The sequence below is a fragment of the Aptenodytes patagonicus genome, chromosome 3 (genome assembly GCF_965638725.1).
Source record: "Aptenodytes patagonicus chromosome 3, bAptPat1.pri.cur, whole genome shotgun sequence".
In the NCBI taxonomy this organism is placed as follows: domain Eukaryota; kingdom Metazoa; phylum Chordata; class Aves; order Sphenisciformes; family Spheniscidae; genus Aptenodytes; species Aptenodytes patagonicus.
Window position 1 is genome coordinate 33,877,357 of NC_134951.1, and position 899,250 is coordinate 34,776,606.

The window sequence follows — 899,250 nt, forward strand, 5'->3', positions numbered from 1 at the left end:
TCACTGTTATTATAGTGAAGGAAAGGGAGCAAAGGAGTGTGAACTTTTTAGTTGTTTAAAAGGAACTGCTTTTAATTATCTTTTAAAATGTTGAAATTCTAAAAGATCTTGAAAAATAGTGATCCAAAAAGAGGCAAAAGGTGCAGTGGGAAATAATTCTAAAAAAATTGTTGACTCTTTTCAAGAAAATCAGTCAAGCCAACATATCCAGGAGAGTAGCAGAAACTACAAGAAATATAAGGCTGTGGATATAATTTTTTTTTCTCCCATTCAGGCACATGAAATTTAAGTTTTGCATCCTCTGAAGCAAGCTGGACCTGCATTGTTTGGCCTAATCATAATTCAACACCACTTTACTAAAATAATTGAAAACTCTGGTATTACTTTCTTTTTAAAAGAAGAGAACAGAAGGTTAGGAGTGTTCTTGTATTTTAGCAAATCTCCTGTGTAATGGAATGATACAACTACTATAGAAACCAGGCCATTTCTTTTGACGTTCAATTCAATATATTTATATTCATGTCATATTTACAGTTTGCTGATTATATTTTATATTTACAGTCCACTAATCCGTAGGTTTCATATTGATAATAAAGAATTGCATAAGAAAGTTTTTTTGAAAACTGGAAAACTGGAGATCTGGCAATGAAGTAGAAGAGTGATGGATTTTATGAAATTATGATTATGTTATCCAAATGGTATTCTCAAAACAACTGGCAGTAATTGACAGTACTGGCTTGCATAGTTGAGACTTTCAAAGGTGACACTGGGATTAGGCTCCAAGTTCCCATTTATACCCATATGCCTATTTTTTTCAACTTCTTTTGAAATTTTTATTATTTACAGTCAACTTTATACAACGAATAAATGAAATTAATGAAGCCTTCCATGAGTAAATCTCAGGATGATGGCATTCCATTGATTTTTTTTTTTCTTTTTTAGTTACTGTTTTCAGTGTTCTCTATACAACCAGAAAGAATTATGATATTTTCCTAATTTACAGGGTTTCTGCTGAACAGCTTTCTCAGCAGTACAATATGTAGAAACACTTTTTCAGAATTAGAAAGGTTTCATTCCTGTTTAGCCTAATTGTTAACAGAACAAGACCAAAATGCTTGGCCAAGTTAGCAGAAGTAGTTCTTGAACACAACCATTTTATAACCACAGATCCAAACCGGATATTGGAAGAACAGTTTGGTGTCAATTTACCATTCCCAGATCTCAAATTCCTCCTTCTTCAGAGGCATTATGAATGGGATTTCTCTCACCTAACTGTAGATGTTTATACTATAAGCTCATATTTCAGACTTAGCCATGTTAGAATCAATCCACAATTAGTAGACAAAAAATGTAGTTTGGATAAAATGCTTTAATCTCTGGTTCTGATTTAAGATGCATTTTCCCCTGAGTTTTTCTGCTGATTCTCTCCATTAACCATAATGAGAACCTTGTGTGACTAGTTCATACACAGAAATGTCTGCGTTTGGTCAGATGAGTATGTCCTACCTTGATCCAAAAGAACTGCAGTTTCTACATACCTAGATCCAATAGCGCTTTCAGGAATCAGTTGAAACTATGACACCATCCTTCCTCTCCAGGTGCAATGGGTTGTTCCCTGATCCTACTAGGTGCTCCTGGCCGCAGCTTTCTACAGCAGTGTGCTGGTGATCTCTGCATGGAGGATACAGGATGCATTCAGGAAGACACTCAAAAGGAGGTCATATGCTCTGTCAGTATAGAGGATGGAACCAGCGTAGATGGAAGAATAAGGAAAATGATTATCTTATGCAGAAATTTAAATATGTTTGAGAACATTAAATAATTAAGTAGATTTTTTCTTTTTCAAAACATAGTTTAAAAAATTGATTTTGAAGTATTTTGTTACAACTATTTGTGGTGCTTCTTAGCAAGCTTTCTGGAAGCTCTGAGCAATACTTAATGAAAATAATAAATGATATACAATAATTTCAGTGCAATATGATAGACTCATAGAATGGTTTGGGTTGGAAGGGATCTTCAAAGATCACCTAGTCCAACCTGCCATGGGCAGGGACATCTTTCATTAGATGAGGTTGCTCAAAGCCCTAGACAACCTGACCTTGAACACTTTGAATAATGGGTCATCTACAACTTCTCTGGGAAATCCATTCCAGTACCTCACCACCCTTGTCATAAAAGATTTTTTCCTTATGTTTATTCTAAATATACCCTCCTTCAGTTTAAAACCATTGCCCCTTGTCCTTGGTAAAAAGTCTCTCTCAGTCTTTCTTCTAATCCTCCTTTATGTATTGAAAGATCACAGTAAGGTCTCCCTAGAGCCTTCTCTTCTCCAGGCTGAACAACCCCAACTCTCTCAGCCTTTCTTCATAGAAGAGGTGTTCCAGCCCTCTGACCATTTTTGTGGCCCTCTTCTGGATCCGCTCCAACAGGTCCATGTCTTTCTTGTACCAGCGACACCCCAGCTGGAAGCAGTACTCCAGGTGGGGTCTCACCAGAGCGGAGTAGAGGGGAAGAATCAACTCCCTTGACTGGCTGGCCATGCTTCTTTTGATGCAGCCTAGGATACAACTGGTTTTCTGGGCTGCAAGCACACATTGCTGGCTCTTGTCCAATTTTTCATCCACCAGTACCCCCAAGTCCTTCTCGGCAGGGCTGCTCTCAATCCCTTCATCCCCCAGCCTGTATTGAGGGGACTGCCACGACCTAGGTGCAGGACTTTGCACTTGGCCTTGTTGAACTTCATGAGGTTCACATAGGCCCACTCCTCAAGCCTGTAAAGGTCCCTCATCAGCCTTCAAATTTCAAGAAACCATGAGACAAATTTTTGACTATAACAAGATTGGCTTAAAACACAAGACTAAATGATAACAACAACTTTAAAATCCTTTTAATTGTCCTCTGATACTTATCTTCATGTTTTTCTTTTTTTCTCTGTATCCATGAGGACAAGAAAGTATTTCCTATTTGTTTTGAAATAAAGCTCAGCTTTTAAGTAATTTGCATTTCTAGAACGGCTGCAGCTATCAGCAAAGAACTAAATTTAACAATATGATAAATTATGAGCATTATCAACATCAAATTAGACATACCGGAGAATGAGCAATGCAAACCATTTTGTATAAGTAGCTGCATGATCCAATAATCGCTGATGGTTTGGAGAGAAGAAAAACCTAGACAGAATATCATCCAGAAACTGCAAAACAACAAAAGTTTCCATTTCCCAGTGACTTGCATACCCAACTACATCAGTTCACTCAGGTAGTTTCAATGAAGCTAATGGAACTGTTAGTGGAAGAGATAGCTGTCTGCAAGACTGGGGCCATAGAGCACAATTCTATTTTCTCTAAGGGGAGAACAATTTTACTACACAAGCGGGAACTGGTGCAGAAAATAAGTGGGGCAGACTAATCTTCAGTTGCCACCAATTAACATATTATAAAGCATGTTGCAAGACTGATTTTATTTCCTTCTTTGCTTTTTGTAAATATTCTTTAGTTATTTTTTAAGTTTTTCAAAGGCCAAACTCAGAATTTTCAGTCATGGTAATTGTTGCAGAAAGGCATAAGGAGATTCAGTTCAAAGAGCATACAGTCCTATAAAGTGGAGAACGAAACAAAAGGAAAAAATGTACGAACATACGGGCTGATATAAAATTGCCACAGCCTGCACTTAATAGAATAAAAACAGTAAGTGACTAAATGAGTATGACTGAACAAAATATTTCTAGTAGAATAAAGATTTATTAACAATATTCAAAAAGTTTGGAATTGACACTAGAAATGGTGTGCTGCGGGATAAGCTGTAGGAACAGATGATTCATTTACAGTAAATACTTTTTTTCAGAACATTTATGAAGGAAAGCATTAGAAGAGCCTTTGTAATCAGTTTCCTTACTGGTCAATAAATAAAGTTGAGTTAATTCTATCATTATCTCCTGGTTTCGTTTTCCAGAGGGAAAACTGAATGCATCTCACTAAACTCATTCATTTTGAATGATGAACATCAAAACCCAAGTCTGTAGTCATTCTGTCCTTTCAAGGTAGGGGAGGTAGAAAGCCATGCCATGAGTAGCTAGTGCCATCTTTTGCTGATCTTCTGCTTCCTAGGAGGGTTTCAGTAGCACAGCAATGCTAATCTCCAACAAACACTGAATTTTTCCTGGGGGAGTAAACTGTTTTTCTAAATTAAGGGTGGGTGTCATAGCTGTACTTTCTTAGTGCTGTCCTGGTGAAAGCACATTCCTCTGTGGAAGGGGTAACGAACTGCCTGGGAAGTCCCTGGGCCTGCTCCTCCTGGGTCCGAAGCCTGGAAAATGAAAAAGCCGTATCTACTGTTTTATAATGGAAATGAAGCTATGCAGTGTACATAACTGTCTGCCCGTGGTGGGATGCAGCATGAGGACATATCATTGCTGCTTGAGTGCTCTGCAATTTACTGCTGCAAGTGTTTTTTGTGGGAGGTCAGAAGGAGTGCTTCTTACTGTAGGTAGGTGAGTGTCCAGGATGAGCACCCTTGAGGTGTTATTCCCTGACATAACAGTGACGGTGTTTCTATACCCACTCAGCAAACTTATAATTTGTCTGCAGACCCAGAAGCGCCTTTGAAACAGTTCCTATAGGACAGATGAGCACAACCCTTAGGCACAAATTCCAAAACCAGAAGATGCACCAGAGGAAAACTGAATTTCTGAGATTTTTTGAAAATAAAGCTCCCCTAAAGCTACAAATCCTTGAGAAAATCTTGATTCCCATCTTTTTTCCTGGGACTCCCAGGAAGCAGTATGCTAGGCTTTGACACACTTAAGCTATCTCTAATGCTCCCTGACTTCCAGGGTCTCTCTTGGCCTTTCTAGCTGTTCTCTGATTATTCTCAATGCTTAACTGTTTCTCTCAACTACTCACCCTCATCCTTTGTGACAGACCCTCTATATTTGATGCTGTGATTTTCTGCCATGTCTTTTTTCACCTTTGTGCCTTTCTTACCACTCTGAGTATCAAGGACTAAACTTCTCTCTCAGATTCTATCAGCAGGGATTTAAGGTTTGGCTTCAAAGAAAATTATGCTCAGATGAAGCTGATGCATCACTTAAGCTCTTAACACAGACTAAAGCCTACATATGTGTAAAAAGACTTTCCCCCATACCACCAAACAATGCTTTTAGTAAGCATTGAAATGTGTAAGTTTAATAGGTAATGTAAGTAAAGCAGCAGAAATTATATGCTTTTGTTTCAAAGTGCCACACAGCAATGGCAAGCTAATCTTTAATGCATTGTCCAAAAAATCTTAAAATCTCCTAGAAGACGCATCTTCAATTGGTTGCAAAATTTTTTAACGTTTCTTATTTTTGCAAACTTCTGCAAGCCAGGAAAGGAATCAATATCTCCCTCTCTTTACCCAGTCTTTCCAAATTCTCTACATTGTCATGATCAGATTGTTTCCTCAGCTGCAGCCTTCAAATATTGATGAGCAAAGGCTGCCCCACAAGATGGTTATTACTGTGGAACAGACTGGGCCTAGAGTTGCCTTAAAAATACCATAGGGGATTGGGTTTGTTTTTTCAAGAAAACGTAAGTAATTGTAGCATTGTTTACTGTGCAAGGTGCCATGTCCAATCAGTGTCAAAGGGAATTTTAGGGCTGCTACAGGAAAGAAGGATTTCTTACACTTATGTATCCTTATAGCTGCTAGCTACAAGTTCAGTTTACTTCCCTTGTAAGTAACTACTGTACCTGTGCATGCAATTTCTTCATAAAAGAGGCAGACAATTTTTTTTTTGTCTTGACCTACTTTAGCTCTTAGGAAAATGAGTAACTTCTCTAAACACCCTATTGCCTGTCTCCTGACAAACTGTTCTTGCATCTGCTAAACTTCATCCAAACTTTTTTTTTTCTGTGCCTCAGATGACTGCTAAAGTTTGTGTTTGTGAGATCAAATAAAGTCCTCCACAGCTGCACAGTATTACTTTCTTTTTTTTTTTTTCTTTTCCGCTACTTGGAAGGTGTTTGTAGTACTGTATTACATACTTACAATTGACATTTGTAGTGTACACAGGAACATAAAAGGTAACAGTGGCTCCCTTTTAGCCAGCTTTTTAGATTTAATTACTGTTTCTTAAAAAGCAATACTTTTGAGGGGAATTTTTAGGTTTTGAACCTGACAGCACAGTGCTGTGGATTTCATCCCTACGTCCAAAATTTCCTGTGGCTGCCATGGGAATTCTTAATGTACCATGTTAGCCAATGTCAGCAGTAGTAAAGAAAGGACCACACAGAGTCAAAATTTAATTTAAAATCTGCACCCACTAGAGATTCAGGCTCTCCCAGACATCTAGGGAAAATAACCTATCCCTGAGCATGGTTAGCAGGCAACAGGTTCTCCTCGTCCTGGCACCTTGGACCTTCCGTAACATACAAGCCATTACCATCAGAGATTTACTCTTCCAAGCAATGTAAATGGCTTTTTTTCCTCCCTTATTGTTTGCCTGATTCCTTTTTAAGCTTCATTTACCCACTGATACATAACTAGACTTCAGTTATAGAGCATGTTAATTAGAGTACAGTTGCCTTTTACTAGGGGTTGTAATATTTCAGTACTCTATGGTCAAAAGCTACACTTATTTTAGCCCAGATGCTCCCTTATATGGTAGATCTTGCTCTTTTCAGTTAAAATGGTCTAGTTAATGTATGGTTATAGATTGCTTTTTTCTATAAGAACTTTAGGTCACGAGATTACACAAGGAACACAGATTAAGCCATGAATGTTATCCCAGGTACTTCAAGAAAAAATACCATTAGCATAATGGTATAGGAACATGCTATTTTTAAAATGGAAATGATCTATAATTGCTAAAAGAGTAGATAAGATGTTAAGTGCAAAAACGTAGCAGAACGTCTGATCCAGAATAATTTAGTTCACTTTATCTCACTGCCTTGGGCCCTATTAAATAACATCACACATTGTTCAAATTGGCCATTTTAAGAACTTACATATTGGGAGAACTCTTGACAAAGGCAAAGACTGTGTAAATAACAGCAATTGCTAAGTCCTCAGGAAAATCCACAAAACTGATGAAGACATGATTTTTTCCTGAGCTCCAGTTTCTGTCTTTACTGCCCACAGAACAGATTTAGTCTCCTTCAGGTTTATCGTTTCCTTTCTCAGCTTCTCCCCAACATTTGTCTCAGAAGATCATCTTGAATGAGCTACCCTCAAAATTCATTCTTGTTTTTCCTGTTTTATGTCAACTACAGTCTGTCCACAAACACTGGTATAGTTCTGGACCTTATTATCTTTTCTAATCCATGCGCTTGAAACTTCTCCTCTGTTCTCAAATCCTGTCTCTATCTAAAGAGATAGTTTCAATTTCCTTTCTTAATTTGATTCTGTCTTCTTGTGTGTTTTGAAAATAATTTATTTCCTTAAGATTTTTTTATATTATATTCTTCCTCAGTTATTTGGCTATGCTGTAAACCTTGAATCTAATCATGAAACAATATGTGTCTGTGCATCCAGTCTACTTTATAATCCCTATTTATGCAAATATTCCACTCATTATTTTAAACATCCAAACCTGACAAAGTAAAAAAAAAAACAAAGAAAAGTCCAGAGTTTATGACCTTCACTTGAATTATAAATAAGTATTAAGTGCCTTTGATTATAGTATTTTTTTCATTTAAATGGCACAATAGAATCTGAGCCAAGAAGCAAGCAAGGTATGAACAAAGAAGGAAAGCGGTATAGCTCTTAATTCTGGTAGCTAAAGGAAAGGCAAACAAAATATATGCCAGTTTCTTCAGATAACTGTGGACCTTTACCCCATTCTGGAAGAAGAGAGGAGACTGAGTGTAGGCAACACGTATTTCTACCTTTATGGGCTTAAGCAAAGCATCACAGAGTTTGTGTCTGGCTATGGGGAATTCTGTACAGAAATCCAGTTATAAGATAGCGCTTTCGTTTTCTTAACTCTCCTGAAAATAAAAAAGAAAAAAAGAGAGAGTTCTTCAGAAAGGCTTAAACACATATACCAAATTGTTTCAAAATGAAGAGTATCTATCATTAATGATGATTTGTAAAAGTTGTATATGTGATAAAGATTGTGATGTCAGCACAATAACCTAGCGGTACCGACATAGCTTATACCATTATCAAAGTTCAGTTCCTCAGATGTAAGAGTTTACTGGGGAGTATAAAGTAATGGAAACAACACATACATGCGTGCCCACACAATCACAAACATGCACACACATGCATATACCCATTCCTTTCACTTACCTGTCTATTCCTGTTTTCTGAAGAAACACTGACTTACATTTTATCATGGAAAGAAGAAAACAATACTTTTGCAGGCTGACGTGAGCCTGAAGTGACTTATCACCAGTGACAGCTGTATGTGTAAAGGAGACTCTAACGTTAGTCTGAAAGCAAGATGAGTGTGGGTTTAGCTGTTGGCTGAGTAAAAAGGAAACAGGGAGGCTGTGGCCCAGTAGTCTGCCAAATACAAGGCACATGTACCACTAGGAAAAGAAAGCCAAGTGTGGTCGACCTAGTTATATCTGATCTGCTTTAATACTGTCTTATAGCCAGTTCTTGAAAGCGTTAGACGTTTTCAGGGCCCTGAGTGCATTCCCCGACACCCCCAGGGTTTGGCTGCTTGGGCTCAGGGCCAACTTTGAAGATGCTCCTCTCTGGCCATGAGAAGCCCCAGCGGTGACCTGGCCCCCTGCGACTGGGAGCTGCTTTTAAGCTCAGGTTCTCGCCCTTGACCTCTGCCTGAACAATACTGCAAGTATGCCTATGCCCTTGCAGACGTGACTTTGTGACTTTTTGGCTTGACCTTGGGCCTGCCTCATGTCTACAGACCTGCCTGACATTCTGGACTCTTGCCTGAACCCAATGACCACTGCCAGAGCTGCTTGCCTGTGTCCGTCCTGCATGGCCCCTGCACTGCCACCACTGCCTGCCTCCAGGTCACCTGTCCTTGCAGGAGCTGCCTGCTCTTGCTGCTTCCTGGCAGCTGTAATAGCTGGAGCAGCATAAGCATCTGATTAGCAAGTGCAATCGTTTATAGAGCATAAATGTCCCATAAATGCCAGGTGGAAGGTTAATAATAAATAAGCATAAACAAAATAACCCTGTCTAATGTGAGGAGAGCACTAGATGACTTGAACTCCTCTGTGCCTACTCTGTAATGGGTGGCTGCCTAATCAGTAGGAAGGGGGTTGAGTTGGTCTGATTTTGCTTTGTTTTCTACTTATCATACTGCTTAAATAAAGGAGCCTGAGTGATGAAGCCAGCATGGAAGTGATCTGGTGACTGGATGCATTGGGGTCCCTGAAAGAGATGGGAGGACCCCAGAGCCGTTGGCCATTGCCTGGTATATGAACAGCTGTGCTCTGGAGTAGTCAGCAAACAGAGAGGTCCCTGCAAGATGCTGAAGGGAGCAGCAACAGCCTTCATATTAGAATGGCCATATGTTTCTACGCATGGCACATTCTGCATCATGCACTTATATCACATCTAGAAAAAATTCTGAGATTCTGGCAGCCCCAACATTTGCAGTATTTAAGAGCTTGTGACTAGAGAATTTATATGAAAACAGAAAAAGAAAAATCTTTTTCAGGGGTGGGGGCGGAAACCTGTGTAAGTGTAGAACACACAGTGGCTGAATTGTCTCATTACAGTTGTGCCTTTGATCCAGTTGTATAAAGCTATTTAACTCTCAGGGAATTCCCTGCAGTTCTCTGCAAGCTCAAAGACTTTCAACTTGCAGGTCTTCTGCTGGCATACTGACCTGAGTTGTCTAGCCTGAACTGGTCATTAGTCTTTATTTAGCTGAGATCACTGGTTGCGATCTCTGCTGCTGTACAATCACAGCGGGGAGTTCAGTGAGGGTGACAATCGGTTCTACATTCAGGCTAAAAAAGAGAAAATATGAAAGAATTATCATAATGGGAAAAGAGTAGAGAAATCTAGGTAGGTGAAGCCTGCCAGGGAAGGCTTTTTTGTTTCTATATTCTGTTCAGGGCTATTGTTTGGGAGAGAAGAGGATTTTTTTCTGCCTTTGGACAATGTTACAATGCTGACTTATTAAAAAGAAAATGTAATCATTCTCATGGTAGTGATTCTGCCTAGCAGGCTGACAGGTTGAGCACACATATATAATGCAGTCTCTGAAAAACAATCCATCTGATGTCAGGTCACATGAATGAGTCATGAGTATTTATCAGTATGTTTGAATATTTATAGTAGAAAACCAAGGTTTGTTCTATATGGCACCATGCTCTGTGTCAAATAAACTTACAAAACTAGTAGACAGTCTAATACTGTCATTGTTGTAGATACTTAATTTTACACACCATGTACCTGTTATATGTTATACATTAAAAATAGCATTCTATTGTCTTGCTTTAGATACAACTTCTGCTGTAGCCTGTAATGGATCTGTAGGAAATCTGAATGTCACTTCCTTTACTCCAGCAGTAATCATGAATTACCTCATGTCAAGTATGTTGAGTCCTCTATGGGTTTCATTTCATTATTTGGTTGTGTATATACCTGCAGCACAAGCAGTGTTCAGTTACCTGGGGTCATTTTCATTCATAGGTATTCTGTAGACCTGTCATTTATAAATACCTAGGGTCCTTGTACTCTCAAGTATAAACTGTTCATTATAGCTCCGATCATTTCACACCTATTAAAGTCAATAAAATACTGTACAAAAGATATTGCCTAAGAAAAATGTACACCACTAAAAAACTTATTTATAACCTCTTTTTAAACATTCAAATAAGCACTCAGTGCCTGAATTAAATATATCTCTTGTAAAGGCTTCAGAGACTTTTAAATGTCTTTATATGAAAAACAGAAAATTCTCAGTTCAAATTTGTTTATGCAGAAGTTCTCTAGGTTTGCCTTTGAGATTTAAAATCATAATCTACTGAATTATGTTCAGAAAGTTCCATTCAAAGAGATTATTAAAGAAATCAGCTGTAACAATTAAAAACTCCATAAGACCTTGCCATTGTTCCAATGCTAAAAGAAAAAGAAAAATCTGAAAAACAAATAGGCTGAAGGAAATAATTTAGTAGGATTAGGGAATATGTTCAGCTCTTGCTTAGATCACTAGTTTGCAAACACTATCCAAAACTCCCACATTTTCTGTCACTATTCCAGCTATTATTATTTGCCTTAAAAATAAGAGGAGCACCTGCATCTTAAAGCAAAATAGCATTTAAGTAGAAAAATGTGTGAACAGCTTTATTTATTAAGTTTTAGACATACTGTCTCCAAGGTATCTTAAAACACATGCTTTTGCAGACTTTCCACAAAAGCCTAAACAGATTATTTAAAAAAAAAAAATCCCCATACTTTTATATTATATTCATATCTTCATTTGGCTTAAGATAAACATTTCATACTACTCAGGTTTTATCCATGACCAACTGCTGATAACAGCCTATTCAACCTCCCCATAGATTTATCCTTAAAAATTTTCTTACGTAAAGAATTATCGGCCACATAAAAATTCAGGGTTTCCATTTTGTTCTTAGTTTTCTCTTTTTGTTTTATAGAAAATAACCATGGTAAAGAGGCATGGTCACTTATGACTGCAAAGGTCCACCTAGTAAATAATAATTTAGTTACTATAAGGACCGTTTTAGGACATCTCATTCCTTCCACAGTAACAGAATTTTCTTATCTTGCTAACAGCTGCTTTGCTACTACTGTAAACAAGATACTTATCTTCTTCAAATACCAAGCTTAAGGCTGCCTCAATATATACGTCCTAACCCTGTGTTTGGATGGGAAATGATAAATTAAACTTTAGATTTCTAAACATCATTTTTAGCATAATTTTGTTACATCTGTAAAAACCTTTTCACAGCCCATTGTACTTTATTTTCTTGGTTGTGGGTTTTTGGGGGTTTCTGGTTTTTTATTATTTAATGTGTCTGTCAGAAAAGAGAAAATGTGGGTGTAAAATGGAACACATTTTCTGTACTATCTTGTAAATCATAAGGAAGACCTTATCTCTTAACTTTTTCTGTGGGAGTGGTTGGTCACAGACAGCCTTAATTCTTCTTGATCATGGCCTACCACAGCTCACATACTGATTTTCTCTCAGTGAGAGTCCAATTGATATTTTTCTAGATGTTCAGTTTGTCATTGGCTATACAGAATTAACATGCTAAATATTTTTTTGCAGGGCTTTATGTAATGTGATAATAATAAGAAGAGAGGTTGTTGCAAAATCTTAAACACCTACTGCAAAAATACACAATAATATAGCTTCTTCTAGGTTCCAAGAAATCCAGATAGAATTATTGGTAAAGGACAGAAGTTGAGAGGAGTGAAAAATTCTGCTTAAAGATAACTTATGAGAAAAAAAAATAATTTTCTGTACACCAAAGAGACTGTGTCTACTATGTGTCTAGCAGCAGCTGCTAAACAGTGAAAAATTTGTTTTGTTCTTAGCCGAGATATCAGATGTGTTTGCCTGACAAAATGTGGATGTTCCACTTTCAGGCTTGGTCTCCCTCTCTGATGTGAATTAAAATGAAATATTGTTGCTGTTTCTTGAGAATGTCTTAAGGCATTTCTTAACTCTGTGTATTATAATTTGAAGAATCTTGCCATGGTTTCTTATTTTTGGTCTATTATTTTTCCTCTGTCCGCATCTCTTCTGATGTTATATACATAATTTTTTCCACACTTTAATTGTAAAAGCAGCTGTCACCATTAGCTTAAAAGTGTGGGTCAAAATAAAGTAAAACCTGTAATGATTAAATTAATACTGTGGAGAATATCTGTGATTTGAACAATAAAGGCTGAGCATAAAGAATAATCTATTTTCCTCTAGCACTGTCTACTATATATATTGTCTACTTTATATATGTCTACTATGACATTATTTCTAAATTTCAATGCTAGTGAAGTGATCATTCCACTCCCTATCACTTCTTGCTACTTTATGTGTTGCTACAACAATGTGGAACCTGCTTTGGGAAAGGTTTTGTCCAACACTCTTCAGAAAAATATCTCATTGGAAGACAGAGTGAATTGAGGAATAGGCTTAGACCGTACCCATACGAGCAGCTGATTAACAGCTATTTACCAACTGATCTTCATAAAGCATCTCTGTTCTTTATATGGGTATCTGGCCATGCTCCACCCTAATAATTTGCTTCTAAGTTTAATCTATTAGGAGTTTATATTACAACTGTGCCTGAAGATGATTTTCAGAAACAGAGCTCTGATTTCCTCTTCCTACAGTTTCTTACCTGTGCAAGAAAATTTGTGTTTTCAGGAAATGTTTGCAATATTTCTGTAGGCAAATGAAGAGCAAAGCCATTTTTCTTTCAACTGACTGCAGTGTCATTAGCTAAAGTTTCACTATATCTCTTTCGACAAAAAGAGTGTAGTAATTTGTTTTGTCGTTATTCCCTCGTTCTGTTAAATATATGACCATTATCACATATTCTTGTTAATATTTTCCTCAAAAGTGCACGGGTCCTCATACAAAGTAACCTGCACACATACAAATATTTTCCCTCTTTGATCCTTGAAACTGGGTTAAATCATATCGAAACTGGTGAGCGTAATGACTGCCCATCACTGAGGCTAAAAGCAGGGGGGAAAGCTTATGGAAATGGTGGTTAGCTTCAAAATGCCGAATGCTATCTGCTGGAGCTGTTCCTGTTTGTAAAAATAAAGACATAAGCACAAAGGACACACATGGGTAGAAATGCTGGATACAAACACATGCAGACTTGAATACTATCCTGAGAAAAGACCTTTGGGATAAGTGCTGGCTGGAGCATGTCTTGGAATCTGAGCAAAGAAATGGTCTCCAGCTGTTTGATTCTTCTTATGTAGAAAGAAAGAGGATTTTGTATATGTATTTTGTAAATATAATAAGCATCAAAGACCTACCTACTTTTAGACATTTCTTCCCAAAACAAGAGCAATGTGCAGAACCAAACACCGGTGACCCACTTAGATGTACACATAAGAACTCTCCAGGGTAAATGTCATGCATTCTTTTTCAGTTTTTTGTTGGGTTTTGTTTTTTTTTTTTTTCCTATCTAGATTACTTTAGACAGTATTTAGTGGTAATCACATCTACCAAAGACAAATTTAAGTACTGATTAAATGCAGTTATACAGAAAATAATGTGATGATAGATTGCCTATGTCATCATGACCACTTCAGAAGTAAAGTCTACAGGAACTGCAAGTGAGAGGGCTCTATCAATTTTCAGTGTACTTTCAACCCCGAAGACTGACGGCTTGTCCAAGACCAAACAGTAAACAAGGATCAAAGCTACAATCAAAATTCAGGAACTCCTATTATTTTTATGCTTGAGCAGGAAACTATAAAGGCATGGAGATAAAACTAATAATTACGAGTTTAACTAGGGTCTTATATTTATAATGCACTGAATCTGTAAGTGGAATTAGACTCTACAATCCAGATTGTAAAGCTTCACATGGCAATGCTGAAATCTTATTTCTAATTATGTAAACAGATTTACAGCTTTGTATGATACAGAAATAATTTTAGAAAGTCTATCTCATATATGTTTGACTATTCTGGACATCCAGTATCTGTTGGACTGGTTTGAGCTGCAAGTCTGACACTTTTAAATTGTTTACAACCGACAGAAATTATGGATGCCTCTCAGATGCCTTGTTGTTGATATTTAGGTGGCCTGACCTCATAGATGTTTTTTGCTACCTCAGAAAAAATAGGGAATGATAGGGATTTTGAAGCAAGTGCTCAGAAGCTAATAGAATATTTTAGACCAGAGAAAAATATTTCCTGTTAGAAACGTGTTTAGGTCAGATAGCTGAACAACAGGACAAGACTACTGATTTCTTTGGGTATGCATTTTGTCCCTGTGCTATTTAAGAGCACCATGGTATATCACAGATTTGCACCAAAAAAACTTAGAGTTTGCTCTAATAAATCTTTCTGGAACAACATTTCTGAATTTTAACCATACTTTGTGAAACACAGACCACACCTGATGTGAAAGAAAAAAGTAATATTTAAGTAGAATTATTGTGTCAGTCTATTATCAAACTACTTTCATCCAAAGTTTTCTGTCAAGACTATGATGAATAGACAATAAGGGAAACATTAAGAAAATTAAAGGTGCAAGGTTGAATTTTGAAAGGCAAAAATTTCAGTCTGGCATATCAGAAATGGCACTAGTTATTGCGTATCTTTTTTAAAATGTGATATGAGAACAAAAAAGTTTGAGGTAGTTGTATTAAGAGATGTGGAATAGCTGATGTGTTAAAAATGTGTATGATACAAGAGAAAAATATATCATTGTTCATTGAGAAATACAGAAATTAAATTTGTGAATTTTAAAGAATATTACTGCATGCATTTCAATTTGCCAGTTAACTCCTGTGTCTTTTTCAGCTCTATAACTGATACTAACTTTTAGGAAACTCTATAAAGCAAGGTTTAACAGAATAAAGGAATGTGCTTTGATGCCATTTCTTGTTCTCTCTTTCCCTTAGCTCCTTCTCTGCTTCCTCTCTGCCCTTTGTATCAAGCTCAATTTTCTTTTCCCTTCGTTCAGATCACTCCCCCAGGCTACCCTAGGCTGTCTATCTGATGTGTTTCGTTGTGTTCTTCTCCTTCTTTTCCCACGAAGCCAGGCTTGACTTCTCTGCCATTTTTTTTACATTAATAAGTTCACTGTGTTTTTTAGGTCATGGTTCTAGTCTTGTGGTTCATAGTTCCTAAATTCTAGTTCCCCTAGTCAGCACCTTGTCTTGATACAAATACATCCTAAAAATGGCATCCTTAAGGGCTTCAGTTAAATGACCATAAAATAAAATAATTAACTTTAACAGGATGATCAAGATGTGTACATATTATAAATGTGCAATTGTGCTATCTTATGGATGCTTCTTATCCTTTACCCCTGGTTCCAAAAACCCTGAACAGCACTGATTCTTTCTCTGGACAGGAGACTGGCAGCTTCCTAAATGTGGCACTGATACTATTAGCTGCTTCTTCCTTTGAATCTGTTTAAATTTCAGCAGTGCAGGTGTTCATACATTTTCTAAGGAAACAAAATTTGGTCAGAAAATTATTCTTTGTCAGAAAATAATAAATCATTTCTTGCCTGCTATATTACAGTGAGAATACCTCAGCCCCAGAAACTGTCCCCACATTCAGTTCAAGGTTCAAAGTTTGGTAGATCAGATGAGAATAACTCAAAATGGTGATCTCCCTCACCTCCTCAGCTGATTAAACTTCACTTTCCTCAGTTCATGAGGATGTGCTGCATCAAGTTATGTGCTGGGAGAGCAATTAGAGTACCAGATGATGTAGCACAACTGGATAGTCCCATGTGGTTACATGATAAGAGAGCTTTTTAGACACACAGTAGCCAAAGAGTATGTCTTCTAAGGGGTCTTTTCAGCATAAACCCTTCCCTGAAAAACACTGCCCCAGCTGGTTTCTTGTCCATCCCTTGACCCATGTGCAAGGAGCAGCTGGTTACCAGATTAACAAACCACCAACTAACTCCGTCTGGCATGGAAAAGGAGAAAGGTCAAGCTACCATGCTAGAAATACATGAGGCAATTATGAGAAGGGAGTCAACACTGTGCATCTTACAATCAGTGCATGCAGTTTGACAGGTTTTGCATTCTTGCCAGCATCACAGCTCATTTCACTGAGCAGCTGCAAAATTTGGGAAGCTTCCAGCTCACAGGAAATTCTAAATTTTTTGTTTGTTCATTTTGGGCTGATTCAGACCAAAAAACTTTTTTTTTTAAAAATAAATTTTCTGGAAACTGTAATACTGTTTTTTAGCCAGCTCTGCTTCACAAACTACTACATGGCAGCATGGTACACCAATTACTGACACTCTCAGTTTGGCCTGAAAGTGGAATCTAAGTGCTGATGGCTATAAATGTCACTCTGAGGTAACACTGGCCAAATAAAATTATCCAAACATGAACTACCTAGGCTGTCCACTCAGTGTTTATAAATTTTAATAGGTATTTTCTCTTGCTGATTTAAAAAAAAAAAAGTCAAGTGCCAAAATGGAAAAAAAAAAAGAAAAGAAAAAAAATCTTATCTTTGAAATAATGCTCCTATCTCTTTTATCAAAGAAAGACAGTAGTCTACACCTACAAATTTAGTTTTGCTGTAAATTGATTAGATATTTATAAGTAAAATAAAAAATTGTATTTGACAAAGATTCTTCAGAAATTTTGTCCAGGCCACACAGAAATCCAAAGCAGAAATGGAAAACTTTCTAGCATACCACCTTATTGTGGTTTAACCCGTCAGGCAGCTAAACACCACACAGCCATTTGCTCATTCCCCCGCACCCGCCCAGTGGGATGGGGGAGACAATCAGGAAAAAAAAAGTAAAATTCGTGGGTTGAGATAAAGACAGTTTAATAGGACAGAAAAGGAAGGGAAAATAATAATAATAATAATAATAATAATAATAATAATAATAATAATAATAATAATAATGGTAAAATAATATACAAAATAAGTGATGCACAATGCAATTGCTCACCACCTGCTGACCAATGCCCAGCCAGTTTCCTGAGCAGCAGTCACCCCTCCCCTGGCTAACTAACTCCCCCCAGTTTATATACTGAGCATGACATCATATGGTATGGAATATCCCTTTGGCCAGTTTGGGTCAGCTGTCCTGGCTGTGCCGCCTCCCAGCTTCTCACTGGCAGGGCATGGGAAGCTGAAAAGTCCTTGACTAGTGTAAGCACTACTTAGCAACAACTAAAACTTGGTGTGTTATCAACATTACTCATACTAAATCCAAAACACAGCACTGTACCAGCTACTAGGAAGAAAATTAACTCTATCCCAGCCAAAACCAGGACACACCTTAAAATTTTACAGAATTTGCACTGGAACTTTTTTCTGCAACCTCATGCTCAAATGGCTTTATAAGAGTAGAAACACTCATCAGCGTTTCTCATGTACAGGGTAAACTCATAGAATCATAGAATCATAGAATCATTGAGGTTGGAAAAGACCTCTAAGATCATCAAGTCCAACCGTCGACCCAACACCACCATGTCCACTAAACCATGTCCCTAAGTGCCTCATCTACTCGTCTTTAATCATAATTTTAAACCAGCTTAGTTAACCTTTCTTCTGAAAAGTCAGTGGTGCTTGTAGTACCTATGTCATATATTACCATGAAAGATATTTAAACAAACACGCATTATAGCCCAGACAACAACCACTATCAAACAGTGTTTGGCCACACTCACAGAGAAGAAGTTTTTTCTTATGTTTAAGTGAACTTTTCTATATTTCAGTTTGTGCCCATTGCCTCTTGTCTTATCACTGGCCACCTGTGAGGAGAGTTCCTCTCTGTCTTCTTTAGTCCTCCCATCAGTTATTTATACACATTGATAAGATTCCCCTGAGCCCTCTTTTCTCCAGGATGAATAGTCCCATCTCTATCCTCATATGTAATGTGCTCCAGTCCTTCAATATTATGGTGGCCCTTTGCTGGACTCACTCCACTCTCTTGGACTCTCCACTGTTCATACTTCTCTTGTACTGGCAAGCTCAGAATTGGCCACAGCACTCCAGATGTGTCTCACCAGTGCTAAGCAGAGGTAAAGGATCACCTCCCTCAACCTGCAGGCAACACTTTTCTAGTAGGTGTCACAGTAGCATATGTACCTCAGTTTGGAAACCTCTACTACTTCTTTTGTTGTAACGCTGTTCTTATAGCAGAAGTTTTCAGCATCAACTGATATCTAGTATTTTCATTAACTGTAATAAGAATACAATGCCTATGAAATGTAGGACTAAGTATGTTGCAACTAAATATGTTGCAACTAAACGTGTAGTTGTTGGAGTCTGGGCAGAGACCTAGAAAACTCATGTTTGTAGACCTTCCCAATTCTTTGAACTCTGCCTGCTAATATTGGCTTTATTTTAGCTTTAAAAATTAGGAGTTAGATTCTAGCTTGCGTAAGTCTAGAAAATTTAAATCAAATCATGAAGTTAAAATTCCATCCTTTTCTTCTCATCAAATAAAGCTGTTCTTTCCACAGTCTTTGAGGCATATGAAATCTGCTCAGCAGTTCCTCTGTTTCAACTGGAGAATCACCTCAGACTATTCACATCACTAGAAAAGTAAGCACCAAGTAGCTGTGGGTCACACTACAGCCAATAATACCATGGCCGCTACTCACTCCTGACATTGTCCTGGTCCCAGTCCCAAGTGTGCACATGATCTCAAAAATCTCCTGACTTGCTGTTACTAAATCCAAATTGCTACATCACCAAGCACACGTCCCAGGCACAAGGCAGAACTAACAGGTAAGCACAGGTGAGATGTAAGTCGTTTTTTAAACTGCCACTCAGTTATCCTAGCTTCAACTTGCCTGTGTATATTAGAAATGCTTCCATTATTAGACACAGGTTTGCATAGCTCAGCATTAAATAGCAGATAAGGGGTAGGATGCTGAACCTGCCTCAGTCATACTGAATGTGGAGACTATTTCAGCCTGCTGCAAAATCAAGCAGGTTTGCTTAAGATGATGAAGGATTTTCTTCATCTGCCTTCAAAATATTAGATATTTCCTCTTCTATCAAGTAGCTCTCAGGGAGCTGCAAAACCATACATAATCTTTCCTAGAGAAGACGTGGTTTCAGTGTAGTTTGAGAGATGACTTTTTCCTGTAGATTGGAGTAGCAAATCTGAAGTTTGGACTTGTTTCATTTTCAAATTGTCACAATTAATTATCAGATAGGATGGTCAACATCATTAATAGCATCTATAAAGACACATAGACTTAAAGACACATAATTTAAAGACTTAAATTAGCTTATCACTGTGGCAGGTGCACCCGCCCTGACAAAGACTGGGAGCATTAAGACTGCTGCATCCTTACTTTTCGCACCCTTATTTTTGCACCTTTATGGGTGGTGAGTGCTGACCGTCACATACATGCTTTGGGCCAGTAATTATGGTCACATATACACCTAGGGCAAGGGGTAAGAAAGTTAAGGCCCTTAGCCAATCAGAATTGACCACAGATCAGATTCAACTAGGGTATAAATGGAGACCCGCCGGAGCGCAAGTTGAGTCGGTCCTCCTTGGAGTAGCAGGTCTGTGGTCGGGGACTCTCCCCTTGGGTCGAGATGTCGCCCAAGGAAACTCCTCGAGGTTGAGAGCCCTCATCTTATAGGTGAGTGATTGTGCACATTTTGGATCCTCATTTCTAAAGCCGGCTGTGCAGTATTAATTCCTCGTATACCATCCTGAACCTGTGGTTTACTGATGTTGTCGGAGTGTTGAAGCCTCATTTCAAGTTAGTTTTCTGCTAAACAATTTTGGTTTCAATAAAGTATATTTTTGAATCTATCACCTGCCTAATTTGATTTCGTGAGCCTCCGCAACCATCACAACTCAAGAAAAAGACCTGGATAGCTGTATGAATTCATCAGCTTTGTGTTCTGTAGCAGTCAAGGCAGCAAACACAAAATATTAGATTTTTAGGAGAAAAAAAGAAAGAGAAGAAAACATTAAGCACCACTACACTGTTTTAGCTCTTTCTCTAGCAATATCTTGTGTGTAGTTCTCTTCTTTCTATCCCAAAACTCAGGGAGGTGCAGAGAAAGGTTACACAGATGATCAATGTTTTGATTAAGTTTTAATTAAATTAGGACGCATTGTTCTGTAAAAAAAAAAGATTGGAAAGTATTTTATGAAAGGTATACATAACATCATGGACACGACTGAAAAAAATGAATAGGAAATAACTATTTATTCTATAAGGATATCCTAGGGATGAGGGACATTCAAAAAACAATTATTTTAAAGGAACAAAGGGAGTGCTTTTATACACAGGACACTCCTGAACAACAAAACTCATAGCCACAAAATATAAAGGAAAAATTATTTTAAGGGAATTAGATATAGTAACAAAAAAATCAGTTAAGGATTATCATTTAATGCTGCATCCAAACACCAGCTCAGAAAACCCCTCATCTATAGGTTAATGGGTAATGTGAGAATTATAGTTCCTGTACCCATTTCACAAGTTTCAACAGCACAACAAGCCACTGTCAGACTCAGGAAATGTGAAAACAATGTGCCTATTCTTATGTTCCTTTGATTATAACCCTCCTTCCAGATGAACCCACCAATGGCCAGTCAAATCAAAACAGTCAGGTGAATCTTTTATGTGATACAGACTGACTATGATTTGTGCAGAACAAAGACAAAAAAACACCTTAAAATAGCTCAACATGCTTCTGTTCAGATTTCAGACATGTCCTAGTGCTGTTTTTCCCCCTCTCCCAAAATGATTTTTCTTAAGCGTAAACAATGTTTGACAGACTTTATAGAAACCTTTTTTTTCTCTTTTTTTTTTTTTTTTTTTCCTTAATAGATAAAGGTTTAGTAAGGAACATGAACATTTCAAATACTAGCTTACCAACTACATGGGATAGACTGTATTTGGTAGCTTCTACAAATGTCACCTATAAAAATGAGGGCATAAATTTTGTGGCCAGAACAAAAGTAATGAGGTGAAAATTTATGGGTTCTGTCACCATTGCTTACCCTTTGCCAAACAGGCACTGGAGAATGACTGTAAGAAAAGATTCCTCCCCTTTTTCTGGCATGTGTTACTATCAACCTCTGACCTAAATTGCAGCTTTGTGGAATATTTGAACCCCAAATTCTCAAATCTTTTGTTACCAAAGGATTTGTCTTCAACCCAACTTTATTTGATTTCATTATTATGATGAACTAAATCATGATTTCTCAGTCATGGGCTATTATATTTGTAATGCTAGAAAAACTTAAAATACAGTCAACATATTTTCCTTTATCAAAGCACAGAATTTGGGGTTTGATCATGTAATTGGAAACACAAGTCACACTCAAAAAGTAGAAGTTAAGAAAGCACAAACTGAAAATATATCTGAGATCAAGCTTTTTTTCCTAGCTGTCATGCAAAGATCTCTGAGGCTTTTCTCAGCTATGAAAGCCAAGGAACCAGCTGATTAGCATTTACTGCCAAAGTACTGCCTTTCAGAGTGTGTTTGGGATTTAATAGGTAAGAGACAATTGTCTCTTCAGACTTAGCATATAAAACTAACTGTGAGCCTAGCTAAGCTCACTACTCCAAAAAGTACTAGAATAGATTGCCTGAAGAGGCCATGACTCTCCATGAAGGAAGCTTTTTAAGAATATATGATAAGAAATATTTATCTATAATTAATCTCACATTGTGATAAGTGGAGGGGCTGTACAGCAACTTAGAATCCCTTCCAAACCTGTTTTTCTATGAACTATTCTTTTATCTGTGCTTTGCTGATGTCCATGAGTAGCCTTCTGTGAGACCCAGACAAAGAAAAGGGAAATTGTTCCCCACGTTTACAGCTTTTATCGCCAGAAATACATGAGATTACTACTTCCTCTGGAATATTTGAGAAATTGGTGTGACATAAAAAGTACAGTGGGAAATAATTTCTTGGTTGAAATTTGAAAAATTTTTACCATGATTGAAATACATTTTTTTTGTGTGTCAGTGTGACTTGCCTACAATGAAAAAGTGAGCTAAATCACACTAATTACATCCGATAAACTGGACATATGAATCACATTGTTGAACATTCTTCTTTGGATTCTCCCTAATTAATTACACTGTTTTTCTTTCAGAATAATTACAAATTCTACAAAGTGAAACAACATATGCCATTACAGATCTGGATGATCTACTCTGGATTTAAATTTTTCCAGCAAAAACCAGAAGTAGGCCCCTTTTTGTTTGTTTGCTTTGTTTCTCTAATGAAAATAGATTTTTCTTTTCCCAATGTATATTTCACTAGTAAAATCACAGGGATTTGGAAAGGTCAGTTTTATTTAATGGATTCGTATTTTATCACTGATAAGAAAGGAAATAAACAATTTTGATATAGTTTAATTGCATTCCCATTGATTCTAGACTACGCTTAGTTTTCTGGAAATGAAATGTTAAAGAGAAAAAGAAAACATCTTTTTATAAGACCATAAGACATAATACAGTAGAGAAGAACCATAGTCAACTAATCTAGTTGTCTGTTTATTCATGATAGAAAAAATAGTACTTTAAACCTTAAAAAGCCAAATTAAAAATATTGGCTTGAATTTCTCAATATGGTGCAAAATTACTACTTTTCTAATCATAGAATCATAGAAGCATTGAGGTTGGAAAAGACCTCTAAGATCATCGAGTCCAACTGTCAACCCAACACCACCATGTCCACTAAACCATGTCCCTAAGCGCCTCATCTACTCCTCTTTTAAATACCTCCAGGGATGGGGACTCCACCACTTCCCTGGGCAGCCTGTTCCAATGTTTCACCACTCTTTCAGTAAAGACATTTTTCCTCACGTCCAATCTAAACCTCCCCTGGTGCAACTTGAGGCCATTTCCTCTTGTCCTATCACTAGTTACTTGGGAGAAGAGACCGACACCCACCTCGCTACTTTCAGGTAGTTGTAGAGAGCGATGAGGTCTCCCCTCAGCCTCCTTTTCTCCAGGCTAATGTTTTAATGCAAGAAAAGTTGGGTCAGAAATTCATCTTATCTCATCTGACAATTTTTGATACTGTTATAAATATTCACTTTAAAAAAAAAAGGCTGAAATTGATAGCATTTTAATCGATCTAATGACTTCCAAAGTCTGATTAGACATTTTGTGAAAGACAAGAAACAAGCAAAAATCCTGTTTTATTTTATAAATTTTATATTTATACTTATTGCCTGTTATTTCCTTTGAGTGTACTCCTTTGTTCATACTTTACAGGAAAAAATATCCAATTTACCTCTCTGTATTTTCATTATTTTGTGTATCATCAGCACTGTCATGTCCCATTTTATACATCAAATAAACAATCTCAGATTTTTTTAGTCAGAGAGCAATAACATTAAAATACTGTTTGTCTTTATCTTAAAATGCCATAGAAATACCTCTATATACTGGTTGGGGACAACCTAGATATGCTTTAATACAAGGTCAAAATTTTTTCTGTTTTCTTATCTTAAAACAGCTTTCCATTACCATATGGTGTTACAACTGAGAATGCAATAAATTGAGTAAAGAGCCAGAGAAAAAAAAAAATCAGCTCTGAAACTGAGTATTTAACACAATGAACCAAAGCAGTGGAAGTTAACTGATGCAACATTCCTATCTTAGGCTGTTAGCAGGATATTCTTGCTTAGAATTTTGCTAGTATTTCATTTGCTAGTGTTTCAAATTCTAGGTGAACAAGCATTTGTACTAGATGTAATTTTACCTTGTAGGGAAACCAGCCCTGCTTCTTTGCCTTTAAATAGACAGATTTGTGCTATTGAATGTTTCTCTAAAAAAAAAAATAATCCCAGAACCACTGATAAAACCCCTCAAGCATTCACATTTTAAGTGCACTATAATAAAGTGTCCAAGTTCTTTTTTTTCATTTGTCAAATAAAAGCATATTTTTGTTCTTTACTGTGCTTGCAGTAAAACAATAATTGATGAACACCAGAAGGGCTTTCTGGGGCATATTATACATTTAACAAAGTCTAAGTAAGCAGGAGAAGAAACCACAAAGGATATTGATTTTCTATGAAAGGGCAAGACTGATATTTCTTCATTTGAAGGTTTTGCTTTTCCACTGAATACCACAAAGGAAATCCAGCATATAAGGAAAGAACATAAGAAAACAGAATATCATAGGAAAAAATGAATTATTTCAGAACTAAACCACTTCACATGCCATCCTACTGCCTGTAATGGGAAGAAACCCATTATGTACTTCAAAAAAGGCACTTAATACAGACAAATAAAGCCATTTCACATGTGTAAAAATATTAATCCATTCTTCTCTGTCGCATATCTTTTCTCTGCTTGTGTTTGGGTTGACAACAAAGAAGGCGCTCCCAAAGTGTCCAGAAGTGTTTGTTTTCCTTTAACAAAGCAAACATCAGAATTCACTAGAACAGCTGCGATGAATGGCAACTTTAACACCTCTAGTGTCTTTCCCAGAGATGTAGTTTTTCCTGGTAAAGGTTTCACAGGTAAGATAGAATGTCAGTGGAAAGAGAGAAATAACAAGACTTTCATGTCTGATGGCTAGGGTACAAACATATGGAAGGCTGAGGATCAAGTTCATACCCTCCTCAATTCAAAACTATTCAAAACCCCTCAGATACAAGGGGACAAGAGCATTCACCCCACACTGAAAGTCCTGGATTTATCCTGAACATCAATCTAATATTGTGCTCCACAAAGGCTTCTGTTTTCTTTCCAGTGGAGAACAAAAGCAAATTTCAGAATGTCAGAAGTCACCATGTAAGAGAATAGTCACCCTGCCATCAGCTGCATAGGGAACAGATCTTCAAAGTCAAAAAGTGGGACGCCTTATGCCATCTGCTTTTGTAGTCATGAAATACTTATGTGCTTGGTCTTTTGGCTCTTTTCTGTGAGTTGGTTAAGGAAATCTCCTTCAGAGCAGCAAAGACATCAAAGAAAGTCCTAGTTCTACTATTTTTCCAGCTTTTTTTCCTGTGTCCCTCTTGTGTATGGGCTTCTCAGTCACAGGGAAGAAAATAGAGGGCATGGAGACCACTGTGTCTCTCTCTTTAGTCTAGTTCTTCCTTTTCCTTGTTGAATGGCCAAATCAGGAATTCTACAGTGATTAGACTGAGCTGCATCACCATACTCAAATGCTAATGGCTCCTGCCAGGTATGAAAAGTGTTGAACACAAGCTGGTGCAAAACTTGGACTTGCTACATGAGGAGTCGTTGCTTTAGCAATACAATAACATCATGGACAATCACGCCTAATTTTTAGGAAAAGTAAAATCAGATGGGAAGAAATAGAAAACTGGGACAATTTAGATAGCCTTTACTTATCATGACCTTATATAAAAAATGGAAGTGACTATAACAAAAGTAGGACATACAGCTTCTATGCCTATAAATAAGGTTTCATATTTTCATTATTATTTATCATCAGAATGGCCTTTAAGCTACAGTTTACACTTTCTTGAAATATACAGCTCTGGCCTGTAAGTTTATAAAACGCTTTCTTTAGTATGAGATCAAACAAGCAAAATAAATTGATTGGGCTATGGTGAAGAGTCACTTCTAGGTAGTCAAAGAGAATCATACTAATTCTTTTCTGCCTGGCAAAACAATGCATTATTTAAAACAGAAATCTGAATGGTATCCATAGCACACTGAGTTTGTGTCTACCCTCATGTTTTAAATGAGGAGAGTGCTTTTGAAGTGAATCTTCAAGTCTGCTGGGCTGGAAGACCACATCACCCTTTAGTCTTAAAACACATGGACTGGATTCTTTCCAGATTAAACTAAACTACATACTCTAGCAGTGCACCTCCAGCCACTGAGGGGAGTTCAGTCCATGTGGCCAGACTAGAGCTAGTATAAGCAGGACTGCTGGAACGTATGTATACCGTGGGTGTCAGGTACCCGGTCCCAAATATTTTGCTCAGCAAATCAACTTCCACTGCACAGCCCAACTTACTACTGAAGATATAGCCAGAGGCATTATTTCCTTATTTTCATGTCCATCTTAATGCATCATCATCTTTTCCACAGCTTAAACCGACATAGATCACAAGTCTGTTATGGGAATATTCCTTTATAAAAGCATCCAATGTATTTCTATACTATAGCACAAATAGCATTATGAAACCCAAGAGTTTGGGAAACCTCTTTGCAAGCTAAACCTTGTCCTCTGTCTGTTGCTCTGTCATGACTCCTGTGGAACAGCATTTGATGTATCATTTTGACATACTGCCTTTTTCATAAAACCAAAAACCTTATTTTAAACCTTATTATAGTGGAATTCCTGCATTATTTAAATTTTAATACATGGAAAAATGTTACAATCTGTATAAGTTTTAAGGTGTACATTTACCTGAAACTAGAAAAAAATGAATATAAAAAGAAAAAAGTCATTAAAATGCCATGCACTACCTTGTTTTCAGAACTGGAGAATATACTGCTGTTCATGCTGGTATAATGTTTACAGGCTTTTCTGTAAAACTCAGTAGCATCTGCTGAGTGCTTATAAGGTTTTTCAAATCTACGTTCAGCAATATAAATGAAATATCACCAATTTTATCTTTAATAGCACTTTTTTTCACAGGTTCTATATATAACTCTATCATGTATCCATACAGTTTCACATACATATAGAACATTAATTGCTCAAAATAGTATTAAGTTATTTTTATGTAAGTCATTTTGAAAAAGTCCATAATGTAAGTTACAAAAGTAATTACAAAGCAATGCTGTATTTATTCCACCTCAGGGATTATATAATTTGAGAAAAAAAAAGTTTGACAAAATTATTAATATTTTTCTGCTTTTTCTATGTAAGTACTAAAGGTTAACTACATTTTAAAAAGGCATTTTTTATCTCAGACTTCTCTTGGACACTTTTGAATGTGATTTATTTTTACTTAAAATTTAACAAGCTACATACATAGAAGGCAACTTCATAATCTTTCACTGTTGTAATAGCAAGTTTCAGTACTTCGTTTTCATAATTGTTTATTAATATTACACTGATTTAACCTAAGAGCACATTTCACTGCTCATGCCATATGCACACAAGTGAGATAAGGTGCTTTGAGTCACCATCCCTGGAGGTATTTAAAGGACGTGTAGATGAGACGCTTAGGGACATGGTTTAGTGGTGGAGTTGGCAGTGTTAGGGTAATGGTTGGACTCGATGATCCTAAGGGTCTTTTCCAGCCTAAATGATTCTATGATTCTATGAGCAAACTCACCTCATAATAAGAAAAAAAGGGAAGGAAATCTCTGTGAAGTCTTCAAGATTTCGACAACTATTGTCCTACTTAGTTTAAGAATATAGAAAATTGATGAGTTTTCAAAGTTTCTGCAAAAGACCCAGAAAAGTCTAAGGGTGTGGCACCTAACTTACTGGGCAAACTTATTTTGATGCTGCTGATATCACACTTACTTATCCCTTTTATTGAATTATTACACTCAGAGGTATACCACTATGTAACCATGTACATCTACAGTAAAGTAATTGTGCTGATCCTCAGCAAGCCTCTTTCTTAAGGCTGCTTCTGCGTATGGCAAGTACAAAGATAACCTTACTTTGGCCTTTAGTAGTTGAAGAGATCTTCTGACAAGCAGTAGTACTAAAAATCCCCACGATTATTAAAATTACAAAATTTAAGTGAAACAGAAAGTCTTGGTTATATTCCCCCCAGATCAAGAGTTATTCACACTTAATATCAACATCCAGAAATGCACTGACTTTTGTTTATCTGGCTCTAAAGCACACAAAATTAAACTAAGTATGTAGGACTGATACCAGGATTGGAGAGAGCTGGACTAAAAAGAATCTCATTCAAAGCAGCAAAAACTGAGTAAGATTTCACAGAAGTCTAGTATCAGGCACCAGGAAAAGAGATGGACCTGAAACTTTACCTCTTTTACAGAAATGACAAGAGGTTCTTAAAGGTGTCTAGAAATGGATACTATCATATTTTAGGGTAGGTAGACTACGTCTCACAAGAAACTGAGAAGTTTGATAACAGAACCTCCAAAATAACAAACAAACTTATGAGTACTTAAGCCCTAAGGCCTAATTTGAAAACAAAGAAAATTCTGCATGCCCAGCACTCACAATTTAAAGTACTGCAAAACTGAAATTAAGCAATCAGATATAAAGTCTATAAAGTAAGTGAATAGTAAGATGCACAAGTCTAGCAGCTAAGCTTGTGCAAAGGAGAGGCATTCATTTGAACTCACTGGATTTATGACAACTGTATCAGATGTTATCTTTGCTCTATTTGGTGTTTAGATTGAGAAAGCATTTTTTTTCAATACAGAATAATGATAAATTTAGGGCAGAGAATACGTACCTACTGTTTTTGCTTAGTTTAATGCAGCACTCCCATCATCACTTTTGATGGGTTCATACTTGATAAATTTCTTTCATAGATAGGCAGATGGATGGGTGGATGGGTGGATGGATGAATTAATGTTTCTGTGTGTGTGTTTTTGTAAAGTAAAACGTAATAAAGATATTGCAATAGGCAGATCTACTTAACATACGTTGCATATGAAAGTAGATACTAAGAATTATATTCAACTCATTAAATGGGGATTCGACAAAAAATGTAAGTCCTTTTAAAATTTACCACTGGTGCTGTGTTATTTTTAGTTAATCTTTGAAAATGTGTGATTATATTTGAAAACACACTTTTTGCTGAGATTTTAAGTAGCTTATTGGATTTGTGTGGATTTTTTACATATTTAGGAAAAAAATAATCATATTTAGGAATAAATAATTCATAATAATGAACAGTTCTTTAATCCAAATGAACAGGGATTCTTTACTTAGGGAGAATGCCAGTATTTGGAATTATGTATTTTTTATAAATATTCTCTTTTTTTTTTACCAACTTATATCTGAATTCAAAAAAGACTTAGGTCTGAAGAAGCTGCAGTGCACTGATCTTACGTTTCCCCTTTTTATGTATTATGGATATAAAATCCAACATCACAGCTGATGGAAATTCTTTTTAAGTCAAGCACTTCATTGAAACTGTCAACCTGTTCAGGAATGAGTAACAGTTTATTTTGACTTCATATTCTAGTAAACAGACATCAGGCAACTTATGAGTTGGAATAATTTTTATGCTCCTCTCAGTTCTTCCTGTGTTACACCTCCATCTACAGCTGCTGGAGCTTTAAGATGTAGTAAGGGAAAGTAAGTATATTTCTGAAGAATTATGTACTGTTACTATTACTATGTGTACTGCAGCTCCATATGTTGGGTTTTTAATGTTAATGACTACTTATATGTTCCTCTTTTCTTTTTTTTTACATCTGAAACATAAGAATTAGCAGAAGTATTAGGTTCCTGACATTCTCTCTTCCATAACTGTATTGCTCAGCTGGTAATTTTTTTCTACATATTAATTAGCGTACTGTGTCTTAAGCATTTATTCATTTCCTATATGCTCATTGTCCTCCAAGCACTTATGAATTGTAAAATCATAGACCAGTGAAATAATTTTGGTTTGAAGGGACCTCCAGAGATCATCTAGTTCAACCCTAAGACTCAAAGCTCATCCTGAGCTTAAAGATCTCATTTTGAAATTATTTCTATTTCTCAGTATTACTTAGTATTTCAATATGTATATGTTCATATTGTGTATTGGGATGTTTTGTTGTATAATAATATTTATTATAAAGTACCTATAGGAAGAAGATAAGCTTTCTCCTGATGATTGTGTAATGTTTTATCAACATTCATACAAATAAATATGGCAAGATCCCAAATTGGCCTTTGTCCTCTCTAAAATAATTTTTGCTTGTGGACATAGCGCAAATATCAGATAAGTGATTCTGGTTAGGGTAAAGTTATGTATTTTAGATTTTTTTTCCCTCCTAAATATACATATACAGTTCTTTACACTGTACAGGTTACCTATGTGTTCCAGATCCACATGACAAACAGCAGAACTCAGACCTAAAATGCATTGTGTCATTCTATTATAACTGTACTAATGATTTGGACTATTAGACAGTTAAAACACTAATTGGTATATTAAACAAATATATTAGGCATGCTCATATTTTAGGTTTAACATCTACATTTGACCAAGTAAAATATAGGCATCTAGTCTAGACTAGTTACCCTCTCACCTTTAGGTAACAGGAATTCCATCTGCAGGGTAAATATTTTTCACAAAACTTGGCATCCTTTGAGGTTGTTACTCTTCAGTCAATGAACTCTTAATGATACACAGTGATATCATACCTGCTTAGCTTTTTTAGAAAATTCATAGTGTGTCATGTCTTTAAAACAAAGAGGAAGACAGATTCATCATCTTGCAGAAAAGTAAGTCTATTATTATCCATTTAAAAGGATATGTATTCCAAGGGATTTTCCACAGGATTGTTTTCAATAAGTTCTAATTACACATGTGTATGATTCTTATCGCTGCCTCATCGTTACACATGAAAGACATTTGGAGATTTTTTTTCCTCACTGAATTGCTGTTTAAAGAAGTAGTAGTTAGTAAATCCACTTTTTCAGAGAGGGAGCAAAAGTATTGGGTAAAACAGATAATTTCTCCAAAGCTGCTCTCATGTCCATGGTTCACCTGAGTATGAAAACTCATTTTTCTAAAATCACTAGTAAATATATTAATTTGAAAATGTCCCATCCTTCTTCCCAGGAGCTGAAAATACCATTGACAGTAATATCAAAGCAGACTAAAACATCTTCTCATTTTAAGTCCTTCAAGCACTTCAGAAGCCAGCATAGAAAGCACTACAAGGACAAGGCAGAAGATAGGTGCATTATCTGTGAGTAAAGGAGGAAATTTCTGTGTGGATCAGCAGAGCATAGGAGAGTTTGTTTGTTTATTTTTTAACATGTTAGAAGGTATTGGTTTCAAATTGAGTAAATCCTTCTTAGTTCATGGATCATTGACTGGGTAGATTGTAACAGCTCCTTTGGAGCCATTACGGTACGTCATTTCAATCCAGCCATTGAAAGTGTGTATTCAGCCTCTCTGTTCAAACTTCACAGAAAACGTTATTGAAATCATTACTCTCTGTGCTCAGCATATTGTTTTTAAACCTTCACCTAATAGGTATTTATTTTTTTAAATATCATAAGCAGTTAGGCCATACTGTAAATGAACTGTTAAAAACGTATGCTTTAAAAGCAAAAGTAATGGTATAAGTGCAAAAAACCCTCTAGAAATCAAACAACAGTCATCCAGAAACCTTTTAAAATTGTTATTTAAATTAAAAAAGATGATTACGAAAGTAGAAACACCTTCTTAGCCTTGAGCATTTTGCCAGATTACATGGGTATGGAGCTGGTTGTCATTAGCATGCTGAGCATGCCATAGCTCTGACCTGTTTGCTAAACCTGCAAATAAAGTCATGATCACATTCAACAGAGGAAGCTTAAAGTACATGAGAGAGGCCTCAGAGTTGATGAGCATTTGGGAAATCTTAAAAAAGGAACTGAACCGTGCAAAGCAATTCCATCTTTGCCTTTTAGGTGTAGTAGATGCATCATCAGTCTTCAAGGTGAACAACACTGGACAATAATAGTCATTAATGCTGAAAGCCAGATGCTTTTCTGATGTCAAGCATATCAGTGGGGCTATAGCTGTTTACACCCTCTGAAAAGACAGTTCCTTACCTTCCTTTTTCATCTGAGGGTGCTCTTTGACCAATACATATGTGCTATATATTTATATGCTATAACAAAGCATTAAATAATATTAAATAGGATTAAGACGACAATGAAGAACTGTGGAAGGCAACAACATTCATTACCTTTTCAAATAACAAAAATTACAGCATAGATCAACAGTTAACACTAATGATACATTTGCAATGCAGAAGACTTCAAAATAAATTCTTTAATTCTTCCAGTATTTCAGGTAGAAATAATGCCCCACTTGCAAGCATGTGAAGGCTGTCCTCCAAAGAAGATAATTCAGTCTAAGCTAGGGAAACAACATGTGTAAAGTATATTGCATGTAAGGATCATTTCCAATTTCAAATTTTTCTTCTAAAACACCTATCTCAGGGAACCTTTCTGTGGTCCAACTTATATCGCAGTATAGCAAATTTCCTGTTATGACAGAAAAATCAATTACAGTCCAGAATTTAAATTAATATTTCCAAGTTTTAGCATATGTTATTTTAGGATCCTTTCATGGCAATTGAGTTTAAATTCTTCTTCCTCTCTTAATAAAAAGGAAAAGAAAGAAAGAACATTAACACCAGAAAATATGTGGTAATTATTTTCTGCCCTGCATGTGTTGATTTTTTCAGCTGCAGGTAGATTCTGGTTTCTAACTGGCAGATATATCCAGTACCAAAAGAGACTATAAAATCATGTTTTGTAATGTGAATGTTTTCTCATAAAATCTGGCAGTAAATGGCAGAAAGTGTTGTCTTCAACGAGGCTGAAATAAAAAGATTCAGGAAAAAAAAAATCTGATTTCAAATTTTACAGCTCTTGAAAAACAAAGCACCTCAGCCAAAAGACAATGCAAATTCAACTTTGAAATAGTTCATATTTTCTATTAGCTGCCTTTTCTTTTTATAACCCATAAGAATTGGCCTTGTGATGTGGTTCTAAACTGCTGTATTTACAAATGAATCATGTATTTTTCTATTGATTACAGAAAAACTCCTAATAGCACACCAGCTGAAGCACAAAAAAGCAACTGGCATAAGTGGTGTATGACCTGTCTGCTTCCTCTCTTCCTCCTGAACTTCTATCCCCTGCAGCCTTTCACTGAACAAAGGCAAGCCCATTAGATTCATATTCAAAAGGGTTAACAGTGTACAAAATGTTATGCTCTCAGAAAAAAAGCAGGGCTTTTACTTGTCTAGAATTTAGAAGAACATTATAAATGTGGCTGCTTTTCTGAAGCTGTTACAGATACAACTTCCAATATTCCTTTGAGACTACCGCATTATTTCTGCTAGATCTTAGAGCAGAAGCCCAGAGTCATTCATCATCTCTCAATACGACATCTCTCTGACCAACAAGTCACTTAGCAAAATATCCCAGCTGGTTGGCAGTATCATGTGCAAAGAGAGCAGCAAATCCCAGGGGGGAAACAGATCCTTTCCTTCCCCCTTTCTCTTGTCTAAGGAGCATAGATTGCCTGGAAAACAGTTTTTAGGCATCTGTAATTGAATGTGAGATGAACTTCCACAAGCTTTAATGAGGAGTAATATTACTGCCCAGGCAGCAGAAGTTAGTGCACTGCTCCATATCCCAAATTATTTCATTAGTATTAACCAAGGTTTCCAGCTCTCCCCAGGCAACAGTACTGTAGCAGGGAAGAAAGATGCAAATAACTCACACAGCTGCCCAACTAATCACTAGAATGTGCAGGAATAACAAGTATATGGAAGTGATGTTTGTCAGATAAGGGAAATAGGTCTTTTCCACAGGGAAAAGAGCTTTTGTTATTGTAGTTGTATAGAAAATCCTTTTGTACAGTATCTTAGCATTAAAAGTGTACTTTTCTTTTGTTGTCTTTGGCACTTTTAGGAAGAAAAATAATTCCAAATAACAAGAAGTCATTAATATTACAAATTTTGCATTAGAGAGTATAAGCAATAAGACAATCCTTCGTCATGGCCTGCCAAAGTACTCTGTTCAATGACAGATTAGTATAACTTAATTTAAAAAGTAAATTTGAATTTAAATATAAATATATATAAAGAAAACACGAAGTGCCACAAAGACCATTTTGAAGGGCAGGCAAGCGAGTTCTCAAGGGCAGCAGCAGACCTTAATTTTTAAAGTAGCTGTGCAAGTTGTTCAACATGGGGCTGAGAGACATCTTTAAGCTTGCGAGGGCCCAAATACACACTGGTACCATATCTCATTCATGCCATCCTTTCAATACTTTCATACTAATCTTTGTGTGGAACAAAGTGGATCTGCAGACCCCCAGTAATTAAATGCATACTTAAAATTATATGCATACTTCTTTAAAGTTCTCTCTTTCTTTTATCACCTTACCTAAAACAGATGTACGTTTTTAGATAAAAATATGACTGCAAATTGCTTTTTAGTGAAAAAGCTTAATATTTTAAAATTTTGAATCAACATATTTGACACTATTGGTGACCAACCGTCATATGTTTGTAATGAAAAGGCTCAGCATGACAGCTGAAGCGTATCTATCCATAGCACATGGCTATATGCAAAATCTATATTACTTGTATAGTGAATGTGCGCATACATTGCCAAAATCTGAGTATAATAGACTAATGTTTGTTCCATTCTAGTCACAGAGGGCTAATTTTCTTCGGTATTGTTATTTAATTACTTGCACTATTTCAGAAGACTTCTGGAGTCTCATATGTAAGGATTTTTAAAATTATTTTTTTTTACCCAGTTTGCCTGCCTTGGAGGAAGGAAGCAATGACCCTGCACAGTAGCTGGCCTGGTACATAGGATATTTCCAAGCACAGAGTCTATTTCTTCAAGCCATAAATTAAAACAAGACCTTCTTTCACCAGTCCCTGGTGAATGTCCAGATATAAAAAAAAACACAATTTTTTTTATAAAACTGCATGATTTGTCACAGAAGGGTTTTTTTCCTAGCTTAATACAATGGATGCCATTGTCAGAAGTCAAAAGTTTTGCATTTTTTCCTGCAGTAATTTTTCTCCTTAATTTATTATGAAGTTTAGCAATACTTTATAGGAATGGGTAACAAACTATTCTACACCCCTACCCACAATTCCCATCTTCCAGGAAAATAGACTGGGTTTGGGAATAAGGAGGAAGGGGAAGTATTTATTACCAGGAAGTTCCTCAAAATGGATGTCATGGTTTAACCTCAGTCGGCAACTGAGCACCATGCAGCCGCTCGATCACTCCCCCCTCCCACCAGTGGGATGGGGGAGAGAATCGGAAGAGTGAAAGTGAGAAAACTCATGGGTTGAGACAAAAAGTTTAATAATTGAAATAAAATAATAATAATAATAATAGTAATAATAATAAGAATAATATACAAAGCAAGTGATGCGCAGTACAATTGCTCACCACCTGCTGACCAATGCCCAGCCAGTCCCCAAGCAGCGGCCCCCCCGGCCAGCTTTCCCCAGTTTATGTACTAAGCATGATGTGATACGGTATGGAATATTCCTTTGGCCAGCTTGGGTCAGCTATCCTGGCTGTGCCCCCTCCCAGCTTCTTGTGCACCTCCAGCCTTCTCAGTCGGTAGAGCATGGGAAGCTGAAAAGTCCTTGACTAGTGTAAGCATTACCTAGCAACAACTAAAACATCGGTGTGTTATCAACATTATTCTCATCCTAAATCCAAAACACAGCACTGTACCAGCTACTAGGAAGAAAATTAACTCTATCCCAGCCAAACCAGGACAGTATCCACCCCTTATTCTATACCATCTACGTCATGCCCAGGTCCCCCACTTTCCAATACATTCCCGTTAATCACCACCCCTTTTCCTGTCTTTTGAGATATATATATATATACACACACAGATATCATTCCCTTAGCCTATGGGCCATCCCTCTAAAATGTTCGTTGAGTTCATTTAGTCCATGACTTTGGGCTCCATCTGTCATAATAATCTTCCAGGGCAGGAGAGATGGAGATGGGATGCAGTGTTGGACTGTTTCACGTTGAAGTCAGTTCTGGTTCCATCATCACTGTGCTTTGATCAGTTTCATCAAAGCTCATTCTTCATTAGTCTGGGTGATTCTTATTGTAATACCATTGGTATGGCATATAATATTACATAGCAATTAACATCATACAGTTCAAATCATTGGCTATTTTCACCCAAAATCAAATCCCCTTGAGGTACACATCGGACTTCCCCATCCTCCCGCATCACCCACCAAGTGCACCCAGGTCCTTGAGCAAAAGCAATCCCACAGATGGGTTTGCCTTTGCCTGAGGCAGCAATAACCCAGACTGTCTTCCCCAGCATAGTTTTTATGTGCACTACAGGGACTTTATCCCCTTCTACAGTATGTAAAAGTTTTGAATGGACAAGGCCTGCTCGATTGGCAGATCCCCGAGTGTTGACTAACCAGGTGGCCTTTGATAAATGTGTGTCCCAATGTTGAAACATGCCACCACCCATTGCTCTCAGCGTAGTCTTTAACAGTTCCTTGTGTCGTTCAATTTTCCCAGAGGCTGGTGCATGACAGGGGATGTGATACACCCACTGAATGCCGTGTTCTTTGGCCCAGGTGTCTATGAGGTTGTTTCGGAAATGAGTCCCGTTGTCTGACTCAATTCTTTCTGGGGTGCCATGTCGCCGTAGGACTTGCTTTTCAAGGCCCAGGATAGTGTTCCGGGCAGTGGCATGGGGCACGGGATATGTTTCCAGCCATCCGGTGGTTGCCTCCACCATTGTAAGCACGTGGCGCTTGCCTTGGCGGGTTTGTGGGAGTGTGATATAATGGATCTGCCAGGCCTCCCCATATTTATATTTCAGCCATCGTCCTCCATACCAAAGAGGCTTTAACCGCTTGGCTTGCTTGATTGCAGCGCATGTTTCACATTCAGGGATAACCTGTGCAATAGTGTCCATGGTCATGTCCACTGCTTGATCACAAGCCCATCTGTATGTTGCATCTATTCCCTTGATGGCCTGAGGTGTCATGGGCCCACCGAGCTAGAAATAATTCACCCTTATGTTGCCAGTCCAGATCCACCTGAGCCACTTCAATCTTAGCAGCCTGATCCACCTGCTGGTTGCTTTGGTGTTCTTCAGTGGCCTGACTCTTGGGTACATGAGCATCTACGTGACGGACTTTTACAACCAGGTTCTCCACCCGGGCAGCAATATCTTGCCACAATGCGGCAGCCCAGATGGGTTTGCCTCTGCGCTGCCAGTCGCTCTGCTTCCATTGCTGCAACCACCCCCACAGGGCATTTGCCACCATCCATGAGTCAGTATAGAGATAGAGCACTGGCCACTTTTCTCGGTCAGCAATGTCTAAAGCCAGCTGGATGGCCTTTACTTCTGCAAATTGGCTCGATTCACCTTCTCCTTCAGCAGTTTCTACAACTTGTCGCATAGGACTCCATACAGCAGCCTTCCACCTCCGATGCTTTCCCACAAGACGACAGGACCCATCAGTGAACAGGGCATATTGCTTCTCATTTTCTGGTAGTTCATTATACATTGGGGCCTCCTCAGCACGCGTCACCTCCTCCTCTGGCAATATTCCAAAATCTTTCCCTCTGGCCAGTCCATGATCACTTCCAAGATTCCTGGGTGACTGGGGTTTCCTATTCGAGCCCGTTGTGTGATCAGTGCGACCCACTTACTCCATGTAGCATCAGTTGCATGATGTGTACAGGGGATCTTCCCTTTGAACATGCAGCCCAGCACTGGCAGTTATGGTGCCAGGAGGAGCTGTGCTTCAGTGCCAATCACTTCTGAAGCAGCTCGAACCCCTTCATATGCTGCCAATATCTCTTTTTCAGTTGGAGTATAGCGGGCCTCGGATCCTCTGTATCCCTGACTCCAAAACCCTAGGGGTCAACCTCGAGTCTCCCCTGGTGCTTTCTGCCAGAGGCTCCAGGTAGGGCCATTCTCCCCGGCTGCAGTGTGAAGCATGTTTTTCACATCTTGTCCTGCCCAGGCTGGCCCCAGGGCTACTGCATGAACCACCTCCTCTTTAATTTGTTCAAAAGCTTGTCGTTGCTCAGGGCCCCATTTGAAATCGTTCTTCTTTCAGGTCACTTGATAGAGAGGGTTTACAATCCGACTGTAATTTGGAATATGCATTCTCCAAAAACCCACAACGCCTAAGAAAGCTTGTGTTTCCTTTCTGCTAGTTGGTGGAGACATGGCTGTTATTTTGTTAACCACATCCATTGGGATCTGATGACGTGCATCTTGTCATTTTATTCCTAAAAATTGGATCTCCTGTGCAGGTCCCTTGACCTTACTTTGTTTTATGGCAAAACCAGCCTTCAGCAGGATTTTGACTATTTCCTTCCCATTCTCAAAAAATTCTCCTGCTGTGTTGCCCCACACGATGATGTCATCAATGTATTGCAGGTGTTCCGGATGTTCACCCTGTTCCAGTGCAGTCTGGATCAGTCCATGGCAAATGGTGGGGCTGTGTTTCCACCCCTGGGGCAGTCAGTTCCAGGTGTACTGGACGCCCCTCCAAGTGAAAGCAAGCTGTGGCCTGCACTCTGCTGCCAAAGGGATTGAGAACAATGCATTAACGATACCAGTTGTGGCATACCACTTGGCTGCCTTTGATTCCAGTTCGTATTGAAGTTCTAGCATGTCCGGCACGGCAGCACTCAGCGGCAGCGTGACTTCGTTCAGGCCACGATAGTCTACTGTTAGTCTCCACTCCCCATTAGACTTATCCACTGGCCATATGGGACTGTTAAAGGGTGAGCGAGTCTTGCTGATCACTCCTTGGCTCTCCAGTCAATGAATCAGCTTATGGATGGGAATCAGGGAGTCTCGGTTGGTGCGATATTGCTGCCCGTGCACCGTTGTGGTAACGATTGATACCTGTTGGTCTTTGACCTTCAGCAACTCCGCAATAGAAGGGTCCTCCAAGAGAACAAGCCAGGTAGATAGCTGTTTAATTTCTTCCATCTCCAAGGCAGTTATACCAAAAGCTCACCGGTACCCTTTTGGGTCCTTGAAATACCCTCTCCTGAGGTAGTCTATGCCAAGGATGCATGGAGCCTCTGGGCCAGTCACAATGGGGTGCTTCTGCCACCCATTCCCAGTTAGGCTCACTTCGGCTTCCAGTACCGTTAGCTGTTGGGATCCCCCCATCACTCCAGAAATACAGATGGGTTCTGCCCCTTTCTGGCTTGATGGCATTAGGGTACACTGTGCACCGGTGTCCACTGGAGCCTTATACTCCTGTGGGTCTGATGTGCCAGGCCACCGAATCCACACAGTCCAGTAAACCCGGTTGTCCCTTTCCTCCCCCTGGCTGGAGGCAGGGCCCCTCTAATCCTCATCACAGTACTCATTTCTCATTTCTTGTACGTACGAGTCAGAAGTTTCTTCATTAAGATCAGGAGTAAGATCGGCCCTTCTACTCTCTCTGGGGAACTGCCCACTGGAAACTGAAGCAGCAATGTTCCTGGAAGAACCCCCTTTTGTCATTGTTTTTCCTTGCAACTCACATACCCGTGCCTCTAGGGCTGAAGTAGGTTTCCCATCCCACTTCCTCATGTCCTCTCCGTGGTCACACAGGTAAAACTATAGAGTGCCTCGTGGTGTGTACCCTTTATATCCTCTCTCTTGAGCAAAAGAACGCTGACTCCTAATAGCCGAGATACTGGTCCGTACAGGTGAGGAGTAGGACCTATCCTCTTCAAGTTGATGGAACTCCCAGGACAGTTTATCCACAGCCGAGACAAGGGAGGAAGAGAGACTTTATTCATATTGCCGGAGTTGGCCAGCCATTTCATCCACCATTTGTCCCTCTCCATCTTTCCAGGTCATCACTGCCAATGAGTTGGCATATGACCATGGTACGCTCCTTATAAACTTCCGCCACATGGGTCGTGTGCACTTGACTTCGTCTGGATCTTTGGATAGTTGTTCATTGTTCAGGCCACCATAAATCACCTCCAGCACAGCTAATTCCCGCAGGTACTGGATATCCTTCTCCATGGTGGTCCACTTGCCTGGGTTACATATAATATCTTCCTTAAGGGATACCTTTCCTTCATGCTTGACAAGAGTTGCCTCTAAAGGCTGAGGACTTGTGTCCCTTTTCAAATTGCTTTGTCAATGCCCCCTTCCCTAGAAAGGGATCCCAGCTGCTTGGCTTCTTTACCCTCTAATTCTAGGCTACTGGCCCATTATCCCAGCATCAGAGCAGCCAGGTGACAATATGCTCACCTGGATGGCCGCTGAAATCTTTTCATATATCTCGCAGCTCACTCAGGGATAGCGATCGGGTGGTTACTGCCTCGTTTATGAGTTCTTCCTCTTCCTCCCCGGGCAACGGCCGGCTCTCCTCCTCCAGTTATCATGATAGCCCTACTCCAAGGTAGTCTTCCTCATACACTTCTTCCTCCAGCTCCCATTTAGAAGAAGTTTCTTCCTCCCTTACTAAACAAGCTGACTTCCGCTTCCAAGATTTTTTCTTGTGTATAGCGCAACTGATACTGGCACAGGTAGGTTCTTTGGTTCAGCCACAGCACCCGTCGCTGGGGTCGGAGTGGCCACAGGGCCTGTCATTGGGGTTGGAGTGGCCGCAGGGCCTGCCGCTGGGGTCAGAGTGGCTGCAGGGCCTGTCATTTTATCGTCAGATCCAGAGACCTTCTCTTCCCCTTGAGGGTACTGAATAGTGTTGAACAGGGCTCGGTAGGCATGGGCCAGGCCCCAGCACGTTGCAATGATCTGTGTCTCTCTGGAGTTGCCGGGGTGACAGCATACTTTTTCCAAATATTCTACTAATGTTTCAGGGTTCTGCACTTGTTCAGGGGTGAAGTTCCAAAACACTGGGGGTGCCCGTTGGCCTAGGTACTTGCCCATGCTATCCCACACACCCTGCCACTCATAACTATCCAGCCTTGGGGCAGATCTCTGGATGATATTCTTAAATTGCTTATTAACCTTAGACAAAACCAAAACTATATTCCCAAGAGATAGCAATAGAAGTATCTTAACTACCCAAGGATGTTAAGATACTGAAAAGTTGCTGTAACGAAGGAGGAAACATCATAGAAGAAGGTAGCGACGCTGCCAGTCTGTATTTCCTCCGTAAAAAAATTCTCAGAGGAAGAACTATAATTGCTAATTGTCTCCATGAAGTGGTACCTGAAGTACAGTAATGGCTTCAGTACAAAGCTCAAATACCAGGTTAAGCTCAAGGCCAGTGTTTTAATAACAAACCTCCCAGGCAAAACATCACTAATCACTGCAGAGCACAGCAAACTGCAAAAACCAACACCAATCTCTAACATGTACAGCAAAAAAAAAAAGAGCATGATGCAGATCAGATAAACCAATATCGAGAACAGAAGAACCAACATTGTGACCCGCAACTGTTAACAGATATAAATTCCTTAATGCACTCTGGTCAATCTGTTGTTATCTCAAACATTTCGAGTCCCACGTTGGGTGCCAAAAAAGGACTGTCGTGGTTTAACCTCTGTCAGCAACTGAGCATCACGCAACCCAGTGGGATGGGGAAGAGAATCAGAAGAATGAAAGTGAGAAAACTCATGGGTTGAGATAAAAGCAGTTTAATAATTGAAATAAAATAAAATCCTAATAATAATAATAGTAATAATAAGAAGAAGAATATACAAAGCAAGTGATGCACAATGCAATTGCTTACCACCTGCCAACTGATGCCCAGTCAGCCCCCGAGCAGCGGCCCCCCCAGCCAGCTTTCCCCCAGTTTATGTACTGAGCATGACGTCACATGGTATGGAATGTCCCTTTGGTCAGTTTGGGTCAGCTGTCCTGGCTGTGCCCCCTCCCAGCTTCTTGCACCTCCAGCCTTCTCAGTCAGTAGAACACGGGAAGCTGAAAAGTCCTTAGCTAGTGTAAGCACTACTTAACAACAACTAAAACATTGGTGTGTTATCAACATTATTCTCATCCTAAATCCAAAACACAGCACTGTACCAGTTACTAGGAAGAAAATTAACTCTATCCCAGCCAAAACCAGGACAATGGATTGTCAGATATGTTAGATATATTGCCAGTTACTGTAGGGCCAGAGCATAAAACTAAAAGACTCTTGGCTAAAGCAGGAGCAGCAGGAGGTTGTGCTAAATTTGCATGTCATCCAGGGACTGTTGTGTGTCTCCCACTGCTGTGACAGTCTCCCTTTGACCCTCTGACTCCCACTCCCTTCTGAACACCCCTCACTTCCTTCTCTTCATCTTGTCTGAGATACATTCTCATCATTGCATCTCCCAGTAAATTTCTAGGAGCTCCTGGCAGCACATCATCCTTGCACAATTATAGAATCATAGAATAGTTTGGGTTGGAAGGGACCTCTAAAGGTCATTTAGTCCAACCCCCCTGCCATGGGCAGGGACATCTTCAACTAGATCAGGTTGCTCAGAGCCCCATTCAACCTGACCTTGAAGGTTTCCAGGGATGGGGCATCCTCCACCTCTCTGGGCAACCTCTTCCAGTGCTTCACCACCCTCAGCATAAAAAATTTCTTCCTTCGATCTAGTCTCAATCTACCCTCTTTAGTTTAAAGCCGTTCCCCCTTGTCCTGTCGCAACGGGCCCTGCTAAAAAGTTTGTCCCCATCTTTTTCATAAGCCCCCTTTAAGTACTGATAGGCTACAATAAGGTATCCCCAAAGCTGCCTCTTCTGCAGGCTGAACAACCCCAACTCTCTCAGCCTTTCTTCATAGCACAGGTGTTCCATACTCCTGATCACTTTCGTGGCCCTCTTCTGGACCCGCTCCAACAGGTCCGTGTCTTTCTTCTGCTGAGGGCTCCAGAGCTGGACGCAGTACTCCAGGTGGGGTCTCACCAGAGCAGAGTAGAGGGGCAGAATCACCTCCCTCGACCTGCTGGCCACGCTTCCTTTGATGCAGCCCAGGATACGATTGACCCTCTGGGCTGTGAGCACACTTTGCCGGCTCATGTCCAGCTTTTCATCCACCAGTACCCCCAAGTCCTTCTTGGCAGGGCTGCTCTCAATCCCTTCATCCCCCAGCCTGTATTGGTACTGGGGGTTGCCCCGACCCACGTGCAGGACCTTGCACTTGGCCTTGTTAAACCTCATGAGGTTCACACAGGCCCACTTCTCGAGCTTGTCCAGGTCCCTCTGGATGGCATCCCATCCCTCTGGTGTGTCAACCGCACCACTCAGCTTGGTGTCATCTGCAGACTTGCTGAGAGTGCACTCGATCCCACTGTCTATGGCATTGATGAAGATATTAAACAGTACCCGTCCCAATATGGACCCCTGTGGGATGCCACTCATCATCAGTCTCCATCTGGACATTGAGCCATTGACCATTACCTTCTGGATGTGACCATCTAACCAATTCCTCACCCAAATTTCTTACCTTAATTACCTTTCAATTAATTTCTTACCTCCTCCAATCTTGAGAGTTGAGGAGTATATCTGAAAATTTACTTCTTCCAATATATTTAATAAAATAGTTTATTAAAACTATTTACACATACACATTAGAAAGGATAAATATATGAGCAATAAAGAACATAATTTTTAGCTTAAAACTATACACATTAGTGACTTGCTCACTGCAATGCTGTCGTACTGCCTAACCTCTAGGACCTTACCTCCGTATCTGAATCACCAGCTTTTAGTCAGGTGCAGAGACATAGAATCATAGAATCATAGAATCATTAAGGTTGGAAAAGACCTCTAAGATCATCAAGTCCAACCGTCGACCCAACACCACCATGCCCACTAAACCATGTCCCTAAGTGCCACATCTATACGTCTTTTAAATACCTCCAGGGATGGGGACTCAACCACTTCCCTGGGCAGCCTCTTCCAATGTTTAACCACTCTTTCAGTAAAGACATTTTTCCTCATGTCCAATCTAAACCTCCCCTGCCGCAACTTGAGGCCATTTCCTCTCGTCCTTTCGCTTGTTACTTGGGAGAAGAGACCGACACCCACCTCGCTACAACCTCCTTTCAGGTAGTTGTAGAGAGCGATGAGGTCTCCCCTCAGCCTCCTTTTCTCCAGGCTAAACAACCCCAGTTCCCTCAGCTGCTCCTCATAAGACTTGTTCTCCAGACCCCTCACCAGCCTCGTTGCCCTTCTCTGCACACGCTCCAGCACCTCAACGTCCTTCTTGTAGTGAGGGGCCCAAAACTGAACACAGTATTCGAGGTGCGGCCTCACCAGTGTCAAGTACAGGGGCACGATCAACTTCCCTACTCCTGCTGGCCACACTAGTTCTGATACAGGCCAGGAGGCCATTGGCCTTCTTGGCCGCCTGGACACACTGCCGGCTCATGTTCAGCCGGCTGTCAACCAACACCCACAGGTCCTTCTCTGCTGGGCAGCTTTCCAGCCACTCTTCCCCAAGCCTGTAGCGCTGCATGGGATTGTTGTGGCCGAAGTGCAGGACCCGGCACTTGGCCTTGTTGAATCTCATACAGTTGGCCTCGGCCCATCGATCCAGCCTGTCCAGGTCCCTCTGCAGAGCCTTCCTACCCTCGAGTAGATCAACACTCCCGCCCAACCTGGTGTCGTCTGCAAACTTCCTGAGGGTGCACTCAAACCCCTCATCCAGATCATCGATAAAGATATTGAACAAGACCAGCCCCAAAACTGAGCCCTGGGGAGCACCGCTCGTGACCGGCCGCCAACTGGATTTAACTCCATTCACCACAACGCCCTGGGCCCGGCCGTCCAGCCAGTTTTCTGCCCAGCGCAGAGTACACCTGTCTAAGCCGTGAGCCGCCAGCTTCTCGAGGAGAATGCTGTGGGAGACGGTGTCAAAGGCCTTACTGAAGTCCAGGTAGACCACATCCACAGCCTTTCCCTCATCCACTAGGCGGGTCACCTGGTCATAGAAGGAGATCAAGTTGGTCAAGCAGGACCTGCCTCTCATGAATCCATGCTGGCTGGGCCTGATCCCCTGGTTGTGCCGCACATGCCTTGTGAGCGCCCTCAAGATGAACTGCTCCATAATCTTCCCTGGCACCGAGGTCAGGCTGACAGGCCTGTAGTTCCCCGGATCCTCCTTCCGGCCCTTCTTGTAGATGGGTGTCACATTGGCAAGCCTCCAGTCATCTGGGACCTGAAGCATGAAAAACATTTAGAAAAAAACCACTGTGCTAAGCTGGAAGCCAACAGTAAGCAAAAGTGTAAGGAAAATCGTTTCCTCTCTGTGCCAAAGGGAACTAGTCTTTCAAGGATAGGCTCCCCTCTCCCTCCAGTGGTACCTCTTTCTCCCTCCCAGAGGGCTGGAGGGAACTCTCTTCTCCACTTAAAGCTCTGCACGAGGCTCAGTATGATAAAATTTGCCTAGGCTATGCTCTCCTCTTTCTGCAAGGCAAAACAGCTCTGATCGCAAGGCCTGAAAATGTTCCCATTTCCTGAGCAGTCTGTAATCTGGTAGTTGAACTGCTCTCCAGAGGGTTAAGAAATATAGGTTCTCTTGCATATAAGAGTTCAGCTAGGAAAATTCCTTTTTTTTCTCCTTGTCCTTTCATTCAGATTTTGGGTTGAGTATTTCCTCCTCTACCATTAAGCTAGCATCCTTGCCCTGTTTCATCGCACAAACTCTTCATTCCATTCTAAACCTAAGATGAAACAGTTTCTCTAACACCCTTAACAGCTTTTAATCTATTATTTATTATTAAACCACATAATTGTATTATTTATAGCTTTTCTTGTAAAGTATCTTGGGATGCATTTGTATGAAATGCTATTCAAAATAAAATTGTATTGCACTGAAGAACAGTTCTCATTTATTTTTTAGTAATTATTTGATCTTGCCTTGATTTACTGAGTCACTAAGGCATCTTATTCCTGATGATTTAAGGGATGCTGTGAAGCTAAAATTCATATAAACTCAGATCCTCAGCTAATGTAATAGGCAAAGTTCCAATGATATCAATGGAGGTCTGCCAATTCACACTAGTTCTGTCCTACAGTAGTTTTAAAAAATCTCTCCTAATTTATGTTTTAAACGACACTTTAGATGCCAAATAATTTCTTTTAATCTGCATTGCTTGTCACAATATACAGTTTATTTTTTCCATTTCATCTTACTTAGACAGGTAAATGAGACTGGTTTATTTCTAAAAGCCTTCCAGTTCTGCCTCTGATATAATATTACAATTTTGAAATGTTTTCACTGCTCTCTGCAGGGAAATGTAATAAAATTGAAGCTATATGTTTTGAAAGTTTTATGGAAACGCTTTTGTCAAATCATAGTCACTGAGAACTTCCTTATTAATATAACATTATAGTGATCATTCTCAAACACTGTAAGAAGAATATCAAATAATATATACCTATGACAGTCTAAATTTTTCAGTCAATGAGTGATTTTAGGTTCCTCCATTTTCAGATATGCAGCTTGAGAAATCATGGGGACGCCTGATTCAGCAAGATTCTGAAAAGTAACGTAAATTGTGCATGTAAAGGGTGAGAAAAATACAGTGAGAAAGCCCTTCTTCTGTGCATGAAAAACAAGGTAGGTACCATTTTAAATTTTTCCACCTGAACTGTTTTTACATTTTTTTATTAATACTAGCAGTAAGTTGCTACTAGTAGAAATGGAAGAATAGAAATCCTAACTAAGCAAGATCATCTAGAGATGTGAAGTACAGTTTTACATCTTGATAAGCTACATAGCTACTTCAGCTGAGCTCTACATCTCTCTCACTCCAGTACTGATCCTTCACCTTTTTCTCCAATGTCTTATGTTAGAAGAAAATGTTTTAATAGTTAGTAAAATTAGAAGGTTTTATATTCTTTTGCCCTTGGTATAATATCTGTCATAGCCTGGCATCAATAGGATCCCTAATTTCATCCTCTCCCTCTAACATGACTACTTATTATTTCAAGTAATATTATTTTAATAGTACCTGTGAATCACAAATATACAATTTACTTCAGGTACAGAATACATACTTCACATGAAGATAGTAAAATTTCCTCACTAATAAAGTTGCTTCCTGGCTAGCATTATTTTCAAATTTTTTACTATACTGAAGTACCACAGTCAAGTATAATGGGAGTTGGTGTTTCAACTTCATGTAAGACAGGAAAGAAACTAAATTGCACCATATACCTTCAGACTAACATCAATACAAAGATCTGAGGGCTTTTTGCTTCATAGAAGGCATATTCTTGCCTTGAATTATTATTATTATTGCTATAGAATTAGAAATTGAATTTTAAAAAAGTTTTGACAATTTTCATACATTTCTTTTGGGGTTTGCTTTTTTAAATAAGATTAAATTTCAGTTGGAAATGTTATCAATAGAGCATTTTTGGGTTTGTTATTTCTGTGGGGAAGGTTGATTGCTGGTACTATTTTGACAAGCTCTTTTAATTGGTTAACATCAAATGTAAAAATCTGGTAAAAATCTCAGGAAGTCGTTTTTCAAGTAAGAGAAACAGTAGATGGCAGAAACATGCATGAAGCCAGTAGCTCGTTTTGGTCTTGCAAATTCTGTGGCAAGAAAAAAATACTTTAACTTTTCATATTCTATTTTCTAGCATACTAGTGCATTTGAGAATGTTATTAAATTTAAGATTGTGAGCAATCCTAATGATAAAGAAACTGGGTGAACCACTAACATGGTAAATTTCAGGAACTAGTAGATATTAATGGCTGAGCTAGTCACCCCAGGGTGCCTTTACAGTAAAAGGAGAGAAATAGGTACTGCTCGCATGCACTTCATCTAATCAAAAGCAGAACTCTAAAATGGATCTAAAATTTCCATTCACTATAAAAGACCCTGGGGTAACTAGCTCAGCTGTTAACATCTAAGAGTAAATATCTAGGGCAGGATACAGTTCAGGATTAAAACATTTATATTTAGGTGTCTACATTAAAGTGTCTACAGACATATGGGGTGTCAAGGCTTACATTGTAGACAATGGAGATCTAGTAAATGCAGTTGATGGATTCAAGAGAGCAAACTAAGCAGTAATATGGTGTTTACTTTAAGATCAGTTTTATAGTGACCCAAACTGCTCTCCATGCTCTACCGGCTAAGCCTTTACTGTCTGATATGGAAGCTTAGTTAACTAACTTATATGACTACCCACTATCACACAGGTACTTACATATACATTAATTTATCTCAGGCTGAATCGTGCATCTTGGAATAAGGTTCAGTTACCTAAAGATGGATGTTTCATGCCATTAAAGCACACTCGAATATACATGTTGCTGCTGCTGGGCTGCAAGATGTAACACAGGACCTGAGGTGGTCTGTGCCCTTTGAGAGCAGCAGCTGGAAGCCAGGAAGGTACCCAGTGGCATCTCAAATAACGCTAGATATCTGTGTTTAGGCAAACTCTTTGGGTCTTTCACTTAACCACATGCTGAATCACTGTGTATTATTGATCCCCATATATTGTTGGATGAGGACTGTAGAGAAGGATGACAGTCCCACTTCTGAAATTGAATTTATGGCTTCCCTGCTGAGAAACCTGAGTCTCAGTGAGTCTAGCCTAAGCTATGGAAAGGGTTGAGCCGTATGTCTCACAACCAACCTTCAGTATTATAAAAATTGTTTTTTATATATATACATATTTTCATAATTTTTAATTTTTTTTTTCAGTAAACTGTGGCTAAGTTTCTGCTGTCTGTGTACAGAAGACTGAAAGAATGAATGAATGACTGTAAATTAGAGCTGTGCAAGGCAGCCACACACACAAAAAACAGCATATTAGGGTGGTTTTTTTCCTGATGTACATCAGAGCATATTATTTCCGTATTTGAAGTGGGTTTATATTTCGTCAACCAAGTCAAATATATTTTAGCTCTTCTGCCTCTAGAGAGGCAGCTAATTATCATTTCTAGAAGGAGAAAATAATGGAAAATCAAATAAAAGCTTGCATTGCTAGTATATTTCAGAATTTCATATTTAAAATTCATAGTAAACTGGCACAGAGTCAGTTATTATGCTGCAGAAGCAAAATGTCCAATTGCATTGATTGTACTGGACAGAAACTTTTCAATCTAGTCTCTGTTTCTGCCTTTTCCTAAAGTGCTGAACAAGCATTAAGAGATTTACAAGGATCTTAAGCTTTTTCGGTACACTAGCATAACTTCTAGAGTAATCTTGAAGTATGTGTACATATATATATATATAAAAAAATATAAAACATAACCAAAGTTACATAGAAGCTTACAACTGAGTTGTTATCAGCTTACAACTAAACACTGTATGATGGTGTCTAAAACTGTGATCCATAAAAATTAATTTACTGAATATAGAGTTGTTAATCTGCAGAAAATATGGATGGGAAAGAGTGTTTCTTGCCAAGTTTTGCCTCTACCTGTTCTGATTTCCATGAAACAAATAATTCTGTTTCAGTATTCTCTACAAACAAAGGTACAAGATGGAACCCTTGCAGACATGCCTGAGCTAACTTTCAATCAATCAGCTAATCCAGGTATCAATTAGTATAAATATAGCATAGTAAAATGAAATTTGGCAGACTTTTAGTGGGACTCATTTGGTTTTTAGGTAACTATCTCATGATGAGTTCTTTGCTACTAGGCAAGACTATATTTGGTACACAGACCAATAAAAAACTAACTCAAAATATAAACACAAGATTCAGGTACACATTTGACTGAATCATCAATATACTTTTAATTTTGCCCACCGAATGTGCTCCACTTTGCATGAAGTAATGTCCTGGTTTCGGCAGGGATAGAGTTAATTTCCTTCCTAGTAGCTGGTACAGTGCTGCGGTTTGGATTTAGGATGAGAACAAAGTTGATAACGCACCCATGTTTTAGTTGTTGCTAGGTAATGCTTACACTAGCCAAGGACTTTTCAGCTTCCCATGCTCTACCAACTGAGAAGGCTGGAGGTGCACAAGAAGCTGGGAGGGGGCACAGCCAAACTGGCCAAAGGGACATTCCATACCGTATCACATCATGCTCAGTACATAAACTGGGGGAAAGCTGGCCGGGGGGGCTGCTGCTCGGGGACTGGCTGGGCATCGGTCAGCGGGTGGTGAGCAATTGTACTGTGCATCACTTGCTTTGTGTATTATTATTATTATCATATTGTTATTATTACTGTTATTATAATTTTATTTCCATTATTAAACTGTTTTTATCTCAACCTACGAGTTTTTCTCACTTCTACTCTTCCAATTCTCTGCCCCATCCCACCAGGGGGGAGGGGAGGGGGAGGAGTGAGCAAGTGGCTGTGTGGTGCTCAGTTGCCGACTGAGGTTAAGTAATTAAATAATCTTTCAGCCACAGAAAGAGACCAAGTGCGAGTTATTTCTCATTTCTTTAGAACAGCCAGCTGGTTAGACAGAGGCATGGATCCTAGCCCCTGTCTCACAAGTGGGCTAGGCAGTGGGAAGCCTGCTTTGTGGACAGGGTAAACACCCTGGTGCTCAAAATTTAGCATCTAGCTATTCAGTTTAGCATAAGCTTAGGAGCATATGGTTAAGTGCCATAAAAACTCTCCTTTCTAGGGAAAAAAGAATAGTACATAACCTGTTTAGAACTAGAGAGCACCTGAGTGATGATTTTAAAGCTCTAAATTTTGGACTTAGAAGCCCAGTCTGTTCCACATAGGTACCTCCACCTCTCTTCCGCCTTTCATCCTCTGTCTGTCTAAACTATTTAAAAAGTAAAATCTCTTGTTTAGTCAATCTTCATCATATTGATAGATATTACCACAGTAGCTAATAACAGTAAGAGTTCCATTTATCTCTGGTAGAGCTCTAAGCGCAAAGCCATAAATTTGGCCCAAAGTGACCCCAAGGATGAATGCAGTCTGAAATCCCAAAACAATGTTATCAAAAAAATAAGTGTCTACTAACTCCTAATTATTCTTTGATTAAAGCAGAACATCTAGAGATACATGTGGGAGCAGCATTAATACAAAATTAGTTCAGTCAGATCAGTTCTTTTGCTATGCATATAAAATAAATTCATCATGACATGACACTTAACTTGTTACCAAAATATTTCTGAACCTGACAAAATACATCAAGTAAACAAACAAAGCCACCTATAGTCTAAGGAGTAATTTAAAGTTTATCACTTAAAGGAAAAAATGTAAAGAGCAAAGGGCCATGGTCTGCTTTCAGTGATATCAGAACAAAACCACAGTTGTTACACCAAATTTATGGGTGTTATAACTGTATTACACTAATGATTACACTCTTCATTTTCTTGTCCCAGCAATGCAAGCAACTAATGTATACCAGCTGGAGCACTGAGGCATTGGCACTCCCTCAGAGGTCCTTTCCAGGAATCCCCCTTTCCAGCCTAGAAGACTGGTCTACTTCAAGAGCCCTGAGTCTACCCATCCGTGGTCCAGAGATGGCATAAGCTGCACAAACTTCCATTGCAACCTATCTCACACATGGTGTCCATCTTCAAAACAGGTCATGGTAGAGATAGGATGAGTGACATTAAATTATAGCTCCCATTGCTTTAGGCAGGACATGATGGTTTTTGTCCCAAAAAAGGAGCAGAATATACTCCAACAATAATTTTTCCAGCTATTTTCCAAAGTTTCAATATGAAGGGGACATTGCCTTTCCCTCTTCCTCTCTTCAAGAAAGTATGTTTCCAGGGCAAAAAGTCTCAAATTTCTTTTTCCAAGCCATTTGTACATCAAACAACAGAGTGGGTACAGTTTTATTTGTTTACTTGAGAAGAAAATTGTTTATGAATCAAAAGAAAGTTTGTTCAGAAATTTCTCAGTGTTCACTGTAGAGTTATAATCCTCTGATAACAAGGAGCAAGAAAGCTAACTTTGACAAAATTTTAATTATAACAGCACTGCAAAACCCCCACATATTTCACTAATGATCGTAATTGAAACAGTGTTTACTTTGCTCTCACTATAACTGTACTTCTAAATCCCAAGGAGCCATAGTAATTTGGCTTGTGAAGATGTGTTTTAATACCAAGAGAACATAATGTCAGAAAAGGGAATAATAAATTTGGCTTTAGGTGGATAAGCTATGCTCAAAGAGCTGCCCAAGCCCCGGTTTAGCCTGGGTACTACAAGTAAAAATCTGTTGGCACTAAAAGAAGTATAGTTTTCTCAATGATCTGGTTGTAATGCAACTGGCTGCACCAATAGCTTATTTTAAGGACATGTTTGTAAAGGTACGTTGGTATCACAGTAGAGTGTATCCTTTGCAATTTTGCCATAAAGTCATATTCTAGTAACATATTTCACACAATTTTGTCCTCCTAAAAATCTCAGATTCCAACACCGCTAACGTGTTCAAGACATTTGTAGATAAAGACAATGCCATTTGCCAATGTGAAGTCAAGGGATTTTCTATTTAAGATGTTTATAAAAATATATGTAGACAACATTTATGATTACAAAAATGCATGTCCTATTTGCAGAGGCTTTGAGAAGGTAGTATATAAGTACACAAATACCAAAATGCAAAACTCTGTAGGATTTTGCCTCCCAAATCTATTCTGCATTTGGTGCTTTGGGATCCAATTACTGCTTCAATCTGTAATTCAGCAAGGCTTGATGGAAGCAGCTTTATACCCAAAAGTTCATTGTGGCTTTCTAAATGCTAAAGTATATCATAAAGGCTGGTTTTTAAGAAATGAAACAGCTAATTATGAAATGGTGACTCCAAAACACTGATGACCATAATGGAAAAGGTGTTTTTTAAGACCTCGAAATCATGATTACCACAGGATTGCAGACCTAGTCCTGCTCTCATCTGAAATAAGTGTCAAAATTCTGCTGACAGGTAATGGGAATCTAATCAGGTCCTAAATCTGCTGCTTAGGAGATTGGCTGGGTCCAAGAAGCGCTTTTATGGAAGAGATAACAGAGCAAAGGGATTTTCAGAGACTTCAAGGAGTTAAACTCTAAATCACCTAGAAAATGCTGCCTTTTGGCATGACATATTTTGTACTGGTTTGTGAAGGGGACTGAATCTCTAGTAAATAAAATGGATATTTCTGAAAACCAAACAAGAGTGACAATTTCATGCATGGAAGAAACTTAAAAGGGAGGGGAACTAGAGTTCTTTTTTCAGTAGCTTAGTGACTTACTGGCTCCCGTATGGTTCTCCTCGTGTTCTTTCCCTCTCTCTTTTTTTTTTTCAATTCTGCTAGAAGACAAACTCTCAAACAAAAATCCTTCTGTTCAGATTTTCTAGATAGTAATTTGCATCCCTCACCTTTTTTTTTTTTTTTTAACAAAAAATATTATATTACAGCATTCCGGCTTTTGAAGAAGCCAAAATACCAGTGAACATATGTTATGCAGTGCATCTAACTCAGTATTTCTTAAAATAAGGTGAAGTTTCTGCTTGTTCCTCTGTAGAAAAACTTTCAAATGTTCAGTGTTTCCAGGTTTTTTTGATTGTATAAAAAGCAATTCATGTATTTTACCATATTATTCTTGCAGAAGAGGTTTGAACTTTACACTTGTAAGGAACCTTCGAGCAAAAAAGGAAGTAAAGATGAAAAGAAAAGGGAGCTGGAATGCCTTGTAGGTGCAATGTTTGTTTTTCCTCATGACAAATTAAAAAAAGGGTAGTATAAACTGAAATAATACATATTCATGTTTTCTGATGTGCTACCAAAATAAGCAATATATCCTATAAATATACTTTAATTCTTGTACAATTTACTCATTCATAACACCTTAAATTTCTTGCAATTAATGGTTAAGAAATGTTAGGCAGACTAGATTTTAAGTTTAAGGAGGAAGAAAGACAAGCCCAGCCTGGCATTCAACTAATATTTTTAGATGTTATTTGCTAGTAAAGAAATACTATTTCTTTATGAGATACTATTTTTATTGTTTTCCCTCCATGTCCATTCTGTCCGTTACACAGATACATGCACATATGTGGTCACAAAGTTGGTTCATCAGGTCATAGGTTCTACCTTTCCTCAATATATTAATAGGAGTTAGAGGTGTTAAAATGTAACAGTTTTTTGTTAAGAGGTGAGGAAAATTATATTAAAAAAATAGAGAATAGATATTATTTTACATATTCTATATTGAATAGATAGGCCATTGAAAATGGCCTTCACTTACTTTACCCCATTTAAGTGGAAATTCATATATCTCATTTCATCAAAAAGTAACTGAAAAAGCCCTGCAAAGGTTATATCACTAATAACACTTGCCTCCAAGCAGCCGTGAGTACCGTTCACATTTCTTCATTCCTCCCACAGCATGACCCTCCCCCGCCATTACCACTTCAGGCTTTTTTCCTAGTCGTAAGGGTATTATTCACCTTTGCTTTGTTCTTATACCAATTTGTTTGTTTTATGCAACTACTACCAAGCATATTGCCATTCTTATTTCATATTCCTCCTTCAAAGTCAGTTCTTTATTTTTCTTTCTTTGCCATGCCTATCAGGGCCCAGCATCAGACTGGTAGATGCAATAAAAAGTAGCAAGGAAAGTCACATTATGTTTTCCTTCATAAAGGTTTTAAAAAATACAAGTATGTGCTGAAGCTCAGGTTCTGGTCCTCCAAGTCAAGGCCAGTTTAAAGCAAAACCAGGCTTTATTATATTAATTTATTCTTATGTTTCCTTTGTTAATCACAACGTTCCTGCTGCTCATGAAATTAGTATTTTATTAAAACAAAAATACTCAGGTTATCTCCAGGGACATTTTAAAGTCAAGATCTCGTGTATAACTACAATTAGTAATGTACTGATCAATCTCTTAAATAGTAATAGTGTTCAATTTTTTATTTAATCTATTTCTAAATACGTTAACTTTTGGAATTGTTCATTTGTGAATTACCCTCAGAGCTGAAACTTCACAAAGCTCCTCAAAGACAAGCACTTAATCAACTGATATTAAGCCCTTCATCAGTAAGGGCTCAGAATTTGCATAAATTTGATTCCTTATGCTCAATAACAATAAAATATTTCCTAAATACAAATTTCAGGTGACAACATTTTTCACTCCTAATGAATTGCCATTAAATTAAATCCGTAATAGAATGGAATATGAGCTATGCCACCAAATCAAAGTGAAAAGGGCCCAGAAAACAAAGAAAGAGAGTACGAAGATGGGAGACTGACATGTTTGATAACCCGAGTGTCTAATTTTCCATTTGCAAGATACTGCTTGCAATATCTCCTGGCAGTAATAGAAAATTATACTCAAAATAGGAAGTGCAAATATAGTACAAATCAGTGTAAATTTTGTGGTTTCATTACATTGTCCTATACTTCAGGAACTGTGCTAGTGAAGTGGATGGAACTATTTGCTTAATCAAAGAAGTGGAACTTAGCTCAATACACACATTTCTGGCAGTGTGAGCTCTCAAGCAGCTTTAAAAAGAAAAAAGCTGGAAAAAAAAAGAACAAATATAATTTCTTAATATACTCTATATATCAAATACACTGTTATCCAAGAAGCCATCACAAACTGGCATGTATGACAAAGTACTTTGAAAAGGTTGTTCCTCTACAAAAAAACAGTTCAAGGGTTTATAAAAAATACTAAGTATTATTTCAGCAGTATTAATTTCATTCAGTTTCCCCTGACCTTGAGAGATGTGTTCAAATTCTTGTCTAATAGGGTCATAATTCTGCATCCTTGTGCAGCATTAAAAAATAAGATTGCAAAAATAGAGTTGCATTGTAGACAAGGAGATAGTAACAAATCTTAGAAAGTTCTGGGTTTTAGTTAAAAATGTTGAGTTCACAAACATTTTCCATTTCCACACTTCCCTTCTGACATGCAACAGATAACTGACTGTTCACTCTCTATGACTATATGAGGGAAGAATTTCAGACTACAGGAGTAATATCAATAACTGTTTTTTAACCTCATAACTCATCTTTCAAAATCATTTTCAGAGTTGAAGATGGCCCTATAGGTGCAATGTAGATCGAAGGGTGTAAATTAGGAAAGTTTACAAGGTAAACAGCTACTCAGTCACACAGACTGCTCCAAGCCCGTTATCTCTGCAGGCTTGAGAAATATTGCGTTTTCCAAGCAAACCATTGTTGAGAAGCTGGATCAGTTGTGTAAGATGTGCTCACCACCACTGCCATGCTCCTGACTGCACCACGCATAACAGGCATATCTGAAAAGGGAGCACGCAGAGAGTATAGGATAAATATGGATGAAAAATGCCTGTTATGATGGCCACTAAAATCTGCTGTTGTTTAGAACAGCGCTGAGAGACTGTGAGACTAAATATAGAGACCGTTCTCACTCCTTCCCTAGCAACTTCCCCTGTTCATGCCTCTTCAGAAAAGGACTTGTGAAATCAAGCAACAACAATACAAGGAGAGTTCTGTTGGAACATAACTGACTAATGAAGTAAAATGTTTTATCAGCTGAGCATTTAGAATTAAAAATTGAAACACTGATATAGAGAAAAAGGAGGAAAAGCTTTTGTTCTTTCAGAAGCTGAGAAGCTGTTTACTATAGAGATTTGTTTGCTTAACCTACTAAGTGACTCATTGCAGCAGAGAATTGAGCCCTTCACCTTAAACCATCTGCAGTGTAATAGAGTGTAAGAATTAATAGCTGGGTGCTGTGATCCAAGGTGATACTTTTCTCTATAGAGCCAATATACAGGAAAGTTTTTTAAGAGAATGGCTTTTAAAATAGCTGAAATTCTCACGTCACAAAGTCTCCACATAAAAGAAATTTACTGAGTACCCTAAACACAGAATAGATAAAGGATATTCAAGCATTGCTTGAATAACATTTCTTGCCAAAAAAAGGAAAGAATATAGAGGAAGGTAAGGCAAAATCAAAACTTAATCCTAATCTGTGTGTTCTAAAGAACTGATCAAGAATTTTCCTTTTTTTAAAGACTGTGTCTATTTACAAACACAACAAATAAACTAAAAGGAAAGCTTAATTTTAAGCTTAATTTTTTATTTCTCTTTTGTTTCCAGGAATTATACACTTCATACAGAAAATATTACTCAGTATACAAACATACACATTACAGGGAAACACTTAAAAATCTTCTTTTGATTGTAAAAATATACAGCATCTGATTCTTCTTGTTTAAAGCTGTTGTTTAACCTAATTACTGCATCATTCTCTCTCAGTAAACTGTTTAATTTTTTTCTCAGAATAGAAGCATTACCCTGATGTTTTATCTCTGTATTTATGTAGTTTGTATTTAACAAAAGTATCATGTAATAAGAATGTATCATAAAAAAAATCATTTCCAGAGTGAACATTCCTTCTTCAAAAAATATTTCCATCTTCAGATATTGATTGCTTTCCCCAAACTTGCCATTTTCTTACATATACTTGCCTGTCTGTTCTTCTTTGTTCTATTGTACTCTTCAGATATTATCATTGTTAATGTCATCATTCACCCCTAGCAGTAAGCCCTGGCTAGAGGAACTTTTACATGCAGAGAACGTTGAAATTTTCCTCAACATGAAATCCAGTCATAAAATGTAATTCAGAAAATCTTCTGTCTTTTGCAAATGACGCTGTAGCATTGGCTTTACACAAGAAAATTTGATCCAAAATCTTAAAATGTAAAAAGAATAAATTCAGATGTGTTATGATTTTAACATAGGACCTGTGGCAAGCCTACTCCCCTTTCTGTTTCAGTGAAGGCCTAAACTTTTCTCAAAATTAAATTTTATATAATTGTATGGGAAGTCAGCTAGAAGAACACTTATTGATGATTTATGGACACATCTATAAGGATAATATACTTCCTCATATGGACATGAACATATGTGGGCAGTAGAAAACAATATGGATGATAATAATTCCATTGAAATTACTAAATCATCTATAACACCTAAGTTTTCAAAAAATAATGTGCTTTTCATGAAAATCTGACACAGATCTTCTAGGAATATCACAATCAGAAACTGAACTGTCCCGGCGAAAAATCCAAAGTTTTTTTCCCTAGACATCTGAGACATCTTCCTAAATTTCCATACCTGTTCAACAGAAAATAACCTTTGATTTCATTGTCTGTGTGTGTAAAATAGATCAATAATTGAAGTCAAAAGGTTTATCTGGTGTCTGGATTATCTGATTTTATCTGACTGAGATAGGCTTTTCTGATGGAGGACATACATTTGCTTAACAGCCCTTGGAGAGCTGGACAGATATGCGATGAGAACAAATGTAGTTAATAGACTAAGAAAAGGAAAGGTTTTAGTGGTATTAATTAACTCTTTAGAGACACAGCAACAAAACTTACAGACATGTACCTATACAGTTGTGACATAGGGCCCCTACCCCCACCCCAAATTGATCAACTCCTGCTCCTCTCCAGGAGGGACTGGCATTGTAATTTGGCCTTCATTGTTGCAGGTTGACACACTTTACTGATGACCTGTAGTTATACTGCTGTTAAGATACTACAAAACTGGTAGTTATTACAGTCCAGGACTGTCTTGTCTACTGTATTGGGTGTAGGTGTCAAGGTGCTGGCAGCGGTGGGGTGGAAAGCCCATGCTGGACCAGGGGAAAAGCGTGAAGAGGAAGAAGTGAGAAAGGAGCTGTTATGAACTGACCACAAGCCCCATTCCCCATCCTCCTGTACTGCACTGTGGAGGGAGGAGGTAGAGGAGTCAGCAATGAGAGTGAAGTTGAGCCTGGGAAGAGGGGGATGGGGAGAAGGTGTTTAGATTTTTGTCTGTTTCTCATCATCAAAATCTATTTGAATTGGCAATAAATTAAATTAATTTTCCCCAAGTCAAATATGCTTTGCCCATGACAGTAATTAGTAAGTGATCTCTCTGTCTTTATGTTGACCCAGGAGCTTTTCCATCTCATTTTCTCCTCCTGTCCTGTTTGAGGAGGGGGAGTGAGAGAGCAGCTGGGTGGGCATCTGGCAGCCAGCCACAGTTAACCTACCAATACTGCACAGCCAGCAGAAGCTGTGAACAGCTGACACCGGCACTAAGTCAGCTGGCTGACACTATGGCAGTCATGGGAACTTTCTGGAATTACACTGTGATGACAGAGATGCATCACAGACCCACAGGATGCCTAATGATCAGTCATGCTCCAAGGAAAATGCTGTCATTTTCTGTGATGCATGACTTCTCAACTTGGATTGCAGATCTGTTATCCCACCTCTGACTCCTATCCTGAAAAATCTCTTAGCATTGAGACCTTACAACCTCCCTAGGTAGCCATCAAGATCCTTGGTAAATTCATGTTAATATCTCAACAAAATAATTAAATACTTTTTTTGCAAAATAAGCATATTATTTCTTGATCTACCATTAGTAGACATGAAGTATACTTAATCACCCTCTCCCTTCCTTTACATTTTATTTAATATTTCAAGCCCAATATCACTGTGTTGCCTCAGTTTCTCCTTTCCCTTGAAGGTTTTATTTCACATCTCTAATAGTTTTGTATTGCTGCCCTCTAAACTCTTTCCAATTAGTCTTTTTTTTTTTTTTTTTAAGTCTACTGCCCAATCCTAGAGGCATTATGCCAGATGTCTCCCATGCCAAACAAAGCATCATAATTACCTTCTATGTCTTACATGCATTATTACGCTTAATGAAGCAGAGGTTGTAGGGAAAGGTAAGATGTTTTATTAGCCCCATGAATATAATTTAGATTATCACAGCTGAAATAGTACCATTATGCACTTTTGTAATGCACTGCAGAGTTTTCTCCTATAAAAGAATTATTCCTGATTTATTTGGGTAGAAGCATAAATAATGCTGCTAATTCACAGTAAGTTTGCAGTCCATTGAAACACCCAGACCTTTTCTGCCATAATACTGTCTGCCTAGGTAGTCCCCACTTTTTATTTTACCATTGGATTGTGCATTTTTCCCTTTCATTGTTTTTTATGGTTTTGGCTTTTGTAAGTCTTTTTAGTCTTCCCCCCTCGCCCCTAGCTGTGTTATTCCTTCTTACTAATCCTTGCTTTCTCTTTATTTACAGATTATTAAGAGGTCATAATGCACCATTTAGTTTTTCATTATCCTTCTTCCATGTCAGCGTACTTTTGTAAGTTTTCAAGTTTCTGAAACTTTTAATTTCATCATTCTGTAGTATTTGCTGATTTATTTCTTCCAGATTGCTTACAGGCAAATTATCTTCAGATTAGATTTTAACCTGTTCTGCCTTTCATTTCAGGTAATTATTCTGCTTTCTGAAGCAAAGTTTTCTCATAAACAGTACAAGAACTCATTGGACAATCTTTTATTTATTCATATTGTCAAATTTTAGGAAACCAAAAAACATAGGTCTTTGAGTTGCCTTCTATACCAATACAGGGAGTTTAGTTGCCATTATGCCTTCTGATTCATCTCTACTGTGGATATCCATGGTGGACTAAAATGTGTTAAATTCCATTCTTATTGGGCTACATTACTTTCCTAACAAATATCCATAAGTAACAGATCCTGTTCTTTGGAGCTTCCATTAAAAAAAAAAAGGGGGGAAAAAAGCAACCATTTTAAACATTTTAGAATATCATCTCCTGCATAGTTTTGTACCCAGAGGCATTTTGGTACCAGCAGGTTTGAGGATTTGGGAGGGCAAGTGAGAAAAAAAAAAGAAAAGCAAGCTTTAAATAAAAACTCAGATGAGACCTTGACTATGCATCCATCATGTCCTCTTCAATAAAAAAACAATATTGGGTTCTTATTGTTTATGTTGTATCCTTATTATGCTAACCCATTATATCCCTTTTATTTTCCAATTCTATTACACATTTATTCTACCAGAAATGATGGGGGAAAAGACATACTTGTTCAGCAGTCTGAACATAGGCGGATTCCACTGTGACTTTACTGTGGCCCAAAGATCACAGCAATAGTTTTCAGTAGTTTTCAAACTATCAGTGAAATCTCACAGAACTATTTTCAGAGATTCCTACTCTACACAGTCAAAGGCTTTCTTTGGCTTTAGTTATTCAAGTGCCAAAGGCAGATGTTTGCCTTTCTCATTGAACCTAGTATTTAAAAAATTGTCCTTCTATGATCTCTTGCATTCACTTTCATTCATCTAGTCTCTATTGAAATGAATATTTTAATATTTCTATATCAGTACAGAGTTAATATTTCTATATCATCAGTAGGTATGACAAGCTTTCCAGGAACAGACAAGACATTGTAAACTTCATCAAAATGACAATCGCTGTTTCTCATTTTTCACCTTTGAAATAGACTCTTTTGTGTCCTACTAGAGATACAGATAGTCACAATCAATTTATTGGCTGTTATTTGGAAGTTACTTTCCCGCAGTAAAACATGAGTTCTCCCAAGCATAATTTTATTTCTCTTTTCAATCCAAGTAGGAAAAAAACCCCACAACTCCACACAGTTATATTTCTTCAACCTGAAGCATGGTACTTTTCAGGTAAAGAACACTAACCATTCTGACAGTCATCTGTGGAAGTTTTACCAAACCTTAAGTCTAATCAAAGCAGTTTATATTTCTTGGGTACAGATACCATTTTGCAATACCCATATTCTCTAGCATTGTAGATACATGAAGCATCTAGATCGGCAACTTTAAGCTTTAGCAGTTTTGCTCCGGAAGCACACTGCAAGCTTTTGGGCTCAGCTATAAATGTACCTGGAGAAAATAATTAAATATATCTACAAATTCTTTTGCATGACTCATAATCTGAATCTATAAATTGTTTTCCTGTTGGAATAATTTAGCTTTAATTTTATGGCAACCAATCTATTTCAATCTTTCCTCCTTTTTATTATGTCTTAGAGTTTCTCGTATTATATCTGTAAGATAATTAGTGTTGTGCATTTGCAATTTTTTTTTAGAATGTTCAATCTGTTATGGATTATTCCTAGTCTAAGAACAGTTTGTCCTACTTGAAGCTTATGTTAGAGTGTCTCATTTTTAAATTGGGATGTTTCTTTAATAAAATCGTGTTTTCAGAGATGCTTTCGTATAAGAACCAATTACTACATTAATTTTATTGGCATTAACTTTATATTCGATAACATATTTCAAGTAATATATTTATAATAATTTATAATAAAACTACTAAATAATATCTTTATATATTACTTAATATAAATGTAGCACATTGCTTTTCAGAGAGTAGAAGCACAGCCTGCCATCTTGTTGAGCTGTGACTCTTCTGTTATTCCATTCAAAATAGCAGCTACACAGATATGAATATACTAGGTTTATGGGGATTTGTATGAGCTTATTTCATCTAAACATGTACATTTTGGAGCGTTTTTTGGAGAAATACATGCTTTGTGAGGATTTTTTTAAACTATTTTTTAATTTCATTCTCAGCAGATGAAAGGTTGTTGGATGCTTCACTATCATTATTTTAAAGGCAAATATTTAATCTGGTGGTAAAATTCCCTTGTTTCTATTGACCTACCTTTTTTTTTTAATTTATAGTTTTATTTTTGTTTTCTCTTCTAATATATGAATTGTGATGTGCATCCAGTTTTCATTTTTAATTGATAACCTAAACCAAATGCTTTGAAATTTTCAGTCCACACCTTGCTACACAAAAACAAGGCTTAAACTTCAATTACATATAACGTCAGTAGTTTTTTACAATTACAACACATTTACATTAAAAAACTGTATTTCCCTCTCCCTTTCTTTCTTTTTTTTTTAATTTCTGCACACAGAAAGCTTGATCAAGCCATCCACTATCTAGGTCCTTTTCAAATTTATTTTTTAGGAAACCTCTTATATTACAAAATTATCTTAATCATTATGCTAACTCAACATACCTTGATGTCCTGTCCCCTTTTAATAATGAGTGGTCACATTTGTATTCAATTACTGTTCATCTGTTATGATTACCTGTTTTTATATTAGCAGATATTATTTTACTGAAGCCAGCAGAAACATCACTATTCACTAGATTTAGATCAAACACTCATTTCTTGTTTGAAAAATTAATTCTATAAAATAGTTCCTTATGCAAGTAGGGCTTCAAACCATTTTTCCTTATTGGGTACTATCTTACCCTCCTGCTCTTACTGAAGAATGTTCTGTACTCCTCTCATTTTATTTATTTGTTTATTTTGTTCCAGTTTCTGAAGACAACTCTTAGACCTGTGGAATATTTAACTCTGTCCACCACTTTGCTGCTGTTGTCTTTTTTCTCCAAAGTATGGGAAACAGCAGGTTAGGAGCTTTTAGTGATACAAACAGACTTATTCTCTGCTGAAAATTCTGACTTATTGCACTCTCTGAAAGACTGCAAATTAATAAATTGCTTTGATAAAGGGCTAGGTTACAGCTATTGTATTCTGAATTTTATCTGACCAGAAACTGAACTTCAATTCAAGGAATAACAAGGTAATCCTTATTTTTATCTTGCTCCAGGTTGGAGAATAATGAGAGCTAGGCATTTACCCAGCAGAGGTTGTTTCCCTACCTGTTCTGGAATCTGAGCTGTATGGGGCACCTACAGCAGAGTGAAAACAAATCCTAACTGCCCTCGTTCCTTCACCTGCAAAAGAAGAGGAGCCCCACCATCACAGGAGCTGTAACTCATTGCAGAGCCTACAGCAGGGACTGTGCTGAGAGCACCGACACCTCAGCGTCTCTTGCCTGCATTGTCTGTTCGAGGGGTGTGGCGGTGTGCTCCCCCCGCCTTGCGTAAGCAACGACCACCAGTAGGGATCGTGATGGCTGCATCCAGCTTATGTTGGACTTTGAGGGTGGATGGCAACACAGTAGCCAAGGGCTGTCTGGAGCAGTGACCCACACGTCTTGCTGATATGCAAATATGACTATAAGTCAATCATCTTACTCTATAAATAGTGGACAGCCCAGGGACCGCTGAGCTCTCCTGCATGGCAGTGGGCTGCACAGCGGGATCTCCCCTTGAGCAGGGACACCACTCAAGGTTACTCCTGGAGGTTGAGAGATTCCCTGCCGCAACAGTTCATCAGTAAGTGACTAATAGCATGCTAAACTTTGAAATCTTCGCTAAGTGATATAAAAGATTGATTGCGCATATGTAATCCTTTAGACATAAACAGTTGACCAACTCTGGGACTAGGACTGGATCCAGCCACACCTAGACTCCTCTCTGAGAAGGAGGGTCCTTTCTGAACCTCACGACTCAACAGGAGGGTCTCCCTGACAGTTTTGTCTGACCCTGTCCTCTATGCAGTAAATAGTCTAGTGTACCTTGCCATTGAATCTTGTTAAATCACTATCTCATTTACCATTGAACTTTGTTAACTCACACTGTAACTCACTGTTTTCTATCAATAAAGTGTATTGTTGCTTCTCTCTTACGAGTGAAGTGCAGTCTCACTCCATCCGCGACAATGAGTGCTTACACAGTCTTTCTGGTAACACATAAAATCCTTCTCCAATGAGATGTAAACACTTCTCAGTAATACAGTTGTAAATTCAGAGTGATGCCAGTAAAATGAGGGTAATAATTCCATTTTCACAGGATTTTTAATTAGCATGATCTGTCTGTATTTAATACAAAATTGTATTAACTTTAGCAAAAGCAGGATTATGCTCAACATCGGCAGTTGCAAAGTTGCATCAGAAAAATACAAGAAAAACTTCATATAGAAAGTTTAATATAAAGCAAAATAGATTTTATATAAACAAAATATTCTATGATCCTAGTTTTGACTCAGCAATTCTGTTGTTAATAAATATTGAAGTGAAAAAATTCAGAAGTTTTACTTTTTCATAACAAGGTACTATATTTAGAATCCATAAAATTTGGGACATCTGAGAAATATGACATAGTTATATACAGTCATGCCAAGGCACAGAGATTTATATACATAATCTCAATGAGAAATAAAACAACGAGAGTTAAACTTGTAACTCTGACCCACTAAACTTAGACTGACACATGCAACAGAGATTTTTCTATTGAGCCTAATTAAAAAAAAAAAAAATAGAAATAAGGTATTGATAAATTCTGCTACAAATATTCAGTCACAGTTTTCTCTCTACTTACTTTAGAGATCTCATATTGCCTAAACCCGGAGATTTAATCCTTTTTCCAGATAATGGATTTTGTAAGTGTTCTTCTCTCTTGCCTTACGTAGTTATAGAAAACAAATTCCAGTCTCCCATACAATTGTCATAAGATCATTTTTCCATGTTTCACAAAAAAAACAAACCAAAACAAAACCCCCAAACCCACACTGAACATGTAACACAAGTCAACCATAAAACACAGTAACTAATTTTCTTCCACTGAAAAACTCGGATAGTAATGCCTGTATTTTATATAAACACTTCATGTTATCTGCAAAGAAAGCAGACCACCTAGCATGCCCACCTAAGCTTCAGTAGAGTAAGATACATACTTTTGCCTTTGGAAGAGCATTTTTCAACCACAGGATAATTCCATGTTTTCCATTTCTCCATTGGGACATCAGTCCTCTACCTCTTGCCTAGTTGTTAGACTACTTAGCTGACAACAGAAATCTCTAGTCTGAGAGCTCTTCTCATTACATAGCAAACTTTGCCTTTAAGTAATAACCAGGGGACAGGACATAGGACTACATTGTCAGGCTCACCATTGCTATTACTTTCTCAGTCCTAAAGTACTTCTTGGAGTATAAAACTATCCAACTGTAGAAGATGATCTTCAAATATCAAGAATGACACTGTCCTTCCTGTCCAAAACTGGTATGACCTAACTGGTAGTCTACAGATTTTTCTCTTCTGTCTTTCTGTTTGTTCTCTGACCAAATGTTTTTGCACTTCCTACTGCATATTAACATATCATCTTTAGCTGGTGGGACATAGAGTTTATTCCACATAGTATGCGTAAGAAAGACAGTAGTTAGGAGAGAGTATTTTGGACATGAATTGTATGAGTTTTGTTGTTCTTCAATAAAAGAAGTGTTTGTCTACCAACTTCTGAGTAAAGGTTTTAACAAGCAGATCATCATATAAAAATACATATTCACGCAGCAATTTTTTTTATTGATAAAAAATTGTAGTACCACTGTATTAGTAGGCCAAATTTTATCAATGTATGTGAGACAGATGGTTTAATGGATTTGCCCCTCTGGAAGTTTAGGTTAAGAATAAATGCTTTGCCCAATGATAACAGTGCTACACAATGAGGATGTGCAGCACCCACAATGGGGGTGAATTAAAGATTCCTCAATTTACACATATTAGGATCTTGCAGGAGGAAGAAAAATGTATCTCAGGTGTAAAGTGAGCAGCAGTGATAGTCTTGCTGAACTGAGAGAGCATGTAGGCACTTGAAACATGCTTCAAGTAGCACAGTATGGGCTCTGGATCTCTTTTTCAGTAGTTGTACTACAGAAAGCAAATCAACGGTAATATAGTTACAAAACTCTAGAATATGAATTCACAGCATGACTCCTTTCCCATGCAGAGCTTACCTGGGACTACTGTGATTTCTCTGCTATGAAAGAGGTAACTACAGAGCTGTAGGTCCTAAGTGGACCGAGGATGCATCTAGAATACCTGTTGGAGCACCTAGGGCACCCCACCCACCTCCCATCTTCCCCCAGCCACCAAAATTAAACTCACAATCATTCCTATATAGACTCATGCTCAAGCTGTCTTTAAATGGGAACAGGAATGCAGAGAGAGAAGAGGAAAAAAGAAGAGGAACTCAAAAATCAAATAGTCAAGACCCAGATAAACACAAGCATTCTTGTTTCTCTCTAGTGCCTGGATGCTGCTTCTGTGCTGTACCTGACAGAGCCTGTGGGCAAAGCGGAATTTAAAATATTTCCTTTAAATTTACCCCCTTGCCTCCTTATTTTCTTACTGAATAGTCACTGACAGCTGCATGTGGTACCCTGATTTAAAGACTGAATTCACTTGCTCATACATAGATGTCTCACGCTGTCAGAGATACTTTAGGGTATCCCATCTGGTCCCCAGCTGCTACTCCAGTAGATCATAGGTTTCACACAGGTTTCCTATATGCAAACAACACCTGAATGCTTGAGGTACCCTGGCGTACCTCAAACAGCACTTACTCATTTTCACTCAAAAGTGAAAATGTGAGCAACTGAGTAGAGTCTTAAGTGACGTCCTTTAGGGGGTGATAAAATTTTGGATCCCATTTTGATGATTCCAGTGAGGACCAGCCAGCAGAAAGTTAGGCTTTGCAACATATACTAGATAGTCTTCTATGTCCATAGCAATAAATACAACAATTATAATTTATAAATTTATATAGGATTATCAACTTTACCATGTTAGTTATAAACCACAAACATGTCTGAGACTATAACTTAAATTAAGCAAGAATATTTCCAGTGGAAATGTTTTCTGCCTCCAAATTCCTTTGGCTGGTAATGTTTACCTCCAGCTTTCATATTGTTCATCTGGGACACTCTCTAAGGGAAACTTAATTCTTTACAAAATTGTAAAGAAGGACATTATATTAAACGAGTTTGAAAAATCAGGACTTTGGACAACCTGAGAAACAAACAGAAGTCAATGAATGATGCTAACAAGGTATAGAAGATATTTAATAACATGTTTTTGGTCTTGATAAGGATAAACAACTGCTGAGAGTAACTGTTCCTGTATATACATCAGAAATCAAGAAGCACGTGAAAAATTTAGATATTGAGAAGTAAACACAAAATGTTGAATTTATTATAGTTTTATGCTTATTTGTGGGTTTGCTATATCTTCAAAAATAAGTGCGAAGTGTTTGGTCAAGTAGCATTACTGTTTACTAGCATGTTTACATTCTTATACAAAATATTGTTTTCAGAACAGTATCACTTAATTGTTGCACAGGTACCTCTGTACATTTAAAGAAATGCTAAAGTGTGCTAGCAAATTCTGTGTAATACTATTTATATCCTGATGATGTGGAAAAATATCAGTATTTTTCTGTAGAACTCTTGGTTTATCAAGAGTATTTTAATTGCTCTTTTCAGAAAATGGGAGCATTTGCATATCTATGGCAAGGTGACAGTTTAAGACATATCAAGTCAAGCTATGTGAGTCATACCGTGTCAGAATACAAAGCACAAAGTAACTTTAAGTAAATGCTGCAACCTGACATTATATGTCAGAATCAGATACATCATTACCAAGGTAATCCAATCTATGACAACTTCAGTATCTAAAATTTTCAATGCAGAAAAACCATGTTAGTTATGGATTTCAAAGGTCTCTTCTAGTCTTAAAGCCTCTATCTATTTGGTGCAATATTGTAAGTGATGTGTATGTCATGCTCAGAACTACCCTTGTAGTAGGAAGTAGGTACCCTTGTAGTAGGGAGGTAGATTTTTCTTTACACAAATAAACTAGTTACAACAAAACAGTAAGATATAACATTGAGGTAACATAACATTTGTCATACATGAAAAATCCTCAGGATCAGCAATGTGACACTAGGAGAGACGTACTTAAAAAAAAAAGCTTAACAATTGTGCCCAGTCAAATATTGTCTTGCCTTAATAACACAAGAAAATATTCACACAGGCTTGTTTGGGGCATTTAACTTTGGCTGCTATTTTAGGTACCGACAATCTGTTTGTAGAGTCTCTAAGGCATGCAAAATTCATTTAGAAATCTAAAATCATAGTACCTTATTGACTTTCTTAGGCCCCATTGCCTTTATAGGAAACAAAGGCCCCTAATTCAGCCGCCTAGATAGATGCTTAAGCATCTCCTAATATGTTTTGTGGTGATTTGTCGGTCCTGAAGGAAGATATTTCTTGATTTTCTATTAGCAAAATTATTAGACTTTACTAAGAAAAAATACTATAGTATATAGGAATAATCTTATGGAAACACATCTCATTTGGCATGCTTCTAAGAAAAATGCCTTTCTGTATGACTTTAAAGAATTATTTTGAGACAGCAGGTGCTGAGTACATTACAAAAAGACATTTTATTTTACATTTCTCCAGTTAGACAACCAGGGTAAAAACCTATATACCTTTTTTTAACAAACTGGCATGATGACCGTGTCTGATCATGGTTTTTAACTACTTGTTTGGGACAATTCTTACAATTCCAGCCATTTCAGAAAGAAAACTCCTGGGAAACCTTCCCAAAGGCTCTTTTGTGAACTGAAATTTGAAGACAATTGTCCTTATGGAGTAACCTTGACTTGAGAGAGAAAGAGAGACAACATTCTTCCCAAACTTTGATTGCTTGCTTTTTTGTGGTTAAGTTGGTACAGCTGATCATTTAGATTATTTATTTTTTATTTGCTATTTTGCCCATTTTAGTATAAGTTGCCATAAATTTGGTTTTGTGAGAGCACTGGTGGTCTGAAGACAGGTATGAATCCAACAATAAAAATCAATCAAAAGGACAGTCCACATAGCTAGGTATATGTCTTAGGAAATTTCCATTCTCTATGAGCATGATAAGTTTAGAAATTGCAGCATGGCCAAACTCCTTGAAAGTTAAAGTGTAGTGCTTCCCAGGTCTGTGGAAGTAAGCATTAGGCAGAGAAATGCAGCAAAGTGCGGCTCAGGGGAACTGAGTGACTGGTTTAACAATGCTGGAGTTCCTGGGAAAAGGGGGAAGAATCATAAAGGGCTAAAGCTAGCTGCTTTTTTTTCAGGAGATATTTAGAGGTGACAATTACAATGGATCTTTCTCTTGTTCATTATTTAGGCTATATTAGGTTCTTGATCCCCTCAGTATGACTACCAATGCACATGCCTCAAATCCTGTCGCAGACTTCATTGTTGTATTCAAGTTCCTTTTTAACACTTTAAAAATTAACTGGCTCTTTTATCTGGGTACATTTGGTACATGTGCCTATATCTTGTACAAACTGGTTGTCCTGTTGAGTGATGCTTACTCCCACTTACGTCTGCTGTGATAAGATGGAATGAGTCACACTAGGTGTTTGTAAAGGTTAACAAGTAATATATTCAGAGCTGCAGATAAATCACGATGCCCTTCTATGTGGCAGATGCTACAGAGCAAATTGCTAAGAAATGCCTAAAAGTAGGTAAATAAATAGGTAGAATCAGCAGCTCTAAAATAACTTCAAAGGTGCACTTTGAGAAAGCTGGGCATTATCTCTGCACAAAATAGTGACACTGTGAATGGCCACTGAATATTACTTTGTTCTTAAGAATCTGGATACATCATAGAAAAACCACTTTTTTAGTGTCTTGTCACAGCACGCTGCCATTGTTAAATGCTGTTCACATCCTGATTTTGCAGCTTTTACACCATGCCAGATCTGCGCCTCCTCCAGAAGATTTGCTAGCCAAGACAAAACAGCATAATGGTTCTGCTCTAGGTCCCTGCCCCTCTGCTACAAGAGTCAAAGAGACAGTCAAAATGCACTGTTTGGTTTTTTTCTTTCTTTCTTTCCTTCTTTCTCTCTTTCTTTCTATATCGAAGGAGCCACGGAAATCATTGATCATTCCATGAAGGATTTGGTAACTCGGTATGTTGTATCTGTCCTCTAAAACACCACTAAAGAAAGGTTTTAGCATAATCTGGAGAGGTACTGTCATGTTTAGTTAGGCCAATTTTCAGAAGTCATGCAAAAGTGACGCTCTTGTTGCAGTCACTACAGATGACTGCACAGAATCAAACTGAAGACATTATCAAGCCAAATTCTAGTTCTTACCATTTCATTCTGTCAACGAAATGTTTTCCTCAGGTTTCTACAAGTATGTTACCCAGTCTCCTTCCTACAAGCAGTCATACAGTTCTGCCACTAGAGTACAGGTTGTTACATTCTGTCCTTGTGTTGGCTCTGTTCATTAATGAAGTACTAGATCTAACTCTCCTCCATCCTTTCCTGACATGGCAGTAAAAGATATATAGCCAAGGCTCTGGATTTTCTATGCTGATGTAATGGCCTGTAGAAAATTATTGCAAACTGTTAGGCATCTGTTCTCCAAAGCAAGGTCATCGGTAAATTCTGAGTGGAAGGAGGAATATTTACTCCACATTCCCATATGCTAATTCTAATACACTGAATACCTTGTGTTTCCTATTGGCTGGGTCTAGACAGGTCCCTGTGCAGTCTATGGAAGTATTGTATCACTCTGTGGATGTTTCTATCACTGAGACTGTCTAATATTGTTCTTCAGAGGCACCCACTTTCTCTACTGATTGGACAGGGAGTCCATCTGTTTAGTTAAGGTGCTATAATAAGGCTGCCAACCCAGCAGTCCATTCATCAGACATTGTAGTATTTACTTCAGGTGAAAATTTTACGTTTCAAAATGCTGACTACTTATACTGAATATAAAAGCTTTTACCTGTACAGTTATGGTATTGTTTATTATAATAAAACATCCTAGCTCAACTAATATTTATAAATCTGTACATGAACTACACTGAATCATCTGATAAATCTATTTGTGGGAATTGTTGAAGGCACAAATGGGCACCAGTGTTTAACTTAAAATGAGTTTCAGTAAATCAGGATAAAAGGCTGCAGTTTTGATAGCCATCTTTAGGACAGTTTTGTTGCTAGGTACTGTTGGTGCTTGGTGTTTCAAGTTGTTTCTATTCAGTCTGGTTTATAACTTTAGCCAACTTATGTTGGACAGCTTATATTGTGCTTTAGTTCCTCATCAATAGCCTGTAAATAATGTGGGTTTTTTTAATAAAACACAGGTGAATTTATATAAAATAGATATAAAAGCAACAAGGATAATATTTCTACATAAAAATACTGTATTTTTCTAAATGTTTATTACATAATATTACAGAATACAACTGAGTTAAAATTGTAATAATACAGTTTAATGTAACAGTTGTGTTGCTTTATATACAGCATAGCTCTTACAGAATTTGTGTTTCATTTTTTTAGTATTCAGAATAGATATTTAAGAAATTTTATCCTGAAAATGCAACTGAGTCATCTATGGCAACTATAAATTAAATAAATAATTTTTCGCTCATTCTTAAGAAGACAAATGTAGCTGGGTTACTGCCCCATTGTAAAAATGATGGGCTGATAAATCATTTATAATCTCTTATAAATCACTGACATAGTCCCTTCTCCTTCCATGGAATTGTCCAATCTCTTCCATTTTCAAGCAGTTTCTTGCTATTAAATGCCACCTTGTGCTGTTCCCCCAAAGCTCCGATTCTGAGAAGGATGAATTGTTCTTCTGAACTAGAATCAGCCAAAAAAGGGAACATTGCTCCAGTACAGTTAAAAGTGTCATCTCTTGGTATATTATTTCTTGAGATACAGATTGTTGGAACCTTGCAGAATATGCTAGAAAAACATCTTCAAAGGCCTGTCCCAGTCGTACTCTTCCTGAGTCATCAGAGACAAGATCCTTGAATAGATGGATCTTTATCTTTTTTAAATTAAACCTTTCAAACTTGCCTCATTTCAAGAAAACTTGGTCTTGCACAGTTGTTTGACATTTTCAGAAATAGCTAAGCCCTACTTTCAAAAGTGACTTAGATAGTCCTTAGTGACATGCAGGTATCTAAGTGTTTCAACACAAGATAAACACTTTAGATTTTTGAGAAAACAGGAATCTTAAAAAAATTTTGCTAGTGCTCTCCAATGGAAGAAATGTACGAAGTGGAGAAAAATGAGCAAAGGGAAGGAAATCTTCTAGAGCTGACTAACCTACTGCTTCACTAGGAAAGCAATAGATTGTAAAAGAGGTTCCTTTTCTTGCTTTTCATATATGAGGGGAAAAAAGCAAACTTAAATAGTTAGATATGTAGTGCTTAAATGACTTTCTAAAGTTGAGCTGTGTCACTGAAAATAGAGTCTTTTTTTTTAAATCACCTCATTATTATATCCTATTTGTTATAGCAATAAACAAATGCCAGCCACGTAAATTTGTTCCCTGCTAACTTAAGGCAAAACAAGAATTAAAGCTCTTTACCAAGAGCTGTATTCTAGAGCCAGGTGTGAGCTTGCTCCCACATAATGTCTAGTAGTGCTTCACAGTATACCAGAAGAGGCACTGTCTTGGCCACTCTCATGACCTATTTAAAGTAAAGGTGATGATGCTCAGGTTTACATTTCTTCTTCAGCAGGTGCAATCAGCGCTGCCACATAGGGGTCACAGTGTCTGCTAGAGATTAGCACCTGAGCAAAACAGCAATCTCAGCCAGGAAGGGCCTAAGTGCTACTTACAATAAGAGATCCACTTTTCAGGGAAGCTTCATAGATCTTGAGAGTACTTCCTCTTCATCTCAACTCTCCTTCCTGCCCAGCGTTCTCTATCACATCACATTTAATCTCTTGCCCTACTTAACACCCATTTATAAAAACAATGTTAGGTCACAGAATACAGTTAAATCTACCTTGGTCCCTAAAATCAAGATTACAGTAGAGATTCTTCCACAGTTAGAAAGAATGACGAACTCTTCTAGAACAGAATTTAACAAACAAAATGCTTGCATCAGCTCATGAAACTGTATCCAAAGCTATCATCAAGGGCAGTCAGAAAATCAAGATTCTCCAGCACTGCAGAACAGGGCACACCATCACAGAGCAATTTAGACCTTCTGGATCTAATGAAAAGGTTCAACACAAAAAGTCATCAAGGGGAACAAAGAAATAAACAAAAAAATCTATATTATTTCAGAAACCTGACTTCACTTGCTGTCAGGGTGAGGAGGGAGAACCTCACATTTTCCTGTCTGGGAGCAGTATGAGTCTCAATATACAAGAAATACACTTTCAGCTTCATTGCTGAAGAGACAGCACTATTAAAGGCATTAGAAGGGTGTTAGCAGTACAGTCAGAGAGGATAAGTGATGAAGGCAAAACCAGATCAAAGTATTGTGACAGGGTGATGTTGGACTTTTGTAGACACAGGCTTGGGTTTGCCTATTTGAGGAGACAGTTGATTCCATGAAAGAAAAAAAAAAAAGAAAAAATAAATAGACACTTTGAACACCAAGGCTGGAGGAAGAGGGCTAAAATAAATTACGTATCTTTTAAAAAGAACTGTCTCTCATTCTTGTCCCCATCATAGCTGCTTTGAGCAGGTTATGTTAGGCTACCCCTTTTCTCCTTTTGACCCAGGATATTTCTGGTGTTATGCAGTCTTCTGCCATGCTTCAGCTTGTGCCCTGGAACTACCAGCCACAGAGCTTGCTCCATTATGTTGATCCTGCAGATAGATGAATAGGACAAAACCAATACTAGATCATTCTGTAAATTAAATATTCGCCTGTCTGACTGTAATCTCTGAAACAAAATTAATAGTGATTTTTTTTTTCTTTTTCTTTTTGGGGCATCTAGGGGTCCCATTCAAGGACTAAGTCCCAGGGTTCAAACAGACATAAAAATATTTTAATGTAAATAACCTAAAAGACTACTAAATCTATAATTTTCACAAAATGGTAAATAAAAAAAAAAAGGAAATATATGGAGATGGAAAAAAAGTTTCAGTGGTCTAACTCCATCACCACCAGCTCATCACCTTTTCTCCTATTGCAATTTTTGGCCATGGATTTCTCTGCACCTGTACTTTAAGACACAAGTCTCAATAAAAAGTACCAGTACCAGTACCACTATTGCTAATTTTGACACTATCATCTGCTCTTTTCTCCATTTTCTTTTTCTTCAGTCCCTAAATATACGTCTATAGGAGATGGGGCACCAGAATGCCTCACTGCTTTGCCTTCTTGGGACAGGTTCTGAGCAAACCTAAATGCTAAATTTAATATAATCTTTAATTTACAACAGTTGTCTATAAAGAATAGTATCTGTTAAGGTAATTGTATTTTGATTTGTGTCAACTTTTTTACTTAAGCATGTGTTTAAAAAAAATATTTAGTTTTTATATGAGCTTTTAGCAAAGCAATCTTTACTTAAAGCTAACAAATACGTTTAATTCATAACACTACTATTTCAATGCAGCTATAATAAAGCTGCCTATAATAATAATAATAAAAATAATCAAATAAAATCCTACAAGGAATCATTGACTTTCCTTTACCTCATGTACCTTGTGGCAAGGAAAACGTTCACATTACACTGATTTGTATGAATATTCATAAACAAAATACAGTAACTTTCAAAAATGGTCATCAGGCTTTGGCCTTCCTTTTATGTAAGGCAGTGACCATACTCCCATAACATTTAACTACTTTCCATTTAAAAGCCTTTCTAAAAAGTATATCCTCTGCTTTGAATAATGGTGTACAAAAGCAATCCACCTCAGCAGTTTAACATTCTAAGTGAAACAATCAATTTGAATGACAGTCTGTTATTCATCCATAAAATGTATTAACTAATGAAAAATAGAGGTTTCTCTACAATATTACAGTCACATTTCAGTAAGAGACTTAAAACAACTGGGTCCTCACAACTTTTAGCTACAATTAAATATGTGTATGGCTAAATCAGCAGTAAGTGAAGTGTTTGAAGTCTAGCAGGGTTGAGTGAAATAGCTATGTAACTAGAAGCTATGAATTAAATGAAAAAAAGACAAAGACTTAATCGCTAGCCAAATCCTTTGTGGGTAGAGAGAAGAGAATCTAGTTATTTTACAGCTTTTATTTATCCAAAGGCCAGAATTCAGAAATATACATTTATAGAAGCATTCTTTCAATAGATCAAGGAACCTGTTCCTTCATATAGATATATATGTCACAAAGCAGTATTCATAAAACATGGCCCATGATCGTGAAAATGGAAAAGCAAATATTGTATGTAAAGTCAGAGTCAGAGTCAATTTACTGTTCCAGGAAACAATTTTACTATATTTGATTCAGAACTGGATAAACAATTTCCATCCCCATTGCACTAGGGAGTCTGCATGGCTATCTTGCAAGTTACAAAATCCCTTTATTAAGACCTTAAAAAGGTTGTGGTAAAAATATCCAGATATAACTTTATCGTGGTTTAACCCCAGCCAGTAACTAAGCAGTCACTCGCTCACTCCCTGCCGGTGGGATGGGGCAGAGAATCGGAAGGGTAAAAGTGAGAAAACTTGTGGGTTGAGATAAAGACAGGGAAAATAATAGGGAAAGCAAAGACTGCGCACATAAGCAAAGCAAAACAAGGAATTCATTCACTCCTTCCCGTTGGCAGGCAGGTGTTCAGCCATCTCCAGGAAAGCAGGGCTCCATCGCATGTAATGGTTACTTGGGAAGACAAACACCATAACTCCAAATGTCGTCCCCCCCTTCCTCCCAGCTTTATATGCTGAGCATGATGTCATATGGTATGGTTAGCTGTCCCAGCTGTGTCCCCTCCCAACTTCTTGTGCACCCCCAACCTACTCGCTGGTGGGGTGGTGTGAGAAGCAGAAAAGGCCTTGACTCCATGTAAGCACTGCTAGCAATAATGAAAACATCCCTGTATTACCAACACTGTTTTCAGCACAAATCCAAAACAGCCCCATGCTAGCTACTATGAAGAAAATTGACTCTATCTCAGCCAAAACCAGCACATTCTCCACTCCTTATTCCATATCATTTACGTCATGCTCTGGTCCCACACTATTCAATACATCCTCATTAACCACCACCACCCTTCCCATCCTTTGATATAATACACAGATATGTTTCCCTTAGTCTATGGACCACCCCTTTAAATGTCTGTAAAATGTCTACAAATGCCCATTGAGTTCATTTAGTCCATGATTTTGGGCTCCATCTGTTATGGTGGTTACTCAGGACAGGAGAGATCGTGTATTGCGTGGAGTTACTGGGCACCAAAGCCAGCTCAGGTCACGTCACTGCTGCACTTGCAGTGCTTCTTGTAAGGCTTGTCCTCCATTGGTTCAGGTGGTTCCTGCTATAGTAATTCCCATAACATGTGACTCAAATCATGGGTGACAACTTTTTGAAGGTATTTCCATTACAATCTCCACCCCTGGTCCCTTTGGACCAGACCATAGGGTTTAACATTGCAGTGAACTCCTCCCCTTCCCCCTGCTCTGGCTTGGACTTATCCACAGACTGCAGTCCCTTAGGGGAGTACCTGTTCCAAGTGGAGCCCTATCTACGAGCCACAGTCTCCCCAGGGGTATACCTGCTGTGGCATAGACTCATCCACAGCCACAGTCACGTTGAGGTGCACCTGTTCCAGTGTGGCCTTCTCCATGGGCCACAATGCCTTCAGAGATATACCTGCTCCAGCGTGGCCTTACCCAAAGCCACAGTCCCTTCAGAAGTAAACCTGCTCCAACATGGCCTTACCCATGGCTGCAGTCCCTCCAGGGGAGCACCTGCTCTGTCGTGGGCTTATCCATGGCCACACACTTTGAGGTACTTCAGCATGACCTCATGCAGAGCCACTGATGCTTCAAGGTGTACCTGCTGCAGCATGGACTTATCCACAGCCACAGATGTTTCAAGGTGTACCTTCTCCAGCATGGACTTATCCTTAGGCCACATTCCCTTCAGAGGTATACCTGCTGCGGCACGGACATAACTACGGCCACAGATGCTTCAAGATGTACCTGCTCTGGCATGGATTTATCCACAGCCACAGATGCTTCAGGGTGTCTTACTCCTGTGTGGACTCATCCACAGGTCACAGTCCCTTCACTCGAGTTTACACTGAAGTTCCAGCCTGTCCAGTACAGCAACACAGAAACAGCAGCGATGCCCTGGCAATCTGCCAGCCCAGGCGTATGGCCATTGCTGTTATCAAAATGTTCCCAGGCACAGCAGAGTAAGATGATAAGCTGTAGAGCAGTACAACAAGCAGCGAAAGCAAAAAGCAGGCACTAACGAGCACCAGACTGTAACATACAGTAAGGCAAGCAAGCCCCATGGCGAGCACAGGAGCCTGTCAATTAATAGCTAAACAGCGATAACAGCTATAAATTTGATCTAGCACATTCCAATCAAATCTGTCATTATCTCGAATCCTTCGAACCCCACATTGGGCACCAAAAAGGACTGTTGCGGTTTAACCCCAGCCAGCAACTAAGCCCCACACAGCCGATCGATCACTCCCCCGCAGTGGGATGGGGGAGAGAATCAGAAGAGTGAAAGTGAGAAAACTCGTGGGTTGAGATAAAGACAGTTTAATAGGGAAAGCAAAAGCCGCGCACGCAAGCAAAGCAAAACAAGGAATTCATTCACTACTTCCCATCGGCAGGCAGGTGTTCAGCCATCTCCAGGAAAGCAGGGCTCCATCACACGTAACGGTTACTTGGGAAGACAAACGCCATCACTCCGAACGTCCCCCCCTTCCTTCTTCTTCCCCCAGCTTTTATTGCTGAGCATGACGTCATATGGTGTGGAATATCCCTTTGGTCAGCTGGGGTCAGCTGTCCCAGCTGTGTCCCCTCCCAACTTCTTGTGCACCCCCAGCCTACTCGCTGGTGGGGTGGGGTGAGGAGCAGAAAAGGCCTTGACTCTGTGTGAGCACTGCTCAGCAATGACTAAAACATCCCTGTGTTATCAACAATGTTTTCAGCACAAATCCAAAACATAGCCCCATACTAGCTACTATGAAGAAAACTAACTCCATCCCAGCCAATGGGATGTAGTAGTAATGACTTTGAGTATGTAATGATAATGGTTGATAATGAGAACTAACCATTTGCATGAAATGTGTTGTTAATGAGTACCAGTCTAGAAAAGCTTTGTTTTACTGTTACAGGCATGATTTATCAGTTTTTTAAACATGCCCATTACAGTGATATCTGATTCCCTAACTCTAAATGTTATGTGTATAGTACATTTATGTATGTATGTGTAGTACATACATGTGCACATGTTCAGGTGCAATAAATGTTTCATCCCTAAAAGTAAGATGCGTTGATAGGGAAATGAAGGAAAGCCGGTCCATGTTGTGTTCCTACAAGGCAAAGAGTGAGCGAGCTCTAAGAAAAACTCTGATTTGCTGTATGTGAAAGAACAATTCTTGTAATTCTCATGGATGTCTAAGAAAAACTGTGATTTCAGTAACACTTGGATCAGTTATGAAATCAGCTGTGCAACTCTTCTACAGAACAAGACTGTCATCATTTTAAAGTATTTCTGACTGACTCTTTGAGAAGACAGGAGCTTGTTAATATTTGAAGGGTATTGTGCATATGAACTGTATTTATCATGAGGGAACAGAATCATTATTGGACAGACTTCAGCTACCATAAATCTGTGCATCTTCACTGATTTCAGAGCAGCTATGCCAGTTGACCATGGTTATGAGTAGGGTCTAATGATTATAGGACTAAGCCTGGACCAAGAAGTTGGCAAGGAGTTTGAGAAAAAAAGGTACGTCTGTAAGCATGAATGATCTCACAGAATTAAAATGCTTATCTTTTGGACTACGCTTTCTAGTACATTTTGTCTGAGGATTTATGGTAGTCCTTTATAATTAACCATCAGTCTTTAAAAAGTCAATACATAAGAAGTAGTCCTGCACTGTAGTCCCTCCTGATTCTTCTAATATTATCCTGAAACAGTTTATACTGAAGACTTTCAGATCAGAAATGGGTTTATGTTTGTAAGCAAAGAATTTAGCACAGTCACAAAATATAATATATAACATATAAATGATAGCAGACTTAAGACCTCTTCCCCTTAGTTAGGTTTTTATCCGTATCAAAAATATTTGACTAATTCTATCTTCAGCAGTTTAATATTTTCCCATAGTTAACCACTTCAAGTACTTTATTGAAAGATAAGTTAGATCTTCCACTTCTCTCATATCTAGGGAGTTATTCTATCAAACAAAGACACCAAGTTATCTTGGTATTACCTACCTTTTTAAAAAAGTCATCTTGTTGATTTTCCATTAATTTCTATTTCCATAGCTAATTTCTTCATGATTTATTCCAAAGGTTTCTATTCTATTGAAATCAAGAGATAGGCTCCTATTTCTCTGGGTTATGTTTTTCTTTCTATTAATTATAGTACAATATTTATTATTTTACAGACATAGTTATATTCCCAATTTGATAAATCAGCTACTCTTATCAAAATTTAAAAGTGTGCCAGTTTTTTCATTATTCTGCGATGACAATCATTAACTGTCTTGATCTGAGCACATTAAGCTCTGAGTTCTGTTTCCTCCTCAGATGTGGTAATTTCCATTTCTATTCTGTCATTGACATTAGCCATCCTATCTCTATTCCCAGATATACTTTGCTCTTACTGAAAGTGATGCAAAGTATTAATAACTTTGATTATTAATAACTTCAATAAATTTAATCTCCTTCCAAACTTCTTTGCGTCTCAAGCCCATGTCTTCCCTTTTTATATCCATGTCTAAAAGAACTTAAACATTAAATGGAGACTAAGGACATCTCTAAAGAGTAACTCACCCCAGCTAAGACCATCAGTGACATGCCCCTTGGAGGAGCTTAACTTTCTCTATTAATTATTGGGACAACCTGATGGCTGCTAATTTAACTGTTAGCTGACATAAATTTGCCTAAAAGCTTGACAGTTGAATAAACAAATAAGTACATGGAGAAGAACTGTTTACTTATAAATTTCCAGTTCTTCTTACTAGTGTTTCAGTTCTAGATGTCATGGGCTCAGTCCAGTTACCACTGGATTCAGTGACAAATTTTTTTTATGAACTTCACTAGCCAGCGAATTGGGATGGAAAATAGGCGTAAATTTCCCAGTGTTTCAAATAGATTGCTATGCATTCAAGGAACTAAATAGCAGAAAAAAATCATTTACAGTGTGATATGATTCATCACTTGAAGCAACAATTCCCTGCTGAATTTCACATGGCACTACATAGGTACTTAGAAGATTGAATCATACATTTTGAACAAAGAATATTCATTTGTCTATTGTCATTCATGTATTATATAATAATTTAGTTGCTGACAGAAAAGAAAAGGTGTTTTGGCAGTAGTATAGGAATGGTAAATGGATTTGCAGTTAGCCATATGAATTGTATTTCTAGTGTTGACATCACTAAATGTTGGCAGTGAAAGTGGTACTAATGTGACTACTGTAAGCAACTCTTTCCTAAATATTCAAAGGTTTTTCTTTTCACAGAGAATATTGATCACAATATACAATGATGGAAGTATTTGAGTAGAAGTTGAGATCGCTTATACTATAGCTTGATTCGGTATTTGAAACTGAATTAGGAGAAGGGTTCAGACTGAGGGAAAGAATCAATAGTATGGAAATTATTAGAGCTTTTCTTCTAACATTTTGACCCAAAATTTCAGGAGGCAAATGAGATATGTTGTTCTGGTCAGCACATTGTGATTCTGACTAATGGAGGTCTCATAAGATTAGCTTTCTTGAAAAACGACTACCACTGTAGGCCAAAATTTTGTTATTAGTTATTCAGAGCTTGTCTAAATTAATTTCATTCTATTTTGAAAGACAGTTTCATCTTCTCAACCTCCTATTATAGCCACCACTAACCTGTGTTTTCCAGTGTAGCCACTGAATCCTTATCATCTGATCATTGTGATCTACCAGATAGATACATTATGGGCTCATTAATGCATATTTGTATACATTCCACTCAGAGCAGTGCTCAAGGAAACAGTGATCAGAATTAAAAGAGCTTAACCCATCAGCTTCTTAGCTGCTTAAGTCGCACTTGCACAAACCTCAGTTTTCAGCTCAACTAATTACAGTAGAGAGCTAGGAAACAAGAAGATCAATGGAAGAAGACACAAAATGGGTCAGCTGCACTAAACCAACAAATTCCTATGTCCCTTCTTACCTGCCCAGCTGCAAAGCGTTGAGTTTAAACAATTTCCCAGCTGGTGGGGAAAGAAGCATGCCTTTAAGTGTGATGTCTAGTAGATCCATGTCATACTCCTGTTAGAGGTACAATGCATTCATCCTACCTATCATTAAGGAAAAATGAGCGATGTGGAATAAAGAAATGCAATTAGGACATTTTTAATATATAGCTGCTGTTATTTTCAGTACATTTGCACGTATAGATAAAATCTGTCCCATTCATTAATGTTTTTTTTTTCTTAGTGTTTTCAACTCTTTCTTGCAAACTGTATGTTCATTGATAGACTTCCTCATAGGCTTATGCAAAGATCTAAGGTAACTACTGTTTGAAAACAACAATTAGGTATGTTGACAGGGAGTGGTAAAAATAATAAATTCACTAGAGAGTAATGTGTACCTGTCACCTTGTGTACCATAAATTTTCTTCTGTGTATGCTTTAATTGAAAAACTTATGAGAATTTAAGCAATTAAAATTGAAAAAGCACAGTTAGATAGAAATTTGCAGTTGGGTAAATAACTCAGTAGGAGATCATCCTAGAGTTAATGTTAAAAAGTGAATATGAGGCATCAAAATGTTGACTATAGCAATTGGATCTTAAAATCCATTTGATTTTATTATCAGCACTTATCTAGCAGCCCCTCAAGAAGTTCTCTTGCTTATGCTGATGTAAAAAACATCCTGTTGTAGTCATAATTATACAAACTGTAAGCGTAATCAAACTAGATTAAGAATAGCAAATCAAACAGAAAACATGAACAAAACCGTATAATATTATAGGACCTTGTGTCACAAAGAGCATATGGTACATATGCAAACAGTCACTGCAACAAACAGCCTATGGCTAAATCTATACACCTATAAATGTTTATAAATATATAAATAGCAGTACAAATAAGAATATTCTTACAAAATTCCAAAGCAAACATATCACCTCGACTAAAAACGCAAGAATAAAATCAATTTTCTTTGGTTTCAGAGGAGCCAGAGCTTCATCTAAGAGCAAATAAATTAGTTATAATTTTACTAATAATAATTGTCCTTATATAGTTCACACTTACTTTTACTGCAGCAGACCAACTCTTATTATTTTTCTTGACTTCACATGCTTACTGAGAGACAAAAATTAGAGGAACTAAAGGAAAAAAAGTAATCCCATAATCTGGGAAGTAAGACCCAGGTTATGACTATGTTAAAGTTGGACTGAATTGTTCACTCTACTGTCCAGTAAGTACTAGAAAGCATTCATAGCTTACTGACAGGTCTGTGTTAAACAGAAGAGTATCTCTTGTCCCATGCAGTGTATTGCAATGACGTATTTATTGTAGAGAATGTTGGTCCTCATATGGTTTATTCAGATACCACAATAATGAGGGTTAAATAAATTCCAATTTCTATTTACAGTACATAGTAGCTCTGCTGGAATCAGTCACTTTTCATGTTGTAACACCAGCATTGCAGACACCAGTCTGCAGGCATTAACAAAATGAAATACTTTTTTTTATAAATATATATATAAATATATATATATATATGTATGTATACTCTTGGGCATAATTTTAAGCACACATGCACATACACACACACATATATCTTGGCACATTTTGCTAGCCACGAATGACTTGCAAGTAAATTCTGGTGAATCTGTGTTATACAACTAACTGAGGTAATCAAGGTATTCAGCATCATAAAATTGTCTCTTGCATCCAGAAATGATCTTCTGATTTCATTAGCTTTTAGAATTAGTACTCATCTTTGACTTTAAATAGACTACAAGCTCTGTACCTTGCATATAAATGTTCAGTCTGTCTGTTTAATCATTCAGTTTCAGTATTTTGCATGATGCCATATGTTCCTGTGACTAAACAATCTGCAGTTGCTATTCAGCTGGCTTTTATTTTTGAGATCTCTGGGATTTAAAATTTCTCTACCAGGAGTGTCATTCCCTCCATACCCTGATCTGCCTCTCAGCTTTACAATCAACAATCCATTTTTATATTCCCTAAATGAGAACATGAATGGCGTCATTTCTCCACATGATGATGTTAATTACTGTCACCCCATCACACTCATTTGTTCATAACAGAACCTGCAGGGATACATCTGATTAACTTCTTCCTCTTCTGTATACCTATTCCAAAGCCAAGCAGCTTTATTTCTTAATGATCTCATCTTGGTGTAAATATATTTACAGTATTTCAAAGAGAGAATATTAAAATTTGGACTGCCTTTTTTGTTTTTATAAAATTTAATTCTATTTATCTTTTTTTTTTTGTAAATCAAAATTGTATGATCACTTTAAAAAGTTATGGGGTCACTCCACTGTAGACAAATTACAATCAAATATTAATTATGTCAGAAATACAGTTTTCATCAATTTAAAAATAATAAAAAACAACCCACTAACAATAATTACATACAACAACAATTGAGATGGCACAGTTTTTCTTCATGCTATGCTTGAAATGAGTAATAATTGAACTAAATTGGACACCCCTGTCTTACTGCTGTTAAAGGTATCATTACTAATTCAAGGCATCCATAGGTTAATGACAGATTATAGTGGTTTTTACCTACTCCAGTCTTGATTCAGGTAGGAAATCAACCTGGCCATCAGAATCAGAGAGAGAGACGGGGGGAGAGATGTGTAAAGAAGCAGCCCGCCTTGCACCATTTTAGTTCACATTCTGGGAGCAAAATGAACTATACCTGAACCATGTTTTGTGCTATAGCCCATTTAAGGCAGCAACTGTAGCCAGTTGTCACTATCACAGCAACTAATAAGTACCCACACTTCTTAAAATAAAATGTGTCTTAGTGATTAAGATTATTGAAAACATTTCCAAAAATATCCCCCCCCAAATTGGGCTTTTTATGATTTACAGTTCTATGCAGATAAAGTCAAAGGCAGGTTTATGGGCCCTAAAAGCAAACAGTTGTCTCATGTTCAAAGGTAGTTTACTCACCAAAGGCAAAATTTACACATTTTCTTTTATGATGGAAATCAAGAACACATTACACTGGCAGTTGCTAAGGCTCATTAGACCAACTAGTCTGATGCCTTTCTAAATTAAGTTAGCACTGATTATTTCTTAATATCTTTTTTTTGAACTTTTTTAAAAAACTTTTTTGGCTTTCATTGTCCTCTGAAATCAGCTCCTGGTTTCTGGCAGTACTTAATTCAGCAACAATGTTTTCTGAAGTGTATCTTTAGTCCTTGTGTCAGTTTTAACACCTTCACTTAGTGTTTTAGTTAACTTCTATGCTCAGCTACTTTGCTGTTTATAGTTTCATCTGCCTCCATCTGCTCTGAATAAAGTTGCAGTAAATCTGGCCCCTTGCCTTTTCTGTCAAGTTTTAAGTGGAAAGAAAGTCTAGAGGGCAGCAGCCCCAGACTTGGAAGGCTTAGCGGAAATCCTTGCTCCCTCACAGACCTGTGTTATGTTGAATAAAACAAAACCAGTCCATTAAGGACTTAGGATCCTTAAGCTTTATGATATCTGGTGAGGAGCTGGGGAAGGGAGGAAAAGAACTTGTAAAAGAAATTCTATGAGAATAGGAAATTATCTTATACGTATGATTACAAAACAATTCGTTTAGATACCTTAACCTTCCTAATTTGCTGATCATCTGTAACTCCAGTTGACTTCAGTTATAGCAACAGGCGTTCCTCTGCTTGATACATCACATACTAGAAGTTTTGACCTGACCGCTAGAACTAGCTTCTGAAAACTTGAATTTTTCTGATAATTCAAATTAAAAAAAAGTTAAGGAAACCTTAATTATTAATTTCTCTAAGAATGTAAACAAAACATTCTTGTCCTGAGCTGGCCTGTGGAGGGAATTGTATACTGCTTATATGGTTTATTTACTGGAATGTGGTCTGATGAAAACAGTTAAGTGTTCATTTAATTAAAACATTGTTTTATTTAATCAGAATGGGAATCACTAATATCTCGGGATGAAAGGGAGAGAGAGGAAAAGGGAAATGTCTGCCTTTGACTGTGAAATTTTTTTATTGAATATTTGTACTAGTCACGTCTCATTTTCTCCCACATCCTGCTGAGGGGGAGTGAGTAAGCAGCTGTGTGGTGCTTTGCTGCCTACCGGGTTTAACCAACAGCAATATTAGAAAAAAAGTCCACAGACTGCACAGATCAATTTTACAGAGTAAATACCTAAAAACAGAAAATGAAAAAAAAACCTCTTATGTCTTCTTGGTGCAATACAGTTCTGTAGCAGGACACATAGAATAATAATATATTTGTCTTACTAATCGTTAAGTGGCACAGGGTCAGGCAGCATTAATACTAATTTTGAGATACTACTTTTGTTTAGTTGCAAGCTCCAAAATTTCCACTCATCCAGCAGAGATCTGTTGCAAGCCAGATTTATATTAGAAAGCTGGATGAGTCATTACAGTGATAGCATGAAAAGCTGAATTATGCCTTGAAAGCATTACATAGCCTCTTTAAGGAGGCTGTTTAAACAGTTAACAAACAAGATAACAATATACCAGTAGAAAACTCATCTAGCATTGCCTAGTAGAGGAACAGCTTCCATTGGGGAAAGGTGGCAAGAGGAACTGGATGTGAGACGCTGTGATTCGAGTAAGCACCAGAAAATTCTGTTCTCTTCCTGCTTCCGAAATTCCTTTGTGCAGGGCAAAGAACTCCGCATCAGGACCTTCTGTTTTGATCTCAAAATCATGTATATAACCTAGCCATGCTGCATATCGGGCCGTGTCAGACCTAGTGAGATCTTCATCACCACTGACGCACCCTGCTTTCCTTTGAAATAATCCTAAGAAAGGGAGAGGCTTCTGTTCACTCTAGTAGGTCCCCAAGGGTGGACAGTGAAAGCATCACAATTGTGGAACACACCACAAACCACATCCACCTTGCAATATATACATGCTTATTTACTGAGAGGCCTTATTCTTCCTCTTTTTAACCAATGTCTTCCTTATATAGAAAATTTAGGTAATGATACTTAAGCTTTCCTGCAAGAAGGTTCCCTTTAACATTAAGAAAATGTAACATGAAAGTACTAAGCATTCCTATGCATGAGAGAGAAGAGAATGCAACAAAATATAAAGGTCTGCATGAAGAAAAAGCAAAAAAAAAAAATCACATGGAAATTAAATTATTAAAAAAATCATATATGGGCATTGATATATGGGAAAATATGCTTAAAAACTCAAATACTAAACTCCTTACATGTAGTAACGAAGAAACTTAAAAAAAAATAGGAGGTTACACTATAGACCACTAGAAAAATACCTGAATCCTGCTAAAAAGACATTTGATATGTTAGACTGGGACTAGGTGGAGAAGGAGTATCCCTCCCTATCCCTCATGGAAGTGGGATATGCTTTTCTCTCCTATGCATCTGAAAAATGGGACATGGGAGAAAAAACTGTTTGGAACTGTGATTTAAAAAGTTTCTAAGATGCTTCATTATAATGTAATAAAGCAACATATACAACTGAAACAGATCTAATAACTCATAGCATATTTCTTACAAGGAGGCAAATGCACTGGAGTTTATATAGAATTATTTTTAATAGATGAATGAGAAAATTTAGATGCTATGACCACATTACTAAATGGTAGTCACTAGTCCAATTTTTGAGGAGTCTTCCACGCTGCAAAATACAGGACAGAGCACAGCCACTTTTTTGTCACTTACATGGCCCAGCTGGATCCTAGAGAAATCATTCAAAGATGCAAAAATGAACACACATCTGTCTGGCCAAGAAGTTGAGTGCTCAGAACAGGGGAAAAACATGTTTCCCAAATCTTAGCATTATAAGAATTCTAATGGAAACATAATGCAGACTAGTGTACAGAAATATTTCTGCAAAGTTTCAACTTCCAGAGACATTTTCGGCCACACTGAATCTCTGCTAGCAGCACTTTGACGAATCCTCACTACTAATGTTTTAGGGTTTTGTTTCACAGCTGAAGACTCTGGTGTTTTGTATACCTCATCTGTGTGAGGTTTGAATAGAGTTCACCACCCTGCTAACAAAACATATGGATAAATCTTTGAGGAGATTATTTTTTTATGACGATTTTCTTCTTAGACCTGTCATTTAGTTTTTTCATGATCTTACTCACAGATTGCAAAAGATAAGTAGAAGAAATCAGCTAAATGTTTATTCATAGAACTAGTGTGGGATTATTTTTATCTCAGTAGGCACATCATAAACTTAGAAGTAAAGTATCTACTTTTAAATTGGATAACACTGAGGAAATAAAGTTCAGGGAGCATGAAGATACCAAAGAACAAAGATTTTTTAAATGTTGATTTTTTTCTTTTAAAAAAGAGTAGCTAGTGGAAAAAAATTATAATTCACAAAAGCGAACTTTATAGATAGTAGTTACATTGAGTCAGTCTACTTAAGGGAAGGTATAAAGTTTTAGTAAAAAAGAAATAATAAAATTGAGATAATGAGTGGTAGTAAGCAAGGTCAGATCTCTGCATATAATAAAAGGCAATTTGGTTTACCTGTGATAAGCATAACCCTAGGAAGGGGACAAACACATACAATCTTCAATTAGTGTCATGTAGTGGTGGTTATCCAGAAAAGACGGTGACATTATACTACAACTGTTCTTTTTTGACATCTAGCTGCATCACTGGCTCCAGGCTACTATTAGCCTTTAAATGACTCAGGATTGAGGGGTGTTCTCAGTCAGTATTTATTCATTATTTTAAATCTGATAAATTTATGTGTATAGTCTGTTTCTTGCTGTTGAATATCCAACTTGTGAACTTTAAGTCATGATTCTTAGCTGTAATCATCCACAGAAATTAAATTCAAAGGGAAAATAAACAGGGCCAGAACTAATTATCATTTACAGTTAATTGAACATCACTGGATTTTTTTTTCTCATTTTATTTGTTTGATTTTCTGTTGGCATCACTCAATAAGTTTTGCCATAGCAAAAGACAAAGCTTATGATCCAAAAATAAATTCCACAAGCTCTGACATGCTTTTTTTTAAAATGAAATATACACACCTGATGAAAAATAGTCATACTGACAACTGAATAGTTGAAACTGAGGGAAATAGATCCAGGTATCTTGAAGGATCACCTTTAAGAAATGCACAAACTTGTTGTGACAGAAAAGAATGTGTCACAGAATACTGAACAAATTGGGGGAGATCTACTCTCCATTCACAATCTATGCAGATATAGCTATGTGAGAAAGTTGCACGATATTTGCTGCCATGATAGATGGCACAGTTTTAGCCAGTTGTGTTAGATGCTTACCTTCACAGTGAAAAAAAAAAAAGAAAAAAAGGAAAAAGACTTTTTTTTATGTAACATTATTTCTACAGATAAAGCACAACAAAATCTCAGAGGAGGCAAGGTTGAAGACAAGGTCTAAGAAGTAAAAAGTTATTCAATATCTTGTGGTAGAAAAGGAAGAATTTCAGAGAAATGGGGCAGCAGAACTGAAAAGGTGATACCGAACTGTGATTTGCCAATGAGTAAGGCACCAAAAGTGCACAAACAAGGTAAGTAGTTATGGGACAAGTTTTATTATGTGAGATCAGAAAAATGGATAGCAATTCTGAAAAGAAATTATGAACTCTTTCTTGAGAGGTTAGAAAGGATGAGAAGCCTGAAAATATGGGCAGAAAATAGCACTGATGCAGTTTCACTCTTTAAATGATCAATCAGTCTGGACTTGGCAACCTAGATTTGCTGAAATTTCTTTAAAAACTGTTTTTCAGAAAAAGTTGTAGCGATATCTTAAGGAAGGAGGACTATACTGGAGGATGCTATTGCATTGGAAGGAAAATGCAGAGAAATATGTACAGAAATATCTTAAAACTGAAAGCAGAGGAATGGGAAATATGTACTAGATAATGATCTAAGCTCTAAGGGTGCACTGAAACTACTCATCATTATCTGCAAGCTAAAGTAATCTGTGTTTTTACAGACAGAGGCAAGGTTAGTGCTGCTGGAGAAAAAAAGAAAGTAATGATACTGAGCAGCAATAATGAATGAGGGAGTATGAGAGACAGAGTTTGACATCATAAATATTATTTTGCAACAGCATTGGCTGTTAGAAACACTATTAGAAGGGAAAAATAGAAGGCAACATGTTTTTTCCACAGAGATGTCTTTACAGTTGTGAACTTCAAGCTGTGGTGTTTGCTACTTGGCACTCTTTTTTTTTTAAATGAAATGGAAGGACTGGCCTTTGTTTAATTTAATATTTCCTTAATTTAACAGCTTTTGTCTCCAAAGCAATATTATTTTACCATAATATACACACAAGCACACAGATGAAAACAAACACACATACAAATGGCATTTCATTTTCTGATGTTATTTGTATCATAATAGCCATTGTCAAGACTCTTCTTAACACAGGTGCCCCACTTGATTATTCTGTTAAATTTTTGAAGATTTTTAAAATACTATGAGTGTTTCAAAGCCATTAACTATTTCTGTTTTCAGCTCAAAAGTTTTAAGACTACCTTCTTACTATTCATTCTTCTGTACTGCTTGTAATATTTGTTAATTCATTTTTGTATGACTAAAAAAATGAATGTGAGCAAGAGATAAGTATATTGAAATAACTGTATTGACATAAATATATAACCTGAGCTAATCATAAATTTTAAATTAAAAGTTTCTTCACTGAGTTATGATTACTGTTTTGGGACACAATGTATTCATTTCAACAAAAATGGAATTAAGGAAAGTTACATTCTAGGGTTCCAGGCAGAATTTCTAAACAAAACCAGATCAAGAGTGTTAAAATAGCCAGTAGTCTGACAGAATATTGAAGATTCAGCAGTAGTCTGATGGAATACAGGAAAAATTAGAAGGGAACAGTTAAATCCTTTCTTTGCTTGATTTGGACAAGGAACATGAATTTGCATCTTCTATATCCAAAGTGAGTATTCCAAGTATTGGATATTTTGTGTTAATATCTGTTTTCTCCCACAGAAGTAAAGTCATTAAAATTAATTCAAGAAGGAAAAAAATATTTCTTGCCAGGCCATACAAACCATTTTGCACCATCTGTCAAATCCCACAGCTTGTTTACTACAATTTTTTTGTTGTAGTTGACTAAAGTCTACCTACCTGACCGGCATTCTTCCCAGTCTGAAATGAAGGGTTTGTAGTCCTCTTCCTACTTGTATTAGCTTTCACTTGCTCTTGTACAAAGCAAAAAAGTCTGTGAAAGTTTTTTTTTTATTATAGATTTTAAATTTGAATAAAATTAAACTCTGTCTCTATATACCAACCAAGGATGCTGGTAAGGCCTCTACTCTGTCATTCTGGGTGTTCAAATTTCAAAAGTTGTGTTTTTCAGGAAACTCTCCTCTTGGTTTTCTTGTGTTGGCTTCCCAAATGCTTATATGCATGGGTAAACATACAATCAGATGCTCAGCCTCTACCAAAGGATGAAAAGCCATTCATGCCTCCCAGATAACATAAGTATAATATAATTTAAGAGTTTAATTTTTCCAATTTGGGCTGAAGAAATAAAAGTTAGAACTAAAGCTATCTCCAGTATTGCTAGGACATACTTTTAAGTAGGCCTTCTATAGGAATGTTTCTCTGGAGATACTCATTATGAGACCGAAGGTGGAATCAGGGACTTCAGTCCGCAGAGGCTACACCTACACCAGCAGGGTGTGCAGCCTGGCAAAAGTGGATCAGCAGAGTGGAAACGGTGGTACCGAGAACTATACGTGCTTCGAGGAGCTAACTTCTGACGAACCCTATTCTGTCCCCATTGACTGATACCTATGTCACTTAAGTTGGAGTACATTAGGTGCCCTCCTGAAACACACCTTCCACTTTAGTTTTGTCCAAAAGGAATTCAACTTGTGTTCTCCAAGAGCGGTGTACCGAGTGAACAAAAGCATGTCACTGGAGACAATCAGGAAATTTAAGTCAGTAGTGTTTTCCTGATACAAACTGAAGCAAGAATGTTGTAAGCCCATGACTTTGAATGTGTCCAGGTTTTGCATAGCACAGGCTTTGAAACTATGAATGTCCAAAGATGTAACACACACAATCATTTTTATGACACTGAAATAGTACTGTCTGAATGAAAAGTACCTGTGTGACACTTTGACATCAGTTTACAAAAGGTTTGGCAACAAAGCTGAAACTCTGATATTTTGGGGGTTTTTTATCAACTAGACTTGCCAGTCACAAAAGTATGTTAATACTTTTTAAAATCTTGAATTGTCTTTGTTTTTCTTCTTTAAGAATGTTGTTTAAATGTGTAGGTATATATCTGGCAACATAAGCATATAATAAAAATGCATATATAAATATATAACTATACTAAGAAAAATGCCTCATGCTCTTCCTATTTAATCTGTGGAAGAAAAGCTTTAAGATGTGAATCTCACTTTATGGAGGGGAAACAGCTGTCTGTGAAAGATTTCCCTGCAGATTGTACCACTCAACTAAAGAAATCACAGTAAAAGATGGGGTTACTTATGCTGCATGGAAATAAAATAATAGTTAAAAAACCACACACACAACCCCCAAGCATATCATGGTTATGTTTGGGGAACCCTCCACCTCTTTCTTTCTGTGGCATAATAGGATGGAAACAAGAAAAAATTTGGAGGAAATGGTGAAGTGATCTTCATCCCTTTTTGAGACATTTTTCAGATTCAGCATTCACTCCAGATTTCAGATTCACTCCAAAGACATCGGAAAAATGTCAGAGAGACTTGAATGAAACTAGCCAAAAATCTTGATGTAGTTTGAGGACTGGTGATTTCTGTTGTTGTTGTTGTTTATTTCAAGACCTAATTAATTGTTCTAATAGTGGTCTTAAATGAAAATACCTTCAAGAACAATTGAACAAACTAATTGTAATGTGTCAGTGACAAATCATGGATAAAGCATTAAATAAGATAACTTTTAATGAAAAAGACAACATTACATCATGAAACAAAATGTAAAGATTATAAACGATATATAGTGATCTTTATTGCAAACACAAGTGGTTTAATCAGCTACTAAACAGATTCATACACTTTGAGCTTAAGCATGTACAATCACATGCAATAACTCTTTGTAATACATACATATATTTACTTTCCAGGTGGAATCAGTCCAAGCAACTGTTTAAATGACAACCCATCTAGAAAGTCAATAATAATTAGGTATGAAAATAACTTTGTTGCTTCTTTGTCTTTATAACGTTAGTTTGTATGTCATCGGTGTTTCAATATTATCTGTGTCAAGTTTGCAAAAAGTCCATGCAACAGACCACTTTAAGTCCCTCAAATGTAAAAAACCCCAATATTCTCAACTTGTTTTTGTCCAATTAGTGAACTATTTACACTTCAAAGGACTCCAGCACAGAAGTGGCCATATTTACCCTTTTCTACCTCTAATATCCACTTTCAGCTACCAGCCTAAAAATAAGTTTCTGAAAATCAAGTATTGTTGAAAACGCCTATGGCACTGCAGAAATTATACATAAATTCTATTTTAATATTCCTAGCTTAATACTTTTTGAACTATGAAAATACAGTCTAAATATATGGAAGAAAGTTTTTCATCATTAAATAAATTAAAAAACTGGGAAGTAATTTTCCTCAGCTTTCTATTAGAAACATAACCCCTGTGTTCTAAGAATAACTATATATTGCATTAACTTAAATATGCAGTATGCCATACTAACGTGTCAAGTACATTTTTCCAGTGACTGAACGTATACATGAGTTTTCTTCTCAAAGTACTATGAACACTGCTAGGTATGATACATTTGTGGTTAAAGCTGGGAATCAGCAAAGATCGGTTATATTCCTATGCTACTAACTTCCTCTCAGACCCAGGAGAACGCAATCAACCTTTAATTGACTCTGTTACCCAGTCTGAGAATCAGGGCAATATACTTGGCTATCTTTGTAACGCACTTTGACAGCAGTAAGAGAGAAAAGCTGGGTAGGTGCAAGACTGTTCTGTGCCACAGAACTACCACAAATGCATACAGCTCCAGGGACACACAACATGAGATATGTGACTGCTCTGCTTACTTCAGTTAAGCTTTTTTTGAAACTTTTACCAATTTTAAATTATGTACTCGTATAAAATATGACTGGGAGGAACCTCATAGGGTTATTTACTCAACAGTTCTGCCCCAATCCAGGATCAGCTGACATTTGAGCTTATGACTTTCTGTCTTTTTTTTTTTCCCAGTAGACGCAGAGAATTTATTACCTTTCATTTTTTGGCAGAATGATCAAAAAAGGAAGCAGCACCAAACAACTTTTTGCTAATGATATTTTGTAATTATTAAAATTATTATGTTGCTGGAAAAAATGACAGATCATTTTTCCTGTGCATCCTGCATCAAGTTTTTCATGTCCTGTGAACTTCTTTAACAAGATGCTTAATTTACATGAACAACCAATTAGTCCTGATTTATGTAAAATGTTCTTGCTTCTTGTTTGGCATTACTTTCACCCATTTTTTGCTAATAATAGGCAATATTACCATGAACTCACACAGTAAATGCTAAATAAGGCAAAGCTATTAATTTCTTTATCTCCTTGTCTCTTCTTTGTTTGCAATTTTGCATATTATGGTTTATTATGAAAAACAAACATTCTATTTTGGCATATTTTTTCAAGTACTTAGGTGCATTATGGCCTTGTGTGGTGCCTTTATAGCAACTAGATTTTAGACCATCCTTTGTGCAAAAAAGCCAACTGGTCACAGTGGTATTTTTATGCATAGAACAGCAATGATATTTGGTTAAGATTACTTAAATATTTTTTAAACTCAATGGTTACTCAAGAATCATATCTTAAAAAGACAGCATTTGCCCTGAACTTTGATAGATTGATTTACTATTTAATAACACATCCTGTCCTTTCTATAACTTGATGCTGAACGATTTTCCTGGAGAAAGGAGCTACAATAAGGGTGAACAGTCATTTTATTAATACTCTGAATTCTTAAATTACTTGTAGTAACTTAGGTTACTGCAAAACATTAAATGATAATGTCTAGGAAGTTGAACTGAAGCTTTATTAATCAGTTCTCTGCAGTCTGTTTACATTTCTAAAGAGGACATTCAGTGATGGCCTCTATTAAGAACACTAGCAGAAATGAGAGATCTGTTGCTGATTATAGCAACCCTTAAGAAAGTCATAACCATTTTCAAAGATATTTATATAAAAATCCACAACTATGTGTCTCCTTGTTATTTTAAGTGGATCAGTACAAATCTCAAACTGTTGGAACAGATTTCTTCACAAATACAACAAAAAATATTTTGCCTCTAGTAAAAATAAAGCACTTATTAAGCAGTACAAACCATGTGAGTATCTCAAAGTACTCCATAAAAATTAAATAGTTTTGCTACACACCAACACTGATAAATATTATTAAATTTGCATCACATATAGGGAATTTGAAGAAAATGCTCTAATGTGATTCATCTGCAGAATTCAGAAAGGAAATCAAAGATCTCGGAGGATTCCAAAGTTCCATCTCTGTTAGGTCATCCTCAAAATAAATGATAAATATTTCTGTTTCATATGCATCAAAATTATATAACAATTAAAATTCCAAACAAGTATTCTATCTAACCAAAGTACAGACAAGTTGCAAGAAAGATTATTCTGTTCTTATAACTATGTATAATGCTAATTATGCAAAAGTGTAATAAAAAAAAAAAAAAATCTTAACTGAACTGTATTTTTATTAGGAAAAAACTTTTTTTTTAAGAAATACACATTATTCTATGAATGGTTAACACAGACAAGGATACTTTTGTAAGAATTTTCAGGGGTTATCCTGATGTCTTCTGTTAATATTGATTATTTAATGCATATTTTGCATATACTAGCAAAAGGCTGAATGACCTAATGAGAATTATGTCACTAGATTTCTTTCCATGGGGTTGGAAAATGTAGAATTTGGGTAAATTGTTATTACTATGTACAGACTATTATCTGGAAAAGTATTGTTTACATAAACAGAAATTTTACAACTAACTGTTCAACGAGCTGAAAAGTAGCACTAAGCTATAGAAGAAAACTTATGTGCTGACGTTAGTAACTACAAGGAACTTGCTTTTAAAAGTTTCACTCGTAGCATGTAACCTGAAAGAATCTTGAAAGTCTAGGGATTAATTCTGCTGAAATCTGTTACAGCTCTAGCTGTACAATATTATTGAACATGTAAAAGAGGTAGTGCCACGAACATTTTTTCTTCTTTCAGCTGATTGCTGGTCAATTGCTCTTCTGCTGATGATTGTTCACACTCAGGAAGAAGCCCATGCATTTCACTATTTAACTTAGTTAGTACCTCCATTGAATATTCTAGGTTTGGCTTTCAACCTGAGACTACCTGTGACCACCTGTTCTTTACTCTTCTGGCAAAGTTTTCACCAATGGGAGACATGTCTTAAGATTATTGTGAATGATATAACTAAGTAATGGCCTGAATCTAAAAAAAGGGAAAATCCAGGCTAGTCATTCAGAAACTATTCAATCAAAGAAGGCAATTTGACAATGGATAACTTTCCCAACATTTAAATAATTCACAAACATTAGAATCATTTGACAGCTACAATAATAATGTAGTTCAGAAATTATAAAAATAAATATCATTCCCAGCTTTTTAATGTCTAGTAGGAAGACTTCCCCCCCCCCTTCAGTTTTCACCACTTTATTTTGTTGGTGCTTAAATGTTAATGATGCATCGTACTTCTTTCCCTTTAACCATTTTATGTTTACGTGTGTGTGTGTATACACACATCCCTATACATAGGAGTATATAAACATATGTGAGTTTCTGTGTGTCTGTGTGTATGTTCAGAAAATGTCTTCCATTAATCTTTTGACATTTTTCTTTGCTATTCCTAATTAACATTCATGTAACTATATTTGGGAACCTACTATTTTCAGGAAACCTATACCCACTATGTTTGCAGAAATAAGCATAACCACAGAAAATTATTATAAAAATTTTCAAAAAATATTGCTTTCAGTTATTCCAGAGCTTGGGACATATATTACAAAGCTCTCAACAGTCCTCTTATAAGATGTCTTACTACAGAGACATCACCAGGTGCTATGTATGTGCATCCCTAATGCTGCTCTCTGTTATGCAGGTCACTGAGTGCCCTTGTGGAAACTGGGAAACAACTGCACGTAAGGCTTAGCTCATGTGCAGAATATCAGGGTCATAGATCAAGGGAAGGCAGAAATTATTATGAATAATTACAATTAATTATAACTAATATTACTAATATTTAAAAAAAAATACTCTGTGTCTTTAGTGCTCATCATCCATGGGCACCTGCAAAATACTCTCAAATGATAGGTCCAGAAACTAAATTTTTCTGATAAACAAAAATCATGAGCTCAAGAGAGACATTAGCTTTGTTTTCTAGTCTTCATTTCACTGTACTTCCTAATAGTTCATCAGCTGTCTGCTCTACAATGCTGACCTAACAGACCATTTTCCCCTCCCTTTCAAGTTTGTACCTTGTATTTACATTTGTCTCTCAAGTTGTCTAATTGTTTAACAGAAAGAGGTAGAAAAATAAATGCATGAAGGATTTTGATAAGCCATCTAGTCTCTCACCCTGCTCTAAAGAAATGATCAATTATTCCTATGTCATTCCCATTTGTCTAGCTGTTTCTTGAAGTCTTCCAAGTTTCCCTAATCTATTGACTTCAGGACTTCTGTATCATTTGGAAGTCTCTCTTATTACCGAATCATGCCATTTATTCTTATGCTTTAAGAAAAAATGGAGAATAGATCAAGCTTTTCTTCTTCGGAATAACTGTTAGGTTGTGTGATAAAAAGATCATCTGCACTCACAAAGGAGCACAGAGACACAACGGCAGGTGGGGAAGCCCAGATAATACCCTGCCCTAGCTACTGCAAGGCCCATCCCATGAGCCATCACCCCACCATGAGCCCATCTCCACAACCCCAGAAGAGCATAGAGGCCAAAGGCAAGCAGGAACCCAAATTACAGACTCAGAGGAAAGGACACCCTGCCTGGGCCCCTCCCAAGGCTGTCCCAGGAGATTGTCATCCCCAGTGTCTGGGTGTGACACCCATCACAATGAGTCAATGCTGGAGCACCTTTTGGACAGAGTAGGGTGACTGCCTAGGGGTATAGGACATGTTATGGGATGCAGGGGGAGAACATTTGGGGATTGTACAAAACTTATTACGGGATATTTAGGGAAGGAACCAAAGGTGTTGAAAGGGAATCGAGAGGATCTGGGTAGGAACAAGTTTGGGAAAACACGGGGGTAAGGAGATAAAAAGGGCTGGTTGCATGTAAATAGCTTGCTGGTCAGTATGCTTTGTCCGGCCATACCCTGCATTTGATCAGCGCAGTCTGTTCTGTCATTATTAAACTCCACTTCTAACTATTTTGCTGGGTGAAGGACTCCCTTTTCTGTGTGCATGCGTGTGGGAGGGGGTCTGAGTGCCAGCAACCAGAGTGGGACCACAGGTTGAAGGGTGCATGTGTCTGGGTACCAGCAACTGGACTGGAGAGACCAGAGCAAGTGAAACCCAAGTGCCAGCCCTGGGGTGGGACCAGGGTAAGAGGCCCATGTGTCCATGTTGCAACACCTGGAGTGACTGTTGGTGTGGGAGTGCGTGTGATTGCTAGTGAAGATCCAGCCAGACAAGCCAGCAAGCAGGTGACATGGCCTGGGAGCTGGAGGGGAGAGGGTGTCTCCAAGGGCAAGACCACAGGAGGGGCTCACTTTGGGGGACTGGGGGAGTGCCAGCAGCTGCTGGAGAGACCATAGGGTCTGGGGACTCTAGGGGTGAGACCTGCTGGTGTGTGTGTCTGTAAGGGTGAGAGCCTAGGGAGCTTGGCTACTGAAGACCAGGGGAGTCCCAGCCAGCTCTGTGTGTGCGTCTGTGTGTGCGTGCGTGTGTGTGTGTGAGTGAGATGGTCTGTACCAGCAACTGGAGAGGGGCTGCAGCCTCAGGGGTTTGTATGCCCAGGTGCCAGAAACCAGGGAGACTGGGGTCCAGGCACAGCTACTGGGCAAACTGAGTGTCTGAGCCCAGCTGCTAGGCAGGGTCCATGTTGTACATATGTGTATATATATATATTTTATATATATATTCTCACTGGCACACCTCCACCCTGCTTAGCTAGAGACGGGGGCAGGATCAGGCTGTTGATGCTGCCTGTGTTTGTGGGAGTGCTCTGTGTGTCTGTGGTCTGTGTGGCCAGCTATGTGTGTACATGTGGCGTACACATGTGCTCTGTGCGCGTGTGCCCACTGGGAACACAAGCTTAGCTTTCCTACTGGTTGCACCTAGGGCATGGAGCTACAGCATCCTCAGCAGTCTTTTGGGCTGTTGGATTCAGTATGATGTATTTTCCTGTAACAATAACTTAAAAACAGAATTATTTGCATATTCCCCATAGTATCCTGTTCACTAAACTTACTTTATTCAATGCTTCCTTTTAGATCATGTTTTCTAGATCTCTGATCTGTATCTTCTTCAATTTGAGATTCCTGTCTTTGGAAGACATACTTGTTGAAGGTGACCTGCCCAGACAGTACTCTACCTGTTGCGCCAATAATGAGTAAAGTTAAGTAGGCTTATTTAATACATCTTGCAGACTACACTCTTGATTATACTTTGAGTATGGTGTTTGATTTTTTTCACAACAGGATGATTTTACAGATTCAAGTTCAGTTTATGATCCACTATAATCCCTGGAAAGGTGGGGAATTAATTTCTTCACAACCATTTGTTTTTCTTCCCACTTATGCTGTTAATTATATCTGTCTAAATGTAGTTCCTTGCACTCGTCTCTGTTGAACTACATCTGTGTTTTTTTTTTTCCAGACCATTTCACCAATTTGTCAAGATCATTTTGAATTCTCATCCTATCCTCCAGTATGCCTACAGTCCCTCTCAGCTATGTGTTGTCTGAAAATTTAATCATATGCTCTTGATTCCATCATCCCAGTTGTTAATGAAAAAACTGAATGAAGCTCCTCTCTGTACATCTTTTCATTCTGGCAGTGACCCACAAATAACAATTCTCTGGGCACAGTTGCCTAACCACTGTTTAAGGCCTCTGTATAAGAGTCAGCAAAAATCTATTTCTTTACCTGGATTATTAAAAAAAGAAAAAAAAAGAAAAAGTCATAAAGGTTAAAACCATACTAAATTCAAGATGCCATAGACTTATATCCAGAGTTTTCTGTATTCCCAGGGCCTCTGATCTTGTAATGGAAAAAAATTAGGTGGGTTGGATGAGATTTTTTTTTTTTTTGCAAACTCAGATTAATTCATCTGTCCATTATCGTTCAGAAGCTTGACATAGTCTATTAATTCAGATTTTTTTCTTTATCTGTATAATTCTATGTCCCTCTCCTCTACACCCCTCCTCCCCACAAATTCTATGATCACCACTGCACATTGTCTTTCCTTGTCTTTCAGGGTAGAATGCTAAATTTACAAGGGTAAATTAACATGCCTCCATATCTACATATAAATTTCCACAAGTATCCAAGGTGTCTAAGCTCTCAATACAGAGAAAATATATCCTCAGTTTGATTAAGTTACTCACACAAGTGTCTAGAAACATTTGAGGTCATGCAGGGTCTCCAAGACAGCCACCAGGAATATCATACCAGATCAGTGTGAGACCCATGTCCTCCTTAGCTAGCCTGAAGATCTCAAATGGTAGTAGAGGCTTAAGTTTAAGCAACTGAAATGCACTTTAGATTTCATTTGCTACAGTGGGAATTTAGCACTAATAACATCTATTGCTATTTGAGATACTGTAGGGTATTCTCACCCTGCCTCAAGTATCTGTTTCAAAAGGACCTGGGCTATTCACAGGTGCAGTATCATATCTGGAAGGAGTATATGGAAGTCTGGATACTGAAGAGCACTTCAGATGGCACCAGATGCCTAAGTGTGTGTATTTTAATCAAGTACCTACATACAGAAATCTGAATTTAAGGGTTCTAATCTCAAATTGAATCCCACCCTCAGTCATAGATCCTCCTTGAGATGACGATGAATTGCACTGAGATGATTTCAAAAGATTTGAGTTATGTAAATAATCTCTAGTCTAAATTCCCTATTGTAGGCTGATGCCTTGACCTAGATTCAGCTCAAACACATAGTCCTTGCTCAGACTAACCACTAAGTATCTATTGCCACTAAGATACTTCTAGGTGTCCTGACTGACCTCCAGGTGCCACTCCAGGAGGGCTTGTGTCATAACTGCTAGGTCCATGAAGATATCACAGATATCCCAAAGCTTGTCAAACAACATTGTAATCTGTATTTGGGTAATGGAACTGATTGTCTTATTCTGCCTTTGTTGGCATTGATTACTCTAGTCAGTAACTCAAGTCAACCTTTTGGGGAAGACAGAAGCAAAAAAAATGCATTAAGCATTTCATCCTTCTTGGTGCCATCTGTTTACAATTCACCCTCCCCAGTGAACAGTAGACTTACAATTTCATACTAATCCACTTACAAAGTTATGACTACTGTTTTTGATGTCTCATACTACTTGCATCTTGTTTGGTGTCTTAGCCTTTCTAACCCAAACCCCTACATGCTTGTGCTACTTTTTTATAAACCTCATTGATACTTGGAACTAGTTTCTATTTTCTATATGATTTCTTCTTATGTTTGAGTTTAATGAAGAACTCATGACTTAGCCACATTGATCTCTTACCTGTGCTTCCTCTCCTTCTTCCATATTGGGATAGTTTGTACTTGTGCTTTTTATTGTTCCTTTGAAGAACTTAACTCTTTTTACCCTTAAAAACTCATTTATCAAGACAATTTTATCTAACAGTTTCTTTTACAGATTTGTTAAAGCATGCCTTTTTGAATTTTTTTTTTTTTAATTAGGTCAAACTAAACCAGCTAATTTGAAGCTATTTTAACAGTTTAATATGTTATTTTAAATACTTCTCATTTACTTCATTCTTACAGTGGTACAGAGCTAGTCTGTCCTAGAGTGAAACCTGAGACAGCCTTCCAGAGTTACCTCTCTGGGAGGCAAATCTGCCACATGCTATTCATGAAGACTGAGGAAGAAAAGGCCCTTGCATATACATAGGTAGAAATGGGTTAAGACATTAATTAGAGGTTCTTATAACAAGTGATAGTCCCCAATGACTGAAAGCCAGAACTTTAGTAAACAGGAAGTAAATATTGTCTTGAATGATTGATCACTTGACAACTCCAAGAGGGCTTCCTCTGTCTCAGTGACAGATTCCTGACAAAGATAGATACAAAGGGTTGTTGAATCTAGTCACATTGGTCAACAGTTATATCCTCAAAACATTTTTAAAGTGCCTAAGGGGACCTGGCAGATCGCAAACCATTATTGGCTTCATTGTTTCAAGTTCAAGCCTACTTTATTTGCCCAAATTCTACCACAAAATGAATTATCGCTACATGTTTCTTTCCAGTCATAGCTTCCTGTTTTAGGAAGTTAATCCAAACCCATCAGTCAAGGTGGGGTTCAATATGAGATAAAGTTACCTAAATATCCCAGTTATGTAGGTATCTACAAGCACGCTATGTGTCCAAGCTCTCACTATAGCCAATTGAGATATAGGACTTAATTCATTCTCTAAAGGTAGGTCTCTACTGTAATTGAGATACGATAGGGTATGCTGCCTGGCGTTCAACTATTATGTCAGTAAGTCCTTTTGTCCATAGCCTTTCGTAGGCATGTTTTCATAACTGCTAACACATGCAGATGTTGAGATCCTCTTGGTCATCTCAAATGGCAATGTTTAGGCAACTGAAATGAGCCCCTACAGGCTGAAATTTGGATAAAGAACAGCTCAAGCAAATGTATGAAATAAATGTAATTTTTAGGTCAAAAAAGAGCATTAGGATTTTTCCACAAGATGGCTTAATCCCATTTCTCTACAAAACATAAAACAGTCTTGAATTAAAGAGGAAAAATATTAAATTTATTCTTTCTAGGTCACTTTTAGAACACTTTAGGCTTGATATAAGTTTCACTTAGGAAGTCATAAGATTTCTCTTCTAGATTTTTTTTTTTAACTCTGTTGTTTTCCAACACCTCTCAGCTCTGTTGCTACATCAATCTGCTCACTATAACCCTTTTTCATATACAGCGTTTTCCTATTATCTTCTCTTGAAATGAACTGCTAAATAATACAACATCTTATAGCTTCCCATCAAGAAAGTATCTCACAATGGCAAATGGTCAAGCTGAATTAAATGTATTTCTAGACTCAATGAATTACAAGTATTTGGGGGTCACATTTTAAGAGGTTCTGTTATTGGCAGTTCTTAGCAATGCATCAAGTAACTATATCACTGAACACAAATAACTTTAGCACTGGACAATAAAATGCATTATAGCAGAGTTGCAAATCTGTCCCCATGTATAATGGAACATCTTCTAGATGCATTGGGAAGAATGAACATTTATTTATCTGACTGTGTGTAGATGTTTATCTTTAGTAATTAGCCAGGAAACATAAGAAGCCATTAGTTCTTTTGCAAGGTTTGTTGTCTGGTTGCTCATAAAATCCAATCACTTTCATTTCTCATTCTTGCCACTGAAAAATCTCTGTTGGCTTATCAGCCTGTACAGCATTTTTGCCTTTTGAGGTTTCATGCTCAGAATGGTTTGCATAATATCAGATGAAATATGGTTTAGGTACCCTTCATCAGGCCATGTGCTATATAACCTTCTTGATATTTCTTCTTCCAACTTTATGCTGCAACACAGTGTTAACCCTTCCCCTTCACTGCTTGTGTGGGGTTTTTCCTGAGTATCTTCTACCAATTCTTCACTTGGGCATGAAGCACCTTCACTGACTTTTCTCTTTATCATTTATGTTGTTTCATTGTCTACTGCAAGAATGTGCCAGTAATCCATTTTAATAAGAGAAATCTCTAATCTCAGACTGGATAACAACTAGATAATACTGAAATTTTGATGTCTTCTAATAGGCCTGGAAATCTGTAAATTAGTGAGCCTTACTGCAGTGACCCACTTTAATTTTATAGCTATTCCTATTATTAATAGGGATCCATATGAATTTAGTCTAATTTAGTCTCTGGCTAAATTTGTCTCTCCCACATTCTTAAGTTCATTTGGAAGATTTAAAATGCATCTTCACAGCAAGACTGCCTCCCAAATATATCTAATGAATACTTATTTTGAGGTTTGGTGCCACCCCCGCTTGAATCAAGGACATATGATAGTCATGATGGATATTTTATCACAGCATATATTTAGGAATATTTTAATTCTTATAAATAGAAGTTTAAGCTTGGTTTGAATAAGTTTGACTGGTTGATGGAGCCACGATGCAAAAACAGTCTTTTGGGGGAAACTATTGTTTTCCTGACAAAGAGAAACATGGATTTGCATATCCCAAACCCACCAAATCATATCTTTCTGTTCTTCTCTGCTAAGACAAGGCCTCGGCATCCTCTTCTCACCCCTTCATGCTGAGCTTCCCTCTCTCATCTGAGAACCTTCCTCCACCGTCACCAGCTGTCTCACACACCAATACATCGACAACCAGGCTTTTTCTCCCTTTAATCTCCTGTCTACACTTCCGCCAGCAAGAAGCATCACTCTTTCCACTTTGTAGAGTTTACCTACCAGATCCTCCCCAGAAACACCTCAGGGCAAACACTAATCCCTGCTTTCTGAATAGTCCTGTTAGCTTACTGCAGCACATAGTCAGGTGAGAGAAACTGAAAGGAAATGGTTAAAGAACCTGAGGTACAACTCAAACACCCAAATACAAGCTTCTGTCTCTAGGGCCCCTTCAAACACCTTAGGGTATCAGAGGTATCTGCAAGGGACTTCTGCATATGAAGTATGACCTGAAGGAGACATCTTCTGAACAATAGGAGGCTAGGTGAAATTTTATATTTATTGTGAAAAATGCTCCTAAAAGTCTATATTTAAGCAACCAAATCTCCTTCTGCTTTCCAATATGTTTCTACCTAGGCATCAACTAACCTTAGCCAGGCATATCTAAATTCTTACCTACTTTCCTCAGGATATCCTCTGTGACTCTGTAGTCCTCTCCACCCCACTCGAGAATTGCTCACATTTGCAGTAGTAGGTAAAGCTTAGAAGAGGTTTTAAGTTATTATTACTCAGTTTGATGCCAGACAGAACATTGCAAGTAGATAAAACAAATGAAAGAGAAGTAGGTGGCAAAACATTTAGCTATGTTCAGCAAAGAAATGGAAGTTTGTTTGCCATTTATAGAACCAGTACCAGATAATAGTGATTTATTGACACCCCAATCTTCTTACATCTAAAATATATACAGCTATAATGCCTGTAATGTTACAAAAAGCCAGATTGTTTGGAAATATAGGGAAGTTTTCTTTCTCACAATCATTCAGGGTCTACCTCATCCTAGAACCTTGCCACACAAACCCAATACATGTGTGACTAGCAATGGCAATACAGCGTTGCTGGTCTGCAGGGCTACACTCCAGAGAGATATCACAATAAAACTTTGAACAGAAAACAAAATTTTCTAAGATTCTGAAGTTATTCATATTTATTTAGTTTTAATATTAAATAACTTAGTTCTCTTTATACTAAATAAGCAAACACGAGACACTTGCAGTCTATACACACCCACTCCCCTTGAGTGTATTTGGTTTGTGTGACACGGTTTTGGTAGCAGGGGGGCTACAGGGGTGGCTTCTGTGAGAAGATGCTAGAAGCTTCCCCGATGTCTGATAGAACAAATGCCAGCTGGCTCCAAGATGGACCCACCACTGGCCAAAGCTGAGCCCATCAGCAACAGTGGTAGCACCTCTGGGATAACATATTTAAGAAGGGGAAAGAAAAAAAAAAACAACCCTGCACAACAGCAGCTGGAGAGAGGAGTGAGAATATGTGAGAGAAACAGCTCTGCAGACACCAAGGTCAGTGAAGAAGGAGGGGGAGGAGGTGCTCCAAGCACAGGAGCAGAGATTCCCCTGCAGCCCATGGTGAAGACCATGGTGAGGCAGGCTGTCCCCCTGCAGCCCATGGAGGTTAATGGTGGAGCAGATATCCATCTGCTGCCTGTGGAGGACTCCACGCCTGAGCAGGTGGATGCGCCCGAAGGAGTCTGTGACCTTATGGGAAGTCTGCACTGGAGCAGGCTCTTGGCAGGACCTGTGGACCCATGGAGAGAGAGAAGCCCATGCTGGAGCAGGTTTGCTGGCAGGACTTGTGACCCCATGGGGGACCCACGCTGGAGCAGTCTGTTCCTGAGGGACTGCACCCTGTGGAAAGGACCCATGTTGGAGCAGTTTGTGAAGAACTGCAGCCCATGGGAAGGACTCACATTGGAGAATTTTGTGGAGGACTGTCTACTGTGGGAGGGACCCGACGCTGGAGCAGGGGAAGAGTGTGAGAAGTCCTCCCCCTGAGGAGGAAGGAGCAGCAGAGACAACATGTGATGAACTGACTGTAACCCCCATTCCCCATCCCCCTGCACCGCTGAGGGGGAGGAGGTAGAGAAAATCGGAAGTTAAGCCTGGGAAGAAGGGAGGGGTGGGGGTAAGGTGTTTTAAGATTTAGTTTTTATTTCTCATTATCCTACTCTGATTTGATTGGTAATAAATTAAATTAATTTCCCCCGAGTTGAGTCTGTTTTGCCCATGACGGTAATTGGTGAATGATCTCTCCCTGTCCTTATCTCAACCCACGAGCCTTTCATTATATTTTCTCTCCCCTGTCCAGCTGAGGAGGGGAGTGATAGAGTGGCTTGGTGGGCACCTGGTGTCCAGCCAGGGTCAACCTACCACACTTAGCCACTCTCACAAATGTGATTATAGAGTGGACATAACTGGTTCTGCTTTTATCTGCTTTGCCCAAACGAGCAATTTCTTGCCCACACAGGAAATTTCTAGGACTAAATCTGTTCCAGGTGCTAATGTATGAGTGAAAAGAATAGCTTCTCAGAGATAATAGTTTGAACTGGAATAGTGTATATATTGCTTCATGATCAGGACCTGTGGCCCAAATGGTGATTAGCTTTCTCAAGGCATTTCTTTGTCCAAACTGAACACAAGGTATTTATCACACTGTTTTCACCAAGGCAAAATCATGTGAAAAGAGGCAAAACAAACATATCAGAGCTGCACAACTGAAACACTTGTCTTTATATCATTAGAAGTATGTTTGTCAGGTAATGGATTTTTATCACTTTAGTATATGTGAAGACTGATTAGGCCATAAAGCCCAGGAAATTATAAAAAGGAACATATTTAGTTCTCAAAAAATAAACACTTACTTTTTGTTCCAGAGGAGTTTTACCTATATTTTGTTGGCCTTTGATTGATTGTTCGGGTATTTATACAAACCAATAAACTGACTATGCTTTTTATTTCATTAATGAGAGACAACACAAGTGGAGAAAATAAAGTGTTTATTACCAAATGAATAGCACAGCAGGGTACGATTTGATAAATAGAACATTTCATTTTACCACATGGGCCTTCCTACTGCAGTCCACATCTCCTAAGTAATTTAATGAACTGTGATGGTTGAACCAGTGTCAGTTTTAATACTCAACATTTTAATCAGCTAGCAAAATAAGTTATAAATGAGCAACACTTGAATAGCACTTGAATGTGTAAAGGAATATGTAATCATAGAATCATAGAATCATTTAGGTTGGAAAAGACCTTTAAGATCATCAAGTCCAACCGTTAACCTAACACTGCCAAGTCCACCGCTAAAGCATGTCCTTAAGCGCCACATCTACACGTCTTTTAAATACCTCCAGGGATGGGGACTCCACCACTTCCCTGGGCAGCCTCTTCCAATGATTGATAAACCTTTCAGTGAAGAAATTTTTCCTCACATCCAATATAAACTTCCCCTGGTGCAATTTGAGGCCGTTTCCTCTTGTCCTATCACTAGTTACTTGGGAGAAGAGACCAACACCCACCTCACTACAACCTCCTTTCAGGTAGTTGTAGAGAGCGATGAGGTCTCCCCTCAGCCTCCTTTTCTCCAGGCTAAACAACCCCAGTTCCCTCAGCCACTCCTCAGAAGACTTGTTCTCCAGACCCCTCACCAGCTTCATTGCTGTTCTCTGGACACGCTCCAGCGCCTCAACGTCCTTCTTGTAGTGAGGGGCCCAAAACTGAACACAGTATTCGAGGTGCGGCCTCACCAGGGCCGAGTACAGGAGGACAATCATTTCCCTACTCCTGCTGGCCACACTAGTTCTGATACAGGCCAGGATGCCATTGGCCTTCTTGTCCGCCTGGACACACTGCTGGCTCATATTCAGCCGGCTGTCAACCAATACCCCCAGGTCCTTTTCCACCAGGCATCTTTCTAGCCACTCTTCCCCAAGCCTGTAGCACTGCATGGGGTTGTTGTGGACGAAGTGCAGGACCCGGCACTTGGCCTTGTTGAACCTCATACAGTTGGCCTTGGCCCATCGATGCAGCCTGTCCAGGTCCCTCTGCAGAGCCTTCCTACCCTCAAGCAGATCAACACTCCCGCCTAACTTGGTGTCGTCTGCAAACTTACTGAGGGTGCACTCGATCCCCTCGTCCAGATCATTGATAAAGGTATTGAACAAGACCGGCACCAAAACTGAGCCCTGGGGAACACCACTTGTGACCAGCTGCCAACTGGATTTAATTCCATTCACCCCAATGCTTTGGGCCCGGCCGTCCAGCCAGTGTTTTACCCAGCAAAGAGTATGCCCGTCCAAGCCATGAACAGCCAGTTTCTCCAGGACAATGCTGTGGGAGACAGTGTCAAAGGCCTTAGTGAAGTCCAGGTAGACCACACCCACAGCCTTTCCCTCATCCACTAGGCAGGTCACCTGGTCATAGAAGGAGATCAGGTTAGTCAAGCAGGACCTGCCTTTCGTAAATCCATGCTGACTGGGCCTGATCACCTGGTTGTCCTGTACATGCCACATGATGGCACTCAAGATGATCTGCTCCATAATCTTCCCTGGCACCGAGGTCAGGCTGACAGGCCTGTAGTTCCCCGGATCCTCCTCTGGCCCTTCTTGTAGATGGGCGTCACATTTGCTAACTTCCAGTCAGCTGGGAAGTCCCCAGTTAGCCAGGACTGCTGATAAATGATTCAAAGTTAATATGTTGCTGAGAATGAAGTTAGTGGCTCTGGATGAATTAGAGAAATTGCTGTCTCTGCTGGATTTAACTAGTTGGACATTTGGGGTCGTTATTATTCCCCTTGAGTCAGTCATTTGAATTTTGCTCTTTATAATCTAATCAGGTTTACTCTTCTGTTCACCTGGTCTTCCTCTATCCATATTATCTTCCCATTATTTTCTTGCCAAATGTTGACTCTATTGCTGGCATCCAGTGTAGGTCTGGAATTGCAAAACATCACATTCATACACATATGTGTATATATGTCCATTGGTGTGCATGCTTATTACTTGGAATAAGCTAACTGCTGCAATAGCAGAAGCAAAAGCATGGTCCAAGAATGCCTCCACAGTAGGAGACATTCTTCTGAAGGAATGTTTTTTCTCTTATGTTTTGCTCACACTCTTAGTTTCCTATAACTTGAGCCCACAGCGTCCCCCATCCTTGCTGGGATAAGTTGGAGAAAGGTGGTTTCATTGTTCTCTAATGGACATCTCTAGTTCCCTCAGTGAACCAAGCTGCTGGATGGAGGTACTGCAGAGAAGGGGTGGATGTGTGTGTGTGGGGCTGGGGCTGATAGAACTCTTCTTAATTACAAGAAGTGGAAAGAGCAGCAGAACTGAAGTGCTGAAAGCCAGTGGGCTTCCAGAAAGTTAGGCAGTAGATTTTGGCTTTCTGCTCTCAACCATTCATTCAGTCCAATGATGGAAATTGCCATCAAAGTGGCCTAGAGCCTGTTAAATTTGGCATAATCATTTTACAAGACTGTCCTACTTTTCCTCCTGCTTGTTTTAGAGAATAATATGAAGGGGAAAAAAAAAAAAAAAAAGAACTCTGAGAAGACAGTGTCTGTCTCTCCAAGTAGGAAATGAACAGAACCCATTTACACAGCTATTTTCTACTTTATGTCTTAGTCACTCCAAGAAAAGGGAGGGGTGAGGAGGAAAAGTGGAAGAGAGGGTTTTCATTCAAATTAAATTGAAGGGATTATAGTAAATCTATCCCTTATATTTGTAATGGGATATTGATAGGTCCACATTTGTTATTTAACAAATCTCATAACACTAGGGATCATGTTTTCCCTGATGAAAAGAATGAATGTTTGTCAGATATTCATGCACTTGCTGTTAACTTTGATAAATCTCACATTTCAATTCTAAATATTTGCATTGAACAAATACTATTCAATCAATAATTTCTGGGATTTATTTCATAGATACTTTCAATAATTATTTCTGATGCATTACAAAATTGCTGGAATTGTATGTTCGGACACCTGTCTGACACCTGTAGTAGCATGTCACATATGTATTTCTTTTGTAAAAGCTTATGAAACTTTATTAACTCATTTCAGAGATGTATTTTTAAAAAGTTAGAAATTTATGTCGTATTCACAATAGGTCTTTCACAAACAGCATTTTGTTGTAATATTGAAACCTTCACATGCATAGTAACTGTACTGTAGCCATAATCCGTTGTATGTTTATTTTGAATTTTCTCCTCCACTGCTTCCTCCTACCCTGTTATTTGTCACTTTATTTAATTTCTATGTTTGATACAGTGCCTATTGTTCTAATGGAAGGATTCTAATAGCTTTCATTGTGTGTTGGATTGCACTCTGAGCCTTTGTGTCTGAACAAAAATACATGACAGGTTCATATGTAAATCAATTACTTCAGGAAAAAAAAAATAAAATCTGAAATTAAAATAATACTTGTTATAGATGCATAAATGATCATACTCTCCTTATTCAATTGCTAATCTATGATTTAGTCAAAGAAAAATAGTCTATTTTTTGAGTATTTGCTTCGTAATTTTCAATCTAATTACAAATCCTTTTTAATTTATTTGTGTGTTTGTGCTTTTAAGGATGTATTTAGTAGGAATTCTACTGTACTGAAATGCTTAACTTAAAAATTAGTCAATTTCTTCAAGATATTTTATTGCAGATAGGTAAGCTATTGTGATTAGACCATTGCTTCTCATGGTTTGATTATGTTTAATACCTCAAGGAACTATTAGCTCATGTAATATTATAGGCTATTAAATTTCACATGATTACTGCCTAATTGCATCCAATTGCTTCAGCTTTCCTATTGCAAATTGCATGTTTAGCTAAAGCATATCTCTTGGAAAACTCCATTTTGATAGAGAGAAAACCCACCACTTTGACAAGTTCTCCATATTTTCAGTCTTTGTTAAAAATGTGCCTACATTCTTATTTTGTTTTAGTGAGCTTCCCATTCTTAGATTGTTTTATGCCTTTCTCCAAAAAAATTAATGAGTCCTTTTGCACCCATATCTACTTTTATCCTTGTGAAGATACTTATCATTGCAATTAACTTTGTCTTGGATAAGCAACAAGAATGCATACCACGAATATATGCAATACTCCAAAATCAGTCTCATCACGGTCAAATATAGAAATGAAACCACCCCTGTGTTTTCTTGCTTATCCATTAACAGAAGTCTTAAATATATTGCTAATATCCAGTTAATTTTATAATTTCATTAGATTTGCTGGACAAAATTTATTTCCTACAAAGCCCTGACTCACTTTAGCACAATGCCTGTTGCCTGGCTCCTCATCAACGCAGTCCCACATTTAGCATATCATTGTTTGTTTGTTTGTTTGTTTGTTTGTTTTAAACTATTATCTAGAATACTGGCCCGTATTTGAGCTGGTCATCTGGCTTGTTCTTTCTCAGTACCTACTCAAACATTAGGAGCTTTCCAGTATTTTAGATGCATGTTTCAAGATGTATTAAAAACTGATCTTAACAGACAGATGTTGTGAAAGGTAGGTGTAAATTACCAGGACCCGTCAATGTGTAACTGTAATGTTGTTGTCCAGCATTTTCCCAAGTTACTAATTGTCTTGAAAGTACATCGTTATGTCTTAGATATTACTAGCAAGCAAACCAATAATACATAATTGCTAGCTTGTGATCCCCATTCTGTTTTAATGTTATCACTGCTGCTGTATTTTTTATATCTTATTGTAATTAATTTTTTACTGGAAATAAATTTTATTCAGAGGGTGCCTAACTTAAAGCTTAATTGGAGAACACAAATTTTACCATAATATAAATAATAAATAATAACAGAACAAACAAACAAAAAATAGACTAGAACTCAGTTTCAAAGGAGAGGCTTTTGCAATATGACTATTGTAGGCATCTGTGTCCCCCATCATTGCCTTCAGTGATGCTGTTCACTTAGATAAATATCTGCATATCATTAGTTCATTTGTAACACATCTATTTAAGGGAATATGAAACACTATGTAAAAGAAGGTTTCAAATATATTCCAAAAGGACGCTGGTGTATTCTGAGAAATTATGGTTTTCAAGGGTTATCTCTGAGGTAGATATTTCCTGATTGTCTGTCTAGTGTGAGCACAAAAAAAGACTGTGCACAATTAGTATGATCAGACAATCTTTTACTTCTGACCTAAGACATTATTTTAATAGTAACTGTGGTTAAAAAAAAAACCAAAAACATATAGGTTAATCTTATTCAAAAGAAATCATATATTTCCCCCCAATATTGTACAAACTTGGCAGAGCAAAATGCATGTATATATCATTTACTGAAGTGTGAAAACATTGTAGCAAGGACTGTAAGTGATTTATCCTGAGACAGAAAGCATGGAAGACAGATCAACAGAGAGTATTGTAAAATTCCTTGCAGATTCTTTTTCTGATATCATTTATAAGCTGTTTACTAAAATATTAAACCTTTTTATCTTGGAAGATTAAAGACAGCCAAATTAGATTCTGGCACATAGACTTGTAGAAGAATTAGATAGCTTTGTTATTATAATGGGGTCAGAAATAATGTTTCTTGGTTTTTGTGAATTGCTAATTTAATTCTTGAGAGCAATTTGCATTCGGGAACATTCTGCAGTTCCATTTTTAGTGCAAAAAAAAAATCAATATTTTATTCTCTTTCTTTAAAATATTGCTTGCAAAAGATACAACTAGTTGGCTTACAAATAACAGCCTTCACTGGGGTTACCTGCCAGCTGTCAGGTTTGGATGAGGAAACATGAACAGTAATTTAGAAATTAAACATCATAATTTTGCTATGAGAACTTACCATTAAGCCTAATTTTGAAAGCTGTTTTTTGACTATAAAACTGACCAAACTTGCTAGACAAGTAAAACATAAGCCAGTCATTCAAACGTGAACTCTGCATTATTTATTCTATGATACAAGCAATATGTTTACTTTGCTATCAAAATTTTGTTTCCGAAACGAACATATATCCACTTGTCCCACCCATAACTATAATCAGGCAAAATAACTCTATCTACAGTGGAACATTAAGGGAAAGGCAAATGAATAACCATTGCTTTGAGGTGTTTCCTGCAAATTCTGCTGTGAAAGAAGGGTCACCATCATAACGTGATAACACTACCACACTGCTTCCCAGCCTCTTTTGGTCACCATGAGGCTTTGTCCTTGGAAGACATTTTTGGAGAGGGGTCTATGTGGGTGTGTATATTTGTAAATATAAAGGAATTACACAACTTGTATACAGCTTGCACTATATTAATACTTTTCAAATCTCACAAAGTTTTCAAGAAGATTGTGCATTTAGTTTGGCTTGGCTTATGAAGAGCGTGTAATCTGTGTGGCAGTGCCACAGAGAGAAACCATATGGCCATATGCTCCTTCTGTGCACAGATCTCCAAGGAACAATTAGAACTTAAATTTCTTACACAGTTGCACACCCAAAGAAGTACAGGACAGTGCAAAAAAGAAAAAAAGAGGGAGTAGGAAACAGAGTGGAAAGGGAAAGAAGTAAGAAATGCATCAGTATTTTTTGATTCTTTTCAGAATGTAATTGGGTGTTTTTTTCAAATTAGTATAGAAATGAAAGATGTTTGCTTTCCTTCGATGCATTAAAAGAAAGTGGGAACTTTCTTGGCTGTCTCCTCCCAAAAACCTCAGAGCTAGTAACCATCGTGAAAATATGAGCTAAGATATTCAAAATATTCATCCAGAACTAGCAGATGTGACAAAATGCATGCTACCTCTTGCAACTAAAGGCTAAGTAAGATATTCTAGATTGTGTTTAATGGCACAAAACACTTGAGTTCAGTCTTTTCAGCTGCTAAATCCTGAGACATTACTGAGAATAAGAATGATCAACAAATAACCATTGCTTTCTATATATATCTGTTGAATAATTAATTGAAGTCAGTGCGGCTTTAATTGGTCGTTGGAAATAGAAAATATAATACCAAAGATACAAAAATACTTCAAGCAAATAAGATTTTATATATGGTAAGGAATGTAGTCTCAACTTATATGGATGTAGACCACCTGATGATCACTTTTTTTAAAAAAAAAAGCTTAAATGAAACATCAGATGCATAAATCACAGGTGGAAAAGTCACTTTAAACTGCTTATTTTACTGGCAAGACAGTCTTACTGTCTAAATTATGTCTCCTGGGCACAGAGATTCAGCTGTGTAAATACCTAGCAACATGCACTTAGCATGCCCTAAGGCATCTGAAACATTCAGGTGTGTAGTTCCCCAAGGGGCTAGAAGGTGCGATGGAAGATCTGCAGGAAGACCCCCACTCTTCTGGGATGACAGCTAGGGGTCAGGCAGGATACAGTCAGTGTTTATACACCCGAATGCTGCTTCTAGTGTTTTGCTCATTCTTATTTAAGCATCTCAAATGATGATTTGTCAGCTTGGACTATCAGCTAATATAGAAGTTCTGCAATTCAGTCTGATTTTACAAACTCTGTCTTATTGTTCTTTTCCTATGTTATTACATCTTATCTTTTCAGAATAAGTTTGATCCTGTTGTCTGCCTTAGACTGGAATGGATGCAAAAGACTATTAGCAGCTGAACAGACCTTTCATAACAGCTCAAGAAGCCAGCCAAATTCTGGAAAATATAGATTTTCCTTAGCCACGTTAACCCCTGCACTTTGCAGGGAGAATTTTTACTTCCCGCTCTCAGCATGTTTTCACATTGTTATTTGTCTTATATAGTCTGTGCCTCAGCCTTATGCTGATGAAATCCACTTTAACTTTTTCCTTCAGGCATGCATCATCAAGGTTATAATATTCTTTTTGACCTCAGATTTTGGTTAGAGAACAGTGTACCTAACCAGGTCAACTGGGATCATGCCGGGATATTTTCCTCAATTAGTGATTTCACCTTTGTTTCCTCAAAAGACTTTTGGTATGCTTTAGCAGAGCTTTTCTTTCTCTTATTTTGTTTTCTTCTGCTGTCTCCCTTACAGCGTATTTTCATTTAATTCAAAGCGTTTAAACAAGTTCTCACACAGATAACCTCAGCAACATATGGTATTTATCTAAATTCTACAGAAAAATGATTCATTTTTCATGTATTCTAACTAAATTGTTGTTTCTATAATGCTACCCCAGTAACTTTACATATATTGTCTAATAAAATGTCTTTATGGCACCTTTAACCCATCCAATGTGCTGTCTTTCTACAGCTATAAGAATTATCTTGAGTTTGTGCACATTTGTTTTTTAGGACCACAAATTGTATATGAGGAATGGGAGATGTAGCTCTAAAGAAAAAAAAAAAAAGTGATCTGTACTGGTTTTGGCTGGAATAGAGTTAATTTTTTTCATAGTAGCTTGTAGGGTGCTATGTTTTGGATTTGTGCTGAAAACATTGTTGATAACCCAGGGATGTTTTAGTCATTGCTGAGCAGTGCTCACACAGAGTCAAGGCCTTTTCTGCTTCTCACCCCACCCCACCAGTGAGTAGGCTGGGGGTGCACAAGAAGTTGGGAGGGGACACAGCTGGGACAGCTGACCGCAACTGACCAAAGGGATATTCCATGCCATATGATGTCATGCTCAGCAATAAAAGCTGGGGGAAGAAGAAGGAAGGGGGGGATGTTCAGAGTTATGGCGTTTGTCTTCCCAAGTAACCGTTACGCATGATGGAGCCCTGCTTTCCTGGACATGGCTGAACACCTGCCTGCCGATGGGAAGTAGCAAACGAATTCCTTGTTTTGCTTTGCCTAAGCACACAGTTTTTGCTTTTCTTATTAAACTGTCTTTATCCTGACCCATGACTTTTCTCACTTTTACCTTTGCAGTTGTCTCCCTCATCCCACTGTGGGGGAGCGAGTAAGCGGCTGTGTGGTACTTAGTGGCCTACCAGAGTTAACCCACAACATGATCTTAAGAATGTGGTATGTGGTTCAGGCAAAGCCAGTACTTTTGATTTAGCTGTCAAGGGCTTTGACCAGAGTTCTACAGATAGTGAGAAAAAGAGGAATAAATAGTTTCAGAATATATCTGTGATGGATTTACTTTTATATGTCCTGGTGCCAATGGGTCAGGGCAAAACCATCTGAAAGGAAGGGAGAAATCCAGAAGAAATGTGCTTTTTCCTGGAAGAGAAAAATAAACGTCCTTTATTTCATTTCTGAGAAAAGTCCAGATAATTTCTGAAGAAAAAAATTACAGTTAATCTGCTTTGCCTCTTTCGCAGAATTATGCCATGACCCTGCTATATGAAGTTGTGTAGAAGAAGTGGAGTGGATGGTCTCATGCAGCATAGGCCAAATGGCTTAGACTGGCTCCCACCCATGCTGTTTAGGATAAGCCATGCTCTAGAGCAAACTGGGCTGCAGCCCATGGCAATTGGCTCTCCTCTGGTGCTTAACGGTGCCCCCTAAAGTGTATTTTTTTTCCTATGCTTTTTCAGTTCAAAGTGCTTGAAACAACATGAAAAGTGTGTTGCAGGCCACCAGAGCTCTGTGTGTCAGGTGCATCCGCCCTGATAAAGGCTGGGGACATTAAGACCGCTGCGTCCTTACTTTTCACACCCTTATTTTCGCACCTTTATGGGTGGTGAGTGCTGACCGTCATGTACAATCTTTGGGCCAGTAATTATGGTCACGTATACACCTTGGGCGAGGGGTAAGGAAGTCAAGGCCCTCAGCCAATGAGAATTGTCCACAGATCAGATTCGACTAGGGTATAAATGTAGCCCCGCCAGAGCGCAAGTTGAGTCGGTCCTCCTCGGAGCAGCGGGTCTGTGGTCGGGGACTCTCCCCTTGGGTCAGGATGCCACCCAAGGAAACTCCTCAAGGTTGAGAGCCCTCATCTTATAGGTGAGTGATTGTGCACATTTTGGATCCTCATTTCTAAAGCCGGCTGTGCAGTATTAATTCCTCGTACACCATCCTGAACCTGTGGTTTACTGATGTTGTTGGTGTGTTGACGCCTCATTTCTAGTCAGTTTTCTGCTAAACAATTTTGGTTAAAATAAAGTTTAGTTTTGAATCTGTCACCTGCGTAATTTGATTTCGTGAGCCTCCATGACATTAAATTGGCATAGTCAGCAGGATGGTATCAATAGAGGAATTATTATGGAGGCACGGATGTAGCCCTTCTCCCCCAGGTTTAAAATGGGCAAAGGAGAAGTGGTTTGAACCAGTAGCAGTCACAGAGAGAGTAGAACAATGCCACAGAAGTAATCAAAATGGTAAAGGGACCATGTGTGCCATCCTGGGTGCCTGTCTAATTCAAGCGCAAGATCGTTATAATTATTCCAGAATATTAAAAAAGAGCAATTTAAAGAAGCAGTTAGAAATTGATTGCTTAAAAGGAGAACTGGAAAGGGAAAGCGAGCGGATGCGTCTGTTAGAACAAAAAATTGAGATCATGCTAGCACAAGCGAAAAGACCCCCCAGTGTTGTCCAAATCCGAAAGCTAATGGCAAGCGCAGATCCCAAGGATTGGGATGGGGACATCTGGGGAGACCCTGATGAAAACAGTTCTGAGGAAACAGAGGAATTGGAGGGAAAAGTGCGGCCTCTTATTAAAACAGAAATGTGCACGGGTCCACAGGGCAGGAACCCCCGAACCGCTGTCTGTACCACCCACTGGACAGGACCCAAGCTCAGTGAATTACAAGCCAGGTTTTTGCATAGACCGGGAGAAACAGAAACCGAGTATTTGTGTCGTGTCTCATTAACGGGGGGGTGTCGGATACTGTTGAGCGAGAACAAGGCTAGGGGATTTGGGGGCCCCAGAGTGTTTTCTGAGTGACGGGCCAGCAAGCGACCAGTTGATCACGTTCCGAGTGGCTTATTGGCGGAAGGAGTACAAAAGGCTGCTTGTATTCAGGTAACGTGTGAGAGGGGGCGGCAAGGGGTTCCGATGGCTGCACCAGTGGACCCCAGCCACCTTAGACCTCTCGTTAGAGGGCTACCGGACGTCTTAAAAAGACATGTGCAGTCTCTCAGGGAAAGGATCCAGAGAACACAATTGACAAAACCCTCAGAATCCGCCTGTGCACGTGCTGACTTGGGCAGAGACGTTACACGACATAGTCACTCACGGGTGAGAGATGAGATGGACTGACCTAGGCAGTGGTGCGGATGGGAATAGGAGGGGTCGACAAGCCAGCCGAAACCCCCGGCCCTGACAGCGTCCCTGCAGGGAGCCCATACCTTCCCGAGATAGACCGGATCAAGCTCACGATCTGGGAAGGAACAACCTTTGGCGAAAAGCATTAGTGCTGGGAGTACCCCGGGTGATGCTGCACGGGCAGCTCACCGACCATATCCAGAAACTGGTTTAACCTCAGTTGGCAACTGAGTACCACACAGCCACTCACTCACTTCTCCCCCCCTGCGCCGGGTGGGAAGGGGGAGAGAATTGGAAGAGTAGAAGTGAGAAAAACTCATGGGTTGAGATAAAAACAGTTTAATAATTGAAATAAAATAATAATAACAATAATAATAATAATGATGTAATAATAATAATAATAATACACAAAGCAAGTGATGTACAGTGCAATTGCTCACCACCCGCCGACCGATGCCCAGCCAGTCCCCAAGCAGCAGCCCCCCCGGCCAGCTTTCCCCAGTTTATGTACTGAGCATGACGTCACATGGTATGGAATGTCCCTTTGGCCAGTTTGGCTGTGCCCCCTCCCAGCTTCTTGTGCACCTCCAGCCTTCTCAGTTGGTAGAGCATGGGAAGCTGAAAAGTCCTTGACTAGTGTAAGCATTACCTAGCAACAACTAAAACATGGGTGTGTTATCAAGTTTGTTCTCATCCTAAATCCAAAACACAGCACTGTACCAGCTACTAGGAAGGAAATTAACTCTATCCCTGCCAAAACCAGGACAAGGGGAAAACCAAAGATCAAGGGAAAACACCAGCAACCACCCTCCCTCACCATAGCACAGACACAATTAACCCTTTCACATCCCTGCGAGGGGAACTGAATGAGTTAAAAAACTAGAAGCCATGGTTTGGGGTTCGGGCCACCCACTCTGCATGGTGAATTCCTGCCAATGGTCCGCTGACAAGGAACCTTATATACATATCCCCGTGGGTCCGAAGCGAATAAGTTTAAAGTTCTTAATTGATACAGGGGCCCAAATTAGTGTTCTAAATAAGCAACAAGCCGATGAGTTAGGAATTAAACCATCGAGAAAGACTATAAACATAATAGAGGTGATGGGTGCAGCAGAAAAATGTCCCATAGCTCAGACTCAACTTTGGCTAGCTGGAGAAAAGTGGATGACAGCAGTGGAGGTGGCTCTAAGCCCTTACAAGGGAAATATATTGGAATTTGATGTATTAGCGGGCAAGTGGTGGTATTTACCTAATGGCAAGGTGTGGAGTTTTGGAGGTAGAGGCGCAGACGCCGTCTGTGTTAGGACCCTGCAGTTTGCTCCTGCACTACTGCAATCTAAAGTAACCTGTGTTTCTCAATATCTGCTACCAACCGCAGCTAAACAGGGCATTTCAGAGGTAATTAGTGACCTCGAGAAGACACAGATCATAAGTCGCACATAATCCCCCTATAATTCTCCAGTCTGGCTAGTTCATAAGCCATGGGCGGTGGTGCCTAACGATTGACTATCGAAGATTAAACAATAATACCCCGCTGCTAATGGCTGCTGTCCCAAGTCTAACCTCAATAGTAACAGCAATACAGGCAGCCGCCCACCTGTGGATGGCTGCCCTGGATGTCAAGGACATGTTTTTCATGATCCCATTAAAAGAAGAGGATAAGCCTCAGTTTGCCTTTGCTTGGGAAGGGACGCAATACACCTTTAATCGACTCCCACAAGGATACAAACACTCCCCCACTTTTGCCCACAATGCCTTGACCAAACTCCTCAACACAGTGGAGGTGCCATCAGGCGTCCACATATATCAGTACATAGACGATAATAAAGAACAGGTAAGGCAAGTGACCAAAGCCATCTGGAACCGTTGACTGAAAACAGGCTAGACATTCCGCCTTCCAAATGTCAAGGTCCCAGACAAGAAATTAAATTCCTAGGAGCTTGGTGGATAGCTGGAGCAGCTGCGGTGCCTGATGACACTCTATCAGCTACTGAGAAAGGGCAAACTCCAGGCAATAAGACAGAATTACAGCAATTATTAGGTATAATGGGCTATTGGAGAAAACATACCGGGGTTTTCAGTGATTGCTCGCCCTTTATACGACTTGCTCCGAAAGAATAAGGAATGGGATTGGATTCCACGACATACAGAGGCTCTTAATGTCCTAAAAGATGAACTTATCAGAGGCTAGGCCCACTACACTCACAAGACCTGTTGAGGGTAGAATGGGGTTTGCAGATAGTTGGGGGCTATTAGATAATCAATTACAACATACCAGTAGAATGACTATTCAAAACTGATCCGTATTAGATCTGATGCTGGTAAAGGAGAAAGGTTTTTGTGGAGTCCTGAGCCTATCAGAAGATGAGTACTGTGTCCACATCCCGAAAGTGTCAGTACCCCTTCAAGACCAGATCAACAAAATGAAAAAAGTAGCAAAGGACTCAGAGGCAATTGTTGCTGCACTAGGGACTAATTGGCTGGGGAAAGTTTTCAATACGTTTGGGTTTTCTTTGTCAGGATGGCTAACCAGTCTTCTCCACTCTCTGATAATGGTTGTAGTTGTGACTGTTGTGATTTGTATTGTTATAAATTGTGTTAAGTGCACAATAAAAAAATCTGTATTAATCATGGAGTATACTCCCTCAAAATCTGTTCGTATAATTGATGTTCCAGTACAACCTTAAACAACTGAGAAATGATGATTCACAGTGAGCAACAAACTCACCAAGACTGTGCTCCCTTTTAACTTTGGAAGTGAGAGGTGACTGTATCACCACTCCAAGGAAACCAGTCGAATCATGACTGTAGTCACGGGGTGGATTGTGTGGCAGGTGCACCCACCCTGACAAAGACTGGGGGCATTAAGACCGCTGCATCCTTACTTTTCACACCCTTACCTTCACACCTTTAAGGTGGTGAGTGCTGACCGTCAGGTACACACTTTGGGCCAGTAATTATGGTCACGTATACACCTTGGGCGAGGGGTAAGGAAATCAAGGCCCTCAGCCAATCAGAATTGACCACAGATCAGATTCAACTAGGGTATAAATGGAGCCCCGCCAGAGGGCAAGTTGAGTTGGTCCTCTTTGGAGCAGTGGGTCTGCAGTTGGGGACTCTCCCCTTGGGTCGGGATGCTGCCCAAGGAAACTCCTCGAGGTTGAGAGCCCTCATCTTATAGGTGAGTGATTGTGCACATTTTGGATCCTCATTTCTAAAGCCAGTATTAATTCCTCGTACACCATCCTGAACCTGTGGTTTACTGATGTTGTTGGTGTGTTGCAGCTTCATTTCAAGTTATTTTTCTGCTAAACAATTTTGGTTAAAATAAAGTTTACTTTTGAATCTATCACCTGCCTAGTTTGATTTTGTGAGTCTCTGTGACACTGTGCTTTTGTAGCATAAAACAATGCACATGCTGGGTGCTCTAGCATGTGTTACAGGGGTAGTATCGCAGCAGTATGGAAGGAAGGAGCAGCCAAAACTAGTGCAGACTCTTCTGTGCTAGCTTTTTCTTTTTTCCTTTTTTTTTTTTTTAAAGAGGAAATGGAGAAATATGACTAGCCCTTGTCTGGCAGAAAGCTAATTGTAGTGATCTGGATGACAGCCTGAAAGCAATCTGACAATTAAGCAGTATGGATGGACAAGGGTTCAGTGCTTGAGTTTGCTCCCTGGTGAATGTAATTGTCATTGTAGATATACCCATCTACCTCTATCAAAATGAGCCGTGTGGCATGTACCACCTAAATGGAACATACCTGCAGAGAGGGGTATGCAGACATCAATTCAAAAGCACATTTCCTATGCTAAAACTGTTTTCATAAAGTCTGAACCTAGAAGAATGCTGTAATTTAATCTATATACACTATACCTGTCATTCTTCAATAGCTTTGTACCTATTGATGTAAGTTATGCCCAACTTAATCATCTGAAACAGCTGGTGCTAAGGTACACTGTTTCCATGTGATTTCTGAAATGCAGAAACCTTTCCATATGGCTCTCACTTAGTAACTTGCATTGAATTCCTTTGTCCTATTCCCCTTAATCAGGAGGACAATTAGGAAATATTTTAGGAATTTCATCTTTTTTCAGGTGACTATCAGTGACAGATTTAGATGTAAGAAGTGTTCCCAGGAAAGCTCCTTGATTCAAGAGCTCAATAGTTTTTGTTCTTCCCTTAACAAAAATGCACTCTGCAAGCAGTGGGCTATGTTTATTTATGCTATAGCACCCCTGGGTTACACAGGGGTCAAATTGATGCCACATATGTAAGCTCCCATAGGGATCTTCACCGACATTGTAATAAGGCAATTTTCACTCTGAATGGCAAGCATGGTTAAAATGAGTACTGTGACCACTTTTCACTGTTAGCCACTCATCTGTCATCAACTTTCACACGAAAGGGTGGAGAATCAGAGACAGACTTAAGCAGATTTGATTATGCAGACTTTTAATGAAAGGTCATTCATCTGTAGAAGCTTAAAGTGGTGAGGAAGCAGTTCAGTTTTATTAAAGCAAAATTCAAACACTTATCTGTGATGGTGAAGCTGTAATAAGCAATGTTATATGAATTTACCACATACCAGAAGGACAAAATTTATTTAAAGAAATCTGTTAATAATTATTCAACAGTGATTTTTAAAGTGTTAAATTAAATAACCCTACAAGTATAGTGTTTATTCAGTTAAGGTTTTGTCTACTCATTGTAGAATTTTTGCTGCATATTTTTGGTAAATATTATGGGTATGATCATATAATCAAATGCACTTGTATTTCCATGGCTTAACAAGCTACTGCCTAGCAACTGAGACAGCTGACCACATTCTTGATCTTAATCAGTGCCAATTATAAGATACATATATTGGCCTCCATTGTATTTCATTATATAATATAGGGGCGAAAGAAGTTTTGAGATTGCAAATGCACTTGCAATAAAATGAAGAAAAAAAGACCTTATCTTATGAAAGAGGCAGAGCTATTTACTTGGCTAAGCTGAATATCCCCCTTAAAAATCTACGTTACATCTAATGATAGCTTTTGCTTATTTAAACAGTTAAAAATATTTTATCAACATCTTTCAAAAGCTTGGCAAATTAGTGTGGTTTATTATTAGGTAAGTTTCATATATGAAGGAGGGTTTAACCTTCGTAAAGAGTTTGCTTTACTTCCATGAGTAGTAAGTAATAATTTTTTAATGAGATCATATTCCTATATGAATATAGGAAGGATTAGAGCATAGCAAAAGTAGTATGTGATTGTTCTATTATTTTCCCCAGGGCAACAAAATAATATAATGTAATGAATGAAAATGAGAAAAAAATATTTCTCATATTTAAGCTTAAACATTATTCTCTGGTATCATACACCAAAACTAAGGAAAAGTATGCATATGAAAGCATATCTTGACTACACTTCATGTTTAACTGAAACCAATGAAATCCCCTGCCTGCCAGCTTCAAACGTCTACTCAAAGAGATATGATTTTCTCCACTAAGTGGTGAATAACTACCGGAATTTTAAAAGGCGATATCTAAGGCAAATATGTAGTTGTATATATTATTTATGAAAACATTTTATCTGACATTTAGGGATATGTTAGTACAATGATTGTAGAACATGGAAGGCAAGTAATCACTTCTTCTGGAGGTTCTTCTATCAGAAACACTAAAACTTTAAACACAATTTCAAAGATCTTCACTTTGCAGAAAAGATTCTCAACTATTTTAATAAAAAAGGCTTTAGCCGTAAAGATTTTACACCACTTATAGGATTATTGTATCTGTAACTTACATGAAAAGCATTACACAACATACATTTTTTTTTTACCTTAAAATTGCTATTGATCAACGCTATTTTCAGCATGCTGTAGCACATTGAACCCAAAGCCATAGTCAAGAACAAGGAGAAGCAACAGGACATATGTATTCTAAAGGAAAAGTTATCTGTGTAAAAGGAAGTTCTTATCAAACCAGGAGGCTACGTCCTCATTGTACCTGCACTGGCCCTTCAGCTTCTGACACACATGCATCTTCAAATTGTATTCATTTTTCTTTAGATGGTGTAACGTGTAGGCTTCATTTTGCCTCAGTTGCATCAAAATACCAGTTGTCCTTTTTTTATTCCTTTAACACAGCTTTTTTAATTATTCCTTTAACATAGGCTTTTTAATATCATTTTATCCACAGTTCAGAATGTTCTTCCTTCTGTGTTGCTGTTTTCTCTTTTTTAAGGTCTTTTTTCTATACAAGGGCACCAAATGCACCTTACTCAGTATTTTGGTATTATGTTAGTTTTCCACCCATTCTTTCGAGCTACATTACTAGTATTACTTTACAATTTGGCTGCCTTAAATCTTGAAAGTTGACCTGTGTCAAAACCAAGTTTTCATAAATACACTTTGAGAGCAATTTCTATGGCATGTACAGGATCTCCACTGCATTCTGTGATGATACCTCTGCAGCAGAACTATGCCTGTGGTGCTGACTGCTTTTAAAATCTTCAGGAGAATTTGTAAAGTCAACCTGTGTCACTTCATTTCTGTCACTTTATGTTATAGTAAGGGAGATGAACGTGGCAAAATAAAGGGAGTAATAAGTGCTGTAACTTGTGGCATCCAGATCACTGGGGCTTTGGCAGGTCTTTTACCTTCTATCTGAAGCCAGTTTAAGGCTTTAAATACAATTTTTTTAAAAGATTACATAATGTTCAAGGAATTTTAGTCACATATTTTGGCCAGCCAAAGAAAAGGAATAGTTCAAGCATTCACTAACATGATTAATTAATCAACTCTTCACATTCCCAGTAACCACCAATTCCAATAAACTTACTAGCATCCAGTTAATCTTTGCTACTACTGATAGCATAGCTATCCATCTATATAATGAACGCTCAGAAGAAGAAATACAGGCAGCTCTGATGAACAAATCTGTTAAAGATATTCCTAGAGAAATGTGACTTACTTAAGTACAGTACATCAGTGCTTTTAACTTAAGTAATCTCTCAGGTCGTAAGTGTTCTGATATTTGAAAATTACTCTTGGCAAAAAGCACTTTCCTTCCAATTCAAAGACAAAATTCTACTAGCTTTAAATATATTGGCATAATTAATGACATCTTTCTTTAAAAGAGAATGGGCATTTTTAATCTAATTTTTGGAGGATAAAATTTTAATATAGCCTATGATTTCTGCCATAAAACTATTCAATGTTTATGTAGGTATACCTGTAAGCTACTTTGTAGGGTCCAGCAACTAATATTTAAGAGGCTCTTAAGCAGTTTTGAAACGGTACCTTATTCCCACCTGTAATTCTGTTCTCTGTTTTTGCTTTGGAAATTCACATAGAGCAGAAAGATGTGACAATGGAATTAACTGGGTGCTCTATTTGTGCATTTTCTTTATGGGAATTCCTATGGCATGGGTCATCATCAGAGAAGGTGAAAGGGAGATAGGACCTTCTCTGAGACTCAAGAGCTTGAAGAACCCCCATGTTGTGGTTTAACCTCAGCCAGCAACTGAGCACCACACAGCCGCTTGTTCACTCCCCCCTCCCCCCGGTGGGACGGGGGAGACAGTCGGAAGAGTAAAAGTGAGAAAACTCATGGGTTGAGATAAAAACAGTTTAATAATTGAAATAAAATAAAACAATAATAATAATAGTAATAATAAAAGAATATACAAAGCAAGTGATGCACAGTGCAATTGCTCACCACACGCTGACCGATGCCCAGCCAGTCCCTGAGCAGCAGCCCCCCCCGGCCAGCTTTCCCACAGTTTATGTACTGAGCATGACGTCCCATGGTATGGAATATCCCTTTGGCCAGTTTGGCTCAGCTGTCCTGGCTGTGCCCCCTCCCAGCTTCTTGTGCACCTCCAGCCTTCTCAGTTGGTAGAGCATGGGAAGCTAAAAGTCCTTGACTAGTGTAAGCACTACTTAGCAACAACTAAAACATCGGTGTGTTACCAACATTGTTCTCATCTTAAATCCAAAACACAGCACCATACCAGCTACTAGGCAGAAAATTAACTCTATCCCAGCCAAAACCAGGACACCCCACTACCATGGTAAATGCAGCCTCTGGAGAAAGCAAAGGATGGAAGCTGGTGGCTTCTGGTACCAAGAGGAAAGCTCCTGCCCCACCTAAGGGCTTACAAATGCAAAATAGGTTCACACCCCTCAAAGTTGAAGAGAAGCCAGATGTGCCTACAAAGAACCTGGTTCACCTAACCCTAAACCATGCAAGACTACCAGGAAGAAATGGTGAGTCATTGTAATGGGTAACTCCCTGCTGCAGGGGACAGAGTCACACATCTGTCAACTCAACCAGTCATCTAGAGAGGTTTGCTGCCTTCCAGGAACCAGGATGCAGGATGTTGTGGAAGGACTGCCAAAGCTTGCCTAGCCTTCTGACTACTCCAGGGGTAGTCCCCTCTCCAGGAACTCAACATTTCAGCGAAGCCACCAAGGCGAAGGGCTCCAGAGCGGAGGATCGTGCCAGGGGCCCCTTCCTGAAGCGGCAAAACCGTGGCAAAACCCACGAAGGCAAAAGCGCAGGGGGTGAGAGGGTGCCCCAGCTCCCCCTCTCCCCAAGCCGGAGGAGGGAGCTCCTGAAGAGCGGCAGCTCTGACTCAGGGTGGGCAACGACAGGAGGGACGGCGACCAAACCCCCTCACATACAAAAGCAGCCCCCAGGGAGCATGAGCGACCCAGAGCATGGCAAACAGAGTGGGCAAACAGGACGTGGCGCATCAGAAGGGCGTGGCGCGGCAGTTCATGAGGGAGGGCATGCAGGGAAGGTGAGCAGGCAAGGCGCAGTCCCCCCGCTCCTGGCTCTAGAGGCCAACTCAACCAACTCAACTACTAGTCATCACCCTCCCAGAAGAGGACCAGCTATGGTTTCCACTCGGCCGAAAGCCATCGCCAGAAGGAATGAGGTGACCCAGACGGAGCCCTCATGCAAGCATACAGCTGTCCAGGTCTCTGGCTGCAGGGAGTGCCTGAGCCTGTCAGTTGTACCAGAGGGCAGCAGAGGCACCACCTGTGTGCGGTGTGACCAGGTGGATGATCTGCTCAGCCTGGTGGCAGAGCTGAAGGAGGAAGTGGAAAGGTTGAGGAGTATCCGGGAGTGTGAGAGGGAGATAGACTGGTAGAGCCGCACCCTACCGTCCCTGAGACAAAGGCAGCAGATGGAGGCTCCACGAGAAGCAGAGGATCCCCTGCCCTCTTGCCACCAGGCAGAAGGAAGGGACCCAAGCGACGGGGGGGAATGGAAACAGGTCCCTGCTTGGGGTGCCAGGCGAACCCCTGCCTGCTCTCCCTCACCTTCCCGGCTGCCCTTACAGAACAGATAAGGGGCCCTGGAACTTGAGGGCCAGGCAAATGAGGATGTAGATGAAGGTCCATCCAGGAGGTTGCCTAGGGTGAGGCAGTCAGCCCCATGCATTATGACTGCCTCTGCTAAGAAAAAAAGGAGGGTAATTGTCATAGGCGATTCCCTTCTGAGGGGAACAGAGGGCCCAATATGCCAACCAGACCCATCCCACAGGGAAGTCTGCTGCCTCCCTGGGGCCCAGGTCAGAGACATCACTAGGAAGCTCCCTGGCCTGGTATGGCCTTCTGATTACTACCTGCTATTGGTTATACAGGCTGGCAGTGATGAGGTTGCAGAAGCGATCAAAAGGGACTTCAGGGCACTGGGGCGACTGGTTGAAGAATCAGGAGCAGGTAGTGTTTTCCTCAATCCCTACAGTGGCAGGGAAGGATACTGAAAGGAACAGGAAAACACACCTGATCAACACGTGGCTCAGGGGCTGGTGCCATCAGAGGAATTTTGGCTTTTTTGATCATGGGGAGGTTTACACGGCACCGGGCCTGCTGGCGACCATGATGGAGTTCAGCTGTCTCACAGGGGGAAAAGGATCATTGCTCATGAATTGGCAGGGCTCATCGAGAGGGCTTTAAACTAGGTTCGAAGGGGGAAGGGGATAAAACCAGGCTCACCAGAGATGAGCCTAGGGGTGGCATGCCAATGCTGGGGGCAAAATCGATAGCCCAGCTCAAGTGCATCTACAGCAATGCACGCAGCATGGGTGGCAAACAGGAGGAGCTGGAAGCCATTGTGCAGCGGGATATCTATGACTTAGTTGCCATCACAGAAACATGGTGGGGTGACTCCCACGATTGGAGTGCTGCAATGGATGGCTATAAACTTGTCGTGGTTTAACTTCAGTCGGCAACTAAGCACCACGCAGCCGTTCGCTCACTCCCCCCACCCGGTGGGATGGGGGAGAGAATTGGAAGAGCACAAGTTAGAAAAACTCGTGGGTTGAGATAAAAACAGTTTAATAATTGAAATAAAATGATAATAATAATAATATGATAATAATAATAATAATACACAAAGCAAGTGATGCACAATACAATTGCTCACCACCCGCCGACCGATGCCCAGCCAGTCCCCGAGCAGCGGCCCCCCCGGCCAGCTTTCCCCAGTTTATGTACTGAGCATGACGTCACATGGTATGGAATGTCCCTTTGGCCAGTTTGGCTGTGCCCCCTCCCAGCTTCTTGTGCACCTTCAGCCTTCTCAGTCGGTAGAACATGGGAAGCTGAAAAGTCCTTGGCTAGTGTAAGCATTACCTAGCAACAACTAAAACATCGGTGCGTTATCAACTTTGTTCTCATCCTAAATCCAAAACACTGTACCAGCTACTAGAAAAGAAATTATCTCTATCCCTGCCGAAACCAGGACAAAACTCTTCAGAAGGGACAGGCGAGAAAGGAGAGGCAGTGGGATGGCCCTGTACGTTAGGGGGTGTTTTGATTGTCTAGAGCTCAACGATTGTGATGATGATAAGGACGAGTGTTTATGGGTAAGGATGAGGGGGAAGGCCAACAAGGCAGATATCCTGCTGGGAGTCTGTTATAGACCACTCAACCAGGATGAAGAGGCAGATGAAGCGTTCTACAAGTGGCTGGCAGAAGTCTCACAATCCTAGCCCTTGTTCTCATGGGAGACTTCAACTTCCCGAACATCTGCTGGAAATACAACATGGCAGAGAGGAAGCAGTCTAGGAGGTTCCTGGAGTGTGTGGAAGACAACTTCCTGACACAGCTGGTAAGTGAGACTACCAGGGGAGGTGCCTCGCTCGACCTGCTGTTTACAAACAGAGAAGGACTGGTGGGAGATGTGGTGTTCGGAGGCTGTCTTGGGCTTAGCAACCATGAAATGGTGGAATTCTCGATTCTTGGTGAAGTAAGGAGGGAGGCCAGCAAAACGGCAACCATGGACTTCCGGAGGGCAGACTTTGGCCTGTTCAGGACGCTGGTTGAGAGAGTCCCTTGGGAGACAGTCCTGAAGGGCAAAGGGGTCCAGGAAGGCTGGACGATCTTCAAGAAGGAAGTCTTAAAGGCGCAGGAGCAGGCTGTCCCCATACGCCGTAAGAGCAGTGGGCGGGGAAGACGACTGGCCTGGCTGAACGGGGAGCTCTTGCTGGGACTCAGGAAAAAAAGGAGAGTTTACCACTTGTGGAAGAAGGGGCAGGCGACTCAAGAAGAGTACATTAGGTCATGCAGAGAGAAAATGAGAAAGGCAAAAGCCCAGCTAGAATGCAATCTGGCCGCTGTCGTTAAAGACAACAAAAAAACTTTTACAAATATATTAATGACAAGAAAAGAGCCAAGGAGAATCTCCATCCTTTATTGGATGCAGGGGGGAACATTGTCACTGAGGATGAGGAAAAGGCTGAGAGGTACTTAATGCCTTCTGTGCCTCAGTCTTTAATAGTCAGACCAGTTATCCTCAGGGTATTCAGTCCCCTGAGCTGGAAGACAGGGACAGCAAGCAGGATAAACCCCCCATAATCCAACAGGAAGCAGTCAATGACCTGCTACGCCACCTGGACACTCACAAGTCTATGGAGCCGGATGGGATCCACCCGAGGGTGCTGAGGGAGCTGGCGGAGGAGCTCGCCAAGCCACTCTCCATCATTTATCAGCAGTCCTGGTTAACAGGGGAGGTCCCGGACGACTGGAGGCTTGCCAATGTGACGCCCATCCACAAGAAGGGCCGGAAGGAGGATCTGGGGAACTACAGGCCTGTCAGCCTGACCTCGGTGCCAGGGAAGATTATGGAGCGGTTCATCTTGAGGGCGCTCACAAGGCATGAGCGGGACAACCAGGGGATGAGGCCCAGCCAGCACGGGTTCATGAAAGGTAGGTCCTGCCTGACTAACCTGATCTCCTTCTATGACCAGGTGACCCGCCCAGTGGATGAGGGAAAGGCTGTGGATGTGATCTACCTGGACTTCAGTAAGGCCTTTGACACCGTCTCCCACAGCATTCTCCTCGAGAACCTGGCGGCCCACGGCTTAGACAGGTGGACTGGAAAGTGCTGGAAAGCTGCCCAGCAGAGAAGGACCTGGGGGTGTTGGTCGACAGCCGGCTGAACATGAGCCGGCAGTGTGCCCAGGCGGCCAAGAAGGCCAATGGCATCCTGGCCTGTATCAGAAATAGTGTGGCCAGCAGGAGTAGGGAAGTGATCGTGCCCCTGTACTCGGCACTGGTGAGGCCGCACCTCGAATACTGTGTTCAGTTTTGGGCCCCTCACTACAAGAAGGACATTGAGGTGCTGGAGCGTGTCCAGAGAAGGGCAACGAGGCTGGTGAGGGGTCTGGAGAACAAGTCTTCTGAGGAGTGGCTGAGGGAAGTGGGGTTGTTTAGCCTGGAGAAAAGGAGGCTGAGGGGAGACCTCATCGCTCTCTACAACTACCTGCAAGGATGTTGTAGCGAGGTGGGTGTCGGTCTCTTCTCCCAAGTAACTAGCGATAGGACGAGAGGAAATGGCCTCAAGTTGCACCAGGGGAGGTTTAGATTGGATGTAAGGAAAAATGTCTTTACTGAAAGAGTGGTTAAACATTGGAAGAGGCTGCCCAGGGAAGTGGTGGAGTCCCCATCCCTGGAAGTATTTAAAAGACGTGTAGATGAGGCACTTAGGGACATGGTTTAGTGGACATGGTGGTGTTGGGTTGACGGTTGGACTCGACGATCTTAGAGGTCTTTTCCAACCTCAATGATTCTATGATTCTATGATTCTATGATTCTATGACTCTGCGCTGGGTCAAAAACTGGCTGGACGGCCGGGCCCAGAGAGTTGTGGTGAATGGAGTTAACTCCAGTTGGCGGCCGGTCACGAGCGGTGTTCCCCAGGGCTCAGTTTTGGGGCCAGTCTTGTTCAATACCTTTATCAATGATCTGGATGAGGGGACTGAGTGCACCCTCAGGAAGTTTGCAGACGACACCAAGTTGGGCGGGAGTGTTGATCTGCTTGAGGGTAGGAAGGCTCTGCAGAGGGACCTGGACAGGCTGCATCGATGGGCCGAGGCCAACTGTATGAGGTTCAACAAGGCCAAGTGCCGGGTCCTGCACTTCGTCCACAACAACCCCATGCAGCGCTACAGGCTTGGGGAAGAGTGGCTGGAAAGCTGCCTGGCGGAAAAGGACCTGTGGGTGCTGGTTGACAGCCGGCTGAACATGAGCCGGCAGTGTGTCCAGGTGGCCAAGAAGGCCAATGGCCTCCTGGCCTGTATCAGAACTAGTGTGGCCAGCAGGAGGAGGGAAGTGATCGTGCCCCTGTACTCGGCCCTGGTGAGGCCGCACCTCAAATACTGTGTTCAGTTTTGGGCCCCTCACTACAAGAAGGACGTTGAGGTGCTGGAGCGTGTCCAGAGAAGGGCAACGAGGCTGGTGAGGGGTCTGGAGAACAAGTCTTATGAGGAGCAGCTGAGGGAACTGGGGTTGTTTAGCCTGGAGAAAAGGAGGCTGAGGGGAGACCTCATCGCTCTCTACAACTACCTGAAAGGAGGTTGTAGCAAGGTGGGTGTCGGTCTCTTCTCCCAAGTAACTAGTGATAGGACGAGAGGAAATGGCCTCAAGTTGCGCCAGGGGAGGTTTAGATTGGACATGAGGAAAAATGTCTTTACTGAAAGAGTGGTTAAACATTGGAAGAGGCTGCCCAGGGAAGTGGTGGAGTCCCCATCCCTGGAAGTATTTAAAAGATGAGTAGATGAGGCGCTTAGGGACATAGTTTAGTGGGCATGGTGGTGTTGGGTTGATGGTTGGACTCGATGATCTTAGAGGTCTTTTCCAACCTTAATGATTCTTTGATTCTATGCTGGGGTGCCTCTCTAAAGTGCCTGTATACTAATCATAATGCACACAGTTATCAGGAATTGTGCTGGTTTTGGCTGGGATAGAGTTAATTTTCTTCATAGTAGCTAGTATGGGGCTACATTTGGGATTTGTGCTGAAAACACTGTTGATAACACAGGGATGTTTTAGTCATTGCTGAGCAGTGCTCACACAGAGTCAAGGCTTTTTCTGCTTCTCACCCCACCCCACCAGTGGGGGGCACAAGAAGTTGGGAGGGGACACAGCTGGGACAGCTGACCCCAGCTGACCAAAGGGATATTCCATGCCATATGACGTCATGCTCAGCAATAAAAGCTGTGGGGAAGAAGAAGGAAGGGGGGGATGTTCGGAGTGATGGCGTTTGTCTTCCCAAGGAACCATTACGCATGATGGAGCCCTGCTTTCCTGGACATGGCTGAACACCTGCCTGCCGATGGGAAGTAGTGAATGAATTCCTTGTTTTGCCTTGCTTGTGTGTGTGGCTTTAGCTTTCCCTATTAAATTGTCTTTACCTCAACCCATGAGTTTTCTCACCTTTAGTCTTCCAATTCTCTCCCCCATCCCATTGTGGGGGGGAATGAGGGAGTGGCTGTGTGGTGCTTAGTCGCTGGACAGGATTAAACCACAACAGGAATAAACACGATGAGATAAAATGTGTGCATTTGCAGGGCTATGATCCTGTTGGAGCCAGGGAAACACAGTGATATGGCACCCATGACTGGACTGTTGCAACAAAGGCATACAGGCTCTTTAGGAAGGACAGACCCTGGTCCTCAAGGGGGACTTTGTCTACCCTGATATCTACTGGAGGGACAACACAGCTGGACATAAGCAATCCAGGAGGTTCTGGGAATGCATCAATGATAACTTCCTCCTCCAAGTGACAGAGGAGCCAATGAGGAGAGGTGCTCTGCTGGACCTCATACTCACCAACAAGGAGGGGCTTGTTGAGGATGTGAAGACTAAAGGCAACCTTGGCTGCAATGACCATGAGATGGTGGAGTTCAGGATCCTCAGGGCAGAGAGGAGTGTGAAAAGCAAGTTCACAATCCTGGACTTCAGGAGAGCAGACTTTGGCCTCTTCAGAGATCTGCTTGGAAGGATTCAAGGATCACCTCCTCCAAGCTCAGGAGAATTCTATTCCAACAGACACAAAGTCAGGTAAAACACAAAACACAAAAAGAAAGCATTCAGAGAGTGGAAGCAAGGACAGGTATCCTGGGGGGAATACAGAAACACTGTCCGAGCATCCAGGGATGAAGTTAGGAAGGCTAAAGCCCACATGAAACTAAATCTGGCCAGGGATGTCAAAGACAAGAAGAAGGGCTTCTATAAGTACATAGGTGACAAAAGGAAGACAGGAGGAAATGTGGGCCTATTGCTTAACAATATGGGGGACCTGGTGACACAGGACATGGAAAAGGCTGAAGTACTGAATGCCTTCTTTGCCTCAGTCTTCACTAGCAAGACCGGCCTTCAGGAATCCCAAGTCCCAGAGACCACAGGAAAAGGCTGGAGCGAGGAAGAGGTATCCTTCATGGAAGAGGATGAGGTCAAGGAATACTTAAGCAAACTGAATATACGTAAGTCCATGGGCCCTGATGGAATGCACCCACAAGTGCTGAGGGAGCTGGCAGATGTCATTGCAAGGCCACTCTTGATAATCTTTTATCAACTGTGGCAACTGGGAGTAGTGCCTGGAGACTGGAGGAAAATGAATGTCACTCCTATCTTTAAGAAGGGCAAGGAGGCCCAGGGAACTACAGGCCAGTCAGCTTCACCTCGATCCCTGGGAAGGTGGTGGAGCAACTAATCCTGGAAACCATTTCCAGGCACATTAAGGACAAGAAAATCATCAGTAGTCAGGAGTTCACTAAGGGGAAGTCATGCTTGACCAACTTGATAAACTTCTGCGATGAAATGACTGGCCTGGTAGACAAGGGGAGAGCAGTGGATATTGTCTACCTGGATTTCAGTAAGGCCTTTGACACCATCTCCCATAAGATCCTCAAAGACTAGCTGTTGCTGCATGGGCTGGATAAGTAGACAGTGAGGTGAGTTAGAAACTGGTTGAATGGCCAGGCCCAGCAAGTGGTGATCAGTGGTATGAAGTCTTATTGGAGTCCAATTAATAGCAGTACACCCCAGGGGTCAATACTGGGTCCAATTTTGTTCAAAATCTTTATTAATGATCTGGATGAGGGAACAGAGTGTACCCTCAGCAAGTCTGCTGATGACACAAAAATGGGAGGTGTGGCTGGTATGCCAGAGGGTTGTGCTGCCATCCAGAGGGACCTCAACAGGCTGGAGAAATGGGCTGACAGGAACCTCACGAATTTTAACAAGAAGTGCAAAGTCCCGCACCTGGGAAGGAACAACCTCACGCCACCCAGCTGAAAAGCAGCTTTCCAGAAAAGGACCTGGGGATCCTGGTGGACACCAAGTTGAACATGAGCCAGCAATGTGCCCTTGCAGCAAAGAGGGCTAATGGTATCCTGGGCTGCATTAGACAAAGTATTGCCAGCAGGTCGAGGGAGGTGATCCTTCCCCTCTGCTCAGCACTGGCGAGGCCACACCTGGAGTACTGTGTCCAGTTCTGGGCTCCTCAATACAAGAGACAGGGACATACTGGAGACAGTCCAACAAAGGGCCACAAAGATGTCTGAGGGACTGGAGCATCTCTCCTATGACAAAAGGCTGAGAGAGCTGGCACTGTTCAGCCTGGAGAAAAGAAGGCTCAGGGGGGATCTTATCAATGTGTATAAATGCCTGAAGTGAGGGTGCAAAGGGAATGGAGCTAGTCTCTTTTCAGTGGTGCCCAGTGACAGGACCAGAGGCAATGGGCACAAAGTGAAACAAAGCAGGTGCCATCTGAACATCAGGAAACACTTTTTCACTGTGAGGGTAGCCGAGAACTGGCACAGGTTGCCCAGGGAGGTTGTGGAGTCTCCCTCCTTAGAGATATTCAAAAGCCATCTGGACGTGGTCCTGGGCAACTGGCTCTAGGTGGCCTTGCTTGATCTGGGGGGTTGGACCAGATGACCTCCAGGCATCCCTTCCAACCCCAACCATTCTGTGATTCTGTGATAATTCTTTCCTCACTCATTCTAACTATTTAGATAAGGCTACTGTCTCCCACCTCACAGACAGGAGCTATGAACTTGGACCATGCCAGCTGGTAGAATCCCTGGTGGCTTTTCAAATAACTCTTTGAAGATGCTTTTCCATAGACAAATTCTAATTCACTGGACATCTGTCATCTGGTAAGTTAAAGCAACACATACTCTACTTTCTGAGCTACCTTGCCGGGTCCTGACAATGGATAACACTTTTGTCTATAAAGATGCTCTTGGCAAGACAGGACAAACCTGTATCTCCCTGCCAAGTGTGCAGTGATCCAGTGGCTCACCTGAGCTTCTCCACCCAGTTCCTCCTTAACTTATCAATCAAAAAAGTGAGGTTGCTCTTAATGGGGGCACAGACATTTCTTCTCAGCAAAATAACGCATCTTCTGCCATTGAGGCTATTCTCATTTACTCAAATTATAGCTTCATCATAAATCACCCCAATTAAAGGACCTATTTTCTTCTTTTTGTTATTTAAAGCAGAGGGATTTATGCTGTAATGACTTGCAACATAGATTTGTCTTTTTTATTTTTTCTTTCTTTTCAGTTCCTTGGTACTCCTCCTGAGTGCTATTTCCTCCTGCAGGACTTCTCCTGGAAACAATATAGTAAAAAAGTAGCATGTGCAGTCCTACAAGGCACCTGGGATTACAACGAATTCCTGCTTTATACTACAACATAGGAAGCCAGTTTTATACTGGGAAAAACCCGTGACATAGTTTTCCACCTTTGGAAGCATAAAAACATACTTGACAGCCACAATTTGACCCCATCATTAAGATAAAGAAATGTTTACAGCTGGCCATGGCAACATATTACTGTCATTACATCTAACATTTCTAGTACCTCTTAGTCTGTACCTTTGCAAATATTCTGTGAGTTGAGCCTTACAACATCCTCATAAATCATGTAAATGTCTCATTTGAAAGATGAACAACCTTAGGTGCAAAGCTCTCAGATGATTTGCCCAAAGTCACACGGCAAGTAAGTGACAGAATAAAACCTAGGAATATTGATTCTCAATTCTGTATTCTAGCCACTAAACTCACTCTTTCATTTTGATGCACCCAAACTCAAACACATTAAGACTGCTGACCTGATTAAATTTGAAAATACTCACATTAGATTTATTTTCTTCTTTATGTGTAACTTTGTTCCTTCTGTGTGCATACAAAACATTTACTACATTGCTGTTTATTAGCAATATATTTATGTCCTAATATGCTACTTTTGCAGAACATTACTGTTATATAAAAGTGGTTGCCAGTAGAGTCCTGTTGTGAAATACATGTTCCCTTAAGCACGAAAGCAACAGTATGTTCAATTTTTTGAAGCAAATAAATTTGCCAAAGATATAGCTTAGCTTTTGAGGGCCAGTTGTCCACCACAAAAACTATTTTTAACACTTCCATTTTGTGCTGTGTGGAGAAGCATTCCATACTTCTCCCAGTAGTAATAGTGTATCAGTGTGAACATTCAGATGGTTATTATTTTGAAGGCATTTATTTTCTTCCTACACATTGGAAGCTTATGGTCATTGTATTCCAACCTTATCTTTAGTAAAGAAGGCTTTATTTTTACCAGTCATTACTGATGCTTCAGCCAAGAGTTTTTAGGATCAAACTCATGAGAGTCAGACTATTTTGGAGGACAGTAGCAAAATCCAAGTTTATTGGCATACCTGAATAGATAGTGAGACTCATACAGTCTGACCCTTTTTCTGCTGAGTTGAAGCCTAGGAATAGTTTGAACAATCTTCTGGACGATCTTCAAGAAGGAAGTCTTAAAGGCGCAGGAGCAGGCTGTCCCTGTACACCGTAAGAAGAACGGGCGGGGAAGACGACCGGCCTGGCTGAACAGGGAGCTCTTGCTGGGACTCAGGAAAAAAAGGAGAGTTTACCGCTTGTGGAAGAAGGGGCAGGCGACTCAAGAAGAGTACAGGGATCTCGTTAGGTCGTGCAGAGAAGAAATGAGAAAGGCAAAAGCCCAGCTAGAATGCAATCTGGCCACTGTCGTTAAAGACAACAAAAAAAGCTTTTACAAATATATTAATGACAAGAAGAGAGCCAAGGAAAATCTCCATCCTTTATTGGATGCAGGGGGGAACATTGTCACTGAGGATGAGGAAAAGGCTGAGGTACTCAATGCCTCCTTTGCCTCAGTCTTTAACAGGCAGACCAGTTATCCTCAGGGTACTCGGCCCCCCGAGCTGGAAGACAGGGATGGCGAGCAGGATGAACCCCCCATAATCCAACAGGAAACAGTCAATGACCTGCTACGCCACCTGGACGCTCACAAGTCTATGGGGCCAGATGGGATCCACCCGAGAGTGCTGAGGGAGCTGGCGGAGGTGCTCGCCAAGCCACTCTCCATCATTTATCAGCAGTCCTGGTTAACGGGGGAGGTCCCAGACGACTGGAGGCTTGCCAATGTGACGCCCATCTACAAGAAGGGCCGGAAGGAGGATCCGGGGAACTACAGGCCTGTCAGCCTGACCTCGGTGCCGGGGAAGATTATGGAGCGGTTCATTTTGAGGGCACTCACAAGGCATGAGCGGGACAACCAGGGGATCAGGCCCAGCCAGCATGGGTTCATGAGAGGCAGGTCCTGCTTGACCAACCTGATCTCCTTCGATGACCAGGTGACCCGCCTAGTGGATGAGGGAAAGGCTGTGGATGTGGTCTACCTGGACTTCAGTAAGGCCTTTGACACCGTCTCCCACAGCATTCTCCTAGAGAAGCTGGCGGCCCACGGCTTAGACAGGTGGATTCTGCGCTGGGTCAAAAACTGGCTGGACGGCCGGGCCCAGGGAGTTGTGGTGAATGGAGTTACATCCAGTTGGCGGCCGGTCATGAGCGGTGTTCCCCAGGGCTCAGTACTGGGGCCGGTCTTGTTTAATATCTTTATTGATGATCTGGATGAGGGGATCGAGTGCACCCTCAGTAAGTTTGCAGATGACACCAAGCTGGGCGGGAGTGTTGATCTGCTCGAGGGTAGGAAGGCTCTGCAGAGGGACCTGGACAGGCTGGATCGATGGGCCGAGGCCAACTGTATGAGGTTCAACAAGGCCAAGTGCCGGGTCCTGCACTTGGGCCACAACAACCCCATGCAGCGCTACAGGCTTGGGGAAGAGTGGCTGGAAAGCTGCCTGTCGGAAAAGGACCTGTGGGTGCTGGTTGACAGCCGGCTGAACATGAGCCGGCAGTGTGCCCAGGCGGCCAAGAAGGCCAATGGCCTCCTGGCCTGTATCAGAACTAGTGTGGCCAGTAGGAGTAGGGAAGTGATCGTGCCCCTGTACTCGGCACTGGTGAGGCCACACCTCGAATATTGTGTTCAGTTTTGGGCCCCTCACTACAAGAAGGACGTTGAGGTGCTGGAGCGTGTCCAGAGAAGGGCAACGAGGCTGGTGAGGGGTCTGGAGAACAAGTCTTATGAGGAGCAGCTGAGGGAACTGGGGTTGTTTAGCCTGGAGAAAAGGAGGCTGAGGGGAGACCTCATCGCTCTCTACAACTACCTGAAAGGAGGTTGTAGCGAGGTGAGTGTCGGTCTCTTCTCCCAAGTAACTAGCGATAGGACGAGAGGAAATGGCCTCAAGTTGCACCAGGGGAGGTTTAGATTGGATGTGAGGGAAAATGTCTTTACTGAAAGAGTGGTGAAACATTGGAACAGGCTGCCCAGGGAAGTGGTTGAGTCCCCATCCCTGGAGGTATTTAAAAGACGTGTAGATGAGGCGCTTAGGGACATGGTTTAGTGGGCATGGTGGTGTTGGGTTGACGGTTGGACTCGATGATCTTAGAGGTCTTTTCCAACCTCAATGATTCTATGATTCTATGATTCTAACAAGATTTTTTGAGACTTTACCTTTTTTTTTTTTTGCTTGCTGAGCAGCTATAACACAAAATGACTGGCTCACATTGTGCATGTCTGAGTTAGTGTTCTATTTTCTACGGTATCTCACCCCTAGGAACAGAACATCTAGATTTCACATCAGCTACAGTAGGAGGAATTGGCTGCTCTGAAAAGCAGTAGAGATTATAGAAGTAACTAAATCACACCTTTTTTGGTGATTTTCAAATCAGATCATGAATGGCTCAGTCCTGTGTAGTTTTTCATTTCTCAGAACAACTGCTGGCATAATAATAAATTAAATGTATCACTTTCCTTTCACATTAAAAACCTTAAGAGTTTGCTGACTATAAAAACAATACACTATGTGAACTTGAGTAATGTTTTGTGGCAAAAAATTTTTTAGCTTTTCATTATATTGCTTTTCATTTACTTTCTCATTTACTCTATTCCCACATGGCTGAAAGGCAGGGAATAGGAAGGTAACCATCTGCAAAACGAAAGATATTTTTAGGCAGAGATAGTACTTTCTTTAACTTCCTTTTTACTGAGAATTTCATGTAAATGCTAACTAGTTTGTTCTTTGCTTATTTTTATCATAAAGCAGAAGCAAACATTTTATACCTCCATAGTAGTTTTAATTATTTCCCTGCTTCTATTATCTACTTCTTTGTTTCCAGGCATTTGTCTCTTATCACTCATGACCTCAGAGAGTATCGTTCCTTCTTAATTCCAAGAGTATTGTTACCACAAAAAATATGGAGGTGAACATGGTTCCTGTATTCAGGAAACTGTGATTTTTAAACTCTTAATTTAACATCCATTTCACAGCTAAACTGTCTTTCAAGACCTGCAAATCTTTGGCATTCCTCATCAATAGAACTCAAGAAGAAAAAACTTTTTTTTGTATTTGACCTGGGATTAACTTTGATTTGGCAGTAAAAACCTGTTACGTTTTCATTGGTCCTACAGCTAAAATGTCGTTATCTTTCTGCCTCTCAGACAAATAGTATGGCTGTTGATGCTTTTAGGGACAAATCCTGAGAAAGCAGGTATTGTAATCATGTATGCCAGCAGATGCATTCTCTGTTTCACAAACGTTGCCAACTACAGTAAAATTCCACCAAAGGGAACCTGGGGAATTTGCACCGAGTGGCACATAATTTAACCCTGCCACTTACATTATGTGTGTAAGCTCAGCATGTGAGGTCTTTGGATAAGGGACTGTGAGATATGGACCAGTGCTAGAAACCAGAACCATTATCCCTTAAGCACTATAGAAAGAGATTCACAGATCCTTTGCAAGATTCATAAACCTTCATTTCTCTTTAGACTCTCTCGCCTTCCTTCCTAACACAGTTAAGAGAGGATCTGTGGTTTTGTTTAGGGTTGTTATTTTGTTCTTTGTTTCTGTAAGAATACTACCACATCCAGCCAGAAATAAAATGTGAAAAGTTTTGAATAAGATATCCTAGTCTATCTTTCTATTATAGCTGGCTGCAGAAGAAACTGTGTGTGGATTAAGTTGCCTGCCATTTTCTTATTTCTTTCCAGGGTGTGGAGAATGTTGAAACATAAACCTCTGAAACCCAGGGAATAAAGTCTGAAGGAAATGGAGGTAGCTGGAACATAAACAGTGCATTTTTCTGTAGTACAGCCACAACTGCCGATTCTCAGTCATGCCTACATCTTCTCACTAAACCTCACTAAGATATGTGCAATTCTCCTGACTCAGGGTTAGTTGCAGCAGATGTCTGGTACTTGCAGTGTCCTCTCATAGAGCTTTCAGTCAGATGAAAAACAGGCTTAAAGCTTCCAGGGCTGTTTTATGGGAGAGGTCAGAGTAAACAATCACACTTTTGACCATAAAATCTATGAGGCTTTGAACTGTTCCTTAACATCTCCCAGCAGCTCTCTTCTTCACTTTCCCAGCATATCCTCCACAGGATAGGGAGTGCTGTAATATTATGATCTGCCTGAGGAACATTATAGTCTCATGATCAAAGGAGGGCAAAATCAGAGGAAAATGTTAGAAACCATACGAAGAGTGTGAAAATGAGTTAAGATGTATAAAGTATTTAAAAGATTCCACTGCACTAGCCTTCCCTTCATTTCTATCTTTTACTTTGTTGGAAAGCTATATTTCTGTGATCTGCCACAGGGAGTCATTGGGGCATCACCAGAAAGTTTCTGCCTTCCTACCTCCTCAATGATAAATGCAATGGGTTTCTCTCATTGCTCTTCTCTGAAGTTATCTATACAAGTTTGCTGACATATTCCACAGGTAAACAACCAAATTCTAACGAATGCTGGCAAAATCAGCATTACAGGAGCAACAGTGCTAATCAACACTTAAACACACACACACACACAAAAAAAATCCAACCTAGATTATTTTCTTACAGAAGAGACTTCAAAAAATTAACAACACAGAAAAAATGGCAAAGACGTAATTCTAGAATTGCTATTATGTCTTATATGAATTCTTCTTTTATCTATGAAACATTCAAATAAGGCTCAAAGTCTAGTCTGATTAGATTTCTGCCATTCTGTGAGACTGAAATGGACTGAATAAAGATTTAAAACTCCTAGCTAAAATTTAAAGTTCCATCTCATGATAACCATAACTGTTACAAGTTATTTAAAGTCTTGATAGAGGTGAATATTTTCCACAACATTTTACAGAACCAGAAGGTAGAAAAGAATCCATGTGATACAGAGAATGGACAATTACAATAAGGATCTTAATATAACATTAATATAGTTTTTATTAATGTTCTCCCTATGTCTGGAGAACAAGAACAGATTTTTTACCTGCTTGCTTTCCACCTATCTATTCACCTTCACTGTTTCCTTACTGACAGCGGCATTCCTCCACCCTGCTGTCCTGGCCCTCTCCTTAGCTTGTCAGAGGAGGGTTAGATCTAATTATTGATTCAGTCATCTGCCAGTTAGGTGCCAGCATACCATGGGTGGTGGAATGGTTTCCAAACCCAAGAATTAGGCACCCAGACTCTTATCTGCACCCTGTTGCAAGCTGTGCTCCTGGGCAGACTGGAAGGTCCCTGGAGCAGAGACAGAGTGCACAGAGGAAGCATCCAGCTCTCCTTGAGAAGCGCCAAAAGGTTTTCAGGTTGAAATTTTAGGCACCATGTCTTTGACTTTTCAAAAACAAAATCAAGGTATTTTATGTAAAAAAAATCCAGAGAAAATACACATTCTGTGAAAATCATTTCTGTAGAAAACTCTTCATCAATTTAAATAGCTCCCTATAAACAACTTACTATGGGGAATTTTCTAAGAGAAGAACCTCCATTTTTCCTTGTTATTACATTACTATAAAAATGCAGACTTCAAAAAAAATATAAAACCCCCTAGGTTATCTGACATTTTATTTGTTACAATAGCCTTATCAAGGACATTTTGCATAAAAAAAAGAATGATGAAGTTAGAGAAACTGTATGAAGAATTAAGCCTATTTGAAGTATTCTGGACACTAGACCTTTGAAAAACAACTCACCATAAAAGGAAGCTGTTGCTAGGATACTATAGCCACTGTCATCAGGATAATGTGGTGGGCTTTTTTTTTTTTTAGTATTTTAAACAAGGAATGTTGATTGATGAACACAAGAGATTATGAACACTGGTATCAAAGCTACCTGGTATGCTAAAGACTGATTGGAACATTCAATTTCATGTTGAAAAGCCAAAGTGAAGTTAAAGTCTTCAAAGTGAAACCCATCAAAGAATGTCACAAGAAATGAATGGCCACAAGGGCTTGCTACCTGCTTGAATAGAAGAACACAGACACGTAGCTCAGAAGTGAGCTGAGAACATAAGCCAGAGAGACTAAATAAAAAGAGTCAACAGATGTTGCTGCGGAGGTAAGGGAATTGTGCAGCCATTTCATTCTACTGGAGTCAAAGACAACTAAAACCATAAGGAACAAAAGTGACCATAAATGGGTGCTGAATTAGTCTTCTGATTGGGAATGGCTAGCTAGCTGACATAATAAAAATAGAAGATCAAAGGTGTATGGAAACTGTACAGACCTGAAGTCAAATTAGGTTTATGGGCAAAATTATGACTCTGTTAAGACATCAATAAAAATCCCCTCAACTAGAAGAGACCCTTTGATAGTCTTCTATGCATTTTCCTGTCAAAGAAAGTGACCAAGGTTCTCCAGGTTATTCAGGTATCTATGCTATTGATTTCAGTGCATTTTTGCCTTGGAGAGTCTGGGCCTACAGTCAGAGCAGAACAGTTCACAAAGAAAATCAGTTTGCATGACAAATTTCCTACTCTGCCTGCGGAAGAGTGCAAAGGTATGCTCTCCTAATTAAAATATGAACGCTGTCATCTGATAATCTTCCTTGTGAGAAATAACAAGCTCGCTAATTAAATGTGTGATTTCTTGACATTTAAACAGGTCAATTTTTTTTTCTATGTGTCTGATCATTTATTTGAGGTGCTTCTTCCAGGCATGTTTAATATACTAACCATAATTAATAACCAGCACAACAGACCCTTCTAAAACAGAAGGGTGAATAATGTAGTTTTGTCCTTTTGCTCAACTGAAGTTATTTTAAAATAGACAATAACTATAATTAAATAGAAGACAGGTTTTATTCTTATTAAGTCCTCATTATCTTTCCGGGCTTCCCATGTCTGTCTTCTGACATCTTTCTTTCATAAAGTCACCTCTTCATTCCTTTTGGCTTTAATGAGTAAAGTGTTATTGCATAAAACTCCAAGATGATGGCAAGAGAGTCCAGCATTACTTTACTGATATTATACCTGAAAAGGGTACTGCTGCAGATAGAATGTAAGTTGTGGTATGGATAGAGTGGAAGACCTGTGGGCACAGACTTTTACTTTTACGAGCTTATGTGATTCCCACAACTGTAATAACTGAAAACAGATCTTGATTTTTAGCACAATAGTGAGAACATGGTAAATCATATTTTAAGTGTATCTTTCAACAAGTCAGTCCAAAATAAAATTTTCTCTTTCACAGAAAATTCAAATCTTTTTGAAATTTCCTTTAGTCTGAATGGGACTGAAGAGTACAAGTTTCCAAACATTCTGCAAATCAAAATTTTCCAAGTATTCTCTTTTGGAAAGAGCAAGCCCAGTCCCTGTGAATTTACCAAGTTATTCATTAAATCCAAACTCTTTATTTCAAGGAGTTATCAAGATGTATGAGAAAATCGTATGACTTACAGATTTAAATTGTTTGAACTAGGGAATGACCTTTCTCACCAGCTTTATAAAGACAATCTGGCATTTATTACCATCGGCTTTATTCTTCTACAATATGAAGTTAATTTATGTGATCCTTCTGTTAAAAAAAAAAAAAATGTATGTCACTTTATTGCTTTGGTATGGCTTGGGTTTTTTTGGTTGTTTTTTTCCCCCAAGTGAGATGTCTGCCAGGGGTTTGACCTGTTATCTTTATAGTTATGCTGCAATTTACTAAAAGGTTACGATACTCAACTGTTTGTTACCCTACTGCAGGGACACAGAATAGGCAACGTGATTATTACTTGGCATTGCAGTATGATAATTCCAATCAGCAATCATTTGAGTTCATATACCAGGTTATGAACCGCAACAGTGAGAAACAGATATACTGCCCACTTAGGACAGAGAGCTAGGGCAATAACCTCATACACCGCACCAGTGGGAAATGGCAAAACATGTCAGAGCTCTCAGAAATTATAATTTTCTATGTGTATCTAAGGTCAACAGTTGACTTTAGTATAATGAAGAATGAAGTGCTCAGAATCAAAATGATGCTTTCTTTTGATTTTTAATTCCTCTTTTTTTATGTGTGATAAGAGACCAAACACTTCACCGTCTCTGATATATTTCAGAAGTATCACAGCAGCAAGTGTCCAGAAGGTAGCTCTGCTCTTTTGACAGTGTCAGTGATTTAGCCACTACAACAGTAGACTTTTTTCATCCCACAGTCTTGGCATTGAAGTGTCTATTATAAAATTACAATTTCTAGCTCAAAACACTTAGTTTATAGAAATCTTTCATTATAACTAGAAGGAGGGGGTTTTTGTCTTTATTCTTTTGGGGAAGAATTTTCTTTTTTCCTGAACAAAAAAGGGAAAAAAAAAGGATTTATAGAGATGAAAATTTTGCCAAAAAAAATACTTTGAAAGAAAACTCTTTGCATCTTAGAAAATTATATCATTTGGGTTTAATTTGTAAATTTACTGATGATGGACCACTACATGTAATGTTACTGTCTTTTTTTAATCACAAGAAATAGTCAGAAAATGTGAATTTATCTTATCTTTCTCCAACTATCTAAAAATGAAGTATTTTGCTTTAAGCCCTTAAACTTACCTTAAACTTTTAAGGTTTGGAGAAGTCTTAATTATATAGGCTTTCTCCATAGTCTGGTGACTCTGGAAAGAGTTAATGACAGCCTAAAGCAGATACCCAAATTGGGCAGAATGAACCCAATAAGCAAATGAGCATTGGCATGTGCTGAATGGCACTTAAGTTTCTATCAACTAGGTTTCATTAAGAATCCTGGCAATTGAATTGGCAAAGTCAATTGCCAGAATGACACCTATTTCAGATGTCCTAAGTTGTCTGAGATATCTGCACAGGAATGATACATATGCCACATGACAGAGGTAGATACCTAATTTAGGTATCAACATTGAATTGAATTGAATCCTCCCCCTATCTTTCTGATAGCTAAAGTTAAATGTCATAAAATCTGTCCAAAAAAGACAATACAGTTGACTAAACACAGATCTCTAACACCACTTGCAATATCCTAGGGTCTCCAAGACATCTGCATGGGACTGTCAGGTATGCACAGACCCTATAGGACACCAACTCAAATTTTGGGCCAGTAGCTGAAAACCTCAAAAAAAATCTTTCACAAAGAAGTCTTAAACATAATCTTGAACCACCCTAAGCCACCACAGATGACACTATGTCTAAACTACCACATCAAAAAAACTATAAATATTGGTAAAAGGAGCAATGAAAACACTGTGTTTATTATGTCTCAATATTGTGTCCATATTAAATTTGCTTTACTTTGTTTCACTAAGCTGTAAGCTTGGAAGAACTCAAGATTCTGTAAAAAATTATTTCTTCTTGGACACCATGTGCAGTTTCAAATTTCTGTGCTTTTTGACCTATTTACCTTAGAATTAGGATTTGCTGATATCTCGGTTTTGATAGATTCCAGGTGTTCCTTATGTTATACACTGGAATTCACGACAAGACAAGGTTTTGTGTTTCCTTACATCCAAATTTATCTTTTAAAATCCATAAAAGGCAAAGCATGTTGTTAATCTATATATATCAAATCACTTTCCTTTATATCTAGGAAATCCTATCTTGTACAAAGTTAAAAAAATAATGATTTATGGATATCTCAGTATTTTTATTCTATATTCTTGGGCACTCATTCCCCTATTTAATTTGTTAATGATAAATGCTATTGCCCAATATTTCTCTTCACTGTAGAAGGATTACCAGAAAAGGAAGAGTCCCAGAATCTGACTGAAACGTGGGTCATTAGTAGCTAAGAGAATATAGTCTTAGAGCAGTTAATATGATATGGAAAGCACGGGAATGCATTCTTCCTGGACTTTGTTGACCGCACTGCTCCTATAGAGCACAGTCAGTCTGAGAGGTAATGAAAAGAAATGTGGTCTTTAAGATAACTATGATTCAGAACATCGAATATTTGAAAAATAAATTGGATACAGAACTGACGTGATTGCAATATACATTGGTCATTTGTTGGAATATGCAAAGGAACTGTATTAAAATCTAAAATAAAAATCAAAATAATGTCAAAATTAGAGACAGATTCTATATGCATGCACCCACGTAAAATCATATGTATATACATACATACACGATACATAAGTATTTAAAAAAAAATTAAATCAAATTCATAGCTACATGTCTGATTTCCTTTCTCATCTGAGAGGAAAAACATGTGCCTCCAAAACAAGTCTGTGCTTTTTATTACTAAGGTCCCTTTGTTAATCTTGATTTGTAGTTGCCAAATGTTGAAAATTGGGAACGATTAATTTTGTAGGATTATATTTTGAGCCAAATATTGGTAATAAATAATTAGCTTTTGTAAAAAATAAAAATATGCTTAACTACATGAACCCTCCTTCCTAAGAACATTGTTTTTATTTTTAAGTTATGGTCTTTTTTACAGTCTGTGACACTTCTTACTTTCTCTGCTGATCAGCTAGGGCATAGTAATGATGAAAGCACATTTCAGTCACAACAGTAATACAAAGAATTACTGTCACCTTTGGACCATGCTACACTGTGTGGAAGTGCACATCCAGGGATGCATGCAACCGACAGTTTATGCACACAAATCCTTCTAGAAAGTTAGCTCAACCTCTTCAGCGATGAAGTGACATTCATCTGTGCCACCCCAAAAAAGGTATTAAATTCCTGGAAAAACAGCTACTGTCTCTATTTATTTCCCATTGAATATAAAAATGGAAAAGTAACTGAAAGTAATTGAATTATGTGAATAAGATTACACTCCATTGAGCTACTAGCCATCAGATACTGCCAGACATTACTTACTAACCAATACCCAAATTTAAATCAGTCACACTCACTAGAATGCTAATATACAAAAAATATTAGACTTATTTGCTAGTTGGGTTGTTTGTGTGCTAGAAAGGATCACAGGAAATGGGCAGTGTAAATGAAAGTGTACACAGCTGCAGTGATGCCCATCTCCTAGATTAAAAGGAGTCAAGCAGTGCTGTGCCAGGGCTCTGATTCTACTACCAGATTTTGAGGTTTGTATGAGACTAAGCTACTTCTCCATTTACTTATTATTGTCAGTATTTCAACATTACTGATATTTGCATGCTCTGCTACACATTAAACAAGGTCCTAGAGCAGTGTTTAGAGGGAACATCAAACATTTTCACAAAAACACTGTACATGTGGGTGGTTCCTAAGCTTCCTAGCTGGAGGGGTGGAAGGTGCTGGTGGGGGGGGGGATTCCTTCCCTCCAAGGTTTACTGCATGGGTAGAGAGTACTTCCTCCAGTGGGCTGCAGTGCTGGGCTTGGTGCTAGTGTTGATGCTGCTGCTGTGCTGAGTGAACAGGGAAGCATGTGTCAGAGAGATTTTACCTAGAGTTACAAAATTCAATGGGGGATGGACACCCACAAAACCCAAAGTCAGAGTTGCCCCTGCATGTGTCAATTGTCTAAGTATGTGTGCATGAACACATAGGTATGTGCAGGCTGGAAAACCTTACAAAATTGTAAAACACATTTATGAGGTCTGACACAATATGCAATTTTGCCAATGGATAAAAGATTTAAAAATAAAACACGTTTGGCAAGTTGCAGTTCCTACTTGCCAACTTGGAAGGGAGCAGGGTGATCAGGGTAAAGTAATTAAACATTTTTAGCCTTCATTTTCCATGTTATTGTCTTCATTTTATTACTCAGTGTTAAGCTAGCCTAAATATTGCCTCAAAACATGAGCTCTGAGGTCCTCCCTTCTTGCACTCATACTGAGGGTTCTCAGCCACAGTCTCTATAGTCACCATTTGTGAGCAATAATGGACTGGCACAACTACCATTAAACACAACAGAGCACAAATCTGGTTAGTAGAAAAGACTGCACTTTATAGCCTTTAGCTCAGCGATAAGATGTTTTTGAGATTCCTCCTTGTACAATGCATTGTAATGGGTTGTGTGATTAACAAGCACCACTGCCAATGGAGTCAGACACCAGAGCAAAGCACTTCCCTGCTCTTGCCAAGCAACAAATTTAGGGCCCAATTCAGTTAGAGTACAGCCAGTTTCCTTGCTACAGAAGTTGGCCATGATTTTTACTGAAATAAGCCCTTTGCTTTCAGAATGCTGATGAGAATTCAAGACAACCTAATTAAAAACATTAATGATTTTTTTTTCCATTGGTGTTTGCTTCTGCTTGACATGATTTAATGTCAGATAGCTCTGAGCATCAGAGCTCTTCTAGATGTATGGCTGCAGCAAAGGATACTTCATCCATCCCAGGGACATTTACTGTACCTCCTGCTAGGTGAAATTCCTTTTTTTTTTTTTTAATTCTACAAATGTAAATCATTTCTTCCAAGATCATGTTCCTTTCCTATTATGCTGCTAATTTCTTAAATATGCACGTTGGCTTCCCAGCATAGTAATAAAATCACCTCTTAACCTCTACAAAATATTTTTATAGTCAGTTTGTTTGGGCATCATTAGCCTGGCACAAAAAGACTCTGCAAGCAGAATATGGGTAACTTATAAGTACAAAGCAATTTTTTATTGGCCAATGCACATAAAAGACCGCTAGTATTTAGTGAGCTATGAGGTTAAACACTGGTGTGCCCACACTCCAATACAGCACCTGGAGAGCCTTCACCAGCTGGGCAGATGTCGGTGAGGAGGGAAGGGTTGGTGGCCATGGCTCCCAAGAGCCATCATTAGGGGTGCAGAGCTGTTGTCTTCCTCCTACTGTCAGCACTGACAGCCCTGATGGCTCAACCGCAACCTGGCAGTTCCTGACTGTCCCTGACTAGACCAGCCTCCAGCTACCCTCTCTGCATTTCTTTTCTCTAAGATTTTATCTTTTCATGTGGATGTTTTCTCTCTTGAATCCTTGATCTCCTAGCAATCGCAGATCAGCAGTCCTATCACTCTCTGTAATTTTTACCTTTTTTATCTCTGTACAGATGGTCGGTCTCACAGCTCTGTCTCAGCAGTCTGAGTCAAGGTTACACAGCTGGGGCATATCAAAACTGGACCCCTTACATGAGCAGCTAAAACCCCAGCTGTGGGGGGCAAACTGACAACAGGGGCTACAGAGAAAGGGTTACAGTGTGCCATGACATCATCTGTGTTTCTTTCTTGGACACCATTTTATTCCACTCAAGCCTCAATGCTGATTACTTCCCTGATCCTTCTGACACCACGTTCTGTTTTTCTCCCCCACTATGGAGCTCTGAAAGAACAAGTCTAACTACTAACTTCCTTCAAAATTTCTCCAGTTTTGTAACACTTGCTATCCAGAGTTGCCACCAACTATTGTGTTTCAGGTGTCCAGTATCAACTTGTGATCTACTATTCATAAACCCTTGCAACAGAAACAATGTTTGGCACAGGTTTCTTACTGTAGAGTTACAATGCTCTGTCAGTAGAAAAAGGATATCATTCTGGACTTTCTCCCCTACAAGTGAGCAGTATTTTAGCCAAGGAAATATGTTTTGTTCTCCTTTAATCCTCTTCACAGCAAAACTCAAGAGGAACATCCAGAAAGGACACTATATGCTTGAGAATATGCCATCATATACTTTGTGAGCCCTGTAGTTGCTCCTGCCCTTTAGCCATTAAAACTGCAAACAGCAGTGTATCTAGGTAGCCAGATCATGGTTATTACAGTACATAAATCCTGTGTGTCCAAACTACCTGATCATGAACCACAGCAGTCGTTTCTCCGGGACTTCCTGAAACCTTTAGCAAGTCATCAAATTCCTCTTTCGGGGGGGGGGGGGGGGAAGACATGATGATTTAAACTCAAATGATATATTTGCTTAGGTGATAAATGGGGATCTGTGCTTGAATTTAGTTGTAGGAGAGCTTCCAACCTGTGTTGTGTAGTCAGCCAGGATATAACATATATTCAGACAGGGTAATATTGATCTGTAGTGGTACACTGTGAATCCAGAAAATTGTGGCTTGCTTCCAGCATTTCAAACACAGAACTACTTAGGAAAAAAACAACTTATATTCAGATGCTTAATTCAAGAGTCCAAAAATATTCTGGATAGAAACTGTATCAAAATCAACCAACTGATTTACTATTCTTCCTCAATTTCACAAACATAGTCTCTGTGCACTCTTTATACAGAATGCAAAAAGAGCAGAAAAGACATATACAATGGAAACATTAAACTGAATTTATGCCAAAAATGAACACATAGTGCATAAACATCAGCCCCAATCTGACTGTTTTGCTCACCTAAGCAGAACAAAGCAGTCAGTAACACCTTTCAGGAACAACATCCATCAAGTGATATAGCACACAGCTATCCCCAGGGTCTAATCTGAAGACCATCTTCACCTGATTTAAGACACAAAATCCACATTTTTGCATCCATTGCTTTGGGGCCACCCTACAGTGGTCCACACTCTTCTCCAGAGTCCTTTTAGGAATGGACTTTATTTCTGTTTCCCCGCTTGCTCTAATCACAAGCAAAAGGAGAAGAAATAAAAGTTTGTAGAAGGCTAGAAATGATGGACCAAGAAACTGCAGAATCACCATTGCTGGATTTACTGCATTTACAACTTTCAGTGTATGAATAAATTCCATACACAGCAGGAAGGACCAGCAGACATCGCTACCTTGCATTTGGACATACCACATAGTGCTGAATTTGAGGTATGGCCAGCTGTTGGGGGTTGATCTAAGGTGTTTTTATTGCACAAGTTCAGCAGTTATAGGCTTAAAAGTAAATTTACGATTAACCCTAACATTCAGTATAGATGTAACTAGAGTCATACAGATGAGTATGGTCTTGCACTGGGGAAGAATTTCTTCTTCAACAGCATAATCATTTAAACAACCTACTCTTTTCTCCCCAAATTACTTCTCAATTTAATCCAAATTTCCAACATAATTAGAAGAAAGATGAATTAGAATCATAGAATCATAGAATAGGTTGGGTTGGAAGGGACTTCTAAAGGTCATCTAGTCTAATGCCCCTGCCATGGGCAGGGACATCTGCAACTGGATAAGGTTGCTCAGAGCCCTGTCCAACCTGACCTTGAAGGTTTCCAGGGATGGGGCATCCTCGACCTCTCTGGGCAACCTCCTCCAGTACTTCACCACCCTCAGCGTAAAAAATTTCTTCATGATATCTAGTCTAAATCTACCCCCCTTTAGTTTAAAGCCATTCCCCCTTGTCCTGTCGCAACGGGCCCTGCTAAAAAGTTTGCCACCATCTTTTTTATAAGCCCCCTTTAAGTACTGATAGGCTGCAAGAAGGTCTCCCCGAAGCTGCCTCTTCTGCAGGCTGAACAACCCCAACTCTCTCAGCCTTTCTTCACAGGAGAGGTGTTCCGTGCTCCTGATCATTTTCGTGGCCCTCTTCTGGACCCGCTCCAATAGGTCCATGTCTTTCTTCTGCTGAGGGCTCCAGAGGTGGACGCAGTACTCCAGGTGGGGTCTCACCAGAGCAGAGTCGAGGGGCAGAATCACCTCCCTCGACCTGCTGGCCACGCTTCTTTTGATGCAGCCCAGGATACGATTGGCCTTCTGGGCTGCAAGCGCACATTGCCGGTTCATGTCCAGCTTTTCATCCACCAGTACCCCCAAGTCCTTCTTGGCAGGGCTGCTCTCAATCCCTTCATCCCCCAGCCTGTACCAATATTGAGGGTTGCCCCGGCCCAGGTGCAGGACCTTGCACTTGGCCTTGTTAAACCTCATGAGGTTCACATGGGCCCACTTCTTGAGCTTGTCCAGGTCCCTCTGGATGGCATCCCATCCCTCTGGCGTGTCGACCGCACCACTCAGCTTGGTGTCATAGAATCATAGAATCATTAAGGTTGGAAAAGACCTCTAAGATCATCGAGTCCAACCATCAACCCAACACCACCATGCCCACTAAACCATGTCCCTAAGTGCCTCATCTACTCGTCTTTTAAATACTTCCAGGGATGGGGACTCAACCACTTCCCTGGGCAGCCTGGTCCAATGTTTAACCACTCTTTCAGTAAAGACATTTTTCCTCATGTCCGATCTAAACCTCCCCTGGCGCAACTTGAGGCCATTTCCTCTCGTCCTATTGCTAGTTACTTGGGAGAAGAGACCGACACTCACCTCGCTACAACCTCCTTTCAGGTAGTTGTAGAGAGCGATGAGGTCTCCCCTCAGCCTCCTTTTCTCCAGGCTGAACAGTCCCAGTTCCCTCAGCCGCTCCTCATAAGACTTGCTCTCCAGACCCCTCACCAGCCTCGTTGCCCTTCTCTGGACACGCTCCAGCACCTCAACGTCCTTCTTGTAGTGAAGGGCCCAAAACTGAACACAGTATTCGAGGTGCGGCCTCACCAGTGCCGAGTACAGGGGCACGATCACTTCCCTCCTCCTGCTGGCCACACTAGTTCTGATACAGGCCAGGAGGCCATTGGCCTTCTTGGCCGCCTGGGCACACTGCCGGCTCATGTTCAGCCGGCTGTCAACCAGCACCCACAGGTCCTTTTCCGACAGGCAGCTTTCCAGCCACTCTTCCCCAAGCCTGTAGCGCTGCATGGGATTGTTGTGGCCAAAGTGCAGGACCCGGCACTTGGCCTTGTTGAACCTCATACAGTTGGCCTCGGCCCATCGATGCAGCCTGTCCAGGTCCCTCTGCAGAGCCTTCCTACCCTCGAGCAGATCAACACTCCCGCCCAACTTGGTGTCGCCTGCAAACTTCCTGAGGGTGCACTCAATCCCCTCATCCAGATCATCGATAAAAGTATTGAACAAGACCGGCCCCAAAACTGAGCCCTGAGGAACACCGCTCATGACCGGCCGCCAACTGGACTTAACTCCATTCACCACAACTCTCTGGGCCCGGCCGTCCAGTCAGTTTTTTACCCAGTGGTCTATAACAGACTCCCAGCAGGATATCTGCCTTGTTGGTCTTCCCCCTCATCCTTACCCATAAACACTCAACTGTATCATCATCACAATCATTGAGCTCTAGACAATCAAAACACCCCCTAATGTACAGGGCCATCCCACTGCCTCTCCTTTCTCGCCTGTCCCTTCTGAAGAGTCTATAGCCATCCATTGCAGCACTCCAATCGTGGGAGTCACCCCACCATGTTTCTGTGATGGCAACTAAGTCATAGATATCCCGCTGCACAATGGCTTCCAGCTCCTCCTGTTTGCCACCCATGCTGCGTGCATTGCTGTAGATGCACTTGAGCTGGGCTATCGATTTCACCCCCAGCACTGGCATGCCACCCCTAGGCTCATCTCTGGTGAGCCTGGTTTTATCCCCTTCCCCCTTCGAACCTAGTTTAAAGCCCTCTCGATGAGCCCTGCCAATTCATGAGCAATGATCCTTTTCCCCCTGTGAGACAGCTGAACTCCATCATGGTCGCCAGCAGGCCCGGTGCCGTGTAAACCTCCCCATGATCAAAAAAGCCAAAATTCCTCTGATGGCACCAGCCCCTGAGCCACGTGTTGATCAGGTGTGTTTTCCTGTTCCTTTCAGTATCCTTCCCTGCCACTGTAGGGATTGAGGAAAACACTACCTGCTCCTGATTCTTCAACCAGTCGCCCCAGTGCCCTGAAGTCCCTTTTGATCGCTTCTGCAACCTCATCACTGCCAGCCTGTATAACCAATAGCAGGTAGTAATCAGAAGGCCGTACCAGGCCAGGGAGCTTCCTAGTAATGTCTCTGACCTGGGCCCCAGGGAGGCAGCAGACTTCCCTGTGGGATGGGTCTGGTTGGCATATTGGGCCCTCTGTTCCCCTCAGAAGGGAATTGCCTATGACAATTACCCTCCTTTTTTTCTTAGCAGAGGCAGTCATAATGCATGGGGCTGACTGCCTCACCCTAGGCAACCTCCTGGATGGACCTTCGTCTACATCCTCGTTTGCCTGGCCCTCAAGTTCCAGGGCCCCTTATCTGTTCTGTAAGGGCAGCCGGGAAGGTGAGGGAGGCCGGGCAGGGGTTCGCCTGGCACCCCGAGCAGGGACCTGTTTCCATTCCCCCCCGTCGCTTGGGTCCCTTCCTTCTGCCTGGTGGCAAGAAGGCAGGGGATCCTCTGCTTCTTGTGGAGCCTCCATCTGCTGCCTTTGCCTCAGGGACGGTAGGGTGCGGCTCCACCAATCTATCTCCCTCTCACACTCCCGGATACTCCTCAACCTTTCCACCTCCTCCTTCAGCTCTGCCACCAGGCCGAGCAGATCATCCACCTGGTCACACCGCACACAGGTGGTGTCTCTGCTGCCCTCTGGTAGAGCTGACAGGCTCAGGCACTCCTGCAGCCAGAGACCTGGACAGCTGTATGCTTGCGTGAGGGCTCCATCTGGGTCGCCACATTCCTTCTGGCGATGGCTTTCGGCCGAGTGGAAACCATAGCTGGTCCTCTTCTGGGAAGGTGACTACTGGTTGAGTTGGCCTCTAGGGCCAGGAGGGGGGCTGCGCCCCGCCCGCCCTCCCTCATGAACTGCCGCGTGAACTGACGCGCCACGTCGTGTTCGCCGCGCTCCGGGTCGCTCGCGCTCCCTGGGGGCTGCTCTTGTAAGTGAGGGGGTTTGGCCGCCATCCCTCCTGTCCTCGCCCACGCTGAGTCAGAGCTGCCGCTCGTCAGGAACTCCCTCCTCCGGCTCGGGGAGGGGGGGTGCTGGGGCTCCCTCTCATCCCCTGCGCTTTTGCCTTCGCGGGTTTTGCCGCGGTTTTGCCGCTTCAGGAAGGGTCCCCCGGCGCGATCCTGCGCTCTGGAGCCCTTTGCCTCGGTGGCTTCCGAGGTCATCTGCAAACTTGCAGAGTTACATAATTATAATTAGAGTTATAAAATTCTGGAGGACATTATCCTCTTTGCTTGTTCTGTGAGCAGAGCACGCCTTCAGGAGCAATAAACAATTTCAGTTCCCTTTTCCAGTTGAGGTAATCTGAAACCACATCTCACATTAGTTATATGAATTTCCTAAACACTAACTGATTGCTCAATCATTGATCAGTGCAGGAAGACGAACCACAAGTTCCTACCTCTGCACTGAATGTGCTCACAAGAAAACTGTTTACCATTATGTGGCTTCCTCAGACACTGAAGTGAAAATTGGTCTTTAAAAAATACCTAAACACTTTTGAGATAGATGGCAAATATCATCCTATAGCCCAGCACTTAGAAAGTTCACCTTGAGCTCAAAGTTACATTAAATAGTTAATTATTTCAGGATATGCAGAGGAAACAAGTTCTAACCTTTATCAAACACTTAGCAAGCCTAGGGAAATTTCTTTGTTTGGAACTGCTCGCTAAAAGTTAACAGATTCAAGAAGCAGGTCTGTATCATTTGGCTCTACACATTATTTGTGTGTATTAATGTCAGTGTAAGAGAGTGCTGACTGTAGCATTAATTTCAAAATACTAATTTGAGCATTTTAAAATGAAATATTAAAAATGTACGTACTTCATCTTGTTCTTAAAGAAGATTTTAACATTTTATTGTTTGGATTTCAACAGAAATAAGAGAATTCTCAGGTTTTTTAATATATATCCTGCCAAAATATTCCATGTATGCATGTATTCTAGGCTAATAGATGACAATGAAATAAATCAAAATTTAAACAGTACTGGTTTATGATTTCATTGCTGTGTGAAGAGCTGATGAAATTGAACTGTTGTGTACCATGCCATTTTGCCTGCATAATGTAATAACTGCTTTATGGAAAATAAGTTGAGAATCCCATTACTTGACCTAGATTTATGATGGGACTTGTAAATGTATTTGCTTTCAATAAATCTGACAGAGATTGACCACCATCCTTGTTAACATTTTGATAGACATCCTCTTAATGGCACCTAATTACAAAACAGCCAGTGCAATACGCTACTAAGATCTAACTGCCAGATTTAACTCATACATTTCTTTTATGGAGATCATAAATAGCACTTCTCTTTTCTGACATTCATATTAGAAAAGCTACTCAAAAAAGATCAGAAACATTTTCTGAAAAAGGATAAAATCCATCTCAACTGTCTGTCTGAAGTATTCTTAAAGCACTTAATTCCATGATGTCAAAGTGTAAAGAGCTCCCCTATCTGTCTCCTAAGGAAACCATACTCTTCCTGTTACTGGGTGATGCAGATCGGTGTGGTCTGCAAGTGAGCCATCCCTCGAACAGGCAAAAAAGTGCAGGTGATATATTACCTGTAATATAAGACACTGCATTCAATATTATATATTCTGTAAATCAACCTATTTTACTTCATTTCCTCAAAATCTTTTTCCTCAATTTGTTTCACAGTATGAAGGTGGAGTTGGAGCGTACCCCTGTTCCTCATTGTGGCTGTTATCTCTATTAATGGGACTGATGCGCAAAGATCAAAGCCATGAAATTGCCTTTAGAATTTAACCTTTTTCTTGGCAAATCCTCAGTTTTATCAATACTTAGGATGCCAGGCATAGACAAAATTCCAAACTGGTAAACCAGGTAATAGATGTTGTATTATAAATTTATTTCGGCAAGTGCCCAACAAAGCAGCATTCAGAGAAAGTTAAATACATTTGAGGGTTGTACATAAAGTTGTTGAAATAACAACCTTTAAAATGCACTCCACTGGCATATGTTTAAAATTCCTTATTGCATCAGTTCACAGGGGAAGTGGATCAGTTCAGTAACAAGTGTTTCTGCAAGGGGAAGTCTAATTCAGATGTTCCAATTTCTTTATTCAAATGTTACAGTCACATCTACCCTGCCTCACACAGACTGAATGATCAGGAGTCATAGAGTACTCCAGGTGAATATAGAAGTAATAAAGAATGAGAAGTTGTAAAATGTGAAAAAATATAGAAATAAACACAGACATTTTTGACTGAACATCTTCTTATGAAATTTATCAAGAAAACCTTCTATATCTTGCACTGTTTAGGGACTGGTTTTACATTAGTCTGAAATGTGTCATCTGTGCCATCAAGTTGTACTGGATTGTCTTCACTTTTTATCTTAGTTAAATTAGTGTATCTTATGTACAGACATTTTTATGCAAGTTTAAACCTGGTTTGATCAGGACAGATTCAGACTGTTAACTAAACCATGATTAAACATACATCTAATTACACTGCTGTAGCTTTGTGCATAGATGAGGCCTTAGCATTTTGGGGACTTTGTTCCCATCCCCCATAAGTTAGTTTTCTGTCTCCTGCCTGACATCTATTTTGCACAGTCTCAGGTTCAGGAAACAACTTATTATTTTGTGGTGGGTTGACCTTAGCTAGCTGCCAGGTGCCCACCAAGCCACTCTATCACACCCCCCCCTCCTCAACAGGACAGAGGGAGAAAATACGATGAAGAGCTCATGGGTCGAGATAAGGACAGGGAGATCACTTACCAATTACTGTCATGGGGAAAACAGACTGGACTTGGGAAAAAATAATTTAATTTATTGCCAGTCAAGCAGAGTAGGTTAATAAGAAATGAGAACAAATCTTAAAAAAACCACCTTCCCCCCACCCCTCCTTTCTTCCCAGGCTCCCAGCTCTTCTACCTCCTCCCCCTCAAGCAGTGCAGTGGGATGGGGAATGGGGTCAGTTGCAGTCAGTTCATAACGCTTCATCTCTGCTACTCCTTCCTCCTCAAGCTCTTCCCCTGCTCCACTGTGGGGTCTCACCCATGGGAGTCAGTCCTTCACAAACTTCTCCAATGTGGGTCCTTCCCACAGGGCTGCAGTTCTTCCACAACTGCTCTGGCATGGCTCCTTTCCACAGGGTGCCATCCTTCAGGAACAGATTGCTCCAGCATGTGTCCCCCATGGGGTCACAAGTCTGCCAGCAAACCTGCTCCTGTGTGGGCTTCTCTCCATGGGCCGCAGTTTCTGCCAGGAGTTCCAGCATGGGCTCTTCATGGGTCACAGCTTTGTTTAAGGGACATTCACCTGCTCTGGTGTGGCATCCTCTACAGGTTGCAGGTGGATACCTGCTCCACAGTAGATCTCCATGGGCTGCAAGGAACAACCTGCATCATCATAGTCCTCTCCATAGGCTGCAGGGGAATCTCTGCTCTGGTGCCTGGAGCACCTCCTCCCACTCCTTCTTCACTGACCTTGGCATCTGTATCGTTGTTTCTCTCACATATTCTCACTCCTCTCTCCCAGCTGCTGTTGTGCAGCAGTTTTTTCCCTTTCTTAAATATGTTATCACAGAGGCAGTACCAACGTCACTGATGGGCTCACCTTTGCCCAGCGGCAGGTCTGTCTTGGAGCCAGCTGGATCTGGCTCTGCCTGACATGAGAGCAGCTTCTGGTGTCTTCTCACAGGTGCCCACACCTGCAGTCCCCCCACTACCAAAAACTTGCCATGTAAACCCAATACATATTTGTTTCTTCAATTTGTTTCTCGTTACATAGTAAGGCTGTAGAATGCAATAGAACTGTTTAGAAACATCTAAAATACACAAATTCATAGAGTGTAACACCAGACTGCTATTTTTTCATGCAGTCTGACTGCTAGTAAAAATGATCATATAATTTCATCCTTTGCTGTGAAAACTCACACCTAGTTCCTGACTTAAAGTTAATCAGTTTGCAAGTCAAACTTACCAGCTTTTTCATGATGCACTGTACTTAACCATATTGAACTATTCCCAGTGACTTCTGACAGCAGCCAAAGCTCTCAGATTCCTCTGCAAGCATGAGGAACACTTCCCATCTTGAGGGACCTGAAGCTTTGCTGTAGCCGCCCTCCATACTATGGATGAGATTCATCTCATGTAACTTTAGCTGACTAGTTTAGTCCTAGACAGAGATAGGAGCTTTCAGGCAGGAGTTTATCTGTCTTAGATGCCATGGGCTTTAGATACCTCTTCTTATCTTATGAAGTAGTCTATGAGAATAGCTTAGATAAGATGACTAACTTCTAAAGCTCTAAGATTAAATCCATACTATGGATGGGGAAAAGTATTCCTCAGTGGTAGGTGAACACTAGCAAATCAGTGGTCCATAAAACAAATTCTTTTAAATCTCCCAAGAAATATAATATTACAAATGTATTTAAGTTCATAGGTTATCATGGCAGATCTCATGTCAAAGTCCTATGGCGAAGGCAGAAATATTTTTAGTACATCAACAATAAGCTATAACTTGCAAGTGGCAGTCCAGTCTACTTACATTGTAAGAGGGCTACACAGTATTGCAGCAGATACATACATCATACAGAATGTGGACTATGCAGGCACAGAACAGAGCCTCAGAACTGTCCAGTACCACTGGAGATACTGCTGACTATAGAAAAACATGGGGTTTTTTGGTCAACATTTTTACATTGTAAAAGTTTGAATATAAACCAGTAGAACCGCAGGTCTGTAAAGCCCTGCACCTCTATTATGTATACCTTAGATGTGTTAGACCTAATGTCAGCATGGGTCTACTGCGTGTTTGATCACTAAAACCCTTTAAGAGTATTAGGCATAATTCCACAATTCATCTAATCTGTGCTGGAGTTTAATGTAAAGCCTGTTATGTTCAAAACATCCATCTTTTTCCAGTGCTTTGCACATTAGGATGACTAATTTTAAAGTTAACACTTCCATCTAACATGCAGCATAAGTAAGAAAATTGAAATATGAAAGTGCATAGATCACTTACAAAGGGTTTATACTGGAATATATTAAGTGCTAGGAAAGAGAGAAACTTACTTTCTGACACTTTACCCTTATTATGTTCACAGATATTACAAAGATTTTCTTGGTATTCTATTTTTACCATTTAGGCTAAAGGTTAAAGACTAAAATCAACAAAACTATTTTGATAGCTAAATGAGCAGAAGTTGCATGCTAAAGGGGTACTAGGTATTTAAATGCCTTGCAGATGAGTCTGTGCCCACAAATGTAACAGAAAGCAATTCCCCCAGTCCCATGAAGCTTAGAGTTGCTTTGAAAAAACAATTTTTATTCCTCCTTTCAGATCACCCATCTGCCCACTGAGAGTGGTATTAGGTATCTCAAGACAGTCCCATTGTCCTTAGCCCTCATTATCATTTCCCATCTTCTTCTCCATTAATTAAACAAGCTAAAATAACTCACAAAAGAACAAAATACTGTGGAGTTAAACTGCTTCTAATGCTTTTAATGGTTGCTCCCCCATGCTTGCTACTTTGCTGTGCCAGCCAATATGCTACGTGCTCCTGGAGCTGCCTGATAGGCTCTCTCTGAAGGACTTGAACTCTTTCAGAATGGAATCAGTCGCACATAGGACTCTCACAAGTTATTGATGAAAAAGGTAGACTTCTCAGACAGAGAGTTTTCCCTTTCTTCCAAGAAGACAACAGAAAACTGAGGACTGTTTTTAACTGAGGCACCTTCATCACCCCATGAGAGGCTGTAATATTGGGTTAGTCGTCCAGCACTCACAGTATGGAAAGGTGTTCTTGAAAGTTCTAGCAAAAAAGAAAGTGATCAGTGCAGAAATATTCTTGTTTCCATTTTTAATATTTTTCCCACAGTCTTTTTTTTGCATTGACCTAAAGAGAATTTAAATTAGCTTATTTCTCATGCAGCTAATCTTCAGTAAAAAAATAATTGATCATGACAATTTTGAAAATAACTTGTTTGGAAGTAAGTTAACACTGGAATTCCTCAGTCTATTTAAACTTGTCACCTTCAGTTGTTCATAGTGACAGATTTCCTAATGCTCACCAGGCACTCACGCATTTTATGTTTGTTGGAGTGTGCATCTTGTAATGTTCACAGCTGCACTGATTCGATCATTCCTATTTTTGCTACTGATTCGGAAAGACTTCACAGTATGGGGGAGAATGAGGGGAGTGAATCGGTGATGTTGATTTCATCCAAGCATTCTTTCAGGATTCATAAATATACAGAAAGCTTAATCTCATCATTTTCCTGAAAGTGATTTAATTTTCATAATTCCCTTGTCTTTTATCAGATTTCCTTTTATTATTATAGAACATTGAGTTAAAAAAAAAAAGGAATAAAAATAGTACAACAGCCTCTAAGCTCTAGATAAGCATCTGTTCAAGCTGTTCAACTTTGCCTAAATAGTTCCATACCTATTTTTTGCAGAGACTTCAAAGACAAGGGCATTATCGTCCTTTGCCCCTGCCCCTTCAGTGAATACATAATCCTTCCTGTGAAATGGAACAATTTCATCCAGAAAACACGTGAGTTTCAAAACAGTGTGAGAACTAAGGCACCATTGAGAGTGACTTGTTCAAATTTCTAGTCCAGTTTTTCAGTCTTTTTCAGTTTGTTTACCTGCATAAATTTCCCAAAGGAGATACGGAACCCTTCAGAAATTTCACGTTTGTACAGTTTTACAGCATATGTGGACTTGCCTTTTTATTTGCTGTTTTGCAAACCACAGGGGTCTACAGAGCAAAGGCTGAAAATCACTGTTTTGGTCTAAATCAGGCATAGCAGAGATGCGAATATTCATTTCCCCATTTACACAGCAGTGCCTTCCTCATCAAATGTTCATGGAGGAGACTGTGCATGAGGACGAGACTGTCAATCAAATACTCAATGGGCAGGGAGGAAACTGTGGCTTATGCAGCAACCATGAGAGGAGCAAAATGTCCTTGCAGTTCTGTTTTCCTAAAAAAATTCTGAAGGTTGTAATTTCATATGATTCACAGTGGAAAAATGCTTATATCTTTATAACACATGGATAGAAACCTGTTTGTCATTCAGATCTAGTTATGATTTTGTCACATGATTTGATCTGATGAGGGCTTAGAAACTCAGAGATCTCCAAGGACAAGAAATGTGTGGACCACATTGTGGTCACAATATAATTTAAAGTATTCCTGGAATTTCTTTGGACTCTTCCATTTTTTAATTATTTACTTATTCTACTTATGGAATTTGGTTTTGGGGGAAAAAGGGAGAGAAATACAGATTTGGAACTGCATCCAAAAGTGATGGTGACTTCCAAAAACAATACAACTAAATAAAGACATTCAAGCCTCACCAGCATATTTTATTAATGCAGTGTTCAGGTCCTGACTTTAAACTCAAGCAAATTGAGAGTTTTTCATTTAAGATGCTTACACCTATCATTCTTTCAGCTGAAAACACCCATTATGGTCTATCTTTTTTCTTTACATTACCACATAATACATGGAGACATATGGGCCATATCTTGGAATGGAGATATTAGGAAAATGTTTTGACTCCATTAACAGGAATCCTAAAGGGGACTGTAGTGACAGCTGTGGCTGTATTACCTATTTTGAGGTCTCTCTGTGAAGTCTTTGCTTTTCACCATTGCACTTACAGGTCCTTTCAGAATTCAGATGAAATATAAGATCATAGAGATGTCTAAGATGCACTTACAAGCATGGAAGACATTTTTCATCTAAGCGCCTAATATAAGAGTAAGTTTCTTTCATATGCACAAACACCACTAACATATCTCCTACCTAAGTGCACAAAACTCAATATAAATAAATCTGATCAAGAGCTTACATATCTCAAAAACCCAAACATGCTCACAGTACCAGAACAGTAAGAATGAATCAACAAAAGAATAATACGTAATGCTACCAAATGTACCATAGAATGTTAAATGATCATGATGCAATACCTGTATCATGCACAAGGCAGTGTAAATATACATAATAAATTAACAATGGTCAAATTAAAACCAATAGATTGTGTTCTCTTATTTAAGAAATTTTAAGTGAAAGGAGAGAAATATATCTTAAATAAAACTATGGTGTTTAAAAAAGTAAGCTTGTTATTCCCAGGATGTTCAAACAATATCTTTTTTTCCCCATATTCTTTTAGTGCATAAATCATTAGGAGAGTTAAATGTAAAACAACCTTTAAGGGAGCAGGACTCAGCCAAGGAGTTAACGAAAAATATCCAAGTAGCTAGCAAAGAGGAGCACAGTAAAAAGGAAAGATTCATCAGGGATCTTACCTAATGAAGATGTAAAAGACCTTGGAGTACCTGGAGTAGCTGTTATTTGAGGCTTTCAAGGGCAAGTTAGTAAGTGTCAGCATTTCAAGAACAGGTTAGTCAACAGTGACTGAGGTACAAATGATTCTGCTTTCTATATGGAGTTTGCATTAGGTTGTCTCCCACAGCCCTTTTCAGACCTCTTTTTCTAGGCATCCATGAATTTGGATCGGAAAATGACCTAAAAGTCTTTATGTCATAACAAATGCTGAAAAATATTTCAACAATGTTGTTCTTTTTGCAGCTGTTACTACATTGAACAAGGTATTGGAGCACTTGAGAGCCTGATTTCTCACCTGCATCCAAGCAGGTCTCAAGAAAAAAGAAGAATGTCAGGAAACCAATTGTGGTTCTGTGATCCCAGACCACCACCAATGAACAAAATAGGACTGGACTGAGTTTCTAGATTCAAGTTATGTGTTGATCTTGGGAGAGTATAAAAGGGTAGAGTGACAGGTCGGAAAGTCCTTGCTCTGCGGTGGCCCTTGGACAAGATAGTGCCCCTGCACTCTTTGTCCCTGGCAGAGGAGGGCAAGAGGTAGGAGAAGAAATAAGCTACAGTACCCTCTACTTGGATCTTTTCTATGAATGAATATAAACTCCTTCTATTTCCTCATGTTTATTTTAATTTATATTTACTTTAGAAGTACTCCCCCATTTCCAACCCCATTTTCCCCAGGCATCTGAATATTTATGAAGCTATATAAATAAGAATACATGGAGATTGAGCATTCCTTTATACAAAAACAGTGGTAGGATTGACAGAATATTTATACCTTTCAGTGACTGATGTTGAGAATTGCAAATATAATTTTCCCAGAGGGACCATGTGACTCCTGAAAAACCTGCTAGTTTTATACTTCACATTTGAGGAAAAAAATACTAAAGAAAGAAAGAAAGAAAACCAAGATGCAGGGAGGAAAGCACTAGGTACTTTGTGAGGCTGCAGTTAGTACTTGCCCTTTCCCAAGCACTTTTCCTGCTGCTATTTGAGAAGCAAGGCTGCACTGCCTAACGAGTCACAGTGTACACAGTTACAACAATCACCATCAGCGTGAGGCTTTTTAAGATGACAGCCTCACGCATCCTTTCATGTCATCCTTGTTAGTAATAATCCAGCAGTACAGCACTGCATGGTACAGCTATGTGTGTGGCAACAAAACTATGATTTTATTTCTTTTTTCCTTTGTGTTGCACTTTTAAATATCTACAACTTCTCTACAACTATCTTCTGGTTCTCTACAGTGCTACGTAAATACCATGTAAAGAGTTCAGCTACCATTTCGTTCTTAGAGTTGCTGCTGCCACAAATTAAAGGACACAAATTGTGCTCACTCTTGAGCTGCTAATTTAGTGCTGGTACAATGCTAACAACAGGGTAAGTTCCCCTGTAGTTAGGACTCAGGAATTGTTGCACTGTGCTATGAAAACTCTGTTCTTTTCTGGGGAGTGCAACCACTTAGGCTTTTGCTAATAACAGTGCTGAAAAACTGGCACGAGATTTGTTCATGCAGATGCAGCCACAGAGACCTTGCTTTTGTGCTTCGTTATTGCTATTTTCCTTAATTCAAAAGTAAGTCATTCTAGATTGAACATAAATGTTTTATTCTTTGACCATGGAAACAATGAGATGACAATCCAAGACTAATCACATTTTCAGTAACAATAACTGAATAGGTTTACTCAGCATGCATACATTTTAAAAGACAGTTTCGTAACTGCATTTTACTAGAGGGCAGTAAAACCTTCTGCTTCACTGAGCAGATCCTGTGTCCAAATCTTCATTTACATCCCTGTGTGGGCTGTAACACTGCAAACTTGGATTTGAGTGTACTTTCCTCCCACCTTCATCTTCTCCCAGCCATTAAAGTTTATCTGAGGAATAACACTGGATCTACATTAAGCCAGAAGCAGTATTGCTGCTTGTGGGCATCTTCTGTTTTCCTGCAGTCTTAGCTAATCTATGTACGTGAATGCATTTATTTTGTCTCTTACTTTTGGTGGATTGTTTGGGGATTTTTTTTGTTCTGAGGGTCTTTGTGCTGAAACACCATTTTATGAAATTCACTTTATTTCTGAAAGCAAAAATATCTGCGAGCCTTCTTTAAATATCATGCATTAAGAACAGGCATCAGTTCTCTTTTTCTGCACCATATGATGTAGCTAAAGAAACAAGGGAGTCCCTTTTTACAAAGGCAGCTTACTGCCATTTGCATCTTGCTTCTAAAATGTTGGGCAGTTTTATTCAAATACAGATTTTCTGATTAAATGACTTGTAATATGCTCCCCACATGAATGAGACACCTTCAGTTATGCATGATAATCTTCTATTGTTAAGATATTTTTCCCATTATGCAATATCCAGTGTTGCATTTCCAATGTAAGTATATTCATTAGCAGAAAAAAAACAGTTTTATTAGCAAGAAAGATATATTTTGGAAGCATTTGGCTACTTAGCAACAGCTTCTGGTATTAAAACTTCTTTTACTAACACTCAAAAAAAAAGGGTACTGCTTACTACACTACATCAGATCAGCATGCTTTGTGTAAAGGATTTTAACAGTCAAGAGATGTGACTGTGTTTAAGATTCCTTTTTCCAGTCACTAGTTCATTGTCAGCAGCAGCTACAGAGCAGCTTTATGTGCATTCAGAGACAGCCAGGAAATTAGTTCTGCATGACTGACTCAGCACTGTAGCACTGAGAACAACTCTCACCCATTTCCTTAAACAATTGTTTATTTCTTGGTGTGATAACAATGTTAAATATCACAATTCTAGAGGAAAAAGTTCAGAGACTTCATTTGCATTCAAGGTAAAAAAGTACTAGCACTAGCAAAGTGAAGTCCTAGCTTATTTCTGGCATTACAAGGGCTAGGCTTTTTAAAAAAATATTATTGAAAGTTCAGAATAACTCCTGATAGCTTGTTTAGTGTTTTCTTTGATGCTAAATGGAACTGAGAAGCAAAATATCAGCAAACTGAAATCAGGTGAAATTAATAGAGCATATTTAAAGTGAGAAATCTGAAATGAAATAAAATCCTTGACTCAGAAAGAAGGTTTATTAGACTTCTTATGACAGGAAAACAAGTCAGATCTTTTTAAGGCCTGTATGCACTGAGAATTAAGATGATTCATGGCAAAGGCAAGGACTTAGGGTTCAGAAGATAGATATTCAACAGATTCTTTTTGAGTTACCTTTTGCTCAAGCTGCTTGGGATTCCCCAACCCTGGTGTTTAGCCACTTGCCCCAAAGTAAGCACTGAAAGTCCTAGGCAGGAGTTTGGCCCCTTTGAACAGGCCCTGGGAAGGCAGTTTGCTGCCCTCCAAACGCAGCATGAAACAGACTGGTCTCTAAGAAAACACCAAAAACAGAGTGCATCCAGCACCTCGCTCCTCTACCCACATGAATTTATGAAGACACATGAAATACTCAGCATTCATAGCATTGAACCTTTCCCTGAAAATATGAACTAGATCCTTGATCCTTGAGCACTGTCAGGGCTCACTCATTTCTTTCAAAACCCATTCAGAAGAAACCTTTTGTTTTCTACTATCAGGATAGTGGTTACAGTACTCATTCAAGAAGGCGCAAAGGTGCAACTCTTAAGTTTGGGAAAGCTTAAAGGAAAAAAAATAAGGTGCATGCAAAGCTTATGAAATTCCAGAGCTAAGCAACAGCTGAGTGGTTTCTCAGCAACACCATTTTGGATTTAGGCAATATATTCTCTCTAACGCCTGAACCCTTTTATTGGATCCTAATAATTTCTGCTTCCTTTCCATCTATGAAGTTAAACTGAAAATACTGTCTGTCAGGGTTTTGTATTCCTCTTCTCTTAAAACGGAGAGTTCTTCAACAAGGGGTTTGCTTTCTATTACAACTGTCCATAATGTGTTAGTGGATAGTGCTAAAGGACCACTAAAAGCAGTGTGGTTTCTAGTAAAGCTCACTGTTACTAATATAGTTTGGCTCCAGCCACATACAAATATTTTTCAGTTTGCTTCTTAGCTGAAGCAAAATGTCCGCTCTCATTTATGGATTTATCTATTCAGTTGGGTACATTTGTTTCCTGTAGCAACGTGCGCTGTTTATTATTAGAGAATGAGAGAATATTGCTTGCTGTTGTGATAATTCTGCATTTTCTTTGATGTCCGATAAGAGATTTTTTTTCTTATTAACCTCTGGGACAGCAAGACAATTTCATACTGTCAGTAAAATAGTAACAAGATTTCTCTCAGAGCTTCCTTTTTTCTACCCTCTTTCAAAAAAATAAAAGCAAAATAAAATAAATCTCTGATCCATAAATATAGATTTCATGAAACATAGAGGACATTCCTTATTGGCTATATGCAGGGAAGAAAGATAATGACATTTTAGTTTGTTTTTTTAATACATTTTACTAGTATGAGTAGCTGAAAAACTGCAGTTTTCAATCTTGAATGGGTCAGTAAGGAATTCCCAAGTGATGGAATAAGAGTGGTATGTGAAGGATAAAGAAATGTTTTAGTGTAAGAAAGATGTGTTATGTGGCAGGAGTGAAGTTATCAATTTGAAATTTATATCACTCTGTACAGTCCAAAATGTCTCCTCAGAAATGTGTCTGTAACGTGCCTTCCTTCAGCAAGGAAGACATGTCATTATAACCAACGTGACCACCACCAGAGTTATTGCAGGTAAATGTACCTATCCAGCAACATGTCACTAAAAGCCAGATGGAGAAATAAAAAATTTGTCAGATCATCATATTAAACATTAAAGATAAAACCTGTATGCCATGCATGGTTCACTAAGATCATGCATGCTATATAATTCCCCTGACATTGACACATCCTTTAGAAACTTTAAAACAGACAACCCTGGAAGAAAACACAGTTGGTTGTAAACATAGTAATGAATACCTCTCAGAGCCCTCGTTGCAATTTTGAAGAAAAATACAAGAATGTTGTTTATGAGTTTTATCACCAATTAGTAAGACGCCACACTTAAATAAATTAAATTCTTAACTAAGCATCCCAATGTAATAAGAAATTAATGAGTCAGCAACGTGCTCTGAAGGAAGGCAAGTCAACAGCATCCTGGGCTGCATTAGGAAGAACATTGCCAGTAGGTTGAGGGAGGTGATCCTTTACCTCTGCTCAGCACCTCACTCACATCTGGAGTAGTGGGTCCAGTTCTGGACTCCCCAGTACAACAAAGACATGGACATAATAGAGCAAATCTAGTGAAAGGCCATGGAGATGATTAAGGACTGGAACACCTGATGTATGAGGAAAGGGTAGAAGAACTGGGACTGTTCAGCCTGGAGAACAGAAGGCTCAGGGGGGATCTCATCACTGTTTATAAATACCTGATGGGAGGGAGTGAAGATGAGGGAACCAGACTCTTCTCTGCGGTACCCAGTGACAGGACAAGGGGCACTGCGTACAAACTGAAATACAAGAAATTCCATTTAAACTTTTTTATTTTTTTTGAGAAGGTGATTGAATTCTAGAATAGGTTTCCCAGAGAGACTGTGGAGTCTCCATCCTTGGAGATATCCAGAACACTACTGGACATCCTGCTGTAGCTGACCCTGTCTGTAAGCAGAGTGGTTGGACTAGGTGATCTCCAGAGATGCTGCTCACCCCATTGGAGACAGACATTTTTGTAGGGCCTGTAGTGATAGGACAAGGGGTAATGGTTTTAAACTAAAAGAGGGTAGATTCAGACTAGATATAAGAAAGAATTTTTTTACGAGGAGGGTATTGAAACACTGGAACAGGTTGCCCAGAGAGGTGGTGGATGCCCCATCCCTGGAAACATTCAAGGTCAGGTTGGACGGGGCTCTGCGCAACCTGATCGAGTTGAAGACGTCCCTGCTCATTGCAGGGGGCTTGGACTAGAAGACCTTTAAAGGTCTCTTCTAACCCAAACTGTTCTATGATTCTATGATTCTGTGATTCCATGAAAATGGAACCTCAGCTTAGGGTTGTACCTAGAATTCATCAATCAGTTTGAAAGTTAGTAACCGATAAAAGAAAACATGCAAATCATATAACATGACTGATTTCCATAAAGTACTAATTGTACTAACCTAAGGAGTCGTTCTCTGATACAGGAATTAGACCCTGCAAATCTGCAGTTTATTGGCTGACTGATATTTAAACCTTTGTCTTCCTGCTTTAATTTAGATAGAGAATGATTATACTTATTAGTTTTACCTAGTTCTGAGCTGGTGTTGCACATGTTATCTTACAATTCAGGATGATCTGAGGTTGCATTTGCATATGCCATTACATAAAAGTATAGTCATTAAAAAATGACCACTTATTTTGCAGTGTGCTGGGGTGTCAAGTTACCTCTTCCTATTCAGATCTAGGAAATTCTCTAAAAGCATACAGAATCAAACCACAGACAGAGAGGCAGGCAGCCCCTTAGGATGCTTGGCCTAGAGCAGGTGAGCAAGAGGAGCCTTTCAGAGAGCAAGAAGAAAAGCAAAGAGCTGGACAACGTAGCAAAATTCCACAATTATATGTGCATCCGGTTGTGCAGTAAGGGGTTATATATCAAACCCTCAGTCCACACCCTGGTTCAATCTGTAGGTATAGGAGCCCAGCCATTCACACAGTAATATGACAATTTATGGGGAGATGCGAGTTACTTGAAGAGTAACACTGACACCACTTATTTCTAGGGGGTACAGGGGTGTAATTGATATAAAATGGTCCAAAACCCAGGCTTACCAGCTATCACAAGAGCAACTTCTGTGGAAACAATTAATCAAGCAACAACAGCAGACCAAATGGGAGGTAATGGGCTTTGTAGTAACTCAGAGTGTGGTCCAGATGGGAAGCTGAATGAATTCAACCCCAGGAAAAAACAAGCAGCTTGACTACACCACAAATAACAGTAGACAATGGTCCTGAAATGTTTTTGAAGCATAAAATGCTTTAGGTTGCAAGAGCTTTCTCTAAGTCATTTAGTCTACATTCTTCTTAAAGCAGGATCAACAACAAAGTTAGGTCAGGTTGTTTAGGGCTGTGTCCAGTCAAGTTTTGAATATCACCAAGGATGGAATTCTCACAGCCTCTCTGAGCAGCCTCCTCTAGTGCTTAATTACCCCGACTGTGATTTTTGATTTTTTTTATTTTTTTCTTTATGTATCCAACTGGAAGGTCTCTTGCTGCAATTTGTGCCTATTGTCTCTTGTTCTTTCACTGTGCATGGCTGAGAGAAGTCTGGTTCCACCTTTTCTGTAAACCCCTTTAACTTTTGGTAGACTGCAGTTAGATGTCCTTGATCTTCTCTCCTCCAACCTGAATAACTCTTATTGAATCATCTTCACCTCCTGCATTATATGCTCCAGCCCCTAATCGTCCTGGTAGTCAATTGCTGGACTTTCTGAAGCTTGTCAATCTCTCTTTTGTACAGGACAGAGCGATACTGGACATAGTATCATATATATGGCCTTAGCGTATCAAAGAGAAAGGAACAACTGACTTGCTGACGACACTACTAACATAGTATGCAGTTAGCTTTCATTGCTTCAAGGGTGTTTTGTCCACCAGGGCTGCACAATCCTTTTCTACAGTGCATCTTCCTAGCTGGCACGCTGTAATGTTCCATGAGTTTATTCCATCTCAGATGATAGGACTTTTTGTCTTTGATGAATTCTTGAGTTTCTGTTGGCCTCTATCTCCAGCTTGTCAAGGTCTCTCTGAATGCCAGCTCTTCCATCCAGTGTATCAAGCAGTCCTTCCCAGCCTGAGGTCTCACATCGACTTAATGAAGAAATATTCTGTCCCCTAACCAGGTTGTTGATTAAGATGTTAAATAGCATCAACTTCAGTATCACCCAAGGAACACCACTCATAACTGGTTGCCAGTTAGGTTTTGAACCATTAAGCCTAATGGTCCAGCCAATTTTTTTCCTGTTTGTAGTTTACCCATCCAGTCCATATCTCCCCAACTTGGATACAACTATGCTATGGGAGACATTGTCAGAAGACTAGACACTGCTAAAGCAAATGTCATTCATTGCTCTCCCCAGTGCCAGCCATCTTCTCAGAGAAGGCATAATCATTGGTATGGCACAGTTTGCCCTTATTAGACCTATGCTAGCTGTTCCAAATCACCTTCTTGGCCTTTATGTATCTTGAACTGGCTTCTACGAGGATTTGCTCTATAACCTCCCAGGGACTGACGTGAGGCTGACTGCCCTGTTGTTCGCTAGGTCCTTCTTTTTGTTCTTTTTGAAGATGACTTTTTCTAGTCAGCAGGAAAAATCTGCTAGTCACCATGACCTTTCAAAGACCACAGAGGAAGACCTCAGAATTACATTGGCCAGCTCCCTCGGCACCCTCAGATGCATCCCATCTGGTTGCATAGACTTGTGCATATCCAACTGGATTAAATAGTACCTAACTCAAATCATTCTCTACTATGGATAATACCTCTCTCCCTCAAACTCATCTACTAGGCACAGAGATCTAGGAGGCCCGAGACCAGTCCTTACCAGAAAAGATGAGGCAAAGAAGGTAGCAAGTACTTCAGACCTTTCAGTGTCCTTCATCAGTGACAGGCCACTTCATCCAGCAGGCCAAATTTTTTCTTTGGCCCTCCTTTTGTTTCTGATGTATCTTTAGCAGTCCTTCTTATTCTCCTTCCTATCTCTATCCATTTTTAACTCCATCTGAATTTTCATCTTTCTAATTCCATTTCAGCATGTCAGAGCGTGATTTTATAACCCTCCCCGGTATCCCATCGATAGTTCCATTTTCCATATATACTTCCACTTCCTGTGTGCATAGGCAAGTATATCCTGTGGGTGATGACCACCTTCTTTCAGACTAGTCTTAGGATAACAAGATCTCAGATTATGGATCTTCTTTATTGTAGTCACGAGAAGTATGATGTCTTATCTACCTCTCACTTTATTTGTGATTCTAGGTTGTTTTTTTAATGGTAACTCTCTGAAGAACTTCTGAACAAATGGAACAGAACACGTAATTCTCTCTCAAACCACATTTAAATCTAGGCTGAAGGATGAAACTTTACCTGCAGTCACTGTAAAATTAAAAGAACAATCGGATCTTTCTCCTGGCAATTCTGACATAATATTCTTTTTAATTCTGTAACAGATGTGCTTTAAACATATCATGAGAGAAAAAAAACAAAGTTTCCCAGGTGAAGTTTCATTTTCCTTCATCCTCACTGAGAAACAGCTGGAATGCAGATAATGTACACTCCTCTAGTTTCCTATACACTCTCATTATGGTTAATGACCTAGTCAGTACGATTTTTAACTTCATCTATACTTTGCACATATCTAGCCATGTCTTCATTTCTCAGCATTTCCCAAAATATTTTTTATCTCTTTTACTTGCAAATAAATCTTTATCTGGTCACAGAAAGATCACTTCTCAAAAACAGTCCTGTCTAGTTCCATTATGATAAAAATTATTTAGGTTAAAGAAATTAGGATATTTCAAAACAAGTAAATTGAAGGTTATATGTACAAGACTTAATTTAAATAACCTGTTTTCTTCACATCATTAGTCTCACCATGATATTGTTGTCAGAGAGCAATGATTCAAATGGTATGGAACAGAATCATGAGATGCATATTGAAATAGAGATGCTGGCCCAGGCGTAAGGCAGAGAAACTTTCTCGTTCATGATGTTTCCTATTTATGGATTTCTGAACAAACATAACCATCTGATTCTATGGAACAAAGTTTTTCTGATTCCCTTCCAGCTCCTTTGAGACAATATATAGCTGCAGGGTGTACTGAAGGGAAAATTCAGTGAACTGTCCAAATGCATAATTGAAACTGCATAACCATAGGATTTTGTACAGGGTCATGATAGCGGTGAGATATTTTACCACTTGGATCTTAAGTGCTTCACTGGCTTAGATTTTCATAGAATGCAAATGTAGAAAAAAAAATGGTAAAAAGAGAGAGTTACGATTACTGTGACAGGAAGTTCAATGTTTTGACAGTGATCCGGAGGTGGCAAATTAGATGTACGTATAAGCAAAACCAAGAAGGTTCAGAATTAAATATCAGCTGACCTGGAAGCAATGTAGAGGTCAAGATCAAGAAAAGTCCTAATGGAATTAATCTCATACCCAGAAAGACTTTATCCTGAAGGACCAAATAGGAATGTTAGATGCAGTCAAACAATGAAAATGAATGAGGTACATTCTTGTGAAAATGGAAGAAGAGACTAATTAGAATTGAGTGTAATGATGTTTGAGTTCCATACAGACCGGCTGTTCTTCATCATAAAACAACCAAGACTGAAATGAACAAATGAAGATGTTTTACAGTAGGAAGCATTGTGGGGTAGTGTAGATGAGAAAAAGCTGTAAAGTCGCCCTTAAATTTAAAAATAATAATAAAAAAAAGATCAGCATAAAATCAAAACTCAAAGCAGGAAATTAAGTATTGTCATCTTTTAAAAATATGCAAAGAGAGAAGAGTAGCTTTAAATTTGAAAATTTTAAACAAATCAAGTATTCTGAATATCTGTCCAACAAAATCAGAAGATCTATATTTTATGAAAGCTCAGTAGTCACATTCAAAATAGCCCGGAAGACCATCCCAAAGCGCATATGAAGACAAGGAACGGCATTATCTCTAGTGATTCTATAAACTTTCTTGAATATGATAGTTTATCAATGGGATAATCTCAGCTGAAAGACTATGAAGATTAAAATGTGTTTGTTCAGAAGGAATTTGAATGAAGCTAACAGATAACTAGATATATTATTGTGATAAGCCAAAAGAAAAGTAGGTAGAGACAGAACTATTGAGTGTGGGACCCTTACCTGTTATTCAAAAGGGACTCAGCGATTTGCTAAGTAAGATTCAGAGGCCAGATGTCTAAGGAAGTGTCTGAGGGATCAGACAGAAGCAGGGAATGGTTTAGCAAAAGGAAAGTTGAGTTAAAGAGGAGAACGATCATTAAATGGGAGACTCGGAAATCAAGTCAATGAACTAAGGTGAAATACCAGGACTGAAGGGGGAAAACATATGGACCGTGAGATACTGATGAATTCTTGCTGTATCAACTTACCACCAGCCAAGCATTTTAACCATACACTCCGAGCACAGTTTTCAGTTACTTTGCTCACATAACAAAATTGACTTTTTATGATAACATTGGTGTATTCTACAGGAGTATTGAGTATAAACTTAAATTAAATGTTTTCCCTTGGAAAAATAATTAAACTTCTTATTCATTTTAGAGCATATCATCATGCATTTTAATTTGGAAAGAAAAAAAGGATAACACCAAATTACGCTAATAACCAAAGTAATACTAATAATTTTGAAATTAAAAAGATAAGAGTTCATTGATTGTGAGCAATTAGTCTATAACAGCAGGTAGCAGGAGATTTCATTTCACTGAAGAACTTCTGTTTTGTGCTTTCAAGGGATTTAGTTTTTTATGTTTAAATGAATTTTAAAAAATCCTGAAACATCATAACATGTACATACATAATGTCACAGTGCACCTTGTCCTTTCCCTGTCTGGCCTCCACTTCCTGTGTGACCCTGACTGCATACGGCACTTAGCTTGTACAGTTCTAAAGGAAGCATCAAACTCATTTTTCCTGAAACAGTTAGTGCTCACTCACACATAGGTAGTGTTCCCGGACCTGAACTCCCAGATATGTGCACCTGGAGTTGCCAAGGTCATGTGTGAATACCTATGATGGGTGGCGGGTTGACCTTGGACGGCTGCAGACCCCCACCAGCCTATCAATCACTCCCCCTCCTCAGCAGGGCAGGGAGGAGAAAATAAGATGAAAGCTCATGAGTTGAGATAAGGACAGGGAGGTAACTTGCCAATTACCATCACAAGCAAAACAGACTCGACTTGGGGAAAAATAATTTAATTTCTTGCCAATTAAAATAGAGTAGGATAGTGAGAAACAAAGACAAAAAATAAACACCTTCCCCTCACGCTCACCTCCTCCTCCTCTGATCTTGGTGTTCACAGGGCTGTTTCTCAAATTTTTTTTTTTTACTCACGCATCTCTGTTGTGCAGCATTTTTACCCTTTCTTAAATACGTTTCGCCGAGGTGCCACCGCCTTGGCTGCTGGGCTCAGCCGTGCCCTGCGGTGGGTCGGTTGGAGCCGGCTGGAACCGGCTGTGTCCGGCACGGGGCAGCCCCGGCCTCTCCTCACAGAGGCCGCCCTGCAGCCCCCCTGCTGCCAACACCTTACACCGCACTCCCAAAACAGATGCAGAATCAAGCACAACTGAAACATACTTAGTTTGTGCTCCAGGATTTCTGGGGACATGATGGAGAGCAGGGGGTTCCCAGCACTCCTCTGTTTGGCAACAGCAGGCTTTGATTAGACAGCATTTACATTTAGGCAGTGGTCACATACTCCTTTCCAGTTGTTTCTGCAGTGCAAGATATAGATGCACCAGCACAGCCTGGGAAGCTGTTTTGGAATTTTGTTATTTGAACCAATCCAGCCACTTTGTGAGATGTTTTAACAAAATATATTTTTCTTTCCTAAGGCTTTCTACAACAATATTTTTAGCCAGTCCACCTAGGACACTTCCAGCTCAGCATACTTCTTTCTTTGAATCCAACCTGTATCAAGCTGCAGGACTAGCACAACTGATGTACTCCTCCTATTTGTGGTTCAGTAGCTATTTTAGCAGGATGCAGGAAAATACTGAGGAAGATGTAGAATATCTCAATGGTATTTTCTACTTCCAGATCTTTAAGAAGAATTCATTCATGCTTACAATAAGAACATTTCATGACTTCTCATATGCAAACTGGAGTGCTTGAAGCATGAACCCTGCACAGACAGGCGAGATTGCATTGTCATAATGACTGCATGTAGTCACTCATGCTAGAGGAGTATTTATTTGACACCCACCTCTACCAACTTCCTCAAGATATTTTAATGCCTGAAGATTTCAAATGTTTCTCCCTAAACCATGCTGCTTGCAGAACTTGCAAAGGTAAGCAAAATCCCGCTGTACCCTTCTGTGCAGCAAGACATCTTCTAATAGTTGCTTGGCTCATCTCAGTAACCCAAATGATGGCTGCATTTTCATTACAAGGTGGACAGAAAAAAAGCCTTCTTTAAAGAAAAATCATGCTTCCGTCCATATCTCCAGCAATTGTAATACTTCTGTCAATATCTCATGCAGTTGAGTCCGGACTTGAAGCACATACACACTGGACATAAGGGTTTTACATGGAGGCAGTTAAGAGGAAGCAAAGAATAAAACACAGGTTAGAGCTGAGGATAAGCTTTTATGGGATATATGCCTGAGCATGACAACACTATAGCAATAGTGAGGAAAATGACAGATGTACTGCAGCGGCTGGGAAAGAAAATTAGCTTCCTCAGGATCTAATTTGAGTATGCTTGTTTGTTTTACCAGAGCTATGTTATAAATATATTCTGAAGAGTGCCAATCACTTGTAAAGCATTCTCAGAATGATATGCATTCAATTACAAAACAGTGTCCTGGTGTGAAATCTGGAAGACCTTTTCTTAAACCATTTAAAACTGGACCATATAAATATCTAGACAGCACTTTGTAGAGAGAATCATACCTTGAGAAGAGCATTACCTTAACGACTCAATAGATGTTTTGATTTTCTAATTTGTATGACAGAGCCATCTCCTAGTGTACATAACTACAGGGCTGTAACAAATATATGCATTTTACTTACTGTATTTAGTAACAGCCTCTCAGGAACTTGGAAATATTCATTTCCTTATTCTTCTGTGCTTCTGAAATGTTCTTCACAATATTTCAAAGGCTGTATTTACAAATGAATTATCTAGTTCTAATCTATATTATACCAGTGAGAAATGAATTCCTCTTTTACTAATAGCAGCATTAAAATGTTTATGGAACTGCTACTCTTTAACCAGTGATCACAATCTCTAAATTCTCATAGTAAAAACTGAGAAACATAGAGCCAACATCCAGGCAATATGGATAACCAGGCTAAGGCTACAGTTACAAGCAATTTGCTTCCTCCTCTTGCACAGCAACACTGCTGGCAGTTGTCATCAGACTTGTATATTTTTCTGGTGGTACAATAGCCACTGCTGGAGGACAGTCCACTGCCTTTACAATTAGCAAGTAGTGCTGCATAGTAGGAGTAAGTTGGTAGAGCTAAACAGTTGATGCTGAGGGCCTGATGTTGATGCTATATATGTTTCAGAGATTATTACGGTAAAACTAGTCTGGTCCCATCAACTGGACACTTTTAGGCAGCTGGAGTGCCTGGGAGCACACGGTCAGGTTAGTTTCGTCTGAAAGGAGTTTCACTTGTGGGCGGAGTGACTGCTTCATGACACCAACAAGTGCCTCTGCGACACCAACAAGTGCAGTAAAGGAGCCAATTGGGAGATTCACTTCAGAAATACTTCTCTGATCTTAACTAAAATCTTAATGTGAACATGTCCTGTCAGAGATTCCTCACACAGGGTTTTGGGCTTTTTGTTTCTATGTGACAATATCATACTGTGACCAGTAAATTCTGTATTTAATTTCTTGGAAACATAATGATAGTTAGGGAGTAACAAGATTCTTCATATAAAAGAACGTATAAAAGAACTTTATTAGCAAAGCATGATAGAGTGATGTTTATATTATGAAAAAAGCAATTAAAAAGGCAGTATCAGATGGGGTCAGCTCCATGCGTGTCCAAGCTTAACACAAAAAAATTCTTCATGATCTTTAGGTCAAAATAATCCTCATTCTAACCCGCATTGCAAATGTTACTGAAACTCAGAGACTGCAATAGTGTCAGCAACTGCTTGAGGGGAAGCATTAACAAGTGGATTCTGCCTCTAATACTCCTTCAAAGGCCTGTTGTGCAGGGAATTTCTGTGAAGTTGTGAAGCTGATCTGGAAGGGGCAAGGAGATGAGCCGTGTAACCTTAATAACCCTTAAACTACTAGACTGAACAGCTCTAGGTTGGCGAGTGTTTCCATAGGGTGGAAACAAGTGTAAGATTTGCCCCTGAAGTAATAAAATAATATGGAAAGTTACTTCAGTATGTCAAAGGCTAGATAATGAAAGCAAGGAAGAGAACAAAAGAGGGGAGGTGGGTTGATTTGTTTATTTGTTTTTATGTTCTATGTAAACAGAAAAGAGGGAATTTTCATTTTCTCTGCAACCAGCACTGATAAGGCATACAAATGCTATCAAAACCAAGAATTTCCACAGGAATGATCACCTCAGTGTTTGCATATTTTTCAGATTTAGAGTGAAAGCAATAGGACTTCCTTGCCCAAATCAGTAAATATAAAGAAATATATGGAAAGTAAAATGTCTTAAAATTTGACATATTAAGATACCTTTGACCTATTGCCATCCTATAAGAGTATGCTCTATTACATACTATTATACATGTGTGGATATACATACCTATATAAATACACAAGCATGTAGTACAGAACTATATAATATTTTGTTCCTGCATTACAGCTTAATGACTACAAGATGTGCCCATTCAAAAACGTTTAGGAGTTCAAAAGTTCAAACTCAGTCCACTTTCCTCCAGACTCTTTATTTCTCATGTGGAATTCCAGTTCAGTTCTCAGCCAATACAGGAATGACCTGTGGGAACAATTCCTTTTTTTGTCTTTGGTAAAGACCCTGATGGGTATGTAATAAATACTTAACCCTTACCAGCGGTGATGTGAGAACATGCCTTGCTTGAAAGATAGATACTGCATAACTCTGCTCTCCCATTAATCACAATCCCTATGTTTTCCATGTCACACAATAAAGTTCTTTTCTAAAAATGAAAACCTCTAGTTCTTGTCCAATGTAGAATTTTTGTTTTGTATTATTAATTGTCAATTTTAAATAGAATTTTAAGATTCCATGTATGCCATTTACTCAGTAAAATAGGAGGAGTTGCAATATGTGCATAAATTCTTTAATGTTTGTGGTTGTTTATCTGGCTTATCCATTTAGCATAAGGGATATGGATAATTGTGAAAAGGAGTTAGTTAGCAGTGGGTTGAGAGGCTGTAAATATTTTGCCTACTTATATTCTATGTATGAAAAGATTGCCAAAAAGGAAACATAATATACAAGCATCTCTCTTATTACATATAGTTTCAAGTTTTCATTCTGAAGGCATAGTGTTTTTAAATTGTTAACTATAATTCCTTCCATTCTTCATAGAATAATGAAGAGCAATAAAAAGATAGTTCTGTGAAATATTTTAATTTATGCACATTTTAGAAACCAATTTGGTAAATGAGAAATTGCAAGACATCTTTTTCAACATATTTTCCAACATCTCCAGGGCAAGTCTGATGTTGTTCATCACCACCATCATAATTTAACACTTACTTACTTTCTCCAACTTTCTCCATACTTTACTGTTTTGTGTATGTACATAATCTAAGTATGTCTTATGTTTGTTTCTTTTTCACTAATGTTGTTAGTCATTGCAATGAACTTGTTCATGACAATAACTCCATAGCATTTTCAGTCCTGTTGCAATTATTCCAATTGCATATGGGTGGAAAGAAACAGAATTCAGAATAATAATGCTGAGAAGCTTTACCAGCTTATTTTAAAAAATATGGAAAGAGAGAACATGGAGAAAATATAGAGACTGATCTTTCAGCACAGAAGTCAATGAGAAATTTGCCTTTGAGGGTCTGACATTCAAGTTATCAATTCCAGGAAAAATATTTAGGTTAAATCATATTAAAAGAGGAAGAAATATTTTTGAAAAACATGTTTTAAGGAGTTGGAGAGCCTCAGGTAGAGAAAAAATAGAAGAATTGTGCTCTTTACTTGCAACAAGATTGTGAGAAGATGCAAAGACAATTTTGATCGCCTCCTGAAAAGTCTTCACCTACAAATCACACAGAAGATCAAAGGTACTCAAATCACTTTTTGAAACATGCATGGTACTTTGCTCAGCCTTTGTTTTGTAAAAATTCAGACAAAAACTTAAGTTCATTTAATCATCATCAAAGGCGAAGAGAATCAGAAAAAAGAAAATGCAGAAAAAAAAACTAGTAAGCACTGCAATAGTTTGTCTTCTAATTCTATGCATGCTGTCATTTTAAATTTGGCTTGCAGATAGGAAATAAGTGAATTTTCTAGTAGACACTTTTCATTACAAGAATTATGTAATAAGTGCTAATCTTTCAGTGCTTAAATCCATGCAAATGGACATTTACATTTCAGGTTTTGGTTAATTTAAAAAAAAATGGGGAAATCCCCCAAAATTTAGATAGAATTGTACTCACTTTCAAAGCAATGAATTTGATCTAAAAAATTTTCATTAAATCAAATTTACATTGCATTTGAAAAATACATATTTGTAGAATTTCACTATTAATCCTTTCTGACCCTGCTCTACTATGACATTACCCTATCACCTTTTGCCCATCTCAGATGATTAGCACATAGAAACCCAACAAAAACTCCAGTAGATTTTGCAGTAACAGAAGTTTCAGTCAGTTGCCTATTAAATTAAAAAATATGAAAAAAGTGCTGCTTTGACATAAAGTTCTGAAAATTACCACAGTTAACACTGTATCATTTACAACTCTTATTAATGCTGTTAGGCAGCTTTTAATGCATTTATATCTCTGTTGGTTCTATAAAATGCTTTTTAAAAATGGTTTTGTATGCCATTTTGTCTACCCCTTATAATTAAAAGAATTAAAAAAAAAAGAAAACCTCAAAGGTTTGGTTCTTATTTGAAGAGATGTTTAACATGATGGTTTTTTTCTTTAGTCAAACCAAACTTCAAATTATAATTATAATTATGCAGATTAATGGTAAAAGGCAACAACACTGACATAATACCCTCATGTCCTCGTTTTGGCTGGGATAGAGTTAATTTTCTTCCTAGTCGACTCAAAGTCTACCCCTAGAGTTTTGGAGTCGGGGATACAGAGGATCCGAGGCCTGCTATACTCCAACCGAAAAAGAGATATTGGCAGCATATGAAGGGGTTTGAGCTGCTTCAGAAGTGATCAGCACTGAAGCACAGCTCCTCCTGGCACCCCGACTGCCGGTGCTGGGCTGCATGTTCAAAGGGAGGATCCCCTGTACACATCATGCAACTGATGCTACATGGAGTAAGTGGGTCGCACTGATCACACAACGGGCTCGAATAGGAAACCCCAGTTGCCCAGGAATCCTGGAAGTGATCATGGACTGGCCAGAGGGCAAAGATTTTGGAATATTGCCAGAGGAGGAGATAATGCATGCTGAGGAGGCCCCAATGTATAATGAACTACCAGAAAATGAGAAGCAATATGCCCTGTTCACTGATGGGTCCTGTCGTCTTGTGGGAAAGCATCGGAGGTGGAAAGCTGCTGTATGGAGTCCTATGTGACAAGTGGCAGAAACGGCTGAAGGAGAAGGTGAATGGAGCCAATTTGTAGAAGTAAAGGCCATCCAGCTGGCTTTAGACATTGCTGACCGAGAAAAGTGGCCAGTGCTCTATCTGTACTAATTCATGGATGGTGGCAAATGCCCTGTGGGGGTGGCTGCAGCAATGGAAGCAGAGCAACTGGCAGCGCAGAGGCAAACCCCTCTGGGCTGCCGCATTGTGGCAAGATATTGCTGCCCAGGTAGAGAACCTGGTTGTAAAAGTCTGTCACGTAGATGCTCACGTAGCCAAGAGCCGGGCCACTGAAGAACATCAAAACAACCAGCAGGTGGATCAGGCTGCTAAGATTGAAGGGGCTCAGGTGGATCTGGACTGGCAACATAAAGGTGAATTATTTATAGTTCGGTGGGCCCATGACACCTCAGGCCATCAAGGAAGAGATGCAACATATAGATGGGCTCGTGATCGAGGGGTGGACTTGACCATGGACTCTATTGCACAGGTTATTCATGAATGCAAAACATGCGCTGCAATCAAGCAAGCCAAGCGATTAAAGCCTCTCTGGTATGGGGGACAATGGCTGAAATACAAATATGGGGAGGCCTGGCAGATCCATTATATCACACTCCCACAAACCTGCCAAGGCAAGCGCCACGTGCTTACCATGGTGGAAGCAACCACCGGATGGCTGGAAACATATCCCGTGCCCCATGCCACCACCCGGAACACTATCCTGGGCCTTGAAAAGCAAGTCCTATGGCGACATGGCACCCCAGAAAGAATTGAGTCAGACAATGGGACTCATTTCCGAAACAACCTCATAGACACCTGGGCCAAAGAACACGGCATTGAGTGGGTGTATCACATCCCCCATCATGCACCAGCCTCCGGGAAAATCGAACGATACAATGGGCTGTTAAAGACCACACTGAGCACAATGGGTGGTGGGACATTCAAACATTGGGACACACATTTGTCAAAGGCCACCTGGTTAGTCAACACTCGGGGATCTGCCAGTCGAGCTGGCCCTGCCCAGTCAGAACTTTTACATACTGTAGAAGGGGATAAAGTCCCTGTAGTGCACATAAAAACTATGCTGGGGAAGACAGTCTGGGTTATTGCTGCCTCGGGTAGAGGCAAACCCATCCGTGGGATTGCTTTTGCTCAAGGACCTGGGTGCACTTGGTGGGTGATGCGGAAGGATGGGGAAGTCCAATGTGTACCTCAAGTGGATTTGATTTTGGGTGAGAATAGCCAATGAATTAAATTGTATGATGTTAATTGCTGTGTATCAGCACTCCTATGGTGGCTATATGCCGTATCAAGAGTATTACAGTAAGAATCACCTCAATTAATGAAGAATGAACTTTGATGAAACCGAGCAAAATGCAGCGATGATAGAACTGGACAAGTGCAGCCATGATGGGACCAAAACTGGCTTCAGCATGCAACAATGCAACACCACACACCATCTCTCCTGCCCTGAAGGACTGTTATGGGAGATGGAGCCCAAAGTCATGGACTAAATGAACTCAACAAACATTTTAGAGGGATGGCCCATAGACTAAGGGCATGATATCTGTGTGTAAATATATCAAAAGACAGGAAAAGTGGTGGTGATTAATTGGAATGTCTTGGAAAGTGTGGGGACCTGGGCATGACAGAGATGGTATAGAACACGGGGCAGATACTGTCCTGTTTTCAGCTGGGATGGAGTTAATTTTCTTCCTAGCAGCCAGTATAGTGCTGTGTTTTGGATTTAGGATGAGAACAACATTGATAACACACTGATGTTTTAGTTGCTGCTGAGCAGTGCTTACACTAGTCAAGGACTTTTCAGCTTCTCATGCCCTGCCAGCAAGAAGCTGGGAGCGGGCACAGCCAGGACAGCTGACCCAAACTGGCCAAAGGGATATTCCATACCATATGACGTCATGCTCAGTATATAAACTGGGGGGAGTTGGCCTGGGGGGGTGTCGGTGGGTGGTGAGCAATTGCACTGTGCATCACTTATTTTGTGTATTCTTTTATCATCATTATATTATTATTATTATTATTATTATTATTATTATTATTATTATTATTATTATTATTATTATTTTCCCTCCCTTTTCTCTCCTATTAAACTGTCTTTATCTCAACCCACAAATTTTACTTTTTTTTTTTTCCAATCTCTCCCCCATCCCACTGAGGGAAGAGTGAGCAAACGGCTGTGCGGTGTTTAGCTGCCTGCTGGGTTAAACCACAACACCTCACAAAGTGGGCTATACAAACTGCAGCTAAAGGATGCTTGAGTTCATGTAAATTCTTAAAAACTACAAAGTCATTTGAAAAAAATGCATTTTTACAATTTTATTTGCAGCTTGTTGAAAATAGTATTAAAGGATTGTTACATTCTTCATATTTGCTGTCTTTCACTGTAACTGTGGTTTTACAGATGCGGGGAATGGAACTGCTGTGACCAACTTAAATTCATCAAAGACAATTTGGTCTTGAATTAAAAAAAAAAAATCATACACCACTGTGTAGACTATTTCTATCTAGGCTTTTTGTTTGTTTTAATCTGCCAATGAAAGGATGATTTTAAAATTATTCTTACCAATGCCATATTATCCTGCGGACCGTTATTAATAGTATTTGGTCAAAGATGTATGTTGCAAGAGATCATATTAGAGATAGATCTGATTAATTTGACTCATTTTAGAAATTATTTTTCAATTTCAGCTCTTTTTAGAACACATCATATACCTTTGATCTACTTAGTAAAATCTTCTGGATGCTAAGATATATGGATATCTTTAATACAAGGTTACCAAATGTGAGGTCCTTTTAAAAAATCTCCTGATTTCCATGACATGTAAAAACAAAAACATCAATGGGTCAGAGAAAAGGGTCCTTCTTGTGCCCATTTATCCTGGACTGCCAATCACCAAAATCCTTTTCAGAGAACCAATGATCCTGCAAATCCTGTTTCTTTTAAAAAATCAGCTGACATCCTGGATATTTGTCTATGAATATTTTTCCTGCTTTGTGCAATAATGCACTAAAACTGCTTAAATGATCACCTCCTTCTTCTGCTGGGCCCTCTAATGAAAGGATCAAGGCTTTGGCCTTTATTGTTAAAGAGTGGCTGACTCTATTGCCCCCAGTGAAGCCTTAAAACCTCAGCTGAGACATTCAGTGCGACTTCAAAATTGCTCCCAAAATGTCCTCCCAGGTTGCAGAGAACTGCAATAGAAATGAGACTGGAGAATCAATGGAAGTGTGGGAAACACTGGGAAACCAGAAGAGAGTTGTAAGAAAAACAGTGTTTGTGGCACCTAGATGAGCAGATCAAGAAGATCCCTGCATCGGTACATGCAGTGTACTCAGGAGAAGAAAATTAAGGACAGCCCACATCCTGAACAGGATGAGCACCCTAATACACAAAGGTACAGAGACAAAGGAAAGTGAATCAATCTAAGTGATACATAGAGGTTGGACAGGACTGAGAGAAAAAAAAAATAATTGAGGTCAGCTCCTAACGGATATAAAAAGGACATCCACAACTATCATGGCTGCCCATCTAGGAGAAGACAAGAGACATGATAATGACTCGATAGACAGTGCTCCTTGTCCTCCATGTCATCACAAGGAATCCTGGCCAGCCCCCCTGGGTACATGCCCCTTAATCCTTGAATGCTGGACAGACTACTTGGACAAACACATGCTATGCTTGTTATGAGAATGTGTGTATGAGAGCGAATGAAGCATTTTATGTTTTAAAATAAAACCATGTTCCGCTCCTACAAGGCCTCAAGATAAATTTTGTTACATTGTTGTTACCAGAATTCAACATTATTTCCTACAAGGTCTCAAGATGCCAAGAGCTAAGAAGTTGTAATCACCTTGTACTAATGGTAATGAAGTGATTTTTAATTAAACTGCTACTTTCCTGCTGGGTGCAAGGCCATACCACAAGATCCCGTAAATTAGTGTCTGTGGTGGGTTGACCTTGGCTGGACACCAGGTGCCCCACCAAGCCACTCTATCACTCCCCCTTCCCAGCTGGTCAGGGGAAAGAAAATATAATGAAAGGCTCATGGGTCGAGATAAGGACAGGGAGATCAATCACCAATTACCATCACGGGCAAAACAGACTCAACTCAGGGAAATTAATTTATTACCAATCAAATCAGAGTAGGATAATGAGAAATAAAACCTAAATCTTAAAACACCTTACCCACACCCCTCCCTTCTTCCCAGGCTTAACTTCACTCATGATTTTCTCTACCTCCTCCCCCTCAGCAGTGCAGGGGTACAGGGAATGGAAGTTGCAGTCAGTTCATCACACGTTGTCTCTGCCGCTCCTTCCTCCCCAGGGGAAGGACCCCTCACACTCTTCCCCTGCTCCAGCATTGGGTCCCTCCCACAGGAGACAGTCCTCCACGAACTTCTCCAACATGGGTCCTTCCCACAGGCTGCAGTTCTTCACGAACTGCTTCAGTGTGGGTCCTTTCAATGAGGTGCAGTCCCTCAGGAACAGACTGCTCCAGCATGGGTCCCCCACGGGATCACAAGTCCTGCCAGCAAACCTGCTCCAGTGTGGGCTCCTCTCTCCATGGGGCCACAGGTCCTGCCAGGAGCTTGCTTCAGCACAGGCTTCCCACGGGGTCATAGCCTCCTTCGGGCGCATCCACCTGCTCCAGCGTGGGGTCCTCCATGGGCTGCAGGATATCTGCTCCACCATTAACCTCCATGGGCTGCAGGGGGACAGCCTGCCTCACCATGGACTTCACCACAGGCTGCAGGGGAATCTCTGCTACGGTGCCTGGAGCACCTCCTCCCCTTACTTCACTGACCTTGGTGTCTGCAGAGCTGTTTCTCTCACATATTCTCACTCCTCTCTCTGTTGCTGTTGCACAGGTTTTTTTCCCATTCTTAAATACATTATCACAGAGGGGCTACTGCCATCACTGATGGGCTCAGCCTTGGCCAGTGGCAGGTCCATCTTGGAGCCGGCTGGCATTGGTTCTATCAGACATCGGGGAAGCTTCTAGCATCTTCTTACAGAAGCCACCCCTGTAACCCCCCCGCTTCCGAAACTTTGCCAACCCACTACATTGTCTAAAGAGAGCCTGCAATATTTTCTGTATGGAAACAATCATTTCAATATGTAAAATTAAAACCAGTAGTTCTTCTTACTGAGTGTCCAAAAGAATTCATATAAATTAGTTGTACAACAGAATAATCTGACATCATGCACTAAAAGTCTCAGCAACTGACCCTATTTGCATGCTATTTTTGAGCCTTTTCTTTTTCACTATTCAAAAGTTCCAGTATTTGGTTTTATTTCCTTGTAAGGCTATATAAAATATTCAGTACTTAAGAACAAGGGCACAAATCTATTACCATTTTCCTTCAGGGAACAAATGCTTCACTACTATTTTAATGTTGTTTTGTTTTAGAACTTGGTTTTGCATGTTATTTATTTGTTTATTTATTTAAAGCAAGAAAAGCAATAAACACCTGCATTTAAATGCGTTTTTGATCAGGAAAAACCTAATTTATGGTTTTCGGAAAACATCTTGAAGTGAAAACTGAAATGTTAACATGTATATAGGCACTATTCTTATATTTTACGTGAACACAAATAAAGAATGGAGAACGTTTTACATTTGGACTGTAACTCCACCTAATATCTTCAGACAGCTATGGATAGCCTGTGTATACATATAAAGAAGCAGTAGGATCAATTTTGTTTCAAATGAAGGGGTCTTACACACCGATCTGTCTAATAGAATTGATGTACTTCTGAGGAGCACCATAAAGCAACACTTCAACAAATAAAGGTCTAGCTACAAAGCTGTGATATGAACAAAAAGACAAATACATGCAAATTAATACTTTTCAAGTGCAAAAAAAGGGCAAAAATATTATACTCTAGCAATAAGTCTTATCTACCTGTTGTGAGAGAAAAGAGAAAAAGCTTCTACAAACATACCGTTGCCAGTAACCAGGAAAATGGTGCAAAGTTCATTTATATTCACTTAGATTAAGGAAATAGAGTCCATAAATATTGAGATCCATTAATATAGTTGGATCTTGCATATTCTTAAGCTTTCCTGAAATTAAAACAAGTTAAGCAAATAATAAAGGTTAAAGGTAGAGATATTACAGTCAGCTAAACTCACTTTGCACCATGAAACCCAGAATTTCCTCAAGTGACACAAAGCCAACAGAAATAATAAAGGCATCAGCCACCTGATGCTTTACTTTATACAAAGGGATAGGGACAGAAGAGATTTTTGTTATTTCCAATACTTCACTGATTTCAAGTCACAGAATATACTTGTACCAGATGCTATTGACCTCATCTTGCAACTGCAACTTGATCTGGAGTCAAGCAACGGTGCCTATGGACCTCTTTAATGCATTTCCTCTGAAAGTAAGTAATTTTTCCTTCAAATGATAGAATGTATAGAGATACGGGCAACTTCACAGCAGCATTTTTCTGTCAGACATACATATGCACACACATAAGTACCACTGTCATCCAAACAAAGCACATTTTCTCTCCTTTGTCCTAAAATTGCATCCATTCATAATCACAGAGCTAGTGAAGTTCGAAATATAAAAGAACGATACATTATTTAAAGTATCCTTTTGCCAGTGCTGGGATGTACCTTATAAATTATTTCCTTTTTTGTTTCAATGTTTCAAATTTTTTTGTTTTAAAGTTTCAAGTCTAATTGATATCACCATGAGAAAACTATTTCTCTTCTTTCAGTCTAAATTTTCATTTTCTTAATTTCACATTTTCATATCCATTTATAATTTTTATTGTTATTCCTTTAAGCCACTTTTTTCTATGAATTTACAACTTGCAGACAAGCTGTCTTTCTTCACATCTCCCTTTATAAAAATGCCGGACCAAATTAATCAATTTTGTAACGAACTATTATTCAGTAAAGCTGTTAGAGCAAAGGACTTCAGACCATACATAGGACTAGTTCTTCATAGTCAAGGCCTGACTGTTACAAGACTTAATTTTCTCTTTTCTTTGGTCACAAATCATAAATTATTGTACCTCTCTACAGAGACCTTGTGGTCCGTACCAAATGGAGGATTTATTAATGCATTATGAATGAGATATACCATGATTTTGCCATGAATCCAGAACCCTCTTTTTCAAAAAAATTGGAAAAAGGGATGATTTGATTTGATTTGATCAAAACATAGCTTATACATAAACTGTTGATCCATCACATTCTGTCATGCTCTGGAGAGCAAGGTAATCTCTTTATCTCCATATCATCTGCATTTGTGATGGAAAATCTCTTAAAAGGAATACACTTTGACAAAAGGTAAGGGAATTTCACATAAAATCTTGTCCTTTTGATATCATCTGAAACAGGCAGATCTGGAACCAATTTATTGAGTGTAAATTACTGCCAACTTTGCTTGGAATAACAAAATGCTCCAGAGACTTCTGAGATATGTAGCCACAGGGAGCTGTCTGGCTACATGAGGATTTTTATATGTTTTTTAACACATCTTTCAACTTAATCAGATACACAAATGCACAGCCTAGCACTCAGGGAAATTATGTGGATTTGTCACGCTGCCTGAAGGACTTTGGGATCTGTGAAATAATGAATGGGTTACACTGAACCATTAATGTAATTTGTTCATCTGTAACAGATAAAATACGGATATTTGCCATATTATGTTTAAGAATCTCAAAATAATAAATAATTCTAATGGAATTAGTTTAAGTTATTCATGAAAAATTAACAATATTCTCTTTATTTTCCAAAACAGGGTAAGATAGTATAAATTGTGTGTATATGAAAAGGACTGTAATAAGCAGAGCTGGTAAAGTGTATTGCTGAATTATTACGCATCTCCTAATTGTAACGATCCAAACATAGGATGAAATGTGAAGGCAAATGCTTTATGTGTTAAAAATGCCTGGTAAAAAATGTACTGACAGACCTCTTTTGTCCCTGTAGTCCACACTTGGCAATGTTGATCACTGATATAATACTAATCATAGTCATATGCTGGTCTATGGTATCAGGTATTAAAAAAAGAGTCTATAAAGTCTGGTTCTGTGTCACACAGAATAAGCAATCTAGTTGACTTTTGAAAAACATATAGCAATCTTGCAAACTGATAGAGAACAATTTAATTCAGTAGTACATATATTTTTTAAAAAATCACTGAGCAAACTTTCTTCAAATAGACTTTAATTTTGAGGATTCGTATGCACAGATTTTAACAAAAGTAGAGAAAAGAAAGGAGAGGAAGGAGAGGAGGAGAGGAGAGGAGAGGAGAGGAGAGGAGAGGAGAGGAGAGGAGAGGAGAGGAGAGGAGAGGAGGAGGAGAGGAGAGGAGAGGAGAGGAGAGGAGAGGAGAGGAGAGGAGAGGAGAGAAGAAGGAAAGAAAGGAAAGGAAAGGAAAGAAAGGAAAGGAAGGGAAAGGAAAGGAAAGGAAAGGAAAGGAAAGGAAAGAAAGGAAAGGAAAGGAAAGGAAAGGAAAGGAAAGGAAGGAAAGGAAAGGAAAGGAAAGGAAAGGAAGAAAGGAAAGGAAAAAGGAAAGAAAAAAGGAAAGGAAAAAAGGAAAGGAAAAAGGAAAGAAAAGGAAAGGAAAAAGGAAAAGGAAAAAGGAAAGGAAAAAGGAAAGGAAAAAGGAAAGGAAAAAGGAAAGGAAAAGGAAAGGAAAAAGGAAAGGAAAAAGGAAAGGAAAAGGAAAGGAAAAAGGAAAGGAAAAAGGAAAGGAAAAAGGAAAGGAAAAAGGAAAGGAAAAAGGAAAGGAAAAAGGAAAGGAAAAAGGAAAGGAAAAGGAAAGGAAAAGGAAAGGAAAAAGGAAAGGAAAAGGAAAGGAAAAAGGAAAGGAAAAAGGAAAGGAAAAGGAAAGGAAAAAGGAAAGGAAAAAGGAAGGAAAAAGGAAAGGAAAAAGGAAAGGAAAAAGGAAAGGAAAAAGGAAAGGAAAAAGGAAAGGAAAAAGGAAAGGAAAAAGAAAGGAAAAGGAAAGGAAAAAGGAAAGGAAAAAGGAAAGGAAAAAGGAAGGAAAGGAAAGGAAAGGAAAGGAAAGGAAAGGGAAAGGAAAAGGAAAGGAAAGGAAAGGAAAGGAAAGGAAAGGAAAGGAAAGGAAAGGAAAGGAAAGGAAAGGAAAAGGAGAAAGGAGAAAAGAGAAAAGAGAAAAGAGAAGAGAAAAGAAAGGGAAGGGAAGGGAAGGGAGGGAAGGGAAGGGAAGGGGGAGGGAAGGGAAGGGAAGGGAAGGGAAGGGAAGGGAAGGGAGGGAAGGGAAGAAGGAAAGGGGAAGGGAAAGGAAAGGAAAGGAAAGGAAGGAAAGGAAAGGAAGGAAAGGAAAGGAAAGAAAGGAAAGGAAAGCGAAATGGAAGGAAGAAAGAAGGAAGGAAAGGAAAGGGAAAGGAAAGGAAAGGAAAGAAAGGAAAGGAAAGGACATTTGTCCTTACTGGCTAAAAATGACCTAATTTCACCTTCTACTTTTGTAAAATCAGATGATCATCACTGAAATGGCAGAGCTAGAACACTGTAAAATAAGAATAATTGACATCAGAATCAGACCCATCAGTAAAGCTGACAAGGAACTTTCAGAGTGTTTTTTCATCATATACATTTCAGCCAATTCAAAGCAAAACGATGCATAAAAACATCACTTTTCATCATAAGGTATATGAAAAGTTGAAAAATCCATTTTTGTGATAATATTGTAATAATTTTTTAATTCTAATTTTCAGAAACAATTTAATTTCCATTTGTTTCAATACTATTTGCAAAATATTGAAATTGGAATGGAGAACTGTGATTTTTTTTCAAAATCAATAGTTTCAGCTGACAAAACACAAAACTGAAAAAAAAAAAATCCACAGGGAAATTAAAAATAATTTTACTTTGCTTTCTAATAATTTGACTGTTCTAGAATGAATGAGGAACACCTCCCAAATGAATACCATTTGCATTTTGCTAAACTCCCAACTAAAATAAAAAAATATGGTTTCCACATTGATATGCCAATAAACTTCTTACACCTTTTTTATCTTCTGGAATAATGAAATGTATTTGTTTTACCCAATACTGTTTATCAGTAGTTCAATTTTAACTGGTAACTAATATTCCTGAGATACACTGAAAGCTGCTGTCCTTGGCATTGCTTATTTTCCATTGACCAGTGAAGAAAAAAACTATTTTCAGTAAATTATGGGACACCTTTGGATTACTACATTGGTTCAAGTAATATAGAAATCCTTTTCAACCACCCTTGAGGACTTCTGTATCACAATATACTTTTGTGTCACAGTCACTACATGTATTTTTGGCCAAGACCATCAAAGTATATGTAACTTGAAGCTGAATCTCCCAACATATTTTCTTAAAGACATAAAACACCACACCCTCACACAAACCCACTGATGGTTATTAAAAAAGCCAGTTTTAAAACAAAATATAAAACATAACACTAAGAAAATAAATACTATTTTCCCAACCTAGAAAATATTCCACATCATATTTCAATAGTGTCTGCACATGCTCAGGTATATGTGTGATACATATGTTCATAATTCTAAACTGAAAAATTAAGTATTGCTGGTTTACAAAAAAGATTCTTTGTCGTACAAAAGCATGACAGTCTAGTATTTGCCAATCTCCAGGCTGCCACCTTTTAAGAAGATGCCCTGCAACAAGGGTCTCTCAAGGGTGGTAAGATTTTCAGGTGTTTGGATTAACTACCAGGTTCCATAATGTGAAAGTTATGAATGCTGAAGCTGTATTGACATTTCTAACGTGCTGGGCTTGCTGCAGATCTGAGCAAGATCAGGCTATAGCTGTGACTGGGCGCTTTTTTTTTTTTTTTTTTTTAAGGTAGCCTGTAAGCCCTCCCACTTCTGAGCAACCACAGATGTAGGACTACATGGTATGTAACTGGCAGGTAATGTGAAGAATTTTGAGGAGGTCATGGTAGTTCAATTGATCTTTTTAGGATCTTAAAAAGTTATTATAAGTTTATATAGTTAAGATAGTAATTAGGACCACTAGATCTGTTTTAAATTGTATTGTTTATCTAGATATCAGTACCAAAAATTTTATACAAACTTCTTCCTGTCTAAGGCAGAGTATCTATCAGCATCTTTCAGGATGTACTGTTCTGGATCATATTCTGGTTTGAAACATGATAAACAGGCATCTCTGGCCAAAGATAATTGGAAAAGATGTAGGAGATAAACACCTCCTGTATGAATACCAAGGATTGTACCATTTCCATTTAAAAAACAAAGTATAGTAAGTTCCAGCAAAATATTTCATCAAATAAAAAATGGTAGTCCTCATGTCAGAGGAATAAAAGAAGGAATAAATGTATAATACATCTAAAATATCAAAATCACAGAAAGGCAACAAACCTCACAAAACCTAGAATTTCAGCAAAAATAATTGTTGTTTTTTCTTCTCTGTGATCTGAGAATACTGAACATTTAGAACCCAAACAACAACAAAAAAGTATATAAGATTAGCCCTCAGATGCTGTAAATAAGCAAACCTTGCTAAATATTGATCTGAATCATTAGAGTTCATTGAAAAACCAAAACTCATTCAAACATGTCAGCAAATATAATGTCACTTCCCTTGGGCAGCCAGCAGGTCTTAGTGGGTCTAAAGTATGTCATCCAATAAATGAGGAACTGGCCAAAATTTTGTAAAGTATACCAGATCCACCTGCTTATTTTATCAAAGTTAACAGTCCATGTATTAGGTCTACATAAAGAATGGTCTACAAATGTTTTTAAAGGCTTATGCTAAAAGCTCACACATAATAAATTGAATTATATTCAATGTATCCAATTTTAAAAGCGTAAGAGTCTGAAATGACCTCAGGAACTAACACCTGTTGGTCCTGCTATCTTAAATCTGAGACATAGCTTCCTTAAGGAACCCTCCAGCCTACTGGAAATACAATTCATACAGCATTAAAACCTCACTGACAAAAGCTGGTTAATGGTAATATAACACAGAAAATCGCCTAATCTGTCTTTCGGTAAATCTAACGCACCATACAGAAAGAAAAAGACGCTACAATTTTTAGGCGGTACTATTTATTTTAACTTAGAGCTTAGAACTCAGCAGGAGCCTGGACCCAGACGCTCTGCTTCTTACAGGAGCAAGTGTGCCATTTCCGTAAGAGTAAGAAATTCATGGCCTCCAGCTACCAATGACTTCAGCACTTAAGACCCCATGCCTCCCTCTTAGACAGTCTTACCTATGTGAAAGCAGGTGTTTTGGCTCTCAGCTCCTTCTGACTGCATTGGTAGCCAATTCCTGCTGTTTGGAGCCATACCTGCCTTTTTTTTTTTAACTTCAAGCCCTGAAGATAATAGACAATTTCATTAAACCAAGCCAAAATTGCTATAAAAATACCCAAAACAAATTATGGATCGAGCACATGTTTCTGTACAGAGAAGGTAACTATACCATAACACTATTCCTTCTTTGATTTATGAGACTGAATTACAGAGGATAGGCTATGCAGTCTTAGTTAATATATTGCTCATCTTAATTGTGTAAACAATGTCAGCTAGGTGATAAGTAGGAAGCCTCACTCCTCCTGCTCTTAAACCTTTCTGTAATCATAATCATAATGCAGCCATCAGGACACTCTAAGAATAGTGCTCACCTCCTCAAAAGCGGTTAGATAACCACAGCCCTGTCTCCACTTTATCACGGTTAAAATAAGAGCAAGGGAAATTATTTTTGTTTTTACCTGTGAGCTGTAAATATTTTTTACCCATGTGTATTACCTGTATAGCTAATTTAGAGCTATATATTTTTACCTGTGAACTTGGCTGTGGGGAAATGGTAGTGTTTAACACAGTCTCAGCTAATTAGAGATCCAGCAAAATATTCGTATGTTGATCTCAACTCTTGCAGCACTTTGAGGATAGACTACAGATTTTTATTTTGGCAGTGAGTAACAGTTAACCATCGATTCAACAGAGAGAAGGCTGCTATTTGGGGAAATGCTAAACCATTTGCTGACAGAATTCTGAAATTGTTTGGAAAAGGACTGAGGTGATGCCTTACTTTTCAAGTTCTCATCAGACAACATATACCATGTGCAAGAGTTGCTTTTTAAAGACTGAATTGCATCCTTAAAAAATCTGACAGACAAATGTGCTTGTATATGTGTTCATAATCACACATGCACGCATGTGAGCTGAAGTCTATAGGTTATATTGAGACATTATATATGGATAGATACAAAAACAGAGCAGAGCAACCTGTGGAAGGAGAACTGACAAACTTTAGGCATGGCTTATCTCACCTCATTTCAGCCATCTAAAACGTTGGCATCCGATCCAAGTTAGTTGCCTGGGCTGCCACTATGGTCAACGGACACAGAAGGGAGCCCAGGGAAGGGACACATCCCACGATAGGACTGGTATCTAAGAGAGAGAGGGTGAAAGAATGAATGTGGGTGAAAGTGACACCAGATACCCAATTTTGCCTGGAGTCAGCCAGGGTGATTCCCACCCTCTTTGTTCACCTAATTGCTAGCACTGTTTATTATCTCGGTGCCATTCTCATGTTTTCTGAACACATCAAACATTTACCGGTTTATTAAAAGTTGCCCTGCAACTATTAACAGCCGTTTATCAGGGTTTTACATATATAGCAGCGCACCAATACTTACTCATGCAGGACATTCCCAAATGCTGAACCACTGAACAATGTTTGCGCTGCAACAGTGGGTTAGGCTGGCATGCAGGAAGAAAACAATTTTAATAGTTTACCTAACATTGCCTCAGCAGGCCCCTGTCTCATTGCACACACCTTTAGCCTCTCTACCAGAACGCACTGCTCTCAGAATGGATGAAGGCCTCCATCTTTCGGCTCCTGGAGCGTTGTCCCTTTATCTTCCTGTCAGCCTGTCTCCCTAAGCAGATTGTAACAACTGAGCTTGGCTTTCCTAGAAATCAAAACAAATAAAGATATTTACTAACTGTTTTATCTCTTTGAAGACTATCTCTCTCAAACCAAAGTTCGCACCTTATCAAAACCAGAATCGCTGACACTAAGAAATTGCAATATTGTCCTTCACTTGTGTCTTGGGAATGCTGACAGGGATGGATTGTGCGCTTTGCTTAGTTATCTATTTATTTTTGCTTATTTTGCACATAGCTTCCTGTTAAGTTAATCAGTATAATACTACAGGGACTGTTCATAACTCACCATAGATTTAAAGCAAAGGGATTTCAGTGACCAAGGCAACTTGATCAAATAATGCAAAATAATATGAAATGCCACAAACAAATGCAATGGCCAATAAATTTTCATCAGTATTTTAGGTTAATACATTAATACATAGTAATTCCATGTCTGTCATAAGTTTCAATGTGCTTCTAAGTCACTCATAAAAAGTGAGCTTATAAAAATCGCAGCCAACATCCTCAAAAATCCAATTTTGCAAATCTTTCATTATTATAGATACTTTATTAATAAGGTAACCTGATAGACAAAATACTGAGTGACTTCTCTCGGTTCTTATCCCCTCAAGTACTACTAATCCCCTCAAATACTGCTATAGTGTATGTATGTCCTACAAAAATCCCTTCTGCATCTCACGAGGGGTCATAACCGAGAATAAAAGTTATGGCAGACTTACAAAATTAATCATAATCAGCAGTTTGAACTGACTTGTTAATTTAGGGGTTTATGTTAATTTAATTGCATATGAATGTTGTCATGTAATATTTTCATGGGCTTTTTTAATAACCAGGTACGAGATGGTGTTCCCTTAAAACTACCCATTTTAACCCACTTACATTTAATCTTTTCAAAGGTAAATTTAGTTATACCAATTTTTACCTTGAAAAATGGCTTGCAAAATATATTCAAATAGTAAAAATAGACAAATTAGCAAAAAGACATGAATGAGAGCTCTGTTAAAAGACTGAGTATTTATGTACTTAAACTAAGACTTATTCTTTATATGGAAGCCAGCAAAGGCTTTGATGTCTTGTTTGTTTTAACTGCAAACTGTAATTTTCCCATATTAATGGATTTTCATAGTGCATGTTATTTTTCATCTCATTCTGTCTGTTTTCATCTGTTTCAGAACAAACTGCATTCACCTAGTACAGAAGACAAGGACTAGTTGTAACTTGTAACAGTTCTTTATGAAGGACAGCCAATAACAAACAAACAAAAAAATTACAATCAAATGTCAAGAGTATGGGCTCAGAAAGAGATCAGATAACTCTGATAATGTTAAAGTTATCCACAATAAGTTTGCATCCTGAAGGCACTAAATGTCCGTTTCACTTTATGCACAAAATGAGTAATCCCATTGAGTTCTGAGAAATTACTCCTATGAATAAAATTAAACTTGTGCATAAATGTATAAAGAGGTCAAGGCATTCATTTCCTTTCTATTATGGAAGATTTTAATTTTCTTAAATGTCTTCTGTGAACACATCCCAGCTTTTTTGCATCCAGTGTCATGGTTCTGCATTAAGAGCACCACAGGTTGTAGTTGAAGGATAGAGGAAGAAAAAGGTTCTGTTCTCATTTTTATTATTGTTCCCTCCTTAGTTACCTTGGCAAAGTAATTTAACCTCTTTGTTTCTACAGAATAAAGATAGTTACTGTGATATCTTTTGAAACACTTAAAATCTGTAGTTGAAAAAAGATATGATTATTAAATGCAGTATCATAAATACATTACATGAATGAAGAGTGAAATGGAAAAGAGAGGAAAACTATTTAAAAACAAGTAGTTACAAAAAAAATTAGGGGGAAAAAAGTAAAATAATGCAAGTTTGCTTTGTTCACAGTGTCTGGAGGTTTGCTCACTCATGAAATCAAACTGTAGGGAATTGCGTCCACTCCCAATCCCTCGTTCCAATGAAAGAGATGATCATAACACAAAAATACAACAGAGCACAAAGTGACAATTGTTGGCAGTGGTAGACATATGCCACATACTGAAGAAATAAGGAAAAAGAGCTCTGAATTCAAACTGAATGGCAGTTCTCTCAGAGAAAGTGTGTGCATACATTCACTACTCAAGCAACCCACCCCATTGTGTATTATCCCCATCCCTGTATAATCCCTGATTAGAGTTTTTTATACAGATAGTACATCACCCAGGTTGTCTGTGACTACGTCTACAGCATGCTTTAAGACACATCCAAAAATCAGTCCCATAAGATCCCATAAAGTCCCATTCTCTTCAGGCCTTCATGCTTACGCCAGCATATCCCAGGCATATCCACAGAGCATACCAAACAAGGAGTCTTCAGACATAGAATCATAGAATCATACAATAGTTTGGGTTGGAAGGGACCTCTAAAGGTCATCTAGTCCAACCCCCCTGCCATGGGCAGGGACATCTTCAACTAGATCAGGTTGCTCAGAGCCCCCTCCAACCTGACCTTGAAGGTTTCCAGGGATGAGGCATCCACCACCTCTCTGGGCAACCTGTGCCAGTGTTTCACCACCCTCAGCGTAAAAAATTTCTTCCTGATATCTAGTCTAAATCTACCCTCTTTTAGTTTAAAACCATTCCCCCTTGTTCTGTCACAACAGGCCCTGCTCAAAAGTTTGTCCCGATCTTTCTTATAAGCCCCCTTTAAGTATTGAAAGTCTGCAATAATGTCATCCCGAAGCCTTCTCCTCTCCAAGCTCAATAACCCCAACTCTCTCAGCCTTTCTTCACAGGAGAGGTGTTCCATGCCCCTGATCATTTTCATGGCCCTCCTCTAGACCTGCTCCAACAGGTCCATGTCTTTCTTCTGCTGAGGGCTCCAGAGCTGGACGCAGTACTCCAGGTGGGGTCTCACCAGAGCAGAGTCGAGGGGCAGAATCACCTCCCTCGACCTGCTGGCCACGCTTCTTTTGATGCAGCCCAGGATACGAGTGGCCTTCTGGGCTGCAAGTGCACTTTGTCATATCATGTCCAGCTTTTCATCCACCAGTACCCCCAAGTCTTTCTCAGCAGGGCTGCTCTCAATCCCTTCATCCCCCAGCCTGTATTGGTACCGGGGCTTGCCCTGACCCAGGTGCAGGACCTTGCACTTGGCCTTGTTGAACCTCATGAGGTTCACACGGGCCCACTTCTGAGCTTGTCCAGGTCCCTCTGAATGGCATCCCATCCCTCTGGTGTGTCGACCGCACCACTCAGCTTGGTGTCATCTGCAGACTTGCTGAGGATGCACTCGATCCCACTGTCTATGGCATTGATGAAGATATTAAACAGTACCGGTCCCATACAGACCCCTGCGGGATGCCACTCATCACCAATCTCCATATGGACATTGAGCTGTTGACCACTACCCTCTGGATGCGACCATCTAACCAATTCCTCACCCACCGGACAGTCCACCCATCAAATCCATACCTCTCCAGTTTAGAGAGAAGGATGTTGTGGGGGACCGTGTCAAAGGCCTGACAGAAGTCCAGATGGACGACATCTGTAGCCCTTCCCATGTCCACTGATGTAGTCACCCCATCATAGAAGGCCACTACGTTAGTCAGGCACGACTTGCCCGTGATGGCTATCTCCATGGTGATGGCTATCACCTCCATGTCCTCCATGTCCTCAAGTTCCATGATCTTCCCAGGCACAGAGGTGAGACTGACTGGCCTGTAGTTCCCCAGGTTTTCCTTTTTGCCCTTTTTAAAAATGGGGGTTATGTTTTCCTTTTCCAGTCAGTGGGAACTTCACCAGACTGCCACGACTTCCCAAATACGATGGATAGTGGCTTAGCAACTTCATCCGCCAGTTCTTTCAAGACCCGCAGATGGATCTCATCAGGTCCCGTGGAATTGTGCACCTTCAGGTGCCTGAGATGGTCTCAAACCTGATGTTCTCCCACAGTGGGTGGCTCTTCATTCTCCCAGTCCCTGCCTTTGCCTTCTGCAGCTTGGGCCGTGTGGCTTGAGCACTTGCCGGTGAAGACCGAGGCAAAAAAGTCATTGAGTACCTCCACCTTCTCCATGTCCCGGGTAACCAGGTCTCCTGTTTCATTCCAGAGAGGGCCCACATTTTCCCTAGTCTTCCTTTTATCCCTGATGTACCTATAGAAGCTTTTCTTGTTGCCCTTGACGTCCCTGGCCAGATTGAATTCTATCAGGGCTTTAGCTTTCCTAACCTGATCCCTGGCTGCTCGGACAACTTCTCTGTATTCCTCCCAGGCTACCTATCCTTGCTTCCACCCTCTGTAGGCTTCCTTTTTGTCTTTGAGTTTGCCCAGGAGCTCCTTGTCCATCCACGCAGGCCTCCTGGTGTTTTTGCCTGACTTCCTCTTTGTTGGGATGCATGCTCCTGAGCTTGAAGGAGGTGATCCTTGAATATTACCCAGCTTTCTTGGGCCCCTCTTCCCTCCAGGGCTTTGTCCCATGGCACTCTACCAAGCAGATCCCTGAAGAGGCCAAAGTCTGCTCTCCTGAAGTCCAGGGTAGTGAGCTTGCTGTGCGCCCTCCCTGCTGCCCTAAGGGTCTTGAACTCCACCATGTCCTGGTCACTGCAGCCCAGGCTGCCCTTGAGCTTCACATTCCCCACCAGCCCCTCCTTGTTGGTGAGAACAAGGTCCAGCGTAGCACCTCTCCTCGTTGTCTCCTCTACCACTTGGAGAAGGAAGTTATCATCAATGCATTCCAGGAACCTCCCGGATTGCTTCTGCCGTGTTGTCCCTCCAACAGATGTTGCGGTGGTTGAAGTCCCCCATGAGGACCAGGGCTTGTGAGCGTGAGGCTGCTCCTATCTGTCTATAGAGGGCCTCATCTGCTCAGTCTTCCTGGTTGGGTGGCCTGTAGCAGACCCCCACTGTAATGTCACCTGTCCCTGCCTTCCCTTTAATCCTGACCCACAAGCTCTCAGTCGGCTCCTCATCTATCCCCAGGCAGAGCTCCATGCACTCCAGCTGGTCATTGACATAGGGGGTGACACCCCCTCCTTGTCTCCCCTGCCTGTCCTTCCTAAAGAGCCTGTATCCCTCCATCCCAACACTCCAGTCATAGGAGCCATCCCACCTGTGATGCCAATAAGGTCGTAGCCCTGCAGGCGTGTGCATGTCTCTAACTCCTCTTCCCCATGCTACGTGCGTTTGCATAGAGGCATTTAAGTTGGGCCCCCAATGAAGCTGTCTTACTGGCTGGAGTTCCTTTGTGCTGCTCTTCAGGCGCTCTCCTGCTGAGCTGTGTTCCTTCTCCAGGCTCTGGGCATCTATTGCTGGCCCTGGCATCAAGCTGGTAGGAGTGGGATGGATTGAGGTTCCCCTCCCCTGGCAACTTTAGCTTAAAGCCCTCTTCACCAGCCTGGCAAGCCTATGACCAAAGATGTTCTTCCCTTTCTCTGACAGATGGACCCCATCAACCCTAGTAGACCAGGTTTCTCAAAGTGAGTCCCATGGTCTAAGTAGTTGAACCCCTGGCTGTGGCACCAGTCCTGTAACCATCTGTTGGCTCGCCAGATTCGACTGGCCCTTTCAAACCCCTTCCCTTTGACCGGCAGGAATGATGAAAAAACTACCTGCACTCCTGAGTCCCTTACCACTGCTCCCAGGGCTCTGTAGTCCTTCTAGATAGTCCTCAGATTGCTCCTGGCTGTGTCACTGGTGCCCACGTGAAACAAGAGCAGCAGATAATAGTCAGTGGATTGTATATCATACCTCTCCCACAAGCTCTCACAGCGTGCGTGTGAAAATCTGTTCTGGGATTTATCTGACTGATTTACTCTGTATCACTGCATGGGGGGCACTATTTAATTTTGTACCAGCATCTTTGAAGCAATTTTGCAACAGAGGAAGAAACCTGGACTTTTGCCTGACCCTTTCCACTGCCCTCTAAAGGCCTGTTGGTGGCGACGTCTGAAACTGAAGATATGCTCATACCTATAGACTGCAGATTCATCTCACCCGAACCCTTGAACAGAGCAGCTCAGCCTCCACCGTCCAACCTTTCATGGCTGAAGTTCTCTTCAGGGTCACATGAATGAAGTGTGTGTGTGCATGTGTTTCTAGATATGGAGTAAGCAAAAGATGGGAGTCAAGGCATTCCTTTATAGTGCCAGTTTACGAGACAGTACTGTGTACATTTTATTTCTCATGGGATTTGAAATATAGTACAGGATAAAATACCTTTGCTGTTTTCATTCATGGAGCTCATGGCCAAAGAATGCGCCTGAACCATCAGATAAAAAGCCACTTGGACCCAATGTCTAGCACCTAAGGCCCTGTGGTTCTTCACAGCAGCTACTCAAGGCATCACACATAGGACTCTATTGACTCACCCAGCTTCAGCTCTGAAGTGAGCACTGACTGCTGAGTCAGCAGGGGAGATGAAGGCTGGAAGAAAGCCAACATCATCAAGGGACAGATTTCTAGCAGTTCCTTGAATTAATTTGTAGCAATAGTACCTGGCCCTGAGCTTAGAGAGAATCAACCAAAGAATGTCATAACCCAATCTGCTCCTCCAGGTAATGCTGCAAATCAAGACAAGATTTGTCCACTCAGGTTTTTACATGACTAATCATTGAGAAAACTGCACAGGGCAGCCTACTTTCTTTAAGGAAACACAAACAAACAAACAAACAAACAAACAAAAAAAGCCCTTCTCTTGTGCTTGAAGTTCTTTTCCTGCATTCCTGGTTCTGATCTCACAGTGTGTCCTGTAGCTTAGCTCCTTGCCCATTGCAGGACTTGGCCTCTCAGGAGTTCACTTTAACACTGGTCCAAGACAAATCTGCAAAAGTGTGTCTCTCAGATGTGTACCTGAGGCAGAATGCAATCCACAGCCGTCTCAGTTATCTACTGCCTTGGTGAATACAGGTGATTGCAGACTAACAGTGATACTCTTGAGTCCAAAGACAGTTCTTGTCAATTCCCGTTCCTTAGAGTCATCTTACCTGGAAGACACATAGAGCTGGGGCAAAGCTAAGAATCTTTCATTTTTTTCCTCCCTGCTATAGAAACATAAACAATGGAAATATTCAGGCTGGAAGAGTCTGGAACAGGAACCTAGCTGTTGTCCCGGAAGATATACTGGTTGATTTGTTAAGTGGGAAGGGAAAGAGAGGGGTCCTACAGCAAAAAGTGGCCGGTAGCCACAATCCTGCTGCTGCATGGTTTTCCACAAGGTCCTCTTTTCTGTGTAAATAGGCCCTACACTCATATCTTTGACACTGCGTTTGAAAATGTTAAAGAGAGGAACACTGTGGTAAGACAGTGCACCTGCAGCTGCAGGGAATACTTAAGGAGTCAAATATTGTTTGGTGTGATCAGGGTAGGGTGAAACGCCTGGATATTAAGTAGTTGCCAATACTGCTAATCCAGTGCTTTCCAGATACTTTAATCGTAAATAAGTATACTCAATTCTTTAAAAAATATTTGTGTCTTCATTGGTGCTTTATAAACTGTTACTGGAAAATACACCAGAGCACTTTCCTTTACTTTTATTTCTGACTAAAGACACCTGTGCCATTTTGCCTTGTATGTCTTTCAGTACAGGAACTCCAGGAATCCAATGGTCACCAATTTATTTGTCCACTGCTATGGCTTAGTCACCTGTCAAATCAACCAGTGAAGCACAATACCTGCTAATTTTGTGGCATGGGCTGAATGTGCAATGTTCTCTTCTCAACTGCAAAATGCTTTTGGAAAAAAAAAAATAAAATCTGACACTCCTACTTACGTGAAATATTTTTGAACTACTCCTTTTCCCTTCCCATTCCAGATAATGGTGTTCCTTTCCCTCTTCACTTATTCCTCCATCTGGTTTACCTGGAAACATACAGAAATAGTACAAGTTCAACAGCCACCTCTTTATTCCAGACTCTCATATTTTACGTTTATCTTTACCTTACTACCAATCAGCTGGAATAAAAAGCAAGTGAGCCAGTGTTTTAACTTATCAAACAATAAGTCAAGATAAAAAATGGGGAAAATGCTTTTCTCTAATATTACAAAGCAAGTATATTAAAATGTAGTCTGGCAAAAATAAATACTTCATGAAAAATTGAACTGAAGTGTACTGGAGCGTGCTATGACATTCTTTAAAAGCAACAAAATGCATGAGTGCCTTATCCTTCATCTGCTTTATTAAACGGCTTAATAATAGAAGTATTAGCAATTTTCTTGTAAATAGATGCATGAGACTCATAACTGAGCTTTAAAATTATTTTCATTTTGAGTCTATAAAAAAGGCTGAGATTTCTTACATATTAAACTTCCCTCTATTCACCTTTCTTTGCAACCAAGTAGAATTTTAAAGTTTTCTAATTAACGTCCTGTGTCCAAAAATACAACAGGAAGAAAAATCTATATGAACAATTTAAAAAATATGTTTTCATGAGGGACATGGCTTCTATATTAAAACCACAGAGGTTTTAACAGTGCAAAAGTTCAACCTCATAATTAATGCCAGTTGGTACCTCACAAGACATGCCACCCACATCCTTATTTCTAAGTGCCTAATAGCAGTTACTCTATTAAAGCTAATTGTTCAAAAGAGTTTTGCGTAATAAAGATCAGACTGAAGAAAAATGTGCAAATCCAGAATCATAAAGTATAAAGAGTTAATTAATCAATAATCCATTTAGACCAGTATCCATCACTGCATCACAAACCAAACCTTTTAAACTACCGAAAAATATATGTGTGGTGAAGTTTCTCCTTTCTATCAGTTGCATTTAAAGTGTGAAGATTATTACTAATTATAAAATATATAGTTAGCGGGCCAGAACTTTGCAGCCAGTGCAACTTATTCTGCAAGTATCAGTCTGTTCTGCTCTCAACTGGACATTTCCAACTGTGGCCATGTATATGAGTGCAGAGTTTTATTGTATCTCATGAATATTTTCAAATTTTATTCTAGCATGGTAAAAATCACTTCTACAGCACTTCTTAAATTTTAACAAGATGTGTCCCTGGCCCCAAAGGGTTCATAGCTTAAAAGAAACTTGTCAAGACATGTTGGAAGACAGCAACTCAGGAAAGGAGAGAAAGGCAGAAGAGCACTGCATTAATGAAGACAAGCAGAGAGGAGAGTGAACTCAGAATATCATCAAGGTTTTCTCTGGACCAGCAGGAAAAAGAAGGACATTGACTCCTGCAAGTCCTTCTACAGTAACAGTTGGGAGGGTAGATATCAGAAGGCTTCATATGAGCTGGTATGCGGTTTCCTGACTTGAGGTATGCCACATACCTCCTGAATTCAGGAACATTTGTAAAGGTTCACTTTAAATCATAACAACTCCTCTTCCCAAGCAAGTGATCAATTGTCAGTCATCCATACTTATGATTTTTGATAATTTATGGGCAGGGCTGCAGTGGCAGATTGTATCCAGGCATGGAGGATCCCAGAGCACAGGCTGGGCTTGCCTATACTGTGCCAAGCCTGTGGCTGACACCAGCTACTTACAGGGACCGGGTGGTGGTTTTCAGCCAGGTACCATTGCCTTGCTGGAGGGATGGGGCTGCAAGCACTGCACCAACACAGAGATCCTACCTGAGCCTCAGCACCCCCCTGGGTTTCTGCATCCCCCTGCCTGCATCTGTCTGCTCCCTGGGGACAGGAGGAGTCAGAGCACTCAGCCTGCCCTTGGACACTCAGACAGCAGCTTGCAGGATGGCATGGGACAGCGACCCCACTGCTGCAGTGATGCCCTACACCAGCTTGGTGTGGGGCCACTGGAAACACCAAGAGGTACAGAGCAGGAAGAGAAGATGGAAACAGGGTGGGGGAAATTATGCTGCTAAAAGGACAGGATATGGAGACAGATGTGAACGTTTTTCTGATTGCTTACTAGGACTTGGGAGGATTTTTCCTCTTTCCCAGACTGACAGGACTGGATCCTGCATCAGGTCAGAGACCCTCCTGGAACGGTTCAAAGCCACAGTTTAAGTATGTCTTGTTACAAATGGCAGGTCTCCAGCAGAGAAATTTTATAAAAGGTCTGGCTTCCGTTCAAATTAGAGACAGAAACAGATGTAGGGAATGGGATACCCAAAGAAACTGGGGAGTCAAACAGAGAATTACCTCTACCGCTATCCACTATAGGAGATAGCAGAAATAAGGTTCATCTCACATAACTTCAGACATTTACATCTGAAGAGGGAAAAAGGCAACTATCATCATGTGAGTCATCTAACTTACTTCAGAGATCTACAGCAAGATTAAATGAAAAATATTATAGAAGCACGTGTTTCTATTTGTTGATCATACCAGGAGACTAAGCAGCCCAGATATAGATATCTACATTTAAGACATCTTCCATCTGTCTACATTTTAGCAATCTGTCCAAAATTGGATAGATTAATTCCAACCCATATCCCATTGATGGGGCAGTTTTCTGAGGAATGGTGGGGAGAAGGGGATTGAGAAACACTGCCATCTTGTAGAAACAGTCAAGGAAGGAACCTTGTTCTTCATTGTCTGATGTTTTCAGGTAAGTTAAGAAGGTTGCTGTTTAAATAAACAATATCCTTCACTTCTTATCTGTATTTCCACATAGCTGAAACAATACTGTGGGGATAGAATTCAAAGAGCAATTAACAGAGTGTAAAATTAGAATACAGAAAATATTCTGATAGTATAGATGCTTATGAGAAGCCAGTAACACAGCAGCAAGAGAAGCAAACCAGATGAGAAGAAATACTGAGCAATGGAAATACATGGTTGAGAGAGAAAAATGAGTGCAAGAACTATAAAAGAAAAAAGATATGGCAAGGCTCTGTAAATGGGATGAAAGGATTGTATTAAATATACGAAGAGAGAAGAAGCCAGCGGAGGCATATAAAAGAAAGGAAGAGATGAGATTAGAACAGCTTTTTGTCAGTATATTTGAATATCATATTTTAGTAGTGTCATCATGAAATATTTCTCAGTCTCTTTCTCTCACATGTTTAAAATGGGTATAAAATAGAAATATGATCATATCTAAGCATTTTACTGAAAACAGACTACTGATTTTTTTCAACCCTATGTCACTTTTGAACATACAGCACGATGTAAGTGTTTGAAACTATTTACATTTGATGGCTTCCTTTTTGCATGGTGACCTACTTACTTTTAAAAGCCTTGTATGATACACAAAGAATAAAGCACAGACAAAAATCTAATACTAATAAACAAAAATAAATTTTATGAAGAATACCATTATAAATACCTTTTTTTTTTTTGATGAGTGAAATACACGTATGGGCCTCCTACTTTTGATATCACTGTATGGCCTCTGATATCATGTTCTCATGAGATACAGATATTCATAACCCAATTTCTTCCTGACACAGAAAGTAAGCATTCAGTTAATGCTCTTCCTTGCCTACATGTATTTATACAACATGTACGGGTATTATATGCATTCATATATATATGAATGTTTACTTCAATAAGCACAAGCACCTATTTATTCATAAGTGGATAAAATATGAACTTGTAAGAGTAAAAAAATTTTCAGGGACATCCAAATATCTTATACTCTCCTTGTAGACACACCTATATTAGGAAATCATATGTGTGCATGCAGGCAGTTAAATCAATAAATAAGGGTCAGTTGCCAGTGAAAGAAGCCAAGTTCTGGTACAACTACAACTGGAATACCTGAGATTATGTGAAACTGATGGAGATCAGATAATCATTTTAATATATATACTCTGGAAACTCAAAATTTCATGTGGAATCTAATATTAAATTTTACCCTGATTAGCTATCACGTCACAGAGACCAAGACCAAGAAAATACTGAAGCTGAGTCACTCTGTGTGAAGGCAACACCCTCTAAAATAAATGAAATGTGCAGTTAGGCCAGTCTGAAGGAACCTATACTGAGCTATCTATTCAGGATCTGTTGCAAGTACACAAATGACTTTATCATTTATGACTCTTAGGGCCATATTCCATACTGATTAATTCAGCATAGATCTGCTGACTTCAGTGACACTACTTCAATTTACTGTGATAACAGTCAGCAATGTTCATAGAGAAAAGGAGTTTTTGCAATACCGATAAATCACTCACCACTAATTTTTAGTTATATCACTTCAATAAAAGGTCTAGGATTGACTGATTAAGAACAGTGAAATAACAGATTCAAGTGTACATGTCGGAAGGAAGGGAGGGAGGGAGGGAGGGAGGAAGGAAGGAAGGAAGGAAGGGAAAGAAAGAGAAAGAGAGAAAGAGAGAAAGAGAGAAAGAGAGAAAGAAAAAGAAAAAGAGAAAGAAAGAAAGAAAGAAAGAAAGAAAGAAAAGGAAAGAGAAAAAGAAAAAGAAAAAGAAAAAGAAAAAGAAAAAGAAAAAGAAAAAGAAAAAGAAAAAGAAAAAGAAAAAGAAAAAGAAAAAGAAAGAAAGAAAGAAAGAAAAGGAAAGAGAAAAAGAGAAAGAAAGAAAGAAAGAAAGAGAAAGAAAGAAAGAAAGAAAGAAAGAAAGAAAGAAAGAAAGAAAGAAAGAAAGAAAGAAAGAGAAAGGAAGAAAGAAAGAGAGAGAAAAAAGAAGGAAAGAGGGAAAGAAGGAAAGCGAGAGAGGGAGAAAAAGAGAGGGAGAGAGGGAGGAAAAAAGAGGGAGAGAGGGAGAGAGGAAGAAATAGAGGGGGAAAAAGATTTCAGTACAACCAGACATTATTGGCAGGAGAAGACCAGGAACATTGCCAGAATTTATGAAAGAGAAAACCCTATGGCTCTTAGCAGTAGGTACAATACATTTAGTGTAGCTGCTATATATGGTATTGGGGTTAATTCCCTTTATTTATTGGCCATTTTTGACCCAGTGGTAGATAGCTATATAAACTAGTGCATCTCTGTCATTTCATTCCTCCCACCCACCCAAACATATTTTTTCATCTTTAAAAAAAAACAAAACAACATCAGAAAGCCCACTCTGTTAATACTCTTTTCTTGTCCTGACAATTTGGGAACTTACTTTCTTGCACTCTCTCATATATTGGATAGTGTCGTCAGAATGTGTCTCTCAGAATGATGACAGCCACCTGCAGTTCTTTACAGTAATATTATATACATCAGCTATTTCTCAAAAATTCCATGCCAAGAGTATTTCAGAAGACAAATACAATGACGTGAAACTCATATTTCAACACATCCTAAAAGCTGCATTTCTTAAACTTTGAATGATACATTCATATCTGTTTTCACCAAGTAGTTGAGCTCCACAGCACCTCCCTGTAGAACTACGGACTATGAACCACTTACTGATGGTCATCTGAGAAGTTCTATCCATTTCAGTAAGCAGCATTTGACATTCATGTCTTCAGCTATTAGTGTGTGATGTTTTCTCTCTTTCAGATATTTTTATAATTTTTATAACATGATGTCAAAACTATATATGACATATACATAAACGTATGAACAAATTGTTTCAATGAAACAGTTTACTCTGGATGTTCCACCATGCAGCCAAGGAAGTTATTTGGTCAAAAAAGTATATTTTTTTCTTCTTCCAAGCATCTTCTTCCAAAATCATAAAGTATGTCACTCTGATCTATATGCATTTATTCCCAATTCTAAAACATTCCTTTAGCCGAAGATAATCCTTGCCACATTCAATTAAATTTTAGATATTAGACAATTTTAGAAAAGGACATAGCTCCTTCCTTTTTTAAAACATTGGGACAAATGCAGCTAATGCTAATTGTATGTTGTGTTCGCATTTCTTTATTACATTTACAAAACCAATGGAATTCAGATTGAGAAAAAAGACCTTGAGAATTTCCTTCCTGGATATCAACTTGATCTGAATCTTGACTATATCCTTAAATTTTTAAATGTGTGCACTCACTTTAGACAGTTATAGGCACTCAGCCAATGTTTTCAAACTGAAATGCTCATGTCTTGATACTCTGGACATTGATGTCCAGTGCTTGAATCCAAATTCCAACTGATTCCACGATCTGCACCTCTGAAAATCTACCTCTCAGTTTTTCAGTATTAAAACATCCAAAAAGAGGGAAGATGAAAACAGTCATACTAGACCAAACTAAAGGTTTATCCAGCCCTGCATTCTGCTTCAGAAGTGACTGTAACTAAATGCTGAAGGAGGAGTAAGAACAGGGCAAGATTATCCCCTACTATGTTCCCAACCTCCAATTATTTTCAGCTCAGGGAAATTCCTGAAGTGGATATGATCTGACACCCCCCCTCACCGCCACCATCACTGGATTTCTCTGTCATATGTCTGTCCAGTCTCCCCTTGAGTCTATGAAAATTTTTAATTATCTACAACATCCTTTGGCAAAGAGTGTCAAAGGTCAATTACCTGCTGCATGAAGAATCACCTCTTCTGTTTTGAGCATGACTCCTTCCAGCTTTACTTGATGCCTGCTGTTCCTTTTGCTAGAAAAGACAGTGAATAATCAACCCCTATCCAGTATTTCCTTGCCACTCATGAGTCTGTAGTACCATAGTCTCATAACCTTTTTTTTCCTCCCAGGCTGAAGTTTCCTGGCCGACTCAGCTAATCCTTGAATGGCCTTTCCATGGAAATAGTGGGTATTTGAGAAAATACTCTCCTTAAACACACAGCATATTAATTTCTTTTTATAAAAATGTATGCATTTGGATCAAAGAAACATGCAGAGGAGGACTATGGTGAGACTTCAGTTCCCATTCCTTAGCACAGAATTTGGAAGTCTGAGCTAGAGTGAAGGTTTTCCGTATAGTAAGGTTCTTGGGAAGAGTTACGTGCCTCAGAAAGTCAACATGCTTAGCGAGGAGCAACTTAAAGCCCCAGATAACTGGGGATATTGCTACAAAGGATCTGCCTGAAACCTCCCAAAAATTCATTTCAAACTACCACTTCCTGATGCTCAGGACACACAGTTCAGAATCCTCTCCTCAAATCAGGTTCATGGAAACTTTCTTTTAAGGAAACGGGCAGGCCATACTTTGCCAACGGCAGTAATGGCAGGAGCGGTGCCACCATACCCTTTGTACTTCCACTCACTAGAACCAAAGACATAAGGGAATAGAGAGTGACCTGGATTCTGGTCCTAGTTTAGAAAATTCTTTCTGTATTTCATACTGAATAGACATTGTGGACTGAGTCTCCCTGAACGAGGCCTAAGAGGAACAACAAAAATTGAGGATACCCTTGTTAGCCCTAACCAAATGCTGCTATCCTTTTTGCTGACTTAACAAGTTATGAGAAGGAAAAACTGCATGTTTCACACTGTCGAAAAAGGGATTTGAAACCAAGTCTTCCACTAAGATCTTATTTAAACAGGATTCTGTACTGGTACGTTGACCAGCATCTTAAAACAGAGATCACAGCTGAACTTGGTAAGAAACAAACAGCGTATTTTGTGCATTTTAAACACTACTCTTACTAACAGCAGAAAGCTAAGCTCTAGACAGGATTATCAGTCCTTCCTTTTCACTAATGCAAGGAAGAAGTCAAAAAAAGACACCATCTTTTAACATTGCTGTCTGTGACTAGTGATCTCAATGACACACAAAGTACATAAAATCATTCTTCTCCAGACTACATAACCAAAACAAAGGGCATTAAAGATGGATTCAGCATTAACTCTGAATTCCTTTCTTTTTAGTAGAGCGAGACAAAACAACACAGGATTTTTGTATGTATCACAGTTCAACTTGATTAATGAGTAGGCAATATTCTAGAGTAGATTAATAACATCAGTGACGAAAGGGCATTTTTAAAATACTTCTCCTCCTCCCAGTATAAAGAGGATTTCAGTGCATTTAGATAATTAACAAGTGGCCTTGTTTTTATTTTGATCTTTGCATAAATATTCTCCAATTAATTTGGTAAAGCTTATGATATAGCCCACATGTAGGGACTGCAATGAGTTCTTCCTAGCTTTATAGTCATACAACAGTACAACTAGTTAGAATCTCACCACCAGAGTATGTGCAACCATGAACTAGTGACAAGTTTGTTTTCAAATGGCAACCATTATATATACAAGATATAAAGTACTGAAAATATAGATTTCATAGATTGAAAGACTAGGAAAAAATGTTCTGATCACATAATAAACAAGAGCCAAGGAACACAAAGTCATCTACAAATGTTACTGGTAATACAAATACTTCTGATTATCCATGAAAAATGAAACTGAAGAAGCACAAATTCAGGAAAGATGCCATAGAATGACATCTGGTCAAAATAAAGAACTGCAAATATTTATGTAAAATTACAACTTAAAAGAAAAATAAGTGAAATAGAAGGCTTTCCAATAGAAGAGGCTTTATGTTATTGTCACAATGGAAGTGCAGTAGCATAGGAAAATTACTGGAAAAATACTTTATTAAATAAATAAATAAATAAAACCCTACAGTGCTTTGTTGTAAACTGTCACAGAATAACAGAATAAACCAATCCTGCAAGGAATTTTGCTCTGTACGTAGAAGATTCAATAAATTCCAGTGTGAAAAAACCCTCTAAGTGAAGAGGGCCGTACTTGAGAATGGAAGCCCAGGGCACAGGAAGGCATGTGCCAAAGAATGCAGGTCACAACTAGGATATTAAGTGTAGAGCATCAAAAAGGAAAAAAGCAAGAAAATGTAATGAAACAGGATAATAATAGATCTTACACCCCAATTAGAAAAAAATAAAATCTGTAAAAGGCAAAACTTAAAAATATAATTTCTCAGAACAACAGGAAGTTACTTCTTGAAACAGCATACAATTGAGAGAAGACTATTTTGAGAAATGACTGTCACCTTGGAAGATATAAGATAGCCTTAAATCAAACAGCTCAGTCTGATGGCCTCAAGTTGCGCCAGGGGAGGTTTAGATTGGACATGAGGAAACATTTCTTTACTGAAAGAGTGGTTAAACATTGGAACAGGCTGCCCAGGGAAGTGGTTGAGTCCCCATCCCTGGAAGTATTTAAAAGACGTGTAGATGAGGTGCTTAGGGACATGGTTTAGTGGGTGGTGGTGTTGGGTTGACGGTTGGACTCGATGATCTTAGAGTCTTTCCCAACCTTAATGATTCTATGATTCTATGATTCTATGATAAGCTGTAGACCCATATTCAAGCACAGTTTAGACATACCTTTAGACTTCAATCACAATAGGCGGAAAAAAGTCAAGAATTAAGAATATCCAAACTAATATGTAAAGCGATCCCAAAATAATGAGTTTAAATGCAACTAGCAAGAGATAAGATATAAAAAAAAAAGTCATGACATTTGGACAGAGGTATTCAATAAAATGCATGTTAATCAAAAAAACCAACCCTAGTATCAAAATTAAAGGCAGTGGGATCCTTAGATGTGGCATTCATGTTGCTCCCAAAACGAAGAATATTTCCATTGATAAATGCACATATGGGGGAGGGGAGGAGATAAACAAGGAATGTAAGTTGCAAACCAGTGGAGTGAAATGAAAGGATTTGAGATGCTACTTGAGCTCAGCAGGGTACTGTCAAAATCGGCGACGGCAGTGTTCATGAAATGAGGAAAACAATCGCAAGCTTTACTTTATAATAGTAAAGAGGTAAGAAGGAAAACTGGATAGCAAAGGTAACTGCTGAAAATCAAACAGTTAAAAATATAAAAACAAAATAAAAGAAACTCCTTAAATATATCAAAAGCAAGAAGCTTATAAGAGTCACTATGTCTGTTGGGAACTTCAGAGAATAAAGACAGCAATTAAGGAAGAGAAGGACATTGCTAGGAAGATAGAAGATTTATTTGCATCAATCTTCACAACAGAGGATGTTAGGGAGATATCTACTCTTGGGTAATAAAAATGAGGTACTATCAGTTGAAGAGGTGCTGGAACAAATCAATCATTTAAAAAGCAGGAAGCCACCAGGACTGAAAATCCTGAACAAGAAGTAGTTGAGCTATGCAATCTCTAATTGAAAAACAACTTCTGTACTGGAAGGTTAGAGAGTAGCAAATGTTTCATATATATTATAAAAAGGCTTTAGGATGACTCAGGGAATCAAAGATTCATAAATCTTACGTCTGTACCTGGCAAATTAGACGTAAGAAAATAAAACACTCAGAAGACCATGGGATGATAGATCTGTGCAAAGGAAGATGATGCTTCCCTCATCTGTTAGAATGCTTTCAACACATCAGTAAAATACTGTAGTGGTCAAAGGAGAACCAATTGACATCATTTATTTAAACTTCCTAAAGGCCTTGACAAAGTTTCTCACAGGAGACTGATAAAAAGAAGAGACGCAGACAGCTAACTGAAGACCTCTGTTCAGTGTAGCAGCTATCAGAAGAAAGAAGCAAGATATTAAAATGAATCAAGAACGGGACTGAGATGATAAACAATGTTACATAAATCAGTGCTGCAGCCTGATCTGAACTACTGTGTGCAGTACTGGTTTCTACATCTCAGAAAGATACCAGAAAACTAGAGGGTGTTTGAGAGAAAAGTGACAAGAGTGATAGAAGTTCCTTAAAAAGCATGGTTTTGTGGAAATAGATTGGAATAACTGGAATTATCTTAAAAAGGAAATTAAAAAGAGGCGAGATAAAAAATATGTTAAATAATTGCTAGTAGTAAGCCAGAACCTAAGTTCTCCCTGCCTTAATACAAGATATGGTGATACACAATTAAATCAAAAGGCAGCATATTTAACAGAATTGATACACACCAGTTTTCACATAGTATACATTTATGCTGTGGGACTCGTTATTTGATAATGCTGAGCCAGAAAAAATAGAAGATTGAAAAGAACTAGGTGCTTATGTGGATAACAAGAATGTATGGAGTTAAATAGCTAAATGAGTATTGCAGGAGAACAGAAACTTATTTGGAGACTTAAATAGATCTCTAAATACTGGAGACTAGGTCAGACTTTATGAAGCCAAATTGTAAAAAATATTCCTATTCTGGGTTTTCTGCACCTTCCTCAGGAGTGTTTCAGGGTCACTGTCTGAGGTAGGATGCTGCACAGGCCTCAGACGTGCTTCAGACCCCTTTTGCCCATGCTCTTAGTGTCACCTATTGCATTAATTTCACTGTTTCTAGCCCACTAATTGTGACTGAATAACATCAAAATATTTAAACTGAACAGCAGAACTTCAAAGTTCTTGTAAAAATCTTCACTGAAGAAGCCATACAAAGAATGAAAACAACCAAACAAGCAAGTGAATCACTGACCTTTTCAACTTGAAAATTGTCAACCAACCAAAGGTTTGCTTGAAATTTGGAAGGAGACATCGTTTTCTGACAAAAAATCAACTTATCAAAAGAAAACCAACACTTTCCTTGAAATTTTTAAATTTTATAATAGAAATTTTTAATCACCCGTACCCCTCAGTTATGCTATATATTCTTGAGCACCATCTACTGGTGCTGCATTATTAATTAACTATTTATGAAAATACAGATCATTTATCTAATAAAATTAAATATAATCCTATAATCTTTCAAAATATATTTAAAATTGAGAAGGCAGAATATAACCTTTTATTTATTAAATTCATATTTCCTCTTGATGACAGAGAGAAAATTAATACTGGTGAAATTCACTTAGAATCTGAACTCAGTAGAGAAATGCAACATTTCTTAATGGTTTGTAATATACTGGACCAGAAAACATATACAAGTCTATGAAATTATTTCCAATTTACACTCGCTCTCAACTTGTTAGAGCAACAAAAGATTTTTCCTCTTTTCATATTTAGGTATTTATTTGATTTTATAGTAGCTGTAATATGGCCAGCATCTTATTTCTTTGTTTCAGACTAAATTAAATAACATTTCTTTTGAGATGCTCACACCAGCTTTGGATTTAAAATTGTCCCTCACTTTTAGCAAGGAAACACTGTTCTTATAGAAATTTGGTGTTATGCAGCAGAATCTGTGATGCAGACTAGAAAATCTATGCTTGCCAAAGGGGACTTTGAAGGGCCTTGCCTGCCTGAGTAAAGTTGGCTGTGGGGAACAGACCAGTGCCACTTCTACGTAGGCTAAGAGGCTCAGTAAAATTACCACTTGACTCTTACCTGTAAGTTGGCTCTATAACCACAGTTTCCATTACTGTGCGTAATAAGATGACATATCTAAGTGTCTGTAACTCTGTAGTCAGTTAAACATTGTGATAACAATAAAGAATTAAGAATAAAGTATGAAAGTCTTTGTTGAAAAACCTTTTTATGATTTTTTTTTTAATGCGTGCCTTCAGTGTTGGACACAGACTGTCTTTTATTTGCTCAAAGGAGTGACACTGAGGGCTGCAACAGTGACCTTGACTTGTAAAGAGTGCCCCTAAGGGTGACAGGTGATTGAGTGAGAGAATAGTCCATTCTCCAAAGCCACTTGCGTTAAACTGTGGCCTCCCTTTTAAAATCTGCACCAAAAATGTCAATGAATTATAATTCCAGTTACAGTTGTGTTGAATTTTGTGCTGTGTTCACTAAAACCTGGACTGAAATCATCTAGCTGCTGTGACTAAGATACCAAAGATCTCAGAGTGCTACTGTAGGTTGGAAGAAAAGAAAAAAAAAAGCAACTAAAGAAAGCCTTTAATTTATTCCATCCAACAGATTAAATTGGGTAAGCCTCATTTTTCTCACTAATACAGAAATTACTTAAAAATATTACTCGCTTCCCTCTTTCCTAGTTTGGATCAAGCCCAACCTTGCTGAAACAATTGCATCGAGTCTAGAAAGCAGCACTATAAATTTAGCATTCACTATGTTGTGCCTATCCCTACCACACTACTACTAAGCGACATAACACTTCTTTCAGTGCCTTGATACTTTCTTTGTAGTACAGATGGTACCACATGTGCCGTGCAGTTCTGACAGCCCTCCGTGAAACAGTGTGGGATTGTATTAATACCTTATTCCTAGGTTTTAACAGAGATACTCAAACAAGTTGGATCTACTCAGTATTTCTGAATGATGTGTATAGGTTCACTTTACACCTGCCCTTCAGACTGCGGTTTAGTACTAAACGTACATACAAAATAGCACCATTCCAAACACAAATGATCTGCATGCCCCAATTTAAATAAATATATAGTTACATTTCTATTTATTTATATTTTGTAGACTTAAACATATGCTGACTCTCACTTCTAGACTATAAAAATTCCAAGTTTTTGTTATCTCAAATGCAGCTGCATGACACCTGGCAAACAAATTATTTCTGAAGTTGGCCTCAGTTCAGGTAGAAAGGCACCTGTAAGTGGATCATGGATATTTGTGTACTTACAAATGGTATAGCTTATTTTAGAGTTAGTTCCAGTAATTAAAACCTGCATTGTTCAAGTCTGATTGCAACAAATCTTGAGAAGAAATCTGCAGAGTGCTCTGTGCTGCCATCCCATCCCTCTGTTCTTCAGCTCCCATAGCTAACCTAAGTATGACTTGTGCAACTTCCATCCTTTCCTTCAGGTTGTAGACAAGAAGCCAAGCAAGGAATCTTCCCTCCCAGATTCCTCTCCAGCATTGCCATGTCTTCACAAAATTGAAAAATGGAAGTTAATCACTGGGTTGGGATACCCAGGAGATTGCTAAAGGCAATGTTTTACCATACATTGTGTATTTATTAATTTCCATTTCCACTCACAATTAAAGGAGCTACAACTTGCCAATGCCATAGGAAACAGGCGAAAGAGTTCATTCAGGATGTTTTTCTCTGTGACTTACCCTCAAGTTCTTCATTTAATATAAAGGGGGTGAAAAAGGTATTTAAATGCTGCATTGTATGTACACCTTTGATTTGCTCTGCTCATATCAACCTGTCAATGAACTGAACTTCCCTTGAAGTATTTCAAGCAATGTGATGATCACCCACAGATAATACGGAGTGTCACCGAATGTGAGAGAATATGATTATCTCTAAGCCAGTAGCAGTTCAGTTTTCATTGCATTGTATTTGCTGGGTGTAGATCATGCACGTCTCTCACATTTTCCTTGGTTTGGGTAGAGATTTTATTATTTATTTTGACAACAGGGGCATGAAGTATTTATGTTTGTAAAAGCTAGCAGGGATGTGGTTTACAGCTTGTACCTATGGAAAATACAGTAAAAAGCTATAACCGTGCTTTCGTTTACTTCGGTCAGAAGTGGTTTGTGACCAGTAATACCTCCGATCAGAATGTGTGCAGCGTGTCATTGTAATCATAAAAGCTCTGTATTACAGGAATTCAAACCTTTCTGGGGCTAGGGCGGGGGTGTAGGGGACAAAACTGTTTGCTTTAAGGACTGATCGGTTTGGACGTTGTCCAGAAGTTTAAACTTTCGTTTCATCGGTGTGGGTGTGAGGGCGCATTCAAAACCACGCAGTCATGTTTCACGTGAACTTTGAAAGCGCAGAGGGGCTGTAACAGGGAGCCGGACCACACAGCCTCGGCAAGGCTTTGTTCTCCTTGCTGAACGGCAGTCGTGGGAGCGCACAGCAGCCAGGCTGCGAGCTGGTGACTGACAGCAGTATTTATTAAAATGTCATCTCCTAATACTCACGCCGGGTATCTGCTGTCGCGTAGACTGCCCCGATCTCTCACGCCAGCGGGAAAGGCCAGAGGACAACCTAACCCGCCCTGGGGAGCAGGAGAGACGCAGCCGGGGGGGGGAGGGGGGGGGGGGAATGCGTATCCACCCCTACCTTGCTGTACCAAAATTAAAAAACAAAACAAAACCAAACCGGGGGGGGGGGGGGGGGGGGGCTGCCTTCTTTGTGGCAAGGCTCCTTCCGCAAAACTCCCCCGTCTTTCGGGCCCCACCCGCCGCTAACGGTGCTACTCCAGCAGCTGTCGCCTCGCAAAGTCCGCTCCCAACCCGGCGGCGAGAGCCGGCAGCGGGAGACCCCCGGGCGGGGGCAGCGCGTCTCCCGCGCCGGGTACCCGGCACTGGGCACCCCGCTCCGGGCACCCCGCTCCGGGCAGCCCCGCCGCACCCACCAGCTCGCCATCCCTCCCCGCGGTGGGCCCAGCGGCACTTGCCGTGCAGAGCGGCCGGCCGGCGGCAGCCGGGGGAATGAATGCAGCCGCGATCCGGGCACAGCCTTATCTCTGGCAGGGAACAAATACGGCGTTAATTGCAGCCTCGCCGAGAAAATTGCTATTGTTTCCAGTCAAAGGCAGGCGGCAGTTTGAAAGGGTTTATCCTCGGAGCCCTGTATCAGTTAATCTGCATCGCGGTGCCGAACTGACAGCTCCTGGGGCTGCGGCGGTGGGGGGTTATGCTTTAGAAGAAAGAACAAGAGGAAGGAGATCAAGTGCGGGCTTCCCCCCGCCCCCCGCCCCGCCGTCCCCGTTTCCCTCGCTCCCCGCCCGCGAGTTTCTCTTACGCCGGGGCGCAGCCGGCCCCAGCGCTGGGAACCCAGGCCAGAAAAGCCTCCCGGACGCAGAAAACAACGTTTCTGGGACGTGCTCGGTGCCGAGCAGCCGTGACGTGCGAAACGCACCGCGGGCCCCGCTGCCGGAGCCGGGAGGAGCGCCACGCGCACCCGCGCGCGCACGCGCGCGGAGCAGGGCGCAGGGGCGCGCGCAGCCCCCGCGCGGCGGGCCCGGCGCAGCGGCGCGCACGCCGCCCCGGGAGAGCGGGGCGCGCAGCCACCCCCCGCGCCCAGCGGGCGGCGGAGGGGCGCGCGCGGGGCGCGCACACGCGCGCACTCACACAGCGGCGCCCACGGAGGCTGGCTGGCTGGCTGGCTGGCTCGCGCACACGCACACGCGCGCACACGCACACACGCAGCGGCAGAGACGCGGTCTCGCTCCCTCCGTACTCCCTGCGCGCCCGGCGTTCACACCGCTTCCCGACATCGGCAGCCAAGGACCCCCCCGCCGCTGTCCGGCCATTAGTGCCCGAGGGGGGAGGAGGAGGAGGGAGGACAGAGGAATAAGTCTGTTAGTAATAACAACAACAACAACAACAACAAAACCCACCAACAAATCTGCACTAGCGCCTCAGTCCTCCTCTCAGACCGTCGCCTGCCTGGCATCGCCGCTCATCGGGCTGCTGTGCTGAGACTTTGTTTCAAGTAAAAAAAAAAAAAACAACAACAAAAAAAACCAACAAAAAAAACCTTCGCTTGCTCAGCCACTTCCATTTTTTTCCCCTGCAGTCTCGCTGGTTTGAGGTGTTTTTTCTTTTTCTTTTCTTTCCCTTCATGTGGTTGGATTTGGTGGATCCGGAGCCAAAGCTGCTTTTTTTTCCTCGGTGGGGTGTGTGTGTGGCGTGCGGGGGTTTTCTCGCTGCGTTTTTTATCTTCTGCTGCTTTTTTTAATCTTGGTTTTGAACCTGAGCCGGGGAAAATGGGAAACGGTGCTTCCGACAGAAGGGGAATCTCTCCATCACTGTTGTTGGGACGTGTGCCTGTGGTGCTAGTGTTTTAGAGAAATAGCCTGACAGCTTTCGGAGTGGAAGGTAAGGGTGCCCGGGGCATTTCCATTTCCCATTTCCAGGGATTACGACTGGAGAGCTTTTAGCTTGGGATTCCGGGGAGGAGGCGGCGGAGGAGGGGGACAGGCTGTTGCTGAAGGATAGAGAGAGAGACAGCACATGCAAAATGATCTCCGCATTTACTTCAGCGCTGCAGTTTGAAAGTTAGAGAAGTCCGTTTTGCGACAGGTCTGCTTCCCTGAGAGTAATTTCCAGCGAGACCGAGAAAACCTGAGGTTTGTGCACGATTGGGGTAATTTGGGGGGGGGGAAGAGGGGGATGTTAGGTTAATAGGAAGTTAAAATAAGGGAAGTCAGTGGGTCTTCTGTTGGGGGAAAAAATAAATGGAGTGATGGCGCCGTCTATGTTCGGCTAAACTACAGTGTCACCTAGAAAATCAGTTTGGGGAATATCCAAACTAAACGCCCGTTTGCTTTTCAGCAGAAGAGGGTTCTCCCCCTTCCCAAATGGGCAACCTTAAGCCTCTGTGGCCGTCTTTAACTCCCTCCTCCATGGAAAAGAAAGATCTTTTTAATCCGAGTGCCTAATCCTTTCAGTGAGCAGATTCACTCTTGTATTTAGCAATACTGCAAACTAAACGAAATGCTGCCGGCACACTCATTTGGGGGGTGTGTGTGCGTGTGTGTGTGTGTAATGCACACACGGAGAGAGAGATTAAGACAATGTTGTGTTTCAGTAGCCTTGCATGAACAAACGCACGACTAAAATGAGGGCTATTTGATTACATTTCTTCATAGAAAACAGCCTAGCACTGCAGACGTCTTTATTTTTCTAGTGCAAATATTACATAGGATGGGAAAAGTCGGAGGCTTTTTTCCTTTTCAAACAGAAAAGCAAATAAGTCCCCTTTTTGCTTTCCAGATTATAAAATTAATCCTTTTTCATGGGTGGAATTCCTAATTTAGACACTTATTGTCACATTGGCTTTCAACGCCTACACCATCCTGAATAACACTGCGCAGAACTGCATTGCCTGCAAAGTGCTTCAGCAAAGGGGAAATTGTTTCCAGAATTCCCAATAAGTTTCTCCTTTTTAAAACCTTAAATGCTGTACCAGCCCTACTGGGAGAAGGAGGACTGTGTTATCCATTGAGATAGGTGCTCAGAAAGGGGAAAATCTAACCGTGTGGATAGACCTGGCAGCAGCTCTGCTTTTTTTCTTAAACCTCCGCTATAAAGAGGGTTAGAGTTGGTGCTGCTTTGCCCATTTCAAGATTCAGAGTTTGAATTATAATCTAGGAGATACAAAAATCTCTTCAAGGGAGCTTAAACCAGTGATTTGCTGTGTGTTACGCAACGGGAGACAGAAGATGCCTTGCTGTTTGGTGAGGAGATGAAAAGCTAGGCAAAGACACACATCAAAACTCAGTAACGGTGTCTGTGTGTGTATGTCTGCCTCTGCTTACAGAGCAACAGTGGAAGAGACTGCAATCTAGAGAGTTTTGAAATTAGCTTGGCATCACTTCTGTCTGCTTGCATTTGACAGCAGAAGGCGAAAAGCTACTCATTTGTCAGATAAGCAACTTCTCAAAGGTTAATGCTGAAAACGGTCAATTTGAAGTTTTTGGATAACGTTACAGAGGTAAATATAACTAAGGTTCGCTTTATTAACCTAGGCCACTGTTAAGAGAACAGCGCATGTGGAGGCTGTAACAGTTGACAGGTGCAGTAAAACAGCTTTATTTGGAGATACTAGCAGAGAAAATGTAATATGTCTTTCATCATTCAAGCGCACATCTGCAAAGCACAGCTAATCAGACAGTACAAGGTATTTGTAGTAAGAGGGCAAGTGCAGTCCAATAGGTGCAGAGATCCTGCTGTAGCTCTGACAGCTATATAGAGGTACTGGCTGTAGATACTAATACAGTGATCCATTTTATATATCTTAAGAGGTCGTAGCAGACTGAAATTATGATCTTAAAAAGCTGGCATTTACTGGTAGTGTCAGACAAGTACTGGTTTCATCTCCTGTCTTTGTTTCTTTCTCCAATAGTCTCAAAATTGTATTAATACATTAATCTCAGTATTTCCTGCCTGGGTTTTCTTTTTATAGAGACCTCTGTATACCAGGTGGCCACTGCAAAGGCATGTAGGCATATGGAAGATAATGTTCCATCTGTAACAAATAATAATTTGTGTGTTTTTAAATTATGGCTGTAATTCTTCACAGTTACTTCTCAGACTTAATAGAAAAATAATATATAACAACAGATGCTGCTGGCTTTCTTGTTCTATTCCGGTGAAATTCTGCATGTGCATATTGTATATGCATATATATTACTATAGCGGACTACTTACTTACTTTTTGAAGAAATAAATAAATAAATTTCCCTTTTCTTGGTCTGTCGGGTAAGGCGTCTAGGTTTTTACCTAAGTTGAGAAGTTCTAGTCCACGCCATGATGACTACATCCTAGACAGGAGAGGACATTCCTATTAATAATCTAATAGATGTTGTTTTTTAATTTGGCTGTGGAAGACTTGGCTGTTGCGATGGCCACGTGATGGCGCTGTGCACACAGCAGCAAACCCGTCCCTTGCGTTATAAAATAAAAATTACCTGCCCTTTTTTTCTGAAAGGGGCTCTAACTGCAAGCTTGAAAACAGCTGGCTCGAATATTGGAAGGAGTTTGGTTTTCAATGCGTGAAGAATTCTACTTGCATTTTTATTTCATTTCATCTCCTGCAGGCCAAATGACATAGGATGAAGGCTGTTCGTAATTTGCTGATTTATATATTTTCCACCTATCTACTGATTATGTTTGGATTTAATGCTGCCCAAGACTTCTGGTGTTCCACGTTGGTGAAGGGGGTCATTTATGGATCGTATTCTGTAAGTGAAATGTTTCCTAAAAACTTCACAAACTGCACTTGGACGCTGGAAAATCCAGATCCGACCAAATATAGTATTTACCTGAAATTTTCCAAAAAGGACTTCAGCTGCTCCAACTTTTCCCTCTTGGCTTATCAGTTTGATCATTTTTCCCATGAAAAAATAAAGGATCTTTTAAAAAATAACCATTCTATAATGCAGCTTTGCGATTCCAAGAATGCTTTTGTATTTCTGCAGTATGATAAGAATTTTATTCAGATACGCCGTGTCTATCCTATCGATTTCCCAGGATTACACAAAAAAGAAGACGACCAAAAATCCTTCTTTGAGTTTTTGGTGTTGAACAAGGTGAGCCCAAGCCAGTTTGGGTGCCATGTGTTATGCACTTGGTTGGAGAGCTGCTTGAAATCCGAGAATGGGAGAACCGAGTCCTGTGGGATCATGTATACAAAATGCACCTGCCCTCAGCATTTGGGAGAATGGGGAACAGACGACCAGTCCCTGGTGTTGCTCAATAACGTGGTGCTGCCCCTCAATGAGCAGACGGAGGGCTGCCTGACCCAGGAGCTGCAAACTACCCAGGTCTGCAACCTCACCAGAGAAGCCAAACGGCCACCAAAAGAAGGTAGGTGCTTCTTGGAGGGGGGACTGCATCACACACCGGTGCGTAGGTCCTGCTGCCGGCTCTCCTTGACACTCACATTCATTTGACTTGCTCTCCACTCCAGCTCGCCTCTAGACGAGGCGAAAGGGCTGGAGAAGATGCACACTCCCTCAGGGCAGGGAAGGATGCATTTTCATTTCTGAACTGGCCTAACCTTCAGCATATAGTTCTGCTGAGCACTGTTGAAACTCCTCATAAGCAGGATCCATCTGTTTTCAGCCCCCACTTACAGTAATGCCCACAGGTTGCAAGCCAGGAATCATTCTCCCCCTCACCACCTCTTTACTGCAACCACTCGACTACAAAATCTTGGCCCTCTTGATATGATCCCTTGACTTTGCAAGGAAAACATTTCCAAAGGCATGCGGGTAACCTGACGAAAAGACCAGGAGATTTACCATGGTCAGAACACCTGGTCCCAACTGAGCCACACCTCAACAACCTGAAAACAAACCAAAAGCAAATGCAGTTCTTCAGGGTTAACCCTCTGCCTGCGATGCCTAAAGACATGAGGCATCACACAGAGTCAGCACATACTGTTTTGACCTGCTGGGAGCCCCACAAAGGAGCCATGGTCTGCTGCTGCGCCCCTTCTCCAGGTGGCCTCAGCTCCAGGAGACGAAGGCTTTGAATCTCATAGCGATATTAGCGAGGGGGGGGGGTTTGATGTGTCAGTCCCAGCAGCTGCTTTGTGTCCCTACTGGAAAAGGGGGGTTGTGGAAGGGTGGAAAAACAGAGGACCAGCAATTAGAGTGGCAGCCCTCTGCCTAGCCCCTCTGCTTCATACCTCCTGTTTTGGCCTCCTGGCATTTTGGGGAGGTCGGGGGGTGATTTTGGGAAGGACGTTGCGGGGATGAGAGGCAGAGAAAGCGTAGGCTGAACCTAGATGGGGGGCTCTGGCTGTAACCTATGGGCGAGGGGGTCCTTCAGAGCAGCCATGCGGGAATGGGGGAAGGGGGGGATGTGCCCCTGTGCAAGGGATAAATCATCGAGCCCAGGGTATTGCATTTTAATGCAGGAAATGTTCCCTCTCTCCTTGTTTTCTGCATAGCCACAAAGCTCCCAGTCTGTGGCGAGGCAGCGCCAAGCTCCCAGCCCCCCTAATAGAAGTTGCTTTGTGGAGGAATGTAACATTGACACGTTGTTAGGAGAGGATTTTCTTTAAGGGCAGCCAAGCCCCAGTGCTGTGGGAGAAGAAAAGCTGAACTTGCTCCAGCTGCCGCGGTGCCAGCGGCCGCGGGCAGGGCCGGGGGGGAGGGGCGGGATGAGGGACACTTTTGGTGTCCTGCAGGTCACCGCCTCTCCCAGCACCCAAGAGCTCAGAGCCCAGGAAACAGAGCGATCCTAAATGACGGGGAAGCTCGTCTCCTGTAAAAAAAACTGCCAGAGAAGCCTGTGCAGCGGCAGGGATGGTACTTAACATCGTTTAGAGCTAATTAGTGCCCCGGGAGGACGAGGCAGCCCCGTCCGCGGGGCCCGGCGGGCAGCAGGCGGAGCCGGGGCCGAGCGGGAGCCCCGTGCGCTGCGCGGGCGCGGCCGCCTCAGCCTCAGCCCGCCGCTCAGGGCTCTGCGCGGGTGCGTAGGGGCTCACACCGCCCGTAAGCGGGCCGTAAAAGTTAGGTGGGAGGCGCTGCTTGCGCCCTCTCCACCTCTGTGGCGTGCGTCGTGGGCCGGGGCAGGGGGAAGCCACGGAGCCCATCAGAAAATACAAACGCCGCAGACCCGTAGGAAGCGCAGCCGCGGTGTGGCGGCCGCCCCGCGTTAGCAGACCCGCGCAAGTCTAGGGGGGCCCCGCGGAGGGGGCGGGCGGCGGTTCTCCCCGCGGCCCCAGCGCTGCGGGAGTCACTCCCACCGTGGGAGAAAGGCGCCTCCGCCCCCCACCCCCCCGGCCCTGATTTCCATCCCAAGGTACCACCTCGTTGGTGGGGCTGGGGGAGAAGGAGTGCAAGCACAGAGGGGTGCACAGGCCGCCGGGGGCCCTTCATACCGCTCGCAAAAATACGCTGAATTCGGGGCATGCGTGTCTCCCAGTTAAAGCACCTATTTCTGAAAAGTGCTTAGTGGAAAGGACAGAGGAAGTTTAGGGCAAACACTTTTTCCCCCCCCCCCTTAAATTTTGAAACACGTTTCCAACACATTTTGCTTCCAATTTCAGACATATTTTAATTCTTGCCCCCACTTGTGGGTTTTCCTGGATATTAGCTTGAGAAACGGCATTGTTTCTCAGAGGGGGTGGAAATTTTGTTTGGTAGGTGGAAGGTTTCCTTCACTTGTTTTTCACTGTACTCAGTGGTTTTTTGGTGTTGCTGAGAATTTTAACAGTAATACAATTATTTCAAAGCTTTATTTAATTACTTTAATGCGCTTGGAAATTGTTCATCAGATTGTTACTAGCAGTTATAATAAGTTAGCAAATTAAGCCTCACGGTACTTCTCGGTAGTAGTACGCTCTTTGTCTTCCACTCAGCATTTAAAGCATTTTTCCCCTTTCCTCAGAAGGCTAAAATCTGCAAGAGAGGTGTGTTGAGTCTTTGTTTTCTGCAGATGTAGTCGCATTTATCAAGCATATCAGTCAGTGTATTTGTATGTATAAAAGCTGGTTTGTGGTTCAGTTGGAGGCTGTATTGAGGGATCAAAACGTAGAATATTCCTGCCACAAACATAATGCAATTCATCACTTGTGTCAGCAAACATTTAGGCAAGAAATGCAAATTCTGTTTTCACAGGCAATCTGGTTCAAGTTAGATCAGCACAGGTAGCAAAAATAAGGTTGACCAATAACTAAGAGAATGGTTTCTTGTTCTTAGAGTTCATTGTGGCAACTGAAAGTACAGTTTTGCTAGTTTATGTTGAGTTTTAAGGGGAATGGAGCTTGCCTAACACTGTGAGAGTGCTCTGGACTTGGTAAAATTGTGTTTTATGAATTCATGTATTACTTTGAGGTTTGGTACTGACATTGCCTAGCAATGACTTTTGGAAAGGAATTGCAAAGACCTGACAGCTTTCTACAACATTATGCATACCCTCCCATCATTCAGATTTGCTTTCATCAAGCTCACTGTATGAAGTGCAAAATCTTTTCCCAAAACTATTTCCAGTCACATTTTAGAACCATAATGTAAATAGAGAGCATTTAGATTAAAGCCCACTATTTCTTTTTTGAACCTCTGAAGATTTTTACAATTTTGAATATGACAAATGGCTTAGGAAAATGGATGAAAGTCAGTATTTTTCCTTTTTAAAAGAGTGTTGCATTTTACGAAAGATGTGACAAGTATACAATTGATGATTGTGTTTCTAAAAGTGCTGGTGTTGAACAATGAAAGAAATTAGGTCAAAAAAGGAAGCTGTAACTATTGGTTTTTTAATAAAATAGTTTGGAAATATGTGGTTTAATCAGCATTTCTTCCATAGGCAGATCACCTTCGGTGCCACTGATTAAAGCAATATTGAAAATCGTCACATTTTCAGTAAGACCCGGGTTCATTGTATCTTGATCCTTTTTCGTAGCCTTACATCTGAGGTGTTTAGCCTGGATCAAAGCACTAGCAAGTAGATCTCAATGAACACTCTGGCAGGGTCCTGAATTTAAGGGCTCAGGGGAATTTGTCCTCTTGATCTTCACTGCTGTGACTGAAGTATCTCATGAAGTTTCTGTCAATAAGACAGGGCTCAGTTCCAACTTTAGTGGACCTGTAATGCCTTTGCATGTAGTCAATCCATACAATTTTATGAATGATGACAATAAGAATGCAAAAATGTATTTTCTTATTGTGACCATTGCAGAGCCATAATATTATTGTGGGGTTTTATAATAGTTACTTAGACAGAAACAAAGAGAGTTTTCCCCTGTGTTTTACTGCTGTATCTGACAGGGGCCCTCATAAAACAATGAAAATAATTCTTTTGTCTTCTTACTTTCATCCAACAGAAAAGAAGAGATGGGATATTCACATTAATTAAATCTTGGCATTTGGAGTTCCAGGTTTAATCTTGTATATCTTGTTCAGCCAGTCTAAAATAATTTTAGTAGGGATTTTTTAATATGCTAGAAATATAGCATTGGTCTACTTTGTCACAAATTCTGACAGCTCACTGTGTACCAGCATCTCAGTATTCAGCAACTGATTCATTTATTTTTTTCCTGATTTCGGATCTGAAAACAACAGGGATATCTGAACAGAGGATTTACTATAATAGATGTCTCTTTAAAACAATAATTTATGACACGTTGTTGAATAATAGTAAGATGTAGGATGCAGATAGTTTCGTGAAGCTTTCATAGCATATATGCATTTATCTGTATGTCATTCCATTAATGCCCACCTCCTGTTGCACATATTTAAGATGAATTTATAATACTCATCACATACCCAGAGGTCACTAGCTGGCTGAGTAGGCTGGACATCCCTAGTCAGAAAGTCATAGGCAGTAATAACATGTCATAACATGGCTCCATCAGAGGATTTAAACTGTTAAATCAGTGCAGGATTTGTCTAGGAAGATCAAAAATTACAAAATGTAGTCTAACAACCATACCTTTCTACAGGGATATTTAATATTTAGTGTGCAACAACTATTTAGGACTAAAGCAAAATTTAGAAAATCCAAAATAAATAAAACTTGTCCAGAATATTGAATGAGTACAGTAACATACTTGGAAGATTCTTTAGTAGTTTTTATATCCTGCTGCTTGCAGTGGTTCTTTTATCCATGAGTTCAAGGGGACAAAGGAAGATGAGCACTAATGGAAGAACAGGCTTTTTAATTTTGCGTGAAAAGTATTTTTCATTATGACTTATAAAATATTGTTTAAAAACTTAAAACTGATATACTAAAATAACCTGTTACCATGCAGCTTATGAGCAGTTATGAGCAGTTTGTTATCACACTGTTACGAGCAGTTTGATCTCAGTGAAAATCTAGAATGTAAAGAAAAATAATTTCACTTTAAATAATTTTTTACATGAATATTGTTCCTCCTAAAATGTTCATGGCCAAAATCATCATAGAAACTTTCATAAAATCAGTTAGAAATATTGTGTTTCTTCTTTATGGGTCTGGTTCCCAGTTGAAGGAAATGTTTCAAAACCCCCTATGGATTCCAGTGTGCTTCATATAATGCCCTTTTTGACTTACTTTGCTAAAAGAAAACAATCACCCTAAACATTTATATTCTTAGTACACATTTGGGTCACTCTGGACCACTCATAATAGGATGCTTTATCAGAGCCATGCAAGTTTGATTTCGGATTCTTTTTTTTTTTTTTTAAGTGATATACTGTAGAAAAAGCATTAATGATCAGAATCTCTTTTAATCAATAAGCCCTACCTTTGTTTTCAAGGATTATATGCTATTACCACTAATGATTGTACTTCCGTTTCTGCTGTATTGATCATTTCCACCTGATTTACTTCAGTAAACTATGAAACTTCTTGTTTTGATGTAAAGTTTAGACATCTGTGTGCAAGAATAATCAGCACTTCACATATGTGTACTGAATTTGGTGGGATTTGGATCAATCCGTAAGTGAATTTTCTGATACCTTCAAAAAGGAAAATACCTGGACAATTTCCTTACGGTAGGAAAAACCTATATAAATGTCTTTGCTTCCAGTTATTTAAATGCTTTATTAGTAAATATACTTGGTTATATATATATGTCTGAGTGGTAGTTTCTTTAGTATCACAGATTCTATCAGTATTTTGCTCAGCACTTCTCTACGCTAACAAGATGGCATATTAGTTATTTTGTAGGGAAGGTCAGCCTACTGCAGTCAAGTGTTTGCCCTGCCTTCAGTGAGGTCACAAATGTACTGTATAGGATCTGAATAGCCGTCTTTCATGAACTCATTGCTTGCTTAAAACATTCATGGCTTCAATGAAATAATATGTTGGAAGCTGTGGTATAACCAAAACCAGGATTTTGGTTTCCCAGACTGCCGTTTTTGCTTGAAGTAAACCTCTGTTTATGTGCATTATTGCACATCAGACACTGTGGAGACCTGCTCTCAGCTGGGGACAAATGCTGCTAGACACCTCCACTCTAAAGAGCACAGAACATAAATAGGAACCAGTGATAAAGAATGCGGAAGATATATAAAGAAATTAAGTGTTCAGTCTGAAGGCAAAGCATATCCAAATTAGGAACAGAATTCTGACTCTTGCTGCTGGCTCCAGTGAACAAGTACTCGATAGTCCTGTACCATCAAATATTTCAGACCAGTCATGCCTTCTTTGTTTGCCTTTCTCATACCAGTAAGCTGTGCCTTTTGTCTTCAAATACACTTTGTCTGGGTGGGCAGAGTGTACAATATGTTTACTGTATTTTAGACCTTGTCCTCTGATTCGCTTGTGCTTTTGACAAATGTGGAAGTGTTCATGTGTAGAACAGCCATTAACAGAAGTTAATGGTGATTCTGTTTACATAGTGAGATTTCAGTTATTAGGTCTCAGTGACATTACATGGAATTATATTTATGACATAATGCAGGTACTGCATTTCTTATTATTATGCTGTGTTTTATACCTACTTATTTATATTTTATACATTTATATAACAGTGATTATACAATCTATTATATTTAATATGTTCTCCTGTGCTCTTTTTAAAGGAATTTATCCTCTTCTGTTCAAATCTATCCATATTGCTGTTTTGTTTACTTTTTTATTTGCAAAAGCATGGAAAAATCTTCTTTGTGTGTTGGTATACATGGAGGAATTTTCAGAGGAGACTTTCTTTTTCTCTTCTTAGGGAATTAATTTTATGAAGTTTATTCAATTGTGTTTTATCAAAGGATTCCAACTCAAAGTTGTTGTAGTTCTCAAATTGAAGTTTAGCTGTTCATTTATAAATATGCAGTAATTATAATAAAACAAAGGTCACTGCAGAATTCCATTGAGCATTATTTGCATTCTCTGTTAACAAGAAATATAAAATGCTCTTTAGGATAGAGAAAGTTGTACATGATATAAAGTACAAATTTACAAATTATGCATCACTGATTTATGAATATTTCAGAGTCTGAGCCCTTTCTGATGCTAGTTAAATCTCAAGAGGAAGACAGTCAAATTTTTCAAAGTCATTCTCAGTTTTGTTAGTCTCTTAGAGAAGTTATAAACAAAGTTTTTGTCAAATTACTGACACATTTTTCTGATGGACTAGCCTCCACCAGAATTAATAAAAACAATCTATAATAACAGTCTAAAACACCAGTGTTGTTACTTTACTCTGCAAAGGCCAAATTATTGTCCTTACTCAAGGCAAATTCCCCATGCTATTAATATAATTTGGTCTAAATGAAGATTAGATTAGAGCCCACAAAAGAGATGTGAAACAGTGATAGCATGTGTTCGTTCTACCAAAAGCAAATTATTTCATTAAGAAATAATTCATTAATTAAGATTTCTTTTTCTCTGTAGTTTTACTTTTGAAACCATCCTTGACATTTGGTGGAGTGAAGCAGATGCACTTAAAAAAAGGCAGTTTTGTAACTGCTTGCTGCATTTCTTTCTCTTTTAGCTGGTTAGCCTATCTCTTTGTGTGCTTTACTTCAGTTTCTCATTTTTGTTCTTCATTATCTGAAGGGGAAACAAGGCATATCACATACTCAAATTAGTATTTCTTTGATGGTGCTGAAAATGTGTGCAACTGAAATTTGGAAGCAAGCTATTTTCAGTTATTTGGTTCAAATTTTATTTATATCTCCTTGAAATGGCAAAAACACAACAAAAAATATAAACTTTGAATACCATCCATTTTTTGGTAGCTTGATAGAAAATTGGTGACAATGGGGAGAACAATGTGTCATCCCCTTTTAGGCAATTTTCACCAGTTTGCTCTCTTTTATTCTTCAGGAGATGTAAAACACTTCGGGAACTGACTTTGGTTCCTGTTGTTCTTCATCATGTACTGCTAGCTCATTCATCAGTTATGCAGAGACAGTGTTTGTTTATAGCATGGTTTATAACTTTCAGCCATCGCTGATAGTTCTGTGGTGTTGAACAGCTTCGCTGAAGCATGATGGGAGGATGAAGGATCAAAAGAGCAATTCTCCAGCTCTTAACTGTGGAAGATGATTAACAGGACTTCCAACCTTACCACTTCTAACTGGCACTGGAAATACCTTATGTTAAGTGAGAATTTGTTAACCAGTGTCATCAGCTGAGGTATGTTATCACAAGTTGCTTGTGAGAATTTGGGACCCCATTGCTGCTGAGATGGCTCTGGCTTCACTCCTTTCCCTTTGCTGAACTATGTCAGTATACCAGCCAAGCAGAAAACTATTCAGCTTGGGTTTTTTTTTTTAGTTGGATGATCTTGATGTTTGGTGAGTGTGCTATGATAGCCCAGCTAAGCCTCCTTCAGTACCAAAAAGTAGCACAAGTAAGAGCTGAAGCGGAACAGTGGTGCTGGTTCAGCCAGGTTTAGATTTGCTTAGGCAAAAAAAAAAAAAGTCTATGTGGTCAATACACGTTACCCTTGCCCGCTCTTTTGCGTGTGTTATCGGCCAGTTACATCATATTGTGTTTCTAGGCAGCTATACCAGGTTTGGTTACAGTATTACTGGCTGATCCTTCAAAATAGAGTCCAAGATACATGTTTATCCAGGGCTTCCTGCTGACCATTAAAGCATGGTGCAGATTACTGTGAAAGTGTGCACAGAGTGCTCGGGGATGAGTCTGTGAAACCCTTGGAGCTCATTCCTGTAGTGCAGCTAGAAAGGGCTTAAATTACAGATTAGAAAATCAGGGAATTGAATTCATGCTATTTATTGGTTATGAGGAATAATATTGTACATGCTTCATGCAAGAACACTTTTTCCCGGAAGGGTTTTGGAAAATCTTAAGTCTGAAGATTTCATGTGGAATATTTCTTTGAATCCTAAATGATTCACTTTTTCTTATACAGTGTTTGCTTCTCTATCCTATGAATATATTCTTTGCAGTCCCTTCTGTACTGCATACATAGAAGATTTCAACTGTCTGCAAAGCTGGGCACTTCAGCTTGAACTACAACGAGTTATGTTTTTATCCTTGGAAGTGTTTTGTTTGTTCTGTGGCATTGGCTGATATCTGCAGTGACTGGCACACATACAGATGCTCCGTACTGGTAGGTTTGAAGGTTGATAGATGTGCTTCATACTGACAAAGGAGAGGAGGAAAAATGTTCAGCACTGCAGGTGTAATGTGAGTACAGAGCCTAGTCCAGCTGGTCCCGTCTGCACCAAATGTCTAGGAAGTCACAAATAATATAGGGAGTATCATGAAGGTTCACTCTCCTTGGAAGGGAGGACGGTGCCAAGGCTGGGATATTATCCAATCCCAACACCTGATAAAGTTGTGGGAGCTATGTATAGGGCCATAGGGTTTCAGCTGATTATGCTATTATTTGAGTTTATAAATGCAATAGATACGAGTTTCACCTCTTGAAGCAGAATTATGATGAGAAGTTTGATAGTTATTGTCCTGGGAGAACGTAATATACTTAAAAATAATTGGAGCCGGGCCTGGAACCGATGTTTTCCTGTCTCATAAATGAATGGTCAAATTATTACATATTCATTCTCTTCGGTGCACTGAATTTTTAATTTATCCACAAAAATTGGGGCAGCTTCAAATTTGGGAAAAATGAAGAATATTCCTATTTCTTGACCAGACAGAACCTTCTGAGAAGCAGAGCCACTGAGTCCAGATTGCTCCAGGTGCTGCAGTTGTTTACAGGGCGTTCAGGTCTGGATTGGCAGTATATATGCAGAAGATTATAAAAGGAGGATGCCATTATAAAAGGAGGATGCCATCTCTTTCTGTGTTTTGTGCAAAGCTTGGTCAAGTAGGTGTGATCCAAGACCACCACTTGGATTCGGTCCTACTGGCAAATAGGTGTGCAAGTGACTCTCAGGAGTTTGCTACTTCTCACAGCTAAGGCAATGCCGAGACCCTTGTGTGCACCTTGTGCGTGTTGCTTATGGCTCTTAGACACCAGCACGTGTGGGCTACCCTGGGATGAACATTTTGGAGGGCCCCACTTTGGATGTAGGCCTTGGAAGTGATGATGAGGCTTGTAAATTTATTTGATTTCTTTTGTAAATACAGCTTCTGTGCATCGCTTCCTGTCCCTGCGGTATTGTTATAATGGTACTGCCTTGCCTTCTAGTGATATTATGAGGATAAATACATCAAAGTTTATAGTTTGCTCAGTAATCAGTATCATACAGGTACTTAAAATATATAGATTATGCCATCACTGCTAAACCCGAAAGATTTCTTTTTTTCCCCACAGTTCTGATGAAAATCAAATCCATATTGTCTTCAGGTATTTCCTGGTACTTGAAGTGAAAGTGTGATTTTATTGGCTGTTTTGCAGATGAAATATATGAAGGGAATGAAGGACTCATATTTATCTCCTATTCCATGCTTTTAAGGTTTTGGATAATGGATTTTTGTCCATGTGAAATCTGAAGTGTTGCAAAAAATAGATTTTAGTCTGATAACAGAAAGTGTACAGTAGCTTTATAACAAAAGAATTTCTATCATTAATAAGACATGAAGGGGAACCCAAGCGTGGCGGGATGTAGCATCTAAATATTTTTCAGACATGACTAAATTCCTGCTTTTTTGTTCACTTGTACATGATTAATCTAATTGAATCAATAGGATTATTCATGTAAATGGGATTTAATTAAAAGCAGGTTTGCCAGTAAATACCCTCAATTGAAAATGTGGGTACCTTAAATATATCTAATCAATATTAGAACAGGAAACCATTATTTTATTATTAATAATAATGTCTCTAAACGTTATTAAACAAATTAATTACAACAATAAATAATAAATTACTAACAAATCAATATTAATAAATATTATTAATAATTAATAATGAATTTACTATATATGGACTGTCTTATGTAAGTTGGATAAATATTCTTTGTTCTTGTTATCCTAGAATCTAGTTTTGTCCAGTTCCCAAGTCTGCACTCCTTTAACTGATCATCAGTGTATTCTTCATTAGCTCCGGGATCCCCAGTGCCATTCTTTGCCCCTCACTGACCCTGCCAGACCTGTGCTCCCCTGCACTGCATCCAGTGTCTCCTGCTTGGACACCTCTGCTCTCAAACCATTTTCTCATTGCCATGACTCTGCTCTTCTGCATTGCATCGTTATGCTGGGGTAATAAGTATGTCATTCTGTGCAAAATAACTGTTTGTTGCTACCATCTATAAAAAGAATGTGGTTCTACAAAGATAAGCAAAAGTTAAACAAATCAGGCAATAGCTGGCTGGTCATTAAACAAGCTAAACAAAGCTCCGGGAAGAACAAGACAAGTTCAGACAATACTTGATATGTCTTGAGGCTTTTTAATGGCAACACCGGTGCTGTATTTGTTGGGATACAGGGCTACACTAAAAACCATTTAGAATTAATCAGCAAGAATGGCACTGGTTATCGTCATTGTACTTTTATTTTTTCCTTTCTGTTGAATGTGTCCAGGAGCTGGCATGGAGTTTGTTACAAAATTTCAGCATTCTAAAGCCTACATCTTTTTTTCATTAGATGAAAGAAAAAGTAGTATCACCTTATTGATTTATATTTGACAAATGGTATCACACGACACATCTGGATAAAAACAGGAATTGCTTTAGGAGCGGTTAGCTGATGTTTGGCTATGACCAACACAACTACTGTAGGAATAGATGCTTCTTAATTCTTGTTTTTGTGTAAATTTGGGGTTGTATTTGTCTCTAAATTTTTCCTTTCACCAAACATTTTAAATATATAATATGTGTTTGAACACAAAGTTGACAGTCACTTAACATGACAGCCACTGTCAGGGAGTTTCTTCCTAAGAAGGAGAAGGCATTAAATTATGAAGTATTGGAAGATAATATTTATTGTATTATGAGCTGTGGAAGAATATGTGGCTGTGAAGGATGTGAGTATACATAGTAAAGGTTACCAAAAACCATGACAAAAAGATCATCTTAACAACAGAATTTATAATTTACTTAGATGGAATGAGGTGAGAACTGCAAAAGCAAGCACGTAGGATGTTTTGGTGATCTACCGAAACACTGTCCAGCAGTTATTAGATTTCAGAGGTTGGTAACTGCTATTTTTCAAAATCCTAACTGAATAACTTACAATAATGCTGTGGCATAGTGTCAAAGGATTTTTTTACGTTTCTAAGGTCTGTTTTCTATCGCACATATACTTCGACCACAATATTTCACTTCAAAGAGTAGGGTATGGAAGATCTTAGAGAATCATTTTGCATTAAAATCAGTGTGGATCTTTTCAATGATTTAGTTGCTATTTCTCTGGCTAAGAGAGATCTCAATTAAAATATACAAGTTATTTTGCTAGCAACACAGAATGTTCTGAATCGCATAGCCCTGTTAACATGGATCTTTGTTACATGTCTGATACCAACCAGGGATTTAAAAGTCTTGCCCACTCAGTTTTTCCTCACAGCTCAGTTATCATTACAAGTTTTGAGCTTATGTTTTGTGACTACTTACAGTCTTGCTACATTTTAAGGGTGAATACTGTTAATTAAAGGTGATCTTTTTCGGCAAATTAAGGAGAATGACTGCGGTATTCTGAAGAGAAGTCTATGCAGACCTTTACACAGGGAGAAAATCAGATTCCAAATCAGCTGAAAAGATGAAAATTTAGAAAGTATTTGTGTCTGTTATATGGATTAATTCAAAATGCACAAGTAAATTAAACAATGGAGACTAGGCATAGGGTACTCTGGAGATTTCTTGAGGAAAAAAATACTGGAAATGCTAAATTCTCTTCTATTGAAAGATACTACTGCGATATGACACCAAGATGGTGTCTGGTACTGTGATATAGTCGGGAATCCTGCCATTTCAGGACAGAGATCCTTTTGGCATGCAGGCAAAAAAGACCCCCGGTATTCTCCTTTGTTCCTTTGGCAGACAGGCATTGCTCACGGTAGTAGTGATGCGCTGGTGAAGACACGAAGTGCTGTGTTGATCAGAGAATACATTATGTGCATGCTAACTTGAAGGATGATCACACAGTGTTCCTCTCATAAGACAGACCCTCAGGCCACAAAGTCCATTTCAGCATATTTGGTATTTGTAACTTGTAGTTCTCTGTTAGAAATTGTCATGTTGCCCTGATGGAGCTCACAGCTAAATACTGAGCAGGCTTCTTGGTTTGCAGCTCATAACACAAGGTTTATACATACTTAAGCTTCCCTTGAAATTATACTGGCTCTAAGCATGTTTTTTGCTTTTTTTTTTTTTCCTTGGTCTCCCTGTGCTTTGTCTTGTCTCTAGGTTGTTAGCTCTTTACATTACTTTTTCAGCTAAACCCTCAGATTTCCCAGAAGCTTGCACTTTCACAGAACTCCAGTCTTATTAGTACTCTAAGCTTACAGTTTATCCCTTCTGGGGCATAAAATAGGTGAAGTAAACAAACACAGAAGCTTTGTAGGAATTACAAATGAAAAAACCTCAAAACAAAACAAAAGAAAAAACAGTCTTTATTTCAGCTATCCCAAGAAATGCACAGGCATGGACAAAGGAATAGAATCCCTGTATTTAACTGCCTGGTTTTGTTTCCTCATCACTCCAGTCACACAACCAGTTGAAGTTGAAGGTCTGTGAAGAGTTCAGTACTCCCAGCTTGCCACTCTACTTTGCACATGATTCCTCTGTGTTATGAATTCTCTTCAAATCTGTTTCTTTTCTCCCATTGCTCTGTGCCATCAGCTTCCACTGGCTTTCTCCATTGGTTTTATGCACAAAATAGGTCTCAGTCATAAAAGGCAGGATATGCCTTCCAGCCCATGCCCCATTCATTTCTGCAAGTCCCATTACTGCTGTGATGGTAGAGTGTAGGCAGGCAACCAAATTGCGGTGGGTTAAGCTAAGATGTGAATTGAATGTGTGTGTTGCCCACAGCCTAGTCTTCCCTCAGTCAGGAAGCACTTTAACCACCAGTACAGTGTGGGGTTTCCTCTGAATTGCTTCTGCTGACCCCATCAATCTTGCTTTCTTATTTCTTGCAGTGCTGTAATTTCACAGGAATTTCAGAACATACCGACACTTAACATGAGCCCTTTGCCTACTAGTGAGGGCAGTATCGCAGGAAAGAGAAAATATGGGCTTAAGTTTCCTCAGGCTAAGGATGACCATGAACTTGTATCTCCTCCTCCTTAAGAGATACTTACTTTAAGTAGCATATTTATATGTGAAAGGCATATTACGTCTTTTTCCATAGCTGGTATTTTTGAACAGAAGTGAGCAAAAAGTCTTTGGGTTCAGCTCAGTACTCTCTCAGATATATAGCATAGCCTAAGAGCGCATAGAGGTTTGGTCATCAGCAGGTTAGATGCCTTTTTCTGGCACACAGCAGACTCACGTCGTCACCTAGATCCCCAACCAGGCTCGAAGAGGGAACAAAGTACAATGTGTAGTCCTGGAAGACTTTATTTAGGCCCATCGGGAACGAGGATGTCCCCACGTAGGCACTTCAGGAGCTACTTCCCGGCCATCTGCACCACTTGCTTGAAATGAAGCTTTAAGTTCTGCTCAGTCCTGTTTTATACACCAAAGCAGGTGTCTAGACCATGTACAAATATTGTGCATTAATCCGTTTGCAGTAACCTTCAAGATTTTCATGATGTTGCTTGTCAAACTTTGCTTACATTAGTATTTGATTTCCACTGATTTCAATACTACTGATGTCAGTAGGATTGAAGGTGAGAAGGTCAGCCAGAGAGTATTTCATGTTCTGTGGTTTTGGGTTCTTGTCAATTTAAGCACAAGAACTACTAGAGCCACATGCACTCTTAAAAATTAAATTCTCAGTGAAATTTCTAGATTTTATTTATAGCAAACATTCTTTTTTCTGTTTATATAAAAGCACAGTTGCAAGTTAGTTACTCATTAGTGTAAGAAAGACAAAGATACGGGTGTTATTTAATCAAGACTTTATTTTTCTTATTGCAGTGGTTTCACGGTCACAAATGATTACTACATTTTTAATAGATCTGCCATGTGTAAATGCACTGGTCTACTCAAATGTGACAATACCTTAATCTAAATGACATAAGAAGTCTTTGAAATCACATGAATTATAAACAATGTTGAAATACTTTCATTTATGAGTACAAATGTGTAACAAATGAAATTATTAAATAGTTCAATGTATGTTGTACATTTTCTTGTTTAAATTATTTACCACAAACCACACTATAAGCTCAGAGAAATGGAAATAATTGTCTACATAGAGGCAATTGAGTCTAATGATATCATAAATCGTTTACACTTTCATTTGGAGGATCTAGCTTATCAGAGACTTGAAATCGGTGCTTTTTGCCACAGAATAATGACTGTGTTTCTTCTAGCCCGTTGTGTCTGCAGTAGCATAGAAATGCTTTAGATTGTCCCCCGGATTTTTATGGGATTGTCTTTGTTTGGTTTGAGGATTATGGAATGTTAAATACCGTTAGGAGAGAGTAATCCATGTAGGCTAGTTGTCACCTCTGTCGGAGAAACAGATGGACTGATGACCTTTTCAGGGCAATGTTAGATCTATGTGCTTTTGAGTGGCAATGGTGCTGGGAACACTCTTGCTCTGAGTTGTCTTTATTCAATTAATCTTCATTTGTATCACTGAATAGCTTTAACAACCAATCACAGTATTATTTTACTTTTTTGTTTGTTTTGTATTCAAGAAAATGCTGTAAATTACCCCCTCCCTTTTTTAGTCACCCTGTCTCCAGCACACTTGCCACAGCTGAATTTGTCCTAGTTCTCCCAGGTGAACATTTAGTAGCATGAATTTTGAACTCTGGCCAGATATCATACATAAATGTCTTTGTCCACACAGGTGTCCCCTACAGCCTCTGAGTGCTCATTTCTATTTCCAAGAAGTTTCATTTTTATATACACTACTCATTAGTCACATGATAAGCACAACCACACAGCACTCAGTTTTATAGTACTAACAATTTTGTGTTCCATTCATGTACAAATCCATGGTAATCTGGAACAAATCAATGCCATCTCACTGAGAAATATGCAGTTATAATGTTTAAACAAATTTCCTAATGACATTAAACAGTATCTTCTGAATTTATATTTTGTACTAAATTTGCATAGATGGTGTCTTTCTTATTCCTTTATATGTGCATTAGATTATTTCCTATATTTCTGCAGAAATTGTTGATACACAGCTATAAAAAGGCAATTTATGCCTCCACCAGTAAGTCTAGGAAGTTTATGAGAACAACAGGATCCTGGTTTCTGAGGCATTTCAACACTAATAAAATAAATTAACAAAGTGCTGCTGTTCTTTGTAGCAGTCCTTATATATTTCTCCATTTAGAAAAAAGTTTGTAAACATATGAGCTTTACATTTTTTTTTAGATTCTGCTCTGAATGGATAGAAAATAGTTGTAAAGTTAGAACTGGGAAACCTTTGAAAAACCTTGGTAAATGAGGTTGAAAGCTTGAATCGTTTACAACATCAGCTGGATTAGAACAGTTAGCTGGACGACTTTTTTGTTGCAAGTTAGCTTCTAGAACTGATGGCGGTCCCTGGAAGATCACTTAAGTTAGGAGGCCATACTCATGGTTTGGTTATATTTTAGCATTTCCCTGGTATGATGCGGTGTGCAGGATTCAGATGTTGAGCAGTCCCAGAAGACCAGACCTCAAGCTTTCCAACTTAACTTATTGAAATAGAGATTTTTTTAATGTATGAATGCATATTAAGATTTTGGGGTTCTTTCATATTTGAAAATAGTTCATTGTGTTCATGCAACCAGATGTAATAATAAATTCAAGAGATTTTAAGGGTGGTGCCTTGAAGCTAACATTTTACTTTCAGACCAATTTTTGTGAATAGATTCCAAAATACTTTTGAAATTATTTGAAATAGACTCATAGATAAATTTAGGTTTGAAGAGACTTCTGAAGGTCATATAGTCCAATCCCTTGCTCAGGATAAAACTAATTGAGTTGCATATTTTATTTCAGTCTTCTCTTTGGTTCACAGTGAAGGTTTCTTGATTCTTAACAGTTTGTACATATGTCAGTATTCAGCAAATAGCTGCCATAATCGGAGCTAGTGTGTATGTTGTCAGTGAGTGTTGTTACTCCTCTCAGTCAGTGTAATGGTACATGTTTTTTTAGTTATTCTTTAACATGCTTCAGGTCGTAGTATTCTAATTAGGAGTAAAATGATCTAAAAAACACTGACAGTGCACAGAATGGCCAAAATAGTTAATGTGAAGAATAGCTAATAAATAATTCTAGAGAAAGTTTTCAAAAAATAATTATGGCTGTGTCAGCCTTAATCTATAGATTTTTGAAACAGTTTGGTGTTTGGCAAGTCAGGTTCAGTGTTACCAAGAGGTTGTATTAAAAAAGAATTAGTAGTTTCTTACAGTATTTTACATCACTCACCTCACAAAGCGAGAGCATGTTTGTGTACCTTCCCTTTTGCTTGTGATATGTCACAGCTGTACCATGCTGTTGGTAGCTTCTGGCACTGAAAGACAAGATAAGGAATCACTGTTGAACAGTGTTCTGGAAAGGGGAAAGAAAAGAAGAAGCCAGACAAGAATATTCAAAGTTAAAGCTTGTAGGGAAAAGATAAGGCAGTATAAAAAGAGAAATAGATTAATGCTAGCCAAAGGGGTTAAGATAATAAGGATTTTCTTACATCATAGGGAAAAAACCAAATACCAGAAAGACTGAAGGGGATGATATTAATCTTATTTAAAATAACTGAGTTAAAAAGCTTCTTTTTAGGAATAAGAAATAAAGGGTGATTCTAGAACAATTAAAAAGTAAGAAGAACTTGACAAACAAGAAATAAAGTCATCTGTGGGAAATCCGAGTATGCAGGAATCCAGTGGTACACAGAATATGCATTTTAGACTATAAGAAAATAACACAGGATTTTATAATCATTTTTTTAAATTTCACGAGAAAATAGTTAACTTTAGTGTTCTAAGAATCTAATTTCTAGACTAGTAAAGCTATGAAAAGAAGCTGAAAGGATATCACTCTGTGGAAAAAACAATTATAATAATTATCATGACTTTCTGTATTATTAAATTTATTCCAGTACTATAAATAGTACTCAGCTTTTTTTTTTTTAATTGTAAAATGGGTGAATGAAAGTATTAAATGAGAGTGTATGTGCATATATATGGATTTTATTCAGACTTCTATTTTGTCCCTTCAAAACTTAATTCAGATTTGTTCAGTTTTTCACACAGTTTGTAAAAGTGGACTGTGGGCTATACAAAACACTGTAAGTTAACAGCAATGAGGTACTGACACCTGCATTAATTCATATTTGGACATATCTTCAGTAGTGATTTAACAAAAGAAATAATCTACTTGATGAAACTTGCAGTTCAACAATAAATTAGGAGGAAATGTGAATACTAGTGGGGACTGAGAGAAAATAAAAAAGGCTTATATCAATTAGAAATGTGGGCAGGACATACGATAATAGAATTCAGAATACTGTAAACTAATGCTCTGTCTTGGGGATAAATTGAAATAAAACGGGAAGGGGAAATCCTGAAAGCAGTAATGGAGAATGATACTTGGAGCTGATTGCAGGGAGGAAGAAATGTCTGATAGTGACTTAGAACTCAAAACAAAAGGTCCCTACGTAAGCAAAGGCTGAAAATGGTGCTTCTGACCTAAATTTATTGTTCTTTGTGGACTGGATATACAGTTACAAGTCTTTAATTTTTATACCAAAAAGGTCATGGTACATCACAGACTTCAGAGAAGAGCACCCACAATAAAGACACTGAAGTGAATGGTTTAGGACAGAAGATCAAAAGCAATAAAAAATACCTAGCTAAAAGATACCTAGGCACTGTTAGCAGTATATCCCCAAATATTTGAAGGGTATTAAAATACCATTTCAAGTCAAGGAGAAGACCTATTTATGAAACCTCCAAGACACAGAATTAAAAGTAATTAATTGAATTAAAAAAGTAGAAAATCTAGGCTGAATACCAGAACTAACTGCAACATCTGTTTAGATGCAGTATAATTTTCAAAGCCGTGAGCATAAGCACCATCACTAGATATAAATAAATTAATTACAAATGAAATGAATTATTCCTAGTATGCTAGTGGGGGGCTGAAGCACTTGGGAAGGGAGGGTTAGAAGACAAAGAGCACACTTTCTGAATTTTATTGCGAGTATGCAAGCTTGAAGAGACAGTGGTAAAGATGAACAAAAGAGAAGGATATGAAATTAGAATCATAGAATCATAGAATTATGTAATATATGGTGAAGTTTCATGCAGCACTTATCTTTTTTCCCCAATCCATTATACAGAGGCATTATTGTTACACCTTCTTCTTTACACAGTGAATTTATTACAATGAATTGCATTATATATCTTATAGACTATAATATATATTATGTATATTATATATACACATATGTATGTACTCACTGTGCTTTTTCCATTCAAAACACTATGATCTGACAGTAAAGGATTTGTATATTCTCACAAATAAATATGTTAATAAAAGAAAGGAAACTTTTGTCCTTCTGAACATGAAATAATTAAGACATGGTAGGCAAAGTAGGCCAATTTAACTCCTAAATTAATTTGGTATTTTTAATGACAGATAAGGATGATCCATGAATGATAGAAGGACCAGTGGGCATGAATGACACAAACCTAAGTGCGGGTAGGAAGGTTTAATACCTCATGGGATAGCAAGTTGGACCAACCATCACCATTGCTCCAGGGTGAGCCTTTCTGTTCATTGAGTTTTCTGAGTATTAAACTGTCATTTATTTCAGAATAGAAAAACAGCTCAAGAATTATATATTTCAGTGCTTACAGCAAGACTGAAATGGAACCTAACTGGTGCATAGCATTTTTCCTCACTCTGTGTTGTAAGGTGAATTCTATCCTAAATATCTCCAGAAAACATTTTGGACCTGCAAAACAAACCTAGCCTTTCCAGGGATCTCATTTGGAAAGCAGGCTTACTTCACCCTGCAGGGGTTCTTAACGGGTCACAGGATATACAGAAACCCAGCTTTCTTCTCTGCTATTAAGGTAAAGGCAGTCTTTCAGTTGGCCTCCAGCACTTTTTCTTGTTTGTCTTCTCAATTTCTCATTGCAGGATTGATTCCTTCAAGACTAGAGAAGAATATACTCTGGGGAAAGCCTGCAATGATTTCCTGTGTCACCCCTAGATTGTCTTAGGGCTAAATACACCAAGCATGTCACACCAAAGCAAAGAATTAATTCACTGAGACCGAGATCTTTGTAAAAAGGATTAGACAGCTATAGGAATAAAAGAGAACATCCCCAGTTATATAAGAGAGGAGTTTAATTCTTTTCTTACGGCACAAAATAATTACTTTTTAGATGTTTGGAAAAAACTTGTCTGCTTTGGATTTCTTCTACTGTCGTAAGGCTTATCTTAGATTTAAAAGTGTGTTTAGGAGGTATATTCTTATATGTTCCAAAACTCAATGCTTAAGAAAACTTTAGATCCTGACATACGTCAGTTGAGTTGTATTGAACTCTGGAAGGCTTGCTTTCTTAAACATATAGAAAGTTCAGAAACTGTAATACAAGCTTTATTAGTTTGGAGCCACACTTAACATATTTTAAATCCTAGTCAAGACACTTCTAGTAAGAGGATACTAAATTAGGTATGTCCTTGTTAGATCCAGTATGGCATTTCCTATGCTCCTATGAACAGTTGCATGGTGAAGCTGTATTTGAAGAAAGAAGAAATCCTTATTAGAAAATACATTACAATAGATTAAGGTTGTGTGTTTGTTCACAAAATTGTGGCTTTAAAAAGTATACGTATTTTTTCCCCCAAGGGAATGTGAAATGCCATTTATAAGGACACAATGGCCTCTGAAATGAAAGGGGTCTGAAAGATGGAAGAATGAGTCCTGGAAATAATCTACTTTGATATTGTAAACCCACAGAGAGCTGCTTTCTATAGAAAATTTTAACTTTTCTGTTATTTTTATAGTACATCATTCAAAGGACCTGCATATTTTTCAGTTCTTCTCATACACCAGAAATAAACAAACAATACTGGTTTTCTTTCAAAAAAACTGGAGTCTTTTGCACAGTAGTTTGCTAGGGAGACATAAAAATAAACTTTGTGCCTGGAGGAATGTGTTAGAGTTTGCAAAATGCCAAGGAAATTTCTTTTTTTTTTTTTTTTTTTCCAGCATGCTGTGTTCTGTACAGAAGAACTATATAGAAATCTCTTAATTTAAGAGAAAATAGATCTTTCTGAAGTCTTTGCTACAGATAAATGCCAGATCTCATCTTTTTAGCAGATGTCATTGCAAAACTCTTTCCAAAGAGAATTATACTTTATATTGAGTACCTCATTTACATACATAGCTAATTAGACCAGCAGAGAAACATTGAAACAGCATTTTGTATATATTCTTGGTTTACACAAGACAAGTTACCTTGCATTGTTTGTTCTTTGTTTATTCTTCTATAGCTCAAGAGAACAAGGAAAGAACAAAAAAAAAAGTAATCCATAAACATAGGTACATGGAAAGAAATAAACAAAAATCCAACATTATCTTTGAGAAAAAGCAATAAATGTGTTCTTTCCAGACTTACACATCAATCAATAACAGGTTCTTTTTTTCCTGTGTATTTTGGTGATTGTTCATAACTAGAATTCCACTCCTGCATTGTCGATGTATTCTCAGATATATCCTACCTTGGGCTCTTGAGGTAGAAGTATGAATTACATTTCTTCAGTGATTTGTCTGCAGTAAATTTCTGCTTTTCACTTTAGATTCCATCAGATCCACAAAGCCAATAGAAAACAGACTTTTGTACCTTAACATGCTCAAGGCTTTATGTCAAATAGTATCCTAGATTTATATATATAACTCCATTTAATCTAAAAACATCAGTAGATTTATTATTTTTTGATAGCAATTTCAGCCTCTAGAATGTAAACCTCCTATAAAAGGTCTGATTTCAATCTATGCTACTGTTCATGATATTCAGTCCAAGAGAAGCAGGCTTTGAAACAGAGCAGAAATGTGTTATTAGGTTTTATACAACAGAGTATAGATGGATTTGTTAACCTTTTTATTGAAGAACATATATTAAAAACACAGTAAGTAAACAAAATTAATCATTGGAATAGTGCACAAGCTGTAAGCTTACATAATATTAAGTCTGTTGGCATATTTTATTTCTGGATAGAGCTTTTATCAAATCTATTGCTAAACAAGCATCTTATGCCATCATTTGATTGATTCATAAACAATTTATGGTAAAATTCTCCGCAATTTACGAATCATATTTTTTATTCTGAAAGGTTTTGCAGCCTCCAGAAGTATTATATAATCCTTTTTTTAATAAATCCCAATCCTGTTGTAAACTGCTCATTCCTCTTTTTTTTTCCCAGTGAAGACAATGATAGTGGGATTTGATACACTAAAGTACCAATAAAATAATTTAATTTCTTACAGATAATATTTATTAGCACAACTCAGGGAATGCTCTTTAATGAGCAAGTTAATAGAAAAGTTTAACCCATCCTCCTCAAAGCAAACTTGTGACCCAGTCAAGATTTTATTAAATGTATTCTTTTATAAATTGTATTATGATTTTTATTATCTTTTAATCTTTGATTTGAGCCATTTGCCCATTAGTGATTGCTTACATAACTGACATGTCATTTCTTCTGTTCCATACTTGAAAGAATTTTAAAACTGTTCAAAAAAATAAAATCAAGTCAGTTCAAACAAATCCTTTAAAACCCAAAACCAAGAATGTGTGAATCGCAGTATCTGTGTAGAAGACAAGTGTATTTTCATTTCACAATTTAAATCTTCATTTTGGTGTTTGTGCAACTTGTCTTTGAAAATCCTGAGACATGAATTTTCATGGCTGTCATTCCATCTATCTGACTCTGACTTGTAAATAAGCAGTAGTAGAAGAAAATCTTCAGCTTAATCTTGAATTTGGTAGAAGAAAACTGCACTATGCCTTACTTTCTTCAAAATCCCAATCCTTTAAACTTAGAGTGTCAGTACATTGAGCTTTGTATCTGTATGAAAAAATTATTGTAAAAATTTGGTCCTTGTAAAAGCAACATTGATATCTCTACTTCTGCACCTGTGGAACTCCCCTAGTCATTCTATACATAGTGACACCTGTCTGTGTTCAGTAGATTTCTAATTTAAAGATTTTTTTTTTTTTAAAAAAAAGAAGCTATTTTTGGACCAGATTTTATGTTGCACAATTTCTTTTTTTTTTTTTTTTTTAATGCCTATCTCTTATTTTATAACAATAAAGACATTTATCTCAAGGAGCTGCTCACTAGAATGGTTAGATATTTTTCAGTAAAATATTTCCTTGAAAAATGGTAATTCATTTAAACAGGAAGTTTTAGGGACTGTATAAGTTTCTGTCATAAGGGTTGGATTTCTCTTTGGAACTACACAGAGAAAGAATGAGATGTAGTAAATAGTCAGGAAATGCAACTGGGATGTGGGAGGCCCATGTTCAAGGACATGAGCTTAATCTGCCCTCTCCAAAAGGCACTAGATTTCTGGTAAGTTCCTTTCAATTTTTGCTGTTAAAACTATTTTCTTTTATAAACAGAGATTACTTGTAAGGGAAAGACAAAAACCCTGTAGTCCAATAATTGGGCGACTTATGGTGAAAAATATTAGCAATTTAGGGATGTGAATATGGTCTCCCATATTGTCCAGGAGTACTACAACCAAATGTAGCAAATTCTATATTGTCTGTCTTTTATGGAAAATCTGAGGATGTTTAGGTTTGTCTTGTCCTCATGTACAAGTTGGAAAAAAAAATATTAAAAGTTTTAGTTTTGGGTTGGTTCCTTGTCTACACAATGCTCTGAATTCAGATTATGATTTCATTATATTGAGTGAAATTTCTCATAAAGTTGTTTGAACCTATCGGTTGATTGTCCGAGATCTCTTAGATACAGTTCATAGACCACAGAGTAAGGGTATGCAATAGTAGGTCTATTACAATGCTTGTGTTCTAAATTCCTGTTTTTATCTGTTGGTTGGTTTCTAAACAGTGTACCTGGGCATGTTATGGGATGAAAAAATTTTACCACCTCCATCCTAATTAATACTTATCTTTCATAGAAGTTGCAGGAGAGAGGTCTTCATGGCATATCAGAACATACTGTCTGTACTTATTTCCTTTAAATGGTCATGTTTGTAGTTCTGACCTAGCAGCTATCATTTTACATTGTTAAGGTCTGGCTGTACTACAGGGCAGTACGCTTTTTACTTCAAACTAACTTTGAATAGAATAAGTACTAGAAGAAGCATGTCTGCAGTTGTTTATATTTTTACAAAAGATAGACTATCTTCTATGTATGATCTTTAGTACTTCATATTGTAATACCTGAAGTGCTTTCAGTACCTGAGCGAGTTGCTTTAAACTGGATTGTCTAAAACTGTCTTTGATTAATAAAAGAGCTTGAGAGGACCTTGGGAAGTCATTGTATCTTTCCTCCTTCCCCAAAAAAATATTCTGAACTATATCTAAATCATTCCTGAGAGATGTACATCTAACCTGTTCTTAGACACTCAGGAATTCAGACTTGTCAGCCACCCAGACAAGCTGTTTTACTAGCTGTCCTTGATAAAAATTTTGTTTGGTGTTATTTTTTATTTCTAACAAATGTTCCTCGTTAACCAGTTCTTTTATTAATCATTGTGGATATGAAGAAAAAAAATATTCCCTTATTCTTGGTAGGTACCTTTTATGTAACTGAAGACTGTGATCACTGTTTAATAAATCATTCCATCCATAACTCTTCCTTTTTTCTAGGTTAATTATCTTCAATTTCTTCAGCATTTCCATGTAGATCACTTGCTATAGCTTTATAATTCCTGTTTTTCTCTTCTGGATTGCCTCCAAGTGAACCACCTTCTGCAAGAGCAATTCTCAAAGCAAGATGCAGAACTTAAACCAGCTGTTAGTTCAAACAGATTACTCCCCATGTCTCACAGATGACACAGATGACGGGTATAACATTTAGCTTTCTGAGAACTACTGGGTATTGCCGAGTCTGGTTTAGTTAGGATTCCAGCATGACCTCCAGATTTCCTCCTGAAGAATTCCTACCTAGTAAGTTGTTCCTCCAATGTCTGTGTAGCTGTTACTTAAATGAGTAACACTGTACTCGCCATTACTCACCCCAAGAAAATTGTGAATTCTCATTGTTTTCTACCAGCTTAGAATTATTGCATGTAATCTTTAGAGTATTGTTATCCAGTGTTATTAAAAATATGAATAGAACCAGAGCCCAGACAGGACCCTGCAGAATTCTGCTTAATAAATCCTTCTATTCTGAAAATGATCCTCTAATCCTCTGAGTACTTTTTCCATTAAGTTTTGCATCTATTTTACCGTATGTTAATTTTATCTAGACCTTTTTCTTTCTCCAGCTAATTTGTAGAATCATAGAATCACAGAATCATAAAATGGTTTTGGCTGGAAGGAACCTTTAAAGATCATCTAGTCCATCCCCCACTGCATCTTTCACTAGATCAGTTTGATCAAAGCCCCATCTAACCTGACCTTGAACATTACCAATGATTTGGTAACATTACCAATGATGGGGCATCCACAACTTCTTTGGGCAACCTGTTCCAGTGTCTCACCACCCTCATCATAAAGAATTTCTTCCTTATGTCCAATCTAAATCTACTCTCTATCAGTTTAAAACCATTGCCCCTTGTCCTGTCAGTAGAGGCCCTGGTAAAAAGTCTCTCGCAGTTTTTCTTATAAGCCCCCTTTAAGCATCGAAAGGCCACAATAAGGTCTCCCTGGAGACTTCTCTTCGCTGGGCTGAACAACCCCAACTCTCTCAGCCTATCCTCATAGGAGAGGTGTCCCAGCCCTCTGATCATCTTCATGGTCCTCCTCTGGACCTGCTCTAACAGGTCCATGTCTTTCTTGTACTGGGGGCCCCAGAGCTGGATGCAGTACTCCACATGGGGTCTCACCAGAGCGGAGTAGAGGGGGGGGAATCGCCTCCCTCAACCTGCTGGCCATGTATCATTTTATGCAGCCCAGGGTACAATTGGTTTTCTGAGCTGCAATTGCCCATTGCCAGCTCACATCTAATTTTTCATCCACCAATATCACCAAGTCCTTCTCCGCAGGGCTGCTCTCAGTCCATTCATCCCCCCAGTCTGTACCGACCTTGGGGATTGCCTCAACCCAGGTGCAGGACCTTGCACTTGGCCTTGTTGAACCTCATGAGATTCACATGGGCCCACTTCTCTAGCTTGTCAAGATGCCCCTGAATAGCACCCCTTCCCTTAAGTGAATCAGCTGCACCACTCAGCTCGATGTCATCCACAAACTTGCTGAGAGTGCACTAAATCCTACAGCCTGTGTCATTAATAAAGATATTTAACCTGGTCCCTATACGGACTGCTGTGGGACACCACTTGTTACTGATCTCTATTTGGACATTGAACCATTGACTGCAACCAAATACCAAATAGTTTTGAATACCAAATAGGTTTTGTTCCCAGAATGAAGGTCATTGAAAATTTTTTTCTTACTGTAGATGTTGAAGACAACTTTGTTAATACATGTTTGTTTGTTTTTTTCTTTTTTTCCTACATGGTAAGCATGGGAAGTTCACATGTAAATTCACACACTGCATTTTTCCCTATCCTTATTTCTGCATCAGCAGAAAGAAACTCTGTCTTAGAGGACAGTGTGTAATTTTCTCCAAGTGCTACAGTTGATCTACTGGTATCACTCAGCCAACTGCTGGCTTTCTTCTTCTTTCAGCTTAGGGTACTTAACCAGCATACAGAGAGGTGGCTAAGATTTGGCATTCCTAATTGTTGGCGAACACTTTGAAAGGTGCCCAATTTCCTCATTCTTACAGTTAGTGTGGTGAAATAAACAGCATGTAGAACAGCATACAAATTTAAAAAAAAAAAAATAGTATGCAATTAATAATATAGTTTGAACTTTAAGGAAGGAGCAATATCCTCATCAGCTGTATAATTCTGTTTTCATGTAATGGATATACGTTTGTCATGGTATCCCTGTTGATAAGTAAGAATTAATATATGATTGATTAAGTAACAGTCATACAGCCCTGAATATACTGCAATTTATGTGTTGTTTAAACTTTTAAAGTTAACTCCCATTTTCAGTTAAGCAAATTATACCATAATTTAGGAGCTGTTAGTGTATAGGATGTGTACTACCCTCTGCACTAGAGTTTTATTGTACCCTGGTTGCTCTCCTGTGAAAAACATTACAGTTGTACTGTCAAAGAGCAGAAACAATGCCATATGACTTCAGGCACATCCACATGAATGGGTGCGGGGGGACCTGAGCTCCTCTGCTTACACGCTGAGCTCTCTGGATACAAGCCAGCTCTGATCCAAAAATGATGTAACCAGTGAATTAGTGAATTGTAAATCAGTGAATTTCTGTGCCTTTTTGTAAAGCCCCTTTGCTGGAATGTGGCACTTTTCTAATGTGACTAAATTACTTCTGGCCCAAAACGAGCTCATGCCTGACTATATGGAGTGTGAATGGTGTTCTGTCTGCATCCATCCGTACAGACAAGACCTTAGGTAACCAACCACATATGTCAAGTAGCAAATTGGGAACAGAGCAAATAATTTCCAGAACCTATTAATCTGAATGTAATAAGCATAAAACAGTTAATTGATTCCTATGAACAAAAGTGAAGCTTGAAAACAAAGTGTGATGGTTTTCCATCCCCACTCACAAAATATATTTTTTCTTATATTTGTCACAAAAGGTTCTTCTAGTAGATTGCATAGATGTTCAAACTATAATCAAACGATTTTTTGCTCCGTTGATATTCCTGGGCATGGTTATGATGAGGCTTTGACTGTGCTTGTTTACTCAAGTAAGCTGTTTGGGTTTGATTTCTTTGTACATAGGAAGAGCTGAGTTAGAGGAGTAGAAGAAGGGGAAGATATTGGTATTTTTAAGTGCTCCTGCTTGTGATACCAAATACAAAACAATTTCTCTAACTTACAGTCTTGATCACCACTGTACCTCTTTTTAGTAGGGATAGTTAACAATGCTGACAATCGAAATACCTAAATTGAGTTGCAGAATTAGCAACTTACAGAAATATATAAGGCCATTTGAAGGTACTTTTGGATTTGTTTCCCCCTTATCCCCTAGATTGTCTGAAGAGACAGTTAGACATTATATATTTGTTATGTTTGATTTGATTTCTTCATGATTTCTTTGCAGCCACAGCATTTAAAATCTCAGGGCTTAGTGCTCATTCACTTTACTACTGATGGGAGCTGTTTAATATGTAATTGCCCACTGGCTGCCTATTACCATTGGCTAGCTAGAGGTTATTGCCTCTGCAGAAAAAATGGAATGAGTGATCAATCTCCTGTGGTTTTTTGCCAGTTAAGTTGTCAAGACGGTACTGTCCTGCTAGTGGGCAGTGATAAATAGACGGGAGTAGTAACCTCTTCAACAGTTTTGGGTAGATCCAGAAGAAGATGCCAAGCCTTTCCTTTCTGCTATTTAAATGAATGCTTTCCTGGGGTTGGGGCAGGAGGAAGCTGTTGCAGGGAAATGCTGGTATGTCTTACCAGCATATAGCTGTCCAATACAGCCCAGGTTTATGAAGAATGAATACAGTTTAAAAACAAGACCCAAAATCAGTGTTGGTTTAGAGAGACTGGTATACAGCAACAAACATGACCCTACATTTGTACTAAATAACATTAACCATAAAAACTTTGATAGAAAGGGAAGATTATGGCACTACAACATGCAATAGTTTCCATATTACGGAAGCTTGCGCCCTGTAACCTTGTCTCTTTGTAACCTCTACTTAATGTTATCTCCCTGCTTGCAGGGGTTCAGCTCCCCATGTTGCTTCGATCCAAGGGCCAGCTTTGACATGGCCCTGCTCCATAACTTTGGCTCAGACTCTTTGGGGAAATTGTGAAGTGGTGAGAGAAGAGAGGTCTGAGAAAATCTGTAGAAAGGTAAAGTAAAATTACAATTGGAGGCAGGATGTTTTTGATGGGGTTCTTAGAAGTTCAAGGCTTCAGGAGTGAAAACACCAATATGATGTTGCAACTGAATATATGTGTACATATATATATTAGAGATTGTTGCAATGGGAGCATTCAGAAGACGGACAAATCAGGACAGTTTTCAGCTGTAAAACTGGACTTTACTAAATTCATTAATTAGCAACACACCTCTTGCTAAGGGTCAGTTCTTACACAGTATTAATCCATCTTATCACTGCATATACCAAACTGTTAGTCTTTAACACTTGTATCTTAATTTATCTGTGAATATACAATACTGTGGAGCTGAAGTTGTTTAATTAGAGTTGATGTCTATGATCCTTGGTGGTTGCTAGTCACAGAGGCCCAGGAGATCAGTCTTGAGAGCTCATTGACAAAAAGACTCAAAACTGAAGTGAGCTTGTCTTCTTTCTCCTCTGATTTTCCTTGCTTAAACCTGATATTTTTATGCTACTGCCCTCCTCCCAAAAGGATGGTCTCCTCTGCCTCCGATACTACTTATTTTGAGGATTCTTTTTGTCTTGCCAGTCATCCTCCTTGTGTGTATGGGAGCATGTCCCACCTATTTGCAGTCCCTTGTGCTTATTTTGTCCTCTTTCTGACAATATTTGTTACTTGGATGCCTTCTACCTGCAGGTACACCTCTCTTTGTTTTCCTCTCTAGTGATCACACTGTTCACATACTGTCTGGCTATGCCATCACAGAATACCTACATACCACTATTAGTTGCACTATTTTAGTATACTCATATTCAGAACCAAGGCAAACGAATATTAATTATGTCCTGATTAGTAGATTTATAATTAACTGGTGTCACAGGCCTCTGTGTCGTCAATAGTGGGAAAAAATAGGCAATTGTGTCGTCAGCCTAATCACCAGTCAATGTCATTGGTGTGGACTGGATGGTGTGGATGATGCAATGTACCGATATTGAGGATTTGTCTCTGAGATCAGCAGAGTCCAGCCTTTTTTCCTCCAACTGATGCCTGCCGTGCCAGCAAAGACTCTTGAGGTGTTTTATGGGGTGTGGTGAGCATATTAATGCTTAGCTTGATAGCTTATTAAATCCAAGCTATCTTTTGTGTCTGTTAGGCGATAAATAATTACTTTACACTTTCAAGCTGTATGTATCCTGCTTGCCAATTTCTTTGCACATGGTTAAAGATGTCTGACCAAGCCAATCCAAACAGGGTTCATAACACATCTCAGGGAAAAAAAGCTCTGAAGAATTTAGCCAACAAAAAATGTGAATATAATGGCTTTCATTTGCTGCCATGTATAAATGAGGGAACAAATACTTTTTTCTAAGGCTCACTTATCATTTTAGATAACATAACAAGTTCTTAAAGTTGCTATTTTCTCTTTTCTTCATGAAGGTCTGATTATAACAAATCCATTTTTTTCAGCATTCACGGTGATATTTGCGGACCATTCCATTGACTTTATAAAAAAGGAGGACTGAAAACATCCTTCTTTCAGTAATTGAAATCTTTTCAACCTACCTGATGAAAATAGACTATAGTATTAATTGTTATTATTTAGTAGTGTGTAAAGGATGCTGACGGTTTTATGGCAAGTGAATTATTTATTAAAATAAGGAAATTTCAGAAATAAAAACCTCAGATTTTCAAAGTTTCATAAATTCAATTGACTTTTCTATGTTAATTAAAAAAACCCACCACCACCACCAAAAAAACCCTGTCAGTCTTCCAAGAACTCATACACAGAAAAAGTGATGTAAAAAAATGAGAAAATGAGTGGAGGAGGTCAAAAACAGTTTTGGTGGTTTGTGCTCTATACAGAGGGGTCTGTCTCTTCCTGAGATGTGGTCACCAGCATGTCAGCAGCTCGCCAAAACTGTCCATGGCAGAACTGGGCAGGGACAAGGTCATGGGACAAGATGGCTGACTGATTGGTAAAATGCTGTTGAAGTTGAGTGGCACTGCTTTACAATAACAAGTTTAAAAAAAACCCATTTAAACCCTAAAACACCATTTCAGTGTAATTTACCTTATGTGAATATCTGTTCAACAGCTAGAGAAAGTGTGTTAGCATGTTAAGAACTGCCACTCTTCTGAACCTGAAAAGCAAAATAGTAAAAGGGAGACGACTCAGTTTTATTGCTCATTCCAATCTTTTTTGTTTTGTCTGTGTACTGGTTAATAACCAACATACGCCTCTTCCTAATACCTAATTCTATATTCCTTCCCTTGTTTATATATAAAAAAGAGAATTCCAGTCAATTCTTCATATTACTAGAACTATCAAAAGCCCTATCATGAAACACACTCAGCCTTGCAGGTATGAGTGAAGCCTCTTAATGTATGCAGCGGAGCTACTCTTCAATAGCTTGGTGAGTGGAGCTGTGTCTTAGTGGAGTTTTTGACCTGCTCTCACTTCTGTCACCGTCACAGCCCCCTGATTCTGCAGCAGATTATCGCTGCTCCCCACTCCTGAATTTAATTTCTGGGAAACTAGTAGCACTTTAGACAAGGGGCTGTTTAAAAGCTCTTTTATGTTTTCGTGGGATAAATATTAAAATTGGCAGCTATATACTGGCTATATCTTGCAGGATGATCCAGACAGCTGAGTGGTTGCTCAAGGATCTGAATGACAACTGGGGACAGCTTAATGGATGTTGACGTTACTGCTTCCAGCTCTTTTCACCACCTGCACTGCACAGATACTGGACTGCCTGTCAGTCAGCTGATGAACTGTCACAGCTTCCATCACGGTATTTTATGCTGAACCACTGCTGTAAACCATTGGGGTTCAGGATGTGACTGCTGAACAGCTCCGAGACCCCGAGAAAACGCAGGCTGAAACCTCACCAGTCACTGCAAGTTAAGCTGTCCCTAATTGTCACTCAGTCCTCAGTGCGAGTCATCAGAGAAAACGGTTATTCTAGACTAGAGAAAGATGTTTTGGAGGATGAATAGGTATTTCTGCCTTGCTTGTTCATGAGAGCAATAGAGACAAAAGGGTGATATTCATAGGAGCCATTTTACCTCTTAAGAAGCTTTTAATTCATCCAAAATGGAAATCAGAAATTAAACTAATGCCAGACTTTAATATGCATTTAGAAACCTCATTGATAAATCTATAAATTATGAGAAAGTTACAAAATGTATGAAGATTTTAGACTACTGTGAACTATCTTATCTACTATACCTAAAAAATTTTATAAATTGCAAGGTACTCAGAATAAAACATCTGCAGTAGGGAGGTTTCAGTACAGTTTAATTTTCTCTAAAAGCACAAGAGTCAATAGCAAAATTGCACTGTCAGTAAATTTTACTTGAAAATCCTTTTAGGAGATAAAAGGATTGTAGAGAAACTAAGCAAAACTAATGGAAGACTTGGGGAGGGGTAAGCATGTTAGTTATGTGACCTAATTTGGTGAGGTACAATCATACAAAGAAAATGTTCAATAATGAAATGCATTGTTTTGACTATTCGGTCTGTTCTAAGATTAACTTAGGTGGTGTTAGTATACTATTTCCATTCATCGAAGGAAACAGGCCAGTCTCACATAAACTAAGCTTTCAAATAAGCATAATTCTTTAGCTTCTCTAAAAACTAGGCACTTTTTTCTCTTTTACTAAAAAAAAAAGATAGCAGTAATATATCAGATGCAGGACCGGGGTAATCGTTGGTAGACACTGACTTTTTAATAGTAGACTCTTTACAGAATAAAATGCAGTTATGTGAAAGCTTTTAACCTTTTTTTGTACTGTTGTTTTCTTCCCTTTATCAGCTTTAGACTACCCATAGGCTATTCCAGGATAATTTTTAATCCTCTATTTTTCTCTTGTGGAAAAGCAGTGCTGCAGTTAATACCATGGCCTTAATTAGAAAGCTGTGTTTAATTGGGGGACTTTTTATCCCTATTAACAGTAGTGACAGAGTAGCAGAAGGTGGTATTCTAATATTAGTATTTCTGTAAAGGTAACTGCTGAGTTGCAGAGAGTCTTCTGAATTTTTGTAGAAGTGCAAATGGATGTATGAAAAAGACTTGAACCCATGCCAGAAATTGAGTGGCTTTGGTGATATTCCTGGCAATTTGTCCTAGTGTGTGGCTGCTAGCACTGAAAGAGAAAACAGGAACAGGCCATAGTTAGGTGATTTATATACTTTTAGATTTTATCACAACAACAGAAGCTTCTATCAAAGAAGTAAATAGTCAGGAAGAGCATGAGAGGAAAAAAAAACCCAGAAACGGTAACTTAGCACCATGAGCTTGCTGACAGTGTCTCCATTAACTGAGGTCACCATTTCTTTATAAGAGACACTGTTTGTAATCAGATTTACATCTTTTCACTGAGAGAAATCCCAGCTAAAAGGCTTTCATAACTAAGACCCAAAATCCTAAGGGGAACAAAATGCTCCCATTACCTTTGATGGCAGTTGCACATTCTCCTGTCTCTCCAGAAGTATTGGCTAATTCATCATTTACTTGCTTTCCCTCTGAATTCTGCTTTCCGAGTAGGTACAATGTTTTATTTGAGAATGAGATTGAGCATATTCTTAGAAAACTGAGAAAATCAATTTGTGTTAAGAGTGATCTACATGGTAATTACTGTGCCTAGAGCAAATCAGGATATACAGTAGATTTAATCTTAAAATACATTGTGCACCTACACCATTTTTTGAAAAAAAAGAAGGATTCTTGGTATTATGAAATTAGTAATAGCTATTGAAGTCTCTAATCCTAACTCCTTGTTATCCTTAGCATAAGTTACCTTTTAAAACAGATGAAGTTTTAGGGCTTTTCCTGAAGAGCTGAGAGGAAAGGTGTCTTTCTATATATAAGAACAAACAAAAGATGGTTTCATTAAGGTATCCAACGGGTCCATTTAAACATGATTACCGTCATGGCATTGCTGAGGTTAGCTGTGTCGATGTGACTGCAAGCTATGCTGCCTGGATTGTAGAATAAAATCAGAGAAACAAGAAGTACATGTTCTCCTTTAACTGATAGAGGACTTTCTTTCTTAAGTGCTGCATAAGAACTGTAGGATTTCAACTTCCCTGATGTGACATGAGAGGCAAAGACCAATCTTTTGAAAAGTAGGTAAACAGGAAAAGGGAGGGTAAAGAAGAAGAAGTGAGCAGTGGGCTTTATAATGCTTTGAGACCGACCTATTTATCAGAGATCAGGAAAAGAGAATGAACAAATCTGTAGGTAACCTTGTGTGATCACCTGTCTCCAGGAGACTCCCCAAATGTATTTGTCAGCTTTGGATTCCCGAATGAGCATGGGAAGCTTCAAGACGATGTAAAAAATAGGCGGAAGGCATATTATCAAAAAGGAGACTTCTTCTTGTTTCTCTCTAAACCTACCTTGTAAATCTGTACTCATCAGCTATTGAACCACTGAATGAAGAATACAGATGAGACTAATTTATTATGGACTAGTCAGTATAGAAACAAGAAGGATGAATTAAGCGCTCCCTCCAGGTGGGAGAGAGAGAGCACCTATACCAGTTATTGTCATTTAGTGACAAGGACTCCTTGTGTGTCTGGCATGAGAAAATCAGTTTTTCCAAATAGGCACTAGTTAGGATATTTGATCTGCTGAAACTCTGTTGCTATAAATTTCCTTTGACTGCATACATGGCCACAGCAAGTAATTGTTTGTGAGCTACGAACCCTGTGAGTGTAGGAAGCTTTGTCCTTCTGCCAGAGCTCAGGGGAAGATACTGCTATACTAGGAGGTGGGGATACAAAAAGGTTTAGTAAAAGGTCAGTGGAAAAGTCCGGAAGTAATTGCTGTTGAGAGAGGAAAGACATTGTGCAGATGTGAGAATGATGATGAGTCTGTGCTATAGAATTTTTTTTTTTTAATTTACCGAGGAGAAAAAGGGGAATTAATGGCTTTGGTAAGCAAAGAAGCAATAATTACTCAGAAATCTTTAAGAGCGTGCCTTCTAGTTCAAAATGTAGACATATTGTCTGTAATATAAGATTTGATAAAGAGGAATGTTATTCTCTGTCTACCAACTTGTGAAAAGGTTTAGGTTGTGCTTGGAGGCTTGAATTCTGGTAATCAAGGCATTACATATATAATACATTTTTATCAACCAAAATGAAGCCATTATGTCAGAGATGCAGTGCCTTTCCAGGCATAGGTGATGCAATAGCTTGGCTTAGTCAGGAAGAGAGAATATTGAAAAACTTCAGTGGGAAACAACACTAGTTGAATAAGTATTTTGACAGTTAATTAATGGTGCTGTTTATAGACACATGCCAATGCAGGTTGGGAGGAGTAACTTGAAATGCTGTTTTAGTTTGTTGCATTCTAAATGAACTGTATCTGCTCAGAACAGGAAAAAAAAAAAACAACCGTAGCTCATAGTAAGGGTTACTTCTGTAAGAAATGAGGGGTTTTCAGAGTTACGTTAAACTGAAAAAAATGAGATGTAAGCCTTTATGCTTTAGTACTTCAGCTAACTGCTGGCTGAAGGGGACCAGGAAGATGTGAATACTGGGAGCTCCTGACATTTTCATTCTGAAGTACAGAGATAGAATATTGGACTAAATGGATACTTATCTGTGTCCCAAAAAGTTTACCCTACTCTCCGATACTTTATTCCAAGGAAATACATAGCTGTTAGTCATGCTGTGACCCATTATTGTCTCACATCACTTTCAAAGTTGTGGTCATGCTTTTCCTGCTTCTCCCTTGACCCCTTCAGTTTCTGAGAAGTGTTTTACTAAGGCAGAGCATGCCACTGTCCATTCACAAAAGCAAGCAGACAGAAAGATATTACCTGCCACAGGCATGATCATCCTCTGTTTGTCAGTGCTCCAGAGATGAGCAGCGTGATGTGTTTTAAGCAGCTGAACGTGCCAAATGCATGCAAGCTCCCGACTCATACTGCCACATGTTACTCTTTTGGGTCCTTTGCAGAGTCTCACCCCTTTCCCTACTATGATTTCACACTCCTGGTGTGACAGACCGTGATGGTGTGAGGCTTCAGAGAGAGTGTTTGTTCCTTCTTCTGTATTTGTTCCTCTCAAATGCTCTGAGTAGCTGGGGGTTAAGTAGAATATCAAACATTAGGAGATGTTGTAGTGCCATGATAGCCTCCAGACAGCAGGGGAATTGCAGGAGTACAAGGCAGCATGTTTGTAATTCACAATAGGATGCTACATCTTCTCTTTTGATCGCCATCTTCAGGAAAAAAAATTAAGATAAGGGCTCTCTCTGGTTGACAGCTGCAGCTCAGTGACAGGCAGGGACAGAAACCTGCTCCTTCTGGAATAAGAAAAACCTTTTGTAGACTCACACAGTTTGCATTCACTGGGGTACTCTAAAATTCACAATGTGTTCCCATTAGCTGTACTCTTGTCCTTATATTTAGTGTTTTGGTAACAAATACATGTGAAATGGTTACACCAGAATTTATTTAATGTTATAAAATCAGGTACATTTTTTAACTGATTAGCTTCTAGACAAGTGTAAGATTAAGTGGTACTTCAAATACATTTCAGTTTCCACATCACATCTGATATTTAAACATCACATTTGTAGTGTATACTGGGTTTTTTTTTCTTCATTTAAAAGCTTCCATTATCTTCAACAGTTTAGGAATTTACAAAGCCTTTTCTCCTAAGGGGCATGTTGTTGTGTTGCACTTATTAATGAGTCCTGCTTACAACAGGTTGGGGTTTTTTTGAAAGGATAATTTTGTACATTTGCCAACCAATGTAAGAGGACCCCCTCAACTAATAATTAAAATTATTATTTTGTTATGCAGTCATTAAGAATGTGTGCTCTCCAGGGGTATTCTAATTTTGTGTGTGACAGATTTTCATGTTTCTGTTTAAATTCCTTTTGATTGCATTTGTTTGTTCTTAGCATTTTGTGTCTGTTTACTTTTCTAGTTTCTAATTATTTCCATCTATATTTTTTTCATGTGGCCTACATATGTTTCTTTTTCTTACTTTAATCTTTCTACTGTTTGATGAGTTACAACATCTAACATTACATAAAAGTTATATTATTAACATATGATAAAAGCTTATGTGATGAAAGAATATCAAAGATTAATCCTTGATCTTCCTGATTCAAAATAACTTCAGTTATATGGATGATGAAATCTTATACACTTACAAATTATATACTGAGGTAAAATAATATCCTGTCAAACATTTTTTCTATTATTCATCTTATTCAAAGTTTTCTGACCTCCAAATTCTAATACTGTGTGTCTCGCATAAAGTAGCTGAGCATATTAAACCTATAACAGCTGTCATGGTTTAACGACCAAAACCAGCACAACAGCAAGAAGATTTTTTTATACAGTTCATAGTACTGGTGTCTGAGGATATGAAATACATCCTGAGAATATAAAACCCAAGAAATACAGTTTTGCAGAAGTTAATATAAATATAATATAGTCATAACAAGTTCCTTAATGAAGAACACTGGACCTAACCTTTTGATAACAGGTTAAATTATCAAAAAAATTGTGGACAGTTTGAAGTTACTGGCTGAGCTTATACTCGCAATACTGTTGATCCTGTGCAAGGAGCACTAACATCAGATTTGCCATTGCCTCATTCTTATTCAAACTAGTGATGCTTCTGTTTTAGTTTATACATTTGAATGTTTCTCTAATGCACTTGTATTTCAAGTATAAAAACAAGAATGAGACCATGGGTTTATTTTCAGTTAGTAATTTATAAGCAGCACTTAATAGACTTTAATTTTAAAAGCCTTCTTAATGTCAATTCTTAATTTTAAGGAAACAAAGTACTGTGCCCCCTTTAACGTGTGAATAGATGGAGATAGTTTAAAGATACTCATACTAGATACATTTCTAATTAGCTAGGTTCACATGTCCTTCAGTGGTACTGAGGCACCTCAGTGACTAATACACTTTTGAGGTTTGCTCTTAGAAGCTTTTGAAAGTTCTTCCCAGTGTAAAACTATCATTTTCTTTTGGAAGGACTCACATAAATCATTATGAGCTAAATTTACAGTGCTGCTCCTGTTGCCACACTAGGAGACATTTTGCCTGGTAGCAGTGTGACATCCCTTGAAAGGGAAGGCATGTAGCAGTGATTTCTAGCATGGCAGGACAGTGGCTATCAGCGCAAGGGCATGGGAGGGCTATTGTTCCACAGTTCTTTATCGTTCCTCATTTGTATGTTGCTCTTGAGTAGAGAACTTGGCAGCAATCCATGTACTCCCTTGAGTGCTGGCTGGGACTGCTGCAATTCTGCATTGCATTTGCAGAGGCCTTGGAAAAAGAGAAGACTCCTTATTCCCTTCCCACTTGCAGTTGCTTGAGGATTGGCTGGATTCCAGATACACAAAATTAGTAGTGGTTATTGTCCAACTAATGAAGTTTGACCAGACATCATATAACACTTCATATGTGTTTGTGGTTTGGTATGATATTTGAAATCATCTTGACTGCAACACAACAAAATTACTAAGTAATTTTCCTCAGATTCAGAATAAATACTTTCTTCAGCCAAGTGATCGTTGAAGACCAGGGCTGAGATGAATTGGGACTAGTAGGTCTGAAGAAGTAGTACCTGATTCCGAACCAAAAGTGCTACACCATGGCAGAATAGAAGATAGGTAGGGTAGGACCCCTGCCAACACCACATAATTGATAACTTTTATGAGTTAGAACTTGCTGCAGAGTTTTTAGAACTGGATTCTGTATGTTTCAATTCATAAGGAAATAGAACTTATTAATGCAGCAAATCTGAACAGATTAGATAATTTCTTTGTCCAAAAAGGAGCTTCTGTAGTGGATCCTGTGCCTAAATCTGTGGGTCTTCCAATACCTTTATGTCTTGTTATGTGTAGGTCCTTTTGGGGTATTTAAAAACAATTAAATGCAGTGAACTGTGTTTATGGCAGATAAACATATTTCCAAATACAGATATATCTGCTGAACATAGAACAAAACTAATTTTTTTCTTAGCACGTCTGTTTAGTTCTATCTCTGATTTGGTCTGCTTTTGACTTTTGCTTTATGCTCCATGAAGGAGACAGTCTGGCTCCTTTTCATAACTTCTACTTTCTTTTTAAATAATTCAGTTTCAAGTGTAGTAGAGTTATCGATGAGAGTATAAAAAGATTTTAATAGACTCCATTTCAGCACTGTCCAAAATTATCGTTCAGTGATTGAAAATAAAAGAGGAATTCTTTTTCTGACTATTTGAGAAGTGAAAATTAACGTTGTTGATTCTGGAAACATGATAGCATTAGGGCATGTTACCTTTTGCTCTAGATGCACTCAACCTTTTTACTGTGTTTCAAATTCTGATGCAACTTTGTAGATACGTGTGTGTTTCGTCAGATAAGCAGGTTTGATGGGTGTGTGCAGTGTAATGGAAGAGGCTGCAGAACTAATGACTGAGGAAGCCATATGCAACTCAGAGACTTCTGCAAACACTGGTACTTCTCCCACTCTATATTTTCTACGTATGATACTTATGCAAAGAGGATTGTTTAAAAAAAACCCCACGTTATTTGTTGTCCATTATTACTCTGTAATGCTTCAGATGCCTTAGTTCTCAAACATACAACCGCAGACATCTCAGAGGGATACGTAAAAATCATCGTGTAGTTGTGTAACATGTTTTTAATGCTGTATTTCGCAGACTAAAGGCTGAATTTATGACCTTTTTTAATACTGGAAGTAGGTATTTTATAACTTATGCTGAGGCTGTGATATTCCTCTTAAGGATAAAAATTTCACCTTGAAAGCTTGGTCACAAGATTTCAAACCTGTCATTTTATTATAAGCAGTAAATATCATCCATTTCTGCATTTTTAGTTGAAGTGTGGTAAGGTTTTTTCATTTATTTTGATTGCATGTTTGAGGGTTGGAGTTCCAGGCTGTGAAAAAAAAGAATAATACCTGTGTCAGTGCAACTGTTTTCCCTAAAAGAGTGTATTTGCAGGACCTGCCCAGATGATTAGAGTATCAGACACCATCCCTACAAGCAGCGGGCAGGCTTCAGATAAGATAGCCAAGGATGAATGAGAAATGTTCCATGGAAATACCATGCACATTTTATGACCTGTGTATAGACTCTGTGAATTTCTTGTTGGCAGGGATAGAACTCCAGCTATAATATGTAGCAGATAGTTTGTCTATCCTATTGTAGTACTACGTGCCACAGTCTGACATGGCAATCCAGTAAATATTTGAAAGGAAAGGTGTTACAGCTCAGAGATGACAAGTCACCTCATTTAAAACTGTAGGTAGAACAGGCAAGGAAAATTATATCTAACCTTAGGGGTTCTTCCCAACTTTTATTTTGGGTTCATTGGATTTTTCCATGAAAGACATATCCAAATTACATATTCATTATATCTTAGCTTTTCACAGTGGGTACCTGTAGAGTAAGCGGTAAAAGTCTCCCACAGCATGTTCGTTTTTAATGAGAACAGAGCACTTACATTGTGTATCACAATCAAATCACTTGTCATTCTGTAATAGGACAACTACCAACTGAGCCATTCTCACAGAATGCCTCTTTCCTTTGGGCTAAGAGGTAATCTGTGCAAATCACTCATCAGGTCTTGGTTATGCCCTGTGTACAAATTGCAGGTCTAGAAAAGAACCATACTGTCAAGCTGGTGTTCACTTTGCCTATTACTTAGGGTTGTCTAAATAGAAATTAACATTCTCATATCAGTTTTCAGGCATTAATCACTTTGGTTTCTCTTACATATGTGGATTGTGATTGAGTGCTTGTTATAACGGATATTAGCTCATGCTTTAATTATAGAATCAGGGCCAGCCTTTCGCTGGTGTAAATTGATATAGTTCTCTTGAGGTAGTAGAGCAAGTTGGTATCAGCTGAAAAATCTGAATTTAAATTGTTTTGTAAGATTGTAGAACCACGAAGGGATGAGACACAGCTGCATAGTACTGTAGCACCTAACTCATAACCTGCTGACATCTAAATCTATGTTACTGAAATACAAAGGCTTCCTATACAATGTATATCAGAGTTAGGTGTCTCAGAAAAGGGTTTAGAAAAAGCAGCATGCTGAGCAGGGAGCCTCTGAGTTAGCCAGCAGGACATGCTGAACACAGAAATACATTTTAAATTACATATCTCTGTGAGATTTACGCACCTTACTCAGCACTACCGGGAAGCATTACCATCCTCTTGGGATTTCAGTCCTGAGTCATTTCCTGACCTAAATGTTTCTTCAGTATATTAAATACATACATACATACATACATACATACATACATACATAAAAGGACTTAATACTTTCTTTCTGGGAACCACCCTTATGCCTTCCCATCTTTCTTCAATAGCCTAATGTTTAGTTTGTTCAGATGTCAAAGGGATTCAAACCCGCGTTCCTATTTTCCAGGAGAATGGCCTAATGATCAGGCAGTAGATGTGTCTGGGATGGGGCTGAATTATGTGTTTGGTACCCCTCATGATGAAGCTGTTGCATTCCATATAAAGGAATTAAAGATCTGTTGGTCAAGAGAAAACTGCTGGGGGATTCGTAGGGGTATGGAAGACCTGCAATCTGAGAAGATCTTTCAGTCATCTGCATGAACTAGAGTTTCATTACTTAGGTTTAAATATCGAGGATTAAATTACTGTATTGAATAAATAGTAGTGGCAATGCCAGTATTTTTCAATCTGCTTTTACTCTTTATATAATAAAATCAGTATAATACCTAGAGAAGAAGAAGAATCTCCTGTAATGTTTCTAAACTGATTTTATATTCCCTTTTCTCTTTTTTAATCAGTGCAATGCAAATCCTTGTACTATAGGCTTTGGACAAAAACTCCTCGTCTCTTGCATCCCAAGCATGCAGAATTGTTCTGTACATTTTCTTTTCTAATATATTGTGCAGCAGCAGTAGGTAATTAAAACTTCTACAGCCATCTTCTTAGCGCCACTTTGATTTACTCATGGAAAGAAGTTTACAAAATGACCACAGGAAAGCACTTTTCTGTTGAAGGCAATAGAATGAGAGTCAATAGATCTGTCACAGAAATCCTATGTAAAGACATATTGAATACGCTTTTCCTTGGTATCCTGACTGCAAAATTGGATGCTTGCTGAAAAGCTGTGACAATTAAGGAACTGCTGTCTTCTTGAGAGTTCACAATGTCTAGGCAACCTATGCAAACAGATGTTATAAAGAAAGGAAAAAAACCAAAAATTCATCTCTTTATACAAAAGACTCTTTCTTATATGCCTTCTAATATATATTCCATTATGAATATCATTCTTCCAGATTTTGGAAATAAAAAGATTTTGAAAATTAACATTATGAAGATTATTAAAAGTAGCATACAAGGAGAGTTCAGCCTCGATTTACATAATAAACAATGATTTTTTGTCATGAGAGCTGCGCTGCATTGTTCAGTGACCTGGCTGGTGGTCATGGTTGTGCCAAGGTCACTGATGTCTCTTGTTTTGGCTGAGCTGGCATTTTCCTACTGCTTCTTTAGACAAGGAGAACTTATAGCTGATACTTTGCTATGGCAACTTTATCTGGAGGACCCATGATTTGCTCATTATAATTGAAGACATCACAAAAGCAAGCCTAAAACCAGAATGAATTTCCCACCGTGTTTTGCTTTGTTTTTCTTTTTAATGTTGGTCAAAATGTAGTTTTGAAGACACAGGTTTTATGACAGTTATAATTTACAAGGGAAGATATTTTCAACCATTTAGGAGTGAGTAGACCAAACTAAATTATTACCATTTTCTGAGTCATTACTTTCTCACTTATCAAATGGTGCATAATACACTAATGCAGGGATCTTGAGGCTCCTTAGCCAGGCGAAATTCCATTAAATTTAGTGGAAGTTTTTCTGTGTAAGAAGTGAGCAAATTTTTTTAGGATATGAACTTAAGTACAAAACCATTTGATGGACCTTGAGCCACTACTCACTGAATAAAACTGTAACAAGGGTTTTCAAAAGTACCATTTTGCAAAACTTTTTTTGAGGACATAGGAGTTTCAGCAATTACCTATACTGTTTAATTGTAAGGCAATGGGTTTTTTTTAACGTGGTATCTGTTATAGTTGTGTATCAGAATGTGATTTTTTAAGTCAAAATATTCTTACTGTTGCTCAATGTGTTACTAATTTAATGACATTTTGTTTGTGTGGCTTATTCCTACTGTGTTTTTGAGTAGTGTAATAGATCAAATAGTAGGATATTAAAAGGATGATCCTTGAGCCAGCTAGACCTAATCTCAGTAAAGCAAATGAAAGAAATGCTGGAGGAAAATATGGCAGGTGATAACTTAGCACATATTTTCCCAATAAAATTCAGTTCAAGAGAGTTTTAGCAGATCATATCTACTAATATTTTTACATTAATTTCAATTATACACAGATGATTAATTTCTTGCATATACCAAAAATGCACTAATCTTTAATACATTAGTATAATATAAGAAATAAGATGATGTGTTTATTCAAGAAAGGTATCAGTTTTGCATCAGTTTTACAGGTTAAGAAGCAGTTACTGACTGCAACTAATTGTAAATCTATTATTGAGAGCTCAGCTACAAATTATAATCCATTTTCAAAAGGTCAGTAAACATTTTGACTTGTAAAGAAATATCTTTACTTATAAAAAGTGTTTTAGCATATATTAGAGTAACAACCAGAATTCAGCAAGTAAACGAGATAATGTTTATAGACCTCTCAAAGTAAGAATAGTTTTCTGTCATCTTTTTAGTTTAGAGAGTGTTTTTGCTTTGAAAAGTTAATCCTATTGCTTTAGCTTCATGAAGTACCCCTAGTTCTGTGTTCTGACAAAACAGCCATCTTATAACATGAAAACAATTTATTTCAAATAGCTTCTTTCTTTTTTGTACTTGTTGGTGAGTAGTCTTGGGAGAAAAATGTCTACTGGAGTCACTGTCTCAAAGTATGGAAGATTCCTTTCAAAAGAAGTAATACAACTCTTGAATTACATTTCTCTTTGAGTAGAGAAACTTCATTATGAAAGTGGTAGTAAGGTCAAACGTCTTCTGTCATCCTGTCAGTCATTAGGATATATCATGCTTTCAAAAACAGCTAAACTAAACCAGCTACTGAATCCTTACGTAGGAACAGGCTGTGGGAAATCAGTGAAAATAATGAAATTGATTTTATTCTACCAAATTAACAGAAAGATAACAATAAGTATTAGATTATATTTATTTGTTTGATATATGGCTTCCATTTATTTTTGTTTTCTTGATGCATAAACTAGCTGGGGATTGATTCTATGTCATCAACGCCTCATCTGCATTTGTTTTGTTTTATAGCAACTTCATAAATATAGAGTGTTTGTAAAAGATGTGCTTAAAAAGTGCTTCTTTTAATGAGCTTCTGATGGCTTGCACTCTGTTCTGGTTTTTATGGTATTCCCAGCTCAGGATTATAACTTGTAGAACAGATGGAATTTGCAACAACAGCAACATTTGGAAAGTGTATTTCAATTTAATTTTGCTAGTCCCAGAAGTAAATTTTATTCCTATATATTTGTAAATTGGCTTGTTTCCCCATTGCTTACCAAAGAAAGTCAGACATTACTTTTTTTTTAAGCTGCCCTTTCTTGAGAGAAATACAATATTGGTAATTCAGTTAGGACTTTTTTCAGAAACGACCGTGTAACTGGCTATGGGCTCCGTTGAGGCCCTAACTTAGAGGAAATGAATGTCCAATGAGATCTTTACTTATATCTGGCTTTACTGAAACTCCAACAGCAATACATCATAGGCCTTATATTAAGCTTTCTGTTCAATGCTTAGTTTTTTGCAGGGTTTGAAAACCTCTCGTGCCTTCTGGTGCAGATAGGCACTCTGAGCCAGCACCGGGTTAAGACTGTTTCTGAGAAATGTTAAGCAGGGCTTCTGCGGCATCCTGCCTCCTGCCAGAGCTACAGCAAAAGCAAACTTCATGCATGATTTGTGGAGTTATGGCTCACTGGTTATAGAATGACCATTCCTGATGTGAGAACTGGGAAGAGAGAGCAGCTGCTGAAAATCAGGCAGCCTCCTACATAGCATTAAATCCCCAGCTGGAAGTTGCACTGGAATTATTCCTGCTTTAGAGAAAAAGAGGGCAAATGGCAAATGTTCTTCTTGGTCTCAGTCATGATGAGCAGGTTGAAATTTCTGATATTTCTTTTTTTTTTTTTAAACACAGTTTTTACTTCTGACTATCTACTGAAATTATGGAATAAGATACCTGAAAAAAAGTATATGACAGAAATTCTCCCTAACCTCCTATAACTCTTAGTTCCTGTTTCCAGATCTTCTCTAGATCTAGGCATGGGCTGAATTACTTACCTAGAACAGAAGAGCCGCAGTCAGATTACTGATGCTACTTTCTGTTTATATAGTTGAAGTGAGTAGTATAATGATCTTTTTCCTTTTGCTGTTATTTATTACAGGATGGAAACACTAAACAAGCTGTGCCCAGGTTGTAAGTGAGGGCCGGCTCTTCAGCCCTGCCATAAGAGGGAGCAGGGTGGCAGAGTACTCCAGGGTGTTCCTCGGGATGCGGGGAGGGAGGAAGGGAGAAGTGACTTTGAGTGCAAACGCAATGAAAATTTAGGACACTCTGGGATATTAGCATAAAAATGGAGGTGCCGTGCTGAATTTTGGTCTGTCCATGCCACTGCTGTCCCCCACTGGTGGACCTGCAAGTGGTTTTAGCAGCAGCCATGATACCACTGTTCAAGTCCCTGACAGCCGGTGGCTACAACGTCCTGATCTGTGCCAGTCTGAAGTGTCTCAGAGCTGTATGGCATGTTTGTGCAAGAAAAAAACCAACAAAACAAAACCCCAAGCAGCAGAATAGTGATTGCGTTTGCATTTCTCTTTCTGAAGCACCATTTTGACCACTGCTGATATCACTGCAGCAACAGTAACAGCTTCCATAGCAGTTAATACTGCAGCTAATACTGTTAAAAATCTGATACAAAGGGAGAGACTTTAAAAAGGCTGTAATACTTCTGCAGAAATCCTGTTTGGTACATTTGAAGGTTTTGTTTGTTTGTTTGTTTGTTTCCTCAGAAAACCATTAGGGAGGTGATTTGGTGCTTTGGTTCCTGCATAGCTGCATCATTCAGAACTGGTGTATGCTAAGACCCCATTGAAATTTGCATTAATTACTTAAAAATTGTTACACTCAAAACCTTGTCTTGGGCAGAAGGAAATACATCATATGTATGTGGAGACAAGGATTTATTGTTAGCCTAACTGAAAACTGAACAATCACATTGAAATACACCAAAACCAACTATAATAATGCAAGTGTTTTTAGTACCCAAGTAATACAGTACAGCTTCATTTGGAATGATACTCTCAAAATTATTATACAATAGGACTTATGAATATCTACCCTTTCTCTATGTTGCTATGCTGGTCCTCCTAAAGTCCTCCTGGGTGCCAAGGTTGGGAGGACCAGTGCTGCTGGAGGGGAATGCTGGGGTGTCTCAGGGAGCTGGGTCTTCCCCAGGAGGAGTTCAGCAGCCCCTTGCCTTCCAGCCTTGCATCCACCTGTTTTTATGTTTCCCTGTCACAGCCTGCACAGACAAAAGGTTATTGTTTGTCGGACAGTGACTGCCAGGGGAGTGAGAATACCACTGTCTTCTTAAGACCTCCAGGAACTACTGTGATAGAAAGAAGATATAATTATATACGGGTAGTCTGATAGAATTGGCAGCTTTTGCTCAAGTGAGGACTACTGCTGGACAGCTGTAAATCAAAACATGGGATATTGGCAGCAAAGCAGAGAAATGAGTATGGCATCCCTTTGCAGTTTTGACATTCATTTTTGCCAGACCTACCCCATTCAGATCCTATTATTCTGGACAATTTAGGCTTGTATTTGTCGGATATGGATATATCTGATCCATTGTATTGCTTCTACTTGCTAAGCAAATCAAAGGTATTCTCATCATCTACTCTTTTAGAAGTCTGGTTTAGGTATTCTGAATCGCTGTCGTACAGGCACTTCCGTCTTGCTGTATGAGGGTGCAGGGAATTTAAATTCCTAATTTCTCTTAACACAGTCTGCAGTGAGCCACATGAATGCCCCTTCTCTCTCCTCCTATGAGTGATTCATGCAGTTTGATAGAAGTTGCTGAGTTAATGTTGCTAACACCTTATCAATTTTGTCAAAGAAGTTTTCCATAATTCATTCCTTCTACGACTATCCTGCACAATTTTAAACTATGATATTGCAGTCTGAAACAACATGATGGGCCTATGCATTTTTGCAGAGGTTCAGTGACTTTGGAATGAATTGGAAAGTGTATAAATGAATAAAAGTCCATCTTCATAGATGGAAAATTGGAAAATTGGAATGAAATTACTTAAATTTTGATTACGTTTAATTCCTTATGAACCTGTAACTCAGAAATGGTATTAGCAACCTGGGACAGAATATGGGTGTTTAGAATGTCTCAGTATTTTGGATTCTACCAAAATCAAGATTAAAGTAAGTTATTAGTGCAACACAGGAACTAATATGTTGCTGTAGTCCTTTTTTTGGGAAAGATATTGCAAAACAACCTTGACAAAAAAAAAGATTCATTAGTTAAAATGTGGAGAATTTGTTTCTTGGTGTTTCAGAATCAGAAGCTGTATAAAATTTTGTTTCAACAAGGGGGCAATAATTGCCCAAAATATTATTCTTTAAAAAAATACTCTGTGAAAGGAAGGGGAAAAAGAAAATGAAAGATAAGAGGAGAAGATTGCTTAAAAAAAAAGCTGGACAGTGTTTCTGACAACATGAAGAAGATAGCACCTCTTGTAATGATGTCACCTTTGGGGAATCAACATATCAGTATGCAATGTCTAACAAACTGTGGAGGAGACATTCATCCAAGAGAAATGTCATGTCCAGAGGTGCTGCAGTTCTGACAGGCTGAGAAAAACATTCTAAGTCAGACAGGAAAGCTCACTATCATGGAGCAAGAATCTTTTTCCTTTTTAGCTTCTCTTCTTTATACCTAATACACAATATTAAAAATATTTAAATATTTAGAATTTTATGCATTTTTATTTGTAACTGTTATAGCAAATTATAGTTGGAAGTAAAAATATGTTAATTACTGAGATTAAATTTTTGTGTCCTGGTAGATCGCTGCTATTCGTGAAGGAAAATGAAATTTTTCTTCAGGCAGGCAGAAAAAAGGTGAAAGAGTCAGCATTTTTTTAAGTCAGACCATGTGTCTTTACTGAAAGCCATGCCACAAAGCTTTTAATATAAGCAGTGGGTCCGCACAATGGGGTTGTTATGTTGTAACAACTACATTCAGCTATTCACAAAACAAACTTTTCTGACATTTTTTTTTTCTCAAAAGAGTTTTGAAAAGGTCAAAGCTTTTTGACCTTTTCAAATTGAAAGACCTCACTTTTTTTCACCAGTAAATGACATTTTGAAAAATAAGCTAATCCTAGTGAAACAATTGTCTTAAAGGTCATAACCAAATGACCTAGACCAAATTAAAAAAAAAATGCTTTGTGAAAATTTGAAATGTTTTCTCTTTTACATTCTGTTAAAAGACAGGAAAATATTTAAGATTTTTGAAGCATTCATAGGATGACAAGATAATTCCTTTTCCAGCTGCACTGTAAGCTGTTGAAGATTCAGGTTTTAGACATAGTAAGTATCGTTTCTCCACCCAAGGAAACTGATTATATCAAGTTGCTCAGGGAATTTTACAGCTGAGTTTTTAATATCTCCAGGGCATATCTCCACCACCTGTCTGGATAAGCTGTTCCAGTGTTTGACCACACTCACGGTGAATTTGTACATAAAGTTGGAATATCCCATGTTTCCTATGAAGAAAAGCTGAGATAGTTGGAGTTGTTCAGCCTGGAGAAGAGAAGGCTCCAGGGAGACCTTATTGCAGCCTTTCAAGACATAAAAGGGACTTATAAGAAAGATGGAGAAAGACTTTTTACCAAGGCCTCTAGTGGCAGGGCAAGGGGCAACGGTTTTAAACTGAAAGAGGGTAGATTTAAATTGGATAAAAGGAAGAAATTTTTGACGATGAGGGTGGTGAGATGCTGGTTGTCCAGAGAAATTGCCCAGAGAAATTGTGGATTTTTTAGGGACAGGTTGCCCAGAGAAATTGTGGATGCCCCATCCACAGAAGTGTTCAAGGTCAGGTTGGATGAGGCTTTTGAGCAACCTGATCTATTGAAAGATGTCCCTGCCCATGGCAGCGGGGTTGGACTAGGTGATCTTTGAAGGTCCCTTCCAACCCAAAGCATTCTAAGATTCTATGATTCTATGTTGCAACCTGTGTCTGTTGTCTCTCATCATACTGCTGTCCACCTCTAAGTCTGTCTCTGTCTTTGGTGTTATCTGTAAACTTTTCAAAAGTGAGCTCTGACCCACCATTTGGGTTCTTAAAAAAGACTTTAAATACTGGTGGCCCTACTGTCAGTCCCAGGGATGCCTTTAGTTAACCAGCTGCCAGCTGAAATTTGTGCTGCTAATCGCAACCCTATGAGCTCAACATTCCAGCCAGTTCTCTACCCACCTTTTTACCCACTTATCCAGTCCGTATTTCAGTTATTTGGCTACAGGGGTATTATGGGAAAGAGTGTCAAAGGGTGCCTTGGCAACATCAAGGCATGGGACATGCATTCTCCTCCCATCCATGTATGATGGACCACATGATACAGTCTGTGTTCAAGAGTGCAATAGTATATTATATCTCTTATAGTAGTTTTGAATGCATAGTGTTGCACTGAAATAGTTTGGTGAAAGGCAATTAAAGTTTTTCTACGTAAATCTTTATAACTCATTCCAGCTCTCTAAAATATATTTTTTTAATACAATACATTTAAAATGGGACCTCAAAGAAATAACCTTTCAATATTTAATTAAGCTGCTTCTGAGAACAAGTGAGCATTAGAATTATAATGAAAGTTTGTAAATTTGTGAGATGAGTATCAGTTTCATAATTGACTTTTTAAAGAAGGATAGCAAAATATATTTCTACCGCACTGAGAACTATGATATTACCAGAATTGTAGCAAGAGTTTTAGTGTTCAGGGCAATTTAACTCCAAGTCTATATGGCTTTTGTGTTAGACCCCAGTAGTGGCAGTGTTCATTATGATCCCAGTAAGAAATGCGCTCAGACTCCATAAGGTATTGCTGAGAATACCATTTATTGGAGCTAACAGAAAAATGAAAAAGGTAATTTCATGGTCCTTCACATGTGACAACCCCAAGTTGTGCAGTCTCATTGGATGGACCTCCAGTCTGGGCACAGCATGCAGTGCAGATCCTGTCCATGGAGAGGTTCACCAGCACTGTAGTCTTTAGAGTTCTTCTAGTATTTTCTTTGAGGAAAACTACTCTATTCATCATTTCTTCCATGAAAGAAATGGACGTTCACATAAGAACTTGCTGCTTCACTTTAAGGCAAAGACAAAGACACACAGGTGATGTAATCACCAATACCAAGTGTGAGCTGCCTGCAGCCTCCTCTGTCACAATTAGCCATCTAAGTTTATCCTGCAGCCAAGGGATAAGTGCAACACAACACAGGCCTGAAAGCCATGCTGTGTATGCAGTGTAATACAGATCAGCACACGCCTGTGGCTACTCATGTTGCCTGTTACGTGGATCACTAACTCCTCAATGTACAACAGTCTTCTGGCTAGGATCACTACACCTCCCACGCTCCATTTCATGTTCTTTGGGCTACTTCCAGCCACTGCTGTGAAATAGGTGTCCTTCTTCCAACTGGAGACCAATAGGAGAAACACCAAATGCAAGTGAAATACGTAGACCATGTGTACTCTTCAGCTCTCTCCTTAGAGGATGTTCTCACATCATCTTTGCTGTGTCTTGTCTTTATATGAAATGCTAAATAGATATCTGTAATCCAGAACAGGGTGTTTTTCACCTGTATGGAGAAGAAATTAATATCAAAGGAATGCCACAACTGGTTTTGGCACTCCACTGCCTATAGGGAGGAATGGATGCACACTGGATGGCTTCTTCAAAGAATAAACAATGTTGAAATGAGAAAAAAGGAATTGGAAAAGTTCTGTCATTTTCTAATCTGTACACACCAGGGTAGTTACCAAGAATTGCAATAAACAGACACAGGTGAAATTCAATAAAGTAGAAAAAGTGTGGGCTTTTATTCTTCTTGCATTACTGTGAATCTACTCCTGTCAGATTAGTCACTGTAATTTACACACCAGGGGAATAGAAGAAGGAATAGTTGGAATCAAGTTTAGTTGGTAGCAGGTTTATTTGTCTATCTTCTCTTTTGCTCTTTCTAATACACTTTTTACTTTCCCAGTAATTAACTTCCGTGGGTATTTAATTTAATTCTCTTAGCATCAGCCTTTCTAGATTATTGTTTTTCCAATATTTATTCCCTGTATGATGGCAGTCCTGGCTTGTTCAATTATTCTTAAGGGTGTTTCAGTTTTTCTTACTTTTTTTGTCGTGCTCTACAGCCAGGTATTACAAGTTTGATTAAAGTGGTAGTTTGGTCTGACTCATTTATGGGCTTTATGTGCCTTTTTCTCCAAGTCCTACAACTGAAAGCTTTTTGTGGAGGGTGGAAGGCGGGGGAGTTGTCTATTTATTTTGAAGTGTAAGGACTAAATTTAGTCTTTATGCAACAAACTTTAACTGAGATTGATGAGTAAAGACTGCAGTATTTGTATCCAAATTAATGGATTTTTCATGTTCATGCCATCAGTGCCTATTAAGAACAGTGAAAGAATGTGTGCTGAAAATGAAAAATTGTATAAAATATTTCCTCTTCCATCCTTATCATTTTGATATCTTATGATGCCCTAAATTCCTGTCTGTCGTGGTTTAACCACAGCCAGCAACTAAGCACCACACAGCTGCTTGCTCACTCCCCCCACAATGGGATGAGCGAGAGAATCGGAAGAGTAAAAGTGAGAAAACTCATGGGTTGAGATAAAGACAGTTTAATAGGTAAAGCAAAAGCCGCGCACACAAGCAAAGCAAAACAAGGAATTCATTCACCACTTCCCATCGGCAGGCAGGTGTTCAGCCATCTCCAGGAAAGCAGGGCTCCATCACGCATAACAGGAAGACAAATGCCGTAACTCCGAATGTCCCCCCCTTCCTTCTTCTTCCCCCAGCTTTATATGCTGAGCATGACGCCATATGGTATGGAATATCCCTTTGGTCAGTTGGGGTCAGCTGTCCCAGCTGTGTCCCCTCCCAGCTCGCTGGTGGGGTGGGGTGGGGTGAGAATCAGAAAAGGCCTTGACTCTGTGTAAGCACTGCTCAGCAGTAACTGAAACATTCCTGTGTTATCAACAGTGTTTTCAGTACAGATCCAAAACACAGCCCCATACTAGCTACTATGAAGAAAATTAACTCTATCCCAGCCAAAACCAACACACTGTCAGAGGTACCTACTAGGGAGAAATCCAGGACAGGATTAGGCTGGAGCAATAGAAAGTAGCTGCAGAAAGAACAGCAAGACAAAGGCTAGCATGAGATTCAGCAGATCACAGCCTCTCCTCAGCTGTTTTTGGTGGCAGATACCCTGCATTGTTCATACTGGAGTGAAAGTTATCCCCTTCCATACAGTAGGCCTATGGACGGCAATCCCTCTCTGAATAAAAGGTGAATTGTTAATATATCTCTGCACTAGATCTTCTGAATCAAGATCATTGTGCACAAATAAAAAAGAAAGGCTCTAATTCTCTTCTCATTTAAACAATGGTAAATGAGGAATAATTCCAAAGAAGGAACTGGAAATGCAGAAATATCTGTAAGAAAACAGGGAAGAGTTTTAGCTGTTCAACTTAGTAATATATATACATTTAAAGCTTAAACTTATCCTAATCTCACCATGTACTTTTGCTTTTATTTGTTCAAGTCTCATCTTTTATTAAGGACAAGTTTTTTTAATATGTTTGTAAATTTCTGATTTTTGTCTTCTTTCTTAAAAGCTTGTCTGTTATGTAATAAATGCTCAGAATAGTCTCGTTCTTAATATCTGAAAAATGCTACTTAGTCTGTGAAGGAACAAAATCACATCTGCATATTGAGTCCAGAGGCTTAAAATAATGACTTGGCATTTGGTTGATTGGTGGACAAATGTTGAATGACTGAATCATTGCCCCTTAAGTTAAATAGAGAAATACTGCAGATGTAGCTTTTGCCAGTTATGACTTTCAGATATTCCTTGGGTCTTCTGTGCCTCCAAATGCAATTGTCAGCTGACCCAGAAATATCATGGCTGTTTATGTAATTAGGCAGTTTGCTCATGATGGTATAACTGCCAGCAAATACAATAGCACGCAGAATGATTTTGTTTAGCTTGTAGTTTTAGCAAGGGATCATTTGAGTAGCATATAAGAGTAGGGACATTTTTACTTATCCACAAATTTTTTCCATGACAGATCTTCTTACAAAACATGTATGAGCCAAGCAATGTTTTGGACAGACCTCAAAGCAGAGCTTTTTGGAGAATAAAAGTTAAATGTCATGAAGTTTCTCGTGACTTTAGAGTTTGTCTGAAATCAGGAAGAAAAAACATATTTTCTGTGAGAAAAATACTGAAAAGATCTTTGACAATTTTAAATGTTTAGTTGTACTTTGACCTTGATTAAAAATTTGGGCAGAAGATAATTAAAATAAAATTGAAAAGCTTGATTTAAAAAATGTCTTCAAAAAGAAAGTTTCAGAATCGTTCATTTTGCCTCTCATTCTGAAAAACATTGCAGTGACATTGCAAATCATGACTATTGTGAAGAGAATTACTTATTATCAACTGCAATGCTGACTTCCTTATGAAGGAAAAACAGCTAAAGAAAATGTTATAAAAAGTATATAAAAAAATTGGTTTCTTTATTTACCCACAGTGGAAAGTATAATTAATATAAAGCAAAATATATAGAGGAGCGTATGAGATGATGAAGTTTAAGAAGTAATTATTCTAAAGGATGGAGAAGCTCATGTATGTGGAAGCGTTTCCTCATCAAATACAGAACATCAGTCTTAAAAGTGTATGTTGATGGGTTTAAGAGAATACAAAATCTGGAGCTTTAAAGAAGAAAATATTATTTGAGACTCCCTGTAAAACTGCAAGAGTTTGGAAAACAGCAGGATTAATGAATAGCCTAATTCTAATTTGTGACGGGAGGATCTATCAAAATGAATAGCACTTTTATATTTGTTAGGGGATTTTCTGGGCTAAAGAGAATATGTTACAGAATTACTGATGCGGATTTTTCAAAATTATGATCAACGGGATAGCGGTAGAGCCTGGACTTTCTCTCCAGGCTCCACTGGCTGTACTAGCTTCCCAAGGGCTATAATCAGAGTTTAGACGCATCACTCAAAAGTAGACACTTACATTTGCATATCCTAATTTGGAGCTGAGCCCTACACAAAGTGCTGAGAAATCCTAACTGCTTTTTTTCTTGTTTTAAACATTACGTGTGACACCATTCACTGTTTCAACATGGGACCCAACCTCGCTGTTCTCTTTTGTGATGGACTTAGATCATGCATATTTTGCAGTCACTTCTAAAGGAAAAATTGCCTTCTGAAGTATATGAGGAAAGGATTTTTTTTTTGCTATTCCGATTTTTAGAGTTATTTTAGCAATGGATAGGGATCAAGCTCTTCCTGTTACGTTTTATTAGTTTTCGTCGTCTGCTTTTGTGGTTTTCAGCTGTCTAAGGTTACTCAACCAGAACGGCCCCTTACACAAAAGAATTATTTCCTAGGGCTATGAATAGTAGAACATAGACCTTGAACTGGACTCTGAATTCAGAGGTAACTAGCACAAAGAGAATGCAAAAGTGACATGTCTGTGACAATCCGTTTTGCCAGGCAAAATGGATTGCAGTTAAAACATAATGTTTTGTACTAAATGGAGCCTTTTTAAGGAGCTTATCTCCATTTTTCAGTATGAGGTGCAGGAATCAAATCTACAAACCAAGAATGAGTGGATCAGCCTGTGAGATATTATTTCTGGGTCAAGAAAATTGAGCAGAATTCTGTATAACATGTGCCTTTTTCTCTCCATCATGTCATCTTGTTGCCTTATCTTTGGTATGCTCAGGTTTTTTAAGAAGATGAAACATGTTGGAACAATGGAGTAGCTCTACATATGTTTGGCATTTTAGCTTGTGTTATCTCATCTTTATTGGCTCCTGCACTTATCCTACCCATCCTCCTAGCCATGAGATACACTGATCTAATTGCAAACTTGAACTATCACCAAGAAAAGAAATAAGTTCTCCTTGTTAACACAGAAATTTGAGTGTCTGCTTCATAGAAGCTTATTGGGTTTGTGTTTATATTTTAGGCACATGCATTGTACTTAACATTTTAAGATCTTTCTTTCATTTTTTATTAGGATAATATCTTTTATGTATGGAATGATTTATTTTTTGTTTATTTATAGTAACAGCATGGGTGATAACTATGTTCAGTTTAATGGTATTCAGCCAAAATATAACAGACTTAATCAGTGGGTAGTGAGCAGAAACTGTTTGAATTAATTAGGAAATAGGTATCTAACCCTGGTGATGCTGCCACTTTTGCTGCCTGAAGCACACTACCTGCATATTTTCTGCTGCTGTATCTCAGAATTGGGAGGGAAAGGGGCATGCAGTGGATCTTCACATGCTGATTTGATGATAATTAATCAAAATCTCATAAGAAACACAGCTTATGTTGAGTAACATCGTGATGAGTAGCAATGGCCTGCTAAGTGTCCCAAAATACTGCTAAAATTGCAAGATGCATTCTATTTATAGAATACAGTGAGATAATATTCAGCGAGGGAAATATTCAAATTTCTGAAACAGTCAAATTTCAACTGAGACTACTACAGCCTTACTGCACCTGGAACTATGTTTGCCAAAGAAAAGAAAAATCTGAAGAAAGAACATACTGGTATATACCCTATCAAAGGAGTCCCTCTGAGCCTCACTGAAGAAACTGCATTTCAGTGACCCTCAGAATGCTGCCAAGGTTGTGCAGTCATCCAGCCCTTTGCTTCTGTGCTAGAGTCGTTCATGCAAATTAAAGCCGCCTGTAGGCCTGCTGCAACTTGCAATATGCACATAGCTCTTCAAAGATTTCTGAATATGCGCAAGCAGATTATTTGGGTTAACTTTCTTTTCCAGTTCTTCTTTTATTTGTCACTTTAAGATTCATGTTCCCTCTACCCTTCTTCATCTCATACCATACATCCAATTTGCACATTCTACAAGAAAGAATGACTTTTTTTGATGTAAAGTGGGATGTGGTCAAAGGGAAAAACTGCATCAAGGGAGGAAGAAAGCCTAGAGAAAGCACTAGGATGTGGCTGCCACAAAAAACTACCGTGTATTCTAGTTTGTTTGCTTGAACGGTTTCAGTGTTTGTTGTTGCTCTCATAATTTTGTTATCACTGCAAGCAGCAATGTAAGCAACATTTTGAATTTCACATGTTATGAGCTGTGTTATAATTGTGTTGTTGCTCATTTGTGGCTGCATAGTGACTGAAACAGATGTGGCTTTTTGGGGTGAGCAGTGATCAGGGGCTTATATATTTGTGATTGCTGAGGGGGCTGATGGATTCGAAGGAGATGGCTCGATGTTACAGCAAGAAAACTTAAGCAAGAGTGAGGGCAAAGAAAGAACAATATAGCTCTGAGTGCTGGGGCTATGTACTTAATATATACTCTTTGCTTTTTAATCCATATGTGTATTCATTTCCTCATGTCCCTGTAGAGCTTCACATGCAGCAGAAATCATAATAGAGCTGTGTTCCACAACAGAGCTGTCAGGCAGCTGAGCTCAGCTTTTTGTGTCATTTCATGAAACTTTTGGGGCTAGCTGTCAATGATTTAATCAAATCTTACCTTCCAGTGAGGGCATGGTAACCTTCAAGGCACTTTGTGCTTTTTTATAGGCGAATGAGCTTTCATTTTTGGCTAAATCATACAGTTACAAAAACTTACAAAGCAAAAGTCACTCACCTGTCATCATCCTTTTTTGCCTTTTTGAAAAGCTGGGAAATGAAACAGTATGAAAGAAAATTAACACCAAAGAATGGCTAAAACCAGATAAATCTAGTTAAGAAAACAGACTCTTGGCTGGAAGTCAAGGTTAGACTATCTTAACTCTCTCTCGAGAGAAGAGGATTAATTTGTTTCTGACTGGACATCTGTTTTGAGCTTCTTCTGTAGCTTTTCCATCTAGACTTAGTATCTCAGGGCATCATAAGATGGAGTCATCTTCTGTTTCCTATTTGGGACTGTGATAAAAGCACTACTTGAAGCCCTATTTCCTTCAGAGTCCTCTTCCTTGCAGCAAGCTTCTTGTAACTGATGCAAAGACATTTCTGAAAACATTATAAGCTATTCTTGTGGTACTTTGCCCAAGTAATTTCCAGTGATTCTTGGCATATCTCTATGTAAAGTGATCACTACTTATAAACATAGTCAAGAAAATGCCAACATAAATTCACAATCTGAGCATAGCTTCTTGGGGGTTTTGTCAGTGTTTTGGAAACAAGCTCTTTTGCCTTTGCCAGGCAAGAAGGCAGCCCCTGCAGCCTGGGAACATGTGCCTGGTTCCCTGCCTGGAACCTCCCTTCTTGGAACTTGAGGTTTCAGGTAGCCTCCTTTCTTCAGATTTTGCCAAAAATTAACTTGGTTTATGACTGCTTGTAGTACAAACTGTAGCAGATAAGGAGACTGGAAGAAAGAATATCCTTGTTTCTTGGCTGTATTCCTGTTTTCTTTTCAAGCTGAAGGAATGTCAGTCTCTAAACTGGTTGAGAATTTTATGTGTAGTTTTTAAAAGTGGGAAGTAGAGCTTAGGCAAAACTAGGTTTCCTGGGAAAAGAAATTGATTTGATTTTCTTAAATTTAAAAAATCATTAAAAAATACTTTGTCAGATGGAAGGCAAGTTAAATATTTTGACCTGATATACCAAACTGAAATGTTTTACTTTAGATCAGTTGGTCAGTTACTTATTTCTGATTGAACAAGCACTTCATGACAGCTAGAGCTGCAGTGCCTTCCATCCTTGGACTTTATCTGTCAAAATCCATTGTAGTTTTTGAGCTGGTTGAATCACCTCTGTGCATTAGGGGCAGGCTACGTCTGTGATACAGGACAACTTTTGCACTTCTTTTCCAAATGCACTGAGATCAGAGGCGTAAATGGTTCTCAGACTGCTTCTGTATCATTGTTAGTAACTCTCTGGTTCCTACTGTATGTTGTAGGAAGTCTGAAGACCATTAATGACATGAAAGTGATCTAAGTGGTTTGAGAGTTTTGTCTGTTGGAGGGAATAAAAGTATAAAGAGCCATGGTAATTGGGACTGACTTAAGCCTATACTAGTTGAAATGAAATATTTTAAATTGGAAAAAAAATTCCTTTCAATCAAAAATGTCAAAGTGGGATACTTTGTCATAGCCATACTGCCATTAAAAAAAAAAAAAGAAAAGGTATAGATTCCAGTTGCATACTTCAGCTCAACTTGCTGATACTAAAGGAATCTGATCTCGGGAGTAATATTCAATTTCTAAGAACTTAATTATTGTCACTGGTGTAGGCTTTTTTGGTCAGATAGTTTCATACACGACATTTGAATTTATTTCTGAAAATAGTTAAATGTGCTGTAGCTTACATTTGCTATTGTTGCATGATGTCAAAAATACTGCGAATTGAAACAACACACAAAATTACACATATCAAAAGGTTGTTTTAAATTAATCGTATGTTTTTGGTTTTTTTAATGTCATTGATGTCTCTTTCTTGGGGATTATATTTAGCTGACCAGGTGAAGCCAGTATTCGCGCAGATCCCTAGTCCCACAAATGCAACAGACTGAGTTTGAATAGCTGTTTTACGTCCTCTACTGCATTACTGCTAGTCTGTACAAATAATATAGGTGTTATGGAAGACACTGTCTTCTCTTAAAAAAAAAAACAACAAAAAATGACTTGACTTTAAATTTTCAGGTTCATCTTAAGAGAGTCATATACAGTAAGGTGTGCACACCCTTCAGACTAATCTGTTTGCTTTTCTGTTTTTAGAGAAGACTGAGACTTTGTATATCGCACTAGGGCAAGATGACGCTCAATTGACCTGGCCTGGTAGGAAGTGTCAGGCTAATGAAGTCTAGCAACTTCACTTCTGCTTTGTTAATGCAATTCTAAAAACAAGCTAATATAGACAGTCTGTTTAAAATAAATGTAACAACACATTTTTGTTTAAATGACAATTTTGTACATTTAGGCCATAAATTTTATCTTTTAAAATTTAAGGCTTTCTTATACAACAGATAAGATGTACCTGCTTTGTAGACATGTACATCATTCTTTCTGCTACTTCAGCACCCCCTGTAATTTAGCACCCTCCTCAAACCTGTACTTGCATCATCAGTATTTTATTCACAAAATTTAATGGAGGTTTCCTATTAAGGTACGAAAAACTTTTAGATTTTTTTTCTTCTACACTCATACTGCCAGATCAAGCACAATACACCCACAGCCTTTCTACACAGAGAGGAGAATTTGGCTTATCGTGAAAAGCAGAAAAAAAAACCACAAAGCCAGAGCAGTACAGTGAGGGGGAGTGCTGGAGCTGTCCAGAAGAGAACTCCGGCAAATAAGCGCTTCCCACGCTCAGTCTGCTGCAGCCCTTCTGCTCACCCCACTGGGGAGAGGCAGTGATGGGACAGCTATGTCCAGGAGGGGAAACGGTAATGGAGAAGAAAAAGTATCTTATTACAATATCATAGAAGAAGCAAAGATAACCAAAATGCTTTATGTTAAATATTAAATAATGTCCAAAATAAGATGATAGATGGAAACAATGGACAGTACCTTTTTCGCAGTCTGTAAACAAACATGCATTCCTGCTCTGATAATACTCTACTCATGCATTAGTACACTTGTGCCAGAGTTATCTAGTAGTGCTTTTCAGCTGCTCCCATGTTGCCTAGGGCACTAAATGAGTCCTGCAGAAGTTTTCTTCACTGTTTCATTGAGCTTCCTTTGTGAGGGGAAACCACCCATACCCCACAAGGCAAAATATAATATTTCTACCCATTCAGGAAGAAAAAGAAGGAAAAAAAGAAGCTTGGTATGTAGGAAGTAAATGATGTAATCAATTTCTGCCCTCTAATTTGGAGCTGATAGGAAAAAAAAAGGACGCTGATGTAGCCAGTGACAATCAACAGTCTCTGCAACAAAATGGCCATGCACTTACTAACCTGTGGGCTTATTATTGTCAGAGTTCCGGTTATGCTTTCAGGTAAGAAAATTTTCATTTTCTGGCCATGTTTCTATCATAGGAAGCAATAAACTAACTAGGCAGAGGACAGTGAGTGTAGGTAGCCGGTTCCCATCTTCCTTAGCTGCATGGTTGAATAAGCATGCACACATTTAGCAAATAACAGTGCTAGAGCCATGAGGGTCTAAGGATAGAAGTGTGGGAAGATTTGTAGGAAAAAGTTATGTCTTTTATTGTACAAGCTGAGGGGACTAGGGGGGTGGGGGAGATAGAGCTGAGCTTTCAGGCATACAGACAGGTCTAAGTGAAGATGGGAAGTGTTGCTGTAAGCTCAACTTAATAAGGTCGATCAAGTTAGTGTGCATTTACATGGTCATTTTAGTGCACATTGGGTGTGTGCTTTTGAGTAGAATCATAGAATCATAGAATCATTAAGGTTGGAAAAGACCTCTAAGATCATCAAGTCCAACCGTCAACCCAACACCACCATGCCCACTAAACCATGTCCCTAAGTGCCTCATCTACACGTCTTTTAAATACTTCCAGGGATGGGGACTCAACCACTTCCCTGGGCAGCCTCTTCCAATGTTTCACCACTCTTTCAGTAAAGACATTTTTCCTCATGTCCAATCTAAACCTCCCCTGGCGCAACTTGAGGCCATTTCCTCTCGTCCTATCGCTAGTTACTTGGGAGAAGAGACCGACACCCACCTCGCTACAACCTCCTTTCAGGTAGTTGTAGAGAGCGATGAGGTCTCCCCTCAGCCTCCTTTTCTCCAGGCTAAACAACCCCAGTTCCCTCAGCCGCTCCTCATAAGACTTGTTCTCCAGACCCCTCACCAGCCTCGTTGCCCTTCTCTGGACACGCTCTAACACCTCAACTGAACACAGTATTCGAGGTGCGGCCTCACCAGTGCCAAGTACAGAGGCACGATCACTTCCCTACTCCTGCTGGCCACACTAGTTCTGATACAGGCCAGGAGGCCATTGGCCTTCTTGGCCGCCTGGACACACTGCTGGCTCATGTTCAGCCGGCTGTCAACCAGCACCCCCAGTTCCTTTTCTGACAGGCAGCTTTCCAGCCACTCTTCCCCAAGCCTGTAGCACTGCATGGGGTTGTTGTGACTCAAGTGCAGGACCTGGCACTTGGCCTTGTTGAACCTCATACAGTTGGCCTCAGCCCATTGATCCAGCCTGTCCAGGTCCCTCTGCAGAGCCTTCCTACCCTCGAGCAGACCAACACTCCCGCCCAACTTGGTGTCGTCTGCAAACTTCCTGAGGGTGCACTCAGTCCCCTCATCCAGATCATTGATAAAGATATTCAACAAGACTGGCCCCAAAACTGAGCCCTGGGGAACACTGCTCATGACTGGCCGCCAACTGGATTGAACTCCATTCACCACAACGCCCTGGGCCCGGCCGTCCAGCCAGTTTTTGACCCAGCGCAGAGTATACCTGTCTAAGCCGTGGACCGCCAGCTTCTCGAGGAGAATGCTGTGGGAGACGGTGTCAAAGGCCTTGCTGAAGTCGAGGTAGACCACATCCACAGCCTTTCCCTCATCCACTAGGCGGGTCACCTGGTCATAGAAGGAGATCAGGTTGGTCAAGCAGGACCTGCCTCTCATGAACCCGTGCTGGCTGGGCCTCATCCCCTGGTTGTCCCGCTCATGCCTTGTGAGCGCCCTCAAGATGATCTGCTCCATAATCTTCCCTGGCACCGAGGTCAGGCTGACATGCCTGTAGTTCTCCGGATCCTCCTTCTGGCCCTTCTTGTAGATGGGTGTCACATTGGCAAGCCTCCAGTCATCCGGGACCTCCCCCGTTAACCAGGACTGCTGATAGATGATGGAGAGCAGCTTGGCGAGCTCCTCCGCCACCTCTCTCAGCACCCTCGGGTGGATCCCATCCGGCCCCATAGACTTGTGAGCATCCAGGTGGCGTAGCAGGTCGTTGACTGTTTTCTGTTGGATTATGGGGGGTTTATCCTGCTCGCCGTCCCTGTCTTCCAGCTCAGGGGGCCGAGTACCCTGAGGATAACTGGTCTGCCTGTTAAAGACTGAGGCAAAGGTGGCATTAAGTACCTCAGCCTTTTCCTCATCCATCATTCAAGTAGGATCTCCCAATCATCTCCACTTACTGTGCTTGATCCATGGCAAGGAATGAGCTCAGAATTCATACCAGGTATTCCTATGGAATAAAAGCAAACCAGAAGATGAGCTCCAGGAGTGCATCTTAATACGTTGGGCCTTTAGTTTTCTGGATTATACTAAAACTAACCCAAAGTAGTCCCTCAAAATGCATATAGTGTGGACACTGAGTCATTTGCACTAATTATTTTGTTCAATAGACAAGCTTCTACTAAACTGCTTTTTAAGACAGGTATGACCTTACCGTTTAAGTTGTTGTTCACAGCATATATTTCAGTTTTAAGCTTGCTGCCTCTGCTTCCAGAGAAGGCTTACATGCCTGAAAACATAGAGTTAGGGAAAAAACAGATATCAGTCTGCATAATAATAATAATAGTAGTAGTAATAATAATAATAGTGATAACTGCCTACAAACTTTGTCTTGCATTTCTGACTGCTTAAAAGGCATTCTTTCAAATGCTAATGGAGAGCAGTGGTGGAAGGGTTAAATATGTACATCCACAAAAACATTGGCATTCTTCACTCTGTGTTCTGAGACATGCCAAGGTAAAGAAATGTGTGAATTATCTCTCACTAGTGTGAAACTACCAAGAAAAAAGAAGACAATATGTTCAAAAAATCATTTTAACAAGATTTGGAATCACAAGCTCTGAAAATCTTAACAGAAACCAAATGGTTTCTTTGTGGTGTTACTACAGTACAAGAATTTAGATTGCATGGGGATTATGCTGTGTGTTTCTCTCTTAACATACTTGAATTTCTTTTCAGTTTAACCTTTATGTTGACTTTTGAGGATATTGAAACAATTATAGTTTTTCTATCATATGCTTTATGTTAGTTTCTGATATGCACTCTCAGCTGTAACTGACTTTTTTTCTTTTTTTTTTTCTGAGGGAAAGATAACGAAGGTTATAGCAGAATTGAAAAAAGAACAGTTTTCATGAAGGACGTGTATTAGTATGGACTAAGGGCATAATTGAAGTTGTTTTTGATGTAGTTGGAAACAGCAGAGTCGGAGCATGTTGTACACACATGAAAGCTCTGTTTCTTACAGTTGTGCTTACTGCAGCACTATTCATTGCAGTACTGAAGTACTGGAATGTCTGAAGTACTGAGATGTCTGAATTTTACAGCAGAGAGAGAAACCAGAATGGAGATTCAGTGGACATGGGAGCCTGAGGTCATAGATCTCGCTGTGCAAAAAAGACAACTGTAAGGGGAAAGTGTGTGTTTCTCCAAAGCTTGACTTTGCTTCCGTATTGGGAATTGAGAGCTTAAAGTACTTGTGCAGATCATCAAAAGAATCCAATGAAAGTATGAAGGAATAGATCTGTACATTGTGAATAATTCTTGTCACATAATGTGGGCATTTTAAGGAAACTGGTGTAGGGGACACCATTCGAAAGACCATCTGGTCTGAAAGAGGAATCTAATCTTAAAATCAGTTTTAACATACAAATATATAGAAATGGAAGAATGAAAATCCTGGAAAGATGAGTAACCAAGACTAGTCAGGTGTTAACTTCCCTCCCAGTACATACAAATGACAGTCACAAGTCCATGCTTGTAGAAGTTACGTTTACTGAGACAGATGGCATGAAAGCATGGAAGTACCTTGTTGCAATGAGAGCTACAGTAGCCTCAGATGCAATAGAGACAAGCCAGGGAAGGATTTCACCAAAATTTTGTGTGGAAAGGCTGAGGGATCAGAGAATGGCCTCAGTCCTAGAGCATATAAATATTAAATACTCTGGACAGGAAAACATCTATGTACGATGTCAAAATTAAAGCAGGAGCAGTAGCAGTAAGACACCATCAGGTTACGCTTCAACTAGGCAATCCAGTGTGACTCCCCAGGGATGAATTAGAACCAGATGTAATTATTTAAAAAACATTGTAAATCCAATCAAAAAAGGAAAAAAAAAAGAAAAAAAAAAAAGAAAAAAAGCTTTCTTACAGTGAGTTACAGCCCAGCAGTAATTAACAACAAATTCTAGAGAACTCCAATGGGAAATGAATCCTGTAAGCTAGAGATTGGAGACAACTCATGAACTTCATATGTAAAGGACAAGAAATCAACTCTATACAACCAGGAATAAGAAGCCATTTTCAAAGGAAATTGCTCTTTCATGGCAAAGCTGTGATTTGAAGTCTATGAAAGACCATTACTGTAGAATCAGAAGATAACATTACTGCATATTGGCTAATCATTATGGTGGTTGTAAAACAACTGCACAGCAAATTATAGATCTACAAACAACTGAAGGTACTGAAATGGACACTGTTGTCACTGTCTGCTTCATATATTGATGATAATCTTGCGTGACCTTTCCAGAGAGGGAATATTTATATCCTGTGGAGTCATAAATCTGGCACCTGACATTTGGCTTTTACACACAGAGCTAGATGAAATGTTCAGTACACTGATGACTTTTGCAATGCTATTTTGTCACTACAGATGGCTCTGCACAAGCACAGAGGAAAAGAAAAATTCTGGTATGTTTATCAGAGTATCCACATCCATGCAGGAGAGGCTCAGTGGGATGAAAACATTGTAACTAACATCCTCCCTGCACATGGTGTAAACTGACAGTGAGGCAGAAAACAGAAAAGGACAGTAATGCTTACAAAGAGGGAAGGACAAAGAAATAGAATTAGAGAACCCTTCTTCCCAAGGTACTAGCATTCAGTAGCCTATTTATCAGAATGAAGAAAGTGAAGGCTGATTCTAGTGGGTTAGGACAGATAAAAATAATACCTGCCCCAGAAGTGGAAGTGGAGAACAATAGTATAGTGGTATTATGACACCTGTCTAAATTTTGGCCTCATTTGTGGGCAGAAGAACCAGTTTCTGGGCAAGAATATAGAATAACAGACCCCAGTAGTACAGCATGGAGCATTTGAAACTGCAAGATATGTGACTGATCCCATCATTTTCCTGCTCTGAGCTCCTGGACAGGTGAAGACATGGAAAGAAGTAATACTGATGGCAGGAAAGGTAAAGGAATAGCCAGATGTTTATGGAAGTGTACTGTTTAGTGGGATTCAATGACCCTATGTCTGTACCCAAATATAGAAAGCTTTTGGCTTAATCATTTGGGATGAAGTGGTATTACCAGCTTAGCAGTGGTTATCCTGCTGTTAAAATTGAACTCTCAAATTACAAATGTTCATTAATGAGAACTATGGGCAAGGCCTCCAAAGTGATGATATAGTATGTTGCTATATCTCAGTGCTGGGAGATTTGGATGAGATGATATCCTGTGTCTTTATGATAGTTGCTCCACAGCCTGAACATGTCTGGACAATGGTAAGTTGCTAAAAAGGTTACCATGCATCATCCTGATTGAATCAATTTTTCAGTTTTAAAAAATAAGCAATAAGAACTCAAAATAGCTATTGAGCAACATGACTGATTAGCACAGCAGGCATAAGTCATGTAGAGCAGAATATGCAAAAAGAGTATTATATTTTCCGAACATAGAGCTGTAACTCTGGGACATGTTAATCAGGAGGTACTGCAAAAGCATGTGTATCCCACTGGGATTTGCAGTTGCTGGTAACCGATTCAAGAGGGTTAGCATGAGTGCGTTCAACAGTTTTTGATAGGTTGTTTAAAAAAAAAAGTAAAAAGCAAGTTTTATGGTAGTCAAGTTGGAGCAGGGAAAGGAAACTGCAAACCAGAGCTAGCCAATAATCAGTAGAAACACAGAAGTGATTGCAAGCAGTCTACCAACATTTGGTTTTGTTAGGGTCAGAGAAAGACACAAGTTTGAATAAAAGAATTGGGAACTATATTGTGGTATCGGCGTATTAGATGTGTACAAAATAATCTGTGTGAGTCCCGCTCCATATTGCTCCTCTCCTCATAGATTAGTTTTGATGCAAATTCTGCAAATTTGGAAGAGAATAAAATGTTACCAGATAGAGATGTTTGATGCAGTCAGAAAGAATGCAGCAGAAGTTCACTTTAAAGTAAACTGAAGTAAAAGAAAATTTTATTCTGACAAGCATTCTCAGGCCTGTAATCACTTTGTTGGGTTGAAAATAAAAAATGGGGAAAGGATGAAAGTGACGAAGACAGAGGAAAAAAACTCAGGTTTCATAAGGGATAGTATTTGGAGCAAGGTCAAAAGTCAAAATGTAAGCCGAGTAGGAGAAAAATAATGTAATCATTTAATGGTAACCTCACCATATTTTGTAAAAAAAATTGTTTTTAAACTGTCTGCCTGTGACTGTTCCCTGATGCTCAAGGAACAGAACACTTTTGCCGTAGTCCTGAGTCATCTTAAACTCTGTGTGTCAAATATGTGTTGTTACATCTGATTAAAAAAAAAGAAAGAAAACTTTAAAAATTTAAAATGTTGACAGTCTCTGAGGGCAAAATAGAAATTGTCAGCTTGAAAAATACCAAGTGTTTCAGGCTTTTACAGGCAGCAGAAATGGCTTAGCAAATGGTACCAATCAGTTTCAATGTCTCAAAGTAATCCTTAGGGAAATAACTAGTGTAGGCTGAGGTGCTTATAATAGGTTACTTAATAATGACAAAATATTGTCAATGACATAAAAAAAAATTAATTTACTTTCTTAGGGAACATCTTATCCTGGGTTATGGATATGAGTGTTTCAGGGCTATAACATAGTTATGCAGGAACACCTCCTTGGGCTTTGGGGGATTTTTGAATTGCAAATCATCATCATAATAATAATAATTTATTTTAAAGTTTCCAGAGAACACTTTATAATTCAAAATCAATTATAAATAATTTAAAGAGTATTATTTTTTTAAATAATATGTGTTGAAGGCATATAATCCAATAGATATTAGTTAGGAAATAAAATGTTAATGTTGGTACACAGCATTATTGAAGGAATTTTTTTTGCCATCTAGATAAATTATAAATAGACCAGAATACTTTTATTAATGTACAAGAGAACTGAAAGCTTGTTGTGACAGACTTTTCTTCTTTCTTTGTCTTCAAATTAAATGAACACTTACATTTTAAATCATGGCCTGATACAGTCTAAATGGCCAAATGCAGCAGAAGAACTCTTAATTAGTGCCTGCATTTATTACCAATTTTTAACTTAAACCCACTGCAATTTGTAAAAATTATTATAAATCACTTGAGTGTATACTCTGCATTGGGCAAAATGAAAATGCATTTAACTGCTAGTGATGATCAATTTTTAAAATAGTTTGTTCTACTTTAAAGCCCAATGCTATGGACATTTTCAACCTATTGCCTCATTAACTGCATTCATATTAAAATACCACTCCATTTAAATGAGAAGATAATTATAATACCTTGAAGCAAATGAGATGTTATTGCAATAATTAAAACTGAAATGAGATGCAGATAGTTTGGACCTGCTGCTTTCCTGGCTATTTAGGACTGAATACTATTTCCATTGGTCACACTGAATTACAATATTGCATACCAATAACAGTTTAATACCTGTTAGATTAAAATTGCTCCTGGAGAATATAGGATGAGAATTTACTGAGCTCTGGATATTTTGTTAACCATTTACAATATGTCACTTTTTTTCCTATGTAGATTTTCAGTTGTATGCTCCCTTTCTGTATAGAAGAGGGAAAAGAAGCAGGATGCTGAAAACTTCATCCTCTTTCTTTCGTTTCTATAGTCACGGTGATGGACCTCTGTCTTGAATGGCTAAGGGTGAGACTGTAGGAAGAGTCAAGGAAAAAGCCACTTTCTATAGGTTGTTCCCACTGCGTTGTCTCAAGACAGAATATACTAGTCATGTCTAGCTCAGGCAGCATTTTTTCCTGCATTTTTTCCCCAGCTCTTAGATACAGCAATGTGGGGTTCAGAGTCAGAGTCGTTTCTATGGAAGAACAGTAATCAATTTTTACAATCAATTGATCTCGTACACCATAAATTTGGCAGTTCCTTTTGTCTGTATTCTATCTATAAATGGCTCCTGTCTTCAGGAGAGGAAGCAACAGAAGATATTTTTACAATTGCACATGGGGAAGGGAAATTATCGTTAGCAAAACCTTTTTCTATGCTCTTTCTTATACAGCATACAGTTATACTAAAAGGTACAGACAGATAAGTCGTATTCTATATATTAGTTGTGATCGTAATTTTAGTGCTACTGATCAGCATTGCATAAAGACACTATCAGATAATTTTTGCTATCTTATTACACACATATCCTCATAAAAATAGTGTTTGCAAATCAAAATCCTATCAGATTATAATACCAAACATTGCAGTAGCTTGCAATAAATAATCATAACCTGATTTTTTTTATATGACTGGTTGTTTAACTTGTACCACATATAGGGCAGACACATCAAATAGAAAAAAAAAACATATTTCATATTTCTTGTTTTGTATATACCCCATTGCCGGCTGTCTGCCAGCATTATCTTTTGATGCTCAGAGCATTATTGTTTAGCATGAAAGGTAAAAAAAAAAAAAACAAACCACAAAAATTAGAAGCAGAGATTAAATGGACAATGCAGAAGGGGATTTTCAGCGACGTGATTTCCATTTGGCAGAAGGCTATTGCCTTAACAAAAGAGTGATTTTCCCCAGAGGCAGTCTGCCATAAAATCAATGTTTGTAAAAGTTTTATCATTTCCCAGTTCATGGCAGAACTGTGAATATGCAGGTGGTATATAAACCACATGTACTACATTTATACTGCTTTAACTAATAGGCAATCTGGTAACTATCAAAGGAGAATTCATATCAGGTAGGCAAGTGCAGCACGTCTTAGTTCCCTGGTGGCACAGCATAAATGGCACATTGAGACATCAGAGAGAATTAGCTTTCACGTTAGAAGCCAGTTACTCTAGGTTTAAGGCTGTATCTAGGCAATCGAAACACCCCCTGCTCAGCATCTGCCTAACCTGGGAAGTGCTTAAAACTCATTACGTGTCTTTCTGGTTGGCGTTAAAATTCCCCAGCAGTCAGTCTGCAGCTGTGCTCTGCTCCCTGGCTGAATGTCATCGCCAGGCATGGCCAGGCGTTCTCCTCCCACCCAAGTTTCATGGGGGTCCACGGGATGGGCAGAAGACAGCTGTTGTTCCCTGGCCTCCCAACAGGGTGGGACTCCTCTTAAAATTCACCTGCAGCTGGTTTTGTATTGCAAGTAGATTCAGAGAGAAAGGAGAATTTGCTATGCCCACGCTGAAATGAGAGGATAAAAATCACTGTGATTAAAGGGCTCCAAGGCCAAGGGGAGCTTCAAGTGGGGCTGAAGACACATCCCAGAGGAATGCTGATCACAGCAGCGTGGAGCTGGTGTGCCGCAGGTTTCACCCTGGGGAACCAGGCTGCTTTGTAGGGTGGCCGTGGCATTACTGGAAAGGAAAGGATGGGAGAAAGCATGGGACTTCGTACCTGGTGGTTCAGAGCATGTTTGAAAAATATCCATAGACCAATTTGTTTGCTGCTGCTTTTGGTGACTGGAGAGTATTTGTTTAGGAAATCCCACTTTTTTTTCCATTTACACACCAATAATTGAAAACGTTCTAATCAAAGCCAAGAGCAGGCAGTGACATGTGCCAGTTACATGGGAATATGTGCTTAGATGTCATTTGTTTTATGCTTTGTAGTAATTTTATGGAGTCTCTTCTGGTTCCTGTCAGACCAATGGCACACACATGACAGATTTCATGATACTGCACAAGGCTACAGACTTCGTTTCCTTGTCTCCCTTTTTATTTCCACAAATCTCATATTCCTTTCACCATGTTGCTACAACTTTAACAGAAAAAGAAAACAAGAATGCTCTCCTATGCCTAAAACCTTAGGATGACTTGGTGGAAAGTCAACGCAATGGATTTACTCCTGAGTGGACAGAGGCACCTGTCCTCAGTGCTGGGTCAGGCACCCAAGTGAGGAGGAGCACAAGCTGGAGATCAGAAACACCTGCAGTGGGCATGTTTTACTGGCTGGTGGAGGAGAGTCCTCTCCACAGTGTACTGTTTTTTTCGATAAACTCTTCTGAAGCTGTTAGGTCTCTCCTACCACTTGTGGAGATGTTTGGCAGGTAGCTCTGGAAGCTCAAACCCACTTCACGGTTTCAGTGTCTGAGCGACTTTGCAGTTTCAGACATGCGGGAACCTTTCGTTAGATCTATCTGTGTGTCTCAAGACAGGGTCAACATAAAGATTTCTTTCATCTACTGGAGAGCTTAATTGGATAATCCTTTAATGATGGAATACATAACAGACTGAGAGGGCTCTCTGAAGTCAACTGTCATTATTTTATCCTGTGCTATGGTATGAGGATTAAAATTTCAGATTTTAGGGTGCAGTTAAATGCAGTTAACTGCAGTTAATGCAGTATAGGACTCTCCCAGAGAGCCTGTACTCCCTTATTTGCAGTATATGAGTAACTTGCATTGATCGGAAAGGGGTGGTAGAAAACCTCTGCATGTTGTCTTTTGACTCAGTTATCTTTGAAACTGCTTCTTCTTGCACCGTAAAAATCTCAAGATCTCAAACTTTGAGGCCTGTCACCTTTCATTTTTGATGTGAATAAAAACAATTTAATTTGAACAAAGAGCTAAGTAAACGTGTTTATAGTGAACAATTAAACTTTAGGGTGCTTTTAGTATTTTTATGTCCAAATTATTTTTTAAAAGTTTAAAAATAACGCAGTGTGAGTCCACTGTAAAACTATAAAGATATTTACATTATTTATAAGAAAAAAAATTCAAATGGAAGTGTTAGAATTGTTTTATAATTGCAATGGAGGCCTTGTAAGGCAGTTCTGCCTAAAAGAGAACATTTGCAAAATTGACTCTTCTGAGGTTATTTCTTAGAGGTGTTTCTTTGACCCAAAACATACACAGCCAGGTACAACATGTAAAGGAAGGAAATCACACTTTCCTAAACTACAAAACTGATAATGAAATATTAAAAGCTCAAAGCACACAAAATATACCTCTTATAGTATACTTTTCATAATTTCAGTCTAGCATATAGTAGGAAAATGAAGATCAGAACCGAGCTCTTAAAGGAGTTCTGGGGGTGATAATTGGACTTTTAGTGAGTAATGTTTATGAGAATAAGGTGTCTTGCTTTTATTTTGATGTGTCACACATCGTGAGAGTTTTGATAATTCATGTGTCTGTTTATGCTATGTCTTTAACTCACAGCTGGCTCATCTGTGCATTTCTAGAATTTATGTCTTAAACAACTCATGAAATTAGAATCTCTGAACGTTCCCATAGTGAAAAATCAGGTGTAAATGATTATTATTTTTTAAAGTAGGATTTACATCTGTTATGGTAAGCCTGATACCCTCAGAAAGTAACCACAAGAGGGGCCTATTAATTGTAAACCAGTCTTTCCTGTTCCCCTTTCCTCCTCATCATCTTTATTCTAGCATCCTTATCTTACTCAGCTGGCAGAGAGATACTACAATAAAATGAGATTTCAAAGCTAATTACAGTTGGACTGAAATGTATTAGTTATTGATGACAGGAAGGGTGCTTGGACCGAGTTAGACATCCTAGCTTGTATCCGTATAGTATGTAGGGCTGGACTCTGGCATGGATCATTGTCACCCAGGCTTCCCCACAGAAAATATTTGTCCCAGGTCAGAATGTGCAAACGAACAACAATCCATGTAGTATGAGCAACAGCAGCATTAAATCCCCACTACAGAAGTGTAAAGACTGACTTCACAGTATGGAGGCACCTAATGAAGACTTACTGAGTAATTTAATACACCTACAGCAGCTCAGTAAGTGTTTTATTGGTCTTTTGTGTGTTCACAATGTCAATTTTAATTTTAATTATTTTTAAAACTTTTGGAAATTAATAATTAATCACAGTTTACATGCTGTGATTTTTAAATGAACAGAATTCTTTTACTTTGGGCTCTAAATATCAGCTGTAGCTTCATGGCTGCAAAAACATGGCAAAAATGTTACTCAGAATTTCATGTCTCAGGATACCATATGAAGCTAGAAATAAACAAATTTTTGCTTAAAGGTTTGAAAGATAGACTATTTCCCATTGTGCATCTTTACCTTTTGAAAACTATCCTCTACAGAGCAGCTGCCCTTTATGTGAGAAATAGATGTTCCATAGTGTTTCTCTCATGGGACTTTTTTTATTTTTTGTAATAGTTTTTCCACTTAAAATGAAATCAATAATTCAGATATGAAAGTATGCTCTGTATATATGGGGAAAAAAAAGGAAAATCCCTCTTCTTTTCACATATCAAATGCCCTTTGGCCATTGATAATTGATTATTTTATTCCAATCTCAGTCCTTTCTACTCAAGTTTGCTTTCACTAGCTATTTCATCAACTGGTTTTTACTGTCACCTTTTGTTCTTGTTTCAGTGACTTTGTTTTCTTGCAGCTGAACCTCTTACTGTTCAGGATATAGCTGCCTTTTTGTTTGTTTTTTTTTAATTCTGAGACTGATAAAAGCATATTAAGGTTAATGAATGCAAAAATTCTACATCAGTTTTCAGAGATAAGAATGTCAGAGGTTCAAACTGGGTAAGCTCCCTAGTAACAGACACATAATAAACAACATTCAGAATAATATAAACTGAGGTTGAAGTCAGTAATGATAAATTCATTGCAGTGCTTTAAAGTATAATCTTTGTCTTTCCACTAGCCTGGATTTCTTTCCTTTCTCCATCCTATTTCCAGTTATTTGTGCTTCACTGTTCATTACTAAATTGTGACAGTACCAGTTATTACAAATACCTTTGTATTAATGTGATTTGAAGCTTTTTCCTGAGCCATTGTCATCTCTGAACAGATTGTTCTGGAACCTCATAATACCAAACTACTGAAATCCTGACGGCCATAGCTGCTGCACATTTTGAATGTATCAGATTAGACCAGCTCCCCGACTGGCTCATGGTTCTGTGACCTCTATATACAAACACACAGTAGCATGGGCTGTTTTGAATAACATAAAGTAGTAGGGGGTAGTTCTGGGAGGGTCCACTGAAGCAATGTTGTAGCAATGTGGTTTTGTTGAATATGTATTGATAAGTTTAGACCTATTAGCCTCAGTTATAAACTTCATTTAAAAATGAAAGCTTTCTTAATTGTCCCATATAATATACTCCATCTCTGTCTATATATAATTTTCAGAAATGTAGAGGTCTAATTAAAATTAGAAACTAGTAAAATTACAGTTCAGGAAGCAGGAATCAGAAAGGAGGAGTTAGATGCCTTAACACACTTCTGTGTCCTGCTAGTGCTGGGCTGCTGGTAAAACTGTAGCCATGTAAAACTAATATAGCAAACTCAGAAGGGTTTACACAATAAAACTAATGAAGGCTCCCTACCTACCCGATTACCAGTAGCACCACATGGCTACAGCTTTACCACTGAGGTACTTTTTCTTTCATTCTGTTATGAACTTCAGGTTTGTTCATCGCAGTTTGCAATGTGGGATTCAGAGGCCAGCATTCTGTGGTACCCTGGCAGAGTCATCTGTCGGCCAAAGTCCTGAAATTTGGGAAGCCCTTTTACATCGGTGTAAGCCTTTTAACCAATATATGGCTGCTGGAACAGGAGTGAAAATGTTAATGCTTGTGTCAGTATAACCCATGAAAACAGCCTTTTCCTAAATGCATGGTACATTACACTTCTGGCCGAGCTGGAAATAGCAAGAATTAGACTCTCTTCTCATCTTGTGACATATCAGAAGATCTCTTTGAAGACTAAGATGGAATTAAGACTAAGATGTATAGCTGTGCACAATGAAATGGTCATAGGTCTCCATTTAAAAAAGAGAAGATTATTGGCTTTACTTTAAGCAAAGATTTCAGCATGGAAAAATAAAGGCTTACTTTTACTGGTTTTATTTGTCTCTTGCCTTACTATTGACAGCTGCACTGTACCTTTTTTGTTTGTTTGCTTTAGTATACATACACTGTGAAGACATATGTCTCACAGTAAAGATCTGTCCTTAATTGACTAATTTCACTCATGTTTATATAGTAATCCCAGTTAAACAAATTATGCATGGAAAGATTCCTCTTTCATTTTACTTTCAGGCTGCTCCTGTTATGGATGATAGGAGACCTTTTGGTCTTCTTGTTGTCCAGGCTGACAGGTTTATCTACCTAACTTTCTAACAAACCTCTTTTTCTAGATACCTAATAATTCATTTCAGTACATACAGATATAATTTATTAGAGATGTAATGGATGAACATAAAAAATATTTTTGAAGAAAGCATCAGGGCCCTAATAGTTTAAACTAGGAAAAAAAAAATTTGTTCTGGATGTTTTTATTTTCTTTAAAATGAAGATTAGCAAAGTCACCTTGTTATAATAAAGTCTGTTCTTCATCATTTAAGGCATTTTCAAGATAGGCCAATTCAGGTATCTCTCATCCATTGTGACTCAAGTATGACACTCTAAACGTGAGTCAGAAGAAATTTTAAGCTTGAAAAAAATGTTGTACCACCTCAGAATAAGCTAAAGAAATTAAATTGAATTCTATATCTATTTTCAAGATAGGCCAATTCAGGTATCTCTCATCCATTGTGACTCAAGTATGACACTCTAAACGTGAGTCAGAAGAAATTTTAAGCCTGAAAAAAATGTTGTACCTCCTCAGAATAAGCTAAAGAAATTAAATTGAATTCTATATCAAAGCCTGTACATTGGTCCAGAACCAGGTCAATAGTAGATCAGCTCTCCACCTCTTTGTGACTTGTGGTTACAGAAAAGGCATGTCCAATTTTGAAAGGTTGTTGAATCCACTGGCCATGTATGCGCCAGTCTTTGGGTCTTTTACTGCAGTGCCAGTAACTGTCAAATACAGTCCTCTAAAGAAGAAAAAACAAAATGTCTTACTGTGTTTTGTCAATACAATTTAATGGATAAGATTGCTTTTGTCTGGTTGAGAGGCACACCTGAATAGCCAGAGTTAAGTTTATTTGATTTAGCTATTTTGTGTCATTGTGTAGCAGTGTGACAACAGTGTCAGTCCACCCTGCTAAGCACATGGGGCTTCAAGAATTCAAGAGATGCAATAAAGTGGTGCCTCAAAAATAAGTGTCACATGGCTAGTTGTGGCTGTCAAACAAAAAAAATTAACTTGGTAGTGTTTAGAAGCAATGATGTTTGATTTGAAGTCTCAAGAGTTTGGATGGTGAGAATAAACAACAGTAATGACAGAACAAATATATAGTACATAATGTTTAACTATGATGTATATATATTTCTAACTGAATTATTTACATTTTAACCCAACATGTTCCCTGGAAACATTCAAGGTCAGGTTGGACGGGGCTCTGAGCAACCTGATCTAGTCGAAGGTGTCCCTGCTCATTGCAGGGTGGGGTTTGACTAGATGACCTTTAGAGGTCCCTTCCAACCCAAACTATTCTATGATTCTATGTTATCTTTATTGTTAAGAATTATTTCAGTGGAAATATATCAACTTAGAGAACTCCAATGGGAAGAAATTACATCATACTAATGCAATTTTATTGCTTTTGGATGGTCATGTTATGTGGCAGGCTCTCAGACTCCTTCCAAAGAAAATCATTGAGATGTAACAGACCACCAAGAGCTCTGAGTATTTATATAGCATTGTTGTTTTTTTCTCTGTATAACACTTCAGGCAAAGGTCAAGCTAGGTATGAACTGTAAAATCTTTAAGCTGTCCCATTCATAGAAACATTACTTTATTTCTTTCTCCACACATGCAAAGAAGATAAATATTTCATAATTGTGTTAGTCAGCATTCATGATAGTAATACACACAGTATTCCTGGTGCTTTTCAAATTAATGAGAGACTTCTCCTTTCAATAATATAAGAAGGAGGATTATGAAAAGCAAAACATTTTTTTTTTTAAATATGCAATTTAATCTGAAATACAAGTAAGAAATTGTCTCAGATAATTTCTTGTAGTTCCTGCATAGTACTATGACTTAGGATTAAAACCATTTCAATCTTTCAGATGCATTTCTGTATCTTGATTTGCTTAGATTTCTGTAAGTGTAATCATTATTCTGCTTTGTAATGGCTGGTATTGGGATAATCACAACATAATAATAATTTTTTTTCCTCTAAATTACTGATACTCTTAAACTTAATTTTGTGCAAATACATGTTTTTGCTGGGAATAAATTACAAGCATGTGTAGGTAGATCAGTAATCATCCCATTGCTGAAGATTATAACTTCATATATTGTACTGGGTCTGGCTGGGATGGAGTTAATTTTCTTCATAGCAGCCTGTATGTTGCTATACTTTGGATTTGTGACTAAAACAGTATTGGTAACACACCAGTGTTTTGGCTATTGCTGAGCAGTCCTTGCACAGCATCAAGGCTTTCTCTTTTCCCACTCTGTTCCCCAGTGAGTAGGCTGGGTGTGCTCAAGAAGTTGGGAGGGGACACAGCCAGGACAGCTGACCTAAACTGACCAGTGGGATATTCCATCTCTCACTCAGCAATAAAAACTGAAGGGAGTGGGGTTTGGGGTGGTAGCCATTGCTCAGAGACTAGCTGGGTGTCAGTCTGCTTATGAGAGGCGGTGAGTGATTGCCTTTGCATCGCTTGCTTTACTTTCCTTTGGTTTTTCTTCCTTTTTTATTTCACCTATTAAACTGTTTATCTTGACTGATGAGTCTTTTCACTTTTGCTCATCTGATTCACACCTCTGTCCTGCTGCAGTGGGGGGGAAATTAGTAAGCAGCTGTGTGGTTGATTTCAGGTTGTATGTTATGTCCGTCTTTATGTAAGCGTAGAGAATACAGAAATCTACCAAAGATGTAAATAGATTTCTAAGGTTAAAACAAACAAACAAACAAAAAACACCGAACAAAACCCAGTACCCCCCCCTCCTCAGAAAGCACTGGAAACTAAAAGGACTAGATTTGTAGCAAATAATGATAGAATCATAGAATCATTTAGGTTGGAAAAGACCTTTAAGATTGAGTCCAACTGTAAACCTAACACTCCCAAGTCCACCACTAAACCATGTCCCTAAGCACCACATCTACACATCTTTAAATACCTCCAGGGATGGTGACTCAACCATTTCCCCGGGCAGCCTGTTCCAATGCTTGATAACCCTTTCGGTGAAGCAGTTTTTCCTAATATCCAATCTAAACCTCCCCTGGCACAACTTGAGGCCATTTCCTCTTGTCCTATCGCTAGTTACTTGGGAGAAGAGACTGACACCCACCTCGCTACAACCTCCTTTCAGGTAGTTGTAGAGAGCGATGAGGTCTCCCCTCAGCCTCCTTTTCTCCAGGCTCAACAACCCCACTTCCCTCAGCCGCTCCTCAGAAGACTTGTTCTCCAGACCCCTCACCAGCCTCGTTGCCCTTCTCTGGACACGCTCCAGCACCTCGACGTCCTTCTTGTAGTGAGGGGCCCAAAACTGAACACAGTATTCGAGGTGCGGCCTCACCAGGGCCGAGTACAGAGGCACGATCACTTCCCTACTCCTGCTGGCCACACTAGTTCTGATACAGGCCAGGATGCCATTGGCCTTCTTGGCCACCTGGTCACACTGCCATCTCATATTCAGAGAATAGCAACTGTTTATCATCATAATTTTCCCAAAATGATGATGGATGGGTTTGGACATATTTAAGTAAGCTTTCTAGAGCAGGAGTACTTTTAAGTATTTGAAGGAATGTACAAAAGAAAGCAAGTGAAAGAATTTGTCTGTTAGATGGTATTTAGGTATGCAGAATGAGATTAATCTCTTCAGATCGAAGATCTGACTTGATCTTCTGCACCCCTTTTATTGTCAATGTCTTACAGAAGAAGAGTAAATTTATAGAATCATAGAACCATAGAACAGCCCAGGTTGGAAAGGACCTCAAAAAATCATCTGGTCCAGCCTTTAATTCTAAAGTGCAGTTATTCCAACACAGGCATGTAAAATAGTTAATATGAATTGCACTTTAGAACAGCCTATTTCTCTTCCTTGATTGTAAAGGAAGCCTAGGTTGGGAAGTTGAGATGCAGCTATCTACAGTGTAGCCATTTAAGGTTAGATGATATGAATCCTATCCTTAGTGATACAGGACAAGGACCAAGGGATGCTGAACCTTACTCATGTGGTTTGATGGTGAATGAAATATTCAGATTTATACAGAGCCTATGTGGAGTCATTGTTCTTTGAATGTTCTTTTGATAGCTACGAAGAATAATTTCTTCTTCTACATGTTCCCACTTTCCTGTTTTCTGAAATGTTTTCCTTTTTTTTTTCTTTCTTCTGTTTAGACTCCTGAATTTTATTTTGGCTAGGATCTACCATATTCTCTCAATATAAAATTAAGGGCCACAGAAGAGAATAACTGTTTTTAGTCTTGTAAAGTGCTCAGTACATTGTTGGTATTTAATAATACATATTATTTATAAAAAACCATAATTCTTCTCATTCAAGAATACAGAAATATAACTGTTAAAGCAGAACTAACAAGCCAAGTGACATCATAATAAAAGAAAAGCAGGTTGTTATCTCATTCGGAGTTCTTCAGGTGTGACAATTAATTTGATGTATCACAGCTACATTATTGGTAGTTCCCATCAGTTGCACCAACAGACAGAGGTTTAAAGGATGGTGTTACAGATAATACTTTCCAGCAGGAAGTTTAAAGAAGAAAACAAATTTAGTGGAAACAAAAGAAATATCTTAAAATACAGAACAGTCTACAGACATTGAGAATAATATTTGAACCATCTCAAAAAAATTTTCTGTGAAAGCAACTAAATAGAAAAATAAATGTCCAATATGAAAGATAAGGGAATAAGGAAAATTTTGCAAATTGTTGTCAGTCCAAAGCTAATCGAGATGCTACAAAAGAAGCTAATTAATCTGGAGCATAAGTTCAGGTGTTTACTATTGAAAATGCTTAAACAGTAGGGGAAGAAATCCATCTGAGCCTCTGATGTTAAAAGTCCATTGGTTCATTGGATTTTCCCTCAAATTAAGTTATGAGTGATTTACAGAAGCAGCTTTGAAGCAGTAACTACTCGGGCTTTTTAGCTTAACTGCAAATACACAAAACTAAAGAATACATATTTCTATGTGAAGTACTTATACTTTTGATAAAGTATTTATACTTTGATAAATCTACATAAATAATTATAATACTTTTATATATTTGATTGCTTATAAAAGTATTTTTATATCCCTCTCAAATTTAAAAGAAGTTGATATCTAAAAATAGAAGAGAAATATTTAAATTATAATGGTTTCAAGAATTTTGTTTCATGACTTTATTTTAAATAAAACAATTTATAGCATTTTAAGAAAAATAAAAAATTAAAGATGTAAACAGTGAGATGGTTGTTAAGATTTCTTCATTGAAAGGTGATTTGTTGTTTTTATTTTAATGTTATCTTTTGATTTTAAATTTCTGCTTGATACTAATTTCAACCTAAATGGATGCTAAGTGTCCAGTAGAAGAAACAAAACTGCCATTCTGCCACAGTGCTTTTCAACTCAACTGTGGTGTGATCACAGACACCGAACAGATCATGGCTGTGCAAAATTATCCTGAAACACAGGCTGGTTGAGTTACAATTTTTCATTAAACTTCTGTAGCTATCTGAGGTTCTTTTGGTATTTTTTATAGCATGATGGATGGAGGATGATGCCTTTTCTTTTGTATTGTATATATATAGCATATATATGAATTCAGCACTTTGTGCACTTTGTGCAACTTAAAGATAACTACTGAAGCATTAGATAGTTTATCTGGGATTTTCCTGTATCTTAAGACCAAAGTTCCCAACATCATGGTAATAAATGCAGGAGACACTATACTAGCCATGCATCATGCTTCCTACTTGTTCATCTTTATAGCACTTGCTGGAGCTCTTGTTTTATGAACTGTGAGGGAAAGTTCCTTTGTAGGGCTGTATCTGTACCACCAAGTGGGGCAGGAGCTGTTCTCTGACCCCAAGGCTGACTGGCATGGCACTCCTCATGTTCATATAGGTAAGTCTCTTACTCTGCAAAACATGGTGGATGCATCAACACTACGCAATGAGAATGTCTCCTGACCCAAGACAGACCATTCTTTGGTTTGAACCAAAAGAGTACCGGGGTTGGTGCTGTTGGTATGACAGTATGGTTAATCATGGGAATGTGCTTTTTTAGTTGGTGCAGTTTCTGTTTAGTTTATTACTGTAGATTCTTTCTAGGAGTCCCAAGTAGCCTCAGTGCTTTACATAGCAGTGGCCACTCCCCTGCTGTCTTGTGGCACCTTTCTTTATTATGATTAGCCTCTTTCCAGTCAAAGTAAAGAGAAGTCATTGCTACTGACAGCATTAAACCTAAGAAATATCAAGCTCAAAGTACAGATTTTCTTTCTCCTACTGAATTAGATGGTTGGGCTCAAGACTTACTTTTGTTGCCACGGTCTCAGACTGAATAAAGGAAGTAATGAATATGGAATCATGTCAACATAAGCTAGATCATGTCAACTAGATAAGCTCCTTCTTTAAATCACATGGCAAATAACAGCTTTTAACATGCATCATTAACCTGATTCCTAATTGAGGGTTGACTGTATATTATGTTTTTAATTGGTTCAAATACAAAATGACTTGTTTACATAGTTGCCTTTAGTATTATTACTTTCTTACACCATTAGATTTAGATTTTTCTCTAAAAAAATTGTTTAGATTTTTCCTATTATACATAATGAAAATTAAGCCTTCTTGCAATGATAGGCTAAATTCTGTTTCTGTTACACTTACCAAAATATTTTTTCTAAATTTTATCCCACTTGTGAGATTGATCACGAACTCAGCTATTCACTGCCATATGGGTATTAAATTAGACCCTCAATAAACAGTGTCACTCAGTCTTTCATGCTTTATTGGTACATGCTGACCAGCAGGTACAGAAAATAGCAGCATTAATATCCTTTTTTGTCACAGGTACTGATGCATGTATGGAGTTTTCTCCCTCAAAAAGGGGCATTACTTATGAAAGAAGGTCAACTCAAAAGGGGAGTCAATTACTCCCTTTACTAATCTCCTCTGTGACTTGAAATCTAAACCCATTCCCCTGTTCTTTTGACTTTCTAATCAACTAATGATATGGTATTACTCTCTAATCCTTTCTGTTATCCTTATCTCCATTCTTCCATCAGGTTCCCTTTGGGCTGCATGTAAGCTTTTTTTCATTGCCCGTAACACAGAAGATGGAACCTTTGCTTTGGTATTTTTTAACAAAAAATCTGTGATACTCATATGAATATATAATCTTGAATTACAGTCCTGCCCTTTAGCTTATATTGACATTAACTGGCATGCAATCTACCTAAATCCTGCTGACAACTTCAAGATATCAGCCTATCCACCCAGTTTTCAGGGCTATGAATTGCATGTATACCTACAATTGATTGATACATCTCTACTCTGAGAAAATGCTTCTCCCAGGTCTGTTTTTTGTTTTGTATTTAATATTGTGAAATATATAACCTTTTGGAGAATAGAAGATCTGAACATATGTGCTCCCTTGGTGATTACTCTTACCACTAGATTAAGATTCAGGCCAGCTTGTGGCATACTGTGTCTAGACCTATGATTCTTGTATTGCACATTGCTTTAGTTTCAATGAGAAAGAAGGAGAGCTTTAATGAAGGATTCTCATGGGCTTGTGTTTAGCTACTTAAGAAAAATGGAAGATGTCTGTTTCATCTACAGTTATAGGACAGACCCCAGGGCATCCAGTGCCATAGGTCAGGTTAGGTCAGACAGATTGGATTTCAAGAGGCTGGAAAACCTCCTATTGACTATCTGTACTCATGCTCGAGTAAGCTGGCCTCTCACTTTAGTGGGCTGGGCTTATCTCTGGAGATATCTGAATAGTACTTGAATCTTAAATCTACAATCATAAATTTTCTGGGCTTCTCCTCTGACTGCCTAGGGAATTTAGATGATTGGATTAGGCAAATGGAATACTCCCTTTTATACCCCTAAGTCAAATCATTTAAGATATAGCTGAAGTGCCAGCTAAATTAGATACCACCTACTTTCTTCAGGGAAAGTTTTGAAAAAAGAATGCAAGATTTGATCCATAAGGTTGACATTGCTATTCTAAAATAGGCAATTTTTTTTATTCCAAAAATAATAAAATGAATACTGTTTGGTGTGAAAGTAATAAATAATTCAGTTTCTTCTAAATTAAAAATGCTGACAAAGACAGTTCTTGCTTGACTGAGTATTAGTTCAAGAAATAATTTTAAAGGGACTGCCTAGGTGACAATTCCATTCAGCCCATGTTGCTTTACCTTTAAATTACTCTGAAATTCAGCAATTAAGGAAAGTTTTAATAGCTGCAGTGGTCTACACTACAGTACTGTCTGGTACCTTTGGTAGAAAAAGCTGAGTTAATGAGAGCTCATGACATAGAAATCACTTGCTTTGAGCTACTCTTTTTTTTTCCTTCCTTTGAAGAATCATACTGACAGTTTGACTCAATAGGTCAACTTGATGTGGAACTAGCATTTTGCTAAAGATCTGAAAATCTCATAAATATGAGGACGGATTGGACCTCAAATTATGATTGCCTGTAATTCTTAAAATATACTTGGTCATACAGCTGAACAGGAGGAAAATCAGTGCAAGTTATGGTGTAATGGCAATGGTTTATAAATTATTTATACAAACATTTTTTTAAAAGGGAAGAAAACTTTTTAGGCTGATATGAATGTATCTCAGTAAGTGGAGCCCACTGGCTAAAAAAAAGAATCAAAGCAGTGAATCACATAGAGCATTCCTTTTCTCTGACTCAGGCTCTTGGTCTTTCTGAGAATATTACAGGTAATAACTTTAAAAAAGACAAGAGATGCATATTCAAGAGATCATCTGAGAATTATTTAAAATATATATAAAGCAGCTCAGGCTTGAACGTGAAGTTCATGTGCCATGTTTTTGCATTATTACAGGGTAAAACAAAAATGTTTGCATTTTACAGATCCATTTCCATTCTTGTTTGCAGAATAAAAAAGCTGTACGCAACATGAAGACTTGTCCTGTGATTTACTACATATCGAACAGATTCCAGTGGCCATTAATTACTGGGACCAGTAATTTATTCCAGTGACCATTAATTACTTCACTCCACAAATAGTCAGAGCCTTTTCTCAAATGACAAGCTTTCAAGTAAATTTGAATGTTAAATATCTAGGTAACCAAATAACTATTTGTAAGCTTCACCAGCAATGATATATTGTGTAGTAGTTTTCCAGTATAACGATGTTTCTATGGGTAATGAGTACTCTATTTAAACTTCAATTTGTTTATTTGGTGGGGGTGGGGAGGAGGAAAACTGCCTCTCTATATAGGAAATCTTTATAATAATATAGGAAGTTTCTTCTCAGTTGTCTGTATTAAAAATGCAGATTATTGTGTAAACCTTTTGCCAAGAAGTTGAATATGCTAAATAACAAGAAGGCAAGGTCCTTCCTTTCTCTCATTCTTTCAGACTAGGTTTTTGGGGTTTTGTGGGGAGTTGTGTTTTTTAAATGCACTTCTATTGATTCGTTTTCAATGGTTTCTATACCGATGCCTCTCTTCCTTCCTCTCTTTCTCCTTTTTAGTAATGTTGGTGGTATACAGTTTTATTCAAAATGAGCTGAAACTATTTTATTTTAAGGAGATTTTCAATAGCAAAGTGTCTTTATAAGCTTTCAATCCCTGAACTATTCAGCTTTGGAAATTAACTCTATCCCTGCCGAAACCAGGACATTTGGTAACATATATTCATGCTATTTTCTTCAAAGCATATTTTGCTTTTGCACTTCCAGTGTTTCTTTATTTTTTATCTGTCTGAAATAAACAAAACCAAAACCAAAACCAAACAAACCCCAGAAAACACCACCCCATAGTTCTAAACTTCTGCATCCAGATTTGTTTTGAATCTATGATTTCAGTCCATGTTATCCAAAACTTTTTGAAAATGAAACATGAATAACATGAATTGCGATCTTCCTTAAACATTTCAGAAATGTAAGTAAGTTTAGGAGCCTACTGGAAAAATTGGCAAAAGACTGAGCAGTGTACACGGTAGGATTGTGCACAGAAGCCTTTCCAACCATCTTATTCTGTTCATCATTTTTGGAAACAGATCACTGGAATATTCAGCAGTGTAAAATCTGTCTCCAATCTGTTAAATATTAGTGTTATGATGATACTGCAAAGACTGACTAGCTGCAAACAGGGAAGTAGATTAACCATCATTTCTTGAATGAGAGTATGCACCTAGCTATTCCTCAGCTGGAATCAACAGCAGTATTTACGGATCTTGGATATGCCGTGACCTTTTCTATAAATCAGCAACCTTTCTTATCTATGGTTCAAAAATAATGCGTATGTGATTGTGACAGAGCAAAGTGAAAAGGGGCATCCCACCATTGAGTAATTCAGCTTCACCAAAGGAAGCAAATCTGGCTATATCACAAAAATGCAGCTATACTCAGCACAGGATTGCATGGATCAAGATGAGAAAAATACCAACTGGGGAAAGTCAAGATATCACGTACTAGAGAAAAAAAAAGATACTTAGCAAAAGCTAAAATCACATCTTCAGACAGTCTGAAGAATAGAATCTGTGTTGCTGATTTTAGCATTGAATCACTAAAAAGAAAAACCTTAAATCTAAATAATCTCACAGGGACTCAAGTGTCATGTCAAGAATTCATTTGAATAACATTCAAGCCATTAAATAGTTCATGTCATCCAGAAACTGTTGAGAGAAGAATCTGCAAACAACATAATCACCTCAATGAGAGAAAAATTCCCTGAAGACACTGAGAACTCAAGAGACAAAGCAATTTAGGGTGGAAAACAAGGTTGAAGCTGAGACTCCACTAACAGAAACAGATACTGAAGGAACTGCTGTACACATCTTGGAGATCACTGATGTCATGAAGCTATTATCTCTTTATTCTTTCCCCTTGAACGTGCTTATTACCTGCCAACTAGCTGTTCATTCTGATTGAAAAGCTTATTACTCCAAACCAACTCCTCCTTTCATAGTCTGCTTTTCCTTCTTCCCTTCCTCATTCCTTTTATCTTCCTCTTTGCAGTCTTTCAGAAACTCACAGAATTATTTAGGGTAAAAGGTACCTGTGAAGGTCATCCATTAACACACATCCCACTCAAAGTAAGGCTAAGATCAAAGTTAGATCAATAAGCTCCTATACAACTTTTAATTTATTCAGTCCTTGAAAATGAGCTTTGATGGACAGTCCACACCTACTGACTGTAGCAATACCCTCAGCCTTCCTGTCTTCTAGGAAATTGTCTTATTATATTCAAAATGAATGACTATTCATGTGGCAATGTCCTACTTTTGTTTCTTTTACTTCCTATCTTTTCCTATAACATTTATTAGACAATTTTCTCAAATTTGTCAGTGATAAATGTATTCAATAGAAGACAGTTTTAATGGTGTAAATGCTAAGGATTTTGTCATATTTTTGAAAGCTTGTAAAATCTAAAAAGATCAATATTTGCTGAAAGACTTGCCAAAAGCTGCAAAGACAATTTGAGCACTTGAGACTTTTGCTGCCATTTTGTAAAAATTGCATATTTCAGTTTTACATTTTTAGTGGTGCTCTTGTACCCACATTTATGAATAACTGTCGTGCTAGATTAGTCTTTTAAAATGAACACGTGATACAGTTTGAAAGAATGTCTATTTGGCCAATTCAGCTGTGATAGTCAAGGAAAAAAGTAGTACCACAGAAGTATCATAATTCACTCTAATGCAATCATTGCAAGAAATTAACATAGTCCTTTGTAGAAGCTTCTGTGTGCTTTACAGAAATAGCATGTTTAAGAGTGAGAAAAATTTCTGTTAAGACTTATTTGAAATGTAATAAAAGCATAAACATCTAAGGGTCATGAGTAAATATGAGGAATTCCCTGAAAGTACTCAGCAACAGGAACGAGGGATAGCCACCTACCTGCGTAGCTGCAGAAAAGCATTTTTGCAATTCCCGTTCTTCCTGCAAAAAAAAAATCCATGTGCTGTTCAGTCAGAATTGTATTTTTATATATTTAAAGCTAGCCCTGGTGTTTATATGTTCCTGTTACAGAAAATAAATAGGGTCTTTAGAGAGGTTCATATTTTGCCTCAGATATTGCTGCTGTGATTGGCAATGTTGTCTGTCCTTGCCAGCACGGAACTGAGATGAGAGGAAAGACTTAGCAACAGTGAGTTTGAAAAGGTTCATTGGCTTCCATCTTTATCCTAGGTTGGTACGTCTCTTCTCTCTTTAACAGAACACATGAGTATTCTGAGGCAGGAAATCAAGTATTTTAAGAAAATACACAAAGAAGTATTAATGACTGGAGTTAAAATATTTTTTATGTCAGCAGCGGTTTCTTTACCTCTGTCGGTGGGAGACAAGGGGAGGGAGAGAGAGAGCAGTAACAATCTCCTGCCTGCATAACAGAAGGAGGAGCAAATAAGTCCTTCTGACAGTCCAGGTGCTACATTCGTCTTCAGAACCGTATGAGGAAAAAGTGGTATTTGTCTCAAACTAGGAAGTAGATATGGCTAGTTTAACCATCTGGAAAACTGAGGGGTTGATGAAGGCAGCTAGGTGAATGGATAATTCTATCCGATAGCAGCTATCTAGTGCACTGGTTTGCTTGTTACACCCTGACCACCCGATGCTGGATTTAGGGAAAAGGAGCACTTTCCAATAGCTGCTGCTTTTCTGTGTAATGAAGAGGATACTCCCTTTCCCCTGAACAATCACACAAAGTGAGAGCAAGAGAGCCTTGTGCTGGCTGAGGCCAGTCATGGATGGGTCATGGGCTGACGACAGCCTCTAACGGAGAGGATTGATGTTTCGCACTGTACAAGTTATTGCTTGCTAACCCCTAGATGAATTAGGTTAATAAGGTTGTGAACCCAGCTAAACCACATCTGTATACGGTGTTTGCACTTTGTGTGTCAGGCTCAGTGATTAAGTTGCCTCTAGCATTTCATGGATTTGGATAGCCTTTCATTTTCAGCTGTTCTGTTTCCCATCAGCTGCTACACAATGATAGGTCTCAACATGCAACATGCAATGTGCAGTGTAATTAATGAATGCATGATAACCCAGCAATTTGTAAAGTAAAAGATTAATAAGTGAAATTCAGTAGTGATGCAGAGACTACTGTGCCAGGCCTTTGTCCCACTAAGATCTACAGCATATGCAGAGTTTCATGTTCATCTTGATCTGCAGAGAAGCATCTATGCTTTTGGTCTGGAAATTCAGCTGTTAAAATGCTCAGCTATCTGTTTTTGCCTAGCATAGTCACTATTCCCCATTATGAATGATGAGCATTACATATTTATAATCTTTCTCTGTTTGAAAATATGTAAAAACACTATGGAAAGGATTTAAGAATTCAGAACAATATTGTTTAAATGAATTTCAGTTGTATTTCATACTGGATTTCTGCATTTAAAATGTTTTAATAATGTGTATTCGTACATGTATAAATTTTCACTCTCTGGGACACTATTATTTCTTTTTTGCTCCCGTTTGTTGACAAAAAGAAATGAACCAAATACAATTTGTAATATTGTAAGGAAACGTCTACTTGCACTTAGAAAACTGTCCAACACATACAACTGCAGCCTACCACTTTAACATAGATGTTCGCTCAACTGTATCTCTTCAGATGTTTTGCCATTCTAAAAGTTCATACATCCAACGCCAAGAATGCCTGTGTACTTGGTAGAACAATGTCAGAGAAGACAAGTGTGTGAGAAACTGAGCCCTCCACTGCAGACCTCCTACACCAACCCCCAGACAACCACGCCTTCTCCCCAATCCCCTTGGGAGATGCATAAAGGACTGACAAATAGCTCCTGCAGTATATGCTGAATGCAAAATTGTAGGGCTTTGGTAAATCAACAAAGAAATCAAATCCTGAAGTTGAAGAACCAGCATGAAGAACATCCTGTAGCACCCTCCCGATAGAGCCAAAGGGCTTAGAGGGTTTGTGCTTCTCTGACTTGATCCTGGCACCGAGCGCTGCTTCAGGAGCATCCTCTGTACTGCCAGTTAAAACCTTTCTGTAATCATTACTGAACTACTGCTGCAGTTGATAATGAGATGCTGTTCTTTTTGTTTTACTTATCCCGATGTACTAGTTCATAAATTTTATTCACATTTATATTTATTTAAAGCACTGCCAAAAGAGAAAAAAACTTTTGTACCTTGTACTCCTGTAGCTCCCTTGCAGAATAGTTACTTGCAACATGTTTGTTGGTACTATACACCAAAAATAATTATAGCTCTTACATACATTTCTTAAAATTCATCCACATAAAAAACTATTCATGGGAAAAAGTATGATTATCATGTCAAAAAAAAGGAAATTATATTTTCCATTGCATATAATATCATGATTGTTGCTATTGTTGAACTAAAGCATGTATTAGAAAATGCACTAATTCATCTTTTCTTCCCTTCCTACTCCAGTGTATCAGGCTGACAGGTGGATAGCAATTTGGCCTTTTAAATTTTCGCAGTATCTTAACATATTTTAGAAATCTCTTAAAGCTTATATAGTGTATTGTGTCACTAGTTATAAATAGTTCAGGACTCATTACACCATCAAAGTTGAGGGGATAAGCCAAGACACACGTATTAAGTTTCCTTGACTCTTTTATAAAGCTGCTTGTTTAACGTGAAAATCTCAAGGACATGCATCCCCAGGGGTGGTTGTCTTATGCTCCAGTAATGGAGATTAAATTTGTGGTAGTTAGCTAGCTAGCTCTTTTTCTAACAAGGAAACTAAAATTCATTAAAAACTAATTAGGAATGTATAGGAGGTTAATACTCCATGTTAAGCCTTATTAATGTGAGATAAGTAATTCATAAAGTATCAAAGGACTGCAATGGACAGAATTAAGAAGAATTATACCACCAAAAACTACATTAAAGTAACATTAAGGGTCTTGTTTAAGCCTGAAAAAGACAGGAAATTCAGAGTTAAAGCTAAATCCCTGTCGTTAACTCACTTTTTTATGCTGGGGTTAATGCACATGATGGTCCTCCATTAAGAAGACTCAGAGTACATCATTAGGTGTTCTTTTTCTACAACTGAAGCTTCAGTATTAATTAAAAGATAAATAAATCTTAAAGAATATGGATTATTGACCAAATGGTTTCACATTCTTAGGATGCTTAACATGCAAATTATTGGCTAGATCTGAGAAATACATCTTCAGATCATGCTATTACAGCTGCTATCTAAGCCATGGTGACTTGCAGTTTTAGCAGCCAAAAAAGCTATTAGGCTGTTATACTCGTTTTCTGAAGCATAGTCTTTTGCATCTTAACAAATTTCTAAATTAAATAATTAATTATTGTAATTTGTTTTGCATTTTTTGTTTAATAATAAGCTTCTTTCAGTCTGACTTTACTGAACAATTTAAAATGAACAATATTTCACAAAATCATTCAATAATGTCTAGAAAATTATTTTCATTGTGGTACTCCAATCTCTATCCATATCCAGCCCCATTCCAACTTTAGCCCTACAGCTGCAGTGAGGGCACATATGCTAATGCCCCCTCCAAGCACTTCTGTCCCCTTTGAAATCACAGAAGGTGCTGACATAAATGTCAGCCACAGTTCCATCACACTAAAGCACTTAACTAGAAAGTCTTGTACAAGCTTTCTTCAGCAATGTAAGAATTACTGAAATGGCATTTGGGTGAAGGATTAGAAAATGGCATTTGTGGCATCCTATACTTAGTGAAACCTTGTAGAGTGGGAGGAGAGTGAGGAGGAACAGGGGAAAGAAAGTATGTGCATAACGAACCCTTGCATATGTTCATTATCATTCTAGTAGCAAATACTGAAGAAGAAAAGCAGACAAATCCAAATGTTTTTTTGACCCCAGCAAAAGGATTTTTAGATCGTGAGTCAGTCAAAAGAACTGCTTGCTCCTGCACATGGGTAGAAATGCCAGGGAAAGCTGGCCCACCACATCGTATTGCATGAGTAAGATTCAAGGGGGTATTCTACCCAAGCACCTGCCTCCATTAAAAATGATGTGCAGGCGATAGATTTTTAATTGAAATGATTTTGCGTTTGTGGGTTTCACTGCAAAAGTGAATTTTAAAGCTGATTTGAGTGATAAGAAAGTAAGAAGATTTGACAACTTAAACACATAAGAAATACTAATACCTCACATTTTTAAGTGCTTTTTATCCCAAAGGAACCCTAAGTGCTTTATAAGCTACATAGATGAATTACTTCATGCATCACTGAAATGCAGCTACCTCTCTTAGTCGAAAACGGGATCCACTTTACCGTGCACGGCATTATGATGCAGTATTACTAAACAGGCAAAGGAGGATGCTGTAATGGCTCTGAATTATTTCAGCTCTCCTCTATCTACTCAGACAAGAACATCTTTCACACCTCTGTTTTTGTTTCCATCTTCTAAACAATGAAGTCCAAGGCATTTTTCTTGATACCAAGAGTGATGGCTGGGCCAATAGATGAGCATGTGCCTTAGGAAAGAAAATTCAAAACTGTATTTCATTAAGAACCTGAGTTCTTAATGAAGTTTTAGTTTTGTTTTGGTTTTTTTTTTCTCTAAAGCGTACTCCAGTTAAACATCTAATCATTAGATTCTATGTGGGAGCAACAGATAAATACTATTCCCTTTCCTCTGCAAAAGTTAAGCAAAATGAACCTTTGGATCCCTTCTGGCTTCTTATTAAACACCAGGGGCACTTCAGTTCAACATCAGACAACTAACAGTTGCCTGCGGAGGTATGCTCTTTTACCAGAAAGCATACATGAAATTGTCAGAACTTATGTAGATTGATCAGAGCCTCGGTTGTAGACAGTCCTGACCTCCCCTGCAAATTCTTGTAAATCTAAAGGTCCTTAGGAAAGTCATGAAGCTTTTTTGATAGTATAGAAGGCAGGTGAGATGAGATGTAGGGAGTTTCTCAGGAGGACTTCTTCTCTACCTATTTTTTTTTTTCTTTGTACTGTGAAGCATTTTAGCTTTTCATGTACATTGCTTAATTTTATCTGTAAAATATTTCAGTATATTGGCAATATGCCGTGTGAAAGGTAGAAAAATAAGATGTCTTCAGAATTACAAGTAGGGACATCAAAATCCAGATCATGGCTTAAATGGCTTATAATTAGCATATTTATTTATAGCCATTATAACATATAAAGGTTCTATATATACTAAAGAAACAGGATTTCTTTTGCCACTGAATTGAAAAATTTAGTTCAGTAGATTTGAAGTGGTCAAATGGATTTCTTTTTCAAAAGAATGCAAGAATGTTGACACATCATTACAGAATTTGTATCTTTTATTACAAGGATAACAACATATAATATTCTTTATTTTATTAATAGTATATACACCACATACTGTTAGTTGTCTGATGTTGAACTGAAGTGCCCCTGGTGTTTAATAGGAAGCCAGAAGGGATCCAAAGGTTCATTTTGCTTAACTTTTGCAGAGGAAAGGGAATAGTATTTATCTGTTGCTCCCACATAGAATCTAATGATTAGATGTTTAACTGGAGTACGCTTTAGAGAAAAAAAAAACCAAAACAAAACTAAAACTGCATCATCCTCATTTAAAAATCACCCATGGTACAGAACCCACTTCATCACAGGGTGATAAACTACAATCTCTATTCCAGGTATACACTTCGTTTCTACACAAAATTTGTCTCTCATGACCTTCAAAGACCACAGAGACCTCTACTATGAAATAGAGCTTTATATAAAGCATGATCAAGTCATCTTTTAGATGGCATTCTCAACATTTTCATCTTATTTTCTTTTTACAGCTCTGAAGTAATTCTTGTGGCATTTCTATAAACCCTGTCCAATTTTTCAATATTCTTCTACAGATCAGACCTCAGAGCAGCATACAGTATACCAGATATGAGCTCACTAATTATGCATGCAGTAGCCTCTTCTCTCTTTTTCCTTATTGCTTTAGTCCTTTCAGCTTCAGTTTCACAGAAAGTGATGCAATCTACACAAACAGATATGCACATAATACATATGCACAAACTTCTGCTGACAATAGTCATTTTGCTCATCTTCTGGAAACACAGTTATTGAAAATGAAGCCAAGGAGCAAATCTTAGTTTTACAAACAAGGGAGATGCTTGATGAACAACCTCCCTAAACCTGTAGGTTTCTCCTGCAGTTCAGAACTTGGCTGAGAGTTTTTCCAGCATATTGAGCAGTTCTCAATATGACCAAAAACCAGTATATGCATTTTCCTCAGCTACAAAGACAGAGACACTTCTTGAAGAATGGCTGAAGGATACAGCACTTTAAAAGGCCTCAGAGGATCCACCATCTTAAAAGCTATTAGGTGTATATTAGTATTCATGGGATATGGTAGGGCTGTCTGTGAGGTATGGTAAGTCAGACCTGGCTACAGAAAACATTCTTCTTTCGAAGAAGACATCCAAAGATATTTGTCTTCAAGAAGCAACAAATGGTTGAACAGTTCATCATACTGAACAGTTTATCATCTGTATCCACTAAATATCAGAAGATTTATAGAACAGGTGATCCTAAATTTATAGTTTGGGGCATAAAAAATTAAATGTTTTAATTTTTATTCTATCCTAAAAGGAACGGTTCATTCACATAAATGTCCTCAGCAGATTGTTTAAATTCCATTTTTGTTGTCAATAGCCACGTAAAAAAATAACAACTATATTTTGCTTGTATTGTTTTCATAAACTTTTATTATAAACAGTACACAAACTCAGCAAAAAGAGAGAACAACCCCTCTGAGGAACTATGGTAAACATGAGCTGCTTTGTTTCCATTGTTCGTGCCATTTGCAAGTAGACTCATAACAAGTCCTGTGGCACATACACTGTGCACAGCAGTGCCTAGCTACCTGAGAAACACATGAAGCAAAATACACTTAGAACATGCTTGAAATCCAAAACAGAGGGCCAGTTTACAAAAATGTAGAAGTCAGATGCTTGAGGGTGCAGGTAAGCACTTTTCTCGGACATGTTGGATACAGCACAGAAGTAGAATCTCAAACTGTTCAAGGGCATTTGCAATCCCACTGTGGTCTATCTGCATTTTCAAATGCCTCAATAATTTTGAAAAACAATTCCAGCATAAGTAAAGCTATTGTGTTAATAAAATAGAAATTTAGGAGGATTTCTGCTCCAGACTTTACTAAGTACCCACAAGACACACTCTCATTCAGTCACTGAAATGAAGGATTTTTAGAGAGAGAATAAATATGAGAAGAACATTCCAAATAAAATTTCATCTCTCCCTTGGCTCACAAAAAGCAGACAAATCAATACTTTTCTTAAATTTAAGTAAGATATAGACTTCAAATTAGGTAGAACAACTCACTAGGTCTTTGAAATCCTTGTGAGGAGCAGAAGATGGGATAAATATACTTTCAGAAAAAAACCCTTGAATTCTTCCTTTTTATCATAGAAGCCTTGCCCAAAGTCACATTCTCAGAAAAAAAATAAGCTGCTACAAGAGTTATTGGCTGGATACAAAGTTTGAAATTAATTTTCTGTCATGACATTCGCACAAAGTGTCGTGTGGGGGTGAGTGGTTCTTACTGCGAAGGGTGTTGGCAGAGCCTTGACTGTCTCATTTAGTTGCCTCTGCATCAAGGCTTTTGGTAACCCTGTCATCAAGTTGCTTTCTATCTTCTATGAAATATATCACCATTCAGTGCAACAACTCAAGTTCCAAGTGTAACGTGATTTCTTTAACATTTCTATGACTAAAACTCTTGCTCAAAATTTGAACAACACTTCAGAATTTCTTGAGTGAATATCTCTAGAATTCTTTATTGGGGTTTTTTTTGGTATTCGTTTTAAGCCTCAGTAAAGGTATTTCGTTGGTAAGCAAGCAGTGATGTGCTTAGAAGTTAGGCATCTGCCTTTTCAATGGAAATCACAGTACTGACTAAGGAGGATTTAGAGTAGAAATTGCATAAACTTGGCTTGAGGAATTGACCTCTTAGCCAGAATATTCAGAATAAAGTTACCTGATGTGAGATAAGGCAGTCAAAACAGCTCACTTCTGGCAAAAGGGAAATTGTCCTTTTCTCCAGGTCTTTTCTCTACTCTTGACATGCACTTTCCGTCTGCTCTGTAGCTCATCAGGCTCCTCTGACAGCTGATTTCATTCACTATCCTGGAACAAAACTAACCCAGCAAGAAAAGAAAGGCAGTTTTCCTTTAGTTAATGATGGACTTAAGTGAAAACCGGGGCCGGTGTGAGGGAGGAGGTCTGGCAGCATGGCTAGGAGCAGAGAAGGAGGAATAGGAAGATGAAACACATTGCTGTCTTTCACAGACTTGGGTTTCCCAGTCAGGGCTGCAGCTACTTGCTTTTGTCAAAACTTGTCCAGGGCTTAGTTACTACATCACTTTTCTTTTTCTCTTGAAATACAGCCAAGAAGGAGGATAGAGCAGCTGTGATCTTGATGTAGTTGGGTAAGTCAGCTCTTTCACCAGATACAGGAATACCTACTTGCACAATCCTGAACAGTTTTAGGGAATAACTAGGCTCTCTAGATAGCAGTACTTCCAGACAGCAATATAGTTTTAACTTCTTATAAAAGATTATGTCAGCTAATGTCAGAAACCAAAGGGTTTCAGGTTCCTAAGAAGGTTATGCTTCCCCCCCCACCCCTTTTTTAAAAATAATTTTCCTAAACATTCTGCCTAAATTTCACTTTAGCTGCGTCCGCTATTTGGGTCTTGTCCTTTGCTCTATTTATAATTCTCCTGAATTGTAGTGTAAAAGAATGTAAATCATACTGCAGAGGCCTTTGGAAAGTGAAAAAATGGTTCCCTATTTAGAAAGCATCCACCTGGCCTAGAACATGGGGCCTCGTGACAGCAACTGACTGAGCAGCTCCTGCTCATTACCTATTAAATAGCTGCTGGGGGATCTAGTCACTGGTAACATGGAAGTCTCCTATATGAGCAAGATTGCCTTTTATTCTGAAATACTCAGTCAGATCTCTGGGTACAGGAACCTACAGTTTTAGGTGTACAAAGCACAGGCTAGCATCTCCCACGCTTTTAACCCCTCTTCCCTTAGAGTCTCAGTAAAGAACAGAGCCTTTTGAGTTACGCTTTATCATTAAAATGAGCATTTTAGGTATGGTGCAGGGCTTCTAAACTCATAGTTGCTTTTGCTTGAGAAAAAAGCAGAAGAGACCACAGACCATGAGAAAACTGGAAGGTGCCTCAATGGAGTGCCCAGAGCAGCCCAGGAGGCACCAGGACAGCCCCTGGAGGCTCTGCACAGAGCCCCAGAGTGCTCTAGCTCCGTCATTTCCCTGCAAGATGCTGTAAAAAGAGAATTTTCTCCCTCTACACTGAGAAAAAAAATAGAGTTACCTCTTATCTCAGTAGACACTTGCTGTATTAGATCCCTCAACTTGAGCCATAAGGGCAAATTGCTGTTCTTTTATAATGATCCAATCTTCTTCAGCGTGACTTCCTGATCAGCTTTCATCAAATGCCAAGCGCCTGTTACCAGGCAACCTCCGCGCTAATAAACCAGCTCTCCTCGTCTGCGGCTTCTTTATTATCTGGGGTGATTATATTTCAATGGCCTAACACATAAGTCAATGCCTTTTCTTTGTTAGCCCTGTACTGAGACTGTGTATTAATTTTAGTCCAAAATGGAGAGCAGGCAACACAAGGAAGGACTGACTTTGCAGTCCAGGTAGAGACTGCTGTTTGCAACAGGATGGCGTCCATAGGCTGCTCTTCACAATGGCCAAGGTAATAGTAAGTGGAACTAATGTGATTAGTACAAGCTAGTTTTGATGCCAGTTCTGTTTTAACAGCAAGCATCGATTAAAGTTGTATGCAGTTATAAAACTGAGCATATGTTTATACAGTTGACCTCCACATTTGTCGCCTTTGGTACTTGGAACCACTCTTTACCTGTGGTACTTTTCTCATAGACAGAGACAATTATCATACCATTTGCAGGACTCCAGGGATAACCAATGTTATTTATATTAGATTAAGGAGTAATTAGAATTAAGACTAATTCATGCAAAAAAGAAACAGAAAACCTGATAAAAAAATGACTAATAATCCATGTGACTCATGTTTCTACAGGCATGGTATTTTGTTTAGCTTGATATCAGGGAAACTACATGACAGGCTGGAAGTTCATTTTTGGGCTCACTAACCTGACATTTATAAATGCATGAATGCTGCATAGGTCTGTGTTGCCCTGGCCTGATCATTTCCATATCCATTCAGCCTCCCAGCTGAAAGAAGCTAACAAGTACCATTTGCAAAGGATTTGTGTGTGATTTGTGAAAACTTGTTTCCTAGGGCCTGAGACCACAATTGAAGTTCATAATCTAAACTGCCTTCTGATAAGCAATAACTTTTGATTATTACTCATGAAACTACCTAGAAGAAAAAAAAAAGTAATGTAATACATCATCAATCCAGTCAAATCTGATGAAGCATTAATTTTAATTCTTTTTTTCAGACACAAAATTAGACAAACGAATATCATTTAAGTAAAAATGTTCATGATTCTGAAAAGAATATATCAAGAATGAAAAAAAAAAAGTCTAATTAGGGAGTTCTGATCTAAGTGAAGCTAGGGGGAGGAGAAAGTAAGTTTCAATTCTTCCTTTCAGCTCTGCCAGAGTAACAAAGACCACTTTATCCCTGATGGTAGGGCAGGGGCTGAGCTTTAGCTGCTGATTTAAAAGATAGCCAACTAAGTCTGAAATTTGTGCCAGCAAACACTTCTTTTTTACAAGAAAAGTGGTTCCCTGTATTATATATGCATGTTTGGAAGACTGCCAAAGCATTAGATGTCTATGAACAGATAATAAAGAGAGTGCCTGTATACTCTACCAACTGTAGATCTCTGTCTTTTCTGTAACTTTTGCATTGTTCTTAGGGAAAGACAGAAAAGTAAGCTGAATTGTTCCCACTGCCAGTTATCCACTTTCTCAGCAAGTGCTTTTATTGTTAAGAAATACTTGTGCTCTCTTGTTTGCAGCCAGCTAAACAATAAACCTCAGACATGTAGAATGCTGGAAAAATGGAGAGATGGAGTGAGATGGAGAAGGGGAGAGATGGAGGATTTGGATCACCATCCAAATGGTGGCCGTTGTATAGAAGCAAGGACCGAAAGGAAGCTGAAAAATGTGGCTTTGGTTTTATCAATTTCATGTGTTTGTCCTTAACATGGGAGAGAGCTTCAGGCTTTTTCTTCTCCTTTCTCGGTTATTTTTATGCACATATAAACAGTTCTTGTGAAACTGCCTAGGGGCTTGAGTATGCACAGCCTATATTCCCACAGGTAGTTGATCACTGATTCTGTTGCATCTTCTGATTTGTGAATAAAGTGATTAATAAATCACTCCACAGAGATAAGGCAGTTTCTTCTTAGCAACACAAAAATATTAAACTGAAAAGTAAATTAGGAAAAGCAACATATGATATAAACAGTACTGATACGGTCAGATTTCCGTTTATTATTTTGATCAAAATGGAACTTTGGTTTCTAGTATATGTGCATTTTTTAGGAAAGACTTTTAAATGCTTGATATTACTATAGTCTTTCACACTCTATGCTGGAGTGTAAGTAGTTCAAAGAAAATATGCTGGCAAAAGTATGACTTATTTATTATACCTTGTATTTGCATTTAGTTTTCAGCATATTGATATAGGTAGAAACACAATGAAACATAATAAAAATATGTAAAACATAAACAGTTCTTTAATTTGGTGACTCAGTGTCATTAATTTTGACAATAGCATTGCACTATTTTCACTTGTTTCCACAACTGCTTACATGTTTCTAAAGCTATAATTCAGACTTTTCTAAAGAATAGATTTAACAAGTGGAAAAATTACCACATGTAGCGCTAAACCCTCCTACAAGGATTTCTTATGATTGTATCACTTTATGTTGAGGAAGACAGGGATTGCACGACATGATCAGAATCCTATGTTGCCTAGGCAATTACATTGTATCTGACATTTATTGTTCTTGCTTAATCTCTCTTTTTTAATTACCATTGTGATTCTAAGAATGAGCTGGTACAGTTGTTTACCTACCTGTAGATTTTTCTTATCTTAACAATTAGTACACCATACTACAGTGAAACTCTACAAGTTGCTTGAAGGAGTACTCAGGCTTAAATAAAATATATTTTTAAAACATATATAGATTATGTATGAAATAGCAAAACCAAAGCAAAATAAAAATGGTCCCTCTAGCTTCATTGTGCAATGCTAGAAAATAGAATTGTTGAGCACATAATTTGTCTGTCTCTCTCAACAGCCATCTGCCAGAGCTAAGATAACAACCTGTAAATTCTGATTAAGTGGAGTATGGAAAGTGACCATCTCTAGGTAGAATACTTGATTTTATTTTTTTTTTTTAAATCTATTTATTCATGTATTGCACAAAACAAAAAAAGAGCTCAAGCCTTGTGGTAAGGCACACATCTGTGTTAGTGATAACTGAGACAGCTCCTCACCTAAATAAAATTGAAAACAAAAAATTTAATTTAAAGTGACAGCCATGGTTATCAAGTGTCCATTTTATAATGAGGAAGATTAGTTCAGCAGGACACAGCTTTTTTTCCTGATCCTCAGTTATGTCTTACAACTGGAAAGAAGCCAGCGGTAAAAGAGTAAACCACACCCTTACCAAAAAGGGAAAGTTAAAACGTCAGGAGTGTAGCACCAGGAGGAGAACAACAGCAGCTACCTAAAAGTGCTTTGTCTGCCTATCTGTTGCCTGGGAATTTTTGCATTTCTTCTTCCTTTCTCCACCATATGTAAGGTATCACTAAAGGAAAACCAAGGGAGACTGTAGTTCTTTTCATTCAAAGTCATAGCAGACAAAGATAATGTTTTTTCTTTGGATGAGATAAAGCAAATGCAATGGAGACAGGTGGATATGCAGAAAAAATTACTTCCTTTTAGCATGAAAATGTTGTAGGTAGGACATCTGTCCGATGTAGGAAACATCCACATAGCACATTTTAAGTGCCTTTACAAGCGACTTCACAGTCCTCTAAAATGCTTGATTATGTCTGTTTGAAGATAATGTCCTTGGATGCTTTCCTCCCCTTTATCCATCATGCCATCAATCCTTGATTTCTATCCAGTTTTCTTTTTAAAATATGACAAAATATAAATATATAAATATTTAAAATATGACAATATAATGTGCAGCTCGTTCTCCTGTTTACAAAATAACTTTGCAATATAAAAGCAAAAAATGGAGAATTATTTGTTTCAGATCAGAAGATTCTAGTGCACATATTATATACACAATTTTTTGCTATATTTGAACAACATATTCGTGAATTATCCTGAACATTCATTCTCCAAAAGTAAAAAATCCTTCAGATCCAGACCAAAAGGCCTCCAGCTGAAAAACTTCAAAGGTGCAAACTGCTGACTAACTAAGATTCAGGGAACATGAATTTCTGAATTATTTTATTCTTGTCAAATGCAGGGGAATAATTGATTTTATTGTTTTCATTAAGTCCTTTTTTTTCCTCCCTGAAATGCAGGTGATTTCTATCACTAAAACTTACAGATGTGGTCAATTTTTAGGAGCAGAAAATTAAAATTCTTTTAAATTCTTTCCATGAGTACCAGCATATAAGAAATGAATAGTATTTTCTTCTTCAGGAGCAAGACAATAACTTTTGCTTCGTACAAGATTTTAAAAATGTGGAAATGTTAACACACAAATTGCTCAAATCAAGAGAGAAGGTTGGAAATCACGCTCTTAACTTCCTGTAAACTTGGAAGACTGTACTCGTTAGATTCTTGAGTCTTGAATTGATAGAACTACTCAATGGTATGAGAAACAATTTGGTTTCTGATTATAGAAATTCTGTCTACAACTGGAGGAAATCCTAAATTAGAGACATATATCACATTCATGGAACAGCACCTACATCAAGCTTCCATTATGCAACCTAATTGGCCTCTTGCAGGACTTATAGAAGTATTTATTTTGAAATAATTTCTTGGACATATTGATTAGAAACAAGACTACCTCCATAAACAGACAATTTATAATATAATTCTTAGGAGCATCACCAAAACTTAAGAAAGTGCAACATTTCTGTAACTGGGAGATTAGGAATTCCATCCACAATGACTGGACCTTTCAATCAGTCAGTGGAACGTCTTCATATTTTTGCTGGATTTGGGTCTTCTGGAGATATTCTTGATTACAAACCACTAAAGATATCTAAATTTAGTCTGACAAATTCCATCCCAAGAGAATTAGTGTTATTACACAAACCCCCATGTTTGTTATGGAGTGAATAGAAGAGGTGGGATCCTTAGGCCTTCAGGCAGAAATTCTGTCTAATTTTTGTATAAACTTACTTCTTTTGCTGACTGTTTGATGCTAGAGATTTCAGCATTGATTTATGTTACTTTTAATGCAAGCCCTTGACACCTGCTTGTGATTATATGCCATTTAATGCCAGTTCCATATTGAAGCATAGTGAAAAAGGGATAAAAGCTAACATGTATGAATTTCTTAAAGATGTAGTTTGACACATCATTTAGTTCCTGAAGGGTCAAAGAAGACAGAACTTGAATTTAACGTTCTGTCTGAAGTGTATTCCTACCATATCATGTATTTGGACATTTTGCTCAATACTTCTTAGAAAGGATGCTATTCACAACTGAATCCCAGCATCAGTTTTTGAAGACTGAATGGAGGTTATCACAAGGGCTTAGCTTGCTCTATTGGTTGCTCTTGCAATTTAAAAATATCCGTGCACGAAGTGAAATGGTTACTGTTGTGTAGTAATATAGCTTTTGAAGTGATCATCTCTAATGTATTTCATTGTGTTACTGTCACCTTCATTGAACACTGTATCTTTCTCTTATTGATGTTTCCTTTCTTTCCTAAGCACAAACAATAAACATTGCTATGCAAAGGACTCTGTGCTTTTCATCTTTCTCTCCCTCTGCTAATTCTCTAGTTTTGAATGGGCTTTTTTAAGTAAATATAGTAGAACTATTTGAATTCTTCAGCTTTACATTGCTTCATCTTGATCACTAGTCCTTATTTGGTCTATAATCTTGTCTTTGTTGTTTATCGGTACAATCTGTGGGATAGATCAGTATATACGAACAGCTTTAAGCAGTGACATTTTACTGGTAGAACTTCCGTGTAAGAGATGACACATTTAGTAAACAATTGTTGCTAATACTCTAAAAAAAAAATTTCTTCTGTTCTTTCTGTTCTTAAAAAATATTATGGTTGAAAATACAAAGTTTTCCTCTTTTCTTAATGTACTATTTCTCTGCACTAGCTTAAAGAAATGTTAAGATCCATGGACGTATATACTCTCAGACAATACTGTAGCTTAATTTTAGCCCTGCTCTTCTCTCTTCCTCATGCAGTGTTACTCTTTAATTCAGTGAATAGCTGAGTCTGCAGTTTTCTGTTGCTGTCTTATTCTTCAAACACAAAAATCCATGTGTGCATATTGCCTATGATTAGAAAACTGTCCTCTCAACGCTAATCCAAGCAAGTGCAGTACGTTTTCAGGTACCTTACAGTTTCAGGAGAAATTTGGTCTGCTCTTACAGTAGTGATGTCTCACTTAGTTTTCCATGTATATGCACAAAAATAATTTTATACCACAGTTTTTTAGGTAGGGTAATCACTACAGTTTTAATTATGTGTACGCCAGTGTACTTTACCTTTAATCCAGAAATTCTTTAGTGTCATTTAAAACTAACATCCTATGGGTTAAGATTTTACTTCTTCTGACAAGAATTGCACTCTTCATGCAGATCCCTGTTCTTATCTTCGAGCATGAGAGTATTTGTTGGTAACATCACCAGTTTGGAGACAGGAATGTATCCTGCTTTTATTCCTTCATATGCTGTGGAGGAAAGAAAAAGTAAATTGTCCCTGGCAGCTGTAGTTCCAGGAAACAGAGGTCTTTGTGAAGTTACATATTTATAATGGTGTGTCAGCTGGCCAGAGAGCCTGTTAGTCATGTTCATTCCTGTGGTCTGATCCCGCTCTCATGAAAATGTAGAGAAAGGCTCGTATTGATTTGAGAAGGAGTTAGCTTGCTGCTGTAATGACACTGCTGACTAAACGGACGCGGTTAAATTATCAGGAGTAATTGTAAAGAATGAAGGAGGAAAAAAACCTGGAAAAACGTGATCCGATGTGGCAATGAGAGCTCTCCTACAAAGTGTGTACCTCATTCGTAAAAGTTATGCTCAGTGCCAGGGCTTTCAGAGGTACATTGATTTCCCTGTGAATTCCAATAGTTTCTAATCACAAAGAAATTATTCAGCTTTCCTCTGCAACTAACATAAATTTGTGGGAATAAGATTAAAGCACTATATACACAGATAAAATTCAGTCAAATTTTTAAATTGCCCTTGGGCCAGTAAACTAATAAGATATAGTGACCCACTTAAGCAGCTTGTATGAGAAAAAACCTGCATAAAGTCAGCAAAACCCCCTTTCTTTGCTGAGATGGTCGTTGTAGTGTGCTAAGCCTGCTTTTTTTCAGCAGCACTGACTTCTTTAAATGCATGGTTTGGCAGTCTATTGCACAGAAGCTATGGCACTAGGCTACCTAATTTACCAGCTATGAAAATGTTTCATTGAAGGATTTGACTAAATTCGGACAGTTTATATTCAAGTGCTGAACAAAATACATATTTTTAAAAAGGGTATGATTGCATATATCTCTTAATATACTTCAAAATACAAGAAAAATAGATTATGAGCTTTCTGTATTTAGGATGCGTGAGATCTATGGTTAGTGTAAATTTCAGAGACATACATCTTCATATAAAATTCAATGTTTGCCAATACTTACTACGTTGTGGCACCAGAGAAATTACAGCCATGGAACTGTTATATCTATCAATAATACATACTGCAAAAATCCATGATGAGCTGGACTTATGGCCGGACTCTGAATACAGCTGTGAAAATAATAAGTGATACAGTGTGATAGTTGGGGAGAAAATGCAAAAAAAAAGTGTTGCATGGGTAAAAAACCAAAACATCACTCTCAGATGAAATAAACGCTACTTCTCCTCTCCAATAACCAAAGCTTAAGGATGATTAGGATTAATTGCCAAGGTAACTTTCTCTGAATACCAATGCAGCTAAATGTTGTAGTACAAGACTACATATAGATAGATATTAAAACTGTTTAACAGTAGGCATCTAATGTGTTTGCTGAAGGGCCTGAACTTTACATAGATTTAATGGAGATAGGTAGAAACCTCGAAAGCACATGCCAGCTAGTCAGGAGTTGCACTGCAATATTAGTAGGACCTTAATCTTTACAGTGGACAGACGAGTGATGAGAGGCACGCTATGGGTTGTATCCATAGATCAGATTAGATGCTACCTCAGTGAATTTAAGAGGGTAACTATTATCCAGCATCTTCTCTTTTGAGGAGCATTTGTACAAGGAGGAGGGGAGATCTCCATAAGGAGTTCAGGTGCCTAAAGTAAGCACTGTGGTATCTCAGCTTGCCAGTGAGAAAGAATCTCTCCTTTGTACTCACACAGTAAAAGCAATCTGGAAAAAATGTCCACAAAGACCTTTTAAATGCAGCAGTGCTTTCCAGATGGTAAATTACAAGCTGAGATGACCCGAGAACTACACAAGGACTTTAAAGAAGAGTGAAATACACACAACTTCATTAAAGTTCATTCAAGTAATAATACAGGAGATAAGCTGCTGATGTTTCTAGAACACACATATCCTCTCAAAAATTATATCTTGTTCTGCAGTTTGTGATTTGGCAGCACCTTCTTTAAACATTGTCTTGAGGGTTATATCTTTTACTTGGCACAGAGAGAATGGAGCATGAAAATTCCATTAACAATAACAGGAGCTGTGTGCCTAATTCCTCATTAACAGTTCTCGTTAGTGTACACTCTTTAATGCTAAGGTATGGGTTAGTGTAAACTCCCCTTTCTTTAATTACAAAATGCTCTCCAAACCGATAAAACCTTTATAATCATTAGGTTTTGTACTTTTAAAAATAATTCATGTGCAGTTAATGTAATTCATAAACTTTTTCTTGACTGGCATTAAATTATAGCTTTAGATACCGCAAATGGGTAATGTAAGGATTGATTTAGAAGGTGGCCATGTTGAAAAGGTTTGGTTAACTTTCCGCATCTTAAGCACAAATTAATTTGTTACAATCTGTTTTCATTTAATAATTTTTTAAACTTCATTTAGTCATTTAAAATTCTGTTTCATATGACACAAAGACTAAAATCTTTTAAGTCAATTGTAAACATCTGTGTGTACATAAAGGTATACATGTATTATATCCACATCCCCTTGCCTTCAGCTATGTGCTTGAAAAATATTCATCCCTTCTGGAAGAGGAAGGAGTACTTACAGATCTAATACAGTCTTTCTTAGTCGCCTATTATTTATGAGACCGCTTTAGGCAAGTGTTTTCAGACATAGCTACCTAGAGCTAGTAATTTTTTCTGTATGTAGGCAACTTGACAGCAACCTTGCTTAGAAAAGTGACTGCAGTCTCCATTGCACATGTTGCTTTTGATGCAGGGGAAAATAATAATTGTTTTGTTAGAGAACTTCATGCATGGACCTTGGACTTCTAGGTCCCATAGGGAAATTTATATGTTTAAATATGCCTGAAAACTTTTCTGTGCTTGTTAAATTCATTCCACAGATTGTTACAAGCATTTGAAATAGGAACTCCTATTTCAAACTACTGTCTTACCTTTGTATGGCTGACAATTTTATTTTAATATGGATGCCTGAAATAGTGATGATTATGAAAAGGAGAGCATCCAACTGAAAGTTAACCAGTCAATAAAAATATAAGTGATGGTACTGAACTTTCCTAAGAGAAGGTGTACATAACACTGCATCATAATAATGCCTTATTTTTATAACATCCGCCAATGTGTTTTCAGATAAAAGGCTGAGAAAAGAATTAATGTGTCAAAAGACTATGTCCATTTTATAATGAGGAAGATTAGTTCAGCAGGACACAGCTTTTTTTCCTGATCCTCAGTTATGTCTTACAACTGGAAAGAAGCCAGCGGTAAAAGAGTAAACCACACCCTTACCAAAAAGGGAAAGTTAAAACGTCAGGAGTGTAGCACCAGGAGGAGAACAACAGCAGCTACCTAAAAGTGCTTTGTCTGCCTATCTGTTGCCTGGGAATTTTTGCATTTCTTCTTCCTTTCTCCACCATATGTAAGGTATCACTAAAGGAAAACCAAGGGAGACTGTAGTTCTTTTCATTCAAAGTCATAGCAGACAAAGATAATGTTTTTTCTTTGGATGAGATAAAGCAAATGCAATGGAGACAGGTGGATATGCAGAAAAAATTACTTCCTTTTAGCATGAAAATGTTGTAGGTAGGACATCTGTCCGATGTAGGAAACATCCACATAGCACATTTTAAGTGCCTTTACAAGCGACTTCACAGTCCTCTAAAATGCTTGATTATGTCTGTTTGAAGATAATGTCCTTGGATGCTTTCCTCCCCTTTATCCATCATGCCATCAATCCTTGATTTCTATCCAGTTTTCTTTTTAAAATATGACAAAATATAAATATATAAATATTTAAAATATGACAATATAATGTGCAGCTCGTTCTCCTGTTTACAAAATAACTTTGCAATATAAAAGCAAAAAATGGAGAATTATTTGTTTCAGATCAGAAGATTCTAGTGCACATATTATATACACAATTTTTTGCTATATTTGAACAACATATTCGTGAATTATCCTGAACATTCATTCTCCAAAAGTAAAAAATCCTTCAGATCCAGACCAAAAGGCCTCCAGCTGAAAAACTTCAAAGGTGCAAACTGCTGACTAACTAAGATTCAGGGAACATGAATTTCTGAATTATTTTATTCTTGTCAAATGCAGGGGAATAATTGATTTTATTGTTTTCATTAAGTCCTTTTTTTTCCTCCCTGAAATGCAGGTGATTTCTATCACTAAAACTTACAGATGTGGTCAATTTTTAGGAGCAGAAAATTAAAATTCTTTTAAATTCTTTCCATGAGTACCAGCATATAAGAAATGAATAGTATTTTCTTCTTCAGGAGCAAGACAATAACTTTTGCTTCGTACAAGATTTTAAAAATGTGGAAATGTTAACACACAAATTGCTCAAATCAAGAGAGAAGGTTGGAAATCACGCTCTTAACTTCCTGTAAACTTGGAAGACTGTACTCGTTAGATTCTTGAGTCTTGAATTGATAGAACTACTCAATGGTATGAGAAACAATTTGGTTTCTGATTATAGAAATTCTGTCTACAACTGGAGGAAATCCTAAATTAGAGACATATATCACATTCATGGAACAGCACCTACATCAAGCTTCCATTATGCAACCTAATTGGCCTCTTGCAGGACTTATAGAAGTATTTATTTTGAAATAATTTCTTGGACATATTGATTAGAAACAAGACTACCTCCATAAACAGACAATTTATAATATAATTCTTAGGAGCATCACCAAAACTTAAGAAAGTGCAACATTTCTGTAACTGGGAGATTAGGAATTCCATCCACAATGACTGGACCTTTCAATCAGTCAGTGGAACGTCTTCAACCGATAAAACCTTTATAATCATTAGGTTTTGTACTTTTAAAAATAATTCATGTGCAGTTAATGTAATTCATAAACTTTTTCTTGACTGGCATTAAATTATAGCTTTAGATACCGCAAATGGGTAATGTAAGGATTGATTTAGAAGGTGGCCATGTTGAAAAGGTTTGGTTAACTTTCCGCATCTTAAGCACAAATTAATTTGTTACAATCTGTTTTCATTTAATAATTTTTTAAACTTCATTTAGTCATTTAAAATTCTGTTTCATATGACACAAAGACTAAAATCTTTTAAGTCAATTGTAAACATCTGTGTGTACATAAAGGTATACATGTATTATATCCACATCCCCTTGCCTTCAGCTATGTGCTTGAAAAATATTCATCCCTTCTGGAAGAGGAAGGAGTACTTACAGATCTAATACAGTCTTTCTTAGTCGCCTATTATTTATGAGACCGCTTTAGGCAAGTGTTTTCAGACATAGCTACCTAGAGCTAGTAATTTTTTCTGTATGTAGGCAACTTGACAGCAACCTTGCTTAGAAAAGTGACTGCAGTCTCCATTGCACATGTTGCTTTTGATGCAGGGGAAAATAATAATTGTTTTGTTAGAGAACTTCATGCATGGACCTTGGACTTCTAGGTCCCATAGGGAAATTTATATGTTTAAATATGCCTGAAAACTTTTCTGTGCTTGTTAAATTCATTCCACAGATTGTTACAAGCATTTGAAATAGGAACTCCTATTTCAAACTACTGTCTTACCTTTGTATGGCTGACAATTTTATTTTAATATGGATGCCTGAAATAGTGATGATTATGAAAAGGAGAGCATCCAACTGAAAGTTAACCAGTCAATAAAAATATAAGTGATGGTACTGAACTTTCCTAAGAGAAGGTGTACATAACACTGCATCATAATAATGCCTTATTTTTATAACATCCGCCAATGTGTTTTCAGATAAAAGGCTGAGAAAAGAATTAATGTGTCAAAAGACTATGTTCGGCAGCCCATAAAGCAATAAAGCATTTCTTCCAAGGGTCAACCTTATCCTATATTGTAGATAAAATTGCACTGACCTTTTATCTATATTGACAAAGATTTCATTCAACAGAACTGATTTCTGACTTCTATACTTGAAAAAGTTGTATATTTAGACACCATCGCAATCAGACCTTTTCAGCCCAGACAAAATAAACAGGTGACTGGGGGAAGATGTTAGATGCTCTCTTTGAAGATCAACAGAGAAAAGCACTTTAGAATATTGACAGACTTCTAAGCTTTTCATATCGCTGTAGTTTTATTCCAATTGTTCTTCTCAATACTTTTTTCTTCTTTTCCCGCCCCCACCCCCACCCCAAAATAGGGCATAAATATACTAGGTTTATCAAGGTTTATATACAACTTTGAAATCTGAAGTTGATCTGATTTTTTTTTTTTTTTAATATCTGTATGATAATGGCTAAACATTAACGTTTCCTGTTCCTTAGATTTCTTTCTCAGGTTTTCAGCTATTCTGACTGTATCAAAAGCATAATTAAATTGTGAACCAGAGAGCAGACAGATACTATCATCCATCAACTTGTCACTAGATACCAAGCAGAGTTGAAGCATAATCTACTTTACGTGCTGCTAGCTTGTCTGTTGTCAATCCAGTGCCTACATACCCTATATTAATGAGTCAGATGAAGCCCTTCCTTTTATGATACCCGGTAACCTGTATTTTCACTTTCTATATATTTTTAAAATGTATTTTAATAATGTATGGATTGTTCAGTTTCCTGGAAAACGGTGTTTGGTACATGTCATCATATGTACTGGATTAATAGCCAGGAAACTGTTTCTATTTCTGCCTTCATCACTGAGTCACACTGTTGCCTTAGATATAGAACTGAACTACGAAATGTTTCAGTTTCCCATCTTTAAAAAATGAGAATAATTTTGAAAAATGTTTGCTACAGTAATTTAATGTCTATAGATTGGCTCTACCATAGAAGTGCTAGATATTAAGCATGGTTAGCTTCACCTCATGAAAACTAGACTGGGGCAAATGCTTATTACGGATATTGTTTTAAATAAAGTGCTGCAATGACAGACTGCTGAATTGTAAAAGTGGTTTTGGTCGCTTGGGTGGTTTCTTTTCCCCATTCTCTCCTACCTTATTTAGTCAAACAATAATTGCTACTGAATTTCTGAAAATCTTGGAGTAAAATCTAATCTGTTCTCCTGATTCCCTTATTTGAAATGTTGACAAATTAATTTGGAAAAAAAAAATGTGAATTATATAAATATTTATAATCTCAAATGACAGTGATAATTCTGTAATTTGTCTGGATTTACATCCTTTAATACGTATGTCCATAGTTGCTGATTGATGAAGAATACGCTAGGATGCAACTTAACTTGACACATGCAATAGAAGGTTGTGTTAAAAACATATTATTAAGCTAGGTCTTTTTTAGAGTCAGATCCTCAGCATAAGAATATTATGTAAATCAGTCAATTTTTTCCAAGCAGTGAAATCTAATGTCAGAAAATACATATTTTAGCATAAATTATTTAGTGAAAAGTTCAGTTCCTTTATAGTAGTGTGCCTGAAGCATTTGAATATGAGCATTTTGTCTGGCCATCGTTAACACGCCATAGGAGATTTCACTTCCTTCCAGACATTAGTTTCAAGACTTTTGCCATTTGACATGGTTTTTTTGGTAACCACCTTTCCTTCCATTATATTTTCCTTCTCTATCAACATTCATGAATTGTCATCTTGCAACATATATCACCAAGTGTATTGGCAATTGCATTTTAAATTGTTCAGACATTTGAAAGTCTGTAGCAAAAGCACTGTAAGTCTTTCTAGGAGAAGAGCAGGAGAAGAATGGAGGAAGGGATGACTGAAGGATTGCAGGGATAATTTCTGTCCTTTCTACTGTTTCCAACAGGAAACAGTCTTAGCTATATACCAAGTTCTTATTTTCTAAAAAAAATTTTTTTAAAAATTAAAAAATAATTATATTTTTATTTCCTCTACATAAGTAACTCTTGAATTTCTAAAGTTCTCAGATACTTGTATCTGGGAAGTTACTTTTAGTTACAGCTGAAGAATTCAGTTGACAACTTCAGCCTACCAGCAAACATTAAAAATAAAACTTTGGGGAAAAAAAGTCCTTGACTTCTTAGGGGTTTTGTCCCTGAGGAAAAAAAAAATCCTCAAAAAACAAAACAATAAACAAATCAACATCATATATTCATAATATGAGGGCTGGAAGAGACCCTGGAAAGCCATCTAGTCTACTTCTGTACTCCAGGCTAGAATCTGCTATGACTCTCATGCTTGACAGGTGTTTCCTGAACCTGCCCTTAATGACACCACCACCACAAGCCCATTTAAGCATCCATGGGCAATATATTCCAGTGCTTCACTACCCTTATCATCAGCAAGTTTTTACTAGTTTTTAGCTTGAATCCTTACTGCTGCTTGATTTCTCACTGTAATATCAGTTCCTTCTTCTATCGGCTATGGACATAGGAAAAATATTTCCTTCTTTTTGGCAAGCATTTTTTACATCCTTGAGCACTACTGTCCTATCCTCCTCTTCCTGCAGCTGAGCAAAGTCAGTTGTTTCAGACTTTGTTGCCAGATTGTTCTGATCATTCTCATTATCATCCTTCAGCTGTTACATATCTCTTTTTTGAAGTGCAGTGCCTAAAACTGGACACAGTGCTACTTTTGAGGTCTTACCCCTCTTGAGACTATTAATAGGATGATTTCATATGCTGTGCAAGACACAGTCCAGTCTACAACCCTGTATTCTTCACAACAGTGTAATAATTTTTATCCAGCAGACCTATTTAGCTATTTTTTTTCTGTCTTGTGGTGACATAGTTGGTTTTTTTCCCACGTAGATCATCTTGCATTTCTCTTTTGAATGTTATCCTTTTTTTAAATTCCTCCAATTTTTCATTATGCTTTTAAATTCTAATCCTGTCTTCCAGTGTATCTGTGATCTCTGCGCACCTGGTGTCATCTGCTGTCTTAATAAGCATCTTCACTTTTCCATCATCAATGCTGTTAATGAAAATATTTTAAAAAGCAAGTCTAAGTCAGAGTGCTTCAGGACCCCTTTGATATTTCCTTCCATGTTGATAATAGACCACTGATACTTAGGGGTTACGGTTATCTAATCAGTTTTATATCTACTCACACAGATACCCTTTTTTCCTGTCTGTCTCCCATTAATCTCTTATTTATTCATATTCTAGACACAATTTTTTTTCATGAGCATCTGTTATTTCAGTTAAGTCATTATCTTCATCATTCTTATAATTTGTTAAGATTTCCTGCTCATGTTTTTTCTGCATTTGCATGCCAGCACCTAAGGCATTGGAAGAATCACTGCTGCCTTCCTGACAAAGTTTCTTTTTCTGGTCTCCTCCTTCTCCTTTCTAGGTCCATTTCCAAGTTCACATATCTTATACTTAGGAGAGGGAGGAGACAATATAGGATACAGTTATGCCTGGTGAGTTGTAGGTACATACTCAGTACATTCGGGCAATATGGAACTGTAGAATCACTGTGTCATAGAAAAACTGGTTGGAAGGGACCTTTAAAGATCATCTAATATACCCACCTGCTCAGAGCCGGAGTATCCCTGCACTAGTTCAGATCAGTTATGGCTTTGTCTACCTGAGTCTTGGAAACCACCAAAGGTGGAGGGTCCACAGCCTTTCTGGGCTGCCTGTTCCACAGATTTTAATGTGGCGGGGGGGTGGGGTGGGGTGGTGTTCCTCCTAATGTCCAACCTAAGACTCTCAGGTTTCAATTTTTGGGCATTGTCCCTGGCATCAAAAAGAGTTTGGCTCCAGAATCCTCCTTACTATGTTTTGGATAGTCATAGGCAACTATATCTGAAAATACTGGCATTTCTACTAGCAGGAAGAACACATTGAAATAAAATCAATCACAGTTCCATATGTTAAAATGGAATTTTATTGTAAAATTCCCTAAATCCACAGTTTATAGTTTAGATGTCCCTCCCATCGTATAAACTCAAAGCATTTAACAAACTGGACAATATTTCTGCTCCTTCCTTGACAAAGAGATAATTAAAAGCTTGGCTGAAAAATAGTAATGTAGAAATAATTGAGTGTGAAGAAGCTCCACCCTTCACTGAAAAATGATGCTTAATTTTGTGAGTTTTTATTTAAAAGCTACAAAGTTTATAAATCTTTATTTTGATTTAATTATTTTCTTTCTGGTGATCAGAGTATCTTTTTTGAAGTAGGAACAGGTTAAATTTAATTTTATAAACATATGTGAGAATCTGTCAATATAGCTGTAGCTAAGCCGTAAAAGGACTGAAGTAAAAATAATGCAGTATTTAGACCTCTGAAAAACTTTCTGGAATTGTGACAAAAACAGCATAAAATACATTATGATAAACAGCATAGGGGATTTTACTAGGCTAAAATAGTACGGTTTAAAACTGCCTATCTGCAAGGTAGTGATAAAACTGAGCTAAAAATTAAATTCTAAAAATATAGCTAGTACGATATTAATATTTATATTGAACCTAGTGGCAGAAAAAATGCCCTCAGCAAATTTCCTGCTTAAACTTTTATGTCATAAAATACCTTTAAGGTAGGGTCTCAGACAGTACTTTGAGTCCACACTTAATGATATTAAATGTAACAGAATAAATTATGTACAAACCTGTAAAAATATAGAAATACTGAGTGTATTGTAGCTCTGTCTGATGTAAATCAGAAGAGATTCCACAGACAGTAACAGACATACATCAGTGTAAAAAGAGTGAAGAAAAACCAGAACAATTTTTTTAATTTAGATGGTAAATAATTTTACTAGGCCCTGCAGAAATTTTGCTCTGACTTACTTCTTGAAATATAATATAAAAGAAAAAAGAAAATAATATTCTCAATTGCCACTTACTTTTGTGTTTCTCTGAATGCTTCATATACTGCCTGAATACAAAAGGACCACATCACTTAATTTAGAGATAAGCTGATGACAAAGCAAAAGATTTTCAGGAATACACAGCAATGTGAAGTGTAAAATATTTAAATTGTATGGTGGAAAAGAAGCTGATGGTGGCTCTTTTAACTTCAGAAAGCTACTACAAGATCTTTAACCATGGTAAAAAAGAATGTATAGCAAATGAAAAAATATTGTGAAAAATTACAGTGGATGAGCAGAAATTTCGGTCATGGTAGATGGAGCTGCATGAATGAAGCATGAGGTCTAACATCTGATGATAGAGGTTAGGTGAAGTGAAATTAGTAATAAATCACACCTTCTTAGAGTGAGAGTAATTAATCATTGTAATGGTTTATTGAACAAAGTAGTAAATTCATCACTTGGAGTCTTTACCTGTAATACAATTTATTTCCAAAACTATGTCCCAAGATGTTTGGCTTGATAGTATTTACTTATGTAGAAGAGAAGAGTATTTCCCTCCTATGCAAAATTGATGAACTAGAGATGTGTTGTGTAAGAGGTAAGTCTAAATGACTCTAAGAGATTTCTTTTCCATTTAAATTCTGTTATTCTGAGTGGTTTTGTCTAAGGAGATTAAGATAAAACTAAAAAGCTGGGGCTTTTTAATTGCTCATTTGAGTCTTTCCTTGGAGTTACACTTACTTGCAAATATTTAAATATTTTATTGTCTTATATATTGTATGCCCTATATATGTATGTACAGTGTTTTTCCATGATGATATTATTGATTGCTTACATTCTTATGAATGTTTCTCCAAACAGTAAGTTATCTAACTGCTGTACTTACAGTTTCTGTGTCCATATATATTTGAGCATGCACACATACACTCTTTCTATTATAACAGCTAGGGGAATAAAAACAATAAGGGCTTATGATTCTTTGCCCCTTTGTTGGGTTTCAGATCAACGACATCTCTGTCTTCCTGAAATAATTAAAATTTGTGCTTGCCTTGGTGTATGATTCAATTCTTTCATGCTTTGTAAATTAGATAAAGGTGTTTATGATTTTATTGGATCATGGATAGCACTATTTACAGTCTGTGAAGGAATCAGGAAACTTTCTATATGATTTGGAATGAAAATTTAAGATATTGATATTTTACCGTGCTTCATCTCAGTTATTTTTTCAGTTTAGAGCAGTAACAAGTTCTTTTATTGTTCTGCAGTGAAAGTCCACATATACATTCTCAGAGAGGTTGCTCATTTGCCTTGTCACTCAAATGTAAAATTTTACTTTTTAACTTTGTGGTATGTGTAGGGGATCCCTCATTTCCTCAAGCTTGCAGCCTGAACAAGTTAAGCCAAGCTCACAAAGTGCCATGACGGATCCTACCAACCACTTAGTCGAAGCAGGGTTCTGCATGATCTGTCCTTGTGGGGACCCAAAAGTACTTAATGGTGGAGTTGTTTATCCATCCAAAAATTCTTGTTACAAAGGTTCTTCTCTCTTCTTGTTTCCTCCTGTTTTTCTTTTGGTGCTCTGTTCTTTTTCTTATCCATTACTACAGCCTTTTTTGTCCGGATTTCTCATCTGCAGTGTACAGTGTACCCTGTCCTCAAACAACAGAATCATAAGAAAAAGCTGTAAAGCCCTGAAAAGTAGCACTTGAAAAAAAACCCAAGAGTTTCTCAGACCCCAGTGGCCATTCAAACCCAAAATAGTGTTGAGAGTCTCCATCAGATCCTGGCTTTGTGATGAAGCAGACAAGTCTAATTTGCCTTTGACACCTCTGGGTCTAAAGGCCCTGGTCCCAGTGTGTCAGCAAATAGCACTGATGATCCTACATAGCTGAAAGAATTTTTGTATCTGAGCCTTTGACAATCAATGAGGAGTCAAGGGACTCAGCTTAATTTCCCACACCTTCTAATGCAGGCTACTTCACTATCCAAACTAATCTTGTTCTATAGCATGGTACAGACGTGGATATATAGATGGACCTTACTAATGGAGAATATTGATCTCTTGCAGAAAGGTCCCTATTAGACTCAGCAAGAGTAGTGCATCTACCTGGCAAAATAAGCCATGTTCTTTGCCTTGTCTTTCCACAAACCACTTTCCCACCAACCTTAAGTTAGTGGTATCCTCCACTAAAGCAATATGGATTTTCTTCACTTTGATTAAGTTCCATATATCCGCCTGTCATGAGCCTGTAGTTATAAGTTCTATCCTCAAGTCTCAAAGGGCACTGGTTAACCTATTACCTGAATAGCAACTCTCTTCTGCAGAATCTGCCCGCGGAGCTCCCAGCATCTCCCTCTTTGGGTAGCCGGCACTTGGTCCTTGTTATTTTTCTCACTGAAGGTATCCTTTCTGGTTTTCTTAAGATAGGAAATTCTTAAAAAAACACCCAAAATTTTTCACGAGGGGGATTTTTGAGTTCCAAATTAAGCAAGATATCAACATACCTGTTTTTTCATGAAACTTCTTCAGCTAAGACTGCTGTTCACACCCACAATATCAGGTGATTCTTGATGTCTATATAATATTCATACACCGGATATGGATTGAAGTCTGTAATGAAACTTATATAAGAAGAAAATGACAGTTAAGTATCTCTTTGTATTTCAAGCTATGTCTATGGCTTTCCTGGGAAATGTTTTGAAGACTGATATTTGTCTAGCAGATACTTGGAGCTCTATATATCTTAACCTTGCATTATGCCTGTCTGTGGTATACAGAGCTGATGCAGCACTTGCTAAATTGATCCTGTAGTTGTGACTTACATGAAGAATCAGAAACTCCATAATTACTGAATGTATGGGAAGTACTGCTGGGAATTTCACAGAGTCTGAACAGAGCTGTGGGATGGTGGTGGCCAAAAGACAGAAAGGACATTGTATTCACCTGCTAGGCTACAAGACATGTTGTTCATGTGTTGATTCATTTCTCATAATCTTCCTCCCACCCTTCAGAGTTCTGCTCAGAATTTCTCTTTTACATTCTGCATTTGAGAGGAAACTGAAGTGGTGGTGTCCATGCTTTGCCTTACGTGGCTGTATGCCTCCAGAGAGGGCCATAAGGGCTGGGACAAATCTGCCTGTCAATCACACAACCCAAAGGACTCTAGTTACTGGTCAGTAATCTTTCTTTAGATAACATCAGCCTGCAGTTTATGTTTTGCAATGTGTTTGTAAATGCTGAGATGAAAATTCATACTATGCTCTGAATTTTGGAAAAAAGATTGGAATGATTCTATGTGAATAACGTGCACCTGAATTCTTCAGATAGCTTCGAAAAACAATGTGCATGAATCCTGTTGTATCATTAAAATTTTAAATGTTACGGCCAGATTCTGCAGTGCTGTCTAATATTTCTTCAGCAAGCAATCAGCTCGTTCTTGCAGGATTGTAAGATCTGGCCTACAGTGATAAAACATCTCTATCGAGCAATGATACTGTTAACTTAAGAGTTATTAGAAAATATTGCTGAGGATATTAATATCTAATTATACTAAACTGATTTGTAATTAACTCCACAGGAGCACAAGAATAATGCTTGCAGAATTAATTAGGACAACACTAAATAGAAGACATTTTTCTTTTCTATTTGTTTGGTTTAAGAAATCAATATAGTTATTTTGGAGGGTTTCAATGTTTTTATGTCTTTAAGCTTCACAGACATGCAGGTTCCTATAGAAGAATCTATTTCTTTTCTTCTTCTTTTAATCTACCCATTTTACTTATGCTCTAATTTGGAACCAAACAAGTATAAGGATTGCAAGACAGGATTTATTCTTCACCTTAATTAAAGATTCTCCTAGTCCCTCAATAAATGTCCCTTAATTTGTCCTATGTAAGATAATGACCGTTTAGGACCTTGGCAAGCCTAAAGGGTTTTTTGAGCTGTTCTTTTGGGCTGCTTAGCTTGATATAAATGCAGTTAGGCATGACCTCATTTACCTCTTGTGGAAATAGATAATAGTGGCAAGATGTCAGTCCTTTAGCTGTTTTTCTGCCAAGTTTTACTTTTTTTTTCCCCTTCACTGCTGACCTTCAGGATATGCTGCAAAACCCTACCTATTTGCCAGGTTTTCCATAACTGTTGAAGACAGAACATTTAAGAAAGGAGTGGGAAGGATTTCCATTTCTGTGTATTAAGGAAGGGCTTAATTGGTGTTGTCTCAGCTCCTTAGCTGCAGCTGGAGGGATCACAGCACACAGAAGAGGATAGAGAGTTAAGAGGTACTTCAAGACACCTCTGTGTTTTTTTAATCCCTTATTAGCTCATATAATTTTTCTCAGGCCTCATGAGTTTCAAGGGATGTGCACAGTGCATACAGATGTCCTGATCATCTTCCAGGGCCACCAATAAATGCCCACTTTAGGGTTGCTTAGTTCCAGCTGTACATAGAAAGTAGTTGTAGAACGTCCCAAGGTCTTTGCCATATGATTAATTTGCATACACTTCATTTTGTAAAATGTGTTTTAACACCTGTTCATTAACTTAAGTCATTTCAATACAGCGTTTCCTATAAAAATTATTTATCTGTATTGCTATAGTGCACAGAGGCCTAATCTTCATGGGCCCTCACTGGAATAAGTTGCTCTATATCTACAGAGTTAGGTGTAATCCTCACATGAAAGACTTCCCTCTCAAATAAACATTTGTGTTTAAATGTGAACAACATTTCTCATATCTAAGCATGAATCCTCTCTATGTTCCTTTGCTATTTGGCACCAGAACTTGTGTTCCCACTTCTGTGTTTGAGAGGTGCACAGATCAGATGTTTTCTTGGGCTCTGCTTTCTTTGATAGGAAAGAGAGCAGTTGTTTCCAGCTCCACAGCTCTGCACTGAGATACAGCTGCCCCAAACTAATCTTAGCTGCTTAGAAACACTTTGTCCATTTTTGTCTGAAAGACCCTGCGATTTAAAACCTATCTCCATAGTCCCAGGCTGTTTGGCTCACTTGCTTATCTAGAAAAGGTAGCCATTAAATCTAGTTTTAATACAAATTGCTCAGCAAGAAGAAGGAAGCTCAGAAAAGTGGAGTAGACCATATAAAGTGTGATTGTTGTGTCATTTCTTTTCATGAGCTTTTGAAGGTGTTTCCTACTTGCTGTCTTCAGCTCTTCTTATGGAGAACCTCATCCTTGCTGCTTATGAGTAACTGTTTCTAATGTACAACCATATTTCCATTATGCTTAAGGGTATTTTCATTCCTAAGCTGATCATGCTCCAGTTAGAAAATTGCACAACAGCCTTGAACTGAATGATGGTAACAGGTAGCAAAGTTGTTTACTTTTGGCATCTTTTAGTATAACTTGCATCACAGAGTTCAAAGTATATCTCAAAAGAAAGGTGGTGATATTTGCCTTTCATAGATGTCATAAGGATTAGTTGATGTTCTGAAGTAGGTTGAGTATGAACTATCCATAGCAGCCTGCGGCAGAGAGTTCTCAGAGTATGACTTCGTCATGTTTACAAACTATAGTGCTGACTACTCAAGCTACTACTAGAGCTCTAACTGGCTAATGTTGTACATTTGTAATGCCCCCAAAGCTAAAGTTTTTAGATGCCAGGTACAATGCTTAAAAATAATTCCTTTCCATAATTGAATGCTCATTTATTCCTCCATTAGTAGCATTATTCCTTATGTGACATTGCATTGTATGTGATATTAATGGGGTTGAAAATGAGACAGAGATAGGTGTGCACAGATATGAATGTGTGAATATGCATATGTGTGTGAAAACACACATGTATATGAAGGTTCTCTATATGTATGAGGGTAGAAGGTGGGAGCAGAGAGAGAGTAGAAGGTATCCTGAGTGTTCAATATGTACACAAAAAGCTCTTTTCTTGCCCAAGAAACCTCCATCTTGCTGCTCATCTGCAATACCTCACAGCTGCACTATCTCCAGAGAACACATTTGCTCTAGATTAGAGATGGAGCACCTGTGAGGGGCCACGAAGATAACTGAGGGACTGCAGCATCTCTCCTATGAGGGAAAGCTGAGAGATCAGGGACTGTTCAGTCTAGAGATGAGAAAGCTCAGGAGGCATCTTATCAATTTATATAAATGTCTGAAGGGAGGGTGTGAAGAGGACAGAGCCAGGCTATTTTCAGTGGGGCTCAGTGACAGGACCAGAGGCAATGGGCACACAGTGAAACAAAGGAGGTGCCATCTGAACATCAGGAAACACTTTTTCACTGTGAGGATGACTGAGTACTGGCATAGGTTACCCAGTGAGGTTGTGGAGTTTTCCTCCTTGGAGATATTTAAAAGCTTTCTGGACATGGTCTGGGAAACTGGCTCTAGGTGACCCTGTTTGATCTGGGGGGTTGGACCAGATGACCACCAGGGGTCATTTGCAACCTCAACCATACTGTGATTCTGTGATTTCTGTCATCTGGAGTAAAGGTAAATTTTAGCAGACTAATTATTAAATGAAAGGCTGATTCTTCAGGTAACATCTTTTTAGTTGAATGCAACCATTCAGAAGACTGTAGTTTATGTAGTTGTTTTGGTGTTTTGTGGTTTTTTTTTTAATACAGTTTATTATGTTTTTATATCGTTTATATGTTACCTCTTGAAGACAGGAACTCCAGAACTGTTGGTGGTGCCAGCTGTAGTGTAGTGATATCTGAGGTAATTTTGACTAGCTCAAGTTCTGGAAGTGGTCTTAATTCTGACCAGGGCGCAGTAATTCAGGATAGACCCCATGTTGCTTTGGCTAGACTGCTTTTGGTACTTAGATTATCATGTTGAATGTTGGTTCAAAGATAGCTGTATTTTGCACTGGACTTAGTGGTACTGGCATGTGGTAATGCTTGGCCACTAATTATTTTTTTTTTCTTGCTGGTATATAGTATGATATGCCCTTCTGCTTTTCTGGACTGCGTTCATCTTTTGTCCTTGCCCAGGTTGTTATTTCTTTTGCTTACCTTCTCTAAGATGGCTGTTGTGTTCCTTGGAATTATTTTACCCTGCAAGTCTAAAAATAGTTTGAAAATCTTTGGAGGAGATTTGAGACCTGCAATGAGTAGCAAATTGCAGGACAGATGCTCTGTGGCCTATTTCTAGTTTAAAATGTTATTGCACAGTTGCATAACAGAAGTGGTGAACTCAATTCTCTTGTCCAGTTGTTTCCTCTGAGGCCTATGCTCATATACTTGTATAGGAAAAAAAATTTACACTCATTTAATATCCTAGTAGTTTTCATATACTAAAAATTGGATTATGGTAAGAACTTTGAAATAAAGTTATAATTAAATTCTAAGTATCATTCTTGAGGTTTCAGTCAAGAAATTGTTTAGAAAAAAATAGAAACCATTTTATTATTGCAGCAGCTGTGGAGTTTGACAATTTAATTTTTTTCTCATCTTTCAGTAGCCAAATTACAACATGTTAGCTAAAATTAAGCAGCCATAATTCATAGAAAGTAGGATCAGATCTGAGTGAAATGTGACCAAAATACAACCCTACAGTTAAATGAAAGAAGGAAGTGTAGACAAAATATTTGGAATATGTATAAGCCACTTTTTCAATTCATATAAAAGATATCTTTGCTCTCTAATAATTACCCTCATTTGAAAAAATCTTTAAAACATTGCCAGAAGTCCTATGATGTTTTGCTCTCTTTCCCAATCCCTTTATTCTGTATGTCTTTCACCACTTTCATATATTTTTGAATTGCTCTTTATTTTCTGTAAATGTTTCCACCCTTTCAGCTCGGTCCTCTGTGGCTGCTCTTCCTCTAATCACATTGCCTCTTGCCTTCCTCTGTTACTGCTAAAACCTATGCTATGCACACGCTAGTCTGCATTGTTAAGGTTCTCCGTAGCACTCTTCCTCAATCTTTTTTTAATCAAATGACCATTTTTCCAAAATGCTATTTTTTAAACCAAGATTCAAGTCTTACTGGCAAAAGTGAAGTCAAGGGACACAGGGTCAAGAAAAGGGCTAATAGAGTTTTATATTATTTTCTACAGTGTTAAGAGAAGGGTTGGTGCTTTAGAGAAGAGGATAAAATCGCAGACCATTGCTTGTGGCTGCTGGAGATGAGAAAGTTAAAACTAAGGTTGACAGGGAAAGGAAAGTATGATGTTGCCTGCAGTATATAAGTGCACTGGTATTTTTCTTCACAGGAAGTTGGAGACACTCCTCTAAAGGTTTATGTGATAATGGCTACTGTCAGCTACAGACTATCAATTTACAGGCACCTCTTATCTGGTGTAAGGCAATTCTTAACATTCAAGTTTTTGAGTACTTCATTCTCTGTGTTGTAATTTCTTAGGTGCCAAAATATGAATTATCTGATTCTGGAATTTAAAAAGTGATGGTACCGGGGAGGGAGAGGTGGGGAAGGCTGAAACCAGATGCCAATAAATTGTGTATTATATACTATAAAACAGGTCAGACTTATTGACGGCACACTCAGTAAAATCAATGAGGAATTCTGAGGAATTTAGTTTAATATGTTTCTAATCTACAAATGCCATTGCTAACCTGTACTAGAATTCCAGCTCTCCTAGGATGTAAATATTTCTCTCAAATCTATCATGTATTCTTTATTTGAAATGCTTGGTTCTTTAAGCGAGTTTCTAAATTTTGAAGCTGATGATAGCTATTTATTTATCTCAGCCTGGACTGCCAGCAAATTGTGAGTTTCTTCTGCTCCCCTAACCTTTCCCTCACAGAGCTGACATGATAGCAGTATTCTCAGGCTCCTTAATGAAGTTACAGCAATTTACCTCTAACTTAGGAAATAATTCTATTTTGATTGTTTGCTTGATTTGTATCTTAAAATAACAACAGAGGTACCTTTGTATCTGTTAGGATTTTCTCAGTCATTACGGAACAAAACAAAGCAAACCAAAAAACCCACGTTTTTTGACCCAGCAAGAAATTCCAGCAAATTTTAAGATCTATTTCAAGAAAACAACTAATCAAATATATAATTTAAGTAGACAGCAGGAAATATTTTCTCATGAAGTCTTTCTTAACAGTTGCTAAATTTGTTCAGGAAAGTAACTGGTTTAAGAACGGGGGGGTGGGGGGGGGTTTAAGTACTTTAGTTTCCCTGGCTATGTGTGTTCTAGTAAATGAAATGGGCAAGCGACCACTCTCTCGCTGGCTTGTAAAGCATGGCTCAAATCTGTACAGCTGATCTTACGCCCTGTCCTGGTTTTGGCTGGGATAGAGTTAATTTCCTTCCCAGTAGCTGGTACAGTGCTGTGTTTTGGATTTAGGGTGAGAATAATGTTGATCACACACCGATGTTTTAGTTGTTGCTAAGTAGCGCTTACACTAGTCAAGGACTTTTCAGCTTCCCATGCTCTACCGACTGAGAAGGCTGGAGGTGCACAAGAAGCTGGGAGGGGGCACAGCCAGGACAGCTGACCCAAACTGGCCAAAGGGTTATTCCATACCATATGACGTCATGCTCAGTACATAAACTGGGGGAAAGCTGGCCGGGGGGGCCGCTGCTCGGGGACTGGCTGGGCATCGGTCAGCGTGTGGTGAGCAATTGCATTGTGCATCACTTGCTTTGTATATTCTTTTATTTTTTATTATTATTATCATCATTATTATTACTATTTTACTTTATTTTATTTCTTGGGTGCCAAAAAGGACTGCTGTGGTTTAACCCCAGCTGGCAACTGAGCACCTCACAGCCTCTCGTTCATTCTCCTCCCCGCTGATGGGATGGGGGAGAGAATTGACAGAGTAAAAGTGAGAAAACTCGTGGGTTGAGATAAGAACAGTTTAATAATTGAAATAAAATAGTAATAATAATAACTTTTTTCACTGAAAAAATAAATATTTTCATAAGGAAAAGACATTTTTATTGTGATAAACTTAAGCCATTATATCATACTGATATGGCAATGATATTCATATTTATGAACTAAGATGATTTGCTTTATTAGAATTTGAATATATTTGTATTGAAATTAGAATATATTTGTGTTAGAATTAGGTGCAGTGCAGGTAATTACAAAAGAAGAGCACTTCTTTCAAAGAGAATGTACAGTGAAATTTCTCTCCCTTTTAAGTTTTTTTTTTTTAAGAGAAAGAATAAGAAAAACTCATCTCTCTCTTTTTTTCCTCCTTAATATAGGGTTAATATCAAATGGTGATAATGTAGAAAGAACAGTTATATTTTTAGAAAGCATTCCATGCTACCTTCCCAACACAGGCAGTATGACTCATGGTAGCGATTTCTGTATAAACAAGCTGAAGAAAAATTTATGAGTAAAGTATTTACATATTTTTAAAAAAAGTTAATTTTCAGATACAGCCAAAATTACATTGAACTGTTCAGCTTTGTAATAAACTTTCAGTAAAATTGTTTAAGGCATAACATTGTAATGGAATATATCTTTTCTTGGTTTACTCCTTATAAATTCCTATGCCAGGTGTATCATATTGTTAGCATCTTCCAGTAGTATATTAAGTATGTTGAATACATTCTGACATTTGGCGTTTCTGTCGAATATTCAATAACTCTTTTTTTATGTGTCATATATTCACATACATCTGTAATATATGTAATGCTTATATTCATATATATGTGTTAATGTTACAGAAGGTGAGTTCAGAAGGTTGAAGGGGTTTTTTTGTTGTGGTTTTTTTTTTTCCTACTTAGAGCAGAAAGCGGCAAATCCGCTTGTGATGCTCTTTGCTTTCTGTGGGAAGTACCACACACAATTTTAGGCTGGGCCTTCAAAAAGGCTCTATTGTAGAAAGTTCCATGCTGCTGTTCCTATTTCTTTTGTATGATCAATTTTAACTAGTGGTTAATGAAACGGTATTTTTATTTTTAAAATAAACACAATCTCTGAACAAGATTGAGCATAAGTGAAAGCTAAGGCAAAATTTTGTTGGAAGTAGTACTGTTCGCTATCTTTAATTAGACTGGAATACAAAAGTTCTATTATACTTTGTCCGAAACATAATAACACTTGGGGAAAAAAAATCTACCTTGTTGATGGTCAAGAAATAAGCAGTACAGTAAGTGCCAAAAAGCACACTGAAGAAATAGATGTGCTTAAAAGCACTTAAGTGCTGACCTTCAGAAAGAATAGTGGCAGGTGATGCCTTTATTTAAAACAAAATGTTTAATCTTTTTATGAATCAGATGCATTATCATAATCAGCATCAGTTAGCAGTCTTCACTGACAAATATTATTTTTGACATTTCTAGACTTAGCCTAGTTTCAGCACATAAAGAAAAGACCTTGCCCTTCGCTGCCTTTGGAAGAACAAAATATCAAAGGAGAAATATGTATGAAAAGTTACTTAAAAACCAAATGAATTAACTTTGAATGTACTTCCTCATAAAGCAGTTCTTTAACATTTGGTGTTACAACCACTACAATTCATACTAGTCTTCAGTGTAAAGACCAGCTCTGTCAGTACAGGTCTGTAAACTGCAGTCACTCAAACTTAACTAATAGGCTTTAAGATGCAATTTTTCTCTGCATGGCAAGTTCAGGTGTGTGACTATGTGCCACTTGCAAACTGCCGTTAATCACTTTGATTTCTAAAACAGTACATGCTTAGTTCTTTAGTTTTTATATCCTTACTGAAGTTTGGGTTTATACAGGTCAAGGCAAGTGTCTCTCTTTTTTTAAGTTCGCTAACTCCCAGTTTATGGTCCAGTCACACTTTTTCCCAATTGGATGACAGTGTTAAAACGCAAAAAGTGAAATACAAAAGTTAGAGTTCAGGTTGTTCTGCCCATTCAGACAAAAAGACGGTAATGAGAGCTGACAGGTCTGTATCTTTCTTTTTTCATGTAAGGAGTAATTGAATACCTTAACTGATAAATTGAATAGAACTATGTTTCTCTGCCTTTCTTTGGCTATTCTTTTAATACAGGTAATTTGTACTATAAAAGGTGGATACAGTCCAAGTATTGCAAAGTTATAACCATTTAGTTATGACACAGATGTTATAAATTCCTTCTTTTTTCTTCATCTGCTTGCTGCTATTTATCTATTTCCAAAGCCATAAATGTGAGCAGAATCTTGTACCATATTTGTTCTTGTAGCTCCATTAGCAAATATGGTACAATTACCAGATTGGGTTGTCAGAGGTGATTTTGCTGGAATTTTGAGAAAATATTAAAAGGAACCATATTTTATCTTTAAGGAGCTGGAAAAGAGCAACAAATACATGTAACAACATTCTTAGGTTGATTAACAAAATGTTTCTTTTGTACGTACACTACATTTTCCTGACTAAATCACAGTAGTCTCCTGGTGTGGCATCAAAGAGGTGTTCTGGAGAAACAATTATTTCACATTCATGATAGATCTACAAATTTATTCCATCACCTGTTAGCTTCCTACATAGAACTTTTTCAGATCATCCTGGACTTTCAGTGATGAAAGGAAGGGAAAAACATGCACCTAAGGGAAAAGCTATATTGGAAATTGAACCTGGAATCTGTTAAATTCTAGCTAAGAAATCCCTGCGATGCTGCTTAACAGACCCTATAGAAGCAAAGATACGTCTTTCTTTTCTCTCATGATAAATACTTTATCACAACGAGTAGGACTCTTCACAGTAGTAAATTGCAACTTCAGTTCTCATTTCCTTTATATTTTGCACGATGACATTATACACGAAGAATTGTCAGGCCTGTGTAGAATATAGCATCACTCAAATATACAGAGACCTCTCCAGACAGTATAAATTACAAATTAACCCCAGAACCACAGTCATGTCTTTCCCAATCTCTTGCCTATTTCTAAAGGGAAAAAGAAAAGTGTAATTGGACAAAAGCTACTGTGAAGAATTACCTCCCCAAAATAAGTTGATTGTAGCCTGTATAATTTTAGTGATGCAGGTTGTGGCACAGCTCCAGAAACTGTCGTGCCATTTGCCAAAGCAGAGGGAAGGAGCAGTCACTCAATGTGAGGGATCAGCAGACTTCGTTTATTAGAATACAATCATCACACTTTATAGGTTCCTTAATTAGCTCATACATATTACAAAAGCCAAGCTCCTTATTGGTTAGTAGCCTAAATGCCAGCCTTTACATACACATCTTGTTTCTCCCAACATTTACATACACATCTTGTTTCTCCCAACACCCTGTTTCCTCCAGCTGCCGTTCCCTTTTGCTAACCACAACTTTCTTGTCGGCTTTATGCCGGAGTAAACAAGGTCAGTGTGTCCTTGCACTTTATTAGTTCTCACACCAGCTGTTTTCGCCACTTCTTGAGATCCTGCTGACTTATCAATTCTATGTTGACATGCCTCTGCTCAGCCAGCCAGTCTCCCACAATTCCCCCGTTTTTATTTTGGGCTAGCCAAGCGTCACTAGATATACGTGTTATTAATCGTTTAATACAAGACAAAGCACAACTAAACAACAATAATCCTATAATCACTATTATTAGTATTAATATTATGCTCTGAATTATTCCCTTTAACCACCCTCCTAGGCCTAGCCAATTAGTTAGCCCTTCTCATTGGTAGCTGCCGGCTGGTCTCGCCGATCTGTGCCTCCTCCTTATCCTGGGTGTTGTTCCGCTGTTGTTGTTCATCACGTAGTGAGGCTCCTTCTTCTGCTCAGGGAAGGATGGTCAAGGTCACCAGCCGTTTTTGTCAGCATATCCCTGCTACTGTTAAAAACATGGGTTGCTCATGGATACTAGATCGTGCCCCTGCTGTACCAGCCACTCCTCCACAATTCCCCCTTCTTGTTTTTGAGCAACCCAGACTTGATTAACAATTTTCATAATTGCTTTCTTCACACAGCTAAAAATTATACAAGAGCATATACTTATTACTAATATAACAATTAAAATGCATAAGCTTTCTTTTATTAAACTTATTATCCAAGATGGCAGTTCCCCAAATATATTCTTAAGCCAGGTATCGAATAACCCGTGATCTTGTTGAATATTCTTGGTGTGGTCCTTTAACCATTGTAGCTGTTTGTGGATTGACTCCCCATGGTCAGACAGATTCATACAACACATCCCTTCAAAATCCTCACACCCATGTCCTTGTGCTAATAACAGAAAGTCAATAGCAGCTCTATTCTGTAAAATCGCATGATGGAAGCTATCCTGATCTGCAAGTAATTTTTCAATAAGCTCTGTTGTCATATCAGCCTGCTTTTTAGCCCAACAAGCTAATTTCCCTACCTCATTTAGGGCCCTCGCAGCTGCAGCACCTGGTACAAATAGTGAAAGGAAGACCTTTTCGGTGTCGCTAGGCAGAATTACGTCATCACGACAGTCTGGGGAAAGACCCGTGGCGGCTCTTTTTCGTCTTTGTTGCTGCTCTTTTCTTGTTACGGTTTTCCACCAATTTTCTCCCGGAGCCAGCAGGGTCAATTTTCCTAAGTAGCATGGCCCTCCTACAGCATTTGCTGGGATACCCTGCCAGGCCCTGTCCCCACATATTAAAAATACCTGTGGGGGCAACGCCTTTGGGGTACCATTGTTCCAGATCCCTATTCCTCCCTTTGTTTCCGCTCCAGCCGCTCCTAAAGCATAGCTGTTACCACTGTCATTGGTACCACAAAAATCGCCCGCATCCTGATACTTGTAGTAAGATGCGTGAGAGGTGACATTAGTCCACCCTGTCCAATTTCTTGTCTGGTAGAAGTGGATACCCGTCTGTAGGGGTCCCCCAAATATAAAACATGTCTGAGTCCAATTTTTAGATGTATTTCCAACTCGCATCGACCCTAATAGTTCCAACTCCTGGGGATTCCAGGGTAGCGAGTGATTTAATCCTTTTATCAAGTTAGCACTACAGTTGCTAGTTGCAGTCACATTAGTACAACTGCCAGTACTGAACCTGGCAAAGTCACCTTCCTTATATCCAGGCATACCTAACAAACAAGTCCTAAACGGCTCAGTTGCTGAGGCGAGGGAAAGGCAAAACGCGGGCTGCCCTGTTTTATTTGCCCAGGTTACCCACATATTTTCCCTTGGGTTAATGCGATGTATAGTTGCCGACCCTGGGATTGTTAAGATTAGCCCAATTACGATCACATCTGCCTGGCTCAACATTTTCTCTTCTAGGCGAATTGCCTTTCTTTTTTTGTTGGTTTTTTTTTGTTTTGTTTTGTTTTTTTTTTTTTTAAACAATAATCAATTTGGCAGTTTCGTGGACTGTATTTCGTGTCCAGTGGTTATTAATATTCTATACAGCACTATTTCTTTTAGATAGCAAGTTTCAGATCACCTTTGTGCGCGCGTGCACCGGGCCCACCACTTCTTATCACAATGGTAACACTGACACAATACTCACGGTACACACTGTAGGCACTCTTTGTTTTTGTTTTTTTTTTTTGTTTGTTGGTTTTTTTTTTTCCTTTTTTTTTTCTCTCTCTCTCTTTTTTTTTCTCTCTCTCTTTTTTTTTTCTCTTTTTTTCTCTCTTTTTTTTTTTTTTTTTTTTTTTTTTTTTTTTTTTTTTTTTCCCCACATATCGCCCCCCACAAGCGATCGACAAAATGACTATACGCTTCAGTGGCACCTTGCTGTACAGAACTAAAGGATGGAGTGGACGAACCGGGTAAGGCTAAAAAGGCATCTAGCACCAGTTTGGCAGACAACTGCAACAAAGCAATAGGAAAAAACAACTGAGCATTAATATCATTAAACCTTCCCGTCCCCGTTATCATTTCCACGGTAATCCCATAGAGGGGATCCCCCTGCGTTTGATGCTGTGCCGCAGCACTTGCCGCCCGCCGTGACCATTCCGACCCCCACAACAAATACTGTGTAGGTGACAATAAAAGCCGCATAAGGTTTTGGCAGTCAGAAGGGCACATCAGGTCAGCCGAAAAAATCCAGATTACAATTTGACGTGAAGCTTCTGATTTTATCCCATACTGGGACACAGTGTTTTTTGCTTGCTGAAGGATTTTCCAATCGTGAGGTGCCCACTTATTGCCGTTATTCTCTTGCAGCACAGGAAAAGCACTCGCCCCCAAGCTGGATACCGCTTGCCACTGCCCGTCCAGCATAGCGTCTCTAGCCACTTCGCTCCAGCGTCTGGGCTGAACCATCGCTGGTGGTCCAGAGAGGCAAGGGGGTAGGGATTCCCCTGATGCCCCGGACAGGTGCTCCATCCCTCCCCTCTGGGCTGTAATTGTTAAGTCCTGTAACTGTTGCACCACCTTCTTCAGGAGCTCATTAGTCCCAGCCATACTCTGTTCTTTGCTGTCACCCTGTGGTGGAGTAGACGCACCTGAAGAGACTCCTAGAGGTGGGGCTGTTGGCCACGGAGGGGTTAACGGAACCAGCCGCTCCTCCTCTCCGGGTCGTCGCTCTTCCGCGACCGTCTCAGGTGAAAGAGGGGCCCCGTTACCGCTAGTTTCTGCATCTTTGCAGTCCGTAAGCGGAGGGTACGTTTCAAGCAGTTCAGAAGCGCCGTCACCCCCCAGAACACTATACTTGGCTTCCAAGGCAGTTCGTTTGGGGGTACCCGACATACCTCGGACTGCAGACGGCCCAAAGAACCGAAACAGTCCAGATGTTGTATTCTTCGGTCTATCAGGCAAGGGTTCTGGGGCTAGCATTTGAGTGGCTGCACAAGCCACCTTTCTTTCAGCTTTCATGGCTTTTAAAGTCTCTGACACAGACCTCCATAGTTCCCGCACTGTTTTAATCTCCTTCTTTGACTTTTCATCCCCCGTGATAGTCTGCTCCCACATAGTATTGCCAAGCTCTCGCCACTCAAGGTCAGAAAAAATAGTTTGACTGTCCTTAAAATGTCCCCAACGTTGTCCTAATCAACGCACATAATTGTTTTACCGTTGTCTCGATCCCTCTCTTGGAGAGGATGCTTACGAGCAACACAGCTGCCGCCTCTGTTTCCATGATAGCGGTCGCTCACTGGGAGGCAGTTGGCCAGACTGCTCCGTTATCAGTCCGTATTAGAATCTGAAAAAATTCCCCGGGCTACCCCATACTCTAACAAGTCAGGGAGTTCCTTCTTTAAATCTACCCCTTCTGTGCCCCGCTTCTCTAAGAAGCATTTGAGCAAGTTATACGCCGCTTGCCTGTTCATACCTTTAAAGAGCGCTCTATTGCAGCCTTTGCAGACTTCGGCGGCGCGTAGCTGGCGGGACAGCCTCTTTAGGTGCTCCCGGGTGCGGGGACGAATATCCCTTTCACCTCCTGCGCTGCTTACAGGACCGCACTTTAGTTCTCTACTGGCCGTGGCTTCCGGACTCCGCTATCGGGTCGCCGGGTCCCTTGTTCGGGCGCCAAATGTCGTGCCATTTGCCAAAGCAGAGGGAAGGAGCAGTCACTCAATGTGAGGGATCAGCAGACTTCGTTTATTAGAATACAATCATCACACTTTATAGGTTCCTTAATTAGCTCATACATATTACAAAAGCCAAGCTCCTTATTGGTTAGTAGCCTAAATGCCAGCCTTTACATACACATCTTGTTTCTCCCAACATTTACATACACATCTTGTTTCTCCCAACACCCTGTTTCCTCCAGCTGCCGTTCCCTTTTGCTAACCACAACTTTCTTGTCGGCTTTATGCCGGAGTAAACAAGGTCAGTGTGTCCTTGCACTTTATTAGTTCTCACACCAGCTGTTTTCGCCACTTCTTGAGATCCTGCTGACTTATCAATTCTATGTTGACATGCCTCTGCTCAGCCAGCCAGTCTCCCACAAGAAACAACTGTACAAATGTGGAAGAGGAAATTTTAATCACTGGAGCAGGAAAAAGAAGTTTGGGGCAGGATGTAGTGCAGAAACATTAATATGTTTGGCCAGCTTTACTGCCAAATCCAGTATCTCTTTAAACTACACTCCCAGAGACTTGCAACATTTAAGACTTCTCCAAATGGCTCTCGGGCTTCAAGCATACCCTCTGACACCTCACTTGGGAAGCTTTTCTAATCTTGAAAAATGAGCTGGTCCGGGCTCAAGACTGTCTGGTAGCTGGGTATAAACCAGCTGGATAAGGGACCAAACTTTCAATCAAACTTTAAACGTCTGAGGACAGAACTACTCGTCCTTTCTAGCACAAAGCCACAGCAGGGAGGAAACAATTCCTCCTTTTTTTTTTTCCTCTCTAAATTCTGTCACTACGTAAGAACGGTTAGAACTGAAATGGCGTATAAGGGACCACCCCTGTCAGACAGAGTGACAAGGAGTGACAGGGACTACACAGCTGGTCTTATGGACGTGGGAGATGGATTTTGCCCTGTATGAGGTAGCATGGAATCATCATTTATTTTCAAAGCAAGACATCTGAACTACCCTCCACATGGCTTGCTGATCAGCAGAGTATTTCAGAGAGGAGAGTCAAGCCCACAGAAAACAAATCCAGCCAGGAAACCACATATGTTTTTTTTCTCAGCTTCTCAGAACTTTCTTTTTAGAAAGATGTTGCTAGAGTCCTTTCTGTTTATTGTTTTCCCTGTTTCTAGCTGTTCAGCTTGCCAGATGAACATAATTACTGACAGAAAATTACATTTATTTAAAAGTAAAATTGAATTACCCTTACCATCCCCTCCCAATCTGTATCTGAAAGGATTAGAAGGGTGTAGATTACAGACCACTGTACCATTATCATAGAAAATCCCATGTTCCTCCTTCTTCTACCTCTTCTTGCAGATTCCCCCTTCCAAACATAATAGTTTCCATTCATTGACTGGTCAGTCTAGTTATTCCTAGATACAATTATACTGCTTTCACCATTAAGGGATGTTAAATTGTGCATTCTTGGCAAACTGAGTTTTAGCATCTACCAAATGCACATCTCACCTGAAAACCAGCTAGCTACTGCTAGGTGCAGCACTAATCTACATTGTGAATCTGATGATGCCACATCTTATTATGCTCTGAATATTTGTCCACAAAGGACAGATAATAAATAATTTCCTGATAGGGTACTCATTTTTTGTACTTCTTGGTCTTAATAGCCTTCTCTATGTAAAATGCTCTTTGCAATTCCTATATCTTAAGTATGATGGTATTGACTTATTACATTATCAGGAGATGTTTGTATAGATAATGTGCGGTTTTGGAATGCAAGCTGATGTGGAGCATTCTTCCAAAAATGAACTGGCTGAACTAGCAGATTTCTCTGGTGGACATTTGTATCAATGATTCCTACAGTGAATAATATGAAGCTCCATCAGCATACCTCTATCTATGCACCAGGACACAGCTGAAATTTACAAACATCTCATGGAGCACGACAACTAAAATTTTAAAAAAAAGTAAGTTGGAAGATTAAAATAAATTAATGAATCTTTCCACATTTGTGTAGAATAATGTATACCTTTGTTTTTAAGAAAGGGATAGAAAGATGGCACAAATCAAACAAAATGGAGATGGTAAGAATGTACATCTGTAGCACAGTTCTTTTTTCTTTTACTGTCACTCACAATCTTTGACTAAAGTATGGAGCATCTCCAGCCACTGCCCAGATAAGAAAATGTCCTCTTTTCTTCCATGTAATATGGCATCAACACACTGAGTGAAGCCATCATAAAATTGACTAGAGATACTATGAAACAGATGAGTTTGGCTCTACTGCTGTTATTTTACATCAGTACCCTACGGATAAGCATCCTGACTTCTGAAGTTTTCCTAATAGGAAAACTCTGATTCCTGACACTAATTCTAGTCTTTGACACTCAGCTTAGCACAACCATGACTGCAGTGGAGGTTAGATCTAGAGAACCTCTGTTTTCTAGATGACTAATAAAGAAAATATTTATCTAGTTTACTATAATTTACATCAGCCATAAGCTAATTGTTACAAGGCTGAGACATAAGATGGATGCAGTTGCCAGAACAGGTATTTAGTTCCATTTTACATTGCTTTGGGTGCCGTGTCTGGTCTCACACTTTCTTTGCAACCTTGTATACACATATACAAATACATACGTAGATGTATATACCTATATTGTATATCTATTATATATATTTTTAAATGAGACCTAAGATTTTCTGTGGAATGATAGTTCATGTAAACAGAGTGTACAGCGATCCATTTGTGCAGGTAACAGATACAGAGTCATTGAGGTAGGTGTTCCCGGTGCTGGATACACAAATGTATTGGTGACTCTTTTTCATATGATAACATCAACTTTGGTCTTCTTATAGGCATTACTTTTTTTCTAGTTTTCAATTTTTGAACACAGTTTGGGTGAATAAAGAAGTACATTTATTTATTTTTAAATAAAATCCTCTTCAAGAATTAACACAGTAGGCAATGTGTACGAGTACAGAGCCAATGTGGAGGCACTACTAAACAAAGGCAAACAGCAGAACAGCAGGTCCCTTTTGTAATCATAAGTAAAGGGTTACACTGATATTTTAAAGAAAGTGCTTCATGCTGAACTGCTATACATCTGAGAGCTGACAGCAAATGGAGATTTCCTTGTACTTTATTTTTGAAGAGGATATTGAAAGCTTCTTTTTGCATTTTTTTCATCACAGAATCTTCAGTGTGTAGCTCTTAGGAGGCAGAGGAAGACAAGGCTTTCTTGCTCCATCTACTCACATTAGGAACAAAGTTCTCCTCTTTTTACTGTTTTCTGCCTATTTCTTCCTTGAAACTTATAAAATATTGCCATACTCATGCTTTCCATTGCTAGACTGAGCTTCTTATGCTTTGCTTTCCCGGGAAATAGTTGAGGGATTCTGCAGTTCTCAAAAGATTCTTGTTCTCAAAGGGTGTTTTCATAAGCCAAACAAGTTTCCAAAACAATGTTTCCCATGGAAGTTCTCTTCCCTAATGCACAATATGGCCAGGATTCCCCCTTCCTCTCCATTAGGCTTTTGGATCAAGCCTGGTTACAGGCACGGTGGATGGTACCTGGACTTTCTACCCTGCAATTTCCAAAGTATTCAGGTTCATAGTTTTGGTTCTAATAGCTTAAACGTCTTTCCTTTGAAGTGGAACAAACAGTAATGTAGACCATCAGCTAAAAAGTTCTCTATCAAACTAATTTGAAGTGTTCAAACCTGGAAACTGAAGAACAGAGATCTTGTTCCAGATACGTCATGAAAGACTAAACCTTGGAGAAGAATGTCAGGCCAGCCACCATTACCCGATTCTGCTTCTTGTTATGGTATAAACAATGGAAAGCTGCCATGCTCTGAGAAGTCTTTAATCTTGTTGTGATTATCTGTCAAATTAAGGGGTTAAGAAGGTAAACCTTTCTACTTTGGATTGATTTTTTTTTTTTCTACTTTTCTGAAGTTAATTTTTCATATCAGAAATTATTCATTCATGGGTGAAGGGCAAAGCAAATGTAAATGCTTTGGAGCCAAGACAATGAGTTAAAGATGTCCCATAATTAACTTTGCTTTATTAAAGTAATGTTTCAAATATTTTAAAGTAATTAGATTCACAGAAGTAATCTCACTATATTCTTAAGATAAGTTATATGCACGCTTGAAATGACAGGAGGGAAATCAATCTTCCACTGCATCCCAACTTGGAAAACACTAAAACATGGACCTGTGGTCCTGCATACTTGGCACTTGAGTGAGGTTGCTCACATCCTTGAGTTCAAGCAGAGGTGTGACTGCAGGATTAGGGCCTATGAATCTGCCTTGACCAGGAGTTCAAGCTGACTGAAAACAATGACCTTTAAAGACTAAGGCTTCATTTAATAAGATACTTCTATTTGTATAGGCTGTTTAATATAATGCATATTGCATGTGTTCAAAATAAGTATGCAGTAGCTAGTCTCAATGCAGAACTACAGCAGCGTATTTATTGTCTTTTTATTCTCTTTACCTATAGTTTGAAGCAATCAATTCAAATTAAAATCCTGTTCTGAAAGTGGCTGAACTATTTTTTTTTCCAAAGTAGTTGTCAAAAGACAGTGCAATGTAGTGGATAAAAATATTAACTGAATGTAAATGTGCTTATCCGAAGAACATCTCAGTACTGCGATAATTTAAGTGATGCTTTGATTACACTTCTTTCTACTGAAAAAAATTAAATTCGTAGAGGGAGGATATATTAAACAAAAAAAGCTATTAGCAAAGCTAGAGAAGAGGTGATGACATCAGATAGCTATGTAGTTAATCAGAAGAATATAGGATTGTACACTTTAGATGGGTAAGGTGAAAACATTACCAGAGAAAAATGTGAATTCCTAAGTCGTAAAGCTATATAACCAGTAAAATGTGTGAGTTTGGGTGAGCCTATGAAAGGAATATGCACAGAAAGAAAGGTCCATCTGAAAGCAATAGAAGTTTGTAATGTACCCACAAGACACAATTTACTCCCATTGCCATCACTCTCTATATTTTATAAGGTTTTACTCTCCTTCCTTACAACGGAAAGCTACCATGCTCCGAGAAGTCTTTAATCTTGCTGTGATTACACATCAAATTAAGGGGTTAAGAAGGTAGACCTTTCTACGTTGGATTGACTTTTTTCTCCTTTTCTGAAATTAATTTTTCATATCAGAAATTATTCATTCATGGGTGCAGGGCAAAGCAAATGTAAATGTTTTGTACCTGTAGATTTCCCTATAAAAATCACCATGTTACAAGAAGTTAAGTTATTGTAAAGTATGGTGATAACCTACCTTTCATTTATGGTGCTGAAAATATTATAGTAACATCACTACAGAGTAGGAAATGTTTACATTTAGATTAAGCATGGTGTGCATTCCCTGTAACAGAAGAAAAAAATCTTCCCTAGATAGATTTTTACGAAAGCAGATAAATTTGCTCAGGTGAACACATTCAATATATCTCCTGCATAAATTACTTGAATTTTAACTGATTGTTTTCAATTCTTAAATGATTGCTAGAGCTAATAAACATTAGATGTTCTTTCGAAATATCAGGCAGAGCTGAAGTGTTTGGGTCTGGATTTACCTGTACAGGAAATTGCCTCCATCCATTTTGAAGAGGCATTTGTCATCTATTTTTCATCAAGGTCTGTTCATTTCTGTTGTGCTGATAGTATTCTTCTGGAGGGGCTAGTGGAGAAAAATAAATTAATGATGCTGAATTGGTACTTAAGTATTGCAACAACTGTGGAATCAATGTAGTTGGTCTGTTGCAGCTATGTACCAATGCTTTCTAGTCCATTCAGTCACAGGTTTGAGTTATATCCTTTGTTTATTCACATAACCTCTTTGTGTTCAGTCTTTAAGATATTGCTCTAGGAAATGATATAAATGAAAATTTTTGTGTGAGTGAAAGTTACTTAATTGGATATGTTGTGTTTCACTCCCCATATTTAAAATGTGATAATGAAGTCTGCCAAAAATCTAGGACCCCTAGTTCATTCATATTTGTAAGGTATTTAGTGATCTTAGGTATTTAGTTTTGCTCAAGTAGTATTATTAGGAAGAAAATTTTTATTTTCTTGAGCATATCTGTAGGCCTCCAACATTAAAGGTTAACAGTTTATATAACACAGGAACATATTTGATTTAGTAGCACCAGGAGCATGAACACTGACTCTAATTTAGCAAATGAAAGTTATTTCTGTGTATAGGCTAGGACTATAGCCATTGTTACATGAAATAGATAATTTATCTTAAGAATAATTTGCATCATATCTGAAAGTAATATTGTAGTACTGTTGGCAAAGCCACTCTCTATTTGACATCGTTCTTGTCATCACAAACTGCAATCTTGACATACGAGGTGGGACATTTATCCGAAAGCAGTGATTTTTTAGAGAAAGAAACTATTATAATAATGATTTTTCAAAAGAAATTATGTAATTCTAAATTATTTCATAATTCTACATAATTCTAAATTATTTTCTGTCTTCCTAATTTAAATTTTGCTTCTGGAATACCAAATGTTTTCCAAAAGTTATTTTTTAAAGTTTATATCAAGATCACATATCTTTGAAGACATAAATAGAAACCTTCCTGAAATTACAACTGAAAATAAAAGTTTAGAATAAAAATTACCATAAATAATGCAGTAGATGTTTATTGACAAAATTATCACAATACATTCCTTCTCCTTAGTGCTGCATTTTGAAATGAAAAGTAAGCATTTCATATATAGGAGGCACATCAGAGTTAAATGTTAACATGGAAAAAAGAAATCTCTTCGTGATTCACTTTTCTCTTCAAAACAGTCAAGATTAAGTTAAATGAGTCACTTTCCATCTACTGATACAAGATATAGCTTGTCTGTGTTGCAATGCAATACAGATGAGCGACAACTGTCTAGACATTTGCTAGTCCATCAATAGGAGACCATTCAGTGCATCAGAGCCCAGGTCTCTGATTTGTCTCCCCAGTAAAGGAGAAAGGCATCATTGAAACCTGTGGGGAATCTGAGAAGAAAATACTATAGATTTCTGTCTAACATTATTGATGAAAGTTAAACGTCTGCTTAGAACCATAATCAAGCTCAGGAGGTGACAAAACATTTGTGTGAGCTGTTTAAGTAGAAGCGAGGTGGAAAGGAACCCTGTTGTGAAAAAACGGGCTATTTGGGGGTTTGGATCTGACAAATACCTGGTTCTTGAGAAAAGGAAAGAGAGACTGGAAATCACTGAATGCTTTAAATAAATTAACTCCTTCCAGCAGGGGTGTCCTGTAATTGCTTTTTTTTCTTCCACATATCTTGCATCAGCTGTAAAGGTTTTTAACTCAGGGTTCAAGAGACTAGCCATCATAATGAACCTATCATTGGAAGCACAGCTGAGTTTTTCAACTTCAGTAGTTTCAACAACATTTCCACAGGCCACAACGTAATACTCATGTTGTGGGTTTGTTTGGTTTTTTTAATAACAGTCTTTCAGTTTGAATGGTTAAAACCTTAACATAAAAATTTTTTGCTTCTCAGGGCTGACTGCCTTACAGGACAGATTGGAATTATATGTTCCTTTCTGATTTTTTTTATCTGATGCTTCACTTTCAGCCAGATGGGACTGCCTCTCCTCTCATGACTAAGCCAGATGTTGATTTGCAGCAAGTTTTTGGCAAACAGTTCATATAAGCTTTGCACTGACCAATTCATCTGCATATCAGCCTCATTAATAATATATAGTCTCACTGCAGTGAATAACCATGAGCATCTTTTCTGTGTAATTAATTCATATAGGCTCATCACTGCCCTAGATAAGTATATTAATACCTACAGGTATACTAAGCAGTAATGCCACTGTGATCTGCTAAAATCAGACTATAGGAACTTTTAATCAGTTATTTTAAGCCTTTTTAAACTAAAATCCAGAGTATCCTGATTTAAAAGAAAACATGCACCTGCATGAGATGTGTCCATCACCAGGAACAGAGGAACTCAGGGCTTGAATTACATGACTTAGTCAGAAAGGGAGAAATCAGCTGCATAGTATATTTTACAGTCTTAATTGTTTCCTTTCTTGTATTCTCCAAGACAAATATGTGAAGGTATTCTTTTAGTGAAGTTCTGGAGCATTGAGAAGAAATGGCGGTGTTTGCTAGACTGAAAATCCATTAAGAGTCAGATGGGGGAGCATAGATAGACTATAGTTCATGACTGCTGTTACCCCCAGGCTTTCAAGTCACCTGCTGAGCATCAAATATCATGAAATTGGCTTGAATGTTGTGCATTTTGTTTTGGTTACTTTTTAAAATGATACAGTTGGTATTCTGTCTCTGGGTTCTGAAATTTAGAGTGTGCATCTAATTTTCAGGCTTTCCTCTGTATCAGTGAGGGCTAGGAAGTTAATCCTTTTAATGATAACTAAGATTCTGACAGGGGCACAAGTGTCCAGAAGCTGTAGCTTAAAAAACTCACAAGTGCAGTTATAAACAAAATAAAAATAAAAACTGTTGATAATACTGCTAGTGAAGAGGCTCTGTAACGTACCCAGATCTTGAAAGGTTCGGTTAGGCCATGAACTGAGCTTATGCATATATTTCAGTTTTGGAAGACACAAGTCTGCCTTGGAAGCTTGCCAGAGGTATATACCATGTTGAAAAATGATAATTTTTTTAAAAAAGAATAGGGCTTTTTTATTTGATGCAAGACCTACATTACTAAGTGTTGTTACGTTTCATAACACTTGGAAATGAAACAGTGTCAGTTCTTTCTAGACTACAGTTATTGAGATGATTTTAAATAATGTATTTATCTCCCTGATAGTATCTGTGCATATGTCCAGATTTCAGGGAAGACATGTTTTACGGCGCCTGGAGTCCTGAGCTCCTGATTGTTCAGATCAGGGAATGCTTGTCATTTTCTTCCAGGTTTGGTTTTCTTTCCTCCTTTCTGGGAGAGCCTGGAAGAGCAGAGGCATTGATGCATACTGATGTCTTGTCCCATCATTTAGCTGGGAACATGGCTAATGAAATCAATATGGATCTGAGAACTGGGAAGTATGCATATAATGTGTCTGTATACAATCAATAGTCTCTCATGTTAGATTGGCTGGAAATGAGACTTGCCAAAGTTTGGGGCTTGCGACATGCCTTCATGATCAGTCACTCCAAAACTGGAAGCCTATGACTAGTTTATGGCATAGTGGCCATAAAGTAGAAAAAAACCCTGTATTACTCATCTAATAAACCTGACACAGCTCACAGGAAACATGTTGTCCATGAAACCCTACCGCACTACCCAGATCCACAAGAAATAAAATGGGACAGTAAAGTATGATTTTGTCTACAGCATGTGTGGATGAGCTGCCCATGAGCTAGCCAGGCTGGTAATTGGTGCTGTAACGGGAGGTAGTTTCCTGTATTTCAGGGAGTAATAAAGGTTGTTTTCTTCTTCACACAAACTGTTAAAATATTGGCTCTCACGCACATACAGTTCAGATTGAACTTTCCTTCTGACATGATTCCAGCAATATCCTTTTAATGAAGGGTTACAACTAGCAGCTTTTGTATCATTTGAGAAATTCGAAGCTCAGTTTTTAATTATATTAGTGCTGTATTGCTATTAAAATGTTCTATAGCTTCAGATGAATCAATTAACCCATTGCTTCAGTTTCCGTATCTAAAGACTGGAATAGTAACTTCACAGGAATGTTTAGAGATCTGATTAATTAGCCAATGCTGAAGTGTAAGCATGAATTCTCCTGTGCCCATCTCCAACAGTTGAATAATTCCTTCAGAGAAATAAAAATTGCATTATTCAAGTTACAGGACAAATTTAGATTTGCAGATGTTACCACATTAGAATTTAGTGAAGACACTATGAATAACACTTCTATTTCTGTGAAAAGTACATATGGAATTGTAATAAAGGACCTTTGTTTTCTTATAACTTGGCTTCATTTCACATAACACATACACATTTCACATATGATATACAATTCTGGCCTATTGGTATATTATTAAATATGAATCTACAGATAAAAATATGAATACATTTCTTTTACTTCATACCCTAGCAAAGAAGTTGCCTTGTTCATAACACATAATGAGAAAACCTAGATAAAAGCAATTTGTAAAAAAATTTTGTTTAGATTACATAAGCAACTTTTCTTCAGATAGGGATCTTTTCAGTGAGGTCTTGTGTCTTTCTGTCTTTTTCCACTGAATTGACTGAAATTTAGTAGAATAAAGTGTAATGAGAACTGTAGGCCTTTTCAGTTTGGGGGGGGGGCGGGGGTGTGGGGTTTTTTTGTGCTTGGGTTGTTTTTTTGTTTGTTTGGTTTTTTTAAGTGAATAACCTGTCTGGTAAATTCGCTGTTTTAATAACTATATCTTCTAGTGGGAGCACTATAATTTTACTTTTCAGATAGCCTTATGTGTCCAATTCAGGAAGGTATTGCTAAATTTGCTAAATTGCTTACTTTGTAGTTGATATTTTTATAATGGACCTCTAGTTGCAATTTTCCTCCTTCTGTACAAAGTATTTGAGAAATAGCTGAAATGGTAAACCAGCAGTGAAGACCTTTTAATTGTTGTTTTTAAAAAAAACATTTATGTCTTATTTGTGCAACATGCACAATTATATTCATATGAGAGATAAAATTATCAAATAATTTGTTTTCATTATTGTAGTCCTTCACTTAAGCAATGAACAAAAGAAAACTTGAAAATAGTTTATAAAAATATTTAGTAAAAAGATGCAAATGACACTTGGATTATAGAGGCAGAAAGGTATACATATAAAGTTAGTTATGTGAAGTGATGAAATTAGTATTCATATTCAGATATGGTCTCTGTGTCCATTGTTTCTCAAGTTTTGATGTAGTTTCAGATAATGTTTTACAAGAGAAAAAAATTAATTTGTCATATGGTTGCCAAAAGAATCCCACAATAGCTATCAGGAATTACATTTCAGTGGAGTTAAATAAATGTATTTGAGCCTTCCTCATAACCGAGTGGTATGGATTTTTTCTTTTAATAAAATTTGAAATGTAGATATAATCCACTTGTCCTAGGGCCAATGCCAAAAAAGGAACTGTGACATCTTTTTAAAGTACCCTGCTCTGCCCATAATGCTGTCTGTGCATATTTCAATAGCAAAAAATCTCCCTTCCCCTCTTTTTTTTTTCTTTTAAGAGTTCTCTTGCCTACAGCATTGGACACAGAAACAATACAAGCTGTCAAAAACTAGATATCCAATTTACTTGGAAAATGAATTAATGCTTTCCTCATCTGACATTAATTTTGTTGGAATTGTGTCTCAAGTGGAAAATGTTGGCTTTGAGTGCAGAATAATAACAGTTACTTCTTTAGACTCAACAGGCTGAAATGCCAGGAATGGGAAGCCATGTCCCCAGTGTGACTGGAATATCAAGTGACAACCTTGGTGGGGTGTTTTACTCACACTGTTCAGTCCTGTGTGGGAAAGAATGAACAAACTAATCAGGATTAAAATTTGTGGTGCATTAAAAAAATTTAATGATGAAGGAATCCATATTTCCATATATTTGCATGTTGCTTCATAGAACCTAGGACATACTCACTAGACTGTCACTAATATTTTGTGGTAGGTCTGCAATTTGCATGAAGACACTTCTTATTCATGAGTGAGTAGCTACTGCTAGCTCTATAATGTTGCAGCTAGGCTAGTCTGTAATTGGTTTATTTTGTGTTGTCTGTTGTCCTGTGAATAGTGCAGCAGCAGTGAGCGTGGGGCAGTTTTCCTCTACTGTATGCACCTCTGCTGGAGGGATATTAGTTTATGACTGGAAATGTCCATTTGAATTATCATTTATTAAGCATTTTCATCTACAAAAAAGTTCTATGTATTTTTCAGTTTAGCCTTGAAATCTCATTTTCACGCAGACTGGCTTTTTCAATACCAAATGCTACTCAAGTTTTTACTGTCACATCCTTCTTTATGAATACTAGCAATATTTCTGGTACTACTTAACAATGTGAAAGACGACAGTATTTCAGAAGATGGGCAAATTGAAAGTGGAAAGCTTCATGTAGCAAAAAGAAACAAAGAAAGAACTGCAAATTTGTATTTATAACATCATCTGACTCTTTTATGTAAGTAAAGGGTAACTGACTTTCTAGTTGAACAACCCAGTCCTTCAGAATACTTACTCTGCATGTAATGCTTTTCTTATGATTTTGCTAATGGCTGTGCTCATCCAGCACATTGGGGCAGCCAACAAGGTCAATGAGGGTGGGTGTCAGAGGAACCACTGAAGGACTTTTAGGATCTAATTTGAGTGGGCCAGAAAGCTTAGCATGTAAATAAGAGAATGACAGGAAGTTTCTCTGCAAAATTTTTGCAATTCTATTCATTTATTATCTTAGTATAGTCATTAAAATTGTATCACTATCCTTGTGTCATGGCAAGGTTTAAGAAAATTCCTAGGGATTTTTTAAATGGTAAAATAGTGTATAGTTTCATAGAGTGATTTTCTCCAAGTGCCTTAGAGCACTGTATAATTGCAAAGCATATAAAATTAATGTTGGACAAAATGGTAATTAAACTGCAGCAGATTCAATTTGACTTAAGTAAGAATAAACTGGTGTCTTTTTTTTTTTTAATAGTTTACTTGAAAAATGTATGGTTTATAGTCATTTGTAAATTACAGATGATTCACAGAAGACTTCCAAGAGAAAAAAAAGGTATCGAAATGAGTGAAGAAGTTGGTGTTTCTCTTCTTACTCAATAGCTTATAGGTTAGAAAATTTGTTCCTTCCTTGTTAGTGTTTTTAACATATCTTGTTTTTTACAGAATTACAGTAACAGAGTACAAGAAGCTATGTAATACTGTAAATGTTACTACAGTCTAATAGGCTTTAAGTAAAACAGTGACATATACATCTATGTAAACATAATAATCTATAACATATGTCAGTTGTCTATGTGCTAGAATTTAGATTTACGTTTAAGGCCTCCAGCAGGGTTTTTTGATGATGTGTGGTTTGCTTTTCTCAACACAAAATGAATCACAAGATGAATCAGGCTCTAAAAATGCCTATTTCTCTCAATTGATTATAAAATGAGTCTAGTCGACTCATTTATGGATATCTACTTTATATAAGCAATCCACATTTAATCAGATGAGTCTTACTCTTGTTTCAAGATCAAAAAGTAATATATTGTATTAGTACATCTAGGTTAAAGTGTCAACATACTCAATTTGCTGATCAGACATTTTTCCATCACTGGGATGTTGTCTCAGCAAATTACTTCAGACATTAAAAAGGTCTTGCAACTGAAAAAGAGTTCAAATCCATGAGTGTAAGCAGTCTGGATGCTTGCGTTTATGACACTATCACTTTCCTGTTCTCACTGTTCCTTCTTGTTTTCTGGGAACCTTCAGGCACAATAAGTAACTTGTAATTTTTTTTTTTTTTTTTTTAATATAGCTAAGTAGAAAAAGATAAAGTATGCAGCAGTGTTTTCAGTAGAACTTGTTATTTCTTAAAAACTGAACTGTCTACTTTATTAAAGTTGAATTTCATCTTAACAACATAAAACTGCTTAACAGTTTGTTATTTTATTTGCAGCAGCAGTGTATTATAATTGGAAGTAATGAGCCAAACAAGCTATTCTTGACTCTTCAAAATGACATACTCAGAGATTTGTTTAGAAATTGTGGGGGTTTTATTTTTATTTTTCATTCATACCATAGTGACTAAATTCCTTAGTATTTGAAGGCATGATTTTTTTCAAGTGTGTTTAGCATCAAAGCAAGCTGTGAGACAGACACTGTTAGAAATGGAAGACTTGTATTGTATTTATCCCTGCAACGGGCTGCACAGCAATGCAAATAATGATAAACTTCTGTAATACGGCATCTCAGCCATGCCCTTGAAAGATTATTATTTAAGAGAAAATAATCTTTGCCAATTGAAACATTAGACCTTTTAGGAGAGTGGCTGTTTAAATGTGGTTTTTACTGACCTGGTTATCAAATAATTTCAGATGGTAACATGACCTATTCAGAAACATACGTAAATAATGTACTTAATTTCAGGCATATGTTTCAGTCCTAACCTCTTTCACAGGAAGTAATCATATGTTTGAATATTTTAGTAAAATGGGGTTTTCTCATTACTGACCTCAGCTAGCCATCACTCAGCGATCAAAAATGGGGAAGGTGCCCTCTCACCTGGTCCTTTAGCTCCTCACCCGCTGTTGCTGAACACACTCAGTGCTCCTGTTGTCTCCACTGGGAACTGGGTGAGCACAACTGAAGGTGAAGGCACAAGGAAAATGAGGGCAGGAAGTGGACCTTTCTCATAACTTTTAACCTTTTTTTAATTATTACCTGCAGTACTATCCAGATTGCTTGAAACTGATGCCTTTTGTCTTAGCAGATACCAGATTCTTTTACTATAGGAAGCCATGGAGCTCATACTCAGAGTACTCTTATATTTTTTTTTAATGATTATTGAACTATTGCTTAAAAGAATCTGTAACTGCAAAATTGACTTTGCAAACAAAGCTGAACGTAGATGGTTTCACTAGTGTATAGAGGGTTCTAGTGGTTATATGTTAGTTTGGGATACAGGGGAGCCTCACTTCCCTCATCTCCTAAATATTTTGACATTTTGGCATTTTGCAAGATATATTACTTAAGCCACTGTTTAAGACTTATGGTCATACTTGCATGTTCTCTTTTGGCCTCACAAATTATTATACGCAAAGTGGAATAGCCTCAGCAGTTACAGAATGCTTTTTTTCCTTTTATTTTTTCCCCTATTAATATATAGTTATTGTGTAAAATACTTTTATAGGAGATAGGAGTTGAAAGTCCCTCTGACAAATACAGAAAAGAAAGCTTTTGTAAACTCTATTGTGACTGAATGCTTTAACTCTTCAAATCCCACCTCTCATACTCAACTTCATTAGAAGAACAGAGCACAATAGGTCTGCTCTGGTAGGGCTTAACAGATTGAGTCCTTTCTGCAAATATAGTAGAGAAAAATCTAGTGTGTGAAGCCTGGTAGGGCTTAGTCTAGGATCAGTGCTTCACTGGTTAACAAATCCCAAACTAGAACTTTAGGTACCATGAGAGCTTTAATTTTGGAAACTTAGAGCTCTGCAGACTTCAGACATGAGTAGGCAGCAGCAAAGTAGATATTTCAAGCATCTGTGTTTTGTATTACAGTTCCTAAATCCTGGTTATGTCCTACTTTTGATGCCTATGCCCTTTTTACAATGTCATCTATAAAACCCAGATCTCAAAGGTATAGCTCTATGAGAGTATTAGTCTCTCACTGAGTTCAACAGAAATTTGCTATCTATCTATCTTTGAGTATCACAGTTTTAGGATGCTAAATCTTATTGAAAAGCATGAGGCTTAAATTCTTAAATGTCCCTGTGTTTCATAAAAAGAAAGTTTAATTGTGCAAGAAATTTGGGGTAATTTTACGTTTTCAGGTATCCCACTGGCTAGCAGAATCAAATCGTGAGAACTGAATCAGATGCCCAGAGTCCCAGTACAATGCCTCACAGGAAAGAGGCACCAGAGGGAAAGGTATGCCTATATTATGTTTGTGTGCTACACAGATTTTCAGTGTAGAAATACCTAGCCTGGGTACTGAAACGGTCCACTGTATGGCATGTTGTGCAGACTAAAGTACCTTGAGAATATAGGCTCCCTGCAGTAGGAGGCTAGATCACTTAAAGTGGACTTTGGTATCTTCACACGACACTGTCAGACTCTGCAATAAAGCCAGATACTGACAATGGGCCTGACAAAACTCAGTGTGGTTCTGAGTAAGGACCTGATTAAACCACTCTATAGAAAACACCGTGAAGGGAAGTGGGGATAAACTCTGCCCCTTGAAGGTAAGAGTAAGTCATGTGTCTCTGCTCAGGGCTTTTGGATTACATGTGAAAGCCAGGTCAGGTCTTTCCTGAGAAAAAGGTAGTTCCTCCCTGTTGTACCCAGTGGTAAAATATGTTAGTTTTCAAATCCTTCATTGGCCTGATTTCAAACAGGTTTGCAGCCACTGTTCAGTTCTGTGGGGGTTGTCTTTTCTCAGTCTGTCTCATTTTTACTGCTGTTTCTTGCACAATTATCTATTCATTGAAGCAAAACTTTGATTCTGATTTTCATCCCCCCAGCTGTGTGGTTTAACAGGTGGATTAGAGAGTCAGGCGGCAGCATGATATTAAAATTTCTGTAGAGGGGAATGTGTTTTAGGAGGTTATCATAACTCACCTCTTTTAGCCATGTTTTCTCACCAGGTGTCCCAGCTCACCTCCTCTCAGTTCTGTCTTTGCAACTCTTGCATGGCTGTGCTGTAAACAGGAGCAGTGGAGCACTCCAAAACCCAGCACTTTTAACTCCTGTAATTTTAGCACTGATGTACTTTGCAATGCAGTCCCAAAAAAAAGTTCCATCAGGGTAAAGGAGGGTGGGGAACTATAAGGGGGTGCAGAGCAGGGCTGAGTGAATGCCCAGAGGCAGGAGAATAGAAACCCCTTAAACTGGATTGACCATGAAAAACATACTAATGTAGGATTAAATCAAGAGTGTCTCTGCTCCCTTGCCTTTTGGCTCGATTAATGGTAAAAATACAGATGTGAATCCACGCTAAAAAGCTGTAACAGTTCCACTGCATTAGTACAGTCAAAATGGTACAAGGTTTCTGGGTAGACTAGCCCTAAAAATTTATAGGCTTGTTCATTTAACATGGTCCTTACAGAACTGTTGTCCATATTCCAAAATCTTTGCTGTAGGCACTCTTGGCAGACTGACCAAGAACTGAGTGGATATGGAAAATGAATTGACTTGGTAGTACAAGGAGTGGTTTCTCCAGGGTCAAGATCTGAAGTACATTAGTGAAGAAGTGTATGCTCCCACTGTTAAGGCTGAAATTTTCTGCCGATGAATAAGAAGACTTTGCTGCCCAAGGCTGTCATTCAGCAATTTTCCATGAAGTAAAAAGAAAAAAACCACTCAACACTGAGCCTTCTAATCTTAATCGTGTTCCCTTCCAGATATACTGATTTCCAGTTCTTTTTTTTTTTTTAAGAAAAGAATGCTTGAAGCTATATTGGTATCAGCATAAGCAATGAAATTGAAAGCTGTGCTTTCATGTTAACATCTTTTATAATTTTTTGTTATTGCTCCACAATGACTGTCTACAGACACCTGAATTACTAGTATATACTTCTTGTGAATAAATTTTATATATGAAGTGGATACAGCTCAGCAAAGAGAAATGTGAAGTTCTGCATGTAGGTAGGACTCATCAGCTATTTAGTGCAAGACAGGAAACAACTAAGTGGCTAGAAGTTCTGCAGAAAAAGATCTCGGATTTGGAGTGGATGACAAATTCTGCATGAGTCAATGTTATTAAGCTACTGCAAACAAGGCAAATATCCAACTGGGATTTGTCAACAGGAATATAACCTGTAGGAGTAATCCCTCCATTCTGCTTAATGCAGGTAAAACTTCAGCTCAAGTACTCCATCAAGCTTCAAGAAAGATGTAAAGCAATTATACAGAGTCTGGAGAAAAACAATGAAACAGGTCACAGATCAAGAAAATATGGCCTCTGAGGAAGGTATTTGAGGTTGTTAAGTCTTGAAAAAAAGTGGAGAAGATATCATAGCGGTCTTTGAATAGGTAAATAGATGCTATGATGAGAAAGGTGATATACCGCTCTCAAATAACAGGCTTGAAGGGCAGCATGGGACATTGGGAAAAACATTCTAAAAGAAAGATTGATTGGGTGTTTAAGTGGAGTGCAGTGTTGTAGAATTTCTGCTACTGGATTTTTTTAAGAAAAGGTTAGACAAATACCTGTCAGGAATTATTTAGGTCACTAGGATAGACAGAAGAATGACTTTTTCAGTCGCTTTTTATAACTGCGATCTATATTTCTCTAAGTAGATATGTGACTTCTGTTTTTCACACAATAGATTCTTTGGATATACACCTCAAGAATAAAATAAACTAATACAATTTCTGCACTGGGAACAAATACATATATTTCTTAATTACAGTATTAAATAACAAATGGAAATCTCATGACTGTCAGATCTGTTGAATAAATAATAAGGTGAGAAAAACCATACTCAAATGAGTCATTCCATATGCACCAGAATTCTGGTAAGGCAGTCAGTTCTTAGTATACCAAAAATCCAAACTTAATTATTGGCATTGCATTAAATCTGCAAGAGGATTTTTTTATTGGATGTGTTTGATAAAATCAATTTTCTAATAAAGAAAAATTAAGAGGATAAGTAAAAGGAACCAAAGTCATAAAGCACGATACAGTTATAACTGAAGACCTTAAATTTATCTTTATAAAGGGATAAGAACAACTATTTACTACTTGTGTAAAAAAATCTTTGGAAAAAGCTTAACAGGATGGTACAGTCCCTGGTGAAGTAAAAAAAAAAAAAAAAATTAGGTGGCTACAAATAAAACATACTGAAATTGTCTAGGACATGAAGATCAAGACCTAGTACTGTGCATTGCAGGAGACTGAGTGAAGGGACAATTATGCATAGCGATGTGTTCTTAATTACCATCAGCAATATGAGTAGGAGAAGAATTATATTTCATAATTTGTATTCTTTATTTACTGAAATATCTGGGCATTTTGTTTGTTAAGACTGAAAAACTGAGCTTTTTTATTTTAATTTTGGGAAAAATAAATACAACTCCTCATTATGAAACTGAACATCACCTTAGGGTATAACCTTCTGCAGTTTGATTATATCCTATTGCATTTGGTCTCACATCACTTTGTACTGAAATAAAAATCAGAACGAGTTATAAAGGAAACAAAAATAAACAAAGATCTATTTCAACTTTGTTATTTAGGGCTATGAGGTACTGTTCGTCAATGAGGGTTTAAGATGTTAAGCTGCGTATGACAGAGCAGTCCATACCACCTAAGCAGCCTATTTTGTTTATGTGTCAAACGAAAGAAGCAAGCGGGAAGAACCCCTGTGTCACACCTCCAAAGTCAGTAGGTTGGTTGTCAGACAGCTGCCTGGGATGGTTGTTTTCTTGGTCAGTGCCCGGCTGTCTCAATACTTAATTAATGTTTTCAAGACACTGGATTTTTCTTATGTAATATGCGTATTTATATGTATAGAGAATTATTTATTTTTACAGCAATGACCTAACTCCTCAGGCATTCCTGGAAGAGGGAAAATACTCATGTTTTAAAACCATTACATAAGACTTTTCAGCTAACATAAATTTAAGTAGAGAGTGATTTTAGGGTATACAAGTCAAAGTATTAAGAATATATTAGCCAGTCATTGTGACTATGTCTGTACTAGTAAACTCTAAAGATCAGGGCCTGCCCTGGCCCTGGCCCTGAGGGAAAGTGGCATGGGAGCTTTCATCCATTTGGCTAAATGCTCTTCCCTTCAAAACTGGGACCAACGGAAACAGCGGTGGGAAAACCCACCGGGCACCAAACCGCCGCTGAGCTGGAGGAGCTCGTGGCCCTGCTTAGGTATATGCATGAGAGGCATCGGCAAGTGGGGAGTCACGCCATGCCACAGGGGTATGCACACCCCCAGGGACTGCAGCCGTGGGTGACCCATGCTGGGACAGGGACACTAGGAACGGAGCATCAGGAAACCATGAAGTACAGGGCAGTAAGCACAGTGTGAAAGGCTTGACCATAGGGTGGCAGAAAAATATTTTGCTCAGAGCAGCAGAAAACTGTTATGCATCTATCACCTCAGTCTCCCCGCTACCTGTCCCCTCCCCAGTGAAATTTTGGAGGGCTGAGTGTAACTGGTGGAGAAAATACAGAAAGCTGAGATTGCGGAGGGCAGAGGATAGATGTTTATGTGCTTGTTTAGTTGTTTGTGTTCTTCTTTTTCCTGGTACCTAAAAGGGTGATCAGCAGTTGTGTTGGTTGGCAATTGATTAACTTGAGTAAAATTCCCCAGCTGGTGCCTGGTTTCCCCTTGACACCCGTGTTATTCTTACGCCATGCCCAGGAAGCAACAGGGATAGCATCCTCCAGCTCTGGCCAAAGACGTGTCGAGCACTGACTGTACGGTATGAATGTTCATAGGACAGTGCTTGATCCCGTGCTTTGACCCTTTTTGATTGATTAGGATAGCCTCCAATTAATCCTGGCAGCTGCAAATCCAAGCATAGTACTAACTAACACAGTTGTATTTTGGTAGTACCTTTATATCTAGCACATCTTTGCTGAAATGGAGTATCTGTTTTCAACCCGCTTGTCCCTTGCCTTAGTTGCTTCAGATGCAGTTTTATCCAAGAAGAGATCTAGCAGTGAAAAATGAAAGTCACGGCCCTATCTTAGAGCATACACCTCAGACCTAGCGAGTAGTGTGGCAGATTCAGCTACTTGTGGTATGCAAATTCCCAATTACCAACAGGTGAAGTAAGAACTGGGGATTGCATTTTCCTCAACTACTGGGAACTATAGAAGACTATCTACTTCACTTCTGCCCCTTGAGGACGTGACTAAGAGATCCATTTTCACTCACCACTTCAGAATGCCTTGTCCTTTCTCAGGACAAGCAGAAGTTACAGCTCAGTGGAGATTTAGTTTAGGTTTTCTGTTAAACAGGAAATGTTTAAAACCTCCTAAAACCATAACAATGCAAACATTGCAATCACTGCGATATTTTAGTAACTTTCAAGACAATTTCTTAAGGGTTCCCCTCGCACAGTTCTTTCTCTACCACTAATGTATTGCTGACTTTTTATTTTAAATGGAGAACTACTGATGTTGCTTTCTACTCTGCACGCCTTCTTTCTCCTCATCACTGCACTAAAATTTCTCATCAGTTTTCTATGTGCCCTGTCTTCCTGGACTTTCCTTCTTGTACTTATTCTTCTTGCAATACAATCAAGCTAGTGTCTCCCTAACATTATTACAGAAAAAGAAAGTATTCTTCTATACAGAGAAAGTCTCAATAATAGTAATAATATAGTTTAAATTGTAATACACATTTCTCGGTTTCAACCTGTTTCCTGGCATTACGCTCATCCTTAAGGTTCTTAAGGCCAGTACCTTCAGCAGGGTGTGTCTGTGTGAAAGCAGTAACTGCTTGTGTAAAACAATGTCTATGCCATAGAAAGATTAAAAAAGTAAAAAAAAAAAAAAATAGCCATAGCCTCCTGGTCTGCTAGAAAAATTGCTGTAGGAAAAAACCTGCTGCAGGCAAGTCAGGAAGGATGCAGACAGGGCAAGCCTGAGGCCTTGCAAACTCACTACAAAGCTTATGGTCTCTTACTAGCAATAGCAATGTTGTGTTTCAGGGCGACAAGGTAACAGTATTATCTAATTCCTGAATCCTAATTCTGTTCTGGCACTTTCTTAAGTGCAGTTTCTTCCTTGTACATGCTAGTGAAAGTATTCTCACCAGAAGTCCCTAATTATCTCTCCTAGAAAAAATATTAGACTCTGACATGCTTTCTTTTCTGATCTCCCCAGCTCCATTTCAACACATCCATCGTACTGATTTTTTGTCATGTTGTCTTCCTAGCTCCATTATTGCTTAATTCATCCCCAGCTCTGATCATTCTTTTACATTTAAGAAAATTTCAAATTAAAAAAAAAAAAAATCCAAAAAACAGAGCTTTTCTACACTAGCCACATGCATGTGAAAATTGGAAATAGATATCTCTCATTATTGCTTTTAAACAAATTTTTGTTCCTGGCAACCATATTAATGAGGAAAATAATTGAATATGAGTTTCAAGTTAGTATTTCTCATGAACGTGCTAAAATAAAGTGCTGCAGTTAGTAGATTTGATTTCTAAAATACATGACTAGAACAGGGCACCTGGAAGCCAGCTTGTGTTTTTATGATTGCAGATTTTATCACAGGAATTGTATTAAAATTTATATTGAGCAATTGTACTCATGCAGCTACGGCTGTGATCGTACAGGCTTTTAAGCTACATCTTTTTCGCAACTCCTACATAAAATCTCGCAAGAGTTTTGGGGACAAGGGACAGTATAAATTAACAAAACCTTTTGCCCATACTAAGGACTACATTTAATTCTGAATACCCTTCCGGTATCCTTTGTAAACATCAGCTGTCATGCTGTTAACATTTTGAAAGCTAACGAAGTATTAAATTAATCGTGGGCCGAATTCTGCAGTAAGGACCCCACCCGGAGCCTCAGCACAGAACTGGACCTTCACCAGGGCTGCTGTCACTCAGGCTGAAGTTGTGGCACTGGAGCACTGAGGCGCTTTAAAATTGACGCGAGGCTAGGAAGAGAAACATCTAGAAATCACTCGAGCGTGCTGGCTCAGCTCGTGTTAAAAAACCCAGTCGTGATTTTTTTCAGGCCGTAACCCTCTCGTCATGGAACAGCAGCCGCTCTTTCGCTCGCCAACGGCTGACGGCCGCGGGTGCTCCAAAAGCGCTGAGAAGGAGGGACGCCGCTCCCCCCCCCCCCCCCCCCCCCCCGCCCCCGCCCGAGAGCCGGGCCGGCGGACGCCGCCGCTGCCTCACGCCAGGCGGCGGCCGTCCGCGGTCTCCCGGCTCCCACTAGCGGCGGCGGGTCGGCCCGCGCCTGCCCCGGCCGGGGGCTGTGCCGGGAGCGGTGCGGCTCGGCCTGCCCTGCGTGGCTGCCTCCGGTCCGCCGGCAGGGCTGGCGACCTCCGCCTTCTCAGGAGCCGAGCCCTCTTCTGTGTCCGAACCCTCCGCGAGCGAGCTGCGGGGTTCTCCATCACATTGTTCTGAATTGCTCGGCGGATGGATTGCAGAAAAATGGTTTAGATTGTGTGCTCGCAACCATTTAGTTTATGTTATTTATTTCTCAGCGTGGCTTCTGCGCGTCGTGCAGCGCAGTTGCTCGCTCTCTGGTTGGACGGCCTAAGCTTTCCAAGTAGAAGAGGGATCCTTCTTCTATTTCTAATTGAACTGAATGTTCTTAATCAGCTAATGAATTTATCGTACAAATAATAAAAGAGCTTTTCAATATGCTAGTACACTAGTGCAAATACTCTTACACACACTGGTTTACAGAGATTTTGGTAGCCATGAATATTCTTTTGAATAAAAGTTGTTTACTGAATATTCATGAAGAGTTGGAGGAAAAAGCGGTCATGAATATGAACAAGCCTAATTTGGTGGGGTTTCTTTGCAAAGAAAAAGGCAGGCATTCTATTTTGCTGTCGTCACGCAGCTCTATTTCTTCCACTTATAATGACGTTCACGTTGAATTCAGCAACTCTCAGGTTTACTGGAAAGCTGAAACAGGTATTTACCTTTTTAGTAAATTACCAGTGTTTCTCTGCTGAAGGCTCAGCATATATACAACATTATGCTGTCTTTTCAGGGAAGCATGCACAAGATTGTCCGTAATTCCTTCAATCTATGACTGAGAATGAGATAACCTTCCCTATCAGAGAAGGTTATCCCAGTCAAACTTGGGCATAACATAATTTGGATGTTTTTAAAACTCTCAAATATTTTAAATAATAGGGAAGACATTTAAAATGATAAATGGCATCACTATTTACATCACTAAGTCCTACTCACTTCCCATGGCTACTGGATGCCCATGTGTGATTTTTAAAATGTCTGCCAATCTGTTTAATTATTTTTAGCAATTAAGGTTGTAATTTGTGGATGTTGCTTCAGCTTCTTGCCATGTTGACTGATGTCTCAGTGTGTACAATCTATGTCATGCCATATGTTCCTTGCTAGCTCCTATTAGGCAGAATAATTTTTTTCTTTCTAATCAGGTTTTTGCTTGTATATGTTTCAGGAGAAAACAGAAAATCAAAATGTACCGAGTCTGGCAGTTTCTCCACTGCTCTGCTCCTTGTATCTCTTCTCCTATATGTGGCAAGTGAATACAAATTGCCAATGAACAGAGAAATCTTGTCTGCATGTTTTTCTATGCTTACTTTGTCCAGGTAAAAATAGTTCAGAAAGTAATAAGCCACTGAAAGACCAGTCCTGTGTGGATCCACTAGCAGATTACTACAGATTACTCCCAAATTACAAGCACAAACCACTAACTTTCCTGAGTCCATAGAAGAAATAAGAACATCTTTATGCTTTTTATACGCACTTTATGACTAAACTCATGTACATTTTTCAAGGTGCTATGCAGTCTTTGTTTGGCTGTAAAATAGAAACAATTGAAGCCACAAGATGTATACCTGCCTGCCTGTGGAGTTTGCTGTGGATAAATGAGTGTGCTGGAGCAGAAGCATATTAGAGTGGTTTTAGGAAGTTTGCAATTCTATTCGTCCAGGATTCTTTTTGTCAGTGGAATAAGTTATCTGGTTCCCATTTTTAACGTGTTTATATAAGAACAGAAAAGGGGAATATAAAACCTGTCTCAGAGGTTTTGTTTTTATTTCTCTGGTGAGGACTATCTGTATCTTTACATGTTGATACAGCATCTGCTACAGATGGTTGCTAAATTAAGTTTACTTGATGGGCTGCTGTTTTTATTTGTATAATTGTGCTTTTGATCAAAGATACAAAAAGATAATACACATGATAATTTTGATTGGTGAAATATAAGAGGCATTTCCAAATCTTTTTCAAGCACCGTTTGAAAAAGAAAAAAAAGCCACAAATGTTTTAGCAGCACTAATTAGTAGTGGGGAGCCTTGGATTTTCTAGGGTGGAAAACATTTTTATCATTTTGTTGAGAAGCTTCAAAGCTCCATTTTAAGTGCTTAATTTATGGTGATAGGAACTGAAAGGTGACAGTGACAAAGAGTAAACAACATTTGCATAGCAAAACCAATTTGACAACTAAATTTATAAATATTGCAAATGAGGGGGGAAGCTCATTTCATTTTTAAAGCAAGATCTCCTCCAGAATGTAGTTCTTTTTTCTCCTAGACTTCTATGAAGGCAATTTTATACCGTCCTTTCATATGAATGTTATTTCACATGAGCTTTATTTGGAAAGCAAGCTTAGGTATTGAACTGTAACACAGATCCACATTTTGTAATTGTTAGTGCCAAAAGCTGCTAAGGACAAATACATATTCTCAGTTTCACACTTCAAATCTTTTATCATTAGTCCATATCTCTTGAGTATGTTCTACACCTGTGTACATACAGACCTCCCACAGATTTTGATTTAAAATCCAGTGCTATGGTACCAAATCTGAGTAAAAGATCTGCAGTGAAGACCAAAGAGGGCAACATTGCTACGTTCTAGCAATTACTTTGGCTCATTGCAGGCAAGATAACCCTGAAGTAGAGGAGTTAGTTCTTGCTAATTCAAGTTATTGTTAATTCAACACCTGTAAGCAGAAAGAACTTTACGTATTTTTCAGAAGTAATTTAAAATCTCAACTTTAGAATTATAGATATGTTGCAATTTGAACACTTAAGAATTTTAATAGAAGAACTATAAATTTAAATAATATAAACATAAACATTCCAAGGGATCATGCTCTGTTTTGATCCAAAACACACCTAAGACATGGTACAGAAGTAGTCTAGAAATCCCCAGCCTAACTAGTCTGGCATACAAGGTCGTATTTCCAAACCTATTAACTAAGTCTATACTATTAAAGTCAGCCTGACTCAAGAGTTCGCTTTGAGACAACACTCGTATTCACACATGAAAAAGGCTTTTGAAGATAGCTTTGACAGCAACTTCATAGATGATAATACTTAAAAAGACAAAATACCAGGGTTGCCTTTCTACTGTCTGTTGACTAACGGGTATGTTTGATGCCATCTCAGACAACAACCTGCTATTCTTGATCTGTGGGCTAAGTTCCACTGGTGTCCTTAGGCTAGCGTGAACTATAATGTTTCTATTTCCAACGCTGCTCCACTAAATCAGCATTACTTGGGCAGCTATAAAATGAGCCTAACATGTACTGTGCTAATGATTAACTATTAATCTACCAAAACCTATTAATCAATCAAAACCCTAGGCTTGTGGTAGTGCCTAGGGACAAGTGAGATTCAAGCCCCATTATGTAGGGCAATGTGCAGTTCTTAAAGAAGGCTGTAAAAAGATTTTCCCTTTTAAAACCAGCTGTGCTGTTACGACATCCAGGCTGGTTCTGCTTTTTACCCTTCTATCCATCCTTTCAACTCCAACACCTTTGGCACTTGAACTGCTAGATTCATTTTGTGTGGCTCCGTCTGCTATTTGTTTCCTGAAGCCCTATAGGAAGGGGGAGAGGTGCTGTTGCAGGATGCATATGACTTCAACCTACCTGAGAAGTATTAAAACACAAAATTCTCATCCATTTGAAATCAGGTATTTTGCTGTAGTTTTAAGCAGCCAGCTTCTCCTATGTTATTGAACTTTTTCAAACAATAAAAAGTTGTAACCTGAAGGCTGCTAGATTTAGTCCTTTGTGGTGCATTTTGGCAGCTGGTATCACTGTCGGCAGGAGGGATGCTTCCACAAAAGATACCATGCTCAATACATTTTTGGCACAGTCAGGTGGCTGTCATGAGTCACTAAGGCACCTGCTGTAAATCAGCCTGTTACATTGGCATTCTCAAATGCCTATGAATTCCAGATCTCACTTTCTTATGTTATCATTTTTGGCAGATAACTATCAACAGGTGTGATTATCAGTGATAGGGAGCATGTAGTGATGATGGTTAAAGGCTTTCACAAAGTCCTTAAAAGGACTTTTTTCAAAGAGCGTGAGATATTTTATGGTTAACAGTTGTTTTTTATTAGAATCAGACTCTTTCCTCCTGCTGTTACCCTTCCCACTCATCCGGAATCTGAAAAATAAGATGAAAACTGCTGGAAGAATACTGACTCTGATGTTATTTTCATGAAATACTGTGGGAACAGTTCCATAATAGAGCAAGTGACAAACAGCCACATTCCAGCTGGCAGGAGGAAAAAAAAGATGGACGAGAAGGGAGGGTGACTGGCTTCAGAAGGAAATATTAAATGAAGAGGAGAGAGGAGAATAAGAAATGAATAAAGTGTGAAACGTCAGAGGGAAGCTGAGGAACATAGCGTATTGAGAATGGAGAGAAAAAGTTACAGGAGAAATGGAGAGATAAATGAGACAGCTAATGGTGGAGTTTTTTGTAGTGATAGTCTAAGAAATTAAACAGAACCTCAGAAGATAAAGCAAAATTAGGTGTTCAGAAGTAGAGGAAAATCAGCAAGCATACTTCACACAAAGTACTTAAAAATTGAGGAGAAGCTGTAAAAGAGCAACAAAAACTCTTGAGAAATGATATCTAAACAGTGTTTATATGTAAAATAATAATAAATTTAGAAACTGGTTATATATTTTGGGCAACTGTCATAATTACTAACTTAAACTAGCATAGCAGACAAGAGAAACTCTTCAGTTCTTATTCACCATTTGGGAAATATTTCCCTGCTAAACAGATCATTCACTGGCATCTAAGCAGTCACCTTTCATTGCTTGACACCTATATCCCCAGGGAAGGTTTTGATAAACTTGTAAACAAGCACTATGCTTTGAAGTTAAGATGAACATGAGGGTAGACAGCAGACATCACATATGTGCACCTACTGTAAGAGTTCATAATAGGACTCCTGTCCAAAAATTGACTGTTTGCAAGGATGTGCCACTTGTACTTTTGCTTTCAACTGCATCAGCTTTGAAAAAAAAAACCAACAAACAAACAGGCCAACCACAAATCTACACTGTGAAGCTGGTCAGAGCTTCATTTAGTTCTATTTCTTTAGGGAGGTGTCAGGTGTACCCGTACACCATTCCTTCAAAAAGATGGATCCATTGACTGACCCTCAGCAGTGCCTGATGTATACCTGAACACACAGAGTATGACCAGTGCTTGTCTAGGTATTCCCAAGGCCATGTGAAAAAAAGCTATGACAGACACTTCTGACACCACATTGTGGATCCCTTAGCCAAAAAAGAGAAGTTGTAAGAATTTATTTTCCACGCCTGGAATATAAATACAAATCTGCTTGAAATCTTTCCATCAAAAAGTGCCAGGGTCTGAACTCCCCTGAGAATGTATGGATTCATTTCATGTTGTGAATCAGTAGGTAGTCATAAGGGGAGAGGCAAAAGCTAGTCAACGTGCTTTGGTGGCTTCAGTTCCTGAAGGCCCACACGCGCTATTTGCATGAGTTACAAAATTTTCAGGGTTTTATGAAGCTCATGCCAAGGTTTTTGGTTCTGAAACAATATTGAAGTGTAATGAGAACTGATCTCTTTGTAAAGTTTCCGACTTTCTCCACGATCAGCAAAGCTTCCCTCATGGGTTTTGTTCTTGCTTTAGGTTATGGCTGAAATTAGTAAGATAAAAGACAGGTGATAGTTTTGAAAAGTTAATTGAAGTTTAATGAAGTTCAGAAGTTTCAAGTTAAGCTGAAATTATATGCAGAATTTTCTGGTTGCTTTGTATTTTCTTTTGAACTGCTTATCGTTCAGGAATAGGTGAATACCTGAACAAAGTATTTGGGTAATGCCTATTGCAGACATAGTAAGCAGAGACAACTTTAACTTTAAAAAATTATGCTTATGTTAGCCTTCCTTTCTCTCTCATTCTCAACTTAGTTGCTAGGGACTGTAAGTCCACACTGTATGATATGACTGAGTTTCCAGGAGTATGAATGAGAAAACATTGCTCTGTGCTCTCATTTCATGGTAGTTAATACTTACTAAGTTTCCATCTGCCACCAAATACTAAAAGGTATCTTCCAAAAATGAGAACACCTGCTTTCAAGGTTAAAAGACACAACTGAGTAAATCTTTATATAGTTACGGAGAATCTTTTGAAGATATTGTTATTTTGGAAGGTGTCCAAGGCTTTGCTATGAGGGACCAACTCTGGCAGTCTTTTTAATACATCTAATGATGAGATGTGAAATACTGAGGTAAATATATGCATTGCTTTGAGAATGGTAAATAAAAAGAAAACATCTTAAAGAAAAAAATCAGGTTTTAGGTTTTTACAAGTAGCTTTCTTTTGTTTGCATGCTTTCATAAAAACATCACTCTTGAAAAACTGTCAAGGGAAATAAGGTGATGTTATAGATGTTGTCAGTAGCTTTTTGCCGTTTGATTTCTCACAATACTATAACTTGAGAGGAATTCAAGCCACAGAGTTTCAGTATTGTTCCCAACATCACTGCAGTTTGGAGTATTTGGTTGCAGAGTTTCACTTGGTTTATAAAAGTGCTACAGCTTACCTCCACACCTATATCTTTGCAAAACTCCTCTGGAAATTTAAGCACAATTGTATACTACTGCAATAAGCTTCTCTGTCTCAACTGGGATGAGATCCAGCCAGTTTTCTCAGAATTACTTGGGGATGAAGTCAGGGAGGCAACTGAAAGATGTCCAAAGCCAATTCCCCAAATGATTCATCAGATTGCACAAGAAGCAGTTTCAACTAAAACACTTTAAAGGATTTTTTTTCTCAATGGAGATCTTGGAAATTTGTTGCTTTCCATTCTGACTTTGATTGAAGTCAGACTTCGAAATCTCCAGCGTAGTACTGTAAGATGAAAAGAAACCTGAAGGAACTGGAAATATTTCCTGGATCATTGAGCCATTGCCCTGTCGTCTCAGTCTGTACATCTGATAATCCTATGTGAAATAAATTTTCCATCCTTCACACAGCTTTGCCCAGGAGCAGTTCTGGGTTCTGGCTCACCCTAATAAAATGTGGTCAGGTATTATAAGAGAGTGATTAATCCTTCAGGTCCTTGCTTGATACCAAAAAGGCTATAAACTATGAGGAAAACATAAAAAAGAATGAATAAAAAGGTGAATAGGCTAGTATCGTAGTGAGCTATCACCTTTATGCTGTTAGTTTGGATGAGACATTGGTGTTCTGCTGCTTCTGCTGCTGAGAGTATTCTGAATGGTAACGGTTTTGGTCCCCGAGGGACAGAGTAGAGCAGCTGAGACAACATTTAATCCAGCAGATGAAGGTACAGTAAATGCCACAGGCAGTGTTCAATTTTGTGTGTTAGCAGCAAGGGATAGACATTTAAAAAGTGGAGAAATGGCAACCTTCTGTGATGGGATGTGATGGGAAAACATTGCATTTGTCCTGAATTGGCCTCTTATGCAATTAACTATGCTTTCTTTTGCTACTTCTTTGTGATGGAAACGGCTAATGAGTAGAAAAAAATAAATTGACAATATAAGGATGTTTCCCACAAAACATAATTAGAAGGGTACTGTATGACACTTGAAAAAGGTACATGAAATACATCTACGGGAATCAGACAGAAGCTCATGTTTAGTGCTAAGGGTCTAAAGGACATTCCTTCTAAGCCAGAAGGAGGGTTGCAGAATAAGACTACAAGAATGCTTATCAGTCTTTCACAGTACATTATCGAAACAATCAGGGTTTTACAGAAAAAAGCTTATGGGATAAGATCTCCAACTGCCACATAGTAGAGAACACTTATATTTTAGTTTCGCTTTGGTTTATTTAGTCCTCTGTTAGCTTTAGGAACTTGAAACACCCGAAAACTCACAGTGGTTATCATGAGAAGGAATCAAATCAGAACTATTTCAATTGTACATTCCTCAAAGAAGAGATTAAGCCTTCTTATTCTTTCCATTAAATACGTGCACATACAGCACACATACTGAAATCTGTGTTCTGTGATCTATGCTAGTTGCTGCGTTGTGTGCAGAAATGTCCAAATAGTTCTTCCTGAACACCCTCAGTATCAGAATCAGTAGAGTAACATTCATAAAACACCAAAACTACTTAGTCTTGCAGAGGCAAAATTTCTTTAATTACATCTAGACCCACACTAGTATATCTATATGCAGCTGCACTATGTTGTGCAAGCTTACTGAGATGGATTGCTGTTAGACTGAGGATTTATGCGGTGCACACCATTACAGACTGCACAAATGTCTTGTGCTGCACAGCATTATTAATTGATTGTTACTAAGAATCTTGAAAGCAACTCTGGCCAAATGAAAACAATGGAAAATAATGTCATTAACAAAAATAACGAGTGTCATATATAGCCAAAACTTTTTTTCTTATCTGGATCAATTGCCAGAAAATCCCATGTTCTAGGAAACAGCATGCAGCATTAATTTCTCTGAATAATATTTTTAAAAATCTAATTGTTTTCCCAAGTTGCCAGAGTAATGAGCTCCTTTTTTTATACTGCTCAATTCTGTCCAAACTATTAGAACCTGGGAGCTGATTCCAGTTCCTGTGTCCAGATCTGTTCTCTGTCAACAACCCAACCCCAGAGGGGAGGGAAGCAGACACACAGGCCAGAATGAAGTACAGAGACTTTCCAGGCAGGAATTGTCAGGGACTAGAGTACACCTTGGCTATCCTGCCGTACCTACTTTAACCAAAAGTCATGTCAACAGCATTGTGGGCCAGCCCCATCAACTGCCTGAAAGGACAGCATCTAAACCTACTGTTTTCTTTTGGTGGGGAGTATTAGCTTGGATAATGCCCTAGGAGAGAAAACTGGAACAGAAATAAAAATAAAACACATATTCCTTGGCAAATGAAGGCCACCAGGGTGTTCATATACAGAATAGCAATCCTGTAGAGGCTGTTGTCACTGCAGTGATTTAATACAGGTATTCCTTAGATATGGTAAAATACTAACATTTTCTGGTAATGAACAAGCTTTTTCATAATTTTTCATGAAACTCTTTGTTTTCCACTGATTGGCTGCATGACACTTTTTTTTTTATGGCATTGCCTGTTGTTTTGATTTTAAAGTATGTCCTGAAAATAACTTGCTAAAATCAAGGCCAAAACAAGGAAATAAAGAAGCATAGCCAATGAAATCTTATATCAGTCTTTCTTCATATGAACTGAAATTGAAATTTCATTTTAGCCCACAAGTAAATAAATCTGGATACTCTTATTCCTAAACTCAATTTTTACACATTAGAAAACTAACAATAGAAGTGGCAAAATTAAACATATTTGGCAGACTCTTCAATACCGGTGCAACTGGGTAATTGTTAGTCACAATTTAAAAAAAAAAAAACCCCAAAATTTTTGTTTCCCTTTGATTTCATTTTGCCTTGCTTATAGTCAAGTGCCTGACTGTGAAATAGAAGGACACTGATAAGTAAGGATGGAAGTCAGGGACAGGGAAGCTACTACTATGAATGTCAAGTATACTGGTCTAAAATGTATTGCCTGCACTAAGTGCATCAACGTGTTGTGGGGGAAAGTATTAAATCAACTTACAAAATTGGGGGAAAAAACGTTTTCAGTGCAAAAGCCCGGAATTGTATTTATTTTTTCTAACTTCATGAGTTGGTATAATATGAGATACTGCCTCTATCTGCAGAACTTGCTTTGCTTTTATTCTCAAGCTATGAGGACTACAGTGGTACATGAACTCTACACTTTTAAGCTTCCCATCCATTAATTTCTTCCAATCATAGAGTCTAGTTTTCTTCCTTTCATACAAAGTCTAGCAATTATATACTTAACATCTAAATAGTTAAAATCTGCAAAATATTACATGTTACTTATAGCATTCTATTATTTGATTTTAAGATAGTTTAAAGCATTGCAAAGATGGCATATGTAAATTACTTTAAGATGAAGTTAAGTTTAGTTATGTTTCCTATGACATAGAATACCTTTTCTATGACATAAACCACCTTTTATCAGGGTAATGAAAAGATCCACTTAATTTTAGTGACTGTTTTAAAGCCTCTCTCTTAAGACCTACTTTATATGGAAAACCTATCTAGCTCTAACAAAAACTCTGTTAGGCAGGATTTTGGGGGTTTGTTTTTCGGTTGGTTTTTTTAATTACTAAATCTTTAACTTAAAAACATTTAAAGCCAAATCCTCATTTTTTCCTGCTTATGATGTTTTCCTGCGTATTTAAGAGATAATCAGAATTACAAATGTTCAAATATATTGTGCATTCTTTTTTTAAGGAGTTGACATGAATTACATGTTCAAATTAGTGGAAGCGTATTTTTAATTAGAAAGCAAGTTTGGAGATTTTCAAATGTGTCATAATTCTGAGTTATTCAGCTCATATAAATAATTTTGATTTTACTGTTTAGTTTTGTTTAATTGATTTATAAATGTAATGATGTTTCAGTAATATGACTGCTGAAGATACAAACCTCAATGTTGACCCATCCTTTGAAAAAACTATATCCCCAAACTATTTTTGGGTAATTATCCATATGGGATTAAACACAAATGCATTTGCTATGTGATATCCAAGCAAAAACTCTGCAATGTTGTATTTTACTTCCCACTGTTGCACAGTTGTGAACCATTTGTGCATTTTTGCCCGTTTTGGCTGTATTAACACATCTCTCTAGTTGTACTTCATTTTAGCCTTTAGGTGGCAGCATTTGAGAAGAGTTGTAGTAGTGGGCGTGCCACCATCTAGAATGCAACTCATGGACAAGAATTACAAATAGGACTAGACATGTAGGTACTTTGCTCAGTATGCAAGTCACAGCAGGGTTTACTTAGAAGCATTCAAAATGTTAAAAATATAGGTACACATGACCACTTCTTTCTTAACATTTCTGCTCTCATTTCTGATTTGGTTTTTTTGTTGTTTCTTTTTTTTTTTAATATAGAAAGATGTGTACTTCTACATATGGTATGTATAAGCATAGTTTTTGAAAATGCTTTGAATCAAAATGGAAACAGTTGTTCTGATTTACTGAATGTGAAACCTTTATTCCATTCCTACATCCTCTCTTTTTTCTTTTTCTTTTTTTTTCTTTTTTTTTTTTCTTTTTTTTTCTCAAAAGCAACTTCTGTCTAGGAAAGGGATGAGAATTAAAGGGTCTTGAGTTTAAATTGCCTGTTATCCCTCTTTTCATTTATCTTTCAGTCACTTTAGGATGCCTAAATTCCGAGCACCTGAATATGATGTGATCAACAGGAGTGTTTTAAAACATACACAAAACTTTTCTCCATTTTAATCCACTGAAAAACAAATGAACAATGGATATCTGATGTTGGATTGTGTATTCCATATATCTACAAGATTTATTTATTATTTCTCATGTGTGTTGTATTTCATGGCAATAGGTAATCAAAAAAAGATACATCCTGGGTTTTATGGAGATTGGGGTGTCCGTGTATGGTGGACAGGTATGGTGGGATGGGTAGAGCAAACATCAGTACTGCTACGTTTCATTCTACAGATATACTTCGTAATAAATATCATAGGGAAATTTTGTGTCCATACACTAGTAGAAAAAGAACTCCTGTTCCAGTATTTACATTTCTTCCCGATACCTACCCTAAGTCTGACTTGTTCGAAGCTTAAATCCATTAAATTGCTCCTTGTTCAATACTTGGTAAACATGGAGTCAGCTGACCACTGTCCTCTTTATACTAAGTTTATACGCTTTTGAGGGCAACCGAGCTAGACTAAACAAACCCATTTCTTTTTTGTAGGTCATATTAATTCAAGGATCACATGATCACAACACAACTATGCAGTATTCAAATTAATCACATTTGCAAATAATCCTGCAAATGCCGAAAGTCAGAAACCTGACTATATAGTTTGAATAGATGCAAAAATAGTAATAGAAGCTTTTATTGTAAACGTTTCTTAATACTCAGGGTTTTTTTTTTTTTATTTTGTGGGAGATCCAAGGACTCTACCTCATAACTCATGTTAATAAATAAGGTTGTACTAAATTATAAAGCTAAATGCATCTATGCTAGAATTTGCTGACTGAACTACACAATGAAAAAAAAATTCCAACAAGATTTTGAGGATCTGCTTCACAATGTGTAGACGAACACCACTGGCCAAACACTGGAACCTTTCTGAGAACTACGTATCTATTCCACATAGGAACAGGAGAAGAGGAGAGCCAGGTCAATCTGTTAGGATCCAACAAAAAGAAAACCAGCCTGATAATTTGAGGTAGTATTGTTTCAATCTGTTCTACTGATATACTTCGACTCAAAAGAGAAAGGCTGGAAACAGACTTTCTTTCTTCATAATCTTTGCCTTACTAATATTTTCTCTCTTTGTGGCTGTGTTACGTTGGGTCATGTTGAAAGGCTCTCACTAACTGATGAACTCCTTTATCTGGATCTCAGGAGAGAGATTTTGTGACCGTGACAAAATGATATGATTGATACACTCAGTGTTTGATCTTTTTCCTTTCTCCTAACTCCTATTCCCCATTTTATGTGGGAACCTGCTACTGAAAAAGGGAATTTTAAAGATGAGCATTTAGCTTAGTGTTCTCTTGAGAACCATGTCAGCATCCTGCAGAAGTTTCATCGCAACAAAACCAGAGGTTGCATGGGGAAAAAAAAAAGTAAACAGAGAGACAGGTTGCTCACTAGTTGTTGTCTATGCCTGTTACTGCTTTGCAAATTACAGATATTTAGTCTGTCATTCAGATGTCCAATACTTATACATCCAAGAGAGAAGGAAAACATTAGAAGAAAAAACCCAAATGTCTAGTTGGAAGAAATAAGAACTGCATGCAGTGAGATGGGGAGACATTTTCCAGGCTTGTCTTTTTGGGAATGCCATAGAAAATTCAGAATCAGCTGAAGGTGTGACCCCGAAATAAATTACTTATTCTACTCTGGGGACAAGTCTCATTCAGAGTTAAAGTGGCTTTAATTCTTTTTAGCTTAATTTACCAAGTAAGCTAAAATGATTTAGGGCCACTTTAATTCTGAATGAATAATTTAGTCCACCAATTTAAGTAAAGTGTTTTGGTAGTTGTTCATGAGCTAACCCAAGCCTAGCATCTAGACTGTTTAATGGCCAGTGGCTTTAGGCAGCAAGAGACACAGTGTATTTGTCCCCTTCATTTGCATTTGCAACCACAAAAGCAATCTAAATGAAGTTGAGAAGCTATCTCTTCTGAATTATATTTTTTCCACCAGTGGTTAATATACAATATCCCAGATATGTACTTAACTAAGTCTAACATGCATTGAGGAACCTGATACACACAAATGAATAATTAATACAGGTTTAAGAGCCAACATTTTATGCCATTAAATACAGTACTTCACATTCTCTCTAATTTCATACTGAGTATCAGCATATATTATTACTACAAGAGACTGCATAATTACATATTTAGACAGAAAGCTGGGGTGATAAGTCAAATGGAGTTATGAGAAGGAGTAGTGAGACAAGGAGGATCAGAGCTGCATACATACTGGAATGACAGTATACAACCTTTTTACCCACTTGGTCACACTGAGATGCACACATAAGTATATTAATATGCATATTAGATGTTTTCCCTTTAATTTAGATGATAGCTGTTCAGAGAATGAGATTGACATTGATGGCTTCATTGTCATGTAGAATATGCAATGTCTTGACTTCTCTGGCAATTTTAAAGACAGGGTAACATAAAGATGGGAAACTCTCCTATGAAGTAGTAAATGTTACTAAAGAATTTAGCTGCAGTATTTGCATTTATCTTGATTACTTACATATTTATAACACTGTCAATCAGGCCTGGAATCACTGGAATGAATGTAGTTATATTGGCAAGTATGATATAGGGCCATGCATAACAAGTTAAGAAAATGTGATTATGGTCATTATTATATCTTAGGTTTTATTCTCTTTATAGAAAGTATCTATGATCTGTTTGTTCAAAGCATAGAATTATTCAAAAGGTTTAAGGAATCTGTCCTGAAAATGTATGTGTTTATAGGTAAACATCTGCCCATGAGGGTAGGTTTAAGGGAATTATTATGTAAATAAAGCCATGACCCAGCTGTAGAAGTCTTAAGTATGTTTCTACTGTGATTTCAGTAGAAGATACAGTAGTGTGAGAGACGTTTCCAGTATATGAAGAAAAAATCACTAATATTTTTTCAAGGCAAGTGAAAGTTCTGTGCTCATTACCTACACAGCTGATTGCTGTAGTTTTTGTTAATCTGACTGTCGGCTCTGGCTCACATTGTGGCATGTATATTTTGAATAGTCTTAAAGAATTAGTGTACTTAATGATCCATAACATCCTGTGGAGCTTATTTGTAATATGATGTCTTTGTGTTACAGAAAGTGCCCCTGAAAGAACAAAACCTCTGATCTCAAAATTTCCTCAAAATATATTGTAATGTTATAAGCATTCTAACCGAAATCATATTTCTGGTTCTTAAAAATTGAAGTCTTGTTTCTCATTTACTTTTGGAAAGAGGATTCTCATATAACTTTGGAAAGAGGGTTTTTAATTTATTTCCCGATGTCATGTTAGACATACTTCTCTAATACTAAAATAAAATAAACTATGGTCATGGAAGAAACATATAATGAATAAGACAAAATAGATAAAATTTCTCATAGATATGCTCTATTTTTATAAAACAGGAACAAAATACATGTAACTTGAAGTTATAAAAACTGTTTATATCCTTCCCAAATATAAACACACAATGGTTTTGTGTGAAGCAGAGACATGAGGCAAGCAAACATACATAGAAGGTCATGAAGAGAAAACCTAAAGGACACAAAAAAAGTATCATCTTTGTAAACTGACAGCTTTGCTCCCATGAGATTGCCCCTTTTTCTTTTAGTCATCTCGGTATAATGATCTTGACTAAGGCAGGTTGAAACTGGGCAACAGAAAAGAAAGGCTAAAGACCTACGGAGCTGTCAACATTATGTTCCAACCAGCTGCATTTATTTGCTTTAAATGGCCTATGTGAGGAAAGATCACTGCAAATATAACACAAACTGATTTGCATTGCTTTTAGTGTTCTAAATGATCCTAGTTGTCCATCCTTTATAGTTCCTTGTCTGCTTTATAAGAACTTCCTGTTCTTCATTTTTGTTATCTTACATTTTTGCTCTATTTACATAGTGTGTTTAGGTGTTCATATTTTGGAGTAACACAAGAGCAGAGACGATACTTCTTCCTTCTTTGGGACACAACTCTACATAGCAATAGAGCAGGAAATACTCAACAAATTAAATTCTTCCCATCTGAGGTGTGCTTCTATCTCATAGGTTTACTGACGACTGTGAATGTATATGCTTCAGTACGTGTATTTTTTAGTTACTGAGCAGCTGAAGGTAAAGTTACAGCTCTGTCTAACTTTCCTGTACTAACCGGTTTTCTATTTCTGCCTATTCTTGATGTACATTACTGTGTCAAAGTTGCAGTATATCACCTCTGTATCATATGAAGGAATTATCTAGATGAACTAAGCAGGACTGTTTAGTATACATCACAATAAAACAAAATAAAACAAAACAAACAAACAAAATAAAATAAAATAAACCCAAATAAAATAAAATAAAAATAAACCAAATTTATTTCAGAAGAAAAGAAAGAATCCTCCGAATGTGTGCTGTAGATATAAGTTGATATGAGTAGAAACCTAGGGCTATTCAAAATGTATGGATATATGTTTTTGAAAGTTTACAAGAACAATTTCCTGTGACTGACATCTATGTGTTGTGTGCTAAACACAAGTGTGGGGCTTTCCTTTACTTTTCTGAAGCCTAATGAAGTTGGGTGGGCAAGCAACTGTCAGCTGCTTTCCCCACAAGGAGGTTACAGAAAGCCTTTGTGGAAATGGAACTGACCAAGAATGAATTTTGGCTTAATGTCTAATGAGGATGTGTCCTAATTCTTATTTATAGATTGCTAGATGAGACATACTTATCATTAAAAAATATATTGAAAATGCTACCATTGTTAGTGTAACATTTATGGAGTAAGTAATAACTTGGGACTGAACTGTATTTCATGGATTCTAGCATGGGAGACTTTAATTATATGTGCATACGCAGTAAAAATAATAGACTTTCATACCTTCCTTTTCCCTCTTATTGATACTGAACATCTCCTTTCATCCTCTTCTTACATAGTCTAAGTAGTTAGTAAATACACAGTTGGCCCTTCTCCATTTACTGCTCTAGTACAGTGACATTTCCTATTCTTTTCAGGTAGGCTGTGCCTTCCAACTAGTTCATTTCTTGCATTTTGGCTGTCTTCTTCTAACAGTAACATGATAGTTTATAGTGTTTAACACACTGTGCTAACTTAAATGTTCAGATTTTGCATCCTCATCCCTACCTGAAGCCTTTTTGGTATTTTTCATGAGCGTTCAGTTTCAGTATAAAACACAATTTCTATCTACTACTTTATTCTAATGCTGACTTATATTTCAGCAAGTGTACTTGCTCCCAGTCTAAAAGACCTTCAATTAAAAAAACTTTTTCTAAAAAAAGAATATTTCCAAGCAGAATGCAGAATATGTAAATAATGAAATACTACAACCTTGTCACTGATATTAGAGAAAATATCTGGAACAAATCTGATGAAAAAAGGAATTTTATATTACTTTTTTTTCTTCAAATTTTTCATACTTTACCAACCAAGTTTTGATAAGCCAGAGCATCTATCTGGACATGTTAAGGAGATTTATAGTTCTGAAATACTGTATGTATTTCCCAAGAAAAATGTAGAAATAAATATTTTACTGTGGACTTTCTAATATTACTTTCTATACAGGAATACAACTAATGCCATTCAACAAACAGAATACGAGATGTGAAACTTTTCCTTTTGCTGTTATCTATCTTGACTTATTTTACATTTTGTTGATAAAGATAAATGTATAGATACATTAAAGTTAAATGAAACAACTTGACCCACGAGCAGATCTTCAAGTAGTATGATTAACAGTGGGTTTCCCCAGTGTTTGGTATCAAGTCTGAGTCTTTTCAGTATTTCATGAAGAGTAAATATAAAGCCACAGCTGACCAAAACAATTATTAGAGTGGTAGTAATTCTAAGGATGAGGCAGTCTTGTTAGATGACTTCAGTATCTTGGTGTGCTGTGCTTTACTTTAATAATTGAGAGTAAAAATCTATACCCCCTGCTTGTAGTTGTTCCCTGAGAATTTAGAGAGATTAATAAATTAATTAATTCAATTAATAGGGAGATTTAGAGAGATTAACATGATTACAGTGTGATTCTGGCACATAAAGGGGGGAAACAGACTTTAGGTGTACAAATAGCAAGTTGGGGGGGCAGACAGAAAGTCAGATCTGGAGGACATGAGGTATTTTTGCGGCCACATGTAGTACTGTGGAAAACTGTACAGCTCAGAGTCTCTTATGTACCAAAGAAACCTGAAAACTTCAGAGGAAGCAGATAAAAGCCTCTGAAATTAAGTGCTTTTAGAAGGCAATAACAATAAAAAAGAAACAAATATCAATGGGTGGGAAAGTAAAGTTGAGGAATTCAACTATAAAATTAGGGTCCTCCAGTTCACAGTAATCTATGTAACCTGATGTCATGGTTTAACCTCAGTCGGCAACTGAGCACCACACAGCCGCTCACTCACTCCCACCCTGCGGTGGGATGGGGGAGAGAATTGGAAGAGTAAAAGTGAGAAAACTTGTGGGTTAAGATAAGAGCAGTTTAATAATTGAAATAAAATAAATTAAAATAGTAGTAGTAATAGTATTAGTAGTAATAATAATAATAATAATAGAAGAATATACAAAGCAAGTCATGCACGATGCAATTGCTCACCACCCGCTGACCGATGCTCAGCCAGTCCCCAAGCAGCAATCGCTGCCCCCCAGCCAACTCCCCCCAGCTTATACACTGAGCATGACGTCATATGGTATGGAATATCCCTTTGGCCAGTTTGGGTCAGCTGTCCTGGCTGTGCCCCCTCCCAGCTTCTCGTGCACCTCTTCGCTGACAGAGTATGGGAAGCTGAAAAATCCTTGACTTAGTATAAACTCCACTTAGCAACAACTAAAACATCAGTGTGTTATCACATTATTTTCATGCTAAATCCAAAACACAGCACTATGCCAGCTACTAGGAAGAAAATTAACTCTATCCCAGCCAAAACCAGGACACCTGAGTTGACTGGGCAACAATTTTCCAATGAAACAGTCACATCAGTATGTGCACTGCATTTATCAAAAGGAAAGATTTCTAAATGACACTAATGAATCTCAAGCACTACTGCTGGGATAATTTTCTTCTAAAAGAAAGAATAATAGGCATATAAGTAGAAGAAAACAGGCCTCTTGTTCTTACGAAAAAACACCCTATGTCTGTTGTAAAAAACATCTCTGTTTGTCTTTCTTTTTCTGAGGTCCATCTTCTATGTCAGATGCCATGTTTCCAAACCAATATTCCCTCATGCTTGTTGACTTATAGCAAACAGCATGGAACAGCTTTACATTTTGCCTTTTCTGACACCCCAGGGCCACAGCAGTGGCAGCTTCCTGCAGATGTGAGCATCACTGGAGGAGGGCCTGTTTGTTGTCCTGGTGCAGATGCTATTCAGGCATCTTCAACAGCCAAACTGACTGACTGAAGAGAAGTGCGCATGTTGCTCCCATTTTCACGATCAGATCTGCCTCCATAACGTTAGTCATCTTGGTCCAAATGAGATTGTACTTATTCATAAGGGAGACAGTTGCTCTCCTCCAGAGGTGGATGGTCTTGCTGTCTCTAGGTGAAGACCACTGGATTCACCAAACTCTCTATAAGCAGGAGCCCTATTCACAATTTGCAGACTCTGGCTGAAGAAGAAAAGGTCTTGTTATGGTTCTACAATGACATGTACAGATCTCCAGAACCTTGCTGTGCTGCGATTGATCAGGCTTCAAATAAAATATCTACCACTGGCTCTCTAACAAGCACCCCACAGGCCTCATCTGTCACTGGTTATTTATATCAAAGTGACCTTAGAGTGATATACAAGCAGAAGATGCTTAGGGAACATTATATTGATGATCAAGGAAAATGTCCTACCAGGCTGTCAGTGGCCACAGAACAAGCTCCTTGAGGGCAGCCTGACACTCAGCCATCAGTCTCCCCATGCAGAGCACTGCGGTAAGTCCCGTGGCCCAGCAGGATCACAGGTCAGCTCTCTGCTCAAGTCACCAAAGGGAGCAGGAGCAGTGGAGACAAACATGCACTATTCATCCCTTCCATTATAAAACCATTCCACAAAGAGTATTCAGAGAGATCCATTAGAAGGGTTATGAAGATGCAGAGCTCCTGGTTAGGAGCAAAAACTGAAGAGCCGTATTGTTGTTCTGCCCTGGACCAGGTCAGAAAAAATACGCCATAGTTAATTTGATAGGTTTTATTCTTTAATTAACACGTTGAGTGATCATGCTTTATAGTCTAATAGCTCTGCTTTCATGTGGGTTCAAAATGCAGCTAATAGTCTGCTTTTAGTTCATTGCAGCAGTTTTGAACAGTAGCAGAATATTTATGAACTCCTACAAACCCTACCATCAGCTGTAACTCCTTTTTCTTAATGAAAACTGCAGCTGACAAGCAGCAGCATCAATAGATTGGACATGACAAAAATTCACAGCCATGAAGCAGTGTGCCAAGTCTGAAGCAGAATAAGGTGACTGGTTTTAGGTACTCACTTTCCTGGTGGCTCAGTTTATTCATCTTCAGCACATGCAGAAAATACCAGCAATTTTTCCATCAGTGCGTAAGTATATGGAATAGGAAATATAAACAGATACATGGGTTTCGAAGATTCTTAACTACTATTTCATACTTGGTATAAATTTAGAAATGTTCATTTCTTAACAACCTTATGGGGTGGGAAGAACAGGGTTCGGAGTTACTTATCATTTGGTTATTGCCTTTAATGGTTTATCCCTGTATATGCTCAATGTAATTATGATTCTTGGATTACATCCCATGTAATTATGATTCTTTTATTTCTTTTTCACAAGGTAAAGTTGCTATTATTTTTATTATGAAGAAGCCTAATGTAGGAAGTAATAATTTACTTTTAATGTAAGTCCTAGTGCGCTTGAGTAGATGCAATAAAGTTTTTTTAATTTCTATTTTTCCAAATTCATTCACTTATATAACTTCTGGAATAACTGATTTTTTGCTTCATGAGACAGACAAAAAATATTTGGGGCTGAATTAAATGTGTTACTCAGAAAGGGCTCTTGTTTTATTTTCAGTGAGTTTTTTTTAATTAGAATTCAAATTCAAACTGTAGCTATAATACAAAAAAGAAATTATGCTATTTCAACTTTTACAAAATGCTGTTCTTGCTTTCTTCTTTCTTCTCTTTAGTCTGAACCTCTTACCTTAGTTCAGATTAATCAATGAGTCTGGCCTTGAAACAACTTTTTTATGAAATAAGCTCTTTATATGAAAAATATCACCTACTGCCCACTGGAATGTACTGGTCCAGCATTAGTACAGTCAGTCCTGAATTAGGTTTAATGTTTACCTGTTCATTTGCTGCATATTGTTACAGTGAACCAATATAATCACCTGCAATTTTTTGTGATATTTTTCTTCTAATAGAAGTTACTTAGCTTGGAGGTAATACTAAATAGTGATGTAAATAAAATTAAATATACATATATATAACACGCTAAAATTTTAGTTAAAAGCAGAGCAGTTAAAAACCAGTACCTCAGCTTATATAGAATCATAGAATAGTTTGAGTTGGAAGGGACCTCTAAAGGTCATCTAGTCCAACGCCCCTGCAATAAGCAGGGACATCTTCAACTACATCAGGTTGCTCAGAGCCCCGTCCAGCCTGACCTTGAATGTTTCCAGGGATGGGGCATCCTCCACCTCTCTGGGCAACCTGTTCCAGTGCTTCACCACCCTCAGCGTAAAAAATTTCTTCCTTCTATCTAGTCTCAATCTACCCCCCTTTAGTTTAAAGCCATTCCCCCTTGTCCTGTCGCAACAGGCCCTGCTCAAAAGTTTGCCGCCATCTTTTTTATAAACCCCCTTTAAGTACTGATAGGCTGCAATAAGGTCTCCCCAAAGCTGCCTCTTCTCTAGGCTGAACAACCCCAACTCTCTCAGCCTTTCTTCATAGGAGAGGTGTTCCATGCCCCTGATCATTTTCGTGGCCCTCTTCTGGACCCGCTCCAACAGGTCTGTGTCTTTCTTACGCTGAGAGCTCCAGAGGTGGACGCAGTACTCCAGGTGGGGTCTCACCAGAGCAGAGTTGAGGGGCAGAATCACCTCCCTCGACCTGCTGGCCACGCTTCTTTTGATGCAGCCCAGGATACGATTGCCCTTCTGAGGATCCTCTGAATTAAGTTCAGATACAGCCAATGAAAACAGGAGCCCTGATGATTAAGTTATCCTCTGTCTTCTTCAACCCTATAGAGTCCTCCTGCAGTGAGCAGAGCCAGACTGACCCTGATCAAACATGTATGCATACATGATTTCTTTCCTTCTGAAGAGATGTGCCTTTGTTTTCCCTTTATTTTTTTTTTCTTTTTTCCATTTTTCTGCTTGGCTGACATTCTTCTTTAAATATTATTTAGTTAAGAATCATAGGACTCCTGCTTTTCTTGATTCCCTGAAGCCTGCAGCAGTCTCCTTTCTGCTACTCCAAATGTACTACAAGTAACTTTGTAAGTTTTCCAAGACATGAGAGGATCTACTCCTTGCAAAGGGCATGGGAGGAACCAGAAGGAACTCCCTCCCAACAATTTCCACGTTGAAGTAGTGGTGTTGTGGTTTAACCTCAGTCAGCAACTGAGCACCACACAGCCACTCGCTCACTCCTCCCTCCCCCGCCCCTGTGGGATGGGAGAGAGAATTGGAAGAGTAGAAGTGAGAAAAACTCGTGGGTTGAGATAAAAACAATTTAATTGAAATAAAATAATAATAACAATAATAATAATAACAACAACAACAACAACAACAACAAAACAACAATAATAATAATAATAATAATAATAATAATGTAATAATAATAATACACAAAGCAAGTGATGCACAGTGCAATTGCTCACCACCCGCTGACCGATGCCCAGCCAGTCCCTGAGTAGCGGCCCCCCCGGCCAGCTTTCCCCCAGTTTATGTACTGAGCATGACGTCATATGGTATGGAATAACCCTTTGGCCAGTTTGGGTCAGCTGTCCTGGCTGTGCCCCCTCCCAGCTTCTTGTGCACCTCCAGCCTTCTCAGTCGGTAGAGCATGGGAAGCTGAAAAGTCCTTGGCTAGTGTAAGCATTACCTAGCAACAACTAAAACATGGGTGCGTTATCAACTTTGTTCTCATCCTAAATCCAAAAGACAGCACTGTACCAGCTGCTAGGAAGGAAATTAACTCTATCCCTGCCGAAACCAGGACAGGTGTTTATGCAGGCTCTTTACAACTTGGCCAGAAACTCTCCCCAGATCCTCAGTTTTTAAGTCTTTTTATTTAGAATCCCTAAGCTGTGTTTTGACTACCAGAGTTAGGGAGCTAAATGGCCACAGAAATATTGCACCTCTCTAACTATTAGTCCCAATTCTGGATCTACAGCTAATTTGTGAAACTGGTATGGGACTCAAAATTTGCTTCAACTGTAAATACCAGCAAAGGGATTTGTCTTTCCTCACACAAAGAAAGAGTTATCTCTAGGGCTAGCAAGAATTACCTTGTTTAACAATTTACATCTTATTTATATACTTCAAATAGCACCTTCTTTTCAGACTAATATTCGTGTACTTCTTCATTGCTACAGGCATTTGTCCAGAAGAGCACCAGTAGTCCAGTGATCGCATGTAATAATTTTTCTCTCAAGTGTTCTACTATTTTTAATGAATTCTTGCTTTTTTAGCAAACTGCCCAGGTCCTGCCACAGGAACTTAACAAAGGTATAGTGGCTGACATCCCTAACTTCAGTTTAGTGTGTACCCAATGCATACAACTGTAACATTTCATGCCAGTAACAATGATGGGCCTTGAGGTAATAAAAGAACAGCAGAGGGCAACAACAACAAAAGACATTCTCCCAACCGGCACTTTTTCTCCTGGATTATTGTACGGTCCCATTTTTAATATTGGGAATAATTTATTGTCATTACCTTTTAAAAGGCTGCCACTTAGAGAAAAAACCAAGCTGACCTCATCATGAATAAGGATTTAGTGAAATCACACTTTAACTAGCTGTACTTGTTCTTATAATCTAAAAGATTACGTTGTATGGATATGCATAAAATCCACATGGTCTAACAGAACATAGAGAAAGGAGCTAGAAAATCATAACTTATTATTCTAGGTCTGTCAGTCCTGTGTGCTGCTCACAACCACAGGAATTAATCCACCTGGAGCCAATTCTGCTCACACAGCAGTTATACACACATTTAATTCCATTATTTCATGACTTTTGATTTACACTGGTGGAGGTGAAAGTATTGTCATTTGTAGGTGATGTTACTCTGATGTTCAGTATTAAAACCACAACATGAAGCAGAATGAGACTTGTCTATTCTTTTGATAGTGGGAGAGAATAATTGAAATGCACCACATAAAGGGATCAAAATTAAATATAAGTGCTAACTGTGATTACCAATATAGGGGGTTGTATATTAGCATTAATGACATTTTTGGACAGAATCTGTTACATAAAAAATTGCTTCTTCATGTCTTTTGGGAACTTGTAATGATTTTTTAAAAATATAAATTACATGAAAGTAAGAAAAGGGAACATCTGTTCTGTGGCCTAAACTCTATACATGTGCTATCATGTGGCACCAAGCCCTTTTCCCAGAGGTAGACCTTGTGCACCCAGACTATCCTTTTGAGATGTTTTACATATGTTAGCATGTGGGCATTTGTATAACCATGTCTTGCATCAATGGGTTCTGCAGTTATCCTGGGAAATAAACTGCTCTGACTGTAGATATAACTACCTCAGCACTCCAGAGTCAGTTCTGGCAGAGCACTCCAGTTCAGTCAGGCTTTGCAGACCTATTGCTGCAGCACTTTCAAAACCTTCATTAAAACTAATGGAACGTTACTTTTGAAACCTAGGGTTCCTTGAATAGATTTTAGTGGAGTTTGCTCCTTATATATCAAGCAAATAATGATTTTTAAAAGCCAGAATTGTATTCTCATTTGCCGAAAGTTGTTTCTAAAATCGTAAGATTTTAGTTTTTAGAAGTACTTTATTTACTCTGACATGTGAATGAATACAGTGGACCAGTGGAAATAACGTTTTTGAAGTAACCTTTTTTTTTTAAAAAAAAAAGGAAAAAAACTTAAATATGTCTTTTTCTGTAGTCTTCTGAGAACTAATACTTTGTGAGCTTCAACATTAGCTTTTCAGGCTACTTAACATACTCTTGATGACTAGATTGAAATTGTGATTGTGGTGAATGGAGTTAAATCCAGTTGGCAGCCGGTCACAAGCGGTGTTCCCCAGGGCTCAGTTTTGGGGCCGGTCTTGTTCAATATCTTTATCAATGATCTGGATGAGGGGACTGAGTGCACCCTCAGTAAGTTTGCAGAGGACACCAAGTTGGGCGGGAGTGTTGATCTGCTCGAGGGTAGGAAGGCTCTGCAGAGGGACCTGGACAGGCTGGATCCATGGGCCAAGGACAACTGTATGAGGTTCAACAAGGCCAAGTGCCGGGTCCTGCACTTCGGCCAAAACAACCCCATGCAGCGCTACAGGCTTGGGGAAGAGTGGCTGGAAAGCTGCCTGTCAGAAAAGGACCTGGGGGTGGTGGTTGACAGCCGGCTGAACATGAGCCAGCAGTGTGCCCAGGCGGCCAAGAAGGCCAATGGCATCCTGGCCTGTATCAGAACTAGTGTGGCCAGCAGGAGTAGGGAAGTGATCATGCCCCTGTACTTGGCACTGGTGAGGCCGCACCTCGAATACTGTGTTCAGTTTTGGGCCCCTCACTACAAGAAGGACGTTGAGGTGCTGGAGCGTGTCCAGAGAAGGGCAACGAGGCTGGTGAGGGGTCTGGAGAGCAAGTCTTATGAGGAGCGGCTGAGGGAACTGGGGTTGTTTAGCCTGGAGAAAAGGAGGCTGAGGGGAGACCTCATCGCTCTCTACAACTACCTAAAAGGAGGTTGTAAGCGAGGTGGGTGTTGGTCTCTTCTCCCAAGTAACTAGTGATAGGACGAGAGGAAATGGCCTCAAGTTGCGCCAGGGGAGGTTTAGATTGGATGTAAGGAAAAATGTCTTTACTGAAAGAGTGGTTAAACATTGGAAGAGGCTGCCCAGGGAAGTGGTTGAGTCCCCATCCCTGGAGGTATTTAAAAGACGAGTAGATGAGGCACTTAGGGACATGGTTTAGTGGGTGGTGGTGTTGGGTCAACGGTTGGACTCGATGATCTTAGAGGTCTTTTCCAACCTCAATGATTCTATGATTCTATGATTCTAAATAATACACGCTGCATAATTTTTGTGGTCAACATAGGTCAACATAAGCAGTGTTTTTTTTCTGAATTTTCTGAATTTATAATCTCTTCTGCCTTATTCAGTTTTTTTTTTAATTTAACTGTTAACCACTTAACTGAATGTGAAATATGTTTAATCTGTTCATTGTGATAGCAGAGTTGGGGCCATGGTAGTCTAAGTACATAAGCAAGGCAAGGTTTGTAAGTGGCAGTAATGAAACTCCTAGGAGCTTTGAAGTTTGATGCTTCTACTTCAGAGCTGAAAGCTTGTGTGCCCAAAATCTGCCTATTTTGCCCTAATACTTTAGCTGTTCTAAAAAAATGCATTATTTCCACCCACACACACTTCCTCAATTCCTTAGTACTCACTGTTCTTTATTTTCAGCTTACAATGCATATTGGCTCACAGTGACTAGACATACTGCTTTTATAGTTCTGATTCTGATTCCTGATTGGACACTCAGAATATATACTATTAAGTCTCTTGTGAGCATAATTTAATTTATTGATTCAGAATTTGCTTACCATAAATATTCCATTATACATGCTTACAGTAGGCTGTATTTGAGAACACTTCTTTCAGGTAACTAAATCATTAGAATATTTTCAGAGAGCCAACACACAAGAGGCAAAAACATAATTTGAAGCAAATTCAATTTTTTGTTTGAAAATATCTTTGCATAAAAGATATTTTTGTAGCTATTTCACTGAGCTTCCTAGCGAGCCCATTCTTTCCCAGCCCTTTCTAGACAGCAGAGTAGAGGCAATGGGAGAGATTTATAGGATATCTGTGGGTAGATGTGCAAGTAACTCTGGAGAGAATTCAAAAAAGGTTCATAGTTAGGAGCAGCATGATGAGATTCCAGTCTTAAGCCTCTCTTAGAGAGACATGATACACATCCCAGTTGTAGGTCTCCAGCTGTTAAGAGAAAGTCTGTTTGCACTAAGTAGAACACTGCTAACTGCAGACTTCTCCATGAAAGAGGTACTAGTTTATCTATGTCCATAAGCAATAGGTCATTCTGAGAATGCATTTACATAAGTTACAGTCAGAGTTCCCAGCTTAATGGGTATCGCAAACTGTAGTTCTAAGTCCAGAGCTAAACATCTTCACTGAAAAAATCCCTGCTTGCAATCTCCAGACATTCATATATGTTGACTATTGGCATCATTTCTTCAAATGATGGACCATGATGAGCTAAGACAGATTTTAGGTAACCACATTGCATATTATGCTGACAAGCTGAAAGAGTTACATGAGATGTATCTTGCGCAGCCATCAGGGAATAGATGTTTTTTAATGATCCTTATTATTGACATCTGTAGGGGAAACAGCCACTATTCTCCATAGGGTACACTTCCATTAATCATTCTGCAGGTCAAAAGGTATAGACAGTTGCAGTAATATTTGCGGGAGATGCATGAGAATTTTAAGAGAAATGATTCAAGTGTCTGACATCATGTAGGGATGTAGAAACAATGAGGATACTAAAATCAGTTACTTTGATGCTTATTGATGAAAGACAGGCATGCCCTTCCACCTCTGAGGATGATACCACTTCAGTAGTGTCATCCCCATCGTTCTCCCTAATATGAGTATCAATGTCATGTTGACTAGATTGTGTTTTATATTGCTTTCTAAGTTAATCAGAGAACTGGACTGGGAGGCACTTTGCCATGATTGAGTAGAAATCTGTCACAACTACAGAACAGCATTTTTAAAAATTTAAAAAAATATGTGCATTGCAAAGAAAACAAGTATACTGATGGCTCTCGGAGTAATCTGTGTATTTTGTAGACCTGTAGAGCATCATTATCATAGTCTCACTAATTCTAATGGATTCATTTTCTCAATTCAGTAAAGTACTGTTGTTCCTGTGTTAAGTATAGTACATTATGATCAGATAGATTATGTCCATCAAATATGTCTGCTTTTAGGTCAATTTTTATGCTATAATTTTTTATATGTTGGCATTAGGTATTCAATCTGGTGTTAAGGAGGAGAGAAATCTTGCGCCTCTGCTATTCTTTAATGCAGGCTTCAGGGTGAACTTCCCAAAAAGGTGATTGACAGACTGTGCATTGCTTAGGTCAGATCTGCAGTTGAACAGTTCATTTGCTTTTATAGAGGCATTGCATGAGCAACACCTGTCAAATAAGCCAACCATGTGGTCCTCTCTGACACTATGGGCCATAGAGGTAAGAAGGATGTGTTAGCAGATGAGCTCAAATATTTTTTCTAAGTGTGGATTTTGCAGTAAGAGTGAAGAAGAACACTGCTTTTTAGCCTCAATGTGATACCTGGGTCCTTAAAACCATTAAATGAATTGCTGAGTCTGACCCTGAAATGAGAATCTCAGAGACCTAGGAAAGTGTGCTTTTACTAAATACAGTGAAAACATCTAATGGATTTTCAAGTCCTGAAAGATCTAGGTCCAAGTGATTTTCATTGATAGTTTTCAGGTAAATCTCTTATGTGCTTTCCTACTTAAAATCCCATGCATGTATTTCAAAAGGAAGGATTTTGTTATTGTGAAAAACTGTTCTGAAGTTTAAATTTCGAATCACCGATTTTCCTTTCATTTGTGTCATGTTCTCCCATTAAGGTAATTCTGTTGACTAGAGAAGAGTTATTTATGGGTCATATTTGTTAAGGCCACAGGTGTCACCATAAGAGTTCAGACCTTTTAAGAGGTTCCAGGTCCATTCTGGAAACCATTGCAATGCTCTACCTGTCAGGGGGCTGTGCCATACACACATCTCCCAGGCTGAACTGGGTGGAATAATATGTTTGAAATTGCATGCATGTGATTGTTAACCTGCCAGTGACAGTTAGCAAAGGCTACGTATCCTTGTGAACAGGTTGTATAAACCTCTTAGCTCAGAGTAGATCTATGGTTTTGGAAAAGACCTTCTAGACCACGTCCTCAGATGACAGAATTTGGTCTGGCTGGGTGGAACCAGGCCAGCTTACAGTGGCCAAGGCTCTCGTCCTTTTCTCCTCTTCTCTTCTCTTCTCTTCTCTTCTCTTCTCTTCTCTTCTCTTCTCTTCTCTTCTCTTCTCTTCTCTTCTCTTCTCTTCTCTTCTCTTCTCTTCTCTTCTCTTCTCTTCTCTTCTCTTCTCTTCTCTTCTCTTCTCTTCTCTTCTCTTCTCTTCTCTCTTCTCTTCTCTTCTCTTCTCTTCTCTTCTCTTCTCTTCTCTTCTCTTCTCTTCTCTTCTCTTCTCTTCTCTTCTCTTCTCTTCTTTTCTCTCTCTTATATACATAAAATTTAGCAGCTACCCATGATGTCTGTACATGAACAGCCAGCTTTGTGGTACTACAAATGATAAAAAAGTAATGTGCCAAATTCACATCCAGTGACACTTCCTCCATTTTTTATTATTCTTTTGTAAAAACAATTTAGCAGACTTACTTAAACGAGGACAAGAAAATGCTCTTAAAAAGGCATGCAATATCATTTAGCTTCACCTAGAAGCTTTACCATTCTAAAAAACCCCTCACATTCAGTTTAACTGTGCTTAGTGAGTAGAGTTTGCAGTAACTATTATTTAAAACATTGATTCTTATTCCTTCTCTTCATACAGCTTCAGAATCTTTCACAGACTGTAAACTTCCCTGTCATAAATTCATAGACAATTCATCTCAAATTTTAATGAATGCTGCTATCATTTAGAAAAGATTAGGCAACCATCTGCAGGAATGTCTGCAGTAAATAGTTGCAGGGCAAGGAAATAGTCTAGATGTTCTTGTGAATCCTGCTTTCTACAATTAGCTTTACTTACTTTTCAGTGTTTCTAGAACAGAAAGGACAGAGAATGAAGTTACTGAATTCAAGAATAGCTTAGAAAATTAGTTTATCGGCAGTCATCTTCTCTTGAGTTGTAAATGTATAGAGCAATAAAGAGGCACATACTAGACTGTGTGTGATATCTAGGTAGCTTGCTGCAGTGTTCAGTAAAAATAGATTGTTTATATAAAAATGTTACCATTCTGAAATAACTACTGCACTGACTAACCCTATCAATAATTCAATTAATTAAATATATGACAAAAACAAAATACTTAATGCAGAAGTAAAATAGTATGAAATGCAAAAAAGCAATGAAGATACCAAAGTATTATTATTATACTATGATTTAAATTTCTAAAGGCTACACATGAATAAGTTATTATAGTAGAAACATTAAAATGATGAGAATATTACAAAAGAATGCATTTAAGGTCTTTCATTAAAAAAGCAAAAATAAATAAAGGTAATCCCCTGTGTTTTCATTCTTTAATGTGTTATTACATCCATTAATTTCTTGAGAGAACAATGGGGAATATGAGAGAATAATATACTGCTGAATTTAGAGGATTCTAACGTTAAACTTGATAATGTAAATTTCCTTTATCAGTTTTATTATTTTTATTTGAATACAAACATTTTGGGATGGATTGTTAGGGAAATATTTGAAAAGGAAAAATGTGAACTACAGAGCATCTTCTGCATACTGGCCATGATAATTATAAAATATGTCAGATTTAGTAAAGATATAAATGAGTAAAGCTGCAGTTCGGGCTTTCATTCACTCCTTTTCCTCTTTGCTTAGTTATAATTCTGTAAAGCACATGTGAAAACACACTACCTGCTGTAGTGACATTTTACATTCATTTTGAACAGGTATGAGTCACTCAGTTTCTCCTGTCCAGGTGTAAGATGATGAGCAGTTGGGCCCAGGAAGGCAAGTAATAGAGCTTGCACAGTTTCAACATTCTGTGCACATGCAAAGTGAATAAATATTACATCTTTATGATATTCTTCACTGACCAAATCCATAGCCAGGAATAAACAGGTTCAGATCCCACCGAAGCTAATGGCTGGCCAAGGGAGTGACTGCAGAGATGCACAGAGAGATGGCAGATTGCATTGCCATGAGAAAGTCTAGCTCATCAGGATTTGTGCTATAATTTATATTTTAATTCAGTAATATTTCATTTCTTATGTCATTAAAAATAGCAGCAATAGTATTAATCCAACATTATTTCCTAGGAGCAAATGGGTCTCCCTAGAGGCAAACACAAACTAATTACCTATGTACAATATGTTGACTGTTTAGAATACGTAATTATTTTCCCTAATTTTTTGAAAGAGGAAAGACTGCATACGTATATGTATTAGTATATCTCTGTGTAAGAGAGAAAGGAAATCTTGTATCTAATTTCCTACAAATGTTAACCTTTCTCTTTTACTTGATAAAATGCAAGAGTGTATTATAATAAAAAAAGACTTTGTTAGTACAAATACTATTGCCTTTCATATTTCCACTACTATTAAAATCCTCTGTGTTTTCATGAGTAATAGGATATCTTTCTCACTGTGTTCATGAATACAGCTCAGTTCAGATCTTAATTCACTCTAGTGAAAGAAATTATTCCATTCAGTTTGAAACCGGTCAAAGCTCTTCTATACAGTTTCGGAGAGCCAAAAGAGGACTTTTTATGGGACCATGATCTACATAGGAAGTAGGCAAAGACTGTTTTAAGAACGTTTTCCACATTTGCTAAGAAGAGGTTCCCATGGAAATCTAATTCAGCTAATAGCTATGTTACCATTTTGGCAACTTGCCTGCCTGGTGAGGAAGTATCATTTTAAGGGGTTCCCATAGAAAGCCATAGCTTAAATCTATACTGCAGAGTGACGATATTCACTGATGCCCTGAAGCTCTGTGTCCTGTCAATGCAGCATTTGAGAACAGGTGCTTCCTTGTGGGGCCTGGGTGCCCTGCTACAGTGAAGCAGGGCTGGAGACAGGGGGAGGAGTGCTCCTGGGATTTTATTCTCTTTTGTCACGGGTTTACTGTAAGGGAAAAACAACTGCAGTTCATGTTTTGTTTGGTTTGTTGGTTTTGTTTTTGTTTTGTTTTTTTTTTTTAACTCCAGCCCTACAAAAGAAGAACTACAAAAAAAACGCAAACAAAACTTCCTCAGTCCTTTGAATGTAATGAAAAGTATTTTTTTTTATAGGGGAGGTAATTTTATAATGAAAAAGAAACAGAAAGTCCCGGCTTCTCAATTCAATGCAAAGTTGTTCTAAGTCAACACACATTCTGCCATCTAGTGACCAGAAGAAATTGTACTGACCAGCTGCAAGTGTGATGAGAAACCCCAAGTACTGCTACTACTGCATATTGCAGTAGTATGTTTGTGGGAGAAACTGTAGAATGGGCTACGAAGACATTAAATGTGCAGGAAACTTTTTCAAGCCTCTGGAAGTCTGCAATTAATCAGATCTATTGAAATCAGTTAATAGTTCTGTCCAAAAATTAATTGAAACAAACTGGTTCTTTATATATTTCTATAACCCTCTTCTTTCTTCCTTTCCCCCTCTGCACGCCCTCCTTCCCCTTCACCTGGGACTTACATCAGCTTTTTGCATAATTTCTGGGGAAAACGTTTGTGTGTTGGCACAGAAAGGATGCCATGCTACTGCACGTGAGACAGTTTGCATTAATGCACATTCTGGCTGCAAGGCCTTTAATATTCATTCCGTAGTCAAGAGTAATTGAAAACACTCATTTGACTATTTACAGTTCAGGAGTGGGTAGGATAGTATGAAGTACACTGCTGGAGTGCTATGGGTAAGAGAAGAAAATGACAGTCACTTTGGGGAATCGATTGCCTCTTCTTCCTTTTAAGGTTCTGATCAGCCTGCAGGGAGCTGCTCACCATCTCACCTTCCAAGCGGTTCAGTACAAGCTGAGGATGCTCAGCAACTCTCAGACGTTGCTTTACATTTTACGTGCCCTGAAGGGGTAACCCTAAAGGTCTCAGAATCACTTTTTTTTAGTTCAACAGTTCATTCATGCTGTCGTCACCAACTACAATGCTGAAAAAGTCTTTTTTTATTAATGCCAGTGTGTTCCATGCCATTAATAGCACAGTTCATACTAGATGTTACACCTATAACCAGATCCATACGTTTACACTGTGAAGTTCCCATGAAATGTGACGTAAAAATAACCATAAGAGCCAAACCAACAGGGTTTATAATGTCATCTCATGACTAGGATATATATGTAACAGGCTTACAAATATTATTAAACAGCCTAGGCATAAAATCTGTTTGACATGTACCTTAATTTTAATGATTATCCACTTGTCAAAGAGCAAAGACTAGCCATTGGTGAGTAGAACCTTGCAAAGCCGGTGTTTTTCTTTTGTACTGCTCAATCTTCCTACTTTGCATTTTTATACTGTTAACAGATGTTTTTTCTTCTTTGTTCCTACAGAGAGCTCATGGCACCTCTCTTCTCTCCTAAAAACGTACACCTACATTGGCCGCAAGATTTTAGCTTCTCCTTTAAAAACTAAAAAGGTTACTCAATAGGAATAAAAATTCCCATAACATAACATAAAAATAAAGGTAAAGCCAATGGGACTACAGATAAGAGTTGTTGTAAATAATACTCAGCTGTAAACTTTGGAATTTCAGAAATCATTGTGGTTTTTTTTTTCACTCCTAGAAGGCATGGAACTATATTACATGCTTCAGAGTTATATGTAAAATGAAATGATAAACCACATCCATATTAAGACATATGCATTGCTAAAATACTTTCAAGAATTGATCCATTGTGTACAGCTGAGGAGAGAAAGAATACGCATCCTATTGCAGGAAACTATTGTACTTCCATAGCCACCAAAGGAACTCTGACAGCAGGATAAATTCTTTTATCAGATAACTAAACCTCAGATTTTCTACCACAAATGCTTGGAATATGTTGTCATTTGTTGTAAGTCATGGTCTGGTTAAGATGATCCATTCAAGGTTACCCATAATGTATTGTTATTTACATTTTGAGGTATTTCTTTATGAGTTTTATTCTCATGCAGGTAGATTATAATATTAACTATGTAGTCAAAAGTCTTAAAACCTTTTCATGTCTTCAGGCCTAGCTTAGAGTCACATTGGCGGTTTCTGGATCAGGCCATGTACCTGTCTGCTGCTGAAAAGATTCATTGTCCCTCTTTATTTAATGAAATAATCTGATCAATATCAATGTTTGAGGTAAAAGCAGAGAAGGACTGTTCAGTTTCACCCAAGGGAAAATTAGGACAGGCATCAACAAAAAATTCCGTTCAGAAGCTGATGTCTGCAAAAATACCTTCTTCTGGGTTAGAAAACTTGTTTTCAGCAGCAAGAACTAGGTAAGAAGAGTGAGAATGAGAAAAAATTCCTTTACTCAGAATCTCAATTCAAACATCCGATATCATATCCCAGACATCAGGTCTTGAATCGCGCTGGCCTGAACTTGCAGGACACCTCCATGCCAGATACTGTCTAGAGTAAGACGGTCCCTATCACCTTTCCCACACAAACAGGTCCTTGAAATTACTGTGCCATTTAGACATACTTTAGGCTGACTTGGGTTAGAATGCTTTCCCAGCCCAGAAAGCATTTAAATACTTCTCCTCCGTGAAGTACTGAGGGAAAACAAATGCGTAACCGGTTCATCTTCTACATTTGTTATTTATCTAGGATCTGAAAATTAAGGAAAGTTTTATTCTATTTAGTATTTATTGTAAACTACGGCAGTCAGTTAAGTAAGATATTTTATTATAAAATGCTTCATAAAAAATACATTACTGTTGATCTTAGATTAAACAATTTTGAGAGCACTGTTTGTACTTATATGCAGAAACTGGACACTTCTGATCCCATTACGAAAATGTACTTGACCTTTATTTTTCTTTTCTTATGAGGCATGAATTTTAATAAGGCCTTAAAGTCCTCACTCATGCCAGTACACTGCATTTCCTGTTACCGCTTTTGTTCTCATGCGGCATTTGGTTAAACACTTCAGCTGAATATGAAAATGAGAGCACTGCATAAGTCTGGTTCCATCTTTTGACAAAACTTATAAAGAAATATTTTTAACTTTGTTATGAAACATTTATCTTTAATATATATTTATATATTTACTATATAAATGCTTAATACATCAAAGGGAGATTAATTGAAAAGTGCACCTCAAAGACCATCAGCAATAGTGGAAGTGAACTGAACATGTAAATTAAAAATATGTTGTTGCTACGTGGAAAAACAAAGAAGTTGAGGCATGATTAGATCCTGCATCAACAACTTGTGTTTTATTTTGCTTGGTGATATTCGTGAGTAACCCCATTGTTGTGAATGGAGCTCCACTGGGTATAAACCACAACCCTGAAAACTGATCTCCCAGACTTTCCTTTGCCTCTTCACCAGAGGTGTCTGTCCTGCGGGACGCTGCACGTGCCTGCGCCCAGCATGGGATGCTGCGGGACTGGGACCGGAGCATTCACCACCTCCCTGTATGCCTCTGGAAAGTCTTCCTCTAGCAAAGGTCTCCCATTATTGCACTCTGTTTGTAACTTAAAAAATAGAATTAAATCTCCTGCAAGAATGGTGCCATATCCTCTAAATTGCCTGACAAGCAGGCAGCGCACAGGCAGCAAACTCAGAGCAAACAGGCCTTGCTTTCACAGCCTCTTCAAGGGAAAACCTATGTAAAGTCTCTTGTCCTTCACCATGTTTTTAATTACAGTTTAAATGGTCATCTGTGTTACACCTTGTAAAATTGTGAAAGTATCATTCTAATCTTAATTTGCATTAGAATATTGATTGTAAAACTTTATTTATAGTAAGAGATTTCCCACAGAATAAAAACCTGTCTTAAATCAGAGGAGCTGTAGAAGAGGTGTATTTTGTAAAATTATATTCATAAAATTTTATAACACACATATGTATGTATACACATACATATATGTATATATATTATATATATGTGTATATATATAATTTAATTATCTTTTATATGTATTTCTGGGATGTATTAAAAATGTTGAGTGTTTAATTCTCAAAATATATTTTATTAATTAGATTTTCAAATATTCTCTTTAGAATGCAAACTGCATTGCTGTTCTCAAATGAATAATTAAATTTGTATTTTAAGTGGTGCCATTAATTAATATTTAGAAAAAGAAACACTAATTTGGAGAAATACATTATTTTACTAGAAAGGGAAAAAACCTCTTTCTGCTGATTCACCCCTTAAAAATATATTTGCCTTTTATTATTTCTTTAAATAGAAATTTAAATACATTTACTTTAATGATTTATCAAAACAATGTGTTTGTAAATAGTATTAGTAGCATTTGCATCTTATATAATGTTTTGCATCTTTTGAGGCAGGAAGGTAAGTTTTATTATCTTCATAACTTTACAAATTGGGGAGAATTTTGAATTTTGCATTTGCAAGGTAACCTTCCAGCAGAAAGGTATTTTTTAATGTTTACATTCCTAGTGCTTCAGACACCTTCTGCCTCATCAGAAACCTCATGTGGTTGTAGCTGAAGCAGTTTCAATGTTAACCCACGGTTCCCAGCACACGCTTCCTAAATTAGAGTCCCCAGAGAAGCTGAATATTTAGCACCAAGCTGCGGGCAGCTGCGTGTGCCTGGGAGGACCAGAGGGAACTGCTGAAGACGCAGCAGTCCCCCTCTAAGTGCAAAGGACCCTCCACATTTAATCACAGAAAGGAAAAATGGACTCTGAGGTAGAAGGCTAGGAGGTTTGTGCAGGACCAGAGAGGGAAAATGACAGCAGTGAGAGGATAAAAAATGAAGCGCTTTTGTCTCCCACGCTGTGGGCCTTTTTGTCATTGATTTTTACATAGCTTTCCCCATTAAAATCAATGGGGACTTCTTTTTAAATACTGAGGGCAAGATATAACCTATATATATATATATAGTTATAACCTCTTTATAACTGAGAGTTTTCAGAAAGGAAACATTTCACAAGCACTTGTTCTGCTGGATTCAGCCTAAAAATTAACCAGTTCATTGGCTAAATTACTATTATTTCGCATCACCACCATTTCCAAAGATGACTCGTTATTTCTGTTGAAGGCTTTGTCAGCCTGAAAGATGAGTGCAGAAATAGAAGTCCTCTGGAGGAGCAGCAGGCTCTGCCATAGAACAGCAATGTCTAACACTGTCACAATCATTTTCTGGTGTGGTTTGCACTGATTCAAAATATAGGAATAAAATGTCTGCATTTGAATAATTGTTTTTGTCCCATGTCATACAGCTGATTTATAGTATGTGTCACTACATTGAATGTTGGTTCATACAACAAAATCATGTTTGAAAATCTGCAGACGCAAATTTAAGTATTTATTAAAAGCTGAGTGTAGCAAAGTTAAGTTGATGTTAACTGCCATAATCACTTGCCTGACTTTTACCAGCAACTTCCAGGTATGTTTAGGAACATATTGCATGAGACAGTATGTGACTTTTGAGAAATGTCTACACACAAGCTTTCATAAACCTTTATTCTGTCTTTAGAATTTGGAATGATGGGAGATCATACAATTAAAAGTCAGCGACCTCGATCTGTTCATGAGAAAAGGGTCCCTCAGGAACAAGCTGATGCTGCTAAATTTATGGCACAAACTGGTAATACATCAGTTACATTTTTCTATTTACTGTTGTTAATTTTAGCAAAACCACTGCATGTTTCCATAATCTTTTGCTGCATATTTGTCAGTTTTCTAAGCTGATACTTTTTTTGAATCATTTATTTTTTTTCCACCAGTTAAAGTCCATAAATAAAGTAGCTGAGAATTAGGTAAATCATACAAAAACATGCACTGTGAATGTGGATACTGAATCGTTTATTGTAAACATGAATTTCTTTATTACTAAAGGCAGTCTTACACATACAAGACACTGGACAGCTTACTTGACGTATTGCTTTTTCAAAGAAGATGTTAAGAATATGCTTCAGAATTTCTTTATAAATAGACTGAGGTCTAATCCCAGCTTTAGGCATTTATCAAATTAATTAATTACTAGGGCGACTTTAATGTGCGTACATTCAGTGCTTACTATCTTTGGCCAAGTACAATGCTCTATTCTCTAGTTTCCAGATTCATAATTGCTAAATGAAATTGGCCATAAGTACTTTTTAATTGGATGTGAAAATTATCTAGCAGTTTTTCATCTAAAACTTATTTTCTAATTTTGTTTAGCAACTGCATCTTCTTTAGATAAAGATACCAAAATGATATTACAAACCTAGAGCTGAAGTAATTAAAAAATAAAAAAAAGCCTGTTTACCAACAGTTACCACAGCTGCCTTTGAGGTCAATGATGACGTTTCAGTGCTGAGTTGAATTAAGCTCTCATACAGCAAAACTACTGCCCATTTTGACATCAGTAGTGATCTGTGTATCTGTTGGTAAAATCTAACTCTTTAACGGTTCCCTACACACTCCATTCCAGTAAGTTAGGGTGTTGAAAATCTTGTGCCCCATAATTATTGTATGGATTTGAAACAACTTACCCTGTATTCCATAGTTACTAACCTAGAAAATATGCCTGCATCGGTCATACATAATGCTTCCAGTTTAAAATTCACTTTAGTAAAAGAGCTATAATTGCTTCTAGTTACGTTGCATGTTGACTTCCTTAGTCATAGGGTGCTTTTCTTAACAGATTTGCAGAAATCAATATATTAAGTAATCTAAATACATCTATAGCCAATCAGCGGAGATCTGCTTGGTGAAGAATTTAGAAGGGGAAAAAGTCTGTTTCCCTCCTATTAATCTATAGAACTACTTTTATGGCTAACTCCCAGTTGATACTACTGTAAGCAAATGTAGTGGAAGAAGGGAGCCTAGAACCCTCTTGGTCTCCATGCAGTTTTTGTTTAGGCAAGTAGAACTTATTACTTACATACTTAGCTCAGACTTACAATGTTATTTGCTTACTACATAGAATAACACCTTTGCTTTTACGCTGCTTCTTGAATTCATACAATTACTCCAAAAAATAAGTTAGATGATCTGTTTTATTTCCTCATATAAATCCCTAAAACTTTCATATTATCAGGTAAAACTTGAATTTCATAATTTCTAGTCATGCATTGCAATGCATCTATTATGGGTGTTAGACAACTGCATTATAAATGCAGCACTTATACCATCACCTTCTGATAGATTGTGTGTGTGGAGTGGGAGATGAACGTTCAAAATTATACAGGCTTGGTTTTCAAGGTCCTGTTCTGAAAGCATGTGAGATTTATCAGCAGAACATATAAATGTACATGCCCAACTTTAAGGAAATCTATATTTTACATAATGTAGGTTAACACATTTTAAGTAATACTGTGCTCTTTTTGGACATACTTACTAATTTTCATCTCTTCTTCATTTTGATTTTCCTTTGTAGTGATCATTGCATATTTTCTTCACCTCTAATGCATTCATTTTCTTGTGATATAATTAATGTGATACCTTCTTAAACTGATTCATAAGGTTTTTTCTAACAAACATATCTATCTCATTAATTTACCCATGTACTAAGAAGTCTAATAGCCTTTAAGGTAAATGGATGCTGAGTTTATGAGGTTTCTTATAGTTTAAGCCTGTTTAATATTTTATTTTGTGTAATAATAAAACAGATGCAAAAGTGCAACAAAATGTTTGTATGGTTTAAAAAGACAGAAAAACAGGAATAGAGAATTGTCCTGAAAAAGATTTATGAAAAGCATTTAATACTGTTAGAATAGTGGACTTAATCCACCGAATTTTGCTGGGAATTGAAGAGTTTTAAAATGTGGTATTATAATATGCATTTTCCTGTTTGTTTGTGAGTGATATGAGGCAGTAAAACATTTTATTTAAAAAAAAAAAAAATTGAATAATTTATTGTCCTATATTTGTCATTTTATGTGTTTGGACTGATCCTTCCCTTAGGTGTTATGGGATTTAGAGAGTATAATACAGGTAAGTGTTACACAGATCAATGAGGCCTTCCGTACAGTAAGTTATGTTTCCTCTTACATGTCAAGCAGCAGGGGAGAATGACGGCTTGGTAGCTTGCCAATAATTAATTTGAGATTGTAGGTTTAACACGGTCAATACAAAAATCTAAGAGTTCTCAAGTAACCGAAAACTAGAAGTGAAATAAAAAGTAGCCCTTTTGAAATTTTCATTTCAGAAAAGAAAAAAATGGAAAAGAGATAAAGAAAACAATGGAAGATTTATTTGCAGATTATGTAGGCAATCTAGGTTTATTCTAGAAAATAAAGAAGTCTATTTGCTTATATTAAAAATGGTTAACTATGGTATGATATGTCTGCAAAGATCTTTCCCTTCTTTAAAATATTTTAAAATAAGTAATAATCATACTGACAGCAGTACAAAATACTCTGAAAAGTTAAAAATTACCAAAAAAAATAATGCATTGTGCAAAAGGAAGTGGAGTAGCTGGTGAGATAAATTTGTTCTTTATTTTCTCTGTTTTCACTCTTTTTGCACATAACATCTTTTTAGTGTGGAGGATCTTGCTCCAGCAAATATTTAAGCCTTTACCTACATTGAAATATATTGCTAGAGTCTGCCTTTTGTGAATTGACAGTACATATATCCTCAGGACTTTTAATAATTAATATTAATTTCAAAATTCACTTAATACAATCACACTTCTTAGTATCATGTTGCTGCTATTATTCATTATATTCCAAGGCTTAAAAGCAACTTTTTATCACTTTAAGCTTTCCAACATTTTAAATTTTTAATACTTCATTTCTGTATTTTGTTAGCTATGCACCGTCACCATGCCTGTGTTGGATAATGGATAATTTACACTGAGTATATATGACTGTTTTACATAATGAGGAACATCTGGAGAAACATAGCTCTGACTTTTTCTGCTGTTTGAACTTTCATCTAAACAATTTTAACAAAAGCAAAGACAAGCTTCAAACATGTAGGAAAAGACAAAAAAAAAATTAGACTAGAAACCCATAGTCATACAAGTATTTTTACCATTTACATAGAGTTTATAGTACACGTATAATTTACTGTCTACCTATATAGTAGCTTGTCATGATTTAATCTCAGTCGGCAACTAAGCACCACGCAGCCGCTCGCTCACTCCCCCCCACCTGCTGGGATGGGGGAGAGAATTGGAAGAGCACAAGTGAGAAAAACTCATGGGTTGAGATAAAAACAGTTTAATAATTGAAATAAAATGATAATAATAATATGATAATAATAACAATACACAAAACAAGTGATGCACAGTACAATTGCTCACCACCCGCTGACCGATGCCCAGCCAGTCCCCGAGCAGCGGCCCCCCCGGCCAGCTTTCCCCCAGTTTATGTACTGAGCATGACGTCACATGGTATGGAATGTCCCTTTGGCCAGTTTGGCTGTGCCCCCTCCCAGCTTCTTGTGCACCTCCAGCCTTCTCAGTCAGTAGAGCATGGGAAGCTGAAAAGTCCTTGGCTAGTGTAAGCATTACCTAGCAACAACTAAAACATCGGTGCGTTATCAACTTTGTTCTCATCCTAAATCCAAAAGACAGCACTGTACCAGCTACTAGGAAGGAAATTAACTCTATCCCTGCCGAAACCAGGACATAGCTATATTTACCATATTATATCCTCTAACCTGAACCTAAGCCATGTAACAACCTAAACAAAATGCTGAATTTATATCAGAAAAATTATTAAGACAATAATCAGTGATTAAATTTCTCATTTTTTCACCTAACAAAATAAGAAAATTACTACAAAAATCACTTTGGTGAACTTTTGTTTGTAAAAAATCTCATTATTTTGTCCTTCTCCATGGAAATTTTTAGAATTGTATATAATTTCATGAAAAGCAGAGGGATTTGTGTGCTAATTATAAAGAATTCTGTCTTGTTACTGAATAAGAAGCACTTTTTTTTTTAAAAAAAAGCATTGAATAGCCTTAGAATTGCTTCTTAGAGGACTAGCAGAGACAAGAATTTTGCAAAGGTTTCGTGCTTGGCCTCTGGAAACAAAAAAAAAGAGTTTGGACAGATGCTTGCTACAAAGGCACAGTTTCAAGAAATAGTATATAATTTACTGCATTCTTGGAAGATAGCACCAGAGTCTTCCTGGTTTGCAGACCTTCCCTTGATTGTAACCTATATCAAAACTTTTGGAAGACTAGAGGTATATTGAGATAACTGAAATTTTAAGGAAGCTATTCAAGGCTGAAGGTTGTATCATGCCACTGATTTTAAAGCAGAAAATCCCATTTGTTTCACAAAGGACTTAGGTTTAAAAATCAAGGGTGTAATAGAGGCTTCAGCATGCCATTTTATACTGATTTTTAATGGAAGAATGTGAACATGAATCCACAATTATTTACTCAAATTGTTCGGCGAGGTATATTCACATTATTTTTGCATTTGCTTTCTGAGAATACTGAAGGGATCCAGTTTTCTGAACATGAATATCTGTGGGAAAGGAATTCCAGAATTGTGTGTATGGCTGTTCACGGAAACTAAATTTAAGCATTTGTTCCTGAACGTCCATGCAAGAAGACTCTACGCATTACTTGCTTTCAAAAAATAGAAATAATATACTGTGCTATCTCTCAATGGTAAAAAAAATATGCTATTGGAATGTATGGTATTAATAAATCACATCTGACAATTTGATCATAGTGGTATGTACTATACACAGTAAGGAGGTCTAGGGCATCAAAGAGCTTAGCACACCTGTAGGTCAAAAGCAAGGAGCAGATCTGTGCAGTAAATGATGAAACCAAAGTTCCCATCCCACCCTTCAGGTTAAAATTTGGTAAGCAAAGTGCTTCTCTTTAACAGGGAACTTCTCTCAAATACTAGATGATTCTCCTCTGCTCAAGATAAGAAATTAGGGGGTTGGTTTGTTTTTTTTTTTTAATCAGAATTCACTTACTGGCAGAGTTCCTTAAATTATTACCTAGCCTTCATTCTAGAGTGGTAAGTATAAATATCAAAGATAAATCCTTTGCTATTATATAAAAAGAGTTGTCTGTGTTCTTTTAGCATCCTGAGGGCAGTGTTGTTTCTAAAATGTTGAAGGGCAGTAGTTCTCATAAAGTTGTAAATGATGCTAAGCAATCAAAGAGTTTCCCTCTGACAGGCATTATGTGACTGCAGCATTGTAGGTGTCTTTATTTTCTATTCATTGCACATTTTCACAGCTGCTTTACTCCATGAACTTTTAAATATTTATTTTGGTGTGGTACTTTTTTCTTTGCTTTAGAAGAGCAGATGATAATGAGCTTCAGCAAAATAAAAGTCTCATTAATACTTATGTCTATATTCATGTTTGTTTGTTGTCTTGAATACAGGTGAATCTGGTGTTGAAGAGTGGGCCCAGTGGAGTACGTGTTCAGTTACTTGTGGTCAAGGGTCGCAGGTGCGAACCAGAACTTGTGTATCACCTTACGGGACACACTGCAGCGGCCCTTTAAGAGAATCAAGGGTTTGCAATAACACTGCCCTCTGTCCAGGTAGTGTTAGCAGCCAATAAATAAAATTGTGGATGTTTTGAACTGTATAATGATAAGAATTTGAAACTATATCTTTTTTTATTATTATTATTTTTAACATGAATTTCATAAGGGCATTTCAATTAGAGCAGAGAAATGTAATTCTATTCAGCTGTGAAATTTTGTCATGTAGATTGTTATTTTTACTTTCAGAACAGTCAAGATATGGAACAAGAGTCCATTTTTTTCTGACAGTTTCAGATTTTTTAAAAAAGTCTATATTTTCTAGTTTTCACTCAGAAAAGAGAAGGTATAGCATGAGTACAAAATACAAACTAGGGAAGAAATCCAGATCATCGATACATTAAGAAGCAGAGACTGATTAACAGGGTGGGTTAAGTTAACATATATTATTCGACACTGCAATTGTCTCACCATTTAGAGCACTTTCTGCTAGTCAATGGGCCAGACAATGTTCTCTGCACAGTAATGTCTTCATGGACTTTCCTTTACATTGTTCTGGCAAGAAAGGGCAACAGCTACCCATCAAAGGAAGAAAGATCAGACAAAAAGTAACTCTCTTGCATCTGACACAAGGTAAAGGTCATCAGTACCTTGCATCACAGTTTTCCTACTCCTTTTGTCTCAGAGATCTGGCGGTAGTTGGAGTTCAGCAGTAGTTATACACTAAGGAGAAGAGTCAGACATGTTCAAGTTAGCTGCTGAAAGGGCACATCTCATTTCTTTAGACTCTACCTGTGGATCTGATTAATCTGGGATGGGAAGCAAATGGGAAGGCATATGCCCTGCGACTACATTCATTTTCCTCTGCTGTGTCTGAAATGGAAAAAAATTATATGCCTGCCTTCAGATGCACAAATTCCTCAGCTCTTTGTAACATTTGATCCCAAAAGGGTGGTGAGCCATCTTCAGCTTCTGGGGAAGCTCACTCCATTTTTGAAGTAAAATAGACTGTCATACACAGAGAATGCCCTGGACTTTATCTCAATGAGTAGTAATATGTAGAATCAGACTCTCATGCTGTTACTGTGTGTTGAAAAGTATCCAACACAAAGTGCATACATGATCCCATCAGAGTTTGTGAATCAGCATTATAAGCATTTAGGGAACATCTGTAATGGAAAGTAACTAAAAAGATTGTATCTAGATAAACCATCGCTGTAATAAGAACTGCTGTCAGCACCTAACGCTTTACTACTGTGCTTTAGGTAAGAAATTCACATGAGATTTTCTAATATTTCAGTGTAGAAACCTCCAGGCAGGGCTGAATTCAATCACTTGAATTCAACACACTTGAAGTGTTTCCATACAAAAATGGCAGCTATTTCTAAAAAGGTTAGGCTAGCTTACATTCTGCCAGAGGGGGGATACATTGCAAAAGAATTCTCAACTTGAAGGTATAAAAATAAGAAGTGAAAAAAGAGAACTACAAAAGAAAAGAATAAACCTTCCAAACAATCAAAGATAAAGATTCCTTTGAAACTGTATGAAGTATGAACATGAAAACACACAGTCCAGCACTCACAATGAGATGCAGTTCTGCCTGCTTTTTTGCTCATTTTGTATTACCTAAGAAGAGGCAAGGTGTTTAAGTCACCTAATTTTACAGAATTTTAACTTCATTCTCTCCAGTAAGGAATGAGAACTTTTCATATCAAAACAAAAAAAATCCATGTAATGCAAAAGCCAAGGTAATTAATTTGCTGTCAAAGTAAACTGGAAAAAAGTTAATTCTTAAAAATCACATTGTCTAGCAAACTTCTGAACAATGCTCACACAAAAAGACTGCTCCATATTTCTCAGGTCACAAAGGAGGTCTTACCTTACACATGAACTCCCACTTCAGGGTATGGCTTTTGTTTCCAGATACCCAGTATGAGCAGCGGCTACCAGTTCTCACTGGCTAACAGTGATATTGCCAACATATTTTCCTTTTCAGATCACCACATCTGATTCTGATAATCTTTATGTATCTTGAGTTACCTTTCCTAAATAATTAGTCTTCTGGGCTTAATCTTGCATGTTGTTTCACATAATTACAATAACCTTATTAATTTATGTTGGTCTCTGTCTGGTTACAGGGTCACTACTGTGTGGCAGTGTGCAAAATTAGCAATTTAGAAATGTGTTTTTCCTAGTCACAGCTCCAATAATTTTTCAAACATCCCTTTAATTATTAGCCTAAATATCCTCTGTCCTCATTATACTATGTATCCTGACTCAGAGAGTTGCATAGTTCAGGATTATCCCTGCCCCATGCATAACAAAATGCATAGTTTGTACACTAGTATAATTAAAACACAAGTTTGACAAAACAATCCAAACATATGCATACATAGCTGGGATCTGGCCTGTATACCCAGACCTGTACCACTCATTCCATACAGCTTCTGGAGTCTGGTAACACTGCAAGTTTTTACATCTAGCGTAAACTAGAAGCAATAAACATACAAAAATAACAGTGGTCTCTCCTTGTAACCTACAAATACAAAATCTACTGGGGCATATTCATTATATGTTTGCATAATTAGTAAAAGCAGGGAGGGGCATTTTGAGAGCTGGAATAAGGTTTCCTAATCAAAAAGTTGTCCCTTCAAAATAAAAAAGTATACAGAATGGCCTACTGGGCTATACTTCAAGCATCTATCCACAAGCTTCAAGAGAACCTGTTAAACTTGAAAATACTAATGCAAGGCTTCCAGAGTATTTTCACCTATTGCCTTCATATACTCCCTTTAGTGTCCAAGATACTCACTGGGATGTTAGGGAATACATCTCTCTGTGATCTCACTGTCCTGGAAAATATTAGTATTAGTATTGAAATAAAACCTTAAATTTCAAAATAGTACTCCTGATAATTCAAGTAAAATCATGAAGGCATCATTATTTACATGTTTTTTTGTTTATTCATATTTGTTCTGGACAAATACTATTTCAGGGGCAGGAGTCCATTAGGTAATTCAGTCTGTCTTGGAATCAAGACACTTCTAGAAAAGTGCAGCATAGTAGGCAACAAAACATAGCTCAGGTAACCATTGTTGTTACTGGTTCTTTAGTGAGCAAGGACATCGCATTCATTTCAGCTTAATGGATCGTTTCTAACACAGCTAAAACTTCAAGGAGAAAGAACATGGACTTTCCATGCCCGTAGGTCATCTGAATTAGTTTCTATTTCTCCTTCTCCATTGCCTTCAAGAAGCTCAGCATTTTCAGGCTTATGGCTAAAGCAGACATGGCAGGAGCAGGAATATGCTAAACCATTTCAAACATTTGTATGCTCAAAAGCTATATTTTGGCTGGTGTGATATGCTAAGATTGCTTTACTTATCTCCCTTTTTTTCTCAGGCCTCATTTCAATGAAGTTTAGCCATATTGCTGAAATGTTGTACAGTTTGATATATTCTGTGCCTGCATGGTACACTAACAAAATCATTACAGAGAAATTAGCCCTATCTTTTTAAATCTTGTAGCTTTATTGTTAGTAATCTATGCTCTGGAAGTTCAGGCCTTCACTTGAGAGGAAGAAAATAAGAGTAAGGAAAACTTAGGTTTATAATTAGAAAGAGACATGGCAGAAGTAGAGTAGCTGTATGGCTTAAACGTGGAGGTTAGAGGGCAGGTGTCAGAAAGTTTCTGAATTTACATATTATGAATTTAAGAAAGATTTTTGACTGGACAATTAAAGCTAAAGGAAACTATAGCACTTAAGTGAGTTTAAATTTGTGCATACAAACCCTCTAATTTAATTTTAAAAATTCCTTTAATGTAGCATCTGCTTGGATGCAGTTATTCAGCCATATTAAACTATGATACCACTTAAAATGAAACATCAATGGCCATAATAGATTCCCAATAGCTGTTCAGTTTAAAGCTGAACAAATAAAAAGCATTTAAACCCCAATAAAAATCTCCCAAAATATGCTTGTAGGATGAAGGCCAGCATGGCCTCACGCCTCTTCCCACTTACAGCAGTTGCATATTGTGAACACTGTGGGTGTTTACTTCAACATGATTAGGTTCACAGAGTGGCAGAGAGAAGGGAAAGATGCTCTGCAGTAATCCAAACTCATTGTGCTAGCAACGTTTTTGACAGATATGTTGGCAATAATCTGAATATTTTTGTCCCAAATAATGAATCTTGCATCTGAAACTGTGTTATAGAAAACAGTAACTCCTCTGTGGGCCAGCTCTCCATCTGGTGTAATTTGGCATAGCTCATCTGGCTATAATTCATCATATGTTATAGCGGGTTTTGTATTTAGAAAATGGTATTAAAGAAAGGAAATGTAAATGAAACATCAGAAAAAAATATTCAAAGGTAAGAAATTTTAAATTAAGATGTTCTTTTAAAGCTGATCTGGATAATACTGGACACTTCTGTGATGCACTGAACAGATTAATTCTCCTTGATATGTGTTTGCTGACATTGGTTGTTTTCTTAGTGTTACGCCTTTTCCATCCTTGACTTTATTAGTTATCTATTAGTTTCAGATATACAAGTCTACACACAAGAAGGTACTGTGAAATTTTTACTTAATGAGCTAAAATTTGTCACGGAAGATGATTTTGGACACAGCTTACTTTAAACCACAAACAGACAGAGGCTGCTGTAAGTTTGAGTCCACCCAAAGTGAAACATTTTTTTTTGGCTTATGTTCAGATCCAAAATCACAAAAGAATTATTCTGTGTTGCTGCTAACATGCAACCGCTCTTGCCAGAAGAGATATACAACCTTTTGGCTCAAGACAGTATCTTTAAAGAGCCCCTCAGCCCATGCTTTTGTCATTTTTAAATGAAGACAACTAACATACTATTTTGACACCATCAAATCAAAACTCCAAATTAAACATTAGACTTAATCTCATATGTACCCTAAAAAACCTCAGCCTGTGACGACACAGTGACTAGAGCTTTCTAATTTACTATTTTTTACAGAATAATCTTTTTCTAGTTTGGATTAATTTTGATTTGCTATGTTTTCTACTTTTTGAAGTTCTTGTTGTTGCATCTGAGTATCTTGCTCAACCATTGTGGAATCAGGAGATGAAATTATATCATTGTTATTACTGACTACTGTTTGGAATCTGATCTGACAAATGGGTTTCTCATTAGTTTTTCTCATATGATAAAAGTTTGGAGTCTTAGAGATACATCTGGATTCAGAATCTAATACATTGCCAATGAGAAAAAAGTCTTCAGATCATAAGGCTGGATCAGAGTAGCTGTCTAAGTATAGTACTTGTTGAGAAAAGATGAAACATAAAGGATTATATGCAGATGTAGTCATCAGTTTATTAGTTTTAGAAGAGTTAGGTTTCCTGGTTTTGACCAAAATGTCACAGTTAATCAAGGTGTCTAAAATAACTAAACTAAAATCTGTCACTGTAACATTAATTTGGAATATTCCTGAGGAGGGTTTTTTTGCTAATATAATGCAGACTGATGTGATATTTAGAATAAGATAATTTTAATAAAGCTAGCCATGTAGGATGTGGAATAATTATTGTGCTTTTTGATCACTTGCATGTGACCAACTAAAAACCTTTCATCAACTGAGCTGTTATCTAGTGGGTTAAAATTTTCCCTGAATGAAGCTTGACATGTTCTGTCAGGTACGATTTCTCAGAAGTTAGCTAACAAACCTTTTACCTCAACATAGGATCTGAAATGACAATTTTCCTTACTTTTAATGAAATGCAATAGCACTTACCTACATGCAGAATTCCCCTTTCTTACTGATGATTTTGTGATAATATGCCAGGGAGCTGAACCTCCTTCCGCACTGTAAACAACTGAATTGCACCTCGGGAAATGTTACTCTGATCCCTACAAGAAAAGGGTTTTATTTGTAGAAACTGGGCAGGTCATACGTGCCTTCAGGGCAAAGGAAACCTATACATGAGAAGTTCTTTCACAGTGATGAAAAAAAGTGAGGACAAACCAGAAAATCTATTTCTTCTATAATGTTGTGAACCATTACAAATGATATACTGAGATGTACACTATTTCACTCTCCAGACACCCTTCACACAGACAGAGTTGCAGAAACACAGAGGTATATGATACCGAGTGTGATTCTCAGTCTGGGTACTAAGTCTCTGGATTTTTCTTAAAAGCCCAGCATTACTACTATTCTAATTGCTACATTCCTGTTCTCACACAGCCTAATTTAAACCTGTGCAACTGCTTTTATTTAAGCAGAAGAAAAATAACTAAAGTTTGTTTTGCAGTATTTTTCAATTTATAAGGAACTGTTTTTCCAGTGCATGTATGGAATTGTCTTACCAGTACATGCTTAACTGTAATATATTAGAGAACTTTCTGAAAATTTAACTCCAATTGTTTCTGAAAAGGGAATGCATATGGTATATAAACTCATATGGATATTGTATATTAGTTACTTCTGCAGTGGAAAAAAATTAAGGAAGAGAAAGATGCATCTTCTATGATTCTTTATATTAATTTTATGAAATACTTGTATATAAAATATTGGTATGTCTTTGTAATTTATTGTGTACTCTGAAGGTGTTTGAAGTATGTTGAGTGAACATTTTTTTAAGATAGAGTGATGCATGTATTACCGTGTATATTATATCAATTAATATGTTCATGTAAGGAAATAGCGCAAATCTCTTTTGCTTATGTGGTCTTGGAATTTTTGAGGAAGATAATCAAGCACATGTGCTGCCATGTTTCCACCAGAATTTAAACAAGTGAAAGAACTGTAAGATAACAGCCCCAATTTATGATAGTGACACAGTAAGAAATTATTCCTATATTTTCAAAAGAAAGCTTAATTTTGATTGCGTCAAGTTTTTAGGGTTGCCTTGAGACATAAAGTATATGCCTGATTTTCACAAAGACTAGTCTCCTGAAAATCAGGGCTATTAAATATATCTCAAGTCAGGCACCAAAGATATCATAACGAACTTTTGAAACAGGAAGCCATCTTTCTTAAAAGAATGAAAGAAAAGAAAATGTGGTAGCGAGATTAGTTTAACGATTAGAGAAAATCCTTCAAAGTTAAATATATTTTAGAGAAAATATACTTTTTAAATTGAAATTAACTAAATTTTATAAAGGATTTACTTTCCAATGCTAAAGATTACCTATGTACTGATTTCCTTGAAGCTGACAAAATAATTCCCATTTAAAACATTGATCTTGTTTATTTTGAAATCCTTCTATTACTTGCGTGTCTGTTTCTGGTTAAAATCTGTTTGGTTTGTTGCAGTACATGGCGTTTGGGAGGAATGGTCACCTTGGAGTTTGTGTTCATTCACATGTGGTCGAGGCCAAAGAACTAGGACAAGGTCATGTATACCTCCCCAGTATGGGGGAAGATCATGTGATGGACCTGAAACACAACATAAACCTTGCAATATTGCACTCTGCCCTGGTGAGCTCATATAGCAACTCTCTGCTTTGTTACAGTGCATTCAATGTGGGTTGTTTGTGATTTCTTTTATTGCCCTTTGCACACAGAAAAAAGAATGTTATGCAAAGTGAGTAGGCGGGGTAATATTGTTCATAATTCTGACCGTAGTGATTAAAGGATATAATCTGGATGGAACTCTGTTTGAGATACTACACAAGCAGACAATTCTTAGTTTCTTCCAAGATAATCTTGGAAGATGTAGGGCACGGTATGTTGTGTAGGAAATCCTGATTCAAGATGGGTCTTGGAGAACTAAAAGGCAAACAACTTTCTGAGTGTGGCTTAAAGGGAGACATTCAGAGGTCACACAGTTTGTGTCCACCATATCTGTTTCAATTATGTTTGCTTAGAGGTTCACTGTAATTATTTATTCATCATACAACAAACATATTTGGGAAACTGTAAAATTTTAATTGTTATTAATTTATTCAAAATGGATATTATTTACATGTGTGCAGAGAGAAAGGCTGACACAAGCTAGGGCATTATTTGAATCCCAGTTAAACCCTTATGGTAAGAACTTTAAGTGCCTCATTTCTGGGAGTTAGTTGCTAAACCACTTTCAAAGAACTAACCCTAACCAAGTAAACAATGCGTGGGTTTCATGTTAAACCTTCCATCCACTGAAATTGAAACTAACTCAGAAAAATAATCTATTCTTTCAAAATTGATTTTAAAATTTTTGTCAATAGGTTATGATTTTGACCAACAATTTCAATATGTGTATATATATGTATATATATACACACACACATATATGCATGTGTGTGTATATATACGTATATAATACCTAAGTATTACAATAAGTTCAATAACCATAAAGAAGATTACATAACTATAATAATAATATATGGTTATTAAACTCATTGTAATACTTAGGTATGAAAAAGCTGTCAGGTAGCTGTAATGTGAGAAATTTCTTTCATGAGTTCTGTCTCACAGTGTGAAGGTTGCCCTTGCAGTGGGCTTGTTGAATATCCACAGTTCATAACACTGCTGCAATTAGATTCTCCATGACTGGAGCTCTTCCTGAAAGGTGTTGATGGACATTTCATTAGCAAATGGTTGTTTGACCATTTGAAAACAGAGATGAAGGAAAAAATGGAACTTAGTGCCTCACAGAATTAAAACTAAATTTCTTAGATTTTTATTAAACTGGAACTTTCCTTTTCTTCTGGTCAGCAAAGCACACTCCAACTTTAGGACAAAATTTGTAGAAAAGTTTTAGTCTTGAATACAGCTGCAAAAATTTTGAATTAATCCAGTTTTTGGCCAAGTTGGCAGCTGTGTAATTTTACATGTGGCTACACAAAAGTAATTAACATGATATATGAGCATGAAGCAGAGTTGACAAGAGAAAAGCCAAATAAAAATAGCAGAGAAGAAATTAATGCCTTCAGTTCACTTCAGTACTGCAATGAAACACAAAAGATATTACACCTAATCTGTCAAAATAAGCAGTTATTTGAGAATTCTAGATTTTGAACAGTCATTTGTACCTAAATGACTTTCACCAGAGGAAGTTATATACTGGTTGCATTTAAAAGTAACCGTTTAAATCTTTGCTGAATGTTAAGATTTGCTGTAATTTGAATGTTCAATTTTGTAAGGGAATCTTCATGTTGAATTCTTCAGTCTTTTAATGGTATTTCTGAAATAGAAAAATCACATGCTATTTGCTCCTAAAGGTAAAGAAAGGAGATGTATGAAATATATATGAGAAGCCATGAAATGAGTTTTCTCCAAAGACACTATAATAATTGATTCGATCTTTCCTACTCTAAATAATAGTATACAGCAATGAATAAAACTGAAGAGGGTGCATTGAAATGTAATTTCCATAACGTTTTCTTCTTCACATAAAGCTTTTATGATTAATGAGTGCAACTAGCTTCCATGTTTGGAAAGATTTCCATTTTCTGCTGAATAAATTATCAAGGCGCAGCTTCATAGCTTGAGAGGCATCTGCATTGAGAAGTGGTTCACAACCAGGCATTACATAGAATATTTAATATAGAACTTTAGGAAAAAGCTTCAGAAACTCTCTTCCTTTAATTCACTGGTTGCTGAGATCCTGGGCATTAGAGATATGGATAGTATCTTTGAACTGTTAGAAATGTTCTGTGGTTACTGTCAGACAACAGTAAAATAGTTCACCTCCGTATTTCACTGAACAGTGGTGCACCCATACACAGTATGGTAAATCAGAAACTTAAAGATTCTGCTTCCTATTTTAATTATTAACACCATCAACTTAGGAAGCTGCTATTCCAGCCCTCCTGTAGAAAATCCTGAAATCAGGGGTTGAGAAGTGCGCCAAGTGAAGTTACTCATGTAGCACTCGGTGGTGCTTTTATGGCAATAGTAGTTACAAAACTGGGCTCTCAAGGATAAGTATTAATCAAAATTGTATTACGACCTACATTTTGAGTTTATATTGGGTAACTGCAGGTGCAATAAGGAACTGACAATTGCTAAAGTCTGTATGAATGCAGGATTCTGAATTAGCACAATCAGTAATAACACATTTCATAATGTTTACCTGTTTTCAAAAATACTGTCTAGTTCTATTATCTATTATAGACCTTATAATTTTTCACTTGTATGGGAACTTAATTGGTTTATATATATATTTTTTTTTTAATATTTTCATTTACCTCAAGAAGCTTTCTGATATATGAAATTAAAAATAACAGTCCTAAACCTTTACTTATGGGAATATTCATCCAAACTCAAATGTATGGGCTAGTACTAAATACAGAAGTGGTCACCATATCTATATTGTTTAAAAATGCAACTTGACAAATTCAGAAAGAAGATTATGCAATATGCAAACACAGAAGCATACCTGAGGAGGAAGGCAGGCCATTTCTGTCCTCCTACATTTTATCCCAAAAGAATGTTGAAGAACAGGGATCATTTGCCTTACAGGGAGGATGAATGATAAAGGTATATTCAGCATAATAAGTATAGAGAACAGAGACTGTACATCAGGCAAAGTGGTAACTCCTGTTTTCCTTTTCCTATTCAACTAAAGAGACCTAATTTCACAGTCCAGACCAATAATCTTATAAGCTGACCCATCTGAGTGATCGCCACAGCTGTAATAAATCACTTTGAAGGGCTCGGGGTTTACATAATACAAAATTGGCCCCCGCTTCTGCCTAAAAAGGCAAGACCAGTCTTTTAATAAGGCCTTGTTTTTAATAATGCCTTTCAAACTGTATGGTATGTGAGCAAAATCATAATTTATCCTTTGTTATATCAGTGTACAATTAGAGGAGATGAAACATTCTTTACTTGAAGAAAAAGGAAAAACAGTTTTAATTCTTTTTAAAGTAGCTCATAATGGCAGTTTCTGTATTTGATTGCTGTAAGAAGTCAAGCACCTTCAGGCTATGCCCATTCCAAGGGGCTGCATTCAGGCCTAAACTGAAACCCCCTAACCTAGAAGGAAGCCGCAAGGCCCTGCCCGGCTTAGGTGGTAACTCTGCTGTGTCCATCTCTTTTGTGCCTGCCGCGGCAGTCGACGGACAGTGGCAGGAGTGGAGCTCGTGGAGCCAGTGCTCGGTGACCTGCTCCAACGGCACCCAGCAGCGGAGCCGGCAGTGCACGGCGGCGGCCCACGGCGGCTCCGAGTGCAGAGGGCCCTGGGCGGAGAGCCGGGAGTGCTACAACCCCGAGTGCACCGGTGAGTACCAACTGGCGTGGGGAGCTGCAGCTCTGCCTCTCCTGCTCGGGAGAGACTCAGGGGCCGGTCTTGCCGGTAGCTCTGAGAGGGGAACTGGGGGTACGCCGGCAGACTGGCGGGCCGCCACAAGCCTCAGCTGGCTGCAAAGGGGCAGAGCAGCCGCCTCCAGCTGCTCTTTTATTTGATGAGCCACCTGGAGATAAAAAGCTAAAGAATACCTCCAGAAACACTGCATGATGGGCTGCATATCAGCTTTTTGGTTTTATCACCATTTAAAGGATATTCAGCAGTTTTAGAAAGATATGTTTGAGGCCTAAAAAACTTGATAAAGTGTCTCGTGAACCTAGAAAGTAAAGAAGTATGAACTGGTTCCCTTTTACACTGAGACTATGTCATGATCCTTTGGAAGTATAAAAGCAGCCTTCCAGGGCGGGTAAATTACATTTATACCTACTTTTAAGCCTCATTTGTACTGTCAGAGCATGTAAAAATCAAGTTCCTAAAATATCATATGCAAAAATGTTTTTATTTAGATTTTTAAAGGGTAGCTATGCATGTTGTAAATGTGTATCATTACGATACAACAGCATATACAAGTACATAGAATAAAATATACAAAAGGGACAATGTCTGTTTTGCAGTCTAAGTGTAGGTTAATGTGCACCAATTCTTTTTATTTTATCTCAAGATGCAAGTCATTTAGACAACAATCCCATATTTAGGAGTCAAGTAGAGACTTCCCCATCTTCCTTGTGCCTACATCTACCACTTCTGTCACTGTTGTTTATATCGGGGGGGTTTTCTTCTCTTAGCCAAGTAAAGAATATCCTCCTTTATGACTGTCATTATGTCATCACTGCAACTATATTTCTCCAAACAGCAAATGGCCAGTGGAACCAGTGGGGCCACTGGAGTGGCTGTTCCAAATCCTGCGACGGTGGCTGGGAGAGACGGATAAGGATCTGTCAAGGTGCTGCCGTGACTGGGCAACAGTGTGAAGGAACCGGAGAGGAAGTTAGAAGATGCAGTGAACAGAGGTGTCCCGGTGAGATACAAATATAATCATTGTTATTATCTATACTACAGTATGGCTTACTTTAATGGTTGTCTTTAGGAGAGACAAGATCAATGTCCATAGAGCAATAGCCAAAAAGAGACATATCTGGCCTTGCTTTAGACAAGTCACTGCTGTTTTTCTCAGTAGAATTGTGTTTATTTAGCTAGGTGTAAACTAGCCCTATTGGATGTATGAGCAATGCATCATATTTTAAATAAATCAAAATACCATAGTATAGAAGGTTATCAGAAAAATATTTCGTTGCTACAGAAATTCTCTCTAAATGCACTGTTTCTCAAAATATCAGGGTTAGTTTTGTAAATCATGGAATTCCTTTTATCCAGTGTACAAGAGATGTCTTTGTAATACATTTGGGGTAAATTTCAGTGCAGTAAAGATAAGGGGAAAAGTGAACATTACTGTACTGTATAGAACAAATGAATACATGAGCAACATTTTATAAAAAGGAAAGTAATTTAAAATGAAAAAGGCACTTCTTTCCTGTAATATAATGTTTAAATATATTTCTTTGCAGCACTTTTTACTTTGCCCTCCCAACAAATTTAAGTCTTTCCCACTGAAAGCTAATAAAAGTGTATTTTTGAACTTCTTCAAAAGTGATGAGTAAACAAGAACAGCTGATGAATCTGATCATATTTATCTGTAAAGACACATTGTCCTAAAGGAAAAGAATGCATTGTTGGATAGGTGTAAGATAACAAAATAAGGTGTAATTAGTGTAGGATGTCTTAGCCATTCACTTGGGAAATTATGTGTTCTGAACTGCAAGCCAGGAAGCAGCAAAAATCAATCTAGCAATCACTTTGACTTCTGGACATTTCGATGGCTATGTTCTCTGCTAGTCAGAGAAAGGACTTAAATGGCAGGGATGCTTTGGGTCAGGAAATGGGAAATATAGCAGATGTGCATTTTATGTTATCAAGCCCACATTTTCATAGGCAGCATGTTTATCCCTTGACAGCCATCAAAGAACAGTTTTCAAGGTATTTGCAGTACTGTAGAACAATGAATCTCACTGCATTCGAAGAACAACAAAGGGACTATTTGTAGTTATAAAGTTATAATACTATACTGGAGAAGTTAACCAAATTTAACTTACTTCTCAAATGATCTCTTTAATTTAAATAAAACATTTACTATTTGAAAAGCAGTACAAAACAGTATTTGTATTGGATTCCTAAACAAATTATAATTTCCATAGTTGATGCAGACTTCCTCTATAAAAGTATAGCACTAAGAGAAGGTTAATGTGGATCTTCTCAATAAGCAGACATTCAGATCAACCAGCTTCCACTTATAAAACCATTCTTGAAATAATTTGCATTTGTATATTTAAAAGTAAAACCGTGCTGCTGCAGTCCAATTTTCGAAGGTTGCCACCTGCTGTTAATAAAGTATTTTACAGATGTATTTACAAGTCTAATGCTCACAGAGCTTTATTTGCCATTTGGTAAATTTACTTATTTACTTGATTAATTCCAGATTAGAATCAGTATGCTTATGGAAACCATAACCTAAAGCACCTTTTATCAAGCTATACTTGTGCAGAAGATTATACATGAATAACAGATTTAATTTATCTCTTTCTAGACTGACATTTACTAAAGCGTCTCAGATTTAAATGTAGACAGTGGATAATTTACCAAAATTTTATAAAATGATATACAGATTGACATTTTAAAAACACCGAGCAAAATTGAAAAGTACTATACAGAGATGATAGTTCAAAGTATAAGCAAATTTCATGATTTGTATGCTTTTCTTCCATAGCCCTAAAATAGTTCAGAAAAGTTATTTTTGTCTCAGTGGTTTCTTTTTCTGTGTAAGTAATTGAGAAACATAAGAGACTAAAATGTTAATTTTTTCTTATATTAGCATTGCTTTGCCATTAGCGTAAGACTAGATCCTCAGCTCTGTAGATCTGCATAACGTATTTGTAAAGTGGATGAAGCTGCACCTGTTTGTATCACACAGAGGTCTATAGACTTACAGAAAGTTAAATTATATCTGACTTTAAGCTGTGGAAGCAAAAGGACAATAAAACCTTTTTCTATTATGCTGGCTGCTGTTAATAAGATACTTCGCAAACAGAGCTGTTCACTTGACTGACTGAAAATCTTAACTGGACTCTTTGTAGTTTGAGTTCTGCATTATCTGAACATTATACAAGATTTTCTTCATAGTCGATCAGTGATTCTCTTCAAATGGTTTGGGCAGGGACTGAATTACATCAGACACTCCTAGAAGCTGAATATTAGCAGCACTAAGAAAGGCAGGCTCAGAACTATTATCTGAAAGTTGGTTTCTCAAACAGCTTGGTTTCTGGACAAATGTTGAGTATCATTCTTTGTGATTTATTTCTATTCACAATTATAAATTCTAAAACTGTGGTTGTTTCTTTCCATTGTGTAATATTCTGGGAATGAAAAACAAAGATCTGAAGATATTTTGGTTTCAATCATTGCTCCTTTGTTCTATCCCAAATGCCTACAGTTAGATTACACTCCTAGTAGGTCAGCAATGTTAAGGATTTAGTACTCTGCACTCAAAGTATCCTTTTGTGAAGGACAGCTTCAGCTCTGAACAAATCAGAGAAAGGAAAAAACCTTCTAGATTTGCTAAGCAGCTAGTCACGCATGAACCACTGTGGAAAACTTACACAGGATGAACAAACAATTCCTCTGCCCATAGGAATAAAGCAGACAGCTAGGTAACAAAAGAAATTGCAACCCATGACTGATAAGGAGTTACATGGCAAGCTGATCAGAAACTTTTTAGAGAAATGTGTAAGACAAATAAGGTAAATCCCATCAAATTTGTCAGTAAAAACGAAGAGACATGAGAACTGATAACAAAGTACAGTATTATTCAGGAGAGAAGACTTCTGTAAATTTATTTTTATAAAAATAAGACCATGTTCTTATAACAGTTTTAAGAATATCTTAGGTTCCAATAAGGTAGTATTGGTTTGCAGAAATACTTAATTCCATAACAGTTAATTCAAAAATAATTCTATACATGTTCTAATATTTATGCTTTACCCAGATTTTACTCAAAACATTTCCTCAATATTTTTCTCATTAGCCTATTGTCAGTGGTAGAAAATGTAATATAGGAGTTGTTTTGACCAAAATATTACTGAAAACAATGACAGACTACCTTGTTTGTTAATAAGATAAGTGCACAACTGCTGCCGAAGACTAGCTAATGATTTCCTATTGAAGGTAGAAGGTTTCTTCAGAGGTGATACTAGCTACGTAAGATACAATATGAGAAGGAGGAAGATTCAAATAATTGTCAACAACTAAAAAATAAAATTAAACCTTTGGGGTTTGTTTTGTCTCTGATTACAACACTATTCTACAAGATGTTCAAAAGCTCTTTTCTGTTGCCTTTGTTTAAGATAATTTTGCCTGTGGCGCTGAATTAGGATTCAAGAGAGGAACTGTAATTCTAGCTTCATTTGTGAACTACTGTGTGGTGTTGGCTAACTTGCTTCACCCTTTCATTACCCTTTCCCGTATTTGTTAGCTGCCTAGGTAGATCATAAGCTCTGTGAGGTTGTGTGTGTCTCTTGCTTTGTCTGTGTGTTGTACAGAGCTTCCTCAGATCGCAGGTGTGTTGATTGCCTCTTGGACACCCATGTCCTCTCACCAGTAATGTCAGAAAAAGACTGTGCTTCTAGACCACTGACTTTGCTGAGTGTTTGTGCTTAGGTGGGATGAATTCAGGCCTATCATTATGGGGGTATAACGTGGTAAATTTGAGTACATGCTCTGTGTGGGAAGATATTGCTGAATCACATCATCAGTGAAAGAGAGATCTGGTTTTTATTTACCAATTTTAGTAAATTTACCTCAGTATTTGCTGTTTGCTTCTAAATTTTAGCAATTCTCTATGATTTTGTACAGCTAATTCACATTTATCTGTGGATGTGTTATGAATTAATTGTGCCATAGTTACAGAAATACTTCAAATGGTCCTGAGCAGAGCCAGCATGGCCAGCAAGGCTTTTTAACTCAGATATAATACAACTCCAGTGTGACTGTTATGTCTCCATGGGCAACATGGGTTGGAGCCTCACAGATGCTATAATGTGGGTGGGTGCCTGATTAGTAAGCTCTGCCAGATATACTTTAGCTTTGGGAAGAACTGGTGTCCTAGTTTCAGCTGGGATAGAGTTAATTTTCTTCCTAGTAACTGGTACAGTGCTGAGTTTTGGATTTAGGATGAGAATGATGTTGATAACACACTGATGTTTTAGTTGTTGCTAAGTAGTGCTTATACTAAGTCAAGGACTCTTCAGCTTCCCATGCTCTGCCAGGTGCACAAGAAGCTGGGAGGGGGCACAGCCAGGACAGCTGACCCAAACTGGCCAAAGGGATATTCCATACCATATGACGTCATGCTCAGTATATAAACTGAGGGGAGTTGGCCGGGGGGCGGTGATCACTGCTCAGAGACTGGCTGGGCATCGGTCAGCAGGTGGTGAGCAATTGCATTGTGTATCACTTGTTTTGTATAGTCTTTATTGTTGTTGTTGTTGTTGATGTTGTTGTTATTATTATTATTATTATTATTATTATTATTATTATTATTTTCTCTTCCTTTGCTGTCCTATTAAACTGTCTTTATCTCAACCCACAGGTTTTACCTTTTTTTCCCGATTCTCTCCCCCATCCCACTGGTGGGGGAGAGTGAGTGAGCGGATATGTGGTACTTAGTTGCCAACTGGGGTTAAACCACGACAGTCCTTTTTGGCGCCCAACGTGGGGCACGAAGCATTGAGATAATGACAGATCTGACTAAAGTGTGTTGAAACTAATTTGTTATCAGCTTTCATTATATTAGTTTAGTAGTTGCTGGTCATGATGTTGATTTATTTGCTCTCAAAGTTGTTGTATTTGTTCTCAGAGTTGTGTTATGTAACACTTTACTTGCTGTATATACTGATTATCAGTATTTATGTGCTGTTTATCACCTCTGGGAGGGGGATTAAGGTTATTGTTTTGCTGTACTGTGTAACACTGGCTTATGGTATGATAAAATTACTGGTTCTGAGACCAATCTGGTATTTGTACTCAACATTGCTGTCACCTCTGTACTTTGGGAGCCATCTATTGGAAATTATTAATAATTACACTTTTTACTTTTTCTCCTTGGAGAGCCAATCTACGGGGAAGACACCTTCATCCATCTTCCCTTTCTCCTCCAGGCTAGTTACAATAGCTCTTGAGAATTTTGAATATCCTTGGGATGTTCAACCAGCATGTTCCTATTGCTGTCTCCTGAATATGTTTCAGGTCTTGTTTAAGGTTAAACAACTATTTAAGAATACTGTGTCTACTCCAATCCCGACAACAGGCACTGTGGTTACTCCAACCCCCATGACAGGCACTGCAGCTGAACTAGAGAACCAACCCATGCCAGTATCAGTCACCCCCATACACAAGAATAAATATTGGAAGTGAAAGTCAACTCATTTAGTAAGGGATGAAGAAGCTCCTCCTAAGAGGGAGCAGCAGGAAGAAGCATACTGCCCTGCCAGTGAGGAGGCAGACTACTCTAAAACAGGGCCATCACGATAACAGGAGGAGGAAGAGGAAGAATTCTCCACTTCCCCCTGAGGAAGAACTCGTCGTGAGGGTTCCTCCTCTTCCTCAGAGGGAGAGGAAGAACTCATAAATGAAATGGTAACAACCCAATCTCTATCCCTGAGTGAGCTGCGAGATATGTGAAAGGATTTCAGCCGTCGTCCAGGCGAGCACATTGTCACCTGGCTGCTCCGATGCTGGGATAACGGGGCCAGTAGCCTGGAATTAGAGGGTAAAGAAGCCAAGCAGCTGGGATCCCTTTCTAGGGCAAAGGGGCGCAAGCCCTCAGCCTCCGAAGGCAACTCCTGTCAGTTGTGAAGGAAAGGTATCCCTTCGAGGAAGATGTTATATGTCACCCAGGCAAGTGGACCACCATGGAGAGAGGTATCCAGTACCTGAGGGAATTAGCCATGCTGGAGGTGATTTATGATGACCTGAACAACAAACAGGTATCCAAAGATCCAGATGAAGTCAGGTGCACACAACCCATGCGGTGCAAGTTTGTACGGAGTGCACCATTGTCGTATGCCAAGTCTTGGCAGTAATGACCTGGAGAGACGGAGAGGGACAAACAGTGAATGAATTGGCTGGCCAACTCCAGCAATACAAAGAAAGTCTCTCTTCCTCCCTACGGGCCTGCATCTTGGCTGTGGAGAAAATGCTGGACATGCTAGCCGAGAACCTGTCCCAGGAGTTCCAGCGATTCAAAGAGGATATGTCCTGCTCCTCACCTGTATGGACCAGTATCTCAGCTATTAGGAGTAAGCGTTCCTCTGCTCAAGAGAGAGGATACAGTGGGTATACACCACGGGCCACCCTGTGGTTTTACCTATGCCACCACGGAGAGGACATGAGGAAGTGGGATGGAAAACCTACCTCGACCCTAGAGGCACGGGTACGTGAGTTGCAAGGGAAAACAATGACAAAAGGGGGTGCTTCCAGGAACATTGCTGCTCCAGTTTCCAGTGAGTAGTTCCCCAGGCAGAGTAGAAGGGCTGATCTTACTTCTGATCTTAATGAAGGGAATCCTGACTCATATCTACAAGAAGTGAGTAACGAATACTATGACCAGGACTAGAGGGGCCCTGCCTCCAGACAGGTGGAGGAAGGGGACAACAGGGTTTATTGGACTGTGTGGATTTGGTGGCCTGGCACATCAGACCCACAGGAGTAATAAGGCTTTAGGGGACACCGGTGCACAGTGTACCCTAATGCCATCAAGCTATACAGGGGCAGAACCCATCTGTACTTCTGGAGTGACGGGGGGATCCCAACAGCTAACGGTACTGGAGGCCAAAGTGAGTCTAAGTGGGAACGAGTGGCAAAAGCACCCCATTGTGACTGGCCCAGAGGCTCCGTGCATCCTTGGCATCAACTACCTCAGGAGAGGCTATTTTAAGAGCCCAGAAGGGTACCGGTGGGCTTTTGGTATAGATGCCTTGGAGACGGAGGAAATTAAACAGCTATCCACCTTGCCCGGTCTCTCAGAGGACCCTTCTGTTGTGGGGTTGCTGAGGGTCGAAGAACAACACGTGCCGATCGCCACCACAACGGTGCACCGGTGGCCATATCGCACCAACCGAGACTCCCTGATTCCCATCCATAAGCTGATTCATTGACTGGAGAGCCAAGGAGTGATCAGCAAGACTCGCTCACCCTTTAACAGTCCCATATGGCCAGTGCGAAAGTCTAATGGGGAGTGGAGACTAACAGTAGACTATTGTGGCCTGAACGAAGGCACGCCGCTGCTGAGTGCAGCCATGCCGGACATGCTAGAACTTCAGTACGAACTGGAGTCAAAGGCAGCCAAGTGGTATGCCACAACTGGTATCGCTAATGCATCGTTCTCAATCCCTTTGGCAGCAGAGTGCAGGCCACAGTTTGCTTTCACTTGGAGGGGCGTCCAGTACACCTGGAACTGACTGCCCCAGGGGTGGAAACACAGCCCCACCATTTGCCATGGACTGATCCAGACTGCACTGGAGCAGGGTGAGGCTCTGGAACACCTGCAATACATTGATGACATCATCGTGTGGGGCAACACAGCAGAAGAGGTTTTTGAGAAAGGGAAGATAATAGTCCAAACCCTCCCGAAGGCCGGTTTTGCCGTAAAACAAAGGTCAAGGGACCTGCACAGGAGATCCAGTTTTTAGGAATAAAATGACAAGATGCACGTCATCAGATCCCAATGGATGTGGTCAACAAAATAACAGCCATGTCTCCACCAACTAGCAAAAAGGAAACACAAGCTTTCTTAGGCGGCATGGGTTTTTGGAGAATGCATATTCCAAATTACAGTCTGATTGTAAACCCTCTCTATCAAGTGACCCAGAAGAAGAACAATTTCAAATGGGGCCCTGAGCAACGACAAGCCGTTGAACAAATTAAAGAGGAGATAGTCCATGCAGTAGCCCTTGGGCCAGCCCGGGCAGGGCAAGATGTAAAAAATCATGCTTCACACTGCAGCCGGGGAGAATGGCCCTACCTGGAGCCTCTGGCAGAAAGCACCAGGGGACACTTGAGGTCGACCCCTAGGGTTTTGGAGTCACGGATACAGAGGATCCGAGGCCCACTATACGCCAACTGAAAAAGAGATATTGGCAGCATATGAAGGGGTTTGAGCTGCTTCGGAAGTGATCGGCACTGAAGCACAGCTCCTCCTGGCTCCGTGACTGCCGGTGCTGGGCTGGATGTTCAAAGGGAGGATCCCCTCTATGCATCATGTAGCGGATGCTACGTGGAGTACGTGGGTCGCACTGATCACACAATGGGCTCGAATAGGAAGCCCCGGTCACCCAGGAATCCTGGAATTGACCATGGACTGGCCAGAAGGCAAAGCTTTCAGAATGTTGCCGGAGGAGGAGGTGACGTGTGCTGAAGAGGCCCCACTGTATAATAAACTGCCAGAAAATGAAAAGCAATATGCCCTGTTCACTGATGGGTCCTGTCGTCTTGTGGGAAAGCATCGGAGGTGGAAGGCTGCTGTATGGAGTCCTATGCGACAAGTTATAGAAACGGCTGAAGGAGGTGAATCGAGCCAATTTGCAGAAGTAAAGGCCATCCAGCTGGCTTTAGATACTGCTGAACGAGAAAAGTGGCCAGTGCTCTATCTCTGTACTGACTCATGGATTGTGGCAAATGCCCTGTGGGGGTGGTTGCAGCAATGGAAGCAGAGCGACTGGCAGCGCAGAGGCAAACCCATCTGGGCTGCCGCATTGTGGCAAGATATTGCTGCCTGGGTAGAGAACCTTGTTGTAAAATCCGTCACGTAGATGCTCACATACCCACGAGTCGGGCCACTGAAGAACATCAAAACAACCAGCAGGTGGATCAGGCTGCTAAGATTGAAGGGGCTCAGGTGGATCTGGACTTGCAACATAAGGGTGAATTATTTATAGCTCGGTGGGCAATGACACCTCAGGCCATCAAGGGAAGAGATACAACATATAGATGGGCTCGTGATCGAGGGGTGGACTTGACCATGGACTCTATTGTACAGGTTATTCATGAATGTGAAACATGCGCTGCGATCAAGCAAGCCAAGCGATTAAAGCCTCTCTGGTATGGGGGACAGTGGCTGAAATATAAATATGGGGAGGCCTGGCAGATTGATTATATCACACTCCCACAAACCCACCAAGGCAAGTGCCATGTGCTCACCATGCTGGAAGCAATCACCGGATGGCTGGAAACATATCCCATGCCACCGCCCGGAACACTACCCTGGGCCTTGAAAAGCATCTTATGGCGACATGGCACCCCAGAAAGAATTGAGTCACACAACGGGACTCATTTCCAAAACAACCTCATAGACACCTGGGCCAAAGAACATGGCATTGAGTGGGTGTATCACATCCCCTATCATGCACCAGCCTCCGGGAAAATCGAACGATACAATGGGCTGTTAAAGACCACACTGAGCACAATGGGTGGTGGGACATTCAAACATTGGGACGCACATTTAGCAAAAGCCACCTGGTTAGTCAACACTCGGGGATCTGCCAGTCGAGCTGGCCCTGCCCAGTCAGAACTTTTACATACTGGAGAAGGGGATAAAGCCCCTGTAGTGCACATAAAAACTATGCTGGGGAAGACAGTCTGGGTTATTGCTGCCTCAGGCAAAGGCAAACCCATCCGTGGGATTGCTTTTGCTCAAGGACCTGGGTGCACTTGGTGGGTGATACAGGAGGATGGGGAAGTCCGATGTGTACCTCAAGGGGATTTGATTTTGGGTGAGAATAGACAGTGAATTAAATTGTATGATGTTAAGTGCTATATAATACTGTATGTCATCACTTCTATGGTGGCTATATGCCATATCAAGAGTATTACAGTAAGAATCACCTCAATTAATGAAGAATGAACTTTGATGAAACCGAGCAAAATGCAGCAATGATAGAACCAGAACTGACTTCAGCATACAACAATGCAACACCACACACCATCTCTCCTGCCCTGAAGGACTGTTATGACAGATGGAGCCCAAAGTCATGGACTAAATGAACTCAACCAAAATTTTATAGGGATGGCCCATAGACTAAGGGCATGATATCGGTGTGTATATGTATCAAAAGACAGGAAAAGTGGTGGTGATTAATTGGAATGTATTGGAAAGTGTAGGACCTGGGCATGACATAGGTGGTATAGAATAAGGGGTGGATACTATCCTGGTTTCGGCTGGGATAGAGTTAATTTTCTTCCTAGTAGCTGGTATAGTGCTGTGTTTTGGATTTAGGATGAGAACACACCGATGTTTTAGTTGTTGCTAAGTAGTGCTTATACTAAGTCAAGGACTCTTCAGCTTCCCATACCCTGCCAGGTGCACAAGAAGCTGGGAGCGGGCACAGCCAGGACAGCTGACCCAAACTGGCCAAAGGGATATTCTGTACCATATGACATCATGCTCAGTAAAAAAACTGAGGGGAGTTGGCTGCAGGGCAGTGATCACTGCTCGGGGACAGACTGGGTATCAGTCAGCAGGTAGTGAGCAATTGCATTGTGCATCACTTATTTTGTATAATCTATTATTACTATTATTATTATTATTATTATTATTATTATTATTATTATTATTATCTCTTCCTTTGTTGTCCTATTAAACTGCCTTTATCTCAGCCTATAGGTTTTACTTTTTTCCTCCCGATTCTCTCCCCCATCCCACTGGGTGGGGGAGGTGAGTGAGTGGCTGTGTGGTACTTAGTTGCCGACTGGGGTTAAACCACGACAACTGCTTTGTTTTTTATGCGCAGCATTTGTTGATCCAAGGTATTTGTACAATGTGTTGAAAGGCACAGTCAGCCAGGGACCAGGAAAACTTCCTTGCCTGGGCTAAGTAGCCACACTCTTCTAAGTTGTGACTTGCTCCTGCACCTCTTTCCTGATAACTCTGGGTCTTGGGAATGCCTTTTACTTTGAACAGAACACACAGATGCAGAGATTATCTCTGGCACTAGGCTAAAGTTAAAACATAATCTTGAGTTCTGAAAAGTGTGATGCAAAAGCTCACAAGTAGTACCCTTCCAAATAGATGGGAAATCTCTGATATTACCTGTGACTTGCTAACATAAAAGATAAAATATGGTATATATAAGTATGCATATATATGCTTGTATATATTTTTTTCAGAAAAAAAATCCATTTAACATTCAGTATTGGGAGGGAAGTAAGAGTTTTAGTTCTGAGAATCAACACCTAAAGTGTTGATTAGTGAACACAACACATTTGAAATGGCCACAGCTGCATGACAAATATACTTCTCAAAGAGCTCTAAGCTTTAGCAAATTTATGTAATTTATAATATTACCTCCTTATTATGTTCATTTACGCTCCCCAAATCAGAACATTTCTTTTGTTTATAAGGTCATAATAGGATGGTAATTGCATTTGCTTATGTCACCAGATGGCTTATGTTTATCAAAATCTGGCTTTTCCCATTGTAACACTGGCCTGATGCATTCACTTTTTGGGCATATCTGAAGCAATGTTAGTATTCTAGATTAGGAATATAACCAACTTTCTTTGGGTTTTGCCATTAATGGATCTCTAGTTTTTTAGCAGCACCAACGGTCTTGATTTATGATTCAGGAATGCTGATGGTGAGGCAAATTTAGCAAGCAATTTTTCTGCCCAACTGTGATTCATATTAGTATTACTGAGCCATCTGCAAGGTATTCTTTGTCTTCCACAAAGAGAGGGTACAGTTTTGTGCGCAAGTCTGCTCAGTTCTCTTACTCACCTCACTCTTCTGTCAGCAGAAGTACAAAACAGGGAAGATGGACAGTTTTATGGATTAGGTAATGGGATGGGCAAAATCTGTATTCTGTTCCTGCCTCTGCTAGAGATCTCCCATGCAACCATGGGTGAATCATTGAATAGCTTTCTGCCTTATCACCCCATCTGCTATAGTGATAAAATTTCCTTTATCTTTTCCTTTTTCTTGTTTTGTAAATGCTTTGCTGTAATACAGTAGGGTTACAATTTTCCTGAAATACATATAATAATACTTTTAAACAACTCATGGCTTTTCTCTGCTGAACTTGGAATTAATTAGGTTTCAGTAACTAGCGTTTGTCAGTGCTTTAAGTTGTGAGATGACTTCAGCCAGATGTTTGCTGTGTTAATCTAATTTACTCCAAAATCATAAACTGGGAATCTACAGTAAAAATACAAAGAGCAAAAGGAATCTGTAAGTCATGACCACGTGAAAATAAAACACGAAGCATTTGCAGAACCTTCTTTTTCCCCATGCAGTTCTGTTACTACAAATTTGTGAAAATATTTTTTCCTTTTAAATGGTATTGCAATAACCAGTAAAAGGCCATTTTGTTTTATAGCTTCTCAGTCCCACATTATTGACTATACTTGCTTAATTACCAACTTGTACTGAAACACATTTCAAAGAAATAACCTGCTTTTTAGTCTTCAGAATATACAGCTCTCATTTGATGCTGTATTGTGGTTTCAGCATGTGTATACAGCACATTTAGTGCTTCAGTTGTGGTTTCAGAACTGATTCTTTCACATACAGTTTAAGTTTTAGAAAAATCTTTAAAAATTTTAATGTAAGATAAGCATCACAGCTTATAATATTTTAAATATTATAATATTTTTAAAATATTAAATATTTTAAATATCATCATCTTCTGATAGATGCTTAATGTTATTGATCAAAATAGAGCAACAAGAAAAGATTCAAACCTATTAACATTGCAGCTACAACCTAAAGAGTGTTTGTTTGCTGAAGAGAATAAAGGCACAGACTATTCTATCTATCACAAAGACAGATATTACACAAAAATTGCAGGTTTTGTATTTTTGCATTTTTGTACTTGATTCTTAAAATTAAACCATATGAAGTTAACATATACATTTCAGGAAAAATTAGGACAAGATTGAAGACTTACTTTTCTGATATAAAATATCTGTTTTACATTAATGCTTCTATTTAAATTCTCATTTCTAAATGACAGCACCTTATGAGATATGTCCTGAAGACTATTTGATGTCAATGGTGTGGAAAAGGACCCCAGCTGGGGACATGGCATTCAATCGATGTCCCCTCAATGCCACAGGTACAGTATTACTTTGAAATTGTACAGTGATAAAAAAGGGGAGAAATCTTTTGCATTGTGTTCTAGACAGAATCATTACTAGACTCGTATACATACGTATATATGCATATATGTGAATATATCTATATAAGCCCCACATATTTACATATGCATATACATACATATAGTATGTATATGCATGTACATATGCTCTGCCTCTTATAGCTTACATATATGCATGGGTTGGTGGTGTATATATATGTATACACATACATATATATGCATTATAGCCAGAGAGAAAAAGCTGAGAAAAAATCAATTTGACAGGACCTATCAGGCAAAGTGATGAAAATGAAGCAAAACATAAAAATCTTTTTAATTAAGAAAACACTGCTAAAAACCCACCAAGTGAACATTGAAATGTGTTTCAGAATTGTATACTACTCTCTATATGCTGATGATCATTGCATGAAATTATTTTTGTGTGTGCTTTTAAAATAGCATAGAATGTAGTTTAAATAAGGTTCATTCTTTCCAATTGCTCTCACTTATATAAATATTTTCTGTCTTCTTTGTGACTTACAGGCACCACTAGCAGACGCTGCTCTCTCAGTGTTCATGGAGTGGCCTTCTGGGAACATCCAAGCTTTGCTAGATGCATATCAAATGAGTACAGACACTTGCAGCATTCAGTAGGTGCAAAGCCAGCTTTAGTACTTGCTCTGTTTATTCATTACTAATCATTGGTGTGAAAAAAAAAAACTTACTTATTTACTGTCAAGTCAGATTTCTGATAAGAAATACCAGGAAGAAAATAGACCTAAGAAAGAATAATTTATATTAATGTATATTATTCTGATCTTGCATATTGCTGGTGTTTGAGTAAAAGAAGCTTTGTCTTACTAGAAATGGAAAAATGAATCAGATTCCCTTTTTTCATGTCCACTCTGTGAAATTTTTATAGGGGTCAGAGGTGAGATATATTTTGGTTTATTAGAAAATGAGATGTGAATAAATGAGATTTACTGGAAGAGTGACCTGCTGAGTAATTTTATAATACCTTGAATTCTTTAATTGCACACTAGGAAGTCAGAAATTATATTTCTTTTTGCTATCAAATTTAGAACTTCACCTTCAAATGTAACAATAGGAAATGTAAAGTAACTCTAGATGAAGAAATATTATGGGGTTTTTTCAGTATACTTAACAAAACTTTCTTTGCAAATCATATGCATTATACATTTATCTACTGCCTAAATATGTTTATATGCATAGACGTAATACACTGTATATATCGCATTGTAAACATACTACCATGGTATACGCTAGGTATATTGATTACATTCTATTTCCATAGCCGAAGCATTCAGCCAGGTTAATACTACTGTGGGAAGAGCTCCTTTGAAGATTCTCATGGACAATGTTTTTTGCCTGCATGATATATTTTACTGACATTCTTATTTATTATTACTCTGCCTCCTTTTCCAAAGGCCACTGCTCCATTAATCATTCAGCAGAGGGGCACTAATACAGCCATGTGCTTCATAACTTCCCAACCTCTCAAACAAGTGCAGTAGCACTTCTGTAGCATGTTTAAAAATCTTTGGTGGCTTGAAAGGTAGTAGCCTGGCTGTCACTCCTCAAATCTGGGTTGCCACTTAGAGGAGATTTTGATGAATTCCTTTGAGCTGCATTTCTGTTTCATTAGATTCCAACTTAATTGAGGCCTGGGATTCAGTTTCAGGGTAAGCCAAAGCATTATTTCTAAAATAACACAGAATAAAGTGTCAAAGCAATTTTCCCCACTACAGAGAAACTTTCTCATTTTATATAGCTGTCCGCATGTTGCTCTATCCCTTTAGTGTTCACCCTGGAAAAAACAACAGTAAGTTGGCTGTAATGGGTTTGCATTTTATATTTTTGATATTTTATTCTTTTTCAACAGCTGCATATAGTATGTGTAAACGTACTTTATGGGCATGGACAGCAACACATTTGTATTTCATTTGCTTAGAATCTGTATTTTGGTAAACAGCACAATAAAGGCAATGACTGTAGGTGATATATATACAGTTTTGAATACTAATAATGTCATATTGAAGAACAAAAAATTCACATTTTGTGATTGAAAACATTGAGATATTTCAAAGTAAAGCAAATTACTTCTCTTTTACTTGCTATTTTTTGCATTTAAATATTGCAATCTTCCGAAATATTTAAAGGATTTTGAAATATTTTAAAGGATTTATTCATCTTGACCTGCCTGACCAGAAGACCATCCCTTTGCTCTTACCTTTTTACATTTCATATCAACATTTATTCATAGCGTTGATCCTCATGCCACTGATTCTATAGTGATATTCAGCCTTTTATTTTTATGTTATTGCTAGAAGTCATTCATAAACAACTCAAACAGTGGGAAATGCTCTTTCATGTTATTCAGTGGTTTGACTTACCTGGCTAACTTTTGGTGAGGCACTGATATTTTTTGAAGAGCTGCAAGTCTGCCTAGCAGGAAGGGATCATTGTTGGACAAAAGAAGGCATTTCTAACCCAGATCAGATTTATGTATTCTTCTATGTTTCCTTTTTCAAAATATTAAATACGATTAGACCACACTATGAAATAATCTTTTGCCAAAGAACATTTAAAAATAACTAAAGCTTCTTTAAAATTACACAAGCATCTAAACATCATCTTATTGCTGCACAAAATTTCAGTCTAGTTTATATGCATACAAATTAAAGGAGAAAAGTGGATTTCTTTTACACTTGGGAGCTGTTCACAAAGAAAATCAGCTTGTCTTACATCTTACTGCTTCTCAAAGTGAACAACACAACATATTTAAAGAATTGTAGAAAATAGAGGTAAAGACCTATAAGGTCATCGCCCTGCAAATGTAGGCTTGTCCCCCCACGATACATATGTCAGCTCTATAAATCCCTGAAAATAGAGCTTTATAAGGAAGCTGCTGACAGACGGTGTTTCTATAATAAATATGTGTGCTTATGAAAGCATTTATGAGATGCCTCAGTGTGCTTAACTTACCAATAATGTTATTTTACTAACTCAGACCAGGAGTAGTGGGGGGTGCCACGCAGTTCTGTGAATGTTCTCATAAAATCTGAGTCTGAGCTGAATCCCTTTCATTTCTTACCTGAAATACATAAATGAAACATAGGTGTATAGTCTTAAAAAAATTATATTTCTGAAGTTCATTTAAAGCAGTTGATATATATAATATATATACAATACTTAATACACTAAAGCATGCCTGTCTGGAGGAATACAGACAGATCCCTGTCTCTTTGCCCTCCAAACAATCCACATATGATCCAGAACCAGCCCAGAAGTCATGTAGTTGAATTCACATGGTGCTGTGCCCAAGCAAATACTTTCTAAAGAAAAGCATTTCATATGCTGCGAGCCAGAGAATACTGCCTTGGCCACAGACGCTGCTAATCTGGCTACACAGATTCTAGACTGGAAGCTTACAGTTATACTAGTAAATAAACTAAACAGGGTGACTGCCCAAGCTTAAACACTGTCCTTGCAGTCATCTACACTGTTTAACTGTTTATCTGTTAGCATACTCCCTGACATGATTTAAGACCGTACCAGTGAGCACTCTCCCAAACAATGCCTAGCATCCTTTAGAGGATAGCATGGGAGAGAGACCATTCCCAGCAGGCAATAAAACTATTGTTTTCTGAGACAGAGGAGGGAAAGAGAGATTAGCTTGAGGGGTAGAAGCTGTCTGTGCTCATTGGCCTCAGGGCTAGACAATATTCCTGTGGCTATTTTATTTACCTGTATTTACTATTTATATAGTAAAAACACCTTACATTTGGGCAGCTTGGACTGTGAGTAGAGAAGTTCAGGGCTGCATGTGTCCATCAGTGAGGCCACACCTGGAGTACTGTGTCAAATTCTGGGCTCCCCAGTACAAGAGGGATATGATGTTACTGGAGCAAGTCTAGCAAAGGGCCACTAAGATGATTAAGGGACTGGAGCATCTCTCCTATGAGGAAGGGCTGAGAGAACTGGAGCTGTTGAGCCTAGAGAAGAGAAGGCTAAGGGGGGATCTTATCAATGTATATAAGTACCGGAAGAGAGGATACAAAGAAGATGGAGCCAGACTCTTTTCAGTGGTGCCCAGTGACAGGACCAGAGGCAATGGGCACAAACTGAAACACAGGAGGTCCTATCTGAATGTCAGGAAACACTTTTTCACTGTGAGGGTGACTGAACACTGGCATAGCTTGCCCAGGGAGATTGTGGAGTCTCCATCCCTGGAGACATTCAAAAGCCATCTGGACATGGTCCTGGGCAACCTGTTCTAGGTGACCCTGTTTGAGCTGGGGGGTTGGACCAGGTGACCTCCAGAGTTCCCTTCCAACCTCAACCATTCCATGATTCTGTGATTCTGTGACTCCCATGACCCCAGAAAACTGGAAATTCACACAAGGCAGAAATCCTGAAAAGTTAATTCATAGACTTCCACTCTAATAACAGTATGATTTTTACTTTCTTCCTAAAAATAACCTTTTCCTATGAATGTTAACACAGGTTTTCAGCAGATGTCCACATTAAGGCAGAATTCTATTCTATATATAGTATAGAATTTTACCACATAACTGCAGGTGATTGACCCCCGAAGACTTTCCTTACTATATGTAGCTACAGTAGGTTCACTGCCTCATGCACAAAACCTCTTGTATTTTTACAATTTTCTCTATTACTCACCTGAAAGTGACATGGGACAAATTTCAACCCTTAATGAGCAGTATTAAAGTAGCAGAAACCCAGGTAGTGCTGCATGTTCTTCAGCTTGACTCAAGACTTGTATGGAGACCAATACCATAGCTATGTAAATCATGCTAAAATGGCACTATCTTTTAATCTCAAAATCCATTTGGAAGTCTATTTGCAAAAGGTGAAGAGTCAGTAAAGTTAAAAATACACTCGTAATGCTAAAGATAATATACTTTGCTTATAACCCCCAGCACCATGAATAATTTAGGTCTTTTTCCAGCCACTTACAGAATGTGCCAGGCGGAATTACTGCCTCTACTCAGGATAGGCGCTTCAGATGCAGGGTACTGGCACCTCAGAAGAAAGCAGGGTTTTCCATTGGTTAAATGGAATTGTCTAGATATGTGGACCACTTTTTGATACATATATCAATATTGTACTTAATATTCTATTGCAACAGTTTCAGAGTAATTCACAATCTTTAATTAATACATCTCCTCAACATATGCTTGAGATCAGGCTCTACTGCGTCTCCATTTTTTGTTGATGGGGAACTGAGTGAGACAATTAAGCAGGAAATTTATCTCTGGTCTTCTGAATTAGTGCCTAGCCACTGTTCCTTCTTCATGTTCATACCTCTCCATATGAGAGCTCTGAAAATCCATGGCATGGTAAAAATGTAATAACTGCAGGGCCTCTGAAGAGACTATACACTGGAACATGATGAAACAGTGAAGGGGAATGGTTTGGCTTGTGGAGTGGAGATTGTCAGTCAGCTTGCATCTTTCGAGAGCACAGTGCCCTACATGATTCCCATGTAGGAGCTTGAGTAAAAGCAGTTAAGAGGATGATGCACTTCAGCTATGCCACAAATGTACAGCCTGTACTTTCATTAGTTTATTTTACCTTGTGCGCTATGGAATGCAGGTCCCTTTTAAAACTAGGGATGATAATTAGATTTCTTTGAATAACGGAACCAATTAGTCATGTATAATTTATCCAACATTTGGTACAAATCAATCATCAAATGAATTCAACAAGTACTGTTCGACCAGCTTATACAGCTGGTTGACTAATATGAAAAATTATTCACTGAACAAATTAAGGGACGAAAATGCCAAGATCCATGAAATAAACCCTTCAGTAATTATTTCGTTAGCTCTAATAATAATACTTAAAGAACCTAATTAGGATTATTCTTACTAAAGCACTATAAGTGGAAAATGCAAAGTGGTAAATAGGTATGCTTTGCCTTCTGGAGTCATAACCTAGAGGATCAAACAATAACTTGATGAACAGAAAAAGAAACATCACAGATTATATATCAGGTTTTGTTCTGGATTTCTTGTACTGCCCTAGTGTGTTTGCAGTACCTGCAGCTTTGCATTAAGAAATGCTCTTAGTCAAGCATGGTGTTTCAGGACTGTTACCAGTCACCTTCGCAGCTAAGAAGGAATATTTTGCCCAATGATGCACAATTTGTGAAATGTGATCTTGAGAAAGAGGAGATTACAGCAAAGTCAGTCTTCCAAGCGTCTGTTTTATTGTGGATGGAGATGAAGTAAAGTCATAAGGTTGAATAAGATCTAGTGGCAGGGGATATCCTTTCTTCAGTTCCTTCTGGATAGTTTTTAATCACATACTGATCACCAGATTTCAGTTAATAGGGAGGAATTTCCCTGCTTTCTCTAATTCCAGATTATATTCTCAGAATTTGGAGGTTTCTTCCCCTCTGTGGGATAGACATGATTTGGGTTTTCGACCATTTTACCAAATCAATTATTGCTATAGCAGAAATTATGGACCTTGTTAAAGCCTATTCTCTCTTTCTACCTTTGGCAAATAGTTTCATTTTCTGAAAACTGAACTCCTTTAGTCTAACTAGCATATTTTAATCTCTTTAAAGAGTATCTGTTGGTAGTTTAATGGACTGTTATCGATAGAAAAGCAGATTAGATGATGATCTAATGACCCAAACTTAGACTGTATAATGTTATGAAGTATTCTCCTCATTCCTTATTATCTGCTTTTGATCTGGAAGCAGAAAATGGTCTGCCTAATTACTTTACCTAAAATTGAGCTAGTACTTGGTTAATTTGGACTAGTATTTTCCGAGATATGTTTTCGTAAGAGAAAGATGATATCTTCAAAATATTCTAAAGTATTATTCTGCATACTTGAAATTTTATAAATCGATCAGACATTACACAACTCCACTGACTGAATGAATACACTGTCAAGTTAGGTTTAGCATCACCATGAGAGATTGCAAACTGAATCCTGTGGCACAAAGAAATTAAAGCAGAAGACATACTGCATGTATGTATTTTGGCTGCCACAATCTACCAACTGGGCTGTGTAATTGATACTTTGAGACAGACCAAACTTCAAATTTAGTCTTTTGCATTTATTTCATTTCTAGGATTTCAAGTGTATGTTAGTAAGCTATGAATTGTTCTTTCTGCAACAATTGTTTGGTATATAAGGTGATAACTAATATCTGGTTTGGTCTTTATTGCTTTCTCGATGTTAAGTCTAGAAAGGGACCGTCATTGTCGTGGTTTAACCTCAGCCGGCAACTGAGCTGCTTGCTCATTCTCCCCCTCCGGTGGGATAGAGGAGAGAATCAGAAGAGTAAAAGTGAGAAAACTCATGGGTTGAGATAAAAACAGTTTAATAATTGAAATAAAATAAAATAAGAATAATAATAACAACAACAACAATAATAAAAGAATATACAAAGCAAGTGATGCACAGTGCAATTGCTCCCCACCCGCCGACCGATGCCCAGCCAGTCCCCGAGCAGCGGCGCCCCCGGCCAGCTTTCCCCAGTTTATGTACTGAGCATGACGTCACATGGTATGGAATATGCCTTTGGCCAGTTGGGGTCAGCTGTCCTGGCTGTGCCCCCTCCCAGCTTCTTGTGCACCTCCAGCCTTCTCAGTCGGTAAAGCATGGGAAGGTGAAAAGTCCTTGACTAGTGTAAGCACTACTTAGCAACAACTAAAACATTGGTGTGTTATCAACATTACTCATACTAAATCCAAAACACAGCACTGTACCAGTTACTAGGAAGGAAATTAACTCTACCCCAGCCGAAACCAGGTCATGATTAATTAGCATGACTTCCTGCATGACCTCTTCTTGAAATAGCGTATCTCTCATAGGAACACATCTAGTCTTCACTGTAAAAAGTGATGCAATGGAGAATGCATTCTCCAAGACGTTTGTTTTTTTTTTCAATTCTCAATTCTCATGTTCTTGCAAGTTTCGACCAGCACACCTCAAGTGGGTTGGATCTGCTGAGAAATTTCATGCTCTGCTTTGATGATTTGATTTTTTTTTTTTTTTTTACTTCGTTCATTTGGATAAACAGGGTAAAATCTTTCCTGCGAATAAGAAATTAAACTATTTGTACTGTGATTGGATGTGAGTGACCACAGGACCAAGAATAGAATCAGTGATTAGGAGCCCACAGGCCTACCTCAGATTGTATCCAAGAAAAAAAGTCACTGAAATGCCTCAAATAAGAGTTGATTTCATTTTCATACTCTCCTGAAAACTACCAAATTTGGTACACTACAAGCAAGAAGAGTAAGAAGCAAGACCCCAGCATTAGGAATATCCTACATCATCCTTTGTATGAACAACTGCTTCTGAGAGGCATAGCTAAAGACTTCTTTATCTATTCTTAATCCATACTATGGAATATAGCCATCTAAATTAGAAAAAAAAAAAAACCAAAATGAACAAAACCAAACAAAAAACCAAGCCAAAACAAAGAAACCACTCACCCTCTCCCCCAACCCCCCAAAAAAACCAAAAACCAAAAACCAAGAAATGAGATTAAAATAGTTTGGTATGGAAGAGCAATGAGTTTTCATAGCTTATGAGATCTTTATGAAATTAATATCTGAAGCCTGTATGACCATTTTTAATGAAAACCATTAATTAATAACACCTTACCATGGAGTATTAGAAACTGATTTTGTGAAATGGAGAAAATACTTGAATATATAGGGCTATTTCTATTTTCTACTCTGTTATGCATGCATTCTAAGTTATAGGATTTATTCAATCAGAAAAAAAGATTATTTTGTGAGGGATCTACTTAAAAAATATTGGTAATATATCACTGACTCACCACACACTGGAATAGCTCTTTTGCCTAAAGTGAGACTTCCTCTAAATGGCTTTTGGACACTCTAGTTTGGAAGAGATTTGTACTATGCTCATAAATAATGAGGAAGACTAAAGCCTGTCATCAAGACACTTTGTTTCTGAAGGTCATCTCCAATAGTATCAGAAAATCTCTACTAAAGCAGCTCATTTTCTTAACCTATGTAGCAGTTTTCAAATCTGGATGATGAAATTCTACATTTAGTTGCTTTGATAAAAATAAAGTACTAATTTGTGCCAATTTGAGTGATATAACTCCTAAATCAAACATGCATTCATGCAAACTGGGCTGCTTTTCTATCAGAAAGAGGTAGTTGGAAAACCAAAACACCTCTTAACTCTTGAGAGATAGGAAGAAAAAATCTGCATATGAAATATCACACTGGTGTCAAGATATTGGCACTTATGAAGGAGTATGGGAACTTATGCAGGTGAATCTTTGCATATCAAACTGATAATATAGCCATAAAAATGCATTTCTGCTGCTTCTAGTTCATACTATAATTGTTTCCCCTTTTTCCACAGCAGCGTTATTCACAATTTTGCAAGTGCTTGTCTAAAATATAATTTGATAAAAAGAACTCTGAGGTGAATAACGATTTGCTCAGCTGCAGCTCATTAGAGATGATTTTGTTTTTCGAAATTATATTACAAGGGCAGCGTATCACCCTGTCCATGTACTCCTCACTGAAATCACTGCTGTTCTCTGGGGAATGAAAGGTTTCCTCCTAAAAAATTTACTGCTCCTTTTTTGCTAGTTTAGTGCTTCATTTCTTTTTATATAGCTGCAGAGCAAAGCAGCCAGGCTTAGTTTTGTAGATTTGAATGTACAGGCCTCAATAACAACATTTTTGTTCTGCCTCAGTCTATCCTTACCTTGGTATATGTCTGCTCTTCATCTTCACCTTCACAGCCTTTCATAGGCAGGGGAGTTACATCAGTAAATGATCTGCTTTCCTTACCTTGCCTCCCTTGTAAGCCCAGAATCTGCAGGAGCCAGCTCTGTTTTGTCACTTTGGTATCTTGACAGGAGGATGGCAAACTGTTTTCTCTCATCAGAAAAGAATTGATCAAGAGATTGTGGCAGGCAACAGTTTTCCCTTGCCTCACTAACATTTTCCCACTCTGCATGGGAGAAGATTAAAACTTCAGAAAAAAGCTAATGACTTCAGTATTGCTGTTTGCTTGATGGTGAGGGCACTTATTTGGTTGTGAGAAAGCTCTGCCTGCTCTGCCCTGCCAAAACCATTGCATGGAATTAAATGTTGAGTTTTTGAGTGCTTTTAACACCATGTTATAAAGTTAGTATGGCTTTATTAGTCTCCTAACAGATCTGCTTCACTCTGTAAATAAGTATGCACTTTGCCAAAGAGAGGAAATAACCCAATACTTCAGCCACTCATGAAATATGTAGGCTAGAAACCAACTGCTCCATACCAAGTGAATGGCTCCTTTTTTCATAACTGTCTGTATTACAGCAGGCACCAGAAATGAGCAGCTTAGGGTCAGGAGAGCGAAATGTGTTTAAAGCTACTGTGGTACCTTCTCCATTCATGAAATTATAGTGCTTGATCTTGCCAACATACACATGCACCCCATTCTTAGAGATGCCATACAGTGGGAGAAAATATTTATCTGCTATTCTGCATAAGGACATCACAACTTAATTCAACTGGATAAGTTGCTTTTCCTCCTTTCTGCTTTTGAATATCTGCTTTTTAATAGCCAACCATTCCCACTTGTTAAATGCAAGGAAAAGTCCCCACTACCATCTCAGCATCCATAATCATCTTTCCATGTCTGGTTTACCAAAAAGTAATCTGTGTGTTAAATGAAATGTGCTCCTGTGGTTTCTGCTGCTGCTGTGTATGCTGCAGCAGCGAGCAGCTGTGTTCCCCGATCACATTGATATTCCAAACCAACCAACACTGCAGCCAACAGGCGAACTCCACTAGGGTATGGCCAGAGGGAAAACAAGAGGTGAAGGCCATTTAGGAACTCAATAAAGAAAGAATTAATCTAATTTTCCCTTAAAGTCTACCAGAACTGCAGGAACCTTCACTCCAACACAGCTGCAGAATGAATGCAGGAATTTGGCTAGGCAGCTAGCGACAAAGAAGTGGCCACAGCATCTTACACTTAAAGTCATTCCCTGCTTTTTTGTCCACTACTTCATTTGCTGCATTCCCCCACCATGTTTAAGCTTAGATTTGTTAAGTGTGTGAGGCACAAAGGATTTTTCTCTTGCCTATTACTTAATGCAGTACTCCCATGCAGAAGTTAGGACTCCCCAATAGTGCTAATTTCTTCCTTGAAGAAATCATTCTGGTTTGTCCTGCAAACAGAAGTGAGTGTCATTGGAATGACTGTATAGAAACATAAAATCAAATAAATAAAGAAATTGGTTAAAATCAAATAAACATATAAATTGAAGCAGTTAATCAGAGCTTTATGTTTTAGGGACACATACTTACCAGGATGACCGTGTGCTATAAAAAAAGAAAGACAACTCATTCATAGTATGTCCCTTTGTGACCCCCAGCCTCAGCCATTCAGTCAGTATGGAGAGCCAGGAGATGTTACCTCAAGCAATGTTATGCCTGTCATAGCAAGAAAACAACCCTCTCAGAGTCGTCATTCTTATTTTCCTCTCAACTCTTGCTCTTGTCATGCTGCATTATACATAGAAAACACAAATCTTGAAGACATGCCCTCTGGTTAAAAAAGGAAACAACAATAACAACAACAAGATCTCTCACACAGCATGCCAATGTGAGCAGGATTTAATCACAGATAATTGGAGCATTTAATAGCAGTACTTAATAAAATAATAATAGAAATTCTGGTCAACAAACACAGTGAAAAATATAAGAAGAAAAAAAAAAACATACCCAAAAGAAGTGATCTGTTTAATGATTATTCATTTCTCATCCCTAGAGCCATTTGTTACTCTGCTGAAGAGCAGTCTTACCTATTCAAAATATCTATTAAAGTATTTTGTTGGATCCATGCAGAAATCAAAATACTGAAACTTGGTAATGACTTTCTCTGTGTCATGTTTCAAACCTATGTCATGGTTTAACCCGACAGGCAGCTAAACACCACACAGCCATTCACTCACTCCCCACCTATGGGATGGGGGAGAGAATCGGATGGCCTTCACTTCTGCAAATTAGTTCGATTCACCATCTCCTTCAGCAGTTTCTACAACTTGTCGCATAGGACTCCATACAGCAGCCTTCCACCTCCGATGCTTTCCCACAAGACGACAGGACCCATCAGTGAACAGGGCATATTGCTTCTCATTTTCTGGCAGTTTATTATACAGTGGGGCCTCTTCAGCACGCATTACCTCCTCCTCCGGCAACATTCTGAAAGCTTTGCCTTCTGGCCAGTCCATGGTCAATTCCAGGATTCCTGGGTGACCGGGGCTTCCTATTCGAGCCCATTGTGTGATCAGTGCGACCCACGTACTCCACGTAGCATCCGCTACATGATGCATAGAGGGGATCCTCCCTTTGAACATCCAGCCCAGCACCGGCAGTCACGGAGCCAGGAGGAGCTGTGCTTCAGTGCCGATCACTTCCGAAGCAGCTCAAACCCCTTCATATGCTGCCAATATCTCTTTTTCAGTTGGCGTATAGTGGGCCTCGGACCCTCTGTATCCGTGACTCCAAAACCCTAGGGGTCGACCTCAAGTGTCCCCTGGTGCTTTCTGCCAGAGGCTCCAGGTAGGGCCATTCTCCCCGGCTGCAGTGTGAAGCATGATTTTTTACATCTTGCCCTGCCCGGGCTGGCCCAAGGGCTACTGCATGGACTATCTCCTCTTTAATTTGTTCAACGGCTTGTCGTTGCTCAGGGCCCCATTTGAAATTGTTCTTCTTCTGGGTCACTTGATAGAGAGGGTTTACAATCAGACTGTAATTTGGAATATGCATTCTCCAAAAACCCATGCCGCCTAAGAAAGCTTGTGTTTCCTTTTTGCTAGTTGGTGGAGACATGGCTGTTATTTTGTTGACCACATCCATTGGGATCTGATGACGTGCATCTTGTCATTTTATTCCTAAAAACTGGATCTCCTGTGCAGGTCCCTTGACCTTTGTTTTACGGCAAAACCGGCCTTCGGGAGGGTTTGGACTATTATCTTCCCTTTCTCAAAAACCTCTTCTGCTGTGTTGCCCCACACGATGATGTCATCAATGTATTGCAGGTGTTCCAGAGCCTCACCCTGCTCCAGTGCAGTCTGGATCAGTCCATGGCAAATGGTGGGGCTGTGTTTCCACCCCTGGGGCAGTCAGTTCCAGGTGTACTGGACGCCCCTCCAAGTGAAAGCAAACTGTGGCCTGCACTCTGCTGCCAAAGGGATTGAGAACGATGCATTAGCGATACCAGTTGTGGCATACCACTTGGCTGCCTTTGACTCCAGTTCGTACTGAAGTTCTAGCATGTCCGGCATGGCTGCACTCAGCAGCGGCGTGCCTTCGTTCAGGCCACAATAGTCTACTGTTAGTCTCCACTCCCCATTAGACTTTCGCACTGGCCATATGGGACTGTTAAAGGGTGAGCGAGTCTTGCTGATCACTCCTTGGCTCTCCAGTCAATGAATCAGCTTATGGATGGGAATCAGGGAGTCTCGGTTGGTGCGATATGGCCACCGGTGCACCGTTGTGGTGGCGATCGGCACATGTTGTTCTTCGACCCTCAGCAACCCCACAACAGAAGGGTCCTCTGAGAGACCGGGCAAGGTGGATAGCTGTTTAATTTCCTCCGTCTCCAAGGCATCTATACCAAAAGCCCACCGGTACCCTTCTGGGCTCTTAAAATAGCCTCTCCTGAGGTAGTTGATGCCAAGGATGCACGGAGCCTCTGGGCCAGTCACAATGGGGTGCTTTTGCCACTCGTTCCCACTTAGACTCACTTTGGCCTCCAGTACCGTTAGCTGTTGGGATCCCCCCGTCACTCCAGAAGTACAGATGGGTTCTGCCCCTGTATAGCTTGATGGCATTAGGGTACACTGTGCACCGGTGTCCCCTAAAGCCTTATTACTCCTGTGGGTCTGATGTGCCAGGCCACCAAATCCACACAGTCCAATAAACCCTGTTGTCCCCTTCCTCCACCTGTCTGGAGGCAGGGCCCCTCTAGTCCTGGTCATAGTATTCGTTACTCACTTCTTGTAGATATGAGTCAGGATTCCCTTCATTAAGATCAGAAGTAAGATCAGCCCTTCTACTCTGCCTGGGGAACTACTCACTGGAAACTGGAGCAGCAATGTTCCTGGAAGCACCCCCTTTTGTCATTGTTTTCCCTTGCAACTCACGTACCCGTGCCTCTAGGGTCGAGGTAGGTTTTCCATCCCACTTCCTCATGTCCTCTCCGTGGTGGCATAGGTAAAACCACAGGGTGGCCCGTGGTGTATACCCACTGTATCCTCTCTCTTGAGCAGAGGAACGCTTACTCCTAATAGCTGAGATACTGGTCCATACAGGTGAGGAGCAGGACATATCCTCTTTGAATCACTGGAACTCCTGGGACAGGTTCTCGGCTAGCATGTCCAGCATTTTCTCCACAGCCAAGATGCAGGCCCGTAGGGAGGAAGAGAGACTTTCTTTGTATTGCTGGAGTTGGCCAGCCAATTCATTCACTGTTTGTCCCTCTCCGTCTCTCCAGGTCATTACTGCCAATGACTTGGCATACGACAATGGTGCACTCCGTACAAACTTGCACCGCATGGGTTGTGTGCACCTAACTTCATCTGGATCTTTGGATACCTGTTTGTTGTTCAGGTCATCATAAATCACCTCCAGCATGGCTGATTCCCTCAGGTACTGGATACCTCTCTCCATGGTGGTCCACTTGCCTGGGTGACATATAACATCTTCCTTGAAGGGATACCTTTCCTTCACACCTGACAGGAGTTGCCTTCGGAGGCTGAGGGCTTGCGCCCCTTTGCCCTAGAAAGGGATCCCAGCTGCTTGGCTTCTTTACCCTCTAATTCCAGGCTACTGGCCCCATTATCCCAGCATCGGAGCAGCCAGGTGACAATGTGCTCGCCTGGATGATGGCTGAAATCTTTTTGCATATCTCGTAGGTCACTCAGGGATAGGGATCAGATGGTTACTGCATCATTTATGAGTTCTGCCTCTTCCTCCTCATCTTCTTGTGATGGCCCTGCTTCGGAGTATCCTGACTCGTTCACTCCTTCCTCCTTCCCCTTTTCAGTAGGAGTTTCTTCCCTTACTAAATAAGCTGCCTTTCACATCCAATATTTCTTCTTGTGTATAGGGGTGACTGATACCGGCACAGGTTGGTTCTCTGATTCAGCTGCAGTGCCTGTCGTGAGGATTTGAGTAGCCACAGTGCCTGTCACCAGGGTTGGAGTAGCTGCAGTGCCTGTTGCCAGGGTCAGAGTGGCTGCAGTGCCTGTCGTTTTGTCGTCAGATCCAGAGACCTTCTCTTGCCCTTGAGGATACTGAATAGTGTTGAACAGGGCTCGGCAGGCATGGGCCAGGCCCCAGCACGTTGCAGTAATCTGTGTCTCTCTGGAATTGCCAGGGTGAGAGCATACTTTTTCCAAATATTTTACTAGTTTTTCAGGATTCTGCACTTGTTCAGGGGTGAAGTTCCAAAACACTGGGGGTGCCCATTGTCCTAGGTACTTGCCCATCCTATGCCACACACCCTGCCACTCATAACTATCCAGCCTTGGGGCAGATCTCTGGGTGGTATTCTTAAATAGTTGTTTAACCTTAAACAAGACCTGAAACACATTAAGGAGACATAGCAATAGGAACATGCTGCTTTGAATATCCCAAGGATATTCAAAATTCTCAAGAGTTATTGTAACTAGCCTGGAGGAGAAGGGGAAGGTGAAGGAGCAGGGGAAAGTGTCCCCCTTTGTCTCCCCCATAAATTGGCTCACCGAGAGTGTAATTATTAATAGTTTCCGAGAGGTGGTTCCCGAAGTACAGAGGTGGCAGCAATGCAGAGTATAAATACCAGATTAGTTTCACGACCAGTAATTTTATCATATCATAAGCCAGTGTTACACAGTACAGCAAAATGGTAACCTTAATCCAGTCCTCAGAGGTGACAAACAGCACAATAGAGAACATATACAGCAAGTAAGGTGTTACATAACACAACTCTGAGAACAAGCAGAACAATTCTGAAAGCAAATAAATCAACATTGCAACCAGTGACTATTAACCTAATAATGAAAGCTGATAACAAATTTGTTTCAACACGCTTTAGTCAGATTTGTCGTTATCTCAACTCTTCAAGCCCCACATTGGGCGCCAAAAAGGACTGTCGTGTTTAACCCGGCAGGCAGCTAAACACCACACAGCCGTTCGCTCCGCCCAGTGGGGTGGGGGAGAGAATCGGAAAAAAGGTAAAACTCGTGGGTTGAGGTAAAGATAATTTTAATAGGACAGAAAAGGAAGGGAAAATTATAATAATGGTAAAAGAATATACAAAACAAGTGATGCACAATGCAATTGCTCACCATCCACTGACTGATGCCCAGCCAGTTCCCGAGCAGGTGGTCCTGCCACCCCCCGGCCAACCTCCACCAGTTTTTTGTTCAGCATGATGTCATATGGTATGGAATATCCCTCTGGCCAGTTTGGGTCAGCTGTCCTGGCTGTGTCCCCTCCCAGCTTCTTGTGCACCTCCAGCCTTCTCACTGGCAGGGCAGTATGAGAAGCTGAAAAGTCCTTGACTTAGTGTAAGCACTGCTCAGCAACTGCTAAACCATCTGTGTGTTATCAACATCATTCTCATCCTAAATCCAAAACTCAGCACTGTACCAGTTACTAGGAAGAAAATTAACTCTGTCCCAGCTGAAACCAGGGCAACCTATTGGTGATTATATCTCAAGGACTAGAATCATTGACAATATTGATGATGATGATAAAAAATGTAATTATGGAATGGATTAAAGTGGCAAAAAAAAATCTCTTGAGCAAAATAATAGGAGTCTTCTTGTGAAAGAGGGCAAAGAAAGAGGGTACAGAAAGAACCAAGCATCCCTCTGAGCTGTTCACATTCTTCTTCTAAAAACATGTTAGACTTCCACAGATACTAGATGATTTTTTTCAAAGATTCTCCAATACACCTCATCACATATAGAAGAGCACATATAATTTCTCTAGCATCTGTGCAGAGATTCAGTTTGCCTGAGATGAATGTCTAGAACAGCACAGGATTCTGTGTGATTAAGCTGGCTCTTTTTCTCTAAAAACAAATTACTGCTTTGAGAAGTATTTTGCCTGAGAAAATTTAGAAGTATATGACAGTGGGATGACTGTTTGTATATAGTGAAACAATCCTCATTTTTCTTTTCATCAATGTAAATTTAGAATAAGTTCCTTACAGCACAGGGTTGCAGTGACTTCGGCTGAGTGCACAGAGGCAGATTGAGGCACAATATCTGCAGAAACTTGATGCAGCATATTGCACACTATTACAGTGGATAAATGCAGGAAGGTAAAAGTTCAGTTTCAGGGCTCTCCTTAAACTTTGATGTTTCTGGTTGGGATAAATTATAGGAGACATTTGTTTGGGTTTCAGAATATTTACAGGGACCTGCTACAGAATTATAGAACTGAAAGGAAATTCATGAGATCATTCAGCCCAAACTTCTGTCCCATCAGAATCAGCTATACTTGCATTATTCCAGCGTTTTGTTTTTCTTGACTGTTATTAAGGCCTCCAATATGGAAGGCTGCATAGTCTTTTCAGGTAAACTATGGTACATCATTTCCTTTACAGCTGAAAAGTTTTCCTTAATATATATCCTTAATCTTACTTGACACAATGTATACCAATTACTTTTTCCCTTTTCCATTATAATCAAAGGGAATATACGTTTTCCTTCCTCACTGCAGAAACTGTTTAGTTATTAGTATGTTATCATGATCTAGATTGAGACTACTAACTAATTTCACTGATGACAAAGTGGAAAATTATTTTGTATTGCTTTAGCAATCATCTCCTTCATAAAATTTTGAATGTATAGAAAAGGAAAAAGACTCTTATATGACATTAGGTTATAAACATTCAGATGCATACCTGAAGACGCATAGCTGTATCTTCAGACCATACTCTGTTTCTTTTAAAAGATGGATGAAATAATATTCTTGAACACTGAAACAGCCTGAAAATAAACAAATAAATTGTCAATAATTAATTATATCAAGGGAAAATAAATGAAACTTCCAGATTCTGTGCTAAGATAGTTAAAGGTCTGTCTGCCGACAATCAGAAAAAAACACCCTGTAATGAAGTTTTTCTCAAATCTGAAAGGAAGAGCTTTCTCACAATGACATCACATTATACTTTAAACATCAGCATGCTGCCTGAGTTCAGTTCAGTGCAGGATTATACCTATGGGAATATTTCAGCTGCCAAAAATGTATTTTCTGCCTTTTTAATTTATGTGTCTAACTTTAAGCACACAGACTTCAGCATTTTGGTTCAAATCTTTCTGGACTTCAATGATGGTAACTATAAAAGTAAGTTTAATGCAAAATCATTAATTAATATTTATTGAGGGGGTACTATGAATTCCAGCCTCAAGATTAGGAGCCACAGAGGTCAGGTAATGTGATTCAGAGCATTCAAGATAAGTTTTCAGGTGCTCTGGTTTGTTGTCTAGAGGAACCAACACTTTCAAGAGCATTTAGGTTTCTAATACAATTGTGTAATTGAAGTGGCTATTGCAGGTGATGTGAATATTCCTTCCTGTCCTGCATCTTAAGAGCATTATGAAAAATACTTTACAAAATATTAATGTTGGGTTGTGGAGGTGGAAAGCAAAGTGGTTTGCAGATTATGAACAATTTCAGGATATATTTTTATTTCTAACTGTCTTTCCTCACATCTATCTAAGGCTTCCTAATTCAGGTTCTTATAGTCCCCACTACCATAAAATGTATTAATGCTATCATTAGTAATACCTAACCATTAATCCAACATCATCTTAAAAAATAATGAGAAAAAGATGATGGTGTAGTTACTCTTCAGATTAATCATTCTTTTCAATCTTTTATAGGTTTCTTGAGGGTTCATTGTTTTCTGTCCTTTTAAACCATGTCTAGCTGTTAAGTTTGCAGTAATTATTATGCAGTAATAAATTTGTACTCCAATTCTGGAGGCCTAGGAGCTCTGACTTTGTAAAGAGGCATTTTTATTATATCATACTTTCTGATAAATAGAGGGACAAAGGCAGTTGGACCCTGAGTCAAAGTCCAGTTAAACATTTCAGTAATTTTTCAACTATGCAACCATATAGTGCAGGCAGCTAGAGGTTGTGCTGACAACTGAAGTATCACTTTAACAGCTGCTTCATTTCACTATCTCTTGGCTCATAAACTTTATTTTTAATGAGCCTGCCTGTAAGACCACTAAAAAATGACCTTCCCTGAGAACTACAAGGGCCTACAGCGGTGACCAAAATAGCTTTCTTGGACAGTGTATATCACAATGACCATAGCATAGAAAATAAGCAGTATGGTGAGAAAGACATTATACTAACTGGTGATGAAAATATTCTGTATTTTCACACTGAAAGATTCTTCTGGTACCTGTGCAAGTAATCCGCTACCTTCAACTCATACTAATCTGGACATCTTCATTGGCTTTAATAGTGTTGCACCAGTTTACATCAACTGAGTGAATGGCCTGTGATTTTAAAGTTGTGGTTAGGAGCTGTAGGCTGTCTTACAACAAGAAAACACATTATGTAATAAACTGATAATAAAGAGGCTGCTAATTCTTACCATGCCCTGAACGTTGCTTGCTGGTCTGTAGTCAAAACTTTCTACTAATTAACTCTAATGTTCACCCACATTCCTTACCTAAACACATTGCAACTTTCTGTTTTGTTATGCTACTTCTAAGGGTATGCTGTTAGTCTAACTCAAGGCAGTGTGGGACTGGAGGGGTAGCTAAGGATCAGGGAAAGGAACTTCTGGGTTGGAGCTTGAGAGGGTGAAGAAAAGGTGCTCACCAAGCTGTGTACGAGTGGTGTGGCCCAAGGGAGGAACGGTACTTGTGCTGGGAAGCTGAGCTTTCTGTGTATGCCATTTTTTTAAAAACAGTTCCAAATTGAGCTGTAATTTTAAGAGCCAATAATTCTGAAGTACTTTAAACCACCTGTACCACAACCCTGGCTACTTCTGAAGTAGGTGTAATAATTTAGTCCTGTGGCATTGTGGGCACTTGCTAGACCCTTTTTATCATTGTGTCCAAAAGCAATCAAAATGTCTTACTGAAAGCACTAAAGGGTATACTACAGCTCCCGCTTCTGCTGCTAGAGATCTGTAAAATTTTTGATTGAAAACAGAGCTTTACTTGCTCAAAAGCCTAAAAACCAGTCAAAACTAGGATTATTTTAATTTATTATTTACATTCCAAAAGCAGCTGAGGCCAAGACTTCTGTGTGCTATGCATAGTCCAAAACCAACAACAAATTGGCCCCTGCCATCTTTGAGTTTAAAGTCTAGCAGGTGCATGGAAAAACAAATGGGAAGGTGAACGTACAGATGGAGCAAAAGGAAGCAAAATAATGCAATATAAAACAACGTGCTAAGTAGTTCAACAGCTTTCCTACTAGTGTTTTATACAAGCATAAGAGCACAGTAGAGTTTTTATGAAGACTGATCACTTTGCTGTTGTTACTGCAATTAAAAGACCTCTTTGTTCTCTCTTAAGCTCTACCTTCAAGTTGTGTGATTCCTTTCCCACGGTACATCATGAGGCACATGTTAGATTTGGGAGTTCAGCTTTATGGACTGTCTTTTATGATGTATGTCTTTTGGGCTTGACTAAAGACACACTGAACATTGTTAATCCTCAAAATCTGGAAATACACTCTGGGGTCAATGAACAGCTGGACTAGTTCCAGCAAAAGTTCTACTATTCTGTGTTACTGTGCTAGCTGATGCTCTTTTAATTTGCTACCCAGACACAATGGGTGAGCAGATGAGGCAAATGGCAACATTTCACAGGAAAAATCACAAATCAAGTTCTTGTTTGCTTTTGCTTGTTCCCAATAAAGTAGTTCATAATGTTCTGTATACAATATCAGATCCTTGAATTTACTCAAATGAATTTTCTTCAATTCTCACACCTATTTCTCCATTATTTTCCTACAAGATTACTTTCAAAGTCCCCTTCTAAAATGAATAAAAACTGCACAAAAGGATTTCTGCAAGCAAGCTTCTTGCCTAATTACTTATTACAGTATCCTGAAGACTGAGGGAGGTATTTCCACTGAAATATTTGTTAAAAAAAAACAATTAACTGCCTCAGTTCTCCTCACTGAAATTTTTGTTGAAAATATTTGATTGTACAATTATGCTTGTACCTTTGTACTCATGGTATAGAGTAGATTCGTTCTCTGTCCATGCTGCAGCGGGCAGGTGTTCTCCCAAATCTTAAGTATTTCTAGGGTTTGGGCAAGCCTGTTGTGGTCCATAATGATCCCCTGCTGCTATAAAGATGACTTAAGGCCATAGACATAACTTGAAGCAGCCACTTTGCCCAGCCCCAGCTGTGTTACATATATCTAGTTTATCTCAGGACCGGTTGAGAATGTAACCAAAATATGATCCAACAGCATTAAAAAAAACCTATTTAGATTGTATATGTCAGAGGATGATTGCATTTTTTAAATTGCTTTCATGAAAGTTATTTTGAATCCTTTTAATCACTGTATTTTTTATGACATATTCTATCCTTTTATTTGTGAGTTTTTTTAATGAAGGCCCACATACCCACATAAAGTGGCTGGGGAGATCTGGAAGTGACAAAAAGTATCTTTATACTCTTCTTTCCACTCCACCATCACATTGTGTTACATTAGTCATCCTTCCCTCTATATGTCAGTAATAAGGCCAAGTTAAAAAGTAATAGAAGATACATTTACAGAGATGGTGTCAGCATTTTGGTTGCCAGTTGCACAGAATTTTCTCTTCAGCCCCCCTGCTTAGAGTGAGGTCTGTCTCAGGTCATTTATCTTTTCTTTAATTTAGCTTCAATTTGGAAGAACTTGTGTTTGTATGCATAAATTCATATGCATATTTAAAAATAGGTTGTTTAAACCATGCACTCTTTTTCAGCCTTGGCTGGCCTTGTGACATCTTTGTTATACACTATGCATCTTCCTGGGATGCTGAGTCAGCTTTAAGAATTAATCAGATCCACAAGTTTAGCTTCTTATCAGGAGGATTTTTCTACCAGCACATGCGTTTCAGATTACCTTTATCACTAGCCCTGTACAGAGCTGCTGGAAAAGCTACCACTAAAGTATACTCTCTTGGCTGATACACAGGAACAATTCATAATTTCATTTGCATTTCTTGAAAAAAACCACAAGATTGTTCCAAATTAGCACCTTTGTGTTGTTAGTTCTACAGAAGAGAGCACCATAATCAGCTTCCACATAAACCATAACTCTTGTATTGACTAGCCAAGCTGAGCTGGCAGAGATGAAGGGTATACTTTCCTATAGTAAACTAGATTATAACAAGGACTGCCTTGACATTTACCCCTTTCAGAGCTCTTGGTTGTTTAATGAGTGGCAACAGTGGTTGTACAGCTGTTCCTCTGAAGAAGACCAGTTCCTTGCTACATCATGGCAGTAGATTATAGCCACAGTCCAGCCCGTTCCTTGCTACATCATGGCAGTAGATTATAGCCACAGTCCAGCCCATGGAGTTCCTTTGAAAACATGGATGTTGAGAAACTATTGGTGTCCAAAGAGAAGCAAATGGGTGAAACATGACAACTTCAGAATCTTTCAGTATAAAATCCATGATTCTCTGATAAATATAATAATTCTTTCATCATAGTCTACTATTTTGTCTTCTCTTTAACAGGATGAACTTTGTTATAATGGCTTTAATATTTAATATTTTTGGCTGTATTTAGAATTTATCATACCTTTTTCTCAGTAAAGTAGGTTCTGATATTCGTTTTGTTCTTCTGGTACAGATTAAAGAGCACCTCGCCAAGGGACAGAGGATGTTGGCTGGTGATGGCATGTCCCAAGTAACCAAGACACTATTGGATTTAACTCAGAGGAAAAATTTTTATGCAGGGGACCTTCTGATTTCTGTGGAAATTCTCAGAAATGTTACAGACACATTTAAAAGAGCAAGTTATATTCCTGCATCTGATGGGGTGCAGGTAAGAGAAAAATTGTAAGAAGGGTAATGTTTCGATTGATGGAGTTTATGTCGGTATACTGCATGTCACCTATTTTATTCACTGAGGAAACTAAATCTTCTGAATGATAGACATAAACATTGTTCACATAAAGCTAAGATACGAGTGTAAAATAGGAAAAAACTGAACTACATTTAATGAGACAAATATCCAAAACAACGCAGCGAGTGAAAAATGTAAAATTTTTTCTTTGTAACATTTATTTCAGTATCTTTCTCTTTCAAGGTTTGATTTGACTGGTAAGGATGTCTTGGTATTTTTTTGCACTAAGCAAACCACTAGTGTTTGTTCTAGCTCATTTCAGTTCAAAATCTAACCACAGTGTTTAGTTATGTAATTCTGGCATTGCTTCTTCAGTTCAAATAAAAAAAGCTCATTAAAAGTGGACAGGAGTGATGGATAGTACATTTGATATGAATTTTCTATTTCACGTGTTAGATTAACTCTTCTTGTGCAAGAGGCCAATTAAAATACTGTTAGAGCTAAAAACACTGTAATTATTTCTACATAATGGGCTGCACAACTCATTGTGTAATGTTCATTAAAATAAATATTTCACAGGACTTCTAGATCAGGATATTGGTTTCATCTGTATCTGAGAATTTTAGACACTTTTCAAAGACTGTAGTTGTACTGAAAAAGAATACTAAGAAGGTAGATGCATATATTATTTATGAAAAAGAGGCTCATGATCATTCATAAATTACTAATGAAGTTATTAATGCAGGTCATGTGTATATATTTGTTTGTGTGAAGGTGAGCATAGATTATAAATACACTTTGGAATATATGCATGCAGATAAATGTAGGTATCTTGGAAAAGACAATTTTTCCAGAGTTAAGTTTTCAAGAGCTTCCTATTATATTTTCAGTTTTCTTGTTTTTCTATGGACAAAGAAAAATTAACTTCCATAATAAAACCAACATTTCTTGTGTTGGCCTGTAGCCAGCTGAAAGTAATATTTTTTGAACAGTGCTTTTCAAAAAGTATTTTGGTTGGACAATTTTTTTTTTTTTTAATTGAATGAGAGTCAATATATTTTCCTACTTTCACTAAGTTTTGCTGTTAAACAGGGTGTTATTTACTGAAAATTTTTCATGCATTTAACAATCTGATAGCCCAGTGTGACTTCTTCATGGTTCACAGGTACTACAGAAATCTTTGGTAGAACCAGCCTTGAGAAACTGCTTGGCACAAGTGATTTTGTTCATGGGCTTAGCAGATCAGTTCATTTGCAGTTTACATAGATTAGAGAGAATTTGATTCTTTTCACACTAATGACTGTGCCAAAAGTTCTGTTCACTTTGGCAATGTAGAGCTGTTTCCAAAATTCATAACAGTATTCTGGCAGAACTTGGCAAAATGATTAGCAATATTATAATAATTTTTTATTAACCATTTTGAAGTGAAGAAATGAGAAAAGGCAAAAACCAGTAAGCCATATTGTGAAGGAAATAAGGAAGGATTTCTCAAACCAAAGAAATAACTGTATTTCAGGATTTAGATGCCTAAATACCAAGAGCTCTTAAATCCCAGCTGAAAAAAAGACACTGAAACTCAAAAAAAAAGTAAAAAATATTTAACAAATTGCAAGCTAAGGTAAAATCCAAAACCCAATGTATAGTGTTCAGGAAAGTAAGTGAAATCAGAATTAAGTATATGTTTTGCACAGGGGATGTATTAAGCAATGTTCCTGTTACTGACTTCTGATGATATAAAATGAAATCCTCTCTCAGTAACCTCAGTTTAAATTTTACTGTCAATTTCTGAGAAACCAGGATTTTCCCATATGTAAACATATGTCATATGCTACCATACTTTGGAGGATTGTATTTAATTTTTATTTTCACTATCACATATTTTCATACTTTCTAGTCCATAATCAAAGTAAGTGACAAAAAGGTGAAAATGAAATTAATTTGCACAAAAGTACCAAGATTCTTCTTCCTGAGGAAGCTCTGTGTGGTGTTCTAATTCCATTCTATTTTTTGCACTAGATAGAGAGTAGAATTTCTTAGGTGTTGGGTTTTCGTTTTAAAAAAATTCTCCGAAAAGCATGAGTGAGATTTAAAATTTATCATTTTGCATGATGTCAGAAAAGTAGATTATGAATTACGGGTAATAGTATTTTTTAAGTTCCATACAAAAACAACACTTCCACTTCCATTAAAACTGAGAAAGGAAAAGCATATATGTCTATTTGTTTCTTATACTTGCCATCCATCTGGATAGTCCCTCAACTGTCTATAATCTCTGGCTTATATCCAGTATTAATATTCATGAATAGTGCAAAAGATGTGATTCAGAGACTCCATAACAAAAAGAATGAACAGAAAAGTGAGATCAAATTTGTAAATTTCAGGCTAATTACTCAAAATGAAGATGCCACTACCTGATGTGCTGCATAGAAAATGCCACTTGTTTAGGCAGACAGACATCAAGAGCAAAACAAAGCTTCTAAAGTATGCATGTCTAGTGCCAAGTTATTTATTATATGACTGTTTTTCTTTTTGCATATTTTAACCTTTTTTGCAATAATTTTTTGTATACGTTACATATACAGTGTCAGGAAGAAAAATAACCATGTATGAGGCAGTTAAACAATATGGGAGGTATCCTGCACCAGTGACTGAAAACAGCAGTACACTAGCAGAAATAGCAGAAGACAAGAGTCATGCAATTATTCTACAAGCAAGGACTTTCTCTTAATATGGGAACTACTTTAAAATACACTGTGTAGGTACACTGAGGCTATGAGATGGCCACTGTGTTATTACTTGTGTAAGAAGGATTCTACCTGGGAGATAATTAAATTTTAAATAAGCATAATATAAGCAACATTTTGGAACACTTCCCAGAATTGGTCTAAGAGTGCTTGAACTACCTCCTAAGGACAAGATGGCAGGAAAGGAACTACCTTTCAGGACAGGATGGCAGAGTTGCACAATCCTGAGATCCAGTGACCAACAGGAAACAGGGTTTCTCCCCAAAGAAGTTAGAGCAGTATAATCCCATTTATATTAGCCAGAAGGACCGTTGCTGTCAGTCAGACATTAACAGGATTGCCCAATGCTTTTCTCCCCCCACCTTCCCCCTCCCACACACACACTCCCTATGCTGAAGTCCGAAAGTAGGGGTCACTTAAGGCTATCCATTAATTCCTCCTAGGAAGGAATTCTTCTCTAGCTGTATAAAAGGATTTATGACAGCTTTATGCCTGCAGAGAGGGTCAAAGAATTTAGACTGGAACAGAGAACTGCAGCCAATGTATTACAGAAGAAAAAGATTGAAAGGAAGGAAATTAAATTAGGAAAACATAATTGTCCATTCCTGACTATAACTGACATTATCCTCAAAAACGCCTGGGCAAAAATAAAGGACTTACTTAAAAATTTGGCTCTGGCTGTCACAACATTTTCTATAGTGGCCAGTTCAGTAATATGTAAGCCCTGCCATGAAAGGAAGGAGCTTGATTCTACAAGGGGGTCCAGTGTTTACTGCAGTAGTACCATCAGATCACATCCATAATGCTTCTAAAATTTAGCCTTCATACCTGTCAATCATTTTACTAAAGAGCAATGTTGTTTCTTGCAGCATTAATGCAATGAACAAGAGAATAGTCAAAGTAGGTGAAAGACTTTTTAACCCTTATTCGCCTGTCATATTTTTGGAGTGCATCTCATATCTATTCATTATTGAAGCAGCAAAGCCATTTAATGGTCTCTCTGTTTAATTCACAAAGCACTGGTATTGCTGACTGAAAAATCTTCATACATGTCAGCCTCTACTGCTACCATAAATATGACATCAACCAGGGATAGAAATAGAGAAAAAAAAGATCTCAATAAGCAAGATATTCTTGTCACTAGGTTCATATACATCATTTATGGTTCATTGGCAAGTACAAAGTATATATTAAATCAGTTATTGCTCATCTTTTGTTTGTGCTTGAGTCTAGGATTATTCATAAGTTTTTCACATATATTTCTGTTAATTATTGGTCATTTTAATGCTTTCATGTAACTAAAATAAACATACAATTTAATGAACACATAACATTATTAGCAAAACCATGTAATTTATCATCGTGCAAGAAACATTTATAACTCCTGAGTGTTTTTCAGGCAATCTATGCTATTCTCAGCTAGATCTCATTACACAGACATGGATACTTTTGCAATTAAGATTTAGACTGTTTCTGCAGGGGAATCAGTGGCTGCAATGTAGTGCAAAACTAGCTTTGAACCGTCTCCTTAGTATGATAAATTATCCCACACTGAGCTCCGTGCTGCTGCAGCTAGACTGCTGGCTGGCACCCTAACAAGTTCAAGTTAGCTAAAATTTCTGTCCACTACATCTCCACAGTATCACACTGGAAGAGCGCAGAAATATAATGCTTTAAAAACTGTTTTCCTCAGGCAAAATCCCCCTACAGCCGACTACCTAGTAGAACTCTTTGCCAAAATCATAATGTCCTAGAGTAGATGTGGTTATAGTGCCATGAAACTGCTTTGGCCAGTATAGTTTATTTTACTTCAGGGACCGATAAGGCTGTACATTTTTCCTAGTTGAAATTGCATTTACAAAATTATGATTTGCCAACCTGGTTAAACTGGCAAATCCTTTGTAATGAATACTAAATGTAACTCTTTTCATTATGCTTTATTTTGCTACTGAATACCTGAAAGAGATGAAATGTATTCTGGGTATATAAGCAATACGTAGCTACATTTTCCTCTTCTTATCTTCAGCTTGACTGGAAATTTCCCATCTCTATCGCTGTAAATTGGATCAAACCATGAGAACATTTTTGTTTTATGTCCTGTCTTTAATCCCCATCATCCTGTCCCAAAGCATACTTGTCATTTTCACAGGAGCTTGCTGAGCCATTTCCTTTCTTGTCATGAAGTTTTGTGTTACTGAAGCTTATGGATATTGTGCTACTGACTTCAATGAGAGAAGAATTGTGCCCTCATTAATGTACAGGATTATTTTGCTCAAGTTCACCAAAGTGTCAGTCACCTCTATGTTAAATTTGCCAAGTTAAAGCAATTTTTATCTGTGTAAATTTTATGGTTAGTATAATTAACTTCCTAATGATGAGGCAAAGATGGATCTTCTCAGTTGTCAAGTAGTTAGTGTTAGGACTAGATTAAACTGGTAAAAATGTTTTTTATGTAAAAATAGTTTTCCTGTAAAAATAGTTTTCACAAGTTTTATCCAATTTTGTATCCTACAGTTTTTTTACTTATATGGTTGTGAGACACCTAAAATGTCTGTGATATCTCATATTTTGAAATTAACATCTTTTCAAGCATAACCACAGTATCCATAGTTCACTAAGGTTGGAAGTTATTTCCGCTCTCATTTCAGTCACTGTGCAGTCGAATGCTTTGTACTTTCATTAATAGTGAGTTAAAATTACTTCTTACTTAAACCTTATTTAAGCCTTATTTATCCCCCCAAAATGTCTAAAAAGTAAGCGCAGGTGAGGGAACGACCATTAGTCTGAGTTCCAATAGTGTCCTATGTTGGTATTCCACTTACTTAAAGATTTTTTAGAGGTTGTGAGGACCTTAATTGCACTCCTCAGCTAAGGTCAGTGGAAACTACATGTATTTTTTATGAAGGAACAGATAAATTACAATTGGCAGGCTGCAGACAAAATTGACATTCTGCACAAAAAGTGACACAGAGCTGAGAACAGACTCTGCACAAATTCTTAGCTTTTAAAGATGAAGAAGTTGGGAATACAAATTGGTAGAGAGAGAAGACAAAATTAGAAAGGAAAGTTCTCCACAAACGCTTGGAAGAGTGATTTTTAAAATGTGTGGTTTAAAAGCTAAATGCCCTGGCTTTAATTTGTTTTTTCCTTATAGTTAAATGAATAGGAGAATCAGATAAAGAAATTAACAGTTTAAGGTCAAAGAAACAGAAATTAATTATTCCTTTTCTGTTGAAATAACTAAAAGGACAGAGGGATATGTGACTTTTTAAAAGTAAGATGCACCTGGTTTCACACAGCATTTGCCAATAAAATACCATTGTATGTCCTATTTATGGTCATTAAGGATCATTTTCACATTTTGAATAGAAACTAGTGGCCTGGTCTTAGTGTACTTTGTTTATTTGCAAAATATATAGCTGTCTAGTTTCTGGAATTAGAGCAATTTGAAAATAGAACACCATCACATTTAGAAGTTTAGCAAGTTTAAAACGGTTCTTATTTTATACCAAGCAGTAGTATGGAACCTGATTATATGGCCAGAAATGAACAATCAACCATAAAATATATGTGCCCTTTTATCAGTCTAATATATTATTTTGTTATCTCATCTCTTCCACTGACAGAATATAGGCTGCAGAACTGCATCTGTAATAGAGAAAGGAAAACTTTCTTAATGTCAACTTAAGGATATGACTGTTTATGTCATTGAAAGTCATTTTACTTTGTCTTTTATTTAATTGGTTTTTCAGAACTTCTTTCAAATCATTAGTAACCTCTTAGATGAAGAAAACAAAGAGAAATGGGAAGATGCGCAACAGGTAAGATTTGCATTTTTTAACTCATCAATTTAAAAAATTGGAAACTATGCATGTTATGACATCCACTGTGTCAGAAGCCACACATTATTTCAGTAAGTCATGACAAAGTGGAATGTATGGTTTCAAAAATCAGGTCAAACATACACCCTCCTGTAGGTGAAAGGAAATCCTATGTGAGACAATATTTTGGAAATAACTGATCCTTTTCAAAAAGGAGTAATTCCAGGACCCATTGACAAATTCCTTAGATTAAAATTATATTAAGAATATAAGGCACTTCTCTTAATGAACAGATTTTTATTGCATTCCATGGGATTATTCATTATGTCTTTACTTTTCATGTTGAAATGAAGTATATACGAAAGCTGAAAAATGCTACCAAAGGCTAGCTGCAATGATGCTTTTATTAAACAGAACACATCAGAACTCACCTAAAGAGCTCATATGACACCACCAAACAACTTACAGAAATTTAAACAGTAGACCTGTTTTAAAAGGTTGTATTTAGGAGAACAGCTGTGATCCTTAAGACTGACAAATTTCAGGACTAATTTAGATATTATGATAGCACTTTATAAAATAGTAAAGTCTAACAAAAATCATTAATTTATAATAGGAGTTTAAAATTCAAATGAAAACCATTTTTTTGGATATAAGTATTTCCTACATGCTTATACCAAGAACATTATAGGGCAATGTTAATATTTATGTTCATGAACATGACCATGAAACTATCAAATTTATTCATATACAAATAACAGTGACAATGGGGATGAACAGAAAATTACATACAAAGAAAAAATTATGGAGGTAGTCAAAGGCAGAGAAACATTTCTATATGAAGAATGATTAAACAAAGCAAGATATTTCAGTATGAAAAAGAGTTAACTGCACTTACGTGCAATAGAAGCTTTTAAAATCAGGAGTGGATTGGAGAATGTGATGCGGGAATGATTAATCTATTCACTTGTGCTTCTTGTAAAATAAAGAACATCAAATAGTGGCAGATTCAGAATGAATACTAGGAGATACATTTTTTACAGAAGGTCAGGTTGCATAAGTTCTTGCCGCTGAAAGTACACAAGTTAAAAAAAAAAAAATTAATGAAAGAAAAGTCAGTATAGGACTGTTCATGGAAAGATCCCTTTTTTGTTTAAGGAAGTCCTTTGGCAAAAAAGTGCTAAAGACTGCGCAAGAATCCCAAACGAAGTATCACTATGTGCATGCCCCTTTATACTCTTCCTTAGACATCTATTTGCCACTGTCAAAGACAATAAAATGGCTTACACAGATCTTTGGTCTGCTCTTGTATGGTCATTGCCAGTGTGCTATATAGGTACTTGAAATTTGTTCACTTTTAATGTGGTTCTTAATAAATCACTAGGTGTTTGAGGGTCTTTGAAGCTATTTAACTTTGGTTTTGTAAGTTCATCTTTATAATATGACTAAGAAAGGGAAGATCAGGACTTTTTGCTACCAGTTCAAACCTTGCAGTAAACATATGATGCTGCAGTTGACCCATTGTAATTTAGCCAGGAATCGTATTTTTCTTTTGTTGTTTTTCTGTTCCTCTGTGTAAGAGCCAGCTACAAAAATAGACAAAGTATGTCATTTTCCTTAGTGGTGGTGGATGGAAGCAGAAAAATCACATGCATGTGGGCATTTTCCATAAACAGCACCAAGATTAGGGAACCAATATTAAGCAGCTATTTTAACCCCGCTAATGAACAGACAGAATACCACTCCTTATGTTATCAGCCTTGTCATCTTCTACCTCCACCCTGCCTGCTTACCCATGCCATGTCCACCATCTGTCCCACAAAGATCAGGAGTTGACAGTACCTAAGGGTAAATGGTGAGAATGTGGAGGTAAAAGAGGGAACAACAAATCTCCAGTTCCCTCCCCTCATTGCTGCTGGTAGAAGAAGTGGTCTTGAAAAAGGGAAAGGAGACAAGTTATTTCTACTTTTTCGTAGCTCCTTGTCTGTGCCTGGTAATTCATTGTCTCGCAGACCTGAGTACAGCACCGGTAGGCGGGCAGGAACACAAGCAAGCACCAAGATGAGCTGAATGCAGGAGTAGCAGGGCCATAGCTGCCTGGTGAAAAAGCTAGGGAATTCACTAAATCTTAGAATCCTGAGCTATGGCACCGGAAGAAACCTGGTCTTGTTACTGTTCTTGGGCAGTTACACAAGCAGTCTCAAAGAAACTATTGAAGCAAGCAGCTCTTCATACGAGCTAAGAAGGGTGAGCTGGGCTCCTAAGTACTCCTAAGAGTCTTTTTTTCTTCCACTACTGAAAAAAAAAGCTTTCCTATACAAAATATTTTTTTCTATCGTATTTTGGATAAAACGCTGAAATGTTATGGTTAAATAGAATTGGATTTTAAAACAGAAACAATATTATTTGATATTACTACATCCTGTGTGAAGACTTTTTTAGTTTTTATGTTAAAATCAAGGTAGGAATTGAACTTGAAAGGAACATGTACAAGTCATTATGTGCTGTGAATACAACCTAGTGCAAACACTATTGACTCATTAGAAAAGAGTAAAGGTGATTCTGTTTCCGGTTCAGCCACTCTGACTCTTTTTTTGTAATGAAACATTGCAAACCAAGGAGCAGTCTAACCAACTTCTTTTGTCAGCTTGCATGGTTTTCTTGAACTCCACAGCTACTGTTAACATAGATCTCTTAGCCTGTTTTCTGGATTCTTTGCTGGAAAGAAAATCTTACTCACTGTCAGCAAATTGCTGACTTTCTATCAAGTATACAGCTGCAATGCCTCAGCACATCCTTTTTTCTGGATTAAATGCCAGCAGTTGATACCATTAATTACAGGTTATATAGCATTCAGATAAGCAGCACTCACTTTAATACTTGCCTTTTCTTAAGAGCTGATGTAAAGCACTGCACACAGGAAACCACTTCAAGTCCACAATGCGTTCAGTGTATACTGGTGTTTCAAAACACAGGAGCTATTCTGCATATTCTTCATCACCATCTGCTGGCATCCTATTGATTAACCAGTACTTCAGATATATAAAGACGAAGAGTACCTCTATAACACTGACTGTTCAACAGTTTCTGCTAAAGTTATTACTATAAAATTTTATGTGTAAGAACTAAGGTGAAAAAATCTTTTCACTGAAATTTATCCTTAGTACATAATCTGCGAGTGTGTGTGCTATGAATGAGATGAATGCAAAAGCTACACTTACTACCTCAGTAACCCATCATTAGGAAAACAGAAGTTAAGTCTCCTTCACCTGAAGCAGCATTTACAACCTGTTAGGATCATAAATGTCACAACAAATTCTTCATAAAAATTGTATTGCTGGCCTGCCTTTTATAAAAAGATCCATGTAGAAAGCAAAGCACATTGTGAAATTCTCTATCCTGAACTAAGCAGCTATGGATCTAGACAGATAAAGCAAGATGAAGATGGAGCACAGCATGCTGGAATTTATAGTCTCTATAGGCATTTTTCAGAGTCTGTAGTCCCAGTAGTGGAAAGAACGGGTTGAATGTTGCTCATAAAGTGAAATCTGGACATCTCACCGATATGAAGAAAAAAGCACTGTGAACAGGTCTTCCATTCTTTTTCTATTGCAAAATACTGTATTACTGAAAATTGTCCTGTTCATAACAGGCCATAACAACCAAAAATTATTTTTAATGTGTGTGATATAAGCAGAATTTTTAAGCTTATTAATAACTGGTTTGACCTTTAATGCGGTTTTGATGATGCATCATTATTGTTGAATATAACAATTTTTAATGTTTTTGTAATCATAGTACATTACAGCTTTGCAAATAAATTATATTTATTGGAAATGTGCTAGTTCTTACCATTTTGAAAGTCATACTGAGAGGCTACATTAGCAATTCAAAGGCTATGCAGTTTATTTTAGTTTACTGTGTCCAGTTCTGGGCTCCCCAGTACAATGGAATGACATCATGGAATGAGTCCAGTGAAGAGCCATGAAGATCTTTAGGGGACAGGAGCATCTGATATGCAAGGAGAGGCTGAAAGAGCTGACACTATTTTGCTTGGAAAAGAGAAAGTTTAGTGGGGATCCTGTCAATGTTAAAAAATCCTGAGGGGGGAGAGTAAAGAAGACTGAGCCAAACTCTTCTCAGTGGTGTCCAGTGACAGGACAAGAACCAAGGGGCAAAAATTAAAGTACAGCAAATTCCATTTAAATATAAGAAAAACCTTTCCACTGTGAGAGTGATTGAATGCTAGAATATGTTGTGCAGAGAGGCTCTGGGGTCTCCATCCTGGGATATGTTCAAAATCCAACTGGATGTGGTCCTGGGCAACCTGCTAGAGCTGATCTTGCTCTGAACAGGGGGTTGAACTAGATGATCTCCAGAGGCCACTTCCAACCTCAGCTATCCTGTGATTCTACTACTCCACACCAGCAATGAAAATAGTATTACCAGTAAAAATTTATATTACTTAAATATTGATTAAAGCAACAAAGGTTTATCATGCTGGAGAGACCATGGTAAGATATTCATTCAGCTGTTTGTGTCAATAGTTCTGAAGTTATTGAAGATATCTTCCAGAGGAAGGAAGGATATTTTAATTAGAATTATTCTGGAATATGAAATGCTTTAACCATTAATGAAAGTAATGGCCAGTAAAAATTTTTTTGGTAAGTACAGTGAGTTAGAGCAAACATTCCACAGTTCCAGCGCAAAGCTGATTTCATGTAGCTATATGGGAAGTAGTGTCTGTCCACATGAGGATCTAATGACTAAATGGTTGGTTTACAGTGACAGAAAATATTGGGTATTGAAACATGGGAAGAGCAGTTTGACTGTTAAGTCTCACATTTCATTTGATGGACTTTAGATTTTATTTGAATTTGCTGCTGTAGAGATTTTGATATTATAGTTAACGGCATGTCTGACCTTCTTTTATTAGATCTATCCAGGCTCGGTGGAGTTAATGCAGGTGATTGAAGATTTTATACACATTGTTGGAATGGGAATGATGGACTTTCAGAATTCATACCTAATGACTGGAAATGTAGGTAAGAAATAGGAATTTTTTCTATCAAATTTATGATCTATTGAAATTCAGAAATTGCAAGTATGTACTATAGAGTTGCTGCTTCTATCACAATCCAGATTGGGCTGCTCCTCCTTCTCCGGATTATCTCTGTTGCTTGGTTATCTCCTCTCTGGTTTAACACAGTTGCTATGCCTTACACATTGGACTTCTCCATAATCATATCTCAAGATCTAAATGCAAAGTTTCAGACTCTAAATAAATTTCAGAAAATACTCATCAGAATACTATGAACTGTAGGTATATGTTAGAGCATTTCCAGGATGTACAGTGTTTCAAATGGTAATTTAGAAAATCATGCTAATTAAGATAATAATGATATACTTAATAGCTTGAGAAATGTTAATTTTGTTGACATTATCTTTTTTAATATTCTGTTCTCCCAAAGAACAGTCTTTGCACATTATGGTGTGATAATAATCAGCATAGACAGATAAGCAATAATTAAAAAAAAAATCTATTAGTTGCCAAAATAATTTAAGCCTATGGTTTCTTACATCAGTTTTTTCTATGTGTGACAGTTTCAAAATTTTATTCAAATTTATTTTTCAAACTTTGTTTTTGGCACTGGAGAGTTGCCAGGCAATATAATTACATAATAACAAACATCAAATATGAAGATTTTTAGAAACTGAATTCCACTTATTAGTAGCCATAAATGCTTCTGCAATATCACAGCGTTTTATTAAAAATTCAACCAAAAATTAGTTTGAAAAGCTATTTTCTAAGCATTTTGTCTTTGCTTAGTATCTTCCTTATTTGAATAACTTTCTATAGCTACATTTTTATAATGCCAGGAAAGTATTAGGTAGTTGTATGTAATGAAGAAATTCAAAATATATGTTTGTCTGACAGCAAAACTTCTGGTGTCGATACAGATTTTCAGTTAGCATCTTCCTGCATCTATATGTCAGTAAGTTCTTCAGCAAGTCATTAGAATCAGTTAGAAAATAGGCTAATTTAGAAACTAATTGGCAGAATAAAGCAGGGAAATTTTTGGAATGTCCCTATTAAAAATCTAACTTGCTGTGCAATAATAAATATTTATTATTGTTGTCCAGTTCATATTTAGATTGACAGGACTGTAAACACTAGCCCCTGTAAGGCATAGCCTTGTATTGGAGACATGTCAAAGAACTCACCAAAAAGAACTCTGGCAGTCTTAAAATGTTTAAAACATTTCAGTAGGCAGTATGGGGAACTTTAGCTTTTAACCAGTGATTTATTATTTCTGTTGTTTACTGTTTGCACTGTAGTACCACTTAAAGCTTCTTCCAGTTGTCAGTCCTTCATTATGCTAAGGCCTGCACAAATTTATAAAGAAAAGACAGTATCTTTCTTGAAATGCTTGTTCCATGGCATTTTTATGACAAAATAAAAAGATGAGCTTATTTAAAGAGCACAGCCTGTGCTGCTTGGCATGTTGTACTGCATTCTGATCTGTTTGTCCTCTGAAAAATGTGAAAAAAACACTGGAAAATGTTTTAAGAAGACGCATTCAAATAATCTGTGTCTCTACATATTCATGGCTTCAAATGGGAAACAGCAACAACTTTCCAATTGAATCAGAAACCATACTGTGCACTGGCTAGTCTAGATAACTGCATATTCTTAACAGTCTTTCTTTTGATTATCTTTCTCTTCCCACATATAAGATATTTTTAGGCACTCAGGAGTAGGTCTGTTCTTAACTATATAACCATCAAAGGAATAGAAAGAAACCGAGAACAGTAAAATAAATTTAGGTTTATTCTGACTACCTAGCTCTGTGCCTTAACATATTGGCATGAGTTTATCCTCTCTTTGCTCAGTCATCCATCAAAAAAGGACAGGGTCACTGCTGTGCAACTCATTGACCAGAATACTTGAGCTCAGGTGACATGGTGAGATGAGGACTGAAGGTTGTTATCAACAAGGAGTAATTTCTTAGTTTCACAAACAAGGAAGGAATGTATCTGGATTAATTCAGTTTTAGTGTAGTTATCCTCAGGGGGTTGGCATAACTGTGTCTGACTGGCTATGTACTTGGAATTTAGGGAACGTTTATGTTGATCTCAACTGAGAGGAATGAACTATGCAGTTGTTGTTGTCTTGTCTTAGCATTAATTCTGCTGTACCAACAAGAGTTTAAAAATGTGTGAGGTCTTGTTTATAATTTGTAATAACATTCTTGTCATTTAAGTCAGCAAACAGATTCCATGCAGGAAGCAGATATGTGCAGAAAGCAGGCCTAATTTTTATATATTCATTTTTAAATAGGACTATCCAATAGTTGTTCCATAGTTATTTACCATAAAATATTCCCTCACCACCTTCAGATATTTGAAATGCCTTTTGCCGTATTTTCATTTTAGAATCACTTTATAGTTCAGATATATGAGAAAAAGGATTCAGTACTAAAGATGAACTGCTGCTTCGTGTCAGAAAAAAAATCCAGTTGTGTAGCAAATTTCACAGTATTGTACTGAGTTCTTGGTTTCCTTCTACTAATTTCAGTTTACAAGTTTATTTCTAATTGAATGGCACTATAGTGGTCCATATACAATTTGAACATCTAATTGTGTTTGACTGATATGCTAATCTCCTGAGATCCTCCACAGATGGAATTTTATTTTCTCTTTCTTTCAAGAGACAGAAGCAAGTAACTGTGGCTTAACAAGTTACTACACAACAGCCACGCTGCAATGACTGTCCATTACACATTCTCAGCTCATGGCACATGGGAAGTTATGAAAGTTACCTTAACTTATGGTAGGCTATACCAAGTCACATTATTATACATTTCAAAGTAGCTAAGAAGGTCCATAAGGACAGTTGCCATGCCACTGTTAAACTTTTCAATGTGGTGGCTTTTAACTCCCAATTTTTCATTGCTTCTGAACAAAACATCAGAGACTGCTTCCAAATCCAGATGATCCAATATCTGTGCTTTGGGGTTTATTTAGGCAGCTCAGTCAAATCAAATGCATTTCCATTGAAGCAAAGCCCATCTCCTCTTAGCTCTTCTCTCAAGGATAGAGAATATGCTATGAAAAACTTAACAAATGTAAAAGCAACAATTTACTTTGATCACACATGGCTGGGACAGATGGTATTTGTTTTATTTGTGTGCTCTCAGTTCTATATTATATTCCTTTAAGAAATGATTAGGTGAAATAAAAGCTTCTGATAGGAGGTGGAAGCCTCCTTCTTCATCCTGCTCCTTCTCTTCTTCTTCCTCCTCCTCCACCTCCTCCTCCTCCTCAGGACCAGCTGAGCAGGCACAGGAAAAGGATAGTGTGAAAAAACAGGAGCTTTTGCTACCACTCAAAGTCCCTGAATTAGCTGAAAGCACAGACCCACCTGCAAGGATACAACATGCAGTGGGAGAAAAGCTTTTAAACCATATTACCATTCTGTGTTAACTACTTGCTTTCAGTTTTCTCTGTTTTAAAAAGTGAGTTCCTGATTTTAGATCAAAGAATTAATCTTGGCTTTTAACAGCCTTTTGAACTTTTTTTGGAGAGCTAAAGGCCTAAGCAGATTCACTTCAGGACTTTGGCTGATTTGGGGTCCCATCACAGTAAACCATTGAGAGTTCTGAAGAAATGTACTAAAAGGTGGCTGAACTGCTATCAAGAAATATTCATCCTTTAATTTAAAAAAAATTGCTAGACTGGAAGATTGGAGTGCCACAAGCATAACTGTCTTTAAAGGTATAGGTGGAATGTGGAACTGGAAATAGGGAGCAGTATAAAAGATACATATTTTTATGGCAAATTAGGATTCTTTTGTAAGGGAAAATTTTTCCTCTGTTGTCAAACGAATTTCCTTAAGAGCAGCAGCCAAAAAATGGTTAAAGGAGACTCTCGTCAAAAATCAAGCTTACAGCTCTTAGAAGATATTAATGAGAACACCAAATAATCTTGAAGTGCAGTGTGTTGTCATGGATGTTATTTGGAACTGAAAGAAAATAAACAATTTTCAGCATGAGAAAAGCCACTTTTTGTTAATGTTAATTTTATGAATACTGGTGTTTGAGTGATCAGTAATGTTCTAATATATGCAGAGATCACAAAGTTATTTAGACTTGTCAAAGACAGGAAAAACTGAAGAACTCCAGGGGGTATAGCAAAATGAAAAGAAGAGGATATCCACTGGCAGATTAAATTCAGTGTTGACAAAGCATGTAAGAGGGAGTAGTTCCAACTATACATGATGTAGGAATCTAAAAGAATTCAGTAAAATCCCATGGTCACTTTTCAGCAGAGTTCAGAGAAAAGAACAGCATTAGTGTGCAAAAAGAGCAGCCTAAAGAAAATACAGATTTTTTTTTAATTTTCAGTAGCCATCACTTGCAATGCTCTTTTCAATTGGGATTGTATGGTTGGGATTCATTTTACTTACTTTAAGCATCACAAAGTTTGCCAAAGTCACCCTAAGCTTCCTTTATAGTCAAGGGAAACTACTGCTCAGGAGAGCAATTAATACCATCTCAGACATCTAAAGTAAGGGCACAGGTTGTCTTCTGGAAGTTTTCCCACTGGCTATAAAGACAGCCTAGTGACTAGCTTAGGCTTGAAAGATTCATGTCATCTAAAGCAAAGAAGAGTGCTACTTTGTGAGTAAATAAAGCCTGTGAACATAGAGAGGTTCAGAGCTGCATGATAACAAAAAATAACAGATTGAGAACTGGAATGATTAGAATAGATATTTGAGAACAGATTGTTAAAAGGGACTAGATGTACACAACTGAGAAGTGAATGAAAAGAGAAACTAGGCTGACATCTCTGTTTAATCTTGCTCTCAGGAAAAACAAAGATTCTTAATTAAACTATACATTAGCACATTTAATTCTGAATGAGCATGAGGCCAAGGTCTTAAGAAGAATAAAATAAAAACAAGTAGAAGTGTACGTGGTGAATGCAGCTAGCTATCATATTATATGAAAAAACGAAGAGGTGTAAGCCATGCTTCCATGCATAAATCAGCTTCTAACAGTCTGTTAGCTCTCTACTTAAAAATGGCTACTGTGACACTGGTACTCTGGTCGGTAATCTGATCCAGTATAGTAATTAACATATAATTTTTAATTTAATACTTCATACTGAGCTGCTTAGATAAACTTTATAAATATTGACAGAGAACAAAGTCTGATTTCTGCCTTCACAGACAGTCTAGGATGCCATAGGGGAGAAAATTATTTTAAAACATTATCCATTGTCTTCTGTCTTTGCATACTTTCTTATTCCCACTTTGATCTTCCATTCCATGTTCATATCCATGAAATTTGTACCAAAAGGTTAAATAACCCTGTAGGCTTATGGGAGTGTATCTTAAAATTTTCCAGTCCTACCTAGATATATGTAGAAATGTTAGTGACCAAAGAAGCTTTCAGAAGGTGTACCTACTCTAGCTATAAGACGCAAGCAATGGTACACCTGCTGAGCTTTGGGAATCCTAGGAAATGAGCAAGCTGGATTTCTGTCTGTTACTGTGGGTTCATTCCCAGTGATGAGTGGTGTTCCTCAGGGGTCAGTATTGGGACCAGTGTTGTTTAACATCTTTGTCAGCAACATGGACAGTGGGATTGAGTGCACTCTTAGCAAGTTTGCTGATGACACCAAGCCATGTGGTGTGGTCGACACGCTGGAGGGAAGGGATGCCATCCAGAGGGACCTTGACAGGCTAGAGAGTTGGCCCCTGAGAACCTCATGAAATTCAACAAGGCCAAGTGCAAGGTCCTGCACATGGCTCGGGGCAATCCCAAGCACAAATACAGACTGGGCAGAGAATGGATTGAGAGCAGCCCTGCCAAGAAGGACTTGAGGGTGTTGGTTGATGAGAAGCTCAACATGACCCGTCAATGTGTGCTTGCAGCCCAGAAAGCCAACCGTATCCTGGGCTGCATCAAAAGAAGCATGACCAACAGGTCAAGGGAGGTGATTCTGCCCCTCTACTCCACTCTCGTGAGACCCCACCTGGAGTACTGCGTTCAGCTCTGGAGCCCCCAACATAAGAAAGACCTGTTAGAGTGAGTCCAGAAGAGCGCCATGAAAATGATCAGGGGGATGGAACACCTCTCCTATGAAGAAAGGCTGAGAGATTGGGGGTTGTTCAGCCTGGAGAAGAGAAGGCTTTGGGGAGACCTTATAGCAGCCTTCCAGTACCTGAAGGGGGCCTACAAGAAAGCTGGAGAGGGACTTTTTACAAGGGCATGTAGTGACAAGACAAGGGATAATGGCTGAAAGAGGGTAAATTTAGACTAGATATAAGGAAGAAATTCTTCACTATGAGCATGGTGGGGCACTGGAACAGGCTGCCCAGAGAAGTGGTAGATGCCCCATCCATGGAAACGTTCAAGGCCAGGTTGGATGGGGCTTTGGGCGACCTGATCTAGTGGAAGGTGTCCCTGCCCATGGCAGGGGGGTCGGAGCTAGATGATCTTTAAGGTCGCTTCCAACCCAAACCATTCTACTATTCTACGATTCTATGATTCTATGACTCTATGATTCATTCATCTTTCCCCAAGAAAGATTTTTAGGTCTTGTAAATTGTAGATCCTGTTCATACTCTCTGGAAACCTCTCCACATTATATGGTTTGTTTACTTATCCTAATGGCATCTGCCTAGTCTGCTTATTTTTTTGTATCAGAATTAGTGACGTGTATCTTAACTACAACACTCGAGATCCTCTGACTCATATCATATGATATCATAAATATCATACTGGCTTAAAATATACCAAGAGACTGAATTGGTTTTAACATTTGAAGGGGTCTTTTATCAAATATATTAAAGAAGACAGAAAAAACCTTGTCCAAAGGTGTAAAGAAAATGTCTAAAATTTTTAGTCAGGAAACAACTATTTTAATAATTACATACACATATACTCAGAATTAATTTGTAATGAAACTACTTCTTGTTCTGAGGCTGTGTAGTGCTAAAGCACAGTATTGTGAATTTTAATGTGGATATTTGTGGTTAATAAAAATTCAGCTGGTAAAATTTCAACATTTTCTCCCAATAGAAAGAAAATTGGACCTGTCAGACAAATGAAAATGCAAATTCCATAGAATGGCCCAAAACAGCCATTCAGATCTCTCTCCTGTTTCCATCAAGTTATTCCAGAATACCTTATGTTTTCACAAAGAAAAATTTAAGGGTACAGCCTTTAAAGAACCACTGTGTGGATTGCACTTATTATTTTTAAGAAGGTGAACAGGAATCATTCCTTGTAGTGCGTCATAGTTCATGTGTAAATACCTCTGTAGTGATTAATACAATTATGGTTGGTTTTGTCAAGAACAAATTTTCACAAGGAAAAAATAAAGTGAAACTTTCATGGTTTTGCAATGAACTACATTCCTAATAGATATAAAAACACAAGTCCCCTTTAATTCATGGAGTATTTATATTCTCTTCAGATTTCTACCTAGCTTTTGAGTAACTAGTAAAATACACACCAAAGTAAGCAATATTTAGCCAAGAATCTTTTCTTATGTATTATTACATAATTTTGCTATGTAGACTTTTTCCAGTTTCCATTGTCTAATATCCCATTTCTTTTCAAAACAGCCTAAAAGAGTCAGTGCCCATCATCTTCCCATTTCAGGCTAGGATCTGGCTTTTCTGACTGTGTCTATAAACATGAATCAAAAAGGACCAGGTGCAGACCTGAGAACTGTCCCTCGGTTGTCCATACTGGCACCTGCCCAAACAATGTCAAGGCATGGTTCAGGGGATAGTCTGGGTGAGAAACCAGTCCTGGTAGGCATGATTAATGCTTTTCTCATTGCACTGTGGTGCGTAGTTGGTCACACTCTGTTCTTGGATAGTGAGTATGGTGGTCAGAGCAGTTATAAGTTCTGCCTTCTCCCCCCTGTTCTTTTCATTCATGACTTTGGCTCCTGGTCCTAATCCTCTTTGTTTCGCACTCAGATGTAGCCCACCAGTCGTTCCTGCCCCAAAGTTGTACATTGTCAGCTGAGCAGATGCTCTGTTACATGAAAGTGGGCATCTGTCACATTTCTTTCTTCACTCCCCAAAAAAATCCTTCAAGTCACAAGATTCATACTCAGCCAGTGTCACTCTCTTTTTCCTAGTCTTCATTTGCTCAAACCATATGTAACAATTTTCTGGTGGCTAAAGGCTACCACAAGAGACAGTTTTCAGAGAAAAATAGACAAAAGAATAGGAAAACTACAGAGAAAGGTCAACTGGAATTTTCTTACACCCTTATATACTTCTGCTCCATATATATTCACATTCATTTCCTTTGCAGCAGCCTCAGCAATTCTTTGATCAGATCAATATGTTGGCTTTCAGAAGACTCAAGCTTTCTCCACTGATTAAAGGGGGAAAATGTCATGCAAACTTTGAATGTCTAGCTCATCGCAGCATCTGACTTCGTGCCTGAAGTAAATGATCGAGAGCTCGTATTTCTTTCTCAATATCAAACAAGCTTATTAAATGATTCACGTTCCCTGAAAACTTAGCTGTGAACAGTGCATAAAAGAGTAGATTTTTTTCCTCTCTTTTCTAAAACTGCATACTCAGTGATTCTGAGGAAATACGGCTCTCAGTTACTTAAGATTAAAAATTACTAATATCAAGGGAATGTCTATATGAATCTTTATCAAGCAATCTTCACAAATGTAGATAAAAATCTAACTTAATTCTATGGATATATTCTAAGTAATAGTCATAATTCGGTAGTTAGTTTTGTGTATATTATTTTTTAATTATCTTTAAAGGTAAAGCTAAATAAATTAACCCTTCAGTATTTTTAAATGGGTGCTATAGGAAACTGGAATAATCTAAGGTGTTTCCCTTTGCTACCTTGTATTAAGTAAGATACAGTGCAGTAAAAGGTTCTAAAGAAATGGAAACTATAAAACATGCAGACATCCAGGATTCAGTCTAATTAAAAAAAATGCATCCAACTGAAACAGAAAGCAGTGTCTGCAGCCCATTTGTGGAAATAACTTTTTACAACATTTAAGTATATGTATCTTAGAGTCTTGTATTATTCCTAAATTTCTACCTCTGTAAACTCTTTTCTGAATAATTCTGTTTATAGGCCCCTTTTTATGAGCAATTAAAAGCTGGTGTTTTCTAAAGGAATCATCTGTTTTATGACAGGACATTTTTTAACAGGTGCACTTAAGCGTTGCCCAGAGAAATTAAATATCTAAGTTTATTTACTCCTTTGCCTCGGACAGCTGCATCTTTAGGTGATTCCCAACAATTTCTGAGTAGAATGAGGTTTAAGGGGATAGAAATTAAGTCTGTGGTGGTAACTTTGAGTCAATGGAGTAAAAGCACATCCAAGAGAGTATTATAATTTCATATTAAGGTAGTGTCAAGAGGCAACAATCATATTCAGTAAAGTATAGTGGCAAGATATTCCAGACAATGCAGTCGTCCCTTAAACAGGGGAGGCACCAGAGTGTCACACTCCGATAACAAGATGCAATTCTGCACAGACTCATTCTGGGATTTTGTGTCCTTGTAAGGCAGTCACAAGAATGTCCAGCCATCATCTGGTGGTGCAACAGCTAGAGGTGGTCAGCTAGAGATGGCGTGGCTAACTACTGTAAATAGCAAAGTTCACCCTCAGTTTTAATGAATTCTACAGGGTTTTGTTACTCACTCACTACTGAAAATGAATGAAGGAAAATTAAATAGAACTAAAGTAAAACCCCATAAAATATAAATTAGTTAAAATAGGAATAAAACCAAGGAATCATACTTTCAGCTGGTAAAAACTAGCAAAAGTCAGTGGAAATAGAGTGATTTCCTATCTGAGACTCTGGAGTCTACAGACAATATTACTTACAAAGACTTAAGGGACAGCTATTAACTCTGCATGTTACTTGCAGTTTGTCAGAGAGAGGTCTGTTACTCACAAATGAGCTCCATTGTGAATGTGGAGGTATCGTGGTTTATGCCAAGCTAAGGATGTGGCATACCAGCTGCCAAAGTTTGTTTTCATTTTCTGGCTTTTCAGGAAAAAAAAAAAAACAAATTAAAAAAAAAAACAAACTAAACCCCAAAACCAAAAACCAAACAAAAAAAGAAACAACAAAAAAACCAACCAAACAAACAAAAAAATAGAAAAGGGAGGGAAAGAATTTCTATCTAGAATACTAGACAAATCAACCTGCTGTGTTGAAAAAGTATATGATTTCCTCGGTTATGACTGTAGGTTTTAATTCCAAATAGAAGTACAGGTCTGCCTCTTTCAAACTGCATAGCCTGAAAGTAACGTAACAATTGAGGTAACAAACTGAATAAGCATTTTTCATTTTTCAAGTCAGTTTCGTGAGGGTGTTAGTGGATTATTAATATCAGAGAAAAGTATTTTTATGGTAAATAATTATTTTGGCAGTGGAATTATAAGATATTGTTGAGATCAAACTTCAAAGCCATATAAATATATGCAGATATAATTCTGAGTAACTATGTGTGTGCCTATGTAATTTTTTTTTTTTTTTTTTTAATATGGAGAGTTGGACTTCAGTACATGGACCAAAGATACTACGCATATCTCTGCAATTCTGTTAGGACCATGTTGTATAATGATAACAGAGTTAACAGTGTCAGTAAGATCAGTTCAAAGCATCTCAAAGCATCCATGTACTGGGTTTGCTAAAATCAAGAACAGAGTCTGAAAGTTATGAAGTATATTTTGTGATTTCTGAACCCGTAAGTTTACTCATTTCATGGGTGTTGTTTGTTTTGTTTTGCTTTCCCTTGGCTTCAGCTGTGAGTTTTAGGACCCTATTTGCTGCTCTGGCTTAAGGCTGAGATAGAGGATCTTTGATAAGGTTTGTGATATAAATCAGAGGATTGTTCTACTATGGATGAATATAGCTTTTTCCCACCTTGGAAAATTTCAGAAGAACTCTGTAAAAGGTTATTTTCTTTTTTTTTATTTTTTGTTTTTTCTTTCTCTAAGTCTCCTTTACAGTGGGAAGAAAAACTTTTTCTCACTCAAAATATATGGTACAGCTCTGTGGTCTGCGTTGTTTGACTGGTAGTTGTTGTAAGGAGCACAAATGCTTAAATTGCCCTGCAGTGGTGCCAAAGAGCTTGATATTGTTGTGGTCATTTTTCTTTTTTTGTTTTAACAAACACTGTCCACATACGTGGAGAAATTTAGTCAGCCATAGGCAACATTCCTCTGTAAATCTTTTAAGAATATAGTTTGGGAAATGGTCTTATAGAAAAGATATTTGATCTCATTTCATGAATGACTTTCTATATAATCTGTGGTTCAAAGCTTATGCTGTTCTTTAATGACTATTATTTTATGGAATTTTTTTTCTAACTTATAAGGTCTTCCACTTTTAGTACCAATTACATTAGTTAATAGTTAACAGTGTTAGTTATATGCCATTTTTTGTAATACATTGTTATGAAAATCTTATGGCCTCATACTATCTTCCGTTACTCAGTACCTAAGTATCTTGAAAGGAGGTAGATTACAAGTAAACCTATGGGAAAATAGTATATTAGTATAGTAACTTGTCCAGAAAATCCTGACTCTGGTCCTAATGTAGAGCAGCATAGCTAGTATGTGAGCTGATCTCAAAGGCAAATACTTGGAAACCCATTCATATGTGTATAAATGGTGCCCTTTGGTGAGACATATTTCCTCCCTATATTGGTACCAAAATCTCATCTCCAATAAAGCAGAGGAATGAAAAGAGACTGGCCTGCCCAAGGGGAAGAAACTGTGGGACAGTCATCCGACAGATTGGATCTTCAGGGACTGGCAGTCAGGCAGGCTGCTGCATCTACACATACAAGACTTCTCCCATTTCTGAGGGAAACATTTATCAAAAATACAGAGAGCTTATCCCCTCCTTTCTCATTTTTACCTCAAGAGGGTACAATATGTTCATAAAGATTAAAGGAAATGTCTCATTTTGCCATTAGGTATCTTAGATTGTTCATTGCAGAAGCATAGAATGAATGTTTTTAATGCTCATTTAGCTTTGAAAATTGCATCACTATCTAGGCAATGAAAAATAATGGTCTCCATTCACAGTCAACAATGCACAAAGAAAATTTAATTTCTGCAAAATGACTGTCGTTTAACTTTGCCAAATTGAACTTATACCTGTTTCTTGGATGAATAGTTCCACTACTGGAAAACATGGCTGGTGATTTTATACCACATCATCTATTTTACATTCCTGGTTGTACTTAGAAATAATTTTCAGAAGTTAAAATTATAGATATCCAAACCTCTCATAAACTGAAATGGTAGAGACTGCACATCAATAGGGTAAGACATTCAAATATGGCACTAGTTCATCTACTTAGAAATGGTATTCAACAGCAGATCTCAGAGGAGTTTGAAGTGTTTATGTTTATACTGTTTATCATTTTACTTGACAGGATATTAGAGGGAGTTTGCTGAATATATGTGTTTGTTCATTGAACATACTTGAAGCATGCATTTAGGAATTTTCTTTTAAAGCTTGGAAAATAAGGATGCACGTAACTGTATAAGAATTTGGTCATTTTTCCTTCTTGAGGGCATTTGTTAGAATATTTTCTTCTGTTCATAATTTTATTAATCTTTAAATTATCTAACAACATATTTATTAATGAGCTTTTTAATGTATGGTTTGAGGGAGTCTCTGTCTAGTGAGTCACATACGTGCTTTTTATGGATTTTTTTTCCTATGGATATAACTTCTATTGATGGCACCAGCTGCTGGATCCAAATTTTTACCTGTCACTCAGCATTCTCTATGCTCACATTAGTCTGCACTGTCACTGGTTTTAGCAATGTTTAAAGTCTGTCTTAGCTATAGCTGGATATGAAATTGGATTGTTCAACCTGCAATTTTTTTTTTTTTTTTTTTAGATTTTTTTTAGATTTAGCGTTCACTGGAATAAGGCCAAACCTTCCATTAAAACAGCTTAAACAAAGTTATGTTACCTCCCAGCTGTGGTGGACAGTTATCACAGGCTGTCTGACAAGCTAAGTATTGCTAAATTGCCAAAACATAATTTTGTTTCTTCACAGCATTTGAACCTCTTGGTGGTACAAAACATTACGGCTCAGTGTTTATATTGCCATCTTAATCTTTCATGTTGAAATAGTTTCATTTAGTAGAAGTATCTAAATGGGTAGGATTTTTTTCATTCAGATCAAATCTATAGTATATTGAGCTTTGGACTAAAGGAGAAAATGATTCTGTAGTTGGTGGCTAGGGTTTTCTCAGGAATGTAACAAAAGCAAGGTCAAGATACTGTTCCAGTGAGGTTCTTTGTTCTCAGTTTAATCATTTGGGCCCAGGCTGAATTTAATCTGTGACATAAAGAACTAAAAATTAAAGAAAGCATAATATAAAAATTTCATAAACTTAACCTAAATATAATAGGTCATTATTAAAAAGCCTAAGGAATTACTTATTAAAACATACTTGCAGGTTTTGTTTAAGGGCTTCCATCCCCCTCTTCTCCTATCTCGTATATAATTTCCAATCTTATATACCTCTGTTGAATAATAAAATTTGCTTATTCCTATTAATGTGATTAAATTAGCTGTTCCACTTAACTGATTTTACTTCTTATATTGCTTATGCTAAATTCTCATCAGTTCCATTTTTAATCTTTATGTCAATGTTGGTGTAGGTTTTGGGAAAAAATTTCTTCTGTGTCCGATTAATTTCCTGCTCCAAGCAGTGCAACCAGTATGTCATCTCAGCACATGCACTGAGTCTCATTTGCTGAATGATGACATTGAGCACCTTTTGAAAATGCTTCATTACCATTCAGATGCCCCTTTGCAATAAACATAGTATAACTGTAGAACTCAAATGTTTAAATCATCAAGACAATTAATAGCCACAGTTCATATCAAGATAGGTCCAGATTATGCTGTCCACATCTGTGCTTCTGCAGAAAAGATACTGCTTTGAAATATTATCAAATAACTGAGCATCCTTACACTGACCCTTAACTTTGTTCCTCTTTCATTCAGTTTAGAAATTTTGTTGTGAATGTTTGCCACCAGAGTGCAGTTAGTTTGGTTTCCAATAAAGCACCATTTAGATGTTTTGGGATTAGGGACAGAAAACCCATTTAGTACATCAAAAATATTCTATAAAAGCAATAGCACTGTAAAAACTACACAGAACAGAGAGGGGAAAATAACTAAAGGGAAAAAAAGCAATTTTCTTTCCAGCATCCTGTAATATACTGCTTGTTGGGTAACAATGCTATAATCAGGATATGGTGGGGAAAAGGGATAATATAAAATGGCACTTTTTGATTGTCCATTTCTCCAGGGAATTATTTGTACTAGGAAAGCCACCTTGACTGTGGATTATGATTTCTAAGTGGTCAAATGCTATTGGAAGGCAAGAAATATTCTTTTTCTGTCTATCCCCCAGATCTGACTGTGGAGATAATGACAGTTATCCCAAATATGGCATGGCAATAATAGCAAAACTGGACTCGGGTGTAGAATACTTGATTCTGAATGATTTTTCAAGATTAAAAGTATAGATTATTTTTGAACAGAATTTGTAGAAATTTTCAGTAAATTAACAGCTTCTCTGGCATATAAATTCAGTCACTCTGTGTTAGTGGTTTCAGGTACAGGAAATTAATTGAAACAATTGTGTTATGTTGTTGGGTCCCAAAAACTATAGTTCAGCAGAAAACAAAAATTCCATCCCTGCTTCTTATTTCTATATTTCACATTCATGATATTCCAATTAAAAATAATTCACCATGATTTTTTATGAAATAACATGAGCAAACAGTCTGGAGTAAACTCTTCCTTTCCATTTTATATCATAGATATAATTGTGTTTTCTGGAGTATTGCACATTGTAGAATCGAATTTTAACTTTATAGAGCTTCTACCTACAGGCAATATTTCCAGGAAATTAGGGATAGTTAGCCAAAACAGTATAGTTTCAGTTTGGGGGACTCCTATTCTGAATATATATTTCATAAACATACTGCAATGAACAGCACAAGAAATTAAAGAAATAGCAATAGCAATAAAACCAAAATTTGTGTTGGAATAACTGTAGCAGAAAATAGGTTGCAGATAGGATGTAGTGCCAAAGAGACAGCAGAGTCCTATCAGGTGTATATGTTAGTAATGCAAATGTTGCAGAGCCAGGCATGACGAAGGCTCCTTTTGATGGCATCTGTTGTGCCTCAGGAAAACCAGAGAAGATGTTTTCTTATTCATAGTAGTTTCTACAGATTAGCTGTCCAAAGTGGTAGTTCTCTACTGCATGTAAAAGCAAAACTGAAGGCACTGTAAGGGCATCTGAAAAGTCAGTCCGAATCTAAATAGACTTTTTAAGAATTAGAATTTTAAGAATTATCTGCTGCAGGTATAAAGCTATGTTATATCTTCAGTTAAATGTTTTGACCAGATTCTATGATTAGCTTTGGCACTGATCTCAGGAATAATGTGCTTGCATTTTATGTACTCGGTCACAGGCAAGGGTTAATCCAGTATTCCTAAAATGCAGTTTAAGCTCACTATGCAATATATACAAAATTCATATGATCTTTTAAAACCCTGAGAAGGCAGCCCAAACAACCCTAATGAGGAATCTCTATCTTTCTCTGTCAACTGCACTCAAAATTAATGGGCATGTAAGGCACCTGAATTCAGACAAGGGAAACAGTAATGGTATAACATTTGACTTAGTTGACTAGCTGACTGTTGGTTTTCATTCCTTTCTTAGCTGCTTGGATCTTTTTGATTCTTCCTCCCACAACTTTGATAAACATGAAAAACGTCTTGTTTGGGGGGAGTGGGAGGGAAGAAGCAGGGGATGCTGGAGATGAGATAACCAGAATTGGATAACAAGAGCTGAGCACAAGGTCCACATGCCATAGTGATTCATGTGATTGCGTTATAACAGCTCATAATAACCAAGCTCTGTCATTCTTTATAGGCCCAATTTTCTAGTTAGATGTTTTTTAAAGCATCTCCTCATTGTGCAGTTGTTTTATTGAAATGACCATAATAACTCTGAGATATTTCTCCTGAGTTATTAAAGTTAATTTAGAATTCAACAATGTGAACAAGTAAATCAAACTCTGTCTAATTAGTATTACTTACTACTTATATTGGATAGTGTCTATATGTCCCACTGAGGTACTGAGTTTTCGTTGTGCCATGCATGATGTAAACAATTTAAATAAAGCATGTGTGCATTATCCTGACAATAAGATTTCACAGTGCCCCAGGACAACTTTTTACAATCCCTTAAGCAAATCTTAATCCACTTTATCTCCTCCATGGAGAACATTCAAGATGAATTAGACATGCCTTCAGAAAACAAAGACCTAGTTATGAATTCGTGTGGGGAAGGTTAGAATCATGGCTTGAACATGAAACTGAGACACAGGAGGCCTGTGTTTCTGTAACAGTTCTGTTTCAGATTTCTGTATGACTCTGCTCAAGTCTGTCTTGAAGGCATTTACCGGGTAGATGTTGTAGCACCTGCTTATCAGATGCTGGGTTCAGGGAGAAGGAAGAAGTGGGCTGCTCTGTGAGGGAAACCAGAAGACAGCAGGGCATGCACAGTGGCCTTTGCTGGCAAAGGCAAGGTCCCACAGCACCCAGACAAGAACAGAGAAGGTCTGTGATGGTAGCCAGGCCCAGCTAATATTCTAGATCACCAGACAAGTCCATAGTGATGAGACAGATCTGACATCAAGCCAGGAAGTCAAGTCACGGTGTGAGGGTCAGGATCCAGTCCAGTGGTGGTATTCAGCTAACAGTCCAGTGGTCTCCAGGCAAGCCCATAGTGAAAAGGCAGGTCCAATGCCGCTTGACCTTGACACCAAATCCACAAGTCAAAGTTCAGATAACCAAAATACATGGCCATGCACAGTCACAGCTGATTCAGCTTAACTGTAGCTCCTGAGTGAAGGGGCACGGACCCCCAATTCTCACAGCCCTTTTCACAGTAGTCTGACCTAAGTTACAAAGTTGCATCATATCAGAGCTGATTTTGAGCATGGGCAGCTAAAGCTGTAGAGCTGTGTGTGTGTTGGTGGTGCACTGGCTTATGACAGCTTGGTCTCCAGGTTCAATACAAAACTCAGAATGGAAGATATCCACTAGAGAAGTAATTTGATGCTGACCAGGAAATGTTAAGCTTATGGCTGAATTCTTTCTGTCTCCTAAGTTGGTAGAGTCAAGAATTTAGTAAAGCACTAATTGGAGACATCTCTCAATTATCTGGGATGAATTAAGCAAACCTGCCTTTCTTCTGAACCCTTGGTTTATGTATTGTGCCTGTTCTCAAATGAGTATTCCAATACAGTTTTGCTCCTCCTTTCCTCCTAGACAGCTCAGGTTTTGGTGGTGATAGCCTTGAATCCTAATGGATATTCTCATCCAAGGTGAGGAAGGTATGGTTTATAATTCCTTCATATGGGGATCCCCTCTTCAGAGGGGACTTGATTGCATGCAGATCTTCCTAATTGAAGTACTCAAAACATTAGATCAGTAGTCTAACAGACAGTGTTAGACCAGCAGTGTTTTCTCTGACTTGGCCAGGTTTTAAAAAAGAAAGCAACTGCAGATGCAGATGCATCTGATCAGGGGACCAGTCTGGTCAGTAAACATAGCTACAGGCTTGAGCTTTTTGAGGATCTACCTGCTGCTCTGTCTAATTCCTCAATCTTATTGGAGCCGAAGTATAAAGCAAGCACTGAGATGCTCTGATTGGAACACTTCTGGGAAGGCACTTGGAGAAGTTTGTACATACCTGGTGAATTGCTGTAAAAATGAGGACCGCCTGCAAATATTTCCTCCATATCTACTGTTTTGTAGGATATGGCTTTTAATCAGTGTGGTGGCTTGACCCTGACTGGATGCCAGGTGCCCACCAAGCCGCTCTATCACTCCCCTCCTCAGCTGGACAGGGGAGAGAAAATATAACGAAAGGATAGTGGGTCGAGATAAGGACAGGGAGAGATCATTCACCAATTACTGTCATGGGCAAAACAGACTCGACTTGGGGAAATCAGTTTAATTTATTACCAGTCAAATCAGAGTAGGATAATGAGAAATAAAAACTAAATCTTAAAACACCTTACCCCCACCCCTCCCTTCTTCCCAGGCTTAACTTCTGATTTTCTCTACCTGCTCCCCCCAAGCAGTGCAGGGGTATGGGAAATGGGCGTTGGGGTCAGTTCATCACACATTGTTTCTGCTGCTCCTTCCTCCTCAGGGAGATGACTCCTCACACTCTTCCCCTGCTCCAGCATCGGGCCCCTCCCATGGGAGACAGTCCTCCACAAAATTTTCCAATGTGAGTCCTTCCCACAGGCTTCAGTTCTTCACGAACTGCTCCAATGTGGGTCCCTTCCGCAGGGTGCAGTCCCTCAGGAACAGACTGCTCCAGCGTGGGTCCCCCACGGGGTCACAAGTCCTGCCAGCAAACCTGCTCCAGTGTGGGCTTCTCTCTCTCCACGGGTCCACAGGTCCTGCCAGGAGCCTGCTCCAGCGCAGTCTTCCCACGGGGTCACAGCCTCCTTTGGGCGCATCCACCTGCTCCGGCGTGGGGTCCTCCATGGGCTGCAGGAGGATATCTGCTCCACTATTAACCTCCATGGGCTGCAGGGGGACAGCCTGCCTCACTATGGTCTTCACCATGGTCTGCAGGGGAATCTCTGCTCCGGCGCCTGGAGCACCTCCTCCCCCTCCTTCTTCTCTGACCTTGGTGTCTGCAGAGCTGTTTCTCTCACATATTCTCACTCCTCCCTCCAGCTGCAGTTGTGCAGATTTTTTTTCCCCCTTCTTAAATATGTTATCCCAGAGGCACTACTACCGTCACTGATTGGCTCGGCCTTGGCCAGCGGCAGGTCTGTCTTGGAGCCGGCTGGCATTGGCTCTGTTGGACATGGGGGAAGCTTCTAGCAGCTTCTCACAGAAGCCGCCCCTATAGCCCCCCACTACCAAAACCTTGCCACACAAACCCAATACAATCAGGCTCTACTTTTTAGGATTCAGTAGCCACTTTAATACTCTTAATGCTCCGAGATTCTATGCCAGAGTAATTTACAGTTCTTTCATTTTTAATTTGCTCATAGTTGTATCTGAAAGTTCTTCAAGATGCCATTTTGTATGATTAAAAAAGCTGTTCAATAATAAAATATAAGAGATCTGTTTCTAGTCTGCTACAAAAAGCTGTGATTAGAAACATATATTGATTCACATGCTTTATTTTGTTTCCTCTGTGTGTGGCTTTTATACATCAAATCTTCTATCTCCATGCCTGAGAATTCACTTCAATATCCTGCATAACTTAGTTCACATCTTTCTAGATTTATGAGTGGTAGGATTTAGTTGTCATTTCCCTAGAGGTAAGATGATGGACATCTTTCCTTTGCTTCAATTTACTACTTCTGGGAAGCGATCATTATACCTCTGCTCTTCATGTCCCCAAGCAATGTAATGTTGAGGGAATATTTTTATCAATGCCCTGCTAATGATTTTCACATCTGTTTGCCCCCTTACTGATCTCTTGTCCTCTGTCAAGCCCTCTCTGTCTATCTTTTTAATAGTTTGTAGTGGATATCTAATCATCAGTAAAGCTAATAAATAAACATATGAATGATCTCTTTCTCTCGGCTTTTCTTCTTTCTCCCTTTCTCTGATGACAGCTTCATTGTCATTCCCATCTTCTGAGCTCACTACCTTAACATTACCTTCAGTCTCCCTCTTTTTCTTGCATTATCAGCTAGAATCACCAGCACAGACACTTTTTCTAGTCACCTTATGAAATTGAAAAATGCTTGATTTCTGCACCTTCCCCATGCAGTCAATCTAAAATAATGTTGCAGGTGGCCTTGTCCCCTCAGTATTACCATGGTTTTCACCTTTATGTCTGTAACATTAAAACTCATGCACTTAAATGCCAACTCATTCTATCTCCTGCATCAGCCTCCATCTTCTGTCTTGCTTTATGCTGAGTCTTTTCATTGAGAAGTGCTTTATGACAAGGCAAGAGTTGCTAAGGGAGGCCTTAGTCTTAGTAGCATGAATGCACAGTAATACTAAGAGGAATGGAAAAAAATAAAGCTCTTTCAGAAACACAGAGTACCTTGGATATGGCTCTGGGTCTCTTTGGCTGTTAGTGTCTTCATCTTCTTCAATATAACCCCCAGAAGATGGAGTTGTCCTCTAGTTAATGAAGTACAGCCTCCTACAATGTTTTGTTTAAAGCATTTATCTGAATAACTACATATTTCAGTAAGCATTCCATTTATCATGAGAACACATTTTCTTCTGACTGCTCATAAAAAAATTGTTTACATTTTCATGAGTTCAGTTGGGTATTCTTCAAACTTGTGATTCAGATCTGCAAATTTAAAAGTGATTTTGTTCTTTACATTCCACATTGGCCAGCTGCAAATAGTCATATTCATCTTACAGTACGCATTAGTAGTAAGTAAATAGTAACAATGATTAAAAATTATAAAAATGCTAAGATTATTATTTTTTCCCCTAGGGGGACATGCAGAATTAGCATCTGGAACATGGACAAATTCTATGATGCTATGGCCATTTCTATACACTAACTCTTTCTCAGGGAGTAAACTTTAATAGTTTGCATAAACTTTTTTTTTTTTTAAAAAAGGCTTTTATTGTCCATAACAACAATTCTTAATGTTCTAATTACTGTTCAAGCTTTTAATTTTTTATTTTCCATTTTTACGTCCACACCTGCAACAAGGAAAGGTTTGGAAAAAGAAGAATTGTAATCTTATGCTTTACCTATTTTAATTTTATCAAGCTAGATTTTTTATCATAACAAATGTGCCATCAGAAACCAGTTAAGATAATGTGTATGCATATGTGATATTTCATGAGTCTTTGAAATTAGTTTATTCCTGAGTTGTTCCTGAAATACAGAATTTGGTACTGAACAACAAAAGTACACAAAACCAAGAGGAAACACTTGCCTGTTGCCTATGAATTTATTTTTTTTTTAAATTACGTAAGTAGCAGAAGAGATCTGAGTGCTTATTAAATGCATCCTGATCATTGCCTGAAGCCATGCTGCTTTCTAACTCATCCTAAATATTATACTGCTCATATTATTCATATGGTAGTGTATTGCTGGCATTTGTTACAGGCTTTTGGGAGCATATTCAGACATCATACAGTTATGTGACTGTTCGTGTGTTTACTTTTTCTTCATATTATTTAAAGGACTGCGGTGGCTTGCAAGCTCAAAATAGAAATTAGCTATTTCCCTACGGTGCTTATCACTGATAAATGTATTATTTTACAACAAAAAGGGTAACAAGTACCTCTTTTCCTCATTGCAATGTCTATGGAATACAGAAGGGAAATATTCAGAGATCACTGTTAAGGTAGCTTCTTGATTAACCTAAAGCATTATTCTTAACCTTCAAACAGAGAGCCCATTTAAGGCACAGTTTGCTTGACACCAAAGGAAGGACTCATGCAGAACTCATGCCTGATTAGTGAAAATATCTATGAAATGTCTACTTCTACTTCTGCCTGTACCAGTAGTGTGTCTTGCTGCCCAAAGCTTGAATAGTCAGAGGGTAGCTGCTATGGGCTGATGAGCTTCAGGGATGCAAGAGCACAGCAGGCTTCTAGGGACATCCCTCTCTTGTCTGCCAATGGAGCAGTAGGGCATAACAAGGTTCTAATTTAAGAAGACATAATTTCTGTGTTGATAGTCTTAAGAAGTAGTAGATCTGTTAAGTTATAATTTCTTAGGAGTGTTTTTCTGACCGTTGTTTGATGTTGGTTCACTGTGGGGAGATTTCATGGGTATTATTTGCAGAGGGAAAATTACCTGGCTGTTATTCCTATGTTCATATAAGAGGATGTCACTTCACCACAGTCCTTCTATTGTACATAATCTTCCAGGTGGTAAGAGGTAGATTTATCTTCGTACTGAAGGAAGGATTTTAAAGGAGATCATCAAGCCTGCTCAGATGCAGAGCTCTGTAGCAAATCTGGAGATCCACAGATTTGCCTCCTTGAAAAGGGGGTTTCACCATTTGTGTTTGTCACAGATTGTCTTTAAAGTGATGGGGTTTAAGTGGATAGAGCAAATATGTTATGAATATCATCTTCAATATGTCCATCTGGCTCTTTGATGATGAGCCAGGCAAGACTTTTTTCCCCGTGTATCCAACATGAGCTGACTTAAATAGGCTAATTTATTCTATAAAAAAACAAAGGTTTTACATTTAAGGTCAACGGAATAATTCTAAAATGTATAAATATGATTCTAATTGGGTCTTCTTAACAGAGATGTTTGCAGAAATACTCAGTATTCTGAATTTTAACACAAAAATCCTTTCATATTCTTTATTCTGAACATCTATCACAATGGCAGTTCTATTCATGACTATTTTACCCAGAAATAAATTTAGCAGTAGCTGTTCCAGAAGGGCAGTATAATATCCTCTGCCTGAAAAATCAAAACCAGTTGTGTGATGAACTCAAGTTTACTAAATGCTGAATAATATATGTCTAGTATGCTGTCAATGGACAAGTCAAAAAGGACAGGAAAAGAGCAAATGATGCTGCTAATATGCATAGCCATTCTCTGTTGTCTGTGACTGAAATTCAAATTCAGAGTTCTACTCTCTTGCTCTGACAGGGACGGTTAAGCAGAAGTTGACATCTTATGCTAATCCCATAGATTTCTGTATCTGGTTTTCCAATTCAGTCAAGGCACTGATGCCTTTTAAAACAATTAATTCCCATTTCTCTGTATCTTAAGTGATTGTAAATTAGGGATCAACATAGTTACTGTGCTGTAAAGCACAACAAACCCAGAATGTTATCACTTATGAGAAAGAAGAATCAGAACCAGTGTTGTATCCTCTTTTGTAAATACATGAATGATATAGAATTCAGACTCGGATTTTAAGCATCTTTTCTAAAGGTTTTGGTTCAGTCTTTGATAAGGATAGGGATCAACTGTTTAATTCGGCTTGCATTGTAGTTTTAAAACCTAAATCTCTACTGTGAGAGATGAAGTTGTGTTTAGTCCATGAGCAAACATCCAGTCGTTTTTCTGTCATGCCTTTCAGTAAATCTGATTTCCTGTTCTAAAGTGATTAATATTATTCAAAGGGCTGATTCTGAAGTGTCACCAGTTTTTGTTCAACACGGAAAGCTAAAGGGTGGATAGTAAAGAGAAAGGGAAGAAGATTCATGATACTTATTTGGTTGCTTTATCTTTTATTATTTAGCAACCCAGATCAGTCAGAGAGCTACTGGAAGTTGCACTAGGCAGCTTATAACTCATTCAGGGTTATAGGGATCATAGCAATATGTTTCAGCTTTTCTATTCTAGACCATGATCTACAAGAGCTTGTGTACAAGAACTACACAATTTTTATTTCACTCGGAATTTTTTTGACACATTAATTGAATTGCTTAAATATCGTTCACCTATTACTGTGTGTAATCATCTTATTTAGATAGTCATGGAAAATTCTCCATTCCTATGCATTTGGAGTTAATCTATTCCAAAGAGATTTTATTTTACTCAGTAAGTAAGAACAGTTAGTAGTTGCCAATTCTGAAATTTTCAGTAGAGCAGTATTGAACAGGTTGTCTGCAACTGCAGCATGAAAATGAAATAAAGGTAAATGGAGATGTATTTGTAAAGGATATTAAAATGAATCCATTAGGGGTCAAAGCAATCACTAAATTGATTAGACTAGACTACTTAAATAGATTTTTCTGAATCAATAATTATTATGGAGTCATCAAATATGTACATGTTCTTATGTGTAATTGAACCACTGTCTTGTAATTTATACCAATGTGCATCAAAAGAATGCTCAAAGAATTCTAAAAAGAAAGGCTTTTTCTCCATGTTCCAGCTTATAGCTAGGTGAGGTTTTCTTCCATCTAGGGCATATAAATTTAACTTGCAAGATTCAGAAGTATAATGGTGCCATTTTTTGAAGAAATAAAGATTATATTCTACTTCCTGCATTCTTCAAATGTTTAATACAGTCAAGTACCATGGAAGAGATTCCTTTTTCTACTGTTTTTTTTTTTTTTAACCTTTGGGAATCATATTAAAATTGTAATTGAAGGTATATAGGAGCCACAACAAGAAAGGATCTCCAGAGAATGAAAGAATGCAACATATTCTGCACCCTAAACATGTTTCTGTACATTCAAACTTTCTGTCTCTAAGTTTTTTTCCTGCCAAAAGCCTTCTGAGTGGCTTTTTCATTTTTGGTTCATTCTGGTTAAGTCAAAATCAAATAATTTTTCCAAATGAATGCAAGCTCTACCTTTTTTTTTTTTTTTTTTTTTTTTGAGCAATGTCTGGAGTATCATAGGAATTACCATAATACAAATAAATAAAAATGGGAATTTTCCATATTGGAAAAGTTTTGATTGTGTCTACATCAGGGTATGTGCAAACTGTAAGAATGATCTGAGGAGTGACCAGGCTGGTTACTTGTCAGTATTATGTCTTCAGCATAAACTGTCCGTGAAGTTGTAGTCAGATTAGAATGGAATAATGCAGCAATAACTCAAATATGGTTTTATCTGAGAGGATAAGACATGCTGTGTATGGTGTATATGGGAAGTTTTATATTTTAAAGTTCCTTAATTTAAAATGACACATGCAGATTTTCTTCAACTTCTGCTTAGACCATTTTTTATTTTAGTTTTTCTTTTTCTTCTCTTTTTTCATCCTTTTTTTCCACTTTACAATCTCATTCTTATTAATATTCTCATTGACTGTTTTTCCAGTATTATACAGCTTCTACATGTGTATAAACAAGCAAAAATATTTCTGCCACAGTACCTGTAAATGTCCTCATCGGCTAGTGTTCTGTCTCACAAATTCAGGTCAAAATGTTTTGGTATGGTAATTTGAGAAAAAAAAAACAAACAACTTTTGCTTTTTCCAAATGAGAAGACAAAGTGCTTGTGTGGCAATTACAGAACTGAATCATTTGGGTTCCAGTATTTGGAGATCATTTTCTAATACAAACCTAACATAAAAAGAATAGAATAAAGTACAAAGTGAATTACATATCATTCTGTCTTATTATCTATGTATTACAATTGTATAAGAAACTGATATTTGAACTTCTGACACGTGAATGACCCAGTACCTGAATTATACACATTCTCCTCTAAAAGGCCTGTTGATTTTCATGTTCACAATAAAGTAAATAATTATTTCATGCTGCAGATTAAAACTGAGTTAGAAAGCAGCAAAGCCGCATTTCACAGTGGAAATACAGCTGGTCATGCTCCAAGATCTCGTTGAAATGAGGTGTAGACTAATATTTAATAAGAATATTAGCTTTTTTAAAAACTAAAATACAGTTCACAGTGGCACTGAAGAGGTGGGAACTGTTTCATGTATCTACCTGGCCATGTTGACAGACTGAACTAGTTGCCTCCAGTGAGATTCCATTAAATTGTCTTATACCTTCAAATGTCAGTGTCATGTTGGAAATTAGTAGGCACATCCTCTTGGAATCATTCACCGAAGTGGCTAAAGAATGACCTAATAATCTGTGTGGATCTGTAAGAAGAAGCAGACTTTGCAGGACATGGAGCAAGCATTTTGGCAAATCTCTTTCAATTATTGGTTTATGTGTGCTGTGTACTCTCTCTGTCTATACAGAGATCCAAAATCTCCAGATGTTAAGGTTGCATCTTCTGTGAAATTAAATTGTGCTTATTGCATATAAGTCATAAGCCACATGTTTAGGTTTTATGTTTAGGTTTTTGTGTTATTCATCACCTTAAATAGTAACAAATATTTTGGAATCTTTGGTTCTAAGTAGTGCTTAAGTACCATGATGAATGGCCCTATTTAAAATACAGAGATAGACAGAGTCCAGAGAGGTACTATCCTAGACCCTCACCATTTATCCAGTCCTAAAGTGGTTTTCTGTTTTGCAGAGTGAATTCCATTGAATAACATTGATTTCCTATTTCAATAAAGGGAACTGTCATCTGAAAGGTGGATGAAATATTAAGGCTCTACTAGCTAATTAGATAGATAGATAGGGAGATACACAGATAAATACTGTGCAAATAAAAAACCCAATATTGTCTTATACAGGCTGTATTTAATTTTGAAAACTAAATAACTGTGAGTTTAATTTTATTTATGTGGAAAATAAAATAAAATTCTTTTAGGATTTTAAGAACCATGGAAAAAATCCATTTTAACAATGTTAATATATTCTGTATAACCATTGATTGCATGTGAAAACATGCAATCCATTTTATGGCCCAGTAATTCTGACACACCTGAACTCTTCTCTCTCCACACACCACCTGAAATTCACAAGACTAAGCATTCCTTTAGGGCTGGGAATGCATTTGCCAATTTCAGCCCAGAGGGGTTTGTAACTAGCGTTGTAAAGCCCTGATGATAGTTTTGTAATGGAAAGCCTGAAATAACCTCAAGTACCACCTCACTAATGTGATTCTGTAATGCCTAACCAGTCTAATTTGAAACTAAGAGTCAGTTATCAAGGAATACATTTGTAGAGTTAATATTGTTAACCTCTTAATTTTCCTCTTCTCTTGGATCTGAATTACAGTTTCCCTTCAAATAAAAGCCACTGATGAGACACCTAATGGTTTTCTACTTTAATTTTGCTGTTCTGATTGCTTTTACAGCTGTCCCCCACTCTCTTTATATTTAACCCCCTTGCAGAGTACTTGCAGTGAAATCGTTACGCAGATCAAAGTATAGTCCTGATGTCCGAACTCTTCCAACTACATTAGCCTCTTCATAAATTGATTAGGAAGAGCATTGCACAGGAAATGGCTATCAACATGGCTTACATTAAGAATGGAGCTAGTGCTCCAAATGTGTTGTTTGTCATCTCTCTCAGTGTACATAAACACTTGCAGCCCTGTCAGTTCCTTAAAAGTAGTTTGAGTCTTACTAGACACTGACAGTGTTGCCATGGAGTCATACTTCGATTTCACAGCAAAGCTGAAACTGATTTCCAGATAATTGAGTTAGAAAACAGAGAGAAAATGAGAATGAATAAACAAAATTCCAAACTGCCTGTTATTAGATTTGATACCTATTTCTTCTGTCTTTCTATATCTGTCACAGATATAATAGTGATGTTGTTTGGGGGTTTGGGTTTTTTTTAGAAGGAAAAATATAATTAAGAATTCAGAATGGAGATTATTCTTTCAAGGAAAAGAAATCAAGTGCTATACGGCATTATTCTCATTTGTGTAGAAACAATGAGGTCTTTAATATGTGACTCTCCTTAATGGGTCTATCTTGAAATTGTGCCTGTATAGGGGATGAAAGCTCTGTTATTGCTTCATTAGCCTGCATCTAGCAGTGATGTTTCCCAAAGCAATTTGCAGCATCCTCTTTTCATTGTCACATTTGATCATTTTAGAATTTGCTCTGAAGACATGACGATGTCCTTATGTGTGAATTTCAGGGTATAAGCCAGTACATTCAATAATCCCTGTTAAGAAACTTAATCAGAATCTGGCTGACAAATGATACGATCAATGCCACAAAATTAATCCATAGTAGAACTGCATAATAAACAGAAGATTACATTTTCTGTGCCAGTTAATGTCCTATAAATTCCTGCTTTACTTGAAATGTATTATTAAACATTTTTGTTACTGCTGTACTGTTATCATGGTATGATGCTTTAAAGTACGAAACACAATTTTATTTGATTTTGTGATTTCTCTTACTAGTGGCTAGCATTCAGAAGCTTCCTGCTGCATCTGTTTTAACTGACATCAATTTCCCCATGAAAGGAAGAAAAGGAATGGTTGATTGGGCACGAAACTCAGAAGACAGGGTTGTCATTCCAAAAAATATCTTCACCCCTATGTCAACAGGTAAAGAAGCATATCAGCATGCTAATTTTGTGTTAGCTTCAACAAGGGAACTCAGAATCTTTGTCTCATAGGACCACTGTACTATATAGAAACAGTTGGTTTATCCATCTTCAAAAGAAATCCAGTACCCACAGCTTATCCCAGATGGAAATGATGGGGCTTAATTTCAGCACCTTGAACAAAAAGTGCTACAGAAATCCTAGACATTATTTTCTACGTCAAGAAGCCAATGCTTAGTTATTGTGCACGGGATTGTACCTGTGGTGGTATGAGGTGAGCTGAAATGTAGCTCTGCTGAACCCCCTGAAGCTGCTCCACTCCAACAGACTGGACCATCCCAACAGGTCACCTAACTTTTACCAAAGGATGCTCAGCAGGCAAATTACCCTGGCTTCAGATACAATTTACAAATACCATTGCAGTGCAGATCTCTGACATTAAAGAATTTAGTCACTAGGCATTAAACTCTAAAGACAGCCTTTGGGGATACTTAACTATAAAGGTAAATGAACTAGCATGGATGTCAGTACACAATGATGGATTTTTTGAAAATGTGATTTTCAGTGGTTTAAATCTTTTGATATATTCCTGACAGTGCTACATCTTTATGACAGACTTCCAGGATATAATTCAAAGTAACGATGGTTTATTTAAAATAAAATTTCTACTAGAAAGACAAATGGTATTCACAGTTTTTTATACTGATGAAGGCTTAGGAAAGAGAGTTTAACAATCTTTTTTCCTTACTCTTTTCAGAACTAGATGAATCAACTGTATTTGTCCTTGGAGCAGTGCTATACAAAAATTTAGAGCTCATTTTGCCCACTTTGAGGTAAGAAATTTCATAAATACAATATGAATTAGACTATTTCGGGATCATAACTACACTACATGTCAGGATAAAAGCAGACAACCAAGACTGTTTGCATATTGGTATTGTTGGATTTTTTTTTTCCTGTTATTTAAAATATATATGTGTATATTTGTCTTTCCTTCATGCTTAGTCATTTGTATGATGGAAATAACCTTTTTATCAAATTGGTTCAATTTATATTTTATGTAATCTATATTAAGCTTAATTATAGAAATATTTGATCAGAAGTATGCACACTGATGTACATTAATGCTCAGGCCACTTATACTTGTGTTTCAAACTACTGTTTGTCCAGTTAGTACAAGTGATCTAGTAATGACATCATAACATGATGTACTAAGGTTGTCTGTTCTACTTCTACAGAAGTCTTTAGTAGTAGTTTTCCAAGGACTTTTTCACTGCAGGTTGTACTCAGAAGGGACAGCAGAGCTATAGAGAGGATCCATTTTAGAAAGAAGACATGCGTGTGCCTGAACAGCTGTGGTATGTCAGTTATGAGGGCCATACACATTCATAAAGAAATAGGAGGGTCTTGTGTTTCACTTTTTCTTTTCTAGACTTGATAACAGACAATTTGGAAATAAACATTTCCCCTCCTCTTCTCAAATTACTGGTTAAGATCATTTCATGGTCCATTAATACTATCTTATTTCACATGTTCCTGTGCACCATTGGTCTACTAATGCCCTTTTACAGTAAAAGAAATGAGTGCAGATTGTGTCAAAATAGCTGCTAATGAATTCACAATAATCAGAAAGGATAGTAATTAGGAAGACACCAGATAACCTTTCCCTACTCTATTTAACCAAAACTTCAGGATTTGAAACAAAGAATGGAAAAACAACAGGTTTTTGCCAAAATCCATTTGAAAACAAAAAAACCCACAGTCCTGAAGAAAAAAAAAAATTCCTAGTAAAGTTGCAATGCACTGTGCAAAGAGTAGATGCAATGTTGGGGACAGAAGTCTCTCTGAGGTAGAGCACAATTCGAACAGTGATGTCCTGGCAGGACACCTGGAAGCCTCGGGAGTGCTGGTAAGAGCTGTCTATGCTTAAGGCACGGTATAAATGACAGCTCATCCAACTCCGAAATGTCACTAAGCACTTTCCATTTGTTGTGCCAGTTCCTGAAATTAGCCAGGAAGGAAGAGATGTTTGTGAGAGATATTTTTTCTTCTCTTCTCCCATATTCAAAGAAACAGAGCCAAATGGCTATTGTAGTAAGTCCTTTTTGGCAGACCTTAGAGACAATCTGCCAATCCTAGGAAAGCATCAAGGTGACCATGTACATTTCAGACCACAATCTATGATCATGCCTTTTCAGCTCTCATAGGTCAATAGTTTTAATTTACAGAAAACAAGTGTGAACCTTGAATGCTGTGTATTTTCTTATATGAGAAGCCTTTCAGGGCTTTTACTTCATCCATTAGAAAAGTGAGATTTATAGGCCTTACTAGATTTTCCCCAGAATCAATAACATCCCAAGTAGCAGGAATAGGGGCAGAACAGGGACATAAAAGTACAGCAACTTAACTACTATGGACTATGAGAAAGTGCATCTCAGTTCCCAAATTTTTTGCTTTTATCTGTTCTACTTTCAGCTGGTTACTGATTTACACAGCAAATTTGACCGTTTCTCTGTACAATTCAGTTCACAGAGAGGTTTTGTGAGCTTCTAAAGCAAAATGGTCTAATAATCTATGTATATCTATTCATAAAAGAAATCTTTAGAAATTCAAATACGAAGATATCCCACTTTGCCTCTGAATATGTTCAGTATTATTTGAATCCAATTCTCAGCTGCCCAAGAAAAGGAAACGAGAACTATTACTTTCTCTTATGTACGTGAATAAGGAATAAAAGTCATTATTAATCTGTGATATAAAAATATAACACATATTCCCCGGTACCTCTAGTCTCTTCTTTGTTTGGAGTACAGTGCCTCAGTACTTCTCTGCACTTCTTTAATATTTATAATGAAGTTATACTGAAACTTTTACAGCTTACATCAATTACCTCATCAGGAAGTGTATCACATTGGATTTCTTTGCCCATGGCAGTCATAATCAAATTTTGATCTCATGACCTTAAAATAGTAACTTAAAGGTGGCACAATTTCAAACTGTTTTCATAGAATCATAGAATCATTGGACAGTTTGGGTTGGAAGGGACCTTCAAAGATCATCTAGTTCCAACCCCCTTTCCATGGGCAGGGACATCTTCCACTAGATCAGATTGCTCAAAGCCCCATCCAACCTGACCTTGAACACTTCCAATGATGGGACATCCATAGCTTCTCTGGGCAACCTGTTCCATTGTCTCACCACCCTCGTTGTAAAAAATTGCTTCCTTATGTCTATTCTAAATCTACCCTCTTCAGTTTAAACCATTGCACCTTGTCCTGTCACTACAGGACTTGGTAAAAAGTCTCTCTCTTCATCTTTCTTATAAGCCCCCTTTAAGTACTGAAAGGCTGCAATAAGGTCTTCCCAAAGCCTTCTCTTCTGCAGGCTGAACAACCCCAACTCTCAGCCTTTACTCACAGGAGAGACGTTCCAGCCCTCTGATCATCTTTGTGGTCCTCCTCTGGATGTGCTTTAACAGGTCCATGTCTTTCTTCTGCTGAGGGCTCCAGAGCTAGCCACAGTACTCCAGGTGGGGTCTCACCAGAGCAGAGTAGAGGGGCAGAATCACCTCCCTCGACCTGCTGGCCACACTTCTTTTTATGTAGCCCAGGATATGGTTGGCCTTCTGGGCTGCAAGCGCACACTGCTGGCTCATGTCCAGCTTTTCATCCACCAGTACCCCCAAGTCCTTCTCGGCAGGGCTGCTCTCAATCCCTTCATCCCCCAGCCTGTATTGATACTGGGGGTTGCCCCGAGCCATGTGCAGGACCTTGCACTTGGCCTTGTTGAATTTCATGAGGTTCACATGGGCCCACTTCTCAAGCCTGCCAAGGTCCCCCTGGATGGCATCCTTTCCCTCTAGCGTATCAGCTGCACCACCGAACTTGGTGTCATCTGCAAACTTGCTGAGGGTGCACTCAATCCCACTGTCTATGTCATTGATGAAGATATTAAATACTATTGAATGCATTTTGATGCATTCAAACCATTTTAATGTTCATTCAGATAGAATCCTGAACTGGAAAAAAGCTGCAACTGTGGTTAGTGCTGAATTTGTTGAGTTGTTATACTCTTTGCAAAAATTAGAACTGCAATGCAGGTTTTAAAGGAAACTTTATTATGGGGTGGTTTATCACTTTATACTCTTTCACGTACATGAATGAAGTGAAGGTTTCCGTACATCCCACTGCATTTGGAAAAGGTTTATTTTTGTTTGCTTACATTTTGAAATGAAGAACTATCATCTTATATGGGTTTATATTAATTACTATTTGTACTAATCTTATTTAACTGTAAGAAGCATTATTGTGATAACCATTTTAGTGGTTATAGTGAACATAGTGAAATGCTTCACCACAATAGCGTTGTGTATGGAGCAAACACTGTAAAATGTGAAGGGAGCTAACGTCATCTAGGTTTTATGATACCTAGAAGTGTGGTAGCTACGCACAATGTATGAATTAAAAAAACATTCTGGATAAGGATCTTATGTGATGCTGTTCTTAATAAAATGACAGTTGACAAAATATGTTAATGGTGGGACTAAAGATAAACAAAACAATAAACCAAGGTAAAATAAGTAAAATGACCTCGTGTTTGAGTTCAAAGGCCACATCATTTACACCTTGACAACCTGATAAAAGAGGTGATTTCTACTGGTTGCAGTTAAATATCCAGAAAGCTTTACCACTTCCCGTGTGATTTCAGTCACTGGCTTTACAGGAGTTAGGGTGAGAGTAAAGTAAATATTTGATTGTATGATACCTGTTTTTTGTAGTTTTCAGAAGAACAAAGGTGACACACATTTCCATACATTCCTTAATATCAGCACTAAAAGGTATGCAAGCTTCTGCATCATCACAAGGAACTTCTTTGTTTAAAATAAACAAACAAATAAACAAAAAATATCTCAGTATATATTTAGGGGAAATCTTTCAAAGCACCTAACCACAGAATCCCCATCTGGTACATCACAGGTGTTCTGTGTGTAAAATGAGGATTTCATTATCTAGGGCAGCCTATACAATATATTTCACAAACTCCAAAACTAGCTGCATTTTACCATATGGGCTCGATTTTTCTTGTTTTTACTAGCATGGAGTCTGTTAAAAGTAACTTGGCAATTACATTAATATAGAACTTTTTGGACAATGTGTTTAATCCTAGTGGTATATGTATATTATTCAAAGAATTTTGCCACGACTGTTTAAATGAAGGTTAGGGAAAAGAAAAGTACTTTATTCTTCTTTATAAAAATAGAATTTTTTTTTCCACGCACAAGTAAATAAACTTCATCTGATTCTGTTTGCTAATATACTTTGCTGCGTTGCACTGTCCTTGTAATGTCATATGGATTTTTTTAATCATATATTGAAATATCGAATATTTTGAGCGCTATAGACTGAATATTATTTCCATAGCTCTTGCATCCCTGAGCACATTTATGTTATTGTTAGGTTCACAGAAAATTGATTCTCACTATAATACTCATCTGAAAGATACTATATGTGATTCCTCTCCTGGGCACTCCAAAGGAATACATTGCATATTGCCATACTGTAAGATCGTTTTTCACTTTTCCTTTAACAAATAAGAACAAATAAAGGATCAATGATTTTGCTGTAGCAAGCTTTTCTTCCCATCATTTAAACAACCACCATACTTTTCCTGCTATAATTTCCTGCACTGAAATGTTCTTTCCCCATTTGAAACATCATTCCTAACCCCCTCCTTTGGGTGCTGTACAGCCAAAAAGGCCCTTAAATTTCCTTAGGTCAGCTTTGTTAGACTGAAGACAGAGTACCTCAGGCGGGCTTTTAGTGCATAGCATTACTGCTATAGCATCCGTAATTTTTCTGTAATGTATACAACACTTACACATTGAACTATAACTTCTTTCTTACTGTCTTGAGATAGCAACATGCCTTATTCATAAGTTCATTTTTCTTGAGCAACATAGAGTCATTCTAAAAAGAAAAGAAAACCTGAATTTCATATCACATCGAATCCATATGCATACCCTTATATAAAAGAATATCCTCAAAATGTATACCCAGATAGAAAAAGAGCTTAGTAAAATAACTCTATTTTATTAATATTGTTATTCATTCAGATCAGAAAAAACACTAGGACAGCAGCTCCAGAATCTCTTCTTGAGCCTTTACGCAGTCAAACTTTGTTATCTTGAATCTTCAAGGATTTATTCAACCATAGTTTCCAAGGAATTTAATATATTTTTTGAGTAACTGATTTCAAAATTTGACCCTGATGTGCATTTTTCTGGACAGTCAGCAGAGTTCATTTCTCATTAAAGATAAATTTTAGATTTTTTTTTATGAGGGAGAAAGAAGTAATGGTGAAGTCACTCCTCACCTGTCACAAAAGATCTATAAGATCATGCACTTGCCCAGGAAGTGCAACATAGGTCATTCCCATTCTGTGTCATTCCCAGTATGACAGGGACTGAAACCCACATATTCCACCTCCCGGGACGTTTTGTAAAAGCTGCTTACTTAAATTCCTGAATAAATATTCTCAGCACTAAGCTGTTGTTTAAAAAACTATCTTCAACAAAGATATCAATGACACTGCACCAGTGGTTTTGAGGGAAATTCTTGTGACTACAAGACTTTGAGCTTTAATTCAGTGGCATCTTAACATGTTATGTGAGTTTAGAATATATGTGCCAGATGCATTCTTCCAGGGACTATCTGAACAGTTAAATATGAGATATGCAGCTCAGCCCAGACAGGACAGCAATGAGTGATGCAGATTTCATTTCACGGTGGTATAGCCAGTTACATTTATTTTCTGGTGAAACAGTCTGCTAGGGGCTCTTGAGAACATAAGTGGATTGCTAGGGTTTTAATGAGACTGAGGCAAAATTGGTGTACCAAGGTCACAATCTAGGCACCTGAAGTGCCCTTTTGGATCTCACCCTAGAGCCATCAGAACTATACCAAAATTAGATACGGCAAGGAAATGTTTCTCAACCACAAAGATTGACTGTCATCAAGTACTTAAATATCAGTATTTACATTAGCTTATGTGAATTTCCAAAATGGAAAAAATCTTTTAATAGCTAGTAAGTTCTATTTCCACCTGTCATGATATGTTAGAGAAATCAGTTTTGTATTTATTTGGAGTTTTGTTTGTTTGTTTGTTTGTTTTTTAATTCTGCCTTACTTGGGAACATTTATAGATATTCAGCTACTGTATGTACAGTAAGGTATCGTCATTACTCCCCCTCTACAGAATGCACTGAAAGTTTGCTGAATATTAAATGTTAGTCTGATAGAGAGATATGATTTCATCAACAATGTGTGAGACTTTAAAGTGCAACCAAAGGGAAGAAATAGGAATTAAGTAAAATAGAAAGCTACTTCCATTATATTTTCATTATATGATCTGGCTGAGTAAAATTGGACTAGAATTAACACCTTGCCCCAGAAGGATAATTTCATTCCTTGTGCCGAGTAAAGTGCCCACTGAGTTAAGTTTCTATTACTGTAGCCATGGCAATTCCTGTTTCAATGATCCAGCAGAATGGAATCCTCTCTTAAATACCATTTCCCTAGAGAAAATAAGCAATTAAACAACAACAACAACAACAAAAGAATATTTATACTGTCTGTTATAACTACATCTAAACTGCCTAGTTTCTTCTTTGATAACATCTACTTGTGAATATGTCTTTCTGTGAGGTTTTATGTTTGTTTATGTACAATCAGCAGAAAGTATTGAAAGCAGCATTACCTACAAAGGAAATACTGTAATGATCATAAGAAACAGTCAGGCTGATAACTGATGGTTGTTCTAAACCTGACAGGGTCATAAGAAGCAAGGATCTCAGATGTGAACATCATGTCAACATGTCTCTATGCCTGTATTAGCATAACCTTGGCAATACTGGGTCTGTCCTAGAAAGGTAGCTACAAAATGTAGTGATCCACGTTTTACATGAAAAGAGAGATTGATGATGAATTAGAGAAATTAACAGAAAATTATTATTTTGAGTAACCTGGTACAATAACATAAGACCAAATCTAATCTTACATATATGAGAAAAAAATGATTGGTTTTGGTGGGATTTCAGTCAGGGCACAACTGTGGATTATATTTTAAAAAGTATTTAGATGATGAAGTTGCCCACTCATATACCAAATGCAATGATTTTTCAAAAACTGGAAACAGGTAGGGTTTTTTTATGAGCGCAGAATCAACAGTAATGTAGAATCTCCCATTGCATTCATCCATCTTCACAATTTTCCAGTTAACAGTCAGAAAAAAGTCCAACACAGCACTTCGGAAGAAAAATTATTGTCTCTCATAAAACATAGCTAGTAGGTCTACGTTGAGAGAAGTGAATGGTATGCATTCAAACATTGACAGAATGTTTGTGTCATCAATACACCCTTCTAATTAGTAAATTGTACTTTAACAAATGGCACTTCTGCCACCGTAGTTGCTCTTCAGTCTTTAATGTGTCAGGTATGGTTGGTAACGAATGAATGTTTTCACCACTTCCAAACAAATAGTTTTTCTCCCTGAATATTTGTCGACTAAAGTAATGGAAAATAGCCATGAGATACTTCTTTAAACATAATATCAGAAGCCTCATTTAACCTCATACTAAGTTAAATCTTTCATTTTTACATGTCTTTTTTTCCAGGAATTTTACGGTTGTTAATTCAAAAATCATCGTTGTTACTATACGACCTGAGCCCAAAACTACGGATTCTTTCCTGGAGATAGAACTAGCCCATCTGTCTAATGTAAGTAAAAGGATAGCTGATATGCTCTTCCAAGAGTATTTATCAGATCATATGAGAGAAAGAAGTGGGGTTGTTTTAAATATCAGATAATAAAACCCAGTTTAACTGCTAAAACTTAAGCCCAGGAACAGTCTAACATACTTTGAAGGGAATGTGTAATTGTTTCATGCATGTGTATATGCAAAACAATTAATGTTGTTGTGTGAGTTTTGAGGTTTTCATTCAAACAGCAATTTCTAATGAAAACTCTCCATTAACTGCTTTGATGGATACAATTGAAAATGTAGTATTGTTCTGAATGCTTAACCTTTTGTTCCCTGCATAGGTCATAAAGCTACATAGTTCTTCAGGCCTTTTCTTCTTTTCTTTCATTATTTTATACTCAAAAGCCAGTTTTTACCTAACCTGTTGTAGCAGACTGAAAAAGATTCTCTGGTTCCAATTTAGCTTACAATTCTAATAAATGTTTGAGATTTTTTGTGCAATTATTTTTAATTCTGTACTTTTCAGCCTTTAGTCTCATGTTAAAAATGTTTTAAATCTGAAAAAAGGGATTCTATGTCTAACTATGAAAAATATTAACAGCTTTTCTTTATGCTTTCAGCAATCTCCCAGCAGCCACAGGGAGAATAAATTTTGAGGGAAATTTTTGTCATGTACGATATTGGGGAAATAATGTTAAATAACAAGCATGGGAGTAATTTATTTGAAGGCATGGCATATAAACTCTGTCTGTTTATGTAACTAAGAGTTAGAGTTTACTTTTAATAAAGTCATAAAGAGACAATTAAAAGAGACATAGTTACTAGAGCTTTAGTAAATAGTATTGTTATGCAAAAGACTGTAAAGCTGTGATTTTTTGTTATAAACAGTTGCCCAAGTGGTCATATAGGTACAATTCAGCTGGAGGAGTTCCAAATATTTCAGTCAGTACCAAATTTGGATTAGTGTCTCTGGGCAAAAGTATAAAAAAACCTCTTTGAACGCTAGATCTTTGATTTGCATTTTACACAAGGTTAGAAGAAACTGACTATTTTGCCATCAATGGTCATTATGACCCTCCATTCAGTTCCCAGAAAAATGTTATTACAAAGAAAATCTCAGTGAAATTTACTGCAAAGCAGGCAGAAAAAAAGAAAGGAATAGAGGAACATAAACTGACATGACTCCCTACCTTTCAGTAAGATTAGAAGTTTATTGATGAAGAATTGTGGAGATTTGGGGGTTTATGGTTCGCTATTTCTATTTAATTTCAAGATGTTTTAGGGTGGGTAGGTATGTTTTCTTGGTTTCGTTTGTTTTTTTCCCAACCTAAGTTACATCATATATATTAAGAGAAAATATCAGTCTTTAACATAACTTTTGTTCCTGTCAGATATTTAACTAGAAATGTAATAATTTGCTGAAGTAAACCACAAGTTAATCCTATATATCAGGAAAAAAAAAAACACTTTTGAAATAAAATACTTGTTTTGATCTTACTAAGATCGTGATTAAGAAGAATTTATGGTATTTCTCAATGCTAGATTTTAATTTCCATTATTTTAACAACGATTGTGAGGCTACTTACATGAGTTGTAGATAAGGAATATTGGAGTATGACTTCTATATTTTGAAATTTGAATTATTACTTGCAAAAGTGTGGGGTAGTAGGTAGGAAAAAAAAAGATTGTAATTACTTTGGTCACTTATGTTAGAAATTTTAATTTTTTTAAAAAATTAATACTAGTAAGCAACATGTCAGCATTGAAAATACTTATAAGCCAAACACAAGCTATTAAAACCAGCACAACATAAGCAAGTCTAGACTATCGAAAGGTTGAATCACTGTTCCCACAAGCTGAAATTCTAGAAAATTCTAGAGAAGGATTTTGTCTTTTTTTATTTTTTAAATCCATCCCTTTGAGTAATTTACAGAACAAGTTTTTGCTAAGTTTCAAAATCTTGGAAATGAAATGAAACTTCATTGTTACAAAAGGTCAGTTTAGAGATACTGATTGTCACCTTGCTTTGTCAACTTTTCAGTAACAGAATATTAATAGGTATTGTATTAGCTCATGTCTTGACAAGGCAAAAAGACAATAACCTTGCCAATAGATATCAGAGCCAATTTTTTTTTTTCCTTTGGCTCATTTTTGTCCTATAATTTAATCCAGAGAAGCATCAAGTGCTTGGAACAAATTTCCAGTCCTTAAATTGGACTTACATACATAGTACATTTATATAGGACCCCGATCCACCTGGATATAAGAGTTGGATGGGCAGATACAATGATAAAATATTGCTCTAGAAAGTCTGGGAATGGAAACCAGTTTTACAATTTTAATATCTTTAAAAATAAAACTAGTATAAATGTATCTTTAGTGTTTAAACATTATATATTAATGACCTGCAGATTAATCATGATGTCAATTAAATAGATTAATTATTAAACAGAAAACACAGACATTATCTTTCATCTGATTTTTTTGGAATGGCTCTTCACGTTGTTATTTTTGTTCTTTTCAAACCTTTGTTCTTGAAATGCTGTTCATTATTCAGAACAGTTTGTTTCCAAATTGATTTAATGACTAATTTTTACACAACCTCTAGAGCATGAGTACTAATATATAGGAGTATACCCACACATTTGTTCTTTTACCTCCCCATCCACTGACTAAATTAAGTAGATAAAAAAATATGAAAAAAGATGGGCAAATGTGATCATTTAGTTAGAGTTAATATGTTTAATTCAAATTAATCTTTAAATATTCATTTATTCAAAATTTATCATCATTGCTTCATTTTACATCAAAATTAGCCAGTTTATTAATAAAACCAGAGGATTATTTTGTGGAGGAAGTGTAAATCACAATTACATGTGCTGTTTGGAATATAGTATGGTATTTGGATTTGCAGATAAATTAAAATATAATAGACAGTTGACCACAGTGAGAATGTAGGTTGCAATGCATTATTTAGAGAACACGATTATTTGGTCTTATACACTGTGAACATGTCAATGAATGTGATCGCATTTTTCCAGTAGTTTGATTAAAGAGACACGGAAGTAATCTTTTAAAAACTGCACAACTCAAACAAAATCCTATTTGCTCCAGGGAGAACATGAACTCTCACCTTCTGACAGCACAGAAGTTTACTCCAGGGACACTAAAGTAATGAGCCAGCAGTAGCATAGGACATCAAGCTTTCAACGAGGCTGAAAACCCTGGCTACAAAACACAGTTGGCATTGTGCTGCATAGTTGTCAAAGTTGCCAATCACATCTCGAAAGTTCAGTTTTATATGCCAGGCAGAGATATATATACATACACACCCACACACATATGTCTATTTTTGAGATATCCAAGTCCTTTACTGTAGTGTAAAAATCAATACTGCAACAGTCGTAAACATTAATGGACACAGTAGCTGCTTCCTTAGCTGCAGCTAAGTAATTAACTGGCAAGAGCTGTGGTGAAAGATCGCTGCCCTCACGAGAGCGACGGCTGTTGGAGGTAGCTCAATGACAGCAGTGTGAGGAGACATTGCCAGGAGGCCAGACACAGAAAGACTCTGAAAAAGGGAGCAACAGGTTAAGGGTGAAGACAAAAATAGGAAGGTGGGCTTCTTGTGGTCCTTGCAGTGCTTGAAGGGTGTTTGATCAGGGTATCAAAAGAGGAAGAAGTTCTGAAAGGCTTCTGTGCCCTTGCAAGCTGCCACGCCCGGCAGAGCAAACCCTCACACAAGGCCGTCTTAAGGAACAGGTGTAATATTTATCCTGCTTTCCATGTTTCTGCTTAATCTCTCATTAGTGACTGCAATGGCCAAACGTACGCTTGTTTTTTTCTATTTGAGTACATTTCAAAGAGAGTGAAGCATGTGGTCTGACAGCAGCAGCTTTATTGTGTTTCAGCTTTCTGCAAAGGCTTTTATTTCCCTCTATTTTGTAGATTTTTTTATAATGGACATTTTTTCTGAAAATGTTGTTGTATTCTTTCTATTTGCACTGTGGGAATAGCAAGCATAAACTGTATGATATCTGCCACTAGGAAAGACAGGTCTCAGATCTCAGATATGCAATGTCTTACTACAATTCAGCTAGAAGTATTTTTTTAATATGCATTTAGCTATATCAGATTGCAAGTAGAATTTCTTCACCCAGTCTTAGGATAAAAATTAATACTCTTTATAAAATGAAATTTTAAAAAAAGGTTAATTCTGCACCATCGTTCTGTTGTTCTTAATTCTTACTCTTCTATATCCTCTTCTGTCAATGTATCGGAAAGCTTTTGGCTAATGATGCAGGAATTGGTCTCTGAGTCGCAGTGGACCTGTGCCCTCTTCCCTCTCCTCTTCTTTATATTATAAATACTTCAGGGAATGGAACATCCTTTATTTATGTTTGTACAGTGCTATATTAATATAAAGTGCCATAAGTATATGTTGGGTTTAAATATTTATACTCTACTCATAAAATTCAATGCAGTCAGCAAAATACTGAAGTAGAGGATCAAAATTTCCCTAAATGCCTCTCTCACAAGCATCTTCAGAAGGACCTTTTTTATCTTTGACAAAAAGGTGGATGGAAGAATTTAAATATTTAATAGATTTTTACTTCACAGGCTGCCATGTTTTTTCTATAAATAAAACACTTTTCAGAATGAAATATCAAGGAAACTCTCTTTATATCTTCTGCACCAACACTGTTCATGACAGAACGACACTAACATTGACATAAGAAAATAGTGTATTCCACCTGTTTCTTCAAATCACTTGTGATTTTGTTAAAAATATTTTTTTATTCTGTATTTTATATCTAATTTATTTATATAGTTCTGACTTCTGGGAATATTCAATGTTTATGATGAACAGGAATACAGTTTTGCAGTTTTCAGCCAGTTAAGTACTTCTAAGTCAATCTGAGTTTTGATAAAGGAAGATTTACAAGATTAGGGACAAAACTTCGATTTTAATTTTGTCTCAACTCTTCCTAGGCAGCAAAATAAACATGAGTAATAATAAAGACATTTCAATTTCCTAAAACATTACCCACATTTTAATGATGTGTAATAAACCTAGATTCCCATCCTGTTCTAAATCAAGTCAGAAATCTTCCACTGACTCCAAAGAGGTTGGAGCTGGGATTGTAAAGCTCAAGAAAAAAAAATATTTTGAGCAAAAATCTCTGCTGATTTAGGATATAATTGACAAAGGGACTTGGGTATTGAATGTGGGGTCACCTGAAATCCCAGCCTCTAGACATTTTGCCCAAAATATGTTTAAAATTTTTAAAGGCATTACTGGTTTTGACATCCAAGTTCCCGAGGGGCCTAAAGTTCTGCTTCTAAACACACCCAGAAATGTTCAGTTGAGTCTCTTAACAGATTAACTCTTGTCTCATATTTCAATTCTACTAGGATATACCAAATAAACAACTTTATGCTTACCTTATCGAAGAGAGAGAATACAGCAAATAGTCTGCTTTGAGGTTCAAGTGCTTTTTAAATACTCCATAAGAATTAACTTTAAGCTTTTGCAATTTCATTGGCATCAATTTGTCAGAGTATAAGTGTGATCTTGTAGGAGGAGACCCAAATAAATGTTTAGGTCAAACATGACATATTTTTTTGTATATCAGTAACTAATACGTTTGTTTGTTTTCTTCTTAGGGCACATTGAATCCCTACTGTGTGCTGTGGGATGATTCAAGAACGTAAGTGACAGGTGTTTGCTTCTATGGCTATGGCTCAAATATTACAAAGTACCTAACAATATTTAAGTAGTTGGTCAGTAAATGGGTTGGTACGAGGGCAGGGAAAATGAATGTTTCACAGAGTGAAAGTACTGGATTCTCCAGTCACTTGGCTTCCTTTCTGCAGCTATGTAAATTGAAATAATACAATATCTCACCAGGAAGAGATTACTCACATAATAATTTTAATCTGCTTTTTCAAGATTAAAATGAGGATGTCTAAGAACTGTAGTTCCTTGATGGTAGTTGCTGGGCAACAAGCAAGTGGGTAAACGATCAGACAGATAACTAAGGAAGGCTCCCTTTTCTGTTACTGCAGGGAGAAATATCATTTTCAAGTGTGATACCCACAGCAATCTTAATTTTAGTTGGTGCAAATTTTCATTTTAGTTTAGTAAAATAATAGCTGTGTACTAAATAGTGAAAGCTTGCTAGCAGTCTTCTGCTACATTTTTCAGTGTATGTCCCTCTGTAGCAAAACAGAAAATGTCGCTGTAAAGAAGTAAAGCAGTAAAATCAGTGTGGTTTAAAAAGAATTCTAAGTTTATGCAGTTGTAATTTGCTGCATTAATCTTTCACAGTAAATCTCCCATTAAAGTCAAGGTGAACTTTGCCTAAATACAGATTAAGTGTTTCAAGAAGCATCCCTATGTGGTTGCCATGTTAATTTTTTTAAAGATGATGTTGTACTTCTTGTCCAGGTGTATTATGTATGTCTTATACTACAGACTCATCTACAGTGTTAGAAATTGTATGCTTGTGATTTTGTGAGTGCTTTTATCCTTGAGCCTGGGTTTACAGCAGTACACTGATGGATGAGAAACAACATTATATTATAGAAATGAGAAACTTTGGATATGATACTAGAAATCATTCCAAATACAAGTAGCAACATGGTCTATGCCTCTACAAAAGAATCATAATGCAGTTATTTGCCAGCAACATCATAATGTTCCATTTCTGTAAAATGTGTGGAATAAAGTACATGAAAGACTTGATATTATGTATTATTATGTGCACATGGAATGCAAAACATTTGGAACATATTCTTTGTTTCCTCTTCACAATGTTTTGCTTACACAGTAGTAGTACAGTGCTTTATTTACCATTTTTTACATGCATTACTTTAAGCACTGAGTATTTAGAGCACATGCTCTGATTTCACTGCTCCAGTCCAGAATATATCAAAGGCATATTTGCATGGCATTAGACTACAAAAAAAAAAAAAATCATGCTGTGGATTTAACAATGTGATTAAAAGTTTTCATGCAGGTATTTGGGATGAATATGCGAAGCAATCACAAACAAATGTATTTTGTGCTTGCCACTTGTTTTTCATGCATTGTTTAGTGCTACATATAAGTACTGGTTTCAGCATGCTTCAAAATCTGGATGGAAACGTAAACTTTTGAAACATCTATAATTTACATAAAGCTTACATAAAATAGGCTGAGGTTTTGAGGGAAAAACACATGCTTTTGTGTTCTGAAGGACATCTTTTCTAGTCATATTATTTAATAGTAGCTATTGACGATGTTAAAATACTTGAAGATTAGGGGTATTCTTGGAGATTTATCAGTTTTGAAAAGTGATATGAGCCATCAAATATTCACGATAAGCTATGATGTATCAGTAAGTTCTGCATGGACACCATTGTCATTTGTTTTACACATGTATGTATGTTATTTTATGAGAATGTTACATTATCTCTTACCTGAGTGTGTAATAGCAAGAGCAAAATTCTACTTTTTTCCTCCATCCCTTAGGAAAAGGTCCCTAATGTTAACTGTGGGAGCATTAGTTGAGTCATAATTTTATTTTTGCAATGCTGTTTCTTTTTGGTTTGGAGCATTTTATTTGTATTTACAACGTGAGTTTTATATTATCATGAAAGCTCTATAATGCTGAATCAGTTCCTATCATTTTAAATCTTAATGGATAAATATATCGAGGACTATACAATTGATTAGGTGCCCATGATGATGTTGGGTTCTTGGTGGCTTGTTTTTCTTTTATTTTTTCCACTTTTTTCTAAGTCTCAGGAATTAGCCACTCTCAGCAGCAGGCAACTGGATTTAATGGATTAATAGCCTCATCCACACTACAAATCCTACAGACCTGTGCTGTGCTCATGTCCTTCCAAACTGGGTAATTTTTGCATAACCAGGATTTGGCAAGCATTTTGGAATAAACCTAATGAAAAGTAGTCTGCTTTTAGTTGAAGGTGCTTAACTAATCAGTAGTCTATGCTGAGATGGGTGTTTTAAATTAAGTGCTTTTCAGATGAAAACTGTGTTTGCTTTTATCATCGGCATACAGCCAGCAGTAACCTCTAATGTGTTTTGCAACCTTTTTAACCACTTCTCCTACATCTTTATCTGCATGCAAGTTCACATTTGCTAAATGATACTTCCTCCACTGATCTTGTCAGTCTAATACTTCTCCAACAGCAGGGGAAGCTTTGTCTATCTGGGTTTTGGGCATGCTTCTCAGGAGATTGATCAGTGATTAACGGTTCCCTGTCATCCATCCTTGAAGAAAGTTCTGGATCTGTGAGCTGTTTAATCACACCAGATCATCGAACCTATCCTACTGCCATTGCTATCTGTGACAATTTGGTCATCCTAACTTTGGCAAAAGCAATTTTAATCCATTCTTTCTGTGAGATTCAGTGATTCTTCCCTGTGATGATATTTTATAAGGTTTTCCATTTATCAAGCTGGCAGGCTTGTGCTCCCTCCATAGGCAGCTAGTCAAATGTGTGTACTATATTGAGACAGTGCAAGTAAAGAATAAAATATTATGTCATGTATTATAAAGGGCTAACTCAAATCCAATAATTCAGCATTTTGTTTCAGTTGATTCTCCCAAAATATAGAGCACATCTGTCTGTGTTGATTGAAACCAGGCTGTTTATGAGTTCTGGTGCTTCCTTTGATATTTCCAGCTTCCCCATATGAAGCTGGTAGCATCAATGGTATGAAAGTGGTGATTTTTCCCCCCTCAGAAATCTTCATCCTTTCATTTCAGAAAATGTATTCTAAATGTTACTTTCAGTAAAGTCTTAGGGTACTGAATGCTTCTCCCTTCAGTGCATGAGAAAATGTGTGGAATATTTGTAATTGACATTCTGAGGAGAAACAATTTAGTTCCTTAAACCAACCAAACAAAAACTCAAAAAAGAGTTGTATCTTTTCTGCTTTACATTGTCTGGCATGAACAAACTATCCCTGCTGTCAGGAACTGTTTGTGATACATTAATTCCAGTGCCTCAGTCCACAAAGAGAAAGAAAAGAAGCTGGTCAGGTACTAGGGATGACTTTCCCACCTCTCAGAAGTGATTTTAAAGATTTTAAGATGAAACCAAACTTCTGAAAGTTTTTCTCCTGTCCTCCTACCTTTCTGGAAAGAAAAAGAAGAAGGGAGAGGGAGACAGCAGAGACAGTCTCAACCAGCAAGTAATCCAATGGTTTGAGCATTTACTTGGGGACCTCAGGGACCAGCCCTTCAACTTTTTCTTTACAGAAGTTACTTGAGGAGTTTGAAACATACTTTTCAGCCTCACAGGAGCAGCCCATGTCCTCTGAGCTGTTGGCTCCTCTGGAGTGTGTTACTCACAATGTGTCCTGCTGGAACTCTGCCATGTTATTTAGGAAAATATTCACGGGTTGGGGAGCTGATTCACAGCACCTCTATATTTAATTTTACCACTTTTTCCATGTGTTTGTCACTATGCCACACCTAAATCTTAGCCATATCACTGTCAGTGGTTTTTTCCTAGCACTGTTTTGCTTTATGTAAGTCTGGGCAAGGCTGTGTAAGCCTGGGGGATCAAAGAATCCTTGTATGCATGCATACATTTCCATTTTAAAAATGCCATTTACTGTGGCAGTTTTGTAGGCTGTCTGAACAGTTCTCTTGAACTTTGTTGCCTTCTCTGATGCTTGTATCTGTGATAGGTGCCATAACAGGCAGTCTGTATGGAGCTCTAGGACCCCTGAAAGTTTGGCCTGACGAAGTTAGTCACTCGTCTTAGTGGACCCAGCCACTGGATTCTTGAACCAGGGTGCAGAATCCAAAACAGAGTAAGAGGCTGGAAGCTAGGTGCCACAGTACTGAGCATCGCAAGTACCACCCTCACATGCAATCCTCGGCTAACACCATCACGATGAGGGCATGGAAGGTGGGGTGGACACGGTGGGTCACTGGAAGGAGGTGACATATCACATGGGAGTTTCAATAGTCACTGACTGATAAGCAAAACAGTGCAGCTGGTGTTCGTTCTTTTAGAAATGTGTTGGACGTAATGTGGGCACATGTGCTCTCCACAGGACAGTGTCAGTTGTTGCTGGCATGCTCCACAGCTGTATGTGGTGCAACATGACATCTCACAGCACTGGGTAAGGAAAGAGCTTTAGCATTCTTGGGCTCTTTTCTGCCAGTTGCTGCAGAAGGATGTTATAACAGTATGGTAGCTTTTTATTTGTCCATATGTGTGCTCATAGCAGTTTGTGCCTGCTGAAAATATGATTGGCAGAAGTACAATGCAATTAGCTGAAATTTTTAGTACTGCAAGGATTTTGACCTGGTTCAGTTTTAGTTTAGGGCAAGTGGTAGGTCTGCTCTGTTTTTTTTTTCCATTGCCATACAAATTTACATTGACAGTGGTTTAGATGTTCTACCCTGAAGCTATGTGAAACTATGAATACCTATATATGAGAAATGAGAAATTGTATACATTTATATGATTTCAGGATTTCACTCCAGGCATATTATAACATCCCCCATTAAAAAGAGGGTTAAAAAAAGTTTACAATTACTTATTTTTAATTATCCCATAAAGCTTTTAATTATTTTTCTCCCATTGTCCCTGGATACAATTGTGGAGAAATAGTCCATAAAGGAATTTGTTCAATGCAAATGAAGACAAGTCTACCAGTTAATTGTGATTTTCTCACAAATTTGCCTATAGGGCAGAGTGCAACTCAGCTTTAGGACATAAGTTTGCATGCATATCAGCAAAACAACTTTTGCATTTTGTTACCTCATGATAAAATTGACAGGGAACAATGATCTGCTTTGTGCCTTTCCTCTCCACTTTGTTTTTTAAAACTATCATGATGGATCATTACAGTTATTCTTTGTTTGGCCTAGCCTTGCAAGCCTTTGAAAATATGTTCAAGACGACTCTTTATAATGCACGTCTAAATGTCTCAAGCTAATCATCAAATAATTAGAATATCCTACATCAGAATTTGCCTCTGGAAACATGACTAGTAGCCTCTCCTTACTTTATATTACTTTACAGTCATATTACTTTTGTCACCAGGAAGATATGGAGGAAATGGATTTTTCTATAAGTAGAATAAAAATTGAATGAGAGTATTTCATGTAATACAGTTTGGCAATATATGCCAGCTGAAGCTTTGCTTGTTCCATCGACTTCAGACAGACTTGTTGGTCCAGCTTATCAGTCAGACTTTGATTCTTTCATATTTTTCAAGGCAGAAAATTTGCTCTCAATGCAAATGAAGATATGCTTATATTTGTGAATGTAATGGAAGAGTTAACGTTAATGAATTTATTCAAAAGATAAATGCCTCCTGGAGTACCTACTTTTATGAAGAACTTTCATAACGGAACCTGTGTAATAGCACGCTACCTAATCTTCTGTTCCTGGTAGTCTTGCATACACAATTGAAAGACTCTATAGAATCATATCCTTTTTCATTAAAATAGTATGGAATGAAAAACCTGATCCAAACTCCCTTGCAGACAACCAAAAGGCTTTGACTGATTTGAATCAGATCAGATCAAGTGGCAAACCACTGCTCAAACTATGCAAGACGTAAATTTAAAAATTTTTAAATTTACAAACTGCTAAGATTATACTGTAATACAGGAGTACTTAGTTCTGAAATATGTAGGTATTGTACAATATAAAATGGAGTGTCTTTATGTAGAAAAAGAGTCAGACCAAAATTTTCTTTGCTTAAGTCATACACAAAATGAATCAGTATATATGGGAGGAATTTATAATTTAGTTCTTTTTTATAACATTGCTCTTCACTTACACCTACACGGCCATGAACAGAGCTTACATGGTCTGCTGAGATTTATAGTGAGAAAAGGAAATCAAATTAAGTCTTACTAATAAGTTCACTTCCTTTTTAATTTTTACTGGGTGATTAATCAACTCCATTTGTTGAGAACTCAATTGCTATTTATTGCCTTTATGTAAATGTAAATTTTCAGAAACTAAAAATAGTGGTTTCTTGTAATATCAGGCAATTATAATTCTGAAATGTGAATAAAAAGAACTAGTGGTTGTATCATCATAATCAAATTTAAAGATTTGAATTGGACTTTTGACAGATTTTTTAGTGTATAATAAGGGCAGAAGATAATTAAGCAGTTTGAATAAACTTTAGAACAGAAAACAAATTGTTCATAATTTGGTTTTGTATCTATGTTTCCAGCAAAATTCATGGACGTTACCAAGTCAAATAAAATGTGATCATTGTTTTCCCTAGTAATACCTCACCAAGAAATGCAGTAGATGGGATCTGTGAATCCAGCGTGGTGCTGGACTTGCACTGATTCTTGTAGGGGAAAGCAGTGTTTGCCAAATCTAATATAGCTTCCAAAAGTACAATATAGCACAATTACAGCTGTGAAAATTTATCAACCTTTCTCATTTATATCATGTAACTCTTAAAGTGTGTTACACCTGTAGATTTAAAAGCAATTTAACACAGAGGTTGGTATCATACTCCCTGGTTTAGGGGAAACTAGGGCATAATGAAAGCAAAGCTGTTTGTCCAAGGTCACTCATCTAACCCCGGTAGAGTTAGAGTTCCAAATTCCTGAGTCCTAATTGAGAATGCTCTCTAGCTGTTCTCAAAGCCAATATCATTTCCCTGACATGATGCAGAACTCTAAAGGTTAAATAGTTTTATAATGATATTTCTGGGTTTTTTTCTCATTCATTCTGATGAGCTCATGACTCTTGCCAGTCCTAGAAAATTTAGCTCTGTTTATCCAACAGAAGTAGTGCAGAAGCACTAAAGGTCCTTGTATTATGCCATCCTTAAACAAAAATAAAATCTACTTGTGTCACCCAAGAAGATGAAAAATCTGGGGAATATTGCTTATCCATGTGAGAAGGAGCTGTGGGAAGTACCCTTCTCCATTCTCTCCTATTCCTTTGACAACAGGGGCACAGATCATGTGCATAAATTGCTTATAAGTAAATTATGTTGTGTAGTTTTGCGCAGACATATATTTGTTACTTTTAAACTTATTTGCAGTCAGTACAAAAAGGACAGAACTACAACTGGTATAAATATACCTACTTTTAGTAATATGATGAGGAGAATATAACACAAGGCATTTTTGAGCGTTTGCAGAGTATAGGATTGCTTGTCTTTACTTCCAAATGCATGGATCTAAATTTGATTGAAGTCTTCTGAATTAATAACTATTCTCTCTGATAAATTAAACATCATGTAATTCATCAAAGCCTGGTCTGGTTTTCTACAAGAACAGTGTTTGTATGGCAAAATGACCTTAAATTAAATGTTTAGAATAGTGTTTTGAAATGCATCTTAGAGGGTGTCCCCCAGTTGTGATAAAATTGTGCACAGGTGCATCAAACACAGCATAACCAGCCGGTCAAGAGAGGTGATTAACCCATCGTATTCAGCGTTGGTGCGGCCTCACCTTGAGCATTGCGTGCAGTTCTGGGCTCCACAATTTAAGAAGGATGCGAAGGTCCTTGAATGTGTCCAGAGGAGGGCAACAAAGCTGGTGAAAGGGCTGGAAGGAATGTCCTACAAGGAGCAGCTAAGGTCTTTGAGCTTGTCTAGTTTGGAGAAAAAGAGACTGAGGGGTGACCTCAATGTTCTCTACAGCTTCCTGAGGAGGGGAAGAGGAGAGGGAGATGCTGAGCTCTTCTCCCTGGTATCCAGTGATAGGATGCATGGGAACAGTTCAAAGCTGCGCCAGGGGAAGTTTAGACTGGACATTAGGAAGCTTTTCTTTACCAAGAGGGTGGTCAAACACTGGAACAGGCTTCCTAGAGAGGTGGTTGATGCCCCAAGCCTGTCAGTGTTTAAGAAGCATTTGGACAATGCCTTTAATGACATGCTTTAATTTGGTCAGCCCTGAATTGGTCAGGCAGTTGGACTAGATGATCAATGTAGGTCCCTTCCAACTGAAATAGTCTATTCTATTCTATTCTAGTTTAGTCTAGTCTATTCAGTTGTTCTTGAATTGTCAACACTGAAATCGTAACTCTGCCTGATAAAACTGTAAAACTCCATCAAAAACAAACACATGTCCAGTTTAAATATGCTGTATTTTATCAAGTGCTGTCACAAGTATACAACTTTAATGCCGTATCAGCATCTCACTGACCTCAGAGGTATCTTTACACATAATTAATCTTTTGCTGAATCTCTGTGCCATAATTGAGGAACATGAGCAGATTCAGTTAAATCTCTTCCTGAACCAGTCACTAGAGGGAAGCAAAGACCTTCATGTGCCTATCCATGACGTCAATCAATGTCTTTATGTCCTCACTGACAAAATCTGGTCAGTCTTCAATCTAAAATTTTGGAAAAGGCTTATTTAGTGAAAAGCCACCCTTCGGATTAAAAAAAAAAAAAAAAGGACAAAAATATATTTCTGTATGGTTGACTTCCAGAGGCCATTGTCATTAAAAAATAGAGTTATTTTCATGAATGATATTTTGAGAATTTGAATCTAGACAAGAAGCTCATGCAGAGTGGATAAAGAAGATGGGTTTAAGACTTTCATTCTTTGAAGCATCCTAATATTTGGAAAAATGCATTGAAATGTTGGTAGCATAGTAGCTATGCACTTGTATCATTTGTGTGGCAAAAGCTAGGATAAAATATACCAGTTTCTTGATATCTTTTTGTTGATCCTCCCTTAGTTATCCATGCTTCCATTCCATAGTGTTTTGTCTATGGTACTCAGAATCTCATCCTGCATAAACAGTTCTTTGGTGTATACCAGTGTCGTGGTTTAACCTCAGTCAGCAACTGAGCACCACGCAGCCGCTCGCTCACTCCCCCCTGCCCCCGGTGGGATGGGGGAGAGAATTGGAAGAGCACAAGTGAGAAAAACTCGTGGGTTGAGATAAAAACAGTTTAATAATTGAAATAAAATGATGATGATGATAATAATAATAATAATAATAATAATAATAATAATAATACACAAAGCAAGTGATGCACAGTGCAATTGCTCACCACCCGCCGACCGATGCCCAGCCAGTCCCCGAGCAGCAGCCCCCCCGGCCAGCTTTCCCCAGTTTATGTACTGAGCATGACGTTACATGGTATGGAATGTTTCTTTGGCCAGTTTGGCTGTGCCCCCTCCCAGCTTCTTGTGCCCCTGCAGTCTTCTCAGTCAGTAGAGCATGGGAAACTAAAAAGTCCTTGACTTAGCATAAACATTACCTAGCAACAACTAAAACATGGGTGCGTTATCAACTTTGTTCTCATCCTAAATCCAAAACACAGCACTGTACCAGCTACTAGGAAGGAAATTAACTCTATCCCTGCCAAAACCAGGACAACCAAGTAAACAGATCAAGAGAACATAAAGTCATTAAATGAGGACTAGTTCATCGTGTACTCCATTTCAGCACAGAGAAAGCAAAAAATGTATATAAACTTATATTTATCTTCCAATTTATGAGGGGTTATATGTGGAGTAGGTTTACCATATACTATGTTTTTACTGTATTTAATTCAGCACTGTTCTGGTTCCTCAGAGTACAACTCAACTTACTATTCTCTCCTATGAGCTAGGCTGGTTGAATTTCTTTAAAACAGAAACAGTAGAGGCCAACATTACATTTTCCAACATTTGATTAGAGGAGTATACCAGGTATGAATTGAATTTGCCATAAAATTGAAATGTCCAGAAACAAGCATAAAATATTAAAAATAATGTTTTTGTTTTTATCAGTTAAAATTGTGAATACTTTAAAGATAGTAAGGACAATATTTACACTACTTACCACTTAATTTGAATAGAAGATCTTTTATTAAGCTTAAGCTATGCAGGATGGCCAGACCTTAATGAGAATAATACAAATGTATATCAGGATTTAAACAAGTCTAAATGGGAGGTAATATGCTAGATGAACATCTCCAAGCAAAGCAATTTCGCGAAAAAACCTGTTGTGTTGAATAGCTGCTAGATTATGCCTGAATAGATTTTTAGCTGAAAGCATGGTGTATTTGTGATGATTTTTTAATGTTATCATCATCTTCTCTGATAATGTTGAGTAAGAGAGATTTCTTGCATAGCTAGTTAACTAAATGTAATATACATATGCATTCAAGTGCATGTTCTGGGGATAACATCCTGCAATCCATGCTATTATTCTAAGCAATGGAGAATATAATATAATTCTAAATTTCACAGTCTATGGTTATGATTCCCAATGCTACACGTTATCCTAATGATGCAATTTGTAGTGGTTGTTTTCTCTGTTCCATCTACCCATAACTATGCGAAAGCAGAGCAAAATGTTTGTCTTTTAAATTACAGAAATATCTTTGCATATATCAAAAGCATGAATTAAAATGCCATCACGTTACTATCAGTTCATCACTTAACATAAATATATTCCTGATGTCAAGTTTACCAATAGATCTATTGAAGGCCCAGGCTTAAACAGCATGCCAGATTGGGACCATAGAACCAGAATCACTCCACAGATATTGGCACAAATTCAGGAGTTATTCCATCAACTTGAATGGCAATAATTAAGGGATTGCATATATTGACATATAGAGCAATACAGAACCAGAAAAACAGAATCACTCCTTATAATGAATTTGATATATTTGTGTGCTTAACCTGTAAAGAGTACATTATTTTGACCAGACTTAAAACTAAATCCTTTAGGTTTATACTACTTCACAATTGCAATTTTGACTGCAATATAGATCTATTCAATATCTTTTTAAATTGTCAGTGAGTACTTTCTTTGATATCTGCTCAGTTTTAAATGATTATTCACAAAAAGAAGCTATGGTTTTAATATAATATCAAAATAGCTTAAAATGTAAATATGTCAAATATCAGGTAATAGCACAAAGCAAAAAGATTTATTTAAAACAAAAAAGAATGATTTAATTTGAACAACTTCTGATTGCATTTAACCAACATAGTGCCATGCAGCTAATACAGGAATTCTAAAATGAGAGAGAGAGTCAGCAGTATTCGGGAGATAGTCTAATATTTTTTTTAAGCAGATTATACTTTAAAAGCTGTAGCATGTACAGGAAAAAGTCAATAATATCTTTTTCTATGCACATCACTCATCTTCAGCCCATTCTTCCCCTCCCTTCTCTTTTTTCTTGTAAGTGGACAGTCAAACATCTGGTGTTTTAGGTACGCAAATTGTGTGTGTACTCACACACATACTTCATCATTTCATGTACACACAGAGATTAAAATCTTTGAGGAATAAAGCATATAAAAAATATTCACCACCACTCTCCCCAAGAAGTACAATTGAAAATATGAAGCATCATTTTCTGTATTGTACTACACAGCAAGGCATGCTCTGCATAGTGCAATATATATTTATCTGATGTCAGATTCTACATGCTCTTAATGTTATTTATGTGAGATAACATACACCAATCTTAAATTACATAACATGCACCTTAATGTGAATTACATTGTACTTCTTTATTGTAAATGCAGGAGAAAAACGATGCTAAATTTACCAAAACCACATGTTTTTATCTATCTATCTATCTATCTATCTATCTATCTATCTATCTTTATATATATATCTCCTTACTTACTTTCCCTGTACAATCTACTGCTGGGAATATATTTTATTTTTGTTTTTCATCTGAAGCAGACCATTCTGTTCTCGTATTTTTGTAATTGATTTACAAAAGACAACTCTGATCAGACACAACCTTTTTTTCCTCTGAGGTTTTTCCAGTAAACAGAAAAATTTTCATCAGAGTCAAGGAAATATACATAGTGAGTCAGTATTTCAGCCAAAATTAGAGAACAAGGTGCTCTTAGGTCCACAACCCCATGACCTAGCCATTAGAGTTACCCATCTTTCTTTAGTCTAGAAACTGTCTAGCACTTGTAAAAGAACCCACCCGGTCCTGGCTTCACTCTCACCTTCCTGCAAAAATAGCAACATCTCTTGTGTGTCATTTTAAGGAACCACGAAAGACTAGTATGTCGGTGCACGACTATCTAAGAGTGATGATACAAGTTGAAATCCCAGACAAAAAGCACTTAATCTCAGGAGAACCAAGAAGCTGCTTGTTCAGACAGTTGTGGGGAAGATCCGGGGAGGACTGGGAGTGAGGTGAGAAGGTATTTTCTAACACATTCTGCTGTGTTTAGAGTTCCTATATATACTGGGCATGCAAATGTCATTTTATAACCTATACAACTATTTTTCTTTTTGGTTTGTCTAGACCTTTACATTTTCAGTTTATTTTGATTAATGAAAAAGTTTCTGAGAAAACCAAGGAACACCCAGGGCATTGTTTGGGGATGTGAATAAGGTTTTGATATTATTAGTATTTTATTTTGAAATATAGATCATCAGTAGCCAACTTTACAGCAGTTGTTTTTAATACTTTCCCTTCTGGATGTTTTTTGTTTAGTTTTAAGAGGAGGCATTTTACAAATGCAAGCTGATACAAATGTGAGAATGACATCTTGTTAATATGATAAAAGATTCAAGCACTTTTTTTGCCAGATTTACTGCATTTCAAGTGTCCAAATTAAGTGTAGAAGTCTAAAACATAGGTCATTGAGTGCAGCAGGATGATTTATTTTCCTTAAACTTGGTGTCAAAATGTCCTGGACAGCCAAATGAGAGGTAAGAACTACAAGAAGTGACTCACAGCAACTAAACAAGACACCTACCCTTTTCTGTTAACCAGACTGAGCCAGAAATCTGCATGGAGCTAGGAAATTTGAAATAATTGATATGTAAATGTGTTTGAATAGGTCCTAGAATTAAAAGTTAGTATTAAAGGCTCAATTTAGATACTTTAATACAGGCATGTAGAACAATTTCAGGATATATCTACAGGAGGTAGGAGAAACTTATGCCCTTCAAAGCAGATGAAGGCAAAGACACCATAAGACATCCCTAGTAGTACTGTATGTAGGAAATGAAATCAATTGCTAACAGCAGAATTAACTGCAAAATTAAGAAAATGAAAACACTCGAATGTGTATGTCTGCCAGTACCACAGTCGTCGGGTACCTACTACAGGTAAACTGTCCTCTAGGCTCTATAGACTGTACCGACAAGATCTCCATTGACTATAATGGAAGCTTAGACACCTTGCATACCTATAGGTACCTAAATTTAGAAGTTTCAATACCAAACTGAATCCTGCCCTATGTATCAATCTCTACGTCAGGATATGGATTGCCAAATTATGTCCTTGGGTAAGCACATACTTCATAAAGAGATGAGGACGACCTTTTGCAAAATAACCTAAGGTTAAAGTCTTTGTGGAGTACTAGGGGTTCTAAGCCCTCTTCACTCTGAGGAGGTTCAAACTCACAGCTTTTTCTTTCCAGGAGATAGCCCTGACCATCAGACTATAAACAATGATCTTATAGAGCTGCGTTCCTTGCAAGCAAAAGTAAAAATAATAAGCGTAATTAAAAATATTGAAAAGATGCTATTGACATTGAACTCACAGAACTGGGTATAGAAGAACAAAGTTCAGAAGTAAATTAAGATACAAAGTCTGCAGTTTTTGGAGATGGACATTTTCCAACTTTGTAAATTCATCATTAAGTTCATAGTGACAACCAGTGACTCTATGGAGAAAATATCCTCCGATGATAACAGACAAGGTATCAGTATCTTGTCAGAGGACAGGCAATGCATTCAATAAAGTTAATATTGGAAATAGAAAATGAAATTGATAGGCATTTTTAAATGAAAGAAAATGAGAAATGAGCCCTCACTGGGACTAAGACATGCTCTGACACAGAATATTTAGTTTCTAAAAAAAAGTTTGTAGTGAGAATCAAGGGTTAACAAAAAAATGTTTTACCTTATCTCCACTCGAGTAAGATAATAAAAAATGGGTCTTTGTGATCCTACAAGGTTAATTACGTTCCCAAAAACACTTTTGAGGCATTTTCTGGCCTCTTTACAAGCTTATTTATGAAGTAAAAGAACTTGAACATGTTATCAGCCTTCCATTGTGTTAACAGTTACCAAGCAGAGATTATAATGAAGGTAGTAAGTGGTACACTGTCAATCCATTCTCATGACAACAGCTGTAACGAGAACACAAAATGGTCTGATATTTAACTTTTGTGGCATTTTGAAAACCATAATCTTGCATAACTTTGTGAATGCTATAGTTGGTATTGAACAGACTTTCAGTATATGTTTAAAAGCAATATAGATCCTATATTCTATATTACCAATGTGCAAACAGGCCCAGGATTTCATATCTGTAACAAGGCTTTTTTTTTTTTTCCCGCTGCAGCACAACAATTTGTGTGGTTTTAAGCAGTTCTGTTTTTCAGATTTTAATTCCTGTCATAAAATGCATGTACCATTTATCAGTTTACACAAGCAAAGAATGAATCAGGCTAACTCTTCTGGCTATATGGTTCCTCTGCCATATTTTCTTAATAATGAGGAGGTCTGAAATTTGTGAAGCAGAAAATCTAGTCTCATTCTGCGTAGTGACACAAATAAAGAACACAAACCTCTCATGATTTATTAATACCAATTGTATTTCAGTATTTTTGATTGCCTCTTAAATCAGTTCCTAAAGGTTAAAAACCCAGAAATAACCTTTTCACTGTCTTTCGTAATTGAAGTGGGTGATGTACTTTAAAACTTAAAAGCGAGAACTGAATGGCTTACATCACACTCCCCTTTCCCCTACCCACTGATCTGGCACCTTTATTTTCTCATGTATTGAAATTAATTTAACAAGACAAATAACACTCACACATACAAAGTAGAACCCATTTAGGTACAAACATCCTGGTTGCAGGGATTAGTTGTGTCAGCAGACAAGACTACATAGCAAGCAAACTAATTAACAATAAAACATTATAACAAGACTTTCATGAATTGTGTCTTATAAATATTCAAAAATTTGTTTTCTGTACCGTGCACTGAATAATTCCACATGCTATCAAGTTTGGGTTTTGCTAGCTCTCAGTTCTCCCTTAAACCTCACGTTTTAGCTTCTTCTTCAGTATGCTGTACAGGACATAAATTCTGATCATCGTTAAATCCCCTTTTTCTGTTACATTTTATGCAGTCTTTCCAGAAGGATGTGTAAAAAAAAAAGAAATTTTAGTTTGAGGGATATTTTGCCCTTTACAATAATGTAATCAGTGAAACGTGTGGAAACTCCCAAGCAGTTACTTGAGCGGTAAAAAGGCAATGAATAACATAAGGATCGTATTTATTTCCAGAAAAAAAAATGTTCTGGTTACCAAATAATTCAATATTTACTTATTTTTCTCTTGTGCACACAATCAATTAACTTAGAAATATCCACCTAAAGTTAATTTTACTTCAACCTATGCACATTTTTCTCAATCTTTTGGGATATTTACATATAAAGTAATTTTTAAATACCGAAGTTAATGTACCTTGTGTTTTCAACTTGCTCTCCAACTGGGTGAAAATGTTAGAATTTTTACAAAATAAGATTTCAATGACACTTGTGATTTTTTTTAATCGCCTATGAGAAGTACAGATTAGCCCTTATTGCTAAATTTTAGTGGAAAAATGTAAAACAAAACCATAATATAGCAAAATACTATATGGCATGTGTTCAACTTGGTTATATAACTAGGTTCATTATCTTCAATCTATGCGAGTTTAGTTTGATATCTGCACATTAAATGAGCATGTCTGTCAAATTATTGGCACTGTTTTTCTCCCTAAATTTAAGTTCTTGCTTTGCTGAACTGAAAGTCTCTTTATTATTTATCTGCTGAAAGAAATTTCAGTAGGTGGTTAAAAAGGTCACAATGTAACTGTAGCTAAAGTTTAAAAGAAAAAATAGACATATTTAATACCAAGAGTACTGCTGTCTTAAAAAGCACATCTCAAGTAAGGACAGAGAACATTGATGCCATGCAAAAGCTTGGGAATCTAAACAGACACAAGCAGTCCAATTTATAGTTATAAAGAAATAGTTTAATTTTGGATATTGGTAGAACTGAGATCTGCTTTAGCAGGGAAAAAATATTTCTAATAGTCTTACTGACCATCAAAGACTGCATTTTCTGTTTTACTTATACACTTCCTTCCTCAGTAAAACTACAGAAGAGCCATCTAGAAGCCTTTGAGCAAAACTTAAATTCATCAGCAGACACAGTGGAGAATTTAATACACTGAAACCCTGTGCTCAAATAAGGACAGTAGAAGTACAGCACTTTTCTGAAAACAGATTGCATCAGAATGAATTATGGAGTGTCATATTTTCTTTCAGTGACTTCCATTTAACTTTGGATGGGTTTATGAGTAAAAAAACCAAACAAACAACAGACAAACAGCCTACTCTCATTGTAAAAGTTCAGTCAGAGATCCGAAAGTCAAGCGGTGTCCTTTCCACCTATCAGTAATTCTTCCCGTTGGAGTGAACTGCCAGTACTGGTAAAGATGCACCAGAGCTGTGCACCATGAGATGATTCCTCATGTACTGAAGTTGCACATTTTGTCTAATTCATTCTTCCTAGTTATAAGAGGTCCGGATGCTAATAGAAGTGCTGCTGCTACTAAGATGATACTGGTGTCCTTGCCCTTGTCAGTGTAGTTTTAAAAAGGAAAAGAATTACCAATAATTACCAGAAATCTGAAGCCCAGACGTGCTTGTTTGACTTCCACAGTGGTCAAAAAGTAAGGAGAGGGAAGAGGTGGATGTTGAACCCACAGCTTCTGAGTCCACGTGAACTCCCAGGTATTCTTTAGTGCTGAATATGTAAGTCCCTGAAACAGGATTCCCACACCTTCCAAGGGAAGAGGCATTGTCAGCTGGTTAGGATCAGTCTCCCTGTTTGTCATTTTCTGGTCCTGTGAATTATATCTTTATACACAGACTGTGGCACAATTCAACAGGTTGTAAAGAGAGTGACCTTCAATCTAGAGTTGCCAGTCCCGGAGATAAGATGCTTCTGAACTCCTTCTGGCTGATGACGACCTAAAATCCAGGTCTCCCTCTTTGGGGTAAAAGGTGTTTGGGACAGCACTGCTTCTATCTTTCTGGCAGTTTCATTTAAAAGGGAATCAGCCAGTCATCTGTATGACAGTTACCTGTGTATGGAAAGTGGTTTCCAGTGTCAATCCCTGTAGATGCCAATGAAGCTGAATTTTAAACATTGCATTTACCAGTTTTTTTATTGATTGTTTCATGTGTGCTTTACTCAAGGCTGCTGTGAATACTGTCCTCAACACCTAACTCTCCCTATTCACTGCTCAAAGAAACTGCAAAGAAACTGCTCAAAGAAACGCCTAACTCTCAGACCTGTGAATTTTAGTCCCAATGCCATGACTACCATGTTATTTAAACACATGGCTTTTTTATACCTACCCCCCAGCAACAGTTTCTCTGGTCCCTGGGCTGGAATCGGTGCAAATCTGAACTGAATCAGGCTTTTTCCTGCTAGCCATTTGGTGCCTTTTAAAAATCAGATGGAACTCAGAAAGATTCTGATGTTTTAGTCTACCAAGAAATAATTCTCATATGTGCTTCTTCTGTTTCATAATTTCTCCTCAGACTCACATCTCACCAAAGTATTAGATTAAGATTGTTTAAACACACATCCTGTGAATAGTCTAACTGAAATCTACAGGGGGGCAATACTCAAGAACATCTGTAAGTTTGCACAATTGCAGTCTTCTTCAATTTAGGACTGGAAATGTTGAGATGCTTTGTTAAAAATTAAGTTAGAAGAATTTCCAAAAGATTATTTAAAATTCTCCATCATATATCCTCAAACCTTCCAGATCCTCCCATATGTGTACAGAGAGATGCAAATTTTCTGAGTATATTTGCTGGTATATATTGTGTTGTTTTCCCAGTCTGTGTGGTTTTGAAAGTAAGGAGGAAAACCCTCCCTTTGAGAGGGTAAAATGCTAATATAAAGATGATGATGATGATGATGTTATTTAGTTTGGAAGATGGTTTTCTCCTCAATTTTAAGTCTTTCTTGTGTGCATAAAAACAGCAACAAGTATATGTGACTAATGGCAACATTTCAGTGTTGTACTTGTGATGAACTGCAAAATAACACCTACCAAGAAGCATCCCACATTTTGCTATTTCTAGTTTCCTTGATTTTCCTATCCAGTGCTCTGTAACATTGATCACAATATTTCAAGTATCACTGCAGATGCCAGCTATCTCCAAAGACGTCTAGCTACAAAGGGAAAAATAACATTCACAAACTATTTCTACACCTAGTCACTGAGTGTACTGCAATGTAGAGTCAATATATCTACCCTACCTTCATCTACCTGGTTTGAATACTGGTAGCAGCCTAGCTGTGGTAGAAACAGCTCAGCACAGGCAGGACAGTTTTCTCTGATACTGTAAACTGGAACAAATTATTTCAGGAACTGAGAGAAATCACTGCTATATCATGGCAAAGGAACAATCTTTCTCAGACTAAATTAAAAATACTTTTTGTGGGCATAGTAATTTTTAACTATACGTGCTTATGGCCTATATGATTAAGACTGATATATTTATTTAAGTGCACATTCATATAAATTAATTTCATTCAATATTAAAGACTGAAATAATAGCAACTTTTGCCTTGCTGAGCACTGGTCAAATAATTTACTATCTGCATATATGTGTACACACTTTACCCTTGTATTAGACATCTGGTATCCAACTACTTGCTCTTTTGTTTGTTGTGGAGGGAGGGCTCCCAGTCAGAAAGCCATTGGTCCTGGTCAGTGTTTAAATGCAGAAGTTGGACACACTAAAGGAAGAAACTGACTGAAGGTGCTGCATGTGGACAATGAAATTGCCGGCCTTCCTTTAGTCCTTGATCCAGAGTAGTAGAAGTGGAAGCACTGAATAAAATGTTGGTGTGAATTAAGGCCCAGAAGTTAGATATGTACTATGTCATAAAACTTGCCTGCCTTCCACTTAAAATCAGTAGGAGCATTGAGCAAATGTTTTCCAGACTATCAACAGTGATTTCAGCAAGAAATTTGGGGGTAAAAAAGTTACTTTAACATTGCTGTTTATTTCCATGTTCATATTGTGGGCATTCAAAAAATCTCTAAGAGTAACCCTTAGGTGGAATTGGACAGAATAGATTTTATATAGTGAGACTTTCAGGCAAGAAAACATAGAAAACTTCTTGACTCAGCAGTTCTTTAAAAAGTCATCTGTTTCAGTCCACTGCTAGTGCAAAATATACATTGGCTTTTTCTGGTCAGCAAAAGTTCCTATAAGCAATATTTTTTCCTGTTATTTCTGTTCATGTTGCATTTCTTAAATCTTCCTATATAATTTCAAGAAAATGATGTTATCTCTCTGTTATAAAATACACAGGTCTCATATCTCTAGATGTATATTTTTGCCTCTCATACTCCAATAATTGAGTATAATTATAATTATAAAATTGAATTTCACAGTTTCACTGGAAGTCATAGCTTACAAAAAAAATTATAGCTAGACATATATATAATAAGGAACATTGTTATAGGCCACTTCTCTCCCCTATATTGTATATTAATAGACTAAATCTGGTTCATTCATTAGGAATATAAAACATTTCTGTTACTATATTTTCTAATAGATTATGAAAATACTAATATTTTACTGTTTGCTGTTACATGCTAGAAAGGGTCATGTAAAAATCTGAGCAAAGATTGTGATTCAAGTAACTACATGCAATTTTCTTTCCCTGGGGAAAGCTCTTATTTCTCATTTTCTTAGCTTTTCTGTAGCAATTTTTTAGATTGTGTCTTCCCTATATTCCTCTACAGCAGATGAATACTTCTTTTTTTTATCTTTGTCTTTTTATGGTAATGCTTTGAGAATTCAAATACTTGAACTATAGTTTCTGATCTAGTTTAAGCATGCATTAATGTCGACCAGACAGTGCTAAACATCAGTGTCCCGGTGCTCAGAACAAATATTCTATACCTCCTATCATTAAAAAAAGAAGTTAAAGAGTTATTTGGCTTCTTAAATATTCCTGAAGCTACTGTAAACGCTGTCCATTTTATTGTCTGAGCAAGGCATACTATTCATCTATCAGGTTTTCATGTTGATGGACAATATATTTAATCAGAACATCAGTACCTTTAAAATATGCAAATACCTAAAACAAATACACTGTTCCTTATTGCATGGCCACATCATGCCTTTTTGGCATTGGTACAAGACACCCCAGTGAAAAGATTGGGCTAAGAGTTACTTATTGTTCTGAGTGATTCCCATAGCTGAATTATTCTTCTAGCTAGGATTTTTGGGATTGTCAATCACACTGCAATGATTTTTTTTTTTCTTCATTATTACGCCATATGCAAGCTTAGTATAAAAATTGAAAATAACCAGGCAAAACACTTCATCAGGCAACCTGCTGGTGGGTTTTGAGTTTGTTATTGAGAAAAGAGAGTTGCAGGAAGAGAACCAACTGCAGAAATGTCACTGTGATTTACAAGGTCTTAAGTAGACATGTAACATTAGGACAGAAAGTGCATAATTCCCAACTGAGCAGGGTAGGGTTAAGTAAATATAACTATTTTCATAAATGATGGACTCTATAAGGTACCCAGTGCATATTTTTGAGTCAGGGAAGATTCACCATTTATAAATGTAGAAGAGAGAGATTAGATCAAACAGCTATGTAGCCATAGCACCGTTTTTCTCCTAATATTCTATCTTCCCATCAAGCCATGCTCCCCAAATGCCAAACTCTCAGATATATAGAGATGAGATGTAGGCATATCTATTACGTAACAGGAGGTAAAGCTGGGTAAAAAAGTGTGTGGAAGCCACTTTCCTTTAATATGAGCTACTCCAAAAAATTTTCTGCCCTCCATGCTTGAAAGTGAAAGACCATTATCTGAACTTTTACTACCAAAGTAAGAATAGTTAGCAGAAAATTTCAGAGTAATTAGAGTACTGTTAAGTTTTATTCTCCCCTACCCCCCACCTTTTTTTTATTTATTTTTAATTCTAAGTCTGCTTACAGGAGAACTAAAAAAACTCAGCTAAAGTAATATTCCCGCGAACATCAGTAAGGTGGGATTTGGGTGGGTTTCATCTACATTGTAGAAAACCTGTACATTACATGCGCATGCTAGCAAGCTCAGATAACATCTCTGTTGTAGGCCATCCCTTCTCCATTACTACCTAAGTGCATTTAAAACAATTTCCAAACACATAAACATCTTTTCTATACTTAGCCAGTAAGCGAAGGCAGAATTATGATTTGTCTGCTTGTATCATATGCCATAGCACTTACAACTGAGCAGCAAACCTTCATGCTGCCTCCTTCCCCCAAAACCTCACCCATGTGTACAAAGTCAGATGCAGAACATGATTGAAAATTCATGACCTAAAGGCAATAATTCAAAATAGGTCTCTTCTAGCTGTTGTAAAAGCAACCGGTTCTGTGGCTATCTCCTCCTTTGATGGATGTGCTTGTACTTACGACACTGCCTCTGGCACAGTTATAGTTCCATGTACCACTTTCTTTTAATTCACCCTTCTCACTTTACAGGTGCATACAATATCTTCTAATTAAATATACATCTATTCCAAATGTAAGCCAAAGACATTTTCACTGGGACAAATATGCAGCTTTCACTTTTCATTTTTCTCATCCATTTTTATGCAAATATGCGTGCCACGGCCAGCTACCTTCAGGTGTCAGAACAGAGTCCTAACATTAAATTGTAACACACACATTTCTGTTCCACGGGTGCCAGTGAAATGAATTTTGAATAATTTTAAATCCAGATGTTCTGAATCTCTTTAATAGTGGACTTTCCCTATGATAAACTATTTTAAAATTGTCCAACATTTTTTCATAAATTTAACTTGTAAGAAATCTGAAATAAGTTTTAAACTTCACTGCAATTAAAACTTAATTACATAAAGTATGTGCAGTGGATATAACAACTTTTCAACTGCCCCATGGAGACTTCAGGATAGACTGATTTGGATTTTGAGGTCATATGCTAACTGTTCCTCAGAAATTCAGATACATCTTTGAACCACCTAACATTTGTTTTACTAAAGTAAATTGCTAACAAGTTTTCTACGTACATGGTTCATTAATTAAGATTTTTTAACCTTTGAAGAAATGAAACACAGAAAAGAATTAATGTATACTACAGGTGTCTTTCCAAAATAATGCAGGAGAACATTGTACTGGAAATTCAAAGTACCAGTGAGAAGTAAAAGACTCTAATTGCAAAAAAACATTATCACGGTGTTTTCTTACTCTGTGTCAAGCAGGATTAGACCGGACCTCCTGGGTCACTGCATACAGCAACCAGCTTTGGCAGGCAATCACATCATAAGATTCTGTTATTAAAGCTCTATCACAAAACCTGTTAGGCTGTGACCTGTCCACATGCCAATGTTGTCCAGGTTAAACTGCTCTTTTTCCTCATTATTTTCCTGGTGGATATAACTGCTGTTCTCAAGTATCTCTCAGTCTTTGTTTTGCTAGATTTAACAATTTAAGATCTTTTAGACTTCTCTTTCAGAATGGATAGTCAGAGCATAGAAAATCTAGTAATACTTTTTTTGCACCACTTTCAATCTGAATTCATCATTCTTGAGCATGAGTGACAAAAGTAGGGCACACGGATGTAATATTGCACATTAATGATATGGAGGAGGACAAAGAAGTAAGTGGTAATCTATTTGAGTCAAAATTAATTTGGGAAAAACTGGTAAAGTAGTTTCTAATGAAATAGAATTAGATATCCTTCTTAAATACAAATGTCAGATCTGACCTTCGATGAGGCTATTTTAAAGTTACTAGGGAGATAAATATGACTTAAAACTGTACTGCACAAATGGTAGGACCTCATTATTTCAACATAGCTGATAGAAATTTTTATTTTCATGAACTAAATGCTATATATTGTTATTTCAAATGTTGGTTTTGGTAAGCAATATACTCACTGATTGCAAAAGAGCAACTTACATGAAATAACCTTGGATTTAGTGATCATAAATTGACTCAATAAAATCAAACTAAATAGAGAGAAGAGTTCTATTGTTTTCTTATAGTTTCTCCTGTTGAAATTGAAGATATGAAAGATTCTTACCTGATCCAAAAGATTATTCACCTGAGCAAACAGTCAGATTTGAATGAAAGCTTTTCTCTGGGAGAAAATTTGCATCAGAAGCTTCCGGAACAGCTGTTCTACTTCTGCTGAGGGTACAAACACTAAAGCATGAAGAGTTAAGTCTTAGAAGTATTGAATTACCTCTTGTCCCTCCGCTTTCCACAGGAAATAGCTCTACAGAAGACTAATATCTAATAAAAGAGACATGAAATAACACAAATATAAGCAACCCATGTGTTTTCATGCGGAAATTACTTTTTTCATATTTATTGACTAGTCTTCAATAACAATGCTTGGCTTAATGAGTTTTAATACACATACAGGAAGATTCTCATCTGCTATAATTAAGTGTAGCTTGAAATCTGTCAAGGAACACCAGACCATATCAGATGAGAATGTGACCTATAACTTTTGTGCTGAATATGTCTGAAGTGTAATCACATATGTGTGAACTTCAGCACTGTGTATTTTGAGTATTCATTTCCAAGTACATTTGACATCGCAGAACATGATTGTATGACGTTAAGATAACATTCAAAAGAGTATTATAGTGGTCATGGTGTGTGTGGATATTAATACTGGAAAACCAAGAGTCATAAAATAAGATTAGTGTTTTTCATAGGCTTAAAAAATTAGTTGCAGAAATGCTTTATCATTGTAACATTTTCCTTTCCAGTAGCTTAATCACAGAATCCAGAGTTCTCTTTAGATACAGTAGAAAACAAACCCTCAACCAAATCAATCTGAAGGTATATTTTAGCAGACCTTTTCAGATACTCATCTTTGCCTCCTGCGACAAACTGACCTTTCAGCTTGACCCAACTTACCTCAGTAAATGGGACTCGTGATCACATTGTGTTTTTCTCTCTCTTCAAGTATATATGTATCTGGATATGTCCCCATCCTGAAATAGTTGGCTCACTTCCTACAAACTTCATGTAAGTAAGTGACTGGCTAGTAAGAGTGGTGCAACTGCAGGAAAGGCTGCAGCTCAGCTCCGATGTTTCAGACACAAGAAGACCTGCCCAGGAACAGACTTACAAATGTATTTAACACAGAAAAAGCTTCAGCTGGATCTGAGAATCAGCCACCAACACACAAATCCATCAAATTCATGCTTTTGTTATTCCAAACTTTTCATATTTTTTTTTCCTGTGACCCAAAGAGCAGCGGTATCTCCCCTGCCCCCTCATAGTCCTTATGTATATTTTGGGTATTCCTGCTGCTGTTGTGCACTTGTGCCTCTAGGTGGAACTGAAAGGATTGAGAAGACTTTTTGGTAGGACCTGTACAAACACACATCCAGTGTTTCACAATTAGGATAATCTCTGCCTTGAAGAGTTTCTGCCTAAGCAGGCAAGGTATATTGTTGAAAGAGAAACAAGCCAGTAAGTCAAACGGCTTGCTCTGAGAAGCAGGGATTTATACAGACTTCAAGGTGTATTCATTAAGCAATCATTGACTCATTTCTTCAGCACCCACCACCAGCAGCTCCTCCTGAAAATGATGGCACTGGTTTTTATCACTTTCTAGCACTTATTTCTCTTGAACCGAGGTCCTGTTAAACCCTCAGTATATATGCAAAAATTTTCAATAGTTAAATGAAATAGGTTTTGTTTTCTGCATAGTTTCCATGATTTAGAGGCAGTAACTGCACTTTTAAATAAATTGTGGGAGAACAGATAATAATTTTAAAGTATGTGGACTGACTGTGACATTTTATCTTTGTCAGTTTTTTCCCATTCAATGAGGATTTAAAATTCATTTTGAAACACTAGTGTTACAGATACCTTTTAACATATGCAAAATAATAAGCTATACTCTAAATATTTAAGAGTTGCTAAGATAATTCTTATTATTGTTCCTCATTTCCATCACTCTGTTTAGAAATAAACTCAACTATATCAAGTTTTAGCGGTTTGGGGTTTTTTTGTTTGTGATCACACTCAGAAAAGGCAGACATATTGCTACTTTTGCCATGATCTGCAGGAGGAATCTAGTGAATTATTTAATATTGCCGCATAGCTATCCACAAGAGAGATTTTTATGATCTTTTTCTATTGCATGGTTTGTGTGAGAAAGGGACAGAAAACAAGATGGCTTAACTTTGTCTTCTTTATAGGATACATTTATCTTCCGACATGTCAACATTTTTCATGGAAGTGAAATTCACTTGCTGGTCATTTCTCCTGTCTTTTTTTAGTATTTTCTTCCCACAAAATCCAAGAAAACAAATCTTTGGTGCAGAATTTTGTGTAACATCTACAACGTGACAAGAAGAATTGTACAGAATCATTTATAGTGTCTCTCTCAAGTGTGTTAAAGGCATTCAGGCTTATTCTGCTGCTTATGCACTGTGGTGCTTTACCCGTGGTGCTTCTTTAATTTCTGATTGAGTGGGTAATAGAAAAAAAATCAACTGTTCCATCATGTGTCTGAGATTTTTCTCATAATATGTCAGGAGTGGGAGGTGGAGAATAGGAGTGGGAGTAGAAGGAAAAAGTCCCTAAGTTTTTTTTTTTCTGAAATCAGAAGGGTTATTAACTACAGCGCATTGAGATCAGGCCCTTACAACATACTTCTTCAGCTCACAGCTATGCGGTATGTTTGTCTACATTGCCCTAAGGGTTATCGGTTCTCAGGTGAAAGCTATCTGAGTTGCTACAGGTTTAATTCTTTCTCCTTCATCATTAGCTCAGAAAAGTCAGTAACGATCAATCCTGGTGAGTTTTAAAACTCCATTCTCCACTCCTAATTTCTCCAAAGGGGAAGTGGCATTTCTATTCTTCTTGTCAATCTTACTTTACTAAGGGCACCTTTCCGCTGCAATCAGGAACTTGAAAGTGTGACATGGGCCACTCGTAACTAATATAGGCTGTGCTGAGAGGCAGGAGCAAATATCTCACTTGCCTGTGGCCCTGGGTAAATGAGTAGTAACCCGGCTGTGATAGCGGGCATCAGTGTGAGCCGCTTTAACCGTCTGGGGTTATTCCTGAGTGGCTGGATCATACTGGCAGCCATGTTATATTTGCATGTTAGGCTAAGATAAAGACTGTCATGTACTGCTATTTCATAGTTACAAGGCAGACATATTCTGATGATTCTAAAAACTTGTTTGGAAATAATATTTCAAGCTGCAGTTCTAATTTGGTCCTTCTTCTCTGAGAAATGCTCACTATAGATTCAAGATCCTCTGTGTCTATAAATGCAGTTCACAGCTTCATCCCAGTTACTTACACCAGTTAGCACTGAGACAACAGAACCAGAAAGCTGAATAAAATAGCTATTCTTCCCTCTCCATTTCTCTTTTCTTTCTCTCTGGCATAATAACTGTATGAGCTACTGCAGATAGGAAAATACAAAATCCATCTTCCTTGGTACAAGAAGTAGACACATACTCTTTGCAGTGATTCAGACTACAGTCAGCTTATTTGTATTTCTTGTATTAAGCATAAAGTCTTGATAACTAACATTTTTTTAAGCTAACAGGACTTTTCAGGAAATAATTTACTGTGTATTCATCAGCCCATTGCCAACTTCCCTCCTGAGGGGTCCCTAGCAGCATGATTACCCTCCCTGTCCAGAAAGCAATAAACACCCTGCATTCCCATTTAGAAGATGCTGCTGTGTATCTAGAAGGAAAACCAGTTAAACTAGACTTATTTATGAATACCAGAGAAATCACAAAAAGGTAACCTTTACGCTACATATTAAATAAAATTACTTTAAAAGTCAGGCTGGAATTATTAAAAAAGTATGTTTTTGTTATGTGTGAATGTGTGGATGTATTTTACATGTTTGACTGAGATCCATAAAATACACATATATTTGGAGTGCTTTAAAACTACTTTCTCTTTTTTTCCTGAAATCCAGATATTAAAAACAACATAAATGATGCATTGCATTGACCTTCTCCTTATTATTAATTATGTTCTATTTATGTCAGGAACAGGAAAATAAGCATCGTGTCCAAGGACATCATGGTAATTGTCTGTAAGAAGCTTTCCAATGACTTCTTGCACTTACGAGTTTCTAATATTTCCCTTTTGTCACCAAAGCCTAGTAAACTCATTATTTCTGCATCATCCATATCATTCCTCAGTGCATGAAATGCACTAGGCAGACTGTGTCTTTTTCTCTTGCTTTTCTTACCTGAGAACTTTAAGGCTGTAAAAGAAACAACTCTAACAAACTCTGATTTGTTTCCAACAGAATAAAATAAGATTGGCCTCGCTGCTCCCTAAAGTTTCAGGCTTTAATCGTCAAGGCGAAGGGTGCAGGCAGTGCTTCTGCACATGGTGTCAGGGCACAGTGGGCGCCGGTGGCTCCCTAGGGTCGGGAGCCAGGAGCAGTGGGAGCACCCCAGGGGTCCGTCAGGGCAGGGTCTAGCAGCCAGGGCCTGTCCCATAGCCCCAGCCAGGAGCAGGGAACCCGGGGGGCACCAGGGCAGCCCCAGCCCCAGGCATCGGGCACCTCCCTGGGGACAAGGACGGGCTGAGGACAGGCCGGGATGTGGGCCCATGAGTCGTCCCAGCTCAGCATGGCCCATGGCTGGGCAGGGAAGGGCTGTGAGGAGCCCTGCTGTGGCATCACTGGGGCAGGGACTGATGACCCCGGGGGGCTGACACGGGGTCCTGGCCGTGGGTAGGTGCGGGGAGCCCCAGGGCAGGGAGCTGGGCAGGGACACGATGTCCTATCAGTGCCCTCGGGGCCCTGGTTCTTACCACTCTTTGCCTCAGCTATGATTTCTCCCCAGATCTTTTTTCTTTCCAGTAAGGAAAGAAGCTAGTCCTTCAGAGATGGGAATTTGAATTTCAACAAACTGGCACTTTTCTGCAGTACCTGGAAGGGACTCAGGAGAGAAACGTTTTTAGCACTGCTGACCTCCGATTCAGCCTCCAGCTCCCTAGAAGTTTTCGGGTGTTTATGTAGGGGCAGAAGGGAAAAGTCACACAGAAACCTGCAGAAGTCAACACAGTGTGAGAAGGGATGAACATCCACGTTATGGGGCACAGGCAGCAAAAATCTGATTTTAAAGTTATCTTCTAATTTCTGTTATAAAACCAAGTTTTCATTTGTTTACAATTTTGTTTAAATATGACTGGACTGATTATTCTAGGTGCATCAGGTATTGGTCTCCACCTGAAATGTAAAGGGGGTAAAATTTCAGCTAAATTAGCAGTCATTTCTTAGTGTAGAATTTATGATTATTTTTTTTCCTGGTACCTAAAGTTGCCTCTTTGAAAGATTTAGGTCTCGCACGTTATGGCACAGGATATGTAGTGACATCACTGTCAAATACATGCATATAGGCACCTCTGTGAAAAAATTATCCCATATGCATCCAAGATAAGAATTTCTGAAAAATCTCAGATCCTGTATATTAAGTTGAGTTTTATTAGTGGTTGATGGCTAAACTTTTTGAAGACTGCCTCTGTCCTAGGCATTTCAGGTGTCCTTGAAATGATTTCTGATAGTACCAAAACATCTGTGTGGAGATTGGTTATAGGAAATCAAAACAGGAAAACTCCTGTGTCTTGATGCCCAAGGGAAAAAGCAGCCTAGTTGCAAAACCTGAGAGTGAAAAGGAAGACTTGGGGGAGTAGTAAAGAGGGAATATTGGCATGATGAGTAGGAGAGAGAGATATGCTGGCAAGAGAAACCAAGTGGGCAGATTTGAAGCAGTAGAGGGGGAGCGAGTAAAAGGTGTTTGAGGGAGGGAGACTGCAACAGAAGTGGAGAGAGAAGAGAGGGGAAAAAACAAGTGCAGTGAAAATAAAACAATGTAAAATTAAAAGGCTGTGACTACCGGAATACTCTCCCCTCAGAACCTGAGGGAAAAAAACATGATTCTTGAATTTTAGAGGGTTGTCAGTAAAATATAGTGGGATTTCAAACTGAAAGGTTGGGAAGGAGTCTTGCTTGTTTATCTTTTAAACCTAAGAAGCTCTATAAACCCAAAAAACCCTAGGATAAAAGAACGGTATTATTTCATTTGCCCACTTGAGTTCTAGAAAGCTGGAAAATGCCAGGACTAAAGTTGCCTGTGTAATCTTAATTCAGTCATTTTGCACATATGTGCTTTGGTGCAGTTTTAAATTACATAATCTTGTACTTCTTGTTTACTGTAAGACACCTACTTCCTCAGTGCATAGAGTATGTGTCCTCTGAAAATCAAATCAAGAGTTTTAGAACATCACTTCACTTACTCCAGGAATTGGAGGGTGTACCTCTACTGGGACTTTCCTGGGAAAGAACTGAAATCCTTCATGAGCTTACAGAGCTAGAAGTCCAATTAACGAAAGGGTCCAAAAGGTGATAAAGAGCAAAGAAATAAAAGGCAAGGGGCTCTGAGGGGTATAGAACAGAGTGCTGCTGATTGCCAAGAGGAGCAGTAAGTGCTGCCCAGGAGCTGGGTAGTGGCTGTGGACAGAAATACTTTGCATGGAGAAGGAAGTGATCATAGAAAATATCACACGATTTCAGCAGAGGAAAGAATAGCTTCATATCTAAGGGAGTTGGAGGTTGCTATGGAGAACTGGATTCTTTTCTTCCCTCTATCCTCCCTGTGTTGAGTCATTTCAATCAAAGTCTTCACAGGTGGTGCTACTTGTATGGTCCTCAACCATTGCTCATTACAACTCATCCTCAGGTCCAAATCTTTGAAATAATTGACTCTTACTTTTGCTTGCCAGTCATGTGTTCCAAAACTCATCCTATTAGTATGATTAAATATAATTATTAATAAGTATTTATTACAGAAGTTCCTAGAGACTAGTATAGGCTCCATTGCATTAAGAATTTAAAAAGTGATAAAGTGATCTCTCTACTCCAAAGAGAGATTGTCACTGTCTAAATACCTAAGACAGGCAGACCACAGGAAGGGAGGCAACCGGGATGGTGAGGTGAAGAATGATTTGCTCAAGGTCACTCAGGAGGCATTTAATGGTGGTGCTGGAATGAGATACTGTTAGAATCACAGGAGTTCTGCTACTAGGAGTCATTTGTTTAAAAAGATTGCCACGCATTTAAATAAAATGATCTGTAATGGAAGCCTGTCACCTGTGATATGAGCAAAGTAATTTATTATGCAAGAACCATACAGATAATTTACAATAGTTCTTCTGTGCCTTTAATGTATAGTAACTGTAATCATGGAATTGCTTCTGAAATCTCTCTTATGCTACTTGGCACTCCATATGGTAGTTGGATACTGCAGGAAAAAATATCCTCCAGGAATCATTGAGCCAGGCTTTAAGCCAGGCAATCTACTCTAACACTTTCAGAGCAAGCCATACTATAAAAATGTAAATGTGGTAGCAATACTTCTTCTTCACACCATTTTTCAAAAGGTAAATGTAAGTGTTGTTCAAACCACGGTGCAGCTTTAGAGCATTTGTAAAGGACATAAAAAATCCAAGTTGCTCTGCGTAGGTGGCTTTACACACCTGTGACTGTGAAGGCTCTCTGATTCAGACATATATCATCCAACCACATCACTAGAAAGACTTACAGTAATTGCAGCTCCGCACAATTTTCTTTCCTCTTTCTCCTCTCCCCCTACTTCTATTTTAGACATCTTTTGTTGCAAGCACTCAGGCATTCTCCCTTCCTGAGGCATTTGGGTAAACGTTACCCGCAGAGAGGTGTGGTTTTCTAGTGTGTTCACTGGCATAAGTGAAGCAGATTACAACAAACAAGTAGCAGATGAGATAACAGAGAGAGAGGGGGATGGAGAAACAGAAAGGAAGGGCACAAATAGGATAAGAGAACGAGGAAGAAGATATACAAATACTGGGAAGGAAAAAGTCAAATGGCAGAAGTAAAATGAGAAGGAAAACTGGGGGGGGGGGGGGAGAATGGGAAGAAAAATCAGGAAAAGTAGGCCAGAAGTGTGATAAATGTGAAGCAGAGAGATCCAGCCTTGAAGAGGGAAACAAGAACGCCTCTTGCAGCTATGGAGCAACCAGATTGATGCCTCAGATCCCCTTTTATTAAAAAAAAATTGAACGGTTAGTGCAAATTTATCTTTCCTGTGTTGTGAGGGATTGGAAAATTACCACTAAATACATTAGCAAACACTGAAAGATTATATGCGTATGTGCAATCCAGAAAAGGAGGAAAGAGAAGAAGGGATATCAAAAGGGAGGCAAGAAAGAAATTGAGAATAGAAAAGAGAAGTCAGGCTGTTGAACAAGTAAGAGAGGTAGAAAAAGGAAGAGTAAATAGAAGGGGAAAGAAAAGAAGCAAATCCACCAGCCCTTCCCTAAAGGGTTAAGAGGAAATGAGTCAATGGGGTATGAAGACTAAAAGGACTGTTCTCTCAGAAAGCAGAAATGGGGAGTGGGAGTCTTGCAGGAATAAGGTGGTAGAAAGAAACTAAATTTTCCCTTCTAAATTTCAAACCTCCAGTTTAGTCATTTGAATGGGTTTGACCTGAGTGAAGTCAGAGCTTTTTTTCCCCCTATAATTTACACATGAAGCATTGAGAGGAATGAGTATCTAGTTTTAGACCCTATTGCCTAATTTAAAATGCAGTAGTATTAGCTAATCGCTGCATTGGTCCTAGTGCAACAGTGTTTTCCTAAATAAAATACACACGTTATATTCAAGAGCTGGAACTGGTAAGGTAAAAGGTTAAGGGATCTGCCTTGTGCCCTGTGCTATCCCTGAGCCCCTTCCCTCCCTGTCCCTCACCCTCCTTCTGGACTCTTATGCTCTGAGTTCCCCTGCTTGCTTCCCAAACTCTTCGTTGTATGTAGATATGTACCAAATGAATATGCCACTTTTCTTTTTTGATCTTCTCGTTCTGTGGTTAATTGCTTCTTAATATTGTGTGAGAATTTGTTGCATCCATAAGCATCTTTAAGAGGAACTGAAATAACCTTTAAATAAAGGAATACAGAACAATTTACAATTCTAGTAATCAACATAAATACATTTTAAATGCCCTGTTTATTTCTTTGGAGTCAAGCAATCTAATTGGGTTTGATTTCCTAATAGAGGCATATACCAGGAATGTTATACCCTTCATATATGCTGCAGTTAGTTTGGGCTAAAATTCAAATTCAAGCTCAAATTGACAGAGGTCAGGAAGAAAAAAGTGGGGGAGGGGCAGGGAGCAGGATTGTATTTACAATTTTTTTTAACAGCATGGCCTCTGTTAAAACCACAGAGTCTGAGGAGCACAAGCTATTCTAATGGTATTGGCCTGCTTAGTTTTTGTTCTGTAGCCAAGGAAACGGTGAAGTAGTAAGGCTTATTTAAGTAGAGTTATCCTGCCCAGGATTTGACTAAACCATTTTTGGTGCAGGGTATGTTGAGTTTTCAGCAGGCAGTACCAGTTCCGAGTTCCCAGTTGTTTCCAGGAGTGTTTCTCAAGCATGTTTCCAGCCCATGTCCCGTACCAAGGCCAGATAGGGCCATGCACACACCATCTGCACACTCTGCTTCTCATTGTGGAAACCACGTGAATTCCAGAAAGGAATCATGGTGCAAGTAATAGATTCCCAGTCTGGATCATCAAGGTACCCAGGCATCAGGGTATACCGAGACTCACCTCCACAACCGAGCGTAGGTGCTGATTCAAGGGCTTGTGTACTTTAGCCAGGTGGATGTGGCAGTTTTGTGTAGTGCAGCCTTCACCACTGTGACTCTGCCTGGATTTTTAAGCTGGAATCTAACGTGCAGTCTGTCTCAATACGTCCTTTTGAACTGCTGTGACCTTCAGGTTTCTAATTTTTCCTGTGGAGAGTACTGAATGCCTAAATCACTGTAAGAATGCGTGCCTTGGACACTTTAGGTATTTTGAAAGCTGCAGAGCAGAGATTAAGTGTTGGGAATGTTTTTTAAGTTTTGTGTGCTACAGCAGCAGTTCACAGTCCTGAACTCAGTTTTTGGCATGTTTAAAAAAGATCAGTTGCTTTTAAGCTGAAATTTGCTATTTGCACGTTCAGTTAGTAATTTGCTTCCTTAACTTATTTTGTACTTACATACACACGTTTCTTTGAAATATTACCTTTAGTGTGAAATATTACCTTTGAAATGTACTTCACAACATACATTTTTCAGAAATTTTCACTGTAGAAATCTAATAGAACTCTTAGCACTGGTAGTTTTGCCCAGATTTAATGATTTTTTTGTTTATTTATAAATTAAGAATGGGAATTGCTGAATAATATAAAGTCCATCTGGAAACAGATTGGGTTTGGTATTTAATAAATACCCTGATCCATCTTTGTGCATAATTCTGCTGCTTTCTTTTAAGCCTCATTATGCTTTTGAAGGAGCATATTTTTTTCCACATACAAGTACTGAAAATTCATATATTGAGAAGCACTTCTGTTAGTTATATCTGGAGTAAAATGCACAGCAGTGAAAAAGAATTAAAAGGATTCTATAGAATAATGTCATAGAGTTTCAGGTCTGTTACTAACAATTCATGTCAACTTTGCTCGGTCCACAAGTTCAGTGACTTCTTGTAGCCTAAGAGAGGGTCCAACAGATGTTCAGCTTGGTTTCTTAGAGAAGACTTGGATATTTTCTTTTCCTTTTTAAATATATTTCTACTGATCTTAAAATTTCCACAGTCTAAATTATGGTATCAGAATACTTATGTTATTGTTAAGTAAAAGGTGTATGAAAATGCTACAAATAGAGAGGATTCAGTAATAGGTAGTCAGATACTATACATATACTATAATTTTTTATAGTGACTTTTCAGAACAGGACCATAATTTAAGGATTTTAGTCAGTTAATTAATTATTGCGTTGGGGAAAATATTCAGCTATAGTTTTGCAGTCTTAGTTCTCTAGGGATGCTACAGGGATCTGTGTCGCTACAATACCTTTACTCCTTTCTGCTTTTAAAACTTTAATTCCAGTGATATTCCCATGGATCAAAGGAATCCTGATGTAATTGTAATGGACTTGTAATTTTGTTTCAAATAATACTTGGCCTGTAATGAATGTAACCAAAACATATTTTATTCTTCAAGCATTATAGATAACATTTTAGGAAACTCTTAGGACTAGCTTTTAATTTGTATATCCAATCAAAGCAGATTTGATGGCAGGTGCATGTCTGAATGTTAAACACAGAGATTCTCTACAGATTTAGAAGGGGCTGTTTTAACATGTTCTTTTATCCATGGTTACATAGCTGAGTTTTAAACAGTCTGCAAATCTCTCCCTAGACATATAACTACCTGGCTTGCTAGACAAGCATTTTAAGCAATTATACATCTGAATTCAGTGATTTGTACTCACAACTAGATGCATACAATCGTGTCACAAAGATGATTGCAGGCATAAATTACAAGTCAGTTGTAAAGGATTGGCAATAAATGTTTTTCTAAAATAAATTGCAAAGTTTCTTTCAAACTTTAAACCTCTCATAAATGTGTTACAAAATGAAAGAAACAATTGCAGATATATTTAGAAGTGCAATAAATGTAGCGAGATGGAAGTAGCTCTTGTTGGGATGAGGAATATGGTATCAAACTTCAAAGATAACTTCATGTATGCTTCAGCAGGCCTGGTTTTCTTTCAGAGAACATGGTATGGAGCTAACAGTGCTAAGTTCTCGTCTGATTTAAATTTGTGCTAATGGCTCAGATCAACTGCACATACTTGCAATAGACAAAGCTCAAGCCCAACACTTTTTTACCTCTTTAGTTCTATTATTCCACAAAGAAAAGAAAAAGAATGGAGAGCTGTATTAACACAATAAGTTTTCAGCTGAGAAGTATAAGGAGTTATCAGCATGCAGATGACAGTGGAATCAGCTGTGAGAGGACAGGGTTGACAACATAACATACATATATCAGCCAATTGAAAAGAAAGAAGGGCAGAGATAACCGATTTCTCCCATTTGAGAAGTTCTCTGATTATAACATAGTCCAGCTTTTGAGAGCTGTTAATAGGCAGAGATAATGGTTATTCAGGAAGGGGTCAAGATACTAAGTAGAGAGCTGGTCCATCATCAGTTCCAGTGAAAAGATTTGGAACAATTTTGCACTGTCTGGTGGCACAGTCTGGCTAGGAACAACAGCATGGGACAATAGAACTTACTAAGGTTTATGGAATTTCATTACAAATGCTGCAGAGTGAAGAGGCCTTACTTTGTTTATGTTGAACAAGAGAGTTTGATTGCCCTACCCATCTACAGTTACAGTTGGCTTGGAAAACAAGGAGACCTGTAGCCTCTCACTTCGGCAGCACAAGATTCTATATCTAAAGGATTTTCTTCCAGCTCATCATTTTGATTTGTGGATCAAATCATACTTGATCATCAGATAGAAATCCATTTGAGAACTGATGCAATATGCCACCAATATGGATCTTCTTACATCCTAAAGAAAGGATCTAACTGAGCCAGCTATTGATTCAAAGTCATGCTCCCAAAATGTAAATATAGTTAAGTATATCTTTTAGAAACAATTGGCATATTCAAATCTAAGTTATGCACACATTAGATCTCTAAGTGCATAAAGATGCACAAAATTAGATGGGAATATAAAATATCAGCAAGTTTCAATTTACCACATTTGGATGATGTATACTCAGGTTTATGTTGTATTGTTTTTAGCCTATGTTCTGAGCCAATTGTCTGTGATCGAAAGTGATTAGTAAAGGGGTTTTTAGGAGAAAAAATATTGAGGAAAAAAGGCATTAGAAAAGAGATAAAATTAATAATGTAAACACCTTTTTTAAAAACCTGTTATCACAGAAAATATATATAAACCAAGGCTGAAATGATCCCTCTCACTTTATATTTATAATGGGGAGTAAATATCAGGAAAGGAGTTGCACTGTATGCATAAGTAACACTGACATAAGGACAGAGGACTATAGGAAGTTCATTAACATTTCAGATTGAAAATTAAGCATTCAAGAAATTAAGTTCATAAAAATCACAGGATCAGGTAAGTTGGAAGAGACCACTGGAGGTCATCTAGTCCAACCCCCTGCTCAAAGGGGTCCAGTTAAAGCAGGTTGTTCAGATCCATGTACATTCAGGTTTTGAATAGCCCCAAGGCTGGAAACGCCACAGACTTTCTTGGCAACCTGGTCCAATGCTTGGTCACACTCGTGTGAATATTTCTTCCAGCCAAGAAGAAGAGCCATCAGATGTGAAGAGCCATCAAATGTGAGTGTTTGTGTGGCAATTAAGAGTGACAATTATCATACTTAGTCTCAAGAGAGTGTTGATATATTTGTAAACGGGACCAAATGTTCATGGATTAGTGTTCAGAATATACTACCTGACCCTGCATCCTATATATCTATGAAAGAAGGCCCTTTAAAAGCTCTGTTCATGAAGATATTAATGATATACTCCAAACGCAGGCAAGAATGACATGCTGTCTTTGACATCAAAAGAATTACTGACTTCAGTAAGCCTACAGATGCTCATTTCTAAAAACTTATAGATGAAGGAGAATGTACTAGATGGACAGAGAAAAATAAATGTGGTACAGATTTCCAGAAAAGAAAAGATTGATACTGACAACTATGAGGCCATAAATATTATCTGAATGCCTTGTAAAACAATGAAATAAATATTCCATCATTAATAGCTGGGATAAGAGAGCCATGAACAGTAGGCAGTGAGGCTTTAGAAGAACTGTATCTCATCAGTCAAACTTCATTGCTTGTTTTGATGCAATTACAAAATTAATGAGCAATGGGAATGAAGTAGATCATATATATTTGGATTCTAGTGAAGCATTTGATACAGCATCTTAGGAATTTTCAGTTTTAAAATTTGATTCAGTACTGCCTTCAATAAGATCATGACCATGCAGGTTGTAAACTGCCTAAATGAGTACAAAAAATAGAAATAAAAACCAGCAACATATTAAGAGGAGGAATCTAAAAGAGTTGGCATTTGTTAGCAAGAGTTGGCAAGAGTTACATTTGTTTAATGTCTATATTAGTAAGCTGAAAGGAAAAGTAAAGAGCACACTAATGAAATCTGAAGATAGTATTAAATTGGAAGGAGTGTTCACATCAATAAAGAAAAAGATAAAGTGGAATTTGAGAAATTACAGACATGGTAAAACTGAAAAATGTTATTCATCTTAGAAATATGAAAGCCTGTTCACCTTGAGAAAATAATCTGAAACACTGGTATGTTGGAAGATACTGGTATTTGTAAGTCACAAGAAAGCAGACAAATTCAGAAGATTCCATGATGTATTATCATTGGTACATATAAAAGTGATTTTAAGGGACAGTAACAATAGTTTCTCCATATGTGCATGAAAACAAGTTTCAATTCAGGTGATGGAACTAGGCTGGAAGAAATACTGCAAAGCCAGATGCATTCAGAGGAAAGGATAAATAAGGAGGCCAAGAGGAATGATGTGCAAGCAGTGACTAAAACGGGACAGAATTCAGCTGGTTCACAGAAAAGTCTTAAAATTAAAAGATGATAGAGCATACTTAGGGCAAACTTGCCACATTTTATGTATTTTCCAGTGATGAGAGCATCCCTTGAATGGACATTGGATCCCTTGACTGGACATTGCTGAAGACATTTTATGATTATAGGGACCGTTCTTTTATTGTTCTTAGAAAACATGGGATCCCAAAAAGGCAGATTCAGGAAGAGCAGTTATGAATCAAGTACCAATCTTGTGGTCTAATAAATGAAAATATCTACCATCAGCAAGGGGAGTAAAGTAAAAGAGAAATATCATGTGTGATATTAAGCAATGCAAGAAATTTTAAAAAATAAAAATTAAAAAAAGGAAAAGAAAAGGGCAAATGCTCCATTACAGCAAATTGTAGTTCCTGCTGGGTCCCTAGGAAAAGTTCTTTCTAAAAAGTCACCTCAGAATCTTAACTGTGTGTCTGCTCCTTCTCTTTTCAAGAGACTAAATACCCAATCTTGTTTCAGGCTGCCTGCTAGCCGAGCTCTCACACTGTCTGTCACACCTTAGAAGATGTTTTAGCCATGTATGCCCAAATGCTGCTAGGCAGTAAGTGAACATCCTTCTCTTCAGAGACTCTCTTGCCACCTTGATTGCTAGGACAAAGCAAATACTCACATTTCTGCCAGCTGACCTGCCCCATTGTCATAAAGAAACATAGCATATAATAAGCTGCAAATAAATAAAAATGAAACAAGGTCCATCCATTGAAATGATGAGCCTATTCTCACCTGTATTTTCTACAATTATACTGTGTGACTGACTCAGAACTATGCATTACCTTCAGCCAGCTACTTAGAATATTCCCTCTCCCCTGCAAGTATTACTAATATTCTGAAATTTAGTCTGTGGATAATACCAGGAGGGGGCCTTTGGAAACTTCTCCAGTTCCCATTTTGGTATCATTAGTAACACTCAAAATCTTGTTGCAGGCAAAAGGGAACAAACATATGTAGAGCTAAGGGGGTTTTGTTAGTCTAATTGAAATCCTAACAGGCTAATCAAAAGAGAAGTATCTATTGTTAGTTCAGTTACAATGCTACCAACAATCACAATCCAAATTAATACAGAAAAGCTTCATTAATAATGCAGGTAAAATTGTTATACAAAAGCTTCCTACTATCTCCCCCTTTTCTCTGATATTGCACTCCCTGTGCAATGTTCCTCCTAAGATGATGGTGCCTATCTTCCTCAAGCAAAATGGGGGATGGGTTACAGTGAGACATCGGCATCCTGGGTCATCAACAGGAAAAGTGTAATGTTCAGGGTGGGGGTTGCTGCCTCCTTGGTGTTGAGTACACTTGGTTTTATTTTTATATGCATTTTAACACAGTCTGCTCACGTGCCCTTTCTTTTCTTTGGTTCCCGATCAATCAGTTTTCTGTTAGCTCCACAGCTGGTTTTACTTGATTTACAAGGTCACAAGCATGTAGCGACCACTGATTGTGATTTGTTGTGATTGTGATTTGCGGTTGTATTAACTGCAGTTTGTGTTTCTTGTGTGGGACCTCTGGTATTATCCTGTGTCTGCACTCTCCCACATTGCATTTTAATCTGCAGACAGAAAGTTCCGTTCACACACAGAGCAACTACTTGTTTTTACTGTAAACTAAAGCTAAACTAAAACACATTTAGGCTGCTACATAATTGCTGTCACAACTGAAACAAATCAGTACAGGGAGACAAGTCCTGAGTCCCCACACTGTCAGGTCAACACAAACCTTGTGGCCTTTACTAGTAATGGCATATTTACTGAAAAATATCACCACAAAAGACTATGCCTTCCATACTTCAGCCTAACACACTGCAGCCAGGGTTACCAGGCAGATATTGCTTGTTTGCCGTGCCTGATAAACTAAATGACAGCACTTCTTGGAGAGCTTTCTTAGCTTTGCATAAGATGTAATAAAGATGTAGTAACTGATGTTATACTGTCACTAAGTTCCATAAATATATCTGCTTTATAAAAAAAAAAGAGTGCTTTATAAAAAAGTGCTTTATAAACTCCACATCATAAAGAACAGTAAGCTGTCACTTTATTAAGGAAAAGACACTAAAGGTAAAAGAAAAATTACTGGACTGTGAGTGTAGAGATGTTTCTATCCATCTTATTCAGTCAGTCTAATGCTAGTATCTAAAAGGAAAACAACTTTCATGAACTCTGAAGACAACCATGTTTTCTCATCTGACACTCCTAAGTATCATTTATGATCTGACACTTCATAAGACCTGGCTCTTCACCTCTTTCTTTCAGTGATATGTACTATCTAGTGGATTCTTAAAATACAAATTGTGAGTTTCAAAAATGAGAAAGGAAGATAAATGGCCATATATACCATCTTATTCTTGTCCATCATACATCTGTAAGATTTGGTTATATTAGCTATAGTTTAATTTCCAGCTCCATCATGGTCAAAAGGGTTATTTCAAGAATGTATTTATTTCTGTGTTTTTTCTCTTTTAACACTATATTTCATATTAATCTTTCTTGTTAGTCTTGTAATTATTGAATTGCAGTTGCTAGCAGCAATAGCTAGGAATCATTTCATGTATGAGTGCAAGTGATCATTGTCATCTTTTCACAAGACAATGGGCTTTAGGATAATAAACAGATACGGATCCGTGTAAATTTTAAATAAAGAAAAATAGTCTGCTTTTAAATTTAAGTTAAAAAAAGTTAAAACATTTTTTCAAAGGTAAACATGACTGAGGGAAGCCCACTGGTGAAAATTATTAAAGTGGACAGATTGCAACCAAAAGGACCAAAAAAAAGAAGACAAATACCTAAATAACCTGTTATAATGAAGGAGCCCTAAGAATCTTCATTTCTTCCTAATATGCACTGATTTTTCTTCTTCCAAGCCAATGATGGTGTGCCTAGCAGCCCTTTTTCTAGCTATAGGTGGTTGAGTTATATGGGAAGCTAACATCACTGCAGCTCAGATCCTTATCTTGTGGGACTTGCTTAGTCAAAATTCATTGGAACTGAAACAGTCCTTTGATTAATAGGGTCAACACAAATGGAAAGCCCATATTGCCTCTTTCACTTCCTTAGAACACTCCTAGGAGTGTTCTCCTAGGAGGATGTTGTAAAATGTTGGAAAATTACTTTTCTTTCTTGTTCTACATGCTTAATGCTTCCAGCTATCAGATACTGGAGTGTAACAATGAAGCATCCAACAGAGCACTGGACTTTTTGAGCATCTCAATGTGATTGAAAGAAGTAGAGTTATTGATCATAAAAAAGTAAAATCTTACACACAAAGAGCAAAAAAGGCAGTTAGTTTATTTTTAGTCCATATCAGTAAAAGAAAAACACAGAATCATTTGTCTCTCCATTTCAAGAGATAGTCTTCCAAAACTGTTGAAACCACCAAGGAAACATAAAAAAAATTATTTTCTTTTTTGTCATAAACCATTTTCGGTGCTGCTGGAGAGAATGACATAAATTTAATACCTTTCTCCCGAAGTTGTTTGAAGACATTATTGTATTTCTTTTGCTTCTGAACTGTTGTTCTGAAAATACTTTGAAGGAGATGGAGAACTGTCCTGGTTTCAGCAGGGATAGAGTTAATTTCCTTCCTAGTAGCTGGTACAGTGCTGTGTTTTGGATTTAGGGTGAGAACAATGTTGATAACACACCGATGTTTCAGTTGTTGCTAGGTAGTGTTTACACTAGTCAAGGACTTTTCAGCTGCCCATGCTCTACCGACTGAGAAGGCTGGAGGTGCACAAGAAGCTGGGAGGGGGCACAGCCAGGACAGCTGACCCAAACTGGCCAAAGGGATATTCCATACCATGTGACGTCACGCTCAGTAGATAAAGCTGGGGGAAGAAGAAGGAAGGGGGGACATTCGGAGTGATGGCGTTTGTCTTCCCAAGTAACCGTTACGCGTGATGGAGCCCTGCGTTCCTGGAGATGGCTGAACACCTGCCTGCCCATGGGAAGTAGTGAACGAATTCCTTGTTTTGCTTTGCTTGCATGCGTGGCTTTTGCTTTACCTATTAAACTGTCTTTATCTCAACCCGCAAGTTTTCTCACTTTTACCCTTCTGATTCTCTCCCCCATCCCACCGGCGGGGAGTGAGCGAGCGGCTGCGTGGTGCTCAGTTGCCGACTGAGATTAAACCACGACAAGAACACACAACCACCTTCAGAATGAATTGGTTGCTTTCATTGCTGAGAAGAGTGCCATATTATCTGTAACATGTTGTAGGTAAATAACAATTGGTATAATGCACACAGTTTAGAATAAACAGTATAGTTTGAAATCCAAGTGAAAGATTTACTAAAGAAAAATAATCCCGCATATTTTTGGATCACATGCTCTTGAATTAAAAGTAATTAATTGAGCTTCTCCCCTTCCTGACTGTTCTAGTCTTTATTTGAGAGCCACCACCATCATTGCCCTTACACTTGCATGATCATCAAGTAAACCACAATATCAAAATAATGTTTTATAATTCTTTTCTATAGCATGTGTCGGTGTTCAAAATACCAGCTCATAGTGAATCAAGCCTAAGATCACAACAATGCAATGTTTTTCACTGTTATACCAAAAATATGCTTTCAAAATGTAATATATTTATGTGTGTATGCTTATGTACATGTGCATATTTTTAAATAAGATGAACAAATATTATAGTACTTGTGGTAGGCAATTCAGTCCTCAGAAACAGGGAACAAAAAAAGTCAGAGAGGTAGGTAAGTAAATCTTTGAAGAACATCAGTGAGCAGGCTATATTCCAATGTAACAGTCTCAGAGACATTAAGGAAGAAGAAAATCCTGCAGCATGTGGAGTTAAAGATAATATGGTCCCATAGAAGGGCTCCCATGGGGGATCCTTAGACTGAGGAAGGCCTATATATTCTTGCACTCTGCATACTCCATACTGATTAGAATAGATAGGCTGTAAAATTAGGTTATCAGATAATCTATATCAGTGACATAGACAGTTGGTTTGAGTTTCCAGTGAGGACTGTATGGCTGACTTCTGTACTAAACGAAAATGTGCTGGAGCATCCAGAGCATTTAGACATCATCTTCACATGGAACTAATCACTGCAGTGAGTATGATGTGTATGGATATTGGACATAAAAAAAAGACAAGACCCAAAAGTAAAATGTTAACAAAATGTAGGCTGAAGATGAGAATTTCCTTTGTAATAAGGTTTGAAACATTCCCAGTTTCATTCACATGATGTAGGAAACCATATCACATGTAGGGAATCATCCACAATTGCTGTAGGAGGATTCAGGAACTGGGAAAACATTTAGACTGAACCCATCTGTCATGGTTTAACCCCAGCCAGCAACTAAGCACCGCACAGCCGCTCGCTCACTCCCCCCTGGTGGGATGGGGGAGGGAATCGGAAGGGTAAAAGTGAGAAAACTCATGGGTTGAGATAAAGACAGTTTAATAGGGAAAGCAAAAGCTGCGTTCACAAGCAAAGCAAAACAAGGAATTCATTCACTGCTTCCCATCGGCAGGCAGGTGTTCGGCCATCTCCAGGAAAGCAGGGCTCCATCACGCGTAACAGTTACTTGGGAAGACAAACGCCATCACTCCAAATGTCCCCCCCTTCCTCCTTCTTCCTCCAGCTTTATATGCTGAGCATGACACCATATGGTATGGAACATCCCTTTGGTCAGTTGGGGTCAGCTGTCCCAGCTGTGTCCCCTCCCAGCTGCTTGTGCACCCCCAGCCTACTCGCTGGTGGGGTGGGAAGCAGAAAAGGCCTCAACTCTGCATAAGCACTGCTCAGCAGTAACTAAAACATCCCTGTGTTATCAACACTGTTTCCAGTACAAATCCAAAACACAGCCCCATACTAGCTACTATGAAGAAAATTAACTCTATCCCAGCCAAAACCAGCACACCATCCAAAAGATATGGACTTCCCCTAAATCAGAATAGGTTAGGCTACTTATGCTTCAAATTCAAACATTATAGGGAAGGTTAAAATGTAGGGAAAATTGTGAGACATAGAACAGCTCATGTTTAATGAGACATAACTGAAAAGTGAAGTTAAAGCTTTCTATCTTAGAAAAAAAATAGCAGTGAAGAACTACCCAAACAAATGCAATCCCAATGAAGATTAAATGAAGTAGGTAGTAAAACAACACCAGAGGTATCAGTGATTCTATATATATGTTGGAAGTCTAAAAAGTAAGATGCAAGAATCAAATTGCAAGTTTCTGTATAATAAATGTGTCAGAAATTTGATGAGTGAAAGATAATTAGTGAGGTAATGTAATAGCGGGGTTCACTATACCTTAAAATGTAGCATAGGGTGAGTTAAGTTTGCTGTATCGAAATGTAGCATAGAATCTCTATGCTACATTTCATGCCTGAAGAGAAAGGATGTAATATTAAGGTCATCAATTAACCAAACGAGATGGTGGCAGTGGCTCTGGAGCACTGTGAATAACTAGAAATACTGCAAAGGCAGAAAACATAACAATAATGGAAGATGAGGAGGCACTTAATGAAATTATCAGGTAAGAGGTTTAAAATAAACAAAGCACTTTTTCACTTAGTATGTAATTAAATTGTGGAGCTGAATGTGCTGGATGTTCTGGAAGCCAAAAATCTAAATGAATTCCAAAATCTCTTAGGCATGTTCACTGATGACAAGTCTATAAATGCTATTAAGTACAGCGGTCCAAATGCAACCTCCAGGTCAGGAAGTCCCTAAGTCCCTGGCACCTCAAAGGATATCCAGAGATATATCACTGTAGGCTTGCCTTGTTCCGGTGCTCTTTTCCACATCAGAGACAATGCTGAGCTAAATCAGACTTTTTTCTGCTCCACTGTGGTAGTGTTATGTTCTTACAAGTGTTGTATAAGATTCCTTCCAGAGTGATTCCTATCGGCAGTATTTCATCTTTCTTCTTTCATTTCAAAATTACTTTGTCTTAATAACAAACAAACAAGCAGACCCTAGTGGGGGGTTTCCCACTATGCTCATAGTCACAGAGAACTTGTTCTTATTTGATCCTAACGACATGAAAGTATTGGTAAAAAAGTGACTCTTTGATCTTTTAGTTATTGAGGAAAGTGGTAGTTTGATTTGGAGGGAGGAAAGCTGGTCTGCAAATTTTTTAACCATTTTATCCTGTCTGCACAACCAGTCTAGCAAATGCCTGTTACATTCACACTGGTAGCCAGTGAGGCAGATAAGTGTTGTTAGGGGTTCTCCATGGCTTTTCCAGATTCGAAAAATGAGTGAGGCAAGTGCTTTGCCCCACTATTATGCATGCTTCCAGCAAGAGAATAACTATCAAGCAGAAAAGATACTTTCTTAATCCTGATGTAGCTTCAGAGCTCAGTTCACTGGTATGCTCTGGCTGCATTGCATTGTCTCAGCAATGGAGAACATCTGTAAGCCCAGCTGCATTATACAGTCAGATCTGTGCAAAGCAGGTGGAGGAAATCTCATCTGCTTTGCCCTGAGTAGAGAACATTTGCATTTTTAAACTGCTCAAGAGCAACTTCAGCTCTGTGAATGAAGATACTGCATTTTGCTCCCGACCACTGCAGTACAGCAGTACACTTACTTCCACGTGTCAGATCCAGGCAAAGTTGTTGGCCTTATGCTCAGGGATGCATGGAAACCACTCTGTTCTCTGAAGGCACCAAATAAACTCAAGAAGATATCACTCTAGATTTTATCTCCTCAAAGCCTGTAACAGCGACTGCACTCCTCCTATCCAGTCCAATGCATCCAATGCTTTCCAGGAAGCGACACATCCTGGCGTTGCCTCCACAATGGAGAGCATGGTATGAAGTAGCCTAAGAAATGCCTAACTAGCCCATCTGCTTACACGAGTGTGATTACTATATGGCAGAAGTAACTCTCATGCACAATGATGTGGGCATGTAGGAGATTACATTCCACTCTGTAAAATTTGTCAGTACAGTTATACTAGAGGTACACATCACTGGAGTTGCTTCAGTTGTAAAAGTTTCTTGACTTCTCTTGACAAGAGAATATGGTCAATTCCCTTGAAATCAGATTAGATTTGGCTGACGCTGGTTTAAATTTTTCCAAAGTTATTGAAGACTAACATAAAATCAAGATAACTCATGCTGAATTCTGTCAATCTTAAAATACACCTTCTAGTAAGAATTTATCAAAGCAAATATCAAAATACAATATCTATTTAAAGCCTTTTTGATAATTAGATGAATGCAAAAAATGAGGGGGTAACAAATATAACCATTTGATGCTGCAGAGCTGTTTATAGCATATTTCAGCAAAAGCATGTACTTGGTGCCCAAGTACAAGGCAGCAGGCAGAATGCCTCTTACGACACTACTGTATTGTAGTGCTCTCCCTCAAACTTCCTCATGCAGGTTTCTAACCAAATGTTAGAACAGGGGCCTAATCAGTAGCTCCTGTAGAAGATGACAAAGATCTTCACTTTGCATAGGAGCAGGAAAATTGTTTCAGACTCATGATTTCTGTTAACTAGTTCTTCTGCAGCCCTGAATAGGAACGTCAGAGACATCAAATGTATAGTTTCATTTCCATCCATTTTCTGTCTGTTTTGTTTGCATCACAGTGTGCTTATAACTAGTATATTAAGTGTAGTCTCAAACGTAAGAGAGCTACAGTAAACCTGTTCTGAGCACAGAAGAAAAAACAGTCTGAATGCAAGAAAATTTGGATAAAGTGCTGCAGCAGTATCTATAACTAAAGACAGGTTGTGTTCATGTTTTTGCAGTCCAGCCAGCTTTCTGTTACAAAACACCAGAACACGGAAGGATGAAATACAGCTTGTGTGAATTTGTCATTACAAGTTTGTATGTTTAGATATGGGTATCTTTAGACTGTGCTATTTCTCCATGGACATAAAGTGAAATAGCTTGCTCTTTTTGCCTTTGTGTGAAGGAAACCTTTGTCTCCTTCTGTAGAGTGTACATCACTGTCAGAAACTTGGATTCTGCTGCACTGAGTCTGAATTCTGCAGATTCCCAGAGCTGAAGAGCCACTTTGTCAATGGATTAAATTGCAGCCAGTCACAGTGGAATGATATCCAATTACAGCTTTCTGATAAATGCATCATAATGTTACATAGACATATTGCAAAACTACCATGTATCAGTGCTAGTTTCACTCAGGATTGTTGAACTGCAATGTCAAGATATCAGTCCATGATTATTTTGTTATATTGTTTCACCCTGTTTCACACAGTATTTCTCATGGAGGGAAAAGGTTCACAAATCTCTCCAGGGTTAAAAAAAAAAAAAAGAAAAAAGAAAAAAGAAAGAAAAAACAAAGAGCAAAGTCTGCAAACTACGCTAACATGGAGTACCCTGAAGGAATGCATGCTGCTGCAAAGTGACAAGTCCTTTTGTATTTAAAATAACCACGCTTTGTGGGTGATCTCATAAAAGCCAGCAATCTGCTTCCCAAAAGCTCTACGTCTCAATTACACAATGGTGAATCGAATTAGGACCATGAATACATTTTGAGGATGGAGAAGGGAGGTGAGCTAGTTATGTAAATGGAAAAGGCAAAAAGATGTATTTGAAAATATAAACAGCTCTTACTGAACTGAATTAATGGAATGGAAGTGGGAAGATGAGCTCAGTGTCAGTATTGGTACAGCTCTGTTTCATACCTATGATTAAAGATTCACCCTTGAATAGACTATAAGACTCCCCCCTTTAACATGGGAAATTACCTACCTCCTAACTCCTAGGTAAAAGTGCCTGTGAAATGTTCCTGTTCTCTGACTCACTGACTGCTGATGTATTTTGCTTCAGCCTGAGGGGCTAAGAAGTTTTGCTCCATAATTCCCTTTCCGAAACATAAGGTACTCTGTTGGGAAGTAGGGCATACAAATTCATATTCCCTCCAGAAATACGGAGAAATGGGACCCAAGGCCTTCTGTGTCTTATGGGAGTGCTTTGACCCAGGGGACAGGAAAAAGAGAACTACATCTCTTTGACTACCATTTCTGAGAATTTTTCCCCAACTACTTTTTCCAGTTAGATCTACTCAGTAAATTAAACCTGCCTTTGCAAATAGTTTCAGGATCTTTTCACTGACTTTACAGCATAAAAAGAAAGGACAAAAATATTCATACTAATCTAAATGCATATCTCCAAGCATCATTAATCTCAACCTACCTCTCTGCTTGTTTGACAAAACTGTGCAGATAGTGCAGTAATGGCCACATGAGAAAAGTCTACTTGAAGCTAATTGAGTGTTTGTATAGTGTTTGGAGTTCTAAGACTTGTACTTTATTAGGTGTAATTTTGGTCAGCTCACTAATGGGAAAATATGCTCAAGCTGGAGATGATCCAGAAAACCTCAATGTAGTTAATACAAAGATAGAGGGAATAATATGAAAAAGGTGAAGAACTGCATGTGAACATTGTAAAGTTTTCCAAACACCCTAAATTCACTATATTTTCATTTTGATCAGCTATTTCTTTTCCTCGGTCACAACCCTGTTTATATAAATCACTGTGCTTCTTCAGAGGGAACCTAGTATTCATTGGAAAGAGACTGTATATAGTAATTCTACAGAATGTATCCCTAGCCACAGTTTGAATTTTCTTTTACTATATTTCTTTGAAATCACTTAGATTTCCTCATAATCATTCCATTTCCTGTGACCATTTATTTTCTGCTGCTAGCACTGAGCTAGTCCAATGACTCCATCACCTCTAAGCTATTGATCTGTCTGACATCTGATTCAAAGTTATCTGGAGTGCTCCAAAGATAGATCAGAAAGATTCATTACCTACTTCTCTGACACAAAATGTCTGGAAAAATAACACTTTTCCCCAGTCAACAGGCAAGTGAATTTTTGGAGATTTGGGGATTTTGTTTTTTAATTATAAAAACAGTATTCACTTGAATAGCAAAATGGTAGCAAAATACTTACAAAAATGAATGATGTAAATAGAAATCTCTATGATGGGGCCATGGGTCAATAGGGTCTCCTGTGTACTTCTTCTCTAGCTAAGTTAGATGCTTAAAATGAAGTTGTATCACCTTTGAACAAAAGCTAACTAGAGTCTTAATGCAAAAAAAAAAAAAAATTCTACACAACAAAAGAACATATTTTTTTAAAATTAGTTCTCATTTTTATAAGCACTGAACTGTTTGTGCATATTTCAGTACGTGGATTCATTACACCAATGTGTGTAAATGGGTATTTACAGACACAAATTGAAAGGTTACTGCTGACTGCTGTGGAATTTTGCTCAGCTCTTCAGTGGTCTTGTGTTATAATACATTTGTAAGTTCAATTTACAACAACTTTGAGATAGGCAGAATTTGTGCTTGCATTTCAGAAGGTTAAGTTACAAGAGTTTTTGAAAATCCAGATGGTATATCTGCATTAAAAAAGAGGAAAATGAAATTATTCTCAGCCTTTTCCTTCAGAATCATGCTTAGGTCACCCAGAAATACTAGACTAGTTCTAAATGGACAGGAGCACAAAAGAAGTAGTAACCAGAATCTGTAAATCTTCAAATGGGTCTCCAGATGAATTTAAACAGCCAAGTGAAATACAAGTTTCAGGTAACTGAAAAGCCAACAGAACTGGAATTTGTGAAGGTCTAAGTACCTAACTCCTTGTAGAGATTATCTGGTGGACAAGGATTTGATTCTGGTATACAAATGTGTCTATCATTGACTTCAGAGGGGTCAGGTCTATATTTTGTCTTCATAGTCAAACTCTCCACGTACTTTTAACTGAAATTATACTCTACTTTGACAAAACTGTACCTACATTTTTTATTATTTCTATTGTGTTAGTACAAGATTTGTAATATATGTGTTGGTCTTCTTAAAAAGATCTTAACCACACATAAATTACATGCATTAATAAGAAAATAAGGGTGTTTTTATGTGGGAGTCAAGGAGAAACTACTCAGGGGGAAAAGGTGAGTCATCAATATTTAGGTCAGTAGAAATAAAAGTGCAACTCATGGTGGCAGACAGACAGGAGTAAAGGAACAGAGCAGGTGGGTGAGGCTGAAGGTAGACTCAGAGCAAAACAATAGGCTGGACTGACTCCAGACACAGCATGGAAATCACCAAGCGTAACACTGACAAGATGGATCATAATGTGTGCTGGTGTGCTAGAGGCAAGATGGAGAACCTGTCTCTGTGGGAAAAGTGTCTTACACTGTAATTAACCAGGAAGTAGTCAGGAAAAATATATTCAAAGAAGGGCTGAACTTCTGTGGAAATACAGACTCTGCTAGCTAGACATCTAAATTAACATGTTGTAAGCAAATTTTAAACTGTATCAATGGAATTACTTTAAGATATTGAACCAGAGAGGTAACATTTTGTCTCTCTCTTATACTGTAAGATTTTGGAAGCAGCACTATTATTCCTTCTCAAGCACCAAGAGTTTCTTTGGTAGTATATTCAAGAGGTGCTCAAAGTATATGACAGAGACTTTCCTTCTTAGTATACATAGGTCATACAAAGTGTCATAGACGGGGGACACATAACTTTGAAATGAAAGTGACTCAAAGTAAATGAAGAGACATTTCCAGATTGGTGGGATAGAAGTGAAAGCTTCACCACCTACTCAGAGATGAGACATGCAGAAGGGAGAGACCTGGAAGAGAAGTGTTAATCGAATGAATGGCAGAGAGAGAGAAAAGGAAGTTCACAGTTAGCCATTGTAGAAACTGGAATTAGGAAATTTCAGTTAGAAGCTGGAATTAGGAAAGGGAAAAAAACCAGAATATGGTTATGAATTTTGGCCTGATCCTGAAGCCTTTGCCATTTGGAAAATGTATTGTAACATACATAATAAGGGAAATTTAGTGTTTTTTAAAAAAGTAACTTTGTTAGTGAACGATAGCATTTCTCAAAGTTGCAGAATCAGTAGTTTATTATGCCTATCAAGTTCTTCATTAATATACTCCAGTCCTTTTCTGAATCCGTTTCCCCTAGCATCAGGAAAATGAGGTCAGCATTACCATTCTGTTTTTGGTCTTTCCCTTGAGCCTTCTTGAGCATCTCAGGAATTCACTGTTGACTGCAGTGAATACTTGTTCACTGCGTGTTATTCCTGTCTCTGCTTCCTCTGAAGCCTGTACTTTTGCAGGTGTTATTGATAGATTGCAATGAGAGAGGGGGAAACTGGAAGCAGAGTTGCCGAGCAAAGAGGTCAATTGGCTGGGAACACACTTTATATTCCCAGCAATACTGAATGACCCTGGGAAAATCACTTCTCTTTTCTGTACAAAAGCTCTCCCAACTCTGACATAAAAATAATCTTGACCTCACTTGCAAAATTCTTTTGAGATACACTGTTGTGCAACTGTGTGTTTTTTCCCTCATTTTTAGTGACTTCAGTGACATGTTGATAACCAGTTTGGCCTAAGCTCTCAATTCATTTCAATAGCAACTTATTTAATTAGCTACAAACTAACTCCATTCAGTGATCAATTTCTTCAGGTCAATTTTGTCTGTGGCTCACTTTGCCTGCTTTGTCTCTGTTACTTTTTCCAAATCTTTCTCTCACCGTCTGTAATAGGAAAAGAAACTTAGTTGAAAGACGTGCAAAGTCAGTGTGACCTGAATGAATGTGATATTCAGAACTATGCATGCAGGTACGACAAAAAAGAGGAGAGCTTTCAAAATTTTCATAATCAATGAGGCAAAGAAAACAGGAACTCCAAAGAAACTGCTGAAAGAACAGTTAGGTGGGGCTCAAAAGAGATGAAAAGGCTGTAGGTATTGACGTTCTTCTTGAGATACTCAAGAAGGATCAATAATATTGAGAGCTACATAGAGATCACACACAGTGGAAGGAAAAAAAAAAAACCAGAAAACTATAACCAGAGTCACATGGTAGATCATAAAGAACCTGTAAAAGAAATGTTCGGAGCAAAGTGAGGACTGAAACTGGGGCTTAAAAACCATCAAGGAATCTGCGTTGCAAAAGCTAATCAGGGAACAGGGAAGACAAGATCGTTGGTTTTGCATAAAAAGAGGTTAGAGCCTATAAGGTCAAATACGCATGGTTTCCAAAACTAGGGAAATAGTGGCAGTTCTAGACAGACAGAAGAAGGTCAAGTGGAGGTTAAATGATCAATTAATAATGAATGATATAGTTTCATATGGCAAGATAATAACATACAAAATAGAAATTATAATCATGCTGATTGAAAGATGGTGTTTTCCAAATAAAGCTAACCCAGAACTAATTCCAGCAGACACAGGGCAGGATCACAGAGATAGAACAGCGTTGTCACTTTGCCACTGAAGCTAAATCAGATCTTAGACTACAGTATTGGGACTATTTTATCTTTCTGTTTCCACTATGAGCGGTCTTTGATCCGTGATCATGTCACTGACTTAGTGTCGCTCAAACATCACTCAAACTTGTTTCTCACACCTTGTCTTATCAGTGAGGACCACTATATTTTGTTTCTCTCCCAACAGTGAAGTAAAAAGTGCTTTTTTTTGTTTTTTGTTTATACACATGTATGTATAAATGCGCAGGTAAAATTAGACACAGATACATTTTCTTAGAGGAAAAAAAGATCACTGAATAGGCTGATCTACTGAACTGATTTTATATATAATACAAATAATGATAAATAAGCAAACCTATAAATCAGGAAAAACTAAGCTATCAGCTGTATTCACAGATACACAGATGTTTTTTGTGTAGTTGCATCTGAAATGTTTATGCACTCTTTTATAATATGCGTGTTGCTTATCTCAAATCAGTTCAGTGTGTCTTCAGTTTTGCAGAGAAGAAACTCTTTGACTTGCTTATATTTTTAAGATTGAAAGTCTTCCATAAAAGAAAGTGTAGCACTTCAGTGCCTTAGGATCGCTCTACACCATACTCACTGATTTGAAATTATTGCAGCACTTTACTTTTTGTTATAAGTGTCTTTCTTGGTAAATGGTAGGGGTTCTGGGCTTGCAAACTAGAAAATAATTTAAAATTATTGGTGTGCTTCACATTTTTAGGAGACCTTCATTCTTCCAAATTAGAATTCCAATTTGTGAAGCGCTCCAATAACTTTAAATTGCCGTGTACTATAGATCCAAACCCCAATCTTTCCGAAGTGAAGAGCTTATAAAACTGTTGAAGCCCTTTAATAATTCTGAATTAGATTACAGATACATGACTAAAATTTCAATTTAGTTTTATTTTAAATACTTAATTAAAAAAACCCTAACCTGAACCAACCATATAAATATAAACTCATACGTCTTCAGCTTCTGATGTTATGTCTTGAACTTTTAGCAGTATCATGATAAAAACCTTCTGTTTAATTATTGTGAATGACAAAGTATTGTTGGGAAAAGCTAGGCTTTGCTCTGAAGTCTTTAGTAGCTTTTTGAAAGGGACACTGTCTTCATTTCATATCACACACCAAATATGTATAGACCTTGGACTACTTGCAGGTTATTAAGCTTTTCTATATATGTCCCACAAAAAACCAGCTGTAGTTGTCATTGATAGGACCGGCTGATGATCTGCTGTGCTAGGCTGGGAAAGCCAGAGGCAGCAGCTGATCAGCATTTGGAGAGCCAGCTGTTTCCCCAATTCTTCCTTTGATCTTGCACATCAGCAAGAATGTATTGTGCAGGTTTGTTTTTAAGGCTTTATAATGCAAGACTTGGTAGTTTATGTGCGTGATTTCTGCTGTCCATCCACAACCTACCCTGAGTTATGAAGGCCTAATATGCAGTGTACCAGTGTTTGTGCATAAAACAAATATGAAGTCAGAGAATAGAGTTTATCTACTATTCAGATACAATCTGCTGGATGTTCAGCCCAATTATGCATATTTTTTGTGTAAAAGCATTGACCCAAAATTTTCTGAACATTTGCAAACCAGAGACTGGAGCAGCATCCCAAACAAAGCCAAAATTTTATGCATAGCACCTCTCTAATTCCATACCAAACCATCTGAATGCTCACAAATGTGAGGGAACAAGAGTGAAATCTGTATGCATACTTGGTTGAATTGATGTATTGGCATCTGAATTTGATATATACACACAAAAATATAAAAATTTTGACATAAATATGTCAAATTGCCCAAAAATTCATTCAAATACAAACATATTTCCATATTCACAGAAAAAAAAACACAAACAGATCTGTGATCTTCTTTATATTTAAAATTAAGAACAACATATTTTTCCTTAGCTTGTTAAAGAGTTAGAGGGGAGCTCAACACTCAACATTGATTTTTTAGATAAGGGCCACATTTACTGGTACATTCTGTCGCACAGTGCTCCATTGATGTCAATCACCTTTATCAACTGGCTAAACTCAGTTCATGCCTGCTGTGCATAACTGAAGAGGTACAAACAAGCAAAGCAAAGCATGCCAGTGAAACTGGCTCAATATGTTACGAATAAAATTAACAAGCATTAGGTTTAACAGATAAGCAAATAGAATCAAAAGTGAAGAGATATGCAGGTATCTGGGTATTGAATTTTATTTGACCCTACCTAAAAATGGATTTCTATGTCTTCTTTTGATAAGAAGCATTTGGAACAAAGAGATTGTTTGTTCTTCTTTTAAAGCTTCTTTTACATTAACATATATTTTTCATTACCTTTAAAAAATTATGCTAACATAAAAACCAAAAGTTGCTGAAATCTCAGTTCAGACTCTTAAGCTAAGTGATCCAAATATAGTGAAATATTTTCATCTTGGAGTATGGGGACAGATCTTTTCTCAGCTGTCTGCCCACCCTTTCAAGCCTAATCTCTAAAGCAGTTCTGAACTGCCTGTGGCTAGCTTAAGACTGTGGATGACCAAAAACTAGTGTAAAGACGTTTCTTGCAATGCCAAAGCTGCTACAGGTTCCTGTTATGAATACATTCCAAGCATATCCATGCATAACCTGAGTGTTTTCATAGTTTTCATGGAAAGTTTATGGTCTAGGTCTACTACATGAGAGCAATACTTTTACATGTACTCAGTGATGCTTCTTTACACCAAAGGCACCTCCAAAACGCTCACAGTTCATCCTGGAAGTGGAGATGACTCTATCCTTTTGCACCACATCTGTAAGCAGAGAGGATTAATTAGTTCCCAGCTTTCTTAATTCCACTTCTCTTTTCTGGGGAGTCCAGCTTCAGGCAATAACCACATTACTCACTTCATCTACTGGCTTTAACCCAAAGTCTTACAGTCAAGGATCATGTTATAGCTGTGGATTTGACCCAGAGAATCTTCCTAATGAGATCCTGAGCCAGTTGCCATCCTTATCACCTCTGGAAAAGAAAGGCAGCGTTTGTATTGTTTTAAACTCTACCACTCTGCTGAGCCGTCAGTGTGAGTCCCCAGCCCAGCTGCAGGCTGGCACTCTGCCACCATCAGTTCTGTTTGAACAGGAAACTCTGCTTTTGACACAGAGATCAATGCATTAAGCAATGGGATGTGAGAAATGACATGCAGGCAATATAGTTATTCCAGGCTTTTTTTTTTTTTCTTTCCTGTATCTTCTAGCCATTTTTTTTCCTTATTCCCAGCTATAAAGAGAGGCATTAAGAAAATGAACAAAAGGAGTTGGATAACCAGCAGGAGAAACAAGTACTCACAAAAATAAAATTTGCTCTTAAAAGCTTCCTATAGAACTTTTGTTTTTGAAAGTTTGAATAGATTTATTTTTCTATAAATATTTATAGAGCTTAAACGCAATAAATAGCATCATATAACTAGAGAATTTTGGCCTGATTTTGGTTATATTCAAGAATTTTAGGTCTGAAAGGAAAAAAACACTTTCCCTTAAATACCTATGATTCAAATTAAGAAAAGAAAAGAATACCTCTGTCATGCTAACAACAAAGAGGAAATCCTCCAACATACCTAAAAAACTCTTGTCCAGAAATCTGTAAGGGGAATCTTCTTATGTTTTCAGTAAATCTTATGTGAGAATGCTAGAAACCTGGTGCATGAAAAATACATCTTGTATTTATTCATAGCAGACCATCCGAACACACTGTTCTTGTCCTGACACATGAGATGAGAGCCTATAATCAGCTGACCTCCTTTCATGTAGAGCTAAGAGACTACTTTTATGAATTTTCATATATTGCTTTTAGAAATTATTTCACATGTTAAGAAAGAGAAGGCTGGAAATGAAGGCTGTGCAAATTTTCTGCAAACTTTCAGTCTGCCTTGAATTCCAGGCCCTATTGACAGAAACATTGATTTTCAAATTTAAGTTAGACTAAAATTCCTGAGGTTTTGGCTGGTTTCATTTTTTTTAAATATGAACTGAGTTTCACTTTACTTTGAAAAAGTAGGCCCTGCTTTTTGTCAAAACTAAGTGACTGTTCATTCAAGAAGCCAATCTTAACAGACAAAAGTGCTTGCCTTGTGTTTCAGATTCAGATAAAACATAAAACCAGAAAAGATTAACCTGGCTTCAGGTTTCAGGTACCGTTAATTTAATTATTGTGTAAAGACATTCTAAAAACACTGAAAGTCTCCAAATAATTTTTAAAAGACATGCTCCAAAAGTCTTAATCTATAATTAAATAAAACTAAAAGATACTCTGAGAAATGTGCCAAAGTAGTTGTTGAATTTAAATTCAATTTCTCTAGTTCAAAATTGCCAGTGGCTATGCTGACCATTGGTACTGGGTGCGTATCATACTGGTTTGGAACTCTAGTGCCTTATGTTTGCCACCAGTTTTTGATATATAAAAATACACATATTATTTTAGTGCTAGAAGATCTGGAGTCTCAGTCCTCGCTGTTGCAGAATTTTTTATAATGAGCCCACAATGACAGATTTACAAAAGAATGGTAATTTAAAATGGTGTCTATTCCCCCTAAAGCAGTGTATATTTTGGAGGCATTAAATTGTATGAAATTTCTAAACATCCAAACCTTGTCATCAGCCTGGCAAGCAGGCAGCACAGATGTGGTAGAAGGAATATTAAGGGCTAATTTTATAACATCAATCTGTTTGTCATCAGCATATAAATGAAATTTAGGCCCACATTGACAGATCAGATTATTGAAGAGAAGCAGGTACAGATTAAAAATCAGGGCCTTGAGAAGAGAAACCTGTGTGACACCTGCAGAGAAGATTTCGTGGAGCTGATCAAGCCACAGGAGGTAGGCTAATCTCATTTGGATAGAATGAAGCAGCATCAAGAAATAACACAATATTTCAAAACAACTCTTACAAAGCATTTGAGGAGAATTGAGTGTCTACTTATGTCAAAGACAGCTATTACAGGTAGGAGGCTAACTAGAGAAAATTCTGCTTGGGTTCACAAGGAATTGCCGATGACTGTAATGATGAAAGTTTGGCACTCTGTCGTGGTCTGAAAACGAACTAGTCTTAGAAGAGCAATTGCTCATCAGAAGGCAGACAGAACAACTATCAGTTCAAGAGCAAAAAAATCCCAACCAATCAAATAAATAAATAAATCCAATTGTAAGAGAAATGAAAGTTAAAATTAATTTCAGGGCCCTATATCAACTTTTACAGGGACCAGCATGAGAGAGAATCAGTTTTGGTGAGGCAAAGTTAGGATATTAATAGAGCACATGAAGAATGGGTCTAATCATATCAAATTGATAATTGTTAGGAGACCTGACATAGTGAATATTTCCTTGTTTTTGAAGTCTGTTTAGTTTAACTATCAGCTTAAGTTTGAGTACCAGAAACAGGAAAAACAGAAATATGTGAAGAGTAATGATATGATCACCTGCTAACAGAAAAAGGGCCAAATCCTAGCCAGAAAAACAGGAACATCAGTGAACACGTTACTTTGTTACTAGAAGAATCCAAGAGATTTGTAACAGATGCCAGAAAGCACTCCCAGGTTACCTTCAAGTTTTTACAACAGTAGCAGAGGAATCAATCAGTCCATGCAAGTGTTTGCCCAAAAGTGAAAGCATTTTGCCATGCTGTAGTTAGTATAATGACTGATAAATATCCAGTGGTAACACAGTGATCGTAGATAATAAAGGGCTGATTATTGAGCCCTGGGGATGCCTCAAGTCTGACTCTACATGGATGATTAAAAGTTGTCCACAAGATGTTAAATCTATGAGAAGCATTCAAGTGTAATACAAGTAATTCCCAGAAACGTTTCAGGAGTAGAAAGCAAAATTTCATGCTTTGTAATATCAAATGTTGCAGTAAGCTCTCAGAGAAGGGAAGGGAAAGGAAAACTCTTGCCACAGTTTGCCAGCAGACCATTTTTCATTCTCTAGCTGCTAGGAGCAACTGGAAAGCAAGTTTGAAATATTCTTCACCAACTTTGCTCCAGTTGAGCAAAATCCAAACAGCAACCTCATGCATGAGAACTTTAATGAAAATTAGGGAATTTGAAATTAATTTGTGTTACCAAAAAACCCCTATTTCCTAGCCCTGTGGATTAAAGAAAAGGGTGGTTGGTAGGTTTGGGGGCTTTTTTTCTTTTCTTTTCAGAACACAGCTAATTGCAAAAATCTTAAAGTACAATTTCAACTGCAGCATCGGTGATAGTGAGAAAAGGAAAATATATGTGTATTATTTAACAAATATTAAGACTATAAATTAAAAAAAAAAAAAGGGCAGTTCCAGACAGGCTTTTTCAAGTGATTAGTCTTAATAAGTACCTCTGCTTTGTTTGTTCTTGGGAGAATGTTTTTAAAGGCATACTTTTCTTTGGCTTTTCTTGTTTTCTATTTAAAGAATTTATACATTGAAAACTAACTAAAATACTGGACCTATGACTCTATTGCATCACACAGGCTCTACTCTATGCCCACAGTGAATTTTGATACTGAAATCAGTGCAAGCAGTTGTGACAATTTAGAGCACATTTACCCCAGGTGAATAAAGGAAATGGGGTATGCTCAGCCTCCTTCAGTGTGTCCTTGATCTACAGAAAAGGGGGAGAATTAGGTTCCTCAGAATGTGATTCATAACAGGCAATGCAGTGGACAGACAGACAACTACATCAGACAATAGAAAATATTAAAGAAGGATACCTGAAATATTTTCCTTCCTCAGTATTGGGTACCTAATTAGAAACAGACATGGAGAATTAGACATCTCAATGAAGCTGTAATTCAATACTTTCCAGTTGTAGATGACATCTACATGTTTATGGACAATTGTCTCATTGCTTTTATTGAGGAGGATCAGTGAGGCACCTATCTATTATAGTGATTTACATGATGGCCTTTTATATGATGACTTATATGATGGCCTTCAAGAGCATTTGCTTTTGAAGCTATACTTACCCTAATTTTCCTCCTGAACATCTAGAGCTTTATACCACCTCTTCCATCTCAGAGAAGAAAGTTTCAACCACAACCCAATTCATTGTTGCTGAAGTTGAATCATTCTGAAGAAAGAAATGAAATTTCATGGGGGTAAAGGGATCAAATTAAAGAAAACCTGCTTCTGTAGCCAAATTGATTTCCAAGAAAACAGAAGGAGTGGAACATTTTGGATTCTGGGCACGTTTGCATCATGCTTGCATTCTGGGTATCATCTTCTGCATCAGCAATTTTGAGATAGCCCTGAAAGCAGGCCACAGTCCAGGATTGTTCCACGTTGCAAGAAAGGGGTTTACCTGTGTTTCTACAGACAACCTTCATCTACTTTACTTACTGGTTCCATAATTCTTGTGTTCTGTCTATGGCTCATTTCAGCCTGAAACATGCACAGTACTTAATGTCTGGGGCCTCGCTTGCCTTGGTGCCTCTGCACCTCGCCTTGCCTGGTGCTGTAAGGCTTACCATCCTGGCAGATAAGATACGGGCAGCTCAGTCCCCTTACACAGCACCAACCTGAGGGGTTTCTCTCCCCCTCATAATACCCATTTATGTTTTAAAACATTATTTTTTGTGCTAATGCCAGTGCATGTTCTCAGGGGCACAGCAGGATCCACACAAACATACCAAAACTTTATGACCTTCTATGTCTATTTTCCCTCCTGTGCTAAGCACAGCAGCAGATGTGCCAAGACTACAACATACATAATCTGTGCCTACACAGTAGTCCTGGATCAACCAGGATTCACCCCAGCCAAAAAGCTTTAGATCTGCCACAGCAAGCTGAGGGTGCCAAGCACTCTCCAAGCATGCTCAGGGGGCTAAACCAGGTATGTCTAGTATCTACATTGCAGTCCCACCGTGTTTTAATAGGGAGAAAGGAAAAAATTTCTTATGCTCATCTCACCTCCATTAGGAAAGCAGTCCTTTTCTACTAATGCTGAAGCTATCAGTGGGATTGCCAGGAAATAGGATCATGATGGAGCCCTGTGTTTATGGACCTGCCTTAAACCAGCATTCAGGAGAGAAGTATAAAGGATGAGTGATAGGGAGGATTCTTCTTAGATGAAGAAAAAGAAACCTTAGTGGTACAAATACAAATTTTTAAATTACTCTGGGGTCAGCTTACAGAATAAGATGCTTTGGGAAATGATGATTGTGCTGCTAGTATGCAAATCTGTAAAGCTGTTTCATCAGCCTAGGGTGACGGCACCCTGTCCTGGCTGCCTGGCCAAGATTTCAAAGAAAGTATGAAAGAGTCAAACAGAACTTGAATGTTTCCTGTGAGATAGAAGAGAAGCTGTAATTAATGTAATTAGTTAATGGACAATTGTAAGCCATTCTTGCAATACCATAGCAAAAGACATCTCAAGGTCCTTCCTTGTTCAATGTATTGTACTAATTCACAATACATTCGCTCTCTGTACTAGATAATACAGTTTTTCCCAAAGCTGGTTAATAAAATTCAGAGCCTCTTCAGAAAGGTGCTGAAACTTTTGATTACCCTCAGTGGATTGAGACAAAAGTAAGTAAGAACTTTCATTCAGCACACCTATCATTAGACTTGTCCCCTATCAGTATGTACTTGAATTATGGTACGGCACTTTGGCATCAGGGAGCAGCAGGAGTGGGCAGCTCCACAAGGGAAGGTGAGCTGGGAGCTGAGGTTGACAGCAAGACCTCAGATGAAAGGTGCAGTCCCACAGTATGCAAACAAGAAGAGCAGAACAGGTCCAAGGACAGCCACAGCCCACTGATCACCAGACAGCCTGTAGTGATGTGGTAGGTCTGAGATCAGGCTGGGAAGTCAAGTCAGCAAGACAAGGTCAGGACTGGCATGGTGCAAAGCCAAAGCAGAGCATAACTACAGCATAGCACAGGCACGGACCAAGGGCAGGGGCCTGAGCTTAAACGCAACCCCTGAGCCAACGGGTGAAGCATGTGTGCATGGAGGTCCCAGCTTTTCACACCTTTTTTCTTATGGCATAGGTGTTTTCACAGCAGGCAGATAAAAGGTTGCACAGTTCTGGCAGATCAGAAGTGACCCTGAGCACAGGAAGCCAAGCCTCTGGGAAGGGGTGGGAAAAGAGGTTGTAGAGGAGGAGTATGGAGAAAGATGATTATAGACTCATCAGGATAATCAGAGCCTGTTGGTGAAATCAGGGCCCTGACACTTGATAAGAAAATATAACTTTTATAAAAGGTGTTCTTTCTAATTGCCAGTCACTTTGGCTTTCTTTTTTTAATTGTTTATACATAACATATGACAATATTAGTATGTACTTTCTTTGGTCCACAATGTTTCCATTTAACTCAACAGGAGTTGTACGCACAGATCAATGATAATAAAAAAAAAAAACAACATAATTTTTTCTGCAGAATTATAAAGTGTACAATATAGGGCCTTATCCACCTCCTGGGAGGTGATATGGCTTGTCAACTCTAAATAACTTCACAGAGAACATTGTGCCTCACAGGAGGCCATTGTGTAAGAAACTCAGGGGCTGGATCACTGACCCACTTCATGATTCAGTTTAACAGCCCGAGTTTAACTCTGTGGGGGAAAGAACTTTGCTAATGTTGCTTGAACTATTTATTAGTTCTTTCTAAAAATCTCATTGGTTTCCAATATGATGAATACAATGCATAACAGGGGAACTTTTCCACAGAAAATCAATTTTCTGCAATATTACTGTGTCCCTGTATGGAACAATAAAACACTGAAAAAATCATCAAAACTATTTCTTATTATCATTGATTTGACTATGGTATGCTTTATAGCTTGGATTTCTCATTGTGTCAACTAATTAGCTTCACAAATTACTAAGAAAATTCCACTGCTTCGAACTGACTGTTATGAACATATAAAATAGCTTCTGCATCATCTAAAAATGAAATATGACCTTTTAAATGTTTTAACTTTACTTCCTTTTTTTGTGAGTCATGATACTCTGGTTTATGTTCTATATTATGTTCCTGTTGAAGCACTATTCAGGCGCTTAAGATAAGCCAAATGCTTAAAAACATGTTCAATTTGATTGTAAAGTACGTATTCAGATTATAATAAGTGTTTCATATAAGCATAGAGATTAAGTCTCTTCACTGGCATATGGGGAGCCTGTCCACCCCAGAGATTAGGCAGTTTCACTTTTTCTGTCTTGAGCCTAAATGCCACAGTAATTTCAACTCCTAAATTAGGCAGTTTGAATACACCCCTGAGTCAATTACACAAAGCCAACATTTCAAAGTCAGGGTAAGTGGCTGTACAAATGTCTCCTTCCTCCTCTCCCCCAGCACACATACACACACACATATAACCTTGCACACACACACGCTGCAGACCTGCTCCAAAGCCATCAAAGCCAGCTGAAACTCTTCTGCTTACTTCAGCTGGCTTTGGATCTTACATTGCATTTGTGTAACAGTTCTACTCAGTTCTGAAATCTAATAGGTCACATCTGTACAAATCCTGAAACAAGCATACCACAATAAAAAGACAAAAAAAGTTGTCCAGCTCTCTAAGCCACGCTGATAAACTGCCAAGCATTTATCTTGTCCGGTTCCCAATTTTGTGCTCAAATGTATGTGTCCTGAGTTCATCTGGGATAGAGTTAATTTTTGTCCTAGTAGCTGGTACAGTGCTGTGTTTTGGGTTTAGCATGAGAATAATGTGATAACACACTAATGTTTTAGTTGTTGCTAAGCAGTGTTCATACTAAGTCAAGGACTTCTCAGCTTCCCATACTCTGCAAGCGAGGAGGTGCACAAGAAGCTGGGAGGGGGCACAGCCAGGACAGCTGACCCAAACTGACCAAAGGGATATTCCATACCATATGACGTCATGCTCAGTATATAAACTAGGGGGAGTTGGCCGGGGAGCAGCAACCGCTGCTTGGGAACTGGCTGGGCATCAGTCGGTGGGTTGGGAGTGGTTGCATCACTTGTTTTTCCTGGGTTTTGTTCCTCTCTTTCTCCTTTGTTGTTTGCCTTTTCATTACAATTTATTATTATTGTTGTTGTTGTTGTTATTTTATTTCAATTATTAAACCGTTCTTATCTCAACCCACGAGTTTTCTTACTTTTGCTCTTCCAATTCTCTCCCCCATCCCATCAGGGGAGGGGGCACGCAGCGAGCAAGCAGCTGTGTGGTGCTTGGTTGCTGACTGGGGTTAAACCACAACAACATGATGCAGCGCAGTCCTATTACAGTCGTTGGTAGTAGAAGGCACTTCAGCATTTTCAGAAGCGTTCAGCAAACGCAGGTCCCTTTAGAAGAAATCACTGGCTTGTAGCACATAATGAAGGAGGTCACTCAAGAGATCACTTACCTTGGCCTTTTGCCCATTACCAGCAGACTGTTCTGTAACCTGCTCTTAAAAACTTGAGATGATGAATATTCCACAACTCTCCAAGGCAGAATGATCAAGGCTTTACTGTCCCTACAGCTGGGAAGTTTTCCCTAGTAGCCTCTGCTTCAGCCTAAGCTCAGCACTTCTTTTTCCTGTCTCTGGTGGAAAAGGAGAACAGGACAGTACTTTCTCTTCCTGGCAACCTCTTATATATAAGGAAACTGTTGTCATGTTTCCTCTCAGGTTTTCTTTTCCCTCAATTAAATATACAGTTCTTACAGCCTTTCTCATCGGTCGTGTTTTCTGGATCTTTGATCCTCTTTGTTACTCTCTTCTGTACTCTCTCCAATTGCTTTGCTTTTTCATCAAACAGTGTGTGTTAAATTAGATATTGCCCTGATGCCTGGTTTCAGTAGAGTGGGAGGATTAAACTATCAAAATACTTTCTAGAGACAGATATTTTGTTGTTTTTCATTTGACTTGCACAGGAAGGGGAATATTTAATGTCTCATATTTCTTAGGACACTAAGCAGAATAGAAGATACTAAGTCTGAACATCAGATCACAAGAGTTTGTCAACAATATATAACCAAATGTCAGGTATTTAGCTAGATCTGTTTTGGCATCATAAAATCCCAGTAATGCAGTTCAGGCTGCCCTTGGCTGTCCTTCAAGAGTTAATTCCTTTTTCACATCCTCCAACCGTCCTGTAGTAGAATCATAGAATCATTTAGGTTGGAAAAGACCTTTGAGATCATCAAGTACAACCGTTAACCTAGCACTGCCAAGTCCACCACTAAACCATGTCCCTAAGCACCACATCTACACGTCTTTTAAATACCTCCAGGGATGGGGACTCAACCACTTCCCTGGGCAGCCTGGTCCAATGCTTGACAACCCTTTCGGTGAAGAAATTTTTCCTAATATCCAATCTCAACCTCCCCTGGCACAACTTGAGGCCATTTCCTCTCATCCTATCGCTTGTTACTTGGGAGAAGAGACCGACACCCACCTCGCTACAACCTCCTTTCAGGTAGTTGTAGAGAGCGATGAGGTCTCCCCTGAGCCTCTCTTTCTCCAAGCTAAACAACCCCAGTTCCCTCAGCCGCTCCTCATGAGATTTGTGCTCTAGACCCTTCACCAGCTTCGTTGCCCTTCTCTGGACACGCTCCAGCACCTCAACGTCCTTCTTGTAGTGAGGGGCCCAAAACTGAACACAGTATTTGAGGTGCGGCCTCACCAGTGCTGAGTAGAGGGGCACGATCACTTCCCTACTCCTGCTGGCCACACTAGTTCTGACACAAGCCAGGATGCCATTGGCCTTCTTGGCCGCCTGGGCACACTGCTGGCTCATGTTCAGCCGGCTGTCGACCAGCACCCCCAGGTCCTTTTCTGCTGGGCAGCTTTCCAGCCACTCTTCCCCAAGCCTGTAGCGCTGCATGGGGTTGTTGTGGCCGAAGTGCAGGACCCGGCACTTGTCCTTGTTGAATCTCATACAGTTGGCCTCGGCCCATTGATCCAGCGTGTCCAGGTCCCTCTGCAGAGCCTTCCTACCCTCGAGCAGATCGACACTCCCACCCAACTTGGTGTCGCCTGCAAACTGACTGAGGGTGCACTCAATCCCCTCATCCAGATCATTGATAAAGATATTGAACAGAACTGGCCCCAAAACTGAGCCCTGGGGAACACCACTTGTGACTGGATTTAACTCAATTCACCACAGTAGTGGTTTGCTATTTAGTAGTTTGCTGTTTTTCATATTAGTCTTGAATTAAAATACCTACTACCTTGTGACACAGAAGGGAAGGTGGGAAGGAATAGATCTTTACTTAGCATTAAATATTTAAAATATGTTAGAGGAATTGAGTGCAAAAATGATCTTGCTTTCATATGTTGCAGGGCTGACTCATAAGCTGATGAAGGTGATTGAGAAATATGATCAAACAATGTTTTAGTGACCTATTAATCTAATGAGATTCCAAAGAGGAGCTGCAGAGATGAAAGATTAGCTGGAAAGAGGAGCAATTGTGGTTGATAGTGAATACAAAATGAAATACCATATGTGGCTGTAACTTCATAGCTTGAATCATAAAAATATACACAATCTGTTTGCATAAGCTTTTCATATAATTCCCTTGGGAGGTAGTGAGGAGTTTGCTTTTCCAAAAGAAAGCTTTGGTAATTTTATTTACTGTCTCTTCTTTTATGCAACAACCTTCTTTCATTTACCCAGAAGAAAAAAGGAACAGTTAAAACAATGATTCTAGTCCTCCAGCATATAGAGCATGCTGCACATTCATGAAAGGACTCCAAACTGGTAAAAGGAAAAATGTAGGAGTCACAAGATAGCTGGAGGCCTCTTCCCTTCATTAATATAATAACTTACTTGTCATGGAAAGCAGTGTTTACAGTACATGCATTTACGGCAGTATTTGATATGTTGCCTCATGGACACAGAGGCAACATACCCAGAAACACCTTCACAAAATTTTAATGTGACCTTTGTAGTTTCTGGCAGCAATTTCACAGGAAATCTGTAAACACGAGTACAGATAAAGAAGCAGACTTGTGTGCTGTCTACATTAGCAAATACTCAGATACATTTTTATACAAATTCTATGACACTATCTACAGGAGTAAGCAACCTAAAACCAGGTTGCCATTGTCGTTTGCATTGCAGCTGGCAAAACCACAGTTTTATATACATGGTAGCATTAGAACCAGATCCTTCAGTGACTTACACATGTAAAGACGGGACTATCTACATGTATAACATTGCATACACAACTCTGTGTGTGCTCAGAATCTCAGTTGTATGAACAGTGATGTGTCTCGTATATCGAGGTTTCTTTTGTCAGTTTAAGGAACAAAAATACTCTGTAAACAATTTAATTTTGAGAGGAAAACACAAGATTTAATGGCAGACTGTTTTTTGAAGCACCGATGAAGTCTAATGTTGCAGCTATTTTTTGAATCTTTACATTTCTCTCTAAAGTAACTTTTACAGAGTTGATTAAAAGTCTACATCAATTTATGTTTAAATCAGAAATTAAGTGTTTTGAGGAAAATGTGCTTACGAACACACCTCTTTTCCTTAATTCAAGATAAATTCCTATTCCAATAGTTTTGTTATTTTTTTCTAATTAACTTTAAAAAATCCTTTTTAATATTTATTTTTCTGCTGGAAGAAATATATCAAAAATATATTGGCCTCAGACAAAAAAAGCACATATCTATAACTCATTCTAGAAATTATTTTATCTTGTGGAGAAGGAACTGTTTGCTGCACTTTTTCTCTGTGTGAACACTTTTTTTTTTTTCCCCCCAGTCGACCTGATGCTTTTTTAAATTGTTTTCAGGGGAAAAAAAAATCAAATATGCTAAGATGTTGCATTGACTACTGAAAGTATTAAAATCAGAGGCATCCACAGCTCTTTTAAAAATATTTCCTAATGTAGTAGATGAATCAATATGTCTTTCTGCAACATAAGCTTGTAATGCAATTACAAGCAAAAATTGTTATTAACCTTATTTATCATAAAAACCTAAATATTTATTCTTCATGTCCAAGATAATTTTCCCTCATGTTCTTATCCCATTCCTCAGTTTTGCCATCACACTTTGTATATACCACAATCCCTATAGGCTTGACCAAAACATATATTAACATCATGCAGGTGGTGCTGGATTTGCCCTTTATTCATGGAGCAGAAGCTCCCATGCATGATTGTTAAATAAGGGTAAAATATTGGAAAACCTGTTAATTTGCAGGGGGAGGTACATAAACATGCTGAACACAGAAATCACAAAGATGTTTTGGGAAAGTTTACAGAACCTTTAATTCAAGTGCCATCTGCCTTGTACAGACATAAAAGAATTTGTTGGACAGAATATACACAGAGGCATTATGCAATAAGCTTCCCTTTTTCCTGACACCCAGCTCAAGTACTGCAGTGTTTCTTTTCCTCCTGGCTGCTCCAGTATCCTGGCCATGGTCCTTCTTGAACATCCCCATCCTTGTATCCCCAGCAATGCCCTGTCAATAAGTCCTCCCTTTCATGCCACACTTCTCACTTGTACACCATGGGTAGCACAAGGGCAGCTGCATCAATAACATTTTCTCTCAAATGTAAGCGTCCATTTTTTCTAGTAGCTACTTCCATGGAACTCTCTCCAGCTGAATGGTTTCACATAGGCAGTGAAACATTTCATGAGTTTCACATGGTTTCACTCACAGAAGAACTATGGTATCCAGGTAGAAAGCACTGCAGCATGATCTCTCTTGCAATCTGCTGACTTCTGCCAGGACTTCTACTGGGATTTCTCCCAATAAACATACCTTTTCCAATGACATTGAACAGTAATGACTGACAATTAAGTGGGACAATGTTAGCATGAACTTCGCTTAACAAAGAAACATTTTTTGCAACTACTAGCAAATATTTAATTGCCTATTGATGTTGTCGACAAGTAAATAAAGGGGAATCTTTTCCTGGATATTCAGCACAAGTCGTACTCATGACCTTGTATAGGTACTCTGGACTTCAAGTGACTTCTCTTAGGAACTGTAGTATTTGAGAAACATCAAGCTAAACAGTGCTAGATCATGGAAATGACAAGATATATTATCAGTCATTTTGCTTTTAGAAATTGGAGGGGAAGGGCTGATAACAGAAAGGAATTACCTTACATGTACAGAGGGACATTTAAAACATGTTTTGATAGAGAATTATGTTTTTGTGATTTTGATTATTATTTGTATTTGAGTTGGAATTGATTCCTAATTTTGCTAAGTGTTGCAAAAGACATTCAATTAACACAAATCTGTTTAAAGTTTTTTATTTGATGTAGTATGAGCTTATTCATGAATAATAATTGATATTATTAATACAAACTATACTGATACTATAATCACCAATTATTTGCATGAGTAATTAATTCAAGAAGAAAGATCTTCCATAGCCTAAGTTACAATGTAATATGCATAGTCCTTACATTTTTTAAAGTTTGTTATGATTTAAAGGACAGAAGGATCTGCTCTGATTATCTAGTACAACAGCATAGAATTTTGCCATCTGGAATATGTGACCAGTGATCCTTACTTACTTTAAAGGCCTATTTTGAGGCTTAATTCATCAATATTTTGTAATACTGAGATGGAAATGTCTGTGATTTTACAACAAAGTTGAGCATGTGACTACGTTTGAGTATATGAGTAAATCTACTGAAATCACTGGCATAAGAAGTTATAGATATATTTAAACATTATGCTGAACCACGGTCTTAGAGAAGCAATGGATTATGGCATTTCTGAATTCCATTTCCTACACTAAAAATCCGAATTTTGTCACAGAGAGAAAGTTATTCCAGAGTTAAAATTGCCAAAGTTAAAAACAAACCAAACTTTGAAGGGAAGTTAGTTCAGTAGAAGTGGAATTAATTCTGTATAAAATCTATTAATTTTTATTTTTATATATATTTGAGTTCAAAATTGGGAATTTGTGAAACTTAGAACTATGGAGCAGTAAAATATTTGTGGTTTTAAAGCAAGTGAACTAATATTTTTCCAAAGCAGACTTTTTTTTAACATCTCCTCAAGAATTAAAGTACTAGTACTAGTATTGTTATAACTCTCTTATAGGAATCTGTAAGAAATTCCAATTAACATATAATTGAAAATTAAGGATGGCTTAATTCAACTAATGCTGCAATTATTTTAGTTAATTTTAATGTAAAAGATGGCTGGAAAGATAAAAAGACACTAGACATTAAAACACAACCATAAGAGAAGCTGCAGCTGAGGCCATTGTTTCTGTATTTCTGACCTTGAGTGTTTGATTCCTCCATTTTTCCACAAGTGCTAATATCTTCGCGTGGATTTATATCATAACCTTTAGAATAAGTTAGACTCTTTAAAGCATTTACTAGTACTATTTTCATACGCATCCACCTGTAAAACTAGATATCTTACTCGTTGAAAGCATAGGGCAAAAAAGAACAGTAAAAACTTTCTAAAGTAAGCTAAAAATGGTTTTCTGTTCCTAAAAAATAACTCCTTCGTACATTTTCTTTAAAATGTCATGACTTCAAAGTTTGATAGCTGACAACCCTACAGGTTCAGAAGCAATGTCTGTGTGTCCAATTGGAAAGTTGAGAATTTATCCCTTTACAAGTTATTGCCTCTAGCCCTGCAGGACTGCTAGGTATTGGACTTAAAAGCAGTGACATTTTAAAATACAGAATAGATGTTACTGGCTTGGGATTAAAACTTGACCATTCTAAGGGTCAGGAGGTATATTTTTATGTAGAGAAAGGCAACATTGTGAAGAAAAGAAGCAAATATTTTTGTAAGTAAGTGCTTAACAGTTAAGATCATGCACAGAATAAAAACCAAGAAGCCATCATTAGGGTAAATCTAAAAGTAGACCTTATGAAGTGTATCAAAATCAGATGAGATACAATGACAAGTATCACCATTGTAACACCTATTATCTATGTCTACAATATATATACACGCACACACATACGTATTCTATCTATCTTGATAGAATACTATGAAATATTTCAGGATGTGAGTACACTTGTAAAATCCCAATTCTACACTATAAAATTAAGGAAATAAGAAATTCTCTCTCATATGAGATAAAATGTTAATGCAAAGCAATAAAGATTTAATTCTGTTCAATGTCCACTTATGTGATGCCAAGAGATTCAATTTGTAACTTTAGGATGTCATAGTACCTTCAACATTATATTGAGGCTCAGCTAAGATACTGCTGTCTCAGCATTATGTTTTGGGTTTAATATGCATATGCAATGTGGAACAACCAGCAAACTGAAACGTGATTAATTTGAAAGCAAAACCTTTAAACCAGGAATAATAGTTAAAGTATAAGCTGGGCTGAACAGGTGAAAGATTAATCTAGTCCCAGAATCCTGCCTGCCACAGTGGCTGTTAACAGATGCCTAGAAGAGTGCTTAAGAACAAGGTACTCATTTAGTAGAAATTCCCCTGGTATGCCTTCCAAATTCCAACAGGCTTGTGATGTACAGTCAGATTTTTATCGTTGTGTGCTGTAGCCTTAAAAGATATTTTTGTCTGTGAATTTATCTGATCGCTCTTTCAGTTCGCATAATCTTCTGTCATTTATAACCTCCTGTGGCAATGATTTCCACAGTTTAACTACACCCTGTGAGAAAAAATGCCTCCTATTTTTTGTTTTGAATATACAGCCTAATAATTTCATTTAATGCCCTTAGATCTTATATTACAAGGAACAACAAACAATCATTTCTGGTTCGTTTTCACCGTGGCACTCTTACAGACCTTTATCAGACTTCCCTTGACCACCTCTTACCCAGACTGGAGGGACTTACCTTATGGAAGCTGTCCCATATCTTCTGTCACCTCATCCCCTTTCCCTATAGCTTTCCTAATTCCACTAGATCTGTTTGAGCTAGGAAGAGATCAGAACTGCATACTGTGTTCAAAATGTGGGCATACCATAGACTTTTTTAGAGTGGCATAGTCATATTTTCTGTTTTGCTATTTCCAAACCCCTGCCGAAAACTAATATAACTGAGGAACACATCATGCGCTTGATATGCTCTAGCATCTTTGAATTGAAATAAACACGAGGTTTCTCCAATGCATAGTCAATAGAAAGATGTTTGCTTCTGTGTAATTTTAGATATCATTTAGCTGTCTGAGAGATCAAAATATAGTGCCAGGTTCTGATGCGAGTTATACTGAGGATACTCCATTGAAGTTGACAGGTCCAATCAATATACAGCATGCACTGACATGAAGTGGATTCATGACATTCCCTGAATACTATATATGCACAGACAATGATTGCAATTGCACTCATCATTATGTAATTTCTAGGAGATATATTCTAGCTAATAAGCTTCATGTACTAAATAATCGGTATATAATTCAGATCGAGTAATGTAATCTAAATTAATTGTATTCTTTATTTATTGCACTTTTAAAACATCAAGTAGTGTGAGAACATAACAGAATGCAAATTACTTCAAAATTTAAGAAGATGCTGTAGCAATTTCTACTTGCAACACTACGTCTGACTGAAGGGAAAGGCATTTCAGATATGGAGTTTTCAACTAAAACATGCCACATCTATGTGACATATCACAGACAGACAGACAGACAGCTTGTGATATGCCTTTCATGCCAATGAGAGTTGATTTCATTCTGCGAAAACTGCAGCATTAACCGAATAATGTTACTGGTGTATGTTTTTAGATACATATACTTTCAATATTCTATACGATGTAATGTTGTAAACATCAAAAATAGTATATGAGACCTCCATACAGAGATAGAAGGAAACAAATATAGCACTGTATTTGGTTGCGTTTTCTTTTCAGCCTAGAAGCAGTTTACCTTTGCATTTTTATTTTGGCCTTGAGTCCTAGGGTTGTCTCTTAATTTTCCTGTGCCCAGTGTTGAGATTCAGGATGACACTGTCCATCTCTGTGTTTTAAGGCTTTCAGCTGAAAGGTGTTATGTAACGTGGGTAGACCATTAATGTATTAACACTGATTATTTTGGGACACTTTTTTCAGTCCATTTCTACCATACGTGAAAGCCAGACAGTACACCAACTTTGTCAGTCCACAGAAGACAAGCCCATTATTACAACCCCTGCACCTGCAGAGCATCAGGAATTCTTCTTGTGCTGTTTCCCACAAGGAAGCCACACACAAACAAAAAATATTATCAGGAGATGGAAGAAAGTAGATAGGCTACTAGCTTTTCTCATTTGTTCAGACAGGCTTTTTTTGGCATCTAGTTAAGGCACATACTCTCCAACATGTCTTCTATCTCTTTTTTTTTAGACTGTGAAATAAAAGCACTTATCCAACCTCTTAACCAATTGATATAGTTTTTAATGCCATCAGTCACATTTGTCTAAACACACAATCTAGCTGACATGTGACTAGCTGAAATGGATTTACCAGAGGAGTAAGAGGACTTAAATCCTGTAGTGCCACTGTTCAGTGCAGTAAATTTTTCTGGGACTTCCAGATATACACTTGTTACAAATGCAAATTGTCTGTTGCGTTGTGGATGCATCAGATATTGCACATGTGCAGATCAAATTCAGAGCATGTCCACAGAATCCACTGGACTTTGTGCACCACAGTGGCCTCGTCTGCAACACGTGCCCTTATACTATTGAGTCAGCACAATCCCTGGTACATAAAGATTACTGTCCAGACATGGCACAGTGCAGACCCTCATTCTTTTTCCCAGCATTTTCCAGATGAAATATGGAAGCCTCTGTTTTCATCTGCTGTGATACAGTGTGATGCACACCTCCTTCTTCTAGCCTCTGTACTAGTCACTCCTAGCAAAAAACACCGTGTAACTGTTTAGGTGTTATCTCCAGAAATTATCATTATCAGCTGACTTTGTTTTAGGCAACACTACCGTTACATAAGTGTGAAGTGGTACTAAAAAGTGGGTCAATTAAGTGTAATTTACTTTACTGGGCAGTTGGTCAGTAAATACATCCACTCAGGAAGATTCAGATGAGCAGTAGTTCACATAACTGCACTCCAAAGTGGCTACATTCAAACCCTTTTGAATCTGGAAGCTGAGGAGCCACATTAATAAATGTTAAGGTAATAAGCTTTACTGAAAGGCAAGAATGTCAGACCTAAGACCGGCTCAGAAGAGTCTAAAGTATACATTAAGGAGGTGCCTCTTACATCTTCTTTTTAACAAAAGAGCCTCCATTTCCTAAATCTGTACTTGAATTTATTTGACTCTGTAATCACAATGATTTTCATACATCTTAAAAAAAAAAGTGAAAATCATTAAGACAAAAAGATGCATTACTTTATAATGTTAGCTCCACGAATTATAGTTTTCAATGTACAGCTTGCATCTATCAGCTTTAGCAACATCTGGGTTGTTTAGTTTTGTTTCTTAATCAGATCGTAAACAACACTGTAAGAAAGCTTTGTGTTTAGCTATATTGTGTTACATTTGCTATCAGATAGGCATATACAAAGTTACTGCATCTCAACTGCTTGCACAGATTTGTTGCATTGCCCCATTTTAAAGTCTCAGTCATTGTATGAGATAGGCAGATACATGCCACTATAGGTACCTCAATCCTTAATGGACTTTCTCAGACCTCCTTTCCAGTCACCGTACAACTCTGGAGAATCCTAAATCCAGAGGTTCTTATGCGTTTTATGTTAAGCTGCTTGGCCAACCAAGGCTTCATTCTAATATGCTCAGAAGAACCTCAGCATTAACTCCCATCAAGATAGGTAAACAGGTCATCTCTGTGTCATTCTTGACTGTGGCCTTGACTTAGCAGTGAATTTGTTGCTAAATAAAACATGGACAGCACATGTATGAAGACCTATACTATAGTTCTTTTGTCCAATAATTCAATGGTTAGAAAATTCACCCACGGGTCTCATCTGTGCTTGCAAAATTCAGAACCTTTTCAGAAGGAATGACCTAATCTCCAGGCTGTAGGGTATTTTGGAATAAGGAAGCTTCTCTAATTCCCTCTGATCACCTTTAGTCTTATTCTTTTATATTAAAACTAAATACTGATTGTCTGAAAGGGAAAAATTACTCACTTTTACAATCTGTAGTTAAGGTTTTCACTGAAGAAAAGATATCCAACCGAAGATGTTAAGCATCAATCACTACAAACCCCATGTCACCTCAAACCGGCTAATTAGTATGTGTCTGATCTCAGTCAAGAGCCAATAGCAAGCTACATGCCTTTTTCCTATTGAGGTATTTGTATCAAATGTGTTTTTAATGTGCAGACTGATAATAATAAAAGATTTGGTGCAGGTTCAGTCAGGGTGCACTCTGACTCACCAAAGAGAGAATAGGGAGATAAGCATTACTCTTATTGAAGCAGTTGTTAATTGGCCAGTCAGGTACACAAGATAACATCTGATCTATCAAAGAGACCTCTCTAAGGAAGAAGAAAATACTGATTTTAATTAAGAGAGATGGCCAGATTATCTCCCGAATAAGAAAGAAATCAATCCATTTGAGGAAAAACAGATTAGATCTGTTTAGACTCCTGGGGAGGACTTACAGAAGAGGATTGGTTACTAAGAGCAAGTGTCTTACGCAAAGAAAAGGACATAACCTTAGGCCTAATCTATACAGAAAATAGAACTTTTTTCTGAAATGCACGTTTAGGAAATCTTTCAGAATAATATCTGGATAAAAGGGGAGACATACTGCTTGACATAATCCCAGTGTCAGTAGAGCAAAAGTCAGTTTTATTTTATTTCTTTGTTTGTGTCTTTTATAAAAATTTGTAACCATGTCCTACTGTTTGTTTGTTTGTTTGTTTGTTTGTTTGTTTGTTTTATCTCAGCCTGGCTTGAATTAAGTTTGTTTTCAAAGTGCAAGTGGATAGAAAAAAGTCTTTATTTCTTTCTATAAAATTGGACATTGAGACAACTTAGCTGCAGTTGCCATAGCTCCACAGCATGCTCTTCAGAGAACACAACAGGTAACAGAGTAGTAGGATACACATAGGATTGTGTAGGAGCAGCAGGTGCTCTCACAAGATCCAGTGGAGGAGAAGCTGATAACCAGGAGGGTTCTTAGTCATGCAGCTAAGATATGAAGGAACATGTATGAAACCTGAGGATCTTCAGAGAACATTTAACACTGATGTTTGACTGCTCAATCTGCTGAGTAATACTGAGTGGAGCAGGAACTGGAATGCAGGTGCCAACCCTTGTCTTCCTGCAGCATGGCTACAAAGTCCATGCTTTTCTTCACCTTCTGGCCCAATGCATAGTTCTGTTCACTGAGCACCTGCTTCAGCAAGAAGGAGTGAGGGTACTCTCACACAAGAATATACTGTAGTCCGGGGTTAGATGATCAGCTGTAAAATATCTATTCAACACCCCTCATGCAGAGAAGGAAATTGAACTCACCTCTTCTGTCTCACAGCCACTGAATTTTTAGATAAAATGGGGACTCTCCACTGGATATCTTTGATGTGAAACCTAACTTCAGATTTTGAAAGGTAGCATGTACACATCTAGCTCCAAAAGAGAACTCAGCTCCCTTTTGCATAACCTGAGCAATGAGCATCATTTCAGTGCCTGACTGCTTATCGTGTTTGCTTCTGCCATTCTCATTTTGTGGTTTAACTTTCTTCCTACCTCATGGTTGGCATCTCTGGAGCCTAATTCAAAGCACTCTCTGAGGAGGCTGTACATGTATTATTTTTAGTTTTATCTGGCCATTCAATCTAGAATAGCATAGGATGTTGTAACAGTAACAGTGATGGAAGCCCAGCCTCTGTTCTTCCTCTCATCAATTCCCTTTCACACTTGTTCCTCTCCCTGCTGGTCATAGCTGGCCTTGAAACTTGAACTAATGATACTATGCTTTATTGCTAATCTTGTCATTTGGAAGAAACATTAACGACAGCTACGACCCTGATCCAAGCTTTGACATTCTTAATTTCCAGGATAAACCTCTGAGCCCCTAATCGTTTCAAGCCCCTGGCAATATACAATTTACAAGGAACCTTTTTGCTAGGAGTCCCTGTGAATAATAGTACAGTGTGAAAGATTTCACAAGTTGATCATTGGGAAAACACTATATGGCAATGTTTCCTTAGATCACCATAAACCTACACAAATATTAATACAGTCTGAACAAACAAATATGAAAGATTTTACTGATTTCACGAGGAGTGAAAGCTAATAAAATATTTGTGGAAGTCTATCTTCTTTTCTACTACATATCTGATAATGTTATCCTATAGAATTAACCTAGTTGAAACTGAGCAATTTCATACGTATCCAAAATGCTACTAAACGCATTACTGCAAACTTTGAGAATATACATTTTAACATAGCAAGTCGCTATATGACTTTGCCCCAAGAAACCAAATACATCATACATCAACTTAAATGAAGAGCCTAATCTCTAAACATACCCACAGTTAAGTAATGCATGCTTGCAAAATGTAACATGGTCCTTGTTGTCTTGGTCATTCAGCATTATCAGTTATATCTCCCTTTCACAGTGAACAAACTTAGCAAAACTGTATTGAAATGAAAGACAAAATTAGAGTACAGACTGATAATAAATGAGACCTCATCAGAAAGGGAGACAGCAATTCACTGTAGAATTTGCAGTAGAGTTGACCAGTTTGCTTCAATCATTATTCTTATGAAAATAAGAAATATCACTCTGTTGCCTCCTGTAGTTTCCAGGAAATCCTCATCTTGGGACAAGATATCCTGGAAGGGAAGTGTGGCCTCTTGTCTGCTCCATTCATCCTGGAGGTCCACAGGGAAAGAAGTCATAGTTCTCATAAATCGTCAGCAGATACCTACATCCTTTGGCAGTGTGTACATAACAGGAACGCCCAGTATTTACTTCTATGCTACTTTCTTTGAGAGCATCTACAGGGTCAGACAGAGATGAAGCTATGGAAAGCGATTGGTTTCCCTCAATTTTTCTGATGCACCAATATTCATCCTCTTAGGAGATTTTCTCTGTAATCTTGGGAAAGGGGAGAGAATGGTCTTGCTCAAATGTCCATCCACTAGGCTCCTTAAAATACAGAAATAGAGCTGAATGACTGGAGTTTGTCTCATGTTATTAAAAAACATGAATGGATCCGGTAACTCCAACAATGATAAGTCTGCGTTATAGCAGTAGTACAGAGCACCAGTAATCAAGAACTATGCAGTAGGAGGCAGGAAACTCCTAATATTTGTCTCATCCCATTTTTATCATATCAGTCCTTTAGAATTTCTTTTCCTTTTCCACTTTGATACACTTGCAATATGCTAATGACAGGGCAACTATTGATTACAGCACAGCTTATGCACACTGCGCGCTAGATCATACCTTAAATTGTATGGACAGGAAAGTTATAAAGAGTAATAAAATATTCCCCCAAGCATTAATACTCACGTCCATAGCTTCCCCTACTGATAACCAAGGCAATTTTTGATCTTCTCTCACACCTTTCTATGAGTTGTACACTAGTAGAAAGTTAATGTAACAATGTATGTTTATAACTACAATGGCTGTGTTATAAAACCTACTTTTTAGGGTTTAATATCTCATCTGGTTTAAATCACGTTGGAATAAAACTTGGTTTCCAGCCCAGATACACATTTGTTTTACAAAAAAAATTATTCAAATAGGATTTATTTTTGATATAAAGATCAGCAAGAAAATTAATTTTTCAAGGATTTCTACTTTCTTTGGCAAAAAAATAAATTCAGAAGTATGTAATTGAGGAAAGATAAACAATTCAATGCCTGAATTGGAAAAGTGGCCTTATTCTTTAGGAAAATGAACTCCCCATAGTATTGTGGTTGGAGATTCAATTGCAAGATATTCATCACCCAGCTTTTTCTTCTGATACCACACAAATTCAGACATCTTTTTTGGGACATTTGCGGTATTTTAGACATGTAGTCATAAGGCAGCTATTTTTGTCCATTCTGTTTCTTTTCATTTCCATGATTTCATGCATTAGTTTTTTCTAAATTGTGTGAGGGGGGAAAAGCCCTAAGTCATAATGACATAATGTTAATCATATTAACAATTTTAGGGTAAACAATACTCTGTTACACTAGTTTTATGTGTGACATTATTAAGCAAAGTGTGTTTGAATCCACCTTTTCTTTGTGGTTTTTTTTTTTTTCTTTTTCTTTCTTTCTTTCCTTTTTTTTTACTTTAGGAAAAACTGTGGAGATAAACCAGATGTTGCCATATACTACTGGTAGGGATAAGATTGATCACAGTAGAAATTCTGCATACTAAAGGTTAAGTCACGTCTCAGACATATGGACACACACAACTGAAAGGAAACTCCTGCAGTTGAGCCTTCCCTATGGCTTCCCTGGGATTTTAGGTCCAGGTGTAAAGAAGTAAGCAGGTGTTGGAAGGACTTTATCTTCACTAATGTGCCAGCCAGCACATCTGAACAGGCAAAATGATGTACATAACCTGCTACTCATAAAGGCCATGAGCTTGTTTCCCATCTTTTGCTAGGCTAAAAAATTCTTATGTCTGCATTTTCCCTGTGCTTCTCATCATTATATGTCATTCTTTACTGAGAATAGAGTTGGAATACAAAAGTCTGTCCTAAAGGAAAAACAGCACCTAGTTGAACAGAAAAAAATGTATAATAATGTACACACCCAAGAGTGGGGAGAATTAAAATTATCTCGGGAGAAATAATATTATAATTTCTTAACTTCTGTGTAGTTTGCTTTCTACAAAGCTGTTATTAAATACTTAAATAACAGCTTCTTGCTGCTATTTAAGTAATGAACTTAACGGTCAAAAAGTTTTCTCATCCTACTTTAAGCACAGATATCAATCATTAAAGAAATTACTAAAGTAAGCTACTATCGTATATGTATAGCCAAGATGTTAACTTTTCATCATGATGATCAAAACCCGGGCAACTACTTGGATCACTAGTTGCCAGTATGGAAAAAATAGCTAACAGCATTGTTAACTTCCTTTTTCTGCCTCACAGCATCTCCCTCCAAAAAAAAAATCTTTCATTTGAAAAAAATTCTTCAAAATAAACTAATAAGGTAGACAGTGTACGTTATGAGGTGAAGTCCTTTACTAAGTGAGTGGTTTTGACAGCGGTGTCATAGCTGATTTTTATTCATCAATATGTTAAAGTAGACAAAACAATGCAATTAGTAAGACATGTATATTATTAATTTTAACAAAATATGTCAATAGTAAGTGGTAAACCGTGTCATGAGACCAAGAAAAATACTGCAAAGTAAGGAAAACACGGTTGTTAGCATATCAAACGTGGCTTGATCATCAGTGTATGTCAGATTGGAAGTTGTGTCTGTGAAAGAATCTTTTACTCTACAAAAATGCTCCTATCCTATAAAGTACACTTCGATTTCAATATCTGAGACAGTCATATCATTGTTTTCAGTACTGAGCATCACTTTTCTATCAGGCAATATTGCATAAAACATTATTAAAGAGTAAAAATCACATTATTTCCTCTATATCATACACGATTAAAATACTTTTCTGTACATCATTTGGCCATCATTTTCATTGCACGGTATGTTACCAATTCTTGATTAGAACTAAGAAGTTTACATTAGGGTTTTGAAAAGACACTCCAGCATTCCTTTAACTGTAAGACTAATCTGAGAAGGACACACTCACAGGCAAATGTTGGAGCTGAGGGGTTTTTTTGGTGCTTATGCCATATTAGCCATAGATCCACAGGCCCAAATTACATCCTACTTAGCCTTTTTCCCCTACTTCCCTGCTTCCCCTGCTTTTTCCCCTGCCTCAGCTGCAGGATGACACAGGACCTGCAATGGTGAATCTATGCTTCTTGGGAATTCCTTTACTTATATCATGGGAATTCTGCCAGGCTGATTAAATCATCTGTAGCTCAGTGGAACAGTACAAAATTGCCAATAATGGGCATGCTCCTAACTCTATATTTGCTACGTATTTTCAATTTGATAATTTTCCTTGCTATAAATAGAACATTGTTAATAGTACCTGGCACTCCTTTATAGCTTTCTGCATAATAAGAAAGATCCACAGGAATAATAGGTGCTCTTTTGCATAGTCATATGATAACCCTAAACATTAGACACATAGTTAAAGAAAATCACACCAAAAAGGAATGAAACTTCCAAATATGGGATAGAATCTGATTGGCCCAGAAGAGTTGCATTATAAAAGGAACAGATCATAGATGGAGAACTTCATAAAAAGTGTAGCACTGAGATGTACTAAATACAGTACATGTGTTTTAGCTCCATATTTCCATTCCTTATTTACTTTATACCTAAAACCAAATACTGATTTTATGTTGGCAAGTCAAAATGTCCAGCATCTCTGAGTGAGTTAGTAATCACACATTTACTGTTCTGCAGGCATGAGCATCACGCAACAAATCACAGTTACACTTTTCTTCTGGATTCTGCTCATTATTCCATCCTCTTCGTGGACTTAGTATAACATTCTACACAGCTTCTGTTAGCCATCATTTCAACAGGCTACAAATTTATTTATTAATGAGACTTGTTTTATTTTTAACTGCGTTGGTTAGAAAAGAGAGGTAGACCATATTCAATCACTGAATTTTCATCTGTTACATATTCAAATGTAATGCTGCTAGGCAAGAAATATAAGTGTATCACTGAAAAAATTAACAATGAAATGTAAGAAGTGTCTATATTAGACTGACTCTGCTCCTGCCATGTCAATGGATGTCTTATTGCTAAATTCAATTAGAGCACTTTCTTCATTTCAGAGTGCTTTTGGAAATTCCACTAAAATTTTCAGTAGTATTCAAGAAGTTTTGCAAAATACGTAGTGTATTTGTAATACCTGGTGACGTAGTACAACAGTGAACTGCTCAGCTAATGTATGACTGGAATTTTGTATTTGCACGAGTGACTTGAAGAACAGAATGAGCCCCTCTAAACCTGGTGGACTGCTCATGATTTATACTAATTTAAATATAATTATAACTGTAACAGATGTTTTGTTTTAAATTAAACTGCTCTCTGTGTTTGTCTACCTTTTATAATTAGAACTTGTCTAACTCTGTGCATTGGACACCATCTGCAAGGATTTAGTGCTAACTCTATGTGTCGTGCATCCAGTGCTTTTAAGCATAGGGTGAATTCAATATATTAAATCTTATTCTCAGGATGAATAATATCATCCTTTTGTTTTAAAACATGTCAATTTCTCTTAAGCTATCATTCTTTAATATTTAATCAGCACAGATAAATGCATTCCATTTGGCCTTAACTATGTGTCACAGTAAGGTAAGGGACAGGAAAGCTAATAAAATAAATTGGTTAAGTTATCCAGAAGATAATGCTTCAGAACTTAGAATATGTAACTGTATTTTTCAAAATGGATGTTGATTTAGCCTATGGCTCTCTGAAAGACACAATTTGTGAAGGAAAGCTAATAGATAGCTTTAGTGGCTTGAAGAATTGGTGATTTTCTCTCAATTGTTTCCCTCAGTTGCTGTTCATTTTGTTTATTGCAGGATACTGTTCTGAAGACAACAGTGTGTAAGGGTTACATCTGGGGTGTGTTCAAAAACTAATGGTGCAAAATGCCGAGGTGGGCTGGGGTGAACTGGATTCTCAGAGCAAGCTTAGGATAAACTGCCTTTGCGTGAGGGTCCTGGCATATAGAATCACTCACAAAGGTGGGTTGTCAAGGCAGAAGAGGTGAAACAAGGGTGATCACAGGGACTGGAAATTATTATTCCCCCACCTTGTTTCTTCCACCTTTGTTTTTCTTTTTCAAGTCATTTAGTGACCTGAGGTGAAATGGACAGGAATTGACAGCGCATGCTGCTGCTGGCAGCAGAGTCACTGCAGTTGCTCCCTGGACATGAAAGGAGGGGAAAAAAGAAGAAAGAAACCCAATTCTTGTTCTCTAAACATAACATATGTAAAGATAATAGGTTTGCTTCAGTTGAAACCAACCCCTTTTTCCTGTAGAAATTATTTTCCCCCCACTGCAGTTCAGGAAAAAGGAGAGATGATTTTTTGTCTCTCCCTCTCCTTGCCCGCACAAAGAAAACGTGGGTTGATACCATTTTTATTGTTCTGCTGGGGTGGGTTTTAGACCTTGCATTAGCATATTGAATGTCTAATTGAATTTGGGGGCTGTGTTAATCATCTTGTTTTGTTTAGGGGCGGTTGGTGAAAGGTGCCAGCAAATGATCGCTTTGGCTTGGGGTTAGCGTGGTGCTGCCACCCCAAGAAAAAGAAATCGAGAAGGGGGAGGGAGCTAGGGAAAGGCGAGTTGACTGAGTGATGTCTGGAGGGCGAACTCGTGTGTCTCTTTGGTGATGTTGTGTGCTGCCGTACTGAAATCCACCCCTCTGCTGGAGCTAAGGCAAGAGTTGGAGGCATCTGATGCTGCCGTTTCCAGGGTGAAATTTCTAAGGCTGATCACTAAAAACAACAACCAAAAAACCCCAAAATCCTCAGTAAAAATAGCCACCAGAACAGGAGATCCGGCATCTCCTGGTCCAACTGGCATAACCCAGACAGACGTTTGAGAACCATCTGCTTTTAAACTAGCCACACACACAAGGAGGGGGGGGGGGGGGGGGGGGGAGAAAGGGAAAAAAAAGAGACACTACAACTACCGACCACCACATTTTTTTACAAAAGGGCCAGAAACAGCCGGTAGGAAAAAGGGGGGGGGGGGGAAAGAGAGAGAAAAAGCCTCCCCCTCTTCCCCCGATGAGTTTTTCGCAGTGCTCTGGTGAGGCTCGGAGGTGGCTGGCAGCGCAGGGGGCGGCTGCTGCCGCGGCTGGCGGGGCTCCGCGCAGCGCAGCGCGCCGGGCTGTCAGCACCGCCGCGCCGGACAGCTCCGCGCCGCTCCGCGCAGCGCCGCTCCCCGCTCCCCGCTCCCCGCTCGGCCGCGCCGCGGGGGCGCCGCCGGGGCCGGTCCTGCCCCACAACAAGTACCTCTCTGCTGTCCGGGAACTACACTACACTCTCCTCGCGATTAAACTGCATTGTCTCCTCACGGAACTGGCCGTCAGGCGTAATTACCCCCATTTCCCACCCCCACCCCCCCCTCTCTCTCCTTTGCAGGAACGACTCTTTGGGAACCTGGTCCACCCAGGGATGTAAAACTGTGCTTACCGATGCATCCCATACGAAATGCTTATGTGATCGTCTCTCTACCTTCGCCATTTTGGCTCAGCAACCTAGAGAAATAGTAAGTAACAAAGGGGTGAAAAAAATTCCAGTTTTAATGCAAAAAGCAATAGCAGGGGGGCTGCGGGGGGAGGGGGGGGGCTGGTCGATCTTTCCTCTCAGGTATATTTCAGACGTTGCATTGAGGAATTGTTTAATATTGCAGGTAGGCAAATGTTAGTCTCCTGGTGCCTACAGTGTCTCAGAGAAATGAATTCCAGATTCTGTGATATAACTAAATCCTAGTGAAATTTGCATGTTCTCGAACTCTGAATTTTTCAGAGAAAGCCTTCTAATTGTGACGCAAATGTGTTGAAAACTTTTGTATTGAACAATTATCAACTTAACAAGCTTTTTAAAGGTTGCAAGCCTTTCCAGGGGAATGTACAGGGCTTTATTACTGCTCTTGGTAGGAAAACCCTAGATACTGTAGTTTAACAGATTGCAGATCTGCATTGGACATTTTCAGCAGATTTTCTATGTAGTCTGTTGATATGATGTAAGAAAAATAATCAAGTTTTCATGAGAAAGAGGGGACATTAAGCGTATAAGCAGACATTCCCAGTATTATTGAGTGTGAAAATAGCTGAAAAACAAACATTTGTGAAGTTATCCTGCTAAGGCATAATTTCATTTTCCTGGTTTTGGAAGCATATGATCAGTCTTTTTTTAATAGCAAAGTAGATCAGTTTGGAACAAAGTGGCTGAAATAAAATGTTACTTTCTGCCTGAGATCTGGCCTAAAAGTACATCAGTCTTATCTCCTATTTGGGTGACAAAAGATATCTTGATAAAATGTAATTTACAATACGTCCCTGAGGCTTTAAAAAGCATTTTGGTAAACCAAGCACAGTATCCTTTCAAACTTTTAGATCTATTTTTTTTTCCATTTGTATTAGCAAATACCATGCCTATTTCAGAACATGAGCACTTATACACACACAGGAAAAACCTTACCTCATATATGATGATAATAGTTTCTTTTACAGCAGGGAAAGCTAGTTTGTTTTCAAGGTCATTTATTTAGTTTTATTTTTTATTAATACATAGAGTACAAATGAAATAAGTCTAAATTTCCAGCTTCTTTACAGAAGGCTTATGATATTGTTGCCATAGATATCTTACCATTCCTGCTAGACAATCAGAGGCCCAAGGAAATTAAGTGTGTGAGAACACTGGATTGAAGTTGAAGTTATTAAAAGTCAGAAAGTTTGGTAATTCTGCAACAAGCATGAATCAAATTCTAGGACAAATTACTGGATGATCTTTAATATATTACGGTGAAACCAAGCTGTTTGTTTAATACACAATTTTAAATATTGCTGTTTCTCAGGAGAGATATATCTTTTAATTAATTTTAACTGGGAAGTAGTTTAAACTTGTGCTAATGTCATAGTCTATTACATTGTAGTATTACTACTTTATTTATTTTTCAAAATATCATGCAGGTATTATAAGGCATTTTAAAGCTCAAAGGCCTCTGAGGAATGTATCAATAATTAAACAGATCTCAGAGTTATGTATGGATCAGTTTTGGAATTAAGTTGATTTCTGCTTCATAAGTAATATTACTGAAGCTATCTGTGACAGCGTGGCTGCTTTTATAATTTTGCTTTTTTTGCTTTTTTTCTTTTGACTTGTTTTAATTTCTGGAGGATGGTTTTTCTTCATCGTTGTCTGTTGTAACCTACAGATCATGGAATCATCTGGTACACCCTCAGTGACCTTAATAGTAGGCAGTGGTCTTTCATGCTTGGCCTTGATCACCCTAGCAGTCGTCTATGCAGCGCTATGGAGGTATGTAATGGATTGACAAAGCTGAATGTGAATACATAGTTATATTTAGTTGAATTAAAATTTAAAGAGAGCATTAGATACAACAATTACTATTTGAAAAAGAAAAAAAAAGCAAAATGTAGTATATGTTTTGGTGCCTAAATTTGTTGATGTGATTGATTAGTGTTACTCTCTTGGCCTACTGGTGATGGTATAGCCCACTCTTCTCTTTCCCTTCTTCAGTGTGAAAGGTATTGCTCTTTCAGTGGGGTATTCGTAGTGCTAATTAACATTTTACAGGATTCTTCTACATGATATATTTCGTGTGAGGCTTGTGGCCTATATCTTTGACTGCTTTTCCTTCATTTACATTTTAAAACAAAACTTCTATGTTATAAAAATGACATCAAAGTGCCACATCAGATATTGCAGATTTAAGGAGGTTCAGTCAACTGGTTTTGAGTTTATCCACTTCAGTTATAAGTTTCAATGAAGACCACAAAATGAAGTAGTTTCAAATAGTGTGGTGGTACATTCCAGTAATAGACTTTCTTTCCATGCTGGGTTTACTATATTAAAATATTATATTGACTTAAAAGTGCAATAGATATTTATGGAGAAAATTAATTTGAGAAGTGATGAGAAATAGCATGATGTCTTAGTGTAGAAGAAATAGAAAAGCAAGAGGAAAAGTCATGCGAAGTACTAAATATTTTTAAAAAGTGAACATGTGTTCTCATTTAACCTTTTTCCATAATAAAAGAAAAATAGGGTCTTATGCAAGTAAGAAGAAACACAAGGAGAAAATAATGATTTTTAGAGTAATGTAAAATCAACAAATAGAGTTTTGCTTTTAGAAGCAGCTTGATAATTTTACACCCTTTTCTCTTTCACTCTCTTATGTAGCCACAGAGACTCACAGGATTAGACATATATATAATAAATATAGAATATCTAGTTACATAAGTTATAATAAAAAGAGTATAAGAATTATCAGTTCTTGTCTGTCAAAGCTAAGAATGAGAGTATTTCAGGATATAATTCCCATCTGAAGAATTATAGTGTTATTTTTGCACTCCCTGATATATTTAGTACTTGGATGGAAATACTGTCATGCTCAGTAGAATTGGTCTTCTCCATTATTTAGATTAGATATAAGGAATAATTTTTTTTATGATGAGGGTGGTGAGATGCTGAAACAGGTTGCCCAGAGAAGTTGTGGATGCCCCATCCCTGGAAACATTCCAGGTCAGATTGGATGGGTCTTTGAGCAACCTGATCTAGTTGAAGATGTCCCTGCCCACGGCAGGGGGGTTGGAACTAGATGATCTTTAAAGGTCCCTTCCAACCCAAACCAGTTTATGATTCTAAGATTCTATGGTTCTGGTAACTTCCAAGCAGAGAAAAAAATGTATGTGATATGTTATGGACCTAGTGTGGGTTCTGCATCCAGCTGAAGAAAAGATAACTCATATAGATCTCAGTGTTCTATCAGTGAGATATTTTGAAAGTATTGTGACAACTGAGTGGCCTGTCATTTGATTCATTAAAATTTACCTTCAACACATTTCTCGAGAGCACATAGTAACCAACTGTAGGGAGAAGATAAACACTGAAAATTATATGTATATATGCTTGTTTTTATAAATCTAGAGATAGGGAAAAATTTGGTATTTTGACCCTATGTCTGTATTTATATTTTGGAACACCCACCTTCCCTTTGAATGGCAGGGCCTGTTTAGAAGTGATATGAGGTAGAGGTATTCTGGTCTGAAGAAGGCCTGTGTGAGCATTCTTTTATGGCTGATTGATTTGATCCCCCCAACTGAAAATTCAAACTGAAAAATAAATTTAGTGTCAGTCAAATATTCACCCTTCCTTTCCCTTTCCTTTCCTTTCCTTTCCTTTCCTTTCCTTTCCTTTCCTTTCCTTTCCTTTCCTTTCCTTTCCTTTCCTTTCCTTTCCTTTCCTTTCCTTTCCTTTCCTTTCCTTTCCTTTCCTTTCCTTTCCTTTCCTTTCCTTTCCTTTCCTTTCCTTTCCTTTCCTTTCCTTTCCTTCCCTTCCCTTCCCTTCCCTTCCCTTCCCTTCCCTTCCCTTCCCTTCCCTTCCCTTCCCTTCCCTTCCCTTCCCTTCCCTTCCCTTCCCTTCCCTTCCCTTCCCTTCCCTTCCCTTCCCTTCCCTTCCCTTCCCTTCCCTTCCCTTCCCTTCCCTTCCCTTCCCTTCCCTTCCCTTCCCTTCCCTTCATCAATAGTGGGCTGGCAGAAAAACTAAAACCTTCCTAGCTTAAGTCAATGCTATGAGCTCCTGCTTGCACTGTATTTACTCAGCCACTAAGATCCTTTATAGTCCATAGATGGGGTGTTGGGAACTGGCCCAGGTGAATCAATAGTTAACAAGTTAGAAAGTAGCAGCATACTGACTGTGTAGACAAAGGCACTAGACTTTCTGTATTTGTTTGCAAACACATAGAACTAGCCTTAACAACATTGTTATATTTTAAGGAAAAATGTGGATTTTGGTATCAGGGTTGTTCTGTCTTCTTAACTAAAAAATGTAATGCTGTATTACTTAATTGATAGCTGAGCAAAAAGGACTACAATTTATTTCATGTTCAAAGCTCGGCATTTCTCACGGGTTCAGCACCCTTTGTTACAACCTCCTCAGGGTGTCAGCTATGAGTGTACAGCTCAGGAGACAGCAATATTAACTAAGCTCCAGGGAGAAGCATATAGCATAGGTCATAGAATATATAAACATATGGCATGGACTTCAGAGGAACTGAGCACCCTTAACTTTCATTTACTTTAGTAGTCAACATTTACTCTGTTAGCAGGTCTGAAAATCAAGTCAGTAAGGTACTTCACTTGAAACCATAATCATTCTCTTTCTGTCCTGTAGCATATAAAAGGCTGTATATAGAAAAATGAGAACATTTGCATCTTGTAAGGAAATAAATCGTAAAATGAATATAATAAGTTTGCAAGAGTGTGATACTCACTGTTATAATTTAATCTTTCTGTACAAACAGCTATTTTTAGCATTAGGTCTTATGAAGATGAAGACATTACAGTATTACTGTTTCTTCATACAAACTATTTTGTAAATGTGGTGGAACTTCAAGATTAGTGTTATCATTATCCCAATAACATGTTTCAAAATGCACTTCCATAGTATCAGCAACTAACCTGCACCTTATTTATGCATCATGGACCAGATCTTCTGTTTATGTAAATCACCATATTTTTGCTGAAGCTAGTTATTGTGAGTGGTCTATGCCAGCTGTGGATATTCCCAGGGATGAGCAGAGAGCATAAGGAGTTCCTGAAATGAATGCATGCAAGCCCGTTATTATCAGTATGGTGTTAGAACAGTGTTGCCAGCAGTTTTTAAAAGAAGAATTGATAGATTATTTTTAAAATATACCAAGATACTAAGAGGGAATTGCAGAACGTCTATCAAAATATCATAGTTCCTATGTTTGTAATGTGATAGCTCCCTGATACTCTTTCTGAGCACTTGAAAGAGTGCTTACCTTTCAGAGTATCTCCAATATTTAATGCAAGAATTGCATCAAAGCTTTGTATGACTTACTAGTTGTTTTCCTTTTAGAAAAGTTGTACCTTCTCTTTGTTTATTTGAACAGGTACATCAGATCTGAGAGGTCAATAATTCTAATCAATTTCTGCCTGTCTATTATCTCATCAAATATCCTTATCCTGGTTGGACAAACTCAGACGCATAACAAGGTATGATGATGGATTGTATTAAATTTGCACTTAAATATTGATATCCTTGTTTTATTTGTGTTTAGCTTAAAATAATTACATCCTTTTAGTCCTATACTCATAGGACTTGGCATTTTTAGTAAAATATTAGCAGACAAAGGAAAATATTTACCATCTTTTGTAGTCTTTTTTTCCCCTCCAAAAATCCCTTTTGGTATTGTTCCCTCTGGATAAGCTGTGTTCTCTGTGGTAGACTTGTATGTTTTATAACTAAATTTCAAAGCAAAAAAGTTCAAAGACTCAACATCAAAAGCGCAAATTCTGGTTCATTATAGTAGTTGTAATAGGATTGTGCTACAGTGTTTTTGTCTTTTTATTAACACACTCGAAAGGCAAGTAGGAATTGCTTAGAAGTTAGAGTACTACTCTTGAAAATGTGCAGAAGCAGACATCATAACAAGCTATAGAACTGTTAAAACTGACTGATGTAGCTATAAGAAAGTAATAACCCTGCATACCTTACTTAGTGATATATTGCTGATTTATTACTAATCTGTCCTCAAACTCTTTCTGAACATAGTCATCATTTGTCCCTCTCATGTTGAGCAGGGCTGTGTCAGTGTTTTGAGGCATCACCCAGTGCCTAGTGGTGCTAGGCAACTTTTAGAAGTGACAATAAGTGGTTGCTTAAAATTAACTATAGCTACATGACAGCTTGGAATAGAAAATAGGATGTAATTGGTAAATAGGGCAGTATGTGATAGAATGCTATTAAGTTTTGGAGTGAGCAAGTATCTGTAAAGTAATTCTTTATCCCACTATGTTAAACTACTTAATGCACTGCTCATCTTAATTTTTCCAATATCTAATGAAATACGTTCATCATCTGTTATAGGATAACTGGTGTTTCTACAACACACCTATAATGAATCATTTATTCTTTTCAAATGAGTACTTAGAAATTTAGCTGCCAGAAGTCTCATAAATTCAATGCAAGTCACATAGCTGTACATTGTAAAACATACCCAAAACCAAACATAGTCATTTCCAATACTTAATTTAAAAAAATTATTAAAATTAAGATATTAATATGCTTTAAAGTTTTGAAAGTATATAAAGGTACAAATGAGCAAAATATGGATTTGCAGAAGAAACCCATGTGACTCTCGCAGCTTTTATTCAGGAGAAAAAAAGTCAGAAATGCACAAGCAACTTCAGAGTGCCAGAGTGCAGAAGGACTAAGTCTCTCTAGAACTTCAACGCTAACAAGCATAGTCATATATGCTATTTTATTATGTATTTCAAGAAGAAATGTTGTTCAGTAGCTGAAAGTTCTTGTGTATATTGCCACTGTGGAATCAAGGTTTGAGGGCATCAAAATGACTGTGTTTGCTAACACGCTCCCTGGGTATGCTGGCAGCCTTTCTCTGACACTTGACTCGGGGAACACTGAACTAAAACACACCCTTAATCCAGTTCCTTTCTTTTAATCTTAATCTCCTTGAGCTCCCTCACTTCTGCTTCCTGAACTCCTGAAAGAACAGAGATATTATATTGACTTATTTCTGAGAACAGCAGATCCTAAAAATGGAGATTTTCAAAGGAAATAATTGACAGAAAAAACAACACATCACAACATTTGCATTTTGAATATATGGCCTGAAAAATGACTCTGAAATACCACTTTTTGCTACACTTGTCTTCTTTTTGAGTCCACATCTTTCTTTTGATACACGTGCCACCCGGGAGCTTCTAGCCAGGGAGTACCTCTAATGGATCAAAGGCAGAATACACTTTTTATACCGAGGAAGATATTCCTTGTTACAGACCAAAAATCTTTTTATCACTATGTCCACTGATATGTGAATATATTGTAGCTCCGAGAGGCTAGCCTGTGAATGCCCCATCAATGAGATGGCCAGCTAAAGCCACTGTTTAGCAAAAGCTTATTCAAATTAAAGCAATCAGATCCGGGTATGACTTCAGTATGTTTGTAAGTAAGGATGTGTTTTGGCATTACATGTGTTTGAATTCAAGTTCTGATTTTTTTATTTTCAGAGATCATATATGACCAGAAGAAGCCAGTGTTTGATTTTTAGTCCCTAGATCTAGATTACAATACTGACATCTGTAGGAAAAATTGTTTTCATTTTGCTGAGCTGGAAAATTCAATCTGTAAATGGGAAATTTAGAAAGAAAATCAGGTCCTTACCTATGGTTTAAGATGAAAAACATTTTAGGTTTGTTTCTGAGATTTTATTGTTTACTAGAAATCAAACCATTTGGGGTTTTAATGTTTGTTTGAAAATTTTGGGAGAAATCTTGGGAATATTTTATCAAGACAATGTAATATTCAAGTCAGCAGAAATTGTTTCCTGAATAAAGACTGAGGTGGTGTTTTATGGCAAGAAGATGAGCTCAGTTTTTTTAATGTATCAGAGAAAATTTGAGAAATATGATATGCCAAGTTTGAGAGTTTATTTACTCTGTTCCGTTCTCATTCTTATGTTCATACTGTTCTCATATTACTGGGGCACATAGTTAATGTCCATATGATGCTGCTGATATTCACAAAGTTGAAGAATGCCCCTTTTTTCCATGCTTTAGACTGGCTTTGCTTCTGAGTTTAAATTGTCCCTAGCTCTGTATTTGTGTATGTTCCCTTTGAGAATAGGTGCTTGTAAATGTCGTCAAAGCTGAATTCCAGTTTAAAGTTGAACAGTGTGCAAATTAAGCATACCGAAGATGTATTTATAACAAACAGCATGTTATCAGTCGGTTTGCAGTTTGTGGTTTTCTCTATATGCATTAAACACTGCACCAACTACTTTTATTCATTTCAATGGTATTCAGTCTCCAGGAAATTTATGTCGTTCATTCTGGTATGCCCATTGACATCTGTGACAAAGAAAAAAATATTGAGTCTCTTGGTCTGGATAAGTGCAGGTTTTCTGTTATTTTCTTTCTGTTTCATGCAAGTCATAGATACTTAGCATGTTAAGTTTAGCTCTACTCTTTGAAGGCTGAGTATATCCTCGATGCTTTTACAAAAGCTTCTTTTAGTGAAAACTAAGTGAGTTTGAATATTGTACTCTCTTTGGTTCAACTAAGTCTTGCCTTTTTTTCAGTAAAAAATATCATGGTATTTCCCACAGGCAGAAATGGACGGAGTATTTACAGAGGACATGTAGAAGTAATTTAAATTCCTTCAAGCTACCATAGCTTTTCCATTTCTAATACTCCTTGTTTAAAAGTGAGTTTTTCTCTGGTTTCAGTAGCTCGAGGATACCAACATTAGACCAGAGGTCTAGGTCATGGGGCTTTTTAGCTTGTTTTAGAATAGTTCATGATGGGGGGCATGGAGGGGAGTATGGTTTCTCTTGGAAGATTTGGATTGGGACAGCAAAAAAGCTTTTTGTCAACAGAAAAGCCTTGCTCCTTTATTCCTTCTTAGCCAAACGTGTTGTGCATTTTAGTGAAGGACACAGCTGAGAAATGTTCTGCTTTTTTCAGTATGTTTCCCCAAACCTTTCAAAATGCAGAACTTTATTCCAAGCCTTCTTAATGTTTCAGACTGTGTAAGAGATTTCTGTTTTGTCAGATCCTGTTTTGAAATACAGGTCACTGAAGGCTGAATTTACAAGAATATTATGAAATTAATTATGTATCTTGTTTAAATATACTCGATGTTATACTAGGAATGAGAAGCATATTAATTTACTGTGGTATTTCTTTCTGTCTTTTGTTTTCTTTTCAGTGTTAAATATTAGCCACATAATCATATTTAAATTTGAGGATATGCAATTGATACACTGGAGATAGCCCTTTAACAGCTGAATTTAGTTGTAACATTGAAATTAAGTCTCCTGAACTAAGGAAGAGTAACACTTTTCATGCATAACCTAACTGCTCAAGTATCTGTTATTTCACAAATACTATGAGATGTCCCTAACATCTACAAAAGCATTACGTATTTACTTTGACGACACTGACAGTTTCCTTTGAGGAAATATCTATCAGTGATTTGTAGGTTTCACTGTAACGTAACTCTTGCTATATTATGTTTCCTAATGTTCTTCTTGCCATCAAGAAAAACGGTTGTATTTCTTCTATATGTGGACCTTTAACACTTAAGCTATAAATCATTACTATGCTTCTGATCCCATTTAATGAATAGATTCTCTACCCCCAATAAGTTATTAATATTATGTGTTTTTTTAATAAATTCTCATACATTCAGAAAATACCTTGTTTTTTTCACAGTTCTGCCTAAATAAAAACACATTAACTGTGATGTAAACAATTCTTGTTTACCTAATTTTCCTGTCAAGAAAACAAAGATGAATACAATTTAAAATAAATCATAGAATTCATCATACATATGGGCAAAAGTTAATTATTTTCTATATTATCTGTTTCCGAGTGTACTTAAGAGTTCATTGCTGGAGTTTGGGTCACTTGTGAGAAACAGGCATATTTTTAGAAATGTCACAAGACTCTGTTAGCCATAGTCAGGTTTATGTGTGCCTAAGAAGGGAAGAGCAGGGAACATGTTAAGGCTCAAGGCAAGATTTAACAACCCTGATATTCTGTGTCATCCCTGTTTAACTTCAATATTCAGTTTATTATGCTTACTATTACATTTTGGAATTCGTCTCTTAGACCATACCTGAAAGGATATGAAAAAGGCATGTCCTGACCACCTAAAGCACATTACACAAACAATCAGTAGTTTTGATAAATGCATTGTAAACAAGCAAAAACCCCATAAAATTTTGTAGATAATAAGATTAGAATGTTCACTAAATTGGCTGACTGGACAAAAATAACCCCACTTTAGTCTTTTCTTTAAATAGAGATTCTAGGCTGAAAGAAGCAAATAGAAGTGGAACGGAGTTGAGAAGCCACAGCATACCATTCCCATAGTGCTCTGAAGCAGCTGACTGTGTAACTAGCGCTCCCTCCGGTTTTGAGAAACGGTGGGTGGCGGGATCTCCTGAGAACGCTGCAAATGTTCAGGTGATACTAATGCTGCCTCTAACCATGTGGCTCTTGCCCCATATCTGCCACTGCCTTACAGATGCAGGCATCGTGGCAATATATCTCCTAGGAAACAGCAGGGGAGACCTAAGAGCAGATGGAATGAACAGAGAAATGATGCTAACACAACATTAAGGTTGTGTTAGAAAATCAATGAGGAAGTAGGGAATTTAATATGTCAGGCAGTAGCACTCTGTATTTCAGGTCTTGCCTGGAGAACTTCAGGGGAATACCCCTCATTTAAGCAGCTGAAGCCTGGGAAAATATGTCCTTCCATTTTTGCCAGTACCCAACTTTCAAATTAACACCTGCTCTGCTGATTGTCCTCTCTTTCTTTGTGTAACAGCTTTTTAAAGAGCTGAGCCACAGAGCCTCTGGTATGGGTCAGCCATCACAGAAACACGCCAATAAATAGGTCAGCAGTCAGAGTGCACTGCACCACACACATCTGCCTGCTGTGTATTCAGGAACTCGGAAACAATTAACTGGAGAATTCACTTAACTGAATAACTATTACAGGAGTAGGTCTGTTTAAGCAGCACTGTTTTACCATGCCAAATTCTGACAAAACCCGTTAACATCAGCTGAATTAACTACCTGCTTTTAGATTTTCAGGAGAACCTCTGGGAGCAGATCTTTCTTACCCAAGATCAGTAAACACTGTCATTCATGCTACTGTTACCTGCCTCAGAGGAGAAAGTAACACTCTTCTCAAAAGTGCCTGCCAGCCTGTTTCTCAAAATACATCAACTTTATCATTCAGTTTGCTATTTCTAAACAAAACAGACATTTTGATTGTAAGTGGGTTACAGGGAAGAAATTGGGTAGATATTAGCAGCATGTGTTCTCTGCCTCCAACCCCCAGAACCTTTTGGAGAGCTTTGTGAGCTATTTTAGAATCACAGAATTGTTCAGGTTGGAAGATCATCTGGTCCAACCTCATACTCAGGGCAGGGTTAGCTGTAGGGTCAGAATGGGTTGCTCAGGGCTTTATATAGTCAAGTCTTGAAAACCTCCAGGTGTGGAAACTGTGCAACCTCCTTGGGAAACTTGCTCCGCTGCTTGACTGTCCTCATGGTTAAAAAGTTTTTCCATATAGCTGGTCTGGACCTCGTTTTAATTTATGCCCATTGTCCCTTGTCATGTGTGTCCCACACATCACTGTGAAGAGCTTGGCTTCATCTTCTCAATGACCTCTCTATAGGCACTGACAGGCTGCTGTTAGATGCCCCTGAAGCCATGTCTTCTCCAGGCTGAACAAGCCCACCTTCCTTAGTCTCTCTTCACAAGGCAAGTGTTCCAGCCCCCAAGCTTCTTGGTGGCCACTGCTAAACTCACTCCAGTTTATCAAGTCTTCCATGCATTGGGCAACTCAATTCTATTGGACACTATTCTAGATATGGTCTAATGAGTGCTGAGCAGAGGAGGACAATCCATCCCTCAACCTACTGGCTGTGCTTCTCTTGGTGCAGCCCCAGATGCTGTCAACTATCTGTGCTGCCAGGGAACACTGCTGACTCATATTCACCTCACTGCCCATCTCTCCAACCTGTCTAGGTCTCTCTGGATGGCAGCCATGCCCTTGAGCATATAGACTGGTCCCCCCACTTTGGTGTTATCTACAAACTATATGAACAAGCACTCCACTGCCTACTCCAGGTTATTGACATTAAACATAGGTCCCTGAGTAGACCCATGTAGTACTCTGCTTGTTATCTGCTTCCAGGTAAATTGCCACCCATTAGTCATTGCACTCTAAGCCAACCATTCAACTAGTTTTTATCCATCTGGTTGTCCACGCATCCAGCTGTGACCTCCTAGTCTGGTTACAAGAATATCATGAGAGACTTTGTTTGAGCTCATTTTAATGAGCTTTATTTTGAAAAGCAAAAGTGATGTTGGTTTGGGAATCGAAAATTTACCAAGGTTTACCTGTGAGAGACTTAGACTGTGTCTGACCCATGACTTACACTGGTGCCAGCTCTAGTGTCTCTCAGCTGGTGAGGGTCTTGTCCCGCTTACCCACACAACCACACACTGCACACATGAGCTGAGGAATGTTGCACAGGTGTAATCTACTCCCTCCTCCCTGGTTGTGGTGCTGGACTTGGTGCTGGCATGTGTGCCTCTGCTGCCCTGCCTTAGCAAAAAAAAAAAAAAGCTCAGACTTTCCTGAGGTAACCCTCTGCCATCCTACTCTTCCCAAAATGGTGGGTTTTTTCCTCCTTGTTCTTCAGGACCTTTTAGAGTAGTTTTTTCTCTTATAGAATTCACCCCCAGAGCCCTGAGGAAAATAGCTTGTTCTCTCACAAACACCTGTTTGTATCATTTCAGACAATCTGTCGATGACTCAAGCAGCTATTTTGGGCTTCACACCTTTTTTCTACTTCTCTTTTGCTTATTTGTTGAATTTCAGTGGAAATAGAAAAGTAGTCAATGGGAAGTAGATCAACCTACAAACAGTTAAGTGTTCATGTCTTTCATTTACATAATCTTAGTTTTAAGAAAGAGGAAACCATAAACACTTCTAAGTACAATGGTAAAAAGGATTTTTAAATGAAGATATGATAGAAATAGACTTCACAAGACTAAACGGTTTAAGTAATAATGATAACAACAGCAACACCAAAAATCAGCATTCAGCTACTTGGTTATTTTCATTCTAGTATGAAAGTTGGATTTCCTACATGGATTTTCCTGTGTGGATTACCATTTCTAAGAATGTAGGCATAGAATCCATTTGTCACATAAACCAAAACAGATAAAGAAACACAGTAAGATATTTTTGATATAGATATCTGGTAAAATGATACATTAAAAAATACAACTCTGAGATAAAGGCGGTATAAATCTTACGCCTTACTACAATAATGATTACATCATTACTCTTTCTGTGTAACAAAATGAAACATTAAAAAACACAAACTCTTTTAGAAGACTATCATTTAAGGAATAATAATGTAAATTTTGTGCAAAAGATTATCTACTTATTGTACTGGATTTTATTTATACTTCCCTTCAACTCCCTGTTGTGTCTGCATATTTTCAGGAACATATGGTATGGTTTAACCTTGCATGAACTGTGAAGTTCATTTGTACAGTTGTGCTTTTTTTTTTCCTCCTATTCTCCTAGGTTGGAGATTTTAGGCCCCTATATCTTGCAGTCAAGTCAATGAGAGCATTATAAGGGAAATTACTGTTGGGTTGGTCTGATTCTCAGACTGGTCTGATCATAGATTCATAGAATCATAGAATAGTTTGAGTTGGAAGGGACCTCTAAAGGTCATCTAGTCCAACACCCCTGCCATGGGCAGGGACATCTTCAGCTAGATCAGGTTGCTCAGAGCCCAGGCCAACCTGACCTGGAATGTTTCCAGGGATGGGGCATCCACCACCTCTCTGGGCAACCTGTGCCAGTGCTTCACCACCCTCAGCGTAAAAAATTTCTTCCTTAGATCTAGTCTCAATCCACCCCCCTTTAGTTTAAAGCCATTCCCCCTTGTCCTGTCGCAACAGGCCCTGCTCAAAAGTTTGACGCCATCTTTTTTATAAGCCCCCTTTAAGTACTGATAGGCTGCAAGAAGGTCTCCCTGAAGCCTTCTCTTCTCTAGGCTGAACAACCCCAACTCTCTCAGCCTTTCTTCACAGGAGAGGTGTTTCATGCCCCTGATCACTTTCATAGCCCTCTTCTGGACCCGCTCCAACAGGTCCGTGTCCTTCTTATGCTGAGGTCTCCAGAGCTGGACGCAGTACTCCAGGTGGGGTCTCACCAGAGCAGAGCAGAGGGGCAGAATCACCTCCCTCGACCTGCTGGCCATGCTTCTTTGGATGCAGCCCAGGATATGATTGGCCTTCTGGGCTGCGAGCGCACATTGCTGGCTCATGTCCAGCTTTTCATCCACCACTACCCCCAAGTCCTTCTCGGCAGGGCTGCTCTCAATCCCTTCATCCCTCAGCCTGTATTGGTACTGGGGATTGCCCCGACCCAGGTGCAGGACCTTGCACTTGGCCTTGTTAAACCTCATGAGGTTCACACAGGCCCACTTCTTGAGCTTGTCCAGGTCCCTCTGGATGGCATCCCGTCCCTCTGGTGTGTCGACCGCACCACTCAGCTTGGTGTCATCTGCAAACTTGCTGAGGGTGCACTCAATCCCACTGTCGATGTCATTGATGAAGATATTAAACAGTACCGGTCCCAATATGGACCCCTGTGGGACGCCACTCATCACTATTCTCCATCTGGACATTGAGCCATTGACCACTACCCTCTCGATGCGACCATCTAACCAATTTGTCACCCAAGCTGTAAAATGGGTATTCTTTCCTTAACACTACATACTTCACTCTGTAAAAGCTATGGGGCTCAGTTCTGTGATCCTTATACATGAAAGTATTCTCTAGTCCTACGTTTACTTTTACTTTAAAGTTTTAGAAATAGTACCACATAGAAGTTGGGAAAATTAGGCTCACAGGTGATTTAAGAGTCAGTATGAAAATGAACCATGGGGTTTGTGTTTGTTACTTATGGCTGAAGTACACTCAGTTCTGAAAAGAGAGCTTGCTAGTGAATCAGTTCACTTTTTATGCTGGAGTCCCTCTTGCTTTTGCAGCAACTGAAAAAAAAAGAAGTGAATGATGTTTTGCTAGTTTCAAACAAACTTGTCCAGGATGCTGTTTGAACAGCAGCCAAAACCAACCACTCCAGAAGTACAAGATGCTCTGCCCTGGGCAATTATGAGTTAACCTACCCTGTACCTTATTAGACTGTTTAATTTGTGATTGATTTTAAGCTATGGCCAAAATAAACTTCCCATAAAATGATAATTGTTCTCAGGTGCTAAGATTAAGGTCTGGGTTTCAGTGCCTGTGTCTAGACCTGTTTATTCATTTTATATTTGCCTGTCTTTGGAGAAAAAAAAATAACGTGGGACAAGACTGGATCTCAAGTTTCTTTCTTTCTTTCCCTATGAATCTTGTTTGTCTGGCTACAAGTACCCAGGTTTCAACAGGAAAAGCATAAAAGTGTCTTTCCCATTTCCACCTTCTAGCTCTTCTACAGGATGATGGTAGGTGAAACTTCATGGGAATTGGGACAAGCAGGATGCGAATGTCTGTTCTAGATAAAGACCAACAATTAGATGGAAAGCCAAGGATGATAATGCAAATTCTGATCTTTCCTGCTTTTTCTTTCTGAGGAAAAAACTGTGGTCCCTGTGTGCTGAACTCATTGAAGTCAGCATTCGCTGTGGTCTGAGTGTGGTCTGAGCATATTTATTACATCATGAGAAAAAGCAATGTTGTTAGATTCTCTGGATCACAGCAGGACTTTGTGATGAGAGGGATGCTCAGCTTGTCAAATAAAGGGACTCCTAGGTATGGTTAGGGACCCAAAATGTACCCAGAGATCATCTTGGTGCTAGTGTAAAATGCATGTAGTGCCTCTAATTTTAGACTGCTGTTGAAACATGACCTTTTTATATTTGTTTTCATGGACATACATGCTTATTATGCTGAGTCTCAATGAGTCACACCATAGACATCAAACCTGGTACTGAAAAATTTGACAGTAACTGTGTTTTTCTCTTTTGATGGTTCTGTCAAAATTTATATAAAACTGACATTGTGGATGAATAAGTAGGCATTTTGTGGAATTTAATAGAAAATTATGCTCAGAATAATTGTTGAAAGAAAACTATAAAGGTAAATTTATGAAGCATGCATTTGGCTATAATGATGGACATTTTTAATGAATGTAATTGTGAGATTTCCAAAACCCTGCAGGGAAATGTACATGTTTTTAATAAAATGGCCTCAAGCTGTTAAAACTGATAGAATTTCTGAAATGTCAAGAAAGTTCAGTTTGCACTAGACTTCTGGGTTTAAAAACAGGATGGAAAACATGTTAGTATCTCTCCCTTCTGAAGAAAACTGAGATATATCTGGCACAAGGAGTCCAGCAGTTGGAAGTATGAATAAGGTTGGCACAAAATGTTGTTCCATTAGTAAGTGATTGCATATCTGTCTCTAATTAGTAGCATGGCATATAATTTGTGCTCCATGCTCTTTATTTCATAAAAAGCCACATCTTCAACCTATCCCATATTTGCTAAATAATTTCTTTAAGCTAGGAAATCTAAATGGATTTATTATTCTTTAAATACCACTTAAAGTTAGGTGAAGGCTTAGAATGAGAATGGCTTCCTTAACAAGCTTAGCTGAACCATACAGGACAATAAAGTCCAATGTGTCAGAACCTACAGTTATTGAAACCTGGAGTTTAAAAAGATGGGATTAATTGTAAAGCTGTTGTTATTGCATTGAGATTTTACACTTCTTATATTTAAGAGGGCTTTCAAGTCTCTTTTACTGCATATCCTCTTATGTCAAGTCAATCAGAATTTGGGTTTGAGTGTTAGCAATTTAATTATTGCTATAAAACCTTCATTTTGGCACTGCTTATCTTTTAAAGTAAATACAGAATAGTAATAACATTTCACTGAACTGAGTGATCCCACAAGGCATTGCAGTTGTACTACAATGAAAGAAAAATAGTTTTGCTAGGAATCATAGTTAGACCTCAGTATCAAGGCAGTATTAATGATGGACAAGAACTGCTGCTAGCCTCAGTTTGTCTCTTGTAGCTATTCATAAACCTCATCCCATAAAATCACTCCAGAAACCAATTTGTAAGAGTTTAAACCTGATCAAGTACCTGTTTCCATTAATTTCTAAAGGATTCTTCCTTTTGGAAAGAACAATAGTATCTAACACGAGTAAAAATATATTCTAGTCAGAGTTTTAAACCTTAGAAGACTCAATCACATTCCATAAATACCTAAAGAACATATCTGTCCTAGTTAAACATTAGCCATTAAACAATCGAACATGTCTTTTTAGTTGTAGGAAATTGTCTGTCAATTGCAGATAGAAAGCTTTCAAAACTTCAAATTGTGGCATTAATCCCTGTGCACGCATTTTGCCAGTAGCAAATGCAAAGCCTGAAATTAATCAGAACTAAGCCAAATTATGTTGCCTTGCAGTTGCCGTGTCTAGGGGCATGCACACAAGTTATTGATATAGCTCAGCTGACACTTGTTATGCCATGATGACTTGATCGTGTGTTTGAGCCCCTGGAGGTCGCAGTTCACTGAAGTTTCAATACTTCAGTGAAGAGGTATGATAAGCAAAGCAGAGCCAAAGAAGCACTTTGAGGTTTCTTTATCAAAGAAGCACTTTGCAGGATTTCCGTTCAGGACATGTGTATACTGCACCCAGCACAACTGGACCTTGGTATCTCTCAGTGCTACACAGTATTAGTGTTAAATAATACCAATTCATATGGGCTTTGCTAATCTGAGCTCATGGTCCTTCTGTTCTCTGTATTTAAACCTTGCATCATGTGTCAGCTAGAAGGACTGGTTTGGGTCACTTGGGTTCACTTGTCTCCCCTAGAAACTGGTGAGCAGAAATCTGCTAGTGCGCTATGAAAGCTTAAACTTCTGGAGTGAATTTGTCTAAGTGGTGCTGAAGAAAAGGAAATAAAAAATGGATGATTATGAATGCACAAAACAAGTAGCCTTTCAGTGCAGTCCCTAGCTTATTTCTTCTCCAAACTTCTTGTTAGGCTCATATACACAATACTTCCCTGTGACAGTCTGGTTCTCTCACCATGGTCTACTAGAGGCTTTTGTTTTCAGTACCTTCCAAAACATGAGAATAGATCTATAATAAAACATTACCCAGTTTCTAAATACAGTAAAAAAAAAAAAAAAATAAAAAAAATATTGTGCCTTCTGGCGTCTGGAAGGGAAGATTGCTTTCCTACAATGATCTAAACCTGTCAGTACAATTGGTTTAGAGACGCTGCTGTGTATACAGAGGATGGCACTGATTGCAGTGTCTGGCTCTGCAGGCAAAGTTATCTGATCTGTGCAGGTCACAGAGCATCCACTAAGGGAATTCCCAGCAGAGGAGCAGAAAGAATACAGATAAACTTTCCAAAGGTAATTTGGCTATATCATGTCATCCAGGGTGTGACGGACATGGATATAGTCTGGGAGATTTTGTAGGAGGAAACATCCATGCTAAGTATATAATTTAAAATGTAACATTTTATACTTGCTAATTTTAGTTGCCAAGATGCGTCTGAGAGACATGTAGCATTAATTATTAATTATTGTTGTTGTTGATAAAAATAAACCTATCATTAAGGCTCTGGGAGAATTTCCAACATCAACAAATTTTCAATTTGATTTATTAACAGATATAAACATTTTTATTTTATTTCTCCCTCCAGTCAGAGCCTCAACTTATTTCGTACTCGCCCCTCCCATAGGGAAAAGCTTGAGTAAATGTATCAGCCCTGCACTCTGTTCTCAATGTCAGCACATTGAGATCCGTCAGCTCTCCTGTAGAACCATGGAGTGAGGGAAAGAGGTAAGGACACCTTCAGCTGTAGTAAGACTGTTCGGCCTTCATTTCTGAGCATTTTAACCTTAGAAATGTTAATTGGTACACAGAAGCAGTGGATGTTATGAAGAAGACTGGACGTGAAACTCTGTCAGGTAAAATGGAGTAAAAAAGATGCTCTGTTTCCATCCAGCAGCACAAGTGAGGGTAGTATAGCCTACCGGGAAGAGCTCTACTAGAAGCAGTAGTGCTGTGAAGGGGACAAACTTTGCTCTTATTGATTACAGTTACACATGAGTGAAACCAAAGAATTAATTTATTTTTTGCATTAGCAGAAGTTTCCAACTGGTCTGGAAGTGTCACCCACCGAGCACTCCACGTGTTGAGCAGATTAGAGCGGTTAAATATGTAGGTCTCAAAAGCTGGTATACAGCGAAACACATGCCAGAAAAGAAAGGTCACAACTTCTACTCCATATACAGATGGGTACAAATAATAGTATTATGATAAAAGCCAACATTTGGGAATTCAGGGACTTCTACACAGGCCTTCTCTGTTTTCAGAGAAGACAGCTTACAGAATGCAAGCTTTACTTTCTGATTATGTAGGTTTTCTTTGGTATTTGAATTTCACTGGTGAACAATTTTCTGGTGATGGCAAGGCACTGGAACTCATAAGAAATAGAGGTAGCATCCGACTACAGTATTCAAAACTTTAGTGGCTCTGGCCAGTCAGGCAGGTTTTGTTTAAGGTCATTTCTTACAGAGGAGCCTCCTGGACCATTGGAGGGTTTGCCCAATGCTCCAACCTGGTGTCTGACAGAAACAACTTCCTCAAGGATTTTCGAGCTAGAAGTTAGGAGTTACAAGTTAGAAGGCCATGCATGTCACCACAATGAGTGGAGCACATTTCTTACTTTCCCTAAGATACTCCCTGTTCTGTCTCAGATGTTCACTGATTTTATTGCATTCCACACAGATAGCTCTGTGCCAAATAAAGATCCATCTCCTCCCACTGAGATACTATTTTTTTCTGCAGATAATCTCTTAGTACATATTGTTTTACATGGAAACTGCATCCCATATACATTAAATTTTTAATATGAGACTCAGTGAGACATAGAGCCAGGGGTTAATCATGTGGCTAGCCATGTGGTTAATGATTTAAAATAGCTGAAGGGATTTTATTTCCTTTAAAATGCTACTTATGCATTATTTAATAAGTCATAATTTGTATATAATAAAATGCCTAGGCTCAGTCAATGGTAATGATGTTACTTAGGAACAATTTGAAGTCACGCACACTGAAAAAAATACAGTAGCATTTGCTTTAAAACTGAAGCTGTATTGTAAACATAAAGTTTTGGGCCGGTCAGTACAAGAAAGACATCGAGGTGCTGGAGCATGTCCAGAGAAGGGCAATGAAGCTGGGGAGGGGTCTGGAGAACAAGTCTTATGAGGAGCGGCTGAGGGAACTGGGGTTGTTGAGCCTGGAGAAAAGGAGGCTGAGGGGAGACCTCATCACTCTCTACAACTACCTGAAAGGAGGTTGTAGCGAGGTGGGTGTCGGTCTCTTCTCCCAAGTAACTAGTGACAGGACGAGAGGAAATGGCCTCAAGTTGTGCCAGGGGAGGTTGAGATTGGATATTAGGAAAAATTTCTTCACCGAAAGGGTTGTCAAGCATTGGAACAGGCTGCCCAGGGAAGTGGTTGAGTCCCCATCCCTGGAGGTATTTAAAAGACGTGTAGATGTGGTGCTTAGGGACATGGTTTAGTGGTGGACTTGGCAGTGCTAGGTTAACGGTTGTACTTGATGATCTCAAAGGTCTTTTCCAACCTAAACGATTCTATGATTCTATGATTTTATGTTTCTTTAAGCTTTATGTGCAATGTTTCATTTTGCTTAATATTTTTATGATTACTTACCTTTCAAAATAACCAAATCTAAATTGGAACAGAACTCAAAGCACTTTGGCAAAAGAATGTTTATATATGCTAATGATTTCTAATTAGGAAGAAAAAATTGCTAAAAACTAAGACAACGTGTTACTAGCAATACAGTTACTCTGTCTTTAATTATATGCAGTGCCTTCCAGACCATAGAGCATTTGAGTTGAGAACAGCAGACCAACATGTTCAATAGACAAGACAGCTACCCATTCTTTTCCTCTTGAACACCAACTCTTGGTCCAGGGGACAATCCTCCTTGTGAAAACAGAGCTGTGGTACTGCTGGCTTTGTGGAGAAGAGGGTCACAGTAAAATTATTTCACTTCCTAATTACTGTGAAAAATACAGGTCACTTCTTGGGCAGGATTAAGGTGCTTCTTGAGCTCCATAGGCATGATGTCTGTCACTGACTGTCAGAAAGGAGGAGAGAGGGAGAATCTTCTAGCCAGGCTGTCTTTAGGTAGGAGCCAAGAACTGCTTTACACAGCCCCTGCTGTGTGTCATGGGGAGGGAAAGGTCCTAGTTTTGAAGGCTGCATTCCTTTCCTATCTCCTTCCTGGAAGAAGTGATCATAGTGAGTGGAGATTTCCCCTCAGGCCTTCATGTGGAAAAAAATAATGTTTTCAAATTAAAGATTAAGAAAGTAAAATGGTCATTGTGTAGTCTCTTCTTTCATTAGTTCCCCTTTTTTTTCTTTTATTCCATTCATTTCTTTTACCTTCTTTCTCCATTCATTGTTTACCTTGCTTTTATGATTTGTGATCTTCTACTTTTTGTCTGGTTTTCCTCACCGTTTCCTTTGTTTGGCTTCCCTGATACTGTTTCCTTGTTTCTTTGTCATCCAACATTACAATCAAAGTCAACATTTGGGAATTCAGGGACTTCTACACAAGTTTTCTCCATTTTCAAATAGAGAAGACAGCTTACAGGATGCAGACATTACTTTCCTATCATGTAGGTTTTCTTTGGTATTTGAATTTCACTGGAGAAAAAATTTCTGATGATGGCAAGGCACTGAAACTCATAAGAGAGTCACCATCCGACTACAGTATTCAAAACTTTAGTGGCTCTGGCCAGCTGGGCAGGTTTTGTTTCCAGATAATTTCTTACAGAGGAACCCACCATGTTCCTGGACTGTTGGAGGGTTTGCCCAATGCTCCAACCTGGTGTCTGACAGAAACTACTTCCTCAAGGTTTTACATTTTAGAAGAAAGAAAGGTCCTTTTCTGTTCTATTTTTTCCCCCTCTCTTCTGCCTCTCTTTCGTTTCCTGAGAGGCAGAGATCTTCCTGCTCACTTTGTCCCTTTACACTTCTTGTCCACTTTTTCACTCTGTTGAAGTTCTTCTCTGCCTTGACTGTCAAGCTTCTCAACAGATAATTTCTTTAGAGTAATGGCTGTACTCTCTTCTGTTGTTGCCTTCAAATTATCAAACTCCCTTTCTCAGGGAGCGTAAGCTGAACATTTCAAGCTCGGTTATAACACTTGAACGTAGTAGCTCTCTTTTCTCATAGAAAAATGAGTAATAAAGGAAAGAGTGCTTATGAGATGTTAAAGCTCAGTAAGACTCTCATCACGTACCAGTGGGACATACATTATGTGTAAGCAGCTCTCCGTTGCTGTGCTTCTCAATAAGAAATATTTTGTTTTTCTTTCTGTTATTGAACTATAGTTTAAAAGACAATGGGGAGCAGAAATTGTATTATTATATATTTATTATAGAATTATACTATGCAATGATGCTGTATATAGTATTTTTTGCATTTTGTGGAATTATTATTAAAGAGGCTTCCACTCAAAATTCAGTATCCCTAGCTGGAGGGTTATATCCTAAACCAGACGGCAATCTAATGCATCATTGACACTCTGACAGCCCCATGGCACAGAGTAGGACTGACAAAGTGCCCCGTGCACAGGTGCAAGAGCCCAATGATCTAAAGGCTTGTTCTGAAGTCCCTTCATGAAATGATCCATTCTGTCATGTGATTGCCCTGTTCCTGTGTGGCTTTATGCTATTATAGGAAATCACACTATGCTGCTTTTTTTTTTCCTTTAGCAAGTTGAACGACACTGTCTCCTGTGCTATACTCGTATCTTGAGCTACTCTGTCATCTTTTAAAGTAGGCCAGGCATTTTTTGATTAATTTATGGCTAATATTACCTTTTAAAAATCAAATCTACCTTTATAAAATTGTTATTTTTATCCATTAAAAGAATTAAACATTTTAAATAGAGAAAATTGAACTCAGTAAATAAATAAACAGATTGTTTATTACACACCCACCTTCCAGGCTGATTTTAGGCCTTTTTTTATCTCTGTGCTGTCAGAGATTGCGAACATTAGATTGATGCTCAGAACATCATGTCACTTCCTTGCATCTAGCACTGTATCTATGTTTACTAAATTCTGCCTTTTAAAATCCATGTTAAAATATGGGCTGGGTGAAAAACATTAAAGAGGGCTGGGTTGTCAATTGGCTTGTACCAGCAGCCAGTAAACCCTTGCAAAACGGCAGGTATAGTGTAACAGAAGAACTACTTGAAAACCATCACTCTCAGCACAAAGAGGCATGAGTCACTAGATAAAATTAAAAACAGTGAAAATCAAGCCTGAAGTCTAATTCAGCTCCTTTGCATTTCTTTCAAAATACAAACAGGCCATAAACCTTCCGCTGCCTGGTTAAGCAGTTAGTTTACAGTTGCTTTGTATCAAGTGCTCAGCACAAAGTAGCTTGAATATACTAGCAAATACATCCCTCTTCGTTTCTACTAGCTGCTTGTCAAAGAGTAATAGAATGGCTACTGTTCTTTTGGTTTCTTTAATTCCAAATATGGGATTCATTCTCTCCCAACCCTCACTTAGGGGTAGATTTTTCATACAGTGCTTTCTAAGCTGCACAATGCCCCCAGATTATGATGGGGGCTGTGCAGCATAAAATCCTGCAGAGCTTTGAAATTAAGCTTAAAACCCTGCAGTGCTTTGGAAATGATGGATTTTTATTCAGCGGTATGTGTTGGCACCAGAGTGGAGAAAGGCCCAGGGAGTTTCACAAATACTGCTGGGACAGGACTAAGGCATTTCGCGTAGGACCTATCCAAGGAACACCATTTTGTATTAACTATACCTGCCAAAAAAACAACACTCCAAACATTTGATATACTTTTACATAATGTTATGAAAGACTAATTCTGGCAGACCCAACGCAGAAGCAAAATTTCTACTTGTATTAACCTGTTTACTTGTAGGATGTCCTTCTTTGCCTTGCATATAGCAATCCCTGACAATTTTTTTTAAATTATTTTTAAGCCATCTTTTCTGATGGGACAGTTTTCAAGATATTGAGTTGCAAAGTGGATTTCAAATTATAAGATCTAACCATTTGTTACACAGCTGTAGTAAACAGGACAATTAATCAACAGAATTTGATAGATTATAGTGCCTGCAACTGAATTAGACCCTAATTCTGAAGTGAATTCTTTGGAGTCCCACCAAAGCTCTGGGACCTGTGCAATAACTCCCTTTAAGCCAGGCCTTTTGTTGTTATGATTGTGGCATTGTAAAAAAGCTAAAGTAACCATTATCATCCAGCTCTGTGGACCACGTAGTTTTTACATAATTGTTCCTGAACAATAATTCATGGTTCGCATACCAAAAACACTTATGGAAAAGTCCTGTATATTTCATTCAAAATGGTAACTGTTTTGTATTTCCATTATTCTTAAAAAATACAGTATCTTTGGTTTAGTTTTTTGGAGAATATTCAATACATCTCTTGAAAATACAGAATTCCAGAGCAGATTGGAATAAATTCTAAAGAACTCCATGAAGTTCTACAGGACCTTTCTTTGTGCACATATGTGTGAGAGTGTGCATGCATGCATGTGTGTATGCGTATGCCAGTAAGTGCAGGATTTTCCAAATAGGAACCAATCATAAATTAACCTTGACTTTCAAATACACAACTTCCTTTAATTATAATGGGATCTACAATTATGTATGACAGTAGAATACAGTCCATTAGTGATTAAATCTATCAGCTTCAAAACTCTTAAGTCAAAATGCAACATCTTATTGACACATTTCCAATATGAGCAAATGATGAAAGCAAAGGCAATGTGATAGATACATAGATACTGAAATTCAGGAAAATATCTGAGCTCAAAGGCATGAGGTACCCACAATGTATGCTACTGAATCAAAAGATAATATGCTATTTTTGATTTTTTCTTTATTTGAAGATAGGTTTGAAAAATATTTAAGTGGCTATATTCTTTTGAAAATCAAAAAATACATCCAAAAGCTTTTTATTTTTTGTATTACAATATTCTAATACATATCAATGCATAATATCATTTATACAGTCCTTTACTCTTATTTGAGGCATGTTAATATTTATCAATTTGAACAATTCAATTAATCATAAGCTTTCCTTACTTCAGAAATATTTCAGAGTTCAAAGTAATGTTTAGCCTTTTAATGAGGCTGACAGTGTTAGGTGAAGTCTTTACTGTAAAAGCACATCGGATACTTTTCTGCATATTTGACATCTGGTTCTTTACATCATGTGATTTCCTGTATCACTTGTCTCACATTCATGGCATTAATTTTTGTCAGAAGTAAGTATCAGCAGCTTTTATGGCAATAAGAAACTGTAAACGTGTCATGGGTCCATGAGCAAGCTGCTTGAATTGGAACTTGTTTTGCGCAATGATACAGTTGCTTTTCAGTGAACTGAGAATCAAGTCATGTCTTATGTTGAGTAGTCATGACATTATATCCAGCTAAATTTATTACTCTTTCGAAGTCTAAGTTTTTCTGTGAGCAATCACAATGCTTACAAGGCTGCCATGTTAACATTTTTAAGCAGCTAGTGGGGTTGATTTGCCTACAGGCTCCCAGGGGACAGTGGGTGTTCCAATCATTTTACAAAAAGAAGTGACAGCTTGTGCTCTCTCGAGCAACTGTACCACTTTCTTTGTGCCTCTAGATTCTTCCATCTCAGCAGGAAACTTAATATTTGATCAGAAACATTAGTATAGATTTGCAATGTAATATTAAACTGATTTAACTTGCAGCTTTGCAGCTCTTCAATTACTGATCTTGCCATGTATAAATACAAGTTCGTGTGCTATAGAGGACTTAATTTAGCCTGATTTTCAGTACCTTCTCTACCTTTAGGGTAGAAAGAATTGATTTATTTCTTAATCTAACTATGGGGTTAAGGATTATATTTAGCATTTAACCAGAGACTTTTGTTAATAAGACAGCACTAATAACTTACTCTTTTCTTGAAAATACTAATATGCAAGTACATTAGTCATTAACCCCACTTATATTGTAGCAGCTTAACTTAAAGCAGCTGAAGATATTACAGATGCATAGACTATTGTTTATCTTTTAAGCCTTAACCACATTTCCATAGGGTATCCCTCCAATGATAAGTGTGAAATATTATTCAAAATGCAGTATTCTAGACTTAATTAAGTCAGTGAATTCTGTGGCAACTCTAGTAGCTTCATGGTTTTGCTCTTTGTGGAAGGACTCAAGCAGTTGAAGTTACTGCAGAATATTCAGAAATGAAATCCAGATACTTTTAGTTTAAAAAAAGAAAAAAAAAATACTTTAAATCTCAAGACTTCCCAAATACAATTTCAGACTTGCTACAAAATGCATCCATCTCTGTGGAGCTAAACTGCTCAGCATGCCACTTGCCTCCAAACCTGTGTATGATACAGAAACCAGATATTCCCCCAAGTACCAGCTCTGAAGGGCCTAATCTGTTCTGTGTTTTGAGAGCACATCTAACCTCCAGTGACAGAGCCAGCCTCCTAACAAAAAATACCTAACACTGCATTTTTTTCCCTCGGGGAGCCAGGCTCTGGGTGAAGAAGGGATAAATTCATAAGTTCCCACTATCAAGTTTTGTACTACAGGTCTTCAGGTTAAAATGTGGTTAGGAGTCTCCTGCTTTTCTGAATCCAGTGGAAAGTAAAACTCAGGACTAATTTATATAAAGCAACATCTGTGGAATTCAAATGCTGTCTTGAGATAATTTAAATTTAAAAAAATGTTTTCCCTTTCTGATCCTGTGTGAAACCAATCTGCCTGTCAGTAACACCGTCTTAAACAAAGATTATAACATACCAAGCATTTGTGCGTGAAAGTGTTGATATTAATTATCATTCCATAACAGGAATGTGCTGTTGATTGTAATAGGATGTAATCATATATTTAGAGAATTTTCAAGCCTACCTAAATACACATCAGCTGCACTCCTTCAGCAGCAGTTAGGCTGGTCCTCGATCAAAGACTTCAACAGGTGGTGGGAGTGCGGCACTCGTACGGCCCCACTGCTCCCAGCGATGGGGTAGCACATCCGGGGATGTCTTGGGGTCAGTGCACAGCACCGCTCCCTGCCACATGAAGGAACTAACTGGAGGTGCATTATTTTCATACTGACTGGTCTGCATGCTTATCTTAAGAGGGCTATTTTCTAACACTGGTCTCTACTTTATACACATTTTATAACACAATACGACCTCTGAAATGGTACGTTTAACATATATGTCAGATTTGTTTGGATTCTTAACCACAGTGTCAAGTTGCATTTAAATGAAAAAGAAGAGGTCACACTGATAAAGCTGTCTACATTCAGATTCTTGCTAAATTTTTTGTCATTATACTCTTTCCCTTGTGATGTACTTATGACATACTGTGAGGTGAAGAAATATACTTAGAAAATGTGAATTTACAGAGTTGCATTTTAAGCCAGAGGTCTTATAGATTTCCAGTCACTTAAATAGTTGAAAAGTATCATTTAATTCACAGAAAGATAAAGCTTGACTATAGACTATACAATTAAGCAGATGAAAGCAGTTAGCCTTATTAAGCCTCATTTTCATATATCACATAACATGAAAGGCAACATTTTTTCACTTTTGTATGGTCTCACATTCATTCCAGGGTTACGGGCAAGATTATAGCAGATTTTGAAAAGTTTGTGATGGATTTATTACATTTAATGAGCATGCAATATATGGCTTCTCAGCCTTGGCTGACATTTTGAAATTAGACTTCCAGCAGTGAAATCTTGTCAGGGATGGGTTTTAGATTACTCAGGCTTTCATGATTAGAGCTTTTCGTACATAATGTCAAGTACAATCGTCAGTTAAATGCTAAATGAGCATACCATTGTTAATGCAGTAGCAGCACAGAGAATAGACTCTAGAGAGTTTAATTTTTTGCTGACTTGGAACTTAACTTTATTATGAACTTTATTCACGGTTTTATTCTTGAATGTACATGGAGACATAGAGGAGAAAGATCTCTGTATAGATTTAAAAACTGTATTTTAAACTGTTTACAGTGCATATGGTACTAGAACAGGTTATTTGAGTTATCAAGAAAAAAAAATATTATTTATATCTTAATTTCTGCCAGAAATTATCTACTATATGGTAGATATATATTTGTACATAAGTGAACTGTAACTACCATAGTCTTTTTAAAAATATGGCTTTTTAATACTTCTGTCATGCACAGCAACATTAAAGTTGAGAATTTAGAATTATGACCAACCTGAAAAACAGCTACGTATTTTAGAGTAACAGACATACACAGACGAATGAAATGACGTGCATAATATGTTTTCTCATGTTATGCACATTAATCTGCACTGAATTAATTCAATGGCTGTCTAAAATCCCAGTTGGATCTTTTATACGGATAAAGCCAGCTAAGTTATCTCAGGCCCAGATCCACAGTAAGAATTTAGGTATTAACTCAGTAATACAGAAGTTTTTAGTCAGAAAAACCATAAAACATAATGCCATCTGTGCCCTTACATAAGATGGCTAGACTCCACTGTTTGAAGTGTAGAAAAAGTTAAGATACCTGAAAAAAGGTGTGCACATATATGTGTGCTGAGTCAGCAATGCCTACACTAAAAATGAGAAAACATTGAGGAGAGGTTTACAGCTCGCTATTGCAAGCTTAGCACTTCTACCTGCTTGAGATTCATAATCAGAGAGCCCTCTCCTCGTTCAGGTCAGATCTCCCTCCTTTTTTACATGGTGTCTGAGAGTTAAAGTACTTAAGTGGGATGTGTATAAGGGATTCTTGTCCTTCCTCTCCTCAATTAGGAGCCAGAAACACATGTGCATGTGCTGAGGAATGACCAAACAGGTTACTGTTGGGTGTTTTGAAAGGGTTTCTTCTCAGTCATTTCTGTGGAAGAAGTTTCCCTTTACATAAATTATTTGAATATTAGTTGGAACGGAGGCTAGAGACCAGGTCTCATGGGTAAATATCCTGTTAACAAGTTTAGAGTCACTCTCCCTCCTTCCCTTCCTTCTCACTATCAAGCTAAAAACTTCTTTTTGTCTCACTGAATAACTATTATTATCCAGAGAGGAAAAGTCTCCATAAAAAGAGGAAGAAAGGCAAAATCTCTGCCAATTCTGGCAGAGTTATTCACATACTGCTATCTCCCCACTGGTATGATAACTTTTCTCGACGTTGGGCAAGCACAGTGTACAATCTATAAGGCTTATTCCAAAGTTTTAGGAAGAGGAACTTCAAATTCATGAAGTCTCCCATTCAAATTCTGGCCAACGTCAGAACTTATGGGGTTCTGTACATTCCTCCTGGCAGAAATCAGTGTGCCTTGAGAACCATCCTGGTAGAAAATAAATGCCTTCTAAATTAGGCAGCAGCAAAGCAGGGACTATAAAGGTCTGTATTTTGGCACCTGAAGTGATAGGGACCTAAGTACCTTTGTAAATATGAGTTGAGTTTGCCTGTGTTGTGGCAACTATTCATACAATATCTATAAGCTTTATCCTATAGATATTAAAATCAGATCAATCTAAAATAATTTTATGTACTCTTTCTTGGATATACTATACAAATGAAAAGTCAAATCTGGGTAATTTTTTTACATGACTGCCATACTCATGGCATATGTGAACAGGAAGAGCAAGGCTGAATGTGTAGACAAATTGATACAGTTTTCAATATTTTATTGCAAAACGGAATCCTCCTACCATTTAGGAAACAAACAAGCAAACAAACAAACAAAACTTTAGAACTGTGTTAGTTTTGAGCCGGTTTCTATTTTTTCACAAGTTTGCAAACTGCATTTTTCTGTCCTTGGCTCTCACCTTGCCTTGCTGTCCCTGTGAGCAAGGTTTGAGCTCCAATCAGACAAAATATGATTTTTCAACTAAAAGACTGGTCTTTGTTTTACCTGTTACAGCTCCACCATCCCAGCACCAATTATTTTGTTTTTTTTCTTTTTTAATTGATTAATTCCCAGTACGGTAGAAACTAATTAACAGTTTAAGTATTTGCTACTGGTTAATGTTTCTTGAAAGCGAATATCCTCAGAATTTATCTGTCAATGGGAGACCATTATCCTGTGACAACATTTTAATCCACTGAACTTTTCTCTTAGTTGCCTTGAATCTTAATATGTGTTTGATTTTACCAACTATTACAAACCAATGTAAATATTTTGTTTCTGTTCTGTTTTCTGCACCATTTGGTGACAACAGGTTTTCAGCAATATGTATTTTCTACTTTTGTATATGATCACTGTTCTTTAAAATGTAGCAATTTTTAGTGCCACGTGTGCCCCATGAGGCAAAAACACAAGGCACTGAGCCAAAGAGATTACTGGAATAAGCAGGCCAACTTCCATTGACTTTGCCAGCATCGGGTCAATTTATACAAGTGTCAGATTTGGTTTATCTCATTTCATCTGACAAAGAACATCCCATCAGTCTACATACTTTGCTTTTGATTTAGCAATTTTAGGTTAGTAACTGACTGTGGCTGCTCATGCTTTTTTTTCTGAAATGGTGCAGTCCTCTAACATCAAGCTGCAGAGATAAAATGGCCAGAAGGCTATTTCAAGTAGCCCTTGGAGGATCATTTCAATATAATCTTCTCAGCCCAGGCTAGTAATACTGCGGTAACGTAAGACCAATCTCAAAGCCAACAACTGGATCGGCTGAGACTATAACAATAAAAAAAAAAGACATCATTCTGCATTCCTCCCTCATCCCCCATCCAGTAGTGACCAAGGGCTTCAGGTGGGGCCCATTGCAGCCCTGTTTGGAATACACCAATTCCCAGGATATTCCAACAACAACCATGTGTAGACCAGTGCCAAACTTATTACAGTGAAAAGATTTTTTTGTGTGTGTGCATCTGTTGCATACCACTTCCTGAATTGTGCTCTATACACTGTCACCACACGCAAAGACCTACCCTGAAACATCTGAGATTTACTAAACTAGATGCATAATAAAGTAAAGGCCACTAAATATTCACAGGAGTCTAGTGACCAGGGGAATTAAAACACAGTCCAAAGTTTCACCTTGTGTGAAATAAGCTAACTTCGTTGACTTCAAGACAATTACATAAGCTGAGGCCAGGCTGGTCTGTGCTTCTTAAAGCAAGACGGAATCCTGAAAAGAGAGAGAAAACACATACCAGTTTTCCACCTTTCTGAAAGAGTGCGGGGAAACATTTGCAAAGCCTGTAATTACATAAGGGTGCAGAGGGCATGCATTGTCAGGGTACTGTGTTGGCCATAAGATTAAAACACTGTTCATATTTTGAAAATATAGTGACAAGCAGAGAAATGGAAGTATGCAGGTACAACCAGCATGCAACTCATTATTGTGTCAGAACATTTTTGTCATCTTATTCTGAGTTTGAGTTTTGAACATATTGTGGTGTGTTTTAGGATAATCAGTGACTTTATGGTGCCTCTTAGTACTGATGGAAACTGCAGAGTTAAAGCCTTAGAGAACACAATTAACCTATTTAGAAAATATAATTTAAAATCTTTAAAAATCAAAAAAGATATTAAAGAGTGATAATTTCAGATTCTGAACAGAAGGTCCTCGAAGTGTCAACATGAGCTGTTCTGGATCAGAATACCTCCACCACTGGAAACTTGTATTAGCAGGAAGTTAAACAGAAATGAACAGTGAACTCCAGCTCATTCCATCTTCCTTTTTTTGTCTGCATTTTCAGATATCTGAGAAAAACTGCCTTTCTTACCTCCTTTGGAGAGAGCTAACAAGTTCCCTGCCAAGGCGAGCCAGCGAGGCTTAGTCAGTATCTCAATTAGTCTCCCAAGAGTCACAGCAGAATAAAACAGTCACCCTCTTGCAAGAGCAATTACCAAGAAAAGTTGTATTAAAATTTTGTTTTAAATCATTAAGGTTGGTGAGAGAGAAGTAAAACTAGAAAACCATCTTGTAGGAAGCACAATGTTGTATCTCCTGTTTCATATTTCTAGGTTGATTCCAAGATTCCTTGCACTCTAAGTTTATCAGTAAAAATATCAATCATGATGTTCTCTGAAGTTTCCAATATCTCTTCCAGGTATAAATATAATGAAGATTAAAACATTCTGACATTTAAAGGGGGGAGGAGGGGAACCCTGAAAGGATCTCTTTCTCAAAATCAAAATTATTGAGTTACTGCCTGAATATTTTCCATAAATGTCAAGTTTATTCTCAAATTATCTCGAAGACAAGTCTAAGCATAAACTACTGAAATTGTAGGAAAAATATTGCTTTTACTGCAAATCTTCCCAGCCATTTATGACTAAATCAGATCAATGGCACCATGTTCCTTTCAGGACCATCTTCAGAATCCTCTACATGTCTTTAAAGCTTTCTTGAGTCTCCAGCAATTAATTGAGACTACACTTATGCATTTATTTTCATTCATCCCTTCCAACATATCGGCTAACACAAGAATGGACAGAAGTTATGAATTTTTACCCAATTGACTGAGAAAAATGGAAGGCCTGAACATAGCAATGTCAGAACCAGATACCATAATATTTCAGAATGGACTTCTGCAATGGCAGTTTTCATTATCTACTTCTGTCCAGGCAGAAAGGCTTCTCTGCTTAGTTCAGTATTACAATGGCAGGAGATGATACCTTCCTCTTCCATCCCATCTAAACACAATTAGAAGATGATGCAACTGACATGACTTTAGTACATCACTACCTTCTCCCACTCTGTTTTTTTCCTGCCTTCATCCTTCGTCAAGCCAAGCAGGGGAAACTCATTTAGTGACCTGTCCTGATAAGGTCATTTGACCGCATAAATCAATATGCAGATTTGTGAAAATGCCTATTTTGGAATTGGTTTACAGATTTATTGCTAGTATATATCCTACTACCCTGCTGGAACAGAGTACATTTTCAAGCTGCATCCCAAAAATACCACTTTTCAGTCTTCCCCATCAAGAAAAGACCCAGGTGTGAAATATTCACTGAAGACACACAGCTGCAGATGGTGGGTAAGGGCACATCCCTGACAAAGGAGGAGCGGTATTTCTGAGACAACCTGCCCCATGGAGCTTCCAGGGAAGAGGGAGCCTCCCCAAACCCAAATGCAATCAGAGTGACCACTCTGGACCACTAGCTTTTTAAAGCTATTGGCTAAGCCTGCTACTAAATGAGGTTTTGAAACTCCTCCCTGTTATGCCTGAACCGTTAGCAGTGTCTTGGTTTAAGGGAAGAATGCATAGCAAGTTACTGTTAGTCTACGGTTGGACTCGATGATCTTAGACGTCTCTTCCAACCTTAATGATTCTATGATTCTATGATTCTATCAGCTACACTCGATTACACTCCATCAACTGCTGGCAGGTTTTTTTTACAGCTGTAGTCTCTCTCTCAATTTTCTTTTTGATCACCTGTCAAAGAAGACTCGTTGTAATAGAAAAGAGCTCCCATGCATGTGAGTCTTGCAGAGGAATCTCTCTGTAGCAAATCTCTGTGAACTAACACCGGGCACTGACAATTTCTTAAAGCACTAACAGCTTCTTTTTTAAATCAAAATTATATTATTTATACATTATATAGCTTAGTGATGAGAGCCGGCTATCAGCTTGGCTGTGTTTCTTTCATATACCAAAGTCATCCTTTCCAAAGTAGAGGATGACAGTTGATCTTTACATGCTTACAGACTAATGACAGCCACTCAGAGAGAAGCATCTGCCAATTTTGAGAATATTGAGTTCTCTCTCATACCTACAAATCCCTGCTTATAACACTCTTTGTCCTTGTCTTGACAATATTTCACAAGCTTTTCCATTTCAAGATTCAGACTTTCAGTTTTCTCTCTGCTTGCCCTCATATGCTGTACAAGTAATATCCCTTGTATCTCTGTTATTACAAAAAATCACATCGCTCACATAAGTAATATATAACTTAAAACTGGTAAACTCAATACTTAAAATATGGTCTTTTGGAAATTATGACATTAAAAGATTTCCCAGGGTGGCCTTCCTAGCTCAGGTTTCAGCTGGTGAGGGAAAAGTAAGCCTCATAGCTCATCATTTATAAGCACTAAGTAGTAAATATGGGTTTTCTTTTGGGGGGGCAGCAATGGATGGTGGATGAAAAGCTGGACATGAACCAGCAATGTGCGCTCGCAGCCCAGAAGGCCAATCATATCCTGGGCTGCATCAAAAGAAGCGTGGCCAGCAGGTCGAGGGAGGTGATTCTGCCCCTCTGCTCTGCTCTGGTGAGACCCCGCCTGGAGTACTGTGTCCAGCTCTGGAGCCCTCAGCATAAGAAAGACACGGACCTGTTGGAGCGGGTCCAGAAGAGGGCTACGAAAGTGATCAGGGGCATGAAACACCTCTCCTGTGAAGAAAGGCTGAGAGAGTTGGGGTTGTTCAGCCTAGAGAAGAGAAGGCTTCAGGGAGACCTTCTTGCAGCCTATCAGTACTTAAAGGGGGCTTATAACAAAGATGGCAGTAAACTTTTTAGCAGGGCCTGTTGCGACAGGGGGGATGGCTTTAAACTAAAGGGGGGTGGATTGAGACTAGATCTAAGGAAGAAATTTTTTACGCTGAGGGTGGTGAAACACTGGCACAGGTTGCCCAGAGAGGTGGTGGATGCCCCATCCCTGGAAACCTTCAAGGTCAGGTTGGCCGGGGCTCTGAGCAACCTGATCTAGTTGAAGATGTCCCTGCCCACAGCAGGGGGGTTGGACTAGATGACCTTTAGAGGTCCCTTCCAACCCAAACTAGTCTATGATTCTATAATATTTTTGTTCTATACACTTGCAAAAGACATAATCAGTTAATATTTTAATTACTTGATCATACCTACCTCTGAAATTTTACCATGTTAAGTACTTTCTCTTAGAGTCATCAGCTGAATGGTAGGAGTAACTGAAGGGCCTTACAACACCAAAGCCAAAATTTAAGAGATGTGATCAGTGTGAAATAGCATGTATCTTTTTTGTACAAGTCACTCTGAACACTATTTGCCCACCTTTCTGTGTACAAAGCAAGAAGAGAGGCTGCTGTCTGTCCACATTTGCTTGGCTAAGTTGCTATGTACAGAACATGATACGATGTATTAAATTTTTTCACTTCTCATTTGCCCATTTAGCTTACAGCATATGAGTTGCATCATTTCCTAAAGAGCTCATTACAAAATGTTGTGTAGACTTTCTGTTGTATAAAAAAGACTATTCTGATCAATAAGGAAACTTAAGGTTTTTGAACTTTTTAAAGAAATAAGATATAAATGTATTGCATTTTTAAGACCAAAAAGCTCTGTATGCATTCCATTATCATTCTATATAACTAAAGAGTCCTACAAGGAGTTCTTTAAAAAAGAAAATAAATCTGTTTCTTGCATTTGTGTAGATTCATCAATTAACCTGCACAAATAGAGTGAGGAGCAACTTAACCTCAGAACAGTATAATTAATTGATTAGACAAAAGTCCACTTACATCTGTGCAGTTTTCTAATATCTTATGCAAGTTTTCTAACTCTGAGGCAAGGTCATGGCACCATTGTGCTTTCTTCCTATTTTTGATCAATGTCAGCACATCACACATATTAGCCTTTAAGCCACAAGACAAGCCAATACTTAGGAAACAACCAAAACCAGATGAATAGAAGCAGCCTAAATTCCTACCTAAGTACCAAGGTAGTCATCATAATTGAAAGAAGTCTAACATGGCACGATGACAGCAGTATTCACTGAGAATCGGGCAGAGAAACTCAAGAGTTTCAAGTGAAAGCAGGGAAGAGGATGTAAAGTAAAATGGGTGGACCATTGAAAGAGAAGGAGTCCCAACACACTGACTAGCTGACTTTGCACCCAGTGCAACGATGTGTTATCCATCATTCATGAAACCTGTTTTCTGGAGCAAATACAGCAACACACATAGAACAAGTAGCAGCTAGCAGCAGAATATGCAAGCCTTAGGCTTTTTGGACAGAATATTAGAGTGACAGGGTATTGCCCTTCTTTAATGATTACAGGACTGGATTGCTTATGGTCATATTTCCTGCATGGTAAAAGATGAGTTCTTTGTCTTTAGATAAATACCCAAATACACTCTTTCTTTGCTATGTCCCTCACTGATTAAGGATCTGAGAGTTCCTTGATGCATACTAAAGTTGGTTTTGTATGACAGAGGAGTATGCCTGGGGCAAATGAGGCTAAAAGGATAATACAGGAAAAAAGGAGAGTGGCAATACTGAAGAATCTATTCAGAGGAGATTGATAGCTGTAACAGAAACAAAGGAAAGAATACAACAATAAAAGTTAAATAAAACCTAGACAGATAAAAGGAAAGGTAATTTCAAATATAGAAAGAAGCATAAAATTCAATTAAAAAGTTAATGTTGATGTAAAAAGCACATAGAATTATATTAGTGCTTTAAACTGTTATTAAACCCCTGAGAACATACAGGTATCAAAAGTCAAGATATCAAAGATATCAAACAAGGAGAATACTGCAGAATTTAAGATGGTTTTACATGCTACTGCTTACATAAAGACTTTAATAATGTTTCTTCAATTTTTTGTTTGACATCATCTTATCCATCACATTGCACCTGGAATGACTTTATTAGTCCTGAATCATCACCTGTAGAAACAATGTCTATTTTTGCATATTGATGCTTCTGTAATTGCCCATGGAATGTCTTACATTACCAAAAGATTTTTCCTATTAGATGACCTAACTTTTTCCTGCTTCCATATAAGCTTTTTTGTTCTGTCTGCAGTGAATAAAGAGAATAATTGATCACTGATATTTTAATAGGAAAGGTCAAAGCACTTTTGCATAGTATCCCAGCTTAATTGCTTCTGTACTAGTACCTTAATACCTTTTGTATAGTATCAGCTGTTATGAAGAGTAATAAACTGCAAGAATTCAGACTGTGAGGTTTGCTATGTTCCCAACCCCTATTTAATTCTGTAGTAATCTCACACAACTGTGCAGAGGTGAAAAAAAAAGCCTTGTTAAACTATGGGGATCTGCCAGATACATTGTGGACATCCAAAACATTTTAGTTGAAAGTACTACACTGTGAATAATTTGACACAGAGTTATTTGGAAGCCTTAAATAAAAGGCTTGACTCTTAACTGCCCAAGACTCCACGTAACCATCTGTTCCTGTTCAAAGAGGGTCTAAGTGCCACAAACCCAGAACAACAGTATTTACTCCCACTTCGCACTCATATTAAGCAAGTGTAAATATATATACATATATTTATAGGCACTTAGTGCTTATTCATCAAGTGGATGGATAAGTACTAAGGCATGCAAGGGCCGGAAGAGGTTCAAGTAGTAGAAAATATGAAAAGATTCCAGCTTCAGTTGAAACACACACAGGTAATACAAAGATAAGGTAAGGAGAGAAGTAGAAATGTTAGTATTACTGAATCTGTAAGACTGAAAAAGAATCTCAGTCTTTTATTATAAAAACTATTTATTAAGTTACGTAAATGTAATATATAGATAAATTATTCCATGACAGCTTGTCTGTGGAAGAGGACAAAGCAAGATGTCTGTTTTTATAACATTTTCCATGAAGACATTAGTGATAATTAAGAAATGCATTTAGTTTGGTCTTTGTCTTAAAATTCCATGTAATCCTCTGACTCAATCAAAGGTATGTGTGGTTCTCATAACTCAGTGTCTGGGAGTTTCACATCCACCACTGTATTTGTCCTGGCAGTGCTTCTGGAGGGAAGTATTAGTTTTCCCACTTCACAAATGGGGCAAGGGGCAAGAGGGATCACCAGTAATATTTCATATAACAGATACCCAGGCACGTTTGAGCAAAAAAGAAATGATAGAAATCTTTCTGCAATTTTTGACTTCTAAATTAAGCTTTGAGGCAATAAGGGAAGGATTAATCAGAACATTTTCAGAGAGAGAAAATAAGATCCGTGTTTTGTTACAAGGATTTCAGAAACTCAGTGGCTTTGTCTATACATCTACAGTTAATTAAATGGGCCAGGAAATGTTCTCTGGCCCTGAGGACAATCCATACAAACTCTTGCCTTCCAGAAGAGGCAGGATGCATCCATACTGCCTGTTGGCCTGTGCTGTCCCATGGAGCATGATGGGTATTGTGCAGGGGGGTGTTGCTTGGCAGAGACCATGGCAGGGGTCACGCTAGCAGTTCAGCAATATGGATAATTACCTGCCAGGTGCTTAGACCCATAGCCTGGCACTGCTTAGTTTGCTAGTATAGACATAGCCTGCATTTTGCAAATATTGCCTTGATTTTGGTATAATATGGTGTGATGAAGTCTTGAAACTGTAATCAAGTTGATATATCTAGCAAAGTCACTGCTACAGGAACTTTTATACGTTCTTCTTAGGAAAAAAAAACAAAACAAAGCAAAAACAAACAAACAAAAAAACCACAAAGCAAAACAGCAAACCCAAAACCAAAATCTAAAATAACAGCACTAAAAACACTACATACCATTTGTCAAAGAGTTTTCGAGAATCTAGTAAGGTATATATTTTATTTGCTTACATTCATCACCTTATTTTCCTAGTGTCTGAACTCACTTAAACGAGCAAGCTACCACACAGGTTATTGTTCTTGGTGCACTGACTTTGCTTATATCCTGGTGTCACTCAAATTTTGGAAGAGATCTCTGCCTGAAGTACAATATGAATTAGGCAGTGCTGTCTCTTCAAAATTTGGCCATCAGTTGTGTGGAAATCAATTCAGTCCTTCCAATACAATAGTAAGTTTGTTAGATGCTGACTTCACTGACACCTCCTTCTTTGGCAGAGTTGGACAGGTTTCTGGCAAGTCTAGTCCATTAGTTATTCATCTCTAATTTGTTGAAATTAACTGTTAGTTGCTGGGATTGTTTCCAGGACAAGGTCAACGTAGACCTGAAATATCTTTCTTTAAAGCCTTTTCTTCTTTTATTGGTAGCTGCTTAATTTAAGCAGTGTATAGTGGCTGCTGCCATGAGTATTTTTGCCTTTGCGTTCAGTGCTGAAAAAAAAAATTAGTCAAAATCTTGAAGTCTAATGTAGAATGTCATGCAAGAATTTTGAACCCAAGAATTCCACCAAGTGTTTATGGCTTTTTCAATGTTAAAATGCAAGAAGAAAAAGATCGACTGCTAATGTCTCCTTTTCCACTTGAGATTACCAGTCAATTTCTGTAAAGGCTTTTCATACGGCCATAACTGTTGCCTGGTCTTCTTCCAACTGTTTGTTGTTTGTCTATGGCATGCTGACCACAAGAAGCTGTGCCCAACATTGCTGTTGTTATAGAATGACTCTGTAAAAAAACATAGAGAGTTTTAGAACAGTTCTTTTATTTTGTATTTTCCTGTGTCTTCTTAAGGTCATGTATGTGACTCTATAAATGTAAGAATTAAAAATAGTCTGTAAAAATTTCTCCATTTATTTGTCATAGCCAGATATCATCTTAAATTAGAAACACCCTGAATAGCAGAGGTTCATCTAAAAGTGGCTGAATTTCCTGTTTATTCATGTCATGCTTATGAATTTCCCAGTTCATATTCTCATTCAGAGAGATATCAGCTTGTTGGACCTCAAATCTGCATTTATTAATCTACCATATTTGTTAACACCTCTGCTGTAAATGTATACATCCTGGTCATATATTCAGATATTTAGAATTCCAGATGAAACCATCTCTGAGCCACAACCAGTTCTGTTTAAGAAGAGTGGAAAGACACTGGCAATTTGACAGTCTGAATGACTGTTCTGGAGGTACTCAGGTGGTAAAGATCCATGACCAACACCTATTAGATGCACAGCTTCCTGACAAGGGCTTTGATGCAGGTGTACAATGAAACAGATTCTTTAGCTAGGTGGATTTGCCAGCAACCTGCACTAACATCTGACTGTGATAATGCTTTGGCCACTGGCGTTCAGATGAATGCCCAGTGAGTTACAGACAGCACATGTTCTTGTCTGTGTATCCTTACAAATGCACAACTTCCCTGACGGGCTTCAGTTAATTCTTTCACAGTTGTGACTTTTTATTTTCCTCAATATTGCCTGATAAAATCCCTCTTACGCTGCTAACATGTAAACCATGTTGCTATTTTTTAAAGGCTTCGTGAGACCTCACTTTTCCTAGTGTGAGATCTGGGTCTAAATAAAGCTGTGCTGGCAAACTAGTCTCTCTGATGCTATCAGCTATCTTGTCTTTTATTTTTGTCTGCTTTTAATGTTCTGTATTTGCAGGGTTCAGCAAGACTGAACTGCAGCAGCTAAAAGCTGGTGCTTTTTTTTTTTCCCCCTCTCTTGCTCCTGGAACCTTCCAATAAGTTTGGCCTTATCAAATCTAACATTCTTTCTGCCTAGCCTATTAATATGAAAAGTCCCTTGTATTTTGTTGTATCCTTTTCTTCCATGGTCACTCTGGGAAGGGACATATAGGGTCTTCAACAATATCACCTGTGGCATACATCAGAATGCTTGCCTGATATTGCCAACTATACTACAAGCCACTGATGCTGCTGAAGTGTCTAGATGGAGCAAGGCCCTCACAATGGCCTTTATCACACAGCCATTTGTAATCTTGGCTTCATTACTGCAGAGAGCTGGGGCTGAGTTCCCTTCAGAAGTTTCCTCTTTCCCTGTTGATTCACCCCTGCAGCAGTGTCGCAAGGTTTCTTTTTCTTTATTCCTCCTTTGGACATCATGATTCCTTCCACTCCTTGTGTCACTGTGGGTGAGCATGTAAACAAAGATGCTTAATATTTGAGCTTCAGCTGAAGAATTCTCAAATGGGGACATTCTTTCTGCTTATTGTCCTCACCCTTCTGCAATTTGGAGTCCTCTCCTCTGGACAGCTGCACAGACTACTGCCCAACCCACCACTTCAGCTGTGGATATTAAGACACAGCTCATTTCTGGTGGTCAAACTGACATTTCCCAACACCAGAAATATCAGTCAAGACAAATCTGTTGCCCAGACAAAACAGGCAAAAACTGCTGATCAGGGTGAGCTTTACCCTCAAACCCACCTGTAACTAGCAGGAAGCTCTAACCCAGGTCCAGCTCCAAAGGCCTTATGAGCCTTGCAAACCTAACCTGACCAAACCTGAACACTACTGGGAAAGGGGATGAAACGTCTGTCAGTATAATGGCTTTAGAATTTCCTATGGCGAACGACTCCTCTGCCAGTACAAAAAGGCACATGGAGAGCAAAGATCTGGCCCATTCAGTTCCAGTTGCACTAGGAAGATTATTTCATTAAAATTTGTCACCATGTTTTGGCAGATATAATTCCATTAATTCTATCTGCTTTGCTAACGCAACAACATAAATGTCTCAAATCCCTCACCTCTGGAGTAAGTGATGTATAAATATGCCTATCGTATCAATTTCAAACCAGGGACTAGAAAAATAGGATTAGAACAAGGTGAACCAGTCCAATGGCTAGGATAAACTAAACAAGTGCAAGGCTCACAAGGTCCTGTTTAATGGGGTTAAGCCACAGGAAGAATAGGAAGAAGTGCAGTAATTAGTCTCAGTTGTGCTTTTTTATTACAGACATATATATCCCTACTCCTTTTTATTTGCATCAGAATTGTTTTTCTGAAGATGTCTATTTCAGTGACTTAAGCATTCCTTTCCTTAAAACTTCTTATTTTACAAATGAAATAAAAAGAAGTACTTTTTAAAAAGTAGAATTCTAAGAAATGTGTCTAGCACATACAAGGAAGACTGGGCAATGATTCTTGTATCAAAATTGAGTGGAAAACTCAATATTTCTGTTAACAGAAAATTAACCCTAAATTAATGTCCTGTTCATCAATTTGTTAAACTCCCATTGCTAAAAAACCCCCTCCAGACAGCTTTTACTGGCTACAAATGTGTAGTAAGACTATAAGAGAGATGTATCTCCAGCCAGCAATTTCAAGAATGCTACTTATTTTTTCAACTCACAAAAAAAAAAACCACCAAAAGACATAAGCACATACACAAAATAATTTTAAAACAAGAGTACAGCAACTTTGTCCCTAAAAAGATTCCAGTGATTATGAAGAGAGAGAAAAGTGATTTTATTGTTTTTCTTTTTCATTTTAAAAGAAGAGAATTTATGTAATTGCCAGGAAACCGCTATGCAACAAAACAGCTGTAAAGAACCAAATTTCTTGGCCTGGCTTCCAGGAGCTATGTTACTAGATTTTGAATCACGTAATTTAACCCAAATTTGCAGATAACCACAGATTCAAAATAACCTGGGAGATCCTCCATGGACTTGCTACTTTGCTTTTGATTACTCTGGGCGTCTTGCTGAGGCTGTCTCCTGCAGTCAGGTAGAATACCAGAAAGCAAAATAACGATATCAACAATACATAGAGCTATTTTTATAGTGTCTGAATCAGTCTCTATGGCAACATTTTTTAACCTATTTAGGTTTTTTTTAAAAATCTCTGTCTCTCTCTCCCCCTTCTTGCATTATCCTGTTGAGTGACAGATACTGACAGAAAGATAAAACATAATGTCCACATACAAACATCTGTTGAGTTTGGAAGAGTAGCTGGTTGTTTGCTTTATATTTGACCTTTCCCTTTAACAAAAATTAAAAGACATCCCACTAAACTTCTTTCATTTTCTTTGAGAAAAAGTTACTAAGAAAACAAGAAAGATTCATTCAGCTTGAAATCCAATTACTTCAAATATGCATAGATGTATAATTTTTCCTTTTTGAGTCTGAGTGTGTTATGAGAGTGGTGTGTGTGCCATCATTACTGTTTTATAGTTGGGGGAGGAAAGTACAGACAGGAAAAGAAAAAAAAATTATCCAAGGTCAGCCAGCCAGCTAACAGTTTCACAGACTGTAGTAGCAGATTTACAAATTTTCAGTACCTTAACAAGTGGTTTCTGATACTACACTTTATACCTAAGCTCTCCTTATTTGGAAGGTTTACAATAGAGCATTTCTGGTTTATTATATCTTCACCTCTGTCTTCTGTTGCTGTATCAAAAATGCCCACAAACAAGCAGGAAACAGGACTATACCCTGAGAACTGTGAAAGTGACTGCCTCAAAAGGCCATTAAATTCACAGAGAAAAAGAAACCTGTATGAAAGTAGAGGAAATTTGTTTTTATAAAATCCTGTTCAGTTATATTAAAAGTATTTCATGTAAGAATAGTAGGTCTGAAACTTACGTTCTTTATTGGAGGAAAAAAAGTTAAGACTGAAGAGTGATGGCTATAATGAAGGGGGGATGATATTCCTGGGCAGTGTAGGAGTGAAAGCAGCTGGTGCTGGTTTGGCTTACCTGCACAGAAGAGTTTTACTGAGGGTCTTGGACCTTTGTGTAAATAGACCAGCAGAGGAGTGGCTGTTCTTCTTCCCAGCTACGTAGATGAAAGGGATTTTCTTCACACTGGCAGTAATTCTTACTCCTCATGATTTGACCTGATTTTTAAAATTATCTGATATAATTTTCCTACCTGCCAGCTTTAGAACATAAGAACAGCAGTATCGGATCAGCTCAATGATCTGTCTTATTCACTGTGCTGTCTACATTAACCAGACATATAGGGAAGAGTATAGTAACAGGGAATGAATGATCCTGTCTCTGACATGCCTTCCTGACTTTTTGCAGTCAGCAATTTAAAGATTTTCTGAGCCAGGACTGCTTCCAAAGCATCTAGCAGTCAGCCTATTCTCTAATCCATTTTAAACTCGTTTATCTCTTTGGCTACCTTCAAATCCTAAAGCAGCGAGTTCCACATTTCAATTTTGTGATGTATCAATGACATAAAAATAAAATAATATGTTGAGCATCCTAGTTCTAACACTTAAAATTTTATTTGAATGCAAATCACATTATTTGTATCCTGAGCAGAGTTATTTGTCTTTACAGTCCCTCACAATAACTGGAAGTAAATTTTAAAAAGCACCACAGATGAGACTGATTCATGGGTATCCAACACTCAGACAAAATTGCAGATGATCTGCTGCATCCTGTTGGCTGTTGTGTTTCATGCAAAAACCAGAGTGCTGTGATACAAGCCAAAGTGTCATCATTTCAGCTTCATCAGAATGTGCTTATTTTTTTAAGCACCAGCAATTTTCTTACAAATATTATAAACTCTGCAATTTCTTTAATTGAAAATTTAATATTTGATGGTTTGTGATTTAGAACAAGAAACTGTAAGAGGAAGTTTTGAAATGTATATGGTGATAGTTTATTGAGATCAATTGAGTAATTAGAATGAGTGTTCTCACCAGAAAAGTTTAAAAAAAAAAATCCATTAGTAATATCAACCAATGCTTTTGTGCCACATATAGGCAGAAAGCTGTCTTACGATTGGCCAACTAAATGTAGACTAAAATAGTCAAAAATATTCTTAAAAAATATTTTTAATGGCTAAAAATAGCAAAGTTATTTAGAGGAGAGGGAGAGGGAGGGAAAGAAAGGCCAAAAAATATCTGCCTCATCCGGCTGAAGTTGATTCAACAGTAGATCTAAAGTAATTAGTAGCAAGCACTTACCATAAAGCCATCACAGCATTACCACCTTCAAGGGTTGAAAACAATTTATCTTTAGAAAGTGTGTGCCTAGCATGGATTGAGAAGGTAATAATGAAGGAAAGAACCAGGAAACAGCAGCACACTTAAAGCTACCTAGAGCTAAAATCAGTGACAAGAGGCAGTCAGAAACACATGAGTAATTTATTAAGCAATGATAGATTTGGGTAAGTAGTACTACAAAATCAGTCCTTCTTCTAATATGTGGGGTGAAGATAAATTAGTGGTTTTGTAAACTGAGCAGTTCTGTTTGCCCTTTTACTAATATGTAAAACTAACCTTCAAGAAATGCATTTGCTCTTTTCCTACCTGGCTTTCACTGCTGTACTTATCCCCAAAGCTATATTAAATCTCCTGGGGTAAAGACACTACTAGAATTAAACTTCTGTCAAGGCATCGTCCTGAGTGATTACATTATTAACAACCAGGTTTACCGGGTGTCCCAGAGTGCTCGGCTCTGTACCGACACTGAGGGAGAGCACTGGGGGCTCCTTCTCAAGGAGACTGCAGTCTGGGTCAGGGACAGAGCAGATACAATTCAAAACACTAGACCCAAAGCAATAAAGAAGTAGTTTTATTTAAATCTATCCTCTCTTTAGTAAAATGTATGTTCATTCATACAATGATCTCACACACTTCGTTAGGGAATACAAATCACCTTCTTACCAAGCGTTAGTATCTTTCCTGTGCATGTGCATGTGGCCACTGTTCTGTTATGAGTGGAGCAGGAGAATATATAGCCCAAATAAATATGGGAATCTCAGACCACCTTCTTTGATATGAAAAATACACAGATACAAGAATAAAGTACATTTTGTTCATAACGGGGGCTTTGTACACTGCCTGCTTCCTCTTGTTGCTGCTTATATGTCCACAGCTCAGAAATTGATAGGACCTTCTTCAAACGGATTATGTAGCCCTTCAGGTTCCCTTCTTCTCCCTGGAACAGCAAACTTTGAGACATTGTAACTCTCTTACTGCTGTGGGCATCTTTAATGGGAAGGTCTTCAAATTCCTGGGCAAGCATTATCTAAGAGCATAGCTAAAGCCCACCTGGAGAAAGGTGTCATGTTGCTAGGCACTAGTTCTCTCTGTAGTTTATCCTGCTGAAATCTCTGTGCACTCTCTCCAGTGTCCCTCCACAAATTTTTTCCTTCTTCATTTGGAAACCCTTTTTTTCTCCAGCAGGATGTTCATGTTCTTAGACTCCCTAGGAGTTAAACAAAGGTGAAACCAGTAGATACGAGGCTTTGCAGAGAGTTTTGGGGTCCTAACAAGACTCCTTATAGTGACTCCCATAGGAAGAATATAGTTAGAGAGTATAGGAGGAAGAACCTTGTACTTGCTAGTATCTATGAAGAATCAGTGCCATCCAAATAGTAATGATGTCCCAGCTCCTCCTCCAGATTGTGTTGACAGAAGTGGATTCACCTTCCTTTACATCCCAAGTATAGTCTAACTCAGCTAACCCTTTTCTGTGGATCCATGGGAAGAAACAGAGGGAATACAGGCAAGCTGGGCCAATAGAAAGACTGGTATTCTCCTTCATTGAGAAATCTGGGTTGAAGTAATATGATAGAGGAGCTATTACTAGTTATAACTCCTCCTGCTGCATCTGATCCCTCTACAAAACCATTTCATTCTTTGCTCCTTTAAAGCACACAGGTTGCTATAGTGTTCCTCTTTAATAATCACAACTTTACAAATTTTTATTATCACTCTAAAGAAATCACTGTGAAAGATTCCACAGTGCTTTGTCATAAATATTATTTTGCCATTACCACAAACCTTTTATCCTGCTGGTTTAACACAGCAGATAAAGAGAACTGAATGAATGTGATACCTCACAGAATTTCTTCCTTGCTGGAAGACAATGCAGAAGTATAAGCAGCATAAGTGGTTTCACCTTTTACAAAAAAAAAAAATCTTAAAAATTTTTCTTATGCAAGTGATGAAAGGAAGCTAATGTCAAAATATTAACTGAGTGGAGAAGTTGACTTTTTTACCTGTTATTCTCTTTCCCATTCTTAGCCCATTTTCCATATACATCTATAGTCACAACCTCTTCTTTTCTCTGATTGTGGATACTGATGCTTTTTTTCCTTCAGCTTCCATAAATTATCTAATTACCCATCGATCCAGTAGCCATGGTATACAATGACCAGAACTGATGGTCAGACAGAGATGCAAAGTATACTGAGGAACTGTGTGCTTTGAATTCCTCAGTGTGCATATGCATCTATTGCTATACAATCTTTCTTCCATGTGAAAATCACTGAGATTTCATTAACATCATTAGAAACCCGTAATTACTCAATATTTTCTCTCCCCTGTATTTAGAGGGACTCTAAATTTATAGCCTAATTTCTTTAGCTATGTTTTCCATAAAATACAGCCTTTTATTAGGAATTTCTTTCTTCCAGCTGAAATTTCATCCTGTAGATGAGGCAGCTTCATCGCCATTACATGGATCTATACATGATGTGAAGAAAGAGATGGATGGCCTCTGAACCAACCCATGGCTAATGCTTTAAAGGCATTACAGATTAATATCATGACCATAAAAGGAATTAATATGATTCATGATGCTCTTGTATAATAAGTTTGCATTGACTGTGTTGTACATGAACTAGGGCACTGTCAGTTGCCCAGATTGGAGATTCTGTTCTTCACCCCTCATTCCACGTTCACTCTTGGATACACAGGTTGACAGGATCTGATATAGAGATGTAAAGCAATCTCTTCTGTCTTCTATCTGCTGAAAATTTTGCTTTGTAATGCATAAACCATCCAAGGCTTTTTCTAACTCCACTTGCTTTTCTAGTGTGACAATATGTGCTCTGATTCTAATACTACAGGGAAAGAGTACCTATTTCTGAAAAAAAAAAAAAAAAATCAGGTTTTTAATTAAATGAAACAGTAAAAACTGCTAGCCCACATGTGTACACATATGTATCCCATTAGCAACTTTCAGATGCATTTACATCAATTTTTTAAAAGGTGCCTGTCTATGTGTGTATGTCTATACATTATATGAACACTGCTTGATTCAAAAGCCTCTGTTCTCCTCTCTTCACAGGCACACACACACACATGCACACACAACACTTGGGTTCAGTGTTAGGTTCCTATACTGGGTCTGGCTGGGATGGAGTTCATTTTCTTCACAGGAGCCCGTATGGTGCTGTGTTTTGGATTTGTGACTAAAACAGCGTTGTTAATGCTGATGTTTTAGGTATTGCTGAGCAGTGCTTACACAGCGTCAAGACCTTCTCCATTTCTCAGCTGCCCTGCCAGCGAGTAGGCTGGGGGTGGGCAAGAAGTTAGGAGGGCACACAGCCAGGACAGCTGACCCCAACTGACCAAAGAGATATTCCACACCATATGACAACCGGCTCAGCAATACAACTGGGGTAGTCTTTCCAAGGTAGCTGTTGCTTGGAGACTGGCTAGGCAACAGTCTGCTGGTGGGAGGTGGTGTGTGATTGCCTTTGCATCACTTGGTGCAGGTTTTTTTTCCTTCGCTTATTAAACTGTCTTTATCTTGACCCACAAGTCTTTCTCACTTTTGCTCTTCCGATTCTTTCCCCCATCTTGCTGGGGGAGGTGAGCGAGCGATTAGGTGGGTGCTTAGCTGCTGGCTGAGGTCAGCCCACCACATTTGCTCAAAACCACCACATGTTTTACAGGATAAGAGAATAAAGTCAAAAGGTTCTGCATGCCTCTGTAGGTGGGCATGACCCCAAGCATTGGCATGAAGTCATCCATACTTTTGAAACATTAGCACACTTCCTGGCACAATTTTGTCCCACACTAACTAGCATTATCCCAGTCAATGCCTTGAGTTTGAGAGAGTTGGAATTGGCAAGGGACCAGTAACAGCAGGCTGTTTGGAAGTGGCCACCTTATTTTGGAGTACAAAGAAATGTACTAATGTAGACATTGCTGTATCATTCCAGCTGTCCGCAGGATGAGTGAATGCTTTCTAACCCATTTTGTTTGCAAGTACAAAGAGAGGTAGCCATAATGAATCTTTAAAAAATTTACTTTATCAGTTCTTTTTGAAAAATAAACTGAAGTTATATGGTATGAGAAGACTTTGGATGACCACAGTAATGTAGCTACTATCTCCCTTTCCTGGATTATTTCTATTTTGGACTTAAACTACTTTTCTCAAAAGGGACCATTTCTCACAGTCTCCATACTGCTAATCCTAAAAGACATTGTCCTTTGAGGAAAACTGGGCATGCTTGAAACTGATGGTGCTCTTAGGGGCAAAATCATCTTTTTCCTGTTATCATTATTCTTATATAAAGACTTTTAAGACCTATGTATACAACTGTGATTAAAAAATAAACACAAAAAGAATAAGGGTAGGTGACATATGGTGATGTTGTAATAGCATTACAAAGCTATTGCTTCAACAGTTTCAGTCAATAGTGTAGAGACGGAACTCTTACAACTGTAAGAGAAGGAATATTTGCTGACACCAATATTCCAGACAAGAAGATGGACTGTTTTCATATGGCAAGATTATAATCATCACAGTCAGACTAAGTGAAGGGCAACTACAGACTTTGTTGTTGATCTTCTCATTCTAGTCATCATTCTGATTGCTGTGGAAACTCCCTAAAATTGCAGCAATTCTATTGTTAGTAAATGAGATCAAAATTTAAAATAGAGCAAACAGATGATCTGATTTAATATCAGAGATACTCAAGTGACAATCACATTTTCCTAAAAGAAAGAAAGAAAATATTCTTTGACAAAAGAAAAGAAAGAAAATATTCTTTGGCAACAAGTTTTTACTCATGTAGCATTGAGGGGCAACACAAGGCATTATTTTCTTTCTACCCAATGAGGACTTTTCCTGGTTATTTTTCCATCAGGACATCAGTTTGCACTGGTTGCACTTGGATCTTCCTGTAGGAATTTGAAGTCTCACATATCAGGCTCCATTGTCTTGAACATATCAGTATTCATTCTGTTACCCTCTTATGTTATGCTATGTCTTCAGGGAAGGTCCTTCAATTCCTTGCCTTTGTCAGTGCCCGGACACCTACTCCTTTTTTTCTCAGAACTCCATAGGGAACTCCCTCTCAACTGTGCTCTGAACTACTCTTTTCTTTAGCTGCAGTCATTGCTGACTCATGTGTAACCCTTGTGCTTAGCTCAGCCACCCCTTCATTATCAATCCTGGCTCATTGCTCCTAGCTACTCACACAGCCCCCACAGTGAACTTTTAAATAAATTAAAGTTAGGAAGACTCAGGACCTTTGGAACGCTCTCGCATGAGTTGCTCATCACTCTAATTGACTGTTGGCTCTTGTATCCTTCATTCTTCTCCAAACAGTTATAGCCATTAGTATGCTAATGCAACCAAATATTTCTACTTGCAACAACCCAGAGAGATCTAAAAATCTGTGTATCTTTATGTAATAAGTTGAAATGAACATACAGCACGTTGTTGTATGTTATAGCCAAACAGCTTTTGCTTCATTGTTAATGCAGTTGTCTCATTATTATCTCTCTTCAAACCTGCCCAGAACCTGTCTTCATTTAAGAGAGCACACTGCACATTCCACATTTTAACATAAAACCAATATAGAATTTTCAGAGTCTAAAAACAGTTCTTGAAAAACAACTGTCCTGAAAACCAAAGTATAAGAACATCAGTGAAGCCTGTTTATTATTTATCCATAATCTCCACCTTAATATTCATAGTTCCCAAGTAAATAGAATTGTTTCTGACAGCCCAGTAGAACCACTCTGACAGCCAGCATGCATTCTCTTTTTTCCTATGAGTCAGCCAGTTACAGAGGCTTTTCAGGCCAAATTGCACTCTCATCAATATCAGTCCAGTCCCTTATGTTCACACTGCACCTTCAGTTCTGTTTCCCTCAATGATGCGCAAGAACATAAGAACTTCAATTCTTCAATGGTTTTCATAGACCAGGTTTATTTTGCTTGCCCATCAATTAAAAAACCAAATCTATGTTTTATCCACAAATCTATATTTTATCCCTCTTCAAATAAGAAATCTTTCAGACTTGGTAACGCAAAACCTCACACAGCTATTTTTATAAAGTAATTTTTCAGGATAGCATCACCTTCAATTTAATTTTTTAATTGTCATTCCTAAATAGCTCAGTAATGAAGAAGTTGTTTTAACAAAGCATACCAGTGATTTCCACTTTTTTACTTGAACTGAGCATGACCACTTTACACTCAAAAGCGTTGATTTATCAGAAAAAAAGTTGCCTAATACAAGAAAAAGAAGAGAACGAGGAAAGGTGTTCTCTGGTACAGTGAAACATCACTATTACAACACAGTGATAGCAATTTGAGATTAATTAGTCAGGAAGAAGTTGAAAAACTTGTATTTAAATTTATTTTATGCTTCAGAGTTGTAAAGTGCTTCTTATTTCCTTTTATGTCTGCCTGAAAACCTGCTGTTCTGAGCTTCATAAACTTCACAACACATTCATGTGAGGACATAGTTAAAATACTAAGTTATTTTGTCCTGACAGACTGACATTTACCTTGTTTAAAGTGTTTAACGTCAAAGCCAACAGAATAAATTCATGATGTGAAGTAGGCCGTATTCACTTACCAGAAAAATATTCATCCACTACTTTGTAAACATTTAAAACACTTAGGATAAAAAGCAAGATCACAAGCCTCTGCTCATGCACATTTCATCCCTTATTCTATAGGTGTAACACCCAAAATAAAGCCCCCTTAAATTAATGGGAGTCTTTCCACTAACTTTTGAATTAATCCTGTAAACAATCAGAGGATCCTATTCCTTCATTTCCTGCCTGCCCAGAAAAATATACATGTTCACCGCACAAAGGCAAAAAGGGAAGAGCTTCCCTTGCCAGGTTTTGTAATCGAAGAAATTAAATTGCCTCTGAGTAACCTGTTCTATGATATTGCTTGTGCTGATCTCATTTGCTCGAATATAACCTAGCAATAACAATCCAAACTAAGAGGAAGACTAAAATGAGTATGAGTGTAAGGAAACTGTATGAGAACTGTCTTCCAACTGGCTTTCAATTTACAGTAGGCATGCCACCAAGAAAGCAATTCTGAGTTAACACATTACAAACCTGCACATTGCACTGACAATCTCCAGAGAATGCTGTAAACAACACGGAATGAATGTTACTGTCTCATATGTTAGTAATAGCTGAGCATATTATGAATTATCCAGCTGGACTTCTTGCCTCTATCCCAACCAGTAACCAAAATGAGCCACAAATATTTCTATAACCCCGAGGCAAATTAGCACAACACGGCTTGCATCCATTACAACCGAGCCCTCCAGAGCAGGACAGCTGTGTGCAAGCTGACCGTCAGGCAGGGTTCCTGGCCAAGGCTCTCCTTCAGTCTGTGCGTGGGCCTGGGCTGGGAGAACATTTTTTGGCCTAGGTCAAAACTGTGCCAAGGAATTCATTAACAATTTAGCAGCATGGATCACATGCCAGTGCATAAAGGATGCCTTTACTGTTACTAGCGTAGACAGATTCTGCCATACAACAAAGAAAGAAAGGTTTGCATATGCAGCAAGCAACTTTCATGAATTCTTTTCCATCCCAAAAACCAGCAGCCTATCCCTTCACATCTAGTTGATAGAATGATTTTGTACTGTGTGCATTATACGGTCTGGAGAAGAATAGTGACTAGCAGAGGAATTAGTCTGGATAAAAATAGCAGTTCTCTATAGACACAGCTGAGGGATGCCAAAGTACAGTTATACGGTATCAAATTTAAATGCAGAGGTTATTGATATGAGTGATAAAGGTGACAGCTATCCAAGGAGAACTTTGAAGAAAACTAACTGCAAAGGGCAGAAGGTAAAGGAACACTCCGTATACTTTTAGTGGACCAGATATGAACAGCACCTCTATTGCTGGACTCTGCACCTGGGAAAAAATGGGAGACACTCTGACTGATCTTCATAAGTGATTGTCAATAAAGATTGTGAATGCTTTACTCAGAGAGAGGTGATTTTCAGAAATACATTTGAGGTAAGATGCGGAAAAAGAGGAGCAGGAATTGAATCTGTCAGTAAAGCATCTAGAGAAACTTTAGGTGAAAATGAGAAGGAAGATATTTAAAGTGTGTCTGGGAAGTGTAGATGTGGAGAAAACTTACAATTTAAAGTATAAGTTTTCTTTCAGTCACACTTACAGCATTGCACTAGGATCACTGGGGTTATACTCTCAGATAAGAGGACAGACTCCAGAAGAGAAGACAAGATATGACAGACAAACAAACCTTAAATCAAAATACCTGAAGAAATTATACTGCACCCTGAGACTGGGCATATGTAGTGTCCCCAAAGTTTAGCAATTGTTGTCATAATTTGCACATGATACAAAAAAAAAAATCAAAACTTGATCCTGAAAATACCTTCCTGTGGCATTGTGGTGCTGTTGATGATATAGATGTCCTTTGTGAGACTGTAGTTGTAAACTAAACCAAAGGAACTGCAGAAACAGCTGGGTCATTTACAGCCAGCTTATAAGCTCTTTATCAGAACCTAAAAAGGCATCTTGCTTGTTGTGGGCAAACAAAAATGATTGAGTAGAAGAACAAAAAACTGTGCCCTTAGTTATCATTCATTATCTTTGTGGGGGAGATCACATAACTACTCAAAACCCACTGCTGTTGCACTAAAAAATTAGCTTGCTCTAAAAATCCAAGTGAAGGTTACCATTCACATTGTCCTGTACCGCATATAGAATCCTGCAGTATAATAATTAACTGTGCATATCTTTTCACATAAATGCTTATGAAGTCAAATGCTAATTATTTTGGGTTATCATGTCAGATATCAGAACACAATGTAATGAAGTTAAGCCACTTGAGCCTTTGACTTTTAAGGACACTGGAGAAGATTTTTAGAAGATCTAAAAGTTTGTCTATAAGTTAATTAAAGTAAATAGTTTCGTAGCTGTTGGTTTAAAATATGAATAACATTATTTTAGAACAATTCCTTCCACTATAGTGCTATTTTCAAGATGGGTATCAGATTTCCTGAATTCTTTGCTTGAACAAGTGGTGTTAGCAGTACTCAAGCCTGGCAAAAGAAAAGAACATGGGATATTTTAAATAAAATGGTACCTTCAGAGCTTTATGGTGCCAGCAATATTAATGATCCTGGAAGAGAAACCTGAAAGTCTACAGCTATGATTTCTCAGGCGTTTAAGATCCTAAGTTTCAAATATGTTTGAAACTGAAGAGACAGCCTTCCTTGCCATATTGTTTTGTCAGAAAAACACTCCTGAGATGCAAGCCCTTACTTCTTTGTCCCACAGCCTTTGAAAGTCCATCTACTATTTCATGGCAGTTTACTCTAGAAATTAGTATTTAATCTAGGATTCAGTATTATCTGACCAGTATACTGTATCTCTGTATTCTGACAGTGTCTGCTGTTCCTGAGACAAAGGTACTGTATTGTGCAAATCAGTTTAAAAATAAATAATAATAAAAATGCAAATTAAGAACAATAAGCAGTATGTTCCTTTATGAATTTACATTTTTAATTTAAAGAAGGAAAAGATAAACTTTTATATATAGTTGAGGACTTGAGAGTCACAAAAAGCCAATAAAATATACCAGTTTTGACATAGAATTATATTTCTGCTCTTTGCTACATACTTTACATTCTCTTTGTTTTGTTTGTTCTTTGTTTCATTTATTCTTTATTGTGGTCTTTAAGTGTTCCTTGTTTGTGTATTCAGTGCATAGTCTGAACTTCATAAGAATAAAATTAGCACCCATTTAATTTATCTCCTTAGGCTTATCTCCACAGAGCTAAATCAAGGGCAGGATTTTTTTTAATCTCCAAGAAATTTTATTATTTAAATGATTTTCTGCTAGCTTTCATTTCTACTTCATGACATAATCCAGCTGAGTGGATTTTAGCCCTATTCATTTTGCTATCACCAATACAGATTTCATTTTTCATGTTCATTTTCCAGTAGCTTTGATTCTTATGCTATTTATCAGAACCCAGAGACAGGCAACTAGTTTGTTGAAGGAAAAAGAACCTGTTTCAAGGCAAGAAGACCAATCAGGTGTCCTTATTTAACCCTCTTTGTCTTTGTGTGGAAGATCTGTTCACACTGCTATTAAAAAAGAACACTGTTCTATTAAAAAAAAAACCCAACCGGATGCACCAAAAATAATGATAAATGATTATTTTGAGGTTGCATTTATGACCTAGTTTTTGTAGGTCATAAAAATGGATAAATGTTCTCTATATTATTCATCATTATTACATTAAAGATATTAATCGCTAGAATAAGTAGCTTTGAATTTGCACTGTTTTTTACATTTCTCAGCTGTGCTTCAGTACCCTGATTCAGAGTGGGCGTCTTACAAGAATGAAAGAAGGAAATAATTTGGTACCTGATGTGAGCTCTTGCTTTCAATAGTATATTGTTTATTAAAAAGGGATGAATGGTGTTACTTAGATATTCAAGGTAGCTAAACACTTGAAGCTCAATTAAAGCTCATGAAATTGTGCATTCTGAGGACAGAAAAGTTCCCTTCCCCTGCTTGTAATTAGAAATAAATATGGGGAGCTGAGAACAACAGCAATGGGAGGAAGAGGAGGTTAGAGTAACAGAGTTGACTTAATTTCAGAAGCTTGAGGAAACAGTGAATAAATTAGGCTGTTAAAATTCATTTTGTTGCAAGTTGACAGGTGCTCAGCACAGGTAATTAATTCAGTGAGTTTTAATAAACTAGAATTAGAAACAAATAAGAAACATCTCCTCCTAAAGCAATGGAGAAGATGTGTACCACTATCTCCGGGTGCAGACAGGTTGACACACTGTAGCTTTCTGTGAGTGATGGGCCACAAGGTTTTAGTGATGCTGCTGCACGTACAGCAAGGTGAGGGGAGGTGGTGGTCCCTTGGCAAGGGAGAAGAGGAGAGGGAGAAGGAGAGATTGGGAGTAGTCCATGACCTGGTGAGAAAGAAAAAAATACTAACAAAGTACTTGCTAAAATTATGGTTCCCTGGCTAGAGATACTCAATGCCCCATTTAATAACAACCTTTAGTGAAAATGAATTTTTGTTCCTATTCGGAAATAGACTTCCCAGATATAGCGCTTTCCCAGACATAACAGCATTGTTTATTTATTTGTTTATCAAAGGGGAAGAATACAGCAGTACATAAAAGCCAGATTTCCAGGGGGGTATTGGTCAACCGTGCTGAGCCCATGGCTATACCTGGGAGAGGGGAGTTTCATTTGCCAGGACTGCTTCTTTGGCTGGGGAGGGAGGGAGGCTGAACTTACTTCAAGCACTGCCTGCACATGATTCTGTCATCACGATCCCACAGCGGTTGTTAGGTGATGTTTTGAGGCTGATTTGCATCTTTCTGATGGTATGTGATGCAAATACGCTGTTATATCAGTGATTCAGACTTACCATCAGTGTTCATTAAAGATCCCTGTCTGCCATTCAGAAGAGTTAGTTATAATCAGCAGTCATACATTCCAGCTAGAGCACAGATCGCTTCTAATAAAACTTGCTTCTGTCTTCTCATTTTGTGATCAACATGATCATTAACATTTTCATCACAGTTCTTTCTTCCACAACAGCCATGTCCACATTTGTCTCAGATTATCGTCTGTCTTTCTTTCAATACAGGGGATAAATTATGAACTAAACCCTACAGTCTATACTCTGTCAGCCATAAGAGTTAGCAATGTTTTCACCAAAAAGATCAGGTTTTGTTTGTATTTGCATTATTTATAAGGGAAATAGTGTATTTGCATTTTTTTCGGGGTAATATTGTGTTTTACCTATGCAGTTTCTCCCTAAAACATTCTGTACTATTCCTCAAAAGTCATTTTATTGTCAAATTCTCGTTCCAACAGAACATGCTAGCTTTTACAAAAACTTTGATAGGAAAGCAAATTAAAGTTGCATAGTGGGAATCTGTAACATATGAGCCAGCTAGTAAAAGAAAGGACATTTCCATATTTTCTATTATATTTATGGTGTGTTTCACTGCATAGCTTTCATTTTAAATAAGTATTTATTTTTCGTATACAGGAAATACTGCTATCAGCCAGGCTTTAACAAGATAGATTTTGTGAATCCACGTACTTTAGACATCTAAACATAAGAATTAATGGCAAAATGTAGGGTGGAATGATTAGTGCATTTTCAGGATCTGCTGTTTTTTTCCAGTTTACATTCTTTGCTTTTTAAAAATAAACAATTGTTCTCTTGCATATAATTATATAGAACCCTGTTCCCCCAGATTTAAATAGGCAATTTGACCCAGGATTAGAAAACAAGATGTTTGTGACATCTGTAAATTCACAGCAGGAAATCATTAAGTTTTGACTCTTCAAGTGCATAACTGTTTGAAAGTTCAGGGGTTGATGTCAGCTAATGCTAATATCAGCTGATATCAGCTATCAGCTATGTATTTTAGATAACTGTTGGAGTGAACCAACACAATTGATTTCAGATAAGAAACTGGGAAAATTAACACAATAGAAAATTCAAAACAAAAAGACCTGAAAGTAATTAGGAATATAAAATGAACTAAAAAACTTGAGTGGTATCATATATACCTTATCCTTCTCAAATTTTTATAGCTACCAGCCTTGATTCAACAATCTATGTAAGCATCTATATATAATTAGGACATTACATATTTTCTCCCTAAATAGTTTGCTGAACTGGGATTTTAGTAAAAAAAGTTGACTAGCCTTTTATTACATGCGTGTAAGATAGCTATTAGATGTGTATGCTGCATAAAGAATCAATCAAAAATAATATTGACATTTCTCAACTACGATCTTGCATTGTTAATATTGGGTGTGCAAATTTTTTTTTTTTTTAACCTTGATATAATTTTGACGCTTCAAATTGTGATAAGGATAAATTGTGATAAGGATATTCTCAACATTAGAGGTGTGCTTTCAGTTCTGGGGTACAATGCACACTGCATTTTATAGCCTGCAACTGGCATTTTAAGTAACACAGTGGAGGGTAGATCATCATTTATGCCAAGAAGCTCATTTATATAAGCTACAATGTCAAGTTTAATTAAGGGCTACAGTGACAAAAGAAAGTTGATTGCATGTGCTCAAAATACTTTTCAGATGACAAATGACTGACACCCATAAAAACAATATCCAGTGTAATTGTTAAGGTTATGATACTTAAACCTGACTAAAAAGATATCAGGCAGTATATTTCAATAGGTTAACGTTCTATAAGGTTTAAATAAAAAATCAAATAAATAAAACTTAATCTATTGCCTAAAATTCAGATTTACAGTCAGGATCTTTCTGCACGGAGGGAAAGAAAATATAACTGGTAATTAGGAGCATTTGTATCCCCACATTTTCTTTATTCAGCTCTGTAAGATTTTATAATCAGTAACTTTGTAACTTGCTTGCCACAATGACTTTACGATGATCCCTGCTCAAAGCAAATGTGTAGAGAAAAAATCTGGTGGCATGATTTATTTTGTGTTCTTTGTCCCTGCTTGGCACACTCAGTGTTTGGGAAAAGAGTCAAAACCTCTTCTGCCTAATCCCTATCAACATCTCTCTTTCTTTCTTTCTTTCTTTCTTTCTTTCTTTCTTTCTTTCTTTCTTTCTTTCTTTCTTTCTTTCTTTCTTTCTTTCTTTCTTTCTTTCTTTCTTTCTTTCTTTCTTTCTTTCTTTCTTTCTTTCTTTCTTTCTTTCTTTCTTTCTTTCTTTCTTTCTTTCTTTCTTTCTTTCTTTCTTTCTTTCTTTCTTTCTTTCTTTCTTTCTTTCTTTCTTTCTTTCTTTCTTTCTTTCTATCTTTGTGACCACCACATCATGAAGGGGGAGTTGATGTTAAGGATAAAGGTCAAGATGATAGATTATGACAACTCTTTGAATTGAAAAGAGAAATGAGTGTCCCTAAACATTCAACATGAGCTTCTCTTTACTCCCTGCAGGGCATCTGCACCACAACCACCGCATTTTTACACTTCTTCTTCTTAGCTTCATTCTGTTGGGTTTTGACAGAAGCGTGGCAGTCATATATGGCTGTTACTGGAAAAATTAGGACACGGCTCATAAGGAAACGTTTCCTGTGCCTTGGATGGGGTAAGTCTGTAGAATTCATCTCCTCAGAATCATTGGAATGAAAAGTTTAATGCAGCGACAATGTCAAGTATATCATCATTTTCTTCAGTAAACCTGAAAGATAGTAGCACATTACTAAAAAGAAGACTAACTTAGGAGCCTTTCCAGTTTATCTCAAGCTCAAGCTATGCTGGTGTATATTTTAGCATTCTTTTATAAATACATTTTAACAAAATTTTAGAAGATTTCCAGCAAAGTAGTATAATATCAAGAAATCAAAATAAAACAAGAAAAAACATTCACTGAATATTCATGAAGCCTCTTCCTAGTTCACTTCAAGACCTGTCAAATGTACCAGTAATTTAGCTACATCAAAGTGGTACACCGCGGGCAGAAAACAGTGTCGTCCTCCCTGCCAGTGCTTCAGAAAAAGAAATCCTGCAATAGCACTGTGCTTCGTTAAATCATTCATTCCATGTAAAATTGACCATTTTGCATTAGCTTGCCCTGTCATTTTTTGTCCAGGCAGAACAGCAATATTTTGCTCAGCATCTAATGGTTATTACTGTTTTGATTTTTTTCAGGTTTACCAGCATTAGTGGTTGCAATATCAATAGGCTTTACCAAGACAAAAGGATATGGAACAGCCCACTAGTAAGTCAATCTGAAATGATAAAATAAGTTTTTAATTAACAAGACTGTCATACCCATCAGGAATTACATAGCATAGTCTAAAGGCTCTACAGGTATCCATTCGCACTTGGAACTGCCCTAAGAGTCAGAGAGTGATCCACAAAAGAACAAAGAGAAAAACATATGCCAGTCTTGGACTGACCTCAGCAAAGCACCAGGGATCCTGGATTTCTTGTGAGGTTTTGAAGTAGCAAGCCTTTTAGAAACACTGAGGATTAGGTTCACTTAGACACCTAACATTTACATACATTTACCAAAGAGAATATTAAATGTTATGGCTAGCCTTTGCCAACCTCTAAACATGTCTAAACTGCACTGGCAAGAGTCTCTTTGGCACCCAGGTTTCTGCCCACCAAGCATGTACTTTGGCTTTAATGCCCTGAGCTGCTTGGAGCCAAAGCCCCACAGAAATCTCAAAATAGCTCTCCCATCCATCCCCTCTTTCCTGGAGTGCCTGATCTAGCCCATTTCCTGGACTGGGCTATACCTGAGAAACAGCGAGGAGGAGCAATGTGTACTTCATTTAAATTTTATTAATACAGTTCCTGTTTAGCCACCTGGCTGGTTCCAGTGTGTATTTAGCCCCTGGAAAATTCACTCCGTAATGAGGCTGCCCTTCGGTTGTCTTGTGCTGAAGAAGGAGCTTGGGCTGAGCCTCCCTCCTGCCAGCAGAGAGCTCCAACCACCGAGACGTTATGTATGCGAGAATGCTTTCTTTTCGATCGTCCTGTTTGGAGCTCTCCTCACGTTGCCTAAGAAATTAAGTATGCATCTGGACAGAAAGAGAGAAAATATTACTCTGTAGACTGGTAATGAGGGCATTCATCAGAGATGTGGATGAGTTAGGTCAAGTCCTCACTTCGATGAATATTTAATTATTCTCCTTAGCATCATTACCGAGTGAGATCAGGATTCCCCCTCCCTGCCCTGTCTTGGCACATGGCGGGGGAGGCTTCAAGCCCTCGCTCCAGCTCTGGGTGGATAAGGATTCAAAACAAATCTCCTCCTGAATACTGGCTCTAACCACTGAGCTGTTTAGTTTTAAATTGTGACAACATGTCTTTCATTTTTTTAATGAGGAATGGCTTACCTAACTGAAGTGCTTAACTTGCACTTATAGCTGGCAATCATTAGTGAAACAACGGTCTTAACCATCTTTTGACAGTTATATTGAGGACCTGCTCCTCTGACATTTTTTCTAACTAATATGTGCTCATCTTGATGGCTTTTTTATTATTTAGTCCTTGAACCAGGACTGGAGAACCATTTAGGCTGTGAGAATTACAAATCACAAGATTACAATGTCCAGACCCCATTGGGGATATAGCTCTGTCCCTTGCAGGATCAATCCCATTGCATTTACTCTACTGAAATTATTCATGTGTGACTACTTGCTTCAGTTAGTGTTGCTTCCTGCTTCCTTCCTGGGCTGAATGCATTTTTAAAAGAGGATATACTGAAATATTCAGACAAAGCAACAATTCATTCATTAAGGGTAACCTGGAAAGTAAAGAAGAGCAGGTCTCTGTACATGTAACCGCTCCTCTCCCGGGATCCAAATTCAGCTGACACAGTACTGGGGGACAAAAGCACAAAAGGAGGTGTACAAGGGACAAACAGAACCATAATTCAGCTTTCTCATCTTATTTGCAAATACATTTTCTTGGCATTTGACACCCAAAGTACATAAGGAAACAGGGAATGCAAGGGATGGAGAATCCTCCTCCATCACCAGCTGATGTGCTGTCCCACTCTAGAAGCCAGCAAAGAATTGTGTCCCATAACAACTGTTGGGTGGTGTAAAAGCAGAGCTCCTGTCCTGCTCCTCCTCCCATAACTAAAGCACTTGTGTAAGCTTTTTAACTGCTTACACTATATTTGGCCTGTTTGGCTGCAATCAATTACACACATGCTGCCATCAGAAATGCGTCCTGTTGCAAACTATTCCTGGTCTGTAAGATGCTATTTTTGAAAACGATGGTTTCAAATGGAGAAAATTAAGAGTGAAAATGAAGGAATTGATTCCAGTCTCATAGTCCCACACATGAAGAGATTGATGGAAAGGGAGAAGGCCCAAGGATCTTTGAAGTAGATCTCAGTTTCATACAGTATATGACTGATGGGGGTGGCTTGAATTGTTCACACTCGAACCAATCCTGTGATCAACAGTCTCTGATTTCTATTTTTTTCTTTCAGTCCTAATTATTAGACAATTATATTACTGTACATTTAAAACTACATATGAAAAATATTTCACACAGACACTTGTACTGATATAGATACAGAAGCTGAAGGGGTTTCCTAAAAATAATAAAAATCACAGTGACAAGTTTTCAGATATTTCAGGATATCTGAAAAAGATTTGTGTGTCTGAAAGCTTGATTGTTTGTTCCAGCTATTTCTGTGAGTCTAATAAATATTGTTGCTACCTCTCTTGAGACGATCAGAGCTATGAAAGCACCACCACTACTAGTTATAGTTAATAGACCTGTGTGACCTACTCATGTTTACACACATATACTAATGAGCAGTGCAGATAACTTCCAGGAATTTTTTATATCAGCAAAAATTAAAATGCTGTCATAGTCATGCTCTCCTAAGAGAAGGAACCATTCTCCTGGAGAGCATCAAACAACTCACAAAATGTACAGAACATACGAACAAGTCTACAGATACTTCATCACTCAGCAGAATTTCATGACCATGTAACATGGTTCCATAAAACCACCAGTGGATGCTCTTATTACTAATTAATTTATATGGTTTTCTGCTATGTGGGGATCGGGGAGAAAGAAGACAGAACAGGAGAACAAAATAAAAACAACTATAAAGCATAGAAAAAAGCTATCAGAGCAAAGAAAAAGAAGAGAAGAAGGAAAAAATAGTAAAAAATTGACAAAAATTGCCTTACGGTGTAAGAAGGCACCTGAGAATCTGTCTTCAGAAAGTCTTCAACAGAAAAAGATTGGGGCAAAGTGCATTTCAGAGTAATCAACTGACAGATATTGAATACATTGCAATAATCACATCACACATTGTTGAAAATTCAGATTCTTGAAACTTCAGATTGTGTAAAGAAAAGAGGACAACCTCTACATTTTTTTCCAGCTCTGCCTCTAAATGGAAGTCACTCTTTTGAACAGCCTTTTTACTTGAGGGCATGGGAAAGGGAGAGAAAAATTCTCCCTTGGTCTTAAAGATTTTTGTGGTAGAAACTGTTTTCTTTTTATTTAAAAAAAAAACTTGTTGACTTTTTTTTCAGCACAGGTAACTGAAATTATGTTTTAAATACAATACATAAACTATTTTTATGAACTGATGTTTCTATCTCCCAATAAACATGAAAATTTTAATTACATGTCTTAGTTACACAGAGTTCTTCACTAAGTTTAAAAGTTCATACTGGCAGGGAAATGCACTGTGAATAAATTCCCCCCTCTCAGAAGCCCATGTTCTCAGTCTCTCACAATAAATAACCTAGCTTTTGGAAAAATAGCAAGAAAAATTGCAGAAAATTTTGAAAGCATTTTTCTTTGACATTACAAAACTAAATTGAACATTATTGTTGTAATTGTTTTTTGAGGTAAGATGTAGAATAGCCTGACATGTATTACCTTTTTAACAGTGAGGCAGATATGAAGTATTTGCATCAATTTATCATTCCAGAATTTAGCACACTGATGCAGTTGCGTTCATATGACAGATTTCACATGGCTCCATTGCAACGGGAAACACTTCTATTCTTTGCAGTTAGAATTCCAGCCGTAACAGACCATTAGTATTATGATGTGCTTCCATTTAATTTACTTGTTTTTCAAAAGTAAAAAAACAGTACTGGAAAATAAAGATGATGTGTATGGTTCTGATGTGAATGTTTCTGGATGTGAGATCCAAGTAAATTATTTTAATGCGTATAGTTGAGTTTTCGTATATGTAGGTGTGATCATGCATTCAAATAAACATGCAGTTCTTTGAATGTGTAATCACTGGGAAAATAGCACAGCTGCATTTACTTCAGTGTGTGAAGCTCCTGATCTTTTGCAGATATGGAAAGCTTTACATCATGGTGTATCAAATATTTAGAATTTGATTCTGTAAGCGCTCTGTGTTTGGAAATCTGATGGTTTTCAGTGAAAGCCCTGATGCAGTATGACAAACTGCAAGATTAGTAGCTCACCAGAAAATACAGTTTTCAGATGCTTTAAAATATACATTTAAATTGTTTGCAAAATATTCCAGAGAATACAGAACAGTTAGATCACATATGATTCTTCTTTAATGGCAATATTGTCTGTAAGACCTAGTTCTAATAGCAATTACTAAATGACATAAGAGAAGATACGTAGAAACCTGTTTTTTCTGAAGTTCTACGTTACAGGTACTTGACCTTTTATTGCTTTAAGTATAGAACTGTCAGACATTGTAAGCTGGAAATGTTTCTAGATACCTACCTGGCAAGTCCTGTTCATGGTTAGAGGAGATTTAATAAAGATTTGCAAACTTATTTTCTATTGTGCTCTTAATAAATTTTAAGCATTTCAGTATATGTATAATTCACATTAAAACTTTTGAAACATTAACAATTGGTAATGGAAATAACTTTCACTCTCTATATCATCATATCAGCAAAGTAATTCTTTTTTGTGTGTGCATATGAATCTCTATATGTAGGATTGAACATACACCAGAAGAATCTCATGCTGTAGTAATTATTAATGCTTTCTTGGCAATGCATTATTCTTATTTTTAATTTGTGTTAGTTCTTCTCTAATGTTCTTTCCAGCTGTTGGCTGTCTCTTGAAGGAGGGCTACTTTATGCTTTCGTTGGACCTGCAGCTGCTGTTGTCTTGGTAAACATTAATATAATTTCCAGTATTTTCATACAAAATGATGGAATGTGCTATTTAAATTATAAAAGCTTAGCTATACAGTAGCATTACATTTTGCTGTAAATACTGAGCTCAGTATTGTTTAACATACCTTCAGTATTTTGAATGCATGACTCATTTAATTGTGCCACTTCTTCATACCAGTTATATCTCCATGTTTACACAGTAAGCTGTGAAAGAATAATGTACTGATTAGTAGCACAGAAAACTTGTTACAGGCATCACTGAGTTATTATCAGTAGCATCTACACAATTGTCACTGCCTTGTGAAGTTCAGTGACGGTCTTGACAGAGTGCTACTTGGCAGTGTATTGCCGTGCCAGCAAAAGCAACAGGAGGAGTGGAACCAGCCAGCAAGTTCTCCATGGCTACTGCTTTTGAAGGCAAAGAAAAAAATCATCATAGCTGGGAAACGTTACTCATTTGTGTATTAATCTTCCACATCTCTGGAAATGCATTTAGGTGTAAGATTCACTTTGCCTAATTGTAGACATCTGCAATGTAGATTTCTGCATTTAAGCTAGTTATCCCAGCCATATTTCATTGTCAGTAAAGAAAAACACACACTTTTAGGGCTCAAACCATCAGTATTATTTCAGGTGTCTACTTTAGGCTAAGATGAATTGCACCCTACACGTGCCATCGGCTATCAGTCATCTGCTCTGCAGTCTGTATGGATTTTTTACAATAATTTTTTTAGTATTTTTCCCTTACAGATTTTGAATCTAATTCTTCTTTCCACTCCACCAATTTTATATTAGGATAGCTGTATCAACACCGGTTATTTCTGATTTTCCCTTGCAAAAGGGAATCGGTCTTAGTAGTCATCAAAGATACAGCCATTTAGCTACATAGATTTCCCTGAAATGGATGTTTACTACTCCCATAGAGTTTGTCTCATCATTGCTGGAGTCAAGCCAGGATCCTTTTGTACAATTCTCAGTCCCTGTCATGATAGAGGAGCCAAGGATGTTCACAAAAAGGCAGTCATAATTTTCACATGGAACTGTATGTTCTCTGTGTAATTGGCAAGCTTTGTTCAGAGACGTTTGAAGTTCACAGTTGCAGTTTGCCCTTCCATTAGCTAGTAGCTGTGGAAGGAGCTGTTCCATGCAGCCACTTAAGCCTAAGTGTACGAAGCAAAAGAATTATATAACATCAGCTGAAAAATGTAAATGTTGAAAATAAAGTGATAATAAGAAAAGCTGGAAAAGAGTTGGCAGGCCAGACAGGCAACAATTAGGTATTTTGGCACAGGTCTTGAAAAATCTGTTTGAAAGGAAAAAAGGATTACCCTTTTCTAATAAAAAAAAATAAGGAACATTTATTTAATAGATTCAAAACTTGGTATTAACTCTTTGCAGGCCATGCAGAGACAGGTTCATAGAGTTCAGTTCAATAATACAAATGGATAATAACAGTCATTAAGTTGTCCATTAAATGCCATTAGTATGTCCATTGAGTGCCAAAGTCTGACTGCTGAAACACTTGAATTTTTTTTTTAGATTAGGTTTTCAACCCATGTATGTGATCATTTACACCATTTACTTTAATGGAGCTAAACAGACTTACCCCAGGCATCCATCTGGCCCACAAAAAAAAGGAAACTGCAGTCAAACAAGGCTCAGGACTGGCATTTTGGTGAATGACGTAGACAATGACTAATGTGCAGGAGGATATGGAAAACCACAGGCTGGTTCTGCATAAATGGGAACACCCACATGGGCCGTAAATGCTTAAAAAGGAACACGGTTACGGTCATCGTGTGCTCTGACTAGCTCTTCCCTGTGCGCACAACTCAAATGCAGTGGTTTTCCTGGAATAGGATATATCGTTGCAATTAAAACTGAGGAAATATTAAAGCTATATTACTCAAGTTTCTGGCCAGCAGAAATGTACGTATATAACGATACCAGGCATAATTCAAGATTCAAAAATAAGCCTGTTGCAGTGTGCGTATGTGTTATCCATTTGAGAATACAGACTTTTGGTGTGCTCAGGGACAGTGTTACACAACTGCTGATGGAATACTCAGAAATGTAACAGGAGGCATTTTGCAGGTCTGTAAGAGCCTTTTTCTAAAGTAATGGGATAAAGTAATTTCTTTCAGGCACTGAAAGATCAACTGTTTGTTTTCTGTTTGGCAGGTCAACATGGTGATTGGCATTTTGGTATTTAATAAACTTGTTTCCAGAGATGGAATCCTAGATAAAAAGCTCAAACACAGAGCGGGGTAAGCAACAATTGGGTTATTTTAAAACATATTAAAATTGTATCACCAATTTTCAATTACAGATATTCACCAAAAATGCTTTTGACTGTGCTTTGAACTTTTATATCAGTGTAACAGTGTGTCTAACAGATTCCATTCATCTTAAAAGCTGCTGTTGCATTACACTAAGGGAATGCAACTAAACAAACCAAACATAATAAAACACAAGTACAACAGTATTAAGTTAATAATAATGAGGATTAAACAAATCTGAGTGGAGGTTTCACAAGAATGTCACACATGTAAAGTTGTTGCAGTTAGGAAAACAGTTTTATGAACTGTGTTTACTGAAGGAACCGATTATTTTTCTCTAGCTGTCAACTTTAATTACTATGGTGGGAAATGTTACTCATTTGTGTAAGCTGTTATAAAATATATTTTACAGCAATATATCCCTTACTGAGGTCAATGCTGTTCTGCCATTCTATGTGAAGAATTTGCCTTTGTTCGTACATCCATATCTACATAGATGTATGTTCTAAATTAGTGTAGCAGAATTTCAAAGTAAAATCATGTTTTAAAAGCAAAAGAAGAAAAAAGGTAAATGGAAATTCCGTGTTATTGATTTTTTACTTGCATTTACATTCAAATTCTGTTTGTTATCATTAGAAGAAAGGATTGTGACAGTGGTGGTATCAGAAACTGTTTTTCAGTGGATGACAATGGTTTGAAGTACTGCAGCAGCAAACCTAGATTCATTCCGTATTGAAGAAAAATATTTCACAAGTGCATCATCACCTTCTTAACACTTATGAAAGTATATTTAAACTTTGCATAATCATTTTTTACAGTCACATGTTCTAGTATTGTCTTTTGGGCCAGCTTGTAGTTAACACCACCAATATCTGCATTTCTAGCAATGATAAGCAATGATATCTTTATTTTACTGTGTATTACTGCTATGGGTAAATTTATTACAGCGTCACTTTGAATTATTTTACCATTTCACTAACAGTAGCATTCTTAATAAGTTCAATTCATTGGTTAGATGAGCAAATTTATGATAAATACTTCAGCTGGTATGATTTGCATTTAATATTAATTCAATTAAATCTTTCTGGTTTTCAGCTCTTTCGCCATTATTCTGACAAATGTATACCAAAAGCTTTCATTTTGTTTCTTCTCTTTTCCGCTTTTTTTCATTAGAAAGTATTAATTTCTTAACCTTACTTTTGTCTACATTGCTCCATCAACATTCTTAACTGTGTAATAACACTGATGAAATCTAGAATATTATAAAACTACACAAATTATTTCAAGAGTAGTAGTAACTTAGTAATCACCAATTCAAATTCACATCTGCTCTAATTGCAGTGATTTAAGGAGTTGGAGCAGCCATGGGTTTGGCTTTGTACATTTTCTAAGGATATCCAAGCTTAGATTTAACTGCATCGGGGGTTTTTTTCAGCTACTCAATTGTCGGCTACAGAAATCTATTTGCTTATAATATACTTTCCTGATGAAACAAATAACTTGCTTTCTAACAGTGTGCAACTTAGTAAAGAGGTATTTCTATTTTAAAGTAAATGGATAAAGAACTAGAAATTATTCTGTCAGAAACAATCCAGCTATTCTGGGAAAGCACGTAGATGCCCTGATCGAGAAACAGTCTTAACTTTTGTGATAGTATGAGATGGCGGCTTGGCGACAGCATTCCTTGATACTGCTTGGCAGATGAAGAGTCTTGAGTTATTCTTTGGGGCATAGAAATTGGTGCAGCATTTGACCTCCAGTAGAAAGGGGATTGTCACTCATTTCTCAAATATCTCTTGCCAGCCATGCTCAGGAAGGCAACTTCATCCTTTCTGGCAAACACTGGGCCTATGCCTGTCAAAAGTTCAGTCAAAAGTTCAGCTGTAGAAATCATTTATGTAGGATTTAAAGCAGTGAATGGAGCAAAATATACTAACTCCATATGGGTTTTTTCCACCTTAATAAGCATATGGAGAATCAACAAGTCTCTTGATGGATAGCAATCTTTTTCCTGGCATAAGGGGTAGCACGCATATATGCCCAGCCAGAAAGATTATATTTGGTCTATATACACATCAAGTTCTATTATTTGCAAGATCCAGCACAAATCTATAGAGGTAAAGAGAATAATCCAGTCTGATAATGTTGAAGTATTGCCAAGCAAAGATGGAAAGTATTTTCCCAAGCTTAGGTTAAGCTTACCCAAGGCATTTTTCTAGTTCATTCATTAATGTAGATCTTTAATTGGTGTAAACTGATGTGGATTCACTGAGTTCTTTTCACTTTTCACCTTATACAAGGTCATGGTTCTCACTGTTTTTTTACGGAAAAAAAATGCATTTTTATGGAAAATATATTGCACTTTTTTATGGAAAATATACTGCACTTTTTTATGGAAAGTCATCATTTGGTTTATCAAAATTGAAACACTGGAGTTCAATGTTGTTTTGGGCAGTATGTTAAAAATCTTGTGAATGATGAGTTTGGCAATAAAAAGGAGTTCCGTTGGTTGAAATAACTGGGAAAAAAACTGAAGTGTTACCTATCTTCACCATGTTGACCACTTTCCAGCTGGGAATAGGTAAAGCACCCTTCCTGTCGCATCTCAGTCAGCTATGGTTATTCCTGGTTCTGATAGCAGAAAGAGAAGGAATAGCAAAAGTCTTTATTTGGTCAACTCAGGAAGTTGAATGCATGCTGTATGTAAAAGAAAATTTAAATTCCAGGTTTTGCACTTTAACTCTTCTGACAGGTGCCGAGGTACAATTGTCCATACAAAATGCTTTGAGCTTAATGCTTGTGTACTGTGTTTTATTAAAATGCAAAACAAGTCACCCTTTTTTTAGTACCAACTGATATTTATTTCATCAGATTCCATACATTTCAAGCCCTGTATTCAGACCTTCATATGGCATGAATAAAACCACTTCAGATGTTAGTGGGCCATTCAGATCACTAGTACAAATCTGACTATACAGAACGCCCGTACTGATTTGATGCTTGAATACGTTTTGCAGGTTTCTTTCCCTATAATTGTACATACTTCATAGTCCTCCTTTATGTGTCCTATAGGCTTTCTCAGGCAAGTTTGGATACAACAGTGTTTTAACAGGTCTGAATAGAGGGATTTCACTTTGTGTGTCTATCCTAGCACGTGCTTATGTTTACTTCAGTGTACTGAGCAGTTTTGATCACTGGACATTTGGGGCCTTTTTTAGCTTAAGTAGAACAAACAGAGTCTGCATGAAATGAAGCCCCATAGCATTAACATTTAAAGCTAACAATAGCGTAAAGTACAAAGTACAGTTTTGCAACAACATAGAGCATTCATCCTGAATAAGTCTACTTACTTTTTCTGCATGACGTCATATTTAAAAGCTAAATTTCAGTAGCAACGTTTTTTGGTGACAATTCAATATTTTGTTCTTTTTGTGGGTGTTCTGTTTGTTTGCAGTCAGATGAGTGAGCCTCATAGCGGTTTGACGCTCAAATGTGCCAAGTGTGGAGTAGTTTCAACAACAGCTTTGTCAGCCACCACCGCCAGTAATGCCATGTTAGTCCTGATCATTTACATCTTCTTGTTACAAATCTTATACAGTGCATGTGAGACAATAGTTTGATGATGACAACTGTGTTTGCTAACACTGTATAGAGTGCTGAGCACGTTTAAATACTTTTTAACAACAAAAAAAATTACAACTATATTTATTAACTGAATACAGGATATTCTTTAGATCATAAAGTACCGACACTGTTACATTCTTGTCTGTGATTTTCAAGTTAACTTGATAAAGTGCCATCCTTAAATATGTTTTATTTTAATAGTGAACTTTTAATCTTTTTTTTTTTACCATATTACAGTGCTGCTTTTCTCTTTCTTTCAATAGGGCATCCCTTTGGAGTTCCTGTGTGGTGTTGCCACTTCTGGCCCTGACTTGGATGTCTGCAGTTCTGGCCATGACAGACAAAAGATCAATATTATTTCAGATACTTTTTGCAGTATTTGATTCATTACAAGGCTTTGTTATTGTCATGGTCCATTGTATTCTCCGAAGGGAGGTGAGGAATGGCTTCCCAGTTTTCTAAAGGGCTGTGCTCCTGTTAATCTCTCAACTGCTCTTTAATGTTATATACAGCTTGCTCTGCAGAAATATATTTCATAGAACAAGAATTTTATGGTGAGATGTAGAGGAACAAGTGAAAGAGAGAGGGGGAAGATCAATTAATTCCAGGTGCAGAATGTCAGTTTCAGTATAGAACTGTACCCACTTAATTAAATCTGGCTTTTAATCATTCCCAAGTTCAGTTTATTTTTAAGTGTTAGGCTTTCCCAGTATTGTGAGTATAGGGTAATACTTACATGAATGCCCTTTTCCTGAAGACCAAAAGCTATAGATTTTTACAGTCTCTAAAACTGATTCAAACACAAAATGGTTTCTGCTTATACTGTCCCTGAAAGAGGACATAAGGAGATGAGGTGTTATGTTGGTGACAATCTACCCTTTCAGTTCTACACACTCAGGTACATACTTAAGGTAACATACTTAAGTTATGGGGACGGTGAGGATGAAGATAGATGAATGCTTTGAGAACAGCAATGAAAAGCTAGTACCCCTGGCCTGTCCTTCACAGCTCGGTGTCACCCACTGCAGAATTCATCACCACTGAAAACTGATGTCAAAGCTATCACACAAGTGCCCTTTAACCTGGCTCTGGTGACAGCTTCTCAAACCTGCCAACTAACCGTACATTTTTATTGAGATAGATACTTTTGAGAGCAGTAACACAACAGCTTTGCTGGCAGATCTGTGGTAGTGGGACCATCTATCAAAAATGAGTAGGTGGAGCCAGACGGGAGAGCAGTAACCTGGTCCACTGGCATACCTATGCGTTAGGCATTTATCAACTTCAGGATATTTACCACACCAATAAACCAAATTACACTGTCTAGCATGGTTCCTTGTGATTGGTAAGAGTTATTGAAAAGCACTTCAGGACCAAAAAAAACCAGGAAGATGTTTCAGGAAAGGTTAATTGTCAACGCTGAGTGAGGAATCACACAGTGGTTTCCCTTTCCGACATTCACACCCTTTAAACATTGAAACTCACTGTATTCATGAAAAAGAATTATGAGTGACATAATTTATTTCAACCTTTCAGTAGTGTATCACTTTGCATGAACTTTATATCACTATCCTACACACTATGCATACGTGATTATCTTATCAAAGAACTAAGTTTCCAATTTTTAAGGAAAAAGCTTATCAATATCTTGCAGAAAATAGCATCTTCCATTGTGCTGACTCCACCCCACTTTATTCAAGCTGTTAGACGCTATGAACTTTTGTTTTTCTTAGTTTATCAGCTTTCATAGTGGAAGGGGCTTACCTCCTTTAATGCCTTTTCTTTTTTCTTTTTTTTTTTTTGTTCAGGATAAAAATATGTGCAGAATAAAAGATAATACTCAAGACAAATCTATTTTATGTAGAAGTGTCTTGCTATCCCCTTATTTTCTACAGCATTTTCTTTCCCCATATGATTTACATCTGTGAAAGAGGGTATTCTCATCTGTAGAACTGAAAGCTATCATTTCACATATTCTTTTAGTAAAATGGTAAGACACTGCAACTATTTTTACTTAAATTCTTCAGTAGAAAGAATGGCAGTTCCATACTGGCTTTCCTGTCTATGAAATTTGTATTTCCATTGGGATATATTAATTAGTTTGGAAAGGGCATACCACCTCCCACTCACTGTCCTGAGGAACTATTTTTATTTTAAAATATATATCTTTAGCTCAAAGTTGCAGACGAAACCTTCAAAAACAAAGCGGTATAAACAACATTATCTTTCATAGAATCACAGAATATCTCAAGTTGGAAGGGACCCATAAGGATCATCAAGTCCAACTCCCTGCTCCTCGCAGGACTACCTAAACTTAAATCGTATGACTAAGAGTTGTCCAGACGCTCCTTGAACTCTGACAGGCCTGGTGCCGTGACCACTTCCCTGGGGAGTCTGTTCCAGTGACCGACCACCCTCTCGGTGGAGAACCTTTTCCTAATGTCCAGTCTGAACTTCTCCTGATGCAGCTTCATTCAATTTCCTCATGTCCTAATTCCATTTCCTCGTGTCCTTTGTGAGGATGCAGAGAGGTTGCAACACATACCTGGTTATCAGTCATAGATTTTGTCAAAAAACAGAACAAAATCCATGAGAAATTCTAAAAGTAACATAGCATAGCACTGTATAAAATAAAAAAAAAAATCAGACATTAAAGCCTGCCTCAGTGCAGTAATGCAGGAGTTTATGTGGGAAAAAAAACATTTTGACTGCTTAAGATGAAATTGAACAGGCATCTTCCCACAATGCCCCAAGCCTTGAATTCAAGACAGGTTCCCTACTCTAATGACAGCTATTTGTTGCAAATCCTTCATTCCCAGGGAAAGCTTCAATATTGCTGAACATCTCATGGAAACGTTCTTGTCTGACCCTACTCACAGGTAGGACTGTGGTGACAGAGGTAGAATTAGCCTTTTCTATAAGTAAACTCAGTTTTCAAATTTGTAGGGTTCCTTGACTTGAACCACTTTTAAGTCACTGGTTCTAGTGCAAGAACTATGCAAAAATATCTGCTTATAAAGATGTTTATACAGGAATTTAGAATCTTAATTGTTTGTGTGTAGGCAATCAGCTAGTTATGGTTTATTTTATTCGCTGCTCTTTTAGCAAATCACATATACATATCTAACTGCAAAGAATCATTACTTCATTTAACAACTTAAAGGAGTTGTTTCCGCAAGCCAGTCTTGGCAGTTACACCTCCAGGTCCTAACACTGAAATTCTAGAAGAAAGGTATTTGATAAAACAGCTAATCAATCTATCTACATGGTATTTTAAAAAATGACCTCATAAGAAGATTTCTCAACGAGGCCCAAAAAGCACCTAGGTTTGATAATGTCGTCCCTTATCAAAAAGGGGAAGGAGTTTTACCTTCAGTCACAACAACTTTACAGAATTAAATGTACAGACACAACTTATTCACTAATCAGTAGATTATCTCCAGCCAAGATGATGATAGTGGTGGTGGTGGAAGACAAAGACTAGGCATAGTGCTGTTTGAACTCTGTTTGACAGAACACATTGAATCTTCTTTAGTCCTCCAGATTTAAATTTTAAACTGTGCAAAACACTTGAGGAACTGATTAAGGTAATTTTTTTCATATGGGAAAAGAAAATGAATAGAAAGTTCTTAAAGAACAGCAAAGAAGCAAAAGTTGATGCACTTGAAACAATTTTTGTTTCAAAAATGTGTATTGTCTGCACTTATATGGACCGGTTTGCAGCAGCAAAGACATAATTCTTTACTGCAGCAAGTTCCTACACAGAAAGAGACATAACTCCAGTAAGTTATGTTTCAATCTGTCTCTAGAAAGTCTGGCTTTCTAACTCTGAGACCCTTAGGTGAGTAGAAGCCAAGATAGTGGCCACCATGCACAGTGTGCAATGCAGTCTTTGCATTGCACGGGGTACCTCCCAGTTGAAAGAATAGTCTGTTACTTTCTGTTGTCTGCAAAAGCATTTTGCTCTGCCAGTGCCTGTCAGGGAAACCCTGCCAACATATTTGTCACTCTTGATGACAGCTACAAAGCCATCTCAGTTATAGCCTATAGGGTTGAGCTAATATTTATAGCATGCCAGCAGAGGCAAAACAATAATTCTGACTGTCAGGAAAAAAAATATGGGGTGGAATATATCACCATAAAATTCAAACAAAGAAGAGGGCAGCCCTGCTTTACTATGCCTTTATTGTTGTTACATTACAAGAAGACACAGACTTCTACAATTATATATATAAAAACCCCATTTTTCCTCTTAGTTATATTGATATAAACATAAATGATGGAAACATTTTTTACTTTCTCTAGTATGCCATATTGAAGATCTTGTGTGACAAGGGCTGCATTAGGAAACCGGGGACGGTCACTGAGTAAGACATACAACTAGGAGAGAACTAAGTGATGTGTTGTGTCTATTTCTGCCCTCCATCAATTCAGGGTCTTTTGGAAAGACGTTAACTCTTTCTATACTTCTGTTTCCTAACTTCTAAGATAAATATAAGACTTCTTAAGCATGAGAACTCTTATAGACCATTTGGAAATTAGGAAAGAAAAATGCAAAATAAGTTAGGTATTATTGCTTTATGTTGCCTTCTTAGCCCAGAGCGCCTAGTATTTTTTTTTCTCTTCTTGCTGTTTAAATACCTAATTGGGCATTGGAAGATGGTGAGGTATGTGTCACAGAACAAAGAATGAGAGGAAAGGTTAGTGCTGAAGCTTCTCCATCAGAGCAAAATGGTTTGCCTGACCTGCTTGAACACGAGATGCTCTAAAGAATTTTAATCACACTGAGTAACTCCTGTTAATGGTGGTGATGGGAGGAACCTACATGTATTGTCTTCTTGTGCTGTGCTTTGCTGACTAGAGAGCATTTGGATTAAATGCATCGTTGGTGTCTAAAGCCCACATTTCTGTATTGCAGGAGAAAAATAAAGAGTACATGAGTAGGGAGAGGGTAAGTTATAAAAGCTTGGAGCTGGTTACTGTTGCTAAGGAAACCACTTCCCTGGTATCCACACGTTCATCACATCTGTCTCTCCTGCTCTGCCCGGCTCTAAGAAAATCTTGTCGCTTGATCTTAAAAGGCATGGGGAAAAAAAACAAGATTATGTTTCAAAGTAAAACATAAAGACAGCACAGTCTTTACATACTCAAACAACAAGTTTGAACAAGCAGTTTAGAAAAATAAGCTGTTATTTAGAAAGTTCAACCTTTTTGTTTCTGACTTGTGTGAGGACACCTAGAAGTTGCAACATATGTCGATATGATGGATACAGCTACATTTGACATTCTATTAACATGTTCAAATCATATGCTGCTTGCACTTAGAAACATTGTAAGGAACATGCACATTTAGAAGGATCCTAACATCAAGATTCACCACTTTAATATAGAAGGTAGTGAAAGTAGGACATGAGATTCTTGAGATCTCTGGACCTATCTGAACTGGGGAAGCTTCATGAACACAGAGTCCCAAAAATAAGGAGGCCCACTGTACAGAGTGAGATCACACAGTATGTTCTGAAGTAATAATGTTTCGGGGTCAAGCATCATCAGGCTTGAGATGAGATTCAGCACAGCTGGGGATGCTTTGGAGGGAGGGATTTTTTTATTTTATTTTTTTGTCAAATCACTGTGCTAGTGCTTATCCAAGACCATAAAACTCTGAAATGTGACCTCACTTCAGCATTGATAAAGTGAGAGAAGATTTGGATTAAATTTGTAACAACTGGGAGATGCCAAATTAAATTAACATCAAACACATGGAAAACCACAGCAAGCGTAGTGCCTAAAACCAGAATCTCGGTCACAATACAGGTCAAGAACACCTTACTTTACCACATGTGGGAAGTCTCGATGTTTTGAAATCAATCCAAACCTTCCCACCTTGCTTCGTTCTTCTTTCTGCTCTATATTAGTCTTCCTCCACCTGCCACAGTCACTTGTTAAGACTGCGGAGCGGTCTTACTCATTTAAGGGTTGAGCACTTTAAAATAATGCTTTCTAATTACAAAAATAAATAATTTTTTTCTATTTAATTTTTCCTTTTGTGAAAGCTCTTAAACAGCTTGCAGTAGAATATGATGTATTGAAAGGGGACGGCTTTTCATCAGCAACAATTAATGAATTATCCTCTTCTGCTGTTCACAAAATGTCCATGAGTAGAATATGATTTTCTCCCTTTTAATTATTCTGAATAAGACATCAAGTAATTTCTACAGATAATAAATGGAATGTAGATTTTTGGAGGCATTTCATTGAGAGTACTTTCATATTAAAACAAGAAATGATACTAGTTTGTTTTGATTGGAGGTCACCCAACTAAGTTTCTGTTTTCCAAGTCACATCTTGCAATCAGGTTGCTAATATGGACACTTGCATTTCTAGAACCAAAATTTACGTTTTAAAACTTTCCATTCCAAAAGTTGCCTTGCTGTCCTTACTGTGGTACGTGTGAGAAAGCAACAAAATATGTTTGCATTCTACTGTCAGCAAACAGGAACTGCATTTTTCTTTTGAATATGCCTCTCTGTTGAACTACATCTTTCTGAGAGAAGTGTTGCATAATATTTCTTTAGACATACATTCTGCCCAAAATCAAAGTAAAAATAGCCTTTCCTATGAAAAGATAATTCCTCAAATATACTTGTGTTTTAGGGACAAGTCTTCAAATTTACTTTATGGATCATATTAGTAAATAGTAATTTCTGAGAAGTTCTTTTTTTTTTTTAGTTTCAAGAAACCAGACTCTGTGCAAACAGTCTAATTTTCTTCTTCTTGTGCTCACACTGAAGATATTTACCTGATCTGAAGAGTTTTACTCCTAGAAGAGATGCATGAGATTCCCTATATATGGAGTTAGAGATTATGACTGGAATCAATAACATCTTTCAAATTGACTTATTCTTTAAAGTATAATTAGGAGAGCGCTATGTATCTGATTATAGTAACTGTTAAGAACTGTCTTTCAAGAATCTTACATTTATCAAGCAGAAGATACATTTTATTTTGCAATGGTTAATAGTATATCTATTAATCCTGCTATCAGACCTGTACCAAACTGAATGAGAAGACAAAGCCAAATACTATCACCCAAGACAGATTTGGCTTGAGTATCAGATCATCACTGACTACTAATTAATTCCATCCATAGGCAAATCTAATTCTGTGGTCTTGATGTGATAGACTGACAGACATTACAGCAGCCATGAAATATAGTAAATGTATGAAATGGCAGAAATAAGCATTTATGTTTACTACTTCTGATTTATTAAGTATGCTGAAGAAAAGTCATGCATTGTATTCCATACAGTTTAATTTAATCTTTAATAGGAGTAGAGTACATAAAGTTGCACAAGAATCAGTATAAGATATTGTTTTCACAGGTTCAAGATGCATTCAGATGTCGACTAAGAAATTGCCAGGATCCAATCAATGCAGATTCTTCAAGTTCTTTTCCTAACGGACATGCTCAAATCATGGTTAGCTTTTATTTTCTTCTTTGACTATTAATTTAGTGTTCCTATCCAAAAGAAAAAAACTTACAGTATTGTACGTGGCAAGTATGCACAGCTGAAATATTAACACTATTTTTACGCGTAAGTCTGTTTAGGTCATTACCTGCTTGCTTAAATCTCTTAGCAAGTTTCAAATTATTGGTGTGATCATTTAGTGGAGCACAGTAAATTACTATCTTCCACCAGTGTTCTTTATGACAAACAATTCTTACATAAGAGAATGAGAAAGTAATCTAGTGATATATCGTGACTTTTTCTACCATTGGTGTAAAGACCACTGATGCATTTGAGACTCTTCCCTTCATGAGGCCTTGAAAAGCGTTCCTCTCAAACTAAGTCAGACAAGGAGAAAGTGCTAGAGATTGTAGAGGGGGAATCTATTTAGTGGCTTGAATTAAGGGGATAGTGACTGGCTCAGTATGCCAGTTTGGATTTACTAATATTGTTAGGTAGTATATTAAGACAAAATATTGGTCCCTTCACTTTCAATGACAGTTTCTCATTGACTATAGTGGGGACAGGATCAGGCCCTAAAAAAATGCAAGGCTCAGCAAGCAGGTGCCCTTCAAAAATGATGACTCAAAAAGAACCCAATGTTTGGTCTTCACAAGCCAGAAAGAGATTAGTTTAATTAAACATTTTTCATGTAATAAACTTTTCGTGGAAATAAAAACATAATTAAAAATTACTTGAATTCTTTAACAGGATAAATAGTTTTGATAACTGGGAAAAGTGTGCTTGGATTTTCAACTGTTAAAATTCATTCTTAGCTCTTACAATTTGGTTTTGCCCGATGAAGTATATAATAGTTGTTTTCAGGGAGTACAAAGTTTATGTGATTACATTAGTAGCAAGGATGGACAGAATGTTATATAACAAATAACCACTTCATAACAAATTAATAAAGTGTCAGACAGGGTGGACTAACTGGATTACACTTATTCACAGTAATTTGTATTGCAGGCTATTTTCCATACTTCTGTTTATAAAATTACTATGAAAAGCTTCCTTAAAGATGATCCTTCGATGAGATGTAGAAGTTACTCTTCCATATACATAAAAAACAATACACTGTATCGTTTTATTAAAATTATATACTCTATTTCCACCTATTTTATTTTATTTTTTCTGGTCAGGCAGCATACTTTGAAAACCACCCAGTTATACTTTAGGAAACTTTGTAAAGGTCTGCTGTTGTAAAACAATACACTTCACCTTCTCAGCAACAAGAAACCACTTTTAAGAGACTATGGCTCTGTAAGTAGGACATTTTGGAAGCGCTAGTTGGCAAAAAGGTATTGTGGTTTAGTTTTCAATTAATAATGGTTGTCCTGTTTCATTGTTTCTTGTTACAGACTGATTTTGAAAAGGACGTGGACATTGCTTGTCGGTCAGGTAAGAACATTGAGAGAGTATTTAACCAACAAAAAGAAGTCTTGTACTAGTTCCTTGTGAAGTGAAAACCAGAAAAATATCAGGGTTTAACTGTTTACAGCACATATTTATAAAGATAAACAAAAAAAGTGATGCCACTGTACGAATTTATTGCATTTTCTTACAAGTGTCTTTTACTAGAATTCAGCAGTTGGGAAGCAGCCAAAGGTGTGATTGTCTATTAGAAGGCAAATGGTTTTGGAAAGAAAATCAGTCTTAACACATAAAACTTCCCTTGCCCTGGTACACAAGCAAATGTGAAACAGTCATTTTGCTATTAAAAAAAAATATATATATAGTGTTTCTTAACAGCTATGTACATGAAGGGTGCATCAATTGGTGTTAGTTTTAAAGAGGGTAAGTTTTTTAGGACTCTAAGTGAAATCAACAGTAGCATAAGCAACACGGTATCAGGAAAATGAAATTTGATTCCACTTTACTGGAACAAGTTGGGGATTTTTTAAGACATTTCAGTAGTGTGATCTTTCATTAGTCAGCTATGTCTGTTTCTGCATACTAAAAATAACACATTTTAAGCAATTTATTTGCCAAACTTGCTTAAATAAAGTACAGAGTAAAATAAATGACTGTTTAAACCCTATAGAAATTTTTAAATCTAGGAGATATTCCTAAAGGACAGTTTTTCCTAGGGGGGCAATCCTGCTTAGACACCCTCAGTTTTCAATGAAGAGAGAAAGAAAGAGAGAGAGGGTGTCCTCTCCACAGGGTGAGTCAGGGCAGAAGCCTGACTTAACTGTTCTTCATCACCCACCTGAAGGACACTGTCTCTCTTCACTGGCTATATGGGGAGCCAAGAAGGCTGATCTCATTGAGGTAAAGCTTGAGTTTCCAGTCACCCACCTTTAAAAAACTGCCAGTTCAGTTTCTTGCAATATGGTAATAGTTCTTCCATATAGATTAATTTTAATATACATGTGTATTTTGAAGGGGGCAGGATAGTACATTGTAACATGAATGCATGTCTGTCACCAACCAATGCAGACAAAAGTCCAGCATTGGTCCGTGTAGCTCCTACTTCTTACCTTTGCCAATATAGCTCTGCAGTATGGAGAGCCTTGTCAGGGGCATCCTTAAGGAGTTGGACTCTGAATACAGTTATGAACAGGATTTACTAGAGAAACATTTAAACTCAGTTTCTTTTAATGAAAGATTTAAGAATAGGTCACTGGTTGAAGTGTCTTAACAAGTGTGACGGGAAAGAATGAAGCAGCCACACTGCAGTCAGGTATTTGAGTACTGTTCTTTAGACGCAAATTGTTCTTTTCATAATGGAAAAATGAGAGGCAGTTTTGTGTGAGGTAGGAGAGTGGGATGCCTTATGAGCTGCTTGCTATAGAACATGGCAGTGAACTGACAGGTACTGGGGGATCTGGGTCATCAGAACCCTCAGGCTACCAAAAGGGATGTAAATGTAACACCTGAGATACTTCGAGCTGTCTTACTGTCTCAGCCCATGAGCTGCATTTTATTGCACAAACTAGCACTGGCGTGAATTAAAGTATTTTCAACTGGGACAAGAAAATCCTTGCACCCAGCTGGAATAAGCCCAGTAATTTGTTACTTCAATTTTTTTTTTTCTTACTATCTAACCTTTTTCTTTCATTACAAATATTGAATTATAGACTTATATTTATTTTTTAAGATCAATAATTGTGATTTAATAGATGCTTTGCTTTTGAATGCATCTTCCAGTGCTCCTGGAAATTTTGTATTCTATGACAGGGTTAATAACTTTTACACGTGGAGCTTTCCCCAACAAAAAATTGCTGGATGTTGCTACAAGTTTGACCAGGAAGGTCTAGACTTACACCAAAAGTGTATTACGATTGTTTTAGGAGACATGTTTATATTCTTTATAACCTTTTCAGATGCAGCAGAATATGTCTTTCTGATGCCAATGGAATGTCTTCCCAATGTGGTTACTTTTTTATCACTTTTATTTAAAAAATTATTTAACACAGAAGAGTTTAAAAAATTCAGTGAAAAGGAACATTTAGGAGCTCAGGAACACATGTTCATAGTTATAATCTTATGGTAGGTCATTACAATGGATTGACAAAATAATTCTGCCTTACAATCTGTTTGACATTTTCCAGGAGGTTATGTGGAGTTAATAATGGCAGTACAGTTGTCATAGTCTATTTTTTTGGAAAACCCTTAATCAAGTTCCACATGGCAGGCTTTTGCTTAAGCTGTAGGTCACCTAAGATCTGTGTAGGGCAGTAGGAATGATTGATTGAATGATTCTATGATTAAATAAATAAAGGAGTGGTTTTAATTTATATAAATGACTGAGTCTTAGTCAGGGATCTGTGTCAGTTATACACGGTAGATTAAGAGATGCTGATTTTTTAAAAAAAGCCAAACCTTCCCAAAACAATATTTATAGAATAAAAGTTATTAAATGGATAGAAAAAGTTAAGAAGATGTACTGGTAAAGGGACCACTGCTAAATAAAGCCACAAGAAAAAGCAGTGTTAGGCAGACATGGTTTCATGTTGTACGAATTCTGTTCTCTGACCCACAGTTCTGCATAAAGACATTGGACCTTGCAGAGCAGCTACTGTAACAGGAACACTTTCTAGAATTTCACTAAATGATGAAGAGGAGGAGAAGGGACCAAACCCCGAAGGAATGAGCTATTCTACCTTGCCTGGAAACATCATCTCCAAAGTCATCATCCAGCAACCAACAGGTCTCCACATGCCTATGAGTATGAGTGAACTGGCCAATCAGTGCTTGAAAAAAGACAACAGTGAGTTGCGGAGGACTGTGTATTTATGCACTGATGATAATTTGAGAGGTGCAGATATGGACATAGTCCATCCTCAAGAACGGATGATAGAAAGCGACTATATAGTCATGCCCCGGGGCTCAGTAAATACCCAGCCATCACTGAAAGATGAGAGCAAAATGAATATAGGCATGGATACATTGCCTCATGAAAGGCTGTTGCACTACAAAGTTAATCCAGAGTTCAATATGAATCCCTCTGTAATGGACCAATTTAATATTAATTTAGACCAGCATCTTCCCACCCAAGAACATATGCAGAATTTACCATTTGAGCCCCGCACAGCAGTGAAGAATTTCATTGCCTCAGAGCTGGATGACAATGCAGGATTGTCAAGAAGTGAAACTGGATCCACAATATCAATGAGCTCTTTAGAGGTCAGTGGCGCATAAACAAATTGCATGCTCTGTTATTCTAATTATACGGTAAGACAATAAATTGTGTCTTGTGTCTAAGGGGTGAAGCTAATGTTTTCATTCAGTATAAATTATTGTTTGGGATCATACACTGCTGTTCATATTTCTCTTATTATCAGAAGTGTTTGTACCTAGAAAACAAGATTAAAGTTTGAGAGCCAGTCTGTATGAAACTGTATAGTTCTGGAGATTTAACATTGCACACGACTACAAAGGATTTCGTGACCTAACAGGTAATGTCCACTGGAAAATACTGTGTTGCTATGAGAAGAAAAACTATTCCTGCAAGATACAAGTGATAATCATTGACCCTACCTACAAGCACATGCAGTTCCATTTTATTGCTGACAATCATATCTGTCTCAGATATGGTAGGTCTGATTCTGCTCTCACTAGTGTAAATCTTGGATTCTTCCATCCAATATTTCACCATTTACTGTTTTAGTTTTATTTGCATGTGTGTGCAGACATTGCTACAACTGAGGTGTGCAACAGGTACAGGTGGACTTCATGTGGAGTATCTTAGATTCCAGTCAGATTGCAAAAGTGAACGGAAAAGCCTTTAAAAGGGATTCAGTTCATTACTACAATCCATCTGTGGGATTTAAACATTACAAAAGTGAAAACTATTTACATCGTTTCTTAAGACCTATGTGTCAAATACTGTCATTCCTATTAAGCTTTTACTTATGCAAAACCACTAGTGAGGTGGACTTAATTTCATACTTGGGCCTCCTTAAGAATTGGAAATACATTTCACCAGCATTTCAAATGTTATGAAACACAGCATTTGGTGGGAAAGAAAAGGACAAATGAGAAAAATATGGTACTTATTCATTCTCTGAAAGAAGTTACAAATGGAAAAAAAAAGTCTACTGTATGTGCAAACTTGAAGCCATTAGCTATTAGTCTACAATGTTTGGACCCGTCTGTGTAGAGAAACAGAGACTTCAATTGTTAGACACAGAACTGTAGCCGATACTTCATAAATAGGGGATACTTATGGATATTTCTTTTTAAATGGAGTTGAAGTTTTATGTGTGGATTGGCTGGAGAGTTTGGGCAGAAGATCAGAACTTAGTTTCTTTTCAAGAGATGCCTTTACAAGCTTTTAAAGTTAAATATTTTCCATGCTGTTTCTACTGTGTGTGTACTATCATAAGTTTTTACAAGACATAATTGAAAAAATTAATTGAAAAAAGAAGTGTGGGGCTTTGCAAGTAATCAAATAGTATCCGCTTTTTGTTTGTTGTTAAAGTGACTATGTATAAACTCGGGATAAATTTTCAAAATTATTTCTAAAAGATAGTGTAAGTGTTTGCCCACTCAGTGCTCAGACAGACAGGCTCTTCCAAAGCAATTTTGCATCGTTAAAGAAGTTACTGCCCTCAGCTCAGGTATATTAGTTAATAGATCTTAGGTGGTGCACAGGAGTTCTTCTGCAATTTATTGTAACCCCAGAAGCAGGATAGCTAAGGTCACCTTCCAGTAGTATCCTCTCCTACCTATCTACAATACCATCTTTCAGACACTTTTTGTCAGATACAGAGACTCAAATCCAGCCCAGTTAAGATTAGACACATGGGTGAGATATCTAGGGAAGGTTCATAATTCCTTGATAAGATAAGACATACCTGCCACCATACCATCCACTCCACCTGAGGTCTAAATTACTCTCTGGTGATGCCTCTTTCTTTCCATTGGTGATAAAGGCCATCTAGGAGACCTAAAATAGGAGACCTTAGTTAATTTGTAAAAATTGGGACAATAATTACTTCATCTTACACAGAATTCCAATTCCTGAAGCCACTTTGGAAAATGTGCCTGAAAATCTACGAGTATAATGTACTGCTCCTTTAGAGTTATTTTTTTTAACTGTATTTGTATCATATTTTAAGCTTACCTCTAAGATGGGATATAGACACCAAATCTGAATCACCGTTCTGTATATCATTTTTATGCTCAGAAGAGACTACTAAGTATGTAGTAGAAAATGTAGTAAAATATAATGAAATATGGTAGCAAATGTTTAGTCTCTTCTAACTTGGTAAACATATTAGGTTTAGAAAGCTGTATTTTGGTCCAGAAAGCTGTAAACAGTTATGTTATTAAACCTAACCAAACCCAGCATAATTCGATGTATTAGGAAAAAAACAGATATTAGAGCAGATCAGAAACATAAGGAACTGTTTTGGCTTTTGTGTCTGCCTTTGTGGTTCTCAACACTACTTGACTATAGAGCATTACTTCATCTTTTGATAAGGATGTGCTGCAAAAAATTGAAGATAAGAACATAGAAGAAAATCAGAGTCTCAAGCAGATCCAGATAAACAGATCCAGCCAGATAAAGAATGTGATTTTGGTTTTATGTATGCAGTGTGTAAGAAGCAAGGGTTGAGGTAAAGCCCCAAAATGCTATGGCTAGAACTGAGCAGCTGGATTAACTTTTATTGCTGCCATAAACAAAATAAAGAAGGAAGGGCAAGGGATTTTTTTCAAAATATTTTTGATGTCCGGTACAATATAATTATAGAAGATTTCAAGACCTTTCAAAAGACAAGGCTTTGTCAGACACTATGGAGCAGCAAAACCTGCAGCAGGACATTCAAGATCATTCTGCCCACGTTTTTCCAAACAGAGCATGACTAGATCATCTCCAAAGGAGAAGATCCTGAGCAGTAGGAAGCTTCCCTCTCCTATCAGCTCATACTGCTGTCCCACCTGAAGTCCAACATAAAAGTACATGGATTTCTGTCCTATAGGGGCAGTTCCCCTTTCATTTCTCTGAAGAAACAGAGGTGTCCCAAGACAGGTGGTGGAGGCCTCCTTTTCTGTCTTCTGCATAACACAGGGAGTTGGATTCCTCCTCTGTTTTCCACTTTATGTTTCCAGGTGCTTTCTCTGGAATTAGCATACTACTATTATTTTTATCATGTAATGATACATTACCTACCATGTAAGTAAAATGCGTTTAGGCAGTTGTGACCTGTGTTAATACAATTCGTCCTTTTTTTTTTTTAAATTTAAGGTCAGTAATTATTAAGAACATAATAATGGGAATAGCTTATGCAGCAGTTAGAGAATTTATCATCTTATCAGAAGACCTTAAGATGTCATGTGACATATTTTCAGCCAAGATCCAACCCAGCTTCTGATTTCAGAAGTGTACTTATGAACCCACAAACACCTCTAGCCACAGAAATACTGCAGGAATAACTGTTTGCCACTGGACACTCAGTAAAATACAATATATTGATGTACATACAATAGTTCTCATTTGTCCACTCATTTTATGGTAGATGCTAGTCTTTGTGGCCATAAAACTGAACCAGCAGAATTAGAGGACACTTTGGAAAATATAAACCCTAAGTTTTTTCATATCGTAAAATAAAATTAGTTCTTTTAAATTTAATTTCCATCTTACTAGTGAAACACTAGAGTATTGTGTTTCAAGGAATCAGTTTGCAGAAATATATGCATTATCATTCAAAGAATGCAATATGTTTGGAAAATTTAGCTTTTGAGTAACATCTTTGCCTTCCTAAGTCCATGAAATCAATTATTTTTTTGTATTTTGCACATTCCAAGAGATGATCAGCCCTTAGAACAATATGTGTCTATTCAAATCATTAAAAAGTGTATAAAGAGATAAACGGCAAAAAACCCAAAGCTATTAAAAGTGAAGGCTGAAATGTCAGGTCTTTTTGGTGTTCTCTTTTATTTAGACTTTGTATTCATTATGATCATTGGAGATGGATGTTTTGGAACACAAGTATAGTATCAGCACAAGTATGTATGTCTTGACTTTTAACTTTGCAGGAAGGACCCATCACCCCTGCCATTAGATATCTAAATGTAGGCATTCCCCTTCTGATATGGAAAAAGAGCTTTTCACACTGGGCTTCCCTTTAGAGTCAATGGAAAAAAATAGGCATTTTTAGGCCACTTTTAGACATCTACTCCAGGACGAAGTAAATCACATGCCCTCATGCAAGTGTCTCTCTTCAGGTGCCGTACAGGAAGCCAGAATAAGTAGTAGACATCAAAAATGTTGATGTCCTAAATTTAGTCAGATGAATCCTACAGTGTGTCACAAACTTTCTTCTAGTTTTTATATCTACATGTTTTTTCTCAAGAAAATGTGTAGTTAGGAACAACCAAATGCTTTATTATATATGGAAGAATTTCAGCTTTCAAAAGATAGTCTGCAAATGCCATAATATTTACATAGAAGTATTGCCCAAATAAGTATAAATTTAAGGATCTGCAGATTCCCAATGTGCAAGTCATTTTTGTTTTATTTGGTATGTACTCAACAGTACTCATGCAATCACAGGCACAGGCAGGCACATTAGTACATCACACAGTTTCTTAGGAGGAGTAATTGAACATCTGGCTAATCTCCTGCACATTCCTTATATGCATGGATTAAAACTGGCTTTGCTACCTTGGTATCAAAGTGGCATGGAGTGTGCTCCTTCAGTTCAAAGTGTTTTGATTTTAATGAAGAAACCACACTCGATACATTCTTTTGGAATGTTTTTTGTTTTGAAAATGCACACTCAGAGTGGTGTGCTCATTAAAATGAAATTACTTTGAAATGAAGTAGTGCATTCCCAGCCGCTTAGATGCAAGGAAGGGTTAGGAGGTTTAAATGAAGAGGAAGAAGCTGATCTGTGCAACATATCTCCAGGATAATTCTTTTCTTTTTATTGTGTAAAATAAATGCAAGAGGGAGTAGATACCTGCTGCCTGACTATGCGAGGAGACTTGCATCGTTACCTTTGTGGAAGAAGAATGATGGGTTCTTTCAAGGGAACTATGGTTAGTGTAGTATGAGCAGAAACGGAAAAGAGCTGAAAGAGGCAAAGACTTTTAACAATTATAAAAGGAAGGGTATGCAAAGACAGGCAATAGAAACATTTATTAAAGGGAAAAAAGAGCATCTGCTTTATAAGAACAGGAAGAAAAGGACTTCCCAAACTGTTTGTCGTGTAAAGGACTGGAATTCTCTTTCCAGTCTCACATCTTCCTTCTTTATTCTTTTGTCTCAGTTTCTGCTATGAGATTTTTATGTGGAGAAAGACATAAAGCCCTTAGATGGGAAGTTGATTGTGTGACCAAAATAATCCTTCTGTATTCATTCATGAGAGCTCTTAATACATTCAAAGAAAGTCAACTCCAGAGTTCCTTGGCCAAATCACTGATGTGGGACTATAGGAAGAAAAAACTGTAACAGCTGAGAAAATAGAGGGATCTAGTAAAGATAGTGAAGTGCAAACTAAAAGTAAAGGTATAGATAAAGAAGAGAGAAAAGAAAGACAGACATGCTGAAAAAAAAGGAAAAGAAAGATGGCAGAAATGGAGAAGAAGCTTAAAATGAAAGTGTTAGGAAGGATGAAATAAAAGCATCAGGAAAGGAGCAAGAACGGGAAAGGAGAGAAGAAATACACAGTTAAAACAGTCAATCTTGTCAATAAAGTACCAGAGATCAGGCACAACAAAAGCAAAATGGTGTGAAGTCATTTTGATTTATGATGGAGCGGGGTGGGGGGAGAGAGAGAGCAAAAAGAGAGACAAGCACCACAGGAATTTCCTCTTCATCATGTTTCCGCATTGCATTTATTTTCAGGCATTCTGCTTCTCAGATTTCTTTCCCTCCCATTCCTCATTTCATTCTTCAATAAGCTGTGGAGACAGTTCTTGCCAATTTTGTGACTCTCAGTGAAATGAAGTCTAGCCCTATAACAACCCTCTCTTTCTTTCACTTGAGTGAGTAGGTCTCAGATTCCTCTGACTTCAGAAATTGATGCAGCTTATTTTTAGGTTACCATACAGGAGTGGGGGTAGAATCAGGCAGAGTTGATTCTAGTAACTGAAGATGTAAAGAACCGAAATTTTAGTCAGTATTACGAAGTGTAGCATATATTTCAGACTTTATATTATAAGCAGCTACCTTTAACTACATATGATCCTTAAGAAACATATTTTCAATTGCTTGTCCATTTAAGGAATGCTACATTTCCCCCCAAAGCCTTCAGAAACACAAAACAAGTGGTTTTGGTTCACTGAATAAATACATATGCAGGTTACCCTATAAAAAAAGGGAGCAGCAAACCAGAATATTTTGCCAGAACAGTTTTAAATTGAGATCTCTGAAGTGACTTTTGTGCTGTGTGTTGATGTGCTAAATTTGCTAGCATATGTTAAACACTTAAAATTCCCACATTAAACCACTTTTTCATGAAATTTTACTTGCTTTATGTCTAGCTTGTGTTATGAACTAATAACCAACATATTCTTCTATTCAGAAACTAAGGGGTTTTTTTCAGTTATATACACACAAAAGGCATTTTAAATCAAAACTGTCTATCCCCATTCCACTTTCATATCTCTGAGGGCCAAAAAAGATTTTCCTTTAATTTTGTTCAGGGAAAAAATTGTCCCCAGCCTAAGATCTTGTATGTCAAATCTAATCTCAGAGTGAATTATAAACTGCTGATAAGGCGGCTTTATATTAATGGAAGCACAGTTATAGCCCTCACTATAATATGGTATCTCTGGTTTCAATTATACTTTGCACAATGCAATATATCTTCAGGAGTATCTCATGTAATTAATCAGGTAGTAGTGTAATGCAGACTAGACTAAGGAGAAAACCAGGCATTTGTCGTTTTACAGAGATGGAGAGGGATTTTATTAGTCATTTGGTGAGAGCAGCTCTTTCCAGCAGATTAGTGCATGCTGGTGTATGGAAATTATTCTTCAGTATTCTATTTTTGTCCCTCAGTGAGCAGAGTTTAAAGTTGCTCTGGAATTACACAGAGAAGCTATACATGATTAGCACGAAGTAAAATTGATTTAAAATAAATTACTACTGCAGACCTCTTTTCACAGAGTTTCACTTTGGTCCTGTCATGAAGGGCCGGGGGGGGGAGGAGGGGGGGCTGTAAAATAGATTTTATCAATTAAGATCAAAGAGCTGTAGAAATCAGAGATGGAAAAAACCTTGTCAGGTCATCTCTTCTGTCAATGCAAGAACATTTTCTACAGTGTATTTCTCTAATACATGGTCAAACTTCACTTTCAAGACTAGAGTGAAAAGCTTCCACTGTTTCCCTTAGCAGACTATTTCATAGTTACATAAACTTTCTTTATTCCCAACAGCATTTCTGAAATTTCCTTTATTTTTTCCTATTTTTTCTGAATTACATCTTTTCAGACTTTTCTCACACCAGCTTTGTTTATCAGTGCTTCTGTGTTTACCTCTTCCAGAGCCAAAGTTTAAACAAGCTGTATCACTCTTTTATCCTTTCCTCTTGATCCAGTGTTATTAACTCTTTGAAAGTACTTTTTGCTGCTCTTTGAAATTTCCCCAGTTCACTGGCACAATTTGTCTTCTGTCAGTGTAGAGCACCGACGCAACACACAGGAGCTGTTCAAAAAGGGCTAGTCACACCCTTGCCCGTTTAAATGGAGACTTGACCTTTTCTTTGCAGCATTTGTAATTGTGCATGGATTGCAGTTCACTAGTTACCCATATCCCTCAGCTTTTTCAGAATTATCCCAGCTAACTCCCTGAGGCTGAGTAATTGCGTGTGTCTTCAGCTTTTTAGGCAGTCCCTTTATTAGTTACCCTTGCAGGTCTCCAGCATTAGGGCTTTTCAGCTTGGAGAACAGATGACTGAGTAGTGAATAGGGAACGATTATTTGTATTTCCTGTAACATAAAAAACAGGAGCATCAAATGAAATGGCAAAGGGATAAACAACATGATTTCCTGTGTCACGTTATGCATATTTAAATTGCGGAATTAACTACCTCAGCACATTTTGGTTGTCAAAATTAGGAATAATTCTAAAACGTGATTAGACTAATGGAATAATGTAAAAAAGTGTTATTAAGCTCAACAGAGTAGGCTCCTCCCAAAGAAATTCTTAAACTACTGAAGAACTAGGGAAGGTATTGCAGCAGAAATGTCAGTTTATACTTGCCCTTCTCTATATCATTCCTGAAGCATCACTGCAGAACCTGGTCAAATACAAAATACTAAATGAGGCAAACCATAGACATTATCCTTTACAGTCACTTGTTATTTATATTCTACTAACATTAATACTCAAGCAGATCGCCAACTGATCCTTGAAAAAAACACCAGCTTCCAGTCTAACTTTTTTGTTGGCTAAAATCATTCTGTTTTGCAGGTGGGTAAAAGGAATAGCTTTTTTGAAAAGAAACATACTGGTGTGACCAGTTCAGCAGCTCATTCGATGCAAGAGATTTTTTTTTCCCTTACTCCACTTCACTCAGCTGCTGGCTTTCATTAGTTTAAATTGTAGAATGAGACAGATGGTTGATTTCTGAAAGCATTTAGGTATGTATGGAAAAACCCGTTTTTCTCAGCCAAAAGAGACACAACAAGTAAACATCATTTAAGAAAACAAGTATATATACAATCACAATTAAAACGTTGATTTGCATGTTTTAAGCTTGTTGTATATCATACAGAAACTAGAAGAATTTAGTAAAATGAGAACTTCCAGTTGGGACTGAAGGAAAACTTCCATCCTCATAAATCAAGATTCCCAATGACTTCATGCTTCTGAATACGTTCCTGCTCTCAAAAAATAACACTGCAGTCATTTCAATGATGTAGTAGCCAGGAGGACATGATCGTGTACCTACTGGTGACAGTGACAATACTGCAGATGACTTTCAGTGGTGCAGGATCACATTCATAACCAGCACCCTTTGTTTTTCAGAAACTCGCAGAACTTTGCTGCTACTGTTCAGACCTGTGGCAGTCACATACTTTTTATGTCTTAGGAGAATAGGCTCTGACAGCACTTGTGTTGTATTTCACTGTATGCAGCCATGGAAAAAAGTGAAGCACAAGCACAGAACAGATGTTCTTTACTATATAAGTTTAAAATAAATGTGTTTGTGATAGACTCTTGTTAAGACCTAGAAAAATCCTCACTGAGATAAACCTGTGGTATGATCTGTTTGGTTATAACTGGTGTGATCTAACAGCAAGATTGCAATAGTTACCTCTTTCTGACAACAGCACAGTTAAATACGTTGCAGTCTGTTAGAGATGCCTTTTTACCATGTAAACAGTGATAGAGTTGTCTGGCTGCAAAATCTAATAATCCAGCTATGCCAGGAATATTTTCACTGTGGTCAAGCAGACTTAAGGCAAAATACAAATGCTCCTATTTTATAAATCACAGTATCTAGCAAACTAGACATTTCTTCTAGAAACACATTTCTTCCTAAATTTTCCATGTTTTCACTTAGGGTTCTCAGTCAGATGGTTCAATGATATCAGGTTTATTACTGAACTGTAGCTGAAAAATATCTTTTTCAAGCATTTTTCAAAGCTACGCCTGTAAACTTCACCTCATTATTTGCTGTACATGTTTCTTCTTTTGTAACCACAGAGCCTTTACAGTGGTAGATGTGCTCTAATTGCACCTTAAAAATAGATCCTTCCTCATTAGAAATACATAGATTTCTTCAGGTGCTGATTTACTGTGGAATGATGAAGGCCTATGTCAAAGGTACACTTGTACCATGGCCCCCTTAATATGAGTGAGAAGTAAGAACTTAGCTACTTCAAGAATTTGAGCATAATGTCCTCATATTTTTCTTACCTCCAAGACCTCTGTTGTTTTCCATGTTTTCATGACGCTTATTTTTGCGGAATTGTTTAATTTATTTTTAAATACTCTTTTTTAAGTGTGCTAGGTTAAATCAAGCCTTGCTGATTAAAAATAGCTTCTCCAAAGCTTGTGTTTGTTGGTTGTTTTAATTGTATTATATTATACTGCCTCCCAGCTCTTTAGGCATCAGAGTGTGTCAACAGTGTTACAGCGATCTTCTTCATATTATTGTGGATTGGAGCATCAAAATTTTACTACAAAAACAGACAATATGTCACAAAGTGGTATTATCAAGGGCTCAGAGACCAAACATTTTCCACATTCTACAACTGAAAGAATTTTAAAATCATTTCTTTCAGTTGCAAGAAAACAAAACAGCTTACTAAAACCAGCATGTCTGTTAAATCAAATAAAATCAAAGTCTAATGAAGTCAGTAACATTATTCATCTTGACTTAATGGATTTCATTTGTATGTTACTGCAGAAATTAGTTGCAATTTGAAAAGGTTCATTCACCATGACTTAAAGCCATCCTATCCTACCACAAAAAATAGGGTTAAATTGTAGCAGCAAGCCTTTTTCTTTACTTGGGGTACTTTTCTCTTCCTTTAACTCTCCTTCCTGAAGGGGAATGTATCTTTTCTTTCCATTCATATGTTCTTTGCACTCTTTTTTTCAGCTCTTCCAACCACTGTTTCTACATCTCTTTAGTCTATTGCAAGCCACTCAATTTCCAACCTTAGGAGAAAAAAGATATTTTTATCTCTTCTTTATAATATTTCTGCTTCTTTCTGATATAATTTGACTTTATAACTGGTTTCTTTTAGAATCTGTAAAAAATTCTGTGCTAAATTATTTGTGATATGTCTAAGCAATCATATTCTGTTGCATTGTATATAAGCGACTACTTCGCTAGTAAATCATTCTTGCTTTATATCAGATGCTTTGAATCAAATTTGTCATAAGTGTAAAACAAAATCATTGCTTTCTCCATCCAGATTGTCATTGCAAACAAACAAGCTGAAGCTATGGAAAATATAGATGGCTTTGGCTTGATTTTGTTATCAGTTATTCCATTAAAATCAATGGAGTTGTACCAATGTAAGCCTGATGTAGGAAAGAATCAATTTCTGTATACCTATACAAATCTAAATCACAGGTACTTATAGATAGCTGTGTAAAAAGTCTAAATATGATGATAATTTGGAAATACCACAGAAAGTATAGAAATAGATATAATTTATACACCAGTAGGTTCAATTGCATGCAAATAACATGCACATTATGCATCCCAGTGAAATGCAGTCTGGTTTATTTCAGAGAAAAGAGTATGATACTGGTCTAATAAACTGTATGCAAAGTCATGCATTAATTTTAAATTATCAAGATAAAATCTACAACCTCTCACAGAATACCTAATATATATCTGATAGGAAAACAAGAATGTTATTTAGACTCATTAGTATGATTTGGTGAATAGTCCCCTTGTTAATACAACCTCTTTTTTCTTTCTTTTTTACTGCTTAATAGAGAAGAAAATCACGTTATTCGGACCTTGACTTTGAAGTAAGTTTTATTGAATTATTCCTGATTATTAAAAGTATTTTCCTAAAAGTAAATGTAAAGTCTTCATTTAGCAGATTTTAGCCTTCTGACACAGTAGATGTCATAGGGTTGTTCAATTGGTACTGTAGAGAACATGATGAGCAATTCATTAAAACTACTTTGGTGCAACTTGTTTGTAAAATATTCTGAGATCAAACTGTCATATTGCAATATTAACCATCATGGTTTCAGTTTTTAAATTCTCTGCCTCTTCATTTTCATCTGTTTTTCTTTTTTTGTTTGTTTGTTTTGCTGGCTATCTATCAGTGGAAAAAGTGTGACACTTCTGTAGGACAGGCCACGCTGTTGCAGAAGGTTGCTTTGTTCAAGAGAGTCGCAATCATTTGTTCTATCTCTCTTTCTTCAATACTAATTTACTGGCATACGAGTTTCACATCCAAATAGTGATTATGAATGTGTCAAATTTTGAACGATGAAGTGCTGCAGTTGCCAAAGCTTATGGATCACATGGTATATATATAAATCAAGTTCGTGTAAGGTTATCCACAATTTCAGACTTAGACCCTGTTGAATGAGAAGGTTTGGTTGTGTTAGTTAATGACCATTTTGTTCTATCTCAGTCAGTATGATTAAGTCTCTTAGAGTTTTGTTTATTTGAGGGTTTTTTCTCTACTCTCTACCGGAAGCAATACAGCAGTTAGTTTTCAAGGGGATGATAATAATTTATGGATTTGGGGTTTTCGCATAGGTTGTCTGTTCATGCATGTTAATAGTTTGATATAATTCATTATGTGTGTCTCCAGAGAAACTGAACAATCATAATATTTGCATGGAACCTACAGATCTCGGGCTAAACTTTAATATCCAGTGATCAGTATATATCAACCATAACTTTAAAAGTCACCCTCTCTGTTTGCATGTGCAAACAAAAGCATTTTTCATTATTATTATTTGGGCTGTAAGCACAGTACATGTACTTTCAGATTTCAGATTTCAGATTTTAGTCCATAGAAAAGAAAGAGGCAGAACTAGCAAAATGCAGCCATAGCAGTGGTCATAGAAGCCTTGCAATGAGAGAAGGGTTTGCTTTGGTAACCTGCTTTTGCTGAAATGCTGACCTTCCGTGTTCGATTGTGGTTTCTTGGTAGTTTAACATCATGCCTTAATCTCTTATGTCATTTTCCCCCAGAGACTATAGCTACCCTAAGCAGTCATGTAACTTCTCAAATAAAGCATCAAACAATTTCACAGTAAGTTTAAGGAAAATAAAATGAAAATATCATCTTAAATATGCTTTAGGATAAATGCCTAGAAAGGAAGAAGAAAAACATGAATCAATGACAAAATTCTGATGACCAAGCAATTCTGAAATTAAATGCAAGCAATATGAACAGAAGTTTTATAATTATAATTATATAAAGAATTCTGAATTTTACTGTTCTTTATTGAAATGTAGGAATATCATGCCATTCACAATGAGAACATTCTCTGTGGCAACAGATAGTAAAACATTCGTCTAACCACTCAGGAGAGCATAATCCAACACCAAATAAACACCAACAATGGTATACACATTCTGCTGTCAAGAATCAGACCTCCCATTACATATTTTCTTTTGACTCACATAGTGTATTTAAGATGCTTACACCTTTTTCTTGTCTTGTTTGCAGCATTGTTGCTCCATGGCCTAATATTTTTAGAAGTATGATTATAATGCAGGAAAAGATATTTGTTTGTAAAAAGGGAACGATGGGGCCATTGGGAGTGACTGCTGAGGAAGTGAGAGCGGCAACAATACTGTGCCAGTTGCTGCTGTGTTTCAGAAGTACTGACTCAGACTAACACCATCTCACCTCTCTGTTTTATGGTTCCTCTGATTAAGCCTGTGGGCTTTCCTGTGTTCTTACACTTAGCGTGGCTGTCTGTCTGAGGTAAAGCAAAATAAAAAAGCCATAAAATGTTCAAATAGCCACCCAGATTCCTTCACTCAGCAAGGCATACTGATGAAGGGAATTGAGATAACGTTGAGTGGCCAAAACATTGCTATTCTGGTATTTCAAAGCAGCTTGACTGCAAAATAGAATAGAGTCTGGAGGTGAGGTCGAGCTAGAGTGATTGGCCATACTACTTAAATGTTTAACACTTTCTCTGCTTTGTCTGTGACCAGTGCCAGGACAACATCCTTCCACAGTTCTGAGGATAACAAATGCTATGGATGTGGTTTGGAGGATAATAAATGCTGAATACGCAGTATGGACAAGACTGTGTCAAGCTTGGCTCCCTCCATCCTTTTCCTTTTAACACTCCCTCAGCAGTCTCTACACCCTCAACCTCTCACGCATGTCTGTCTATATCCATAAAAGACAAACCCTCAGGCTATGCCTATCTTACTAAAGTAGACATTTTGGGGAGAATATTCCTGGGTGCCAAAATGCCAATTTTTATATGGATGGATTTTTAGAATTATCTTCACTATTTTAGTCCAGACCACCCTTGTCTCTCCAAACAGTTCCTGAAATCTCCTTAGGGAACCAATGCAACCAAGGCACCATTGACAATAGGCAATTTGGTTGTAGACTTCTTATTTTGGACACTAAGAGAATTTAGTAGCATTCATGGAGAACATTCTGTGCTAGGTGGTGCCAGAAAATGGTCTTGGACATGTTTAACTTACTACTGTAGAGTCACAGTTTCATAGTTTAAAAAAAAAAAAAAAAGACTGTGCTAGTAGGCTGCAATGCAACACTCACCTTAATATAGACAATTTGAAGTAAAAACAAAGAAACACAAGAAAAACAATTTTTTTTCTGAGGGTCACAGATGAAACTCAAAACCAGCTGCTATGTAGTGTGAACACAGGCAGACTATGACTGTACTCAACACCATAAAATACTCTCTGTCCCTGTTATCTCCAATATATGTAGAAATACAGGTGTAGTTTTAAGGGCCTTTGCAATGGACTATAAATAATAAAAGTCCTGTGACTGTGCTGGGTAGCGTTATAGAAAACTTATGTCTCCAGTTGAAGGAAAGGGAGAGAGAAAAAGATGACATCCAAACTGGCCATGCCTTATCACAGATCTTTTAAGCTGGTTAGAGAGGAGGCTCTTAAGAACTGGGCCACCTGTATCTTGTTTTCCCTTTTTAAACAGTTTACCATTACATTCTTAAATTATCCCTTTATGTGGAAAAAAGAAGACAGACTATAACATACTGGGTTTAGTCTGTAGGCAGAAAGTATTTCTGCTACATAACATACTGTCCACTATTAGATTTTGCAAAACACTGACTAATCCAGTTGAACTTTGAAGTTTGCTAAAATGAACAGTCAACATACAACAGCTTTACAGCTCTTTTCTTGCTATTACCAAGGATTAGTTTAGACTCATTCATGCAGTCTGGTATCCAAAACATGACCAAAATTCATAGGTCTGGGCGTTTTGGATCCTTCTTGCTGCTGGCTGCGGTAACCCCAGCAAAGTGCTCTCCAACCCCAGTCATTATGTTCTGTTTTTCCCTAAAGCTGGACAGGTAGCTTTTTCATGAAGGCTCAGCACTAATACTTAGCTGTCAGATCAAACAAAATTCATTCTAATTATGTTGAAGAAAAATACAGATGCTGTGGAAATTCCCAGAAGGACTTTATAACAGGTGTGTGCTGACACTTACAAAATATACAGGCGAGTTAAACAGTGTTATTGACATTCACTTTAGGATTCAAGACCACAATTACCTTTAAATTCTGTGAGAGGGTCTGACTCCTGGATTTCCCCAGCCATCCACCCCACTCTCCCCTTTTTATGAGGCATTCATTAGATCTACTCTGGTAATAATATTTATGCCAAATAATTCAGAAAAGTGCCTTATTACCCTGCTCCCCAGGATTCAAGTACTCTCTGGCTCTTTTCCTGCTCCACGCATGAGAGACAGCAAGGATACACAGGACAAATGTGAATACCAGAATGTCTTCTTTTCTTTCTACAGAGCAGCAGACTTTCACCAGCAATAATGCTAAATTGATCATTAATTACTGGAGCTGCATTCTTTCAGAATTTTATCTGTAATAGCTATGCATTATAACAACATTACAAACTCACACAAAAGTTTAAAATGATTCTCTTACTAGCCTGAAGACATCTCTCGAAGACAAAGGTGAAAAAAAATATGCCTGCAGGAAAAAATCCTTTCCCGTTCCTAAGTTTGGCAACTGATCATACCTATAACATCTTGAAAACACAGCATGTTTCCATTATAGGGCTGGGAAGGCATCCCCCATCTGTTCTTTTCACTTAGCTGTGTCGTACAATATTTGAGAGAGAGCATTTTTACCTGTGACAATATAGAAAACCTCCAAGGCAAATTGAATGGCATCATTATTATTATTATTATTATTATTATTATTATTATTATTATTATTATTACTGTTATTCATAAGATTGACCACAAATCTTCATGAGAATATTTGTGCTTGAGCTAGACAGAGTTCAGCTAAAACCCTGTCGTAACTAAAAAAGGGAGCTGGGTACAAACTTATGTTTGAAGTCCTTCCCATCTTGATGATAGCCATCGACACTCTGAACCCTCTTCTGAGGGTAGGTGCTCATCAGAGTAAGGCTTAGTCTTTTCAAAACATACACCCGATGTTACTTGTGAGTGGGGGTAGAAATGCAGAAGGGGTGTCAGTTCAGTCTGACCCCCTTTAGGGTGTGAGGCACAAGAGTTATGGAGCCTGCAGGAAAGACAAGAAGGTGTGTGTCTGTAGCCTGGTGGCTAACTCGGGTGCTTCTGGAGGGGATGCGGCATTAATGGGCAAATCCCCAGCTGCACCTAAAGAAGGTGTGCTTTCAAAGGGCAGCATGAGAAGCTCCTTTTCCATCCTTTTCAGGTCCTGATGCTACTACAATCATCCTAGTGTATATTGGTCAAGATATCCAGCCCTGTATTGATAAAACTTATGTATTTCTAAGATTGATAAAGCTGTGTTTTTCACAGTGCCCATTTAATACAGAAAACAGATTAAACCCCCACAAATACTATGTGGGTTATTTTGTAATAAAAGAGAAAGAGTTACCCAACAGAGTATATTTTCTACAAAGGGGATAAGACAGTGCTTTCTAACAAGGAATTTAAAAGAAATCTAGAAAAGAAGAGTTAAAGTTGGAAATTTAAGTTACTGCACCTTCAGTTCAGATCATTCTTTATAAGCAGTGGGGAGGGGCGGGTGTCAGTGTGTAGGAATTATGGAATGGAAGCCAGGAAAACACAAAGCAATGAAAAGATCCATAGGTACATATGCATACCAGTCATTCTGCTATTAAGAATAAAATTTAAAGCCTTTTTTTCTGGCAGACTTCCCACTGCAAGAGTTTAATTTCTCCTCCCACCTGCTTCTCCTCAGGAAAAATGTAATGAACTGAGAAAGACATTTGCATTATTCATATTTGCTATTTAACAAATTCTTGGGTACACGATTCAGAAAAATATCAGAAAGTAGCATTCTCTATATTCCTAGCCTTCTATTAAAAAGTTTCCAAATGGAGATACTTGTTTCACAGTCATATGCTATTTCCTGCTTTTAGAGCCAGTATTTTAACCCACAAAATCTTTTTCATTCCCGTGAACGTCTCCTTATTTCAGCCAATAATAATCTTTGAGGCAGAACCTTTCTTTTTTAAATTCTATGTATATGAAATTTGCTACATATCCCTGTCTACCATAACAGCAATAGCTTAAAAGAATCCCTAGGAAGTCACTTAAGTGAAACTCCCCTCATAAATTTAGATCAGCTATCTCCAGTTAAATTATGTTTTGCAAGGAGTTCCTCACCAAATCCTGCAAAATTTTCTCCCTTATTCACCCCACAACTCATGTTAAGTTAATAGGTCTTTAATTGCTTGCTGTATCTCATGTCTCTTTTGTGAATAACGTTGCCAATTTCCTGTTCTCAGAAGTGAAACAAGTTCTCAAGCTACGGTGTAGCTATATTAAGGATGATATGGTTATTACAGCATAGCAGTAGAAATGCATGATCAAGAGAGAGTTCATGAAATTTATAAACACAGAATGCAAATGAAAGATAAAAGTTAAAATTGGTATTGGTAAAGCATTATTTGAGGGTCAGATACTCCCACTCCATTTTAAAAGGTACTAACCCAGACTCGGCAGAAGCGTTACTTGCTGGGAAGGGTCACACTCAGGCACGGCGTACTTAAGTTTGCAGGGTTTGTCATGTACAACGCCAGGGAAAATCAGGCTTCACAATTAGTGGATGTGCATAGAGGCTGGTGTCCTGCACCTTTTCTATCAACATTATTGGCTGCTGCCCTGGATGTAACCCAAGTTCAAGCAGTTACAAAAGCTTAAGAAAAGCCAAGCTGAGCCCATCTGCTGTTGGACTGAGGTGAAGCATCCTCAGTCCCTCCTGTCCCCTGTCCACCCGGACCACAGAACCATGAGATTGGTTGAACAGTAAGCAGCCTTCGGCTTTGCTCCAGAGGCCGGTCTGAATCCATACCTGAGCGTGAACTTGTTTGGAAACAACGCAGATGGTAGGCTTGAGAGTCTAGGCTTGAAAACAGGCTTCACTCTCCATGTAGCTGCCAAGGCAGATACATGGCCAAGGGCTCCTCCAACTGTGGGGGCTGTTTGGGGTCCCCACCTCTTCACAGGAGTGACATATAATTAGTTTTTGTGGAAGAGTGCCCTGTGCATGGCCTAGAGGGAGGATGGTTTCCAATTGCACAGTCCATGACATAAAAAAGCAAGTAAAATTGAAAAACTGTGCCTAGTTTTCTTAATATGAATGCCATTTCAACTGCATTTTTATGATGATCTGAATGACAAGAACATGTCTAATTAAAAAGACATAACATTTGGGGCTTTTCCATTCAGGGCCAAGATTTCTGAGTTCAGTGTTCTCATAAAAATTATTCCGATAGGGACCATTACAAACTGCTGTTACATTCCTATAGAAATTAATATATTAGCATCCATGCTGAAAACAGAAATTCTAGAAAATATTCCTAACGTGCAAGAGAAATATCCTTCTGAGAAACTGCCATCACTTTCAAAATACTTCTAAGCTAGCACAAAAACAGTGTCTCTTAATTTCAGCAACTCAAAAAATGTGGGGTAAAAACAGTCTCTTGTACACAGGAAGAACATTAAACAAAGCAGAGAGAAGGCTCAGTGCCATTCACTTCCATTGGCCGAGTCTATAGGGAAAAGATGGCCCTGCCAAATTCAATTTACTTTATTATGTTGGGGAAAATAATGCTTCTCTTAAAAAAACCCAGATTCAATTATAAATATAAGCAATTATGTTCCATTTTGCAGAAGGTCATGCATACAAGAAAGAGGCACATGGAATTGTTTCAAGAGTTAAATCAGAAATTTCAGACGCTGGACAGATTTCGGGATGTACCAAAATCCGGCAGTATGGTAAGTTTTCCTTCTTAGATATTTCAAATATGATGGATCCTTAACAACAACAATGAAACAAGAGTCCTTTGAATTCAGGATATTTCCCAAGAAGACCTCACTCTCTGCTACCTTTAGATAGCCTCAGAAATTAGAACAAAAGATATTTCACTAATCTAACCTATGACAAGACTCATTAGGTTTTACAACTAGACCATAACTAACTCACTGACATCATTATAGATGACAAGTAATTGAACTGTAGGGAACACATTTCAAATCTGTATGTGTCCACCAAGTCTAAAGGACTTTATATAGAGAAAGCAGCTCACTAATGTAATTTGGCCAATAGGGCTTTTCCTCTAGCTAGGCAAGCAGACATTAAATTAGTTACTACAAACAAGTCCAGCTAGATAAACCGATACGTGAGACGGTCCAGAAAGCACACAGGGTCTCTGTAATGCCGTGTCTTTTCCATAATATGTTTATAAATATTTACCATGGGAAAAGCAAAAACTAAATCATCCTGGTTGACTCGGCTATCATCATAATTCAAATCTATACACACACACTTATACACACATGCGTAACACCCTGACTACATCTGATAATGAAAGCAAGGAAATAGTGGATTCTGCCTAATTAAAACAGCTAATGTAGTGTGACCTATTTGTTAGCAGTAATAGTATGATTAGTAATAATTTTATATATAATTTTATAATGTGAAAATTGTATATTAAATGGAACTGAGCTAGAATCATTGTATTCTATAACTTTTTCAGAAGAGCTGCTCTCAGACATGAAGAAGAGGTATTAAGCAGATGTGAGGCCAATGGATTTACATCATTTACATCATCTTAATCCAGCAGAAATTTGGCCCTGATTCTTTGATGAACCTTTAGCTGTGACGTGTTATTTTGCACCCAGTTCTCGCTCACTCCCCCTTCTGAGATTTGCTGACATGTAAAGTTTGCATTCGCCTCCCCATTTGAGATTTGCTGTCTGTGTAAAGCTTGAATTAACTCAAAATCTCAAAGGGAATCTCAGTGGAAGAGTTGTGTTTACTCTGTTTCACATCGGAGCTATGTTTTTGAAAGGTCTGCTAATAAAAGCTGCCTAGAGGAATGGTCTATCTGTAAGACAGTCAGAGAGTGATCCAGGTACCTAAATATAGGCATCTCAGGCTATTTTAGACAGCCTCAGATGTCTTAGTCTACAGCACGGTACAGGCAGTGGTGACACAGGACTCAAAGGAGACCTGCACCTCTCATGAAAATAGTTGGATATCAGGCAGAAAATCCAAAGGCATCTAAAATGGTGCAAAAATGTTAGGTTTTGGCAACTAAGTCCCACCCACAATGTTACAGCAGAAATCACTAATTAAATTGGTCTTAGTCCATAATGTCTTTTACCCTAGAAAACTTAGCATTCAAAAAAAAAAAATTCATTCAGCAGAAAATAACCAGCTTTCAGCCTGTTAATCCTAATATACATGAGCTCATCAGCCTGTAAAGCAAGGTAGCTCTCACAGCATTTTCAAGGACTAGGTTTCCGTGGTTCTGTCATGCACCTGCCCCAATTTAGAATCCAGCTGGCAATCTCCGTTTCAAACCACCCCGTATTTCAGGCAGCAAGCTCTTCTCAATTACCTTCCCTTCTCTTCTCCCACTTTTCTATACAACCACTATTAAAAAGATGGCTATTGGGACTGGATCACTCGGCCATTCCTCATGTACATTGGTTCTTGTGAAAGAAAGGGCTTAGCTGGCAGCTCAGGTGAGGAGCCTGCCAAAGTGTTGATTGTTCACAAGGAAAGAGTCGCAACGGTGTTGAACACCCGCCAGCCTGGCTCCCTGCAAAGTCATTTCCACTCTCTGGCTTCTCTGTCTCATGAGAGCACATTAGCCATCAGCCTTATAAACAGAAAACACATTATTTCATCCTTGTTTTTAATGCTTCTTTCTTCTCTGGTCTTCAGGAGAACTCAGCACCGAACAAGGCTCCATGGGACAGTTTCAAAACCACAAGTGACTACCAACACTATACAACGATAAACGTATTAGACACAGAAGCAAAAGATGCTTTAGAACTCAGACCAGCAGAATGGGAGAAGTGTCTGAACTTGCCTTTAGATGTGCAAGAAGGTGACTTTCAAACAGAAGTTTAACAAAAATGAAAACAAACTGAACAAAACAAAAACAAAACAAAAATAACTCATTGCACTGACAATAAAGAGACTTTGGGAATCCTGACGCTCCTGTCTGAACATTGTGACTACTTTATGTCAGGCTCTTCCTGTGCCAAATGTCAGTGATTTTTTTCGTACAGTATATTCCCACTAGTGCGGCTAGTGGAGAACCAGGTGTACAATTCTTACCATCGTGTGTTGTAAGTACCCGTGGAATGGATTTGTAAGGTAATCTTTATAGATAAACCTCAAGCAACGATTCATGTTGTAACAGCTTCATTTGGTTTAGTTTTCAAAAAACTTCACCATGAAGCACAATGTATATATTTATGCAGTTTTTAAAGTTTATAACAGTCTGTTTGGCCATTACTACACTTTTTACTTTATAATATAAAAGCAAAGTTTTTGTCATTAAATGAATGTCTGTTGAGCTACATTCTTCATTGCTTTAAATGCAATAAAGTAATAATCTCACTTTTATATGAATAATATATTTCACATCTTTATTATTGCAGTTTTCTCTGGAAAGCTCAGAGTAGCTTTCTCTGCTGCAGCTGTGTATAAAATATTTAAAATGTTGTATGGTGTAAATAAACCTTTGTCTACATATCAGTTTCTTAGTGCATTTTATTCTGTATTTGTTTATCTTAAATTTGCATATTTATAAAATTTTCTTTTAAAACAAACATATTGAATATGTATTTGGAGTTTTAAAAGTATGTTGTTCTAGCTCTTGCAAGGAGTTTCTAAAGCATATTAGTAGGTTTGTATAGCCATTCTGCATTTTCTTAGGTATTCTTTTGTGACAATGTACCATATAAATTGGACTTGTCAGAATACGATTACAATTGTTCTGTTTTATAAGAATTTTTGTCTTGTTGCAGAAAGACAAATAATGGAAAACAAGTTAAGTTTCAATGCACAGCACCCAAAGAAAGTGTTTATTTAGAATCATTACGTCTTGTGCATGGTCTTGTTGCTGTATAAAAAGAAGAAAGACTTTAAAGATAAAAAATTCTGAAGTATTTTAGACAAAAAAAATTGAGTGTGTTTCATATTATAAATCAAGAGCAGAGCATAATTTATATTGAAAATACAGTTAAACAATTAGAAATAGAAACACTAAATCCCCCGTTCCGTGCTTAGAACCAAAAGCAGATCTTCAAAGTCTCTCCTCATCTACAGCATAGCTGTAGGGGGTGGGGATGGGAGGATATCTCAAATCTTCAGATGCCATATTTCTAGAAAAAAAGTTTCCAGAACTATTTTAGTTCCTGCTGTACGGAATTGAATATGCTGCAGCCTACTAGCTGGAGAGCTCTTAGAGAGGAAGAAAACATGACCACTAATCTGCTTAGGAAGAAAAAAAACTAGAATAGAAACTTGTCAGTGAGAACTTAACCCAGAGCGTTGGTAGAAGGAGATCGTCATCCATATGTTGAGAGAAAAGTACTTAGGACCAACCTCAGGACTAACCTTCAGGAAAGTGTTTCAGTCTGTAAATCCTTTCTCCAGGCCATAATAAGGTACTTAAATCATGAAAAGGAACCTGATTTTGCCTACTTTGAATGAGCATCTCATGCAGAGTGCAGACTTCTCTAATCTATTGCTTCAGCATCTAAATCTTTATACAAATACAAAATAACTAGCTACCAACAGGGTATCAAGTCCATTAACTGGTTTAGGTGCCTAGAAGGTAGATGATGTAGTATTGCAACACATCAATCAGTCAGAACTGGCACTTTATCAAGAGGCTGATGCAGAAGGAGGCATCTGGCAAGGCTGGCTATGCAGCCTACTAACATCACACCTCTCAGATCAGATAGTGCACCAAAAGCCTCTCTCTCTTGTTTTATATCAAGTTCTAATCTAAAAGGGGTTTATTTTCCCTTTAGATAAAGATACAACAGAAACTGCACATTTTTTAAGGATTTCATCCAGTATGGTAGGCACCTCTCAAGCAGAGCATGTTTTACAAAATTTCTGATTTTTGAGACCAAATCAGGAAGCTTAGGCCCCTGAATCCAGATATAAGCCTTAGCATTCTCCTTGATTGATCTAAACATAATACAAATATAGAGCACCTTGGTATTTCAATAACTATAGTGCAGAGATTATTTGCATAAGCTTTATATCACCTAACTCCTGTTCAATAGCGGTCTAGTTACAACTGCAGAAAGCTTAGGGTAGGCTGCAATCTTACCCAGAAAACATGATAAATCTGTCTACACTCAATACACTGCTGACCTAGTTGTGCTGTTATTAATAGCCCAGTTGCTTCAGGTTTAACATTAACCTGGGTATTTATGTACCACACAGCAGTCACAGATGTTCTTTCAGTGTATGAGCAGCAATGTTCAGTGCCTCTTTATTTAGAGCTTGTGCTGCCCTGCCCAGAAAATGCTAGACATTTTTATTTTCTGATATATTTCATATTTAGAAATATTAAGAACATGCTGAAACCCAGTGCATTTGCCTACTGATTTGACTGCTTCATGTTAAAGCAGAGTTTGTTCTCCATAAGCAAGATGCTGCACGTACTTACAGTTTGCTGCTCAATGTCTCTGAAATGGTACAAGTCAGACTGAACCCAGCGGAAGAATACAAACTTGTATGCACTGGCTTAAATTTTGGTAGAGCACTGATGAGATGTTTGGCATTATATTATATGCAAATAAAAATTGAGTCAGAACTCCCTACGTTATACTAGTCACAGAGACGACAGGGGGCTCTGCATTTGCCTGCCAGGGCGGGCTGGTGCCACTCGACGTGCCCTGTGCTACCTCACCTGGCCTCCAGCTGCAGTTACAGAAAAGTTCAGGTGCTTGAGGGCTCAGCTAACCAACGTTGCTGAAGCCGGCACTAGAGTATATTGAGGCAGCTGAGCTCAGCCTAGAGTTTACCTTGATCCAATTTAAAATACGTATTCCCTAGATGTATATAGAAAAAGCAAATACTTTTTTGGGAAAGGCATCATTTTCTCAACAGTTTAAATTACGTTAGTAATCATATAAGACCATATGCAGTTTCTCTATCTTTGTCTTCCTCTTACATACATATACAGAGAAAGATTTTTTCCTGGCAAGTCAATGCTAAGCAAAATATGGCCTGCACTTTTCTGTATAGGGAAGCAGTGCATACAGGAAATCTAGCTGAGCGGCCATAGGTCACTCAGACAGCAGTTCAAGATATCCATGATTTCACATCCAAGGCTGTGTAAAGGGCTTTGGTGTTGCTGGCATAAAAGCGCTAACAAAGTTATTTGCTACATGGACTCTTGCCAATGTGATGTTATTTAACGCAGAATCTTCTGGGGAGGTAAACTCTGAATTAGTCATTATTGAACTTCAGCCAATACTCTGCAATATCTCTTGGAAAGAAGAAGAAGAAGGAAAGAGATACTAAGTGTTGCTACAAGGAATGAGAAGAAGAATAGCAGTGCTGCCATGCTGATGCACCTTTGGAGTGCCATGGGCTTAATGTTGGTGTATATGTAATGCTAATGACTCCTTATGATGAAGATTTAGGATGAAGCTGTAACAAAAGACACAAACAGATAAGGGTCTTTTCCATTTCATTCACTACTGGGTCTGAATTTCTCCATAATCGGTGAAACAGTGCTCTTCTCTGGGAAATGTCCTGACACTCCTCCTGTAAGAACATAATTTGTTTCTATGATGAGAAGACATAAATCACCTAATATTGTTTTACACAGGAATAAACTGGGGTAGTTTTTCTTAAAAACAAACAAAACCCCAACCAAACAAAAACCCCAAGCCCTGAGCTGCACCAGGTGAAATGTTCTCTGATGCTTTGGCTTGTCTCCATTTCCCACAGTTGCTAGGCAATGATGTACTTAGAGACCAGATTTAACAAAAAGTCCGCTTCCCACTTGGAAGCAGGCATCCACCTGTCACAGCATCAGCAGTGTGCTTTCCATCGGGTTATGCAAAAGGATATGGAAATCTCTGTTAGCAATCAGCAGATGGAGACATTGTGTATTGATAGTAGACTTTCAGTTCCTCAGGCATTAGCTCAAGGCTGTGCTGTATCTCTGGATAAGCCACAAGAAGCAGTTTGTATGAGCAAACATTATTTCCCTCTCAAAAACTGTTATAGGGCTCTCTTGTACAACCAAGCCCATTCTCATGTGCTGAGGGAAATAAACAGAGAGGTTGAATACGTGTTTGGGGAGCTGTGATTCATTTCGAGCCAGGTCTCAACCAGTGTAATGCTGTAATCTTTTCTACTTACTTTTCTAGAAATGTCTTTCTTTGCAAGGGAAGCAAAAGAGGCTTCACTAGGAACAATTCAATTGCTGATAAGATAGGCATGACTACTAACCCTAGCACTCCCACTGAAATGTTCTGTCCGTTAACTTTACCGTAAGGTAAAGAAAGAGCCACTTATCTGGTTTTGACAAAATTGTCTCTTAGATAGGCTGCATTAGACCATCCTGTGGCAATGAGTTACTCAGATTAACTACACTACAGTACTGCTCCTCTTGTTTGTTCTCAACCAGTTTCATTTTATACCTCATTATTTCTTATAAGGAACAGTTAATAACTTTTAGCAATTCAGCTTCCTTTCTTGACTATGCAGGCTTTTGCTATAGGCCCCACAGTTACTCTTTTTCGGGATTACAAACCCACGCCCAGTTAGTCCTCACGTGGAAGCCCTTCCCTGATTTCTACCATCCTTGCCTCCTTTACAGCTTTTCCAGTCTGCTAAAGTTCTTAAATAATTCTCAGTAAATCCTGAACTCATTAGAGCATTCTGTTTAATCCTTGCAGAAAAAGGAAAAACTCAACCATGAAGCTTCCAAAATGCCTTTTCATTTGGGGGGGGGGGGGGGGCACCACTCAAAAATACCTGAATTTTAACTTTTTTATCTAACTATTTAATAGAAAATACATAACCATCTCTTTGAGCAAGAAATGGGCACCAGGCAGCTTCTCTTAAGTAATCGTCTTGAGAAGTGGACTTTAGTAATTTATTTTCTGCTGCTGCTTCTTTCTCGTGCTGTGAATGTAAACTTTCTTTCTGAAGTAGCACTGCTGCAACAAGACTGATAGAGAGTTATCTACAGCCCATTGGTTGGGTTTTACAGTCAGAAAGTGAGCAAGGACTATGTGAATCCTTTCAAATGGAATAGTAGTTGTTTCCCACATCCTGAAACTGTGCTGAATTCTGAGCTTTTTTTCAGTTTTTGTAACCCCCCTTCCTCCAGCTGTGTGTTCAATGAGTGGCATCCACTCACTTGCTGACTCTCTTCTTTAAAACTCAGAATGGGCACCTGAGCCAGGGAAGGGGTTGGGAGTTGCTGCTCATGACTGTTCATCCCTGTGACTAAGAGTTAAGAACCGGTACCTCAAGAGAGGTGGGATTTAAGAAACAGCTCTAGTCTCAGTGTTTTCTTGTTGATTAGCTTAGGCAGTCATTAGGAAACCCAAGATGTCTACTTCTTTGCATGCATTGGATAAGCAGATAATGTACCTTGTTCAACATATGCAGTCAACCTTAGGAAACAGGCGTCTAAACCTTACATGATGCAACGCTGACCACCAAAAAATCTATGTCCTTTTGTGGATCAAACCCTTAGGAGTTGAAATACTTTTAAAAATCTGGTTCTCAGAATCCAATTTGAAGAACAGCAGCAAGCTAGTGTTTTTTCCCATCATCAATTCAATGATTTATTGCATTATGTCCCTAGGCTGTTGACTCAGGAAATTGCAAAAAGTGATGCCTGAAGGACCTCATAGTATAAAAAAGAAACTGGCATTGATTAGTATGTATGTTCAATTTCTTACTTGGTGTCTCCTTGGACCTAACCACTTTACTTCCTGCTCTTCTCAAGAACTGTGTATTAGGAAAAGATTTTCAGACCTCTGTTTTTAGTAATTAGGTTCTTAAATCAAGCAAGAATTAGCTATGGTTACTGAAGACAGATAGGTAGAATCCATTCTATGTAATTTAGAGTTCTAACTAAAACACTGTCTTGCCAATATTTCAAGCACAGAACTCTGCAGGGCAATCTAACTCTGCCTATCATAGTTGTCTAGGTTCTTTCTGTAACCTAAAGAAAAAGAGGGGCACCTCTGAAGTCCAGCTAGACCCCACCAGTTCTTTAAGTACTAACATCTTTCCATTGATTGCATAGAGAATTTAAAAGCTCCCTGAGGGCAATAAAATTCTTCTAAATTAAGCACCAGATTTAGCTAGATTTAGTCATCAACATGTGAGCTAATGTCTAAGCTCCCATTACAATCAGTGGAGAACAGGTCAATACAGTCAATAGAGACTAAAGACCAATTCAGCTTACCTATTACTAGAGGAAGGATGCAGTTAATGAGATGCCCTATAGCTTTTGAAACATTTGCATGGGGATTGCAGATATGAAAGGCAACTTAAGGGAGACCTACATCCTGTGGTCCAAGCAGTACCCCACCCCACACCTAAAATGATATTAGGTACTTGTGTTTGGACAGGTGAATCCAGCTCCAGGGGAAGATTTTCCGAGATGCTCTGGGATATCCAGCTTCCAGCTATCTCTCCAGAGAGGCATGGGGTTATGGGTCTTACGTCAGGTTTGCCAACTTGATATGAATGTCATAGGTATCCTCACTATCACACATTGCCACTCCTTACTCAGAATCCACCTTGCCTGCTCCTCTTCTGAACATTTGGCTTCACAGCAAGACTCCTGCCCTGGGCACGCTGCAGCCGCTCACTGCCTGCTGACAGCAGCTGAGGGCAAGCAGTTAGACTGCAGTGGGAAATGCGAAGGCTGGGCAGAGAAAGTTTTTGCCTGAGGTCCCCAGAGCCTGTTCTGGGATGGAGCAAGTTTGTGCTTCAGGTGATGCTGTGTCCACCACTCACGTCAAACGTATGCAGGTCTTAGGCATATGAACATGCCAGCTGCTTGGCCTTTCTTTCCCCTGTCTGACAGCAAAAGAGAGCACAAAGTGTTTTTTTCATTTCATAGCAGGATGCCAGGCTGAAGCAGGTGAGGGAAGGCCAAGGTAGAAGCAGTATCATACAGAAGGGGTGGCCCAGCAGCAACATAACTGTCCATTGCCAGGAGGTTGCTTGTTCATTTTTCCAGAAACTGATTCTTTTTCACAGTTCCTGAGGAGCTGTATGCTGCTGCCCTCCCATACTCAGACTCCACCAGGAATACAGCCTAAGCCAGAGGTAAGTTCAGAAGGAATCTGTCAACATGTCCTTCTCCGCTGGTGCTGAAGTTCTTTCACCACCAGCTCTAAATTCCTGTCCTCAGTGTAAGGACGGGCCTAATTCCATCTCCTTCTTCCTTGGCAGGCCCATGTAGAAGTGAGGCAATTAGCCACACTGTAATAGCCTTTGATCAGAGAAGGGAAAAAAATTCCAACACCAGCATATCCTACCATTATGCACCCTCACTCTTCTGAGCCTGAAGGAGAGACGACCGGATACCATTGCTGCACGCCAGCATGAAGATCATGTTAGTGACAGTCCTTGTTCTAGAGCATGAGAGAAGTGAAGTCTCTACTCCTCCATCCTTCTCACAGGTTTAAGACTGATGAAGGGTGCATGTTACCCTTTGCCTGGCACCATTGCTTCTCTGTGATGTGTAGAAGAAAATTGATGGTTCTACCTCTGCCATTGACCTTCCTGCCATACCTTCTTGACTGTGGTACTGATTATCTAGATGCAAGAAGGATGAGAAAACAAAGTGAACTGTCTCAGCCATTTAGCGGAAAAAAGGAATTAAATATCCCATCCTCTTTTCTGAAGAATTAAGAATGATGAAATTGCTAAGGGCTTTGTTGTGGACTCTTATTTCCTCAGGCCTGCTGCCTGAGGAAAAATACTAAGATTGAGGGGACTGTAAGAGAAAACAGAGAGTCTAAAATAGATTGGAAGGAGATAGGAGGACTTGAGTAAGGCTGCTAAAATTGCCTTTTTGTCTCAAAAGCCTCTCCAAAAAATCTTTAGACATTCAAGTCATCAAAGGAATTACACAGTGATCAGAAACCAAATTATTACAATTCATTGATTTCCTAGCTCAAGGAGTGACTATTGTAAAGTTTACTACAATTTCAAAGGGATGTCTCATCTCAGCAGTTGCTTTCTGTGTCCCAGATGTTTATCTGCCTTCGCTGCAAACTGAGAGACAGTGGTATGCTAGTTAGTCCCACTTCCACATCAAAGCTAGTAAAATCAACTCACAGTTCTCTCCAGGTTGTGAATGTTTTATGAAACACCACTTACCAACCTTGATTGACAACTCCTCCTGCAACCTGCGGCATCTATTTGTGAAGCCGGCAGGCTTTTTAGCTTCATGCTACACAACCACAGCGTCAGAGTCAAACCTCGTGAAAACTGAATTAACCTGGATGAGAAAAAGACAAGCCAGTGAGTTCTTCTTGCCAGGGAATACTTCAGCTTTATTGCAGCCTCATTATGATCTGTGTCACCATAGATGGACACGAACCAGAAATATGTATTCCCCTATCGCCTAAGGAATTCTGAACAGGTGGAAAGGCTGGTGGAGAATTTATTTTGGTGACAGCTGGAGAGGCCTGGAAGGCTGTCAGGTCTCATATAGTCAGGTTGAGGATTAATTCCCACATGCAAGATACAGGTATAGGCATGCAAAATTTGGAACCCACTCAATCAGGGGAGCAGCAGCGTCTGCTCTGGTCAGCAGGGGATGTGACATTTGTTACTGTACTCTCTGAAGTGTACTGGTTCAGGGATTGTACTTCAGCAGATTATTCTTGGAGACATCCATAACCTGTCAGTTTCAAGTTCCTGGGTACTGTAAAATCCTTCTCTCTTACATGTGAACAATATAGATTTACTCCCAAATAAAAAAGAAAGATTACAAATGAAATTACTTTAAGTGCAAGTAAATCACCTTACTTGAAGAGATAAGCAACTTAGGCCAGGTTTTGTTCTTTGTTATACCACCATAAATCTGGAATAAATCCATGGGCCATCAGAGCTCTCTCTTATTCATACCAGTGTAAGAAAAGCAAAAACAGCCTAGCTAGGTTTTTGCCCATGCTAGTGTAAACATAGATTTACACATCTGATGTGTATGTAAAGTGACTAAATTTCTTCTATCATTCTATATATGCATATAGTTCTCTCACATAAGTCAGGAAAACACATATATGCATTTGTTTTCTTTTCCTTTTTTACAGGAAGACTCTGGTAACGACACGTCGTTGGCAAGAGACAGAAGCTGAACTCTAGCTATCATTGTCAATGTCCCAAACACTTTATGAAACTTTCCAGAAACATGGAGAATTTCAGTCTTGTTTGGAACTTTTCTACAAGCTGCCCTTTCAGGCAACATCAAAAAAATAATTTATATTACCTGTAGTTAGGGCTTTAGCAATTCCTCACACTTATTAAGAAGAATAAATTGGGTTTTTAACAACTAGTCATAAGGTTTTCATAATTGCAGTGTTTCCTAGATACATTATGTCACAGATGATATACATCTAATTTTTTATTATATGCATTCAGTCTGTCTTTAAAAGCCAGAAGATGGAAAAATAACACCTCCTGCACAGAAAAGCTGTTACTCTGATTGTCAAGCATTAAGCTTCCCACAACCAATGCACCTGTAATAGGTATGAAAAAGATTAAGTGGAGAGTCTGATCCTGAGCACAATCACTCAGACCTCAACTGGTTATGTTTTCAAGAGCTTGAGCAAAGAGAGACAAAAACGGTTTTTCACCTGAACTTCTGCCCATTTGAGATACCTTTATTTGAATCAAAACTTGCTATATGCCAGTTTGAGATGATTTTAGCTCAATTTGAGGTTCTCCTTGAGAGGCCAAATCAATGCATGTATCATCTGAAAAGTCTGAAGGGAATATATAGTGGGCTCCTCCTGTTCTGCAGAAGGACCACGGAGCAGAAGTTAACCCAACATGCCTCCAGCACACCGATATTGCAGATATGAGATGTTCTGAGGAGGTGAAAGTTTCACTAGTATCCTGTTCCTTGCTTCACACCAATCTTGGCAGATTCTTTAATTCCCTATGGCAAGTCTGACCAACTTGAAACTATGCCATCCTAACAGCTTGGTACAAGTATGAGGACATGAGACAATGTACAGTATGTGTATGAAACGTGGCAATCCCCAGATAAGCTATGAAATGATTCTCTGCCTGGAGCTTCCATAATTCTTACAGACAGGATAAGTGCTCAGGAATTGCAGTAAATTAAAAAAAAAAAAAAAAAAAGGACAGTGAAGCAAAGAAAATTAACTTCCACAGTTGCTGGAGGCTTGACTCTGACCTTTGTGTGTGTGTGTGTTTGTGAGTGTGTGTGTGTGTGTCTTTACAGAAAGACATTAGGGAAGAAAATAAAATATGCTTTCTTAGCCCTTCCATATCTGACAGCAATTTTATTATTTTTGTGTGAAAAGCTGTTCCATACCCTTTGTAAGCTCGTGAATGAAGAACAGATGCATTTATTATAAGTGGGGTTTTCAATGACTAAGAAATAAATCACTTTTCTTCTGTAAAATCAGACTTCAAGTGTGTCCATACCAAGTGAGTTATTCTTTCAAAAGAAATTCATTAGTGCATGATCAATGGAAGAAAAGGAGACACGCATCTTTATAAGGGAAAAATTTTGCTCCACAAGTAGCTCCAGAAAGCCAGATTCTGGTACACTGTCATTGGGGCTCTTCATCACAGTCAAGTTACAAAAAAGAGCATCAGGCATGCCACAGCCAGCTAATCCTAGACTGCTGCAAGCAAAACTGTGAACACCAGGCTAGACAGAATCCTTCCTGCCGCTATGCAAGATACTACTGCTGAAATTCTCCGGCATTTTTCTTTGCCCTACCAGTAAATCACCAAGGTGCTTTTAGCAATAAATATGTCTAGACTCAGCCTCTAAAAACCACTGTTTTGCACTCCTGCAGTAAATTGCACTTAAAGATATGCAAACTAAAATATTTACTTTCAACATTATCCTTAAAAGGTATTTTTGTTTTATCTTTATTTGGCTTTGGTCATCTTTGTATGTTTTTCAATAAAAGTGGACCTAGGTGAAATGGAAGACTTCAAGAAATCTGAATCATATAATGAAAAGCAATTTACCGTTTTGCCTGGAGAGAGAGGTTTTCAATCAGTGTGTCCTTCCTGCAGTGACTTATGGATTAGAAGCACAGACGCTCTTCAAAGAAAAAAAAAGAAGGAAAAAAAAATGCAACTAAGTGAAGATGAATATAATACAGTGTAGGCTGAGAATAGCACATACAGACAAGAAAACAAATGAGTGGTTCTGCCAGGGAGATTCAACAGAAAATAAAAAGAGAATAGTCCTGGGCCAGACGCTCTGCAAGAGAACATGATAAAAGCTACAGCAGATGAGGTACATGACAGAGCAAGATGTAGATGTAAAAATTATGGAGAGGTGAGGTAGGAAAAGTAGAGGGGTAGCCAGTCACAGATAGGTCTGCAAAGGACTAGGATACTGCATAACTGTCTATGTGTGCTTGATTCCATTGGTTGCTGTTGCAACTCATACCTAAAATGTCCATGGTGTGTATTTCTTGACATCTTAAAATTATTAAAAACAGGTGATGCTCCAGGAAAACCATGAATTTTTATAAAATATTTCATTAAAAAGATAGAAATAATAAAATAAAAAATATTTTTATTATATAAATTTTTTATATAAATCACGAAACTTGCTATAAAAATACATGATTGCTAATTGGGAAAGAGATGACCTAATGTTTGAGGCAGTTTGCACTGAGGCATCCACAGCCTGTAACCCAAAATCTCAGCATACAGAGGAGCTCTTCGTTCATTCAGCATTCGATTATTATAAATGTATAGATTGCCTGCAGCCTGAGCACATACAGAAATTTCTTCCTACTGTTAATGCCACACTAGAGACTTACTTAATGTAAAAAGGATGCCTACGTGGACAGTAAGAACTGCATCCTATGGGCCTGCTGTTATACTTTGAGTTCATACTATGTACAGTTGTGTTAGGCATAAAGACTTAAGAACATTCAAATGGGCAAGAGAAGACTTCGGTTTATAAAATCACTGCAGTCTTACGTCCTCACTCCTGGTAACTGTGAATAACACTGTTTAGAAGTTCAGTTAGTGTCAAGTAGTCATGTTCTTTTCAATATCCAGCCTTCATCTTGTGATGCTCAGGCACAAGTCACCTGCAATAATAGTGGCCTGCCCCCACCAGTTGAATAAAGCAGCTCACATTCTGCTGGGGTGTTCCAGAAATTACTTGCTGCTGTGCAAGTAAGGGGGCTGGAAGCCAGACAGAGCAAACAGAGCTCGAAGTGAGAGCTCGTAAATACATGTGAAGACAGTTCCTGCAGCCTCTCATAGCAAAAGCAGTCCTGTTTGCTGAGGAATGTTCTTGACCTACCTCTCAAACACACAACAATAGGAATATATTGGCATGAGGCCATAGAAATACTGGTCCAGCTCAAAACTTTTCAGAAGAAAGTCTGGAGTAGTCATGGGGCAGAAAGAAATTCATAACATGAAGATAAGAAAAATCAATACCAACCTTGAAGAATATTTCTATCACCCTCTGGACCTCAGACCTGTGAATAATCTGTGTGGAGTGTGCACATTAATCACGGGTACAGTGAGAATTACTATTGCCAGACAGTTATTGTTACACAGGACCCATCTTGAACCGGAGAGGACCAAAACTAGGCACTTGAAACTTAGCACAATACAATACAGTACAATACAATATAATAATTAGTATCTTTCAGCAAAACACCTTTCTGAGCTCCCTTAAAGCTACTACTCATGACACACAAATTCTTGTTGGACTGAGTTATTTTGGATGACCCTGACTACCCTCTATTACCAAGGGGTTTAGAAGGCTTAGCCTGATGATCATTGATCTGAAAGACATTATTCAGACCCATTCTTTCCAGGTGCAGGCCTGCAGAAAAAGACACTTTTAGTAGCCTTAAAGCAAGACAATACTGCTTACCAAATCTGCTGGGGCTGGTGTGTTTAACAGCACTCACTTTAGAAGGATGTGCTGATCTACATACGATTTGTGAGGGACATGATTTTTGACAGCTATGATTATTAGCGTCCCTGAATGCTTTGAGAACACAGGTCAGGGTAACAGGCTGATATTCTTGAATACAGTGTTTTAAAAACATGACTGCAGTTGCTGCTGAGCCATGAACATGAAGGAAGCAGTCTAGATGAAATTAAGGAAAAGAAACCTCAACCTTTGGTGTAAAAACTCTTTATGTACACGCTGCAGAGAAAAAGGCATCACTTCAAATTAACTTTATTTTCAACAATTTTTCCCAGTCCTACCACAGAACATAGGCTGACTTCTTGAGTACAGATCCATCACACAACAGTTAGCAAATCTATTTCCCATGTGCTTGCTTTTCCTCTTCTGAGTTTGAGTACCAAAACCGTGTAAAACTGTTTTGAAAACCTTTGGAAAGGTGAGGTGAGAGGGAGGGTATTCACAAAGATACACTTTAGCCTCTTCAAACTTGTCTCCCCATTTCCTCGTCTCTCTGATTCTCATTCCATGAGAATCAGATTCCTCAAGGGGCGATTCAAAATCTTTATACAGGTATCTGGCTCCAAGCCATCTTTTAGGACTGAAAACAGGCTTGAACTATGTAAGGAACCTAGATAGTTTAGACTCAGTAGGTGATAATCAACCGTTACAATACACCCTTGATTGCATTAAGAAAGGTTATACATTTTGTGATTTATTTTTGTCCCTCCCCACTATTTTCCCCTCCTGTAGCAAAAGAGAGTCAGCCTAAATTTGCCTGATATATGAGCAGCAGATATCCACATATTACTCCATGGAGACTTATACCTTGGAGCTTATACCTTTTCACAGGATTTGGCTTTATTTCCATCTGAGAAAGCAACAGACATAAAAAGCAGCATATTCTTCCTATTTTCCTGCAAGACTATTCTGTTTCAGTCTTATTTTTCTCCAGCTCCCACAGAGTTAATAAACTACATGTAAAAAAACATTTATAGGATGATAATCTCTAACAACAAACTCTTCCACCCAGGTTTTCAAGGCCAGAGGCACTGTTATCTGTTCATCTAACTGCTTTTATAAAACTGGACACAGAATTTCAGCCAGCAGTTCCTGCATGCATTTGATGACTTCTGGTTGTGATAAAGCAATATGAGCTATCCAAGCCCACTGTAAAAATTTCAAGCGATAAAAAACTTAGACCATCCATATGTAAAATTTAATTTTCTGTCTTTATGGTATGGGTATTGAAACAAAAAGAAATGCAGTCAGTCACTTTATTTTTGCTGTTTTCAAACATATAATCAACATTTCAGCACTTTTTCACCCTTTGAAAAGAACTCCTCAAACAACCTGTGGCTTCAGTAATCTGCAGCTGAAGATAACCTGCACAAAATCAGAGGCAGAAAGGAACTGCAGCTGAGGTCCACCAAAAAAGAGCAGTATTAAGCTCAGAGGTGAAGAGACTGAACAGACAACTAGGGAAGAAGAAATGGACTTGGGGGATGGGGTATCAGGGACATAGGGCTACTGTCTAGGAGTACTTCCACTGGGTATCATCCTGCTGAAAAGCCCCTGGGGGCTACTGAGGGCACCAGGCATGCTCTCCTTACAAATAGAGCAATTCATATAGCAGGTTACATTTGGAGGAGCATGGCTAGCAGATCACAGGAAGCTATAGTCCATCTACTCAGCACTGGTGAAATGCATCTGCAATAGTTTCTAGTGCCTAGTTTTGGTACCCCCAATTCAAGAGGGATGTGGAGAAAGTGGAGATGGTCCAGCAGAGCGTCTCCAAGACAGTCAGGGAGTCTAGGGCACATGACCTACCTTTATGGGAGAAGTTGACCTCCAGAGGTACTTTCCTATCAACCTTCCTGTCAACCTCACGCAAGTATAATCCATGCTGCTTCTGAATCATGAGAAGGTGAGAAAATTGTGGAGGTGTAGGACAAAGGGGGTGGTTTTATTTTTTTGACAGATAAGCCAGGGTTTATAAAAATGAGAGTGTGATAAATGTGGGACAGAGTCAAAAGATGCTTCAAAAGGCATTTGGGATTAAAGCTTTAACCCCTAGATGTTTCTAAAAAGGGTCAAAAGGAATTTCATAATGTCAAAAGTCAAACACATTCTATGAATAAGAATAATGCAAAGCTGACAGCAAAAAGCTGGAAATCGTTCCAGGAAGAATCAAAGGACACATCAAGAAAGCTAAAGAGTGAGAGAAGTTCATTACAAAGAGGTACAAAAAATAACATAGCTGTGTTCTGTGAATATCAAAGTAAATGAAGAGTTGGAGTTTGAAATGGAAAGAAGTGGTAGTAGAAAGAGTGATTTCTTCACAATATTTCTCTTTGTATTTCTTCATAATGGAACCCTTGACCAAAATTCAAATAGGTAATGAAAATGTTCTCTTTATTCCACACAGGCTTGAAGTTTCTGCTGCTTTAGCCAAAATGTTAAATCAAACCCTTCTGGATGAAAGTAGGAGTAAGTGACTCTGGCCATTTATGTTATTGACAATTTTTCTAAAGACTAGTTTAAAAATCAAGATTGCAATTATACTTACGTTTTTAGGCACCTATCTACCTCTGGTCTAAGCAAAGGAACAAGGGATGATGAGATACCACACCTGAACAAAATGCTATCATTTCCTCTACATTGCCCTGAGTTTTTAAATCTTTTTAGGAATTATAGAAGACAACTGTAATTCATAAAGGGAGATAGGTCATAATACAGAATGATTTGCTGCAGTAAGCATGATAAAAAACTTCTAAATACATGTATAAAACACATGAGCCCTTGACAGGTCTCCAACGTCTGATACCTCAACTATTGCGGTTCCACACATATATAGTAAATACATTTTACAATATTTAAGGAGTTAAGAGAATCCATAGATACGCATTTCCTGTTTCTCCATGAAGTCATTAACATTCAGAAAACACTTCCAGTTTTCCCAAATCAGAGAATTTTCATAGAACAGAAGGCTTGGGTTCTTGATAAAATCTAATACAATTTGGAAAATATTTTGCATTTTTTACTTTCTACTGAATAGGACTAGTAATAAGAGGGATTAGCAAGGAACTGAAGTATTTCTGTATGAAGGGAAATCAGAATTGTCATTATAATTTTGTAGTAGTACATCTCCAACAGATAATACTAGGGCTGTTGCCATTTATTTATGACTGCTGGAAAAATGATTCAAAGTATAGGAAATTCAATGGACATGAAATAAGATTCACACTAATCCATCTGTCAATAAAATGTTGGTTAGCTTTCTTTGGGCAAAGAGCATATCTTCCATATCAAACCTTTACAAGCCAGAAATGATATACAGTTTCACTGCCAGCCTCACCTGTCATACAATCCTCACTACATAAAAGAAATCTACTTTTTTTCTTGATGTAAGTACTTGATTTTTCCTCAATATTTTTTGCTCATGTCAGCACCCAAAAGCTTCTCAGGAGACTCCCAGAACCTCTACAGTCCATTTCTATTCTTTTTTAATCAAGTCTGACATATGCTAAGATTGCCAATAAGCAATTCAACTACATTTTTTTAATTGAAGTGAAATTTTAACTGGTTCTCCTATATGGAACAGAATTGAAACATCCAGTTAGTATGACTGGTTTTGATTCTTGTTTCCATCCCCCCCATCAAGATGTGAAGCCACTAGGTAATGACCTCACCAAAATAAAAAAAAAGGTGGTCAAATTTGTCTTCTAACTACATTACTGAATTTTATGCTAACCACATTTCCAGTGGCTTATTGAGTTATTCTGTCACAATGAGATCGACTTGATCTCTTTAAAAACAAGGATAGCACTTTCACAGAAGAGGGGATCTATTCTATACTTATCTTTAGTTGGGAACACAGAGGTGCATATCCCGATTAGTAGACCCTGAACTGGCAAAGTAATAAGAGAAATACCGCCTTCAGTTGCAAACTCTTCCATGTCAGATACTGTGAATGACCTTTGAAAATGTTATCTTGCCATCTAATCTTGAGTCTATTGAAATAACTTCAATTTTTTGCTGCAGAATGAGAATGCAGCTCTTTTATGCATCCTAGACCTTTTCAGGATTTCTAGAAAGATTTGCAGAGATAATGTAATGGAACAAATACTATGCTAAACTGTTCTTTAAATCTACACAGCAGAAGAGACTGGTACCTGAATCCATTTTTTAAAACAGCAATTAAATGAGCTCAGGTAGTAATGGTGTTCGGATAGTATGACAATAAAGTCTGTTGCTGTGGACTCAGGTAAATATGAATAGATAAGTATTGTCATAATGCGGTTTAGTTTGCAGATATTTTCTGTACTATCATGTCACAGCAAGATTATTTAAACACAAAATGGTTTAGTTCCAGCACGTATTTTCTCACCAAATTAAAATAAGTATTGGGAAATGGGTGAATATCTCATCCACTTTACTACAGCTCAAGTTGATTGCCAACTATTAATCTGATAATCACTTTTTCAGGAAATTTTATGTAAACTAGCATGCTTTTAAACTGTTTCTGTTTGAAGAAGGTGTAGCACTCCCTACCATTGAATGATAGGGAAAGTTTAGGAAACCAGCTATGAGTACCTGTTAATGTTGGGCAAGAATGACTGGCAGTTAAGTCACACTTAAATGACTGTCTGGAGGAGTTAATGGTCTAAGGCAATGTTCACTGCCCAGATGGTCATTAAGTATAAGAATCTACCTGACCTGGAGGTCATTACTGCTTATGCTAATTACTACAATGACGAATACTGCATGCAACACTCTACCACATCTCCCTAAAGCCATTTCTGCATCAAAACCTCCTTCACATCTCAGATCTATGGTGATATCTGGCAGTCAGGAACAGCACGTATAAACGCATTTATTTTATTGAAGATAAAACACCAAACGTTTGAACTGACCAGAACCACCTAGTTGGCAGGCTCAGCCTGTAATTTTGTCATGACCTTAAACATCCCTTTCTACATAGTCACTTATTATTAGCTATAGATCTCCCATACTTACATTGTTCAGGAAGTATTGCATGTGCCTAAGCCTTTGTACTTGCCCAGCCTAAACATGGTTTTTCAACCAGATATAGATCTGCTAGGAGCTACATTAAATAGATTAAGGTGAAATGTCTCGGTGCTTACTTGAAATGAAGTATGTCAGGAATAACTTTAATTACTATTGTTTATCTGACAGTAGAAGCTGGGAATATCCACTGTACCTGCAACTCATACATCTGCAATAACTGCACCTCATAAGAGGTCTCTGCTCTGAAAAGATTTGAGTCCTCATAAGTAACACAAGCAAAGGATGGCGAAAAAACAAAGTCAGCATTTAAATGCCTTTTAAAAATTTAACCTAAAGAGACATGCTCAATATTAAGTCTAAGGTGAGGGAGACCTGAAACCCATGTAACCTCCAGGGACTTACTCAGTAGCTCGCACTGCTGTTGCAGTCTCAGTGGCGTTACACCATTCTAAAAACATTTTATGAAACACCACAGTCATGGTCAGGAGACTTTCTCACAGCTGGAACTCTTTCTAACTGGCCTTTATTTAATATGTTTGCACTGTATTTTGAATTGTTTATGGTATTACTCCTCAGACAAGCTGAAAGTTTATGATCTCATAAGAGGAGATCATACTCCTCCTCTCCTCCTTAGTCATTTGTGGGGACCAGCTATTTGCTTATTACCACCAGCTGAAGTGAGAGAGTCTACTCCAGTAAGCAGCTGCTCCCCAGTGTACAGAAGGGTTGACAGCCTGGCACTAACTAGTAGACATCTGAGCCCTTTGCAATAACCTACTTCTGTTTTACAATGCAGTGCATTGCGGTACTACTACATAAAACAAAAATAAGGTCTGCTTTCCTTCAGATTAGTTAAAACCATTTGTATCTTTGGATTATGGCACACCAGAACTAAAAGAAGAGTGTAAAGATAACCATCATCAATACATTAATTTTGATAGTTTTCATTTATCTATTTTCAAGACTGTAGATGTCAATGCAAACAAGGTCTCTTTATTGGATATAATAGATCAAGTGGACAGTTCCTGAAAGAAAATTTATAGAAGAATGTAGAAACCTCTCTAAATGATCATTAATAAAAGGGTGAATATTCTTTTAATATATCCATATTTTTATAGTAGTCTTATGCACTGCTTGCTACATATACCTGTTGTATCCTAATGCAAAATTTGTAATGCGAGGTATCTCTGTTCTTGATGTGTTGTATTATAAATGATTATACGTATCTCCAGTGCTGTTGGTAACAGTGTGAGCTGCTTTCCTGAGGTATTTACTATAGACATTCGAAAAATGCTATGTGACTTAAGGGCTTGACTTTTTTTATGGCCGCAGTGGCTTTTACAGGAATATGACAAAGCATTTTATTAGTGTACTTTTGAATGTTTAGTAATTCAACCACTGGCTGTACAGCCCCAGCAAATTACTGAGGTTTTAAAAGACACAAAGGGGAATAGTATTTGATACAAAATCCTAAAAGGAATTCTCTCTCTGCATTTGTAGTAATATCATCTAATATTTTTTGCAGGTAAGAGGGCCTAACTGGATCATTAATTATACCTTTTCTTCTGTTTCATGCAAACAAAAAAGCAACACCTTATCGTCAGTCCACGTTTTCATGCTTTGCCAAAAACCAAACAATAGCTTTAATCAGAAGCAGCTTCAGCTGTTTGAAAACCTCTAGACCTGTCATTCTTAGACAAGGTAGAAAGAGGAATGCAAGCAAGATTTTTATCTTGACCTTTCTGCTCTAAAATATGAATGTAAATGGCAATGTGCATTTAAATTTAAATGAATGAAAAACTAGGATCCACTTAACAAATATATGCTCCTGAATCTAAATACTTGACTACTCCTTAAATTATTTGTTTGTTGACATAAGAAACTCAGCTGTCAGATAAACAAAGTGTAGCTTCAGTATACAGAGTTTTTTTAAAAGGTAGAAAATGAAGGTATGCTAATATAAACCTCTAGCAGGTAAGTCCAAGTGTAAAAATAGAGACTTTCGGGCACAGAAAGAAGTAATTAGATAAAGTAAGGTGAAAATTAAATGACAGAGCAAGTTATCTAAAACTGCACATTGGCTTTAGGGACTTTAAAGAATGTCATGTCTGGTAGTATCAGAAGTCATACAAAATGTCTGGAGGATGAGAATAAAAGTCAGGGTCAGACAAGGAAAGATTATTCCTATCAAATTATGTAGGAGCAGCAGGAGAACCCAAGCCTGGCTAGAAACCAAAGGGTGAGGTGGAACAGGGATTACATGTGTTTACCTGACACTTCTTAAGTCTTTGTGCTAGATGCCTGGGTGAGAGGCATTACATCGAAGGGAAAAACAAAAGACTGTCTAGAAAGGAATTCCTGAAAGAGACTGTAGCAAAAAATCTTAAGGTCTTCTTGGATGAGGCTAAAGAACAAGCAAGGAGTGTGTTTCAGAGCTTTGTCACATAGGTCTGTCTCAAACACAGCAACACAATTGAGACAAATCCAACAAGAAGTCCATTTTTTTTGCTCCACAAAGGTATTTGAAATGTCACACACACTGGAGACCTACTTGGCTTGTAATAGAAAAACTTCATCTGCTATAACCTTTCAGAATACTAACTTTTTTTCAGCTAGAAAAATACTCTAGGTGAGTTGTCCTTTATATTCATGCTTGTCTTATTTTGGAGTTATATGAGTACAAGACAACCTTTAAGAATTGCATATTAAGAGGTATATTGTTTTAAAGTCACTTACATCTTATTCACATTCAAGGAGCTTTAGACTTTGTCACCATAAATATTTCATCTTACTTTTAAATGAAAAATATTTTTAAATAATATAAGCTAAGTATAGGGGTCTATAATTTTGTCATCCACATTTAATTACAAATTGTAGGGGTTAAGCAAAGTGAATTGCATTATGTTAAAAGGATTTCACAGGCAAATGTTTCACAGTTATGGCAAGTAGTATCTTTTTCTTCATTGTTTGTAATATGTTTCCATGTTATGCTTTTATTTAGAAAAGAGTATTATGTATGCCTGGGCAGGATGGTAGTGGCTGCTGGACCGTGGGTCTGCGAAAATGCTCTGAAGAGACAGGGAGACTGAGCCTTACTTGTGAGCATCTGAGCAAGAACAGCAAGAACATCTTCTGTAATTCAGGAAAAGTGTGAAATCTCAGCAAACAAGGGGCTTGCAAAAGGAGTCAAAGCCAGCAGACTGGTGAGAAAGGCAAAGAGCAGACACACAAACAAAGCTCAGAGGGGACTGTCATTCTGAAAGTCATTGAAAAGCTGTTGGCCACAGAGATCACCCAAAGAAAAAGATCCATCCCTGTCTTCTTGTGGGAACCCCACCCCCTTGTGGGCAGGGGTCTTCTTTCTGAGCCCCTTTATTTCTGTTCTTTCTAACTCCACATTTTCTCTAGTGTACGTATTCTGATAAAACTTAGTTTCAGAGATTCAAATCCTACTGGTGTTTTCAGAGGAAACACATTAAGAAATAAGTTTCCCTCGATACAGTAGCTAGCTCAGGGTCCACGCTCACAAGTGTGGGTTAAATCCTTTAGTTAAACTTGAAATTCCACAGGAATTATTTTCAAATATAAGTTACCTGAATAAGGAAGACATTTAATTTTTTAGGCACATTTCACATCCTTTCAGGAGAATGCTTAGAATTTGAAATAAAAACTTTTTTATCTCATCTATACATTCCTAAATTTATCATGTGAGATGAATCCACATGCTTCTGGTGTCTCACAGTGGATCAGTTATCAAAGACACTTTATACTGGCAAAACCAGTATATAGATAAATATTTGACATTGAAACAAATAATGAGTTTTTCATCAGCATGTCTGAGAGAGGAATAAATCATTATGGATAACTCTCATTCTCTCACGTAGCCTTCACTCTTCCACTAGACCTCTATTCTGGTCACGCACTTCCTTCCGGTTACTAGGATGCTACCTAATTCTTACCACAACTGCTCATGCCCTTCATTATATAAGTGCCTCCCTGTTTTTTCTACATTTCCTGCTTAACATACCCCATCTCTCAGCTCTTAATAAGGTTCTGGGTAAGGTCAGTGAGAGCAGAGCTCTTCTCTGGTAGGTCAGGAAGGTATGGCAGATGGTGCACTGATGTGTTAATTAACTGGTTGCTTTGCTTGTGATCTTCCTATTGCTCACCTCCTGCTGTTAAGAGCTGAGAAATAATGGAAGGGGTTAATGAGACAGAAACTTGTCCAGGTGGTCAAAGCTTCATTGCAGCTCCTGAACACTGAGTGCCATCTCAACAGTCAACAGCAAAAGGGATGAAAGTGACCACCATCATTGCATGCCACCTACACTACAAAACCCTGCAGACTGCTGCAGGATTCATGTTTCCTTGCAAATTTTGTAGAACAGAAGTAGGCTAATGCTGAAGGAGAAATATTGTCAAGCTAATATTCTCAAAAACACCAAAGGGGAGGAACAGGAGTAGTGCAACAGCTGAAAGGAGAGGGACAAAAAGAGAGTCTTCTATCAAGTAGTCAACCCCACTACTTTGCACCTTTTCCCAGGGTATGGAAAAGAACTGTCCCAGATTAATTGCTCGCACACCTAGCTCTTTCCTATCTACCACAGTTTCAACACATTTACTTTTACAGAGTTAGTAGTTATCCAGAGGTACCCTCAGCTTCCTCCCTTCCTGTCGTGTTTTAACCCCAGCCGGCAACTAAGCACCGCACAGCCGCTCGCTCACTCCCCACCCTGGTGGGATGGGGGAGGGAATTGGAAGAGTAAAAGTGAGAAAACTCGTGGGTTGAGATAAAGACAGTTTAATAGGGAAAGCAAAAGCCGCGCACACAAGCAAAGCAAAACAAGGAATTCATTCACTCCTTCCCATCGGCAGGCAGGTGTTCAGCCATCTCCAGGAAAGCAAGGCTCCATCACGCGTAACGGTTACTTGGGAAGACAAACGCCATCACTCCGCATGTCCCCCCCTTCCTTCTTCTTCCCCCCAATTTTATATGCTGAACATGATGTCATATGGTATGGAATATCCCTTTGGTCAGTTGGGGTCAGCTGTCCTGGCTGTGTCCCCTCCCAGCTTCTTGTGCACCCCCAGCCTACTCGCTGGTGGGGTGGGGTGGGAAGCAGAAAAGGCCTTGACTCTGTGTAAGCACTGCTCAGCAATGACTGAAACATCCCTGTATTATCAACACTGTTTCCAGTACAAATTCAAAACATAGCCCCATACTAGCTACTATGAAGAAAATTAACTTTATCCCAGCCAAAACCAGCGCACTTCCAAACAAAAGTCCTTTCACCTCCAGCTAGCAGCTCTTTACACCAGCCAACAGGGAAGCTTAGAGATAATTTTATCCCCACCTTACTGTGTCCTCACTAAAACCTTGCCCTGTCACATGGGAGTCCTGTGATAGGTGTCCTGTCATCAGCTTACGCTCAACATAGGTGATGTAAAGCTGTTACTCTTTCTTCTCAGACCTTATTTCAATCCCATTTTTCTACCACAGATGAAAACTCCCACTCATTCCTTTTCCAATACTGTGATGCCTACAAAAATTCATAGTATCGTCTGGTACTCTGACAGTCCTGCTTATCCTTCTGATCAATGTCATTTTACTGTTTCTTGTACTCCCCCTTGTGTTTATACCTATCTGCTTTCTGTTTCCTTATTCTTACGCTGAATACTGGCTGGAACAGGGATTAGTGCTTTGTTCTGCATTTGAACAGTGCATGGAGTTGAAGTAGGTCCTCTGGTTAATGATTACAGCTCCCAGATGCAATGGTAATATAAATAAATTAAACAATGTTAATCATAACCTTAGTCACTTCATTCTAGAAGTTGAACAATATCCAAAGACCGTACAGTACCTCTGCATTATTTCTGAATTTCTGGGGATATTTACAGGGATAAAGATTTGAAATGTTAACAACCTGTGTGCAAACCAACAAATATCCAGGCTGAAACAAGCCTTTCAAGCACAGTAAAGCAAATCTCTGGTGGATTCATTAATGACAGTACTTGGCAGGCCATCAATCATTGTACATCCTTCCAAATAAACCTTTATATGCATCCTTGCTTCACACACAACCCCCTGAGCTTGAATACATTTTAATCCACATCCATCTACTTTTTCTTTCATAAGCAGTTACATTGGAGCTAAAGCCATATGCTTCACTCTATGATCTTGTAAGTGAAAGCCTGCCTGGGAGTCAGTAGGAAGCAGGTCAAGCTTATACTAGATAGTTAAAGAAGCTGCTAGGTGCCTGGGTAATTTTGAAAATCTCTCTAATCTCCTATCTATCTCTTTTGGCTCCCAAATTCCTTGGAAAATATGACTATCAACTATCTTGGCTGGCTTTGGGCAAATTACTCAATCTTTGTATTTGGATCAGATTTTTAAAGATACTAAGATACAGAAGGGCAGCATATAGTGGGTAAATCCAATGTTGAGAAACTGGAGAGGGTCCAGTATAGGGCTACTGAGATAGTCAAAGGCCAAAAGCACATGGCCTACAAGGAGAGGTGGAAGGAGTTGGGCTGGTTTAATTTGACGGAAAAAAGGGTAAGGGGTGAGTTAATTACCTGCCTATCACAGGTATCATTGCCTTGAAACAATTACAGAAATTATGGAGCTAAACCTTACTAGGAAGTGGTAAGTGATATAAAAATTGGCAACCACCACAAGCTGTGGTTTAAGAAGTTCAAACTGAATACTAGAGGGGAAAAAAATCATGAGAAGGTCAATGCAGTACTGACTCAGGTTGCCTGGAGAGGTTACGGAGTCTCCATGCTTGCAGCTTTTCAGGACTTGATTGGACAAAGCCATGGCTGACCTAGAATCATAGCATCATAGAATTATAGCATCATTAAGGTTGGAAAAGACCTCTAAGATCATCAAGTCCAACCATCAACCCAACACCACCATGCCCACTAAACCATGTCCCTAAGCGCCTCATCTACACGTCTTTTAAATACTTCCAGGGATGGGGACTCAACCACTTCCCTGGGCAGCCTCTTCCAATGTTCAACCACTCTTTCAGTAAAGATATTTTTCCTCACGTGCAATCTAAACCTCCCCTGGTGCAACTTGAGGCCATTTCCTCTCATCCTATCGCTAGTTACTTGGGAGAAGAGACCGACACCCACCTCGCTACAACCTCCTTTCAGGTAGTTGTAGAGAGCGATGAGGTCTCCCCTCAGTCTCCTTTTCTCCAGGCTAAACAACCCCAGTTCCCTCAGCCACTCCTCATAAGACTTGTTCTCCAGACCCTTCACCAGCTTCCTTGCCCTTCTCTGGACATGCTCCAGCACCTCAATGTCCTTCTTGTAGTGAGGGGCCCAAAACCGAACACAGTATTTGAGGTGTGGCCTCACCAGTGCCGAGTACAGGGGCACGATCACTTCCCTCCTCCTGCTGGCCACACTAGTTCTGATACAGGCCAGGATGCCATTGGCCTTCTTGGCCACACGGACACACTGCCGGCTCATGTTCAGCCGGCTGTCAACCAGCACCCCCAGGTCCTTTTCCGCTGGGTAGCTTTCCAGCCACTCTTCCCCAAGCCTGTAGCGCTGCATGGGGTTGTTGTGGCCGAAGTGCAGGACCCAGCACTTGGCCTTGTTGAACCTCATACAGTTGGCCTCGGCCCATCGATCCAGCCTGTCCAGGTCCCTCTGCAGAGCCTTCCTACCCTCGAGCAGATCAACACTCCCACCCAACTTGGTGTCGTCTGCAAACTTACTGAGGGTGCACTCGATCCCCTCATCCAGATCATTGATAAAGATATTGAACAAGATTGGCCCCAAAACTGAGCCCTGGGAAACACCGCTCGTGACCGGCCGCCAACTGGATGTAACTCCATTCACCACCACTCTCTGGGCCCGGCCGTCCAGCCAGTTTTTGACCCAGCGCAGAGTACACCTGTCTAAGCCGTGGGCCACCAGCTTCTCTAGCAGAATGCTGTGGGAGACGGTGTCAAAGGCCTTACTGAAGTCCAGGTAGACCACATCCACAGCCTTTCCCTCATCCACTAGGCGGGTCACCTGGTCATAGAAGGAGATCAGGTTGGTCAAGCAGGACCTGCCTTTCATGAACCCGTGCTGGCTGGGCCTGATCCCCTGGTTGTCCCGCTCATGCCTTGTGAGCGCCCTCAAGATGAACCGCTCCATCATCTTCCCCGGCACCAAGGTCAGGCTGACAGGCCTGTAGTTCCCCGGATCCTCCTTCCGACCCTTCTTGTAGATGGGCGTCACATTGGCAAGCCTGTTCTGGTACCAGCGATAGTCATGTTTCAGGCAGGGGGGTGGACTTGAGGCCTTCAGAGGTCCCTTCCAGACAACATTTCTATGTTTCTGCAATTCTATGATGCAATTTCTTGAAAGCATCAAGACACTGGACATTTTGGAAATGTCGATGTCTTTAAAAAGCATCCCTTTGTAGCTTAGTTGATCATCTGTAAAATGAATACCATACCTCCCTACTTCCCAAGGGGACTATCTGGATGAATCAGTTAATTAATTATGTGAAGCTGACATCTACTACAGATATGAATGCCAGAGTAAAAAAAAAAAAAAAACAACAACTAAATAAAAATGTGTGACAAAACCCTCCACTGGTCTAAACTGCTACAGCTCTAGTGACTGAAACAATATTACACTGATTTACTCCAGCTGAGCTACCAGCCCATGTTGTTTATTCATCCAAATGAGCAATTGTTAACTTGAATGCTGCTCAGTATGCATTATTAAAGTGAGGAATTTTTGCACTCTAAATATTGGCTCTCTAAAAAGCGGTTTGCCCCAATTTAGTATCACCATTGGTGAAACTTCAGAGAGTTGTGAAGGACTCCAGAAAGAACTATGTTTAAAGGACTATACTTGCTGAAGACTAGTTATAGTAACCAACTGCTAAGGACTAAATAAATATGCATACTTTGCAGGAAGAGAGACTGTTTATCACATTCTGTTAAAAGTGTAGCAAAAATTAATACCTGAAAATTCTAAGCTGTTATATTCTTTGAAAACCATTTCTATTTTGAAACTGTAATCTCCTATGCAAATCTGAAGTACAAAGGAAGGACCCTTACCATACTTAATTGGCCTCTGTGTTTGCCTGAGAAAACATTGCACAGTCAAGCAAAGCACCATAAATTTAAACAGTTTTCAAACACACCTCCCAGGAGACAGAAGAAAAGTTCATGAAAAGGTGAAGACTGCAGTCATCAAAGCAGTGGAATCAGTGCCTGAGGAGAGGACCATCATTCATAGGGAATGGAAGGGTGCCAGATAAAGATGCTGCTGCCCAGACTTCTTCAACCCTTCCTTAAGAATAGGGCTAATTTCTTAAGGAGCCGTTAGAGAATTATGCTGTCTCCTTGAAAATGGGGCATCACTCAAGAAATCACTTCCAAAGAAAGAGGAAGTCTTTTCTGAGAAGCCAGGTCAACTTCACAGATAGTCTGGTAGAGAGATTGAATATGATAAGCATTGTAAAAGGGTTTAGATTAAGTTAAGTAACTCTTTATTGCTATAGAAAGCCAGCTGAGCTTTGAAGAAAGAGCAGGTGATCAATTTAATAGGGTAAAAGATACTGCTAGGAGTGGTCAGTAATTAATTAAATTGGAGACTAGTGCTCAGGTAAAAGACTGAGCAAAATCCAATAGACTTAAGAGCATGTACCAGTGAATTAGCCACTGGCAGTTTGAACAAACTTCCATACTGTCATGTATAAAACCCATTTACTAGATGATCATTCGTGCTGGTACAGTCCAAGAAGCAGGAGGTGACAGTGCTTCTATCCATAAGTACTCGTCATTTGGAACCCCCTGAGGGAAGATACTAGAAATAGAGCCTCTTCTTTAATAGTAATAAACTATGTTCATAGCTTAAGAAATATAGGATAATAGTATCATTAACAAAGAGAAAAGAACGCACAAATACAAGCCTCTATGTCAGCTATAACTCTTCTTCATAGGAGGCTATCTAAGGCAAAACAGCCTCACTCTTTGCAGACCACGCAACTCTGTTCTCTTAGTTCCCCAGCAACAAGAAGAGAAAAGTAGAGGGGAACACAAGCAGAGCATGACTGTGCTGCCGAACTGACAAGCCCGCACTGACAACTTCCTTCAGAGCTGCTATGAATGTTTCTACAGGGACAGCTGCAGCCGTCCTCACGTTCACGTTGCCCTTGTAAGTCAGTACTGAGTCCAAACCACAGCTGCTTTTAGGGCTTACTGTCCAGTGAACACTCCTGCATCCAGGTGGGCTTGCAGCTTCCAGCCCCTGCATCTGGCCCTGCTGGAGACCAGCAAACTGAATACACAGGTGACTACACACATGCATATAAATATACTCAGTATAACTCTGATTGCTCTTTGTTTCCTTTAATATATAACGTCTTACTCTGAGTTTTCATAATTTTCCCTACACAATTCTAACAAAATAACATTTTCAGTTGATTTCCAGTACGGTCAGCAAAAACAACTGATGTGCTTGGACTATAATAGAAGCTATTTACTAGCAGATACTGTTATGGCTATCCACATATTGAGAAACCGAGGCTATCTACTGTGTACACTGAGTGAGGCAAATGTCCTGGCAAAAATAGCATGTGATTATGTGGTTGAAGACTGTCTTAATGTATATGCATCAGAGGTACTCTCGTATTTCTAAATTTTTGAAAGCTTGGTTTTGCAGCCTTGGTAATGCTCTTTTAACATAATGTCTTATCTTTCCTCATGAACTACTTTCTGTGGCATAATTCCAACTATCACATGAGTCAAGAGGAAAACTATTATGTAGTGAAAAAACCACATGCAGCCTGAACTGGATAACTGATAGCAGTAGAAAGTTAGTGTCATTGAAGATTGTGTCCCTAGTGCTAAAATGAAGTGTTCCAGGACATGGGCACTGACCCTGAAACTTGTTCATCTATACGTTATACCTATAAATTGTTAGAATAACCCCTGCCATGTTTTGGTCTGGGCCAGCTAGCCGTCTCCCAGATCAGCTGCTGGAAAAGGCCACGAGTGGCCAGAGATAGGCAACAATCAAACTGGGCACAGCCACTGTGTTCTGAAGTATAAATGCATAAAACAGCTCATATGTGGCCAGACAGTACTAGCTGGCTTCACAGTCAGAGCTTGGGCACTAGCCCTGTCTGGTTCAATAGTACAGGGGTAGCCTATTAGCTCTTCCTTCACAAGCTGATTTCACCTCAAGTGACGTTTTTCCTCACCTTTCTCCTCTTTACTCCAGTTCCACCAGGTTTCCTGATCCAGTCTCCTGGCTCAGTCCGAGTTTCCCTTCTTACCCATTCACCGCCGAGCTCACCACCAGTTTTCTCTACAGTGTCAATGTCCCAGCTGATAACAGCTGATGCCATGCAAGGCTAGAAGGGAGTACGTAAAGTGTGAGCACTTCAAGTGTGGGGTCAAAAACTCTTGGAGCCCAGTCAGGAATGTTGCCCACAGCGGATGACTCAGTCTACATCATACACCAGCCCACAGTATTTTCACATACCAGATACCAGCATTGTAAGCGCTTCCTTTGGCAACTGCAATAGCCACCATAGCTCTGGCAGTCTTCTAATCACAAATCAGAATGAACCTACTTCCTAACAAGCTGTTTATTGAGTGACCAGCAGACCAAGCATTATTTGCTGCAGAAAATCAGGAATAAATGCATATTTACAAACGTGAGAGTTTTCAGTTCTTGACAGCACCAGTTTTCAAATCAAAATGGGGAAAAATCACAGAATACATTGCAAAGTTTTCATTCAGGTCTGCTGTAATATTGAAGATATCCTCTTTGTGCTGAAGCTGCTTTCATTAACAAATTAACAGTTAGAGGAGTTGAACAGTGCAGAGAGCTGTATTTGCTCTGTTGTGGAAGGAAGGACCACAGTTCTCATACGAGACAGTGAGCCCATGTTCACATGTGCTCCTGTGAATGACAGTTCTGGCACTAATAAGTATTATGGTAGTTTGATGCATTTGCACATAGGCTGATGAAAATGTTATGTATTATAATCTGAAAATAATGTAAAAATATAAGATTATTTAATTGTCTCTGTCCACCCTTGTTTTCTAATCCAGAGTTGAAAAGAGAGATGTGTCCCTATCTACCTGTTTTATAATGTGTTAAACATTTCCTGCCATGTTTTTCAATAATTCTCATTTAATTTATGAAAGTTTAGAAAGCTTAGAAAATGGATGAACAGTAAAATAAGAGTTATACTTCATGGCAAATACAAAAATATTTCAGTACAACCGTTTTAAGCTATTGGGATACCAGTGCCATTTCTTTGGATGAAAGAATTCCTTTCAGTTTTGCTTTCAGGTTATCAGAGGCTCTGGTAACAGATATAACATTTCTCTGAGTACAGAAGGCAGCAGAGAAACATCTCTAGCTACTCCTAGAGGAGGGTGATATGACAAGGAGTAGTTGATGTGTCACAGTGGGGACAAAAAGGAATTACTATATAAAACTGTGTATCTATAAATGTAATTTCCAATAAAGACTAGATGGGTTATGCGGAGTGCTGTCTTCATCTCAGAGGGATTCATAGGAATAAGTCAGATACCAGCATTGTAAATGCCTCTTTTGGCAACTGCAATAGCTACTGTAGCTCTGGCAGCAACTCACATGAAGTTTTAGGCTTTAATGTCACTTTTATTGGCAGATGGAGCACAGGCCAGGAAAGCAGTATTTTCCTCTTCTCTCTTCAGAAAGCACTGAGGGATCTTTTAATTTCCACTTGAATAATCACCAGAAACAGGCACAAGTCTGGTTTTGGCTTTTTTCTCGTGCCTTTTTGAAGTAGGTCATTTTCTCAGATGGCTTTTGAAAACTGTTATCTATTTAAAGCGTGTCCTGATAACATATTTGATGCCAATTATGCACTCTCTGCCCTCTCCTCAGCAATTCTGTTCATTTATTAATTTGTTCTAAAGTGGCTAATACATTGTGCCCTTAACACCTGAGAGCTGCAGCAGTGGTCTGTAAACTGCTGAGTATTATATTCCACTCTATTCAAGATCCCCTTCTTCAGCTGAGGCACCATCTGGGCCACCCACCATATCTGGGTTTCAGAGCTCCCTCAAGACCAAGAACAGAGCATTTCTAATAAGGAGGTGACAGATGAGTTAAAAAAAAAAAAACCACAAAAAAAACCCAAAAAAAACCCTATACAAATCCCTCCACTTACTTATCTTAAAGACCTGTGAGAAATAAACACGGTGTATGCAACAGGCAAAGATGACAGTTTTTGGCACTGACACATCCCAAAGAGCTAGAGAGTGTCAGACCAGCACGTACAGCAACCCTAGGCTGCAGCAGGTTTAGATGGTAGCTTTCAAAGAGAAGGGCACTGTGTTTGGCACTTAAATTAGCATAGGAAGGGGGAAAGAAGACAGAGGACCAGGAAAGGGAAGGACATTCTATTCCCTCATCTCTTCAAAACTGACCAGAAATGCAATAAACTCTGAAGTAAAACATTTTAGCTAGCATGAGGTGACAGCTGCCACCCTTTAAAAACGATAACTGCTAGGTAAAATGACCATAGACATTATGTCACACAAGCCATTTTTAAGTTAGAGAACAAAAGTTATCCCACAGTACATCATCAATCTCAATGATACGAGCAGGGAAACCAGCCCCAGCAGGAGCGCACACTAGCAGGAACCAGTCATGCTTGACCCAGCTGAGCTGCCTGTGAACAGTGGTGGTCTGTTCCACAGAAGCTCCTGTCCTGTACCTACCATCCCAGTGTCTCGTATCAGCCACCAGTGCATGAGGTGACACAGGTAATGTTGGTCAAGTTTGAAACTTTTACTCCCCTGACTTCTCTGAAGAGGGAGAATTTTACAGGCAGAATAGACCTCCAGACTGCCAAATTTTAAAATTTGTTTTATTGAGAAATAGAATCATAGAATCATAGAATCATTAAGGTTGGAAAAGACCTCTAAGATCATCGAGTCCAACCGTCGACCCAACACCACCACCCACTAAGCCATGTCCCTAAATGCCTCATCTACTCGTCTTTTAAATACCTCCAGGGATGGGGACTCAACCACTTCCCTGGGCAGCCTGGTCCAATGTTTAACCACTCTTTCAGTAAAGACATTTTTCCTTACATCCAATCTAAACCTCCCCTGGCGCAACTGGAGGCCATTTCCTCTCGTCCTATCGCTAGTTACTTGGGAGAAGAGACCAACACCCACCTCGCTACAACCTCCTTTCATATATACATGCCATGTACTTATTCTGGAAAACTGAGGGCACTAAAGCAGTAGCTATAAAGGTGATTCCTTGTTTCTAACAGATCTTGTTCCAAACAACCTCTGAGAAACCTTCATCTACTGAACAGATGAGCTGAACAGATGGGTTACTGAGTTCGCTTGTTCCTGAGGAAGGATACTAATAAGTTGGTCTTCACAGACTGGTAGGAGACCTTTTAGGCTATGCCTACTTGGAGCAAAGCAGTGAGGTATCTCTCTGCAGGAGCTGATAGACATCCATGCCAGGGTATGCACCCATGCTGGTGTCCTGAAATCTGTCATCTTGGACATAGTGTCATATTACCACATCTATTTTCCACCTCTCTGCTAGCTTCTTTGGCGCAAGCTGTGGAACCACTGCACTGAGTTCTGCTATGCAATGTTGACATACCCTTAGATCTTCTGGGCTCAGACCAACAAGGACTTTGTAGGTAGGGATCAGGATATTGAACTTGACTTAATATTATGAGAAGCCTGTAGGACCAACATTGATAACACGTGTAACTGAATACATGCACCACAATGCTCCATATCAATAAGAAGTTCCTAAATGCTGATGGCGAATATATTGTATTACCATAGGTCACGTTCTGTAAATAACAAAAGATGGTTTTAGAAGGCCCACTCACCTCCACCCGGATGGGACAGATGGTTCCAGCCACCCAGGCACAGCAGAAAGCATTAATCACAGACAGAAACATCATGACCAAAGTCTATCAGGAGAGAATAGTCAGAGGAGGAAATAAATGGGCTGTGACATTCACATATTATATCCAACATGTGACAGAAAAGAAACCAAACTCAGTTGGGGATCCACTGGTTAACAGATTTAAGTTTGATTAACTTAATCGTAGCATTTGATAAGACTATCTTCTCTTCCTGTTTCTCAAGACTGGTACTACACGCATTTTCCCTTTGTTCTGTGTGGACTTCTCAGTATTCAATAATATCTGTTCATACTTCAGAAAATTCTTAAGAAAGCACAGCTAAACCCCATGTACACTAAGATAACTAATGGAACATGGCATTGACCTAGAGGTATTGAGTGCTTTTGAAAGGAAAACACCTGTTTTTTCACTTTTCACATATTTACACAGTAGCTAATAACACATGAATGTAAGGAGACTTGGTATTCTCTCTCAAATAGAGAGTAAAGACTAGCACCACAGAAACATGTAAATTTATGTCAGTACCTAAATAACGAATCATGTCAAAATACTAAATCAATTTCAGTTCTTATAAATGATAACAGATGTGATTTAAAATGTCTCTCCCTTGAAGTACTAAAGGGATTGCTATAATTAATCATCTGAAATCAAATACATCATTTGTAAACTTGTTGAAGTCAGACAACCCAACATACAGTTTTTCCGATCAGTTCCCAAAGGATTATAGCCTATTTTAAATAGCTGCACTGTTTTTGTTAAAGACTTGCCACACTTGACTCCAGAGATGATAATCTTTCAGGGGAGAGGGTGAAGCCATTACTATGTGTTGTGTTTGTCACACATCCAAAGCTACCAGTGCAGGCACAGGAGCTTACATTCTGCATTCAGATGCAGTGGTGTAAATCTGGCACCACCATTAAAATCCACGCAGTTATTATGAATTGGCATTAGTGTAAGCAGAATTTGGTCACAGTGCATATTCCTTCTCATTAAAACTCTAAAGCATTTTGAAAGCCCTCAGGTAAGAAGTACTGAAAGAAATGTAAAGTGTATTAACAGTTATTGATGCGCACACTTTCATACATAGCAAGTCTGAGTATAAACTGCAAAGGACTATGGAAAAGGAAGTCTGGAGGCTCTGGGAGACATAGCACAACCCAGTTCAAATGCTGGGGAATGAAAGCACTCTCTGTGCTCCCACACCTGCTCTAACAGACACTGTGTGCCTGGCCCAGCTCTGACTCCCTCAGTGACTGTGTACATCTAGACTGGAGCTGAAAATCTGGTAGTCCTGTACCAATTTAAAACATGTGATGACTGGCTTGTGATCTCAAAGGTGTGCACATTGACAGCTACTGATATGGCCTCGGTTTTCATGTTTATTCAAATGGGCATGAATATTCAAGAGCATCAAATTTACAGAGCATAGAGAAACACTCTCTAAATTGTTTTACCCCTCCTATACTCTTCCCATCTTAGAGTAGTGGAGCTGGGCTACAGGTAACTAAAGCATGTTCAGCTAATGGCTGGATGTCTGCTCCACAGAGGCGGCTCCCAGCTCCCAGCTCCCTCTCGAGCCCACACAAGTGTGTGAGTGAACAAGTGCAGGGATAACTGCACTTTGGGTTGTGCAGATGCCTGTACCCAAATCTTTCCTATTCACATCGCTTCACATCTACCATGCACATTTGTTTCCTGTGATTGCTTAGGGATGAACATTAATCATATTTTCTGGACATAGCAATTGTTTGAATGGAGTCCTAATCATCTTTTTTTTCTATCTTGTTTTTCCCTTTACTTCTGTTTCTTACCATTTGCTATTTTCTTTTGTGGGAGTCCACCATTCCTCTCATCATGAAGGTCATCCCACCCTCTCTGTCTGTAATTTTGGGTTTTTGTGATCCCTTTTTTCCCAGCTGCTTGCAAGAGCTGCCAGCTAGGGTGGCTCCGTAACTCATCTGCAGATCCCTTGTCAGTTTGAATGGACTCCAGCAGTCGCTCCAGCTCTCTGTATCATGTTGCTAAGCAACACGCTTATTGGAAGGGCTTTCTCTTCTTCTTATTATTATTATTATTATGATTATTATTTGGAGAGGTAAACTTTTTGTTACATTGCAACCATTTTAAAAATACTTTCATGACATAATTCCCATCAGTTCAAAATACAGGAAAACGTTGCTCAAGGGAGTGAAGGAGCAAAGCAAATGAATCCTGCTGTGGTGCAGAGATAATGTGACATTTGTCTGCATGGGTACTGCTATACAAAAAAAAATTGACAGGTATAACAACACAGCCTTATGTTTTGTGGCTCAGAAAGCTTTGCATACAGAACCTCATCCTGATACTAAGTCTTCACATTCCTTGCCAAGTGACTGGAGGGGGAAGAATTAAAATTAGTCTTAGTTAGAAGCTAAGGAAACAGTGGGAATATTAATGTTCTAATTAAAAGAAAGGAATCTTGTACACCCAGCGAAGCCTCTCTGTAGACCAAGTCCTTGAAAACAGAATAAAAGGAAGTTGCAATAGATGGGTACTAAAGAGATTTCTTCTTTCTTTTTTCACATTTTTCTAATGTTATTAGAGCAAAGCAGTAACTCCATTTTAAAGAAGGCAATTTCACTATAAGCAGTTATTTATATTGGGGAAGACTAACAAGACAAAGGACTGTGAGTTAGGAGTCTGGTTTTTAATCCTGGTCCTTCAGAGACTTTCTGCGTAACCTTAGATAAGTCATTTATCCTCTGTGCTTGATTATCTTGATATAAATTTTAGGTGTTTCCTTCTTACATCATAGGATTCACCACAGCGGAGTCAATTAGCTTTTCTAGGACATCTGGAGATCTTTTGGTGGAAGATGCTCCATAAATATAAAGTAATATTTTAAAGGGATTAGAACTTCCCATAAAAATATTCTTCTCTGGCTTGTACAAGCGCTTTTGCTTTCCGCTTGAGAGATTATTTTTGTAACCATTTCTGCCCTCCCCCCAAGTGTATGACTGAAATATTCAAAATTTTTACATGACTTTTGGGTTTATGAGAGATGCCAGTTTGAAAGGTATAAAGATGGAAGCAATCTAACCACAGGGGAGATCCAAAGTTAGTGTTAAAAAGGCAAGAAGTCAGTTGTTATGCCTAACAGACAATACTGCTCCTTATCTTGACACAGTAGTTTTTCTCCCAATGCTTCTGTAGTTATCTCTATTAATACAGACATTTAGACACTTGCCTCATTTGAAGGTAAATAGTCTCATGCATCTCTAAGGGACTGTTTCTCTGCTTAGATTTAGGAATGTAAGAAGGAGGAAGGATGAAGATTACAGCTTGTCAAATAGGATTTGTTTCATCTATGAGTAAAATAATACATTTCTACAAATAATAAAGGAAGTCCCTTGCTCTAAAAAGTTAGAGGACCAGGAAAAAGGGCAATAACAAGTGATGCAGAAAATTTATTTATATTCTAGTCTTCACTCCTCCCAAAATTAGTTTGCTAAGGCTTAACAAAATTAAATTTAACAATCAGCAGGAAAGTAAGCCAAAAAAAGAAGTTCAATATTTACTAAATTAATGTATTCTATTCAGCAGGGTCTTATGACTTTCACCATATGCACTAGGGAAAAGGAATTAGGACAAACCATTTTTATCCCTTTGGGCTCAAGAACATTCTCAGAAATCTACCGAGTTTCAACCAGAGAAGTCCCAAAGGACTGGAAAATGGAATCTTTAAAAAAAGGGGGATGGGGGGCACAGGGGAGGGATCCAGAGAATTGCAGAGCAGTTGACTTCAATTCCCAGAAAGACTCTGGAACAAACTCTTAAACAATCAATTCAAAAGCAGCAGAAGACCGTAAGATGATAAAAGACAGCCCACTTGAGTGTGTTAAGAACTGATGATGTTAAACCAATCTAATGTCCCTGTCTGCCAATATAATTGGCATAATGGATTAAAGGGAAGCAGTAGATATAATGTATCTTGCTTCAGCAAGGACTCAGAAACTGTCTTGAGACACATTCTTCTAAAAAGGCTGAAGAAATATTACCTAGGTCAATTGTTCTTACACCGTAAATACAAATATCAGCAGTGCTACATGAACCACTTCGCAGTGATATGCAGCAGCAGCTGCTTCTGCGCCAAAAGCAGTAGGCGTGAAACGTGCACTTCAGGCTTAGCTGCAAGAGCAGGTTGAGACAGAAGATGTGGCTGCAGAGGTCACGTGGGTTTAAGTGGGTGAAAGAAAGGGAAATGGGAAGTGACGTATGATAAAAGGAAACAGGGGAAGTGAGAATTATGGATCCTGATTTAAGTACTTAAAGCATACCTAGAGGAGCAGGGCAGGTAGGGAGCATCAGGTTGGAGAGGCAGAGATGGTCAGTGGCTTATAGGTTAGAAATCATAGAATCATAGAATCACAGAATAGTTTGGGTTGGAAGGAAGCTCTAAAGGTCATCTAGTCCAACCCCCCTGCCATGGACAGGGACATCTTCAACTAGACCAGGTTGCTCAGAGCCCCAAGAATCCCCCAGAATCCAGACTGGTAAATTAGAGGGTACATGAACATATTTTTGTTTGGGCAATAGACTCACCGTAGTGGACTGTGCATCCATTGTAACATTGATCCGTGCCTACATTTTCAAGAGGTTTAGAATTTGGCAAATGATCTGTGTTGGAGCTAGTGGACTTTTGCTCTGTCAGAGATGCCCACAGTCCAGAAAACCTGGACAAATGTATAAAAATCCTAAATTTCAAAGATGAAAAATAGTCTGACTATTATGACAAACTCTTTAATGGACACAGAGAAGTGAAATGCCACCTAGGAAAGTTGTAGAAATGCTTTCTTTCAAGGCTTCCGGTGACTCTGATATTCATCTGTGAATGAATCTTTATGCTGCTTCAGAAAAGAGGATTATGCTGGATAATCCTGTGAGGTCTTCTCCAGTCCTGCATTTCCCTGGGGACATTCTTTTACTGGCAGTTTAAAGTCTGAAGTGGCACTACACTCTCTGGACAAGGTCCAGTGAAACAAAGGACAATCCTGCCACCAAAGCCCAGACTTGCAGGAGACAGGCAGGCTGAAAAAGCTGACCTCTGTTCCTCGGAGCTTCACCTAACAAGTGTGCTAGCAGGAAGTCTGCCTATTATCTGCCCTCCTTTGTTATTCTCAAAAATTTTTTTAAGAGCAAAAGGAAACACCCTATGTATGAGAAGCTAAAAATTTACTGTTAAGCTGGTGAGTGCTTTAACAGTCAAGTAAAAATATAACAGTTACTGTTAGTCCAGTTGCAGGAATACCAACACTCATTGTCCAAATTGATTTTTAAAAAATCCTGCTTAATACCCTTAAAATTGTTATACAGGAAAACCTACAAATAGGGACCCTTTTTCTTGGGTGTCATGCTCATCCTTCCAACGTAGCTTGGCGAAGGCAGGCTGACAACTTCCTGCTCCTCGAGCAGTAGAGGCAGCTGTTATGACAATCCATCAGCATCCTGCAGTCCTCAGTGGGAGGAGGGGGATGCTCACAGTGGGACTTTCTTCTCAGTCCTGGGACTGCTCGTTTTCCTTCTCCTGGGCTGCCAGCTGCAGCCTGGCAGTGGCCCCCAGCCTCTCCAGCCCCCCCCACCCCCACCCTCAAAGAGCTATGGTTTGTCAGGCAGTGACTGGGGAAGGGAGGAGGGAAGGGTGTCACCCCCTCCCCAGTGGGACCACCCCCAGAGCTGAAGCTGGAGCAGGGGAGGCAGCAGTCACTGGCCTCAGGGCAGGGGTTAAACCGATGACACCCAGCTCAGGCCACGGCGAGGCTGAGCCACTGCACTGCTGGGTCAGCGCTCAGCTGGGGCCCTTATGCAAGCAGGCAAACAGCCTAAACTCATGGAATTTTACTTAATTTAATTTAGTGCCAATTTATATGAACTTTTAACTAGTTATTCAGACATTTAGGAATAAAGGAAAAGAAGACAATGTACCAGCCGAAACAATTTTCTTCTCCTTTCCCCATGTTCAGCTTCGGTCCAACACCTCTCCTCCCTCCAGCACCTCTCCTCCACCATTCCTCACCCCAGCTCCCTTGTTTTCAGTGTGCATTACACTCAGACCCTCCTAATCCCTTGGGTGAGGCGATGGGTGGTGCAGGAGGTTGGAATCTGGCTGTAATGGTTTCTTTCTACCCCTCCTTGCTTCTTACTCATTTTCCTCCACTGCTCCCTGCTTCTTACAGCCCCTCTGCTCATCCAGGAGCCTCAGTCCCTTTGGGGACGGCCCTGTCCCAGTGTGGGTTACCCATGGCTGCAGTCCCTCAGGAGTGTCTGTGCACCAGCATGGGTCACCCATGGGCCACAGTCCCCTCAGAGGCGCTCTTGCTCTGTCACAGAGCACCTCTTTCCAAGAGTGCATCTCCAGCTGTGTCCGCAGCAAGTGTCCCCTTCCACACCCCGCCTCCGGTGTGTCCTCACATAACTCCTCAAGTGAGTCCACATGTATCTCCTGCCTCTGGCAGCTTCCACCCTTTCTTAAACACATCTGAGGACCATGAGCTCCTCTGACTGGCTGCAGTTTTGGGGCACAGTGTGGTGTTTCCAGCTGCTGCTGAGCCATCTGGAACTGGCCATGACCTCCCCAGGCAGTTCCTGCCTCCTCTTACACAGGTCACCCTGCGGCCCCGGTGGCACACACCCCACCAGGTATGACCAATGCAACCTTTAATAGGAAAATTAATATTCAAGACAAGCCTGTATGTCCTGAGAAAAAGAAATGGGCTTCAGGAGACATCATGGGCTAGGAATTGTCTTTGAGATAGTGTGCTGGTTTTGGCTGGAATAGAGTCAATTTATTTTCTTCATAGTAGCTAGTATGGGGCTATGTTTTGGATTTTTACTGGAAACAGTGTTGATAATACAGGGATGTTTCAGTCATTGCTGAGCAGTTCTCAGACAGAGTCAAGGCCTTTTCTGCTTCCCACACCACCCCACCAGCGAGTAGGCTGGGGGTGCACAAGAAGCTGGGAGGGGTCACGGCTGGGACAGCTGACTCCAACTGACCAAAGGGATATTCCATACCATATGACATCATGCTCAGCATATAAAACGGGGGGGAAGAAGAAGGAAGGGGGGGACATGTGGAGTGATGGCGTTTGTCTTCCCAAGTAACTGTTACGCGTGATGGAGCCCTGCTTTCCTGGAGATGGCTGAACACCTGCCTGCCGATGGGAAGGAGTGAACGAATTCCTTGTTTTGCTTTGCTTGTGTGCACGGCTTTTGCTTTACCTGTTAAACTGTCTTTACCTCAACCCACGAGTTTTCTCACTTTTACTCTTCCAATTCCCTCCCCCATCCCACCAGGGTGGGGAGTGAGCGAGCGGCTGTGCGGTGCTTAGTTGCCGGCTGAGATTAAACCACGACAGATAGGAAAAGGGTCCTCTGTGTGGGCCCCCTGAGCCTGCTCTGAGCATAAAAATCAAATGGTCCCCATACAAAATTACATAGGATTTCAGCTCTGAAGATGAAGGACTGAGGGCTGAAAGTGAGGTTAAGGCTGGTTAAGGGTGACAGAGCAAAGTTCCTTTAGCAACCTGGGATTTGCATATTTCCTATTCTTTAAAGCTTTGGGAGACATCCTACTGTCACAGTGAACGCTCTGTGAATTCCTTCTTCAAATATTGCAAATATTTGGCATGACATCTTTAATCAGTCAGTCTTTATAGACTGAGCAGTACATCCATTTGAAACTGGCAACAGCATAGATTATTATTGAAAAAATATATCTGCTGCTAATGCCTATGTACATTCCTTAAAAGAAGATTAATTCTTTAGAATAGTAAAAGTCTATATAATTAGGAGTAATGGAATCCAATTAGGAGGAAAAAATCAAGGAATCAGCAAATATCTCTGACAGTGACATCTATTTGGCTGGGGAATGGCATCTCAAGGAAAATTATGTGCACTCCATCTTTTGTTCAGTTCATATTTAAATGCCCAGAACTTCAATAAATGTTCAATATAAAGCAACCCTGCACTGACAGAGTGTGAGTTACAGCCTTACTTCATCTAACTTCTGTTTTTATATCATATTTCTTGAATTCCAAAAAGAGAGGTTTCCACATAAACCATACAAGCCATTATTTATATTCTCAATATAGATTAGACTACAGTCAGAAAGAAATACTTATAGATAGCTACAGCAATTTAGGAGCTTTTTGCATTGATTTATTGATGGCTACTCCAGATTTCAGCTGCACTAAAAGATGCAAATTTCCACCTGAGGTTGCAGTCATTGCTTTCAAATCACCAAGTATATTCCATCAATATTTACGGATATTGCCTCCAGAAGAATAAAAAAATACAATGTAAGCATCAAATGGGTCCAAATCCAAAGCTGCACTAGAATGTACCTTCCTTTTGGCATACACTGAAATAATCATTTGTTGTTGCTATAAATTAAAGCTCTGTCAGTCAATCAGTTTCTTCAATGACTGCCTCCGACCTGCTGGCAATAGTTTAGAAACGGGTGGCTTCAGCCACTCACAAGGGACAATCTGTACTCAGTATCTCACCAATTTATTCTCACCCATAGCCAATGAGGCAAGTGATTTTCCTGCTGGGTTAATGACCTCTGATTGTGCTGTTCCTACAGTTTCACTAGCCTGGCCTCACACCATGCATTGGTCTGATGCAGATGCTGTCAAGATAAGGAATCCATGTTATAGTCAGCATTTGTTTTGGTGAAAATAAACTAGGATATTTTAAAGGGGAATAATAGGAAGAAACATACCACTTATGAAGCGCTGTTGAAGAAGAGAGTGTAATTTTTAAATTATTTTAATAGACAAGATGGTCTTCAAGGGTCAAGTCCTCCCACGCTAACATAAGCAGGCTGGAGTGCAGCAGCACAGAATACTGTCTACCATCTCTGCAGGTTGGCAGTGTGTTCTCTATCCTTGACCCTGCTTTGCTTATATGCAGACCTATAGCTTTGCAGGGACAAGTATTTCACCATAAACAGAAGAAAAGAGAAAAAAAGAAAAAAAGAAAGAACCTATATCATGAATCAATTAGTCTGATAAAATTAAATACTGGACTTCAGATTTTATAGCCATTTTATATTTCCCATAGCCTCATTTGAGCAGAGGAAAGCCATTTTGGTTGAAAGCTCATGGAGAACAAAGTTATTTGAAAGTCATCTATCAGCAGTAAAATCCTTTCTTAGTCTGAAAATGAGGATTTATTTCCAATGAGAATACCCTTAATTTAATCAAGTGATCATTGTGCAGAATCTGTGGCAAATGCAACATGATTCTGTAAGAAAGACCTTGAAATCTAAAGGCATATATATAAATCAACAGGCTTCAGTTAGAAATCTGTTATAATTAGAGCTGATTGAGGAAGACAATTCATATTTATAGGCTGAGACTTATTAAGCTTAGTATTTACACACCTCGGTTCAATAACCAGTTCCATGAGCCAACTTGAAACACCTTGGAAAATATGCCATAGGTATCAAATGGCAATAGAAATAATGGCATGTTTACTTACAAAAAATGCAGTGGTTCTCAGGGACTTATCAGGCACTTCAGAAAAACAGAAGAGAATGTATCTATACAACCACAGTAAATTATCATCTTTATTGTTCCACCAGCATTTTTTTCCCCTTTACCTGGTCTTAATCCAGCCTGTGTATTAATTAATCGTCATTATTTAAATCTTAAATCACATTGCAGGGTACTTGGGATTCAGCCCATTGGTTAGTAATTAACCTACCTTGCCTTTAGTCATAAACCTTTACATTGCAGCCCTGCTTTTGATATATGAATCAACAAGTATGAAAGACTGAAACTCGGTTCAGATTAATAGCTGACCAACCATAAAACAGATTTTTCCATTTAAAGTCACCTCTTACTCTTTGAAACTTACTGCTTTCTCAAAGGTAGGTTAACACGACACAAAACTGTGACTTAATGCACCACGAAATTTAAGATTTTGCACACAAATGACAGTGACAAGATTCCTATTGATTTGCCACCTCTTGCAAGTCGGTATGTTTGGCATATTCCTGCCAGGAAAGCTCCGCAGGTTTCTGCTGATCTGTTAGTGTAACTGAAGGCAACCATCTGTATCTCCTATTTGCTTCTGTGGCTACAACCAGTCAGTTTAAGAAAGAAGGGAGCACTGAGCATGTGCATTACACCCTTTCAGGGAAACAGGGGACTCATGTTCTCACTCATGACGTGTCTTGACCATCCCTCTGGACTCTGAGCACCTCTGTGACCACCTTCGGGCCTGCAGAGTAGAGCCAAAGTAAGGTTCAGATTTGGACCATTTCCATTCTAACTTGCCACATACCTAGTAACTGCATTTGTACCCTTCCCTCCACCTAGGACAGAGCTGGCTAGATGCTTTTACCAGGCTATGGGTTCTTACTTCCTTTCCAGAAACCTCTCACTTCTGGTAGCACCAAATGAAGTTCTTCCTTGCTTCCTTCCTTTTCGACATGAGGCTGACCTTCCCAAGACAGGCTGAGCCATTTCACTGTTCATTTATACACACTTTGTGGACTGGGTAATATGCAAGCAGCACCTGGCAGATTTTAGTAAGGCAGTGGTGGGAGCAGACAGAGCTGCATATGGAACTACTAGCAACTGATGTAAGGAATAATCATACCCGTTTATGCAGTGGGGTCCAGAACTGAAATGGAACCAATTATATTTTCCCTAGGACACCTCTTTTGTCGCCTCCCTTTGCTACAGAATAGGATTCTGGGAAGCACTGATTAAAAAAGAGGGGGAAAAAATAAAGATACATGGAAAAGAGAGGGAGGGAGAGAAGGGATTTAGGAAAAGAAATGGAGCTTCAGCTCAAGGCATTTGGTAGATGTCACAGTAGCAAGCCCTAAAGAGGCAAAATCAAAGCATAATCACCAATATTTTAATGATATTTCTGAAACTAGAAATTTTGGGGACCTAACTGGATCTGGATGAAACATTCGTCTCTTTCTTGATTAGTCAAACCTCAGAAAGAGATTTGTGGCCCATTTAAATTACTAATATCTGAATTACATTTAATTCCTATTTGACTACAAGCAATTGATTTGGTTTCATCACAATGTAATTACTAAGATTACTTAAAAAAAAAAGAGTATGGGAAGATTTCTTGGCTCCTGCACAGACATTGGGGGAAAATAAGGGCAAAACAGCCCATAACCAGTTACTATTTTACCAAATTTCTCCTAAAATGAAATTTTTTAAGAACAAAATAAATATTTGTACTACTAGGGACATTTCCACAAGATTAGAATGACCTTAAAACAAGATCATGTCTAAGTGTATTTATTTGACTATGTCCCTTTAAAAGAAAAAAGTCTAATGCTATGAAATAGGAGCTCATTACATCATTGCTTAGATCAGCTTTTTTGGACCCTTTATTGATATTTTCCACCTCCCACAGCCTCATTATCAGACTGGCAAGGTTCTTGCTTATTTTTTCTTATTCCTTGTGGAATATATAGATTTCAGATCATTTTTATCCTGTACTTAACTTTCTTCCCATGCTGGAATTAATCAGTCTTTTTACACACTTGAAAATCTAGAAAAATGCACCACCTCAGATTTACCCATTTAAAGTAATTACCTTCAGTATGATTAATAAATGAGTACATTACTGACATGTGGAGGTGGTTTTGTTCATTTGATATTCTTTGCCTGACCAGCAGTAGTATAATAGCAGGAATATTAAAAAGCAACAGGGAACTAACGTCACCCTACTTTTACAGGACAAGCAAGTATTCTTATGGAAAAAGAGGAAACTTTCCCTGGAGGAAAAGCATGCTGTTGGCAAGGCATTGAGCTGTGACTCAGGGTATCAAAAGTCATTTTCCTGTTCCGCCACAGATTTCCTCTGTTATCTTGTACAAGACTGCTTAGGCTGTGTGCTTGAGCAAAAGATAAAAATATCTTCCTTCCTTTGACTGCTGTCATGACTATTTATCATATGCTTTTCAAGGAAAAAAATATTTCATCTTTTTGCACATGTCTGTGAAGGGAGAGACTGAGCCGCCAGGCAGACATAGCCTATAGTCTCCCTCTGCTCATCACAAGGGGAACATGAGATCCGAAATTCACTGCTCAGCTAAGTCACACTCAGTGAGCACTAGCCAGTCTCCCAGGCTTTTTGACCAGGCATGTTAGATGCCCGCTGAATACTCACTACAGAGCGTTATGGCAGATTTTAGAGCAGAGTTCATACAGATTTCTGCCATTTGGAATACTTAACCAACAAACTGACGATTCTCATAAAGAAGTTCTTTTTCTTGATATTGCCAAAATTAAGCCTAATACCATATTTTTCCAAAATACCACAGGGAAAAATAACAATGATTAATTATTAGGAAGCCATGTATTTTACTATGTGTTTTTCCTCTAATATATAGACACAGCTTTAGCTATAGATACATACATGCTTCTCAAATGCAGTCTTATTGTTGCTGTTAATTTCACAAGTTGAAATGAAGGCTTGCTTGTTCTAGTAGTTAAGATTAAATTCAGAATTTTCCAATTTAAATTATATTTAAGCAAAAGAATACATTCAGACACTTTAACAATTAATCAGAAATACTCTATTTGGTTTGTTTTCTTATGGTGCCCACTAAAGGAGGTGTCTTTACAGAATGTACGGAATTTCAGATGACACTGAATATTCTAAACCTGGAACTGAAAAATAAGCTTAGGAAAAATAGTTCTAACTGAGAAGCCTTTCTTTTTTTGCTGGGGTCAACCTCTGCTGCTCCTAACAATGTCAGAGTATGATTCAGAAAGGCAAAGTGAGATTCAACTCCAGACTAAGACACCTACCTTTAGATGGCTACGTGAGAGGTATACTAGGTGTCTAAGTTCCTACTATAATCAATGAAGATCTAGCCAGTACAGTCAGTGGTGACTCAGGATTAGTTCAAATCACTTAAAGTAGACATCTGAATTTGGTTAGCTAAACTGCATTTTAAACCTTATTAGCTGTATTGATTAGATTTCCAATAATCTAGGCTGAATCCTGCCTTTTTTATCTCCAGTTGACTACTCCCACACCATTTGTGTTTGGTTAGTGAAAACAGATGCCTTGCAATCATCTGGAAACACCAAACAGTTTGTGGGGCCTTGTAATAAGCAGCACTGTAAGGTCCTGCTTCCTATATGGGCTGCACCTGTCATAGTTTTTGTATTTTGAACAACTTATATTTGTAGTTACACCTCCAGGGCTAATGAAGCCTTGAAATGGTAGATTCACAGCTCATGGGGCAAGGTCTACCCACAGAAAACGCTTACTACACTGCCCATAAAATCCTGCCCAGAATGCTGCAAAATGATTATCTAAGAGAAAAATAAGGATTCAGTGTCACGGCCAGATGCAACATCGAATCACAAGTCTTGATCAAAAAGTGTCAGAAGTCTCATCTCAGCCTTTCCTCCCTGACTGATGCTTTCTCCAGCTCGTTAGCATCAGTACAGTATGGTCTCTAACTGGCTAGCTGTCAAACATGTCTTGGTCACCTCTGGACCAAGTACTTACTCATGTAAGTTGACATGGTGAGAGAAAGCCGAGTGTCAGTAGAACAGTAAAATCACTGCAATCCTTTCCACATTGTTACCCTCTCTTGTGGCCCAATACAGAGACGGGATGTTCAGCACACAGCTTGACATGAAGTAAAGTGGACAAAATATAGTGAAACTGCTGGTGACATTCATAAACTGTGCCATGAATAAAGTAGCACCAATCACGTAAACTGGTGTTAACACTGTCCATACAGTTTGAGGCTTTCACATGAAACGTCTTCAGCCAATCTCCAAACAAGATGACACAAAGTTGACAGTTTTAAAAGTGATGTAGGACATTGAGAGGTTCTACTCATTCTGCCACTGCTTTTAATGGGAAAGGTTGTGAAGGCCCATTAATGCGGTGAACATGAAGGAAGGTATCGATCAGCAAGTTTGGGGACTGAAGAGTCTAGGAGACCACAAGCCTAATAATTATTTCTTCCAACTTGGTGTTTTCTTTGGCATGCTTACAGAATTACTGTGGTCTCCTACTGAACATTCAAAGCTGGAGAACTCCCCATCTGTTGCTCTTAGCTGTGGTCCCAACTGTTCACATTTTCAGGAGTGTGCCAAAACATTGAGTCACTCATTTATTATCTCCAGCATACTGTTTTCAAAAGCGTTTAAGGAGCTCAGTCTCACAAAATCGTTGCTGAGGCAAATCCTTGATACTGGTGAAGACTTTAAAAGGGAAGTTTGGAATTTTTTGCTGTTGTTATTTATCTTTGTAGGAGGTCATAGAGCTATGTGTAAGTCAGGTTGACAAAAATTATGCTTTCATCCTTTATAATGAATTTATTTTATCTTGGCAAGCAACTCATCTGGAACTTGTCTTCTCATTTTAGTTACTTGTCCTCAGCAAATGGTCTTTTAGGACTAGCATTGACTATCATGAATTTTAATTTATATTAATTATATCTTTATGATACTGCCAACAGATGCAAAGTATGAGACACTGTGCAAACAAATATAAGATGCAACACCAAAGGGTGGCAAACTAAATAGACCATTGATTTGCTGCTTGTTCTTCAACTACATTACTCAATCTCTTACAGCATTTATTTTTTTGTCTGTTTATTATATTTCTCCTTAAACTCTAGCTTCTTTAAACCTGGCACTTACTATCAGGTCACTGACTTAAAGTGTGTACTGTGTCTCACAAGTGTGCCTGTAAGATCCAATATTCTTACACAATACAGAGGCATATAATCCAAGGAGACATGTAAAATGTATGGTTTTAATATTCAAACTCACTCATATATCCAGCTATCAATACCTCAAAAATAATCTGAATCAAAATAACATGCATGTGATAGGATAAAACAAGCAGCATCTTTCAGGAATCTTTCTTCATTTCAGAAGAGATCAGAATCTATTCCCTTCAAATCCAGTCCAGGCTGGACTTGATATATGTAACAACATTTCACTTGCTTTCATCTGTGAAGAGTGGAGCAAAAATCCCTGTACCAAGAAAGACCAAGGCTGTAAGTCTATATGGTACCATTCAAATATAATATGGACATCCAGCCAGGATCTGAAGGCAGAATATGCCATCTGACACTTTATCCAAGTCAATAGGCCATCTCAGCTTGGACGTGCTTTGTGCGAAAAAGAGATACAGGGCTTCTAGATCCCACCTGGCTCATGCAGAGCCAGTTTGGATTTGCCTTTACTGCACTTCAGAAGGTTACTGTGTACACATATCCTTGGAAAGTGGGGTGGGAATACCTTATCTTAAGAATATTTATGTCTCATTACCATAGTGTGTGCAGACCTAAATCTTTAATTAAGCAAATACTTTTGTCTGCTTTTCTGTAGCTGAAGAACTAAGGCACTGAGTGGTTCTGTGACTTAAGTCCAGTAGGTTTGAAGTTAGTGCATAACATCAGCTACTGGCCTATCGCATGATACTTCTCCTCCCCATATACCTTTACAAGAAAAAATCAAATTTACATGACATTATAAAGCATTCCAGATAGTCTGGAAAAGGCTGTCAAGTATGATTTATTTTGCCTATGAAACTTTTCCAATCATTACAGTCAAAGGAACCATTTCATCCATGTAACACGGTCCTCAGACCATCAAGTACTTACAAATCTGCTTAATATTTTATGAAAGTAACAGCATTGAAGACAATAAAGTTATCAGAAATATGCCATTATGCACATCTGCAGGATTTGTCACAAACTCTACAAGCAATAAATCTTACTTTCTCCAAAATATTCCATTGGCAATCACAATTAGTGCCAATAGCTTCATGTCACAGCCCTGCCTCTGTCCCTTGCCACAGAGACCATGCCACATGTCCTTGTCTGACATGGTACCTGTCTAAAATGACATGATCGTGGCCTCCCTGTCTCCCATTTGCATCAGGATACATCTAGCCCATATGACCCATGAGCACTCATGTGAGGGAAAAAAAAAAGGTCAAAAGATTCAGGACTATAACAGTAAAGCCCAGACAATGTGGTGAGCGTGGAAACAATGGGCATGTATTCTAAATCAGTTACTGTCACAGCATGAAGAGAACAGCATATGAAACGTGCAAGATTTGGATAAAATTAACGCTTATCCCTCCCCTCAATGGTAGGACTTGGAGCTCAAAGGCTGCTTCCACAAGTTGCAGGCAAAAGAGTAATGTGATTTAACTTGTTGCCATTACCATATTTCTTTCACATCACTATCCCATCAGCTAAAGTTGCGTGAAATCAACTGATGGAGCTGCACAAATGAAGCATTAGCCTGAATAATGCACCATAATTTTGGTACTGTCTGCTATTGCCCAAAGCAAAAAAAAAAAAAAAAATCTATATTACCTTAGTTACTTCTATTACCTTAGTTTCCTAAATAAAGTAGTAAAGAATATCCTTCTGCAGATTCTTTTTTATTTCTAAGTAGAGCACATTTCTGTGCATGATTCAAAACGACGTGTCAGGAATCTTGCTAGGACCTTGCACTAAAATGCTGTTGTCTTGACTCTTTAGTCAAATAGTGATACAGCCAAAATCTTCAGGGTGAGATGCCTCCCTGAGCAAAGAGTGGGAACTGTGGGATGAGGGAACAGGGAAGTCTGCCATCCGACAGTGAGGGAGAAAGGCTCCCAACCAACAGGGCTCTCCACTCCATACCACAGAGGGGTCGTTACCCTCCATACCAGGTAATCAGCTACTTTCAATTGCTCATAATCTATCGAGATCTTCAGCTGGTGTGCGAACATAGCTCTGTTGGATTCAGAGACGAGGCAATTTATCCAGCTAAGGATCTGGCTTAAATTCAACCAAAGGAAAACAGGGGTTTTTAAACAAGTTCTCTGATGATATAAAGAAAAATTTCTTTACTGAAAGAGTGGTTAAACATTGGAAGAGGCTGCCCAGGGAAGTGGTTGAGTCCCCATCCCTGGAAGTATTTAAAAGACATGTAGATGCGGCGCTTAGGGATATGGTTTAGTAGGCATGGTGGTGTTGGGTCGATGGTTGGACTCGATGATCTTAGAGGTCTTTTCCAACCTTAATGATTCTATGATTCTATGATAACTGGATAGCACATAACTGGAAGAGACAAGTCCCTCACTCTAAACTCAAACTGTGCTTCTGCGCAGTGAAGTGAGAATACTGCCTTAGTTCCAGGACAAATACAGGCCTGGATGCAGAATCTCCCATAGCAGGGCTTGTATTTTCTAGCACTGTAATTCTAACTTGTTTCTTACAAGTTTCTAGTTTTGGAGGTCACATATAATCGCCAGCCTTATGTGTGTGTAAGGGAGAGATACTTCAGTTATAATTAGCATAAACAATTACAGGTACAATAAAAGGAGAAAACCAAAAATATCTCATAAGAAAGCATTCTTTGTGTCATGTGTTCCTGTACACCAAATTGATTTTCAGTTCACACAAACTTTTTCATTTCTCCAATTACCAACCTCAGCTTAATTTGGAGCAAACATACACAGCAGGTGAAGATGAGAAAAGGGTACTTGCTTCTGACAAACATTGTGAATCTCCCTTTTTTTTTAATATTGAACCATAATCTGCACAGGTGATCAGGTAATTAAAGCATAATGAAATATAGGACAAATTATAATGACTGGTATGGCTTAGGAAAAAGATGCTTCGGAGCAACGTATTAACGCCTGAGAGCAGGAGACAGTTATCATGCCTTACCAGGCCACTGACAGATGGCTACAAATTATAAACCATTAAGGAATTTTAAAACTGAATTGGGCATAATAATCTTCATAAAAGAACCACCAAGAAAATTCTTTATCCTAATTGAAACAAAGGCAGATTTGTGCCTCAAACTGCAAGATGTAATTGTCTAGTCATGGGGAAAAATGTATTATTCATCTTCTCCCAAGGCACTGAATCCCTTCCTAAATATGATCCTCTGTATACTCAGGAATATACCAGTTGCTTCAGGTTAAACCTTGTCACTGTGGCCATTAAATTTCAAATTAGTCTTAAACAGCCACCCTTTTCCTGAACTGTACAATGATCCAGAGCAAAGAGCCTGTGACAAACCAACACTGCACACGACAAAACAGAGGCAGCCAATGTGTATATATTGGCACTGCTGTTGCTGTTTCGAGCCCTGGTGCAGAACGAGAAGTGACCACATCAAACTCTGAATCCATCCTCTGAGAGGAGGCTTTTAGAATAAGCACAGAAGATTTTGGTTTAGCAAACCTAATGGTGGAATAAAGGCTTGAGAAGCAAACATGGGCGTTAATGCATCTGTCCATTCTTACTCATTTAAAAGCTATGGCTAAAGGAAGAGCTCCACAAAATGGTTTCAGATATGCATAATTGAGTTTAATAAATGTTTTATTGTTTTATTAGTAATTCTTAGAGTAGGACTTCACTGCAACGTGATATTACTGAGAATCTTTATTATATAACCTTTCCTAGTAAAATTTAGCTGACAATCCTATTTCATTTCTTCCTTTGGCACCTTGTTTAGATTTCCATCTTAAGTAGGACTTTAAGATACACTTTGGCAGAAAGCTTCCCTGCACAGAATGTCCCATTTAAAAATTAATACCTTGCTGCCTCCGCTAATCAAAGCTGGAAGAGTTTACATTAGTGTTTTAAGACCAGAGTCCATGGTTCATCAAAACCCAGCTTCACTGGACTTAAATCTGTGGTGAATGCAAATGGGTGCAAGGGAGACTGAGCTGCTATTACTTTTATTTCTTTCCTACTCCCACAGAATCTGATTCATATACATTGCAACCTTTACACATAGAATCATAGAATCATAGAATCATTGAGGTTGGAAAAGACCTCTAAGATCATCAAGTCCAACTGTCAACCCAACACCACCATGTCCACTAAACCATGTCCCTAAGTGCCTCATCTACTCGTCTTTTAAATACCTCCAGGGATGGGGACTCCACCACTTCCCTGGGCAGCCTCTTCCAATGTTTCACCACTCTTTCAGTAAAGAAATTTTTCCTTACATCCAATCTAAACCTCCCCTGCCGCAACTTGAGGCCATTTCCTCTCGCCCTATCGCTTGTTACTTCGGAGAAAAGACCAACACCCACCTCGCTACAACCTCCTTTCAGGTAGTTGTAGAGAGCGATGAGGTCTCCCCTCAGCCTCCTTTTTTCATGACCTTTGTAATTTGGCCCACTACATGTAAGAACAAAGTTATCATCTCTGCTGTTAAATATTTTATATGATCCCATGCTAAAGGACAATAAAAGAAACTCAAGGACCATTCTTTTAAATTAATGCCATTCTGCTTTGACTATCTCACGCCATTCTGCTTTGACTATCTCACACCATTCTGCTAGACTCTAGTGTAAGCACAGTGACCCAATTTTAAAAATGCTATAAAACAAGGTTGTAATATACATAGCCTAAGAGATGCAGATTATATACTAGAGAAAGTTATGAAGATGTAAATTCCCCTACTTAAACTTCAATAGATCATCTCTGAATTTGGCTTGTAAGTCCAGAAAAATCACTATCATAATGTATAGATCTATCATACTACTCTCATCACTGTAGATTATCATGATGCTTCTTCCCCATATATCTAACTTACTACGTGACTCCAGTCTATGTACACTAAATCTGAAATACTTATTCAAGTATGTTGTTGACATCAACAAAGGGCTCAGCTGAACTATCTAGATATTTCCTCTGAAAACAAAATCAGCTCAAACCATGACTGTTTAGGACTCTATGCAGATTTACTTATGAAACTTAGGAAACTCCTTCAGAATAGGGGGACACTCCCTCAAGAGAGAGGAACCTCTTTCTTTGCTGTCTTCCAACTAGAATGAGATTAGACAGGGCTCGCATAACATCTGTTACACCAGATGGATTTGTCACTGACTGGGGAGAATAAAGTTATTGCAAACACTGCAGGAATCAAGTAGTGCATTTACTGCTCAGAGGCTAGATCTGGCTTCCTAGTTTACCTTGACATGTCCTAGCAGAAAGAATTCATGAGGTCCAGGAGCACTAGTGATGGAAAAACTCCTTAAAACCACCTTATTTTGCGTAGTTTTTCATCTTAATATTGTCTACCGAATGTGTTAATTTTCTAAACATCTCTTCATTTTATTAGTTAATGCATTGATTCTGATTAAAATAATTGAAGAATTATATGATTAATTATGGAAATTGTCTTCACCAAGCTGATGTCAACACATTAACTTGTTGCCATGTCAATATTCACCTTGTAATTTTCCATATGCAAACTGTAACAAAATCAAACACAAATATATTGGGTTTATTTGTTTTTAACTAAGGCTGCCACCTTATTCTGGAAGACAAGGTGAATTCTGTGTCAGTGTACCTAGTATGCAACTCATTTACATCAGGTGTGTTTCTTAGGTCTACATTTTTCCTGACTGCATTTCTGTAAAGTTGAGTTTCTCATTTAAGCTCCCTGATTCAATTGGACAGATTGTGATATAGATTAGAAATACCCTTTGCCAGGTGAACATTTGATGCTTTTGGTAGCCAGCACAAACAAAAACATTTTATTACTCCAAAAGCAAAACAATTTCTTACCTAAAATGTTCCAAACCTTACATAACTGAACTGCAAATGGGGTCTATTCCATCTGTGGCTGGCGGAGAGTTCTCTCTCCAGTGGAACCTACCCACTTTGAAAGCTCCAACAGCTTTAATTCCTCTTCCTTTCCATTATAGAAAATGCCCAAGGTTTGTGCTGCCATCCAGAGGGACCGCGACAGGCTGGAGAAATGGGCTGACAGGAACCTTGTGAAGATCAACAAAGGGAAGTACAAAGTCCTCCAGCTGGGGAGGAACAACCCCAGGCACCAGCACATGCTGGGGAACCACCAGCAGGAAAGCAGCTTTGCAGAAAAGGACCTGGGGGACATGGTGGACACTGTGTTGAACACAAGCCAGCAATGTGCCCTTGTGGCAAAGGCGGCTAATGGTATTCTGAGCTGCGTTCGGAGGAGTGCTACCAGCAGGTCATTGGAGGTGATCCTTCCCCTTGACTCAGCACTGGTGAGGCCACACCTGAAATACTGTGTCCAGTTCTGGGCTGCCCAGTACAGGAGAGACATGTACATACTGGAGGGAGTCCAGCAAAGAGTCATGAAGATGATGAAGGGACTGGAGCATCTCTCCTATGAGGAAAAGCTGACAGAGCTGGCACTGTTCAGCCTGGAGAAGAGAAGCCTCAGGGGGGATCTCCTCAATGTATACAAATACCTGAAGGAATGGTGTACAGAAGGCAGAGCCAGGCTCTTTCCAGTGGTGCCCAATGACAGGACAAGAGGCAATGGGCACAAACTGAAACACAGGAGGTTCCCTCTAAACATCAGGAAACACCTGTCCTGTGAGGGTGACCAAGCACTGGCGCAGGTTGCCCAGAGAGGTTGTGGATGGAGTCTCCCACTTTGGATTTATTCAAAAGCCTTCTCTACACGGTCCAGGGCAACTGGCTCTAGGTGGTCCTGCTCGAGCAGAGATGTTGGACCAGGTGACCTCCAGAGGTCCCTTCCAACCTCAACCATCCCATGATTCTATGAAAAAAGTTTCAATAACAGCTTCCCTAGCTGCTCAGACTTCAACCTGGATTTTCACAGTCACGATAAACTGATAGAGTGATAAGATTAACAGCCCTTTTCCAGGACAGCAAGTTCTGTTTCCAGCTACTAAAGGCAAGAAAATGTTATTAAAGGAAACGATGAGATTAGTCTTTGTGGTGGGTTAGCCTTGGCTAACAGCCAAACTCCCACCCAGCTGCTCGCCCTTCCCCTTCCCCCCTAGTCAGCAGGACATGGGGAGAAAATAGGGCAAACAGGAATGAGAAATCTCATGGGTTGAGACAAAGGCAGGGAGATTGCTTACCAATTACCATGACAGGCAAAACAGACTCAATGCAGGGAAAATTAATTTATTGCCAACTAAAATAGCTATTTAATTATTGATTCAGGTAATGAGAAACAAAGATAAACATTAAAACAACACCTTTCCCCTACCCCCTCTCTTCCCAGGCTCAACTTCACTCCTTCACTCTCAACTCTTCTATCTTCCCTTGTCCCGAGCAGTGCAGGGGGATGGGGAATGGGGGTTGGGGTCAGCCCATAACAGCTCCTCTCAGCCACTCCTTCCTCCTCACTCTTTGCTCCAGCGTGGGCTCTCCATGGGCTACAGTTCCTTCAGGCCATATCCACCTGCTCCGTCATGGTGTCCTCCATGGGCTGCAGTGTGGATATCTGCTCCACTATGGAGCACCTCCTCTTTCTCTGGTGTTGTGTTCCCTCTGCTTTCTCACTCTTTTTGTTCCCTCCTCCTCTCCCTGTGGCATTTTCTGCCCTTTCTTCAACACGTTTTCTCCGAAGTGCCACCACCCTGGCTGCTGGGCTCAGCCGTGCCTTGCGGTGGGTCAGTTGGAGCCGGCTGGAGCCGGCTGTGTCCAGCACGGGGCAGCCCCGGCCTCTCCTCACAGAGGCCGCCCTGCAGCCCCCCCTGCCAGCGCCTGGGCACCTAAACCCAACACAGCCTTGCATAGTCTATCTCATTTTGGAAAACTATGTTGCATTTTACCCCTTTTCACCTCCAAGTCTTCAATTATTGTTTTCATCAGAATTCCTCCTAAAGTGTGGCACACTGCTGAATCCAGACATCAGGGTTTGTAGCTGCCTGGTTCATTTGTTTTCCCTTTCTTCAGTGATAAAAGTTCAAAAGCACGAGAGAAATAGTTATGGAATAGCTGTAAGTAACAAGGGACAGAAATAGGAGTTATAAGGGGACAGTCTTACGAAGCTAGGATACTAGTCATGGTGCCGTCTTAAGAAGCTAGGATAGACTGTCAGGGTGTAAGTACAGAGGATCAGCACCGGTTATCATTAGACATACTCCTCTAGGTATATAAGTAAGTCTTAAATAATCCCATGCAGATAAAACAACCCATTAGAAACGGATGTTGATTAACTGTATAATACAGGAGAAGAAAGGACAGTTCTCTGTTGCAGGAAGAGATTAATTATTTGGAAACTGACAGCTATTACTACTGAATGCCTTAGTTTCACTTTACAGTAGTCTTGCAAAAGTCAAGGGAGAACAGGAAAATGAGCAAATTTTGTTATTAAATCTCATTTGCTGGTTCATGTCTCACTTTTTTTTATCTGTCAGTACAGGTTTTGATTTTTTTCCCCAAAATACAGAATTCCAGGGCTCTGAACCTTCTACCAGTTACCAAAATCATTAATCTGCTTTAGCAAGATTAACAGTGAAGAGAAATTAATAAATGAAATAAACTCTTTTCCTCTTAATCCCTTTTTATTTGGTCACATGAAAATGTTATGATTGAAGAATGCACCAGAACACATGTACTTTATGAACACGATATCATATAGATCAAGAAAAATTTATGGAGGTTGTTTTACATACCATATATATATGTGACTTATTTCCATTGATTTAGATTTGTGATTTCTGATGGTTATTACATATTTCAAATAAGCATACAAAAAATAAAGATCTCTTTAGGTCTCCAAAGGTCTCTTTATTAATTTCAGCCAATAAGTGTTTTCAAAAATTTATTACCCATCCAGGCACAGAAATCAGTTAGGCCCTCTCCCACATAAGCTCTGAAAGCTAGGTAGGATACACAGTCATGCCACACTTATAGGCATAAGGAGTCTTGAATTACTTCATGTCAGTGACAAAGCTTCAAGGGCAGAGAAGTGAGCTCTTTTTCTCCCTACCACTCATCCCCAAACAGTCAGGAGGTGAGACATTCTCCAAGGAGATGGGAGATGGGACTGAGAAGAGGTGGAACTGAAACCCTTTTATTTGAGAAAGGGAAATGAAACCGAGTCTCCTACATCCCACATAAGTGCCTTACATGCAAAGTTGAACTATATAAGGGAGGAAACCTAGCTAGGTCTTTCTGTGCCACGAAACAAACAAACCAATGATCCTATTTTCATTGTTTGGAAGAAACTAATTAAGCACCTATCTTCAGGACACAGTTTTCAAGTCAGTGGAGTTTTCAGGAGAGTGTAATTCATGATGCATATAGTTACACCCAAAATCTTCTTGAGCATAGAAGAGAACACACCATATATATGAAGCTAAGAGTTTTTTCTCAGGCCAGAAGGAGCAAACAAGGAGATAATTTTGAATGTTATCATGGTATAAAGGGCTGTGTCTACCCTATTGTGGAAAACAGGTAGAAGGGTGAGCTCAGGTGACAGCGCTTGCTGGCAGGAGTGCTCTTTGGTCCATCTGATGGTGTCCCTGGTGTTGGTGTGTGGGGTAGGACCCTCAGGAGCAGCACTGGCCAGTGCTTCTTGTCAGGCCCAGTGCTCTTAGCAGCCTCTTAGTCTCTCATCTTCCTGCACTGTGACAACAGAGCTCAAAGATAACCAGGGCCTTTCCCTTGTGTGTGACCTGCTGCAAGAACAGGTAAGACTTTTAGGCTCTACAGCTGTCTATTTTAGTGGCCTGCTATCCAGCCTGCCTCCCCATAATGCACTCAACTATCAAACAAAAACTTCCTGAATTGTTTTTGATCCCACTGAGTTTTTCCCTACAGGAAGGACATAATCACTACCTGTCAGCAACTTTTATTTTGGGAGTGACAGGAACTAAACAGGTCACGTTAGCAACATGACCTTTAGGTTTTCTGTTATGGACATCACTTGTCATGCATTGTGAACTATCTAAGCAGTACTTGTGCTTCTTGACCAAGTATTGACAATATTTAAATCAGACAATGAAATAAACATTGCTGCTGCCAAACTAGAGACTGACCAGAAGTATAAGCCTAGATCAGCAAAACCTGAATTAATCAGAAATCTGTGGCTCAGGACCAAATCTACTAGTGAAAAGCTAACTAGAGAATAACATAAAATGGAGAGAAAGGAAGAAGGAGAAGAACCTGAGCTGGGTATCGCTGGTTTAACCCCTGCGCTTCCCCTACTCCAGCTTCAGCTCTGGGATGGCCCTGCTGGGGAGGGGGTGACACACACAGCCCCCTCCCCCCCAGTCACTGCCTGACAAACCATAGCCCTTTGTGTGCCTGGGGTTGGGGCCACTGCCAGGCTGCAGCTGGCAGCCCCGAAGAAGGAAAACACTAAGGAAAAGAAAGCCCCACCATGAACATCGCTGATCCTGCTGAGGACCGCAAGATGCTAATGATTTGTCATAACGCCTTCTGCCCCTTCTGCTCCGGGAAGCAGGAAGCTGTCAGCCTCTGTTGTCCAAGCTACATTGGAAGGATGAGCATCACACCCAAGAAAAGGGGTCCATATTTGTAGGCTTTTTTGTGTAAGAGGCATTTCTTTTTTAATCAAAGTGGACAATGAGTGTTGGTATTCCTGCAAATGGATTAACAATAAGTGTTTGTTGTATTTTGATTAGGCTGTTAAAATATTCACCGGCCTAACAATAAATTCTTAGCTCCATATATATATATGTATATATAATGTGTTCCTTTTTGCCCATAAAAAGATTTTGAGTGCATGGGAGAGCTTTCTGTCAGCTTTTTGGCCATAAGGGATCTTATTTCAGCTTCCTGACTGCTTCTGTGAAGCACACCTTCATGAGGGCAATGATCTGCTACAGGGACCAGACACAAAAACCCGAGCCTAAATAAATTACCTGTAACTACTTGGGAAGGGTCCAAAAGAAGCAGGAATTGAACTGAGATCATGTCTGCGCTCAACATAAATTCACCCTAACTGTCAGTGTAGTACTTCTGCATGGTGCTTTTCATCCCTGGGGCTTCCAAGGCACTTTACCTATGAAATTTGCATGTTAATTATTCATTAAATTCTGGGTTCATCTTCCTGATCTCTGAATCACAGTAGTTATTCTACAGGACACAGCAACAGCCAACAGAAAGCGTGGGTAGAGAAGTAAATTGTTAATTACACGAAAAGTGAATCATAAGGCAGAACACAGTTACACAGATTAATGTATTACCCGGCTCAAAACCAGCACCTTCAGCAACATAACACCTGTGAAATTGTCCCATGTATCAATTTGTTAATAAAAAGGTGTGTCCTGTTGAATCACTGACAGTTTTTATAGCACATTGTACTTGATGGCCATAAAGCTCTTAAGGGGCATGACCTACCAGTAAAACCATTGCAATGAAAATAATCTTTCCCTTAGATTAATTCATAATGATACCCTTCTATTTTGATATTTTGAAGTCATTTTGATACCTGGAATTGGGAACTAACCGAAAGTTTCTCAGAGGCCACAAATTTCCATTACAGAGACAAATTTTCAAGAACAGTAATGAGTCCTTGGCATTTAGTACAACAGCATTTTAGAATGATTGGACATGCCCTGGGAGAAGAAAAATATCATTTCCCCCTTCTCAGTTGGAAGAAAAATGACAAAGGAGAAAGCTGCAAAAGAAGCTGCAATGCCAGCTTTGTCAGGGAAAATTTACATCTCTACAGTTTTCATGCAAAAGGCTTTCTGCATTCCTCCATTTGCAGATTTTCGTGTCTGAGCTGGCAATTTGAATGAAGGACCGATCCTCTGACAGAATTATTTTCAGGGAGGTCAGCTGTAAATTTCAATCAGTCGGTGCAAGGCACAAGGAAAACATTGTCAGGAATATTTCCCTGCAGCTTGGCATCAGATATAAACATTGAATGTATGGCTCTAGGCATAAATCTTCAAATAATAATTCACTCTGGAAATTGATAATTTTAAATTCTCACTACAGCCTGCTACATAGGTACAAATTCTCCACTGATAGCTGCTTTTCTCTGCTATGGAGAAAAATTTTGCCACACTTACTGGAGCCAATGAACTTCTTAGAAAAGAGAAAGAAAACATTATTTTATTACAGATATTAAACCCCAGGAATTACTGTGATAATCACTTGCTAAGCAGTCAATTAAGAGGAACTATGATTACAGACATAAGAATTATACTGTGCCTCCATATAAATTATATCTAGAATAAAACTAAATTACAATATTTGCATCCAATTTTTGGTGTTGCCAGCTCATAGGTTTTAATCATGGGCCTCTACCTTAAAAATTTTAGATTTGACGTTGTCTGAACACACCAGAACATTACTACCAATTTAAATTAAGTTTAAAAAGCAAAGCCAGAAAAAAGTCAGGAAAAAACCCCACTTTATATTCCTAACCCTTCTGGTTACAGAGAAAAGCTTGAAAACGGGCCACAAAACCAGAAGGGTCAAAATGGTATTGTCAGAAGGCATCTATCTGAATGTGTTATGACACACCTAAATGTATCATCATAAGTAATTTCTATTACCAAACTCATACCATGATTTTCTGAGTCCTGACTCACAGCTTTTAAGGTCTTGAAGGAGTAGTTTGGGAATTTCAGTCCCCACAAGGCTTGGCAGTATTCAGCCCTAAAATATTCTTTCAGGCCCATCCTTTCGGATCACCTTCCAAATTACGACCACAGCCAAACTGAGATACGTAGGCAAACTGAGAAACAACAGCATTTCCTTTAAAATCCTGCCTTGTTGAAAAAATCCTCCCAGAGATCCTTCTTTGCTTTGGAGGTGGGAAGCAGCTTTCAAAATTCAAAAGAAAGATAGAGGGGTGGGAAGCGTAAAATGGAAGAGTGAAGGCCACTGCAAGGGTAGAGGTAGCTGCTGCCACCTCACTCAGCAATTGAGCCCGTCACCTCTGTGCATCACAAGACACAGTTCGACAGCAATTCAAGACAATGCAAGCTCCGCTAAACTCGCTCCAGTTTATTGATGTCTTTCTTGTACTGGGGTGCTCAGAACTGCCCACAGTATTTCAGATGTAGTATAACAAGGGCTGAGTAGAGGAGGACAATCCATTGCTCTATCTACTGGCTGTGATCCTACTGATACAGCACCGGATGCTGTCGGCCCTCACTGCTGCCAGGGCCACTGCTGGCTCATGCTCAGCTCACTGCCCACCAGTCTGTGTCATAGCAAGGGGCACTTCCTTCTCAGGTGCAGGACTTGGCATTTGTCCTTGCTGAATTTCATTAAGTCACTATTGTCCCATTCCTCCAGCCTGTCTACATCCCTCTGGATGGCAGCCATGCCCTTGAGCCTATCAACTGGTGCCACCCAAGTTTGGTGTCATCTACAAACTTTAGGAGCAAGCACTCAGTCACTTCCTTCAGGGTGATAAATAAAGGTATTAAACAGGTGAGTCCCATCCTGCCTTCTGCAGGTTTCCACACACCTTCAGTGCAAACCACTATGTGTGCTGGCTGCGCTGGGACTTTGGTTCAACCATGTAGGGTCACCTGTATGTCCTTTTGGGAAGACACAACCTCAAACAGGCGAAGTGGAATTAACAGTTCTGGGTCAAGCTGGGAGAGAATTTGTGACAAAACTTTCTAGGGTGTTCCCCTATGACAGTTACACAAGCCCTGAATTATGATATGAGTGAGGAACTGTCCTGGTTTCAGCTGGGATAGAATTAATTTTCTTCCTAGTAGCTGGCATAGTGCTGTGTTTTGGATTTAGCATAAAAATAATGTGATACACACTGATGTTTTATTTGTTGCTAAGCAGTGTTTATACTAAGTCAAGGACTTTTCAGTTTCCCATACTCTGCCAGCGAAGAGGTGCACAGGAAGCTGGGCGGGGGCCCAGCCAGGACAGCTGGGCCAAAGGGATATTCCATACCATATGACATCATGCTCAGTATATAAACTGGAGGGAGTTGGCTGGGGGGCAGCGACCACTGCTCAGGGACTGGCTGGGCATCAGTCAACGGTTGGTGAGCAATTGCATCGTGCATCACTTGCTTTGTATATTCTTCTATTATTATTATTATTATTATTATTACTATTTTACTTTATTTTATTTCAATTATTAAACTGCTCTTATCTCAACCCATGAGTTTTCTCACTTTTACTCTTCTGATTCTCTCCCCAATCCCACCGGGGCTGGGGGAGTGAGCGACCGGCTGTGTGGTGCTCGGTTGCCCACTGAGGTTAAACCACGACAGGAACAAGGCTTCGACTCATAGCACAGCCCCCACTACAGACAACAGTATATCACTCCGACCTCTGTAACTTCAAGGGTACAGCCATCAGCTTTTAGCCACCTTTGCACATTCTTGCTTAAAGACTGAAAGAACGAGCATCTCAGGCAGAAAGCTAAAGGCGACATAAATCCTCACAGATAGGTTCAAATAGAGCCCTCCCAGTGCAAGGGAGCTCATAAACAGGTTCATACAAGGTCAGAGTGTGAATGACTGGAAGAAGTTGTCATAGTTCTCACAAGGGTTCTCATAGTGCTGCACAGCTAACTTCAGCCCTGCTCTGCTGACACAAACCCAGGGCTCATATTAACAGGATAAGCCAAACTGTTTTCACTTCTAGTTACTACTTAAGACAAAAATAATTTCTGTGGTTCATTCTGTCCTCTGGGTACAAAAGTCCTGTCTTGCTTGGTGGTTTGAGGATTCAGGAAACACAAGCTGAAAGAGAAAGGCCATTGCTATTGTATTAAAAGGTCTTTTACATCCTTCTCTGCTGCTCTCTAAAAAATAATCAGCTATTGTTGGATATATACAAGAGCTAGGACAAAAGCTCAGCACCAATGTTTCCCTACGCCAACAAAGGAGGGGCTATCCAGACAGGGTGGAAAAAAGGAGGTACCTTATTTAAGGATTGTCATCCTTCTTCAGAGCTGGGGACATGGAGGGGATATTTGGCTTTGTGGTGTTGGGCCAGGATCTTCAATTGGCCAAAGCCTTGAAGTGAAATCATGCCCTTTCTTCCACTGTGCACCTGCTTTAAGACACAAAAGACCTTATTAGGACACAATTACCATAAATCATATAATTCTATTAATAGAAAAAATTCATCTATGGAGGGAAAAAATATTTTCTTAAAACTGTTAACAAGCACATTACCTGCCAACAACATATTTACATGGAGAGTGTGAACTGCAGGGTCCCCACGTAGTCTCTCTCAGCCCATCCTGCCCTGCACTCCAGCGTGTTCTCTGGGAGCGCGTGGCCCAAGCTGTTCTTGAGGAAGGCACATGCTGCCTCTTCTCCCCTTTTTAGGGTTCCCATTTGAAGCAGGCTGCAGCAGCAAAATGTCTTTTTCTCCCCCAGGTACGTGAACTGTTTGGGTTTTTTTTCTTTAAACAAAACATATAGGAGTTCCTGCCATCACAAGAAAACACACAGAAAGGGGAAGAGCTGGTACCTCTCACACCAGGAGGAGCTGGGGGGGAGACAGAGAAGTCCCAAATAATTACAGTCCCATGCTGGGTCCCAGCCTCAGGACATTTTTTAAGTGGAGCGAGAGTCCATTTTTTACAGCAGGGTGCTATGGATTGCTAGTGAGAATATTGCTATATGCAGTACTTGAATTAGGAACTAGAAATAAATTAAACAGCTTCACCCTTTGTATGACAGAGTTCATGAAAAATCACTGAAAAAGCTATCAGAAAGCAGGCAAATTTTTGAAGAATGCTTCCCCTATGCTTGCAACGTGGAAACAAGCTTGGTAATGAAATAATGTTTATATAGTTTTCTTTCCGCTAAAGGGCTCAATTATTAAAGTTGTGCTAATAAAGCCCACTTCAACCATCTGAATAGTCTCCTAATAAATCAATTAAGGGACCAATTTAGCACAGTGCCATTTTGCCACCTGGCCAATAGTCAAGAGGAGACAAAAGAATGTTAGTGAATAACAGGAAAAATCTATAGTGTCAACTCCTTTTTGTTTCCTTTGCATCACTATAAATAAGACTACATGTATTTTGAATGAGATTAATTTTAAACAATTTTCTCTCTTCTCCTTACCTTAAGGGTTCAGTGGTTACGATGAGGTTAAATCCCTGAAGTGCAAGATGAGGTTCTGCTGTTAAACTTCTATCACAGTATTCAGGCAGCCAGGGATGCACAGGTTGTGATTTACTGGTAATGGGCCACCTGAAAAAAGGTTAGCTTGAACCAAATATGATTTGCAGAAAGGATTCAAGCCCACTGTGTTCAGTAAGTAAACGGATCAGACAGAAAAAGAGACCTAGCAGGCTGTATCTACATTGAAAAGTAGTGCTATACAACAGGAGAGATTTGTAGAGTGAAATATTTGGTGTTGAGAAAACGATACATGTCCACAGTATTTGCATTTTGAAGGTTTTAATTCAGAATGCCTGTGGTCTGGTCCAACAGACTGAACATTCCCTAGTGGCTGGAGCACATTAGGTTTGCACCTGGAGCACACCTTAGATTTCAGTTCAGTTCAGACAGTCTGAGACTTCTCCACAATGCAACTCAAAGCATGGTAAGTAGGAACAGTCAGAAGATTCACATCAAAAGCATGTTCCTGATTTGAACTTAAACATTAATATAGTTGCTACCAGAGAGTCTGTCAACTAAGAAGTTCTGGCATGCAAGGGAATTTCTTGGCCATCTTCAGTGGCATAGCCAATGCTACTTTCTATTTGGAAGCTAGGCCTCCTACTCTGTCGTGATTAAGGGATATTGAAAGATTGTGCTTGCAAAGACCGAAGGTAGGTTTCTGCATCTGTGCAACACATTATTTTCCTGAAAGAGAGAAGTTAAAACCAGAGCTATAGGATTGTAATGCACAGGTGTGAAAAAATGCAGAACAGATTTACATGAAAGCAAGCTTGTATCCTATGTAAGTGCTGATGAGCTGAAGATTTGGTGGAATTTAAACCATTTAAACCAGTTCAACTACTGTTTCTAAAACAAGGCAACACCAGAATATCAGTTCTGGAATATACTGTAACAGACATCTCTGTGTTGTTATCCATCTGCACTCAGAAAGAAAGTATGATTTCCCCCCCACCCCCTCACTCTAGAACTATGCAAAACTAGCCATACCTTTGCCACATTTCAGCTGAACCCCTGAATGGAGTCTAGTAAGTCTCTGGCTACACCTGGGGTCTGTTTACCTTTTAAAATATTGTGCCATGAAAACACATTACACCATAGACAGATCTGCAATAGGTAAGCTTGTTTTAAAACAAGCTGTAATGTTGTTTAAATACGATTGAGTTGCATGTTCTGACATGGAGCACAGGACAGTTGAGGAACCCCAGATGAAACCCTTGAAAAAGCAAAGAAATGGGCCTGCTGGCAAAAGTATCCCCAATATTGGGACTGGTTCACCCCCACTCTGAGCAAAAATTCAATAGCCATTGTAATGTAAAGCCCATCATTTCCCTGTACAGCTGGTAGGTTAAACTACAGATATTCACAGGACATCTTATCTTTGTTTATTTTGTACTGCTCACTTCATGGAATAGTTGAATCCAGTGTTCTGGAAATCTACAATATTATTTTAGACAATGGAATAAACAAACTGAATAGTTAAAAGTTTCGCATTTATACTGCTTTTGGGAAAATATATGTTATGAAGTTGTGGGGTTGCAGATATAGCTGAGAAGTTTAGTCATTGCAAAGTTTAAAGAAACTATTAGACTATAAACACAATTTCAGTATTTTTAAATGTAAGAAAACATAAAGACAGATAAAATATTTTAGAAATTGAAATGTCCAAAAGTTGGAAAAAAATTTATGTCATCTGTAGTGTTTCTAAGGTCTTTCCTGAAAAAAAATAGGTATTTTTAAATGCTGCCTTAGGAAGAACTTGCTAGCTTCTTTTGTTAAACTTTCTAAGATAACAGGAAAAAAAAAGGCTGTACCGAAACAGGATTTAAGCATCTCCTTATTGGACCTATGTGCTGGTCCTTGCTCTAAAAACCAGATCAGCTTTCATTTTTGCCTGAAACGTTTTTTTCTGTCTCAAAGTCCAAGTCTCAGCATTCAGAGCCAGATCACTTAATCACAATAGTTCAATTAAATATTTTTACTTCTGCAATTTTACATTGCCAGTCATTTCCTATTTCTGCCCACACAACTCCCCTCCTACGAGCTGCACATCTTGTTTTCGAATCCTTCTATAAATCTCCAATTAATTTATTCATCATTACTAGTACTGTATATGTCTCTAGGTTTAAAATGCACTTAAGACTCGAAATTTAATTTGAATTTGTCTTAATCTTGTCTTCTGTGGGTCTTATAACCAGTCCACAGAGTAAAGACAAAACCAAATTTTCTCTAGCTTGAGACAATAAAGACTCCTACACCTGTGTCTGCCAGTGAGGCCCCTTCTTCCTTTTTCTTCTCCCCACTGCTGTCCCAAAAACAATGGTGTCTCCTTCTGAGAACCTCTTTTCATGTGTGGTTGCTACAGACGTTGGGTTATACAGGAACGGGATCTGGTGCAGAAGTGTATAATCAGTTTAGCTTACACAACATGCATGGATATATAAAAAATATAATTCTGAGGTTACCACATTGGTATTTCAATCGTTTGCATATACTTCCTCCATTTCTTTTTGATCCATAAGAAACTGTGGAGTTTTGAGCACTGAAGATCATCAGAAATGAAAAAAGCAAATATCTCCCAGAAATAATCTAACTGAACCTTGAAGCAGAAGATAGACAAGGTGACCTCTCAAGTTTCCTGCCAGCACACATTCTATGGTCATTACAGATTTACACTGAATACTCAGTTCTGGAAAAGTTGCCATTATTGTCATTTTATTAATACATGTCCAAGGGGACTTCAATTATTACTCAATACTGAACAACTTGTGTCCTAAAAAGTCGGAGAGGGAGAGGCCAGAATTTCTTTTGTTCATTAGAAGGTATTTGAAAGAGGGAGCCAAAACCACCACATTTTTTTAATTAATGTATTTTATTGTATCACATATGTTAGCCTTTTTTAGAGATATATTGTCTAGATTGATAGCTTAAAAGGAAGCTATTTACAAATATGAAGAAAGATACATCTGCAAATATTTCTTCTCAACCACACTGATACAGTATTTCATTTGGAATTTGTGAACATTTTATACATCAAATTTTTGTTCATATGAAGGCTTAAGAAAAGTCTTGAAGCATACATTTGTTCATTAAAAGAATAAAAGGGTAAAAGAACAAAGCTATATTAAAAAAACATTATCACCATGGTAACTAAACACAGGCTAATTTTGTAACCAAATTTCACTGGGAGGGCAGAATAGATTGTTACCTCTATATCACCTAATCAAACATTCAAAAAACTCTCAAACATTAAATGATAATTTCTCAAAAACTAATAACCACCTGAATACAGAATTCTAAAAAAAGTCATGAAAAGCCATAATTTCAAACAAGTTTATATGATATCGTCAAACATTTCAGACAAGCACCTTTGTTTTAAACCTTCCACAGACTATTTGTGAAGAAGAAAAAATGTGAAGTTAATGATTACATTACTTTCAAACGAGAGTGTAATGCCTGAAGGCTAACTACCTGTGCTATATAAAACATTCCCCCCAAATTGTTTATAAAGGATCAAAATTGTACTCAGTGTTTTGCACTAAGAAAAAAGTAGCAGACGTGTTTTATTGGCAGAACTGCATAATGAGTGATTAGCTGCTCACCTTACCTACGCACCACCTACCAGTGCTCCAAAGGCATGAGAAGTCACAGTGGATGCAAATTTTTTAAAATGCCATAGAGTGCAAACACCTCAGATCAGTAAAGGGGGAAAAAGATCCATCAGACTAATTACTACCAACAGGCAAGAAAGAGATGCTAGATTACTTTCTTCATCCATTTAGGATTTGACCTTTCAGCTGAAGCTACCGACAAAGGCTTCCATCTAATGGCAATTTCGGTGGCAGTTTCTGTGACATGCCCATCCATCTATGGCCTTCTACCACTTGCATCTTCCCAGTAACTGAATACCCACTTTCTTATCAGGACCTGGATTGAACTGAGCAACACATTTTCATGAGTTACCACCTATTCAGCACTCACAGAAAGCCTGGACTTCTCTACTACACTGTAATATATCACCTGTTGTCCTGCACTTTATGCATAAAAATATTCATGCGCACTATAAAAATTTCGCCACAAAAATAAATGAGTTTGGCACTCATCACTTCATGGCATGCTGAAAACATCATTATTTCTTTCAGAAAAGACAACAACTAGGTGCTATTTAATATGCAGAGTCTCTTTTTTAGATCTGGTACTGACCAACCCATTATAAATGAAAACACTTTTTTTTTTTTTTATGGTCCCATCAGGCCTAATGGAATGGAAATAAGTTATTACATCTCGCATTATAACAAATATGTATTATTTTAAATTCCTAACAAAAACCCAGCGAGATATTTCTCAATAGCACTGGTGGCAAGTTTTCTTTCAGCACTTCCTAACAACTATTATAGATGTTGAAACTTTTTTCCTCAGGCTCGTTGTAGGATTGCCTTTATCTTAACTTCATGCAACCTAAAATGCTACTTCTTATGTGGTCAGATACCATTTCCACTTACCAATGAATATTTCAGTATTTCATATTAAGTATTCATTGGAGCAGGAAACAAAATGATGGTGTTTTGCTTCCCTAGCGGGTACCCTAACTGCTAGCCTGTACAGCCTCAGTCTGTTCTGCTTTCTGCCTTTCACCCAATGAATATTTAAGTAGTGTGTACAACGTGGATTTATTACAAGACGATAAAACTTAAGGACTAGTGGAAAAACACTGTACACGCTGATTCTTACATCAATGGTCTCTACAAGAGGAAGGGAAGGGAAAACATACGCTTAATCATGTTATACGACATCTAAATATGTATCAGAACCTCTCTCTTCCAAAAGCAAATGTCTGTTTTGTCAGTTCTGCCAGTACTTTTATATAAGATAGGAACTAAGTGACTTGAAGCTACCAGAATTTAGGCAGTGATGAGTAAAATTTAGTTGCAGAGTCAGCTTCAGTGACTGCAAGTCTAATGGATATGCTGTGAACATTAGCAGGAGCTAAATGCTATACTGAGGCACTTAGAGGAGCATATGAGTACATCTTCTTTTCAATGTATCCACAACAGGGTATCTAGACTCAACAAGATTTATATGATTGCTACAGAGGCAGCAAATAGATTTCTGTTTCTTAATGATCCTCAGTATAAAAGTAATTCTCAGGATCTCTGTGAAATTAATTTTCACATTTCACTCATTCTTTTATGGGTGATTTCCAACTCCAGATGAAGTGCAAGTGAGTGAGGACTAAGGACATATTTTGAAGGAAATATTCTGAGCTCTTGAATGGAAAAGAATTTTCTCTGGTTTTAATTATTTCTAATTTTGATGACAAAAATAATGTCAAGTGAAGCATGTTAAGAATTCAAAATAATTTAATCAGAATGTGCTACCATAATTCAAATCCACACTACCCATGAAACAATGCCAGCATAATCTCAGACTACAACAGCAAGTTATTTTAGCACAGCATTTCAGAGATTCTATTAGGACCAGTTACGAAGCAATAAAGATCCTGAAGCAAATTTCATTAAGATTTTGTTTTCAAAAGTGTGAGAGGAAATAAAGCTTTGAGAAGACAGGCTCACTGAGGGATCTATGACATCAAGAAACAGAAATCCTGATTTTTTTTTCTGCCACTGCAGCCTCACCTCACTGGATAAGGGTAAAGCAACACAATCAGGGTAGAGAACATTCCACTTTCTTCAATGCATGACTAAAATGTAGGGTAGTAGACACATTGTCCAGAGTCAAAACTACTATGTATATGATAAGGAGCTGTATGATAAGGGGACAGTGAGGCGGGTGAAGTAGCTTGGTTTTATGAGCTCAGGCTCCTGAGAAAGAAGCAGCACCTATGTAATTACCATGTAAATCTACTGAAGCCTAACATGGAACTGAGTAACTGCTAGTTGTATCAAAAGCCTACTTGGTTGCCCAACTGTCATAAGGAGTATACAATGATGGACAGGTAAAACTTGATGGACAGAAGATCATGGAAAAGCCTTCACATCTTTGAAAAGACAGTTCTGCAAGAAGTCGGTCCTGCTCAGTACCAATTTTACAATGATAAATTACTCTCTGAAATATCACTATCAATAGCCAAGAGGCAGGCCTCTCAAGAAGTGGAAGATAACAAACCCCTTATTCTCTACCTCTGCACAAAACCATTCACATGGGAAGTGTCTACTCAGCAACAGAAAAGATGACGCTATTAATAAAATGGACAAAAGACAGCCTCAGATAGAGCTTGCTCACTGAGTAAACAACTTCCTTTAAAAAAATGACCTTTTTCTGATTGAACAATATAGAAAACAAGAATATGCATTCCAAATGCAGATATTTGGCATTCTAATGCCATTGTTTTTTATGAAGACAAGGAAGAAAAGACAACATGAAGTAGCTTTTCTCCCTCGAAACCAAAAGAACTGGGTCTGAAAAGGAAGTTGCAGGTCTAAGCAAGTATCAGGAAAAGGAGATGGCCATCGGGCAGATTCAGTTCTCAGCTGCTGTGAAAGGAAAAGATTAAACGGTGTCTCATCAACTCAGAACACCCATGCCTGGAATGCCTGATTAACCTGGCTGGAACAAACAGCATCCAGAAAGAGAAATGATAGGGAAGGAGTCTTGCAGAGAAGAACTAGACACTGTATGCTCTGTTCTTTCTTTTCTTGGACACAGAGGCAAACTTTCCCTGTGAGGAACATGTCAAAATGTGAAGTGCAATCTCTCCACACTCAGGTAAAAGAAAAAAAAAGTTAGTTGTGCCATGAATTCCTCTGTTTCTGACAGCCAAGGACTGAAGAGGTTCTCTTGGATCTATACCAGGCTTCTGTTGCACCTTTTGCCTAGTCGCAAGAATATGGCCCTTCTTTTAGAATACTATATATTTTAATTTTAAAAACTCCACTTGTGGATTATTCCTGCTATATTATACTGAAGACATATTAGTTGAATCATAAAGTTAGCACAGCAATTGATCTACTCCTACAAATTATTTAAAAAAACCCAAAGGTGTAGCCGTCTTCTAAAATATTCAGCCAAGCAAAGTCTTTCTTTACTGCTGTTGGTTAAGTTCCGTAGTCAGGATTCACAACTAAATTATTGCTTTGTCTAACTCACAGCCTAAAAGCCATTTAAATCCTCCTGCATAAATTTCAGTTTTTATATGACTGAAAGACCTTTCTCATTCCCTTTCCCACTCAGATATCCCTCTCTAATAGAGCATTCAAAAAAGTAACCAAACAATCCTTACAGAAAACCATACAGATGACAGCTTTCCTTAGATTTCTATAGAGATAGGAAAAAAATTATATTCTGCTTTTCAAAAATACACTTAATTGAAAAGAATTTTCTTTCTGGTACCTTCCTCATCTGGACTATCCAAGTATTCCTAAAAGTGTACACACATGCAGACAACCAAAGAATATTTTTTTTTTCTTTTGAATGTCAGTAAATGAGACAGAAGACAAAAAAGGGAGATGAAGGAGGAATTATGATGGAAGATAAAAGGACGTGCAAACTCTTCAAATCTTTCTGGTTTTGTACTTGTGAATAGGAATGACTCCTGCAAGTAGTGCAGTTAATACAAGACTTTATGCTGATGAGATTAGGGGGCAAACAGAAAATATTTGAAGGTTGATGGAGCTTATAGTGGTGGTGGTACCCTTCTTCAGGATAGCTTGTGTTGTGTGCCAGGGCTTGAATCTTCCCCCTAATTACTTGCTGACCCAGTGAACAAAACACATTGGTCACACATCCAAGTCTTAAGCGTTGTGATTGATTCTGCTTTGGAGCACTATGCTAGGCCATTAGACAAATCATCCATAGCACTTTCTAAGGCCGTGAGTCAATGAGTTGGATTACCGCCAATTCAGAAAAAGTCCTGCTAAAACTAGCTGTTAAAAGTTATTCAGTGGAGCTCCTGAATTTTCTGAGATTATCAGGATCAGAATTTAAAGGTTCCACTTCATTTACAATGACCTTTGGTACCCTTTTTGAAAAACAAAAAATCACACTTTTTAAATAACTGATTGCAAAAACCCTTATAAGAAATGTTTGCTACATATAAGGCATCTCCCTTCTCATGACAAAAGTTACCATTTTTACTTTCAAACAAGACCATCTGCAGCTCTAGACATTAAGATCAGCCAATAAATCATAGTTCAGCTCTTTGGAGAGGTTATCTTATCAAAGTTTTTTTAAATTATTTTAATGAGTTTAACTTTCTGTATATACCCAAATTAAAAATCTGATTTCTTAAAGTACAGAATACCTTATTGATCCCACAGGAGTTTGAGGAGCTGATTGGTTCTGCAAATACATATACTGATAGGGATCCCTCAGTGTCAGCCAGCCAATTAAAAAAAAACCAAACATCATCAGGAAATGGTAAAATAAACACTGAACTCTGCTGATTTGTGTTTTAGATGTCACCATGGCGCTTTCAGCTGTGACCTCATGCACGGTAACATGAACTGTGTCAGCCCCATGTGTTGCTGGGGTGAGTACATGCAGTAGTTCCATTCAGGACATACAAGACTTGCAAATTTTGCAACTCTTGTCCTGGTTTCGGCTGGGATAGAGTTAATTTTCTTCCTAGTAGCTGGTACAGTGCTGTGTTTTGGATTTAGGGTGAGAATAATGTTGATAACACACCGATGTTTTAATTGTTGCTAAATAGTGCTTATACTAAGTCAAAGACTTTCAGCTTCCCATGCTCTGCCAGGTGCACAAGAAGCTGGGAGGGGGCCCAGCCAGGACAGCTGACCCAAACTGGCCAAAGGGACATTCCATACCATGTGACGTCATGCTCAGTACATAAACTAGGGGAAAGCTGGCCGGGGGGGCACTGCCTGGGGACTGGCTGGGCATCGGTCATCAGGTGGTGAGCAATTGCATCGTGCACCACTTGCTTTGTATATTCTTTTATCATTATTATTATTATTATTATTATCATTATTTTCCTTTCCTTTTCTGTCCTATTAAACTGTCTTTATCTCAACCCGAGAATTTTACTTTTTTTCCCCCCGATTCTCTTTCCCATCCCACTAGGGGGGAGGGAGCGAGCGAATGGCTGTGTGGTGTTTAGCTGCCTGCTGGGTTAAACCACAACTCCTCCTTAAACTGGTAGCTTTGAACAACGTAGAGATTTCTCCAGTATTAAAAATATGATCAAAGAAGATATATGTTGTAGAAGAGAGTATTACAGAGATTCTTCTGTTCCTCAGAAAAAAATAGCTTTCTCAGGGATCCTAAGAAAAAAAGTGCAGGAGTCAGATTAGATTTTGTGAAGGCAACTTCAAAAAGGAAGACTTCTTTTTTCTCTGAACAAGTAAACATTTCACCTTTCACACTGAACAGTAATTGTTGACATAAAATCTAAGACAGGCAGCTGAGTACCAAATTAGAATTTACAAGCATCTTGTGTCCAGAATTGGAACAGCTGAAGAATAAGCAATTGTCTTCCTAAATACATCACTAATTGAATATACAATTGTCATACCACTATTATTTCAATTTCAATTCTTGCTGGCCTCACATTTCTAATTTTATTTCTCAATCAGGACTTTATAGAAGGATTATGGAAATCTACAGACAGAGCCATAATCTCAAACATCCTGCTGCCTGATTTGATAGCCACAGATTCTGTAATGTCCACAGACATGACTGAAAAGTGGGAATTCTTTTCTTTTATAGAGGTGGTTTACTCAGATGCAGTGAAGCGATGCAGTCACTTCAGATAGAGAATATTCATGAACTTCCAAAAAGAGATTCCAAGGGAAAAAACAGCCAAGGAATTTCTAGAATTTATAAGAAAAAACATAACAAATGCTTCTTCCTGGTTAATCTTCACTTTTTTGGCCTCTTTGATTGCTATTGGAGCAGGGAAGGAGACAGCTAATTTAGACGTTCCTACACACACTACTAAGGCTATAAAAGGAAATCTTGGATTATTTAATGTGGTTTGATCATTGCAAGTGCTCAAATAGGCTTTTGAGAAGAAAAATGATGAATTTATTGTATACATATCACTTATTTCCATTAAAAAAAAAAAAATCCAGAGCTTTTAAAGTCTCAAGTGGTATTCAGTAAAAAGGATTAGTTCCTCAGAGAGTCAATACTCTTCCTAACATTCAGGAGTTCTGGTGCAATAATGGAGATATGAAGTATGGCTGAAGGCACAAAAAGCCAAACCTGTGATAGAAAAATAGAGCCAGGCTATTCATTTTTTTTTTATATGAGTGGTAGTTTAGACTGAAAATATACTCTCAATAGAAAAGGAAGCACTGGAGAAAATTCTTTAAATCAGTATTCAGGTAGAGTTCTTCAGCCTGACAATAGGTCCTCTCACACGTGGCTTCTAAGGAGCTGTTACAAACAGATTTTTGCAAAGTACCACATTTTGTATCACTTCTGCTGAATACCTTAAAAACCCGATTGTGTCATTAAAACCTTAATCTAAAGCCTATGATAAGCTATAATGACAAAGAATGTGAACAAGGTAGGAAAAAAATGTTTAAATAACAAGTGTGTTATTTACTTAATAGTGAGCAAATATAAGTGGGCTTTGGCTTAATTTCTACTTGAAAATAATAAAAGTCCCTGCACTGTGGGACTGAGCAATATAGCAGAAACCATTTGTCTATGCTACAGAAATCCTGAGAGATGTAGATCATGATTGGATTCCATTATTGCTGACATTTCACAAAGCCATTAAAAGAGAGAGCTCTCATTCCTAGCACTTAGAGTCAACTACCAAGTAAATCTAGTTACAGGTGAAGAGTACAAATTTAGAATGAGATGGGGACAGGAAGGCTGTGGGGGCATTTGGGTCAGCATGTAAGCATTTATAGCAGCTAAGATATACAGGAATACATATATGTGTGTGTGTACACATATTAATGTATATATACGCACACATACAAACATAAAGGCACTTGTCATGAGCACTTGACAGCTAGCCATGGGTTCCTCACTTATTTCAGCAAGGTCACTAAGGAAGGATTGACATTGAGCATGAAGACATTAGCACCTAAGGACACCATTTATCTCAAGTAGAGGGTAAAACATGAGACTGGCCAGATGATGAATCAAGCCCAAAGTGAGAACTGACAGAGAATGTGAGCAGAAAAAAGAAAGGAGGAACTTTCAAGATCATTACTGCTAAGCAGAAAAGGGTGGGACATATGAAAATAATAGTAATTTTCTGTGAAATAGGTTTGTGGATTATAGCAGTTGTGGACTGATTTTCACAGAATGACTGAGGTAGAAAGGGACCTCTGGAGTTCATCTGGTCCAACACCCTCGCTCAAGCAGGGCCACCTCAAGCCAGTTGCCCAGGACCATGTCCAGATGACTCTTGAGTATCTCCAAGGAGGAAGACTCCACAACCTCCCTGGGCAAGCTGTGTCAGTGCTCAGTCACCCTCACAGTGAAACAGTGTTCCCTGATGTTCAGAGGAAACCTCCTGTATTTCAGTTTGTGCCCATTGCCTCTGGTCCTGTCACTGGGCACCACTGAAAAGAGCCTGGTTTTGTCTTCTCTGCATCCTCCCTTCAGGTATTTCTATACCTTGATGAGATCCCCCCTGAGCCTTCTCTTTCTCCAAGCTGAACAGTGCCAGCTCTCTCAGCCCTTCCTCATATGAAAGGTGTTCCAGTCCCTTCATCATCTTCGTGGCCCTTCAGCCATGTGGCCACTTCAATCATTAGTGTTTATTTTAAAATTTTCCTGTACTCTTTTTCAAATACTGGGATTTTTGTCTTTCTCCTTTTGAAGACTGAAGCTTTTTGGCCAGTGAAATTGCTATGCTATTTTCCAGTTACATGGTCAAGGAAAACAATCTTAAATTACAGATGTTCTGATGATTTGTTGTCTTGTAATATACAACATCCCTTCCCAAACTGATTTGAAATAGACTATGAAATACAATTATTCCACAGTCTTCCTACTTCAAAGCCCTGTCCAAAACCCAGTGTACATACACATGAGCTCAAGCACATTTTATTTCCAAGTTCTATGAGGAGGAGCTGGGGTTCACTTTTGCATCTCTAAACTAGAACAGAAACAGCTGATGGGAGTTGCATTTCATTTGCAGCACATTCCCACATGAGTTGTGTGTAGAATGATGCTGCATGACGTTTTAAGATCACTGTGAATCTTTGAATCAGACCAGAGCCTTCAGGAAAAGCACTGAGACTCAGGAGACACAAAAGCCAGGCTTATTTTCTCTTCCCATAGTGATAATTTTGTATTGTCATTACCACTTTTTAAGAGAAATGAGGCTGGCCTGTTGTCCAGACCCTTCAGTCAATATTTTCTGGAATCAAAACATTATCTTGTTACCTATTTCAATAAAATGGGATTCCAAGAAGAAATGAAAGTTTGTTAAAATTATAAAATAGTCTTCTGCTGCTCATGAATTCCTATGGTAACAGGAATTGAGCACGTTTGACATTTTTTCAGTATAATGTATTTCACCTAAGAGTGCAAAAATTTTAGCAGTAACACCCATTCAAACAAAGCAAATAATACCAGCCTTCAGAGAGGATCTTCACAGAATGAAAAAGAAGATTTAATGAGAATGTTATTAGTCATCCCGCACAAATACTTCAAAAGGCTCAAGGAACAGAACTTATAAAATGCTGTGTATAAACCATGGCTTTGAAACGTACAGATGAATCTACATTTGCAGTAATGAAATTCAATACAAATAGAAGAAAGTATGACAACTACTGTTTTTCATCCCTCATAGCTTCAGCAACTCAGAATAAAGAGTTAAATTGTTCTGCAGCACCCAGCAGCACTTGAGACAAGGGGGTGGTCAGGCTGCCACGGCAAAGCGGGCTGCGTTTTTTCTGGTATTTAATTTCTGCATTGTTGATTCTGACCCGCCAGTAAACGATGCTCTGAAATTAGAGTGCTGTGAGCTGCAACAAAAGGACATGGCCACTCATCTGTTTCTTCACAAACCAGTAAAATTCTTAATGGTGCGGTCCAGAGATTTAAGTCATGATATTCAAGCTTTCCAGCACCAAGTATAAAGTGCAGATTTACATGGGGTTGAATTACGTACTTCGGCTCCTTGCAAAGCAAATAGGGATAGTGACTTAAGAATGGGACACACAGCTGCCTGCTTTCTGGCTAGGGTCAAGGAAGGCATCCATGAGAAGTGCCAAGGTCAAGGGCATATACAACATATCATTTCTTCCTGAAAGCTCAGGGTGCCCGTGGGAAACAATTTCAGAAGCTGACACACTTTCATTAAGACACGTAAAAAGATTTTAACCACGTACAACCTGGGGCAAAAGAGAAAGTATATGCATCACCATCATGAGGTAATAAATGAATTCAGGCAGGATACAGCAGACAAAGGGGCCAGTTCTTTCCTTGGTCCGAGGGCTTTCCCCAGCGTACCGCTTCCTGGGCAGTTCTCCAAACTCGGCCCTACAGCGTAACTGCTCAGGGCTGAAGGGAGAAGCATTTTTTGTCCCTCCTGTTGGCAGTAAGACACCATGAAGCAAAACGTTAGATACAGAAAGCTAACGAAACAGCTAAAGGGTGCTTTTAAGCCCTATGGATTGTTGGAGCCTGATCCCAGAGCTGTTCAGACCAGGTCAAACACTGTTTCACCCCACAGGTGAAACAGCCAAAGGATGTTTTATTGCCAGCACAAGTTTTATCACACAGACATTGCACACTACGTTCTATTGCCAGCCAGGTCAATATATTTGCATCAACACCAGTCCCTTTAGGTCTTTCACAAGTATCAGACCTCTCAGAAATTAACAACTTATTTTTATCATCAATTCACAGTGCAGAGCACTCTTAGTGTTTACAAACAGGTTTTTTTGAATGAAACAAAACCAGAAGATGCACATCCAGAGTGAACCTCATGAACTCCAACCATAAACAGTCTGCAAGATCAGAGCTACTTCAAATAAACCCTTCCAAAATGCACATAGCACTGACACAAGGCTCTTCACACCAAGAGATTTGTTCCATAGATCTACTCTTAACTGAATCGCAGTACTCACTAATGCAGACTGTCAAAAGAGGAGGACTCCGTCTTTTGGTTCATAAATAAAGATTGAAACAGAGTTAGTTTTGCTATAGAAGCAGCTGATCTGAACTCCTTCAACAGAGTTCAGTAAAAATCAGATTGGAACGGAAACTTCAGGGATGTGCTTGTGAATCTTGGAGGGAATTTGATGCTGACAGAAATTAGGAAGAAAATATAGTCAAAGCCTGATTTGAAGTAATAGAAAATGGTACTCCGTTCTTCTTTCATACTTTCTTTATAGCTTCACTTTTGTTTAAGGATGGTAATACAGAATTTTTTTAGGTATTTAAGCACTTAGAGGAATCTTCAACCCCTTACAAAATGCCCATAGTCTCCACACAAAACATGCACAGAAACAGGCACAACCGCGTGATATTCACAGGCAATAATGAGCTACACAGAACTAACGCAGGTGGCAACTAAGGCAGAAGAAAAGAATCCATTTAAGTACTCATTAGCGTACTGAGTCTGGCTGGGATGGAGTTAACTTTCTTCATAGCAGCCAGGGTGATGCTGTGTTTTACATTTGTGACTAAAACAGCATTAATAGCACCCCAATGTTTTGGCTATTACTGAGCAGTGCTTGCACAGCATCAAGGCTATCTCCGTTTCTCATGCAGCTCCCCAGTGAGTAGGCTGGGAGTGGGCAATAATCTGGGAGGGGACAACTGGGACAGCTGACCCTCACTAACCAAAGGGACATTCCATACCGTATGATGTTGTGCTCAACAATAAAAACTCAGGGAGAGGAGGCGGCAGGGAGGACGTTCACGGTTATGGCATTTGTCTTCCCAAGTAACCGTTACACATGATGAAGCTCCACTGTCCAGGAAGCAGCTGAACATCTGCCTGCTGAAGGGAAGTCGTGAATAAATTCCTTATTTTGCTTTGCTTGGGTACACAGATTTGTTTCACCTATTAAACTGCCTTTATCTCAAGCCACAAGTTTTCTTGGCTTTGCTCCTCTGATTCTCTCCACCATCCCATCGGGGGGGGGGGGGGGGGGGCAGGGGGGCAGCATGTGAGGGGAGTAAAAGAGCAAGTTGGGTAGGTGCTTAGTTGCTGGCCATGGTCAGCCCACTACAGCTAGGCTAGAAAGAATGATATTCACTATAAGTGGCCAGAGGCACCACCAAAAGAGGCAGGCGTAAACCCCTCCTTTAGTAACTATTTATTTTAATAGGGTAGAACAACTTCAGATAGCAGACGCTGAAACTCTGGCTTAGGCTGCCACCAGCCTGAAAGACAGAACACACAACTGGGATATCTGAGGACAAGTGTATGGTTTAAATAAGACCAAAAGGAAATCCAAACCTAAATCTTCCAGGTGAGGACTTCACCTACTGTCATACCCAATTGCCACACATCTTTTTCTCCAGTTACTATTACTCATATCTAAACAGTAGATGAGGTTATAATAACACTTCTCTGTCCAGGCTGTAAACCAACCAAATACCATATGGCTACATTGGACTGGCATTGAGTCCAAGCCAATAAAAGGTGCACCCCAAAAGGGAGGTGCAGGGGAGGAAAAGAAAAAAAGCAAGTCCTCCATCATGGTGTAGGGACTACCCTAGAGCACCAAACCAGGCAGGGGAGAGGAATAAGGATTTTTTTTTTTTTTAATACCTATTGAAATATTGTGAAGTGCTCAACCTAGTGATAAATTAGTACCTAGAATTCTGTTGTGGAAAAAAGTACAACAGAGTACAGATTATTCTTCAATGTCTTAGAGTAAAAAATAGCAGACCACCTCTTCCAAGTTGGAGAAAACAAAAAGAGGAAGATTTTCCTATAGCGGATTCACATAAATTGGAAAAACATTAGCTGAAAAGGTGTGTAAGAGGCAAACTTGTACGGAAGTGGTTATGGAATGATACTGCTAATGCATCTTTAGTTAGGCAAAAAAGGAGGAGCACAGATTTTAAGAATGTAGTCTTCAAAACAGATTTGCTAACTAGGATAGCTGGGAGAAAAGGATAAGCTTCCAGTGGGGGAAAAGATAGATTTTCCAATTCTTAAAGAATGATAATAAGAGCACAGAAAAAGAATCTTTGAGCAGGTAAAGGACAAGAACTCATGATGTGTTCAGCAGCTTACAATTTGAAAAAAGCAACACATGAAATGAAAATGAGTTCAAGTTACTAAGTGTACGAGAGTCAAGTGAGAAAGTCCAGGGCAAAATAACATTGATGTTGTTCCTTGCTAATAATCGCAAAGAATTTTCTATACATATGACAGTCACAAGAGGAAGAGCAAAGAAAGTGAAAAGACAAACAAGGCAAGAATTCTGACTGGAAACGGAGAGCAAAGGCAGGGCCCCAGTGAACCACCAGATATTGAGAAGATGTGTGGTGATATTTTCCAACACATCCTTCCAAATCATTGCTGTATTTTTGTCTCTTTCCCTCAGCTTTCAGGATTCTGGACCAGACAGATGTTTGGTCTGACCCACCAGAGGTATTCTTGTGTGCTTTAGCTATTCTTATATATTAGAACTGATGAAGATCAGGGTCACGAAGAGAAGAAATTCCAGAAAAGCTGGAAAAGATCATTATCTGCCTTTCATAAGGGTACGACAGAGCCAAAAAATCATAAGATACCTTAAATTCAATTCCCAAGAAAAGGCTGGAACATATAAGCAAGCTTACTTGTAAATGATGCACAGGCAGCTAGACATATGTTTAACCTGTCGAGAATAAGTCATCAAATCAGTTGCATTTTCTTCTACACTGTTTTGGTTTGGGTTTTTGTGGTTTTTTGGTGGTTTTTTTTAATGGGGAATTAACTTCAGGTGGGCCAATTTTCTATAGTGTGAATTCAGCCTCTGCAACACCAATAACCTGGAAGACCTATAACTACTTTAAATCAACATGGAAATATGATCATGCTATAAAATATGGTCCACACCTCTGCCTCCAATCTCCTTCTCACTGACTCTTACCTGTAGGAAGTAACAGATAGATTACCAGAAAATATTGACTAGCAGGTTAGAAGCATTGTCCACCAACAAGAGGCTTTCACAAGACAGATGTTAATTAGGGACATGGGCTCTAATATGTGCTGGTTAGCATGACTGCAAGCCTTTCTCTAGCAGACTAAACATTTGGAAGCATAATGCAGGATCTTGCAGGTCCTTGACACGGTAAAGACAGGCACTTTCCTTCAAACAGATGCTTAAGAACAGGCTAGACACAGGTCTCATGACAGACGCCATAACTTTCCTAAATAACATGTTCCAGTGCTTCACTGTTCTTGCTATCAGAATTGTTTTCCGAGAAGTTCATCCAGCCTGTCCCTGTAAATCATATTTTGACAACTAATCATTCCTGTTACCCTCCCGAGAATTTTCTCCCATTTGCTTACGTGTTTCTGAAATGCAGTACCCAGAACAGCTGGAAGTATTCCAGGTCAAGGCTTAAGATTGTTAAGCGGAACAATGATTTCACAGTTATTGCAAGTCAGTTACTCATTTATGTGCTCCCATCAACTTGTTAAGGGACTAAAAAGATAGTAGCCACAAGTCCTACTTGTTCAGCTTGTAATGCACCATAATTTCCAGAGCCTTTTCTAAATCAGAACTGGTAGCCACTTGTTCTTCATATTGGTTTCTGCCTAATCACATCACCCAATTCCTGTCATTTATCAGAGGATTTTAAATTTTATTCTTTTATTCTACAATGTTTGCACTCCTCCCCAGACTTAAACTATTTGCAAGTTTATCAAATCTACCCTCCATTCCATCATCCAGGTCCATCCATAATATTACTACTGTATAACACTGGATCTGGGACAGACAGCAATACCCAACTTGGCACATTTTTCCTAGTTTATTAAAGATCAGTTAATGTCTGCTGAGTGCAGTTCTCCAATCACTGTTGCATTTACCCACTAGTACGTTTCCCAAGATCGCTTTTCAGAATGCCATCAGGACTGTCAAAATGCTTTTTAAAGCCAGAACTTCCTTCTCTGCCCACAATGCCCATACCTTTTCTCAGGGTAGAAAATTGATTTCAGTAAATCTCTATCAATTATTACTTATCTGCTGGCAAGCTTCCAGGTACTTACCAGTTATTCAACTATTTTTCTTGGAAGCTGACTGGGCTAGATTTTTCTGACTACTACTTTCAGCTCTCCAAGTGAAAGAAACGCTAGACTTGCTCTTTTTTCCCCAGTGTTCTGACACATCATCACTGAATTCCCCAAAATAACTGAGAGGGTCTGACATCTCATCAGCCTTTTTTTTTTTTTTTTTTGGGGGGGGGGGGGGGAGAACCAGGGGGGAGTGTTTTATCTTAGGATAAATTTCAACAGGCTTAACCCATCTTAAAGTATCTTACTGAAGTACCCTCTTAATCTGTCCCATCTTTATTCAAAGCTACATTTTACCATTTCATCACCAGATTAAATCTTTCAGCCACCAGCCAACAGGAATCAGTCATGTGACCCTTTCAGTGAAGACTGGCACAACAAAAACATAGTATATCCTCTGTGGTCTTAGCAATGCATGTTGAAACCCACCCTGAGTCGCAGAGGTGTCCTTCCTTGTTTTCTTACTGACGTTTATATGATTACCTTTTACTGTAATTAAAGCCCTTCCCTTTCACCTTTGTCTCAAAGATGATTCGGGGCTCCTCCTTAGGGCATGAAATTCAGGCCGACTTACTCCATAGCTAGCTGGTAAGCTCACCTGCTCAAGCAGTGCAAATGCACTTACTTGCTAAGGAACAGGCAGGTGATGACAAGCCACCTCATCTCTGATCAGCTCCTCATGGACCCTCAAGGAGCAAGCGTGCACTGCAATGCCTCAGCACAGTCCAAGAACTCTTTTGTGGCCACCTGTCAAAAAAGCTTGGCTTCTCTCCCTGCAGGTGACAGCTGTTCTCTAGTCCGTGCAAGTCTGTTGCCCTTTGGATACTCTGGCCACGTGCAAGGGAGCTAGACATTGCTAAGGCATACCAGAGATCTGCACCTTTGTGAAAAATGTCACATTGTCAACTTGCCGTTTAGAGCACATTTAATTGAAGTCATACTACAGTAAAACATTCAAAATTTTTTTTTTTATTTAAAAAAAAGAAGACACCACATACTGCCAGTTCAGAAGTCAAGATTAAATAAATTAGGGCATGGTAAGAGCCAGAGGTAGAAAAAGGGAAGAGATCAGAAAAGAAGGAGCCCTTGGTGATCCGACTTCCCTAGGACACAGCTTCACCGCAGCCTAAGACTAATCAGAAAGGTTTCCCTTAGCTAGATGTGTCCTCCAGGGTGGCTAAGCCAGCATCATATCCACCTTCATATCCGAGTCTGCAGCCCTGACAGGCACCTCCTTCCTCACGTGGCAGAGCACGTTAGTTCTTACAGACATCTTTCTGGAGTCTTCCAAGGATGGAGAGTCTTTCTTCCAGAGACTTCTGATGTGATCTTATGAGCAACTTGTTGGCTGTCCTGAGAAGGCCAGTCACAATCCTTCCGCAGCTCATTCCCCCCACCCCAGTCATGCAAGTCTTCTCCCTCCTTTGCACCTCCTAGTCTGTTTACTTCTGCTATTACAGTAGCAAACTGAATCACTTCACAAACAGATTAGGTAAGCACTAAATGCAGCAGGAATATGCAGAAAGGGGCAGGGAAAGGGAGCAAAATTGTCCCTTTTAGCAGCAAGCTGTTAAAGCAGTTCAGCATGACTGAGTTTCATCCTCATCTTACTCCTTCCTTACCTAATGGACAATGTGATTGTTCTTAATTTAAATAGGCACTGTTCCACTTTCATAAAGATTTTTTTAATTTCTCTGGCTAAAAAAATATAATATCTGATTCAAGAGTGAGAAGAACTCCCTGTTTTTGATAACTTTCTCTTCTGATAACTCAAAGTATGCTTAAACACAAAATAATTTATACTAAACTATAGTTTTACATCAAACTATACATTAATAAAATGTTACAGAAGTGTCCACATTATGTCAACTACGCTTAACATTCCTATCTCTGGGGCAAGATGAGCCATAACAAAAGTCATCTTACTACTTCGGGGCAAGTTTCCACCCTAGAAACTTTTTAAAATCAAACATACATCATTGCTGTAGAAGAGCCTTTTTCGTAACTAAGAACTAATCATATGAACATATAAAATGCAAACAATATGACTCATTACTAGCTCTTGAGAGAGACTAACACAACAGCAAACAAACAACTAGAAGTGCTTTAAGGATAGTTAAAAACTGGATATGGCTTGCTGGGGCTGGGCAACTTCAGAGATACTCTGCCAAACTCCCCACTGCAGCACACGAGATAGCTTTTTGGGTTTTTTCTTCATATTGATGACAGCCCACTGTAGGTGACTACAGAGCAGGATCCTCTTCAAAACAGCAGGAACAAGAGGAGCTAGCTGAATCCATTACAGTGTGGAGAATAGCTCTCATCCAGCATGCAATTTAATAGTCAAGTCCAATACATAAAGTTTTATAACTGCAATTGCTCACACAGGAGCATTACTGTTTTGGGAGTAGTGGCATATTTAAAAAAAAAATAACGATGCTGTATGAGCTGTGATAAAATGTATGGGAAATAAAGTACATCTGCCAACTAGCAGCATAATCTTTGCAGTTAAAGAGCTGAGGATTTGCAAAAGAATCACCGAACAGTTTTGGGAAGAGTCCAGACAATACACCCATGTCAGAGAGCAACAATGGGGCACTGGGTACAGCAAGAGCATGTAGTTTTTTATCCATGAGAGGATCGTGACTTCAGAGAACTCAGCTAGACAACCGGATTACTTAAATGCAACTCCCACACTACTTGAGGATAAATTTTGCAACGTTATTGTAACAAAATGAGTGGATTCCTCAAAGCACTTGGAGATCATTTGCCCACAGGACTGGATGACAACCCTGAAAAAGCATTTTAAAAAATAAGTTGAAAAACAAAGCCAAAACCACAAAGCCTAAAAAATTGTCATTGGAGAACAATGAGTTAAGTCTTATGTTTAAGATGAATAGGTAAATCTACATAAGAACCTTCAGAAACAGATGGAGTAAGATTAAAAGTAACACTATCAGGACTGATATGCTAGTATTTTTATGAGATGAGCTCTTCAGTTCAAAACATCCCCATCATATCAGACAATCCAGAGTTGCTGCTACAAAGATTTGTTCAGGCACTAGCCTAAAACAAGACACTAACATGGAAGCGTTTCTATTTAGAGTACATTCCTTAAGACAGAAATTCACGTATGTGAAGAGCAGCCCTTCTCCACATTACTCATCCAGCCCAATCGTACATTTGCCAAGTCTGAATGACGTACTTATCACTGTGTCTTTGGCAGGGGACCTGGGAGCCTTACTGGGAACTGTGAAGACACATCCAGCAAGCCTGTCAAAACAAGGACTGTTCACACATAGCTAAGAGGATGAGACAGAACCATCCTCACATGACTTCTGCAGTGGCACCGGAAATCCGTGGAAACAGTTGAAAGGCATTAAAACAGCTCCTCGCTTCACTGTAGGAGGATGCCAGCTTGTTAGGATGCTGATCTTAAGCTCCTTCTAAAGCAAAAGTAAATGTGCTTCATCTTTGAAAAAAGGCAGCATCCCTGTTGGTGGGATGCGGATTTCTACTGTTACCACTTAGAGCTGGCACCATTTGTCTGCTCAGCAAGTCTTGCACATCAATGCTGGTTCCACACACATCACATGGGTAGCACTGGTTCCACAGCATGATAAATCTGTTGTTTAGTAGGGCAACATGGCAGGATGAGGGATGAATGAGTGCTCTTTTGCTTGTTTATGTTACAATGCACCTTTGCTGAAGCCTGTAGGACAGATCTAGCCACTCTTGGAATACCTCCAAGGCCACAAAAATTATAATTTGCTTCCAGGCAGGCGCACCACCCTCTAGTCAGAACACCACCACCACCACTCTTGGCTTGTGGACACACTGCAGCGCAATTGGTTATAGAAGCTAGTTCTTCTGCTTTTCTCTTTGATGTCAACAGATGTTTAGAAGCCTCCAACACATCAAGTTCAACAGCAGAGGTATTGAGTGCTCCCTCAAAGCGTGGTGATGAGGATTCTTCTCCAGGTGTGAAAACAAAAGTTTGTTCCATTCAAATTCAGGATAGTGTCATGATCTGCCTACCTATGGCAGGTATTGCAGCCAGCTGGTTGCCTGCATGAAGTGGGTAGTCCCAGCTGTGTTTCAAACAGTACAAGTCAGATGTTAGGCACATCGGCAGAGAAGGACATCTGTGAACATACAAGGGACCTTAATTACAGATATCTAGGAAGCCTTGTAACCTAAATCATGCATTAGTAGTTTAAAAATACCTGGGATTAGTTTGTTTAAAATTAGATGGCTCGGGATTTAGATAGGACTTGCTCAGACTAAGTTCTGCTCACATCTTTTAACCAACCTTTGCTATGAATGCAAAGAATTCAAAAGCCAGGTCTAAAAATCTAGGTTCAGCCCCCACCCCGCTTTCACCAAATGAAGTTCATTTGTTGCCTATGGAAGATGCAAAGCCACATTCCCGGATAGGTGCTATAGCTCTTGAGATTTAACTCATCAGGAGAAATCTGATTCCCCATCAGCAACGAAAGCCTCTTTATAGATCAAAACTTAGGAACCTAAACACCAGGTTTAGGTCCTGCATATCTGTAACCAGCAAGCTTCTTTCTTAATATGCTAGTTTTGCATACACCACCCTGCAGCATTAACTCTCCCTACAATGAGAATTAGCCTAGAGTGAAGCAGCATCTAACTTTCAGATACCACATTGTCTAAAGTTTAGGTAGCGCTGAGCTCTGCAGCGCAAGCTGTAAGTTCTTCTGTGGATCTAGCACATGGAAGAGTCTTTTCTCTCAACCTTTGTCTTGTCTATGAAAAATTGCTTCTTCAAACACACTCTCTTCCTAGAGGAGTCAGCATCTTCCAGCATATTGTCAGGTAGCATTTGGACTGGCTTTAAATAGCACAGGGCTGAGAGTCACATATTAAAAATACTATCTACAAAAAACTTGTTCTATCATTAAGTCTCCCAACACTATGCTCAAAGCTAGTTCAGGAAAGATGCAGTCCAGCTTCTGACAGTACCCTTCTGCTCCCTATCAGCACTGGGGACATGACTAGTTTAAGCCTGAAAACTGTTCTACGATGATTGTGTTAGTAAAGCATTAATTTTTCAGGAATTTATTTTCAAACACAGAAAAACTGCTGGCATGTTCAACTCCATTCATTAAAAGGATTTTTTTTTTTTTTTTAACTCCTTCATGAACTGGGAAGGAAAACAGTTTGTTTTGTATTTTCCTTAAGTACTTCAAGCACAAAGCAGCATATTCCAGATCACCCAGGATCTGAACTCCCAGAGGTTTTCAGTAGGAGCTGTACCCCTCATTTTTGAAAATCCTACCCTAAAATAATCTTATCAGTGTCGGTACAACTTAAGACACATTTTTCTAGTCAAGGATATTAGTAAAACTATCATTATTTCTTTGAGATCATTTTCTGAAAAAAAAAAAGTGCTTCATAGTTAGGAAAATGAGGATTCCTCTAGAATTCATGTTTTATAGTTGTGATTTTGTTTTTTCTCCATGCACTAGAAAGATACATCCATCGTTAAGAACTTAACTTTCAGGTTCAAGTAAAAAGCTGTTCTACATTCAGGACTATGTACCTCAAAACAAAAAACACTTTTCTTTACAATTAATTGCAGTTTTCTTCGCTAGGCCATTCCAAAAGAATATTCCATGAAAATCAGATACACCTGCCATCAGCATCTTGAACATTGCTATTTGGAAAGGATGTAAAGTCAGCAGGCAGTAAGGATTCAGATTTGCACTGTTCTAACTTAAAAGTTTAGAGAAGAACAAGTACAACTCAGAGAAGTTTAGGACCTAAGTAATACCTTTAAATCATACATTAATGGTCAGAATTAAACATTTCAGTCCCAGGACATTTCTTCCAGTGCTTAATACAGTAATAAGTTCGTAAGCTGCAAGTTTTGAGGAGAAGAAAAATATCACAGACATTCACATTAATAAGAGTCTTATTGCTGTCCTGACTCTCAGTTGAAGTGATACACTTACTACATGTGGGAGAATTTTCAAACTCTATATAGCTCACAGTAACATAATGATTTATGTTCAAGCAGCTTAGCAGAAGCAGAGTTGCTATTAAATCAATCTATATTTTACTTCCTCTCAGGAAGTTCGATACATTCTGGTGAAAAGCCTCATATCCAGACTTTAATTTCAGTAGGAGCTACGTACATGTTCAGCTTCACATGTGCTTTGAACGTTCTCAGTCTCTACCTTTATGCACGATATTTGGATTCTCACGATAAGGATTTTGTCATCATTCTTCAAAATTGCTCAAAAAATTTAAGTTGTATGTTTTACAGGCAACCTGCATATTTTCTCTGGGGAAAAAAGCAGGTATGTTAATAATAAGCAAAATTAAGACTCAATGTTAATCAGCTGTTATAAGGGAAGGCCCCACAAGTCCTTCTGGTGGTGAACACAGGAAGAACTGAACTTACCAGACCTGTGTGGCTTACCTCTAAGATCAGCCTCCCAGAAACCAAAATTCTTTTGTCTGACCCTCTAAATATATCACTCTTTTCCTAGAGGTGAATCTGGAAGAAAGCTATAAATAAGGTTTTATTAAATGTGCATAAATTGTCTGTTTATTTCATAATCTTCCTTATAGCTGTAAATTTGATTGAAGTGCTCACTCATACAATCTCTCCGAATAGGATGTTAAAATTAGTCCAACTTCCAGATAATTTCTGTAACAATCACATCTCACTAAAGCCGGTCAAGAACACTAGAATTTGATGCATTTAATTATCCAGAATTAGCAAGTGTCTTAATTTAGAAGCAGAATTTGTTTTAAAATTTAGACTATTAACAGAAAATTGTATCTTACCACAATCAAAACAAGGCTTTTGTTTCTTTTGAGAAGTATAGTCAAAATACACATTTACAGGGAAAAAGTTATTCTCAGTTTCATTTCTTTGCTTTATCTGCAAGAAAGCTGACTTTGCAGAAGGTTGCAAGAGAACAGATCCACACTAATCTAAGAAGATGTATGATCAATATGAACTATAATCTTCAACCTAAGAGCCTGAAAAATGTTACAGCTTGAGTATTTCAAATTATTTTAGACTATTTTAGAAAGGGATGAATCTTTTCCCTTTGCTTATTCTCACAAGCAGTGCTTTATTCCCCTATCTATACCCAGAACTGTTTCAGTGCTGTCATAATGGGTTGAATATCTACTTACTTACACAGAGACAAGTTACCTTCTACACTTAATCAGTTTTCTTAAAACACTTCAACTGTAACTGTTATGCATACCAGTAATTATCAGTATTTTAGAATAAACCACATAATAGTTTCTACAAGGGGGTAATGTTTTTCAAAATGCTGTTGTAGGTCACTGTCCAATTCAGGAACTTGTGTTGAAAAAGTCAAACAACAAAACAGCTGTGAGCCCAAGAAATACAATTTCTAAGCAGTAGAAGACATCATCTGAAGGGTTATGTCTACATGGATTATTCAGAAGAAAACATGAGCATTGAAAGGGTTCGTTAGTTTTTCCGCTTAAATTGTCACATTATCTTGAGCATGAAATTAGCATTCTACATGGCGTGACTCTGGTACAGGTACACTCTACCTAGATTACTGTTTTCAGTCCAAAAATCTCAAGTCCACCCTGAAATCTTTTCCTGAAGTCAAAGCAGAAAATAGAGTAGCAGATCTTTCTTTGCACTCTTTATTAGGAAAGGCTTTTCACTAATTCCTGACAAATCAGCAGGAAATCTGCTGCATACTACCAGCTTTCAGCTAAGAAATAAAACAGACTATTACAGGTTTTATTGTATTTATGATTTGTAACTTTAGATAAACCACCAATCCCCATAGAACAAGCAACAAGATGAGGACCCATTTGGCATGTGTTGCTGCTGAATTCTAATAAACATATTCCTGGTGACCACGGTTTATGCTTGATGTGTCAGCAAGATTTAAGGCTCACTAGTTTCTAAATGTTCTTGAGCCTCCAACATGGTAGAAGATGACTAGAAAAGTGCAACAAAAACAAATCTAACTTAAGCCAGGTCTGATAACAGCACTATACCTATTCAGAAGTTTTGTACAGAGATGGATTTGAAATATCATTCATATAATCAAAGCAGTGAAACAATTCTGATGCCTTTTTAAGTTACTTTAGTCCAGAAAATTGAGATCTCTGAAGACTCAGTTGAAGATGTTAGATGTTTCCTTACAAGGTAGAATACTCTATTATAACATAACTGGAAAGTTCAAATTTGCTCCAAAACCTGCAGAAAACTCTGTACTATCATTTCATAGCTAACAGCTAAATGAGTGAACTATTTCAATCATACTACAAGTGCTGCCACAGCAGGGATAACTTTGTGGAAGAAAAGTAATTCATTGTTTTACTTGCAAGTGTTTTATTGAAGACAGCACAAGAAACAACTAGGAAATAATATACTGGAAGTTCTGTTTCTTAAAGTTCCTGCAAGTATTGATCAAAGCCAAGTATTTTAAGGCCAGGCTATCTTTAAATTTCACTGCATGATACTGATGTACAAATCCAGTTGGTGAGTTCATCACACAAACTTCAAAACCACCTCTAGTTCTTTTTAAAGGCACAGTACAGTTAATGTCAAGTTTCCATCACATGAAGTGTTGCTTAGAGATGAATTCTTGAGTGTATATTCATTACAATTACATTAGTGCATACAAAAGTCTTTTAAAACCTTGTCAGTCAAATGGTTCACTGAACTCCTGAGAAACTTTAGTGAGGATGTGGCAGGTGAAAAATAATTCTGATTATGAATGCTGACAGTTATTTACTGCTTGTATGACAGAGGATGACAGCAAGTGTCTGAAACAACTTTTAAACTCTCATGCAGAAACCTGCTTCTTGCTAGCTACAACTAGCAATGGGCTGGTTGTAAATCTGGGTAACACCTGGATTAAAGAGGTGGTACTTACTGAATCCTCCAATTAAAGAGACAAGAGAGAAAAACGTCAATTCAAAGGCAGATCATTGTATTTCTTCATATAGACTATTTAGACAGGAAACAGGACTGGATTGGGAAGAACCTGGAAATGAAGAAGAGCCTGGAAACAGGGGAGACCTATTAGGGACTGGCCAGGCATCTTGGCCAGTGACCCCAAAGCCTGCATGCAACATGCAAGCAGCTGTGTGGCATGAAACTAACCCCTTCCTGCTAATCTTCCCCAGACAATTTCCCCAGCGATTTCCCCAGTGAGAAGTTAAGATGGAACGGATGCAAGTCTGCAAAATTAGGTATTGCAGCCCAATCTTACACCCAGAAATATTAACAAACCTGTACATGATACAGCCAAAGAAGGAAGTGATAATTATCACTGGTTAAAGCTGAAGATGAAATATGAACAAAACCCACAAAAAGGAGAACATCTGAGCAGTTAACTTTATTTAAATTAGCTCATGTAAGTTTTCCACCAGGACATCCACAAAGTATACTCCAACTTCTTGATATCCTCTGGATGCAGCTTCCAGACAGTCAACATCAGGTTCCACCTTCCATTTGAGTTACTTGAACTTATAAATAATTACTTGCAAGTTTCCTCAACAGTCATATTTAAATAGTGTTCAGCTAGTTCTAGTCAAAGGGAGCTCAGACTGCCTAGTCAAGTTTCAGTACCTACTATCAGTGTTTGGATACATTTCTGTCCTTTCAAATGTCTCATAGGTAGCAAACAGATTGATTGCCATGAGTTGAGCAGACTTGACTGCGTATTTGCAGCTTATGATCAAGCTACAACAGACATTCTTCCAGGTTGCCACATAAACGTATATTATTGGAGTAGTTGGCACAGAAGACTTGTTAAAATACTTCAGTGTTGTTTGTTCCTGTAAGAGTCCAAACATCAGTTCCCTGTGTTCATGCATTAACTAAGCAACTCACCTAAGACTTCTTCAAATACTGAAACCGAATTAAAATTCAGAACTTCCTGAGAGCTTGCTGTTCTGAAATACTGCAGGAAGACAGACTGTTTTTGAAATAACTGAACAAAAACCTGTCAGTTTTAAGAGTTTGCAAACATGTAAGCAGGACACTATATTAATAATTCCCCTACATTTCCATAATTATTTAACAATTATTCTTATAAAAAGATTACCTAAGTTACATTTCCATGTGCTTGCATGGACTATAATTTCCCCTCAGGTAGCATTAGAAGTTTAAAAACCTGTACTTGTAAACATTTTCTCTTTCAGACTCTCTCAAAGGATATCTGAAGATATTTTTCAGCCTTAGAAATATAGCTCAGTAACTATATAGCTAAAATAACATTACTTTACAAAGACAACACGAATGACAAAAATATTTATGAACTGTGTTTATATAAACATATTGGCTTGTAAACAAGTTTACAACATTTACATTAAATATTGAAAGAAAACTTCAAACTAGACAATTTGCATTAAAGAGAAAAATAAGTTAAAAATTAATCACATCTTAATTATTCCATTGGTTATTATTAAGTCAGGCACCTGGCAGTTTCAGAAGCAAACTGTACTAAAACACTGCAACAATGCTGAATATTGTCATTTACACTAATGATTTCCTTTGATAGAGCAAAAGCCACCTCATAGTTACCTGAGAATTCCCATGGTAACTCAGTGGGGATAACAGTATGAAAGTGACTTATTCTTCACAGACTGGGAACTCACTACTTAAGTAGATGTTTTTGGCACACTTTAAGGACAGCCTCTTGTTAGCTATAGTTTTATATGGGAGTCCCAGAAACGCCAGCAAAACTAATGCAGAAGTTAAGTCACATCCTTCTGAAAGTGTAAACCTCATCCAAATCTTTCTAGCAATATTTACACCAGCTGTTTTGCAGGATTTTAGCTAGCTTTATTTATGAGCTTGAATAAATGAGTAAAAAAGTCCTACAAATTAGGCATGAAAGTATTTAAGAAAACCTAAGTTAACAGAAAAGCATCATGAATTCTGAAATAGTTACAACAGTTCATCAAATTATACATCAGAAAGTTACATATATGTTTAATCATAAAACAATATTTTCTATATATTATTCAAACCCAGCTTCAGTATTTGTTCTGATATAACAGTGACACTCAGAAAGTGATATTCAGTTTTTTACCCCTTTAAGTGAGTACACTTATTTCCTCTATTTTTACAGGTGCAAGGATGCTTATTTGGATACCAATTCCACATGGGTATGACTTCCAACATAACTTTAAGTTACATTTTTCCATCTTGAATGCAAAAGGCTATCAACGGTAATAAACAGACAGTTCATCATCACTCATGTCTGAATCATCTTCATCCACTTCACCTTCAATGACTGACTTCTTGCCTTTGCAGCATGAAACAATTAATCCAATTAAAAAGACCTGCAAATTTAAAATAAGTAGTAAAAGTTACTATTATTCAATTAAGGGGCATACAAGGGCAATATATGTGAAACAATGGCAGTGTGGTGATGCAAATGATTCAGTGACAACTACTGTAAATTATCCAACTTGATTCAGTGATGTCTATAATCAAAGTACTTACTGCAATGAATGCCCAGTTCCCAAAGTAATAGGCAGCACTGAAGAACCAAAATTTATGAAGAAAGAGGTACGTCCGAGTAACGATACACTGATCTAAAAGGAAAGCAAGTAGTACTGATTAACACAGAACAAATAAAAGTCAGCTAATTCCAGTTTACAGGATAATAATTCAACAGTTTGGAAAGTATTCAGCTCTTAAGAACAATTATACTCCATTGTCCATGAGTGCTAGTCAGTTTAAGAACCACCTTTTAGAAGCACAGGAGCAGGCAATTCTACTGTGTCGTACTGTCAAGCAAGTGGAGCAGAAGATCAACTTGGCTGAACAGGGAACTCCTCATGGAGCTCGAGAGGAAAAAAGAATTGTGTGATCTCGGGAAGCAAGGTCAGGCTTCGCAGGAAGATTACAAAGCTGTGGTTCATATATGCAGGAAGACGACAAAAGGCCAAAGCTCAACTACAGTTGAAACTGGCCACTGTTGTGTCAGACAACAAGAAATGCTTTTTTTAAGTAATAAAAGTAATATTAAGCTTGTTAATAGCAAGAGGAGATCTAAAGAAAACATTGGACCAATACTTGTTAAAGATGGTCATCTGACTAACAGGGATGAAGAAAAAGCAGAGGCATTCAATGCTTTTTTGCCTCAGTCTTTAATAACACTGACAGACCTTGGGCTGCCCGGTCCCCCGAGTTGGAGGACCACAAGTGTGGGAAACAGTGACTTTCCATTTGTGGACACTGAAATTGTAAGGGACCAGCTGTATCAGCTGAATGTTCACAAGTCCATGGGGACTGATGGGATTCATCCCAGAGTACTAAAGGAGCTAGCAGATATTGCAGCAGGACCCCTCTTGATCATATACCAAAAACGTCTTGGGAGTCTGGGCAGGTCCCTGCTGACTGAAAGCTAGCCAATGTTATTCCAATTTACAAAAAGGGTGCGAGGGAAGACCCAGGGGACTACAGACCTGTTAGCCTAACCTCAGTTCCTGGAAAAATTATGGAGAAGATTATACTGGGTACTACTGAAAGACATTTAAAGAATAATGCAATCATCAGGCACAGTCAACATGGGTTCACAAAAGGAAAGTCCTGTTTAACCAATGTGATATCCTTCTATGATAAGGTCACCTGCCTAGTGGATGAAGGGAAGGCAGTAGGTGTAGTTTTTCTGGATTTTAGTAAGGCTTTTAATACTGTCCCTCACAGCATCCTTCCGGACAAGTTGTCCAACTGTGGGATAAGCAGATTCACAATATGCTGGGTGAAGAACTGGCTGAAGGGCAGAGCTCAAAGGGTTGTAGTGAATGGGCCTACATCTGGCTGGCGACCGGTCACCAGCAGTGTTCCTCAGGCTTCAATTCTAGGGCCAGTCCTGTTCAATATATTTATCAACGATCTGGATGCAGGAGTTGAATGCACCACTAGCAAGTTTGCTGATGACACCAAACTGGGAGGTGCTGTTGACTCTCTTGAGGGACAAGATGCCTTGCAGAGGCATCTAGATAGATTGGAGCACTGGGCTATGATTAATGGGATGAAATTTAACAAGTCCAAATGCTGGATTCTGCACCTAGGACGGATTAACACCAGGCACAAGTATAAATTGGGAGAGGAGTGGCTGGAGAGCAGCCCTGCAGAAAGGGATCTGCGGGTGCTGGTCGACAGCAGGCTCAGTACAAGTCAGCAGTGTGCCCTGGCAGCCAAGAGGGCAAACCGCATCCTGGGGCGCATCAAACACAGTATAACCAGCTGGTCAAGAGAGGTGATTATGCCGCTGTATACAGCATTGGTGCGGCCTCACCTTGAGCACTGCGTGCAGTTCTGGGCCCCGCAATTTAAGGATGTGAAGGAGGAGGAGGAGGGCAACAAAGCTGGTGAAAGGGCTGGAAGGAATGTCCTACAAGGAGCAGCTAAGGACTTTGAGCTTGTCTAGTTTGGAGAAAAGGAGGCTGAGGAGCAACCTCAATGCTCTCTACAGCTTCCTGAGGAGAAGTGGAGAGGGAGATGCTGAGCTCTTCTCCCTGGTATCCAGTGACAGGATGCGTGGGAACAGTTCAAAGCTGTGCCAGGAGAGGTTTAGACTGGACATTAGAAAGCATTTCTTTACCAAGAGGGTGGTCAAACACTGGAATAGGCTTCCTAGAGAGGTGGTTGATGCCCCAAGCCTGTCAGTGTTTAAGAGGCATTTGGACAATGCCCTTAACAACATGCTTTAACTTTTGGTCAGCCCTGAATTGGTCAGACAGCTGGACCACATGATCATTGTAGGCCCCTTCCAACTGAAATATTCTATTCTAAAGCAAATTGACTCTCCACTACCAAAAAGGTATAGAAGAATATTTGTTTTTATGGTAGAGTGAATGTGAAAACAGGTAACACTAAGCTAAGAGTTACAAAGGTAACCCCATTACTATTGGGTACAATTTCTCCTACAGATGTGCCAATTATTGCCTGTTCTGACACAGATCCTAATTACTCACCTCCCACTATAGATAAACTGTAGCTATAAGGAGGAGTTACAAAGCAGATTCTGTACCAAAAAACACATTTCAGTACTTTGAAAAAAATGTGTCTCTACCAGGATTGCGTAAACTTTGTAAAAATCAAAGTCAGCTACAATGTTGAGTTGTGTAGGCAAAAAGCCACCACGTACTGGGCCTTTTGTGACCCAGATAGCAGAGGGCTTATTTGTACCCTGACAGTACTGGTTAAATCTTACTCCTTCTCTAACACCATAAATACAGCCACATCTAAAAATACTTAGTATTCTTCTCCATTATAAAGTGGCAGATTTTAACAGAATTAAGAATAAAATTGTCAAGGCATTTTTAAGACTGCAGACAAGTAGCATAAAGGCTTGTATGGGACACTGAGCCTGTAACATTCAAGAAGTCATGTCAGAGGGCAGCCAGCAGGATACACGAGCCAGCTGATGAGTCTCTCCTGTGCAAGGAGGGGTGCATTGAGTTCATGCTAAGGTATAACATGATCTCTTGTTTTTCTCATTTACAATGCTTCGAACCATACCTAAAGCCCATTTCAGAGCAGAAATTGGCATGTAAACAATTTGAACACTAGAGAAAGTAAGCAACCTAGAATTTGCCTGTTCATCCCTCAGTTCTGACCCCAGGTTTGGAAACACCCCCTAAGTGCAGTTGAAGTACAGACTTCACACCGGCTAAAGTTGAGTGATATGCTGCTGCTCATATAGTTTAACTTTTAGCAGCCATCTAACAAGCCAACGATCATCAGTTTCTTAAGGTAAATATTTTGTTTAAAGATTCAACTTCCACATTAGATAACTACTGCTTTAATAATACCACATACTATAGCTTACTATTTCCAGGGGAGAGAAAAGTTAGGAGTTAAGGATAGGTCTTCTTCAGGAAGGTCTGCTGCTTGACCTTGCCAAGATGATCCCCCCCAAACTAAATCCCTACAGTGTCTAGAATGATCGTATTTAAATAGAGGCACAACTCCATTCCTTCAACAGTTCTCCAATGACTTATGCCTGATAAAACTAACAGAATCATTTAAAATGCCAAGTTAAATACTACTTTATGCAGCAGACTGATTTCTGGAGTCTATTACACAGTATCAGCAGACAAAAAAGTTAAACTGGTGTTTCACAACTACTAGACACAAGGGATACAAGACACAAGTAGGCACATTCTACAGACAATTAAAGTGCAAAACAGCTTAATTAGAGAAAGCATGCTTCTCTACTAACACATACAGAGTGAAAGCACAAGCAAGGAATTTGGCTGAACTAATCCTTCCTGGTTTTCCAGACTAGATCTCAGTTATTCAGTGAAAACTGATTCCCCTACCCCATTAACACCAGTCAATAGCACTTACCCTAGAAAAAAAGGAAAAAAGTTGTAAAGTAGCACACCACTCATTCTATACTAGCATGACACGTCCATAGAAAAGGTGAAATTTCCGATAAAGTAAGAAATGCTGGTAAAGTGAAGATGCTTCATAATTGCAGATAGTATCGTCAACACCATCTGGTTACTTGAATTAAAAACAGCTAAAAGACTTTCAGATGGCTCTCTACAGTAATTGGATTAAATAGATGATGGTAAATATTTTAGAAGTTTGACCTTGAGAAAACGTTTCTATGGAATGTGTCACAAGTTCAGCTAACTAAATTTTAGTTATTCCTTCTGAACTAAGATATTACCAATTAGGCTGATATAACATGACATTTTTAATCAACTTATTCCTCCATATGACATAATTTAGAATAAGTTATAATGAATAACCTGAATTAAGATAACTACTTGTTATCCAGAATGATCATTGTGAATATTAGACATACGTTCATCATTTGCAACAAAAGTGCATGTGGAAAGCTACCAAGCCTCCAATACCTAACTGCCACCACTTTAAGAATAGAGCATATTAGATAGCACTGACCAAGCAAAGCCAAACAGCCAGGATTTGAGAAAAAACAATTTTTTTAAACAAAGGATGACAAGTGCTAATAGCCACGACTACCTGAAGAGTCAACTTTACTTCAAGTCCACTGATGAAATTTTTCATTCTGGTAGATTAGAAAACCCTTAGGCTCAATGTACTAATATTTTCAAACAAAGGGGTCTTCCGAGAAGTGAATTAGCTAGTTTAAGATGAATTACAAGGATAAACAAATCTGCTGATAAACAAATCTTAAAGCCTAAAACATAATTTCATGCACTGAAAACTCAAATTATGACAACTTATTTACAGATAATGTAGTCTGTCTTTTCTGCATCTCAAAACACAGTGAGCTTTCCCAAAAGCATATAGAAGGAAATAGTTTCTTAGGGAAGAGTTACAAATTGTTGAGAACAACATAATTTAAAAACATTGGCATTCTTTGGGAGTCAATACTGAGGTGCACACTTGTTTTACCTCCTCATTAATCAACTGGACAATGAAACAGATATCCTCTGTAAATCTGTAGCTCAGACTGGGGAGAAGTGGGAAGCAGAGGCCCAATACACTAGATGGTAAGATTCAGAGGGAGCCTATTTTTCCAGCCCCTTGAAATAGTCCTCAAAATTTGAGACACACAAGTCTTGCACCTGGAACAAAGTGACACCATGAAACAGCGCAGGCTGAGGGTTGACCAGATACAACGCAACTTTGCAGAAAGTGACCTCATGTCCCAGCAGACAAACAGAACATGTAGTTACCAGTGCTCATCTACAACTGAAAAGCATCACTGAATACCAGGCTTCACTAACACGAGTACAGCCAACACGTCCAGGAAGTGATCGCTTCCTTCTACTCTGACTGGAACTGCATCTGCAACAGTGCCATTTTGGGCACCCCAGTAAGAAAGAAGCATTGACATACTGGAGCAAGTCCAGCGGAGGACCGCTACAACAGCTAGAGCACATCGCATGCAATGAAGATGTGTTTGTTCAGCTTGGAGTAAAGATGCTTGCAGGTGTGTCTTACTGCTACTTCTGCTAGCTAATGGGGGCCTACAAAATACAGGGCAAGATTCTTCCTAAACCTGCACAAAAGGACAGACAGAGTTGCCATAGGAAATATTCCTGTTAGATAACAGGAGAAGCTTCACCATCAGCATAGTTAAACATTGAAGCAGGTTACCCGAAGAGGTTTCAGAATCTACATCTGTGGAGACACTCACAACTGGATGGACCTGAGCAACCTGCTCTCCTTGACCCTGCTGGGAGGTTGGACCAGACTACGTCTTGAGGTCTTGTGTGTGCTCAAAATCATTACAATTCACATTACATGAAGGTAGATATATAGAGAGATATCTAACACTAAACACGGTATTTTGGACAGAAAACCCAAACCAAGAATGTAATCCAGACAGATGAAGTTTACATGCCCAATTTCAAGCAGAACCTAGTTTTGCTTAAAATACACTCAAAACTACTTCCGAAGGAAAACCTGCAGCTTTACTGTGCTAGAATGTAGAAGCATTGCATATTCCAAATCCTAAAAGCACTCAAGGCATGGCTTCAGGTATCCAAGAACACTTAGTGTTTCATATGGCCCTGCTGCCAATCATTCAAAAGCTGTGTTGCAAAAAGCAGCTGCTGCTTGCAGTCCAACTTGCAACTTGAGCTTCAAGAAAGGGTTTGATGAATTATACATCAAGTTCCAAAAGGTTTGAGATTTCACCTGGGAAAGTGTAATTAAGGGGAAACCTGCATTTCTTCCTTACAGGCATTACTTACGGCCTGCATCTGGCCTGTGCCCCCACTCAGTTTAAATCATCTAACTCGGATAGGAACATTTAAATGGGATGATGGTTAACACGCATCTCTGGTACCTTGGATGCAGCAGCACTTCAACAACTGTGACATCTTAAACACATTCTTTCTAGGCTTTTGTTGATTTCCAGATATTATTTCTCATTGTGCTACTGAGATATTATGACACACCTATTTTACTGTCTACTGCCATTCCTGTATGCTTCGCTTGGGTTACGTGACTTAAGACAAGCAGCATCTTATATCACAGAACAAACAACATTCCTACAGGCCAAGTCAGTTCTACATCACAATAAAACAAGCCAACTGCCTCTAAATTGTTTTTAGAGACGCTCATTTTCTCACTATGGCTTTCCTGCAACAAAGCTAAAATGCATTTTGACAAATAGAGTAAACAACTAGAGCAAGAACAGTTGGCTTTGGATGCTGTAACTCGTGGAACACAGCTGGATAGCCCACTGTTAAAAACTTTCTAAAATGTTACTGGCACCTACAAGTAGTATCAATATTAATGTTTTTCTCACTGTTTAAAATATTGATACACTGTGGCAAAGCGAGAAAAACACTAGGATTCCTATGAACTGAGCAGGTACAGGGCAAAGATTTCAGGCTTGAAAATGGCCTCAGAGAAACATGCCTTTACTTACCAGAAACTAAGCAACAGCAGAAGATGAAGCAGCCTTTGAATTATTTTACTTGAAAGATCTATGATAGCAAATGTTTTACCGGATGGTAGAATGATTCCCAGGTAGGTATGCCCCTGAAGCAACTTACTAAGGTAAACTAAGGGCTCTGACAGAGCCTTATTATTTTTATAACGGCAACATTTTCTTTGCAGCAATATGTAATGCTTTCTCAAACTTCAAAATAAAAGGAACTTCTTAACCCGATATCTCATCTTGGAGAAAAGTGTGTTGTAACTCAGACCACTTATGAAAGACTATGGAAATAGTGTAAGACCCATGGACCGGCTACATGTGGCTAGAGAGCACACAGAATAAGAGTCCTATTATTTAATTTTGTCTTGCAATTCAACATTTCACCAAGAAAAGCATGCAAACAGTTATAGTCAATTTATAGTAATCAAATTGACCAAAAAAGTTAAGTAACTTTGTCTGTACAAAGAAACTGCACGAGGAAGTTAATGGCCCACAAAAAAAAAATGACACTTCAACTAGGTAAGAAACTAAATGACACCTAATGGTGTAAGACCCATACAGCCATATTCCATATTCATCACTGCGTTATGTCCAATTCATTTTTCTCTCAAGAAGCAGCGACACTTCCACTGCTAGCATAAATACCTGTTGAGTGATCAGAATTCCTTTTGACCATCGGAGGGAAGGAGTGCTACAGTACTGTAAGCAATCCTGAGATACATGTACTGGTTTTCCCATTTACTAAAAAAAAGTCACACACACAATAATGGAAATAAGCAGCAAGTAATAAAATTTAGAAAGAAATACTCTGCTAAAGATGGAAACCTTAAGAGACAGAACATGAACTTGTTTCTGGTTCTGGCTTTGGTCACAGACCAAAGTGTTCAGATAGACAAAACAAAATATGCTTCAGGAGTCTTCAGATATTAGCAGGTACATCAAAAGTTTTGTAATTACATGTTTCCCTTTTGCTCTGGTACCTATCATCTTGCAACTTAACATCTTCATCCATATTTCTTGAAGTGTTAAGGTCACTCCAGGACTTCCAACTTCCACAGAAGTTTATGTTAAAGATTGTATTTCATGTACCACTTTCACAGGTTTCTCTGGAAACAGATTCATGGAGTGGTGGTAACAGCTGCCCCCAGCCACAAATGCAGTTTTTCTTTCTTTTCTTGTTGGCTAAACAGGGAAAAAAATGACTATGTTCTTAGTTGCCAGTTACTCAGCAGTTTCTACAAAAGGGGGGTTTCTTATATTCTATTTGAGCACATGCCCACTTCTTCCATATTCTCTTTCCCTCAGCTTTTTCTAGAAATTGCTTAAATTGCTTAAACCTTCAAGTTGTTGCTCTTTCAGCTTTCACAATAATGCAAGTACTACAGAGCTTCACCACTGCTTGCCTCAAGGTTAACTTTGCAAATTTACACCTTTGACCCCTTACCAGACTGAAAAGCATGTTGGAAAACATACTACTGGAATTGGTTCACTCACATATTAGCGAGGATCTGAAAACATTTCCCAGCTAGTTTTATGTAGGTACAATATCTCCCCATTTAGAGAGATGTGAATCACTAAACTTCCAACATTTCAAGCTGAGAGCACTTTGAAGTACTACAGTGCACTACAGAAGCACGACTATCAAATCACTCAGATGTTAAACAATAGTTTGCAGCTATCTACAATCTTTTTAAATATAGGTCTAACATGCAAGCACAAAAAGCTGCCTCTGTTTCATTCCAGTTGTTTGTTTGTTTTGCTTTTTGGGGTTTGTTTTGTTTTTTGGTTTGTTTGGTTTTTTTTTTTCTTAGCTAGAAGTGGTAGTGAGATGGAACCTAAGCAAGACCTGTAGAAACCAAAAGTCTAGCTGGATAAAGTCTAGTCCAAAACCCTACTTTATTCAACAAGAGCTGCTCAGTAGGTTTGGAATCAAATCCTGCCAAAGGAAAAGATTTAGCAGGCTAAGGAGGAGCCAGGAACTAGGAAACCAGGGACTAATGAGGAACCTGGAAAAACTATTTGGGACAAGCTATCATGTAGAAGGCAAATTCTGCTTTTTTTCAGTGACTCAAGCTACAGATAAGTTGCATCTGATACCTCATATTGCATATCTGCAAATCAAACTCAACCTGATACAAACCCAGGCAGCCAAAAAGTGATGTAATCAATGTTAATCAGTCTAGTTTTATAACAAATGGTCAGATAAGATTTTGTATCAAAAGTTAAGTCTGGATAACCAATAGCTATTTTCAGCTACTTTGCAGTACATTAACTATTGCAGCAGTCATGCAACTTCTTGATGATAATTACACGCTATGAATGTTTACATTAAATGGCTCAAGAATCTGCAAGTCCCACCAGTGCTAGCAGGACTTCATAGCATAAGGAGGCTTCCAGTAAGATCCTCCAAGATTTTTTGCTGAAAGGAGAAGAAAAAGTGACTAGTCAAAGTTTCTGAATGCTAAATAATGAGAACAAAGTCCTATTGAGCGATCTGGGTCACATCACCATTTTTTCCCACAGTCAAATTTAAACAAAGTGGCATGTATGAATAGGAAATGCAGGATTTAGTTGCAGGAAAAGGGTATTAGATCTTACAAAAGCAAGCACAGACAAGCTTTAGCTAAATGTAGGCAAGAGTTCTCACCACTTCCCTCTATACATTCAAAGAGCCTATCAGTCCTCTTTTTGCCATTTTAGATTTGGAGTTCATCCTAGCACAGCTATGGCATTACAATGGAAAACTGCACCCAGCTATAAGGTTTCTATTTTAGTTTGGTTACAGAGAATCTGAGAGGGCGCCAAGATCTGCATGTAGTAACAGACTAGAGGAAAACCATTTAATGAGATTCAAAGAGCTAAACCTGTTAATCTCATTTTACATAAGTTTAAAGGATGACTTGATTTTAATGTTTATTAAATAACTTCAAGTGAAGAAAATACTAATGCTACAAGGCCATGTGTATAGTGAAAAGGTACAGCATTAACCAATGACTAAAATCTGAAGCCATGTTAATTCTGAACAGAGATAGTGTTCTTTTTCTACAGGGAAGCAATAAACCATTGGATGAGCCTGCAGAGGGAAAAAGTGTTCTCTGTGTTTCTGTTGAAACTAGATACCTAGATACCTATGTACAATTTAGGTTTATTACAAACACTGGCCAGATGAATTTGTACACAAGCCATATAATTGCTATTTCTTACCTTTAAACCGCTGACTTAAATTTGAACTTCTGCAAGAGGTGTTTCTGAGTCTCTCTTGAACATCTTATTTTAAGTAACTAAAGGCAACAATTCTTATTTTAAAAACACAGCTATTGATAAACTCCAAAGGCAATACCCTAGGGATGAACATGGATGAGACATTCCAGAACGCAAGCAAAGGACAGCATAACCTATCATTTTCATTCTAATCAAAACACTTTCCACTAGCTACCTACCACATTTTCCAGTATCAACTCGGTACAAGCTTCAACTTACACTAGTTCAGACTTCTCCTTGAAACTATATTACACCACTTGACATTCAATATTAACCTCATTTTTGTCATGTCTTTTCTACTTGCCTCATACTGTCTTTAGCTGACCACTTCAAAAGGGTGCCTGTCCTACGTGAGAAGGATTCATTGTTTTCCTCATTCTGAGATCATGCTACATGGAAAAGAATTTGGAGGATGGGAAGAAGGAAGATATTTTAACAGATTGATCTTGACCTCTTAATATCCTTACACGGAGTACCTCATATTCTGTCCTTCTCTGGAGAAGACAAAACCAGTTATGACTACCATTAAAGAGTCAAACTTAAAGACCCAATGCCAAATTCTTTTAAATAAGAAGTTGGATGTGAATTAGTGATTTTCTCATTAATGATGCTCTGACAACAATGGCTTCCTTCCCATCCTTTCCCATCTTCTGCCTCCTTCAGACACATAATTTATGATACAACTGACTGTAATCCAGTCAGGTTTCTCTCAGTTCAGACAGAATTTGCCCAGTCCAATGTCATTCATCCAACCTAGCTACAGGACATGTACTAGACAGTGAAAAAGACCATCTTCATGAATTGATCCTTTCTAATTCTATTGGGCAAGCCATATTTGAAGATGGACAGGACACATCTGTATGCAGCTTCACCAGCTGCTGCCTCAGTTTTCCACATGGCAGTTCTTGAGCATGTTATGTAGTGAATTCATCAGCTGTCTGTACCAAGATAAAAAGATGTTTTGATTACAGCAGCAGAAGCAGCTCCCAACATCTCATTGAAAATATTTCCAATACATGTTGTAATTAATGTTTCTCAGTGATGAAAAGATTTCATGGCATTGCTATTTAGAGAGGCCAAATACAACGCCTTCTTTTGGTAAAAGAACTGCCTTTATCAAAATGCATTTTGTAGACAGTGTTGGTAGGTTTCTTACTCAAAGGGGTTCTTACACCAGGTTCATGACTTCCTTTTAAGAATGGGCGCATACCCCTCAATCCTTTGTAAGGAGCTTCAACTCCTATTCCAAAGTACTGATAGTATCAGAGCATATCACTTTACTGTTGGGCTTAAATCCAACAGGCAACAGAACTAGGATGTTGATACAAGAAGAGAATACGCAATTGCTTTAGTGCTAAGCTCAATTTAACATTTCAGAGTATTCAGTAAATGCAGCCTCTTCCCTCTCCAGTTACAATCTCTTGGAGGGAGAAGAGGGGTAGTTCAGAGCAGCTCATATCTGTCCACAGTGGGGTGCAGAAAAATGTAGGAATTGATGTTTTACAACTGCACGTCCACTAACAATGTACTGCAGAAAAAGACTTAACAGCACTCTTAGCTGCTCATACTATTCACAGCTGCCAAACAGGGCTTTCTGCTGTCAAACATGCACCATTGTGCTTATTTATATCGAGTTCTTATGATTATAGAGGACTTCAATACTGTTAGGCATAAGTAGAGATTTGGGGTAAAGTACTAATAAGGTCATTCAGTAAAGTAACAGGAAAATGGATAAAGTCCTCACTAAAATCCTCATTTAGGCTTTTTGTGAAGCATTTTATAACTTTGCAAATTAATTCATTTAAAACAACCATTTGGAAGGTGACATTACAGTGGGGGGTCTGCTACAGGCCACCCGACCAGGAAGACCAAGAGGATGAGGCCCTCTACAGACAGATAAGAGCAGCCTCACCCTCACAAGCCCTGCTCCTCATGGGGGACTTCAGCCACCTCAACATCTGTTGGAGGGACAACATGGCAGGGCATAAGCAATCTGAGAGGTTCCTGGAAAGTGTCAATGATAACTTCCTTCTCCAAGTGATAGAGGAGCCAACGAGGAGAGGTGCTACGCTGGACCTTGTTCTCACCAACAAGGAGGGGCTGGTGGGGAATGTGAAGCTCAAGGGCAGCCTGGGCTGCAGTGACCAGGACATGGTGGAGTTCAAGATCCTGAGGGCACCGAGGAGGGCGCGCAGCAAGCTCACTACCCTGGACTTCAGGATAGCAGACTTTGGCCTCTTCAGGGAGCTGCTTGGTAGAGTGCCATGGGACAAAGCCCTGGAGGGAAGAGGGGCCCAAGAAAGCTGGGGAATATTCAAAGATCACCTCCTCCAAGCTCAGGAGCGATGCATCCCAACAAAGAGGAAGTCAGGCAAAAACACCAGGAGGCCTGCAGGGATGAACAAGGAGCTCCTGGGCAAACTCAAACACAAGAAGGAAGCCTACAGAGGGTGGAAGCAAGGACAGGTAGCCTGGGAGGAATACAGAGAAGTTGTCCAAGCAGCCAGGGACCAGGTTAGGAAAGCTAAAGCCCTGATAGAATTAAATCTGGCTAGGGACGTCCAGGGCAACAAGAAAAGCTTCCATAGGTATGTTGGGGATAAAAGGAAGACGAGGGAAAATGTGGGCCCTCTCTGGAAGGAAACGGGAGACCTGGTTACCCAGGACACGGAGAAGGCGGAGGTACTCAATGACTTTTTTGCCTCAGTCTTCACTGGCAAGTGCTCAAGCCTCACCGCCCAAGCTGCAGAAGGCAAAGGCGGGGACTGGGAGAATGAAGAACCGCCCACTGTAGAAGAAGATCAGGTTTGAGACCATCTAAGGCACCTGAAGGTGCACAAGTCTGTGGGACCTGATGAGATGCATCCACGGGTCCTGAAGGAACTGGCGGATGAAGTTGCTAAGCCACTATCCATCATATTTGAGAAGCCGTGGCAGTCTGGTGAAGTTCCCACTGACTGGAAAAGGGGAAACATAACCCCCATTTTTCAAAAGGGAAAAAAGAAAGACCCAGGGAACTACAGGCCAGTCAGTCTCACATCTGTGCCTGGGAAGATCATGGAACAGATCCTCCAGGAAGCTATGCTAAGGCACATGGAGGCCAGGGAAGTGATGTGAGACAGCCAGCATGGCTTCACCAAGGGCAAGTCCTGCCTGACCAACCTAGTGGCCTTCTATGATGGAGTGACTACACCAGTGGACATGGGAAGGGCTACAGATGTCGTCTGTCTGGACCTCTGTAAGGCCTTTGACACAGTCCCCTGCAACATCCTTCTCTCTAAACTGGAGAGGTATAGATTTGATGGGTGGACTGTCTGGTGGGTGAGGAATTGGCTGGATGGTCGCATCCAGAGGGTAGTGGTCAACGGCTCAATGTCCATATGGAGATTGGTGACAAGTGGCATCCCGCAGGGGTCTGTACTGGGACCAGTACTGTTTAATGTCTTCATCAATGACATGGACAGTGGGATCGAGTACACTCTCAGCAAGTTTGTAGATGACACCAAGCTGAGTGGTGCAGTCGACATGCCAGAGGGACGGGATGCCATCCAGAGGGACCTGGACAAGCTCAAGAAGTGGGCCCGTGTGAACCTCATGAGGTTCAACAAGGCCAAGTGCAAGGTCCTGCACCTGGGTCGGGGCAACCCCTGGTATTAATCCAGGCTGGGGGATGAAGGGATTGAGAGCAGCCCTGCCGAGAAGGACTTGGGGGTACTGGTGGATGAAAAGCTGGACATGAGCCAGCAATGCGCACTCGCAGCCCAGAAGGCCAATCGTATCCTGGGCTGCATCAAAAGAAGCGTGGCCAGCAGGTCGAGGGAGGTGATTCTGCCCCTCTACTCTGCTCTGGTGAGACCCCACCTGGAGTACTGCGTCCAGCTCTGGAGCCCTCAGCATAAGAAAGACACGGACCTGTTGGAGCGGGTCCAGAAGAGGGCCACGAAAATGATCAGGGGGATGGAACACCTCTCCTATGAAGAAAGGCTGAGAGAGTTGGGGTTGTTCAGCCTGGAGAACAGAAGGCTTTGGGGAGACCTTCTTGCAGCCTATCAGTACTTAAAGGGGGCTTATAAAAAAGATGGCAGCAAACTGTTTAGCAGGGCCTGTTGTGACAGGACAAGGGGGAATGGCTTTAAACTAAAGGGGGGTAGATTGAGAATAGATCTAAGGAAGAAATTTTTTATGCTGAGGGTGGTGAAGCACTGGCACAGGTTGCCCAGAGAGGTGGTGGATGCCCCATCCCTGGAAACATTCAAGGTCAGGCTGGACGGGGCTCTGAGCAACCTGATCTAGTTGAAGATGTCCCTGCCCACGGCAGGGGGGTTGGACTAGGTGATCGCTAGAGGTCCCTTCCAACCCAAACTATTCTATGATTCTATGTAGTGGTAATCTGTGGTCATAAAATACTTAATACAAAATTACTAATATTGAAGGTTCTGAGCAACTTGCTTGTACTTTCACTTTGTACACCTCCTGGATTTCTCTGAAGGAGAAACAAAGAATATGCTCCTGTTTTGCCATTCATACTCGGGGTTCCTTTCCAGCTTGAGTGATGTCTCTATCTGGTCTTTATTTAGGCTACGATAAAGCCTGAAGTGTTGCACTTGTTGATTTCCAGCTGACAAGACAGTCCGATAAGAAGGCACAGAAAATTAGCACAGTAAGTCCTGCTCAGTTCAAAGCCTTAGAAATGGAGATAACCTTTTTTCTTTCCCACTTTACATGCAGTTGGAGTCAGTGCAGGTCTATGCAAAAGAGGCCCAGCAGATAGACTGTACCCATCATTTAGCAGGCCTCAGGTGAGGCTCATTTCCCCAAGTTAACAAAATGAGAGAATCCAAGCCAAGGGGGATTCATAGCATGTTCTCCATTTAAAGTGAGTGATGCTTAAAAGACAACTTTCATGGTTTTCTAGTATAGAAAGAGGCAGGTAGTGTTCATCAGATCTCATAATTAAGGTTGGGAAAAGTCTTGTATACAGGATTGCAGCTGAGTCATTGGTCAATTACATTAAATCTCATTAACCTATTTAGCTAAACCTATACCAAGTTTTCAATGCACTGGTCCAGCTGCAAGGGTCTTAATCACATAACTGAACTCCTTCACTTGACCTTATGCTCAACTGAACTGTGGACCCAACAGTTCAGCTGGCATTAGTCCTTGAAAACAATGACCAAATGAGGTCTTTGCCCAACTGTATCAGACACTGAAAACTAATGCTTGTTTTGCCTGTAACATATTAAATTTACTGCTGCTCCAAAAGACTACTTAAAAAGCTCTCAAAAAGTCTATGTTAACCAGAACACAAGCCTTTGTTGCAAGATGTTTAAATGTAACTAAGAAAAGGTACTTTGAGTTATAAGATGTAGCCTGCTCTGTTACTTTTTGGCTTCTGTTCTGTTTCATTTAGTTATGCTATCATGGCCTCTGGCATTCAGTATAAAGCAGATTACACCTCCTGCATACCAGGAGCAAACAGAGACAAGAAAGCAGACAATATAATGCTAAAACCCCACAAATTATATATTAAACTGTAAATACTTAAAAGTGTGGTTTTTATAAGATTGTATTTTATGTTTCTTCAGAAAGTGTAATTGTCCTTTTCATCAAGCCAAACACTGGTTTGAAACACATACATAGAACACACTGCCCATTAAAGCCTGAAGTTTTAACAACATTGAAGTATTTGAGAGTATTAGTTGCTACAAGATCAGATCACATCTCTTCCACCATCTCAGAAAAAATGTACTTAGTTACAGTAAGTAGAGACCATACCTACAACATCTGAGTATTCAATAGAACAGAGCAGATTGCTATAAGTTTATCTATCAGCACAGCCATGAAAAGGTCATAGTTTTATGGTTAAGGAAAAACACCTGTTAAAATTAATTCCATTAAATTAAACAAAATAATGTAAGTGCTGAGAAGAAAAATCAATATTTGCATTTAGTTCCAGTTCAGTGGTTTACATAAGATAAAACCCTAGTACCAGAGAAATCAATGAAAACTACAAGTGCTTTGCCAATCTTTCCCCTAACTTGAAGTTAGTTGCATCTATTTTTGCTCTGTGTCTAGTATTCTTAAAAAACTAGAAGTTGTATTTAAAAATCTAGTTCCTACCTTCAAAATAAGTTTCACCTGTCAACATATGCTATCTGACCACAGAGCATAAGAGTAGCACCTACAACAGTTATTTTCATTAGTTTTCATTATCAGGTACTAAAAATGGCAGGTATTCCAAGGCAAGCATTACATTTCCACTTCCTAAAATTGACTGGATGAAACCGTGAATAAAGTGTTTTCACTAATGCAACTTTTTCTTTTTTAAAGTTGAGCATTACAAAAGAAACTTTTCTTTCATTTATAAAAACACTTTAATTGCCTGACTGTACCTGTAGTTAATCGAACTCCACTATAGCCTTTTGATCACATTAACCTTCACATTTAAGAAATATCCATCCATCTTCTACTTACACTAGGCTAGCATAGGACAGCTTATCAATACCTTCTCCATCTCTTTCCTATTAAGAAAGGAGAACAAGACTCAAAGATACCCAGTGCAACAACACGTTAATGATGGCAAACCAAAACCATCATTTACACAGGCCAATTCTTGTGTTCAGCACATCAGAACAGCTATATTGTTTCTATTGATCAAAGCAAATTAGGAAAAAATCATGCAAAGTATTCAAAGTATGCAAAAAATATCAAGCATAGGTGGAATATAGGAAGTTTATTTCAGTCCAACCCCAGTTCCTATGACTAAGCAACAGAATCTGAGGAAATCAGACTACTTGAATTTCTTCCAGAAAAGTCAAGACTAATTAGCTTATCAATGCCAGTGAGTATATTCTTCTCCCAGCAAATACTAGCCAAGCCAAGAACCTGTCTACAAGAAACAAAGGTCTGTACAACCCGCTCAAAGTGATCTCATTTTGAAAAATGACAGATTTTGCTCTTCTAAACTCTGCCACAGAAAAGTTAATTTTTCATCACAAAAATATCACAGCTTAGATATGAATTGAACAATTATATTTGTCAAAATATCAAAACATTTAAACTGCATTAAGTCTAAAAATAGCCATCAAAAATAAAGGTGGATGAATGATTTATCTGAACTATGGGGGAGACAGGAGAAAAATCCATTCCCCTTGGGAAATGAATGAACCACCAGGAACAAGACTAACACCTACATACTAAATTTAAAGAGCGAGTTTAAACACAGGGGAACCACCTTGCAAAAGAGACCACAGCCTGATAGATTGGGAACAAAGAACTAATAGTCCAGTTATCTCCACTAGTACAAAAATTGTTTAAAATTAAAATGTTATCTTTCCCAATAACACAAGTAGGAAAAACCCTGAGGAGCTGCTAAGATCTTCTAGAAGCATAGTCAGAATTCAGTAGTTGCAGAATACTGATAATAAGATGAGAATACGGGACAGCTATTTATCTTTTCTATCAATTAACAAACACTGTCAAGCCTTTTTATATGTATATAAATGCATACATAATTCAACTCTTCTTTATAGAGAGAGGCTGAAAGTTTGCCAGAGTGAGAACAATCGAGAGCTTTAGCCTAAAAAAAAAATCTAGGCCATTCTGAAGACCATAAATCTTTTGCTGAGGTAAGTTTTTTAAACAAGAGACCAAAGCAATCGATAAAATTGATGGTGACTTTAAACAGCAGTATCAGTACTGCAATGGCTAGTGCAATTCAAACTGCAAGAATTGCTTATATGCAGAGGGAAAGGAAGGGGAAAGGCAACATTGAAGTCATGCTGAATTTGTTTTTTTACAATTAGCTTTTTTTTTTTTAAATGAAACCTGGCTAAAACCCATTCCCAGTTTTAGCCAAGTTTCATAGAGAAATAAAGATTAAATGAAACCTTACCATTCTCTCAAAACAATTCAACATTAATGCCTGCATAGATGGAAAGTCAAGGAAAGCTCCACAATTACCCATCTGCTTGCTAGTCACTACTTACAGCTCCAGAATACCCACAATACATCTTCTGCCCAAATAACTGGTCAAAAAGGGATGGTTAATAACACACATGAGCAAGAGTTATACTGGATGTTACAGGGAATGATAAATTAAGAGGATTACAGGAAAATAGCCTAAGATGTCAAGTCCTACTGCTCATGGAACAGCCCATATTTACATCTTAATAAAAATTGCAGAATTCTCTTACCTGTAAAGTCACACTGAGAATTCACATCTTTGCTTTCCTGAGTACATTGCAAAATTTAATAGAATACTTCTCTGCATGTTTCTATGATAAACATATACACTGAAGTGACACTTCAGATGCTAAAGTATTCACCAGCTAGGGTTTAAGGTTTTCTACATACATGTTAACTTTAAAATCTCCCATTTGCTTTAACTGGAATGCATTGTTACACATAGTTTCTACTAAAAATAGTCATTTCTTCAAATGTATTAAATAAGCTGTAAGCAAGCTGTTTTCTGGACATAGCTATACATCAAAGCTTCATATTAGACCAAAGCAAATCAAAGCCATGAAGAGATTGAGATGCTTATTACAGCTGAGCATGCACATGTAACATAGGAAATAAAAGAAATTAATTTATCTTACCTTCAGGTGCATCTGCATCACAGTCTTTAGATACAAACGTTGTCACATTCCTCGGCTGGCCATCAATTGTCTTATTACTCTGCATTATAAGTACGGAAAATTAGTACGCTACCAGCAATGTTCTTCCACACACAATGATAGTCCCCGAAACAAACACATCTCCCAATAAACTATTAATTTTATAAAAAAGGCTTTGACTAACCTCTTACAATATTCAAAAGGATTAAGATTGCATATACTGTTCAAAAACAGAGTAAGCTATAAGTGATACAACGTGAACATTTCTAAATGTGCTTTCATTTAGAAAAAATTAATAGCTTGTGTTCTTTTTGAAGACTCGTGAAAAATAAAAACTTCATCTCTGAAATTAAAACCTTTTAACTGTGCATAAAATGAATTTGAAACTCAGCTTTGGTGATGAAGACACCACAAAAGTGTTAGGCCTGCGTAATGATACCGAATACAGTTTACTTCTGGTCTAAAAGCCAGATGATAGTACCCAATACACTCAGAAAGCCAGAGTGCAGGAAGACAAATTATGCTCAAGTCAACTACTAAAATCCAAATATTCCTGTTTATATGTCTCAAATCTTTGCAAAACTGACTCTTTCAGAGACTACATGAACTCTTTATGTACCACACTTACTTTTGAATGATCAGTGAATAATTTTAGCAGAGTCCGATGGAAATCCTTTGTACTACATTGATTTCTTCATAGACTAACTCACTTCAAAGGATCTCATATCTACTATACTTAAAACTAAGTGTTTTTCTGACAACTTAATTGACAAAGTTTATCAATATTAAGTAAATTCAGCTTTCACTCTCAATATTCAAGAAAAACAACCAAGTGTCTATCCAAAAAAGCAGCAGTTTGTATGAACACTTAACTTCATTTCATGGAAACACATGCAAGCATGGAGACCACTACTGCCTTAGAAGAAACTGATACACAAGAGGAGTATGATTAGGCACAGGAATCAGGAACTAAAGTGGAACAAAAGTAAGAGGACAATGTGTTGACAGAAACAATAGGATAAGAACAGAAGACATGAAATTTCAATTATTTAGTGTACATTTAGCAGTGGTCCAGCTCCAGGAGTTATTCCAGCTGGCTGTCACCATTACAGCTTACACTGCTCAGTCGTAGAGAGTGCTTCATTCAAAAGAACAGCATTGTACAGGGGCATACAAAATGCACAGAACAATCAGAATCTTGCCATTTCAAAATTTTGTCTTATCTTTATTCATTTTGATTTTAAAATAGTAGGAATTTAAAACACAACATGCAACAATAGCTAGAGCTGCGGGTTTCCTTTGATAACATCTATGCTTTTTTCCAGGTCTGATATCATTCTTGTTCTCCATGAACACTTCTGTAATTTAAAGCCTTCTGACATATCTGGATTCAACTCTAAAGCTCAAGGCACTGGGGTGTACCTTAAAGTCATAAAACCAGCCTCTCTTTCCCTAGCAGTCCTTTCTTCTCTCCTACATAAGGCAAAACCTTGTAAAGGTCCACTGAAAGTTTTCTACCTTTTCAAAAAACAGACATGAAAAAATGAAACATATTCTGAAACAGAGAGATAAAATAAAGCACTTCATGGTATTAACCCTTCCTAATAAAAATTAAGAACCACATTTGCCATGTTAAGATGAATAGTAATCTCATTAACTCTAGCAGCTGAACACCATTTTCATTTTTACATAGCTAGAATTGCTAACATTCAAATTCAAGATTCTTTAATATAAGTAGTACTACACAAAGAAACTACACAAGTATTAAACAAAGCAAAAGTAGTCTTACACAAAGATAACTCACACAGAAAATAAGTTGGAAGTTATTACTTATATTAAAGGATTAACTAAAAACTAACAATATTTATGTAAGACTCAGCAAGAGTTCAGTATCACTTCATCCAGTGAAAGAAATTAGAGTAAAGAAAAAGAAAATCACACCTTCGCCAGCACAAAATTAGTTTCTACATGCTAGAACTCTTCCAAGCAGGTCCCTGAACAGGCCAAAATCTGCTCTCCTGAGTCCAGGGTTGTAATCCTACTATTTGCCCTGTTCTTTCCTCTTAGGATCCTGAACTTTCACCATTTCATGCTCACTGCAGACAAGACTGCCCTTGATCACTTCTTCCTTGTTTCCAGCACCAGGTCCAAGGCAGCATCTCCCTATTTCAGCTCCTCAATTGCTTGTGTCTCCAGAAGCCTCCTGGATTGCTTGTGCTTAACTGTGTTGCTTTTCCAGCAGATACCTGGGTGGCTCAAGCCTCCTACATGTTCACAGTCCCTGATCCTTGAAGTTACTTACAGGTGTCTTAAGGGATCATCTGCTACTTCCTCTTAATCATGCAGCCTGTAGCAGACACTATCACCCATGCTGATCTGCCCTCTAATCCTAACCCAAGGCAAAACTCCACACATTCCCACTGCTCTCACATAAAGGTCAGCTCTCCCTGCTGGCCATCCCAGCCTGTCCCTCTTAGAGCCCACACCTAGCCATGGCAGCACCCCAGTTGTGTGACCTATTTCACCACATCTGATCCCAGTGAGACTGTAGACCTGCAACTGCGTGCAAACTTCTAACTCCTCCTTTGATTCCCCTGCTTTGTGCATTAGTATTCAGGCACTTCAGAGGCACCCAAGTTGTGCCGATTTACCAGAAAAGGTATGAGAGCTTTGCCCTTAATGCTGTCATCTCAGCACTTCTGTATTAGCACAGAGCCCCTTTTGCCCCACAGGGCATGGACAAAATGACTGGACATGGAAAAGATGCATAAGTGACAGCAGAGATGTGTCTACAGAACAATTCCTCAAAATAATTTACTTAGCATTACACAGGAGAGCACTCAAGTCTCAGACATTTTTAGTATGAGTATCGTCTGAGTAAAACTCCAGTGTTCCAGTTACCCCTATCCAGTCCAAAGCTGAAAGCAGGATACCTCAAGGACAAGTGGGAGACAACACCAGGTACAGTAACTCAGTATGTGTGCTTCAAGAGCTCACATGTTTTGGACACTTAAGGAAATAGCAAGCTATCATATAAAGGGGTTAGGTTACAGGCTGTTATACTTAAATAATTTGCTCCTGCTTATGTCCAGGATCAAGAACTTAAAAAGATCTGTTTGCGCACTTGGCCATCTAAGGGATACTTCTGGATTTCTGCTGATGACAGAGACACTTAGTGTCCTGCAGCTTAGCTCCACTCCTCAAATTATCTATGTGAAGGCTGAGGAAGGAAGGTGACTGCTGCTGCTCTGGCCCTCAGCTGGGGAAATGTGTAAGTGTCACGTATAGCAAATGCTGGCCTTTTAATTCCTGTCTGGGTCAGTCAAGTTTTACCGGTCCACTAAGTAGAAACATCAGCAAGCAGGGGTCTTTCTTTCAGACAAATGGAAAGAACTTGGCCTCACTGAACAGAAATAGCGATTACACTTCAAGTATGGGCAAAGTTATGTTTTTGCTACAAAGCTGAAAAGGCAACCTGGATGTGGACAGAACTCTTTACCTTTAAGGCTATGAAGAGACTCATGGCTGTTTAGCAGATGTTACAGAGGTTGTCTTAAGAGATGAAACCAAGCATTCCTCAGTGTTTGAAGAGCTATGCAAGTTGACCAAAGCCCTACAGAGGGCCTCAGTTGGTAAGGGCACTGTATCCAAAAGAAACTTTCAAAAATTTCCTACAGACATCATAGCTGAAGACACTTTCAATTAATTGGGGACACATGCTTGAACATCCCAATGGTTAAAGAGTTAAATAAAGCAAGTAGCCCAGGTGTAGTAATATTAATTGCCTCACAAGAGCTCCATTTTTCTACACATATTCAATTATCAGGAAAAGTCAGCAACACTTCCAAGTTAAAAGGTCTTGTCAAGAGTAACAGTCCCCAAAGGAAACAGTTCAAGATTCAAACAGAATTCTAACCTGTCTAATACATCACTATAGATTTTGGTTACAAATTAGTTTGACAGGTTACTAGATCGGGAATTACTGTAGAGCAAAGAAAAGGGGGAAGTGCTGCTTTTACACACTGTCTTTCTGTGAGCCACCAGATTCTGACATACATGTTTATCAGCCATCTCATCCACTAAGCTGACTTGGAACATAGCTTATTTATTGCTTGGTTCTGTACAGTGTTGGTTACCAGTGGTGTTACTTTAAGTGATGAAACTGACTGTGGTGTGTGTGATCAATGAAAATCTAGACTGCCCAAGCAAACTGGTGCATACAGCTTCCATCACCAGGAAGCTTGCCATATGCACAAAATATATTTCACTTGCCCAGTTCCTGTCTATGTTCCTGGCCACTCCTCAGTTCCATAATAACCAATTCATAACTCTTAAGAACCTCTTCATTGCTCATCCACAGAAAAATCTATTGCTCCTCTTCATTCCCAGCCACCTTCTCTCCTCATTTCAAAATACAAAAATTTAACATCCAGTTATCAGGGTACTCAGACAGAAAATGTGTCTGGTACATTTAAAAGATCCTTTGAGGGGGATATTGTGTGAAAACCTTGTATTTACTTGGTATGTCAGAGAAGTCCAAATGTGATTTACCAGCATACTCTTTATGCTTCCTGTTATTTTAACAATAAAAACAGTTTCTACACAAGTTACTTTATGCACTGTAAACACAGCTCTGAAATAGGACATAAGAAGCTGAAGACCCAGGATGGCTATCTTGACCATAACATTTTTTTTAATACTCTAAATGAAAAGTTGTACCTCTACTCAGCCATTCCAGCTAATCCTTGCAGTGCTGACCAGGATTGTATTTCAATAGCTGTTTGAATGACATAAGAGCATCCCTGCTGCTGTGCTCCAACCTCTTGGCCCTTTTCATTACAAACTATATATCTATGTTCAGGTACTACTTGTCATAACAAACACTTGCATGTTAGCTGTTTAAGTCCCAATCCTTCTGCCCCCCTCAATATACACACATTTTATTTTACTGAAACATTGCCATTTTATTCATAAAGCAAAACAAACTGCTAGCTACGGTCTTTATTATTTGCTTTTCTCTTCAATCTTCCATGCTATCTGCAAGCTTTATCATGAAGGATTCTTTCCTCAGGTCACTGAAAGGCTTAAAGACTAGCTTGGTAGGATCCTTAATGAAATTGTCCTTCCCACCCACAATGGTTCTGCACTGTAATTAGACATACAAATCAGTCTACAATATTAAAAAACCAAAAAACCAGTTGCCTTTTGCAGGGACTTAAGCTCATAACTAATTCAGATATAGCTATATGATATTCTAGGCTACATACACAGTAAGTAATCATGCCAGGAGTTCTACATAAACTCACCATAGAAGCAAACCGCTTTCATAAACTGATTTTCAGCTTAGTTTCTTGCTGCTAGTACCCTAATTCTGACAAGTTGAGCCAATTTATAGATGCCTAAGCATGTTTATTTTGTATTAGTTATATCTAGCATAAAATCTAATAAATATGCATTAAACTTCCTAAATATCAAATATCCAAGTCCCCTACAGTGACTCTATTATTGTGCTTGTATTGATATCAGGATGACCAACCTCCTATTGGATTACATTTTAGGTGTAAATCTAAATTTACACCTAAAGACAGCAGAAAAGTAGCATTTATTGAATGCTGTACTTCCTGCAGTGACAATTCTACCACATCCACTCAGCACATTTAAGTTGATCAGGCTGCTTTTCTCTAGCATGTTTAACACTACTTCAACTTCAATTTCTCCTTGTAGTCCTTTTGCTCAAAGTATTCTGCATCTACTCTGTTTAAACTGAAAGAACTGATAGTGATAAGTTACACATCTTACTAAATATTTTTAGCTGAAGAAGGTTGGTGGGTGATTGTTTTTTGAAAGCAGTGTGTTCTCCTCCCAGAGGCACAGCCCTCCGGAAAACTAACAGAAGTATTCCAAATGCTCAAAGCAGCACCCAGTTACTTCAGTCTCATTTAAATCCCTTCTCCCAACCACTCTGGCTCAATTGTTTTGTCTTTGTGAAAGTTATACTTAAACCTCAAACAGCACACCAAGACATCTGGAGTTCTTTGTGCCTGCACATGAGTAACTAGTTCATGACCTGGTTAGTTGTCTACATCTGCAAGATCAGATCTACCAAAGCCTACCCCTGTGGGATACCAGACCTTGGTAAACAGCTGTCCATAAAACCCCTCAAGATGCTTATGATGTGTAACTTTGAACTTCCCCATAAATATGCAGGCCTCCACTCAAACTAAGATGAAGTACAAGCATTAAAGCCTTCAGGTACAGAAGATGAAGATTTTAAAAATCCAGAACTTTGAAGCACACAAAAGTGCAATAACAAAAGCAGAGACTACTGTTAACTACTTAATTCTGTAGAAGATTTTATAGAACAAAAACCACAATGAGTTTCATGAAGTTTGGACTGTCCAAAGTGTCTGAAGTGTGATTAATCAGCACATACTCAGCTTCGTTCTGATTATTATCCTCTCCTGTACCAAGTTATCTTTGTCATTTCTCACAAATATACACATAAAAACTATCAACTGCAGAACAACAACATTGCTTTCAGTCTATACAGCCTTACACACTAAAACTAATCCTCATTGCAGTCACTCAGCAACCTAAGTGTACCAGTACAAAATCTAGTGGAAGCTAGCAGCTGTCTTATCAAAAGAAGTCAAGCAATATTCAAAGTTTTACACTGTCTGAAGATGATCTAGGAATTAAGTTGTGTTATATATACACAAACCAGAGACTGGTTGTACTATTATTAAGAGACCTCCTAGTAGTTAAAAAAACTGGCTACAAAAGAGTCTTCAAAACTGAGAATGGGCCTGGCTTTAAAAGTCATTGTAAACAGTACATTTTTGATACACAAGGCAAGATCCCTTTTTTTTTTTTAAAAAAAGTATTACATCTCACCTGTACCAGGTATTTTTGGCTTCCATACATTACATACTGAGGTGCAAGACTGTAGATCATGTAACTTGTATGAAGAACTATCAACAAAAGTATCATACAGAGAAACAAGAGTGCTTGAGGTCGAGTTTTTCCTCGTCTGATTTTATAAAGCTAAAACCAGAAAACATACAAATATTAACATAGTGATTTTTTTTTTCCTGAAGACATTTAAAATCCTCTTTAATTCAAGTAACAGCTTTAATTTTACTGACAGAAGTGGGAGACTGCTAAAATTATCCTCTGGCAACTTAATTCCAATGAGTCAAAGCAGGTTTTCAGGTGTATTTACCTTTATTTCAAAGCACAGCTATTTAACCAAATTAATTGTTGGCTGTATTAATGATCCAGAACATTTATAAACCAGCAGTTAGTAGCAAGATTTAAATGATGTTGCCTATCACTGATTACAAACTGTGCCTTGGTTAGTCAAAGAATATTGTGTCCTTCAGTCAAGGTGAAGTGTCATCTATCACTATACTTCTAATCAGATCTAGAAACAGAGCAGGGAGTTATGAGAGAGTATTCCCAGGCTCTGGGAAAACTTGTGCACTATATGGCGGCATCTTCTCCATTTTACACTGCAGGGAACAATATAATCCTTCGTTGTTACCCTGTAGATACCACTCTACTCTAATCCCCAAAGGCTCAACCTGGGGGAGTACCATATCAGGGTAAAGAAGCTGGCAGCTGAGGGGTAAATGACAGAAGACCAAAACCAACAGCCAATCTCACAACTCACTGCAAGGACTCAGGGTCACTGTCCACAATTTTGGAGTGTCACCACATGAAAAGGTGACAGTATTAAAGGAAAAGTAGGCACAGAAGCAAGAAAATATTCATGCCTATGATGCTTGGTTGAATGGAATACTATTGGATACAAAGCTGCTTTTTCAAATACAGTAATATATGGCATATCTAAGTATGATGCAAATAATATATTACTGTATTGTTTTATCTCTTATCAAGCTAGCTAAACTTGCTTGCCACCTAAAAAGCAAGTCAAGCACTACTGACTGCATGCACATTTCAGATTTTGATCATGAAATTCACTACTTCCAGTATATCAGAATCATATGGCTTTAACTTAGAAAAGTCAGAAGCCAAAGTGCCACTGATTAAACGCTTGAAAGTCAGCTGACTGTATTGCTTAAACTAAAACACCAGTTTTGGCCTGATAACTTCACAAAACAGACCACCTTTCAAAAGCAGTGAAAATTGTACAATAGGCTTCTAACACTCATTAACCATGCAGACAATGCTATTTGCAACATCCAGTATTTATGAAGCAGTACGTAAATAATGACTATTTATTAAATATATTCAATATCACATATTTGTTAAATATCTTACTGAGTATTATGAACTCTTAAGTCATATTTACCCTTATCCAGAAGAACCATATACCCATATTTCGAATCCCTGCCATTGAAGTGAAGATAAAGTACATAACAATAGTTGTAATAAGAATATAGTCAAGTGGAAAAACCTAAAACAAGAACACAAGCAGTTAAGATGACAAGAGAACGCTCAAACTAGAAAACAAGCTCTTCCCCCACTTAAAGCTAAATAAGTAGTTTCTACTTATACCATCTAAGGTAGTAAGAGTCCTTCCATTTTAAAGTTTTACATAGCTGGCTCCAAATACAGCTAATACAGCTTACTGCTAATAAAGCTTATACAATTAGTTTGGGAAAGCAACTGAGCATTTCTCTTAATTTAAAACTTGCCTTAATTTAAGTGTTACATATTTTTAGGTCAAGAAATACTTAATTCCATTCTGAGAGTACATTAAAAAGAAAGTCCACAGTGGCAACAATCATTTTAGGACTGTATAGGCATTCTATTTGTGAATATTTTTGAACATATTTGCATACAGAACTTGATTTTTATATTTGCACTAATAACAGCTTGAGATAATACTGCTGCTGAACACTACTTTTCTCAGTAAACTACAAGCTTAGGTGTTCAATAGTTTTAGAAACCATGGGGAAGCAATGCATTATGCCAACCCATTATACCAAGAATATGGGAAGAACTCAACTAGGGGAGAGTAAAGCACTACCTTACATTAAGGCTTTTCTTTTTCTTAGCTTACCCATGACTAATTGCCAAATTTCTATGTGGCCTTGTTGCCTTCCAACCCTACTGAAGTTAACAGATGTTTGTCTTATGTAAGGTTTGTTTCAAAGACTAATGCATTACTATAACACACATAACTGCACAGTGTAATGTATCTTTCAAGGTGCAATATATTAAAAAGTGAAAAAAGTGCATTTACTTCACTTAAGGGGGATAAACTATCACATACACAAACAACTAGAATGTAGGTAGGGCATGGCAGAAAGTTGCTTTTATTCTGTACATGATAACTACAAGATGTCATTCTTCATTGCCACTATGTTCTTATCAAACGAAAGTTAGTTTCAAGCACCCCCTTCCTCCAGCAACTGGCTTCCATCTACCCAAGATTTTCATATCAGTATCTAATAACTAAAAGATTGTTGACAAGGAAGTTGCCCTTGCTTTTACAGAACACACATCTAGACAATTTTGTTTTAATGAATTACTTCAGGAGAAGTGTAACTTGCCTTTTGACAGCTTACCAGAAAACAGAAGCATCCTTACATAAGTACACCACCAATTTTTTACTTACTGTTTGAAGAACAGGTAACAGCATATTCAGTGGATTGGTCAGATTAGTTCCTAAAATTATAAATCCCGAGTCGAAGCCAGCTGAATGCAGAGCTTTGTCCAAACTGCAGTAATTCAGAAAAATTGGGTAAGTACTATGGTTCTCCCAGAGCTTTGCCTTCCTTTTTATTTAAAAGGGCAGCTCAAAAAAAGCTGATCTAAGCCTAGAGACTGACAGCTTTTTCATATTTATATAGACACACACTTTGTTTTACCACACTCATTGCACTTGTCCTATGAAAAGGTATATTGATTCCTGCATCTCTTTGGCATTTTAGCTTTTCCCTAGTTTGGGTCATAGAGCTTATTTGCCCAGTCTGAAAAATTAAAAATGCCAACATTTGAGACCTCTGGTTAGTGTCAATCTTCATTGAAATCCACCAGATTTGCAGCTGCCTATATTGCTTTCAATGCCATGAAACAATTACAATGTAACATACATCATAATGGATTATACATGTCATTTACTGCAAGAATTTAAGCACCTGTTACGCAGCCCAAGAAGTACCTACATACATTAAGATTCATTCAAGCAATCAGAATACTTCTGTAGTCTGAATTAAGCTTCTGTAACATATATGCTTAACTGCTGAATCAGAACTGTTTTCAGCAGCATACAGTCAATCAAGCTGAACCATGTCCTCTTTTGAATCTGTTTTAGCACATTTTGCTCAGTTTCAATATATACTATTATAATAGTATATATACACATAAATATAGCATAGAAAAGTGGGCTGACTCTTGAAGCAAGCCACCCGTGATTTTGATGTTAGAGCACCAACTATGTAGTTTAAGTGGTTAAGAAAAATGCTGAAATGTACTTACTTTGACAAGAACAGAGAGACAGTGAAGAGCAGTGCCACGATGATGAAGAACACTCCCCACACAATCTAGAAGTAAAGATTTATTACAATTTAACTGAAAGTGCTTGCAGTTGTTACAAGTGAAGACTTGTCTAAGTTTCAATAAAGGACTACTGATCTTGGACCACCTCAGAGCTCAAACACACTTGAAACAGTAACTTTTTGGTAAATACTTGAGAGAAATGCTAACAAAACATTTACTCTGTTGAACAGAGTTTATGTCAAGCATTTAAAAAGTTGATCATCTAAGATGAGAATGACCTCTTCACCCAGCAGATACACTAAGCTCAGAATCAAGTGTGAAAGTATATCACACACTATAGTGCAATACAGAAGTCTACCTCTAAGTCAGTGTCATTAAAGACACAGATGAGATGTTATATTAAATGAACACAGCATTTAGCAGAACGCACAACCTGTACTCGCTGTATTATATGGAAAAACCTTAACTATATACATGCATTTGGTTTTAATTAATGGAAATTAGAGTTTGTTTCCCTTGGCCACCGTGCCTGTGTGCTCACCTTCCAACAGGAGGCAACCTGTGCACAGCTTACAAGGAACATCTCACCTTTCCCAAATGAGAGCTCCCTTCTGTAGCACTATTCAGAAACACTCAATGACCAAATCACTTGGGAGTGATGTAAAACTCAGGTAACCAAGCCCAAATACCAGGTTTACTTTTTTCTTGCTTCTGCCTGCAAGTCCTCTTAGTTACTCATCAGTATTGAGTATTTCAAAGCAATTTTCAAGGTTCAAGTTATAGAAATCATCAACTTTACAAAGTATTTTGATTCAAAGGTTTAAGTCACCTAGAAATTTAACTTTGAAGTGATGTAAAGATGTGAGAATGGACTAGAGAAAAAAGATGCTTATAAATACTAAGGTAGTAGAAAAAATACCTAGATTGTCTTGAAACTCAAGTAAGTGCTACTTAAATACTATTATTCTAAAACACTATCTATCCACAAGTGATTAAAATGAGATTACTACAACATCATAACTGACAGATAAAGGCCCCTTTTCTGGAGAAAGCTCTAGAAGAGCTTCCATACTCCTTTAGCTGCACTAGGTGAGTCATTCGCCCCACAATCTTCCTTTGGAGTGCATACCCTAATCAAGAATTTGAAACCAAAAAAAAGTGTAACAGCTGTGGTTATTTAGCCAGCAAGTCATAAGCATAGATAAATACAGGTAAAAAATTCTAAGGACCACTATAATTAATTATAGTGTATATATAAATATATATATATAATGAAATCAGATACTGCTATTGTTTTTAAAATTAGCGATAGCAGGCTTTTTTGTAAGCTTTTGCACATTAATAGGGAACTGCCTGACATACAAAATAAGAACAAATTTCTTGGGTAAGCCAAGGTGGCATATGAAACATTACACTAAGTTTACCAAGAGTAAATGAAGATTTTGTAGACCAACCATATCAGCAGTTAAGCTGGGTTTGTGCATTCAGATTTTTCAGGTTTTAAGGGCTAGATTAAAATAAGCAAACAGCTTAAGAAACTAGACGATTTAGTCCCTGAACATAGTCAAAGTATGAAAAGTTTTTTTATTTTAAACAGGAAGAATTCAGGCAATTTAGCAGTAAGTTTAGAGAACTGAAGGTAATATTCTGATACCTGTACATTGTTTTCCCCATTTCCTTCTCATTTTTATCTTTAGAGGAAGAAGCCATACCTTCTTTCAAAGGTGGCTTCATTTCTTTCAGTTCTTCTATGAATGGTCTGAATCAAATAGGTTCAGAGAAATAAGGTTGTTCTTTAAGATCTTAATTAAAACACAGGAAAGTGTTTTTATTATGCCTACCAAATGTAGCACTTGAGCCAGGGACCTCATTTTCCAAGCTGTCGTCAGCTCAGACAAGCATGCTGAACTTCCCAAAACAATGCTTTCAGATATTAGAACATTGCTTATAAAACAACTCAAATTATGTAGGCCTTATTAGGTATAGATTTAGAGACTAATATCAAGGTAAGTATTAACTTGCACATTTCCACATATTTAAGTGTACTAAGATTTTGCCTCTCCACAGCAGACTCCCACTAGGTATTAGCTGTACAGGAAACAGATGTTTAAAAACAATTAAGACCAAGAGTCTGAAGCTTGCATTACTTCATTACCTTCTGCCAACTATGGCCAGTAGACAGGTATCCATATCTCCTCTGGAATATATCTGTCTTCTGAAGTGATGCATAACACTCTTAGAAGTAGATAAGTGGTTGAAAAAGCACTCCTTTTCCCATTTTAACCTCAACTCCAGTCCCATTAAATACAGGATTGAAAAGGCTAATAAAGACCTTTATTCTACCTTAGTTCATCCTGTATTTCTACAGTGCTATTAAGACTACTGAACCATAAATGATTTGCAATTAACATCAACCTATGTTTACACAATTTCAGAGCATCAGTTGACTTAAGGATCCATTCTGTGAAAGGCCTATGTTCTTACCTAGATTCCCCTCATACCTCAACTGATTGCAGACCAATCGACACCTCATTTCTAGTCTATTAACCAGCACTTGGCCAACGATTAAGATAACACCAACACTCAGACTAGTAGTTGAGCTTGCAATTTACACAGTCCAGCTGAGCCTTATTAAGTGGTATCAACCTGACTTAAATTAAAAGCATGCCTCCAGTTGGGTATCTAGGTAAGGGAAATAAGTACTTCCTTTCCTTTCCCCCCACATAAAGCCTAAGATAGGCTAGAAAAACCACTGCAGCAGGAGCTATGCGCTCACTGTTGCCTTTTACTTGTCACCTACAGCAAAGGACAAATCTATCATCCATAATCTTACTGCAACACTACTGTACTGCTGTTTACTAGCTTTAAACCAACTAGAATATCTTCAAAGATTCAAGATACACTTAGCCATGAGAATTTACAAAATAATTTTGCTTTGTGTCACAGCATAAATGAGGAGGAATCCAAGCCCCTGAGAACATGAGTACATGTTTAACTTCAGAGCAAAGGACAGTGCTTAATCAAAACCTCTTGTTCTCATAGCCAGACTATTTATCATCTGATGCTGAAAGGCTTTTAGTACTAGAACAGGCAAAAACAAAAAGCCTGGGTTTCAGCCAAACAACACACAGAGGAATTTAGTAAGGTCATTACAAAGAAAAAAGCAAGCAACCCTTGATCTATATTAAGAGAAGCCTAACTTTCAATGCAAGACAATCTTATTTCCTGCTCCCTAGTCCTTTTGAAAGCAGGACTTCAATGCAACTATACCTCAAGCTATGTTACCTCCACCACTACAATCAGTTTGAACTGCTCCATTGCTAGGCCACTTCCTCATATCCCTCAGCTACAAAACACAGACCCCATACCCACCTGTACTCAATCATTTGCTACAGAACAGCTTTCAGAGCTGCTGCCTTGCACTTACATCACTTTGATCACCTCTAAGTGTCTGCTTGGGTCTTCTCATCTACAATCTGTTGTACAAGATAGTATGCATAGAATTAACTGCCAAAAAACAGTGAACCCTGTTTTTATGCAAGACTGCAGATATTACAAAAACAATGAGTTGAACTAATACAACTTACACTGCTGCCTGAAGTAAGTTCCTTCAGCATAATAGAAAGCCTCTACATGAGCAAGTTAAGGAAGCAGCTAAAGCAGAACAGTAAGAACTGGTTTACTTAAAGCTTTGTTTTACACTTGAACATATGGGATTAAAAGACATGGCTAAGCAAAAACCGAGACAAAAATGTCAATATAGGCATTTCTCAATAGTAAAAATGGAAGCATGCTACTTCTAGGTCATAGTGGAAAGCTAAATTGCATTTCAGTTTAATAAATCAGCCAAATAATTTGGAAATATTCAATTTATTAGTGTATTTTTCCACTGTTACTGCACATAAGTCACAAGCTGGTAAGTCTTTTCTGACATTATTCATGTTCTGCTTACACTGTTTTCCCTGGTACCTCCCTTCAACTTCCTGAACATTCCCCTGACCCCTGCATCATCCTTGAGTTATTCAGAGAGCTCTTTGCCTTCTATCCCTGCTCCCAGATGTCAGTCAAGCTAAGTTGTTTCATCTACGGATACTTCCAAAATGTTACAAAGATAATCATGGGATTTAGGACTTAATTTATTCTGAGCAGGAATGACCACACGATCCACAAACTTACATGGTACTTCTTTAAAAAGCCTCAGAATTAACTTCCAAAAATCGTTAATATTTGCCCCTCCAAAAAGCTAAAAGAATACTCACCTGCCCAATTGTTTCCTACAGTGGTACTCATGTACCAACAAAAAGAAGAAACTGAATCTGCTCAGGACAGCTATTCCATGACTTTGAATCAACACCAACGCAACACAAAAATTTAAAGGAGCAGTTGTCCTCTCAGGGCTGGTGTCCATTAACAGAGTAAAGAAAACTGGTGGCACATTATTGAATAGTTATACTGACCAAGAAGCAAAGCTGGATTCCTCATGGGAAACACTCTTTGTATTGGGTTTACATGGCAAGTTTTTGGTAGCAAGGGGGCTGCAGAGGTGTCCTCTGAGGAGAGGCCAGAGGCTTGCCCTGTGCTGGACACAGCCATTTTCCAGTTGGCTCCAACTGACCCACTGCTGGCCAAAGCTGAGCCCAGCAGCCAAGCCGGTTGCCCCTCTGGGAAAACATATCTAAGAAAGGGGAAAATACTAGATAGCAGAGAGGAGAGAAAGGAAAAAGTGAGAAACAGCCCTGTAAACACCAAGCTCAGAAAGAGGAGGTGCTGCTCCAGGTAATGGAGCAGACATCTCCCCCTAGCCCGTTAAGAGGACCATGCTGGAGCAGATAACCACACTCAGCCCATGGAGGACCCCACACCAGAACAAGTGGGTATTTTCTGAAGGAAGCCACAGCCTATAGAGATCCCACATGCTGAAGCAGGTTCTTCTGACAAGAACTACAGCCCATGGAGTAGACCCATGCTGGAACAGGGACAAAGTGTGAGGAGGAAACAGCAAAGAGATGTTATGGACTGATGGCAACTCCCTGTTCCCCATCCCCAGAGTCAGGACTAAAGGAGTGAAGTTGAGCCTGGGAAAGAGTGTCGAGGGGGATTGCAGGAAGGTGTTTTAAATGGTCTTTGTTTTTTACCATTCAAATCAATTTTAATTGGCAATTTTCTTCAACTCTGTTTTGCCCATGAGGGTAACTGGTAAGTGACTGCCCTATCTATCTCCACCCACACATTCGTCCATCTTATTTCCTCCCCCCTCCTGTTGATGGGGAGTGAGAGCAGCTGGGTGGGCATTTGGCAGCCAGCCAAGTGAACCCACCACACTATTGCATGACATGACCTACTTTCAGGTAACCTGGCAAACATGGGTTAAAAATGATTGTTAGATGAAGCAAAACACTTAGTATTAAGTTATCACTATGTAAACTTAAGACATGAAATATTCACACCTCTTGCTTTCCATGCTGTTAACCTCCCTAATGTAGAAGATGCAGCTATGAAAGCAGGAAAAAAAGCCTGTCAGTTTAGCCACACCACCTCTTGAGGCAACTAAACTGACTCCTAACAGCACCTACAGTCTGCACTAACACTCTGCCAGCATGGCTGATATCTAAGCAATTGCCTACAGTTTCCCATCTTTCAGCTCTCTCCAGAGAAAGGGGGGGAGGAATCAAAAGCCCATTAAAGAAAGGAATACCCTAACCCTCCATCCTCAAGACAGCATTAACTGTACCTATGTTTCTCTGAAGGCCTTCAGCAACAAGTGGAGAGAGACTGACACATCTATACAAAGTCTTCATTATCCTTAAGATTAGATAGAACAGTTTCTCTCTCCCTTTCTAGAGTTCAAGTGTACCACTCTGTTTATCAAAAGAACGCTGTTCTCTTTGTAGTAGCCTCCATATACTTGGGACTGATGTCAATGCCTTTAAGTTCCTGCTTAAGCTAAGCCACATGAGCATGCTCCGTTCACACAGGTCTTGATCTCCAAAATGGAGTGCTTCATTTTCTTATTTTACTCACCTTAGGCATCTCTTCAGTTGTTTCACAACTGTTTTGAAGTACCCCATCAAAAACTGATGCAATACTCCCAACTTACCATTGTTGAGTAGACTTCCATGTTTCACAACTTAGTCTCATTTATATCGAGCAAACATAACTGTGTGCTCTGGAGTTTTTTCCCTGAACAGTTTTTATACCCATCCCTAGAGCTTACCACATTCCTCTTGCTGTTGAGAGTATCAGATGAAAGTATAAGAAACCATAATAAAGAAAGGAGCAGCAGTAGATTTGATATCTACAGGAAAGGTTACATTTTGTAGAAGGAAATTAGACTAGTTTGACGTTACTTGACAACCCCATGCTGACCATTACTCATTTCTTTGGGATCCTCCAGATGTGTTGCTTTTGACTAAATTGAAAAATTAACAGCTTCATCTTTGAGTTTGATTTAGCTTTCAGGAAGACAATTGTTCTCAAAATTTACTTTACTCATGTCAAAAAAGCTTACTCTTCAGAGAAAAAAGTTTTGGCTCTGTTTAACAAATCACATGCTAATAGATACTAATTATTTTGTTACTGCTAAAGCAAGAATATAGGAGGACATTATGCAAAGACAATATGATTATATAATGTTGACACTAAGTTAACACTGTAAAAGACCTCCAAGACTAAGTGCTATTCCTGAACACGTTGTTCTGTTCTGTCAGTCCCAATAAGAGTCTGCAACTCATAAACCTGACCATCCCAAACACAAAGCAGAAACAGCGTTCTCCATATCTAGTACTTGCCTCACAACAAATGGAATTTCTCTTGAAGTCTGAGAAATGGCCACATTCTTGAACAATAATATACAAAGTTGCATTAAAGATGTGGTGTAAAGCAATAAGCAAAGCTCCAAGGTATTTTCTGCACTTCTACATTGATCAGAAGTATTATATATGGATATTAAAAGATTTCTGTCTTTTCATGAAAACCACTAATTGAGCGATTGACAAGTTATATATGTGCAAAGACAACTCAAATGCTATTAAAGTAACAGTAAAACAGTCCTGCAAGATTTAAAATGTTAAGTGATGGACATTATCACCTTCACAGGACAGCTCAAGGAAAAGTCAAAGTAAACAAGTTTCATAGCATGCTTCATAGCACAACCCTATTCTAAGTGAAAATCTGTCAAGAAAAACTATCCACCTGCAACTCCCCTTTAGACTGCGATTCTTAAGTCAATAATTTACAGTGACTATCACAGTTAGAATAAAAAGCATTCAAACCACAATAACAAAGAGACACTGGAATACCATCCTGACCGTAAGTGATAATCTGTAAGGAACTAATGATATTGTACACTATCCTGTGAGAACACAATGAATTGTTAAAGCCCTACAGACAACAGATATGGCCAATGCATTTCTCAAATTTCAGGTGAATGTGAAAAATTAAAGAAACTACACAAGCTATTTTGAATCAAAGGAAACATCCAAACTGTTAAAGTGAATAGTTAGAGATATTTGTCCTTTAAATGAAAGGGCTAAGTCTAGATTTCTAATGTATCATAGGAAGGTAAGTCCACTAAGAATTTCACACTGAAAGCTTTGGTTCAACTGCAATTTCAGCCCATTTCCACTAGTAATCAGCATTAACAGTAGCAATAATGTTAGAGGAAATTGCTTATAGCTCCCCCCTCAGCTTTTCAAAGTGCAGCCCACAGTTTAAAGTAATGCTAAAATTTCTTCCTACATCTAGTTGGCAAAAAATACTTTATATGGCAATACTGTTCCACAAAAGTACTGGTTTTTAAAAACAGGTATCTACTAAAATCAAAGTCCTAAGATCAAAAAGAGACGAAGACCAAAGCTTTGCCCCAGTAACAGTCTCCTTTGTACTGGTTAAGTATCAAGACATAAGTTCCATGCAGCTAGCTTACTATTGATCAGGTAATTACTTGCCAAGATGCTCATTCCAAATGCATATATTCTCCAAGTATCTCTCACTTTTGCTGGCTACATGTAATTTAGATTAACCTAAGCTACCTGACAGCTATAGAATTCTTCCTTCTCTTCTTCCCATTTTCACATGCCTGAGAAAAGATAAGATATTCAGATTTTCTATAGCAGTGGCACCATAGTAGATCAATGAGGAATTGCTCCTTTTCAATCTTAATCAAGTTTTAGGCAAAGTAAAAAGTTTTCCAAGAGCTCAAACAGAGCTTGCTATAGGACTGTCATTGTGTAGTATAATAGTAATTAAAGAAATAAGCAGTTGATATTCAGGATGGTAATCAATAAACTTGACCTATGATTTATTGGGAAGAAAGCTGGAAGTTATTCTAATTTAAGTCTCAAAAAGTGAGGAAAGTTTTACCTTTAGAGGTCGGATAGCTTCACAGAACTTTGTCCACCAGCTTTTCTCAATAGACTCCAGATGCCTCTCTCTTCTTCGAAGTGTCCTTAGCCTCTCTTCTAGTTGTTGTACAGTCCGTCTATCCCTTGATGACAGAGGCCGACCATCTCTGCACTGGTTACCCAAAAACAGTGCAAGAGATCAAGGGACATTGAATCAAGAAAATAGACTTGACATCTAGTTTAATGAGTTACAACAACTCTAAAGACTTTGTAGTTTATAATTCACACTGTTTCTATGCATAGCAAGAGGATGAAGTGCAGAAGTCACAAGCTGCAACAAGGGAATGCCTATTAGATGGTAGAAAACTCTTCACAATGAGGATGTTCAAAAATTTTAAGAGGGTGGGCAGTCTCCACATCTAGAAATGCTTAAAATGCACAGATGTGATCTGAATAACCTGATCTAACCTGAAAGGGGTCCTTGTTTTGCATAGAGGGTTGCACCTGATAACTTTCAGAGGCCCCTTCCAATCAAATTCCATGACTAAGCCAATGTATTAAGCTTAGCATCTGTTTTCTTTCCAGCATTCCACTACAAAAACTCAGCTATGTTTTTGTACTTGCAAGAGCAAGATGACTTGCTGTTCCAAAAATTAACCTTACAGAAATGCAAACAAGAGGCACCATTACCCCAAGAATTAGTTGAGTGTACTAGACAAACATAATCAAACAAACAATTAAGAATGTACTTTAATTCTGAGCCTCTAAATACTGAGCAGGCATCATTGCACTCTGTTGTAAATTGAGTAGGACATCCTTAAATCTCAGTTATACACTAATAAGCAAAAGCAACCAAACAGGCATTAGGCAGCTGAACCAAAATTGTTTCTAACATTGATGCTATTGTATAACAAACTGATCCTTAGATAAAAAAATATGTAGTAGGAGATGTACTAAAACTGTAAGAATCTTTTTCAAATTTTGAAATTCCCTATTCAATTTTTCTCCTCTTATTTTATAAGAGTGTTCTTGCAAATGGTGAAACACTTCACACCCAGTGAAGTTAAAGTGAACCTATTTTAGATAAATTTCTTAAAAAGGTTACAAGACTAAGACCGCATTCTAGGCACACGTAACACTTAAAAGTACATTGTGATGTCCAATTTGACAGGAACACATATTCTCCATACCCTGTATAGCACCTCAGTGACTTGAAAAAGACTTTTTGAAGACAGTCCAAGCTCCCAAGCTGCAAGTCCAAGCTTCAATTATTTAAGAGTAATGAAATAAAGCTACCAGGTGGACTAATAGTTGAAGACCATGCTACATACTGAATCTTTTCATTAGATTAAGTAGCACACTTTCATACTTCTAGTTTTCACTGTACATTACTCTCACTAACACTCACTTTCTTCACGACTTCATGCAAATATAACTGAAGTACTAAGACTTTATTACAGACTGAGGCAGAATCCTGACCATAATCCATAAACCAAGGAGAATTAGTTTATACTAATGGTCACATTAAAATGTAGACATAACTTAAAGACTTTCTACTTTTTGATCCTATTTGTTGTTAGCTAGATCGAACAACAAGACCAGTGTTTGCAAACTCTCGTAATCCAACAGTCTTCGGTAATAAGTAATGCTCCATTTTTAAGGGGTTTCTCATATTGATTTCAGTAATACAGATGCCTTTGTTGTAGTAGTACTCTGTACAAAACCAAAACTTTACAACTTAAACTGGGGGAAGACTACTTTTTAGGTTTCATTATGCAACAAGATTTCAGAACACTGAAGGTGCCCCCACTGTGTAGAGGTAGCCAAGTATCAAGGAAAGACTGTTGGAACTGTTTCAACATTGCTGAGGTCTACTATCACAGAGCATACAACAGCACAGATGGACTGCCAGGATGGAAGTGATGTATCTTAATGCCCTTTCCCCCCACTCAAGGCTATGAAAACACTGGTCAAACCATCATCTGAAATGGGTTGGGAAAAGGGTGGGAGATTATCCCTAGCATCTTGTATGTAAAGGAGAAATCTTACCATTCTTCGGCTTGTGCTCTTAGTTTGTTAAAAGTGTCCCACTTACAGTAGGCACAGCATTTCAGTGAGCTGCAAAGCCATCGTGGGTTTACAAATGGTGTTCATATCCTAGGGATGTTTAGGATTCAGAACAGAGACTTCCATATGTATACTTTTCATAAAGAAATGATTTATAACAGCAAGGTACATTAACTGGGAAGCAAGAATATCCAGGGCTGTTATTTATTCATAAAGATGATTAATAGTTTGATGAATTTAACTCATGACAGCTCCATGTGGCAAGTATCTGGTGTTGATAACTACACTGCGTAAGTATCAACAAATTGGATGCCACATCTGGTAGCAGACTAAGTGAGGTTAATATTCTTAACTTCTACAAAGAATCTCTTCTCCAGTCCTGCTTGGATATATGGAAGTTTGAGTTTAGCTCATCAGCACCATTATTAGCTACAAAGAAATAACTAGTGCTACAGGACTGATAAAGAAAAACTGATCACTACTATACAAGCAGCCACATTTGTTTCCAAATAACTCAAATAAATGCAAGCTAGTCACTTCTGACTTGCTATTCTTTCTGGAACAAAAACTCTCTACAGCACGACCATAAACTAGTAAGCAAGCAAGAAAAAAATTCGTTAAGAAAGTGAGAACAGTGAAGACCATACCTTTGATTTAATCCTTAATAAATGTTGCTCCACTTCTTCAATATCTTCAGTGTTCTCTAAACGTTCATAAGCCGCACTGGTAGTTCCCTTAATCAAGTTTAGAGGCAGAGCTGACATACCATAAGCCTAGGAAAAAAAAGGAAACATACATACTCAAATTTTCTGCCATATATTTTCATCTGATAAGGCTGCTGTATGTTGTAGCTATAAGTTATCACTGCTGGTTTTTTCCCCACCCTCCTTCTACAGACTTAAGGCAATCAATTCTTTTCCTTTTTTGAGCAAATCGTAACAAACATGCTATGCAGATTCCAGTGTCCCACATTGTCTCAGCAATCATGAGATGCTTAAGTACCGTTGGAACAATAGCATGTGTTAAGGTTTCATATAAGTATAGCCCACTGAAGATTTATCAAGCTAGCCCTCAGGTTTTTGTCAAATCATTTAGCTTTCCCAAAACTTAACTTTCCCAATTTAGATCATAATCAAAACATTGTGTAATACAGGAATTTCTAGATACTGAACTTTAGTTTTAGAAAAGTACACTGGCTACAAAGAAATTGTATAGTCTTCAACTCACTTAAAATGAAATTATGTAGAAAGTACTTGATTTGTTAAAAAAACTTCTGCAGTAAAGAGACACAGCAGAAGACAGATGAACACCTAAACTCAGTTACATTCCAAGACTGCTTAGATACCCATTCACATTCATAAATTTTGTTGGCGTTTACTCCTAGTTATAAACCCTATACCATTCAAAGTGTTTGCCAGTTTCTACATCAACACTATGCCCAGATTTTTCCAATGCAAAGTCTGTAAGCTTTCCACTAACGTAAGAAGAAACAAATATCTGAGGCAAGGTAAACAAGAAAATGCCACTACTTCCTCCCTGCTACCCTATGACTCTTATAGATCTAGGCCAAGGTCAGAAGTTTCTCCAAGCAGTTTAGAGACATTAGCCATAGGCTTTTTATTTGTTTTCCTGTGGGTGGAGGCTGTTGGTGATAGGTTGTTCTTGGTGCAGAGCTCAGCAGGAAAGTTTCTTTTCTTTCTGTTAATCACAGTTAACACATGCAGTTTTAATAGAGTGCTTGATATCTGAACATTCGCTAACTTCAGAAATGAGCAGTTTTCTAGACTTTCATAGGAATACCACTCCCTCCTTTGAGCACAGCTTTACATTTCACACTGAGAACAGATTTAACACAAATGCTAGTGTGTTATAGATGTCACCATACATGCTGTCAGACCACAAGCTTTCTGTACACAAGACTTGATTTGACCTGCTTAAGAACCTACTTAGGACATACTAATGTCTCAGGCATTGCACTCAAAGACACTGTGGGTTTTTTTGGTGTATTTTTCAACATGCGGTATACCCTGCCACCAATACCCATTTCTAAGCCCCTTTAACAAAGGGGTCTTATATATTATTATTGTAGCTCAAAACCACATTAACTATTTAAATTAATAACCATTTCAATATAAATATCAGACACTGAGCCCACAAACTTCAGTTTTATTCTGCAAGCAACAATATTGCATGATTTCAAGAAACATTCCTCCAAGTATTAGGCTACGAAAGCATGAAACAGAAGTTTAGCAGTCTGACAGCCTTGTTCACTTACTGTGGAATTAGGTTTCTTATGTTCAAAGTGACAATTACCAGTAAATTGTTGGAACAGTGTCAGTTAAGTTCAACAAGCAGACAGCATACGTGTCTTTCAACAGGCTTCAAACCCAAGGAAACAGTGGTACCTGTTAAATCACTTTAAAGTATTTAAGTAAGGGTAGGAGAAAAGTATTTTCCTTCAAATATTTCTTGAAGCACATATTAGCAAAGAACATATTCAGCTAGATCTTTGACAACTTGCACTATATGACTTTTCACATAGCTATAAAGTGTTAGAATAGGTTTTACCATAGACTCCTAGAGAATAAGGCAGGCTATTAACTATCTGCTCAGCATTTCAGGACTTCACAGCTGACAGCCTCATTTGTCACCCAAAAATACAGCTAAAAAAAAGTATTTGCAGCACTGTTTACAAACTGTTCCAAATAAAGTTAAACTCCTTTTTTTAGCTACAAAAGGTAACTGGCGATTTCAGTGCCCATGTTAGAGCTTTTTGCTGTAAAAGCTATACAAGGGAAAAAACATCTCTTATCACAGGCTAGTGATGGCAACAAAGTTTCATGCTTTCCAAGACACTCTACAAGTTCTGGTTTGAACACAGCTATACAACCACAGAAAGGCCTACCTACAAGACTAAGTATTTTAGGTAAGGAAAATAATTTAACTTAGGTTGGACTTTACAACTCTGTCCACAAATGTGGCTCAGTTCTCCCCTTAGAGTATCTCCTTTGAGAGCATTAGGCTGCTTTGCTGTCTACAGGAGCTAAAAAGTAGTCTCCCCCAGTCCTTCTCTTCTGTAGGCTGAAGAAAGAATTCCTTCAATCTTTCTTTATGGGTTGCGTTCTCCAACTCTAATCACTTTCACAAGCCTCCACTGGAGCCTCTACAGTTTTCCAGTTTCTTAAACCAGGGGACCAAAACCAGACACAGTCCACACTTCCCAAGTGTGGCTTTGGAAGTGCCAAATACAGTGGAATCATCACTTGATTATGATAATCCCTTGATCTACTGATAATGCTCTTGCTGATGCAAGTTCAGGACAGTGTTTGCCTTCCTGCTGCAGGGCACATTGCTGGCTCATGCTCAGCTTCCTGTCCACTTGGACTTCCAGGTACTTTTCAGCAGAGCCATCCCCCAGCCAGTTAGACCCCAGCATGAAGTGTTGCTTGGAATTAATCCATTCCAAGAAAAGGCCTTAACATCTGCTAAACCTGATGCCATTCTTGTTGGCCCAATCTTCCCACCTGTCAATGTCTCTCTAGTGGCTCTTCATTCTGTTGTATCTACTACTCCCCATTTGATATCATTCTCAAACTTGATGACTAATTATATTCCACACCATCATCCAGATCATTTATGAAGACTGAATAGTATTGGGCCCATACAGATCCTGAAGAGCTCACTCAGGTCTGGCTGCTAGTAGCGTAACTCCAGAATTTAGGTAAAGTATAAACACCATCCAATTTAATAACTAGAATGCAGGCTGCAATCTAAACAAGGTCCCTCTGTGGAATCCAAAACATTTCCAGCCAGAGCCAAAGACATTCGGTATGCAGAAACACGTATGAGATTGCTATGACAATAGGCCTGCACAAATTTTACACACCTAAGCTCAGAAGCAATTAGATTTCACCATTAAGCAGAGGCTTCCACCTGTTCTTCAAACAGCTACCGTCAACTAACAGATATCAAGTATTTACTCAACAGAAATAGTTAAGAAATAAAATTCAGAGTTCTAAATCATCTAAATCTAAGTTTCTACAAAGCAAACTGCAACTCTTAAAGTCATGCATTGTTTTGCTGTTTTTGCAGATGTGAATTGCATACTTGAACGTCAACCCTGATCCAGTGATAAAGACAGGCTAAGTTCCTTACTTCAATACAAAAGATGCTGATAGTGAGATGGTTATGCAAGTAAGCCTCCCATCATCAGTGAGGGAAAAAGTCACATTGGTCCTTCAAGACATCAATATATAGAATGAAGGACAGAAAGATGAGTCATCTCATGTGATGTGTCACAGGTCTGAACAGTAGCTGTATTAGCTCAGCTTCAGGGCTGCATTTTCTTTCAGGCTGATGTAGTTCAAGGCTGCCCTGAACAAAGTTTTAATCCCCTGCGTTAGTACAAGTGTTAAGTTATTCAAGGGCTATTATTTTGGGCATCTGCAACTCAACAAGCAAGCAATGTATCGAAGATAGCACAGGAAAACCAAAGCTGCACACTAAAGCCAAGAGAGGGCTCAGTCCTGAAAAACTGTTGGCTCAAAGTTTGGAATACGAATGAAAACAGATCAGAAGAACCTTTAAAGTAATTAATTCCCATACATGAATTTTGATAAAACAAGTAATTAAGTTTTGACATATTTACACCACTGCAACAGTTTCCAGGACTTATTTTTGGACAACCTTTGCCTAGAAGTGTTAAGTCAGATAAGAGGCACTGCACTGAAGAGTAAAAACAATCATCAAAATGCAACAGGCGATTACAGCATACATGGTTGTTTTTTCTACATAGGTTCTTCAAAATGACCTGAATCTAGTACTAAACACTAACTGTTCAGGCTGGTATCTGATAATACATACTGCAAGGTTAGGTCTTTAAAGCTGTTACTGAATGCCTGATAAGCTTCATTGAAACCCCATTTTACAGTAGGAAAAAAAAAAATCTAGATTTATAGTTAAAACAACTTATTTTAAAAAAGATTCCCCTCAAGTGATCCATATAAGAGATCACCTCCTATCAGTTAGCTTAACGGCTAGAAAGCCAAACCCTAAGAGCTCACTACCTAATAAGTACAAGTTAGCTGCTCATGGATGATGCCTCTGTCTCATTCTGATTTGAGAGTCTGCCCACAGGCAATACAGATAGTATCTCTGGATGGATGAAGTTCGTATTTATACTTCATAGATTTCTTGAAGTAGATGGCCTTCTACTCTAAAGAAGGGAAAAAAGAGAATAACTTAAGCAAAGCAACAGAAAACCCAGCTTAACTATCCTATAAAAAGAACAGTCTAAACAAAGCTCTTCAGACTTCTTGCTTATTTGTTATTCACAGAAGTGGTAGCTAGGCCTGAGACAGGAATTTGCAAAGAAATCTGTCATCAGTAAAGTAGGAGCCTGTAACTCACATGAAAGCAACAATTAGTTTGATACTGTTTATGCAGTATCAGTAGGCATTGAAGAACAGTGAGAAGCATATTCTAGCTGTTCTCTCAGCATGCCACTGAACCCAAATATACTCTGTGCTCCAGACAGAGCACTCAAATACCTCGATAGAGATTACATGAGCATTGCTTCCACTTTGCTTAATCTGCACTTACCCTGTGTCCCTTCCCTTCCTATCCTGTCTGCAGCAGATCCAGCTATTCTCCCGTCATTCCACAGTTAAGATTTAGAAGGAAGAGTTGCTGTTCTAATCCTTTGGTCTCTTGCAGACTCAGCATCCTACAACACTTTAGACTTGCCAAACTCACACAGCCCATAGCTAGATAAGTCTTTCTTATTAGTTGCCCGGTGTGTTAATAGCCACTCATAAGCAGAAGATAGAAAACAAGTAAAGTTGAGACAAGTTGTAAAATCACATTTTACAGAAGATGCAGCAAGCAACTACGTCATGGATAAACCCTTGAATATTAAAAAGATCCAGAAAGTTTTTCCACTGGGAACCATAACCACTAGTTCAAAATTTTTAATTGCACAAGCTACCAAAGAGTTCCACTGAAAAGGGTGTATTATTAGGTGTTCCCACCTTAATAATCAACTAGATCAGCCATAAGCACACAGATCAGTCATGAGGAGCACAGAAAACACACATTGAAATTAATATAGCAAATGCTTTTAGAAAGAGTTAAATAAGTTAAAGCTAACTTTGAACACCTACTGCAAAAAGCCTGAAGCCATCAGGCATTATAGTTTAACTAGAAGTTGATTATGTTTCACTTTCTACATCTGCTATGTTCAGCTAATAAGATACGGTCTAATGATTAACTTGTGGCCCAAACAGGATAATCTCTCCTTGTTAGAGATCAAACAGAACAGGTAAGTTGTTTCTGATCAGTTTGGCACATAACCAGCACTGTAATTGAAGGTAGTTTACAAACTTTTTCTGGTTCAAGATATTTAAGAATTAAACCTGTGATTTCAAGAAATTATCAGAAAGTACTTGTGTAGTATAGCAGAAAGTCCCCATTCCATTTATTTTTAGAGGTCCATGTATCAAGCAGGTATGGCTTTTAAGTGCTATCACTGAGGTATTTTAAAAGGTGTATATATAATCTTGTGCAAGAAATGTAGAAATTAATACTAACAAACATATCTTGCATAGCACTGCCCTCTAGTGAAGTCACATGAAACAGCCAAATAAAAAAAGATATTCTATCTTTTATATTATTATCTATTATATCACTGTATAAAAGGCATAAGAAGAAACACTCACAACTTCAAATACACAAATATTCAAATTCCTATTTTCTTACAACAGCTTGTTTTAAGACTTTACCTGAAAGTGTGACCATGAAAGACAAAACGTTCAATTCTACCAACTAGACTGTGATCAAAAATGCACCTATTCAAGTTAAAAAACAGCTGAACTCTAGTTTAGGATGCACAGTGCTTTAAAAGAAATAAGTCAAGTACGAGTTAGTTTGTTTCAATATCAATGTCCCACAAACCCCCCTGTATTTCAGGAATATTTTGGTATAGAAGAGATTTTCTGTATTCATAGCCTAATTAGCTTTTTATTTGAATTATGTTAAGGATGAGGGAAGTCACATTATGATACCTTTTATCCCTCATAGCAATTAATATAGTTCAGTTGTCTATACTGAACGCTATTTCATATGGATACAATGCACCCTTGTCAGCATTGCTTCTGATGGAACAGGTAAGCTAGTCCAATTAAGTAGTCTCAAGTGTGGTGCACTTACATGTCATACCAATACAGGCAATACTTCAGAGCTTGCGTAAGAGGAACTAGGACTCCACCTTTCTTGAAACTATCTTTCTTCTCTGTGTACTTAGACCACACAGTTTTCTTGAAAAGTCATCTGACTCTACAAGTAACAGCCATCTACTTTCTCACATTAAAGATATCTGTCTCCATCTCTGGCTATCTACACATACTACCACTCTAAAGATAAAAATCCAAATTCAAGAATCTTGTTTCCAGAACACCATTAAGCATGGCAAACAGTGACAGTGGGTCACACATCCTTCCTAAATTGTCAAGAGTAAAGGAGGCGGCCTCCTAAACGCATCTGAAGATGGCAGACCATCTCATGGACAGTTGGGGGTTTTTTTGTTTGTGTTTTTTTTTTTTTTTTAAAAGCTCATGCCATACAGCTTGGAAAAATCATTCAATATGTTAACTAGTAAAATCTCAGGTCTTTCATGGGAAATTCACAGGAAGTTTTAGTATCCATTCTTCAGTTGCTATAAGGGCACATAAATTTGTGAATAACATTGCTGTAAAAAAAAATTTAAGTGTGGAACAGACTGACCAAACTGAACTGGTATGTTCAGTACGGCATTTCTTGCACGATCTGTTGTACATAACATGAACAGTGCATTGAGTATTTGTTTATCCATTTCTAACATTCATCATTACAGTATCTTGCTACACATTCACCTTCATTTTTCATGTTAATATTTTCTCTCCACCATACAGATTCAAAGATTGTCTCACTTATTTGTCAATGTTTAAAAGAACAAAAATATGCAGTCAAGGTTTGCAAGATGCAGAAACCAAGTACGACAGCCTCCACACTACAGTTGTTCTACTACACACAGTGAACTTGTGGTTGCTGGACAGATCATCTGTCAAAAGTTAACTCCCAGTTGTAATACTGAACATAACTATTTTGCCCAGTTACCATCTTCTGCATTGCTCCATCAGGCTTAGAAGAGCATTAACAACCAAAAGATTAACCTCCTTTTAAGTTGCAACTCTAAAATCTCAAAAGTACAAAAGTATCATTAATCCAGCAGTTTAATATCTACAGTTCTCCAAGACTGTAGTAGGAATCAGGCTGTTAAAACAAAGAACACTCAAACTGGTTTACTATTTCAGTTATTTACTGCTTCATGGAGAAGTCAACATAATCAAATAACTACATTTCTTAACATTTAAGAATTGACATTGAAGTGATTAAGTGGTAATGACGATGAATGCTACTAACTTCTGGATTTCTCAATAACTGATGTCTACTTAAAAGAAAAATCAGTACTAAACGAATGCTTTTAAGGTTAGACAGATTATAAAAGGTTTTAAGCTTTTTGGCTGTTAATAAAAATAAGTCAACTGCAAGAAAGATAAATCATACTCTGGACAAAAATTAGATGTGAAAAGGTCATTAAATTTGTCAGTAGACAAACTGAGCTTTGTAACATCTCTTTCAGGATGGAGGAAAAAGGATCACTTTACAATTTCGTAAGAAATCAAGTAATACTTATTAAATGTTTTGGAAAAATTACAGAACCAATTATAATCATCCTTCAAGGGCATGCTAAATGAGATGCACAAGATCACTCAAAAATTAATCTGCCTATCACTGTGTGAGTAATACGTTATTCTGCCTTGAATTCAAATAGCAATCTGGAGCTGACAACAACTATTGTATTAATACCTAAGGCAATGTAAAACAATTTCAATGCAAAACACACTAATGAAAGAATAGATGTAAACTACATCATCTGTGAAACTGTTTCAAACAAAGCACTGCAGTCCTAATTTATCATTTTCTTGTTATATTCCATGTTTATAGACATGGAAAGCTGTCAGTAGAAATCATCAAGGTCATGGATTTGTAGAGTCCCACTGAGGATCACTTGTTCACATTTCTTACAAAACCATTTTAAATATCAAGTGCTGTACTTCAGTATTATGCATTACATAACACCAGAAAAGTAGACTTTGTGTTATTAAAGCTTTAAAACAGAAAACCAACTACCAATTCAAGATTATGTTCAAAATTGAGCCATACCAAGAAATAAGTTTAAGCAGTGTTACTCATTTAAACGTTGTATGTACTTGAGAAGTAACATTTATGTTATACTCTGGTCAGTGATATTAATGTATCTATCGTGAACTTCCGTAGACTTCATGTACACTTTTGATAAAACCACTATTTTATTATTTCCCCTTAAAAAGTTAAGTATTTAGAATACACATCTTCCCTAGTTGTATCTTTCTCCCCACTTCCCAGTCTTCCAAAGTGTCAATTAATGTCAAGCAAAGACTATTCTCCAGTGTATTCAGCAAGGAAACGCAACATGAAGTGTGAGTTTTAGTATTATATTCTAGAAGACCATCCTAATAAGGATCAGCTCAAAGTTAGTCATAAGAAACATAACTGCTGCTTCCACAGCTAAAAAATACTTTTATATCCATTTGCAGAAGCATGCAAGTTTGCTTCTTGTATAACCAAGTTTTTAAAGTTATAAAATGATGGAAAAAGTAATTTGTATTGCTTAGATTAAGATGAAGTATTAAATGTTTGGGTTGTTTTTTTTCCCCCAGAACAGGCATATTCTCCCTTCCACTTACACAAGGAGCTTCTGAAAATTGCCACCTATCAAACTATTTAAAAGTTATTACTATCATCTGACATAGAATAGTCTTGCAATAGTTACTAAAACATGGAACTACCTACTCATCTGAAGATATTGTACACTGTTTTTCAACAAAGTGCCCACTGCACTTTTTTGAACATTTGTTATACTGAGGTGAATAAATAATAGTAAGAATCTCTAATAAATCATTTTCTCACAAAACAACAGCTGTGATGGAAAAAAAAGTTGTCCAACATGAGTTAAATGAAGTTATAACAGTAAAACCAATATTGTGGAATTAAATTAATCCAATAAAGAACAAATCTTGTTGTTGATCACTGTCCCCTAAAGCTTTTCATAGGCTAGAGCCAAGCTTAAACAGAGAGGACATCTCACATGAAGTACAACACAGTAACTGCAACCCATCGGTACCACTGCTAAATCCTGCAGGTCCACATAGTAGACAGACTGCAGAACCCCTGAGGTTGGAAGAGACCTCTGGAGGTCACCTGGTCCAACACATCTGCTCAAGCAGGGTCACCTAGAGCTGCTTGCCCAGGACTGTGTCCACATGGCTCTTGAATATCTCCAAGGAGGGATACTCCACAATCTGAGCAACCTGTGCCAGTGATCAGTCACCCTCACATTGGATGCTGTCTGCTCATCCAGCCCACATTTCATATGCTTCTCTGAGGATCTTATGGGAGACCCTCAATGTAGGCTAGGTTTGGTTTCCCAATGGGAATTTGGAAAACGCGTATCACTGATAAGCGATGTTAGCATGTTATAACAGTATAGTAGTGTGTCAAGAGCTGAAGGCTGAAGTGGGAAGCGTTACTCTGAAAACAGTTTAGCTCAAAAGGATTCTTCAGAACACAACTTGTGAAGCTTCAGGAGTTAAGTGCTATGCATATCTTTCCATAAACTTGCTTTCAGAATTTTGATTTACTTTTTAAAAAGTGGTACTGTAGCAATACGAATAAGATATAGAAACAGTACTCACTTATATAACTATTGTGATATCCAATTTCAAACAAATCATGCTGTTAAAACAACAGTATTCTGCTTTACCGCACATCTAATTGATTTTTATTTTTTGGTCCTAATCTGTAAGTTAGTTACATCCGTAAGTTTTTGAAAAATTTAGACAATTCAGTTCCGTATCCACCTCCTAATAAAACAAGTACCTTAGGAAGAAAAACCACTCATGTACTGGCTATAGTAAAAACACAGAAACAAAGCTAACAGAACAGGAGTTTATAGGGCAAATGTAAAAGGCAATTTAAGAATTTACTGTTACAGACTTTTTAATAAGGCGAGAGACTTGTCAAATAGAACTAAGATGTCTGCTCTAGCTTATCTTCAAGATGTTTAGCCTCATGCTAGACACCTTTCATCTCCCTTTGCAATCAAGTGTTAGAGAAGCTCTATTTTTCCTATAGAAGGCTAACACTACTGAAAAAGGTTCAGACTCAAGAACCACACAGCCCACAGCCAGACACTGTTACAGGTCCAGAGAAGCCACAGTTGCCACATTCTGTAGGACTGTCCCAAATGTCATCTCATGGGAAACTAAACGGAACAAGCCAACTGATTTTATTTGTGGAGTTAAGATCCTCTCTAAACACTCCTTTTACTCCTCCATCATCTTCCTTGCATCTCATTTCTATTCTCATTTGAATGACAGTGTTAAAAAAATACAAAAAACATTTAATTTGCCCTTTTATTCAATTATGAGCTGACTGCTGAAGATATTTCATAGCAAGCATAAAACTTGAATTCAAATCTAATTCTTACAATAACTCTTGCTTTTAACCAAGAGCATCTGCAAAAACATACACCATCTTCTGTATTAAGTCATCACTGAAAGTAGTTTTGAGGAAGCCCTGACCTTCCCTGGGAGAAGCAACTTTTACATTAACTCCTTAAGTTGGTAATGTTAGTACCCTCTCAGTGATTTACCTCCAGGGATGAGATGCTTTCAGGTTCAGTATGTATTACTAATCCCTCCCCAAATTCATAACTAGTATTTCACAGAAATTGAGGAACTCAGGAATTCTTCATACCAAATATGTTTTATTTCTTTAGCATCTTTGGCTTCAACAGTGTATTTCATGCTACCCCATTCAGAAGCTGGGGAGAAGCTCACAACCCAGCGAAATTCTGCATTTTTCCCCTCAAACTACAAGAACAGCTTTTCTCTGTATGTATCACTAAGTCAAATTTAGTGAACCGATTTTGATGTTTGAAGCCATAGAAAATGAAAACCAGAAAGCTAATATAATGACAACCACATCAAACTGTAGTGTTATTTACCTTTCTATCATACTCAGTAACACAAGTCCTCAGTTGTCAGCAACTCTGGTCCAGCACGATGCTTCAATTTGTGTTGTCCCTCATCTGCCCCCCCCCCCCCAACACCATACCAAATATTACAGTATTGTGTCATCTGATAAGAAGTCTGTTCTTTGTTGCGTGAATAGCTCACCATGTACTTCAGAGTAATACATTAAATCAACCTGGGCCTTAAGAGAGGCTCAGAACACTGGATCGATGCTGATAGTACTCCTTAAGAAATAAATTTTAACTAGATTAGTCATCAGGTTAAATTTGTTAGTTCCATAATTTAAACTGTAGCCATTTACAGCCTAAAGAACACAGCCCCCCTGCATCCTTCCTCCTGTAGAAGCAGGAGAATATGCTTTCATAGAAAAAGCCTAGGATCATACACATGCAGAAGCAAGCTTTTGCTCTCAGTACCTACTCAAATTCAAGGCTGCCTGCTGCCAGTGCCAAAGCTTCTTTTCCCCAACTTCTCACAGTATTGTATATTACCACAATGCAGAAGTGCAATTTTAGAACAGTCATAATCTAATTGTTCACACTGAAGGCTACACAAAGCAGCACTGTTAACATACGTTTGACTAATTGTAGAATAGATCAGTTGTACTCCAAGCAACTTAAATCGAATCACTTGATTCATCTGTTTCACAATACTGTTCCACAAATAACATTTTAAGATTAAATCAGTCAACTGCAGTCAATGCAGGCACAGCATTCCTATTTACTTTTAGTATTTTGTGTTAAAGTAGTAGGCATTCAATGTAAAACCATTCTTAATTAGGTATGAAAGTATTTGCTAACATATCACTTATTACAATACAACCTTCATTAGATGTTCATTTAGAATAGATTTTTTCTTTAGAGTAAAAAGGTGAATGCAAGTATACAGAAGACCAGATACACCTGTTCTTAGCTTCCTTTTAACAATACAATTGCAACACTGGCAATGGAACAGACTGAGGATATTCAGAAGTCAGGGGAACATCAAAAAAATTCAGTTATGTCTGTACTACAAATCCTCAATTCTTAACTAGTATAAACCAAAGATCTGAGATCACCTCTGTTCAGAGACAAGGGAACTCAGATACCACACACTGTGTCCCCATCTATTCTCTCTACCCTTTTTTCCAATCATCTGCTAAGCATTTGTGGAAAATTTTGAAGTAGGCATCTTTGTTCTTGTGTTCACCCTTATATAAAGGTATTCTCTTTTTGTGCTTAAAAAAAATCTACCACCAATTATCTAACAGTGGTTTGATGACTAAGCACAAAGGCCTCCCACCTTTAGAAACTGGGACAAACAATTTGATAGGCATGCAGAAGGTTGGCTGAAAAATACAGGAGCCTAACTACTTGTCAGATGTCTAAAGTCAGAGGCAAGTGTTTCAGACAATGCCTCACAGACTTTCTTGTGCACTAGTGCATTAATCTTATTTAGAGGTGATTTTTTCTTTTTATACAAGACTAACACAGCAAAAAAAAAAAAATCCACAACACAAAGAGGGAAGTTAAGAGAAAAACAGTTACTCCTTCCAGAATCATGCTTCTCCTCCTCCCAAGTGGAGGGAGTCGAGTAATCCAGACTGGTAGAAACTGAGAGGCTATACTCTGGGCCAACCTCTCCCTGAGGTTTAGGGAAGTGTGGCAGCCCAAGAACTTTTCACTACTGAAGTAACTTTTGCATTAAGTCGTACCACTGGGAAAAGCCCAGCCCACAATATAAACTGGAATGCAGGTACATGGCATCCACATGCTGTCAAGGTCATACTCGCAATTCACTCTTCAGACCATGAGAACAGCACTGTTCATGCTGTTAGAGGCAGAAATTGCTTACACATGGAAGCCTGACCACCACTGGCAGTGGGCAAAGTGTTATGAAAGCACTAGAGCTTATTAAAAAAAAAATCTATTCCTGCTCTAACTTTGAGAACACAGACCTTCTATAATAAGTGGTTTTCACTGTTCTTGACACATTTGTACCTCAGTTCACCCACATATCAAAGCCAGCTCACTGTTTCAGCATAAGACTCTATGATCACCTGCAAAGAATGACAAAAACACTCTGATATCAGAGGTGGACAAGAACCACCTCCTGTGTGAGCTCATCCCTAAAACTTCCATGAAATAGCTCCTCCATTTCTCCCACCCTGCTTAACACCTACTGTAAAACAGAAGGGGTATTTTCAGACAGATCAAATATAGCAGTTAAAACCAAAGTAAATAGTAATTCCATGCTCCAGGCATTTGCATGGACAGCTCGGTTGAAGTTTTCAAAGCAACAAATTAGCCTAAAATCTTAGCAATTAAGGCATTCTGAGAAGACTATTTTAGTTCTCATGCTTAATGTTTCACCTCATTTACCACCCAGTATTTGTAAAAATCTCGAATACAGTAAATATTTAAGTAAGACTAACGCAACTACATTGAGGACAGAGGTATTGTCTCCATCTGAGAAACCAGACAGACAACAGAGCACACAGAAGTTATTGAACATTAAATGGAAGTCACATATTTCCAGGTTCAGCTAGCTTTGAGGACAGAAGCATACTGTGATACTTAGCTGAATGGTGACTACAACCAATCTGTACTCAAAAATAAATAGGGAAATAACATCAGAAGTAGGGAATATTAGCAATAAATTAAAAAAACCCCACCTTTCAAATGCTACTTTTTTAAACATTTACATTTCAGTCAGCAATAAATTTGTGCAAAATAAAAGTCTTGCATTGTAGATGCTTACAGGTGTTTACTAACAGTTATAAAAGCCATACTTGGGTAACTGTTTGGAAAAAAACCAACACTGAAGATATTCTTCCAGCTAACTACTAGTTTGTTCTCAATGTTAGTCTCATGGAGGTTAAAAACACTGCATGTGCTCTGCAGTAATGTAATTGAACAAGAGATTAATCTTTCCTTCCATAATTAAGGGAAACAAATTTAAAAGCTGACATATTACAGGATAAGCAAAGATCTGAATCTTTTTTGACCAGTACATGATCTAGATGTCAGCAATATAGCCTGTATGATTTAGTGACCCATGTCAGTCAGAAAAAGCTTAGAGTAATAAAATTTACAATTCAAGTCAAGTTAAAGCACTTAGTCAATAGGGCTGAGAGCAATTCAGCTCACCTGAGATACCTACTAGCTGATCCACCAAATTGCTCTCCTACCTACTGCACAGAGCCTGATGACCACAGAGCTGTCAGTGTTCTGACACTTACATCTAAGAACCTGTATTGAATTGCCTCCCATACACCAGCTGAAGTCACTAGTCACTAGAGACAGAAAGTTAGCTATGTTTGTTACTCAATTTAGATTTAAGAGTTTAAAGGTAGTATTTAGCAGGTACTTTACCCCCTACCCAGTAACACTCTTCCCTCTTTCTTATATCCTTGTTCTACAATAATTTTATCCATTTATCCTTTGCCTAACAACAAGCTACCACAAAGCATCTCCTTGGCTAGCAATACTTCAAAATAACTTATTGCATGAGCTCTTGTTATGGAGCCACTTAGAATTGTTATGGAGCCACTTAGAATTCACTAGCAAAGCTACATGGGAACAACTTCACTATGTTAGAGCCAGGCTGCAATGGAAGAGAAAGTTATTTTAGCAAGGACATGAACTTAAAGATTAAAATCTATCAGGAAAACAATGACTTCTAAAAAGTTTTAAAGCTTTGTCGGCAGTTATCTTAAGCTTTAAAGCTGCTTCTTTGTTGCAAAATTTTACCTTGATGACAAGTTAATACATGTAGCATTACAAACAGGCTGATTATTCAGTGACTGAAGAAATAGAACAGATTGGAAAAGCAAGTGACCACATAACATCAAATGTTGGCCAAAGCTCGTAAGTTAAAATGGTTCCTTTCCTTTGCGCATAAAAGCAAGAGTCAAGCAGTTGAACTAACATAGCCTTAGCCATATGATTTACAATCAGTTACAGAATGAACACTTCAAATCCTCCTAAGCTACAGAAAGAACTGCAGTAGTTTAGTTGCATGCCTAGTACTAACAAGAATATTCCCAAGGCTTTAGAAAACAAGCCTCTAAGTAGTTTCAAACTCTATTTGCTTTCACCTTTTTAGCTATGCTTGATTTAAGGCACACATTCACAGAAGATGCTGCAGATTCTTCATACTTAAAACTGAATCCTGACATGCACAGATATTTACCCTTACTCAAATTCTAGAAATACAGACCCGTGAAGCAATGCTTTGTTAAAGACATTGCTTTTTCATTTAATGAATGAAGAACAGCCTTTTACAAAAAGAGACAGTTATGGTCGAGAACATTTTGCATACTTCTTTACAAATCAAGTTATTCTGCCAGACTTCATTGTAAAGCTCCGTAGAGATAAAAACATCAGCATAGAAAAGTTGGAGTAAAGGTTATATTCATTATTATAGACTTGGTCTGGTCAGTCTAGGTAATGCCATAGTTCAATTAAAAAGCAATATTTAGTTCTCCACTGCTGGATAGAGAAAGAGACAGAGGCTTAGAAAACAGGAGGAGCCAGTGAATGTGTTACAAGCCATAAGGAATAATGCGACCTCCCCTTGCAGAAACTCATTGAAATTAAGTCTGATCTGTGCTCGAGTACTGAAACATTGGTTCTTAAACTTGCAGTAAAAAAGTTATTCCTCTCATTCCAAGAACTTAGAAGTAGTGTTTCAAACCATGAAAATCCAGAGCTAGAAGACACTGTTGAAGCTATTTAACATGATGACAGTTTTCCACACAGGTATAGCCCACGATAACTACAAGTATCATTAATGTAAAGAGCTGAAACATTTGCATAACAACTTACTGTGTAAGTGATAGCTGCCAACATTCCAATCACAGTCAAGGAACTAATGGAAAATGAAAGAGCAGTCAAGCCATCTGCAAAAAAAGAAAAGCCTGTTGAAGACTCCTTCAGTAGAGGTATAAGAACATTTCTTCCTGAATTGGTTTCCTGAAGATATTTAAGTTCATTAGAATGAAGAAAAAAAAATTGAGACATAGTTACCAGCCGTAACAACTCAGATGAAAAATCCACCTAGCACAGCTTTTTGTCAGCAGTAGATCCTCCTCCAATATTGCAAGAAGCAGGACAGCCACCTCACCTTTTGTAGAAGTTCACAGATGTTGCATTCAGTCAAACGGTTGAATAGCCACTAATGAACTTGCTCCCATAGCTGTCTAATGCCTCTTCAAGACTTGTTTCTGGCCTCCACAGGGCACTGTAGTAATTTTCACAATTTACACATGCATACTGAATGGTTCATCTTTGTTGTTTGTTATCACTTGATTTCTCATAATAAAGCACTATCCAGAGAATCAGGCAAGCATGAATCCTTCAAACAACCAAACAAGCCAGACTGTGGGCCTCAACTTCACTCAGACCACATACATCTAGATATACAAACTGGAAAAAGGTCAGGGGACTACAGATTTACTGCAGCCTTACTATCACTCTAAAAATGAAAAGTGATAGTAGAAAAGCATTACCAAACTCATCCCTAAATGCAAACTCCCTGAATCTTCCTGCATAATTTCTCACAACACCCCTGTCCCTAACCTCATTGTACAGAATACAAACATGGCAAGCTTTTTCAGTTAAATAGTAGCATGGAAACTTATAGTAGCTATTACAGAAATTAATTTTAAGCAATCAGTTTCATGTTTGCACCCAGTCATAATAGCTAAGCTACTATTTAGTGTTCTCCCCCATGTACTCCCCTCTAGTTAATTCAAGAATTTAGAGCACAATAACTTTTATTCCTACTTGCGCAGAATTACTAGCCAGTTCCCATTCATTAGCTGGTTTCCCTTCTTTTTTCCTGAACATAGTGTCAAGCATTCAAACTGAGAAATCCTGTTATAGTTATCCTCTACGAGAAGCTGCATCTTTCTTCTGACCAACGCTACAGGCCTCCTTCCAGAAATGCCAAAAACTAATAGAGTAGCACAACCAAACCCAGCTTCACAGCTCAAATCTTTCCTTTGCTATGTTTGCTAGATAATACCAAAACAACTTTCCCAAAGCTAACTGCAATATGTTCTTAAGTTTCAAATACTACAGCTATGTTTAAAACTGAAAAAACCCAGCACTATTCCCCCTTTAGTACTTGTGAAAGTTTTACCCGTGTTCTGCAGTTTAGGGGGAAAAAACCCACACATAAGTGACCCAATTTCTAACATATCATACAATGTACTTGAACACCATATTTGATGATCCTCCTGTACATGTATTAGAAACCAGTATTTAATACCCATTTTAAAAGTTTGAACTATATTCTATGGAACATTAAGAAACTAACTGGCTGAAAAATTGATAATTGTGTACCAGAAGTATATTATCAGGCTCTGCCTCAGTGGATGAGTTAGCATTCCTTTTATAATCCCACTACAAACTGAATGGACATAGAACAAACATCCAAAATTAAGATCTTTGTATTTCTTGGGCTAACTGCAGAAATACAAAGGAAAAGCATAAGTTAATATAGAAACAGAACAACAGGTACAAGTGAAGACAACAGGCAAGAATTTTGTCCTCATTTCTCCAGCATCTGGAACACAAAAGAACCTTTTGCAACAATACTGACTGGGGACTTGCTGGCTGTGGAGTAGCTCTACAAAAACCCTGTGGGGTCTTGGCAGACCACAAGCTGAAAGTAAGCCAGCAGTGTGCCCCAGCAGCACCAAAGTCCAACAGTATCCTGGGCTGTAACAATAGTTGGGCATGCTCCTGTTAAGGGAAGGTACCATATAGGGAATACTGCAACCAGTTTTGAGGCTCCCACTACAGGCAGGATTGATAAATCTGAGCAAGTTAACGGGAGAGCTAAGTTGGTCAGAGTTTGGAGCACATGCTGTGCAGAGACATTGAAGGAGCCAGGCTTGTTCAGCCTGGAACAGAGACAGCTTTGGAGAGACCTAATATAGCCTGCCTGCTTATCAAAGAGGTGGAGCCCAGCCTCTTCAGTGGTGCATAGTAGTTGAGTGTGAGACAGACTTGTCCTCCCTATCTCCTATGCTTGCAAGCACAGCTTACAGCATGTACTATGATGAAAGACTGCAAGGATGTTAACAGCAACAAGAAGGGCTTCTTCAAGTATTTAAGTGGCAAGAGGAAAATGAGGCAAAATGTGGGCCTGCTGCTGAGTGGGGCAGAGACCCTGGTGACACAGGACATGGAAAAGTCTGAGGTACCGAATGCCTTCTTTGCCTCAGTCTTTATTAGCAAGATCAGACTTCAGGAAACCCAGGCCTGAGAGACCAGGGGGAAACACTGGAAGGAAGATGTACCCTTGGTGGAAGAGGATCAGGTTAGAGAATACGTAAGCAAGCTGGACATACAAAGTTGATGGGCCTTGAAGGGATACACCAAGTGCTAACAGAGCTGGCAAGTGTCATTGCAGGGAATTTTTAGTCAGTACAAAGTTCCTAGAATAATGCAGAATACAGCTTGACCAAGGCTCGTAGCATTATTTTCTAAAACATTCAGACAGAAGCCAATACTCTGATACATAGCAAGAATGAGGCACAAATATTAGAGTACTTATGCATTTGGATTTATGTTTGTTAGATAACTTTTAGTTACCTTTTTATGGATACATTTGGAAAGTGACAAGTCTGTCTTAGCCTCACCTATAAAACACTTTCTTCACACCTTTGCTCTGAAAACACATCCTGGCTAGATACATGAACTGCATAAGCTAAAGGTGAAATACAACTTCATGGAGTTTGGCCTTCACAATAGTTCTTTATAGCCCTAACATAAACAAGTATAACAAATGCAAACAAAATAATTTTAGAAAAGGTCAATACTAGGAGAACAGAGGGGAAAAAATCATAACACCCATAGGATTTTCCTGTCTAAATAGACAAAGCCCCTTATGAAATAGTCTCATTCTTACAGCAAACAGCAGTATCACATTTAATTGGGTAAGCACTCAAAAACTGTCATACAAGATACACACTCACCATACTGAAGTTCACTGATTTTAGGGTATCCAAGTAACATTTAAAGCTGTTCTAAGTGAAGACTCCATGGAAGAAAGTACTTTCCCCTCCCCACCATTAATATCATAAGTCATAAGATTGGAATCCTTGCTGTCAAATGGGGACTGTACTGAAAGCAGTCACTTCCAGTGTCTCTTCTCTGTACTTGAAAGACTGTTCTGATTTTTTTTTTGTCTGAACAGAAGGAGAACAATCTTATTGCAAAGATTTAGTGTAGGTGAGCAGTTAGAGTCAAGTTAGAAAGCTGTCACCAGGAAAGTTAGTTTTCTTGTTCAGTCATGATGACTATGCCAAAATTAGTTAGTAGCAAGTTATGCAAAGCTCAGAACAAATCTCAAACTTACGACTACTTCCAAATTCTTCAAACAGAAGCTTCACTTTCTCCCACTCTGTGGAATTCTTCTTGTTGGGAATATCCAAAGGAACAAAAGCACTGTAACAAAGCAAAAAAGTCATCTCATTTACCCTAATTAGTCAAATATCAAAAGAATTCTCCTTCCAAGTTAAGAAAACAGAAATCCATTTATTCCTGAAGAAAAATTATGACATTAGGTTTAAAAAATTCTGAAGGTTATGTTTCATTTTATTCACATTCCCCTCAAATGCTGTATTTAGATCAGCAGAGTACATGTGCGAGTGCATGCAGAGTCAGGTCTGAGGTCAATAAACAAGTGATTTTCTATTTACCAGTCCTAACAGAGGTAAGGACCCTACAGTCAAGCATTATTAAAAGATACATTAATCCGATTTACTATCCTGGTTTGACTCATGAGCAGAGGAGCAAAAAGACTTTGAGCATCAATTGAGACAAATTCTCTTATTCTAGCTTCCAGAAGTGTGGATTTATAAAACAATTAGTGATTCTCACACCAATCATGAATTAAAGTTTAAAGGGACATGTTTATCTTCCATTATTACAACTAAAGTAACAACACATCTGCTGCATTCCATTCCTTGTTCTGTAGCTGGCCCAGAGAACTGAACTGCAGAGAAGTTCATTAAATATTTTTGACCTTCCAATAAGCAGAGACTAGCAAAGAGTGCTCAGAAGAATGTCAGGTAGAACAGTCCCCTAGCCGAAAGCTTCCTGTGTCAGTTTCCTCATCTAAAGTCCAACAATAAGAGTAACTCTTGAGCATCTCCAGGGACAAAACAGCTAATTTTCTAACAGCTGGAAAACCAGTACCTCCGTACCAATCTGAAACCATAGCTTCCAGACATAAAACAGAATGCCTACAAGTCACAAGGAAGTCAGATTTGGAGGGAAACTTCTAGGTAAAGAATGCAAGAACCCAAACCAAAGTCCATCAAGAATGCTCACAAGGATCTTTTGGACTTTTGTGAGAAAGAGTACATGATTAGATCCCTGCCTCAAGTCCTAATAAACAAATGAATAACAAATATGCATCTTCCAGGAGTATGCCTCAAACTTCAAGTACAGAACATAAGCATGTGTTTCAAAGGTTAGTGCTAAACCGTGTGCACTTATAATCATCACATCAAAACCAAAAACGAACTGGTACTCTGCAAACAAAGTTAAAATTTTAAAAACAAGTATTTTCTTAAAAGTTAAGATTTTAGTTTTTTAGCTTCTTGATTGTGCAAGAGGTAGATTAAGGCTAGCATTTACTTAAGTTGATGCATGCTTGCTGACTTTATATTTTTGTTCTTGTATCTGCCTCTAGTAGTAATTCTTACTGTAAAATAGCATCCAGACAAAAATAAAGACACAGGTATTAGAACAAAGTTAGGCAAAATTTCTACTTACAAGATACAGCAACACAAATAACTGCAGGTTTATTTGCTAAAAAGGGTTAAAATAGGAGACTCTGGGAAACTAACTGAGCTCAAGTCCCTTTATTTTAGCACCAGTATGAATTGGCTGTCTGTGGACCACATGCAGGGAAAAAATGAGATGGAAGAACATCTTAGGATATTTAGAACTTGCTTGCCTTTTTTCCACCCTCCAAGAGCAATAAGGTTATTTTTTTTCCTGAGACTACCTACAAGCAGCATGTCAAAGGTCACTAATCAGAGCAGAAACCACAGTACCCCATTATACACAATCTTCAATTAGTACTCAGCTAAATCTTGACTGAAGGAGATGGACATCTGATTCTGCTCCTGCTTAAGCTCCATGCACCGAGGGCCTCAGAAAGGAATGCAGGAGCTACAAATTCACATACTTTAGTCTCAAGCAAAGCAGGAATCCTATTTCCCCTCCTGAACAGGGTCCCTCAACTAGTAGCAAACTAGCCAGAAGGCTAACTAGCCCACTTGAACAGACTTTTGGCCTCTAGCTTAACAGGCCACAAGAAGAATAAGACAGAGTTAGCATGCCTAGCCATCTACAGACCAGCAGTTCACCTCTTCACAGGAGGGGCATTCCGTGGGCCGAGTGGGGGACTTGGAGTACACATAACCCAGCAACCAGGCACCGTTCTGTGACCATCTGCACAGGTCAAGGGCACTCATCCTACCTGACCCTCAAGGCAGAATGGCGGGCACTCATTTGAGAAGAAAGACTGCAGCTCCGGCTGGGGGTCTGCACCATCTACCCCAGCAGTGGCCAGTGCCTCCACCCAGACAGAGCTGCTGAAGGGAGAGGCTGCAGCGCAGACCTCAGGCTGCAGGACGTGCCTAGACCCTTCTCCTGGGGCAGGGACAGGCAGCAGACCTGCCTGCAAAAGGTGTGCCCAGGTCGAGGGCCTCCTGCAGCAGGTGGCTGAGCTGCAGGAGGTGGTGAGAAGACTGCGTAACATCAGGGAGAAGGAGTTAGACAGCTGGTTCCACACACAGCCTGCAGCAGGCCCACAGCCCACGGCCAAACAGCCAAAAACTCCCCCACTGGCACACACACAAGGGAGGGGGGCCAATAATGCAGAAGGATGGACGGTTGCAACGGCAAGGACCAACAGGAGGAAGAGACTTGCCCCGAAGCCTGAGGTGCCCTTGCAGAACCGTTTCACCGCTCTGCAGGCTGCAGAGGAATGACGCATCACATCAGGAAAGACACTAGAGCTGAGTAATGCAGCCCGATCTGCCCCCCGTATAACAACCAGCGCAACGAAGAAAAGGCGACGGGTGATGGTAGTAGGCGACTCTCTTCTGAGAGGTACGGAGGCACCCATTTGCCGACCGGACGCAGTCTCTAGAGAGGTGTGCTGCTTACCAGGGGCTTGTATCAGGGATGCCACTGAGAGGCTACCAAGCCTCCTACAGTCCACTGACTATTATCCACTGCTGTTGTTTCACGTGGTCACCAGTGACACAGCCAGGAGCAGTCTGAGGACTATCTAGAAGGACTACAGAGCCCTGGGAGCGGCAGTAAGGGACTCGGGAGCGCAGGTAGTTTTTTCCATCAATCCTCCCAGTCAAAGGGAAGGGGTCTGAAAGAGCCAGTCAAATCTGGCTAGTCAACAGATGGTTACGGGACTGGTGCCACAGCCAGGGGTTCGGCTACTTAAACCATGGGACTCACTTTGAGAAACCTGGTCTACTGGGGGCTGATGGGGTCCATCTGTCAGATGAAGGGGAAGAGCATCTTTGGTCATAGGCTTGCCAAGCTGGTGAAGAGGGCTTTAAGCTGAAGTTGCCAGGGGAGGGGAACCTCAATCCATCCCACTCCTACCAGCTTGATGCCAGGGCCAGCAATAGATGCCCAGAGCCTGGAGAAGGATCACAGGTTGCTGACCTTCAGGAGAACACCTGAAGAGCAGCACAAAGGAACTCCAGCCAGTAAGACAGCTTCATCGGGGGCACAACTTAACTGCCTCTATGCAAATGCATGTAACATGGGGAAGAGGAGTTAGAGACATGCACATACCTGCAGGGCTACAACCTTATTGGCATCACAGGTGGGATGGCTCCTATGACTGGCGTGTTGGGATGGAGGGATACAGGCTCTTTAGGAAGGACAGGCAGGGGAGACGAGGAGGGGGTGTCACCCTCTGTGTCAATGACCAGCTGGAGTGCATGGAGCTCTGCCTGGGGATGGATGAGGAGCCGACTGAGAGCTTGTGGGTCAGGATTAAAGGGCAGGCAGGGACAGGTGACATTACGGTGGGGGTCTGCTACAGGCCACCCAACCAGGAAGACCAAGAGGATGAGGCCCTCTACAGACAGATAAGAGCAGCCTCACCCTCACAAGCCCTGGTCCTCATGGGGGACTTCAGCCACCCCAACACCTGTTGGAGGGACAACATGGCAGGGCATAAGCAATCCGAGAGGTTCCTGGAAGGCATTGATGATAACTTCCTTCTCCAAGTGATAGAGGAGGCAACAAGGAGAGGTGCTGTGCTGGACCTTGTTCTCACCAACAAGGAGGGGCTGGTGGGGAATGTGAAGCTCAAGGGCAGCCTGGGCTGCAGTGACCACCAAATGGTGGAGTTCAAGATCCTTAGGGCACCGAGGAGGGCACGCAGCAAGCTCACTACCCTGGACTTCAGGGAGCTGCTTGGTAGAGTGCCATGGGACAAAGCCCTGGAGGGAAGAGGGGCCCAAGAAAGCTGGGGAATATTCAAGGATCACCTCCTCCAAGCTCAGGAGCGATGCATCCCAACAAAGAGGACGTCAGGCAAAAACACCAGGAGGCCTGCAGGGATGAACAAGGAGCTCCTGGGCAAACTCAAACACAAGAAGGAAGCCTACAGAGGGTGGAAGCAAGGACAGGTAGCCTGGGAGGAATACAGAGAAATTGTCCGAGCAGCCAGGGACCAGGTTAGGAAAGCTAAAGCCCTGATAGAATTAAATCTGGCCAGGGACATCAAGGGCAACAAGAAAAGATTCCATAGGTACGTTGGGGATAAAAGGAAGATGAGGGAAAATGTGGGCCCTCTCCAGAACGAAACAGGAGACCTGGTTACCCAGGATATGGAGAAGGCGGAGGTACTCAATGACTTTTTTGCCTCCGTCTTCACTGGCAAGTGCTCAAGCCTCACCGCCCAAGCCACAGAAGGCAAAGGCAGGGACTGGGAGAACGAAGAGCCGCCCACTGTAGAAGATCAGGTTTGAGACCATCTAAGGCACCTGAAGGTGCACAAGTCCATGGTACCTGATGAGATGTATCCGCAGGTCCTGAGAGAACATCTTGCTCTCGTAAGCTGTGTGCATGAGTATTCTAGTCCATTAAGCCTAGCCTCCTAAAATTAAATCCAGTACATAAAATTCCAGTCTGTTTTAATGTTGGTCTGATCCTGACCACCAGTGAGAAAATCTTCTGCTATGGCCAGGTATAGGCAGTACTGCAAGGTTGGTCTTTACTACCACATGCAGTTGAGCCCCTCATATAGAAGCTTGAGCTCCAACACTTCTCTTTCCTATCACACTGGGACTTTTGAGGGTGCTCTTTGCCCTTGCTGTATAGACAGTTGACTAGCTCTAAGACAGATAACTTCTCCATAATAAGCACATACATAAACACTGAGACACCCACTATTTTTTTAATATATATATAAACTACAGTAGAACCACTGAGACACCCACTATTTTTTTAATATATATATAAACTACAGTAGAACCAAAGGTCATTTTTCTTCAGCAGTCTCATTTGCTTCCTAAACTGAGCTGTTCAGTCTTGTAGTTTCCCTTAAAGGGGACAGACAAGAATTATATTCTTCTGCAGCAGCATCTTAAGTAGCAAGGGTGCTTCTCCATTCTGAGGGCATTAGGATGATGCTACTATTTAATCATTACCATCTTAAAAGAAAGCAAGCAACCTCATACATATAGTAGCAGAAAAATTGTTCCCATTAGAACACAGAAATACTAAAATCCCTATCAGTATCTAAAGGAGTCCTGCCTCCCTGCAGCATATACTCCTGCTGTTTAGATCAGTAGGTTTCAAGTCTGTGCCTATGGAGAAGCACTGTTCAGTAACCAACTTAGTCCCAGGCCAAGTAATACAGCTGTCTGGTTTGCAAGTCAACCTTGCTGTCATATGGCACAATATCAGAGGGGATTGTGGAAGCCATTGTAATTTACAAGTTGTGAAGGCTTTAAAGAACAAGCCTAAGAGCACAGAAAACAATTAGGAAGTCAAGAATCAACTTCCATCTACTGGAAGAGAGGAACGAACATGCTTACAGCTACTGAGGATTCAGCTGACACCTAGCAGAGATACTGCAACATTTTCTAAACCGAATATGTTATACAGTACATATGTATATGCCTATGATGTGAGCCAACAGCCAGAGAAACAGCCTTTGTCAGAAGCTTCAGTAATATTTCTAGACCATGATTAAGCTAACTCAAACTCCTTTAGTCTCTCATAATAGTATATATGTTACTTTTAATTGAAAGGACAATAGACTTCTTAATGTACCTTAAGTGTTTATCAAACCTAAAACAATATTCCAATAAGGTGGTACACCATTAGAAGCATTAATTTCACTCTAGTTTCTACTTCACACTCCAGTACTTTAATATGGATCATTTTAGCATACATTTTGTAAATTTTTACTAACTTTATTGCTGCAGTCAAAATGCTAAAGAGCTTATGACACAGCATACATTAGAAACTTTCAATATTGGTGTGCATGTCATGCTTAATGGTCATCTTAAATTGAATTTGTAATACTGCTTGGAGTTTCAGAATAACAGCACTTGCTGCAAACAACGTACCCATTTCAGTAATGTCTGCCTTTCAAACAAATGCCAGCAAAACCTTTATCATACAAGACACAACTATGTCAAGTATAATCCCACACTATACTTATGTCCTTCACAGAACGCTTCCATTTAGGCAAGTACTAAACATGTAACACCTACTAATATTCCTAAAAGCTGTTTTAGGATGTCCATGAAGTCATTTGATAGGGGCAGAAAACAGGAAGAGCATAAATATGTTACTCCCTGTTGTTCACTGAGATATCAATACAGTTGTAAATGTCATAGCCATCATGTCCTTGATGGACGTTCACGCTGAATAAACAGGCAGAACTTGGAAGCACAAGTACCTCCACAATTAAGAAAACCGTTTTAGCTTCCAGTTAAACTCTTACTTTTCAGGTGCCTAATTCTCAGGGATTTAAGCCCTATTAGAGATTAAGCTAAATATTCATTATATGGATTGAGTGCACCATAATCTACCTTTTTAATCTTGCACAGAACAAAGTTCTGTTTGGAGTTGTATTTAGCATACCCCCTGTTAACATTCAATACAAATACTTACCCAATTAAGAGAAGAACTGCACAAACTGTGATGAATCCCAGAGTGTATCTGAGTGCAGTTTTAACCTGCTGTGTATTAAAGAGAAAGTTAATATATAACATAAAATAAATCCAAAGGAATTTGCGTAACAAGTTATGGCAAAGCATACTTAGCATAACAGGTGTTCTACAAAAGGATCTCCACAGAAAACTGAGTAGTTTTAGATACAAGTCAGAAGTATACATTCTTGAAGAGTCTCATAGCTTGAGAACTATGAACAATGACATTGAATTATGCTTCCATCATAAACTATGCACTTGAGCAGCTGTGGCCAGAAGCCAAGGTACATCTGTTCAGTGCAAATACACTCAAAGAAAATTCTTATTACCAACACTTTATATTAAGGCTATGATTAGAAGTCTTTTCTCATGTTAAGGTGTCCTGGTTTCGGCTGGGATAGAGTTAGTTTTCTTCCTAGTAGCTGCTACAGTGCTGTGTTTTGATTTAGGATGAGAATAATGTTGATCACACACCGATGTTTTAGTTGTTGCTAAGTAGTGCTTACACTAGTCAAGGACTTTTCAGCATGCCCTGCCAGCGAGAAGCTGGGAGGGGGCACAGCCAGGACAGCTGACCCCAACTGGCAAAAGGCATATTCCATACCATATGACATCATGCTCAGTATATAAACCAGGGGAAAGCTGGCCAGGGGGACCACTGCTCAGGGACTGGCTGGGCATTGGTCGGCAGGCAGTAAGCAGTTGCATCGTGCATCACTTGCTTTGTATATTCTTATTATTACTACTACTATTTTATTTGATTTCAATTATTAATCTGTTCTTATCTCAACCTACGAGTCTTCTCACTTTTACTCTTCCAATCCTCTCCCCCATCCCACCAGGGCTGGGGGAGTGAGCAAGCAGCTGTGTGGTGCTCAGTTGCCAGCTGAGGTTGAACCACAATGTAAGGTTACAACTGAATAGAGGGGAAAATGATCATGATCAATGATTAAAAGTTTCTTTAAGAAAAGTATTTTCATTTGAGAAGTTAGCACCTTACTGGCATGCATTTATTGTATTCCCTGGAATGTCATGCATGTCAAAAATCTTCAGTTCATTACAAAAATAACCAAGTGCTAGCTTCAGGTAAATTACTACTGCCTATTTCAAGAAAAAAATGCAAACACTACAAGAAGGAAGGTACTCAAATTTAGTGTTTCTCAGAATCAGTATAATCTTCCTGTCTTCTACTTTAAAACCTGTTCATACATGTTTTTTATTCTAAGAACGAACCTAATGTAAGAAGTTTTAGCTTCCTGTATATGACATCAGGCTCAAAGGAATTTGTAGGAAGCTCCAAGAATTCATGGCAATACAGATGTTACTTATCTCACTAAAGTTTCATTTCATGTGAGACCACAGTGCTTAGAGTAGACGATATCAGACTAAGTGTTATTAAGAGCTGCCTCAGTATTTTAAAGGAACTGTAGTAATAGACTTAGAAATGCTATTAACGTGGTCTAACTTGAATACTACAATCATTCTTGCTTTCATTTTTGCCTGTATCCATTTGTCTTTTCACTGCTTGGTGAATTTGCTAGAGTGAACTTACTGAGCACGTGTTGCCATCATCTTCTTCCTTCTCCTCATAATAGAAATAGACAAAGGGAATCCACAGAAAGACGCAGAACAGTATGATGGAGTACAAAGCTAGGAGAAAGAATCTAATTAAGTGAAGAGACAAAGTTATATTGGCACTTCATTTACTGCATAGTAATTCAAAGGAAAGAATCAAACATTAGTTTCCTCTCATTCTAGCTCTTACTAATTTCAAGCATTGAAAAGTTAATAAAATTTACTAGCCACATTACTGTTTTGTAAACTCCAAAGGACTTATAGAATTAACCCTTCCAGACTAAGGATTTCAGATCCACCTTCAGTTCAGCAATGATAAAAAGACTAAAAGTAATCATCTGCATGCAGGTGATATACAGGACTAGCACACTGGGGAAGAGGTAGCATAGAGAATAGTGAATAAAAGCAAGCTATGCCACCTAATAACAGAAGTTGTTCATATAAAAGGTATATAAAAAAATATAACAAATTCAAAGCGATTTTTATGACTGGAATCCATTTCAGGGGATGTTCTACTATTAATGTAAGTACATTATAGATGGAAGGCATGGTTCTGTTATTGATGACCTCAATTCACAAAACAGAACAAGCTGCAGCAATATAGTATCATCACTTAACATCCCTTTTTTAAAGGGGGGACTAATCGGAGATTGCAACAGACATTTATCTGAGTAGCCACTAAATAGAAATAGTCATACTGTCATACTACTTTGATGCACAGGTGATCTTAAGAGACTTTAAATCAGCTAGTTTAACATAAGTGAAGGGTTAAACACACGTAAGTCTTCAAATACTAACTGGCAAGTTTGAAGACATTAAGAAAGCTAGTCAAAATCAATTGGACTGATTAGCCAGTGATATGAAGGGAGAAGACCAATTTCAGATCAAGAATTTCAAGTTTAAATCTTCAGTTCTCTGTATCACAAGTAGTTACGGGCTTTTTAGGACATCATTATTTAGCAAAATCCTTCAATACATCAAAATATCTTATACTATGAACATTTCAGAAGTCTATTAGGAAACTAAAAACTGTCAAGCAGTATGTTACATTATTTGCACCCCATAAGAAAGGTATCCCAGAAGAGTTAACCAAGCCCTCAAAGTGTTTAAACTACCACACAACCAAGACTGCTCGTGCAAGCACAAAATCACCCCTTTGAGTTGGTAAGTAAAGATACCCAGGACCACACAAATCTTATGATCTTTGGCTATTTTTAATCTTTGCCTCATTTTGCATAACTAGTTAGTGCCTTCCCACCACTAACCAATATAATCATCCCTAACTTAAGTTTGTGGCCTCTTATCTTGGCTAGTGCACTCCTTACAGTATCCATGTGCTTCAAAGAAATCTACCTCAGCATTTTTACTGAAGGTGGTGTAGAAGCAAAATAAAGTATGAACACCTAGAACCTAAATATGAATGCGAAATTATTTTTAAAACAGAATCTACTCTTTGGAAAAATATTTCAAGGTGTTAGAGGTATTACTGTTTAGAGTGCTGAGTTAATATGGCAGTGTAACAAATGGAACAAGTTCTTGGTTAGTTCATATACTTACATTTGCTAAGAGCATAAAATTCAGGGCTCTAAGACACCTTAAAACTTCAAACTCTGAAATGTAGCATTCTTAGACCGTCTAGAGCAGTACTCAAACCACTTCAATATTGTGAATGCTTTCAGAAATCAAGCCTCTCCAATCCAAAATCTGCTTTTAGACTAGTCCTAAATCCACACTGCACTGTGCCAGTAAATTAGGCAAGTTACATGCATCATTAATCAAAGATCAGAATAATCAGCCCATAGAGGTCACTGCAAGCACAGAAACCATGCTCACTTCCAAGTTTTACCATGTTAACTACAGCACACCTTATTCATGACGTACACCCATAGCTCATTAGGTAATGGGACTGATCCATGTTTCTTCCAAGGGGATAAAGGAGGAGATACTCAAATTCAAGAGAAGATCTATGAACTGTGTTAAATAAGGCTACCATTTACCACTACATGAATCACACATTGCTACTACCTAAATGCTGTGCTGCAGTAACTTAATTCAATTTTAAGAGAACAGCTCAGGCTTCTGACACCAAACTTGGTTTTGTTTTTTTCATTTAAGCCACTGGTGTTCAGCTACTGAATAAATAGCTAACGTATATCTTGAATTTGTTCTACATAGTATGTCTTATCATCATATTATGAATGACTATAAATACTTCCCTTGCTGAAAACTGTTCCCTGACACTTTCCTGTAATTCTTGGTACTAATGCCCAGTTTTCTAAGTTTTTCTGATCTGTGACAGTATATTAGTAGAGGACTACTCTCAATGGTTACTGACAATCAGCTACACTTATCAACTGAACTTTGTTGAATTATCTTATTTAATTGGATTGAAATTGTTTAATTGATGTATAGTTTGTGGAGCCTTCAGCAGGTTTTCAAAAAGCTGTTCATAGCACAAGCATCTGAACAGCACACAGTAAGTCAAGTAAGCAAAGTTTTCAACTCCGTTCAAGAAACTACCGAAAATATTATTTTCACATACTGCTACTAACATCACTGTATTCAGCTTTTAAAGGTCTGTCACAAGTGTTTGGCAACTGACTTGTCAAAAAGTTTTGGAAATATATCTTATTATCTTTAAGTCATCTATTCCAAGCTTCCAGGCTAAGTGGTGCCTCTCGACTCAAATGGTGAATTAGCAAGCTTAAACCATTACAGTAAAGCTTAAGTGAGAGGAAATTCTATAAAACAAAACCTTTACCATGACCATGTGAATACCTAGAGGAGTTTGTGTGCCAAATAAGTGGCTGAATTTAAGTATTTTTACATATCAGATCTGACTTCCACAGTAAAGGCAGCCAAAAATGGTTATACTAGTTCCCCAAACCCACCATTTCAGTAATACATTGCAATATGCAAAGAGTTCATGTAAAACCAGATCAAAGACACATCAAAACAAGGTATTTTCATTCAGTAAGAATTGACTTCTATTGAACTAGGCATTGTTACCAATAGTTCTATTCCAATTTCTTCAAACTCATTTCTTTTTCCACATCCAACCCTCACAGGATAAATGTTTAGGTTACTGTTTGCATTCTGGAGTATTTAAATCAAGTTTAGATGCAAGTCTAAGCAGCTGCAAATAGAATATTGCATAAAGCTCTTCATATCATCCCTAAGTTTCATACCTTTGAAGTTAACATCTATAAGTTTCTCTTTATTGTCAGTGTAAACAAAGCAAACGACTATCCAGATTAGCCTTACCAAAAGGTTAAATAACTGTACTTTCTGTGAAGTCATAGTTAACTCAATCCAATCCCTCAAACTCTTGCCAGGAATTTATCAAATTAAGAAGAAATCCATACTGGTTTAACAATATGTTATGTCAGCAGGAAAACAATAGGGAAGAGTTTAGACCAGATTTTTTGCAACCTGATGTACTAGAACGTTGAATCCTCTGGAAAATAGAGTAAAGCAGGGCATGATGAAGGATCAAACCTTTTAAAGATCCCACTAAGCCCTCTTACATCAAGCCAACTCCTTAGTAATTTGAAGCTAAATATTACCCACCTCCTTTTGTATACTCTTCCTTCAACTATCAAACCAAAGTGCTATAACTCACTGAAAGCTTACTTGGTAGCAATTGAGTTATTTTTTAGAAATTGCCTGAGTAGCCAAAATCAACTCTGAAGGAAAGTAAAGCCAGTCAACTATTGGAAAGTGCCACTCAACTTCTTGAAGAAAGCAAGAGGTAGCTTCTGATCTTTATTTTGAAGAGCCAAGCCACATCTGAACAAAGATACATTTATTTTCAAATTAGCAAGATAAGGTTAAAAAAGTTAGTTTCAGGTAATACTGCTAAACTAGTTAAAACTTATATAAGAGCTGATTAGCAAGCTACAGAAATACCTACCTAGCCAGTTCCACACTATCTATAGAAACATGTTAAAAGATTGATTCACATGGTTTAGTCTCATTCCAGATCATATCAAATTAATGCCTTTCACATAGACCTCCATCAGCTCAAGTCCTACACCTTCTTAAAAAAAAGACTGTACTGGCTATTAAACTAGTGGAAGAATCTAATAAGGTATATTTCTGCAAGCCTTTACTAATAAAACATCCTTCCATTTCTGTAATTCTCAATACAGATTTGGAAGAAACATAACAATCCTGTAAAAATCAGTGCAGAATGAAAAAGTGGAGTCAGACCAATGGTTCATCAAGCCCAGTACTGTCCTCTCAATGGTGGCAAAAGGAGGAGATATTTAGAGAAAGCATGCAAGCCTGGTTACTTCCTGCAGTTTCAGCCTTTAGGACTCCCTAGACAGCCATCACTGGAGCATCCTGGCCTATTCCCTTTTCCTACTCAAAATGAGTTCATTTCAAGCACGCAAATGACAAAGAGCTAGCAGCAAGGCTGATACTGTTGTGGTACTGATAAGCAACTACAGTATACTTAGAGCAGTATTAAGTGTAACTGGATATTGAAGACTCATCTGATCTTGCTTCATCAGTTATTTCTGTGAAAACTTTCAATTTTCACCCTCATCTAAGAAACATGATTAGGTCAGATTTTTCTTTACCACATTTGGCTTGGTCTTTAGCTAAACTAGATCCCTCAAGCTGAAACTCAGCATGTGAAGTACACCACAGGAGTTGCTTCCATATTCAAGTTTCCTCTACCCCACGATCCATTCTTGACTCTTAAGGCATGGGCAAAAGTCACACTACAGAGCTAGATCACGTTTCCAAGTTAAAGATTAAATACATGTTTTTTACCTGTGAGTTCAAGACTGCATAAGTGTAGCTAAAATATTCAGACATAATTATTTACTTTTAACCATAAGCACCTGAGAAGCAGACCATAAAGTACATCAGCATTCCACACCAGTAACAAAAGAAAAAACAGAATCTTACTTGACCACAGCAGTCAGATGCTGAAATGCCTTCCTTAGTAAGCATTAAGAGGCAAGTCATAACTAATCAAGGAGTGGTCCCACTTCCTCCTCTCCACCATCCACCCGTCATATTAAAACTCTTCTTTGCACCAGCTCCAGTGTTTGCTAGACCTTGTGCTGGGTCACCTTAACTCACCACACTGGTGGAAAAGAGCCACAAATCTAGCAATCTCACAGCATAGGTAGCCAACAGCACCTTGGGCTGCATTAGGAAGAATGTCACCACCAGATGGAGGAAGGTAATTATTCCCCTTGACTTAATGTGGTCTCACCAGCAGAATTGGAGTACCATGTCCAGTTCTGGGCTCCCAGTACAAGAGAGACACATACTGGAGAGTCCAGCAAAGAGCAACAACTATTAAGGGCTTGAGCATCTGCGAGAGCTGGGACTGTTCAGCCTGGAGAAAAGGCGGCTTTGGGAGGGATCTTATCCATGTGTATAAATACTTGTGTGGGATTTAAGCCTGTGGCAGACTTCTCAGTGGTGTCCAGGTAAAGTATGAAAAGGGAATGAGCACAAACTGAAATATAGGAATTTCCATTTAAGCAAGAACTTTTTTCTGCCTGCAGTCAGAAACTGGAACAGGCTACTCAAAGACATGGTAGAGTCTCCATTCTTGGAGATATTCAGAATCCAACTGGAGACTGGCATAAATGAGCTGCTGTGAATAGGGAGTATATTGAACTAGATTATCTCCAGAGTTACCTTTCCAACCTCAGCACTTCTATGAGTCAAAGTTGCCAAATCCAAAGTCAAAGCCAACAATGGCTCAAGCAGGGGGGCAGAAAGCACACTAGCATGCTGCTGGAAACAGGACCCCTTCTAGCACAAATAGTGCACTTCATTTCAAGAGCGCATCTAGCTTTAATACTTAAGTGATACTTCTCACACTATTTAAGCTATTGACTACAATTGAGCCAAGTTAATCCCAGGCGCAGCTAAAGCTTTGTTTCTGCCAACTCAGTTGTGAAAGTCAGCAGACCTGTAGAGCTATAATGGTTCTCCCTGGTGGTTTTTCAGTGAAGACCTTGGGAAATTGCCAAGTAGAGACTAATACCCTCAGGCAGTTCACAAGCCTGTCAGGTAGTCACCTCCACCTAAACTGAGGAACAATCAACTTTGGTTGCAGTTTTCTGTCCCACAGACACTATTTGAAGCCATTAAATAGTCACAGTTCCTTCAAATTTATGCTTCACTAAAAGAACTGAAGTTCTCAGCCAGTGCTGACTTGTAACAGATGTTCTGTATTAAAAACCTTAAGCTCTAATAGCTTACTCCGTATCAACTCTGAGACAGGATCTGCATACACAACAAGATTCAGCATGAGACTCATTCCAGAATTTTCCATCCATTACAAATGCTCTGCTGGCACTTAGACCTTAAGTTCACCTTAAATGTGCTCTCTAGAAGTTACAGGCTTTCAATGCATTTCAAGACAAGATTTAATATTATAACTTGAATGTAACTTTGTTTACATCTAGTAGCATAAACTCCAACTTACACTTACTGTTGCAACAGCCCTGCTATTTGCTTTTTGAAAAACCTTATTACCATAGTAATTTTATAGGACTGTAACACAGAAAGAAAATGAACTTAAAAGCAGCTTTGCATTTGCTTTTCCCAAGCAAAATCATTCCAAGACAGGCCTTTTTGTTCATCCATCAGGTGAAGTCTTAAAACTGCCTGTGAGAACTTTTCAGTTAGAACTGAAAATTAAATTTATAGCTCACATAGTTAAAGTAGTATAACATGGTTCTTCCTATTATACTACAAAGGAAACTTTAAAAGATTTGGCAAAGTTCCTATCAACAAAACAGGAGACTGATCATCTGGTTTCTTAATTTTATTTTTCAGAACTTATGAAAAAGGAAGAGCAGCACCTTTCATCAGCTCATACAAGCTGGTTACCCCAGTGCAAGCATTTAATTGCCTGTTGTTCTGCCCACTAAAAGGGTTGTTTATTGCCTGGAAAGCTAACCTTCAAACTCAAAGGTCTTGCAGCAGCAAACTGACAGTCAACCAAGTGACTAAGATATTCCCTTCCCCCTAACTCCCCTGTGACCTTGCAGCATGACAGACTGTCTCAGCTTTCATTATTGCACTTCTATGGACTTCAGTTTTAAATCAGGGACTGCTCTTTGCTCTGGTTCAGAGGTCCAACTTTTGTTTTGAAGCATTTTTCTGGGTTGTATCAGGAGCTTGAAGCACTACCACTGGAAAAGTGCTTCACTGTATAGCCAGTACAACAATGGTTCCTGCCACAGAGTCCAAGCAATCTTCAGCAAGAATTCCTTGGTAAGATTTGTTTGTTTTAAAGATGTTTCTCAGAGAGCAATTCCTATCTCAAGTTAAAATGACTCATTTTCTTCTGTTTTGCACCATATCAACACCTTAACTGTGAGAGAGTTAGACCTGATAGTAGTCTTCAAGTAAGTTATAGCAATGGTCCCTTCATTTTGTTTTGACTTGGTTTTTTTCTCCTAGTAGTATGGAAGGGCAACTAGGTACAACACTAGAACAACAAAGAACAGCAAAATGCAGTAGGCAGAAGGAACCAAAGTATCTTCAAGAAATGGGAAGATTTCAGGCAGAGTATCCAAGATCAATATAGTCCCTCAAATCCCTTTGACTACAGGAGGCTCAAGAATGTTATATGATCAGAAGTCTCTTCCATCACACAAAACTTCTGCTCTTCCAGATGGTATCGTATACTGGTGTGTTGTATAACATTAATACTACTAAGTTGCTTAAAACAATGCTTTGTTATATACTCCCTCACTTCTGCTGAGAAGTCACAAGCTACTTCAGAAAACTTAAGATGAGTGTTTCTTCCCAAATATATTATTCTCACATCTAAAAAAACTTCTTGAAACAATTTTTCATCAAGACTGCAAGAACAGACATCTTGTTTTCCCCAGTGAAAGTTAAGAAATATGAAACAGTAGTGAATTTCAAGTGATCAGACACTTGTTTGAAACAGGACAGTTAAAGCAGTTCACCACAGTAAGTGTCAATACTGTAACAGACTTCCAATTTATGTTCTGGCACAATGCTTCTCAAAAATCATATTTATTAGGAGAGTGTTTCTATAGATGGAACTCCACAATATTTGTCAAGTACAGCTATGTAAGTCTTCCACAGTATTTAGCATGTCTTCTCCTAGGACCAAACCATGAAAACATGTAGCCGCATTTGACTTGCGCCTACTAATTCCTAGAAGCCCAAGTCCTTGTGTCAATGACTCGGTGTCAATGACTCAGTATCAAACACTTGCAGTAAGCAGACATAACTACATGCAAAAATCATCCAAGTTATACCAGGTACTATTTTGGATAAATTCTTACTCAAGAGCTTTAACCTAGGAACCACCACACAATAACTATTGCTGACTTAAGAAAATACTTCTATTTAAGAAGAAAAGAAATGGAAAATCAGAAGTTTAGCATAGACTTCAAAGCACACCAAAAGAGATCCCCATAGAATTTAGCAGACAGTCCTTGCCACGCTATAGTTGGGAGACACTTAACACATGCAGGTCAAGAGATCTCAGTCTACCTCACAGGAAGACTGGGATCTACCAATGGCATCCTTTCACCATTCACAAAACTTTACCAAAAGACACTGAACATCAAGCTGACTCCAATAGGTAGAATTTACTTACTAGAGGAGGAAGAGCTACAGAATACAGCTCCAGGTTACTGTCAATTGTTTCAGCTTGATTCTTTGTGGTACAGAGGAAACTGCCATTGGACAGTTTCCAATTACAACCCTTTCTGAAAAGGGTTTTCCTTCCAAACACAAGCTGACATGCTGTTTTAGAGCATCTGCCAACCACTGATCATTCTTCAATCACTCAAGTACTGGCAGACACATTCTACTACAGCTGGTTTTATGAGAATTAACACACTGAGCCACTATGGCTTCAAAGCAATCAGTAGACTCATTTACTAAGTAAAGCTTTTAGGCTACTGAAGTCCCACTTCAAAATATAGTTATTTCAAGCTTCATTTTGAAAATTACCTCATTTATCATTCTACCAGTACAAAGCCATTCTACTTTTGTATCAGTCTAGCCAAGAAACCAGCTGGGTATGAGAGAGAGATCATTGTTCATAGGGACTAATGATTTTGTAAAAAAAAAAACCAACCACAAAACCACACAACCCACCACTTTTCTACATTTAGTGACAGCTTTCTCAGTAAATTGCAATGCAGGTAGTAAAGTAATCCTTAATATTCTAAAATATCAGTTAAACCACAGCCTCCAAATTCTTGCCACAATTAGAAGTGACTTGGATTGAAGGGCAGTGACCTAAGTGTGCCTATTATTCATACTATAAGTTGCCAATATAGCTACAGGAGGCAAGTAAGATCTATATAGTTACCACTGCATTTTCAGGAGAGATAAGACAGTACTGGTATTTATGTCCTTAAGTACAAGAGGAGACTTCAGTTCTGCTCATCCCATTTATTTAAAAAAAACATGCTAAGACCAAATACTTTTATAAGAGGATACGAGTAGGAAAAAATGGAATAGTATTACAAGACTGGAAGAGTTGTTTAACTTATTCCTTCTCAGCTTTCATATCATTATGCTGTGCAACAGCAGCAGGGGACTAGACCTAATGATGCAGGAGAGGCATTAAGTTGTGGTTTTATATAGGAATGATGGAGACTTCTGAAAAATAAGTTATTACTGTTCACTTCAATGTAGCTCTAGTTATAAAAATGTGCATCAATTCCTCAAATTAAGATCACAAAAGAAAAATACTTTTAAAACCATCTTTAAATCTCTACCACCATCTGGAGGATATGCTATGAAATAAAGCATTAGTCCTACAATATTTCAAGTAGACCTGTCCAGACAGGCCAAAAACAAAAGCAGTTTTTCAGGTTTAAACTCCAATCTATTCCAAAAATTAGTTCAGGATTTACCAAGAGACATCTTGCTTTAAAAAGAGACTCAGCCCAAAACATCTTACAGAAATTCATCCATCAGTCTCACAAATCTATAGAAAACAGTCCACAGAAGAGTTTGAAGACTGTTCTGTGTTAGGAGTTGTGAAATGCTTGGGCTATTAAACAAGACCTTAGCAACCTAACAAGAGTAGAAAGCAAATACAAAGCAATTCCACTACTCTATAGTGAAGAATCTTTAAATACTAGTTTATTTTCCACAAAAAGTTTCTTTTGAAAACAGATAAGTTTATTACTACTTTTGGCTTTAGGCTTCACTCAGCATGAATCTGCACATTCTAGTTTCTGTCGCTATCACTGACAGGTAATAAGTATTCTGTAACTTCACAAAAAAGTCCATTATTTAGAACCAATTATTTCCTGATCTAAAAAAATATATTCAAAAGAGCCAATCCATAGTCTTCTAAGACTAAACTAAAACTTCCTGAAGTTTTTCCTCTTGGGAGATGTGACCAAAAGCAGGCAACTACCTCTGAGTTTGTATCATTGACTGAAACAGGCATTTCACTCAAACTGTGATAAGCATCACTCTTCTATAGCTACCTCTTAGCTAGTAGTAGAACTTTCCATAAGTTTCCTAAGGGCAACTAAAATAAACTGATCTAAAACTACAGAGGTTTGGTGAACAGTTATTTTATTAGATTTCAGTTAATTTTTTGCTTCAGTTTTGTTTAGGATTACTACTCTTGAATCAACTCCTTCACGCTCCTTTACAGTAGTTCTTACTTTGAATACGGTAGTTGCTTAATCTGAACACTTAAAACACAAGTGTTATCCACAGTTGCACAAACTTTATACACAGTAGGCAAGTTTGACACTGCTGCATGTTAAGTGCCATAAAAGTTACAGCAAAACCATGTGTTTCCCTTAACGGACCTCTAAATACACACAGGAAACATGTTAACAGTAGATTATATGACAGAAGCCATTAGCCTTTTCATGGACTGGCCTTCAGTATGTTTACATTTTTAGGGGGCTCTTGAATGTAAAAAAAGATTCACTGAAGGGCACTAAGTGTAAGACTAATGTTTAACCAAAAAGGGATAATCCAGTATGACCCCTAAAAAATTCATGCCTTCACTTAAAGGTCCTATTAATTGAAAACCAAAAAATTAGAAGATAAAAATACTTACTGTAGTATCCATAAAGTACAGTATCTTCAATTTGTCTTGAAACATTAGCATCAGCCCAGTCCTAGTAATAAAGGATAGAAACATTTAACATCAAACGAAACAAAAGAACACTTCCTTCAATAGCATTCTTACAGAACTGAAAAAACTGCTCATATCAAATACCTAAGGAAAAGCATTAAGCACCCAGTTTGCCCATTTTAAGCGTTGGAATTTAAGTTAGAGCTAATTCACCTAACAAGGACAATTAAGGAGTGTGCTGCATTTCAGGGGACAGCCACTGCAGGAGTATCCCCACTGCTTATACTCACTTTGGCTGTTAGCCTCATACTTAAAGCTCTATTTTTTTTTTCAGATTAAGAATCCTTAAGTCACCATACATTATATTGTCAACACACAACTGAAATAAAATTATTAGTTAATATCATTTTAAGCAGCTAACAATTTGCTTTTGTTCTGTACTTAATATTTAAGTGGCACTCCTATTTTTATGAAACTGATTTTTGTTTTCTACATATCAGACAAGGCAGCTACTGAGTCTGAAGCTCAATCTGAATACTTTTTCAAAGTGTTTTGTAAAAGACAACTGGAGGTATGGCTATTTGCAGTTCTAGCCCTTTTGTCTGGACTCCGAGCACTGCAGTAGATGTTAAGCTTCAAAGTCAAGTCCTTGCAGGGACAAAGCTGTCCTCAGGATGAGTTTTCTACAAAACCCAACACATGATAGGCTTGGAAGCAGCATGGTACATTAGAAAAGACTGCACAGACAACTAAGCAACAACTAAGTTGCCCAGCCCAGTAGTTGGATGCATTGGATTTAACTTCATAATTAACATTTACATCTGCTTTGCAACTCTTCAGAAAATATTCATGTGCAAAACATTAATGGAGGGACCCAATCAAGTCAAGGATCCACTCATTTTGAAGTCAATACCTCTCAATCAAAAAAGCACTAGTTTTGTATCAGTAAGGCTGACACTGGGAATTGCTGAAAGAGCAGCCCCAAAATCCCACTTGAGGCTGACATGCACATTATTGAATTTCAGCCACAGAAACAGCACCACAAACTAGAGTTTGGGAGCACCTTTAGAAAGAAGGGTCAGATAAAGATAAAAATGTTTTCTAGACACAACTCAATGGAAAGGCCAGAGTCAAATCTGATCAGCAGAATCTGCTTTGTTAGGACTTTGAATTAGGAAGAAAAATTAATTCTTTACAGATGGCCCTTTCTAAGGTATCAAACATCTACTTTTCAAGCATATATGATATGAATAGTATATAAAGATCCATGTTCTTCTGAATCTCTACAGTACTTCACTTCCTGTTATTACTGTATTTGGCAACACTGCAAGAGAATTACTCATTGAAGAACATAAATACATAGAGACATAGATATAAAAAGTGCTACTTCTAAAAAACTTACTGGCTACAGAGTGCTAGCAAAGGTGCAAATGACTGGGCATACAGGAATAAGCATAGGACAGTTTCATAAAGGGAAGATTTTACAGACCAGAAAGAACATAGAGTAGTTTTGGCAGCTCCCCAGTGTGTTGTGCTAATTACCACAGTATCTTGATAACAGGGTCTCTTGAGATCATCATAGAATGGTTTGGGTTGGAAGGGACCTTCAAAGATCACCTAGTTCCAACCCCGCTGCCATGGGCAGGGACATCATTCACTAGATTTCAGAACACAGTTCTGAAAAAGGAAAGTAAGTGTTTTGTAACATGATCATTTGCAGCAAGACTCAGGGATTGAATCCAGAGGTCCAAGCTTGTCTGTACAGCTTAAACATATTCCAGAATTGTTCAAGTCTTATGGGATCCACTCTACATATAGTCAAGATAAAGAAAGTAGTTATCAAGCAGCAAAATTCTTCAAAAGCTAGCAATTTGGGAGACACACCAACATGATTGAATTGGTAAGAAAATAAAAGATCCAGCATTGTCAAAGTTCCTTTCAATTTCTATGTGTAGGCTTTTTTCAAACTGGTAAGCTCAAGCCCTTTCCATTGTTGTAAAGATGCATGCACTAATACAGAGCATACAAAAAATGCAAGTGAGCATACTCCTTAAAGCAAGTGTTAAACTTCTTTAAGTCTTATTGTGTGCAGTCTTTATCAGTTCTCTCAGAAGTGCATAAACTCTCATGGAATATGGGCTTGATGACACACCATAAACACTTCATTTTTCTATTATCTCAAAACCAGCACCACCTTCCTTCATGTTACTGTATTAAGACTTCCAGTAGGCCACTTTACATCAAGCTTTTAAAGTTCAGTGTCTGAAATACATTAGATTATCATCCAATTGCAATTTGAGTAGAAAAGTATACATGCATTTTGTCATCTAATCAGCAAAAAGAAAGGATGAAAAGTATTTTAGCAGAAAGGACAGGAGCAACATCTTAAATTAAGCGTCTGTCAGGTACACAATAAGCCCAATCTTTGAAGACCGTCAGGCTCAAGCCCAACAGTGTTTCAACTGCAAAATGTCTAGGCACTTGTATGAAAATATACCACAAAAGAATTTGATCATAATAAGTTAAGAATACATACACAGAATATTAAAGTGTTTAAATTGCCTAGTGTTAAAAATTAAGGAAATGCATTGCTTTAATTATGCCTAAGGGAAAAGCAAGACTGAACTGAACAGGTGGCACTATTTACTTCCAAGTATTTGAAAAAGCTCTCTCCTATGAGCAATGGGGACATTCAAAACCCACACCAACCAAGAACAAGTAAGAACAGCAACAGTAAGACCTGAAGTTTAAGTGGCACAGCCAGTTTACAGGAAGAGGTAGTCAATAATTGAAATACAACAGGGCTTAACTGCCAAAAAACTGCTTCTCCTCCAACTCCAGAAAAGCATGAATACCATTTATAACAGGATACAGACGTAGAACTTTAAAACATTGTAATTGCTTTTCATTTTGTTGCTCAAGTTAATTTGTGTACAGGCCCAGAGTAACATACTAGGAAGCATACATTACAGCATATTAAAATATTGAGATGTTATCTTACATTAAAAGATGTAAAGATGCAAAGATATGTGCATTTCACCATTGTGTACATGTGCCTGAACTTACAAACTTTGCATTACTCTGCACAAGAAGAATCTGTAACACAAGCCAATTTAATAGTGTATCATATCTATTATGTCAGCTTTCAGTCAACTGCTGAAACAACCCCACATTTACACAAACTAAGGAGGTAAAAATCCTTATTCTTATTAGAAAATTATCCATATGCACACATCATCAGCAACTCAAAAGCAGTACCAGTTCATCTGAGCTGTTTCAAAAGCTACTGACAGCAGCACTGTCTTGTCAAAGGCAAGCAGCACTGCTACCCAGTGAGTGTCAGAGCTCTGACATTTGCAGCAGCAGTGCTGATATATCAAGTTGATAGGTATATGAATTTACTGGATGAGCACATCCAGGACTCAGTTGAGAACTCATCTGGACAGCCTCTAGACCTAGTCTGTTTTCTTCCTCCATCCATTATGGCCCAAGCTTACAATATATACAGCAAATACCTTACAAGCACAATAGATTAGGAAGGTGAGAATTCATTACTGCCTTCAACAGCAGTTTAAGACATGAAAATGTGACCACAAATTCTCCCAAGATCTGCAGAATTCAGGCACTCTGCACTGTTCTGCTGTACTTCATTGTGTTCCATGCAGTTTAGCAAGCATACATCATATTGCCATTAAAATACCTGTAACAATGCACTGTATTGATAGATAAGGGAATCAATTGCAAGGATATGTGCAATAAGTATGATGGCCTACATTAAGCTATTACTCTTAAGTATTCCTTAACACAAGCCATGTTGAAGGATTCAGGAAATTCAAATACAGTTACAAGTGTAAAAAGTAGATGTTGCTATGTAAATAAGGATATAAAAAAGGCAGTTTAAGACACTTCCAGTTTTCCTAAATGCTAACACCAAAGCAAAGCTCCCTCAAAAGATTCATTTTATAATTACTTTTGCAGAAAATTAGTTAGAAGAACACTTGCTTCCCTCAGTAATCATTGAGTGGAGTCTTCCTTCTCCCAGCAACTGTGTCCAGGTAGTGACTTATGTTAACATATTTCAACATAACAGTACTATTCAAACTGTACAGATAGCTTGTACTGCTTTTTTTTGGGGAAGTTAATCTGACATTTTTGACCTTCCCCACTTTTTGGTGAGGGAATGGCCATGAATTTCATTTTGTCCCTATTAAAGGGGACATTTCTACTGTCGCTGCTGAACCCAGCAAGAATTTCATGAGTACCCAGTGAAGATAGAACCCATTCTCCACAATGTACCTTAACAGAGCTTAAAGGAGTGTAACATTCCAGGTTTCAGCATTTGTGATGTTTCATCAAATGTATAGGAAGTCATCGTTCTGCTGATTAGCCTTTCCCAAAGCTTAGCCAACAAAAGGAAGATACAATACCAAAGACCGGAGAGTGGGTCATAGCATATGACCCACATAAAGAAATTTCATGTCCAGGTCTCAGATCTTCCAGCTTGTTACCTTCAAAATGGGACAGAGCCAGGATTTTCTGGATGTTACTCTCCATCTGGCAGTCAAACATGCTTATCAGCCACATCTAGCTACCATGAATATTTGGTCAAGTATTGTTACTTCACAAGTAGTAATTCCTGCTCAGGACAGGAAGCATGGTCTCAGTTTATGATTTCTCAGCTAACACCTTTCCAGAATAAAAAAAATCTGACATTTCTAGTGGTTCTGTATTCTGAGCAGCTACATAATGAGTTTCCCCCAAGATACAAAAAAATCTTAATAGAATGGTCTGCAAAAAGGATCTCCCATTAAACAGATGCTACTCCTTGAATCACTAAAGAGACAACTGGCTTTTAACAGCTCAACCAGACACCCAAGGTTTGTGAGGTGTTCAGTCTAACCAGACCGAAAGAAATGCCACTAGCTTTTAACTTCATAGAATAGCAAGTATCCATACATTTCAAAAAGAAGAGTTCTCATCACCTCCCCTGCCTTCTGCTGCATCAACAATAGAATAAAAGAAGACAGCATGGCAACAATAACATCCTTGTTTCAAGCAGTCTTCCTGCTGCAAGACAGCATCAGCTATGTTTTAAATATTTATGAGACTTACAGATCAGACCTAGAGGTCTTGGGTTCCAGCAGCAATCTTAAGTCTTTAAGCTAGGGTGAGGTTTTCTGTTCTTATAAATCAAACAAGCTTTCAGATCAAACAGATCAGATCCAACTGGATGTATTTGAAGTCCATTGCACAAACTAAAGCACTATCAAGTGCAAACAGCCAAAACCTTCAAGATAAAAGTGGTGCTGGTGAATATTATCAGGACTTCGCTTACAAGGTCATACTCAACTTCTTTTGATTAGTACTAGAACCAAAAGCCTGCTTTCCTACTTAACAGCACTATGAATCAAAGTAATCCCAGCCTCCAGAAAAGGTGTTGTGATGAATTCTATTGTACATAGGAATAATGACCACCCAAGTCCATGCACCACCGCTCCTTTCCTAAAGGACTATACAACTACTGTGCAAAACCTTCTAATACCATAAACCGCTGAATTCACTCACTACAAAAGCTTTAAGATAATATTTGATAAGTCTCAAAATACCTTGAGACACCAACAGGTACCAAATGCCACAAGCTACTTGTTTATAGTAAAGAATAGCTTGTCTTAATTGAAAAATGTATAAACAGTATGTTAAGTTTAACAGCCCTGTCAAAATGGACAAAACCTCAAGGTTAACAAAGGGTGACCGAAGTATAGTGTACAGTCGTTGTCAAGGAAGACACTTTGGAACACATGATGGAAAAGGGCTACACAACGCTGTTTTAAATGAATTCACCCAGCATCATCTTGACAGCCTTCAGAGAAGGGTAATCTGCCCGTGTACTACATTTCAGACAATTAAGCCAATCCTTATAACCAGGACACATACCTTTACTTGCCACTGAACACACAATTCACAATGAGAACTCTCAACCATCAGACTATGCCTTCAATTTAACCTCTGCTATTAGTATAACATGCTTCTCCCTGAGTTTGCTACAAGTTTGTTCATAAAAACACCTCAAGAGTATCTACAAGTAGATAGTAGGGTCAGATGCATTAAAAATCAACTGAAAGTCCACATATAGAACTCTTTCTTGTAAGTTGAGCATCCTTAACTTTCTCATCTCTAACACTGATACTGGGAATTACAGTTGGGAGGTAGAGGAAAAGAGTACATACAGCAAAAAAAATTGTTTACCTAGGATCTGGATAACTGCCACTACTCTTTTGGCATAAGCTCTGAAATCATCCAGTCGGAAGATTTTTTTGATGAACTAATGATTTATCTACAGAGAATATTATCCACATCTGCTACCTGGATCTGCCTCAAAAATTCACTGAGAAGAATCTAGTGAAGACTTAACTTACTGTGGCCATCCAAAACAAAGGAGTCTTGCCAGAGTCATAGTCCTTCAGACCCCAGCATCAGATATAGGGCCTTGGAGGTGCTAGGTTTGAAAGAATGGTCCAGAGGAAGGGCAGTAGTCTCTTGGAAATACTCTGAGCCCAATCCGGTCTGTCTCACTTGTGAAGCAGCAGCAGCAAAGAAGCACATATTATCCAGGACAGTGTTAAAAGCTTTAACACTTCATGAAGGTCTCACGTTAAGATGCTGTCAACCTCCTAACTTCACATTACTCCTAAATTGAAATTACCAAATCAATAGAGCTTTGTGTTTATGTAGATTTGTATGTTCTGACTGACTTCAGATCCACTCAACTTTATCAGGAAGGCCATGTTAATATTTCTATATCACAATTTCAACACTTGTGTTGATCAAATGTATTAATATCAGAAGATCTCATGTTATTGCTGCAAAGCTAGAAACTCATTCAGCTGAACCTTAACAGAAAAGGAAGAATTCTGCTGCAAGGCAGTAAGGAGCAATTTTATTTCAACAGGCCATCAGCAGCATCTACAAACATTAGGAACTAAGCAGGACCAAGAAGCCTCAGAAGCACAGGCAAAGGTACTTTAAAGAAACAAAAGCTTTACCACAAGCATGAAAGCATGCTTTCAGGTACAATTTTTAAACAGCATCTGCCCACCCCATCATATCACAGCATGTGGCCATTAACAAAGGAATCTCACTCAAGAAAAACAGTATTTTAAGTACAGTAACTTTCCTTCTATTAATCATACTTTCTTAAATAAGACTGTAGTGACTGCATGACCACATTCGGCCTCCTGTTCTCCTCACAGGTTTGTTTCTCAAATCAAGGAATGCACACATTAACAAAAATATGTCTCCTTTGCAACAGGAAATTCTGCTTCATCTCCAGCAGATGTGCATTTTTCAGCTGGGCCTAGTTACATCATTGTTATTTCTCTAGCTAGTCAGGCTCAATATATTTCTTAATACTCAGTATTATTCTCATTGAACTGCTAGTATTGTGATATAGGAAAGGTCTCTTCCATCTTCTATATCCATTTTAATTCTGAACAAACAAGGTCTGAAGCCACAAACTTTTAACAATAACATTGAATGATAGCTTAATTTATTCTGTATTACCACTGAGCGATGAATGCGACAAAAATCACGTCACAGCTCAATTCTAAAGGCTTCTTATGACTAGCATTTACATGAGCACCAGCCAAAAGGCACTATATCAGCTGCAAGCGAGTTCTGAAGTGTTATCAAGAATCTGGCAGGACCTAGGTTTTCCTCTGGAAGTAGGGCTAGAAGGGAACACAGACTTCGAGTCTAGTGTGCAGGCATTTACCATCTGCCCACTCTTTCATTTGTTTCAGGGTCATCTCTTTTACTAGAGATCCAAGGAGGCTCCAAACCAAACCAAGCTGTTATTCAAATCATTAATATGCTCCAGTTTGACCAGTTTTTAATGCTAGTATCCTCAAAGACCTTCAAAAACCCTCCTTGAAAATTAAAAAGGCCAACGCTTTAAGCATTGGGAAGAACTCTTACTTACAGTAATGCTTAGAGCAGACTACAGTGAGTACTCATCTCATTAAGAACTCATTTTGCACAGCAACCCCCTACAGTTTAAGTTTATAAATACAGCAGTTCAGTTAAGGCGGTATCAGCCAAGGAGAGATACTACTGTACTCCCTTCACCCAAGGATTTTTCCAGCTTTCCCTCTTTAAAAAAGTGCTTATTAATTCAGGCTCTACATTACAGATAGATTAACACAGTAAAACTTTGTAAGTCTTAATGTTTCAGTACTAAAATAAGAGAACGCTAGCAAAAAAGACAATCAAAATAATCTTAAACTGCAAGTGGGCAATACAGTGTTTTTGAACAAAGAGGCAACAAATTCCATTCTACAATGCCCCATTATAATGTACCAAAAAGCAACATTTAAGAGATTTGTTTATATCTTCAGGATGGTATGCACACTCCTTTTAGCACAATAGGAGGAATGAGCATTTGGAAATGAGTAGAATGTCAAAAATAATAGAAGTGAAAACTGAAATCCAGTTCAAATAACCACCAGAGCTCAGTGTTATATTCACAGTACCAGTTCCCAGCTTTCCAAAAACCTCAGGCACTAGAACAGGTATTAGCATTGGTTTTAAACACTTTGACAGCCCAAGAACATTCTCTTTCAACACAAGTGCTTTTTTTGAAGAGGCAATTAACATTTTTTAGAAGTCCATACCTTAAATGTACCATTTTGATTTTTCATATATGAAACCAAAAAGATGTCCACTGGTAGTAGTGCTGATGAGATAAGAGCAACTGCCAACGCAAAGATAGCTGTTATGGTAGAAATCACTTCACTTTCCCGCCGACTCTGATACTTGCGCACATAAACCCAGCAGAAAATTAGAATAGCCTGAAATACACAGGGAAAGATACTGAGTTGCGTAATAAGGATGTCAGAAAGCAAGTACTTAAGTTAGACACTGTGCCTTGGTATCGATGACTGGCATAGCATCAACTTTTTACCTGAGCCCTAAGCATCGGTGTTATATTCACCACACACAATTCACTCTTTGTACCTTCGCCGAGAACAGCCTGAGCAACAACAAGAGCAGCACTCGCACGCGAAACAGGCCAAACCACAAACAAGCAGCGCTGATCACCCAGGCAGGAAGGCAAGACAGCCCCGCACCCTCAGCTCTGGGCTCTGCTGTGCCCTACGGCACCACCGCCGAGGCACCGGCAGGAGCTGCAGGGAAGCGCTCGCTGTCGGGGCAGGCTGGGGGGGCCGGGACAGGCCGAACAAGGAGACCAGGCTGGAAGCCCGGAGCTGGAACAGCGAGGGGCCGAGGAAGGGGCCGAGGAAGCAGCCGCAGCCGGCCCGGCCGGGGCAAGCGGAGGGAAAGGGGTGTGTGACTGGGGCAGCCGCGCGGGCCGGCGGGGGCCCGGCCGCGGAAGAGCCGCCTCTCACCAGCAGCGCCAGGCCGAAAAGACACCATCCCATCAGCAGCTCAGAGGCAGCCGCCGCCATCTTCACTTCCGTCAGCAACAGCATACCCGCCCCCCTGAGGCGGGGACTTTTAACGGGGCGGGCATTACGTCACCACGGGGACCGTACCTAACAACTGCCGGGCGCGTCGCGGAGTGTGACGTCATATGCCTGTGACGGTGACAGCTTTCGCTTTAGTTAGCAGGTGGCGGCTCTTGTCTCGGTCTGGCACGTCCCGCTATCGGCGCAGCAAGCAGCAGTGAGGGACTGGTAGCCAGGGGCTCGCCACGCAGGGACTGTCCGCCGCGTTAGTTTGTGACGCGAGAGAGGCGCGGCCGGAGGGGAAGGGTGACGGGAGCCGGCAGACGCGCGCTGCCGGGAGCCCCTCCCGCGCCCGGGGTTCGCCGCCGTCCCGCGACCGAGCGCAGCGGTCGGGTGGCGGGAACGGGGGGGGGGGGTTAGGGCGCATCAGGGTGATCCCCTCCGCCCCGCTGGGTGGGCGGGGGCGGAGCGTGAGCCGCGGCGAGGGGCCGCTGCCCCGTGCGGCCGGCTGTCCTCGCCCCCTGCTCCCGCGTGGGGTTTGTCTGTCCTTCCCCTCCCGGGGCCGGGAGGCAGAGGCAGGGCAACGCTCGGTCCGTGGGGACTCCTGCGTAACGGGCAGCGGGAGAGGAAAAAGAGGGGTTGGGTAAAAACGCTCTAAGAGGTATCACGCACTTGCAATTTTTTGATTGTTGTTTTTCTCCGTAAAAGTACCTAAAATATTTCCCTACATCACGTACAGCTGTCTAAAGGCGCCTGGCAGGTGTGCAGGCTTTGTTAGCCTTTCGTACGCGTGCGGACACACGTGGAGACATTTTCGCGGGGCGGAGGGGAGGGCAGCGTGTGACGGCAGCGGTGCGCAGGAGCTCGGGGGGGCGGAGCCGTGAGGGCGGGAACGTCGTCGGGCGGCGGGCGGAGCCTGGTCCGGTGGGTGCGAGGGCAGTACGGGCCGTGTTCACGAGGTGGGCGCGGCTTGTGGGGAAGGGGCCTGGCGGGCTGGGGTGTGTGCCGAAGGCGTGGGGGGAGCTTCGCACCCTGATGCCTTTGCCCTGGGCTTGACTTTACTGCGACGGCGCTGAGGAGCGGAGGGCAGGGCAGGGGGGGATGTGGCAGGCAGGCAGGCGGGCTCGCTCGCTCGCTCGCTCGTACCGTCGAGGGCGGTAGGCGGGCTCACGCTGCAGCAACCCCCGCCTCTGGGAGGCTTTCAGGTGGCGTGAGGTGCCCGTGAGTTAGGCGGCAGGTGCTGGGAGAGGCTCGGAGCCTACCGAGAGGGGACGCGGGGCGGCGGTGCTGGGCCGCCGCCGTCTGTGGGGGCGGTGGGAGGCGGGAGCAGCGTGTGGCAGCATACACGGCGTCGGGGCGGGATCGTGGTCTCGCGAGAAGCCTCGCCTCAGAGCGGGAGACACTGACGGCCGGTGTGAGGGCGGCCCTGGGGTGGGAGTCGGTGTGGGGTTCGGTGTTGCTCGGGGGAGCTCGTAGCCTTGAGAGTGTGGATTTGGTGGCACGGGGAATGGGAGAGGCTCATCTTAAATGTGCTGACGCTTGTCTTAGTCTTTAATTTGCTGTGAGTGCTTCATGCAGGTCAGGTGCGAAGGAGTCTGCAGGAGTGCTCGAGGGGGTAGATTGGGACACGGAGTGCTGTGCTGGGTTTCTCTTTGGTGTGCAGGCGGCTCGGGGTGAAAATGTGCATGAGCTTTGTTAGTTCATCAGCCTCAGTACAAGGGGCTCACAGAGCTGCAGGAGGGGACCTGCCAAGGTGCAGAGGTGGCCACATTCTCATCCTGAAGCAGTAGATACCTTTACTATGTTTCCATTTGCTGTGAGAGCAAAGGTACTCATGAGCGAAGTAAGAGGTTGTTGAGATTCAGGCTGTTTTGTAGCCTTGTGAGAAGAGACCGTTTGGGGCAGGGGGAGCTTGGCCCTGGAGTGGGAAGCTTCCAGTTGCTGTGAGGCCAGTGTGGGTGACAGGAGCTTGTGCTGGCAGCAATGCTCATGAACTAAGTGTGAGGTCAGGTGAGAGGTGGGACTTCTCATGGGCTCATAGCCTTGAGAGAAGGGATCTGTTGGTGAAGGGGTTGCGAAAGCCTTGCCTCAGACTGTTTTTTGCCTTTGCTGAGCCTTAATTTATTATGAGGGCTGTATATGAGGCAGTAGTGTGTGGTGGTGCTCGTGAGCTATATCTGGGGCATCTGAGGTGTGTGCTCAGGTGGATTTGTTCTCTCAGGAGAAGGTATCTGATGGTGTGTGTGATGGAACAGCTTTGCCATGAAGTGGCTGATGTTTTTGCTGGGCTTCAATTTACTGTGAAAGTGTGACGGCACTCACAAGCTATGCATGAGGTGGTTGGGGGTGGCAGGAGTTCAGATGGGCTTGCAGCTTTGCAAAGAAGGGACTTGTGTTTGGGAGGACAGGAGAATTGGAAGCTTCCCCTCAGAGCAGTGGACACATGCTGTACTTCTCTGTTTGTTGTCAGAGCGGTGTGGAGGGCACTGGCATGTGGCAGCATTCATGAGCCAAGTGATAATGGAGCTGGGGAGGGTTCTGGAGAGCTTGTAAACCTTGCAGGTAGTACCTGCAGGGGGTATGCTGGCTCATGGAGGGTGAGGTGGGTTGATCCTGGCTGGATGCCAGGTGCCCACCAAAGCTGCTCTATCGCTCCCCTCCTCAGCTGGACAGGGGAGAGAAAATATAACAAAAAGCTCGTGAGTCAGGATAAGGACAGGGAGATCACTCAACAATTACCATCATGGGCAAAACAGACTCAACTCAGGGAAAGTAGTTTAATTTATTACCAATGAAATCAGAGTATGGTAATGAGACGTAAAACCAAATCTTAAAAACACCTTCCCCCCACCCCTCCCTTCTTCCCAGGCTTAACTTTACTCCCGATTTTCTCTGCCTCCTCCCCCTCAGCGGTGCAGGAGGATGGGGAATGGGGGTTACGGTTAGTTCATCACACATTGTTTCTGCTGCTCCTTCCTCCTCAGGGAGATGACTCCTCACACTCTTCCCCTGCTCCAGCGTCGGGTCCTTCCCACAGGAGACAGTCCTCCATGAACTCCTCCAATGTGAGTCCTTCCCACAGGCTGCAGTTCTTCATGAACTGCTCCAGCATGGGTCCTTTCCACGGGGTGCAGTCCCTCAGGAACAGACTGCTCTAGCATGGGTCCCCCACAGGATCACAAGTCCTGCCAGCAAACCTGCTCCAGCGTGGGCTTCTCTCTCTCCATGGGTCCGCAGGTCCTGCCAGGAGCCTGCTTCAGCACAGGCTTCCCATAGGGTCACAGCCTCCTTCAGGTGCATCCACCTGCTCAGGCGTGGGGTCCTCCACGGGCTGCAGGTGGATATCTGTTCCACCATGAACCTCCATGGGCTGCAGGGGGACAGCCTGCCTCACCATGGTCTTCAGCACAGGCGGCAGGGGAATCTCTGCTCTGGTGCCTGGAGCACCTCCTCCCCCTCCTTCACTGAGCTTGGTGTCTGCAGAGTTGTTTCTCTCGCATATTCTCACTCCTCTCTTCTCTGCAGTTGCGCAGGTTTTTTCCCCCCTTCTTAAATATGTTATTCCAGAGGTGCTACCACTGTTGCTGATGGGCTCAGCCTTGGCCAGCGGCAGATCCATCTTGGAGCTGGCTGGCATTGGCTCTATCAGACATAGGGGAAGCTTCTAACAGCTTCTAACATAAGCCACCCCTGTAGCTCCCCTGCTACCAAAACCTTGCCATGCAAACCCAATACAGAGGGAAATGCTGCTTGCAGGGGCAAATACCTGTACCATGTGTTAACTTACTGTGAGGGCAGTGCAGGTGGAAGCAGAATGCAAGGGTTATTCACAAGCTGCTTGGATGGTTGGTTACGGGTGTGGTTTTTAGGTGAGCTTGTAGCGTTGCAAGAAAGGGCCTGCTGGTGGAGAAGTGGTGGTGTTTGGGAGGCTTATTCTGGAGGGGCAGATGCTTGTGCTGGGTTTCCATTTGGTGTGAGGGCACAGGCAGCAGGCAGGTGGCTGTGGTGCTCATGAGCCAGGGGAAGGGCAGTTCATGGCAATGCAGGTGGGCTTGTAGTTTGATGAGAAGAGCAGCAGATACTATATAATTAGTTATAGGTCAGTCAGCAGCTAACTATATCGTGTATGTCCTCTTAGATATTTTTTTTGTATGTATTACTACTAATGTGTATGTATTATCTCCACCACAGAAAATATTTCCCTGCATGTCATTACTATTAAATATGTATGTTATAATTCAAAATTGCCCTAGAACCCATGAAGAATTAAAAACTTAAAGAACAGCATTAAAAATAAACTATTCCCAAGTGGGAAGGGAAGTAATTTGCCCTTGGAGTATATAAAGATTTTATGTTGTGTACAGCACTGCATACCTTTATCAATAAAATATTGAAACGCCAAACATCAGAGACGTGTAACTAGTTAAGAATTGAGGCTGCTGTAAAAAAAAAAAAATAAATGCTATAGTTATATCCTACCACAAATCTTTTTGTTTTGACTGAAATGGTTACATAAATATTTAACTTGTTTTAGTAAATAAGCCATAAGAGTAACTTCAGCATGATCAAAAAATCTTTTCCATTCTAAACAGTTAAGAGTTTATGTAGTTTAACAAACAGTAAAAAAAACCCAAAAAACAACAAAAAAAACCAAAACACAAAATTATATATTTCCTACTAACAGAAAAATACAATCTTTGAGTCTTTTGTTAAAATCTTCCTATATTTTTGCACTAAATGGTAATTTTGAAGAAATTAGCACTGCTCTGTCAGATCCATTCCTGTTTGGTAAATATGATTGCTAACCTGGTCTTAATTGGGTAACAGGCAAGGTTTTCAAGGTTTCAGTGAAAAATTTTTCATGTCCCTGTGTGTAAAATGATTACTGTAATTCATAATTTAAAGGAAGAACTTCAGTTTTTGTCAGAGTGGAAGTAATGGTTTTATGTACAGTGTAGGGAAAATGGAAGTTCAATGCCATGTTACCACTAGCTATCTGGATGTTTTTTCTTTATTCACTAAAATTCAGAGTTTATAAAAGCAAAGCATTTTATCCCTTATTCTAATAAAATCAGCAGATCTTTATCTGAAGAATGATCTACAAACAGAATTCAGAGGATCAACTTCAATTTTTTTTACTGTTGGGTGGGACGCTGCAGGTGTCAAGCACGTGAAAAAATGTAAAAAACCCCACAGTTTAATAGCAAAGTTAGTATTTTTTTAATTATTCAAATAGTGACCTTTCTCCTGTGCCTTGTGCCAACATAGGTCCTATAAACTTCAGTCTTAAAAATGGTGTTCAGTTGATGTGTTGACTGTTGTGATATCTTTTGGAGACAGAAATTTCATCCCTTGTTTAGTATTCCTGGGGAACCTAAGACTAATGTTTTTCATGGCTGTATTCACACAGCTCTGTCTGTAAGAGGGTGCTCATGGGTAAATTTGAGGTCAGATTTCAGAGTATTCACAATGTCTATTGACAGGACTGCCCTTGAGGATACGTTGGTTAGATGTTTCTTGGCATACCAGGGCTATGTTTGTCTTTCAAAGTCACTGTAGACAACTTCTAGGCCAGCTACTGTTTGTAGTGCCCCAAGTCTACCTGCACTTTACTCAATTGTGGTGTTATGTCATGGGGTGAAAATGAACAACCACAGAACAAAACTCCGTAAGGCACATTGGTCATTAAGACTAATTAATGAGACACTATGGGTCAAGGTATAAGAGATGAGGCAATTGGTCACCAGTGCAGAAGAAACATGTCCGCTCCGCACAAATAGAAGAGGAGTCCCAGAAGCACAGGTATATTTTTCAGAGAGTTATTGCTTGAGAGAAGGTAGGGGGGGTTGTGGTATGGGCCAGCTAGTGAAGTGGCCTCATTCATACTGCTCACCTCCCAGCTGAAAGACAGCATGGTGTCACGTGAGTGCTTAGGATCCTCATGATCAGTAGATCTAGTCTTGGCTGCAGTGGTGTATATCAGCGCTGTGTTTCCAACAGCTAGGTTAAGCTAGCGTGGCTTATAAAATGAGCCTAGTAGTTGTCCCTGTGGCGCTGTTCTCCCCTGCGCTCCAGTAGTGGATGTGCCTCTTTTCCTGCCTAGACTCAGAGATTTGTTTTGTCCTCTTTCACGCTTCTTTGCTCTTGCAAGTAAAAGCTTGTCATCAAGATGCCATGATGTGCAGCAAGATCAGTGAATGTGCTAAAGAGTGGCAGTGGATAGAAGTACTTGTGTAGGGCATCGTGTATGGGGTCACAGGGTGAGAATAGTACAAAAAGTGAAATGATTTCTGAAAAGGTTTTGTTGGACATGTTTGTAGCAAGGGTTGATAACTGCAAGCTAATAATTAACAGACTCTTCAAAAATTCTTATTGCACATACTAAAAAAAAAAATTAGGGATTTTTACAGATCATTGAGAGAATGTGTGAATGAAAATAGAATGAGTGAATCTGAAGAGAATGCTGTTACCATATTCCTCAAAAAAAAAAAAAAAAACCCTGACATGCATTGTGACGGTAGCAGTCGTAGTGTGGAAAAATAAAGAATTGTATCAGTGGCCTTCCCTAAATACCATCCTCGCTTTGCCAGGCAAGACAGTTGCACAGTGCCAAAAAAAAAGGACAGCACAAATTTTATGTTACAAAGAAAAGAAATTTTAAAATAAATTGTAAATTTATACTGTTTATAAAATAAAATCTTTATCTAAAAAGAACCATTATAGTAACTCTTATGTATAGTGAGAAATAAGTCCAAACTATGAAAAATGTCTTGGATGCCACTTACAAGTAAATTCCACAAGTTTGTTATTAATAACGTATTCAAGTGGTAAAAAGACAGAGAAAGAAGAGGAGTGATATTGTAGAAATTGAAGTATATGAAACACGATACAGTCTTCATTTTGGCCAGGACAAGGGATTAGTATCATACTTGAACTAGATAGTGTACATACCAACAGGGAGCAGGTGCACCTTCTCGCTTGACGGAGCTGCTCTTGTCACCACTTGATAATCCCACAAGTTTCAAGGGGGCTGAAAGCGTGTGGGCTAATGGCAATGCCGTATTTTAAAATTCTCTGATTAACTCTACTTTTTCTAT

General features: G+C 38.4%; 2 protein-coding genes and 1 long non-coding RNA gene across 8 annotated transcripts; 1 reads left to right on the forward strand and 2 right to left on the reverse strand.

Annotated features, from left to right (window-relative positions):
- Window positions 1–220,217: 220,217 nt before the first annotated feature.
- ADGRB3 (adhesion G protein-coupled receptor B3) lies at window positions 220,218–710,034 on the forward strand. Of its 5 annotated transcripts, none has more exons than XM_076332999.1 (31): window positions 220,218–220,892; window positions 223,616–224,384; window positions 414,366–414,476; window positions 420,188–420,349; window positions 427,585–427,749; window positions 431,315–431,479; window positions 432,360–432,524; window positions 445,621–445,722; window positions 446,287–446,393; window positions 468,634–468,828; window positions 475,346–475,414; window positions 480,351–480,459; window positions 508,240–508,386; window positions 509,143–509,218; window positions 517,057–517,159; window positions 522,811–522,854; window positions 605,985–606,111; window positions 607,783–607,886; window positions 611,509–611,611; window positions 664,831–664,981; window positions 665,545–665,614; window positions 670,437–670,503; window positions 672,690–672,775; window positions 676,242–676,340; window positions 676,675–676,846; window positions 683,794–683,889; window positions 685,281–685,320; window positions 687,908–688,551; window positions 699,785–699,820; window positions 707,156–707,260; window positions 709,218–710,034. In XM_076332999.1, exons 2-31 carry the CDS (start codon window positions 223,631–223,633, stop codon window positions 709,404–709,406), a joined length of 4,563 nt encoding a protein of 1,520 aa, XP_076189114.1. In that variant the 5' UTR covers window positions 220,218–220,892; window positions 223,616–223,630; the 3' UTR covers window positions 709,407–710,034. The 5 variants fall into 5 exon arrangements, with proteins under 5 accessions (XP_076189114.1, XP_076189117.1, XP_076189118.1 ...); XM_076333001.1 differs by lacking the exon at window positions 220,218–220,892 and adding an exon at window positions 221,040–221,143; XM_076333000.1 differs by lacking the exon at window positions 220,218–220,892 and adding an exon at window positions 222,366–222,510.
- Window positions 350,507–355,246, reverse strand: LOC143157872 (uncharacterized). Its single transcript, XR_012994863.1, has 2 exons — window positions 354,632–355,246; window positions 350,507–351,219 (listed from the first exon to the last, which is right to left on the reverse strand). It is a non-coding gene; the product is annotated as an uncharacterized LOC143157872 (long non-coding RNA).
- Window positions 710,035–800,841: 90,807 nt separating the features above from the next.
- LMBRD1 (LMBR1 domain containing 1) lies at window positions 800,842–892,158 on the reverse strand. Of its 2 annotated transcripts, XM_076332997.1 has the most exons (16): window positions 892,094–892,158; window positions 891,359–891,535; window positions 882,672–882,732; window positions 871,578–871,675; window positions 869,988–870,055; window positions 863,161–863,249; window positions 859,617–859,690; window positions 843,283–843,408; window positions 840,588–840,740; window positions 832,206–832,270; window positions 831,343–831,445; window positions 830,071–830,175; window positions 828,651–828,800; window positions 821,739–821,817; window positions 802,974–803,065; window positions 800,842–802,810 (listed from the first exon to the last, which is right to left on the reverse strand). In XM_076332997.1, exons 1-16 carry the CDS (start codon window positions 892,151–892,153, stop codon window positions 802,691–802,693), a joined length of 1,620 nt encoding a protein of 539 aa, XP_076189112.1. In that variant the 5' UTR covers window positions 892,154–892,158; the 3' UTR covers window positions 800,842–802,690. The 2 variants fall into 2 exon arrangements, with proteins under 2 accessions (XP_076189112.1, XP_076189113.1); XM_076332998.1 differs by lacking the exon at window positions 891,359–891,535.
- Between the last annotated feature and the right edge of the window lie 7,092 nt (window positions 892,159–899,250).

Coding starts and splice junctions, on each gene's coding strand:
- ADGRB3 (XM_076332999.1), top strand. CDS start 223,631: ATGAAGGCTGTTCGTAATTTGCTGATTTATATATTTTCCACCTATCTA. Junction 676,847..683,793: donor ATTGTATTCTCCGAAGGGAG/GTGAGGAATGGC, acceptor TTGTTTTCACAG/GTTCAAGATGCATTCAGATG. Junction 685,321..687,907: donor GGACATTGCTTGTCGGTCAG/GTAAGAACATTG, acceptor TCTGACCCACAG/TTCTGCATAAAGACATTGGA.
- LMBRD1 (XM_076332997.1), bottom strand. CDS start 892,153: ATGGCGGCGGCTGCCTCTGAGCTGCTGATGGGATGGTGTCTTTTCGGC. Junction 882,733..891,358: donor ATCAAAATGGTACATTTAAG/GTATGGACTTCT, acceptor CTTTATTACTAG/GACTGGGCTGATGCTAATGT. Junction 832,271..840,587: donor AAGCTATCCGACCTCTAAAG/GTAAAACTTTCC, acceptor CTTTACTTCTAG/ATTGTGTGGGGAGTGTTCTT.